Genomic DNA, 1,153,433 nt, shown 5'->3' with positions numbered 1-1,153,433 from the left:
GACAAAATACCAACTCCCCCAATCACGTAATGCCTGCCCCAACTAGGCATTTAAGGCCTTTTTACCACTCTATATTACAATCCAAAATATAATAATAAAATCTGTTAAAATCGTTGTCAATCCATTGACCACAACCCTGAGTCTTGCTGGATATAACATTGTGTATTCTATATTTTGTTCCTTTAGCTTACGTTTCATTGAGATGAATTGTTTCCTGGCTTACTGAACCTTAAGCGTAAAGACACAGCGAAAGTGTGGAGCCTTCCAATTTAAACTCACTCAATTGTCTAGCCTTCTTAAGAGCAGCTTCTATATCACGGTAGTTTAATAACTTAGCAATGATGGGATGCGTGGGGGAGCTCCGAAGAAGGAAGGGGACCCAGGGAGCTGTGTGTATATTACAATACAAACATAAAGAAAACATTCTTGGCACCCAGCAGGTCCTTGAGCAATTTCTCCAGGAACACCTCCATGACCCCTGTGGTGGTTCATTCTGGAAGACCAGTAATGTGCAGGTTGCTGCATCTAGACCTGGCCTCAAGGTTCTCAGTTTTATCCTGAATCACTGTTAAAGCTTTCTCAATCTGTTTCTGCCCATTGTATGCCTCCATTTGCGCATCCTCTACTTCAGAGTTGCGTTGCTCAGACATATCAAGATTTGCTGCATGTTTGTGGAGCCTTTCAAACATGCGGTCCATTCTATAGGATAGGAAGTCAATTTTACCATCTATTGTGCAAAGGCTTTTTTGCATAGTGCCAGGATATGCTTTAAATCTCTGCCTGTGACCTCAGATTCATCGCTAGATCCAGGAGCTGACGTCCCTGAAACATCTTCTCTATGTCTAGGTTTGCATAACTCAAAGTTCAGCTTAGATTGAGCTTTATCTGGTTTGCTCATGATGTAAATGTTCCCAGCGCCAAATGGATACTGCCTCCAATCAACAACACTCGAGGGCCCTATTCAGGGCAGGAAATAGGCGATAGCCGCTGATATAGGAGCAAGCCGCTGGAGCCCGCACCAAGCACAGCGCTCTCCGACATAGCCAGTGTATACTAACAGCAAAGCACTGCAGCAGTAGTAGCAGTCCTTCCTATGAGAGTACTTCACTCCATCAGGACAGTTATGGGAGTAACCAACAATATCGAGCAGTAAAATGCACTCTCCTCACAGGCACACAGCAACTCAGAGGAGTTTCACTGCACAGATGTTAACAGTTGCTCCACTGGTGAAAGGGGTAAAACTGTTATCGTGGGATTATCCCTCTTCCCCAATGTTAAGGTCTCCAAGCCAATTGACAGTCCCCCCGGCCCCCCAATGGCACTGAGGATATGGCCCAGACCCGATGTTCCTGGAACCGTTATAAACATGCAGCCTTCAACACGCAGAGCCACGGGCAGGGCCCGACACCAGCTGTCCCGGCGGAGCAAGGGGGCAGGGGCTCCAATATAATCAACAGGGCAGGGAGAAGTACAAACTCACTGCAAGCAATTGGCACAGCAGAAGAAAACCACCAAGTTCCCAGCAGTGTGCTTGGTAATCCGGTTGCGGCCCCAGACCGGCTGCTATCCCAGATCGTAGCAGTGTCCATACTGCAGAGTGCGCTAACTGGCCCATGTGGATGCGGTGTGCAGAGTGTCTAGGAAAGGCGGGGCACAGTCACCCAGCGCGCTGAGTAACATCAATCGGGGCACGGCTTGATGCAGCGCTCAATAGGTAGGCCCCAGCAGCGCCCCAAAGGAGCAGCGCCAATGATGTTGCGGCATCAGCAGGAAGGCCGCGATTCCCTATACGCCTCCCAGCTGCGCCAAGGGAGAATAGCTCAGCGGTAGTTATAGTTAGGACCTAATTTTCTTAGGAAAATCAGTTTTTCTTTTGCCAATATCTTTGGCGCTGTTTGACAAATCTTCACAAAATTTTCAATACTAATACCGGTCAGCTCCTGTCCTGAAATTTTCGGAGTGATTCGTCAAACAGAAGCCGAGAAAAATGAGTGGTCCCAAAACACATTTTCTCCATGTTAATTTCCATAGGAAAATTTAGACATAGCTGCAGTTCGAACTGCTGAACGGAATGATACCAAATTGGAAAAACGGCAGCTCTTAGTTCAGAAAGTGTGCTTTCTTTTTAATGGTGTAAATCTGTTTAGTAGTTCCTGAACTATTCATATTTAAAAATATTTATATATCTGGTGACTGCGGTTGATCTGCAAACCCTCCCGAAGAAGAACTTGATTCTGATTGGCTGGCAACACTCTGAACCAAAAAGTACTGTCAGCCATCTTGTGACTCAGTTGAACCGAATCACAAGAAAAAAAGTCATATAAACTAGCAAAGGGGGCCCTAACACTGCTCCTGCCCTGCCATTGCAATTGTTTGCTTGGCTTCATGGAAACAAGAACAGGAAACCTCTCGCTACCATGAAGTGAAGGAGATTTGCTTTTGGGCAAAGGAAGCTGCATGTCAGCAGCTCCCTTTGTCCAAAAGCAATGCGGGCAGGGACTGTGGGGGCATTGGGTCTCCTCGCAGTCCCCAACGTGAGAGCATTCCCCAGGGGATGGAGGTCCCCTGGGCTGATACCGAGTAATGGAAGTGGGGCGTTAGTTTTTCCACTTAATTTTGGGGGTGCAAACCCATTGCGGCTCCCAGCGCGGTCCCCCGTGTAATGTTGCATTGGTTTCGCACATCCATCTCAAACAAATATTTGAATAGTATATAATTTAGCAGTTAGTGTTGCATTTGTGAACTTGCTTTATAGAGTTAGTGAGATTGAAGTTAGTGATAAGATTAAAATTGATAGAGTTAGTAAAAATATGTAAGATTAAAAATGAAAAGTTAAACTTGAAAAGTGTGTTGTGTTGTAGTACACTGAATTTGTGCTGTTGCAGATTTGAAATGGGTTTGTGGATACATATGAAATTAAAAATAGAGTATGTATGTTTAAAACAAAATAGGATTCACTATTGTGTTATAGGGTGTCTCTAAAAAGAGTCCTTGTTTTCTTTCTGAGTTTGTTGTAGCTACATGTAAGTGCGGATGCACACCAGAAGGTTAATGAGAAAGACTCTGGTCCTTTCATCTGTGAAGTGTACTCCATCACTTCTGTAGATGTCTTACATATCAAAATGTAGATTGTTGTTAAAGATGGAGCCCATCCTAGGGTCTCTGAGGTAATCATAAACAGCTTTATTCACATTTTGTTTAGCTTTGTCAATCTGTGGACAGAATTGATTTGGCCACTTCCATTTCTGTCTTTGGCATATATTAGAGTATACAAAGACAGGTTTAGGCACAAACAACATCTGTTGTGCAAAGGTATCCTTCATGAGCATTTCCAGTCCTACTTCAGTCAATGTGCCTAGGTCATTGCCACCACAGTGCACAATCAGGAGGTCAGGGGGATGGAGGTGCAAAATGGTTTTAACCAAAGGCATCAATTTGTGCAACTTCAATCCTCTCTGTGCAATTAATTTAATATCCACATTTAACAAAGCTAGGTCTGTGTCAATACCTCTGTGTTCAGCACACCTTTTGCACCAGAAAACATAGCTGTGCCCAACAATCCATACTGTAACCATCATGAAGGGATGTCTGGATGTAATTAAACGATGTCTGTAGCTGAAGTAGTCAGTTGGTAGAATGAGAGATATCTAAGATATCTAAGATGGTTGAGAAGATGCTTTTTTTGAAAACACAGATAACTGATTGGCTGTTCATGAACATTGTACAATCATAAATAGGATGCTTGTTACTTTCCTAAAGAAGCATGTTTCTTATTGGTTATTAAAAACTTTTTCAAAGGTACAGTAGATAGGATAAGGTAATATTTTGAAAAGTCAACCACACCTGCTATTTGCATTTGTAAGCTACTGTAGTGTACTTAAAAATATGTTGAACTTGTGTTCTGTCAGTACAGTTGAATGTTGCAGAAACTGTTACTATGGAAAGTGAGATTAAGCAGAATGGGGGAAGGGTTGAAACTTAACTGGAGTTTTAAAATATGAAATTGTAATTTATATATAAGTGATATGTTATTAAAGTAAGGTTTCCCAAATCAGTACTATGTTTAGAAGTGGTGTGTTCTTAAAAAATAATGCTAGTATTATTAGTAAGAGGTTTTTGAACTCCTGTATTGATTTGCAGCTCCATCGTGATGCTAAACTGCGGCATTGCGGTTGAAATACATTTATACGCACAAGGGTTGAGGCAAAGAAAACTGCACCTAAGGATCTTTTCCTAGATTTTCTCTTTTCTTTTTACAATATTGTACCCTCGTATTCAGTGGTACATTCCATATAGCTATAACAATCAGATTGCAAAGTGTTACTCGTAAAGACATTACAAGATGTCCGACAGTTTGGTCGGGTTTCCGATCAGGTACACAGATCGTGATTTCTTACACAATCGAACCGGAATGATAGTTTCTTATTGATATTTCAGTGTATCACATCTTTATGTGTTTTTAAGATATTTCTATAGGTACAGCTAATGATATTTAGGTGAATTTTCAATTTAGAGACCATGCAATAAAAAATGTATATTTTTTTTCTCTTTCTCAACAGTCTCTTCAGGATACTAATCTGAATTGACAGGTATATTTTGTTTAAAATATTTTTAATATACAATATTTGTTTTTTCTCACATTAATACAATGAGATATGAATGACGATACTTCCTTTCTCCGAGCCAATCACATTCCATCATGTCACTGACCTTCAATATTTCAAGGCAACATTTTTATATATGAAGCATCACATTAATTGATGTCATTAGCTATTGGTTTTGATATCTTGGGACAACCTTTTGATACATAATGTCGTTCTGCATGCCATTTCGTTAATAAACATGGCACTCTTTTTTCAAAGGAGTAATTGATGCAACAAACCTTTTCGAAATGTTTTAGTCTTGGAATTGTGTTTGTACATGTGATATTACTTTTATATGTGCATCCATGGAGTATGTTTTCATATATATTTGCTTTGACAAAATTAACCACTGTTTTACTTTTGTATGAATTTGAGGTTATAATATATTTATTCTTAAAATGTATGAACAGTGATTCTTATCATCCGGAGAGAATCCGTTAACACCGGAAGACGATTTGTAGATTATGTTCACAATAAACAGAATACAATTTTCATCTGAATAGCAATTGATAGACTATAGTATTCTGGAGCAATACAAAGAAATGTTCCAATATACATGCCTAGATAAATGTATTAGTATGCAACTTTTATTGTTGTCCTGGGTTTATCTTTAATTTAAACTATTTTCATGCAATATGTGGAATAGTACCAATTGTTTAATACAATCCGTGCATATTTTCAGATCATCTCAATTGTGCTTGAATTAAGGAACCTTCATGTTGGCATTAATTTCAGAAAGACAGTTTTTATAAGGTATGGCAATATTCATGTTTTTGATCTGTACCATTTCCGTGAACTTTCTTTGATTGAACACATTTTTCGACATTTTCTATGGAATTCTCTTCTCTGATGCTCATTATGAATTTTGATTATAAAGTTTAGTGTAGAGACTTTATAAATTCTGAATGTTGGAACTTAAACATACATATGAATATCAAATTTGTTTTTAATGAAGCTGAATACAATCTATTCTTACCCTGAAATAACTCGGACTGATCCAACTTGTTTTAAACTTGTAAATATCAAAAAAAAATTATTTTTGTAAATAGTGTATGTTTGTACATATATGTGAATTTGTAATATTCTGTGTCTTTTATCTTTAGCCCTGAAGAAGTCTCATTCATGAGACGAAACGCGTTGGCTAAAAAAGAAAAATCTGCTCTAATATTGGATCGTTTTTTCCAACTGTTGAATACCACAATAAAGAATTGAAAGCTAACTACATTCAAGTTCGGACCTGTTCATTTGAAATGAATCCTAGTAATTGACTGAAGGACACTTAACAATATGGAAAATACTTTTTGATGGGTGCTGATTCCACATCTTGTGCTTTGTATTTTGGGCTTTGCGGTTGAGTCGCAACTCCAGTGAATTACAGGACCAGTTGGGACAGTTCAAAAAGACAGTTAGAAATGTTGAATATGGCTAACCAAATTTGAAATAATGTATGAAGGAATGTGATTTGTTACTTACATTTATTTGTGCAGAGAAAGAGAGGGAAAGTTTGCCATTACTGGTTTTACCTTGTTGAGAGTGGTGCATTACATTGATTATGTGCAAAAGAAAATCTTTATGAGTATCTGATATTTCATACTATACAATACTATTTGAAAGGTGAGTTACAACTTTTGAGGTGTATCATGTATTATGTAGTAGTGCATTACTGTTTGTAGTGATATTTTAATATTTGAAAAGCTTCATTTTACAACGTTAAAAATTATTCAAGGTCTGTGATGTTTGAAATATGATATTAATGTAGAGCAGTGTTTTGTAGTTTGATTAATTTTACTGAAATGATGTTTGAAATATATTGTGTATAGTAATAAGTGTACATTGGTAGATAGATTAGCGAGTATGCTAGTTTGTATTAGTGTGAGGAAATGTAAAATTGATGTACACTGCATAATTGTAGGTGTCGCCTTCAAATTGGAAGTGCAGTCAAGTTTTAATGTGTGCATGGACTTGTGACTGAGGTATGTCTCTACTTGCATATGTATTCTCATAAGTCTTATAAGTTTGAAGATGCAAGATGTATAATAGAGAGGTGCTGGTGCATTGTATGTGGCTAGGCTCAACACTGTGAGCAGTACTAGTGTGGAGAAATAACAGCACAAAAGTGAGGTTCAAAACATGTTGACATGAGGTATTGGTGATTAGACTACTTTGTATCAGTCTCTAGAGAGGAACAGTTGAACAAGCCACATACTATTTACTGTGTGCTTGAAATTGGAAGTGTTTTCAGTGAAGCTTTAAGGTCTGCAGAGTCTTAGGATTGAGAAAAGTCTCTACTTGGAGATATATTCTGATATGTGTTATGCATTCATTTGAAGATGCTTTACACATGCTGCTTTGTATTTGGCTTGGCTCAACACTCTGAGTGGACACAGAATGGTGACAGGGCAGCACAAAAGTGAGGAATTTATATATGATGCTGATAGCAAAAGGTAGAGGCACATGAATGCATGCTTTCAGGAATATGGTGAGACTTACAGGAGATACATGTGAAGTGCTGCTGCTTTGTATTTGGCTACGCTCAACAGTCTGAGTAGAGGCAGAATGGTGAAGCTGTAGTACAAAAATTAAGTTTAAATCATACTGGGAACAGGTTTAGTGATTAGGCTACTTTGTATGAATTTTGGGAAAGGTACACTTGAAATCCGCTGCATAAATGTAGGTGTCTGTTTGAAAAGTGAAGTGCAGTCTGTCAAGTTTTACGGTCTGCATGGTGTTTCGGCTGAGGTATGTCTGCACTTACAGATGTATTTTGATATGTGTTATCCATCTGAAGATGCTAGACATGTAAAACGCAGGTATACCTCTATTTATATTTTTCTTTTATATTTGATGCCACTAGCAAATCGTACAGACACGTGCGTGCATTCTTTCAGGAATATGGTGAGACTCACAACAGGGATATGTGAAGGGTTACTGTGTTATATTTGGCTAGGCCCAAAACCCTGAGAGGTAATGGAATGGGGAAGCTGCAGCACAAAGGTGAGGTTTAAGAGATGTTGGCAGAGGAATTAATGATTAGGCTTATTTGTATGATTCTGTAAAAAGGTACCCTTGAAATACACCCCATCATTTTCGGCGTCCGCTTGAAGTGGGAAGTGCAGTCTCTGTAGTTTTAAGGTCTGCATGGTCTTGTAACTGAAGTATGTCTCTACTTACTCATGTATTCTGGTATTTGTTATCCATTTGAAGATGATTTACATATAAAACACAAGTATACATTTATTTTGATGTTTCTATTGTATATGGTGTCAATAGCAAACGGTACAGACTTACAAAAGAGACATGTAAAGGGTTGCTGTTTTATATTTGGCTAGGCTCAACACTCTGAGTAGTAGGTGAATGGTGAAGAAGCTGCAAAAAAGTGAGGTTTAAGATATGTTGTCAGAAGGATTAGTGAATAGGCTACTTTGTATGAGTCTGTAAAAAGGTACACTTGAAGTATGCTGCATAAATCTAGGTGTCTGTTTGAAATGTGAAGTGTAGTCTTTCAAGATTTAAGGTATTCATGGTCTTGTGACTGAGGTATGTCTCTACTTGCACGTGTGTTGTGATACGTGTTATTCATCTGAAGATGCTAGACTTGTATCACACAGGTGTTCATCTATTTGTATGTTTATTTTATATATGATAGCCCTAGCAATGGGAACACACACATGCATGCATTCTTTCAGGAATATGGTGAGACTTACAACAGAGATATGTGAAGAGTTATTTGTTATATTTGGGTAGGCCCAACACTCTGAGTAGTAGTAGAATGGTGAAACTGAAGCACAAAAGTGAGGTTTAAGAAATTTTGGCAAAGGGATTAGTTATTAGGCATATTTGTATGAGACTGAACAAAGGTACTTGAAATTCACTACATAATTTTTTATGTCTGCTTGAAATGGTAAATGCAGTCCCTGAAGTTGTAAGGTCTCCATGGTCTTGTGACTGAAGTATGTCTCCACTTACACATACATTCTGATATATGTTATCAATCTGAGGATGCTAGATTTGTAAAACACAGGTGCACATCTATTTGTATGCTACTTTTTCACATGGTGTCAATAGCAAAAGGTACAGACACATGCATGCATTCTTTTAGAAATATGGAGAGACTTACAACAGAGACATTTGATTGGTTGCTGCTTTGTATTTGGCTAGGCTCAACACTCTGAGTAGTAGTGGAACGAAGAATCATCTGCATAAAAGTGAGGCTTAAGAAATGTTGGCAAGGGGATTAGAGATTGGGCTACTTTGTATGAGTCTTTGGAAAGGTACACTTGAAGTGTGCCACATAAATCTAGGTGTCTGTTTGAAATATGAAGTGCACTCTGTAAGGTTTTGAGGTCTTTATGGTCTTGTGACTGAGGTATGTCTCTACTTGCACATGTATTCAGATACGTGTTATGTGTCTGAAGATGCTAGATGTATTAAACACAGGTATACATCTACTTGTCTGATTCTTATATATATGATGCTGATAGCAAAAGGTGCAGACACATGCATGCATGCTTTCAGGAATATAGTGAGACTTACAGCAGAGACCTATGAAGGGTTATTGCTTTATATTTGACTAGGCCCAACACCCTAAATAGACTGAAAATGGTGAAGCTGTAGCACAGAAGTGAGGTTTAAGACATATTGGCAGAGGGATTAGTGATTATGCTACTTTGTATGAATCTGGGGAAAGGTGCACTTGAAGTACACCACATAAATGTAGGTGTCTGTTTTGAATGTGAAGTGCAGTTTGCAAAGTTTTAAGGTCTGCATGGTCTTGTGACTGAGGTATGTGTCTACTTACAGATGTATTCTGATACGTTTTATCCACCTGAAGATGCTAGATGTGTAAGACACAGGTATACATCTATTTATATGTTTCTTTTATATATGATAGCTCTAGCAAAAGGAACACACATTCTTTCAGGAATATGGTGGGACTTTTATCAGAGATATGTGAAGGTTTATTGTGTTATATTTGGGTAGGCCCAACACCCTGAGTAGTAGTAGAATGGTGAAGCTACAGCACAAAAGTGAGTGTTAAGAGATTAGGCAGAGGGATTAGTGATTAGGATTATTTGTATGATTCTGAAGAACGGTACACTTGAAAAACACCACATCGTTTTCGGTGTCTGCTTGAAATGGGAAGGGCAGCCTCTGAAGTTTTAAGGTTTCCATGGTCTTGTGATTGAAGTATGTCTCTACTTACAAATATTTTCTGAAATATGTTATCCATCTGCAGATTCTAGATGTGTAAAACACAGGTATACATCTATTTGTATTCTTCTTTTACATATGGTGTCACTATCAGAAGGTACGGACACATGGATGGATGTTTTTAGAAATATGGAGAGACTTACAACAGAGACATGTGATGGGTTGCAGCTTGGTATTTGGCTAGACTCAATGCTCTGAGCAGGAGTACAATGGTGAAGCTGCAGCACATAAGTGAGGTTTAAGACATGTTGGAAGAGGGATTAGTGATTAGGCTACTTTGTATGAGGCTGTGGAAAAACACAGGTATACAAATATTTGTATGTTTCTTTTATATATGTTTTCACCGGCAAAAGGTACAGACACACAAATACATGTTTTCAGGAATATGGTGAGACTAACAACAGAGACATGTTAATGGTTACTGTTTCATATTTGGGTAAGCTCAACACTCTAGGTGTCATTTTGAAATGGGAACACCAGTCTGTGAAGTTTAAATTACTTCATGGTGTTATGAATAATGTATGTGTCTACTTCTGCATCTATTGTCTGATGTATTATATATCTGAACCTGGTTGGTTTGGGAGGTATTAGAGCAATTCTTTAGTTTTGCTCTGTCATTCTGTTGCAGACATTGTGATGTATTCTAAATTAAAGAAGTGTGCAGTGTCTGTCCTAACTAGTAGAAATGAATACACACACTTTTTGTTTGCTAAAATCTAGAGAGTATGTGCTTTAAGATGTTATTGTTTAAACATGTGGTTCATATTATAGGTTTGATAATATGTAAAGTATAATATTTTAAATATGTATATATCATGAAGACATTTGCAATGCAATTGGAAGTATTTGTTCATTTGTAGATGTGAAAATTTGAATCTAATTATTTTATTAATATAAAATTATTTTTAGAAACTATTTAAACTTGTCTTTTTTGTCAGCTATTTACCATTATTAGTATGAAAGATTGGGTATGGCAAGAAAAGATTAAAACGGTACTATTTAAAGGTAAGAGAAAAGCAAAAATCAGATGAATTTCAACATTTTACATTGAAGACAAAGACTTCTGGTGAGAGAACTAAAGAGTTTGTGAAAAGACTTTTAAAAAATGTAAAGAATTTTCAAAATGTGTAAAAGAGAAATGAAAGTTCTACAACCAATCGAAAGGAAACAAAAAAAGGACGTATTAATAGAAAATCATGTTATGGGAAACCAATCCATGTTGAAAGAAGACTGAAAGAATATAAAGGGGGCCATTAGGATGGCGGGTGGACTTTGCCCACCCGACATCCTCACGGTACTTGGGACCGCCTGCCATAAGGGTGGAAATCCCATTGGGGCATTAGGATGCACCCGCCACAGTGGCGGGTGCATCCTGCATTTCTAACATTGCGGCGGTCGGTGCTCTCAGCACCGCCTGCCACAATGCTAAAAATGCATGTATGCATTTACATACACAAAGGGGCAGGCACCGCGCGGTGCCTGCCACTTTGTGTATGCAAATGCTGGGGGGTACCACAGGTACACCCCATGTGCACCCCCACCTCGCCTTCACCCCGGGGGCCCACAGGGAGCCCCCAAAGTGAAGACCGCCAGCCTTTCCATGGCTGCATCGCCGCCACAGAAAGGCATATGTGCAGCACATACTAATATGGCTGGGTGGTGTCTGATAGACACACCACCATATAAAACCATATAAAGGCTTGCGACCGGGGCAGAAAAGCGATGGACAGTCTTTCCGTCCGCCCCGGACCCCCCAGCCATGCTAATATGGCGGGGGTCATTCTGGTTAGGATGGCGGTGGATTGCCCCCGCCAGGCCAGTGTTGGCTACCGCCAGCCTGGCGGGGGCAATCCGCCCGCCTTCCTAATGGGCCCCAAAGACTTTAGGAAGAGATTTTATAAAAGTAGAGTACTGTAACATTTATTGAAAGATTGTAAAAAATATAAAATGAGATCAGCAGCTTATAAGAAAAAGCAACAGATAGAAAGTGTAGTAGAAACAGCTTTTGGATGAAAACTAAGATTATTTATATTGGTATTGAAGAGAATGAACACATTGAATAAAACTATGCAGTTTAGGAAGGGGAAAAGAAAAAGAGAAAGACTGGTGAATAGAAAATGGAAGCACACTTCTAGTACTGAACCTTTCTTTAATGAAGAAAGCTATTTTCAACAAAATACATTAGTTCATGCAGTTGATACTAGTGGTCGTTGCTATGAGATGAAAGACAGTTGTCCAATTCAAAAAGAAAAGATGGTTCCAAGGAAAGTGGAAGAAGTAATAGCTGAAGAAGTTCAAGGAAGGTGTATACAAGCTCCAATATATAAGTGGGATCGTAGTAGAATTAGTAGTATTCAACAGGAATCTATTGACATATTATGAGTTTGTTTAGGAGAATATGACAAAAAGAGTCTTAAACAGATGATTAAGATGTTACAAGGACTAGATCTATGTAAAGTAAGAAAATATACTAACTTGCAAGTCATTTTCTGGCTTGTCTTTCAAGAGAAGTAAGTCAAAGTACTATCATATAGGAATGTGAGCTGTACACCACTCAGAAATGCAGAAGTCAGTAAGGCGACTCTACCATGTAAAAAGTCCTCCATTATGTTTAAGTGAAATGAACACAGCTCTTTTTCATGGTTCAATATCAGATGTAAAGAATGTTTGTGATGATATACAGTTTTGTTTTTTTGGTTCACAAGAGGAGTGTAGAGAAAGTGAGAGCTTGATGTAGTGTACGTGTTGAAGAACCTGTGGAAGATATTAGTACTGACAAGTTTGCAGAAGAAATAACAAAGTTTATGATAGTTTCATCTGAAAAACCAAACTATGATTGTATTTGTTGTTGACGTTCTCACTATAGAAGTCAAACTAGAAAATCATCTCTATTTAAAAAGTGCAAAGGAAAGCGATGATAAGTGGGAGCAATTTGGTTCTTATTTGTTGGTGAAAGGTTGTTTTGAGTTGGCTACTGAACCACATATTTGTAAATATCGTACACCAAATTAGAAGAGAACAACATGTCAGCTAGTGTTGTACTTAACAACTTAGAGTTGGTAGGTATTCCTCCAGAACTGGCAGATATAAATACATATGAGAAAATTTGTATTCAATCGGTGCAGCCGTTTCAGGCTATAGTTTGTATGGAGCCTAAAACAGGGAAGCTGCCTCAAACAGATTTACAAAGAGGTCTGAAAGGAAGAGTTGTATACTTACCTTTAGACTTTAGGAAAATAGTGAAACTGTTGATATAGACAGGGAGTAAAGTGAGCCTTTAGTTATTCTAGTGAATGATGTACCAACAAAGAGGAAAATATATGGCAAGAGTTTGTAGATGTTAACAAACTTCAAAAGGCTACATTGTATCTGGTGCAGAATAATATTTGTTATAAGAATGTAAGCGTTGATGAACAGGAAATATGTTTAGAAGATAAAACAGAAATTTCAAGTGAACAAATAGAAAAAGTGGGCAAGTCTAGGAGTGAAGAGATTTATGAACATTACAGTATACATCCTCTACATTGAAAAGAAGTGATAGGAAACCATATTGAATTTTATCAAATGAAGAAAGCGAACGGAACTCCCATGAGAGTTGGGAAAAAAGTTTAGAATCACGTTATTTTCTACAGGCTGGATGGTATGATGAAAGAGCAGTACAGATTTCAGCTTCAAAATACCGCTCAAAAAGATTGTTCTCAGAAGATCTAAGAATTTTACAGTGTATTCCATATATATTTCATTTTCCACATGTTTCTGCAAAGGAATTGATGAACAAAGTTCAACAAAGAGATGAACAGTTAGAATCTCAGTTAAAAAAATGTGATGGTGTGTCAAAGTTGTACCAATGAGTGCTGATATCATCGTAAAAGTGAACTTAAATGTATGTTAAGGAACTTAGGCCCCCTACATTGTTTGTGACACTTAGCTGCACGGAATATGGTTGGGACGATTTACTTGTATTTCTACGAAAAGCAAATTCAAATGTAAAAAATATTGAATTGAAGACACCTGGAGAACTAAGGGGAATATGTACGACGAGGTGGCGGAGCATGTCGCTAGCCTCCTGGGCTTTACGGCATGCTCTGCCACTTTGGAAATGCAAGGCTGCACAATATATACAAGGATGTGGTACAGCCTTGCCTTTCCCCCTGCAATGGTGCTAAGTTTTACAACTTAGCTCCAATGCAGGCCCCCTTGCACAAGAGTGCAAGGGTGTCTGTGTGCAGGAGAGGAGTGGATATGTGTCGGAAGGTGTCCCTTCATGCACACAACCAATCCTAAAATGTCATTTTGTAACTTTCATATGTGCTGCTTCATGCAGCACACATGGCATTTTGCTTTTTCCATGTGTGCATTACATGGCAGCACACATGGAAAAGCAAAAACGAGGAGAAATAATGCATTTCACCTCGTTTTGTCACCTTTAGACCAGGGTTTTCCTAGTCCTAAATGTGGCGCTACCTACTATGTACGCCAGCCTTCTACATAGGAGGCAGTGTCAAATACAATAGGTGCGGTGGGGGATTGCCCACCAAAACACCCACTGCATGCCCCTATCACACTAAACATAGCGTAAAAAGGTGCCTTATGTACAAGGCAAAAAAAAACAAAGGAAATGATGGACATAGCATTGACAATACAAGCACTCCCCCCCAGTCAACCGATCTGGGTTTAATCCATCACCGTTCTTTAGCCCACTCCCCCAACCCAGTTCAGACATGGCCATATGCAAATCAGTCTGACCCTGTGCCTCATTTGAACAGTCCAGCCCGAACTGCCAAGCCATGCCTTCCCTGGACCGGAAACAAGCTACAGAGGACCAGTTTCTGGCATTTCAGCCGTCTTCAGCCCGGCTTGCTTGAATCCAGTTGCAAAGTGAGCAAGAGACTCATGTCTGAGCATACCCTGCCAACTTATGGGGAACAAAGAAAAACCAGAGGAAATGATGGATGGAGCGTTGACAATACAAGCACTCACCCCCAGTCAACTGATCTGGGTTTAATCCATCACCGTTCTTTAGCCCACTCTGCCACCCCAGTTCAGATGCGGCCATATGCAAATCAGTCTGACCCTGTGCCTCATGGGAACAGTGCAGCCCGAACTGCCAAGCCATGCCTTCCCTGGACCGGAAACAAGCTACAGAGGACCGGTTTCTGGCATTTCAGCTTTCTTCAGCCCGGCTTGCTTGAATTCAGTGGCAAAGTAAGCAAGGGACTCACGTCTGAGCATATCCTGCCTACTTATGGCGAACAAAGAAAAACCAAAGGAAATGATGGACGGAGCGTTGACAATACAAGCACTCACCCCCAGTCATTTGCTCTGGGCTTAATCCATCACCGTTCTTTAGCCCACTCTGCCACTCCAGTTTGGACATGGCCATATGCAAATCAGTCTGACCTTGTGACTCATGGGAACAGTCCAGCCCGAACTGCCAAGCCATGCCTTTCCTGGACCGGAAACAAGCTACCGAGGACCGTTTTCTGGCATTTCAGCTGTCTTCAGCACGGCTTGCTTGAATCCAATGGCAAAGTGAGCAAGGGACTCACGTCTGAGCATACCCTGCCAACTTATGGCGAACAAAGAAAAACCAACGAAGTGATGGACGGAGCGTTGACAATACAAGCACTCACCCCCAGTCAACTGATTTGGGTTTAATCCATCACCGTTCTTTAGCCCACTCTGCCACCCCAGTTCTGACATGGCAATATGCAAATCAGTCTGACCCTGTGCCTCATGGGAACAGTCCAGCCCGAACTGCCAAGCCATGCCCACCCTGGACCGGAAACAAGCTACCGAGGACCAGTTTCTGGCATTTTAGCCGTCTTCAGACCGGCTTGCTTGAATCCAGTGGCAAAGTGAGCAAGGGACTAACGTCTGAGCATACCCTGCCAACTTATGGCGAACAAAGAAAAACCAAAGGAAATGATGGACCGAGCCTTGACAATACAAGCACTCACCCCAGTGAACTGATCTGGATTTAATCCATCACCGTTCTTTAGACCACTCTGACAACCCAGTTAAGACATGGCCATATGCAAATCAGTCTGACCCTGTGCCTAATGGGAACAGTCCCGCCCGAACTGCCAAGCCATTCCTTCCCTGGACCAGAAACAAGCTACCGAGGACCGGTTTCTGGCATTTTAGCCGTCTTCAGCCCAGCTTGCTTGAATCCAGAGGCAAAGTGAGCAAGGGAGTCACGTCTGAGCATACCCTGCCAACTTATGGTGCACAAAGAAAAACTAAAGGAAATGATGGACGGAGCGTTGACAATACAAGCACTCAACCCCAGTCAACTGATCTGAGTTTAATCCATCACCGTTCTTTAGACCACTCTGACAACCCAGTTCAGACATGGCCATGTGCAAATCAGTCTGACCCTGTGCCTCATGGGAACAGTCCAGCTCGAACTACCAAGCCATGCCTTCCCTGGACCAGAAAAAAGCTACAGAGGACCGGTTTCTGGCATTTCAGACATCTTCAGCCCGGCTTGCTTGAATCCAGTGGCAAAGTGAGCAAGGGACTCCCATCTGAGCATACCGTGCCAACTTATGGCCAACAAAGAAAAACCATAGGAAATGATGGACGGAGCGTTGACAATACAAGCACTAACCCCTAGTCAACTGATATGGGTTTAATCCATCACCGGTCTTTAGCCCACTCTGCCACCCGAGTTCAGACATGGCCGTATGCAAATCAGTCTGACTCTGTGCGTCATGGTAACAGTCCAGCCCGAACTGCCAAGCCATGCCTTCCCTGGATTGGAAACCAGCTACCGAGGACCGGGTTCTGGCATTTCAGCCGTGTTCAGCCCGGCTTGCTTGAATTCAGTGGCAAAGTGAGCAAGGGACTCACGTCTGAGCATATCCTGCCTACTTATGGCGAACAAAGAAAAACCAAAGGAAATGATGGACGGAGCGTTGACAATACAAGCACTCACCCCCAGTCAACTGATCTGGGTTTAATCCATCACCGTTCTATAGCCCACTCTGCCACTCCAGTTCAGACATGGCCATATGCAAATCAGTCCGACCCTGTGCCTCTTGGGAACAGTCCAGCCCGAACTGCCAAGCCATGCCTTTCCTGGACCGGAAACAAGCTACTGAGGACCGGTTTCTGGCATTTCAGCCGTCTTCAGCTCGGCTTGCTTGAATCCAATGGCAAAGTGAGCAAGGGACTCACATCTGAGCATACCCTGCCAACTTATGACTAGGCATGAACCGGAAATCTCTTACGCCCACGGATTTTGCGGATTTTTGGGAAATCCGCAATCCGCGAATTTTGCGGATTTCCCGCAAAATCCGCAAAAAATAGTCCGCGGACGTAACGGGTTCAAAAGTTGAACCCCCACTCATGTAACTATTTTACAATGGCGCCAGCAAGCTGCCAGCGCCGTTGTAAAATAGTTACAAAGTTAGCTTGCACAGGAACCACTAGATAAAACAAAGCAGGTGATGCTTTATTTTATCTAAGTGCTTCCTGTGCAAGCCAACTTTGTAACTATTTTACAACGGCGCTGGCAGCTTGCTGGCGCCATTGTAAAATAGTTACATCATACATGCCAGCATTTCAGAAGGGCTTGTAGGGTTGAGTGTTGGCCATATGCCCTCTTTATTTAACAGACAAAGTAATGACATCCTGAATTTTTCATTGATTATACATATGAATAATAGTAGGCTGGGCACATTGTGTTCACACGGGTTTCTGCAAGTTCGCGAGGGTTTTGTACAATTTCGCAATTTGCGAAATTGTACAAAACCCTCGCGAACTTGCAGAAACCCGTGCGAACACAAAAAAAATCCGCAAAATCCGCAAGAAATCGCGAATTTTGCGGATTTTCGCAATCCTCAAATTCGCAAATTCGCGGATTGCCAATCCGCAAAATCCGCCCATGCCTACTTATGACGAACAAACCAAAACCAAAGGAAATGATGGACGGAGCGTTGACAATACAAACACTCACCCCCAGTCAACTGATCTGGGTTTAATCTATCACCGTTCTTTAGACCATTCTGCCACCCGAGTTCAGACATGGCCATATGCAAATCAGTCTGACTCTGTGCGTCATGGGAACAGTCCAGCCCGAACTGCCAAGCCATGCCTTCCCTGGACCGGAAACAAGCTACCGAGGACCGGTTTCTGGCATTTCAGCTGTCTTCAGCCCAGCTTGCTTGAATTCAGTGGCAAAGTAAGCAAGGGACTCACGTCTGAGCATAGAGCATATCCTGACTACTTATGGCGAACAAAGAAAAACCAAAGGAAATGATGGACGGAGCGTTGACAATACAAGCACTCACCCCCAGTCAACTGATCTGGGTTTAATCCATCACCGTTCTTTAGCCCACTCTGCCACTCCAGTTCAGACATGGCCATATGCAAATCAGTCTGACCTTGTGCCTCATGGGAACAGTCCAGCCCGAACTGCTAAGCCATGCCTTTCCTGGACCGGAAACAAGCTACCGAGGACCGTTTTCTAGCATTTAAGCCGTCTTCAGCCCGGCTTGCTTGAATCGAATGGCAAAGTGAGCAAGGGACTCACGTCTGAACATACCCTGCCAACTTATGGAAAACAAAGAAAAACCAAAGGAAGTGATGGAGGGAGCGTTGACAATACAAGCACTCACCCCCAGTCAACTGATTTGGGTTTAATCCATCACCGTTCTTTAGCCCACTCTGCCACCTGAGTTCTGACATAGCAATATGAAAATCAGTCTGACCCTGTGCCTCATGGGAACAGTCCAGCCCGAGCTGCCAAGCCATGCCCACCCTGGACCGGAAACAAGCTACCGAGGACCAGTTTCTGGCATTTCAGCCGTCTTCAGCCTGGCTTGCTTGAATCCAGTGGCAAAGTGAGCAAGGGACTAACGTCTGAGCATACCCTGCCAACTTATGGCAAACAAAGAAAAACCAAAGGAAATGATGGACGGAGCGTTGACAATACAAGCACTCACCCCCAGTCAACTGATCTGGATTTAATCCATCACTGTTCTTTAGACCACTCTGACAACCCAGTTCAGACATGGCCATATGCAAATCAGTCTGACCCTGTGCCTCATGGGAACAGTCCAGCCCGAACTGCCAAGCCATGCCTTCCCTGGACCAGAAACAAGCTACCGAGGACCGGTTTCTGGCATTTCAGCCGTCTTCAGCCCGGCTTGCTTAAATCCAGTGGCAAAGTGAGCAAGGGACTCACGTCTGAGCATACCCTGCCAACTTATGGCGAACAAAGAAAAACCAAAGGAAATGATGGACGGAGCGTTGACAATACAAGCACTCAACCCCAGTCAACTGATCTGGGTTTAATCCATCACCGTTCTTTAGACCACTCTGACAACCTAGTTCAGACATGGCCATGTGCAAATCAGTCTGACCCTGTGCCTCAGTCCAGCCCGAACTTCCAAGCCATGCCTTCCCTGGAACAGAAACAAGCTACAGAGGACCGGTTTCTGGCATTTCAGCCGTCTTCAGCCCGGCTTGCTTGAATCCAGTGGCAAAGTGAGAACGGGACTCACCTCTGAGCATACCCTGCCAACTTATGGTGAACAAAGAAAAACCAAAGGAAATGATGGACGGAGCATTGCCAATACAAGCACTCACCCCCAGTCAACTGATCTGGGTTTAATCCATCAGCATTTTTTAGCCCACTCTGCCACCCCAATTCAGACATGGCCATATGCAAATCAGTCTGACCCTGTGCCTCATGGGAACAGTCCAGCCCGAACTACCAAGCAATGCCTTCCCTAGACCATAAACAAGCTACAGAGGACCGGTTTCTGGCATTTCAGCCGTCTTCAGCCCGGCTTGCTTGAATCCAGTGGCAAAGTGAGCAAGGGACTCACGTCTGAGCATACCGTGCCAACTTATGGCGAACAATGAAAAACCATAGGAAATGATGGACGGAGCGTTGACAATACAAGCACTCACCCCCAGTCAACTGATCTGGGTTTAATTCATCACCGTTCTTTAGCCCTCTCTGCCACCCGAGTTCAGACATGGCCATATGCAAATCAGTCTGACCCTGTGCCTCATGGGAACAGTCCAGCCCGAACTGCCAAGCCATGCCTTCCCCGGACCGCAAACAAGCTACCGAGGACCGGTTTCTGGCATTTCAGCCGTCTTCAGCCCGGCTTGTTTGAATTCAGTGGCAAAGTGAGCAAGGGTCTCACGTCTGAGCATAGCCTGCCTACTTATGGCGAACAAAGAAAAACCAAAGGAAATGATGGACGGAGCATTGACAATACAAGCACTCACCCCCAGTCAACTGATCTGGGCTTAATCCATCACCGTTCTTTAGACCACTCTGCCACCCGAGTTCAGACATGGCCATATCCAAATCAGTCTGACTCTGTGCGTCATGGGAACAGTCCAGCCCGAACTGCCAAGCCATGCCTTCCCTGGACGGGAAACAAGCTACTGAGGACCGGTTTCTGGCATTTCAGCTGTCTTCAGCCCGGCTTGCTTGAATTCAGTGGCAAAGTAAGCAAGGGACTCACGTCTGAGTATATCCTGTCTACTTATGGCGAACAAAGAAAAACGAAAGGAAATGATGGACGGAGCGTTGACAATACAAGCACTCACCCCCAGTCAACTGATCTGGGTTTAATCCATCAACGTTCTTTAGCCCACTCTGCCACTCCAGTTCAGACATGGCCATATGCAAATCAGTCTGACCTTGTGCCTCATGGGAACGGTCCAGCCCAAACTGCCAAGCCATGCCTTTCCTGGACCGTAAACAAGCTACCACGGACCAGCTTCTGGCATTTCAGCCGTCTTCAGCCCGGCTTGCTTGAATCCAGTGGCAAAGTGAGCAAGGGACTAACGTCTGAGCATACCCTGCCATCTTATGGAGAACAAAGAAAAACCAAAGGAAATGATGGACGGAGCCTTGACAATACAAGCACTTACTCCCAGTCAACTGATCTGGATTTAATCCATCACCGTTCTTTAGACCACTCTGACAACCCAGTTCAGACATGGCTATATGCAAATCAGTCTGACCCTGTGCCTCATGGGAACAGTCCAGCCCGAACTTCCAAGCCATGCCTTTCCTGGACCAGAAACAAGCTACCGAGGACCAGTTTCTGGCATTTCAGCCATCTTCAGCCCGGCTTGCTTGAATCCAGTGGCAAAGTGACCAAGGGACTAACGTCTGAGCATACCCTGCCATCTTATGGCGAACAAAGAAAAACCAAAGGAAATGATGGACGGAGCCTTGACAATACACGCACTCACCCCCAGTCAACTGATCTGGATTTAATCCATCACCGTTCTTTAGACCACTCTGACAACCCAGTTCAGACATGGCCATATGCAAATCAGTCTGACCCTGTGCCTCATGGGAACAGTCCAGCCCGAACTTCCAAGCCATGCCTTCCCTGGACCAGAAACAAGCTACAGAGGACCGGTTTCTGGCATTTCAGCCGTCTTCAACCCGGCTTGCTTGAATCCAGTGGCAAAGTGAGCAAGGGTCTCACGTCTGAGCATACCCTGCCAACTTATGGCGAACAAAAAAAAACCAAAGGAAAGGATGGATGGAGCGTTGACAATACACGCACTCACCCCCAGTCAACTGATCTGGGTTTAATCCATCACCGTTCTTTAGCCCACTCTGCCACTCCAGTCCAGACATGGCCATAGGCAAATCAGTCTGACCTTGTGCCTCATGGGAACAGTCCAGCCCGAACTGCCAAGCCATGCCTTTCCTGGACTGGAAACAAGCTACTGAGGACCAGTTTCTGGCATTTCAGCCGTCTTCAGCCCGGCTTGCTTGAATCCAGTGGCAAAGTGAGTAGAGCACTAACGTCTGAGCATACCCTGCCATCTTATGGCCAACAAAGAAAAACCAAAGAAAATGACGGACGGAGCCTTGACAATACAAGCACTCACCCCCAGTCAACTGATCTGGATTTAATACATCACCATTCTTTAGACCACTCTGACAACCCAGTTCAGACATGGCCATATGCAAATCAGTCTGACCCTGTGCCTCATGGGAACAGTCCAGCCCGAACTTCCAAGCCATGCCTTCGCTGGACCAGAAACAAGCTACCGAGGACCAGTTTCTGGCATTTCAGCCGTCTTCAACCCGGCTTGCTTGAATCCAGTGGCAAAGTGAGCAAGGGTCTAACGTCTGAGCATACCCTGCCAACTTATGGCGAACAAAAGAAAAACCAAAGGAAATGATGGATGGAGCGTTGACAATACAAGCACTCAACCCCAGTCAACTGATCTAGGATTAATCCATCACCGTTCTTTAGACCACTCTGACAACCCAGTAATCATGAGCGGATTTTGCGGATTGGCAATCCGCGAATTTTGCGGATTTGCGGATTCGCAATCCGCAAAATCCGCGAATTCCCGCGAATTTGCGGATTTTTTTTTTTTTTGTGTTCGCCCGTGTTTCTGCCAGTTCGCGAGGGTTTTTACAATTTCGCAATTTGCGAACTTACCTGTCGGGTCGCAAGTTTTGCGAACTTGTTGTTTCTACGTGTCCAGCCTGTTTGGGACACTCTTCTTCATCACTGCCACTCTCTGTCACCACTGCCACTCTCTGACTACTCATGCCACCCTCTGGCCCACCCATGCCACCCTCTGTTTCATCACTACACCCTCTGGTTGTCCAGTGTACATTATTTTCGGCAAAGCAAAGCACACCTTCCCTGCCTCAAGTGACCTGAATTAATTTGGGGCTGATTAATGTGTCACAGAATATTTTTTTAGCTGGCACCTGCTTCCTTAGTGCGCCCTGATTAGTGATCTTTTGCACTTGCTAAGTGCTTTCATTGTTGCAAAATTAGTTACAACACCTGCCCTGCCCCAACTGACAATAATGAATTAGGGGCTGATTAATGGATTTTAACTTCCAGCCTGGCTCCTGCTTGTCTCCCTTAGCTGTAATTCAGGACCTTTGTGGCATATGTGTAACTATTCTGAGGTTCAGAGCAGGGTCACATAATAGTTTCAACTGGCAACTGAACTCTGGAGGGGCCCCTCAGGAAGCCCTACAGGAAATGGCTACTAATGATGTGCCTGAACTTTTGAACCTGGTAAGTAGTTACTTTCAGTTTTGCCAAGATCGTATTTCTGCAATTTCGCACTTATTCGCGGGGCGCGAACTCACGCTAACAGTGCGAGCAGCGCGAGCAAAATCCGCTGCTCGCGGATTTGCGGATTTTGCGGGAAATTCGCAAATCTCGCGGATTGCGGATTTCCCGAAAATCCGCAAAATCCGCGAGCGGAACGGATTTTCCGCCCACACCTACAACCCAGTTCAGACATGGCCATGTGCAAATCAGTCTGACCCTGTGCCTCATGGGAATAGTCCAGCCCGAACTGCCAAGCCATGCCTTCCCTGGACCAGAAACAAGCTACTGAGGACCGGTTTCTGGCATTTCAGCCGTCTTCAGCCCGGCTTGCTTGTATCCAGTGGCAAAGTGAGAACGGGACTCACGTCTGAGCATACCCTGCCAATTTATGGCGAACAAAGAAAAACCAAAGGAAATGATGGACGGAGCATTGACAATACAAGCATTCACCCCCAGTCAACTGATCTGGGTTTAATCCATCACCGTACTTTAGCCCACTCTGGCACCCGAGTTTAGACATGGCCATGTGCAAATCAGTCTGACCCTGTGCCTCATGGGAACAGTCCAGCCCGAACTGCCAAGCCATGCCCTCCCTGGACCGGAAATAAGCTACCGGGGACTAGTTTCTGGCATTTCAGCCGTCTTCAGCCCGGTTTACTTGAATCCAGTGGCGAAGTGAGCAAGGGACTCACGTCTGAGCATACCCTGCCAACTTATGGCGAACAAAGAAAAACCAAAGGAAATGATGGACGGAGCTTTGACAATACAAGCACTCACCCCCAGTCAACTGATCTGGGTTTAATCTATCACCGTTCTTTAGACCATTCTCCCACCCGAGTTCAGACATGGCCATATACAAATCAGTCTGACTCTGTGCGATATGGGAACAGTCCAGCCCGAACTGCCAAGCCATGCCTTCCCTGGACCGGAAACAAGCTACCGAGGACCGGTTTCTGGCATTTCAGCTGTCTTCAGCCCAGCTTGCTTGAATTCAGTGGCAAAGTAAGCAAGGGACTCACGTCTGAGCATATCCTGCCTACTTATGGCGAACAAAGAAAAACTAAAGGAAATGATGGACGGAGCGTTGACAATACAAGTTTTCCCCCTTCAGTCAACTGATCTGGGTTTAATCCATCACCGTTCTTTAGCCCACTCTGCCACTCCAGTTCAGACATGGTCATATGCAAATCAGTCTGACCTTGTGCCTCATGGGAACAGTCCAGCCCGAACTGCCAAGCCATGCCTTTCCTAGTCCACAAACAAGCTACCGAGGACCGTTTTCTGGCATTTAAGCCATCTTCAGCCCGGCTTGCTTGAATCCAATGGCAAAGTGAGCAAGGGACTCACGTCTGAACATACCCTGCCAACTTATGGCGAACAAAGAAAAACCAAAGGAAGTGATGGACGGAGCGTTGACAATACAAGCACTCACCCCCAGTCAACTGATTTGGGTTTAATCTATCACTGTTCTTTAGCCCACTCTGCCACCCCAGTTCTGACATGGCAAAATGAAAATCAGTCTGACCCTGTGCATCATGGGAACAGTCCAGCCCGAACTGCCAAGCCATGCCTTCCCTGGACCAGTAACAAGCTACCGAGGACCGGTTTCTGGCATTTCAGCCGTCTTCAGCCCGGCTTGCTTGAATCCAGTGGCAAAGTGAGCAAGGGACTCACGTCTGAGCATACCCTGCCAACTTATGGCGAACAAAGAAAAACCAAACGAAATGATGGACGGAGCCTTGACAATACACGCACTCACCCCCAGTCAACTGATCTGGATTTAATCCATCACTGTTCTTTAGACCACTCTGACAACCGAGTTCAGACATGGCCATATGCAAATCAGTCTGACCCTGTGCCTCATGGGAACAGTCCAGCCCGAACTGCCAAGCCATGCCTTCCCTGGACCAGTAACAAGCTACCGAGGACCGGTTTCTGGCATTTCAGCCGTCTTCAGCCCGGCTTGCTTGAATCCAGTGGCAAAGTGAGCAAGGGACTCACGTCTGAGCATACCCCGCCAACTTATGACGAACAAAGAAAAACCAAAGGAAATGATGGACGGAGGGTTGACAATACAAGCACTCAACCCCAGTCAACTGATCTGGGTTTAATCCATCACCGTTCTTTAGACCACTCTGACAACCTAGTTCAGACATGGCCATGTGCAAATCAGTCTGACCCGGTGCCTCATGGGAACAGTCCAGCCCGAACTTCCAAGTCATGCCTTCCCTGGAACAGAAACAAGCTACAGAGGACCGGTTTCTGTCATTTCAGCCGTCTTCAGCCCGGCTTGCTTGAATCCAGTGGCAAAGTGAGAACGGGACTCACGTCTGAGCATACCCTGCCAACTTATGGTGAACAAAGAAAAACCAAAGGAAATGATGGACGGAGCATTGCCAATACAAGCACTCACCCCCAGTCAACTGATCTGGGTTTAATCCATCACCATTCTTTAGCCCACTCTGCCACCCCAATTCAGACATGGCCATATGCAAATCAGTCTGACCCTGTGCCTCATGGGAACAGTCCAGCCCGAACTGCCAAGCAATGCCTTCCCTGGACCGGAAACAAGCTACAGAGGATCGGTTTCTGGCATTTCAGCCGTCTTCAGCCCGGCTTGCTTGAATCCAGTGGCAAAGTGAGCAAGGGACTCACGTCTGAGCATACTGTGCCAACTTATGGCGAACAAAGAAAAACCATAGGAAATGATGGACGGAGCGTTGACAATACAAGCACTCACCCCCAGTCAACTGATCTGGGTTTAATCCATCACCGTTCTTTAGCCCACTCTGCCACCCGAGTTCAGACATGGCCATATGCAAATCAGTCTGACTCTGTGCGTCATGGGAACAGTCCAGCCCGAACTACCAAGCCATGCCTTCCCTGGACGGGAAACAAGCTACTGAGGACCGGTTTCTGGCATTTCAGCTGTCTTCAGCCTGGCTTGCTTGAATTCAGTGGCAAAGTAAGCAAGGGACTCACGTCTGAGTATATCCTGCCTACTTATGGCGAACAAAGAAAAACGAAAGAAATGATGGACGGAGCGTTGACAATACAAGCACTCACCCCCAGTCAACTGATCTGGGTTTAATCCATCAACGTTCTTTAGCCCACTCTGCCACTCCAGTTCAGACATGGCAATATGCAAATCAGTCTGACCTTGTGCCTCATGGGAACAGTCCAGCCCGAACTGCCAAGCCATGCCTTCCCCGGACCGCAAACAAGCTACCGAGGACCGGTTTCTGGCATTTCAGCCGTCTTCAGCCCGGCTTGTTTGAATTCAGTGGCAAAGTGAGCAAGGGTCTCACGTCTGAGCATAGCCTGCCTACTTATGGCGAACAAAGAAAAACCAAAGGAAATGATGGACGGAGCATTGACAATACAAGCACTCACCCCCAGTCAACTGATCTGGGCTTAATCCATCACCGTTCTTTAGACCACTCTGCCACCCGAGTTCAGACATGGCCATATCCAAATCAGTCTGACTCTGTGCGTCATGGGAACAGTCCAGCCCGAACTGCCAAGCCATGCCTTCCCTGGACGGGAAACAAGCTACTGAGGACCGGTTTCTGGCATTTCAGCTGTCTTCAGCCCGGCTTGCTTGAATTCAGTGGCAAAGTAAGCAAGGGACTCACGTCTGAGTATATCCTGTCTACTTATGGCGAACAAAGAAAAACGAAAGGAAATGATGGACGGAGCGTTGACAATACAAGCACTCACCCCCAGTCAACTGATCTGGGTTTAATCCATCAACGTTCTTTAGCCCACTCTGCCACTCCAGTTCAGACATGGCCATATGCAAATCAGTCTGACCTTGTGCCTCATGGGAACGGTCCAGCCCAAACTGCCAAGCCATGCCTTTCCTGGACCGTAAACAAGCTACCACGGACCAGCTTCTGGCATTTCAGCCGTCTTCAGCCCGGCTTGCTTGAATCCAGTGGCAAAGTGAGCAAGGGACTAACGTCTGAGCATACCCTGCCATCTTATGGAGAACAAAGAAAAACCAAAGGAAATGATGGACGGAGCCTTGACAATACAAGCACTTACTCCCAGTCAACTGATCTGGATTTAATCCATCACCGTTCTTTAGACCACTCTGACAACCCAGTTCAGACATGGCTATATGCAAATCAGTCTGACCCTGTGCCTCATGGGAACAGTCCAGCCCGAACTTCCAAGCCATGCCTTTCCTGGACCAGAAACAAGCTACCGAGGACCAGTTTCTGGCATTTCAGCCATCATCAGCCCGGCTTGCTTGAATCCAGTGGCAAAGTGACCAAGGGACTAACGTCTGAGCATACCCTGCCATCTTATGGCGAACAAAGAAAAACCAAAGGAAATGATGGACGGAGCCTTGACAATACACGCACTCACCCCCAGTCAACTGATCTGGATTTAATCCATCACCGTTCTTTAGACCACTCTGACAACCCAGTTCAGACATGGCCATATGCAAATCAGTCTGACCCTGTGCCTCATGGGAACAGTCCAGCCCGAACTTCCAAGCCATGCCTTCCCTGGACCAGAAACAAGCTACAGAGGACCGGTTTCTGGCATTTCAGCCGTCTTCAACCCGGCTTGCTTGAATCCAGTGGCAAAGTGAGCAAGGGTCTCACGTCTGAGCATACCCTGCCAACTTATGGCGAACAAAAAAAAACCAAAGGAAAGGATGGATGGAGCGTTGACAATACACGCACTCACCCCCAGTCAACTGATCTGGGTTTAATCCATCACCGTTCTTTAGCCCACTCTGCCACTCCAGTCCAGACATGGCCATAGGCAAATCAGTCTGACCTTGTGCCTCATGGGAACAGTCCAGCCCGAACTGCCAAGCCATGCCTTTCCTGGACTGGAAACAAGCTACTGAGGACCAGTTTCTGGCATTTCAGCCGTCTTCAGCCCGGCTTGCTTGAATCCAGTGGCAAAGTGAGTAGAGCACTAACGTCTGAGCATACCCTGCCATCTTATGGCCAACAAGGAAAAACCAAAGAAAATGACGGACGGAGCCTTGACAATACAAGCACTCACCCCCAGTCAATTGATCTGGATTTAATCCATCACCATTCTTTAGACCACTCTGACAACCCAGTTCAGACATGGCCATATGCAAATCAGTCTGACCCTGTGCCTCATGGGAACAGTCCAGCCCGAACTTCCAAGCCATGCCTTCGCTGGACCAGAAACAAGCTACCGAGGACCGGTTTCTGGCATTTCAGCCGTCTTCATCCCGGCTTGCTTGAATCCAGTGGCAAAGTGAGCAAGGGTCTAACGTCTGAGCATACCCTGCCAACTTATGGCGAACAAAAGAAAAACCAAAGGAAATGATGGATGGAGCGTTGACAATACAAGCACTCAACCCCAGTCAACTGATCTAGGATTAATCCATCACCGTTCTTTAGACCACTCTGACAACCCAGTTCAGACATGGCCATGTGCAAATCAGTCTGACCCTGTGCCTCATGGGAATAGTCCAGCCCGAACTGCCAAGCCATGCCTTCCCTGGACCAGAAACAAGCTACTGAGGACCGGTTTCTGGCATTTCAGCCGTCTTCAGCCCGGCTTGCTTGTATCCAGTGGCAAAGTGAGAACGGGACTCACGTCTGAGCATACCCTGCCAATTTATGGCGAACAAAGAAAAACCAAAGGAAATGATGGACGGAGCATTGACAATACAAGCATTCACCCCCAGTCAACTGATCTGGGTTTAATCCATCACCGTACTTTAGCCCACTCTGGCACCCGAGTTTAGACATGGCCATATGCAAATCATGTGACCATGTGCCTCATGGGAACAGTCCAGCCCGAACTGCCAAGCCATGCCCTCCCTGGACCGGAAATAAGCTACCGGGGACTAGTTTCTGGCATTTCAGCCGTCTTCAGCCCGGTTTACTTGAATCCAGTGGCGAAGTGAGCAAGGGACTCACGTCTGAGCATACCCTGCCAACTTATGGCGAACAAAGAAAAACCAAAGGAAATGATGGACGGAGCTTTGACAATACAAGCACTCACCCCCAGTCAACTGATCTGGGTTTAATCTATCACCGTTCTTTAGACCATTCTGCCACCCGAGTTCAGACATGGCCATATACAAATCAGTCTGACTCTGTGCGATATGGGAACAGTCCAGCCCGAACTGCCAAGCCATGCCTTCCCTGGACCGGAAACAAGCTACCGAGGACCGGTTTCTGGCATTTCAGCTGTCTTCAGCCCAGCTTGCTTGAATTCAGTGGCAAAGTAAGCAAGGGACTCACGTCTGAGCATATCCTGCCTACTTATGGCGAACAAAGAAAAACTAAAGGAAATGATGGACGGAGCGTTGACAATACAAGTACTCACCCCCAGTCAACTGATCTGGGTTTAATCCATCACCGTTCTTTAGCCCACTCTGCCACTCCAGTTCAGACATGGTCATATGCAAATCAGTCTGACCTTGTGCCTCATGGGAACAGTCCAGCCCGAACTGCCAAGCCATGCCTTTCCTGGACCACAAACAAGCTACCGAGGACCGTTTTCTGGCATTTAAGCCATCTTCAGCCCGGCTTGCTTGAATCCAATGGCAAAGTGAGCAAGGGACTCACGTCTGAACATACCCTGCCAACTTATGGCGAACAAAGAAAAACCAAAGGAAGTGATGGACGGAGCGTTGACAATACAAGCACTCACCCCCAGTCAACTGATTTGGGTTTAATCTATCACTGTTCTTTAGCCCACTCTGCCACCCCAGTTCTGACATGGCAAAATGAAAATCAGTCTGACCCTGTGCATCATGGGAACAGTCCAGCCCGAACTGCCAAGCCATGCCTTCCCTGGACCAGTAACAAGCTACCGAGGACCGGTTTCTGGCATTTCAGCCGTCTTCAGCCCGGCTTGCTTGAATCCAGTGGCAAAGTGAGCAAGGGACTCACGTCTGAGCATACCCTGCCAACTTATGGCGAACAAAGAAAAACCAAACGAAATGATGGACGGAGCCTTGACAATACACGCACTCACCCCCAGTCAACTGATCTGGATTTAATCCATCACTGTTCTTTAGACCACTCTGACAACCGAGTTCAGACATGGCCATATGCAAATCAGTCTGACCCTGTGCCTCATGGGAACAGTCCAGCCCGAACTGCCAAGCCATGCCTTCCCTGGACCAGTAACAAGCTACCGAGGACCGGTTTCTGGCATTTCAGCCGTCTTCAGCCCGGCTTGCTTGAATCCAGTGGCAAAGTGAGCAAGGGACTCACGTCTGAGCATACCCCGCCAACTTATGACGAACAAAGAAAAACCAAAGGAAATGATGGACGGAGGGTTGACAATACAAGCACTCAACCCCAGTCAACTGATCTGGGTTTAATCCATCACCGTTCTTTAGACCACTCTGACAACCTAGTTCAGACATGGCCATGTGCAAATCAGTCTGACCCGGTGCCTCATGGGAACAGTCCAGCCCGAACTTCCAAGTCATGCCTTCCCTGGAACAGAAACAAGCTACAGAGGACCGGTTTCTGTCATTTCAGCCGTCTTCAGCCCGGCTTGCTTGAATCCAGTGGCAAAGTGAGAACGGGACTCACGTCTGAGCATACCCTGCCAACTTATGGTGAACAAAGAAAAACCAAAGGAAATGATGGACGGAGCATTGCCAATACAAGCACTCACCCCCAGTCAACTGATCTGGGTTTAATCCATCACCATTCTTTAGCCCACTCTGCCACCCCAATTCAGACATGGCCATATGCAAATCAGTCTGACCCTGTGCCTCATGGGAACAGTCCAGCCCGAACTGCCAAGCAATGCCTTCCCTGGACCGGAAACAAGCTACAGAGGATCGGTTTCTGGCATTTCAGCCGTCTTCAGCCCGGCTTGCTTGAATCCAGTGGCAAAGTGAGCAAGGGACTCACGTCTGAGCATACTGTGCCAACTTATGGCGAACAAAGAAAAACCATAGGAAATGATGGACGGAGCGTTGACAATACAAGCACTCACCCCCAGTCAACTGATCTGGGTTTAATCCATCACCGTTCTTTAGCCCACTCTGCCACCCGAGTTCAGACATGGCCATATGCAAATCAGTCTGACTCTGTGCGTCATGGGAACAGTCCAGCCCGAACTACCAAGCCATGCCTTCCCTGGACGGGAAACAAGCTACTGAGGACCGGTTTCTGGCATTTCAGCTGTCTTCAGCCTGGCTTGCTTGAATTCAGTGGCAAAGTAAGCAAGGGACTCACGTCTGAGTATATCCTGCCTACTTATGGCGAACAAAGAAAAACGAAAGAAATGATGGACGGAGCGTTGACAATACAAGCACTCACCCCCAGTCAACTGATCTGGGTTTAATCCATCAACGTTCTTTAGCCCACTCTGCCACTCCAGTTCAGACATGGCAATATGCAAATCAGTCTGACCTTGTGCCTCATGGGAACAGTCCAGCCCGAACTGCCAAGCCATGCCTTTCCTGGATCGTAAACAAGCTACCAAGGACCAGTTTCTGGCATTTCAGCCGTCTTCAGCCCGGCTTGCTTGAATCCAGTGGCAAAGTGAGCAAGGGACTAACGTCTGAGCATACCCTGCCATCTTATGGCGAACAAAGAAAAACCAAAGGAAATGATGGACGGAGCCTTGACAATACAAGCACTTACTCCCAGTCAACTGATCTGGATTTAATCCATCATCGTTCTTTAGACCACTCTGACAACCCAGTTAAGACATGGCCATATGCAAATCAGTCTGACCCTGTGCCTCATGGGAACAGTCCAGCCCGAACTTCCAAGCCATGCCTTCCCTGGACCAGAAACAAGCTACCGAGGACCGGTTTCTGGCATTTCAGCTGTCTTCAACCCAGCTTGCTTGAATCCAGTGGCAAAGTGAGCAAGGGTCTCACGTCTGAGCATACCCTGCCTACTTATGGCGAACAAAGAAAAACCAAAGGAAATGATGGACGGAGCGTTGACAATACAAGCACTCACCCCCAGTCAACTGATCTGGGTTTAATCCATCACCGTTCTATAGCCCACTCTGCCACTCCAGCTCAGACATGGCCATATGCAAATCAGTCTGACCCTGTGCCTCATGGGAACAGTCCAGCCTGAACTGCCAAGCCATGCCTTTCCTGGACCGGAAACAAGCTACCGAGGACCGGTTTCTGGCATATCAGCCGTCTTCAGCTCGGCTTGCTTGAATCCAATGGCAAAGTGAGCAAGGGCCTCACATCTGAGCATACCCTGCCAACTTATGACTAGGCATGAGCCGGAAATGTCTTACGCCTGCGGATTTTTGGGAAATCCGCAATCCGCGAATTTTGCGGATTTCCCGCAAAATCCGCAAAAAAAAGTCCGCGGACGTAACGGGTTCAAAAGTTGAACCCCCACTCATGTAACTATTTTACAATGGTGCCAGCAAGCTGCCAGCGCCGTTGTAAAATAGTTACAAAGTTAGCTTGCACAGGAAACACTAGATAAAACGAAGCAGGTGCTGCTTTATTTTATCTAAGTGCTTCCTGTGCAAGCCAACTTTGTACCTATTTTACAACGGCGCTGGCAGCTTGCTGGCGCCATTGTAAAATAGTTACATCATACATGCCAACATTTCAGAAGGGCTTGTAGGGTTGAGTGTTGGCCATATGCCCTCTTTATTTAACAGACAAAGTAATGACATCCTGAATTTTTCATTGATTATACATATGAATAATAGTAGGCTGGGCACATTGTGTTCGCACGGGTTTCTGCAAGTTCGCGAGGGTTTTGCACAATTTCGCAATTTGCGAAATTGTGCAAAACCCTCGCGAACTTGCAGAAACCCGTGCGAACACAAAAAAAAACCCCGCAAAATCCGCGAGAAATCGCGAATTTTGCGGATTTTCGCAATCCTCAAATTCGCAAATCTGCAAATTCGCGGATTGCCAATCCGCAAAATCCGCCCATGCCTACTTATGACGAACAAACCAAAACCAAAGGAAATGATGGACGGAGCGTTGACAATACAAACACTCACCCCCAGTCAACTGATCTGGGTTTCATCTATCACCGTTCTTTAGACCATTCTGCCACCCGAGTTCAGACATGGCCATATGCAAATCAGTCTGACTCTGTGCGTCATGGGAACAGTCCAGCCCGAACTGCCAAGCCATGCCTTCCCTGGACCGGAAACAAGCTACCGAGGACCGGTTTCTGGCATTTCAGCTGTCTTCAGCCCAGCTTGCTTGAATTCAGTGGCAAAGTAAGCAAGGGACTCACGTCTGAGCTTATCCTGACTACTTATGGCGAACAAAGAAAAACCAAAGGAAATGATGGACGGAGCGTTGACAATACAAGCACTCACCCCCAGTCAACTGATCTGGGTTTAATCCATCACCGTTCTTTAGCCCACTCTGCCACTCCAGTTCAGACATGGCCATATGCAAATCAGTCTGACCTTGTGCCTCATGGGAACAGTCCAGCCCAAACTGCCAAGCCATGCCTTTCCTGGACCGGAAACAAGCTACCGAGCACCGTTTTCTGGCATTTAAGCCGTCTTCAGCCCGGGTTGCTTGAATCCAATGGCAAAGTGAGCAAGGGACTCACGTCTGAACATACCCTGCCAACTTATGGCGAACAAAGAAAAACCAAAGGAAGTGATGGAGGGAGCGTTGACAATACAAGCACTCACCCCCAGTCAACTGATTTGGGTTTAATCCATCACCGTTCTTTAGCCCACTCTGCCACCCGAGTTCTGACATGGCAATATGAAAATCAGTCTGACCCTGTGCCTCATGGGAACAGTCCAGCCCGAGCTGCCAAGCCATGCCCACCCTGGACCGGAAACAAGATACCGAGGACCAGTTTCTGGCATTTCAGCCGTCTTCAGCCTGGCTTGCTTGAATCCTGTGGCAAAGTGAGCAATGGACTAACGTCTGAGCATACCCTGCCAACTTATGGCGAACAAAGAAAAACCAAACGAAATGATGGACGGAGGGTTGACAATACAAGCACTCACCCCCAGTCAACTGATCTGGATTTAATCCATCACTGTTCTTTAGACCACTCTGACAACCAAGTTCAGACATGGCCATATGCAAATCAGTCTGACCCTGTGCCTCATGGGAACAGTCCAGCCCGAACTGCCAAGCCATGCCTTCCCTGGACCAGTAACAAGCTACCGCGGACCGGTTTCTGGCATTTCAGCCGTCTTCAGCCCGGCTTGCTTGAATCCAGTGGCAAAGTGAGCAAGGGACTCACGTCTGAGCATACCCTGCCAACTTATGACGAACAAAGAAAAACCAAAGGAAATGATGGACGGAGGGTTGACAATACAAGCACTCAACCCCAGTCAACTGATCTGGGTTTAATCCATCACCGTTCTTTAGACCACTCTGACAACCTAGTTCAGACATGGCCATGTGCAAATCAGTCTGACCCTGTGCCTCATGGGAACAGTCCAGCCCGAACTTCCAAGCCATGCCTTCCCTGGAACAGAAACAAGCTACAGAGGACCGGTTTCTGGCATTTCAGCCGTCTTCAGCCCGGCTTGCTTGAATCCAGTGGCAAAGTGAGAACGGGACTCACGTCTGAGCATACCCTGCCAACTTATGGTGAACAAAGAAAAACCAAAGGAAATGATGGACGGAGCATTGCCAATACAAGCACTCACCCCCAGTCAACTGATCTGGGTTTAATCCATCACCATTCTTTAGCCCACTCTGCAACCCCAATTCAGACATGGCCATATGCAAATCAGTCTGACCCTGTGCCTCATTGGAACAGTCCAGCCCGAACTGCCAAGCAATGCCTTCCCTGGACCGGAAACAAGCTACAGAGGATTGGTTTCTGGCATTTCAGCCGTCTTCAGCCCGGCTTGCTTGAATCCAGTGGCAAAGTGAGCAAGGGACTCACGTCTGAGCATACCGTGCCAACTTATGGCGAACAAAGAAAAACCATAGGAAATGATGGACGGAGCGTTGACAATACAAGCACTCACCCCCAGTCAACTGATCTGGGTTTAATCCATCACTGTTCTTTAGCCCACTCTGCCACCCGAGTTCAGACATGGCCATATGCAAATCAGTCTGACTCTGTGCGTCATGGGAACAGTCCAGCCCGAACTACCAAGCCATGCCTTCCCTGGACGGGAAACAAGCTACTGAGGACCGGTTTCTGGCATTTCAGCTGTCTTCAGCCCGGCTTGCTTGAATTCAGTGGCAAAGTAAGCAAGGGACTCACGTCTGAGTATATCCTGCCTACTTATGGCGAACAAAGAAAAACGAAAGAAATGATGGACGGAGCGTTGACAATACAAGCACTCACCCCCAGTCAACTGATCTGGGTTTAATCCATCAACGTTCTTTAGCCCACTCTGCCACTCCAGTTCAGACATGGCAATATGCAAATCAGTCTGACCCTGTGCCTCATGGGAACAGTCCAGCCCGAACTGCCAAGCCATGCCTTTCCTGGACCGTAAACAAGCTACCAAGGACCAGTTTCTGGCATTTCAGCCGTCTTCAGCCCGGCTTGCTTGAATCCAGTGGCAAAGTGAGCAAGGGACTAACGTCTGAGCATACCCTGCCATCTTATGGCGAACAAAGAAAAACCAAAGGAAATGATGGACGGAGCCTTGACAATACAAGCACTTACTCCCAGTCAACTGATCTGGATTTAATCCATCACCATTCTTTAGACCACTCTGACAACCCAGTTAAGACATGGCCATATGCAAATCAGTCTGACCCTGTGCCTCATGGGAACAGTCCAGCCCGAACTGCCAAGCCATGCCTTTCCTGGACCGGAAACAAGCTACCGAGGACCGGTTTCTGGCATATCAGCCGTCTTCAGCTCGGCTTGCTTGAATCCAATGGCAAAGTGAGCAAGGGACTCACATCTGAGCATACCCTGCCAACTTATGACTAGGCATGAGCCGGAAATGTCTTACGCCAGCGGATTTTGCGGATTTTTGGGAAATCCGCAATCGGCGAATTTTGCGGATTTCCCGCAAAATCCGCAAAAAAAAGTCCGCGGACGTAACGGGTTCAAAAGTTGAACCCCCACTCATGTAACTATTTTACAATGGTGCCAGCAAGCTGCCAGCGCCGTTGTAAAATAGTTACAAAGTTAGCTTGCACAGGAAACACTAGATAAAACAAAGCAGGTGCTGCTTTATTTTATCTAAGTGCTTCCTGTGCAAGCCAACTTTGTAACTATTTTACAACGGCGCTGGCAGCTTGCTGGCGCCATTGTAAAATAGTTACATCATACATGCCAACATTTCAGAAGGGCTTGTAGGGTTGAGTGTTGGCCATATGCCCTCTTTATTTAACAGACAAAGTAATGACATCCTGAATTTTTCATTGATTATACATATGAATAATAGTAGGCTGGGCACATTGTGTTCGCACGGGTTTCTGCAAGTTCGCGAGGGTTTTGCACAATTTCGCAATTTGCGAAATTGTACAAAACCCTCGCGAACTTGCAGAAACCCGTGCGAACACAAAAACAAACCCCGCAAAATCCGCGAGAAATCGCAAATTTTGCGGATTTTTGCAATCCTCAAATTCGCAAATCTGAAAATTCGCGGATTGCCAATCCGCAAAATCCGCCCATGCCTACTTATGACGAACAAACCAAAACCAAAGGAAATGATGGACGGAGCGTTGACAATACAAACACTCACCCCCAGTCAACTGATCTGGGTTTCATCTATCACCGTTCTTTAGACCATTCTGCCACCCGAGTTCAGACATGGCCATATGCAAATCAGTCTGACTCTGTGCGTCATGGGAACAGTCCAGCCCGAACTGCCAAGCCATGCCTTCCCTGGACCGGAAACAAGCTACCGAGGACCGGTTTCTGGCATTTCAGCTGTCTTCAGCCCAGCTTGCTTGAATTCAGTGGCAAAGTAAGCAAGGGACTCACGTCTGAGCATATCCTGACTACTTATGGCGAACAAAGAAAAACCAAAGGAAATGATGGACGGAGCGTTGACAATACAAGCACTCACCCCCAGTCAACTGATCTGGGTTTAATCCATCACCGTTCTTTAGCCCACTCTGCCACTCCAGTTCAGACATGGCCATATGCAAATCAGTCTGACCTTGTGCCTCATGGGAACAGTCCAGCCCGAACTGCCAAGCCATGCCTTTCCTGGACCGGAAACAAGCTACCGAGCACCGTTTTTTGGCATTTAAGCCGTCTTCAGCCCGGCTTGCTTGAATCCAATGGCAAAGTGAGCAAGGGACTCACGTCTGAACATATCCTGACTACTTATGGCGAACAAAGAAAAACCAAAGGAAGTGATGGACGGAGCGTTGACAATACAAGCACTCACCCCCAGTCAACTGATTTGGGTTTAATCCATCACTGTTCTTTAGCCCACTCTGCCACCCCAGTTCTGACATGGCAATATGAAAATCAGTCTGACCCTGTGCATCATGGGAACAGTCCAGCCCGAACTGCCAAGCCATTCCCACCCTGGACCGGAAACAAGCTACCGAGGACCAGTTTCTGGCATTTCAGCTGTCTTCAGCCTGGCTTGCTTGAATCCAGTGGCAAAGTGAGCAATGGACTAACGTCTGAGCATACCCTGCCAACTTATGGCGAACAAAGAAAAACCAAACGAAATGATGGAGGGAGCCTTGACAATACAAGCACTCAACCCCAGTCAACTGATCTGGGTTTAATCCATCACCGTTCTTTAGACCACTCTGACAACCTAGTTCAGACATGGCCATGTGCAAATCAGTCTGACCCTGTGCCTCATGGGAACAGTCCAGCCCGAACTTCCAAGCCATGCCTTCCCTGGAACAGAAACAAGCTACAGAGGACCGGTTTCTGGCATTTCAGCCGTCTTCAGCCCGGCTTGCTTGAATCCAGTGGCAAAGTGAGAACGGGACTCACGTCTGAGCATACCCTGCCAACTTATGGTGAACAAAGAAAAACCAAAGGAAATGATGGACGGAGCATTGCCAATACAAGCACTCACCCCCAGTCAACTGATCTGGGTTTAATCCATCACCATTCTTTAGCCCACTCTGCCACCCCAATTCAGACATGGCCATATGCAAATCAGTCTGACCCTGTGCCTCATGGGAACAGTCCAGCCTGAACTGCCAAGCAATGCCTTCCCTGGACCGGAAACAAGCTACAGAGGATTGGTTTCCGGCATTTCAGCCGTCTTCAGCCCGGCTTGCTTGAATCCAGTGGCAAAGTGAGCAAGGGACTCACGTCTGAGCATACCGTGCCAACTTATGGCGAACAAAGAAAAACCATAGGAAATGATGGACGGAGCGTTGACAATACAAGCACTCACCCCCAGTCAACTGATCTGGGTTTAATCCATCACTGTTCTTTAGCCCACTCTGCCACCCGAGTTCAGACATGGCCATATGCAAATCAGTCTGACTCTGTGCGTCATGGGAACAGTCCAGCCCGAACTACCAAGCCATGCCTTCCCTGGACGGGAAACAAGCTACTGAGGACCGGTTTCTGGCATTTCAGCTGTCTTCAGACCGGCTTGCTTGAATTCAGTGGCAAAGTAAGCAAGGGACTCACGTCTGAGTATATCCTGCCTACTTATGGCGAACAAAGAAAAACGAAAGAAATGATGGACGGAGCGTTGATAATACAAGCACTCACCCCCAGTCAACTGATCTGGGTTTAATCCATCAACGTTCTTTAGCCCACTCTGCCACTCCAGTTCAGACATGGCAATATGCAAATCAGTCTGACCCTGTGCCTCATGGGAACAGTCCAGCCCGAACTGCCAAGCCATGCCTTTCCTGGACCGTAAACAAGCTACCAAGGACCAGTTTCTGGCATTTCAGCCGTCTTCAGCCCGGCTTGCTTGAATCCAGTGGCAAAGTGAGCAAGGGACTAACGTCTGAGCATACCCTGCCATCTTATGGCGAACAAAGAAAAACCAAAGGAAATGATGGACGGAGCCTTGACAATACAAGCACTTACTCCCAGTCAACTGATCTGGATTTAATCCATCACCGTTCTTTAGACCACTCTGACAACCCAGTTAAGACATGGCCATATGCAAATCAGTCTGACCCTGTGCCTCATGGGAACAGTCCAGCCCGAACTTCCAAGCCATGCCTTCCCTGGACCAGAAACAAGCTACCGAGGACCGGTTTCTGGCATTTCAGCTGTCTTCAACCCAGCTTGCTTGAATCCAGTGGCAAAGTGAGCAAGGGTCTCACGTCTGAGCATACCCTGCCTACTTATGGCGAACAAAGAAAAACCAAAGGAAATGATGGACGGAGCGTTGACAATACAAGCACTCACCCCCAGTCAACTGATCTGGGTTTAATCCATCACCGTTCTATAGCCCACTCTGCCACTCCAGCTCAGACATGGCCATATGCAAATCAGTCTGACCCTGTGCCTCATGGGAACAGTCCAGCCTGAACTGCCAAGCCATGCCTTTCCTGGACCGGAAACAAGCTACCGAGGACCGGTTTCTGGCATATCAGCCGTCTTCAGCTCGGCTTGCTTGAATCCAATGGCAAAGTGAGCAAGGGCCTCACATCTGAGCATACCCTGCCAACTTATGACTAGGCATGAGCCGGAAATGTCTTACGCCTGCGGATTTTTGGGAAATCCGCAATCCGCGAATTTTGCGGATTTCCCGCAAAATCCGCAAAAAAAAGTCCGCGGACGTAACGGGTTCAAAAGTTGAACCCCCACTCATGTAACTATTTTACAATGGTGCCAGCAAGCTGCCAGCGCCGTTGTAAAATAGTTACAAAGTTAGCTTGCACAGGAAACACTAGATAAAACGAAGCAGGTGCTGCTTTATTTTATCTAAGTGCTTCCTGTGCAAGCCAACTTTGTACCTATTTTACAACGGCGCTGGCAGCTTGCTGGCGCCATTGTAAAATAGTTACATCATACATGCCAACATTTCAGAAGGGCTTGTAGGGTTGAGTGTTGGCCATATGCCCTCTTTATTTAACAGACAAAGTAATGACATCCTGAATTTTTCATTGATTATACATATGAATAATAGTAGGCTGGGCACATTGTGTTCGCACGGGTTTCTGCAAGTTCGCGAGGGTTTTGCACAATTTCGCAATTTGCGAAATTGTGCAAAACCCTCGCGAACTTGCAGAAACCCGTGCGAACACAAAAAAAAACCCCGCAAAATCCGCGAGAAATCGCGAATTTTGCGGATTTTCGCAATCCTCAAATTCGCAAATCTGCAAATTCGCGGATTGCCAATCCGCAAAATCCGCCCATGCCTACTTATGACGAACAAACCAAAACCAAAGGAAATGATGGACGGAGCGTTGACAATACAAACACTCACCCCCAGTCAACTGATCTGGGTTTCATCTATCACCGTTCTTTAGACCATTCTGCCACCCGAGTTCAGACATGGCCATATGCAAATCAGTCTGACTCTGTGCGTCATGGGAACAGTCCAGCCCGAACTGCCAAGCCATGCCTTCCCTGGACCGGAAACAAGCTACCGAGGACCGGTTTCTGGCATTTCAGCTGTCTTCAGCCCAGCTTGCTTGAATTCAGTGGCAAAGTAAGCAAGGGACTCACGTCTGAGCTTATCCTGACTACTTATGGCGAACAAAGAAAAACCAAAGGAAATGATGGACGGAGCGTTGACAATACAAGCACTCACCCCCAGTCAACTGATCTGGGTTTAATCCATCACCGTTCTTTAGCCCACTCTGCCACTCCAGTTCAGACATGGCCATATGCAAATCAGTCTGACCTTGTGCCTCATGGGAACAGTCCAGCCCAAACTGCCAAGCCATGCCTTTCCTGGACCGGAAACAAGCTACCGAGCACCGTTTTCTGGCATTTAAGCCGTCTTCAGCCCGGGTTGCTTGAATCCAATGGCAAAGTGAGCAAGGGACTCACGTCTGAACATACCCTGCCAACTTATGGCGAACAAAGAAAAACCAAAGGAAGTGATGGAGGGAGCGTTGACAATACAAGCACTCACCCCCAGTCAACTGATTTGGGTTTAATCCATCACCGTTCTTTAGCCCACTCTGCCACCCGAGTTCTGACATGGCAATATGAAAATCAGTCTGACCCTGTGCCTCATGGGAACAGTCCAGCCCGAGCTGCCAAGCCATGCCCACCCTGGACCGGAAACAAGATACCGAGGACCAGTTTCTGGCATTTCAGCCGTCTTCAGCCTGGCTTGCTTGAATCCTGTGGCAAAGTGAGCAATGGACTAACGTCTGAGCATACCCTGCCAACTTATGGCGAACAAAGAAAAACCAAACGAAATGATGGACGGAGGGTTGACAATACAAGCACTCACCCCCAGTCAACTGATCTGGATTTAATCCATCACTGTTCTTTAGACCACTCTGACAACCAAGTTCAGACATGGCCATATGCAAATCAGTCTGACCCTGTGCCTCATGGGAACAGTCCAGCCCGAACTGCCAAGCCATGCCTTCCCTGGACCAGTAACAAGCTACCGCGGACCGGTTTCTGGCATTTCAGCCGTCTTCAGCCCGGCTTGCTTGAATCCAGTGGCAAAGTGAGCAAGGGACTCACGTCTGAGCATACCCTGCCAACTTATGACGAACAAAGAAAAACCAAAGGAAATGATGGACGGAGGGTTGACAATACAAGCACTCAACCCCAGTCAACTGATCTGGGTTTAATCCATCACCGTTCTTTAGACCACTCTGACAACCTAGTTCAGACATGGCCATGTGCAAATCAGTCTGACCCTGTGCCTCATGGGAACAGTCCAGCCCGAACTTCCAAGCCATGCCTTCCCTGGAACAGAAACAAGCTACAGAGGACCGGTTTCTGGCATTTCAGCCGTCTTCAGCCCGGCTTGCTTGAATCCAGTGGCAAAGTGAGAACGGGACTCACGTCTGAGCATACCCTGCCAACTTATGGTGAACAAAGAAAAACCAAAGGAAATGATGGACGGAGCATTGCCAATACAAGCACTCACCCCCAGTCAACTGATCTGGGTTTAATCCATCACCATTCTTTAGCCCACTCTGCCACCCCAATTCAGACATGGCCATATGCAAATCAGTCTGACCCTGTGCCTCATTGGAACAGTCCAGCCCGAACTGCCAAGCAATGCCTTCCCTGGACCGGAAACAAGCTACAGAGGATTGGTTTCTGGCATTTCAGCCGTCTTCAGCCCGGCTTGCTTGAATCCAGTGGCAAAGTGAGCAAGGGACTCACGTCTGAGCATACCGTGCCAACTTATGGCGAACAAAGAAAAACCATATGAAATGATGGACGGAGCGTTGACAATACAAGCACTCACCCCCAGTCAACTGATCTGGGTTTAATCCATCACTGTTCTTTAGCCCACTCTGCACCCGAGTTCAGACATGGCCATATGCAAATCAGTCTGACTCTGTGCGTCATGGGAACAGTCCAGCCCGAACTACCAAGCCATGCCTTCCCTGGACGGGAAACAAGCTACTGAGGACCGGTTTCTGGCATTTCAGCTGTCTTCAGCCCGGCTTGCTTGAATTCAGTGGCAAAGTAAGCAAGGGACTCACGTCTGAGTATATCCTGCCTACTTATGGCGAACAAAGAAAAACGAAAGCAATGATGGACGGAGCGTTGACAATACAAGCACTCACCCCCAGTCAACTGATCTGGGTTTAATCCATCAACGTTCTTTAGCCCACTCTGCCACTCCAGTTCAGACATGGCAATATGCAAATCAGTCTGACCCTGTGCCTCATGGGAACAGTCCAGCCCGAACTGCCAAGCCATGCCTTTCCTGGACCGTAAACAAGCTACCAAGGACCAGTTTCTGGCATTTCAGCCGTCTTCAGCCCGGCTTGCTTGAATCCAGTGGCAAAGTGAGCAAGGGACTAACGTCTGAGCATACCCTGCCATCTTATGGCGAACAAAGAAAAACCAAAGGAAATGATGGACGGAGCCTTGACAATACAAGCACTTACTCCCAGTCAACTGATCTGGATTTAATCCATCACCATTCTTTAGACCACTCTGACAACCCAGTTAAGACATGGCCATATGCAAATCAGTCTGACCCTGTGCCTCATGGGAACAGTCCAGCCCGAACTGCCAAGCCATGCCTTTCCTGGACCGGAAACAAGCTACCGAGGACCGGTTTCTGGCATATCAGCCGTCTTCAGCTCGGCTTGCTTGAATCCAATGGCAAAGTGAGCAAGGGACTCACATCTGAGCATACCCTGCCAACTTATGACTAGGCATGAGCCGGAAATGTCTTACGCCAGCGGATTTTGCGGATTTTTGGGAAATCCGCAATCCGCGAATTTTGCGGATTTCCCGCAAAATCCGCAAAAAAAAGTCCGCGGACGTAACGGGTTCAAAAGTTGAACCCCCACTCATGTAACTATTTTACAATGGTGCCAGCAAGCTGCCAGCGCCGTTGTAAAATAGTTACAAAGTTAGCTTGCACAGGAAACACTAGATAAAACAAAGCAGGTGCTGCTTTATTTTATCTAAGTGCTTCCTGTGCAAGCCAACTTTGTAACTATTTTACAACGGCGCTGGCAGCTTGCTGGCGCCATTGTAAAATAGTTACATCATACATGCCAACATTTCAGAAGGGCTTGTAGGGTTGAGTGTTGGCCATATGCCCTCTTTATTTAACAGACAAAGTAATGACATCCTGAATTTTTCATTGATTATACATATGAATAATAGTAGGCTGGGCACATTGTGTTCGCACGGGTTTCTGCAAGTTCGCGAGGGTTTTGCACAATTTCGCAATTTGCGAAATTGTACAAAACCCTCGCGAACTTGCAGAAACCCGTGCGAACACAAAAAAAACCCCGCAAAATCCGCGAGAAATCGCGAATTTTGCGGATTTTCGCAATCCTCAAATTCGCAAATCTGAAAATTCGCGGATTGCCAATCCGCAAAATCCGCCCATGCCTACTTATGACGAACAAACCAAAACCAAAGGAAATGATGGACGGAGCGTTGACAATACAAACACTCACCCCCAGTCAACTGATCTGGGTTTCATCTATCACCGTTCTTTAGACCATTCTGCCACCCGAGTTCAGACATGGCCATATGCAAATCAGTCTGACTCTGTGCGTCATGGGAACAGTCCAGCCCGAACTGCCAAGCCATGCCTTCCCTGGACCGGAAACAAGCTACCGAGGACCGGTTTCTGGCATTTCAGCTGTCTTCAGCCCAGCTTGCTTGAATTCAGTGGCAAAGTAAGCAAGGGACTCACGTCTGAGCATATCCTGACTACTTATGGCGAACAAAGAAAAACCAAAGGAAATGATGGACGGAGCGTTGACAATACAAGCACTCACCCCCAGTCAACTGATCTGGGTTTAATCCATCACCGTTCTTTAGCCCACTCTGCCACTCCAGTTCAGACATGGCCATATGCAAATCAGTCTGACCTTGTGCCTCATGGGAACAGTCCAGCCCGAACTGCCAAGCCATGCCTTTCCTGGACCGGAAACAAGCTACCGAGCACCGTTTTTTGGCATTTAAGCCGTCTTCAGCCCGGCTTGCTTGAATCCAATGGCAAAGTGAGCAAGGGACTCACGTCTGAACATATCCTGACTACTTATGGCGAACAAAGAAAAACCAAAGGAAGTGATGGACGGAGCGTTGACAATACAAGCACTCACCCCCAGTCAACTGATTTGGGTTTAATCCATCACTGTTCTTTAGCCCACTCTGCCACCCCAGTTCTGACATGGCAATATGAAAATCAGTCTGACCCTGTGCATCATGGGAACAGTCCAGCCCGAACTGCCAAGCCATTCCCACCCTGGACCGGAAACAAGCTACCGAGGACCAGTTTCTGGCATTTCAGCTGTCTTCAGCCTGGCTTGCTTGAATCCAGTGGCAAAGTGAGCAATGGACTAACGTCTGAGCATACCCTGCCAACTTATGGCGAACAAAGAAAAACCAAACGAAATGATGGAGGGAGCCTTGACAATACAAGCACTCAACCCCAGTCAACTGATCTGGGTTTAATCCATCACCGTTCTTTAGACCACTCTGACAACCTAGTTCAGACATGGCCATGTGCAAATCAGTCTGACCCTGTGCCTCATGGGAACAGTCCAGCCCGAACTTCCAAGCCATGCCTTCCCTGGAACAGAAACAAGCTACAGAGGACCGGTTTCTGGCATTTCAGCCGTCTTCAGCCCGGCTTGCTTGAATCCAGTGGCAAAGTGAGAACGGGACTCACGTCTGAGCATACCCTGCCAACTTATGGTGAACAAAGAAAAACCAAAGGAAATGATGGACGGAGCATTGCCAATACAAGCACTCACCCCCAGTCAACTGATCTGGGTTTAATCCATCACCATTCTTTAGCCCACTCTGCCACCCCAATTCAGACATGGCCATATGCAAATCAGTCTGACCCTGTGCCTCATGGGAACAGTCCAGCCTGAACTGCCAAGCAATGCCTTCCCTGGACCGGAAACAAGCTACAGAGGATTGGTTTCTGGCATTTCAGCCGTCTTCAGCCCGGCTTGCTTGAATCCAGTGGCAAAGTGAGCAAGGGACTCACGTCTGAGCATACCGTGCCAACTTATGGCGAACAAAGAAAAACCATAGGAAATGATGGACGGAGCGTTGACAATACAAGCACTCACCCCCAGTCAACTGATCTGGGTTTAATCCATCACTGTTCTTTAGCCCACTCTGCCACCCGAGTTCAGACATGGCCATATGCAAATCAGTCTGACTCTGTGCGTCATGGGAACAGTCCAGCCCGAACTATCAAGCCATGCCTTCCCTGGACGGGAAACAAGCTACTGAGGACCGGTTTCTGGCATTTCAGCTGTCTTCAGACCGGCTTGCTTGAATTCAGTGGCAAAGTAAGCAAGGGACTCACGTCTGAGTATATCCTGCCTACTTATGGCGAACAAAGAAAAACGAAAGAAATGATGGACGGAGCGTTGATAATACAAGCACTCACCCCCAGTCAACTGATCTGGGTTTAATCCATCAACGTTCTTTAGCCCACTCTGCCACTCCAGTTCAGACATGGCAATATGCAAATCAGTTTGACCCTGTGCCTCATGGGAACAGTCCAGCCCGAACTGCCAAGCCATGCCTTTCCTGGACCGTAAACAAGCTACCAAGGACCAGTTTCTGGCATTTCAGCCGTCTTCAGCCCGGCTTGCTTGAATCCAGTGGCAAAGTGAGCAAGGGACTAACGTCTGAGCATACCCTGCCATCTTATGGCGAACAAAGAAAAACCAAAGGAAATGATGGACGGAGCCTTGACAATACAAGCACTTACTCCCAGTCAACTGATCTGGATTTAATCCATCACCGTTCTTTAGACCACTCTGACAACCCAGTTAAGACATGGCCATATGCAAATCAGTCTGACCCTGTGCCTCATGGGAACAGTCCAGCCCGAACTTCCAAGCCATGCCTTCCCTGGACCAGAAACAAGCTACCGAGGACCGGTTTCTGGCATTTCAGCCGTCTTCAACCCGGCTTGCTTGAATCCAGTGGCAAAGTGAGCAAGGGTCTCACGTCTGAGCATACCCTGCCTACTTATGGCGAACAAAGAAAAACCAAAGGAAATGATGGACGGAGCGTTGACAATACAAGCACTCACCCCCAGTCAACTGATCTGGGTTTAATCCATCACCGTTCTATAGCCCACTCTGCCACTCCAGCTCAGACATGGCCATATGCAAATCAGTCTGACCCTGTGCCTCATGGGAACAGTCCAGCCCGAACTGCCAAGCCATGCCTTTCCTGGACCGGAAACAAGCTACCGAGGACCGGTTTCTGGCATATCAGCCGTCTTCAGCTCGGCTTGCTTGAATCCAATGGCAAAGTGAGCAAGGGACTCACATCTGAGCATACCCTGCCAACTTATGACTAGGCATGAGCCGGAAATGTCTTACGCCCGCGGATTTTGCGGATTTTTGGGAAATCCGCAATCCGCGAATTTTGCGGATTTCCCGCAAAATCCGCAAAAAAAAGTCCGCGGAGGTAACGGGTTCAAAAGTTGAACCCCCACTCATGTAACTATTTTACAATGGTGCCAGCAAGCTGCCAGCGCCGTTGTAAAATAGTTACAAAGTTAGCTTGCACAGGAAACACTAGATAAAACGAAGCAGATGCTGCTTTATTTTATCTAAGTGCTTCCTGTGCAAGCCAACTTTGTAACTATTTTACAACGGCGCTGGCAGCTTGCTGGCGCCATTGTAAAATAGTTACATCATACATGCCAACATTTCAGAAGGGCTTGTAGGGTTGAGTGTTGGCCATATGCCCTCTTTATTTAACAGACAAAGTAATGACATCCTGAATTTTTCATTGATTATACATATGAATAATAGTAGGCTGGGCACATTGTGTTCGCACGGGTTTCTGCAAGTTCGCGAGGGTTTTGCACAATTTCGCAATTTGCGAAATTGTACAAAACCCTCGCGAACTTGCAGAAACCCGTGCGAACACAAAAAAACCCCCTGCAAAATCCGCGAGAAATCGCGAATTTTGCGGATTTTCGCAATCCTCAAATTCGCAAATCTGCAAATTTGCGGATTGCCAATCCGCAAAATCCGCCCATGCCTACTTATGACGAACAAACCAAAACCAAAGGAAATGATGGACGGAGCGTTGACAATACAAACACTCACCCCCAGTCAACTGATCTGGGTTTCATCTATCACCGTTCTTTAGACCATTCTGCCACCCGAGTTCAGACATGGCCATATGCAAATCAGTCTGACTCTGTGCGTCATGGGAACAGTCCAGCCCGAACTGCCAAGCCATGCCTTCCCTGGACCGGAAACAAGCTACCGAGGACCGGTTTCTGGCATTTCAGCTGTCTTCAGCCCAGCTTGCTTGAATTCAGTGGCAAAGTAAGCAAGGGACTCACGTCTGAGCATATCCTGACTACTTATGGCGAACAAAGAAAAACCAAAGGAAATGATGGACGGAGCGTTGACAATACAAGCACTCACCCCCAGTCAACTGATCTGGGTTTAATCCATCACCGTTCTTTAGCCCACTCTGCCACTCCAGTTCAGACATGGCCATATGCAAATCAGTCTGACCTTGTGCCTCATGGGAACAGTCCAGCCCGAACTGCCAAGCCATGCCTTTCCTGGACCGGAAACAAGCTACCGAGCACCGTTTTCCGGCATTTAAGCCGTCTTCAGCCCGGCTTGCTTGAATCCAATGGCAAAGTGAGCAAGGGACTCACGTCTGAACATACCCTGCCAACTTATGGCGAACAAAGAAAAACCAAAGGAAGTGATGGAGGGAGCGTTGACAATACAAGCACTCACCCCCAGTCAACTGATTTGGGTTTAATCCATCACCGTTCTTTAGCCCACTCTGCCACCCGAGTTCTGACATGGCAATATGAAAATCAGTCTGACCCTGTGCCTCATGGGAACAGTCCAGCCCGAGCTGCCAAGCCATGCCCACCCTGGACCGGAAACAAGATACCGAGGACAAGTTTCTGGCATTTCAGCCGTCTTCAGCCTGGCTTGCTTGAATCCAGTGGCAAAGTGAGCAAGGGACTAACGTCTGAGCATACCCTGCCAACTTATGGCGAACAAAGAAAAACCAAAGGAAATGATGGACAGAGCCTTGACAATACAAGCACTCACCCCCAGTCAACTGATCTGGATTTAATCCATCACCGTTCTTTAGACCACTCTGACAACCTAGTTCAGACATGGCCATGTGCAAATCAGTCCGACCCTGTGCCTCATGGGAACAGTCCAGCCCGAACTTCCAAGCCATGCCTTCCCTGGAACAGAAACAAGCTACAGAGGACCGGTTTCTGGCATTTCAGCCGTCTTCAGCCCGGCTTGCTTGAATCCAGTGGCAAAGTGAGAACGGGACTCACGTCTGAGCATACCCTGCCAACTTATGGTGAACAAAGAAAAACCAAAGGAAATGATGGACGGAGCATTGCCAATACAAGCACTCACCCCCAGTCAACTGATCTGGGTTTAATCCATCACCATTCTTTAGCCCACTCTGCCACCCCAATTCAGACATGGCCATATGCAAATCAGTCTGACCCTGTGCCTCATGGGAACAGTCCAGCCCGAACTGCCAAGCAATGCCTCCCCTGGACCGGAAACAAGCTACAGAGGATTGGTTTCTGGCATTTCAGCCGTCTTCAGCCCGGCTTGCTTGAATCCAGTGGCAAAGTGAGCAAGGGACTCACGCCTGAGCATACCGTGCCAACTTATGGCGAACAAAGAAAAACCATAGGAAATGATGGACGGAGCGTTGACAATACAAGCACTCACCCCCAGTCAACTGTTCTGGGTTTAATCCATCACCGTTCTTTAGCCCACTCTGCCACCCGAGTTCAGACATGGCCATATGCAAATCAGTCTGACTCTGTGCGTCATGGGAACAGTCCAGCCCGAACTACCAAGCCATGCCTTCCCTGGACGGGAAACAAGCTACTGAGGACCGGTTTCTGGCATTTCAGCTGTCTTCAGCCCGGCTTGCTTGAATTCAGTGGCAAAGTAAGCAAGGGACTCACGTCTGAGTATATCCTGCCTACTTATGGCGAACAAAGAAAAACGAAAGAAATGATGGACGGAGCGTTGACAATACAAGCACTCACGCCCAGTCAACTGATCTGGGTTTAATCCATCAACGTTCTTTAGCCCACTCTGCCACTCCAGTTCAGACATGGCAATATGCAAATCAGTCTGACCCTGTGCCTCATGGGAACAGTACAGCCCGAACTGCCAAGCCATGCCTTTCCTGGACCGTAAACAAGCTACCAAGGACCAGTTTCTGGCATTTCAGCCGTCTTCAGCCCGGCTTGCTTGAATCCAGTGGCAAAGTGAGCAAGGGACTAACGTCTGAGCATACCCTGCCATCTTATGGCGAACAAAGAAAAACCAAAGGAAATGATGGACGGAGCCTTGACAATACAAGCACTTACTCCCAGTCAACTGATCTGGATTTAATCCATCACCGTTCTTTAGACCACTCTGACAACCCAGTTAAGACATGGCCATATGCAAATCAGTCTGACCCTGTGCCTCATGGGAACAGTCCAGCCCGAACTTCCAAGCCATGCCTTCCCTGGACCAGAAACAAGCTACCGAGGACCGGTTTCTGGCATTTCAGCCGTCTTCAACCCGGCTTGCTTGAATCCAGTGGCAAAGTGAGCAAGGGTCTCACGTCTGAGCATACCCTGCCTACTTATGGCGAACAAAGAAAAACCAAAGGAAATGATGGACGGAGCGTTGACAATACAAGCACTCACCCCCAGTCAACTGATCTGGGTTTAATCCATCACCGTTCTATAGCCTACTCTGCCACTCCAGCTCAGACATGGCCATATGCAAATCAGTCTGACCCTGTGCCACATGGGAACAGTCCAGCCCGAACTGCCAAGCCATGCCTTTCCTGGACCGGAAACAAGCTACCGAGCACCGTTTTCTGGCATTTAAGCCGTCTTCAGCCCGGCTTGCTTGAATCCAATGGCAAAGTGAGCAAGGGACTCACGTCTGAACATACCCTGCCAACTTATGGTGAACAAAGAAAAACCAAAGGAAGTGATGGAGGGAGCGTTGACAATACAAGCACTCACCCCCAGTCAACTGATTTGGGTTTAATCCATCACCGTTCTTTAGCCCACTCTGCCACCCGAGTTCTGACATGGCAATATGAAAATCAGTCTGACCCTGTGCCTCATGGGAACAGTCCAGCCCGAACTGCCAAGCAATGCCTCCCCTGGACCGGAAACAAGCTACAGAGGATTGGTTTCTGGCATTTCAGCCGTCTTCAGCCCGGCTTGCTTGAATCCAGTGGCAAAGTGAGCAAGGGACTCACGCCTGAGCATACCGTGCCAACTTATGGCGAACAAAGAAAAACCATAGGAAATGATGGACGGAGCGTTGACAATACAAGCACTCACCCCCAGTCAACTGTTCTGGGTTTAATCCATCACCGTTCTTTAGCCCACTCTGCCACCCGAGTTCAGACATGGCCATATGCAAATCAGTCTGACTCTGTGCGTCATGGGAACAGTCCAGCCCGAACTACCAAGCCATGCCTTCCCTGGACGGGAAACAAGCTACTGAGGACCGGTTTCTGGCATTTCAGCTGTCTTCAGCCCGGCTTGCTTGAATTCAGTGGCAAAGTAAGCAAGGGACTCACGTCTGAGTATATCCTGCCTACTTATGGCGAACAAAGAAAAACGAAAGAAATGATGGACGGAGCGTTGACAATACAAGCACTCACGCCCAGTCAACTGATCTGGGTTTAATCCATCAACGTTCTTTAGCCCACTCTGCCACTCCAGTTCAGACATGGCAATATGCAAATCAGTCTGACCCTGTGCCTCATGGGAACAGTACAGCCCGAACTGCCAAGCCATGCCTTTCCTGGACCGTAAACAAGCTACCAAGGACCAGTTTCTGGCATTTCAGCCGTCTTCAGCCCGGCTTGCTTGAATCCAGTGGCAAAGTGAGCAAGGGACTAACGTCTGAGCATACCCTGCCATCTTATGGCGAACAAAGAAAAACCAAAGGAAATGATGGACGGAGCCTTGACAATACAAGCACTTACTCCCAGTCAACTGATCTGGATTTAATCCATCACCGTTCTTTAGACCACTCTGACAACCCAGTTAAGACATGGCCATATGCAAATCAGTCTGACCCTGTGCCTCATGGGAACAGTCCAGCCCGAACTTCCAAGCCATGCCTTCCCTGGACCAGAAACAAGCTACCGAGGACCGGTTTCTGGCATTTCAGCCGTCTTCAACCCGGCTTGCTTGAATCCAGTGGCAAAGTGAGCAAGGGTCTCACGTCTGAGCATACCCTGCCTACTTATGGCGAACAAAGAAAAACCAAAGGAAATGATGGACGGAGCGTTGACAATACAAGCACTCACCCCCAGTCAACTGATCTGGGTTTAATCCATCACCGTTCTATAGCCTACTCTGCCACTCCAGCTCAGACATGGCCAATGCAAATCAGTCTGACCCTGTGCCACATGGGAACAGTCCAGCCCGAACTGCCAAGCCATGCCTTTCCTGGACCGGAAACAAGCTACCGAGGACCGGTTTCTGGCATATCAGCCGTCTTCAGCTCGGCTTGCTTGAATCCAATGGCAAAGTGAGCAAGGGACTCACATCTGAGCATACCCTGCCAACTTATGACTAGGCATGAGCCGGAAATGTCTTACGCCCGCGGATTTTGCAGATTTTTGGGAAATCCGCAATCCGCGAATTTTGCGGATTTCCCGCAAAATCCGCAAAAAAAAGTCTGCGGACGTAACGGGTTCAAAAGTTGAACCCCCACTCATGTAACTATTTTACAATGGTGCCAGCAAGCTGCCAGCGCCGTTGTAAAATAGTTACAAAGTTAGCTTGCACAGGAAACACTAGATAAAACGAAGCAGGTGCTGCTTTATTTTATCTAAGTGCTTCCTGTGCAAGCCAACTTTTTAACTATTTTACAACGGCGCTGGCAGCTTGCTGGCGCCATTGTAAAATAGTTACATCATACATGCCAACATTTCAGAAGGGCTTGTAGGGTTGAGTGTTGGCCATATGCCCTCTTTATTTAACAGACTAAGTAATGACATCCTGAATTTTTCATTGATTATACATATGAATAATAGTAGGCTGGGCACATTGTGTTCGCACGGGTTTCTGCAAGTTCGCGAGGGTTTTGCACAATTTCGCAATTTGCGAAATTGTACAAAACCCTCGCGAACTTGCAGAAACCCGTGCGAACACAAAAAAAAACCCTGCAAAATCCGCGAGAAATCGCGAATTTTGCGGATTTTCGCAATCCTCAAATTCGCAAATCTGCAAATTTGCGGATTGCCAATCCGCAAAATCCGCCCATGCCTACTTATGACGAACAAACCAAAACCAAAGGAAATGATGGACGGAGCGTTGACAATACAAACACTCACCCCCAGTCAACTGATCTGGGTTTCATCTATCACCGTTCTTTAGACCATTCTGCCACCCGAGTTCAGACATGGCCATATGCAAATCAGTCTGACTCTGTGCGTCATGGGAACAGTCCAGCCCGAACTGCCAAGCCATGCCTTCCCTGGAACGGAAACAAGCTACCGAGGACCGGTTTCTGGCATTTCAGCTGTCTTCAGCCCAGCTTTCTTGAATTCAGTGGCAAAGTAAGCAAGGGACTCACGTCTGAGCATATCCTGACTACTTATGGCGAACAAAGAAAAACCAAAGGAAATGATGGACGGAGCGTTGACAATACAAGCACTCACCCCCAGTCAACTGATCTGGGTTTAATCCATCACCGTTCTTTAGCCCACTCTGCCACTCCAGTTCAGACATGGCCATATGCAAATCAGTCTGACCTTGTGCCTCATGGGAACAGTCCAGCCCGAACTGCCAAGCCATGCCTTTCCTGGACCGGAAACAAGCTACCGAGCACCGTTTTCTGGCATTTAAGCCGTCTTCAGCCCGGCTTGCTTGAATCCAATGGCAAAGTGAGCAAGGGACTCACGTCTGAACATACCCTGCCAACTTATGGTGAACAAAGAAAAACCAAAGGAAGTGATGGAGGGAGCGTTGACAATACAAGCACTCACCCCCAGTCAACTGATTTGGGTTTAATCCATCACCGTTCTTTAGCCCACTCTGCCACCCGAGTTCTGACATGGCAATATGAAAATCAGTCTGACCCTGTGCCTCATGGGAACAGTCCAGCCCGAGCTGCCAAGCCATGCCCACCCTGGACCGGAAACAAGATACCGAGGACAAGTTTCTGGCATTTCAGCCGTCTTCAGCCTGGCTTGCTTGAATCCAGTGGCAAAGTGAGCAAGGGACTAACGTCTGAGCATACCCTGCCAACTTATGGCGAACAAAGAAAAACCAAAGGAAATGATGGACAGAGCCTTGACAATACAAGCACTCACCCCCAGTCAACTGATCTGGATTTAATCCATCACTGTTCTTTTAACCACTCTGACAACCCAGTTCAGACATGGCCATATGCAAATCAGTCTGACCCTGTGCCTCATGGGAACAGTCCAGCCCGAAATGCCAAGCCATGCCTTCCCTGGACCAGAAACAAGCTACCGAGGACCGGTTTCTGGCATTTCAGCCGTCTTCAGCCCGGCTTGCTTAAATCCAGTGGCAAAGTGAGCAAGGGACTCACGTCTGAGCATACCCGGCCAACTTATGGCAAACAAAGAAAAAACAAAGGAAATGATGGACGGAGCGTTGACAATACAAGCACTCAACCCCAGTCAACTGATCTGGGTTTAATCCATCACCGTTCTTTAGACCACTCTGACAACCTAGTTCAGACATGGCCATGTGCAAATCAGTCTGACCCTGTGCCTCATGGGAACAGTCCAGCCCGAACTTCCAAGCCATGCCTTCCCTGGAACAGAAACAAGCTACAGAGGACCAGTTTCTGGCATTTCAGCCGTCTTCAGCCCGGCTTGCTTGAATCCAGTGGCTAAGTGAAAACGGGACTCACGTCTGAGCATACCCTGCCAACTTATGGTGAACAAAGAAAAACCAAAGGAAATGATGGACGGACCATTGCCAATACAAGCACTCACCCCCAGTCCACTGATCTGGGTTTAATCCATCAGCATTCTTTAGCCCACTCTGCCACCCCAATTCAGACATGGCCATATGCAAATCAGTCTGACCCTGTGCCTCATGGGAACAGTCCAGCCCGAACTGCCAAGCAATGCCTTCCCTGGACCGGAAACAAGCTACAGAGGACCGGTTTCTGGCATTTCAGCCGTCTTCAGCCCGGCTTGCTTGAATCCATTGGCAAAGTGAGCAAGGGACTCACGTCTGAGCATACCGTGCCAACTTATGGCGAACAAAGAAAAACCATAGGAAATGATGGACGGAGCGTTGACAATACAAGCACTCACCCCCAGTCAACTGATCTGGGTTTAATCCATCACCGTTCTTTAGCCCACTCTGCCACCCGAGTTCAGACATGTCCATATGCAAATCAGTCTGACCCTGTGCCTCATGGGAACAGTCCAGCCCAAACTGCCAAGCCATGCCTTCCCCGGACCGCAAACAAGCTACAGAGGACCGGTTTCTGGCATTTCAGCCGTCTTCAGCCCGGCTTGTTTGAATTCAGTGGCAAAGTGAGAAAGGGTCTCACGTCTGAGCATAGCCTGCCTACTTATGGCGAAAAAAGAAAAACCAAAGGAAATGATGGACGGAGCATTGACAATACAAGCACTCACCCCCAGTCAACTGATCTGGGCTTAATCCATCACCGTTCTTTAGACCACTCTGCCACCCGAGTTCAGACATGGCCATATCCAAATCAGTCTGACCCTGTGCCTCATGGGAACAGTCCAGCCCGAAATGCCAAGCCATGCCTTCCCTGGACCAGAAACAAGCTACCGAGCACCGTTTTCCGGCATTTAAGCCGTCTTCAGCCCGGCTTGCTTGAATCCAATGGCAAAGTGAGCAAGGGACTCACGTCTGAACATACCCTGCCAACTTATGGCGAACAAAGAAAAACCAAAGGAAGTGATGGAGGGAGCGTTGACAATACAAGCACTCACCCCCAGTCAACTGATTTGGGTTTAATCCATCACCGTTCTTTAGCCCACTCTGCCACCCGAGTTCTGACATGGCAATATGAAAATCAGTCTGACCCTGTGCCTCATGGGAACAGTCCAGCCCGAGCTGCCAAGCCATGCCCACCCTGGACCGGAAACAAGATACCGAGGACAAGTTTCTGGCATTTCAGCCGTCTTCAGCCTGGCTTGCTTGAATCCAGTGGCAAAGTGAGCAAGGGACTAACGTCTGAGCATACCCTGCCAACTTATGGCGAACAAAGAAAAACCAAAGGAAATGATGGACAGAGCCTTGACAATACAAGCACTCACCCCCAGTCAACTGATCTGGATTTAATCCATCACCGTTCTTTAGACCACTCTGACAACCTAGTTCAGACATGGCCATGTGCAAATCAGTCCGACCCTGTGCCTCATGGGAACAGTCCAGCCCGAACTTCCAAGCCATGCCTTCCCTGGAACAGAAACAAGCTACAGAGGACCGGTTTCTGGCATTTCAGCCGTCTTCAGCCCGGCTTGCTTGAATCCAGTGGCAAAGTGAGAACGGGACTCACGTCTGAGCATACCCTGCCAACTTATGGTGAACAAAGAAAAACCAAAGGAAATGATGGACGGAGCATTGCCAATACAAGCACTCACCCCCAGTCAACTGATCTGGGTTTAATCCATCACCATTCTTTAGCCCACTCTGCCACCCCAATTCAGACATGGCCATATGCAAATCAGTCTGACCCTGTGCCTCATGGGAACAGTCCAGCCCGAACTGCCAAGCAATGCCTCCCCTGGACCGGAAACAAGCTTCAGAGGATTGGTTTCTGGCATTTCAGCCGTCTTCAGCCCGGCTTGCTTGAATCCAGTGGCAAAGTGAGCAAGGGACTCACGCCTGAGCATACCGTGCCAACTTATGGCGAACAAAGAAAAACCATAGGAAATGATGGACGGAGCGTTGACAATACAAGCACTCACCCCCAGTCAACTGTTCTGGGTTTAATCCATCACCGTTCTTTAGCCCACTCTGCCACCCGAGTTCAGACATGGCAATATGCAAATCAGTCTGACTCTGTGCGTCATGGGAACAGTCCAGCCCGAACTACCAAGCCATTCCTTCCCTGGACGGGAAACAAGCTACTGAGGACCGGTTTCTGGCATTTCAGCTGTCTTCAGCCCGGCTTGCTTGAATTCAGTGGCAAAGTAAGCAAGGGACTCACGTCTGAGTATATCCTGCCTACTTATGGCGAACAAAGAAAAACGAAAGAAATGATGGACGGAGCGTTGACAATACAAGCACTCACGCCCAGTCAACTGATCTGGGTTTAATCCATCAACGTTCTTTAGCCCACTCTGCCACTCCAGTTCAGACATGGCAATATGCAAATCAGTCTGACCCTGTGCCTCATGGGAACAGTCCAGCCCGAACTGCCAAGCCATGCCTTTCCTGGACCGTAAACAAGCTACCAAGGACCAGTTTCTGGCATTTCAGCCGTCTTCAGCCCGGCTTGCTTGAATCCAGTGGCAAAGTGAGCAAGGGACTAACGTCTGAGCATACCCTGCCATCTTATGGCGAACAAAGAAAAACCAAAGGAAATGATGGACGGAGCCTTGACAATACAAGCACTTACTCCCAGTCAACTGATCTGGATTTAATCCATCACCGTTCTTTAGACCACTCTGACAACCCAGTTAAGACATGGCCATATGCAAATCAGTCTGACCCTGTGCCTCATGGGAACAGTCCAGCCCGAACTTCCAAGCCATGCCTTCCCTGGACCAGAAACAAGCTACCGAGGACCGGTTTCTGGCATTTCAGCCGTCTTCAACCCGGCTTGCTTGAATCCAGTGGCAAAGTGAGCAAGGGTCTCACGTCTGAGCATACCCTGCCTACTTATGGCAAACAAAGAAAAACCAAAGGAAATGATGGACGGAGCGTTGACAATACAAGCACTCACCCCCAGTCAACTGATCTGGGTTTAATCCATCACCGTTCTATAGCCCACTCTGCCACTCCAGCTCAGACATGGCCATATGCAAATCAGTCTGACCCTGTGCCACATGGGAACAGTCCAGCCCGAACTGCCAAGCCATGCCTTTCCTGGACCGGAAACAAGCTACTGAGGACCGGTTTCTGGCATATCAGCCGTCTTCAGCTCGGCTTGCTTGAATCCAATGGCAAAGTGATCAAGGGACTCACATCTGAGCATACCCTGCCAACTTATGACTAGGCATGAGCCGGAAATGTCTTACGCCCGCGGATTTTGCAGATTTTTGGGAAATCCGCAATCCGCGAATTTTGCGGATTTCCCGCAAAATCCGCAAAAAAAAGTCTGCGGACGTAACGGGTTCAAAAGTTGAACCCCCACTCATGTAACTATTTTACAATGGTGCCAGCAAGCTGCCAGCGCCGTTGTAAAATAGTTACAAAGTTAGCTTGCACAGGAAACACTAGATAAAACGAAGCAGGTGCTGCTTTATTTTATCTAAGTGCTTCCTGTGCAAGCCAACTTTGTAACTATTTTACAACGGCGCTGGCAGCTTGCTGGCGCCATTGTAAAATAGTTACATCATACATGCCAACATTTCAGAAGGGCTTGTAGGGTTGAGTGTTGGCCATATGCCCTCTTTATTTAACAGACTAAGTAATGACATCCTGAATTTTTCATTGATTATACATATGAATAATAGTAGGCTGGGCACATTGTGTTCGCACGGGTTTCTGCAAGTTCGCGAGGGTTTTGCACAATTTCGCAATTTGCGAAATTGTACAAAACCCTCGCGAACTTGCAGAAACCCGTGCGAACACAAAAAAAAACCCTGCAAAATCCGCGAGAAATCGCGAATTTTGCGGATTTTCGCAATCCTCAAATTCGCAAATCTGCAAATTTGCGGATTGCCAATCCGCAAAATCCGCCCATGCCTACTTATGACGAACAAACCAAAACCAAAGGAAATGATGGACGGAGCGTTGACAATACAAACACTCACCCCCAGTCAACTGATCTGGGTTTCATCTATCACCGTTCTTTAGACCATTCTGCCACCCGAGTTCAGACATGGCCATATGCAAATCAGTCTGACTCTGTGCGTCATGGGAACAGTCCAGCCCGAACTGCCAAGCCATGCCTTCCCTGGAACGGAAACAAGCTACCGAGGACCGGTTTCTGGCATTTCAGCTGTCTTCAGCCCAGCTTTCTTGAATTCAGTGGCAAAGTAAGCAAGGGACTCACGTCTGAGCATATCCTGACTACTTATGGCGAACAAAGAAAAACCAAAGGAAATGATGGACGGAGCGTTGACAATACAAGCACTCACCCCCAGTCAACTGATCTGGGTTTAATCCATCACCGTTCTTTAGCCCACTCTGCCACTCCAGTTCAGACATGGCCATATGCAAATCAGTCTGACCTTGTGCCTCATGGGAACAGTCCAGCCCGAACTGCCAAGCCATGCCTTTCCTGGACCGGAAACAAGCTACCGAGCACCGTTTTCTGGCATTTAAGCCGTCTTCAGCCCGGCTTGCTTGAATCCAATGGCAAAGTGAGCAAGGGACTCACGTCTGAACATACCCTGCCAACTTATGGTGAACAAAGAAAAACCAAAGGAAGTGATGGAGGGAGCGTTGACAATACAAGCACTCACCCCCAGTCAACTGATTTGGGTTTAATCCATCACCGTTCTTTAGCCCACTCTGCCACCCGAGTTCTGACATGGCAATATGAAAATCAGTCTGACCCTGTGCCTCATGGGAACAGTCCAGCCCGAGCTGCCAAGCCATGCCCACCCTGGACCGGAAACAAGATACCGAGGACAAGTTTCTGGCATTTCAGCCGTCTTCAGCCTGGCTTGCTTGAATCCAGTGGCAAAGTGAGCAAGGGACTAACGTCTGAGCATACCCTGCCAACTTATGGCGAACAAAGAAAAACCAAAGGAAATGATGGACAGAGCCTTGACAATACAAGCACTCACCCCCAGTCAACTGATCTGGATTTAATCCATCACTGTTCTTTTAACCACTCTGACAACCCAGTTCAGACATGGCCATATGCAAATCAGTCTGACCCTGTGCCTCATGGGAACAGTCCAGCCCGAAATGCCAAGCCATGCCTTCCCTGGACCAGAAACAAGCTACCGAGGACCGGTTTCTGGCATTTCAGCCGTCTTCAGCCCGGCTTGCTTAAATCCAGTGGCAAAGTGAGCAAGGGACTCACGTCTGAGCATACCCGGCCAACTTATGGCGAACAAAGAAAAAACAAAGGAAATGATGGACGGAGCGTTGACAATACAAGCACTCAACCCCAGTCAACTGATCTGGGTTTAATCCATCACCGTTCTTTAGACCACTCTGACAACCTAGTTCAGACATGGCCATGTGCAAATCAGTCTGACCCTGTGCCTCATGGGAACAGTCCAGCCCGAACTTCCAAGCCATGCCTTTCCTGGAACAGAAACAAGCTACAGAGGACCAGTTTCTGGCATTTCAGCCGTCTTCAGCCCGGCTTGCTTGAATCCAGTGGCTAAGTGAAAACGGGACTCACGTCTGAGCATACCCTGCCAACTTATGGTGAACAAAGAAAAACCAAAGGAAATGATGGACGGACCATTGCCAATACAAGCACTCACCCCCAGTCCACTGATCTGGGTTTAATCCATCAGCATTCTTTAGCCCACTCTGCCACCCCAATTCAGACATGGCCATATGCAAATCAGTCTGACCCTGTGCCTCATGGGAACAGTCCAGCCCGAACTGCCAAGCAATGCCTTCCCTGGACCGGAAACAAGCTACAGAGGACCGGTTTCTGGCATTTCAGCCGTCTTCAGCCCGGCTTGCTTGAATCCATTGGCAAAGTGAGCAAGGGACTCACGTCTGAGCATACCGTGCCAACTTATGGCGAACAAAGAAAAACCATAGGAAATGATGGACGGAGCGTTGACAATACAAGCACTCACCCCCAGTCAACTGATCTGGGTTTAATCCATCACCGTTCTTTAGCCCACTCTGCCACCCGAGTTCAGACATGTCCATATGCAAATCAGTCTGACCCTGTGCCTCATGGGAACAGTCCAGCCCAAACTGCCAAGCCATGCCTTCCCCGGACCGCAAACAAGCTACAGAGGACCGGTTTCTGGCATTTCAGCCGTCTTCAGCCCGGCTTGTTTGAATTCAGTGGCAAAGTGAGAAAGGGTCTCACGTCTGAGCATAGCCTGCCTACTTATGGCGAAAAAAGAAAAACCAAAGGAAATGATGGACGGAGCATTGACAATACAAGCACTCACCCCCAGTCAACTGATCTGGGCTTAATCCATCACCGTTCTTTAGACCACTCTGCCACCCGAGTTCAGACATGGCCATATCCAAATCAGTCTGACCCTGTGCCTCATGGGAACAGTCCAGCCCGAAATGCCAAGCCATGCCTTCCCTGGACCAGAAACAAGCTACCGAGCACCGTTTTCCGGCATTTAAGCCGTCTTCAGCCCGGCTTGCTTGAATCCAATGGCAAAGTGAGCAAGGGACTCACGTCTGAACATACCCTGCCAACTTATGGCGAACAAAGAAAAACCAAAGGAAGTGATGGAGGGAGCGTTGACAATACAAGCACTCACCCCCAGTCAACTGATTTGGGTTTAATCCATCACCGTTCTTTAGCCCACTCTGCCACCCGAGTTCTGACATGGCAATATGAAAATCAGTCTGACCCTGTGCCTCATGGGAACAGTCCAGCCCGAGCTGCCAAGCCATGCCCACCCTGGACCGGAAACAAGATACCGAGGACAAGTTTCTGGCATTTCAGCCGTCTTCAGCCTGGCTTGCTTGAATCCAGTGGCAAAGTGAGCAAGGGACTAACGTCTGAGCATACCCTGCCAACTTATGGCGAACAAAGAAAAACCAAAGGAAATGATGGACAGAGCCTTGACAATACAAGCACTCACCCCCAGTCAACTGATCTGGATTTAATCCATCACCGTTCTTTAGACCACTCTGACAACCTAGTTCAGACATGGCCATGTGCAAATCAGTCCGACCCTGTGCCTCATGGGAACAGTCCAGCCCGAACTTCCAAGCCATGCCTTCCCTGGAACAGAAACAAGCTACAGAGGACCGGTTTCTGGCATTTCAGCCGTCTTCAGCCCGGCTTGCTTGAATCCAGTGGCAAAGTGAGAACGGGACTCACGTCTGAGCATACCCTGCCAACTTATGGTGAACAAAGAAAAACCAAAGGAAATGATGGACGGAGCATTGCCAATACAAGCACTCACCCCCAGTCAACTGATCTGGGTTTAATCCATCACCATTCTTTAGCCCACTCTGCCACCCCAATTCAGACATGGCCATATGCAAATCAGTCTGACCCTGTGCCTCATGGGAACAGTCCAGCCCGAACTGCCAAGCAATGCCTCCCCTGGACCGGAAACAAGCTACAGAGGATTGGTTTCTGGCATTTCAGCCGTCTTCAGCCCGGCTTGCTTGAATCCAGTGGCAAAGTGAGCAAGGGACTCACGCCTGAGCATACCGTGCCAACTTATGGCGAACAAAGAAAAACCATAGGAAATGATGGACGGAGCGTTGACAATACAAGCACTCACCCCCAGTCAACTGTTCTGGGTTTAATCCATCACCGTTCTTTAGCCCACTCTGCCACCCGAGTTCAGACATGGCAATATGCAAATCAGTCTGACTCTGTGCGTCATGGGAACAGTCCAGCCCGAACTACCAAGCCATTCCTTCCCTGGACGGGAAACAAGCTACTGAGGACCGGTTTCTGGCATTTCAGCTGTCTTCAGCCCGGCTTGCTTGAATTCAGTGGCAAAGTAAGCAAGGGACTCACGTCTGAGTATATCCTGCCTACTTATGGCGAACAAAGAAAAACGAAAGAAATGATGGACGGAGCGTTGACAATACAAGCACTCACGCCCAGTCAACTGATCTGGGTTTAATCCATCAACGTTCTTTAGCCCACTCTGCCACTCCAGTTCAGACATGGCAATATGCAAATCAGTCTGACCCTGTGCCTCATGGGAACAGTCCAGCCCGAACTGCCAAGCCATGCCTTTCCTGGACCGTAGACAAGCTACCAAGGACCAGTTTCTGGCATTTCAGCCGTCTTCAGCCCGGCTTGCTTGAATCCAGTGGCAAAGTGAGCAAGGGACTAACGTCTGAGCATACCCTGCCATCTTATGGCGAACAAAGAAAAACCAAAGGAAATGATGGACGGAGCCTTGACAATACAAGCACTTACTCCCAGTCAACTGATCTGGATTTAATCCATCACCGTTCTTTAGACCACTCTGACAACCCAGTTAAGACATGGCCATATGCAAATCAGTCTGACCCTGTGCCTCATGGGAACAGTCCAGCCCGAACTTCCAAGCCATGCCTTCCCTGGACCAGAAACAAGCTACCGAGGACCGGTTTCTGGCATTTCAGCCGTCTTCAACCCGGCTTGCTTGAATCCAGTGGCAAAGTGAGCAAGGGTCTCACGTCTGAGCATACCCTGCCTACTTATGGCGAACAAAGAAAAACCAAAGGAAATGATGGACGGAGCGTTGACAATACAAGCACTCACCCCCAGTCAACTGATCTGGGTTTAATCCATCACCGTTCTATAGCCCACTCTGCCACTCCAGCTCAGACATGGCCATATGCAAATCAGTCTGACCCTGTGCCACATGGGAACAGTCCAGCCCGAACTGCCAAGCCATGCCTTTCCTGGACCGGAAACAAGCTACTGAGGACCGGTTTCTGGCATATCAGCCGTCTTCAGCTCGGCTTGCTTGAATCCAATGGCAAAGTGATCAAGGGACTCACATCTGAGCATACCCTGCCAACTTATGACTAGGCATGAGCCGGAAATGTCTTACGCCCGCGGATTTTGCAGATTTTTGGGAAATCCGCAATCCGCGAATTTTGCGGATTTCCCGCAAAATCCGCAAAAAAAAGTCTGCGGACGTAACGGGTTCAAAAGTTGAACCCCCACTCATGTAACTATTGTACAATGGTGCCAGCAAGCTGCCAGCGCCGTTGTAAAATAGTTACAAAGTTAGCTTGCACAGGAAACACTAGATAAAACGAAGCAGGTGCTGCTTTATTTTATCTAAGTGCTTCCTGTGCAAGCCAACTTTGTAACTATTTTACAACGGCGCTGGCAGCTTGCTGGCGCCATTGTAAAATAGTTACATCATACATGCCAACATTTCAGAAGGGCTTGTAGGGTTGAGTGTTGGCCATATGCCCTCTTTATTTAACAGACTAAGTAATGACATCCTGAATTTTTCATTGATTATACATATGAATAATAGTAGGCTGGGCACATTGTGTTCGCACGGGTTTCTGCAAGTTCGCGAGGGTTTTGCACAATTTCGCAATTTGCGAAATTGTACAAAACCCTCGCGAACTTGCAGAAACCCGTGCGAACACAAAAAAAAACCCTGCAAAATCCGCGAGAAATCGCGAATTTTGCGGATTTTCGCAATCCTCAAATTCGCAAATCTGCAAATTTGCGGATTGCCAATCCGCAAAATCCGCCCATGCCTACTTATGACGAACAAACCAAAACCAAAGGAAATGATGGACGGAGCGTTGACAATACAAACACTCACCCCCAGTCAACTGATCTGGGTTTCATCTATCACCGTTCTTTAGACCATTCTGCCACCCGAGTTCAGACATGGCCATATGCAAATCAGTCTGACTCTGTGCGTCATGGGAACAGTCCAGCCCGAACTGCCAAGCCATGCCTTCCCTGGAACGGAAACAAGCTACCGAGGACCGGTTTCTGGCATTTCAGCTGTCTTCAGCCCAGCTTTCTTGAATTCAGTGGCAAAGTAAGCAAGGGACTCACGTCTGAGCATATCCTGACTACTTATGGCGAACAAAGAAAAACCAAAGGAAATGATGGACGGAGCGTTGACAATACAAGCACTCACCCCCAGTCAACTGATCTGGGTTTAATCCATCACCGTTCTTTAGCCCACTCTGCCACTCCAGTTCAGACATGGCCATATGCAAATCAGTCTGACCTTGTGCCTCATGGGAACAGTCCAGCCCGAACTGCCAAGCCATGCCTTTCCTGGACCGGAAACAAGCTACCGAGCACCGTTTTCTGGCATTTAAGCCGTCTTCAGCCCGGCTTGCTTGAATCCAATGGCAAAGTGAGCAAGGGACTCACGTCTGAACATACCCTGCCAACTTATGGTGAACAAAGAAAAACCAAAGGAAGTGATGGAGGGAGCGTTGACAATACAAGCACTCACCCCCAGTCAACTGATTTGGGTTTAATCCATCACCGTTCTTTAGCCCACTCTGCCACCCGAGTTCTGACATGGCAATATGAAAATCAGTCTGACCCTGTGCCTCATGGGAACAGTCCAGCCCGAGCTGCCAAGCCATGCCCACCCTGGACCGGAAACAAGATACCGAGGACAAGTTTCTGGCATTTCAGCCGTCTTCAGCCTGGCTTGCTTGAATCCAGTGGCAAAGTGAGCAAGGGACTAACGTCTGAGCATACCCTGCCAACTTATGGCGAACAAAGAAAAACCAAAGGAAATGATGGACAGAGCCTTGACAATACAAGCACTCACCCCCAGTCAACTGATCTGGATTTAATCCATCACTGTTCTTTTAACCACTCTGACAACCCAGTTCAGACATGGCCATATGCAAATCAGTCTGACCCTGTGTAGGAGAGTAGGGTCTGCTATCCTATGGTCACCCCAAATTTTTGCTTTTTGCTTCACTGGTTTCTGACTTAATGTGGCTGTGGGCCTGCTAATCAGACCCACAGCCTGCTGTTCTCTCTCTAAATTACTGCCAATGCACTCTAGGTGCATTACGAATTGGAACTGGTTCACCTTATGAGCCCCTGTATAAGTGCACCCTAGGTGCCCAGGGCATAGGTGTATCCAAGGCCTACCAGGGGCTGCAGCATGTATTATGCCACCCCTGGCCTGGCCTCCATATTTGACACAACTGGCTGATCACTCAGCTGGGGTAAGTCGGTGTAACCACCTCTTACTTAGGTACAGTATGTCTGTGCCTAACCCTAAACTGGACACATATGTTCCTATCAGCCACTCCTATGGAAGGCCTCATCAATCCTGGAGGCAGAGTGCTTGGAAATATGTGAGATGGTGCTCTGGCATGAGCTGAGCCTGTCTGCAGCTGTCGGGAACAACTCCCTAAGCTGTTCCGGGATATTGCCATACCATATACTCTTAAGTGCATTATAATCCTCGCGGTTAAATGCTATCTTTGGTTTGGCTTTATCAAAACATGTCGAGTAAGGTGTCATACGAATTGGAATACTATCCCCTCGCCAATTCTGGCGACGGGGACAGCATTCCACCCTTCTAGAGGGACACGACATGTATGTAGCCTTAACCCCGGTTAAAGTTAAACAGAGCCTCAGCTTCACAAAATGGACGCTGCCACCACAGACACAAGTCTGGCCTCCTGCTGCTGACCGAAACTCGGCAGATGGTGGCCTGGACAAAGGGTTTCCTGCCTTGGGAGGTGCGAGCACCACCCCAGACAGGATTTTGTGTATTGGGTAGGACAGGGCTGAATAGAATCAGACATGCCCGGGGCACACAAGGTGTCCCCGTGCATAGGCCAGCCCAAACCGGTTCTGGGGCCTTCCAGCCCCAGTCCTGGCGCGGAGCTGGACAAAGGAAAGGGGGTGTAACCGCCCCCCTTCCTGGTTCCTCCCAGAGGAGGGACCTAGTAGGTGATCCACCCCCTAGATTGGAATAAGAGGGGGAGCAGTGCCATTGCACAGCAGATCATCCCGAAATCAACTTAAAACTAAGAAGAAGACTGGACTTCGACATTCTGCTGCACAGAAGACTGAAGAAGAATCTCCCTTGTGGCCAAGGAGTGACCACCCTGTGAACACAGGCACCAACCAGCAACTCGACGTCTGCTTTGCCGCCGCCTCCCGCCGGAGCCCGAGCCCAGAGCCCGACAAGAACCAGATTCCCAGACCTCTCAGAGCCCGATCCACAGTCCCTGCAAAGAAGGGACCCGTGGAGGCACCGAGTGACGTGGGACCGGACCTCTTGGAAGACACTCGTAAAGCTGACTGCGCAGCTTCTGAGGCATCCTCGACGTTGTGCTTTGGGGACTGAGAACCCCCACCACCGAGCAGCCCTTGCACCGAAGATCAGCCCCCCAGCATCTCCACGATCTGCGTGGGGCCCTTTTGCACTGTGCCACTCGACGCGCCATCCCGGCCACTAGCCACGCGGCCAGCGGCCATCTTGGCGACGAACCCGAAGATTTAAACAGCAGGTCTGGTTGCTCCAGACCTACCCAAGCTCCTGTGAAAAGGAGCACCCGCTCTGACCTTGCTGGTCCGAGTGAACAGCATCTTTCAACTTCTGCGTGGCTTGCATTTGCCAAGGCCTGTTTGCTCCGATCAGGTCGCCGACACCGCCAACAGCGAGAAGCCTACGTGGGACAGCTCGTGACCGACTCCTGGACGTCCTCGACCCCGGGTATCCACGTGGCTGCAGAAAGAAGCTACCCGACAACGCCTGTTTGCACCCGACATCACCTGGTTCCACTCTGGTTCCACGGCAGTCACTGGCTAGTGACTTTGAACACTGTCCCCTCTGCTTTCAGGTCTTCACATCTACAGATCCACCCTTGGATCCACCGGAACTCTTCTCATCGAGCCGCCTGCAGCATCTCCTGCTCCAAGCACCATCGACCAGCGTGACGAAACCCGACACATCTTCGACCCTGTGCACCCGCTTCCTGTGGGTGAGGTAACTCAGCTCCGCCGGTGCTCCTGCACTGGTACACATCCCAAGGGCCTGTGTTTTAAGTTTCAGCTCCGTAGGTCACTCGGAAGGTTCCTAACTTTCTAACTTTGTGCTTTTTACGCACCATAGACTTTGTATTGAGAAGTGCGTGCACTTTGAACACTGCACCCGAGTCCCGTGGGCCTTTCCCGACTTAGTTAACTCCAGTCTCGAATAGCTCCAGCGATTCCCAAGGCCCTAGGCCTCTCCACTTTCCTCCTGGTATCCCTTATACCACTTATTTAGTATATGGTTTAGGTGGCCCCTAGGGCTCATCCATATTGTGCAACTTTTGTGTATTTTAAACTGTCTTGTGATTTAACGCTTGTGCTTCTGTGCTCATAAAGAGTTCAGGGGATTTTAATAGTTAATAAATCAATATATATTTTCAATATATATCTGTGTGGTGTCCCTTTCATTTGGTATTCAAGGGGGTTGTGTATGGTATAACAGCTGGCTTCACATGCCTTTCAGAGTTTAGCCTAAGACTGCTTTGTCCACGTTACCACTAGGATAACTGGTCTACAAGGTTGAATTACAACCATCATCATAAGGGTTGCTTGGCATGGTACAAAGTGATCACTAGAACTAGTGAGCATTATATACCAGGCCAACTTCTCACATTGGTGAGCAGCGGATTGGGATCTGAGCTTGCTGTTGTTTTACCATTACAATCTTTGAGATTATCATCTGAAAGATCACACAGGTACCTGCTAGGTACATATAAAACAAGACTAGTATACTTAAGTTCTACTGAACTTAGTTGTTGTAGAGCAAAGGGAGTAGCACACCCTAGCTACAACTACTAGATAGGTTTAGTAGGTAAACACCAGTGTAGGTAGATTGCAACACATCCACCCACACTAGAGCAATGTCTGGAGCAGAGGGGTCCAGTGGACTTACTCCTGTTGAGAGTGACCCTCCAAGGGCACCATCCAAATTTGCTATTTTTTCCTTTAAGGAATTAAGACAGCTTTGTGTCTTAGGGGGTCTGAAGACAGGGCCTTCCCCTACTACAGACCACCTAAGAGAGCTCTTAGACCAGTCTGAGACTCTAAAGCCCTCTAAGGCAAACCCCACAGGGGATGCTGAAGGAGGCCATCCTTCAGAGGATGACACTGTAGACACCCCTGCCCCTATCATCCTGGTAGATGAGGAAGCCTCCACCACTGGAGCTCCTCAGGTAGATGTAGAGGAAGAAGAGGAAGAGGAGGAGGTGGAAAGCAGTGAGTCAGATGATGACAGAGATAGTCAGGTGCTGGTCAGTAGACTGAACCAGGCTAACTTAAGTCAACTTGGGAATGAATCAGGTAACAACCCATTCAGACCCTCAGGTGGACTTAACCAGGAGCCTAGGAGGAGAAGGATTCACTCAGGTGACTCTGACAACTCCTATGCTTCTAGAGGTTCTCATGGTCACTCCAGAAGGAGGATGACTAGCCCTCAGAGAAGGGAACATGAGACCAAATTGAGAGAATCTCAAATTAGAGAGGCTGAATTGAGAGTCCAGAGACAAGAGTTAGAGATTGCCCTGGCCCAAGAGAAACTTGCTAGAGCAAGACAGCCTAGAGAGAGTGGGGTAATAGAACCCACTGGTGGCAGCAATATCCACAAGGATAAAGACAGGTCTTTTGATAATAGAAACCTGAGTAAGATTGTGCCCCCCTACAAAGCTGGGGATGACATCCATAAATGGATTACTGCAATGGAGAGAGCCTGCAGAGTACAGCAGATCCCTCAGGAGCAGTGGGCAGCAATCTTGTGGCTCTCCTTTGAAGGTAGAGGCCGAGACAGACTCCTCACAGTTAGTGATGGGGATTCTAGAAACTACCTGGTCCTGAAGAGTGCTCTGATTGATGGGTTAGGCTTAACCACTGAACAGTACAGGTTAATGTTCAGAGATACCCAGAAGACACAGACTCAGGACTGGTCTGAATTTGTTGAGTGTGCCACTAAGGCTCTGGAGGGATGGTTGCTGGGAAGCAAGGTTACAGACTATGAAGGATTGTATAATTTGCTGATGAGAGAACAAATTTTAAATAATTGTCAGAACCAGCAGTTGCATCAACATTTGGTTGACTCAGATTTGACCTCTCCCCAAGAATTGGGAAAGAGGGCAGATAAATGGGTAAGAACCAGAGTTAAGCAAAAGAACCAGAACCAGAACCAGGGTGGTGACCAGAAGAAAACAGACCAGAAGGGTGGGGAGCAGAAAGCTAAAGACCAGAAGTCTTCAACAGGGCCCCAAACTGAGACAGAGGGTGGGTCCCAAACTTCCAAGAAGAAGAAGAAAGAAGGTCAGAAGAAACCCTGGTGTAAAACTTGTAAGAACACCTCTCACTGGACAAGTGAGTGTAAAAAGGGTGGAGCCCCCAGCACTGCAGCCCCTAAGGCACCTGCACCCACTAGTACAGTTAGCAGTGCTGGTCCTCAAGCCAAGGGTTTAGTGGGAATCACTTTGGGAACTGAAGGAGATTCTGACCTAGTCAGAACTCTTACACAGGCTGTTCTGGTTTGTGAAGGGGACATAGATTTGACCCCTGACATAAGTCCCAGTAACCTGGGCAAATACAGACAGACACCTTTGATTAACAACAAAGTGGCTCAAGCTTACAGGGACACATGTGCCAGTGTCACTATGGTGACACCTAACTTTGTGGACCCTGGACAATACATGCCAGGCGATGATTACCTGGTGACCAATGCCAGCAATGTCACTACTACACATAGTGTGGCACTTGTTAACTTTTCCTGGGGAGGGGTAACTGGCCTAAAGAAAGTTGTGGTTAGTGCTGATCTCCCAGTAGAATGTTTGTTGGGCAATGACCTGGAGAACTCTCTATGGTCAGAAGTTGAGTACAGGACTCATGCAGAGATGTTAGGGATATCATCACATGTCCTTGCTGTGACCAGGTCACAGGCCAAAAAGTGCCTCTCTGAACCTCAGGTCTTGGATCCTGGAACAATGGACCAAGTACCTCCCAAGAAGAAGAACAGGAGGGTTAAGGCTGCGCCTTCCCAACTGCCTACAAGTGAGGATCAGGCTTCACAGGAAACTGATCTTGAGACCCCTGAAGGAACTGTCCCTGAAGAACTTGAACCTGATCAGGTTGAGTTTCTGGGGACAGGGGGACCTTCTAGGGCAGACTTGGGGCAGGCTCAGTTAACCTGTCCTTCTCTTGAACCCCTCAGACAGCAGGCTGCTGCTGAGGCTGCTGGGAATGCTCAAGGTGCCCATAAAGTATATTGGGACGATGGACTCCTTTATTCAGAGGCTAGAGACCCCAAGCCTGGTGCTACCAGGAGGTTGGTTATACCTCTGCAATTTAGGGGCTTCCTACTCACCTTGGCCCATGATATTCCTCTAGCAGGACACCTAGGCCAGAACAAGACTTGGGACAGGCTTGTCCCTCACTTTCACTGGCCTCACATGTCTGAAGACACCAAGGAGTTTTGTCGCTCCTGTGAAACCTGCCAAGCCAGTGGTAAAGCAGGTGGAACAACAAAGGCCCCCCTGATACCACTACCTGTGGTGGGGGTTCCCTTTGAGAGAGTGGGGATTGATATTGTTGGTCCAATGGATCCCCCTACAGCATCTGGGCACAGATTCATACTGGTGGTAGTGGATCATGCCACCAGGTACCCAGAGGCAATTCCCCTTAGGACCACAACAGCTCCTGTTGTGGCCAGGGCCCTACTTGGAGTTTTCTCCAGAGTGGGGTTTCCTAAGGAGGTAATATCAGATAGAGGTACCAACTTCATGTCTGGATATTTGACAGCTATGTGGAAGGAATGTGGTGTAAACTACAAGTTCACCACTCCTTATCACCCACAGTGCAATGGGCTTGTTGAGAGATTTAACAAGACCCTAAAGGGCATGATTAAAGGATTACCTGAAAAGCTCAGGCGAAGATGGGACATCCTTCTGCCCTGCCTTTTGTTCGCTTACAGAGAGGTCCCTCAAAAGGGGGTTGGCTTCAGCCCCTTTGAATTGTTGTTTGGGCACCCTGTAAGAGGACCCCTGTGTCTTGTGAAGGAAGGATGGGAGTTACCTCTCAAAAAGCCTAAACAGGACATAGTGGACTATGTACTTGGTCTCCGCTCCAGGATGGCAGAGTACATGGAAAAGGCATCTAAAAACCTTGAGGCTAGCCAAGAATTACAAAAAGCTTGGCATGACCAAAAGGCTGTCCTTGTTGAATTTCAGCCTGGACAGAAGGTATGGGTGTTGGAGCCAGTGGCCCCAGCAGCACTCCAAGACAAATGGTCTGGACCCCATACAATTCTGGAAAAGAAGGGAGAGGTTACCTACTTGGTGGACCTAGGAACTCCCAGGAGCCCCCACAGGGTGCTCCATGTGAACAGATTGAAGGCATATGTCAGCAGGGCAGACATGGGCTTGCTCATGGCTACAGATGAGGGACAGGAGGAAGAGAGTGACCCTCTCCCAGACCTGCTCACTCAGAACCCTGAGGATGGCTCAGTTGATGGTGTGGCCTTAGGTGGCAGCCTCACTGAACATCAGCAACATGACTGCAGACAAGTTCTACAGGCATACAGGCATATGTTCTCCTTGACACCCAGTCAGACTAACTGGTGTACACATGTGGTGGACACTGGTGACAGTCTTCCTGTAAAGAGCAAGATTTACAGGCAACCTGACCACGTCAGGGACTGTATAAAGACTGAGGTGCAAAAGATGCTGGAATTAGGTGTCATTGAGCCTTCAGAGAGCCCCTGGGCTAGCCCAGTGGTTCTGGTCCCCAAACCTCACACCAAAGATGGCAAGAGAGAGATGAGGTTCTGTGTGGATTACAGAGGACTCAATGCTGTCACCAGGACAGATGCACACCCCATTCCAAGGGCAGATGAGCTCATTGACAAGTTGGCTTCTGCCAAATATTTGAGCACATTTGACTTGACAGCTGGCTACTGGCAAATCAGGTTAGCTGAGGAGTCTAAAGCCAAAACAGCATTTTCTACCCCTAGTGGGCATTATCAGTTTGTGGTGATGCCCTTTGGTTTGAAAAATGCACCTGCCACCTTCCAAAGGTTGGTGAACCAAGTCCTCACTGGGTTGGATGACTTTTGTGCAGCTTATCTGGACGATATTGCTGTCTTTAGCTCCACCTGGGAGGATCACCTGATCCACCTGAAGGAAGTGCTTGAGGCTCTGCAGAAGGCAGGCCTCACTATCAAGGCAACAAAGTGCCAGATAGGGCAGAGCAAGGTTGTATACCTGGGCCACCTTGTAGGTGGAGGCCAAGTTCAACCACTGGAGAGTAAGATCCAGACCATCAAGGACTGGTCCCCTCCAACTACCCAGACTCAGGTCAGAGCTTTCTTGGGCCTGACTGGGTACTACAGGAAGTTTGTTAAGAACTATGGGTCCATTGTGACTCCTCTTAATGATCTGACATCCAAGAAGATGCCCAAAAAGGTTCAGTGGACAGAAATCTGTCAAAAGGCATTTGATGACCTGAAGAAGGCCATGTGCTCTGCACCTATCCTGAAGAGTCCTGACTACTCAAGAGAGTTCATTGTCCAAACAGATGCTTCTGAGTTGGGAGTGGGAGCAGTGCTTTCACAGCTTAATGTAGATGGCCAGGACCAGCCCATTGCTTTCATTAGCAGAAGGCTGACCCCCAGAGAGAAACGTTGGTCAGCTATAGAGAGGGAGGCCTTTGCTGTGGTGTGGGCCCTGAAGAAGTTGAGGCCATACTTATTTGGTACTCACTTCAAGATTCAGACCGACCATAAGCCCCTCCTATGGCTTAATCAGATGAAGGGTGAAAACCCCAAACTACTCAGGTGGTCCATTTCCCTACAGGGGATGGACTTTACAGTGGAGCACCGCCCAGGGACTGACCATGGCAACGCAGATGGTCTCTCCAGGTACTTCCACTTAGAACATGAAGACACAACTGGTCAAGGTTAGTCTAATGTCCCTGCGTTTGGGGGGGGGTTATGTAGGAGAGTAGGGTCTGCTATCCTATGGTCACCCCAAATTTTTGCTTTTTGCTTCACTGGTTTCTGACTTAATGTGGCTGTGGGCCTGCTAATCAGACCCACAGCCTGCTGTTCTCTCTCTAAATTACTGCCAATGCACTCTAGGTGCATTACGAATTGGAACTGGTTCACCTTATGAGCCCCTGTATAAGTGCACCCTAGGTGCCCAGGGCATAGGTGTATCCAAGGCCTACCAGGGGCTGCAGCATGTATTATGCCACCCCTGGCCTGGCCTCCATATTTGACACAACTGGCTGATCACTCAGCTGGGGTAAGTCGGTGTAACCACCTCTTACTTAGGTACAGTATGTCTGTGCCTAACCCTAAACTGGACACATATGTTCCTATCAGCCACTCCTATGGAAGGCCTCATCAATCCTGGAGGCAGAGTGCTTGGAAATATGTGAGATGGTGCTCTGGCATGAGCTGAGCCTGTCTGCAGCTGTCGGGAACAACTCCCTAAGCTGTTCCGGGATATTGCCATACCATATACTCTTAAGTGCATTATAATCCTCGCGGTTAAATGCTATCTTTGGTTTGGCTTTATCAAAACATGTCGAGTAAGGTGTCATACGAATTGGAATACTATCCCCTCGCCAATTCTGGCGACGGGGATAGCATTCCACCCTTCTAGAGGGACACGACATGTATGTAGCCTTAACCCCGGTTAAAGTTAAACAGAGCCTCAGCTTCACAAAATGGACGCTGCCACCACAGACACAAGTCTGGCCTCCTGCTGCTGACCGAAACTCGGCAGATGGTGGCCTGGACAAAGGGTTTCCTGCCTTGGGAGGTGCGAGCACCACCCCAGACAGGATTTTGTGTATTGGGTAGGACAGGGCTGAATAGAATCAGACATGCCCGGGGCACACAAGGTGTCCCCGTGCATAGGCCAGCCCAAACCGGTTCTGGGGCCTTCCAGCCCCAGTCCTGGCGCGGAGCTGGACAAAGGAAAGGGGGTGTAACCGCCCCCCTTCCTGGTTCCTCCCAGAGGAGGGACCTAGTAGGTGATCCACCCCCTAGATTGGAATAAGAGGGGGAGCAGTGCCATTGCACAGCAGATCATCCCGAAATCAACTTAAAACTAAGAAGAAGACTGGACTTCGACATTCTGCTGCACAGAAGACTGAAGAAGAATCTCCCTTGTGGCCAAGGAGTGACCACCCTGTGAACACAGGCACCAACCAGCAACTCGACGTCTGCTTTGCCGCCGCCTCCCGCCGGAGCCCGAGCCCAGAGCCCGACAAGAACCAGATTCCCAGACCTCTCAGAGCCCGATCCACAGTCCCTGCAAAGAAGGGACCCGTGGAGGCACCGAGTGACGTGGGACCGGACCTCTTGGAAGACACTCGTAAAGCTGACTGCGCAGCTTCTGAGGCATCCTCGACGTTGTGCTTTGGGGACTGAGAACCCCCACCACCGAGCAGCCCTTGCACCGAAGATCAGCCCCCCAGCATCTCCACGATCTGCGTGGGGCCCTTTTGCACTGTGCCACTCGACGCGCCATCCCGGCCACTAGCCACGCGGCCAGCGGCCATCTTGGCGACGAACCCGAAGATTTAAACAGCAGGTCTGGTTGCTCCAGACCTACCCAAGCTCCTGTGAAAAGGAGCACCCGCTCTGACCTTGCTGGTCCGAGTGAACAGCATCTTTCAACTTCTGCGTGGCTTGCATTTGCCAAGGCCTGTTTGCTCCGATCAGGTCGCCGACACCGCCAACAGCGAGAAGCCTACGTGGGACAGCTCGTGACCGACTCCTGGACGTCCTCGACCCCGGGTATCCACGTGGCTGCAGAAAGAAGCTACCCGACAACGCCTGTTTGCACCCGACATCACCTGGTTCCACTCTGGTTCCACGGCAGTCACTGGCTAGTGACTTTGAACACTGTCCCCTCTGCTTTCAGGTCTTCACATCTACAGATCCACCCTTGGATCCACCGGAACTCTTCTCATCGAGCCGCCTGCAGCATCTCCTGCTCCAAGCACCATCGACCAGCGTGACGAAACCCGACACATCTTCGACCCTGTGCACCCGCTTCCTGTGGGTGAGGTAACTCAGCTCCGCCGGTGCTCCTGCACTGGTACACATCCCAAGGGCCTGTGTTTTAAGTTTCAGCTCCGTAGGTCACTCGGAAGGTTCCTAACTTTCTAACTTTGTGCTTTTTACGCACCATAGACTTTGTATTGAGAAGTGCGTGCACTTTGAACACTGCACCCGAGTCCCGTGGGCCTTTCCCGACTTAGTTAACTCCAGTCTCGAATAGCTCCAGCGATTCCCAAGGCCCTAGGCCTCTCCACTTTCCTCCTGGTATCCCTTATACCACTTATTTAGTATATGGTTTAGGTGGCCCCTAGGGCTCATCCATATTGTGCAACTTTTGTGTATTTTAAACTGTCTTGTGATTTAACGCTTGTGCTTCTGTGCTCATAAAGAGTTCAGGGGATTTTAATAGTTAATAAATCAATATATATTTTCAATATATATCTGTGTGGTGTCCCTTTCATTTGGTATTCAAGGGGGTTGTGTATGGTATAACAGCTGGCTTCACATGCCTTTCAGAGTTTAGCCTAAGACTGCTTTGTCCACGTTACCACTAGGATAACTGGTCTACAAGGTTGAATTACAACCATCATCATAAGGGTTGCTTGGCATGGTACAAAGTGATCACTAGAACTAGTGAGCATTATATACCAGGCCAACTTCTCACACCCTGTGCCTCATGGGAACAGTCCAGCCCGAAATGCCAAGCCATGCCTTCCCTGGACCAGAAACAAGCTACCGAGGACCGGTTTCTGGCATTTCAGCCGTCTTCAGCCCGGCTTGCTTAAATCCAGTGGCAAAGTGAGCAAGGGACTCACGTCTGAGCATACCCGGCCAACTTATGGCGAACAAAGAAAAAACAAAGGAAATGATGGACGGAGCGTTGACAATACAAGCACTCAACCCCAGTCAACTGATCTGGGTTTAATCCATCACCGTTCTTTAGACCACTCTGACGACCTAGTTCAGACATGGCCATGTGCAAATCAGTCTGACCCTGTGCCTCATGGGAACAGTCCAGCCCGAACTTCCAAGCCATGCCTTCCCTGGAACAGAAACAAGCTACAGAGGACCAGTTTCTGGCATTTCAGCCGTCTTCAGCCCGGCTTGCTTGAATCCAGTGGCTAAGTGAAAACGGGACTCACGTCTGAGCATACCCTGCCAACTTATGGTGAACAAAGAAAAACCAAAGGAAATGATGGACGGAGCATTGCCAATACAAGCACTCACCCCCAGTCCACTGATCTGGGTTTAATCCATCAGCATTCTTTAGCCCACTCTGCCACCCCAATTCAGACATGGCCATATGCAAATCAGTCTGACCCTGTGCCTCATGGGAACAGTCCAGCCCGAACTGCCAAGCAATGCCTTCCCTGGACCGGAAACAAGCTACAGAGGACCGGTTTCTGGCATTTCAGCCGTCTTCAGCCCGGCTTGCTTGAATCCAGTGGCAAAGTGAGCAAGGGACTCACGTCTGAGCATACCGTGCCAACTTATGGCGAACAAAGAAAAACCATAGGAAATGATGGACGGAGCGTTGACAATACAAGCACTCACCCCCAGTCAACTGATCTGGGTTTAATCCATCACCGTTCTTTAGCCCACTCTGCCACCCGAGTTCAGACATGTCCATATGCAAATCAGTCTGACCCTGTGCCTCATGGGAACAGTCCAGCCCAAACTGCCAAGCCATGCCTTCCCCGGACCGCAAACAAGCTACAGAGGACCGGTTTCTGGCATTTCAGCCGTCTTCAGCCCGGCTTGTTTGAATTCAGTGGCAAAGTGAGAAAGGGTCTCACGTCTGAGCATAGCCTGCCTACTTATGGCGAAAAAAGAAAAACCAAAGGAAATGATGGACGGAGCATTGACAATACAAGCACTCACCCCCAGTCAACTGATCTGGGCTTAATCCATCACCGTTCTTTAGACCACTCTGCCACCCGAGTTCAGACATGGCCATATCCAAATCAGTCTGACTCTGTGCGTCATGGGAACAGTCCAGCCCGAACTACCAAGCCATGCCTTCCCTGGACGGGAAACAAGCTACTGAGGACCGGTTTCTGGCATTTCAGCTGTCTTCAGCCCGGGTTGCTTGAATTCAGTGGCAAAGTAAGCAAGGGACTCACGTCTGAGTATATCCTGCCTACTTATGGCAAACAAAGAAAAACGAAAGGAAATGATGGACGGAGCGTTGACAATACAAGCACTCATCCCCAGTCAACTGATCTGGGTTTAATCCATCAACGTTCTTTAGCCCACTCTGCCACTCCAGTTCAGACATGGCAATATGCAAATCAGTCTGACCTTGTGCCTCATGGGAACGGTCCAGCCCGAACTGCCAAGCCATGCCTTTCCTGGACCGTAAACAAGCTACCAAGGACCAGTTTCTGGCATTTCAGCCGTCTTCAGCCCGGCTTGCTTGAATCCAGTGGCAAAGTGAGAACGGGACTCACGTCTGAGCATACCCTGCCAACTTATGGTGAACAAAGAAAAACCAAAGGAAATGGTGGACGGAGCCTTGACAATACAAGCACTTACTCCCAGTCAACTGATCTGGATTTAATCCATCACGGTTCTTTAGACCACTCTGACAACCCAGTTCAGACATGGCCATATGCAAATCAGTCTGACCCTGTGCCTAATGGGAACAGTCCAGCCCGAAATTCCAAGCCATGCCTTCCCTGGACCAGAAACAAGCTACCGAGGACCGGTTTCTGGCATTTCAGCCGTCTTCAACCCGGCTTGCTTGAATCCAGTGGCAAAGTGAGCAAGGGTCTCACGTCTGAGCATACCCTGCCAACTTATGGCGAACAAAGAAAAACCAAAGGAAATGATGGATGGAGCACTGACAATACAAGCACTCAACCTCAGTCAACAGATCTTGGTTTAATCCATCACCGTTCTTTAGACCACTCTGACAACCCAGTTCAGACATGGCCATGTGCAAATCAGTCTGACCCTGTGCCTCATGGGAACAGTCCAGCCTGAACTTCCAAGCCATGCCTTCCCTGGACCAGAAACAAGCTACAGAGGACCGGTTTCTGGCATTTCAGCCGTCTTCAGCCCGGCTTGCTTGAATCCAGTGGCAAAGTGAGAACGGGACTCACGTCTGAGCATACCCTGCCAACTTATGGTGAACAAAGAAAAACCAAAGGAAATGGTGGACGGAGCATTGCCAATACAAGCACTCACCCCCAGTCAACTGATCTGGGTTTAATCCATCACCATTCTTTAGCCCACTCTGCTACCCCAATTCAGACATGGCCATATGCAAATCAGTCTGACCCTGTGCCTCATGGGAACCGTCCAGCCCGAACTGCCAAGCAATGCCTTCCCTGGACCGGAAACAAGCTACCGAGGACCGGTTTCTGGCATATCAGCCGTCTTCAGCTCGGCTTGCTTGAATCCAATGGCAAAGTGAGCAAGGGACTCACATCTGAGCATACCCTGCCAACTTATGACTAGGCATGAGCCGGAAATGTCTTACGCCCGCGGATTTTGCAGATTTTTGGGAAATCCGCAATCCGCGAATTTTGCGGATTTCCCGCAAAATCCGCAAAAAAAAGTCCGCGGACGTAACGGGTTCAAAAGTTGAACCCCCACTCATGTAACTATTTTACAATGGTGCCAGCAAGCTGCCAGCGCCGTTGTAAAATAGTTACAAAGTTAGCTTGCACAGGAAACACTAGATAAAACGAAGCAGGTGCTGCTTTATTTTATCTAAGTGCTTCCTGTGCAAGCCAACTTTGTAACTATTTTACAACGGCGCTGGCAGCTTGCTGGCGCCATTGTAAAATAGTTACATCATACATGCCAACATTTCAGAAGGGCTTGTAGGGTTGAGTGTTGGCCATATGCCCTCTTTATTTACCAGACTAAGTAATGACATCCTGAATTTTTCATTGATTATACATATGAATAATAGTAGGCTGGGCACATTGTGTTCGCACGGGTTTCTGCAAGTTCGCGAGGGTTTTGCACAATTTCGCAATTTGCGAAATTGTACAAAACCCTCGCGAACTTGCAGAAACCCGTGCGAACACAAAAAAAACCCCTGCAAAATCCGCGAGAAATCGCGAATTTTGCAGATTTTCGCAATCCTCAAATTCGCAAATCTGCAAATTTGCGGATTGCCAATCCGCAAAATCCGCCCATGCCTACTTATGACGAACAAACCAAAACCAAAGGAAATGATGGACGGAGCGTTGACAATACAAACACTCACCCCCAGTCAACGATCTGGGTTTCATCTATCACCGTTCTTTAGACCATTCTGCCACCCGAGTTCAGACATGGCCATATGCAAATCAGTCTGACTCTGTGCGTCATGGGAACAGTCCAGCCCGAACTGCCAAGCCATGCCTTCCCTGGAACGGAAACAAGCTACCGAGGACCGGTTTCTGGCATTTCAGCTGTCTTCAGCCCAGCTTTCTTGAATTCAGTGGCAAAGTAAGCAAGGGACTCACGTCTGAGCATATCCTGACTACTTATGGCGAACAAAGAAAAACCAAAGGAAATGATGGACGGAGCGTTGACAATACAAGCACTCACCCCCAGTCAACTGATCTGGGTTTAATCCATCACCGTTCTTTAGCCCACTCTGCCACTCCAGTTCAGACATGGCCATATGCAAATCAGTCTGACCTTGTGCCTCATGGGAACAGTCCAGCCCGAACTGCCAAGCCATGCCTTTCCTGGACCGGAAACAAGCTACCGAGCACCGTTTTCTGGCATTTAAGCCGTCTTCAGCCCGGCTTGCTTGAATCCAATGGCAAAGTGAGCAAGGGACTCACGTCTGAACATACCCTGCCAACTTATGGCGAACAAAGAAAAACCAAAGGAAGTGATGGAGGGAGCGTTGACAATACAAGCACTCACCCCCAGTCAACTGATTTGGGTTTAATCCATCACCGTTCTTTAGCCCACTCTGCCACCCGAGTTCTGACATGGCAATATGAAAATCAGTCTGACCCTGTGCCTCATGGGAACAGTCCAGCCCGAGCTGCCAAGCCATGCCCACCCTGGACCGGAAACAAGATACCGAGGACAAGTTTCTGGCATTTCAGCCGTCTTCAGCCTGGCTTGCTTGAATCCAGTGGCAAAGTGAGCAAGGGACTAACGTCTGAGCATACCCTGCCAACTTATGGCGAACAAAGAAAAACCAAAGGAAATGATGGACAGAGCCTTGACAATACAAGCACTCACCCCCAGTCAACTGATCTGGATTTAATCCATCACTGTTCTTTTAACCACTCTGACAACCCAGTTCAGACATGGCCATATGCAAATCAGTCTGACCCTGTGCCTCATGGGAACAGTCCAGCCCGAAATGCCAAGCCATGCCTTCCCTGGACCAGAAACAAGCTACCGAGGACCGGTTTCTGGCATTTCAGCCGTCTTCAGCCCGGCTTGCTTAAATCCAGTGGCAAAGTGAGCAAGGGACTCACGTCTGAGCATACCCGGCCAACTTATGGCGAACAAAGAAAAAACAAAGGAAATGATGGACGGAGCGTTGACAATACAAGCACTCAACCCCAGTCAACTGATCTGGGTTTAATCCATCACCGTTCTTTAGACCACTCTGACAACCTAGTTCAGACATGGCCATGTGCAAATCAGTCTGACCCTGTGCCTCATGGGAACAGTCCAGCCCGAACTTCCAAGCCATGCCTTCCCTGGAACAGAAACAAGCTACAGAGGACCAGTTTCTGGCATTTCAGCCGTCTTCAGCCCGGCTTGCTTGAATCCAGTGGCTAAGTGAAAACGGGACTCACGTCTGAGCATACCCTGCCAACTTATGGTGAACAAAGAAAAACCAAAGGAAATGATGGACGGAGCATTGCCAATACAAGCACTCACCCCCAGTCCACTGATCTGGGTTTAATCCATCAGCATTCTTTAGCCCACTCTGCCACCCCAATTCAGACATGGCCATATGCAAATCAGTCTGACCCTGTGCCTCATGGGAACAGTCCAGCCCGAACTGCCAAGCAATGCCTTCCCTGGACCGGAAACAAGCTACAGAGGACCGGTTTCTGGCATTTCAGCCGTCTTCAGCCCGGCTTGCTTGAATCCAGTGGCAAAGTGAGCAAGGGACTCACGTCTGCGCATACCGTGCCAACTTATGGCGAACAAAGAAAAACCATAGGAAATGATGGACGGAGCGTTGACAATACAAGCACTCACCCCCAGTCAACTGATCTGGGTTTAATCCATCACCGTTCTTTAGCCCACTCTGCCACCCGAGTTCAGACATGTCCATATGCAAATCAGTCTGACCCTGTGCCTCATGGGAACAGTCCAGCCCAAACTGCCAAGCCATGCCTTCCCCGGACCGCAAACAAGCTACAGAGGACCGGTTTCTGGCATTTCAGCCGTCTTCAGCCCGGCTTGTTTGAATTCAGTGGCAAAGTGAGAAAGGGTCTCACGTCTGAGCATAGCCTGCCTACTTATGGCGAAAAAAGAAAAACCAAAGGAAATGATGGACGGAGCATTGACAATACAAGCACTCACCCCCAGTCAACTGATCTGGGCTTAATCCATCACCGTTCTTTAGACCACTCTGCCACCCGAGTTCAGACATGGCCATATCCAAATCAGTCTGACTCTGTGCGTCATGGGAACAGTCCAGCCCGAACTACCAAGCCATGCCTTCCCTGGATGGGAAACAAGCTACTGAGGACCGGTTTCTGGCATTTCAGCTGTCTTCAGCCCGGGTTGCTTGAATTCAGTGGCAAAGTAAGCAAGGGACTCACGTCTGAGTATATCCTGCCTACTTATGGCAAACAAAGAAAAACGAAAGGAAATGATGGACGGAGCGTTGACAATACAAGCACTCATCCCCAGTCAACTGATCTGGGTTTAATCCATCAACGTTCTTTAGCCCACTCTGCCACTCCAGTTCAGACATGGCAATATGCAAATCAGTCTGACCTTGTGCCTCATGGGAACGGTCCAGCCCGAACTGCCAAGCCATGCCTTTCCTGGACCGTAAACAAGCTACCAAGGACCAGTTTCTGGCATTTCAGCCGTCTTCAGCCCGGCTTGCTTTAATCCAGTGGCAAAGTGAGCAAGGGACTAACGTCTGAGCATACCCTGCCATCTTATGGCGAACAAAGAAAAACCAAAGGAAATGATGGACGGAGCCTTGACAATACAAGCACTTACTCCCAGTCAACTGATCTGGATTTAATCCATCACGGTTCTTTAGACCACTCTGACAACCCAGTTCAGACATGGCCATATGCAAATCAGTCTGACCCTGTGCCTAATGGGAACAGTCCAGCCCGAAATTCCAAGCCATGCCTTCCCTGGACCAGAAACAAGCTACCGAGGACCGGTTTCTGGCATTTCAGCCGTCTTCAACCCGGCTTGCTTGAATCCAGTGGCAAAGTGAGCAAGGGTCTCACGTCTGAGCATACCCTGCCAACTTATGGCGAACAAAGAAAAACCAAAGGAAATGATGGATGGAGCACTGACAATACAAGCACTCAACCTCAGTCAACAGATCTTGGTTTAATCCATCACCGTTCTTTAGACCACTCTGACAACCCAGTTCAAACATGGCCATGTGCAAATCAGTCTGACCCTGTGCCTCATGGGAACAGTCCAGCCTGAACTTCCAAGCCATGCCTTCCCTGGACCAGAAACAAGCTACAGAGGACCGGTTTCTGGCATTTCAGCCGTCTTCAGCCCGGCTTGCTTGAATCCAGTGGCAAAGTGAGAACGGGACTCACGTCTGAGCATACCCTGCCAACTTATGGTGAACAAAGAAAAACCAAAGGAAATGGTGGACGGAGCATTGCCAATACAAGCACTCACCCCCAGTCAACTGATCTGGGTTTAATCCATCACCATTCTTTAGCCCACTCTGCTACCCCAATTCAGACATGGCCATATGCAAATCAGTCTGACCCTGTGCCTCATGGGAACCGTCCAGCCCGAACTGCCAAGCAATGCCTTCCCTGGACCGGAAACAAGCTACCGAGGACCGGTTTCTGGCATTTCAGCGTCTTCAGCCCGGCTTGCTTGAATCCAGTGGCAAAGTGAGCAAGGGACTCACGTCCGAGCATACCGTGCCAACTTATGGCGAACAAAGAAAAACCATAGGAAATGATGGATGGAGCGTTGACAATACAAGCATTCACCCCCAGTCAACTGATCTGGGTTTAATCCATCTCCGTTCTTTCGCCCACTCTGCCACCCGAGTTCAGACATGGCCATATGCAAATCAGTCTGACCCTGTGCCTCATGGGAACAGTCCAGCCCGAACTGCCAAGCCATGCCTTCCCCGGACCGCAAACAAGCTACTGAGGACCGGTTTCTGGCATTTCAGCCGTCTTCAGCCCGGCTTGCTTGAATTCAGTGGCAAAGTAAGCAAGGGACTCACGTCTGAGCATATCCTTCCTACTTATGGCGAACAAAGAAAAACAAAAGGAAATGATGGACGGAGCGTTGACAATACAAGCACTCACCCCCAGTCAACTGATCTGGGTTTAATCCATCACCGTTCTTTAGCCCACTCTGCCACTCCAGTTCAGACATGGCCATAGCCAAATCAGTCTGACCTTGTGCCTCATGGGAACAGTCCAGCCCGAACTGCCAAGCCATGCCTTTCCTGGACCGGAAACAAGCTACCGAGGACCAGTTTCTGGCATTTCAGCCGTCTTCAGCCCGGCTTGCTTGAATCCAGTGGCAAAGTGAGCAAGGGACTAACGTCTGAGCATACCCTGCCATCTTATGGCGAACAAAGAAAAACCAAAGGAAATGATGGACGGAGCCTTGACAATACAAGCACTCACCCCCAGTCAACTGATCTGGATTTAATCCATCACCGTTCTTTAGACCACTCTGACAACCCAGTTCAGACATGGCCATATAATAATAATATTAATAATCTTTTTTCGGTTTTTTAGCAGTGCAAAACCATAAAAGTTATCATAACATACAAAATACACGAAAAAACTGTTTTTTTTAAAAAAATGCAGTTATTATACGAAAGTCTCTTTTTAAAAAAAAAAAAAGCATACGAGCGAGTACTGTGCAAAAAATTGGTAAAGGGCAGAAATAACCTTCTGGTTTTTTCCTCTATTTTACAGGTTATTTCTATGCCCCATGATACACTTTAAAAAATTCAGTAAGTGGTAACAAGTGCATTCGGAGTCCAAAGTCTGAAGTGCTAGCATGGCTGGACGGCATTGTCTGTGGCCCCATCTTTTTAATAAAGGAATTAGCCAAATTTTTCGATGGGTGTGGAAGAACTTGCAGAATAAAATTGTGTGACTGGTGGACTGTTGGGACAGATCATCACATGGGCACGGGTCCATGTGTATGTTCCAATTGTTTTTTTCGGGAAATGTCACTAGTCTATGAAAAAAATTCCGTCTGAACCTTGTTAGGAGTATCTTGTCATATGTTGTTAGTTCCAAGGTCAAGTATAACTGGATTTTCGGGGACTGCTGTGTCATATTTGCGTGAATGACAGATTTTTTGGTTGCCAGCAAAGTCAATCTCAGGGACTCTAGGTGGCTCAGCGCGATTTGTTTCAGTTCTTTCTTGGATATTTCTTTCAGTTTTTCTGGAGTATGATAGTATTTTTGTAATCCTAAGTCGGAAAAGAACTGTCTGACATGGGAGAGCCGTACTATTTTCTGTACATGGTCCAGTTCCATGGTATTCAGTAAAATATTTTTAGTCAGGCTATTACTTTCCGACAGCCAGACGCGCCTCCAAAGTAAAAGTGGTTGAATCTTTATTAAATCTTCGATATATGGGATTCCCAGTTCCATGTGTGAGGCATAGGTGGAAGTGCCTCTTGGGGTTGACAAAAGGAATCTCATGAAGATATTTTCCTCTTTTTGGAGTGAACCAATAGCTGTATGTCCCCAAAATCCCTGCACCGTATAGTGCAATGGCTTGGCATTTTGCGGCAAAGATCTGTAACAGTTCTACTGGTGGTCTTTTTCCAAGTTTATTGGAGAAGTTCATCAGCGCCAAAATTGCTCGTTTGAAGAGGTGTCTCCTAGCCTCAAGCGCTGCTTTCCAGTTTAGGCTGTCATCGATCATGATGCCCAAGTATGGGTATTGCGAGGTCTTTTCAATTTTTTGGTTTTTCAAGAAGATAGACTTAGTGGCTTTTCGTTGTCCACCCGCTACCATGACAAAAGTTTTTTTAACGTTGATATGCAAGTCCAAAGCACCCATAAAGTCCGCGTATTTAGATAGGGATTTTTGGAGTTCGATAGGGGTACGTGCTAAAATAACTGCGTCATCCGCGTAGAGCAGGGCGGGGATCGGGCGATGTTTCACTCTGGGCAAGTCCTGCCCCCCTTCAACATGGTCTCTTCTAGGCCGTTGGTGTACAGAGAGAAGAGGAAGGGGGCCAGGACGCAGCCTTGCCTTACTCCCCGCTCTACCCACTTCCAACTTCCAAGCCATGCCTTCCCTGGACCAGAAACAAGCTACCGAGGACAGGTTTCTGGCATTTCAGTCGTCTTCTGCCCGGCTTGCTTGAATCCAGTGGCAAAGTGAGCAAGGAACTCACGTCTGAGCATACCCTGCCAATTTATGGCGAACTAAGAAAAACCAAAGGAAATGATGGACGGAGCGTTGACAATACAAGCACTCACCCCCAGTCAACTGATCTGGGTTCAATCCATCACCGTTCTTTAGCCCACTCTGCCACCCCAGTTCAGACATGGCCATATGCAAATCAGTCTGACTCTGTGCCTCATGGGAACAGTCCAACAGTCCAGCCCGAACTGAAAAGCCATGCCTTCCCTGGACCGGAAATAAGCTGGTGAGGACCGGTTTCTGGCATTTCAGCCGTCTTCAGCCTGGCTTGCTTAAATCCAGTGGCAAAGTGAGCAAGGGACTCACGTCTGAGCATACCCTGCCAACTTATGGCGAACAAAGAAAAACCATAGGAAATGATGGACGGAGTGTTGACAATACAAGCACTCACCCGCAGTCAACTGATCTGGGTTTAATCTATCACCGTTCTTTAGTCCACTCTGCAACCCCAGTTCAGACATGGCCATATGCAAATCAGTCTGACCCTGTGCCTCATGGGAACAGTCCAGCCCGAAGTGCCAAGCCATGCTTTCCCTGGACCGGAAACAAGCTACCGAGGACCGGTTTCTGGCATTTCAGCCGTCTTCAGCCCGGCTTGCTTGAATCCAGTGGCAAAGTGAGCAAGGGACTCACGTCTGAGCATACCCTGCCAACTTATGGCGAACAACGGAAAACCAAAGGAAATGATGGACGGAGCGTTGACAATACAAGCAGAGTGGGCTAAAGAACGGTGAGGTATTAAACCCATATCAGTTGACTGGGGGTGAGTGCTTGTATTTTCAACCCTCCGTCCATCATTTCCTTTGTTTTTTTTTTCTTCTATGTACAAGGCAGCGTTAAGCCACGTTAAGTGGCTTAAGACTGCCTTGTTCATGGGGCAAGGCCACTATCGCTTTACATTTTCAAAGTCATTAATATGGCAAATACTTTCGACGAAAAAGTCTAAGGGAACATTTTAAACAAAGGATTATTTTGGATTCCCATGTCCAATAATTTCAAAAGGAAGTGTAAAATAGTTTTATGTCAGCATTAAGGCATACAATAACTCCGACATCTCCAAAGAATACATGCAACTTAAAAAAATAGAACCGAAGATTCGAGGTACATTATTGACTACAATCCAGTGATTTTTTATAGCTTTAGCTTAAAAATACTTTCACACCGAGAAATTGCATCCTATGAATGTTCGGATCGGTTGAGCTCTGCCAGATTATATTCAAAGTCAAGAGGAATAATTTGAATAAGTTTAGGTCTCGCCTGCACACGAAATAGAGTATTGAAACAATTACAAGAAATCAAATACTTAGCACTGTATTAGCACCAGAAAGTACAGATATTGTTAAAACTAATTTAATGGATGCATACTATTGCCAAAAGGAGTCCATATCTGGAAAATGTATATCTCTATGAAACAGTTCAACATTATCCGCCATATTCATGAAAATCGGCATTTGCGATTCTGTAGTAGCGAAAAAAGCGAATCGCTATTCAGAAATCGCAAATCCGAATTCATGAAGAATTGCGATAAAAAAAAGCGATTCGCACACGATCGCAAATTCCGTTAGCGATGACCGATAATCGCAGAATAATCGCTATTTCCGGCTACCCGCGCCTGGACTGCGAGCTCGCAAATAGCGATATCGCTATTTGCGATATCGCTATTTGCGAGATCGCAAACTCGCGAGATCGGGAAAACGGGAAGTCGCATTTCGAGCCCAGTGATGACATCACAACCAGGAAGCTGCCGGTTCCCACCACCATTCTCCACAGTGAGGCTGAGAGAGAGGGAGCATTTTGGAGAGCTGCAGCTAATCAGGAAAAATACCACAGAACCACAACCCTGGTACAATGGCTGAGGAACCTGCACCTGGCACCAGCAGCTCGTCTGGGCGCAAAAGAAAATTGAAATTCTCAGAGCAGGAGCTTGAACACCTCATAGAGGGGGTGGTGGCAAATCATGCCAGACTGTTTGGGCCAGATTCTAGGAGGGTTCCTGAACAGGAGAAGCGCCGGATATGGCAGGGCATAGCGTCGACTGTGAACTCTGTGGGAGTGGCGGACAGGTCCCTCGATGAATTAAAAAAGCGCTGGTACGACCTCCGAGGCCGTGCCAAGGAGAAGGTGGCGGCGGGCCTTGGGGAGTCCTCGGGCACTGGAGGAGGAGGACCAACTGTACCACCCAATACTGCCATGGAGGACCAGGTGGAGGACACCCTGGAGAAGGAGGCCTGTGTTGGTTTTACAAGACTGGACTCATCCCGCACCACCCAAGACACCCAAGGTAAGTGGCATGCGACTGCGACCCTGCCCCCTATGGATGTCCATGACCAAATAGGCTCCTCCAATGTCCCATAGGCATGCCATAGTTGCACATCAAGGAATGTCCTGAAGCATTGTGGGAGATGTAGTCTGGCCACAATGTTGTAGTACCACAATGCAGCCAGACAGGTCCCAAAGCACACAAAGCCACTGCCATTCAGGGAATGTCACCCAGCATGCATGTGGCAACTGCACGTCTGCCAGATACATGCAACTAATGATCCACCACTTACCCCCACAGGTGGCGATAGCAGCGACAGCGAAAGGCTGGAAATCGATGAGGGGGTCCAGGAGGAGGTGCCACCACCAACCCAGGCACCAGCCCCTGCCGCTGCATCAACACCAGCAGCAAGAACCACCTGCAGTGTCCCCCCTGCGACTGGTGCAGCACCCACAGCCGCTGCCAGGCCAGCCACCATCGTGCCACCTGCTACCGCTGCTCCTCCTAGAGCCGCAGCCAGGGCAGTCACCACTGTGCCCCCTGCATCATCTACACCAGCCACACCAGCAGTCACACCCCCTGCATCTGGCGCACCTGCAACACCTGTGGTCATACCCCCAGCAGCTGTCGCCTCTACATCCGGGGCTGCGCCAGTTTCCACGCTGCTGCCAGCCACACACTCAGGCCAGCAGGGCAGGCGTGGCAGGTCACGCCAGCATTCCACACCAGCTAGCAGGCGGGCCAATGCTCAGGGACTGGCGCGGCTCAGCGTCGAGAGACGCATGCTTCGGATTCACCAGCGCCAGGCACAGCAGCAAGAAGCTATACAGCTGCAGCTGCACATGATAGGGCGCAATGTGGCCTCTGTTGCAGGCCACATGGAAGGCATGAGGGCAGACATGGCAGGTGTGGGAGAACGATTGGACAACATGACTGCAGCCATGGCAGGTGTGGGAGATGGAATGGCCCGCATGGCTGCAGCCATGGAGGCCAACACCGCTGCCATGTCGAGACAGCGCAGTGGAGCACGCCGGCGCCACCGCCAACTAATGACCCGGCTGCCCACTTACAGCAGGGCAAGTTACGTAGCAGCGAATGCTACTTCTCTGTTGGCGCGGCGCTCCCTGACCCAGCAGCACCAAATCATACAGTGCAGCGAGGACATGACTAGGGTGCTGGAGACCCTCACCACGGCCGTCATTGCTCTTCACCCTCCAGCTATTCCATCTGTTGTGGGGGGGTGATGATGCGAGTGAGGGGGCGTCCAGCGTCAGCTCTCAATCTGCCTCACAGGTCCCACCACACACCCGCAGCACCAGGCCCACCCCATTGCCTGAAGCCCCGGAGGAGGATGCCCCTCAGAGGCGCTATGGCGCAACGCGCACTAGGCGCTCCTGAGAACTGCAGTAAATCAATGGCACAGGCTGAGGTTAAGCCTGCCATGTAGTGATGCACAGCAGTATGGCGTAATACTGTTTGTTGTAGTTATTTGGACTGGAACCTTATTTTTATTTTTGTGAATTGAACAAATACATTTATTTTGCTACACACATTAGCGTTGTGTCATCATTACATTTAGCATGCATTGTTGATTTGTGGGGTGATGGAAGTGGTTGTACTAGAAACTGTTCACTGTGATGTGGTTGCGACGTCTGTGCCCTTCTGCTGGGTTCTCCCCATGTGCATGGCGCGCATGTGCAGGTGGCCGGTTGTCCCCCTCAGATTCACTGCCAGAGATGTCAACAGGTATCCGGCGCTTGGTTGCAATGTTATGTAGTATTGCGCAGACAGCCACAATGCGGCAGCACTTTTCTGGACTGTAATACATGGCCCCACCTGTCTTGTGCAGTATGCGGAACCTGCTCTTGAGCAGGCCAAATGTCCTTTCTATGCAATTCCTTGTCCGTATGTGTGCAATATTGTAGCGCCGTTGCTGGGGTGTAGCAGGGTTGAGGTATGGGGTCAGGAGGTATTCACGGAGGGCGTAGCCACTGTCACCTGAATGAGAGGAGCAGATGGTGATTGCCTGTGCTGCGCTGTTACATGTTTGCAATGTGACATTTCCAACAAAGTGTACTTACCAAGTAGGTGTCCTTCCCCAAACTCTCCCCTGACCAGTCGTGTGTGGAGTCCGCTGTGCCGGAAAATGAAGGAGTCATGGGTACTCCCTGGGTACTGTGCGACAATGTCAGTGATGTATGTCTTAGCATTGCAGACCATCTGGATGTTGAGGGAGTGGTAGGACTTTCTATTACAGAACATATACTCCATGCCAGCTGGTGGGCAGATGGCGACGTGGGTACAGTCTATACATCCAAGCACATGTGGAAAATGGGCTACATTGTAGAATTGTAGCTTGGTCATGTCCAATTCCTGTTGGCTGGCGGAGAATTTGATGTGACGGTGTAGCTGGGTGAGCATGGCGTCAACAAAAGTGTGGAGGCAGCGTGACATGGTGGGCTGGGATATCCCCCCAGCAGCCGCTACTATCCCCTGGAAACTCCCGGAGGCCAGGAGGTGCAGGCTACACAATACCTGCACATGTGTAGGCACAGCATTGGTACGGCTTGTTGGGTGCTGCATCAGGGGGTCAAGGTCCTGTATTAGCTGCATTATCATTTCCCCATTCAGCCTGTATTTAGCATATATCTGCTCTCTGGTTTGGCCCAGCAAGGTGACCCGCTGGCGGAATATCCTGTCCTGGATCCTGCGCCTCCTCCGTGCTAATCGCTCTAGCCTGCGACGCCTCACCACCATGTACATTCCTGGCATTGTGGGACACCTAATGCTGCTGCTGATGATGGTCCTTATGTGTAATTGGTCAGGCCAGTACCTGTTGGTGATAGGACAACGGTTTTTTGAATGTTTTTTTTGCATGGCTTTCATGGTTACCACCTGCTTTGAGTTGTCCTTATTTTGCGCGGTGCAAATAGCGATTTTGGGGTTTTTCGCTAATAGCGATTTTTCTTGAATACCGATTGCGATTATATTGCGATTTCGCAATTATTTTCGCAGAATCCGTGGTGTGTCGCTATTTCCGATTCGCTAATGCTCACCTGCCGGGATTCTGCGAATATATTAGCGAATTCGCAAATATGTGTTTGCGAATTCGCTATTTTGATGTTGAATGCCGATTACGGAAATTGCGCCTGCATTTGAATTTTCGCAGCGATTGCGGGCGCAATTTTACTTCATGAATCAGGCTGTATAGCTTTAAAAGAAACATGACAGAAAATATAAAGGAAGAATAATATGCAGTAATATGATTTGATTGATGTTTGGTAAAATATGTCAAAGGAAATCCTATGAACCACTGAAAACTCGGTTGCAAAAGTCCAGATAAGAGGGAATTTTTCTATTTAGCACGTCTGCAACTGTTCAAGCTTTGGCATAGTGAAGCGGAATTACTTGGAGATTTTAACTGCTATGCAGATTCTTTAAATGCTTGTAAAGATAGCATTCAATGCACAATCTTCCCAACTTACCAAAAATGTTAAATGATGAGATTGAACAAGAAACTACTATTGCAGCCGAAATAGCTAGAGACAGTTCTCAAGATAGTCAAAGTTCGGGTTCACTAAGTCAAGATCGACTAGGACAACCAATTATTGAAAATGAAGCAGCAATAGCTATGAATGAAGTAGAGTTGGAAAAGTTAGAAGAACAACTAAACATTGAATAAAAAGAAATCTACAAATGGCAGAACAGACACAACAAGGTTTCCAACATGAAAAAAATAATGCCAATGCTCATTTAAACCTATTCTAATGTACATCAATGGTCAAGCTGGAACAGGGAAAAGTTTCTTAATTAAAGTTTTGACTAGTTATCTATACAAAACTACAGAATCACATTTATCTTGTGTTGTAAAAGCTCCTACTGGATTAGCAGCACATAACATTAAAGGAATAACTTTACATTGATTTCTTATGCTACCAGTTGAACATATAAATACATTGAAATATCACAAGCTATCTAGAGAAGCTTGATATGAAGTCTTGAGTACTGAAGAAAATGGACCTCCTAATCATTGATGGGATGAGCATGATCTCAAACTTAATGCTTGCCTTTGTACACTTGAGTATGCAACAGATTTTTAAAACGGATTACGATGTTCTGTTTGGAGTAAACATAAACTTGTATTCGATGATCTACTACAGCTAACTCCTGTAAAAGGGCAACCTGTTTTTAAAACACTTGTCCATGAAAATACTTGATAATCTTTGGGAAGTATTGGAAATGTGAACATTTGGTCTCATTTTGAATATTAAGGAACTTATTAAGAATATGCGACAAGCAAGTGATAAACATTATGGATATATTCTTTAAGATATAAGAATTGGTGTCTTGTTGAAACATGGTAAACAAGCGTTAGAAAGTCGGCTACTTCGGAACTTGTTTACAACTGGAAACATAGTGGCTGAAATAATGTACAAAAAGCTTGGAGAAAAAAAGTCTATAGTTTGCCTAATGCCTACATTGCAGCAGTGTTCTACATTTAATCAAGAACCTTTAAAGCTGAAAAAACAACAAATAGTGGAAATTGAAGCTATTGATAAAATTGAACATCAAGGAGTGACTATTCTTCTCACAGAGAAACTACAGTCAAAATTGGATTCTTTGGAAAGTCAGTATTTAAAACTTCAGGCTTAGAAAAGACTTTACATGTATGTATAAACTGTCAGGGAATTTTATGGCATGATTTGAATGTAGAAGAAGGTTTGGTAAAGGAAGCAATGGGAAAAGTTGTTCATTTTGTAAATTGTCATAACAGAGATGTAGAATTTCTAAAGATAAAATGTGAACAAAGATGGTGTGGATGTTCGGCCACACATTTCCTTCCACCCCGGACACTTTTATTGTTTGTTAGAATTATATGGGTGTTTTGGGTACCTTTGGTGGAAGCGCCCCTGGTCCCTATGTTGGGGGCCTGAGGGTGTCTTCTGCCGTGACAGATGCTCCATGTTTCAGGCAGAATCGGGGGTGGGGGGACTGGGGTTTCATTTAGGTACTATGTTACTACTGTTTATTGTTCCTATCCACTCACAGAGGTCCAGTCCTGACCCCCCCAGCTTAGTCCTATACCATACAAGTCTTGGGGTTAGATGACAACTCAACAGAACTTTCCGTCTCCTGATGATTTGACCATAGTCTTGTGGCATGTCAGGGGCCTACTCAACAAGTGAAGAGGGGCTCCATTCTTTGCCAACCCAAACGCTATGGGGCCGACATTCTCTTTCTGCAATAGACGCAGCTGCTGGGCACTAAGGTCCCCTGTCTCTCCAGATTTGAATATCATACTGTATACCATGCAGTGTTCCCTATTGGATCCCGGGGGTCTGCCATTCTCATGCACCGCTGCATCCCATTTGTAGACTCAAATGACTGGCTAGACCCTGGTGGACGTTATGTCTTGCTCTCAGGGACACTGTTTGGAGAACGCATACCTCCAGGCGGTATATATGCCCCTCGCCGTTAGGCGCCACCTTGCCGAAAGGATAACCCACTTATGGGGAGAATTACCAGATGACCTGACACTCCTGGGTAGAGACTGGAATGGCGGAATTAGACAGGACACGCACATCAGGGCAAGCTCCCAGAGCAGGCAGAACTAAACTCCACCTGCTGGCCACCACATTGCAAAACAACAGTTGACGCGGACAGAATGCAGAGAAATACCATACATTCACTCCAGTACAGAGATCTGGGCCTAAATCCATTGTTTTTTTGCACTCCACACCACCCCAGTTCAGACATGGCCAATGCAAATCAGCCTTCACCCTGTGCCTCATGGGAACAGTCCAGCCTGAACTGCCAAGCCATGTCTTTCCTGGACCGGAATCAAGCATCCTAGGACCGGTTTCTGGCTATCAGCCGTCTTCAGCCAGGATAACTTGACTCCAGTGGTGTGGGGACCATGGGACTCACGTCTGAGCATACCCATCCCACTCAGGGTGACAAAAGCAAAACAACAGCTGATGGACAGAATGCAGAGCAATATCATACATTCACCCCAGTACAGAGATCTGGGCCTAAATCCATCGTTTTTTTGCACTCCACACCACATTGGGTTTGTAATACATATGGCAGAAGTTCCATCCCTCCAAGCAAGGTTACACATACCTGTCCGCAGTCCATAGATCTTTATCTTGCTTGGACTATATGTTCATCCTGCATAGATATGTACATCGGTTCTCCCGCCTATCACATCTCCCTTGAGGCCTTTCAGGCTTCTCCCCAGTTCAGTGCCTACTCGGGTACACTCTTACAAAACCCCCATTTAGTTGGAGGATGTCTCCCAAACATTTTCGAGACCCAGAGTACCGGGAGAATCTGTCCCAAGCGGTCTCGGAATATTATACTTTTAATGAAGTATCGACCCCTTCAAATACACCATATGGGAAGCCATGAAGCCTACCATATGCGGGCGAATATCAGTTTTTGTGCCATGGCTAAACGTAAATGAGTGGTGCAAGCATTGGAGCTACAGGACCACCAAAAGACCCTGAAGGTACAGTGTCTCACCGACTCAAACCCCACACTAAAATGCACCTTACTACAAGCACATCAGTCCATACACCATCATCTAATGGGTGAGGCCAAAGAAATTTGGTTAGCATCTCACCATAGAATGGGGAGATAATTCTAGTAAAATGCTCCACAGATTATGCCAAGCAGAGAAGTCCCCTACCAGCATACCGGTGCTTTGGGACGATAGTGGAGCTTTGTGCTTGTCTTCCGAGTCGGTGGCTCCAGTGTTTGCACGCTATTTCTCACTCCTATACAAGCACCAAGAACAGCTATCGGTGGGCACCATAGACACACTTTTGTGTGATATTCCCCCTTGTACACTATCAGACTCGGCACAAGACTCAATCAATGCTCCAATCACTGGCAGCCATGCACCCAGGCCGGGCCCCAAACGGTTTTCCTATGGAATTCTTTAGATGGCATATGACCAAACTGGGCCCCCACCTACTCGATGCCATACAGGAGTCCACCCACCAATTCCAACTCCCTCTGGAGTGGCGCCATGCAGAGATAGTCTTATTCTTAAAAGCGGGACGTCTCCAGACAATCCTGCATCACACAGACCCATCTGTCTCATAAATTTTGAGCATAAGCTTCTGGCAAAGGTCCTCACTGACCGCCTTCAATCCTGTAAACACAACCTGCTTCATCCAGACCAGTCAGGCTTTATGTCCCACCACTTAACACGACATACCATCAGATGAGTACATACCGCTATGGATAGAGTCCAGTGGCTCGAACGCCCTGCAGCCATGCAGACATCGACAAGGTGTTCGACTCCCTTAGCTGGACATACCTCTTTCGCCTTCTAAATGCCATCAACTGCAGCCCATGTTTCCTAACTTATGTGCACCTCCTCTATACAGGGCTTACCTCCTTGGTCTGGGTTGCTGGCCACCGATCTGCCCCATTTCAAATATGGCATGGTACACGACAGGGCTGCCCCTGTTGCCATTATTTTTTCATCCTTGCCATAAAACTTCTGGCAGTATGGGTGCTTGGTGACCCTGGGCTCAGGGGTTTTAATCGGGACTCATTCAGATCGGACCGCATTGCTTTGTACGCGGACGATGTCCTTTTCTTCATGAATGACTTGTGGTTTTCAGGGCCCCGTATTTTGAAGATCCTGCGTGTTTTTTGTCAAATCACCGAGCTCCACACAAACCCTACCAAGTCTGTACTATTCCTGGTGTACAGACACCAGGACCAAGAGAAATGGGCTGAGCAATTATTGCGTGTAACCACAGGATTTCAGTACCTAGGTATCTTTATGTGGCTGTGTGCACAGACCTAATGGGCTAGCAATATCAATACTCTTCTCAAAAGCCCTGAGGGTGAGACAACAGTCTGGTCCTCTCTTCCTCTCTCATTATACGGGCATTGGTGTCCTTGCCAAGAATACAGGCTCCATAACTTTTCATATGCCATTCAGAGGACTTGGTTTACACAGGTAAATGGAATATATAATACACTACTCTGGCATGACGGGACAGTGCGAGTGGCATTAAACATGTGCACGCAGTCAACTTAATGCGGCAGTATTGCAGTTACAGATATTTAAGCCTACTACGCGACCTCCCATCTGCAAGTGGTCAATGAATGGCGGTACAATTCACCATCGGACCCAGCGTTTTCCTTGGACCATATGGCAATGGGAAATGTTCCACTCCTCCAGCTTTTATATACTGCTTGTAACCAAAATTTCCTGCCCCTGCCAGCAGCACTGTAATCCGACTATGGCGGGCTATGGTCCGACAGATGGGATGGCGTGGCCGCCTGACTCAGACCCATGATAGGCTACTACCCCGTACAGAGATTGAACTCTATACAAATGGGAGGGTCATGTGAGCGCTTTGGACTACATATTTAATGGTGTGTTTAAAATTTGGGGGGATTTCGGTGGATCTGCGCAAAGTTGTTATTGTTATTAACTGTCTTTTTTCAGAAACCACGATCAGTGATTTGTAATGTTACAAATATTCATCAACATGTATCCATCGGGCCACAACCCAACATATACCATGTCAAATCAATAAAATATGTTGCTAAAAAAAAGTGATGGATTCAGAAAGTCAGATCTAAAGCTAAGTAATATTTTGATTGGAAGTAAGAGTGCTGCTTCAAATTTCCATCATAATCCTGCACTGTGTTTGTTTAAATGTGGTTTAAATGTGGTCAGCGGTTGGAAGAGTGTTATTGCATTTCCTGGAGAAATTCAAATGCAACCTGCAGATCACAGACTCATATTAAGGGGATCATTTACAACAACATAATGCAACAAAATAACACTGTGTCTTGCCATTAGAAAACTGCAAGGATGTGTTGTATTTAAGACAATATGATGCATCCCTGTTTTTTCCTCTGCACTGGTACTATTTAGTATGCCTTGTGCAATACAGACACCCTGGCGTCATGGCACAAGTGTGTCTGTGTTGAAAGACGGTTGTTTTTATTTAGGAAGGGAAACCTTCCTTCAAGAAACAAATCATTGCACCTGCCCTGGGGAAGCTAATGGTTTTGACACATTCCCAGATTTACGCTAGGTGGTAAATCTGGGAATGTGTTAAATACCTTAAGCGTTGAGTGAGAAAACTCACCACAACGCCGATGGCATGCCTTCCGATACATTGTGAAGCAATGTAGCGACTTATGCTGGGTTGCCTCACGCCATATCTATGAGGCCATGAAAAGCCACACAGGATGGCTTTCTGTGGCCCCATACATATTCGCCTGCACTGTGCACCTCTGGAGCATCACAAAGGTGACATTCCAGCAGCGGAAATGTGCCACAAGTCGCTTCTGAATAAGCGCCATAGAGATTTCTCAACTTGGCTTTCATTAACTTCTTGAAGGTTTTTTGTTACCTTTTCAGAAAGAAATCCCCCAAAAATTATATAACTATTTTTTGGGAAACTTTTACATGCAGTCAAAGAGAAAACCTAAATAACAATAATTTAGCTCACTTCTTTTTTCACATCTTATTTGGACTAACTAATAATTTTTCTCCCACTAGTATAGAGTGATTGGTTGGCGGAATCTGAGAGCAGAGTTGTGGCCACCATTTTGTCAATCAGGACATGGTTCCTGGGGTGAATAAAGTGTAAATAGAACATAAGGGGTCTTGACAGAGTCATCCTTACCCCATGGATTGGCAAGAAACTGTTCCAAATTTTTTGGGGGGCATGCACAAGGATATGCGGAGCAAACCCAGTGTTCATTGCAGCCCCTGTGTAAATCTGCGACAGATCTGCTGATTCAGATCCCAATCAAAATAAAATAGACCCACTCACACAAACACTTGCACACCCACTGAGAGACCCAGAACACCAATCACACACAACTACAGCCACACACAAACAGACTTGGAGAACTATAGAATCATTCACACACCCATGCAGAGACCCACACAGGCATTTATGGACCCACTTACACATCAAGGTACACCCCTGTGCAACCACTCACATACCTATACAGCCACTCAAATACCCACACACCCAGCCAGACATGCGCACACATGCACTCATGCACCCACTCACACATCCACACACCCACTCACAACCCTACTCACACACTCATACAGCCACTGACACACCCACTCAGAGACCCCAGAAACACACATCCATACAGCCACTCACACACTCACTCACAGACCCACAATGGCACTCACACACACACACCATACAGTCACTCCCACACCCACTCACAGACCCACACAGCCAAACATGCACTGACACACCCACTACACAGTTACACAGTCACCTAACCATTCAGACAGGTTAGAGGGACATTATACAGACCCCCAGGATATAGCGGCATGGATTCGCAAATTTAGCGGCACAAATGTGGAAATTTAGCGGCACAAATTTGGAAATGTAGCTGCATTTTTGTGGCACTTTATTGTACTCATAATCATTCATTCTCAGCTTTAAATCAATGGAAACTGTTTTAGCAGAGTATTCCGCTTTTTATTAGGCAACCTGGGTTATGGAACTAAGGAAGCAGCCCATAGGTGAAGACTGTTACCCCTTCGAAATGCAATCCTCCATTTGCTTTAGTATAGGTTCTGAGAAGCCCATAAAAGATGGGCTGGTAGAATCCCATGGGAAACGGTATTCCAGAACCTACCTTAGTGTAATTACATATTTGCCTAAGATGACACAATTTCAGCATGGAAGCCACAATTCTTTCCAGATTTTCTGGTTTCACTCTGTAGTGCAATGAGAGGCCCCCGGGCAGTGAGAGTCAGTGCCCCCTTTGTGGTGGGGCCAGAGGCGCTGTTGTGCGGTGAGAGGACCCCGGGCAGTGACAGTCAGTGCCTCCTTTGGTGTGGGACCAGGGGCCCTGGTACATGGTGAGAGGCCCACTGACCGACCTTGCATTACGAACTTTGTGATTCCGGCTTGCAGGGTTTACTGATTAGTTATTGGTTGCCTTCGAAGATCATTGCACCCCCACGGGCTCACACCCGTTTTTCTTCGTCCGCCCTTCATGACGGCGCAAGGTAGGTTTTGTGGCATGAATATTTCACCTCTATTGACTTCCATGAATTCTCTTGCCATAAACACTCAGTGCTTCCCTCCGTGGAAACTCAAAAAGTTGAGAGGTATAGAAAAGTTGATTGGTAACCAATGTCATGGACGGATCAGAAGGCTAGATGGTCTAATGAATTCTACTCCAGTAATTTGGGTTGATCTCAAGATTGTAGGTCTCAACCTTCCGAGGTCAATCAAATGTGTGCCACTAATAAACATAGGTACATGTTATAGTTAGCTACTCATTTTACACTCTGAAAAAAATAGAAATTCAGCAGTTATAGTTATATTTATCTCAAGTAAATATAATTAGTGCCCTAAGGTAAGCATAACTTGTGCTTTTGCCATGAATAACTAGTTTTCCTTAGGGCACGAGTTAAAGTTAATTAAGATAGTTAATTAAGATAACTATAACTGCTTAACATATAAATGTGCATATAGGAATCTAATTTATAAATATAACATTATGCATGTTTGCATATATTAGTTGTCCTCTCCTCTATCAAAGAAGTCACATTTAGCAATCACAGAATCACTAATTTGCTGAAAATGAAACGCTCATGTGAAGAGGAGTGAAAGGAGACAAGAATAAATGTACTCACAAATGGCCTACAGGCTTCGAAAGCAATACATAAAATGTGGTAACCCCTGTTCTCCAGAAAATGAGGGTGTCCATAAGGAGAACATGAAGCATATTTACAGATAGGTGAATTAAGTCAATAATCACTTAAAGGAACAATGCACTTTTCGGTAGGGTGCTGTATCGATTAGAGACCAAAAACAAATGTAAAATTAGTGGTCCCTGGTTCAAACCAAATGACTCAAAACTGCCAAACGAGCTTTGTTTTTCCAATCGTTCGCTTTACTGCAAAGGAAAGTTGTGGATGATGAATACTGTTTGTTACATTTGCCACTGGGGGTAACGATTTAGCCTTTGATTACGTTAAGTTTGATGCAAGATGTATTTCATAAATTTACTTGTCAGTAGATGGCTACCTGCCTAACTTCCTGCTATGTGTTAGTGACTCTACGCTGTCCTATACTTGGCATTTTCGAAGACATAATTTGTTTATAACTACAATGGATGTCACACGGAAAGGGCAGAATGTAGATTGAAAATGTTCAAGTATCACTTAAGAATATTCCATGGAGATAGGAAAAATGGATTCATTTTTAAATTCACAACTAGCTGGCCTATTTCTAAAATTCGCAGAATGCAGTGACATATTTTAGTCAAAAGTGAGGGCTTCAGAAAGGCAGAGCGATAACGAAGTCATATTTAGAGTGGAAGGAAGAGTGCGGCTTCAAATTTCCATTATAAACCTTCACAGTGTTTCTTTAAATATGATGAGTGGTTAGAAGTGTGTTAATGCATTTGCTTCAGAAATCTCAAAGCAACCTGAAGGTAACAGACTCATACTAAGAACGTTGCCAAGTTTGCTTTCATTATCTTCGGAATTTTGTTGAACTTTTTCACAAAGTTGGTGAAGATTTGGGAAACAACATACCCTCTGACAAATCCCATTAAATTCATGTTTTCAGAAAGACATCTCAAAAAGGGAAAAGCTGTACTGACCATCTGCATAAATATTTTTGTGGAAAATCTTACATGCAGGCAAAGAGAAAAGAGACAGGCTGCAATACCTGATGAATTTTCAAATATTGTCCAAAAATTAATAATCATAATTTTGCTTGCTTCTATTTCACATTACATTTTGGGTTACCTAATAATTTTCCCATCACCAGTATTGAGTTGTTTATCAGTGCTCTGGTAAACACCCTAAATACTGAATCCAGAATATCGAGGTATGAATATATCAAGAACAAACTATCGAATGCAAAATATCGAAAGGTAAGTATCCAATTTCTATTCCTAACTCAACATACAAGAACGTTGGTGAAATATACATCCTAAGGTACTTAGATGTATAGTTTGAGATAGTAAATCTATAATTCCCTATAAGCAATTCGATATTTTGTCCCTCAGTACTCTGTTCATGATATCCTTTTATGTCAATATTCTTTGAATCAATGTTGAGTAATTCAACTCAATGCTTCTATGAATTTAGGGGCATATTTACTAGGAAGTGGCAGAGCACAGCATAAGCCACCTTCGCTTACCGCCATGCTCCGTCAATTTCAAATCACAGAGCTGCACCGTATTTGCAAGGATGCAGTGCAGCCCTGCGTTTCCCCCGCACTAATTTTAGCTACCTAGCACCAACGCTGACATCCTTGCAAGATAGTGCAAGGATGCCTGCGTTGTAGGGGAAGATTGTTTTTTGTGCAGGAAGGTGTCCCTTCCTGCACATAAACAATCTGAAATGGCATTTTGAAACTTTCATGTGTGCTGCTTAATGCAGCACACATAGAAGTTGTAAAACATCCTTTTCTTTAATTGATTGTTTATGTGCAGGAATGGCAACCTTCCTGCACATAAACAATCAACGGCCCTTTGTTGTTTCTAAGTGTGCCGCAAAATGCAGCATACATAGAAACATTGAAAACAAGGAGAAATTAAACATTTCTCCTCAGTGTGTCTGTTTAAAACCAGGTTTTCACTGGTCTTAATTTTGGCGCAGCCCCATATGTGTGCTGCCCTGGTAAATATAGCAACACAATAACCATTGTTTAACTTTCTTCTCATGTATACAGTGGTTACAGACACCTTTTGTTAACATATGGACCATGTATAGTATCAGCCATATATAGTATTCAATTCTTCAGTTTTCATTTCGTTCATAAAACATCCATTATGAACCATGTATACAAAAGTAGTGTTGTTGCGACACAAAAGGTGTCTGAAACCACTGTATACATGAGAAGAAATCAAACAGTGGTTATTGTGTTGCCAGATATGATGCTGATTTATGAATATTGTTCTATGTTCATTTGAAAATGATTTGATTGTGATAATTGATTTATTCCATCACATAAAGAAGCTGTTGTTGATATAAATATAAACCTTGTGAGTTCTTTGAAATTGTGATCACTGTTGTGACATTGGAAGCAACTACTGAAATTTAAATGAGTCCTTAAGGAGCAAGTATATTATGGTATTGATGATACCCAGTTCCTTGGGGAATATTGGGTTGCCCGATTGATGTATTAAACTGGTAATGGAACGCTAACCACAGCACCCTTTGCCCACCAATTTTACCCTAAGTGTATTGTGAAATGGACCCATATTCATAAGGAGGTGCTAAGCCACGTTAAATGGCTTTATGCTGCCTTGTGAATAAGGCAAATCCCCTATCGCTACCACAAAGCCAGAAAAATTGATGTTGTGGTGGCGATAGGGGCTTCGAATATGCCCCTTAATTTCATACAAACAAGTGCAAGTTGCTAAACAGAATAGTTACAGTTAAGCTATTTTTATAAGTTATGAGTATGGAAGGCCAGCATCTATCTATCTATCTATCTATCTATCTATCTATCTATCTATCTATCTATCTATCTATCTATCTATCTATCTATCTATCTAGCTGTCTGTCTATCTGTCTGTCTATCTATTTATCATTTTGTTTACTGAAAAAATTGTGTTAAAGTGACATGATAATTACATGCTGAAATGGGTTCGGACTACATTTTGTTAAGCAGTATAAACAATAAACAATGACATTTGAAAGTAACATTTCATCAGAGATGTCATTGACCATGTCAGTCATGAGTGATGTAATATGTGAGGTCATAAGTAGTGCATTTCAGCGGGGTAAGTTATAGTTAGCTCAGTTAACTGTAGCTGCTGAATTTCTAAGACTTTGTACCAGTGAAATGTGAGCCCTACTAAAATGTCCATGTACCCTTAGGTTTTTTTCAGTAAATTTAACAAAAGGAATAAGACACACCCACATATAATATTAATTTATATATATAAATATGATTGATTTTTGCATAAGTTGGTGGTGCTGTCCTCTGTCAAAGAATTTGGATTTAGCATTTACAGATTCAATGAAATGCTGTTGGGGAGGGGAGCAAGGTGACAAGACTAAAACCGCGCTGTATCTAAGCCAGGGTGTCGGGGCTCTGCCCCCTTTACTTTAATCCCCCAGGGTCGGCCATTGTCAAAGTTAAAATGCACTATTTAAATCTGTTTTTTAAAAAGAAAAAGTGAACAATGTACAAACACAAATTTCTTGAGACTGATTCAGATAAGGGTGTTGCTGTTGTGATTAGTCTATGGCAGTGTGTTGTCACTGTCATGTGACACCGATGCATTCCCTTAATCTGCTGCCTAAGTGTGGGCCCAGAGTCTACAGTTTTTTCCAGGCTGAGGAGCTCACAGCCCTGAGGCTTGTGACATCATCAGCTCAGCAAAGACATAGACTAAAGGACTAATCTCCACCCCCTGTTGACGTAGGTGTAAAAATAGCCCCAGGCGTTTTAGACTAAAGCTCTGTATCACTGGAGCTTCACGTCAGTCAGGGAGTGGGGAGGTTGATCACCCCACCATTTGGAAGATGGGTTGGACAGTTTGGGCAAGCAAACTGGTATTTGTAATTATAACATGCTTTGTTAGTAACATGGGAGTGACCTACAATGATGTGTTTCAAAGCAAGAATGTGAGCCTAGGGCCAAACTTTTTGTATAAAAAGCCTGCCTGAGAAAGCTCAGGCAGGCTCCCTCTTTCAGCTGTAAAACTACGGTTGGACGACGAAGCCTCATAATTAATTATAATAAAGATGTCTTTTGATTTTACAGATTGGCTGTCAATTCCTTTGCTGCTTTATTATGCAAACTGCTGGATAGATCCCTGGTGGGGAGAGTGAGTCATTTTTTACTTTTCCTCAAATGGCGCATCCAACTGTGGGCCTTATCATGGAGTGGTTATCTGCAGGAGTATTTTGTCAAAGGATGGAAAAACTACTGGGGAAGACAAGACAGAATTCTACCAAAAAGAGGTACTCTGGGCACAGGGTTTTCTGGGGGATTATCTGTCTCTGCGGCCCAGTATGTTTTTTTTTTTTTTCTGACTTAAAACTCTCCTAAAGATGTCACTCCTGACTAAGGAACCCATTCTTTTTTTTTGCTGTAAGTATTTTTTTTTAACAGACTGTTAGTGCAGTGGGGAATTGACAGTTACAATTTGGATAAATATTTGTGTATATGCAAATTGCAATTTGTATAAGCAGTTAATGAAGAGACATTTTCTCCATCTGTTTTAGTTGAAGAATAAAAGTGGGTCGCTCCCAGTTCTTTGTGGTTCTGAGTCCTTAGTTATTTATTGGTCGCAGAAATGTGACGCGGTCCTTAGTATTTATTGATACTCTTGGTTGCTTTTGTAGATTATCACTGGTTGCTTTTGTTAAGATAATCTTTGGTTTGGGTACCGGTACATTTGGTTCATTTGGTAGGCCTTTGGTTGCTGTGGTTCAGATTATCGCAGGTTGCTTTAGTTGGATAATCTTCCTCAGTATTGGTTCCTTAGTATTATTTGAACACTGCAGTATTCAAAAACCGTGGGTCACGTACATTTGCGTGTATATCATTGGAGATAGCCCCATGAAGTTTGAAACCCGACTAGTGAGCGCAGATGCCTGGTCGCGGTATTTTGTTTTGTATTAGTACTGACTAGGTTGCAACAAAGGATTCCCGGTTGGAGGATTCGCGTCTGATACCTCCGGTTGGAACTCCAATTTATGAGCTCTCTCTAAAAGATCTGTGAGGCTGTCCCTTTTGCAGCCTTCTGGAAATCTGTTGAAGAATTTAAAAAAAAAAAACAAGAAAAATAGGAACAAAAACGTTTTTGTTGTAAATATGGTTTACAACTAGTATTGGCAGGTTATTTTTGAACACAGTCTGTAGGCTGTTCCTTGTTCCTGTCCTAAGTGTTGACCTATGGGTTAAAATGTGTGTTTAAATGTCTATGTTGTTTGTGGGTTTTGTTGTAAATTGCGACGGCGCTATGTACAAGAAATGGTTAGAGCGCGCTGTTTTGTGTGTCCTGAGTGTGTGACCCCCTTCTGTTTTGTGTCTGGAATGAGCTCAATGTATGTATGTGTATGGGTCACGTTCAATGGCACACAGACAAAATATCGAGTTTTAAATTTCGATATACAATTATATCGAAGTTTAAATATCGATGGGACAAAATATAGAAGGTAAGTAATATCGACAGTCTTAATATCGATATTAGTATGATATCAGTAATATCGAAGTTTTAAATATCGATGTCAATAATATCGAAATAAATAATTTCGATGTTACTAATATCAATTTTTAAATAAATTTAGTGTATATTATATTGTATTTATTATGTTTTATTATTTATTTTTAATGTAATTTAATTAAATATTGTCTTTTACTACTGTAGCGGGTTGTGGGTTTATAGGGGAATAGGGTGGGAAGTAATTTAATTATGTTAAATTAATTATTAATTAGTAGGAATTATTAATTAATTAATTGAGAATTAATTTTTTATTAATTTTAATTAATTGATTAATTGATAAATATGTTCTGTAGCGGGTTATGGGTTTATAGGGGAATAGGGTGGGAAGTAATGTAATAATAATTAATTAATTAATATATGTTTGTAAATATTTTACTTAATAATTAATTGGTAATTAATGTATATTAATTAGTTAATTAATTAATATAATTTTGTACATATTTTTAATTATTATTTAGTTGGTTGGAAATTAATTAATATTAATTAGTTAATTACATTAATTAGAGTAATTTTTTTATATATAATTTTTTGTTATTCCTAATTAATTAATTGGGAAAAATAATATTAATTATTAAATTAAAATAATTACAGCTAATGTGCTAATATATTTACTTTATTGTTATTGTTAATTAATAATTATTTGGTAATTAAATAATATTAATTATTTTTGGGTAAAGGAGTATTTTTAGGGTTCAGGGTCAGTTTTCAGTTCTTGGGTAAAGGGGTATTTTTAGGGTTCAGTGTCAGTTTTCAGTTTTTGGGTAAAGGGGTATTTTTAGCGTTCAGGGTCAGTTTTCAGTTTTTGGGTAAAGGGGTATTTTTAGGGTTCAGGGTCAGTTTTCAGTTCTTGGGTAAAGGGGTATTTTTAGGGTTCAGGGTCAGTTTTCAGTTTTTGGGTAAAGGGGTATTTTAGGGTTCAGGGTCAGTTTTCAGTTTTTGGGTAAAGGGGTATTTTTAGGGTTCAGGGTCAGTTTTCAGTTCTTGGGTAAAGGGGTATTTTTAGGGTTCAGGGTCAGTTTTCAGTTTTTGGGTAAAGGGGTATTTTTAGGGTTCAGGGTCAGTTTTCAGTTTTTGGGTAAAGGGGTATTTTTAGGGTTCAGGGTCAGTTTTCAGTTCTTGGGTAAAGGGGTATTTTTAGGGTTCAGGGTCAGTTTTGGGTTTTTGGGGTACAGTGATATTTTTAGGGTTCAGGGTCAGTTTTGGGTTTTTGGGGTACAGGCGTACAGGGTAAAAATGAAATAAATGTACATTAAATCAATTAAATGAAATTAAAAAAAATAAAATTACATTAAATTATTAAGTGTTTTATTTATTTTAAATGTATATGTATTAGTTTTAATTTTATTTTAATATTTTTATTTAATATTTGTAAAATTATATGTATTTTAAAATTATTTTTACATTATTATTAATACATTTAAAAAAAACGATATTTTTAATTTCGATATTTTTGTACTACGATATTATTTTTTCGATATTTTTGTACTTACCTTTATGAAGATATGACTCCGATATTTTTTATTTCAATATTTTTGTGCCGATATTTTTGTATTTCGATATTCTGTCTGTCGATATTATGTCAGACATTCCGTTCAATAGATGTAAATAAGGCTCCAAAGAAAAAAAAATGAAAAAAACGAAATTGCCTGTTCTTTAGACGCACGGTGTTAGATGTTCACAGCCAAGTCTTTTCAGCTGCAGTATATCTAACAAGAATGTCCATTCAGCCAGCACCTCTCTAGTTAAACACGGGTGGTGGAATTTTACAAACAGTCCTTTTTAAATAAATGTGGCGCAGTAATCTCACGCATTCCCAGTTAGGTAGCTGCGCCTAGGCTTGTGTGTTAATATGTATCTAAATAATAGGCAAGGGATGTAGTGAGCGTTTTACATGTAGAACAGTCACAAATAGCAATAATTAGGTTTCATTAGGAGAAAATAATTGTTAATTATGAAAAATAATTATTAAAAACAAGTGCTACAAAAATCGTTTTTTAATATTTGTGAAGCTTAACACTCATACTATGACCCCCTAGCATTAAAATGTTTGATTTAAGTTATGTTGTACCACGAAAATGACCAAACACTTCTGTGCTCAATTTCCCTTACCCTAGGCGCAAACAAGCTCATTTCTATAAGGTATAACTTAGTATTTTCAAATGTATGACTTATAAATTAGGTAGTAGATTTATTTCTTAGTATCTAGAATACCAAAGTCGATTTTCAGATAAATAGACTGTTTTAAATGGTTTCAGGGCCCCTTTTTAAAGTGTCTCTTTAGTAAATACATACATTTAGATCTTAATATATATGTTTGCAGGTTGTGCCTTCTTATGATCCAGCGAGCCAATGTGTGATAGAATTGCAAGAAAAAAGAGAGAAATTATTGTTTTAAATATAGTGAAATATTGCAGGTTATGTGGAAGTGGTTAAACCTACTGGCTTTCGTCAGCTTCAGTTACCACGAGCAAGGGACTGGCAGAACCTGTATAACGTGTTCCAGCAGTAGCGGCCGAGATGTTATCTTGTAAGGCTGTCTTGTTGACATTTGTGACCTTTTAATTAGGGCCTCGCCTGTGGAATGCAGCATGACATGGTTAAACATGCATCTGATGCTAACTTCAGCTGCCTCTTTGTATTTAAATCCCTGCCCCTGCCATGGTCCTGACCTGAGGTCACTTGAATAGCCTAACTTGCTCCGATAAATTTAATCCTGCTCATGTTCATAATTTAAAAGTGTCTTCTTAAAGCGTTACAAATATGACATTAGCTGGGATGGGATTTTCGTTTTTGGGAACTAAAATGAGCAGAAGATGCAGGGCACATGTACAGCAAATGATGATTGCATTTTAGCCAAAGAATAAATAATAGCTCCAGCATGTTCCTACAAAACGCTTGTTGTTCGGTAAATTATGTCATCAACACATTTGTCTCAAATTAGAAATACGGCAGGGCTGACACAGCATTGCATCCCGCTAATAATAATAAAAGGAACACTATTTAATTTGTAAAACTGCAGCCTCATTTGTCAGTACCCTGAAGGATTGTAGAGCCCACACGTGGTTTGCATAGCTCCCAGTTGCTTTCAAAATGCTGCACACAAGCGCTTTATATGAGATGTAGTTGATTGTATATGATTTAAATCTGTAACCTTCATTCATTGCAGGCTGGCTTGTTCTCATTTGCCGCATTCACATTTCATCTGCGTTAAAAGCGCACATCTGAGATAATAAAACAAATAGGAAAGGTATTCCTCATGCAAAATTGTAGCACCTGCACTTCATGTCTTACAAATTAAGCACTGTGTAAAATGAGGGAACATGATTTAAAAAGGGCAAATGCAAAAGTGATTTCTTTAAAAAAAAAAAAAATCAAACATTCTGCTAAATGATCTGTAGAACTGGTATATGTGTGTCTCCATGCTAGGAACTAATTTTTTTTAGTTAAGTTTATTTGACAAAAAGAAAAACGAAGTGTTACATTAAGTTTTAGATAGGCAATAAGTAGAAGCCCTTCCCCAAAATTCTGCAACTTAAAGGCCTTAGGCCTGAGTGAGAATGGGCGTTTTTGCAAGGTACATGGACAAAAAAGTTACAGGTAAATAATGAAAAGTTTTTGTATGTCACATTGTGTCATGTTTTGTAGTCTGATAAAAAGGGTTATAATTGATGTTGTATTATGAGAAATGTGTGTGTTGTGTATCTTTTCTGCTTCTTCCTACAGATAATTCATGGATTAATTCACAAGACACGTGAGTTGGCTGGTTAAGAGAAATTTTTTTTTGCGTAATTTCTTTAAGAAAAAAATGTGTGTGTTTATGTTTCATTTATACATTTGGTCCACTGAAACGCGTTATTTGACACAGCGACATTATATTTTACAGCAGAGTATCAATTACCTGATGCTCTTCTGTCAAAAGAAGGGTATAGGATTTTAGACTTGACAATTGAGATTGGGCTGCAGGTTTATAGTATACAGTACATGTGCCATGGTATTATGCATGACCGTTTATTCATATATGCTGTTTGTTTGTCTGGGCTGTTTTTCCTTGTGCTTGATATACAGCAAGTATATCTTATGGCTTGAGATGGCTTGATATGTGTATTTATTTTTTTAATTTTTTGTGTGTATGTTCTGTTCTATGGTGCTACTTTGAATTACAAGTTCCCCTGTGTTGTAAAGGAACACATATGAAGATATGTGTTATTTCACAATAAATTGGATGAATATTGTATTAAGATAAATTTCACAGATATGGACCTTATACTGTGAGCGAGTAAGGCAGCAGTTTTTCCAGTGCATGCCTAAATTTGTCTGTAATAATTTTTAAGAAAACTAAAATGATATACTGGATCAAAGTGTGCCATCCGTTGTTAGTCACTTAACTGCCCTTTTTCCTTAAGGACAGGCAGCTCTGCATTTATGTATCCTTGATTGGGCCTAAGGATGGAATTATAGATCCGTGACTAAAGGTGGCCTAATTTCGATATCGCATTTTTTTTGATCGCATTTTTTGATTCCTGAATAAGCCTATGGATTCATTTTTTTTTCCCTGAAGAGACAACTGAACATTAGTTAGAATTACCGTGTAGGGTATAGATTGTCAGCGATAGAGTTAAATTTCTGTAACATTGGTCTTTCATGTATCCCCGTGCTCTTGGCGCTGTGTCACATGCCTTAGACCACCCAAGCAAACTCTTGTCCTTCCTATAGATTTTTCTTTTTGCTCCTTACCTGACCAATGTTGCATCATGTTTAGTTATTGAAGATTTTAGTTGTGTTCTACTTCCATTTTCCCTTCTCCATCTTCCTTTCACCAGTCAGCCCATTTATTATTATGGGTGTATTGTTCATGTTCACACTTTTAGACTGCAGTGATGCATTAGGAACCCCCCTTATGCTACATACCATTCCCTTTTGTGTGACCAGACTGGTTCTCAAGAATTTTCTTTAGGCCTACTTCAAATGCCTTTTCAGACTGACTGTCAGGATAGTGATAGCCTGGTTAATTGACCCAATACAAGTTTTCCATCTCAATAGGAGATTTTCCATCTCAATAGGAGATATCTCAAGTTTACATTCTTTTTAGTACGACATATTTTTAATGTCTATTTTTAATTTTTCAGTTCTCTTCTGTTTCTGCTGTTTCAATTTTTTTATAAGATGTGTTCTAATCATGCAGATACCAGGACTCTCTAGTTCTTGTCCTCTTGTCTGCACAGTTGATCATTAGCCTTTGTATTACATAGCGCATTTGATGCACATTGTTTAAAGAAGGAACTTCTTCATGTCCTTGATAATGTGTATTATGTCATTGCTCTATTTGAGATGTTCTAGATAAGGAGTTTAGGAACACCTAGGCTTCATCATTAAGGAGAATATGTATTTACCCCATTAAATAATGTACCCCATTAGATAATGCCACTGTGTGAGGGCATCCATTTAGGTTCTCATGACGTATTGCCACTTCTTTGCAGATTACAGGCCACTTGCTGGCAGTCCTCTTGTCAAAAAAGCCAACCCATGAACTGTTTTTATATCTGACTTGAAGGAAACTAACAATTGTGTTACATTTCCTATATCACTAGGCTGCGGGATCTTCCAGAGTCAAAAAGGAAGAATGTTACCCTGCAGACCGGTGATCAAGAAAAAGCCTGGTCCCCATCAGTAAACATGGCAGACGACTACAGACTTCTTGGCCCTGCAATTCCTGACAGCAATCAGCAGCATGAACAGCAATCAGCAGCGTGAACAGCAATCAGCAGCGTGAACAGCAATCAGCAGCGTGGGCAGCGGTCATCAGCATGGACAGCGATCTCAGCAGTGCCTCCAGTGGTACCTCTTAAGCAAGTCATTTGTTTCATCAGAAGGCGTTGTAAAAGGAAAAGAAAAAAAGGAGCTGATTTTCTGTTTTGCCTCAGAAGTTCAGTGCAAAGATGCGAAGGATCCCTGCTTTTGATGGCAGGACTGTCATCCACTTTGTGCAATTTGTTCAAACGGTCATGTGCTTGAACCTCTGGCAGCGCGCGGTCCCGTGACCCCCTTGGCCTGAGTTTTTTGGCCTTTCTCCACACACACTGAGGTTCCGTGACGGTTCCGTGACGACTTGAACCCGTGTTTTCAAGTTTGTCGGAAATACATAGTATTGGTATCAGTGAACCGCAAATGATCCATTTTGTATATCCTAGTGTTTTCGCTACGCTACGAGCAAGAGCACTCCTTCCACTGACACATTTCTGATATACCCACGGCATCCATCTTAGATCATGGCCGCCATTTTGTGTTTCCTTGCCCTCACATATGCAATAGCCTCTGATCATTTCATTTACTCCACTTTGATTAAGGACACGTAGCCTTAGCCGGAGATTCACCTCTTACATGACACGTGCACCTTAAACCAGATCACGCTGTATCTGCATGACTCGACAAAGACTGCCTCCTCTGCCCGAGGCCAGTCCTGCCAAACTGGTCTTCGTGTCCATTGTACCTGATCATGATTAGGCGGCCGGAGCCGGTAGCCTTGCCCATTTACAACCCACAAACATCTCTTATCCCGCTTTTCTATCTTCTGCACCTGGCTCTGCTCCTTTCTTTCTGAATCTTTATTAGGGGGAGGTAACGAACTTTACGATGAGGCGGTCCGGTCCTGAATGCAATATTGACAGGGGATTGTGATGAACTAGTGGGAACCCCTCTTCGTAGATGTTTGGTATCAGATTTTATCGACGGTTCCTGTGTAACGTCAAATATTTATTGTTTAGAGACACAAAGGTTTGGGAATGTACCGACATGTGAAATATTTGCCTAGAGCACAATTTTTAGTATATAAGGAGCAACCCACTTTGTACAAATCGAACAGGCTCCTAGTTTCTGCCCGTGCGTAGATTCTGTGACTTCTGTGTCCCTGCAGTAATAAACCTTTGGTCTTTGACGCCACCATCGAGAAGCCCGTGTTTCTGTTCATTTGTGCACCAAGGCAGGTGGAACTCCGGGGTCTTTGGGTGTTGTACCCTGACACCTCTGGACGGAACCAAAAAGTCCAGAACTCCAATTGGCGCCCAACGTGGGGCGACGTCATTCGGTACCGGTCCAAAAGCCTGAAGAGTTCGAGAAGCTTCGTGTGAAGATTCCTGAGGGAGGCGCCCCACTTCATCGATCCCGGCATATCGCAAAAGTGGCCCTGAAGTTCTCTTCCACGAGGGTTTCCCGTTCAGGACGGCTGCAGTGGGCCGTTGCCTTGACCGTCGCCCTGTCTTGGACCCGAAGTGGTGCAGTCCTTAGTACGGCGAAACGTGACGGGTTTCTCCTTGGTGACGTCTTCAGTGCCTCAGTTAAGTATTTAGTAATAGCTAGCTGGTTACTTTTGTGAGGATTGTTAAAAATCCTTGATCGGTTCTTGGTTTAGTTTGGTTTTGTTAGATTATCATTGGTTGTTCTAATTACGATAATCTATTTGGTTTAGTTTTGGGTATCGATACATCAGTTCGTTTTGGTAGGCCTAAGTTCTTGGTTCGAGTGCACATATTTGTTCCGTGTTTTGTTTGTTTTGTGTTCCGGACTGAAAATGGTAAGTCGGAAAATGTTGTCTTGTTTTAGTTGCAACAGTGACTCGCGATTGGAGGACTCTTGTCTGGTTCCTCCGATTGGGACTCCCCTATATGATTTATATTGTAAGTATGGCGTGGGTCCTATAAATTATAATGAGATATGGGTCCGCTATTGTAAGAAGGATGGTGTCCTTAGTTGGCCACTGCATGGTAGTTTTGAGCAAGAGATTCTCGACAACTTAGAAGCGAAATTGTTTAGGAAGAAAGCCCGGCCGGCAATGTTTGACTCTTTTCGTTATTGGCGGAAAGAATCCAAACAGAGAGAAATGAAAAGGTTGAAGAAAGAGCAGAAAGAACAAGAAGAGTTAACTCTAGAGCAAGCGACTAAACAGTTGCAGGCTAACGAGTGTGAGAAGGTCATAGATGTAGCCATTAGAGAGCATAACCTAGCGATTGACAAGTGCTATCCTGCCTTGCCATCGAAAATGGCTAAGATATTGGAGGACTCCGAAAACGATCCTCTGCTGTCTTATCTGTTACGGTCACCTCCACCGTATGCACAAGGTGCTACGGCTCCACTCATCCCGAATGTTCAATTGCCGGTTGCTGGACAACCTGGTGCTCCTGCTCCTGTCCCTCAGAACCAAGTTCCTATACTTCCTGTGGTGAATGTAAATGTTCCTACAGCTCCTCCTCTTCCTACACTGCCAACTCTTATACCTACCTCTGTACCTACTGCTCCAGAAGCTATTTTCCTCAATACTCCTACTGTTTCGTCATCTATTCCTACCTCTACTGCATTCTCTATGTCTGCGAGTGTACTAACTCCACTTTCTGTTCGTCGAAGAATCACTGATTCCGTTACTAATATGCTGTCTCCTATATATAAAACCTTGATTAAGACTCCTACTCCTGACTCTGTTCAGAGACGGAGTCAGCTTCCTAGTACTGAGGAACGGGGAGTTTTAGACTCCACGGCTCTCAGATGGATTTCGAAGGGTAGAAGATATAGTACGAGAGATGTGTTAGACACATTTATGCAGTGGGGAGAGCCAACGCAACGATACGTCTTTGATGAGATGTGCTCGTTGTTACGTGAAGAGATAGAAGAAGACGATGTCGAATCAGATTTGGAAGATTTAATTAGGGTTCAAAAGGAGTTTGCTGCTGGAATGATAGTGGGTGAGAATATAAAGCAAGCGATGGAACTCATTTTAAGTTTTAGGAGTGATCCATCTCTTCGTTCTCCGAGAGATTTAGAGAAAGGTAAAATGAAGCTAAGTCGCCAATATCCTATGAGGGAGGTTCCTCCAATTTGGCGCGAAGCAGTACAACGTGATGATAATGCAGGAATTGCAGCTGCTCCAGCACAGTTCCAAAGAGTATGGATACATATTCCATGGAAGCGAGCAGAAGTGTTAGCAGTGAAACAGGCCTTGCCAGATCCACGTAAGAATCCAGCTGGATATTACAAGGAATTAACACAGACAGTTGAGGCTTGTATAATGAACTTAGCCGACATTGATATGTTATTTGGTAACGTAGTTCCGCAACCAGTGTGGGCTAAAATTCGTAGAGAGGATCATCAGGCTGCTTTAGGTGGTGATTGGGCAGCTATCACTGCAGCAGATGCTCAACAAATAGGTGGTGCGAAACCCGAACCTTTGATTGCTAATCTGCCAGGTAGAATAATTGATTTAATGAAGACTCTGATGCCAGCATTGCGTGTTAATTGGGACAAGTTGTCAGCATGTAGGCAAAAGAAAGACGAAAGTGTCTCGGACTTCTTCACGAGGTTCGAAGAGACTTTTGTAGATCATAGTGGTCAGGACATGAGTACAGAAGGAGGGCAAAGATTGTTTGTCGATAAATTTGTGCATAATTTGTTACCTGAATTATGCAATAAATTGAAAGACTCAGAAAGTGCGTGGGCTGTATCTACGACAGCGCAAATACTTGCGACTGCGCAGTACTACGAAAATAGAGATAAAGAGGAAAAGGAAAAATCAGAAAAGAAAACGAAAGATTTAAAAACTAAAGTTCTTTTGCAGCAGGCGTATCCGCCTCGTACGAATCAGACTAATACACAGCAAAACTCATACCAAAGGACAGATTATAGTACATCAAGGCCTCAATATCAATGGAATCAATGCGCGTACTGCAAGAAAGAGGGTCACTATAAAAATGAATGTCCGATCTTGGCGCAAAATAATGCAGCAGCAGCTCAGAGAGGTCGTGGTGGTTTTGTGCAGAATTCTAGAGGACGAGGACGAGGTGCTATGCCTCCACAAACGAATGATCGTCCATCCAATCACTTTGATCAACGAAATGGACAATCTGTTCAGCAAAATAGATCTCAGCAATATCTTGTTGAAGATTATTGTGAAGTAGAAGAGGGTTTTCAACAAAATGGGTACTAGGACAGCCATGGACAGAGAGAGGGAGTAGTATCAGTTCCAGTGGATCAGAGTGGGCCTTATGTCGCAGTAGCAACATCAGGTGTAGTCGAACCGTTTCTGTTGGATACTGGTGCCGCGAAAAGTTCTATCATGCATGCGAAACTCCCTGGCGCACCTTTGTCTGGCTCAACAAATGTTTCCGTAGGTTTTTCAGGCGCCCCTGTGTACAACCCGATATCTGGTCCTTTGTCTATTTCTGTTGGACCGTGCCAATTGAAAGCACCTCTGATTTTGACGACAGGTTGTAATGAAAATCTGCTTGGTTTAGATTTGTTAAAGCGACTATATGCGACATTGTACTGTTCTCCGGAAGGAGTACAGCTTACACTGGGAAAAAACATCACCTCTCCGATGTACTTGTCAATGGACGCACTCCCGCCGGAGCTCCGTTCACTCCCTGATTCTCTTTGGGCGACTGGTCCTAATGATGTAGGTCTCCTAGAAATTCCACCATATGTAGTGACTTTGAAAGCAAATGTGAAATTTCCAAGAATTCCCCAGTATAAAATCTCAAGTGAAGGTGAGCGTGCACTTTTATTGATTGTGCAAGATTTGATTAAGAAAGGTGTGGTTGAAAAAACGCGAGGAAATGTCTGTAACAGTCCTGTATTACCGATTCTGAAGCGAACTGACCCTACAAAACCTCCAGTTTATAGGTTTGTCATAAACCTTAGAGAAGTTAATAAGATTGTAATTCCGCAGTTTCCTGTAGTGCCAGACATTACTGCCTTGTTAACATTGATACCTGCTACAGCTACGTGGTTCTCAGTTATAGACCTTAAGAATGCCTTTTTCAGCATTCCGATAGCTGAAGAAAGTAGGGATATTTTCGGCTTCTGTTTAGGAGGTCGCAGTTTCAGATTTAAACGCGCTCCACAAGGCTATTGTGAAAGTCCATCCATTTATAGTCAAGCTTTAAAAAGTCAGCTAGATTCTTTTGTCCTTCCTCCAGGTTCTGCCCTAGTACAATACGTAGACGATCTTTTAGTGGCTGCCGATGACAAGGAAACTTGCAAAGCAGCTACGATTTCGTTATTGCATCATTTGTCTAATTTGAATCACAAGGTGTCACCTTCCAAAATGCAATATTGTTGCCAAGAAGTAACCTACCTAGGTCACCTCTTATCAAAGGAGGGAAGGAAGTTGACCCCAGAAAGAATAAAAGCAATTACGCAGATGAGTGTTCCACGCACACAGAGAGAAGTACGTGCCTTCCTAGGTATTACCTCTTACTGTAGGCAGTGGATCCCAAATTTTTCTCTTTTAGCAAAACCGTTGGTAGCTTTGACTGGGAAAAATGTTCCGAGTCCGGTGCCATGGTCTGATGAATGTCAAGAGAGTTTTATTGAGTTACGAAAAGCACTGTGTTCAGCTCCTGTATTGGGTACACCTGATTATAGCAAGCCATTCACGCTCTACGTTCACGAAAGAGAAGGTTGCGCGTTGAGTGTTCTGACACAGAAGTTTGGTGATAAACAACGCCCTTGTGCGTATTTCTCATCAACATTAGATCCGGTAGCTAGAGCATTGCCTAGTTGTTTGAGGGCTACAGCGGCAGCTGCAGCTTCCATTCGACAATCTGCTGGTTTGGTGATGAACAATATGCTAGTGGTCATGGTTCCTCATGCAGTGGATACACTCATGAACCGAACGAAGACTCAACACCTTACTAGTGCGAGATTATCTGGTTACGAGCTGACGTTATTAGCGAGTCATATTCAGATCAAAAGATGCAATGTATTGAATCCAGCAACATTGTTGCCGACTGATCAAGAGTCGAGTGATTCTGAGCCACATGACTGCTATTTCAAAACGGAGGAAGAGACAAAAGGTCGCATCGACTTGAGGGATACTCCCCTATCCGACCCGGATGGTACGCTATATGTGGACGGGTCATGTTTTAAATTGGAGAATGGTGATGTGACTGCTGCCTACGCGGTAACGACTTTGAAGACGATTGTGGAGACTGCAAGAGTGAGTCAGAATTCTGCCCAAGCTGCAGAATTAATAGCTCTTACGAGAGCGTGTGTTTTAGCTAAGGGAAAGAGAGTGAATGTGTTTACAGATAGTCAGTACGCATTTGGCGTGGCCCATAGTTTTGGCCGGTTGTGGAGAGAAAGGGGTTTCATTACGTCCCATGGGACTAAGATCCAACATGGTCAGCTAGTTAACGACTTGTTGGAATCTCTAACCTTACCGACTGAAGTTGCGATTGTGAAGTGCAGTGCTCATAAAGCAATCACGGATGATGTTGGTCGTGGGAATGCCTTTGCTGATGAAACCGCTAAACAAACAGCTAGAGACACGATGAGTAGAATGTATGTTGCTACGTCTGCAAGATGGATTGCTGAGTCTGGAATGTGTGAGGACACTATGGAAAGTGTGAAAGAGATTCAGAAAGAAGCGACTGAGGAAGAGAAACGTGTATGGAGAGAAAGTACGGGCAAGTTGGACTCGAATGGATGTTGGATTGATTTGACAGAACAGCAGCGTTGGATGTTGCCTGATGCGTATGTGCTTGCAGTAGTGACGATGGCGCATGGAGTGGCGCATATAAGTTCTAAAGGGATATGTAAGATGTTAGCTCCGGTCTGGAAGAATGAGGGAATCAGTAAGTGTGCAGAGAGAGTGGTGAAAAATTGTATGGTGTGCTTGATGCATAATCCTGGCAAGGGAACTCCAACTCCAGCTGGTCATTTTGCTCCTCCTTCCTGCCCCTTTGAAGTGATTCAGTTAGACTTCATTCACATGGAACGCTGCAACAATTTAAAGTACGTCCTGGTGGTAGTTTGTGCTTTTTCCAGGTGGATAGAAGCATACCCACTAAAGGACAACACTGCCCTATCAACTGCCAAAATTCTTCTCAAGGAATATTTCCCTAGGTTTGGAATGCCACGGATTGTATGGTCAGATAACGGAAGTGAGTTTATAGGGAAAGTTATGCAGAGTGTGTGTGCTGGTCTAGGAGTGAAACAAAAATTCCACAGTGCAAACCATCCCCAATCTGCTGGTTTAGTCGAGGGTTACAATGGCACTCTGAAGCTTAAAATAGCCAAAATACAAGCATCCACAGGTTTAGCCTAGCCAGACGCACTTCCTTTGGCTTTGTTATCAACGAGAGCAACAGTGCATTCTAGAATAGGGCTTTCTCCATATGAGATTGTGTTTGGCCGTCCGGCAAATATCTGGGGTGTGCCGAGGCCTAAACACTTTTGCTCCATTGAATATCCTATGTTGATAGACTACCTTTACGACTTGACTGCTAAATTGAGTCTTATTCATCAACAGGTCTTTGATGCTTTGCCAAAACCTCCGGAGAGTCCAGGGCATCAGCTGAAACCCGGCGACCACGTGGTGGTCAGAAATTTTGCGAGGACAAAGAATCTTCAGCCTCGCTACATCGGCCCCTTCCAGGTCCTGCTGGCGACGAGGACAGCTGTACGTGTTGCTGGTCGCAAGCACTGGATCCACGCTTCTCACGTAAAGCGTGTTCCACTGCCGCTGCCCTACGACGACTGGGTGAAGAAGGGAATTGGTGCCTCCGAATCTGAAATAACTCCGAAATTTGTCCCTTTCAGCGATGCCGGTTTGATTACTGACACTTTGAAACTTGACTCTCCTCCTGAAAGGACTCCTTTGAACACTGAACATTTGTCTCCAGCATCACAAGAAACTTTGCTATCTGCGAACTTAAACTCTACAACAGCTGCTAGTGATACACTATTTTCCGATCAGACAGTACCAGCGAAGAAAAGATACAACCTTAGAAGCCATAAAAAGGACTAATAAAGCAGGCAACTGCATACTGTGATTTTGATATATTTATATATATTTTGAACTTTTGCCTTCAGCCAGGAAGTTTGCTATTGTTTATTGTTTTTAAAATTGCCTTGCCGTCTGGGTAGCCGTAGGGTCGTGGCTGTGTGCCTAGTTTGAATTTGCAGGGGTCTGACACAAGGTCGATCTTTCTGTTGGTTCTGGGAACTCCCAGGGCTGATAGAGGCATTTTCATCTACGTACACATCATCAGTGGTCGCGAGCGGATTGTAGAAGATGGAGCTTCCTGCGCTGCAACGAGAAAATGTGATCTACGTTCGCAGAAACAGACTTAATAGAATTCTTCACAGCAAATGTTTCTTGATGCAATGTGCCATTACATTTTTGATTGTTTTAGCAACATTGGTGGGTGGAATTGTCTTTAGCATAAATTTGATTTTTGTGCCAGTTTCTACAGTACCTCCCCTTGATCCTGCTATTTCTACTGTTTCCTCTATACACTCTTTTCACTCGTTTCCAGAACATGAGCAAGCCAGACGCTCAGAATTCATTAACAACACTTTTGTACAGCTCTTGCACCAACACCAACTGGTAGTTAACACTACAGACTGCTGGGTATGTGGCTTGATACCTCACACTATGGATAAAGGTATTCCATATCTGGTTTTGCCTTACAGCTATAATGGATCATTTCAGGCTTTCCAAACCATCTTTGCTTATGCTCTTGAAACCTATCCTCCACGTCCACCACGTTCCACTAAATATAACTCTGCCAACAAAGCCTTAGTCCAGGGAATTATTGACATGGTCAAGGACGTCAATAATACTCCATCTTACCCTAGAGACGAATTACGAGTATATTTAAGTTGGAATACTTCAGAGTATCGCCTTAGTTTAGGAGAAAGCAAGCGTAAAAGCTCAACTCCAATCTGGGTCGTACCTCACCGAGGTCAGGTCTGTTTGCAAGGTAATGGGAGAAATCCGAGAGCTCAGCTAGGGAGGAGTGAGTGCGTAGAGACTTATGTGTTTCCGGCTAACTCTTCCCCTGCCTTCCTCACTGCTAGGGGTACCTACTTCATTTGTCGAGACAGAGCTTATACATGGTTGCCTGCCGACTTCTCAGGATCATGTTATATTGCTCGATTATTGCCTCCGACATACACTGCTTCACCTGATTACCACAGAACAAGAGTAGCGAGAGGTGTCTTCAGCAAGGAAGATACAGCTGGTCAGGAAGCTGGAGACTTCTTCAAAGGCTTCCTTCCGTTCTGGGGGCCTATGGCCAATAGTAGAAACATACGTCAGCTAACACGGGTAGTTGAATCTACTATTACCGAAACTGCTGGTGCCCTTAGCAATCTGACAGCTGAGCTTCAGGCGGATAGACTCATGACATTGCAGAACCGTATGGTTCTAGATGTTATACTTGCAGATCGAGGTGGGGTATGCAGAATGATCCAATCGAGCTGCTGTGTCTTTATTCCTAATAATGCTCCAACAGTTTACGAGGCGATCTCTAAGTTGCACAAGATTTCGGACTCAATACATGTAGACAAGGGAAACTGGTCCTTCATGGAGTGGTTTTGGACTCTGATCTCAGCGTGGGGATGGAAAGTTCTAATGGTCATTGGTGTCATCCTAGTATTCCTATTCTCATGTTGTCTGATTATCCAGTGTGGTCCTGCTCTGTGTAGTCTTTGTGCTACGACTTGTCTCAGAAAACCACCTGCGTTTGGAGAAAAGACACGAGAAAGGATGATGATACAACAGCATGTCACTGACCTGATGAGCATAGAACTAGATTCAGACATAGATTGAGTAATTGCCTATGTAAGGGCAAAAGGAGGGTCTGAGGTTCCGTGACGGTTCCGTGACGACTTGAACCCGTGTTTTCAAGTTTGTCGGAAATACATAGTATTGGTATCAGTGAACCGCAAATGATCCATTTTGTATATCCTAGTGTTTTCGCTACGCTACGAGCAAGAGCACTCCTTCCACTGACACATTTCTGATATACCCACGGCATCCATCTTAGATCATGGCCGCCATTTTGTGTTTCCTTGCCCTCACATATGCAATAGCCTCTGATCATTTCATTTACTCCACTTTGATTAAGGACACGTAGCCTTAGCCGGAGATTCACCTCTTACATGACACGTGCACCTTAAACCAGATCACGCTGTATCTGCATGACTCGACAAAGACTGCCTCCTCTGCCCGAGGCCAGTCCTGCCAAACTGGTCTTCGTGTCCATTGTACCTGATCATGATTAGGCGGCCGGAGCCGGTAGCCTTGCCCATTTACAACCCACAAACATCTCTTATCCCGCTTTTCTATCTTCTGCACCTGGCTCTGCTCCTTTCTTTCTGAATCTTTATTAGGGGGAGGTAACGAACTTTACGATGAGGCGGTCCGGTCCTGAATGCAATATTGACAGGGGATTGTGATGAACTAGTGGGAACCCCTCTTCGTAGATGTTTGGTATCAGATTTTATCGACGGTTCCTGTGTAACGTCAAATATTTATTGTTTAGAGACACAAAGGTTTGGGAATGTACCGACATGTGAAATATTTGCCTAGAGCACAATTTTTAGTATATAAGGAGCAACCCACTTTGTACAAATCGAACAGGCTCCTAGTTTCTGCCCGTGCGTAGATTCTGTGACTTCTGTGTCCCTGCAGTAATAAACCTTTGGTCTTTGACGCCACCATCGAGAAGCCCGTGTTTCTGTTCATTTGTGCACCAAGGCAGGTGGAACTCCGGGGTCTTTGGGTGTTGTACCCTGACACCTCTGGACGGAACCAAAAAGTCCAGAACTCCAACACCTCTTTTCCCTTTGCTTCAGCAGAAAGGCAGTGCACCTGAGAAACCAGTTCTGTTTGGAAAAGGCACTACATTCCGGTGCCCATGAGAAGAGCAGCTTGATCGTCCTCTGACACTAAATGATGAGTGTTGGAGTCTGGAAAGTGCTGCTGATCTTGAGAGGTTGTTTCTCAAGTGGTGCTTGTTTCTGCACGGGATGTTTTGTGCCCTTGATCAATGAAGAGCACATTTCCTGAGGTATCACAGAGAAGAGACACTGGTGCATTTGTTTTGAGACATTGAGACTTTGAATGAACTATGGGTGTTCCAGTAGGGCACTCCTACTGAGCATGAAAAGGCCTGGATCGAGAGGCCCAACGCGGAAGAAGATGATGGAAGCGGATTTGATGGACAATAGATGCCTTCCAAGAGGCTTATAACGGATTTTGGACACAGCTGCTAATATAGACTGAGTAATTGCCTATGTAAGGGCAAAAGGGGCGTCTGAGGTTCTTTGAAATCTGAACCTGTGTTTAAAATATCATTATTCTGCTATGATTTTGATATCTGAGAAACGAAAATGACAAGTTTTATATGTGTGTGTATTTTCATCACGATACAATGATGCATGCAGGAGTTATTGGCAAATTCATTCTGAGCCCAGAGGCTCCCATGTTGTGAACAGCAGCCATCTTAGGTGTTGCCCTTTACATAGGCATATACATGAGCCAATGATTCTGGTAGAGCAAGTATTAAAGGACACGTACCCCTTAGCTTGAGTTCTTCCTGACTCCTATTTGACCTGAACAGGCTGAATCTGCCTACGTGATGTTGGCCTCACCAAACCAGTCCATACCCTCTAGTCAATCTATATTAAAGATCTGAGCAACTTGTTGTGTACATTGGCCTGAGCAAGATTAGAAGGCCGAATACAGTAGCCATGCCTGTTTATGACCCACAAGCATCCCTTATCCTACATTTCTATCTTCCACACCTGGCTCTGTTTCTCTGCTTCTGGGCTTTTACAATGGGGAGGTGACCGTTTATATGATGGGGAGGAAACCAGTTCTATTGTGAGTTTCTCCGGCCTGCACAGGAAAATATGTGAAGTTTGACATATGTTCATGATGGAAGATGGGTTGGACAGTTTGGGCAAGCAAACTGGTATTTGTAATTATAACATGCTTTGTTAGTAACATGGGAGTGACCTACAATGATGTGTTTCAAAGCAAGAATGTGAGCCTAGGGCCGAACTATTTGTATAAAAAGCCTGCCTGAGAAAGCTCAGGCAGGCTCCCTCTTTCAGCTGTAAAACTACGGTTGGACGACGAAGCCTCATAATTAATTATAATAAAGATGTCTTTTGATTTTACAGATTGGCTTTCAATTCCTTTGCTGCTTTATTATGTAAACTGCTGGATAGATCCCTGGTGGGGAGAGTGAGTCATTTTTTACTTTTCCTCAGTACCAATGTTCTGGTAATTTGTAATAAGCCTTATTTCCACAAATAAAGTATATCCCAGGAAAAATTGGATCTTTACTACCTTTAAACCCCCATCCCGCTATTATACGATATGTACCTTCACATTGACTCGCTGCCACAAAGTAATTATCATACAAAATATTATCCCTGCGAATACAAAATTTCCCTAAGAATGGAGTGTCTATATTTATAGCACCATTCATATCTTGTCCATTCAATTTGTCATCCTCAGCTTGCCAAAACTTTGATTTAGTATGTTTCATCATTTCATTTCTTTTATACACGGCCCTCCTCTCTTCAACCATATTTAAAAATACTTTTTCTTCATTCCTCATCTTACAAGTCAAATTATGTCTGAAGGCATATTCGTGTGTCAATTCCTGCGTTATAAAGTAAAATACACCCATTACTTTACCTGGCTTTAACTTATTTAATGCATTATACGCCTACGCCCTGCTGCTGTGGAAAGTGGGAGAGCTTTCTGTTTGCCGTTTTGCTTCCTAAATCCTTGGAACCTCGCGGTACCCGCTTTGTGGGTCCCGCATCTCCCGACTGCCTGGGTGTTTAATTTGGCTTGTGACTGTGGACCAGAGACTGCGGGGGATTAGCAGGGCTGCGAGCGCCAGGTGAGAGACAGGGACTCCATTTCCCAGGAGTCCCTGCGTTGTTATCACCTGCACCTGGACGCTCTCCCTGTCTGACCGGCCCCCCGAGCACCGAGTGAAAGGTGCCTGCCTGCCTTTGCTGCGTTGGGAGACGCCTACGCCCTGCTGCCGTGGAAAGTGGGAGAGCTTTCTGTTTGCCGTTTTGCTTCCTAAATCCTTGGAACCTCGCGGTACCCGCTTCGCGGGTCCCGCATCGCCCGTCTGCCTGGGTGTTTAATTTGGCTTGTGACTGTGGACCAGAGACTGCGGGGGTTTAGCAGGGCTGCGAGCGCCAGGTGAGAGACAGGGACTCCATTTCCCAGGAGTCCTTGCGTTGTTATCACCTGCACCTGGACGCTCTCCCTGTCTGACCCGCCCCCCGAACACCTCTCTCCTATAACAGGAGTTGTTATCCCCGCTGCGTGGGAGCGTCCCGGGAGAAGCCCGGGACAAGGGCGGGACCGTCTGTGGCCGTCAGGGGCCGAGGGAGGCCGGGCTGGGCCCCCCCTCTGTCATTTTTGTATTTGTGACATACAGTTATTGCCTCTGTGAGCTGGTGTTCAAAACAATTGTAGGTATTGTCACCTGTAGATTCTAGTACTCTCTTTAAATATTTAGGTTATCAAATATGACATCACCCACCACCTCCACCATCGGCATCCAATCACAGGCCGAGGTGGGGCCAGCAATCTCGGGCCCTTTGGATAAATATTTTTCCCGGGTAGCCAACGATATCGACAAAGAGATTGCACTGGCGGAGAGACGCGCTGAGCGTAGGCAGTCAATTGAACTCCTTAAAATACTCCTGGAAAAAAGACAACCGCAGGTTTTCCCGGCATTGATCCCCCCTCGGTCTTCTTTAACTCTGCCAGTGGTAGTTGAAACTTCTTATGCCTCCCCCCCTACGATTGAGTTGCTTACCAACTCGCAAGTGGACTCTGACATACGCTCTCCCCTTGGAAGTACACCTCCCTTACCCACTGATCCATCAATAGTGCAGCCGAATTCGGCCCAACGGAGTGTGTTAAACCAAGTGGTTAGAGCAAAGTCATGTTCCAAAAGGAAGAGATGTCCCGCCCCAAAGAACTGCTACTTGTCTAAATTCCCCAAAAAAATAAGGAAAGTTGTAGCATGTTCTCGCTCTTCTCAGGAACCTATTGAGGTTTGTCCCAACGGGGAAAAAACATGTGAGGTGGGGGCAACTCCTGAGGTGGTTAGCTCTGGCGTGAATAGCACTGATGTACTATCTATGGGGTTGCCAGAGCTCCCTCCTGTAGTTCTCGCCCTGTCTCTAGAGGGGGGAAAAGTGCTAGTTAGTCCTAGCCCCAAGACCAATGATCTCCCAGAAATGGGAGTGGTTGAGTCTTTATACGTTACCCCTACCCTGCTACTCGAGATGGAGAAGCTAATGAGGTCTCTTTTGACTCCGCTCGAGGAACGAGTCAAAAAACTAGCAGATAGGTTAGACCACTTTGAGCAGGCAACCTTGGACAATTTTTTCACTACAAAATCATTAATAAAGTCCTACATAAAGATAGGGGAGTGTAGTAATCCTCACCAACTTAGTGGGCAGGAGAAAGGTGTGTCGACTGTTATACCCCCCCCCCCACCAGTGGCTGGCACCCCAAGTGGGCTCCAGGGTAAAGGGAAAAATAAAAAGACAATTTTGGAGCCAAAAAACAACCCAAGTAATAAGATCAACAAAGTAGCTAAGCCTCCTGTCTCAGTTGTTACGGGTACAAAAGATTGTTCTAGGACTGTTGCCCCCCCATCCAACGCCTCTCAAGTCCCATTGAACAACCCAACACCCTGTCATGGTACTGCAGCTAGCAGTAGCAGGAATATCTCTGGGAACAAAAATATTCCATCAAACAGCTCCCAACCACCACACGATACCTCTTCTTCCGGATCCGTGGTTCCTGCCAATAGTCTACCTAAACTACCCCCATCGAAGGCACCGCGCAGGATACCTTACATGAATCTTACCCCAGATTATTTTCCCTACGTGGCTGTCCTTATAAATGTGCCACCACTATTGGTTGGGCAAAGGGAATCCTTCCAAATGCTAAAAAACAAGGTAATGCATTGGTTGAGGGTAAATAGACCACTCCCCGGGGAAGTAGATGGTTTGATTGTTGGAGTAAGAAGGACGGAGTGGATGGGTTGTACTCCAAAGAAAGTGGGGGGTGATTGTTTAGTTGTCAATTTTCAAGGGTGGCAAGTTTAATAATGAAGCATGATGGGGGTACAACTTGTGGGGGAATTGGTGTTGTAGATCTTACTTTCTTTTACCCGAGACCAGCGGGTGTGGAATCTGTCATGACAACTTACCCAAGATCCTTAACCAACATCCCGTTTCTAGGGTCTGTCCCCTTTACTGTACCATTTCAATGGAATAGCTATTATGGTGGCATAAATACTAATTGTTTTGGAGCACTGAGGGAGCCAGGGTGGGGGTATTGACAGATGCTTGACAACTGTATGAATAACGCAAATGTTAAGACTAGCCGGAACCCACGTGGGAATTTTGTTAAACCTCTTAAGATCCAAAATGTGGAACCTAATGGAATATTTACTGGCTTGGGGTTTGTGACTTTGGAGAAATCTTGGGATGAATCTAACCAAAGTTCTGGGGGTGAGGATCCAATTATTTCAGGTATCCTAAGTAACCAGGGGGTCGAGCATAACTATACAGACATAATAAGGCATAGGGCGGAAGCTGATGTAACTCTGTTAAATCTGCCAACGAGGTCTCCTGTAGGACCAGTGCCCAGAGACGGCCCAAGTATAGGGAAGTTTTTCTCATGGAATATCGCCGGGCTGGCCGGCAAACTGATGTCCCAGGATTGGATAGACTTTGTTAATGGTTTTGAAGTCTGTCTATTCCAGGAGACATGGACATGTGACCCTATTTTTCTCCCTGGATATCTAAACTTCTCAATCCCGGCAAGTAAAGGTCCTAGGGGTCGACCAATGGGTGGCCTCACAGCTTGGGTGAAACAAAACCTACAAATAGAAGTAAAAGTGGTCGATCTGGGCTGTAGGGACATCCAAATGTTAAGATTGGCTTCGTAAAAGGGAGGGGTGATAGATATTTATAATATCTATGCTAGGGGTACCAACTCAGGAAGCTCCCCCACTTTAGAGGCCCTGTTCACCTCATTAGAATCACAGTCATTGGGGAATAAAATCATAGTAGCGGGTGACCTGAACAGGACCTTTGAGCCACTAGACAGTATAGATGATCCCTTGGGGCAGGAGGAGGACACACAATGGAGTGTCCCTATCCTAAACCTGACTCCTGTAAAACGATGGACTAAAGGTATCTTGTTAATGAATGCCATCTGCCTGGAACATGGGTTGAGAGCTCTCAATGGGAGAACGAAAGGCGACAGTGAAGGGGCTTGTACCTTTGACAATGGTCTTAGCCGTAGTAGGATAGACTATGTCATTTGCAGCCTTAGTCTATGGCAGTGGGTATGGGACATGAAAGTAGAGGGTAGATTGGAAAGTGATCACAACTCTGTGTGGACTACAATTGGTGTTCAATCATGCCAGATAGTCAGCAATTGAATGAAGATCAAATGCCCATAATGACAAACGATATGCGTAGACTTAATTGGCCAAGTGTCTTGGCGAATGCGGATTCAATGGACTTTATAAGTTCCGAGTTGGATGCTGCAATCGCTGCAATGGAGTCTGAAAATTCTGTTAACCCAGGGTCTAGGGAAATAACTGATATACATAATAAGCTCTTCTCCCACATAAGACCACATTTCATGAGAGCACGTAAGAAAAACATGAAACAATCACCTAAACCAGCTAGGTGGTTTAACCACCAGTGCAGGGAAGCCAGGTTAGCCCTAGGTGGCGCTATTAGGGATAGGGATAGGGAAGCTATTGGCAAGGCTAGGAAGCATTACAAGGCTAGTATATTACTAGCGAAAAAAACATGGGATGAAGAGTATTGGGCAGAGTTAAAGGAAGCATCAGGGGTCAAGGACTCCAGGTTGTTTTGGAGATTATTAAAGTGGGGCAGAGGTGGTACTCTGAACAAGCCCGATAACAACGTCGCTGAGGGTGCCTGGGTGGAATACTTTAAACCCCAATATGCAGAGTCGAAGGAGGTTGGGTTTGTGAAAACGATTCCAGTGGTCTTTGCAACTGGAAATCTGTTTTCTTTTAAAGAAACCGAGATTGCAATATGTGCTGCCCAAGGGAGAAGGGCCCCGGGTCTTGATGGGATACCCTCTGACGTTTTTAAAAATGATATGGGTCGGTGGGCCAAGTATGTTTCCCTCCTGGGAAATTCTATTGCAAAAGGAGCTGAAGTCCCAGAAGTATGGAAGGGGGCGATCATTATACCCATTTACAAAAAGGGGGATAGGTCCCTCCCGGCTAACTACAGGCCAATAAGCTTGATTGCCACCATTCAGAAAGTGGTGGGGAGAATGGTGGTAAATAAGCTAATGGAGTGGGTTGAAGAGAATAGTGCATTGTCTCCTTACCAGTCCGGTTTTAGGCGGGCCACAAGTACGGTTGACCAGGTGTTTCGGTTTGCCTTACTTCAATGGGGGACTGTGGTGCTTGGCGAGGGCAGCCTGTATGTCGCCTTTGTCGACTTGCGGGCTGCCTTCGACCTGGTCCCAAGGGGAAAGCTTTGGGTAGTCCTGAGCAAAATTGGTCTCCCAGCCGAGTTACTTACCCTAATTATGAGGCTGCACAAGGCTAATTTTGCAAGGGTTCAGTGGGGCACGAATGGTGAATCTTCCGCCGACTTTCCGGTCAAGCGTGGTGTTCGCCAGGGATGTGCAATGGCACCCCTGCTCTTTTCGTTATTTATTATCGGAATTGTGGCTCGGATGTTGGATGCCTGTGTTGATGCACCCTCGTTGGCGGGCATCAGGGTCCCGATCCTGATGTTCGCCGACGACACATTGATCTTGTCCAAAACACCGGGTGGCCTGCAGCGTGCCCTACGTATCTTTGACCACTCCTGCGGGGAACACGGCTTGGAAGTGAATGTGGGCAAGACCAAGCTGATGACTTTCTCGCCTAGGCGTAGAACTCGCCCAAAAATACTTTTGAATAATTGCGAGTTAGAGGTGGTTAGTGTATTTACTTACCTCGGGGTCCAGATCACTAACAATTTAAAGTGGTCCTATCATATAGAAAAGGTGGTCCTGAAACACCAACAGGTCGCAGGAGCATTAAGGGTTGAACACAAAAAATCACAATCTAAACCAATCAAAGCAGTCCTGGCAGTTTACGATGCCAAGGTCATTGGGTCTGCCCTGTACGGGGCGGAAATATGGGGCTTTGACAAGGTTCTTCCCTTGCAGATATCCGAGAATAGGTTTATTCGGGGCATAACGGGACTTCCCCAGAGTACCCCACTAATCCCGCTTGGCCTTGATCTGGGGAGAAGATCAGTCAGTGACCGAATAAGATTACGTCCAATCCTCTATTGGCGACGCCTCTGGACCACCCCAGAGATACGGCATTATGCCGATGGATTCCTTGCAATAATTAAAGCAGATGTTTTCCATAAAATAACATGGCTCAAACACCTCAGGGATGCTTTAGGAGAACTTGGCCTCTCCAAACTTTGGGACAATCCCTCGGGGGAAGTTTTTCCTAGCAAAAATACCATTAAAAGTTTATATTGGGATATGGTTGATGGCAGACTCTGGAGCAGAACGAGATCAGACACGATGGGGGGGGGGCTTCATGGAAATTAAACAGTGTCCATTATTAGAACTATACTGGGACAGTATCACCGTCCCAGGAGACAGGAAGTTAATGTTCCAGCTAAGAGCTGGTTCCCTCCCCCTGAGATCTTTGACAGGCAGGTAGAGGAGTACGACCAACTCGTGCTGCCCAGTGTGTGGTGCAGCCAAGGAAAGCATAGGCCACTTCTTATTCCTTTGTGAGGCATACGCAACCCCTCGAAAAGTATGGTTAGTTCCCGTTTGTAGGAACTTAGGGATATCTAGTGGTGTTGAGGCGGTTAGAATTATTTGTACTTCCACTGATTTGCCAATTGTTTTGGGAACAGCAAAATACCTGGGGTGGGCATGGTCCACTAGACGGAGGGCTATCTCCTCAAATATACATTGATTTTTGAGTAAATGTGTATTTTAATTGTTTCTATCTCCTTTTTGTCTAAGCTTGCACAACGGTTCTTATCATTGAATGTATAAGATGGTTAATTTTATGTATTGTGTTTTTTAAACGTATTTTTTAAATGTATGTTGTGCTTTTATGAGTATATTGCTCGAATAAAGCTTTGAAACCAACCATTATACATTTTCAGCTTTGCAAAAATATCATCAGAATTGGAATAATAGTACTCTAATTTCCCTGTGTTATAAAACAAACTTGCTATTACACTACACGTACGTTACACCATATGTAAGTGGAGGAACCCTCTGAAACTGATGCTGGTAATTTCACACACACATAGCAATCGCTAGCATCCATAGTTCTAACATATTCAAATAGCAATCTTGAAAAAGTATTTCTGGAGAAATCACTGATCGATTTATCCTGGTAAATTTCTGATCTATATACAGGTGGTTTATCAGTTTGAGTTCATTCTTAGTCACATTAAAATGTAGCTTTTCAAAATCATGTCTAAAAGGAATAATAACAGCTAAAATCAACCATACTAGAATTAGCCATACAATGCATATCATTGACATTTTACAACATTTTCTAAAAATTGAACACTTAGGGCCAGATGTAGGTAATCTCAATTTACCTATTCTTCAATATCGAATCATACCGATTCGGTATTTAAGAATAGGTAAATGGGATGTAGGTAATTGTTCGTTAAAACGCATCGAATCGGTAAGTTTCGGTAATTACCGAATCGGTATTTACCGATTCAGTAATTGCCATTCATTCCTATGGGCCTGGAGGCCCATAGGAATGAATGTCAATTACTGAATCGGTAAATACTGATTCGTTTAAAAGGGGGAAAACATTGAAGGGTGGCAGGGTGTCACTTTGACACCCTGTTGCACCCCTCAATTGTGTATGGGTGCACATGTGGCACACATACATGCCCTAAGGGCATGTATGTATGCCACATCGCACATCGCACTGTTGGAAAAGCAAAAAAAATGCTTTTTCAAAGGTTTTCATTATTTACCACCAACTTGTAGTTAGTGGTAAATAACTAATCCTTAACTGAGGAATGCACCAACTTGAGTGCTCCCTACATCCTGGATTCGGTAATTTACCGAATCGCTATGTTAAGAATTTGGTATTTTACTGAATCCTTAAAATACCGATTCGGTAAAATACCGAATCCTAAAAAAATGCCATCTACATCTAAAAAGCCCAATATCGGTCGGTAACGGCCAAAATTCGGTAATTTCGGCCGTTACCGGTATTGGGCGACCTACATCTGGCCCTTAGTAACTTGTTCATTAGTAGCCTTTTATTTTTTTTTAACACACCGATTTTTCAAACAATTTTGCTTTACTCTTGTTTTCTTTCTGCTAATATTTCAGTATGCTTTTACAATGCTTCTTCAGTATCAATTTTTTGAGTCTAACTTGTTTTTCCAGCCTTTGCAATCAGTATTTCTTTACTCTTTAGTCCCAGTTCTTTTACTCACTTTCTTTTTCCAGATCTATAACATTTAATTTCTCTTGGCTGCGTCTTACTTCTTCTATAGAAGGCAAAATTATATACGTCCACTCAGGTGATTTGTATTACTGATTTGGTCTTTTTACTCTCTTTGGCCTTTGAACTACATCGACTTTTCTTCCAAATGATTCTTTCTGACTTGTTATCTCATTCACTTGATCTTCTGGTTTTCTTGCTTTGTTAACCAGTTTGAACCTTAATCCATCATTTTCGTTTGGCCAATTGTCTCCTTTTCGAACTTTCTTTGTCTTTGGTTCTGTAGTATTGTGTTCCACTCTCCAAGCTCTTTTCCTAGAACTTCTCCTCAATTGTATTTCATCATCACTGTCATCAGTTTCACTTTCTGTATTTTCAGCGGTTTCATTTATGATGAGTTTTACTATAGCCGTATCTTTTTCAAAATCAAGTTTTTCTTTACTCAGCAGTATTACTCTGTTAGGATCATCTCCATAACTGGTACTTGGAATCTCATCCTAGTCGTGAGTTTATTCCGCTTTTCCGGTATCAGGACTTTGGTCTCTGCTTTCAGAGTTTTCTGATTGCTTTACAATACTTTCTTGATTATCAGTTTTATCTGTACTAAATCTCGACATTCAGGTCAATCTTCAGAATTTGGTACTTCAACAACTTTACCTTCTCCTTCGGACGCAGAACTAGCATCTGATACTTCCAGATGTTGACGTTCTTGTCGAGCTTCAGTATCTGAATTCTTCTCTGGTTCTCCTTCTGAATCAAAGTCAGTTGTGCTTTCACCTTCGTGTAGATCTTCAGGTTCAGGCACACGGATGGTGTGGCTTGCATGCACCCATCTTTTTAATTATTTGACTACAGTTGTGCTTACCAGAATACCTTGATTTGGCCTCTGCCAACGAGGTACCAAACAGTTTCTTCTACGGTGTACTTTAATCCTTACCCAGTCATCTGGAGCTAGATCATGAGCTGGTTGTGTTTCTCTCGTGTTTGATTCAGTTCCCACCTGATGGAACACAGAAGTTACCACGTCAGACAGATTTTTGCAGTAATCCAGTATGATGTTATCATTAATAGTTAACAGTTTTCAACTGGTACGAATGCCTGTCTCATGACCCTGCCCATCAAGTTCTCATGTGGACTCAATCCAGTCTTTCTGTCTGGTATGCTTTTTAGGTCATCAAAACAACGGGTAATGCGTCCGGCCATTTCAGTCCTGTTGCCAAACACATTTTCGCAATCCTGTTTTTGATTGTTCCATTCACTTGCTCAACTACCCCTGAAGCTTCTGGTCTGTGAGCACAATGTAATTTCTGACGAATGTCCAGTGCTTCACATATTATCTGAAGCAACTCATTCTTAAAATGGGGTCCACGATCTATTTCAATTGTTACTGGAAAACCGTATCGTGGAATAATCTCTTGTAAAAGCAATTTTGCAACAGTTACTCCATCATTTCTCCTGGAAGGGAAGGCCTTAACCCACTGAGAGAACAAACAGATTATCACTAGTACATATCTGAGTCTTATGCAAGGTGGCAACTCAATGAAATCCAATTGCATTCTTGTGAATGGACCTCCCTCCCGTCCGATGGTTCCCAAACTTACAACAGTTTTTCTGTTTGGATTAAACTGTTGGCAGATCAAACATCTCTAGCACAACCTCTCAGCAATCATTCTGAACTTAGGATTGTACCAGGTTTGTCTGAACAACCTAATCATGGCATCCTTCCCAATATGGGCTTGAGTATGTTACATTCGAGCCATATTACAGATCATTCTATCTGGCATCACTGGTCTTTCCTCTTTGTAAATGCAGATTTCATCTTCCTCTCTTTGTCTGCATCCTGCTTTTAACCAAGTGTTGTTCTCCTCTTCACTAGCTTCTTCCTGCATTTGCCTCACCTCCTGCCAAGTTTCAACTACTGTGGTTAGCATTAAAGGACATGAAACATGTTCTTTTTCCCTGTCATAATTTATGGATGCAACAATTCTAGCAAAGTATTTTGCAATGGAATCAACATACTCATTTCCACGAGTTATATAGTCATCTCCTCTTTTGTGTGCTGCACACTTAACCACAGCAGTCTTATCATGCAGCTGAATAGCATCAATCAACATTCTCACAAACTCTGCATTTCTGATGGGGGATCCTGCAAAAGTTAAGTAACCTCTTTGGGACCACAGTTGCCCATAATCATGAACAACCCAAAATCCATACTGACTATCAGTCACTTTGGTAACTCTGATTTCCTTTTACAATTCACATGCTTGAATCAAAGCAATCAATTCTGCTATTTGAGTAGAACGAATTCCTTTTAGACAAGATGCTTCCAAAACATCTGCAACTGTGCACACTGCATAGGCAGCACTCAAAATACCTTCTTCCGTTCTTAGGCATGAACCTTCAACCAACAACACATAGTCAGATTCAGGCAATGGTTAATCTCTTATGTCAGGTCTTGGTTTGGTGCAATATTCAAGAACATCCAAACACTTGTGATCAACTTAATTTCTCACTTCAGCTTCTAGAGTATCAGGTAGTAATGTGGAAGGATTTACATTTACATACTGGGAAATTATCACATTATCTGCTCCCAGAACGATTTTCTCGTATTTCGTCATTCTGTTATTGGTAAGGTACTGTGTCTTGGTTCTAGTGAGGAGAATTTCCACAGAGTGAGGCACATATACCCTCACAGGAAATCCCATCACTATTCCTTCACTGTGTTCTAAGCTTACACTTGTGGCTGCTACTGCTTTCAAACAACCTGGTAAGGCTTTTACAACCGGGTCTAAGACAGCTGAGAAGTATGCAATTGGCTTTCTCAGTTTTCCATGTCTTTGAATTAGTACTGACAATGCACATCCTTCTCGTTCACTGCAATACAGTTCAAACTCTTTTTCATAGTCAGGCATCCCTAATGCTGGAGCTTCACACAAACTTGTCCTTTACTGTTCAAACGCTTGCATCTCAGTTTTGTTCAACATAATAGGTTCTCTTATGCCTGCTTTTGTCAGTCTCTGTAAAGGCTTTGCAATCAGTGAAAATCCACTTATTCACTGTCTGCAGTAACCTACCATTCCCATTCTGACTTGCCTCTGTGTTTTTGGTGGTTGCATTACTTGTATCATTTTTATTCTTTCTACAGTGACCTGTCTAGTTCCCTTTGCAAACCTAGGTATTGCACTTATTTCTGACAAAACTGTAATTTTGATGGAGACACTTTATGTCCCTCCTCTGCCAAATGATTCAACAATGCAATAATATCTGTTATACATGCATCTTTTGTACTCGATGCCACTAGGAGATCGTCAATGTACTGAACCAATACAGACTCTCCAGGCATGCTCAAACTTTCTAGTGATTTCTTTAACAACTGATTAAAGATAGATGGACTCTCAGTATACCTCTGAGGAATTTGGCACCATGCCAAAATGCGATCTCCGAACCGGAACGCAAATATTGGCTGGCTTTCTGGGTGTAAAACATGCATTGCACCGATCAATAACGGTATATCATTCTGCCTCATGTGGAATCTGGTATAGAATCACTGCTGGGTTTGGCAGGACTGGGCAGCATGGGACAACAATTTTATTTACCTTTCTAAGATCCTGTACAATTCTAAATGTTCCGTTTGGCTTTTTCAATCCCATTATGGGTGAATTACAAAGGCTGCTTTCTATTTCTCTCAAGATACCTTGTTCAATCATTTTGTTAATTATTGGCGTTACTCCTGCAATTATTTCTGCTGTCATTTTGTATTGTGGGATGTTTGGGTAACTAACTCCTTCTTTTACAGAAACTTTTACAGGATCTACACCTTTCATCAAGCCAATATCTTCTCCTGTAAAATCCTACACTTGCTTTTTCACTGTTTCTTTTAATTCTGCTGGTATCTTTTCTTTATCAAATACTGTAAATAATTCACTTCTCTCAGCTTCTACCATCGACATGGTCATTTTATACAGGCTGTCTTCATCTGGAGTTTGAAGTTCTATACCATCAGGTGAACAGTATATGGCGCAGTTCATCTTACACAAAATGTCTCTGCCTAACAAGTTTACAGGACTGCTGTCACTCACCACAAATCGGTGCATGTCTTTAAAATTTCCAATTTCTACTTCCACTGGCTTTGTTAAGGAGGTTTTAATTTGTTTATTTGCTACACCTACAACTTGTATGTGAGCTCCTGAGAGAAGAAGATTTTGGACTTCTACTGACCTAACGGTAGAACGGGTAGCACCTGTGTCCAATAGGAAAGTTATTTCTACATCATTTACCTTTCCACTCACAAACGGACCAGGTTGATCTACCTCAAGAGTGGTTCCAAGCACACACTCTTCTTCCTCCCTCAGGCACCGTCAGAAACTATCGTCTGACTCACTCCCATTTTCCTCTTGCAACTAATACTATCACATTCACTCTGGGCGATCAGTTTACCTGTTTGCCTCCGCTGAATTCTGTTTCTGCACTGTATCTCTGTAGATTTACACTGTGTGGAAGTGGCTGTTATGGCACCTGACTTTGCTGAGTAACTACCTGTTGCTGTAGCGGGGGTTGCTGAATTATCTCACTCTGCATCTGTGAATTCAATTATGTATTTTCAGGATTAACTCTTATTGGATACTTACACTCTTTCCTCCAATGCCCTATCCTGCCACAATTATGACAAGGGAACTTTTTCTTGAGTTCTTCTATATTGCCTACCATTTTTGTCTTATTAAAATTTCCTTTTGATTTCCCTTGACTTGTATCAGCATTTTTATTCTAAAATTGTGCTATCTGTTGTTCTGCTACTTTTACTTGTGCCCACATAGCCTTTTCTTTTAGCTTCTTTTGTTTAGCCTCAATTTCTTCACAACAGTATTTGGCTTTCCTCAACACTTCATCTACGGTACTTGACTGCCATCCTATTAAACTATGTCTAATCATGTCTCCAAGTTCAGGTCTTAATCCATACACAAATCTATACACAAAATGACTCATGTCCTCTTCGCTCAGTTCTTCGTATCCACTGTATTGTTTAAACACTAGCAACAGTCTTTCATAAAATGCATGAACTGATTCTTTCAATTCCTGTGTAGTTCTCCCTATTTTAACCCAATCCATTTCTTTTGGTGGAATTTTATTCTTCAAAAACACTATTACTTGCTCAATTCAATTCAAAAGTCTTTATTTCGATTTTTTTCAATCATAAAAGACAGTTACAGCCTTGGGCATTCTCAAAAATGTTTTACAATTTAAAATTTAAAATTTAAAATTACCCTTCATTGACAGCTAGTAAAATCCACAGTTCATCACTTCAACTCATGATGAACAATTATTGGCCTACCGCCAAACATAAAACCCATAGATTACAATCAATAAATAAGTTATATTAAAAAGAAGAAAAAAAAACATGGATATTTAATTCATTTCATTCATAAAAAAATGTAAAATTCATCACTAGGTACATTACTCACTAAGTACATTTTACAGTTTCAAGTGTCATTAGGCAGAAATTACTGTAGGCTCATTTTACGGGCCCGAATTATCCACATCCAATGGAGGAATTTAGCTATGGCTATAACTACGGCTTGGGAGTTGTCAGTTCGTAAAATCCTGACTGCCTCACAACCCGTTTTGAGGCCTAACTGGACACAAATAGGTTTTAACCAAGATGTCCTAGGTACCTTATATTCTTAACAGGCAAAGAGAACATGCCCAATGACTTCCCGCTGATCAGGACAAAAGGGACAGGCCGAACCTTGTCCCCCGCGCCATTTTGCAGTGAGAGCATTTAGTGGTAATGTCCCCACCCTAATCTGATGATATTTCTTCCTGTCCCCTGGGATGGTAATCTAATCTCAATAAGCCTCAAAGGCCGGAGAATGCTTAAGTTCTAGGAAATCTGCCGTAAAAGATGGTTCAATACAGCGGCCAAATCTCTTTGCCTCAAGCATGTTCCAGTACAGGTCTCAAAATGTTTTTCTAGGTGGAAAGGGATTCCCTACTGGGTCATCCCACAATGGAGATAATCACATAGCCTTGTATATTGCTTTTACCTCCCTCATCCATAGTATTTTATGGGCCTTATCGGAGTCTCTCACCTCGAGGAAGGCCCGTGCGTACTGGGAGAGTTCTGGAGTAACCCATAATCTCCTCCAGTAGGCAACCGATCTATATCTGGCCATATCCTCAAGGCCATGAGACCCTAGGTCATAGTGGAGAGGGATCAATGGAGTGGAAGCCGGTAAACCTGTGATGTTGCGCAAAAGTTTATTTTGCGCACCCGTCAACCTTTTTAAGTTACTGAGCCCCCACAGTTCCGCACCATTGAGAACTGCTACTCCAACTTTAGCATCATAAATCTTTAAAAGCGGGGTGATTGGCCTAGTATGAGATAAATAAAATTCCTTAGTGAGTGCTCCTGTCAATTGTGCGTGCTTCGTGACCAGCTGGTTGGTGTGCTTTTTCCAGTCTAATTTGGATGATAAGGTTATGCCCAGATAATTAAACACTTGGGTCTGCTCCAGTTGAACCCCATCCATAACCATCTTCCCTCTGACAAATGTATTTTTATGTAGGACCATGAACTTTGTCTTAGATGTATTAATGACAAGAGCGTGGTCTTTGCAAAAAGCTTCAAAGACTCCAACGGCCTTTTGGAGGCCCTGCTGTGTCTTCAAAATTAATAGCGTGTCGTCGGAAAACATCATCAGGGGGATCAGCTTGCCATCCATCTTGGGGGCATCGGTTGGTTGCTGTTCAAAATAGCTGATCACCCTGTTGATGTATAGTGAGAAGAGTGTAGGGGCAAGTACACACCCTTGGCGAACCCCCTTGCGATAGGGAATTTATCAGTTATACTTCCCTGCTGGTTCCAGCGGACTCGGGCAAAGTTATCTTCATGCAGTCTGATTAGGAGTGACAGGATATCCAGTGGGATGCCCTGTTCTTGTAAGGCTGCCCACAGCTTAGTATGAGGCACCAAATCAAATGCTGATTTAGGATCAACGAAAACTGCAAAGAGCATAACCCCCCCCGTAACACTACACGCCAATATAATAAAACAAATCTAAAAACTTGGTCGAGGGTACTGGTATGGCTACGAAACCCTGCCTGTAGAGGTGACAAAATATTGTTTTCCTCTATCCAGCCCTGAATACGCTGCAGTAAGAGCCTTGCCACTACCTTTTGTATGCAAGCAATAAGGCTAATTGGCCTATAATTTCCTGGGTCCGAGCACTCCCCCTTTTTAAAAATTGGGATAATCTCGGCACCCTTCCAGGACTCTGGTATTGGTGAGCCCATCGCAATGCCATTAGCTAGCAGGTGGATGTAAGAGGCCCAAAGATCCTTGTCATGCATAAAAAGGTCTGCTGGAACGGAGTCCAGGCCTGGTGCCCTAGCTTTTGGGATATTGTTTAGAGTTTTGATGATATCAGCTTTGGAAAAGGAAAGATGATTTGAGCCCTCAATTACTTTTAGAAGAGCCTCACGCTCTTCTCCCTCCTCGTCCACAGCGGCAAACTGGGACGCATAGTGAGAGACCCAATGCATTTGGTGAAACATAATTAGTAGGTTCATCCCTTTTAATCCCCCTACCCCATTTGACCATATCCCAAAAGGAGCACATAGATCTTTCTTTGCTAGCACTCAGGAGCTCCCTCCAGTATTTATCGTCCTAGTCACCTTTTGCCTTAAGTTGTGTTTTTTTATACATGACTCGGGCAATCTTGATCTTAGCTATATCTTTGGTTTTTACTGCATCTGATAGGGCCATGTATGCAACCCTACAGGATTTGCCATACCATTGATCCTCCTTTCTCGCTGGCCTACTCTGTTTTTCAGTCACCTTTTTGACGAAGAAAGATCTTAACTGATTAAAAAAACTGTTGTGGATCCAACTAGCATTTGACACAATTGCCTCCACAGTGGAATTGTTCCTTAATTCTACTATAGCCTGGACAGTCAAATCCCTCATGGCAGCAACACCTTCTTCATTCATTACACAGTTAGCCCATCTAATTAGTCTATGGTTATTTGAGAGGGCTATCTCCACACAATCACCCAAGCCCTCGGGTTTAGGTAAATCAAATAACCTAAATGACAGGATTAATGGGTTATGATCACTCTCTACCCGTTCCTCTATCCAGATGTCATCAATACTGGACCAGTTCTCTTTATTTGTAAGGATGTAATCTATGCGGCTATGAGATATACCGTTGTTAAAGGTAGAGGCGCCCTGTTTGTCAGAACCCATTCTTCCTTTAGTGGCACGTAACCCGTGCTCCACACATAGGACTTTGAGTTGTAGTGCTGCCTCTGACCATTTTTTAATAGGTGGTATTGTCAGCTGAGGGATCTTCCAGATATACTCCTCTTCCACTCTAAGGTCCATATCGTAGCTGTCTAGGGGTTCAAAGCAACAATTAAAATCTCCTGCCACAATAATGTTACCTTTTGAGCGATATCGCTCAAGGAGAATATCTAACTGATCAACTACTTCAGTGGGTTTACCACCTGGGAGCCCCCTGGAATAAATATTAAAGACAAAGAGGTCCTTATAATCTGAGCATTTAAGTTTGATTAGCAAAATATCTGGGGTATTAGTGTCCATCTGAGTGACGGAATATCTACTGTCCTGCTTAACCCATGTCAGCAAGCCTCCCTTCGGTCTCCCCCGTAAGCTAGGAATGGCTGAAGTGTAAAAGTTTAAATATCCTTCCTTAAATTCCGGGGTTATCTGCCATGTTTCCTGGAGGTGGATTATATCCTTATTATCCAGAAAGGCTAGCCAGTCCAGGGATGTTACCTTACTTCTCAGCCCTGCCACATTCCATGACACCAAAGTGGATTGGGCAAGAGAATTAGTACTGTCAAATTTGGTGCGGGGGTCAGCGCTAACCCTGCCCTCTTTGGGTAGTATACCCCCGCATAGACTAGTATCTAATGCCTCCTGATTTAAGTCAATTTGGTTTTTTGCTGTGTTGTCAGCAATACAGTCAAGTAGTTGATTTGGGCCATTTATCCCTTCCAAATCCACTAAGATATTACATTTGCCCATTGTGTTGGTCTGGGGCGTGGGGATGTCACTTGTAAGGGCGGTGCTCTGAGCTATAGTGTCACCCATTCCACAGACCTCAGATGATCTAATACATGCCGTATTGCAATCCCTCGAAAGTCAGTCGCAGTCATTTAGGCCTGACAGGATCCCATACTTATTTCCTAGGCTAATCCCCCATTCATTAGCTGTAGCACCTGCACCCCACCTATTCATCATGGTGTCGTCCCACCTTGGCCCTGGAGTCTTAGTATACGTCACGTTTTGCCGCTCACCATAAAAAAAAATTTAAGGTGAGGGGAACAACAGTGCTACTCTTGCGTTGAGGGGGGAGTATATTTGACAAAATATTAGGGAACACAGCCGAATTGGAAAAGTTCACCACTACACAGTCTCCTTTGAACTTTTTCGGTCTGTTCCCTATCCAGGCTACCCTTCTAACCGTCTTAATCTCCCCTGCTAACTGCTGTTTCCCTCCGGGAGCCATCTGCATGTTACCTGACAGACAATGCAGCGCCTTACTAGAGAGAGATGTGGGGGATTCTAACTGCCCAGGTACCAGGGGTGGTACATTTGCCAGTACGAACACCAGAGGTGAAGCTTATACTATAAATTGGGGAGAGTCTGTCTCCTGACATGGTACAGGTGATGTTAACAAAGCATCCTCTCTTACTACTGGGAGATTATCTGCATTTGCTGGTACCTGACCGGGGGGGATAATTGCTGTCATACTCCTCCCTGCCTCTGCCACACTCACAACATTCTCCCCAGATATACCTGCTAGATTTGAAACCAGAGTTGCTATGTTACCAACCTCCCCCACAACCTTATTCTGAATCCCGCCCAATTTTTTCACCTCAGCAGGGAGCTTATCAATTTTGGCCACCATTGGTTTGATAATAGCTTTGATTTTACACTCAATCATATCAGCTATCCTAAGAAATAGCTCATCATCCATAATATGCTTTACACTATTCTCCCCAACATCCATACTCTTATCCTTAGTTTTCCGTGGCGGTGAGGCCCTTTTCCTCCTTAAACCTGACCGCAACCCGCCACGCTTGGGCTGGATCTTCCTACATGTTCTGACTGTCCTAGTTTCCTGCTCTACGGAGGAAAGATCATCTTCTATGACATGGACATGTGTCTCAGGATCAGAATCAGCATCACTTTCTGGGTCAGTTACAGGGTCAATTTCTGGATCAACCGCTAGGAGTGCGCTTTGATCATACTTGCCATTGGCATGAAGATCGGTCTCAGGGGCGTCACTACTAGCAGCCTGTAATGATGTGTCTACCAATAGAGATGATGGAGATGGACTCAGGGGAGGGAGAACTGGGGATTGACTTAATCCTAATGACTGTCGCCTTTCGTTATTGATTTTCGTTACCACCTGGACCAAGTAGTTATCCATCGTATTGGACGTGGTTGGAGCTATTTTTTTCGGCATGCTACACAATTGCAGGTTAACGCTCAAAATAATATTGGAAGTTTATAACCCAGAATAAGCGGTACTCAAACAAGAAAAAGGGAGGACACAACAATAATCCTCTGTAGGATTTAGTAAGGTAAGGCAATATAGTCTTACTACAAGAAGCTGCCTCGAACTTGGCAAGGGCAGAGTGTTCGGCCCAGTCCAGTCGCGGCCAGTCTCGGACTGTCTAAGACTGACCGCCCTTCGTCTGGGCGTCCCGCTCGCGTCCCGCGATGCGGGGAGAGCGCGCAATTTGAAGCGCCTCCGGTGTCAGGAGATGACGTGGGGCTCCGCTGTGCCCCCTGGGATTTGTGGTTTCTCCTGCTTCCTCCACTCGGCGGCCAGGTGAATCTTGCGGCGGCGGGAGGGCACTTGTTCAGGCAATATCCCCAGCGTCTCACAGGGAAAGCACACTGTCCCCTCACAGGCTCAGATAGCAGCTACTCAGCTACAGAAGACCTGATAGCTAATAGTTGGTTATTGATTCTAGATAGACCACCTGGCGGTACAAATAGAGTGAAAACTCCTGTGATAAGATGGTATTCTTAAATGTTTTGGACGTCTGGTTTGTGCAAACTTAATCCAGGGAATTTTCCTAGAATAATGGGAGGGCGGGTAGGGGCTGCCCTGATGCAGTGCACAAATCAATTAGGCCCCCACTAAATCAGCCAGCAGTTCTCGCCGTGCCTGCTCCACTGGGTTGTCCTCAGATCCTCGGGTCCTCGGCTCCTTGTCTCCCCCCCCTCCAAGGCTCTTCAGCAAGGGCAGAGCGAGGGGGGGTCAGGGGGGATCAGCAGGCACAACTCAGAGGCTCGCAGAACTTCGCTGCGGAGGGACGGCGGGGATTGGCAGAAGCCGAGAGCCAACATCGAACTGAGGCGAGGAAGGAGCCTCGCCTAGGCGCCTGAACAACAGTCTCTCCACTCCACTCCACTCACCTCTCCCCTCTCCCCCTTCAGTCCTTGTGTTTGCTCCTCACCGGGATAGCTCCGGGACAGCTCCGGTCGGCCGCAGACGCAGATGCTGCAAATGCTCCGGTCTCCGGTCTCCCAACTCTTCCAATGCCGCTGCGAGTTGCTGGAGCCACTGGAGCCCGCGTCAAGAACCCGCGTCTCCTTGCTCCTTGCTCTCTCGTTTGGCTGGTCTGGTTCGCTCGCTCGCTCGTCGTCCGGCAGCCTGCAAGTCACAGACTGGAATTCTTTAGTCTTTCTCCATGCAAATCGATGCAGAGAGGACTGTAAAACCTCGTCTGAGCAAAAACATGACAGATGAGGCACTGCAACTTGCTCATATTTATGCATTACCTCAGGTGATGTGGCACCTGTCACTTCATCACAAGGGTATTCCTCTCTTGTCCAACTTACAGTTATCTTACACTCGGTCCACAAATCTGCAGGTACAACTATGTCAAATAATCCATCTAAATCAACCCACAGTATTTTTTAAACTTTTACAAATCGATCTACCTGTCAGTACCATTCTACTGTTTTTTCTCCCAAACGGGAAAAATCATTTGTAAATGATAATATATCCTGTCTAGACCAGGGAACATGCACATATCCTTCTCCTGGTATTTCTCTCATAGGGAATTCGTTTATGACTGTCTCTTTCCCTCTCACAGGAAATGCCAATGGGGATTTATCAGTGGCTTCTTCTTTTTTCTTTGCCCATTTTATTCTCCATTTATTCACATCATCCCATTTCCTCAGTAACGCAATTAGTTCCTTTATTTAGGTGATTCTCCCTGCAGTATTCATGTTTTTGATGTCATTTTCTGTAAAATCTACTCTGTATGATTTCTGCAATGTTTTCTGTTTTGAAAAATCCACCGCTAATTCACTAGCTAATCCTTCTAGCTGGTCGTTTATAGATTTCGTTTTCCAGGTAATGCTTTTGCACATGAACATTATTTCATCATCCTAATATGCTTTCTGTCTGTCAGTTCCAATGGTTCCAATAATTAATTCCTCCATGTCTACTTTTAGTCTGGCGACATCTAATAATTTGGGTTCATTATCTTTTACTTTTAAGGTTTTAAGCCAATCAATTAACTCTTTTTCTGATGGACCAATTGGGGTTTGTGTCAAGTCTATTTTCTCTACACTTCTCTCCGGTGTCGCAGAGTCAGATTCTACTACGATTGGAATTTTATATGGTAAACTTTGATTGAAAGTAAAATCTGGCGGTATTAAGTCACTCATTCTCTTAATTTCTGATAAATCTGGCTAAATCTTTTCTTTTACTTTTTGCAAACTCTGATTTAAAGGTATAGTCAAAGTTGGTTCTTTTATTTTCTGATTTTCGAACACTGGAATTACAGGACCTATAGTTACAGGAACTGTCACAGCTTCTATGCTCTTAGTAAGTTATTGTATCTTTTCAGTCCATTCATTTGTGGAACGTATATACTCAGAAGTACTTTGTTGCTCTTCAATTTGTCTCTCCACTCGTGCTACACCCTTTTGAATGTTGTTACCTTGCAAAGGAGTCCCAGTAAGTCTGGTTCCTATCATTGTTGTATTTGAATCGTATCTCATTTCTACTCTTTCAAGTAAGTCCCTCAAATTTGAAAACTGTTTTGGGTTTTCATTAAACCTATCCTGTCTTGTTGGAGCATTAGGAAGTCCATAAAGAACCTGGCTGATAAGGTGGCGGTCTTCTATTTAATATTTCTTCCAGCACCACATCTTCCGAATCATTCTCTCCACAACTTTTCCTCCCTATTTCCACATTATTTCTTTTCTCAGTACATTTTCGTCCTACAATGCCATCTACCAATCTAACCAGATACATTCCATCACGTATATCAGCATTTCTCCATCGACGCATTCTACTCTCATGTGTCTCTCCCCATAATCCACGTAACCTACCCTTATATCCTCGTGGATTTTCCAACCTTTCTCTTTCCAACTCATGCATCTCATCTTCCCATTCAGCTAACGCTTCAAACTGTGTTGGTCTAGGTCTTGGTCTAGGTCTTGGTTCAAGTCTCATTTTTTTTCTCTTAAATTTCGCAAAACAGCCAGATTTAAAGATCCTACTTCTGGAAAGGCCACAGCACCATCATTCCTAGTATATTTAGCCCAATTCATTAACCATATACAGGTATGATATCCAAATTTTGTTGCCATGTAAGATGCAGGCGTTTTTACTGGAGGAAGCACTTTCCCTTCCCTCGTCACTGTTTCTTTATCTGGTTGAAATACATTTTTCAATCTTTTAAACCATGAAGGTTTCTCCCTGTGTTCACTGTAATAGTAATCCATGTTTCCTGTTTGTCTTCTTGTCTTTCAAAAGATCGCTCACTCTTCTGTTACTGCTGCGTAACACCAGCCTATCGCAGCACAGTTTACACTAGCGCACCAATTAGAACAAGATACGTCACTATAGTGCTTAACCAATTGCTTTGCTGCTTTTGCTGATGCACCAATCAGCCTTTACTCTGTCTTGGTCACGATGACCAATCAGGGCGCGACACTTTTGACGTCACCAGAGCTCCGGCTTCTGCAGCCCAGACTGACCCCTCCTTTACAAGATTTATGGAGAAGCTGTATTTACAAGATATACAACTGAATCGGTAAGTAACTTACACAAAACAACTCCATTCCACTTCCTCTACCTTACCCTTCTCTCAAGCTCGGGTTAAGCTCTATTACTCTCCTAGCAGTAAGTTTGAAATCAGGATACACAATGATCCCTGTACTTGAAGGCTAAGATTTTATAGACTGTCTTCGCTATGCATTTATCCTTTCACACGTAAAGGTCCCTAAACTTGTGATGTGCGATGACACCACTTGTGATATACGATGATACCACTGCAGTATACGACAATACTTCCTTTTGAAACAGACTATGCAATGTGCGACTTCACTTGCCACACTTCCCCTGCCTGCAGACAGAGGCACCAGCATCACACAATTCTCGAAAGCCTTTTCAGGACTACATATAACGTAATACAAACTCAACAGGTGTTAGTCATAATTCTATACATCAAACTCTATATATTTCACCTTATACATTATCCTAGCTAATTCTATAGCAACCAATGCTCTGCTACCAAGTTTATAACTGATGCAGCGCCTATCCGGAAATAATTTCTAAAATCCTCATCACCTTTCCCTGAAGTTGCAAATATTACATTTACTCGTCAGTGGGGCCCATAACACCGACTTCACTTACACACTTTCTCTCTACTTCATGGATTGGTGAGATTCAAAGGAGAGTGGCTGGATCAAAGCGGAGTGTCTAAATTAAACTATCCTATTTTCAAAATATACATCTGGAGTTTAAATTATTTTACCATGGCTCTTATATTTAATCGATTTATTCAGACACACCACCATTAATTTTGATGGATCATGCTAGTAAAAATTAGGCTAAGGATGAACAAGACCAGCTTAATTCTTCATTCATCTCATTTTTATTTAGCAAAGATTCTTAGTCATGAATCATTATTATTCACGCAATTTGAATTATTCTGAATTCAGGTTTATTAATTGTACATCTCAAACATTTAATTTTCATATTAAAAGCTCAGAAATGGACATTTAAATTCAAAGGACACTGTTATTTAAGGAAAAAACATAATAGTTCGCAAGCTCATCACTCTATTTCCCTAACTATCAACCTCATCTAAAGACTCTTGGGCATATTATCAAGGGGGTTTATCTCCGCTTTTTTTGCTTTAAAAGCCAAGAAAGCGGAGATAGAATTATCTCCCTATTACCTAGCTGTCGCTAACAACAGTTAGCGACAGCTAGTAGGAGATAGCGACCATCTTGGGCCCCACTTTGCATGTCAGTGATATTTATCACTAATGACATGCAAAGTGGGCGTGCCAAGATGTTAGTGACTGGAAACAGTCGCTAACATCTCTATCTCCTATTACCAACTTTTGGAGATATTCGCGCTAAGCGCGAATATCTCCAAAAGCTAACACCTGCCCTGAGCAGTTCTTAGCCATGTTATCCAATGGGAGGTGGATAACATGGCTAAGAGCATTAGCTCGGTAATGCATGAATATCGCTGACTTTTCAGCGATATTCATGCGTTGCGGCCGATTTTTATTGCATTTGCGATAAACTTTGGTAATACCAAGGTTTATTTGCGATAAAAATCGCTGCAGCTCAGCGGTAAATTTTTGTCTCTAACCAAGCAATAGCGATAATTATCACTATTGCTTGGTAATATGCCCCTCTGTTCCCATTCAGGCTAAGTTCAAAATTTCAAGAAAAACAGCAAAGCTCTTATACATCAGGATTCAATCAGCATTCCGTCAGCATGTCAAGATACATCAGGCAAGAAAGTTTTTTACGTCATCGGAACACCCTCTTTTATACCCTTTTTACCAGCTAAACTATCTAATTTTCTGAAACATTCAGGGTCTCAAATACATCTGATTGGTCCTTTCAAGGGGTGGATGAGCATAACCTCAGCTCAGCTTCTGCAACATCAGCAAAATTGAATATAGCTATTGTCTCTGTAAATGTTTAACTCACTCGTGTCCTCAAATTGCAATATTTAACTTTGGTTCCCATGATTTCACTACGGACTTCCATCTTGTTGGCGGTCATTCAGGGTTTCAGGGCATACTGTCCTTGACCCAACTCATTGAGCTAGAGACTTTGCAAACTTCGTCTGCAGTTTTCGTTCACAGCTCTGCACATGCGTGGTACTCCTCAAGCTCGATTTCATGCAAACGTCCATTTTTCTACAGGCCGCAAAGACCCATACGGGAACTATTATAGAAACAAACACAGATAGCTATTAATTATTGAATTAAAACCCATTCTGTTCACCTCCCCCTTTACTAAGGTATCTCTGTTAGTTGTTACCTAGCAATTAAAGCCACAATTATGCGTGATTTTCTTACCCATCTTCCAGTTTCTGCCACAAATAGACAAACAGAAAGCACATTCATGCCTCTTTTTGGATTATTTTAAAGCTGCTTATTAGTTTAGGACATGACAAAATCATTTTATTAGTTAATTATGGTTGCAACATAAGCAAAATTAATTTCCCACGTGTACTTGTGTAGGTGCAAATTTACTCTAGGTTGATTAGTATTTCAAACCACTCAAATTAGTTCATGTTACTGTTATGAGAGAGGGATTTCACGAGGGGTATACAAAATTTTGTTTCTACCCTCGCTCCATCAATGGCACCCGGCCTCCCGAAAAATGCTGTTCCCCTAAAGTGAACCCCAAAGCTGCATCGCCTTCATCCTTTCCCCTCCTGTGTGTGGTCCCGCACACCACTCTCAAACTTCACAAGCTGCCATTGGAATAAATATATTCGCATATGGCCTACAAGCTTCGAAACGAATACCAAAAATGAGTTAACCCTTTTTCGCCAGAAAAATATGGGGCCTCATTTATGAGGTTTTGCCGCAGGGCAGCACCGCAGACCTTCCTACAAAAGAAAAAGGCAGGAATATGCCATATCTATAAGATGTGGCGCATTACTTGCCTGTTCCCCTGCGCCGGCGCGCAATGGGCAGCCATTTGCAAGCACAGGCATCTTTGCACCATGGTGCAAGGGTGCCTGCGTTGCGGGGATGAATATTTTTGTACAGGAAGGGAAACATTTCTGTACAAAAAAACACGAAATACTTTTTCCTCTTTCTGCAGCACACATAGAAAAAGGAAAAACGAGGAGAAATAAAGATATTTCTCCTCGTTGTGCCTCCCTTACGCCTCCCCTGGGGAGGTGTACGCTTTTGGCGCTGCCTCAGATTTATGATTTCTCGTAAATCTGGGGCAATGTCAAAAGACCATGGATGTTGCTGGGAACGCCCCCCAGCAACACCCATTGCATGCCCCTTTAAAGCAGAACACTGCGTTAAAGGGACTGATATTTAACAGGCAGCATGAGGCCAAAAAAAGTGGCTTAGTGCTGCCTGATAAATATCACACAGTCTCCTGCGCCATGGAATGTCACAAAAAGTGACGTTTCAGGAGGCGCAAGGAGTCTCATAAATGAGTCCCTCTGTCGGGTCAACCCAACACAAAATCTTATACGTTAGGACAACCTGATACAAAATTCTGACTCTATCTCCCTCCTCTTGCAGAAACCTGAGACCCCCCCAGGTGACAGGCTGAACCATAGCTACGGTTATGTTGATTAAGTCAATGTTCACTTCAAGGTACACTGCAGTTTTTCTGAGTACTGTCGTTGATTCAAATCAAATGACTCAAAACTGACAAACCAGCTTTATTTTTCCAATTTGCCTTCTTTTTCCTTTCTATTTTTGGTCACTCTACTGCGGCTGAAAGTTGCGGAGAATGAATGTTGCTTATTACATTTCCGATTGTGGGTTACTTGTTGTCTCTTAAGCTTGATGCAAGATGTACTTCATAAAAATACTGTTCTGTATGTGGCTACCTGCCTAACTTCCTGTTGTGTGTCAGTCACTCTACTATATGCGATACTTGGCATTTTCGAAGACATAAGTGGTTTATAACTAAATGATGTCAGGTCACTTCTCTTCACATGGAAAGGGCAGAATGTAGAATGAAAATGTTCAAGAATCTTTTAAGAATTTACCATGAAGATAGGAACAGCGTTTCATTTTTAAATTAACAAGGAGCTGTGCTATTTGTAAATTTCTCGGAATGCACTTATATGTTTTAGTCAAAAGTGTGGGCTTCAGAAAGACAGAGCCATACCCAGGTAATATTTCGAGTGGAAGTAAGAGTGCTACTTTAAATATCCATTGGAATCCTGCACAGTGTTTCTTTAAACGTGATGAGCGGTTAGAAATGTGCTAATGCATTTGCTCCAGACATCCTATATCAACCTGCAGGTCCCAGACTCATACTAAGAAATGTGTTAAGTTGACTTTTATAAACTTCTCAAAGTTTTTTTTCGTTTTATTTTTTTACAAAGTTAGTGAAGATTTGAGAAACAACACACCTTCCGACAAATCACACTAAATTCATGTATTCAGAAAGAAATCTCAAAAGGGGAAATGCAGAAGTAACCCTCTGCATGACTATTTGAGTGGAAAATCTTACCTGCAGGCAAAGAGAAAAGAGACCGGCTCACTCAATTCCAGATGAATTTTTAATTATTGTCAAAAAATTAATAATAATAATTGCGCTCATTTCTATTTCACATTTCATTTGGGCTAACTAATATTTTTTCTATTACCAGTATTGAGTTGTCTACCAGTGCTCTGGTGTACACTCTAAATATCAAATCCAGAACATCGAGGCATGAAAATATCAAGGACAAAATATTGAATCCAAAATATCAAAAGGTAAATAAAGATTTTCCATTCCTAACTCAAAATATAAGCACCTTAGTGAAAAATACATCTTAAGGTAATTAGTTGTAGAGTTAGAAATAGTACTCTATACTTCTGTTGTAATATAAAAACCTCTAGTAGTCCAGGTGTAGTTTCGGTATGATGGTTTATCAAGTAGTCAAAATCAAGAGTCCCACCAGGAGCAGCCATTCTGCTGCTCAACCCATTCTCCAAATGACTCACAGAGACATCCAGCAATCCCCTGCATCACAAAGCACCAACAGGTATAACAACTTCCCTATCCTCAATTCAAGATTTTGTCCCACAATATTCTTTTGATGATGTTGGGGGCGTGGCTACCAGCCGACCAAGCTAGATGTGAGCTGCGTTAGCTCCGTCTAAATGCCCTAAAAATTGGCCAATTATCCTGTACACCCTGCTCCTAATCCCATCACATCTCACCCCTGAGCGGAGAAGAAGGTTTGAACGAGGAGGGGAGCCCCTCTTGATCTCCAGCGGCTAGGATTACAGAATACGGAGATCCTACGACGGGAGGCCCACCGCCAGGACAAGCGCGCCGCAGACCACGGCCCAAAGTGGCAGGACTGGTTGGGTACGGCTGACTTCCGGGTGGCGGAGGTGGACTTCCGGGAGCCGCGTTGAACCAGAGAACTGAAAACACGCGCAAGTGAGACGGAGGGCGCTGAGACCAACTACCGCCGCAGAGCCACCCACCGCCTCTAATAACCAATAACCGGGAATTCCACAGGTGTCCTGCCGATGGGTGGCCCGCAGCGCGAGCTGTGAGGAGTGAGAGGACGGCCGTCGGCTGCCGGCCGTGACCCACCCCGAAACTGGTACAAAAGGGGGTGGTGATGGACGGAGCATCTGAATCAATCAAACACTCAAATACAGTCAAAAGATCTTGGTTTAATCCATCACCATTCTTTAGCCCACTCTGCCACCCCAGTTCAGACATGGCTATATGCAAATCAGTCTGACCCTGTGCCTCATGGGAACAGGACAGCCCGAATTGCCAAGCCGGACCGGAAACAAGCTTCGAGAACCGGTTTCTGGCATTACAGCCGTCTTCAGCCCGGCTTGCTTGAATCCAGTGGCAAAGTGAGCAAGGGACTCACGTCTGAGCATACCCTGCAACACTTATGGTGGCCAAAAGCGGTACAAAAGGGGGTGGTGATAGACAGAGCATCTGAATCAATCAAACACTCACACCCCGTCAAAAGATCTGGGTTTAATCTATCACCGTTCTTTAGCCCACTCTGCCACCCCAGTTCAGACATGACTATATGCAAATCAGTCCTACCCTGTGCCTCATGGGAACAGTCCAGCCCGAACTGCCAAGCCATGTCTTCCCTGGACCGGAAACAAGCTCCCGAGGACCGGTTTCTAGCATTCCAGCCGTCTTCAGCCCGGCTTGCTTGAATCCAGTGGCAAAGTGAGCAAGGGACTCACGTCTGAGCATACCCTGCCACACTTATGGTGGCCAAAAGCGGTACAAAAGGGGGTAGTGATGGACGGAGCATCTGAATCAATCAAACACTCACACCCCGTCAAAAGATCTGGGTTTAATCTATCACCGCTCTTTAGCCAACTCTGCCACCCCAGTTCAGACATGACTATATGCAAATCAGTCTGACCCTGTGCCTCATGGGAACAGTCCAGCCCGAACTGCCAAGCCATGTCTTCCCTGGACCGGAAACAAGCTTCCGAGGACCAGTTTCTGGCATTCCAGCCGTCTTCAGCCCGGCTTGCTTGAATCCAGTGGCAAAGTGAGCAAGGGACTCACGTCTGAGCATACCCTGCCACACTTATGGTGGCCAAAAGCAGTACAAAAGGGGGTGGTGATGGACGGAGCATCTGATTCAATCAAACACTCACACCCAGTCAAAAGATCTGGGTTTAATCCATCACCGTTCTTTAGCCCACTCTGCCACCCCAGTTCAGACATGACTATCTGCAAATCAGTCTAACCCTGTGCCTCATGGGAACAGTCCAGCCCGATCTGCCAAGCCATGTCTTCCCTGGACCGTAAACAAGCTTCTGAGGACCGGTTTCTGGCGTTCCAGCCGTCTTCAGCCCGGCTTGCTTGAATCCAGTGGCAAAGTGAGCAAGGGACTCACGTCTGAGCATACCCTGCCACACTTATGGTGGCCAAAAGCGGTACAAAAGGGGGTGGTGATGGACGGAGCATCTGAATCAATCAAACACTCACACCCAGTCAAAAGATCTGGGTTTAATCCATCACCGTTCTTTAGCCCACTCTGCCACCCCAGTTCAGACATGGCTATATGCAAATCAGTATGATCCTGTGCCTCTTGGGAACAGTCTAGCCCGAACTGCAGAGCCATGTCTTCCCTGGACCTGAAACAAGCTTCCGAGGACCGGTTTCTGGCATTCCAGCCGTCTTCAGCCCGGCTTGCTTGAATCCAGTGGCAAAGTGAGCAAGGGACTCACGTCTGAGCATACCCTGCCACACTTATGGTGGCCAAAAGCGGTACAAAAGGGGGTAGTGATGGACGGAGCATCTGAATCAATCAAACACTCACACCCCGTCAAAAGATCTGGGTTTAATCTATCACCGCTCTTTAGCCAACTCTGCCACCCCAGTTCAGACATGACTATATGCAAATCAGTCTGACCCTGTGCCTCATGGGAACAGTCCAGCCCGAACTGCCAAGCCATGTCTTCCCTGGACCGGAAACAAGCTTCCGAGGACCAGTTTCTGGCATTCCAGCCGTCTTCAGCCCGGCTTGCTTGAATCCAGTGGCAAAGTGAGCAAGGGACTCACGTCTGAGCATACCCTGCCACACTTATGGTGGCCAAAAGCGGTACAAAAGGGGGTGGTGATGGACGGAGCATCTGAATCAATCAAACACTCACACCCAGTCAAAAGATCTGGGTTTAATCCATCACCGTTCTTTAGCCCACTCTGCCACCCCAGTTCAGACATGGCTATATGCAAATCAGTATGATCCTGTGCCTCTTGGGAACAGTCCAGCCCGAACTGCAGAGCCATGTCTTCCCTGGACCTGAAACAAGCTTCCGAGGACCGGTTTCTGGCATTCCAGCCGTCTTCAGCCCGGCTTGCTTGAATCCAGTGGCTAAGTGAGCAAGGGACTCACGTCTGAGCATACCCTGCCACACTTATGGCGGCCAAAATCAGTACAAAAGGGGGTGGTGATAAACGGAGCATCTGAATCAATCAAACACTCACACCCAGTCAAAAGATCTGTGTTTAATCCATCACCGTTCTTTAGCCCACTCTGCCACCCCAGTTCAGACATGGCTATATGCAAATCAGTCTGAACCTGTGGCTCATGGGAACAGTCCAGCCCGAACTGCCAAGCCATGTCTTCCATTGGACCGGAAACAAGCTTTCGAGGACCTGTTTCTGGCATTCCAGCCATCTTCAGCCCGGCTTGCTTGAATCCAGTGCCAAAGTGAGCAAGGGACTCACGTCTGAGCATACCCTGCCACACTTATGGCGGCCAAAAGCGGTACAAAAGGAGGTGGTGATGGAAGGAGCATCTGAATCAATCAAACACTCACACCCAGTCAAAAGATCTGGGTTTAATCCATCACCGTTCTTTAGCCCACTCTGCCACCCCAGTTCAGACATGGCTACATGCAAATCACTGTGACCCTGTGCCTCATGGGAACAGTTTAGCCCAAACTGCCAAGCCATGTCTTCCCAGGACCGGAAACAAGCTTCAGAGGACCGGTTTCTGGCATTCCAGCCGTCTTCAGCCCGGCTTGCTTGAATCCAGTGGCAAATTGAGCAAGGCGACTCACGTCTGAACATACCCTGCCACACTTATGGTGGCCAAAAGCGGTACAAAAGGGGGTGGTGATGGACGGAGCATATGAATCAATCAAACACTCACACCCAGTCAAAAGATCTGGGTTTAATCCATCACCGTTCTTTAGCCCACTCTGCCACCCCAGTTCAGACATGGCTATATGCAAATCAGTCTGACCCTGTGCTTCATGGGAACAGTCCAGCCCGAACTGCCAAGCCATGGTTTCCCTGGACCGGAAACAAGCTTCCGAGAAACGGTTTCTGGCATTCCAGCCGCCTTCAGCCCGGCTTGCTTGAATCCAGTGGCAAAGCGAGCAAGGGACTCACGTCTGAGCATACCCTGCCAACTTATGGCGGCTAAAAGCGGTACAAAAGGGGGTGGTGATGGACGGAGCATCTGAAACAATCAAACACTCACACCCAGTCAAAAGATCTGGGTTTAATCCATCACCGATCTTTAGCTTACTCTGCCACCCCAGTTCAGACATGGCTATATGCAAATAACTCTGACCCTGTGCCTCATGGGAACAGTCCAGCCCGAACTGCCAAGCCATGTCTTCCCTTGACCGGAAACAAGCTTCCGAGGACCGGTTTCTGGCATTCCAGCCGCCTTCATCCCGGCTTGCTTGAATCCAGTGGCAAAGTGAGCAAGGGACTCACGTCTGATCATACCCTGCCACACTCATAGCGGCCAAAAGCGGTACAAAAGGGGGTGGTGATGGACGGAGCATCTGAATCAATCAAACACTCACACCCAGTCAAAAAATCTGGGTTTAATCCATCACCGTTCTTTTGCCCACTCTGCCACCCCAGTTCAGACATGGCTATATGCAAATCAGTCTGACCCTGTGCCTCATGGGAACAGTCCAGCCCCAACTGCCAAGCCGCGGTTTCCCTGGACCGGAAACAAGCTTCCAAGGAACAGTTTCTGGCATTCCAGCCGCCTTCAGCCCGGCTTGCTTGAATCCAGTGGCAAAGTGAGCAAGGGACTCATGTCTGAGCATACCCAGCCACACTTATGGCGGCCAAAAGCAGTACAAAAGGGGGTGGTGATGGACGGAGCATCTGAATCAATCAAACACTCACGCCCAGTCTAAAGATCTGGGTTTAATCCATCACCGTTCTTTAGCCCACTCTGCAACCCCAGTTCAGACATGTCTATATGCAAATCAGTCTGACCCTGTGCCTCATGGGAACAGTCCAGCCCGAACTGCCAAGCCATGTCTTCCCTGGACCGGAAACAAGCTTCCGAGGAGACCAGTTTCTGGCATTCCTTCCGTCTTCAGCCCGGCTTGCTTGAATCCAGTGGCAAAGTGAGCAAGGGACTCACGTCTGAGCAAACCCTGCCACACTTATGGCGGCCATAAGCGGTACAAAAGGGGGTGGTGATGGACGGAGCATCTGAATCAATCAAACACCCACACCCAGTCAAAAGATCTGGGTTTAATCCATCACCGTTCTTTAGCCCACTCTGCCACCCCAGTTCAGACATGGCTATATGCAAATCAGTCTGACCCTGTGCCTCATGGGAACAGTCCAGACCGAACTGCCAAGCCATGTCATCCCTGGACCGGAAACAAGCTTCCGAGGAACGGTTTCTGGCAGTCCAGCCGCCTTCAGCCCGGCTTACTTGAGTCCAGTGGCAAAGAGAGCAAGGGACTCATGTCTGAGCATACCCTGCCACACTTATGGCGGCCAAAAGTGGTACAAAAGAAAAGGGGGTGGTGATGAACGGAGCATCTAAATCAATCAAACACTCACACCCAGTCAAAAGATCTGTGTTTAATCCATCACCGTTCTTTAGCCCACTCTGCCACCCCAGTTCAGACATGGCTATATGCAAATCAGTCTGACCCTGTGCCTCATGGGAACAGTCCAGACCGAACTGCCAAGCCATGTCATCCCTGGACCGGAAACAAGCTTCCGAGGAACGGTTTCTGGCAGTCCAGCCGCCTTCAGCCCGGCTTGCTTGAATCTAGTGGCAAAGTGAGCAAGGGACTCACGTTGAGCATACCCTGCCACACTTATGGCAGCCAAAAGCAGTACAAAAGGGGGTGGTGATGGACGGAGCATCGTAATCAATCAAACACTCACACCCAGTCAAAAGACCTGGGTTTAATCCATCACCGTTCTTTATCCCACTCTGCCACCCCAGTTCAGACATGGCTATATGCAAATCAGTCTGACCCTTTGCCTCATGGGAACAATCCAGCCCCAACTGTCAAGCCATGTCTTCCCTGGACCGGAAACAAGCTTCCGAGGACTGGTTTCTGGCATTCCAGCCATCTTCAGCCCGGCTTGCTTGAATCCAGTGGCAAAGTGAGCAAGGGACTCACGTCTGAGCATACCCTGCCACACTTATGGAGGCCAAAAGAGGTACAAAAGGGGGTGGTGATGGACGGAGCATCTGAATCAATCAAACACTCACACCCAGTCAAAAGATCTCGGTTTAATCCATCACTGTTCTTTAGCCCACTCTGCCACCCCAGTTCAGACATGCCTATATGCAAATCAGTCTGACCCTGTGCCTCATGGGAACAGTCCATCCCGAACTGTCAAGCCATGTCTTCCCTGGACCGGAAACAAGCTTCCGAGGACCGGTTTCTGGCATTCCAGCCGTCTTCAGCCCGGCTTGCTTGACTCCAGTGGCAAAGTGAGCAAGGGACTCACGTCTGAGCATACCCTGCCACACTTATGGTGGCCAAAAGCGGTACAAAATGGGGTGGTGATGGACGGAGCATCTGAATAAATCGAACACTCACACCCAGTCAAAAGATCTGGGTTTAATCCATCACCGTTCTTTAGCCCACTCTGCCACCCTAGTTCAGACATGGCTATATGCAAATCAGTCTGACCCTGTGCTACATGGGAACAGTCCAGCCCGAACTGCCAAGCCATGTCTTCCCTGGACCAGAAACAAGCTTCCGAGGACCGGTTTCTGGCATTCCAGCCGTCTTCAGCCCGGCTTGCTTGAATCCTGTGGCAAAGTGAGCAAGGGACTCACATCTGAGCAAACCCTGCCACACTTATAGCGGCCAAAAGCGGTACAAAAGGGGGTGGTGATCGACAGAGCATCTGAATCAATCAAACACTCACACCCAGTCAAAAGATCTGGGTTTAATCCATCACCGATCTTTAGCTCACTCTGCCACCCCAGTTCAGACATGGCTATATGCAAATCAGTCTGACCCTGTGCCTCATGGGAACAGTCCAGCCCAAACTGCCAAGCCATGTCATCCCTGGACTGGAAACAAGCTTCCGAGGACCGGTTTCTGGCATTCCAGCCGTCTTCAGCCCGGCTTGCTTGAATCCAGTGGCAAAGTGAGCAAGGGACTCCCGTCTGAGCATACCCTGCCACACTTATGGCGGCCAAAAGTGGTACAAAAGGGGGTGGTGATGGAGGGAGCATTTGAATCAATCAAACACTCACACCCAGTCAAAAGATCTGGGTTCAGTCCATCACCGTTCTTTAGCCCACTCTGCCATTCCAGTTCAGACATGGCTATATGCAAATCAGTCTGACCCTGTGCCTCATGGGAACAGTCCAGTCCGATCTGCCAAGCCATGTTTTCCCTGGGCCGGAAACAAGCTTCCGAGGACCGGTTTCTGGCATTCCAGCCATCTTCAGCCCGGCTTGCTTGAATCCAGTGGCAAAGTGAGCAAGGGACTCACGTCTGAGAATACCCTGCCACACGTATGGCGGCCAAAAGCGGTACAAAAGGGGGTGGTGATGGACGGAGCATCTGAATCAATCGAACACTCACACCCACTCAAAACATCTGGGTTTAATCCATCACCGTTCTTTAGCCCACTCAGCCACCCCAGTTCATACATGGCTATATGCAAATCAGTCTGACCCTGTGCCTCATGGGAACAGTCCAGTCCGATCTGCCAAGCCATGTTTTCCCTGGACCGTAAACAAGCTTCTGAGGACCGGTTTCTGGCGTTCCAGCCGTCTTCAGCCCGGCTTGCTTGAATCCAGTGGCAAAGTGAGCAAGGGACTCACGTCTGAGCATACCCTGCCACACTTATGGTGGCCAAAAGCGGTACAAAAGGGGGTGGTGATGGACGGAGCATCTGAATCAATCAAACACTCACACCCAGTCAAAAGATCTGGGTTTAATCCATCACCGTTCTTTAGCCCACTCTGCCACCCCAGTTCAGACATGGCTATATGCAAATCAGTATGATCCTGTGCCTCTTGGGAACAGTCCAGCCCGAACTGCAGAGCCATGTCTTCCCTGGACCTGAAACAAGCTTCCGAGGACCGGTTTCTGGCATTCCAGCCGTCTTCAGCCCGGCTTGCTTGAATCCAGTGGCTAAGTGAGCAAGGGACTCACGTCTGAGCATACCCTGCCACACTTATGGCGGCCAAAATCAGTACAAAAGGGGGTGGTGATAAACGGAGCATCTGAATCAATCAAACACTCACACCCAGTCAAAAGATCTGTGTTTAATCCATCACCGTTCTTTAGCCCACTCTGCCACCCCAGTTCAGACATGGCTATATGCAAATCAGTCTGAACCTGTGGCTCATGGGAACAGTCCAGCCCGAACTGCCAAGCCATGTCTTCCATTGGACCGGAAACAAGCTTCTGAGGACCTGTTTCTGGCATTCCAGCCATCTTCAGCCCGGCTTGCTTGAATCCAGTGCCAAAGTGAGCAAGGGACTCACGTCTGAGCATACCCTGCCACACTTATGGCGGCCAAAAGCGGTACAAAAGGAGGTGGTGATGGAAGGAGCATCTGAATCAATCAAACACTCACACCCAGTCAAAAGATCTGGGTTTAATCCATCACCGTTCTTTAGCCTACTCTGCCACCCCAGTTCAGACATGGCTATATGCAAATCACTGTGACCCTGTGCCTCATGGGAACAGTTTAGCCCAAACTGCCAAGCCATGTCTTCCCAGGACCGGAAACAAGCTTCAGAGGACCGGTTTCTGGCATTCCAGCCGTCTTCAGCCCGGCTTGCTTGAATCCAGTGGCAAATTGAGCAAGGCGACTCACGTCTGAACATACCCTGCCACACTTATGGCGGCCAAAAGCGGTACAAAAGGGGGTGGTGATGGACGGAGCATATGAATCAATCAAACACTCACACCCAGTCAAAAAATCTGGGTTTAATCCATCACCGTTCTTTTGCCCACTCTGCCACCCCAGTTCAGACATGGCTATATGCAAATCAGTCTGACCCTGTGCCTCATGGGAACAGTCCAGCCCCAACTGCCAAGCCGCGGTTTCCCTGGACCGGAAACAAGCTTCCAAGGAACAGTTTCTGGCATTCCAGCCGCCTTCAGCCCGGCTTGCTTGAATCCAGTGGCAAAGTGAGCAAGGGACTCATGTCTGAGCATACCCAGCCACACTTATGGCGGCCAAAAGCAGTACAAAAGGGGGTGGTGATGGACGGAGCATCTGAATCAATCAAACACTCACGCCCAGTCTAAAGATCTGGGTTTAATCCATCACCGTTCTTTAGCCCACTCTGCAACCCCAGTTCAGACATGTCTATATGCAAATCAGTCTGACCCTGTGCCTCATGGGAACAGTCCAGCCCGAACTGCCAAGCCACGTCTTCCCTGGACCGGAAACAAGCTTCCGAGGAGACCAGTTTCTGGCATTCCAGCCGTCTTCAGCCCGGCTTGCTTGAATCCAGTGGCAAAGTGAGCAAGGGACTCACGTCTGAGCAAACCCTGCCACACTTATGGCGGCCAAAAGCGGTACAAAAGGGGGTGGTGATGGACGGAGCATCTGAATCAATCAAACACCCACACCCAGTCAAAAGATCTGGGTTTAATCCATCACCGTTCTTTAGCCCACTCTGCCACCCAAGTTCAGACATGGCTATATGCAAATCAGTCTGACCCTGTGCCTCATGGGAACAGTCCAGACCGAACTGCCAAGCCATGTCATCCCTGGACCGGAAACAAGCTTCCGAGGAACGGTTTCTGGCAGTCCAGCCGCCTTCAGCCCGGCTTACTTGAGTCCAGTGGCAAAGAGAGCAAGGGACTCATGTCTGAGCATACCCTGCCACACTTATGGCGGCCAAAAGTGGTACAAAAGAAAAGGGGGTGGTGATGAACGGAGCATCTAAATCAATCAAACACTCACACCCAGTCAAAAGATCTCGGTTTAATCCATCACCGTTCTTTAGCCCACTCTGCCACCCCAGTTCAGACATGGCTGTATGCAAATCAGTCTGACCCTGTGCATCATGGGAACAGTCCAGCCCAAATTGCCAAGCCATGTCATCCCTGGACTGGAAACAAGCTTCCGAGGACCGGTTTCTGGCATTCCAGCCGTCTTCAGCCCGGCTTGCTTGAATCCAGTGGCAAAGTGAGCAAGGGACTCCCGTCTGAGCATACCCTGCCACACTTATGGAGGCCAAAAGTGGTACAAAAGGGGGTGGTGATGGACGGAGCATCTGAATCAATCAAACACTCACACCCAGTCAAAAGATCTCGGTTTAATCCATCACCGTTCTTTAGCCCACTCTGCCACCCCAGTTCAGACATGGCTGTATGCAAATCAGTCTGACCCTGTGCCTCATGGGAACAGTCCAGCCCAAATTGCCAAGCCATGTCATCCCTGGACTGGAAACAAGCTTCCGAGGACCGGTTTCTGGCATTCCAGCCGTCTTCAGCCCGGCTTGCTTGAATCCAGTGGCAAAGTGAGCAAGGGACTCCCGTCTGAGCATACCCTGCCACACTTATGGCGGCCAAAAGTGGTACAAAAGGGGGTGGTGATGGAGGGAGCATTTGAATCAATCAAACACTCACACCCAGTCAAAAGATCTGGGTTCAGTCCATCACAGATCTTTAGCCCACTCTGCCATCCCAGTTCAGACATGGCTATATGCAAATCAGTCTGACCCTGTGCCTCATGGGAACAGTCCAGTCCGATCTGCCAAGCCATGTTTTCCCTGGACCGGAAACAAGCTTCCGAGGACCGGTTTCTGGCATTCCAGCCATCTTCAGCCCGGCTTGCTTGAATCCAGTGGCAAAGTGAGCAAGGGACTCACGTCTGAGAATACCCTGCCACACGTATGGCGGCCAAAAGCGGTACAAAAGGGGGTGGTGATGGACGGAGCATCTGAATCAATCGAACACTCACACCCACTCAAAACATCTGGGTTTAATCCATCACCGTTCTTTAGCCCACTCAGCCACCCCAGTTCATACATAGCTATATGCAAATCAGTCTGACCCTGTGCCTCATGGGAACAGTCCAGCCCGAACTGCCAAGCCATGTCTTCCCTGGACCGGAAACAAGCTTCCGAGGACCGGTTTCTGGCATTCCAGCCGTCTTCAGCCTGGCTTGCTTGAATCCAGTGGCAAAGTGAGCAAGGGACTCACGTCTGAGCATACCCTGCCACACTTATGGTGGCCAAAAGCGGTACAAAAGGGGGTGGTGATGGACGGAGCATCTGAATCAATCAAACACTCACACCCAGTCAAAAGATCTGGGTTTAATCCCTCACCGTTCTTTAGCCCACTCTGCCACCCCAGTTCAGACATGCCTACATGCAAATCAGTCTGACCCTGTGCCTCCTGGGAACAGTCCAGCCTGAACTGCCAAGCCATGTCTTCCCTGGACCGGAAACAAGCTTCCGAGGACAGGTTTCTGGCATTCCAGCCGTCTTCAGCCCGGCTTGCTTGAATCCAGCGGCAAAGTGAGCAAGGGACTCACGTCTGAGCATACCCTGCCACGCTTATGGAGGCCAAAAGCGGTACAAAAGGGGGTGGTGATGGACGGAGCATCTGAATCAATCGAACACTCACACCCAGTCAAAGACCTGGGTTTATTCATCACCGTTCTTTAGCCCACTCTGCCACCCCCGTTCAGACATGGCTATATGCAAATCAGTCTGACCCTGTGCCTCATGGGAACAGTCCAGCCCGAACTGCAAAGCTATGTCTTCCCTGGACCGGAAACAAGATTCCGAGGACCGGTTTCTGGCATTCCAGCCGTCTTCAGCACGGCTTGCTTGAATCCAGTGGCAAAGTGAGCAAGGGACTCACGTCTGAGCAGTTCAAAACAGCTTTATTTCGATTCATAACAAATCATAAAAAGCACACAGACATAAATACATAATCAGGGGATACAGTTACATTGAATAGATATCACTATTAAAATTGAACTATTAAAATATTTACAGGTTTTAAAAGGTACAACAGTTTTTCAATGATTCCATAAGTTGTCGCCAATGCTATTCTGTTGACTGTTTCCGGCACGTTTTTTTAGGCGAAAAGCAGCTACCAAGAAATTTGCGACACTAAACATTATTAGTGGTGAGTCTAACTTTTTTAAATAAAGTAGAGCTGGTTTGGCTTGGACAAACCCCTCGTTTTTAAGCAACGGAACAATATATTTTTTCCTAGGCAAGGCGTAAATACTTCAAAAAAACATAAAATGTATAGTGTCCTGCAAAGAATAACTATCACATTTACAGACGGGTAAATCCTCAGGCTTAGCCCACACCTTAGAGTCATTTAACAGGAGATGAATCTGGTTAAGTCTTAGTTTGGTTAGTAACCAGCGGTGTAGCGGAATTGACACGATTGTTAAATAAGGTTCAATGGCCATTGTGGACTTAGAAATATAGTGCTCTCTCACAGTGGGTTTCACAAGCTCGCGGCTCTCCCGCTCTGTTTCTCTCAATTTAATAAAAGTCACTTTAAACCATTCCAGGTCATCTTTAACAATACATTCCGGTTTGCAGAATAAATCAGGGCGGCCCAGGGAGCTTAGGGTATTTTTAATGTATGCAAGCCACGGGATATTTTTCATATTGTCAACGCGCAAGCAGTCCCTCATGATTGTATGGTTCAGGGTTAAGTTAGAGTTCAGCCACGTTCTTAACCACATCAAAATTGGGGACTGTTTGATAATGTCACTTATATACCCCTGGCCTAGTTCCGTATGAACGGAGAAGGTAGCCGTGGATTGCGGCAAACCTAAAAGCATACGTAAAAATCTGTTTTCTTCTACCTGGATCGCTTCTGCGTTATTAGTGTAACCCCAAATGGAAGCCCCGTACCTTGCTACTGCAATAGATTTTGCTCTATAAAGTGCTAGCATTGCTTCCGTGGGTTTGCCGCCCAGTCGTTTCGCAAAACCGGCAATAGCAGCTGCAGATCTTTTCATGGCGTTAACTTTGACCGTTATTTGGGGTACCCAGGTGCCCTTGTCGTCGTAAACCACCCCCAAATAAGTAAAAGTTTTTACACTAGAAATTGGTGTATTGGCACAAAAAAAGGACTTCAAGTTCTTGTTCTGTCTTCCGCCCACTGACATAACGTGTGACTTGTCTGTGTTGATTTTTAAATCAAGGGAGGTCATAAAGGCGTCGAAGGCTGCCAATAATCTTTGTAGCCCAAGGGGAGTGCGTGCCACAAGCACGGCGTCATCCGCGTAAAGGAGGACCGGGGTGGACAGTCCTCCAAAACGCGGGACGTCTAATGTTGCCAGATCTAGTGTGGATTCAAGATGGTTTATATATAGTGTGAATAACATTGGGGCGAGGATGCACCCCTGTCGCACCCCTCTAGTGGACTTGAAACCAGCAGTGCAAGCTCCCTCCTGTGACATCCTGATAGAAGCTTCTAGGTCCCGGTGTGCCTCAGCCAGAAAATAAACCAAAGAATGGTCCATCCCCAGGTCCAGGAGGATTTCCCACAGCCTGGACCTGTTCACAAGGTCGAAGGATGTGGACAAATCCATGAACCCTAAGTAAATTGATCCTTTGGATGCCACTGTGTATTTACCTAGGATCAGGTGTAGGTTGAGGCACTGATCCTCAGTCCCTCTTCCCCTTCGAAACCCATATTGGGCGTTAGATAAAATATTGTTGTTGGCAGCCCACTCATCAATCCTTGCCAGTATCACTTTCCCCAGAATTTTAAAGGAAGAATCGATGAGTGAGATGGGGCGGTAACACCTCGGGTCTCCCCTTTGGCCTTTCTTGAAAATGGGTATGATGGTGGCATGTGACCAGGAGACAGGCAAACTGTGATTGGTGGCGGCGTTAAAAAACATTAGTCAAGATATTAGCCCAGAAGGAGGTGTTGGCCTTGTACATGTCAGCTGGGACGCCATCCGGGCCTGGCGCTTTTTTCCCTATGGTATTAATTATGGCCTTCTCTACTTCTTCCACGGTGAAGGAGAATACTGACTTGGGGAAGTTAGTTGTGAGAAGAGTGGGTGTTTCACATACGTGATCGCTCCCATAGATGATTTTAAAATGCGCTAACCAGTCCTCCTCACTAATATTGGCCTCCAAGTTGTCATTTGCCTCACCGGAAAAAAGAGGATTATTTATAATGGCTCAGAAGCTAGCACTGTCTCTTAAAGTTGCCTTTTCCATTAGAGTGGCCCAAGCATCCTTTTTAAGTGCGTCTTAGCGTACATGAATAGTGTTATTGTATTCTTTTCTTAATCTGGCAACTTCCCCCCTATCCCTTGGTGATTTTTTCAGTTCTTCCAGGAGGCAACTGTGTGCTTTTGAACAGGCTCTGTCAAACCAGCCCTTATGTGGTTGTGCGTTCTTTCTGGATTTGACAGTTAGTTCTTCAGAGACTAAAGCACACATGGTGGCAAAGGCGATAATCACTTCCTCCCCCTGTTTTGAATTGTCTTGACAGATTTCGATTTCTTTGCGGGCTTTACATGTTATATTATTAAAAAACTCTACAGGAACTACTTTAGACCACTTCACCCTTCTACCTTGGTCCGTGGACCGCACAGCCGGCGCTGTCATTTTATTTATTCCCTCCTTGAGTAAACCAACAGAGTTAGCAAGCTCAAGGATGACTGGGTTATGGTCACTAAACGCAGCCACAACTGCGTTATAAAAGAAAACCATACTTAATAAACCAGGGGAAACAAAAATATAATCTATTATGGATTCAGAGTTTCTGGCGCTGTATGTCATAACGCGATCGCTATTATCATTAAACCCAGGTTCATAAAGATCAACACTAGATAAAAGATTTTCTAAGGCATAACCTTTAGGGCTGTGTTCAAAATGTTGGTAGTGGGCTGAAGTGGGACAATCAGTATCTTCAATATGACAGGAAAGCCCACAGAGATGAGTATTAAAATCTCCCATGATTATAGTATGCGTAAAGGTAATTTGGCGTTCTTTGTAATTGATCAGAAAAAGCTGTAAAGAGCAGAGATGCTCAGTAGAATCTCCGTCTAATACGGAATTATAAAAATTGATGAAAATGAATTTGGAGCCATTAGCTAAACTAATTTCTAAACATAAAAAATTGGGGGAGCCGGTGGTTATTTGTTTGGCGGATCCCGCCAGATGAACAGTGATCAGGATCATAAGGCCCCCTTTGTCCCTGCCACTGAGTGATCTAGTAGCTGGGACAAAGTAGGATGTGTACCCAGGAACCCAGAAGTTACTATTACAGTCCAAGGTTTCTTGCAAGGCTATGATATCATATTGATTTAGAAGATTCAGCCATGCACTAACCTCCCTTTTTGATCGAAGGCCAGCTATATTCCAACCTATAATTTTAGGCCTTCTAATACGTTTTCCTAAAAGGGGATTGTCCGCTATGGGTAGTGTGGGCAAAGGATTGTTGTTAGCTGGGCGTCAATTATGCTCAGCCGCCCGAACCAGAGGCATGAATCTATTGTGCAAGGGTATGGGTCTGTTTGAGGACATTGGTGTGTGTGAGCCAAGATTGAGGTTAGTCGTCCTATTAATCATAGTCTAGCTATAATCAGCTTCCTGGCGAGTGTGGGCGGGTTGAATAGACAGGGTAGGTGTCCTATCGTAACCCTTGCCTTGGGCGTGACCCTTGTTCGAATTTAAATGGGATTTAATGGTAGGATAGAAAAAGCCCAAGGGTACAGCACGGGGCCCAGCATCTAATCCCTCTAGGGGCGAAGCGTCCCATAATAATCTGCGAGCCTCCCCGGGATTATTGAAATTTATTATCACACAATCACCCTCTGCTGATTTAGTTGTTCGCCCTATCCAGCCCACCCGCCGGGCAGAAAGAATTGCACCATAAATATCGTTAACTCCAAAACAAGTCGTGTTTGCCCAAGACTTGGCCCTGGCTAGCAGTTGAGACGATTGTTCATACTCTCCTGGCTTATGTGGTGGACCATTTACCAGAATGGCTACAAAAGGCGCAGCCTCGGGGGGTAAATTAATTATGGGTTGACGTACAGGTTTGGGCGAATTGGATGACTTCTGTTTTCCTGGAGTCACAGGTTTAGAAGACCTATTAATCCCTCCTGTTGGTCTGGGGGCATCTGCCAGGGTGGTTGCTGGGCCAGAGGACAAGATGCCTACCGCACTCTTAGCTACAGGGGATTCTTCCCTAGGTCTTTTGCAACCACTGGTTGGTTGAGTACATAAAGGTCCTGATACCACCGGTGTATTCCCTTTAAAGACAAAAGTAGCAGGTTCAGCAGTTTTTAGGCATACATTTAGGCGCTCACATTTCCTTAAGATACCATCAACACACTGGTGTAAAACGTCAATGATGTCTGAAGCTATTTTTGTTAGTGTGGACTCTATCTTTTCGGTAATTACTTTTTCCACCATGTCTCTAATAGCATTTTCCAGTGAGCCCACTGTGCCCTTTCCTCCCTTAGGTTTATTCATATTCTTTTTCTTGTACTGTCTTTTCGTTTGCTTTGGGCGTGTGACTCTGTTTACTCCGGCTGTACTAGGAAGTTTGGGGGTCACCCCATTGGACTCAGCAGTGGCAAGGGTGGGGGGTATCGCTGTCTCCTTTGGCGGGGCAATAACAATCCTTGGTTCAAGAGGGATAGTTGTAATACCAATTTGCAGTTGACTTATGCCCTCCTTGCTAGTCAGCGATGGTTCTAATCCCAGTTTGCGTTCAGTTCTGGCAATTTCAGTAGTCAATTTCCCCACCTCCGAAGTAAGAAAGGAGAGAATGCTGTTAGATTTCCTGGGTGCCTTGACCTTAGGTGTTCCACCAACAGTAGGGGAGGGTAACTTTCTCTTACCCATTTTGATCTTGTGTCCTGGGCGTAAGGGGTGTGGCCCGTCCCGTCCCTCGTCGTCCCCGGATGGCCACAGACAGCCCGCCCTCTGCCCGGGCTCCGCCCGGCGTCGCCCGCGCGCGTCCCGCAACGCGGAAGGTGCTCCTGGTGTTTATGCACCTCCGGGCGGAAGCTGCACAGGTCAGGAGGCGGCGTCCCGGTCCCAGTAGTGCTTGGACGCTGAGAAGTGTAGTCCTGGTGCAGCGCTCCTCCCCACTCGGCGGCCGTGGACACTCGGCGGCAGGGGAGGGCGACAACAATCCGGAGCCTCCTCTGTTGGCAGGTACGCTGTTTGAAAGTGCCCCCAAGCAGTGCCAATGACCCCCGCTCCACCGGAGGTGCTCCTGGTGTTTATGCACCTCCGGGCGGAAGCTGCACGGGTCAGGAGGCGGCGTCTCGGTCCCGGTAGTGCTGGGACGCTGGGAAGTGTAGTCCTGGTGCAGCGCTCCTCCCCACACGGCGGCCGTGGACACTCGGCGGCAGGGGAGGGAGACAACAATCCGGAGCCTCCTCTGTTGGCAGGTACGCTGTTTGAAAGTGCCCCCAAGCAGTGCCAATGACGTCTGAGCAATCCCTGCCACACTTATGGCGGCCAAAAGCGGTACAAAAGGGGGTGGTGATGGAACGAGCATCTGAATCAATCAAACACTCACACCCAGTCAAAAGATCTGGGTTTAATCCATCACCGTTCTTTAGCCCACTCTGCCATCCCAGTTCAGACAAGGCTATATGCAAATCAGTCTGACCCTGTACCTCATGGGAACAGTCCAGCCCGAACTGCCAAGCCATGTCTTCCCTGGGCCGGAAACAAGCTTCCGAGGACCGGTTTCTGGCATTCCAGCCGTCTTCAGCCCGGCTTGCTTGAATCCAGTGGCAAAGTGAGCAAGGGACTCACGTCTGAGCATACCCTGCCACACTTATGGTTGCCAAAAGCGGTACAAAAGGGGGTGGTGATGGAGGGAGCATTTGAATCAATCAAACACTCACACCCAGTCAAAAGATCTGGGTTTAGTCCATCACAGTTCTTTAGCCCACTCTGCCAACCCAGTTCAGACATGGCTATAGGCAAATCAGTCTGACCCTGTGCCTCATGGGAACAGTCCAGCCCGAACTTCCAAGCCATGTCTTCCCTGGACCGGAAACAAGCTTCCGAGGACCGGTTTCTGGCATTCCAGCTGTCTTCAGCCTGGCTTGCTTGAATCCAGTGGCAAAGTGAGCAAGGGACTCACGTCTGAGCATACCCTGCCACACATATGGCGGCCAAAACCGGTACAAAAGGGGGTGGTGATGGACAGAGCATCTGAATCAATCGAACACTCACACCCAGTCAAAAGATCCGGGTTTAATCCATCACCGTTCTTTAGCCCACTCTGCCACCCCAGTTCAGACATGGCTATATGCAAATCAGTCTGACCCTGTGCCTCATGGAAACAGTCTAGCCCGAACTGCCAAGCCATGTCTTCCCTGGACCGGAAACAAGCTTCCGAGGACCGGTTTCTGGCATTCCAGCCGTCTTCAGCCCGGCTTGCTTGAATCCAGTGGCAAAGTGAGCAAGGGACTCACGTCTGAGCATACCAAGCCACACTTATGGCAGCCAAAAGCATAACAAAAGTGGGTGGTGATGGACGGAGCATCTGAATCAATCAAACACTCACACCCAGTCAAAAGATCGGGGTTTAATCCATCACCGTTTTTTAGCCCACTCTGCCACCCCAGTTCAGACATGGCTATATGCAAATCAGTCTGACCCTGTGCCTCATGGGAACAGTCTAGCCCGAACTGCCAAGCCATGTCTTCCCTGGACCGGAAACAAGCTTCCGAGGACCAGTTCTGGCATTCCAGCCGTCTTCAGCCCGGCCTGCTTGAATCCGGTGGCAAAGTGAGCAAGGGACTCACGTCTGAGAATACCCTGCCACACTTATGGCGGCCACAAGCGGTACAAAAGGGGGTTTTGATGGACGGAGCATCTGAATCAATCAAACACTCACACCCAAAGAAAAGATCTGGGTTTAATCCATCACCGTTCTTTAGCCCACTCTGCAACCCCAGTTCAGACATGGCTATATGCAAATCAGTCTGACCCTGTGCCTCATGGAAACAGTCTAGCCCGAACTGCCAAGCTATGTCTTCCCTGGACCAGTAACAAGCTTCTGAGGACCGGTTTCTGGCATTCCAGCCGTCTTCAGCCCGGCTTGCTTGAATCCAGTGGCAAAGTAAGCAAGGGACTCACGTCTGAGCATACCCTGCGACACTTATGGCGGCCAAAAGCTGTACAAAAGGGGGTGGTGATGGACGGAGCATCTGAATCAATCAAACACTCACACCCAGTCAAAAGATCTGGGTTTAGTCCATCACCGTTCTTTAGCCTACTCTGCCACCCCAGTTCAGACATGGCTATATGCAAATCAGTCTGACCCTGTGCCTCATGGGAACAGTCCAGCCCGAACTGCCAAGCCATGTCTTCCCTGGACCGGAAACAAGCTTCCGAGGACCGGTTTCTGGCATTCCAGCCGTCTTAAGCCCAGCTTGCTTGAATCCAGTGGCAAAGTGAGCAAGGGACTCACGTCTGAGCATACCCTGTCACACTTATGGTTGCCAAAAGCGGTACAAAAGGGGGTGGTGATGGACGGAGCATTTGAATCAATCAAACACTCACACCCAGTCAAAAGATCTGGGTTTAGTCCATCACCGTTCTTTAGCCCACTCTTCCAACCCAGTTCAGACATGGCTATATCAAATCAGTCTGACCCTGTGCCTCATGGGAACAGTCCAACCGAACTGCCAAGCCATGTCTTCCCTGGACCGGAAACAAGCTTCCGAGGACCGGTTTCTGGCATTCCAGCCGTCTTCAGCCCGGCTTGCTTGAATCCAGTGGCAAAGTGAGCAAGGGACTCACGTCTGAGCATACCCTGCTACACTTATGGCGGCCAAAAGTGGTACAAAAGGGGGTGGTGATGGACGGAGCATCTGAATCAATCAAACACTGCTTGGCAGTTTGGGCTTGACTGTTCCCATGAGGCACAGGGTCAGACTGATTTGCATATAGCCATGTCTGAACTGGGGTGGCAGAGTGGGCTAAAGAACTGTGATGGATTAAACTCAGATCTTTTGACTGGGTGTGAGTGTTTGATTGATTCAGATGCTCCGTCCATCACCACCCCATTTTGTACCGCTTTTGGCCACCATAAGTGTGGCAGGGTATGCTCAGACGTGAGTCCCTTGCTCACTTTGCCACTGGATTCAAGCAAGCCGGGCTGAAGACGGCTGGAATGCCAGAAACTGGTCCTCGGAAGCTTGTTTCCGGTCTAGGGAAGACATGGCTTGGCAGTTCGGGCTAGACTGTTCCCATGAGGCACAGGGTCAGACTGATTTGCATATAGCCATGTCTGAACTGGGGTGGCAGAGTGGGCTAAAGAACGGTGATGGATTAAACCCAGATCTTTTGACTTGGTGTGAGTGTTTGATTGATTCAGATGCTCCGTCCATCACCACCCCCTTTTGTACCGCTTTTGGCCGCCATAAGTGTGGCAGGGTATGCTCAGACGTGTGTCCCTTGCTCACCCTTGCCACTGGATGCAAGCAAGCCAGGCTGAAGGCGGCTGGAATGCCAGAAACCGGTCCCCGGAAGCTTGTTTCCGGTCCATGGAAGACCTAGCTTGGCAGTTTGGGCTGGACTGTTCCCATGAGGCACAGGGTCAGACTGATTTGCATATAGCCATGTCTGAACTGGGGTGGCAGAGTGGGCTAAAGAACGGTGATGGATTAAACCAGAACTTTTGACTGGGTGTGAGTGTTTGATTGATTCAGATGCTCCGTCCATCATCACCCCCTTTTGTACCGCTTTTGGCCACCATAAGTGTGGCAGGGTATGCTCAGTCGTGAGTCCCTTGCTCACTTTGCCACTGGATTCAAGCAAGCCGGGCTGAAGACGGCTGGAATGCCAGAAACCGGTCCTCGGAAGCTTGTTTCTGGTCCAGGGAAGACATGGCTTGGCAGTTCGGGCTGGACTGTTCCCATGAGGCACAGGGTCAGACTGATTTGCATATAGCCATGTCTGAACTGGGGTGGCAGAGTGGGCTAAAGAACGGTAATGGATTAAACCCAGATCTTTTGACTGGGTGTGAGTGTTTGATTGATTCAGATGCTCCGTCCATCACCACCCCCTTTTGTACCACCCCGAACTGGGCACGACTGGGAGGAGTACTGACGCTGCCTGGTGACCCGCAGGCCGGTGGGGTGATGGACATCTGGATTGGGCCGAGGACTGGCATACCCTCTGACCGGTGACAGCCGGCTGCCATTTTGTAGACGCCGCAGCCGCTGGGAGATCCCCTGTGCACGGAGTAGCGCAGCGCTGGCTGTGGCTTGTCTCGAGGCGCAATCTGAGAACTACTGGCGGTCGTCCACCCTGATTGCCACTGGCCTGCCAGGGATCGCTGGAACTGACAACTCCGGGTGCTAAACAGGAGAGTGACCACGAGCCAGCGAGTGCCAAGAAATTTAATCCCCCCACGAGGCCGTTCATTACACTGTGGGAGACCACCCCCTCGGGTGACCAGAATAGTGGGGGCAGTAGTCCGGAACGGGGAGAAATTTTCCTGTGAGAAGTTACGCGTTGCATCATGGTCCGGAACAAGGGTGAGCGCCAAGAACCAGCGGTACATGCTACGCTGCGATCCACCAGCTCGAGGACCCCCTGGCGTCCTCCAACGATGAAGTGGTCCTGCCAACAGGTATGGACTCCCAGGAGGCTAAGCTGGACTTGATACTCACTGAAATCAGGGCATCAAGGGAGGCACTGGAATCTCGAATGGATACTATGTCCACGGGTTTATCTCTGCTGAAGGCTGACCACAGCAAGTTAGCGGAAAAGGTCACCGAACATAAGCTGGCCCTGGACGACTTAATTCCGCAGTACACGGACCACTCTATGAAACTGGAGGCACTGGAGCGACAACTGAAAGGGCTGCAAGACAGGGTGGACGACGCGGAAGGGCGCTCACGCCGCAATAATGTACGCCTCCTTGGCATACAGGAGCGCAGTGAAGGGACGAACCCAATGCAGTTTGTGCAGGACTGGCTCAAACTGGTCATGGCTCCTGAGGACCTCATACCAATGTTTAGTGTGGAACGCGCACATAGAGTTCCCCCACGACCGCCAAAACCAGGAGCCCCCCCCGCGCCCGCTAATAGCCCGCACATTGCATTACAAAGACAGAGACGCAATTCTGCGAACTGCAAGAGAAAAGGCTCAGCTACGTTATGAAAACAAGACAATTTCGATATACCCGGACTTCACCCCTGCTGTCCAAAAAGCTAGGTCCTCCTTTATAGGCGTGAAGCGCACTCTGCGCGAACACAACTTAAAATATGCCTTGTTCTTTCCGGCATGACTGAAAGTTATACATGCACATAAAACATATTTCTTTGATACACCGGAAGAGGCGTCGGAGTGGATAGAAGTGACACTTTCACCGGGACAGTCACAAGACCCTATGGAACATTCGGAGAGGGTGATGCGAGGAATGCGGGCACTGGAGAGAATGGAACTCATGCAACGATGGTGGACACAGGGACTCAGGAGAAGGTGCTGTTGACAACGGACGCGCTGGCGGCTCACGATGCCAGATCAGGGGTTGGGACGGCCAGCGGGACCAGCTCACACACACTGGCCTCCAACTCGGACACTAGCCTCCAACTGTTCCCGCACATCACGGCCCAGATGGCAAGCGAATTTTGAGGGACGGACTGCTTTGTCGATGGGGTGGTAATGTATTTGCACGCATACAAACTGCTGGAGGTGGGATTGTATAGCAGGTGGTACAGGCAGAGAAGGGGCACAATGTACAGAGGTCTTTGTTGACACCTTCTGAGTAGGACGGTAGAGGCACACCCCCCCTAAGCGGAGGCAAAATGTTTTTCAAGGTTTACCCCTGTTGGGTACAGAGGTTTGGTCCCGGACGGTTAGGAGGACGGGACCTCAACGTTGGGGAGTTCAACACTGAGTACACGCACATTGTTAACTGTACATCATTAGCTATCACACAGGACAGGGCAAGAGCATGTGACAAAAACGGATTCAATCATGGCAACGACTAACACCTACAAACTCTGCACGTGGAATGTGAGAGGACTGGGGTCGGTCCACAAGAGGCACAGGTTACTGGCTCAACGACATAGGCGCAAAGTAGACATAGCATGTATGCAGGAGACCCATTTAAATAACGCGGAGGCCTCTAAGATGAACAGGAAATGGAAGGGTCCGTTGTATGCAACTGCTTACTCAGCATTCTCCAGAGGGACGGCAGTATGGGTTAAAGGTACGGTCCCTTTCAAAGCATTGGAACATCGCATAGACATGGAGGGAAGGTACGTGTTCGTGAAAGGCTTGCTTGACCGTTCCCTGGTGATAATTGGCAGCCTTTATGCACCTAACACAGAACAATCCAAATTCTTTGATACTGTCAGCAGGGTATTATCAGACTGGTCAGAGCATGTATGGGTCCTGGGAGGAGACTGTAATGCAGTGCTGGACCTGGAGCTGGATAGGTCCCACCCCCCACTGAATGCGACAGAGTAAGAAGCAAGCGGAAGCACTGGTGCGATGGGCGACTGGCTGGGGGCTGGCGGATGTGTGGTGCGCCAAACATGCAACTCACAGAGAATACACATTTTACTCTCCACCGCATAACCTGCACACGCGCATTGACCGCTTTCTTTGCACAAGTACCTTGACAGGCTCCACTGATTTGATCATACACATGGGCAAAACGTTATCGGATCATAATCCTGTGGAACTGGTATTGAAATGGGGACGGCTTCCTACTCCTACTCCGACCTGGAGGCTTCCCCCACGTTACTGGAGGACTCAGAGTTCAGGGCAACAGTATTGGATGCTATCATGAACTACTTTGCGGAAAACACTGCCCCTGCTAGGTCACGCCAGATAGAATGGGACGCCTTTAAGGTGACCATACGTGGGGTTGCAATGAGTACAAATTTAGGCATTAAATCACTAGTATTAAGGAGGCTCAGGGAAGTAGAGGATACGCAGGCCATGCTGGAAAACAAAGCGGCCGGTGCGAAGGGAAGCCTCACACAACTCCAAGAAGCTCACATTCAGCATGCAGAGCTGCTGGAAGAACTGCGAGTAATAGACTACAAAGAATACACATACCGACAGCACACACAGGTGGATAGATCCGGTCCATTGCTAGCCCGGATAGTGCGCAATGCCCCGCCAACTGCACCAATGGTGGAGGTGAGAGATGGTTCGGGTGTAATAGTGCAAACGCAACTAGAAATTAACAGAGCGTTCAAGGATTACTATGCGGGATTGTATGGACCGCATGCGCCCCTGGCGATTGCAGCGTTAGATTCATTTTTGTCAGATGTAACTATCCCACGACTCACGGCGGTACAACAGAAAGCATTGGCACATAAAATAACTGTTGCCGAAATTAGACAGGCTATTAAGGCACTGCCGCGCAATAAGGCACCTGGAACGGACGGGCTGCCAGCGGAATTCAACCTCACATACATAGATATTTTGGCCCCACACTTACATAAACTATACAATTAGTCACAAGCAGCCCGCACTCTGCCACCCACGACCCTGCAAGCATTAATAGTTTCCCTTCCGAAACCCAGCAGGGACGCGCTACAGCCTGAGAATTATAGACCCTTATCACTCCTAAACATGGATTATAAGATCCTTAGCAAGATTCTGGCGACCTGCATTTCCCAATATGTCCCTACATTAATACACTCTGATCAATGTGGCTTTGTACCAGGCAGGAGCACGGCCCTGAATCTCCGTAGACTGAGCCAACTGCTGGGACTAGAGGGCATGGAACATAAACAGGAGGGCTGCATCTCTCTAGACCTAAGGCAGGCATTTGATTCCCTGAGATGGGATTATATGATAGCGATTCTAGACAAATTCGGCATCCCCCAGGATTATATCAACTGGGTGACTTTATTGTATCATAGGCCCACAGCGAGAGTCCGTACTAACCAATGTATATCGGAACAAATTGAAATCAAGAAGGGCACTAGGTAGGGTTGCCCGCTGTCACCACTGCTGTTTATCATCGCTTTAGAACCCTTGCTAATTAAAGTCCGTACCCTAGCGGATGCAATGGGGATAATGAGGAACACAGTGCCCCATATTATATCAGCTTATGCAGATGACATCATCTTATATCTCCGTAACCTGTCCACAGATCTGGCCCCTACACCCGAGATATTCCATACCTTCCGAAGCAGATCGGGGCTAGGGATTATTGCCTCGAAAACTTATGGATTTTACTTTGACGCCACACCGATTGTCACTCACATAGATTTTGAGCCCCACCAATTCCGAATAGCACCCACAACGTTCAAATATTTGGGGATACAGGTGTACCGAAGTGCCAGTGACCTCCTGGATGGTAATTTGGGCAAGACGATTGCCACACTCAAACCACAAGTACAGTTTTGGAACACCCTGCCCATATCAATAGCCGGGAAGGTGACGATTGCTAAGATGGTAATACTGCCTAGATTGCTGTATTTCTACACGAATCTGACCATTCTGGCCCGATGAGTCTCTTCAAGACTATAAACATGCTCCCATTCTCTTCACGTCAAATTTGTCAGGTGTAAGCGCTTACACCTGACGAATTTGACGTGAAGAGAATGGGAGCACTCTACCGATTTAAAAAACTTTTATTCCTTCTGTGAAAACCTTGATTTATGGAGACCTTTTTGAGTACTCTTAAAACCATAAGAAGTTGAAAATAATATGGAACTACATTGATATATCTATACCGGAATTCTTTTTATAGCCCTGAAGAAGTCATTGGGTGACTGTTCACGTGACGAAACACATGTTGGCATTGTTTTTTGGCTACGCTCGTTGTGTATTGTATGACTTATGAAATATGGAATGATGAACTTCTAACCATTGAAGAAAAAAAAAAAAAAAAAAAAGACTGCTAAAGAACTTGGGAAAGCAAAGATTTTGATTTGGCTTTTCTTCTTTTTTCTTTACAAAATATTGTCATCTGTGAAATTGTGCTCGGGGACAATACCTATATGGCCGGGATGCCTTTCACCCCCTCCCAACACAATCCCCAAGGATGGGAAGACGGATGCAGTTCTGAACTTTTGGAAGGCGGAAGGGAGTTACCCTCCCGGCCGTATTTATTAAAATATGAAACAAAATTAAAACATTAAAATAACAGTTTCATATCATGTACAATTTTTCATTTATACATTACGTTGCAGTCACGTTTATTGGCTAACCTTAACAAATCTCTAATACAAAGGTTCTCCTAGCCGAGTCTAAACATCCTGCAAATGCATACTTTCTAAATAAAAATTGTACATCCTAACATTACGGGCCAACGGCAAGGTCGTAACCGGTGTAAGATCCCTACCACCAGAACTCCCCCCTCACGTGTGAGGGGCGGGCGCACAGAGGACTGTACCTCTGTGCCAACTTCCAATTTCCCTTGTCTTAGCGGGGGCCCCTTATTTAACTCAACGCCATCTTAATGGTCGTCCGAGGACTCGTGTGAGGTGTCTAGAAGGTAGCGTGGACCCCCCTCCCACCCCACACTGTTCATCACATCCGCCGTCGCGGATATCCTGGCCCGGGAAATTCCTAGGAGGGGCATCAAGCCGCCTCCTCCCCTGGGAGGGGCCTATGACCGCCTTCCCTTCGGCGACCCCATACTTAGTGGGTGCCGCCTCCCCGTGTGAGGGGCCAATGGCCGCCTCCCCCGGGCGCTCCCATCCATAATGGGTTGCGCCCCTCCTCTAGGGATCTTGAAATTACTGCTCACCGATCATGACCTTACCGCCCGACCAAAATAAATACGACGTTTTTCAGAAGAGAGCGGAAAAGTGATTAAACTGAACATTGTATTATTCATCATGCAACACATTTTCCAATTAGACTGTGATACTCTGCTCAACTGCGTGAGAAAACATGTTTATGAAGCAAATCATTTTATTGCAATTCAAACATTAACATCTTTATTACGCACGAAAAAACCTGGAGAAAAAAGATATTATCCCAGTAAATCAACTTCATTGCACTACTAATCGCTGCCATAAGGGGCTGGTGGGTGGGTCAAAATTGCTCCTTGTTCCGCCGAGGGCTCACGTGCAACGAGAGGGTGCAGCTTCCAAGCACCGGAACAAGAGGACGCTCGTTTGGATTGTTGCTCCTTTTATTCCTCTTCAGGAGGGCGTGGACCCTCCTCTGGTACGCCTACGGGGCGTGGCCAACGGTGTAGGTGTCTAGGACAACCCCTCTTGGGCGGAAAGAGGCGCGCCCCGGCTACGCCACTTCGGGCATACCAGCCGAGACACGCCCCCCGCCCAAAATGGTTTCCCGGGGGGATCCGGGCCCCCTACCATACGTTCGGGGGGACCGAGTGGTCGCACCCTTTCCATATGGCCGGGATGCCTTTCACCCCCTCCCAACACAATCCCCAAGGCTGGGAAGACGGATGCAGTTCTGAACTTTTGGAAGGCGGGAGGGAGTTACCCTCCCGGCCGTATTTATTAAAATATGAAACAAAATTAAAACATTAAAATAACAGTTTCATATCATGTACAATTTTTCATTTATACATTACGTTGCAGTCACGTTTATTGGCTAACCTTAACAAATCTCTAATACAAAGGTTCTCCTAGCCGAGTCTAAACATCCTGCAAATGCATACTTTCTAAATAAAAATTGTACATCCTAACATTACGGGCCAACGGCAAGGTCGTAACCGGTGTCAGATCCCTACCACCAGAGCTCCCCCCTCACGTGTGAGGGGCGGGCGCACAGAGGACTGTACCTCTGTGCCAACTTCCAATTTCCCTTGTCTTAGCGGGGGCCCCTTATTTAACTCGACGCCATCTTAATGGTCGTCGGAGGACTCGTGTGAGGCGTCTAGAAGGTAGCGTGGACCCCCCTCCCACCCCACACTGTTCATCACATCCGCCGTCGCGGATATCCTGGCCCCGGGAAATTCCTAGGAGGGGCATCAAGCCGCCTCCTCCCCTGGGAGGGGCCTATGACCGCCTTCCCTTCGGCGACCCCATACTTAGTGGGTGCCGCCTCCCCGTGTGAGGGGCCAATGGCCGCCTCCCCCCGGGCGCTCCCATCCATAATGGGTGGCGCCCCTCCTCTAGGGATCTTGAAATTACTGCTCACCGATCATGACCTTACCGCCACAGGCCGGATAGTTGACCGGCTATCCGGACCCCCCACACTCCTACCAAAGGTCATGATTACACAAACCCCTTAACCATGCTATGAAGTCTCCTATGAGTAAGACATTCCCCTCCCGGGACAAATGAACCCCATCTTCGAGATACATTTTATCCCCCCGAATACAACCATGGGTAATACAGTGCAACTGTTCTGAACGAAACAATCTACCCAGCTTGTTATTGACTTTTTTTACTGAATGATTCAAAGCTGACACAGAGAGGGCCCCTCGCCACACCATCCTTAGAATCATGTGCGACCATGCTATCGTGCACCCCGGGACCCTCTTTGCCAGCCAACTAACAGTGGATAGAACTCGCTCGAGGAGTACTCGCCGACCGAGCGCCACCAAATCATTACCTCCCAGATGCACTATGATTATAGACGGCGGTGACCTTGTCCGCCCTAACAGTCCCTCGACAAAACATTGAAACTGGTCAATACAGAGCCCTCCCCTTCCGTGGAAGGTCACCCTGTACCCGTATTCCCCAGCTGCGTGAATCATGTCACCTGCTTTGAATACGTCCGCGGCTCGTCTCACGTATGAGTGGCCCACAACCCACACCACTCTTTCCTCAGCCGGTGGTCTTTGACCGCTGGTCACCAGGTGTCGGGTCAACTGCCCAGTCCACCCCGCCTCGCAGGCTCGCGAAACTGTAAACCAAACAAAAGACAAGAAGCGTGAGTGCATGACATTAGCTTCACAACATGTGCAACCGCACATACCTTTTATAACAGTTCGAGGACCATCGCCCCAACTTTTTTACCACTTCCACACTCTGACCCCTGGCTGTAGCTTCTGTAGCAGCCCCTATCCTGAAGGAATGGGTCCCAAAATCGCTCGGGTCCAAGCCCGCTGCCGCGATTGCCAAAGTTAACACCCGCTGAAACTGAAACCTTGTCAGTGGGGTGGCGTCAGTGTGTCTCAGCAAGCTTCCCCCCCATGCTACCGCCCTCTGCGCCAGATATTCCTCAACGCACTGCACCGGGCACATGGGGACCCTCGCATGCGCTGGACCACAATACTGTCCCCCATCGCACCCTGATCGGTCTTCGACATGGCGATTGTGATTACCATTGAATCACCTTTGATCTGGACGTGCTCCCGGCACAGGCCTCCCCAACATCCTTCTTATTTCTTGCCACCAGCTCGCTCACCCGCATAGCCCCATGGAATGCTAATGCGAAAGCGGCCCGGAATAGCACTGCTTCTGACTGGGAGGAACAGGTCGCGGGGAGCACCGACATCAACAGGGACAATCTATCTAGCCCAATCGGGCGCCTCTCGTCTATTCTACGACCTTCGAGGCGTTGCCACCCTCGCAGCGCTTTCTTAACCAAAAAGGACGATGTAGGGTCCCTGATGCCATACGCCTGCGCCATGAATGCAATGGCGGCCCGGTGCCTATTAGCCGTCGCTGCTGATCGGCCTTCCTTGTGGAGTGCTACTAGAAACTTCAGTACATACTCCTCCTGCCCCCACTTATCCCCTTTTGCAGGGCCCAAAAATGCACAATAGGAACGAAACGCTCCTTCGTATGCCTTCCATGTCCTTGGGGCTAAGCTGGCTCCCACGAGGTCCTGTAATCCGGGGCACCGAGTGACCAAAGCGCTTCGGGGAATGGTGCCGCCACTAGTTCCGCGGAAGGTAGATAACACCTGAAGGCCTGCATGTGGGAACGAGAGAGTGCATCAGCCGCCTGGTTCAGTACCCCCGGCACGTGCCGTGCCCTAAACTGCACGTTGAGTCTCATGCACAGTAGTACAATCTCTTTTAACAATCTCAAAATCCACTTGCAGCGTGCCGCCTGGTTATTTATGCACTCAACCACGGTCATGTTATCGGACCAAAATACCACTGATCGATCACGGAAATCATCCGGCCATGACTTCAAGGCCACCAAAATGGGGAACAATTCAAGAAACCCAATGTTACCTGTTAACCCACTGGTGTGCCACCACGTCGGCCATGTTTGCGCCGACCATCGATTACCAAAGATGGCGCCAAACCCCACGCTCCCTGCTGAGTCGGTCCACAAACCCAGGTCGTCCGAAGATGCTGGTGGTTTGCTCCATACCACTCGACCGTTGAAATCCGCCAGAAATGCCAACCATATGCGCATATCCTGGCGAACCTCTGCAGACAGTCTCGTGCGGTGGTGTCCCTCTTTGAGACCGACCATGGCTTGTGCAATAGAGTGGGAAAAGGGGCGGGCCATTGGTATCACTCTGAGGGCAAAATTAAGCTGGCCCACTGCTTGCTGTAACTGATGTAGAGTCACCTTTTCCTTGCTAATGCACAATTCCAGCGAGGCCCTAAATTTCATTACCTTGTCCCTGGGCAAACGGAAGCATCCCTCCACTGAATCGAGCTCAATTCCAAGAAACTCGAGTGAAGTAGATGGCCCCATCGTTTTCCCCGGTGCCAATGGCACGCCGAATTGATTCATGAGATTACAAAATTCCAGTAAAGCCTGTGCACATTCCGTGTCACCGGCTGGCCCCAAGAACAAAAAATCATCTAGGTAGTGCATCACCTGTGTATAGCCCGTAGCTCTGGTGAACGCCCACTGCAAGAAACAGCTGAATTTCTCAAAATAGGCACAAGAGATGGAGCAGCCCATAGGCATACATTTATCCATGTAATAGCGTCCTTGAAACACAAAACCTAGCAGACGCTGATCCCGCGGGTGTACCGGGAGCAACCGGAATGCTGATTCAATATCCGATTTAGCCATCAGCGCTCCGGGCCCCAGGCGATTCAACATGGCGACGGCCTCATCAAAGGATGCGTACCGCACAGAACAGACCCCTGGGTCAATCGCATCGTTTACCGAAAGACCCCTAGGAGCCGACAAGTTATGAATCAACCTAAACTCACCTGGGTCTTTCTTGGGGACTACTCCCAACGGTGAACAAATGAAATTAGGAACCGGTGGGTGCCTATAAGGGCCAGCGACCCTGCCCCGGGCCACTTCCTTCGCAATCTTAGTTTCTACCACCACCCGGTGCTGCAGAACAGACAGTTGATTTTTACACAGTGAGTCCCCCCGAAAATCCCCCGCCGGGATGTGGAAACCATGCGAGAAGCCTTCCCGTAACACCCCGGCGGAGACATGATCAGGGTATTCGTTTAGCCAGGGGATCATTGCCATGATATCTACGGGGGTAGGTAGTGGTACCCCTTGGCCGATATTAGACCTGTTTGGCACCTCCTCTACCCCCGGTATCCCCATTCTTGGCTCTGCACGAACTCTCAGGGTGCGAAGAGTGTCCGCATCCCGCACACTCATGCCTGAACTTACATGTCCCCTGTGGCCTCGTGCACCTGCCTCTGTTAAAATTCCAGCAAACTCCTTTCTTACCCCCATTCCCACCACTCCTGGGTTGGTGATCACTAGCGGGGTTTGCTCGAAAGGGCGCCGCCGATTGATGGCGGGAAGGCGCCGACCCATACTCGCCGAGCGAGGACGACTTCGTCGTGCCCGGCAAGAGCTGCTTCTGCCAAGAGACGGAGTCGAGACAGTCCCACGTCAGAGACGAATCGTGCTCCTTGGCCTTACGAAACTTACTATCGTAACCCCTCCATTGATCGCCCTCATATGTCTCATAGAAATCCATTATGCGTGTCTGATAACAGGCTAATTCACTCAAAACCTCTGGCTTACGTTCCCCCATAATAGCGGTAAACATCCCAAAGGCCTTGGCCCAATTAGAGATCGTCTCATCCACCCTGAAGCCCGCCATTTTTGCGCGCCACACACTCGGATGCAACAAATCCTTCTGAGCCTTAACATATTCAATTTCATGATGGTCAGTCAGGAGGGAAAACATATTCACGTATTTATCAGCCCAAATCATTTCCTTCATGGCCAGTGGAATATGCTGAACTACTTTTTCCCTCCTTGAGGGCAACGACCCCCCATTCGACATTGGCAATGGCTGCTTACCAGACTCCATAGCTGGTCCCGCTGATTTTTCACCGCCAGCCGCTCGATCTTCCGAGGGAACCTGTGAGGGGACAAGAGGGAGATTCGCCTTCGCGGCATCTCACGATTGCCGCAACTGCTTCATTAGCAACCTAGCCTCTTTGGCCGTGTCCCCAGGTACCGCTGTACCCTCGGTATTCTTTCCAAGCCATGCGGCCAACTGGGCGGCCAACTCCGGAGGCATTTCCTCCTCGCTGGTGGGTGTGAGTACAACCGGAATCGGTTGGCCCGGAACCGAGGACGGTACCGGGGCCTTGATCGGACTAACTGGGCTTGCCGGGGGTGACTCGGGAACTGGGGCATCCCCCCCTGCCGCCCTATTCCTGGTCCTTTTACCTCTCCCTGCGGGAACTACACCCGGCAATGCTGGTCCGATGACCTTCTTAGGTCTACCCGTATTGCTGCCATCTGCTTCTTCATGCTCGCCATCTCTTTCATCAGTATGCGGAGCATCTGTTCTGTCCCAGCCTTCTTTCCGGCCTTCTTGCCAGGCATCGTTGTCGAATACTTGACCCTTGCTGCTTAGTCGCTCAACGAGGTCCTGGATCTGTAGGTCCGAAATGACGAGAAGGCTCCTGGAAGAGAAACACAAAAATTACAAGTTCTCAAAATTGCTCCTTGTTCCGTCGAGGGCTCACGTGCAACAAGAGGGTGCAGCTTCCAAGCACCGGAACAAGAGGACGCTCCTTTGGATTGTTGCTCCTTTTATTCCTCTTCGGGAGGGCGTGGACCCTCCTCTGGTACGCCTATGGGGCGTGGCCAACGGTGTAGGTGTCTAGGACAACCCCTCTTGGGCGGAAAGAGGCGCGCCCCGGCTACGCCGCTTCGGGCATACCAGCCGAGACACGCCCCCCGCCCAAAATGGTTTCCCGGGGGGATCCGGGCCCCCTACCATACGTTCGGGGGGACCGAGTGGTCGCCCCTTTCCATTTGTATTGTATTTTTCTGCTACCTTGCTGACACCTGGTAAAAGGGAAATTGGCCAAAAGTTGTTCAGTTCCAGAGGTTCCAGATTGGGTTTTTTGATCAGTGCTTTAACAACGGCCCTTTTCCAACTTGGGGGTACAGTGCCCTGCGAGAGGTTAATCAAATTTGCCATGGATGCGAGAATAAAGGGGGCCACTAATTTTAAGATGTTCAAAGGGGCAGGGTCTAACGACGAGCCGCCTTTAATTGATTGAAAGATGGAGGAAAGGGAGTCTTTTGTTATAGGAACAAACATATCCAGATTGGGTTCGGGTTGCTGTGACGCTAAACTAGGCGAATCTCGTAGGTCAGGGATGCCAGTAGTGTTGTGCAGGGGGAGATGGTCCAAGATTTTTCCGATCTTTGAGTCAAAGAACTCGGCTAGCTCATTACAGCGGCTATCCGAGGGATCTACTGGGCAAGGGGGGTCAGGGGTTTTTAAAAGTTTTTTCGTAATTTGGAATGTTTCCCTCGACGAGTTGGCAGAAGATCTAATTTTTTCTTCAAAGAATGAGGCTTGTGCCGATTTCAAAGCCTTTTTATAATTGAAAATCATGAGTTTATAGTCCTGCTTCTTGTAGGGATCAAAGTCCATATTCCATGCCCTTCCAGACTTTTTACAAAGTTTTTTTAGGAGTCAGACTTCCTTAGTAAACCAGAGCGAGGTGGTTTTGCCATGTGGTTTACGGGTGGATGTTCTCGGGAGGACTATATCCAATGAGTTTTCAATCCACGTTGAAAACTTAATGTCCGCTGATAAGGGATCCGTCTCACCCGTTAGAGGTGAGAGCTCCAGGATGAGCTTTCATTCTTCCGGGTCCAGTTTAGACCATGGACATGCAAGCCTACTGGGGGATGGTGTGGGGCAATGGATGGCCGCAAATCGCCAACTAAATGGTATAAGAAAGTGGTCTGACCATGGAACTGGAATAGGTGTGGGTACTTTGATGTCAGGGATGTTAGAAAAAATGGTGTCCAAGAGATGCCCCAGAATATGAGTGGGCTGGAGGCTCCCCAGATAAAGCTGGTAAGTCTCTAGGTCCATTGACAGTTCGGAGGCTAGCTTGTCTCCGCCATTGTCAATGTGGATGTTTAAGTCACCAAGAATCATAAAGTTGGGGAGGGTGGTGACCAAGGCCAATGTTTTTTCCAGCAGTGAGCTGCAAAATTGTCCCATAGCACCTGGTGGGCGGTAGATAGGAATACTTGAATGGTAAAGTGGACATTTTCACAGTCAGATAAAAGACTGCCGTGGAGGCGGCAGGAAAGATGGTTTTTATAAATTATGGCAATTCCTCATCCCTTTCCTTTGATTGGCCCAGATGCTGGATGAGGAATCCCGGAGGTAGGGCATTGATGATGTCTGGGTCAGAGTCAGGTCTTAACCATGTCTCTGTTAAGAACAGGATCTCCAGCCGAAAATCCTCTAAGATTATGTGAATTTCCTGCACATGTTTCGACAGAGATCTGCAGTTTAGCAGAGCCATGTTCAAAACAGTATAGAGGGGTAGACTAGGTTTGTCGGTAACTAGCCTATAAGGGCAGTGGAGGCAATGAATGATGGGGCCATCCATTGTGATCGAATGTGCACAGAGGGGTGGGGAGAGCTGTCTCAATTGGAACAATGAGTCCCTGGAGTATACTAGGGGGACATGGGGGCCATCCCCCAGGGGGCTAGTCTCGGTCTGGTGCAGACAGGCGCAGACGGGCTTACCTCTGGCGCACCTCCGGCGCGCCATCGGCATGCCTGCTACGCTCGTCCGCTGTGCGGACGATGGGTGGTGTGCATTTTGTAGTGTGGGGTCCTAATCGCCCTCAACACTAGACCGGCGACCGGCGCTACACCTAAGATGGCGCCTATGCTGATGCGCTAGAATGCCTGGTCCCACGTCTCAAGTGGCCCAAATCGGCCACCTGAAGCTGCGTGCACCCTCTGAAAGAATGAGTGGAGGTGAGGGGAAGGTAAGGTGATTTTAAAAGAATGCACACAAAACACAACGTTTTACAGTTTCAAAAAGCGATCAAAAGCCACCATAAACAATAGCTTTGCCAATTTAAAATTCTATCCCTGACTCTCGGCTTTCCGCCTCAAGAGTCGCAGTTCTATCAAATTGGTCGTGCTCGGGCCGGCACTATATGTAGTGTGGCGTCCTAATCGCCCTCAACACTAGACCGGCTACCCTCGCTACACCTGAGATGGCGCCTATGCTGATGCGCTAGAATGCCTGGTCCCGTGTCTCAAGTGGCCCAAATCGGCCACCTGAAGCTGCGTGCACCCTCTGAAAGAACGAGTGCAAGTGAGGGGATTTGATGATTTAATCAGTGAAATGATAAATGATGTCATTTAGCATTTCGCCTGATATAATATCCTTTAAGGAAAATGGGCTGCATAAAAATAAAAAACTGCTTTATTTAAAAGCAGTCCCAAGTAAAGTTTTTGGGACCCCCTCTAAGAATGTATTTTTAGGTTAGGGAGAAGAGGGGAAAACCAGCAAATACAATAGAAACGAACTCCCTCGTGACCTTTAAACTATTTTTTCAGGGTACATCCTCTAGTTAAATGGACATAATCATAATGCAATAACACATTCTTTTTACTTTCTCATTTTTTTATTATTTAGATTATTTTTGTATCCGATTTTTTTTTTTTCATCACTCTAAAAAAGTTCACATGAAACATTCATAATTATATTTTGGCCATTTTATGGATACCTTAAAATCTTTTTCTTTCCTTTGAACTTGTAATTAAATTTCCTCTCTGCAAACGATGTCCAACCCTCTATAATTCCGGATTGTGTTCCATCAGATTACTGTCAAAATACGGAAAAGTAAGTAATTTCTCCTATTGAATCCCTATATTCCATCAGACTTTTCTGCTAAACAACTACCAACCGGCTCATATAGCCTATCCCTTAATTTATCACAATTCCCTGGCTTATAGTTAACAAAGCATGCACAGTTCTGTTGTTCCTACTTTAGAAGAGTTACATCCATATTATTTCTAACAAATCGGCATAATGCAAAGTATCCCTTCCCATGAAGTAAGCCACTATATGTGATCCAGACTTTGACGTACTTGCCTTTTCAATCCGCGTTCCTCTTCGTAAACATCCAACCTGTGGCAACACGCTTCCACAAATAATTTGGGTGTTTACGGGACACTCTTTATATATTGTGTTCTGCGCGCCAAATTATATTTAACTTAAAACACCTGCATTCAATTTAAAAGCAAGCCTCCGAACTCAGCTTGCGCATGTCAGCCATCATCACGTGGTCGTAGAGCAGAACCACTCCTATCAATTTTGACGCACAGCGTGACCGGGCTTTCTAAAGTGCATTTACTAGCATAATCAAAAAGAGATTGTTGACCCTAACGACGGACTGATCTTTCTATCGCCATATTGGAGAGGTGAAGGTTACACACTCACTCTTCAGTGTATATATACTGGTTTAGTCAAGATAGAGATTGTTAATACGAACGACAGACTAATCTATCTGCCGCCATATTGAAGAGGTGAAGATTACACACTAACTTTTCAATATGTATATAATATACTAAGTACTTAACACGCTTTCACAAAGCCCGATGTTTTATTCAGGGATTATTATTTTTTTATAAAGCTGCACTACTACTTACTATTCCCCAAAATGGGTATTTGTTTTAAATTAAAACCGCTTCATTATATATATTAAGACTGCCTGAATTTTAGTACGAGATGCCCATTAATACGTATCTTTTTATACTTTCTACATGAAGCTACAATTTCAGAAGGAACAAAAAGAAACCATAGCTACTTTCTTGGAATATCCACATTATTATCACGCTGCTATTTTGTTATTCATAGGTTCCTACCAGTGTAAATGGCTTGAACCTACTACCTAAAATTCAAACTAAATATTAGTACCAAAAATCTCTTGAAAGTACCCAATCTACATAACCTGGGGACTGGATGATTTCAAGTGTGACTCGTATATGGTGTATCTTTATTTTAACACATGATCTGTGGGTTGAATACAATACATTTCAACTCCCACTCAAAGTTTCTTAGCTCATATCCATGATTTCATGTCTAGTACTGCATTGAACTTTCTAAACTGTTCTTTTTTGGTAGCGAGGTAGACAGCCATCTACAACACTCAAAAATACCTTTGTTGCAGTCACTCATCTGCAGAAGTGATATTACCAAGGTTTTGTAATATTCCTCTAAAATTCTTCATTTAATCCATTTCTTACCGTATCCAGAGAAAAGATCCAAAAACACTCTCTTCTCTTATGGATAATATCCATGGGAGTCCCTATTTGGCCTTTCACTTTCTCTAGGGTACACCATTTCGCATCCTTTTCAGAGTGCTGTTTGGCTAAAAAATGGTGGACGATTGGGGCCTCCACTCTACCATTGCGTATTGCTGATTTTTGTTCGATGTAACGGACTCTAAACTCACGTGATGTTTCTCCAATATAGGACAGATTACATGGACAGGTTATACTGTAAATAATGTTCTGACTCCTACAATTGGTTAGATCTCTCAACTGGAAACTTTTTCTCGGTACTCAATTGAATCCGTGACACTGGCTGAGTCACAGGCGTGACAGGACCCACACCTATAATTACCAATCACCATCGGTAGTCCTGTTAAAGTTGTCTGCCGCATCCTATCTGACACATTAGGTCTAGTATGTACCAATATGTCACATAGATTTTGATTCCTATGAAAGGCCACCAGTGGTTGGTCTAAACTCATATCGTCATCCCCTGTGTTCAGAATTTTCCAATTTTTCTGAATAATGTTCTTCAACTTAAAATTATAGAGGGAGTGATTGACGACACAGACTACCTGATCTTTTTGGGTACGATGTGTTCCTCCCAATAGGGCATCCCGATTATAATATTTTGCCCTTTTATATGAATGGCGTACTAGCCTTCTAGGGTAGCCTCTAGCCAACAATCTGGATTTTAGAGTATCACCATGTCTGTGAAATTCCATCATACTTGTCCAATTTCTTCTAATACAGAGAAATTCACCAAAAGGAATTGAATCCTTCTGAATATTCGGATGATAACTTTGGTACTGAAGGATTGTGTTCTTTGCAGTAGACACAAACTAACCTCCAACACTGAATTAGATCCTGAAATCATAATGTTTAAGAACTCCACATATTGAGCACTACTTTTAGTAGTAAATGTCAAATTCTGATCGCTTGCGTTTAGCCACAGCACATATTCTTCAAGGGAGTCACTGTCTCCTCTCCAGATGAAGAAGATGTCATCAATGAAACGTCTCCATGTAATGACACTGTCAAAAAATGGAGCCGCCTCATTGAAGACATTTTTCCTCTGCCATTCTTCTATATAGAAATTTGCGACGCTGGGAGCACAGGAAGCCCCCATGCTGGTACCCTTAATCTGTTGGTGCAAGGGATCCGTTAAACTCGAAAAAGTTATTTAGAAGGACTATTTCCAGACATTCCATCACAAATTCATCTGGCCTTTCTCCTGGGGTCCTTTGAAGTAAGCATGGGCGAATTTTGCGAATTCGCGGTTCTTGAATTTGCATATTTGCGAATTCGCAATCCGCAAAATCTGCGAACTCTCGTGAATTTGCGGATTTTTTATTTTTTTGTGTTCGCAAGGGTTTCTGCAAGTTTACAAGGGTTTTGTACCAGTTCGCAATTGCGAACTTACTTGTCGGCTCGCAACGGCCGCAACTATGTTGTTTCTACGTCTGGTTCATCATCACAGGTTCACAGCACCCTCTGTTTCACCACTGCCACCCTCTGGTTCACCTATGCCACCCTCTGACACATCACTGCCACCCTCTGGTTCATCACTGTAGATTATGGGGGTGAAAAGCAAGCACACCTGCCCTGCTTCAACTGACATGAATTAATTTAGGGTTGATTAATGTGTCACTGAATTTAAACTTCCAGTCTGGCACCTGCTTCCTTATCTGTAATTTGCTTTCTGTTGCAGTGCAATTTTTTTTCACAGGACCTTTGTGGCCTACTTGTAGCTATTCTATGAGCCTGCTGTGAGGGTCAGAGCAGGGTCATAGAATAGTTGCAAGTAGGCAACTGACCTCTGGAGGGCCCCTCAGGAAGCACTACAGGGAATGGTTACTAATGATGAGTTTGAACTTTTGCACCTGCTGAGTGCTTTCAGTTTTTGCAAAACTCGTTTTTCTGCAATTTCGCGGGATTCGCGGGGCGCGAAATCGAATTCGGAAGCCGCAAATTTGTGCAAATATGCGATTTGTTTTTTTGCGGCGTGTTAGTTTGCAAGGTGTTGTGCGTTTTAGCGAACCGCTTGTAGCGCAACGGCGTGAAGTTACCCTCACGGTCGTTCACGGACGCGGCCATCTTGTTTGCATGACGTATTTCCGTTTCCGGGCACGATATGTAATCTCGCAAAGTGTGCGGCTCGCTAGTACAAGTGATGGCGAGGAAAATCTCACTCGAACTTAACCACGCGGTCGTGAACAGGCATGGCCATCTTGTTTCTCATTCATTGCTATGGTTCTGGGCATGCTTTCTGTATCCTCTCTGAATCTCTGCCATCCTTTGCTTGTTTGATGTTTTTTTTATTCTATTTTACTTATTATCTATCCCTCTATTTTTCTAGCTCTATATTTTTGTGTTTTCTGCTACTTTTGGTTAATTTTAAACTACTTTTTTAAACTCTTCTCTTTTCTTCTTCCCTATTCTATTTATTTTTTATTATTTACCTTCCTTTCTGCCCAGACCATGGTAAAGGGAGCCGGGAAGCATCCTGAGAAGGGAAAGAGTCCCGCACCCCGTGCCCGGCTCCCGTGAGGGCGTGTGAGGGGGGAGCAGGTCACAGCCCCTGAGATCTTCAGCGCGGAGGAGGTGGCAGCACTAGTTTTTTATGTTCAGTGCCGCCTCCCCAGGACCATCATGGCAGGCGGCAAGATCGCTAGCGGGTACGAGGTCCGGGAGCGCCAGAAGCGGTGGGAGAAGCGGTGCCGGGCCATGTACCAATGATCTCGGGTCCGGCACACCTAAAACTAGGCCACCCACCGTTGGACGGATCTCCCTGACCGGGAACGCGACTTGATCGACCTGCTCGGCCTTGTGATCCCCGGGCTTGGTGAGTAGTAGTAGCTATTTCTTCACTACTCTGTTTTCTCCTGCTCTGTGTGTTATTATATTGCAAATTTTAGTTTTTTACCAAGAGCAATAATGCTGCTGATTATATTGTAGGTAAATTATATTTCAAAATCTTCTGTGCATTTCAGGTGCATTGCTCTCCTTCTCAGTAGCGTTGCTACTATGCTTATTTTTTTTCGATTTTGTGTTCATTTCATTGGCCTGGGAAATTTTGTATTAGTGTAGTTTAAAGAACTGCGTAATGCTAGACACTAAGGGTCAGATTTTTCATTACCGGCGCATCCCTGAAAGGTAGCAGTGATGCGCCAGTAATTGTGCGCCATGCCACCACCACCCATGGTGCGCCGTATTTACAATGCGGCGCACCATGGGCCCAAAACGTCACCGAAGAGTTACGCATCTGTGCCGTAAAGGCGGCACATTGCTGGAGTTGCATCCCAATGATGGCGCAGCTCCAGCAATGCTCTGGGGTGCCCTATCTCCCCAATGTTGCTTCAAGCCGTACGTCTGCTTCAAGCAGGAGCAGGGTTTGAGTCACGCATCATTGTCCTAAAAGTGACTGATTGAAATCTTGTAGATTTCCCTCAGCCACTTTTAGGATGCGTTCCTGCGCAGGAACGCCCTCCCTTGCGCCGAAACGCCCCCTGATGGCGCAGGGCTTTACAACATGATGCATCTCCAGTCCCATATGCATCACGTTGTTAATATGCGCCGCACCATGGCGCCTCTTTTGTTCTGCCGCTGCGTCACAAAAGTCACGCAACAATGGAGCAAAAGAGCCGCAAGGGGCTTGTAAATCTGCCCCTACAGACTCAAGTCCAGTCCTTCCTTTGTACACCTGAAAATAAGAAGAAATAGTGGTGGTGGATTGATAGTTTGAGTATTTTAATGACTGGTTAATGTAGTAGGAAACTTTTTAGTGTTGTAGCTGATCTGCAATCACGATGGACTCTGTCTGTCACCTCGCGTGCTGCAGACTGCGGCCTGCCAGTCCTAGGCGAACCTTTTTAGTAGTTTGCTTAGTAAGTTACATAACTTTCCAAGTCGACGGTCCGCAAATCAAGCAATACTAATATCGTAGTAGACCACATGAGATAGACAACTATTCCACGGGATATATTGACCTATTTGCTATTTCGCCAAAATATTTTGTTATTGTTCTTTTGAAATGTTTGATTTGGTTGACAAATATCATCCATGTGTTCTGGTCTTTCTTTCTTTCATGTTGTACATCAGCTCCCCCCAGGGGCAAGAGGGCATTGGAGGAGACTGCTGCTGCTGCTGAACAAGGCCAGGATCGGGCAGGCGGGGGCTCCTTTGCTGGCCCCGGTAAGTTAATTTTAATATAGAGTACCTATTTTTTCCTAGCGTTCCTCATTCAATTTTTTCTAAATCGTCTTTGATCTTCTTGTAGACTGTATCTAAATTCCTATCCTCCCTCGACTATGACTCCCTGTGGTATTACTAGATTATTCTTATTAGTCTGTCTGTGTAGCTAACTAAGATTGCACATTTAGCAAAAGGTGTAAAACGAAACTCCCATTCTAGTCAGCAATAGCTCTATGCACTGAGTGCAGTCCTCTGGGATTGTCCATAATGTCTTTTCAAGTCTTGTAAATGTTTATGCTTTGACAATTACCAACAATAAAAAGGTGAATGACCACCAAGAAAGAATAAGATACTACTTTACTTTTGGTTTGGATAGGAGGACAATCCATACTACTACTGTTGCAGGGAAAAATCTGCACAAACAGAACTATGGACACTAAATAGTGCATTGTTTATCAATTAAAATAGGCACAGGTAAACTTTCCACATACCTCAGTGATATCAGACTTTGAAGAACCCCCAATCTCCTTACTGACTAGATAGTGTGGCAGAGTCATTTAGCTCCCGAATTCATCGATGATTGATCCCCAATGATGATTATCCAACGCAGGACAAGAGTACGGAGTCAGAGTCCTGAACTGACAGAGGCACGGACTCATGCTTGCAAATTGCAAAACCTTTTGCTCATTCACTCATGACCAAAAACCACTAGTCTATTTAAGTTTTAAAGCTTTATTAAAAGTAAAAATATTTATTAAAATCAAGCTTTTCATAAAACATAAACGGTTTATTAAAAATGGAAAAGTGCTTATAGTGATTTTTTATTTCACACATTTATTGTGGGCGAGCCGAGCCCTCACCTGGTTTGAACTTTCATTTTTCTTTTTGGTGCTGAATCATTGGTCCCTTCGTCCTAGTTATGATGATTTGTTCTTAGAAATGAAGCTTCTATCTGTTCTGAGAAAAATGGACCGTGTTCAAAAGCAAGCCTTCATCAGTTGTGCCAAAAAGTGCAGCAAGACAACACCCTTCCCTGGAAAAAGGGACATTTTTACTTTAGAGTAGACAGTCACAAATTATTAGATTGGTTTCTGTATTCACATTTCTTCATTCCTAGTCAAAATACTAGTGAGTGGTGTATGTCTATGACATCTAACATTCTTAAATGAACTTTGTAGGTGGAACATCTGGTGCTTGGCCCAGCGCGGAGGTGGAGGAGGAAAACTCTGGGGAGGAGACGGTGGAAGCGCCGGACCAAACTGCTGTGCGGGTTGCCACGGTAGTGGCGGGCAGTGGTAAGCTCTTATATTCCTTACTTATTGAGATTGCAGACTGCACAGTCTGTTGCTCCCCGTGAGAAAACGTAAGGTTTGTCCAGATGAGAGACATGAAGAAGAATGATTGACATTTAGGGGCCTATTATGATGGCGGACGGACCTGAATCCGTCCGCCACCATAGAGTAGGAGGGACCGTCCGCAGGGGCAGCGGCGGTCCCTCCGTGGTAATTAGGATGTGACCGCCACCCTGGCGGTCACATCCTGTATTTTTATCATTGCGGCGGGTGCTGCTTGAAGCAGCACCTGCCGCAATGATAAAAAATGTAAGTTGTGCATTTGCATGCACAAAGCGGCAGGCACCGCGCGGTGCCTGCCGCTTTGTGGAGGCAAATGCAGGGGGGTATCATAGGTACCACCCATGTGCACCCCCACCCCTCCTTTACCCCTGGGGGCCCGCAACGGGCCCCCAAACAAAAATCCATATGCCTTTGCACGGCGGAAATGCCGCCGTGTAAAGGCATGTTCCTCCAGTCATCCTAATATGGCTGGCAGTGTCTGATAGACACTGCCAGCCATGTTAGTGCTTTTCCGCCGCTGACGGGAGGCGACCGCAGCGGAAAAGCTGCGGACTGAAAAACGATCTCCCAGCCATCCTAATCTGGCGGGGGGTCTTTTTCAGTCCGCTGGGGATTTCCCACATCCTCCGGGCCGGCAGTGGATTCCGCTGGCCCGGAGGATGCGGGAAATACGCAATCTTAATCTGCCCCATAGTTTGAATGGATGGATGCCTGGATCATGGTACTATCTGTCTCTTAGATAGCATATGTGTATCTAGAGAGAGTAGACAGTCACTGGATGAACTAAGTGTTACTTTGAAGAGCATGTATCACCGCACCCGCACGTCCGTCCCAGTGTAGGAAAGGCAAGGAAAAGAAGTTGTAATTTTGTCCGAATACTACCATGAATAGTAGCAGTAGTTTGAATTGCAAGCACAGCATATATCTGGCTATTACGATGGCCACTCACTACCTCTGTTAATAAGTTTAGTAGAACTCGGTCATTCATTTCTAGTATTCATTGGCACTGTAGGGTGAAAGTTAAATTAATTAAGCAGTAGCCCTTGTAACAGAGTATTATTAGTGCCACCCGTAATAGAAAAGTAAGAGCATCACCACCTGCATGTACTGGACTGGTACAGTAACGCAAGTCTGTCTCACTCATCATGGCGGGGGTCAGTTTTTCTCGGGTGCAAGTTGACTGCGCTGGTATTATGCCGGCTTGCAGAAGTTAACGTACCAATTTTGCTAAACAAGAGAGAAGAAGAAGAATAAGACTAGTGTACTGTCATAGTCGACTCTAATGGAGTGAGTCCATAGTGCTCGTAGAATTGATTCCTTAAACTCCCACTAATGTTAGAGCAAGGGTGAAGAAGTGGGAGGTTAGATAGATACTGGCCACAATAGTTATGTACTGCATTTGCAAGTTGCTAGTTCTACTGTGACACAACTTTCTGCTGAATCATTTTGTGTTAATCTTAAAGAGCATTGGTTACAGACTATGTCTTTCTTTCTTCATATAGATGCTCCTTCCAAACCAACCCAGAAGCAGCTGGCTAGACGGGCCCGGCAATGAAGGCTGGAGGCCACTGTCGCTGAATATCGGCGGCTGGGGGCCCAGGAAGAGGGGGACATGCAGTCTACAACAACATCTACCGGTACAGCTGCATCCTCCACCGCGCTCCCTGGGTCACCCAGTCAGCGCAGCAGGTCTCCAGCGGTTCGGAGCCGGGGTACCGCAGCCACCCGCCACCGCCGAGCAGCAAAGAAATCAGCCGCCCCCCACAGCAGTTGCAAAAAACGGATGCACCGCCTTTCCCTGAGGGTTTCCTACCTCGAGCAGGAGCTGCTCAACACGAAAACCCTGCTCGAGACCCTCCGCAAGGAGCATTCCGACCTGGCCCGGAAAGTCAACAGCAGCAGCCAGCAGTAGGAGGAGACTTCTAGGAGGTGGGAATTGGGAGTTGGGTTTTTTGGACTTTTCACGGACATTCGTTGGGGTTAGGGAGTGGGGGTGGGTTGGGTCTTGTGGGAGATTATTTTTGTCAAAGATATAAATATACTTTAAACTTTATCTTAGCATACGTGTTTTTTTTACTGCTTTTGAGGCTGGTGGGTGGGGGTTTAACAGTAACTTTGTTTTCGTGAAACTTAAGTGGCATCTTGATTCAAGTTGTTTAATTAATTGCCCAAATGTTTTCAAAACTAAGTGCCTCTCACAGAGTAAGTGAATTCAATAGTCCTAGGACTTTACTAGTACTAGCGTCAGTCTCTCATCTCTCCTAATACTCTATTATACTTCCTCCCCCCAAATATTTATCTTATCTTTTATTTGTGTTTGGAAATAGGGCTAGGCACAGGGCTGGCTGGACGGCAAATGGCGGTTAGGTTGGCAATCCTGGGCTGATGAAATGTCATCATTGCGTTGGTACTAGTGGTGTTACACAGTGGCAGTTGCAGCATCTGAAAAAAAAGAAAATGAAACCTTGTTTGTCCTTACCGTAGCATTAGAACGGTATGATAGAGAATATAGCAGGTGACAGTACACTAGAACAGTGCCACAATGTAGCCTAACAAATGGTAAAGTATTGAAAGTATAACTAGTACTTGCGTTGAATTACTTTGACATTGGCTACTACTACAAGAAATAGTACCGAAGGTGAAGTACACAGCAGCGTAATAATTTGCCACGTCTAGGAGGAGGATGTTCTTGATGACCTATCAAGTTGATGGCGCACATGAAAATCTGCCTTCATTTGCCAATAGTGACTGAGTGTCAAGCTCAGTAAGAATAGAATATATCCTCGGATTCCTTCACCAGCCTGTTGCTATGACCTTATCCTCCCCAGCAAGTGTGTGTAATTATTGCTGTCATTTAGTCACACATCAATCAAAACCACACAGCCCGGGGGAAGAGGGTTAGGGTTTGGAAAATGGATGGGAATGGGGGATTTTGGGAAAGTTTTGCTGAGAGAAGAAAAAAAAGCACAGCATGGACAATCAATAATTGAAGATAAAGAAATCTTTGGGTACAAAGCTAACCATAAATCTTTTAAGTGACATAAAGGAAGTGCATGCACTACTGCATGCATAGTTACTGAAAAGTAAGTAGTTCTTTCGACAACCGTGAATGACAGAATGCGACAGTACAGGGCTGCAGCGTTTTCACTTGCTTATCTCTGCACTCAGAGAAACACTTCTTACATTAAATTAGGTTTAAAAAATAGCAGAAGTAAAACCTATAGAATGGCTGTAGGGATGAATTTAGAAGCAGAGATCCAAGAAATGCAGAGTCACACTCGTAGAAGTTCACAGCAATAACATTACTTAAAAGATAATTAGAAAAGAAGGGGTACTGCATCTGTATGTTGTTGTAGTTGTCCTGTTGAATTTGGTAAGTTGCATGCATCAAACCATTCCTCTTATTAGCGGGACTCCTCCATTCCAGCTGACGCTCTGTCCATCAATGTTGGTGACCAGAAGACACCCTGTCCACTGCCTGCCTGGCTGATGCTGAATTGCGGCTCGCTAATGTGAAGCCTGACTTCATCCTTTTTTCCCATTGCACAGACTGAAACCCGGCCTGTAATTATTGATGGAAAAACAGGAAGTGATATTAGAACACCACTGACAAATAAATATAAGGTATGTACGCTGTGTAGTGCAAAAAGTCACACTTTGAGTTTCCTAATAGACAGTACAATATTTTTGAAAGTGCGTACTCTGTCTGAGTCTCCTTTTGAAGGATAAATAAGTATGGGCAAATTAATTTAGCGGATCTTCCCCTCAAGCTAGGTGTACTGTAAACTGTGTTTTAGAACAAATTAGACCTTCCCAGCAGTGCTCCCACCCAGACCCTTACTAAAGACAGTCGCAAACATGTAGAAGACCGCCAATCAGATCTAAAAAAACGAGGCCTAGTAGAAAACTGGTGACAAAACGTACTTTGAAAGTAAAAGTAGGCCCAAATCCCCCCTTACCCACCGTGGATTGTATTCAAACCACTTGCAAGCAAGCAAAAGTGCTAACCCTAACGAGCCCTAAGTTAGGAATAGTGGCAAACGCTTTCTTTAACTATGCCAAATGCCCCCTTTCCCACCATGGATTTTCTTCAAATCACTTGCAACCAAAATTACACATTCCCATGAGTGCTCTAAGACCCCAGAACTCAGTTGCAAAAATCTAGAACACCCCGAAACACATGCAATCCTGCTGCTAGTGCTAACCCTAACGAACCCTAAGTTACAAAAAGTTCCAAAAGGCTTTTCCGCATGGATTTTCTCCAAACCAGTTTTATCCGGTATTAGACCTTCCCAGCAATGCCCCAAGACCCGCCAACCCGCCCGCAAAAAAGCACAACACCCCCAAACAGCCAAAAAGCAAAAATGGAAAATCTCATACTTACAATATTTTTCGGCCTTCTTTCAATTCTGTCCAAACGCGCTGTGCAGCTAGGCCATAACTCCTGTTTACCACCATGGATTTCCTGAAAAGCAAATGTAATCAAAATTAGACTGTGCCAGCAGTGCTCCCAGACCCCAAAACACACCCACAAACTCCCGGAACCCACCCCCAAAGAGCACCTCAAAGACAAGCAAGTCAGCAAAAACCCAAAAGCATTTCGCCTCCGATTTGGTCCAAACCATTTTTATCCGGTATTAGACCTTCCCAGCAATGGCCACAGAGCCATCAACCCTGGCAAAAACAAGTAGAAGACCCCCAAACAGCCAAAAAGCAAAAGTACAAAAATGGGGACTTAGTCATTTTCAGGGCAATTTCCAAAATCACTCCGCGTGTGCTCTGCAGCTAGGCCCTAACTCCCCTCTGCCACCATGGATTTGCTTCAAACCTCTTCCAATCAAAAGTATCCATACACAGCAGTGCTCCCAGACCCCGAAACCCACCCACAAACACCAGGAAGCCCCTCAAACAGGCCCCCGAAAACGCTAAATTGAGCGAAATGTCAGAAAAAGCAAAAACCTTTTCCTCATGGATTTGCTTCAAACCTCTTGCAATCAAAAGTGTCTATACCCAGCAGTGCTCCCAGACCCTGAAACCCAACCACAAACACCAGGAAGCACCCCGAGAATGCTAAATTGAGCGAAATGTCAGAAAAAGCAAAAAAAAATTCCTCATGGATTTGGTACAAACCAGTTTTATCCGGTATTAGACCTTCCCAGCAATGGCCACAGGGCCGTCAACCCAGGCGAAAACAAGTAGAAGACCCCCAAACAGCCAAAAAGCAAAAGTACAAAAATGGGGACACTCATTTTTAGGGCAATTTTCAAAATCACTCAGCGCACGCTCTGCAGCTAGGCCCTAACTCCCCTCTGCCACCATGGATTTGCTTCAAACCTCTTGCAACCAAATGTATCCATACCCAGCAGTGCTCCCAGACCCCGAACCCCACCCACAAACACCAGGAAGCCCCCCAAACAGGCCCCCGAAAACATGATAGTAAGCAAAAAGGCAAAAATGTTTTCAAGTCTGATTTTGTCCAAACCAGTTTTATCCGGTATTAGACCTTCCCAGCAATGCCCCAAGACCCGCCAACCCACCCACAAAAAAGCACAACACCCCCAAACAGGCAAAAAGCAAAAATGCTAAATCTCATACTTAAACAATATTTTTTGGCCTTCTGTCCAAACGCGCTGTGAAGCAAGGTCATGGCTCCACTTTTCCACCATGGATGTACTGGAAAACAAATGCAATCAACATTAGACTGTGCCAGCAGTGCCCCCAGACCCCGAAACCCACCCACAAACACCAGGAAGCCCCCCAAACAGGCCCCAGAAAACATGATAGTGAGCAAAAAGGCAAAAACGTTTTCAAGTCTGATTTTGTCCAAACCAGTTTTATCCGGTATTAGACCTTCCCAGCAATGCCCCAAGCCCCACCAACTCGCCCTCAAAGAAGTAGAAAACCCCCACAAGTGCAAAGTCTTTCTTCATTGGGCGTAATCCAGCCCTCTGCTTTGAGGAAAATAGGAGTCTGGAGGAGGAGGATAGAGAAGCATGTTCTTGTGAACTTGTGAACCTGAGGAATGCAGACTGCGGCACCTTCAAATCAATAAGCAAATAAGTGAAGACAGTTCTGCTGATGGGCTTGTTTTTGTGATTAGGTGATTGAAGTTTTAATTATATTAACTGTGCAAAACAAAGAAAGACAGACACACAAGAATAAAAGTGAATAAGGACGAAAAAGAAAGTTATTGATTCATTGGCTCATTTTCAGGGCTCGGTGTCAGGGAATAAGAGTTCGTCCTCATACTCTGTGAATTCAGGCGGGAGTAGGTCACCTAACAGAGAAGAAATTCCCTCATCTAAGTTGCTGTCCTCCTCGTCTTCTTATGGCGTGTATTCTCGTACTTTGTAATCTGGTGGTATGAGGTGCTGATTCATCTTGATCATTGTTAACCTCTCCACATTTTTGGCCGAGAGGCGGGTCCTTTTGCAAGTTACAATGCCACCAGCAGCACTGAAAACACGTTCAGAAGACACGCTTGCGAGTGGGCAAGACAAGTAGTTTATAGCCAGGTTGGAGATCTCTGGCCACAATTCTTTTTTCCCATGCCAATACGCCAATGGGTCAGCATTAACATAGACCTCTGTTGAGTCATTCAGATAGTCCTGCACCATCGACTCAAGGTTCTCCACGGTTCCTCTACTTTGCTTACTTTTTGCTGGGACATTTTGAGAAGCAAACCCAAGCTGAGTTAGCCAATACTCTTTTTCACCCAATGTTACTGTAGTGTCTGGTGCAGATGATCCGGTTGCCGGTGTCTTTAACGGCTGAGAGGTCACTTCTGCCACAGCCACAGGCGCAGAAGTGGATTCTTTTGACTGGGGATGGCCTGCTGATGCTGATGTACTGCCTTTTCCTTTAATTTTCTGCAGTTCTCTTTCAAACCTCATGGCTGACACAGCTAGCCAATGTTTGTACTTTAAAACTTGTGTGTCACCAAAAGCAAAGAATGGTCTGCCTGCCAGTGCCTTTTTGTAGCATGGATCCAGAATAGTAGCACAAATGTAATGCTGTTCTGAGTGGATCATTTGAAGACGTTCATCGCCAAGTAGGCGCTGTAATAATTTCTCCGCCAAAACAAAAGCTTCTTGCTTTTCTTCATCTTTTTCAAACATAGAAGACACCACCTTCAGTTGGTGCTCTAGCATGCGCAACAATGGGATAGCTTTTCCCAAATTACAGTCCTCCCTGCTGACTACACGCGCAAAGACCTCAAAAAGGACGAAGTATGTCTGTCAGGCTTTTAACTAGCTCCCATTGCACCGCATCTAGCCTCAGGTCCTTCAAAGCTGTACCCAGTGTTAAGAATTACTGATTGAGTACCGTAAACTGCTCATACAGACGCTCAAGCATGTAGAAGGTTGAGTTCCAACGTGTTGGCACCTTCTGGATGAGTGCTTTCACTGGCATTCGACGTTCATGTAGCAGGCCCCTCAGATGCTTCCGGGCCTTAAAAGAATGGCTCAAATGGTTGCACATTCATCGGCAGGTGGTCACTAACTCGCACACTGGACTTTCTTCACTCAATAATTTTTTAACAACCAGGTTTATACAGTGCGCCAAACACGGCACTCTGAAATATTTACCCAGCTCCATGGCCTTAACTACATTGGCGCCATTATCCGTGGAAGCATAACCAATCTTGCGTTTTTTTGGGGACAGCCATTGAAAGACCTTTGTGTTCAACTCCTTCAAAATGTTTTCTCCTGTATGACTTGTCTCTATGCCAAACATGGCTAGTGTTGCATGTTTCCGAGCAGCTTTATAAACTTTGTCCGTGTCAGCACCTGCGTTTAGCTTTGCTTTAACCCCTGAAAATGAGACCCAGTGTGCAGTGATGCACATGTAATTAGTGCCTGCGCCACTGGTCCACATGTCTGTTGTCAGATGTATAGTGTGAACAGCACTCTTCTGCAAATCTGCCCCAATCACCTCCAGCACATCTTCATGTAGTGCTGAAACCGCAACTCTGGCAAAATAGAACCGGCTTGGAACCTTCCATTTAGGGCTGAGTGTTGCCACTAATTCTAGAAAACCAACCCCTTCCACAAAAGAAAAAGGGAGAAGGTCCAGAGCTAGCATTTTAGCCAGCTTAATGTTATACAGACGCGTCAGTGAGTGGTTTTGATCAAATGGCGCTTCTGAAAACAACATTCTTCTAATGGTGGACTGGACCATTTTACAGGATGATGATGACTTCTTCGACCCAGTTACGCTCGGTGATGATGAACTTTTTCGCATTGGTGTCTCACTCTCTCCCACACTCTTAGTGTGGCTCACAGGGGGTGTGCTGCTGACAGCGGTACTGGGTGTAAGTGAAGTGTTTGACGCTTCTTCCTCCTCGTCATCATCAGATAAAACATCAACGTATACAGTTTGTTGACTTCCAATTCGGGCTTCCTTGATCTCCTTTAGGTGCGCAAACCATTGGACAGTGTGCTGTCTCTCAAGATGACCTCTCTGGCCTCTGGTACTATAGTTGGGACCAAACTTACCACGACTAACTGCAAGCGTACAAATGCCACAAATTGGCTATGTTGTCCCTTTTTGGACAAACACTAAAGAAGTCCCAAACTGCGGACCTGAAATGTCTGTGGGGGGCGGAGGAGGCAATACTGGTGGTGGTCATGCTGCTAATGCCAGATGAAGTGAAGGATGATTGTTGCCGAACTTTACTACGTTGTGCACTTGCACCACCACTAATTGAGGTCGAGGTGGATGGAGGACCCTTCTGGCAAGAAAGAAATATGGAAGCGGTAGGTGGTGGTGTACTAGTTAAATCCAATGATGGTGTTCTTCCCATTGCCTCCTCGTCGACAACATCACGCTCAGCAGCTTTTCGGGATATGGTCAAAATGTCTGTTTGCTGCATGCCCGCTGAGGCTGGAGTGGCGTGTATGATGATTGCGTCGTCGTCGTGAGAGTCTTCATCAGCAGGAGAAGTAGACACCACTTCTTCTTCAGCACCACACTCCATAAGTACGAGAGTATCGGGGACCTTCCTTTTACGCTTAGCTACCTTTGTCAGATCATGGTGTGCCTCACTCTCAGACAGCAGTGGTGGTTCCCAAGTTTGATCCGTATCATCAGAAGGAGGTGGGCTTGAAGAAGATGTAGACACCATCCTTGATCTTTTCCTTGCTAGGGATGTGGAAGAAAATGAATGATCAGGAGGAGTGGCTTCCTCAAATGATACCTCGGCTTGAATGTCGATTTCCTGATGTGCCCCTACTTCGGGAGGAACAACTATTGTGGGCACCACTCACTAGCCCTGGGCAAAAGGCCCCAACAGCAGCCAAAAAAATCGAAAACCACAGAAAAATCAGCACAATCCCATGCCATCCATGCCCTCAGTGATGTTTAAATTCAAGACACCCCACAGAAAGACTAGGCCCATGCACCACTCACTACCCCTGGGCATAATGGATGAAAGCTAGGCAAAATGGGTGCAGGCCTGAGAACACTGCCTGCATTCAAAATGGCCCCTTGTTCCCAGGTACATGGCCAGGGCCTGCCTGTATCAGCACTCAAAATGGCCCCCACCCACATGGCCAGTCCCCATCAACACCCCAAAAAATCAAAAAACACACAAAAATCACCACAATCCAATGCCATCCATGCCCTCCATGATGTTTACATTAAAGAGACCCCACAGAAAGACTAGGTCCATGCACCACTCACTAGCCCTGGGCAAAAGACCCCATCAGCAGCCACAAAAAAATCGAAAAACACAGAAAAAACAGCACAATACCATGCCATCCATGCCCTCAATGATGTTTAAATTCAAGACACCCCACAGAAAGACTAGGCCCATGCACCACTCACTAGCCCTGGGCAAAAGGCCCCAACAGCAGCCAAAAAAATTGAAAAACACAGAAAAATCAGCACAATCCCATGCCATCCATGCCCTCAATGATGTTTAAATTCAAGACACCCCACAGAAAGACTCAGTCCATGCACCACTCACTACCCCTGGGCAAAAGGCCCCAACAACAGCCCAAAAATTGAAAATTCCAAAATTGTACTTGCAGCAACTGTAATGCCCCAAACAAACTTACTTGTGAAATTTCTAATCCAAAAGTGATCCAAAGAAAGTCAAAAAGGCCTCAAATCCAAATATCCAGCAGCATCCACAAAAAGTAATCCTTCCAGGTCAAGATCCGAATGAAAGTGACCAGCACATGAAGAAAGCACTGGGAGGAGCCTGCTGGACAGGAACAGGAAGTTGGAGACTGTGGAGCGCTTCCTTCCTCCCACACCCCCCCAAAATGGACTCCTTGCAAAAGAAAAAGTGCAGGCAAATGTCAACCTGAGGAGTTATTCTGATAAAAATCATCATTTTCAGAAGGCTTATGCTGCTTGCTGGTGGATTTCTTGTGCAGATTTGCAAATTTTGTAATTTCGCGAGTCCAAGATTGTTGCTGCCAGCCGCATCTACGTGTTCGCAATTGCGAACTCCCGCGATACGTGATCACGGAGTACACGCGTTGACAAACTCTCGCTGTGCAAGGTGGCAAGCCGCGATGACGTAATTGCGGTCGCCAAACTCCCGCGGGATCCGCCAGCAAGATCCAAAATGGCGCAGCACTCGCAAAATATCGAGAAAAACAACTCGGCAAACGCTGAATGACAGTAAGTGAACGCCGCGCGGCGCAATATTGTATCACTAAGCAAAAAAATCCGCCGCGTGCGAATTTGCGGATTTTCAGCAAATTCGCGAGAGTTCGCGGATTGCGAATTTACCGAAAATCCACAAAATCCGCGAGCGGAATGGATTTTACACCCATGCTTACTTTGAAGGAGGTCTGCTACTGCCTGTACCACCTAACATTGAGGAATGTTGGTGTACAACGCCTCAATGTCAAGCGTCACCAGTATTTCGGCCTGGGGATTGAATTGCATTCCTTCCAATTTTACGATAATATCTCCAAGGTTGCGAATAAAGGAGGCATACTTTCGGGTAAGAGGACATAGATATGAATCAACAAATTTCGATAGTGGCTCGGTGCTCGAGCCTATAGTCGATATGAGGGGCGCATGGGTGGATTGGCCACATTTTCATGGGTCTTAGGGAGACCATACAATGCTGGAGTTATAGGGCAGGATTTATTAAGAAAATCATGTTCCTGCTGACAAATTCACCTCGTTCTAATGTTCTTGCTGTAATTTCCTCAATAGTTTTTTGAGCTTCGGTAAATCCCTTGGGTGAGTTTTTCTGTAATGATGAGTCACTGCCAGCATTTTATCTATTTTATCATCATATTCGAGTTTGTTCATAACAGCTATGCCACCTCCCTTATCGCAGGTTTTTAAATCAGATCTTTGTTGGATTTAATATTTTGTAGTGCTTTATTTTCAGAGGGCCATAAATTGTTCTGCACAGTGGAATGATGTGTTATTAAGCTTGCCACTTCCTTTAATACATTTTGTTCAATAATTTGGACTTCTGGGCCCACCATTTCTAAAGTGGGAGTAAACTTAGAGGGAGGTTTACACATAGAGCGATTCACAACATCCGTTCAAATAGGTCAATCCTAAAAAACTTTTTTAACCGTACTTTTCGGAAGAAAGAAAACAAGTCTTGGTGTAGCTTAAACAAGTTTGGACAAGTGCTAGGGACAAATGACAGACCCCTGCTAAGTGCTGCACGTTCTTCCAAATTTAGATATGATGATGACAGATTAAAGATTGATAAGATATCCAGTCTTTCTTGACCTGCCCTTTCACCAGTATCTATCGCCAGTATTGATGGTTTCTCGTTTTCAGATACGGCTGCTGATGTTGAGTGGCCATCTGTTGTAGCTCCCCTCTTTCTGGTCCCCATCTCTTGTTCCTCCCCCGAAATTGTCCCCTCGATAAAAACGGAGAGGATTGTCCTCGGAAGGATTGTTGTCCCTTTGGTCTACCTCGATAAGGGCAACCATCATATTGTTGATCATTAATTTCTTGGGCAACTTCATTGTCAGAATCTGACGAGAACGGTTCTGAAAAATTAAGGAACCTTCTCTGGTGTCTGTTGGTATTACCTTGTTGTCCCTGACTATAGCCTGATTCCTGATAATAGTTGGAATTTAGGTATGGGTAAGCCTTCTCTTGAGTGTACCAAATAATATCTTTTTTTAACTTATCTGTTTTTTTATTTGTCAGATATAACTCAAAATCTTTCATATCGGTGTTAATTCTGTCAAGCCTCTGCTTCTTCTAAGGCTGTTAAGGTGTTTAGTTTTTCCTCTAGTGATACAATTTCCTTGTTTATTGCTTCCATCATATCCCTAGCTGCTTCTATTGTCAGCATCATCCAGTCCCTGGAGCAGCGGTTCGCAATAAGCGATGAAAGCTCCAGGAACTTACGGACTTCCTCAAACAATGCCGGGACATTTCTTACTCGTAGATCGGATGGTATAACACACGATCTCAAATATTGAAGCATATATGGGCATGTGATTCCATACGCTTCCATTTTTTCCTCATATTGAGTAAGTTATTCCATTCCCTATTTTCACTTTGCTGTAAGGGGACTATACTATCACTCGTCAAGGCCCTGCCTACTAACGCGATAAAGTCCTCATCTGTGAACCCAAAGGTTTTAATACCTTCCATAGTAGTTGGTGCACAAAAAAATCTATTCACACAAATCAGAATGAGAATATTGACACTAACCAGTAAAAGGGGAATAAAGAAAACACCAAATGACTACAAATATAAATACAAATGTGTCCCAAATAATACAAACAAATTTCGGTCCAATACGATAGTCTTAAATTCACTAAGCCAACAAGATTGGATAAAGACAAAAATCCCACAGTTATGACAACTGCGAATACCAAGTAAAGTTTTTGGGACCCCCTCTAAGAATTTACTTTTAGGTCAGGGAGAAGAGGGGAAAACCAGCAAATGCAATAGAAAGAACTCCCTTGTGACCTTTAAACTATTTTGTCAGTGTACAACCTCTAGTTAAATGGGCATAATCATACATTATTTTTATTTCTTTAAATTCAAAATCCAAAATAACATGGGCATAAAGTGTAATATGGATCTTTTTATATACATCCCTTTCAGATAAAAGTCCAGGTCCCAGAGAACACTTATTGATTTATCTGGGGGGTCCTGATGAAGGTGGTCTCCATCGCTGTTATTTTCCACCGAAAAGCATTGGTCAAGTCCTTGTAAAATCCCATCAAAGTGGTTCTATACTGAACAACAGATAGAAAAATAATAGAACGTGTTATGAGTCCGAATAGATGAAGTTGTGAATGTGGATGAGTGTGAAAGAGTGTTGTGTTTGGGTTGTTCTCTACCTAGTGATAAGGTTATTTATATTGTTATAGGATTTATGAATGTTGTATTGTGATTTATGATTAAATTAAAGCAATTTGAAATGAAAAAAATATTTTTTAACTTGGAATAATGATGGAAAAAAAGAAATAATTGGATACAAAAATAATCTAAATAATAAAAAAATGAGAAAGTGAAAAGAGTGTGTTATTGCATTATGATTATGTCCATTTAACTAGAGGTTGTACCCTGAAAAAATAGTTTAAAGGTCATGAGGGAGTTACTTCTATTGTATTTAAAAGCAGTCCCAGACATGGCGGTTTGCTGAACCCAGCAGGCCACCATACCTGGGAGGGCCTGCCAATCCCAATGGGGTCGCAAATTGCGAGAGGCTCATTAATTTTCATCAGCCTCTCAATTTGCGAACCCATTGGGAATTGCCAACAGTGTAAAATACACTGCTGTACATGGGAAACAGTGCCTCACAAATTGCAAGTCGCAAAAAACTCGCAATTTGCGAGACGCTATTTCCACAGTTGCACATCTGGCCTATATTTCTTTGTGTGTGTGAGACAAGTTTTTGACCCAAAGTAGCACCCATTTATTTCTCTTTTGCTGATAGTATCAAGACACCGACTTTTGATGTCGTTGCTGCCCAAAGCCAATATGAGACGACATAAGGCTAGTTAAAATTTTATGCGGCTCACCTGAAATCTGTTCTGCAGTTTTAAATTTTATAAAATAAGTGTTTCACATCAAGAAGAGATATGCATTTTATGGGCTATTTTTCAATGTTTTAGACTTGGTTTAGTACATCTGAGAGGGCTCTTTTAAATATTTAATTTCATCTTAGAATTGTTATTTGGAAATCGGGTATAGTTTATGAGTTTGTACCAGATGAAACTTTTAATCTGTGTCTTTCTTTTTTATGTGTCCTATTATGGCCTTTGCCCGAATAAAGTTTAATCTTAAGATCTGGGTCAAGGGTTACATCTAAATACTAAATTTAGGTGTGTTAAAGGGAGTGAAAGGTAGTAGCCAAGTCAAGTCAAGTCAAGTCAAAGAATTTATATAGCGCACTACATACCCAGAGGGTCTCAAGGCGCTTAGGGAGGGGAGGAGGATTATTTGTCAAATATCCACGTTTTAAGTTGCTTTCTGAAAGCTAGGTGGTTCTGGGTAAGGCGCAGGTAAGTAGGGAGTGAGTTCCATGTTTTAGCAGCCAGGTATGAGAAGGATCTGCCTCCCATGGTGGTCTTGTTGATGCGAGGTACAGTGGCGAGGGCTTGGCTGGAAGAACGTAGTTGGCGGGATGGGGTGTAGAAGGACAGTCGTGAGTTGAGGCATTCTGGTCCGATGTCGTAGAGTGATTTGTGTGCGTGGGTTAGCAGTCGGAAAGTGATTCTCTTATTGACGGGTAGCCAGTGGAGGTCTTTTAGGTGACCAGAGATGTGTTCGTTGCGCAGGATGTTTAATATGATCCTGGCTGAGGCGTTTTGGATTCGTTGGAGTTTCTTCTGGAGTTTAGCGGTAGTACCTGCGTAGAGGGTGTTTCCGTAGTCCAGTCGGCTCGTTACCAGAGCATGGGTGACTGTTTTCCTGGTTTCGGTGGGGATCCAGCGAAATGTTTTTTTGAGCATGCGAAGAATGTTGAAGCAGGATGAGGATACGGCGCTGACTTGTCTGTTCATTGAGAGTGAAGAATCCAGGATGACGCCTAGGTTCCGTGCGTGGTCTGTCGGGATGGGTGCTTTTCCAAGGGCTTCCGGCCACCAAGAGTCGTCCCATGCAGAGGGGGATGTACCTAATATGAGGACTTCTGTTTTATCTGAGTTCAGTTTCAGGCGGCTGTGTTTCATCCATTCGGCAACTTCTTTCATTCCTTCGTGTAGGTTAGTTTTGGCGGTGCTGGGATCATTGGTGAGAGAAAGGATTAGTTGAGTGTCATCCGCGTAAGAGATGATGTTGAGGTTGTGTTGGCGGGCGATGGTCGTGAGGGGGCTCATGTATACGTTGAAGAGGGTGGGGCTGAGTGAGGATCCTTGTGGTACGCCACAGATGACTTCAGTGGCCTCGGACTTGAATGGTGGAAGGCGGACTCTCTGGGTTCTTCCAGTGAGGAACGAGGTGATCCATTCAAGTGCTTTTCCTTGTATTCCAATGTTATTGAGGCGTTGTAGAAGGGTGCTGTGGCAGACTGTGTCGAATGCTGCAGAGAGGTCGAGGAGGATGAGGGCGACTGTGTCTCCATTGTCCAGTAGAGTTCGAATGTCGTCTGTTGCTGCGATGAGGGCGGTCTCAGTGCTGTGTTTTGCTCGGAAGCCAGATTGTGAGGAGTCGAGGGATTTGTTGGCTTTGAGGAAAGCGGCGAGCTGGTTGTTGACAGCTTTCTCGATTACTTTGGCCGGGAATGGAAGGAGCGAGATGGGGCGGTAATTTTTGAGTTCGGTGGGGTCCGCTGTGGGTTTTTTCAGAAGGGCGGTGAGTTCAGCGTGTTTCCAGCTTTCCGGGAAGGTTGCGGAGTTGAAGGAGCAGTTGATGACGTCTCGGAGGTGCGGTGCTATGACGGAGTCTGCTTTGTTGAAGATGTGGTGAGGACATGGGTCTGTGGGGGATCCTGAGTGGATGGAGTTCATCAGGCGGATGGTGTCTTCAGTGGAGATTGGGTTCCAGTCGTTAAGGGTGTTCACGGGGGGAGAATGTTCAGGATATGGTTGGGTGGGTTGGTCTCCGGGTTGGTTGTCGAAGCTGTTGTGGAAGTCTGCAATCTTGTTGTGGAAGAATGCCAATGGTCTACCAACCTTTAGGAATACTATGCCTTCATATGACTACTTTCTTTGAGAAGTAGGTATAACCCTGACTGGCTAATTCGCTCCAAGACAAGATGGAGGAATTGTAAAAGTAAGGTCCTCATCACCTGCTCTACATGAGAGGTGGTGCTGGCTGACTGCGGACACATTTCCTAATCTTCCTAATTTTCCTACCTGTCCTCCTACCAAAAGTGTGGTCAGGATAGTAGGTTTGTCATTCTCACTAAATGAAGAGACATGGGTCACATTTCAAAGGTGTCATGTCCTTTGAAGCTTCGCACTTTGGACTTGAAATCCTGCTTAGAAACCCAGAACTGGCTTTGTCCTGTCCTCTTAGAACAAACACTCCCACCCCAGGAGGCCTGAAGCATGTTTCGTAGTGTCAGGCTGGAGGACACCAGTCTGTAACTTCACTACCAGTAGTTAGGTTTTGAGAGTCAATGGAGGGGCCAAGCATGCATGACCTGTGGAAAATGAAACAGGACTAAGGATGGCTCCCGGGAAAAGACAAGCACCACAGTCCACTCTCCACTCCTCCTCACTTTTCAAAACAAAGAGGTCCGCCGAATCCACCAAAGGATATAAATCATGATGATCGTAAATCTCAAGAGAATGTCAGCATGCTTCAAAGAGGTAGCAACTGATAAACTCCGCTATTCATAGCTGACTGAGTTTTTAACCAACTCCGAGCACCAAGCGGAGCATTAAGTTGGCAAAACTCTGAATTTCGCAGCAGAGTGGAGTTTACCACCCACCGATAGAAAAAATGTAATAGGAAAGAAAAAAGGGCAGGGTAGAAACCCCCTTACCCACTAGTCCTCTTGGGGGGGTTCCCTGTGGCCAAAACTTCATTTTTTTTAAACAGCAGGCATGGCATTGGTGCCACTGCTCCTCCCTATATCTTTTTTTAAGTGAAGTGCGGTCCCCCGCACTTCATTAAATACAGGCCTCCAGGTGGGAGGCATAGCTTGGAAGCCGAACATGGTGGATGCGAGAGCTCAGAGCTCCGCATCTGCCTGTAATTGTCCCTGATAATTTTGGAGTCCAGGACAAGCCGAAGTAGAAATAAGCAGACCCCAACAAAAGAGAAAAACAAGCGAACCCGGAAAGCGAAGGTCCGTGCGATCTCTGGGGTAGACGAGGACTTGGCGGCCTGGGTGTATCTTCGAGACTTGCGAGGGAAAGAGACGAGGAGATGTGAATACAGCTTGGTTCCGACATGCTGGAGAGCCTGGAGATCAGTGAGGAGCTGGGTACTGACCCACAGTGAGGCCACCCACCGCCTGCACTGTGACGGGGGCACTGAAGGGCTCAGAAAGACTCCAACCTTGCACTGAACCTGGAGGCCTGCTAGGAGGGGAGCAGCGTTGTGCACACCTGGTGGGCCTGGAGGTCAAGCGAATAGGAACGCCTAGCTAGATTGTGAGAACACCTGCGTGAAGGAGGGGCAACACCTGTGGAGAGCTGGGGAGCTGCTGGAGACCTCTTTGGGCTCCAGGGGCTGCTTTAGGGAGGAGAACAAGGACTGCCAGAAATAACGCACCAGGCCCCTGAATGGAGATGAGGGAAGTGCCTGCTGAACACTGGCTGACGAAATCCACGGCGGGGACGGACCTGATTGCAGTAAGTGCTGAAGGTCCCCGGGGTGGGTGTACCTCCTGCGTTGCCCTACGCGGCAAAGCAGTAGCTAGATAGGGTACTTATCAGGTGGAAATGCAAGAGATAGGAGAGGGCCTCTTTCCTGTGAAAGAAGGCACGTGACTTGAGAACTGGCAATAATCTGCATCCGAACAACCAACCCCCTTGGACGATGTGAGTAGCCTTCGCCAGCTGAAACAGGGAAGTGGTGATGCCCAGACCTCCGGTTGCAGCATAGAAAGATGGGCAAGCAGATTGGGTTGCACCTATCACCTTTCTTCCCTGAACGTATTTAACTGGGAAAGGGCAGGCATGCACAGACTGTGTTTGTGGAGATACAGCCCACCTTGCAAGGAAATACTCAAGAGTTGATTGCACCTGTGCCATTTAAATAACTGCAAAGGTGTCTCCTGCACACACAAGGAGCCAGGGGGCCCCGTAAGACATAACCAGGCACCTGTGGAAACTAGTTGAGAGTGCCATTCTTCCAACACACAATCATGGAGTTGCAGGGTCTATTGGTGGAAAGCCAAGTGTGAACAGGGGCAAGCCTAGAACAAAGTTGGTTGGTATTCTTTCGATGCAAGAAGATGACCTTGCTGTCCCCAACAACTGAACACATTGCCTCAACAGCCAATAGACCCACTGCAGCAGAAGCTAGCCAAAATACTCGAAGCCATAGCAGACACTAAAGCCATGCTGCACCAGGACATTAATGTGGTCTCAGTTGGTCTGGGGCTCCTATGGGCTGAACACCACAAATTATCCAAAAGGGTAAAAGCAGCTGAGTCATCCATAGCAAACCTAACTTCAGCTCAAGCAGCGCCGACACACCAGGTCGCAGGCCTCTTGCTTAGAATAGACACGCTTGAGGGAAGAGTGGAAGATGCGGAAGGCCACAATAAAAGGAATAATATACAAGTAATGGGACTGCCAGATAATGTGGAGGGGAGACATGATTGGCTACCTCGAGACGTGGCTCCAAACAGTGGTTTAGTCAGACTGGCTATCCTCTTACTATACGTTGGAGAGGGACCGCATTTGCTCCCGGGAAGGCCTCTGTCCCCGGGCTGCTCCCCATGCCCAGTGGTGGCTAGACTGTTGCACTACAAAGACGGAGATATGCTCCTGCAGAGAGCATGGTCGGACAGCCCGTTTACAGTGAACAACAGCAAGGTCTCCATATTCCCTGACTACACATTGGAGGTCAAAAGAAAGAGTGCATCTTTTCTGGAGGGGAAAAATGCTCTGCGCAACAAAGCTCCAATATTCGCTAATGTTCCCTGCCTGACTCCGCATTATGCTAAATGGCCAATGCCACTTCTGTGATGACCCCAAAGTGCCCTGGGATTGGATAGAGACACACGAAACTCATAAACCGATAGGTGGAGAAAGTCAACCCCAAAGGTGATGTGACAGACACAACAGGAAAAGGCCACGGAGAAGACCCCAATGGGAACAGCCCAAAAATGCCCAGCCCCTGGCATACTGTGAAGGAGCGAACCGCAGCACCCCGGGCAGTGGTCGAGATCTTGCAGAGTGCCGGATCACTCAATGGAATTAGGATCGGACTCGCCCAAGGGAACGGAGGGCTCAGAGTCTAAGGCATCGGGACTCAGCAGCATGGTGCTCACCACGGTTAATCCTGGGACTGCGGAAGACATCATTTGATGAATGATTTGAACTGTGCTAAGCCATATCTGAAAGTGATGGGGTACTGTGCTCCTTGAACTTTGTGGAAGCTGTTCGGGCTAAGTCAGTGTGCTTTGGGCTGATGCAACAGGGGGAATCACTAAATATATTCTACTAGATGTACCCCCTTGATGGGCGGATACCATGATTGTCCCTGTCCTACAATGGGGGTTAGAGACTTGGGTAAGGTTTGAGCAAATTCTCTTTAGAGGGGAGACCTTAATGCGGATACAATTAGTTGATGGTTGGAATGGCAGTTTTACAAATACAAATACTATGGGCCCCAGGGCATGGGGGTGAGGGTGTCCCTGGGGCTCGGGTCCCCAGCATTTGCACTCAGGTGCAGAAGGGTTCTATTGGAGACCATGTGTCATTAAACAATTTTGACCCGGGGGCAATAGTGTGGGAGTGTAAATACTAATTCAGAGTCTTATCTGTCTAGGATCGCCAATTGGGCATGGCTGCTGTCAGAGTCATTGAGTCCATTTTTTATTGAATCAAAAAAAGCCATCCATTTACATTCATGAATGTTCAAGATCGTGTTTATGTAACCACCTCTGGGACCCAAACTTACTTTCTCTATGACAATCCATTTCAAACAATCTGGGTCATGCTTCTTCCTTTTGTAATGTTCGACCAATGGGACGCCAGGTACCTCACAATGTATCCGACTATGATGTTGCATAATCAGTGTTTTGCCTTTATATTGCGTTTGCCCTATGTACAACAGGTCACATGGACATTGAATCACACATGTAACGTTCATTGTGTTGCAATTCGTATGTGATTTGAGGGAGACTTTGTGTAGTTGATGTACAAATTCTTTATTCTGTATAGTTGTGGCACAGGCTTTACATGATCCGCATCGGTGGTGTCCTATAATTGGTGGAGGATTCCACAGTGTGAGCACCGTGGTGGGTTTGGGTGGGTCGAGAAAAGAATGGACTACCTGGTCCCTGATGTTTTTGGCTCTTCAGTATGCATGAAGGGGGAGAGCATTTTGTTCTAGATTGTCTGATATAAGGGTCCAGTGTTTGTTGATGATCTCATTGATAGCCTTGCTTTGTGTGGAGAAGGTCATCACACAGATCATCCTGTCATTGATTGAGTCACTTCTGTCTTTAGGTTGCAATAAGTATTCACGTGGGCTGTACCATGCGTGCTTGCAGGCCCGTTTAATCAATCTTGAGGGATAGCCCCGTTCGAGCAGGTGATCCGTCAATTCTTGCGATTCAATCATGTAATCAGCTTTCATCGAGCAGTTCCTACGCAAGCGCAGAAACTGCCCAAACTGTAAATTGTCCCTCAATCCCCTTGGATGATGGCTGTCATGTTTCAGAAGGGAACTGCGCTCTGCCGGTTTTCTGTAGAGCCTGGTGTATAAGTGGTCATTGTCCGTAGAGATGGTGATATCCAAGAAATCAATACATTTGTCGTTGGATTGCAAATTGAACTGTATGTCTGAAGTTTGGTCAGTCAACCAGGTGTGGAAACGGGTCAGATCTAGTGAGCTTCCGGTCCAATTCATCAGGACATCATCAATATATCGGACCCATAGGTCCATATTTCAGCTGAATGGGTTTTGGTCACTGAATATATATCGCCTTTTGAAATTGTCCATAAATATAATTGCCAAATCAGGAGCAACAGGCGCACTCATTGCTACGTCTTTTGTTTGCAAGAAGAATTCATTCTGGAAAATCAAAAAGTTTCTCATCATTGCAATTCTCAGAAGATCAATAATTAAATCTGTTGGAACAGGCACTGGCGCCGTTCTTTGGTTGAGTACCCTCTCAGCTACCTCCAATGCTTCTATTTGCGGGATACTCGTGTATAAAGACACAATGTCGCATGTGACTAGTAGCTGTTTCTTGGGGTCAAACAGGCGCTCATCCACCATGTTGATTGTCTGCATGGTATTGCGTAGATACGCCTTGGTGTTTTCAGTGATGGGTTTCAAGAAGTGGTTAATATACTTACACAAGCGTTCCAACATTGAAACGCACCCAGATATGATTGGCCGACCTGGTGGGTTAGTTATACTCTTATGTATCTTGGGTAAAGTATATATTGTGGGAAGTCAGGAGTGGCTCTGGTTCAGGAAGCGAAATTTGTGCTCCCTAATGAAGCCTTGGTCCCGGCCTCTCTGCTTGATCTGGAGGATTTCGCCAGCCAGGTCCTTTGAGCGGTCCGCTGGTATTTTCTTATAACTCACCACATCAGTTAGTTGTCTATAGATCTCATTCTTATATTTGACCACATCCTGCACCACAATGGCTCCGCCCTTGTTGGCCGGTTTAATCACCAATTATTTGTTGTTCTTGAGTGTACTTAAAGAAGTCGTTTCGGCCTTGTTGATGTTGAACTTGGTATATTTGTGTTCATTTAGAATTTTGTCCACATCACGTGACACCACCTTCTCATAGGCTAATATCTTATTGGTAATGGCATATCTTGGTGGAAAAAATTTCGAGGGCACTCTCAAGCCTGTTTTTGAGGTTCTTTGTTGGGTGTTGGAGTTTCTAAAGTAGTTGCGCAGGCGAATTTTACGTCAGAAACTGTATAGTTCGGTTTTCAGGGCAAATTTGTTTGGTGGTGCAGTGGGGACATTAGAGAGGCCCCTAATCAGGATTCTGATCTCTTCATCACTCAACGGTTGAGTTGAAATATTTACTACTGGGTTGGTCACTGCTTGGTTGGTCACCACCGGTAAACTTTCCGTCTGGTCGATATTTCTTCATGGTTTTCTGTTCGGAACATGACTTATTTCTGGCCGCCGCCCCGTCCCCCATCCCAGTTGGTGTTGTTCGGCTGCTGGCCTCTTGGGGGCCCTCTGGACCAGTTGTTGCTGCTGCCCAGTGGAGGTCTCCATTGACCACGACCTAAAAAAGGCTGTTGTTGGGGGTATCCGAAATCCTGGTAATTATAGGCCGAGCTGGGCCCCGCTTGTTCAGTGTCACTCCCCGAGCTGTAAGAGGAATCTGAGAAAGTGGTGTTGTTTCGGCGCCCTCTGTAACCACCTCTGTTTCTGTTAGTGAACCGGTCCTGGTTATCTTGTTTATAATAATCTATGTGTAGATACAGGTAGACAGTCTTTTTGTCGAACAGGCGTACGTTGTGTGCTAGCATCTCTAATTTCTTAGTTTGGGTAGCTACTTAAAAGTCCTTCAATGTTGCGTCAAGGCTGGTGAGTGCGTCTTTGGCGTTAATGAGAGTGCTGTCCCCGGCGATTTCTGCTTTGAGTGCTGCGATCTCTTTAGTTGGAATCTGGATTTGCTCAGCTGCAGTTTCCACTCCCAGCACCATCCAGTGCCGGGAGCAGTTGTTGGCCACAAAGCTAAAACCTTCCTTGAATTTAGGAACGTCCACAAAGATCGCTGGTTCTATTGTAATCTGTAGGCCCACTGTTATAATATTCTCCTGTAAATATTTTGTTAACAGGTAGCCACGTAAAAGAGTGCTTATAAGTTTCTTTTCAAGGCGTTCCAGGCGAGAGATCTAATCGTTAAGCGTAAAGTCGATGTTAGGGGTAGTGGCTGAAAGAAAATTATGGAAGGGGTCGTGTAAGATTTGGTTGATATATTCCTCTGTCTAAGAAAGGAGTTCGTTCTCCACCATGGTTAGGGCTAGACTGAATCAGGCAAATTACCTCGCAGGTGTGCACCTGGCCAGAGTACGTTACAGTCAAAAGGGTAAACCCATTCAAAGTCACTGGGACCTGGTTGCAATGCAATACAGTAAAGGGGGATCCCAGTACTTATGAATTGGAAGAAAACAATATTTAAAAAGATTGTTCATACATAAATACAAAAAGATAAACAACTAAGTTGGTCGCACTGTTATTTAATCACATTGTGAGCGAAGATACATTATATCATAAATTTACGAAATTTTCATTTGGTGCCCCAAAAAAGAAAGGGTAGGAAAAATGAATGTGAGTGGAAAGTTGGTGCAAGGTTCATAAAAATCCACAATGTTGCTTTTTGGCTAAAAGTTTGTTAGATTAATCAATGCTAGCTTCAACATAGAGCTTGCATACAGAAGAGCGATCAATGTTCCAAAATACATTTCCGTCAAGCCATGCTACAAGCGCATCATATCAATCTCATCAGTGTAGGCGGTGCAAGCTGGTTAGGAGGTAGGTTGTCGAACGTTTCGACCCCAAAATTACGTTAGGTGTTGAGTAAACCTTAGAGCGGGGTCTTCACTGTATCGCATTGCACCCAGGTCACAGTGACTTTGAATGGGTTTACCCTTTTGACTGTAACGTACTCTGGCCAGGTGCACAGCTATGAGGTAATTCCTGTGATTAAATAACAGTGTGACTAACTTAGTTGTTTATCTTTTTGTATTTATGTATGAACAATCTTTTTAAATATTGTTTTCTTCCAATTTATATGTACTGGGACCCCCCTTTACTGTATCCCAAACCATGACCAGCTGACTTTCCCGCGAGGATTCTCAGCCCAAATAGCCGACCAGATGCCGATAGCCACAATAATAGGGGGAGACTTTAACTGTGTGACAGACGTAGCACTAGATCGTTCACACCATCCTCTCCCTGGAACATAGCCACATCACGCATAGGTAGGTTTTCAGGAGTGGAGCGAACACCGCGGCTTGGTCACCACCTGGAGAGTATATCATGCCATATATAAGGAATACTCCTTATTTTCCCCCCTTTATCAATCGCATACTACGCCGGACACATTCCACTGCAGACATTAATGAGACTGTCACACACACAGAGTGTTTGGGATACAACTGCTTGGATCATAGTCTGCTGCTACTGCTTCACTGACCTTTAGGAACTAGACTCCGATCCCTTTGTTGAGATTTAGGCTTGAGATGCTGGAGGACGGTGCCTTTCAAAAATTGCTAGACTCCTGCATTGAAAATTATTTTGCCTGAAATGCATGCTCTACCTCTATGGAATTGGTGGAATGGGAAGCTTTTAAAGTGGTGATTCGGGGGCACTGTTTGAGTCAGTCAGTTGGGGCGAAGAGAAACGTATGCTGGGAGCTGGACGAACTTGAAAAGCACCTAGGCAGACTTGACAATATCCAGGAAACAGACACTGGCTGTCCTTTTAGATGCCAGATCCCAATATCATGAAATGCTGAATGCTTATGAAGGTTTGACTACAAAGGCTACCTGGCAAGAGTGTACTATGAAGAAGGTAAAGCAGGTTGACTATTAGCACGTCTGATCAAACTGGAAACAGAAGGTTCCTGAACCACACATATTAGCAACACCAGTGGAACGATTATGCATGAGCCAGGAGAGGTTAATGTCCTCTTCCGGGAACAATACCAAAAGCTATATGCTGCCCCAGACCCAGCCCTTCAGGTAGAGAATTTGTGATGCCCTTACAGCTAACAACTTTAAACGGACAGTACCAGGAATTATTCAGAGGACGGGTGACACTCCCGGAGATTTGTCAAGCCACAGCCCTAATGACAACAGGGAGAACTCTGGGGCCAGATGGTCTCTCTGCTGAATTTTATTCTGCTTTTGCCTACAAACTGCCACCCCACTTAGATACACTATATGCCACATCGCTAAGACTGAGAAGACTCCCAGACTCCACACAAAGCACCAGAGTGATCCCGCTACCAAAGTCAGCAACCCCAGGAACCCGGGTAGAGGATTAAAGACCGTTATCCATGTTAAACATGGATTTCAAAATCTTAAGCAAGGTGCTGGCACTGGGACTGCTCCAGCATATGCCCACACCATTCCACACAGACCAGAATGTGTTTAGCCCTAGCAAAAATAACTCATACAACATGAGGAGACTCTATTCAGTATTATACCACCCAAGGCAAAATGAGTTGAGTAAGTCGCAATACTTTTAATGGACCTTGAAAAGGCATTATTTATTTGAATGCATGGAGAGAATGGATCTGGGAGAGGGCTGGATTAAATAATTTAAAATATTAAATGCACGCCCAACTGTGATAGACAAAATGGGTGGGACAGTCTCACCCCAACACAGGATTTTCAGCAGCACACAGCAGGGCTGCCCACTGTTGCCAGTACTATTTGCCCTAGCAATGGAGCTGCTTGCTGTACTGTTCCGCCCGGGGGGGCAGGGTTGGGGCTGACCCTAGATGGGTGGCTGCACAATATCGCCCAATACCCTGATGATCTTTTGATTTATCTAAATGAGGCGGGAGAAGGATCGGCTGTGGCTCTGAGTCTCTTGGACAGATTTGCTGCCTTGACGGGACTATGAGTTGATAAGGCATACACCTACCTCTTTCCAGTGCCAGTAACACTGATGAGACCCCGGACACTCCAAGAGGATCTTAATTGGGCCCAAGCCACATTTAAGTATCTAGGTCTGCATATCTATCACTCCCTGACTGATATGCGTGAGGGCAACCTCGATAGGGCACTCCTATCGCTCAAATCCTGTGCAACATTCTGGAGTTCACTAAAACTACTCTAAAGGCATGTGTATCATTGACCAAGATGGTTATGGTGCCTAGACTACTGTATTACTTTGTGAATCTCCAGTTAGTTTTTGCCCAGAGGCTGGTTTACCACCTGGACTCATTAGTATGAGGCTTGATTTAGGGTGAGGGCCATAGGAGAGTCTCACTAGCGATACTGCAGCACCTGAAATAGCAGATTGGGGGTACCCCACTTCGAAATCTATTACCTAGCCTTCCAGATTCAATGGTTGGCGCAGTGGATGGAGTGAGCTAACGTAGAGGGAGCATTCATTGGTGAGCTAGGTGGTCATCCCGCACTCCTGCTCACTAAGATTCTGGACCATAAGGTGGCAACCCCTTATAGATTGATACTACAGCCACGGCACTGCAGTGCTGGAGAAGAGTGTGTCCAGGATGCCGGAAGCCTCCAATTATACACCACGCCTACACTTAGTGGCCCTTCAGCACAGAACCCCATGCCAGATATTCAGCTGACAGAATGGTCAGAGATGGGCTTAAAGACAGTGGGGGACTGCTATCAACATAAGACACTGATTCCCTATGAAGAACTAGTGGAACAATGTGGTGTACCAGTGGGTCAGTTCTTGTGGTATAAAGACCTGGTCCACACATTCAGAGATTTATGGGGTGTAGCAGGGAAGAACACAACACACACACCCTGCTGCACACATTGCTCTCCCTGTAAGACACTAAGCATCGGGTAAAAGGCTTTTACATGGCTCTGGTAAAGACAATACTGGTATCACTACCCAAGACCAGAGATTTCTGGGAACTTGCCCTAAATAGGCAACTCACGGACCAGGACTGGGAAATAGTCCTGGCCTCCCCTAAGAATGTATCCCGTAACACTAGACTGAAATACATTAAATTCAATTACATAAATATGACCTATAACTCTCCACAAAGGCTCCAAATTATAAATGGAGGGGAGACGCGCGGGTGCCCGAGGTGTGAACAACAAGATGTAGACTTTATCCATATGGTTTGAAATTGCCCAATACTGACAACCTTCTGGGCAGAAGTATTGACCTTGACTGGGGTGACCCTGGGGAGAGAGCTGGAGACAACTGTAGAGGCGTGCATACTGGGCCTATTTTCCCGCCTACTGAAACAGAGAGTAAAAAATAAATTTGTAGACCTAGCCATGGCTTTGGGCAAGAGACAGGTGGCGATGTCGTGAAAAGCCAGAAAGGGACCACAGGTAGAGACCTGAAAACGTGACCTTGCAAGCTGGTCCGGAGCAGAGGGGAGGGCACTCTCAAGGGAAGAAGCGAGGGGAGTACGAACGCAGCCCATTGCGGAACAGTGGAGGGAACTAGTATAGTCCTGGGAAAGCATAATACTAGAGAATGATGATTCTGACGAAGAGGGAGTTAGAGGAACACTAGCCAGAACACCTAAAATTACATAATGAATGGGGAAAACAAATAATTGTAACAGTAAAGAAACCCTAGGCAGGTGGAAACATATAATAATTAGCGCATCAATGACTAAACCCTACATGGTGGAATTGGTAGACAAAAGATGATCCTCTCACCTAACACAGACACTGCACACCCACCTACACACCCCAATAAATTCCTCTTTTTTAATACATATACGTCACTCCAATGGTAGGCCCTAAACAGCTCACAGGGTAGGGTATATTGTATTTCATGTGTACATGTTCTGTTACAGAAAAACCCAAACATTTGTCATTCACTACTATAAGAGCTACCTCTCCCATTGATATCATTGGGTTAACTTACTGCATTTAATAAGTGATTGAGAACAGGTAGAAATTTCATATTTGGACTCAAACTAATTGCAATTTAAAAATCTCTTTAATGGTAAAGTCAGATTTTTAATTACTGTTTTTAAAAGGCTTCTTTTAGAATGTATTTATTTCCCTGTTCAAAAGCGTCTAAGGCCTTCTAGCAGTTTCCAGCTGCCTGAGGCTGTTAATGGCTCCCCCATTAAGAATGGGTATTGGGCCCAGACAGTGAACAATAGGGATTAGATGTACGTAGGATGGGCCATTCTACTGGGATTATTTGGTGAAGTTGTTTTCTGCCCACTTGCATGTCAAAGACTTGCCTCTAGTACACACAATAGAACCTGAAATTATTAGTTTGTCAACCTAGGCTGCTTGGGAAGAATATTCTCCTGAACCAGATGTGGGGGTAGCCAGGGATGTTCCCCCACTTTCAAAGGATGGTAAAATATGTATATATTGAACTTTCTAAGCCACACATCAGTACACTTCTGGACATGCCTACATTACAGAAGAGGGACTGCCTTGTTCCCTAGAGGACTGCCTCCTGCTTGAGGTCTGCCTTATTTCCCAGAGGACTGTATTGCTGCTTGAGTCCTTCCCTGTTCTCTGTGAAGGAAGGTTGGACCTGCTCCTTACATCCAAGGCTACCAGAGTGACTCCAAGTTGGCTGAGTATCTGCTCTGAGCAACAGGGACACAACAAGCTCCAGATGCCCCTTGCAAATTCCCGGACAACCTGCTGTCTCTAGACCTGTCTGAACCGACAAGTGGCTCTATTTGAGGCCTGCTGGCTTCTGCTAGATTGAGTATCTGATCCCCAAAGAGGTGCCTCCCCAGATCCTTGATTCTTGCTTAGCTTCATAGTACACTCCTTTACAAAAAAAGGGGAAATCCTGAAGTTCAATACTCTTCCGGCCGGACTTTGAGAAGGTAACTTTTTCAGCTAGAGTAACCTGGTCCCTGTATCTGGATCACACTCCAACATGGTCGGCCTGAACTTATGACTTTCCCCCATTCTAGCACAATCAGATGATTGTGAGTGGTGCTTTACACTTTTGGTCACTATACCTAACTACATTTTTAAATTGTATATCTCCATTTGAACTGATTGGACTTGTGTTGATCTGGTCTAATTTTATTTACTAAAATGTACTCTATATTTCTAAATTTTCCCGTTATTACTGTTTGAATGTTGCATATGCTGCATAAATACTTTACACAGTGCCTCTAAGTTAAGCCTGACTGCTTTTGTTCTAAGGTACCAGACTATTAAGCACATGTTAATTTAGTGACATTTGTGGTTCACTCTGACACAGACTGTGATTGTTGCTTGAGTAGAGTTTTTACCCCCCTCAATCAATAACCCAATTTCCTACACGTTTCACCCAAGCTATGGCAGAGCAGGCAACGCTGCCGAGTCCCACACCTCCTGTGGCAGACTTCAGCATAAGAAGGTGATGCCCCACCGCATTTGTAGTGAGGCAGAGATGGCAGTACTAGTATTTTATGTGGAGTGCACCCTCTTCCTCATGCTGGCAGCAGCTTTGCTGGGGCTAGCGCCTAGTGGTGTATCAGTTAAGGTGGGGAAGGATGTGGTGCTGCGTGTACTGCCATAGCGGGGTCTCCCACACCCAGCAGCACATGACACACTGTTGGGCCTCTGGGAGCAAGACATGCTGAATCAGCTGTGAGCTGAAGCAGCAGTTCTAGGCAAGTGATGTTTATTGAAAAATTATATATATAAAAGTCTATTTGATTCTTTAGAAATATTTTTTTATATAATATGAAAGTGCATATTATTCTCAAAATATATTGCATTTATAATATATTATGTATATCAGAAATACATTTGGATGTGCTATTTACAATATATATTTAATATGTAATTAAATGTGTATATGTGTAATTAATTGTGTTTTTGTATGCTATGTATGTTACACACATGCTTAATTTATTCACACATATTGTAATAAAAAATATTTTTACTTTTTGAATGCATATTTCAAAACTTTACTTCATGTAGATACTGATGTATGCATATATATATGTGAATATTATATAAGACATGTTCAAATAGATTACCTTTCATAACATACGTAAGAAAAAAATGACAGTTTTTAAAAGAGAAACTCTGCCATCATACTTTTACCAGGAGCTGGCATATGCACCTATCCCACTGCAAAGCAATAGTCCCAGTGTATCCATCTCCTTTCCCCTCTCTAGCTTTAGTTTTTATGGACCTGGGCTCCCTTGCCATATGTTGTTAAGTAAGTTGCTTACCTCTTCCAGACCAGAACCCCCTGTACCTTGTGTTGGAAACCAGAATATGAGTGATCATACACAACTCTCTCCCTTTTAATGGCTTGATCAGACTACGGAGTACCCATCCTCCCATCAGTGTCAGTAATGTTTGTATATTACTTAAGGTCGTTGCTCTACCTTCTGTAACTAGTGACCCCACTGTAGAGGTTTGTAAACATACATTAAAAACAACAATCCCTCCTTCCCTGAGAGAATCCTTTATTACCTAAGTGATAAAACAGTGTCGACTAACTTTATTAATTGGGCCAAATGTTAATGCAGGACTTTCCAAAGTTCCTTCCTCATGCTGGGGTTGGTGGTGGCCCAACAAGGCAAAGGATTTTCATGTTGCATCTCAGGCAGCTATACTAAAATAAATCTCAAAGTTAGTATAAATACAAGCCAGAGACTATCATGATAAAACAGGAATAAGCAACATGGTATAGAATTGTTTAATAAAGTAAGCATAATGAAATCCTCAAGTCTCAAGACTCAGGAAAATGTTTTCTTCAATAGAACATGTGGGGCATGGGTTTTTATCACAAATAACTTCACAAGCCTCTGCTCCTTCTCCATAATGGCAAACAATACTGCAGATCTTTGAGAAGGTGAAGAAGTTCAACTGGGCATTGTTAGCATATTGAATGACCTTTGAGGGCAATTAATATAGATAGGAGGTGGACTTGTTGAAGGAGATGATGGTGATAAGTAGAGTGCATGATCGGGTAGTTGAGAGTGTAGTGTAGTATGTTTTTGAGTGCCTATGGGATGGGTTATTTATTATTATTATGTTTCTTATATAGCGCCAGAATCGACCCCCGAAGGGGTATCTCCGCGCTTGCCTTGGGAACCCGTCCTGGCTTTTCCCTGTGAGATAGCCCCTACAGGGCATCCCCAAGGTGAAAGCCAGGCATCCCGCCGCGGGGGGGCCGTTGTGGAGATTAAGCAAGCTTAATGCCCAGAGTTGCAGAGTGTGAACCCATGATTAGGTCAGGCACCGAAGCGAGAATTATCGAGTCCATGGACATTTGAGCTCAAGACCCTGGTTGGGCTTGGAATGAGAGGTGAGGGGACGTTTCTTCAATATGTGTCTTTTCATTTATTGTCTATATAGGAGTGGCGGTGTGGCAAATGTGCACAGTTTGGTAACATCCTTTGTACCAGTTGGCTTTGCTTTAACCACATCCATGTCACCAATTGTGAGATCTGTTGATGGTGGAAAGTAACTAGGAGTGCAATCCACTCAGAACATGGATCTTCAGAAAAACTCCACCAACCACTGAATGGAGTTTTTTCTCACACATGGTTTGCCAATGTTAAGTTTGCTAAAGTAAGCAAGAATTTACATCCCCTAGTGTGATTCTCAGGTGCTAGAACGCCTCCTGGTGAGATTTCACAATGTGGGCAGTGGGACATTTCATATTGAGAAATCTGCTGCTCAAATACAAAAGCGTGGTGTTGTTCAAACAAGCTTTAGGTGTTAAAAATCAGCTCTGACAGTGCAACATGCACAATTCTGCTCGCTCAAGTATCTTCACAGAATGTTTGCAGTTTTTATGTAACTCAGCAGAATTCCACAGAGTAAAACCCAATAAATTCCACCCACCCCTAAAATTAACACACAAGAATAGAGCACAGAACCTGGAAGGTCGGGGTTAGGGGCTTCATGAATGGAATGGTAGGGAGTATTAAGGAAATGTGAGAGATAGATAAACACAACATTCATCGAGTCCATAAGTAGCAGCTAACATCAGGCTTTTCATAAAAGGAAGAAACAGTACAGTTACAAAATTCAAACAGTCATTTGTTAGCTGGAAAAAAGAAAACAGGGTTGACTAGCACAGTTATAAATAAATATATATGTAACCCAGTAGCAGTCACCAATGAGGTGGAAGAACATTCTTTTGGGAAAGCTGTATGAAGTTTTGGGTAAACAGAACCAAAGTTGGAAACAAACCAAAAAAAATGTTTTTCTTTGGAAATGTGCTACTAACTATAATTATCTAGTGGCAACATTGGTAGTGCAGGGAAGGGATTTGGGCACAAACAGGGGGTTGAGCAGACTAAGTATTGCTAATGGCCTGGGTTATACTACAAAATTATCCTGGGAGGTAATGCTCTCTGGAAACCAGTGTTTTCATACCCATGGGCTGTCTGGCATGGGTATCTCTTTAAGTAGTGCAGGGACTCCATTCATAGTATATGTGTGGAAGTAGCAACTTCCACCTTCAAAGATCTCAAATGTACCCACCTTTTCACTAAGGGACTATGTTCTACCCTCTGCTACTGAGAACTGCCTCCCCTCAAGGCCATACTGCCTAACCTTTTGGAGTTCCCATCAGTAGGTGGATCTTTCGTGCAGGCAGGGGCCCCTTCTGTTTGTGCCCTAACTGGGAACTGGGAGCTGTCAAAGCATCAGCAGGGATGGGAACCCTTTATACCCATACTATTTGGGAACCTTTTGGGACCTCTATGTGTTCCCTTGAACTACCCCCATACTGTGCCTGAGGATAGGAACCAACCTTCCTGGAGTAACTCCCAGGTACCTTCTTGTAGACCCTAGTGCTGATCCAGAGGTCTGTTCACTGGAACCCATGAGCTTGGAAACAATAAGGGTTTGGAACAACTATGTAAAGCAATTACTGAGCATGTGCTCTCTCAAAATTAGATTATACAGCTACTCACAACTAGTCACATTAGTGACTTTCATTCAACCTTCAGTGCCTTCTTGCAGCTGTCCATAAAATACACCCAGGACAGGATTGACAACTTCTGGCTATTCCTGAACTTCAACCTGTTCTTTTCTGGGGTTAGACCATGCTTCCTGAGAAGGGCTTCCTTCATAAGTTGGTACTACATCCTATCACCTTTCCTGAAGGAGAGAATCCATGTCTTCAGTGAGCAAATCCTTCAAGAGGCTGGCTCCTCAACCATCCTCAGGGACCCTATGCATCTCCAGAGCTCCTCATTGTCTTCAAATCAATTGTCTATTTCACCTCCAATAGAAAGCTAGGCTCCAGGTCTATGGGGATGTGGGTGGGTCAAGTACCCTCAACAGGCAAGGGCCCAATACATGTTGAGGAGACATCTAAATGTCCCATCACAAAACAACCTGGTTTTGCACCTGGGTTTTTGGCCCCGGGCTCGGTGGCCATCTAGAAAATTTACCAAACCCACATATTTCTAAAAACTAGACACCCAGGGGAGTCAGCTAGGTATGGCTGGCGTGGGTCCCCCAAAGTTTTCTTACCCAGAATCCCCTGCAAACCTCAAATTTACCTGAAAAAAAATCACTTTTTTCTCACATTTCTGTGTGGGCAAGTCCTGAAATCTACGTGGATCCACAAATGTCCTACTACCCAGCGTTCACCCCAGGTTTCCTTATAAAAAATTGTACCTCATTTGTGTGGGTGAGTCAAGTACCCACGACAGGCAAGGGCCCAAAACCTATTGTCGTGGACCAGGGTCAGCGGACTCGATAATTCTCGCCTCGGTGCCTCCTCTAACGAGGGGTCCCGCTCGGCAACTCTGGGCATTAGCTTGCCTAATCTCCACAACGGCCCCATCAACGCCGGGGATGCCTGGCTCCTACTTGGAGACTCCCAGTAGGGACCATCCCACAGGGAAAGCCAGGACGGGTTCCCCAGTGGTATTCCGCACCAGGATACTCCGGTAGTAGTTGTGCGCATTACAAAACAGCATATAACATAACATAACATAACATAACATATTGAGGAGACATCAAAATTACCTATCACAAAACAACCTATTTTTGCTAGAGGGGTCACCTGGGTTTTTGGCACCGGGCTCTGCGGCTACCTTGGAAAACTACCAAAAGCACACATTTCTTAAAACTAGACACCTGGGGGAGTCCAGCGAGGTATGGCTTGCACGGCCCCCCAACGTTTTCCTACCCAGAATGCACTGCAAACCTCAAATATTGATGAAGAAAACACATTTTCCACATGTTTGGGTTGAATCACTGTGCCGGCACAAATGTCCTATCCCACAGCGTTCCCCTTAGTCTCCCGAGTGAAAAATGCTACCTCACTTATGTGGGTGGGGTAAGGGCCTGTGACTGGGAAGAGCCCAAAACATAGGGAATAAGAATATAGTACCGAGAATGGTGGGAAATTTATGTCAGCCCGGTGATCCTACAACTTTAATACAGAAATGTGTGAAAAAATAGATTATTTCAACAAAATGTGAGGTTTGCATGGGATTCTGGGTAGGGAAACATTGGGGGACCCATGCAATCTATACCTTGGACTCCCCGGGTGTCTAGTTTTCAGAATGTGTGGGTTTGGTAGGTTTCCTTCGGTGGCCGCCAAGCCCAGGGCCTAAAACTCATGGGACCCCCCTTGCAAAACCGGGTTGTTTTGTGATAGGTAATTTTGAAGTTGCCTCAATAGGTTTGGCTACAAGGGATTTTGTTCATTTATAGATTTTATAGATAGTATCTCAAGTGCAATTGTCAAGGTTCAACCCTAATTAGTGGAAAACAGTTGAATAATCCAGAAGTGAATTAATAATTCTGTTTCACAGATTATTGTCTTAAAAACACAAGATGTAATACACGGGGCAAAATCTACTTCAACACAAACATATATTTAATATATGGTCAGTTTACAAATTAGGGAAAACAAAATGATCTGGATCAACCAAACATAGTTCATGAGGTGTACTGTTCCGAAATGTGGTATCAGGTATAGGTATACGGCGCCACTAGGCAGAATCACACAGTTAGTTTTTGAAATTTCTTTATTTCTTCAGGCGGTGCTGCAGGGTATGGAGAACAACCACATTCCACAGAACAAAGCATCAGCTTTCTTTGACAATCTAATTATCTCCCCAGCACATGTCAAATTCAACAAAATGTCTCTCAGTTGTCACATTAGCAAACAAATAACCATGTATCACACAGTAAAACAGATGTAAATGTCTTGTGTTCTTTGTTTCAAGATTTATTCATGTAGGCTTCAGAATCAGCTCTCAACAGCTAACATGTGTTTTGACACGTTTGGGGTGTTGTCCCGCAACTTCCTCAAGGCTGTATAGATATACAAAATACCTATGTGTTCATTGCATAATTCAAATAATATGACTGAACATCATATGTGTCAATCATGACACGCAAAAAATTACACAAAGTGGTCTGCCATTGAAAATTCACAAACGGAGAAAATAAACCAATGCAAAGAGGTGGGCTATAACCCAAAACATGATGGGGAGAGAAAAGATGGAAAACAGCATCTCAGTAACCCCCGTACAACCATATTGCCCGAGTGTTAGATGCGCAAAATGAGACTCAGTCAACATTATCATGGCAACTATTTTCCAGAAAACTCCAGTGCCCACTGCAGACAATGCACTATATGTAAAAACAACACCTCTCCAGGTGAATATAAAACTGAATCGTGAAAGGGGATAGACCCCATAAGTCAGAAATGCACAAACAATATCCTCTTTAAATACCTATTAACTTCAAGTAGTCATTCCTCTGTAAAAAGAGAAAATAAGGCAGAGCTAAGTAAGTCAAAATGTAACCTCCTCCTTATATAGAGTTTGAAGTATCAAACTCATACTACAGGTTGTCAGCACATGCTTGATTTGTGGTGATACTTCCGGACCACAAAGGGTTCCTGTATCTGAACGGCGTGTCCCACGTAATTTTGTGTTGATTTTTCTGTATCCCTCTATGATTCAGTGTAAGGGTATCTGTAAATGTTATATAGCACTGGGAAGCCCAAGGGCAGCAATGCGCTCTACAAATCCAACCAAGTAATAATAATATAGATCCCATTACTTGTTTGCCATTCAAACAGCAGAGAATCCTACTCTATAACGTTGGAATATGACCCCAAATGTCTGCCCCAAGGAGTTGTCAATAGCTTTAAAAACCTCAATCAAGAATTACAAACTCAGGCGTACCGCTCCAAATAACTCATGCTCTGTATTTAAATTTCTAAATGTTACCCTTGTAGGGAAATGGAATCCGGTCATTCTGTTAGCATATACATCATACTGAATATTCTTCAATTCTATTGCAGGACAGATGCTCCGATTATGCTATCTCATTTCTTTACTAGAAATGCTCAGCAGCCAATCAGAACACAGTAAAGAAAAACACAACTACATTACCCATGAATACTCTGGGTAACCATAGAGAGTAAACGCTATATAAGGTATCATAGAGGACAACACTTTCTCTTTCTTTGCTGCTCCACAGCCAGTTAAGTGCTCTTTCTTTCATTACATTTCTTATTGCCTTGTACTTGTTTCATGATTGGCTTTGTTGGATTTACCTGGTGTTCACGCCACTTTATGTGCTGGGCTGCCGTTTTTTCTTTGGCTTCGTCTTAGTGCTTTGGCGCGTTACGTTGTTGGCGGTTTTTCTGATCTTGCGGTTCTGCCGGTGCAGGGAGTGTGTGTCCACCTTCCCGGTTTTGGGCACGTTGTGCCTGATGCTTTTTTGGAACGTGGAGTGGGAGATAGGGGACGAGGGACTGCGCGCGAGGCTCGCACGTCCCTCTTCTTGCTGCGGGCGGCTGTCAGCGTGCGTGCGTGCGTGACAGTCTCTTTGTCATTTGACATCCGTGTTTACACACAGAGCTTCACATGCCGGAGCAGCGTTTGTTCCTCAGCTCATGCCCACGGCCTGCAGGCATATTGTCCCAATCCAAAGTCCATGTAAATAGATTATTTGGGCTGTATAATCGGCATAGGCTTTGCCTAGAGTGGCAGTGTGTTCAGCAAGCCCTCCCTCCACTTTTAATTTTGGATTTTGTGCTGTCAGGGTGTCCACTCACCCTGATTTTCCTTTGGGCTACATATATTTATGTGCTTCCTCAAGTGGGCAGACTTAAGACTTGCTGTTTCCATGATTGGAGACTAATATGAGCAAGAAGGCTATTATGATGAAGAGGAGCCTTCTGGCTCTATGGAACAGGACTTGATGAATCAGGTGTTGGTCCGCGACATTGCTCCTTTGAAGCGCCATCTTTCGGAGTATACGACGTAACAGGGTTGGTTGCCTCCATCTTCGGGGCACTCTTCTAAGTCTCGCAAAAATCCGCACCACTCGGATTTTGCTAAGTTGGCTAAATCTTTGTCTTCTGCGCAGACTTCTAGTAAGACTTCCAAATCTGTTCGCTCATCGCCTGTCTATCACACTGATGATGGTGATACCGCTTCTGATTCTTCTTCCTCTGGTCCTGTGATTCCTCCTCCTTCTAAGAAGGCTCGTAAGGAGCATTTTGTGGACGCACCATCTACTCCCAAATTGCTTACCTTTGACTCTCGGACATTATCCACCCCAATTCGACTTCTTGGCTTCTGTCTCCTAAGGTGGCTGATTATGTGCAAGCTCATATTCGCCAGCCATTCAAGAAGGATGTACGGGCCCGCCTTCAGTCGGAATGTCCGCATCTTGATCTCACAGACAAATTGGCTGATACTCCAGAAGTAGATCCGACCATGGTGACATATCTCAAGAAGTGATTCAGAAAAGGGGGTGGTGATGAACAGAGTGTCTGAATTAAGCAGACCACTCTTACCCAGTCCAAAGATCAGGGCTTGATCCATCACCGTTTTTTAGCTCACTGCACCATCCCAGCTCAGAACTTGGCTATATGCAAATTAGTCTGACCCTGGCCCAGTGCATCATGGGAACAGGGCAGGCCAAACTACCAAGCCAATTCTTATACTGGGAAGGAAACAAGCTACCGGGGACCGGTTTCTGGCATTTCAGCCGTCTTTGGCCCGGCTTGCTTGAATCCTGATGGTGCAATGAGCAAGGGACTCACATCTGAGTATACCCTTCCACGCTTATGGTGGACAAAAATGATTCAGAAAAGGAGATAAATAACGGTGATGGATCAAGCCCTGATCTTTGGACTGGGTAAGAGTGGTCTGCTCAATTCAGACACTCTGTTCATCACCACCCCCTTTTCTGAATCGATTTTGGCCACTATAGGTGTGGCAGGGTATACTCAGACATGAGTCCCTTTCTCACTGCTCCATCAGGATTCAAGCAAGCCGGGCCGAAGACGGCTGAAAGGCCAGAAACCGGTCCCCGGTAGCTTGTTTCCTTTCTGGTGAAGAATTGGCTTGGTAGTTTAGTCTGCCCTGTTCCCATGATGCACTGGGCCAGGGACAGACTGATTTGCATATAGCCAGGTTCTGAGCTGGGATGGGGCAGTGAGATAAATAACGGTGATGGATCAAGCCCTGATCTTTGGACTGGGTAAGAGTGGTCTGCTCAATTCAGACACTCTGTTCATCACCACCCCCTTTTCTGAATCGATATCTCAAGAAGTGTGCAAAAGATCCCAAGGAGTTTTTGGACAGAGCCTGGCATTCCTGTCAGGATAAGATGTTGGATCTTCTTGGACCACTGACAAAGATTTGGACTTGGGCTTTCGGGCCAAAGAATCTGGTGCTGTCATTGATCCTGACGAGTTGGTAGGTTGGTCCCAGAGGGCCGTCTGTCTTTTAGGAAATGGCAATTGTGCGATTTCCTGTGAGCGTTGTCTCTCAATTCTGCTCAAACTTGACCCGAAACTCACTGAATTGGCCTCGTCTGAGTCCGGATCTCTAGTTCAAAGTTCATTATTTGGGCATCCTTTCCTCAAAGATTTGACAAAGTTTGTGGCCACCTTCAGTGGGCTTGACAAAGCACAATCTTCCCTCCGTCGGGCATTCCGCCCGGTTTTTGGGAGGGCTGGACGACGGGGACATTAGTTCGGTTGGGGATCCAACCAGCAAAACCAGCGTGGTTATCAGTCCCAGAGAGGTGGTGGACAGGATTCCTCCTACAACTCCAACAAGTCCTCCTTCTATCCCTCCTGAAAGGGGAAAGGACAGTTCAAGAAAGGAAATTACTGTGGTAACCAAGGAGGTCGTCACGACTCCTCCAACTCAGGTAAATTTGGTTCTAGCCTCGAAGGTTGTCTTGGTGGGCAGGTTACGTTTTTTTCTCCACAATTGGCGATTGATCTCGAGCGATGCCTGGGTGTTGGAGACGGTACAGGGTTACAAAATAGAATTCTACGGTCGCCCTCACCAACCCCATCTGCCTATGCCCCTAGTTTTTTCCCAACAAGATCAGGAGATCATTTCCGCGGAAATCGAGTCTCTTTTGGCCAAAGGGGCCATAGTTCCCATAGCTCTCCATCCTCAAGGTTTCGTCAGCAATGTGTTTCTGGTTCAGAAAAAGGAGGCGGTGCACAATTGGTCCTCAATCTCAAAGAGTTCAACGGTGGAGTGCTGTACCATCATTTCAAGATGGAGGGCATCCATATTCTGAGGGATCTTCTTCAGGAAGGGGACTGGATGGACCGTCTCGACCTGAAGGATGCATATCTGTCAATTCCGATTCACGGCCCTCATCGGCGTTTCCTCCAATTCCAGTGGCTCTGGACTTGGTTCGAATACACTGTTCTCCCCTCCGGCCTCTCGTCAGCACCATGGTGCTTCACAAAACTTTTGCGGTCGGTGATGGAGTCCTTGCGAGCCCACGGGGTTCGCCTGATTGTGTATCTAGACGATATTATCATCATGGCGCAATGCCCTCTTCTCTTACAGACTCATTTGAATTGGTCAATAGATCTGTTACAATCACTAGGGTTTCCACTGAATCCTCAGAGGTCTGCGTTCATTCCCTCACAGTCGATGGACTTCCTCGGTTTTCGGATCGACTCGGTCTCCTGTCAACTCCTCTTGCCCGGTTAGAAAATCAGATCCATCAAGAGGGAATTGAGGTTGGTCTTGTTCAGACATTGTGTCTCATTGAGATCGGTGGCTCGAATTGTAGGTCTGCTGGCCTCTTCAATCCAAGCGATTTTCCCAGGTCCGTTGCATTATCGTGCTCTTCAGCCTCTCAAGATCAGACATCCCCAGAAGGGCCTACGTTATTCGGATCACATTCCTCTGTCAGAGGATGCGAGATGGGAAATATTATGATGGCTGGAGCATATGGACTCTTGGAACGGGCGTGCACTGTTCGGTAAATCTCCAGATGTGGTGATAGAGTCTGATGCCAGTCTGTGGGGTTGGGGAGCCCGGTGCGGCCCGGTTTTGACGGGGGTCCGTTGGTCCCAGGTGGATTTTTCCCTCTACATCAAATGCTTGGAGCTGCTGGCAGGCTATTTTGCGATTCGTTGTCTGGCCACGCAAGCGACGAATTGTTGCCTACTCCTCCGCATGGACAATGTCTTAGCGGTTCGGTATGTCAACAAGTTTGGGGGGACGAGGTCCAAACTTCTGGCAGAAATTGCGAAGGATTTTTGGCATTTTTGTCTGCGACGTCAGATCACTGTTATTGCAGAGTACCTTCCGGGTTGCAACAATCAGATAGACGATTGGAACTCTCGCCATCTGAGGGATTTCAGCGACTGGAGGCTTCATCCTCGTGCATTTTGGGTCCTGTCCAGGATTTTGGGGCGTCACATCGATCTGTTTGCCTCTCGCCTCAACACACAACTTCCCCGGTTTTACCGTTGGCGTCCGTATCCGGAGGCTCTGGCCATGGATGCGTTTCTCCAGGTCTGGCCTCCTCTCCTGTGTTATGGATTTCCCCCCTTTGTGCTGATTCCCAGGGTCTTGGCTCGCACAAAACACTTTCAGTCAGAGCTCATTCTGATCACTCCTCTTTGGAGGGCTTAGGCTAGTTTCCAGTTCTTCTGGAGATGAGTTGTTCGACGCCGCTCCTTCTTCCCCACAAGTGGAACCTGTTGCTGGACCCTCTACTCAATTCGCACCCACTAGTTCTATCGGGTCAGCTCCTTCTAGTGGCATGCGGACTTTGGGGGACGCACAGGCCTTTCTAGCGACGCTGCCAGATTTATCAGCGAGGCTTGGGCCCTCTACACACACAAACGTTATGCATCAGCTTGGAAACAGTGGTGTGGTTGGTGTTCATAACGGGAGGTGGATCCCGCTTCAGCGGATATCACTTTGATTATCAATTTTTTGGCCTCCGTTGCTTCTACAGGTCTGGCTTATAGGACTGTCAATAATTTTCATTCTGCCATTTCAGCAGGGCACGTTTCTATTGATGGAAAACCTGCTGGAGAACATCCTTTGGTTTCTAAATTGCTCAGAGGTCGGCTGGTAAAACTGCCCTGTCCTAAATATGTGGCTATGTGGGATGTGTCCATTGTTTTGCATTTTTTGGAATCCTGGCCTTCCAGCTCTTTGTTGACTCGCAAGCAACTATCAGCTAAGTTGACGATGTTGCTGTGTTTGGTTTCATGCAAACGGGTCTCCGATGTTCGGGCTTTAGATCTTGCTGGTCGCATCATTTCGCCTCAGGGTTTTACTTTTACTGTCTAGAGACGCACCAAATGTAATACGTCTTCTGTGACTTATCCTTCTTTTCCACATAATCCACAACTGTGTGTGCTTCAGTGCATTAAAGATTATGAGGTAAGTACTGCTCCTTTTCGCCAAGATTTACATGGTCAATTGTTGATTGCTTTGCAAAAGCCTTTCAAGCCTGTGACTCCTGCTACGTTACAGAGATGGGTGCGCTGGCTAATGCTGGAAGCCGGCAATGATGTTTCCCTGTTTGGTGCGCATTCTGCACGGGGGGCTATGGCTTCTAAAGCCTTTTCTATGGGTGTTGATATTGCTTCTGTTGTGGTGGCTAAGCTTTAAACAAGCATAATCGGAGCCTCCGTCCTGCCATAGAATTAAAAATTTGAAAACATTTGTGACAAGAATTTTCAATTCTATTAAGGACAGGAGGCGAAGATTATCCCACCCATGTTCTATGCCTGCATGTCTACTGTCTATTACTTTTGCTTTTTATGCAATTGTACTCTGCTATGTTTCATGATGCTCCTTGCAGTTTTTTACCCCCCCCCCCTTATCTTTGGTTTATATATTTTTGCTCCATTGTGAGTTTAGGGTATTACAGCTCTGATTTGCTTTTCAGGTTCTGACACTAAATTAAGTTCTTGCTGCGCGTTCTCTGCTGCCTGAGGACTGTGGTTCATCCCGGAGGATCTTCAGCTGCTGCACGCTTCGCTTCTGCCTTTCGGTGGTCTGCTGCTTCATGATGTTTTTTCGTGGATCCTTTCTTTCGTTTGGGACTACGACTTTTCTTCGATTTAACTGTTTTATTATAGACAAAGAAAGAGGAAGTGTTGTCCTCTATGAAACCCTATATAGCGTGTACTCTCTATGGTTACCCAGAGTATTCATGGGTAATGTAGTTGTGTTTTTCTTTACTGTGTTCTGATTGGCTGCTGAGCATTTCTAGTAAAGAAATGAGATAGCATAATCTTCGCCTCTTGTCCTTAATAGAATTGAAAATTCTTGTCATGAATGTTTGCATATTTTTAATTATACTTCATTGTGTTACATACATCTACAACAAACCCTCCGTCTGCCCTCTAGCTTTTTACCCGTCTTTACAATAAATGATGTTAACACAGTAATATGTAAATCATGGAGTTCTACTCTCTATGTATCGCTCAAGCCAGTGCAAAGGTCATTAAATAGACAAATCGAACAAACATGGTAACTTTCCTCGAGAAAACCACAAATTCAAAGATAAACTCTATATTCACACTCGTTTATATGCTTGTATGCTTTTATACCAAAAGGCGCTTTCTCTCTGTGTCCACATTTTATCACTAAAAAGACGCTGTCTCTTGTATTACTGCTCTTACCTCAATATTCATATCTTAGTGTGGATTAGCGTTCTCGTTGTGCCCGAGTGCAGCAACAAACGCCAAACGAATAGGAACGGCTCCCTATATCCAGGAATAACAGGATTCAGTTTCAAAAACGTGCGGGCCCGGGACACCTATTACCAAGGATGCGCATGGAAATAGGACTAACAACAACTCCTCCTGAAAATCGCCGCCTTATTGTAGTGGGTTCTTCTCATTCTTGGAAAGCCGGCAAAACTCAAGTTTATAATTAAATAAAGACCTAAGTAACCTATATTTGTAATGACACTCGCATTCATTTATTTTATCATGTCATATAACGAAATAAACATTGAAAAGTGTTTTACTTTGCTATATGAAATCAAAGAATGCTTAGTTCGATTATAGCAACAATATAAAATCATAAAAGCAATAGTTAAAAAGAATAAACTAATCCAATTCATACATATCCCATGCAAACTGTACATCTGTATCTAAAATATTAATGGACATTCCATATAAAAAGCACATATATCTATCCAGATTATGAATACGTAATTCCATTTCATCTCTTCAGGATGCTCTTTAGCAGACCAGTCATAATCATAATGCAATATTCACTGTCCTGTTGTTGTAAAAAAATATACGCCGGTCGGCATTGCCGCCATGCCCCCTGCCTCAGAAACCACTTAATCCACTATGCTCGTTCATTAGCATAATAATGACAAAATAAGACCACATGTATGGTAGATTGCTGAGAGGTGTTATCGCAGGGGCAAAGCGCCAGATTCTTAGACCAGTCATTTTTCTTCGGGAAAGATACCAGGTGATGAAATAGTTCAAACTTAAACCTGGTCAATATAAATCTGTCAAAACCCTTCAGGCAATTACACAAATAGGATTGCATCGTGTAACATACCATGATCATCTGGTGTTGTAAAACTGATTTTTTAATGGTTTTTCCCTGCTTCAAAGTGGTTCATGCATAAGTCTTTCATTGCTTTTCTGGATATGTCACAGACCGACTCCGGCTTATCATAATAGTCAGGTCTGCCCAAGTTGTTAAGTGTTCTTCCAGACATAATTTAACCATGGAAAATTTCTTGCCTGGTCCAGCGCCAAAGCATCCTTAATGATTTCTCTATTCAGCCCTAGGGTGGGTGTGGACCAGACTATGTGCCATAATAGGATTGGTTGCAATTTAATAAGATCTGCAATATGCTCGATGCCCAGTTCAGCGTGGCAATTAAAACTGGTGTACTCTGCGGGACCGCTAAAATATATCTTAGAAAATTATTTTCTACTACTTGAATTGCCGCAACATTACAAAGTCCCCAAATACCTGCCTCATACATTGCTACGCTCCTGCATTTTGCCATGTATATTTTAAGTAGGATCTCAGGTGGTCTTTGACCCAGTTTCTGTGAAAAGTGTAATAACGCCGCGGTCGATCTTTTAAATAGGTGTGTCCTGCTCCTGACCGCTGGACCCCAAGAGCCCGCTCCGTCCAAGACTACACCTAAGTAAGAAAAGGTTCTGGTATATTTCATTTTAACGTCTGCCACTGCTAAGTTTGTGTCCTTTTTTCGTCCTTTCCCACATAGCATTACAAAGGTCTTTTTTGCATTTAACTTTAGCCCCCTACTGGCCATAAACTCTGTGCAAGTGGTCAGTGCTTTCTGTATTCCAATCTTTGTTCTGGCCATTAAGACCGCATCATCCGCGCAGAGAAGGGAGACAACCTGCTTAGTGTTCTGTCTTGGTGAGTCTATAACTTTGGCCTCTCAATTCCTCCTCCAAAGCTTTGGTATATATGGAGAAGAGGAATGGGGCCAAGACACAACCTTGTCTGAATCCCTTCTCCACACGGAATGATTTGGTTCACTCTCCTTGGAGACCATATCTAACCTTAGCTGAGGCTCCCGCATATAATTGTTTTAAAAACTGTACAATAGCTGGCTCTACCCTTAGGTCCTCTAAAATGCTCCATAGTGTGTTGTACTCTACACAGTCAAAGGCGGCTGTAAGGTCTGCAAATATTGCAAACAGGTGCCCAGTCTTAGCTTGAGTATATTTTACTTGTAACAATATAAAATTGAGGACCTGTTCTACCGTGCCCATCCCTTCTCTGAACCCGTATTGCACCGGGCTTAAAATACTGTTGTCTGCCACCCAGGTTTCGAGTTTATTTAGCACAACTCTTCACGCAACTTTCATTAGTGAGTCCAGAAGCGAAATTGGCTTGTCGCTAGAAGGGCTCTCCCGGTCCCCTTTTTTATAGATGGGAATGATGACAGATTCAGACCAAAATTTTATGAACCCTTCTGAGTGACAGGCTCAAGTACTCGCGTCAGTAGTGGGGCCCAAAGGTCAGTAGCCATCTTAAATTGGTCTATTTGAATCCCATCGGGACCTGGAGCCTTGTTTCCCTTACTTTAATTAATTGCCAGTAATACCTCTTCAAGAGTAAACTTAATCGCAATGGGGAACTGTGCCAGCTCACTAGCCTCCTCCGTTCTGCACTCGGTCTTACATTCTGCCTCAGTTACGTCTCTTCTATAAACATTTGAAAAGAATTGAATCCAAGTGGTTTCATCTATTGCAACTTCTATCCTGGCACTATCTTTACTTGCAAAAAAAGGGTCATTCACCGCCTGCCAAAATGATTCAGAATCTCTACGCCGAGAAGCCTCATATAAATTCACCTATGCATGTTCTTTTAGTTCTCTTTTACGGGACATTCTTGCCATGCAATAAGCCTTTCTACAAACACTAATTTCCTCTCTAATCCTATTTGGCTTACTAAGTGCGTTTTTTAACAGGGTATGGGTTTTAGTACACTGACTGTCGAACCACCCAACCCCTTTTATGGATTGCTTATGTTTCGAGGTGGTCAAAACTTTTTGGATGATTTCTGTAATCCTCATAAAGGCATTCAGAGTATCAGCCATAGTGGTGTCCTCCTTTAAGCATTTTAAAATTGATATAATTGCCTTTGTGACTATGTTCCTGTTGGTCAGCATGGGGTCTTTTTTCCCTAATTTTACAGAATAACCATTTTGGCGGGTCAAGACTAGGTCTTGTACCCAGGCCAGGCACTCTACAGTGGAAGCAACATTCTTACCAGGTGCTAATAGAGTCAGGACGAGTGGCAAATGATCACTAAGTACAATCGGATGAATCTTGAACTTTTCCACAAGGTTGGCGTGTCTCATGGGCATGATAATAAAATCAACCACGGTACTGAAGCCCCGTCCTATATACGTAGATTAAAATTTAGGGATAAGAGAACACATCCCGTTTACAAACCCAAGATGGAGCAGTGCCATTAGATCATTTAAACCTTCCCCTCTATTCGTATGAGCAAAATGGTTATGCTGGCCAATATCATCCAAAATATTTCTCCCACTACCGCAAGCTTTTGCATTGCAAATATTGATGTTGAAATCCCCACCCCAAACCAGAATTACCTCTCTTCCCTTACAGTGGTTTGTTCTATTAAATCCTCCTTAAATTTATTTAACACATCAGCATACTTCTCTTTTTCAATGTTATTATAAAAATTGACAATTAGCAGCAATATGTGTTGTGTAAGATAAATGGAAACCATTTGGTAGTGGGAAGTATATTTCGTCATTTTTATATCTTGAACTACCAGCTTGTTTGATATATACACACATATACCCCCACTGTGTCTCCCATGAGTTGACCTTAACGCAGGGACTTGAAAGGTTTTATAACCATTCAGATGTTGCTCACCTAACAACTAGGTCTCTTTAAAGCATAGTACCTCATGTTTCCCAATGAAATCCCTCCACACCCCATCATTGACTTTTGACTCAAGGCCACAAACGTTCCATGATAAGATCTTCACAGTCCCTGGCGTGTCTACAGCGCTAATATCACAATTGTTTCCTGGAGTCTGCACCGTAATATATTCTTGGTGGGGGCTATTAATATGAGCTATATCTAGATCAATGGAATCACAGGGAGGCCTTAAACCATTTAAGTTTGTTTCGACCAGTGTGGTTATTGTTTTTACAGATGACATAGGGTCATTTTTCTTATAGGTTTCTTTAGAGGGAGTTACCTTCTGTATACAGGGAACGGCAACCCCACTCTAGTTGGGATCTCATTATATACTGTGCATTTGGCCCGGGTCTAACCTGATCTTGGTTGTTGCCATCATGCCAATCTACATCTTCTAGGTGTAGTAATCCTTCAAACCTATTTTGTACCGCTACATTATATATCTGCCTGTTTGTGTATTTTTGATTGTATAGGTTTTGGTCTTGTCTCCCAGACATTTGTGGGTGATAGAAAAAGCCTAATGGGAACATATTTATTACATCCTTGCTTAGCCCAATAGACCCCACACGATTTAGGATTTCTCGGACCAATAATGAGGATCCCAGGGTTAAGACTATACAGTCTCCATTTAAGGCATTTCTATCCTTGCCCACCCAGGAAACCCGTCTCACCAGCTTAAAAGCCTTGAACATTTCGCTTGTTAGACCACTCTTGGTGCCTAGATGGTAAATAGTTTTATTCCGCAAAATATCCCATGGTTCTTTACTCAGCTCATCAATTGGCGGGACATTTGCAAGAACAATAGTATAGGGGGCCGCGGCAGGTGGAAGATTTAAGGTAATAAGATCTGGTGTTGTCGTTCTATTAGTTGGTCCTACGCACCTCTGATCTGAATGTGGTCCATTAGTGAACAATGACCTGTTCTCTGATTTATCCCTACTCCCTAATTTCCTCAATCCTTCCTGGTTTAATTCATGATTCATAGGCCCTCTAGTCTTTGGTACTAGGCCCTCTCTAACAGGTTATAATACATTACTGCATTCCCTTTCTCCTCGATTCCAAGTTGGGGTCACCTTCTCTGTAATTCTTTCACCACAATCTGTTGCCGCCATCTTAGTAGTACCAGATGTTAGATTACTTAATTTATCTATAATGGTGGTTTGACTTGCCTCTATCTTACTTAGTCTGATCTCTATTGGACTAATAAGTACCTTTATAGTAGACATTAGATCAGAGAGAAGACTCTCAGTCTCGGTGGCAGTATTATCTCCTAACCTTTCTTTTTATTTTTGCAGGAGTTACTGTTTTTTGCCGGATTCGACCTCTTCCTTACTTTTGTAATCCCTTTAACTAATTTCCTAGACTCTGTTGTCTGTACAGGGGCGTTGTTTATTAACGGCGCTATCGGGTCATGCACTAGGAATGGGAGAGTTATGGGGGGAATTTTCTGTTTTTTAATGCAGGATCTCTTGGAGGGGGGGAGGGCCGATACATCTGGTTCATTCAATGAAATCTCATCCCCGCCTATAAGTATACATCCATTATTTGATTCCACATCTTGGAGAACCATACAAGTCCTGTGACAGTTCCCCTAACAGACAAGAGTCCCTACTACCCTCCACCGCAACTAATGCCTCTTTATCCTTAATTAGAGCATCTTCCCCACTAGATATTTGTTTTTCTATTGCTCCCACCGCCCCAGTCAGGTATCTCATTAGTGTCATATTATTTGATGTCTTTTTATTATTTGGCTTTCCCGCAGTCACTTTATCCAGTTTCCTCTTTTCCATCTACTTATGGTCTGATAAAAGAGTCCGTTTATGAAACAACGGTTATGGGAAAGATTTCAAAAGCTCATGTTCTCGCCAATAAACACTTACGATTTTTGTCCCGCAAAGCCATGAGACACGGAACAGCATGGCCTTCTTCGATCTGTGATGGGCAAGGACGGGCCCGCCCTTGGCTTCGCCTGTGCGCGTCCCGTGCTGCGCGGGTCCTTCAGGAGCTATAAGCGCCTCCTGGTGCTCGGTAGTCATGTGGACTTCCTGCGCCGCTGTGGGTTGCAGGGAGGTGTCAATCAATCAATCAATCATGACACTTGTATAGCGCACTACTCACCCGGAGGGTCTCAAGGCGCTTGGGGGGGTTGTCTCCTGAAGGCGAGATGGTCCTGGGTCAGCCGAAGGTGGATGGGGAGGGAGTTCCATGTCTTGGCCGCTAGGTAGGAGAAGGATCTGCCTCCGGCGGTTGCTCTTCGGATGCGTGGTACGGCGGCGAGGGCGAGGCTAGTGGAACGTTGATCCTCTTGTTGACGGGGAGCCAGTGCAGGTTCCTCAGGTGGCCGGAGATGTGGCTGCGTCGGGGGATGTCCAGGATGAGTCGGGCGGATGCGTTCTGGATGCGTTGGAGTCTTTTCTGTAGCTTGGCTGTGGTTCCTGCGTAGAGGGTGTTTCTGTAGTCCAATCGGCTGGTCACCGTCTTCCTGGTTTCGGTTGGGATCCATCGGAAGATCTTGCGAAACATTATAGGGTGTGAAAGCATGATGAGGAGACGGCGTTGACTTGTCTGGTCATCGAGAGGGAGGAGTCCAGGATGAAGCCCAGGTTGCGTGCGTGGTCAGTTGGCTTGGGAGCGGTGCCCAGGGCGTGGAGCCACCAGGAGTCGTCCCAGGCAGAGGGTGATGGTCCCAGGAGGAGGACTTCCGTCTTGTCTGAGTTCAGTTTCAGGCGGCTGTCCTTCATCCACTCGGCGACGTCTTTCATCCCTTCGTGTAGGCTGGTTCTGGCGGTGTCGGGGTCTCTGGTGAGGGAGAGGATCAGCTGGGTGTCGTCGGTGTAGGAGATGATGTTGAGGTTGTGTTGGCGTGCGATGGAGGCAAGAGGTCGCATGTAGACGTTGAAGAGGGTGGGGCTGAGTGATGAGCCTTGCGGAACGCCGCAGATGACTTCGGTGGCCTCGGATTGAAATGGGGGGAGGTGGACTCTCTGTGTTCTTCCGGCGAGGAACGAGACGATCCACTCCAGTGCCTTCTCTTGGATGCCGATGTTGCTGAGGCACTGGATTAGGGTGCGGTGGCAGACAGTGTCGAAAGCTGCGGAGAGGTCCAGGAGGATGAGTGCCGCTGTTTACCCGTTGTCGAGCAGGGCTCGGATGTCGTTGGTGGCTGCGATGAGGGCGGTCTTGGTGCTGTGGTTGGCTCTGAAACTGGACTGCGAGGGGTCGAGGGATCCGTTCATCTTGAGGAAGGCAGCAAGCTGTCTGTTGACGATCTTCTCGATGACTTTGGCAGGGAAAGGGAGGAGCGAGATGGGGCGGAAGTTCTTGAGGTCGGTGGGGTCCGCTGTAGGTTTCTTCAGTAGGGCACTGAGCTCGGCGTGCTTCCAGCTCTCCGGGAAGGTGGCGGTGATGAAGGAGGTGTTGATGACGTCTCGGAGATGGGGTGCGATGGTGGAGTCGGCCTTGTTGAAGACGTGGTGGGGGCAGGGGTCAGTAGGAGATCCGGAGTGGATGGTGTTCATTGTGCGGACTGTGTCTTCAGTGGTCACCGTGGTCCAGGTGCTGAGGGTGGCGGTGGGGGGTGTTGGTTCGACGGTTGGGTGCATGGATGGTGCGCCGAAACTGTTGTGGATGTCGGCAATCTTGCGGTGGAAGAACGAGGCGAGTGAGTCGCAGAGATCTTGTGAGGGAGTGATGTCGTTGATGCTGGTGCTTGGGTTGGAGAACTCCTTGACGATGGTGAAGAGTTCCTTGCTGTCGTGGGCGTTGTTGTCCAGTCGTTCCTTCAGTGATTTCTTCTTGGTGGTGCGGATGAGCTGGTGGTGCTTGCGGGTGGCGTGTTTCAGGGCGGTCATGTTGTCGGTGGTCTGGTCGAGGAGCCAAGCTTTCTCAAGGGTGCGGCAGGCCTTCTTGGAGTTCTTGAGTTCGTCGGTGAACCAGGAGGCCTTCTTGCTTCTGGGTCAGCTGGGAGGGTTCTTCAGTGGTGCGAGGTCGTCGCGCAGGCGGTTAGCCACTGGGTGAATTTGAGGGCTGCAGTGCTGGGGTCCGTTGCGCTGGCGGGTGAGTTCTGGCTGAGAGAGGCGGTGAGCTGGTCGGTGGTGATCCTGCTCCAGCTTCTGTGAGGAGCCTGTTGCGGGTGGTGGTGGGTTGTGGTTCTTCTGAAGCTAAAGTGGACGCAGCTGTGGTCGGTCCAGTGGAGTCCGGTGGAGTGGCTGAAGGTGATGTGCTTGCTGGATGAGAAGACGGGATCAAGCATGTGGCCGGCGTAGTGGGTGGGGGTGTTGACCAGTTGCTGGAGTCCGAGGTTGGCGAGGTTGTCCAGCAGGGCGGCGGTGTTGCGGTCCTTGTTGTTCTCCAGGTGGAAGTTGAGGTCCCCAAGGTAGATGAAGTCGGCGGAGGGGAGGGCATGCGGGCTGATGAAGTCCGTGATGTCTTTGCTGAATTGTGTGCGTGGTCCCGGGGGTCTGTAGATGGGGGTGCCTCTGAGGGTCATCTTTGGGTCGGTGTGAATCCGGAAGTGGATGTGCTCAGCGGCGGCGAAGGTGTCGTTGGAGTCGGTCGTGATGCGGATGGTGTTCTTGTGGACGATTGCGATGCCTCCTCCGGTCTGGTTGACACGGTCCCTCCTGATGATCTTGTACCCGTCCGGGATGGCGATGGCGATGTCGGGGGCTGAGGAGGCGTTCATACAGGTTTCCGTGAGGAAGGCGACGTCTGGTGATGTGGTGTCAACCAGGTTCCAGAGTTCCACGGCGTGTCTGTGGACGAAGCGGGTGTTGAGCAGGATGCACTTGAGGTTACTGCTGGAGCTAGGTTTGGCGGGTGCGGTGCAGGTTCGGAGGCCGGTGAACTTGCAGGTTCTGCAGGTGAAGGGTCCGTGGATGCTTCGGGCGGCCTGGCAGCAGGCGGGGTTCCGGCCGGTATTGAGTGCGTTGAGTGCAGCGTTGTCGTAGGTCTGTCGTGTAGTCTTGCATCGACGACGGGGGCCAGGGGTCCTGGCGCTGGGCGTGGTCCAGGCGTGGACGGGCGCAGACGGGCTTGCCTTTGGCGCACCTTCGGCGCACAATCGGCGCACCCGCTGTGCGTCAATGCTGCGCATACGTGGGGGCGACATAAGAAGGAGCCGGGAGGGAGGAGCAGCTGGGTGGCGGGAGCGGGGCGGCGAATGGGCAGGAGGGGGGCGGGGCTGCAGGGAGGCAGCGGCGGGAAAGGAGGGCGGAGGGCGGCTCAGCGGCGGCTGGGTCACCCTGAGAAGAAGAGAGGGAAATACGAAGATACAAACGAAGGCAGCAGCAGCCAGCAAAGGGCACAGCAGATGGGAAAACAGCAGATGGAGGCAGAAGTAAATGGTGTTACAAGAGCGGAACGCAGCAGCGGCCGCGAAAGCAGGAAGCAAACAGCAAGCCCCCACCAGGGGAGGGTTCCTCCACCAGGGCAGCAGCGGGTAGAGATTATCAGCTGGTAGCAGTCTCTGGCGCGTCCCGCGCTGTGCGGGTCCTTCAGGAGCTATAAGCGCCTCCTGGCACTCAGTAGTGACGCGGACTTCCTGCGCCGCTGAGGGCTGCAGGGAGGTGTAGTCTACTCCCCTCCAATGGCGTTATAGGACCGGAACGCAGCAGCGGCCGCGAAAGTAGGAAGCAAAACAGCAAGCCCCCACCAGGGAGGTTCCTCCACCAGGGCAGCAGCGGGTAGAGATTATCAGATGGTAACAGACTCCGGCGCGTCCCCTCGCTATATGTGAAAATCTTATATTTCTTAATCTTGATCTGCTACACCAGTGAGATAAAAGTGTCCTTACTAAATTGTAACTCCCTGAAAAAACAAGAGTTGCCTAAAAAAGTGTTTTCAAATCTCAGTCTCTACATCTTTTGAGGTTAGAGCAAATAGTACAATGAAAACCATAATGTCATCAGGTAAACAAAATAAAATTTACTCTCACCAAATGAAAAAGAAAAAGAGCTGCTACATTGCATAAACTTGATACATTTGTTTTTGCTACATATTATGTTATCTAATTATGTATTGAAACTTTGCCATGATTATCAGGCACAGTGACTCACTAGTAGCCACCAGTGAGCATTCGACAGACAACCAGAAAGATCCTGTATCACTTCTGCAATTTATCTACCCAAGAAGTAGTGAAGCTCTTGGTCGATGTTGAGGCCACACTCCGTACTGCGTAGTCTAAGTATCACAAATGCTTCTTTTCTGCGTAATGCTAGCTCTATGTTACCCACTCTTAGGTGTCTAGGTATAAGGTCTATTCCATAAAACTCAAAGCGTTTGTCTGTTGGGCAAGGCATATAGACATGTGTGCAGCCAACGGATATCTCATATCTCCCTGTTCGACTGCCCGTATATATTCCCCAATCCTCTCTCTCAGTGTCCTAATGGTGCTACCAATGTATCTCTTCTTAAATCTACATTCAATTGCATGGATAACAAACTTCGTCATGCAGTTGAAATTCGTCCTGATCTCGTATTTCTTGCCACTGGGTCCCTGAAACTCAGTCTTCTTGGCATAGGCCCATTTGCATGCTGTGCAGTGGCCACAGCCATAGAAACCCTTAGTAAATGTACTCATCCAGTTGTCTTGTAGGATAACTAGGACTAAGAATGTTCCTCAATGATAGTCCTCATCTATAGGTAATGTTTGGTTTGTCTGTGATGTGGACTTTCAGGGATTTGTCAGCCCGTAATAAGTGCCAGTGTTTGTTTATACTTCGCCTCAAAACACCCGACCAATTGTTGTAGCCTGTTATCATCCTTATCACATCTCCCTTTCCTGATTGAGTTTTCTTGTCCTTCAGTGTCTCCTCTCTTTTCAATCGATCTACTCTTTGCTCAGCTTTTTTCAGTGTCACCCCGTCATAACCCCTATTCCTGAACCTAGTAAGGACTCCTTTCTTGCAATCCTCAAAATCCGTGTCCAGACTACAATTACGTCTGACCCTAACAAGTTTCCCAAATGGGATCGAACGTATTTGATGTGGCCGGTGTGCACTGGATGCATGTAGAAGTGAGCTGCAAGAAGTCTGTTTTCAAAATAATCTACTATATATCTGATTGTCTTTTACATAAAATTCTCCATCCAGAAACGTAATCTTGGTCTTACTCTGTACAGATTTAAAGCAGATATTAAAATAATTAGTGTTTAGATGTTCTATTAACTCAGTCAGTTTGGTCTGTGTGCCTGTCCATATCATGAAGCAGTCATCTATATACCTCCCCAATACAATATGGAATCATTCCTTTTGGAGCCCTCCGGGCCCCAGATTCTCATCTCCCCGAGCCAGCCCATGAAGAGGTTGGCATACGAGGGAGAACATCTGGAGCCTATCGCCACTCCTTGTGTCTGTCTATACCACTTATCTTGGAACAAAACAATGTTATTGTCCAGTATTAATTCAAACATTTAAATTAACATCTCAGTATGGTTCCATTCGCTTGCAGATCCGCTCTTAAGCATCTTCCTGATTGCCATCAATCCTGCTTCCCTCCTGATGCTGGTATATAGTGCTGTCACGTCTAAGGTAACCATAAACATAATGTCATCTCAGTTAAAGTCTGAAAGTATGCCCAGGATATGTTTTTTGTCCCTTATATACAAAGGTAAGTTACTCACCATTGGTTTTAAAAATACGTCTATATACTCGCAAATTCTCTCTGTTGGTCCCCCAATTCCCGAAATTATAGGCCTACCAGGGTGAAAGGGTAATGCCTTATGTACCTTGGGTAATGTATAAATACACGGGTATCTCAGTTTATCAGTCTTTAGGTAAGTCAATTCATTGTCATCAATCAGCCCCAAACCATGACATTTCTTAAGGTGTAAATTAATTTGGTCAGTAAGTGCCCAAATAGGGTTGCAGTTTAGTGGTTTATAACACTCCAAGTTGTTCAATTGGGACATAATCTCATTGTTGTAATCTGTACTCCGCATAACCACCATGTCGCCACTCTTGACAGCCTCTCATATTGTAATATCCCTGTCATTGCATAGTTCTTTCAAAGCATCTCGTTATTTAAATGATAAATTATCCCTTTTGAGCTTAGAGACACCATTCCTGTCTTCATGTCTGTCCAAGTCAGCTAGTACATGTTTGTGAAACAAATCTATGTTGTTTCCAGATATGAGTGTCGGAGTCCATGTGGATTTATCCCTTAAATCACTGGAGATTGCTATAATCCGTTTTGATGTTAAGATCCCTCATGATCATTTCAGATGTGATCACCTCATCTTCACAGTCCGTTAGTGAAATTAACACTCTTGTATCTAAAACATCTTGTATTGAATTTTCATTAGACATCAGTACACCCAAATTCTTGTGCAAACTTTTATTCTCATGCTGAGTTAATTAAAAGTGTTTTTTTAAGTTTTAACCATCTTACAAACTTGAACAAATCAATCTTGACATCACACACATTTCCGATACGATTCGAGCAGAAATTCATGCCTTTGGTCAATACTGAGTAAGCATCATTAGACAGACATATATCAGTTAAGTTTACAATATTAACATAAGTTACTTCTTCGGATTCCAGGACATGGTCCTGAATCCTGGTCTTTCGTCAATTTGAGCCCCCTCTCTTTCCCCTCCCTGTTTTTCTAGCTGAACGGGACGTTTGTATTCCCGATTGCCCCTCTTGATCCTCCTCACTTCCAATGAAAAACTATTTTCATTATTGGTGGTATTACTCATTCCTTCGGATTCACTGGTATGGGCTGCTGTGTCCAGAGAAGTCGAGCTAGAGCTAATGGACTTGGTTCTGTGTTACCCTGCTGTTTCTCCTTTGGGACTAAGTGATCATATTTTCGGGCGAACGTGAATATCCTCCCACTAGAATAATCACGTTCATCCCTCCGCAATTTCCTTGCTTTCAGTATCTTCATTTCAGTAACATGGTGTTGTATAATGTAATTTAGTATAGCATAGTTCTTGGCTGAGACTTCAGGTAAGATCAGATGCACCCTTATTCAAAAGAAGATTATACAGCCCCTGACCCCGGGTTAGGCAATGACTCTACAGGTTGGAATACCTCGGATGCCTCTGAGGTGAGCTCAGATGACTCGACCCCGAAAAGAGGTCGGAATAATTACCATTACCAACGCCCCCGGAGAAGCAATAGATGGCAAAGACCATACTTCCATGGGAATGATGTGCCGCTTTTCCAACCATACATACCACAATATGCCGGATGGATGAACCCCTACAACCAAAGTATGCAACAAATACCACAGATGGGGAATCAATATATGGCCGGAGCTGAGAATCCACATCAACAACAGCCTTTTTTAGGAAGAGGCCAGAATCAACCACGTGGAAGAAGAAAAAACATCACTTGGCAAGACCAACAACGCAACATGTTAACAAGGAGCATGGCAACAGACAAACCGAGTACGAGCAAGAGCAATCGTTAATTGTAAATCTGACAGACGTGATTCTGTCCGAAGATCAGACCAGAGTCTTAAATAAAGGCTTGGGATTTGTCCCCACTCCTCCCCTTGACACCTTCAAATTGAAATGCAAACTTTTCGAATTTTGCAGACCTTTGAAATTAAAAGCCTTTTTCTCAGGAGCTGTGACACAGGTAAGAAGTCCACATTCAATCCACCAAATAGCTCTATCCCAATTGAAATACAAACCTTCAAACAGGCACTACTGAAGGGAATTGACACTCTGGATAAAAATAAAAGACAAACTTTCCAGAATCTAACTAGAAAGGAACACTTGGCATTAGAGGAACTACAGCAAAATGAAAAGATAATAATCAAACCAGCCGACAAGGGGGGAGGCATAGTGATCCTAGAAAAAGAAGGATACAACCAACAGTGCCTAACCCTCTTGTCCAACACAAAATTCTACAGATGGATACTGATTGACCCAACGCCAAGATTACAGAATACCATCGCAATCATGATATATGAAGCAGAAATGAACACTTGGATCTCTAAGAAAGAAGCAGAATATTTGACAACTGAAGAACCCAAAACACTGTTCTTTTATTCGCTTCCCAAGACTCATAAAAACAAATTCCCACCCCCCAGGACGCCCGATAGTTTTGGGGATTGGTTCGTTATTAGAACCCTTGTCCAAATTTGCAGATGAGTACTTTAAACCCTTGGTACAAAACCCCCCCACCTATTTGAAGGATACGCGCGATCTATTAATTCAAATATCTGGCAAAAGCTTTGATCCTGACACCATCCTACTTGTAGGCTTAGATGTAGAATCACTCTACACTAGCCTCCCACAACAGGAGAACCTCCAGATGTTGGAGGACCTACTATTCATGGAAGATTGGACACACAATACTCCCAGGCATTTCGTGCTGGAATGTTGCCGTCTAGCCCTGACAGAAAATTATTTTGAATATAACGGAGATCTATTTTTGCAATGCCATGGCACTTCCATGGGCAGTGCTTTTGCCCTTCGTGGCAGGCCTCTATGTCAGCCAATTTGAGAGTCATTTTGTACTAAATGATACCAACCATTTTGTTTCCAGTATTTTATACTGGAAACGTTATATAGACGATATCCTACTGATCTGGCACATAGACAAGGATCTTAGTCTATTTATTGAACGCAACGGGAGAGATAAGTGGTTAAAGTTCACTTTTACATCGAACCATACCCAACTTGATTTCCTTGACCTGCCAATTTTCATCGAGAATGGCAAAATGGAGACAAAAACATATACAAAACCAACGGCGAAAAACAGTCTCCTGTCTTATAAAAGTTACCATCCTAAGCCCCTACGGGACAATTTGCCCTGCAGCCAATTTTTAAGGCTTAAGAGAAAACGCAGTAAAACAACAGACTACGAGGTACAAGCACAAGAATTAAGCCAAAAACTGAGAGCTCGAGACTACACGCCAACTACCATTTCCAGATGTCAAAAAAGAGCAAAAAAACAACCGCCAGAATGCCTACTCCCATCGAATAGAAAAGAACCAATCCCTGACCTAGTAACGTGTGTCACCACCTATTGTCCTGCGACATATGACATACAAAAACTGATCAACAAAAATTGGCGTATCCTTGCTACTGGTAAATACAACTGGCCAAAACCCAGATTTGCTAACAAACGTACAAAAAATCTCAAAGACCTGTTAGTACATACCCGTCCAGTGCAAGTGAGAAAGAAATCCACACAAGTAGGAAATATGGACATGAGGCCCGTTACCGGTCATTACCCATGTGGTACCTGTTTAGTATGTAAACTCACAACCACCACCAAAACATTACAACTTACAGAGTCTCTCAACTGGACCCAAAGGCAACACACGAACAGTAACTCTACTCACGTAGTGTATATGATATGCTGCCCATGCGACAAAAAATATATAGGAATGACCTGCAGAAAAATTAAAACGAGAAGTGGAGAACACAAGAGTAACATCAGACTCAAGAAAAACACTACAAAACTATGTTCTCATTTTATTGAAGTCGTCATGACTGCGAAGACTTGAGGTGGACAGTATTAGAAACACTCTCGGACAAGCCCACAAATGCCTAGAAAACACTGTTCGAAAAGGAGCAAAGATGGGTGGACCGCTTACAGACCCACATAATGGGCTTAAATGATAATATTCTGTGGCATCAATTTTCAAAAGAACCTTGAGAAACCCTAAGAAACATTTTTACAGTTGCACCCGCTTATTATCACATAGACACTAGAGAAAGAGTCCAGATATTTCCTACAACCCTCTAGTTAAAACTGGTAGTCAAATCAAGATTGACCATAACTACATATGCACCATTTCCTAACCCAATGTTGAGCGTTTCAACAAAAAAACCCTATTGAATATAGATACTTGGGTGCAAAAAGTGGTACTTTACCATAGTGAAGATAAATAAAAAAGTGAAGGCTCCTATTTTATTTTTATTTTTATTTTTATTTCTATTTTTACTCTTTGCCCAAAATAAATTGCCATTATCATTTTCCCTATCAAATATCCGTGTCCGATAACACAACTAGATTCCTGTGTCGAAATAAAGTAAAGAGTCTGTGAACTAAATCCAGTCCGCTTTCTATTTTGCATGCCTTGAAATTAACAGCAGGAAATGAGCCCCCGGTATCCAGGGGCAGAGCAAGCACAAGACGCGGAAACCTTTCCACGTGTTGGTAAGAATGGCGTCTCCCTTCCAAGTGTAGCGGCTGCAACAAGCGGTAAGATCGATGCCCGATAATCCTTTCTTTCTCGCTTCCATCAGCTCGGGACCAGTGAGTCCCAGTATCCCCTGTTGAAGCAACAGATTTTCAGCAATAAGGTAAGAGTTTGAGTGCTATTATTATATCTTGTTGCCTACACGTTTTTTAAACCAGTAAATAAGCCAACTATAACGCGATATAGACACAACGCGATTTTAGCTTAAAGGCAAATATTTTGTGACAGTGTCGATTTGGACTACAACAGTACAATCAAACACATATTTTGGTTGAAATTAAAACATCCCGCAAGCACCCGCTTTAATCAGCCAGTGGTAATTTAAATATGCGGTAACTTTAACTGACCTTTTTATGTGTTTGAATACCTTTACGATTAGCACAGAGAGCACTTACGAAGGTTACCAGGACAGAAACGTACCCTAAAAGCGGATGTAATTTCATTTAGAGAGCGAGTAATCTGCAAACAACGCGATTTTAACTTAAAAGCAATGATTTTGTGATTGTGTCGATTTGGACTTCAATAGTACAATCACGTACACATTTTGGTTGAATTAAACATCCCGCGAGCACCCGCTTTAAACAGACTGGGGCACTTTACACATGTGGTAACTTCAACTGATCTTTTTATGTGTGTAAATACCATTACGATTAGAACATAGAGCCCTGGCAGAAACGTACCCTGAAAGCAGATGTATTTTCATATAGAGAGCAAAGAATCTGCAAACATGGCGACATAAAGAGCTACGCTGCGCATGATCTTTCCGAAGCAACGCAGCTATTCTCAGCATAAAACACAAGTAAAATTTTCATTTCACAATGGAACTAGCCTGAATAAGATACTGTCACGTTATCTGATACATGAATAACAGCAAGGCTACACTAACAAGAGATTACCCCCATATACCATAACGCAGAAACGTATTTTGTAAATATGACTTTACCCACAGAGTAACTCTAGCACAGATGTCCCCAAATAAGTACCACCTTTCTGAATATAACGAATATTTTTTGACAATAAATCTCCAACATGAGAATTAATACAGTGCTATAGCTGCACCCCTAATATGTATAATGTAACTTTCTCTGCTTCCTCTTCAGGAATCCTGAAAAAGCTGGAAACCAAGTGTAAAAAACAAACACGTTTTTTCTGAATTACTACACAAGTTGTGTAAGTAACCAATCTGTTGTATGTTATGTTTGTCCTGACGAATGCTCCGTAGACCCGGCTGGGCAGTTTGGAGCAGAAACATGTTGACTTTGTCCAATTTATGGTATAAAGAGATCCAATAACTTGACCTCAAGTTATACCGAGAACACTTTTAATAACATAACCTCACCTTTTCTATTAAAATTCATTGGTGGTGAAGTTTTTGTTTTTTTAGACTTTTTAGCTAAGTTGGAGTTTTGGGGTGCCCCCCTATTTTATCTCTGGACACTACTACCGAAACCAGGAATTGCCTCTGGATGAGGCTGGCATATAGCACGTCTTTGGACACCCAATGACAATGCCGTAACGCGAGTGTGGGGAGGATAAAAGATATACACCGCACTTCAGACACTGCGTTTATGAGGGTGATTCATCTTAACCTACGGTTAAGTAGTTACAAGTGTCCATTCTCCTCCATGATGATTGTTTGATTGAGACTGGGGAAATGAATGGACTACAAATCCTCCTCCCTACCTGCTGATTATCTACAAGTTAGACTAGACAAAAGCAGTTTGGGGGAAAAGTGACATAAATTCTCCAAAGGTGTGCTTCATAAGCATTTCCAGACCTACCCCAGTCAAAGTGCCTAGGTCATTGCCAGCACAGTGCACAATTATGAGAGCAGGGTGTTGGAGATGCAAAAATGATTTAACCAATGGAATGAATTGGTGCCCCTTTAACCTTCTTTGCCCAATCCATTTAATGTCTACATTTGGCCAACATATGTCTTTGTGAATGCCTTTGTTTTCTGCGTACCTTTGGCTCCAAAAAATATAGCTGTGTCCCACAATCCACACTCTAAACATCTTGAAGGGATGTGTGGATGTACTCAGATGGTCCCTGTAAATGAAATGGCAGTTTGAAAAGTAAGATTTTTCTAAAATGGTGGATAAGATGTAGTTTTGAGAAAAAAAAATGATTGGTTGTTTGAGAACATTCTACACTAAGAACTAGGGTGCATGTTTCTGTTTTTTAAAAACATGATTCTTATTGGTTAACAAAATCTGATTGAAAGGAACATTACATAGGATAAGCTGATATGTTGAAAAGTCAAGCATACCTGCTGTTTTGATTAGCAATTTTGTGTGGTGAACTTTTGACCTGTGTGCTCAGTTAAGTGTTCCATGAACTGTTTCTATGGTAACAGGCAGAAGGCAGATTGCAGGTAGGGTTGAAATGTATGTGACTTGGGAAGGGTTGAAATGTGTAACCAAAAGAAATGTGTGTTTGCTTTGAATTAATGTGGGAAGCAATGTGACTTGATGATTACATGTATATGTGTGCAAAATTGGAGGGAAACTTTGCCATTCTTTGGTTTTGCTGACAGGTGCACAGTACAGAGATTCTGTATAAGAAAATCGGGTGTGTGACTGACATACTTCTGCATCTAAAAACAATTTGAAAGGTGAGTTATTAATTTGTGAAGGGATGTATGTGGTGCATTTTGATTTTAATGAGACTAATAGTTTCTCCTGGTAAAGTACTTTTTTTCTATAATCTTATTGTGAGTGTGTCTGTATTTAGAAACCATTCTGAGATAAGCATTTGTGTATTTTTTGTGTTTGCACAGATATAACTGTTTAAAAATCTGTGCTGTTTTCATGATTTCGTAGAATTAGAAACCAGTCATTGTTTATGTAGTTGCAAAATGAGTCAAGTTTCTACACTAAATGCAGTAATCCTTCTAGACTATGAAATGTGTTTTGGAAAAATGCAAGGGATAGTGTTGTTTATCTAGAATCACACAGTGAGTCTGTGTGCATTTAGGGATCATTCTGAGAGAATCATTTTGGTATTTCTTGTGTTTGCAGACATATAACTGATTTAAAACCTATTCCGTTCTCATATTTTGGTAGGATTAGAAAACAATCATTGTTTATACATTTGCAAAATGAGTCAGGCTCCTACAATAATATGGAGTACCCCTTCCAGACAAATAATTGTGTTTTGGTATTATCCAAGGTATAGTGTTTGTTGTTTAGAATCACAATGTGAATCTGTGTGTATTTAGTAATTATTCAGAGAGAAGCATTTTCGTATTTGACTGTTGTTGCAATCCCATAGTGAGTCTTTCAGTACCATGTAGTAATCCATTCACTAAAGTAAAAGTCAACCAATTATAAATTCACCCAGTGTCTCTTCTTGTAGTACTGTAATGATTCAGTAAGTAAGTATGTACTCATACAGTGAGCAAGGTTTTAGGGCATGGAGTGCTTCAAAGTGCTATGTATTATTCATGTAGTAGTGTAACCTCCTTCACACTTGTGCTTCAGGCCTGCTATTCCTCAGTCACTATCCATACACTGCAGCAAAGACACTGTGACTACTGTTGCAATCCCATAGTGACTCTTTCAGTAGCATGTAGTAATCTTTTCAGTGAAGTGGAAGGGATACATTCATTTGTCTAGAATCAGACTGTGAGTCAGTGTCCATTTGGGAAAATTGAGAGAGAATTATTTGGTTGGTTGATGTGTTTGCAGACACATAAGTAAGTACATGTACTCTTGCAGTGAGCCAGGCTTTAGTGGTCGCAGTGCTTCAAAGTTCTATTGTTTGCGTGCATTTAGGAATCATTCTGAGAGAAGTACTCTATACTAATGTATAATAGAAAATGTTGTGGAATGGGTGCAGTCACGTATGTCTTATAGACTAGTAAATGTCTACAATGTCTATGTGGTGCTTGAAACTCCTATGCACTATGCATGTACTGGTAGTTTAGGGGTAACAATTACAATTCTAACTCCAAGAGGGTGCATCTGTAAGGTATGTGCTGGATGGTGTAGGAGTAACAATTACTATTCTAACTTCAGGAGGGTGCATCTCTAGGGTAAGTGCTGGATAGTGTGTTGGTGACAATTACTATTCTAACTCCATGAGGGTGCATCTTTAGGGTAAGTTCAGGTTAGTGTAGGGGTAACAATTATTATTCTAACTCCAGGGGGGTGCATTTGTAGGGTAAGTGCATGTTAGTGTAGGGGTAACAATTACTGTTCTAACCCCAGGGGGGTGCATCTGTAGGGTATATGCTGGATAGTGTGTCAGTAAAAAAATGATTCCAACCCCACGGTGGTGCATCTGTAGGGTATGTGCTGCATAGTGTATCAGTAAACATTACTATTTCAATTCCATGGATGGTGCATCTTTTGTGTAAGTGCTGGAGACTGTATAAGTAACAATTACTATTTGAAATCCAGGGGGTTGCATCTGTGGGGTATTTGCTGGATAGTGTATGAGTAACAATTACTATGAAAAAGAAAGGAGTTAAAGGAGAAGCAGACAAGCACTTTCACGGTCAACCTGGATGAACAGAAACTGACGCTGGACGATTTCCAACGTGTTTAGCTTTGAGAGCCTGGATAATCATTCAATAGGGTCTGGCAGATAAGTGCGTACTCATTCTGCAAGAAGCATTTTGGGGTCTTGCGAAAGCAAGTCATCCTCAATAATTTGCATTGCAGTACATTTGTTATGCAAATGTCACACATGTTCTTTTTAACTATGCAAGTGATGTAAGGAGCGGCAGACAGTGATGAAACATGAGTCACGTGATTGATCGCTAATGCAGCGATAATGTTAAAGCTGTGACTGATAATATCCCCCATAATTTTTATAAGATTGTTGATTATACTTCACCTCGTAAACTTTATTTAATCAAACACTCTTGTGTTTTATTCCCAAGCATTCATTTAAACTATCCTTTTTTTATTCTTATTATTTATTGTAAGCAACAATTGCCTCGTATGTTAAAAACAGAAACTTTCTGTACGTCTTTTTCATTAGTTGTGAAGCATTGTAAGAAGACGTATTACCGACCAATCACTTCCCTTTGCGTAGATTTTCAAAAACATTTGTTTGGTAGTTGTCTGGTTAGCTCTACTTTCCTGATCCTAATGTTGATTGGCTTGTTTTTTATATGTGACCTTACGATACCCTCACCGCGTACGTAGCCCATTTGTGACGCTCTTTATTTTACAATGCGTTTCAAAAACTAGGGGGCGTATTATCAAGAAACTGCGTTACAATTATCGCTGCTTCCTATAGAAGCCCATTATCATTCCTTATATTTACATTATATAAATATTGCCCCATCATTTTTATTTTTACTTTCAGATTAAGGAGAATAGAAGTGCTACGGCAAACACTTCCTTACTACTTCATCTTTTTTTATGTAATTTGCATTTCATTATTACATTTAATAATCATATTTAAAAAATAAAATCATTATTAACTAACATTCCAAGGCACAATTATATTATATTATTTTTTTCATAAAAAGTGCTTGTGAAGATAATCCTTTTGTTCTTTATGAGTTAAAATTGGTAAAAGTACTACTCAATATAAATCCTTTTAACCCATTTTCACTTTAGAAGATAAACAGGCACATGCATCAAAGGATTTTGCAATCGCAAACGGTGCGAATAGCAAAAATCGGCCGTTTGCAATGGCAAAATCTGCTTTTGGAATGCATGAAGGGTAAAGACCCTTGGAATTTGAGAATTCGCAAATATTTGCGAATTCTCAAATAGCGATTGCATTTAATGAATCGCATTTTGCGATTCCTTAAATGCAATGCATGAAACTTAAAAAAAATGCGAATTCGCAATAAGGGGGAGCAAATTACCATGAGGTTCAACCTCATGGAAATTTGCAAAAACTTTGAAAAATGCACTTTTGTGCATTTTTCATAGTTTCATGTTGTGCACACACATGGCCTAAGGGCATGTGTATGCACAACACATGTGCACAGATTGATTTCAGGGGTGCAACAGGGTGTCCTTTGGACACCTCTACACCCTTGAAATCGCATTCTCAATTTGTGATTCGCTAATTGCTAATCCCGAATTGAGAATGTCTTCCCATTCATTCCTAAGGGCCTCTAGGCCCATAGGAATGAATGGAGAGGTATTCCTTAATTGCGATTCGCAATTTGCGAGTCGCAATTAAGGAATTTTGAGAAATCGCAAATTTTTCAGCGATTTCTTCATGCATAGGATTTTGCGATTTCTTAATTGCGATTTCTTAAAAATCGCAATTAAGAAATCGCAAAAGCCAACAATGATGCATGTACCTGAAAGAGTATTCTCCTTTATTCTAAAGTATTTCCTTTTTGCGTCTATAGTGTATTTATAGTACATTTATAGTACATTTTTCAATCATTATAATATTGTCGCATTCTTAAAAAAATATTAATTATTATTCTTTCAAATCCTCTGTTGAAAGTCATTCAACTCCACTTGAGGAATCATAAAGTTGAATGTAAATTAAATTATACATTAACAATATGTTCCCTTTGTGAAAATGAAAGATAAGCTCAACATGATACCATTGCTCCAAATCATTATCTTGTACAAAGTAATTCCTCAATTCACGTATATTTCTAATAATGGTTTTTTCGTCAACCCATTAATATATTCCATTTAAACTTAAACATACTAAATTCCATAACCATTGAAATATTTTTTTAAAATATCAAACATATACACTTTAACATGATTTAACTCGCTTCGATATTCTTTCCTTACTCCGTCGTAATTCATCAAACTCCTCTGGAGGGGACATAATGTTTTATGTATTTTTAAATATGCATTAACAATATGTTCCCTCTGGAGAAATGAAAAATATTCTCAAGATGCTTCTGCAGCCCCAAACAACTTGCTCATAGTTTCTTTACCCGTATTGAATCTCTGAAATGAAACTAATCATCCCTCGGGTGTGGTTTATATACTTTTTGGTTACTTAGCACTCTATGGGATCAATTTATTGCTCCTCCCACTTTTAACTCATGTTTTTCAGTTGATAGGTGCTCTCATTTCCACTCTTTTAGTATGTGACATGTTTATGTAAACGTGCTTCTTGCCATACTTTTTAACTGTCGAATAATTTCCAAAATGCTTTATTTAAACTCTTTCCTTATAGTACTATAATCATTCAGTCAGTATGCATGTACTCATGAAGTGTTTCAAGCCTTAGGACATGGACTGTTTCAAACTCCTATGCACTATAGTACTATAATCATTCAGTCAGAATGCATATACTCGTGTAGTGTTCCAAGCCTTAGGACATGGACTGCTTCAAAATCCTATGCACTATGCATGTAGTAATCTAACCACCTTCACACTTGTATTTCAGGCCTACAATTCCCCAGTTAGTATCCATACACTCTAGTAAACATCCTGTGACTGCTCTTACAATCCCATAGTGACTCTTTCAGTAGCATGTAGTAATCCTTTCAGTAAAGTCCAAGGGATACTGTTATTTGTCTAGAATCACACTGTGAATCAGTCTCCATTTGGGAAAATTGAGAGAGAATGATATGGTTGGTTGATGTTTTTGCAGACACACAAGTACATGTACTCTTGCAGTGAGCCAGGCTTTAGGGCATGCAGTGCTTGAAACTTGTATGCACTATGCGTGTAGTAGTCTAACCACCTTCACACTTGTGTTTCAAGCCTACAATTCTGCAGTTAGTATCAATACACTGCAGTAAACACTCTGTGACTGCTCTTACAATCCCATAGTGACTCTTTCAGTAGTATGTAGTAATCCTTTGAGTGAAGTCCAAGGAATACTGTTATTTGTCTAGAATCACACTGTGAATCAGTCTCCATTTGGGAAAATTGAGAGAGAATGATATGGTTGGTTGGTGTGTTTGCAGACACATAAGTACATGTACTCTGGCAGTGAAACAGGCTTCAGGACACAAAGTGCTTGAAACTCCTAAACACTATGCTTGTAGTAGTCTAACCAACTTCACAGTTGTGTTTCAGGCCTACAATTCCCCATGCACTACCCATACACTCCAGCAAACACAGTGTGACTGCTGTTGCAATCCCATAGTCCCATAGTGACTCTTTCAGTACCATGTAGTAATCCATTCACTAAAGTAAAAGTCAAACTATTAAAAATGCATCCAGTGTCTCTTCTTATAGTACTGTAATCATTCAATCAGTAAGCATGTTCTCATGCAGTGAGCCAGGCTTTAGGACAGGGAGTGCTTCAAACTGCTATGCACTATGCATGTAGTGGTGTAACCACCTTCACACTTGTGCTTCAGAGTTACAAATCTCCAGTCACTATCCATGCACTCCAGTAAACACAGTGTGACTGCTGTTACAATCCCATAGTGACTCTTTCAGTACCATGTAATAATCCATTCACTAAATTAAAAGTCAACTAATTAAGAATTCACCCAGTGTCTCTCCTTATAATACTTTAATCATTCAGTCAGTAAGCATGTACTCATGCAGTGAGCCAAGCTTTAGGGCATGGAGTGCTTCAAACTGCTGTGCATTATGCATTTAGTGGTGTAACCACCTTCAGACTTGTGCTTCAGGCCTACAATTCTCTACTCACTATCTATAAACTCCAGCAACCACAGTGTGACTGCTGTTGCAATCCCATAGTGATTCTTTCAGTATCATGTAGTAATCAATTCACTAAAGTAAAAGTCAACCAATTAAGAATTCACCCAGTATGTCTCCTTATAGTACTGTAATCATTTAGTCAGTGAACATGTATTCATGCAGTGAGCCAGGTTTTAGGGTTATGGAGTGCTTCAAACTGCCATGCACTTTGTATTTAGTGGTCTAACCACCTTCACACTTGTGCTTCAGGCCAACAATTTCTTAGTCTGAATTTATACGAAATGTGTTTGTACAGTAATATAAGTATAATTTATAAAGTTATTAATATACACTTATTTTTGTATTATTTTTTACAGATACTGTTTATTATCATTTAAATAAAGTGATCATGCCGGAAAAAATAAGACGAAGAAAAGAACATAAAAAGGAGAGTTACTTGAAGAAAAGTCAACCACAAGTATTGGATGTCCAACAAAATGTGGCTAAAAAGACAAAATCGTCTGGTAAGACTACAATGCAATGTATTCAAAATATTTGTAGGGCCAGACACAATTTACAGAATACTAAAACTGCTGACTTTGCTTCAACTAGAAAAAATATTGAATATAATAGGAAAGGAAACAAAGCAAATGGACAGTCAAAGGAAACAATGAGTGGTAAAAGAAGGCAAAGTCAGTATAAAAAGATTCAAAAGAAAATATTTTAGAACCGAGTAGTACATAATTTACTGAAAGATACAAAGAAATATAAAAATAGAGCACTATTTTATAAAAAGCAGAAGCATATCAAATCCATCGTTGAAAAGGCTTTTGAAGCAAAACAAACTATTCATTCAAGTATTAAACAGAATTAGATCACTAGATAAACCAATCCATTTTATGAACGTCAAAGGTAAGAGGAAAAGAGTAATTAACAGAAGTAATTTTTGTGATTTTTTTAGGGGAATGGAAACACAGCTTAAGTTCTGAGCCTTTTTTTAATAAAGAGAATTATTTTCAGACCAATGATTTGTTGCATGCAGTTGACACCAGTGGTCGAGCTTATGAAGTTAGCAATGGTTGTCCAATTGACAAAGAGAAAATGGTTCCCAGAAATGCAGGAGAAGTGTTAGCTGATGAAGTTCTAGGCAGACACCCTAAAGCCCCAGTGTACACTTGGGATTGCAGTAGTATTTGTAGTGTACGACAAGAATCTATTGATAAATTAGGCAATTTCTTACGAACCTATAGTAAAAAAAGTGTTAAACAAAAGATTAAGGTGTTGTAAGGATTAGACCCTTGCAGAGTAAGAAAAAATATGGGTTTGTAAGGTCATTCTCTGGCGTGTCTTTGTAGGAAAGTATGTCAAAGTGTTTTTCACCATTTCAGAATGTTGGCAGTTTATCATAGTCAAATGCAGAAGTTAGTGAACACATTGTATTATGCAAAAAGTCCAGCACTAAAGTTAAATGTGTTGAAAAGTGCTCTTTTGCATGGGACAGTATCAGGTGTGAAGAAGGTTTGTGATGATATTGAGTTTTGTTACTTTGGTCCTGAACAATAGTTAAGAAACTCAGACATTAATAGAAGAAAATGTTGTAGAGAATGTTGAACATAGTTGTACAAATAATTTTGCAAGTGAAATTAGAAAGTTTAAGGTGATTTCAGGTGAAAAGCCACATTTTTCTTGTATTTGTTGTTGCCGAACTCACTATAAAAATCAGTCTAGGAGTGTTGATCTGTATTTAAAAAGTGAAAAAGAAAATAATGATATGTGGAAGGAATTTGCAACGTATTTGTTGGTAGAGAATTGTTTTGATTTGGGTTCTGATCACCGTAATTGTTAATATTGTTATAACAAATTAGATGAGAATAAAATGCCCGCTAGAGCTGTGCATAATAAATTAGAGTTATTTGCTATTCCTCCAGAACTGACAGATTGAAACACCTATGAGTCTATTCTCATTCAATTTGTGCACCCGTTTCATGCTATTGTTTGTATGGAGCCTAAAACAGGTAAATTGCATTCTTCTGATTTACAAAGAGGATTAAAAGGAAGAGTTATGTATTTACCGTTAGATTTAAAGAAAAATATTGAAACTATTGGTGTGGAGAGTGTAGAATGTGAACCACTAGTTATTCTTGTTAATGGTTTGCCTACTAAAAATAAGAAAATCTGGCAGGAGTTAGTGGATGTTAGGAAAGTACAGAAGGCAACTTTGTATTTGATAAAAAACAATACATACTATAAAAATGTTTATATGGGAGAAGAAGAAATACTTTTAGCAGAAGATACTGAAACATCAAGTGGACAAATTGAAAAAGTGGACATGTTAAGATGTGAAAAAAAATATGAACATTACAATGTGCATCCACTTCATTCTAAAGAAGTGATGGGGAGCACTATTGAGCTGTTCCAAATGAAAAAAGCAAAAGGAAGTCTCATGAGTGTATGGAAGAGAGCTTGGATGCTCGTTGTTTTTCGCAGTTGTTTCCAACTGGAAAAGGAGGATGATATGATGAACGTCCTGCGCAGATTCTTGCATCTGAATATCGAACAACAATATTATATGCAGAAGATCCAAGATTTCCACAATGTATCCGATATATATTTCATCTTTTATTTGAGAGTGACTTGTCTGGACTGTCAGATGCAGTCAATCACATTTTAAAAACTGGAATACATCTGCAAGATGTATCTGCAAAAGATTTCATGGATAAAGTGCACCAGAAAAATGATCATTTAGAATCTCAGCTCATTGATCTGATGGCATGACAGCGTGGGACTAATGAATATTGGTACCCTTGTCATGGAGAGCTGAAAAGTATGCTACGGAACTTAGGAACTCCTACATGGTTCCTTACCCTAAGCAGTGCTGAGTACGCTTGGGATGATTTACTTGAATTTCTTCGAAAGGCAAATGATAAAAAAAAATAAAAAATATTGAAAATAAGACACCTGGGGAATTGTGCTCTTTGGATCCTGTTAATGTATGCAGGTATTTCAATCATAGATTCGAAGCTATGATGTCTTTTATCTGCCATTAAAAAAATCCTCCTCTTGTTGAAGTTGTGGATTTCTTTTGAAGAAAGAAGTATCAAGCAAGAGTTGCTCCTCATATACATATGCAGTTATGGATTAAGGATGCCCCCACATTTGGAACAGATGCGGATGATACTATTTTGTCTTTTATTGAAGAATATGCCACATGTGCTGTACCTAAAAGCACAGAAGAAAACAACTTAAGAGAACAAGTCTTATGATTCAAAAGCCACTGATGTGGAAAATACTGTAAATGAAAGTACAAATCTAAGGATAAGTTTTATACCAAATGTCGTTTTGCATTTCCACGTCCTGTAATATCCAAAGGAAGAGTGAACAGTTTTATGTCATCTTTGCGACATACCATCATAAGAAAGTCTCTAAAAACACCTACAACTTGAGAAGAAATGAAGAGTCAAAATACATAAATGACTACAACCCATTTATTCTATCCATCTGGAATGCTAAAATGGATATTCAGTACGTTGCGGACAATTCCATTGCTGTTGCTCGATACGTACCGTCCTATATTACAAAATCAGAAAAGACGGAATTGAAAGAAATGTGGGAAGTGATTTCTCACTAGAAGACTCTGTAAGAAATTATACAGTTTCAGTTTGAAGATGTTATCGCATCGAGAAATTGAAGCATATGAATGGTCAGATTGGTTATCATCTGCAAGTCTATACTCTAGAAGAATCATTTGGATGAGTCTAGGTCTTGCAGCAATGCAAAATCGGGTACAGAAATCAGTTCAAGAAATTTAATATTTAGCAGAAAAAAATTCAAAAAGTACAGATATTTTGAAAACGAATAGGTTGGACACCTCCTACACAAACAGAAGTCATCATCTTAAGAACATGTGTCTCTATGAAGTGCTGCAAAACTGCACTTTTAAAAGGAATACTTCAGAGAACATCAATGATGGAAAATATGGAGTCGTTGGTTGTGAAGGATGTTTCGTGAAACAAACTAAACGAAATTTGATTAATCACAGGAAGTTGAGATGCGACACAGCTGATAAAAAGGAATTTTACTATTTAGCCCTTTTGCAACTGTTTAAACTATCGCGTTCAGAACTGGAACTACTTGGAGATTTCCAGAGCTATGAAGATTGCTTTAATGCTTGTAAAGATAGCATACAATGCAGCACTTTTGCAAATTATGTGAAAATGTTGTATGATGAAATTGATCAAGAAGCTACAATTGCAGCTGAGATTGCTAGAAACAGTTCTCAAGATAGTCAAAGTTCTGCTGCGCTGAGTCAAGATCTACTAGGAACCAATAGTTGAAAATGAAGCAGAATATATGTGAGTGGTCAAGCTGGAACAGGAAAAAGTTTCTTAATTAAAGTAATTACAAGTTATCTACAGAAAACAACTAAGTCGCAATTGTCTTGTGTTGTCACTACTCCAACTGGGTTGGCAGCATACAACATTAAAGGAATTACTTTACATTGCTTACCAATACTACCAGTAGAGCATGAAAACAAATTGGAATACCACAAGCTATCTGAAGAAGCTTGTTGTGAAGTTTCAAGAGTTCTGAAGTAAATGAAACTTCTCATTATTGATGAGGTAAGCATGTTCTCAACCGTAATGCTTGCTTTTATGTATTTCAGAATGCAGCAAGTTCCTAAAACAGAGTACGATGTCTTATTTGGAGGAAAACACGTCATAGTTTTTGGAAATTTACTGAAACTTACTCCTGCAAAAGGATAACAAGCATTTAAAACATTTGTGCATGAAGACACCGCAAAGTCTCTGGGTAGTGTTGGAAACGTGAACATTTGGTCATATTTTGAATACACAGAACTTATTACAAATATACGACAGGCAAATGATGTTCATTATTGAAGTATTCTTCAAGATATAAGAATTGCCTACTGACAGAACATGGCAAACAAGCTTGGCAGAGTCGATTACTTTCCAAGTTGTTTCCAAATGCAAATGTGGTTCCTGAGAAAATATACATGAAAATTGCAGTAAACAAATCTGTAATCTGCTTAATGTCAACACTGCGCGAGTGTTCTATATTCAACGAACAACTTTTGTAACTGAAAAATGATGAAATAATAAAAATGGAAGCTATCGATAAAATAGAGCATGACAGAATCACGATTATTTTGACAGAAAAATGTAAGTAAAAAATGGATTCTTTAGAAAAATCGATATCTAAAACTGATGGTTTAGAAAATAATCTACATGCATGTAGAAAGTGTCGAGTAATTTTAAGGCATAATTTGGACATAGAAAAAGGTTTAGTTAATGGAGCAATGGGCAAAGTTGTGGAATTTGTTAATTATCAGAATCAAGATGGTATTGAATTCTTAAAAATTTCATTTGATCAGATTGAAGAAGTTAAACAAATTGGTTGTTGTTCAGTTAATTTTTTGCTTGTTAAAGATTTATATGTCCGTGGAAAACAGTTTCCAGTTTCTCTGGCATATGCAGTGACTATTCATAAATGTCAAGGTTTAAGTATTGTCAGTGCTTTGGTAAACATTGGAAATACTGTGTTTAAAGAGCGTATGACATATGTTACTTTGTCGCGAGTCAGAACATTACCTGGTTTGTTTTTGATTGATTTTGATGACACAAAGGTTACTGCAGATTCAAATTGTGTGAAAGAGTATAATAGGTTAAGAACAATATATGCTCCCAATTTAGGTCAATATCCTGTATTTGAAAAGTGTTTAGTAGTTCAAAAAAGAAGGTATGGGAATATCTGTACTGAAGGTGTAGAGAAGGGAAGAAAACAAGATAATGTTGTCATTGTAAGCAATAAGAAAAAGTTTTGGAGAGATTGTTGATTAACAGTTTGAAAATAGTTCAGGTGTCAACTGCTATGCTAATGTAGTGGTCAATGTTCTTTTCTTTCTTTTTTTGTTTTCGGAACACTTTTTATTAACAGTGCTCATTTCATTTGACATGTCAATCCATTGGTTACATTGTATCAGACAAATAAGGAGTGTACAGTGCACAGGATAGTCACTTTCGATCATGAACAGAACATTCAGAGTAAAACCCATTATCCCAGGCCACCCCTCATTCCCCTGTATCTTCTCCAGGGCCCTCAAGAAATCAAAAGGGGGGAGTGAAGAGGTAGTGCTATGAGGCACCAAGGTGGGCACGTCCTCCTCTTAACAAAGTACTATTAATCAACAAGGTCCACCTCACGTAGGGTCAGTGTGTATCCTGTTGTTAATGGAATACCCAAAATGTGTTAAGATACCCCTCACACACCAAAAGGGCCCTTGGTGTCATGCTTCATCATCGGGGTCTTCCCGCCCGGCTGCCGGACGGGGCAGTGCTGCGACGAGCGACTACGCTGGAGCACCGTTTTTGGATGGCAGTGCTATGTGAGTGAAATGGAGTGAGTGTCAGTGGGGTCAGGGGCCAATAATTAACAACCTGTAACTGAGACGCCCAGTAGTATAATTGTACATATGGCAGGGCCAGCCCACCATCGTACACCCCCCTTGTTAATTTCCACAACGAGATCCGAGGGTTGCCCCATCCCATAGGAGCATCTGCACCACCTGAGATACTCATTTGAAGAAGCTCTGCGGGATTGGATACAGTGTATTCTGCAGGATATACAAGAGGTGAGGTAACGCCAACATTTTAAACATCGCGGCATGACCCACCAGGGCCAAGGGCAGCGTGCGCCAGTGACTTACATCGGTGAGAAGGCGCGACAACTGAGGTTCAAGGTTTCTAGCAAGGAACTTTGCTCTGTCTCTAGTGATAAAGACCCCCAGATATTTGAAGCCATCACTCACTAACTTCGCGTGGCACCTAGACGGTATCAGCTGGGGAGGGCCCGAGAGAGGAAAAATGACTGACTTTGCCCAATTTATGTGATAACCCGAATAGCCCCCAAAGTGCCTGCACCATTGACTGATAAGGCCTAGCCATATAGAGCACAATATTGTCAGCGTGCAGGCTGATGCGTTCCTCCCATTCATCGGTCAGTGCCAGGCCCCAGAACGACCTGTACCTCCTTACCCAATGAGCCAATGGCTCCAGTGCCAAGGCGAACAAGAGCCTGAGCTGGAAAGGTCTGGATACTGTTCCATTGACCCATACATGTGCCATCGGCTGTTCATACAGGAGGCGCACCCAGCTGCAGAAAATCGGTCCGAAGCCCAGTCACTGCAGGACCATAGAAAGGTATGGCCACTTGATGCTGTTGAACGCCATCGAGGTGTACAGGGCCATCAATGCAGTCTGTGTGTCCCTCACACCCTTTGTCATATACAGCATGCCATATAGGCGCCGCAGATTGTGTTGCGTGCTCCTGCGTGGCATGAAGCCAGATTGGTCTACGTGTACCAGGTCCGGCAGCAACGGGATAAACCTATCCACCAGGACCTTGGCTAATATCTTTGCCTCTACATTTAGGAGTGAAATCGGCCGATACGAGGAGCAACAATTGACCAGCTTGCTGTTTTTGTGGCTAATCACAATCGTGGCCTCTCTCTGTTCTGGTAGTAGCGTCCTCACCTGATGCACCTCCAGGTAAATACATAAAAGAGGGCCCTTAACAATGTTCGATTGTTTCTTTAAGATCTCGACCGGGAGTCCGTTAGGACCTTGTGCCTTTCCGTATTGCAGGGAGTTTAGCGCCGCCCCTATCTTCTCACCAGTTAGAGCTGTCTCCAGCGCATCCTTCTGGGAGTGTGACAGAGTGGGAAGCGCAAATTCCCTGAGGAATTCCTCACAGTCCTGCTCCGTCCTGGTACATAGCGGGGAGTATCCCTCTTTAAAGTGCGTCACAAATGTCTCCACAATGCCTGTACTGGTGGACACCAGGGATCCCGATTTGTCCCGCACTGCGTACGTTCCCTATCCCTGCGCTCCATTCAAGCCAGGAGCTTCAGGGCTTTGTCCCCCATATCATATATACGGTGCTGAGTTGCCAGGGCAAAGGCTCTCACCTCACCCTCTGCCAGGGCCTTAAGCTCTTTCTGCTTGAGGGCCAATGCATGATGACTATCTAACAAGGACTCCATGCCCACTCTATGTTCTAGTTCGGTGACCTCCTCCTCAAGCTTCCTAATCTTCAAGGAGTCCTCCTTCTTTTTTTCTCCTATTAGGGCCTGTGCTAGCCCCCTCAAAACGGTCTTGAACGCCTCCCAGAGTATAATATGTGACGTTACTGACCACTGGTTCTTCTCAAAATAGAACTGGGAGCCCTCTCTGAGCCTTTCCCCTATCGTATCATCCCTTAGGTGCCACGGGTAAATCCAAGGGAACACTGCCCTGTTAACGACTGGCCCCTTCAAGAGCGCACCTACAGGAGAATGGTCAGAGAGGCCCTTGACTAAGGTTTGGGGGTTCGAGAGGTCCCCCAATTGATCAGTACGTGTCAGCAGGTGATCCAATCTGGCTAAGGACCCATGCGTGTATTGTCTCGAGGAGGGGTGGTATACCCGCCACAAGTCACTCAACCAAAAGTCTCCTGAAACCCCTGTAGCCCCCCTCCCCCCAGTGACCCTGCCCCCCACCCAACCCATCGAGGTCCTCGGACAGAAATGCGTTCATGTCTCCACCCACCAAGAGTATCCCCAAGGGAAGATCTGCCAAGAAGGAGCCTAATCATTTGGAAGTTCTTGAGTGTAAACCCGGCGGACATAGCAGGAACAGAATACCACCATCCGTCCCTCCCACCCTCCGCCACTGCCACCATACAGCCCGAGTCATCCGTCCACATCCCGGTGATCACCACAGGAAGAGTCTTACGCAAGAGGATGCCCACATCCCTAGAGCCAGACATAAAGCCCGAGTGAGCAGCCATTTTGTACCCAAAGCGGTCCTACGCCTGGCATATGTTCCCCCGCAAATGCGTCTCCTGCCGGAGAACCACGTCAGGAGAATGTCGCTTCAAATGCTGCAGCACTAAAGTCCTTTTAATCTTGTTGCCCAAACCATTGACGTTCCACGTCCAGATCTTAACCTGTGATTGGGAGCCCATCTTCAACTTGTGTCCAACAATTACTACGACTGAAGCTTGCTACCCTGTGGTGAACCACCCACTCCCACCAAAGGACTGACCGAGAAATGAGCATACAAAACTCACAAAATGTAACCAAACCCCCTCTCCCCCGCCCACACTAACACAACAGTCCACCCCCCCAACTCCCCCCTCCCTGCCTCCCTGCCTGGTGAGCCTCCAACCACCCACCAATAAAACATGCAGAGTGCCTGTCGCCCCCATACCACAACAGAAACCATATTAGAGGAACGTGGGACCACTGACCTGAGGAAGCTGAATATGTAACATATCAGATTGCACCCCCTCATATACAATTCAGCCCCAAGTGTCCCTCCCCCGACATTGTGTCCCCAACACCCAGCACAACCCAAAGCCCAGACCCCGGTCCATGAGCCTCCTCAGTCAATGTCTCTCGCCAAGGGCACAAGTCAGAGCAGCCCTTGGTATTCTCACCTCACGGGATCCAGGCCGCCCTGGCACACATCGCTTCTGCCCCAGGTCACAGTTCAAGCAGGGCCAACTTTATAGCTTTGCAAATCCCTACCATATCACTCTGCCCGTTGCCTTTCATCATCTCTGGGTGCACTCACTGCATTTGGATTCGTCCCCCGTCTCCCTTGCTCCACTGGAGTTTCGTGCTGCTTCCCCCGCCGACTCACCGTGTGCCATCCTTCCATCCAATCGGCAGCGTGTCAAAGAAGTAATACTTGTCTCCATCCAACACCTTAAGCCTTGCCGGGAACAGCATCATGTACTTCACCCCCTTGTCTTGGAGCACCCTCGTTACCCCATCGAAGGAGTGCCTCTGACGCTGCACCTGTATCGTAAAATCTGGAAAAAAATGGATAATGGCATTGTCCCTGTGGAGGTCCCCACGGACCCGTGCCGCCTGCAGGATGGCGTCACTGTTTCCGATATAAAGGATGCGGGCAAGGATCATGCGTGGGGGGGCTCCTGGCTTGGGCTTACCGCCCAGGGCTCTGTGTGCCCGTTCCACAGAGAGGAAGTTCTGGCGTCTCAGCGAGCGGGCCACCAATGAGGCTCAGGCCCCAAGTCACCGGACACCACACCTGAGCCCAACTCTTTCCAACCCTTTCAAGAGGGCCCCAGATCCGGCATCAATTAAGGGCCCCCCCTTCTTATGGGTGTCCAAACAGTCTCAGTCCTCTATTTTACTCCCAGACTTGGTTTCCTCCCAGACAGATGACTTTCCATGCTCAGCTTTCCACATGGGACCCCTGCGCCATTGCCGCCACTCACCCCTGTACTGTCGCTAAAACAGGGCAGCACCCTCACTCTCACTTGGGCAGCAATATCAGGGCTCTGCACCGGAGTCAGTACGCCGGGCCCAGGTGCCAGGTCCACCACAGAAAAGTCGTGGCTCCTCACTCACAGGCTGCCGCTGCCCGCTTGCCTCAGCTGCGCCGGGAGATGTCAGATTACCCCTCGCTCACTGTCAAGTTCCTCCCCGAGCGGACTAGCGACTATGGTACCACTAAATCCTCAAGCTGGTGTCTGCTCCGCTGAACCCGATGCAGTCGTCCGTCACTCGATCCTGGGAAGCTGCCGCTCACAACCTTCTGGCAGCCGCCATTTTTGGTGCACTCGGCCAATTGCCGCATGTCCACCTACGTCGTTCCAGGGCACTCGTGGTCAACTCCAACCACCACAGGTGTCCACTACAACTGCTCCGGTGCACAGATTTTGATGGATTTAGAGGATTAGAATGAGGTCGCCAGCGCAGCTCCGGTACTACGCCGCCATCTTCCTCGGCTGCTGGCCACGCCGCCAATGTTGTTTTCTTTCTTGAAAGTTTGTAACAGCAAATTATGGAGAATCGGTAAAAAAGATGTTGTACCTTGTTACATTCTGTTTATGAAAAATTGAGAACTGATACAAGTAAAATACAAAGTGTTTCTGATGTTCGTAATGTTTTGGATGTATGTTCTGCTTCTACACAATTTACACAGAATATCAAACAGGATGCTCAGGAATTTCTAATGTATATGCTTACCGTATTGGAAAATGAAGGTGTAGAAATAGAAAATGTTTTTGGCCTTTTTTATAAATGGGAACAACATTGTGAAAATTGTATGTATACATGTAGCCCTAAAGATTTTTATATTTGACATTACCAGACTGTAAATCAGAATCTTTCAATAAATTAGTTAAAGGTACAAATCAAAACATGGAGTGTGGCAAATGCAAATCAGAAATGTTATCAACATAATTTTTACAAAGATATGGACAATACATAATTTTAATGATGCAGCGTTGTACAGCTGATGGAAGAAAATTGGACACTTTAATAAAACATTTTGTAGCTACTCAACTATCAATATCAGGAAGGACTTTTGTAGCAGTAGCAATAATTTTCCATGATGGTCCTTCCACAACATCTGGACATTACACTGCCTATCTAAAAAGTGACAAAGGCTGAACACTTTGTAATGATGCTGAGTTGGTTTTCAAACAACGTTTGTCTTACGAATTACCAAATTTCTACCTAATATTTTTAAAGCCAAAGTTTTCGGAAGATAATTCAGCCTCTGAGGAATTTAATATTATGATTATGATTTAATAGGATTACCATTGGATAATTTACATCAAAAGGAGTGTGAAAATACTATTTGGTCTCATGGAAAGGTATGTGTTTGAATTATGGACTTTTTCTTGCACTTTGTCTCGGTGTATAGTTTTAAGTGACAACATTTAAAGTGTTTATAAATTAAAGTTATAACATTTTCTTAGCAGTAAGGATTTAATATATGTGTGATTTGTATTACATGGTATATTTTTTCCAGGATGGATTCTTTTTTTTTTTAAACAATCTTATTGATTGTTTTTTTTTTCAGCCCGCTGTTATGTGATGAGTACGATTAAAATCACTGTTTCTAGTGAAACTCAATATAATCTCAAAACAGCAAAAAAGGCAAAGAAATGACTTTGTAAGATGTTTAAATTATGCTGTGTTGTAAGCAGTTTACAACAATTTACATTACAAAAAAGTGAATTAAATGTGTAGCGTTTTTTAGATGTATTATTGCTGAGGTAAGTTTAAGTAAATCTCAAAATGCACAATGGTGTGTATTTGCATCAGTTGAAAAAAGTGAAGATGGATGGAGTTGATTTGTGCCAGAAATTTTTATTGTGGACAGGTATCAAATAGGACACAGATTCAGAGCCCTTGTTTGCAGGACACATGGTAGGGTATACAATAGAGAGATATGGTGGAATTGTAGGGCTTGGTAATTTCAGAATTATAAGAAATAAAACTATTTAACTTAAAGCACATGACTGAGTATTTGTGCATATGTCACATTAGGCCCCATATGTTCCCTTCAGTAATATATAAATATGTCCTATAAGTTTCTTAAAACGTAAGTACTTACAAATGTATCTTTTTCTCTATTAGCAGGAGAGAAATGTACTCCTATAATAATAATTGGCCTAGCTATTTCATATTTACAAGGAGAGGAAAGGGAAATTAGCTACGGTGGTTGTCTACAGCATGGCAAACTAGGAAATGAAATGAGCCTGTTGCATTGCACACTATGCATACTGAGTCTTTCAAATTCGGGACGAATATCAGGTGGAGATGTTGAAGTTAAAGCTTTTGTCCCAGATGTACTGGCAATAGCCGGTGGTGCAAGAGCATTGTCTCTTAGTCTCCTCATTTCCTCTCTTGCAAAGTTTCCTGGATGTTTTGTCTGAAGATGTCTCCACATACTTGCTGTTCCAGAAGAGTTTTTGATTGTATGGTCTCCCCTGGACAGCACTCCATTGCAGATTTTGCAACTGACTTTTGTGGCATTAACTTTTTTCTGCCCTGGACGAAATGTGAAAAACTTCCACACAATTGAAGAATACCTCTCTGGAGGGGGAGGTTCAGGCAAAAATTATTTATTTCCACAGTGTTCTGAATCAGAAGATACTTCATTAGTTGCCATTTCTCCAAGTTTTCTGAGAAAAGGTGTCCAAAATTGAAAAAGAGCAGATCTTGCTAGAAGATGTCTTCTCCTCAGGAAGTTCTAACAAGAATGATTGAAATAGGTGGGGTCCTTCAATACTTTCAATAGGAAGTGTAATGAACCAATCAAATCTCTTTTATTTTGGTCACATGGTGTCCACGCACGGTACGTGCGCGCAGCTTACCACCGAGTGCGATTTTGCAAAACTGCATTTAAAAGAAATGTAACTTTATTGAAAGGTAAAGAATGTTATTTGTATAATTAGCCTAGATAATGTGTTGTGTTAATATTTATATTTTAGAATTATATATAGGTTTTTGAACATTTTAAAATTCTGCGGGGTCGCGCACCCACCACGTTTGATATACATATGGCATCCTGTGCAACCGCGTGACTGTCACATTGCGTAATACATACATCTCGCGTATGTGCCACAAGTCGCGTACCAGCCGCATGCCGTCAGCGTTTGGAAAGTCGTATTCGTCGCACACCGTACGTGGACTCTACACATCAATCATAAAATGGTGGATACATTCCGCGTAATGAACAAGAAGGGTGCGCTTTGGGTGCTCGACTTCCCCAAAAAATAAAAAAATATAAGTATATTTAAAAAAATATAAAATAATTTTAAAAAAATACTTTTTAAAAAAATATTTTTTTGAAATATGTGTAGTGTAATTTAAAAAAAAATCAAAACATAAGTAGATTAAAAACATGTAGTTAAAAAATATAAAAGAAATAGAACAAGAAATATATTCAAAAATTATCATTTAAAAACCCTTTGAAATTCCCTGAAAAAACCATAGGTTTCAGGCAGGTTATAGTAGGAATTATCATGTAAAAAACCTTTGAAATTCACTGAAAAAAACATAGGTTTCAGGCAGGTTATAGTTAGGAATTATCATTTTAAAAACCTTATAAATTCACTGAAAAAACCATAGGTTTCAGGGGTGTTATATTTAGCTGGACATTTCACTCATACCTCCATTATAGTTAGTTGTACTAACTGTAACTCTCGCACCCGTAATCCACTGGTGATGATGTCACATATTACATCATTCATGACATGGTCATTGACATCACCGATGAAATCATTGATGACATATCAAATGACATCACTGATGACATCAATGAGGACATCATCCACCTGACAATCAGATACACCTCATCATACACTAGAATAACCTTTCATTACTCACTGTAAAACACAAAATACCATTTTTTAATCAATTGACACAGCAATGCAAGTTTTTAAAAACCCTCTCAGTGATTCCTAGATCTACACACACATCTAATCACTTACCTATAGATTCACTCATACATGTTGTCAATGATGAATAGAACACTATCAAATATACCTATATTGACATTACGGACCAGCACTCATCCTATTCAATTATGTAGTCATCCTACTCACTTATGCAAACAATGGATCATACTTATATTTACTCAGCTACACACGTATACAAACACTACTTCATTTATTCATTTAGATAGTAACTCATATTTAGTGTGTTACAAAATCACTATTACAAGTATACACTTATCCATACAGTCACTCATACAATCACTGAGTCTTATGAATACTTATTTGTATGCAACAAATGTCACATACACTGCCTTTATTTTCTAGTTTGTTGGACATGTATCATTGAGAGAGATATTTGCTCATCACCACACTCATAAAGATATTTATTCATCCAAAGAACTGTTATAACATGTATTCTTAACCTCATATACCCACCGAATCAATATTCACACATCTTTGGGCAGTCACACACCCCCTACGGAACTACACACACATTCACTCTCTCATACAAATACTCAGTTAACTATTCAATAACTAATATAGACTTTTTTAGTGTAGTTCCTATATTCCCAATAGGCTCTGCGCATTGGAATAACATAAACGATAGTTCAGACATACGACTTAGGTCGACTAGGTCTATAATGAATATGTTAGACTTAATTGTGTGTGCCAGCTAGCTCATAGGTCACTAGAAACTTTCTTGAATACACAAGAAGGGATTAGCTTCTGACAACCATATAACATGACAACTTTGTTCCCCTGAATAAGGTATATATCTCCAGAGTCGCGGAAACAATAGATGGCTATTTCACTTAGTCAATCATGCACGCTTCATTTCACCGGAAGTGCAGAGAAATAGAGAGACGGGCGTTTTCAATAAAAAGGTTATTTATTGAGCAGTCTGCTTTCTCATGCAAGAGAAGTGAATTGCTACAATCGTAATACTTGCTATGAAGTAAAGTGTGTACAGTAAAAGGAGTATTATGAAATAATAATGTAAAAGGATTTATGTGGTTTCTAAGCCATAAAATACTTAAAATATATAAAATACATACAATGATAAATAATGACTAAAAGTACTCAACTTGTGCATCTAAAATACGCCTACCCCGGTGTACCTAACCTAAGTCTAGTACAAGGGAAGATGTAAGTGAGGTGTAGCTTGAGTTAACTAGTTTCTGCCAAGAATCTATCCAAGAATTCTCTATGGGTCTAATCAGCTCCGTACCTTGGTTATAGAATGAAGGAGGTCTTGTATCTCTCTCTCAGGACTCGATCTCCCAGTAACCTGCAAGGGTAGCAGGGAAACACTGGAGCTGGATTTCTCGGAAGGAGAAAAGGCAGCGTCTCTCTCAGTGCGTCAGCAGGGAGGGTCGGCTTCCTTCGGCACTCGCATACAGCAGGGCGTCGGGCAAGTAGTTGTGTCAAAACCACTGTGTGTTTGTTAGGGCAGATGTGGGAATATTTATACCTGGAAGGTGCCTTGTTTGACGTAAGGGTAGACATAATAACGTCACTAAGAACTCGAAGTTCTTTACACACTCCAGGAGTTCTGGGACAAATCAATACTGAAGCAGGGGGATTTCCCGGGCTGCTGAAGGCTGGTTGTCTTTAAGAACTCGTTGTACTCTAGGAGCTTAGTGGAAGTAGCCATGCCGTATTTGGACTGCATTGGCTGTGTCTAAATATGGTTATGATTCTTATGCCCATATAATTATATGATAAGTTATATCTATATAAGGCCATGAATCGGGAAAATTACACTAGAGCCCTAGATACATTACAACACCCACTCCACATAGAATGTCCATCTTTACTAAACACTAAACAGTTATAACATTTCTAAGCATGTGTTTACAATCCCACCCCAAAAATACATAAATGCATTTGAAATGGTTTGTACACGAAAAATGAGTATTGTACTGTATGTTTTCAAAGCAGTGTTATCATTCAAATAATGCATATAGTTTTACATGTGAAATGCTGGCTGAATGATTCAAGAAATTTACATTTATGAACTGGCTCTTAATACAAAAGAGAAGGTCGAGACCATTTCATCACAGATTTATATAATACTGTACATGTGCTAGAGGCTATTTTCAAAATATTGTCTCTAGGTATCAAAAAATAGAAATCTTGTTCTCTAAGAATAGTTCTACATTAAGCAGATTACTCTGTGCCAAAAAAGGGGAAAATATTTTGGTAGAGAAAAAAAATTTGTTGTTGTAGTAAAAAATAGTTCAAAATTTTAGGAAGTTCTGTTTATCAAAATTGAAGGCCGAAATCAAAGTGCAGGGAACGCTGTGTGCTCGTTTCTCAAGAGTTCTTCTCGTTGGTAGGAGAAAACATTAACTCAGATGGGCTGGCAAAGAATTCGTCTACCACAGTGGGTGAAAGTTGAGCCTTTTCCGAAAAAGTGGAAATAGTGCATATGTGAGATGCAGTACCGTCAGTGTTATCTGGATCAGCAATGTTCACAGAAGGTTGTACCTGTGTGCCGCTTTCATCTCGTACCTCACCGCCACCTAATTGTAATTGTGAGGTCTCAACGAATGCCGTCATCAGAATTGGTAGCCGCTGGGGACAACACGTTGCATGAGCCATTACCAAACCAAGCAAAGTATCGACATCCATTGGTACTGCTGATGGAAGTGAGGGACAGATGTCTAACATGCATTCTTCTCAGCAGAGCAGGCATCGTTGAACAGGTAAGATGCAATCTTGCTAGATTGGTCTGAATGATAAAAACCATGTGGTATTCAGATCTCTTAGACGAGCCAAGCCGAAAACCTGTGTTATCCTGTTTCGGTACCGCAGTGCCTGGATCGCTTGTTCCATGGTAACCTGGGTTTTGCTGGACTTGCCATATCGGAGCAGAAGGAACAAAAATAGAATTCCTGCTACGAGTCCCAAAATGAGAGGAAGGCCGCCGAACACAGAGTGCACGAAATTCGGAAACATGCTTAAGACTTCTTCAAAGGGTGCTAACAGTCCTGAAAAAAGTGTCTTAAATACATGTGCGATGCCACTGGTATCTGACATGTTTAAAATTTCAACTAACATTTCTACGAAATGTACGGGGCAATTTGTTGATAATAATGTATGCATCTCTGCCGAGGTCCTTGCAACTTGCAGATCATACGTTTCTTTAGACGAGGTCAAAGGCACAGTTTTTTGTAAAAGAATGGCTTTCATTCTGCTTAATGTATCAATTCGAATAGAAGAGATATTCAAAGAAGGCCAAATTGTTGCCTCCTTATCTAGCTTGCTGTTTGGATACAATACTTGCATACAACAAGTGACCCTGGATGTAAAACTGACGAGATAGGGCGTTCCTGGCAACATGCCACAACAGCTGTGGTCACTTAATATAACTTAGCTATCGTTGGAAATTTGCCTGAAAACAGGTTCTATGTGTGTTGCTGGAGATGTGCAAGTGGCAAGAAAGATCATTAGATGAACCCTCACAGGCTCCATGTAAATTAATTTCTTGACCCAGAAGTGTACCACTTAGTGATTTTTCACAATTTTTTCCACTAAGAAATACCTCTTTGTTACTCCCACTCCAATATCTATGTGTATAAGGTAAATTCCAGGTCGACTTGATGTACCCTTTACCCAACCTTTCATACAGGCCCGCTGGTATATGCTGTAGGCAGTATTGAAACTGGAATCTCGTTATTGGTATTGTTATGGTACCATGTATTATCCATTCAATGACAGGCCTCTCGGAAACTTTAATGGTAATCATTCCAATTTTTCAATTCTCAGCACCGTTTAGTCTGCTCCTTTTTGTGCCAAATTGATTTGTTTATCAGTAAGGTTAAAGATAGAAATAATGACGTTGTGTTGATTAGACGCCAAGGCATGTAGCCTGAATGCAGATTGTGTAACGTCCAGCCTAACTGTACAATAGAATGTATTTGGGACTGGCCATGTTGTAACATTAGCATATCCTGTTCTATTATATCAATAGCAGATGATACAATGCTGTTGAAAGAATAAATTCTGGAGGACAGAGTCGTTAACCCATTGTCCACTACAGACAGTGATTTTTCCAAATGAATACGATCAATTTCTCATATTTTTTCAGCAGTTTCAATTTGCGTTACTTTCCAAGCTTCGTTGTAAGCAGCATATATACAGGCGTATATGAAACATTTTTGACGCTGTTTGCGAGGTCCCAATAAGAAATCTCGCAAGTCTGCACCTTCTTTAAGTAAAGTCAAGTGTTGCTTAATTTTAGGTAGTGTGGATTCCTGTAGCCATTCGAGGCATAGTTTTCCTACACTGTATGTTGTTATTATCCCTGGATGTTGTCTCTGGGAATATCTTGGGTCTGGCCTGTTCTGTTTGAACCCCTGTGTTTTGTCCAGGAATCTATCTTGACAGTTATTAGTGTCTGTTGGCCAAATCAACACGTTTTTCCAATCAGGATTAGATCTGTTTTGGTGTAAAATATGGGACACGTCTAACCCCTCATCTGTAGTGCTATTTCTATCAGGCATAGGCTTTTGCATAGACGGGTTGTTTAAATCTTTTATCTTAGCTAGACCAAGACAGGTTGTTTGTTGAATGTAAGCATGGGCGGAAAATCCGTTCCGCTCGCGGATTTTGCGGATTTTCGGTAAATTCGCAATCCGCGAACGCTCGCGAATTTACCGAAAATCCGCAAATTCGCACGCAGCGGATTTTTTTTTCTTGGTGATCTAATTTTGCGGCGTGCGGCGTTCACTTACCGTCATTCAGCGTTTACTGAGTTGTTTTTCTCGATATTTTGCGAGTGCTGCGCCATTTTGGATCTTGCTGCGGGGTCCCGCGGGAGTTTGGCGACGCATCGCGAGAGTTCGCAATTGCGAACATGTAGGTGCGGCGGGGGAAACATCGGTTACAACGCGGATGTTTCAACGTGGTGCTGTTACGACGCGTCCGTAACAACGCAAGCCGTTACCACGACTTGCGCTGGAGGGCGCTAGAAGATTAAAAATAGTAAATTTACTATTCCAACACCTTCCCTAGTGTCCACGGGGACTGGTGTTAGAATAGTAAATTATACTATTTGATATCCGCGCCCCCAACGCAAGTCGTGGTAACGACTTGCGTTGTAAGGGACGCGTTGTAACAGAACGCGTTGTGACGGTACGCGTTGTACCGTCACCCATCCGTGCGGCGGGCAGCAACAATCTTGCACTCGCGAAATTACAAAATTTGCAATTCTGCACAAGAAATCCACTAGCAAGCAGCATAGACCTTCTTAAAATGATTTTTATCAGGATAACTCCTCAAGTTGACATTTGCCTGCACTTTTTTGGATTTGAGGTTCTTTTGACTTTCTTTGGATCTCTTTTGGATTAGAAATCAACTTTCACAAGAAAGTTTGTTTGGGGCATTAGAGTTGCTGTTCTGCAGAAAAACAAGTTTTGCAAAACTGAAAGCACTCAGCAGGTGCAAAAGTTCACTCATCATTAGTAACCATTCCCTGTACTACCTCCTGAGGGGCCCCTCAAGAGTTCAGTTGCCTATGTTTGTTTGGGGCATTACAGTTGCTGTTCTGCAGAAAAACGAATTTTGCAAAACTGAAAGCACTCAGCAGGTGCAAAAGTTCAAACTCATCATTAGTAATAGTAACCATTCCCTGTAGTGCTGCCTGACTGGGGCCCCTCCAGAGTTCAGTTGCTAGTTGCAACAATTGTATGACCCTGCTCTGACCCTCACAGCAGGCTCATAGAATAGCTACAAGTAGGCCACAAAGGTCCTGGAAAAAAATTGCACTGCAACAGAAAGCAAATTACAGATAAGGAAGCAGGTGCCAGACTGGAATTTTAAAACAGTGACACATTAATAAATCAACCCCAAACTAATTCATGTCAGTTGAAGCAGGGCAGATGTGCTTGCTTTTCCCCCCCCATAATCTACAGTGATGATGAACCAGAGGGTGGCATTGATGTACCAGAGGGTGGCATGGGTGAAACAGAGGGTGGCAGTGGTGAAACAGAGGGTGCTGGGAACCTGTGATGATGAACCAGACGTAGAAACAACATAGTCGCGACCGTTGCGAGCCGACAAGTAAGTTCGCAATTGCGAACTGGTACAAAACCCTCACGAACTGGCAGAAACCCTTGCAAACACAAAAAAAAATCCGCAAATTTGCGAGAATTCGCAGATTTTGCGGATTGTGAGTTCGCAAATACACAAATTCGCAAACGCCAGATTCGCAAAATTCTCCCATGCTTAGTTGAATGGTGTCATTCAGGAACATTATTTGTTCTGGGATCATGCAGGCTCTGATTAATGATTCTAATCCCTGTACTTGCCAATCTTTTGAACCCCCGATTGTTTTTGTTTCAATGTTATCTTTCTTGAATTCAAAACCAAATGTAGACAATTTTTCATAACATTTAGCAGAATAAATCAGTTTTGTATTAGTTAACATATTTTTCATTCCTGTCTTATTCACATTTTTTAAATAAAACGTTTCTGGATCTGTGACATTAAACCCTGAGAAGTATGCAAATTTCTCATAAAATGTTTTCGAGCTGCCTTTTGACAGTGTTGGACAATGTTCTCATTGATTAAAAGTTAAAACATTTCTAGGTTTTGCAGATTTATGCAAATAGTGGTGCCCAAAATGATTAAAGCAATACATTTTTACCTAATCAGATGAACCTTCTAAATAATCATGATTTGTACATTTTGCTGACATCTCTAAATCAGACATCATATTATAAATAGTCTCAAAGTCCCAATCATCAGACAAACTGCTCGGTGAGACAAAGTCACTTAATGAAACCTTGAACTGATATGGATACTTCAAGAGTTCAACCGGGCCATAGATGTCGTAATCAGTAGGGTCCCATGCTACACCACCAGGTATAAGAATGGCTGTGATGTTTACTGATGACAGGTCTCTTTTTTCAACATGTGATGACTTGTGTGGCTTTAGGACCAAGTTGATGTTCTCACTTGCTGTGTCCATTGTACTATATTTTCCATCAATCATTCTTACCAAGCTTAAAATTAAAACGAGCCAAAACAGGAGGAAAAGTACACCTAACACAATCCACAATTCAATTTATGGTGAAATCAGATATCTTTCTCCAAGCTGATGAAAGAGTTCTGTTATTTTTTCTTTGAGTGTCTTGTTTGCTGGCTTTTCTTCATGTTCACTAGGATCTTCAGAAAAGTCATCGAAATTGATGAAATAGCCAGAGGCAGTTCTGTCAATTGTTGGAATCGCATCAGGATTGTTATTAATTTTTGTAGTTGCTTCTTCCTTTTTCTTCAGTGGCTACATCATTGTAGACAGGTGTTTCTTAACGAACTGTTGCAATTTGGGTTTCAAAAGGCACAAGTTCCATGGCTTTGTTGCATAGTCCTTCTTTATTCACTGTGGGTTTATCAAATGTGATTAGTCTCTCAGTTTGAACCTCTTGAATTGTAGCAAGGTTTGGTCTTCAGCTACATCTTGGGAGTCCACTGGGCCTACTACTTTTTATTTGCCACAGTGTTGTGGTTTTACCAGGTCGATTGATACAACTCTGTTCTTCTTTTTACCAGCAAGGGGAGGTAGTACTACTGATCTTGTTCCGTTGATTGCTAAGACAGTTATTGCTTTTTCTGTAAGAAGGCCCAAATTCCTTCTTCACCGCGATCTTCTCTCTGACCAGATCCCCAATCTTTGGAATCCAAACAGGTCTTGCTGGGACAGGTGGTTTTTCCTCAGTGGCCGTTGGCTTTAGCTTTGTGTTACTCAGACTTCTTCTTGTTTCATTTAAGTCCTGTAAAACAGCCAAACCATCTTTGATATCAAAGGTTTTTTGTTCCACTACTGAAGTTTAACGATCGAGGTCTTCGATTATCATTCTAGTACCAAACAAAAGTTCATACTGAGTGATTCCACCCAGAGAATTTCTTGGCAGATTATTTAGACTACGTTGGACACTTATTAGATGTTTGACCCACCCATTACCCCGAACTTAATACGCTCGCTGTTATAGATTGCTTTATGTCACGGTTTTTTCTTCCCACTACCGCATTTCCCTCAGGATGGAAGGGACTAGAGTACGGCAAGGCCTCCTTGTAACCCCGAGAGCTAAACGCAGGACCCTGGTCAGAATGTAGAGTGCCGATTGCGTATGTGCCGATAAAGACTCACAAATCTTTTATACCAGTTCTGGCGTCAGCCGAGCGCTGGGTCCACATCCAAATGAATCTTGTCCTAGTAGTTGTGGGGCCGCATCCCTCCGTAGGTCAAATGCTATCTAACAGAGGTGTCTGGGCTGGACTGACTGTGCTATTGTCAGTCCCCTGGTCCGGTTCATGACTGCGATCTCTGTTGCAGTTTTCACTATCCATTACAAATTTATAAATTTGCACGCTCATTCCTGGCCACCAGTATTTCAGTTGTAATTCTATTAGGGAAGTTAAAATCCCTTGGTGCCTTAGACCCACTCCCATGTGTGCTTCTTGAATCAAGAAAAGTCTCTGCTTCCTGTTTGGAATTACTCTGTCCCCATCTCCAGGGATATGAGCAAAAGGAACGGAGTGTGCATCAATCATGTATGTATTTCCGAGTGGATAGTTTAGAGGTAACGCCGCATAATTGCCTTCCATTGAGGCTTTTACTGCTAGTAGCGTTTCACCGTCTATTTTGTTTTTGGAACACTTAATTGAAGCTATGGAAGCCGTGTGGACGGCTGCCTTTTCGGCTTCGTCAGCCAATGAATTCCCTGCAACGTGAATGCCATCACATTGATGACTCAGTGTATGAATCACGTGAGTCTTTTGTAGTTCTATCTGTAAAAGAACTACTTGTTCCCAAAGCACTTTATGCTTTATTGTGCCACCTTTCGCATCTTCGTAACCGTTTTGAACCCAGTTCTGCAAGTATTAATTGTAAGACTGAACACAGTAATACGAATCGCACACTATGAGTGTGGGGAATTTGCGATCAGCATTTTCAAGCGTCATCTTTACTGCCTGTAGTTCAGCTCGCTGAGCTATACAGTTTCTGAGTGATTGAGTTTTATTGATCATTGGTCTGAATTTTCCTATGCGCCAGCAACCTTTTACAATCGCACATGCTGCATTGTAAACTTGTTTTTCCACAATCCAATGTTGCGCAGATCCGTCTGTGTAAATTACGCAGAGGCAGAATTTCGGTCGGCAGAGGAAATTTGTGTTCATATTCTAGATATTCTAGTTTTTTCTAATTGAGATCAAAAGCGTGTTCAACGTCTGTTGCAGCAAGAGAATTAACCCATTGTATCCATCTTGGATGTAAAGCTTTAGCATTTGGAATGCTCGCTCTTGTCACTGCCTCTAAGGCAGGTACAGGTGTAACGACTGATATGCGTTTTCCCTGTGCGAGGGCTCTTTCTTTTACTATAGCAGTTTGAACCGCTGTCAGAATTTTCTCAGTTGAAGTGAATTTTATTTCAGATTGTGTCTACAAGTGTGATTTGTAAGCTATTGGTACCGTTTCACCTTCGTTATAGGTCAGGTATGTGAATCTGCATCTTCCTGGGATGACTCGGATTACAAGGTTGCGTACGTTTACGCATGTTTGTAGCTTTGTTTTAGCTAACATGTCTGTTTGTATTGAACGTAAAATTTCTGTGTGTGCTTGAGTCCAATTAGTTTGCTTGAAATCAGGTTTTATTAATTCGTAGAGAGGTTTAACCCTCTCTGCGTAATTCAGAAGGTAAGTTCTTCCAAAATTCAGGAAACCTGGAATTGATTGTAAGTTTTTCAGCGTCTTTGGTGCTTGGAGTAGCGCACATTTCTCTAAGAAATTGGCTGCCAGGCTTTTCACTTAACTTGATAACTCATATCTTAGAAATAGGAAAGTCAGGTGGGCAATCCATGATTTTATAAAGTTGAATTCGTACCCTTCAGATGTGAACCCAAGTATAATGGTGTTCACTCTTTTCAAGTGCCTGTCCAAATCGTCGTCTGTTAGATAGATGTCATCGACATAAGATAATGCCTCAACATCATACATTTTTAGTAACTCTGTTACGCTGGCTGAAAATAATCCTGGGCTATTCTTGAATCCCTGGGGGAGACAGCAAAATAGCCTCTGGGCCCCCATACTTGAGAAAACGGTCAAATTCCTGCTTTCTGGTGCAATGTTTTGACAGAAGAAACCATTTGAAATATTTAATGTTGTTTTATATTTTTTGCGTATGATGTTATTCATTAGTGCTGCACTGTGTGAATTTTGTACTGCAAATGTTTTGCAACAAGAGTTTAAATGTCTTTAGTCCAATACTAGACGATATGATTTGTCTGGTTTGGAGACAGAAAACAAAGGATTGTTCATTTGTGAGGTGCATGTTTCAATCACCCCCTGGTACTCAAGTTGATCTAAGATCTCCCTTGTTTTTTAGCTTCTTGCTTAACAGGATACTGCCTTTGCGTGGTAGGTTGATTTTTTAACTGGATTTTATGGTGAGGGGATTCCTCATCCCATCCTACATGATTTTTATATAATGCAGGGGCATTTTTGCATATGTGTATTTTTTATGAATTGGAATATGATTTGAGAAGGCAGGCATAATCATTTCTTCCCCATGTGGGCACTCCCTAACAAATTCTGGTGGCCAGTCTTTCTCAGCTAAAAGAATATCATAACCTTTAGATAGCTTCTCCCAAAAGAGAGTTCGTATTTTCCTAGTTATGTCCCCTTCTATACGCAATGTTATTTCATATAATTTATGAGGTACACTGACTCTGATGTCTGCAGTTTCCACTTGAATGTATTCATTCGTGTCCACTGTCTCCAGAAGATTCATCAGGATCTTGAGAGCCATGGTTACTTCTGCTGCACTGTCTAGCACTGTTTGGGCCCAGTCCCCATCCTTGAGTTGTGTCCTCAGGATCCTCGGCATGTTTTATCTTTATGCTTGCTACCTTCTTTTTTGGAAATTGAGATTTTTTACTTTGGTGAGCGAGTTCCTTGTCTTTGGACTTGACGCGCTCTTCTTTATGTTCTGACCGTCCTCTTCCTTCCGATTTCTGTGAGGAAGTCTGAAAAGATACAGAGGGACGTGTATCAATATCTTGATATCTGTCAGTTTTTTTCAAATTATCCCTATTTCTTAGGTTATATCTTTTCTCAGAGGGCTCCAGTTGTGGAGACCTACCCCCCCGGTCTGGAGATCTATCTCTCCGTTGGGGAGACCTTCCTCTGGAATGAAACTGTTTTTCTCTGGGAAGAGTCTATCTGGTAGTTTCCCATTTCTTTTTTGAAGTAATTAAATTATTTTTAATAAAAGTCTTTTCAGGATTTTCTGTTAGTTGTGGTTTTAGTGGTTTCCCACCCAAAATATCTCTACCTAATTCTTCATAGGATTTTTCAACTATTCTGGCAAGTTCAAAAGGTTGGTCCGCTATTTCTGTTTCTTTTAATTTTTGGCGGATCGCCGCAGATGCTGCTTCTCCTTTTATGTTGGCTAGTAATATAGCCGAGACTTGCTTAAAGTCTTTCAGTAATTTCATACCTAGATTTAAAGCAGGCTCTGGACCGTATTCATTTTGAATCTGTCTTAGTACGTCTGGTATAACCGCCATAGACGGAACACCATGTGTTTTTGTGTAGATTGAAGCAAAGACTGTTCCCCAAGTGTCACAGTCCTCCCCATGTGGTGCGATCCCCATTGGTAAACAGATTGTCAGAATTCTGTGTTTTTCATGAGGTGTACTATCAGGGAATTCTGTCTCTATTTGAGTAATCTTTTGAGCCAGCCAGAACAGAATTTGTTCCCGTTTTGCGGGTAATATACCAATGACTGATTGTATAGTCTGTGGTGTAAATTTATTTGTGTTCCCCTGGTGAGGGGTGTGTTGTGGAATTTTTATAGCTGATTGGACTTTAAAGGTCCGCATGACATATTGGACTAATTGTCTATGCATTTTAATTAATTGTTTTAGTTGAACTAATAGTTCTCTGTCTGACATTTCTTCAATGTCAGGATGTGGTATATAGCTGGCTAGAACCGGCCATGTGGCTCCTGGTCTACCTAGTGGACCGAGCTTGGTAATGTGAATATGATGTTTTAGGGTGCCATTAAACCAGAGCTGATGCTCCTGGTAAGTTAGTGGAATTTCAACGTCCTCGAAAGGAACGTATTGCGCTGGAGGTTCCTCTGCTTTGTAGTAGTGGAACTCACGTGTTACAGCATTTGCTGCAGGAAAATGTAGCCATGAATAGAATACCTCTGTCTGCCGATAATCATGTGACTCTACCACAAACATGACCGTACCACCTCTTGATGATACACCACTATTTATTAGTGTGTAAGTTACACTCTTTCTTACATTTACCGGGATGATTGCTGCATCCAGGATGTTTTGCTGAAGACTTGTGTCTTCTTCTAATAGTTGAGTTACTATTCTAGCTCTCTCCCTTTCTTCGTCACTCTCCATCATTTTGCTGACAGAAAGTTTGCAGAGCAAGTTTCAAGGAAACAAAGATTAGGTGCACAATATTTTGGAACACTGTATCCTTCAACGTTGAATAAACCAAAAAACTAATACATAGGATTCGCGTCCTACTTAGTTCTGGCGGATACTAACCTTTTACCCACTCCAGACATCTATTGGAGTTTTTACGGAAAAAGGGGTCTGTGTGAAAAGCACGACTAGTTACTGTAGTATCTAGCGTTAAAGTATCGCCTTACCAAACGTTGGGCACCATGTAGTGTAGTTCCTATATTCCTAATAGGCTCTACGCATTGAAATAACATAAACGATAGTTTAGACGTATGGCATCAGTGATGTCATCAGTGATGTCACTGACCATGTCATGAATGATGTAATATGTGACATGATCAGCAGTGGATTGCGCGTGCGTGATATATAGTTAGTGCAACTAACTATATATGCGAATTTCAATGGTTTTGTGTGAGTAAAATAAGGTTTTGTAAATGCTAATTCCTAACTATATATATAGTTATAGTTAGGATTTTTTTCAATGCAAAATCTCAAAATTCTATTTGGAATAACTTTGGTGCCGGTTGGGGGGGATTCGTAAAGCGGGGTCCGAGATAAAAGGGGGGTCCCAAAACGTGTTTTCCCCATGTTAATTTCCATAGGGCGGTCAAACTCACTTTTAGCCCGAACGGCTGAATGGATTTCCACCAAACTTGGCAAAATTGTAGGGACTGGTAGCCCGATGTGCCTTTGCTATGTCTCAAGATATGTGCTCCAGTGGTTTTTGAGTAATTTAGGTTCAAAAAAATATATATATCTATAGCAGCGCCCCGGTACGCGCACCGGAGCCCGTACCGGGCGCGCCACGCGACTTGCACACAGAAAGCTGATTGGCTTTCGGGTGTCTGTACACATTCGAAACAGTCCGGAGCGGCCGCCATCTTGTGTCTCGGTAGGATCGAGACACAAGAGGTGGCCAAAACAAAGGGGGAAATGACCATAAGGGGGCAGGGATAGACCCCCTAGGTTTGATGTGGGGGCTATAAAAGGGCCCCGCGGGGCAAAAACTTTTCGCGGGTGGAGCGCCCGGTACGCGCACCAGGGGGCGCACCAAGGAGTGTACCATAGAAAAAAAAGAATGACAGTTTAAAAAAATGTAGCTCTTTTTGGAGAATTGGAGGTAGTTCCAAAAAGAACTGGTTTTTTCTTCTTTTTCAGTTTTTAATTTTTTTTTAACTTTTTCTGAACGTTTTTAAATTTTTTTGGTATTTTTTTCAGAACAAAAACAAAACTAGGGAATGCAAAACTGCTCAACAGGAGCAAAAAAAAGGGGAAAAATTAGGGCCGAGGGGCGCAGCGGTGTTCCTCCCTCTTTCTAACAATCAGCTCAATGCTCTGCTCCCCATAACAGAGCAGTTGGTCACACTGCTTACAACGAATTGTAATATCAGCAAAAACAGGCTGAATATTTGGGATCATCACTGCTGGTCTTCCTCTCACCGATGATGTTGAAGCTCCGGTGGAAGTGGAGGGGCCATCGGGTGGTGGAATGCGAGCCAGGGCCCTGGTGCTCTCCCTTGCATAATTAATCGGATGCCTCCTCTCAACATGCCTGATTAAAGTAGCATTCCCGAAACAAAACTTCCGGGTGGGATCCCCACGTGATAGGACAGTGTCACAAATTTTACAGGTGACTTTGGCTGCATTGCATTTTTTCTCCCCCTCTGGAAAAGAGAAAAACTTCCATATGAAGTGGTCCTTCACTTTTCTCTGTGGGGGGGCATCAGGCAGGAATCCATCCGAAGAGTCTGAGGACTGGTCCTGGGAGGGGGTTCTGGGAACCAGACATGGTTGAATTAGATTTTTTTACAGGAACAGACAAGAGGTGTTGTCTCAGCAAAAGCAAACAGGTTGTGAGGGAAATGGGTGGGGTGTTTCCCTACTTGTGAAAAAAACTGTTATTAACCAATGAAAAGTGTTATTTTCAGGTCACATGACCCGACGCGCTTACGCTACGCGCTTACGCTACGCGCCCCGGGGCGCGCCCAGGAGCGCGTCACGTAAGCGCGTCGGACGCTTACGTTGCGCGATCGTATTCGCTCGAGTGCTTCCGGGTGCGCTTACGCCGTGCGTATCACGCGGACGCGGCTACGCGATATGTCATGATTATGTTTTCGTTCGCGATATTGGCGCTTACGGGACGCTCCCCGGTGCACGCCCCGGGGCGCTTTATAAAACTACGCTTTCCGGGGCGCTCACCGGGGCGCGCACCGGGAGCGCTCCAAGGCAAAATAAATAAATATATACCAAAACAAATTTTGGCAAAATTGTAGGGACTGGTAGCTTGATTTGCCTTTGCTATGTCTCAAGATATATGCTCAAGTGGTTTTCACGAAAATAAACTTTGAAAAAAATATATATTGGGCTACATTGGGCTATATATATGTTAGAGCCAAAATGTAGCCCAATGTAGCCCAAAGATGGCCACCAGAGACAAAAAAAAAAAATGTAGCCCAAATATCAGCCAAATGTAGCCCAAATATAGCCCAATGACAGAATGTCCCAGAGTGTTCTAAAGAACAACTAGAGCGCTAACAGTCTTACATATAAACTGAGACTTATAGTTAGGAATTAGCATTTAAAAAACCTTTGAAATTCACTGAAGAAAACATAGGTTTCACACCAGTTATAGTTAGGAATTAGCATTTAAAAAACCTATTAAATTCACTGAAAAAACCATAGGTTTCACACCAGTTATAGTTAACTGGAAATTTTACTGACATAAAACCATTGAAATTCCCACGTTAGAGTTAGTTGGACTTACTATAACTTGCGCGTGCAATGCACTGCTCATGACCTCACATATTACATCACTCATGACATGGTCAGTGACATCACTCATGACATCACTGATGACACCATCCAGTGAATGTGTGTCTTTCTGAAAAATAAATATTAGTGAGGTTTTCAAATCTAAACATGACCTACAAGGTAGATAGACTGAATAAGAATATAAACAGTAGACGTTGTTTAAGAAAAATCAGGCTTCAGGGACAAGATCTGGCATCAGAATCACAATAGTCAATCGAACCAAACAAGTAGCGAATTTAAGTATACAGAGATATACCATTTGCATAAGGATACTACAGTTTGTTGTGTAACAAAGAGAAAAGAGATACAGCTAAATTGTAATGTTAGGACCAATAGTTCTACAGAAAATGGTGAATATCTTCACAGATGTTCAACCCATTAGGTGTCCTACAGTTGAGTTTCAAAATATATTTGGTCTCTAATTGTCGCAACCTTTTCTCGCGATCACCACCTCGCTTGTTCAGGGGCATATTATCTATTACAAAATATTGTAACATATTAAGATTGCCACTGTGCTCATCATTGATGTGGCGTGCCACAGGATATGTGACATCTGAATTAACAGTGGCCCTCAAATGTTGCAGTATTCGTTGGTGGACTGGGAGCTTCGTGCTCCCTACATAGCGGAGACCACAACCACATTGTAGCACATAGACCGCATGGTCTGTGCGGCATGTATAGTGTCCCTTTAGTTTAGTTGGTGTGTTGGAGAAACCATCAGTGTATGTTTTGGTGTTGACACCAAACTTACATGCCCGGCATGTATTACATTTGAAGAAGCCCATACTGGCTGTGAGCCAGCTCTTATTGCTGTCTTGTTCTGGACTGGTCCTAACCAGGTCACTTCGCATAGATCTAGCTTTGCGGTAAGTGTAGTTTGGCCTAATGGGTAGAGTTTAGGCCAGGACAGTGTCAGTCAGAACAATTGGCCATTGTGCGTTGATAATGCCTTTTATCGCTTTCGCCTGTCTGCTAAACGTCAATATGAACCTACATGGTGGTGTCTTACTTATTGTGCTGTCAACATCATGGGTATTACCCACCGATTCTGATGTTAATGGGAGGCTTTTTTCCGTCTTTGTACATAGCAAATCATTTCTCTCTTTAGCATTGGCTTTAGCTAATGCAGAGTCCAACAGTTTGGCTGAATAGCCACGTTGTAACATTCTGCTTCTGGCTGCTTGTTGTGCTGTCTTCGTGGCTGCGGTGGTACTACATGCCCTACGAATTCTTAAGAATTCCCCATATGGTAACCCTGTGATGGTATGTTGTGGGTGAAAGCTGGATGCATGCAGCAGGGAATTACCTGCTGTGGGTTTGCGATACAATTGCGTACTAATATGATTGTTCCCAATGATTACCGCAATATCCAAAACATTCACCTGAAGTTGATCAATGTGTGCGGTAAACTGCAAATTTAAATCATTTTCATTGATGGTATTCACAAAAGTTTTTGCCTCAGATACACTCCCCCTCCTCCAAACAATAAATATATCATCGATATATCTCCAGATGTGCATTAGATGTTTATCGGACAACAACCTGTGCTGTCCCCTCAGTACATGCTCCTCCCACTAGCCCACGTGTAAACACGCGTAGCTGGGGGAGAAGCATGCACCCATGGCGACACCCTGTAATTGCTTGAACACTTTGCCATCAAATAAGAATAGGTTGTTATTTAAACATAGATTAATCATACAAAGTAACATTTTGTTATGATTGTGAAATGCTATTTTTCTATTCTGCAGAAAATGTTCGACTGCGTTCAGGCCGTCAGCATGTCTGATACTTGTGTATAAAGAACACACATCGAGAGTCATGAGGAGATAATCTTCTGCCCAAGTGATAGTGCTCAATTTACACAGGAAATCTTTGGAGTCTCTGAGATATGTAGGTATGGAGACAACGTGTTCCTGAAGATAATGGTCCACATACTTAGATGTGTTTTCAAAAACACTGTCTTTGGCAGAGATAATGGGACATCCGGGAACTGGTGTGGTTAGCTTGTGGACTTTAGGTATAAGGTAGAAGGTTGGTAGGGTGGGAAAATCCCTACTTTGGAAACACAGTTCATCCTTAGTTATCAAACCTTCTCGTTTCCAAGCCAACAGTTGTGTTTTGTACTCCTTGTTGACCTTATTGACTGTCATACCATTAGATTGCTCATAACACTCTGCATTGTCCAGATGTAGATAAGCCTCTACTTTGTATTCAGTTTTGTCCCAGAGTACCAAGTTTCCCCCCTTATCAGAGTTTTTTACTATCACTGAGTTGTTGGTTTTTATTTTCTCCATCAATTGAAAATATTGTTTGGCTTTTGGGTCTTTACATTCCTTTTCACCCCTTATTGTCCTGATATGTAGTTTCTTTAATTCATCCGTGACCCGATCATGGAAAATGTCTAAGGCGTCACGCGGCATAATCGGGACAAATGAAGATGGTGCTTTAAACGGACTGCCACCAGCTGCAGAAATTGTTATTCCTTCTTCATTGTCTATGTGTTGAGTACTGGTGGTTTGTGAATTGTTCGTTGCTTCTCTACCCAGGGAGAAAAGAGTTTTTAAAAGGGGAATTTGTTTGGCATTGAGTCTACTGGGGCCGGGAGCAGAGGCATCAGTGGGGTTGATTGATGTCGTTTGATTTTTGATTTTAAAAAATTTGGCTAATTTAAGTTTACGTATATATATTCAAATCAGCTTCTCCTTCCTCGCGGTCAAAGAAATCGAAGGACACAGCGGGGCATTAAAAGGCTGCTTTAATGGGTTCGAAGCATAACTAGTTTCGGCGTTGGCCTTCCTCAGATGCAATCGTCTCAAATGCATGCTTCTCCTTTTACAAAGTTTATATGGGCTCCTCCTCCCAATGGCTTAGGAGCCTCACCTGCATCGAATTGCTTCTGCCTGCCCCGATTTCGGGGACTACCAGTCCCACAGTGCAGCATACAGGCAATCTGATGCTCAAGGGAGCCGCTATGATGTTTCTGCAATGTAAACCTTTTAGCCCCTTCTTTCTTGCCACATGCCCCTCGGGATCCAAGCTACGGGACGCAAGTTTGCTGACAGCGTCTCACCTAGCAGTCTAGGTCCGCAGCTCTGCAGCGGCATCTTGGTTCTCGGTGAGTCGTGATGGCGGGTCACGGATAATTCCAATCCCTTGGTTAAATTCAGTTCATAGCCAGTGTCTCCGTGTCCACTTATCATGAAAGGGTCCTCCGTGCGCCCTGTACTGTACTCTGTTCTGTATATATATACAAAAAAGGGGTCCCCCAGGCGAGAACGCACTTGACAAACAGGTGAATCCGGTTGATTAAAAAGCATCCTTTATTTTCTTAATAACCGGACATTCTCATGCTTATTAAATTAATAAGCCCTACGCGTTTCAGCGCCCCTGCGCCTTGATCACAGGCTCTTTGCAGTGTCAGTAGGCGGAGACAAATCAGGAAATGAATCACTTCATTTAAAGAATCTCAGGTAAGATTACGCCCTCTTGTGGGACTCTTCATTTTACCACACTCTGGGACTCGTAGTTCACCTGCTTCTCAATTATTAACCTCCAGTGGTTTCTGCCTGAACAGACACACAATCCTGCATAATTGACGCTCTCCAGTGAGTTACAAAGCAGCTCCAAAAAATTAAAGCAGGAAACAGCACTCCGTAGAGAAGAAATTAAATTAGTGTTTCTTAAAGCAAGGGCAGACAAGCCTTTTTCACGACGCTGCTGTGTTCACAAGTCAAATATTAAATAAAGTTACACGCATCGCGATCATAGAAAGCGGCATACACTATGCAATAAGTCTTAGAGTAAAACAGTCAGCCATTTTAGAAGATGTTTACAATTCATGTCTCTAAAAGCAAAATTAAATAATTATATATGAAATGGTGGTACAGTAAAAGTCCTGTCATGAATAAACAAACAACATTGAAATACAGTTAAAGTAAATTCCGCCCCATTGGGCATAGGTCACAATATGTGAATCAGGGACAACTTGCCCTACATATTTGCCTTACAAAAGTGGAAAAAGGACTTGTCACCATGTGACGTCATCAGCAGTGGATTGCGGGCGCACAAGTTATAGTGAGCAGAACTAACTATAACTGAGGAATTTCAATTGTTTTGAACAAGTGAAATGTCCAGCTAACTATAACAGCCATGAAACCTATGGTTTTTTCAGTGAATTTCTAAGGTTTTTTAAATGCTAATTCCCAACTATAACATGTCTGAAACCAATGTTTTTTTTTCTGTGAATTTCAAAGGTTTTTTAAATGATCATTTTTAAATGTAATAATAGTTATATGTATTTTTTTGATACTGATTTTCTACAGTTTTTTAACTGTTTGTTTTACATATTTAATTTTTTTAATTGCATTATAAATTTTTAATATAAATGGAAATTAAAATGTTTTTTTAAATATTGAAACTGAACTATTGTTTTTTTTGTTTTATATTTTTATTTATATATATTTATATTATTTTCTTTATTCGTTTTTTTTCACCTTTCTCGATCACTATGCCTAACCGAGCCGCCATTTTAGAAATGTTGTGAAGAATCCGCGTACGGTGTGCGACGGGTACGTATTTTCTGAGATGTGCACGATCACTATTGCGACCGGTACGCAACTCCAGCTCCCACGCATTGGTGACACATGCGCATTACTCTACTTGATGCTCACACGCTTCCACGTGACATCATAAACTTGTTCGACGCAGTGGGTGCGCGACTCGTGCAAAAAAATGTTATGTCTAAAATGATATCTATATATGTCTTTAATATCGGGGCAAGACATTATCTAAGCTATTCATAATAATATTTATTTACTTGTAATAAACTTATATTCCTTTCAAATGCAAATTCGTGAAGACGCGTTGGGTGCGTGCTGCCTGTGCGCAGGGTGGGTGGACCCCATGAGACCTGGAAAAAATATATTTGATTGCCTCCTAACATTTTGTATTCTAACTATTGAAGGACCCCAACCATTTCCATCATTCTTCTTTGAGCTTCTTTGGAGAGTGATCTCTGAGCTTGGAAGAACCTATTCCCATGACTTTTTTTGGGTGTTTTTGAGAATAAAACCAACATCATTTTATTAGGACAACAGCCACTGGACCAGGAGGAAAATTCTTCAGAGGAAGAATTATTAGAGGAAGCTCCACGCCCACAAAGGCCAGTATCGGGGGTGTGCAAGTTGTTGATGTTTACGGAGGGGCAGAAGATTGTGAAAGCCACCACAGTAACCTGCAAGATCTGTGAGTGTGTCTTGTCCCGAGGTAGAACTGAGAAAAAATACTCTTGCTGTACTGCCTCAATGTATAGACACCTGAAGACTCTGCATCCAGTGAATCTGGCTCGGGGGGAATGCAGGAGAGCACCCAGAACCCTCCACCTGCAGTGCCTGGTACCTCTGGCAGTTCTATATCACCATCACCAAGGGACATACAATCTGAATTTGCTCTACTGAAGCAGCACTGCGTAAACTGCAAAAAACTAATATTCCATGGAGAGCAGTCTGTTGAAGCAGTTAGACATTTGTTTGCTTTTTTTGTTGGGAATGGCTGTTAAATCCTGAAGTTTCCTGTTTTTTTCGTTCTTTTTTAATTTTATTTTTTGAAAAAACACCATAAAAATAACAACATCGTTCATAATAATACAAAAAATACATAAAAGAAAAACTAAATTCTCTGGTTAAAGAAAGAACTATATTTGTATGTTAATGTGTGAACGTTTGTTTAAATGTATGTGTATTGCTTAATTGACTGAAAGAATGCATTAGTAGTGTATGGTGAATGTATAAGTGCAGGACTATAAGTGTGTTGGTTATTTAGGGGACAGCATGCTTAGTGGATAGGAGTTTGAAGAAGTCTGTGTGCAAAGGCCTGGCTCACTTCATGAGTACTTGGGTACTGACTGAATGATTAGAGTACTGCAAGGAGAGTGCCTGGGTGAATTTTTAAGTGTGTGGGGTTTGGCGCAGTGAATGAATTAGTACATGGTGCTGAATGAGTCACTAGAGGAGTGCAAGGAGAGTGACAGGGTGTTTGCTGGAAGTGTATGGATACTGACTGGGGAATTGAAGGTTTGAAAGACAAGTGTGTAGGTGGTTAGAGGACTGCATGCATGGTGGATAGACATTTGAAGCACTACATGCGCTAAAGCCTGGCTCAGTGCATGAGTACTTGTGTACTGGCTGAATGATTAGAGTACTGCAAGGAGAGTGCCTGTGTGAATTTATAAGTGTTTGGGTTTTGGCATAGTGAATGGATTAGTACATGGTGCTGAATGGGTCACTACAGGAGTGCAAGGGGAGTGACAGGGTGTTTGCTGGAAGTGTATAGTAAGCATGGGCGGAAAATCCGTTCCGCTCGCGGATTTTGCGGATTTTCGGGAAATCCGCAATCCGCGAGATTTGCGAATCTCCCGCAAAATCCGCAAATCCGCGAGCAGCGGATTTTGCTCGCACTGCTCGCACTGTTCGCGTGAGTTCGCGTGAGTTCGCAACCCGCGAATAAGTGCAAAATTGCAGAAATACGATCTTAGCAAAACTGAAAGTAACTACTTACCAGGTTCAAAAGTTCAGGCTCATCATTAGTAGCCATTTCCTGTAGTGCTTCCTGAGGGGCCCCTCCAGAGTTCAGTTGCCAGTTGAAACTATTATGTGACCCTGCTCTGAACCTCAGAATAGTTACACATATGCCACAAAGGTCCTGAATTACAGCTAAGGGAGACAAGCAGGAGCCAGGCTGGAAGTTAAAATCCATTATTCAGCCCCTAATTCATTATTGTCAGTTGGGGCAGGGCAGGTGTTGTAACTAATTTTGCAACAATGAAAGCACTTAGCAAGTGCAAAAGATCACTAATCAGGGCGCACTAAGGAAGCAGGTGCCAGCTAAAAAAATATTCTGTGACACATTAATCAGCCCCAAATTAATTCAGGTCACTTGAGGCAGGGAAGGTGTGCTTTGCTTTGCCGAAAATAATGTACACTGGACAACCAGAGGGTGTGGTGATGAAACAGAGGGTGGCATGGGTGGGCCAGAGGGTGGCATGAGTAGTCAGAGAGTGGCAGTGGTGACAGAGAGTGGCAGTGATGAAGAAGAGTGTCCCAAACAGGCTGGACACGTAGAAACAACAAGTTAGCGAAACTTGCGACCCGACAGGTAAGTTCGCAATTTGCGAAAGTGTACAAAACCCTCGCGAACTGGCAGAAACACGGGCGAACACAAAAAAAATAAAAATCCGCAAATTCGCGGGAATTCGCGGATTTTGCGGATTGCGAATCCGCAAATCCGCAAAATTCGCGAACGCGAGATCCGCAAAATTCGCTCATGCTTAGTGTATAGATACTGACTGGAGAATTGAAGGTGTGAAAGACAAGTGTGTAGGTGGTTACTGGATGAGTACTTGGGTACTGACTGAATGATTAGAGTACGGCAAGGAGAGTGCTTGGGTGAATTTATAAGTGGTTCAGTTTTGGTGCAGTGAACGAAATAGAACATGTTGATTGGGCCACTAGAGGAGTGCAAGGGGAGTAACAGGGTGTTTGCTGGAAATGTATGGATACTGACTGGGGAATTAAAGGTGTGAAAGACAAGTGTGTAGGTGGTTAGAGGACTGCATGCATAGTGGATAGGGTTTGAAGCAGTCCGTGTGCTAAGGCCTGGCTCACTGCATGAATACTTGGGTACTGACTGAATGATTAGACTACTGCAAGGAGAGTGCCTTGGTGAATTTATAAGTGTTTGGGTTTTGGCGCAGTGAATGAATTAGTACATGATGCTGAATTGGTCACTATAGGAGTGCAAGGGGAGTGACAGTGTGTTTGCTTTAAGTGTATGAATACTGACTGGGTAATTGAAGGTGTGAAAGACAAGTGTGTAGGTGGTTAGAGGACTGCATGCTTAGTGGATAGGCGTTTGAAGCAGTCCATGTGCTAAGGTCTGGCTCACTGCATGAGTACTTGGGTACTGACTGAATGATTGGAGTGATGCAAGGAGAGTACCTGGGGTAAGTGTTTGGGTTTCGGTGCAGTGATTGGATTAGTACATGGTGCTGAATGGGTCACTAGAGGAGTGCAAGGGGAGTGACATGGTGTTTGCTGGAAGTATAAGGATACTGACTAGGGAATTGAAGGTTTGAAAGACAAGTGTTTAGATGGTTAGAGGACTGCATGCATAGTGGATAGACGTTTGAAGCAGTACATGCGCTAAAGCCTGGCTCCGTGCATGAGTACTTGTGTACTGACTGAATGATTAGAGTACTGCAAGGAGAGTGCCTGGGTGAATTTATAAGTGTTTGGGTTTTGGCATAGTGAATGGATTAGTACATGGTGCTGAATGGGTCACTAAAGGGGTGCAAGGGGGTGACAGTGTGTTTGCTTTAAGTGTATGAATACTGACTGGGGAATTGAAGGTGTGAAAGACAAGTGTGTCGGTGGTTAGAGGACTGCATGCATAGTGGATAGGCATTTGAAGCAGTCCATGTGCTAAGGCCTGGCTCACTGCATGAGTACTAGGGTACTGACGGAATGATTAGAGTAATGCAAGGAGAGAGCCTGAGTGAATTTATAAGTGGTTGGGTTTTGGCGCAGTGATTGGATTAGTACATGGTGCTGAATGGGTCACTGGAGGAGTGCAAGGGGAGTGACAGGGTGTTTGCTGGAGTGTATGTAAATTGACTGGGGAATTGAAGGTGTAAAAGACAAGTGTGTAGGTGGTTAGAAGACTGCATGCTTTGTTGTACAGCATTTTAGGACCCTGGTGTAATTTTCCCGATTCATGCCCTTATATAGGTATAAACCACCTTGTCCTTACATAGGCATAGAAATCATAACCATATTTAGACATAGACCATGCAGTCCAAATACAGGCATGGATACTTCCAGTATTTCCGGAAAGGCACAATGATTTCTTGGAAAACTCTGCTTCAGCAGTCAGGGACTACCCCTTGCTTAAATAGTGATTTGTCCAAGAGCCCATGGAGTTTGGATAGAACTGTGATTCTTTGTTGAGGTTATTATGTCCAACTTTATGTCAAACCCGGCACCTTCAAGGTATAAATATGCCCACACTTGCCCTAGCAAACACATGGTTGCTTGGAGCCGTTCGACTATCTACTTGCCCGACACAGCTCGCTAAAGAAAGTGCTGAATCAAGCCGACCCTCCAGCTGACGCATTGAGAGAGACGCTGTCTTTTCTCCTGCCGATAAATCCAGCTCCAGTGTTTCTAAGCTCCTCTTGAGGGATGTTGGGAAATCGAGACCCGAGACAGAGATACCAGACCTCCTTCATTGTAAACCAAGGTACGAAGCTGATTAGACTTCTTGAGAAATCTTGGATAGAATCATGCAAAGAATACTAAACCTATGCTACACCACACTTACTTCTTCCCTCGTACTAGACTTAGGTTAGGTACATCGGGGTAGGCGTATTTTAGAAGCACCAGTTGAGTACTTTAAGTCATTGTTATATATGTATGTATCTTATGGCTTAGAAACCATACCATGCTTTTACAGTATTATTTTATAATACTCTTCTTGCTGTATGCAATATACTTTACAGCCAGTATTACAATTATGGCAGTTCATTTCTTCTGCATGAGAAAGAAGACTGTTCAATAAATACTTTTATTGAAAAGACCCGTCTCTCTATTTCTCTGCACCTCTGGTGAAACGAAGCATGCACGATTGACTGAGTGAAATATCTATCTATTGTTTCCACGACTCTGAAAATACGTTTTATCTTGGGGAAACAAAATTGTCATGTTTATGCAGTTGTCAGAAACGAATTCCTTCTTGTTTATTCGAGAAAGTTTCTAGTGACCTCTGAGCTAACTTGCACTCACAATTAAGTTTAATATATTCGATAGAGACCTAGTCGACCTAAGTTCTACGTCAATTCTATACTATATATTATTCCATTGCGCAGAGCCTATTGCGAATATAAGAACTACACTACATGGCAACCAATTTTTGGTAAGGCACTAATTCAATGCTAGATACTAGAGTAACTCAGTCTTGCTTTTCACAGATATATTAGAGCATTTCTGTTTATAGCCATGGCAATGATACGGCTTTGTATAACCATGAAGTGGCTAAGTCTGGAGGCTCCTACTTTCTGCAATTGGAGAGGAAGGATATTAGCTTGGCATAATCTGGAGTCTTCTGTGTATTCGTTAAGGGGAGAAGGAGGCGTTGGATGGCCTCTAAGATTTGGGCCCCTTTAAAACATTGGTCTAAGCTTTGAAAAATCTGTTTTTTTCTTTTTTTGATATCTAGCCCTTTTTCTTAACTAAGTTTCTTACTTTTATAATGGGCATTGATTTAATTTGTTGTATCTTCTCCACTGTTTTCTATTTCTTCTTTTTCTTTTTGTTCTTTAAGATAAATGTTATTGTTTCCTTATCAGGATTTATGTGTTTATGAATATCGTATCCATGACTCTGTATATTTTTGTGATGTTCATTTTTTGAAAAATAATAAAGAAAGAAAAAAAAAAGAAAACACCTGTCTCTCCATTTCTCTGCACCTCTGGTGAAACAAAGAATGCACGATTGACTGAGTGAAATATCTATCTATTGTTTCCACAACTCTGAAGATACGTTTTTATCTTGGGGAAACAAAGTTGTCATGTTTATGGGGTTGTCAGACACTAATCCCTTCTTGTTTATTCGAGAAAGTTTCTAGACATCTCTGAGCTAGCTGGAACTCACAATTTAGTTTAATATATTCGATAGAGACCTAGTTCACCTAAGTCCTTCGTCAATTCTATAGCATATATTATTCCAATGCGCAGAGCCGATTGGGAATATAAGAACTACACTACAGCATAGTGGATAGGCGTTTGAAGCAGTCCATGTGCTAAGGCCTGGCTCACTGCATGAGTACTTGGGTACTGACTGAATGATTAGAGTACTGCAAGGAGAGTGCCTTGGTAAATTCACAAGTGTTTGCCTTTTGGCACAGTGAATGGATTAGTACATGGTGCTGAATGGGTCACTACAGGAGTGCAAGGGGAGTGACAGGATCTTTGATGGAAGTGTATGGATACTGACTGGGGAAATGAAGGTATGAAAGACAAGTGTGTAATGTGGTTAGAAGACCGCATGCATAGTGGATAGGCGTTTGAAGAAGTCCTTGTGCTAAGGCCTGGCTCACTGCATGAGTACTTGGGTACTGACTGAATGATTAGAGTACTGCAAGGAGAGTGCCTGGGTGAATTTATAAGTGGTTTGGTTTTGGCACAGTGAATGGAATAGTACATGGTGCTGAATGGGTCACTAGAGGAGTGCAAAGGGAGTGACAAGGTGTTTGATGGAAGTGTATGGATACTGACTGGGGAAATGAAGGTATTAAAGAGAAGTGTGAAGGGGGTTAGAGGACTGCATGCATAGTGGATAGGCGTTTAAAGCAGTCCATGTGATAAGGCCTGGCTCACTGCATCAGTACTTGCGTACTGACTGAATGATTAGAGTACTGTAAAGAGAGTGCCTAGGTGAATTTATAATTGGTTGTGTTTTGGCGCAGTGAATGGCTGGTGCATGGTGCTGAATGGCTCACTAGAGGAGTGCAAGGGGAGTGACGGGGTGTTTTCTGGAGTGTATGGCTACTGACTAGGGAATTAAAGGTGTGAAAGACAAGTGTGTAGGTGGTTAGAGGACTGCATGCATTTTGGAAAGGTGCTTGAAGCAGTCCATGAGCTAAGGATTGCCTCAGTACATGAATACTTGGGTACAGCCGGAATGATTAGAGTACTGCAAGGAGAGTGCCTGAGTGAATTTTTAAGTGGTTGGGTTTTGGCGAAGTGAATGGATTAGTACATGATGCTGAGTGGGTCACTAACGGAGAGCAAGGGGAGTGACAGGATGTATTCTGCAGTGTATCGATACTGACATAGGAATTGAAGGTGTGAAAGACAAGTGTGTAGGTTGTTAGAGGACTACATGCATAGTGGATAGGGGTTTGAAGCAGTCCATGTGATAAGGCCTGGCTAACTGCATGAGTACTTGGATACTGACTGAATGATTAGAGTACTGCCAGGAGAGTGCCTGGGTGAATTTATAAGTGTTTGGTTTTGGCTCATTGAATGGATTAGTACATGGTGCTGAATGGGTCACTAGAGGAGTACAAGGGGGTGACAGGGTGATTGCTGTAGTATATGGATACTGACTGGGGAATTGAAGGTGTGAAAGACATGTGTGTAGGTGGTTAGAGGGCTGCATGCATAGTGGATAGGGGTTTGAAGCAGTCCATGTGCTAACACCTGACTCAGTGCATTAGTACTTGCCTGGGTGAATTTAAACGTTTTGGGTTTTTTGGTGTTTTGAATGGATTAGTATATAGTACTAAATGGGTCATTAGAGGAGTGCAAGGGGAGTGACAGGGTGTTTGCTTGAGATGTATGGATACTGACTGGGGAATTGAAGGTGTGAAAAACAAGAGTGTAGGTGGTTAGAGGACTGCATGCATAGTGGATAGGGGTTTGGAGCAGGTTATGTGCTAAGGCCTGGCTCACTGCATAAGTACTTTTGTACTGCAAGGAGAGTGCCTGGGTGAATTTATAAGAGTTTGGGTTTTGGGGCAGTGAATGGGTTACTACATGGTACTGAATGGGTCACTAGAGGAGTGCAAGGGGAGTGACAGGTTGTATGCTGAAGTGTATGGATACTGATGAGGGAACGGAAGGTGTAAAAGAAAAGTGTGTATGGGGATAGAGGGCTGCATGCATAGTTGATAGGGATTTGAAGCAGTCCATGTGCTAAGGCCTGGCTCGCTGCATGAGTACTTGGATACTGACTGAATGATTAGAGTACTGCAAGGAGAGTGACTGGGTGAATTTATAAGTGGTTGGGTTTTGGCACACTGAATTTATTAGTACATGGTGCTTAATGGGTCACTAGAGGAGTGCAAGGGGAGTGACAGGGTGTTTGATGGAAGTGTATGGATACTGACTGGGGAAATTAAGGTATGAAAGATAAGTGTGTAGGTGGTTAGAAGACTGCATGCATAGTGGATAGGGGGTTGAGACAGTCCATGTGCTAAGGCCTGGCTCACTGCATGAGTACTTGGGTACTGACTGAATGATTAGAGTCCTGCAAGGAGGGTGCCTGGGTGAATTTATAAGTAGTTGGTTTTTGGAGCAGTGAATGGATTAGTGCATGATGCTGTATGGGTCACTAAAGGAGTGCAAGGGGAGTGACAGGGTGTATGCTGGAGTGTATGGATATTGACTAGGGAATTGAAGGTTTAAAAGACAAGTTTCTAGGTGGTTAGAAGACTGCATTCATAGTGGATAGGTGTTTGAAGCAGTCCTTATGCTAAGGCATGGCTCACTGCATGAGTACTTGGGTACTGACTGAATGATCAGAGTACTGCAAAGAGAGTGCCTGGGTGAATGTATAAGTGGTTGCGTTTTGCCGCAGTGAATGGATTAGTGCATGGTGCTGAACGTGTCACTAGAGGAGTGCAAGGGGAGTGACAGGGTGTATGCTGGAATGTATGGATACTGACTGGGGAAATGAAGGTATTAAAGACAAGTGTGAAGGTGGTTAGAGTACTGCATGCATAGTGGATAGGCGTTTAAAGCAGTCCATATGATAAGGTCTGGCTCACTGCATGAGTACTTGTGTACTGACTGAATGATTAGAGTACTGTAAAGAAAGTGCCTGGGTAAATTTATAATTGGTTGTGTTTTGGCGCAGTGAATCGCTAGTGCATGGTGCTGAATGGCTCACTAGAGGAGCGCAAGGGGAGTGACATGGTGTATGCTGGAATGTATGGATACTGACTAGGGAATTGAAGGTGAGAAAGACAAGTGTGTAGGTGGTTAGAGGACAGCATGTATAGTGGATAGGGGTTGGAAGCAGTCCATGTGCTATGACCTGGCTCACTGCATGAGTACTTGGGTACTGACTGAATGAATAGAGTACTGCAAAGAGAGTGCCTGGGTGAATTTATAAGTGATTGGTTTTTGGCGCAGTGAATGGATTAGTACTTGGTGCTTAATGGGTAACTAGAGGAGTGCAAGGGGAGTGACAGGGTGTTTTCTGGAGTGTATGGCTACTGACTAGGGAATTAAAGGTGTGAAAGACAAGTGTGTAGGTTGTTAGATGACTGCATGCATTTTGGAAAGGTGCTTGATGCAGTCCATGAGCTAAGGATTGCCTCAGTACATGAATCCTTGGGTAATGCCGGAATGATTAGAGTACTGCAAGGAGAGTGCCTGAGTGAATTTTTAAGTGGTTGGGTTTTGGCGAAGTGAATGGATTAGTACATGGTGCTGAATGGGTCACTAGAGAAGTGCAAGGGGAGTGACAGGGTGTTTGCTGGAGTGTATGGATACTGACTGGGGAATTGAAGGTGTGAAAGACAAGTGTGTAGGTGGTTAGAGGACTGCATGCCTAGTGGATAGGCATTTGAAGGAGTCCATGCGCTAAGGCCTGGCGCGCTGCATGACTACCTGGATACTGACTGAATGATTAAAGTACTGCAAGGAGAGTGCCTAGGTGAATTTATAAGTGTTTGGGTTTTGGCACAGTAAATTGATTAGTATACGGGGCTGAATGGATCACTGTAGGAGTGCAAAGGGAGTGACAGGGTGTTTGCTGGAGTGAATGGATAGTGACTAGGGAATTGAAGGTGTGAAGGACAAGTGTGTAGCTGGTCTGAGGACTGCATGCATAGTGGCTAGGCATTTGAAGCAATCCATGTGCTAAGGCCTGGCTCAGTGCATGAGTACTTGGGTACTGACTGAATGATTAGAGTACTGCAAGGAGAGTGCCTGGGTGAATTTATAAGTGGTTGGGTTTTGGCGCAGTGAATAGATTAGTACATGGTACTGAATCGGTCACTAGAGGAGTGCAAGGGGAGTGACAGGGTGTATGTTGAAGTGCATGGATACTGATGAGGGAACTGAAGGTGTAAAAGACAAGTGGGTATAGGGATAGAGAACTGCATGCATAGTGGATAGGGGTTTGAAGCAGTCCATGTGCTAAGGCCTGGCTCGGTGCATGAGTACTTAGATACTGACTGAATGATTAGAGTACTGCAAGGAGAGTGTCTGGGTAAATTTATAAGTGATTCGGTTTTGGTTTTGGCGCAGTGAATGGATTAGTACATGGTGCTTAATAGGTCAATGGAGGAGTGCAAGGGGAGTGACAGGGTGTTTGCTAGAGTGTATGGGTATTGACTAGGGAATTGAAGGTGTGAAATACAAGTGTGCAGGTGATTATAGGACTGCATGCATAGTGGATAGGCATTTAAAGCAGTCCATGTGCTAAGGCCTTGCTCAGTGCATGAGTACTTGGGTTCCGACGGAATGATTAGAGTACTGTAAGGAGAGTGCCTGGTTGAATTTATAAGTGGTTGGGTTTTGGAACAGATAATGGATTAATACATGGTACTGAATGGGTTGTTAGAGGAGTGCAAGGGGAGTTACAGAGTGTATGCTAGAGTGTATGGATACTGACTAGGGAATTGAAGGTGTGAAAGACAAGTGTGTAGGTGGTTAAAGGACTGCATGCATAGTGGATAGGTGTTTGAAGCAGTCTATGTGCTAAGGCCCAGCTCACTGCATAAGTACTTGGGTACTGACTGAATGATTAGAGTACTGCAAGTATGGTGCCTGGGTGAATTTATAAGTGGTTGGGTTTTAGCGCAGTGAATGGATTATTACATGTTGCTGAATGGGTCACTGGAGGAGTGCCAGGGGAGTTACAGGGTGTTTGATGGAGTGTATGTATACTGCCTGGGGAATTGAAGGTGTGAAAGACAAGTTTGTAGGTTGTTAGAGGACTGCATGCATAGTGTATAGGTGTTTGAAGCAGTCCATGTGCTAAGGCCTGGCTCAGTGCATGAGTACTTGAGTACTGACTGAATGATTATAGTACTGAAAGGAGAGTTCGTAGGTGAATTTCTAAGTGTTTGTGTTTTGGCGCTGTGAATGGACTAGTACATGGTGTTGAATGGGTAGCTGGAGGAGAGCAAGGGGAGTGACATGGTGTTTGCTGGAGTCTATGTATACTGACTGTGGGTTGAAGGTATGAATGAAAAGTGTGTAGGTGGTTAGAGGACTGCATGCATAGTGGATAGGCGTATGAAGAAGGCCATGTGCTAAGGCCTGGCTCAGTGCATGAGTACTTGTGTACTGACTGAATGATTAGAGAGTGCCTGGATGAATATATGATTGGTTGGGTTTTGGTGCAGTTTTTACAATTTTTTCAGATGGGTACTGGTGTACCTGACTCTGACTAACCAGTCCTAGAGCAAGTGCGATGCTAAAAGACACTTAGAATACATTAAAAACACCTACATAGACTAGGGAACACTATGCGTTGGGGTACCCCTATGATTAGAATGACCTCCTCTGAAAGCCCCTAGTCCATAATAGGGCAGCGGGATTAAAACTACCTCTTAAAGCTCGCCACAGGGCACGTTTGCACACTGCTGAAGAGTGGAGGGGCTAAGCTGACATGTGCAAACACCCCCTGTGGCCGTTTTAATTTGGGGGAAAAGTCCCCTTGAATCCTGAGTGTCCCTTATGTCCAACTAGCCCACCAGGTATCTCCAGTTAGCGCCACAGAGCTGCGTTGCAGAGTGTATAAAAAGTGGCACGCCTGGACCACCTCAGTGCAGTGGTGCTTACTGGAAGCAACTGGTGGACTAGTTGGCCTCTAGCGGCCCTCAGGATTGAAGGCGAATTATTTCCCCATCTAATAACGTGCCACAGGGCATGTTTGCACACGTCACCTCAGGCCCCATCCCCTCCCTTCACCACTGTGTAAACACGCCCTGTTGCCATTTTAATCTGGGAGATTAGGTCCCCTTGATACCTGAGTGTCCCTAGGGTCCAAGTAGCCCACTAAGTGTCTCCAGCAAGCGCCACAGAGCTGCATTGCAGAGAAGTGTAAAAAAGGGCACGGCCTGGACCACCTCTGTGCAACAAGGTGCAGTGGCGCTAACTGGACGCACCTGGTGGACTAGTTGGCCCCCAGGGTCCTTCAGGATTGAAGAGAAATTATTTCCCCATCTTTCAACCTGCCAGAGGGCGTGTTTGCGCATGTCACCTTAGGCCCCATCCCCTCCCTTCACCACTGTGTAAACGTGCCCTGTGGCCATTTTAAGTTGGGAGATTAAGTTCCTTTGAACTAGCCCACTAGGTACCTCCAGTAAGCGCCGTTGCAGAGAGGTGTATAATTGCGGCACAGCCTGCACCACCTCTCTGCAACGCAGCGCAGTGTCACTTACTGGAAGCACCTGGTGGGCTAGTTGGCCCCCAGGGCCCCTCAGGATTGAAGGGGAATTTATTCCCCAACTTAAAACACGCCACAGGGCGTGTTTGCAGACGTCACCTCAAGCCCCAACCACTCCCTTCACCACTGTGTAAACGCGCCCTGTGTCCGTTCTAAGTTGGGACATTATGTCCCCTTGAATCCTAATGGTCCCTAGGGTCAAAAGAGCCCACTAGGTACCTTCAGTGCCACAGAGCTGCGTTGCAGAGTTCTTTGAAAAGGGACGTGGTTTCTGAACACCTGTCTGCAACGCAGCTCCCTGGAGCATACTGGAGATATCTGGTGGGCTAGTTGGCCCTCTGGGACCCTCAGTATTGAAGGGGAATTAATTCCCTAACTAACAACTCACCAGGGGGCGCGTTTGCACAATGGTGAAGGAAGGGGGTGGGGCCTGAGGTGACATGTGCGCAAACATGCCCTGTGGCTCATTTTTAAGTATGGGCTGAAAATCAGTTCCGTTCGCGGAATTTGCGGATTTTTGGCAAATTTGGGGTCGGCAAATCGCGCGCATTTGCGCAAAAATCCGCAATTCGCAAGCTGGCGGAATTTTTGGTTTGGTCACGCTTGAAAAATACAATCTCGCTTGCGCGGCGTTGACTTACTGTGATTCTGAGTTTGCCGAGTTGTTTTTCCTCCCGGTTTGCGCGTACTGCGCCATTTTGGATCTTGCTGCGTGATTGCGCAAGAGTTTTTCGACCACGAGTACGTCATCGCGGCCCGCCATCTTTCACAGTGAGAGTTTGACAACGCTAGTACGTCATAAGGGCCCGCGATCCCGCTTCGCGTGAGTAAACAATTGCGAACACGTAGATGTGGCGCGCAGCTGACTTCCTTTGGGAGATTTGAACAGCTCACTTTTCCGAACTTGCAAAAATTGCAATTCTGCACAAGAAATCCACCGCAGGCAGCATAAACCTTCTGAAAATTATGATTTTGATCAGAATAACTCCTCAGTTTGACATTTGGCTGCACGTTTTTGTGAAAGGAGTCCCTTTTGGGGGGGGGGGGTGGGAGGAAGGAAGTGCCCCAGAGTCCTTTTAAACCAACAAAGAAGAAATTGGCACAGAAGCTGAAATATAAAAGTTACATTTTTATTAAACTCAAATAAGTGAGACTACGTCGCACAGAAGCCTTAGCAATTAAATGAGGCAGTCTGAAGAGTACAGAAAGCTGGGGCTTTATATATGCTTAGTGTTACATAGTAAGCATAAATGCAAGGAGCAGTCCAAGCTCATGTAAGCATGCAAAATGACTAAGTTGGGCATACAAGATCTACTTGCTCAACAAAGTGAGAGGAGAGTTACTTCTCCATACAGCAGCAAAATAGCCTGACACTTATACTAGAGAAGCAGGTGCATTCTACTAGCTAGGCCCTTCTGGGCATGTGCAAAGTTGAAGATGCTGAATATAGTTTGTATCTAGGCAGATTTCAAAACCAGTTAACACTGAGGGAGGACAGAGCACAAGGCGAACATATGGCAAACAAAATGGCTGCCAGAAATACAAATTGGCTTACACAAAGCCGATAAGATAACTTCTAAATACAGGATGGCTTCAGCTAAATGCTAACCCATTGCTGTCAATTTATGACACAACGTCCTGTTCCTGTCCAGCAGGGTCCTCCCAGTGCTTTGTCCATGTCCTGGTCACTTTTCATTTGGATCTGGAGCAAGAAGGAATAATTTTTGTGGCTGCTGTTGGATATTTGTATTTGAGGACTTTTTGGACTTTGGATCACTTTTGGATTTGAGATTTTACAAGTAAGATAGTGTTGTTTGTTTGGGGCATTGCAGTTGCTGCAACTACAATTTTAAAACTTTTTCACAACTTTAAAAAAAATATATTGTGGGTAGCCACAGTATCCAGTAGGTGCAGGGTTAGTCATGGGTGCATGATACAAATGTTTCTGTGAGTTTTTTTTAACTTAAATCTAATTTTGGGGTACCTGTAAAGCCACACAAGGCAGAAGGCCTAGGGGTAGTGATTGGTGCATGGACCAAGTCTTTCTGTGGGGTGTCTTGATTTTAAACATCATTGAGGGCATGGATGGCATTGGATTGTGGTGATTTTTGTGTGTTTTTCGACTTTTTGGAGTGTTGTTTGGGCCTGGCCATGTGGGTGGGGGCCATTTGAGGCCTAGCCATATGGCTGAGGGTCAAGGGAGCATTTTGAAGCCAGGCAGTGTGCTCAGGCCTGCACCCAGTTTGCCTTGCTTTCATCCATTATGCCCAGGGGTACTTAGTGGTGCATGGACCAAGTCTTTTTGTGGGGTGTCTTGAATTTAAACATCATTGAGGGCATGGATGGCATTGGATTGTGGTGATTTTTGTGTTTTTCGACTTTTTGGGGTGTTGTTGGGGCCTGGCCATGTGGGTGTGGGGCCTTCTTGAGGCGTGGTCCAGGCAGGGTCTGGCCATGTGGCTGGGGGTCAAGGGGGTATTTTGAAGCCAGGCAGTGTGCTCAGGCCTGCACCCAGTTTGCCTTGCTTTCATCCATTATGCCCAGGGGTACTCAGTGGTGGATGGACAAGTGTTTCTGTGGGATTTCTTGAATTTAAACATCATTGAGGGCATGGATGGCATTGGATTGTGGTTATTTTTGTGTGTTTTTCGACTTTTTGGGGTGTTGTTGGGGCCTGGCCATGTGGGTGGGGGCTAATATGAGGCCTGGTCCAGGCGGGGTCTGGCCATGTGGCTGGGGGTCAAGGGGCCATTTTGAAGCCAGGCAGTGTGCTCAGGCCTGCACCCAGTTTGCCTTGCTTTCATCCATTATGCCCAGGGGTACTCAGTGGTGCATGGACCAAGTCTTTCTGTCGAGTGTCTTGAATTTAAACATCATTGAGGGCATGGATTGCATTGGATTGTGGTGATTTTTGTGTGTTATTCCTACTTTTTGGGGTGTTGTGGGGGCCTGGCCATGTGGGTGGGGCCATTTTGAGGCCTGGTCCAGGCAGGGCCTGGCCATGTGGCTGGAGGGCAAGGGGCCATGTTGAAGCCAGGCAGTGTGCTCAGGCATGCACCCAGTTTGCCTTGCTTTCATCCAGTATGCCCAGGGGTACTCAGTGGTGCATGGACCAAGTGTTTCTGTGGGGTGTCTTGAATTTAAACATCATTGAGGGCATGTATGGCATTGGATTGTGGTTATTTTGTGTGTTTTTTTACTTTTTGGGGTGTTGTTGGTGCTTGGCCATGTGGGTGGGAGCCAATTTGAGGCCTGGTCCAGGCAGGGTCTGGCCATGTGGCTGGGGGTCAAGGGGCCATTTTGAAGCCAGGCAGTGTTCTCAGGCCTGCACCCAGTTTACCTTGCTTTCATCCATTATGCCCAGGGGTACTCAGTAGTGCACGGACCAAGTGTTTCTGTGGGTAGTCTTGAATTTCAAACATCATTGAGGGCATGGATGGCATTGGATTGTGGTGAATTTTGTGTGTTATTTTTACCTTTTGGGGTGTTGTTGGGGCCTGGCCATGTGGGTGGGGCCATTTTGAGGCCTGGTCCAGGCAGGGCCATGGCCATGTGGCTGGGGGTCAAGGGGGCATTTTGAAGCCAGGCAGTGTGTTCAGGCCTGCACCCAGTTTGCCTTGCTTTCATCCATTATGCCCAGGGGTACTCAGTGGTGCATGGACCAAGTCTTTCTGTCGAGTGTCCTGAATTTAAACATCATTGAGGGCATGGATGGCATTGGATTGTGGTGATTTTTGTGTGTTTTTCGACTTTTTGGGGTGTTGTTGGGGCCTGGCCATGTGGGTGGGGGGCCATTTTGAGGCCTGGTCCAGGCAGGGCCTGGCCATGTGGCTGAGGGTCAAGGGGCCATTTTGAAGCCAGGCAGTGTGCTCAGGCCTGCACCCAGTTTGCCTTGCTTTCATCCATTTTGCCATGGGGTACTCAGTGGTGCATGGACCAAGTGTTTCTGTGGGGTGTCTTGAATTTAAACATCATTGAGGGCATGGATGGCATTGGATTGTGGTGATTTTTGTGTGTTATTCTTACTTTTTGGGGTGTTGTTGGGGCCTGGCTATGTGGGTGGCGCCATTTTGAGGCCTGGTCCAGGCAGGTCCTAGCCATGTGGCTGGGGGTCAAAGAGCCATGTTGAAGCCAGGCAGTGTGCTCAGGCCTGCACCCAGTTTGCCTTGCTTTCATCCAGTATGCCCAGGGGTACTCAGTGGTGCATGGACCAAGTCTTTCTGTCGAGTGTCCTGAATTTAAACATCATTGAGGGCATGGATGGCATTGGATTGTGGTGATTTTTGTGTTTTTCGACTTTTTGGGGTGTTGTTGGGGCCTGGCCATGTGGGTGTGGGGCCTTCTTGAGGCGTGGTCCAGGCAGGGTCTGGCCATGTGGCTGGGGGTCAAGGGGGTATTTTGAAGCCAGGCAGTGTGCTCAGGCCTGCACCCAGTTTGCCTTGCTTTCATCCATTATGCCCAGGGGTACTCAGTGGTGGATGGACAAGTGTTTCTGTGGGATTTCTTGAATTTAAACATCATTGAGGGCATGGATGGCATTGGATTGTGGTTATTTTTGTGTGTTTTTCGACTTTTTGGGGTGTTGTTGGGGCCTGGCCATGTGGGTGGGGGCTAATATGAGGCCTGGTCCAGGCGGGGTCTGGCCATGTGGCTGGGGGTCAAGGGGCCATTTTGAAGCCAGGCAGTGTGCTCAGGCCTGCACCCAGTTTGCCTTGCTTTCATCCATTATGCCCAGGGGTACTCAGTGGTGCATGGACCAAGTCTTTCTGTCGAGTGTCTTGAATTTAAACATCATTGAGGGCATGGATTGCATTGGATTGTGGTGATTTTTGTGTGTTATTCCTACTTTTTGGGGTGTTGTGGGGGCCTGGCCATGTGGGTGGGGCCATTTTGAGGCCTGGTCCAGGCAGGGCCTGGCCATGTGGCTGGAGGGCAAGGGGCCATGTTGAAGCCAGGCAGTGTGCTCAGGCATGCACCCAGTTTGCCTTGCTTTCATCCAGTATGCCCAGGGGTACTCAGTGGTGCATGGACCAAGTGTTTCTGTGGGGTGTCTTGAATTTAAACATCATTGAGGGCATGTATGGCATTGGATTGTGGTTATTTTGTGTGTTTTTTTTACTTTTTGGGGTGTTGTTGGTGCTTGGCCATGTGGGTGGGAGCCAATTTGAGGCCTGGTCCAGGCAGGGTCTGGCCATGTGGCTGGGGGTCAAGGGGCCATTTTGAAGCCAGGCAGTGTTCTCAGGCCTGCACCCAGTTTGCCTTGCTTTCATCCATTATGCCCAGGGGTACTCAGTAGTGCATGGACCAAGTGTTTCTGTGGGTAGTCTTGAATTTCAAACATCATTGAGGGCATGGATGGCATTGGATTGTGGTGAATTTTGTGTGTTATTTTTACCTTTTGGGGTGTTGTTGGGGCCTGGCCATGTGGGTGGGGCCATTTTGAGGCCTGGTCCAGGCAGGGCCATGGCCATGTGGCTGGGGGTCAAGGGGGCATTTTGAAGCCAGGCAGTGTGTTCAGGCCTGCACCCAGTTTGCCTTGCTTTCATCCATTATGCCCAGGGGTACTCAGTGGTGCATGGACCAAGTCTTTCTGTCGAGTGTCCTGAATTTAAACATCATTGAGGGCATGGATGGCATTGGATTGTGGTGATTTTTGTGTGTTTTTCGACTTTTTGGGGTGTTGTTGGGGCCTGGCCATGTGGGTGGGGGGCCATTTTGAGGCCTGGTCCAGGCAGGGCCTGGCCATGTGGCTGAGGGTCAAGGGGCCATTTTGAAGCCAGGCAGTGTGCTCAGGCCTGCACCCAGTTTGCCTTGCTTTCATCCATTTTGCCATGGGGTACTCAGTGGTGCATGGACCAAGTGTTTCTGTGGGGTGTCTTGAATTTAAACATCATTGAGGGCATGGATGGCATTGGATTGTGGTGATTTTTGTGTGTTATTCTTACTTTTTGGGGTGTTGTTGGGGCCTGGCTATGTGGGTGGCGCCATTTTGAGGCCTGGTCCAGGCAGGTCCTAGCCATGTGGCTGGGGGTCAAAGAGCCATGTTGAAGCCAGGCAGTGTGCTCAGGCCTGCACCCAGTTTGCCTTGCTTTCATCCAGTATGCCCAGGGGTACTCAGTGGTGCATGGACCAAGTCTTTCTGTCGAGTGTCCTGAATTTAAACATCATTGAGGGCATGGATGGCATTGGATTGTGGTGATTTTTGTGTTTTTCGACTTTTTGGGGTGTTGTTGGGGCCTGGCCATGTGGGTGTGGGGCCTTCTTGAGGCGTGGTCCAGGCAGGGTCTGGCCATGTGGCTGGGGGTCAAGGGGGTATTTTGAAGCCAGGCAGTGTGCTCAGGCCTGCACCCAGTTTGCCTTGCTTTCATCCATTATGCCCAGGGGTACTCAGTGGTGGATGGACAAGTGTTTCTGTGGGATTTCTTGAATTTAAACATCATTGAGGGCATGGATGGCATTGGATTGTGGTTATTTTTGTGTGTTTTTCGACTTTTTGGGGTGTTGTTGGGGCCTGGCCATGTGGGTGGGGGCTAATATGAGGCCTGGTCCAGGCGGGGTCTGGCCATGTGGCTGGGGGTCAAGGGGCCATTTTGAAGCCAGGCAGTGTGCTCAGGCCTGCACCCAGTTTGCCTTGCTTTCATCCATTATGCCCAGGGGTACTCAGTGGTGCATGGACCAAGTCTTTCTGTCGAGTGTCTTGAATTTAAACATCATTGAGGGCATGGATTGCATTGGATTGTGGTGATTTTTGTGTGTTATTCCTACTTTTTGGGGTGTTGTGGGGGCCTGGCCATGTGGGTGGGGCCATTTTGAGGCCTGGTCCAGGCAGGGCCTGGCCATGTGGCTGGAGGGCAAGGGGCCATGTTGAAGCCAGGCAGTGTGCTCAGGCATGCACCCAGTTTGCCTTGCTTTCATCCAGTATGCCCAGGGGTACTCAGTGGTGCATGGACCAAGTGTTTCTGTGGGGTGTCTTGAATTTAAACATCATTGAGGGCATGTATGGCATTGGATTGTGGTTATTTTGTGTGTTTTTTTTACTTTTTGGGGTGTTGTTGGTGCTTGGCCATGTGGGTGGGAGCCAATTTGAGGCCTGGTCCAGGCAGGGTCTGGCCATGTGGCTGGGGGTCAAGGGGCCATTTTGAAGCCAGGCAGTGTTCTCAGGCCTGCACCCAGTTTGCCTTGCTTTCATCCATTATGCCCAGGGGTACTCAGTAGTGCATGGACCAAGTGTTTCTGTGGGTAGTCTTGAATTTCAAACATCATTGAGGGCATGGATGGCATTGGATTGTGGTGAATTTTGTGTGTTATTTTTACCTTTTGGGGTGTTGTTGGGGCCTGGCCATGTGGGTGGGGCCATTTTGAGGCCTGGTCCAGGCAGGGCCATGGCCATGTGGCTGGGGGTCAAGGGGGCATTTTGAAGCCAGGCAGTGTGTTCAGGCCTGCACCCAGTTTGCCTTGCTTTCATCCATTATGCCCAGGGGTACTCAGTGGTGCATGGACCAAGTCTTTCTGTCGAGTGTCCTGAATTTAAACATCATTGAGGGCATGGATGGCATTGGATTGTGGTGATTTTTGTGTGTTTTTCGACTTTTTGGGGTGTTGTTGGGGCCTGGCCATGTGGGTGGGGGGCCATTTTGAGGCCTGGTCCAGGCAGGGCCTGGCCATGTGGCTGAGGGTCAAGGGGCCATTTTGAAGCCAGGCAGTGTGCTCAGGCCTGCACCCAGTTTGCCTTGCTTTCATCCATTTTGCCATGGGGTACTCAGTGGTGCATGGACCAAGTGTTTCTGTGGGGTGTCTTGAATTTAAACATCATTGAGGGCATGGATGGCATTGGATTGTGGTGATTTTTGTGTGTTATTCTTACTTTTTGGGGTGTTGTTGGGGCCTGGCTATGTGGGTGGCGCCATTTTGAGGCCTGGTCCAGGCAGGTCCTAGCCATGTGGCTGGGGGTCAAAGAGCCATGTTGAAGCCAGGCAGTGTGCTCAGGCCTGCACCCAGTTTGCCTTGCTTTCATCCAGTATGCCCAGGGGTACTCAGTGGTGCATGGACCAAGTGTTTCTGTGGGGTGTCTTGAATTTAAACATCATTGAGGGCATGTATGGCATTGGATTGTGGTTATTTTGTGTGTTTTTTTTACTTTTTGGGGTGTTGTTGGTGCTTGGCCATGTGGGTGGGAGCCAATTTGAGGCCTGGTCCAGGCAGGGTCTGGCCATGTGGCTGGGGGTCAAGGAGCCATTTTGAAGCCAGGCAGTGTGCTCAGGCCTGCACCCAGTTTGCCTTGCTTTCATCCATTATGCCCAGGGGTACTCAGTAGTGCATGGACCAAGTGTTTCTGTGGGTAGTCTTGAATTTAAACATCATTGAGGGCATGGATGGCATTGGATTGTGGTGAATTTTGTGTGTTATTTTTACCTTTTGGGGTGTTGTTGGGGCCTGGCCATGTGGGTGGGGCCATTTTGAGGCCTGGTCCAGGCAGGGCCATGGCCATGTGGCTGGGGGTCAAGGGGGCATTTTGAAGCCAGGCAGTGTGCTCAGGCCTGCACCCAGTTTGCCTTGCTTTCATCTATTATGCCCAGGGGTACTCAATGGTGCATGGACTAAGTATTTCTGTCGAGTGTCCTGAATTTAAACATCATTGAGGGCATGGATGGCATTGGATTGTGGTGATTTTTGTGTGTTTTTTGACTTTTTGGGGTGTTGTTGGGGCCTGGCCATGTGGGTGGGGGGCCATTTTGAGGCCTGGTCCAGGCAGGGCCTGGCCATGTGGCTGAGGGTCAAGGGGCCATTTTGAACCCAGGCAGTGTGCTCAGGCCTGCACCCAGTTTGCCTTGCTTTCATCCATTTTGCCCAGGGGTACTCAGTGGTGCATGGACCAAGTGTTTCTGTGGGGTGTCTTGAATTTAAACATCATTGAGGGCATGGATGGCATTGGATTGTGGTGATTTATGTGTGTTATTCTTACTTTTTGGGGTGTTGTTGGGGCCTGGCTATATGGGTGGTGCCATTTTGAGGCCTGGTCCAGGCAGGTCCTAGCCATGTGGCTGGGGGTCAAAGAGCCATGTTGAAGCCAGGCAGTGTGCTCAGGCCTGCACCCAGTTTGCCTTGCTTTCATCCAGTATGCCCACGGGTACTCAGTGGTGCATGGACCAAGTGTCTCTGTGGGGTGTCTTGAATTTAAACATCATTGAGGGCATGGATGGCATTGGATTGTGGTTATTTTTTTTTTTTTTTTTTACTTTTTGGGGTGTTGTTGGCGCTTGGCCATGTCGGTGGGGGCCAATTTGAGGCCTGGTCCAGGCAGGGTCTGACCATGTGGCTGGGGGTAAAGGGGTCATTATGAAGCCAGGCAGTGTGATCAGGCCTGCACCCAGTTTGCATTGCTTTCATCCATTATGCCCTGGGGTACTCAGTGGTGCATGGACCAAGTCTTTCTGTCAAGTGTCTTGAATTTAAACATCATTGAGGTCATGGATGGCATTGGATTGTGGTGATTTTCGTGTGTTTTTTTACTTTTTGGGGTGTTGTTGGGGCCTGGCCATATGTGTGGGGGGCCATTTGAGGCCTGGTCCAGGCAGGGCCTGGCCATGTGGCTGAGGGTCAAGGGGCCATTTTGAAGCCAGGCAGTGTGCTCAGGCCTGCACCCAGTTTGCCTTGCTTTCATCCATTTTGCCCAGGGGTACTCAGTGGTGCATGGACCAAGTGTTTCTGTGGGGTGTCTTGAATTTAAACATCATTGAGGGCATGAATGGCATTGGATTGTTGAGAATTTTGTGTGTTATTTTTACTTTTTGGGGTGTTGTTGGGACCTGGCCATGTGGGTGGGGCCATTTTGAGGCCTGGTCCAGGCAGGGCCTGGCCATGTGGCTGGGGGTCAAGGGGGCATTTTGAACCCAGACAGTGTGCTCAGGCCTGCACCCAGTTTACCTTGCTTTCATCCATTATGCCCAGGGGTACTCAGTGGTGCATGGACCAAGTCTTTTTGTGGGGTGTCTTGAATTTAAACATCATTGAGGGCATGGATGGGATTGAATTGTGGTGATTTTTGTGTGTTTTTTTACATTTTGGGGTGTTGTTGGGGCCTGGCCATGTGGGTGGGGGCCTTCTTGAGGCGTGGTCCAGGCAGGGTCTGGCCATGTGGCTAGGGGTCAAAGGGGCATTTTGAAACCAGGCAGTGTGCTCAGGCCTAGACCCAGTTTGCCTTGCTTTCATCCATTATGCCCAGGGGTACTCAGTGGTGGATGGACCAAGTGTTTCTGTGGGGTGTCTTGAATTTAAACATCATTGAGGGCATGGATGGCATTGGATTGCGGTGATTTTTGTGTGTTTTTCAACTTTTTGGGGTGTTGTTGGGGCCTGGCCATGTGGGTGGGGGGCCATTTTGAGGCCTGGTCCAGGCAGGGCCTCGCCATGTGGCTGGGGGTCAAGGGGCCATTTTGAAGCCAGGCAGTGTGCTCAGGCCTGCACCCAGTTTGCCTTGCTTTCATCCATTTTGCCCAGGGGTACTCAGTGGTGCATTGACCAAGTCTTTCTTTGGGGTGTCTTGAATTTAAACATCATTGAGGGCATGGATGGGATTGGATTGTGGTGATTTGTGTGTGTTTTTTGACTTTTTGGGGTGTTGTTGGGGCATGGCCATGTCGGTGGGGGCCTTCTTGAGGTGTGGTCCAGGCAGGGTCTGGCCATGTGGCTAGGGGTCAAAGGGGCATTTTGAAGCCAGGCAATGTGCTCAGGCCTGCACCCAGTTTGCCTTGCTTTCATCCAGTATGCCCAGGGGTACTCAGTGGTGGATGGACCAAGTGTTTCTGTGGGGTGTCTTGAATTTAAACATCATTGAGGGCATGGATGGCATTGGATTGTGGTTATTTTTGTGTGTTTTCGACTTTTTGGGGTATTGTTGGAACCTGGCCATGTGGGTGGGGGCCAATATGAGGCCTGGTCCAGGCGGGGCCTGGCCATGTGGCTGGGGGTCAAGGGGCCATTTTGAAGCCAGGCAGTGAGCTCAGGCCTGCACCCAGTTTGCCTTGCTTTCATCCATTATGCCCAGGGGTACTCAGTGGTGCATGGACCAAGTCTTTCTGTCGAGTGTCTTGAATTTAAACATCATTGAGGGCATGGATGGCATTGGATTGTGGTTATTTTGTGAGTTTTTTTACTTTTTGGGGTGTTGTTGGCGCTTGGCCATGTGGGTGGGGGCCAATTTGAGGCCTGGTCCAGGCAGGTTCTGGCCATGTGGCTGGGGGTCAAGGGGCCATTTTGAAGCCAGGCAGTGTGCTCAAGCCTGCACCCAGTTTGCCTTGCTTTCATCCATTATGCCCAGGGGTACTCAGTGGTGCATGGACCAAGTCTTTCTGTCAAGTGTCTTGAATTTAAACATCATTGAGGGCATGGATGGCATTGGAATGTGGTGATTTTCGTGTGTTTTTTGACTTTTTGGGGTGTTGTTGGGGCCTGGCCATGTGGGTGGGGGCCATTTTGAGGCCTGGTCCAGGCAAGGCCTGGCCATGTGGCTGGGGGTCAAGGGGCAATTTTGATGCCAGGCAGTGTGCTCAGGCCTGCACCCAGTTTGTCTTTCTTTTATCCATTATGCCCAGGGGTACTCAGTGGTGCATGGACCAAGTCTTTCTGTCAAGTGTCTTGAATTTAAACATCATTGGGGGCATGGATGGCATTGGATTGTGGTCATTTATGTGTGTTTTTTTCGACTTTTTGGGGTGTTGTTGGGGCCTGGCCATGTGTGTGGGGGGCCATTTTGAGGCCTGGTCCAGGCAGGGCCTGGCCATGGGGCTGGAGGTCAAGGGGCCATTTTGAAGCCTGGCAGTGTGCTCAGGCCTGCACCCAGTTTGCCTTGCTTTCATCCATTATGCCCAGGGGCACTCAGTGGTGCATGGACCAAGTCTTTCTGTCGAGTGTCTTGAATTTTAACATCATTGAGGGCATGGATGGCATTGGATTGTGGTCATTTTTGTGTGTTTTTCGACTTTTTGGGGTATTGTTGGGGACTGGCCATATGGGTGGGGGGCAATTTTGAGGCCTGGTCCAGGCAGGGCCTGGCCATGTGGCTGAGGGTCAAGGGGCCATTTTGAAGCCTGGCAGTGTGCTCAGGCCTGCACCCAGTTTGCCTTGCTTTCATCCATTTTGCCCAGGGGTACTCAGTGGTGCATGGACCAAGTGTTTCTGTGGGGTGTCTTGAATTTAAACATAATTGAGGGCATGGATGGCCTTGGATTGTGGTTATTTTTGTGTGTTTTTTTTACTTTTTGGGGTGTTGTTGGTGCTTGGCCATGTCGGTGGGGGCCCATTTGAGGCCTGGTCCAGGCAGGGTCTGGCTATGTGGCTGGGGGTCAAGGGGCCATGTTGAAGCCTGGCAGTGTGCTCAGGCCTGCACCCAGTTTGCCTTGCTTTCATCCAGTATGCCCAGGGATACTCAGTGGTGCATGGACCAAGTGTTTCTGTGGGGTGTCTTGAATTTGAACATCATTGAGGGCATGGATGGCATTGGAATGTGGTGATTTTTGTGTGTTTTTTTACTTTTTGGGGTGTTGTTGGGGCCTGGCCATGTGGGTGGGGGCCATTTTGAGGCCTGGTCCAGGCAAGGCCTGGCCATGTGGCTGGGGGTCAAGGGGCAATTTTGATGCCAGGCAGTGTGCTCAGGCCTGCACCCAGTTTGTCTTTCTTTCATACATTATGCCCAGGGGTGCTCAGTGGTGCATGGACCAAGTCTTTCTGTCAAGTGTCTTGAATTTAAACATCATTGGGGGCATGGATGGCATTGGATTGTGGTCATTTATGTGTGTTTTTCGACTTTTTGGGGTGTTGTTGGGGCCTGGCCATGTGTGTGGGGGGCCATGTTGAGGCCTGGTCCAGGCAGGGCCTGGCCATGTGGCTGAGGGTCAAGGGGCCATTTTGAAGCCAGGCAGTGTGCTCAGGCCGGCACCCAGTTTGCCTTGCTTTCATCCATTTTGCCCAGGGGTACTCAGTGGTGCATTTACCAAGTCTTTCTGTCAAATGTCTTGAATTTAAACATCATTGAGGGCATGGATGGCATTGGATTGTGGTGATTTTCGTGTGTTTTTTTACTTTTGGGGGTGTTGTTGGGGCCTGGCCATGTGGGTGGGGGCCATTTTGAGGCCTGGTCCAGGCAAGGCCTGGCCATGTGGCTGGGGGTCAAGGGGCCATTTTGATGCCAGGCAGTGTGCTCAGGCCTGCACCCAGTTTGCCTTTCTTTCATCCTTTATGCCCAGGGGTACTCAGTGGTGCATGGACAAAGTCTTTCTGTCGAGTGTCCTGAACTTAAACATCATTGGGGGCATGGATGGCATTGGATTATGGTGATTCTTGTGTGTTTTTCCAACTTTTTGGGGTGTTGTTGAGGCCTAGTCCAGGCAGGGCCTGGCCATGTGGCTGAGGGTCAGGGGGCCATTTTGAAGCCAGGCAGTGTGCTCAGGCCTGCACCCAGTTTGCCTTGCTTTCATCCATTTTGCCCAGGGATACTCAGTGGTGCATGGACCAAGTGTTTCTGTTGGGTGTCTTGAATTTAAACATCATTGAGGGCATGGATGGCATTGGATTGTGGAGAATTTTGTGTGTTATTTTTACTTTTTGGGGTGTTGTTGGGGCCTGGCCATGTGGGTGGGGCCATTTTGAGGCCTGGTCCAGGCAGGGCCTGGCCATGTGGCTGGGGTTAGTCATGGGTGCATGATACAAATGTTTCTGTGAGTTTTTTTAACTTAAATCTAATTTTGGGGTACCTGTAAAGCCACACAAGCCAGAAGGCCTAGGGGTAGTGATTGGTGCATGGACCAAGTCTTTCTGTGGGGTGTCTTGATTTTAAACATCATTGAGGGCATGGATGGCATTGGATTGTGGTGATTTTTGTGTGTTTTTCGACTTTTTGGAGTGTTGTTTGGGCCCGGCCATGTGGGTGGGGGCCATTTGAGGCCTAGCCATATGGCTGAGGGTCAAGGGAGCATTTTGAAGCCAGGCAGTGTGCTCAGGCCTGCACCCAGTTTGCCTTGCTTTCCTCCATTATGCCCAGGGGTACTCAGTGGTGCATGGACCAAGTCTTTTTGTGGGGTGTCTTGAATTTAAACATCATTGAGGGCATGGACGGCATTGGATTGTGGTGATTTTTGTGTTTTTCGACTTTTTGGGGTGTTGTTGGGGCCTGGCCATGTGGGTGTGGGGCCTTCTTGAGGCGTGGTCCAGGCAGGGTCTGGCCATGTGGCTGGGGGTCAAGGGGGTATTTTGAAGCCAGGCAGTGTGCTCAGGCCTGCACCCAGTTTGCCTTGCTTTCATCCATTATGCCCAGGGGTACTCAGTGGTGGATGGACAAGTGTTTCTGTGGGATTTCTTGAATTTAAACATCATTGAGGGCATGGATGGCATTGGATTGTGGTTATTTTTTGTGTGTTTTTCGACTTTTTGGGGTGTTGTTGGGGCCTGGCCATGTGGGTGGGGGCCAATATGAGGCCTGGTCCAGGCGGGGTCTGGCCATGTGGCTGGGGGTCAAGGGGCCATTTTGAAGCCAGGCAGTGTGCTCAGGCCTGCACCCAGTTTGCCTTGCTTTCATCCATTATGCCCAGGGGTACTCAGTGGTGCATGGACCAAGTCTTTCTGTCGAGTGTCTTGAATTTAAACATCATTGAGGCCATGGATTGCATTGGATTGTGGTGATTTTTGTGTGTTATTCCTACTTTTTGGGGTGTTGTGGGGGCCTGGCCATGTGGGTGGGGCCATTTTGAGGCCTGGTCCAGGCAGGGCCTGGCCATGTGGCTGGAGGGCAAGGGGCCATGTTGAAGCCAGGCAGTGTGCTCAGGCATGCACCCAGTTTGCCTTGCTTTCATCCAGTATGCCCAGGGGTACTCAGTGGTGCATGGACCAGGTGTTTCTGTGGGGTGTCTTGAATTTAAACATCATTGAGGGCATGTATGGCATTGGATTGTGGTTATTTTGTGTGTTTTTTTACTTTTTGGGGTGTTGTTGGTGCTTGGCCATGTGGGTGGGAGCCAATTTGAGGCCTGGTCCAGGCAGGGTCTGGCCATAGGGCTGGGGGTCAAGGGGCCATTTTGAAGCCAGGCAGTGTGTTCAGGCCTGCACCCAGTTTGCCTTGCTTTCATCCATTATGCCCAGGGGTACTCAGTGGTGCATGGACCAAGTCTTTCTGTCGAGTGTCCTGAATTTAAACATCATTGAGGGCATGGATGGCATTGGATTGTGGTGATTTTTGTGTGTTTTTCGACTTTTTGGGGTATTGTTGGGGCCTGGCCATGTGGGTGGGGGGCCATTTTGAGGCCTGGTCCAGGCAGGGCCTGGCCATGTGGCTGAGGGTCAAGGGGCCATTTTGAAGCCAGGCAGTGTGCTCAGGCCTGCACCCAGTTTGCCTTGCTTTCATCCATTTTGCCATGGGGTACTCAGTGGTACATGGACCAAGTGTTTCTGTGGGGTGTCTTGAATTTAAACATCATTGAGGGCATGGATTGCATTGGATTGTGGTGATTTTTGTGTGTCATTCTTACTTTTTGGGGTGTTGTTGGGACCTGGCTATGTGGGTGGCGCCATTTTGAGGCCTGGTCCAGGCAGGTCCTAGCCATGTGGCTGGGGGTCAAAGAGCCATGTTGAAGCCAGGCAGTGTGCTCAGGCCTGCACCCAGTTTGCCTTGCTTTCATCCAGTATGCCCAGGGGTACTCAGTGGTGCATGGACCAAGTGTTTCTGTGGGGTGTCTTGAATTTAAACATCATTGAGGGCATGTATGGCATTGGATTGTGGTTATTTTGTGTGTTTTTTTACTTTTTGGGGTGTTGTTGGGGCCTGGCCATGTGGGTGGGGGCCAATATGAGGCCTGGTCCAGGCGGGGTCTGGCCATGTGGCTGGGGGTCAAGGGGCCATTTTGAAGCCAGGCAGTGTGCTCAGGCCTGCACCCAGTTTGCCTTGCTTTCATCCATTATTCCCAGGGGTACTCAGTGGTGCATGGACCAAGTCTTTCTGTCGAGTGTCTTGAATTTAAACATCATTGAGGCCATGGATTGCATTGGATTGTGGTGATTTTTGTGTGTTATTCCTACTTTTTGGGGTGTTGTGGGGGCCTGGCCATGTGGGTGGGGCCATTTTGAGGCCTGGTCCAGGCAGGGCCTGGCCATGTGGCTGGAGGGCAAGGGGCCATGTTGAAGCCAGGCATTGTGCTCAGGCATGCACCCAGTTTGCCTTGCTTTCATCCAGTATGCCCAGGGGTACTCAGTGGTGCATGGACCAAGTGTTTCTGTGGGGTGTCTTGAATTTAAACATCATTGAGGGCATGTATGGCATTGGATTGTGGTTATTTTGTGTGTTTTTTTACTTTTTGGGGTGTTGTTGGTGCTTGGCCATGTGGGTGGGAGCCAATTTGAGGCCTGGTCCAAGCAGGGTCTGGCCATGTGGCTGGGGGTCAAGGAGCCATTTTGAAGCCAGGCAGTGTGCTCAGGCCTGCACCCAGTTTGCCTTGCTTTCATCCATTATGCCCAGGGGTACTCAGTAGTGCATGGACCAAGTGTTTCTGTGGGTAGTCTTGAATTTAAACATCATTGAGGGCATGGATGGCATTGGATTGTGGTGAATTTTGTGTGTTATTTTTACCTTTTGGGGTGTTGTTGGGGCCTGGCCATGTGGGTGGGGCCATTTGAGGCCTGGTCCAGGCAGGGCCATGGCCATGTGGCTGGGGGTCAAGGGGGCATTTTGAAGCCAGGCAGTGTGCTCAGGCCTGCACCCAGTTTGCCTTGCTTTCATCCATTATGCCCAGGGGTACTCAATGGTGCATGGACTAAGTCTTTCTGTCAAGTGTCCTGAATTTAAACATCATTGAGGGCATGGATGGCATTGGATTGTGGTGATTTTTGTGTGTTTTTTGACTTTTTGGGGTGTTGTTGGGGCCTGGCCATGTGGGTGGGGGCCATTTTGAGGCCTGGTCCAGGCAGGGCCTGGCCATGTGGCTGAGGGTCAAGGGGCCATTTTGAAGCCAGGCAGTGTGCTCAGGCCTGCACCCAGTTTGCCTTGCTTTCATTCATTTTGCCCAGGGGTACTCAGTGGTGCATGGACCAAGTGTTTCTGTGGGGTGTCTTGAATTTAAACATCATTGAGGGCATGGATGGCATTGGATTGTGGTGATTTATGTGTGTTATTCTTACTTTTTGGGGTGTTGTTGGGGCCTGGCTATGTGGGTGGTGCCATTTTGAGGCCTGGTCCAGGCAGGTCCTAGCCATGTGGCTGGGGGTCAAAGAGCCATGTTGAAGCCAGGCAGTGTGCTCAGGCCTGCACCCAGTTTTCCTTGCTTTCATCCTGTATGCCCACGGGTACTCAGTGGTGCATGGACCAAGTGTCTCTGTGGGGTGTCTTGAATTTAAACATCATTGAGGGCATGGATGGCATTGGATTGTGGTTATTTTTGTGTTTTTTTTTTACTTTTTGGGGTGTTGTTGGCGCTTGGCCATGTCGGTGGGGGCCAATTTGAGGCCTGGTCCAGGCAGGGTCTGACCATGTGGCTGGGGGTAAAGGGGTCATTATGAAGCCAGGCAGTGTGATCAGGCCTGCACCCAGTTTGCATTGCTTTCATCCATTATGCCCTGGGGTACTCAGTGGTGCATGGACCAAGTCTTTCTGTCAAGTGTCTTGAATTTAAACATCATTGAGGTCATGGATGGCATTGGATTGTGGTGATTTTCATGTGTTTTTTTTACTTTTTGGGGTGTTGTTGGGGCCTGGCCATATGTGTGGGGGGCCATTTGAGGCCTGGTCCAGGCAGGGCCTGGCCATGTGGCTGAGGGTCAAGGGGCCATTTTGAAGCCAGGCAGTGTGCTCAGGCCTGCACCCAGTTTGCCTTGCTTTCATCCATTTTGCCCAGGGGTACTCAGTGGTGCATGGACCAAGTGTTTCTGTGGGGTGTCTTGAATTTAAACATCATTGAGGGCATGAATGGCATTGGATTGTTGAGAATTTTCTGTGTTATTTTTACTTTTTGGGGTGTTGTTGGGACCTGGCCATGTGGGTGGGGCCATTTTGAGGCCTGGTCCAGGCAGGGCCTGGCCATGTGGCTGGGGGTCAAGGGGGCATTTTGAACCCAGACAGTGTGCTCAGGCCTGCACCCAGTTTGCCTTGCTTTCATCCATTATGCCCAGGGGTACTCAGTGGTGCATGGACCAAGTCTTTTTGTGGAGTGTCTTGAATTTAAACATCATTGAGGGCATGGATGGGATTGAATTGTGGTGATTTTTGTGTGTTTTTTTACATTTTGGGGTGTTGTTGGGGCCTGGCCATGTGGGTGGGGGCCTTCTTGAGGCGTGGTCCAGGCAGGGTCTGGCCATGTGGCTAGGGGTCAAAGGGGCATTATGAAACCAGGCAGTGTGCTCAGGCCTAGACCCAGTTTGCCTTGCTTTCATCCATTATGCCCAGGGGTACTCAGTGGTGGATGGACCAAGTGTTTCTGTGGGGTGTCTTGAATTTAAACATCATTGAGGGCATGGATGGCATTGGATTGCGGTGATTTTTGTGTGTTTTTCAACTTTTTGGGGTGTTGTTGGGGCCTGGCCATGTGGGTGGGGGGCCATTTTGAGGCCTGGTCCAGGCAGGGCCTGGCCATGTGGCTGGGGGTCAAGGGGCCATTTTGAAGCCAGGCAGTGTGCTCAGGCCTGCACCCAGTTTGCCTTGCTTTCATCCATTTTGCCCAGGGGTACTCAGTGGTGCATTGACCAAGTCTTTCTTTGGGGTGTCTTGAATTTAAACATCATTGAGGGCATGGATGGGATTGGATTGTGGTGATTTGTGTGTGTTTTTTGACTTTTTGGGGTGTTGTTGGGGCATGGCCATGTCGGTGGGGGCCTTCTTGAGGTGTGGTCCAGGCAGGGTCTGGCCATGTGGCTAGGGGTCAAAGGGGCATTTTGAAGCCAGGCAGTGTGCTCAGGCCTGCACCCAGTTTGCCTTGCTTTCATCCAGTATGCCCAGGGGTACTCAGTGGTGGATGGACCAAGTGTTTCTGTGGGGTGTCTTGAATTTAAACATCATTGAGGGCATGGATGGCATTGGATTGTGGTTATTTTTGTGTGTTTTCGACTTTTTGGGGTATTGTTGGAACCTGGCCATGTGGGTGGGGGCCAATATGAGGCCTGGTCCAGGCGGGGCCTGGCCATGTGGCTGGGGGTCAAGGGGCCATTTTGAAGCCAGGCAGTGTGCTCAGGCCTGCACCCAGTTTGCCTTGCTTTCATCCATTATGCCCAGGGGTACTCAGTGGTGCATGGACCAATTCTTTCTGTCGAGTGTCTTGAATTTAAACATCATTGAGGGCATGGATGGCATTGGATTGTGGTTATTTTGTGAGTTTTTTTACTTTTTGGGGTGTTGTTGGCGCTTGGCCATGTGGGTGGGGGCCAATTTGAGGCCTGGTCCAGGCAGGGTCCGGCCATGTGGCTGGGGGTCAAGGGGCCATTTTGAAGCCAGGCAGTGTGCTCAAGCCTGCACCCAGTTTGCCTTGCTTTCATCCATTATGCCCAGGGGGACTCAGTGGTGCATGGACCAAGTCTTTCTGTCAAGTGTCTTGAATTTAAACATCATTGAGGGCATGGATGGCATTGGATTGTGGTTATTTTGTGTGTTTTTTTACTTTTTGGGGTGTTGTTGGTGCTTGGCCATGTGGGTGGGAGCCAATTTGAGGCCTGGTCCAGGCAGGGTCTGGCCATGTGGCTGGGGGTCAAGGGGCCATTTTGAAGCCAGGCAGTGTGTTCAGGCCTGCACCCAGTTTGCCTTGCTTTCATCCATTATGCCCAGGGGTACTCAGTGGTGCATGGACCAAGTCTTTCTGTCGAGTGTCCTGAATTTAAACATCATTGAGGGCATGGATGGCATTGGATTGTGGTGATTTTTGTGTGTTTTTCGACTTTTTGGGGTATTGTTGGGGCCTGGCCATGTGGGTGGGGGGCCATTTTGAGGCCTGGTCCAGGCAAGGCCTGGCCATGTGGCTGGGGGTCAAGGGGCAATTTTGATGCCAGGCAGTGTGCTCAGGCCTGCACCCAGTTTGTCTTTCTTTTATCCATTATGCCCAGGGGTACTCAGTGGTGCATGGACCAAGTCTTTCTGTCAAGTGTCTTGAATTTAAACATCATTGGGGGCATTGATGGCATTGGATTGTGGTCATTTATGTGTGTTTTTTTCGACTTTTTGGGGTGTTGTTGGGGCCTGGCCATGTGTGTGGGGGGCCATTTTGAGGCCTGGTCCAGGCAGGGCCTGGCCATGTGGCTGAGGGTCAAGGGGCCATTTTGAAGCCAGGCAGTGTGCTCAGGCCGGCACCCAGTTTGCCTTGCTTTCATCCATTTTGCCCAGGGGTACTCAGTGGTGCATGGACCAAGTGTTTCTGTGGGGTGTCTTGAATTTAAACATCATTGGGGGTATGGATGGCATTGGATTGTGGTGAATTTTGTGTGTGATTTTTACCTTTTGGGGTGTTGTTGGGGCCTGGCCATGTGGGTGGGGCCATTTTGAGGCCTGGTCTAGGCAGGGCCTGGCCATGGGGCTGGGGGTCAAGGGGGCATTTTGAAGCCAGGCAGTGTGCTCAGGCCTGCACCCAGTTTGCCTTGCTTTCATCCATTATGCCCAGGGGCACTCAGTGGTGCATGGACCAAGTCTTTCTGTCGAGTGTCTTGAATTTTAACATCATTGAGGGCATGGATGGCATTGGATTGTGGTCATTTTTGTGTGTTTTTCGACTTTTTGGGGTGTTGTTGGGGACTGGCCATGTGGGTGGGGGGCAATTTTGAGGCCTGGTCCAGGCAGGGCCGGGCCATGTGGCTGAGGGTCAAGGGGCCATTTTGAAGCCTGGCAGTGTGCTCAGGCCTGCACCCAGTTTGCCTTGCTTTCATCCATTTTGCCCAGGGGTACTCAGTGGTGCATGGACCAAGTGTTTCTGTGGGGTGTCTTGAATTTAAACATAATTGAGGGCATGGATGGCCTTGGATTGTGGTTATTTTTGTGTGTTTTTTTACTTTTTGGGGTGTTGTTGGTGCTTGGCCATGTCGGTGGGGGCCCATTTGAGGCCTGGTCCAGGCAGGGTCTGGCTATGTGGCTGGGGGTCAAGGGGCCATGTTGAAGCCTGGCAGTGTGCTCAGGCCTGCACCCAGTTTGCCTTGCTTTCATCCATTATGCCCAGGGATACTCAGTGGTGCATGGACCAAGTGTTTCTGTGGGGTGTCTTGAATTTAAACATCATTGAGGGCATGGATGGCATTGGAATGTGGTGATTTTTGTGTGTTTTTTTACTTTTTGGGGTGTTGTTGGGGCCTGGCCATGTGGGTGGGGGCCATTTTGAGGCCTGGTCCAGGCAAGGCCTGGCCATGTGGCTGGGGGTCAAGGGGCAATTTTGATGCCAGGCAGTGTGCTCAGGCCTGCACCCAGTTTGTCTTTCTTTCATCCATTATGCCCAGGGGTACTCAGTGGTGCATGGACCAAGTCTTTCTGTCAAGTGTCTTGAATTTAAACATCATTGGGGGCATGGATGGCATTGGATTGTGGTCATTTATGTGTGTTTTTCGACTTTTTGGGGTGTTGTTGGGGCCTGGCCATGTGTGTGGGAGGCCATTTTGAGGCCTTGTCCAGGCAGGGCCTGGCCATGTGGCTGAGGGTCAAGGGGCCATTTTGAAGCCAGGCAGTGTGCTCAGGCCGGCACCCAGTTTGCCTTGCTTTCATCCATTTTGCCCAGGGGTACTCAGTGGTGCATGGACCAAGTCTTTCTGTCAAATGTCTTGAATTTAAACATCATTGAGGGCATGGATGGCATTGGATTGTGGTGATTTTCGTGTGTTTTTTTACTTTTGGGGGTGTTGTTGGGGCCTGGCCATGTGGGTGGGGGCCATTTTGAGGCCTGGTCCAGGCAAGGCCTGGCCATGTGGCTGGGGGTCAAGGGGCCATTTTGATGCCAGGCAGTGTGCTCAGGCCTGCACCCAGTTTGCCTTTCTTTCATCCTTTATGCCCAGGGGTACTCAGTGGTGCATGGACAAAGTCTTTCTGTCGAGTGTCCTGAACTTAAACATCATTGGGGGCATGGATGGCATTGGATTATGGTGATTTTTGTGTGTTTTTCCAACTTTTTGGGGTGTTGTTGAGGCCTAGTCCAGGCAGGGCCTGGCCATGTGGCTGAGGGTCAGGGGGCCATTTTGAAGCCAGGCAGTGTGCTCAGGCCTGCACCCAGTTTGCCTTGCTTTCATCCATTTTGCCCAGGGATACTCAGTGGTGCATGGACCAAGTGTTTCTGTTGGGTGTCTTGAATTTAAACATCATTGAGGGCATGGATGGCATTGGATTGTGGAGAATTTTGTGTGTTATTTTTACTTTTTGGGGTGTTGTTGGGGCCTGGCCATGTGGGTGGGGCCATTTTGAGGCCTGGTCCAGGCAGGGCCTGGCCATGTGGCTGGGGGTCAAGGGGCCATTTTGAAGCCAGGCAGTGTGCTGAGGCCTGCACCCAGTTTGCCTTGCTTTCATCCATTTTGCCCAGGGATACTCAGTGGTGCATGGACCAAGTGTTTCTGTTGGGTGTCTTGAATTTAAACATCATTGAGGGCATGGATGGCATTGGATTGTGGAGAATTTTGTGTGTTATTTTTACTTTTTGGGGTGTTGTTGGGGCCTGGCCATGTGGGTGAGGCCATTTTGAGGCCTGGTCCAGGCAGGGCCTGGCCATGTGGCTGGGGGTCACCGGGCCATTTTGAAGCCAGGCAGTGTGCTGAGGCCTGCACCCAGTTTGCCTTGCTTTCATCCATTTTGCCCAGGGATACTCAGTGGTGCATGGACCAAGTGTTTCTGTTGGGTGTCTTGAATTTAAACATCATTGAGGGCATGGATGGCATTGGATTGTGGAGAATTTTGTGTGTTATTTTTACTTTTTGGGGTGTTGTTGGGGCCTGGCCATGTGGGTGAGGCCATTTTGAGGCCTGGTCCAGGCAGGGCCTGGCCATGTGGCTGGGGGTCACCGGGCCATTTTGAAGCCAGGCAGTGTGCTGAGGCCTGCACCCAGTTTGCCTTGCTTTCATCCATTTTGCCCAGGGATACTCAGTGGTGCATGGACCAAGTGTTTCTGTTGGGTGTCTTGAATTTAAACATCATTGAGGGCATGGATGGCATTGGATTGTGGAGAATTTTGTGTGTTATTTTTACTTTTTGGGGTGTTGTTGGGGCCTGGCCATGTGGGTGAGGCCATTTTGAGGCCTGGTCCAGGCAGGGCCTGGCCATGTGGCTGGGGGTCACCGGGCCATTTTGAAGCCAGGCAGTGTGCTCAGGCCTGCGCCCAGTTTGCCTATCTTTCATCCATTATGCCCAGGGGTACTCAGTAGTGCATGGACCAAGTCTTTCTGTCGAATGTCTTGAATTTAAATATCATTGAGGGCATGGATGGCATTGGATTGTGGAGATTTTTGTGTGTTGTTGTACTTTTTGGGGTGTTTCTGTGGGGTTGCTTGAATTTAAACATCATTGAGGGCATGGATGGCAATGGATTGTGGTTATTTTTGTGTGTGGGGGTCAAGGGGCCATTTTGATGCCAGGCAGTGTGCTCAGGCTGCACCCAGTTTGACTTGCTTTCATCCATTATGCCCAGGGGTACTCAGTGGTGCATGAAACAACTCTTTCTGTGTGGTCTCTCTTCTATTAATGTAAGCATTCATTTATGATTAGAATTGCAATTTTTATTTTGGGTCTTTGGGTGTGTTGTCATGATGATAAATGCCTAGTTGCAAATATTAATTGAAGCACACTATATGCAACATTTATTTAACTGATGTTCCTCTGACTTCCTTTGCTTTTAGTTGCACAAGAGAGCCACATCAGTCATCGTTCATCATCATTGCCAGGAAGAAGTCCTGCAACGGTGTGTACAGCACAATGTCAAGTGACGTCATGTGTGGCCACAGACAACTCTGCAACTCGTGCAACTGCGGCCTGCTGTTCTGACATCTGAAGAAGATGGGCCCAAAGAAAGGTGGCCGTAGCTCCTCTACCAAGAAATTTGCCAATGCCAGTAAGAAGGAGCAGAAGAAGCAAGTGGCGCCACTTACCAAGGAGACTGGTGTGACCACAGACACCTTTTTTGGGAAAAAAAACCTATGCCTGCAGCAGCAGCGGTGTCCACCGGGGACCAAGCTGGGAGCAGCACCTCCCCTTCATTGGTCTCAGTGCCACCACGCCGAGTTAGGCCCAAGGCCATGAGTGCCGCAGAGGTAGCCACTTTAATTGCTCAATCACCATCGACCAGTGATGTTGGCGTTGACTCATCACAAGAAAGTAGCATTCTCATCAGAAGGACTGGCAGGGACCTCCATCCAGCTCGACCTCCATTACCTCAAGTAGTGGTGCTGTAAGTGCACAACAGAGTCAAATTCCACCACGCCCATCCCCTACTTCATCTGGCATTGAGAGAAGCACCTCCACCACCCCCAGAAATCTCAACTCCCCAGTCTAAGACTTCTTTAGTATTAGCCAAAGGGTGGATAACCTAGTCATTTGTTCGATTTGTAAACAAGTAGTTAGTCGCGGAAAGCTTGGTACCAACTATGGTACCGGAGGCCAGAGAGGTCATCTCTAAAAACATCACATTATCCAGTGGGAGGCGCACCTAAGTAATATCCGGAAAAAGCACAAACAACAAATCCAAATGTATCCATTGATATTGCATCTGACGATGACGAGGAGCTGATCATGCAGGGGGAAGGTGAAGAACCGGAAGACATTTTTTCTGGTACACACAGTACCCCTGGCAGCAGCACTGCAGTGGTAGCGCCCACGCCCTCCTCTACCCCAGCAACATCTAGAAGGCACAGTAAAAGTCTGTTAGAGACACCAGTGCGAAAAAGTACATCAATGAGCCTAACTGGATTCAAGAAGTCTGGATCATCATCACATATTAAAACGGTCCAGACCACCATTAAAAGCATGTTTTGGTCGGAGGCGCCATTTGAACGCAACCCCCCAACGGCATGTCTGTATAACGCAAAGCTGGCTAAAATGCTAGCGCTGGACCTTCTCCCTTTTTCTTTCGTGGAAGGGGTGGGTTTTCTAGAATTTGTGGCAACAGTCTGCCCTAAATGGAAGGTTCCTAGCCGGTCCTCTTTTGCCAGAGTTGCGGTTCCAGCACTACATGAAGATGTCCTGGAAGTGATCGGGTCAGCTTTGCAGAAGAGTGCTGTTTACACTATCCACCTGACAACAGACATGTGGACCAGTTGCCACGCCATGGATTACATGTGCATCACTGTACACTGGGTCTCTTTTTCATGGGTTAGAGAAAAGATGTCTGCAGGTGTTGACCCTGTCACAATTTTTCAAGCTAGTCGAAACATGCAACAGTAGCCATGTTTGCCATGGAGAAATCTCTTACTGCAGTAAACATTTTGGCAGAGTTTAACAGTAAGGTCTATTAAATGGCTGGTGCCAAGAAGTCACATGATTGGTTATGTTTCCACGGATAATGGCAGTAATATAGTTAAGGCCATGCATGATAGTGGCTAATTCAGAGTGCTGTGTTTGGCGCACAGCATTAACATTATTGTTCAAGATTTCTTGAAAAAAGAAAACACAGTCTGCAAGTTACTGACCACCTGCCGAAGGATCTGCACACATTTCAGCCATACTTTTAAGGCCCGGAAGCAGCTGAGGATCATTCAAAGTTGCCGTAGAGTGCCAGTCAAAGGACTCATCCAGGAGGTGGCAACACGTTGGAACTCAACCTTCTACATGCTTGAGCATCTGTTTGAGCAGTACTTGGTAATACATGAGTATGTCACTAGCATTAACATAGTGTCTGCTGATATTAAAGACATGAGGCTAGAGGCTGATGAATGGGACCTAGTTAAAAGACTGACAGACATGCTTCGTCCTTTTGAGGTCTTCACCCGTGAAGTCAGCAGGGAGGACTGTAGTTTGGGCAAAGCTATCCCATTGTTGTGCATGCTAGAGCAACAACTAAAGGCGGTGTCTTCAACGTTCCGAGCTGATGTTCACAAACAAGACGCATATCAGTTGGCGGAGAGCTTATTAGGCCGCCTACTTGTCAATGAAAGGCTTAAAAAAATACATTCAGAACAACATTACATTTGTGCCACTATTCTGGATCCACGGTACAAAAAGGCACTGACCAGTAAAGTATTAATTCCTTTTGATGAAGAAGATGTTTCAAAGTACAAACATTGGCTAGCTCTGTCAGCCACTCAGTTTGAAAAAGAGCGGCAGGAATTTGAAGGAAACACCACAAGTACTACTGAAGCAGCAGGCCATCCGGCGTCAAGGTCTACTTCTGTGGCCAAGGGCAGTCACTTTCCCTCACAGCTGTTACCGACAGCAGCAACAGTATCCTCATCATCACCTGCACCAGGGCCAGCCATAATATTGTTGGAAGCGGATTGGATAACTCAGCAAGGGTTTGCTCGCTCCAGTCTTGATGCAAAGGGAACACATGGTACGCAAAATGGAGCACCCCTGGAGGGCCTTGAGTAGATGGTGCAAGCCTATCTGGATGACCCAACAGAGGTCTACATTGATCGTGACCCATTGGTATATTGGTATGGGAAAAGGCCTCACTGGCCACTGTACTGCAGGCTGGCAAAAAATTATTTGGCTTGCCCACTCACAAGCTTGTCTCCGGAACGAGTTTTCAGTGCTGCTGGTGACTTTTTCACTTCAAAAAAGGACCCGCCTCTCACCCAAAAATGTGGAGAGGTTAACAATGATCAAAATGAATCAGCACTTCATACCACCAGATTACAATATACGTGAATCCATGCAGGAAGAAGAGGACACCGACTTAGGTGACGGAAGCTCTTCTCTGTTAGCTGACCTACTCCATGTTCAATTCACAGAGTTTAAGGACGAGCTCTACTTCCCTGACAACTAGGCTTGAAACACTTTCTTTTTGTTTTCTTCCGTCCTTAAACTTTAATTTCTGTGTGTTTTTCTTTGATTTGCAACTTTTAGCACAACAAAACTTTAATCACAACAAATCCATCAGCAGCACTGTCTTCGTCTTATTTTCCATATTGAAGGTGCCGCTGCCTGCATTCCTGAAGTTCACAAGTTCACAACTCAGTCATGCTCCTGTATCCTCCTCCTCCAGACTCCCCCTATCCATTTCCCTCAAGGCAGATGGCCGGATTATACAGAATCTAGAAACTGTTGCTTCAGTTAGTAAACAAGTCCCCTCAAAAGAAGTGGGACTGGAATGACTCACTTTGCTGACTGCACCTTCTGAAATTGACACGAGAGGCTGCCTTGTAGCCCTTCACTTAAGAATAAGATGCTGACAAGTGGAATAGGTAATGAATGATGAGATGGCATGCAGTAGACAACACTGGCTGTCTGGCTCTGATGAAAGCAATTGTTGTTTGTTTGTTTTGTATGAAGTGAATCCTAAATATGTGTTCTGTTATTATTATTTAATCTTTTACACACTAAATGTAACTCAAGTGTACTATTTTATCTTGTTTAATACAAATTGCACTTCTACTGCAGGGGCGAGCCAATACGTTGCATTTTTCAATATGGAAAATTTCCTCGTACTCACTGTGTGTGTAGACTGTGACTGCATGAACAACATTGAGTTTGCCAATATACCATGATGATGATGATGAGTCTTGATGATCAAAGTTACATAATATCTTAATTCTTTACACAGTCACTCACTGGGATGGATGGATCATCATCGTCGGTTTACGGAAGAACTATGGCCGTTTCATGAGTGGCAAACAGGTAAACAAGTCAACAACAACCACAGCGAACCTACATGTCTGTCTAGTCGTGGTATGGGAGTGGTCGAGCCAGTGTAGTGTTATACCAGAGAGTGAGAGTAGAGACCAGACAGCAGTTCATGTAAAATTGTGGCTAAGTGGTTTGCTAGATAAAATTAGATATGCTTTGTCTGTCTGTGTCAAAGAGGTATGCTACATCATCAGGTTGGTTCACTCAGTGGTGCCTGCCTTGACCGTCTGCATGGCCCTGGCATGCAGTGTGCTAATTACTATCTTTGAAAAGGAGACTCAGAGTACGCACTTTAGAAATGATGCTTGTATGTAATACTTTTGTATGGATCAACAGGAGTGGTAACCTGTCAACCTTGTTGGGATTGGGGTAGAGAACTATGTAAATAAAACAGTATCCCAACCGGTAAAATTTGAATACACTTAATAAGGATATGAGTACAACATTATCCAAGGAAGAACAAGGAGGCTCTATATGATTCTCTAGGGTGCGCAAGGCATCATTTTACTAAACATTTTCAATGTAGTGGACAAGTACAATTACAGTTGGTATCAGCACTGCAATTTGTAATTCAAGAATAACAACTCAAAGTTGTACAAGGTGCACGAGTGAAAAAGTGAATTGAACTACGGCGACACATGTGACAAAGTGATCAGAGTGGGCGGCGCAGGATGTTGGTGCAAAAAAATATATACAGTGAATAAAAACAGTGGTTTCCAAATGATTTCGAAGGGTTATTTTCCATTTGTCTTTTTGGGAGAACCACTGTGTGAGGAGCGCTTAGGGTCCTGCTAAAAAGTCGACGGTGTTTCGATCCATACGAGTTAGGATCATCTTCAGGACTACGAGGGTTGATGGCAATGCGTGTGTCACGACTGGCCGGCCTTTAGCGTTAAGCGGATCTGGTGGTGCTACTCCACTCTGTTGGGAGAGATGTGGGTACCTGATGGGACATCCGGTGTTGTAATCGTTAAGGATTCGATGGGGGCTCCGAGGGTTAAGGATCCCACTGAGTGCGGTACCAAAGTTGAGCAATTTCAGGGAGGGGAGAAAGCAGACTCCCAATGCCGCGTGGTCCGGGGAGAAGTGATCCGATCCAAGCGTGATCGGCAGGGGGAGGGGAATCAATCCCCTCACCCGATCCCAAGCACGAATGGATCTCTGTCCTGACGTTGCTAGCAACGTCAGGACAGCGATCCATTTGTGCCTGTTTGCCCTCGAGGAAAGATTGATTCACTACATAGTCAGAGAGTCAGAGAGCACACCAGTCTTCTTCTTTTTTTCTCTTGTTTTGCGAAAGAAATTACTTGTACGTGAACTTGTGGTAGCCGGCATAATGCCAGTTCACTCAGCTTGCATCCAAGAAAAACAGACACAAGCCATGATGACGCAGACTCGCATCACTCTAAGCAGTACATGCAGGTGGGGATAGGGAAGCTCTTACTTTTCTATAGGGGTGGCACTGGTCATTCTCTGTTACATCAAGGGCTACTGCTCAATGTAATTTATATTTTGCACTGCTCCCCCAGGCCTTGACTACTACAAAAGGAAAATGAAGATTATTCATTTCTGATCATGTATCTTGCCGATCACATGATCTTTGCTTACATGATGGATGACTTTAAGTGCTTTGTTTTGATAGATTGAGTGAACAACAGCGATAGTCCACCTATGATTGACACAGCTGAAAGAAAATTATTAACATAGGGAGTGAGTGTGGTTCCCATAATTGCCGGAGGACAGGATTTGACTTGATATAATGTCAACTATACAATACATACACAATATATGCTATTAAAGTAAACTACTGTACTGTTAGTCAAGGGAGTATTTCTGAAAAACACAACTTCTAGTATTTGGATTTCCTCTGCTTTGCTACTCTGGCAAGGACATGCTGTTCAAAGTAGCACTCTTCATCCACTGAGCGTCTGTTCTACATACACCTCTGCTATCTTTGATGAAGAAGATACCATCCAGGCTTCCAAAGTAAACGTAGATCATTCTTCTTAATGTCTCAATTGTACAGACTTTACTTTTTCTAAACAACCAACTAACACCCTTTTCATTTTATTTGGTAAACCATCATCTTGACTTGCATTTGAGTTTCACTAAAATGATATATTGCAATGCACACCACACATGCATTTTCTGATTCACCCACACAGGCAGTCATCTTTTCTTTCTGCTCCAACCTCCTTGTTTCAAGCATCCATGCATCTCATTCCTTCCTATCAGCCACCTCTGCATGCATTCAAAAACACTTATCATTCTTTACAGTCATAAATGTGACAAATCGCTCGTCCTACCTTACACCCTTCTTTCCCTTTTAGTTCATCACATCCCTCAAGTTCATCTGATCTGACTTGGCTTCACGATAAAAGTTTCACAGCTGAGTTGAAGTCAAATAGAGGGGGCCATTGCTTACTCAAAACTACCGCCGCTAATGCTATTACTAAGTCAAGGGTGACTGTTCTTTCCGTGATTGGCAAAAAAAATGTAGTTCTAAATTAGTAACTGTTCTTAACAGTACAGTGTACTTGTACTAGTGTACTGTCTACTGTACAGTACATCATACAACCCTTTGCGAGCCTACTCTAAAATGTCAATAAGTAAGGAGTATAATAACTTACCACTGTCCGCCGCTGTTGAGCCATCCCCCAAAGCAGCTTCTCCTGGTGGCACTTGTGGCGCTGCCGTATCAGCCCCTGGAGTAGCGGATGCCCTGCCGCTGCTGGCCCCGGCACTGGTGGTGGGACGTGCCGCATCCGATGTTGTGATGACGCCTAGAAAAAACAGGTCATATTTTTAGATGCCATACACCACCCCTGCGAATTTTGCGGATCTCGCGTTCGCGAATTTTGCGGATTTGCGGATTCGCAATCCGCAAAATCCGCGAAATCCCGCGAATTTGCGGATTTTTTTTTTTTTTGTGTTCGCAATTGTTTCTGCCAGTTCGCGAGGATTTGGTACTAGTTCGCAATTGCGAACTTACTTGTCGGCTCGCAACGGTCGCGACTATGTTATTTCTACGTCTGGTTCATCATCACAGCCTCCCAGCACCCTCTGTTTTACCACTGGCACCCTCTCTTTGACCCATGCCACCCTCTGTTACATCAATGCCACCCTCTGGTTCATCATCACTGTAGAAGATGGGGGGGAAAAGCAAGCCCACCTGCCCTGCTTGAACTGACATGAATTAATTTGGGGTTAGTTTATTAACAACACCTGCCCTGCCCCAACTGACAATAATGAATTAGGGGCTAATTAATGTGTCACTGAAAGAATTTAAAGTTCCAGCCTGGCACCTGCTTGTCTGCTCCTTTAGCTGTAAATCAGGACCTTTGTGGCATACAGTTAAGGTCAGAGCAGGGTCACACAATAGTTGCAAGCAGGCAACCGAATTCTGGAGGGCCCCCTCAGGAAGCACTACAAAGAATCGTTACAAATCATGAGGTTGACCTTTTGCACCTGCTCATTGCTTTTGCTTTTGCTGAAATCGTTTTTCGGTTTTTTTCGCGCTATTCGCGGGGCGCGGCGTCGTGCGAAACCGACCGCGGAAGCCGCCAATTCGTGCGAATGAGCATTTTATTTTTTTGCGGCTTGTTGTTTCGCGAGTTTTTTTGCAGTATTCGCGAGCCGCTTGCAGCGCAACACGCGAATTTACCCCAAGGTCGAGTACGGGCGCGGCCATTTTGTTTGCGTGACGTATTTCCGTTTCCGCCCGCTATGTATAATCTCGCGCAGTAAGCGCATTGCGAGTAGAGGTTCGCACGAGATCGCGCGGGAAATCTAGAGGTTCGCACGAGATCGCGAGGAAAATCTCGCGCGAACTTACTTTTGCGCTCGTGAACGGGCGCCGGCCATCTTGTTTTTCATTCATTTCCTGTGTCTGGGCATGGTGTTTAATCCTCTTGGTATCTTTGCCATCCTTTGCTTGTTTTCAGTTTTTTTTTTACGATTTTGCTTCTTATCTATCCCTCTCTTTTCCTAGCTGTATATTTTTGTCTTTTCTGCTATTTTTCTTTACTTTTAAACTACTTTTTTAAACTCTTTTCTTTTCTTCTTCCCTATCCTATTCTTTCTTAATTTTCTACTTCTTCCTACCTTACCTGCCCAGACCATGGTCAAGCCAGGCGCCGTGAAGCTGCCCAGGCACTTGAGGGTCGCAGCGGCGGCGGGGAGTAGTGCTGGACCCAGTGGCAGGACAGCATGCGGGAGATTGAGGGGGGAGCAGGTGACGCGACGGGAGATCTTCAGCCCGGAGGAAGTGGGCGCGCTGGTCTACTTCGTCCAGCGCCGCCTGCCCAGGACCATCGCGGGAGGCGGCAGGATCGCGGCCGGCGGCTACAACATGCGGGAGCGCCGGAAGCGGTGGGAGAAGGTGTGCTGGGCCATATCCCACCTCTACGGGGTCCAGCGCACCTACAGCCAGGTCACCCATCGCTGGACGGACCTCCTGGACCGCGAGCGCGACCTGCTGGACCAGCTCGGCTTGGAGATCCCCGGGCTTGGTGAGTAGTAGTAGCCATTTAATCACTCACTACTATGATGTTTTCTCCTGCTCTGTGTTGTTGTATTGCAAATATTTGTTTTTTACATGGAGCAAGCCAATAATGCCGCTGATGACGATTACATTGTAGTTAAATTATATTTCAAAATCTTCTGTGCATTTCAGGTGCTTTGCTCTCCTTCTCAGTGGCGTTGCTACTATGCTTATTTGTTTTCTATTTCGTGGTCTCATTGGCCTGAGTAACTATTATGTATGAGTGTACTTTACAGAACTGCGTAATGCTAGACACTAGGGGGCAGATTACATTTACAAGCCCCTTGCGCCACGTTTACGTTGCCTTGCGTGACGCAACAGCGGCGTAAACGTGCCGCATCCCTGCGAGTCATTTACAGCATGACGCATCTAGGGAGATGCGTCATGTTATAAAGCCATGGGCCTGCACCACAATGGGTGCGTTCCTAGTACGCAGGGTGGGCGGTCCAGCGGCTGTGCGCCTCGCAAAATTGCCTGCGTGAAATGTACAAGATTTAACGCAGGCACTTCTGCGACGCTGCTACGTCAATTCAATTCCTTATGTCTGCTCGAAGCAGGCGAAAGGACTGACACAGCATGTTAAGTATTGGGTGGCCCTGAGCATTACTGGAGTTGCATTGCGTTGGCGACGTGACTCCAGCGATGCGCCGCTCTTATGTGACGAGATGCCTCACGCAAGTGCCTACCCTTGCGCCAGGGCGCGCCGCATTGTAAATGAGGCACATCTGCCGTGTCGCAAGGGTAGTTTTGCGTGACGCATTTGATCTGGCGCATCTCTGGAGATGCGCCAGAACGCGTAAGTAAGTATGCCCCTAAGGGGCAGAATTGCAATTACCGTCGCATCCCTGCAAAGTAGCAGGGATGCGCCATTAATTGTGCGGCCCGCTACCACCACCAAACATGGTGCGCCGTATTTGCAATGCGGCGCACCATGGGCCCAAAACGTCACCGAAGCTTTACTGCTGGAGTTGCGTCGCAACGATGGCGCATCTCCATCAATGCTCTGGGGTACCCTATCTCCCCAATGCTGGGTCAAGCCGTACGTCTGCTTCAAGCAGGTGCAGGGTTTGTGTGACGCATCATTGTCCTAAAGGTGACTGATTGATATTTTGTAGATTTCCCTCAGCCACTATTAGGATGTGTTCCAGCGCAGGAATGCCCTCCCTTGCGCCGGAACGCCCCCTGATGGCGCAGGGCTTTATAACGGGATGCATCTCCCAAATGCGTCACGTTGTTATAATATTATACGCCGCACCATGGCGCCCTTTTCTGTTTAGCTGCTGCGTCACAAAAGTCACGCAAGAACGGCGCAAAAGAGCCGCAAGGGCTTAAATCTGCCCCTTCCTTTGTAACCCTGACAATAAGAAAAATAGTGGCGGTGGATTGATAGTTTGACTATTTAAATGACTGGTAATGTAGCACGCAACTGTTAGTGTTGTCACTGATCTGACTGAAATCACAATGGAGTTTGTCTGTCACTTTGCGTCTTGCCTGCGGACTGCTGCCTGCCAGTCCTAGGTGAACGTTTCAGTACTTTGTTTAGTGAGTTACGTGACTTTCGAAGTCACAGGTCCGCAAATAAATGAAAAGTAACCATAATCAATATAATTTCGCAGAAATATTTTGTTATTGTTCTTTTGAAATGTTTGATTTGGTTGACATTGACAAGCAACAATCATCCATGTTTTCTGTTCTTTCTTTCATGTTGTACGTCAGCTCCCCCCAGGGGCGAGAGGAGGACACAGGAGCAGCAGGCGGCGGATGCTGTTCATCAACAGGGCCAGGATCGGGCAGGCGAGGGCTCCTCTGCTGGCCCCAGTAAGTTTTCATTTTAGACTAGTACCTATTTTTCCTAGCGTTCCTCATTTGACTTTTTTCAAAATTGTCTTTGCTCTTCTTGTAGACTGTATCTAAATTCTTATCCTGCCTCTACTATGACTCCCTGTGGTATTACTAGATTATTCTTATTAGTCTGTCTGTGTAGCTAACTAAGATTGCACGGTTGGCGAAACTCCCATGATTCTAGTCAGCAATAGCTCTATCAACTTAGTGCAGTCCTCTGGGATTGTCCATAATGTCTTTTGAAGTGTTCTATCTGGACTCATGCTTGCAAAAATTGCAAAACCTTTCGCTCAGTCACTCTAGTCTGGACCAAAAAACACAGATTGTATTTAAGTTTAAAAGCTTTATTAAAAGTAAACACATTTATTAAAATGAAGTCATAATAAAACTAAACGTTTAACTGATAATGGAAAAGTGGTTAGTGCTGACGATTAATTGAAGACATTTCTTGTGGTCGAGCCGAGCTCTCACCTGGTTTCAACTTGATCTTGTTGTTAGAAGTCCATCTTCTGTCTGTGTGGAGAAAAATGGTGCGTGTTAAAAAAACAGCCTTCATCAGTTGTGCCAAAAAGTGCAGCAAGACAACCTTCCCTGGAAAAAGGGACATTTTTTTTAACTTTAACGTAGACAGTCACAAATTACATTGTTTTCACATGTCTTCATTCCTAGACCAAATACTAGTGACTAGTGAGTGCTTTATTCTAACATTCTTAAATGTACTTTGTAGGTGGAACATCTGGTGGCGGGGCCAGTGTGGAGGTGGTGGTGCTCGACACGGAGGCGGAGGGCGATTCTTCAGGGGAGGAGGCGGCGGCGGCAGCTGTGAGAGTTGAGACGGTGGTGGTGGCGGCCAGAGGTAAGCTCTTATATATTCCTTACTTATTGAGATTGAAGACTAGCTGGGAAGGCAAGAATATGAGATGCATGGCTGGGTGAATGATGAAGCAATGATGGGTGGAAGGACAACAGCCTGGGTGGGTGACACAGAAACTGTATGTGTCCATATACCTGGATCATGCTACTATCTGACTCTTAGATAGCATATGTGTATCTAGAGCAGGGGTACTCCTAGTACGGCCCGCGGGCCGGTGGTGGCCCGGCAAGCCTTCGTTGGCGGTGCGCAGACCTTGCAGACAATCACTGCTCCCCCGGCCCCCACAGAGCAGAGGCTTTTTTGTATTTCACCTGTTAGCGCCCCTGCATCTCCACTCTGACAATCACTGCTCCCCCGGCCCCCACAGAGCAGAGTGGAGATGCAAGGCCACAAAGAGGTGAAATAGAACAAAGCCTCTGCTCTGTGGGGCCGGGCAAGCAGTGATTGTCAGGGTGGAGAAGCAGGGGCGCTAAAACAAACAAAGCCTCAATAATATGTTAATGGTCTTTTAAAGACCTGTTAAGTACTTTGGTGTTGTTGTCTGTGTGTGCGCGTTGAGGAAGCGGTCTCAACCCGGGCTGAAGGCTGACACAGATAGACACACACACAGTGAGATGACAGAGGGGGAGGGAGAGGGAGGGCAGGAGGGAGAGAGAGATGGAGGGAGGGCAGGAGGGAGAGCAGGAGGGAGAGAGATGTATGTAAATGCTGGGTCTGGTGGCTCAGTGGATGAGGGCATCTGCTGCAGGGACCTGTGTGCAACCTCATGGTCACAAGTTATCGTTTTGCTTTAGCCCCGCCCCCTCTGACTCCGCCCCCACCAGTGCGGCCCTCGGCCCCAAACTACACTGTAAATGTAGCCCCTGAGAGAAAGTTTGTGAGTACCCATGATCTAGAGAGAGTAGACGGTCAGTGGATGAACTAAGTGTAACTTTGAAGAGCATGTAACACTGCACCCGCACGTCCGTTCCAGTGTAGGAAAGGCAAGGAAAAGAACTTTTAATTTTGTCCAAATACTACCATAAATAGTAGCAGTAGTTTGTATTGCAAGCACTGCATAGATCCGGTTATTATGGTGGCCACTCCCTACCTCTCTTAATAAGTTTAGTAGTACTCAGTCATTCATGTGTGGATGTATCACTGGTCACTCAATAAAAAGCAAAGCACCTAAAGTCATCCCATATATAAGCAAAAACATCCCATGTGAAGTGATAGATAATCAGATTATTTATCTTCTTCAATTTTCCATTTCTAGTACTCATTTCCACTGTAGGGTGAAAGTTAAATTAATTAAGCAGTAGCCCTTGAGTTGTAACAGAGTATTCTCAGTGCCACCCGTAATAGAAAAGTAAGAGATTCACCACCTGCATGTACTGGACGGGTACAGTAACGCAACGGCAACGCAAGTCTAGGTCACTCCTCATGGCGTGCGTCTCTTTTTCTCGGGTGCAAGTTTACCGCGCTGGCATTATGCCGGCTTGCAGAAAATAACGTACCAATTTTCCAAAACAAGAGATAAGAAGAAGAATAAGACTGGTGTACTTTCATAGTCGACTCCAATGGAAGTCCACAGTGCTCGTAGAATTTGTTCCTTAAACTCCCACTAATGTTAGAGCAAGGATGAAGAAGTGTGAGGTTAGATAGATACTGGCCTCAATAGTTATGTAATGCGCTTGCAAGTTGCTAGTTGTACTGCAGCACAAATTTCTGCTGAATGATTGAGTTAATCTTAAAGAGCATTGGTTACAGACTATGTCTTTCTTTCTTCATATAGGTTCTCCTTCCAAACGAACAAGGAGGAAGGAGCTGGCTAGAGCGGCCCGGCAACGGAGGATCGAGGCCACTGTTGCGGAATATCGGCGGCTGGTGGCCCTGGAGGACGTGGAAAGTGTGCAGTCGACAACTACAACAACGTCGTCTGCATCGGCCTCCGTGGCCCCACGGGCTGCCACCCAGCACAGTGGTCCACCCAGACTGAGCCGGGCTGCCAAAGGCAAACGCCACCGCCGAGCAGCAAGGCCAACAGCTGCCTCTCACAGGCATTGCACCTGCAAGGCAGTGAAGGCACGCCTGCGCCGCACTACCCTGATGGTGTCCCGCCTTCAGCAGGAGCTCGCCTTGCTCCGCGAGGAGCATGATGCCCTGGCCCAAAAAGTTAACAGCATCCACCCATAGTGTCCCTTGCCCCTTTTTTAGAGACTTTTGGGGGGTGGGAATTGGGAGTTGGGTTTTTGGGGACTTTTGAAGGACAATCGTTGGGGTTAGGGAGGGTCTTGCGGGAGATTATTTTGTTAGGGATATAAATATACTTTTTCAAACTTTATCTGAGCATACCTGTTTTTTACTGCTTGCCTGGTGGGTGGGGGTTTAACGTTGACTGTTTTCCTGAAAGTTTAGTTCCATTTTCTTCCTTTAAGTGTAAATGCCCAAATGTTTTCAACACTAAGTGCCTCTCACAGACTAAGTGAAGTGAATCCAAGAGTCCTAGGACTTTAGTAGTACTACCTTCAGTCTCTCGTCTCTCGTACTAATACTCCATTATACCCCCAAACCACCAAACGCTTATCTTACCTGTAATTTGTGTTTGAAAGTAGGGCTAGACCCAGGGCTGGCTCCACGGGAAACACCGAATAACGTTGGCAATCTTGGTCGGATAAAATTTCCTCATAGCGGTGGTACTAGTGGTGTGACACAGTGGCAGTTGCATGCCTATGAAAAAAAAGAAAATGAAATCTGGTTTGTCCTCCTGAGCAATTCAACGGTACAACTGAGAATATAGCAGGTGACAGAAGTACAGTAGAGCAGTGCCACATTGTAGCCTAACAAATGGTAAAGTATAACTACTAATTCGGTTGAAGTTCTTTCACATTAGCAATGGTTCTTTGTCAAGCAGAGTAAGAATATATCATCGACAACTGTGGAAAGAAAGAATGCGACAGTACAGGGCCTGTGTGGAATTATTGATAACGATATTCAACATAAGGTCTCTGTAGCCAGATACCCGAGAGCCTTGCTGGTCACTATAAATCCATTCACAACAACACTCAATGGGGTTGGTCTGGAAGGTGTCAGGTTTACTCCCCGTGATCCAGTCGATGCAAATATGGTTCCACCTCCAAATGTCACCAACACCCAGAAGTGTAAACACAGGGTGTTCGAGGCATTAGGCGGGGGAGAAAAATAACAAACTAAAATAAAAAATGTGGGATGGGTAAAGGTAGGGTCAGCAGGGAAAGGATACCTGTAACAGAAGACAAGACAGGCATCAGTGAAGTGCTGTCCTAACATACAAGGGTACTCTCATATAGTCTCACTAAATAGTCTGCAAGTCTCCCGCCTACTCATGGGAAATGTAGTTTCATAGTACGGTAGGCGCTTAGGGGCTGCGTAACCTGACAGAAGGTATAGTAGATAGAAAAGGAGAAATTGCTTTTTTTCTAGGTGTCCCCTCACTCACCAGGGTTGCCCCTTGGTGACATGCTTCATCATTGGGGCCATCCCAGTCCTCTACGGCCTGGGGCGTGCTGCGACTTGCGAATTACGTAGGAGCACTTACAAATGACTATGTGTGGTGCAGATGTGATAGTGGAGTGGACTAAGTGATGTGTTAAGGGATCAATGTAGAAGCCGAGAGAGAGCCAAGAAATGCAGTCACAGTCAGAGAAAAAGGCAAGGGATACTGTATCTATGTGGTTGTAGTGGTCCTGTTGGAAGTGGTAAGTAAGTTGCCCGCAGAAAAAAAATCCTCCTATTAGCGGCACTCCTCCATTGCAGCCAACGCTTCGTCCATCGATGTTGGTCACCAGAAGACACCCTGTCCACTGCCTGCCTGATGCTGAATTGTGGCTCGCTACTGTGAAGCCTGACTCCATCCTTTTTTCCCCATTGCAGAGACTGAAACCCGGCCTGTAATTATTCAACGAAAAACAGGAAGTGATATAATATTACAACACCACTGATAAATAAATATAAGGTATGTAGGCTGTGGAGTGCAAAAAGTCACAATTTGTTTTTCCTAGTAGACAGTACAATGTTTTTGAAAGTGCGTACTCTGAGTCACCTTTTGAAGGATAAATAAGTATGGGCAAATTAATGTAGCGGATCTTGCCCCTCAAGCTAGGTGTACTGTAAACTGTGTTTTAGAACAAAATTAGATCTTCCTAGCAGTGCTCCCACCCAGACCCTTACTAAAGCCAGTCGCAAAAATGTAGAAGACCCCCAATCAAATCTCAAAAAACGAGGCCTAGCAGAAAACTGGTGACAAAACTTACTTTGAAAGTAAAAGTAGGCCGAAGTACCCTAATTACCCATTACCCACCGTGGATTGCATTCAAACCACTTGCAAGCAACCAAGCAAAAGTAGCCATAGCCAGCATCGCTCCAAGACTCGAAATCCCCCCCACTCAAACACATGCAATAGAAATACTGCTAACCCTAACGAACCCTAAGTTAAAAATAGTGGCAAAGGCTTTCTTTAACTATGCCAAATCCCCCCTTTCCCACCATGGATTTTCTTCAAATGACTTGCAACCAAAATTACACATTCTCACGAGTGCTCTAAGACCCCAGAACTCAGTTTGAAAAATCTAGAACACCCCGAAACACATGCAATCCTGCTGCTAGGGCTAACCCCAACGAACCCTAAGTTACAAAAAGTGCCAAAACTAAAGGCTTTTCCGCGCGGATTTTGTCCCAACCACTTCTACCCGGTATTAGACCTTCCCAGGAATGCCCCAAGACCCGGCAACCCACCCGCCAAGAAGCGTAACACCCCCAAACAGGCCAAAAGCAAAATCTCATACTTGCAATATTTCTGGGCCTTCGGTCCAAACGCGCTGCGTAGCTAGGCCATAAGTCGGGGTTGGCACGACGGATTTCCTGAAAAGCAAATGCAATCAAGATTAGAGTGTCCCAGCAGTGCTCCCAGACCACGAAACTCACCCACAAACACCAGGAAGCCCCCCAAACAGGCCCCTGAAAACGCTACATAGAGCAAAATGTCAGAAATAGCCAAAAAAAAAATCGGCCTGGATTTTGTCCCAACCACTTCTATCCGGTATTAGACCTTCCCAGGAATGCCCCAAGACCCGTCAACCCACCCGCCAAGAAGCATAACACCCCCAAACAGGCCAAAAGCAAAATCTCATACTTGCAATATTTCTGGGCCTTCGGTCCAAACGCGCTGCGTAGCTAGGCCATAAGTCGGGGTTGGCACGACGGATTTCCTGAAAAGCAAATGCAATCAAGATTAGAGTGTCCCAGCAGTGCTCCCAGACCACGAAACTCACCCACAAACACCAGGAAGCCCCCCAAACAGGCCCCCGAAAACGCTACATAGAGCAAAATGTCAGAAATAGCCAAAAAAAAATCGGCCTGGATTTTGTCCCAACCACTTCTACCCGGTATTAGACCTTCCCAGGAAGGCCCCAAGACCCGGCAACCCACCCGCCAAGAAGCGTAACACCCCCAAACAGGCCAAAAACAAAATCTCATACTTGCAATATTTCTGGGCCTTCGGTCCAAACGCGCTGCGTAGCTAGGCCATAAGTCGGGGTTGGCACGACGGATTTCCTGAAAAGCAAATGCAATCAAGATTAGAGTGTCCCAGCAGTGCTCCCAGACCACGAAACTCACCCACAAACACCAGGAAGCCCCCCAAACAGGCCCCCGAAAACGCTACATAGAGCAAAATGTCAGAAATAGCCAAAAAAAAATCGGCCTGGATTTTGTCCCAACCACTTCTACCCGGTATTAGACCTTCCCAGGAATGCCCCAAGACCCGGCAACCCACCCGCCAAGAAGCGTAACACCCCCAAACAGGCCAAAAGCAAAATCTCATACTTGCAATATTTCTGGGCCTTCGGTCCAAACGCGCTGCGTAGCTAGGCCATAAGTCGGGGTTGGCACAACGGATTTCCTGAAAAGCAAATGCAATCAAGATTAGAGTGTCCCAGCAGTGCTCCCAGACCACGAAACTCACCCGCAAACAGACGGAACCCCCCCTAAGAGCACCTCAAAGGCAAGCAAGTCATCAAAAACACAAAAAAAATTCCGCCTGGGATTTGGTCCAAAACACTTTTATCCGGTATTAGAGCTTCCCAGCAATGGCCCCAGAGCCGTCAACCCAGGAGAAAACGAGTAGAAGACCCCCAAACAGCCAAAGAGCAAAAGTACAAAAATGGGGACTTAGTCAATTTTTCACAAATTTCCCAAATCACTCCGCGCGCGCTCTGCAGCTAGGCCCTAAGTCCCCTCTGCCACCATGGATTTGCTTCAAACCTCTTGCAAAGTAAAGTATATATAGCCAGCAGTGCTCCCAGACCACGAAACTCACCCACAAACACCAGGAAGCCCCCCAAACAGGCCCCCGAAAACGCTACATAGAGCAAAATGTCAGAAATAGCCAAAAAAAATCGGCCTGGATTTTGTCCCAACCACTTCTACCCGGTATTAGACCTTCCCAGGAATGCCCCAAGACCCGTCAACCCACCCGCCAAGAAGCATAACACCCCCAAACAGGCCAAAAGCAAAATCTCATACTTGCAATATTTCTGGGCCTTCGGTCCAAACGCGCTGCGTAGCTAGGCCATAAGTCGGGGTTGGCACGACGGATTTCCTGAAAAGCAAATGCAATCAAGATTAGAGTGTCCCAGCAGTGCTCCCAGACCACGAAACTCACCCACAAACACCAGGAAGCCCCCCAAACAGGCCCCCGAAAACGCTACATAGAGCAAAATGTCAGAAATAGCCAAAAAAAAAATCGGCCTGGATTTTGTCCCAACCACTTCTACCCGGTATTAGACCTTCCCAGGAATGCCCCAAGACCCGTCAACCCACCCGCCAAGAAGCATAACACCCCCAAACAGGCCAAAAGCAAAATCTCATACTTGCAATATTTCTGGGCCTTCGGTCCAAACGCGCTGCGTAGCTAGGCCATAAGTCGGGGTTGGCATGACGGATTTCCTGAAAAGCAAATGCAATCAAGATTAGAGTGTCCCAGCAGTGCTTCCAGACCACGAAACTCACCCACAAACACCAGGAAGCCCCCCAAACAGGCCCCCGAAAACGCTACATAGAGCAAAATGTCAGAAATAGCCAAAAAAAAATCGGCCTGGATTTTGTCCCAACCACTTCTACCCGGTATTAGACCTTCCCAGGAATGCCCCAAGACCCGTCAACCCACCCGCCAAGAAGCATAACACCCCCAAACAGGCCAAAAGCAAAATCTCATACTTGCAATATTTCTGGGCCTTCGGTCCAAACGCGCTGCGTAGCTAGGCCATAAGTCGGGGTTGGCACGACGGATTTCCTGAAAAGCAAATGCAATCAAGATTAGAGTGTCCCAGCAGTGCTCCCAGACCACGAAACTCACCCGCAAACAGACGGAACCCCCCCTAAGAGCACCTCAAAGGCAAGCAAGTCATCAAAAACACAAAAAAATTTCCGCCTCGGATTTGGTCCAAACCACTTTTAGTGCTTCCCAGCAATGGCCCCAGACCCGTCAACTCACCTGCAAAGAGGTAGAACAACACCCCCACAAGTGCTGAGTCTTTCTTCATTGGGCGTAAACCAGCCCTCTGCTTTGATGGAAATAGGAGTCTGGAGGAGGAGGATAGAGGAGCATGTTCTTCTGAACTTGTGAACCTGAGGAATGCAGACTGCGGCACCTTCAAATAAATTAGCAAACAAGTGAAGACAGTTCTGCTGATGGGCTTGTTTTTGTGATTATCTGATTAAAGTTTGAATTATATTAACTGTGCACAACAAAGAAAGACAGACACACAGGAATAAAAGTGAATAAGGATGAAAAAGAAAGTTATTGATTCGTTGTCTCATTTTCAGGGCTCGAAGTCGGTATCACGGTCCAGGAATAAGAATAAGGCTTCGTCATCATACTCTGCAAATTCAGGCAGGGTGAGCTCAGTGTCACCTGACAGAGTAGAAATTCCCTCATCTATGTTGCTGTCCACCTCCTCTTCATCCGGCACGCTCTCTCGTACTCTGAAATCTGGTGGTATGAGGTGCTGATTCATCTTGATCATTGTTAACCTCTCCACATTTTTGGGCGAGAGGCGGCTCCGTTTGGGAGTTACAATCCCACCAGCCGCACTGAAAACCCGTTCAGAAGACACGCTTGCGAGTGGGCAAGACAAGTAGTTTAAAGCCAGGTTGGTGAGCTGTGGCCACAATTCTTTTTTCCCATGCCAATACGCCAATGGGTCAGAATTAACATAGACCTCTGTTGAGTCGTTCAGATAGTCCTTCACCATCGACTCAAGGTCCTCATCCAAGGTTCCTCCACTTTGCTTAGCTCTTGCTGTGCCTCTGACCTTTTGAGAACCAAACCCACGCAGAGCTAGCCAATCCTCTTCAGCCTCCAATGTTTCTGTTGTCTTTCGTGCAGATGATCCGGTTGCCGGTGTCTTTAACGGCTGAGAGGTCACTTGTGCCACAGCCACAGGTGCAGAAGTGGATTGTTTTGACTGGGGATGGCCTGCTGATGTACTGCCATTTCCTTCAATTTCCAGCCGTTCTGTTTCAAACTTCTTGGCTGACAAGGCTAGCCAACGTTTGTACTTTAGAACATGTTCATCATCAAAAGGAAAGAATGCTTGGCCTGCCAGCGCCTTTTTGTAGCGTGGATCCAGAATAGTAGCACAAATGTAATGCTGTTCTGAGTGGATCTTTTTAAGACGTTCATCACCTTGTAGGAGCTCTAATAATTGCTCGGCCAGAAGCAAAGAGTCTTGGTTTTTATCTTTTCTAAACACAGAACACACCTCCTTCAGTTGGTCCTCCAGCATGTACAACAATGGGATAGCTTTTCCCAAATTAGAGTCCTCCTTGCTGACTGCACGCGTGAAGAACTCAAAAGGACGAAGCATGCGTGTCAGGCTTTCAACTATGTTCCATTGCGGCCCACCCATCCTCAGCTCCTCTGCACCCTCTTTAAAGAAATATTGATCGAGTTCCGTATACTGCTCATACAGACGCTCAAGCATGTAGAAGGTTGAGTTCCAACGTGTTACCACCTCCTGGATGAGTGCTTTCACTGGCATTTGATGTTGATATAGCAGGCTCCTCAGCTGCTTCCGGGCCTTAAAAGAATGGCTGAAATGCTTGCACATTTTTCGGCAGGTGTCCAATACACCGTACGCTGCACTGCCTTTATTACCCAAGAATTTTTGGACAACCAGGTTTATACAGTGCGCCAAACACGGCACTCTGAAATAGTAACCGTCCCTCATGGCCTTAACTATATTGGAGCCATTGTCCGTGGAAACATAACCAACCTTGCGTTTTAGTGGGGACAGCCAGTTAAGGACCTTTGTGTTAAAGACATCCAAAATGTTTTCTGCTGTGTGACGTTTCTCCAAACCAAACATGGATAGTGTTGCATGTTTCCGAGCACCTTTAAAAACAATGTTAGTGTCAACACCTGAGTTTAGCTTTGCTTTAGCCCCTGAAAAAGAGACCCAGTGTGCAGTGATGCACATGTAATCAGCGCCTGCGCCACTGGTCCACATGTCTGTTGTCAGATGTATAGTGTGAACAGCACTCTTCTGCAAAGCTGCCCCAATCACCTTCAGAACATCTTCATATAGTGCTGGAACCGCAACTCGTGCAAAATAGAACCGGCTAGGAACCTTCCATTTAGGGCAGAGCGCTGTCACTAATTCTAGAAAACCAACCCCTTCTACAAAAGAAAAAGGGAGAAGGTCCAGAGCTAGCATTTTAGCCAGCTTAGTGTTATACAGACGGGTCATTGGGTGGTTGCGTTCATATTGCGCTTCTGTAAACAACATCTTTTTAATGTTGCCCTGGACCAAGGATTTACGGGATGATGATGATCTCTTCGACCCAGTTACGCTCGCTGATGAACTTTTCCGCATTGATGTCTCACTCTCTCCCACACTCTTAGTGTGGCTCCCATGGGGTGTGCTGCTGACAGGGGAACTGGGTTTAAGTGAAGTGTTTGAATCGTCTTCTACCTCCTCGTCATCACCAGATGAAAAAACAACGTTTTCATTGCGTGCAATTGCGGCTTCCTTGATCGTGTGTAGGTGCGCAAACCATTGGACATCGTGCGTTCTCCTAAGATGACCTCTCTGGCCTCCGGTACCATAGTTGGAACCCAACTTACCACGACTAACTCGAAGCTTACAAATGCTACAAATGGCTATGTTTTCATTTTTTGGGCAAACACTAAAGAAGTCCCAAACTGGAGACTTGAAATATCTTCGGGGGGCAGAGGAGGCGGCGATACTGGTGGTGGTGGTCCTGTTGCTAATGCCAGATGAAGTGGAGGATGTGGATTGCCGAACTTCAGTACGTTTTGCACTTTCACCACCACGAATTGAGGTCGAGGACGAGGTGGGTACCTTCTTGCGAGGAAGAAATATGGAAGCGGTAGGTTTTGGTGTACTACTTAACTCCAAATCTAATGATTCCATTTCCATTGCCTCCTCGCCGACATCATCATCACGCTCAGCAGCTTCTCGGGATAGGGTCAAAATGTCTCTTTGCTGCATGCCCGGTGGGGCTGCAGTGACCTTTGTGATGACTGGCTCGTCGTCATCGTGAGAGGCTTCATCACCAGCAGTATCTGTCACTTCTTGTTGAGCCTCATCACACTCCATAGGTTTGAGTTTTTGGACGACCTTCCTTTTACGCTTAGGTACCGGTGTCAGATCATGGTGTGCCTCACTGTCAGACCGCAGTTGTGGTTCCCAAGACAGATCACTTGCATCAGAAGGAGGTGGGCTTGAAGAAGATGTAGACACCCCCCTTGATCTTTTCCTTGCTAGGGATGTGGAAGACAATGAATGATCATCAGGAGGAGTGGCTTCCAATGATACCTCGGCTTCATTGTCGATTTCCAAATGTGCCCCTACTTCGGGAGGAACAACTATTGTGGGCACTTGTGAACCTCCATGCACCTTTGCTTGCGCATCTCCTTTTGCTGCCTCTCCTTCCACATGTACTTGGGCGTGTACTTGCACATGGTGTTGTTGTTGCGGCTGTGGTTGTTCAACACTTGTCAGATGAGTTACAACAACCTGTGTTGATTCAGGGACATTGCTGCTACTTTCTTGCGATGAGCCAACATCACTGGTCAATGGTGATTGGAGTAGTACACTGACTGCCTCTGAAGCACTCAAGGGCTTTGACTTAAGTTGGCGTGGTGGTGGAGGCACTGAACCCAATGGAGCAGGGGTGCTGCTCCCAGCTTGGTCCCCAGCAGATCCTGCTGCTGCAGGCGTACTTTTTTTTTTGCTCCCAAAAAAAGTGGCGGGTGGCACACCAGCCTCCTTGGTAACTTGCTTCTTCTGCTCCTTACTAGCAACTTTCTTGCTAGAGGAGCTACGGAGAACTTTCTTTGGGGGCGGGGCCATCTTCTTCAGAGCAGGTCAGACAGCAGGCCGCAGTTGCACGAATTGTAGAGTTGTCTGAGGCCAGACGTGACGTCGCGTGACGTTATGCTGCACACACACACCGCTGCAGGACTTCTTCCAGGCACTGGTGGTTCTCTTGAGTCTTGTGCACCTAAAAAAAATGGAAGACAGAGGAACATCAGTTCAGTTATAGAGCACCAAAAAATCGAAAAACACTGCAAAATCAGCACAATCCCAATCCATCCATGCCCTCCATAATGTTTAAATTCAAGACAACCCACAGAAAGACTAGGCCCATGCAAGACTCACTACCCCTGGGCATAAATAAAGGTTGAAAAGTAGGCAAAATGGTTGGAGGCCTAACAACAAAGCCTGCATTTAAAATGGCCACTTGCCTGCCAGCACATGGCCAGTGCCTGTAGCTGCACTCAAAATGGCCACCAGCCACATGGCATGTCCCTCCCCATGAACACCCCCAAAAATCGAAAAACACTGCAAAATCAGCACAATCCCATTCCATCCATGGCCTCCATGATGTTTAAATTCAAGACAGCCCACAGAAAGACTAGGCCCATGCTAGACTCAAATACCCCTGGTGAAAAGGCCACAAGTACAGGCCCAAAAATCGAAAAACACTGCAAAATCAGCACAATCCCATTCAATCCATGGCCTCCATGATGTTTAAATTCAAGACAACCCACAGAAATACTAGGCCCATGCAAGACTCACTACCCCTGGGCATAAATAAAGGTTGAAAAGTAGGCAAAATGGTTGGAGGCCTAACAACAAAGCCTGCATTCAAAATGGCCACTTGCCTGCCAGCACATGGCCAGTGCCTGTAGCTGCACTCAAAATGGCCACCAGCCACATGGCATGTCCCTCCCCATGAACACCCCCAAAAATCGAAAAACACTGCAAAATCAGCACAATCCCATTCAATCCATGGCCTCCATGATGTTTAAATTCAAGACAACCCACAGAAATACTAGGCCCATGCAAGACTCACTACCCCTGGGCATAAATAAAGGTTGAAAAGTAGGCAAAATGGTTGGAGGCCTAACAACAAAGCCTGCATTCAAAATGGCCACTTGCCTCCCAGCACATGGCCAGTGCCTGTAGCTGCACTCAAAATGGCCACCAGCCACATGGCATGTCCCTCCCCATGAACACCCCCAAAAATCGAAAAACACTGCAAAATCAGCACAATCCCATTCCATCCATGGCCTCCATGATGTTTAAATTCAAGACAGCCCACAGAAAGACTAGGCCCATGCTAGACTCAAATACCCCTGGTGAAAAGGCCACAAGTACAGGCCCAAAAATCGAAAAACACTGCAAAATCAGCACAATCCCATTCCATCCATGGCCTCCATGATGTTTAAATTCAAGACAGCCCACAGAAAGACTAGGCCCATGCTAGACTCAAATACCCCTGGTGAAAAGGCCACAAGTACAGGCCCAAAAATCGAAAAACACTGCAAAATCAGCACAATCCCATTCAATCCATGGCCTCCATGATGTTTAAATTCAAGACAACCCACAGAAATACTAGGCCCATGCAAGACTCACTACCCCTGGGCATAAATAAAGGTTGAAAAGTAGGCAAAATGGTTGGAGGCCTAACAACAAAGCCTGCATTCAAAATGGCCACTTGCCTGCCAGCACATGGCCAGTGCCTGTAGCTGCACTCAAAATGGCCACCAGCCACATGGCATGTCCCTCCCCATGAACACCCCCAAAAATCGAAAAACACTGCAAAATCAGCACAATCCCATTCAATCCATGGCCTCCATGATGTTTAAATTCAAGACAACCCACAGAAAGACTAGGCCCATGCAAGACTCACTACCCCTGGGCATAAATAAAGGTTGAAAAGTAGGCAAAATGGTTGGAGGCCTAACAACAAAGCCTGCATTCAAAATGGCCACTTGCCTGCCAGCACATGGCCAGTGCCTGTAGCTGCACTCAAAATGGCCACCAGCCACATGGCATGTCCCTCCCCATGAACACCCCCAAAAATCGAAAAACACTGCAAAATCAGCACAATCCCATTCCATCCATGGCCTCCATGATGTTTAAATTCAAGACAGCCCACAGAAAGACTAGGCCCATGCTAGACTCAAATACCCCTGGTGAAAAGGCCACAAGTACAGGCCCAAAAAACGAAAATCACTGAAAAATCTGCACAATCCCATTCCATCCATGGCCTCCATGATGTTTAAATTCAAGACAACCCACAGAAATACTAGGCCCATGCAAGACTCACTACCCCTGGGCATAAATAAAGGTTGAAAAGTAGGCAAAATGGTTGGAGGCCTAACAACAAAGCCTGCATTCAAAATGGCCACTTGCCTGCCAGCACATGGCCAGTGCCTGTAGCTGCACTCAAAATGGCCACCAGCCACATGGCATGTCCCTCCCCATGAACACCCCCAAAAATCGAAAAACACTGCAAAATCAGCACAATCCCATTCCATCCATGGCCTCCATGATGTTTAAATTCAAGACAGCCCACAGAAAGACTAGGCCCATGCTAGACTCAAATACCCCTGGTGAAAAGGCCACAAGTACAGGCCCAAAAAACGAAAATCACTGAAAAATCTGCACAATCCCATTCCATCCATGCCCTCCATGATGTTTAAATTCAAGACAGCCCACAGAAAGACTAGGCCCATGCACCACTCACTACCCCTGGTCAAGGCCCCAACAACAGGTCAAAAATCGAAAAACACAAAATTTTACAAAAAAAAAAAATCGAAAAACACAGAAAAATCAGCACAATCCCAATTCATCTATGGCCTCCATGATGTTTAAGTTCAAGACAACCCACAGAAAGAATCAGTCCACCCACCACTGAGTACCCCTGGGCAAAAGGCCCCAAAACAGCCCAAAAATCGAAAATCCCAAAATTTTAGTTGCAGCAACTGTAATGCCCCAAACAAACTTACTTGTAAAATTTCTAATCCAACAGTGATCCAAAGAAAGTCAAAAAGGCCTCAAATCCAAAGATCCAGCAGCATCCACAAAAAGTAATCCTTCCAGGTCCACATCCAAATGAAAAGTGACCAGGAGATGGACAAAGCACTGGGAGGAGCCTGCTGAACAGGAACAGGAAGTTGAAGACTATGGGGCACTTCCTTCCTCCCACCCCCCTGCCCCCCTACCCAAAATGGACTCCTCGCTAAAAAAGTGCAGGCAAATGTCAAACTAAGGAGTTATTCACATAAAAATCATCATTTCTAGAAGGTTTATGCTGCTTGCTGGTGGATTTCTTGTGCAGAATTGCAAATTTATATTTTCGCTCGCTGCATCTCAAATCTCGCAATTGCGAAGTACCGCGAGACGTGATCTCAACGTACTCGCGTTGACAAACTATCGCTGGCAAGCCGCGATGACGTAATCGCGCTCGCCAATTCCCGCGGGATCACACAGCAAGATCCAAAATGGCGCAGCACTCGCAAACTATCGAAAAAAACAACTCGGCAAACGATGATAAACGCCGCGCGCCGCAAAAATTGTATCACCAACGCCGCGCGCCGCCAAAAAAATCCGCTGCGTGCGAATTTGCGGATTTTGCGGGAAATCCGCGAATCTCGCGGATTGCGGATTTCCCGAAAATCCGCAAAATCCGCGAGCGTAACGGATTTTCCGCCCATGCTTAATGAAAATGTTAATACATGAACAATTTTTAATTATTGGGACTGAAAAAAGTCACGGTTTTTGGGAGGGTGTTAACTTATATGCTTATGCAAAAACAACAGTTGATGGACAGAATGCAGAACAATGTCATACATTCACCCCAGTACAGAGATCTGGGCCTAAATCCATTGTTTTTTTGCACTCCACACCACCTCAGTTCAGACATGGCCATATGCAAATCAGCCGTGACCCTATGCCTCATGGGAATAGTCCAGTCCAAACTGCCAAGCCATGTCTTTCCTGGACCGGAATCAAGCATCCTAGGAGCGGTTTCTGGCTATCAGCCGTCTTCAGCCCGGATAGCTTAACTCCAGTGGTGTGGAGAGCATGGGACTCACGTCTGAGCATACCAATCCCACTCCGGGTGACAAATGTAAGAACAACAGTTGAAGGACAGAATGCAGAACTATGTCATACATTCACCCCAGTACAGAGATCTGGGCCTAAATCCATCGTTTTATTGCACTCCACCCCACCCCAGTTCAGACATGGCCATATACAAATCCGCTTTGACCCTGTGCCTCATGGGAACAGTCCAATCCGTACTGCCAAGACATGTCTTTCCTGGACCGGAATCAACCATCCTAGGACCGGCTTCTGGCTATCAGCCGTCTTCAGCCAGGATAGCTTGACTCCAGTGGTGTGGAGAGCATGGAACTCAAGTCTGACCAGACCCATCCCACTCGGGGTGACAAATGAAAAAACAACAGTTGATGGACAGAATGCAGAACAATGTCATACATTCACCCCAGTACAGAGATCTTGGCCTAAATCCATCGTTTTTTTGCACTCCACACCACCTCAGTTCAGACATGTTTTTTATGATTGTATAACTGACTTATTAAGTGTATCTTAGCCAATACATCTATTAGTGAGTAATGTTTAAATATGTAAATATATGTGGCAGTGTCTCACTTTGTCTATAAGTGGCTGCATGGGTTGGTGAGTAGCTACATGAGTGTCTATATGGGTTATTAGTTGGTTTTTTGAGTATCAGTATGAGTGTCTGTATGGTTCGGTGGGGGATATTACTTAGCGTATAGATGCATGAATGAGTGAGTTACTGTTTGTATGTGTTTTGAAGACAGCATGTGTGCAGTACTGTATGGGTGGATGAGTGTGTGTATGGGTGTGTTAGTGAGTGAATGACTGTCTCAATAGTGTCTTTATGAGTAACTACATATGTTTTAATCTACTATATGTGAGTATTGATGTATATAAGTGATTATATGTGAGAGTGAGAGATTGGACGAGTTCCTGTATAAATAAGTATGTGTTTCTATAAGTGATTGTTTAAGAGAGTAAGTATGTGTACGTTTCTGTAAAAGTAAGTTTAGTGGTGTGTGTATAGCTGTATATGCAAATAAATGGATGTTTGATAGTTTATTTGCATGTGTGAGTAACTCTATGGATGAGTGTGTGTGTAACATGATGTATAGGTGTATGAGTACATATGATGAGTCAGTACATGTATGAGTGGCTATATAGAACTGTTGGTGAATGAGTGGATGTGTATGTAGATTTTGAAATTACTGAATGCTTGTCTAACTGGCATTGGTATCTCCATTTTTTTGAAAATGTTAGTTTCTATTTTTCAATGTGTGTATTAAGGGTTATATTACGCTGAGAGGAGGTCTGCCACTCTTTCACAAGGATGATGTAAATAGGAAATGTCATTTGAGATGTCATCAGTGATGTCATGAGCGATGTCACTGACCATGTCATGAGTGATGTAATATGTGACATCATCAGCAGTGCATTGCGGGCGCGCAAGTTATAGTTAGCTGAACTAACTATAACGGGGGAATTTCAATGGTTTTGTATGAGTGAAATCTCCAGCTAACTATAACATGTGTGAAACCTATGTTTTTTTCAGTGAACTTGCAAGGTTTTTTAAATGCTAATTCCGAACTATAACGTGTGTGAAACCTATGGTTTTTCAGTGAATTTCAAAAGTTGTGTAAATGATAATTTTTAAATGTATTAATTGTTGAATTTTTTATACTAATTTACTACATTATTTTAAAGTATTTATTTAAGATTTTTTTTTTTTAATTACATTACAGATTTTTTGTATACATTGAAAAAAATGTTTTTACAAATATTGAAATTGTAATATTTTTTTATTTAATATTTTTTTTAATTTATATATATTTTATAAAGCAGGCAATGATATACTATGGAAGGAAATTCAAGTTACTGGTAAGTACAGTTAAATTTACTTTTCAGGAATAGTAGTGAGCTGAAAGATGCAGCACTGAGGTCTCTCCTGATAACAGGTGAGTAAATCAGAATTTGTAGTTCGACTGATTTTAAAGGAATTGTTTTAAGTTCCAAAACTCCACACTTAAACAAATTCCAAGTGAAACCAGTCAATGTTAACCTATTGAAGGAAATTCAAGTTACTGTAAGTATGGTTAGAATTACTTTTCAGGGTCAGTAGTGGGCTGAAGGATGCAGCACTGACGTCTCTCCTGATAACAGGTGAGTAAATCGGAATTCGTAGTTCGGCTGATTTTAGAGGAATTTTTTGAAGTTCCAAAACTCCACACTTATAAAAATTTCCAAATGAAACCAGTCAATGTTAGCCTATGGAAGGAAATTCAAGTTACTGTAAGTACGGTTAGAAAAACTTTTCAGGATCAGTAGTGGGCTGAAAGATGCAGCACTGAGGTCTCTCCTGACAATAGGTGAGTAAATCGGAATTAGTGGTTCGGCTGATTTTAAAGGAATTTTTTAAAGTTCCAAAACTCCACTTTTAGAAAAATTTCCAAGTGAAACCATTCAATGTTAGCCTATGGAAGGAAATTCAAGTTACTGTAAGTATGGTTAGAATTACTTTTCAGGATCAGTAGTGTGCTCAAAGATGCAGCGCTGACGTCTCTTGTGATAACCGGTGAGTAAATCGGAATTCCTAGTTCCGCTGATTTTAGAGGAATATTGTGCTTAATAGTGAAGGAAGGGGCGGGGCCTGTGGTGAAATGAGTACATGTCTTCAATCCTGAGGTCCCCTGTGGGCCACCTAGCCTACCAGGCACCTCCAGTAAGCGCCAGAGAGCTGCGTTGCAGAGAGGTGTTCAGAGGGCATGCCCCCTTTTTACAACACTCTGCAACGCAGCTCTGTGTCACTTACTGGAGGTACCTGTTGGACTATTTGGCCCCTAGGGGACCTCTGGATTGAAGAGGAATTAATTCCCCAACTTAAAACGCGCCACAGGGCATGTTTGCAAACATATCACTTCAAGCCCCGTCCCCTACCTTCACCACTGTGCAAACACATCACATAGCGCATTCTAAGTTGGGGGATTAAGTCCCCTTGCATACTTGGGGTCCCTGGTGGCCAATTAGCCCACCAGGAACCTCCAGTATGCGCCAGGGGGCTGCGTTGCAGAGAGGTGTAAAAAGGGGCGTTGCCTTGCTACACCTCTCTGCAACGCAGCTCCCTGGCGCATTTGTAGAGGGGGAACTAATTCCCCTTGCATACTAGGGGTCCCTGGGTGCCAACTAGCCCACCAGGAACCTCCAGTATGCACCAGGGGGCTGCATTGCCGAGAGGTGTAATGAGACCACACCCCTTTTTACACCTCTCTGCAAAGCAGCCTCCAGGCACGTTTGCAGAGGTGGAACTAATTCCCCTTGCATACGGGGGTCCCTGGGGACCAACTAGCCCTCCAGGACCCTCCAGTATGCGCCAAGGGGCTGAGTTGCAGAGAGGTGTAATGAGACCATGCCCCTTTTTACACCTCTCTGCATCGCACCCTCCTGGCGCATTTGCAGTCCCTGGGAGCCAAAAAGACCACCAGGAACCTCAAGTATGTGTCAGGGGGCTGCGCTGCAGAGAGGTGTAAAAAGGGGCATGACCTCATTACACCTCTCTGCAAGGCAGACCCCTCGCGTGTTTGCAGAGGAGGAACTAATTCCCCTTGTATACTGGGGGTCCCTGGGGGCCAACTAGCCCACCAGGAACCTCCAGTATGTGCCAGGGGGCTGCATTGCAGAGAGGTGTAATGAGGCCACGCCCCTTTTTAAACCTCTCTGCAAAGCAGCCCCCTGGCGCGTTTGCAGAGGGGGAACTAATTCCCCTTGCATACTGGGGGTCCCTGGGGGCCAACTAGCCACCAGGAATCAGTTGTGGGCTGAAAGATGCAGCACTGAGGTCTCTCCTGATAACAGGTGAGTAAATCGGAATTCCTAGTTCCGCTGATTTTAGCGGAATATTGTGCTTAATAGAGAAGGAAGGGGGCGGGGCCTGTGGTGAAATGTGTGCAAACCCGCCCTGTGGCGCGTTTTAGGTTGGGGAATTAATTCCTCTTCAATCCTGAGGTCCCCTGTGGGCCACCTAGCCTACCAGGTACCTCCAGTATGCGCCAGAGAGCTGCGTTGCAGAGAGGTGTTCAGAGGGCACGCCCCTTTTTACAACACTCTGCAACGCAGCTCTGTGTCACTTACTGGAGGTACCTGTTGGACTAGTTGGCCCCTAGGGGACCTCTGGATTGAAGAGGAATTCATTCCCCAACTTAAAACGCGCCACAGGGCATGTTTGCAAACATATCACTTCAAGCCCCGTCCCCTACCTTCACCACTGTGCAAACGCATCACAAACGCGTTCTAAGTTGGGATATTAAGTCCCCTTGCATACTGGGGGTCCCTGGTGGCCAATTAGCCCACCAGGAACCTCCAGTATGCGCCAGGGGGCTGCGTTGCAGAGAGGTGTAAAAAGGGGCGTTGCCTCGCTACACCTCTCTGCAACGCAGCCCCCTGGCACGTTTGCAGAGGGGGAACTAATTCCCCTTGCATACTGGGGGTCCCTGGGTGCCAACTAGCCCACCAGGAACCTCCAGTATGCACCAGGGGGCTGCATTGCCGAGAGGTGTAATGAGGCCACAACCCTTTTTACACCTCTCTGCAACGCAGCCCCCTTGCACATTTGCAGAGGGGGAACTAATTACCCTTGCATACTGGGGTCCCTGGGGACCAACTATCCCTCCAGGAACCTCCAGTATGCGCCAAGGGGCTGCGTTGCAGAGAGGTGTCATGAGACCATGCCCCTTTTTACACCTCTCTGCATCGCAGCCTCCTGACGCATTTGCAGAGGGAGAACTAAATCCCCTTGCATTCTGGTGGTCCCTGGGGACCAACTAGACCACCAGGAGCCTCCAGTATGTGTCAGGGGGCTGCGTTGCAGAGAGGTGTAAAAAGGGTTGTGACTTCATTACACCTTTCCGCAACGGAAGCCCCCTCGCGCGCTTGCAGATGAGGAATTAATTCCCCTTGCATACTGGGGGTCCCTGGGGGCCAACTATCCCACCAGGAACCTTCAGTATGCGCCAGGGGGCTGCATTGCAGAGAGGTGTAATGAGGCCACGCCCCCTTTTTACACCTCTCTGCAACGCAGCCCCCTGGCGCGTTTGCAGAGGGGGAACTAATTCCCCTTGCATACTGGGGGTCCCTGGGGGCCAACTAGCCCACCAGGAATCAGTTGTGGGCTGAAAGATGCAGCACTGAGGTCTCTCCTGATAACAGGTGAGTAAATCAGAATTCGTAGTTCTGCTATTTTAGAGGAATTTTTTAAAGATCCAAAACTCCACTCTTAGAAAAATTTCCAAGTGAAACCAGTCAATATTAGCCTATGGAAGGAAATTCAAGTTATTGCAAGTATGGTTAGAATTACTTTTCAGGAACAGTAGTGCGCTCAAAGATGCAGCACTGACGTCTCTCGTGATAACAGGTGAGTAAATAGGAATTCCTAGTTCTGCTGATTTTAAAGGATATTGTACTCAATAGTGAAGGAATGGGGCGGGGCCTGAGGTGACATGTGTGCAAACACGCCATGTGGCGCTTTGTAGGTTGGGGAATTAATACCTTTTCATTACTGAGGTCCCCTGTGAGCCAACTAGCCCACAGGTACCTCAAGTATGCGCCAGGGAGCTGTGTTTCAGAGAGGTGTTCAGAGGGCACGCCCCCTTTTTACAACACTCTGCAACGCAGCTCCGTGGTGCTTACTAGAGATACCTGTTGGACTAGTTGGCCCCTAGGGGACCTCTGGATTGAAGAGGAATTAATTCCCCAACTTAAAACGTGCCACATGAAATGTTTGCACACATATCACTTCAAGTCCCACCCCCTACCGTCACCACTGTGCAAATACACCCCGTAGCTCATTCTAAGTTGGGGGATTAAGTCCCCTTGCATACTGGGGTCCCTGTTTGGATCATTGCTTGCTACAGTGCAAGTGGAGATACCTGTTGAATGTGGTATTTTAAAACAAAAACAAGTTGTTGAATCAAATGTATTTCTGCTTTTAGCTTGGCCTAGCTTTGGAAGGTTCTCTGAGAAACATGACTTGGCATCAGCTAAATAGTGGCTCTGCATGTAAAGTCCTAGGTAAAGTATTTCTCAAAGTCTTTGAAGTACCTGTCCTGTTCTTGCTGCCCACAGAAGACTGGTACACCACGCATGCAGGTAAGTGTGGATTTTTTATTTATCATGAATCTCTGCTCTCCATGATCTTTCTTCCCCCTCACGCCCTCCCTTTTTGGTTCCTGTCCAACCTTTCCTGTCAAGTCTTTCTTTTGACTGCGGGGTCCTTGTGCCGCAGGTAACTGCTATTATAACATTACATCTACCTCCTACTAACACAAATTAGTCTATTTTAAAAAAGAAAATACATAATTACAGTTCCTCACTGAGACATGCAGGTCTTCAACGAGCATGTTGTGGCCTACTGGCCATGTCTTGGTCAGATCGCTCCCCTTCAGCCGAGGAGGAGGAAAACACAGACTCACTGCCCACCGATTGGGTGTCCTCGGTGACCGCGCTTTCTAACACAGCTGGTGGCCCTCTGGTTGTTGGTGTGCCCATGCAAAAGTTGGCAATGATCCTAGTTATCCTCTTGTCATCAGAGGAAACCGTGATCATGGTACCCTTTTGTTTTGTTGCTTACAGTGGATGTGCATGATATTGACTGTCAGTCTTTTTCTTGTGTTCTTGCCAGGGAAATAGCCAGTATCCTTTCTTGATGACTGATGGTTTGGCTCTCCAATACCTGTCCACATAATTCTTCATGTTTGCCTTCCTAGTTCTGCCCACCGCTACTAACTCTTCATGATCAGAATCTTAATGAACACAGCTAGCTGAGCTTTCCCAAACGGGTATTCTCATGAGCAAGGTGAGGCCCAGCATCAGGGTAGCTGGACACCTGTCTGTGGTACTGTCCGGCATAGTTCAATATGCTCATAGTATCTTATTCAGAGCCATCTGGACATCTTGCCTTGACAGTTCAGCTTGCTGTAAGGCATTTTTCAGAGTAGTCATTAACCTCTCCACCATCCTATTGGCCTGTGGCTGCATGGGAGTGATTTTCCGATATTGAATGTTGGGATGATTAGCAAATGCAGCACACTCATGTCCATTGAAAAGAAGACCATTGTCCATTTTAACTACTAATGGAATTCCCCATGCTGTGAAGACTTCGTCCAATACTGGTATGGTGATGGCTGCTTTGGTGTATGATACCAGGTGAGCAATTGGGAATCGGGAATACTCGTCCATTATGACAAGAATGTATTTGCCTAATTGTAGCGGACCAAAGATGTCTACTGCAACCTATTGCCAGATACCCCCCGGCAGTTCTGACATTTGCAGAGGTGAAAGTGGCTCTTCTCCACTAACTAATTGATTTGGGGACAGTCTTTCAGCAAGATCCTTTTCATAGCCATGATGACCCTGTTCCATTCATGCACCAGTTTAATGAAGACTTGACTCAACTGTCTCAGAATGACAATCGCCTTGTCCCTTAGTAGGTGTACACTCTAGCGAGAATTCAGGTCAGAGTAGAAGATGCTGAGACCCATGGGGAGCAACAGCCCACACACAGGGATCCACTCACCATCCAGCAGACGTGCAGGCAGGCGGCAGCTAGAAAGGCATGTGACCGGGCAGGCTTCCGAAGTCAGGTTGCAGGACTCCTCTGTACCTGAGAAGGTGCACACACCCAGGTGAGCTCCTGAGGTCGCGTCTATAGGAGAGGCGCAGTCAGGGTGAGCTCCCGCCATTGTCACAGGTATGGTGTGCACTTATGAAGAGTGCTGTGGCCACCCTCGTCACCAGTTGTCAAGTTCCTGTTGCCCACAGAAGACTTGTACACTACAGATGCAGGTAAGGGTGTATTTATTACTATTATTATAGCCGGGTCTGGTGGCTCAGTGGACTAATGCATCCACTACAGGGGCCTTTGTTGGACCTCATGGTCACAGGTTCAAATCCTGATGGGTCAACTCAGCCTTTCATCCATAAGAGGTCAGTAAAACGACTAACATTGAGTTGGGTAACAATAAACATCTGTTATTCACCGCCAAGATACCCATTGGTGAACGTGAGCTTTACAAATAAAAGTTATGTAATGTTATCATGTATCTCTGCTCTCCACAATCTTTCTTCCCCTTTCCCCTCTTAACTCTAACTCTCCCCCCCTTCCTTTCCAGATCCTCTGCTGCCTTCCCTTTGACTGCGGGGTCCTGGTGCCCGCAAGTTAGTACTATTACACAATGACAGTACCGTCAGCTTAAAACAGGGCCTCGTTCTTAGGCAATTGAAGAAGACAAATAAATTACAAATAAAAATACTGTAATTTAATAAGGACTTTACAACACCATGTGCTACAAACTTTGTATGGATAATGATAAACACATATAACAAGTGTGATTAACCATATTTCAATGTTATTTTCTATATAGAAGGCTGCTATTGTGCTGTCACTTTGCCCTGATAATCTATTTGAGTTGCAACTTTAAAATAGAAACAATTTCCTACAATTCACTCCCCCTGACATGAAGCAGCAACACAGAAGAAATTCACAAAACAGTATAAATAGGGGCAGTCCATAACCCATAGCTTGTATTTTTTGTTTCTTCAAGTTGGTATGTGTTACATCTCTGATATTTGTTGTGAATCTGGCTGTTTGGGCACTGCTTTATTTGTAATTTTCTCAAATGATGCTTACGATGATGTGCAACTTGTATAGAAACCCTCGTGTTATGTCAAATGCACTGTTTTGCTTGTCAAAATAATTGGTTTCTCTGTGAAAGGCTTTTTTAGGACAATGCCGTGTGTGTCTGAGGAAATTCTTTGTTTGGTTAAAGCTGAAACATTATAACACACGAGGGAGTATTTCAGCGACCATATATTTTGACGTGGTGACAATGAAATGCTTCTCCATTGAGACCTAGTCAATTACAAAGAGATTAAGAATGTGGCAGGATGATTAATGTTTATACTCTGAAGCTTAAGAGTTCAGGGCTGAGTGTTTCAGTGGTCATGCATTTGCCTTTAGTATATTTAAGAGAGTAATTATACAAGTTAGATGTTTTCAAAATACATTTATTAAAACACTGCCGCATTTAAATGTCATGCAGGAAAAGCTGCTGCCTGAGTTTTTATACGTATCAGGAATGAAAACTATAAAATTATATTTATTTCTTGAAAAAAAAGTTTTATACCCTGCGCTGCCAGGCCTCCCCCACTGCCCACCCGCCAAGTCTTTTTTAGGCTATTTGGGGATGTTCGCACTTTGGTCTCCGTGACGTTTTAGCCACATAAGGTATTCAATATAAAAGTAGCATCCTGTTTTTTCCAACATCTTGTCGATTCTAAGGGTACCCAGAGTTTGTGGATTCCCCTGGAGGGGACCAAGACATTTGCTAAAATACAGCTAAATTTAGTTTTTTGGGGGGGGGAAGAAGTGCTGCAGAAGAAAGCCTCATTTCTCCCACCCCCGCAAATGCAGTCAATGAAGGGTTAGTAGTACTAAAAGCCCCACCTTCCCAGATTTCAGAATCAGGCAGTCTTTTGTCATTCAACCACATTTTTCATCACAGTTTTGGCATTTTACTGGGACATAGCCCATTTTTCAGATTTTTCTTTCTTTCAACCTCCTTACGGTTAGTGGCAGAAATTAGTGTGAAACCAATGGTGGATCCCAGAAAGCCATACATTTTTGAAAAGTAGACAACATTCTGAATTCAGCAAGGGGTCACTGTGTAGCGCCTTCAAGGTTTCCTGTAGAAAGTAACAGTTGAAATAAAAAAGTATTGAAATTGAGTTGGAAAAAACAGACGTGTGCCTACATTAAAAAATATATATATATCGTTTTTTGAGTTTTACCATACAAACAATGAAACTGTGGATAAACAATACATACTGGATATCAGACATTATAAATTGGTGTAGGGCAAAAGGTACAGCGCTGAGTTCCCTGAAAGAGAGCATGAGATTAGGTTCAAGTTTCACACTTTTGTAATTGGCAAGGGTCACACATAAATCATCCAATCCCATCAACGATGGGTCAGGGACAACAGTTTTCTAGACTCTCTCCTTGATCTCCCCATTGTCAAATCCAATCTCTCCTCCTCGTCTACCAGTTCTAAGCGATAGTATTTTATCCATGGAGCCCAGCACTTTCGGAAGTTGCAGGGGCATCCCCTTGCTTTATATGTTATTTTTTCCACCCCATAAATCGATCTAGACACAACACCCCAGTATTGGGCTATATCCCTCTTGGCCACCACCAACCCCAAATTGGCCAATGTGAGTTTGTGACGTGGCAAGCCTACCTCTGTATGGATTCCCAATAGGAAATACCTGGCTCCCAACTCGAGTTGAGCTTCTAGTATATTGTTAAGTTCCCTCAATATCTTAATGCAATATGTTTTTTTGAGTGTGTGTATAAATGTGCTGTGTTCTGTGTGACATCTAAGACACTCTGGGGTGTCGGCTCTACCTATGGTGTTCAGTCTGGCTCTGTCAAAGTAAGTTTTGTGTAAGATTTTATATTAAATGAGTCGTAGTCCTTGTTTTATTGCCACTTCGCGTGGGTGCATAAGTGTGGCTTACCAGTCAATATCTTCCATTGGGCCAGTGATGAGTTCCCATTTAGCTCTAAGTGGACCTAGTTTGTCCAGCATATTATTAATTAATGTCCTGTATGTCAGCGAGATATCCTTGGTAGGAATCTCCTCCTGCAAATGTCTGCCTTCCAAGGCTGAATATTCCAGCAGTGTCGCAGCATCTAGCCCCTCTGCCTGCCAGGCATGTTGCAGTCTGAGACAGACATAGGTTTGGGTGTCATGGAGCTGGTACGCAGCTTGAAGTGTGCTGAGTGGCGCCAGAGTGCCTTTTTCTATGACCTCTCCGATTTTGGAGATCCTATTCAATTCCAACTGTCTAAAGCGGTTCACAGTCAAAATATCGAGTAGGAAATATCGACCTACCATAATATCGAGTCTGAAATATCGAAGGAGCATAATATCGAAGGCAAGAATATCGTAGGACAGAATATCGACCCAAGGTAAGTAATATCGAAATACTTAATATCGATGTAAGTAATATCGAAGTTAGTAATATCGATAGCATATATATCGATGTTACTAATTTCAATGACACTAATATCGATATTTGTATTATTTTATAGTTTTTTATTATGTATGTGTTATATGTTTAATTTAAGTATTTAAAATAATTACTATTATATGTGTATACATTTTATATAATAATAAATTAATTTATAAGAAAATTGTATGTTTTAGTACCGGAGCGGGTTGTGGGTTTATAGGGGAATAGGGTGGGAAGTAATTTAATTATGGTAAATTGATTATTAATCAGTAGGATTTATTAACAAATTATAATTAATTGGTAATTATTTGAAAATAATAGGAAAATAATTTTAATTAATTTATTAATTAATATATATGTTCTGTAGCGGGTTGTGGGTTTATAGGGGAATAGGGTGGGAAGTAATTTAATTATGGTAAGTTGATTAATAATTAGTAGGATTAATTAATTAATTATAATTAATTGCTAATTAATATTAATTAATTTGAAAAAAAATAATTTATTAATCGATATATAATTTCTGTAGCGGGATGTGGGTTTATAGGGGAATAGGGTGGGGAGTAATTTAATAATAAGTAATTAATAATATATGTTTTTAAATATTTTTATTTAATAATTAATTGGTAATTAATTAATATTAATTAGTTAATTAATTAATATAATTTTGTACATATTTATAATTAGTAATTAATTGGTAATTAAATAATATTAATTATTTAATTACATTAATTAGAGTAATTTATTTATATAATTTTTAGTTATTGTTAATTAATTAATTGGGAAAAAATGATATTCATTATTAAATTACATTATTTACAGCTAATGTGCTAATATATTTACTTTATTGTTATTGTTAATTAATAATTAATTGCTAATTAAATAATATTAATTATTTTTGGGTAAAGGAGTATTTTTAGGGTTCAGGGTCAGTTTAGGGTTTTTGGGTAAAGGGGTATTTTTAGTGTTCAGGGTCAGTTTTGGGTTTTTGGGTAAAGGGGTATTTTTAGGGTTCAGGGTCAGTTTTCAGTTCTTGGGTAAAGGGGTATTTTTAGGGTTCAGGGTCAGTTTTCAGTTTTTGGGTAAAGGGGTATTTTTAGGGTTCAGGGTCAGTTTTCAGTTTTTGGGTAAAGGGGTATTTTTAGGGTTTAGGGTCAGTTTTCAGTTTTTGGGTAAAGGGGTATTTTTAGGGTTCAGGGTCAGTTTTCAGTTTTTGGGTAAAGGGGTATTTTTAGTGTTCAGGGTCAGTTTTCAGTTTTTGGGTAAAGGGGTACTTTTAGGGTTCAGGGTCAGTTTTGGTTTTTCGGTAAAGGGGTATTTTTAGGGTTCAGGGTCAGTTTTCCCTACTGTTGCACCCACTGGAGTGGGAATAGTAATTTGTACCCTTACGCTATCCAACTTTTTATATAATTAATTGTAAAAAAATCCAATGTTTATTTTATTTTTTATATTACTTACATTTTATTTATGTTATTGTTTTATGTTTGTAAATGTATTAGTAAATTAGAATATATTTCATTAATTTATAAATTAGTAAAATAGTTATTCATACTTATTGTTCAGTACATATATATTATATATTTACTGTATATATTTAATTAATGTATTATTAATATATATGTATTATTTATTAATTTTAAACATTATTAGATACTTTTAAATAACTATATTTTATTTATTAGTGTTATATACTTAATTTTACATTTATATATTAAAAGAAAAAAAATCGATATTTTTAACATCGATATTTTTTATATCTATATTATTTTTTCGATATTTTTGTACTTACCATGTTGTAGATAGGATGTCGATATTTTTGCCCTCGATATTATGGACTCGATATTTTGTAGGTCGATATTTTTGAGGTCGAAATTCTGTCAGTGATTCGTCTAAAGCCTCTCAATTTTTTGATCTCAGTTAATCTTACTCCTTCCCACAAAGGAGTCTCTCTCGTAGGTTTCGTGTCCCATTTCATTTGCTTTTCAACACTTTTCCACTCTTCCAGCACCCTCCGGGTGGCCGTCAAGAGTCGACTACTGGCCTTGCCTCCATAGATACAGTGCAATTGTGTGCGGTCTTGAAATTGAAGTCTTTCCAGCACATATGTGGGATTGTCTCTTGCAACGTGATTCCATTCAATAATTACAATGAGATGTGTGCGCTCTATAGTAGGCTCCAATATCAGGTAAGGCCAAACCCCCATTCTATGGGTTCCACTGCAGCGTTTGAAACGCTCTTCTTGGATGGGTCCCATCCCATAAAAGTAGACGTTGTATTTTACAATAGGTATTTTGCAACACACAAAGTAACTGGGGGAGTGTGACTATCTTGTATATAGAGTCCCTCCCCATAATCATCAGAGGGAGATTCCTCCATCTCTCGACATCTTCCTGAAAATTTAAGAGGATTTGTTTGATGTTATGCACCTGACTGGTTGCTACCTCAGTGGTGATATAGCGCCCAAGGTAATTAAACCCCTCTGTTGACATTTGTAGGCAGCTCGTGTAGGTCTGGGGTTCTATGGCACCTCCCACCAGGTACAAGGTGGATTTGCTCCAGTTAATTTTATACCCCCCGTGACGGCCGTATTCTTCAAATATGTGTAGGATTGTGGGAAGTGTCTCGGCTGGGTCCGTGACGTATAATAAAATATCATCCCCATATAGAAATATGCTTTCCTCCTCTAGGAGTCGAGACTAATCTACGAAACCGCCCAGCCCCTGATGGGATCTAACAACACAAACCAAAGGTTCCAGTATGAAGGAAAATGGTAATGAAGATAAGGGACATCCTTATCTAGTGCCCCTTTGAACAGGCCAGCTTGCCGAGAGGGTCTCATTGACACAGACTTTAGCTTCAGGAGTGGTAAACAGAAGTGTCAACCATTCCCGAAATACTGGACCAAATCCAAATATTCCCAAGGTACATCCCAGGAAAGGCCAATGTATGGCATCAAATGCCTTTTCCGCGTCAAGTGAGAGGAGCAAGTGGGGGCTATCCCTATTCTGAACCGTGTCCATCCAATTAGACAGCTGTCATGAGTTAAAACGGGTGGCTTGCTTCAGCATAAAGCCTGACTGGTCTCTATGTATCAGGGGGGTAACCGCCAAGGGTCACATCGCAAGAATAGTGGCCAATATCTTTGTTTCGTTATTGAGCAGTGATATGGGTCGATAGGACCCTCACTCCTCCGGAGGTGTCCCTGATTTATGAATTACTACTACTGTTACAGTTCACAGATATCAGATATTTTGGGAGAATCCCTTGCTCTTTTAATGCTCTGAACATGTTTAACAGATATGGGGCCAGCAGGCTGCTGATTTCCCCTGAATTTCCCTGGTAGAACGTCTGGGCCCAGTGTTTTCCCTGACATTTGCCGGCCAATGGCCTCCGTCACTTCCTCAAGGGTTAAGTCTGCATCTATCCTGTCCCTCTCCGCCAGGGAAAGTGAGGGAAGTTCAATGGCTTATAGATATTGGGTTATTTACGTCTCACTCACATATGTTTTAACTTCAAAAACCTCTACGTAATTTCGAGCAAAAGCTCATGCTATATCTTTGGGTATGGTATGCGTGTGGCCTTGTTCTTGTATGGATGTCACCCATCGTTACTCCATTTCCCTTTTGCTCAACCATGCGAGTAGCTTGCCCGCCCTGTCCCCTGTCTCTTATAGCCGGTGTTAGAAGGCTAGCTGGAAAACGTTCATCTCTTAGGTTACTAGTGCCTGATATTCCTTTTTCGTTATTTCTATTTTTCGAAGGGTATGGCTACTTAGTGTGGAGGTTCCACTGCTTTCCAAACTTACCAGCTTACATTCTAAGGCCTCTATCTCTTGAGCTTCTTGCCTATTTTTGTGGGCAATTATATTTTGCACACTATCTCTAATTACTGTCTTTGCCTCCCATAAGGTAACCTCTGACTGCACTGAGCCTTCATTTTCCTTAAAATATAGCTCTGAGTCTACCTGGAGTTCTTTGGCAACCACCTTATCTTGCAAGGCCCTTGAACTCAGTCTCCAGTTCATTCCCTAGTTTCTACATCTTCCTCCCACCGTTAATAAAATCAGCGAATGGTATGAAATACCCCTAGCCAGATATTCCACCTTATCTATGTTTTCGATCTCTCCCGCTGAAGCGAAGAGGTAATACAATCTAGAGAACACCCTGTGAGCCCCTGAGACATAGGAATAGGCCTGTGTATTTGGATGATGGTGTCGCCAAAGGTCAGTCAACCCAAGGACAGTCTGAAATGTTGCCAGTGGCGAGGGTCCATGTGACCCGGGGTGTGACTTAGTTCGGTCTACAGAGAGTTGAATCACATTATTAAAGTCCAACCTATAATATGTCTGGCGGGTTCCAAGAGTAGTAGGAGCTCAGTCAATTTATCTAATGTCCGTTGGTGCAGTTATGGTGGAGCATAAGCACTGATGAGTAAAAGTTTCTTACGATTCCAAATTCCCTGTACAGCTACATACGTCCTGCCGGGGTCTACCCATTGATTAGTAACACGAAAGGGGGGTGGTTTCTTTATGAGAATCACCACTACTCTAGAGCCCTTAGTAAAGCCCGCCTGTGCCAGGGTAGTGTAGTGTCCTACTCATAGAAAGGAGCAGTGTGAGCCCATCAGATGTGTCTCCTGCAAGAAGACTATATGAGGTTTGAGTCTCTTAAGATAGTAAGATACTAATCCTCGTTTAACTTTCTTCCCTAACCCATTGACATTCCATGTCATTACTGTGTATCTACCCTCACCCATCGCAAAGAAGCTAGTGAATAATCACATGTTGACCCTCTCCAGGAGCACAGTCAGCACCTGCCATGCCCATCCAAATCTTGGTATCCATTTGAACAAAATGAAAAAAAAACATTCCCCCCTGCTATAAACCTGTCCCACAGCTGTTGACAGGTCCCAACTTGTCCCCCACACTACACTCTTCTAGTACCCACACCACCCCCCAATTTGCCCACGTAACAACTCTGGCATGGGTAATCCACTAAGAGGTCTGTAATTCTCCCTCCCACTACAATTCAATTAACTACACAACTATGCAACTTATCGGGCCAAAAGTCTACGATGTCTACCAGGCCCTGGGACTGTCTTACTGTCTTTTGGTGGCTGTCCAGCTCCTGCATCTCAGTCCTCATTGCCGTTACTGGGTTGCTGTTGGATACTTGCTTCTATCAGGGTTGGAACCGGATCTTCCAACCGCTGGACACTCTCGAGAAGTTGACATTCACTATCAGCATCTGCTAACTCTTCTATCTTTGACATTTCCATGGTGACGTATTCACTTGATCTTCAAAGTGTCTGTGCAGCATGTCCTTGGGCTGTGTCGTCTTCTGAGTCCGATAATTGCGGCCTGTCCTCTGTATGCCTCAAAGAGCTCATTGGTGTTCCTGTGGTGGCTCGCCGCATCTTCAACACCTGCTTCAGGCGCTTCTCTTTAGGTCTTTCCTGGCTTGAACCCAACCTCTTATCTGCATGTAGGTTTTTAGCTTGAGACGCTCTACACCCTAAAAAGGGCTGTTCCTCAATCCACGACCATGCCTCGTCCAGGGTCTGAAAAAACTGTGTTGTACCTTGGAAAATGACTTTAAGCTTGGTTGGGAATAATAACATGTATTGGATCCCGAGTGCTTTAAGTTTTGCCTCGATTGGAACAAAAGTTTGTCTCTGTTTTTGTACATCACGTGTGCAGTCCGGGAATACCATTACTTGTGTATTTTCATACTGGATCTCTCCATTTTTTTGCAGCTCAAGAAGTATTAGATCCCTACCTTGAAAATTCAAGAAACCGGCTATCAAGGGTCGAAGGGGGGCCCCTGGCGGTGGGCTGACATTTGGCATCCAATGCGTCCTCTCCATAGCAAAACATGTCGAGAACTGTGTGTCCGGTAGGGCATCTTTTCGAAATGTCAGGAGACACTGGCTCAGGTCCGCCCGTTCCACGGCTTCCGGAAAACCAATAAATCAAAGGCTATTCCTGCAGGCCCTGTTTTTCGGCGCTTTCAACCCTCCAGGCCACTTCTTTCATTGAGGATAAGAGTCCCATCACATCTTTCCGCATAGAGTGAGAGGCATCTTCCAGTTCCGAGATGCGGTGTTCAGCTTCGGTGACTCTCTCAGACACTTTTTGTAGATCAGGGCGCAGCAATGTGACCTCCAAACGTATCTCAGCCATCCTCCCTTCCATACTCTCCCTAGATGCGTGAATCACCTGCAATATGGCTGCATTGTCTGGAAGTGACGTTGCACCTCCCTCCCACCATTACTTGTGTATTTTCATAATGGATCTCTCAATTTTTCCGCAGCTCAAGAAGTATTTGATCCCTACCTTGAAAACTGAAGAAAGCAGATATCAAGGGTCGAGGAGGAGGGGCCCTGGCGGTGGGCTGACATTTGGCATATGATGCGCCCTCTCTATCGCAAAACATGTTGAATACTGCGTGTCCGGAAGGGCATCTTTTAAAATGTCAGGAGAAACTTGGCTCAGGTCCTCCCGTTCTAGGGCTTCCGGAAAACCAATAAATCGAAGGCTATTCCTCCAGGTCCTGTTTTCGGCGCTGTCAAACCTCCAGGCCACTTCTTTCATTGAGGATAAGTGTCCCGTCACATCTTTCCGCATAGAGTGAGAGGTATCTTCCAGTTCGGAGATACGTTGTTCAGCTTCGGTAACTCTCTCAGACACTTTTCATAGTTCAGGGCGCAGCAATGGGACCTCCGAACGTATCTCAGCCATTTTCCCTTACATGCTCTCCCTAGACGTGTGAATCACCTGCAATATGGCTGCATTGTCTAAAAGTGACGTTGCACCTCCCTCCACCCCTGTCAAGGTGGGGAGTACTTTAGCAAATCGATCCAGCTTCCCCTGTCTCGATGATTTTGGCTCCTTCTCCCTCGCCATTGTGGGCGATCCGGCAATAGTTTTTGGACTGGCACTTTCCCCTACGTTCACTATGGGAAGCTGCTGCTTATCAGTCAATGGACTGCCAATCCTCCAGATGAGCAATTAATATTCAAACCACAATGGAGGGGGTCACTCACTGACATTCTATTGGTGTCGTTCTGCCCTTCTTCCAGGGCAAGCTTGGAACCTGGTCCGGAGGAGGACTTCAGTTGAGGCTGGTACCAACAAGTAGATAACTACTCTGGCCCTCGTAGGCTGAGCCGGTGTGTCCCTCACGGCCCCTGCACCACCTTCTGTGGCCTCTTCAGAGATCAGACCCTGGGTTTTATTTCTAACTTCAAAACCCCGCATTCACGGTGTCGTCTAGGCCCTCGGGCCTGTGGTGCTGCTATTTCTCTCCACTGAGCCCGTATCTCAAAGAGTGTGCTGAGGTCTGCACTGCCAATGACTCCCTCGCTGCTTGCCTCAGTGCTCCACACCGTGTGTAGAGAAATCCGTGAAGGGAGCAGAGGAAAAGTCTGGTTCTAGGCCCACTGGACCATTGTTGGTGACACTGTTACCTCAGAGATAGCCCGTTTTCCCAGACCAGCAGCCTCTGTCCATCTCTGTTGCTGCTTGTGGGAGGATCCTTCAGAACCACTCAGCATCGGTCAGGCTGTCATCCACTGTCTCTACTGCGGCCGGTATTGCGTGCTGCAGAGTCCAAGTTGAGGGTGTTGACTCTCAGTTCTCGAGTTCCCCACCGGGCTACAGCTGCCAGTCCCTGCCACCACCAGTGGTGCTCCCGGGACGTATGGATCTACCCTTTCATGGGTAGGCCTCGCCCGGTCAGCCCGCTCCACCTCCGCATTGCAAGCTTGCCATCTCTACAAGGTGGACGTTCGCCACTTCACTTCGTGGCTCCAGGGGGAGGTGCAGTCCGCTCCCAGGACCATGTCAGCTTCCCAAATGTTGTGTATACTGCACTCACCATCCGCTTCTTAGGCCGGGCCGTCTTCCGCAGCCTAGATTATTTGCAGATTCAGTGTATGTCAGCAGTAGCTCTGGCAGGGCGCCATCTTGAAATGCGTTGTATGGATTCTGTTTCAAGAAGGGTTCCGTTCATGCCAGATATCCACAGCTATATGTTTGTGCTGCATGTCTCAGCCTCAGAACACCATCTGGTCACCACTATCGTGTTTTCCCAGTATCGAGGGATTTAAAGCAGGATTCGTTCCGGAGCTGACAGAGAAGGCAGATACCCAGCCATGCTGTTGGCCACGCCCCTCCATGTTCCTAAATTTTAACCTGTAAGTTCTTCTAACTATGGAAGTTTTTAAAAACAATATACCGTTACATCTGCAGGGCCCTTCTAGTTGTGGGAATATATAAGGCTTGTAGGTTTACCAAGAACCAGAGGTGCCCAGAGCCAATAACTGAGCTGTACTGTACAAATGTTTTTCATTGTGTACCAGGCATATAGCAACTCATTTGGTAAAATATCAAGAGAGAAGAATAGGTATAAAGGACCTGTGCTTTTCTTGAAATGGGAATAAGATATGAAGTTTGGAAGTAGTAGTTATTTGCACGTCTCTGAATCTGTGGATACCAATAATAACAAGTGAATTAGAGGGCATTTTTCAAAATTACTTCTCATTTTACACAGTCCTACATTTGAAAGGCAAAAATGTAGAGAAAGACAGTTAGTAATAACACTTGTTTTTACTATTCTGTATTCCTTATGTATCCCAATAAAAGTGGTACATCACTTGCGTGGGTAGGCCTAGTGCCGTGACAGGAAACGCCCCAAAGTTCAACCTGGGCACATTACATTTTTCCTCTGAAAACTGACCCTTTTTTTTGCAATGTGCCTAGCTATAGCTTTTGGGCCCGAGCTCAACCAGCACCTAGGGAAAACTAGAAAACCTGTAAATGTTTCAAAACTAGACACCCAGGTGAATCCAGTATGGGGTGACTGGAGTGGCTCTCATCAGGTTATGTAACCCAGAATACCTTACAAACCTCAACATGTGTCTAAAAAAACACATTTTCCTCACATTTCTGTGATGGAATGTTCTAGAATCTGTGGGGAGCCCCAAACTTCCTTGCACCCAGCATTTCCCCTTGTCTCCCGATAAGAATGGTACCCCACTTGTGTAGGTAGGCCTGCTTCCCACGACAGGAAATGGCCCAAAACGCAATGTTGACACATCAAATTTTTCCTCTGAAAACAATCTTTTTTTACAATGTGCCTAGCTGTAGATTTTGGGCCATAGCTCAGCCCGCACCTAGGGAACCTAGCAATCCTGTTGATTTTTGAAATCTAGACATCCAGGAAAGTCAAAGATGGGGTGAATTGTGCAGCTCCCACCGGGTTCTGTGACCTACAATCCACTGGAAACTTCAAAATGTCTAAAGTGTCTAAATAACACATTTCCCTCAGATTTCTGTGATGGAAATCTCTTGGGAGCCACAAACGTCCACCCACCCAGTATTCCCCTAAGTCTCCTGGTAAAAAGGGCCCCTCACTTGTGTTGGTAGGCCTAGTGCCAGTGACAGGAAATGGCCTAAAATGCAATGTGGACACATCACATTTTTCCACTGACATCTGACCCTTGTTTTGCAATGTGCCTAGCTATGGATTTTGGGCCCTGGTACAGCCAACATCTAGCAAACCTGTAATTTAAAAAAAAACTATGCACCTTGGAGAATCCAGACTTTGCTGACTTGAATGGCTCGCTCCTCGTTTGTTTACCCAGAATCCCTTGTAATCTAAGAATTTGAAGGAAAAAAATGTCCTCACATTTCTGTGATGGAAAGCTCTGGAATTTGTGGGGAGCCACAAACATCTATCCACCTAGCATTCCCTGAAGACTTATGTTAAAAATGATACCTCACTTGTGTGGGTAGGCCCAGTGCCACAACAGGAAATGGCCCAAAACACACTGTGGAGATATCAAAATGATCTATCACAAAACAACCTAGTTTTGCAAGGGAGAAACCTGCATTTTTGGTTCCATGGCTCAGCGTCCATCTAGGAAAACCTACCAAACCCAGACATTTCTGAAAACTAAACACCTTGGAGATTCCAATGAGGTATGGCTTGTGTGGATTCACCAGTGTTTTCTTATGCAGAATCCCTTGCAAACCTCAAATTTAGCTAAGAAAAATCACATTTCCATACGTGTCTGTGTGGGAAAGTTTTGGGATCATTGGGCTGGCACAAATTTCCTACTACCCAGTGTTTCTCCAGGTCTCCCAATAAAAATATCATCTCACTTGTGTGGGTGGGCCAAGTGCCTGTGACAGGAAAGGACCCAAAACGTATTGTGGAGGTATCAGAATTATCCATCACAAAACAACCTTGTTTTGCAAGGGAGTCACCTGTGCTTGTGGTCCCGGTCTCTGTGACCATCTAGGAAAACCTACCAAACCCAGACAGTTCTGTAAACTAGACACACAGGGGACTACAGGGATGTGTGGCTTGCATGGATACCCCAACCGTTTATTACCCAGAATCCCCTAAAAAACTCATATTTAGGTAAAGAAATCACATTTTCCTCACATTTCTTTCTGGGATCACTGCATTGGCACTAATTTCCTACCAACAAGCATTCTCCTTGGTCTCTTGACAAAAATGATATCTCACTTGTGTGAGTGGGACATTGAGGGATAGTTGCATCCAAGAGAACTCTCTGTGACCAAGTCTGATGCCCTTATCTTGGTTGAAAGGTTGAAAAAGAATTAAACACTTGTTATATATGCAATTGTCTTTCATGTTAAGTCATTCAGTACCCTATGAACATGTCATAATTGCCACATCATGCTTGGAAGAGAATTGCTATTGATTTCTTTGGTCCACTTGATAATGGACATCGTCTTTTAGTCATTGTTGATGAATACTCCTGTTTCCCATTGGTGGAAGATCTTTACTCCACTACACATGAAAAGATCATTCAAAAACTAGATGGCATATTTGCGACATGGGGTGTCCCTGCAGTATTACAGTCTGACAACTGCCCTCCTTTCAATAGTCTAGAACATAAAGAATTTCTAAATCATCTCAATATAAAGCATAAAAAAATAACTCCTTTTTGGCCACAAACAAATGACCTCATAGATTGGTTCATGAGTACTCTAAAGAAAACTGTTCAGGATGCTAAATTGGAGAAGCTCAACCTCAAAGTTGTTTTAAACACTACTCTTCAAGCTTACAGTTCGACCCCTCACTCAACAACAGGGTAAATCCCTGCAACTCTCAAGTTTGGAAGAGTCATGATGACCAAGCTGCCCCAATGGACCAACCTCAGATTTAAGAATGAGGAGGACAATCACACTACAGATGTTGGTCGCAAACAGAAGATGAAAATTTGTGTTGACCAACAATGTCATGCAAAGAACATCACTTTTACAAGAGGAGATCGAGTGCTTGATAAACAATACAAAAGAAGGAAATCTGATGCTCCTTTTCAGGTTGACCGCGTTATTGTTACCAATGCCAAAGGCCACATGGGAAGTCCCTTGCAAGAGATCCCTCTCATTTTCAACATGTGGCCCATCACTCACCAAATATCAATGTCAATGTACAGACTGAGTCCAGACAAACTGTTGATGACTCTGTATCTGCTGATAATTCCACTTCACCTGTGCAGATCACTGACACTACAACTGCCAGTTCCCAGTTTCCAGTGATCGATCAGGAAATGTGATTGAGGAGGCACAACACTTAATTGAAGAATTGTAATTGCTTGTGTAGCTATGTATTCATTCATGTATTTATTTGTATATTTATTTATCTATTTTTTAATGTTGGGACTTTTTATTTAACAAAGTGGGAGATACAGTGTCTTGTAATAAAAGAACGCTGGCACTTTTTTAGTTCCTAAAACACTACCATGGATTGGGGGTCTAAAGGGAATGTTTATAGACATATAGGTGTATATTCCCTCATTAATACTCCGAAAAACCACTAAATACACCTACAGTCTCTTACTTGTGTGTACAATGTTTGAGGAATAGCCCTAGTTTATCTCTCAACTTTCAAAATGTGTTATAACACAGGCGAAGACATCCCTTAAGGATAAGACCCCTCACTCACTCGAAGGTGACATGCTTCATCATATGGGTCCTCCTTACCAGTGGGGAAGACCTAGTCACCACTGAGAGCTACTACTTCAGGGTTTAAGGAAGGAGCTCAGAGATGTTTTAAGTTTCTAGGGAGTAGGATGGTAATCCCATATGTGTGCTGATGGGTTGTAGTGAGGTTTTATGCAGCGCTGTGTGAAGGAAGGGTGTGAATTAAAACTGCCTAGATAGAATCACCAATTGACTTTATTAATGTGTTCTACCTGACAGGATTAAAATGTGACAGCACAGTGGTATAGATATAAACCACTGTTAATAATATTAAAAATATAATAAACATTAATAAGGTAATACTCAATTGTGACATAGTGACAAAGCACAATGTACAGTTTAACATGTGATTAAATTACAAATGGTTTGATGTGCCCTATCCTTTATTCTCTCTCCTCTTCTTCTTTCCTAAAAACCGCCTCTGCATCTTATGTTTTTTCCACAGATACCCAGAGTATGGCCTGACACAAGCAAAAGAATTGAGCAGGAATACAGGTGGTGTATTAAAATTTATTTCTAATATTATTTCCACACTTATTGCAGCAGCATTGTAAAATATCTGGTCCTGAAGAAAGCCGCTGATACATAAATTGATCAACAGGCTGAAACATGTCGACCTTTTATTAACAGTGGTTTATATCTATATTTCCTCTATGGTAATGGCAGGATACCATCACCACACTTCAAAAACATGACCGAATGGTAAACTGTCTTACTCTTTCTGGTTCTGCATGGACACAAGGCAGTAGTGTCCACTCTTTTCCATTCCTTTTCAACCTCAATATTGAACCTTATGCCATTTGCATCGGACAAAGCAAACATAATGAAATAATTAGGGGGCATATTATCAAGGGCTGGCGATAATATTATCGCTGCTTTCGCATCCGTTTTCGGACGTAAAGCGGCGATAATATTATCGCTTTAGTAACAAGAACATGCTAGCACGTGTTTCCTTGTCTTAGTGCCCATTGCCAGCACACCTCACATCCCATTGTTAATGAGATGCAAAGGAGGCGTGCCTGACAAAACTCCATGAGAAAATATCGCTAAACCAGCTTCATGATATTATCAGCGAGGGGTAGCGATATTTGAAATCGCGTTAAATTAAGCTTTAACACTGGAATTTAAGGTCTGTTAAATTCCAGACTAAGGCATACCTAACATGGGGGGCGGATTGTGAGGCTAAGACCACAGGCCCTACCATCAAGTATATCGCCGTTTCCATGGAACATCGCTGGAAAACCAGCGTTGTTCCATGGAAAACGGCGCTATCCCCGCTATTGCTGGAATTTGTATCGCCTCGGTGACACGCGTTGTTAATTACGCGCTAACCTGGCGATAAATTCTAGCGATAGGCGCCGAGAAATAAAAAAGCGCTAATCGTGCTTTGCGATATGTGTTGCCGTCTATTGATAATATGCCATGTGGTAAGATCCTAATGTCCTTATACATATCTCTTTTTGTTGTTCACATGCTCTTAACATTGACTAACCCTTGTCAATCGCTCCCAGTACTAATAGCACAGTTGCATCTTTTCAAAATGACTGCTAGGATAAAAATTAACCTACATATCTCTGGTGTCCTTAATAGAACTGTTCATAGAGAGGAGGAACTTAAAAAACAAAACTCACTCTACTAAGGGATTTATCCATGTATTAAATATCTAGGAGTCTATTTTAGGCTCTCTGTGACTGATTGTAGGAAAGTCATCCCACATTTTTCTGACTGATGCTGGTGGTTACTGACTCTGAAAGTGCCCTAGGCTCTGATAACCAGGCCCAGGGCCAGTGCTAGTACATGGTAATTGGTATGATTGTAATGGGCCAAGTTAACCTACCTGTAAGTCTTGCCTGTAGTATATTGTAGGGCATCTAGGTTTTGAAACCCCAATGGACTTAATCCTCTTAAGTGTACACTGCAGTGGTACCTGGTGTCATTCTAAAGCCAGGCCTGCTTTACAGGCTAGGTGTCCAAGTTTAATTTTGGAATTACAAGTACTTCCAAAGACTTAAACTAACTTTATTATACATTTATGTCACCCCTAAAGTCTTTCCAAGGTGTCCCATGGGTAGGGTGCATTCTATAAAAAGCAGAGACGAAATGAAATATGTTTTTATGGTTTGGTAAGGAAAAACAGCCAAATTAGTTTTCCCTATTGCAGTTCTGCTAGCCTCATAGGCGAAAATGGGAAGCCTTTATTAAACTTATTAAGGCCTAACTTTTGATTGGAGCTAGCTAGCCAATCATGCAACGTATCAGAATAATGGTTTCAATAAATCCAACAGCATGCCAAAGTTAGATTAATTATAACTGTTACAAGTAAGTAGTTTTGGAACGTACGATTCGGAGGTTACCCAAAGCAGCCCGTAGCAGCCTCTTTTACTTGGTCAGCCTTTTTTAGCCTGTGCCAAGCTGCCACCTTAGTAGGTGTGAAGAGGCCTGAGGATGCAACATTACAGACATTTGATGAGAAGAGATTTTCTTAATAGAGAAGTTAAGCGGAGGAAGGGACTGGGAAGATAAGCTGAATTTCAAAGGCTGAAGAACAGCCTTCATTGGACCCAGTTCAGCCCCGTCTTTCTTGATCCCCAGCCAAATAGGAGGCCTTTTAATTCGATTAGGAAAGGGGCTTAAATGTGAATGTAGTCAGATTGTAGCCACACCTCTGGGCTGGGTTACACAGACACACATGTCAAGGAGAGAGTTTCTTCATTTTGATTTTTAGGAGAACAGTACATTCTGGGTCAAAAATATGCCACACTTCCCAGGAAGTGGTTATAGAAGAGGAAGGAAGCTTTTCCCTATTGATTGGGGTGTTCCCCCATCCTGCCAGTTCAGAATGGAGCATGAATATGGGAGAATAGTAGGCACCCCTCAGATCAATGCTTGGAACATCAGAAGAAGAAGTGCTGGACCCACAGAAGGCTTGCACTCAGTAGGACTGCATCTGCTGCACTAACAAGGCTCCCAAAGAAAGGACTGTGCCTTTCTCAAAAGAGAAGGAGTGGACTCCCTGATCAGGTACAATAGAGCTGAAATAAGTCGTCTGCTGAGCCAAGAGAAGATTACCCCAGCTTACCAGTTGCAACATATTGTTTCCTGGACTGTGCAGGTGCACTGTGGGAAATTGAGTCCTAGTCACCAAGAGGCAGTTCAGGGTTTCCGAACCCTTGACTGGTGCTACTGGACCATTATCTTCCCCAAAGGAACTCAGAATCAATAAGATCTCAAAGTTTAGAAACTTTCTGCAAAGTTTTGCAGAAAAGCTACAGGAGGAGACCAGCTTAACGTCAAGAGTCAAGCTGTCATGGGGGGAGACATGGATTGGCCGACAAGTATGGCGGTCTCGTGAGCCTGTAGCTCCGAGCTGGCCCTAAAATATCCTGACTCCAGTGCAGCAGATGGGGTAAGAAAGCTGAACTAGAGACAGCCCGAGCACCAGTGGAACCCTGGAGACAATTTCGGGGTTTTCAATTGTTGGGAGAAACCCGTGCACCAAACGCCGTGGGGTGGTGATCCGTCCTGTAACTCCTCTAAAATGGTGGCATAGCCCTTGCGACCCAGTTGAGATCTAAGGTGCCCACGATTGCTACATTAGCCACTGTATTGCGGTATCGTGGAGTGCGTCTAACCAAGCGGTGGTTGCCTGTGAAGAAGGAGTTGGGGAAGCATTGCTGGAGTGGGTGTCGGCTGAAGAACGGTGCGGCCCTGCCATCAAGAGGATGGAGCAAAGCTGAGGCACCGCACGAGGGTGCAGCAGGCTGCCCTGGTTACTGGAGGAACCCTGGTGAAGCCTGTGGGGTCCTACGCTGCCTCAGAGACAGGTATGGCATTATTGAGTACCTGGGGGTCTGTCCAGGATATCGGTAGGATGATGTAGTAGCCCATAAAGCTGACTTGAGGGCCAAGGGAACTTGAGACTGGGGTGCAACAAGAAGAAATTTAGCGAGAGACTCCCACTGAGCAGTGGGACCAGCTGATCTACTTGGCGGTAAGGAGTGGGGGGCTAAACACCGAGACCCGCCCAGGAAAAGATCAGGCACAGAGTAAAGGGGCACACCTGACAGGCATAAGCAGCAACTCATGCAGGGTTGAAGCTTGTGGGGGGCCCATTCTGTAGCTGCTCCATGCCCATGGAAGAGAGCAAGACCTCAGAGAAGTGGCACGGGGCCTCGAGGGAGATATGATTGAGGCCTGTGGAGGGCCTAGTGAAGTGTTTTTGCAAGGTGAAGGTCCCCTATAAGTGGGGAGTACTTCTGAGGTCTCTGGAAAACTACCCACAGGTTGAGATCCCCAGCCATGGTGAGCAGCGGTGGGCCCTGTGTGGAGGGGGATTCTGTGGCCTGAGGGCACGAAACCCAAAGTCACACTAGCTGACAAAGATCATGTGAAGGGAAGTACAAGCATAGGCTCCTACTTGGGAACCCTAAAAGTCTAGACTCATGACTGTGGCTACTTGTGACTGGGGGCATACATACATGGATCTACTGGTGCTGGCGGTGAACTCCTGGGCCACACCCGCATACTGATGGATGTTACATGTAAAACCTGAGCGAAAACCCATAGGAGAACAGTGCCTGTGCAGAAAAGGTACCAGCTGTGGCACTCCATAGCACTGAGAAGTGAAGTAGCGCAATAACTCAATAGCGCCCTTCTATAGCTTGGTGGAGACCAGGACCTTCTTATTGAAATGGGCAAACCAAGGGCTGAGCAAACAGTGCCACCCAGGAACTTGAAGATTCTTCGAAAGGAAGAATGCAGGAAGATCCGGACGGCCCAATGCAGCAGCAATTAACAATAATCCTAGAGGTTATTGCAGATACTAAGGCCACCTTACACCAGTGTTGTATAGCATTTTTTAGACCCTAGTGTAATTTTCCCGATTCATGCCCTTATATAGGTATAAATCACCATATCCTTATATAGGCATAGAAATCATAACCATATTTAGACATAGCTCATGCAGCTCAAATACGGAACGGCTACTTCCACTAGTTCCAAAAATCCACAACATTTCTTGGAAAACTCAGCTTCAGCAGCTATATTCTTCCCCTTGCTTAAATACTGACTTGTCTAAGAACTCATGGAGTTTTCAAAGAACTGAGACTCTTTGATGACGTTATTATGTCTACCTTTACGTCAAACTCAGCACCTTCAAGGTATAAATGTGCCCACACTTGCCATAGTAAACACACAGTGGTTTGGAGAAGTTCGACTATCTACTTGCCCGACTCATCCTGCTACAGCAAGTGCAGAAGAAAGCCGACCCTCCAGCAGACGCACTGAGAGAGACGCTGTCTTTTCTCTTGCCGAGAAATCCAGCTCCAGTGTTTCCAAGCTACCCTTGCGGGTTGTTGGGAAATTGAGTCCTGAGACTGACCTCTTTCATTCTAAAAACAAGGTACGGAGCTGATTAGACCCATAGGGAAATCTTGGATAGATTCTTGGCAAAGAATACTAAATATATGCTACACCTCACTTACTTCTTCCCTCGTACTAGGCTTAGGCTAGGTACATCGGGGTAGGCGTATTTTAGACGCACCAGATGAGTACTTTTTAGCCTTTGTTATTTATGTATGTTTTTATCTATGGTCTAGGAACCATACAATGCTTTTACAGTATTATTTTATCCTACTCATTTTACTGAACGCATTATACTTTGCAACCTGTATTACGATTGTAGCAGTTCATTTCTTCTGCTTGAGAAAGAAGACTGTTCAATAAATACCTTTTATTGAAAATGCCCGTCTATCTACTTCTCTGCAAAACTCTGGTGAAACGAAGCATGCACGAATGACTGAATAAAATTTCTATCTATTGTTTCCACGACTTTGAAGATCAGTTTTATGTTGGGGAAACAAAGTTGTCATGTTTATGCAGATGACAGAAACTAAATCCCTTCTTGTGAACTCGAGAAAGTTTCTAGTGACCTCTGAGCTAGCTGGCACTCACAATTAAGTCTAATATATTTGATAGCGACCTAGTAGACATAAGTCCTACGTCACATCTATAGGATATATTATTCCAATGAGCAGAGTCTATTGGGAATATAGGAACTACACTACACCAGGATGTTAACACAGTGTCAGTAGGCTTGGGGCTACTCAGGGGAGAACACAAGAAATTGGCTTAGAGTTAAAATAATTTAATCCAGAATAACAGATCTCGAACTAGGCCCCTCCACTTCAGAGACAGCAATGTTTTCCTACATAAAGTCTGGACAGAGGGACCCTACACTATAGATAACAGTAGAATATCCATCTTCCCTTACTACACACTGGAAATTCAGAAAAGGCGAGCCTCCTTTCTGGAGGTCAGAAAAGCATTGAGAAATTAAGGCCTCCAGTACTCTTTGATCTTTCCTGCCCAGCTTCACATACTTCTTGATGTGAAGCGCACTTCTGTGAAGACCCGAAGACCGAATGGGAATGGATAGAAACATACAAAACTGGTGCCCCCAACCTGAACATGCACCCATGATGGTACCAGAGAGGTGGGAACCCAGGTAGAGATCCAGGAGAATCTCCAGATGGGGTGCCCCAAAGAGACCGATGTCCTCCCAAACTGAAAAGGAAAGAGCAGAGTCACTGCAGGTGGTAGCGGCCATTATGCTGGACAGGAAGTCCTCTTCAGAGGCTGGAACTCGTTTATCGAGGGAGACAGTAAGGACAGTAAGGATAGAATCAGACTCCTCTCACGGCAACAGTGTAACATTGCTGGTGGTGAACCCGAAGACAGCAGACAAGATCATTTGATACTGAGGTGGATCTGTGGGTTTATGGGCTTGAAGGCCTCCAGTGTCTGCCTGGGGCATGAAAAGTTCGCAGAATACCTGGGCCGGTGCGACATGGGTAATTTGCACACCTTGGTCTAAACTTGTGTCCTTGCCACCCCCAGTGAGTCCCCTACCTGATTAGAGTTGGGCCTTAACTAGTGCTTGATGTTCACCATGCAGTTTTGGTGACTGGCGGTTGTTGGACTACCCTGGGGTCGGGAGTTGTTCAGCAAAAGGGTTATTACGTTGGCTTTTGGTTTTTTAATGTTTGCAGAATGGAGTGGTTAAACATGCCTCAGGAACTGGAAATGAGGGATGGCCCACCAGAAGATCTCTGAGTGACACATGGCTACCATGTCACTCGCACATAATACAATAAGGTTTTAAACTGGAATATCCGAGGGATGGGATCCATGGCTAAGCGTCACAACATTTACTCCTACTGAAAGTGAAGGGATTTAAAAATAGCCCTTCTCCAGGAGACGGTTAGGAATTAGACCTGTTTCCCATGTCGTCTTGTTTTTATGTCTATGCACACATTGGGTCACATGTCTGGTGCCTATGCTACAAAGGGACTGCTGGTGAAGGTCCCGGTGCTTATTGTCTTTAGTTTGAGCCTCACCTGTAAATTTCCTAGAGAATTGCTGTTGGAGTTTCCTAGTCCCCTCGGTGTTTGCTGAAAACGCTGCTGTTTGGAATATTTTCTTTCCTTTCTGGATCGCTGCTGTAGTTGGATTGGACTGCCTTTTTCATCATCCATTATGTCGAGGGTGAGCTTCCCTTGCTGTGTGCCGGGACATTGTTGAGGCATTCTCATAGCAGGATATGGGTCTTATGTTTCATAAATAAGACTCTTGTTTTCGTGGAGTCGTTTGTTCCGTTTGCCTGAAAGTTTTGAACACGAAAAATTGCAGTGCAAGAATCGCGTTTTGGACCCTACTTCCTGGTTTTGTGTAACCCCTCGACTTCGTTTTGCGAAGTTTGGGTCAAAACGCGAGTGAATAGAGTTCATCGCGTTTGTTTGTTCTTTTTACTTTAGTGGCCACTAAATAGTAGGTTTATCGATTTTTCTTTATATTTGGCCTTGTATCGGTTGGGGTTTTTCTCTGTTACTTGGAGTTTTTTCCCCTGGAGTGCACAAAGCTCCGAGAACCAACGAAGAGAGGTATCCTGGATTTTGAAGTCCTCTGTGAAAGTCCTGTTCCCTTACAAGAATTGAACATTTACTTATTTGGTAAGAGCTTCATTGGCACACTGATTATTTTTGGCACATTATGACTGGGCTTGTGTGTGCATACACATATAAACGTTATTGTATGTAGTTAAGAGGATTGTATGTCTTCCTATGCAGGTGCTGTCAGCGCTCTATTGTAAATTGGATAGGGTAGGAGGAAGTTACCTGAGGAGATTTTGTTTGCTCTATTTACCCTTGTGTTTTCCATATACCTTTTTCCCACCCTCTCCCGGGGCCCCAGTAAATTGTTCACTGTGTTTCTCTTTCAGTGAACTTTGCAGGGGTATTGGAAGGAGGAATGGGGTAATCCATGCTCCCGCAGGGTTGGGCATAGTCTGATTGTGTGCTGCTTGACAGAGAATCACTTTACCCAAGATGAAGCTAGTAGGCTTAGTAAGAGGTGGAGAGGGCAGATCTTCGCAACAACTTTTTCTGCTTTCTCAAGGGGAGTGTTAATATGGATTAGACCAGGAGACCCCTTTGACCTTACGCATACACTGATAGACAAGGAGGGTCGATATGTTTTACTGATGGGTAGACTAGCAGGTCTGAAGCTTACATTGGGTAACATGTATGTGCCTAATCAGGATCAGGTCACCTACCTGACCTCCCTTTTAGCCAAGATAGCTCCATATGTAGGTGGGCAGATATTACTAGGAGGTGACTTTAATTGTGTCACAGATACCACAACAGACCGGTCCCACCCATCACTCCTTGGGGCACAATACATCGCACATTTGCTGGGTTTCGGGACAGGAACTGACACTGGGGGGGCCTAGATGATATCTGGAGATGGCAGCATAGGGGGCAGGGAATTCTCTTTCTTTTCACTGATCCACCAAGTACACACCAGACTTGACACCTTTCTCTGTACGTCGACTCTTAGTGGCTCCATTAGAAATACAAAATATTTGGGTCGTACCCTGTCTGATCATAGCCCCTTATTGTTAACTTACCAACCCTGAGGGGAGACAACCCCTGATCCCTTCCTGGAGACTTAACCCACTGGCACTGGAAAGTGCCCCTATTGATAATCCTTGATAACATTCATTGAGACCTTCTTCTCCACTAATGCGCAACAAAGTCCTTGGCCCTATTGGAATGGGAGGCCTTCAAGGTGGTAGTTCGAGGTCACTGTATGGAGCAGTCGATTGCGGCACAGAGAGAACCACGTAAGGAAATCCTAGATTTGGAGGGGAAGCTGCGCCAGTTAGACAATGCACAGGGTAGGGAGCCCAGATCCCTGTCTGGGCTACAGGAGGCACAAGCGAATTTACACATTGCGATAAATTGCCTCCGATGCGCCAACTACAAAGGCTATTTCGACAGGATGCAGAAAGAAGAGTGTAGGGCCGGACGACTCTTGGCATAGCTAATCAAACCAGAAATAAGTTGGTCACCCATCACCCAGCTACGGCAAGAAATGGGCCATCTGCTTTGCAGCTCATATGAAATGAATGCTGCCTTCCAAGAATACCATGAGAGGCTCTATGCTGCTTTGACAGCGGCCAGCCCATCCCTCATTAAGGACTTCCTAGACCACCTGCCGCTGCAGACTGTGGACGCAAGATGAACTAGGAGGACCAGTGACATTATATGAGATCCGTGCTGCCATCCCGGCTATGGCACTGGGTAAAACTCCGGGCCTCAACGGCTTTCCGCCAGAAATCTATAAATGATTTGCCACTAGCCTGGTACCACAACTGGAGATCTTTATGTGGAGTCAATGAAGCGAGGCAAACTTCCTGCTTCCACTCGTGATGCGCTTGTAATTCAGCTGCCTAAGACCAAAGAGATAGGTGCAAGAGGGCTGGATTTCAGCCCTCTCTGTATGCTCACCCTAGACTTTAAAATCCTTTAAAATCCTTAGTAAGGTTCTGGCGAGTAGCTTACTTCCTCATATGAGAACCCCTATTCATTCTGACCAAAACAGATTTATTCCACCTGACTGTACCTCCTACAACCTTTGCAGGCTCTACCATGAGGGAGCACCACTTAACAAGCCAGCAGCAGTACTGTCCGTCATCCTGGAAATGGAGTTCAAAAGGATTGGTTGGGAGTATCTCTTCAAGGTCATGTTGAAAATGGGCCTAGGAAGTGACTGAGTGAAGTGGGTACAGCTTCTCTATGCAGCACCCACTGCAAGGGTTAGAACAGGCACAACTATCTCCAACCAATATAGGATCTTCAGGGGCACGCAAAAATGATCTCCTCTCTCATCCCTTTTGTTCGCTTTAGTGATTGAACCACTTGCAGAATGGACTAGGCTGGAAGGCGAAGGGTTGGGTCTTAGGGTAGACGTTCAGGTACATACTATTTAATTACATGCAGATTACCTGCTGATTTATCTAGAAGAGGTGGTGATGGGCACCAAATCGGCAAGCAGATTCTGGAGTGCTTTGAGCAGATATCAGACCTCCGAATTAACGAGACCAAGATGTACCGATTCCCAATTGCAGAACAGCTACCCAGGCCTGAAGCCCTACAATCTGACATCCAATAGGCTCCCCACTCCTTTAAATACCTGGGCATTCACATCTTTCTTTCCCTAGAAGATTTGAGGGAGAAAGACCTAGGAAGAGCCATGCAGTCTCTTAGATAACTGTGTGCAATTCTGGTGCATGTTACAACTCCCTATTATGGCTAGGATCTTGTTGTCCAAAATGGTAATGCTACCTAGGCTTTTGTATTACTTTCCTAATGTCCCGGTTTTGATGGCTCCAGGTTGGTTCTGCATGCCCAATTAATTGCTGCGAGATCTGGTGTGGGATGACAGGTGTTCGAGGGTCTCTTTGAAGACTTTACAGAAGCAGTTGGTGGAGGAAGGCCTGGGAGTACCGAATTTTGAGTACTACCTGCTGGCCACCCAATTACAATGGTTAGCACAGAGGTTGGAGGGGGTGAACATGGAGGGCACTTGTTTGACGGAGCCCGATAGCCCTTCCAGACTATTGCTGCTACACTGTTAGTTCCGACTACCGCTACCTCGTACCACTCAGATCTACAATGTACCGCATTACATGCTCGGAAAAGATCCCTAGTTAAATTTAAGAAACCCCGAGATATACTCCTATGTTGCCCCCTGTGGGTTTGCCACATGGAACCCCTATGTCACTGCTCACTATGAACCAATTGGCCCCATGGATTGAGGCAGGGTTGGAGAATGTAGGAGACGGTTATTTGGAAAAAGCCCTGATCCCCTTCGAGGAACTGGTGGACAGCTGCAGGCTCCCACCTGGACAGTTTCTCCATTATGAAGCATTAGTCCGCACCCTCAGGCAATTTTGGGGTGGGGGGAGGAGGAGCCGGAGACGCACCCAATCCGGCATGCAGTGATAACCCTAGGCACAGCTGGGCACCAGGTGAAATGGTCTAATGCCACCCTACTTGCAGCGACCCTAGATCCCTTGGATGCACTACGAGGGAGATGTGAAAGAACAGTGGTAGGAGAATTCACAGACACTGAATGGGGTAAGATCTTGCAGTCCCCCAAGAAGATCTCTCATACCACACGCCTGAAATATACACAGTTCAATGTCATACATATGACCTATATGACACCTCTTTTTTTTTTTTTTTTTATTGAGATGGATCAGAATATAAACAACATATTTACAGATATCAGCTGGATAAGAAAATGGTAAAATCAGACATTGCTAATAAAATATACATATACTTCTACATCTTCCAGATCTTAGCAATCAACCAAAACTTGTCGCAAGACTAGCCTCATAGGAAAAAGTTACATTCCAAGACGGTAAAGGAGAATCAATCCGATCCTGATCGGCCCAAGGACTGTTCAGATTATTCATCTAATTTTTCTCCAATTACTAAGAGGAGCCCATATCTTTTTACCATATTCTTTCCTCCTTTTACCTTTAAAGCTATATAGGCATTCCTCAATATTATGAGTCCCCAGCAATCTCGTAAGCCACATCTGAAAAGTGGGAGCTATCGGATCTTTCGAGGCCGCCGCAATTAAGATTCTAAAAACAGCCACAGACAGAAAGATAAAAGCTTCGGCTTCTTGTTCGATTATAAGGTTTTCATCCCTGCCAATCAAAACAGTAGTAGGGGATAGAGGAATTTGACGCTCTAGCAGCCCCGATAAAAACTTTTCCATTTCTGTTAAAACTGGCGTAAGATTCTGACAAGAATAAAACATATGCAATAAATCCGCCGGGCCTTGATTACACCTTGGACACCTATCAGTATCTCTTTTACCCCATTGAAACAGCTTAGCGGGAGTATAGTAAAGGTTAAACACCATCTTGTAATGCTGCGCTTTTAAATTAGTTGCTCTTAGTACTTTTCTAGTCAATGCAAGAGCATAATCTACATCTATATCTGGGTCCCCAATTCTTTGCGCCCAGGCAGTTTCTATTTGTCCAATGTCATCTCCCAAGCCCTGTAGAAGATAGCTATACCCTATTTTAATCTTCTTGCCCCCATTCATTATGTATTTCATAATCGGGTTTAGCTCCTGAATAAAAACCCTAGGTCTAAGTGACTTCACTGTTTGTTCTAATTGTTTATATAAAAGCCAGTGGTTCGTAGGGATACCATATTTTTGTTGCAAAATATCAAACCCTAATAATTCATCCTTACACATGACATCCCCCAGACATCTAATGCCCAACCTCTTCCATGTGCCGCTATTTCTGTTCTGACCTAGATGAGAGAATGGGCTTGAGCTCCAAAGATCTACTGTACCATTGATCTTAGGGATCTTGAGAAATTTCAATATCGCCTTCCATGTACCCCACGCGCTTAACATCACTTTGCTTTTGCTCCTTTTAAAATACAAGACATTGATTTCTCGTGTTAAGATCCCCATAGTCCTTTCTCCAATTAATAATTCATATATTGTGGGGATTCTGTGGGATCCAAGCGGCATCTCTAGAACATCATAATTCAATAAATAATTCATATGCAGCATTAAACAGACCCAGTGATATAACCTTAAATTAGGTGCAGATAACCCTCCTCCCTCCAGTGGTGCAGAAAGTCGAGCTAATGATCTCCGGATTTTTCCATATTGCCATAGAAATTGTGAAAACACTGCTTCCATTTTTTTCATCAAGCCCTCTTCAACAAGTAGCGGTATGGCACGGAATAAATACAGTAATTTTGGAAACATTGACATTTTCAATACATTCACCCTTCCGATCAAAGACAGATGTAGTACATCGATTCTTCTCAATTCTTTGTCTATTAAGGTAAGTAAGGGCACGTAATTTTCCTGTACGATTTTACCTACATTTGCATTGATTTTCACTCCAAGATAGACCGCGGAATCCACATACCTTTGGTCCCTTTTATGGATGTTCTTTGTACAAATTATTATTGTTTTTTCCGTGTTGAGCTTATAACCAGAATACAAACCGAACTCCTGAGCCAGCTGGCTTAATTCCAGTATTGCCGTTTGTGGATTAGTGGTAACAATTGCCAAATCATCCGCATACGCCAATAACTTGGTAGTATGTCCGTAAGTTATAACAGGGGCTATTTTATCAGAAGCAAGAATTTTCCTAATTAACGGGTCTATATAGAGTGAAAAGAGTATAGGGGAACAGGGGCATCCTTGACGGGTGCCTCTTCTAATCACCACCTCCTCCGACTGTAGACCCATTGAGGTGATTCTGGCTACAGGATCCATATACATAGCTTTAATTGCTTTCCTGCATTTCTCTCCAAAGCCCCTTCTGGCCAGTACATCCCACATAAAATCCCAGACCACACGGTCAAAAGCCTTTTCGGCATCTAAAAGGATCATGGCCATATCTCCACCCGCAGCAGCCATTGCATCAAATAACGAGATTGCCCGCGCTGTGTGTTCCGTAGTACCTCTCCCTGGGACAAACCCATGCTGCCAGGGTGAAACAAGTTGACCAATAATCCTTCCTAGCCTTTTCGCCCATACTTTGGAATAAAGTTTGGCATCCGCATTTATCAGGGAAATCGGCCGATATGAGCCGGGATTCTCCTCCGGTTTTCCCTTCTTATGGAATATTACGATATTAGTCTGTTTCCATGTATCCGGGACCTTACCAGAACAGATTATTCCATTAAATAGATCTTCGAGCAAAGGAAGAATTTCCTCTCCTAAAACCCTATACACCTCTATTGGTATGCCATCTGGGCCTGCCGCTTTACCCGCTGCCAGTTCATTCAGTGCAATATTTATCTCCTCTGCTGTTATATCCAAATCCAATTGCTCCTTGTCCTCCTCCTCCACCCTTGGGCATGGGGGTCCCTGATCTTGCAAGGGTGGTACCACCCCTTGCTCCTGATCATATAGTTTCTGATAACATTTCTGAAATACATCCATTATTGCTTTTGGGTCTGTATATTCTACACCGTTATACTTGATCTTACCAATTTTATTACGATTTGTTTCTTGCCTAATGCGCAGCGCTAATGCTCTTCCAGCTTGTTCGCCTGTCTCATACCTCCTCGCTCTATGTGTTTGATATTCACAGATCTCCTTCTGCGTGATTATTTTTAAGATCTCGCCCTTAATCCGAGCCATGTTTCTAACAGTTTCCCTACTATCCTTGCCTGAGACTATTTCCTCTATATGACATCTCTCAACCTCTGCTAAGTCTGATATGAGTTTTTCCGCTTTACTTTTATCCTCTTTCCTTAATTTGGCTGCACAGCTAATCGTCTCACCCCTTAATGCAGCCTTAAAGGATTCCCAAACTCCATTTCTGGAAGCACTATATCTATTAAACTCAAAAAATTCCTTCGCCCACTTTTTAATATGATTTACGAACCTTTCATCATTTAATAGTTTCCTTTCAAAGGTCCATCTTGTTGTTTTCCTCTGCATATTAGGAACCTTATACGTCAATATCAAAGGGTTGTGGTCAGAGACTATTCTTGGTAATTTGACTATTTTAACCTTGCCAATTTCCCCCATTGTCACAAAAAAATAATCCAATTTAGAATATTTCTGTGCCGGGTGGGAAAAATATGTATACCCTAGATCCTCAGGCACTTTTTCTCCCCATACCTCCATCAAGCCATGAGACTGAATTAAGGAGCCAAGAGCTCTATTTACTTTACGTTTATGACCTGTATATCTACTTCCCTGTTGCCAGTCCGCTGAAATATTCATATCCCCACACACTATCATCGGGGTGGTCCAATTAGCCAACTCTTCTTCCAGTTTATCATAAACCATTGGGTCGTCTTCATTTGGGCCATATATCACACACAATGTAAATCCCAAGTTCAATTCCACTAGGACCCACCTACCAGACCCATCCGTTTTACTACGTTTCACTCCACCCAGATTACTTTTTGCTAAAATAGCCACACCTCTAATCATAGATGATTGCGATGAACATCCAATCATGGTATACCCATGCATCTCCAGCAACTTCCTTTTAGCCCAGGGTATATGGGTTTCCTGAATGCACAATATGTCTATATTATTTGATTTGACCAAGTGACTCAATCTTTGCCGTTTCTTCCAGTCGTTTAGACCACCTACATTAATAGTACAAATCCTAATGTCTGACATTATTGACACGTTTCCATTTCGTACATTGTCTGTTATCCATGACTCTAATACCAGCCCAAGTCATATTCATTTCCATCTCATAATTTTTCTTTTTTTTTTAATCCACCCTTTTCCCCCCTCAACCCCCTCCCCCTCCCCCTGCACCCTCTCCCTCCCCTTGCCCAGCTCACAGCCGGAGCTCCCCCTCACCCACCCCCCTTTTTCAGAGGCGCTCAGACCAATGGTCTGTGCACGTGATGGTTCGCAGCCCTGATTAAGGAAATTTAATCCTGTATCCCATCTTTAGTTCCTATGACCCCCCACCATATACAATACACTCCAACCCACACTCTGTGTTCCTGCTTTGTACTTTACCTAAACTTAACAGGGCTTCCCTTTTGTCTAGATACTGCCGATATGATAATCCCAATTATTATTACCAGACACTAATATCAATCATTGCTTAACATTTCTTGGCATTTTCTAAACCCCCTGCGACATCAAGAATTCTTTGGCCTTAACCTCAGAGGAAAAATATAATGTTCTTCCGTCTTTGATTATTTTCAGCTGGGCAGGTTTTATCAGGTATGCCTGCATACCCTTATCCTGAAACGGTTTAATCATCTGCCGTAATCTCCAGCGTCTCTGCACCGTGATATGACAAAAGTCAGGGCGAACAAAGAAAGAGTAACCATCAACAGTCTTTTTTTTGTCAGGTCTCGCCCTCTCAGAAATTGCTTGCCTCAAATTAAAGTTGCCCAGAAAAATTAAAATTGCTCTGGGCTTGTCTCCCTCTTTCGCATTCTTGTGGATTTTGGCAGGGATGCGGTGTGCCCTCTGAACCTCCCTAGAGAAATCCTAATCTTTCAAATCGGTAAAGGCATGTTCAAATAATTTGACAACAAATGCTTTCATGTCTGTATCCTCTGACCCTTCAGGTATTCCCAGAATGCGTAGATTATTCTGACGCGATCTGTTCTCCAACGCCTCCAATTTCCACTGTATATCAGTTAGCTGCTCTGTCTGCAGATCTACCTTGCTAGACGCCGCCGCCGACTCGGCTTCTGTTGAAACAACTCGCTCTTCCAAGTTAGCAAACCCGCTCTCCCAGGTTCACGCACACCTTAGTCAGCTTCCTTACCACCCCTTGCATTTTTCTAACTGCCGCCTGAGACTTACGGCTCTCCTGTCGAGCTTCTTCCCTGTGTGCAATTATCTCCTGGTGTATGACCTCCAGCAGGGACATTTGGGCCGATTCCCCTCCAGGGCTATCTGGGATTGGTTTGGTCATCGGTTGTTCTCTTTTCTGACAGTGTATTTTCGCTCCCACCGTGGCTTTCACTGCGGTTATCGGGGGGCTAAATTCGTCCTGTTCCAAATCCCTGACCTATATGACACCTCACCGCCTTAACACCACTTTTCGGGGAGACATAAGGAACTGTCCGGATGTGCGCAACTTGATGCAGATTTTATACATATGATGTGGGAATTCTAGAGGCTACTCCCCTTTTGGGAAGCAATTAGCTCCACATTTAAAGAGGTTTTGGGAAGGGAACTGGCTTTTGAGGCTCGGATGTGTCTACTTGGGCTCTTTCCCCGCTCACACAGAGATAGGGTTGGGAATAGGCTGATTGATCTGGCCTTGGGTCTAGCTAAGCGCAGAATAGCGCTAGAGTGGAATTCCCCACAGGGTCCCAGGGTTGACAGTTGGAACCGGGATGCGAATAATGGGGCAGGGCAGAGCACTGAGTTGGGAGGAGTTCAGAGGGGTGCAGAAACGCCCCATAGCAGAACAATGGCAGGAAATGCTGACGACATGGGAACAACAGAAGCAAACCAGTGATGAAGAAGAGGGAAGGGAACGGGAAGACCCAAGTGATGACCCATAATCGTTCGGTACTACCACTGTGGAGAGGGGGCTTCCTTCTCAAAACATGTTTCGGTTTCTAAATGTATGTACAATGCTAGAAGGAGAGTGTAGGATCAACGGCGATTACTGCAAAGGGGGGCCTCCCCTGGTTGTCCATTCTGCCTCTGTCAGCCTATTCAGCTCTGACACCCTAGATGTGACCAGTTGGATCCTAACACATACCACTCTTCTGCACAGGTTTAAGTTTTTTATTAATAATAATAATAATAATAAAGGGGTTTATAAAGCGCCTGGTGACGCCATCCCGGCGTGTCCCCGCGCTGTGGAGAGAGCAGCAGGAGAAAGTGAAAGACCTATAGGGTATAGAGGTGGGTTTTTAGGAGTTTCCTAAATATTGTCTCTGTCTCTGCTAGTCTGATGTTCAGAGGGAGAGAGTTCCAATTTTTGGCCGCCAGCGCGCGAAAGGAGCGCCCTCCCATTCTGGCTTTGTTTATCCGGGGGGCTATAAGAAGACCAGTTCCCATGGAGCGAAGTGCTCTATTGGGCACGTAGGGGATGGCAAGATCCTTCAGGTATTCAGGGGCTTTCTGAGAGGTTATCCTGTAGCATATTAGGAGCGCTTTGAACAGGATCCTCTTTTTTATAGGGAGCCAATGAAGAGCAGCCAAGGTGGACTTGGAGGCTGCTCTTTTGGGTAGCCTAAGGACTAGCCGCGCTGCCGTGTTCTGGAGAACCTGCAGCTTTCTGATGTTCTTCTCTGTTGTCCCTAAGAGTAGCACATTACCGTAATCGATACGGGAGGTGACTAGAGCTTGGGTCATAGTGCGTCTGGCCTCTAAAGGAAGAAGGTCCAGGGTGCGGTTTAAGGTCTTCAGCACCCCAAAGCATTTCCCTACTACTTTATGGACGTGGCTGTCAAAGGAAAGCTTGGGATCAACCCAGACACCCAAGTTCTTTGCTTCCTTGCAGGGAGTAGGTAGAGGACCTAAACAAGGAGGCCACCAGTCCTGAGTCCAACTAGCCGTGTTTCCCCCTATCACAAGAACCTCTGTTTTAGAGCCATTGAGCTTCAGGCAGTGTTGGTTCATCCAGCCTGCAAGCTCCTGCATGCAGGTTTTAAAGTTTGCGGCTGCTAAGGTGGGTGCCTGGGATAGGGAGATGAGGAGTTGGGTATCGTCGGCGTAAGATACTAATTTTATGCCGTACGATTGGACCACATCCGCCAGCGGGGCCATATAAAGGTTAAACAGGGTGGGGCTCAGGGCAGAGCCCTGAGGCACCCCCTGTTCTAGGGCAATGCTGTCTGAGAGGAGATTTCCTCTCTGAACCTGGAAGCTGCGATCTATGAGGAAAGCTTTAAGCCATCCCAGTGCAGCCTTGGTGACCCCAGCCTGGTTTAGACACTGTAGCAAGATGGAGTGAGCTACAGTGTCAAACGCAGCACTGAGGTCCAACATAATGAGTGCCATCGTATGACCCTCGTCAGCTCCTGCCCGAAGAGTTTCCGTCGCTCTCAGGAGGGCTGTCTCAGTGGAGTAGTTAGTCCGGAAACCAGACTGGGAGCTATGCAGGGATTTATTGGCTTCTAGGTGAGCCATGAGTTGTTTATTGGCAATTTTTTCGGTCACTTTCGCAAGGTATGGCAGGAGAGAGATAGGTCTTAAGTTTTCCAAGATATCCTGACTTACATTGGGTTTCTTTTTGATTGGCAGTACAATTGCCTTTTTCCAATCTAGCGGTAGGCATGCTAAAGAAAAGGATAGTTGGATAACGTGTCTAAAGTAAGGTTCTAGTACTTGTAAACTTTCTCTAAGTACTTTCGGGGGGGCCGGGGCATGAGGGGAACCCGATTTGACGCTCTTACAGATGTTTATAAGCATTTCAGGAGGGGGAACCGAGAAGCATTGTAGGCAAGACTCAGTAGGACTAACATCTACACTTTCCATAAAATCATGGCCAGAAGTCAGGTTGTCAGAAAAACTGGCATATATGTTGGTGATTTTCCCCGAGAAGTAATGTGCAATTTTATTGCAGGTTTCCACCGAGTTGTTGCATGACACATTATCATTTGTGAGCACTGAAATTTCTTTGAAAATTTTAAAAAGCTCTTTATAAGTTTTTTTTCTTTTGTAAAAAAATACATTCATTTATATAGGATGTAAACATAATACCCTAATGGGAGGATGATAGCTGCCCATATAGAAAATGTGATCGAAGTATATATAATTGTATTCCAAGTATTAGCTAGATCCATTAAAATAAATATTGTAGAGAGGCACAATGATATGTCTACTATCTAATACTTACAGTAAACCCGAGAGGATATAGCTAAAAGTGACACGCAGTTATACCAGATGATGCTGTACAAAAATGTCTGTTGTTTATGTTTCGAACTGATGTATGAAAAATGCCAATAAAAATAGGTTTAAAAAAAAAGTCAAGCTGTCATTGGTGAATCGCAAATCGCACTGATCATGCTAATTTGTCCAGCTGAAATCTCTGGAGCTACTTATGTTCAAGGAAATAGGCTTCCAGAGCCTCACAGAGGCATTGTGTTGCAGCAGGTTGCCATCATCAAATCAAATTCCGGATCCGTGGAACCTGACTACTCATCGCCAAGAGAAAACCTCCATAAAAATGACTAAGGGCCTGATTACAAATTTGGTGGTGTGGGAGCAATTTGGCACTCCATCACCCCCTCCCACCCACCAAACTTGACAGCCAGTTGCCCGCCAGATTTCAAGTTTCTTCATAGTCTGCCAGATGGTCCTTTGGCATTCCCATGGCGGTGGCTTTCAAAAAAGCACCCCAATGGGAATGTCAAAGCCATTCCTGCATGGCAATGACTGTGAAATTTATGCCATGGAGAAAATGGGGTGTGTGCACAAGGCCTGTATGCATCACATGGTCCTGAGGCACCAGGGAGTCCTAAAGTTTCCTCACCGCCACCCTTTCCAAAGCAGCCTTACAGTAGTGGTTAGGGTTGCACTGAGGGAACTTGTGATATGATTGGCGGTGTAGCAGCGGCACCAGCAAGCAAATTATGACCTCAAGAGCGCCAAGCCAGGGATTGTGGATCCCTACAGCTGTGGTGGTCCTCTAATGGTCTGACCACCATACTCATAATACGTAATTAAGATCACTGTTGCGGGGGTCCCCCTCCACCACCACACCTCCATCATGAGTTTGTCAGTTCTATGGACCGCCAAACTTGTGTTAACGCCCTATGTCCGAAGGAAAACTTTTAATCGGGACCTAGCCCTCTGCTTATCTGACCCACACTGCACCGTGGTCAGTCTAAAACTTTGAATTTGCCCCAGTCCAGTGTGACCAGTTAGCTGCGAGTGGTGCTTTAGTGCTTTTTTGCACAAGAGTAGACACTTTTTCATTTAATCTTCAAAAACTCATATTTCTGGTTAGATTTTTGCTGCTTTGGTGTTGTTTTAAAGATAAAACAATATTCTCTATTTATATAAATTGGTTTGGGATTTTTGTTGAGTGGTGTCTTCTACTTATATACTGTTTAGTTGGTATTAAATGCTTTACGCATACCTGTATTCTTAGTTAAGCCTGACTGCTCATTCGCTAAGCTACCAAGGGTTGAGCAAGGGTTCATTTAATTTACTGAGACTTGACTGGACGTAAAAGTGATGATGGTATTAAGACTAGCTAAGTGTGAATACCTCCACCTACAATTCACCCACTTTCCTACACTGATTTTGTTAATCTGAACTATCCTCGAATCCTTGCTGCCAATAGGAAGGAACTAAGAACGTGGTCAATGTCTTAACTCTCTTTTTCTGGCCTGAATACATGGCATGAAAAAGAATGCACTTTAGTGGGTCCTATATATTTTTCAAGTGCTCTAAGTGCAATTGGACCGGAGAGTCTTTTGGACGTTAAAAAGCTGTACTTAATTTTTATCTAGCATGAACTGAGGCCATGCCTAGCTTACAAATTGATATGTGCACAACGAAATGGGGAGGACTGGGTCTCCCTGACTTTACCTTATACTATAAAGATGAGAATTTGAGGGTGTTGGTGGACTGGTCTCTGTGGAAGACTGTCAAGATATGGTTGGGCATGAAGCATGTGCTAATTCAAGGAGACTTGTGGGATCTTGCTGCAATTGCTAGGAAGGATCATTCAAATGGCTGATGTTTACTTTAGCACACCAGTAGGAACAAACCTGAGAATATGGGGTATTACTGTCAGACATGTAGGGCTGACAATGTTTGAGTCCCCTGTCACCCTGGTTCACTTTATTATGTTTACTTCCTAGCACACATACAGGACCATTTGGAACAAAGGGGTATGAATCATGAGCTATGATAGGTTTAGAGGGAGGCTCATTAGCACTTTTGAGGTCAGTAATGTGAATTTGGCATGACAGAGGAGGTTGAGGATTTAGTATGCATACATTATACAATGGGTAATATATCCTGTTATGGAACAGGGATCAGTTAGGGATCTCACCCCCTTCGAAAAGTTTATGAAAACGACTGCAGGATCGAAAGTAATAATTTCCTCTATTTAAAAGCTAATACAGGAAACCACTGCTGCAAGGCAATAATGCCACAGGAAGCTTTAGGGTCTTAAATAGGATCAGAACAAAATGCCTTACCTTGACAGCATGTTGGGTGGGTTTTAGGGAAGTGCTAACATAGTCCATAGGGAAGCTCATTATAATAAAATGTATGATTGGTGAAGGTGCCCTGCTAAGTTGTTCCACAAATACGCTTGGTTTTCCACACTGAGGAGAGTGTGCCCTTGTGGGAGAAATAAATCAAATTTGGTTGTTACTGCCAAAACATCAAACTTAGGGGCCTATTAGTATGCGTCCGTCCACCACCCCAGAGTAGGAGGGACCCTCCGCAGGGGCAGCGGTGGTCCCTCCGTGCAGATTAGGATGTGACCGCCACCCTGGCGGTCACATCCTGTATATTTAACATTGTATGTTTTCCTTTGCATGCACGAAGCATCAGGTACCGCGTGGTGCCTGCCGCTTCGTGCACGCAAAGGCAGGTACACCCCATGTGCACCCCTCACCCCCCCTTCACCCCTGGAGGCCCACAACGGGCCCCAAAAGAAAAGTCTGTATGCCTTTCCACGGCGGAAATGCCGCCGTGGAAAGGCATAGGACCGCCGCCATCCTAATATGGCTGGAGGTGTCTGATAGACACCACCATCCATGTTAGAGCTTTTCAGCCGCGGGCAGAAGGCGACTGCGGCGGAAAAGCGGCAGATGGAAAAAAAATCCCCCAGCCATCCTAATCTGGCGGGGGGTCTTTTTTCTGTCCGCAGCGGTTAATCCGCATCCTCCGGGCCAGCGGTGGCTTCCGTCGACCCGGAGGATGCGGATTAACCGCAATCCTAATGAGCCCCTTTATTGGGAAGAAATCACTGTGGCAATGAGAGTAGTACCCTGTTGGACCCGGCCCTTTAGGCAGGTTCACCCCGAGACTTTTTGCTTTTTCCTAGCCTGTTTATGGAACCTGGTGGTGGTGATTTTAGGCCTCTGCGCACTTTTTCACTGTGGTACAGTGTAAAGTGCTTGAGCTCTCTGTGTATGTGTGGTGAGTGACCTGCCTTCCCATAGGAATGAATGGGGAATATGTATGCCCATGGTAGTTCCTGCTGTGTGGGGAGTGCAGGGGCGAGTTTGGTATGAGAGAACTCGTGAGAGTGAATGCTGCTTAATGGTATATGCGGCATGATTGTGTCAAGTCTAGAAGTGCCACTTTTAGAAGTTGGCATATTTGTGTAATTTGTGTCTGGCGTGTGATTCGCTGGTGAGCCTGGGTCAGGAGTGCCTGGGCCTGCTTGTGGATTGACTGTCTGGTTTGAGGGTGACAGGGGCTGGAGAGCCCAGGAGGTTGTCTGAGTTAGCCCATGGATGAAAGGCAGCATCTGCTGACAGGGAAGTGGGAGGAGATGGCACCTGATAGTTAAGGGCTGTGCCTGCCAAACCACAATGCTGGCTCCACCCCCCACTGGGCGACTGTCACCTCTGTCCCTGATACTGACAGGACTTCCCTATAACCATTTCTAGCTGGTTCTCACACTGCCTACACAAAGACTTCAAATACATTTCTGTGTTGTTCTTGTTTCTAACTTGAATCTACCAGGGGCGGGTGCTACCAAGCCCCTGGATGCCTGGAGGACTGCTGGGGGACCCCTCTGCCTGCCTGGGCTGATGGGGGGACGTTGCTTTGCCCTGGGATCCTGTGGACCTTCTCCCTATCCCCTGGAGGACTTTTCTGGTCAATAGCGCTTAGGAGCGCTTTATTTGTCTTTCCTAGCGCTTGGGAGCATTCTGCCTATTTTCTAGTGCTTTGGAGCGCTTTATTGCCCCCAAGCGCTGGAGAGCGCTTTATTTGTACTTACACCGCTAGGAGCGCTGTACTTTGCTCCAAGCTCTTTAATAGCGCTTTTATCGTTATATTTTTTTTATCGAGGGTGCCACCCCTCGGATCGTGATTCCCCGCCTGCCTGCCTAAGCGGGGCCGCTGCGCTGCCCGCAGCGACCCGGAAGTGGTTGGCCGGCCGGCCAATCCTAGCGCGACCGGCCGGAAATCCCGCCCCCGCCCGGGGACGCGTGGAGTTGCTGCGCCGCGTGTGAGGAGATGAAGGAGCATGGCGGCCGGGTCGTCGGGGCTCCCGTGTGCTGGAGGGAGCCCCAGAGGAGTTGAGGAATAGCGGAGGGGGCGCGGGGCACATTGCCGGTGCCCGCCCCCACCGCACATCGAAGACCGGAAGTCCCGCCCCGCTGCTCCGGTGCAGAGAGGAGAAGAATCCCACGCTGACTAGAGGAGCCCCCGCCGAGAACAGCCCTGTGAGTGAAAGGGCTGGGGGCTCCGTGATGTTGCTGGCGGTGCCGGTGGAGGCACAAGGTCAAGAGCGGTCCCGTGTGGCAGCGGGCCGCTCCAACGTGGAGATAGTGGTGCGGGAAGGGCGGCCCCGGTTGGCAGCGGGTCGCCCTAACGTTGCTTAGAGCCCCGAGAGGCTCCTTAGGGGCGCAGGTCGGTGCCTGTGTAGGCACAGCGCCCGGGGGCATTTTCATGTACTTTAAGAGCCTGAGTTGCTCAAGAGGGGCCCATGCTTGTTATGTGAGGAGCCACTGCGCTCCATGGCCCCTGATGACTGTCAGAGCCCCGTGGCTCCCGCTTCTGGCGCAATTTGTTTAACGGGGCATTTCTTTTGTCCACGAGTCCCCAGAGGGGGGACTCCAACGATTGGGGGCATATGTTGTCCCAGAGCCTATGTGGCTCCAACGTGCGCAAAGGTCAGAGCCTGTGTAGGCTCCAACAGTGGGTGCAGTTTTGCTTCCTGAGGGCTAGTGAGAGCCCTGCCGCAGTTTTGTCTCCAGCTGCCCAGCAATTAGTGGACAGCTGCACCGTTTAGGCGCAATTGGAGAGGGAGTCCCTGTGTGGGAAAGAGGTGGCACAGTGGTGCCAGGCCTGCTACAGCAGCGCAGCACTTAGTGCCAGCTGCAACGTTTAGGCCCTTGTGAGTGTTCTCAGGTGCCCAGCAAGTAGTGGGCACCTGCTATGTTTAGGTTTTGCGCCAGTGATGCACCCCTGGGCTGGCGCTGGCATGGCAGCGCACCCTGACATTTGGACACAGGGCGTCTGAGCCCCAACAAGGCCAGTTGGCCTAGGGACTGCCACAGGTGGTGGCTTATGTAAGTTTTGCGCAATTGTATGGTTATTGCACCTCTGAATGTGTTTTCTTGCATCATGTGTTATTCCTGCACCTCTGAATGTTTTTAGGCATCATGTGATTTTTGCGCTATTGTATTGTTCTGGCACCTCTGAATGTTTTTAGGCATCATGTGTCTTCCTTTTCCCTGCGCTGCACCTCTGAATGTTTTAGGCATCATGTGTCTTCTTTCGCTGCACCTCTGAATGTATTTTATTGCATCATGTGCTTTGTTCTGAACACCGCTGAATGTGTAGGTTTATGCATCATGTGTTTCCCTTGTCTTACACCTCTGAATGTTTTTAGGCATCATGTGTTTTTCCTTTATTACTCCTCTGAATGTGTTTCATACATCATGGGTAATGTGTTCTTGTTTATACCCCTAGGTGCTGTGTGATACTTAGGTGGTTGTTCTTTTTAGTACAGGTGGTCCTAGTGAGGTCCTGGTTCCTGTTACCAGTGGTTACTGGTTGTGTGCCATAGTTGCTAATTTGTGCTACTATGATTTTTATTCTTTATTATTCTTTATTCTAAAAGTGCTTTTTCTGATTCTGACAGTGGCCCATGTGGCCCTGTCCTGTAAATAATCCCTTGTGAATATTGCCCGTGCCAGTTGGCACAATGTACATGTGTGATACTATCTGATGTGTTTTTACAATACAAAAGTTATTATATAATTACCTTGTGTGGAGTCCCTTTTGTGGTGTGCCTATTATGTTGTTGCTGTTGTGTGCTGGCGCAAATGCTTTACACATTGCCTCCGAGTTTAGCCTTACTGCTCGTGCCAAGCTACCAGGGGGTGAGCAGGGGTTATCTTGGCGTGTGACTCCCTTGCCCTGACTGGAATGGTGGTTTCTGCCTGGCTTTGGCGTCAGCCTTAGCCTACCAGAAATAGCCAGTTCTAACATACCCAATACCAAATGACGGAAGAACGATTCCTTTAAGAGCGCTGTCCCCAATTCTGAAATATCATATGAAAGGTGATTGGATGCTGTTGTTGAATTATGTGTCTACAGCCAAAGTGGTATTCGCGTTTCATTGTAAATGTAAATACACACTGTCCATGTCACAATGGCACTTGTGGCTGTGCAATAGAGAGACAGAGGTGGAAGTTAGCAGATTGGTTTAGTTTAGTTGACAACATTTTGGGCACACTCCTGGAGTACCTTTGAATCGGCCTGCCAAATGTAACCTGTCCACCAAGATTAAGGGCCCTGATTTTATTTTCCTATTAGGGCAAGGCAGTATTCTCTCTGGGCGCAAGTGGAGGTAGACCATGCAGTTAATTAGCCTTATTACTGGGTATGAGAAAGAAGCACAATCCTAAAATTCAGTTAATGACAGATTTTGAATGGGTTTTGCTTATGGTTTTGGAAGAGGAGATGGTGGATTGGAGCTACACTTATATCATGTATCTGTGGTTACATAATGATTGACCACATGTCCTATGTCACATAAGAACAGTTTTATTTGCTGAGTAGCATTGCAATCATGGTCGAACAATGTATGCTCCAAAAATAAATATCAATGATTTGTGACAAAACTATACAAGAAGTAATGGTAGTAAATGCAGGGGAACGAGTATGTGTTTTTCATGACTGTACTCCTGAGTGTATTGACTTATCTCATAATGAGCTCCTTCTCTTCTCACAAAACCTGAGACTCTGTTCCTGTAGATAGAGAGGAATGAATGATTATGGGGCAACGTTATCTAGTAAGAGGATTTGTCAAGGAGAAATACTAATCACCTCTATTTACATCTGACCATCGCTATAAAATACATAGCAAAGCAGGGCTTTGTGCCCCAAACCGAAGTGGATGTCAGAATCTAACGATTGTCAACTATCTACTGAAGGGGTTTCACAAAAAGATTTTTTTTCCAAACCTTAGAAACCTCTAAAACTGACATGATCTTATGTTGGCACTGGAGGCAGAAAGGCAATGCAATCATTTGTATCATGCTGCATTTTCAATCACATTTCTTCCAACACCAGAAAAGGCTGAACAATGCTGGGTTTCAATTTGATTATGATATGACTTGTAGCCACAGTTTATCACTTGGTAAATATTTGTAATTGTGAATACAAGTAGGTACTGCATTCTACCACTAGAGGCATTTAATCCATTTGTCTCTGATGAAAAATGTCACTTAGCATGGTATCTTGCCATTGTAATATAGGGGCAAAATGTAGAGCTGTAGAACTTAGATTGTGAATTGAGAATGTGTTGGTGTGGTGGAATGATACAGGTCAGTTACATACAGGCGGCTGTTGTGGATTGGTCTTTTCCCATATACGGATGTACTTCAACAAACATTCTGATCTGTGCTCTGCTTGGATATCCAACTTCTTTACACTTAGGCCCTAATTAAAAGTGTAGGGCTAAATTCCGATCCCTGGGCAAACACGTGTTTACACCATTTGTATGCACAGGGATCACATTGTGAGTTGTGTGATAAATACCAGGCTCTGACAGTTTTTCGCTCATAGATTCTGGCAAGTAAAACCTGACAAAATTAATTGAGACAAAAGGCATACGAAAGAAGGCAAAACATGTAAAACGTGGTGTGTTAAAAACTGACCCCTCATGTGAGGCCTCATTTGCAGGTTAGCAATTTGGAATAGGATGTATGTACCATTCGTTGTAAATACCTCACCTGGGGTAATGGTATTTGCCATGTGTGGTAAATAGCTCAACCTATTGCGTCTAACTTGTAATGAGGGTCTTAGACTCAACTTTATTTGTATATTAAGGACACAAGTGCCATACTACAGCAGGTCGCATCTTTCTTCCTAGGCGTTATCTCGTCACTTGCAAACAATGTTACTAATGGAATCACAATGAGCTCTTTCAGGAGTGTTTTTACTAGTGATTTGCAGTTTGTGCTGCAGATAGGGATCAAAAATAGATTTGAAACTGTGCACAGGTGGGCAAGAATTATTATTAAAACATACCATGACATTCACGACCACTCTTGGCTCACACAACATGCTTGCAATGTCCTCCATAGTAAGATTTCTAATGACCTCTTAGAATGTCTAGGCTTATTGTTTAGTTTATCAGGACTGAGGATGATTGAGGTACAGTTTGAAAGTTGTGTTCGTACTGTCTAAATTCGATGAATAAGATATTGTATTAAGCACTTTACACTTTGTAGTCGCTGTGACTATTGATAAATTCAGCAGCGTCTGTCATAGCTTAAACACAAACTATACCTCTGCCCCATCCAATGAATAAGGGGATGGTGCAAACGTTCTCCTTATTTATGGCTTTTAGTATTGCTGTGGGTTGTTTGATTATAAGAAGCAAGGGGACCCAAAGGCATATAATGGACCATGGGTGTAATTATTTCAAAGGAACAAGGGTCCCTTACTGTAAAACACCACAAACCATAACACATTGCAATATAATGAAATGTATGTCAAGCGTCCACATTTTTTTTCTTCAAACTTATAGAGCTTAAATGAAGTGGGGAGACGCAACAGAAAGAAAGAACCTCAAGGCTCAGACATTTTTAAGTGACTATAGTAAAGGAAATAAATCATGTCACAATTCAACTAAAGTGCCAATGCACACATAACTTATTTACATAACAATTGAAGAAGTCATGGTACTTTTTGCTGACGACATTTTGATCCCTTCATTAAATGTGGAGACCATCATCAGTAGAAAGAATTAAGGGGCATATTATCAAGAACGCTGTTAAAATTATCGCCGCTTTAGCGGCACAAAACTGCCGCTAAAGTGGCGATAATGGGCTTGATAATATGCCCTTGCGAATTGACATAGAAGGCCATGTCCTGGTGTGAACTTGGGATTCTATGGGAATTCACAAGGGCATATTACCAAGCCCATTATCGCCACTTTAGCGGCAGGTTCCTGATGCTAAAGCGGCGATAATTATAACGCCGTTCTTGATAATATGCCCCTATGTCTGAGAAGAAAATGCCTGTAATAGAGATGGAGAGAGAGGAGGGAAAAAGAGGATAAGCAGGGTTGATGAACCAAGAAAACGAGGGGAACTAAAATAATGATTTATATAAACCAAGAGAAATCCCGATCAGTCACACCATGCAGGTAACTGACAAGTGTCAACCAAATATGCAAGATGCTATGGAATGCAATTACAATGGCTGTGAAATAAAACCTGCTGGTGAAAATGACATGATCCCTGATTGAGGAGTTAGGGGCATATTATCAAGAACGTCGATAAAATTATTGCCGCTTTAGCAGCAGGAAACCACAGCTAAAGCGGCGATAATGGACTTGATAATATGCTTGATAATATGCTCTTGTGAATTCCCATAGCAGCCCAGGTTAACACCAGAACCTGGGCTGCTATGGGAATTCACAAGAGCATCTTATCAAGCCCATTATCGCTGCTTTAGCGCCAGTTTCCTGCCGCCAAAGCAGCGATAATTTTATCGTCGTTCTTGATAATATGCCCCCTGATTCGAAACAAACTAATACAGGTAATGGAAAAAGATTAACTCAGGAAAAATAACCCATATGGGTAGTCCAATTGGAAGAAATGTCAAAAGCTCTATGTGTCATGTCACGTCACAGTGAAATGTAAAAATTATAATAGTAAAACATTATAATTTCCTGCCCAAATGAGGGAATGCAGTATGGAGCAACAAGGGAATCGCACATGGAGAAATGGTGATTAGCAAGCTGACTTGAATGTGAAGATACTCAGGCTAATGGTGAGCGAAGAAAGTATATTGCTGATCTAAAAAGTACACCGAATAAGAAATGTAGGGGAATATTACCAAGGAATAGCGATATTTATCGCTAAATGCGCTTAGCGCATTTCTTATTATCGCTGCCTATCGCTGGATATGTTAGCGGAAAAAACATGCTATTAGCAAAGTTTTTCTCCACTGTGCTAAAATATCCAGCGATAGCGGTGAAATGCGTGAATATCGCTGAGAATACAGCGATATTCACTCATTAGCGTTTAAATGCTCTTAGCCTTGTTATCCACCTCCCATTGGATAACATGGCTAAGAACTGGTCTGGGCAGGTGTTAGCATTTGGAGATATTTGCGCTTAGAGCGAATATTTCCATCGCTACGCCTGCCTTGCTAATAGGCGATAGCGACGTTAGCGACTGATTTCAGTGGCTAACTGGTTGGGTACACCCAATTTGCATGTCATTAGAAATAAACATCGCTGACATGCAAAGTGGGCCCCAAACTGCTCGCTATCGCCTAAAAGCTGTCGCTAACATCAGTTAGCGACGGCTTCCTAATAGGGCGATAGAATTATCGCCACTTAGCGGCCGAAAACGGCCGCTAAAGCGGTGATAATTGCCTATCGCCCTGCTTGATAATATGCCACGTAAAGTGCATCATGGGCCCAGGTAAGCACTCTGGTACGGGGCTAACAGACCAGAATGGAGGCTCGACTTAACGTGTGGCGTGATAAGATTGGCCGTAGTCACCGAAAATGTAGCGAGGCATAGGCATCTCAGTTAAGGAAAGTGGCGCAAATAAGTGTGACGTATAGAGCAGCATGTGAAAGTAAGGAAAGGTACAATATGCCTAGAATTACAGGAAACCAAGGTGTCCAAATTGAAAGAGGTCTTATAAGGTGGAAAATGGATAGCGGATATAAATGGAAAGGTAACAGGGTTTGAAATACATGATCCAAAGGCAAATACCAGACATAACGAAAATTGATCTCTTACCTAACTCAGATTGTGAAATGTTATCCTTCATGCGTGAAATAACCAACAACTACTCCTTTAATGGCTTGCTCATCTATCGCCCTCCAGGCACTAGACATGATTTTTTTTAGTCATTTCATTTGCTAGTGGAGGGAGGAGCTTGCAAGAATGACTACACAGTACTAGGAGATTTTAATTTCCACCTAGATTGTTCCGAGGATAAAGATACAGAAGCTTTTCTGGAGTTCATGAATTCCTTCAATCTTCCACAAAAAATACATCAGTCTACTCACAATGGTGGGCATACACTGTATGCAACCTTTTCAAACAATCATTTCATTTCTGTCCAAGATATTCTCCCACTTACATGGTCTGACCACAAAGCAGTGTTGTTTGAATTGTCAAGTCCCCTCCTACTCAAAGCAGGGATTTAGACTCCAACCACCTATCATTCTATCTGTGGTCAGAAACTAACTTTGACACTTAAGAACAACACCTTGCTCAGGCCTCCTTTCTCCAGCTGTGTTGGACTTGTCCCTTTTGGCAGGTTCACCCCTGAACTGTTTGTCTTAAGCTCTGACATGATGGTCGTGGTTTCAGGCCTCTGGGCACTTTAGCACTGTAGCCCAGGGTAAAGTGCGTGCGCTCACTGTGTACGTGTGGTGAGCTGGGCCTGCCCTCCCATAGGAATGCATGGGGGATATGTGTCCATGGTAATTCCTGGTATGAGAGGAGTGCAGGGTCGAGTTTAGTATGCATGAACTCGTGAGGATAAATGCTGCGCAATGGTGTGCACGGATTTAGGGTGACTAGTGAAGAAATGCCACTTTTAGAAGTTGACATTTCTGTGTGCTATGTGTTTGCCTGCCTGATCTGAATTGCATGTCTGGTTTGTGATTGACAGGAGCTGAGAGGTGTGGGTGGCTCCAGGAGGGGCAGGGAGTGCCAGCGCTGAGCTGAATGGGACACCTGGAGGAAGGGTGGTGGAAGGGGTAATCCCTAACTCTGTATAGGATGGTGCTTCCCTAGTGAATGCTGGCTCCACCCGCTGTGATGTGTCTGATGGCAGGCCCCCACCTGACAAAGGGGAAGAGGAGCTTGGCAAAAAAGTGCTCCAAATCCCCCTTAAACCAGTTCTGACTGGTTTCCCCAAGCCCTGTGCTGTGACACAAAGGGAAATGCTATTACAAATATAGGGGCTGTGACCCTATGAAAATGCCCTGTACCTGATCCAAAATCTTCGGGGCGTGCTGCAGCTGGGGCCCAGGAGTACCTGCCAGGAGGGCTGCCTCCCAGGGCCCAGCAAGGCCCCTTGATTCCTAAGGACTTTGCTGCATCCAGCTCCTAGTGAGTACTACATTTTTATTCCCCAAGGAGGAGAGCGTGGGCTGCGCAGCGCTGTGCTGCCACCAGTAGCGGTCGGCAGTAGGTGTTTCTATAGGGCGGTGACGTGGGCAGGAGGAGGGGCAGGGTGGGGGGAAATAATGTATGGATTACGGAGTTTTACAGGTAAGTAAACATTTAAATACATAAAACGAATTTCGTTGCGCACACTGCATCACCAAATGTGATGCAGTGCGCGCAACGCAATTCGTTTTATGTATTTAAATGTTTACTTACCTGTAAAACTCCGTTATCCATACATTATTTCCCCCCACCCTGCCCCTCCTCCTGCCCACGTCACCGCCCTATAGAAACACCTACTGCCGACCGCTACTGGCTGCCACCCTTTTCGAGGGAATCCCGGTTTGAGGGATTCCCTCGGTGATGCCATGGGAGCGGGTGCCCACCCTGCGTTGTGGCTATTGTGGCCACATTTGGCCCAGAGCGGTGGGTGCCCACCTCGCCTATTTTTATATTTAAACTAGGCGGGTGCCCACCCGGTAAACAGTCAAAATATCGAATTTTTAATTTCGACTTACACTTATATCGAGTTGCTAATATCGATGGGACAGAATATCGATGTCCAGAATATCGATGGCCAGAATATCGACCCTAAGGTAAGTAATATCGAAATTACTTATATCGATAGCATATATATCGATGTAAGTAATTTCGATTTACTAATATGTGTTAGAAATTTTAGTTAAGTATTTAAATTAATTGTTATAATATGTGTTTAATATGTTTTTATGAATAAAAAATATATAAAAGTAAATAATATGTTTTACTACCAGAGCGGGTTGTGGGTTTTTAGGGGAATAGGCTGGGAAGTAATTTATTTGTAATTAAATAATTATTTTTTAATGATTAATTTATTTTGCAATTAAATATTAATTGGCAATGAATTATTTTAATTAATTAATTGATAATTTATGTATATTTTTAAGTAAATTATATGTTTTACTACTGGAGCGGGTTGTGGGTTTATAGGGGAATAGGGTGGGAAGTAATTTATTTGTAATTAAATAATTATTTTTTAATGATTAATTTATTTTGCAATTAAATATTAATTGGCAATGAATTATTTTAATTGATTAATAGAATAATTAATTGATAATTTATGTATATTTTTAACTAAATTATATGTTTTACTACTGGAGCGGGTTGTGGGTTTATAGGGGAATAGGGTGGGAAGTAATTTAATTGTAATATTAATTAATTTTGGGTAAAGGAGTATTTTTAGGGTTCAGGGTCAGTTTTGGGTTTTTGGGTAAAGGGGTATTTTTAGGGTTCTGGGTCAGTTTTGGTTTTTGGGGTAAAGGGGTATTTTTAGGATTCAGGGTCAGTTTTCAGTTTTTGGGTAAAGGGGTATTTTTAGGGTTCTGGGTCAGTTTTGGTTTTTGGGGTAAAGGGGTATTTTTAGGGTTCAGGGTCAGTTTTCAGTTTTTGGGTAAAGGGGTATTTTTAGGGTTCAGGGTCAGTTTTCAGTTTTTGGGTAAAGGGGTATTTTTTGGGTTCAGGGTCAGTTTTCAGTTTTTGGGTAAAGGGGTATTTTTAGGGTTCAGGGTCAGTTTTTAGTTTTTGGGTAAAGGGGTATTTTTAGGGTTCAGGGTCAGTTTTCAGTTTTTGGGTAAAGGGGTATTTTTTGGGTTCAGGGTCAGTTTTCAGTTTTTGGGTAAAGGGGTATTTTTAGGGTTCAGGGTCAGTTTTCAGTTTTTGGGTAAAGGGGTATTTTTTGGGTTCAGGGTCAGTTTTCAGTTCTTGGGTAAAGGGGTATTTTTTGGGTTCAGGGTCAGTTTTCAGTTTTTGGGTAAAGGGGGATTTTTAGGGTTCAGGGTCAGTTTTAGGTTTTTGGGTAAAGGGGTATTTTTAGGGTTCAGGGTCAGTTTTCCCTACTGTTGCACCCACTGGAGTGGGAATAGTAATTATTGTTAAGTAAGTATATATTATATATGATTTTTAAATTGTATTTTTTTAATTAAATATGTATTATTATTTTTTTTTACCATTATTACATATATTTAAATATGTTTAAGTAATTAATAAGTATTATTTACAGTATTTTTTATGTTATTTTAAATCCCCAAAAATCGATATATTTGACAACGATATTTTTAACATCGATATTATTTTTTCGATATTTTGGTACTCACCATGTTGTACATAGGGCGTCGATATTTTTGCTATCGATATAGTTACGCCGATATTTGTGTAGGTCGAAATTCTGTCTGTCGAAATTCTGTCATAGATCCGCCCACCCAGCTTATGAGTGGAGTTAACCTTGTGGGTGCCCACCTCGAACTATTACTGCAGAGAAATTACCGCCATGGTCCGATCGTGTGAAGAGGAAGCCAGGTGTCCCCTTGAGTGTGGGCGGGGCGCAAGGCGGAAGTGCAGGCAGAAGCGAAGAAAAGCTTGGCGGTATATAGAGAGGAGGACTGGAGCCTACCCCGCCTCCACAAGTTCTGTGGGGCAAAGTCCTGGGTCCCAGGAGGGGGCCCGGGTGAATGGAGCCAAAGCCATATATTACTGAAAGAAGGCTAGCAGGTACAAGACTACCCAGTTCAATCTGTGCAAGAGAAAACCAAGGCACTAAAAACCAGAGAGATTATATCAGTTCTGTCCAATCCTCCACTCTGTTCAAGCCAGTGTTTAAGCTGCTGGTGCAAAGTATTCACTTGAGCTACTCCTTGTTTAGTATTGAAGTAATGTTGGGGTTTCTGAGTGGAGGGTTAACAACCGTGATCACTTTCCAGCATAGATCATTCACTGTATGTCCTTTTAGTTCAGGGTGGTCAACCAGTGGTGTGTTAGTGATTTTGCATTGAATACTGTGTTTGTGTTGACAAATCTGAATGCGTACCTTCTGAAAAGTTTGCCCAATATAAATGTAACTGCAAGGACAAGTGATGCCATGGATAACATTCATGGTGTTACAATTACAAAATTGACTCAACAAAATCTTAACACTGTCATGTACAAAATCCTTGAGCTCAACAGTGAATGGGCAGGCACTGCATTTGACACATGTGAAATGTCCAACACGGGGGTCCATATCCTAAATGTCTGATAAGGTTTCGGTTGGTATGATAGGTGGGAGGCGTGCCTTAACAAAATGATCCTTAATATTCCTACTTTTAGGAAAGGCACATAGGGGTCGTTTAAGTTGAAGTCCACCTGCATCACAAAATGGGCAGTGTTTGAGTACACATTTCTTCATCTGATTAGCAAAAGGAGAGTAAGTCATCACACAAAACATGCAGTCATTGTCTTCCTTAGTTTTGGGGGTCACTGGTGCTTTGCTGGGTCAGTACCAGGACCCTTTCATGGACTTTCTCACTAGTTTACATGGATAGCACTTTGGCTTGTAACTTACTTGATAGGGTCCGGCTCCTGAGACAAAGCCTTGTTTAAGGAAGCAATTTCTGCAAAGACTGAACAACTGCGGAAATGGCAAGGAATCCCTCAAGGATCTCATGTGATGACTAGCGTAAGTGAGGAAGGTATTCCTCCCTGTGGGTTTGAGGAACAGAAATGTAATAATCTGGCCCTTGTATGTTTTAATTAACAAATCCAGAAAAGCAATTTCTGATTTACTGGGTGTGAGTAAAAAAGTCTGAGCACTGCAGTGAGCGTTGTGTCAGTTAATACAGTTTTTGAGAGAGTTCTCACAGCCATGCTGAATCATAAAAATGTTGTCTATGTAGCATTTCCAATTGCTAATATTCTGATGTAATGGATTTTTGTGGGACAAAATCATATTGGTTTCAAGAACATCCATCAAGAGTATAGCAACATTTGGGGAAAAAACTACTTCCATTGATGTCCCTGTTGAAAACAGTTTCTGTCAAAATGGAAGAAGTCATGAGACAGGATAACTTCCAATAGTGTTAACATAAAAGTAAAAGATGCAAGAACTACTTGAGGGCGTATCCTAGATTCCAGTTTCTTTTTCAATATTCCTAAAGCCGCCTTTCTAGGTACTAATAATATATCGGGACTCAACATCCAATGTGCAGAGGATGTTGGTATTGGGATCAAAGGGGAGGTGTTTTATCTGGTTAATCATGTCCATGGTATCTCACACATACTAATGTGTTTGTGATTCAAAATCCTTAATAAAGCAGTCCAAGTATTGAAATAACTGGATAGCCAGGTAGGAAATTGGTGTCTTTATGATACTTTGGTAGTATGTAAATCACTGGTGTACTGGGGGGTGTTTTACTCATGAATAAGAGCTCATTTTAAGTCAGAAAGTCTTTTTGATTTCCATTTTTCTGTAATATCAAGAATGAGTCTCTGGATGTCTTTGGTGGGATCAGTGCTAAGTCTGAGATAATTATCTGTGTTTGTCAGTTGTTTGAAGAGTTCATCCTTGTATGAATCTAGATTTTGGATTACCACACCTCCACCTGTGTCAGCTGGCTTTATGATTTAGTAATGGTCCGGTTTGAGACGAGTAAGTCTAGTTTTCTCTGTGGCAGGAAAGTTGTATGGGATGAAACTGTGTTTTTTCAATTTTCAAGGAAGAGGGCATGAAGGTGAATCTTTCTGAAGAAATACAATACTTGTTCAAAGTTCATGAAAGTTAGGGGTTGTGGTGGGGACAAAAGAAAGTCACTGGCTGAGTAATGAAATTTCCTCTGTTGAAAGGGGGTCTTCCCTGGCCTCTTCTTAAAAAAATTATATTCGGAGTGTTATAGAGGGAGCTGATTTCCTCCCCTGGGTCTGAGTTGCCTAAAGATTCAGCCAAGATATCTGAGTAGTAACTAGTGTGTTCTGCTTGTATGTAGGCCCCACATATGTCCAAAATTAGATCTTGTGTAGAATCTATTGTTGTAGAAGTCATCAGTGAGGTAAGTATATGTTCTTTCAACTCTATAGTTTTTCATGTCTCTCTTTACTTAAGTCATTTTCTTGTCTGGTTCAATTTTGTCAAGCAGATCTTTGTGTCAGTGATCACATTTTATTCCTTAATTTGTTTTTCCAAGTCACTAATTTCCTCAGCAGGTCTTTTGGTGTGTTCAACAGCTGTATGAAAGCCGAGCAACATCCAGTACCTGGAGCACCTAGTTCCTATAAAAATAATGCCACGTAGATATTTTTTACCATCAGTGAAGACACCCCAAAATTCCTAACCCGTAGGACAACTGGGATGGTGTCTACTTTCAGATACTCTGTTAACATTTGTATCATCAACTGTAATCTGACATATTTCTTTTTACATTTCTCAAGTTGCTTGGGTAAACTGGAACTAACTGGCTGAGCAGAATCAGTTGTTTCAGAAAAAAGTTATGCCCTTCTAGTATTTTTCTGATATAGTCAACTAAATACAAGGGTGTCTGTTCTGATATGGAAGGAGTAGCTATGCGTTGGGGAGAGGGTGTTGGGAAAGACGAGTGGAGGGGGGAAAAGGCGAGAAGGAGAAGAACCTAGTAGAACTAATAGAGATATATACTTAGGCCTTCAAATCCAGTGAATGCGCTAAAGGGTTTTAGAAGAAACAAGGGGACCGAAAGGCATATAAGGGACCATGGGTGAATGTATTTCAAAGGAACAAGGGTACCTTATTGGAAGATAGCACAAACCATGACACATAGAAAAATAGTGAAATCTATGTCAAGCGTCCAAATGGAATTTCAAATGCATTTATTCTAACTAATAGCACAGACATGAAGTGGGGAGCAGCAACAGAGAGAAACAACTTCAAGGTTCAGGCATTTTTATGGGACTGTAGTAATGGTAAGAACATCATGTCACATATCACATAAAGTACCAATGCTCTCATAACTTATTTACATACCAAATGAAGAAGTCATGGTATTATTTGTCGATGACTTTTTGATCCTTTCATAAAATGTGGGGACCATCATCAAGAAATAAAGAATCATGCCTGAGATCAACATGCTTGTAAAAGAGATGGAGAGAGAGGAGGAAAACAGAGAAGAGGAAGGGTTGAGGAACCAAGAAATGGAGGGATAATAAAAGGACAACAACAAAGAGAAAAATTACTTGTAGATGAATGTGGAAAAGTTAAGTGTCATGAACACATTTTCAGCCAATAAATAAATACATATATATAGTGCATCAGGGATATTTAACAATGCATGATGTCAATAATTGAAACGCGGTACAAAAGGGGCTGGTGATGGACGGAGCATCTGAATCAATCAAACACTCACACCCAGTCAAAATATCTGGGTTTAATCCATCACCATTCTTTATCCCACTCTGCCAGAAACCGGTCCTCGGAAGGTTGTTTCCGGTCCAGAGAAGACATGGCCTGGCAGTTCGGGCTGAACTGTTCCCATGAGGCACTGGGTCAGACTGATTTGCATATAGCCATGCCTGAACTGGGGTGGCAGAGTGGGCTAAAGAACGGTGATGGATTAAACCAAGATCTTTTGACTGGGTGTGAGTGTTTGATTGATTCAGATGCTCCGTCCATCACCACCCCCTTTTGTAATGCTTTTGGCCACCATAAGTGTGGCAGGGTATGCTCAGACGTGAGTCCCTTGCTCACTTTGCCACTGGATTCAAGCAAACCGGGCTGAAGATGGCTGTAATGCCAGAAACCAGTCCTCGAAGCTTGTGTCCGGTCCAGAGAACACATGGCTTGGCAGTTCGGGCTGGACTGTTCCCATGAGGCACAGGGTCAGACTGATTTGCATATAGCCATGTCTGAACTGGGGTGGCAGAGTGGGCTAAAGAACGGTGATAGATTAAACCCAGATCTTTTGACTGGGTGTGAGTGCTTGATTGATTCAGATGCTCCGTCCATCACCACCCCCTTTTGCACCGCTTTTGGCTGCCATAAGTGTGGCAGGGTATGCTCAGACGTGAGTCCCTTGCTCACTTTGCCACTGGATTCAAGCAAGCTGGGCTGAAGACGGCTGGAATGCCAGAAACCGGTCATCGGAAGCTTGTTTCCGGTCGAGAGAAGACATGGCTTGGCAGTTCTGGCTGGACTGTTCCCATGAGGCACAGGGTCAGACTGATTTGCATATAGCCTTGTCTGAACTGGGGTGGCAAAGTGGGCTAAAGAACGGTGATGGATTAAACCCAGATCTTTTGACTGGGTGTGGGTGTTTGATTGATTCAGATGCTCCGTCCATCACCACCCCCTTTTGTACAGCTTTTGGCCGCCATAAGTGTGGCAGGGTATGCTCAGACGTGAGTCCCTTGCTCACTTTGCCACTGGATTCAAGCAAGCCGGGCTGAAGACGGCTGGAATGCCAGAAACCGGTCCTCGGAAGCTTGTTTCTGGTCCAGAGAAGACATGGCTTGGCAGTTCGGGCTGGACTGTTCCCATGAGGCACAGGGTCAGACTGATTTGCATATAGCCATGTCTGAACTGGGGTGGCAGAGTGGGCTAAAGAACGGTGATGGATTAAACCCAGATCCTTTGACTGGGTGTGAGTGTTTGATTGATTCAGATGCTCCGTCCATCACCACCCCCTTTTGTACTGCATCAATAATTGAAAGGCATATATTTCATAATACTGAAATAAGGCCACCAGGTAACAAATGACTCAGTTTGATCTGTGCAAGAGAAATCCAAGGGCACTAGAAACTAGAGAGATTATATCAGTGCAGAATAATCGTCCACTTTGTTCAAGCCAGTCCGTGAGCTGCTGGTGTGGAGTATCCACTCACGTTCCTCCATGTTTAGTTTTAAAGTAATTTTGGCGTCTCTGGATAGGGGCTTCAACCCAGTGATCACTTGCCAGTGTAGATCATTCTCTATATGTCCTTTTAGTTCAAAGTGGTCCACCTTTTGTGCAATAGTGATTATGCATTACATGTGGCTTCTGTGTTGGAAAATCTGAATGAGTACCTTCTGTGTAATTTGCCCAATTTAAATCTGAATGCAGGGGCAAGTGATGACATGACTCAACACTATCTTAGCATTGTTGTGTACAACATCCTTGCTCTCAGCAGTAAATGGGCTGACACTACAATTGCCACATTTATAATGTCCCACACAGGGGTTCTTACCCCAAATGTCTGGTACGGTTTGCTAGGAGGGGAGGCTTGCCTTAACAAAATTATCCTTAAAACTCCTACTTTTATGAAAGTCAAATAGGGGTCATTCAAGTTTAGGTTTGCCTGCATTCAAAGCTGGCTGGTTTTTGAGAATGTATTTCTTCAACTGATTAAAAACAGGAGAGTAAGTCATCACACAAGCCATGTGGTCATTGTCTGACTGAGTTTTGGGTGTCAAGAGTTATTCCCTTGGGCAGTACTACTCTCTTTTCATGGACTGCCCCACAAGTGTACGTGGGTAGCCTCTGGCTTGTAATTTACTTGATATGGTCTTGGCTTCTGGGAAAAACTTGTTTAAGGAAGCAGTTTCTGCAAAGACAGAGAAACTGTGAAAATAATAAGGAATCCCTCAATGCTCTTAGGTGATGACTAGTGTAAGCAAGTAGGGTATTCTTCTTTGTGGGTTTGTGGAACAGAGATGTAAAAACTGGCCCTTGCATGTTTTAATGACCAAACCCAGAACGGCAATTTCTGAACTACTGTGTTTAAGCAAAACATTCAGACCATTGCAGTGAGGGTTGAGCCAGTTAACAAAGTTTTGAGGGTGTTCTCACTGCCATGTCAAATCATAAATATGTAATCTATGTAGCATTTCCAATTGCCAATATTATGCTGAAATGGAGTACTGAAGGACAAAATGAAATTGGTTTCAAGAAAATCCATGAAAATGGAGCAAAGCTGTAGCATTTGTATTTTCTTAGAATTAGGTTGAAATGCACAAGTATGTTCCTGTCATTTTGACGTCACTTTGCAATAGGTTGTTTTGTGATTACTTTATATCTTCTTTGTAGTGGGTACTCTGGGCCTAAGCCTTCAGCACTAGGGCTTGTGGGAAGTGTAGCACCCTTATGATGTGTGATCTCATCCCAATAGATCAGAGCATTATTAAAGTTGTCATACACATTTGTTGTTAACTATGGTCAAACGTGTTGTTAATCACTTCTTTGGTATAGTTTGCAGTACCATAGTCAACATGATAGTGCATTCATTATACTGTTTTATGAGCTGTGTGGATTTGTACACTGGTTTATTAACAATGTACTAAGTATATAATCAAGACTTTAAATATTGTGTCCATGGTATGCAGTTTTGTGTTGGGCATTAGTTCTCCTGTCATGCCATAGATGTGTATTTCTCTTTTCGACAATGTGTAGAAAATCAACTGGTTTGAACTTACGAGGGGATTTGCACCCTAGTCCATTTCGAATGTGTTAGGTTTACAACCAGGATTCCAATGGTACACATAGTCCAGTTTGGCAATAATGTCCACATTATGACATGAATGTAGGATTCTCATTTGTGTGCACTACAAACACCTCCATGTCTACAGAAGAATCCACTTCACATCATCGTTGAGTTCTATCTTATCAGTAGATAAATGGTATATCCACTTTTGCAGTAGTAGTTTACCTGTTAACGTAGTGTTATCTCTTATTTTACAAGTTTTCTTTATTACTCTCCAGTTGATGTGATTTTTCTACCGTCGGTTTCTCAAAAGTGCGACACTTGCCAAATGATTAGTTTCATGCATCTACTACTGACCTTATGCTCTAATGTTCTAGTTCTATTTGTTTTGCATTGTCTCTCACCCCTACATTTATTGATTTACAGGCCCTTACAAACCAACATAAAGACACACGAATTCGCCCATCTATTGTCAATCACTTTCCCAATTGGTTTTGCCATTAGCTGTATAACATTAGACAATATGACTTATTGGAAATTAGGCACACACTAACAGCATGCTTTTTAGTAGACCGCATCTATAAAATATTTGCACGAATTAACCAACCTTGAAAGCTCTGTGAAGTAATTACTGTACATACCATTTGATTAAATGGCCGCTTTGTCTTAAGATAAAACATAAAAGAGTCTGAGTGGGAAGGGAGCGTCATGAATCTGACTGACTTTATAATTTACCTTCAAAAGACAATAATGGCAGCATGTCACTGTGAGACTTTGAGACAAGCTACTTCGTGTGCTACAGGTGGGCAGGTTAACTTCCTTCTTTTGTATCATTAAAAGTTATCTTTAAGAACGTATTGCAGCGACAAGTGGGCTCCTATGACTGAAAAACAAAGTAACTCTTTTCATAACTATTGAGTCATATTGACTAAGAGGGAATGGTTACCTATCATCTGCGGCAGGTGTATTTTGCTTTAGAAGCAACTAGCTCAGTAGGTTTAATTTCTGTAATTTCATATATGTTCCCATCACAATGATATGACCACAGGTGTGGGGCCTTTTTGATTGTTTATTTAATATATCTTGATAGGACATGCCGTCTTAACTTGCCTGAAGAAGCCAAACTTGTTTTTACCGTCGCTGAGTGTGAGGGTCAAGACTATGAACCACGCTGTTGCAGACACTGTTCCGATTTAAAAGCCGTCTGAGTTTTCTCACTGTGGTTTCCACACGTAAAAAGTCTTTACATAAGAGATAATATACAGTAAATCTGAAAAAGAATATGCTGTTCGTATGCCTGTGTTTTAAGGTTCATACTAATAATAGTATTTTGAATATTGTTCGTTTTTGTTGCACCTGAGGTTGTTATGGAGTGCAGGGGAAACTTTTCAATTATGAAAGCAAAACGATTATAAAATAAAAAATATTGGTTTAGGACAGGCATTTTTTAATCATATTTACAAACAATAATGGATATAGTGTAAAAAAATACTTGAAATGAGAAAGTGCTGAAGTGGGTCGCGCAAGATAATATACATTTCATTACATAACAAATTTGGGGGCATATTAACAAGGAGCAGGGAAAATTAACGCTAAGGGCGCTTAGGGTTAATTTTGTTAACGCCCGCTATCGCTGGATAATATCGCCTGGTTATTGCGTTATTAACAACACTAACCGCCTAGGCGATAAAAAATCCAGTGATAGCGGCATTTTGGGAGGTTATCACTGGTAATGCAGTGATAAAACTACAAGGATAGGGATATCCTTGTTGATAGCCCATGGTGGACTTAGCCATGTAATCCACCTCCCATTGGATTACATGGCTAAGTCTGAAAATTAGCAGACGTAAAAAAGCAGTGTTAACCGTGGTAAGCACTGCTTTTTTTGTCTCTAACAGGGTTAGCGTGAAGCTTGATAATTGACTGACATTTCTCCTATTATTTTGCTGTGGAACGCCCACTTTGCATCTCATTAGAGATGCAAAGGGAAGTGTAGTAAAAAAGGGTGCTAACGTGCGAATTTGCATGTTAGCACCCTGTTGTTGATAGGGCAATATTTTTATCTCCGCTTCTTTGACATTTAAAGCCAAAAAGGTGGAGATAAAGCCCTTGTTAATATGCCCCCATAGTCATCTAGTGAAATGAGAGTGTGTGGAGTTTCTATGTTATCCATCATCTGGCATTATGGCCTCATTTTAATTTGGCTGCAAATCCTGGACTTGGGAGTATAAAGTTTTAGTCTGTCGTAAATATTTAATTTACTATCATAATTTCTATGCAGGTAAGTACTTAATCAATAATAACTCAATCGGAAAGAAGGAGGCAGAGTCCGTGGTGTTAGAGTTCTTAGGGGTTTTATTCCTTAAAAAGGAATGGTCATGACTTGGCTATCATGTTCCCGCAACCACACAGGGTTCAGGAAGGGATAGAAGAGTGCGCACCACATTTTATTGACAGTACATAGCTTATATACTTAATTCATTGTCATGAAAAACGTATGGTAGGTGTAACAGCTGAGAGAAGACAAGATAACAGCATCCACGTGTTAGCAATACGTAATCAGAAGGCGTGAACTAGGCGTGAATTAGAGGTGTGTGCTAGAAACGTCACCAGGTAGGTGTCACAGAAGGGGTGGCACTAACAGAAATGTTGCAATGTCAGCAGAAATCGGAAGCTTGGATGCGCGCGCAGCTGCATGACGTGTGATTGACGTGAAACTGGAGGGTGCAGGAAACTTGACATTTACACTGACGGAAAAAGACAGAAGTCTGGCATGTCAGATCAACTTGTACTTCTATCATATCTGATATCTGATGTTTGGGAACCATACTATCTGGAGGGAAAGGTCTCTAGGGCAGAAGCTATTCTATACTGACTGTGAGTGCGTGTATAAGCGCCTGAGTGTCTGCATGAGAAGCGTGGGGGCATGGGCCTTCCATGGGAGCATGGTAACAGAGGCTATGAATTACTTGCACGGAGACAGGTTGGCCCTTTGCTCTGCAGATGAGGGAGATGTTTACTGAAGCTAGTAGGCAGGAATGTATTTTCGAGGAGCGGAACAGATAACTCGAAGGTTATAGTCAGTCTTGGCAGGCTGAGCTGAGCACGGTGGGCCGCGCTGGAAGTAAGTCAGAGTTCACGGGTACAGAGGCAGCCTGGGCTGAGGTTTTTAGAGTAAGAAGCCAGAAAAATGGCTCGATGGCAGAAATTCAGGGCCTACTTTGCCAGAGCTGAAAAACGTGTAAGGTACACTACAAAAAGACGTTGGCATAGCATACTTAGGAACGGACTATTCAACCCATTCAGGGTGGGTCTGAAAGAGGACATGTTGACGTTGGACGCAAATGTATTTGCGTCTTCGTAGCTGGCACAGGAGGGAAGTTACATGCACTTTAAGCTGGTACATGGAGTCGGTGGGGTACACGCTAGGGAACACAATCTTGACCATTAAATTTATATTTCCTCATTCCCTCCTTGTTCCCTACGGACCCTTCATGATATATCGATCCTCATGAATCGATCAGTTTGTTCTTGTAACATCATTTGTTCTTCTTTCTTTCTTTCACGTTTTGAAAGGAAACTGGAATGTTCAATGCATGATGTGGCACACAGTCCACAAATCGCTGGCCCACACTGTAGGCACAGGCAGCAACTGAATACTAGGACTAGGCCAATGCCTAGGAAGGATAGGATCTTCCATCCCCAAGCGGTTAACGTTGTCCAGAACCAACCGGACCAAGTCCAGGTGCCTGGATTCTGATGTATCAGATTTGCAATTTTATGAAGACGTGTAATAGCTTGATATACAGATGGTGCGTTTTGTGGAATGAAAATACAGCAACTTGACCCGATGACCTTACAGGCTCCACCTCTATCTGCCAAGATGACGTCAATAACAAGACGATTCTGAAGAACAACAACCCGCATGGCGGACTGCTCTTCTGTTAAGTTACCTAAGGCGGAGGCAGTTTCATTCACTACTGCTTCAAGGGTTCTAGTTAATCTGCGGATTAGTTTACTATTTTGGACGGGACCTAAAAAGAAAAAGAATCCTTTATTAAAATCGGTGTATTGTTCCCATGCTGTTTCTGTATAGTCGACAAGTGAGATATCTCTTCTGAGTCTATTCTTTGCTAGATTTGTATTTCTGTGATAATCAGGAGGAGCTAGAAAAACAGGTGGCAGAAGGAATGCAATGTAACAGGTACCATCCCAATCGGGAGGTAAGCGTATGTATGCGGTATGACCACAAACAAAATAGGAATGACGGGTAGCTCTAAAAGAAGACTTGCCTTGATCACTGAATTCGACCACAATAGTACATTTACTATGGCCTAAGTGTACTGAACCTTTCTTGCTGACACATAATTCACCAGTGACTGGTAGTACTGACATAGCGGGCAGAACTGGAGCAGGTTCGGATTCAACAGTAAGGATCATAAGGTTAATTGTGTAATTACCTAATCCATAAACTTCGTTTTCTAGATCAGTTCCTATTCTAATGGGGAGTCCCTTCTTGTCAGGATAACAGGCATTAAGCAGAACTAAGTTCAAGTTTCCCCAAACCCAGCTCCCTTTGAAAACAGCAATATCAGGATCTACGGAATTTATTATTCTAAACCAGGCACCACAGGAACCATTGTGAGTGAACGGATACGGAAAGAGGGGCAGAGCTCCCTTGTATTTCTGGTAGGGAGGGAGTCGGCCACATATCCAGCAGTTTGTAGCATTGTTAGTCTGATGGGAATGATGTAACATACTAATGAATGTGTTGTTGGGCAGCGCAAGTCTGTAAGAAAGTTCATGTGGAGGTAGTTTACTAAAAGAATGTTCAGCATTAACATTATAAGCAGATTGTTCACGCTTGAAAATAGGGTAATAGATGGGGAGCAGTATACTTGCAATAATTATCAGAACACTTAGAAAAAACATAATTAATAATGTCACCATACAGTGACTACGTAGTGATTTACAATATGTACGTTTCTTTAATTCTCTCTCTCTATCTCGATCTAGGGGATACATGTCAGAAACTATTTAACCGATTCACCTAGGGGAGGACTTAAACAATTAAACTGTCTGACTTGCTAGATCGGAGCTTAAGTCTGTATTCCTCTTGGGGAGTTTTCTCTCGTTCGGAAGTTTTAAAGTCACTAGTTTTGATACAGTCTTTGGTGGGGGTGGACGAGCCTGGATCTGGTTTCAGTTCATTGTATTTTTTGATATGGCTCGTGTGGACCCACCCCTTTCTGCCTTCCAGTTTCACTGCGGTCCTCGTTGTAAGAAGGACGGTCTTTGGCTCCTTCCAGCGGGGCTCCAGCGGACTCTTCCTGTCGAAGTTCCGTACTAAAACTGTGTCCCCAGGACGGACATCATGTGGCTTTACATCAGTGTTGTCGGGGAAAGCTGCGGCAACCTGTGAACGACATGATTGGAGTGCAGACATCAAGGAGGCAAGGTAATCTGTCAACATATTACAATCAACATCAGTGATCTTCTTCGGAATGGGCGTCCCCCACATATTCGGTGGTCTACCAAAGACCACTTCGTACGGGGATAGTCCTGATCTCGAGTGGGCAACCATCCTCATGTAGAATAGTGCCACGGGCAGGGCGACTATCCAGTCGACCCCTTTCTCTTTACATATTTTGGCAAGACGTGTCTTTAATGTCTGGTTATGCCTTTCTACAAGGCCTGCGGCTTCGGGATGTCGGACACAATGGAATCTCCACTGGTATCCTAGCAATAGGGAAACCTGCTTCATTAATTCAGATGAGAATGGCTGACCGTTATCTGAGTACACGACACGAGGCAAGCCGTACCGTGGGAAGAATTCACGAACCAGCTGCCTGGCAGTGGTCGGAGCAGTATAATCTGGGACTGGGTATGCTTCGGTCCAACGGGACAGTGCACAAACAATTACGAGGACATATTTGAATCCTCGACAACGGTCCATCTGGATATAATCCATCTGGAGGACTTCAAAAGGGTGATCGGGAGGATGAAATCCACCTTGCTCTACAGGGACGCTTTTACCTGGATTGAACTGACAACAGATCATGCAAGTACGCACTTTCTGTTTTGCTGCTGCTCGTAAGTGTTTATTGCTCCAAAGATTTTGTAAACTGTCTAGCATTGCTTTTTCTCCTAGGTGTGCTGGACTATGTGCTGTATTAACCATGACTTGAACCATAGAATCAGGGAGAAACCATGTAGATTTTCCCTTCGTCATCCAACCTTGTTCTGTTTGAATCCCTCCTAGTTCAGTCCATTTCTTTATTTCATCTGGAGTAGCATGTGCCTGAATATCGATTACATCTAGTGTGGGATCCCTGACTGTCATACAATTTGTCGGTCCTATTGTCTTTGTCATGTCAGTTGTCTGAGTGTGAGTTAATGCTGTATGTTTTGCTGTCTGGTCTGCCAGGTCGTTACCCTGGGAAACAGAATCTGTAACTTTAGTATGTGCTTTACACTTCATGACGGATATGCCTGAAGGCAGATGTATTGCTTCTAACAGTGCTTGAATGAGGGGACCATGTTGGATCTTGGCACCATGAGAGGTCAGAAAACCTCGTTCTTGCCATAACATGCCGAAGTCGTGTACAACTCCGAACGCATAACGGGAATCAGTATATATGTTGACATTTCTGTTTTTGGCTAGAATACAGGCTCGGGTCAGAGCAATAAGCTCTGCTGCTTGAGCGGACAGCGTGTCAATACGATGTGTTTCTTTTACTTCGGTTTCAGTGGTCACTGCATAGGCGGCCACTAATTCTCCTGTACTTGTTCTCATACATGAACCATCCACATAAAGTGTCAGGTCTGGATTTGTCAGTGGAACATCTGTTAAGTCTCGTCGGGGCTTTGTAACTGCATTAGTGATTTCTATACAATCATGCGGGGCTGGATCTGTCATAATTGTAGGTAACAGTGTTGCGGGGTTCAGAATGCTGCAACGTCTGATTTCTATGTGTGGCTGGAATAGCGTCAATTCATAACCTGTCAGTCGTGCTATAGTCAAGTGTTGAGTCTGGGTTCTGTTTAAAAGAACCTCTACAGAATGGGGAACTTGTACTGTTAACTGATGCCCTAGGACAATTGAATCACTCTGTCTGATTGCTAATGCTGTTGCTGCTACAGACTTTAAGCACGCAGGGAGTGCCTGGGCTACTGAATCCAATGTACTTGAAAAATAAGCGCAAGGCTTATATGAACCTGCTTGATCTTGGGTGAGGACAGACAATGCTGTACCATCACGTTCTGTAACAAAAAGTGTAAACGGCTTGCTGTAACATGGTGTTGCTAAAACTGGTGCTTGACATAATGCTTTCTTTAGTTCCTCAAAGGCTTGTGTATGTTCCTGAGTCCAAGGAAGGGCAGTCGAAGTCGCTGCCTCCTGTGTCGTTAACTGGATGAGTGGTTTAGCTAGAAACGCATATTGAGGAATCCATTGTCTGCAGTACGAGGTGAGGCCTATGAAGGCCCGCACTTCCTTTTGTGTCTGGGGTCGTGGCATATTTACAATTAACTGAATGCGATCGGGAGTGAGCTGTCTCCCCACTTTGGACAGCAAGTGACCCAAGTACACAACTTGCTGACCACAGAATTGCAGCTTCGAAGGAGACACCTTGTGTCCCTTGTCTGCCAGGAAATGTAAGACTGTCAGTGATGCTTGTTCACATTCGGGCTCACTTCGTGCGGTGATCAGCAGATCATCGACGTATTGCAGTAAAGCAGTGTTAACTGGCATTTGAATACAATCTAGTTGTCTTTTTAGTGCTTGACTATAGATGCTGGGGCTTTCTGTGAATCCTTGAGGTGCGCGGGAAAATTTGAAACTTCGTCCATTTAAACTGAATCCGAAGAGATATTGGCTCTCTGGATCAATCGGTACACTAAAGAAGGCGTTCTTGAGATCAATTACAGTAAAGAACGTTGCTTCAGAATCAATAGCAGTCAATAGAGAAGAGATATCGGGGACCACAGGGTACTGTGGTACAATACATTTATTCAGCTCTCGAAGATCAATCACCAGCCGATATACTGGCGGTGCATTGGGATCAGTACGTTTAAGAATTGGAATGATGGGTGAATTACAGATATTGGAGTCGGTCTCTACGACCACTCCTTGGGCAATGAGCTCTTCAATGATTTTCAGTAAAGCCACTACAGCATCGGGTGGTAACTTGTATTGTCTGATTCGTGGTAGAACTACTCCTATCTTGAGTGTAACACGGTATGGTGTGATATGCATACAACCTACATCAGTTGGGCCTGTTGCCCACAAGTGATCTGGTACATTTTTCAATCTGACATCGAATTCTCGCAAAACATAATGACCCTTGAAATCCCGCAGAAAGAGTCTAACTCCCTCCGGGGAACAGCATATTATAGCTCCTAGAGCTTTCAATGTTTTAATTCCTAACAGATTTTCTGGACATGATTTCGTAAGTAACAAGTCTGTAACACGTGATAATGGACCCACAGCCAGGGGGACTGGTTCTGATACTTCATTTATAATGGGCTGTCCTGAAAAACCAAGGGAAACATTCTGTGAGCCTGAGAGGGGTGCCCCTGGGACTTCGTCATGACTGATTGTGGTGCGGCTTGCCCCTGTGTCAATTAAAAACTTTCTATCTTTTCCCAATACTTGACTGTGTACATAAGGACCTTCTTGATCTACAGGAATTTCAATAAGAGGCAAGCCAAATTCCCTCTCTAGGCTGTTTCATGTGTATCACTGGTAATCGGGGTAAGCAGATTGGGCATACTGGTACATTTGTTGGGAAACTTGCTGAGTCGCGGCAAGAGGCTGTGGCTGAGATACCGCTACTGTCTGTGCTGTATGGGATGAAGCATGCATAGGCTGTGTGTTCTGTGAGGTCTGTACATTCTGTGGAGTCTGTTGCTGGACCTGATCTTGTCTTGGTGGATGCGGTCTCTCTTTAGTTTTACCTGTTGCTATATTGTGTTTCAGAACTGGGCATTCATGTACGTAGTGACCTGGCTGCTTGCAATAATTGCACGTCCCTTTAACAGGACCTGCGGAATGATTTGTCTGATTCGTACCCTTCCTATTTCCGTCGGTATGTACCGACTGGGCTACTAACATTTTCATTTTTGTGTCTTTCATACGTTTCTGTTCCTGATCTTGTTCTTCTCTAATTCTATTCTGATGGTATTGTAACATTTGTAACATCTGTGATGGCGTATTTGCCTGCCATGTACTCTCGACCTTGTATACACGGTTTTTAACTGCTAACAGGGAATTCTCGACTAGCTTTGATACAAAAAGATGCGGGTACGATTCGCTACTTGGTTTAAGACCACTATTAATAATAAAACATTTCTCGAATCTTGAATAAAAGTCACTAGTATCTTCGTCGGGTTTCTGTTTACATGCTGAGATTGCATCCCAGTCTTCTTTTCTAGTCGCTAGTAATCTTGGCAGAACCTGTACTATCAAACCTGGTAATGCTTTAGTTTTGTCCCCGAGGCCTAACCCTGGGACACGCTTGCTTTCTTCGTCTTCTATTTCTGCCCATACAATCTTTTTGTCTCCCACCTCCCATTCCTTTTCCTTGAGTTTCTCGTATATGCCCGTAGGCAGCAGTACCTTTAACATTTTCATGATATCTTCATATGTGTAATCCCCCATCAGTAACATGTCTTTAAGCTCTCTGTGGAAACCTGCAGGGTCTTTATCATGGCTCGGTACTAGTTTCTTCATTTCTAACAGTTCTAACTTAGTCAGTGGCGTGTGTACATACACGCGTTTCAAGAGATGATCCTCACCCATAACTGGGTGTACTTCTCGTAAGGGGTTCTGACTTTCAATGCCACTCAGGCATTCCATACGATACATTTTTCTTTCTGGGGGTGGAGCGGGAACATATTCAGAGCTTACAAAAGTGTCATATCTATGTCGTTGTTCTAGAATTATTTGTATTAACTTGGTACTTAGACCTCTCCATCTATCCATGAGTAGTGCTTCTAGAGTTTCGTGTAAGGGACCTGGATCGGAATGTTTATTTCTGTATTTCGTGAGGAGGTGCTGCATCATGTATACACCTGCTAATTTCTGCTCGTCTGGGGAGAGGTTCAGGAATGTCTGTGCTACGGTGTCATCATTATACATATCCGGATTTTCAGCCCATAATATGGCTGACCGGGCTAATTCCTGTTCATCCATTGAATTTAATATGTGGTACCCCACTCGGTCTCGGAGTCTTTTATCAGTCTCCTGGAACTGGTGTTCAGAAGAATTCGGGTTGGTTAAGGCAGAGAGAAAAACTTTCTTGCTTTCCGGACGGGTACCTTTCCTAAGGTAAGTTCCCTTACCTACATACGCTATAGTATCTGTAGTCTTTTCTGATTCTTCAAGTTCTTCCTCCTCCTCGGAGGAGGCCCTTTCTTTCTCTTTTTCGTGCATTTCTATCACTGCTTTTCTTATTTTCTTGTACATACTGGCTATGCAAGCCCCCTTATCATGTTTTCCTTCAGATATATTTTGACCCCACTTGTTTAGTGCATCTAACTCGCTCTGATCTGTCCCAGGCCTATCTCTTTCTCTTATTAGGCAATTTATGAAAAAACGTAGTATCTGTGCTTGAATGTCAACTTTCTGATGCTCCATGGCATCCTTAACACTGTCAGGGTCTTTACCAGTCTGAATGAACTGATATATTCTATCTAGGCGCTCCTTCATCCCTGCAAATAACAGCAGGAAATCAGTAGCAGATCTTAACCGTAATGAGGCCATCATCATTCTGTCGTTTTTGCCGGGTACTGGATCATATCTGCAAACTGAAAGTTTTTCTTTGAGTATGTCAAGACGGGGAGACTTGAACGTGAGAGGACTCTGCATATCCCTCAGGTTTACTCTGTGTGTCAATGGTGGGGTGTGAAGACCCCCAGTCGCACCTCCTGAAGCGGAAGCTTGGGCATTATCTCTCTGAGGAGTCTGTATCTGAACTTGAATTTGTCCTTTGGTAGCGTCAGGTAGACGTGGTTTCGGTAGATCTATTTTAACTGCGGGAAGTGGTGGAGGTGGAGGAATCTGTTGTGGTACTGGCGGAATATGATCTTGGGGCGTGTTACCACCCCCATCCCTGTCGTTAGGCAGGGCGCGGACAGGCAGATTGGTGTAAGCGGGTGCTACATCCTCTAGATAGGAATTCAGGAATATGTCTTTAGTGGTCCTGTGATTTACTTTAGTTGGTACCAATGGTGACGGCAGATTTTTCGGTATTTCTGAAATGGCCTCAGGCGAACCCTCGGCCGCGAGATACATACCGTTTACGAGGTTATTTCGTGCACGGTCTACTTGCTCTGTTTTTACTCGGATCCCTTCAGTAACTAATTCGTTTTCTTGGGCTTTATCTGATTCTCTAAGTCTGTCTTCTCTACGTAGTGCTTTTTCAGCACGCTTATGTGATTCCTTACGCCAAAACTCTATGGCGTCCTTCTGAGATTGTCTGGCTTTCTTTTTCCATAGTGCTTCCTCTACCTTCATGATGCACTCAGCATCCCATGTTCCAGTAACTGGCCATCTGTGTCTCTCGTCTAGATGTTTTGTATAATCGGCCCATAAATCTAGATACAATATGGCATCTAAGCCATGCTTGTGGTACATGAAGTTTCCTGGAGTGTCCCTAGGGGGAATAGGAATTTCTTCCTCCAGTATCCCTTTCCTAGTTCCTATCTGCTTTAACTTGTTGAAAAACGGCATCTTGTTTCGACTTAGTACTGAAAACTCGATCTTACCTACTTAATACTGAATACAGCTATTTATACAAGAACGCACAATAATGCACATTAAAAACAGTCACACTCATACCACGACATTAATCACATGAGAAAACATTTAAAACATATATCACTACCCCTTTATACTGATGTACTGCCAAACAGCACAGATACACTGTCTAAAAACAGTGCAGAAACTTGAAATAACGGATGTACTGCTAAACAGCACAGATACACTGTCTAAAAACAGTGCAGACCGGACTTGTGTACCCAAACCCGTCTTGATACGACCCAGCAATGGTACTCACCGGGAAGCACGGAAATCGGAAGGCCTCGGAAAACTCGACTGGACTGGACTCGGCTCAACTTCGGAAAACTTCGGAAAACTTCGGAAAACTTCGGAAAACTGGTGGGCCTCTTGACACCTCGGACCTTGCTTCCTTCGGCTAGGCTCTGGTCGGGATCCTCCGCACTCCTCACCGCCTCGTCTGGGTACTGATCGCAGTCTTCGTCACCTCCGTGGGCCAGAGGGAGATGCAGGAAATCCTGCCGGTACGCGTAGTTTCCGTCTAGCTGATGGCAGGGTACAGAGCTTGCAATGCACCAACCGGCGCGTGAGGTGGGGGAGGGGTCCCTGTTCGGGCGCCAAAATGTCGTAAATATTTAATTTACTATCATAATTTCTATGCAGGTAAGTACTTAATCAATAATAACTCAATCGGAAAGAAGGAGGCAGAGTCCGTGGTGTTAGAGTTCTTAGGGGTTTTATTCCTTAAAAAGGAATGGTCATGACTTGGCTATCATGTTCCCGCAACCACACAGGGTTCAGGAAGGGATAGAAGAGTGCGCACCACATTTTATTGACAGTACATAGCTTATATACTTAATTCATTGTCATGAAAAACGTATGGTAGGCGTAACAGCTGAGAGAAGACAAGATAACAGCATCCACGTGTTAGCAATACGTAATCAGAAGGCGTGAACTAGGCGTGAATTAGAGGTGTGTGCTAGAAACGTCACCAGGTAGGTGTCACAGAAGGGGTGGCACTAACAGAAATGTTGCAATGTCAGCAGAAATCGGAAGCTTGGATGCGCGCGCAGCTGCATGACGTGTGATTGACGTGAAACTGGAGGGTGCAGGAAACTTGACATTTACACTGACGGAAAAAGACAGAAGTCTGGCATGTCAGATCAACTTGTACTTCTATCATATCTGATATCTGATGTTTGGGAACCATACTATCTGGAGGGAAAGGTCTCTAGGGCAGAAGCTATTCTATACTGACTGTGAGTGCGTGTATAAGCGCCTGAGTGTCTGCATGAGAAGCGTGGGGGCATGGGCCTTCCATGGGAGCATGGTAACAGAGGCTATGAATTACTTGCACGGAGACAGGTTGGCCCTTTGCTCTGCAGATGAGGGAGATGTTTACTGAAGCTAGTAGGCAGGAATGTATTTTCGAGGAGCGGAACAGATAACTCGAAGGTTATAGTCAGTCTTGGCAGGCAGCAGGCTGAGCTGAGCACGGTGGGCCGCGCTGGAAGTAAGTCAGAGTTCACGGGTACAGAGGCAGCCTGGGCTGAGGTTTTTAGAGTAAGAAGCCAGAAAAATGGCTCGATGGCAGAAATTCAGGGCCTACTTTGCCAGAGCTGAAAAACGTGTAAGGTACACTACAAAAAGACGTTGGCATAGCATACTTAGGAACGGACTATTCAACCCATTCAGGGTGGGTCTGAAAGAGGACATGTTGACGTTGGACGCAAATGTATTTGCGTCTTCGTAGCTGGCACAGGAGGGAAGTTACATGCACTTTAAGCTGGTACATGGAGTCGGTGGGGTACACGCTAGGGAACACAATCTTGACCATTAAATTTATATTTCCTCAAGTCTTGAACCTGGTGTTTTTAAATTGCTTTGGGTAATAGTACCATGAGTATTCCCCCATGCAATTTAATCAGGAAATAGTTGGACACATTTAAAAGAGGGGGCGATCATATTTAGGGAAACAAATACAATAACTTAGATCATCAGAGCTTGGCATGGCCCTACTTTTTAACTTTAATAGAATCAGTTTCCCTCCTTTTTATTGAAAAAATGCATCTCAAGACGGCAGAAATAGCCAAGGTCTACAGATGAGGCTCGACCGTTCCTAGCAGTTGGGGGATGGGAGGGGAAGGCAGAGAAGAAAAGGGACTAACTTTTTCTTCTTGGCCAGAGAAGGCAAGGACAATTTCCACTTTTCTAGCTCTGCCACTGGCAGCTAACACCCTCTCTCTCTTTCTTTCTTCCTCATCCTCTTATTCCTTCCTGGAAATCCAGCGATAATCACACTGCTACCAGCAAAACCTTGCTGATAGGGCAGGATCTTAGCCATGTAATCCACCTCCATCAGATTACATGGCTAGAGGCCAGATGTAGGTGGGAGATTTTGGCCAGTTACCGGCCGGTAACGGCCGAATTCGGCCGTTACCGACCGGTAAATGGCCATGGAGATGTAGGGGTATAAAAAACATGCATTTTCTGTAATTTTACCGAATCGGTAATTTTACCGATTCGGTAAAATTACAGAATCGGTAAAATTACAGATTCTGTATATTTATTTTTTCACAACCAATTTTATTGAGCAAATGATCATCAAGAATGTGGCATCTCCACACACCAAGAACACCACAACAATATCAATATAGCAATCACATAGGCAGCAAATGACAGGGTAGATTCAGAAGAGGCTCAATATAGAAATTCCCCAACACCTTACCCAAACCCACAACGCTACCCCCCCCTCGCTCTGAAAACCTCCCCCCACCCCCCCTACCGCACGTGTGAATAAAGCAACAGGGAAAAAGAAATATGTGGGTGTAATGCCATCAGGGCGTTGCCGCTTCAGGCCAAAATTGTCACTGTAATCAAATGTCCTCCTCCTGCTCCGCCGGGGGGTCCAGGGACAGACCACGATAGTCGGCCCAACGCTTCCAAATTTTGTAGTGTTTGCGCGGGCAACCCCTCGCTTCAAAGATCGGTCTCTCCAGACCCATGAAGTAATCCAGCCCAGCCCTCCACGCAGACAGGGGGGGGAGCCCTCACCGACTTCCATGCTCGGGCCAGGTCTTGTTTAGCCACGACTAGCCCCAAGAGCAACAAGTGGCGCTTATAAACATTGCCTCCAATCCCTTCCATGATATGCAAGAGGCCCAGCCGGTGAGTACGGGGAAGATCCCAGCCCAGGACCTCAGCCAGACAACTCCACACACCTCTCCAGAACCCAGTCAACCGGCCACACGACCACACCGTATGCACCAGAGAGGCAGGCACCACCCCACAGCGCAGGCTTTCCGAAGATGCAATCAGCCCAGCCTTCCACAACCGTTCACGTGTATAATAAGCACGATGCAAATATTTGAACTGAATTAGCCGGAGCCGGATTGCAATGGCGGTTCCACGTGGGGATTCCAGCGCCTCCCTCCAATCGTCCTCGTCAAGGGGGCCCACGTCCATTTCCCACGCCTCCCGAAGGGAGTGTAGGGTGGAGGAGCAATGTATAACAAGCGTCTGGTAAATCCTAGAGACCTTCCTGTCCCCCAGGTCCCCCATAAACACCTTGGCCTCTACTGGGCTAAATTCCGGCAGGGAGTCGAGACCGGCGATGCTCGGGGTGAGGGCATGCCGCAGCTGGAGGTAGCGGAAGAACTGGGACTGAGGCATTTGGAACTCTGTACGGAGCTCCTCGAAGGATTTGAGGGTGGTGCCTGACATGACTTGGCCCAGTTGCGTAATCCCAATGGCCTCCCAGCCCTCAAACCCGGTCAGGGCCGCCAGCTCCGGGAGCAGACCATTATGCCAGAGCGGCGTCTCAGCCGTCAACTTGCCCCACCAACCCATGCGACGTAGGGACTGTCGCCACACCGCAAAGACCACTCCGGTGACCGATGGCAATGCACGGCGAAGGCGAGCGGAGTAAAGAATGGTGTGAAGCGTGCGGTCGCCCATGAGCAACCGTTCCAGGGCATAAGCCGGATCTCCCCTATCCCCGTACCACCATTCATTAAGGACAAGCAATTGGGAAGCCTGATAGTAAGAGAGGAGGTCCGAGGTGGCCAGGCCACCACAGTATGTGGACAGAAAGCACGTCTTCAACGCCACCCTAGCCGCACCGCCATTCCACAGGAAGCGGCCCAACACTGAGTTAACCTGACGGAACCATTCCAGGCCGATGGGGTATGGGAAGTTCTGGATTTGGTACAAGAGCCGTGGAAGCGCCACCATCTTGAAGATGGCCGATCTCCCGAAGATGGTGAGCGGCATTCTAGACCATGTCTTGACATCGGCCTGAACCCGTTCCCACACCGGTAAGACTCCACGCGCCCAGGCCACGGCCCGCGACTCTGAGAGGAAGACGCCCAGATATTTTAGGCCATCCGACGCCACTCGCAACTCAGCAGCCCAGGGGTCAGCAACCACTCCGCCACCCAGCACCCACAGGGTCAATTTATTCAGGTTAAGATGAAGACCCGAGACCCCGCCAAACTCCCGCATGATCTCCAGAACCCGGGGACCCGATCGCCGTAGATCCGTAAGGAAGAGGACGACGTCATCCGCATACAGTGCAATCCTATCCACCAGATCCTCATTCCAAACGAAACCGCGCAACCGGGCGTCCGCACGTATCCGCGACGCCAGAGGCTCCATGGCGAGGGCAAACAGGTATGGGGATAGCGGGCAACCCTGCCGAGGTAGCACCGGCCACACGGACCGAGGCCGTTACGTTGGTGTAAAGGAGACGAACGTACGACAAGAAGACTGGCCCCAGGTTGAGGCAGGCCAACAGAGTGAACAGATATGCCCAGCTCACCGAATCAAAGGCCCGGTCCATGTCCGCCAGGAGGAGTGCCGCCTGTTCATCTCTAGCACCCATGGCATCCACCGCTGCCTGCGCCCGTCGAATATTATGCCGAGTGGCCCTGCGAGGCATGAAGCCGGCCTGATCGGGGTGGACTAGGTCTGCAATGTGGGGCAGGAGGCGGTTTGCCAAGGCCTTAGCCAGAACCTTGGCCTCGATGTTAAGAAGGGAAATCGGCCTGTATGAGTCATGCCTGTCAGGCGCTCTGCCCGGCTTCAAAAATACCACGATTTCAGCATGACGCCAATCTGGTGGCAGCTCTCCCCGATCCTGTGCCGCCTCCAGGGCGCAGCGATAGTGGGGCCCCAGCTGGACGTGAAACTTTTTGTAGAATTCACTCGGGTAGCCACTCGGGCCGGGCGCCTTACCCGTATTCAGTTGACCAAGGGCCTCCCCGAGTTCCTCGGCCGTAAGCGGGGCGTCCAGTGCGGTTCTGGTCTCATCAGGGACGGCCTGCGGTAGCAGATCGTCAAGATACGTGGATATCTCAACCGTCTCCAAGTGATCCCGGGGAGCGTATTGCGCCTCGTAATAACGGGCAAAGCTAGCCGCCAGCAATTCTGGGTCGGTCATGACCGAGCCGTCATCCGCAGTAAGGCCCGGCAACACCAGAGGCTGCAAGGTCGCCTGGCACAACCTATGCAGCATAGTACAGGACTTGTCGCCCCACTGATACACCCTGCTGCGCGTGGCGAGCCACGCCTGTCGGGCTTCCTCATAGAGGACAGAGGCGTACGCCTGCTGGGCCTGCAAGAGCTGCCTCACAATGCCTTCGTCGCTCCCAAGTCGACCTCGCTGCTCCAGCTCCTCCACGCGAGCCGCGGCGGTCACAATGGCCTCCCAATGTTTCCGCCGAGCAGCCACGCACCAAGCTATATCAATGCCCCGAAGCGTGGGTTTCAGCGCCTCCCACACCACCATTGCATCCACATCCCCAACCAAGTTCTCGCGCCAGAAATGATCAATCGCCTCACGCAGGTGATGCACATACTCGGGCCGCTGCAACTGCCAAGATGACATCCGCCACCGAAACGGCTGTCTCGTGGAGGGGAGGGTCATGGTAGCTAGAACGGGGGAATGATCAGACAGACCTCTGGGGAGTATAATAGAATCCCTAACCCGACTCAGACAGGCACCCGGCACAAACAGATAATCTAGTCTCGAGAAGGACCCATGCACCGCTGACACATATGTGAATTCACGCACAGCAGGATGAAAGTGCCGCCATACATCAACCCAGCCCAGGCCACTCACAGTAGCACACAATTTGGTGGGAACAGCAGTAGGGGGGGGATCCGACACCACAGGCACCCGCCTCAGGCGATCTAGGCCCACATCCATAACCTCGTTCCAATCACCCCCCACTATGGTTAGGACCTCCGGAATTTCATCCCATAGCGCGAATAGCCGCTCAGACAGGGCCCACTGCAGAGGGGGGGGGGGCATACACGCTACCAAAGACCACCTGTTCGGTACCTAGCCGGCCTTTGATGAAGATATACCGGCCCTGAGGATCAATCCACTGCTTTTCATGCACATAAGCCACCCTGCGGTGTACTAGGATAGCCACCCCCCGCGAGCCCCTCGTGAAACCCGCATGGTACACCTGTTGAAACCCGAACCTCTGAAGGCTAAGGGCCTTAGAGCCCAGCATGTGAGTCTCCTGAAGCAGCAGCACATCCACCATCTCCCTTTTCCCCCAACGCAGCACAGCCCCACGCTTAATTTTGTCCAGAATACCCCTCACATTCCACGTCACCACACGCAGGGTCTTTTGAGGAGGTACAGTCGTAGTATCAGCCATGATCAATACAGTGTCCAGTATGCAGCCCTCCGCCCCACCCTGGCGCACCCCACAAAGCAACAAAATCAAAAGCCAAAGACACGTGCGGTCCCACCCTCCCAACCCAAACACCCAGTACCCCAACGCCCACCAGGCCACCCCCGGCCCGAGCCACCCCAAACCCCAACAACAAGACAACCCCCCCTTGCACCCCACACCCCCAACCCCAATACCTCAGAAAACAGTGAAGTATCTGTCGCGGCATGGAGAGACCCGGGTCCAGAACAGAGAACCCAGGGCCCACCATACAAATGGATCCCAACACCCCCATCAACACACACTCACCACCCCCCCAACAACACCCACTACTCGTGAGGGTCTAAGGCCCATAGAAGCCGCCACCCGAGCCCCGCAGTGGCTCAACCCAGAGCCTCAGAGTGTCTTAGAAGCATTCAGATAAGCTCAGACAGAGTCACACGGAACAGTCTCACCAGTCGGTCCATTTCGTGCAACACCAACGTCCAGGCACCGCCAGGGTTCAACTGCCAGCATCAGAGTGTTCAGAGTCAAGTGTGCCGTTCGTCTGCGTCGCACTGGCGGATGCTGACCGCTTCTTAGATCTGGACCTTCGATGTCGTCCTTTCCGGTTGGTGCGGTCCGTCCGCTCCGGCGATGATCTCTGGGACCCACCAGGATCCAGCCCCGGCTGGGCATGCGGCCGGAGTCGCACCGCCTCATCGGTCCAACGAAAAACCTCCTCGGGTGTATCGAAGAAGTGCGTCCGGGACTGGTGTACCACCCGCAGGCGGGCCGGGTACAGGAGAGAGTATTGAAGCTTCAGGCCTCGCAACTTAGCCTTGGCGGCCACAAAGGATTGTCGCTGCTGCTGAACCATTTTCGTGTAGTCCGGGAAGATCATTATGGCATGATTCTCATATGTAAGCGAGCCCTTGTTCCTCGCCTCCCGCAGTATGGCGTCGCGGTCATGATAGTTCAGCAGCCGAGCAATGACCGGCCGAGGACGCTCCCCCTCAGGCGGCCGTTGAGTCAGGGCCCTGTGCGCCCGTTCAATCACAAAGCACGCCGACAGTGTCCCCTCAGGGACCCAGCTCTCCAGCCAGTGAGTTAGGAAACGCTCCATGCCATCTTTCTCACACCGCTCCGGAAAGCCAATGAAGCGGAGGTTATTTCTCCGTGCGCGCCCTTCGGCATCCTCCACGCGGGCCGCAAGCGTCTTCTGGACACACTCCACCTCCGCCATTCTTTTCTTCAGGGCGCCAATGTCCGTTTCGGTCACCGAGACTCGAGATTCAGTCTCAGTGATCCGCGCCACTGCGTTCCGGAGGTCCTGGCGAAGCAATGTAACATCCGCTCCCACTGCCCCAATTTTGGCGTCCAGCATGTCCCGGGATTGGGTAATGGCCGCCAGGATTGCAGCGTTGTCCGGCCCCGATCCGCCACCGCCGCCAGATGCCCCGGCGCCGCCACTGGGCCCGGCGAACTTGTCCATAGGGCCCTGCTTAGGCGGGCCCCCTCCACCACCCCTAGTCATGGCCGCTCACGGACACAGCGGATCTGCACGCTGGACGGGGCAGGTAGGTTCAGCAGGCCCGGGGCAGCGAGTCCACCACAATAAGCGCAGGATGCCTCTGGCCGTCGGGTCTAGTGCCCGTGTACGAAGTGCGGCAGGTCAATGCGAGTCCAGTGGCAAGACACACGGGGCCCCGACCTCACCGGGCCAGACAGGCCCCCACAATGCCACGTCTCCCACAGGCACCCCCAGGATCCAGAGGAGGCAGGGCACCTCCGCAGTGCTCAGGCCACCGACAATGCAAAGTTCAGCCAAAGTCTGCGCCGCCGACGCCGCACACAGCAGTGCGCCCACAGCCGCCTCCCGGCTGCCCGAAACTCGAGGTCCCCGGCCCACGGCCAGCTGCCAGGCCGCAGATCGCCGTCGGCGCCACAGGGTCCCAGAGGGGATGGAGCCGCCAAATCCCGGCACCGGAAAGAACAGGGCCCACTCACGGACCAGCGGCGCTCGCCAGACACCAACCACGGGCTCAGGGTCCGAGCGCTGCGGGGACGTCCGGGGTCCGCACCACAGAAGGCTCCCTCAGCCGCGCTCCAACAGCCGCCACTCGGCGTCACCAAAATCGAGGTCCCCGGCTCCCGGCCAGCTACCAGGCCACACTCCGCCGTCGGCGCCTCAGGGTCCCGGTGATGACAGAATCGCGGGATCCCGACACCGGAGAGAACAGGACACGCTCCGGAATCGGTAACACTAGTCAGGGATCTTCTGCGGGCTCGGGGGCCAGGATAAGTGCCAAAGGTAAATCCGGGCCGGCGGGAGCTCTACCAAGCTACGACCGCCATCATCGCCCGCCAAGCCACGCCCCCAGATTCTGTATATTTTACCGAATCAGTAAATATACCGGTCGGTAAAATTACCGAAAATGCATGTTTGCTATGTAGGTGCCAATTTTAACATTGACACAGGGCTTTGAAAATCGGTATTTTACCATGCAATGCAATTGCATGGTAAAATACCGATTCAGGTGTACATGCACATCTGTGCATGTACACCTGTGCCATGTGGCACACATACATGCCCTTAGGGCATGTATGTGTGCCACATGCCCTTAGGGCATGTATGTGTGCCACATGGCACACAAGCCTAAAACAGGGGTGCCAGAGGGTGTCAAAGTGACACCCCCTGCACCCTTGCAAAATTCGGTATTTACCGATTCGGTAAGTACCGAATCAGTATTTGATATTGAATCCTATGGGCTTCAAGGCCCATAGGATTCAATAGCAAATACCGATTCGGTATTTACCGAATCAGTAAATACCGATTTATACAGATTCGGTAAAATTTACCGAATTGGTACCTACATTAGAAATACCTACTCTTAATTACCAAATTGGTAAAATTCGGTAATTAAGAGTCGGTATTTCTGATTTTGCTACATCTGGCCCTAAGTCAGGTTACAACCAGGTGTTAGGAAAGTAGCGTTAACTGTGGTTAGCGCTACTTTTCTTAACGCTCTGCTTGTTAGCGTGCAGCTTGATAATTGGAGAAAATGTCGGTTAGCAACATTTCTCCAGTTGTTTTTTCACGGAACGCCCACTTTGCATCTCATTAGAGATGCAAAGATGGGCGTTGTTGAAATGGGCGCTAAATCAGCAAAACACGCGATAGCGTGTCTTTGCTGAGAAGGCGATGACATTATCGCCGCTTTTCGGCGGAAAACTGCAGCAAATGTGGCGATAATTTAATATTGCCACCTTGGTAATATCCCCCTACATAACTCATGACATGGTCAGTGACATTAATTCAATATATGGCCTTTTGCCTGGACCACCAACTATACCCATAATTTGGTCCTGCCAAAGGGACCCTTCTACAATACAGAATTGACCCATAACCATCCAAATTATTTTCAAACACATGATGATCCTAAATTGTTAGTATATGCTTATTCTTTATTCATTTATGTCCTCAGTAAGCACAGTAGCTTGTGATAATGGAGAGAGTTCTTGATTATTCTCAGGCATGATACTTATCGACATACCACTGTCAATTATGAATGGTATCGAACACCCATTTAGTTTCAGAGTTGTCTTCGGACAATGTTTGAATGTATTTGGTACTTCTTCATGTTGATTTTACTTCACCACTTTATATTTTTTCTTTTGACTAATCCCACATGTATATGTCTCTCTGAGGTAAACATAGACATCACACAATTATCATTGTCACTTTCACTGGAAACTGAGACTGAGGAACTGTTTGTCAATGATTTAGATGATGATCAACTTCATTTGGTGTCACAGACCCGCTCCTGTGAATCATATTGCCACTGTACTGTGTTTTTTAAAATTTAGCTTAAACTTAATTGTTTTTGCCTTTGGCTCTCGTTTGTTCTGTTGCTTTCCCCGGTCGACTGCAGCAATCTTGTCCTGTTTGTGTGGAGGAAGGCACTCTAGGTTCACTTCCTGGTTGAGCACATTGAGCGGTCATTGTGGCAGGGTGGCCCTCTAGTGCTCCATCAGTTACGTACCATGTAAATCACACTATGACGCTAACCCGCAGCGGGCGCCAAAGGCAAGCCCGTCTGCGCCCGTCCGCGCCCGGCTGCGACCAGGGGCCATAGATTATGGCAAAAACCTAACTTACTCTATTAGGGACCTAAAAACATTAAGAACCCCCATACTTCTCTGTCCTCTTTGACTCTTAACACACATCGCCGTATTTCCATCAATGGCATCTCCAGGCCTTTATCAGATCATCTTTCTGTGGAACTTAGCTATGATACTCCTGTTATCACTAATCTCACCACTAATTCTCAACTAGATTTTAGTTGTGATATCTCAACACACGCTCTTTGGTAAAACACCAACTTGACATCTTCCTGCTGCTTGCCATTGAAAAACCTGATATATACTAATCACGGAAACCTGGTTAACCCAGGACTCACTGCCTGACATTCTAGCAGCATTCCCCTCAGATTACTACATCTTATCAGCCAATCGCCCTTTGGGCAAACTGGGTGGTGGGTGACAGCTATCATCCACAAAAACTACAAGTTTGTGGCTTTACCCCCTTTGTTCTACCGGAGGTTCTACCGGAGGTTGAGAACTTAGTCATCAAACTCGACACGGACACTGTCTCGCAGGCACTCGTGTTGATATACCGTTCCCCTCAAGCTATGGCCACATTTCCGACATCTCTGGGAGAGCAGATGGCCTCCCTAGTGGTGAATTTTGCCAAAGTTCTACTAATTGGGGACCTGAATTATTGGTTTAACAATGTCACAGGGGGCCCCCAGGCGGCTGAACTCTCGGAGCTCCTTATGAACCTGAACTTGGTCCAGCACATAGACTCCCCCACTCAAGAAAAAGGTCAAATACTTGACCAAGTATGGTCACACAACCTATCACTTTCGACTCCATCCATCAGGCCCTGTATATGGTCTGACCACCATCTAATCCAGTTCACAACCACCATTAATGGGTATATTAAATCTCTGCCCCGGGCTGGAGGGTTAACTAGAAAATGGAAATCTGTAAACACAGCAGCCTTCGTCGACACTCTGAAATCCACCTTACCCACGCTCTGTTCGGATGTCGACATTATGGAAGGAAAAATTATGGAGTGGTTATCAGTGGCTATCAACACTCATGCTCCCCCCGCTAAATTCTCCCGCACAGGCTGTATGGATGCCCACAATGATTTACCTCTGACCTAAAAAAATTAAAACTTGAATTACCTCAGAAAGAAAGGAAATGGAGAGCAAAATATACCTTGTAGGAGAAGGAGGAATTCTCCACAGCCCGTAGGGAATATAAGAAAACTATCTTAAATAGCAAAGCTGCTTATTTCTCTACGAACATATTAAACTCCCCAAATAAATCAAAGGATATTTTTAAAATAGTGAATGATCTATGCAACAGCGAGAGAACGGCACCCACCCAGACCCCTACACAGGAGCTCTGTAACTTACTAAATACGTTTTTTATAGACAAAATCTCTGCTATAAAGAAGAGCATCCCTAATCCGCTCAGTCAGGAACCACTAGACGATATATGGAATAATCACCATACTCTCGAAGCCCTTCCTCCCATTGACCCGAAAACTTTTTTGGTGCTTTTGTCTCGGGTCAATACTGGGTCGCCTAATGACAGTTGCCCACCACATATTTTGAAAGAGGTCTGCTCGGCTCTACCTCAGAGCATTCTCCCCTTCCTCAATGAATCTCTCTCACAGGGCAAGGTCCCCTGCACTTTTAAAAATACAACGGTCAAAAACTCGGGGCAGACCCCATGGACCCATCCAACTACCGGCCCATCCATCTCCCTTCTCCCTTTTATGGCCAAAATACTTGAAACTCACATGGCTAGATGTCTTTCGAATTTTATCGAACACTCGGACTATCTAGAACCGAACCAAGCCGGTTTTTGCCCATCACACTCGACAGAAGCAGTGATCCCCGCAGTCCAGGATACCCGGAGAGTCAATGCGGACAAGGGCAACCTTCAGGCCTTGATGCTCCTCGATCTGTCGGCCGCGTTCGACGAGGTCGACCATAACATACCATTGAACCGTGTCGAACAGGCCGGCATCAGGGGACCCGCTCTCAGATGGATAGCCTCCTTCATTACCAAGCGGACGCAATCAGTAAGACTTGGATCATTTACAGCCCTGAGACTATCTTCCCTCTGTGGGGTCCCTCAGGGATCGTCATTGTCACCAGTCTTGTTCAATCTTTATCTTAGACCCTTGATACACTTTCTAAACAACCGCAAGATTACCGTTTTTAATTACGCCGATGACCTGCAGCTGATAATACCTCTGAATTCCCCGGACTCAACCGTAGAGTCCCGGGCAACAATGTCCCACATACGGAGGTGGATAGACCTGAACCATCTAAAACTCAACCCGGGCAAGACAGAGCTTGTACTGCCTGGGAAGAGTGAGCTCAGCTGGGGCCCACATTTTTGGCCGACCGATATGGGCTCTCCACCTACTGCTTCCCCTTTGGTAAAGAGCTTAGGGGTCATCATCAGCGCCGACCTTTCACTTAAAGGACAGTTGGGAGCTGTGGTTTCCTCTAGCTTTTTCCAACTGCAGAAGATTAGGAAAATTGGTACTCTCAAGTTTGGATTTCGCGAACGCCCTTTACCTTGGACTGCCAGTGGGCCTGCTAAAACAACTTCAGATGGTCCAAAGTCAGGCGGCAAGACTAATCTGGAAACAACCCAAATGGCAGTCAGCTAGACCAGGTATGTTTAAACTACACTGGTTACCGATGGCCCAGAGGATTGCCTTTAAGACGGGTTGCACTGTTTTTAAGGCATTGCACAGCAATGGCCATAAATTTGTAAGACACATGATCAACTACTACAAACCCCAGCGCAACCTACGCTCTGCCCGGTACACAGTCAAAATATCGAGTATGAAATATCGATTTACCAAAATATCGTGTCAGAAATTTCGAAGGTGCAGAATATCGATGACAAGAATATCGTTGGACAGAATATCGACCCTAAGTTAAGTAATATCGAAATGCTTAATATCGATGTAAGTAATATCGAAGTTAGTAATATCGATAGCATATATATCGATGTTACTAATTTCGATTACACTAATATCGATATTTGTATTATTTATTTTGTTTTTTATTATGTATGTGTTATATGTTTTACTTAAGTAATTAAAATAATTAATATTATATGTGTATTAAATTTATATATTAATAAATGTATTTATAAGCAAATTATATGTTTTAGTACTGGAGCGGGTTGTGGGTTTATAGGGGAATAGGGTGGGAAGTAATTTAATTATGTTAAATTGATTATTAATTAGTAGGATTTATTAATAAATTGTAATTAATTGGTAATTATTTTTAATTAATTGAAAAATAATTTTAATTAATTGAATAATTGATAAATATGTTCTGTAGCGGGTTATGGGTTTATAGGGAAATAGGGCGGGAAGTAATATAAATAGGTTACATTAATTAATAATTAGTAGTTAATATTAATTAATTATAAATAGTTGGTAATTAAATTTAATTAATTGGTAAATCATTTAAATTAATTGATTAATTGATAAATATGTTCTATAGCGGGTTGTGGGTTTATAGGGGAAAAGGGTGGGTAGTTATTTAAGTATGTTAAATTAAAAAACAATTAGTAGTTATTATTAAATAATTATAAATAATTGTTAACTAAATTTAATTAACTGTTATTTCATTAAAATTAATTGATTAATTGATATATATGTTCGGTAGCGGGTTGTGGGTTTATAGGGGAATAGGGTGGGAAGTTATTTATTGATGTATAATTAATGATTAATTAGTAGGAATTATACATTAATTTTAAATAATTGGTAAATAATTTTAATTAAATGGTAATTAATTTTAATTGATTGGTAAATAATTTTAATTAATTCATAAATAGATAAAAGTGTTCTGTTGTGGGTAGTGGGTTTATAGGGGAATATGGTGGGAAGTAATTTAAATGTAGTTAAGTAATAATGTTTTTAAAATGATTGTTTTGTAAATAATATAATTGTTAATTTTTAATTGGTAATTAAATATTATAAAATGGTATTTTTTAATATTTATTTTTGGTTAAATATATTTAGCTAATCATGTTTTTTATAATTATGTTTAGGTATTGTATGTGGTTTAAATTTGTTTAATAGCTTATATAATTTTTTAAATAAAAAGCTTTTTTTATAAGTATGTTATTTTAACCCCTACGCTATCCAACATTTTCCCTACTGTTGCACTATCTGGAGTTGGAATAGTAATTGTTACCCCTACGCTATCCAACACTTTCCCTACTGTTGTACTCTCTGGAGTGGGAATATTAATTTTTACCCCTACGCTATCCAACACTTTCCCTACTGTTGCACTCTCTGGAGTGGGATTAGTAATTGTTACCTCTATGCTATCCAACGCTTTCCCTACTGTTGCACTCTCTGGAGTGGGAATATTAATTTTTACCCCTACGCTATCCAACGCTTTCCCTACTGTTGCTCTCTCTGGAGTGGGAATAGTAATTTTTACTCCTACGCTATCTAACGCTTTCCCTACTGTTGCACTCTCTGGAGTGGGAATAGTAATTTGTACTCCTACGCTATCCAACGCTTTCCCTACTGATGCACTCTCTGGAGTGGGAATAGTAATTTTTACTCCTACGCTATCCAACGCTTTCCCTACTGTTGCACTCTCTGGAGTGGGAATAGTAATTTTTACCCCTACGCTATCCAACGCTTTCCCTACTGTTGCACTCTCTGGAGTGGGAATAGTAATTTTTACTCCTACGCTATCCAACGCTTTCCCCACTGTTGCAATCTGTGGAGTGGGAATAGTAATTTATACTCCTACGCTATCCAATGCTTTCCCTACTGTTGCACTCTCTGGAGTGGGAATAGTAATTTTTACCCCTACGCTATCCAAAGCTTTCCCTACTGTTGCACTCTCTGGAGTGGGAATAGTAATTTTTACCTCTACACTATCCAATGCTTTCCCTACTGTTGCACTCTCTGGAGTGGGAATAGTAATTATTACTCCTACGCTATCCAACGCTTTCCCTACTGATGCACTCTCTGGAGTGGGAATAGTAATTTTTTCTCCTATGCTATCCAACGCTTTCCCTACTGTTGTACTCTCTGGAGTGGGAATAGTAATTTTTACCCCTATGCTATCCAACGCTTTCCCTATAGTAGCACTCTCTGGAGTGGGAATAGTAATTTTTACTCCTACGCTATCCAACGCTTTCCCTACTGATGCACTCTCTGGAGTGGGAATAGTAATTTTTACTCCTACGCTATCCAACGCTTTCCCTACTGTTGCACTCTCTGGAGTGGGAATAGTAATTTATACTCCTACGCTATCCAATGCTTTCCCTACTGTTGCACTCTCTGGAGTGGGAATAGTAATTTTTACCCCTACGCTATCCAATGCTTTCGCTACTGTTGCACTCTCTGGAGTGGGGATATTAATTTTTACCCCTACGCTATCCAACGTTTTCCCTCTTATTGCATTCTCTGGAGTGGGAATAGTAATTTTTACTCCTACGCTATCCAACGCTTTCCCTACTGTTGCACTCTCTGGAGTGGGAATAGTAATTTTTACCCCTACGCTATCCAACGCTTTCCCTACTGTTGCACTCTCTGGAGTGGGAATAGTAATTTTTACTCCTACGCTATCCAACGCTGTCCCTACTGTTGCACTCTGTGGAGTGGGAATAGTAATTTATACTCCTACGCTATCCAACGCTTTCCCTACTGTTGCACTCTCTGGGGTGGGAATAGTAATTTTTACCCCTACGCTATCCATAGCTTTCCCTACTGTTGCACTCTCTGTAGTGGGAATAGTAATTTTTACCCCTACGCTATCCAACATTTTATATAATTAATTGTAAAAATATTAAAAGTATATTTAATTTTTTATGTTTTTTACATTTTATTTATGTTATTGTTTTATGTTTGTAAATGTATTTGTAAATTAGAATATATTTTAATAATTTATAAGTTAGTAAAATAATTATTACAACATATTTTTCAGAACATATATATTATATGTTTACAGTATATATTTAATGTATTATTATTATATATGTATTATTTATTAATTTTAAACATTATTAGATACTTTTAACTATGTATATTATATTTATTAGTGTTATTTACTTTATTTTACATTTATATTTTAAAAGAAAAAAAAACGATATTTTTAACATCAATATTTTTAACATCTATATTATTTTTGCGATATTTTTGTACTTACCATGTTGTAGATAGGATGTCGATATTCTTGTCCTCGATATTTTAGACTCAATATTACTGTAGGTCGATAATTTGGAGGTCGATATTTTGTCAGTGATCCGCTCTGCCCACCTTCGCTTGGTTGCTATCCCGGTGTTCAAACGAAAAAGGCAAGAAGGAAGCTGCTTCTCCTATCTAGCAGCTACTTTCTGGGACTCACTCCCCTTGTCGCTCAGGAACTGTGACAATCTCTTAGTCTTTAGGAAGTCCCTGAAGAAGTGGTTGTTCGAGCAAGCATACGCTTAGGGATTAGTTATGTCTCTCCACAACAGCTCCTTGAAACCTACGGGTGTACGTGTGCTCTATAAATGGTTATTAACATAACATAACATAACATAACAATTTGCCTCAGTTGATGGGAGCTTCGCCTTGTGGGAGCCTGTCAAGCATCTCCAAAGTTGCTTTGGTCGGCCATTTTGCCTTCACTCTGTGATGCACTTATTTTTTTTTCTTTGACCTTCAAGTCTTCACCAAGTGGTTTGCTTAACCACAGCTGAGGCAGGGTTGTTCAATGGCGGAACATTTACCTTCACGTGGAAATTATAATGTACATCTGTAACATGTTCTCTCTTTTTGTGGTGACATCGCTTTGTGTCCATCATCCTTGCACCTTGGCTTACTTTTCATGATCATGACTGAAGCACTTTGGGTGCCTTCGGGATCCATGTCAGTTGCTTGACGATCAGCAAGCTCTTCAGCAGACTTGCGGACTTATTTTAAACTCAGTTTCCTTCAGCATTGTTCGTCTAATGGAATATGAGAGTCATTCGTTGAAGGCAGGTAGCTTCCTCATCAGTAAATTCATTGAATTTACAGTGCTTCACCAGAAGTCAAACTCATCAGTGGTTTCAATTGGTCTCTGGCTCTCTTGACTAAATATGTAGCATTCATAATCCACATTTGGCACTGGATTAAATGTGACATCCAAGGCTGTTTTGATTTGATTGTAGTCATTTCACTTTCTTGTGGTATCTTTTTCATGGCGTCTGTGACTCCTTCACCAGCATACTCTTTTTTTCAACTTTTTATCTATCACATCTATGAAGTCTTTGTCCATGCTATCCATCTATTGCCAGTATTGTTTGTTTTGGCAGTATCAACTGCAGTTAGCAGTTTGAGAATGTAGCAGCTGTATATACATTGGTGGACAGTAGGGCTCTTTCAGGTGCTTCTTGTGGAATTTGATTAGCCACAGCTTTTCTAGCGCCTTGTGATGTGTTGACTGCGGCGTCACCTTGACAACTTTTGACAAATTTTGAGCCCTAACCTCCATTAGAGTTCTTTTGTCTGGTGGCTGTCTGGGGAGTAGATTTGGGCTCCTGTGCTGTAGCTTGGGTGGTGGGCCTCTTCATATGGGGACAACTCCTTACCCACAACCCCTAACCCTCTTTCTGGGGCCACTATGCAGCATGTTATTGCACGATGAGTTGTGAATGGTTTCATTAAGTATATCAAACTTGGATTCCACTAGTCCATGAAAACAGATAACGTTATGATTGTGGGTCCGCTTGTGTAGAAATGTTTCTTCATAAACACCTGGTTAATCTTTGCTTTGTACTACATTGATTTCAATTTGATTTGTACTGAAGCATTGCTGTGCCATGCTTTTATAATCTTGTTGCATCCACCTTTAGCATACATATTCCGTATAGCATATGGCATTAATTTGCATAATGGCACAGTTCCTTTTATTTGTGACCATTTCATTTTTTTTCCTGGCCACCGACATGTAGACTTTCTTTATCTTAAAGCATTTACATATGCTGGCATTGTGCTGAAAATCCACCTGTGCAAGTGTCCATTCTACACTCCGACTGCAGCACATGTGATCCGCAAAAGCAGTTTGCTGGACTATGGCAAACTCACTGAAAGAGCATTTTTAGTGTCCATCTTTGTATCCTCTATCTCGTCATCATTTGTAGTATCCTGCCAGCCTAGGCACTTGCCAATAAGTATGCCACAGACAGAGAGTCATTTTACACGTCTTTATTCTGCTGTGTGAAAGTTGGAATTCAACATTCTAAGCGTGCCTTCAACTCATCCCTCCAACATTTACGTCACAGTCCTACGGTGTACATTAGGAACCAAAAGAGTTCCAGTATTCTCTTATTACAAAACACTACACCTCAGCCACTCGCTCTATTTTGGGTCGATGTTTTGACGTAAATTTTTCTTTTTTCAGACCACCAGGAAAAACCTGCTTTACAAGTATGTTTTTGAAAAACAAAGGTTTGCTGTCCAGTTGCAAGACATTGGAGGCCACTGCACACAACTGTAATTCCTCCAAAGGCACAACGCTCTCTGTATTAAACGTGGTGATCTCTAGATATAACAGGATAGCATAACACCAGCCTAATTCTAAGTAAGTGCCTAAATCTCAAACTCAACTATTCTGCATTGGATATATTTAGTAGCACATTAGGAGAGATCTTACCTCCTTGCCCTAGCCTTGTTCAAAACCGCAACAAGATAATTCACCTAGGTCAGTGTCCCCTTTGCATTTCTTGCCCTCCTTTTTGGAGCCATAGCTCAATGATAGCATGTTCACTCAACCAATAGACCCAACAGTAGAAACCATATAGATATGTCCATGGTGACCCGGACCTGTGAGTTCAAAATAGTCTTCATATTTACCCCCAGAGGACCGACCGCAAAGCAACTTATTTGCCCAGGTTCATGTTAGCTGTACCTGCCCCTTTTTTCTATTGCTGTTATCCCTCCTATTATGGGTTATTGTCTTTCCCCATCTTGTCAGAGATTCTTTGTCTGGAATCTCTTCCACTTATGATTCTGTCAGTCTCTGTTTTGACAATATTCCTTTTCAAATTAGATCTCCACGAGTTTTGCTCCCTCAGCCTTGGCTCTGAAGTTATCAAGGTATTCAGATCTGATGTCAAAAAGGTATGTTCATCTGTGTTTTGCCTTTTCCTGGAGCAGCTTGTTTGAGAAGGTTCCCCACCGAAGTTTCTACTGTAGTGCTTCAAGGGAAAGGTCCAGGAAAAAGGACCTCTAAAGGCCCTGGAAGGACTTGACTATTCTAGATATTGCGACTCCCAGAACTTTTACCTCGCATCCTTGTTGCTATGAAACTTTGCAAGGATATCTTTAACAAGCTCACTGCTACAGCCCATGCACTAGTGGACCTTTGGTCGTACCTCCTGATGGGCCTTACCAAGCAGAGCGGAGAAGAGGCCAACCACTAATGCCTGTATGTTTGAACCTTCTGCTCCTTTCTTCAGGCCCGCACCCTGATATTCTCTTGTGTGTTTCTCCAGGTTTTAGCACGTCAGGATAGGGTAGTCACAATCTTAAATCTGGCAACTTCCAGGTGCTTCATGTGGCTCTGCCACAGGAACAAGCAAACAACAGAATGGAAGTAGCTGTTCTTAAATGTGCTTGCGTGTTTTTATGTGCGATTTTTTAGCATAGAATATGTCCTTGCTTTCTAAAATGGATGTGAAGAGACATGTTGAACTAAAATACAGTCGTAAATGCCAGTTTAGCATTTAATGCAACTGAACATAATTTTGCATAATTGTTCTGAAATTTCACATAAAGGATGCAAATGCAAACTACTCACACCAGAAGTAAATATATCAGTGCATAATATCTACTTTTAAGCTCAATAAAGTTTCAAATTTTGCTTGATTTTAGCAATATCTTGATATATTTTTTCCCAAAGCTGTAATCATATAGTGCTCAAGGTGGCTTCCAAATCCTCCTTTTGAGGGCCATCCTCTCCTCTGTCTTGGCATGGCTCTTTAAAGATGAATTCCCTACCTCAGGAGTGCTGTGCATATATTATGTTTGCGATGGATGGTAATATTGACTAAATCCTGCTAGAAGCCTCTTCGGTGGCATGGATTTCCCAACTACCACTTCTCATCAATATGCATAGATTGCTGCATTTTCTTCTTTTTTGGGGCACTTTCCATCTTCAAGGTCCAACTAGTAGTATTGGTGACCTCCAGCTTTAGGCTCTGTTTAGTGAGCCTACCCGACCACTTTGGACGGTTTGTCATCTCCTTGGGCCATTTCCACCACCTGACTAAACATAGCTCTCTGTCTCTCAGAAGCGTGCATTGTTATCTAGGGGTCTCCACCTGCCTCAATAAGGTGCCCCTCTTCAGGACTGGACTTTCTATCTGCAACTTTATAGCATGAGATCAGCTGTCTCCAGATCAAGCACTTGCAGTAGGCACCAGCCACTACTTCAACCAGTGTCAGGCCAAACTTTGCTGGTCCACCTTAGCTTCATCTAAGCTTTGTGCCACTGGAGTGGGCATCTTCCCCTTCCTTCTTTACAGGTTACAGAAAATGCTCTTTATAGTGTTGGGGCTTCATGGAGGATTTGTTTGCTGTCCGACCCTCCTTCATCCTTATACAGCGGACTATATGCAGGGGAATGAACCACTGTACAGGTCAGGACAATGGACTGAGGTGGAGGCCCTCTGGTGTGCAACTGTTCAACTAAGTTTTATAGTTCATTCATGCATGTTCTGTTTTCATCAACTGTGAAGCAAGCACGGTATAATTTTACTTTAGATTGATATTCAGAGAAACAATTTACTTAATGTGTCTGCAGTAGGCAGAGTAAAATTTCATACAAGCCAGCTTAATCTCATGTAATTTCCACATTCTGGAGCATATTTATGAATGTGGTTACATAGCACTTCTACCACGCAATGTGGTGCATGAACAAAGCAAGGATAGGGTGTCCGCAATTGTCCTGAGGCAGGAGCCGGGACCTGTGCGCTTGCATTGTATTTTCTGTGTTTTTAAAATGTGCACTTGTGATCTCTGCTAAATAGTTAAATCGAATTGCGCAGCACTGACCTGCCTTTTTAGAACCGGCCACCCAGTTTCCATTTCTTCTGCCCCATCGCAGCCGAGTAGGTGCTGCCTGGGGTGCGGACCTGCAGCGCCCACCATCTTGGGTGAGGAGCAGGCAAGCGGACTAGTGCTCGGACCCTCCCGCCCTCGCAGCCATAAAAACCTCACTCTTCAAGGTAGCCCTGATTGATAGGGTGTCCGCGATTGTCCTGAGGCAGAAGCCGGGACCTGTGCGCTTGCATTGTATTTTCTGTGTTTTTAAAATTTGCACTTGTGTCTCTCACTTATCTCGTTTTTAAAACTATGTGATCTCTACTACATAGTTAAATCGAATTGCGCAGCACTGACCTGCCTTTTTAGAACCGGCCACCCGGTTTCCATTTCTTCTGCCCCATCGCAGCCGAGTAGGTGCTGCCTGGGGTTCGGACCTGCAGCGCCCACCATCTTGGGTGAGCAGCAGGCGAGCGGACTAGTGCTCGGACCTCCCGCCCTCGCAGCCATAAGCCTACAGGGAGCGCAGCGGGCACGCCGATGGCGCGCCGAAAGGCGCGCAAAAGGCAAGCCCGTCTGTGCCTGTCCGCGCCAGACCGGGCCCTGTAGCCACTGGCGTCGTGCGATCCCTCTCCTATCCTGCAAATATCCTTAGAGAGCTACAATTTACGCACTCACCGCTCTCCCCTGGCGTAGTCGAACATATCATGTCCGCTGGAATCTCACGCAGCGGGATTAGCCCCCTGTCAGCTGCAAGCGGGCAGTGCTCCCCGCGAGGAGCGAGACACTCATCCGTGTGATATATCTTAATACTCGCTCCTTGGTAAAACACCAAGCAGACATATTCATTCTCCTTACCACTGAAAAACCCGATATATTATTACTTACGGAGACCTGGCTTACTGCAGATTCCCACCCTGACATCTTGGCGGCCCTCCCCCAGAATACTACATCCTCAACACTAATCGTTCTTCTGGCCGCTCTGGGGGCGGAGTGGCAGCCATTATACAAAAGCAATTCAAATGTATTGCCACGGCCTCCCTCGCTCTCCCGGAAGTAGAGAACCTGGTCATCAGCTTAGAAACTGAGGCCGGCGCTCTCACGCTCATAATCTTATATCGACCCCCTCTACCCATGCCCTCTTTCCCGATTTCCCTGAGTGAACTGTTGGCAAACCTTATGATACATCACGCCAGAGTCGCTCTCTTCGTCGACTTCAAATACTGGTACAACGACACCAAAGCTGGCTCTCATGCCACAGAACTATTCAAAGCCCTAACCAGCCTCAATCTGGTCCAAAAAAGCCCACCCATATCAAGGGCCATATGCTCGACCACATCTGGACCCATGACTTAGCGCTATTCCGCCCAGTGATCTCCCCCTGGATCTGGTCGGATCATCACTTGATCGACGCTACCATCACAGTCAGTGGCAGGGTCAAGGCCTCCCCCCTGGCAGGTGGGCTATCACGCAAATGGAGTTCATACGACTCCCAAGGCTTCCTTGCTTTCCTGGCCAACACTCGTCCCCCTATTGACACTGACGCTACCGTCGGGTCAATGGAAGCGGACATCACCAATTGTTTAATGACGGCCAGTGACCAGTTCGCCCCTCTTTCAAAATTTCCATGCACCAGACACAATAACTCACACAGATGGTTCTCCAGTGCTTTGAAAGCACAGAAACTTAAGGTGCGCCAGTTAGAGCAGATTTGGAGACGTAATTACTGCGATCCCAAAAGAACGATCTTCGTCGCAGCCCTTAAAGACTACAAAGGCGCGATTTCTTTGGCTAAATCCACACACGTTTCTGACAGAATCCTCTCCGCCCACAATAATTCCAAAGAAATCTTCAAAGTCATGAATGAGCTTACCACAGATGACAGAACCTACCCACTCAGGCCCCAACACAAGAGTCCTGTAACTCCCTGAACTTCTTCTTCATCGATAAAATAGCTGATATCAAGAACTCCATTCCTTCCCTCACCTCTGTAAGTCCACCGGACGCCCCTCTTATCAACCAACGGTCCCTAACGCACTTCCCCGCCCTTAACTCAAATTCTCTGGCCAAGCTTGCAGCCTGTATTAAGTCAGGCTCCTCTAATGATTGCTGCCCTCCCTCTGTTCTCCGGGACGTTTGTATCACTCTACCTGATTGCATACTACCCTTACTGAATGCTTCCCTCAGTACTGGTACGGTCCCCAGCTCCTTTAAGGAGGCTGTCCTAGTACCCCTGTGGAAGAAACCTGGAGCCGATCCTGCTAATTTCTCCAATTATCGCACCATCTCCCTTCTGCCCTATCTGTCCAAACTTCTCGAGGCCCACGTCACCAACTGCCTCTCTCATTTCATTGAAAGCTCCTGTTATCTTGAACCCAACCAAGCTAGTTTCAGGCCGGCCCACTCCACCGAGGCCGTTATCTTGGTAGTATTGGATGCCCTGAGGGGGAACGCAGACAAGGGACACCTTAGGCACTTGTACTACTGGATTTGTCGGCTGCTTTTGACACGGTGGATCATAACATCCCCCTGCACCGTGTCGAGCAGGCCGGCATCCAGGGTCCTGCCTTCGTGTGGATTGAATCCTTCCTCTCAGGCAGAGTACAAGCAGTCTGTCTCGGCCCCTTTAGGGCAACCAAGGTATCCTCGACCTTTGGAGTCCCCCAGGGCTCCTCCGTCTCTCCCCTGCTATTCAATCTATATCTCCGGCCTTTGATCCACTCACTAAAGAGGTGGGATATTATAGTGTTCAACTATGCCGACGACCTACAGATCATCTTCTCCCTCAACTCCCCCGATGCTGCTAACAGCTTTCAAGCTGTCATGCTCCACATACAGCAGTGGATGAATCATAATCACCTTATGTTAAACCCTGGAAAAACGGAGCTCATCCTACCTGGAAGTAGCCCTGCACACTGGGGCCCCCAGTTCTGGCCTAAGGAGCTGGGCCCTCCCCCCGCCCCAGCTAGTTCAGTGAAGAGCCTTGGGGTGGTCATCAATGCAGAGCTCTCCCTTAAGGCTCAAGTGGGGGCTGTGATCTCTTCCAGCATGTTCCAACTGCGCAAAGTTCGCAAAATTGCCCACCTATTCTCGCATGCAGCACTGGTACAGGTCGTGATCTCCTTGGTGCTATCCCGCTTCGACTTTTCGAACTCTTTGTACTATGGACTTCCACAATCACTGCTTCGTCGTCTCCAAATTGAACAAAATCAGGCTGCCAGACTCATTCTTAAAACCCCAAAGTGGCAATCTGCTAAACCTCTTTTGCGTAAACTACACTGGCTACCGATCGAACAAAGGGCAGCCTTTAAGATCGGCTGTCTGACGTTCAAAGCTCTCTATTGTACCTGCCCCGTTTTCCTTAAAACCTTGATTGTGGAGCACCGCCCAGTGCGCAATTTCCGGTCGGCCTACCTTCATCTGCTGGTCCCCCCGATTATAAAACTCAAAAAGTTTGGCGGCCGACGGTTTTCCCATCTAGTACCCAAACTGTGGAACCCCCTCCCCCTGTCAGTCAAACCAGCTGCTCCCCATTGAACTTCAGGAAGCTCCTAAAAACCAGAATCTTCACTCTGACCAGCTAGCCTGCTCTCTTGCAATCCCTGCAACCTCAGCACCAGGAAACTTATGGTGTCAGTGCGCTCTACAAATTTCACCTAACATAACATAACATAACAAGCCCAAAATGTGATTTAACTAAGTATGGGCGTAAAATCCGTTCCACTCACGGAATTTGCAGATTTTTTGCAAATTCGCAGTCCGCAAATCGCGCATATTTGCCCAAAAATTCGCAATTCGCAAGCTGGCGGATTTTTTTGCTTGGTCGCGCATCAAAAATACAATATCGCGCGTGCAGAGTTGACTTAATGTGATTCTGAGTTCCCCGAGTTGTGTTTCCTCCCAGTGTGCTTGTGCTGCGCCATTTTGGATGTTGCTCCGTGATTGCGCAAGAGTTTTTCGACCGCGAGTACGTCATTGCGACCCGCCATCTTGCACAACGAGATTTTGACAATGCGAGTACGTCATAAGGGCCCGCAATCACGTATCGCGGGAGTAAACAATTGCGAACACGTAGATGCGGCGCACAGCTGACTTCCGGCAGGAGATTTGAACAACTCTCTTTCCCGAACTTGCAAAAAAACCTTCAGAAAATGAGGATTTTTATAAGAATAACTCCTCAGATTGACATTTGGCTGCACTTTTTTGTGCAAGGAGTCCATTTTTTGGGGAGGGGGTGGGAGGAAGGAAGTGCCCCAGAGTCTCCAACTTCCTGTTCCTGTCCAGCAGGCTCCTCCCAGTGCTTTGTCCATGTCCTGGTCACTTTCCATTTGGATCTGGAGCTGGAAGGATTACTTTTTGTGGCTGCTGCTGGATATTTGTATTTGAGGACTTTTTGGACTTTGGAGTTTGGATCACTTTTGAATTTGAGATTTTACAAGCAAGTTGGTGTTGTTTGTTTAGGGCATTGCAGTTGCTGCAACTACAATTTTAAAACTTATTCCCAACTTAAAAAATATATATACTGTGGGTAGCCACAGTATCCAGTGGGGCCAGGGTTAGTCATGAGTGCATGATACAACTGTTTATGTGAGTTTGGTTGAACTTAAATCTCATTTATGTCATGGAATTTTAGCTCACTGTTATATGTGGATTTTTTTTAATTTTTGGGTTCCTGTAAAGCCACACTAGCCAGTAGGCCCAGGGGTAGTGAGTGGTGCATGGACCAAGTCTTTCTGTGAGGTGTCTTGAATTTCAACATCATTGAGGGCATGGATGGCATTGTATTGGGTTGATTTTTGTGTGTTTTTCTTTTTTTGGGGGTGTTGTTGGGGCCTGGCCATGTGGGTGGGGGCCATTTTGAGGCCTGGTCCAGGCAGGGCCTGGCCATGTGGTGGGGGTCAAGGCTCAAGGGGACATTTTGAAGCCAGGCAGTGTGCTCAAGCCTGCACCCAGTTTGCCTTGCTTTCATCCATTATGCCCAGGGGTACTCAGTGGTGCATGGATGAAGGGTTTCTGTGGGGTGTCTTGAATTTAAACATAATTGAGGGCATGGATGGCATTGGATTGGGGTGATTTTTGTGTGTTTTTCAACTTTTTGGGGTGTTGTTGGGGCCTGGCCATGTGGGTGGGGGCCATTTTGAGGCCTGGTCCAGGCAGGACCTGGCCATGTGGTGGGGGGTCAAGGCTCAAGGGGAAATTTTGAAGCCAGGCAGTGTGCTCAGGCCTGCACCCAGTTTGCCTTGCTTTCATCCATTATGCCCAGGGGTACTCAGAGGTGCATGGACCAAGTCTTTCTGTGGGGTGTCTTGAATTTCAACATCATTGATGGCATGGATGGCATTGGATTGGAGTGATTTGTGTGTGTTTTTCAACTTTTTGGGGTGTTGCTGGGTCCTGGCCATGTGGGTGGGGGCCAATTTGAGGCCTGGTCCAGGCAGTGCCTGGCCATGTGGTGGGGGTCAAGGCTCAATGGGCCATTTTGAAGCCAGGCAGTGTGCTCAGGCCTGCACCCAGTTTGCCTTGCTTTCATCGATTATGCCCAGGGGTACTCAGTGGTGCATGGACCAAGTCTTTCTGTGAGGTGTCTTGAATTTAAACATCATCGAGGGCATGGATGGCATTGGATTGGGTGATTTTTGTGTGTTTTTTTTCTTTTTGGGGTGTTGTTGGGGCCTGGCCAAGTGGGTGGGGGACATTTTGAGGCCTGGTCCAGGCAGGGCCTGGCCATGTGATGGGGTCAAGGCTCAAGGGGACATTTTGAAGCCAGGCAGTGTGCTCAGGCCTGCACCCAGTTTGCCTTGCTTTCATCCATTATGCCCAGGGGTACTCAGTGGTGCATGAACCAAGTCTTTATGTGGGGTGTCTTGAAGTTCAACATCATTGAGGGCATGGATTGCATTGGATTGGGGTGATTTTTTTGTTTTTTTTCACTATTTGGGGTGTTGTTGGTGCCTGGCCATGTGGGTGGGGGCCATTTTGAGGCCTGGTCCAGGCTGGGCCTGGCCATGTGGTGGGGGTCAAGGCTCAAGGGGCCATTTTGAAGCCAGGCAGTGTGCTCAGGCCTGCACCCAGTTTTCCTTGCTTTCATCCATTATGCCCAGGGTATTCAGTGGTGCATGGACCAAGTCTTTCTGTGGGGTGTCTTGAATTTCAACATCATTGAGGGCATGGATGGCATTGGATTGGGGTGATTTTTGTGGTTTTTTAACGACTTTTTGAGGTGTTGTTGGGGCCTGGCCATGTGGGTGGAGGCCATTTTAAGGCCTGGTCCAGGCAGGGCCTGGCCATGTGGTGGGGGTCAAGGCTCAAGGGGACATTTTGAAGCCAGGCAGTGTGCTCAGGCCTGCACCCAGTTTGCCTTGCTTTCATCCATTAAGCCCTGGGGTACTCAGTGGTGCATGGATCAAGTCTTTCAGTGGGGTGTCTTGAATTTCAACATCATTGAGGGCATGGATGGCATTGGATTGGGGTGATTTTTGTGGTTTTTTAACGACTTTTTGGGGTGTTGTTGGGGCCTGGCCATGTGGGTGGGGGCCCTTTTGAGGCCTGGTCCAGGCAGGGCCTGGCCATGTGATGGGGTCAAGGCTCGACCGGACATTTTGAAGCCAGGCATTGTGCTCAGGCCTGCACCCAGTTTGCCTTGCTTTCATCCATTATGCCCAGGGGTAGTGAGTGGTGCATGGACCAAGTCTTTCTGTGAGGTGCAAAAAGGCAGAAAACATGGTTGTTTGTTCGATTTGTAAAACTGTAGTTAGTCTGGGTAAGCTTGGTACCAACTATGGTACCGGAGGCCAGAGAGGTCATCTCCAAAAACACCACACTATCATTTGGGAGCCGCACATAAGGAAGATACGGGAAGCCAAAAGTACAACAAATCCAAATGTATTCATTCATATTGCATCTGATGATGCGAGGGGCTGATAGTGCAGGGGGGAAGTGAAGAAGCGACAGACATTTTTTCTGGGACACCCAGTACCCCTGGCAGCAGCACTGCAGTGGTAGCACCCACACCCTCTACCCCAGAAACATGTATGAGCCACACTAAGAGTGTGGGAGAGACACCAATGCGAAAGGTACATCAATGAGCCTAACGGGGTTGAAGTAGTCATCATCATCATCATCATCACGTAAAATGGTCCAGGAAACCATTAAAAGCATGTTTTGGTCGGAGGCGCCATTTGAACGCAACCACCCAACGGAACGTCTGTATAACGCAAAGATGGCTAAAATGCTAGCTCTGGACCTTCTCCCTTTTTCTTTTGTGGAAGGGGTGGGTTTTCTAGAATTCGTGGCAAAAGTCTGCCCTAAATGGAAGGTTCCTAGCCGGTCCTATTTTGCCAGTGTTGTGGTTCCAGCACTACATGAAGATGTGCTGGAAGTGATTGGGTCAGCTTTGCAGAAGAGTGCTGTTCACACTATCCACCTGACAACAGACATGTGGACCAGTTGTCAAGCGTGGATTACATGTGCATCACTGCACACTGGGTCTCTTTTGCAGGGGTTAGAAAAAAGATTTCTACAGGTGTTGACCCTGCCACAATTTTGCAAGCGAGTCGGAAACATGCAACTGTAGCCATGTTTGCCATGAAGAAATCTGATACTGCATTAAGCATTTTGGATGAGTTTAAGAGTAAGATCTCTAAATGGCTGGTGCCAAGAAGTCGCATGATTGGTTATATTTCCACGGATAATGGCAGTAATATAGTTAAGGCCATGCATGATGGTGGCTACTTCAGAGTGCCGTGTTTGGTGCACTTCATTAACATTATTGTTCAAGATTTCTTGAAAAGAGAAAACACAGTCAGCAAGTTACTGACCACCTGCCAAAGAATCTGCACACATTTCAGCCATTCTTTTAAGGCCCGGAAGGAGATGAGGATCCTTCAACGTAGCCGTGGAGCGCCAGTCAAAGGACTCATCCAGGAGGTGGCAACATGTTGGAACTCAACCTTCCAAATGCTTGAACGTCTGTTTGAGGAGTACTTGGTAATCAATGAGTATGTCAATAGCATTAACATACGGTCTGCTGCTATGAAAAACATGAGGCTAGAGCCGGAGGAATGGGACCTAGTTAAAAGCCTGACAGACATGCTTCGTCCTTTTGAGGTCTTCACCCGTGAAGTCAGCAGGGAGGATTGTAGTTTGACAAAGCTATCCCATTGTTGTTCATGCTAGAGCAACAACTGAAGGCGGTGTCTTCAACTTTCCGAGCTGATGTTCACAAACAAAACGCGAATCGGTTGGTGGAGAGCTTATTAAGCCGCCTACTTATCAATGAAATGCTTAAAAAAATACATTCAGAACAACATTACATTTGTGCCACTATTCTGGATCCACGGTACAAAAAGGCACTGACCAGCAAAGTATTCATTCCTTTTGATGAAGAAGATGTTTCAAAGAACAAACATTGGATAGCTGTGTCAGCCACTCGGTTCGAAAAAGAGCGGCAGGAAATTGAAGGAAACACCACAAGTACTACTGAAGCAGCAGGCCATCCGGCGTCAAGGTCCACTGCTGTGGCGAAAGGCAGTCACTTTCCCTCACTGCCGTTACCGACAGCAGCAACAGTATCCTCGTCATCATCACCTGCACCAGGCCCGCCATAATATTGTTGGAGCGGTACAAAAGGGGGAGGTGATGGACGGAGCATCTGAACCAATCAAACACTCACACCCAGTCGACAGATCTGGGTTTAATCCATCACCGTTCTTTAGCCCACTCTGCCACCCCAGTTCAGACATGGCCATATGCAAATCAGTCTGACCCTGTGCCTCATGGGAACAGTCCAGCCCGAACTGCCAAGCCATGCCTTCCCTGGACCGGAAACAAGCTTCCGAGGACCGGTTTCTGGCATTTCAGCCATCTTTAGCCCGGCTTGCTTGAATCCAGTAGCAAAGTGAGCAAGGGACTCACGCCTGAGCATACCCTGCCAACTTATGGCGAACAAAGTGGTACAAAAGGGGGAGGTGATGGACGGAGCATCTGAACCAATCAAACACTCACACCCAGTCAACAGATCTGGGTTTAAACCATCACCGTTCTTTAGCCCTCTCTGCCACCCCAGTTCGGACATGGCCATATGCAAATCAGTCTGACCCTGTGCCTCATGGGAGCAGTCCAGCCCGAACTGCCAAGCCATGCCTTCCCTGGACCGGAAACAAGCTTCTGAGGACCGGTTTCTGGCATTTCAGCCATCTTCAGCCCGGCTTGCTTGAATCCAGTGGCAAAGTGAGCAAGGGACTCACGTGTGAGCATACCCTGCCATTTTATGGCGAACAAAGCGGTACAAAAGGGGGAGGTGATGGACGGAGCATCTGAACCAATCAAACACTCACACCCAGTCAACAGATCTGAGTTTAATCCATCACCGTTCTTTAGCCCACTCTGCCACCCCAGTTCAGACATGGCCATATGCAAATCAGTCTGACCCTGTGACTCATGGGAACAGTCCAGCTCGAACTGCCAAGCCATGCCTTCCCTGGACCGGAAACAAGAGGCCCAGATCTCTGTATTGGGGTGAATGTATGACATTGTTCTGCATTCTTTCCATCAACTGTTGTTTTTGCATTTGTGGCCCCGAGTGGGATTGGTATGCTCAGACCTGAGTCCCATGCTCTCCACACCACTGGAGTCAAGCTATCCTGGCTGAAGACGGCTGATAGCCAGAAACCAGTCTTAGGATGCTTGATTCCGGTCCAGGAAAGACATGGCTTGGCAGTTCGGGCTGGACTGTTCCCATGAGGCACAGGGTCAAGGCTGATTTGCATATGGCCGTTTCTGAACTGGGGTGGTGTGGAGAGCAAAAAAACGATGGATTTAAGCCCAGATCTCTGTACTGGGGTGAATGTATGACATTGTTCTGCATTCTGTCCATCAACTGTTGTTTTTGCATTTGTCACCACAAGTGGGATGGGTATGCTCAGACGTGATTCCCATGCTCTCCACACCACTGGAGTCAAGCTATCCTGGCTGAACACGGCTGATAGCCAGAAACCGGTCCTAGGATGCTTGATTCGGTCCAGGAAAGACATGACTTAGCAGTTCGGGCTGGACTGTTCCCATGAGGCACAGGGTCAAGGCTGATTTGCATATGGCCATGTCTGAACTGGGGTGGTGTGGAGTGTGAAAAAACGATGGATTTAGGCCCAGATCTCTGTACTGGGGTGAATGTATTACATTGTTCTGCATTCTGTCCATCAACTGTTGTTTTTGCATAATATTGTCGGAAGCGGATTGGATAACTCAGCAAGGGTTTGCTCGCTCCAGTGTTGATGCAAAGGCAACATATGGTACGCAAAGTGGAGCACCACCCAGGGAGGCCCTTCAGTGGAGGGTGCAGGCCTATCTGGATGACCCAACAGAGGTCTACATTGATCGTGACCCATTTGTGTATTGGTATGGGAACAGGCCTCACTGGCCACTGCTCAGCTGGCTGGCTATAAATTATTTGTCTTGCCCACTCGCAAGCGTGTTTTTGGAACGGGTTTTCAGTGCTGCTGGTGCCATTGTCACTTCAAAAAGGTCCCGCCTCTCGCCCAAAAATGTGGAGAGGTTAACAATAATCAAGATGAATCAGCACTTCATACCACCCGATTACAAAATACGTGAATCCACGAAGGAAGAAGAGGACACTGATTTAGGTGACGGAAGCTCTTCTCTGTTAGCTGACCTACTCCATGTTCAATTCACAGAGTTTGAGGACGAACTCTACTTCCCTGACAACTAGGCTTGAAAAACGTACTTTTTTTTCTTCCGTCCTTTTTGATTTTTATTTCTGTGTGTCTTTCTTTGATTTGCAACTTTTATCACAACAAAACTTTAATCACAACAAATCCATCAGCAGCACTTCGTCTTATTTTTATTTTCCATATTGAAGGTGCCGCTGTCTCTATTCCTGAAGTTCACAACTCAGCGCTGCTCCTCTATCCTCCTCCTCCAGACTCCCCCTATCCATTTCACTCAAGGCAAATGGCAGGATTACGCAGAATCTAGAAACTGTTGCTTCAGTCCGTACACGAGTTCCCTCAAAAGAAGTGGGACTGGAATGACTCACTATGCTGACTGCACCTTCTGAAATTGACACGAGAGGCTGCCCTGTGGCCCTTCACTTAAGAATAAGATGATGATAAGTGGAACAGGTAATGAATGATGAGATGGCATGCAGTGGTGGACAACACTGGCTGTCTGGCTCTGATGAAAGCAATTGTTTTTTTGTTGTGCATTAATTGAATCCTATCTATGTGTTCTGTTATTCTTATTTATTCTTTTACACACTAAATGTAACTCAAGTGTACTCTGTTACCTTGTTTATTACAAATTGTACTTCTACTGCAGGGGCCAGCCACTACGTTGCATTTTTCAATACGGAAAATGTCCCTGGACTCAGTGTGTAGACAACATTGAGTTTGCCAATAACATACCTCGATAATGAGGAGTCTTGATGATTAAAGTTACATATTATCTTTATTCTTTACACAGTCACTCACTGGGATGGATGGATCATCATCATTGTTGGTTTACGGAAGAAATATGGCCGTTTCGTGAGTGGCAAACAACAGGTAAACAAGTCAACAACAACCACAGCAGACCTACATGTCTGTCTAGTCATGGTATGGGAGTGGTCGAGCCAGTGTAGTGTATGCCAGAGACCAGAAAGCAGTTGATGTAAAATTGTGGCTATGTGGCTTGCTGCATAAAATTAGATATGCTTTGTCTGTCTGTGTCAAAGACGTATGCTACATCAACAGGTTGGTTCACTCAGTGGTGCCTTGACTGTCTACATGGCCCTGGCCTGCTGTGTGCAATTACTATCCTTGAAAAGGAGACTCAGAGTACGCACTTTAGAAATGATACCTGTATGTAATACTGTCGCCTCTGAAACTGTTATTTTTGCACTACACAACGTACCTTATATTTCTCAGTGCTGTTTTAATACCCCTTCCTATTTTTGCATCAACAATTGCCGGCCGGCTTTTAGCCTGTGCCATGGGAACAACATCAATCCGCAATTCCGCATCCACCAGGCAGGCAGTGGACAGTGTGTCTGGTCACCAAGATTGATCGACGGAGCATCAGATGGAATCAATGGAGGAGTACCGCAAATAAGAGGAATGGCTGGATGCCTGCAACTTCCCAAATTGAACTGGACAACAACAACATACAGTTACAGTATCCTCTTCACTTCTCCTTATCTTTTAACCGCATTGCTGCGGCGGTTATTTTTCCGCTACGCTGCTTTTTTCTAAAAGCCGCGTTAGATGACGAGCTTAGCTCGTCATCCGCACACGACCACCGTGGCTGATGACGAGCTGAGCTCGTCATCAGCATCGAAGGGGTTAAATAACTTATTGTTGTGAACTTTCATGAGTGCGACTCTCTGCTTCAAAATTATCCCTACAGCTATTTCATAACTTTCTTTGCTATTTTCAAAACTAATGTAATGTACTACTAAGTCATTCTCTCTCTGAGTTTAGTACTACTTAGTAAGTTGTAGTTAGTGCTACTTTTCAGTAACCAAACCATCCATTTAGCAAACAACCTAATGCATGCACTTGCTTTATGTCCCTTAAAAGATCTATGGATATCTTCGTATCCAAAGATTTGTTTTTCTTCATTTGTTGTTTGACCATGCTGTTTTTTTTCCTCTCTCCACAAAACTTTCCCAAAAAACCCATTCCTATCCAATTTTCAAACCCTAACCCTCTTCCCCTGGGCTGTGTGGTTTTCATTGAGGTGTGACTAAATGACAGCAATAATTCCACACACTTGCTGGGGAGGATAAGGTGCAAGCAACATCCTTAAATCAATTTCAAGGCAGCTAGATGAATCCTAGGATATTGTAATTCTGCTTAAAAAAACACCAATGAGTACTATTTTCAAATCAATTCTGAATTTCATGCCCATCATCGATTGGATCCATCGTCAACATCATCCTCCTACATCTCAAGACTTGTTACGCTGCTATGTCACTGTTCTTGTTGTAGCCATAATCATCCAGGCACATTTTTTTTCCCCATACTTATCTTCAGCATTGCTTAGGCTACAACTATACTGTTCCTTCTAATACTCCTCTCAGGCCACTCAAGGTCTAATTTTTTTCCTTTGTTTTTCATATGCTCCTACTGCTAGTGTGGTACCACTCCTACTACCACCACAACAATGGAATTTCGGTCCTGGACGGATTTCATGGGCCACCGTAATCGCTATTTGCCATTCAGCCAGCGCTGTGACTAGCTCTAATCTCAAACACAAATCACAGGTATGATAAGCATTTTGGGGAGGTAGAATAATGGGCTAGGACTCGGAAGGAGAGGAGAGACTGACAGTAGTACTAGTAAAGTACTAGTAGGCCAATTTAATTCACTATCTCTATTAGTGGCACTTTTCTACATTTTTGGACGTTTTAGATAATTCATGCAGGTTAGTTTGAGGAAACCAAACGTGAAGTAACCCCCGCCCACCACCCCACAAAGTAATATGAACGTGTACACTATGTTGAAGTATGTAAAATAAATAATTATATATTTACCCTAACAAAAATAAAATAGTCCAAAGACCCAAACCACCCCCCTCCCTAACCACAACAAATGTCCATTTCAATGTCCCGCAAAAAGTCCCTCAGAATCCCCAACTCCAAATTCCCACAACAGTCTTTAAAAAAGGGGCAAGGGACACAGTCACTTCCGGCGGTGTCCTGTGGACAGGTGGTCCCGCAGCTCTCTGCGGAGGTCCTGGAGCTGGTGCTTCTGCTTCTCCACCGTGCGCTCCAGGTAGTCCACACGCGTAGCCGGCGCTGGCGTGCCATCCAGGCTCTGAGTGGGGCGGCTGCTGTTTTTTTTGCAGCTGAGCGGCGGGAGGCTGTCAGACCGCGGCGCTGTACTGGAGGCTGCTGACTGGTGGACCCAGGGGCACTGGAGGAAGATGCAGCTGTTGCTGCCTCCTCCTCCTGTTCCCGAGCCCACAGCCGGCGATATTATGCACAAATGGCCTCCAGCTTCCGGGCCCTTGCCCGGACAGCCACCTCCTTTCTGGTGAGCTTTTGTGGAGCATCTATATGAAGAAAGAAAGAAAATACTGTAACCAATAATCTTTAACAATAACACAAAATAATTCAACAGATAGTTGTCTCACAGTAACACTAGCAACTTGCAAGCACAGTATAACATTTTGGCATGTATCTTTCCGCCATCTTTGTAGGCCTGGAACATTAGTGGGAGTTTGAGGAATTCTACTAGCAGCACTAGGACTCACTACATAGTCAGAGATTCAGAGAGTACACAAGTCTTCTTTTTTTCTCTAGTTTTGCAAAAGAAATTACTTGTACATGAACTTGTGGTAGCCGGCATAATGCCAGCTCAGTCAGCTTGCACCCAAGAAAAACAGACACAAGCCATGATGACACAGACTCGCATTACTTTAAGCAGTACATGCAGGCGGGGATAGGGAAGCTCTTACTTTTCTATAGGGGTGGCACTGGCCATACTCGGTTACATCAAGTGCTACTGCTCAATGTAATTTATATTTCGCACTGCCCCCCCGGGCCTTCAGTACTACAAAAGGAATATGAAGATTATTCATTTCTGACCATTTATCCAGCCGATCACATGATCTTTGCTTATATGATGAATGACTTTAGGTGCTTTGTTTTGATAGATTGAGTGAACAACAGTGATAGTCCACCCATGATTGACACAGCTGAAAGAAAATTATTAACATAGGGAGTGAGTGTGGTACCCATAATTGCCGGAGGAAGGGACTTGACTTGATATAATGTAAACTACACAATACATACACAATATATGCTGTGCTTGCAAAGTAAACTACTGTACTGTTAGTCAAGGGAGAATTTCTGAACAATCACAACTTCTAGTATTTGGATTTCCTCTGCTTTGCTACTCTGGCACGGACATGCTGTCCAAACAAAGTAACACTCTTCATTCACTGAGCGTCTGCTCTACATACACCTCTGCTATCTATGAGGAAGAAGATACCATCCATGCTTCCAAAGTAAACATCTATCATTCTTCTTAATGTCTCAACTGTATACCAACTTTACTTTTTCGCAACAACCAACTAACACCCTTTTCATTTTATTTGGTAAACCACCGTCTTGACTTGCATTTCAGTTTCACCCAAATTATATATTGCAATGCACACCACACATGCATTTTCTGATTCACCCACACAGGCAGTCATCTTCTTTTTCTCCTCTAACCATCCTTGCTTCAAGCAGCCATGCATCTGCTTTCTTCCTATCAGCCACATGCATTCAAAAACACGTATCATTCTTTACGGTCATAAATGTTACGACTCGCTCGTCCTTCCTTACGCCCTTCTTTTTCCTTTTTAGTTCATCACATCCCTCAAGTTCATCTGATCTGACTTGGCTTCATGATAAAAGTTTCACTGCTGAGTTGAAGTCAAATAGAGGGGGCTATTGCTTACTCGAGAACTACCGCCGCTAATGCTATGGCTAAGTCAAGGGTGACTGTCTTCTCTGTGATTGGCAAAAATGTAGTTCTAAATTAGTAACTGTTCATAACAGTACAGTGTACTTCTACTAGTGTACTGTCTACTGTACAGTACATCATACACCCCTTTGCAAGCCTACTCTAAAATGTCAATAAGTAAGGATTATAATAACTTTCCACCATCCACCGCTGCTGAGCCATCCCCAGCAGCAGCTCCTCCTGGTGGCACTAGTGGCGCCGCTGCATCTGCCCCTGGAGTGGAACCTCTGCGCTGCTGGCCCCGGCACTGGTGGTGGGAAGTGCCACATCCGATGTTGTGATGACGCCTAGAAAGAACACGTCATATTTTTAGATGCCATACACCACCCCTATTTCATCTTGTAATGGAGAGAAAATGTTAAACAATTTTTTATTATTGGGACTGAAAAAAAGTCACGGTTTTGGGGAGGGTGTTAACTTATATGCTTAGCCATAACATGCAACACTTTTTGGCACAACTGATGAATGCTTACTTTTTAACGTGCAACATTTTTCTAATTACAGACAGAACCACCTACTCCTCATCACCACCAGGAGGACTTGAAGTTCCAACAAGGTGAGGGCTCCCGAGTCCCACACAGTTACTATTAATTATTAGATGTGTTGAAGTATATACTAGGAAAGGGTGTTTAAACTTTAACATCATCAATCACCACTGCTCACTGGGAATACTGCGCTATTAAAAATAAAGACATTGTTTTTAATTTCTTATTTGAAAATAAAACTTTAAAAATAAAAAAACACTGTGTGGTTTTTGTTCACGAGTGAGTGAGCGGAAGGGTGTGCAGTTGCACTACTGCACTTTGCAAGCATGCTTACGTGACTCTGATAGGTCGGGACTCGGTAGTCTTCTTCTGTTCCTCGGAGTCGTATAATCATTGGTCATACACACTAGATAGTCGGTCAAGGGATTTGGGTGTTCAACTTCTGTTCTGACTGAGGTATGTGGAAAGTCGAACTGCACCTATCATCAACAATGTCCTATTTGTCTTGTCCAATGTCCATACTTCTGTATGTGCAGAATAGTCCCTGAAACACTAGCGGTATGATATGTACTACTATTACATCAAAAAGCCAACTACTAGCTTATTCTTGGTGGACATTGACATTTTGTTGTTGGAAATTGTCAAAGCGCTAACATTAAGAAGACTGGAAGAGACAGCAAGGACACCCCATAGGACTGCACTCAGTGCCTCTACAGCTATTGCTGGATCAGAGGTTTGTTTAACACCGTTTGCTGACTGGGCAAGCTTAGCTACCTACACAGACCGACTCATAATAATAGTAAATAGTAGTAGCACAGAGAGTGATGGTAGAGGCAGGATAAGAATGTAGAAACAGTCTACAAGAAGATCAAAGACTATTTTGTAAAAAATAGAATTAGGAAACAGTTTGGAATGCATAGAAGCTGTAAAAGTTAGGGTAGTATCATTATTAATATTAACAACAGAACAACTTACTGGGGCCAGCAGAAGAGCCTGCAGAGGACCGATCCTGCCCACCTTGTTGCGCCGGAGTCTCAGGTGTGGTCTTCTTGCCCCTGGGAGGTGCTGATGATCAAAAAATAAACACAAACATGGATGATTGTTTTTTTGAAATATTTGATTTCTTTGACCACAATCTAAAATTATCTCGGGGAAACAAATTTCCAACAATTGCACTACATGTATTGATTGACCTATCTGATCTGGTAAACTAGGATAAATAGTGCAGTATTGCGGGATTCGTAGACCGTCTACTTGGAAAGTTATGTAAATCACTAACTAAACCAACAACAAAATGGTTCTACTACGACTGCCAGCACTCAGCAGCACGCGACGTGACAGACACAGTCCGTCATCATGATTGCAGACCACTAAAAAATGTCCTACTACTAAATAACAAGTCATAATATACTCAACCTATCAATCCACCACTATCTCTTCTTAGTGGCAGCAGGAGTACAAAGGGAGGACTAGACTTGAGTCTCTAGTCTAGCATTACGCAGTTCTGCTCAAATGAGCACAAAGTTGCAAACATGTAAGCATAGTAGCAACACCACTGAGCAGGCGAGCACCTCCAATCAAATAAGCTATTTAAACATTAATTTACCTGCAATGTAATCGAATCTGCAGCATTCTGGCTCTTCGGGAAAAACATATATTAGCAATATAGCACAGAGCAGAAGAAAACAAAGTATTTATTAAATAGCTACTCACCAAGGCCAGGGATCTCCACGCCTAGCAGGTGGAGCAGGTCCTGCTCGCATTCAAGGAGGTCAGCCCACCGGTGCGTCGCCTGATGGTAGGTGCGCCGGATCCCCGACTCCCTAAGCATGGCCCGGCACACCTTATCCCACAGCTGGCGATGCTCACGGAGGCCATACCCTGCACCGGTCCTGCCCCCTGCTGCCAAGGTCTTCGGGAGGTGGCGCTAAACATAAAAGATAAGTGCAGTCACCTCCACCGCGCTGCTGAAAATCTCCCGGCCCACTACATCCTCCCCCCTTAATCGCACGGAAGGAAGCCGGGTACGGGGTGCGCAACCCTTCCCCTTGGTGTTCTTCCCAGCTCCCTTTGCCATGGTCCTGGACAGGATAGTTAAATAAAAAATAGGAAAGAATAGGGAAAAAGTAAATAAAATAAAAGAGGTGAATTTCTTTATTGCGTGATTAATAAAAATCTTTGCAGTTCAGCTAAAAATACATCATTAAGAACCTTTGCACAACGCATAAAAAAGTAGCATATCATTTCCTTACAATAAACTTCATTGTGTAGATCTTTCAAAAATTGCATTGTTGATGTTTATATAGCTGTTTAAGTATATGCAAAGAGTTATTGAACATTTTAAAACCCTAGTTGATTAAAAAAAAATGTAAAACCTATTTTTCCTCAATACAGACGTCGAGTTATGCTTTTTATGCTTTCAGTACTGTGAGAGTTCATTGACGGATTTGAGAAGAGGAAGAATTTTGCAAATAAGGGTTATAAGTCCAGCGTATGATTTTTTTCAGTTTGGGTGCTGGCTGAGGTGGTTTTGGGCTATATTTATGGATTTCATAAAACGTACCAATCTGCAGGCTAATTGAATGTCTCCCCCCACAAAGCCTGCCAACAATGCCTATCGGCGAGTTCGCAGGCGTCTTTTGTTCCAAAGCTGAGTTAGTTGTAGCCTTTGTTCATTCTCCAGAGCTTTACAACTGCATAGTAAATGCAAGACGTCCTCTTTTGGGTCCCCACAAAGTCTGCAGTTTGTGGTGGATTCCGAACGTGTCCATGGGGGAGATGTTCTTTTGCTGGAATTACTCCCATCCTCAGCTGTAAGAAGGATTCCTGTGCTGCCCGTGAGAATCCAATGCCTAGGTATGCCTGCTGTAGAGACCTGGTGTAGCTCTGGATCACGTACGATAAAAGAGGTAAAAAAAAGTAGTTTTTAAACTAATGAAAGGTTGAAAAAAACTCAAAATATAGATGTAGAAAAATAGACGGATAGATAATGAGTAAAAAAGATCAAAAAAAAGTTCAAAGAAACAAAGGATTGCAAAGATTAGGGGAGGATTGAAAAAGCATGCCAAGAACCATAGCAATGAATGAAAAACAAGATGGCCGCACCCATTGAGGACCGCGTGGGTAAGTTTGCATGATATTTCCCGCCGAGCACGCAAAAACGCAAGTGACCACGTAATCGCGCCCCGCGCACAACGCGAGAATGCAACTAGCGCCCAGAAACTGAAATACGCAATGCAAACAAGATGGCCGCGCCCATGTACGACCGCATGGGTAACTGAGCGGTTGGCGCGCTGAAAGAGGCCCGCGAACACGCAAAGCGCCCCGCGAACATGAAAAAAAAAACCCACAAATTTGCGGATTATGCGGACCGCGAATTCGCTTTCACATGAATTCGCGTAGCGCGAATTCGCAAATTTCACCCATACTTAGACTTAACAAGCCACGCAAAGCCACCTTGCGTGGCCTTGAGTGGCCACATAAATCTGGACTAACATAACACAGTGGAAATCACTGTGTTGCATTACTCTGAACCAGTCTAGGCATTCAATGGGTATTGTGTGGGTGTTTCCATACATCATTCAAAGATTTTGATGCATGTCCCGATTTACCGAAAGAGGTACTGGGATTGCGCCAAAATGCTGCTACTTATCTGGTGAGGCATATCGAAGAGGAATATCTTTATTTCTCCTTGTTACTTCCTCTTTCTGCCACACACATAGAAAGAGGAAATGCCTCTGGGGATTGATTTTGTGCAAAAAGGTGCCCTTTCCTGCACAGAAACAATCCTCCATACAACGTCGGCACCCTTGCAACATGGTAAAAGGGTGTCTGCGTTGGCACTAGGATGGCAAAATGGTAGCAGCATAGGGACATTGGCAGAAATTTGACATATTCTTTTAAATATGGTGCATTCCTGCCCTTTCCCTGTCACGCAGCTCAGCAACGTTACTTGCTGGCTGACTTGACATTGTCATAAATATGGCTGTTAGTGTTATTGCCTAATTGAGACTTGGTTTGGATATTGTAGCAAGCATGAGAGGCTGTCATTCGCATTAGGTACACATTTGCAACATTTGGTTAGTGCGAAATGTGCCCACGCACAAAAAATAGGATGCCAGCATGCACTTTGCACTGAAAAATAGATGAAAAATCTCGAAGCTGGCAGTTTGCCGTAACAAATCTTCATTTTGCTTTCCTTTTCAGGGCATTTCACGAAATTGTTGCCAAGAAAATTACTAGAATTTTGCACAGGCCTACTCTCAAGTCCTATTTCCAAATTGAGAAACATTTTATAATTGCCACGTATAGAAGTACTCCTGCTGTTAACCTTGAAATAGTGAAATATTTAAACCTGGCATCTCCACTGCACAGTGCAAGATGATCACAGAGCTATTTTACTGAGAATAAAACTCGTGATGTAAATATTGCACTACATCAATGTAGCAGGCACCCCCTATCTCTCCTTTACTCTCTGATGTCATACAGGGATTAAAAGTACTAAGTGAGAGCTATGCAAACATCTCGGTAGCGGGTTGTCATTGTATGGTTAAGGTCTGTATAACATGGCATGATTATGGTGATGTGAATGTCTCAGAAATCGGATATTGACACAAGATGCAGGTTACTATAGAGGTGTATCTTCAGAGCACCCTGCATATTGAACTACAAGAACCTCACTGCATGTTGTAGGTCAGTAAATTGGTGCATTATTAGAGACCTATGAATGTGTCTGTATTCAGAAGTGCACAATACATGTCTATTGGTGGATTGCAAAACCCTCTGTTTGTGTCAGTAACTGGAATATCAGTGTAAGGAAAAAGAAAAAGTACATCATCAAAAAAAATTCAGTAATATCAAGTCAAATATTTGATCTCATTAATGGCATTTAGGTGCACAGTGCTGATCAATATAGATGTTTATTTGGAAAGTTTTATATGGTTCGAACATGAACTGTAAGGGTATCAGACTGCTGTACAGAAAAGCAGAATACGATTGGGGGTTAAAGACGTCAAAACTAAACATATAATAGGTTAACAAGTACAAAAATAGCAGACCAACCATGTGGTACATGTAATTAACAAAAACGGCATCGGTGAATGGGAGACCCATGTTGTCAACAAGAAATAAAAGTTAGTTACGGTTGCTTTTGGTTATTCATGAGTAACAATTTGACTTGTTTTTTGAAGGAGGAGGTCGAAGGGTTAGATTTGATTTCAGGAGGAAGAGCGTTCCATTTTCTCGGGGCACGACCAGAGAAGGAGTGGTTGTAAGTTCTTCTCTTTTTGAATTTCGGAGCTTTCAGCAGGAGAGTTTTAGAACTTCCTATATACCAATTCAATCCAGAAATCTAAGTTTTTTTGCCAGGTGATTGGGGGTGTTACAATGAAGATCTTTGTGCATCAAGCAGGCTGTCTTAAACTGAATCTTAGCTTCGAAAGATAGCCAACTGAGCTGAGTTGGCCTGGTGTGATGTGATCATGTTTTCTTGATCGCATAATTGAGTATGGAAGCAGAGTTCAGAATGGCCCTTAAAGGGAACAGTCTAGCTGTGGGTAATCCTGTCAGGATCACAATTCCATATTCCAAGCGGGAGATAACTAGGGATTGGACTGCTAGTTGTAAGTCCTCAGGAGGCAGGAATAGCTTAATTTTCCTAAGTGTTTTGAGATGGTGGTTGGCTCCACTTGTTGTTTCACTCATGTGGCCTTGCATATTCAGGTATTTGTCCAGAGTTATGCCCAAAGATCTTGTGGAATCAACAACATGAGGGCACAGTTGAGAGCTGTAAGTTGTTTGAGCCAGTCTTTTATAGGTGCAGAATGGTTGTGAGGGGCAATCAAGACAAAGTCCATTTTGAGTGTATTTAGCATAAGGTGATTGGAAGCTAGCCATTGTTGAATTTTCAGAAGAGCACAGTTCAGAGTTTTGGTGTCACCTGGTGAGGCAATTTTCATATAGAGTTGAGTGTCATCAGCGTACATGTGGTGTTGTATGTCTGAACGGTTCAGATTTTCAGAGAGGGGCTCCATGAACAAGTTGAAAGTGTGGGACTGAGTGTGGAACCTTGAGACACTCTAATTGATATTGGTGTACTGTTAGCGAGGGAAGGGTTTACTTTGATTCTTTGTGTACCATTATGTAGGAATGAGGCAAACCAATTTAAGATGGGGCCCGATATTCCCCACCTCTTCTCAAGAAGATCAATCACGTTTTCATGTTTGATCTTGTCAAATGCCTAGGACAGATGAAGAAGAATAGGTAGGCAGGGTTCGTTCTGGTCAAGTGGATCATCATCAATGTGAGCTAGAGCTGTTACAGTACTATGACCCACTCTGAAGCCCAATTGGAATTGGTCAAGGAGCTAAAACCTTTTGATGTGATTGCATAGTTGCATGTGTATTCATTTCTAAAGAAGTTTGGCTAAAGTGATGATTTTGGAAATTGGACAGAAGATGTCGGGATCAGATAAGCTTGCATTTGGCTTTTATGGAATGGGGTAACTTGTCCTATCTTGAGGCAATCAGGAATCAAAGTGGGAGAATGGCAAATCTAAGCTCTTTGAAGAATATGGCGAGCTGAGGATCAAATAAATGATTAGAGTGTTTAATGAAGTTAGAGTTTAATCTATAGAGCAAGAAGTATCGGTACCTGCTGAGGTTAGCCATGATGCTGGAATGGGCTGGGTCTGATAATGTAGATTTTGTGGTGCGAGCTGCAGTTCTAGTTCAATCTCTCTTGTCTTTTCAAAAAAGTTTGCAGAGAAAAACTCATCACTATTGAGTGAGGTCTTGGGACAGATTGTTGGTTGAGTGGTTAGCTTCATGTTTGATGATTTTAAGCTGTGACCTAAAGTGTTTGGCTTTCATACTACGAATGTGTTTGTTGGTGGAACTTCTTGTCATCCTCAACTGTTTGAGGTTTGTTACAGAAGGAAAGTCCCTCCATGACTTCTACATGAGCCTTTCTTTCTGCCATTCCTCATTGAGGGAGCAGTTGAACCACGGTTTGGACTGTTTGAACTGCATACTTTTGAGTTGCTTCAGAGGAATAGTGTTGAATATATTTGTTATGGTTTGGATGTAGTGATCCGTGAAGCCATGTAGGTTGGTCATGTTAGGGGGTGGAGGAAGTATATTATTATTAATGGAGGTTAGATCATTCATGTTAATGTCCCTTAGATTTCAAGACCACTGTTTGATCTCACGAGGTTGACCTTGTGTAAACCATACCTTATCCCAGACGCGAGAAGAGATTGGGTAGTGATCCGACCAGTCACAAGGCGACATGCTTTCAAGCTGTATCATGTTATCTTTTGCTATGATTAAATCAAGGGTGGAGCCCTTGTTGTGGGCAGGTAAATTGTATTGCAGGTACATTGCAGGCACATTGCCGGCCTGGGTGAAGTCTAGGTCTGTGAGGAAAGCCTTGAAGGTGCACAGTGAGGAATCAGTTGTGTTGTTCCAGTGTGGGTTGAAATCCTGAAGGAAGATATGGTTGTGGTTTTGTCTGAGTTTGATATGGTCTAGATAATGTGTTCAATGAATAGAAGATTGTCACCTGGGAGAGGGTAGATCATGTAACTATCTTGTCATTGTTCCAGATTTTATTGCCAAGGGGTTCATAGGAGGACATTGGCACTGTTTGTAAATGTCTCAGGGTGAGACTGATGCGATGGATTCATAAACAAATTTAACAGGTCTATCCAGTATGATGATGTCACATTTGGGAAAAACTCAGATGTCAAAAATTGGAGATGAGGCGTGCCCCTTTTTGCATTGTTACGCCCCACGTTTTGCCTAATGTTGATGTACTTTGACTGAGTGTGCCCTGGGTTCCAGCCAACAAATTACCCAGGGCCTATGTTCTTTCCCTAAACTGTACCCAATTGGCAACTCTCTGGCCACATGTAAGTCCCTTGCAAATGGTAACATAGGTTCCAAGGGCACTGTGACCAGGAAAGACCACTAAGGACTGCAGCACTTATGGTGCCACCCCTACAGGCCCTGTACCTTTCACACACACACTGCCATTGCAGGCTGCATGTCTTGTGCAGAACAAAGTGAAGAGTCGACATGGCAAACTTCCCCTTGTACCATGCCTACAATCCACTGCCCTGACATAGGGAAGGCCCCCCTTCCAGCTGGGTGCACTATACCAGTGGTGAGGGTACAGGTGCTTGAACCTGTACCCCTACAGTTTCAAAGCCAATTCTTGGACATTGTAAGTGCAGTACTGACGTAAAGAGTATATGGTATGGGAATTTGTCATTATGAGCTCCCCTGCACCATAATGGCTTTACTGAAAACTGGGAAGTTTGGTATGAAACTTCTCAGCACATTAAACCCTCACTGATGCCTGTGTGGGATTTACTGAAAAATGCACATAGAGGGCATCTTAAAGATGCCCCCTAAAATGTGACCTAACTATAGTGTCCTGTTCTCCTGCAGCCACCCCCCAGACATATTTCTGGACCCTGGGGTCGAGAGTCTGTTGCTCTCGGGGTCCTAAAACAAAGCACATCCTAGGATGAGGTGCCAAGCCTCCTCCCAAGGATGGGCTGGGTCCACAAAGGGGAAGCTTAAAGGCCTGCCACCTTTGTGAACTACCCCAGCCATTCGTTGCACCCAGCAACCGTCCCCTACCGGTTCTGACCCCCCACTTTAGGCGGGAGAATTGTTGGGAAAACCACGTTAGAAAGAGAGGTGTGCCCACTTTTTCCAACCCCACCGCTCATGTGGGGAAGGCAGTGTGAAGCACAACTCTCATTCCCGCCATCTTGAAGATGAGAGACCCAGCCAACCAAAGTGAGGCTTATTCCCCCCTCCCACTGGAAGGTGGCCTGATAGGGGGTGTAACCCCCCCAAGGAAGGGATCCACTGGTCCTGAATTGTACCTACCTGTAACACCCCTAAATAAAAAATCCAGGGCAAACCCTGAACCATAACTCCTCAGACCAGAGCCTAAAAGAGGAAGCAAGTAGAAGAAGGACTGAACAGCTGTGCAGAGAGAAGAAGAGGACACCAACAGACTTTGTCCCGGTCCTACCGGCCTGTCCAGCCCTCAGACTCCTCTAATAGAATCTCAGTGTGCCCAGCAGAGAGCTGTCCTTGAAAACCCCAAAAAGCTTGCCCTGCCATTGTGAATACTAAGGACTTTGTCTCCCATAAGTACTGGATTTTCTCAAAGATAACTGACTCTGACTCTGGCTAACTCAGTGAGTCTCCACCACTCCGCTCCCAGCGCCCTGAACCTGATTGACCCAATACCCTAAGGTGGTCCCATCCAGTGGTCCTAGTCAAGATCTCAGTGACCCCTGAACCTCCATAGGTTCCTAAATCAAACCTGCAGCCAAGACAAGGAAGGTCTCTTCAACCACCCTAACCGACTCCATAACCAAAGCAGTCCGGAGAGAGCTACCGAGACCGTCCGACCGAGTCCGTCACCAAACGCTTGCCATCACCTGATGATGACTCCCAAAGACTCCCATTTGCCTCAAAAGCAGCTGACAGACTCCAAGGGAGCCACAACCAAATCTGCAGCATCAGCCAAATCTGCATCCTACACCCGACCGCCCCTGTGACGCTGGTGGTGTAGTTCATGTGTTTGCCAGTGGGCCTTCAGTGCTCACTTCAACTCCAGGAGACTTTTGTACCTCAATCTGGTGGCCTGCTCATTGCAGTTCCCCAGCCCATGACGGTGTTTAGCTTATTGGCTGACGTTTGGTCCCTGCACTTTGAACTCGGCCACCTCTGAGCCACTCATGGTGTGACTTGAGTGCCCATCTGACCGAATCCTACCCATGGACTCGTAAACCCAGTTCAATCTTCCCAGGGCTAAACGTGGCTTGTGAGTTATACTGTAAACCTGTACTGAGTTTGCAAAATGCATTAGCTTCTTTTTCATTCCAGCAGGAAATTCACCAGCCTAGTATCTGGAGATACCTGGCTGCATAAGAAAAGTAATTGCAACGTAGTTCTGACTGTCGTCAAATACAAAGTAATTCTTTTGCAACTGATTCACTGCATGCAAACTGTATTTATACTGCATATGCTTGCCTATAATTTTTATACTTACCTGTACCAGGCCTGACTCGTTCTAGAAAATAAATATAACTCAACAATATTTTTATAACAACCAACCAGAGTTCAGTCCATGAGTGTGTGAAATAATTTTTTGCCTGAGTTGTACAGAAAATGATTGGGCCTTACTGCTCATCCACTCTACCGCAAATAGAGAATAAAATATTATCTCATTTTACCTCTGCCTACCTTTGGGGACTCTCTGCACTCTATACCTTACTTTGGTATAGTATACTCCAAGCTAGCTTCCAACAAGGTGTCATTAGGCCAGGTATCAGTTAAGACCATGAAGATCAGCTGTGAGCTTAACCGCTGACCTGCAGTTAAGGAGCATCAATTTCGATGTGAGATTTGGTTACTACTGCTTCTATGTGAGAAGTGGGCACAGGAACTAAGTTATCCTTGTTCATAATTCTGAGATTGGCACTAGATTCTCCAAACAGTTTGGAAGGCATAACTTGGATACTGAGTGGTGAGGGTGGCAAGTCACTGCAAGAGCTTCTGTAAGATAGAAGTAGGGATTGGATGTCATCATCAGACAGATGGTTAGTAGACCTAGATGTGCATGATGAGAACTAATTAGAAATCTCAAGTATAGGATATCAGTGAATTTGCAAGTTAGGGTAGGTGTAGATCATAGGAGCCCTAGAAATATCTCTGGAATTAAATATAATTCCCAGTGCATGTCATTATATGCACTCCTAAAAAACAATACATTTATATTGGAGGCTTGATTGGGGATAGGAAGCTCAAGGTTAAACCCATGCTTTCATTCTCTAATGTCTGAGGCTTACCCACCTAATCACCATACCCTTCTGTAAGTTCACCCATCCAGGGTCATGACAAAGAGAGTTAGCCCGCACCACACACAGTTTGACAAAATTTGCTCCCTAGCATATGGCAATACCATGGCACAGAGAGACCACAATTCAACAATCTGTTAACCATGGGGCACATTATGATGGCAGGCGGAGGCACAAGCGCGGTGCTGGTGGAAAATGAACTTTTCCGCACTCCAGCAGCGGCCTTCGCACGCCATATTACAGAGCGATGTGAACCGCCACAATTTTGCACCCGCCACCGCAGCGGAGGAAGCCAATATAGACACACCATCATGTGGAATGACGTCCCATCTGCTGTACAAATCACGATGCCTGAAACAGCCCATCAGACCTCAGTGGAGAATCCACCAACCCGGAGACGGCGGAAGCACGACAGCGGAACGCGAAACCAGACTCCCGGCCCCCACCACCCAGTTCGGACGCAATGGATCCAGCTCTTCAAGCCTTTCCACTGGTGTACCTCATCCACTACCAGCAAATAATGCACCGTCGCAAGTATGCAAATACACTACTCCACACACAACACACAGTTCCTGTGCTGATTACGGTTCCTGTCCACATCAGACACTCTGGTGGGGACAGGAACATTTTCCCAAGAGTACCCACATATGTCCAACCTGTCAGAATCACCCCTCCACATCCGGGTCACCCATCAACTGCGAAATCACTGAAATCTCCTGGTCACATCACCGCAGCAGTGAAAAAACGGGAAAACCTGCAAACAATGTAGTAGGCAGAGCTGGCGCCAGGCATGGGCAGTCCACAAAGATTTGTAGGGCTCCACCTCCACCCTGCACACACTATGCTTCCCACACCCATTTGGGAACATGCTGTTTGCCCCTCCTGTGCCCCCTGCACACCTAATTTGTCACGTGTAACCAGACCTTGCACCTCACACAGCACAAGGACAAGGGAGCCTGACTTGGAAGGTGGGGTGAAGAGAAACACCCTGTGTAGAAGCTCAGTGGCTGGACAACACTCCTCCTCACACCTACCTTCCCCTCATGTGAAACACACTGAGTATAATTATAAAATGAAGTCCCACACTGCATATGAACATCCACTGAACTGTTCACACTGCCTGTAAAGTCACTCACAAACGCCCCACACTGACACTCAGCCACATACTCATACCATAGGTCAGCAGCAATGGATGATAATAAATGGGCCGGCCAAAAGTGAAGATGGTCCGTGCTGGAAAGCTATGGAGTAAGCCACATAGTATGTGTACATCAAATGTAAGACAAGGAATATATCGCACCACCCTTAGCCATAAAATCAGACATGGGTGGCACAGTGAATTAATTTAAATCAAAGTGACCTTCATGCAATAACTTACTTGACACGTGTATGTCATCAGCACAACACACATGGCTCATGGTCACACTCCCTGACTGTCAAACACAAGTAGGACCTTCACACATGCCCCTCCTCCAACCACCCCACACCTGCAACACTTAATACAAGTGTGAAACATACAGAATTGTGCAAAGGTGCCCTATGAGTTCACTGACAACCAATCACACTCCCTGGGGTGCATCCACAAACATCACACTCACTGATGCCTGAACCAATGCAGATACAAAAACAATAGCCAAACACAAAGCTCACAAACAACATACACAGAAGTCCAACAAGCCCACACATGGGTAACCAAACAGTGGAATGCAATGTGACCCTAGGCAGAACAGGAGTACACCGCATTGTCACTCAGGGTCAAAGCACAGACACCATACCTCAACACAAAGTGCATCATCAAAAATGAACCATGAACACTAACTGGGATCAATGGGACAATACGCTAACACAGACAGAGATACCACACCACTCATAAAGTGGACAAGGTGCCACATTGTACCACAAGCATGAACATACACAATCCTGACAACTAACAGGTCACAAATAGGAGGACACAACACCAATGTGTACTCAAAGCAAGCCCAGCAACAAGAATCCACCTTGTTGCATGTGACAGACAAACAAGTAATGCACACCACACCTGCAACACACATCTGAATGCATCACACAGCAACTACTACTCACAAACAACATTGTGCAATTAGAACATCACACACACATAGCATCTGTCAGTCGAAAGTGCCAACGCAGGCCAAACACTGGATACATCCACAACAAAAACACAACAGATGTACATACCATTCCATCTCATTGCAAACTCAGCTGCTTATCAGGGGGATGCACAACAAGCAAGTACAAGGCAACATACACTGACACCACTGCATGCACATGAAGCATTGTGTGCACACCAACCAAATCAGTAGCACACACATCTGAGGGCCTCACCATGTACTCACACAACACAAATCAGCACAGCACACAAAGAACATCACACTCAGGAAGGGTAGCAGTACCTCAGCAAACACACATACAGCTTAGCCATCACCCAAAGAAGCACAAATCAGGAACACCCAGGTGCAAACATCATGCCCAGAGGACTGTGCTGCCCAAATATTTGTACTGCACATGAGCAACCATGACAGCAAACCAGTACAAGAAAATAACACATAACTAATTGGGGAACTGTCCTGAGTATACATTGTTCCTGTAAACAAATCAGCCTCACAAAGCATAGTGTCACACTATGAAGTAGTGGGGAGGCCACCGTGGCTCATGACGAGCTCAGCCCCCAGCACAGCGGGGGAATTAGCCCCATAGGCAAGGGGTTAAAGTGGCATACAGAGCATTTTTCACATGCAACCATACCCATACAGAAAAACTTTTATTTAGAAAGGACACTGACAAAGCAGACAAAAGGAGTAACTGTCTTTATTGCATATCACCAAGATAGGCATCAAAAGTAGACAACAGCAAGGCCAGTGACCAGTCCATCATTTAAAGAGGGACATGTGTGCGTGAGAACCTGTACAGGGAATGGGCATCCAAAGGTACAAACAGCAAAGCCAGTGGCCAGTCCATAGTGCAAAAGAGGTACATGTGTGCGTGAGAACCTGCAGAGGGAATGGGCATCCAAAGTTACAAACAGCAAGGCCAGCTGCCAGTCCATAGTGCAAAGGAGGGATATGTGTGCGTGAGAACCTGCACAGGGAATGAGCATCCAAAGTTACAAACAGCAAGTCCAGTGGCCCGTCCATAGTGCAAAGGAGGCACATGTGTGCGTGAGAACCTGCACAGGGAATGGGCATCCAAAGTTACAAGCAGCAAGGCCAGTGGCCAGTCCATAGTTCAAAGGAGGGACAAGTGTGCGTGAGAACCTGCACAGAGAATGGGCATCCAAAGTAACAAACAACAAGGCCAGTGGCCAGTCCATAGTGCAAAGGAGGGACATGTGTGCCTGAGAACCTGCACAGGGAATGGGCATCCAAAGTTACAAACAGCAAGGCCAGTAGCCAGTCCATAGTTCAAAGGAGGGACATGTGTGCATGAGAACCTACACAGGGAATGGGTGACACCGCACACTGCCATGGAAAGCAACATAGCTAGGGGGATAACAATTTGCAGTTCAGCCACCGCTGTGGGAGGGATAGGGTTGAGGGGGGACTTTTCCTCAGACTTGGCTGTCAGTCGAACTAGGAGGTAGCTGATTGTCGGGGCCAGTTGGAGGACTGGACCTGGGAGAGAGAGGACCATCTGAGGTAGAGGCATCAGTGGCTTTGGTAGCCGGAGGGCTGCTTGGACTGGGTGGGATTGTGGCACGTGGAGGCAGAAACATGCTGCTGTGAAGCACAGTGTGTGAGAGTGAATGTGGAGGGCTGCCTCTCCACTTCATGAGGATTCGATAGCCAGGAACCGTCTTGGTAGGAGTGGGAAGTGGGGTGTGCACAGCAGGCACACTCTCCACCAAAGGTGCATCAGGTGCAGGTGGTGGCCCTCCCTCTGGGGATCTGCTGGATCTGGTGGTACGCTTGGCCTGGCCTCGCCTATTCCACTCTAACCCCTGTTGATCATGTGAACCCCCCACAGTTCCCTCCTGTCCCAGCTTCACAGGGGTGTGGGTGGGAGTTGAGGTTGTGGGTGAATCTGCCTGAGAGGGCTGTTTCTGCTGACTCTTTTCAGGCACCAGCTTCACAGCAGGCACAGCAACCTTTTGTCTGCCTTTCAAAGCCGCTTTTGGCATGGGAGTGTCCCTGGATGGGGCTGATTTTGTCTGAGGCCTGCTTCGTGGGTTGATGCTCCTGAGTGTCACCTGAAGGGCTTTTGACTTTCGCTCCTATGTGACTTTTTTTGTTTCGGAGATGGTGTCTACACTCCGGGCCGTGATGTTCTCACAGCCAAATAGCTTGCCCGTGCCTCCATGTAACCTGACATACAGATTCCTGTAAGCATACCTAGGTACCTGTAGGTGAAAAAGATGTACATCTCAACATGTTGTCACAGTCACATAAGGAGTCACTTTAAGGGGTCAACACAGATACAGACTCCAAAATGTCCTTTTGCAATGGCCATATGCTCCTTCTATCCACCATGTTGTGCTTTGAAGCCAAACTACAGTTGCACATTGGTGTCAGATGTGTAGTTCACACAATTTCGAGTTCAGGCACTGCACACATTGACGACAGCACACTAAGATGAGGCACACTGGCGTTCACTACCCAGTGATGTCTGTGACTCCCCTAATGCAGCAGATGCCATAAGGCCACATCTCAGCATGCAATGTAAAGGGCCATTACATTACACACATGAGAAAGTACATGTAGCGTAAATGCATCACAGCTGCGCTCAACACAGAGGCCACTTAGAAGCCATAGCTCCTCACTGGCTCAGGGTTGAGATTCATGCAGTCACTCACACCCAAATTCACACTTCACAGAATACTCACCCCCAACTTGCTGCTGATGGGCCCTCAAATGTCCATCCAGCTCTGGCTGTGTCACTGCCAAGATGCGGGCCATTAGTGGTGTCATGCTCCTGCTCGCCAACCTGCCAGTCCGAGGGAGCAGCCCCAGCGTCATTTCTGCCACGTTTTTGCTCAGCCGGCAGGTGTCATCCCACCTCTTGTGACAGTGTGTGTGCCATCGGTTGGAGACACCTTGAGCCGGCATCTTGCATGCAATGGCCCTCTATAAGGCCTTACGCTGGTGGACTTTAAGCAGCAGGCATGGGAGACAAGAGGAGGAAATATCATTAACACTGGGTAATGTGCCACTATGTCTCAGTACAGGAGCATGCAAAAACTTAGCACAGCTATTCAGATGTATTTAGCAGAGGCCATGCAGCATGACAAATAGTACATTAGCATAAAACAATCATACCTAAATGCATGCAGGTATGAGGATGGACTCAAGTTTAACTTAAGACAAAATCCTAACTTAATACAAAATCCGAATTTAGGACAAAGTCCTAACTTAAGACAAAAACCTAACTTAGGGCAAAATCCTAACTTAAGACAAAACCCGAACTTAGGGCTCGATTAGGATGGTGGTGAATCCGCAAATTAGGAAGCATGTGTAAACATGCTTTTCCGCTGCGGTTTTTCTGCCGTGGAAAAGCATGTGGACCTTTGCTTCTGCGGGGCCCTTGTGGGCCCCCAGGGTGAAGGGGGGTGGGGGTGCACATTGGGGGTACCTATGGTACCCCCCTGCATTTGCATGCAGAAAGCGGCAGGCACCGCGAAGTGCCTGCCGCTTTGTGCATGCAAATGCAATGCATACATTTTCAACATTGCGGCGGGTGCTGCTTGAAGCAGCACCCACGGTAATGTTAAGGATACAGGATGTGACCGCCAGGATGGCGGTCACATCCTTATTGGCATGGAGGGACCACCGCTGCCATTGCGGATGGTCCCTCCACCTCGGGGGTGGCGCACGGACGCAGGTCCGTCCGCCATCCTAATGACCCCCTTAGTACAAAATCCTAACTTAAGACAAAATCCTAATTTAAGACGACTAAATACCTTCTGTGAATACAAAAAGTAGTACGTTTAGGATTTTGTCGTAAGTTAAATCTGTGAATGGACCCCATGATCTTACTTTCTCACACCCTTCTCACAAGGTCTGTCTGGTGCAATCCACTGGCCTAATATAGCTCATTGAGGAATAGGGTGGCGGACAACACATATGTCTCACTCTGTCCATTCAGTGATGGATTCTTGGCAATTTGGCAGTAACTGTGCTGGCCAGGGGGGCTCACACTGAGGTTAAACGTGGGCCATCAGAGCATGTACAAAATGAGAGGGCAAACAGTGCCTACACATGCGAATCAGAACACATAATGAAAAGAATGGAAGGGGATGTATCAGAAGTACAACAATCTGCAGTGTCATATGGAAATTTCCACCAAGAGTGTCACCCTCAGGCATTTCACTCTTGTGCATACTGCTCCCTGATCCATGGTGGCAATACAAAGTAAAAGACACTTCATTCAGTACCCTGTGGACGAAAAGTCTTTGTAAGGTCACAAATGAGCATGTAAAAACTTCATGGACTCAAACATCCATTAGCACAGGCAATGTCTGTTCTGACTTCCACTTTCCAACTAGAAGTGTCACATCCTGAAATGCAGCCCAGGAACTGTGTAAAATAGGCAACAAACCCCATTTTTCTGCAGTCAGAATGCTAGGCAGTGTATCACACAAACCCACTCTCTCAGGCACATACTACAGCAGATCAACTTCATGTGTGCACTCCCTGCACTCTCCTACTTTCATTACCATGACATCAGGAGCACCATATAGCCTCCCATACTGTGAGAGCACCTAGTCCACCAGGACCTCCAGCTCCTCTGTGGTGAAGGGACCGGCCCTGATGTTCTCAGTCCTCGCCATCACTGGGTCCATGAGACAGGAACAGCAGAAGGTGGTGGTGACGAGTGTCAGTCAGCAGAGTCTGGAAGCAGTAGAAATGTGTGGCTCTCTCCCATACATTTTATAGCCCCCTGGGGTTGTTTCAGTGGTACTCAGCAGCTGCACTTGGTGTTCCAGGTCAGCTCTTTTGAAATGTGACCAATGACTTGCCCCGCGGTAGCGGAGCACACCTACCGCAATTCTCAAAAATGCATTTGTTTTCCCGATAGCAGTTCCCATTGGCTATAAGGGTATGGGCATTGACGGTGACACACCGCATGGGCCAGGCGGTCGCTACCGCAATCGTGCATCTTTCAATTGCATTCGAAGGCCAGCCCGCGGTAGTGGAGCATGCCTACCGCGATTTTCAAAAATGCATTTGTCTACCGCGATAGAAGTTCCCATTGGCTGTAAGGCTATGGGCATTGACAGTGACACACTGCAGGGGCCAGGCATCGCTACCACAATTGTGTGTCTTTCAATTGAATGCAACGACCGTCTCGCAGTAGCAGAGCACACCAACGTGTATATCAGTTCCATGTGTATATCAGCTCCATGATTGCAATTCACATTGGTTGAATGGGCATGCGCATTGGTGGTGACACACCGCATGCCAAGGCGGTCGCTACTGCGATTTTGACACTTGACATTGGCTCCTATGGCCATGATTGTGGTGGTGTAGTACCCCAACCGCCATTTTCCAATGTGTATATCACTACTGCGATTGCGGTTCACATTGGTTGAATGGGCATGGGCATTGGGGGTGACACACCGCGGGGCCCAGGCGGTCGCTACCACAATTTTTCCGCTTGACATTGGTGCATATGGCCGTGGTTATGGTGGCGGTGCATGCTTACGTACCTATGGACAGATCATGCTGTAGGAATGGCAATGGGTAGTTCTCAACATTGAACAGTAAACACTTACTATGAATCATGCCACTAGATACTTGCATTGGTATGTACTCCCTCACATGTCTTATGATATTGTTTTACATGTACACAGATCTGTGGTGTGATTGACTCTCAAATATGTACACATGTCTATGTGTGAGATGGCTAAGCAACCCACAGTGATGAAGGTCTGACTACATAATGTGCCTATTTGACTGTGTACATTGCTTTGCTCAGGTACATACTTAAACTTTATGCACACACTGTGCTAATTGTGTTGTTAATGTGTGCCCTGTCCGACATACGCAAGAAGGTTTGGCAGGTACCGCAGCTACGTAGAAGCCAGCAGTGTTGTCTGTTTCACACATGTGCTGTGTCAACTACTCTCAGGGCTGTTACACAAGAGGTTGAAATGTACCTTTTGGCATTCACATAATTTGAATCTGTTTTGGGGGTACTTACTGTGTGAATACTGGACAAGTGTATGACTAGTTTAGATCAAGGTGTCCCTACATGCAACTAGTGATGTAAGCTGAAGTTTCATGCCAGTCATTGTTGGTGCTGTGTCAGTCAAAATGTAAGATTTTGGACATATCTCATAGTGATATTGAATTGACTTGTGTCCCCTTTCATCTCACCTAGGAAGCGACCAAATTTGCATTGGCCATTCACATTGCTTGCGGACATGGAGGATGTAGACAGCACACGTAAATTCTGTTTGGATCGACCTAGCTTTCAACAACACCTATGTGGTCAGTTGGATCCCCATCTGAGACTTCGCAGAACCTATCCGACTGCTTTAACATCAATGTGTAAGGTGATGGCGGCCCTGCATTTCTTTGCAACTGGCTCATTCCAGTACACTGTTTCCAGCGCAGGTGGGATGTCTCAACCAATGGTCATCATGGTGCTACGTGATGTCCTGTCCGCTATGATGACCTACAAGGACAGCTACACCCATTTCCCCAGGAGGCATGAACTGTGATTTTTATGACCATGGCCACATCCCTAATGTTGACATTGACTGCACACATGTTGGCCTGGTTCCACCACAGGCACTTGAGTACATCTACAGGAACAGGAAGCATTTCCATTCCATCAATGTGCAAGTGGTATGCCAGGCGGGTATGATAATCTCCTGTGTCTGTGCCAAACATCAAGGATCAGCCAATGACTCTTACATCCTGCGTAACAGCATGATACCACAGCTGATGGCAAATCTGCATCCAGAGCGTGCATGGATTGTCGGTGAGTACGCAGAGTCAAGTAGCGTTCTGTATGTGTGACATGCTGTCCTCTGCCACAGTTATGGTACAAAATTGTTCTGTGTATCTCACACTTAGGTTGACTCTGCATATTCCAACCCGCCTTGGTTGCTGAGCCCACTGAGGAATCCCTGGACCGCGGTGAAGCCAGCTACAATGATGCCCATGGGAGGACACGTTGTGTGGTAGAGCGTACTTTTGGTCTCATTAAGTTTCAATTTCGGTGCCTGGACCGGACAGGAGGTGCACTGATGTACTCTCCCCAAAAGGTATGTCAGATTGTAGTTGCATGCTGCATGCTCCACAACCTGGCCTTGCGCAAAGAGATCCCCCTGATCCTGGACGATGATGAGCAGCCGAGGCCCCGCCTGCAAACCCACATATGTCGAGTGACGAGGATAGTGGAGAGGAGGAAGGTGTCATCCGGCGTCAACAGCTCATCAATGACTACTTCCCTTGAATGTGAGTGACATTGTACAATTATGTCATTGTCTGCTGTTTCAGTTGTTGTTGAAAAGGCCTAGGGGAGCTTTGTGACTGCTGCCTATTGTTGGCTCTGTGCTGAGGGCTAATGTTTGTTGAACAGGGTAGTTATGCACTGCTACATGATATCTATGTCGGTATTGTTGCTCATTGTAATATGTGCAGGTTTGAGTACCTTGATAACAAGTGTGGTGTAATGGCTGTGATGCCATGACCCGACAAATGAAGGTTGTTCTCTTGTGTTTTCCTAGGTCCCTTCAGCCTCTCAATGCCTCAAAACAATCAGTGCTCCTGGTACATTGTAATCAGATTCAACATTGTACATCCTGTGATAAACCTGGAGCTGACACGAAAACATAGGTGTGTAAAGAGTGTTTATTTACAATAAATATATGTGACAGGGAAGTGATTCTTTACACAAAGGTGTAAAGTGAATCAATGAGTTGTCAGTAATGTTAGATGAGACAATAGAGGAGTCACCACATTGATGTGGTGACACAGTCCAACAGATACCTTCCTTCAACATGGCAGTGTGGGTAAGGATGGTCAACAAAGTCAATGGCAAGGTGAAAAGAGGTGCCATCATGGATGGCACTTTGACTGGCGTTTGGCTGGTGCTTTGCCACATGATCCTCCCGTGCTTTTCCTCGGACGACCCTTTGAGCGTTTGGCAGGGGGGTTTCTGCTGCGGGCTCAGTGGTATCTGAGGACTCATCCTGTTCCAGTTCATCCCTCTTTATGGCCGCTAGTGAGGCGGTGGGACTGACAACCTGCGGGCCACTGGAAGGAGGTTGAGATGTTCTTTGGGCTGCAGGCCTGTCCCGCAGAACACCCACTAGCTGACCCAAGAGATCCACGATTTGGCTCATATGCGTGTCCATGGTTCTCAGCAGCAGGCGGACCTCACAAACTTCTTCCAGAACCTGGCCCATTTGTCCCTGGGTGTCTTCATAGGCCCCAAGGACTCTTGCAATGTTGGCCAGGGCTTCAGCCCCAGTGCCCTGTTGGATATGTCACTCAGTTGCTCTCCCACCTGCCCTGCTGTCCCGGACCTGTGGCATCACCACTCGACGCACCCGCTGACACTCCCTGCCCTCCTCAGATTTGGGGGTGGTGTGGGTATCCTCTGAGGCAGGGACAGTGTTGCAGGCAGCACTGTTGGTTGTGGTGGTGGAGGCCGCACACGTTGTTACAGCAGGGGTGAGCGCAGTTGTTGTTGATGAGGTGGCGGTGGTGGAGACAGTGGCGGCCTGGGACATGGTGCGCCCTGGCACACCTGATGGCCCAGCTTCTGGGTCAGTATCCAAGGAATCTAGGGAGGGTGCATTCGAGAGTCCATGTGTCATCTGCAGCAGTCAATTCTTGGTCACATGTAGAACAGAGAAGAAATGTTAATTGAAGTGCAACCCTCAAGCTTGGTGTTACATGATTGGATGGTACATGTTATACACACAGTTTACATTCAGATCACTTTGTATAGCTGAACGGTACTGAGCATCATGACATGCTGTGGCGGTACATACATTTCTTGTCCATGGTGTGACATGTAAATTGATACCATGTTCCATGTTTAGCATGTGTGATTACAAGGACATGTCATCATCTAACGACTAGCAGCACAAAACAACTTTATGTGAAGCATCTTTGTTGTTTACTCTGCATGGAAGATATTACATCTGAGCATGAACTAGCCATTGTAATCTCATGCATACCTTTGTAATATCATGTGCTTTGCTTTCATTTTACAACTGACCATGCATGCTTTGTTTTCATATGGGCCTTGATGCTCTGCCCCCTTGGCAGTTATAGATAGCCTTCACTGCTGTGAATGCTTGTGCCCTGAATTTCTTAAACATGAGATTTGGTGAGTCACACTTTGGTTTCTTTGACAATCACATAAGCTTAGCTCTCTACACACTGGAAGTGTCTGTTGGATCTATGCCAAGTTTGGTGGGATGTGAGGGCTGGTGTTGCCCTACGGCTCCATGCTTTTTGAGAGAAATGGCAGGGTGAATGCACTGTCTACCTACCTGTGCTGTGGCACAGTTGCGGGAATTGCTGACACATGTTTCTGGGTATCGGGGAGTGCTCCAACCTGCTGAGCTGTGGGACAAGGGGGCCTGGTGGGTGTAGTAGTGCTGGTTTCCCACCCACTAATACCTCTCCCTGTGAAGATGGCTACCTATCTGTAAGTTTGATGAGTGAGATTCAATGGCTGCGACATAATTGTGGGTGTGTGGAGTGCTCCATCTTGCTCATCTGTGGGACAAGGGGGCCTGGTGGGAGTTGTGGTGCTGGCTTCACAGCCCCCAAACACACCTCTCTGTGAGGATGGCTACCTACCAGTTAATTTGATGAATGAGATTCAATGGCTCCACATGGTTGTGGGTGTATGGAGTGTTCCATCTTGCTCAGCTGTGGGACAAGAGGCATGGTGGGAGTTGTAGTGCTGGCATCACAGCCCTCAAACACCCATCCCTGTGAAGATGGCTACCTACCTGTTAGTTTGATGAGTGAGATTCAATGGCTGCCACATGGTTGTCGGTGTGTGGAGTGCTCTATTCTGCTTAGCTGTGGGAAAAGGGGGCCTGGTAGGAGTTGCAGTGCTGGCTTACCACCCACAAATGCCCCTCGCCGTGAAGATGGCTACCTACCTGTAAGTTTTATGAGTGAGATTCAATGGCTGCCACATGGTTGTGGATATGTAGAATACTTCATCTTGCTCAGCTATGGGATAGGGGGTGTGGTGGGAGTTGTAGTGCTGACTGCCTGTACATATGCCCCCATGGTAATGAGGTCTAGCTACCTTTGAGGTGAATCAGAGGGAGTGAATGTTGGATCTGTGAGACATGTGTTGGGGAGGGTGTGGTGCACATGAATGCATTTGGACCTAGGCGGTGTAGCTTTGTAGTTGTGCAAGACAGTACATTGCAGTGTGATGGTAGACATTTGTTGGTATTTACCAGCGTCCACTCCCCCAGGTATTCCTGTGAGACTCTCTGGATGCAGTATGCCAAGCACCTTCTCCTCTCATGCTGGGAATATTCTTAGTGGAATAGGAGGGCCACCGCCAGTCCTCTGAGCCAGCTGACGGTTCTTGTTGTTCTTCTCTTTCACTTACTCTTGAGGTCATGCCACTGCTAAACGATCTCCTTCTTGGTGTGCGGGGCAGTCTCTACTGCATTGACTTTGCTGACTATCCTTCCCCACATTCGTATTCTGGTGGCTAATGGTGTCTGTTGGACCAGGCTTCCAAACAAATGCAGTTCTTCTCTGATTACGTTATGTTCCAAAATCAAACAGAACCTGTTTGAGAATAAGGACTCACTTTTCACATGCCCTAATGTTGCTTTGTAACTTTCTGAATATTTTTACAAGATGATTTCAAAGGAAAGAAAATGTGAGCTAAAAAACGGTGATGGATCAAGCCCTGATCTTTGGACTAGGTAAGAGTGGTCTGCTTAATTCAGACACTCTGTTCATCACCACCCCCTTTCTGAATCATTTTGTCCACCGTAAGCGTGGAAGGGTATACTCAGATGTGAGTCCCTTGCTCATTGCACCATCAGGATTCAAGCAAGCCGGGCCGAAGACGGCTGAAATGCCAGAAACCGGTCCCCGGAAGCTTGTTTCCTTCCCAGTATAAGAATTGGCTTGGTAGTCTGGTCTGCCCTGTTCCCATGATGCACTGGGCCAGGGACAGACTAATTTGCATGTAGCCAGGTTCTGAGCTGGGATGGTGCAGATTCAAATACTACCAATTAAGCAGCTGGATTAAAGGAGTAAAAGAAAACCTACAAGGGGAAGACATCATTTAACAAAAATTTCTAAACACAGAGCCATTTAAAAAAGAAATATTATACTGGTTCTGGGCATTGATAAGACCTGGTGAGGAAGATTACAAAGCCCCCCCATGATATCTGGGGGAAAACAATGCCAGACCTTGACATTACAAATTACTGGAAAACCTCGAATAATATCACTGGCCGGGTAGTAAAATCTGCTTCACAGAAAAAAACACCTATTTACGATACACAGAGCGTACCGGACCCCTAAACAGCTGTCAAAGTTAAAACACAACACAGTAAAAAAGTACCCCAAATGTGGGGCAGACAGAGCAGACGACCTGCAGATGTTCCGAGAGTGTGTGATGCTGGAGGAATACTGGGACGAGATTGGTAAGACACTTTCCGCTTTATTAGAGCAACGCATCGAGGTAAGCATTGAATTAATTATCTTCGGGGTTTGTTATAAGGCACACGCTACCACATTGTCTAAGGGCCAAGAAAGTATTCTTTTCTTACTAATTCTATTAACCAGGAGGGAAATTTGTATCAACTGGATAAATCAAACACCACCACGATACCCCGACTGGTTTAACTCAGTATTAAGGGTATATAAGCTGGATAAACAGGGGAGGTACAGTAAGAAAAATAGGTTCTGGAGTATTTGGGAAAGGTACAATATGTCAACATCTAGGGGGTCCAATGATTAAGGCAATGGTAACAACGATTTCAAGCCGGGTCTTGAACCGAGTAGTCAACATGACTAGCTCCTCGTGTACCTAGATATGGACAAAAAGGGGCCCCAGAGGGCAAGGTAAACCGCACCTCCCAAAAGACAAAAGTGGCCACAGTGGACTAGGTTCAATCTAAATAACGGGGCCTCTGACTCCTCCATAATTTAAAAATTTTTGCTTGATGAGGACAAAAAAAATAAAAAAAATAAAAATAGTGTTGTTTAAAATTTTGTTTTATTTAAATGCCTAAAAAATTATATAAAATGAAGTAAATACTACATATAATTAAAAAGAAATATTAGAAAATGTTCAAATGTATAAATATTAAATATAATGTTAATACAAATTTAACATACATATATATATATATATATATATATATTACCTACTGGCTATCGCCAGTAGGTATATATAGTTAGGATTAATTCCCTATGGGATTTCTGAAAATTCTATGTCTAATAACTTTGGCGTTTGTGGACGGAATCGGCTGAAATTTTCAGGAAAATGGCACATTTTGTTTCTGAGCAGCCCCTGAAAATTTGGTGGGGTTTCGTTAAGGGGGGGCCGAGAAAAAAGGGGGGTCCCAAAACGCGTTTTTCCCATGTTAATTTCCATAGGGCGGTTGGCCTCACTTTTAGCTCGAACGGCTGAATGGATTTGCACGAAACTTGGCAAAATTGTAGGGACTGGTAGCCCGATGTGCCTTTGCTAGGTCTCAATATATGTGCTTCAGTGGATTTTGAGAAATTAACGTTTAAATCAAGATATATATCTGTAACAGCGCTCCGGGCAGCGATCCGGTCCGCTTACTTTTCGCGTTTCGGAACTTTGCGCGCAGAAAGCTGATTGGCTCTCCGGTGTCTGTCAACATTCTAAACAGTCCGGAGCGGCCGCCATCTTGTCTCTCGGTAGGATCGAGAGAGAAGAAGAGGTGAAAAACGAAAGGGGAATTTATTGAAAGGGGGCAAGGTATCCCCCTCTTGACCCCCTAGGAATGTTGTTGGGGTTATTAAAGGGTCCCGTGGGGAAAAGGAAAAAAAAATGATTTTTCACGGTAGAAGTGCTTCACGGGCCGCCAACTGGGCCGCAAACTGGTAGCGAAACGGGAATTCGCCATTTTGTGCTTCGTTAATTAAATTACTAGGTATAAGGGGGTGCGGGAGACGTATCCTAATCCCCTATGTTTCCTGAGGGTGGCTGAGGAGGCTGATATATGTTGATACATCTCTTCCAGCGGCTGTGCGTGAGCTTTTTTTTATTTTGCTGCGTGACAGTCCGGAGCGGCCGCCATCTTGTCTCTCGGTAGGATCGAGAGAGAAGAAGAGGTGAAAAACTAAGGGGGAATTTAATGAAAGGGGGCAAGGTATCCCCCTCTTGACCCCCTAGGAATGTTGTTGGGGTTATTAAAGGGTCCCGTGGGGAAAAGAAAAAAAAAATGATTTTTCACGGTAGAAGCGCTTCACGGGCCGCGAACTGGGCCGCAAACTGGTAGCGAAACGGGAATTCGCCATTTTGTGCTTCGTTAATTAAATTACTAGGTATAAGGGGGTGCGGGAGACGTATCCTAATCCCCTATGTTTCCTGAGGGTGGCTGAGGAGGCTCATATATGTTGATACATCTCTTCCAGCGGCTGCGCCATCTTGCCTTTTTTCCAATGCCACAATTTTGTCGTGCACGGCAGCCATTTTAGATGCCAGGCTGGTCCCAGGCTATCACCTACCCCTGCGGATGTAGTTTATGGCCCCAGCTGTAGAGAATTCAGACATGCCAACCCTCCTGATTCAGGCGTGTGACTACTGATTTCAGTGCTAGTCTCCCGCCTCCCGATTTCTGCAAGCAAAAACCCGGGGGCATATTACGAACTAGCGATAATTTTTGTCTCTAACTTGTTTAGAGACAAAAATTATCGCCGCACATCGGCGATTTTTATCGCAGATAAACCTTGCTATTATCGCAGAAAAGTCAGCGATATTCATGTATTATCGAGCAAATGCTCTTAGCCATGTTATCCACCTCCCATTGGATAACATGGCTAAGAACTGCTCAGGGCAGGTGTTAGATTTTGGAGATATTCGCGCTTAGCGCGAATATCTCCAAAAGTTGGTAATAGAAGATAGCGATGTTAGGGACTGTTTCCAGTCGCTAACATCTTGGTACGCCACTTTGCATGTCATTAGTGATAAGTATCACTGACATGCAAAGCGGGGCCCAAGATGGTCGCTATCTCCTTTTAGCTGTCACTAACTGGTGTTAGCGACAGTTTGGTAATAGGTAGATAATTTTATCTCCGCTTTCATGGCTTTTAAAGCCAAAAAAGCGGAGATAAACCCCCTTGATAATATGCCCCACGATTCCTTGGGGGTTTCAGCTGACAGGGCTTGGTATTGTGTTACATGGTAATTTTTCCAGGAAACGTCAGAGGGTCGATGCAGGGGTTCTAGAAGAGGTGATAAACCATTTAAGCCTCATGAACAAGCGCATGGTCTTTTAAAGATTTGTGAAGTACTCGGGGCGGCGGTGTGTGTGTGCCCTCTTTTAGGAGCGGGCGGGGGGGCACTGCCAGCAACTTGTCAGGTCAGGTAGTGTTCAACACGTGCATCACCCTTTCTCTGCCTGCTATTGCGCTCCATGCTTCGGAAAGGTAAGAAAAAGAACGTGCATTTGAGTTTGAAATGTCCGATCCTGCAGCAGCACACTTCCAAAGCCCACACATGACAATAACCCGATTCAAGGCCCCATTCACCCGTTTTTAAAAAAATAGATAACACTCCAACAAAGTAAGATTATAAAACTTTATTAACTATTAACTATAACGAACGGAACAAAAACTAAAAACATTTAAACATTTTTCAACACAAAAAGCAACAATGGTTAGAAGCTGTCTTTTGTGCGAATAGTCCCAAGGCAGCACAACGTGCAGAGTTCTGGACGGCACCCAGGTGATGTCGCCTGGGTGCCGCACTGGTTTTGGGATCCTACAATGCAGCACAGAAAAACAGCGTGGGGCGTCCCGGGTGGTGCGGGGGGAGGCCTCGTCAGTAGCGGTCTGTTGTGCGAATAGTCCCAAGGCAGCAGAACGCGTTGAGATGTTGATGGGACTGTGTCCAGTGTCACATGGCTGACACAACATGTACGACAGGCACCCAGGTGATGTCCAGTAAACTGCCGCACTGGTTTTGGTATCCTACAATGCTGCTCCGAAAATTGGCGTGCCGCGGCCCGGGGGTGGGGGAGGCGGCGTGAACGGGCCTCCCCAGGTGGCGGCCATCTAGCTGAGTTGCGCCCGCTCTTGCGGCTACAGCGTCTCGCTCACCATGTTGTTGAGTTGCTCCCACTCTTGCAGTGCAGCGATAGGCGGCTGCCACATGGCTCTTAAAATGGCGGACGGCTCCTCGGTTTTGGGCCTGGTCCACTGAAATGGCCCTGGGACACCTTGGAACTCGGACGCTTGCCTGCTAGGGCTTGGGCTCCATTCTCGAAAAGCGTCCCCTCAGCCGTGAAGATTCTACAAAAGTCTTGGGGGCCCCCGACTCCCGCAGGCTTCCGGTTGTGAGCGGCTGCCATGATTGCTCGCGGAATGACCACGACGGAGCCACGAGATGGTGGTGCTCTCATGCTGACGCCAGCTTCAGTCTGAATGATCCAGAAACAAGGTGGGGCTTTCATCGTTTGGGAAAAAAAAATGTTCTGAACCAATGAAAAGTGTTTTTTTTAGGTCATATGACCAAGCCTTCCATCTTTAGGAAACCAAAAGTAAAATGAACCAATGAAAAGTTTTATAAACAAGTCACATGACCTGTTATGCGGCATAGGGCTACAAAAAGCGTAGAAAATCCATTGGCACGTGAGGCGGCGTCAGTAGCGGACCGATGTGCGAATAGGCCGAAGGCAGCACAACGCGCCGAGATTCGGATGGCACCGAGGTGGTGTCCAGCAAATTGCCGCACTGGTGTGGCCATCCTACAATGCTGCGCCGAAAGACGGCGTGTCCAGCTGAGTTGCGGTCACTGTTGCGGTACAGTGACTCGAACGCGCCGAGATTCGGATGGCACCGAGGTGGTGTCCAGCAAATTGCCGCACTGGTGTGGCCATCCTACAATGCTGCGCCGAAAGACGGCGTGTCCAGCTGAGTTGCGGTCACTGTTGCGGTACAGTGACTCGAACGCGCCGAGATCCGGATGGCACCGAGGTGGTGTCCAGCAAATTGCCGCACTGGTGTGGCCATCCTACAATGCTGCGCCGAAAGATGGCGTGTCCAGCTGAGTTGCGGTCACTCTTGCGGTACAGTGACTCGAACGCGCCGAGATCTGGATGGCCCCGATGTTGTGTCCAGCAAGTTGCCGCACTGGTGTGGCCATCCTACAATGCTGCGCCGAAAGTCGGCGTGGGGTGCCCCGTTGGCTTATGAGGTGATGTCAGTAGTGGACTGATGTGTGAATAGGTCGGAACCAGCACAAGGCGCCAAGATCCGAATGGCAAGTCCTGGATGTTGAGTGCCTCAGTTGAGAGTTCTGAGCAGTGCTTGTAAGACTGTCTGAAGCTTATTTGCACCTGCTGCAGCTTCACTATTGCCCTGGTGTGGCCAAAGGTGGCACATGACATAGGCGGCCGGCTCCCGAGGTCCGGCGGAACTTTTTTCCTTTTCCTTTCTGCTTCTTTTCCTACAATCCGTTTCATCTGAAGACACGACCAGGTCCCTGAATGTGTGCAGCGGGACGCTATTGATTGAATGAAAATGGCGGCTTGACACAAAGCTGACTCAAGCGTTACTGTTGATGCTATACAGACAAAAATTGGTTTTCAGTTTGTACATTCTTCAGGTTTTTTTTTTCCATCCAAGTCTGATTGAGAGTTTGTAGAAAAATGGCTTCAGATTTTCCACATACTACTCTTCAACATTCTTCCTAAATGTAACAATGTGAAACTCACTAGGAGAATGGCTGTTTCTGTTTCCTTTCAAAATGCTGCCAACAATATTTTCTGAATGGAAGACACCATCTTGTAGCATAAAGGGACGAAAGGGGTTCTGGTCTGGCCGATGGTTGGTGGAGACATTTTGACTATATCTTGGACCTGCCCGGCCTCGCCCAAAATGGCGCCGGTATAAATGGGACTCGTAACTCCTTGCCCGCAAATGTATATCTAGAAAATGTTATTGTAAGTGGCCGTGTCGTATTTTAATTACAAAATGTACGTCCACCGATTCCGCAACTGTTAGACACCTTTGTTCTTGCAACCTAATGGCCCGCTCGTTACGTTCTTCTACAGTGTAAATGTCTCCTCATCATATACGATTTCAGTTTGCTCCGTGGCCGGCCCACGTGGTTATAGGCCCATATTTGTATACTGACATTTTCACAATAAAGGTTTTTAAAACAAAACACGGTAGTAGTATTTACATTGGTAAAGTTTTTACTTTTAGTCACTGTTTTCGAATCAGTAAAGGCAAGTGAAATAAAGCAGTCCAATTACATGACGGATAAAAGGTATAATATGTAGGAACGCAGTAAAGATAAATGCTTAATAGCAGTTGTGTTTTTCATGTCTGCAATATAAAGTGATCGATAAGAATCTGATAATCAGGCGTATCGGCGACTAAGATAGCAGGCCGAATCTCTTTTACTCAACGGCTCCGTCATGGAAGGAAGAAACGCCCTTTTTCTCGAAAAAGGAATATATTTTACTTACAAGACAGTTGTAAATTTTCCGGGAAAGTACATTAGCCTGGAATATTATAACATATGTTTGAAAAAAAAATATTGTTCGAAAACAATAAAAAGCGTAATTTTTAGGTCATATGACCAAGCTTTTCATCATTAAATTAACAAAAGTAAAATGAATCAATGAAAAGTTTTTATTAACAAGTCACATGTCCTGTTATGCTTACGTTACGCGCTGCGCGCCGCGCCTCGGATCACTTCCGGGTGCGGTAACGCGGCGTGTCATATAACGCATTACGCGACAACGTAGGTCAAGAATATAGTCAAAATGTCTCCACCAACCAGCGTTCGGAACACAACTCCTTTCAGCAGTCCAAAAAGTTCTGTTAAATGACAACAGAGGGGACAGGCAACAAGAACCATCAGTCAAAGAGGGGAGGGCAAGTTCTTCTCTTCCGGGTCATGTTGGGGCGCTACCGGAACTGATCGAATTGGTAGTCTACAGTGTTTCTGGATGTTTCAGACTAAAGCTGGCGTCAGCATGAGACCACTACCATCTCGTAGCTCCGTCGTGGCCATTCCACGAGCAATCATGGCAGCCGCTCCCCACCAGAAGCCTGCGGGAGTCGGAGGCCCCCAAGACTTTTGTAGAATCTTCACGGCTGAGGGGACGCTTTTCGAGAATGGGACCCAAGCCCTATCAGGGAAGCGTCCGAGTTCAAAGGTGTCCCAGGGCCATTTTAGTGGACCAGGCCCAAAACCGAAGAGCCGGCCGCCATTTTGAGAGTCCTGTGGCAGCCGCCTATCGCTGCACCGCAAGAGTGGGCGCAATTCAGCTGGATGGTGGGCAAGACGGTGTAGCCGCAAGAGTGGGCGCAACTCAGCTAGATGGGACAAGGTTCAGAATTGAAGAGTCATCAAAAGGCAAAAAGTTCCGCCGGATCCCGGGAGCCGGCCGCCTATGTCGGGGGCGATCTCAGGCTACACCAGTGTTATAAGACTTGGGGAGGGTGTCAGAGCCAAGCGTCTTCTCCGAGTCCATGGCCATCACACCGCCCCTCAGGGGCCTCCGTCAAGCTGTTTAGGAAGGTAACATATCACATTGTTTTCTAAGGCAGTCAGGTCCACAAACGACACTCACTTAGTTTGAGAATAGTGAAGCTGCAGTAGGTGGAAATAAGCTTCAGACAGTGTTACAAGCGCTGCTCAGAACTCTTAACTATGGCACCCAACATCCAGAACTTATGCTATTTGAGAATGGCAGTGACATCGAAGCATCTCAGGGACCAAAACCATTAACGTACTTTCACGTATGAAAATCTTACTTGGGGAGGGGGCAGGAGCGAAGCGCCCCCTCCCAGTCAGCGCCACCACACCGTATGTTGAAAATTTGAAGCCATCGTTCTACAAAGTCAACCAAACTTGGATTAAAAATCTAGAAAAATGTACAAACTGAAAACCAGTTTTGGTCTGCATAGCATCAGTAGCAACGCTTGAGTCAGCTTTGTGTCAAGCCGCAAATTTGATTCAACAAAGCACAGACATTGAAAAAGGCTCAAATTCAGAACTCTAAACTATGGCACCCAACATCCAGGAGCTTGCCATCCGGATCTTGGAGCCTTGTGCTGCTTTCGATCTATTCACACATCGGTCCACTACTGACATCATCTTATAAACCAACGTTATGTAAATAGTTTTTTAATAAAATGTTTTACCCTGTTTCTTTGCTGGTGTGTTGTCTATATTTTTAATATTTGCATAGGGTTTGTCGTTATTTTGTGCGGGATGGGTGATGGAGCCGAGCTGTCTTGCAGCCCTCATGGTGTGGAGCTCAGTTCATCTCACTATTTTCGTATTTCTCATGAAGGGTTGTTCCTAATATTTTTATTTTAGCGAGGTCAAAAAGAGATCCAATTAATGGCCTACTGATTTTGCTCGATTACTTTTATTTTTTTTACACGATTTTTCACTATCTGCAAAGACTAAACAGAGTATTGCGACTTTGTGCTTGTTTGTAAATAGAGAATGATCCAAAGAGAACCAATTCTAAAACAGTAAATGCTTGGACAACAATCAATCAAATGGAGAGACAAGCAGCCACGACGGATTACAACGGGGGTAAAGGCCTGCGTTAACTACCCTTCAGTATCTGCAAAGAGAGAGTACTACTAAGACAAAAGAGGGGAGGGGGGGGGGTGCAGCGTTCAAAGCACATCAGCGTGCATAAATACGAAAATGTTTTTATTTATCACGTACTTGACATTTTTAAGCTTTTCATATTTGCTATTAAAAAACCAATGAAATTCACAGAAAAAACCATAGGTTATAGTGGATATATAGTTAGGAATTTGCATTTACAAAACCTTGAAAATTCAATGAAAAAACCATTGGTTGTAGGCCATATATAGTTAGGGATTTGCATTTACAAAACATTATTTTACTCGCATAAAACCATTGAAATTCCATATATAGTTATAAGCGCTAACTATATATCGCGCACCCGCAATCCACTGCTGATGATGTCACATATTACATCATTCATGACATGGTTAGTGACATCACTGATGACATCACTGATGACATCTCAAATGACATCACTGATGACATCACTGAAAACATCTCATTTGACATGACTGATAACATCACTGATGATATCATTCATGTGATAATACGATGAATCTCTTCAGACTCTAATATAACCTTAGATACAATCAGTGTAAACAGACACTCACAGACTGTCACTCATCCATGGAGTTACTCACACACCTAGTCAGTCATGCAAAGAATCAATCACACCTCCATTTCCTCAAATATACAGTTATACAAACTTTACTTATTCAAACATATACTAACACATATTTACTCTCTTATACAATCCCTGATACAAGTTCACAATGATCCATACAGCCACTCACACATTCACTGGCTCTTATGCACAGTTATTTATATATGTCAACTCTCACATGTACTGTGTTTTACATATGTACTTACTTTGACATGTAGCACTGAGATATCCATTCACTCACCAATACACTCATGCACACAGTCAACCGCCCATACAGCTGTTTCCACATGCACTTTTGAAACCATACATCTAGTGAATCAACTGCTCACACATCTATGCACAGAGTCATACACCTCCCAGCCACCCACACACACACTCAGTCTCCCATACAAATACTTGGGCAACCAATCAATAACCCATATAGTTACTCATATAGCTACTTATCAACACATGCAACAGTTTACAGAACAACAGACATAATGATGCACAAATTAAGACAGTTTAGTCACTAACCCATGCACTCAGTGAGACACATTTAATCACTCACTCATACAGTCAGTCATGCACCTACTAAATCCTTCATCCAGACACTTATACATCCACTCATTCTTCAATATGTAAGACATATTTTAACTTTACAGAAACATACAGTCACTGGATGTTGTCATCAGTGATGTCATCAGTGATGTCACTGACCATGTCATGAATGATGTAATATGTGACATCATCAGCAGTGGATTGCGGGTGCGCGATATATAGTTAGTGCAACTAACTATATATGGAATTTCAATGGTTTTGTGTGAGTAAAATAAGGTTTTGTAAATGCGAATTCCTAACTATATATGGTCTATAACCTATGGTTTTTTCAGTGAATATATATATATATATATATATATATATATATATATATATATATATATATATATATATATATATATATATATATATATATATACACACCGGTAAAATTAAAATAAAATATATATACATTAAATATTTTTAATATTTTACAATTACATTTCGCACTACATTAACAGCAACATTAAAAAAAGTGGATGATAAAATTACTATTCCCACTCCAGAAAGTGCAACAGTAGGGACAGTGTTGGATAGCGTAGAGGAATCATTTACTATTCCCACTCCAGCAAAGAACACAGTAGGGAAAGTGTTGGAAAGCATATAAGAATAATTTACAAAATTCCCACTTCAGGCAGTGCAACATTAAAGAAAGTGTTGGATAGCGCAGGTGTACAAACTACTATTACCACTCCATGGAGTGCAACACTAGGAAAAGTGTTGGATAGTGTAGGGGTAAAAATAACTATTCCCACTCCAGGGAGTGCAACAGTAGGGAAAGTGTAGGATAGCCGAGTGGATACAATTACTATTCCCACTCCAGCGAGTGCAACAGTAGGGAAGGTGTTGGATAGTGTAGGGAAATAATGTACTATTCCCACTCCACAGAGTGCAACAGTAAGGAAAGTGTTGGATAGCATAGGTGTAATAATTTTCATCCCCACTCCAAAGAGTGCAACAGTAGCAAAACTGTTGTATAGCGGATGGATAACAATTACTATTCCCACTCCAGCAACTGTAACAGTAGGGAAAGCGCTGGATAGAGGAGGGGTAACAATTACTATTCCCACTCCAGCAAGTGCAACAGTAGGGAAAATGTTGGATAGCGGGGGGGATAATTAAATATTCCCACTCAAACAAAATATTTAAAATGAATTAACACAATATTAAGTAATAATAAAATATTTAGTCCCACCATATTCCCATATAAATGACACTACCAATATTGTAAACTATAACACTTTTAATATAATTAATTGATAGTTAATTAATAAAAATTAACAAGCTTTTTAAAAACAATAAAAAATAAATGAAGTCACACTATTAACACTACAAAACAATGTAAAATAAATATTATAATAAACAGCTTTTAAAATATAAAAATTTGATTACTTCACAGCCTACTCCCTTATCAACCCACAACACACTCCTAAAAATATAACACAATTAAGATATTTACCAATTAATTAATAATAATTAACAACCAAATAAGAAATAATTACTATCAAATTAATTTAAAAAGTAACAATATGAAAAAAGAAGTGCATATATATTGATTAATACAAAATATTAAGACATTAATTCTAATTAAATTACTTCCCACCCTATTGCCCTATAAACCCACAATCCGCTCCTAAGAAAATAAATATATATTTACTAATTCATTATTAATAATAAACTTCCAATTAATAACAAACTAATAAATAATTATTTACCACGGTTAACAATATAAAATATTAAATACATACATATTAATTAATCAGAGATTTTTATTAATTAATGAAAAAATAAAAAAATGTCCCATCCTATTCACCTAGAAACCCACAAACCGCTCCTAATAAACCAAACACAATTAACATATTCATAAATTAATTATTAATATTTGACAACCAAGTAATAACTAATTATTAATTAATTAATTACCACGATTCACAATATAAAATATTAAATACATAAATATTAATTAATCAAAAGTATTTACTAATTAATTATGATGAAATTACTTCCCACCCTATTCCCCTATAAACTCACAACCTGCTCCTAAAAGAAATAACACTATTAAATTAACTAATTAATTAATCAATTATTAAAATGTAATAACCAAATTATATTGAATCAATACAAATTTAATTTTAAATGATAATCAATACAAATTATTGATTACTTTTTTTAAAATAAATTACTTCCCACCCTATTCCCCTATAAACCCACAGCCCACTACAGAACTAAAATACGCAAAATGTATACAAAAAATTAGATCACATACTTTTAACATACATACTATAATACAGAACACTAATATAAATATCAATATGATTAACAACTATATTTTAACAAACAATATTACTGACTTCGAAATTTAAAAAAATTATATTTCTTACCTTCATGTTGATATTCTGGTCACTGATATTCTTGATGTCGATATTCTATACCTCTGATATTTCCAACTCTATATTTTGGTAGGTCAAAAATAAAAACTCGATATTATGTCTTTTATGCCCAGCAGACACTAAGGGGCCTATTAGGATGGTGGGTGGACTTTTGTCTGCCCACAACCCTAGCGGTGCTGGGACCAGATTAGGATGTGACCACCACCCTGGCGGTCGCATTCTGCAACCTTGACATTGTGGCAGGTGCTGCTGTAAGCAGCACCCGCCGGATTGCCAAAATAGCTTGTTGTGCACAATATCACAATATCCACAATATCCCTTTAGTAGCCTCCCTTCAAAAACTTCTTTTATATTGGTTCTAGGTTTAGTTGAAAAACAAAATTCACGATGCAAGTGCACAGGCACACTCAATGGTAGTCTCACTGCGGACAGTACAGGTCACAACTTGAACTATAATGTCCCTGAAGCATACATATTTCGACAATGTATTCAATACATGTTTCATCTTTTATTTTAAACGAGATTACAGATGATGCAGTCCAGTAGGCAACATGCTGAGCACCATACATACCACTAACTCAGTGCATCATAAATAATCGCCACGTGGCCTTATTAAGGCAATATTCAGTAACCAAAAGACATTCTTACCAGTGCGGCCTGCCTGAACCACGCATCATCGCAGGTTCCACACAAACCGACACTACCTTATTGCACCACAACTCATGAACCCTTTACGATAGAATCTTTAGTGTATTATTTCACATATAGTGCGCCTACCTTTGTACAGCAAAAGTCATAAACCGTTTATGATTGAATATCTGTGTTTGATATCATGATTATTATTCTACTTGTTAACAACATCAACATGATTAAATGGAGTCGAGTGTGGTGTTCGCTAGGGGTAGGGACAACCTAGGCCACAGAGTGGGGCCTCACTATACTTATGCACAATGAGACACACGGACACTGACTACTGCGTAGGGCCGAAGACCCCGAGGCGGTCTCGCGCCCGTTTATTTATACCTGGGGCGTGACCCGCCCTCAGGCTGTGTGCGTGCGTGCGTGCGTGTGTGGACGGGCCGGCTGGCTCCGTCAGTACATCCCTCCAAACTCACAGTTCTTTAGTCCCGGCTACTTCAATGTCCCAGCGACACGGAGACCCCATGCATAGTCCTTGAGTCTCTGACTGGGGGTTGGATTGGGTCGAAGATTATACCTCCTGCTTCGCGGCTCCGCGACGGACCCGTCGCCCTCCGGTTCTGCTGTGCCGCTTGCTGAACTTGCCGGGATGATACTAGGCTCTGAGGTAGGTCTGTTCACCGATGTTTCCCGGACCGGCTGGTCCACCAGCGTCCCAGAGGGCGTCATGTCTTCATCGCCTCCATCCATGTCCTAGGACCCCTGTTCGCTCGAGGTCTCTTCCCTGGAGATTCGCTTAAACCACAACACATTTCTCGTCACAGCTCTCATGCCGCGGGTGGCCGACACCATGGTGCCGTGGATGTTCACGACCTCCCATACCTCGGGTTCGAACGTCGTCTGATATTTCCAGTTATGTTGCCGAATCTTTAGCACCACGCGGTCGCCGACCACGAGGGGTCTGACTTAGGCCCTTCGTGCTCTGCTGGCTCTTTCATTGGTGTTTCTCCTGCGGTTCTGAGTCGCCTCGTGGTCTAACTCTGGTGCTTTCCATGAGGGGCTCGTCGGTATGCAGTCTCGTAGTGTTCTCCGAAACATGACGTGCGCTGGCGTACACTTGGTGGTGCAGTGTGGGGTTTGCCGGTACGTGCTTAGGAAGTGGGCCAGGCACTCTTCAGGCACTTCCCCTTGTTCCACGCCAATCCGTAGGGCTCGGTTCATGGTTCTCTTGAACCTCTCGACCTCGCCGTTTGCCTGTGGCCACTGGGGCGTGATCTTCCTGTGGTTGATCCCTCGCCTGCTTAGGTATGTCTTGAAGTCGTTGCCTTGAAAAGGCGGCCCATTGTCTGACTTTATCTCATCAGGGAAACCTAGCATGGCAAAGGTCCGGTCTAACGCTGGCTTCACATGGCTGAACGCAGTGGAGGGTACTACCTCTACTACTGGGAGCCTGGAACATGAGTCAATCAGTACCAGGGCTTGTCGTCCATCTGGAAAGGAGCCGAAAGCATGCTTATCTTCGACCACGGGATATCCTCTGTGATGACCGGGTGCGGTGCTGGTTCTTGGCTGGTGATGACGCACGAGTGACAGTTCTGGATTTCTTTTTCCACCGCATTGTCGAGTCCCGGGAACCATGAGCCTTCGTCTTTGCTACTCCTTGATGCCCTTGGTGAGCGGTCGAGGGGACCTTGCTTTTGAGGGTGATAGTGGCGGTCGAGGGGACAACTGCTCATACTGTACGTTGTCCATCACGTTCACGGATGCGCCAGTATCAATTAATGCTTGCACCGGGGATCCTGCGATTTGGACTTCGCGCATTGGCGGGGTCGTCTTCTCGAACCTTCCCGTCCCACGAACGAGACAAAGAAAACCTCGTCGTCGTCGTCGTCTACTCTGCATGCCGACTGTGCGGCGGCGCCACAGGGGCCGGGGTCTTCGAGCGAGATTTGACGCACTCCTTGGGCGACGTTCCTCCCACTTGGGCCAGCCCGTCGACAGCCACTGCTGCGGCACACCTTTGCGAAGTGGTTCAATTTTCCACAGTTGGAACAGGTCTTCCCTCTCGCGAAGCATCTTCCATTCGATGGGTGGTCCATTCCGCAATTCCCACAGGCAGATCGCGAGGATGTCGGCTGTGAGTTTTTCTGTGTGGCTGGAAACGGCCTCCTGCGGAGGATGTCGACGTGTTCCTCTTTCACCGACACGTGTTTGGCTGGCGCGGCAGCCCTGTCAAGTGCAGCTTGCATTGCTTCCGCCCGGGCATTAGAGAGTTTGTGCGACCTGGCCAATACAAGGATCTCGTCCAGACTTATCCGGGGCTGTCGCAGGATGAGGCGCCTCAGCTGAACCGACCTGCAGCCTTGTATGAGTTGTGCTCTGATTTCCAGTGTCCGGTCCGGCAACTCACAGGAGGTTGCCAACTTGCGAAGCCTCGCATAGTATACGTCGATCGATTCGCCTTCCGCTTGACGGGCCTGGCGTAGTTTGAACCATTCATAATCTGGGTTGGCGCTCGGGTCGAAATGGCGATTGAGTGCCGCGACCGCAGCTGTATAGTCATTTTCATCTCCTCTGTCCGGCAGGGTCTCGAATAGCTCGTACAGTTCGTCACCTCCGTAGCACATGAGCAGCGAGCGCTTTACCTTTGCGTCCGTTTCACGTACCCCCACAAAGTAATGCTCCAATCTTCCAAGCCATAGGCACCACCGCGCAGCTGCCGTGGGCATGTCTGCCAGTTCGCTGAATGGCGGGAGCGGTGCCGCCATGGCGTGTCCGGGCAGGACGGGCGGGGCGTTGGCGACGGGGGCCGGAGCCTGCGCGTTCAGTGGTACCACTGGTTGTTGGGCCGGAGCCTACAGGGCCGGGTCTGGAGCGGCATTATCGTCGGCCGCCTGCACATTCATCCTCGGCACATGGTGGCGCGCGAGCTACGTGCTGACGCAAGCTTGAAACGACGGCGTCTGCCCGTCCGCCGCTGTTGTGGTGTGGATGGGCTCTTGCTGTCGCCTTGGGGTGCTGGGCGTGCTTGAGCCGCGTGCTCGCCGACCACTGGGGCTATGGTGCCTTGGGGATGCGTGGTCCAAGCTCTGGAGCAGCACCACCCTCTTCCCCAAGCCGGAAACGGGCCTCCGCGAGATGCGTGAGGAATGGCAAGGCGGGAAGCACACGCCCGTGAGATGCGTGAGGAACGGCAGGGCGGGCTGTGCACGTCCGTGAGATGCGTGCGCGGAGGCGGGCGCGCGTCGGGCCGATAGATCCCCCCGGCTGACGCTCGGTGAGCTGCTGCGTGACTCCACTCCCTCAGGCTCTGAGCCGCAGTGCTTTCCCGTCGGGATGGGGGCGCGTGACAGGGCCCCTTGCAGGACTCGCTGCGAACTGCAGCAGACAGTGAAAGCGGTTCCCCGAGGAGGGGGGGGCTCACCTGAGCGCCGAGGCAGGCGCAATGACCCTGCAGATGGTCCGATGGGGCCGGACAGGCCCAGGCGGCAAGACTACCCTTGTGGGTTGATGAACGGGCCACAGCCGCGGGCTCGAGAGCAGGCAGAGCGAGCGCGGCGCCCAGGACACTGGGGGACATGACAGGCGCGTCCGCAGGGGCGAGGCGTGGGCAAAGTACCCGCCTCGTCGCCAGTGTGGTGTTCGCTAGGGGTAGGGACAACCTAGACCACAGAGTGGGGCCTCACTACACTTATGCACAATGAGACACACGGACACTGACTACTGCGTAGGGCCGAAAACCCCGAGGCGGTCTCGCGCCCGTTTATTTATACCTGGGGCGTGACCCGCCCTCAGGCTGTGTGCGTGCGTGTGTGGACGGGCCTGGTGGCTCCGTCAGTACATCGAGCACACGTGCCCCAACCCACTTCAACTATCTAGCTGTGTCTGAGTATTTATTATGTTTGTAAAATGCTGCTCCTGCACCCTACCACATTATATTGTACTATAAACAGTGTATGCAACCATCTTACCCCTGCCAGTAACAAAAACTTCGATTATACAACTTTCTCTCGCACATTCTACAAATACAAACACACAAACTGGATCATTACAATACTGCAAAGAAAGTGTATAGTAAATGTATAAGCGTGTTATTTATATAGCGCAAACTCGACCCAAAACTATAACAGCAATTTACAGGAGCACCGTATTTACAGTACATTTTCAGGCACGGGTAGATTATGTCATTTCTCTACAATAACAGGATGTGGACGCGATTCAAACACTGATTTCCAGCACCTAGTTCAACAGTATACCTGAAGGGCTACATATGTATATATATTAACTGCCCTTCATGTGCCAAAAACTGCAACCTAACGCTTTTACAGTCCTGTATTACCACAACTACAACACTCTTCTGAATGTACAACAAACATTCATATTCGCAGAAATGTGTCATGCCCACCATCTTTTATGTTTGGCACTATGGATGACAATAGGATCAGTGATACCCCGTACCTTCCATGTTGCCATGTTGTGGGACTTTACAGACATAATGCCACATTTGCGTTTAAGACCCGGGTGACGGCAGCACTACAACACAGACACCCGAATCAGTTGATTTCTCATATAGCTCACAACAGAACCACGCCGATAGCTCCAGAGTCATCATTCACAGCCTCGCGCCGCACTGGCATACGTCAGTCCAGTCCACTCCGCTTACGCAACCAGGAAAACACAACAACGATACATGGCCAAGATTTCCATTGTAGTGATTTCTTACTTCCAGGTCTAGTTGTCGGAACGGCACACACACAAGGTATACACCCATACCACACCCATCCAGCACATGCGTCACTACACATGTGACCCTACCAATAAAAAAGACGGACGCATGTGCTCTACACCATTTTAGATTCAGAAAAGGGGGTGGTGATGGACAGAGTATCTGAGTTAAACAGAACACTCATACCCAGTCAACAGATCAGGGCTTGATCCATCACCGTTTTTTAGCTCACTGCACCATCCCAGCTCAGAACCTGGCTATATGCAAATTAGTCTGTCCCTGGCCCAGTGCATCATGGGAACAGGGCAGACCAAACTACCAAGTCAATTCTTATACTGGGAAGGAAACAAGCTTCCGGGGACCGGTTTCTGGCATTACAGCCGTCTTCGGCCCGGCTTGCTTGAATACTGATGGTGCAATGAGCAAGGGACTCACATCTGAGTATACCCTTCCACGCTTATGGTGGACAAAACGATTCAGAAAAGGGGGTGGTGATGGACAGAGTATCTGAGTTAAACAGAACACTCATACCCAGTCAACAGATCAGGGCTTGATCCATCACCGTTTTTTAGCTCACTGCACCATCCCAGCTCAGAACCTGGCTATATGCAAATTAGTCTGTCCCTGGCCCAGTGCATCATGGGAACAGGGCAGACCAAACTACCAAGCCAATTCTTATACTGGGAAGGAAAAAATCTTCCGTGGACCGGTTTCTGGCATTACAGCCGTCTTCGGCCCGGCTTGCTTGAATCCTGGTGGTGCAATGAGCAAGGGACTCACATCTGAGTATACCCTTCCACGATTATGGTGGACAAAACGATTCAGAAAAGGGGGTGGTGATGGACAGAGTATCTGAGTTAAACAGATAACTCATACCCAGTCAACAGATCAGGGCTTGATCCATCACCGTTTTTTAGCTCACTGCACCATCCCAGCTCAGAACCTGGCTATATTCAAATTAGTCTGTCCCTGGCCCAGTGCATCATGGGAACTGGGCAGACCAAACTACCAAGCCAATTCTTATACTGGGAAGGAAACAAGCTTCTGGGGATCGGTTTCTGGCATTACAGCCGTCTTCGGCCCGGCTTGCTTGAATCCTGATGGTGCAATGAGCAAGGGACTCACATCTGAGTATACCCTTCCACGCTTATGGTGGACAAAACAATTCAGAAAAGGGGGTGGTGATGGACAGAGTATCTGAGTTAAACAGAACACTCATACCCAGTCAACAGATCAGGGCTTGATCCATCACCGTTTTTTAGCTGACTGCACCATCCCAGCTCAGAACCTGGCTATATGCAAATTAGTCTGTCCCTGGCACAGTGCATCATGGGAACAGGGCAGACAAAACTACCAAGCCAATTCTTATACTGGGAAGGAAACAAGCTTCCGGGTACCGGTTTCTGGCATTACAGCCGTCTTCGGCCCGGCTTGCTTGAATCCTGATGGTGCAATGAGCAAGGGATTCACATCTGAGTATACCCTTCCACGCTTATGGTGGACAAAACGATTCAGAAAAGGGGGTGGTGATGGACAGAATATGTGAGTTAAACAGAACACTCATACCCAGTCAACAGATCAGGGCTTGATCCATCACCGTTTTTTAGCTCACTGCACCATCCCAGCTCAGAACGTGGCTATATGCAAATTAGTCTGTCCCTGGCCCAGTGCATCATGGGAACAGGGCAGACCAAACTACCAAGCCAATTCTTATACTGGGAAGTAAACAAGCTTCCGGGGACCGGTTTCTGGCATTACAGCCGTCTTCGGCCCGGCTTGCTTGAATCCTGATGGTGCAATGAGCAAGGGACTAACATCTGAGTATACCCTTCCACGCTTATGGTGGACAAAACGATTCAGAAAAGGGGGTGGTGATGGACAGAGTATCTGAGTTAAACAGAACACTCATACCCAGTCAACAGATCAGGGCTTGATCCATCACCGTTTTTTAGCTCACTGCACCATCCCAGCTCAGAACCTGGCTATATGCAAATTAGTCTGTCCCTGGCCCAGTGCATCATGGGAACAGGGCAGACCAAACTACCAAGCCAATTCTTATACTGGGAAGGACACAAGCTTCCGGGGACCGGTTTCTGGCATTACAGCCGTCTTCGGCCCGGCTTGCTTGAATCCTGATGGTGCAATGAGCAAGGGATTCACAGCTGAGTATACCCTTCCACGCTTATGGTGGACAAAACGATTCAGAAAAGGGGGTGGTGATGGACAGAGTATCTGAGTTAAACAGAACACTCATACCCAGTCAACAGATCAGGGCTTGATCCATCACCGTTTTTTAGCTCACTGCACCATCCCAGCTCAGAACCTGGCTATATGCAAATTAGTCTGTCCCTGGCCCAGTGCATCATGGGAACAGGGCAGACCAAACTACCAAGCCAATTCTTATACTGGGAAGTAAACAAGCTTCCGGGGACCGGTTTCTGGCATTACAGCTGTCTTCGGCCCGGCTTGCTTGAATCCTGATGGTGCAATGAGCAAGGGACTCACATCTGAGTATACCCTTCCACGCTTATGGTGGACAAAACGATTCAGAAAAGGGGGTGGTGATGGACAGAGTATCTGAGTTAAACAGAACACTCATACCCAGTCAACAGATCAGGGCTTGACCCATCACCAATTTTTAGCTCACTGCACCATCCCAGCTCAGAACCTGGCTATATACAAATTATTCTGTCCCTGGCCCAGTGCATCATGGGAACAGGGCAGACAAAACTACAGAGCCAATTCTTATACTGGGAAGGAAACAAGCTTCCGGGGACCGGTTTCTGGCATTACAGCCGTCTTCGGCCCGGCTTGCTTGAATCCTGATGGTGCAATGAGCAAGGGACTCACATCTGAGTATACCCTTCCACGCTTATGGTGGACAAAACGATTCAGAAAAGGGGGTGGTGATGGACAGAGTATCTGAGTTAAACAGAACATTCATACCCAGTCAACAGATCAGGGCTTGATCCATCACCGTTTTTTAGCTCACTGCACCATCCCAGCTCAGAACCTGGCTATATGCAAATTAGTCTGTCCCTGGCCCAGTGCATCATGGGAACAGGGCAGACCAAACTACCAAGCCAATTCTTATACTAGGAAGGAAACAAGCTTCCGGGGACCGGTTTCTGGCATTACAGCCGTCTTCGGCCCGGCTTGATTGAATCCTGATGGTGCAATGAGCAAGGGACTCACATCTGAGTATACCCTTCCACGCTTATGGTGGACAAAACGATTCAGAAAAGGGGGTGGTGATGGACAGAGTGTCTGAGTTAAACAGAACACTCATACCCAGTCAACAGATCAGGGCTTGATCCATCACCGTTTTTTAGCTCACTGCACCATCCCAGCTCAGAACCTGGCTATATGCAAATTAGTCTGTCCCTGGCCCAGTGCATCATGGGAACAGGGCAGACCAAACTACCAAGACAATTCTTATACTGGGAAGGAAACAAGCGTCCGGGGACCGGTTTCTGGCATTACAGCCGTCTTCGGCCCGGCTTGCTTGAATCCTGATGGTGCAATGAGCAAGGGACTCACATCTGAGTATACCCTTCCACGCTTATGGTGGACAAAACAATTCAGAAAAGTTGGTGGTGATGGACAGAGTATCTGAGTTAAACAGAACACTCATACCCAGTCAACAGATCAGGGCTTGATCCATCACCGTTTTTTAGCTCACTGCACCATCCCAGCTCAGAACCTGGCTATATGCAAATTAGTCTGTCCCTGGCCCAGTGCATCATGGGAACAGGGCAGACCAAACTACCAAGCCAATTCTTATACTGGGAAGGAAACAAGCTTCCGGGGACCGGTTTCTGGCATTACAGCCGTCTTCGGCCCGGCTTGCTTTAATCCTGATGGTGCAATGAGCAAGAGACTCACATCTGAGTATACCCTTCCACGCTTATGGTGGACAAAACGATTCAGAAAAGGGGGTGGTGATGGACAGAGTATCTGAGTTAAACAGAACACTCATACCCAGTCAACAGATCAGGGCTTGATCCATCACCGTTTTTTAGCTCACTGCACCATCCCAGCTCAGAACCTGGCTATATGCAAATTAGTCTGTCCCTGGCCCAGTGCATCATGGGAACAGGGCAGACCAAACTACCAAGCCAATTCTTATACTGGGAAGTAAACAAGCTTCCGGGGACCGGTTTCTGGCATTACAGCTGTCTTCGGCCCGGCTTGCTTGAATCCTGATGGTGCAATGAGCAAGGGACTCACATCTGAGTATACCCTTCCACGCTTATGGTGGACAAAACGATTCAGAAAAGGGGGTGGTGATGGACAGAGTATCTGAGTTAAACAGAACACTCATACCCAGTCAACAGATCAGGGCTTGACCCATCACCAATTTTTAGCTCACTGCACCATCCCAGCTCAGAACCTGGCTATATACAAATTATTCTGTCCCTGGCCCAGTGCATCATGGGAACAGGGCAGACAAAACTACAGAGCCAATTCTTATACTGGGAAGGAAACAAGCTTCCGGGGACCGGTTTCTGGCATTACAGCCGTCTTCGGCCCGGCTTGATTGAATCCTGATGGTGCAATGAGCAAGGGACTCACATCTGAGTATACCCTTCCACGCTTATGGTGGACAAAACGATTCAGAAAAGGGGGTGGTGATGGACAGAGTGTCTGAGTTAAACAGAACACTCATACCCAGTCAACAGATCAGGGCTTGATCCATCACCGTTTTTTAGCTCACTGCACCATCCCAGCTCAGAACCTGGCTATATGCAAATTAGTCTGTCCCTGGCCCAGTGCATCATGGGAACAGGGCAGACCAAACTACCAAGACAATTCTTATACTGGGAAGGAAACAAGCGTCCGGGGACCGGTTTCTGGCATTACAGCCGTCTTCGGCCCGGCTTGCTTGAATCCTGATGGTGCAATGAGCAAGGGACTCACATCTGAGTATACCCTTCCACGCTTATGGTGGACAAAACAATTCAGAAAAGTTGGTGGTGATGGACAGAGTATCTGAGTTAAACAGAACACTCATACCCAGTCAACAGATCAGGGCTTGATCCATCACCGTTTTTTAGCTCACTGCACCATCCCAGCTCAGAACCTGGCTATATGCAAATTAGTCTGTCCCTGGCCCAGTGCATCATGGGAACAGGGCAGACCAAACTACCAAGCCAATTCTTATACTGGGAAGGAAACAAGCTTCCGGGGACCGGTTTCTGGCATTACAGCCGTCTTCGGCCCGGCTTGCTTTAATCCTGATGGTGCAATGAGCAAGGGACTCACATCTGAGTATACCCTTCCACGCTTATGGTGGACAAAACGATTCAGAAAAGAGGGTGGTGATGGACAGAGTATCTGAGTTAAACAGAACACTCATACCCAGTCAACAGATCAGGGCTTGACCCATCACCAATTTTTAGCTCACTGCACCATCCCAGCTCAGAACCTAGCTATATATAAATTATTCTGTCCCTGGCCCAGTGCATCATGGGAACAGGGCAGACAAAACTACAGAGCCAATTCTTATACTGGGAAGGAAGCAAGCTTCCGGGGACCGGTTTCTGGCATTACAGCCGTCTTCGGCCCGGCTTGCTTGAATCCTGATGGTGCAATGAGCAAGGGACTCACATCTGAGTATACCCTTCCACGCTTATGGTGGACAAAACGATTCAGAAAAGGGGGTGGTGATGGACAGAGTATCTGAGTTAAACAGAACACTCATACCCAGTCAACAGATCAGGGCTTGATCCATCACCGTTTTTTAGCTCACTGCACCATCCCAGCTCAGAACCTGGCTATATGCAAATTAGTCTGTCCCTGGCCCAGTGCATCATGGGAACAGGGCAGACCAAACTACCAAGCCAATTCTTATACTGGGAAGTAAACAAGCTTCCGGGGACCGGTTTCTGGCATTACAGCTGTCTTCGGCCCGGCTTGCTTGAATCCTGATGGTGCAATGAGCAAGGGACTCACATCTGAGTATACCCTTCCACGCTTATGGTGGACAAAACGATTCAGAAAAGGGGGTGGTGATGGACAGAGTATCTGAGTTAAACAGAACACTCATACCCAGTCAACAGATCAGGGCTTGACCCATCACCAATTTTTAGCTCACTGCACCATCCCAGCTCAGAACCTGGCTATATACAAATTATTCTGTCCCTGGCCCAGTGCATCATGGGAACAGGGCAGACAAAACTACAGAGCCAATTCTTATACTGGGAAGGAAACAAGCTTCCGGGGACCGGTTTCTGGCATTACAGCCATCTTCGGCCTGGCTTGCTTGAATCCTGATGGTGCAATGAGCAAGGGACTCACATCTGAGTATACCCTTCCACGCTTATGGTGGACAAAACGATTCAGAAAAGGGGGTGGTGATGGACAGAGTATCTGAGTTAAACAGAACATTCATACCCAGCCAACAGATCAGGGCTTGATCCATCACCGTTTTTTAGCTCACTGCACCATCCCAGCTCAGAACCTGGCTATATGCAAATTAGTCTGTCCCTGGCCCAGTGCATCATGGGAACAGGGCAGACCAAACTACCAAGCCAATTCTTATACTGGGAAGGAAACAAGCTTCCGGGGACCGGTTTCTGGCATTACAGCCGTCTTCGGCCCGGCTTGATTGAATCCTGATGGTGCAATGAGCAAGGGACTCACATCTGAGTATACCCTTCCACGCTTATGGTGGACAAAACGATTCAGAAAAGGGGGTGGTGATGGACAGAGTGTCTGAGTTAAACAGAACACTCATACCCAGTCAACAGATCAGGGCTTGATCCATCACCGTTTTTTAGCTCACTGCACCATCCCAGCTCAGAACCTGGCTATATGCAAATTAGTCTGTCCCTGGCCCAGTGCATCATGGGAACAGGGCAGACCAAACTACCAAGACAATTCTTATACTGGGAAGGAAACAAGCGTCCGGGGACCGGTTTCTGGCATTACAGCCGTCTTCGGCCCGGCTTGCTTGAATCCTGATGGTGCAATGAGCAAGGGACTCACATCTGAGTATACCCTTCCACGCTTATGGTGGACAAAACGATTCAGAAAAGGGGGTGGTGATGGACAGAGTATCTGAGTTAAACAGAACACTCATACCCAGTCAACAGATCAGGGCTTGATCCATCACCGTTTTTTAGCTCACTGCACCATCCCAGCTCAGAACCTGGCTATATGCAAATTAGTCTGTCCCTGGCCCAGTGCATCATGGGAACAGGGCAGACCAAACTACCAAGCCAATTCTTATACTGGGAAGGAAACAAGCTTCCGGGGACTGGTTTCTGGCATTACAGCCGTCTTCGGCCCGGCTTGCTTTAATCCTGATGGTGCAATGAGCAAGGGACTCACATCTGAGTATACCCTTCCACGCTTATGGTGGACAAAACGATTCAGAAAAGAGGGTGGTGATGGACAGAGTATCTGAGTTAAACAGAACACTCATACCCAGTCAACAGATCAGGGCTTGACCCATCACCAATTTTTAGCTCACTGCACCATCCCAGCTCAGAACCTGGCTATATACAAATTATTCTGTCCCTGGCCCAGTGCATCATGGGAACAGGGCAGACAAAACTACAGAGCCAATTCTTATACTGGGAAGGAAGCAAGCTTCCGGGGACCGGTTTCTGGCATTACAGCCGTCTTCGGCCCGGCTTGCTTGAATCCTGATGGTGCACTGAGCAAGGGACTCACATCTGAGTATACCCTTCCACGCTTATGGTGGACAAAACGATTCATAAAAGGGGGTGGTGATGGACAGAGTGTCTGAGTTAAACAGAACACTCATACCCAGTCAACAGATCAGGGCTTGATCCATCACCGTTTTTTAGCTCACTGCACCATCCCAGCTCAGAACCTGGCTATATGCAAATTAGTCTGTCCATGGCCCAGTGCATCATGGGAACAGGGCAGACCAAACTACCAAGACAATTCTTATACTGGGAAGGAAACAAGCGTCCGGGGACCGGTTTCTGGCATTACAGCCGTCTTCGGCCCGGCTTGCTTGAATCCTGATGGTGCAATGAGCAAGGGACTCACATCTGAGTATACCCTTCCACGCTTATGGTGGACAAAACGATTCAGAAAAGGGGGTGGTGATGGACAGAGTATCTGAGTTAAACAGAACACTCATACCCAGTCAACAGATCAGGGCTTGATCCATCACCGTTTTTTAGCTCACTGCACCATCCCAGCTCAGAACCTGGCTATATGCAAATTAGTCTGTCCCTGGCCCAGTGCATCATGGGAACAGGGCAGACCAAACTACCAAGCCAATTCTTATACTGGGAAGGAAACAAGCTTCCGGGGACCGGTTTCTGGCATTACAGCCGTCTTCGGCCCGGCTTGCTTGAATCCTGATGGTGCAATGAGCAAGGGACTCACATCTGAGTATACCCTTCCACGCTTATGGTGGACAAAACGATTCAGAAAAGGGGGTGGTGATGGACAGAGTATCTGAGTTAAACAGAACACTCATACCCAGTCAACAGATCAGGGCTTGATCCATCACCGTTTTTTAGCTCACTGCACCATCCCAGCTCAGAACATGGCTATATGCAAATTAGTCTGTCCCTGGCCCAGTGCATCATGGGAACAGGGCAGACCAAACTACCAAGCCAATTCTTATACTGGGAAGAAAACAAGCTTCTGGGGACCTGTTTCTGGCATTACAGCCGTCACCATCAGGATTCAAGCAAGCCGGGCCGACGACGGCTGAAATGCCAGAAACCGGTCCCCGGAAGCTTGTCTCCTTTCTGGTGAAGAATTGGCTTGGTAGTTTGGTCTGCCCTGTTCCCATGATGCACTGGGCCAGGGACGGACTAATTTGCATATAGCCTGGTTCTGAGCTGGGATGGTGCAGTGAGCTAAATAACGGTGATGGATCAAGCCCTGATCTTTGGACTGGGTAAGAGTGGTCTGCTTAATTCAGACACTCTGTTCATCACCTCCCCCTTTTTTGGATCGTTTTTGGCCACTATAGGTGTGGCAGGGTATACTCAGACATGAGTCCCTTGCTCACTGCACCATCAGGATTCAAGCAAGCCGGGACGACGACGGCTGAAATGCCAGAAACCGGTCCCCGGAAGCTTGTCTCCTTTCTGGTAAAGAAATGGCTTGGTAGTTTGGTCTGCGCTGTTCCCATGATGCACCGGGCCAGGGACAGACTAATTTGCATATAGCCAGGTTCTGAGCTGGGATGGTGCAGTGAGCTAAATAACGGTGATGGATCAAGCCCTGATCTTTGGACTGGGTAAGAGTGGTGTGCTTAATTCAGACACTCTGTTCACCACCTCCCCCTTTTTTGAATCGTTTTTGGCCACTATAGGTGTGGCAGGGTATACTCAGACATGAGTCCCTTGCTCACTGCACCATCAGGATTCAAGCAAGCCGGGCCGACGACGGCTGAAATGCCAGAAACCGGTCCCCGGAAGCTTGTCTCCTTTCTGGTGAAGAATTGGCTTGGTAGTTTGGTCTGCCCTGTTCCAATGATGCACTGGGCCGGGGACAGACTAATTTGCTTATAGCCAGGTTCTGAGCTGGGATGGTGCAGTGAGCTAAATAACGGTGATGGATCAAGCCCTGATCTTTGGACTGGGTAAGAGTGGTCTGCTTAATTCACACACTCTGTTCATCACTTCCCCCTTTTTTTAATCGTTTTTGGCCACTATAGGTGTGGCAGGGTATACTCAGACATGAGTCCCTTGCTCACTGCACCATCAGGATTCAAGCAAGCAGGGCCGACGACGGCTGAAATGCCAGAAACCGGTCCCCGGCAGCTTGTCTCCTTTCTGGTGAAGAATTGGCTTGATAGTTTGGTCTGCCTGTTCCCATGATGCACTGGGCCAGGGACAGACTAATTTGCATATAGCCAGGTTCTGAGCTGGGATGGTGCAGTGAGCTAAATAACGGTGATGGATCAAGCCCTGATCTTTGGACTGGGTAAGAGTGGTCTGCTTAATTCAGACACTCTGTTCATCACCTCCCCCTTTTTTGAATAGTTTTTGGCCACTATAGGTGTGGCAGGGTATACTTAGACATGAGTCCCTTGCTCACTGCACCATCAGGATTCAAGCAAGCCGGGCCGACGACGGCTGAAATGCCAGAAACCGGTCCCCGGCAGCTTGTCTCCTTTCTGGTGAAGAATTGGCTTGATAGTTTGGTCTGCCTGTTCCCATGATGCACTGGGCCAGGGACAGACTAATTTGCATATAGCCAGGTTCTGAGCTGGGATGGTGCAGTGAGCTAAATAACGGTGATGGATCAAGCCCTGATCTTTGGACTGGGTAAGAGTGGTCTGCTTAATTCAGATACTCTGTTCATCACCTCCCCCTTTTTTGAATCGTTTTTGGCCACTATATGTGTGGCAGGGTATACTCAGACATGAGTCCCTTGCTCACTGCACCATCAGGATTCAAGCAAGCCGGGCCGACGATGGCTGAAATGCCAGAAACCGGTCCCCGGAAGCTTGTCTCCTTTCTGGTGAAGAATTGGCTTGGTATTTTGGTCTGCCCTGTTCCCATGATGCACTGGGCCAGAGACAGACTAATTTGCATATAGCCAGGTTCTGAGCTGGGATGGTGCAGTGAGCTAAATAACCGTGATGGATCAAGCCCTGATCTTTGGACTGGGTAAGAGTGGTCTGCTTAATTCAGACACTCTGTTCATCACCTCCCCCTTTTTTGAATCGTTTTTGGCCACTATAGGTGTGGCAGGGTATACTCAGACATGAGTCCCTTGCTCACTGCACCATCAGGATTCAAGCAAGCCGGGCCGACGACGGCTGAAATGCCAGAAACCGGTCCCCGGAAGCTTGTCTCCTTTCTGGTGAAGAATTGGCTTGGTAGTTTGGTCTGCCCTGTTCCAATGATGCACTGGGCCGGGGACAGACTAATTTGCATATAGCCAGGTTCTGAGCTGGGATGGTGCAGTGAGCTAAATAACGGTGATGGATCAAGCCCTGATCTTTGGACTGGGTAAGAGTGGTCTGCTTAATTCACACACTCTGTTCATCACCTCCCCCTTTTTTGAATCGTTTTTGGCCACTATAGGTGTGGCAGGGTATACTCAGACATGAGTCCCTTGCTCACTGCACCATCAGGATTCAAGCAAGCCGGGCCGACGACGGCTGAAATGCCAGAAACCAGTCCCCGGAAGCTTGTCTCCTTTCTGGTGAAGAATTGGCTTGGTAGTTTGGTCTGCCCTGTTCCCATGATGCACTGGGCCAGGGACAGACTAATTTGCATATAGCGAGGTTCTGAGCTGGGATGGTGCAGTGAGCTAAATAACGGTGATGGATCAAGCCCTGATTTTTAGACAGGGTAAGAGTGGTCTGCTTAATTCACACACTCTGTTCATCACCTCCCCCTTTTTTGAATCGTTTTTGGCCACTATATGTGTGGCAGGGTATACTCAGACATGAGTCCCTTGCTCACTGCACCATCAGGATTCAAGCAAGCCGGGCCGACGACGGCTGAAATGCCAGAAACCGGTCCCCGGAAGGTTGTCTCCTTTCTGGTGAAGAATTGGCTTGGTAGTTTGGTCTGCCCTGTTCCCATGATGCACTGGGCCAGGGACAGACTAATTTGCATATAGCTAGGTTCTGAGCTGGGATGGTGCAGTGAGCTAAATAACGGTGTTGGATCAAGCCCTGATCTTTGGACTGGGTGAGAGTGGTCTGCTTAATTCAGACACTCTGTTCATCACCTCTCCCTTTTTTGAATCTACACCATTTTAGAGTTGCTCCCATCGCAAGTGCTGTGATGGCTCGTCCTAGTGGTTCGAACTCCTCATGTAGGCCTGAACTTCCGAACAGGGGGCCCCACTACCACGTGTGTGGCCTCTTTGGTCACTGAGTTAGTGGTACCGCAAGGATTGAGTGGGTGAGGAGCCTGCAATGAAGATAGGTGCACAAGTATGTCCTTTGCCATAGTGATATCAAGACTCAGCACCAAATATGAGACTTCATGGGGGCTGAGCGGGACTGCATGAGGTCGAAAGTACCTTGTCCACGAAAATGTAAGCAGTGAGGCCTGGGTGCGCAGCGGACAGAGTAGATGGGGTGCAGCAGACTGGATACAAAAAAGGCGACACAGCGATATAGGCGTATGAAGTCCTATATACCGTATCTTATTGCATTTGTTTCTTTTTTCCTATAGCAGATACGTTTTTATAGTCGGTCAAAAGTCCGTCACTTTTGATGATTAAAATCACGTGTATTACTGCGCACCACTTGTTTTCACAACCGGATGGAAAACATTACTTCTCTACTAATTCTTCATAAATTGAAACCAATTAAACACGATAGACCTGTTCAAATAGTTGTATTTTTAATATGGGAGGGAAGGTGTGTGAAAGGGTGATGTTATTCTACTCCACATTAAGATAGTGACCATTACCAATCATAACATCTTTCTTTTACTATCTTTTAGATATATAGCTTTAGGGTGTACTATGTCCCGGCGCGTGGTGGAAGACACGCGGTGACAGAAAGGTGAGCTGCAAATATTCTTTGCAGTCACTCTCTCAATTCCTCTCTCCTTTGATAAACAAAGGACGCACAATGTTATCTTCCTTTTTATCTAACAGGTTGTGTTGCACAAATTGTCTTCCCCCTCCCCAACACCTCCAAAGCTCAACATTTGAGGATTCTGCGATGATGCGTGGCCATCGTAACAACGCCTGAGAAGGTTGCTTCGACAGGTGGTGGACCCTCTTTGAATCCCACCAATGGCACAAGGTGAGCAAGAAGCTTGTTTCCAAAGCAACGGGAAGTCACCTGTGGGCAGTGAGAGGGGGTGGTGTGCAGCAGCTTGATTTTGTAGAAATGTACAATTACCTCCGGGCAATGAGAATGGATAGGTTGGAACAGTCTGGATTTGCAAGAAAAGGCACTCACCTCGGGACTCTGGGAGTCAATGGGGTGCAACAGACTAGGTATGCAGTAATAAGAACTCACCGCTATGCAGAGGGAGTGGAGGGGGTATAGTACTCTGAGAGAAAAAGAGAGCACAGACACCACCTTGCAGTGGAAGTTGATGTAATACAGTATCCTGAGTGTCCAAAGGCATAAAGCAGAAGTATACTTGTGCAGTTGTATGCACTCTGCTGTTCCTAACTCTATGCTATCTTTCAGATCACTGAACTTGAGGGAGCACTATGAACCGGCACGTGCTTGGACACACAACATAGGCAAAAAGGTGAGCTATGAAGATTTTCTCCAGTATTAACACTACCTCTCCTGCTCCATCTATTACTTGCTCTCTCTCACACTTTCAATGTTGTTTTTTCTCTCTTCCTCTCTCTCCCTCTCTCTCACATTGTTTCTCTTTCTCTTTTCAAGTTATGGATGCTGCTGATAAATAAATCAAGGCTGAATTTATTACAGTCTGCAGTGTAGAAACAAAGCAGAACTCAAGTTGTGAGCTCTGTTGAACACATTGTTTACAAAAGGTAAGCAGAGCCGCCTAGATACACAATACCTCCAATTAAATACATTGCAAATAAACAATATTATCCTACATAATGACGTGATCTCTCACCTAATTCTGTCTCATCTCTGAATCATTCTAAAGACCTGCTGGACCATACTGTACATCTGACGCAGTTGGCACTTCCCTACAGACACCTTTTCAATGCGGGCCTATGAGAAGAGGAGACATCAGTGATGTCATCAGTGATGTCACTGACCATGTCATGAATGATGTAATATGTGACATCATCAGCGGTGGATTGCGGGTGCGCGAAATATAGTTAGTACAACTAACTATAAAGGAGCAATTTCAATGGTTTTTTAAATGCTAATTCCTAACTATATCAGGCCTGAAACCTATGGTTTTTTCATTGAATTTCAAAGGTTTTGTAAATGCTAATTCCTAACTATATCAGGCCTGAAACCTTTGGTTTTTTCAGTGAAGGTTTTGTAAATGACAATTTTTAAATGTATTAATTGTTATATTTTTTTTCATACTGATTTACTACATTATCAATATAAATATTTTTTATTTATTTTATTTTTTAAGTTATATTTCATATTCTTAATGTAAAATAATAAAACTAAATTCAAAAATATTTTTTTTATTAATTTTTTTTTTTAATATGGGCTGAAAGATGCAGCACTGAGGTCTGTCCTGATAACAGGTGAGTAAATCGGAATTTTTAGTTCGGCTGATTTTTGAGGAATTTTTGAAAGTTCCAAAACACCACACTTAGAAGAATTTCCAAGTGAAACCAGTCAATGTTAGCCTATGGAAGGAAATTCAAGTTGCTGTAACTATGATTAGAAATACTTTTCAGGATCAGTAGTGGGCTGAAAGATGCAGCACTGACGTTTCTTGTGATAACAGATGAGTAGATCGAAATTCATAGTTCGGCTGATTTTATGAGAATATTTTGCTCAATAGTGAAGGAAGGGGTGAAGCCTGAGGTAACATGTGTGCAAACACGCCCTGTGGTGTGTTTTAGATTGGGGAATTAATTCCTCTTCAATCCTGAGGTCTCCTGGGAGCCAACCAGCCCACCAGGTACCTCCAGTATGCGCCAGGCAGCTGTGTTGCAGAGTGGTGTTCAGAGGGCACGCCCCCTTTTTACAACACTCTGCAACGCAGCTCCGTGGCGCTTCCTGGAGATACAGTTTTAAATAGTTGCCCCCTAGGGGACCTCTGGATTGAAGAAGAATTAATTCCCCAACTTAAAATGCACCACAGGGCATGTTTGCACTCACATCACCTCAAGCCCCGCCCCCTACCTTCACCACTGTGTAAACGCGCCCTGTAGCATGTTCTAAGTTGGGGGATTAAGTCCCCTTGCATACTGTGGGTCCCTGGGGGCCAAGTAGCCCACCAGGAACCTCCAGTATGCACCAAGGGGCTGCGTTGCAGAGAGGTGTAAAAAGGGGCGTGGCCTCATTACACCTCTCTGCAACGCAGCCCCCTGGCGCATTTGCAGAGGAGGAACTAATTCCCCTTGCATACTGGAGGTCCCTGCGGCCCAACTAGCCCACCAGGAACCTCCAGTATGCGCCAGGGGGCTGCCTTGCAAAGAGGTGTGATGGGGCCATGCCCCTTTTTACAACTCTCTGCAATGCAGCCACCTGGCGCAGTTGCAGAGGGCGAACTAATTCCCCTTGAATACTCGGGGTCCCTGGGGGCCAACTAGCCCACCAGGAAGCTCCAGTATGCGCCAGGGGTCTGCATTACAGAGAGGTGTAATGAGGCCACGCCCCTTTTTACACCTCTCAGCAACACAGCCCCCTGGCACGTTTGCAGAGGGGGACTTAATTCCCCTTGCATACTGGAGGTCCCTGGGGGCCAACTAGCCCACCAGGAACCCCCAGTATGCGCTCGGGAAGGTACAGAGTACAGTACAGAGTTCGGTACTTCGTACCCGCGATGTAAAAAAAAAAATATATATATATTTGGGGCCTTGGGGGTCCTTGTGGGATGCGCTGAGCAGGCCTAGGGGGTCAAGGTGTTTCTACCCTGCCTCCTTTTCGTGTTTTGCATGTTTGTTTCCCTGCTTTCTTGTGCCTCGGTTCTACCGATGCACAAGATGGCTGCCAACACTTTTTGGTTTGGAGTGTTGACAGACAGTTGACAGCCAATGACCATGCAGCTCGAGCTCCGGAAGCTACAGAGTACAGTACAGAGTACGGTACTTCGTCTCTAGATATCACTATTATTTTACTTTTGATTTTATCAGGAACTTCTGAACGGATTTACATCATTTAAAAAAAGCACAATCTGCGAACTGAACTCTACCTTTATGCCAAATTTGGTGTAATTTCGTTCAGCCATTCCGGCTGTAGCTCTGGCTAAATGTCCTATGGAAAATTGCATGGGGAAAACACGTTTTGGGACCCTCCTTTTTTCTCGGCCCCCACTTGACCGAATCACCCCCAATCTTTCAAGGAATGTGAGGAGCGGAGCAGGCCATTTTCTTGGAGAATTTCGTGAAGATTCGTCCACCAGCGCCTACTAGGCAACTAGGTCCTAACTATATCTACCTACTGGCGTCCGCCAGTAGGTATATATATATATATATATATATATATATATATATATATATATATATATATATATATATATATATATATATATTTTTTTTTTTTTAATGCAAAGGCTCAGCTTTTAGAAAAGCACTCCACAACGTTTAAGGTTGCACCTCATTTATTGGCATATCGAAGGTGGCTTCCAATCCGTCTTTTTAACTTGCTTGCCAACGCGTTTCTGAGCTGTCTGCTCCTTCGTCCTGGCCTCCGGCAGTTCGGAATAATTAACTGTTCACAGTCCTTGTTGCAGCTGTCTTTAGTAGTATCAGCTGTAGGCGTCACAGTAGCTTGGAATATTGGGACATGTAGTTCAGTGATTAAAACACCCACAGTGGGTTCCGTTTTGCCGAGATATTTTACAAGGTCACAGTGGTTGAATCCGGCACCATTGTGACATTTAAAGCACTTCAGTGTGCTCCGGTTTGTGATTCCGCCTTCACAATTCTCACCAAACGCTGCGCCGTGTGTTAGACCCCTGGAAAGTCCTGGTCTGATGGCCCCTTTCTCCAGAGGCTCCCTCCTTCATTGTACCTGGGTGGTGCTTTTCCCACGACGAAGCTGTCGTGTTGAAATGTTTTTAATGCAAAGGCTCAGCTTTTAGAAAAGCACTCCACAACGTTTAAGGTTGCACCTCATTTATTGGCATATCGAAGGTGGCTTCCAATCCGTCTTTTTAACTTGCTTGCCAACGCGTTTCTGAGCTGTCTGCTCCTTCATCCTGGGCTCCGGCAGTTCGGAATAATTAACTGTTCACAGTCCTTGTTGCAGCTGTCTTTAGTAGTATCAGCTGTAGGCGTCACAGTAGCTTGGAATATTGGGACATGTAGTTCAGTGATTAAAACACCCACAGTGGGTTCCGTTTGGCCGAGATATTTTACAAGGTCACAGTGGTTGAATCCGGCACCATTGTGACATTTAAAGCACTTCAGTGTGCTCAGGTTTGTGATTCCGCCTTCACAATTCTCACCAAACGCTGCGCCGTGTGTTAGACCCCTGGAAAGTCCTGGTCTGACGGCCCCTTTCTCCAGAGGCTCCCTCCTTCATTGTACCTGGGTGGTGCTTTTCCCACCACGAAGCTGTTGTGTTGAAATGTTTTTAATGCAAAGGCTCAGCTTTTAGAAAAGCACTCCACAACGTTTAAGGTTGCACCTCATTTATTGGCATATCGAAGGTGGCTTCCAATCCGTCTTTTTAACTTGCTTGCCAACTCGTTTCTGAGCTGTCTGCTCCTTCGTCCTTGGCTCCGGCAGTTCGGGATAATTAACTGTTCACAGTCCTTGTTGCAGCTGTCTTTAGTAGTATCAGCTGTAGGTGTCACAGTAGCTTGGAATATTGGGACATGTAGTTCAGTGATTAAAACACCCACAGTGGGTTCCGTTTTGCCGAGATATTTTACAAGGTCACAGTGGTTGAATCCGGCACCATTGTGACATTTAAAGCACTTCAGTGTGCTCCGGTTTGTGATTCCGCCTTCACAATTCTCACCAAACGCTGCGCCGTGTGTTAGACCATTGGAAAGTCCTGGTCTGACGGCCCCTTTCTCCAGAGGCTCCCTCCTTCATTGTACCTGGGTGGTGCTTTTCCCATGACGAAGCTGTCGTGTTGAAATGTTTTTAATGCAAAGGCTCAGCTTTTAGAAAAGCACTCCACAACGTTTAAGGTTGCACCTCATTTATTGGCATATCGAAGGTGGCTTCCAATCCGTCTTTTTAACTTGCTTGCCAACGCGTTTCTGAGCTGTCTGCTCCTTCGTCCTGGGCTCTGGCAGTTCGGAATAATTAACTGTTCACAGTCCTTGTTGCAGCTGTCTTTAGTAGTATCAGCTGTAGGCGTCACAGTAGCTTGGAATATTGGGACATGTAGTTCAGTGATTAAAACACCCACAGTGGGTTCCGTTTTGCCGAGATATTTTACAAGGTCACAGTGGTTGAATCCGGCACCATTGTGACATTTAAAGCACTTCAGTGTGCTCCGGTTTGTGATTCCGCCTTCACAATTCTCACCAAACGCTGCGCCATGTGTTAGACCCCTGGAAAGTCCTGGTCTGACGGCCCCTTTCTCCAGAGGCTCCCTCCTTCATTGTACCTGGGTGGTGCTTTTCCCACGACGAAGCTGTCGTGTTGAAATGTTTTTAATGCAAAGGCTCAGCTTTTAGAAAAGCACTCCACAACGTTTAAGGTTGCACCTCATTTATTGGCATATCGAAGGTGGCTTCCAATCCGTCTTTTTAACTTGCTTGCCAACGCGTTTCAGAGCTGTCTGCTCCTTCGTCCTGGGCTCCGGCAGTTCGGAATAATTAACTGTTCACAGTCCTTGTTGCAGCTGTCTTTAGTAGTATCAGCTGTAGGCGTCACAGTAGCTTGGAATATTGGGACATGTAGTATATATATATATACAGAACAGAGTACAGTACAGAGTAAGGTACTCCGTACCCCGCGATTTAAAAAAATAAATACATTGGGGGGTCCTTGTGGGACCCCCTGAGCAGGCCTAGGCGGTCAGGTTGTTTCTACCCTGCCCCCTTTTCGTGTTTTGCATTTTTGTTTCACTGCTTTCTTGTGCCTCGGTTCTACCGAGGCACAAGAAAGCAGGCACACGATGGCTGCCAACACTTCCTGGTTCGGAGTGTTGACAGACAGTTAACAGCCAATGACCATGCAGCTCGTGCTCAGGAAGGTACAGAGTACAGTACAGAGTACAGTACAGAGTACGGTACTTTGTCTCTAGATATTACTATGATTTTTTTTTTATTTTCTCAGGAACTACTGAATGGATTTACACCATTTAACAAAAAGCACAATCTGGGAACCAAACTCTACCTTTCTGCCACTGTTGGTATCGCAAATATGCCTGGATTTGATATATATACATGAATTAAGTCTACACTTAAAGTGCATGACATGATTGGAATTTACAACTTCTTCCATTATTGCTCCTGATACTTAGCTCAACATACAAGTTTACTACCTTGTGTGAAACATTTATTTCATGAAATATGATTTGTTCGGACTAGATTACACACTCAACATACATACATGCCACACTTAGCTTATATCTACCCTTTCTACTCATATTGACTTCACTTGTGAATCACATGATTGTTGTGTTGATTTTTTAACTAGTGCTGAAAATTCAGTTTCAGTGTGAGATGACATAATACTTCTCACAGGTGAGTTTTGCATGAATCCATTACAGGACTAGTGAGGGAATGGCACAATGAGACATAATTAGCTGCATGTTAAGGTCCATTATTCCCACTATCTGTACATAACCCAAGATTCATTCACAAACACGTACATTCAACTACTTAGTTAGAATTAAATATATTTGTGGCCTCTTTGCCAATGAGTAGAGCATTCCCATATGTGCCATTCTGAAACCACTCATTGATGATACTATGACAGAAGATGAAAGCATCATATGCAAACCCTGAGAATTTTGCCACACATTTATGAACATACCTTGATGGTCCAATATGACCTGGGCACAGATGGAATATGTGTGCTTGCATTTTCTGTACAGGTGGGATATTGCAGCAAGGGGCACCAATTGCACATGTGACCAGTCAATTACACTAAGGACGTGAAGAAATCAAGAAATGGAAAAAAATCCTTGCTTGGTAGCTAGTTGTTGTTGAGGAGTTTTGGGTAAGGGAAGGTACTGGGTGTGAGTTTCATTATGTCCAAATCAGACGGTAGGAGAGTGGAAAATGCCCTTGTGAAATTGCTGCCAATCTGGCTTGTAACAAACCTGATGCCAGCATGTGGAGCACAGCCAAATGTTTGACATGTGGTGGGATGTTAGTGGGCCTTGCAATTGATGGCAGTAGGTCTAATTTTAGCCAGCAATTCCATGATGGACTCCTGCTTGCTTTTTTTTAGAACTTTTTGACCTCATCCTCTCTGAAGTCAATGAGGGATATGCACAGTAAGAAAAACATGCTCCCTCCTCCTTCGCTGCCTACATGCTGGAGGTGTTGATGGTCTCCTGGCTCCTCCGAGCTGCAGCATGACAACCTCCATGGCATAGTTGAGCTTGCCAAAGTGTTTTTGATGTATGTTTTTAATTATGCCACGGCTACTGCATCATTTCCTATGCTTGGTTTGCAGATGTGCAGCAACTGCAACACATTTAAGGCTTTGCGTCACTCTTACCAGAGGTGCGTTATGTGTTAGAAAACCCATAAATACCACTGCATCATAGTTGCATCTGAATTTACGAGGGTATGCCCACATTGCACAAAATAAAACGTGAGTGGCACAGCTGGTTTAAGTGCCGCTTTTGCACCATGCAACCTTTGAAAAACAACACATTTTTGGAAGTGTTTCATTTTAGAAATATGACCTAAGGCATGCGCTGCTGTTGTGCCACAATACATGGTGCAATGCTGGCATAAGCCTCTCGTAAATATGTCCCAGGGAAATATTCTCTGAAGCATAATTTATTGTTTTCACTCTGTTCAGTGTTTTCCTTCTCATATTTTACCCAGGGCAAATTATCACAAGCATTTCACATGTGAAGAACACTTGAGGAATTAACACCCTTCCTTTGATTCAAGGGATCCTTGTGTTAAGACTTTTTTGACCAGAGAAAAAAGCTCCAGAAACCATCATGCAAAGCAGGAAGGTGAAACATGTAACACTGTAGTATCAGTGCAGAAGTTATGTGAACCTAGGTTGGAGAACTGCAAACGTTCTTACACTGACAGTCATGAGTGTGGTGAAATTCCAATTATTTCACTAAGTCAGAAACAAACACAGGCACATATGTTAAATGCTAATATATAAACAACTGCACAGTTTTCTGCCTCAGTGTAAGTAACTTGAATGTTACCTTTGATCTTTTCTCTCTGTTTAGCCCTCCACTGTTTCCCTTTTATTTTTGCTCTGTGCAAAAGCTGATAAATGCATGCTCACCAATTACTGTCACATTAATTATGCTTCATTATTAAGATCTTAATAATTTCTACTTTCTATGACTTGTTTACACTATTTTGTGAGGAAAATTATTAAGCCTCCATTGAGTTTCTTGGTAAACTTTGTCTCAGTTTCTATATTTAGCTCAATGTGTTCATGCATCAAAGTTTCTGTAAAAATAAGAGATTCAACATTTCTTTGCAGTATGTAGTCTTTCATTCACATTTTCAGCTTATCAACACTGACTAAGCTTACTAACCCTTGCACATCACCATATCTTCCATCAAGCTAACTCCTATCACTACACAACAGCTCATCTGTTTCAAATAAATCAGTTTCTTGATTCAATCTTGACATTTGGTGATGGCAGGTGGTGTTTTGTCCTGATGTATATATATACAGTAGTTTATTTTTTATTTATTTTTATTTTTGAATATTTATATAGAGCTGACTGGACCCGAGGGTATCAGAGCGCTTCACAACATATACAATAATGTGCAGACAGGCGATACAGGTAGTTAGTAGAACATTGAGCCCACAGCTAATAGGTACGCCTTTATGTGTGAAATCAGTGATTTCTACATTGTTCTTTGCACAATAAGGATTCAACCAGCATTAAAATGAAATATTGCTCATTTACTGATTCTGTTGTGCGCCCGGGTTAGGCCCATGTAGCAAAGCTGCCCATTTCTTATATTGTCCTCTTTTGCACAATAGTATTACTGCTGTGACCTTTTGCACATATTTGTATGTGTGATAATGTTGGATTCGTTTTCTGAAACTACTTCTGTTTACAGATCTTTCTTCTCATAAATTTATCATGATGCCTCAAACACCAAGTACAACCCCTTTAAGCACGAATGTACAAATGCTGTTCTATCTTTAACCACGTGGGCTATCTACATATCAATAACCTTGCTCATCTATACGTAATTCTCATGGATGCTTTTTATTTTAAATAAACAGAATCTCATAGGGTTAGCTGAAGAGGCACTCCAGCTGACACTGAGGGCCCCTGCATGCTTGGACATCACCAAGCAGTGGTCTGACATCTCCTGAGAGGTGTCCATTTCGTGACCAAGACAGGATCCTACATTCTCTCCCGCCAGGTAATGGGGTTGGATCGTCACTTGGGGAGATTCTTGGCTTCACACTTACACACACTCTAGGTACACTCAGTGTAGGGTTTGCATATTAAAAGTACACCGGATTACTATCTTGTATTATATGCCTGCATATATACACTGTTTTAGCACCATGGTAGAACTGTATCTGCTACATACTCTTTTTGTGCTTGTAATCATATGCATCTGTCCACTGATTATCGAAGCACATGTATTCTATAAAAGATTAACTTTGGTTCAATAAATATATTAAAAAGGTCCCACTGTGTATTCTCTGTATATTTCTCTGAGAACAAAAGAGCACAAGTGACTGAGCGAGAGGTTCTGATCTGTTACCACAATACTTGAGGGGTCATGGCTGTCGTATTCAGAGGTTGACAGAAAATATTCGCTCCCTGGTAAGGGTAGGTGGACATATAGTGGCACTGTGAGCTAGCTGGTCTGTTGGCCAACATATTATTTGAGGTGCTTGGAATCAGTCCCAAAGTTTATGTTGTCCAACAAATGTGAAGATCCTGTGAATTAGTAGAAACTATACAACATGGCGTTGGTTGGATTCTTATTTAATGGTCTAGCTGAGTAGTTCAGTTTTGCTTTCTCAAAGACCCCTACTCACCTCCAAACTGGATACGTTCAAGGTGGTAGGGAAATCAGCCTCAGCTGAGTAGGTACACCCCAGGTATTGGCTGTAGGTTACTCAAGCATGTTGGATAAAACGTTCTGTATTGTGTAAAACCTATCTCCATACATTTATATACTAAAAGTCCTTCTGTCTTCATGCAATGCCCATAAATAGAGAAGTTGTTGAAGAGGAAGTAGGAGCTCTGAACATTACACAACACTGCAGACATGCTGTTACAGTAAAGTTATTACCATATGGACTCCTGGCAATGGGTGTAGACGTTACCTTCGTGGTTGAGGCACACCAAGCATTCAGAACAGATGTATTCTATTTCAGGGTTAAATTCCAAGCTGCAAATGCCAATACACAATTATTTCACACTTACATTGAAGATGAAACATCGGATGAATATATTCCATATGTGGACATAGAAATTCCTCTATCTTACCATGAGCATTTAAATTGGTTTAAAGTCGCCCTCTCCAAAATGTGAGACTCGTCCGCTTAGTAAAAAAGGAGCAACATGGCCAGTCTTAGCTGCTAGTACACCTTGTCATAACTTTTTTAATTTAGATGCAGCAGAATTAAGCCCATGATACGAAGATCTAGTAAAGATTTATAGAAATCGTACACATTTCATAATGCGAACATTCACAATTAACCTTGCGTAGACTGCTCAAGCAGCACAACCACAATTGGCTACAACTGGTATCAGGCCACAAATACTGAATGCTGTTATGGGAAAAATTCCCACCAGTCGTTAGAAAATTTCGTTCTGCATAGCACAAATCAATAGCCACCTGGAAGAAGGTTTTCCCCATACGGACCCACAGGAAAAATACCGACTATTGACTATTTGCTTGCCATTGGGGATGGCTCTCCCAGTGGAAGATTGTGGTACTTAGGGTAGAGTCTTCTGTGTAGTTTATACCAGAACTCAGGTGACCCCTTCTTTTGCTGTCTTGTCGGAAGTACTTTAACAGGTAGAGAAGAATGGAGCAGCAACTGCCCTGAATTTGGAAATGAAACTGATAGGCAGCTTTAGGAATACATCAATTCCTTGAAGGAGTTCACTCCTGTACAGCAGGAGTTGAAATTGCCAAACATGATTGAAGTAACCTATGCTACACCAAGTAGAGTTAATTTGGGAGCCAGGCCTGGGAAACCACAAGTTAAGAGTAATACTGAAAAGGATAACTCTAAGCAAGGACCCAATTCTTCAAAGAAAAGTGGGATAACAAACAAAAAATTAAAACAAAACACAATCACGAAGTGGGTCTCCTTAATAGGAGCCCACTGAAAAGAAATATAATTTTACAAACCATAATAACATTTGAAAGCCTGACAGGTATCAGGATACTGATTGTATGTTCCTCTCATTCCTTTCAGGAATCATCCGATGCACATACGGAGAGAGGTGGGGGGTCAGAGCCCAGATTGAAAGACCAAGTGAAACTGAAGAAGGAATCACGGTGCTCATCAGACTACATCATTAAAAAAGAAGACACACAAAAGACTACTAAACCTCAATTAAAAAAAAAGAAGGTAGCTGGGATTAAAATAAGACATGCCGAGGCTATTGAGGACTCTGCTTCTGAATGCGAAGTGGGCAGTGACGAAGTCACACTAGCTTGCTGGAACCTGATGGATTATATGGCTGCAGTAATGCTGAGTGAGCATATCAATGGGAAACTCCTGATACCAGGGTAAATGTTCCTCATAGCTTAGAAAGAAGTCATTGGAAGTTTGGATGCAAATTTACAATACTCCTCCCCCTATCCTCCAGAGGAAAATTTGATAGTTGAAAGGAAAAAACATGACTTAAAGCAGTACTTAACAACAAAGGGGATTAGGCTCGGGTCACAGTTGGGTCAAACACCTATATGGGGTCCAGAGGGCGCTCAATAACATGCCAAGAAAATCCCTGGGTGGTCGTACTCCATATGAAATCCTGTTTGGAGTGAGAATGTGGGTCCCAGTCCGCGATAATGTTGGTGCAGTGTCGGCAGAAACACCATTTAACATCAATGAATGTTTGGCTGTTTTACAGGAACTAAATGAATTCTGAGGCACACAAAGCAGCATCCAAGTAAAACACGTCCCCACTGTGGAAGTGAAGGCTGTTCTGGCAAGATCTGGATGGGGCCCTAAAATTGGGGATCTGGGCATGGAAAAAATTGTGGACAAGAAAGAATTTAGCCAATCCTGGCTGTGGAAGGTACCAGAACTGCGCTTCTTCTGCCTCTTAATGGCCGGTGAGACAAAAGGTTTGATCTGATCAAACCACACTATGTGGCTGATTCTCAACAGTAGACCACATGGGCTCCTGGGCAACCGCCATAATCCTCGTGCTACCATCCAGGAAGTTCAGATGGAAGCTTTGATAACTAAAGAAGATTCCCTTCTGCTAAGAGAAACTGTAAACACCAATAGGCATTTATTCTTCTTGTTGAAACAACTACAACTGTACAGTCAACTAATACAGTAACACAAATTTCAATTAGAAAAATTGCCGACATCTACATGAATATGCCATAGAGTGAGTCTTCACCCAGCTCTTCAAAACCCGCTGCACTGCTAGAAATAGACCAAAAAGCCTGGCAACTGCATGGAGGACTCCTCATTGGATTCAATGAAACCTGAGATAACAATACTACCACCTCTTCCTTTCAAACTACAAATGCGTGCTATCTATCTTTGGCAGAAAAAGGTATACTTTGTTAATCCTTGATTACACCTCTGGATTGCAATTGGATTACTATACCTGGTCCTCTGGATTGGTTTGGTAACTGTTGTTTTTCTGCTTCTGAACAGACGTTATCTCCCAGAATGCTCTGCAATACAACTTGTCAACTTGGGATTGAAACCACATGCATCATTGCACTGTGAGCAAAGGGACAACAGATCCGGAAGATATAGTGTGGGACAGGGTATGATGTGCCTGGTACTTCTGAACTTTCACAAATACCAAATTTGTTTACATTTCCCTAAATTACATCATCATCCCTAGTTCTTTCTCTGGTGATTGGGGCATCGAAACAGTGCACAATTTGCTTGCAGATTTAGAACAATTGGCTGCATTATCAACAACATGGTCACCATTTTTAACACAAAGCTTGTATCCCACATGCTGTTTATATTACACCCAATGGAAACACTACCCAATACCACTAAAAGGTGGTTTAAAAACATTGGCACAAAAGTTTGCTTATTTTTCTGGTTTTGACACATCAGACCCAGCTTCTTATTATTATAGGCTTGCACATACACCTGCTAAGAAAAATACGCTAACAAACACCAAGTGGTATACTTTTGGATAGACACTAAATCTGTCTGTGGGGCAAAAGACTGGATAGGTTCAGGGAACTGAGGCCTTGTTTAGTCCATGCCTCATATCACATAAAATAATTTTCCTGAATAAAACAGTGCAACAAACCTCCTGTCTTGGAATAGCGAAGGTGAGGATTTAAACATAGCTCGTATTCCCACATTTTCAAGCTATGAAAACTGGCAGCATTTTGCCCAACATAATGAGGATACAGTAGATGCCATTATACACAATGGTTGTCACAATTCATAAGACCCCAGTTGGAAGGGATGTTTGGTTTGGCCTGTGGACAACAATGGTTGTCAGTCTAGATTCTTGTGCAATGCCGAAGAGTTTAAAATTAATAGGCCTGACCAGCAATATGTACAATCAGAACACTAGGGTGGTGATATCAAATAGTGTGTGGAAGTTGTTCCTTGATTGGCTAAAACCTTCAATACTTTCTCAGGTGAAACAACACTTGTCCCTTCTTTCTGATGCTATGGATTTCAGGAATTTTTTGTTAGGACCCTGGAACACAGTAAAACACGATCCGTGTATCCAATATACAACAAGATGTGGAAAGTTTCTCAACAGGAAGCTGTTAAGAGACTGCACAAAATTGATAGCGTTAACGTAGAAAATGCTTTGGCTGTGGTTGTCAATGGTATGAGGACATTATCATCCAGGATATATCTACTGCACAACATAGTATCGCAGGAGCCCGGGCCAAACTACTGAAATGGCTGCAACGCATACAGAATGCCTCCACATGCCTGATCCTCAACGTCCCTCTTCACAGCCACATCACACCCCACCTGAGAGACCTGCACTGGCTCCCGGTCAACAAGAGGATCACCTTCAAGCTTCTCACCCACACACGCAAAGCACTCCACAACACCGAACCAACATACCTCAACAGACGACTCACCTTCTACACCCAAACCGCCAACTCTGCTCCGCCGATCTCGCCCTCACCCCCATCCACCGCATCTGATGAGTGACCACCGGTGGCAGATCCTTCTTCTACCTTGATGCCAAGTCCTGGAACATCCTCCCCGTCCTCCTACAGCAGACCGAAGACCTACTAACCTTCAGGAGATTACTCAAGACCTGGCTCTTTGAGCAGTAGCTACATCCCCCCAGCACCTTGAGACCCTTATGGGTGAGTAGCGCGCTCTACAAATGCCTGATTGATTGATTGATACTGCAATTGACATAATACAACAAGATATATCTATAGCATGGACAATCACAACTACGGTCCATTGTATTATTAAGCTGGACACTTCGAACATTATGTTCTAGCCACAAGTCGTGGCGTTATTTCAATAGTACAAGTCTGTTTTGCATACAAGCTGACTGAATGACAGATATTAATCACATGAAGAGATGCAAAGTATACCATGTTGCACATAGAAAGGTTAGACAAATTACCTTTTACTGTGGCTGAGAAACTATCCATAGACAGGATAATCCATGGCTACATTACCCTACTGGTCACAACTTTACTGTTCCAATATTGTCTGCAATATTACCAAGTAGACAAATATGAAGCACTAGGTAAAGGTTATGTGCATGAATACTGGGAATTACCATTCAGTTTTAGATGCAGGCATGGGGACACAGACGTTTTCCTTAGTGGTTCCGAATGTGAGGATGCTTTTAGCGAGTCCTTAGCATGCAAGGACAATTCACTTCATGGAACATGCAAAGCTTCAGCTGTGAACTGATCCTGTTATCTGAAGGATTCTCTGGCTGCCGTGTTTCATCCGGTTTGCAAGCTGCTCTGTAATGGGAACTTTTTGCCCGCACAGATAGGAAGGCAATTCTATGGTCTTCAATAATCGTTGACACTTTGTAAGAAACAAGATTCCTTTGGGTTTCTTTTGAGCACACAAATATACACTGCTATCATACCCACATGGCCTAACCAACAACTGTTAAAATAGAAACCCAAAAAATAATAGAAAATGTTTTTATTTGCAGGATCCTTGTGGGATTCGAAATATATAAATGTTTCCATTATACACTTTGATTCTAGGAGCAAACTGAAAGCCATGCTTTTCAAAAGGATGTGGCCTTAACATCAGCCAGAGAGACTTTTGATCTCCCAGTGGCAAGGTCCTTGTCCAAAATACAGACGCTACTTCATACTTACCTCCCACTGCATTTAGAGAGCTGCTACACCGTATCTTTAATATAGCTGATACCAAGGTAATAGCGCACTTTTTAAAATGTATTTTCTTTGGACTTGGTTAGCACTTTTCAGAATATTTTCGGTGTTATACCATCTTTCATACACTGCATTTTGGGAAGCACCTTTTGAGGTTTCCCGCTTGTCCTGCTATTTGTGGAGGGAATTCTGATATACATTTTTCTGCTCTGCAATGGGTTTCCCAGTTCATCCCGATATGGCGACAGCACTATCTGTGCTGAGATGCCGTGAGCACTTGAAACACTGCTTCAGCACTCCTCGGATTCGAGAACGAAATGAGCACTGGTTCTGGTCCAACTAGAGGCCATCAAGAGGAAAGGGATGCTGGTAGCAACCACACTTAAACAGCTAAAGGCTGTTAAACTTGAATGGCCCTACCTTATTGCCACTGCTTCGCGTGGCGCAAGTTAAAATAGAGTCATCTTTGACTTATGGCAGTGAGGCTTTAAGAGGCAAAGACGCGGAATTGCTGGATAAAACCATTGTAAGGGCCTATTGTCTTCTTTTTAACCTGCCAACTTACACCTCACAAGCCCAGATCCGATTAGAATTTGGATTGACCAGCCAACCGCTCGCAAGAAGAGGGTCTTACATAACGTGTTGGCACAAAATGAAGAACGTACCGGAAACTACACTGAATCACCAGCTCTGGCAAGATTTAACCAACTCCTCCTCTAAAACGCTGGCAAAATCATATTTAGAGGAGTCTTTGACTGCGACAAGTCTGAAAGATTTATGGGAAACTCCACTACCACATGTGCAATTTAAGTGGGTAGAAAACAAGAGCATAAAAAGACAATCGCATGTGGAAGATAAAGCTACCTTTTCCCGCAGGCGACATGCCTGGATGACTCTGTGTACATACAAACTGACGGGCCTGCAGGCATATTTTGGTCTTGGGTACGCAGGAAAATGAAAGAAGCCTTTTTAAAGCACAGGTTAGGAATTCTACCATCTATACCTCATCTACAACCGTGGCTGAGAAGGGCTTGCGGAACAAAATGTAGGCTGTGCGGTGCAGAGAATGAAGACTTTGAACACGTGCTATGCACATGCCCGATGCTGAAAGAGGAAAGGGTCGCCCTGTTAAAAACTGCTTTTAACGAACATAATATCCGCACACGCAGACAGGCAGTCCTGGCCTGCTTCGATCCGGGCCTTCCAGCATTAAATGGGAAGTTAGTGAAATTTTTGAAACTACTTGAGCGGAAAGTAACAAGTTCATGAACTTTGCCCTGACAAGATCGATTGAACTATGCCCAAGACAAGACGAAATGACCAACGCTCACTTCCCACATCATATCGTTTTTAGCATTATTATCATTAATAACTAATGTCTTTCTGGTTTTACAAATAACTTTTTGCTCTTATAATCTTTTATCTGATGATATGTGTTTTAATGTACTTTTGTAATGGTTTTTATTAACCTGAGACAATAAAAATTTCCACAGGTTCTTTTCTTTCAGGCCTGTTTATCTTCACTGCGTTCAATCTGTATTCCGCTGCCTGCTTTGCAGCCATGAATGTGTATTGGATTCATGACTCAGGTCACAATTGGTTGCTCTACTGGACATTGTAGTATGCATGAACACCTTAAAGGCCTGTTAGTATTGTTGTCCCCAGTGTATTCCAATGCTGATGAAAGCATTCTTCGAACCAACCTGGGATGCTTTGGCTCCTAGTGAAATAGAAACCGGCTCTGCATTACCATTTACAGGATGCAGTCCCTCCCTTAGTGGCTGCTGTGGGAACTGGATGGAATCACATTTGCTTCATAAACCTGCTATGAGGTGCCTCTCTGGGAACATCGTCTGCAGTTGCCAGTGACAGAAATGTTACGACTATTACTCAGAACACATACCCAATTGGCTTCTTCCATGGGGCGGGAACAATTTGGCCTATTGTTTAAACACAATGACTGAGAAAAGGATTTTTTTTCCTTTTTCAGGCACCCTGTTTTTCCGCGTGCTTGGGAGTTCAAAGACTATATAAAAGTTTTAAGGTCTTTTGAATATTTTAAAGGGGAGCTTGCTTTTTAAAATATTTTAAATAAAGTGGTTTAGACCTTTTTATTTTTTGTTACCGCCAGCTGGCATGTAAGATAGATTTTATATATTGACTCTTAGTATGAGGAGTGGGTGTTATGCAACCCGATTAGGCCCATGTAGCGAAGCTGCTCATTTCTCACATTGTCCTCTTTTGCACAATAACATTACTGCTGTGACCTTTTGCACATATTTGCATTTGTGACAATGTTGGATTAGAGTAGGAGGCTGGATCTGTATATACAAAACCAAAGTATGGTATAGTGTGCACAGAGTCCAGTGGATCCCAAAAGGTAGTCAGGGGTAAAAGAAAGCTCCTGGATTGGAGATCAGCACTTTAGTGTCCAATGGCCAACACAAGAACTACACCACCAAGTGAAACAGGGGCAGCCGGGTGAAAGATGTGGTCTTGGCTGAGGCTGCAGGTTCGGTCGAAAATCCCTCGGTCAGTGGCTGATGAGGCAAATGGGGTCTTTGGGAGTCTTCGTTTGGAGACCGCAAGCATTCAGAGATGGAGTCTGTCGGACGGTCACATTGATCTCTCTGAAACACTACGGTTACGGAGTCAGTCAGGATGTCACCTTCGGTAGCGGTTGAGGGGTCCTTCCAATTTTTGGCTGCAAGTTTCATTTAGGAGCCTGAAGAGGTTCAGGGGTCACTGGGATCCAGACAGGGATTGCTGGGGGTCCTCCTTAGGGTGTTGGGTCACTCAAGCTTGGGCTCAGGCCCAGGGCACTGGGAGTGGAGTGGTGGAGACTCACTGAATCGGCCGAAGTCAAAGTCGGTTGGCTTTAAGCAAGTCAAGTGGTCACTGACTTCAGAGTCTATTTGGCTACAAAGGCAGGGCAGGTTCTCTGGGTTTTCAAGGATTGCTACCTGCAGGACACTCTGAGGTTCTATTGAAGGAGTCTGAGGCTGGGACAGGCCGGTAGGACTGGTGCCAAGTTAGTTGGTGTCCTCCCTTCCTTCGCTCTGCACAGCTGTTTGGTCATTCTTTTTGCTTCTTCTTTTTGGCTCTGATCTGAGGAGGCAAGGTTCAAGGTGGCCCCTAAATACTACATTTCGGGGCATTACAGGTAGGTCTAGGCCAGAGACAATGTGCCCCTCCCTTGAGGTGAGTACAAGCCTTTTATGCCACACTTCAGTGGGAGGGGAGCATGAGCCTCACTCTGGTTGGTTGGGTCCCCCCATCTTTAAGAGAGTAGTACTTCACCTTGCCTCCTACAACTGAGGGGGATGTGGTTGGCAAAGGTGGCCACATCCCTCTTCCTATCTTATTTTTCCCGACGATTCTCCTGTCGAAAGTGGGGGTCTGAACCGGTATAGGTCAGTTGCTGGGAGCAGCAAATGCCTGGGGAAGCTCACAAAGGTCACAGGCCTTTGAAGCTTACCCTTCGTGGACCCAGCCCATCCTGGGAGAGGAGGCGTGGTACCTCATCCAGCATGTGCTATGTTTCAGGACCCCGAGAGCAGTAGGCTCTTGACCCAGAGGTCCTGAAACCTGTATAGTGGTGGCAGCTGGCAAGCAGCCACTCATCCCAGACACTCGTGTTATGTCATTTTTCAGCGGGCAACTATAAGATGCCCTCTGTGTGCATTTTACCTTAAATCCCACAGTGGCATCAGTGTGGGTTTAATGGGCTGAGAAGTTTTCAGCAAAGCTATTTTGGTGCTATGCAGTTCATAAAGACAAACTCCCATACCATATAGTCTTTATGGCACTTACAATGTCTAAGAACTGACTTAGATACTGTAGTGGTTCAGGGCTCATGCACCTGTACCCTCACCACTGGTATAGTGCAACCACCTAGAGGGGTGGCTTACCTATGCCAAGGCAGTAGATTGTAGGCATAGCAGCCAGTGATGTGTTCTATGTTGACTCTTCACTTTGTTCTGCACCAAAACATGCAGCCTGCAAAGGAAGTGTGTGTGTAAAGGTACAGGGCCTCTAAGGGTGTCACAATACGTGCTGCAGACCCTAGAGACCTTCCCTGCTCACAGGGCTTACGTGCCTAGGGTACGTTTTACAAGAGGCTTACTTGTGGTCAGAGAGTTGCTAATTGGATTTTGCAACAGTAAATTTTGAGGGAAAGAACATAGGCCCTGTGTACCTGGTTGGCAGAACATCAATAATAGGCAAAATGTTGGTGCAACTATGCAAAAAGGGGCACTTTTCTACAATTAGTTTCTCTGAAACTACTTTGGCTTACACAACTGTGCTTCACATATCATTATCACGATGCCTCAAACACCAAGTACAAGGCCTTAATGCTCAAATGTCATTCTATCTTCATCCACGGAGCGACAGGGCTAACTATGTACTCATAACATTGCTACTCTATAGTACATCGCAAGGATGCTTTTTATTATAAATAAACAGCATCTAAGAGGATTAGGAGAGGAGGCCCTTCAGATGACACCAAGGGTCCCTGCATGCTGAGACTTCACCATGCATCGGTCTGACATCTCTGGAAGGGATGTTCAGTTGGTGACCAAGATGGGGTCCTACATTCTCTCGCGCCAGGTAATGTGATTGGATTGTCCTTTGGGGGGATTCTTGGCTTCACACCTACAAACACTCTAGGTACACACAGAGTAGATTTCACATAGTTGGAGTATGCCTGATTACTATCTTGTATTATTTGCCTGTATATATGTATATATACTGTTTTAGCATCGTGGGAGAACTGTATCTACTATTTACTTTTTTTGTGCTTGTAATCACTTTCATTTGCTTCTGTCTATTGATTTTCACAGCACATGTATTCTATACAAGAATACAATTGGTTCTATAAATATATTGAAAACGTTTCAAAACGTACCACAGTGTATTCTATGTATATTTCTCTGAGAGAGCATGAGTGATTGAGAGAGAGGTTCTGATCTGTTATCATGAACCCTGAGGAATCAGGGTTGTCATATTCAGTGGTTGCCAGAAAACATGCACTCCCTGGTAGGGTTGAGGGGGCTTATGTTGGCACTGTGAGCTAGCTGTTCTCTAGGTCAACATATCCTGCGTGGTGCTTGGAAATAGTCTTAACACCTCACCCAAAGGTTATGCTGTCCAGCAAGCGTGCAGATCCTATGAATTAGTGTCAACTACCAGACATGCAAGATTTCTATCACAGTGAATCAAACCCTGTAATCACAGAAAAGGTACTCAGGTTCTAAGCAGGATTGTGTAAAATGCACTTAACAATACCATCTTCATAATTTGGTATTGTAAAATACACAAATGGTTCCTAAAGTAAATTCAAATGGGACACAAGATTGCTGTGGTCTAATACGTTCTAGGTTCTCATAAGCAAGTCTCAATCACTATGTATTGGCAATGAATTCACTGTCAACTGTTTGAGATGCAAAACAATTCACAAATATTTTGCATCATTTAATATTTAGTGAGAGATGGGATGATGTACATGTGCTGTAAAGGCTGCATTGTTTTGTTAAAATGAATGCATACATACATACAATTGATGCAAATCAATAAGGACAACCAATAAGGAGAAGTATACTTAACGAATACAACATGATTTTAATGAGATTAGTGGAAAAATGCCAGATATATTGTCAATGATGGGTTACAACAGGTATAATGCTGTAAATCATAGCATTCCTACTAATCAAGGTAAGGTAAGAGAAGGCCAAACGTCCCTGGTTACCTTTGCTGTTCTAGACATGGATGGTGCTGGCAGGCCCACTCCAAACAAACCCTGTGGACAGCAGCTGTGGGCGATGGCAGACGTGCATGACTTTGTGAGTTTCTCAGATTGTCCCTCACTCGTCCATATAATATTCCAGCCATCTGGCGCTATCTCACAATACACTCTCATGTACCAGCTGCTTCTCTGTAATGTTAATGAACCCGATGACCAAGTAGCCTCCTGCTTTCCTTAATTTATTCCTAGGCTCATTCACATCAGTTCTGGTTGACATGACCTAGGCAGTACGCCACCCCCTATCTGCAGACCTTGCAAAGCATTGTAATGGCAAATTGCTTTGTGAATTAGCTAAATATATTTATCCGTCAAAGTTACTGTAAAAGGAAGACTTTCAACATTTCTCTGCAGTATATGGTGTTTCCGCGAATCTTTATTATCAAGCTTAATTAACCCTTTCAAACCGCAATGTCTTCCACACACTAAGTCCTATCACTACACAGCATGTAACTGAACAAAAGATGTATTAAAAACAGGAAGATTCCTGTTGAAATTAATATTCTGTATGATAGAAAAGAAAACGTGTTCACGGTGTAACATAGTATTAAATGTAGGTTTATCAAGGTGAGGGAGGTGGTAACTGAGATGCTCCAAATATTATTACCTCACTGGAATATCAACTATATAAACTGAAATATCATTTTTAACCCAGAGGCTGAACATTGTATTCACAAGTAAACTTATAAAAAAACGCTTCTCAAACTCATTATAGTAACAATAGGAGATTCATCATGTCAAAATACCAAATAAAAAGGATGTTGTAAGGAAATTTAATTTGGGAGGACCCAGGGCCATCAGACATTACTGGGCCCCAATTGTGTCAATGGGAGTATTTCACCTCTGGTGTCCTGGAACCTTGCAAACCTTGGGATCAATGATTGCATCTTTTTGCAACTTTTTTGACTTGACTTTCAAGTATTGAGACAGAGATGTCCAAGACTGAACAAGAGATGAGGGGGCATATTTACATGTTCTGACGCATCTCTGAAAATCAGCAGGGATGCGCCAGAACAGATGCCTCATTCAATCTTCTCCTTCCGCCATCACAGATGCGCCTCATTTACAATGCGGCGCACCGTGGTGCAAGGAAGGGAAGATGCGTGACGCATCTTGTGGCGTATGGGCGGCGCATTGCTGGAGTCGCGTCGCAAGCGCGACGCAACTCCTGCAATGCACAGGGGCCACCCATACTCAACGTGGTGCGTCACTCCTTACGCCTGCTTCAGGCAGGCATAAGGATTTGATGCAGCAGCGTCGTAAAACTGACTCAGTGAAATTTTGTAGATTTCACTGCGTCAGTTTTACGGGGCTTCCCTGTGAGGGAATGCCCACCCTGCGACAGAACGCCCACATGAAACCTGACGCAGGTTTCATGTGGCGCAGGGCTTTACAACGTGACGCATCTGCCTAGATGCGTCACGTTGTAAATAAGTCGCAATGTGGTGCATTGTTTACGCCTCCGCTGTGTCACAAAAGTGACGTAACAGTGGCGTAAAAGTGTCGCAAGGGGCTTGTAAATCTGCCCCGTGGTGTGTAAAGCAACATTGAAAATAACATAATAATATTATCCAGTCAGTGTTTTTTTATTTAAAAGGAAAAGTACTTTAATACGCAGACAACTAATTACTTCTTACATTATTATAACTATACACAAGTTCACAGCTCAAAATTATAAATTGTATTCTCTTCTAAAGGGGCCTCACAGAATAACCAGGGTGCTAATCAGACAGCCCAAATAAGTGTTATGGGCGAAAACAACTGTCCTTAATCTAGTTTCCTAAAATATCAATGGCCCTATATTTGAATATTTTTTCAAGGAACAAGGGAAACCCAATATGCGATTGGTCAGGGATCTTGGGTACGTATATGATTACGAAAGACAGTGGTCTCTAGACATCTTCTGGATATACTTGATAGTAAATATAGACTAGATAAGTACTATATTCTTTGTCCAGTCCGACAGAATTTTAATAATAAATAAATATATATAGAGAAAAACATTGATAAACAATTCAAGTGGGACACCACCTGGGTCCTACTACCACATTAAGACAAACAAAAAAATAAAGGGAAAACGGTTCAGGCAACAGAAAAAGTCTGTGAACATAAAACTGTAGTAGACTTAGATAGTGGAAGACACCATTGCCGGTAAAACTATACAGTATATTAACATGCATATGGTTTACAAATCGTCAATGGCATTTCGATCCCTATGTCAGAATAGAGGGATCATCTTCAGGACATTAGAAATTGCATGCCTGTATACTTTCTGCACAAAACAGTACAAACTTCTTGTCTTAGTACAATCAGTAGCAAGTTTACTACATATGGCGCAAACCATACAATGGGAAGAAAGAGGGAAATGGGGGAGGGAAAAAGAACCAATAGGTTATCTAGGAGCTAGTGAACCCTGTAACCATATAGAAATTAGCGTTTGTGACATGTGAAGCAAAATTAGAAATAGTGAATCTAATGGCCGTGGAGAGAGGCAAGCAAGACTTAAAAGAATAGAGGAGCACTATAAGGCAACAAGATGAATGAAAAGTTGAGAGTTTGGTCCTGTGGGTAAATATCTAGTTTTAAAAGAAGGTTCTAGTTGAGGCGGGGAAAAGTTCCTTACCGGTTGGGTGACTTGTAAGAACACAGGACAGGTAGGTTGAGTGATGTGGTAACTGGAGTAATAACTTTGAGGGGCTGAGTCCCACAATAAGAATCTACAAGAAACATGACATTTTGCCATAAACTATCTAATATTTGTATTTTATTCTGAAAACAATTTATGTATAAGCAACATTGACTCATTTTTCAATTTGGATTTACAGTTTTAATACAATTTATTGTACACATTTCTCAACATTATTTGATACATTTTACCAAGGAAGAATGATGCAGTTCTTCCCGGCTTCCAATAAAATCATATCTATTCAGTGCTCATTATGTCACAGTGCTACCTATGTGCAGATGCAAGGGTTAGTGAGCCAAACATCTTCTCCACTCAGTCTCCACACATGCATGTGTGTGTATGTTTCATGTATAACCTTCACAGAGTCACATACCCTGGTGTCAACAAGCAGCTGGCATTAGTTTAAAAGTTGGGTAGAGTTCAAAACCATTTTCTACAGAGTATAACTGAAGGTGAGACGTCATCACAGGGTCCCTCAGCAGAGGTCCGTAAACCAGAGGCCCAAAATCAAAGAAAAAAATAGAGGGGCTTTGCCTTCACTTCTTTCTAGGTCCCTTCCCAGGGGAAATCATGCAAATCGTCATACGCAAATAGGAAAAAAAGTGTTTCCAATTACCTCCCTCACTGAAAGTTATGGCAATTTTCAGTAAGTTAATATCATATCAACACATGGACAAAACACTTTCTACAGGTATCAAATATGTGTAAGTAAGACAAATGTGCGCATTATAAAAATTGTCTTTGTATAGTAAGCAATCTGGAAAAACATTGCAAATATTGAGATTTTTGCATGAATAAATATAACTCATTATGACAAATGACCTACATGGGATTCTACATCTTATTTGTGGCAATGAAATAGTGGATTCAGTAAAGATAGATTAGAGACGGACAATGAAGATGGGACATTCATGACTCTAGTAATCACAAAAGAGACAAAATCAACATTTGATGACAAACTAATCATCTTCAATTACATAACTAAGCCCTTAGGTGCATCCATCATATCCTCATTCGCATCGTCTGTAGTTATTACAAAGTGTCATTCACTTTAGAATGAGCAATCAAAGAGTAGAATAATCAGGGAATCACTAAAACCTGGTGCAAACCCATACTTTTCACAAACTAATATTTTTTCCTTTCAAGATGAAAGAAAGGTTAAAAGATGATGTGAGTTATTATGAAAAGATATTCCTGAATTACCATTTATATTTTCCAGAAAAGGAATATGACATGTTGAATCACAGCAATATATTCCAATTTTTAAATGATTTTCAAGCATAAATGATCTCAGATTTCGAAAGAATATGGCTAGAAAATTTCTTTTGGCTGATTTGGGTGCCCTCAAGAATATTCTAGGGTGGAATGTTCATCTGAATAAGTAATTGACAGTTTAAAATGTGGAAGTGATTAAACAATTTGAAATTAAAAAATGAAAGATTTACTGCTACAAGAAAGCTCATCACTTGTAAGGTGCATTTAGGAATTCTCAGTGAGTATGAGAGTAGCTTGGCGATTAATAACCAAGGGCCTTGTTATGATGGTGGTGGGACCGTCACCGTCAGGCTGTCGGTGGTGGCCTCACTGCCATCGGACCATGGAGGTCCAACCGCCGTAATACAATGGTGAGCGGATGGTGGTGGATGGAGAGACCATCTGACACTAATCTGAAAGGCTAAAGGAGCCTGTCAGACTGTCAGATGGACAGTAATCCCCACAATGGTGGCAGTACCTACTCAGGTACTGCCGTAGGGATTACAATGTCAGTTTCAGCCAGCCATTTCAAAGCAGTCAACCCGCTATGAAAAGGCAGTTGGAAAGTGACTTGGGGGCCCATGGTGGCCCACCTCCTGCTCCCTGGACCCCGCATGGGGCCCTGGGGGCACCTATAGTGCCCCTCTAAATATCCCTGCACCATGTGGCAGGCACTGCATGGTGCCTGCACATAGTGCAAGGATGTTTGAAATGTGTTTTTGTATTGCGGCATGTGCTGCAGCCTGCAGCTCTTGCAACAATACAACATATACACATTGCGACTGCCTTGAAGGTGGTCACCTCATGTTACTGGTAGAAGGACCGCCAAGAGCTAGTTGGGCGGTCTCATTCCTGGCAGGATAGTGGTCGGCCGAAAGTACGACCGCCATCATAATGAGGCCCTAAGACTTTGAAATTTGCGACATCTATTTTTTTCAAACTGTATAGACCAAGACTCCGTTTTTATGTTCATTAAGTTATCGACAGTCCTGAGTATATCACAAGTTCCAATAATATTGTGAAATATTTCAGGGATCAGATTACTTTCAATAAGCAAGTACCTAATACGCTTGATGTAGCATGACAAATATTTTTTTTTACATTAATCGTAAAATCACAAATAATTTGTACTTTCTGGTCGCAAGACGCAAGATAAATTAACTGATAAGGAAAAAGAGAGACAATCATATTGTGCCCTTTTGGTTTCCATTTGAAACCCTAATAAACTGGGACTGAACAAAGTGGGATAATTGCATGAATACAGCCATTGTCAATGTGTTGTTCTGCCTAATGCTTGTCATTTAGTATGATCCTCATTATTTTTAATACCCAAAATAAACATATTGATACAGTAAATGTAACATTCAAGACAGTTAATTTTGGTATTTTTAGAATGTCTCATATTTCATATAAAAATGAGAAGTGATTGCAATCCAAATCAACATTGAAAATGAATAATAAACACAGAGGGTAGATGAAATATAGTATAATCAGTATAAATGGCATGCGAACTTATAAATACTTTAAAATAGAAAGGAAGCACAAAATAACTATTTGGCTCCATTTATATATCGTTGTCTTGTTTGAGTATGATATTATCAATCTTTTTTAATATTACAGCTTTTCATTACTGCAAGAAGTGGTTTGTTCTTGTGAGAGATTCACAAACACAGAAATCCACAGAAATGCTGTTGTGCATAACTGAACACTTACAAGGGCACGGTAAATATATCAAAATCACAATGGGTCTGAATAAAAAATGGCCTTAGCACACAAGTGGAGGCCACGCAGACTTGGGGAAGTCTCAACACTCGTGGCGAAATGTCTGCAATGACAATTCTCATGTCGGAGATTCCGCCACAAATGGGAGACTCCCTGAGGACTGAGGGGCGCTCCACCATAAGTATGGGCGCCCTTTATGACTCAGGCCCTTTGTGTAAAGTATATGCAGTGCAGGTATTAGTAATAAGTGGGTGGTGAGTGTCTCTTCATGTGTGGCCATTACTGTTTCTATCAAGTTTTGTCTGTCAGGGCCTTATGTTTTCTATCCATCACTCTCAAAGAACCTGCAAAGGTGTGAGATTTTATCTGTACCCATATCATTCATCAGTAATTGCATGCAAAGGTTCACAATTTATCCCAGTCAAAACATTTATCTTCGACTTTGAATCTTTTCTGGACATGAAAACTCATCCGTGGGGCAAAAGAGACGTTAAACCCTTAGGGCCTCATTTATGAGGCTGTGCGTCAGTTTTACGCTGCTGGTGCGTAACTTTTTGTCACCCACCAGTGGCATAAAAAATGCGCCTTGTTGCGCCATATTTACAAAGTGACGCATCTAGGTAGATGCGTCACTTTGTAAACCCCTACGCCACATTATACCTGCGCCAGGTATAATGTATGCAAGGGGGCGTTTTGACGCAAGAAAGGGTCATGGAAGTGACGCAGTGAAATCTTTAAGATTTTACAGTGCCGTTTCTTGGCCGCTAATGCATCAAAATCTTACGCCTGCTTCATGGCAGGCGTAAGACTGACACAGGCACTAACAACATGGGACTTGCCCATGTGAAAGTACACATTGCTGGAGTTGCGTCACTTTTGTGACACACTCCAGCAATGCGTCACTTTTGCGCCTACAGATACGTCAGAAATACTGACGTATCTGTAACTCCTTGTGACATGATGCGTCATATTATAAATATAACGTATCAATCATGACGCAAGGAGTGCGCACTGAGAAGTGACGTATCGCTGCTTTCACGCAGCGATGCGTCATTTCTCATAAATGAGGCCCTAAGTTTCTAAGTGGTTAAAGTCAAGGAGAATCTTCAGGTCATTGTCCCGTGTGGGAAATACGTCAGAGTTGAAGAAAAACCAAAATAATTGATGTTTACGTAGCCCAAACTTTGTTCTGAAGATTCCCAAAGGAGCAAATAGTGTTTTGGGACATCACATCCACTAACAAAAGTGTTTGGTTTTAATGTATCAATGATTTAAGCAAAACTACAATGTTACTTCAGTTCTTTCTCGTGCTTCATATGCTTACTTTTCACAGCAACGTTTTGTAGTAGCACAACATTGATGTATCTGTGTAAGTTTTACTTTCCTCAACCTCCTTATTACATTTTCAATTATGCTCATTACATACATATATTCATTCCTACACTGAGACAAACTCATAACTCGTAATAATAATAGACTGATTTGTAATGCCTCTGCTCATTGTATCTTTAGGGTGCTAAGTATATTTGATGTGATTAATTGTCAATTTTTTAACCCATTCCCATATTTTTCTTTTTGTTCTTATCGAGTTTCCTTTTCTTTTGTCTGTCTCATTCTCAAATGCATTTGAGACAATGAACGTGTAAGCAACATTAAAATTAAATGTTGCTCAATTTATTTATTAAAGGACTCTTGACAGTTTATGTGTATTATCAAGTTTTAACAGGTACCATCAGTAGACATGTGTTATGAGTTGCCAAACTACAAAGGACAGAAAATATTCAGCGAAATGTAATTTTAAAATGAAAAAGCACTTTAAATTATTTTAAAATTAGAATATAATGTATAATTTATGTGTAATTTTCTAAAGTTAAACATATCTTATATACATTTTTTTAAAGTTTAAATACATTAATTTATTTTAATTTTGTTTCCTATAGGGTTTTATTTGAAGTCTCTACCGTCAATATTGTCTAAAGGGGGTTTGCAGTACATGTGGTTGGCTATTTCTAGTGTTGGACGTACTCTGGGTCTGAGCTGGAGTACATTCACAGCTGCTTTGGGCTCTTTATGGCTATAGTAACTATAGAAGTTACGTTTTTGTTTTTAATCATCAGAGAATTACTTTTTTTGTAGGTAAGTGCATGTCCCATTCGAAACCCCAACCTAACCCTCTCTTTACCCATTCTTACTCCTCATATTTATTCTAAACATTTTCCATTTGTCAACCACACCCCGTCCCTCCCACATTTAGTTCAAAAATGTATACCTACTTGTGCAGAGATTTCTAAAGTTAGAGTGGAGATATCCTCATAAAAATGATAGGAGATGTGGGGGCAGCGACATCCGCAACAAGGTTTGTGAGTAACATTTGGTGGTGCATGAGTAAACAATTGTGGCACTTCTAATTGTACTACAAAATGCACTTTAAGAAGAGTTCCTAGGGACTACTAGAGAATTAGAGGTTCACCAAGGGCAACCTTACTCCATAATTGAGATTCGTGTTTACTTTCTGGAGTCTCTTTAGTGATGTCAGCCATTAGATTCTCTTCTTGGGAATTCCTATTCGACATTGTTAGGAATGGTTGGAAATCAGTACACTTAAAAAATGCAGGCAAATAGTTCTCATACGATTTTCATGAGTTCATTCTTAGAAAACAGAGGCTTGAACAACTGCAATAGACCAATATAGTGCATATTGTTTTCTTTTTTGAGTGTTATGTACTTTTTTATGTTTTGCTAAATGTCAAGTATATTATTTTACAGAAGGGTGAGCTTATTCCTCATTGCTTATTCAGCAACACATTGCTTTTTGGCATATCATTGAGTGACTTGATACAGATCTCTCTGGGGATGTTTCTTTACGTGATGCAGTGGCAACAAGTGAGCAATATAATTCTGTGTCACAGCAAAGTCAGGATACCACTGGGATTGGTAGCCATAGTGCTAATGCACTCTGTGGTTTTCTGAGTGAAGACATGAATTTGTCAAAATAATGAGGAAACATAACATATTCAACGAGACAGACATAGCTGGATTGTATATGAGCTACTTGTTATATTCGCCCTTTGCTCTGTGTCACGATTCATGTCGCGCGCTGCACTCGCGCTGCTCCACTTTGTGACATGTCCTGTGTTCTATCTAACGGTTGGCAGTTGCCCGTTTCATCTTGTACACGATGGTTGGGTTTTCTGCTTCGCATCTTAAATAAATTACCCTGAACTTCACGACGCTGGTGTGCCGTTTCTAACTTTGTTTACAACATTTTTGGCGACTGCTGAGGGCGGAGCGTAACGTGTGAAAAAACATCTGCCAGAAAAGACGAAGCGAGGAAAAGAAAACCCGACCGGAGGATTTGACTTTGAAGAATAAGCGGTTGAAAGTAAGCCTCGATGGAAGGTATGTCTTAAAATCACTCACCGTGAAGGGAAGTGTACCCAAGGCTTTACTCTCCCAAGCGCGACGGAGCGTTAACTGTTGCTCCTTGGCCCGTCGACGCAGACAACAGCGCCCCTTGCTGCAAGTGGTCTTAAAAGGGAAATCATTCGTGAAGGAAAGGCTATACCAGTGAGCCCCACTGCTCAGAGGGCGGAGTGTCTTAAAAGGGAAACGCACAGCCAAAGGGAAAGCGTTTTTTTTTATAAAATACCACCGCTATTCTTTCTACAGTGACACACTCACTTCCATGCAAGTTCGCTTTTGTGTGTCACGCTGAGTTTAATGCGTTTGCAATTAAAGACCACCGTCGTTGGTCAAGAGCAAATTCACAGTGACACACTCACTTTTAAATCGATCTCTACAGTGTGCCACTCAAACTTCAGTGACACACACACTTTAAGTTAAGACATTGCGAACATTGCTGTCTGTTTAAAAATTTGCCTGTTTAAGTTATTCTTATCGTAGATTGTGTACCACTGCAGAGTATTCACTATGAATGTGAGCAATGCTATTCAAGCGCCCGTTCCTTTCCTGAGTGCCCCTGGTGAACCCTCAATGGAGTGGGATGACTGGTGTGAGGCGTTTGAGAATTACATAATTGATTTAGATGGTACAAAGTTCTCTGCCATCAGGAAGAAAGCTTTACTGCTAGGTGCTCTAGGCAAAGAGGGTCAAAGGGTATTTAAATACTTACCAAGTCCGCCTCTTGACATTGATGATGTTTACAAAGATGCTCTGTTTAGACTTTATACTAGGTTTGCTAAACAAGAAAATGTTGTAATGCGCAGGCACAAATTTTACACTGCCCCTCAGAGAGAAAGTGAAACTATTGATGAATTTGTTTCTAGGCTGAGGGAACTCTCTGTGAAGTGTCAATTTGGGAATATACAAGATGAGATGATTCGGGACCAATTAATTGTACAATGTTTTAGCAAGAAAACACAGGAAAAGTTGTGGGCAGCTAAAAACCCCACCCTTTCTGAGGCAATTACCATTGCTAAAGTCGCTGAAGAAAGCGATAGGTGTATGAAGGAGCTTAAAAGAATACAACTGGGACACACTAGTTGTCAGGAAGTTGCAAGCCTACAGGCAGATGCTTCAGAAAGCATAGCTTTAATACAAGGGAGGCAAACAAATAAGGGGGGGAAACCCACAACCTCATTTAATAAAAGTGTGACAAGCAAGTTTAAACCAGCCACACGGTCTTGTAATAGGTGTGGAAGCCCGTTTCATTTAGCTGACTCAAAGAATTGTACAGCTTTGTCCAGGGATTGTTTAAAATGTGGGAAGAAAGGGCATTATGCACGAATGTGTAAAACAATTGGCTCGAAAAAGGTTGCTATGGTTGAGGCTGAAGTTACTGATGATGAAGCAGAGGTTATGATGATTACGTCTGCTGGCAACCTGGAGTCAATGGAGAATGTTGTCTTATCTCGGCCTAAAGCGGATTTTGAATTGAATGGTGTAATTGTTAATTTAATGGTGGATACAGGATCGCTTTACACAATCATCCCTAAGATATTGTACAATTCATCTTGCTCTGGTTCAATTTTAGTGAAGTCTGATATCACATTAAGGGGTTACCAGGGTGTGAGCATTGGTGTCCTTGGATACTTTGAGGCAAGTATCAAGTTTAAAGGGAGGGTCACTCAGGGGAAGGTTTACGTGTCCCCACATGGCCCTGCAATTTTGGGGTGGTTACACCAATATGAACTTAACATAAGGGTGAACCCAAGAGCTGATCCACCTGTAATGTGTATTGACGTTGAAAGTGCATGTAATACAGTCCATGATAACTTAGAAACTATTCTTAAAAAGCATGAGTGTATCTTCAATGAGAAGTTGGGGGAGGCCATTGGCTATCAGCACATCATCAAAACCAGAAGAGATGTAGCACCTGTGAAACACACTGCAAGGAAAATACCCCTTTCTGCAAGAGATGAGGTCAGGAAAATCATCAAGCAGTTATTAGAGGATAATATAATTGAGCCTGTGGAGGCCACACAGTGGTTGAGTCCAGTGGTGATCACACAGAAACCGGACAAATCTTTGCGCTTCTGTGTGGACCTGCGGAGCCTTAACAAAGCGGTGATAATGGATAGCTTCCCACTTCCGAACATAAATGAGATTGTCCTGAGTTTGGGTGGAGGAAAGGTATTTTCAAAGTTAGACCTTCGCAGCGCATACCATCAGGTAAAGCTCCATCCGGACTCAAAGCAATTTACGTTGTTCATCACACCGGAGGGTACTTACCAATTTAAAAGACTCCCTTTTGGCCTCTGTTCTGCAGCCAGTGCTTTCCAAAGGATCATTACGGATGTATTAAAAGACATTGAAAGGGTAGTATTTTTCCAGGACGACATCCTGATTCATGGTTTGGATGTGGGTGACCATGATGTTATTCTGGACAAGGTTCTTTCTGCTCTTTCAAGGGCTGGTCTAACATTACGCAGGGAAAAGTGTGTGTTTGCTGTTAAAGAAGTGGACTATTTAGGGTACCACGTATCTGGCCTTGGCATACAACCCAAGAAAGACCTTGTAAGCGCAATATGTAATGTGTCTGAACCTGATGACAAAGACAAATTAAGGTCTTTTATGGGCATGGTTGAGTACTATGCAAAATTTGTAAAGAACTTTGCAGAAAAAGTCGAACCTTTACGTATTATCATGCGGAAAGGGAAAGGTTTCACTTGGGGTGCAGATCAGAGGAATGCCTTTCTATTGATCAAACAGAATATATTAGATGCTAACATTCTGTCAAGTTTTGTACAGTCTCATCACACCTCCCTAACTGTTGATGCTAGTTCCTTTGGGATTGGTGCGGTCTTAACACAGAAAGGGGGTGGCAAAGAAAACACCATTGCGTTTGCGTCACGTTCTCTGACTGAGACCGAAAGGAACTACTCAGTCATAGAGCGTGAAGCTCTTGCAGCTGCGTGGGCAACTCGCTATTTCAGGGTGTATTTATGGGGAATCACCTTCACACTCAGGACTGACCATAAGCCCCTATTGAAGGTTTTGGCCCCTGGCGGGATTAGGAACTGCTCTGGGAGGTTAGCGAGACTTGCTGTTTGTGTACAAGAATTTACTTGTAGGGTAGAATATTTGCCCGGTTGGTGCAACAGTGTGGCGGACTGTCTTTCTAGATTACCTGACACCAAAGAACCGCCTAAGGAGTTAGTGACTGAAAATGTGGTCGCGTTTTTAGATGACTTGGGAAGTGATTTACCCGGCTCCATATCTAGCAGGGAATGGATTGTGGAAATGGGGAAAGATCCTGTTATGGCTGGCTTAATCAAGATGTGCAAAGAAGGGGTGTCAAGGCAGAGCACTGTCTCACCTGCTCTTAGGCCTTATGTTCAGTTACAGGACGAGATTTCTTTACAGGGTGAGCACATCCTTGTGCGGGGAGAGAAGTATGTACCTCCAGCATCCCTTAGACCCCGCATCATTGCGCTGGCGCATGAGGGCCATCTTGGCCAAACCCTTACTGGCAAACGTGTCAAAGCTGATTTTTGGTGGCCAGGTGTAGATGCACAGGTGAAGGGTTGGGTTGAGCAGTGCCAGCCGTGCAGGGAGTCTGAAAAGAGGTTACAGGTTTGTGCTAGTAAAGATGGCATGGGGAAGATTATTGCAGACGATGGTGTATGGCAGAAGGTCTGCATTGATTTCATAGGTCCTTTTCATGATCTGGCTGATGCTGAGAAATTCGCCTTTGTTTTGGTTGACTCAACTTCTAGGTGGGTTGAGGTTGCCTTCATGAAAAGCATCACTGCAGAATCCACTATCAAGGTCCTTGATGAGATATTTCGACGTGAGGGCATTCCCTTAATGGTGTTAACGGATAATGGTACGCAGCTTACCTCTGCCACTATGGATTAATATTTTGCTTTCCTTGGTTTGAAGCACTTGCGTGCATCGCTCTACAACCCACAAGGGAATGGACTTTGTGAGCGAATAAACAGGCTTGTTAAGGGTACTATGCAGCTCGCTTTAGCGTCAGGTCGCCCTGTGCAGAAGGAGATCAAAGAAATGCTGTGGGCATACCGCACTACTGTTCATAGCAACATGTCTGTAACACCTTTTGAGCTCATGAGGGGGAGGGTGCCAGGCACTAAACTCATTCCTACTTGGCTACATGAGAAAAAAAAGGGTGTGGGAGGCGACTTCATGGGGAAAGCTGTCTCTTCCAAAATAGCTGAAGGGGACCTGGTAAAGGTAAAACCTGGGGGCAATCAAAGGATGTTCAACAAATTTAGGGGACCCTACCAGGTAAGGTCCGTAGTTGGCAACTATGTTAAGCTACAAAATGGTCAGACGTGGAATCTCCGCAGGGTAGCACTTTACCAAAGAAAGCTTAAGTCTGTTCCGTCAGCTCAAATTTCTAAGGATGTGATTAATGATAGAGTTTGCAGACCTCTTCGCTGCAAGGTGGCTCCTGCCTATTTGAAGGACTATGTGTAACTTTGTCTGTTTAAGGGAGAATGTGGGGTTGAATGGCTTGTTTTATTGTGTTCTGCATTTCCCAAGACCAAGTGATGTGTTCAATGATGCTTTGTTTTTTCTTGTGTTTCACTTTTTCTTTGTAAAGGGTTACTATGAGCTTTTGACTTACTTATGCTGTTGTATCCTTTTCTTTCTCCGTTTAAGGAAAGGAGATGTGTTATATTCGCCCTTTGCTCTGTGTCACGATTCATGTCGCGCGCTGCACTCGCGCTGCTCCACTTTGTGACATGTCCTGTGTTCTATCTAACGGTTGGCAGTTGCCCGTTTCATCTTGTACACGATGGTTGGGTTTTCTGCTTCGCATCTTAAATAAATTACCCTGAACTTCACGACGCTGGTGTGCCGCTTCTAACTTTGTTTACAACACTACTCCATGTCGTTTGTACAAATGTTGAAATAAAAACATATTTTGAATATACTTTTACATTTTCCCTTGAACCTGCTTTCCGTTCTACAAGTAATCACGTGGACCAAAGCAGCCCTGGTACTGACCAGTGTGATTTTTTTGCAGTTGGGACAACTTTCTCTAGGGTGGAATGAGTGGAAGATCCCGGAGAAAGAAAACGTCGTGTCAGCCTGGAAGAAATTATGCAAACCAGTTGTGATTAAACTTTGGCTGTAGACCTAACTGGAAGTGGTGGCAAGCCTTTTCAGTAATTAAGCGTGTGATGGTGTCGAATAAGCTCTCACAAATTACGCAAAGGCATTTTCAGCACCATGAAATATGCTAGGAAATGTTTCCTTAAAGTTTGGATTTAAAAATGTTTCGTTTATTGAGTACTAGACAAAAGGTGCCGATCATACCATACAACTATGCATCCCTGTTGGCTCCATTTTCCTATCTCTCCTGCTCCAAGTATTTGAAATGAATGTTTGCGCTACGGTGAGACTACAAAAAATCTGTAGTCCTTTTTTTGGAACCATGCCTATCCAGAGCTTCCATCATTGCCCCACTAAATATTAAAGACCTCCGAGGAAGTTTTAAAGTCCGAAGATATATCTTTTGACTGTGAAAACTCTTCCCTGTATTTGCTCCGTCATTAGCACGTGGATGGATTAATGACATTATTGTTTGGTGAGGTCTCAACCACCCCAACCAATTGATTTTTCACACACACAGATAGCCTTCAGCTAAAAACTCCTCTGTTCATGTGGGTCTGGGCACCTGCTCTGCTTCTGTCTCGGCCCCCGTGTCTGTACACTGAACAATATCCATGGTGCAGAACATCCTCAGGAACATAAGCACAAATCCAGGCAGGGTTTTAAAGGCACCATCGATATTTCAGTTACAGCCATAACAACACCTTACACAAAAACAATGCTACTGCATTGCTAAATCAACCCTGAGAGCCCACAATCCCAAAGTCTTTTTTTGTTAAAGTTTGACAATGTAGAGGCTATCTACCTTTTCCATACTCTCCTGACACCCGATGCTCCCTAAAAAAAGGAGTTCCCTGTGAAGCAATCTATCAAAATCTTGTCTGCTAAATAGGTTTGAGTAGGTGGCAACATTATAAGTGAGGAATTCGAGTCAGAAATCTGGGTTTTTTATATTTGTAATACATGTGCCTCCTGGTTAACAATATTATAATAAATGGGTCAACCCACTAGTACTGGGACCTGGGTAATCAATGGTATATGAGAAGGGGTCCCAGACGGAACAACATAAGACAAACAAATCAGCAAAATTAACCTCATAAGCATAAACTTCAAAGAATGTTATTTAATATACATCCTTCCTTGTAAATTCATTACCATATCCTTTTCGCAATAATACAATTCAAAACATTTCATGATAAGCCCAGAAAAAGGGGGGTGGGGGGGGGGGGGAAGGTGAAGAAAGGAAAATTGTGCAGCATAGGTTTAAATTAGTCATAAAGGAATAGCATAATATGTGGTCTCATCAATATTTGAACAATTAGTGCCACACTGGATATATATACATTATCATATATCAACTCATAGGTTGAGAAAATCTTATCCTGTAATAAACAGGCACAGTCCACAAGTGATCAGTTTGCCCACAGGTAAGAAAGGATAACAGTATGTCGACGTTTCGACCCCAGTTTCGCAGGCAACGGTATTGCCCTACAGCGGGGTCTTCCTCAGGACGGGTGGTGGTGGGGTGTGGGAGTACAAAAAGGGGCACCTACAAAAGGAAAAACTAAATTAGGATTGATATATTCTTACAAGAATAACTGAAGGCTAATTAAAGCCAAGCCTAGTTACCTACACGAAGCACGGTGAATCTAGCGGCTCCGTCTGAAACTGATGTTGGGCCAAGGGCTCCTATTGCCAAGAGAGCGTTATCCTAAAAATAAATTAGGCATTTATAAGACAGTGGACCTTACTCGGCTATAATCCACGCGATTTCATACTTAATATCAGCACACGTGTATGCTTTAGTGAAAACATCATACACTACCCAGCCGGGTTAAAAACATAAGTTACCAAATCAAACAACGGAGAACCAACCAAAACAGCCAACCACAGGGCTAGCCCCTACAATTCATGTCATTCCTTACTCCACAGAAGTGCGTGAGACACTAGTCAAAGGCTCACCTATTCACGCGGCAGTGATCCTAGGTGCTGTTTATGCATGGGAACGCTTCTATTCATGACAGAAAACTCACATCTGCAATTAACAAAAAGATGCGATTCAGAACCTATTTGACATGTCGTCATTGCATTCTACCCCACTACTTCATCTGTTTACTCACCATATATGAGGGTGAAACAAAAGGAGCCAAAACAATTTGCTGGCAGTGACTTCTTGCTTCCAAATCGCTAATCGGGAAAACTGCCTTTAAATAAGACCTCCTAGGTTCGTTTATATATCTAGGAATTGAAATAAACAGGAGGCGTGTGTTACCAAACACATTAGCGACCTCCGCATCGCTGAAATGGGAAACGATTCCGGTATAACTAAAGCTTACCCGAAAATCGAACAAAGCGGGAAAGCTCCTCGCTGTCCATCCATGTACCATTTAATTTAATGACTTGCCGCGCGCCATGGAGCGGGTTGAGCGGTGTCTTTTAAACAATCCCCTTCAAAGTTCACTCGGGTTTCTAAGAAACAAAATAAACGGGAGGCGCGTGTTAGCATGTGCACTCGCGACCTCCGCATAGTCAGAGAGGAACATGTCTATTAATGGTCTCGAGCTTACCCATTCAAGGATGCGTGCAGAATCCTCCGCATAACAGCACACCGTTTACTCTAGTGACCTGACGCGAGGCCAGGGGCGGGATATATCGACCGGGCAGCAGCTAAATGTCACTGCTTGCATGTAGCCAATGGGCGCACAGTGAAAATAGTAAACAGACTCGGCCCCTGGTGAAATTAAGCGCTGGAACAACCTAGTCCCTCATTACACTGAGTTAGAGATTTATATCTTAGCGCAAAAGAAGAACATCCTTGATGGCGCACAGACGTCTTATTCATCAATTGATTTGTTCAATGCCAGAAAAATTTAGTGGGGCATTCGTCATGGCCAGCCAAACCGAAAGGGGGGCGGGGGGGGTTCATATGCAAAAGCCTCAATTACGTTACATTTCAAGATCATAAAAGAATGCAAAAATTGCAGAGATGTAGTAGTTAAACATATGTACATAAATGAAAAATTACACATATTATCTCAATCGAATTAAATAAGCCCTCACATCATAGTTGGTATTACAACCTTGACCATTGTGTCACATTAGACAAAATAAATCATGACGGCATTACATGGAATCTAGACATTATAAACATGCCAGTTGTGCAAAATTGTTCTCCTGTTCATTAAGACCATGCACTATAGTGTCCAACAAGTGCATCCATTTGCTTTCTCTTACAGTGAGGATAGAATATATACTCCCTCCCCTGGTTAACAATGGCAGTCACCTGCACTACTTAGTTGGGTAAATAGTTTATGTGACCACATCTACTTGTCGTGGTCTAAACTGCAATCATCAATCAGATTTGGACTGATGTTTGGTGCTGCCCGCAACATTTTAATCAAATTCCAGAGGACACGCTCTGTGCTAAAGGTAAAAAAAGACTGCCATCCATAAAAATGAATGAACGCCACCCTTCCAAGATCACAGGAAGACACACACCAGACTTATTTTGAAGGGCACTTTCATGTCTGCAGAGATTTGTGGAACACCTGGATCTTTGGATGTAGGTGGAAAAGAACTGTGAAACTCAGGCCACTACCACTTGGGGTTTAGGTCGAGCCTAGCGTTGCAGCGCGCATGCTCTGCGAGGCATGCAGTAGTTGAGTATGCAGTAAAAGCTGCGCCTTCTCTCAGCCCATATTTTTGATTGGCTGGTGTCATTGTCCAAGGTAAATGCTGGCTTCTGATTAATAATGAAGTTTGTTAGTCCCTCCTTGTTACGGCCCTGTCATCATTTGGTACCTGAACAAAATAGGGTGGGGAAGGGGCCTACAGGGAATTTAAAGACCTAGCGATGACATGTTCCCTAATAGACTCAAAATACAAATAATGTCACCGGGTCTAAAGAAAAAATGTGGTACTGTCGTCGATGTATTAGAGAAATTACATCTATGTGTTTGTCAAGTTAGGTGGGCACCTCGTGATCTATAGCAGGGTTCCCATCAGTCACCACTCGGAACCGCCCTTCATCATTTGGGATTCCTGTATAGCCATTCGCCAGGAGCCGGCATAGTGGAGGAGATGTTAAACCTCTGTTGTTACCGATGCCGTCCTTGATGGACTGAGTCTCACAGGCTATTTTAAAGCTGGAAACAAAGGTGAGAGTGACTGATTGTGCAGTGCATATGGTGAGAATAAAAGTGAAGAGTGAAACTAAAATTGGGTGAGGGGGCAAACAAATTACTTTATTCCGTGTTTTGCCTACTCCACCAATGTTAAAAAGCAGTGGGGTAAATTAAACAAATATTCACCCAGAAATATTGGTCAACAGGTTTCTGCAATTAGAGGACCACCGAGTCCATTGCATTCATCAGGACCTATCTTAACTTAAGCTACTGCAATAGTGAGGGATAGTAAAAAGTGACTACAAAAATAAATCTGCGACCTTAATGGAGATCACCTGGATCCTTTAGGTGTCGTCTGATTCCGCAGTTTGTTGTATGTCACTACTGGAAAGACAAACATAACAGACAATAGTGACCACATAAGTTTACATGCAGTTGAGATGAGTACACATATAACTACATAGCCTAATCCTTTTTCAAGGGTATACGATTAGGTTTTACATTTTATCTGACACATAAAGACTTCTAATGATCTTTCATGGCAGGTTGCTTTATCTTACCATTATAGACAAAGTAGTAGGCTGCGCCTCGCCTGGCAACGGCTCAGGACTCGAGGGAAGCACCGCTCTGAAGGGGGAAAGGAAGCAAAGAACAGGGGATGTCACTGCTCCTTTGAATAGTCCAATACTAGTGTCAAGGCAACTACAAGGCTTTGTCAAGTATTTGCAGAGAAAAAACGGCCGACCGTTATATCCATCAGCCATGTGCAATACTATCCAGTTGGTTCTGTTCGTTATTTACTGAGTGCTGTGCATAGCGTGTCTTTGCATCTCGCGCTGCTAGTTTACTGTGGGCGAGACAGCTCACGAAATGAGAGTCGCTCGGTAAAGCATAGTGAAAGCGCCAAGACCTAAGAAAACTACGCGGATTAAGCACCCAAAGAATAAATAATAAAGTATCCTTGGGCATGTGTAGCGCTCACCTGTCCGTCGGTACCTCGCCGCCTTCCTCTGAGCCGATGGGGAGGTGGCGAGGTACCGCGGGCGCATTGGTTAAGAGCGCCTCAGTGATTGGACATGCGGCGGTCACATGGTGTTAACAGACCAATCGGCGTACAGCTATTCTTTCAGTATCAGATAGGCAGCTATCTGCACCGCGATTCGCTGGCGCCCGGTCACGTGGTCCGGCCCTAGAACGAGTGTTTCAATTGGCTACAAACCCCGCTTCTATGGGAACGGGGGAAACATAAACATGAAATGTTTTCAATCAGTTGTCAGGACGAAAAAAAGGTTTAACTATGGCCGATAGTCACTGTTAAGAGTGTAATAGGGCCAAGGAGACAGAGGGGCAATTACCTTAGTAAGGTTTAATTCTGATTTTGATGTTCCATGTGGACAAATAATCTCGGATCTTGCCCTGTGATAGTACTGGATGGAGTCACTTTTCTGTAGTTGGTGTCTCAGTGGTGACCTTCCATATGGGGTATGCACTATCGAGATTTACATGAAAAACCTGGCTTGACCATTTGTTCAGGTGGATTAATAATAGTATGTGTTTTTTTCATCATGAGTCTCTTGCCAATGTGTAGATGCAGAGATTAAATGCACCAATGGTCCTATTGATTAAAGAGAGGACCAGGGGATCTCATCGTTGAGACCACTTCTATTCGTGCCCAGCCTAAACACCCATTTTTGTTCTCTCCGTACGAGAAAAGTGGTGCGATCTGTTACATGCGGTGGTATGTATGGCTGTTCAAGAACGGTCCACACGAATGCAGTGGGATCATGGTTTCTCTCTAGAAAGTGATTGGTCAGTTTGGTAGCTTGCCTTTTCCGTCGGATAGTGCTTTTATGTTCGGAGATTCGAATTTTCACTTTTCGGGTAGTCATTCCGACATATTTTAGCCCGCATGGGCATGTGATCAGATAAATTAAATTGTCACTGTTGCAATTTGTGAATTTTTCTTGTCTCCAAGGTTTATTGGTGCCAATGTCTACCTCCGTAGATTTTGTAGTTTGTGGACAGGCTTGGCATGTGCCACACGGATGGTGGCCTCTTACTGGTGGCAAATTCCAGATCGTTCCTAGAGCCCTAGGTGTATTGCCCCGTGGTCTAGTATGGACAATACGATCTTTTAAATTCGGACCTCTTTTGAAGGAGAATAGTGGTTTCTCAATGAGGTCCTTCCCAGAATTGAGAATAGACCAGTGATTCCGGATTATCTTCTGGAGGTCATTTGAGAGGGTCCCAAACGTGGTGACACACGTGAGTCTGTTCAGTGTGGTTTTCTCTGCAGGTGGCTCTAGCAGGGCCAATCTATTGTTGTTGCTAGCACGCTTCATGGACCTTTTGACCAATTTAGGAGGGTATTTGCGGTTTATTAGTTGTTGTTGTAAGGCTTTGGCATGTGTTGTATAGCCTTCTTTGGTAGAACAGTTCCTTTGAACTCTTAAGAATTGGCCATATGGCAGATTCTCTTTAAGTGATTTTGGATGGTGACTGTCAAAACAGAGTAAAGAGTTTTTGGCCATTGGTTTTTTGTAGAGCTCAGACTGTAAGCCTGCCGGGGTGGAGAACATTTTTAGGTCTAAAAATGCGATGGCTGTCTTGCTTGTTTCTACTGTGAAGCGTAGAAAGTTGTTTCTGCTATTGAGCCAATGGTAAAAGGTCATAAGATCCTCTTGTGTCCCTCTCCAGATCACCAGTATGTCATCAATATACCGCTTCCATATAATTATGGAAGCGATATACGGATTGGTGTCTTTCAGGATGAACTCCTGTTCAAAATGATGAACATAAAGGTTCGCCAGGCTGGGGGCGAAAACGCTCCCCATGCTGGTGCCAGACGTTTGGAGATACACTGTTTCTTCGAATCTAAAGAAGTTTCTCTTCATGGCTATAGTAGCACAGTCCATGATGAAACTGGTAGGTGTTATGCTGTTTAGATCTCTTTGCCCCAGGAGAGAAGAGATGACTTCTAATGTCTCATCCTGGGGTATGGACGTATACAGCGACTCCACGTCAAATGAGACAAGATGGTCAGTGTCTACATTGAATTCAATCTCTGGAAGAAGGCGCAGCACATCAGTTGTGTCTCTGAGATAGGTGGGCATCTCTAGGACCATAGGACGCAGAAAATGGTCCACAAAGGTGGACAATGGCTCTAGGACAGACCCAATGCCTGATATTATTGGCCGTCCGGGCGGGGGTCTTTGCTCCTTATGCACCTTGGGAAGGCAATAGAAATAGGGCATCACCGGATGTTCCGTGCATAAAAAGGATGCTTCATTTCGAGTTATCCAGCCTTCAGCCAGTGCTTCCTCCACCATTATTTTAATCTGCCCTTGTATCTCTTGAGTTGGGTCTTGTTCAAGGGGGCAATAGGCGTCTCTGTTGTGCAGTTGTCGCAAACACTCTGTGCGGTAGTCGCTGGTATTCATGACGACTATTGCACCGCCTTTATCGGCTGGTTTGATGGTTAGCTCATCATTGGCAGTCAAAGTTTTGAGGGCTTGTTGTTCAAGCTTTGAAAAATTATTGTAGGTCTCCTTGTTGGTTGAGAACAGCCTCTCAATATCTTTCTCAACGGCTTGTTCAAATGCCAGCACTTGCACAGGGACCATCTGGGGTCCTGGATTGAATTTCGATTTGTTCTTTAGACCTGTATTAGTTTCTTCTTGTATTGAGTCACCTTGGTTGTTTTTGGAGAAGAGGAAGTGTAACCGGATCTTCCGGAAGAATTTCGCCATCTCGATATTTGTTTCAAAGTGGTCATTCTTCATTGTAGGTACAAAACCTAACCCTCTGTTTAGGACTTGTTCTTCAATCGGGGTAATAGAGTGGGCACTCAGATTGATGATGAGCCCGCTTCCGTGTTCGATTGTGCCGTCGTCTTGGTCTTCGCTGTTGCACTCCTCAAGTTCCTTGTTGCTGGTGGTGGACTGAAGTGGACCTGTGGCTGTGCACCTCTTCTTCGTCCTCGAGATCTCCCTCGGCCAAACCCTAAAAAAGGCGGTTGGCCTACAAATCCATTTCCAAATTGTTGAGGAGGGAATGGTCCCATTTGTTGGGGATAGGGACCCATTTGAGGAAACATTGGACTCCCGAATTGCCAGGGAGCTGGTTGCCACCATGTTTGATTCTGGTGTTGGTTACCTCGCCAGTTCCTCTGTGATCGATTACCTCGGGTCTTTTGTTGGAAATTACCTTGGTTAGATGAGTCTGAATCGGTGGAATTACCATCTGAGGAGCTGGACCCATAAGAGGATCCTGTTTTTCTTCCTCTATTGTTTGTGTCAGGAGGTACATAGGAGCTACTTGTATAGGGATATACTTTCTCGAAGCTGAATCTCTCAAGATCTTTTTTAAATTTTTCCATTTTTGTAAATAGAGTAAACTCTTTAAATTCCTGGTTGTTCTTATTGGACTCATCTTGGCCCTGTTTGAAGAGTTTAGATGTTAAAGTGGTTTTAATCTGGGATTCAAGAACCTGTATCTCTATGAGAATGGTGTCTGCTATTCGCTGTGATGTTTGAATAATCAACACCAACCAGTCTCTCGTACACCTCCATGCTATCAAGGACCAGTTTTTTAGGAATTCTTTATCGGTGAGAAATAGCCTCGGAGTGTTAGTGACTATCAAACCTGATGGTGCGCAGTTCTTCCTTAGATACTGAGCCATGACTACCCCATGTAAAGTCGTACGAGTTTGAGATTTTTTCAGTGCAAGGATTTTACCCCAATCGTCTGTATTGTTGCTGGTGGCTGCGGGTACAGAATCCAATAGGTTTGGATGTTTATCTAGAGCATCCTGTACATCCTCCTCGCCAAAAGCCAGTCCATGATTCTCCGCCATTTCGTAAGAGTGGCAGGAGATTCGTGTGTGATTTTTATAGGTAAGGAAAGTGTCAGCCAAAGTCACTGAACTGTATTGGACTACCCCTGTTGCGAGCGAATCAATCTCTCCTATCGGGGGATTGAAAGAAACAAAGAGTTTTCTTTAGACCCGGTGACATTATTTGTATCATTTGGTACCTACCATGAGGACTGTATCTTTTACTTGTGGCGTTACACGTCTCCCTAATTAGTCGGTTAGCACTATTTTTTTTCAGTCGGCTCTGGCAATGGCAGGCGGGTGTTTAATTTTGCATCACGTTTTCACTTTAACAATAGCTGCCAGCCGACCCCGCGAGTCCCGTGTGGAGCGTCAGCAACTGTTAAAGTAAAGGCGCGATGCAAAAATAAACAACCAGCTGCCTTTGCACAATGGCGACAGCTTGGTTCTACAAGTAGTCATTCAACCTTAATCTAAACACAGTGTGTAGTTTACGAGAGAAGGAAACGAGGAAAGGAGATGTGGTTGTGGTTCTTTGAAATCGTTGGTCCCTTTTCAGTGTAAAAGAAACCTTTTCTGAGTTTCTTACACAAATATTCTGCAGCAGTGGTTTAACCCCCTATACCAACTTACTGGGGTTGAACGGGCACACACATAACCGCCCCTTCCGACCCTCCCCCCTCTCCTTTGTTCTCATTCATGGTTGCATGACATTGCAAACGCCCCCTCCATCCCTTTATATAACTTGCTGGGATTGCGACTTTCAAATTTCACACAAATACATGCACTAACAGCCTGATTCATGAAGGCGAAATGGGCTCGCAGAGGGCCAGATCCTGAGAATCTGGCCCTTTGCGAGCTCTATTTTTGCATTTGGGATTCATCATCCCAAATGCAAAAATCGGTAATAGCGATTTCGCTATTTTGCGATGGATTACATTTAAGTAATCTCAATTTGAGATTCCTTAAATGCAATTCATCATCCATTTTCAAATTGCGAATTCGCAATTTCGGCCCGCTATTTACTGCGAGGTCAAACCTCGTGGTAAATAGCGAAAACTTAGAAAAATGCTTTTAAAAGCATTTTTTTAAGTTGCATGTTACACACACACATGTCCTTTGAACATGTGTGTGTGCAACACCTGTTCGTATTTACTGTTAAGGGGTGCTACAGGGTGTCCTTTGGACACCCCTGGCACCCTTTAAATCGCAATCTTATTTGCGATTAGCAAATTGCTAATCGCAAATAAGGAATACTCCCCATTCATTCCTATGGGCCTTTTGGCCCATAGGAATGAATGGGGAGTTATTCCTTATTTGCGATTAGCAATTTACTAATCGCAAATAAGGAATATGTAGGAATCGCTTTTGTTTTTGCGATTCCTACATGAATGCCGTTTTGCGAGTCTGAAATAGCGATTCCTTATGATTCGCTATTTCAAACTTGCAAAACAGCACTATGATGAATCAGGCTGTATGTGCACTAACACCCCCCCAAATTAACTTGTTCGCTTTGTGAGTTACCAATAATATACACCGATCGTGCACTAACCCATTGATCTATTGTGTAAGGATGTAACCAGAAATGGTTAGCATAAACACATCGCTGCAGGAACCCCCCAACACATTTGATTTTATTGTGATCTCCGCCCGCCATTCAACTATTTTCCTCGCAAGACCACAACTCCCTGCGTTCCTTTGGTACTTCTTCCTGGCACATGAAGGTGTGAACGGGGTGTTCCTAAACATGGCCAGTAGAAACGTTGATGGCGTAGCCCATGCGATGAGCATGTGCTGTATCTATGCAGCTTCAAGTCAATCAAGCTGAGCTCCCAAATCCGTGAATCAAGCCGGGCCAGGGACTGGGTAATATAGGCGTCATTTCAATGCGGGAAGGACACTCAGGGTTAATGCACCTGCATTAGTGTATGTACCTGCAAGTTTATGGGTGCGGTTCAGATATAGCTCAGCGGGTTAGTGTGCCTGCTTAGTCATCCTGTGTGAAGGTCACAGTGAAGGATGGATGAATGATGGGGCTGTTGTGTGCACGGCTTCTGGAAGGCCAGGGCTTGTTGTGCTGCAGAGCCATTCTTAAAAGAATTTAGTGCTTGGCGAGCTGACATGTTATAAAGTGAATGATACAGGGCCAAGAGACATTGCCCTTCGTGGCGGACTCTGCATCCCCATGTGATGGCACATGCCATAGAGAAGCATTGTGTTAATGGCTTAAGATCACCACGTCTGCCTGTAGATGCAATATTGTAATCTACTTGTGTGACACCAGTTGCCTCACCTGGTGGGGTTCACTAACTGGCCACTGGTATAGCTGCTGCACCATTGTCTGCTGCTTTCCACAATGGAGACCATGTAGCAAACGGCCCCATGTGGCCAAGATGCTGACTGGTCTGTAACGACAAACTGACTATGCCGCTAGATTTTACTTTTGTATAGTGCTTGCACTCAGGCACAGTGTACGTGAACCCAAGCACATCCAACGCCTGGGCAGAGATCAGTGCACCTACAGGCAACTGCTATCACAAACCAGCGGCGCTCATGTGCACAGAGCAGCAGTGATACATACCGGTTTGCAGGGCTTTAACTGGGATGAAAAAACTGGGGGATCTCTCAAAGGGGCATGGCCAATGTAATAAAGGACGTGGCTTAAAAACACATAAGCTAAAAATCTGTGCTTAACAGTGTGCCACCCAACATGTACTTTACTGTTTCTGCCATTGCATCCAGATATTTGATCAATGGCTTTATCAATGGTTGTTAGTTGCATAAGATAAATAAGTAGCAACTATGGCTTGTATATAATATTGAAACAAGCATTTGCAATGCAATAGGTCTCGCTTTTACGTGAGTTTAAGCTAGTGGCATTGTAAATGACAATGTACTTTATTTATGTTTTAATACAAAAACTAAAATAAAAGGTATTGTTATTTGCAATGTCAATTGCTCAAACTTGTGTAAATGTGAGACCTATTGTATTGCAAATGCGTGTTTTTTTGTATTTTTATATAATTTGAACTTAACCCATGGGCATTAACTACTTTGCATGAGCTCCAAATTGCATTATACAATTTCTACACAGGGGGAGATTAACTTATTGGTCAAGAATCATGGGATATGAGTTGAGGGCATGACTCAAACCTGAATCCCCAGTTCCAAAGTTTACAGCTCTGGCCATTCCAACCTACTATGTTGCATTTTTCCATTCATTTTTCCATTCCATAGCAGGGTTCTTAACTTGTGGACTGGGGACCCCTAGCTTTTTGTGCAACCTACTCAGGGGTTCTGCGAGTGCTTAGAAAATTAAATATTATTAACAGAGTATAGAAATAAAAAAAACTAAATTTAAACTTATAAAACTTTCTGTAAATGTGGAGGAATCAGAAAATGGAGGCTACATATGTAATTGGTATCCTCAGATTGATTTGTGCAACACAGTGCATCAAACAGAATATAGTATGAATGACGAGTTGCCTTAATCGAATTTAGAAAAACTCATACCTTTCCATTAAAATTTAAATTGCGATTTTTCCTTTATATTTGTTTGCAAAATGTATTTATTTATTTATTTATTTATTTATTTATTTACTTATTTATTTATTTATTTATGATATTTATTAAGCGCAAACAAATGCCCATGGGCGTCTCGGCGCTAAGACTTCCTGCGGGATTCTCCATTACTGGTTCATATGAGGGTTACTGATTAAACAGCCACGGTTTTAACCTTTTGCGGAATACCAAAAGAGAGTGACTGGTCCTGATTGACGGTGGCAAGGTATTCCACAGTCTGGGTGCCATGACCATGAACCGGCAGTCTCCCCAGGAGACTGTCTTGGTGCGTGGCACCACTAGTTTATTCAAGGTTGAGGATCGAAGTTGTCTAGGGGGACAGTAGGGTATCAACTGGTCTTTGAAGAACTGAGGTCCTTGCTTGTGCAACGCTTTATATACGATGTATAATGTCTTAAATTTGATCCGGTTTCTAATCGTAAGCCAGTGATAATTCCTAATTGTTTCAGCGATAGATTTATGTTTGGGGGTTCTGGAGAGCAGTCTTGCTGCTGCATTTTGTATAGTCTGCATTTTGTTAACCACACGGATCTGAGCATTGGCAAATAAGCCATTACAATAGTCTAGTGAGGATAACACCAGGGAACTTATCAGGGTTTTTCCAGCACTATCTGGTAGGAAGGGGATGATTTTCCTTAACAGCTTGCGAAAAGCCGTTGCCGCTATTTGGTTGGCATGGGCAAAGAAGTTGAGGTTTTCATCAAAAACAACTCCCAGGTTCCTAACCCTGGGAACCGGTTTGGGCAAAGCTCTGAAAGATGAGGGACACCAAGCGGGCGACCAACCTGGTACAAGTTGTCCAAAAATGATGACCTCCGTCTTCTCGAAGTTGAGCTTAAGACAATTGGAGGCCATCCAGTCTCCAATTGCTAGAATACCACCTTGGAAACGTTCCGCCACCCTTTCTCCATCATTATTGATGGCCAGCACTAACTGAGTGTCATCTGCATATGAGGTAAGGCTCATCCCGTGCGCTTTGATGACTTTAGCTAGGTCCGACACATAGATATTAATAAGTGTCGGACTCAGGGATGAGCCTTGAGGAACCCCACAAGGCAGAGACAGATTAGCTGACTGAAACGGTTCCAAGGTTTCTGTGTTCTTTCTGACATATTATAAAACATTTAATAATTTGGGTATTGTTTTGTGGTTAAATCATTGAATTTCCTTAGCCCAGCATCCCTGGCTTACATTATTGACTTGGTGGGGTTCCTTGGATTCTTGAAATAATTTTGGGCCTGAATATGATTTTGGCGGTGTGGGAGCGGGCCGCCACGCTGCAGGCCTGCTCCAATGCTTCCAAAATCCACCACCTGCCACCGCCAGCTAACAGGTTTTCTCTTTTAAAAAGACACCACAATGTTAGTACCAAATCCCGTTTCTGCAAGGCATGGTCTCTGCAGTACATGTCATGCAGGAAAGAGGATCCATGCTCACAGAGGGGTAGAAAATGTTCCATGGGCTGAGGCACCATAGGGCTCCCTTAGTTCAGCCTCTGTCAGCCTTTTAATGGCAGGCTCACTGTGAGGAAACTCGTGATATGCTTGGCAGTGCCGCAACCACACCGCTAGCATTTTTGCTGCCTTACGCCGCTGCAACACCGCTGGGGAATGGTATTTACTCGGGAGTTGCATTTGGCATGTGGTGGTTCAACCGCCAAACTCAAAATAGGGTGGTCAGATCAGGCCACTACGTGTTTGGCGTTCCTTTGGACTGCCAAACGCATAATCACCCCCTAATTGAGGGTCCACAGAACTCAAAACTTTAAGAACCACTGTTCTACATTATTTTACACCAGCCAAGAAGAAAAAGGGCAATTTAGCACCATTTTCTCCACTTCACCCAAATTTCTTGAATGAAAACAGCATTTTCCTCAAACGTCTTCTCATCTTTTATATTATTAAAGGCCCAGCATAATTAGTTTTACTCAATTTCTTGTTGATGGCCGATGCAAATTTTAATTGAATATAATGAATCATATTTTCCAAACCCAAATTATTTCAAGTTAAACATATCCTTCATGTTTTCGCATACAATTACAGAGAAATGAATCATTCACTGGTGACGCTGCTTTCATTTATTTTATGTAATTATTTTGCTGTCTTTGTGCTGAAAATATAACGGTGACCGGTACTCGCAATGATTATGAGAACAGATGCCACACATTACCTGATTACCACAAACCTCCGATTAGCATGTTAATTAAAAAAAAAATCAAAAAACGCTTGCCGACATGCGGGAGTTGTTTAACATTAATTAATTTGGCATCTGTGCTTTAGAGAAACGGCAAGGGAAAAACAAAAAAACAACTTGTTGAATGGGGTCTTGCAGGAAACATTGGCCTTGTCATGCATATGCAAATGCCCATGCAGGGCATTGTCCTGGAGCAAGATATGCCTGTTGGTATTTCATCACCACTGTAGCTTGCTCCATTACATACAGCATACTTGAATGTGATTTTGAGTTGACGTTGCTGCTCCTATGTTTACAGATATGTAGCTGTATGTGCTTTAAACTTCCTCGGGCATCATTGATAAATAATTTTTCTTAACTTGCTTTTGGAGTGCTTCTAGTTTACACCTGATTTCCTGGAGCAATGCAGAAATACTAGAGTAAGACAGGCCAACGCGAAGCCACATTTGTTTATGTGCATCAGGCCGTATATTACATTGAAGAGAGAATTGATTTGCAGCATATCAACCTAGCTCAATATTGACAGAGTAACAGTGTACATTGTAGAGTTCATAGCAGAGTTTATAGCAATTGAAAGCAAACGTTTAAATCATTTTTAGATTATTGCATTGTTAGTCATTTACAATGTACTCCATGCTTGGTTAAGGTAATAATAGCAAAATGAGGTACATTTCACAAGGAATGTGTGATAAACTTCTCCTTGATTTCATATCTTAGGGCCTGATTACAATAGTGGCAGTCAGACCTTCTGTCCAGCCGCCACAATCTGATACTGGCGGTCGGACCCTAGGCTGACGGACACAAGACCGCCGGCTCCGCCAGGATCATTGATACAGACTGGATGGCAGTCAGAGCAGCATTCCAGAATGGCGATGGTGCTGAGGCAGGCACCATCATCCGGATTACAATATCCCTTTGCAATAGGCTTTTCTTGGTGGGAATCCCGCCATGAAAAGGTTGTCAGAAAGGGATATGGAGGGCTCAAACAGGGCTTCCTGCATTCAAAGGCCACTTAACATAGTCCTGGGGCACATGTAGTGCCCCACTCAGCTCTGTGCACCGTGTTCAATGCACGACAAGGTGCATGCTGCACGGTGTCGGCATGCGTTGCGGGCCTTTTAACATATCTGCAGCATGCCACAATATATGTTTCCGACTGCCAGCATGGCGGTCGCATCATGATGTCATGTTATGCTAAAAGGACTTATTAAACACATGTATAACCAGAGACGTCTTGGCGCTGAACCTGAACGTAAGCCGTGAGGATTGAAAAAGAGGATATTAATGTAAGAATATCCATGTTTTTAAGACTTTTCTAATTCAGGCAGGTGTGTTGGCAGCTCTAATGTCCATGGGGAGCGTATTCCATAGTTTTGCCATTCCAAGGCCTATGCTTCGGCCTCCCCAGCTCGAGATTCGAAACCTAGGATCCATCATAAGCTTGGCATTAGTTGACCGTAGCTGTCTGGCAGGATGGTACCAGGAGTAGATGCATTTCGGGAATACCTGCCCTGTGTTGTTTAAAGCCTTATAGGCTAGACAAAGTGCCTTCAACTTTATACGTTGTACCACTGGAAGCCAATGGAGCTTCCAGATGTCATTATATACTGACTCATACTTTGACAGGTTGAGTAAAGCCTGGCAGCTGCATTCTGCCCCATCTGAAGTTTTTTTCAGATGTTGCTTCTGCATGTTTAGATAGAGACCATTACAATAGTCTATTTTTGATAATACCAGTGAGGTTATGACCGTCCTCCTGGAATCGAAGGGAATGTAGGAAAGAACCTTTTTCAGTTTCCTAATCAGATAGAAGGCGGCCGACACTGTTGCATTGGTGTGCTGAGAGAAAGTACGATTATTGTCTATCAGGACCCCTAGATTTTCAGTATTTTCTACAGGTTTAGGCAACTCTCCGATCTCAGAAGGCCACCAGAGTCCGTCCCATCTCGGTTGGAGATTACCGAAAATCACCACTTCGGTTTTGTCCGAGTTCAGTTTGAGACAATGCTTGCCCATCCAGCTGCTAATTTCCCTCATGCAGTTTTGAAATTGCATAGCTGGGGAGGTTTGATCTTTATATGTGGCGATTACAATCTGTGTGTCGTCGGCATGCGATGTTAGGTAGAAACCAAGCTGTTGGATTAGAGGGGCCTGTTCCGATACGTAGATGTTGAAGAAGGATGGGCTCAGCGACGAGCCCTGTGGGACCCCACAGGGGAGCACCTAAGGGGTAGATTTAAACTGGTCCGAGGTCACTGTCTGTCTTCTGTTCTGCAGAAAAGATGCTAACAAAGACAGATGAAAAGGCAGGCGGACCGCCTACATCCTTGCCGGTTGTCTCCTGTTCGCTGCTATAGCGGCCGGTGGTCCGACCAACCGGCATCATAAGGATGCCCTTATTAATGCCAAAGTTGGCTGTTGATTCCTACAAGTTTTGTTTAAATGCACACTTTACCTAGCAATCCAGACCAACAGTTTATGGAAACAGGGCACAGAACCTCACTTTACATACATATGTCATAATAGTCTCGTTTCTGAAGCTATGTTCGCTTATTTTTGTTGTGTATCTAATTTAAATGCATTTATTTATAAACATTTTCTATCAGAAAAGTGATGCTACATTACTCAGGTGTCTCAACAACCTCGAATGCAGATTGACTTTTTTCCAACTTTTAAAAAAAATGTAAGGACAATATGTGCCAATGTACAACTTTTGACACTGATATCTGTAGGCACAGAAGTTCAAAACTGAGATACATCTCAACATCTTCCTGTTGTGATACTTCTGGAACAAATCTATGTCCCTGACACACTAGGAGTGCCTCTTGACTAGAAACTTGGACTTTTGGGGATTTTTTCCTGCCATCCCATGCATGGTAGTAACCAACATGGACAAAACAGCATCCAGAAGCCCTTCATTCTGGCACATTTCGGATGGAGAGTCATTTGAATGGGACCTAACAATCTGGAATAGCGATAAGGGCCTATCAGTGGGATTCACAGCAGCACACCACACTCAAGGTGTTTGCCAGAGAGAGGAATGTGGGGAAGATACTCAAGAGAGACTAATTACTAGGCAAGAGAAGAACACTGGGCTACTGTCAAACGTTCAAACATACATTCTAAGAATGTCATAAAATAAAACAAAGGCCCTGATTTTGAGCTGAGTACTATTTCTACTCTGTCAAGGTGGCAGAGTAAAATAATCCATCGTCTCGATGTAGTAGTCAACCTCTCCATTTAGAAATGTGTGCAAGCACTGTGGACATATCTAGTTATTGGCAGGAACAACCATAATGGGGGTCAAAGTGTTAAAAGTTTGACAGGCGGGACTGTAAAATTCCCAGACATTTGTCAAACTTTTAACTTGTTTTGCTTTGGTTTTTCAAAAACAACCTCCCAAAATGATTGACCCACAAACTATGGCAGGTAAATATTTTCACTGCCCCTTACACCCAAGTTTTACCCAGCGGTGACAGTGAAAACTGGCCATTCGACCACCCACTCTAAATTGAGTGGGTGGTTGAATCACCAAAACTCTGACAGTCCATACTCTGTTGGGTTGTTGGAGAGCTGTCTAGGTGACAGAGCCAGAGTATGTTCCACCATCAAGATAATGAAGATAAGCTCAGCTGTACGGACCAAGGGTTTAGCAGTAAGGATACTCCATCAGAGTTCCGACAGACTTCCCTCTCTGCCAAACTCTAAATCATTCCCAAAGCCTCTCAAAGAAATCACTCACACCCAGTCTAATGCTGATATAGTACACCCACCCTTCCCCTAAGGAATGATCTAGGCAGGAAAGCCCTGATGGATCATGCTAGGCTACGGCCAATTCTATATTTGAGTAGAATATGGTGTACGCTGGAACTGGCAGCATATACTGAGTGCTTACAGGATATTATCAATTTGAATTGTTTCCATAAAATCAGTTGGCTGCAAGATCTGAGAAGTCTGATTAATGAAATGGGCTTATCACACCTGTGGGATTCCCCTTCTACGTCAATGTTCCCATCAAAAAATAGCCTCAAGGAAACCTATTGGGAATTATTGCATATGAAGAGATTAGGTGCCATAACCCCACCTCACTCTCTGGGCTTTTAATACAGATAAAACCATGCCTGAGCCTCGAGCCCTATTGGGATACTATTAAAAAGCCTTTGGACTGAAAACTTTATTTCCAATTCAAATCAGGATCTTTGCCCCCGAAGTGCTTTACATCCAAATGGTCTTCCACAGGGAACAATTAATGCCACATATGTGCCAAATATGAAGAATCATATTTGCATGTGCTCTTTGCCTGCCCTGCTTACGCCGGCCCACGTAAGTCTGGCTGGCGCAGTTTTGTAAGAACATGGGTATAAGATCACACAGCATAGCCCAGCAAATCGTTTGATAAGATTCATCACTCAGGTACACAATCCCGGTGGCAACATTTTTGACGTGGAAGTGGCATATTCATTCCAAGCAAATTATGGCTGGAAAATTAAAATGGTACAATCTTAAAACATCACATAGTTGCAAGCGGGCATAATGTGATTTGTGGGGCCTAACACGATTGCAAAGGTTTATGACACTTCCTGTATTTTATGCTTTTAATCTTGTCATGTAAGGTATCATATATTGATAGCTCTGATTGCTTCTTTGCCATTTTTGCACAGTTTTTAACTTTTTATCTGTAATGCTTTTATGACTTGCATAGTCGAATAACGTTTCTTTGGTTAATAGTAAGCCTGAGATTTTGTTTTTCTTAGAGGTAGATCACCCAGGCCTGACAAGTACTCTCTTACTCTCTTCTGCAATGACAGTTTCTTGTTCAGTACACAGCCTTGTGGCCCAGCAAGCACCTACATTTTTCAAACCTTGGGGGTACAACCACAAACTCTGAGTAAAGACATTGACAGTGCTAGTCTCCCTCCCTATTTCAAGTATAATAACTTAGGGGCAATAACATTGGATATGAAGTTTCAGCGAAGCCCTCAGTGGGAGACCCAGGAACTATAGGAGTTATTGCAGTTACAGGACCCTCAGGAGTCATAGTAGTTCTATATGATATGCCACATGTGAGGGTGTTCATTTGGCGTCTGAATCAGAGTTAGGGTGTTCAGGCTCAGAATCAGATACCTGAGTTCATTGAAGAGTTATTTGAGGTGAGTTCATGGATAGTTTAGATACAGCAAGTACAAACAAGTTTTGTGGTGAGACTGATGATGAGGGCGAAGATCATTTGGAGTGCGATCAAATGTTTCATCAATTCCCTCATCAGCACATGTAAATCAAAATATAGTAGCTTCCCTAGTTATGTAAAAGTAGAAATAACAGAAAGACCCCCAAGCAATCAAATTTGACCTCTATTTATGAATTACACTGCAACCCCTAAGAGGAATATAAGAATAACTATGAGTTAAAAATCGGTGGCTGCTTGGCAGAGGTATGCATCCTTTCCAGGCAGGAACCACAATCCTAGTCAGGGTAAGTCATATGCACACCAAAATGTACCTGTGCTCACCCTCTGGTGGCTTGGCACAGAGCAGTGAGGCTTAACTAATGAGGCAATGTGTAAAGTATTTGTGCAATCCTTCAAACAGTAAAACAGTAAAAACATGACAAAAAGGCTCCCCACCAGTTTAGAAAAATAAATAATACGTGTTTTAATAAAAACAAGATCAAAACCACAAAATCCAATGTGTAGAAGTCAGGATGTGAATTTTTGAAGAATAAATGTAAAATAGCTCTAACAAGCGATAAGTGGACATTGGGATATCTCATGGGACTGGACCACAAAAAAGTCAAAAGTTCAGGCCAATCACGATGGAGCACAGGCCAGATACAAGACCTACTTCGGGCCTGCTGAGCAAAAGTACCTTGATCCAGGTCGCAAACAACAAAATACATTGGAGTTCCGCATGCAGTTGGTACAAAATTATACAAAATTTGAAAAGGACAAAAAGAATTTCTCCTTGGAGACCACCTATCCTTATCTAAAAACAGACTTTTACTCTCGTCCAGATTCTAAAAAATTTCTTCTGGAATATCAGGCCAGGTCACAACACAAATTAATTTTCTTTTCGGATTCATCATCCTCATAAGCCAGTGATTCAGATACTGGTAAAGGTAGACCGAATACTAACCGACAAGGAAGGAATCCACAGCAACAGTCTGTTCCTTTTTTAGGCAGAGGCCAGCAATGACCAAGAGGAAGAAATAGATACACAAATCAACCATGGGAAATGACAACAAGATGGCAGTACGACCAAACTTAGTAGTGTCTCCCATTTTTTCTGTCTAAGGCAGAAGTGAGCATTTTAGAAAAAGGACTTTTTTTGTGCCAATGAAAACCACAGATTTTGTAAAAATGAAATCAGAAGTGATAGAATTGTGTCGTAAAATTTGGTCAAAAGCTTTTTTCTGGAAATACTTTGCCACCTCAGGGTTGAAGAACAAATCAACATTTTGCCCTCCATTGAACAAAATCCCTAAAGAGATTGTGATATTTGAGCATACAGTGATATCGGCAATCAATGACAGGGAATAGAAGAAAAGAAATTGTTAAGTGTAACATCTCCAAAACACAAAGAGAGGTGTTTATAACCCTCAAAAATGATCCTTCAATAACAAATCAGCTGATAAAGGTGGTGCCATAGTTGTTTGGGGCACTGCCAAGTATCAAAAAAATAGTTTTGAGAAGTTTTGAGGCAAATACGTGATCCTGACTGCTATAAGAAAATTCAAAATGATCCAACTCAAGAAATGAATTATTGTCCATTTTGAAGCAATGGTGAGATCAAAGGTTTATACGTCCAAAAGAATTGGATTATTTGATAAAGAAATATCCAAGGATCCCACTGATATACATGTTGCCAAAGGTGCATAAAAACAAAATAGAACCACCAGGCCGTCCAATAGTATCTGGACGCAAATCGGTTTAAGAACCATAATCAAAATACTTGGATTTTTTTTTTAAACCTTTCATGGGAGAGACCCCTAATATTTAAGAGACACCATGGTCTTTATAACGAGAATTGAAATGAGTCAGTTCTCGACAGAAAATCAGATATTGGCCACTTTGGAGGTAGATTCATTATACACTCAAATACCACAAGAAGATGGATTAGCAGCCATTGAAACATTTTTGGAAACAAGACCTAAACCAGAATGGGTTCCGGCACAATTCATTATGAGTTTGGGAAGCTTTGCCCTTAAACGAAACTACTTTAAATTTGGCGAGGACTTTCATTTTCAAGTGAAGGAGACTGCTATGTGTTGTCCATTTGCGCCAGAGCTGGCAATACTACACAAGGCAAAATTTGAAGAAAAAGTTTATCTACAATAATAATCTGTTTCAAGAGTATATCTCACACTTGGTCAGATATATATTCTTTATATTCTTTATATGGACAGGTCAAGTAGACACACCAGCAATTTCATGGCTAGTTAAATGAAAGGTTGGCAGATATTAAACTCAGAGTATGTCACAACCCCTGGAAAAATACGTTTTTGGATGTTGAAGTCTATGCTTCAGATGTACGTTTAATGACTACACTTCACACAAAATTGAAAGACAGCAATAAAGTGTTGCACTGTATCAGTTATGATCCTCGTAGTCTTTGAGATAAATTACCATTCAGGAAAATTTTAAAGATAAGAAAAAATTGCTCACATAAAATGGACTATATTTTTCATGCAACAAATCTGGTGGACAAATTAAAAGATCGAGATTCTCCCAAAAAAATACTGACACTTTCTATGAAGAGGGCATGGTGGACACCACAAAAGGATTTTCTACATACAAGAGAGAAACAGAAGGCTGACTGCCTTGTATATGTCACCACATTTTGCTCAAAGACCAATCAATTGAAGAAGATGATCAATCACAATTGGCATTTGCTAGAAAATATTGACAAATCTTTCAAAAAATGATTGTTTGTGCTCAAAAAAGAGAAAAGCATCGGAAATCAAGCAGTTCAGGCATCACTTCCAAAAACATCTGTTAAAAATACATTACACAAACCGCTCAATTTACCACAGGTCATGGGACATCATAGGTGTGGCACATTTACCTGCTGCAACCAAACCATTGAAGGATCTTTGTTCTCACATAAAAACATCAATTGGAAATATTCATCTTTTTCTAACAACAAGACAAAAATGGGGTTTATAGAATACTGTGTCCATGCCCTTAACTGTATATTGGGAAAACAAACCAGGAAGTACAGCAACGTATCACCCAACATAAATCCAGAATTCGGAAAAAACTACTTTGTGCCCCATTAGTGAGCCATTGGGTCGATCGGAGACAGTGTGATTTATGCTGGACTGTGATATCAGTTATAGAACTAGACACCCGAGAAGGAGATCAGGAAAGATGACTGATCTATAGAGAGGCACTAATAAAAGGGTAATTCAACTTCGCTGTTGATGGCTTAAATGAAATGATAGAGCTGCAAAATCTATAGATTCACAAGATCTCTGCAGGCCACTCGTAGTAGTTATACAAAGAACTGAGCCTGTACTGAACTCTGACAACGGAGCATTTAACAGCAAGATCCTCAAAGAGGTGTAAGACATAGTTCTGGCTTTAGGAGAACAGTTCATTTACTTGAACTACATTTTCCAGAATTCCACGTGCTATTCACATCTAGGAACATACGTGGAGACAGTGGCAAAATGGATTTTTGCGCCTCCAAAGGATTTTCAATTGATTGTTTTTGCGAGATCATTACTGATTTTTAAAACATACAAACTCATTTTCAATCCATTCATCGTAACGTTTGTCTTGCACGCACGGACCCGGAAGTAAACACAGAGAACAAGGGGCTTCATATTGGCATCGGATACGCCGCAGTAAATTGCCAGCACAGACAGTCCATCTCTTCACAGCCGATGTAATAGGGTAATCCCAGTGTTATCCTATGGGAGAGATAGGCCTTCAGTAGTGAAAAACAAAATTGTAATGTTTTCACTACCAAGACATGTAAAACTTAAAAGCACATGTCCTGCGTTTTAAATAAATTGCACCCAGCCCTATGGATTATACAGGGCCTAACTTAGGGGTGACATGTGTATTACAAGGAAAATATTGGGCCTGACAAGAGGGTTTACTTGCCAGGTCTACAAGGCAGTGTAAAACTAAACACACAGACTCTTTAGTGACAGGTCCGAGACATGTTTAAGGGGCTACTTATGTGGATGGCACAAACAGTGCTGCAGGCCCACTAGTAACAGTTAATTTGCAGACCCTTAGAACATGTAGTGCACTTTATCATGGACTTATAAGTAAATTAAATGTGCCAATTGAGGACGAACAAATGCTACAATGTTTAGGGGAGAGAGCACAAACACGTTAGGACTGGTTAGCAGTGGCAACGTATGCAGAGTCCTAAAGCTAGCAAAAACAAAGTCAAAAAAATGTAAGGAGGCAGGCAAATTGCTGGGGAAAGACAACCCTAAAGTTGTCAGGTCTAGCACTATACTGCTTAACAAACGTATTATCCCAGATGGCCATTTGTAAAGTTTCCAAACAAATAGGTTCATTGATTGAATGACTCATGGAAATGCCTTTGAGTATACATCCCAGTCAATTAGGCAGTAGTGCACAGAACACATAAAGGAATCAGATGATTTAGCATTGAAATTGGAGGATGTGATGAACCACCTGCAAAGTACTGACATAAGAGACCTGTGTATTCCACATGGGGCTGAAGATGATGATCCTAGAGGATAAATAGCCCAGTTATTCTGAAAAGCTTATCCCAATTTAGCTGACATGTACAAGACGCAGGAGACACATCACCTTCCTTTTAAAACATTTAAATTCAAAGACACACAAGGGCACATGCAAGATTAACCTATTCTGATACACCCAGGCAATTGGAAAAAAGGGGCAGCCTTAGAAGTTGATTTATTATAGGGAAACATATTTTGTTAGTGAGGGAGGCTGGGGCAATGGTCTATCCTCGATAGTAACCAATGCCAGGTTGTAAGGGTGACTTCCCTTAAACTGTTTGGGAGGGAAATGATTTGCTTTTACTGAAGATGAGATAGTAATAGGGCAGTGGATACAGGAAGAAGTTGAGTAAGAGCATTAAGGTTATGATCTGGGTGGGGAAGGGCAAACCTAAAAAAAAGAAAGATGACTTGTTTGAATATCAAATGAGTTTTTTAAATGATTACTATATTACCCTGAAATAATGCAGGTAGATGAAATACAAGAAAAGGGTGTCTGGATGCTATTAGAGCATCAATGGCTAGAACTGGGGTGCACATTTCAATTATGCATGTGGAGTTGGAATTTATTTGGGCAAAAAGCATGTGTCTCTCTGAAATTCATTTAACCTAAATGGAAAAATCTAGTCTTGATACATAGGAATCAATATTTTGGTGACTACAACCCAGAAAGTTCTTTTTGGAGCGGTAGTCATATTTGGCATAGGCAAAGTCTAGCAATGCTTTGATGTGAAAATAGGTAGCAAGGTAGAGTGGAATAGAGTTAGCTTTGCAAGGCAAGTAGATTCCTAAATGTATGTTCAGTTTATGGACTTAATGTAGACGAGCCCACTTTTTTTATTCACTTGGCTTAATATAAGGTTCAGGTATCCTGTACGGAGATATCAATTTGCCAATAGAACAGATTATTAATACATCAAGATGGGTTGTGGAGGCATGAATGTATAGCTTGCAGCCTGTTGTCTTCCATATTATAAAAGCATATGGTGTAGTGAATGGTTAGCACTTCTGCTGAGCCTTTACACCTGTCTTTACTTACTATTCTGCAACCCACAATCAGGAATGATGTGATAATGATTGCTCAAGTTCATTCACCATACCTTTCTATGCACTTATCTGTAGATTGTTTCTTATCACAATCCTCTGGTACTTGATATGTCTGGAGAATTAGTAGTTCAGGAGATTCCCCCACAAATTAACCTTGTTGATGGATCATAAAAATTATGATGACATTTGTAAACATTTTACATGATTTTAGAGGAATTTGAGGGCACAGCTTGAATTGGTATAGCTTAGGATGCCCTTAAAGAGGTAACTGGGGGCAATCTCAAGCTTTATCATTCAAAGAGAACTCAAAGTTCAACTTGGAGACAGAACCACTTCAATATTCACTTTTGACTTTGGGTTAACAACAATAATTTCTAATTCAGAGCAACGCTACTTCCTGGCAAGAAGATCTACATTTAAGACGTCTATTACGTTGGTGAGGTGAGTCCTGATTCTGTACCCTCTAAAGCATTCCCTAATGTTCCTCTTCTTTTCTTCTTACCCATGAATAATTAATTGGGTATGGCCCCTTTTAGCACAAAGCCATGTATTGCCATGTTTCCAAAGAATAGTAAAGACCTGAGGTATTGTGGTCCTTATTGCTTTATATCCTTGATTAGATGTGTTTCCAACATTTGTGATCATAAGGGCCATTCTGTCAGCAAGAAGTTTAAAATAGATATGGTGGATCCAATGCAGCATGGATTTATTCCACCCAGTGACACCACTGCTCACGCTAACATGGCAACTGTGGTGTTTGAGTTTGTCGAAGAATTAGGGCTTGTTTTCAGCAAGATCATGTTAGATACACAAAAGGTTTTAGACAAGGTAATCAGGTCTTATCCCAGCTTACACTGGAGAAAATGGGCCCCAGCTGTCGGATCTGAAGAGGAATTCAAATTCTTTAAGAAGAACTAGTTGACAACATCATGAGCATGAGCAGAGTGTCTGATTGCTTGGATATAAATAGGGGGTCTCAGCAAGGCTGCCCACTTTCTCTTCAACTGTTAGCATTATATTTAGAACTTATGAATTCAAGGGATGCATGCAGACTTTCTAAGAGTACCTGCACAAGCCTTTAACACATCATGACCAAAATTGACTCTATAATGTCAGACCAAGGTAGTACTTACATCTTGGTTTCAAATCCGGTATAATCAATTTCGACCAGTTCCTGGATATAGGAGATGATTTGGGTTGTGTTGTTAAACCTTAACCTTAAGCGATACTGCAAAATGATCGGACCACAGTAGAAGAAGAGGGTGATCAATAACCAGATCCACAAAGTTGGATTATTAGTTATTGGTCTAATATATTTCTTAGCTCTAAAATTAAACCACAAATAAAAACATTAAAAGAGAGATTGGAGTTTAAAATGATGCCCCAGAGGGTATCTGAAGAAAAATAAAGAGACCATTAAGGCCAGAGATATTTGGGACAGGGCTCCATGCACAATTAAAGGAAATACACAAATCTGGCCATCAGCAGAAAAACCCACCTGTACTCTCTTGCACCATGTGACTCAATTCATACTCCTTCTATACTGTTTCAAGAACACTGAAATCAAGTGAGCAGCTTGTTTTACAAACTGCCAGTTAAGTGATTGCAATTTAGTTCTACCAACCAAGCAAATGGTTACTTTAAGGTTGACCAAACATGTTGGTAAGGTCATTGCAAACTTATTTTGGTGTCACAGCATGGGGTGCCTATGAGAACAGCTGGTATTAATTTTAGAGGATGCTGCTGGACCAGCAACAGCGCAGATCAATAGAGGCGAAAGAGGAGAAAATGTATTTGCTATTCGTGGGCACAGTTGCAGCTAATCTTGGCATCAGCTGCATGTTGTGATTACGCTTGTTGCCTCCCTCACAAAAAACAAGGGAGGATATGTACAATGAAGGGGCAGAGAGTGTTGTTAGCCTTCTGGGATTAACGACACGCTCCACCACTTCGAAAACGCAAGGCTGCACCACATTTACAAGAATGTGGTGCAGCCTTACGTTTCCCCCTGCGATGGTGCTAAGTTTAACAACTTAGCGCCAACGCAGACACCCTTGCACCAGAGTGCAAGGGTGTCTGTGTGCAGGGGAGGATTGGTTATCTGTAGGAAGTTGTTCATCCTTCACATAAACAATCCTAAAATGTCATTTTGTAACTTTCATGTGTGCTGCTTCATGCAGCACACATGAAAGTTACAAAATGGCATTTTTTTAAAGGTTTGTTTACATACAGGAAGGGACACCTTCCTGTACATAAACAAACCATGGCATTTTGCTTTCTCCTTGTGTGCGTCACAAGGCAGAGCACATGGAAAAAGCAAAAACGAGGAGAAAAAATGCATTTCTCCTCGTTTCACCAAGTTAAGACCAGGTTTATCCTGGTTCTAATCTTGACACTGCCTCATATGTACGCCACCCTTGTACATAGGGGCAGCGCCAAATACAATGGGTGTTGCGGTGGAACGCCCACCGCAACACCCACTGCACATCCCTTTCACCCTAACCATATCGTGAACGGGTGCCTTATTTACAAGGCAGCGTTACCCCACATTTAAGTGGCTTAAAGCTGCCTTGTACATAAGGCAAGGCCTTTATCGCCACGGGAACGTCACAAAATGTGACGTTCCCGTGGCGATAGGGGCTTGTACAAGTGCCCCAACGTTTTATTCTTTTGCCCACGTTGCTAAAGGATTCAGCTCCAAAATGGCTTGACTCTTTTCTTCCTTACCCCTATTTACTTGGTCTCTTTTTTATTTTCCGACGCTCCTGTATTCAGGCAGAGGACACTACGCTCTCTCAGTTTAATTCAGTTAATCTTTTCCTGGAATCTCTGATGTCCTTTTAAGTTACCGTTTTATGTGCATTGCTCGGCAAAGGTTAAATGATGTCCTTTCTATATATCACCGCTGGCTTTGTTTCTAGCCTTTTTAAATATATATATATTTAAATGTTCTTTTTTTTTTTAGCTGTGTCATTGCAACTAACATAACTAACTATTTTGCGTAATTCGTTATTCATAAATATTGTTTAATCTGCTGACAAGCTCAATTTAAAAAAATGATGGTTGTTATTGTTAGCAATTGATATATGCAAACACCTTGCACCTCATACGCATCGGGTGCAGGTTGAATACAAGCTTGTCTGAGATACGGTGATGAATGCACTTTAGTGGCAATCGCAACATCCATTTAAGACAACTTCTTGGCAAAATCAGTGTTTCCAGTTTAACAAAGTTGGTGCAGGTTTTGAAATTTGCTGGTTTCAGCCGCATTTAAATAATGTAAAAAATGCATATTGCACGTTACCCTGGAGTTTCTAGCAACAACGCCTGCAATTTTCTCCCAGGGATGATCCTTTTTCTGTTCTCCAAAGTGTTACGCTACATTGTATCTTCAGAAAGCAAATTTGCTTGCAGCTCCGCTTCCCTGCTATTTAGCTTTTTTTTTTAGGTATTATTAGATCATGATTTATTTTTCGTCTATTTTTTGTGTAAGATGTTTGAGTAGTTACTCATTGTTTTTATTTTCATCTGATGCAATTTCTTAACAGTTAAATATTGCAGCATTTAAATGCTAGAAACATCGAATGAGGGTTTTTTTAAGGTCTGTGGCAAATTCAGATTTTGCACTTTTTATGAACTTCCTTGAATTACTTTAATGTTTTCTGTTATGTTTTGTTGCGTAAATTAGGCCTGTGCGGAGCTCGCATAGTTTCAAACAGTGGAATTCTGCACAGTTACTGAAAAACTCACAACATAACAAGCGGGCGGAGTAGTCACCTAATGCTATTGGGTGTTCCAATACCCATCACAAAAAGACAAAGCCATCTGGACCAACAATAGAGTAAGTTCTTAACCCCAAAAACATTGACAAAGAGAGAACCCACACAGCTCCCCAAAAAGCAGAAGCCAGGCCAGCGGCAGCCTTCCCTGCCATAAAAGTTACCCATCAGAGGGTACTACTCACAAGGCCTTGGCGGAAAACTTCGCTCCGTTTGCGGAGTTTGCGGAGTTTTCTGCACTGCCGCTCTGGTAGAATTTCTACCCAAGCGGCAGAAATACCAGCACAAACTGCAGTTCACACTGCACTCCGCCACTCTGGAACTCCGCAGAGTTTTTTGTAACTTTGCAGGGTTCCATGTAGCAAAACTCCGCAAAATATGCCCAGGCCTACTACTCACTTGTATTTGCAGAGGACGCTGATCACCTGCCTAAAAAAGAAGCCCACAAATGACAGATCTCTGCCTGAGAAGCCTGCCAGGCTCCAGTGACACAGAGCAGATAGCACCTGCATGCTTCCACCCCTGCACGCTATTCCGCTGCAGCCCCTGCTCACTAACCAACATGCAGGCAGCCTGACACCACCACAGAGCACTCTCACGGTCAGCAAAAAAGAGTTTCACCCATTGGCGAGATCACTGCAGTGGGCAGGGTGGTCTAAGTGCCTGGTGCAGTCATAGGAGAAGCACGCAAGCCTGGGGACAGCTGCATTGTAGCTCATCTCAGCACCAGATGGTGCTCGCCAGTCGCCACCACAGGGGCAGGGGGCCAGAATGCATGTCCCACCCACAGCACAACCTCATCTAACCTCAGTGTGGGCACAGTGCTGGCTGGCCACAACAGGGGGTTAGCACCTGGACCAACATCTTTTGCTTCCTCACAGTCAATTATTTGTGCAATGCTCACTAAAAGCTCCTACCAAAACAGCTCTTGTGAAGAGAGAACCTCGCTATTGATATTCGCCATAGAACTTCAGCTGGTGAGGAACACCAAAATGCACGAGTCAGGAGAGTTGACAAGCAAAACCTAACAGTGGACAAGTAGGCAAATTTAAAGAAAAAACTGACCCCCGGGTTTGGTTTGGCCAGATCATCATTCCGTTCATGAGCCTAACCAATGCAATTCTAAAAGAAAACACATGTAGAGTACTCTGTACTATTGCAAAGGTCCACAGAGCTATTTCTTTTTTGCAGCACAAACTCGTACCTATCCTCTCACAATAAGCAAGGATTACCCAACCTTCTGGAAAAACTTTAGACAGGTTTCAAGGTGACAAGCTACAAATGGCAGGATCCTAGAAGTCCGCTGTTTGAAGTACTACATCCTAGCAGCAATCACAACGTTTTCAAAGTACCTATATCACCTGGCCGGGTGCTGAGTCATCACCATTGAGGGCAGCAGGAGGCAAGCACCCATATCACCTGGCCTGGTGCTGAGTCATCACCATTGAGGGCAGCAGGAGGCAATCACCCGAGCCCCAGACGGGTGCAGTCACCAGCATGAAGCAGCCATGCACGCGGCAAGCACTCGAATCTCAGCCACAGCATGATCGCAGCTTATCACAGTGTGAGCACGATGTTGGCTGGCCTCAACGGCAGGATAATCACATGGCCCCTGGCTCTGTCCTGAGTGACCACCACAGAGGGAAGCAAGGGGTCAAGCACCCGAGTCACGGACCTATGCTTGGACCAGCACAAAGCAGACCCGCACAGCGCAAGAAACCGACCGCCGCCTGGCACTACACTCAGCATCATCGTCAAGCGACTAAGGGTGGTGACCTTCGAATAGTTGAAGGAACTGTAATGGGATTGCTTCATAGCTGCTTAACACTAGGCCATCAACTGTAGTGCTATTTAGAGTGTACAGCGAACCCAAACCTATGGATGCCAGAATGTACAGGTCAGAAACCAGAAAACAAAACAGGGTTGGCGTCTGTAAACTCTGCTACACACTGGTTGGCATCATTTTTGCCGAACTCTGTGCTTCGAATGGAGCGCGGAGTGGCAAAACTCTGAGAACTCAGCTGGCAGCGCGGAATTTACCACCCAGTCCTAGTTATGCTATGTGTTGTGACTGTATGTTATCTTATGTTAACAGAAACGTTATAGTGCTGTATGGTCATTAGCAGTGCCACGCTGCACTTTCAAGATCATCTAGAGTTACACGTTGTACTGTTTTCTAAAAAGTTCAATAAACAAAACATAAACCTTCCACAGTTACTCAGGCAACTATTGTTTAACATCTCTTAAAGTAAAGCTTTAAAACCATTACTGCTGAAGCATCATTTAATGTTAATTCGAGGACGATGTACAAATATACCAAAGAATACATTGGTATAAATATTTTTCAATAATCATAAGGAACTGTAGTTGAGAATTGTTTAAATCTAGTTTGATGTTATTTCCTTTATTAGAAAACATATATGTTAAATGTAATGCCAGCATCATCAAGTTATATTTTAAAGGTGCCCTGCAGCATTACACTGCTCCTCCTGCCCAGCTGTGGTCCAGGACAGACAAATTACATTTCATACTGCACATTCCTTTGGACTCTACATATAGGAACAGGGGACTTACCTTACACAGAACTGAAGCTCTGTGGATTTTTAAATTAAGAACTGGAGAAAAGGGTCTTAACATGGATGTGAAACTACAGCACTTTCTGGGTGAATGAACATGATATAAGACCTGTTGCATTAATAGCTATGAAGTGATGTAACATGATGATCATTTCAATTATTGAGGAATTGTGTCATTTATTTTTACTACCTGAATGTTCATTCATTACCAGTCTACATTGTGGCTTAGAATATGCATTTTACTGGTGAATTGGTTATAATGGACAAGATAATACAATACCAATAGATTTGCATAGATACCCATCTTATAATAACGCAAGGATGTCCCGAGTTGCAATTAAATGTTAATAATTTATTTTGCGTGAAGTGAGATGTATTTGAAACATAGTGCCACACTTGGGAGTCCTCTTGATAAGAGTAGGCTCCCATTACTCCTACCTTTGCATTTTACACAGAGATTGTATCTCCACCAGAAATTCCATATGCACATTTCTCGTTTATGCTTATCAGGGCATATTTAGGAGCCCCTTGTGCCACTGGAGCATCACTGTTTGTGACGCTCAGGCAGTACAAAGTACAAAATCATATGTATGAGGCTGCACAAAGCCACTTAGCATAGCTTTGAATGGCCTCATAGATATGGAGTGAGGCAAGGCAGAGCAAATTGCTACATTGTCCTACTCTGCACCAGGGAGGCGTTCCATGGACGGTGGTATTCCCACGCAAGGGCTGTGGATTTTGACACTGCCATAGATTTATACGATCATGAAAACCTGGGTAAGCACCAAAACTTCCACTTCCACAGGGGAGGGGCAATGAGTAGAAATAACTTTATTTCACCTCGTTTTTTCCTCTTTCCATGTGTGCTGCATTCAGAAAAAAGGTCCCAGGATCCTGTCAAAAACATAGGCTCTCTTGCACCATGATGCAGGGAAGCTTGTACTGGTGCTAGGCTGCCGCAATGGCACCAGTGCATGGGGAAAGGGCAGGAATGCACCATATTGGATAAATATGGTGCATTCCTGCCCTTTCACTTTGACGTAGGGCAGTGCGGCAAGGTTACTTGCTGTGGTGCCCTATGCCAAAACCCTATAAATGAGGCCCATAAAGTTGGCACAGGTGTGGCAGACAGACTGATTGCAATAATAATGTTGACCTGTATTTTTTTTTAATTATGTTTGGCAACTGTGTTGCTTCATACTGTAAACTATGTAGCTACAATAGAAAGTAACTTTTCACCTATGGGAATGATTCTAGCACCACAATTTTGTGGCACAGTACGAATTTGCTGAGACGCATTAGGTTCAACATGGGAACTTGAGTATGTTTTGTTTTCATTCTTGATGCTCTCCTTGAGCTTTTTAGTCGCATCTGTTGATGAGACTAAAAAGGCTGGAGGGAAGACATGGCTTGGCAGTTCGGGCTGGACTGTTCCCATGATGCACAGGGTCAAGACTGATTTGCATAAGGCCATGTCTGAACTGGGGTAGCTTTGCGAGCAAAATAATGATGGATTAAACTAAGATCTGTGACTGGGGTGAATGTTTTGCCATTGTGCAACATTCCGTCCATCATCTTGTGTGTTTTGCTGTTCACCCTATGTGGGAAAGGTATGCCCAGGCGTGGGTCCCGTGCTCACTAGGCCATTGGAGTCAAGCTATCCTGGCTGATGACGGCTGATAACCAGAAACCAGTCCTAGGATGCTTGATTCCGGTCCAGGGAAGACATGGCTTGGCAGTTCGGGCTGGACTGTTCCCATGAGGAACAGGGTCAAGACTGATTTGCATATGGCCATGTCTGAACTGGGGTGGCTTGGTGAGCAAAATAACGATGGATTGAACCATCGTTGCCACACTGTTTATTTGTATTACCAGTGTGACTTGCCGTAGTTATCGCAATAGTTTCGGGGACATATTTTTCACGAGATATGGTAATGGTTTGCAACTACTTGATCTGAGTATGATCTCTTATCCACCTTGTTACCAGTAATGAATTTGGGAAACCACAAATTGTGTTTTTAACAAGTTTTAATTAGCTTTGTGATTTCAGATAATAGATATATCTTGGCTCAATCTCTAACTGCCTCCTCAATGACCATTGTTAGGCAACAACACAATACGGATTAAATAAGTTTTACGTTTAAGGCGCATTATTGTTTACATGTAAGATACTGCCTTATGCTTTACATAGCACACATGGCAGATTTGGATAACTCTGACACTATCTGGAATTTACCGGTAGTGTGTAGGGACACTGCACAGTGAATTTAGGTTTTTATAGTTTTTTTATATGAAATGGACAGCAGTCATTGGCGAGGCAACCTGCAAGCTGGATCCGAGTCAGAGATGGACAACGTTGGGTGGCTAAAGAGTGTGGCCCCACTGATTATACAAAGCGTGATGTATGGAATACTTAAATTAATCCTTTCTACTGTTAAGTATTTGAGGCTGCATTGCAGTCCATCATTTTTATGAACACCTTGTCACCTCAATTTAGACACAGCCATATGCAACTCAGTCTTGACCACGCTACAATGGGATGAGTCCAGTCCGAACTGCGAGGCCATGTCCTCCTCTAACCTAAACACAACAACTCAAGTCTGGCTTTGCCCTTATTGCGGATCATCAGTTAGTTGTAGCTTGGTACAATTGGCACAGTGTGCATGGGACCCAAGTCTGGGCATACCATTCCTTCTCAGGCAGTCAGATTGCAGTATCAAAAAAGTGATGGTTGGAATGCTTGAGTTAATCTGTGCCATTGGTAATTACTTGGGTCGTATTCCAGTCTTTCATTATTTTGCACGCCACACCACCTTAGCTTGGACCCTGCCATATAAAAATCAGTCTTGACCCTCCTGCAATCGAAGCAATCCTGCCCAAACTGTCAGACCAGGCCCTTCCCAAACTAAAACACAAGCAACCCAAGGCTTTTTTTGCCCTTGTTTGGGTTCATTAGTCGGGTAAATCTTGGTTCCAGTGCCACAATGTGCACAGGACCCATGCCTTGGCATACTCGTTGCACTCAGGGAGTCACACTGAAGTACATAAAAAGTGATGAATTGATTTCTTGAATTAATCTCAGCCACTGAGAACTGTGCGGTCATCGACAGAAGTAGGAAAGCTAAAGGCGATGTCTGGTATCAGTGCCTTGCAAGGTCTCAAAATTGATCAGCTTAGGCTCTGCATCACTCTCAGTGAGGATCTCTATATTTGAACATAGAACATTTTCTGCAACTCAGATTTCCTTCAGCGGAACAGATGAGCAAGTTGGATCTGACTGGCAATTGATATTGACAGCTTCGTCTCAACAGTAGTTCAAGTCTCCTGCCGGTTCATCAGAGGAAACATTGGCAAAAATGTTCTAAGTAATAGCTTTTGCAGCCTGGGCTAGAATTAGATGCTATAACAGTTGCCAAGGGTTCCTTAATCTCAGCAATAGCACATGGGGGTCAAGGCTCACTCCAAATGAAGGCAACGGAAGGATCCAGGGCTAGTCCAGTGAAAACTGGTCAACTGGGATCTTCAGGAAAGTGGGCTTCTTGCAAATTTTGGGTCCCTGTAGTTTAACAGGAGGTCAGTCAACTGACCCTTGGAGGGAGTCCAGTTCTTAGCTCTGGGTCCAGCCCTTGGGGTTCTCCTCAGACGTAACAAAAGTATGTCCCGTTCTTCTTCTTCTTCTCTCTTCTACATGTCCAAAGGTGTACTGAAAAGGGTACAGTGGATTCTACTTGTATGCCCAGTTACAGCTTGTGAGTGAAGGAAACTACTGGCCACTCCATAACCAAAGGGGTTAAAGTTGCCAGGGGTGGCCCTACCCACCTTTGCAAAACACACAAGATGATGGACGGAATGTTGCACAATGGCAAAACATTCACTCCCAGTCACAGATCTGGGTTTAATCCATCGTTATTTTTCTCACCAAGCCACCAGAGTTCAGACATGGCCATGTGCAAATCAGTCTTGACCCTGTGCCTCATGGGAACAGTCCAGCCCGAACTGCCAAGCAATGTCTTCCCTGGACCGGACTCAAGCATCCTAGGACCGGTTTCTGGCTATCAGCCGTCATCAGCCAGGATAGCTTGACTCCAGTAGGCTAGTGAGCACGGGACCCACGTCTGGGCATACCCTTTCCACATAGGGTGAACAGCAAAACACACAAGATGATGGACGGAATGTTGCACAATGGCAAAACATTAACCCCCAGTCACAGATCTGGGTTTAATCCATCGTTATTTTGCTCACCAAGCCACCCTAGTTCAGACATGGCCATGTGCAAATCAGTTTTGACCCTGTGCCTCATGGGAACAGTCCAGCTCGAACTGCCAAGTCATGTCTTCCCTGGACCGGAATCAAGCGTCCTAGGACCCCTTTCTGGCTATCAGCGGTCATCAGCCAGAATAGCTTGACTCCAGTGGCCTAGTGAGCACGGGACCCACGTCTGGGCATACCCTTCCCACATATGGTGAACAGAAAAACACACAAGATGATGGACAGAATGTTGCACAATGGCAAAACATTCACCCCTAGTCACAGATCTGGGTTTAATCCATTGTAATTTTCCTCACCAAGCCACCCCAGTTCAGTCATGGCCATATGCAATTCAGTCTTGACCCTGTGCCTCATGGGAACAGTCCAGCCCGAACTGCCAAGCCATGCCTTCCCTGGACCGGAATCAAGCATCCTGGCATTCCAGTGGCCTTTGGCCAGTGGCCATTGCAGCATGTTCTGTGTGTTCTACTGTAAACTATCCCACAGTGTCTTGCCCTACCTAAAACAAAATAATCTAACCATTTCCTTCTTTGCTCAGAACTCATGTGCCCGCCCTAGAGGTTTGGCCAGAGAAGTGAGCAAACCCTCCCCTGTGGTCATTCAAAACCAGTTCTCAGGCCAATCCTCTCCCACTGACAATTGTGCATGCCTGGTTAGCAGGAGAAAAAAGGGGACAGACTGAAGCATGAACCACATCTGCCAGTGACAATGTAGGCATCCTTTGAAGATAATTAGGCTCCTTTGCACAGCCCAGATGACCACTCTGTCGGTGGAAGGTTAACCCTTCTTCCTTTGTTTCAGCTCTGGGATCCATTTCATACATTACAAAGGAGCCATTCACCTCCTCAAGGACAGTAAACCTTGACAGAAAGGCACGTTTGGCTCAGCCAGTTAAATGACAACTTTCTAAATGTGTCATTTTTAAACTAGTAATATAAAATCTGACTTGCCCATTAAGTTGGATTCTAAATTTCCAAATAAAATGAGTCCTGGAATCAATGTTCTTACTAATATCAAAAGGAAGTGTGGCATAAGGTGGTATAATGTCCCACAGTGCTTCCCTATGGGAAAGCCACCCTTGGCCCCGTGAAAAATGGGTTTGGAGGTTTTTCACTTGCAAGACTTGTGAGACATAAAATATACACATCCTACTTTTTACATACCATGCACCTTGCCCTAAGGGCATGTAGGGCCTGCCTTGGAATTAACTTATAAGTATCAAAAAAGAAGTTATAGCCATGGCAAAAGGTTTATTTTTCCAGGTGCAATAGGCGGTTTTAAAACAGCATTCCCAGTCTGCAGGGGCTGGCCTGGAGACAAATGTGGTCTTTTCATTTTAGTGGTGGAACATGGTGTGCTGCATTCCACAAGTGATAATGAACTTAGTGACCATGAGTACATTTTCATACCACATATTAGGGACTTATTGGTATGTTGAATATGTCAATCAGGACCATAGCCAATTTAGACATGAATAAAGGGTCAAAGCAACTGCACTGGGGCGTGGTTAGCATAGTACAAAAAAAATCAGCATACATTCAATAAAATGGTGGTGACCAGACAAAAAGAGGCATTTCTTACACATATTCACAGAGAGTGGCTTTAGGTCACCCTCTTCATTAATTGGATTTTTTTAGGTATCTTCCATATTTTGCAACAGCCTAAAGGAGTACTGTCTGTTATTTTCCTTAAAGCGATGCTAAAAAAAAGAAGTACATCTCCAATATTGCCTGTATAATAAAACGCCAATGTAGATAGCATTTGAAGTGTGTGTTATTAAAATTCCGTTCTCAAAATATTTCAAATAAAGGGCCGAAATGAGAACTACAGCTGCACTACTCATGCCTTTTCACACACATCATTTCAACATTTCACTTGTGGGGATAAACAACAATAATAAAAAGGAAGGAAATAGAACCACTTTGTTATTTGACCAATTGCATCAAGTAAACCCAGACATGACTGCTTTCCAGACATTGTTTATTATGGTCTACTCATTGAAAAGAAATTAAGTTTTAGGTGATCATGAAGGTGAGAAGTTTAACATGCAGAATAATGGCAATAGAAGTCTCAAGAGAAGTCGGTTGGTTGGTTGCATGCATCTTGAATAAAGGTCGAATTAATGACCAGCCACGGCCCGTGGAGGGAGTTTCCGTGGGTCGGAGAGGCGGGGGAGGGGCAGGGTGGGGGGTGCTAAAAAACTGGAGTATGGATAATTGAAGGTAAGTAAACAATTTCATTAATAAAACAATTTTCGTAGCGTGCCCTGCATCGCAAAATGCGATGCAGGGTGCGCCCCTCCCCCGCACCGCCTTTCCGCCCCATCAAAACTCCCTCCACGGGCCGTGGCTGTGAATGACACCTTTCCAAGACAAAAAAATATTCCCGCAATTTGGTTATTATGTTGATGTCATACATATTTCTTCAGATTGCAATGCACAATCATTTCAATTTGCAGATTCATATTTCAGCAGCATGCGTGTTTAGCAGGTGTTGCGTTATACTAGACTGTGGACAAAAACAAGCTGAAAGGTACATTAGATAGATCGCCACCAATTGCTTAGCTATTAAGCTGATATTTGAACCAGGATTTTAAATACCTCTCTATTCAGTTTCACTCCATATCTTCTCAACTACTTCATTATTGCCACAAGGGGCAACCACATAAATAGAAAACACTGTATACAACTTCCTTTCTCTCATGAAAATTAGTACAGTAAATAGCAGGGCCCCTTGATGTATGTTGAGACCTAAACCTCTACTACATTTGTTAAAAAGCAAATAACACTTTATAAAACACTGTCAAGCACAATAAACACTAAAGTTTGTTTTTTGTTTCTTCTCTATTGGAAAAGAATGAAGCTAAGTGATTCTTGATTGTGCAAAAAGACTTGTGAGCATGCAGATATTTTACAAAGGGTTGTGGGCATGCTGATTTCCACTCCTGCCTGCACTTATCCCTCTCAGTACTATCACTCACTCTCTGTTTGATCAAGGTTATCCACACTTTATTTTCTATCAGAAAAGTTATCCTACAGAAAATATTATCAGTATATTTTCATCTTAGTTGCTGTGACCAGGTCAGCCTCCCCTCAACCATGGATTCTCATAGTTTATCTGTGCACATGAATTGATTCTTTCATGTCCATGTGTAAAGTGTCTAAGAGTACATGTCAATGCAAGTAACATGAAGCACTACCTGAATTTGTGAACGCAACATCTGTTGGATTATCATGCCTGGCCAAGAAGCTCCTGAATGTTCTTTTACTCAATCTGGCCCATGCAAGGTACACAGCCCATTCTTTCTTGAAAAAGCTTTGGCTGTACTTTCAATATAGTTATTTTCCTTGCAAGAGTGAATCTTCTGCAGCATCTGGAAAAGAATTGGGATTCGTGTGCATTTGTTTGAGAACTGACAACCAAATGGCCCAGTAGTATGTGAATCTCTGTGGGCGTCAATAAAACATTTTCAGGGTCCTTAGCCAGAAAGCTGTTTCCCTGGGTAGAGTCTAGACTGTTTTCTCCAACAGCAGTCTACCAACCAGGGAAGGATAATGGGACTGCATACTGGTAGAATAGCCTTAGCGGGTCCTGCTTGCCTCAGACAGCAAAAATCATCTTCCCAGTTACTGTTCTCATGGCGCATCTCCAAGGACTTCGGGTGTGGCTCTCTTGACTCTAATGTGGTCTTGTGAGATTGTATATGAGTTTCTTCCATTTCCATTAATTGTCCAGAGTACTGAGGAAGATATAGGACAAGCATGTACAAAATGTTACAAGTGGTACATTGTTCCTGATATCCTCTGCAGGTATATTTCGCTGCACATCCTTAATTGATTTTCCCATCAACCCATCTGATTTACAAACTCTGACTCACATGCTACAAGCTCTCTGCAGGAAAGTGTCCCTTTTTGCAAGGTTACACACCCACATTTTGCCTGACATCTAATGTAACCTGACTTTATGTCCCCTGGGTCCCTTCCAATCAGGTTCTCTGGGCCTGTGCTCCTTCCCAAAACGGTACATTTGTACGCATAATTGGCACATCTCTGGCCACAGGCAATCTCTTTGTAAATGGTAACAAGGGCACCAAGGGCATAGCACCCAGGGAAGGCATCTAAGGGATGCAGAACCTTTTGTGCCACCCTTAGAGGCCCGCACCTTAACACCCACAAACTGCCATTTCAGGCTGCGTGTTCTGGTGCAGGGAAAAGTGATGATTTGAAATGATGCCTAGAATGCACTGCTTGAGGCCTAGTTAAATCACCCCTCAAGGATGGTGCACTAGCCCCCAGGTGAGTGTACAGTGGCATGAGCTCTGTACCCCTACAGTGTCTAAATCCATTGTTAGACATTGTAAATGTATTAAAGCCATACATAGTATTTTGTCTGGGAGTTGGTCTATATGAACTCCACAGGTCCATATGGCTTTACTCAAACCTGGGAAGTTTGGTAGCTAATCTCTAAGCACATTAAACCCACACTGATGCTGGTGTGGGATTTAATGTAAAAAGCACTGAGGGCATCGTAGAGATGCCCCCTAAAACCAACCAGCCATGATGTTGTTCCTCAATGGCTACCTGCCATTTGCCACCACCAGACAGGTTTCTGGAGCTCTGGGTAGAGAGCACCCCTCTCTGTGTCCAGAAACAAAAGCCATCCTAGGCCAAGGTGGCATGCATTCTCCCCCAGGTTGGGCTGGGTTAACGAAGGGGAAGCAGCTGACTACCAACAGTTCTGCCCCTAGGAATCAGCAGGAAAACCAAGCAAGGAAGAGAGGTATGCCCATCTTTGCCAACCCCACGCCTCAGGTTTGAGAGGTGAGGTGAAGCACACATCTCAGTCCACTCCATCTTGAAGATGAGGGGACTCAGCCAATTAGGGAGAGGCTCTTGCCCCCTCCCACTAGAGGGTGGCATAATAGGCGGTGTGCCCAACCCAAGGAAGGAATCCATTGGTCCCAACTTACACACCCCTCCTAATGCCCCTAAATCTAGTATTTAGGAGCCACCATGAACCTTGCCTCCTGATATTCAGGGAAGAAAGAAGAAGGACTGAAGAGCCATGCTGACTCAGGAAGAAGAGGACACCAACTGCTTTGGCCCCAGCCCTACAAGCCTGTCCCATCTACAACCTGCCTACAGAGAAAACCCTGGCGAGTCCAGCATCATGCAAACCCAAGAGCCCAGAGGACCTACCTGCACTCATCTAACCGACTTTGTCTCCTGTGAACACAGGATGTGCTCACGCCAGTACTCACCCACAAAATCCGTATTCAGGAGTCTCCATGATTCTGCACAACTATGCACCGACAGCCACGGCTAGAGTTCGAAATGCCCAAAAACACGATGAGGTCTCCCCAGCAATCCTGAGCTTGGATCCCCAACCTCCCTCAAGCTCAGGACTACGTCTGCAGCCTCAACCTGAAAGGGCCCTCTGACACAGACCAAAGCTGGTAAAGAAACCCAATGCAAAAAGACACCCCTGCACCTGATGCCCCATGACCTTGGGTGGCCCAATTGATGGTGTCCAAGCATCCCCCTAAGACCCAACGTACCTCTTCAGCCAGCGGTCGCCTTCAGGAAGTCTCCCTGCCAGAGCCTGCAGCAACGTTTCTGAATCAAATTTCTCCATTGGAAACCACTGGGGCCTGACTTCTTCTTGGCACTCTGCCGCCCATGTGTCCCTGGTGGTGCAGCTCCTGTGCTGATCATTGACCCCTGCAGCGCTGACCTTAACCCCAGGAGCTTTACTCCCACACCTAAGTGACCTGCTTATAAGCAGTCCCTAACCAAAGGCCCTCTTAACCCCATTGGCTGACATTGGGCCCCTAATGAACTCTGCACCTGGTCGCCCCAGTACAGCTGGTGGTGCAACTTGAGTGCCTTCCTAGACCTTGGGGCACCTTGGTCCTAACCCCCAAAACTCCCACTCGTAAGTCCAGTTCTTACCTATACCTGTAAAACCAATAACCATTTTATTCCCATAGGAACCTATGTTATGAGTTTTTGTCTCTAAAATGTTCTGTGTGGAACTGCTGTTTTGTATGGAGGAAAAAGTAGCTATAGCTTAAACCAAGAAAAGTCTTACTTACCTTGTATTGTGAGATACCTAGGTGTGGTATCTAGTCACACCACCCCAGGAAGTCAATGTAATCCGAAAGTTTTCTAAAAGTATTCTAAAAGTAATTCTGTGTAATTGAAACTGCTTTTTGAAACCATACCATCTTGTAACAATTGCAAAGTACATATTACCTACCTGTACCAAGTCCTCTTTAGTTCTAGAAATAAAATATAAGTATACATTTTGTATACTTACCCAATTGGTATGGATTCTGTCTCTGAGTGTGTGTAATCAGACCATGAGTAAATGAATACAAATTTTGCTTAACACACTCTCTGGATAAGCATAACTGCTTTCCCACACTACCACAAAGAGAGCCTCTGCTGTACCTCTGGGGACTCCTTGGACTCTGCTATACCTCTGGGGGCTCCTTGGACTCGGTGCGTACTATATCTTACTTTGGTATAGTGTATACAGTGCCAGCTTCCTACCCACTTTGGCTTCCATTGAAGGTCTAGAGCTTCAGAAGAGGAACATAAAGGAGCAGGTAGCCATGATATCTTAAAATCCTTCGCTATAGCATATGCCCAAGAAATACAGAAGTGAGAGTTTATTTGACACACTAAGGTAAAGACCTTCTCATATTTGGGTGTCCCTTTTGAGGCCACACTTGACTGGGGACATCTACTAATTTTGAGAGTGTAGCAGTTCCTTAGATCTCTAGAGGCTGTATACAGAGTTGCCTCAAAGTTGGGCCATGCACGAATAAATAGACATTACAAATCTATAAGAGGAGATGGGTCGTTGTTGGTATGTATGGAGTGGGAGCTTGAGACACGCATATCTGGCCCCTTTGCAGAGGGTCGTGGACCAATTTTTTTGTCGTGTCTTATGAGTATCTCAATATTGCCCATATTATGAATTAGGATTGTGTTATTTGGAGGACCTGGTTAAAATACACCCCTTGCGTCTATGGATTTTGATATGGGTGGAACTGAAGACGAGATTTTTCGAGCGCTTTAGTTCGTGACTGTGTATCACGTGACAACATGAACGCAATACCTTGGGTCTCAAACATTGAACGAATGTTCGAGATAATGGGGAAACTTAAAGTACTTAAGAAGCCTGAGTGTATTAACGCTTCATCTAAAGATGTCAGGAAATTACTTTGTAATTATCTTGAGAACATTAGAAAAAAGAAGGTACTTGTCAATCCTACACTAATGAACCACTCTATTTTATTGTCATTTATAGGAGTTGAGTCATACTTACTTTTTAGACAGAGCTCCAGGTAGCGACTTTATTTGACTCGTTTTAGATTAAATATTCTGCTAATTCGGACATTGGTCTACACAAATCCCATTTTGCCCTTGCACTAACTTGTAAGCATACACCAGTTTACATTTCACCTTATTTTGTAAACTCTGCTTCGTACGGAGAAACAGTTTTTATTCCCGTTATTTCGTACATTGAACATTAATCACTATAGATAGGCCATGATCGCCCTGTAACAGCTAGCCAAAGAATCCATTTTCTTTGAGCTCATTCATTTTGTCCGTAGCGGCTTGAAAATCAGAAGATTGCTCTGTTATGAATAATGTAATGTGGAGGATGGTAGCATGGTAGCATTTTTAAAACGTTTTTATTCTTTTCACTATTATGTAAATTAATGTTTTTAATGTATGCATTTTAAATGTGTTGCATACTTGCTTGGATACGTTCTTCAAGAATAACGTTTTCTTTGCTATGACTGTGATACATGAAAGATTGATGATAGGCATTGAAAAAACTTTTAATCATGGTGTACTTCTATATCTCTTCCACTTATGAGCCTGTAAAGTAAGTATATTTTCTTTCAGCTTCATTTTGGGTTTGGCAGTATCCAATTCCGGCTGCGCTTATTGCTTTTAGGGGTTCGTATGTCCTTCCAGTTGTTGCTTTAATATTTGAGCTCCTCGACAGTTTTTTCTGAATCGTTAAGTGGTCTCTTTAATCAAAAAGGAAAACAGGTCCGCACCCCTGTTCCTTCATAAGGCCCTATTTGACACTTCAGAGCTTAAAAACTTCTCCATTTGAACCACTGCTAACAGTTGATTTTAAATTCCTTTCGTCCGAATTATTTTTTTTTGGGGGGGTGGCTATTCATTCAGGAAGGCGAGATTGAGAGTTTGTAAGTTTGTTTGAAGAGTTCTTTTGTTAGCCTTTTCCGAAATTTTTTTGGGGCATATCATCAAGGGCCATATCGCCGCTTTCCTAGTTTTAAAAGCCAGAAAAGCGGCGATATTCACAGCGCACTATTAGCAAGCTCGCGCTAAGCCTTGTTAGCGCTAGTTTCAATGAGTCTGCTCCCGGTTTCTTACCAACCTGCATGTCTTTGCTGAAGACATGCAAAGTAGGCGTTCCGGAGCAAAACTACAAGGAAATAGTCGCTGACAAGGCTTCGCTTGATTAACAAGCCTGCAGCAGACCTGCTTGGCTACAAAATTATTCGCGCTAAGCCCCCTTATCGCAGGATCTTAACACCTGCTTAAAAGTTGACTAAGCCATCTACTTAATGGGAGGTGGATTGTAGGGTTAAGGACACTGGGGCGTATCAGCAAGGATCTCCTTATATCCTACATTTTAACTCTTGTTTTCAGGCGATACCGGTGCTTTTCGCCACTATTACTGGATTTCATATCACCTCAGAGATAAGCCTTGATAATTATTAACCCTCGGCGAAGCACTACGCTACGCTTGCGTAGTTTGCGAAGTTTGCGCAACTCCGCACTACGCGAGCTGCTCGTAGCACAGTGCGAACAAGCGTAGTGCAGCGTAGCGTAGTGCCGCGGTCATTTTTTGCTTGTTCGCGGTCCTCAACGTCATGCTCGCGACCGTGAGCAAGCAAAATGACTTCCTAGCGAGATTCTCAACGCGGGGAGGTCAGGTTTCTCATTGCGAGTGGTTGCGCATGCTCGCAACCGCTTGCGATGAGAAACTACCAGTTCGCGTTGAGAAAGCTGCCGCTCGAGTAAAAATCTACTCGAGCAGCAGAAAACTACAGCTCGCACTGTGCAAGATGCCGTTTTCAATGATTGCACAGTGCCGGATGCTTGTCCGCACTGTGCAATCATTGAAAACATATCTTGCACAGTGCGAACATGCTACTACGCAGCTCGCGTAGTACTGCATGAAGTTCGCGTAGTGCGAAGTGCACTTCGCGTAGCTTCGCGTAGCGCTACTTCGCGAACTACGCCCACCGTTATTAATTATGCGCTATCTCGGCATTGAAATCCAGCGATAGCCGGCAATATGTGAAATAGCGCTAAGCGCGCTTTCCGATGTTTATCGCAATTTGTTGTTAAAATGCCCCTTCGTGTTCCTATCTCCAGTTTTATTCTTTAAAATCCAGTTTTTTCAATGATCTCAATATTTAGTACTTCAGTGTTTTATCCCTCACCATGCTCTTATGCAAGGAGTATTTAAATCCTTTGGATATACTTCGAACATTGTCTATTTATTTGAACCGGATGTCTTATTCTCGCAAAGCTATATTTTGTTCTCTACTTTCACTCAGAACATGGTAAGTGCCCAGCTGTGTCCATTCTTAGCCACTGCACATCATTCGCTGCCTCTCAGCTTATAGTTTCATGGACGTTACCCTTGCTTGTTTCAGCGCAGGGTCGTTTGATCAGAGATGTTTCAGCATCCGGATGGCTTTGAAAGAAACTTGCAATGAGATCTCAGCTGCATTATCTCAAAACTTTTTTTCTGCTTTATGTTTAAATGAACCTGAATAAATTACTTTTTAACAGAAAGTAAAGAGATGGTTTCAAATTTTGCACGAATAACAGTTTTATCTCTATAGAACATCTTGTGTTCTAAGTCAGCCAAAAAATTATCACCTCTCCGATGTCCTCATACTGACTTATGGTATGCGTCAACATTTTAAAGACAATGGGGCATATGTGCAAGCCCCTATCCCCACCACTGTGTCACTTTTATTGATGTTGTGGTGGCGATGGGGGCTACGCCTTATTTACAAGGCAGAGTTAAGCCACTTAACGTTACCTTGCAAATAAGGCCCCCTTTCGCGCTATGGTTAGCGTGAAAGGGGTGGGCAGTGGGTGTTGCGGTGGGCATTCCACCGCAACACCCATTCTATTTGACGCTGCCCCTATGTACAAGGGTGGCATCCATTGGAGGTAGCGCCAAAATTAAGACCAGGAAAAACTTGGTCTTAATTTGGTGAAACGAGGAGAAAATCATTATTCCTCCTCGTGCAGCACACATGAAAAAAGCTAAATGCCATGGATTGTTTATGTGTAGGAATTCCTTTACATAAACAATCCTTTAACAAAATGCCATGTTGTGTCTTTCATGTGTGCTGTATGAAGCAGCACACAAGACAGTGACAGAATGGTATTTTAGGATTGTTGATGTGCAGGAAGGGACACCTTCCTATACAGAAACAATCCTCCCCGGCACACAGACACCCTTGCACTATGGTGCAAGGGTGCCAGCGTTGGTGCTAAGTTGCTTAACTTAGCGCCATCGCAGGAAGAAACACAAGGCTGCAGCACATTCTTGTAAATATGGTGCAGCCTTGCATTTAAGAAGTGGCAGACAGAGAGGCGTTAAGCCATGACGGCAAACGCCTCACTCTGCCACTTCCTTGTACATATCCCCCTATATTTGCCTATGTATTTATTTATTTAGCACTCCTTTACCCATGGAAATTAGTGCACTTTGCAAAAAACATGAAATACTTGCAATGTTACCAATGAGAGCATCGGTCGGAGACAGAAACTTCAAATATAACGAGAGGAATTGGTAGAGTGGGTCCTAGAGGCATTGGGACGAATGATCTGACCAAAGCTAATTCAAATCAATAGAGAATATGCTTGTTTCTAATATTTTTCTCTGAAATTTAAGATTTTTGATGCATTCTCAAAGTGATAGGTAAAGAGATTCAAAGAGTGCTTGCAGCACAAGTGAAGGACTAATTCAAGGACATTGACCTCCCAGCATCTTTAGGAGTTTGGAGAGGTAAGATGGGTTCACAAGATGCATGTCTTTGTACATGAGACAGCCAATTTAAAATGTAATTGCGGCCTCAACTAGGAGGCAGATAAGGTCTTTCAGAACAGTTGATCTGTGATCAAGTTTCCTTTGATTGATATAAGGCAGTGTTGGACCTAGCCCTTTTGGCAGGATTATCCCCAAACATTTTGTCTTCTCCCTCCTATTTATCTGACCTTCTTTATGTTGGCTTAAGGACTCTGGGAACTTTACTATTACTAATCAGTGCTAAACAGCATTTGTTCTGTCAACTAAAACATGGCATGATTGATTTACATATGTTGGCATATTTAATTTAGTTATAAGTCCCTTATAAAGTGGTATACCATGTACCCAGGGCCTGTAAATTAAATGCTACTTGTGGGCCTGCAGTGGTGCTTGTGTCACCCACAGAAGAAGTCTTTCAAACCTATCTCAGGTCTGCCACTGCAGGACCTGCATGCACAGTTTACTGCCACATTGACTTGGCATTTCAATCTACTTGCCAAGCGTTATACTCCCCTTTTATTACATATAGGTCACCCCTGAGGTAGGCCTGAGGTAGCCCTTTGGGCAAGGTGCAGTGTAGGTAAAAGGTAGGCCATATGCCTTTATTGTGTGGTATGTCCTGGTAGAGACAAACAGCCTGTTTTTTTTCTCACTACTGTGCGACCTACTCCTCTGATAGGCTAGCATTGGAAATTCCCTTATATATGTTTAAGTGGTAGTTCCTGATCTGAAAGGAGTAGTGTTGCCATGTTTGGTATGTTTAGAATTGTATTTATCAATCTTGCTTACTGATGTAGTTGGATTTTACATTACTTTTTAAGAAATTACACTTTTAGAAAAAGGACATTTCTCTGGGCATATAACTCTTTGTGCTTTGCTGCCTGTCTCCAATCCACATCTGGGCTTTGTTGATAGCTATACTTTGTGCATACTTTCTAGACAACCATCACACAGGAAGTGTTGGATGTGACTGGGTTACATCTGCATACTGATAGTCTTCTTGGGCTGGGAGAAAGGGAGGGGGCACACATTCATTCGTATAGGCTGTGTCCTGCCCTCGCACAAAGGGCCGATTTACCCCTATTTATGCATGGAGCAGGGCTGGGTGGAAAGGGACTCTTATGCACTTTTAAAGGCTTTGTTAAGTCACTCCCTACATCAAAGGCATCTCGGAGAATAAGTACAGGGGTTTTGAACCCATGTTGGAGAACACTTTTTGAAATGGGACCAATCATTTGTCAGAAGGACTGCTGTTCTGCTCAAATGACTAACCTGTACTGCGCTTCTGCTGTTGTCCTGCTACCTGCTACTTGTTTGGTGGCCTATAGAACTCACTGGATTGCTTTTTTGTGTGCTTCCCTGCTGGCAGTTGATCCCTGAATATAGAGGAGAGATAGGCATTGGAAGGACTCAGTGCTCCCTACCCTGAGTGTGGCATTTTGGTGACTTCGGAGTTTTTTTTCTATTATTTTATTGTTCCACAGTTGCAGTAAAAGAGAGAACACCAAATCCATAAATAAAAATACATCAAACATCATTTCTCCATATGATCATGGAGGACCCCCCAAATGAGCATACCCATTTTACGCTTTCTTGCTCCCTTTACAGAATAGAGACTCCATTACAGATTAAACAAATTATACAATTTGGCTCGCCAAAATTCAAATGCTGGAGGCTCCGGTTGCAGCCAGTCTGATGCTGTACATAACTGTGCCGCAGTCATTGCAACAAATAAAAAATACCTGTTTATATAGTGGAGTCCCCTTTGCAAAAACTTGACCAATCCCCAATAACATAAGAGCCGGAGAAATCCTGATCGTAATCTGTAACATTCTTGATAAAAAAAAGTCAATACCATGCAAGAAGTGAGCCAGTTTAACACAATTATAAAATATATGAAGGCTATATGCCTTTTCACTAGGCCTGGGCGGTAAATCCGTTCCGCTCGTGGAATTTTCATAATTTGGATAATTTCGCGTTCCGCAGAGATTGTGAAATTGCCTAAAATTCTGCGTTCCGCGACTTCCCGTATTTTTTTGCTTGTTCGCGTTCTCAAAATGCGTGTTCTCGAGATATTTCCCCCCGAGCATGCAAACAGCGATTGCGAACAGTAAAAAAGCATCACGAACAAGTAATTCCGCATGTTCCCGGAATTTCTGCGTGTTCGCAGAGATGTTTTACCCTTTCGCGGAGATTTGCATAACGCGATTACGCAAATTCGGCCCACCCCTACTTATCACTCCCACGTCGAAAACATTTGCCATCATATCAGCCTCCCCCTTTAACATACACTCAGGGGTATAATACAGACTAAATACTGTTTTAAAAAACTGTGCTTTTAAGTTAGCTGAAAGAAAAGCTTCACCAGACATAATAATGGCATTTTACATTAAAAGGTCTTGTTCCCCCAGCATTACCTGCCAATATATATTATGTTTCTCAATATCATCTGGTCTAGTTGATAATAATATTTTATATAATCCCCAAATTTTCTCTTGCCGTCGAACCGCCTCTACCAAATCATTAGGTTTGAGGGCGAGATGCTTTCGTCTAAGAAAATCACAAATTTAAAGATAGTTAAAGAATTGGGAGTTAGGTAGATCATATTTACTCACAAGATGTTCATAGAGTGGAATCAATCCCCAAGCCTCATAAAAATCTCCAATTTTCACAATGCCCCTATGCTGCCAGTCCCTAGCGACCCTATCCCAAAATATAGAAGGGAGCAATTTATTAGCGTTCATAGGAGTATAATAGGTTAATCCCTCCAGGATATAATGTTTTACGTAACCTCCTCCACACTTTAAATGCAGCTTCCAAAACTCTAAACCGGGTCCTTTTGTAGTAGCTACCTTCAAGCTCTTTGAATAGACTTCTATTAGCCTCCATCCCTAAAATTAGCTGAAATGTAGACGGTGCTTCCGCTATATTGCCAATTTGCTCCCCAGTCAATATTATACGCATTCTCTGCAAAAAACAAACATAATATTATCAAATAAAATCTGGTATGGCTCGGCCCCCTCTTTCAATTGGAAGTGTCATCCATCTCATAGCCCGTCGTGGTTTACAAGGAGCCCAGAGAAATTTAGAGCATAAAGACTGCAGCTGTTGCAAATGACTTAGGGGTATCTCCAAGGGCAGCATGGCCGAAGAACAAACTGCCTTGGCGTTCTGACTGACGAAATCCGCGGAATCAGCCCAGGTGAAATCACTCACAGCCTCCCTCGTGACGCCTCTGGGCCGAACAGCCGCGCCAGCGCCCGCCCACCAAGTGCGCCTGCACCTGGTGATTCCCATCGCTAACGCCGAGAACACTTCCAGCATCGGCCGTCTCCTCAGCAGCACAAATGAAAAGAACAGCCTTCAGCGAAAAGCAGCACAAACGAAAAGCATAACCTTCAGCGAAGAAACTCTTGCGGAAAATCCTTGTCAGCCAGTAAGTGATTGAGGGCTGAGTTTCTTATCTGTCAAGGCGCATTTCTCTCCGCATTTCTCTCAGCTGCATGTAACGATCCTTGCTCCTCCGCTTGCTTCTTTGTTAGGTTCGGCAGGAGCGGTAAGCTTAAGCGTCCACTCGTGCGGACGCCATCTTTCCTCGACTTCAGAGTCGTTTTCATGGTGCCACACGCAGATTTACTCATGGGTCCTGCCTAACATACCAAGTATATATAACTAATGCCAAATGTCCTAAGCATTTTATGAGACATGTACTTTTTGACCCTAATCAAACTGCTGCATTTCATGCCATAAGGTTGTAATGTATGCCACGTTCATTCTTGCCTAGTCAGGACAACGAGTACTATCCCAGGATTTACATATTATGCACAATGTTTCTGATTCATGTCATGTTGGTCTATATGTTTTCCACAATATATATATATATATATATATATATATATATATATATATATATATATATATATATATATATATATATATATATATATATATATATATATAACCCTGTGTGGAGTCCCTTTTGTATTGTATTAATTGTGTTACTGTATGATTGTGTTGCGCAAATGCTTAACACATTATCTCTAGGGTTAACACATTATCTCTGGGGATAAGCCTGACTGCTTTATGCCTATGTCAAGCTATCAGGGAGTGAATACAGGTTACCTTTGGTGAGTAATTTACTTGCTCTGACTAGAGTGGTGGGTTCTGTCTGGCTTAGGTGCCTACCCTAGCCAACCGGAAACCCCATTTCTAACAGGCAGACAGTGGGATGAAAGACAGCTTTGATTTAAATCAGCAAATATTGAAGTAGGCTGGCCTGAATAAAAGTGCCATCATCGAGGCAGGATCTAAGTATAGGGTGCTAGTAAAGTTGATCTTGGGCCAGAAATGTTTCTGCAGGTAAATAAAGAAATTAACAGACTTGCCAATTTTGCCAATTCAGACGACTGAGTAAAGCGAATAAAGCAGGATCACATTTTTTCTGAATTTGGGCTGGTGGGGGGGTTTCAAAGGCATGATTTGAGTATGACGATGCTGCTACTGAATATTAACTAAGTAAAGTACAGCTGTGTTTTGTTAGTGTATTGCAGTATAATGACACCAGAATCTTTCAGAGCAAACTTAAAGGTTCATAGTAGAGGTTAAGCAACATAGAGGCAAGGATGGAGTGTCAGGGGACACCTAGTTCCATTAATGCTCTGCTTGAGATCTAATACCCAATTTTATTATTTTCCAAATCCAGAATGAAGGAGCAGAACCATTTTAGGACACAAACACAAAAGCTCATTCCTGTTTCTAGTATTAATATGCTTATAAAGGTTGACCAAAGTACTGCCAAGAACGTATCAAGCATATGTATCCTGCTACCTTACAAGAAAGTAAAACAAGACTGACACTAAATTGCATGCATGTCGAATACCTTGGCAAAAATGTAAATGACTACAGATGTGACCTGTGGTGGCTTCCATGTTAACACCAGGTAGATTAAATACTGTTCACAATCATGTATTCATGCACTGCAAAGAGTTGGAAGGTGTAATGTTGTCCTGTTGTAAGGAAAAAATATATAGAAAGAAAGAAACAAATTAATAACATTTACATAATGTTGAACTGCTCTAAAGTGATGGTGATTCATTCACTGCCTGCTCTAATTGTCTGGTGAACCAGTGAAATTTGACTTTGGCATAATTAACTACCCTTATAATGTAAAAACTTGACATTTTAAGACCAGATCAAATGCTAAATTCATATAAGATGCAATTTCTCCTAATTTCTGATTATGCTTTAATGCCTGGCTATACCACAAGGTATAACGGCCATCTTTCTTTTTAAAGATTACGATACTTTATTGGAGAGAATTTTGAAACAATACAAGAAGATGTGCATTGTCTAAGCATAGTGAGTACATCAGATCTAGAACAATAAAACAACAAACATAAACAAAATATTATATATTAGTGAGCAGAGCCATTGAAAGCCGCAATGCCTAGCATCAAAATAGTCAAACCATTTGAAGGAATTCTAGCAATTTTTTGTTTCTTAACAGTAAAGAAGAAAGGAAGAAAGAAGAAGTTGAGGGAAAGAAGAAATAGTAGAGAGGAAAAGGAGAGCTCAATCACAAGACATACTATAACATAGCATTACAACCATTTCTTACCATCTAAAAATCCAAATATCATGATAATTACGTAATGGAGAAACATTGGCAGTGCTAACAGGTCTGGAAGAGGTAACGGTTCTAGATAATTAAGATGTAAGAGGTAGCCATATCAAATCTTTTTTAATCAGAAGTGAAAGTGTGGTGGCAAAAGCTCTAACTAACCTGTGGTAGTGACATAATAAATTTCACTGAGCAATGAAAGTGAATTTTGAAGTATCCTTCCAATTTGATGTAATAACTTGTAAAGCCAAAGCTATCAGTATATTAATACATTTACCTATTGACCTTTGAGATAGCCAAAGGGGGGAAGAAGCACCCGAAACAAAGATGTACAATATTAAATGTAATATCTGTAAATAGAATAGTAATATTTGTAGCCCAAATGAAAGACCAAAATCTTTTGACTCGAGGGTACTCGAAGAGCATGTGAAGAAAATCCCTATTCTCTTCAGCACTAGACCAGCAATTAGTGCGTGTAATAAGAGGAGTCCTATAAAGTTGTGTGGGAATATAACACAATCTATTGTAGAAGAAAAATAATGTTTGAGTAGTATTAGCAGAATGGGAAGTGGTGTGTATCTTGGCCACAATTGCGTCCCGGGTGCATTGGGGAAAATCTTGATGGAAGTCGAGATCCCATTGTAGTTCAGTTTTGGATTGAAGTTAGTCATCCTGAGGGAGACGAAAAAGTTTGTATAAATAGGACACCTTAACATGTGTGCAGAAATCAAAGGAAGGAGAAATAGGAGAGAGATGAAATGATGTGTGAAAAAACCTGCAAATAAAGCTGAAGAAAAATAGGCCAAAGGAGCTGATAGTGGGCCGCATAATAGGATGAGACACCATATTTAGATTGAATGTCTTTGAATTCTAGCACAGAATTCTGGGAAATAATATGGTCAATAACTATTATTCCTTTGTTGATCTATTTGTTACAAAAAAGAGTGTGACTATTTAATTTGATCGGTTTGTTATACCATAACGGAGTTTGTATACATTTCTTTAATGGGGAATTGAACTGGAGCAATAGGGGAGTGACAATAGAATAAGAATGCAAAAGTAGAGTTGTAAAAAAAGCTCTAGGGGCTTGAGAAATATGAACCAACTCCTCAAATGAGACTAGGGAAGTTTGGGCTTGTTCTAGGAGACCCCAGACTGTAAGTTTATCCAAAGAATGAGAAGAAAGAGAGTTCCAAACTTGCTTAAGAGAGAATGCTGAATGCTAATGTCTAAGATTGGGACAATTAACCCCTCCATTAGTCTTAGGCTGTTGGAGTCTTAATAAAGAGATAATGGGTTTGCGTTTTTTTCCACAAAAAAATATATAACTAAATGATTAATGGACTTCAAAAAACTAAGAGGGTGCTTGACCGGAAGCATGGGCAAGTAAAAATTGATGTTTGGTAACATCATCATTTTAATAGCAGCTAGTCACCCAACCAGGATAGATAAAGAGGAGACCAATTAGGGGACAGATTGGTAATTTTTCATTAAGCTTATGTAAATTGAATTGGATGGTTCATTTTATAGTATTATAATAAATAATGCCTAAATGTTTGATATGCTTAGAAGTGCAGGCAAAACCTGTATTATGCAACATAGCAGGAAGGCAGTACTTATTTAATGGCAATACCTCTGATTTCTCTATATTGAGATTACATCCTGAGATTGAAGAATATCTATCTACTAGAGAAAAGAAGGCTGTTAACATGGTTTGTGGGATGGACACATAAAGAAAAATGTCATCTGCATGAGCAGTTAATTTCACTTTAATATGTTTGTATTTAAATACAGAAAAATCAAACTACCTACGGAATATTTCTAGAAAAGGCACTAAGGCTAAAATGAAAAGAAGGGGAGATAAAGAGCATCCTTGTCTGGTTTCTCGAAAAAGGGGAAAATAAGAGGACTGTCTGGCACTAACAAAAATAGAAGTGGAAGGTTGAGGGTTTAAAAGATTAATATGACTAATAATACGAGAGCAATACCCTTAATATTTCAAGGTGCTAAACATATAATCCGAGTTGACCCGATCAACAGCTTTTTTGGCCTTTTTGAGTCTAAAGTTATAGCAGCATATGGTATATTAGATTTGAAAACGATATGGATTATATTGAGATTGGAATTGTCAGAAAGAAAACGACCTTTCACAAATCCTGATTGATGAATGTCAATCAAGTCTGGAACAACCTGTAAATATCTTGCAGTCTATGTTAATAAGATAAATAGGCCTATAATTCCCACACTGTGATAGATATTTACATTTTTTAGGAAGGAGGCAAAGCATAGCTTGAGAAAACGTTCCTTGTGTGCATTGTTGTGTGGTAAAGTGGGAAATTAAAAGCAAGGAAAGTTTTGGAAGCAAAAGATGTGAGAAATGTGCATAATATTGTATAGAAAACCCTTTGGGACCTTAAGCCGTATCTTTAGGACATTGAAGTAGGGCATGTTTAAGTTCCTTCTCTGTTATCTTAGTATCTAAAGTAGAAAGGTCAGGTGTATGATCCGATGATTTGGGGATAGAACGCCATGGGTTTCGCGGCACTTGTCATGTGGTCGGGCCGTGCGGTTGGCATGGGTGAGAGAGCCTTACCACAAGCAGCCCTGTAGTCACGCACTAGTAACAACACGGCATGCGCAGGGACCCAAGTTGCCTTACAGCCTGATGGGAGACTACATGTCCCAGACATCCACCTGCCCGAGGGAAGGGACCGCAACGCTGTCTCCGTTGGAGGAGCACCTTTTAGTGCCTGGAGGAGTGCTGTGGCCCGGGAATCAAGCTGCTCTATAGCCCGGAGAGAGACTTCATCTTCCAGATATCCACCAGCCCAAGGGAAGGGGCTGCAATGCTGTTTGAAGTGCAGGAGCACCTTTTAGTATTGGGAGGAGTCCCACAGAGTGGACCCAAGCTGCCTTACAGCCCCACGGAGGTAGACTACATCTCCTAGACATCCACCAGCCTGAGGGTAGGGGCCACAGTGCTGTTTCGGGTGCAGAAGTGCATTTTAGTGTTGGGAAGATTCCTGCAGCGAGGGACCCATGCTGCTTTACAGCCCCCGGAGGGGGCCTACATCTCCCAGACATCCACCGGCATGAGGTAAGGGGCTGCAACACTATTTCTGGCACAAGAGCACCTTTTAGTGATGGGAGGAGTCCTGCAGAGCGGGACGCATGTGGGCCATGCCTGGGCAGGGCAAGGCCACCCCCATTGGCTGTGGATCCCGAATGTACGTTTTTTCTCCTGGCACCATATTTGATCAAAAGGTTCTCTTTTTTGTTATTACCAGAGTTTGACAAGCAGTCCCTCTTTCTTCTTTCCCTTCCTTCATTGCTACTAACTGTTGCTGATTGGAACTAGTGAAACTGGTTGGGTGGTAGTGTATCCTTAGAAGGGGCAAATACTCTTCTGATCATTTTGGGCAAGTTTAAATTGAGGATAATCTCCAAGTATAACCCACATGTTTTTGTTCTAGCTGTACTGGTGGAGCACTTGGGGAGCTTGTTAAGCTATGGGTGAAAGGAAAGTCAAAGACAAAGCCCAGAGTACAGCCCCTCCCCTCAAAAAAGGGCACATGTGTTATTTGCTCCAATGCAATGGATAGGATTGAGTTTCAAATTAACGAATGTTAAAAAATTGCACATACGGCGATCATTCTGCCTTCCTCTCAACCTGCAGACTCTAATCATTCTGATTCCTCTCCTGCTGCCTTGTTGGATTTCTCACCTGGCCCTCTCCTTGCCAAAAAGGCTGCCAAGCAAGCAAATGTCTCAGATGTTCAAAAAACCTCAAAAGGATAGTGAGAAAGGGTCTGGATGTAGGACCACTGAACTTGAACCTGAATTCCCCTTGGCCTGAAGTGAGCACTAGGACATCTCTGAAGAAGTGCTTGTAGTCCAAGTTGAATACCACAATAGATATGAGGCCCTCACAGAGGAGCTAAATGGAGTGGAGGGGGGAGCCAATATTGGCATAAGCAAGAAGAGTAATGAATAATCTTTACTATTGCAGTGTCTAAAGGTTACCATTGAGTAATTTAAGGATGAGGTTGCTTCTCTGGTTTAGCTCCTGCCAGCTCCGATAGGCCCCACTGTGCTTTTTCCCACTGTGCTCTCCCCCAGTGTTTTAACTACAATCTCTCTGAACCTTCCCCAGAGGTCGCTTTTGTTATAATGGCCATAACAAGAAGCGGGTAGATAATCAAGTAATATTCCAGATCCTGGGGAAGGGAAGAGAGCTTAAAAGAGGAGAGGCCACAGTAGATGAGGGGCATCCCCTTATGCTAAGCCCTGGGCAATGAGCTGAAATGGGGGCAGTGAAGGATGGCATGTACACCCAAAATTATACCCAGAAAGAAAAAGCAGTAATATATCTAGCAGGGGTACCTAAACTTCCCAGGGGTTGATGTGAGGATCCTGACTCACTTAAGAACAAGGTCACCTTCTGGCTCACGGAAACTTGACACTGTTACTCCATCATAGGAGAAGATATTAAGAATGCCAAAAGACTACCAGGGATGTCAAAAGATGTTGTCAAAGTTAGTTTCTTCCATAGAGCCTCAGTAGACAGTCTGATGGCAATTGACTCTCGCACCATCCCACTTTCTAACACCACTATTGCCATTAAATGTAGACTTCCTCTGTGTGTAGGCTATGGGCCAAATGGGATTGTCCCAAAGTGTGGGGTCTTAGCAAATCTGGGCATAGTGAGTAGACAGGAATGACTACTGGAAGGAGAAATGTTGTCCCAGGCTGAAAAACGGTCTGAATTCCAGTTCAACTGTGGCAAATCCCCAGTTAAGGTATCCCTCTTTGCCTGGGTTGCCCATTAATACTGATTTCAATCAGATGTCATCCAATGCAGGTTTAATGGGGAGAGTGATGTTAATCACACCAAAACCGAGGAAAGGGGTGAAACTACTGAGTATAGGTCTGTTTATACCAATATCGATGTATCCCATTGACTCCTAATAGTCCTGCTTTGGAATGTTGCTGGTATTTCAAAATTGCTAGTTGACTTCAGATTGGGGAAATTTTGTGGATTCCCATGATGTCATCCTATTCCAGGAAACAGAGAGTATTCATACTCCCCACATATGTGGGTACTCATTCTATGGCATTAACACAACAAGGAACATGATGGGGATACCTTCAGGTGGCCTAGCAATATGGGTGATAATCAAACTCAGTCAAAAGTCATGTTGGTTCCTGTTGGCTGTCAGTGTATTTTATAAAGTGGCCTAAAATGAGTGTTTTTAATGCCACAGACTCCGAGGAAACAAATACTATCTGTATTTTGGAGTATGCCCTGTCTGAATGTACAGGATATGACCCCCTATTGGTAGCTGGGGATTTCAACTGTACGTTTGAACCTTTCACACTTGCCCTCATAGATTTAACAGAGGAGTGGGACCGCCCTTGGCAAATCCTACAGTAAGATCTCCCACCGGTTAGGTGGTCCAAGACAGGAGGCCAGGTGTTGGAGCTTGTGAAGAACTTGATGTGATTCACTCCCACTAATCCTTGAGGTATGGGGTCACCTATGCAAGCCTAAGAGACCTTCTGTAGTTATAAAATAGAGGGTGAAATATAGGTATATATTTAATCTGTTTCCATTTAGCATACCATGCTTTCTCCATTTGTATTTTATGGAATACCAACTATGCTGACAATCCTTTTTCTTATCATATGTCTGCTTGTATTAGCTAAAATACTGCACTTGAGATCACGGCGTTAACAGAAACTTGCACGTGTCTCCCTTTACTCCCTGTTCTGGACTGGTATGAGAGTATAACAAAAGAGTGTTCTTGTTTCCCACCTTACCTGAGGTAACCTAAGTCGCATGTTCTGAGTTGTCTAATCATTGGTTACTTTGCTATAGGACAAGGAGCTAATGAGACACTGATTGCTAGTCTGGTAGGGGGTTTTGGGTACTGAGGCGAGTTTTTGGCACACCCTAATTCACTGAGGTCCTGAGTCTCTGTGCACAGTTCTGTGTTTGAGCAGAATCCCTGCAACATTGCGCCCATACATTGGTGGTCTTATTTCATAACACTTGAGTAGTATTTATATCGGTCCTTAACACCTTCACTGTTGTTTCCGGTTAGCAGTGGTGACGGATAAACCTACAAAAAGTTACATAGGTCTTTTCAAGCTTGAATCTTTCAAAACGGTTTACTTTTTGAATTACTACGCAGTTGTGCTACATTGGTTGCATTGTACCTCTTCTTCACTGTGTTGCTATGGCTGATGTTGACATCCCGCATCATAGTCGCATTGCGGTCCACAATCATTTGCAGGCTTATAACGTTGGCTTGGAGGGCATGGCAGTTATTTTGGTGGGGAGTGCTGCCGTAGCTTACCCGTTTGAGATTTTCTACTCATGGGTGACATTTCCCGCGGCGGATGCGGCTACTCAGGTGTTTCAAACTTATACTTACACAGCCGTGCCCTTGGAATATGTTCCTTATAGGACACAGGAAATTCCGATTTCTGCATGGCAGCACCGTGTTTGGTTTAATGGCGCCCTTCCCCACAGTTTCACGGTGATTAGATTAGGTCATTTGTCCATTCCAGGTGCCTCTTGGCCTGTTTTGGCTGCATTTACCCGCATCCTCGTGGGGGGCAGTCCCCGTTTCTGAATTAAGGCCCCTATATACCTCTGCAATCGGGGTTATCAGGGCCCTAGTTCAATATATTACCTGCAATTTCCAGGGCGGGCCCCTGGTGTTGCGGCGCTTCCAGCTGGACCAAGCAGAATTAAGCTTTGTCCTGTGATGGTTAATGTAATTATGGGCAAGCGTCCTCAAGATACGGATGATATTCCTTTTTGGCTTGCCGAGAAATTTGACCAGCTGGAGGCAGTTTTTCCTAATTCAAGTCCTGTAGAAAAACACAGGATTCTTGCAATTAGTTTGCCAAAGGACTTGGTACCGGAAGCCAGTGACTGCGATTCATGGGGTAACATTTTTGCGGCAGTGTCCAGGAGGTGCTTCTGCACTCTGTCAATGGCTGTCCTTCCGACGGTCATTAAGCGTGTTCAAGATGAACACCGGCCTGAGGCTGCGGTTGAATTGGGAATGAGACTCGTTGGCACATTTGAAGTAGTTTCCGATCATGTCCTTTCTAATATAAAGGGGGATGTGGTAAACTTTCAAGTGGTTAATGCCTTGCGCAAGGTCCCCGATGCCGATAAACCCCATCAGTTACTGAGAATTATTATGGCGGTTTATAAGACCATAGGCCATAATATTTTGGGTGCCAAGCCCTTTTCTCCCAAAGAGAAAAAACAACCTCAGGGTTCGAAGTCTGAGAAAGATGATGAATCCAAAGGAAAATTGGAACAAAAATAAGAGACAGGGAAAACAACAACAGAAACAGGAGACTTGAACCGCGTCACCAGTGCCTGCGTCTACTGAACATGCTTATGATTTGCGCGACCGTGTTACGATTAAGTCACCTGATCGTTTTTAGGTTCCTGATCCACATTCTCCTCGTTTTTTACAGGACATATCGGCCTCATCGTCCGGTGGTGGAGGCAGCGGCAGAGGTCGGGGTGGCCAGCAGAGTAGCGACCAGCCCCGCCCGAAAGACAGAAAAGGCAAGCAGGACTATTCTTCACAGAAAAGACCCCAGTTTCAGAAAAAGAAAGTTGCCGCTTTAACAGCGAGATATGCCACAGATAGTGAGAACGTAGCTTCGAAATCCGACATGGGTGCTGATGTTGTTGGACAGCGCGGCAGAGATTACCATTGTCCGCCAGGGCCCTGCGTCCACTACTGAAGGTGACAGCGACTGACCAATTCATTGTTGGTGAGACTGCTGATACTAGAGTAGCTCCCCCTGATAGGCTTTTTGAAATTGACCTTTTTATTGAAGGTGACATACAATGTACCATAAAAGGGGTATTTTGGGAACATTTTACAACTACCTATGACATTTTGTTAGCCGAGACAAACTGGCCCCCACCTTTTGTTCTCGCAGCTCTGAGATGGGAGGAGGTAATCCACCTTAGTTTCGCGCACACAGTGTCTAAGGAGCATGAGCTGAATTTTGCAGAAGAGTGGGCAAAGGTCCTTGCGCCTGCTTTGTACTATACTCACTGTAGTTGGGATAAATTCTCCCCCCAACATGAGATTACCTTACCATCTATGCCACAGCCTCAACCTCAATATCCCATGTGACGTGAAGCAAAAGCTTCGGTCACAGAAATCCTTGAACAATTGGAATATCAAGGAGTGATTGAAACTTATGTCTGTCTCCGTTGAATAACCCTCTTTTTACTGTGACCAAGGCTAATGGTTCTCACTGTTTGGTGTTGGATTACCGGCATTTAAACTCGCATTGCCGTACCTGTGCAGTACAGAATACCCACGGCTCTGCTTAGTGGATGGTCTTGTGCGTAAAAGGTTTAAAACATCCAATGGTTTTTTTGCCCACAACCTTTCGGATTTAAGTAGTCAATGGACTGCTTTCACCAGTGGTGGCATGCAGAAAATGTAAACGTTTGGCAATGGGCTATATGGATAGTCCAGGTGTGTTTGCTGCCCGTATAGTTTCTTTTTTAGAGAGAATAGACCCAGATGCGTGTTGGTATGTGGATGACATTTATCTCACAGACGACGAGATATGGACGCATCTGTGCTGCGTTGACCGCATAATTTGTAAATTTGCAGACTTCGGTTACAAATTTAACTTTGCAAAGTCACACATTGCAGAGTACACAGTGTTGTTCCTGGGTTATGAGCTCAACAATTAAGGACGAGGATTGGCTCCTCACTTCTTGGAGAAATGCACACAAATGTGCGCTCCTACAACACTGAAAAAATTACAATCCTTGCTGGGATTTTTTTTAATTTCGGGCGTACATACATTCCCGAATATGCCCAGCGTATCAAGCCATTATATGCTTTGATACAACTGACTTTTACCAAATCGTGCTGGCTGCCTGAACATTCGGCCATTTTGCAATCCTTGCAGGCTGATCTGCTGGAATCTAAATTCTTACTGACTTGTGATAACCACACCAACCTGGTGATAAGAATCATCCCTGGGGCGGTGGGTTTCACATACCTTACTTTTAACGAAGGTGGCACAGTACCTATCGCTTACAAGACACACTTCGGCTGAAATTCGGTTTTCCACTATGGAAAAAGTTTTGACAGCAGTGCAAATGGCGATTCTGAAGGAACGTGCACTGTCGCAGGAAAAACACATGTTGGTTGTTACCCCATATCCTGCTTTGCAGGCAGTGACGAAAGCCAGTGTACCTAATTCTAAAGCTTTGCACCCAATGGGCATCATCATTAACGTGTCCGGATGTCACATTCAAGTCAAGTCAAAAGATCTTTATTCGGAATAAAAACATCCATAAAAGTACATGCAATTGAAATTTCAAAACAGTACAGTACAATAATGTGACAGCTGGCATAAGACATAAACCAGTCAATCAAATCCACAATAACACGCAGAAAGTCCCTCTTTGTTAAAAACAGCATTATATACAATAAAAGTTTTTTAAAAACAAATGAAAAATAGATGAAAAATAGCAGCAACGTTAATAAGTCCACTTCAATAATGTGCAAAAATGCAAAATGTGCAGAAAGAGTTATAAAGTGCATAAAAAAGTGCAATGTGCGGATGTTATACATCAATATGTAAAGTGGCTCGTGATCGAACAGCAGCTTTAAGAAAACAGCTCACTCTGAATATTACTTCATCTGAGCCCAGTAGTAAAAAGGTCCTCAGTGCTATTCTAAAATTGGTCAACTTACATTTCCGGCAATAGGGCATTAAATAATGAGCGGAAAACAATTTATAAAAATCGCAGAAAAACAAAAAGTGCATAAGACTCTGTTTCATATTTGGATTACATGACAATACAAAGTTTCCATATGTTTGTTGTAACCCAGGGGGAAGTTTAATAGATTTACTATGCTCCCATCTCGAAAGCGAAACAGTAGGCTCCTGTTCCATCTGCCAAGGTGTAAACGTAAGTACTTTTGTGGAGGGCCTGGGTGATTAATTCGGGGTTCAGAATGACCCATATATTTTGTAACGGTACACTTTGACAGGTTCTTCCTTTCCCGCTCCTCACTATACAAATGGTATAATGCCCTTTGAATAATAGTCTTATGTGAACGGTTTATTAAACTGGGTGAAATAAACAAATAACCATGTCCTACGCTATCAAGACATTCTTTTACAGCTTTTAACCACGGTATACAGTGTGCCCTATCACATTTTAAACAGTCCAAGATTATATCACAGGTCAAAGTGGCAGCCGGGTTAATCCATATCTTTAGCCAGAAGAGTATTGGTCTGGATCTAACAAAATCTTCTATATATGAAATGTTTAGTTCACTATGGCATATATAGTGTGGGGAACAAATAACCCCCCCCAGCACCTTCCGACAGAGCCTGTTTTCTTCGGTCTGGATATGGATACAGTTTGTATAACCCCAAACCTCAGCGCCATAGGTACCAGTTGGGATGCATTGGGTTTGGTAGATCTTTACTAGCGGTGTAATCACATCAGCATGGTTGGGTTGTCGTAGAGAAGTGACACAATTTATCGCTTTACCCAACTTGTTCCTTGCATAAGAAACGTGTGGTTGCCATGAACCAGTATTAGAAAATAGCAACCCCAGATAGGGAAAAGTGCAAGTGCTTTTCAGAACATTAGTCCCTGATTTAATCTCAACAATTTTATATTTTTTGGGGCCACAGCTCATAATAAGAGATTTTTTTAAATTTGTGGTCAAGCCTAGGTCTGCCATGAAACGGACAAAGCCTGAAATTAAAGTGCGAAGTGCCTTTGGTGTGCGGCCCATTAGGACCGCATCATCAGCGTAAAGGAGGGTAGGTATAGGGACCCCATTCACGTAAGGTACATCTTTTGTTAAAGTACTCAGCGAGCAGCTCAAATCATTAATATAAAGAATAAAAAGCAGGGGGGCCAGCACACACCCCTGTCTGACCCCCCTGCCAATACTGATGTCATCGGAAACTTCGCCAGATTGGTTAATGCGCACACGCGCTCTTAGGTCACTATGTAAAAAAGCTAAAAAGTGAACCAAATAATCATCCAAACCATAATTAAGGAGGGTGGACCATAAACGAGAGCGGTTAACAAAATCAAATGCAGAACTTAAGTCCATAAAACCAGAGTATAGGGGGGATTTTTTAGCGATGTTATATTTTGCCATAATCAAACTCAAGTTAAAACATTGTTCCACCGTGCCCACATTGCTGTGAAAACCAAGCTGGCTAGGGTGTAAAATCTTACTCTCATCTGCCCAGGTTCTTATCCTTTTAAAGATGACCCTGCCCAGAACTTTCAAAGTATTATCGATTAACGATATAGGGCGGTAGCACCCGGGATCCAGCCTGTCGCCTTTTTTAAAAATAGGTACAATAGTACTACATGACCATGTTTCGGGGATACATTCATTTGTTAGGTTATTGAAGACGTTACATAGCAGTGGGGCCCAAAAGTTAAGTTCACACTTTAATTGATCAATTGAGAGCCCATCGGGACCAGGTGCTTTGTTGCCTGCACTTTCAGTGATGGCATCCTCGACCTCAGACACAGAGATGTTAAGGGGGCTTAAAGGGAGGGAGGTTACTGCGGGGTTGTCAGATGCAGCGTAAATTTTAGCAAAGTGATCAACCCACGCAGATCCGGTGATATTACAATTAATTGCTGTTAAATTCGAACCTATGGATCTTAGGTTCTTTACCTCCCTCCAAAACCCAGTAGTATCTTTTAATTCGGCCGTGCGTGCAAGGGATTCCCAGTGGGTCTTAACCAATTCATTAGTTCTAGTACGTAGGGTAGATTTATACTCTGCTCTGAGTAGCCTTATTTGAGGAATATCCCTGGGTTCAGATTTAAGTGCAGCCCTTAGCTTCCTGTTTGCTCTAGAGCAAGAGGCATCGAACCATCTAGGTATTTCCTCAGATTTCCTGGAGGCCGGTCCAGAAATCTCACTTTTTATTGCGGAGCAGAGTTCACTAAATGATTTAATTACATTACCCCCACGGTCATCAAAGGTAAGACAATTGTCAATCAAAGCTGGGTGTTTTTTAATAACCTTTGCCAGGACTCCCCTGTTATCTACGCCCCTCCAAATTACCCTCAGATTATCCGTTGAAACTTCCAAGTTTCTTGCACCTATTTCATTTTGTGAACACTTACCCCCAGGAAGTAGTAGGTGGATTACAAGAGGATAGTGGTCACTATGTACTTTGCACACTACCTCAGCTTTAATTAAAACATTTGCAATGGAAGGTGAAACAAATACATAATCAATCGTAGTAGCGCTCCCATAGCCAATAAAAGTGGGAAACGGGGCAGCGCTTATTTCGGTGCCAGCATGCTCCATGCAATTTACGAGTTCTCTAGTTGCAAGGAGATTCGACAGTTCTGTACCTCTTCTACAGGGGAGGGGTTTAAAGTGTATATGTGCATTGAAATCCCCTCCTAAACAGATGCCGTCAAATTTCCCGTATTTCTGTCCATCCATAATTTCATCAATAAAATCAAACAAAAGGATAAAATTACGATTAGGTTGGGACAAAAAGTCGTTATTGTAGAAATTAATCAAACATAGCCTTGTCCTCTTAGTGTATGTCAATGCCATAAAACTTGGGCAGTTAGTTTGAAGTGTATCCACTTTGGCTTCTGCAGATATTTTGACCCAAATTGAAAGGCCCCAGCTCGGACGGCCTAGAGGGGGGGCCAAAACAGTCCTGTTATGGCAGCTGTACCCCTCAAATAACAGGTCATCCGTGCACCAAGTTTCTTGAAACATTAACACATCATGACAGTTAACCCAGTCCTTCCAAGATTTGATTTCCATCTTTGCCTTCAGGCCGGCAATGTTCCAACTAAGGATTAACAAATTTTTATCGGGCCTCAGGCAAAGGTCCGGATCAGTTCCTTGGGTGAGTACTGTTGTTTTATTCACCTGTTGTTCACATGGTGTTTCAAACATAAAGGTGTAGGGTAATGACGGGGGTGCCTCAGATAATATTTCCACTGTATGGTCAAAGCCCGGGGACACAGAGACTGGTTCCTCAGCAGTGGATGACAGTCAGTCCAGAGTGCCCAGGTCGCGAAGTATTGAGAACCTATTTTGCAGTGGAAATACAGGTGGTGGCTGCATCATTCTGTGTGGGGGTCGATAGAAGTAACTTAGCAGTAAAGGGGTCACCACAGTGGATGGGCCGTGTTGGACAAAAATTTTGTTTAACAGAAATTTCACAGTGCCAGGGTTCCTGAAATTTTCTATAATACAGTCCCCATTAATGTTTTTAAAAAGAGGACCGACCCAGGTTACTCTGCGTGTAGATATAATTTCTTTAGAAATGTCGTAGCCGACCCCCTTATGCTTAGTTAACCAGTCGATACATTTATTGTGCAATTGAACCCACGATTCTCCTTGGCCTTCCCTAAGAGGTGGAATACCTGCCAGAACCAAGACATAGGGACATGCCTCAGGTGGAAGATGTAAAGCAGGGCCTTGATGTTTGAGAGGCCTATTGTCCTCATGTGGGGTCTTGTTCTGGCTGGAGTTTGAGGAAACCTTCTGCTTGGTCGTGCCTATGGCAGAATTACATTTATGATTGTTCTTAGGGGCAACAGTGGAGGGCAAGGAAGACAGAGGGGTGGATGATGTGCTTGAAGAAACAGGGGGATTGCCTTTCCTTGTACTTACGTCCGCCACAGATGTTATAGTCGTAGACGGACTGGTGGCAACCTGTGATTCCTTAACCCCATTTGTTGTGGGCAAATTACAGTTTTTTGTATGGTCACCACTAGTGAGGGCACGGGTGGTAGATTCCAGGTCTTTTAGCAGACGTTCACCTCTTATCTTATCCAGGCACACCGTGCCTTTTCTCTTAGCATTGTCATTTTTGATGAAATTTTCCAGTCTGTCAAGTCTCTTAAAAATATTATTAAATTGTCTGATCATTTGACCTTCGAGTTGTTTAAAAATTGTATCCGCGATGGTCTCAATAAGATTCCCCTTTGATTTAGAGTAGGAGCTATTTTCCTTGGGGGATTCTGTCTGAGTGGAAACAGTAGTAACATTTAAACCATCATTTATAACAATGGCATCACCCAGATGAGGTTGGTCCGGCAAGGATCTGTATGTTGTTTTTGTTTCTTCCCCCTGGTCCACATACTTTGTGGTGTTGGTTGATTAGTACTCCTGGGGGACTGCTTCCTTTTATTATGTGTAGATTTTACTGGGCCCCTTTTTCGCTTGGCTCCTGTATTCTCGGTGATCTCAATACACTCAGTGGTTGGCAATGATGAGACAGGGTCCGGAGCAGCGACTGGGACTGTATTAATGGTAGTGTTTCTATCTTCAAGGACAATGGGCAAACTAACAGCAGACTGTGGCTTTACCACAATAACTTCAGGGAATATATGCGTGTTTCCATTTGAGCTACCTGTTGTACATAGTTGGTTAGTGGTGAGTGAGCCCATGGAGAGCCTCCTCTCAGTTTCGGCAATCTCATTAAAGGTAGTATCTATTAGTGTCTCAAAAGACGTTATAAGAGATGCAGAGGTTTCAGCGTCCTGGGTGACTAGATCTGTGGTGTTGCTTGTAGCATTACGTTTGCCCATTTTAACAGCGGAAAAGCTCACCTTTAAAGAAGGACGTTAGCTGGGTGGCCCGCCCGACCACTGATGACCTCTGAGGGCCTCAGAGGGCCCGCCCTTTGCCAGGGCTTCGCCCCGGGCGCTCCCGCGCGCTCCTGCGACGCCGGGGATGGCAGTGCTTTTGTTGCGCCTCCGGGCGCTCCGATGACGGCGTCAGGGTGCGCCGCCGCGGGTGGTGCTGGGAATGCGAGTCCTCCGCTCGGCGGCCGCTAGAGTGGAAGAGCGGCGGCGGGAGGACTCGCAGTGCTGTGCACAGGGCGCTTCTGGCAGGGCTGTAGCATTTTTGACGCCTCCTTACAGTCGCAAGTTTGTTCATCCTGCCCCGTTGATCATGCGCCATTTGGAGGATTTCCATTGTATCATTTACACAGATGGTTCATCCAAAGTCGTGCATGGGTTTAAACACGCATACGTCTCACCTTGCGCCATTGTGGTTGGTACCATGGCGAATGGTGAATTCAAGTCCGATGTCGTACATTCACAGACATTAGGGGACTGTATCGCCCAAGTGGCAGAGCTCTGTGCTCTGATGCTTGCATTAGAGTACGCAGATCCTGGTTTGACTACTCTTATTGTGAGTGACTCTTACTACTGTGTCCAGTCTTGCAATGAGAATCTGTTCTTTTGGACTCAGAATAACTTTCGTGATTCCAAAGGTAGCACAATAGAACATAAAATGATCTGGTTTTGAGTGGCTTAACTTAAAGAGCAACTGCCACTCGTATATGTAATTCATACCCTTGGTCATCAATGTGAGGGAGTTCACGCTGTTGGCAATAGTTTGGCCAATGAGGCCGCAAAGACAGGAGTGTCAACATATTTGGTTGCAGCAGTTACACGTTCCAAAAGTAAGATTGATGATGACATCTTGGCAGCAATTGCCGCTACTGAGAAGTGAAGTAAATATCCTACTGGATTTCCTTCAAAGTATTCTTATCATTTAAGTCCTGATAAAGCTTCTTATGTGAAAATCCCGGACGTTGGTGACAGATTGGTTCCCAACGTGGACCGCAGGTCAACGCTGATTACAGCGGGCCACGAGGGTGTTGCGTCTGCGCATGCAGGCGTTTCGGCTACTGTATCTCAGTGACAACAACAATTCTTGTGGTGGGGACTGTACAAACAGACTTGTGATTATGACCTTCAATGTGACATTTGTCAGCAGATAAAACCTTCGACTGCTACGCATCCGCCCCAGACACAGTTGTATATTTCTAATAGACCACTTGGTTGTGTTTATTTAGATCACTGTGGTCCTTTTTCCTCTGATACTGCGTATAAGTACATCTTAGTTGCAGTTGATTCTTGCATGCGCTTTGTATGGGTTTGGCCACACCGGAGTGCTGATTCACATACTGTCAGAAGAGATTTGCGTGTCTTTGTAGGAAGTTTTGAGTGTGGCACCTTCCATTCGGACCAGGGTCCAGCGTTCGCCTCTAAGGCGTACAAGGATGCCATGTGTTCATTGGGGGTCCAAGTCAAATTTTCATCTCCATACAGACCCGAGGGTAATAGTGATGTGGAATGAATGAACCGAGACTTAAAGCAGTCATTGACAGCCCGGGTTATAGGTACAGGCCAGAACTGGCTAGCCCATCTCAATAGCGTACAGCATGCACTTAATAATCTCACTAGAAGGTCTCTGGGTGGGCGGACCACATACGAGATGCTCTTTGGTATCAAAATGTTCGTCCCAGACCTTGAAGGTCTAGACCAGGCGGCGGCTGCCCCCTTTCACGTAGATGAACATTGTAATGTTTTACAGAATCGACAAGAGACAAGAGGCAGTCTTGCAAAGGAACACATGCCCTCCACATCTGATGCTGCATTGCAGATTCCGGTAGTTGTCTGGTTACCCAGAGTTGGAGAACTGGTTAGAGAGAAGATCGAGAACACGAAAGAATTTGGTCCCTCATATCGAGCTCCAGTTCCTGTACTTGGCGTGCAGGGCACAAGAACAGTCATTTTACCTCTTCCTCCAGGTCGAAAGGAAAAAAGGGACATCTCCATTGACAATGTCAAATTACACAGAGTGGCCGATTCTTCTTAGTATGACACCTGCGGTCTCTTGTCCATCTATACTGAGAAATTCTGTTTTGGCTCCTGCTCCTAACAACAGGCCTGACGTTGCCATCGAGATGCCTGCTGTTTCAAGTCCTTTATTGAATACCCCACCTGCTGATCATCTTGATGATACTGAGTATATTCACCCCACAGACTTATCGATGCTTGATTTAAAAACCTGTTTGGCAAATGAGTCCAGATTTTCATTTGACACTTACTACACCACATCGAAGTCTCCTTCAAATATCTCTGTTTTTGCAACATGGTTTAAAAAACATTTTTTATTCCTCCCTGGACTTATGTTTGGTTGGTGCTTTTTTCAATTTTTGTGTTTATGTCAATTGGATTTGTGGTGTATTTTTTCCGTCTTGCAAACGGAAACTACGTTGAAGAGAGAACATCTAATCGACTAATTAATGGAACATTGGCACCCCATTCCTCATCACACAGAATGAAGAGGAACCAGACTTTTTTAAACATTACTGCTTGGCCCGTCTTAGATGGGATTGTATGGGATGGTGTTAAATTTCAAATCCATGGTCCCACAGAGGTTATAAATGTAACAAATGTCCTAAGAGTTTCTATGGGGGATGTGATTAAATAAAATATACTCTCTGATGATTGGGATGTTCAAGCCGTAGAGGCTTTGTTTTCAGATTTGAAATATTATGCTGCTTTTGATGCTGAAGATTTATATTTAGATACGGCACATTATGGTGATTTGTTCTGTTACCCACACTATGGCAATCACTACCTGCGTAAGGCAAACACCAGGAGGAATATGATTATATGCAATGGGAACATTGCCCCACTCCTGTTGAAGGCAGCTCCAGTTCTCTTTTAAAGAGATTCACCTCTTTTACTGATTTTAACCAGTCAACTTCCAATGCATTTTATTTTAAGATGACCAAAAAGTCCACTTCCAAAGTTAGACTTACCCACACAAAATTGTTATATTCCAAGTTCTTTCTTGACCATTTGGCTATTGGGGGCTATGAACTGTGGAAAGACACTATTGATCTTAAGTCTGTTTGGGGTTCTAAAAGTTGGCAGTTGCAAGGCACTGAGGTTTTGCATCGTGCATGTCTCATGCCGAACCATATGTTATTTTTGAATTCGACTATTTCACAAACGACCTGCTTTGGATTGGCTACTACTAAAATACTAAATGCTCCTTATTTTCCAGAACTGGAAGAGTAACCCAGTTGGGATAATAATACCAGTTTTTCTATCTGGGAATTACAGACCTTATTGCTGAATTCCACTTTTAACATATCCAGTTTGGATCCTAAGGGTTGGTTGTTGTGGCACAAAAGTGCAGATTTCTGCCAACATCGTTTTCTGGGTTTAGCCCCTGGCTACACACAGGTTAGGGTGGATCCCCGTTTTGAGAGTGACCATTCTGTGACTACCTATTCGGTAGGCAAGCTGTGTCAGAATTGGCTCAAACACTCCACTTTAGCGTCAGTTAAGCTTCATTTGTCTAAATTGACTGACGATGTTGATCTAAAGGACTTTGTCAAGGGCCCTTCTTCTGGCAGATCCAAAATGTGTATATATAATCTATTTACAACAAAGTTTGGAAACTGTCTCAGATTAAGGATGCTTACCGGTTACGAGCTATAGATCAAACTAATTTAGAAAAAGTGCTCGCAGTTGTAGATAACATCATTAACACGCTTTCTTCCAGCATTTAAACATTAGATAACATTGTTTCGTCTGTTGTTTATATTGTGCAAGAAGATGTCTCTCTTTTGTACCATGGTGAAAATCAATTGCGTTCCATTATGCAATTCGCATGGACTTTACAAACGTTAAAGGCTGGGAAGGTGCCTTGGAAATACATGAACACGTCCTCATTATTTCCCCCTTTTAATTTGACTGACAAACAGCAGTTCATGTCTATGAAAGATGAAACTTTTTCGATGTTACATATTGAGAAGTTAGAACCTTTGCCGTTTTCGGTGGCGGAAACAAATTCTGCTGTGTGGCTCATCCATGGGTTAATAACGGTACCTTTCCCTTTGTTCAAATTCCAAGCTGGCATGAAGTACTACGCAATTGGCAGGTATGAACCTCTGGGCACCGCTTATCTCCATGAAGCTTGGTCACTACCATTTACCTATAGGGGCCTGAGGGAGGGAAAAGAGGTTCATTTGAATGGTGAGGATTGCACAACAACACCAGATCACTCGTTAATGTGTAGGAATATCCAATTGCATGGCTCGTGCAACCAGAATGCACCTAATTTAGTCTGTGTTTTAAAAGGTACACCAATGCCTGCTATCACACCCACATTCACATTACTAGCAAACGGTAGTTATTTACTTTTAAATGATGAAGATTGTTGTGGGATGTTAGCTGGAATTCCTTACATCGTTACGGTTTCCCAACATGTAGTTTGTTGTAAAAACATAATGTTTCCTCCTCCACATGGGAAGCTGGATGTTTCCACCTGGCCGTCGATTCCGACCTTGAAAGCAGAGTTCAACAAGATGAGTCGAATAAGAGCTCTTTTGTCCCAGAAAGAAGTTGTCCTTACATCTGCTCGTGAAACATTTGTCCTTCATGTGGCAAACACCCGCACAGAGGTGCATGCTTTATTAAATACGGATTTGCCCTTGCATTTCAGAGAGTTAATTCACACTATCTTTAATGCTTCCTCGACCACGGAGCTGGCCCACTTTTTTAAAATTGTTAGTAGTGACCTTGTGACTTCTTACCAAACTATGGGGTCGATTATGATGGCGGTGAATCCGCATCCTCCGGGCCGGTGGAAGCCACCGCCGGCCCGGAGTATGCGGATTCAACGCTGCGGTTCTTAAAAACACCCACCGCCAGATTATGATGGCGGTGGGATCAACTGCGGATGGCAGGTCGGTCCGCCGCTGATCCGCGGGTTGTGGACCACAATATGGTGGTGGTGTCTGCAAGACAGCGCCAGCCATATTATGATGGGTGCGGAGACATGCTTTTCCGAGGTGGATATTCTGCCGTGGAAAAGCATGTGGACCTTTGCTTCTGGGGGCCCCTTGCGGGCCCCCAGGATGTTGGGGGGTGCACATGGGGGGTACCTATGGTACCCCCCTGAATGTGCATGCACATGCAAAGCATGCATTTTCAACTTTGCAGCGGGTGCTGCTTTAAGCAGCACCCGCCGCAATGTTAAATATACAGGATGTGAGCACCAGGGTGGCGGTCACATCCTAATTCCTATGGAGGGAACGCTGCTGCCCCTGCGGACGGTCCCTCCACCTCGGGGTGGTGGACCGACGCAGGTCTGTCCGCCATCCTTATCGACACCTTAATTTGGTGTGTTCCCAGAATTTTTTCATTCGATCTTTTCCAGCCTTTTTGGTGGATTTCCCTTGATGCTCACTCTGGTCACCGGAGTGCTTCTATTAATTTGTTTATTTAAAAATAGATGCACGTCCTGTTTTACAAGACAATATGCCCCGTCTGTTGCTGCTCCCCAACCGAATGCTTGATTACTATGGAGCGCTGCCTCTGGCTACATTGAGTGCAGTTTATGGATTATCGTTTCGATTTTCCTTTTTTACATGTGTCCAGCCTGTCTTTCATTGCCTGAGCTGCGATTTTGAATGGGCTCTGGATTTGTGTCTCTGCAATATGGTGTCTCCCAACGCAGATTATGATCAACTGATGAGCCCCTTAGTTGATCATGAATTGCTTTGTTGTGGCGGCGGGATTATGGAATTTGCAGCGATGCATGGAGTCCTGGGACGTTGGAATGTTTTTGCAGCGGTGCATGACTTCTTGGCACGCAGGTTTATTGAAGAAAACCCGAGATGTCCTCTGATGGTATTAGAGGCTCCGTTTATTGAGGAACATGTATGTTCATTCCCATTACTGAATTGGATGGCTGAAATGCTTTCGGATGACAACAATGACTTCCTGTTAGAGGCTGTTGCAACATACTGTGCATATACACTGTTGGAGTGAGATGCATTTCCTCTTCCTTTCATGACCGACGTCACATGTTGAACATCTGATTTTTTTTGTTGTTGCTATTTTATATATAATAATAATAATCCACATTTGTAAAGTGCGAACAATCACCCGTAAGGGTCTCTAGGCGCTGGGGCCCGTCGGGAAGATTAAGCAAGCTATTGCACATGGTGCTGGGCTAATCTGCTGCCGGCCCGGGGATCGAACCGTAATCCCCAGATTCCGGAGTCAGTCACCGTGGCAGCGGTGCCACACCTCTTCTATATTTTAATTTTTTTTAAGGCCCATTCGCTTTACTGAGCCCTAAATACTGATTTGGAGTACTTTTAAAGTTCGGAGTTTGCTCCCATTTTACCATTGTGGCAATTTGAACTTGATTCTAACTCTCAAACTTGAACTCTGCATTCTGAATTTGCCCCCTTCTTATCCGCGCTCAGATCAATGGAGGGTGTAGTGGGGCTGAGCCTTGCGTTCACACAGTGTTAAGTTAGCATGAGCTTATTAGAAGTTTAAACGCCATTTTACCTTTCTGCTGTCTTTTGCACAAGGCACGCACTTTATTAATTCTTTAGAGGTATGCTGAGTGTTTTGCTTCACATGAGAAATAACTTGTTTTTCTACATCACTAGACTTGCTTTGTAAGCTTAGTCTGAACAGTGAGGGCAGAGGCCTTCAAGGTTATTTCAACACTATGGCTGTTGTTCGAACTGATCCGCGCACATTCTAGACATAACAGATATGCAGCTGCAGCCACCTCAGATACTGGCGCCTTTAAATATGCACCGTGTAGGCATGATTGAACACACTTGGAGAACATTCGTATGCTGAGAGCTTGTGGAGAACTTGATGTGATTCACTCCCACTAATACTTCAGGTATGGGGTTGCCTATGGAAGCCCAAGAGACCTTCTGTAGTTATAAAATAACCTACTAGCAAGGGAGGGTAAAATATAGGTATCCATTTAACCTGTTTCCATTTAGCATTATAACATGCTTTCTCCTTTTGTATTTTATGGATATGTCTGCTTTTATTAGCTAAAATCCTGCACTTGAGATCAAGCGTTAAAATACATATTTTAAACTTGCACGTGTCTACCTTTACTCCCGGTTCTGGACTGGTATGAGAGTATAACAAAAGAATGTTCATGTTTCCCACCTTACCTGAGGTAACCTAAGTCACATGTTCTGGTTTGTCAAATCATTGTTTACTTTGCTATAGGACGAGGAGCTAATGAAACACTGATTGCTAGTCTGGTAGATGATTTTGGATACTCAGGTGAGTTTTTGGCACACCCTAATTCACTGAGGTCCTGAGTCTCTGTGCACAGTTCTATGTCTGAGCAGAATCCCTGCAACAAACTCACCCATCGTCTGCGCCTAAATTCAATATCATTGTCTTTAAGATGCAACTCCTGTAAGAAGGCGATCTGACATTTCAATTAGGACAGATGCATGAGTACTCTCTGTCTTTTAACAGGGTTTCAGATACCTTTTACATTCCAGGAAACAACACGTACATTAACCATACAAAATAAAAACAATAAATGGTAACCTTATGAAACAAAAATAAGTTTGATTTAATATCAAAAGAAAAAAACGAGAAAATAGGCCATTGGAATGAATTATAAATAGGTGGACTAGTAAAAACACTGTGTGGTGAATAAAAGGTGAATAAAGCAGCATCTGATTGATGGAAGGGAGAGGGACAGCAGAAAAAGAGAGAGAAAAAGGGGAGAAAGGACACAAAATAGTAAGGAGAAGAAAAAACTTCCCAATGCGAAGAAAAATGAAAAGATGATGGAAAGTCAAAGGACTTTAGTCATAATCATCTTGCTAAAGGAGAAACAGAATGTTAATAACGTGGAGCAGGGAAAGAGACAGAAATGACGAGCCCAGGAGGGAGCCAAGTGAGAGAATATGTACAAAACAAATAGAGTTGAGGCAGCCACTAAATAGGAAACATGTAACAAAGAAGAGCTACGTCCAAATAGACAGAAAAACGCATCAAATAGACTTACCATACAGGAAAAATGTTATACAAAAATTACAGAAAGCAGAGACTGAGAATAGATGGACATCAACTGACACTACAACAACTCCAATGGTCCCAGAAAAACGAGAACCTGAAAAGAAATGTCAAACACAATAAGAAGCATAAGAATATGACAAAGCAAATTACATTTTACTAAGTTCCATGTGTTCTCCCGTATGCTCTTGTATGAACAACTGGAGTTCCTTTGGATCTTCGAAGGTGGTCACCGTGTTTTTATAGGTTACCTTAAAAAAGCAAGGGTGAATGAGCCCATACTGAGCATTCATGGATCTTTATTCCGGTCTTGAGTTCAGAAATTATTTGTGCCACGTGGAAACATCCTGGCTAAAAAGCCCTTTATGACCAGCCAGAGCATCTACTTGCATTGCTTGGCTGCACTGAGGACCTCCATAAGGTCAGAATACTGGGGAAACAGAACAATAATCCCTCTAGGTCTAATAAATGATGCTGAAGAAGAAGGACCAATCCGATGGGCCCTCTGGATATTCAATTCAACCGAAGAGTTCAAACCAACAATTTTTTTAATGTGAAACTTTAGAAATGTAATTATATCCTGGCCTTCCAACCCTCTGGAATAACATAAATGCGCAAATTATTCTGACAATTACAATTTTCCAAATCTCCAGCCAGTCTTTTGAGCTGTGTAACTTCCTTAGTTAAGTATGAGACTTTCGCAGTGACATCCTCTCCATCACTAACCCTCTGTTCCACCTCAGTGAGTCTTGAATCAAGAACAGACCACTTTTCCTCAATCCTCTGTATGGATGCATTGTCTCCACTATGAAGGGTCTCATATTTCTTAATTACTCCATAATGTCTCCCAAGTTCAAGGGTAGTGGGGATTTTGTAGATGAGGAAGTGACTTTTTTAACTCTTTTATTAACACCACCTCCTGACGCGCAGCAACATTAGAGACAGAGGAAGCCAAGCACTTAGAGGAGTGTGCAGCATCTATTTTAAATCACAACTTGATAATGACAATTCACCTTGAGAGAGTAGCAGCATATACAATGCAAGAGGTACACCCAGGCATCTGTCAGAAATTAGAGCAGAATGGGGTGGATGACAAAGTACCCCTCAACAGAGAACAGTGTGGGCCATTGAAGAAATATATATTTATTTAGAGGAGAATAACTCCCAAGAGCCTCTAATCAGAATAGTAAGCAAACTGCCTAAAATGGTGGAAACATCTCCTGGCAAAGCGGAAACGACAGGCAAAAAGCCTAAAAGAGAAGATTAAGACAAAATTCAGGTCTAAAAAGCTTACCTTGTCACTTCTGCGTCGTCCGACATCCCCTCCAATAATTCGACATGCTTGTTGCAGCGGCTCAGAGCAGCGCTCTCAGAGTGAAAGTGGCAGCACAAGTCTCTTAGCGTTGTATGTTGCATATCTGAGCCACCAGAGACCAGCTTTAACAGGGACCCACTGCAAAGTGGAGCCCCAGCTAGATGGAAACCCTAGTAGATGCTGGTTGGGGTATCCTGCAAAACACTTTCCACCCCTTTGGATAAGGTGAGCTTGATACCTGTAGGATAGAAAGGGGAGCAGAAAGGAGAGACCTCAAGTCAGAATCAGATTTCAAGTTACACACTCTGCACCGGGCCCTCGGAGTTTTGGAAAGAGCAGCAGGGGTAAGTCAAAACCCAAGCTTATTATCGGCCACTCTGGATATATCCCCTGGTAGAGTTCCCCCTAAAGTAACAAAAGTAGGAACAGTTGTGAGGCATCAAGGGAAGAGCCCAGGGGTAGGGGCAGGGGAAAAAAAGATCTCCCCCTTACAAGCTAAAATTACTCCTTCCTTAAAAGCCATCTGGAACTAGTTAAGCCTTCTAAGCCTTCTAAGTCTGCATGTAATCTAGGAGTGGAGGGGCAAGGGGGCCAGGAAATACAAGAAGCCGCACAAGAAGGAGTAGATGGTATGGGGTTCCAAGTAACAATGCAGAATAGGTTTAGCATCCTTCAAGAGCAGGAGTCTGCTGAGAGTGAGGAGATGGAGCCGACATGTGGATGCAGAGGCACCACAGTACAAGTAAAAGATTTGTTAGCATCATTAGGTTTGTTGGCACCAGTCAGCCTCTCAGGGGCACCTCAGCAGCTCCCGGAAGATGCCGATGAGACACTGGTGGCTATTCTTATGGGACTTAAGAGAGCTTATAGGGTGGTTCGAGATATCCGAGGCAAATCAAGTGGATAAACAAGCTTCATGTACGGTCCTCCTACAAAAGTTGGATGATGTTGCTATCCGAACAGGAAAACTCAAGGTGGAAGTAAGCACTATACAGAAAGATATTTCTAATAACAAAAAAGGAGTTGAGGCCTTGGCTAAAGAGAATGCAAGCCTCAGGAAAGATTTGGAAAGATTAGAAAATCACTTCTGGAGAAATAACTTGAGGATCCTAAACATTCTGGAGGTGGAAGAGAGCTCAAATCTAAAGGCATTTGTGGTCAAGTTATTACCGGAGACGGCCCTGAAGCATAGATCAGATATTGACTTGGACCGAGCGATACAGAGGGTCCACAGAGATCCAAGTAGGAGGAATCCACAGCATCAGAAGCCAACGAAAATTCTGATTCATTTTCTTTCCTATTCGGTCAAGGAAGCTATCCTGCTGGCTGCTTTGAAAAATGGTCCTTCTGCTATTAGATCAGATTTATGCCATGCAACTGATCAGAAGCAATGGAAACTGGGTAAAAGAATGGGGAACTTAATAGTTTGGGGGCCAAGCCTCAATAAAAATTTCCAGCTATGCTACGAGTCGTGCGGAACAATCAAATGCGTAATATCCGAACCAAAGAGAAGGCAGATAGCTTGATTGAATCCATAAGGAAAGAGGGATGCCCTTGAGAAGATGAGTCTGTCAATATAAAAAGCTAAGAGTAAGAGAGTCAAATATCAAATGCTATATTCTTGCAAATACTTAAAAAAAAATGAAAAAATAATAATAACCAAAAATGTGGAAACAATAAGTAAATAAATAAATACAAAAATCAAAAGAGAGGGAATTCACATAGCATATTCACATACACATAAGTATCACTGAGGGGGGGAGGTTTCAGCAAAACTATAGATAGGGCTCTTCCCTTTGGCGGTGCAATAGGATCTATGCCTGATAGTTTGGCAAAGGTTTGGGGGGGAGGGTGCACAGGGTGTGGTGCAGTGGGGGAAAATAAAAAAAAGGTCCTCATTAGACATTTCAGATATTTTACACTTTATACTCTGGTTGTCCTGTAAATTAAAAATCCTAAGATCCTCAAGTCCAAGAGATTGGGAAACATGAAAATAAATATCGGAGAAAGATAGTAAAGTTAGAATTGTAACGTGGAATGTGAATGGTATCAGGTCAAAAAACAGGCAAAAGCTGGTAATGAGGTATTTAGAATAATCTAATGCCCAAGTATGTATCATACAAGAAACCCTTTTAACGTTAAGTTAGAGTAGGGGATTATATTCCAAACAGAGATGGATTGGGAGCCATATGGCATCAGATCAATCAGAATACTTGAAAGGTGTTGCTCTAATTGTTAGGAAGGGGGCAGGAGTAGAAATGACCACTTCCAATACTGATAATTCAGGTTGGGTGGGTTACGGCTACTTTGAAATGCCTGGGTACTGAATTTGTGTGCGCTGACTTTCATGGCCCAAATACGGATGACCCCCAATATATAGTGGACATGCAATTAAGATTAGCAGAGAAAACATCACCTATAATAATAGGAGGTGATTTTAATACTCGTTTGGACCCAATATTGGATAGATTCACAAGTAGGAGGGGGTCCAGGATCAAGCACCAAAAACAAGGCAGGCCCTTAAACATATGTTAAAGGAACTGGGGATGGTCGACTCTTGGAGGCATTTAATGAAAGGTAAAAGAGCCTATACCTTTCATAGCAAAAAGTACCACCACTTTTAACGTCTGGATTATATATTGGTAGATAGAGTGTGGGGTGGGAAAATAAAAGAGGTGCAAATATGCCCAGGACACATTTCGGATTATAATATGGTCAGTATCACATTTGGGGAGATCAGTGTTAGGAACAATGTTAGATGGACATTGAAGAGAGCCATTTTATCTGATTTAGACGTAGTTACCCTGCTGAAAGAAAAATCTGTAGAATGTTTCCGAATTCTAGCTCACTCATCATCAATTCGAGGTACTTGGGACACCTTTAATGCCTTTATGCAGGGGGTTTTGCCAAGTCAGGTCTCATATAAAAATGTTACGAGCTGAATTAAAAAAGTTTGAGGAGGATATAGGGTCATTGAAAGAAAGGATGCAACAGGACACACAGAATAGTGAGGAGATGGCAAAAAAATTGGATAAAGTCAGACTGAATTATAGAATGAGATTGGAAACAAAGAGCAGAGAAAGGTGGGAGGTGAGTTGTATGCAACATTTTGTGTATGTTGAAAAGGCCGGAGCATTATTAGCCTGGAAGGTGAGGACCGATAGGGAGAGAAATCACATAGGAGAGTTGGTTACTAATCCAGAGGGTGAAGTTACAAATAAAGAGGAGGAAATTCAGGATAACATAGTAAAACTCTTCTCAGATTTGTATGCAGAGTCAGGAAGGCTGGATGCAGGGGCCTTAAAGGGATTGTTAAATAACATCGACCTCCCCGTTTTAACAGCAGAAGGGAGAAATAGGGTCAGTGCTCCAATTACGGAAGAAGAAATAAGAGAACAACTAAAACACATGAAGAATGGTAAGGTGGCAGGCCCGGATTCAGTTCTGGTTGAGGTTTATGAATTGATAACAGAGGAGATTATATCAGAACTGATGGCTCTTTTTAATGCTGTATATGGGGGGCGTGAGCGGATCCCAGATTCGTGGAATGAGGCCATAATAATGCTAATTCTAAAACCGACCAAGGATCCGTTAGTGGATGATTCATATTAACCAATCTCTTTATTAAATGTGGATCTTAAAATTTATACAGGCATACTGGCTAGCTAAGGTGGCCCCTCAGTTGATACATACTGATTCAGAAAGAGCCAAATACAAGAACTCACACTTACATTGATCGGGACAATAGACATTGAGGTTGCGAGATCGATCCCTTTGGCGGTGATCACAATTGACGCCACCAAGGCTTTCGATCGTGTTAGTTGGGTATGGCTTTGGGCGGTTTTAGACAAAATTGGTGTTAGTATCAATTTTATTCAGGGATTGCAAAAACTATGCGAGCAGCCCACGGCAAACATTTTGATAAATTGCGCATTTACACATTTTCCAAATAGGGAGGGGGAAGAGACAGGGGTGTCCCTTGTCCCCCCTTCATTTTGATATATTCATGGAACCATTTGTGTACAAGTTAAGAACGGGTGAGCAGATAATCTCCATTCACCAGCTTCCAACTCATAGTAAAAAAGCACTAAATGCAGATTATTTGGTAGTCTATACCTCTGATCCAACACAAACAGTAACGAGGATAGAACAATTGACAGCTGAGTTTGGTGCACTTTCTGGATATCTGGTTAACATCTCAAAAACTAAAGTAATGTGCTGGAATATGGTTGGGTGGGGCGGTAGAGTCTGCTCAGAGATTAAATATCTGGGGATAACAATTGTAGATAAAATTGATGAGATTCCTTTTCGTACTTTGAAGCGAGTGATGAAGGAGGTAGACAGGAAACTAGTTAGGTGGGAAAAATTACCCCTGTCAATATATGGAAGGGTTAACTTAATAAAAATGTCTGTCCTTCCAAAATGAACTTACCTTTTTACTTGCATTTCACTTAGTTTCCCTAAAGATGAAATTATTAAAATACAAGGCAAGATATCTAGTTTTACCTGGGCATCTCAGGGGATAAGGCCCTCCTGGAGAAGTTGTTTAAAGAAGGGGGGATTGGCACTACCTGACCTTAGACTGTATTGTATGGCCTTTCAATTGAAGAGCTTTCGTATGTTGGCGGGGGAGCCTGAAAATACCACATGAGGTCTAATACTCAATGAAATAACCAGAGAAGTGCTAGGAGCCTATTTAGACAAATTTGGAGTCCCAACATTTTAAAAAAAAGTAAGGTTAAAGGTACTGAAAGCAGCTTTAAGCCTCCAGCTGGCGGTGAGACGGACCTTAAGGATCGGCCGCTTCACTATGTTTGCCCTAATAAGGGACTCCCTGGGGATGCCAGAAAGTTCGAAGGATGTCTTGAGCCTGCCTTTAAAGCAGGCAGGGATAACAAAGTGGGGAGATCTAATGAACAACAGGTGGGATGGTCCCATGGAAAGTCCTGAACATTAAGACATGCAACTGGCTATCTAGGTTCAAATATTTGCAGCTTACCTCATGGGCTCTGACTGCAGAGGAGGAAGTTGGATGCAACTGGGAATTCGAGACCTTGCTCCAGGAGTCCAGGAGTGTACAATCTTTGTGGAGAGACTCAGTAAAATTACTTTATGCTATAGGTAAATCAGCAAATTTTAAACAACATCATTTTTTGTTATTCATAGTTTGTACTGGACAACACAAAGACTATCTAAATTTGTGATGCACACTGAGCCAAGATGTAAAAAATGTAACTACCCAAAGGCTAATGATGTACACGTTTTCTTTACATGTCCAGAACTAAAAGAATTCTGGAGGTTCGTGGAAAATACCATAAGGGACATCTTAGGTGAAAAAATAACTTTAGTGCTCCTTGGGGTGGATTATGACTCTCAACAGCCTTTAAACTAACCCTGGGCATAGTGGGTGTAGTGGGGCTACGCGAAGCTTCATGAAGTGGGCATGAATCTACGCCAACCATTGCGCTTCATGTAGCCCCAATACGCGCCGCCCGCCTCCCTCCCGCCCTCCTCCCGCCCTCTTCTACACCCCTAATTTGGATTTTAAATAGGTTAAAAAGTAAATAAAAGCACTTACCTTTTATGCGGCGTCCCGGGGCTCCATCTTCTTCTTTGCTCCGACTTCTTCCAAACCAAATGCACATGCGCGGGCGCCCGCGCATGCGTATTTAGTTTGGAAGAAGGAAGCTTCCTTGCCTTAATCTACCCCAGGGAGGTGTTCCATGGGTGGAGCATGGGAGCTCCCACACATCTACGCATGGATTTTGGCACATTCCCAGATTTGCCATGAGTGGTAGACCTGGGAATGCATCAAAATGCCATGCCTTCCCAGGGGCGATGTAGCGAGGAGAAACATCTTTGGCTATGCTCCTTGTTTCCTCTTTCTACTTGTGCTGCATTCTGCAGCACACATAGAAAGAGGAAAAAGCCTCAAAGGATTATTGTTGTGCAGTAAGGTGCCCCTTCCTGATCCAAGCAATCCTTTCTGCAACACAGGCATTTTTGCACCATGATCCATGGGTACCTGCATAGGCACTAGGCAGCACATAGTGCACAAGCGCAAGAAGAGGACAGGAATGCGACTTATAATGTTATACTACAAGCGTTGTGTGTTGACGGTCCTGAGGCGGAAAGCCGGGACTTGTGTTTCTGCCTGCATGAGTGAGAATCGCCGTTTTTTAAAATATCGCTATATTGCACTGAAGTTTGTTTCTGACAACTAGTGTATTTTTAATATTCCTGAATGCTAGGAACCACTTGCCATTCTCGAACACATTTACTTACCTGATTAGACTGTTTATCCCCATTGCAGCTGAGTAGACGCTGCCAGGGGTGTGACTGGCTTTTTCTCGCCCGCCATCTTGGTGGTGAAAATTGCGAGCGGTCCAGTGCTCGGCCCCTCCCTCACCCACAACTACAAAATCCCTCACTCCAACCCGCACTGCTGACTACGATCGTTGTGTGTTGACGGTCCTGAGGCGGAAAGCCGGGACTTGTGTTTCTGCCTGCATGAAAGTGAGAATCGCCGTTTTTTAAAATATCGCTATATTGCACTGAAGTTTGTTTCTGACAACTAGTGTATTTTTAATATTCCTGAATGCTAGGAACCACTTGCCATTCTCGAACATATTTACTTACCTGATCAGACTGTTTATCCCCATCGCAGCTGAGTAGACACTGCCAGCAGTGTGACTGGCTTTGGCGCCCGCCATCTTGGTGGTGAAAATTGCGAGCGGTCCAGTGCTTGGCCCCTCCCTCGTCCACAACTACAAAATGACACCTGGTCCGAGGTCGAGGTAGAAGCTCTCCTTCAGGCCCCAGTAGGCTGAAGCTCTGCCTCGCTGGTGCTGGATGATGCAGACGGGGTTGCAGCCAAGCTAGCCTTTCCTCTTCGAACTGGCCAAGTGCTGTTCAAGCTAGCCTCTGGGCCAACAAGTTCCTTGCTATCACCTTGCAAAGCTGCGCGTGGAGAGGCCTATGGCAGTCCCAGGCTTCAGACCTGTGGGGGGATGGGGCACAAGTATAGGGGGGGGCCCTCTCATGTAAGAGGTGCACAGGTTGCACGCTGTTCTTCCCCCGGTAGGAATACACTCCCACTCACGAGGCACTCAGGGAGCAGTTCTGTACCTGCTATGCTCGGCCTTCGATGATTGGGATATGATGGGTGTGCCAGGTGACCACCACTCCGTTGAGCACTGCTGCTGTTGCACAGTCGGGCCAGGCTGTGGTCCAGCCTGGGCATCTAGGGCAGCTTTTGTCTGCAGCTGAAGAATATGTGGGATGCTCGTCCTGCAGTGTGAGTAGGCGCCACTCCACAGTCAGCAATCAGTTTGGCAGCGGAGGCCGGGAGGAAGGGAGTGGCATGCCAGGCCCCTAGAGCCACCGCTGTGATGTCCAGCAGGCGTCAGGCAGAATCATACGTGGATGCAAGTGGCCAACCGGCCTCCCTCACCGTGTGTCTAGCTAATGGGCACGGCAGTCACTCAGCAGTCCGCAGCATCAGTGGGCGTGAGATCTTGCGCCAAGCTGAGCGGCCTGATGACCAAAGATATCACCTGGGTATTGTGGATGGGGATCCGGTTCATGAGCTTGATGGATTCTATGCATAGGCCTGGTGGCAAAATGGCAGGTGCACATCAAGCCCTTCCCTTGTAGGAACAGCGATCATAGCTTGTGATAGATTATAGCCCATCGTGTGAGCTCTTCGGTCCTGCACTGTGGGTCCCAAAGCACCAAATACCGCCTGTGGCATCAAAGAGGCTCTGTCACGGCAGGCGGGCAAACAAAATGGCGAGTGCTCCACGTACCTCGCACTGGGCTGCTACCATGCCTTTGCGGTGTGCAGGCAGCTGTGTCCTTGGTAGTCCACAGCCGCGTCTTCGGGCAGCATTAGATTATGGTGTGAGCTCTGAGGCACTTTAGTGCTGTACTGCCACAGAGCTCACGTCGGCCCCACCAGGAGCGCAGCTGAGTCCGCCGCCTTCTCTTCCTCAGCTCCGGCTCTCCTCGGCCAAACACCACTTCTGGAGCACCAACGCGGTTGGTCAAGACCTCTTCAGCTGCAGCGGAGGGTGCACAAGTAGTTTATAGCCCATGTTCAGCTATATGGAGACCGGGTATGGAGAAATAACAACGATAAGGAACGGCGGAGAAGGAGGAATGGAGTTTAACATCCTACCGAATCGCCATCTTGGCCAAGCCCCCTAAAGGCATATTTTAAAGTTCTTTTTGACTAGTTGTCTAAAACTGAGTTCAGGGGCATAGGTCGATTTTTTATACCTATTGGGGCAAGGTTAGTTTAAAACATGCTTTGTTTGAGGAGTAATGAATTCAGTTGCATGAACTCTAACAATATATAAGCTCTAATGAGCTTCTATAAGACTGTTGACCATTATCTAAGAGCTGGAAGACTATAGAGGTCAACCACTAAGTACTGGTCCGGGATCTGTCTTTTGGGAGTGCAAAGGGTCAAATTGTATCACATATGACCAGAGTTAGGCCTGGCTTTATACATAATGCCAGGAAGACCTAGAATGGAACATGTTTTTCATGATGGAATCCCATTCTAACATCCTCTGGTACCATTAGAGGACAACCTATTAAACGGTCGGTAAGAATGAGTATTCACATTTCTGTAGGGCTGCGCCTGTGAGAAGACAAAGAACCAGGGAGAGGGGAGATTGATGTCTGCAATTTTTAATAAAGGCATCTGGTATAGCTTATGGCCCGGTGAGGATGAATGTGTGGCAAAAGTGTGTTTGCTAGTCGGGGTAAAGCTGTATGAAGTGGGCCAAGGGAAATTACCAATCACTGGCTGATGATCTGGCAAAAGTCACCATTCACCTCCATCTCACTAGATATAGCATTTGTGAAACTCAAAGAACTAACTATTAGAATAAGGGAAAATCCTGTAAGACATGCTTGTGAAGTAGCCTGAAGTGTCTCTTACTTTCCACTTGAACTCCTGGGATCAAATTACCCTCCAAGTGTAACATACCTGGCCTGCTGTACTACCTAAAATGCAGAAGATCTCTTGCAAGTGTGAGGGAACCAGCTGGCCAGTTGTGAGTGGACTGCATTAAATCCTGTGTAAGCTCTGACTGGAGAGAGCCATGAACCCTAGGAGGCTTCCCTGAAAGCTTTGCGAGATACCAGGGTTTAAAAATTCTTGCATCTACAAGAATTGAGACCTTATCATTTTTTAACCTCTGAAGGTCCAGGACAAGGCACCAAAGGTCAATTGGAAAGACACAACCTCACCAGCTATAGATTGCTAATTTGCCCACTTTGAGCATTGCCCAGCCATGGTAAAAAAAAAACATGGTACCACTGAAGAGGTAAGCCAAACAAGGGACACTGGTCCTAATGCAAGGTGCAAAAGTCACCCATGCAACAGGGTGCAAAAAGTCACCCATTTAAAAACAGGGAATAAAAAGGGAGAAGGAACAGAAATCCTAGGTAACAGCCCCCACCAGTGAAAGGAAAACCAAATTGTTGCTCTCTGTTGCCCTCACACACCCCGGAAGGTGTCATGCTTCATCATCGGGCAGTTGCTCCTCGTAGGGCCGGCGCTGCAATTCCCTACGGGTCCCCCGTAGGGTCTCTTTATCGGAAATATTTTTATAGGACTGCTGGTTGGTGCATGTGGGTGTGTGGGGGGGTGTAGGGGGATAGGTTTATTGTGTATAATTGAGGGTAGCAATGTGACGTGCAAGTGTGATATAAAAAAAGGGGTCACCAAGCAGCGAAGATAAACTGGTGTGCCCAGAGCAGACTCAACTGCTGATTAAAATCTAGCCCCAATGGCATACTATACCTGGGTGTAGAAAGACATAGGTCAACATGATTCGCACCTGTATTGCCATAAAGATCGTTGGCGCTTCTTCAGGACCAGAGCTATAGTGTATAAAGTGCACATGAAAGACAAGTAAAAATACCCTCACATAGATCAGGGCAGCGCAGTAACCTGTATGCCCAGCTTCTGGCTTCAACTGCATAGTGGAACCGCTCCTGACCAGTACCTAGGAAAGAAAGACAATACAGGTTAGTTCACATGTATCAACATCAGGAACACCTTGATGCCACATAGTGTGCCACCATTGTGTGCACATCCAATACTTAAAACGTAAAGAACAACAGACACATGAGAGACAAATACTCACAGCTGCGTACCAAAAAGTTCCCTTGCCCAACAAAACATAGTTATGTGCAAGTGTTTAGGCCCCTTGAGGTTAAAAGGAGAGTCGCTCTTTTTGTTTCAAGATGCGGGGTCAACCAGGGACATGCTTGCGTCTCTGCTTGATCAATGATCAGGACTAAAAAACGCTAATAAACTTAATACACAAATGGTTCCAGCACTGGTGGGTGCCCTTAAGGTATAGTCTCATAATGCGTGCTTACCTCGTCATGTCGAGGAAACCAACGCTGGCACAAGCATTGTACACCGCCAATATGCCGGGCTGTAAAAATAACAAAAGTCAGCAGGAATTTAGAAGTAGGGACCGGGATAAGTTAAGAGAAGCTTCAATACGAGCGTGTTGCCCGTTTCCATTTAACGAAAGCTACTCACGAATTCCCCGCATGCTGATGCCTCTGCACCTACCCCTACAATGCATCTGCCGAGAGAGTAAGATGGAAGGTCCCGGCTACTAGTTAAAGAGGGGTTATTGGGGTCAGGTGTGCTGGGCGTTTCCCCTTTCCGGAGTTCCCGTCTGAACAAGAATCTAAGCGTACGTGCTCAGGAGATCAAACTTGCTGCTTATGGGCAATGGTAGAGATGGTACTCCCCAACACATGCGCGTTAGAGGTGCTTATAGTCCAAGGGGCACATGCATCATTGTAGGAATTTGCATTTCCTAAATTGCGAAAATTAAGGAATCGCAATTTAGGAATTGCAAAATCCTATGCATCAAGAAATCCTAAAGTTTTTTTAGGATTTCTTAATTTTTGGAATTTGCGATTCCTTAATTGCGAATTGCAATTAAGGAATGGCATTACATTGATTCCTATGGGCCTAGAGGTCCATAAGAATCAGTGCCGTTTTGCATTTCTATTTTTGGGAATTCACAATTTGTTGATGCATTGCAAGGGTGCAGAGGGGGGTCCAAAGGACCCCCCTGCACCCCTGAAATGTATTTTAAAGTGCATGTTTCACAAACATATGTCCTAAGGACATGTGTGTCTGTAACATGACACTTTCCAAAATGCATTTTTGTGCTTTTTTAAAGAATTTCGCAAATTAACACGAGGGTCAACCTCGTGTTAATTTGCACTTCCTATTTCAAAATTCGCATTTTTTAAAAAATTGATGCATTGCATTTAAGGAATGGCACAAATGCGATTCCTTAAATGCATTCGCATTTTTAGGAAATACAGTTCCTCCTCCACCGATTGTGGAGGCTTTGACCGAGGACACTCCATCAGAGGACAGCGGGTGCCCCGTCTTACCTGAGGGAAAGAAAACTACAGCTGCTAAACAGGTACTGAGGCCACCTATTCTCTTAGCTGGGACACAAACTAAAGGCCCTAAGGGCTCTACCCCTAAGACAGTTAAAACGGGGCCTAAACTAGCCGCTAAAACGGGGGGTGCAGCGGGAGAGATTGCTTCACAACCTTTAAAAAAAGCCCCTATAAATCCCAATGCAATACGGGGGGGGAGAAACAGCAATGTTTTCAAATAATCAAGATGCTGATATTAATGCTGATGCTGATGCTGGTTTGGAAAGACCCTCTATTGATCCCTCGAGTGCGCAGCTACTGATACTGGGGCACAGCAATGGTGACAATAATGCTGATGTTGTACAGTCGCTGCCCAATGGGGTAACCCTCCTATCATAGTCCATGAACTACAGCCTGATTCTATAAATGCCACCCGGCCAGCACTTTGCGATCTGACCCCAAACAATCTAGAAGGGATACCAGAAGTCCACTCAGAGGATATCGAATGTGGGACACAAAACAAACTTGTAGCGCATACAATGGCTACAGTGGATATCGAGCTGGACTCGTACGAGGATTACGAGGCTGAGACAGAGACTGAAGATGACTTTACTGCCAATCCCCCTGTGGGGGGGTGCATCTCTAAGATTAAAGCTAAGGGCAAACAAAAGGAAAGGAGAAGTAGCAAGGCTGGCGCTATCTCTAAACGGTTAAAGCCAAACAATAATTTAGCTCTAAGGAAGAACATGCCAAACAAAAGTCCACTCAGAAAATGGATTGAAGCAAAGGGCCTGGTCAAAACCATGACGCTAAGGTTATCAGGAGCGAGTCCCACAGATTTTATACCATTACTGATCTCCCGGATAAGAGCATTCTGTCGTACCCTGATAATACACCCCTTGAGGACCGGACAGAAGAAGCACAGTCTCAAGAGCAGGAGAACGTGCCTGCTCCGTCTGATATTTCGGAGCTAACACCAGCTTATACAAACAACGTTTTGCACCCTAACATTCAACTATCCGCCCACGCAATAGTCAGCCCTCCTTCTTTGGTGGGGTTACCCTCCGGCTCTGCTCCAGCCTCTTCCTCATCTGTTATGGAAAAAAACAGGGGCAACCCACCAGATGAGGGATCATCGAATCAAGACTCAAAAAGGGAAGGATCCAACACCTCCTCTCTGGATGAAATACTAATGATTTTGAGTAAGCAGTTGAGTAACCAACGCGCAGAAGCACAGGAGTGCTATCTCCAACTTAGGGAGGACAACAACAAGATGCAGTCCTCTCTATGCGATCTTACTACTAAAATCGGGGGGATCTCACAAGAAACCACGGAATTACAGCAACGGGTGGTACAAGAGGAGGAGTCAACTACTAAAATGGCAGGAGCAGTGGAAAAGCATGATGATCAGCTGAATGCATTACAGCTAAAGGTTGAGGACTTGGAAAACAGGCAGAGGCGATCTAATCTAAGACTTTTTGGTATTCCGGAGAAATCAGAGGGCTCAGACCCCAGGGCGTACATTGTAGGGGTGCTCCAGAAGGCTTTTCCTGACTTGGCAGATTGGGACTGGGACTCACAAATTCAGCGGGCTCACCGCCTGCCTTTGTTTCAAAGAAATAGAGAAAATCAGTTCCCACAAACCTTTCTAATTTACTTTGGCAACTTTCATCTACGTCAGGCGGTCTGGCAGAGAGCCCGTCCTAACTCTCCAATAGCTATAGGGGAGTTTTCTTTTTTTGTACAATCAGATCTTAGCAGGGACACCATGGATAGGAGGTGGCAGCTCCGTAAATTGATGGATCCCATTAAGGCCTGTGGAGGGCAGGTGTTCCTCCAAGAACCACCCGCCTTAAGGTTATGAGAAACGAGCGGACACATACTTTTAATGACGTTAAGGAAGCAGAGGCTTATCTCTCTAGTATCAGTTCTAGTCAGAATCAGAGTCCGACCTAAAATAACTACAATTAGCCCCAAGGGTGGTGAATACTTTATTAAAAGGGAGGATGGGGAGCACAAACACATAAAGAAGGGGGAGGAAAAGGGAAAGAAAAGGGGAAAGCAAGAAAAAGAAAGGAAAATAATTTTTATTTTCTCTTTTCTCTTTTTTTTAGGAACTGAAATTAGTTTAGAGGGCCTAATAGAGGATCTCCCCTTAGTGTGCGACAAATCCTTATGGAGTTCCATTTTTCTTGAATTTTTGTTCAGTATGCACAATGATGTTTGATAAAGGGGGGGGCAGGAGCCTCTCAGGGTGATCCACCACACAAGCTGCCTCACCAACGGCAGCCTTAGCTGGAGGGTGGTTCTTCCCCGGCCGGGGTGAGAGCCAGGGGGGGGTGAGGGGGGTGGGACCCCTTCTCCGCAGGTTGGGGGCAAGGGGAGTTGGGGGGGGGGGAACCATATAAAATTTGTTTGCTGGCTGACAGGGGAAAATGCGATGAAGAATACGATAAAGACATCAAATCATTGTTTATCGAATGGTTTATTTGTTGTGTTAGGTGTTTGAGGGACCAAGACTTATTATTTGACTATTTGAAGAGGGGTTTAATTTCTCTATTATCATTTAAATGCATGTAATAACATGTCTAGCTTGGAACGTAGCGGGGCTTAACAGTAAAAACAAAAGATCTTTGGTGTCAGAAGAGCTAAAACTACATAATCCCCATTTTTGTTTATTGTCAGAAACCCACATCATATGGAAGGATAGGAAAATATTAAGTCAAATGGGGTATGACATTTTGGTCTGCTCTACCTTTGGGAGTCCCAAAAGAGGGGTAGCTATCCTCAAGGATAGGCGATTTAGGGCTGAAGTAATGCAAACTGCCCACGATAAGGACGGTAGATGGGCTATCGCGCAAATCAATTATGAAAACAATAAATATGTTCTGTGCGTGGTTTATGGTTCAAACTTAGATGAACCAATGTATTTCGACCAATTAAATATGAAACTTTTGGACTGGGAGGGGGAAACTATTATAATGGGGGATTTTAATTGCATCATGGACTATAAAATCGACACAACTAAGCCGTATGCTCATCATAGGATGCATAAGACCAGGACATCTATATTGGACCTATGTCGGACTAATATTAAAGACGCTTGGAGACATCTGTACCCAAATACACCAGGGTATACATATTACTCAGCGCCCCACAAGGTGTGTACCAGATTAGACATGGCATTAGTTAGCGATAACTTACTGCACACTGGCTCCATGATTTTATGCCCCCGAATAACTTCTGACCATAATGCACTAATACTGATATTTGCTACACCAAGCATCAGGACACCCCCTAGACCATTCTCCTTTCCTAGACACTTAATTTCAGACCTAACTTATATGACGCAACTCAAAGCCCATCTCAATGAATTTATAAATATTAATAAGAACTCAACTGGTTGTTGTATGGTATGGGATGGCTGCAAGGCTAGTATTAGGGGGTTTACGCAGGCTTATGTGATCAGGCAAAACGCAGAACGAAGACAGCATAAGATCATGCTATTAGCAAGCATAACTAAACAAGAAGAACTACTGGCCACAGCTCTTCAGCTCAATCTTGAAACAATTATAGAAATCAATCTAAAACTTAGTGCGCTTAAAAATGACATAAAATTTAATTTCATTCAAAAAAGTAGCGCAAAGATTCATAAATTCAAAATCGCACAATATGAGGGGGGGGATAAAATCGGCAAAATCCTAGCCTATAAAGTTGCCGAAGATAGAGCAGACACCCTAATCTCTAATATTCGGGGGCGTTGGAACAAACTTTACAACCAGCCACAAGATATACTCGAGCAATTTGCTGATTACTATAGAAATCTATATACCCAAGATAACCCTGTAATCATGATTTAATTCGGGAATATGTTGAAGAATACTCAGTGAGCACAGAGAACCTATCAGGCTTGGGCTCATTGTCTGACGATATAACACTGACAGAATTACACCAGGCCATCAATTCCCTACCTTTCGGAAAAGCGGCAGGAGAGGATACGATACCTTTGGAACTCTATAAAGCTTGTAGAATGGAATTATAACAGCTACTTCTGGAAGTTATGCAATCAATTGGGCTAAACAGAACAGCTCCCAAATCTTGGAACAGGACAAAAATATTTTTTTTTTAAAGAAAGATAAGCCCAAGGAGGAGAGAGGGTCATATCGACCTATCTCCCTGATAAATACTGATGCGAAAATATTCGCCAAAATTATGGCACTCAGACTAGCCCTAGTCATGCCCCAAATTGTTAACCCACAACAACACGGGTTCATCTCCGGGAGAGATACAACGACACATGTAAACATGGCCATTACGGCGTTTGATGTTGCGGAGACTGAGTCGACCCCACTCGGCATGATCTTATTAGATGCTGAAAAAGCTTTTGACCGAGTGGGGTGGGACTATCTCTGGAGCGTGCTGTCTAAAATGGGTTTTGGGGGGAACTTCCTGAAGGGTATACAGGCACTCTATGACAAGTCTACCGCGTGTATTAGCTACGGGGGCCTGACCTCATCAGAATTTCCAATTATGCGTGGGACCCTTCAAGGCTGTCCCCTTTCACCTCTTTTATTTGCCCTTTCGTTAGAACCTTTTTTGCTTGCTCTTCACTCCCAAATCCTGATTGTGCGCTGAAAATGACAGCTTATGCGGACGACATTGCCGTTTATACTCCGACATCGCCGAAGCTCTGAAAGGAATTTCTATAGAGGCTGGGAAATTCGGGAAGGTGTCCGGCTATAAGCTTAATCCACAGAAGACACAAGTTGTAGCTAACTACTCCCCTACTGTGGCTGTCCCCGAGATCTGTAAAGATGCGACCTACTTAGGGGTCAAATTAACGGCCAAACTACAAGATATTAACAATATAAACTATAACGAGCTGATCAAACAAACTATTCTACTATTAAAAAAGTGGAACAGATTGCCCCTGAATTTGATTAGTTGAATCAATCTCATAAAGATGAAGGTTTTGCCAAAGTTTGTTTATTTATTCCGATCCATCCCACTGGTACTAAATAATAAGTTCTTTCAACATCTAGATGGTGTACTGAGTAGCTTTATATGGAGTTATAAAAAGGCCAGAAGGTCATTAAAAATGTTGAAAAATAATACAAATAAGGGAGGGCTGAACTTTCCAGATTTTAAAATGTATTTTTGGTCTGCGTTCTTTACACGTTTACGTTCCTTACTGCACGGAGACAGAGCTCTTTTTTTTCACTTTTTTATGTTGAAACAAGACTCACATCTGTTTTTGCTTAGAATTAATGACCCGAACTATTACAAGAGGGTGAGATTTAAGACCGCTAGAGACATTGTTAGGATCTGGGGCAATGTACTGACATTCTGCAAAACAACTTTTTTTCACCCGAAGCTGCCGCTTTGGGGTAACCCAGGCCTCCCGGTTATCTTCATGGATACTATTACTTATAATTGGGCGGTGCTTGGGATTAAGGTTTTGGCGGATCTGTACGGCACGCAGGGGCTTTTGGAATTTAATACGCTCAAACAGATATATGACCTACCGGAAGCCACAAGATACAAACATCTACAGATGCACGATTACCTGATTAACAAAAAAAAGATTCAAAATATCACTGAATGCGATGTATGGACTTGTCTATATTATAAATCAGTTATATGCGAGGCATATAAAACACTTAGTACCTTTAAAGTGAATGATGGCGACAAACTGGCTGCGAAGTGGGGCATTCAACTAGGCTTAAATATTACTCCAAATCAAATTGAGCACTCTCTGGCTAACATTAACAATCTTGTACGGTCATCTAGCCTTAGGCTACAACAATTTAGAACGACCTGCAGGCTCTACTACACCCCGGAAAAATCTCTAGATGGTCCCCTAATGCCTCTTATAGCCATCGTACTAAATGCCCTAAATGTCTAGCCGATGCAGCCAATCTAGTACACATGCTGTTCTCATGCCCCAAACTCAAGACCTTTTGGGGGGACATACAGAATGTTCTTAGACTAAAGAACATTTTGCTACCTACCATCACGGCTGTCTCTACTAGACATTCACCCCTTGTCATCTCCACAATCTGCCTTAGTCACTATACTTATGTCCTGTGCCAAAATAACCTTGGCCAGGGCCTGGACCGGTACGGAACCACCAACGGTTTGGAACTGGTGGGCACTAGTAACAGAGATACATGCCATGGAGCTAGCCTTAGCAAATTTTAGGGGAACACGCTCACTAATCAAATTTAACAGAAACTGGGGCACCTTTTTAGAGTAAAATTCTACTCAATGTTGCACAATTGTTAATTTTCTCCTTTCTCTTTTTTGTAAAGAAAATTATGTCTATAGTTTGATTATGAATTAGGAATTTTCTTACTGTCTCCATATATCAATTCATTTGCTATATAACATATTTACTTTGATGTCTTTTTGTACATTTATGAAACTATCTATGTCTTTTTCTTTCTTTCTTTTTTTTATGTCAGCTGGCTAACAATAAAAATATATTTTTTTTAAAATGCATTTTTGTGCTTTTTTAAAGAATTTCGCAAATTAACACGAGGGTCAACCTCGTGTTAATTTGCACTTCCTATTTCAAAATTCGCATTTTTAAAAAAATGGATGCATTGCATTTAAGGAGTCGCACAAATGCGATTCCTTAAATGCATTCGCATTTTTAGGAAATGCAAAAAAAAGCGAATTTTGAAATTTTTTTCATGCATCCCAAAAACGTATTTACGAAGTGCAAAAGGCAGAATTTACCGATTCGCACCGTTTGCACTTCCTAAATAGGTTGATGCATGTGCCCCGTAGTGTGTTAATGCCAAATTCCACAAATGCTCTGCAAGTCCCTCATGATACTCAGTGCCTCCAAATAAACAGATCATACTCAACTGACCTCGTGCTGTTAAACCATAATTATGATAGGTCTGGAATACTCATAAGAGTACGGTGTACTGTTTATCAATCTAGTTGAAACAGATGGGTCACACTTAATATTGCCTACACATGAGAATATTTAAAATTACGTATTGTTCATGCTGTTACAGTGGTAGGGTACAAAAGGGCTGGGGCAACGTGTCATACAAGACACCATACATACATCACTACTGTATCTTTACAGAATGTTAAGTAGATGTCGTATCAGTACTTAAGCTGTAGTGGAGTTGAAGCAATCTCCACTCACAAAAGAATATAGTCCCATGTGTCTGTCATGAGGTAGAAGAAGGGGAAATAGTACGGTCCCACAGCTGGTCCGCTGTGCTTAAACTGCTTAGACAAAAGAGAGGGGGGGACCAAGGAGCCTTTTTAAAGTCCAGTGTCCAAGCTCCTTAATTATAAATGTATACAAAAAAAGGGACACTGTTCCTAATGCAAGGTGCAAAAGTCACCCATGCAACAGGGTGCAAAAAGTCACCCATTTAAAAACAAAGAATAAAAAGGGAGAAGGAACAGAAATCCTAGGTAACAGCCCCTACCAGTGAAAGGAAAACCAAATTGTTGTCCTCTGTTGCCCTCACACACCCCGGAAGGTGTCATGTTTCATCATCAGGCAGTTGCTCCTCGTAGGGCCGGCGCTGCAATTCCCTACGGGTCCCCTGAAGGGTCTCTTTATCAGAGATCTTTTTATAGGACTGCCGGTTGGTGCATTTGGGTGTGGGGGGGGGTGTGGGGGATAAGTTTATCATGTATAATTGAGGGTAGTAAAGTGACGTGCAAGTGTGATATAAAAAAAGGGGTCACCATGCAGCGAAGATAAACTGGTGTGCCCAGAGCAGACTCAACTGCTGATTAAAATCCAGCCCCAATGGCATACTATGCCCGGATGAAGAAATACATTGGTCAACATGTTTCGCGCCTGTATTGCCATAAGGATCGTTGGCGCTTCTTCAGGACCAGAGCTATAGTTTATAAAGTGCATGTGAAAGGCAAGTAAAAATACCCTCACATAGATCCGGGCGGCGCAGTAACCTGTATGCCCAGCTTCTGGCTACAACTGCATAGTGGAACCGCTCCTGATCAGTACCTAGGAAAGAAAGACAATACAGGGTAGGTCACATGTATCAACATCAGGAACACCTTGATGCTACATAGTGTGCCACCATTGTGTGCACATCCAAATACTTAAAACGTAAAGAACAACAGACACATAAGACACAAATACGCACAGCTGCGTACCAAAAAGTACTCTTGCCCAACAAAACATAGTTATGTGCAAGTGTTTAGGCCCCTTAAGGTTAAAAGGAGAGTCGCTCTTTTTGTTTCAAGATGCTGGGTCAACCAGGGATCTGCTTGATCAATGATCAGGACTAAAAAACGCTAATAAACTTAATACACAAATAGTTCCAGCACTGGTGGGTGCCCTTAAGGTATAGCCTCATAATGTGTGCTTACCTCTTCATGTCGAGGAAACCAACGCTGGCACAAGCATTGTACACCGCCAATATGCCAGGCTGTAAAAATAACAAAAGTCAGCAGGACTTTAGCTGTAGGGACCGGGATAAGTTAAGAGAAGCTTCAATACGGGCGTGTTGCCCGTTTCCGTTTAACGAAAGCTACTCACGTATTCCCCGCGTGCTGATGCCTCTGCACCTACCTCTACAATGCGTCTGATACCATTGAAGAGGTATCTGGCACAGTGGAGCCCCCCATTGGCTACAAACGTCTGTAGGCCCAGAGAGCCCCACCTGACAGATGGAGCTTTAATAATATGGTGGATCGCCCTTCTCCAGGAGTAGAGGCCAAGGTCTCCACTGACCTTGTACAATGATCTTGTAGGCTTACCTGAAACACAGAGTGTATTTAAAATCATTAAACCACTGTGTTTTGAGCCATGTTGAGCACACAGCTTTTTACACATTGCTCTGTGAGCTGTGAGGAAAAATGTGTTTTGCGACTAGTAATAGTAATCTTTCTAATATAAACCTGATGTTAGGCTCACCTAATTTCTAAGCAATAGGGAACTGTAACCAGAAAGGCAACTTAAGTTTTGTAAAATGCCAATATTTGCCCAATATCACAAAATTTGAATTCAGAGATCTGAACTCTGGAGCATGGGATCCAGTGGGGATTTCTGTACTAAGCCACAGGGGCGTTACCATGCAATTAGTTAGTGCTAGGATTCCTTAAACTTGCTCCGAGTCTGGAAAAGCACCAGAGAAGTGACAGGAATTCCAATGCTCATCATGTATGGGAGCCTCATGCAGGGCGTACCTCTTTTCAGTCCTTCGTTTTCATAATAAATGTGCCCCAGCAGTTGCATAGCCTTCAGCTCACAAAATTCTTTCTCACAAGGGCAATGCAGGCTGAAGCACTGAAGAACGATGTAAGGCCTTTCATGTCAAGAGTCACAGAAAATCCTCAGTTTTAGAGCAGTCCATCGAGAATGTGTATGTTTAAATGAACACAGGCTGCCCTCAGCAGTGGGTGGATATTGCCAAGGCTGTTGGGCGGTGACCATTTGATTTTGGATGGAAAACAGAAATTTCCTTTGCACAACCCCACACCAATCCCGATATAACTGGATGTAATCACTCGTGAACTAGCATTCATTGTCTGTCACAATTTCTTGGGCTATACCTTTTCTACAGAACTCTTCACCCAGGAACTCAACCACACTTTCAGATGTAACCTCCCTTACCATTGTAATTTCCTGCCACATGGAAAAACAATCCACATGAACTATGTCAAAATCTTCCTGTCTTGGCAGATCTTCAAATGGCCCAATGATGTCCACACTGATTTTCTTCCAATGATTATCCAAAAAATTCAACAGGATGAGAGCCTGCAATGATCACCCTAGCAGATTTGTCACATGGAGCACATTTGGGACATGCCCTTACTTAGTGTTCCACCATGGTGTCCACTCCAGTTCACTAGAAATATTCCCTAACATACCACCTAGTACATGAACTAAGGAGGAATGAATTTGTCTCACCTAACTATGTTATGTTATGTTATGTTAAAAGGACTTTTAAAGCGCACTTACACCAAGCGGTTTAATGGCGCTGTGGACAGGGAACTGCGGACAAGAAGGACAACAGGAGGCTAGTCGTAAGCTTTTTAGAAGAGGAAGGTTTTGAGAAGGGTTTTGAACTGGGTGTAGCAGGGCGCGGATCTAAGGTAGTTAGGAAGGGAGTTCCAGCAGCAGGGGGCTAGGGAAGAAAAGCTAAGGCCGCCGTGTTTTTTCCGTTTGAAAGTGGGAGTGGTGAGGAGATGAAGGTGGAAGGACCGGAGTTCTCTAGATGGGGTGTAGCGTTGAATTCTAGAGGAAATAAAAGCGGGGCCAAGGCTGGCGAGGGCCTTGAAGATGGTACAGCCCAGATTAAAAGCACAGCGTTTTGCCACAGGGAGCCAATGAAGGCTCGTCATTAAGTGAGTGACATGGTGATGTTTAGGTTGGCGAAAGATGAGCCTAGCTGCTTGGTTTTGAACAAGTTGTAGGTGATGAAGCTGGTAAGCTGGGATGCCAGCATAAAGAGCATTTGCGAAATCGAGGCAGGACGTGACTAATGCTAGTATGACCAGAGTAAGGGCCTCGACGGTTAGAAACCTAGAGATTTTGCCGATTCTACGGAGGTGGAAGAAACAGGAGGAAACAACGGCATTGATTTGTGGGTTCATGATACCATTTTCAATGGCTAACCTTTATCGTACCTTAAAAACCAATCCCTTAGGGACTCTTCGCTCATCAGGCCAATCATTAATATTGAACTCCATTACCCGATTTAATTTCTCATCAGCATGCATACTTTCACACCATGTGTCTCTCTGATCACAGGATTTTCCCTTCTAATGAGATTGATATCATTCAAAGTGAATGCTACCTCACATCCATCTGTATTGCAGTTAAACAAATCCTCCCATTGAACAGGAAGTCAGGACATGTACTGAAAAGCCTGTAATCTGGAAGCTAATCTGGCCAGTCTTGCGGTCATCGTGCACCCAGCTCCTGGGGACATCATGTGCAGGAATGGTTTATGATCCATCTTTATACAAAGCAAGAATACAGCTAAAGAGTGCATGCCTGTCCTACAAAGCCCTACATAACAAAACAGTCAGTTATCTAGCGTAAAAGCTAGAACTATCCGGAGGTGACAGACCTTCTAGAAGTGCTAACTCTTTCCTCCTGAAACCACAGATCTTTCACAAAAAGAGAACATGTCACTGAGCTTTCTCAGGCTCTGCCCCGAAGATTTTGAACTTTCTCCCACCAGAAGTACGCAGAATCTCCGCCATGGTTGCTTTCAAATTGGAAGCTAAAATATTACTTATGAACAAGTTCTTACCTTAAATGGGTTGGGATCCACTGCTCTAATGGATTGGATTTACACCTTTAAGGCCAGCGTTGGTGCTATTTGTCTTTAACTTATCAGCAGCTCCCTTCCTAGTTTGATATGTAACAGTTCTGTCTTATTCTCTGTTGACCCCCATTTTTTTGTAACTGTTCTGTTTGTTATTCTAATATGATACAGGTACTGCATTAGTTTTTTACCTTTCTTTCCCTCCAATTGTAAAGCGCTCTGATATCCTGCGGGATCATGTTTGCGCTATATAAAACTTTATAAATAAAATAAATAAATAAAATTCCATAAAGGCTTCTGCAACATGTACTTTATTTAGGAAGCTGGAACTCTTGCTTTACAATTAAGGGCTTTATTACGGAGTTAGGGGGACGTTGCGGAAAGAAACCGGCCGACCTTAAGTCAAGGATTCCAACTGCGCTATCACAATGCGACCAACATCCATTTCACAATGGAAGCTTGTGCAGTGGTGCAAAAGGTCCGCAGCACAAGCTTTCATTGAAAAATAGATGTTTTGAAACATCCCTACTCCATGTAGCTGACACCTAATGGTGCCTGTCACACAGTGCAGGTATGTGTAGGGGGGCACCATGGCTGCACCAAGGCCCAAATGCAGAGGGCGAGGAGGGAAGGGGGCCCTGCTAGGGGCCCCCAATGTCACTTTCTGACAGCCTTTCCATGTTGGAAAGGTCCGACATGGAATGGCTGTTGGAATCCGACATCATAATTCAGACAGCGGAGCCGCAGTCATTAAGGGATTATGCAGACTTTCCTCTGACTGACGGGCTCCTTGAGCCCTTTGGAACCTTTTTAGAATCCCCGGCAGGTTTAAACTCTGACCACCTTCATCCTAATACGGCAGTCAGACTTTACACCTACCATGTTGGGTGGAAAGCCTCCAAACACTTGTTGGAGGCTGTCTGTCTAACATCGTAATCAGGCCCTAGGTTTCATGCAGAAATTCATCACTAGCCTTTTTACTAATGAACATTGCAGAACGTTTTGGAATATTTATATTTGCGGGAGAAGGGGCAGCATAATACCCTTTCATATTCTACATTTGGTAATGTGTATTTTAAAACTAATACTGCACTGAAGGAATTTGAGTAAATAGTGCCACCTTCAGGAATGGTTTAACTCTAGTAAAATGTATTTAAAATGTTAATAAAACATCTGTGCCTATACTTATGATTGTCAAACAATGACATGAAGCATTGCCCAGTGTTTCTGTGCAATGTACGGCATGGACTCATTTGTGGGACCTTGAGGAAGAATGTAAATGTGATTTGGGACTCAGTATGTGTGTTTACTGTCTTGCTTGCAGTACATTTTGGAAGGAAACAGCCTTTACACGAAATTCACTGCAACGAATGCCATTAGAATGCATGCCATCACAACACAAGTACCATCACATCTCAAAGCCATTACAACGCATGACTTTACAACACATATGCCTTTACCACATATGCCTTTACAACAAATTTCGTTGTAAAGGCATGAATAGTGAAGGCATATGTGTTTTACATGTAAGTATAGGGTTCAGGGTGGGTTTGGGTGTAGAGGTGTAGGGGTAATTTTAGGGTTCATGGTGGGTATAGGGTTTTGGGTGCCAAGGGTCATTTTAGGGTTCAGGGTGGGTTTGGAGTACCATGTGTAATTTTAGTTTTCAGGGTCGATTTGGGTTTTGGGGTACTAAGGGTTAGGGTTCAGGGTGGATAGGGGTTTTGGGGTGCTAAGGGTAATTTTCCTGTTCACATGGGTTTGGGTTTTGGGGTGCCAAGGGTAATTTTAGGGTTGAGGGTGGTTATGGGTTTTGGGGTGTATGGGTAATTTTAGGGTTTAGGGTGGATTTGGGTTTTGGGGTTCAAGGGTAATTTTACATTTTAGGGTGGGTATGGGTTTTTGGGTGGCATGTGTAATTTTAGGGTTCAGTGTTGGGTATGGGGTGCTATGGGTATTTTTAGGGTTCAGGGTGGGTTTGAGTTTTGGGGTGCCAAGGGAAATTTTAGGTTACAGGGTGGGTATGGGTTTTCTTGTTTAGGGGTAATTATAGGGTTCATGCTGGGTTTGGGCTTTCGGGTGCCCAGGGTAATTTTAGCGTTCAGTGTGGGTCTGGGTTTTGGGGTGCCAAGGGTAATTTTACGTTTTATGGTGGGTATGGGTTTTGGAGTGCCATGTGAAATGTTAGGGTGCAGGGAAGGTTTGAGTTTAGGGTGCTAAGGGTTAGGGTTCAAGGTGGGTATGGCGTTTGGTGTGCTAAGGGTTAGGGTTCAGAGTGAGTATGGGTGTTGGGGTGCTAAGGGTAATTTTAGGGTTCATGTGTGTTTGGGTTTTGGTGTGTCAAATGTAATTTAGGGTTCAGAGTGGTTATGGGATTTGGGGTGTAGGGGTAATTTTAGGGTTCAGCATGGGCTTTGGTGTGCCCAGGTTCATTTTAGGGTTCATGGTGGGTTTGTGTCTTGTTGTGCCAAGGGAAATTGTAGGGTTCACAGTGGGTTTTGGGGTTCCCAGGGAAATTTTAGGATTCAGGGTGGGTATGGGTTTTGGGGGTGCTAAGGGTAATTTTAGGGTTCGGGGTAGGTATAGGTTTTGGGGTATAGGGGTAATTTTAGGGTTCAGTGTGGGTTTGGGTTTTGGGGTGCTGAGTGTAATTTTAGGGATCAGGGTGGGTTTGGGCTATGGGGTGCCAAGGGTAATTTTAGTGATCGGGGTGAGTTTTAGGGTACCTAGTTCAAATTTAGGGCTCAGGGTGGGTATGGATTTTGGGGTGCTACGGGTGAGTTTAGGAGTCAAGGACAGGTGGGTATAGGTTTTGGGATTTTAAGGGTAAAATTACAGTTCAGGGTGGTTAGGGATTTTCGGGTGGGGAGGGTAATTTTAGGGGTTAGGGGGTATGGGTATTGGGGTGGTAAGGGTTATTTATTTATGGATTTGAGGGGGTATGATTATTGGGGAAGTAAGGGTAATTTTGGGGTTTTAGCTGGTATTAAAAACAGACACATGCATATGTATATATATGTGATCAAGGATATTTCGTTATCCGAAATGCATCTGACGAGGCTTAAATAAAACAAGACCTGCTATACCACGCACATTGGTGTCCGTATCCCTTTCTCTGAAGCATTTGACTGCCGGGAGTGCAAGAGACATTTAGGGAATACTGCTTGGATATATATATATATATATATATATATATATATATATATATATATATATATATATATATATATATATATATATATATATATATATATATATATATATTCACTGAAAAAACCATTGGTTATAGACCATATATAGTTAGGAATTAGCATTTACAAAACCTTATTTTACTCACACAAAACCATTGAAATTCGCATATATAGTTAGTTGCACTAACTATATATCGCGCATCCACTGCTGATGATGTCACATATTACATCATTCATGACATGGTCAGTGACATCACTGATGACATCACTGATGACATCTCAAATGACATCACTGATGACATCACTGATGACAACATCCAGTGACTGTATGTTTCTGTAAAGTTAAAATATGTCTTACATATTGAAGAATGAGTGGATGTATAAGTGTCTGGATGAAGGATTTAGTAGGTGCATGACTGACTGTATGAGTGAGTGATTAAATGTGTCTCACTGAGTGCATGGATTAGTGACTAAACTGTCTTAATTTGTGCATCATTATGTCTGTTGTTCTGTAAACTGCTGCTTGTGTTGATCAGTAGCTATATAAGTAACTATTTGGGTTATTGATTGGTTGCCCAAGTATTTGTATGGGAGACTGAGTGTGTGTGTGGGTGGCTGGGAGGTGTGTGACTCTGTGCATAGATGTGTGAGCAGTTGATTCACTAGATGTATGGGTTCAAAAGTGCATGTGGAAACAGCTGTATGGGCGGTTGACTGTGTGCATGAGTGTATTGGTGAGTGAATGGATTACTCAGTGCTACATGTCAAAGTAAGTACATATGTAAAACACAGTACATGTGAGAGTTGACATATATAAATAACTGTGTATAAGAGCCAGTGAATGTGTGAGTGGCTGTATGGATCATTGTGAACATGTATCAGGGATTGTATAAGAGAGTAAATATGTGTTAGTATATGTTTGAATAAGTAAGGTGTGTATAACTGTATAGTTGAGGAAGTGGAGGTGTGATTGATTCTTTGCATGACTGACTAGGTGTGTGAGTAACTCCATGGATAAGTGACAGTCTGTGGGTATCTGTTTACACTGATTGTATCTAAGGTTATATTAGAGTCTGAAGAGGTTCATTGTATTATCACATAAATGATATCATCAGTGATGTGATCAGTAATGTCAAATGAGATGTCATCAGTGATGTCATCAGTGATGTAATTTGAGATGTCATCAGTGATGTCATTTGAGATGTCATCAGTGATGTCATCAGTGATGTCACTGACCATGTCATGAATGATGTAATATGTGACATCATCAGCAGTGGATTGCGGGTGCGCGATATATAGTTAGTGCAACTAACTATATATGCGAATTTCAATGGTTTTGTGTGAGTAAAATAAGGTTTTGTAAATGCTAATTCCTAACTATATATGGTCTATAACCCATGGTTTTTTCAGTGAATTTTCAAGGTTTTGTAAATGCTAATTCCTAACTATATATGGTCTATAACCTATGGTTTTTTCAGTGAATTTCAATGGTTTTTTAATAGCAAATATCAAAAGCTTTAAAATGTCAAGTACGTGGTAGGTAAAAACATTTTTGTGTTTTAAAGATGGCTCTGGGCAACCGTGGAACTCGGACGCTTGACTGCTAGGGCATGGGCCCCATTCCCAAAAGAGCCCCCTCAGCCTTGAAGATTCTACAACAGTCACCGGGACCCCAGACTCCCGTAGACTTCCGGTGGGGAGCGACTGCCATGATTGCTCGCGGAATGGCCACAACGTAGCCACGAGATGGTGGTGCTCTCATGCTGACGCCAGCGTCAGTCTGAAACATCCAGAAACACTGTAGACTACCAATTCGATCACTTCCGGTGGAGCCCCAACGTGACCCGGTAGAGAAGAACTTGCCCTCCCCTCTTTGACTGATGGTTCTTGTTGCCTGTCCCTTCTGTTGTCATTTAACAGAACTTTTTGGACTACTGAAAGGGGTTGTGTTCCGACCGCTGGTTGGTGGAGACATTTTGACTATATTCTGGACCTGCGTTGTCGCGTAATGCGTCATATGACGTGCCGCGTTAGCGCACCCGGGAGTGCTCCGGTCCGCGAGGCGCAGCTTCCCGGAAGCGATCCAGAGCGCGGCGCGCAGCGCGCAACATAAGCATAACAGGTCATGTGACTTGTTAATAAAACTTTTCATTGGTTCATTTTACTTTTGTTTTTCTAATGATGGAAGGCTTGGTCATATGACCTAAAAATACCACTTTTCATTGCTTTCGAACATTTTTTTTTCCCAAATGATGAAAGCCCCCCTTTTTTTTTTTCTCACTCTGACTTGTTAAGCAAAGGACCCAGATGCATTTACAGTTTATCACTAACAATGTTCCAGGCTAATGTATTTTCCCGGGAAATTTACAACTGTCCTGCAAGTAAAATATTCCTATTTCGAGAAAAAGGGCGTTTCTTCGTCCCATGAGGGAGCCGTTGAACAAAAGAGGCTCGGCCTGCTGTCTTAGTCACTGATAGGCATGAATATCGGATTCTTATCGATCACTTTATGTTGCAGGAGTGGAAAACACAACAGCCCTTGACCATTTATCTTTACTGCGTTCCTGCGTATTATACCTTTTAACCGTCATGTAATCGGGCTGCTTTATTTCACTTGCCTTTTACTGATTCGAAAACAGTGGCTATTATTCAAAACTTTACCAATCTAGGTACTACTACCATGTTTTGTTTTAAAAACCTTTATTGTGAAAATGTCAGTATACAAATACGGGCCTATAACCACGTGGGCCGGCCACGGAGCAAACTGGAATCGTATATGATGAGGGGACATTTACACTGTAGAAGAACGTAACAGGCGGGCCATTAGGTTGCAAGAACTAAGGTGTCTAACAGTTGCGTAATCGGTGGACGTACATTTTATAATTAAAGTACGACAGGGCCAGTTACAATAAAATTATCTATCTATCTAGATATACATTAGCGGGCAAGTACCATGGGTGACGTTAATTCGAACTTTCAATAGTACAGTAATCAATAACACATCAGAACTTAATATCAATAGGGATGTCCAAATGTTCAATCAGTACTCGTCCCTGCCCGCCATGTGCTTCAAAACTGCATACGTATCTCGTGATATCAAGGTTGGGCAACCAGTACACAACAAGGAGTTACGAGTCCCATTCATACCGGCGCCATTTTGGGCGAGGCCGGGCAGGTCCAGGATATAGTCAAAATGTCTCCACCAACCAGCGGTCGGACCAGAACCTCTTTCGGCAGTCCAAAAAGGTTCCGTTAAATGACAACAGAAGAGATAGGCAACTAGAACAATCAGTCAAAAGAGGGGACGCTTTCGGGAATGGGGCCCATGCCCTAGCAGGCAAGCGTCTGAGTTCCAAGGTGTCCCAGGGCTATTTTAGTGGACCAGGCCCAAATCCAAAGAGCCGGCCGCCATTTTGAGAGTCCTGTTGCAGCCGCCTATCGCTGCACCGCAAGAGTGGGCGCAATTCAGCTGGATGGTGGGCGAGACGCTGTAGCCGCAAGAGCGGGCGCAACTCAGCTGGATGGCGGGGGAGGCACTGTGCCGCAAGAGCGGGCGGAACTCAGCTGGACGGCGAGTGAAATGCTAAGAGGCGCCCCACTGCAGATGAGGTGCCTCCACCTGGGGAGGCGGGAGAGGCCCGTTTGCGCCGCCCCCCCCCGGGCACCCCACGCCGTCTTTCGGTGCAGCAATGTAGGATGGCCACACCAGTGAAACTTGCTGGACACCACCTCGGTGCCATCCGGATCTCGGCGCGTTGTGCTGCCTTCGGCCTACTGTAGCAGTAAGTGCGGGCGCAACTCAGCTGGACGGCGAGTGAAACGGTAAGGGGCGCCGCACTGCAGATGAGGTGCCTCCACCTGGGGAGGCGGGAGAGGCCAGTTCGCGCCGCCTCCCCCCCCCCGGGCACCCCACGCCGTCTTTCGGCGCAGCATTGTAGGATGGCCACACCAGTGCGGCAACTTGCTGGACACCACCTCGGTGCCATCCGGATCTCGGCACGTTGTGCTGCCTTCGGCCTATTCGCACATCGGTCCCCTACTGACGCCGCCTCACAGGCCAACGGATTTTGTAGGCTTTTTATAGCCCAAAGCCGCATAACAGGTCATGTGACTTGTTTATAAAACTTTTCATTGGTTCATTTTACTTTTGGTTTCCTAATGATGGAAGGCTTGATCATATGACCTAAAAATAACACTTTTCATTGGATTGAAACATTTTTTTTCCCAAATGATGAAAGCCCCACCTTTTTTTTTCTCACTCGGCAATCCAAAAAGGTTCCGTTAGATGACAACAGAGGGGACAGGCAACAAGAACCACCAGTCAAAAGAGGAGAGGGCAAGTTCTTCCCTACCGGGTCACGTTGGGGCTCCACCGGAAGTCATTGAATTGGTAGTCTACAGTGTTTCTGGATGTTTCAGACTGAAGCTGGCGTCAGCATGAGAGCACCACCATCTCGTAGCTCCGTCGTGACCATTCCGCAAGCAATCATGGCAGCGGCTCCCCACCGGAAGCCTGCGGGAGTCGGGGCCCCCGATGACTTTTGTAGAATCTTCAAGGCTGAGGGGACGCTTTCGAGAATGGGGCCCAAGCCCTAGCAGGCAAAAGTCCGAGTTCAAATGTGTCCCAGGGCCATTTTAGTGGACCAGGCCCAAATCCGAAGAGCCGGCCGCCATTTTAAGAGTCCTGTGGCAGCCGCCTATCGCTGCACCGCAAGAGTGGGCGCAACTCAGCTGAATGGCGGATGAGGCACAGTGCCGCAAAAGTGGGCGCTAAACAGCTGAATGGCGACTGAAACGCTAAAGGGCGCCCCACTGCAGCAGAGGAGCCTCCACCTGGGGAGGCGGGGGAGGCCCGTTCGTTCCGCCTCCCCCCCCCCCCGGGGCGCCCCACGCCGTTTTTCGGCACAGCATTGTAGGATGTCCAGACCAGTGCGGCAACTTACTGGACACCACCTGGGTGCCGTCCGGATCCCGGCGCATTGTGCTGCCTTCGGCCTATTCGCAAAATGGACCGCTACTGACGCCACCCCACAGGCCGACGGATTTTGCCGACTAAAAGACAAACCAAAGCAGCCCATTGTTGCTTTGAGATGGATGTTGCAGCAGGCTGCCATGTAAATAGTTGTTTAAATTTTTTTTTTTAATGTGTTTACTTTGTTGGAGCGTTGTATATATTTATAAGTTATTAAAGTGTTATAATCCTACTACTTTGTTGGAGTGCTATATATTTTTAATGTGACACATAATTGTGAAGACTTTGATGTACAAAAAGGCATCCCTGGAATCATCCGCTTCAGACTCGGTCCCACACACCCTTACAGTGAGAATCCCCTCCCCAATCACAATACAGGATCGTTATCAGATAGTAGGAACGCGTGTGGTGTGACGGATCTCATGGGGTGGGGGCCTTGATCTACTGTAACTCCTTTGAAGAGGGGTGATTCTTTACAGTTGGGGCCATAAACTACATCCGCAGGGCTAGGTGATAGCCTGGGACCGGCCTGGACAATCAGACACAGAGGAAGAGGAGTGTCAGAGGGTGCGGTAGTGAATAGGGTGAAAGGGAGGTGTCGGGCGGGCACAGGGTGTGATTCTCAGGGAAGAGCAGCGCAGATGGGGGGAGGTTTATGGCCCATGCACGAGAGAGAGAGCGGGGTTGACCAGTGCGTGGGGGAGATGCTTGCGAGGGTGGGGAGCCATGCTGAGGATCAGCGGCGTGCAGAGAGTGGGTCTGGTCAAGGCATCTAAAATGGCTGCCGTGCACGACAAAAGTGTGGCATTGGAAAAAAGGCAAGATGGTGCAGACAATGTTTATCAATACGGATTAATTTATAACAATTATTTTTAACAATATATTTACTCGCAATGACAAAATGGCGGTCAACACTTCCTGATTTCCTTCGAATCGAACGTTAACAGACGTCACGCAGCCCAAAAAAAAAACGCTCACGCGCAGCCGCTGGAAGACATGTATCAACATATATGAGCATCCTCAGCCACCCTCAGAAAACATAGGGGGTCAGGATACATCTCCCGTACCCCCTTATACCCATTTCTCACATTGTTTTTCCTCCATCTTGTAATTTAATTAAAACGAAACACAAAATGGCGAATTCCCGTTTCGCGACCCGGTTCGCGAACCGGGAAGCGCTTCTACCGCGAAAAATCAATTTTTTTTTATTTGCCCCACGGGACCCTTTAATAACCCCAACATCATTCCTAGGGGGTCAAGAGGGGTCTACCTTGCCCCCTTTCATTAAATTCCCCCTTCGTTTTTCTCCTCCTCTTGTCTCTCGATCCTACCGAGAGACAAGATGGCGGCCGTTCCGGACTGTTTAGAATGTTGACAGACACCGGAGAGCCAATCAGCTTCGCTTCGCAAAGTTCCGTAACGCGAAAAGTACGCGAACCGGAGTGCTACCCGGGACGCTGCCTTTGCTATGTCTCAATATATGTGCTCCAGTGGATTTTGAGAAATTAACGTTTTAAAAAACAGATATATCTGTGACAGCGCTCCGGTTAGCGCCCCGGTTCGCGTACCTGACGGGTAACGGAACTTCGCGAAGCGAAGCTGATTGGCTCTCCGGTGTCTGTCAACATTCTAAACAGTCCGGACCGGCCGCCATCTTGTCTCTTGGTAGGATCGAGAGACAAGAGGAGGAGAAAAACGAAGGGGGAATTTAATGAAAGGGGGCAAGGTAGGCCCCTCTTGACCCCCTAGGAATGATGTTGGGGTTATTAAAGGGTCCCGTGGGGCAAAAAAAAAAATTTCGATTTTTCGCGGTAGAAGCGCTTCCCGGTACGCGAACCGGGTCGCTCACCGGTAGCGTAACGGGAGTTCGCCATTTTGTGTTTTGTTTGAATTAAATCACAAGATGGAGGAAAAACAATGTGGGAAATGGGTATAAGGGGGCACGGGAGACGTATCCTGACCCCCTAGGTTTTCTGAGGGTGGCTGAGGAGGCTCATATATGTTGGAATTAATAAAAAAAAATAGATTTTTTCACGCGGTTAGCTGCCGGTACGCGAACCGGGTAGCGAACCGGGAAGCGAACATAAGTGAAAATTAGTGAAAAAAGGTACATTCGAAATTTGGAAAGACTAATTATAGTTAAGGTAGCTCTGAAAAGACCTTTTGTGTTCTGTGTAAGTTCTAGGTACTTATAAGTAGGTACCAATACACAGTCTCAAATTTTGTATGAAAACTCTGTTGCCCTCATCTGAGAAGTGCACACCATCTCCTCTGTAGATATCTTAGATGTAGTAACGCAAGTTATTGTTGTAGATGGCGCCCATTCCATGGTCTCCCATATAAGCTGAAACAGACTTATTTACATGCTTCCTCGCTTTCTCAATTTGTGGACAAAATTGATTGGACCACCTCCATTTCTGTCTTTGGCATATATTGGAATATACCAAGGCAGTTTGAGGGAAAAGTGCCATCAATTGCTCAAAGGTGTCCTTTAAGAGCATTTCCAGACCTACCCCAGTCAAAGTGCCCAAATCATTTCCTCCACAGTGCACTATTATGAGGTCAGGGTTTGGCAAATGCAAAAAGGTTTTCACCAATGGTATCAATTGGTGACATCTCAATCCTCTTTGCCCAATCCATTTGATATCCACATTTTGAAAATTGAGGTTGTGTAAATTTCTGTTATCAGCATACCTGTGAGCCCAGTGGATATAGCTATGTCCAAGAATCCAGACAGAAAACATGGCGAGAGGAGGTTCTGCTGCAGTCAGATGAAGTGTGGGAATGAAATGGCAGTTGAAACAGTAGGAGTTTGTAAAGAAAAAAAACTGTGGAGTTTCAGTGCTAATGGTTCATTAGCAATGATTGGTGGATTTCCATTGCTGAAAACAGAAAGTTAGGGTGCATGGATGTGTTCTTTGAAAGATGTAATTTGAATGGTTAATAAAAAATGATTTTATGAAAGATTGCAGTGGATTAGCAGGTGTACTGAGAGTTCAGAGTTCATTTGAAACATTGTTGCGTGAACTTGTAAACATGAGAGGTCTGGCAGGAGGTAGTTGCTATGGAAAAAGGGCAGAAAGGGCAGAGGGGGGAAGGGTGTTGATTTGAAAAAAGTGAGGGAAGAGTTTTGATTGGCTGACATGAGAGATATGTGTGATGAATATCAGCATTTATGTGCTTTTGTTGGTTGCAGCCTCTGGAGGGCATACCTTTTGTTCTGCTAAAGAAAAATTGGTGTGTTTCTGAGACTGTTTTGAAATTCAAAAAGCATTTGCTGAGGTGAGATATTGTTTCTTTATTTTAGATAGAGACTAGTATGCTTTTTGGAGAAAATAAGAAAGCCAGTTGTGTATTTAAAATGATCTTTTGAGTCAAGTGTTTGCATTATGTTTTCCAAGAAGATTTTGCATTCTTTTACAAATTGTATTTGCAGATAATGTTAAGTATTAGTACTGACAAGGTGTGGTTGTACATAGGAGCTGTGCTGTGTTTTCTAATTATGATCAGAAAATCGTTTTTAAGGAAAAGGAATGCTTTTTAAATTTATAAGAATGTATTTACTTTCGAGGTGACTCTTGCAATGCGTGTTTTTTATGGAATAGATGCATGATGCATCTGTGCTGTTTATGCCCCATGGTGCTCCACAGTGTCAATGTAAAAAGCGATGCATAAGTGGTGCAAGGGCCTTCTAAATACGCCTCCATGTGTGCTTGGCAATTTTAAGTCACTTGCTCCTGGTGCAAGGCTCTTGTCAATAAAGTTTTCCCCTTTGGGTCAACTTAAAAGCAAACCACAGTTTTACACTAGACATGAAAAGAATTCACCCACATTCACAAGACAGGAGCAGTTAATAAAAAACATGCAATAGTCATACAGAAAAAATGTACATTTTATTTCAGTAAATTAAAATCCAGATTTAAATAAACACATTATAATACATCATAAATTCATTACACAAAAAATGGAACAATATAAAAGGAAAATAATTCCAATTAAAAAGGGAGAAAAGGAACACCAGTTTCAATAGTTCAATAAGATATGCTCCAGGGAGGTAAATCAAATTTCACAGTCACATGAGCTCCTTATTTGTATAACTTAATGTTTCTCCACACAAAGTGCATTGACGCGTTTCGGTTATGGCACACAGATATTCAAGGCCAAAAACCTTCCTCAGGATTAAAATAATGATATCCCACTTTAAAATAATATCTTGACAAATATCAAGCAGCGTTCCTTACAGTTAACTGCTTACAATAGTCGGCCACCTTCAGAGTGTACCTTTAAATTAGTTGTCTTGTGCGTAATATATGTACTGCACAAACTTCAAAAGACGTCATCAATCACGTCTACAATACGGCCGGCCGACTCGGTATATCTCCGTTTCTAGTCAGACCGCCCGCAGCCTGCTAGTATTACAAGGCTCTTGTAAATACGCCCCCATGTGTGCTTGGCAATTTTAAGTCACTTCCCCCTGGTGCAAAGGCCTCTGAGACTGTTTTTAAAATCAAAAAGCATTTGGTAAGGTGAGATATGGTTCTTTTATTTTAGAAAGAGACTAGTATGCTTTTTGGAGAAAATAAGGAAGGCAGTTGTGCATTTAAAATGATGTTTTGTGTGAAGTGTTTGCATTATGTTTTAGAAAAAGCTATTGCATTCTTTTACAAATTGTAATTGTAGATAATGTGAAGTATTAGTACTGACAAGGTGTGCTTCTACATAGGAGCTGTGCTGTGTTTTCAAATTATGATCAGAAAATCGTTTTTAAGGAAAAGGAATACTTTTTAAATTTATAAGAATTTATTTACTTGCGATGTGAGTCCTGCATTGCGTCGCTTTTGTTGAATAGATGCATGATGCATCTGTACTGTTTTTGTCCCATGGTGCTCCACATTGTAAATGTTAAAAACGATGCATAAGTGGTGTATAGGCCTTGTAAATACTCTCCTATGTGTGTGCATGGCCATTTTAAGTCACTTACCCCTGGTGCAAGGGTCTTCAAAATATGCCCTCATGTGTGCTTGGCATTTTTAAATCATTTATTCCTGGTGCAAGTTCCTTGAAAATACGCCGTCATGTGTGCTTGCATATTTCAAATCACTTCTCCGTGGTGCAAGGGCCTTGTAAATACGCCCCCATGTGTGCTTGGCCATTTCAAGTCACTTCCCCCTCATTTAAAGGCCTTGTAAATACGTCCCCATGTGTGCTTGGCCATTTTAAGTGACTTCCTCCTGGTGCAAGGGCCTTGTAAATACGCCCCCATGTGTGCTTGGCCATTTTAAGTCACTTCTCCCTGGTGCAAGGGCCTTGTAAATACGCCCCCATGTGTGCTTGGCAATTTCATATGACTTCCCCCTGGTGCAAGGGCCTTGTAAATACGCCCCCATGTGTGCTTGTCTATTTCAAGTCAATAACAATAACATGAACAATGTGTGTTCTGGACCAATCTCTAAATAGAAATAGAGTCTCGAAATTAGTTGAGATTAACATATAACAGAGCACAGGTCATATGTTGAAGCATTCCATTCCATTGCTATTTTCTACCATCAAGTATGTTGCAAAATCCTTCCATTCAATTGTTTGCTTACTGTTATTGATTTACTGTTTGGTAATAGTATTTAATAACATTTTTTTAATAAATTTTCCACAGATTCAACTCAAAATATTCTTGAAAATTGAAACATGCCCTCAAGGCAAAGACAAAAAAAAAGAAGCTTAACGACTTACACCGCACCTTAAAAAAAATGGAGTAAATGGACCTTTGCAGCAGTCCTCTAGAATTAAAAGTAGTGAAGTCACCCAAAAAATTCCGGGTAAGACAACAAAATCTTTTTTAAGAAACATTTTCCGACGAAAAAGTATCACTAGAGAACATGTTTTAGTTCAGAAGAAGAGAGCCAATTTAAACGGGAAGGAAAGGTCCCTCAAAAATGTACCTGCTAGAGCAGGAGATAACTCTGTGCATAGTAGTAGAAGGAAAAATCTGTTTAGAGACATTCGTAGACGAATGTTCCGCAACAGGATAATTGGCAATTTGTTAAAAAATTTTAAGAAAGGTCAACAGAAAGTGGCTTTTTATAAGATAAAGGAAAATGTAGAGAAAATATTGATCAGGCTTTCGAAATTAAGCGAAAGTTATTTATTTTGGTAATCAATAGAATTTGGAAACTAAACAAGGTAATTTATGATTTCAAATCAAATAGTAGATGGAAGAGAGTAGTTAATAGAAGTAATTTTTGTGAAGTTTTCTCAGGAGAATGGATGCATAGTTCAAGTTGTGAGGCATTTTTCAATGAGGAGAGTTACTTCCATGACAATGATTTGGTGCATGCAGTTGACACCAGTGGTCGAGCATAGGAGGTAAAAGATGGTTGTCCGGTTGAAAAAGAAAAACTTGTGTCTGCAGATGCAGAAGAGGTGTTAGGTGATGAGGTTTTAGGGAGACGTCCTAAGGGACCAGTGTACACCTGGAAGTGTAGTTCTATTTGCAGTGTGCGACAGGATTCCATCAATTTGCTTTGTGATTTTGTTCGTACATTTAATAAGAAAAGTTTAAAACAGAAAATGAAGTTGCTGCAAGAATTAGATCCTTGCAGAGTGAGAGAAGTGACAGGTTTGCGTGGTCATTCACTGGCTTGTCTTTCCAGGAGAGTATGCCAGAGTGTTTTTCATCATTTCAGGATGCTTGCAGTGCATCATAATAAAGTGAGGAAATTAGTTAGAATGTTGTATTATGCTAAGAGTCCGGCAATTATGCTTAAACAATTAAGCACTGCTCTTTTGCATGGTTCTGAAGTAGATGTGAAGAATATTTGTGAACAAATTGAGTTCTGTTACTTTGCTGGTGAAGAGAACAATGTTGAAATTGATCCAGTAGAAGTAGGTAATGTGGAAGAGAGTGTACTGATTTCTAATGTAGATAAGTTTCACAAGGAAATTTTCAACTTTCAGGTGAAATCAAGTGAGAGGCCTAATTTCACTTGTGTGTGTTGTCGACGGACTTATTATGAGAATCAGACTAAGTTAGTGGATTTATATGCAAAAAGTGAAATGGAAAACAATAGTGAATGGAAGGATTTTGCCACATACTTGATGGTAGAAAATCGTTTTGATTTGGGATCGGACCAACGTATGTGTACTTATTGTTTAAAGAAATTAAACCAAAACCGGATGCCTGCTAGAGCGGTTTATAATAATCTGGAATTGGTTGACATTCCTTCTGAATTGAAGGATTTAAATACTTATGAATCTATTTTGATTCAAAATGTTCATCCCTTTCAGGCTATTGTACGAATGGAGCCAAAGACAGGGAAATTGCCTCCATCAGATTTACAGAGAGGATTAAAGGGAAGAGTTGTTTATTTGCCTTTAGATTTGAAGAAAAACATTAATACAATTGGAGTAGAGAAAGTGGAAGAGGAACCTCTAGTTATCCTAGTTAATGGGGTTCCGACAAAGAGTAAGAAAATCTGGCAAGATTTAGTGGATGTTAGGAAAGTCAAAAAGGCAACATTGTATTTGATAAAAAATAATGAGTACTACAAGAATGTATGTACTGCAGAAGAGGAAGTAAGTGAAGAAGAGGACAGCAAATTGTGTGCTGGGCAAATTGAGAAAATAGAAGCTTCTAAAAATGAAGAAATATATTAACATTATAGTGTTCATCCTTTGCATTCCAAGGAAGTCATGGGGAATGCTATTGAGTTGTTTCAAATGAAACAAGCCAAAGGGAGTCCCATTAGTGTTTGGGAGGAAAGATTGGAAGCTCGGTGTTTCCCACAGTTATTTGCGTACAAAACAGGTTCAGGGTGGATGCACAGCTATTTACCAGAAGTTTTGTCCAGGTTAGGTTCTCCGTGGGTGGCGTTAATACCTCTAAAAACGCCTATGAATGACCATAAGATATGTGATGCCAGTGGGTCACTGGGACCATCCCCTTGGGAACACTATTCACTCCTCTTCACAGAAGGGGATTCCACTCAGTTAATTCACTTTATGGTTTTATTTGTTTATTTAGCAGTATTCATTTTTTTCATATATCTTGGTAGCAGTATATTTATTGTCATATACTTTTCTTCATAGAGGCATCGTTATGGAATATACAATCCAATGCATTTCGGGCTACACATTAAGCCCTTCATCAGGGAATAACACTGAAAAAATAAGGTGAATATATATAACTGGATACTGCATTAGACAATCTGACATACATGATAAATGCGGTTACAAAATCAGATCTGCATGTTGCTAGTTTGAAAAATTTCAACAGAATGGTAAATGTTACCGAGGGAAATGAAAAACGAGTGGTAACTTACATGCCTGCCTTTGTCTCAGTTGCGTGTAAATATCGAGTGAAACTCTAAAGGAAAAGTGCACAAAGTAGTTTTAGAATACGTTCTAGCGTCTTATCATATCTGTTAGTCACGTCTGACTTGTGTGGTTAGAACTAACCTGAAGTTCAAAAAGCGGGAAACGCCACGAACGGGATACCTGCAGTGTTTTCTCGTTACAATTGCAACATTGTAACCGTTCGGTTTGTGAAGGATAGTTGCGATCACGTGACGTGTCGCAACTGTGGAAAGACTGTCGACCGGCCGGTCTTGATCAGTGCTAGCAGGCTGATGTATGCTGAATACTCAGCATGTGCTGATCATGTGTTTGCAAAATATAAGCCTCTTTAAGGAAAAGGTTGAAGTTAAAGAATGCGAAATGAAAAATTAAAAAATGGGAAATTGAAAGGAAAAGTGAATCCGAGGCAGTCTCGAACCGTGGTACCATGTGACTGTGATCGACTGGGGCTGTTATTAGCTCACCTAACTAATAACAGCCCCTTAAAGAGGCTTATATTTTGCAAACACATGATCAGCACATGCTGAGTATTCAGCATACATCAGCCTGCTAGCACTGATCAAGACCGGCCGGTCGACAGTCTTTCCACAGTTGCGACATGTCACGTGATCGCAACTATCCTTCACAAACCGAACGGTTACAATGTTGCAATTGTAACAAGAAAACACTGCAGGTATCCCGTTCGTGGCGTTTCCCGCTTTTTGAACTTCAGGTTAGTTCTAACCACACAAGTCAGACGTGACTAACAGATATGATAAGACGCTAGAACGTATTCTAAAACTACTTTGTGCACTTTTCCTTTAGAGTTTCACTCGATATTTACACGCAACTGAGACAAAGGCAGGCATGTAAGTTACCACTCGTTTTTCATTTCCCTCGGTAACATTTACCATTCTGTTGAAATTTTTCAAACTAGCAACATGCAGATCTGATTTTGTAACCGCATTTATCATGTATGTCAGATTGTCTAATGCAGTATCCAGTTATATATATTCACCTTATTTTTTCAGTGTTATTCCCTGATGAAGGGCTTAATGTGTAGCCCGAAATGCATTGGATTGTATATTCCATAACGATGCCTCTATGAAGAAAAGTATATGACAATAAATATACTGCTACCAAGATATATGAAAAAAATGAATACTGCTAAATAAACAAATAAAACCATAAAGTGAATTAACTGAGTGGAATCCCCTTCTGTGAAGAGGAGTGAATAGTGTTCCCAAGGGGATGGTCCCAGTGACCCACTGGCATCACATATCTTATGGTCCCACAGTTATTTCCCACAGGTCGAGGAGGACGATATGATGAGCGACCTGATCAAATTCCTGCTTCTGAATACCGGACTTTACGATTGTATGCAGAAGATCCTAGGTTTCGTCAATGTATTCCCTATTTGTTTCATCTACTGTTTGAAAGCGATCTGTCTGGACTGTCATATGCAGTGAACCACATCTTGAAAAGTGGTGTACAGATGCAAAACATCTCAGCAAGTGACTTTATGGATAAAGTCAATGTGCAAGATAGTATTTTGGATTCTCACCTGATTAATCTCATGGCGTGTCAGCGTGGTACTAATGAGTACTGGTACCGTCGTCATGGTGATTTAAAATGTATGCTGAGAAACTTAGGAACTCCCACATGGTTCCTCACTCTCAGCTGTGCCGAGTATGGCTGGGAAGACTTACTTGAATTTCTAGGAGAGGCAAATGGAAACATCGAAAATATCGAATTCAAGACACCCGGAGAACTGTGCTCTTTGGATCCAGTGAATGTATGCAGGTACTTCAATCATAGATTTGAAGCTATGATGTCTTTCATCACGAACAAGAAAAATCCACCTCTTGGAGAGGTGTTGGATTTCTTCTGGAGAAAGGAGTATCAAGCACGAGGTGCTCCTCATATACATATGCTACTATGGATCAAAGATGCACCCAAATTTGGAACAGATCCGGATTTCTTAGTGATGAGTTTCATAGAACAGTATGCTACATGTGCTGTTCCAAAGACAAACGAAGATAAAAGTCTAAGAGAACAAGTTTTACGGTTTCAAACCCATCGTTGTGGAAAGTACTGTCGTCGTAAATTCAGAAACAAGGACAAGTACTATACCAAATGTCGTTTTGCATTTCCACGATCGGTGATATCTAAAGGAAGAGTGAACAATTTGATGTCTTCACTGCGACATAATGTGACGAGGAAATCACCCAAAAACACATACAATTTGAAAAGAAACGAAGAGTCCAAGTACATTAACGACTACAACCCAGTGATTTTGTCCATGTGGAATGCTAACATGGATATACAGTTTGTGACTGACAACTGTATGGCTGTGGCTCGGTATGTGACATCTTACATCACAAAAAAAGAAAAGACAGAACTCAAGGATATGTGGGAGGATATTTCCCATGAAATGAGCCTCAGTAAGAAGTTGTACAGTTTCAGTCTGAAGATGTTGTTGCATCGAGAAATCGGAGCTTACGAATGTTCTGACCGGTTATCTTCAGCAAGTCTCTATGCCAAATCTAGGAGTATCATTTGGGCGAGTCTTGGTCTTGCTGCAACGCGGAATCGAGTTCTGAAACCTGTATGGGAAATTGAGTATTTGGCGGAGAAGGAGCCAAGCAGTACAGATATTTTGAAGACCAACATGTTGGATACATATTATCCAAATAGAAGCAGTCACCTGGAGAATATTTGTCTGTATGATGTTCTACAAAATTACATTTTCAAGAGGAACATCAAAGAAGATATTGATAAAGGAGTGTATGCTGTAATTGGAAGTGAGGGATGTCTGGTCAAGCAAAGAAAATGTCAATTGGTAAATCATCGAAAATTGAATTGCGAATCTCCAGAAAGAAAAGAGTTTTTCTATTTAGCTCTTTTGCAACTTTTCAAGCCTTGGCGTGCAGAAGAGGAACTGCTTGGAGATTTCCTCTGTTACGAAGACTCTTTCAATGCAGCTAAGGAGTCCATAGAATGTCCTGTTTTTCCAAAATATCTAGAAATGTTGAATTCAGAAATCAAGCAGGAAGCAACAATTGCAGCTGAGATTGCTAGAGACAGTTCTCAGGACAGTCAGAGTTCTGTTTCATTGAGTCAGGATCCACTAGGAGAACCAGTTATCGAAAATGAAGCTGCCACTGCCATGATTGAAGTGGAAAGAGCCATGGCATATGCTCAGGAGGATGCTGTTAACTTAGAAGATTTGGAAAGACAACTCAACGTTGAGCAGAGGAAAATATATGACGAAGTTACCAAACAAATTGAGCATGGATTAAGTCATGAGAAGAAAGAGTGCTCATGTACGTCGTTGAAGCCTGTCAGACTGTATGTGAGTGGAGAAGCAGGAACTGGAAAAAGTTTCCTCATTAAAACAATTTCATGTTATCTACAGAAAAGGACTGAGTCATCGCTGTCTTGTGTTGTGACCGCTCCAACTGGTCTGGCAGCACATAATATTAAAGGTATTACTTTGCATCGGCTACTGATGCTGCCAGTGGAGCATGATAACAAATTACAATACCACAAGTTATCTGGAGAGGCTTGTTGTGAAGTATCTAGAGTCCTGAAGAAGATGAAACTTCTTATCATTGACGAGGAAAGCATGGTTTCCAATGTCATGCTTGCCTTTGTGCATTTGAAATACAGGAGTTCTTAAAACAGAGTATGATGTGTTATTTGGTGGCAAACACATCATTGTTTTTGGTGATGTTCTCCAGCTGACACCAGTGAAAGGACAACCAGTGTTTAAACTGCTTCCGCATGAAGATACCAGGAAGTGCCTAGGGAGCATTGGCAACGTTAACATATGGTTAAACTTCAATTATGCTGAGCTGCGTGAAAATATGCGTCAGGCGGAGGATGAAGATTACAAGAATATTCTACAAGATGTTAGAATTGGGAAAGTGACCGAGCGTTGGAAAGAAGCTTTACATGCACGATTACTGTCAAATTTGTATCCAGAAGAAGACGTTCTGCCAGAGGATATTTTTCAGAAAATTACTGAGAAGAAATGTGGAATATGTTTGATGCCAACTCTTGCAGAATGTTCCATCTTCAACAACAAAATGTTGAATTTAGAAAACCAAGAGATTGTGAAACTGGAAGCTATTGACAGAATAGAGCACATGGGAGCAACAATTATTTTGTCTGAGAATTTGAAATCTAAATTGGATTCATTAGAGAAGACTATATCTAAAACTGCTGGTTTTGAAAAGACCCTGAATGTGTGCTTAAATTGCTGTATCATTTTGAGAAGGAATTTACATGTTGAAAGAGGTCTGGTAAATGGATCAATGGGGGTTGTATGACGTTACCACGCATACTATTACCACGCATACCATTACAACGCGGTATTTACAACGCATACCGTTACAACGCATAGCGCTTTGAGGTGCTGGATAGTGGTAAGTATAATTTTATATTCCAACTCCAGTCCCCGTGGACACTAGGGAAGGTGTTGGATATAAAATTAAACTTATTCCCTATCCTAGAGCGCCCCCCAGCGCAATGCGTTGTAATGGTATGCGTAGTAATGCCTGCATTGTAAGTGTAGTGCATGGTAAAAAATGCGTGGTAAACGTTGTATACCATCAATGGGTAATGTTGTTGATTTTGAGAAATACAGAAATAGAGATGGAATTGAATTTTTAAAAATTAAATTTGATGGCATTGAGGAAGTACAGCTAATTGGTCGTTGCACAGCTAGGTTTTTGCTTGTAAAAGACTTATATGTTCGCCGTAAGCAGTTTCCTGTTTGCTTGGCATATGCGGTGACAATCCATAAATCACAAGGTTTAAGTGTAGACACTGCTTTAGTGAATATTGGCAGTTCTGTTTTCAAAGAGGGTATGGCTTATGTAGCATTGTCACGAGTCAGAACTTTATCAGGAATGTACTTGATTGACTGTGATGTCACAAACCTTTGTGCGGATATAGATTGTGTTAAGGAATACAATAGGTTAAGAAGAGAGTATGCACCACATTTGCCTCAATATCCTTTGTTTGAGAAACGTGTGGTAGGCCGGAAACGAAGAAATATCAGTAATAGTAGGGAGGTTGTAGCAAAAAGAGCAAAAGTCGATGAACCGAAAATTTTAAGCAGAAAGAAAATGAATTCTGTTGAAGATGTTGTTGGTTTTCAATTTGAAAATAGTTCTGGTGTCAACTGCTATGCTAATGTAGTGGTTAATGTTGTCTTTTCACTAGAGACTTTAAAAGAACAGATTGTGATGAATTCGGAACAAAGTTTATGCTGTTTGTTTAATTCTGTGTTAGAGAAATGTAGCGCTGATAGAAAAAGAGTAGAAAGTGTGTCTGAAATTCGTAATCTGTTAGACAAATGTTCAGGTCAAACGCAATTCTCTCAAAATATTCAGCAGGATTGTCAGGAGTTTTTAATGTGTATGCTTGATGTATTGCAAGATGAAGGTGTAGATGTAGATTATCTGTTTGGCCTTTCTTATCAATGGCAGCATGACTGCGAGAACTGTAGGCTATCAAGTACTACTAGTGTAGACTAAGAAAGATTTATATATTTAACTTTGCCTGACAGTAAATCTGTATCCTTCAATAAGCTAGTAAAAGCAGCCGATCAAAACATGGAGTGTAGCCAATGTAAGTCTGCAATGCTGTCCATGTTAATTATAAGAAGTTATGGCCAGTATGTCATTTTAATGTTCCTACGATGTAGGTCTGATGGAACTAAATTGACAACTTTAATTAATAATTTTGTGGCTTCGCAGTTGTCAATATCAGGAAGGACTTTTGTAACTGGAGCAATTATATATCATGACGGTCCGTCAACAACTTCAGGAAATTACACAGCTTATTTAAAATCTGGAAACGGCTGGTCATTCTGCAATGATTCTGTTTTAACTTTCAAAAAAAGATTGCCTTTCCACCTTCAAAATTCTTACCTGGTGTTTTTACAACCAACATTTTAGGGATGGAATCTTGGGATTTGTTCTGAGGAATTTCAAGAGGTTATAATGGCTCCTACTCTATATGGCCTTGTGGATAATTGTAGTACAGAGCGAAAACTGTTTGTGTTAATAAGCTAATTCAAGCAGTAGATCAAAACAAGGAGTAGAGGAAATGTAAGTCTGCAATGCTGTTCACATTATTTATAGAAACCTATGGGTGAAATGTCATTTTACAATTTCAACTACATAAACTGGATGAAAATAAGTTGTCAAGTCTACTTAAAAATGTTTTGGCTACATAGTCATCGATTTCAGGAAGAACATTTGTAACTGCAGCTATTATATGTTATGATGGTCCTTTGACAACATCAGGATATTACACAGCTTATTTGAAATGTAAAAAAGGCTGGTCTTTCGTCAATGATTACCATTTTAGTATGAAGCAATGTTGCCTTTTGACTTGTTTTCAGAAGTGAGAATTTAGGGTAGGTAACTGGATTATAATGATTGTAGGTGTTGCTGTAATTTAGTGTGCTGTTTTAAATTGCTTTGTATGTCTCATTTTTCTTTAAACGATGGAGCTTATCTTTCAGAAAGTGTCGGGCAGAAAATAGTAACAGCACAACAGATTATAAGCTGTTCATAGGACTTCCTTTGACGTCATAGAAAGTAAGTTACTTTTGAGGAGTTCTGATTTCAGATTGATTATATTTTATGGGTTTTTTAAACACAATCATTTTGATTGTGTTTTTTTTCCCCCGCTGTTATATGATGAATACCTTCAACTCACTGTTTTCAGTGAAATTTGATATATTCTGAGAACAGCAAAAATAAACCATTAAATATGTTTAATTAATTTTGTACTTTGAATTTTGATTTTTAATATGTATTCATCTTGTCTCATGCTCACTCATCTTTTACTACCTTCTATTAATTTAAACATTTTTGTTCTTTCTTACACAGATTAAAAGTATAAAAATAACAAGTGACTAAATTAACGACAATTATAAGGTAAGTGTTTAGTACTGTTTACGTTACATCTCTACAACATTTAACTTTTATTAGTTCCACTGCTTCATTTCTTTAACCCTCAGTTTTTTGCCTTTGCTACTTCCCTTCTTTCTTTTTCTATTACTTACTTATACTACTCTTACCACTCCTTTTCTCAGTTCCTCTTTCAACAGTATCTGTGTGTTACTCCCTCTATTTGTCTTTCTTTTAACATTACTCTCTGTTTACTTACTCTTCTTTTTTTAAAAAAAAGTTTTTTTAGTTCGCTTCCGGTTCGCGTACCGGCGGGCGAACCGGGAAGCGAATCAAAAGAAATAGAGGTTGCCAGAATGCTAAACATTCTAGCAATTTCTTATAAAGGGGAGGTAGTTCTGAAAAGAACTTTTTTTTAATTATTTTTGTTGTTTTATATTTTTTTTATTATTTTTCTGAACATTTTTATAGTTTTTTTGTATTTTTTGAACGGTTTTATATATTTTTTGGTTTTTTTCAGGGGGAAGAACGAAAAACAGGCCTTAGAAACGGCTCAACAGGAGCAAAAAAAAAAAAAACACTTTCTGGAGCATTTTGAGCACTTGTGATTTTCATATGCTCTGTTCATCTGTTCATTAATGGTACGCTCATCTCGCCGTAACAAAGCAAACCCCCACAATAAATGCTTACCAGCTTGATATGTTGAAAATTAGTTTGAATAGTGGGGACCGATCCCTCGCCTCTGGTCCCGAAAGACTTTCATGGGTTGAGGTGGTGGCCACAAGAGTTGGTGGATTTTCACGTAGGTTACGCACCTCCGCCACACTATAATTTATTGGATGCCACCTTTGCATGTGGCGATGCATAGTATAGTTACCAAAGCTATACTTTTTATCCGTGCCTCGAGACAGAGGTTCTTTACATATCAGGCATGTAACATAACGTGCATTCACCTTTTTTTGGCCTGCAGGAAATGAAAAAAACTGCCAAATAAAATTGTCCTTGCGGTGTGATTTCCGGGGCTCTTCAGGCAAAAATTCTATTTGATGTACATCTTGTTCTTCTTCTTCCTCCTCATCTTCAGGGTTGGGAATAAACTGGGGAGGTGGTCCATCCTTCCTAGGAGGTTGTGGTGGTGGTGGGGGTCCACCAGCTGCAGCTACAATTGAAGCCATCTTCCAATAATGAAAATAGTTCTTCCTCTCACAAAGTTGAAAGTCAGAGTGAGAAAAATAGGAGGGGGCTTTCATCATTTGGGAAAAAAAAATGTTCTAAACCAATGAAAAGTGTTATTTTTAGGTCACATGACCTAGCTTTACATCATTCAGAAACCAAAAGTGAAATCAACCAATAAAAAGTGTTATTTTCAAGTCACATGACCTGTTACGCTTACCTTACGCGTCCCGCTACGCGCCCCGGATCGCTTCCGGGTAGCTGCACTTCGCGCCTCGGTTTGCGTTCCAGAACGCTTCCCGGTGCGCTAACGCGGCGCGTCATAAGACGCATTACGCTGTAACGCGATACGTCGCGCTTACGCGACGCGTCACGATGTTGTTTTCTAACGCGGTGGTTGCGCTAATGGAACGTTTACCAGTTCGCGGACCGGGTCGCGGAACCAAATTAAGCTAACAAATAAATAAAAAAATAATATTACAAAAATATAAAATATATTTTTGAATTAGAATAAGAATACATTTTACAGCTTTTGATATTTGCTATTAAAAAACCATTGAAATTCATTGAAAAAACCATAGGTTATAGACCATATATAGTTAGGAATTAGCATTTACAAAACCTTAAAAATTCACTGAAAAAACCATAGGTTATAGACCATATATAGTTAGGGATTAGCAGTTACAAAACCTTATTTTACTCGCACAAAACCATTGAAATTCGCATATATAGTTAGTTGCACTAACTATATATCGCGCACCCGCAATCCACTGCTGATGATGTCACATATTACATCATTCATGACATGGTCAGTGACATCACTGATGGCATCACTGATGACATCTCAAATGACATCACTGATGACATCTCAAATGACATCACTGATGACATCACTGAGGACATCTCATTTGACATTACTGATCATATCACTGATAATATCATTCATGTGATAATACGATGCACCTCTTCAGACTCTAATATAACCTTAGATACAATCAGTGTAAACAGACACTCACAGATTGTCACTCATCCATGGAGTTACTCATACATCTAGTCAGTCATGCAAAGAATCAATCACACCTCCATTTCCTCAACTATACAGTTATACACACCTTACTAATTCAAACATATTCTAACACAAATTTACTCTCTTATACAATCACTGATACAAGTTCACAATGATCCATACAGCCACTCACACATTCACTGGCTCTTATGCACAGTTATTTATATATGTCAACTCTCACATGTACTGTGTTTTACATATGTACTCACTTTGACATGTAGCACTGAGATATCAATTCACTCACCAATACACTCATACACACAGTCAACTGCCCATGCAGCTGTTTCCACATGCACTTTTGAACCCATACATCTAGTGAATCAACGGCCCACACCTCTATGCACAGAGTCATACACCTCCCAGCCACCCACACACACACTCAGTCTCCCATACAAATACTTGGGCAACCAATCAAAAACCCATATAGTTACTCATATAGCTAGTGATCAACACATGCAGCAGTTAACAGAACAACAGACATAATGATGAACAAATTAAGACAGTTTAGTCACTAACCCATGCACTCAGTGAGACACATTTAATCACTCACTCATACAGTAAGTCAGGCACCTACTAAATCCTTCATCCAGACACTTATACATCCACTCATTCTTCAATATGTAAGACATATTTTAACTTTACAGAAACATACACTCACTGGATATTGTCATCAGTGATGTCATCAGTGATGTCATTTGAGATGTCATCAGTGATGTCATCAGTGATGTCACTGACCATGTCATGAATGATGTATTATGTGACATCATCAGCAGTGGATTGCGGGTGCGCGATATATAGTCAGTGCAACTAACTATATATGCGAATTTCAATGGTTTTGTGCGAGTAAAATAAGGTTTTGTAAATGCTAATCCCTAACTATATATGGTCTATAACCTATGGTTTTTTCAGTGAATTTATATATATATATATATTCACTGAAAAAACCATAGGTTTCACACCAGTTATAGTTAGCTGGAAATTTTACTGACATAAAACCAATGAAATTCCCACGTTATAGTTAGTTGGACTCACTATAACTTGCGCGTGTAATGCACTGCTGATGACATCACATATTACATCACTCATGACAAGGTCAGTGACATCACTCATGACATCACTGATGACACCATCCAGTGAATAAGTGTCTTTCTGAAAAATAAATATGTTTTAAATATGTATATGTAAAGGTCCATGGAAGAATAAATGTTTAAATAAGTGTCTTAATGGATGTTTAAAAAATAAAATGATTGGTTAACTGGCTTATTAGGTGTATCATAGTGAATACATATATTAGCGAGTATTGTTTCAATATTTAAATGTTTGTATCAGTGTTTCACTTTGTTTATAAGTGGGTGCATGGGTTGGTGAGTAGCTACATGTGTGTTTCTATGGGTTATTAGATGTTTTTTTTAGTATCAGTATAAATGTCTGTATGATTTGGTGGGGGTGTTACTTAGCACACAGCTGCATCAATGACTGACTCACTGTTTGTATGTGTTTTGAAGACAGCATATGTGCCGGACTGTATGGGTGAATGAGTGTGTATATGTATATGTTAGTAAGTGAATGACTGCCTTACTAGTGTCTTTATCAGTAACTTCATATGTTTTAATCTAGTATATGTGAGTATTGGTGTATATAAGTGAGTATATGTGAGAGTCAGAGATTGAAAGAGTTCTTGTTTAAATAAGTATGTGTTTCTATAAGTGATTGTTTAAGAGAGTAAGTATGTGTAAGTTTCCTTAGAAGTAAGGTGGTAGTGTGTGGATAGCTGTATATGCAAAAAAATGGATGTTCAATAGTTTATTTGCATGTGTGAGTATGTGTGTGAGTAACTTTTGGAAGACTGTCGGTGTGTTAACGGATGTAAAGGTGTCTCACTACATATGATGAGTGAGTATATGTATGAATGACTATATAGAACTGTTGGTGAATGAGTAGATGTGTATATAAATGGTGGAATTACTGAATTCGTTGTTGTAACTGGTATAGGTATCTCCACTTTTTTGTAAATGTTAGTTACTATTTTTGAATATGTGTTTCAAGGATTAATTTACAGTAAAAGGAGGTCAGTCACTCTGTCACAAGGATGGTATCATCAGTGATGTCATGAGTGATGTCACTGACCGTGTCATGAGTGATGTAATATGTGATGTCATCAGCAGTGCATTACACGCGCAAGTTATAGTGAGTCCAACTAACTATAATGTGGGAATTTCATTGGTTTTATGTCAGTAAATTTTCCAGCTAACTATAACTGGTGTGAAACCTATGGTTTTTTCAGTGAATTTAATAGGTTTTTTAAATGCTAATTCCTAACTATAACTGGTATGAAACCTATGGTTTTTTCAGTGACTTTCATAGGTTTTTTAAATGCTAATTCCTAACTATAACTGGTGTGAAACCTATGGTTTTTTCAGTGAATTTTATAGGTTTTTTAACTGCTAATTCTTAACTTTTTATAGGGTCTCATACCTATGTGTTTTTTAGTGAATTTCTAAGGTTATTTTTTCGCAAATATCTATAGCTTAAAAAGGTATGTTTTTCTAAAAATGAATCCTATGTTGTATAGTAATATAATATTTTGTTTTTTAAAAGTATATTCTTTTTTTTTTATATTTCACTCTGGAGCGCTCCCGGTGCGCATACCGGTGAGCGCCCCGGTGCGCGTACCGGGGAGCCTTCCGTCAGCGCACCAACAAAAAAAAAATAATGAAGGAGTGAGAATGAGGAATGGGGATAAAGAGAGTGGTGTAAAGAGAAAGAGAGCTAGAGGGAGGAACACAGAGGAACTGTGTAATAGATAGTAAAACAGAGAAAAGGTATAGGAGGAAGTAACTGAGAAAAGGAAAATGAATAAGGGAGCAAAAGAAGAGAAGAAAGAGGAAGAAGACTAAAGCAGATGTTCTGGGAGAATGTGAATGGGTGATGAGAGTAAAAGGAAGGAGAGTAAAGGATGAGGAATGAAAGGTAGTGACGGAACCAGAGAAAAGGAACAGTGGTGACGGAGGGAAAGAAAATAGCAGTGAGTGTAAGTAAAAAGGAGTGAAAGAGGGTGGATAAAAGTGAATAAGGGTAAGACATGGGGAGTGACAGAGAGAAAGAACAGAGAGAGTAAAGGAAGGAGTGTCAGAAAGGGACTAAGTGAAGCAGAAAAAAAAGAGAGGGAGTGTGGGTGAGCAGGGGCACTGAAAGAAGTTGAATGTGGTAGGAAAGTAAGAAAAAGAGAAGTAAATATGGAGGATAAGAATAAGTGAGGGAAGCAGAGTAAGAAAACAGAGGTGAGGTATGGTGAGAGAAAAGTAGTGAGGTTAAAACAAAGGGTGATGATAAACTACATTTTGTAGTCACACGTACCATATAATTAATGAAAACTTACTTGCATCTTTAAATCTGTGAAAGACAAAAGAAAAAACAAGTTATAATTAGTAAAATATATTTTTTAAAATAGAAGAAACAGGTCAAGAGGTAAAAAATCAAAAAAAGTGTACTAAGAAATAAAGCAATAGTGAAGGATACAAAAACAGAAATAAAGTAATGTAGAAAGAGAAAAAAGAGAGAAAAAGAAATAGAAAGAGAACAAATTATTGAAGATAAGTAAGATACTACAAGAATGCGAGATACCAAAATGAAATCAGGAAAGAGAAGAAAGTAAAAGGAAAATGAATTAAAAGTAGAGGAGTCTAAATGAGGAACTATTAATAAGAAAGTGGAATGGAAGGTGACTGAGAGCGAGTGAAGGGGAGTCACAGAGTGAAGGGATGTAAGGAATGAGGTAATATAGAACGATAGAGGAAAAAGGAGTGAGAGAGTAAGTACACAGAAAGACAAAGGGAAGGACTGAGTGAACTGCAGTACAATGAGTGAGAAAGGAAAAAGAGTAAAGGAGCAAAAGAAGGAAAGAGAGGGGAAGAGAACTAAAGCAGTGGTACTGAGAGAATGTGACAAAGATGAAAAGTGGTGGAAGGGAGAGAGGAAATGCAGACAGTTGAAATTAGATTGAGGAGTTGTGAATGAAGTGGAGTAAAGGAACAGCGATAAAACAAAGTGAAAAAAGGCAGTGTAAGTGAGTAAAGAGAGCTAAATAAGGGTGGAAAAAGGGAAATGAGTGTGAGACAATGGGAATACAATATAAATTATACAATGCAAACTATAGAATGATTTATACAATATGTTACATTGTTTATTTTTGCTGGTCTCAGAATATATTTAATTCCACTTAAATTAGTGAGTTCAAACTCTTCATCATATAACAGCGGGAAAAAAAACACAATCTAAAAGATTGTGTTTAAAAAAAACATAAAAACTTACAACTCATATATGTACACTGATCTTTGATTCACTTACTTTTCCTTGAGGCCAAATAGAAGATAGTGAAGGTCCTTTTGGTGGAAAAAAAGTCTGCTGTTCTCTATAACTTCCATTTCATCGACCTCCTATGAAAAAAGATCTAAGAACATCATACCTTACACTTTCCTTACGGCCAAATCGTGTCAGATATATGAGTATTTTTTACTATGAGATCCACTTAGAGTACCTATATGAGATAAATAATTTTAAACATTAGACTAACTAACTAACTAACTTTTATTAACTATTCCCGTCTTCAAAGGCCAATTACCTTTACTAAAACTTTGGTTTTAAAAACACTAGGTAAGAATTTTTAAAGTCATAAGGCAAACGTTGTTTATAAGTCAAATAAGAATCATTGCAGTAACTCCAACCTTTTTGACATTTTAAATAGCATGTATAATGTCCTGATGTTGTCAAAGAACCGTCATGAAAAATAATAGCTACAGTTGTAAAGGTTCTTCCTGAAATTGATAACTGAGAAGCCACAACAATTTTGATACAAGTTGTCAATTTAGTTCCATCAGGTCTACATCGTTGGAAAACTAAAATGATATACTGACCATAACTTTGTATAAATAATGTGGATAGCATTGGACACTTACATTGGGTACACACCATATTATGATCTGCTGCTTTAATTAGATTTTTAAATGACACTGATTTACAGTCTGGTAAAGTCAAATATATAAATCTTTCAGTGTCTATTCTAGTAGTACTTGATGAACTACAGTTGTGGCAGTCATGCTGCCATTGATAAGAAAGGCTAAAAAGATTATCTACATCTACAACTTCATCTTCCAAAATACCAAACATATACATTAAAAATTCCTGACAATCCTGCTGAATGTTCTGTGAAAATTTATCTTGACCAGAACATATATCTAAAATATTTCGAATTTCTGTTACACTTTCTATTTTTGTTCTATCACTGCTACATTTCTCAAACACATAATTCAACAAACCACACAATCTTTGATCCCGATTTTCAACAATCTGTTCTTGTAAACTTTGAAGAAAAAAAACACATTAACCACTACATTAGCATAGCAGTTGACACCAGAACTGTTTTCAAACTGAAATCCAACAACATTTTCATCAGAATCCTTTTTTCTTTCTGTTTTGAATTACAGTTTCATCTACTTTTTGTCTTTTTGCTACTACCTCACTGCTATTATCCTCATTTCTTCTTTTTCGGCCTACCACACGTTTTTCAAACAGAGGATATTGAGGCAAATGTGGAGCATACTCTCTTCTTAACCTATTGTCTTCTTTAACACAATCTAGATCTGCACAAATCTTTGTCTCATCACACTCAAACAAGTACAATCCGGATAAAGTGCTGCCTCGTGATAATGCCACTTATGCCATACCCTCTTTAAACACAGATCTTCCAATGTTCACCAAAGCACTATCTACACTTAAACCTTGAGATTTATGAATTGTCACCGCATATGCCAAACAAATAGGAAACTGTTTTCGGCGAACATATAAGTCTTTTACAAGCAAAAATCTAGCAGAACAACGAATGATTTGTTGCACTTGCTCAAAGCCATCAAATCTTATTTTTAAAAATTCAATTCCATCTCTATTTCTATGATTCACAAAATCAACAACATAACCCATTGCTCCATTTACCAGAACTCTTTCAACATTTAAATTCCTTCTCAAAATGATACAACAATTTAAACACACATTCAGAGTCTTTTCAAAACCAGCTGTTTCAGAAATACTTTTCTGTAATGAATTCAATTTTGTTTTCAAATTGTCTGACAAAACAATTGTTGCACCCATATGCTCCATTTTATCTATTGCTTCCAGTTTCACAATCTCTTCATTTTCTAACTTTAACATTTTGTTGTTGAAGATGGAACATTCTTGCAGAGTTGGCATCAAACATATCCCAGATTTCTTCTCAGTCATTTTAAAAAAAATATTCTCTGGAAGAATGTTTTCATTTGGATACAAATTTGAAATTAATCGAGCATGTAAATATTCTTTCCCAAGCTCACTTACTTTTCCGATTCTTACATCTTGTAGAATATTTTTATAATCTTCATCCTTTGCCTGTCGCATATTTGAAGCAGTTCAGCATATTTAAAATGTAACCATATATTAACGTTTCCAATGCTTCCAAGGGACTTCCTGGTATCTTCATGCGTAACCATTTTAAACACTGGTTGTCCTTTTACTGGAGTCAACTGCAGTAGATCTCCAAAAACAATAATGTGTTTTCCTCCATATAACACATCATGCTCTGTTCTAAGAATGTCTTGCATTCTCAAATGCACAAAAGCAAGGATTAGATTTGAGACCATGCTTACTTCATCAATGATAAGAAGTTTCATTTTCCTCAAGACTCTGGAAACTTCAGAACACGCATCACCAGATAGCTTGTTGTAATGCAATTTATTATCATGCTCAACTGGCAGCATCAGTAAACGTTGTAGAGTAATCCCTTTAATGTTATGTGCTGCCAGTCCAGTTGGAGCGGTTACAACACAAGACAGCGGTGATTCAGTCCTTTTCTGCAAATAAGTTGCAATGGCTTTAATCAGAAAACTTTTTCCTGTTCCCGCTTCTCCACTTACGTACAGTCGAACAGGCTTAAATGATGTACATGAGCACACTTTTTTCTCATGTCTGAATCCATGTTCAATCTGTTCTGTAACTTCGTCATATATCTTTTTCTGCTCAACGTTTAGTTGCTTTACCAAATCTTCTCAGTTAACTCCATCCTCTTGATCTTGTTCCATAGCTCTTTCCACCTCATCCATGTCAGTTGCAGCTTCATTTTGGATCATTGGTCCTCCTGGTGGATCCTGACTCAATGAAGTAGAACTCTGACTGTCTTGAGAACTATCTCTAGCAATCTCTTCAGCAATTGTGGTTTCTTGCTCTATTTCTTCGTTCAACATTTGCAGATAATTTTGAAAAACAGGACATTCTATGGTATCCTTAGTTGCATTAAAAGAGTCTTCATAACAGAGAAAATCTCCAAGTAGTTCCTCTTCTGTACACCATGGCTTAAAGAGTTGCAAAAGAGCTAAATAGTAAAATTCTCTTTTGTCTGGAGCTTCGCAACTCAATTTTCGATGATTAATCAAATGGCCTTTTCTCTGCTTCACTACAGGACCTTCATACCCAATGACAGTATATTTTCCATTATTGATATCTTCTGTGATGTTCCTCTTATAACTGTAGTTTTGCAGAACTTCATACAAACAAGTGTTCTCAAGGTGAGTACTTCTATTTGGATAGTATGTATCCAACATATTTGTCTTCAAAATATCTGTACTGTTTGGTTCTTTCTCCGCCAAATATTCAATTTCTTGTACAGATTTCAAAACTCGGTTTCGTGTTGCAGCAAGACCTAGACTCACCCAAATGATTTTTCTTGATTTGGCATAGAGACTTGCTGATGATAACCGATCAGAACATTCATATGCTCCAATTTCTCGATGCGACAACATCTTTAGACTGAAACTGTTTAATTTCTTGCTTAGGCTCTTTTCATGTGAAATGTCCTCCCACATTTCCTTCAGTTCTGTTTTTTCTTTTTTTGTGATGTAAGATGTCACATATCGAGCCACAGCAATAGAGTTGTCAGCAACGAAATGAATATCCATGTTAGCATTCCACATGGACAAAATCACTGGGTTGCATTCGTTGATGTACTTGGACTCTTCGTTTCTTTTTAAATTATATGTATTTTTGGGTGATTTCCTCGTCACAGTATGTCGTAGAGATGACATCAAATTATTTACTCTTCCCTTAGAAATCACTGGTCGTGGAAACGCAAAAGGACATTTTGTGTAGTACTTTTCCTTGTTTTAGAATTTTAGACGACAGTACTTTCCACAACGATGAGATTGAAAACGTAAAACTTGTTGCCTTAAACTGTTTTCTTCAGTAGGTTTTGGAACAGCACAGGTTGAATACTCTTCAATGAAACTCATCACTGTTTCATCCGAATCTGATCCAAATTTGGGTGCATCTTTAATCCATAACAACATATGTATATGAGGAGCACCTCTCGCTTGATATTCCTTCCTCCAAAAGAAATCCAAAACCTCTCCAAGGGGAGGATTTATTTTGTTGGTAATAAAAGAAAAGTACTTAACCAGAGTGTCCCGAAAGCTTAATGCCCTTTTGAATGAAAAGAGTGGTAACGGGATATTGGCCTCAGTTGAATTTAAAATCCCCCAATGTTTACGGACCAGTTTCTGTACGTTCATACCAGACCGAGGAGACATAACACTGATGACACCACAACCTTATGGGGTCTCCCACCGGTTTCCGGTCATTTCCCGTGTGGGTCATGCAGTGTTTGTCCACAGACGGCTAAAACCACCGCAGTCGATATAGGGACAGGCAGGACGTGGGTCCTTAAAAAGCACATGAACTGTAACACCGACAACGTCATCTATATGATCACCTGTCCCTGTTCCTTAAGATACGTCGGGTACACCACTCGTAAAATCAAGTTGAGAATTGGGGAACACAAAAGTACAATCAGGTGTCGCAAACAGGCCACTAAATTAACCAACCATTTCTTAGATCACAGACACACGGCTGACGAAATGAAGTGGGTTATCCTAGAACAGCCATATATTCCCCCTCACATTAGTGATGTGTCTAAATTTCTATTCAAGAAGGAACAAAAGTGGGTGTTTCTTTTGAAAAGCCATATTCAGGGCCTGAATGACGACATACAGTGGATATCACTGTAAACATCTAGATCCGGTATGTCGTAGTGCACTACTGTAACATAATTTTCTTTTGGGATTCAAAACAGCACTGTAGGAGTCGATCCAATATCTCTTATAACAATCTACACACACCGCTCCAGACATGGCGCCCTTAGTGTAGAGCTGCATGGTCTATCATTTCACTACGCATGCGTGAAGTTAATACACATATAGATCGTATGGCACACGCATGCGCAGGTGTTATGACATTTCCTTTGGCGCAAGCGCACATCAGCGATAGCGTTCCTTTTTTGATCTTGCGCAATAGTCCATCGGTAATACCTGTTACAGCAGTAGTCAATTATTCCATCACTACGGGTATAAAAGGACTTGCGCGTTCACTAGCCAGTTACCTCCACTCCCTCTCGGATGTTGGTGTAGAGGTACCGACGGACAGGTAGGGCACTTTATTCAATCCTTGCTGCCCTCCCCTCTTTCTCGTGTTCATTACATTGCCAAATTCTGCTCTCTTAGCTAAAAACTTCCCCTGCATGGTCTTAGCCACTAGCTCAATTGAGGTCGAGTCTCTTTCTCATACAACTGGTCTTGTGAGGGGATTTTTTGGAAATATGTAACTACATGCATATAAACAACTCTGATATTTTTCTGAGGATGTTTATTACATTTCCACCCTAACAGAGCGGGGCCTCCTTCTTCCCGAGTGGGTGCCGGGTGAGGTGAGGCAGACTCCCACACAACGCTGGGTGAGTCCTTATTTGTCTAAATTGTCAGTGATTTTAGATGCACTGAAACCGGTAAATCCAAGCATTTACTGTGGTAGCGGGGAGACAATTTCTCCACCGTACTGTGTGTGTGCTTAGTGTTTGTTTCTTGTATCCTTGATACCGTTAGACACTAACTTTCTTCTGTTGTACACTTTTCTCTCTTTTTTCACTTTAGGAGACAAAACAAGACTTGGAGTACCACCAGTATACATCTGGGCTCAGAGGAGCTGGTAGGATTTATCCAATATATAGTGTACATAGTCACATTTATTTTTTGCAGTCGCATTTTTCACTTGGTCCTGACGAAAGCTTGGATCAGAGAGTCCATCTAGCTGAAACATGTCGACCTTCACCAACTCTGCCTTCATATAGTTAATATTTAAAACTATTTTTGGCATTTTAATTTTGACCTTAGTACCATACCTATTAAACTTATTTTTGGTCCTAGGAGTCAATTTTATCCTCACTTTTTTCACATATTAATTTTTCACTTGCACTGCACCCCATTAGCATCACCAGTGAAGCACTGTGGTCTGAGTTTACATCACATAATCCATCTCTGCACAATCAATAGGTGCATTGGTTGAGATCTGGATTGATGATACATCTCCCAAGTGACGATCCTCCACCAGACGGGTGGGCTGATGGGAATTTTCTCCTGCCCAGTGCTATCACTCCAGTGCTACTAATGGATTCCGGGTTCTAGACTCAACACGGCACACCTACAGTCATCTAGACCAGGCTATTTCTTCTTTTTTGCTAGTTGTAGTTAGGGCACAAATAGCCCTGGTTGTTAAACATGCCCTATTGACCCTCCCTACATTTTGTTTACAGATTGAGAACAGTGTCAGACACACACACCAATGTTTCTTTAGCAGAGCAAAAGGTGTGCACTCAATACACTGAAACCAAGACTGGCATGGAAAATCTCTAATTCTACACACATATGCCTTATTTCAACCAATCAAAAGTCTTCCCTCACTATTTTCAAACCAGCAGATTGACAGATACTCCTGAGGCGGAAAGCCGGGAGCACGATTCTTGTGTAAATTGATTTTAAAACTTGAGTGTCACTTTATTCTTGTATTTTAATCACTCACCCTCTGATCCTTTAAACTGCTGCTTGCAGACCTCATTTGTCCAGACGACCCGTGCAGCGGATCTAGCATTGCCACGGTTGTTGGTATCGGGACACTCTTGGCGCTATTTCCGGCGCTTGCCGCGACCACGCCCCTTTTCGAGGTCACGCCCCCTTTCTAGCCCTTAAAAGGCTATGAATACAAACGCCTAGGCAGATTGACAGATACTCCTGAGGCGGAAAGCCGGGAGCACGATTCTTGTGTAAATTGATTTTAAAATTTGAGTGTCACTTTATTCTTGTATTTTAATCACTCACCCTCTGCTCCTTTAGACTGCTGCTTGCAGACCTCATTCGTCCAGACCACCCGTGCAGCGGATCTAGCGTTGCCACGGTTGTTGGTACCGGGACACTCTTGGCGCCATTTCCGGCGCTTGCCACGACCACGCCCCTTTTCGAGGCCACGCCCCCTTTCTAGCCCTTAAAAGGCGCTGAATACAAACGCCTAGGCAGATTGACAGCTACTCCTGAGGCGGAAAGCCGGAAGCACGATTCTTGTGTAAATTGATTTTAAAATTTGAGTGTCACTTTATTCTTGTATTTTAATCACTCACCCTCTGCTCCTTTAAACTGCTGCTTGCAGACCTCATTCGTCCAGACCACCCGTGCAGCGGATCTAGCGTTGCCACGGTTGTTGGTACCAGGACACTCTTGGCGCCATTTCCGGCGCTTGCCGCGACCATGCCCCTTTTCGAGGCCACGCCCCCTTTCTAGCCCTTAAAAGGCGCTGAATACAAACGCCTAGGCAGATTGACAGATACTCCTGAGGCGGAAAGCCGGGAGCACGATTCTTGTGTAAATTGATTTTAAAATTTGAGTGTCACTTTATTCTTGTATTTTAATCACATACCCTCTGCTCCTTTAAACTGCTGCTTGCAGACCTCAATTGTCCAGACCACCCGTGCAGCGGATCTAGCGTTGCCACGGTTGTTGGTACCGGGACACTCTTGGCGCTATTTCCGGCGCTTGCCGTGACCACGCCCCTTTTTGAGGCCACACTCCCCCCACCCCCTCTTACAGACCCATAAATCATGTGTAGATTTCGGACGCGCAGCGGGCGCGCCGATTGCGTGCCAAAGGCGCGCCTAAGGCAAGCCTGTCTGCGCCCGTCCGCGGCCGACCGGGGCTAGGGGCATGTCACTCTGCTCAAATAATCGCTTACTCTTCCTCACAACTCCGCAGTCTTCATGGCCCCTGACCTCTCCCTGCCTCCACTCGCTCTCTCATATCTTCACATGACCTATCCCCCTTCCCTTCATCTCCCAACCCTCTCGCTCCTCCCACTCCTTCTCACTCTCCCAGAGAAGACGCCAGCCCAGTCTCACTTAGGACTCTCTCGGCCTATTATCTTAACACCCGGTCAGCAGTGGCCCACTCACACGAACTGTCGGTACTGCTAGACCTCTACGCACCTGATCTCCTCTTCCTAACAGAGACTTGGTTCAGTGACGACTCTCTCCCTACCCTACTGGCCACTCTTCCCACTCCATTCTATGCTCTTCAAGCAGACCGTTCCAATGGTAGGAATGGGGGCGGCGTAGCGGTTATTGCCCGGACAGACCTCCCCTTCCAATGTCTACCTCTGCCAGATATTGCTACAACAGAGTACCTCGCCATCCGCACTACTTCAACCACTCCCCCTCTTACTTGTGTCCTCACTTACTGTCCCCCTCAATCACCCTTATCCTTTCTTCCTGACTTTCAGGACGTACTATCCACACTGACGGTCAATAACTCCTCCATCTTATTACTGGGAGATTTTAACTTTTGGCCTTCAGATCCAGCGGAATGCCCGTCCTCTAGGGAATTCTCAGACACACTCCAATCCCTCAATTTCGTATCACATGTTCATTCTCCTACTCACGTCAAAGGACACATCTTAGATCAGATTTGGTCCTTGAACTGCCCGATAGACTCTCTGTCCATCTTGCCATGCACCTGGTCCGACCATCACTTGATTTCGTTTACCCTTCCCATCAATCCCACTATCAGGCCCCTGCTTCCAAAGAATGTTTGGGTCTGCTCATGGAGCCGAGTGGATCCGGAGAATCTATCTGCATTACTAGCCTCCTCCTACCCTACCCTACAAGGCCTTTCCACTCTTTCTCAGGTCGTTGCCATTGAACATTGGCTCTCCTCTAGCTGTGATTCCATCGCCCCGCTGAAGCGGGTGACTTCTAAACGGGAGAAAGATGCCAACTTATGGTTTAACGAGGATCTTAAAACCACCAAACTTGCAGTATGCCGTGCCGAGCGTGCCTGGAGAAGGAACTATTCTCCCTCACTTAGAGCTGAGTTTACCACTCTCCTTGCTCAATAGAAGAAGGCCATCCTGGTTGCAAAAACGGCCTATTTTTCCGCAAAGATTCTTGCAGCTGAGAATCAACCGAGGGAAATCTTCTCGATTGTCCGCAATTTAGCATTCTCCGACAGGACATCTCTCAAGCCCTCCCCGTCCCAGGACCTTTGCCACTCTTTGAATAATTTCTTTATCAAGAAGATTGCTATTATTAAAGCCAACATCCCCTCACCCCCCCCCACTTTTGTTGACCCTCAGTGTCCCCCACCTAATGGACAACTTGATGCCTTTCCTCCCCTGACTAAAGATTCCTTGACCTCAATAATTCCTCTTGTTAAATCCGGATCCCCATTGGACACTTGCCCTGCGCACATCCTCCGCCACATCTATACAACCTGTCCAGACCCCCCCTTCACTTCCTTAACAGTTCCCTTTCCCAGGGGGTTGTAGCCAATCCACTGAAAACCGCTGTTATTGTCCCCATCTTAAAAAAACCTGGCGCAGATCCTTCGATCCCCGCCAACTACCGCCCTATCTCCCTCCTACCATTTCTGGCTAAGGTGCTCGAACGCCATGTCACCAGGTCCCTGAGCACCTTTGTGGAGGAGGATGGGATTCTGGCTCCCGGCCAGGCCGGTTTCCGCCCCGCACACTCTACGGAGTCCGTAGTTCTCTCGGTCCTTGACTACCTCAGGGAGGGAATGGATACCAACCAGGCCCAGGCCTTGGTTCTCCTCGATCTCTCAGCCGCCTTTGACACGGTTGATCATACCATCTTACTCTCCTGTGTCAAGGCGGCGGGGATCGGAGGTACCGCTCTGGTATGGTTATCCTCCTTCCTGAGGGACCGCACCCAGGCTGTTCCCCTGGGTGACTTCTCTGCGGACTTCCGGAAAGTTCAGTGCGGGGTTCCCCAAGGTTCCTCCCTCTCACCCCTCTTGTTTAACCTTTATATTGCCCCCCTTATTTTTTCACTACAGCAAATGGACGTCAGCGTATACAATTATGCTGATGACCTTCAACTTGTTTTCAACCTGTCTTCTTCCCCTGCTTCCATCTCAAACTTCCAGTCTATTATGATTTTTATCCAGGACTGGATGAACTACAACCACCTGAAACTTAACCCGGATAAGACCGAGCTGGTGTTGACAGGTGGTTGCTCCAGTCCCTGGTCTTCACTTTTTTGGCCTCCTTCCCTAGGTTCTCCCCCGGTCCCCTCTACCTCAGTTAAAACTTTAGGTATCAAACTCAATTCTCAGCTCACTCTTCACTCCCAGGTCAGTTCTGTGGTGTCCTCCTCCTTCCTGTCACTACGCACCATCCGCAAGGTATCCCGCTTTTTTACCTTCGATGCCTTGAAACTGATCATTTTGGCGATGGTCATTTCCCGCCTGGATTATGGCAACGCCCTATATGCGGGTATTCCTGCATAAAGTCTACGGCGGTTGCAGCTGATCCAGAACCAGGCGGCACGGTTGGTGTTCAATCTCCCGAAATCCCACCATGTAACTCCCCTTCTCAGATCCCTACACTGGCTTCCTGTCCGGTAACGCGTCAAGTTTAAACTTGCTTCTATCACCTTTCAAGCACGACTGGGCGCGGCTCCGGCCTTTATAACATCTGAGATTGTTCCCTATGTTCCAACCAGGGAACTGCGCTCCTCCTCGCAATCCCTGTTGTCAGCCCCCCGCTTTCGGAGAAAGAAATGGGGAGGATCAAAGTTTGCAACCCTTGCCCCACTCCTGTGGAATTCCCTTCCTTTTGAGCTCAGATCTATAACTCTGTACCCTCAATTTCGGAAGAAACTTAAAGCCCACTTATTTGCCATATGTTTTAACTAGACCACTTGGTGTTCTCTCCTTCCTATTCTGTTTTCCCTACTCCTACTCTGGAGATCTGTCTGTTGCAGCGCCATGAAACCGCCGGTGAAAGTGCGCTATACAAATATTTTTAACTCAAACTCAAACTCAAACACCCTTCCCCCTCTCAGACCTTTCTATCTGTTACCATAGCAACTCCCTCCTACCTGAACTCTCAGGTTCAAAAGTTTATTCTACAATGTTACAAATTAAGTCAGCAAGGATGTTTGACCTCTCAATACACCAGCTTATCCAGGGCATTATTGCTTTTAGTGACTTTTTCTTAACGATTCAAATTGCTTCTTTCACACAACACAACCATGCACCCTAACTTTCAGTTTTCTACTATCTGAATCCACCAATCATTGCTTGTGATTCAACAGCAGGGAAACTCCACATTTTGTTTTGTAAACTCCTACTGTTCCAACTGCCATTTCATTCCCACACTTCATCTGACTGCACCAGAACCTTCTCACATCATGTATTCTGTATGTATTATTGGACATAGCTACATCCACTGGGCTCAAAGGTATGCAATAAGCAGAAATTATCACAACCTTGATTTATCAAATGTGGAAATCAAGTGGATTAGGCATAGAGGATTGAGATGTCACCAATTGATACCATTGGTGAAAACCTTTTTCCATCTGCCAAACCCTGACCTCTTAATAGTGCACTGTGGTGGAAATGATTTGGGCACTATGACTGGGGTTGGTCTGGAAATGCTTTTAAAGGACACCTTTGATCAATTGATGACACTTTTTCCACAAACTGCCTTGGTATATTCCATTATATGCCAAAGACAGAATTGGAACTGGTCCAACCAATTTTGTCCACAATTTGAGAAAGCACGGAAACATGTGAATAAATCTGTTTCTGCTTACATGAGAGACTATGGAATGGGTTCAATATACAACAACAACTTGCGTTACAACATGCAAGACATCTACAGGGGAGATGGTGTGCACTTCTCAGATGAGGGGAATAGAATATTCCTCCTGAATTTAAGACTGTGCATTGGAACCTACTTGTAGGTACTTAAATCAGCCACAGAACCCAAAAGCTCTTGTCAGGGCTACCCTACCTCTGATCACTCATAATGATTTTCTTTTTTTAACTTTTTTCACTATTTTTCACCAAAGTACGCTCCCCGGTACGCTTCCCGGTGCGCGTACCGGGCGCTCCCCCGGCGAAATTTAAAAAAGTGTTTTTATTTTTTTGTCCTATATGAGCCTCCTTAGCGCCCCTCAGAAAACCTAGAGGGTCAGGAAGTGTCTACCGTGCCCCCTTCTACCCATTCCCAACGTTGTTTGTCCTCCATCTTCTGTCTCGATTGTACCGAAACACAAAATGGAGGACTCCCGTAACGCTGCCGGTGCACGTACCGGGGCGCGCACTGGTAAGCGCTCCCAAAAAAAAGGTGGGAAAGTAATTTACAGAAAAACCACTGGAGACACTTACACCAAATATAGAATACGCCCTACTACATAGCAGTCCCTACCATTTACCCAAATTTGGTGGCATTCCATCGAGCCATTTGGGCTGTAGCCCTGTCTAAATATCCTGAGGTAAATTACATGACAAAAACACATATGAAACTGTTTGAATTTTGAACCAATTAAAATGTTACTTACATTTTGTACTCTTATGTGCAGACATTTGATTGGTTAAGAACATGAATATATATGAAAAATGAGAGGGAAACACAGCCATTTTGACCAACACTACCTAAGGTACATTTGGAAAAAAGTTTGACAGAAAACTTCAACTAATTTGAGAAAGGTAAGTTGTTAATTTAAAAGGAGAACTATGTTATGCACTTTAAGTTAATTTGGGAAAACGTTTTCAGATAGTTATATACTGTCCCTCTGTAAGACTTAGATATTGAGATAGGCTTGACTATTATAATTATGGATTGAGTTAGGCTTCTTTGGTATAATTATGAATTTACTTAGGCTTCATCACAGGCACTTTTTAATAGTTCTACTTCCTGCCTGAAACCATACACTGCCCAAAAATTACTTCACTGTTAAAAACTCAGAAGTACCTGTCTGAACTTAAACCCAACAATGCCCTATCTCTACTGATATATTTATTTTGTATGCAATTTACAGCAAGAAAATGGAAGGACAACAAAATGAAATTAATATTTCATTTGAAATTAATATGGAAAACAATCCAAAGGAAGACAAAGATGAAATTGACTTTATGGATAACTCTCTGGACCAAAACTTAATTAATTGTGTAGAAGAAATTGAATCATGAATGAAAAGGAGGACATACCCGATGAATTAATGTTGCAAATTCTTTTAGATTTTGAAAAATCACAACAATACATTTTTATTTTAAAATTAAAAATTGTTTGAGACATTGTTCTTTTTTATAAGTAAATTATGAAATAGTACCAAAATAGATATAATATAAAGTGAGACTTAAAATATACTATACTACTTTTTTGTGTTACATAGTAAGTTTGCTCATAGTTACTTCCTTTCTCCCACTATATTATCTCCAATGTGTATTTAACATCTCTTTATCATCTCCTGCCTCCATGTTGTTTCTGCTTTCCTGACAGACTATGGTATGAATTTCATATACCACAATAACTTCTGTAACAACATGCAAGATATCTACAAAGGAGACGGTGTATATTAAATTTTAGACTCTACATTGATACCTACATGTTGGTACTTAAATAAAAACAAACAAAAAAAAAAACAACAAAAAGAACAATTAATAAACAAACAATTTTTAAAAGTCTGTCATTCTTTTTTCCCCATAGTACGCTTCCCAGTCCGCTCCCCGGTGCGCGTACCGGGCGCTTCCCCCGCAAAAATCGAAAAAAAAACAAAACTTTTTTTTTTGCCCCACGGTGCCCTTTTAAAGCCCCCACATCAGACCTAGGGGGTCAGGGAGGGTCTACTCTGCCCCCTTATGGTCAATTTCATCTTTGTTTTGGCCACCTCTTGTGTCTCGATCCTACCGAGACACAAGATGGCGGTCGCTCCGGACTGTTTAGAATGTTTACAGACACCCGAGAGCCAATCAGCTTTCCGTGCACAAGTCGCGTGGCGCGCCCGGTGCGCTCCCCGGTGTGCGTACTGGGGCGCGCTTACAGATATATATATATTTTTTTAACCTAAATTACTCAAAATCCACTGGAGCACATATCTTGAGACATAGCAAAGGCACATCGGGCTACCAGTCCCTACAATTTTGCCAAGTTTGGTGGAAATCCATTCAGCCATTCGGGCTAAAAGTGAGGTCGACCGCCCTATGGAAATGAACATGGGGAAAACGCGTTTTGGGACCCCCCTTTTATCTCGGCCCCCGCTTGACGAATCCCCCCCAAACTTTCAAGGAAGGACCGGGGCACCGCGAGGCCATTTTGAGGAAATTTGCAGGCAGATTCGTAAACCGGCGTCAAAGTTATTCCAAATAGAATTTTGAGATTTAACATTGAAAAAAAATCCTAACTATAACTACCTACTGGCGACCGCCAGTAGGTAATATATATATCTGTCCAAAAGCCCCCCCCCACCAAGGAAGGAAGCGGCCGCACTCGCGTGGTCAGTTAAGAAAATTTGAATTTATTATCGCACAAACAGGACGCGTTTCGGCGAACTTGCCCTTTTCCCCCTGTATCAACCTGATTACAGAGGCTGCCACCATTTAAAGCATATATATATATATATATATCTATATATATATATATATATATATATATATATATATATATATATATATATATATATATTTATATATATATATATCTATATATATATATATATATATATATATATATATATATATATATATATATATATATCAGAATCCACAATCCTGCAGCACGGGGACTCGAACGAACACCAGTACTAAAGCAGGTACAGACCACAGCAAAGTGGGGCAGTGGGGCGATATTTGTAACCCAGGACTATATATGATGGCTGTTCGTGTGCATAAACACTAACTAGCAATATGTTGCCAGGGAATCAATAGTCCGAGCAGGACGGCATCAAGAAACTTTCACATGGTTGCAACAAGGACTTTTTGAACATTTAATATGCCTTGAGTCTACTGTTGCCTTGTAAATACGGTTGCCATTGGTAATGTGACTTCTACTGTGTATGTTTTCCTTTCCTGGATAGTAACATGACACTAATGTTTACAGGAAACGTTTATTTAAACATTATAACAGACATTGCATTAACTGAATGGTTTATTTACGTCTATTGATCACGTGGTAAAACCTAAAACATAGCATGTAACTTTAAAAGAAGGAGGGTACTGGTAAGCTCCACCCGTGAGCAAGAGATCGGCTGATCTCGAAATGCGTTGGGTGTTTTTTCTTGCTGAATAAAATCTGAAAGCCCCGTTCACTGCATTGGGGCTCCGCCTCTGGTTTTTTTCATCAAAGAAGGATTGTAAACCAGGAGTGTGTTTATATTGAGGGGCTGGCGAACCCCGTCGGGAGCCCGCCGTTCTAAGAGGCAGAAGAACGCCACCTCAGCGTGTGTTTAATATATATATATATATATATATATATATATATATATATATATATATATATATATATATATATATATATATATACATATATATATATATATATATATATATATTCACTGAAAAAACCATAGGTTATAGACCATATATAGTTAGGAATTCGCATTTACAAAACCTTATTTTACTCACACAAAACCATTGAAATTCCATATATAGTTAGTTGCACTAACTATATATCGCGCACCCGCAATCCACTGCTGATGATGTCACATATTACATCATTCATGACATGGTCAGTGACACCACTGATGACATCACTGATGACATCTCAAATGACATCACTGATGACATCTCAAATGACATCACTGATGACATCACTGATGACATCTCATTTGACATTACTGATCACATCACTGATGATATCATTCATGTGATAATACGATGAACCTCTTCAGACTCTAATATAACCTTAGATACAATCAGTGTAAACAGACACTCACAGACTGTCACTCATCCATGGAGTTACTCACACACCTAGTCAGTCATGCAAAGAATAAATCACACCTCCATTTCCTCAACTATACAGTTATACAAACTTTACTTATTCAAACATATACTAACACATATTTACTCTCTTATACAATCCCTGATACAAGTTCACAATGATCCATACAGCCACTCACACATTCACTGGCTCTTATGCACAGTTATTTATATATGTCAACTCTCACATGTACTGTGTTTTACATATGTACTTACTTTGACATGTAGCACTGAGATATCCATTCACTCACCAATACACTCATGCACACAGTCAACCGCCCATACAGCTGTTTCCACATGCACTTTTGAAACCATACATCTAGTGAATCAACTGCTCACACATCTATGCACAGAGTCATACACCTCCCAGCCACCCACACACACACTCAGTCTCCCATACAAATACTTGGGCAACCAATCAAAAACCCATATAGTTACTCATATAGCTACTTATCAACACATGCAACAGTTTACAGAACAACAGACATAATGATGCACAAATTAAGACAGTTTAGTCACTAACCCATGCACTCAGTGAGACACATTTAATCACTCACTCATACAGTCAGTCATGCACCTACTAAATCCTTCATCCAGACACTTATACATCCACTCATTCTTCAATATGTATATTTTAACTTTACAGAAACATACAGTCACTGGATGTTGTCATCAGTGATGTCATCAGTGATGTCATTTGAGATGTCATCAGTGATGTCATCAGTGATGTCACTGACCATGTCATGAATGATGTAATATGTGACATCATCAGCAGTGGATTGCGGGTGCGCGATATATAGTTAGTGCAACTAACTATATATGGAATTTCAATGGTTTTGTGTGAGTAAAATAAGGTTTTGTAAATGCGAATTCCTAACTATATATGGTCTATAACCTATGTTTTTTTCAGTGAATTTTCAAGGTTTTGTAAATGCTAATTCCTAACTATATATGGTCTATAACCTATGGTTTTTTCAGTGAATTTTCAAGGTTTTGTAAATGCTAATTCCTAACTATATATGGTCTATAACCTATGGTTTTTTCAGTGAATATATATATATATACATACATATATAAACATATATCATCTGTATATCTATATAAATACAAACATAAATGCATGCATACATATACTTATATGCATACAGATGCATGTTATTTACATGAAAGTTGAAAAAACACTAATAAAAGCAAAGCTAAAAAGCCACCTCATTACAAACAGAATGGCTTTAACTTAAACGAGGGCGAGATCTATTGCATTTTCAATGCTTGTTTACTTTGGTTCCATCAAGAAGGCATTCAGATGTGTCACACATTTGCCATAAATTCTGAATGTTAGCACTCTAGTTGCACATTAGATCACTGTAGTAAAGCTACTGCTCACCAGGGACGTCTGCTGCTGGTATTCAAAGTGCATGTTTCAGTCTGCATGTCAGAATTTTTTTAATGAAATAGAAGAGGATTTGAGAAGTCACTCAAAATGATCCCTAATTTTTCTTTCTGAAGCACTAATCATACTTTCTATGGCAAAATTAACCCCCTCATGTTGTTCCTTTTTAAATTGAGTGTTTTCAGACTTACCACTTCATTCCAATCAAGATGGCTTCTGGTGTGCCATACTTTTGTCATAAGTAAGACTGTTAGCGCTCTAGTTGTTCTTTAGAACACCCTGGGACATTCTGTCATTGGGCTATACTTGGGGTACATCTGGGTGATATTTGGGCTACATTTAGGCTCTTTTGTCTCTGGTGGCCATCTTGGAAGACTGTATGTCAGAATTTTTTAATGAAATTGAAGAGGGTTTGAGAAGTCACTCAAAATGTGCCCTAATTTTTCTTTCTGCAGCACTAATCATAATCCATATGGCAAAATATACCCCCTCATTTTGTTCCTTTTTAAATTAAATGTTTTAAGAGTCACCACTTTATTCCAATCAAGATGGCTTCAGGTGTGCCATACCTTTGTAATAAGTAGGACTGTTAGCGCTCTAGTTGTTCTTTAGAACACTCTGGGACATTCTGTCATTGGGCTATACTTGGGCTACATCTGGGTGATATTTGGGCTACATTTGGGCTCTTTTGTCTCTGGTGGCCATTTTGGGAGACTGCATGTCAGAATTTTTTAATGAAATAGAAGAGGATTTGAAAAGTCACTCAAAATGTGCCCTAATTTTTTTTTCTGCAGCACTAATAATACCTTCTATTGCATAATATACCCCCTCATTTTGTTCCTTTTTAAATTAAATGTTTTAAGAGTTACCACTTTATTCCCATCACGATGGCTCCAGGTGTGCTATACCTTTGTAATACGTAGGACTGTTAGCGCTCTAGTTGTTCTTTAGAACACTTTAGGAGGCTGCAGTAGAGCACAAAGGAATCAACTGACAGTCTCTGTCCTTGTTGGATGTACATGTTTTACTGAGAATGTCAGACTTCATTTTCACATGACTGAGAAAGATAATGTGAATTTACAGAAAATATGCTTTCAGTTTAGCTTATAGATCCCCTTCCAAACCACTGTGGGAAAATCATGAGATATTAGTTTTCTTTCAAACAATATTCATGATATCACAGCAGAAGGTTTTTTCACATGGTAAAATCACCTTAGAACCCACCACAATTCCTAAAACGAGTATGGTACCATCAACAAATGATTTATAATGTAACTAAAGTCCTAAAACCCTCTATTAACTACAATGCTTTTTAATGAGGTGCTATCATGTATATTGGTCCCAAGATGGCTGCCAACACTTCTTGGATGAAGTGCTGACAGCCAATCAGATCAGATGTGTGGTTAGGCTCCGCCCAGATATATATATTTTTTTGAACCTAAATTACTCAAAATCCACTGAAGCACATATATTGAGACCTAGCAAAGGCACATCGGGCTAACAGTCCCTACAATTTTGCCAAGTTTCGTGCAAATCCATTCAGCCGTTCGAGCTAAAAGTGAGGCCAACCGCCCTATGGAAATTAACATGGGAAAAATGCGTTTTGGGACCCCCCTTTTTTCTCGGCCCCCCCTTTTTCCTGAAAATTTCAGCCAATTCCGTCCACAAACGCCAAAGTTATTAGACATAGAATTTTCAAAAATCCCATAGAGAAAAAATCCTAACTATATATACCTACTGGCGACCGCCAGTAGGTAATATATATATATATCGGAATCCACAATCCTGCAGCACGGGGACTCGAACGAACACCAGCACAAAAGCAGGTACAGACCACGGCGAAGTGTGAGAAAAGTGTGCTTTATTCCAAAATGGGCAGCAGCATGACGCGTTTCGTCCGGCAAAACCGGACTTGATCACCATTTAAAACATATATATATATATATATATATATATATATATATATATATATATATATATATATATATATATATTCAAGCTCGTTATTCCCTCCAACTTCCAAGAGAAAATTACCACACTCAAGGTGGGGGGCTCACACAAGACTTTATTCGGCAAACCAAGAAACAATTGTTTTGGCGTGGATCCTTCTTCTGTGTCATTGATTCAATCACACGAAAATGGGCAATGAAATAGAAAAGGGGAACAAAGTGCCTCTTGTGAATTTGGACGCCATTTTAAAGAGTCAAAAAGTCTAGATCTTTACTTGATTAAAAAGACATACTGTAGACAACATTGCTGTGATTTAAGAATGTAAACCTTCCTCAAACGCTTGGATGCGTGAAAAACATTAAATGTGTATTTTCTTTCTATAACAGTTACGAATCTCAACCACAAACAAATCGAACTACATCTAGCCGTGTATCGGCAAATGTCATGAGTGATGTCACTGACCATGTCATGAGTGATGTAATATGTGACGTCATCAGCAGTGCATTGCGGGCGCGCGAGTTATAGTTAGCTGAACTAACTATAACGGAGGAATTTTAATGGTTTTGTATGAGAGAAATGTCCAGCTAACTATAACGTGGATGAAACCTATGGTTTTTTCAGTGAATTTCTAATGTTTTTTAAATGCTAATTCCTAACTATAACGTGGCTGAAACCTATGGTTTCTTCAGTGAATTTCTAAGGTTTTTTAAAAACTAATTCCTAACTATGACGTTCCTGAAACCTATGGTATTTTCAGTGAATTTTAAAGGTTTTGTAAATAATAATTAATAAATGTATTAATTATTATGTCTTTCTTTTTACACTAATTTCTTATATTTTCAATATTAATATTTATATTTATTTTATTTTTTAGATTATATTTCATATTCTTATTATAAAATACTAACAAAACTAAATTCCAAAGTAATTTTTGGATTCATTATTGCTTGACTTCGGTTGCAAGTATAACACAGATCCAGCAATGCTCTTGGGACTCCATGCTCACAATGCTGTATCAATCCTTACACCTGTTTCAAGCATGTGCAATGTTTTGACGCAGCATAAGCTGAAAAGTGACTGAATGAAATGTTATACATTTCACTCAGTCACTTTTAGGAGGCGTTGCTGCACCCCCTTCTGCACAGGAAAGCCTCTTCTGGTGCAGGACTTTACAATGTAATACACCCTCCAGATGCGTAACATTGTTAATAGCACACACCATGGCACATCTTTTGCACCACCGCTGTCTCACAAAAGTGACGCAACAACTGTGTAAAAGAGGCACAAGGGGATTATAAATCCGCCCCTAACACATCTAAATTTACCCAGGCAGTTTCACCAGCAGCGAAAATTGAAGCATAGACTTCTAACATATTTATGTACATATATTACATTCAAGTGCTTCGGACATACTACAGTATACTATAGGTAAACACCTTATAGATGTATGCTGTAGCACTTCCTTATACTTCTGCACTTTCAACGCGTAACATCAAAGCATATTCGTACCGTGTGCGTGGGTACACGCTGAGTATGATACACATTACAAACTATGGTGCGATCACCCTCTCAGTGACAAATCAGACCTCAGGGCGTGCTAAGGACAATGATTAGAAGTGCTGACTCATTGTAGATCCGATTCTGGGCCTGCCTATGCGTACATTATAAGACTGCCCCATCTCTCTCTGTTAATGATTGTTAGTGCACACACTTATACTTGCACATGAGCGCTGCATGCCCGCCCACACTACCTACATGCCACCACCTAGCATGCTTCCTATCACTAACCCTGCAAACTAATACAATAGCCAATGAGATGTCCCCCAGGACCGTCAATCTTGCAGACCACGAAAACGCTACCAATCACGTCCCTCGGCTTGATTTGGTCAGCCCCCGCGGTTCCCATATAATGTGGGCACTGACGCGAGCACGCTCTCTTTTGCCTCCTGTGCTGCGGTGACAAAGTGTCGGCATCAATTTTACTATGAACTGATTGCTTGAGCGGAGGAGGACTCCTGACACTCGACGTGGCGTCCCTGCTGCTGCCGCCGCCCAGCCACAATACCATAGGTGCGGAGGCGGCGCTGCCCGCATGCAAAACACCCCAGACTCAGCGAAACTGCAGCCTTTGAAGACAGGACAAAAGACGATAGAAGCAAAGGTAAGAGAAGACGTCACAACATCAGCCTCCACTGTAAATTGTATATCCATAATACTATTTTTTTCTCCTTCATATGGCTTTCCTACCCATTGTTGGTTTTAAATTGTATGCACATAGTTTAAAAGTTTCTTTCTGCATCACAACTTGCTCAACACCTCTATTTTTTTTATAAATTGTTCGTCCATCAATTTATGTGTACTACTTCTATAGTACACCACGTGCTCAGGCCTCTATTATTAATTGTGCGTACATGATGGTATTTTTTTTTTCTGTGTCAGGAGATTTTCTGCGTCAGGAGGCCATCCAAAGCCTCTTTTTTTATAAGTTCAGCATACGTTTATTTCTTTCTCGTATTTCTCTACTACGTCACGTGATCAGGCCTCCATTCTTATTTGTGCGTGCATGATGGTATTTTTTTTTCTGCGTCACAACGATCTCCCGGGTCTGTATTGTTATTGATCGTCCTTTGTTGATCCTAATATTTCCTTCTGTGTCACGGAGCACTCCCACTCCTCTTTTTTTTATAAACTAAGCGTGCATGAATTTCTGTGTCGTATTTTTGAAGAGTCTAACGTGCTTTGGAATCTGTTCTTTTTATTGTATGTACATGATGGTATTCTTGTCTACATCACGTGACCCTTCTACCCCTCAACGGTTTCAAAGTGTGATTACATAATTAAAATATTTCTTTATAAGTCACGAGGTCCTATACACCTCTAATTTTTATAAATTGTGAGTGCATACATTTCTGTGTCGTATTTCTGTATTACGCCATGTGCTCATGCCTCCATTATTAATTGAGCGTGCATGATGGTATTTTTTTCTGCGTCACGAGGCCCTCCCGGGCCTGTATTCTTATTGATCTTCCTTTGTTGATCCTAATATTTCCTTCTGTGTCACGGAGCACTCCCACTCCTCTTTTTTTTAAAACTAAGCATGCATGAATTTCTGTGTCGTATTTTTGAAGAGTCTCACATGCTTTGGAATCTGTTCTTTTTATTGTATGTACATGATGGTATTCTTTTCTACATCAAGTGACCCTCCTACCCCTCAACGGTTTCAAAGTGTGATTACATAATTGAAATATTTCTTTCTAAGTCACAAGGTCCTATACACCTCTAATTTTTATAAATTGTGAGTGCATACATTTCTGTGTCGTATTTCTGTACTACGCTACGTGCTCAGGCCTCCATTATTAATTGTGCGTGCATGATGGTATTTTTTTTTCTGCATTCTTATTGATCTTCCTTTGTTGATCCTAATATTTCCTTCTGTGTCACGGAGCACTCCCACTCCTCTTTTTTTTATAAACTAAGCATGCATGAATTTCTGTGTCGTATTTTTGAAGAGCCTCACGTGCTTTGGAATCTGTTCTTTTTATTGTATGTACATGATGGTATTCTTTTCTACATCACGTGACCCTCCGGACCCCTCAACCATTTCAAAGTGTGATTACATATTTGAAATATTTCTTCATAAGTCACAAGGTCCTATACACCTCTAATTTTTATAAATTGTGAGTGCATACATTTCTGTGTCGTATTTCTGTACTACGCCACGTGCTCAGGCCTCTATTATTAATTCTGCGTGCATGATGGTATTTTGTTTTCTGCGTCACAAGGCCCTCCCGAGCCTGTATTCTTATTGATCTTCCTTTGTTGGTCCTAATATTTTCTTCTGTGTCAAGGAGCACTCCCAGTCCTGTTTTTTTGATAAACTGAGCGTGAATGAATTTCTGTGTCATATTTTTGAAGAGTCTCACGTGCTTTGGAATCTGTTCTTTTTATTGTATGTACATAATGGTATTCTTTTCTACATCACGTGACCCTCCTACCCCTCAATGGTTTCAAAGTGTGCTTACATAATTGAAATGTTTCTTTACAAGTCACAAGGTCCTTTACACCTCTAATTTTTATGAATTGTGCGTCCATACATTTCTTTGTCGTATTTCTAGAGTACGCCATGTGCTCAGGCCTCCATTATTAGTTGTGCGTGCATGATGGTATTTTTTTTCTGCGTCATGAGGCCCTCCCGAGCCTGTATTCTTATTAATCTTCCTTTGTTGATCCTAATATTTCCTTCTGTGTCACGGAGCACTCCCAGCCCTCTTTTTTTAACAAACTGATCGTGCATGAATTTCTGTGTCGTATTTTTGAATACTGTCACTTGCTTTGGTGTGTGTTCTTTTTATTGTACATTCCTGATGATATTCTTTTCTCCATCACGTGGCCCTCCTACCCCTCAACGATTTTAAATTGTATATACATAGTATAAATGTTTCTTTCTGCGTCACGAGGTCCTCCAGACCTCTAATTGTAAAAATTCTCCGTGCATAAATTTCAGTTTTGTATTTTTTAACTATCACATGCTTTAGCCTGTATTGATACAAATTGTGCGTTCATAATAGTATTCTTTCTTTTTTAATCCGTCACATGGCCTTCCCAGCTCTGTTTTGCTATATTTTTGTGGAATATATACTTTCTAGTTCATCTTATTTGCTACCTCCTAATTCTCCCATTAGTTTTAATATTTATTACTGCGTCACGTGACACTCCCAAACCTGTATTCTTTAAAATGATGCCTACATACTTGTAATAGTTACTGCTACCTCATATGGCCCTCTCAGACCTCTATTTAAATTAATGTTTAAGAGTAGAATTGAGTAACGTTTAGAAGACTATGACAAATGTAAGATATTTTAAAAAGTTTTTCAAAGAAACTATGTTCCTTTTAAAAATATATTTATTGATATTCACTTTTTCTAATACTTATAACTCTAAACGAATGTAATTCGGTTGTAATGTAAACATAATATTGATTGCATTTTAACTCTACAGGTACCTTTTCAGAAAATGGACATTCTTCTCACTCCAACATATTCTGCCTGTCATTGGATAATTCTGGTAAGTTTTTCAACATTTATTAGTCCGTTTTCAAAGTTATTCTTGGAAAATATAACTAGTTGGAATAGTTTAAACTATCTAAATTTATTTTATCAAATAATTTAAAGGGAAATATTTTTAAATAATTTTGTAATGTATCTAATGGAGACATCTGTACCGTAAAATGTAAACTCTCCACACTAAAAGTCATATTCCTACAATATTTTCTATACACTTCCAACCCTTTAAGAAATATAATGGGTCATGATTTACGGAGTAACAGAATTCAGACCTATCAAGAGTTTTCATTACATTTTAGGTACATTTTCCCTACAAAACAATGTACCTTATCTCTTTATTATTTAATTTATTGCACAAATATAAAATTGCCAATATCATTTCTCTTTATGAAATTAAAAAAAGCAAACTATTAAACATAACCACCGTATCTCTCTAAAGGCTTTCCCTACAACAATTGAATCATCACGACTATGACCAATGGCAGTAACTCATCTTAATAGTTTACTTCTTTAAAATACTCATAAATAGCAAAGAAGATTTTCAAGGATAACATTTATGAACGTCTACCAAACAAATCTATAGTGCCCGTCGGAACCAAATTGCTATTTGCACATCATTTTGTCTCACACCTACTATGGTCCTAACACAGTTGCTATCAAACCTACGATTGTTTTTCAACCCAAATACCAATAATTATTGATGTTTTGAATAGTTGCCACAGTCCCATTGCGTTGATTTCAAAACACTTGCAACATGTACAATAATTTGCTAATTAACTTTCTAATGCTTAGCATTTCTTTTATGATGCCCTTATATACATCTTTTTTACATTTACACTCTGTTGAAAAGTCTTGTGCTGTCTACAACCTAAAAGTTTCAGCAATTTCTACAAAAAACTTTATGGTAAGAATCTTTTCTGAGTTGCCTTCACTATATTCGAAAGCTGCCTATGCACCGGTAGGAATGTGGAACTCCTATAGTCCAGGGGTCTCCAACCAGTAGCTCGGGAGCTACTGGAAGCTTACCAGCACCCTCAAAGTAGCTCTCAAAGGTGAAGCAAACCAAGCCAATCTGGGAGAATCTCTTTATATTGTAAAAGGCGACACTACTCATTCCACTACCCTTAAGAGTAACAGACAGCCAAACCAATACCAGGGCCATTTGATAACACTCAAACACACACTTTGGTGGCCTATCAATCAATCAGGGATATATAGAGCGCACTACTCACCTGTGGGGATCTCAAGGCGCTGGGGGAGTGTGTATCGGGGGATTTGGGCACCTCAGGTCATTCGAAAAGCCAGATCTTGAGACTCATCCTGAATGCTTTCAGTGTTGTGCTTCATCTCATGCTGAGGGGTAGTTTGTTCCAGGTCTTTGCCATGATGTAGGAGAAGGGTATGCCTCCTGAACTGGTTCTGTGGATGCAGGGGATCTCGGCCAAGACCTGGTCGGTGGAGCGCAGGTTTCTTTTGGGGGTGTAGAAGGACATTAATTTGTTGAGGTATTGGGGTCCGGTGTTGTGGAGACCTATATAGGTGTTTGTGTGAGCAGCTTCAAAATCACTCTGTTTTTCAACGGGGAGGCAATGGAGGTCTCTTATATGCTGGGTAATGTGCTCTTGTCATGGGATACTGAGCATGAGTCTAGCTGCGGCCTTCTGGACAGTCAAAAGTTTGTAGAGTAGAGATTTGTTGATTCTGGCATAGAGGGTGTTCCCATAGTCCAGCCTGCTGATAATGGATGCATAGGGGACGCTCTTCCTGGATTCGGGGGGTGGGTCCATTTGAAAGTCTTGCTGAGTAAGTAGAGGGTGTTGAAGCATGTGGAAGATGCAGTATTGGCCTATGGGTCTGCAACATAAACCATCTTTATCCACTTTAAAACTACCTAAAAATAGATTGGCCATATTATCCACCCGGCTCCATCAGTAGCACGGTATGTGACATCAAAGAATAGTAACAGTAACCAGGGATGACCCACCAAAGGGTGTGACTTGAAGAACTAAAGTGAAAATATGTTAGTTGGAAGCATGATCAACCAAAGAGCCGAAGAGAACAGAGTAGGCATCCAGAGCAGGGAAAATTAAAAACATCACATTCATTTTTGTGTGGGTGCGTGACATTGTGTCCTTCCTAAATAAACAGTGTGCATTCCTTAAAACTACTCCTAGCGTCAAGGACTACCAAATATGTTACGGACAAAAGTTTGGTGGATTTGCTATTTCGATTCGCGCATCCACCTTGGTTTTCAACAGTCACAAAAACAGATTACAATACTCACACAATTCAATATGGAGTGCTACTTGGCGTTGGATGCACATCCACCTCGGGCATCAACCTTCGACCACCTTCCCAAAGAAATTTGGAATGGAAGTCCTTACACTGTAAGCAAATACACACGTGCACCTCCAAAAAAGTCTCTTTAATCCTTTTGCTTATTTAGCAATATATCTGGAATTCGTATCCTTGGTTAACCAAATCAATTTCATCACACCAGACGTAGTACCGGATTCAAGTCTTTATTTTTCCAAACTTTAATCGTCCACAGCCGACGCGCGTTTCGCCCCCTATGGGCTTTTTCAAGGCTTTATATATTGTCGAAAAGACTTTCAATTCCGATAAGTACTTGTAAATTTTGAGGATACAATTCGTATATGTTCAAGCAATCTTGATGCCGCCGGGTTGCAGGGACGGCGTACACGGTGAACCGATACACGTGTGCAGATTGTGGAACTTAACATGGCTCCACAACTATAACACCTACTAAGGAAAATACTGACAATTGGAAGAATAAATACTATCCTGCATCAGCATTCATGAGTATTTTTAAGATTGCTTGAACATATACGAATTGTATCCTCAAAATTTACAAGTACTTATCGGAATTAAAGGTCTTTTTTTTGGAGGTGCACGGGTGTATTTGCTTACAGACTACCAAATATGTATGCTGGTCTCCATCATAAGAGTATTATCTCTGATGCAATTGTGCCCATTCATGTATAATTGTGCCATAGCTATAATATTTTCATCCTTGACTATTTTGGGCACATAAGTAGAGTAATTACATACTTGCTGCCATCACTGACATATTAAGAGCATGACTGATCTGCGTTTAGCCATTCCTGACAGAGTGCCAGCATCTTCTGCCATAATAATGGCCATAACTAATATAAATTGGGCATCCATCTGTGGCACAGTAGTAGCCCTGGTTTAATGGTGGGCATTATTAGCATACCAGAGGCATTCTTATTGTGAAGAAGCATGGCCTATGATTCCAATACCTGGGTATTTGAAGCATACTTTGTCCATGAGAGGTATTTTTACATGGCGGTACTCAATGAAAAGTAAAAGCTCATGTTTAAGGACTGTGTATTCTCTAACAATGAAAACTGATTTGATTTTTGAAAGATTAAATTTTGCTTTTATTTTTTAAAGGTTTTTCTTCTGGAAAATTGAGTTTGATTGCTCAAAGCAGAAAGGGACTTTAATAGAAAACTATGTGTATTTTTAAAAACTAATATGCAAATGAAGACATAATATTGCAATTCTAAAACACATTTAAAGTTGTTAGCTGAATGATAATGCAATTTGAGTTAGAGAGACTTACTGCTGTGGTACTACCCTTTCTGGCACAGCGCATATGAAGATTTGAATTTTACTTCATTACAAGCATTTAATATTGATAAACGTTTTCCTAGCATTCTGCTGATAACTTCACCTGAAATTTTTGGGGGGTTACTGCTGATAACTGTGCTTAGGGTGGTCATAGTGTAATGTTAATACATATCATCGGCATTTTACAGTGATAAAATATGCTAGTAGCTCAGCAGGACTTTCCTTCATCAGGATTAGCTCTTACTACAGAAAAGGTTGGAGACCCCTGCTATAGCCCGACGCACAGGACATATTGGTTGGGATCAACGACAGACAACAAGTTGTCATGTGTATTATATCCTTGAAACATGTAGGCCCAGCTCCCAGCAGCACAAACCCTTTCCCTACCACTTAGCAGTACCACATAATAGGTCAGGGAAGGGCACTGTCTGCAATGAAGGTAATATGTTTGCCCATATGTTAATACTTTTCAAACCTGTATTTATGCTTAAATAATTCAATGCCTTTATTATTCAGCCGGACACTCTAAGTAAATGTTGTAAGCTCTCACTGCACTACTATCAGTGCCTGCAGTATACAAAAGCATACAGCTCTGAAACACGTCTCACCCACTTATACTTATCAGGAACTCTTCCACCTCTCAATGATTACCATGATATATTTATTGGGGCCAGGGCTATAAAAAAATCACATTTACTTTATCTTTGGAACAGGTAGTCCCATCCCCTGCAGCACAAATCCTTCAACTGCCAATTTTCAATAATACGTTCCGGAGCAGGAATGGGAACTGTCTGCTGCCGAGGTAATATTATTATTAGAGTGAGTGCTCAAAATAAATGTTGTAAGCTGAGACTACACTACTGACAGCTTTTCTAGTAAAAAAAAGTGTACACACATTTGCAAATACTACTACTATGAGGCTATATTTCCTGCTCCCAGAATGCTCTGCAATTTGATGGAAGTAATTGCAGAAGCTTAACAGCAAGATTGATGATTCTTTCCTTTCAAACTAAAATGTTCATAAAAAAGAGAAAGCAGGAAAAAAAACATTTTGCTAAACCACTATAAAATCTCACTTACCATTTTTTTTGCAGAATGTTTTAGTAACTTGTTCATCCATACAATTTCTCAAAAATGTCATTATGGGAAATCTCTGTAACTAGTTTCAAAAACAGTATGGAAACAAAATAAACAAACATTGGGAAAGGCAGTAAATCTAAAATTGATGGTCAGCTTTTTAGTTTTGTCATTGGGTGACTTCTTTTGCCATTGTGTTTCTAAAACGTTATTGCAGTGGAAGCTGCTGTGCCCTCACCATTATAACAAACTTTGGCAAAACTAAAAAAAAAAAAATTGGTTTTAAAAAGCACACACTTCCACAGTAGTTACTGGGACTGAAACAAACTACTTTGTGTGCCGATATCCAGGTTATGATATCATTTTGTTGACTCTATACATACCTTTTCCATTGGAACTATGAAATAGTGGTGCAAAAATATAATTCATTCTATTGTCAGATATCAATCAATCAATCAGGCGAATTTGTATAGTGCGCTACTCACCCGTTAGGGTCTCAAGGTGCTGGATATCTACCTCGTGTGACAGTAAATTTACCACTACATTTTAGACTACCATCCAACAATATTGTGTAGATGAGTGGTGTTGCTTCTTGACCTTCAAAGAGGAACATTTAACGGTATATTTAAACAGGTACAGAAAATGATTGCTGAATATCAAAAAGAAAATTAAGTGTCAATGTTACAGGAACTCTGCTCCAACTCTAAAAACATTAGTATCTCAAGCTTTTACATTCATTCCTGAATGCTACGTTTTCTCTGAGATGATGCCCATGCAAAACAATGGTAAGTTTTCTTTAGCTCCATGCACACATGTAGTGTAACCTATCAAACACTTTAAAATGCTATCCTCCCACAAGTTCTAAAGGCGGATGTAGAATTCAACCGTTCTTCAAAAAATAGAATTCGACGTCACTAAGTACAAAGTGTTTCTGTATTCTGAAAGCTCTAATGTGTCCCTTAAACATTCCAGCAAAGTCCACACACATACTAACTGAAACACACCAACCATTAGAAACCTGTTAAATTTACCAAACAACTCTTTCAAGGTGTGATCAATCCTAAAAATCCTCCTTTGGCACAGCAAATATACTGCAACACTTAAACAACTTGCACCCCAACAACTTAGCTTCACTGTAACACAGAGATTGCAGAACAAGTAACTTCCTGCTGCATCAAGCACATCAACTACTGCAACACCATCTTCAGCAAACAGTCCATACTTACATATTGATCTTCAATTTGGTAAACTCAAATTTCTATGCATTTATTGCGAATAACTTTTGTGTTACGCAAACAAATCTATCAACCTCATCAAAAACAACAAACAGAAGCGTCACTGTCCTTAACATTAGTTATTAGACATTTAACAAACTTTTTTGTTATAAAAACTACCCTGTCCAAAGGCAATGGAAAATTTGCACAGTTGCTGCCTTTCTTGGCTGGAGTTATGAATTATTCTAAAATTAATTCAAATTCAAAATGCAGACCATTTATTCAGCCTTCATGCTAACTACAAACTGTAAATACCAGTGAGTAATTTGCACAGTTGTCAGGCATGGCAGGCTCGATGTTTCCATCTGGCCTTCTATTCCGACCTTGAAAGCAGAGTTCAACAAGGTGAGTCAAATAAGAGCTCTTTTGTCCCAGAAGGAAGTACCCTTACATCTGCGCTTGAGACATTCGTCCTTCACGTTGCAAATACTCGTACTGAGGTAAATGCCTTATTAAACACAAACCTGCCCCTGCATTTTGGTGCTTTGGTTCACACAATCTTAAATGCCTCGCCGACTACTGGCCTGGCGCATTTTTTTAAAGTAGTATGTTCTGGCCTTGTGACTTCATTTCAGACTATATTTGGGTGAGCCCTGCATTTTTTCCTTCAAATTTTTTGAGTGTCTTTGGCGGTTTCCCTTTGCTCCTAGCTTTAGGCACGGGCACCCTGCTGTTAGTTTGTCTGTTACAAAATGGATGCACAGTCTGTGCCCCATGACGATCTGTCCCGGCTGCTCCACCTTCGTAACCGGATGCTGGAATACAATGGCTCGCTTCCTCTGGCGACTCTGAGTGTAGCGAATGGTTTAGCTTTCCGGTTCTCATTCTTCACTTGCATACAGCCTGTTACTGGATTGTGGATTTGAATGGGCCCTGGATTTGTGTCTCTGCAACACGGTGTCTCCTGACCTGGATTTTAATCCACTAATGAGTCCCTTTGTTGCTCATGAAATAGATTGTTCTAGAACCTGGATTATGGCCTGCGCAGCGGCACATGGGATTGTAGGCAATTGGAACATTTAGACTGCGGCCAATGACTTTCTGGCGTGTAGTTATCTTGAGGTAAGCCAGAGTTGTCATCTGATGGTACAAGAAGCTCCGGGAATCGAGGAACATGTGTGTTTGTTCCCTTTACTTAAATAGATGGCTGAAATGTTCATGGATGATAACAACAACTTCCTATTGGAGACAGTTATAACAGATGGTGCTTATACGCTGTGGGACTGAAGTATGGAATTTATTTACTGCTTCATAGACACGTACTGAACTTGTGAATATTTTTTCTTTGAATGTCGTGATTTTTCCTTACATGTTTGAGGTCTTTTTTCACACCATAGCGACCGTGATTGTTTCACTGACTTGGTTACTTTAATTCGTATTTTTACTTCCAATTCTCAAGTTTGGCAATATTCCTGAACTTGGTTCTGTCTCATTCGAACTTGAACTCTGCGTTCTATGAAGTTTTCCCCAGTTGTTGTGCATTCCCCGAACAAGGGAGGGTGTAGTATGGTTTAGGGCCTCTTTTTGCGTGCATGTTATATTAGCATGGCTTGTTAGAAGTTCAAGCCCCATTTTGCCTTTTGTTTCTCTTTTGCACACGACACTGCTTAGCTGTTTTTGCAAGTCAGCTTTCACGAAGGTCTATACATGAGAAAAGGTTTGTTTTTCAACTTTTCCAGACATAAATCGTGCCCCCAGTCTGTACAGTGAGTGCTGAGCTGTCAAGGTTATCATAACACGTGCACCTGTTTATCGGCATGTCCGTGTAACACATTCTAGAAACAACATTTTTGCAGCTGCGAGCCAAGCAAGATTCTGGCGCCTTTATCATAGCACACTTGCCAAAAATTTCACACACTTGGAAGATTCCAGGGATGCAGAGAGCTTTGCTGATCCAGATGTAATTTACGCTTATTGAGCGGAAAGGTAATGGTGTCCCCCAAAACAAGCTCAAGAGACTGTATCACCTGTTTGCACTATCATTATAATATGATTCCTCCTTTTGTATTTTATGGAGTTGTAACCATGCTGACCATATTATTTTTAATCATATGTCTGCTTATGTTGACTAAAATACTGCGCATGAGATCACGTCGTTAAAATAAATATTTTAACCTTACCATGTCTCTTTTTTACTCCTGTTGTTGACTGTTATGGGAGTATAACAAAAGAATGTTCTCACTTCCCACCATTCCTGAGATGTTCCTAAGTCGCGTGTTCTAGATTGTCTAATTATTGGTTACTTTGCTATAGGACGAAGATCTAATGTGACACTGTTTGCTAGCTGGTTGGGGTTTCTAGGTACTGAGGTGAGTTTCTGGTACACCACAATTCACTAATGTCCTAGGTCCTTGTGCACATTTCTGTGTATGAGCAGAAATCCGTTCAACAGAACAAGAAGTTCCAAAACGTTTAGGGCTTGAAATGTTCAGGCTGTCACCTGCTGATTGCTGCAAATAAAGAAACGCTACTGGAACAGTGGTCACTCTGCTGCTTTCATGAGTGTGCTTCCAAATGGGGGAAAACTTTTTCGAGTGAGATGCAACCGGCCAGTCCAGGTCGGGAAATCCGCACTGCCGTCATCATGCATGGGCTGCTGGGTGGGGACTCAACTTCAACGCATGGAGCAGAAGAAAAGAAGTTAGCAACTAAATACACTCAGAGGTCCCTGCCTGTAGCTCACTGGAGAGCTGTTAAATAGATGTTTAAAGAGATGTGAATGCGGCGGAACCCACTAAAGGGTGCAATCGAAGGCAAAGGGCCTACATGTCCTAGAATGCTAGTTTGCAAATTACGCCCACTGGAGGGCTTTCCACTACAGGAGGATAAAATCAGTTGATTCTTACCTTTGCCTTTAATCTGCCTCATAACATTGAACGTGCCCGTGAACAAGGAACAAGATGTTCCGAAACGCGTAGGGCTTGAAATGTTCAGGCTGTTACCTGCTGATTGCTGCAAATAAAGAAACGCTACTGGAACAGAGTGTTGACTCGGCTGCTTTTTTGAGTGTGCTTTCAAATGGGGCAATCCTTTTTGTGTGAGGTAAAACCGGGCGGTCCCGTTCGGGAAAGCCGCATCACCATCACCATGCATGGGCTGCTGCGTGGGAACTCAACTTTAACGTAACAAGCAGAAGGAAAGTAGTTAGCAACTACATTCAATGGGAGGTCACTGCCTGTAGCTCACGGGAGATCTGTTAGTTAGATGTTTAAAGCGATATGAATGCGGCGGAACCCACTGAAGGGTGCAATTGAAAGGCAAAGTGACTACATGTCTCGGAATGCTGCATTGCAACTTACACCCACTGGAGGGCTGTTCACTAGAGGAGGATAAAATCAGTTGACTCTTACCTTTGATTTTAATCTGACTCATGACATTGAACATGCCCGTGAACGAGAAAAAAGAAGTTCTAAAATGTGTGGGGCTTGAAATGTTCAGGCTGTTACCTGCTGATTGCTGTGAATAAAGAAACGCAACTGGAACAGAGTGGTGACTCGGCTGCTTTCAGGAGTGTGCTTTTAAATGGTGGCAATCCTTTTTGTGTGAGATAAAACCGGCCAGTCCCGGTCGGGAAAGCCGCACGGCCATCGTCATGCATGGGCTGCTGCGTGTTGACTCAACTTCAACGTAACGAGCAGAAGGAAAGCAGTTAGCAACTAAATACTATCGGATGTCACTGCCTGTAGCTCACTGGGAAGCTGTTAAATAGATGTTTAAAGAGAAGTGAATGCGGCAGAACCCACTGAAGGGTGCAATTGAAAGGCAAAAAGACCACATGTCCCAAAATACTGGATTGCAAATTACGTCCACTGGAGGGCTGTCCACTAGAGGTGGATAAAATTAGTTGACTCTTACCTTTGCTTTTAATCTGCCTCATAACATTGAACATGCCTGTGAACAAGGTGAAGAGCCAGGGTTTAACCCAGATGCGTCAGGGGCACGCCTACGATCTTCGAGTTCACCTGTCTTGGTATACAGAGACACAGAATACTTCTGGATGGCATTCTCTCAAACATAATACAAAATCATCACAAAAAACACATCAAATACTACTTCAAATGTTTAAATCTTACCTTCACTTTGTAGTTTCTCTGCACATTTTCCCAATACGCCGGAAAATGTATCAAACATTTTACTTTGAAAGCATCCAGTATGAATTCCTTAAAGATCTTACGTAGTTTCTCAGCACATTTTCCCAATACGCCAGATAATGTATCAAACTTTTTGCTTTGAAAGCATCCAGTATGAATTCCTTAAAGAGCTTACATAGTTTCCCTACAATACACCATATAAGGTATCAAACATTTCGCTTTGAAAGCATCCAGAAAGAATCTTTAAAGATCTTACATAGTTTCTCTGCACATTTTCCCAATGCACCAGATAATGTATCAAAAATTGCGCTTTGAAAGCATCCAGTATGAATTTCTTAAAAATCTATACACCTTCCCATTGAAGCCGAATGGTGTAAGTATGAGTTGGGTAATTCATAAGGCAATCTCGGTTTCATTTCCAAGTGTGTAGTATTACAGTGACTCCAACCATTAATACACTTTAAATAAACTGTATACTGTCCACTTGTAGTAGTACTTCCAGCATGGAAAACAATAGCAACTGTTGCCAAAGTTCTTCCAGAAATAGATACTTGATTAGCAACAACATTTTCAATTTTGGTTTCCACTTTTCTTCCATGTGGTCAACAGCATTGCAGCACTATAGTCAAATATTTTCCATATCTTTGTAGGCATAATGTAGATAGCATTCTTGATGTACAGCGAGAACACACATCTCATGATCAGCTTCTTTTACTAATTTGGAAAATGGTACAGATTTGCAGTCAGGTATTCTTAAATATAAAAATCGTTCTCTGTCAAATATCGTCCTTGAAGTTAATAAACACTCATCACATTTATGCTCCCATTTGTAAATGAGTCCGAATAAACTCTCAATCTGAATTGCTTAATCTTCTAGTACTCCAAGCATAACCATTAGAAATTCTTGTGCATCTTGCTGTATGTTAGAACTGAATGTTAAAGATCCAGTACATGTATCTAACAGTTGGTGAATACCAGAAGCAGAAAGGATCTAACTTCTATTAGTTCTCAATTCTTGAAATGAAGTGTAAAGTGCAAAACATAACATTTTTTCCTGACTTTCCATAAATTTACCACAAACATCTTCAAGGTAAAATATAACATTTAGAATAACATTACCATAGCAGTTGATACAAGAAGCATTTTCTAATTGGTATACAACAACATCATCATTTGTTTGTATGTTCTGCTTCTTTACATCTTTCTTTTCTGTTGATTTCTTTTTTCTTTTGAACCAGAGTCAACTCTTCAACATGTTTGCGTTTTGAACACACAACACATTTCTCATTAATAGGATATTCACCTAAATGAGGAGCATAAAGCCTTCTCAAATGATTTTATTTTCTTACAAAATTAACATCAGCACCAACCTTGTTCTCATCGAAATCAATTAAATACAAACCAGACAACGTTCTAACTCAAGATAATGCAACATATTATATTCCCTCTTTAAACACAGTTCTTCCAACATTTACCAAAGCATTATCTACACTTAAACCTTGCGATTTGTGAATAGTTATTGCATATGCTAAACAGAAGGGAAACTGTTTTCCACAAGCATACAAGTCTTTTACAAGCAAAAACTGTTTGGCAGAATGTTGAATCTGTCTTACCTCTGCAATCTGATCAAATTTAAATTTCAAAAATTTAATTTAATTTCTATTTTGATATTTCACAAAATCAACAACTTTCCCGATTGCTCCATTCACTAAACCTTCTTCTACATTAAGATTACGCTTCAAAATTACCCGACAGTGTAAATATACATCTAATTTTTTTTCTAAGCCAGCAGTTTTTGATTCAGATTTTTGTAAAGAATCCAATTTAGTCTGTAGTTTTTCTGTAAGAAGAATTGCTATTCCTTGAGGCTCGATTTTATCAATAGCTTCAATGTGAACAATTTCTTGATTTTCCAATTTCATAAGCTCTCTTTTAAATGTATAACACTCTTCCACTGTCGGCTTTAAGCAAATTATGGACTTTTTTTCTTTCATTATCTTGTAAATTACTTCTGCTGGTGAGTTTTCATTTCTAAACAAGTTCTTCAGTAGACAACTTTGAAAAGCTTTTTTACCATGTTTGCTTAGAACACCAAGACAATACTGTTTCATCAGAATCATTTCTCAAATTTAGGTGCATTCTTGATCCATAGCAGCATACGTATATGAGGTGTACCTCTTGCTTGATACTCCTTTCTCCAAAAGAAATCGGTAACTTCTCCAAGAGGTGAATTATTTTTCTTACAGATAAAAGACATCATAGCTTGAAACGTATGATTAAAATATCTGCACACATTTACAGGATCCAATGAACACAGTTCACCAGGAGTCTTTATTTCAAAAATTTTTAGATTGGAATTCGCTTCTCTTAGAAACTCAAGCAAATCTTCCCATGCATACTCTGCACAGCTAAGTGTGACAAACCATGTTGGTGCACCTAAGTTTCGTAACATACGCTTGAGTTCTGTATGATGACAATACCAATACTCATTTGTTCCACGTTGACATGCCATCAAAATAATTAATTGTGTTTCTACAGTTTCATATCTTTCTTGAACTTTCTCCACAAATTCTTTCGCAGAAAGAAGTGATTGATGAACTCCAGTTTTAAGTACATGATTCACTGCATGCGAGGGAGAAGACAGATCACTTTCAAACAAAAGTTGAAATATGTATGGAATGCACTGTCAAAATCTAGGATCTTCAGAATATAATCTTTTTGACCAATATTCTGAAGCTGGAATCCTCACAAGTTGGTAATCCTATCGTCCACCTTCTCCAGTAGGAAACAACTGTGGAAAACAATGAGCTTCCGAGCTTTTCTCCCATACACTCATTGGAGTTCCCTGTGCTTTTTTCATTTGAAATCACTCAAAGCTACTTCCTAGCACTTCTTTTGAATGCAAAGGACATATTGTGTAATATTCATAAGTCTCTTCAGTCCTTGACTTGTCCACTTTCTCTATTTGACCACTTGAAATTTCAGATTCATCTTATAAACATGTTACTTGTTCACCCACATTTCCATGTTTGTAATAAATATTGTTCTCTATAAGATATAAGGTAGCCTTCTCAACTTTTTTAACATCCACAAATCCTTGCCATATTTTTTGACTCTTTGTTGGTACACCACTTCCTAAAATACCTAGTGCCTCATTTTCCTCTTTCTCTCCAGCAATAGTTTCAATGTTTTTCTTAGAATTCAAAGGTAAGTACACCACTCTTCCTTTCAGCCCTCTTTGCAAGTCTGTTGGTGGCAGTTTACCTGTTTTAGGCACCATCCGAAAAAAAAATTGAAAAAGATGAACAGATTGAATTAGAACCGACTCATGTATATTCAATTTGGCCAGCTCCTCCGGAATAGCTACTAATTCCAAGTTATTATGTACTGCTGTAGCGGGCATTTTGTTCTCTTCTAATATGTTGTTACAATATTTACATATACGTCGATCACTACCTAACTCAAATCGACCTTCAACAAACAAGTAAGTTGCAAATTCTTCGCCGCTTACCATTGTTCTCCTTTTCACTTTTCAAATACAAATCAACATTCCTACTTTTACTTTTATATTGAGTACGTCAACAACAAACACAAACATAGGTGCTCATTAGGATGGCGGACGGACCTGCGTTCGTCCGCCACCCCAGAGGAGGAGGGACCATCCGCAGGGGCAGCGGCGGTCCCTTTAGTGCAATTAGGATGTGACCGCCAGGGTGGGTGTCACATCCTAATTGCACTGGAGGGACCTCAATATTTAACATTGCGGCGGGTGCTACTGGAAGCAGCACCCGCCGCAAGGTTAAATATGCATGCATCGCATTTGCATGCACAAAGCGGCAGGCACCGCGCGGTGCCTGCCGCTTCGTGCTCGTAAATGCAGAGGGGTACCATAGGTACCCCCCATGTGCACCCCCCACCCGCCCTCACCCTGGGGGCCCGCAACGGGCCCCCATAGAAATCACTGTATGCCTTTCCACGGCGGAGAAGCTGCTGCGGAAAGGCATCTGTTTACTCCCATTCTAATATGGCTGGCGGTGTCACCGCGTCCATATTAGAGCTTTTCCGCCGCGGTCATACGTCGCTTGCGGCGTAAAAGCGGGAGACGGTTTTCCTGACCCCCGAGCCATCATAATCTGGCGGGGGGTCTTTGAAGCCTCGGTAGCGGTTTTCCCACATCCTCCGGGCCGGTGGACACTTCCGCGGCCCGGAGGATGCGGGAAAACTGCAATCCTAATGACCCCCATAGTTTGGTATTTCATAGCACACTGCATTAAACGTTTCAATTTCTTCTTCAAACTGATCAGTGCTAATGGCTTTCTCATCTCCTCCTACATCTGTAATTGTCAAACTTTCACTTTCTATGAACTGCTCTACTGAACCAAAATATCACAATTCAATATCATCACACTTTTTTTGAACATCTGATAAAGAACCATATAAGAGACTTGTATTCATGTCACTTAAACTTAATGCAGGACTTTTGACATAGTAAAAAGGTTCTGGTGTTAGCCTGGGCTGCTATGGGAATTCACAAGGGCCTATTATCAAACCCATTATTGCTGATTTAGCTGCAGTTTCCTGCCGATAAAGCGGCGATATGCGTATCGCCTGTTCTTGATAATATGCCCCTTACTTCTCATATCCCCTCTTTAATATGAACATAAAAGCTTTCCAATTACTTTTATATTTCTATACTGTGCTTCACATGGACATATAGAACTGACGGTTCTCATCACCCCAAATTAGCTCTCTGGTATACTTTCTCAAATGTAAGAAGTACAGGCATTCAGTATCTGTCAGTCACAGCCACTTTAAAACAGTGTACCTATATACAATTCGACAAAATGTAATGTTTCTAAATTAACGTCTTACATTTAAAAGCTCCTTAACATTCCTTTCGCTAGATGTACCTTTGTTTAAAACACCACCAGAGAAGGGTGTTGAAGTATGCTCCACAAAGAGCAATTCAAAGCTTTGTTATTCTTTATAAAAAATCTGTCTGTCAATGCTTTTCGCAAGACTTTTTGATGCCTTAAGAGGGTGGGTGGGTGAGTATAATACGTCATATTTAGGATTGGGGTGGATGATGCACAGAAATAAGAACGAATAGTTGAATAACGGGCAAGTGGATGCATGGCCAGATACATCAATGCATAGATACATAGACGGATGTATCAATATATGGATGGATGGAAGGATAAATGAATGCAGGGACCAGTACTTACGATAGACGGGTGGGCTGATAGATGCTTAGGATTGGTTCTGGGACAGATGTGTCTTGCATAAATAGGCATATGGCTGCATGCACGGCACAGTGCTTACCATAGGCGAGTGAGCTGATAGATGCTTAAGATAAGTGGAGGAACAGATGTATGTATGTCTATAAGTAGCAATGTATGCATCAATTAAAACATGGTTGGATGGCGCAGTGCTTAGGATGGATGGATACTGCGTTTTAATTGGGCCGGGTCTGAGGACCGATACTTACTTTCAGAGAGCCTTCAAACAACTCTCTATGTGGCTCTATTTTTGGCCCTCTCAAAGACAGTCAATTTTCTTTATTACACTGCAGTGAGAGCATGCATATCAATGTATGCATGCCTATTTTGCTCACAACTGAGAACTGTATGCATCACGCTAGGTTACCCACATTGTTGAAAGAAGGGAAATCCTTTAAAGAATGTTTTTTCCAAGCGTAGGATAATTGGAGGGGATTTTCTAAAGCACACAATGATACTTATCTTGATTTAGAACCTGGCCCAACTTGCATAGCCCACACCACTGTAAGGGCTCCCCCCCCTTTTAGAGAACCCCCACTTTTTTCTCCCACTTAGAACCCTAACTACACCATAGTAACAAAGCAACAGTGTAAGCTTCCATTCAAATCTACAAAAAGTTTCATAATTCTCCATCAATGCTATCAGCCTTCTACCACAGTACAAGAGCATCTATCAGCACAAAGAATTCTTAGCCACAGAAATGTTGTGTAATTTGTGTACCTGTCTGCTGGAACACTCATCACCAGAAGGTATTAAAACATTGGAAATTGCCAGAAAAACATATACCATACCATAACGCAATTCATAAATGGGCACACTGCCACTGCACAGACCAGCCTTCCTTAACCATACAAAATCAAAGAGCCACACTAAACCTAGTAGACACACTATAGCAATACAGGCATTTAATTTAAACAACTGTCTGCTGGAACGCTAATGAGCAAAGCGTATTAAAACATGCAAATTTGCGGGTAAAACATATACCATGCCATAGGACACTTTATAAGTGCTCCCAGTGGTATTATGTCACCTTCAGTAGCTCGACATCTGCGTGTCACTAAATTCTGTGTTTCAATCAGCAACATAACCACCTCCCCCACACCCACACCCACCCCACCCTTCCTTAACCATACGAAATCAAAGAGAAACCCCCACCATTTCTACTAGCGCCACTATACCCATACATAGGCTTAATTTTAACAGGTGTGTGCCAGAACACGTATCAACAAAACGTATTCAAACATGCAAATTGGCAGGAAAAACATAAACCATCCCATAGCAGGATTAATAAATGGGCCCAGTGAAAGTACATTACCTTTACTAACTACACATGCCCATGTTACAAATGTCCGTCTTATATTCAGCAACATACGCACCTCCCCCACCCCCACCCAGGCCCATGCTTAACCTTACGAAATGAAACAACGAGCCCCAGCACTCCTGTTACCGCCACTATAGCCATAAGTAGACTTAATGTCAACAGGTGTCTGCCAGAACGCTCATCAACAAAAGCTTTTAAAACTTGAAATTTTGCAAATCAAACATACACCATACCATAAGGTGGTTTATAAATAGTCGCAGTACCACTACACCACCTCAACACCTGCCCTTGCTTAACTTTACGCAATAAAAGAAAGAGCCCAAGCAAACGTAGAAGCACCACTATAGCCATACAGAAGCTTAATTTCAACAGATGTCTCCGGAAACGCTCATTAGCAAAACGTACTAAAACATGCACAGTTGCGAGTAAAACATATACCATGCCATAGGGTGCTTTATAAGTGCTCCCAGTTGTACTACATCACCTTTAGTAGCTCCAAATTTAAACATTTCTATATTCTGTGTTTCAATAAGCAACATAACTACTTCCCCCACAGCCACCCCGCCCTTGGTTAACCGTACAAAATCAAACAGAAACCCTCACCATTCCTAGTAGCGCCACTATACCCATACACAGGGTTAATTTTAACAGGTATCTGCCAGGAAAACTTATCAGAAAAACTATTCAAACATGCAAATTGTCAGGTAAAACATAAACCATCCCATAGCACGGTTTATAAATGGGCCCAGTGAAACTACATTACCTTTACTAACTACACATGCCCACGTTACAAATGTCCGTCTTATAATCAGCAACATACGCATCTCCCCTACCCACACCCATGCCCTTGCTTAACCTTACGAAATCAAACAACGAGCCCCAGCACTCCCGTTATCTCCACTTTAGCCATACATAGACTTAATGTCAACAGGTTTCTGCCGGAAAGCTCATCAGCAAAAGCTATTAAAACCTGCAATTTTGCAACTCAAACAGACACCATACCATAAGACGGTTTACAAATAGTCACAGTACCACTACATCACCTCAACAACCGCTCTTAATTACCTTTACCCAATAAAAGAAAGAGTCTTATCAAACGTAAAAGCACCACTATAGCCATACAGAGGCTAAATTTGAACAGATGTCTCCCAAAACGCTCATTAGCAAAACATAAAGCATGCAAATTTGTGACTAAAACATATCCCATGCCTTACAGCGCTTTATAAGTGCTCCCAGTGGTACTACATCACCTTTAGTAGCTCAACATCTGCACGTTACTATATTCTGTGTTTCAATCAGCAACATACCCACCTCCCCCACACCCACCCGCCCTTGGTTAACCGTACAAAATCAAACAGAAACCCCCACCATTCCCAGTAGCGCAACTAGACCCAAATATGATGTTAATTCTAACAAGTGTCTGCCGGAACACTTATCAGCAAAAAGTATTTGAACATCCAAATTGGAGGGTAAAATAAAAACCATCCTATAGCATGGTTTATAAATGGGCCCAGTCAAACTACACCACCTTTACTAGCTAGAAATCTATATGTTATAAAAGTCTACGAATTTGAATCGTCGTACGGATTTGTTTCCCGAATCGGAATCGACCCCCATATATTTTAGTATATCTACCTTTTCATTAATCACTAGTAAGAAACTGAAAAAAGTATTAACTATACCCAAATGCAAACCAGAAACCATGTCCATATTATATCTCATTTATTTCAACAAAAGAAGAGAGGTCTGGTCAGTCATCAGACTGCCATGGATCTGGAGCAAATGATAGAAGGGTAACAATCACTCTATTTGAGTAGGAAAGCCCTCACACACCGACCTAGTCAGTGTCATGCTTCATCATCGGGCCCCACCGAAGAGACCGAGTGCCTCTTTGGTGTGCTACGACGCCAGAAAGACTGCGGAGCTGGTCGTGTGGGGAGGGCGTGTTGTGAGTGAAAAAATAATTAAAAGTGCCTAAGAGGGTATCAAAAAAACTTTTTAATGAGTGATCCCTAAGACACAGGTAAGTGGTATATGTGTCTGAATTTACGTGCCAAGGTTGTTAGGATTTGGTTAAATTCAGCTAGATACCACAGAGTAAAATTAAATCAGTCAACATGTTTCTGCCATACTAGTGGTATAGATTCACCAAGGCATTCTTCAGGACTAGACCCCGGCGGTATGGACACTCTAATAGTCCACCCTGACCTGGGGACGTGAAAGTGAAAAAGAAAAGGTGAAAAAAGTGCTTAAAAATAGAAGAGCGTGGTGCTCATTCCAAGAAAAAAGCCCCAAATTAAGGGGTGTCTCAGCACCTGTGGAGAGAGAATAAACAAACAAACACATATAGACATACATACATTTAGTATATGCTATTGCCAATTATCATAGTGCTCCATAGATGGTGGCAAACAATGGTGTGCCACCATCTATGGAGCACTATGATAATTGGCAATAGCATATACTAAATGTATGTATGTCTATATGTGTTTGTTTGTTTAATCTCTCTCCACAGGTGCTGAGACACCCCTTAATTTGGGGCTTTTTTCTTGGAATGAGCACCACGCTCTTCTATTTTTAAGCACTTTTTTCACCTTTTCTTTTTCACTTTCACGTCCCCAGGTCAGGGTGGACTATTAGAGTGTCCATACCGCCGGGGTCTAGTCCTGAAGAATGCCTTGGTGAATCTATACCACTAGTACGGCAGAAACATGTTGACTGATTTAATTTTACTCTGTGGTATCTAGCTGAATTTAACCAAATCCTAACAACCTTGGCACGTAAATTCAGACACATATACCACTTACCTGTGTCTTAGGGATCACTCATTAAAAAGTTTTTTTGATACCCTCTTAGGCACTTTTAATTATTTTTTCACTCACAACACGCCCTCCCCACACGACCAGCTCCGCAGTCTTTCTGGCGTCATAGCACACCAAAGAGGCACTCGGTCTCTTCGGTGGGGCCCGATGATGAAGCATGACACTGACTAGGTCGGTGTGTGAGGGCTTTCCTACTCAAATAGAGTGATTGTTACCCTTCTATCATTTGCTCCAGATCCATGGCAGTCTGATGACTGACCAGACCTCTCTTCTTTTGTTGAAATACATTTAACCGGGGACTGAGAGAGTGTCCTCGACTCTCCCTATCTCTCCCTTTGTTGAAATATACATATTATATCTCAACCTTGGATCACATGATTCAAACTGTGCGTACATAAAAGGAATGTATAACTTTTCCTATCTCCATCTCCTCTCCATGTAATCTCCAAACACTGTAGACGGCCCACAGTACAGCAACCTACCTTGACTTACATTCAAATCTACCTCTCCGTGACAAAAATGAGACCACACCTGCCCACATAAATTTTCAGGGTTAAGTTTTATCGCTTTTAACTTAATAACACATACATCTCCTACCATCACCCCTCACCCCACTATTTCCACAAAAAGAATAATTTGCAAATGTGCAACATTTTGTTTATCTCCCCGAATACATTACAAACCCAAATTAACACTGTACCTCATTTTTAAAACCATACACTCCTATAAAGATGACAAACTACACTTCTTCTTTGTAAAAAATTCCTTAACATATATAAAGTGCTTATTTAACAACAGCTCAAATGTTATGCATATTTTATAACCAATATTAAACACCACACTTTACTAACATTATATTACTTTGAAATAATAAATACTTTCAAAATTACAAACATCACCTCAAATACTTAATCACTCCTGCAGAACACATAACACACCTTGTTTATTTCTAACTCACCTTTGTAGTTGTTATCCAGATTTCAAATGTCACACATGCATATAATTCTTTCTTTGTCACTAAGTACATGTAAAGAACCGATTTCATCAAGAATGGAACCAGGAATGGCTCAATTTCTCTCTCGCTCCACACATAAATATATGAAAAGAACAGATCAGAATACTTCATTCCTTCAATGACATTCCAAAACGTATCTCCATTTGTTAATTTAGAATTTTCCATACGAAAAGCTACTTAATATTCCACGCCACATACAGGTCACAAGTTCAACCTATTTTATCACCACAATTTCTGGAACATTTTATGACACCTGCAGGTTAAAAGTTCATCATTTTTTTTGTAACCTAACGATATACTTTTGCAACACTTTATCGAACATTTAACGGCACATGCAGGTTAAAAGTTCACAATAGGGGTCAGTAGTTCATCAGCTTTATCCCCAACTCCAGCAGCACCTCAGCTTAAGCCCCCAGCGCCATCAGACCCGTAGGAGTCAGTGCTTTCCACTTTCCAAATACCAAATTTATTTCATACACACAAATTTACATTTGCACTCCTTATATAACTTCCCCTAAGCACCATACACAAGTTACAATGTTCAAAACAAAAGTTCCTCCGAGTAGCTATAACTACACGCTGACAGTACTTGGACAGATTTGGCACAGCGGCCAGAGCACATGACTTCACAGCATATGACACACAGTTTGGGCTCACGCTTTCCTCCCCGAGTCAGGCAGCAGCTCAGCTTAGGAGCATGACACTCTACACACTACCTCACATATTTTCCTTACCCCAGGACTTTCAGACCAGTACGGGTCAGTAGTTTGGCCTAGTAGTTATAAACACATGCTGACACTACTTCCACAGCTGTAGTGCAGCAGCCACGGAACATGACTTCACAGCATAAAACACACAATTTGAGCTCACCCTTTAATCTCAGAGTCCCGCACTAGCTCACCTTAGCAGTATCAGACTTTAGGCAATACCTCATTTAGTTTTCATAGCATAGCACTTTCAGACCAGTAGGTATGAGTAGGTCACTTCGTACCCCCTGTATAGCACACCCTAAACACCCCACAGAAGTTAAGTGCTCCTACACTCCTCTTTTCTACTTTTTTCACCTTTTTTTCCCCTTACTCGCTTCAACAGAATCACAAAATGGCAGCCAACACTTCCTAGTTCCATGAGACTCTAGACAATACATCACATATTTTCCGTACCCAGGACTTTCACACCAGTAAGGGTCAGTAGTTCACCCTAGTTGGTATAAACACATGCTGACACTTCTTCCACAAATATAGCGCAGCGGCCACGGCATATGACTTCACAGCATAAGACACACAGTTTGGGCTCATGCTTCAATCCCCGGGTCCCACACCACCTCACTTTACCAGCAACAGACTCTAGGCAATACCTCACTTAATTATCGTAACCCACCACTTTCACACCGGTTGGGGTGAATACTTCGCTTCGCACCCCTTCTATAGCACACCCTAAACACCCCACAGAGGTGACAGTGCTCCTACCCTCCTATTTCCCACTTTTTATGCCCTTTTTCCCCTTACTCGCTTCAACGAAATCACAAAATGGCAGCCAATACTTCCCAGTTGCAACCGCTCGCACCGCTCGCAGCCAATAAACAGCAAGCTTGTGCTTGTAACACCTCAGCCAATTAGATAGCAGAATTCTCAAATATCGATATCTGTAAATTTGGATATTTCTCAAAAACTACTGAATGGATTTACACCAAATAAACAAAAGCATGCTTTCTAGACCAAGACCCTTCTCCTTGCCAAATTTGGGCTAATTACGTTCACCCGTTCAAACTGTAGCCTTGTCTAAAGTTTCCTTTTTTTTTTATTTTTATTTATTTGAGCAAGGACAACATACATATATCAATAATAGACCAATAGAAAAACTAAGTCATTTAAATATACCACAAAGATTATAAAATTGAAGAATAATAATCGAGGAATTTGTAAATACAACAATAAAAAAAAGAAGATAAATAGATATGGAACTAATATGTGTTTATGGAAAAAGAATTAAAAAAATCAATTCATATGTTTGTATAAATAAGAAGAGATAAATATGACAATATAATTCAAATCATTATAGTTTCTAAGAGTTCATTTTACTATTATACCATCTAGTAATTGGAGCCCAGATCTGAGTCCCGAGTGCTCTAGAATTCCTTCCTCTAGTTTTATAGATGGCTATTTCATATTTATAAATTCCCAAAAACCGGGATAACCACATTTGGAAAGTGGTGGCTTCTGAATCTTTCCAGCGGGCAGCCAGTATTATTTGGAGCACTGCCATACCCAGAAAAACTGACGCTAGTTCTTCCCTGCTATACCCCAAAAGATTCATCATGGCCCATAACATGTATCGTTAATGAAGTTCTTAATTCATGTCCAAAAATTTCAGTCCAGAATTCTGAGATCATTGTTTTGATTAAGTCTAACTTTGGGCATTCGGCAAACATATGAATAAGATTAGCCGGAGATTGACCACATCTTGGACAGTTGTCGTTAGGACGGAGACCCCATGAGAATAATTTGGAGGGTGTAAAATAAAGATCATAAACTTTACTGTAGTGTTGGGCTTTTAGATTGGAGGCTAAAAATAATTTAAATGACAGACTCAATGAGGTGTCGATGTCTATATTCGGGTTGGCTAATTTAGTAGCCCAGAGTGTCTCAACTCGTTCCATGTCATCACTAAGATTATTCATTAGTATTTCATAGATGGTCCCTATCCTAGTGGTTCGCCTCTCTATAATTTCGAAGAAGGGAATATTATCTAATTCGATCTGGGGCATATTAAATCGAATGGACGAGTGGATTTGAATATATTTTAAGAAATCGGTTGGGGGTATCTGAAAATTTTGTTGCAGGTTCTTGAATGTTGGTGTAGGTCCCTGTCCAATGAAATTACCCAAAGTAATGATGCCTGACTGTTCCCATCTTCTAGAGATATTGTCGTTGAGATACGATGGTAAGATCGAGCTGTGCCAAAGAGGGGTGTATTTAGTGTACTTTGGTATGGCTACGTTTTTTGACACCTGTTTCCAGACCTTCCATGCGTCAACTATTACCTTGAATTTGGTTTTTTAAAATATGAAGGCTCTACCTGTCTTAGTAATAGCCCTCTAGCGGTAGCTCCCAGTGTTAGCTCATAAATTGAAGGTAAGTACTGATATGTTGTGGAAGTAGCTATAGGTTTAGTGTTAAATAGGGGAGCCATTTGCTGAATAAGAGTTGCCCATAGATACAATGTCAGATTTGGAATGGCTAACCCTCCCCTGTGTTGAGGTAGTGATAGGAGTGGTCATGCTCTCCTAATTTTGCCAAAATTCCAAATAAACTTTGACATACTGGCATCAAGTGCCTTGATGATATTGTCCTCAACAATCAGGGGAATTGCTCGAAATAGGTATAGAATTTTAGGGAAGATATTCATTTTAAGATAATTCCCTTTACCTATTATTGACAACCAGAGGTTGTTAACTCTGGTGAGATCTGATTTATTTTCTTAATCAAGGGATCGTAATTAATCTGCGTAATTTCTTTAATTGTACGAGATAAGACCACACCTAGATATGTAGCCTGGCTAGTTCTATAAGGACTCTCAAATATAGTGTTTTCAGTGCATAGGACCATAGTTTTATCTTTATTCAGGGAATATCCAGAGTAGGAACCGAACGTCTGGGTAATTTGCTCTATTTCTTGCATGGCCTCGGTGGGTTTGGAGGTTAATACCGCCAAGTCGTCGGCATAGGCTAAAACTCTTGTGCTAAATGTTATTGTAGTTATAGGTTCTATTACTGGAGATATGAGTAATTTTAATTTTAAGGGGTTGATATATAGAGCAAATAGGATTGGGGAGCACGGACAATCCTGCCTCGTGCCCCTTTGGATGTTAATAAACTCTGATTCGAAACCATCTATGGAAAGTTTGGCTCTAGGCTCTACATAGAGAGCCTTAATAGCTTTAATATAGGCCTTTCCAAAGTTGTTTAAAGTTTCCAATGGAAATTAATATGGAAAAAACATATTTTGGGAACCCCTTTTTTTCTCAGCCCCCCTTGAGGAATCACCACCAAACTTTTACCATAGGAGTTGATATCAACAAAAAATTAGTTTTGAAAATTTAGCGAAGATTCGTCAATCGGCGCCAAAGTCATTGGGAATAGAATGTTGTGATTTTCCTATGGTAGATAGGTCCTAACTATAACTACCTTCTGGCGACCACCAGTAGGTAATATATATATATATATATGTATATATATATATATATATATATATATATATATATATATATATATATATATATATATATATATATATATATATATATATATATATATATATATATATATATATATATATATTACCTACTGGCAGTCGCCAGTAGGTATATATAGTTAGGATTTTTTCTCTATGGGATTTTTGAAAATTCTATGTCTAATAACTTTGGCGTTTGTGGACGGAATTGGCTGAAACTTTCAGGGAAATGGAACATTTTGTTTCTGAGCAGCCCCTGACAATTTGGGGGGGTTTCATCAAGGGGGGGCCGAGAAAAAAGGGGGGTCCCAAAACGCGTTTTTCCCATGTTAATTTCCATAGGGCAGTTGGCCTCACTTTTAGCTCGAACGGCTGAATGGATTTGCATGAAACTTGGCAAAATTGTAGGGACTGTTAGCCCGATGGGTCTCAATATATGTGCTCCAGTGGATTTTGAGTAATTTAGGTTCAAAAAAAGATATATATCTGGGCGGAGCCTAACCACACATCTGATCTGATTGGCTGTCAGCACTTCATCCAAGAAGTGTTGGCAGCCATCTTGGGACCAATATACATGATAGCACCTCATTAAAAAGCATTGTAGGTAATAGAGGGTTTTAGAACTTTAGTTATATTATAAATCATTTGTTGATGGTACCATACTCGTTTTAGGAATTGTGGTGGGTTCTAAGGTGATTTTACCATGTGAAAAAACCTTCTGCTGTGATATCATGAATATTGTTTGAAAGAAAACTAATATCTCATGATTTTCCCACAGTGGTTTGGAAGGGGATCTATAAGCTAAACTGAAAGCATATTTTCTGTAAATTCACATTATCTTTCTCAGTCATGTGAAAATGAAGTCTGACATTCTCAGTAAAACATGTACATCCAACAAGGACAGAGACTGTCAGTTGATTCCTTTGTGTTCTACTGCAGCCTCCTAGAGTGTTCTAAAGAACAACTAGAGCGCTAACAGTCCTACTTATTACAAAGGTATGGCACACCTGAAGCCATCTTGATTGGAATAAAGTGGTAACTCTTAAAACATTTAATTTAAAAAGAAACAACATGAGGGGGTATATTTTGCCATAGAAAGTATGATTAGTGCTGCAGAATGAAAAATTAGGGCACATTTTGAGTGACTTCTCAAATCCTTTTCTATTTCATTAAAACATTCTGACATGCAGTCTCCCAAAATGGCCACCAGAGACAAAAGAGCCCAAATGTAGCCCAAATATCACCCAGATGTAGCCCAAGTATAGCCCAATGACAGAATGTCCCAGAGTGTTCTAAAGAACAACTAGAGCGCTAACAGTCCTACTTATTACAAAGGTATGGCACACCTGAAGCCATCTTGATTGGAATAAAGTGGTAACTCTTAAAACATTTAATTTAAAAAGGAACAACATGAGGGGGTATATTATGCAATAGAAGGTATTATTAGTGCTGCAGAAAGAAAAATTAGGGCACATTTTGAGTGACTTTTCAAATCCTCTTCTATTTCATTAAAAAATTCTGACATGCAGTCTCCCAAAATGGCCACCAGAGACAAAAGAGCCCAAATGTAGCCCAAATATCACCCAGATGTAGCCCAAGTATAGCCCAATGACAGAATGTCCCAGAGTGTTCTAAAGAACAACTAGAGCGCTAACAGTCCTACTTATTACAAAGGTATGGCACACCTGAAGCCATCTTGATTGGAATAAAGTGGTAACTCTTAAAACATTTAATTTAAAAAGAAACAACATGAGGGGGTATATTTTGCCATAGAAAGTATGATTAGTGCTGCAGAATGAAAAATTAGGGCACATTTTGAGTGACTTCTCAAATCCTTTTCTATTTCATTAAAACATTCTGACATGCAGTCTCCCAAAATGGCCACCAGAGACAAAAGAGCCCAAATGTAGCCCAAATATCACCCAGATGTAGCCCAAGTATAGCCCAATGACAGAATGTCCCAGGGTGTTCTAAAGAACAACTAGAGCGCTAACAGTCCTACTTATTACAAAGGTATACCACACCTGGAGCCATCGTGATGGGAATAAAGTGGTAACTCTTAAAACATTTAATTTAAAAAGGAACAACATGAGGGGGTATATTATGCAATAGACGGTATTATTAGTGCTGCAGAAAGAAAAATTAGGGCACATTTTGAGTGACTTTTCAAATCCTCTTCTATTTCATTAAAAAATTCTGACATGCAGTCTCCCAAAATGGCCACCAGAGACAAAAGAGCCCAAATGTAGCCCAAATATCACCCAGATGTAGCCCAAGTATAGCCCAATGACAGAATGTCCCAGAGTGTTCTAAAGAACAACTAGAGCGCTAACAGTCCTACTTATTACAAAGGTATGGCACACCTGAAGCCATCTTGATTGGAATAAAGTGGTAACTCTTAAAACATTTAATTTAAAAAGGAACAACATGAGGGGGTATATTATGCAATAGAAGGTATTATTAGTGCTGCAGAAAGAAAAATTAGGGCACATTTTGAGTGACTTTTCAAATCCTCTTCTATTTCATTAAAAAATTCTGACATGCAGTCTCCCAAAATGGCCACCAGAGACAAAAGAGCCCAAATGTAGCCCAAATATCACCCAGATGTAGCCCAAGTATAGCCCAATGACAGAATGTCCCAGAGTGTTCTAAAGAACAACTAGAGCGCTAACAGTCCTACTTATTACAAAGGTATGGCACACCTGAAGCCATCTTGATTGGAATAAAGTGGTAACTCTTAAAACATTTAATTTAAAAAGAAACAACATGAGGGGGTATATTTTGCCATAGAAAGTATGATTAGTGCTGCAGAATGAAAAATTAGGGCACATTTTGAGTGACTTCTCAAATCCTTTTCTATTTCATTAAAACATTCTGACATGCAGTCTCCCAAAATGGCCACCAGAGACAAAAGAGCCCAAATGTAGCCCAAATATCACCCAGATGTAGCCCAAGTATAGCCCAATGACAGAATGTCCCAGGGTGTTCTAAAGAACAACTAGAGCGCTAACAGTCCTACTTATTACAAAGGTATACCACACCTGGAGCCATCGTGATGGGAATAAAGTGGTAACTCTTAAAACATTTAATTTAAAAAGGAACAACATGAGGGGGTATATTATGCAATAGACGGTATTATTAGTGCTGCAGAAAGAAAAATTAGGGCACATTTTGAGTGACTTTTCAAATCCTCTTCTATTTCATTAAAAAATTCTGACATGCAGTCTCCCAAAATGGCCACCAGAGACAAAAGAGCCCAAATGTAGCCCAAATATCACCCAGATGTAGCCCAAGTATAGCCCAATGACAGAATGTCCCAGAGTGTTCTAAAGAACAACTAGAGCGCTAACAGTCCTACTTATTACAAAGGTATGGCACACCTGAAGCCATCTTGATTGGAATAAAGTGGTAACTCTTAAAACATTTAATTTAAAAAGGAACAAAATGAGGGGGTATATTTTGCCATATTAATTATGATTAGTGCTGCAGAAAGAAAAATTAGGGCACATTTTGAGTGACTTCTCAAACCCTCTTCAGTTTCATTAAAAAATTCTGACATACAGTCTCCCAAGATGGCCACCAGAGACAAAAGAGCCTAAATGTAGCCCAAATATCACCCAGATGTACCCCAAGTATAGCCCAATGACAGAATGTCCCAGAGTGTTCTAAAGAACAACTAGAGCGCTAACAGTCTTACTTATGACAAAAGTATGGCACACCAGAAGCCATCTTGATTGGAATGAAGTGGTAAGTCTGAAAACACTCAATTTAAAAAGGAACAACATGAGGGGGTTAATTTTGCCATAGAAAGTATGATTAGTGCTTCAGAAAGAAAAATTAGGGATCATTTTGAGTGACTTCTCAAATCCTCCTCTATTTCATTAAAAAAATTCTGACATGCAGACTGAAACATGCACTTTGAATACCAGCAGCAGACGTCCCTGGTGAGCAGTAGCTTTACTACAGTGATCTAATGTGCAACTAGAGTGCTAACATTCAGAATTTATGGCAAATGTGTGACACATCTGAATGCCTTCTTGATGGAACCAAAGTAAACAAGCATTGAAAATGCAATAGATCTCGCCCTCGTTTAAGTTAAAGCCATTCTGTTTGTAATGAGGTGGCTTTTTAGCTTTGCTTTTATTAGTGTTTTTTCAACTTTCATGTAAATAACATGCATCTGTATGCATATAAGTATATGTATGCATGCATTTATGTTTGTATTTATATAGATATACAGATGATATATGTTTATATATGTATGCATATATATATATTCACTGAAAAAACCATAGGTTATAGACCATATATAGTTAGGAATTAGCATTTACAAAACCTTGAAAATTCACTGAAAAAACCATAGGTTATAGACCATATATAGTTAGGAATTAGCATTTACAAAACCTTGAAAATTCACTGAAAAAACCATAGGTTATAGACCATATATAGTTAGGAATTCGCACTTACAAAACCTTATTTTACTCGCACAAAACCATTGAAATTCCATATATAGTTAGTTGCACTAACTATATATCGCGCACCCGCAATCCACTGCTGATGATGTCACATATTACATCATTCATGACATGGTCAGTGACATCACTGATGACATCACTGATGACATCTCAAATGACATCACTGATGACATCTCAAATGACATCACTGATGACATCACTGATGACATCTCATTTGACATTACTGATCACATCACTGATGATATCATTCATGTGATAATACGATGAACCTCTTCAGACTCTAATATAACCTTCGATACAATCAGTGTAAACAGACACTCACAGACTGTCACTCATCCATGGAGTTACTCACACACCTAGTCAGTCATGCAAAGAATCAATCACACCTCCATTTCCTCAACTATACAGTTATACAAACTTTACTTATTCAAACATATACTAACACATATTTACTCTCTTATACAATCCCTGATACAAGTTCACAATGATCCATACAGCCACTCACACATTCACTGGCTCTTATGCACAGTTATTTATATATGTCAACTCTCACATGTACTGTGTTTTACATATGTACTTACTTTGACATGTAGCCCTGAGATATCCATTCACTCACCAATACACTCATGCACACAGTCAACCGCCCATACAGCTGTTTCCACATGCACTTTTGAAACCATACATCTAGTGAATCAACTGCTCACACATCTATGCACAGAGTCATACACCTCCCAGCCACCCACACACACACTCAGTCTCCCATACAAATACTTGGGCAACCAATCAATAACCTATATAGTTACTCATATAGCTACTTATCAACACATGCAACAGTTTACAGAACAACAGACATAATGATGCACAAATTAAGACAGTTTAGTCACTAACCAATGCACTCAGTGAGACACATTTAATCACTAACTCATAGTCAGTCATGCACCTACTAAATCCTTCATCCAGACACTTATACATCCACTCATTCTTCAATATGTAAGACATATTTTAACTTTACAGAAACATACAGTCACTGGATGTTGTCATCAGTGATGTCATCAGTGATGTCATTTGAGATGTCATCAGTGATGTCATCAGTGATGTCACTGACCATGTCATGAATGATGTAATATGTGACATCATCAGCAATGGATTGCGGGTGCGCGATATATAGTTAGTGCAACTAACTATATATGGAATTTCAATGGTTTTGTGCGAGTAAAATAAGGTTTTGTAAGTGCGAATTCCTAACTATATATGGTCTATAACCTATGGTTTTTTCAGTGAATATATATATATATATATATATATGTCAAAAAAGAGTTGCCCATACGGAAAAAACCACACCGGTAGGTATATTTTCTTTGGAAGTGTTACCCATGTGGGTTTCCGTTTTGCTCAGGGTAATTGTTCGAATGTTGTCCCCAGTGGGTAGGCAGACAAACGATCCACAAGCAGTCTGCCCATACCATCGCCCTCATAGAAAACCAGCCGGTCCATTAGCTGACACATGTATTGTTGTCATCAGGATCTGCACACATGCAGCAGCCAATTTCCACGGCCAGGCGAGCCGTAATCCATAAGTCAAAAAAGAGTTGCCCATACGGAAAAAAACACACTGGAAGGTATATTTTCTTCATTTAATGAGGGTGCAGACCGCCTATGTTCTGCTTGCAGCCAAGTATAAGTAATGTTGCCTTACGCGTTTCGAGCAAACCACGCCCTTGTTCACAGGCTTTACAATGTCAAACAAAACGAATGCACAAATACTCCGTTTTAAGTGAATGACAGTCCCGCCCACAATTGGGCCTCAAAGCCTTCTGGTATTTGGAGTCTTTGGAAGTGTTACCCATGTGGGTATCCGTTTTGCTCAGGGTAATTGTTCGAATGTTGTCCCCAGTGGGTAGGCAGACAAACGATCCACAAGCAGTCTGCCCATACCATCGCCCTCATAGAAAACCAGCCGGTCCATTAGCTGACACGTGTATCGTTGTCATCAGGATCTGCACACATGCAGCGCGCAATTTCCACGGCCAGGCGAGCCGTAATCCATAAGTCAAAAAAGACTTGCCCATACGGAAAAAACCACACCGGTAGGTATATTTTCTTCATTTAATGAGGGTGCAGACCGCCTATGTTTTGCTCGCAGCCAAGTAAAAGTAATTTTACCTTACGCGTTTTGGGCAAACCACGCCCTTGTTCACAGGCATTACAATGTCAAACAAAACGAATGCACAAATACTCCGTTTTAAGTGAATGGCAGTCCCGCCGACAATTGGGCCTCGAAGCCTTCTGGTATTTGGAGTCTTTGGAAGTGTTACCCATGTGGGTTCCCGTTTTGCTCAGGGTAATCGTTCGAATGTTGTCCCCAGTGGGTAGGCAGACAAACGATCCACAAGCAGTCTGCCCATACCATCTCCCTCATAGAAAACCAGCCGGTCCATTAGCTGACACGTGTATCGTTGTCATCAGGATCTGCACACATGCAGCGGGCAATTTCTACGGCCAGGCGAGCCGTAATCCATAAGTCAAAAAAGAGTTGCTCATATGGAAAAAACCGCACCGGTAGGTAGATTTTCTTCATTTAATGAGGGTGCAGACCGCCTACGTTTTGCTCGCAGCCAAGTAAAAGTAATTTTACCTTACGCGTTTTGGGCAAACCACGCCCTTGTTCACAGGCATTACAATGTCAAACAAAACGAATGCACAAATACTCCGTTTTAAGTGAATGGCAGTCCCGCCCACAATTGGGCATCGAAGCCTTCTGGTATTTGGAGTCTTTGGAAGTGTTACCCATGTGGGTTTCCGTTTTGCTCAGGGTAATTGTTTGAATCTTGTCCCCAGTGGGTAGGCAGACAAACGATCCACAAGCAGTCTGCCCATACCATTGCCCTCATAGAAAACCAGCCGGTCCATTCGCTGACACGTGTATCGTTGTCATCAGGATCTGAATACATGCAGCGGACAATTTCCACGGCCAGGCGAGCCGTAATCAATAAGTCAAAAAAGAGTTGCCCATACGGAAAAAACCACACCGGTAGGTATATTTTCTTCATTTAATGAGGGTGCAGACCGCCTATGTTCTGCTCGCAGCCAAGTAAAAGTAATGTTGCCTTACGCATTTTGGGCAAACCACGCCCTTGTTCACAGGCATTACAATGTCAAACAAAACGAACGCACAAATACTCCGTTTTAAGTGAATGGCAGTCCCGCCAACAATTGGGCCTCAAAGCCTTCTGGTATTTGGAGTCTTTGGAAGTGTTACCCATGTGGGTTCCCGTTTTGCTCAGGGTAATCGTTCGAATGTTGTCCCCAGTGGGTAGGCAGACAAACGATCCACAAGCAGTCTGCCCATACCATCGCCCTCATAGAAAACCAGCCGGTCCATTAACTGACACGTGTATCGTTGTCATCAGGATCTGCACACATGCAGCGGGCAATTTCCACGGCCCGGCGAGCCGTAATCCATAAGTCAAAAAAGAGTTGCCCATATGGAAAAAACCACACCGGTAGGTATATTTTCTTCATTTAATGAGGGTGCAGACCGCCTATGTTTTGCTCGCAGCCAAGTAAAAGTAATTTTACCTTACGCGTTTTGGGCAAACCACGCTCTTGTTCACAGGCATTACAATGTCAAACAAAACGAATGCACAAATACTCTGTTTTAAGTGAATGGCAGTCCCGCCCACAATTGGGCCTCGAAGCCTTCTGGTATTTGGAGTCTTTGGAAGTGTTACCCATGTGGGTTCCCGTTTTGCTCAGGGTGATCGTTCGAATGTTGTCCCCAGTGGGTAGGCAGACAAACGATCCACAAGCAGTCTGCCCATACCATCGCCCTCATAGAAAACCAGCCGGTCCATTAGCTGACACGTGTATCGTTGTCATCAGGATCTGCACACATGCAGCAGGCAATTTCCACGGCCAGGCGAGCCGTAATCCATAAATCAAAAAAGAGTTGCTCATATGGAAAAAACCACACCGGTAGGTAGATTTTCTTCATTTAATGAGGGTGCAGACCGCCTATGTTTTGCTCGCAGCCAAGTAAAAGTAATTTTACCTTACCCGTTTTGGGCAAACCACGCCCTTGTTCACAGGCATTACAATGTCAAACAAAACGAATGCACAAATACTCCGTTTTAAGTGAATGGCAGTCCCGCCCACAATTGGGCATCAAAGCCTTCTGGTATTTGGAGTCTTTGGAAGTGTTACCCATGTGGGTTTCCGTTTTGCTCAGGGTAATTGTTTGAATCTTGTCCCCAGTGGGTAGGCAGACAAATGATCCACAAGCAGTCTGCCCATACCATTGCCCTCATAGAAAACCAGCCGGTCCATTGGCTGACACGTGTATCGTTGTCATCAGGATCTGAATACATGCAGCGGACAATTTCCACGGCCAGGCGAGCCGTAATCAATAAGTCAAAAAAGAGTTGCCCATACGGACAAAAACACACCGGTAGGTATATTTTTTTCATTTAATGAGGGTGCAGTCCGCCTATGTTCTGCTCGCAGCCAAGTAAAAGTAATGTTGCCTTAGGCATTTTGGGCAAACCACGCCCTTGTTCACAGGCATTACAATGTCAAACAAAACGAATGCACAAATACTCCATTTTCAAGTGAATGGCAGTCCCGCCAACAATTGGGCCTCAAAGCCTTCTGGTATTTGGAGTCTTTGGAAGTGTTACCCATGTGGGTTCCCGTTTTGCTCAGGGTAATCGTTCGAATGTTGTCCCCAGTGGGTAGGCAGACAAACGATCCACAAGCAGTCTGCCCATACCATCGCCCTCATAGAAAACCAGCCTGTCCATTAGCTGACACGTGTATCGTTGTCATCAGGATCTGCACACATGCAGCGGGCAATTTCCACGGCCAGGCGAGCCGTAATCCATAAGTCAAAAAAGAGTTGCCATATGGAAAAAACCACACCGGTAGGTATATTTTCTTCATTTAATGAGGGTGCAGACCGCCTATGTTTTGCTCGCAGCCAAGTAAAAGTAATTTTACCTTACGCGTTTTGGGCAAACCACGCCCTTGTTCACAGGCATTACAATGTCAAACAAAACGAATGCACAAATACTCCGTTTTAAGTGAATGGCAGTCCCGCCGACAATTGGGCCTCGAAGCCTTCTGGTATTTGGAGTCTTTGGAAGTGTTACCCATGTGGGTTCCCGTTTTGCTCAGGGTAATCGTTCGAATGTTGTCCCCAGTGGGTAGGCAGACAAACGATCCACAAGCAGTCTGCCCATACCATCGCCCTCATAGAAAACCAGCCGGTCCATTAGCTGACACGTGTATCGTTGTCATCAGGATCTGCACACATGCAGCGGGCAATTTCTACGGCCAGGCGAGCCGTAATCCATAAGTCAAAAAAGAGTTGCTCATATGGAAAAAACCGCACCGGTAGGTAGATTTTCTTCATTTAATGAGGGTGCAGACCGCCTACGTTTTGCTCGCAGCCAAGTAAAAGTAATGTTGCCTTACGCATTTTGGGCAAACCACGCCCTTGTTCACAGGCATTACAATGTCAAACAAAACGAACGCACAAATACTCCGTTTTAAGTGAATGGCAGTCCCGCCAACAATTGGGCCTCAAAGCCTTCTGGTATTTGGAGTCTTTGGAAGTGTTACCCATGTGGGTTCCCGTTTTGCTCAGGGTAATCGTTCGAATGTTGTCCCCAGTGGGTAGGCAGACAAACGATCCACAAGCAGTCTGCCCATACCATCGCCCTCATAGAAAACCAGCCGGTCCATTAGCTGACACGTGTATCGTTGTCATCAGGATCTGCACACATGCAGCAGGCAATTTCCACGGCCAGGCGAGCCGTAATCCATAAATCAAAAAAGAGTTGCCCATATGGAAAAAACCACACCGGTAGGTAGATTTTCTTCATTTAATGAGGGTGCAGACCGCCTATGTTTTGCTCGCAGCCAAGTAAAAGTAATTTTACCTTACCCGTTTTGGGCAAACCACGCCCTTGTTCACAGGCATTACAATGTCAAACAAAACGAATGCACAAATACTCCGTTTTAAGTGAATGGCAGTCCCGCCCACAATTGGGCATCAAAGCCTTCTGGTATTTGGAGTCTTTGGAAGTGTTACCCATGTGGGTTTCCGTTTTGCTCAGGGTAATTGTTTGAATCTTGTCCCCAGTGGGTAGGCAGACAAATGATCCACAAGCAGTCTGCCCATACCATTGCCCTCATAGAAAACCAGCCGGTCCATTGGCTGACACGTGTATCGTTGTCATCAGGATCTGAATACATGCAGCGGACAATTTCCACGGCCAGGCGAGCCGTAATCAATAAGTCAAAAAAGAGTTGCCCATACGGACAAAAACACACCGGTAGGTATATTTTTTCATTTAATGAGGGTGCAGTCCGCCTATATTCTGCTCGCAGCCAAGTAAAAGTAATGTTGCCTTAGGCATTTTGGGCAAACCACGCCCTTGTTCACAGGCATTACAATGTCAAACAAAATGAATGCACAAATACTCCATTTTAAGTGAATGGCAGTCCCGCCCACAATTGGGCCTCGAAGCCTTCTGGTATTTGGAGTCTTTGGAAGTGTTACCCATGTGGGTTTCCGTTTTGCTCAGGGTAATTGTTCGAATGTTGTCCCCAGCGGGTAGGCAGACAAACGATCCACAAGCAGTCTGCCCATACCATGGGCCCTCATGGAAAACCAGCCGGTCCATTAGTTGACACGTGTATCGTTGTCATCAGGATCTGCACACATGCAGCGGGCAATTTCCACGGCCAGGCGAGCCGTAATCCATAAGTCAAAAAAGAGTTGCCCATACGGAAAAAACCGCACCGGTAGGTATATTTTCTCCATTTAGGGAGGGTGCAGACTGCCAGTGTTCTGCTCTCAAAAGTAGTCGCTAACGTCGCTATCGCCTATTAGCAAGGCAGGCATAGCGATGGAAATATTCCCGCTATCGCCAAAAACTAACACCTGCTCAGACCAGTTCTTAGCCATGTTATCCAATAGGAGGTGGATAACATGGCTAAGAGCATTTCGTCGCTAATGCGTGAATATCGCTGTTTTCTCAGCAATATTCACGCATTTCGCCATTATCGCTGGATATTTTAGCACAATGGAGAAAAACGTTGCTAATAGCATGTTTTCTCCGCTAACATATCCAGTGATAGGCAACGATAAAAAAATCGCCGGTAAGCCTGTTTAGCGATAAATTTCGCTTCTTATTGGTAATATGCCCCAAAGTTTGTTAAAGTTTCCTCTAATTGGGGGGCGTGGCTTGCAGCCAACGATGGCGGCCGCAGCTTAGGGAGGCTCCTGGGCAGCGGCGGCTTTCCGCGAACATCCGTAACAGAATCCTGATATTTACTGGCGGAAAGGGGCGGACCGGACCCAGTGTCCATGCGGCGAGCATCGCTGATATTTCTGGGAACGGCGGCGGCCCGATCGGGCAGGATCCCGCGGTCAAGAGGCGGAGGAGGAGCGGGGCCTAACTGCAGCAGTGAAACCGCGGACTGACGGAGCGACTGAATCCGGCCGGAAGTGGCCCAAAGGCGGGGGTGAGTGGCAGGAAGCGCCGGCTCTGCGAGCGCATCACCCCGAAACCTCCGTGAGGCTCCCCTCCCATCAACCCGAGCACTCGGGCGTACATCAACGCAACCCGGCGGCACCCCCCGGTCCCACACGCATCCACCAGCGGCGAGACAGAAGTTGCGCATAATCGGCCTAGTGTCGCCATTACCCGGCCACGCAGACGGAGTACGCCAGGCCCCAGCAGCGGCCGTCAAAGCCACACAGCGACCGGCAGCATCACTCGGCGACCACTGCGGTCGTCGGGCAATAGGCACTGCGGACCTCCCAGCGGGAGCACCGGGGGCCATACGCACGCTGAGCCACAAGAGGGGCAGGAGCCTGGGCAGCGCATATACCGGGGAGGCACCGAGGAGAGGCATACCGCGACAACCCCAGCCGGTGTGGGTCGCAACTTACAGCGCACCGCCAAACTCCCCTTTGGACTTCTTGCTGGGGGACGGCCTGGCACTTGGCCTATACGCAATCTATAGGAGAGCGCTGGACCACTACATACCGGTGAGGAAACACCATCCCCCACTGCGGTGACCATATAATTAGACACAGCCCGCCGCCGGAACGCAAAGAGGCGGCCCTGCGCAACCCACACAAGATCACTCTCTCCAGCTGGCAGTTCATTTCTCGGCAGCACCATGTCCCACAGGGGCCCCAGAAGCAACACGACCCAGGCCAAGTTGGACAAATTTGCATATGAGAGGCACTCGCCTCCCCAAGACCAACGCAAGGCCGCCGGAAAAACGGCAGAAACCGAGGGGGCGAGAAAGGCCACGCTTGATGATGTCCTGGCAGCTCTGGCCCAAGTACAAACGACGGTGGGTGCCACGGCGACAGAAGTCACCCTGATTAGAGCGGATCTCCAAAAGATGAACGAGAGGGTCAAGCAGGTTGAGGTGGTCACTAAATCGCTGGTTGAGGATGTATCCGAATTGCAAACAGCAGTAGAACGTCTGCAAACCGATAACAAACTGCTTAGGGACAAACTGGATGACCAGGAAGGGCGCTCCCGATGCAATAATGTCCGAATTTTAGGTGTACCGGAGTCAGAAGACACGGGGGCATTAGACCTATACGTGGAGGACCTGGTCAAAACGCGGCTCAAGCCCAAGGGACTCTCGAACTTCTTCTCCGTCGAAAGGGCGCACCGCGTTCCGGGAGGAAAACCCAAGTCGGGGGCCACACCGCGACCAATACTGGCTAGATTATTTAATTTCCGGGATCGGGATGCCATTCTGCAGGCCGCAAGGGTGGCGCCGGCCATCCAAATCCAGAACTCCAAGATTGCTTTCTTCCCGGACTATACGGCGGAGGTGTCTAGGAGACGGAGAACGTTCCTGGAGGTAAAAAAGACCTTGAGAGACAAAGAACTGCCGTATTCGATGATCTTCCCGGCCAAGCTGCGGGTGGTAGCGGACAAAAAAGTGTGGATCTTCGACTCCCCTGGTGCAGCCCGGGACTGGCTGGAGGGTTGGCACACCGTTGGAAGACAGCGCAAAACACACAGACCGGATCGAGACCGTGGGGAGGGCAGCAGAAATGGTACACTAACATCAGGTCGAATGAAGGGGGCGGAACACTCGCCTTCACATGGATTTGAAGGGGGCGGCGAGGAAGAATGACCCCGACCACGGACTATGCGCACTAAGCAGTCGCCGACCGCCGAACTGACTCATCACTTTCGATGCTGCACGTAGACGCTGGCATGGCTGCCCCGAAAGCCTTCAGGGAGGCCGCCTGCCTGGGGAGACACTCTCCCCCCTACACGCAAGTACTCTGGTTTTGGGATGGGTAAAGCACTCTGCTCAGTTGGGGTGGCGGGCAGTTGAAGGTCCGTTAAGCAGGGGGGCAGGGAGGGGGGTTTGTTTTGAACTGTTTCTGTTGGGAATGTACACAAAGGGTCGAGGGCATTGTTTCAGTACTTACAGGAATCAGAACACATTGTTGGGTACGGACAGCGACTTTATGCCCCCATGATGCATCTAAACACTTTGCTGCGCGACGACGCAGCCGATGGAACGGCCACATCTTTGGGGCATTACATCATGTACCTAATACCCCCAGATGGCTAACAATCCCGTACCTGCGGAGGGGGTGACTCCCTCTGATACACAATGCCCACCTTTGACCCTGGTTTCCTGGAATGTGAGGGGCTTGAGGGACAAGGTTAAGCGGGGATTGGTATTGACTGCTATTAAGCGCCTGCGACCTGCTGTGGCCCTGTTGCAAGAGACACACCTGGTGGGGGGAGCTACAAAGGCCTTGGATAGACGAGGCTACAAAATGTGGGCCCACTCTGCTTTCACGTCCGGCTCCAGGGGGTCCGGCATTCTAGTACAGAAGAACTCACGTTTCATGCCCCTATCAATTAAAACTGATGATCAGGGCTGCTTTGCGGCCGTGCAGGGACAATGGGAAGGGAAACTCTTTAATTTGGTATCAGTGTATATTCCACCGGCTTTGCACTCGGTCCACCTCCCAAGACTAGGGGACTTCCTTTTAACTCTCCCCGAGGGTGAAACCATTCTAGGGGGGGATTTCAACGCGGTCTTAGACCCACAACTAGATAAACACCCCTCACCCAACCAGACAGGGGGGGAAACATACTTTCGACGATTTACCACGGCCATGGGCATGACAGACATCTGGAGACACTTACACCCAAGAACGAAACAATACACATTTCACTCCGCGGTGCATGGCAGCCTGTCCCGCATCGATTATTTCCTGTCGCTGGGGGAGGCCCTTTGTAATGTGGAGACCCTGGTGATTCACCCTCGTGGTATTTCTGACCACTCACCGCTCACACTGACGCTTTCCCTACAGACGAGAGCACGTAAGCGCATTTACCCCATGCACGCATCATATTTTAAAATTCCACAGGTTCGCAAAGAACTCAAACGCGCCACGAAGCACTACTTTCTTGAAAATACCCGTTCGGTGCGCTCCCTGGCAACGCTCTGGGAGGCCTATAAAACGGTTCTGCGGGGCCAAGCCATTAACTCCATAACCGGTCATAAGAAACGACAATCTCAAGAACTAGCCGACCTAGAGATTACGTTGAGGGAACGAACCACGGCACATGAGTCTCACCCTTCCCCTGCTGCCATGCACGCACTCACTCTCCAGCAACAGCTGTACAGTGATCACCTACGGTTGGTAGTCAAGGGGCACATAACCGACACCCAGAACAGGATTTATGAAGTGGGGGATAAAGCAGGGAAAATGCTGGCATGGCTCGATAAACGAGAGGGCAACTCCAGGGGGGTCCAATGTCTAAAAGATGAACAGGGAGAGACGCACACTGATCCGAGGCAGATAACAGAACTGCTTGCGACCCATTTTGAACAAGTGTACACCCCGGCTCGCGAAATTACACCTGAGTGTGCCAAGGCACTCTTGGCACCGATCGAAGTTCGAACCCTTTCACCGGAGGCGTCGTGCGAGCTGGAGGCGGACATCACAGCCGATGAAATCCAGCTGGCCATTAAGGCACTTAACCCGGGCAAGGCATTGGGACCGAACGGGATACCCATGGAATGGTATCAAGTGATGCCGGACACCCTCAGCAAGTATCTGTTAGAGATGTTCGAGGACTGTTTGGAGAGGAGTTCCCTTCCACCGGACCAGCGTACGGCTGCTATAATACCGATCCCCAAGCCGGGTAAACCCCCTGAGGATTGCTCCTCCTATCGACCCATTTCCTTATTGAACGCGGAAGTGAAAATCTTGGCCAAGCTGCTGGCACAGAGAATCCTGCCCCATCTGTCCTCGATTATACACCCGGATCAGTCCGGGTTTATGCCGCACAGGAACACAGCGCTGAATTTGCGACGGCTGCATGGTATACTGGCCAGAGCCGACACCATCACCACGCCGGCAGTAATCCTGGCACTTGACGCCAAAATGGCATTTGACCTGGTGGAGTGGGAGTACCTCTTCAAAACGCTGACACGTATGGGGTTCGGGCCTCGTTTTTTAGCGTGGGTCAAACTGCTGTACACAGCCCCAGTGGCTCATGTGGTGGCGAACGGCCACATTTCCCGCACCTTCCAGCTGGGGCGGGGCACGCGACAGGGATGCCCTCTATCGCCCCTGTTGTTTGCCATCTCATTGGAACCCCTGGCGACTCTCATACGAGCCTCCCCCCTCCTCAAGGGAATACCAGGGACCGGGGGTTAGGAAGACCGTCTGTCCCTATACGCAGATGACATGCTGCTGTATCTAACAGACCCCGAGGTGGGAATACCGGCCTTGTTACGCATTTGTGACGCGTACGGTAGGATCTCCGGCTACACGCTAAATTGGTCCAAATCAGAGATTTACGTTTTACGGGGTCCGGCTCCAGAGCTCGACGATAATTGCCCGCTGCGACTGGCGGGGTCATCTTTTAAATATCTAGGCATACACGTCACTAGGGACCCGACTGAATTCATAGACAAGAACCTGAAGCCGCCCTTGGATAGACTCAAGCGGGATGTGGAGTTCTGGTCCGGCCTGCCGTTAACACTCCTCGGCAGGGCAGCACTGTACAAGATGATGGCGTTACCACGCTTCTTGTACGTCCTTGACAATTCACCCTATCCTGTGCCACCCAAATTCTTCCAGAAAGTAGCGGCTCTGGTCTCCAACCTACTTTGGGGCAACCTCCCGGCGCGAGTGGCACAATCCAAGTTACACAGAGACTGGTATAGCGGGGGCATCGCGCTACCTGATTTAAAACTGTACTATTGGGCTGCACAACTGAAACCCATTAATCAATGGATACACGCACCACACGATGAGCCGGCATTTCATTCGGACAGGGAGCAGATGGGGGCTGATAGTCTGCTGGGTCCACTATATGACCGCCGCAAAATGCGCACTCTGATAGGCCCCACCAAGATAACGGTGCAGACATGGCACGCAGCTACGGCAGCATTGGGCTGGAAGGGGAGAATCACTAGGATGACTCCGCTGTGGGACTCTTGCATACTGGGCAACCTGAGGAACACCAAGGGGTTCGCACAATGGGACACAATAGGCATTTCCGTAGTGGGTGAGGAATGAAGTGATCCCCTTCGCCCGATTAAGGGAACTCTATGAGCTCAACGACAGGGAACTATACAGATACATTCAAGTCCGTCACGCACTGCTTGCAGCCATTCCAGCAGACACACAACTCCCAGATTCTTCACCTTTGGAGGATCGCCTACTCACCGATTACATGCTAGAACGGGCGACTTCCCTCACTTACCGTAAGCTACTCAATAACAGCCCTGAACCTACATCACACCTGAAAGAGAAATGGGAAGGGGAGATTAACGATATGGATGAACATGAATGGAACGAGGCACTTGGGTCCCCTAAAGAGGTAGGCATTTCGGCACGCATGCGGCTGGTGCAATTTAAGATCCTGCACAGGGTTTACTATACAAGGAAAATGCTGCACAGCATACACAGGGCGCCCCATCCCTACTGTCTGCGGGGATGTGGGGAGGAAGGCACATTCTTCCATACCATATGGGACTGCCCCAAGATCCAGGAGTACTGGAAACAAGTGCTCCGCACACTTTCACAGGCACTAGATCACTCCATATTACCTAACCCGAGGAGGTGCTTGCTAAATATATGGGGACCTACTGACTTGAACCGATACGAGCAACTCTGGGTCACAGCGGGGCTAATGGTAGCAAAACGTGACATAGCACAGCGCTGGGGGGCGGCAGAACTGCCAACCAAGTCCCAGTGGTGCCTAAACATGGATCGAGTAATGTTAACCGAGCGAGCAGTGTACATCAACCGAGCCTGTCCCGGGAAATGGAATAAGATATGGCTGAAGTGGAATGAATACAGGGGGGACATCTGTGAACCCCTGCGAGAAGATGATCAGGACGAATCTGATGAGGAGGGCGAGGAGGGCTGAACTTGGGCGGGATGGGGCAGCGGGGTGGCGGCCAGGGCTGCTGCAGTAGGCTTCCTCTTAGAGCTTAGGCAGAGGGGCCAAAGGGGGTAGGAGCGGGTGGGGTGGGTAAAGGCATAGGCGCACTGTGGTGGGCTGTCAAGTTCCCATATTCCCAAGAGACACTGGAGACTCGAAATGCACTGATTACTGTTTGACCGCACTGTCATTCCTAACTGTTACTGTTACGAGTTTGTTGTTATTTAACAGTTAAAAAAAAACAAGAAAAAACTTCATCAAAACCTCAATACATGCATTGAATAATTGCTCAACAGGCACTTTTAAACTTTTCAGCACGCTCCGTCGCGACTTTATTGTTACTGCAGTATTGATATCCTTCTTGCTGGAAATTAATGTGTACAACGATCATCTGATAGCGGCCGGCCCACAGGGTTGTAGGCATTCCGCTGTGTAATATGCAAAGTGCAATAAAGGTTTTGGAAAAAAAAAAAAAAAAAAGTTTCCTCTAATTAAATTTGCAGAGTAACCTTAATAGCTGAGGTGAGGGGAGGGAAGCTATGTTAACTTTACAAACATGGTTACATAATAATAACAACTAGTTTACATTACAAATGGCTTATATCACGAGAATAGAACAACATGATCTTATTAAAGGTCCATATGTAATTGGGGTGATATCAACTTAACACAGCTAAAAGCTTCAGATAGGATGTCCACTAACTAAAACAAAACACATTTTCATTAATGTAATATTTTTGAAACATTTTTATCGATTCTTTTCAATTGACTGCTTTATGGCGTAAACAGCATTCATTGAAATATAAATATACTTTCATCTCTGCAAGACATTAGACATTTAGCATGATTAGTTAATTTCTAATGTATTCAGAATTATGTAGCAAATGCAATTAATGCATAGCTTTATACTCAGTATCAAAATATGTTAATACTGAAAGTCAAATTGAGCTGTCCTGCTAAGAATTAAAATATAACCATATGGGCTATGGCCAGAACCATTAATTGCAATATGGCGTAAACAGCATTCCTTGAAAATTAAAATATACTTTCACCTCAGCTAGACATTAGACATTAATCATGATTAGATATTTTCTAATGTATTAAGAATTATGTAGCAAATGTAATTCATGCATAGCTTTATACTCCGTATCAAACCATGTTAATGCTGAAGTCAAATTGAACTGTCCCGCTAAGAATTAAAACAGAACCATATGATCTATGGCCAGAACCCAGCGGTGGCTCCTCCGCAAAGGAAGAGAAGCGTCGACCCACTGTTTTTCAGCAGCACAATAAAGGGAAAATAAAATTATAATATGTTGTTATTATCATTTTATTTTTCCGTGATTAAGGCATTTTTTGGGTGGGGTGATGCTTGGCTGTCGTCACAGCCAGCACTGAAAGGTGTGGTGGGGGCACTTAATTGCAAATGACGGTTTCGCTGGATGTCTTGGGCCAGCTAAATAGTAATGCACAATGAGAATATTCCCCACCTGGCTGTATTGCACAGTCTGGGTGGAGAACTTGCACAGGCTCCCACTCCCTGTCTGAGCGCCAAGCCAGGCTGCTCAGACCAATCACAATGCTGCTGTCATGCTAGTGACAGCAGTGTCATGATTGGCTAGGGGAGTCTAAGAGCCTGTGTGCTTCTGTGCTCCCTGAAAGAGAAAAGTATGGCGGAGAGTCACCGGCCGGAGGTAAGTCATATTTTCTTTTCTTTTTTTTTGTCACCCCCCCTGGCCCACCACTACTACCCTGGAGCAGCTTCCACTCCCTGAACCTTTATTTCTGCAGCTACCAGCAGAGCTTACTGATAGCATTATATAATGTATACTATGTACCTGAGAGATTGCTAACTGTGAAGTGGTCTAGAATACATTTAAAACCTATGTGGTAGGAATAATTGCATAAAAGGATAGAACATGCATAATGAAAAACGCACTATATTAGTTACATGAAGCAATGTAAATAAAGAAGTACATATAGCTAGCCAATCCCCATTAGCCTTATTACTTATTAAACTACTATCTGAAGTACAAAATATTTTTTAACTGATAGCAAAAAAGCAAGAGCAATATAGAGAAATAAAAGTTCTTGAAGTAAAGTATGCAATGATCAATAAGTTAAAGAGAGCAATTGCTATGCAAACCTTTAGTAAAGAAACTCAAAACAGAAATCTGAAAATACAAAAACCATCTATTGAGAAGGTAACTGTAAATCAAAGCAAATTCTACAAAGGTGTCATATATTTTAAAATGTTTGCATAGTGATTTAATTTCTCCCTGTAGTGACCAAATTAACATCTCAATAAGTGAATCCGAAATTCAGCAACTCAGCACAATAAATCACAATATGATAATAGAGGAAATATTTCTAGAAAAGTTCCAAAATGCTTTGTAACATCCTGCAAATCATAAGTAACTACATCCTGGTGGGTCTACACATAAAGTCTACAAAGATACTCTACTATTCATTCTCTTTTTAAGTTCAACTGTATGAGTATATTCAACAACGAGGTAGGACCCATGAAATATACACATTTCTAATACATGCTGTTTCTGAAATCAAGCAAAAATGAAGGAATATGTAGCTCTCACTGGACAATCTCATTGTAAACCTTCCATTTTAATACATATGTCACCCCTAGTGTAGACCACAAACAGTGGATAGGGCAGGGACCACAGTGTTTGGAAGCTAGACATGTACTTTTAGGTTTTACATGTCCATGCAGTGAACAACTCCTAAATGAATTCTTCACCACTGCAAGGCCTACTTCTCCAATAGGATAATGTTGGGTTGCCATATTACATTTACCAAGTGCTAACTTTTGACTGGGAACAGGTAAACATTTCTAGGGCTGGATGGAAAAGTCTGCACCGCAAGCGGAGTTCACAAAGTTTTGCCACAGAGTTTGTCAAAACTCCGCCAACCACCAGTGGAGTGGAGGTTTACCAGCATGCACAACTCACCCCTATTTGAAATGACTAAATCAACTGGGTGGCCCGAGGCCTAAACAGACCCAGACATGAGGAACAAAATTATTGCTTTCTTAGGTGTACCGTCACAATGTTGCATGACCTCGGATCACACAGTCGCAGCTCGGGCGTTCATAACCACGCCGGGCTAGTGTACATTCCAACACCTAAGGGCTAGTGATTCAGTTTGAAGATTTTTCGAATGGAGAAATGCTTTGAGTGATTACACTTACTTCTCATCACAGTGACCGCAGCAGAGGAAATGTGTCCTAACTCAGACATCAGACTGTTTGGAGTTTGTATTCCTGTTAAAGTGAAAAATGCTAGTTTCTTCACCTTCCAATGAGGCCATGTAGCTCACGCCACTGGACACATTCATGAGTAAAAGTTGATTATGTGATTTGCAGTGAGAGGTGAATTCACTCCACAAAGTATTGCTTTGGGAGGATTTCAGGCACAGCTCTGGAGGTGGCTAGTTTTGAGTCTTGTGTATGCCCCTAAGCATGTAACATTATCTGGCTGTGCCCTGTAATGCTCAGTATTTTGAGACTGCCAGTGTTGGCATCAGTATCTGGGCTGAGAGTAGACACAGTCTCTTTGACTTTCTGAACTGGATTCAGGCACCAAGCGCCTATTGCATCAAAACTAGCAAGTGGCCTGGCAGGTGCATGGTACGCTTCATTAATGTTATGTTATGTTATGTTATGTTATGTTATAGTGCTTTTATATAGCGCACGGCTACTCAAAAAGAGTGTCCCGGCGCTTTCCACCTGCAACTCAGAGTAAAAATAACACAACAGAGCAAGAACAGAATAAAAAGCAAAAGAAGAAAACAGTAAAAAAGCCTAAAGATTACAAAAAGCCAGGTCTTCAGGTTCTTCCTGAACTGGAGCAAATTGGCAGTGCTGCGGAGCAAAAGCGGAAGCGAGTTCCACAGCTGGGGAGCTTTACAGCTGAAAGAGCGCCCCCCCGCACGGGCCTTCCTCACCCGCGGAACCACCGCTGTAAAAAGGGATTCCGACCGCAAGGAGCGGGCTGGACGATAGAAGGCCAGTCTACGCCGCAGATATCCGGCTACCGATCCAAACAAATTCCTGCCCTTGTTATGTTTGTGTGGGTTGGCACAGCCTGGCATTCCTCTTTCTAATGCTAGTCACATCATAACAGGTTTCTTCAGTGAATTTTCTTTGTCTTTCATAGATAAGGCATGCAAAACTGTTCCCAAGCATCTAGATACACTGGCAGATGCACACACAAAAGTGCAAACTGGCATACACAAACACACTGAAACATACAGATGGACAAACACTGATTCAAGCATGAAGGCAATGCATGTACACATGCAACAACACACTATCACACACAGCAGCACACCAATATAAATCAAGATTTAATGACAGGCACTTATATTTACACAACCGACACACAACACATCCACATGTGCAGTAACATGGGCACTGACAAACATGTACACTTACAAAGACAGACAATTACAAACAGCAGGAGTCACACAAAATCATAGTCAGATACATAGGGCCTCATTTCTGAGACTCCTTGCACCCTCCGGAATGTCATTTTTTGTGACATTCTGTGACGCATAAGCCTGCATGATATTTATCAGGCAGCACAAAGCCACTTTTATTGGCTTAATGCTGCCTGATAAATACCAGTCCCTTTACCGCAGTGTTCTGTGTTAAAGGGGCATGCAATGGGTGTTGCTGGGGGCGTTCCCAGCAACATCCATGGCTTTGTGATACTGCCCAAGCTTTACGGGAAATCGTAAATATGAGGCAGCGCCAAAAGCTTACGCCTCCCCAGGGGTGGCGTATGGGAGGTACAACAAGGAGAAATATATTTATTTCTCCTAGTTTTTCATGTTCTATATGTGTTGCATTCTGCAGCACACATAGAAAGAGGAAAAATACTCTTGTGATTATTTTTGTACAGAAAATTTTCCCTTCCTGCGGAAAAATAATCATCCCCATGGTGCAAAGGTGCCTGTGTTGGCGCACGGCAGCCCGTTGTGCACGGGGCAGGGGAAAAGGACAGGAATGCACTGTATCTTATAGATACAGCGCATTACTGCCCTTTTTTTTGCTTTAGGGAAGCGCAGCAGGAAGGCCTGCTGCGCTGCCCTACGGCAAAACCTCATAAATGAGGCCCATAATCGCTTTCCACTACCTTGGGCATAGAGCATCGAATCAACTCAGAAACTGCTGCCTATGGGCTACAAAAACACATTGTGCCTTCAGAAATGTTTGATGGTCGGTCCGAGATTGTGACTTTCGTCTGGTCTCACATGACTACATGCTTGTGGAGCTATGCTTGCATGAATTCTTTAAAATTGTGTATCTGGGGTTAAAGAATGTATTACATTGTACTCTATTTTTCTAGATTGGTGTGGATTTTTTCTTGTGTTGTGTTTTCACTTTATTACTCTTTGAATGGCAGCATAAATACTTTACACATTGCCTCTAAATTTAGATTAACTGTTTTTGTGTTAAACTACCACGGGTTTAAGCACAGGTTATTTTGGGGTTTGTTTGTGTTACACCCATAGATTGTCATTGCTGCTTGAGTATGGTCTGACCCCTCTCAAACAGTAACCCAATTTCCAACAGTCAATTTGAACATCTAGGGGCAGATTTATAAGTACTGGCGCATCCCTACATATTTCCAGAGATGTGCCAGTAAAGATGTGACACGTAGAAATGCCATTGTGCCACCACAGATGCATTGCATTTACAAAGCAGCGCACCGTGACGCAAGGATAGTCGGATACTTGTTGCATCTTTTCTTGTAAGGGCAGCCATTGATGGAGTTGTGTCGCAATCATGACGCAACTCCAGCAATGCTCAGGGGTGCCCTATACTTGCTGTGCTGCGTCACTCCTTACGCCTTGAGCAGGTGTAAGATTTTGACGCAGGGTGGATGTAAAAGTGACTCAGTGAAATCTGTAGAATTCACTGCATCACTGTTACGGGGCTTCCTTGCAATGGAACGCCCACCCTGCATACTTTATACCTGACCCAGGTATAATGTAGCGCAGGACTTCACAACATGCGCATCTCACTAGATGCGTCGTGATGCAAATATGTTGCATAGTGGCGCATTGTTTACGATGTCGCTGTGTCACAGAAGTGATGCAACGGTGTCGTAAAGATGTCACAAGGGGCTTGTAAATCTGCCCCCTTATTGCCAAGCATACATTTTTGCAAGGGTTGTATGTCGGAACAACAAGTTCCTTTACAATGCCTACCTGAAGAATGCGGTCTCTACTACGACCGCATCTTAGCCATGAATTTCCATGGTAAAGGCATGTATGCTAAACAGCTATCTGTGGCTGAGTTTACCACCCCCCTCTTTCTCCCCCTGGGCCCTAAATACACCCCCAACCTACGTAAAACTACCCTGAAATCCCAACCCATTAAAAACTAATATGTACCCCTCCCACTCCCTAAAAACTAACCTGAACACCCCCACTAGCTAACCACTACCCCTTAAAACTACCCAAAATCCCCACCACCTAAAAACGAATCTGTACCACTCCCACTTCCTAAAAACTAACAAGGACCCTCCCACCCCCTAAAAACGACCCCTCAAAACTACCCCAAATCCCCCCACCCCCTACAAACTACCCAGAACCCCCACCCCTAAACACCAACTCAAACCCCTCTCATTCCCTAGCAACTAACTCGAACCCCCACTCCTAAAATCTTACTTGAATCCTCCACTCCCCAAAAACTAACCTGAACCCCACCCACCCCTTAAAGATGAACATAAACCCCCTACAAACCCCTCCCAACCCAATAAACTAACACAAACTCCCCCGTCCCTCCCCAAACCCCTCTTACCTGTTCCTGTTCGCTGCTCCTCTAACTCCGCCCTACACAATCACTAGACCGACTTAGCATCAACAAAGTACATGCATGGTTAAGGCTAAGTCATTGTTCGCGCAAGTCGTTGTTCAGCTTGTGTGACTCTGGAACTCGTTCTTCTGGAGTCATTGTTGAGGATGTTTCCCGTTTGTAATAGTAAATAAATTTGTCTTAGCACAGTATGACATGCATCAAGGAAAGGATCAAAAATTACCATTCATTCTTTGACACTTTGACAGTTATACAGAGATTCTTTTAAGAGTACTTTGGCAAGGCCCGCAATTTTAATTTAAATGGCTGAGAGCTGACTCTTGCATTATATTCCTACTGTTTATCAATCTACTCGTAATCACTAAATCTTACTGTTTTTATAGGATAGATTTATCCAAACATTAGGACAGATAATATTATCTATAATTGAAATGAGGTAGACATTTAACAAGTTAAAACACGTATTCAAAGTAGAAAGAGATTTTGTTGGAATCTAGATAGAAAATAACATAAAAGATCTATCGATCAATCAGTCAATCAGGATTTATAGAGCGCGGCTAATCACCCAAAAGGGTATCCAGGGGCTTCCAGATCACAGAGTCTCAATCAAACAGCCAGGTCTTGTCTTGAGGGCTCTCCAGAATACAATGCTTTGCTGTGTTGTGGGAGAATGAAAATCCTCCTTTTCTTAGGAAGATGTGGGGAGTATGAGCAAGAGATAGGGAGACAAAGCGTAGTCTTCTTGACGGTTAGTAAAAGTTCAAGCAGTGGCTAATGTAGTCAGATCCTTGTTTGTGTTGATTCTTGTGAGCATGGGTTAGCAGCTTGAATTGGCATCTCATCTGTACGGGGAGCCAGTGGAGTTGCATGAGGAGGGGTGTGATGTGGGATCAGACTATGTAATTAAACTATGAAATGAATGAACTATGTTATTTAAGAATATAACCCATATAGGAAATGAGACACTGACAAATATATGATGGGTTAGCTTTAATAAGTATATAACAATGACAATCGTGCCAAAAACACTGCTCATAGTGTAATGGTGATCCCTGTGTCTTAAATATACGTTTCTGAAGTAAAATGTATTATGATCTTGAATAATAAAATAGCAAGAGACTCCAACAACAAGGTGTCTGGAATAAAACATCAAGGTGGTAGGGATCTGTTCATATTTTAGGGATATTATCAAGCATCTGGTATAAAGCTGATAGAAACATTATCAAACAACTATAATTGAAGAATATCAATTAGTTAAAAATGGAAGAAACGAAGCTGAGACATTTATTATTATGATATACCAATTGCTAGTTCTTTAAAAAAGATTCAGCTTATGGTGCCCTGTTAGCAATTACAATCTGATTGCAGGATGTAATACAGCCAGAATTACCATTATACGTAAGATTATTTGCTTATTTTGTTCCATTCGTTTAGAGTGCTCAATTACTTTTTTCATGTTATATTGTCAGCAGAATGGTGCATTGATTCAAATCTTCACTGGTGGCATCTACTGTGATCTGAAGGGCACAGGTTTAAATTCCAATAAGACCAACATACATTCCATCTAGCTGAGGTGAATAAAAATACAGTGATATTAAATTCAGTAAAATTGGCATCAGTTATTTGCATTGCTTAGAAGGAAAATATTTTCTGAATTAAGGGACATATAGTACAAAGCTATCAGTACTATTGTTAGATGTTACATGTTTTCCCATTACTTTTTCACGAATGAATATGTTACTTTGCATGTTTGTGTACTGGTTCCATCTATTTAATTTTAAATCACTTTCTGGGTGGTTGCTTGTGGATGGCTTGGTTTGATAACTGTGTTTTGAGCATGGTGTAGGTTCCCACCTTAATGGGGCCATTGTGAGGGAAATAGGGAAATCAGATCAGGGCTGGGTTGAATGACACAGTTCTTTGGTTGATTCCATTGCTCAACCAGTTTAATGGACATGCCTTGTTCTGATTATCTCAACAAGAAACCTCCAATTGTGTTGATAACACTGCACATTTACTGCTTTGACCCATGTTTATGCTGTGACATTTTTCCATTAGAAATTTTGATGGAATTTCTGGTCTATGTCATAGCCGATTACTTGTTAAGTGCAGTGTGAATAATATTGATTTGCTTAATGGTACCAAGATAATCTACATATCTGATATTAATGGTCAGAAAAAGATCCAAAAAATGTAGTTTTAATAGATTCTCAATCTGTAAAATCATTAGCATACAATAATACTTTAACCAGTTAGTTGTGGTTGCAACACTTTGGGACTGAATATATCAGTGTTACTGTATGCCCCTAAGAATATGTATCTCATTGGGGTGCCGATGGCACCTCCCACGGGTCTATGAGAAACAAGCGCTGTCAAACAAGTGCATAAAAGTACCTTTAGTAAACTGTAATGTAAAAGATTTTTATAGTTAAGATATTTTCACAATAATAATACCTTCTTCCTCCCATATGTCTACACTTTCTAATTTTGTAAATCTTATAATCTAATGGTCATTTAGTAAGCACAGCATACATGTCAAGAGGTTTCTTAGGGCACTGCTAATAACCTTAAAAAAAATAGAACAGAGAGAGACATTTTCAGTTGTAGAACCAATATATTTATTTCATATATAGAGCACAGCTGCTACCTAACAGGTATCCTGGTACTAATATATTATTGGGGGGAGGGGAAAATGAAAGGTTCTGGACAGTGTGACAGGACTTAAATAGTATGCTACATTATTAAATTGATGTAGGGAAAATAAATATTTTTAAACCCTTTCTAAGGTGCATTAAGTCATAAGAGAATTTCAAAGTGGAGGTAATTCTATAATTGAGCTGCTTCAATCATGATAGCCCATCCCACTTGTAATTTTTTCTAAATTTGGCCTCAAAGGCCAAGTTAGTGGAAGAGGAGTGTAAACTCCTACCATGCATGTACTATTTAATTCTCTTTTGCAGGGGGCTCAGACCAAATCCATGTATAGATTTAAAAACAATACAGGGAGGTTTAAAAAGTATTCTTTGTCTTAACTGCAGCCAATGCAAAGCCTTTGGAGCCATAGATACCGAGGACCTTCTAGGTCTATTCAGGGCCAATTTAGCCAAAGCTGCTGAAAGTCTGAGAAACCGAATGAGCAGATATTCCAGAGCGCCCAGTAGCAAGATTTTACCATAATCGAGCCCGCTCCAGTCATACTCAATGTTCTCCAACCTCCCCCGCCAAAGTTAGAGTTGTCCTGCACACCTACTGACAACTCTAAACATTGGTTGGACCCACTGTCACTGCAGTTCCTAGCAATGTATACAAAGTTTGACAAGGAATACCATCAAAATGACTGCACCATATGTCAAGCTTTTAACATGTTTTTGTTGCTCCACAAACAAAATCCCAAAGCTGGAGTTTTCTCCTTTCATGTGGAAGTCTTTTAAACATTTGACTGTCCCTTACAGGCAAGGGAGAGTAAATATTGGCTATTCAACCACCCACTCTAAATAGGGCAGGCAGTTGACAGGCCAAATCTCCAATTTTACTAATTCCTTTGGGTTATTGGAGGAGTATTTCAGTGACAAAGATGGAATAGTCTCTGTTTCTGATATAATTGAATGCTTCTCATCTGTAAATATGTTGCAAGTGAATATTCTCTCGGCCAAAGTATAAATCAGCCGTCAAGGTTTCAAAATCATTCTGAATTTAAGTAAATTAATTTTGTTTTCCAGAGTGAGGGGCAGCTTATTCCACAGTCCCAAGGCAGCGAGAATTTGCAGCTGCCCTGGGGCAGGACATTCACTGTAATTGTGTGCAGTTTCCCTGTTTTCACGCGGCACACCTATTGAAAGGTGTGCCGTTGCATAAACAGGAAAAATGGGCCCTATATGTAAAAGTGCTCCAGATGGGAAATTGATGACCCTTGAGATTAAAGCCTCAGCCTTGGCTTTGGCCCTGTGGCGAAATGCCAAGCTTAACTCTATGGATGCCAAATGAAGGAAAGAACTCCATGCACTTCAGCTAATTGTCATAATGGAATCCTCGGCTAGACGAAAAAGTCGAATCCAGTTTTAATGATTGTAGAAAGGGCAAATAAAATCAAGGTCAGACACATCCACCATCTAGGATTTTCCTCAACTCATCAATCGCCAAGACTGCCACTATTTTTGTATTAAAAGAAGGTTCTCCAATACAAGTAGACCTAAAAAATTCAACTTATTATGCCTGCCGGAATAGCTACCTCTGGTGCCAGCATTTCCAGGAGGGGGAAGTAACTGTGGTTACAAGTTTTTAGGGAATAACCTGAAATCTAATCTCTTAAATGTTTTCCCCAGGTATTTCAATAGAGATTGTAGAATCTGGCAATGCATTACATCTCTAGAAAAAACAGAAAAGGACTGCATATTCAAGCAAAAAATGATGATTCCGATGAGATGGTGCCTTCTGTTAGTTATGATTTGATTTTAAATTTATAAAGTGCAGCAGTTACCTGAAGGCGTCAAGGCACTGTAGGTCACCATCCAAGAAGAGAGTCCACTAGTGTTCTGAAATCGGAAGCTAGCTACAAGCAAAATAGCCGAATCTTAAGGGCCTTCCTGAAGGGCAGGAGCTGGGAGATGAACTTTATCTTTATTGGAAAAGTGTGTCAGAGTTTACAAGCAGCAGCAGAGAATGCTCTGTCGTCCATCTCTTTCCTATGGTTTTCGGTACATCAGGCTGTAGTTTAGATGCTGAGAGGAAAGATCTGCCAGGGGAGTACTAGCCAAACATGGTTTTTAGTCTTGAAGGATAAGGAAGATAGAGAGCCTTGTGTACCATGCAAAGAGATTTGAACCTGATGCGCTTGTTAATTTTGAGCAAATGTAGGGTTTCTAATCCCTTGGCAGTCAAGTGCCCTCTAGGAATGTCCAGAATCAGTCTTGCCAGTGCATTCTGTATCACCTGGAGTTTATGCTGCGTACTCTTGTTCGAGTCCAGATACAGTGAGTTGCTATAATCGAGTCTGGACATTACCAGGGCAAGAGCAAGCTGCTTGTGTGCAGGCTGCTGAATGAGGGGAAACATTATTTTCAGCATCATCATAATCCAGGTGCAGGTTATAATTGTACGATTAGATTTAGCATCAAAGTTAAGTGGTAGGTTCAATGTCCATCAATACTCCTAGGCTCTTGGCATTCTTTCCTGGAGTAGGACAGATTCCTAAGGAATGATGCCAACATTTGAGCTTGAAGCACCTGGGCATAAGAGAGAGTGTAGGATCAGCATAATAGGAGCAGAGCGGAAGCCTGTGTGGATATCCATGATCTTGGAGTGAAAGAAAGTTGCTAGCTTGTGAAAACCTGAGAGCTCTCTGGTTCCGCTATGGGTTGTGAGGCCGAGAGCAGTTGTACTAACTTAAAAAGTTCTTTATAGGAAATAGCATTTTCAATTTTCCGGGTCAGTACTTAGAATTTTCTTCAAATAATGCACGTTTATATTCTTTGATAGTTATTTTATATGACATCCTTTATTGTTCATCTTGGGTCTTCCTCCACACCTGCTCCTGGTGACTGCATGTTTGTTTAAGCATCCTAAGCCTGTTATTATACCAGAGAGCAGATGGGGATTATTTTGGCCTGATTTACCACAGACCACTCAAACCTAGGGGTCAAATGAGCAACCTAGAGCTGTAGCTGGAATTTCACTGCTCTTGTGTTGATCTGGAGGCATTGAAAGGAAACAAAAATAGGTCGGATGTTGGCGAGATCTTCAGGGCTTAGGACAAGTATTTAAAACAAAGATTATTCAATCACAGTTTGTAATTCTGTGGGACAAATCTGCAAAGATAAAGAAGCATTCATAATTTTTTGAAACATCAAACTAACGTCTTTTCTATCTTTCAACAGTGTTTGGCAAGGGCAAGCAGCCCAGTGAGAGCTAATTGTTTTACGTTTGTTGATCACCACCTCTGTCAATTGGGGGAAACTGGTCGGGGTGTGAATATAGTCACTGAAAATATCCTCACTGATTAGTTGGGCTATAGCTTATCAAAGGAGGTAGATAACTTTGCAATATAACTCAAGAAAAGCAACACGTCTTCCTCCTTAGAAATACAAGGAAAAATAAACTTATTGTAAAGTAGTAACACAGAAAAATAAAGGAGCAAATGTTACTAAGACACATGAGTGAGCTAATTCAGAAGCACTTTAAAATTTTACGTAGTCCTTGAAATATTATGGTACCTGGCAAACTCTCTTTGGTTTGGCATCTTTTGGCAAAACTAAGTTTTGTCTCATCCAAGCTACCAGTGTGAGTACATTTACCTTTATCTTGTTTTCCTCTTTCCAAGATACGGTCATTGGAAACAAAGTCAGTGTTGTTTTATGAAACCACCCTATTCAAATTCCAAATTCAGCCATCTTCTATTTCGAATGCATTTGTAAACAATGTAATGACCTTTATAGGTTTAGTGAATATAGAACCAGGTTGGTCTCCAACTGGTCCTTTAGTTTTTATCCAGTCTTCAACTTTGACATGCAACTTTCTTATAATCAAATTCCCTTCTTCTCTCCAAAATTTTCATGTGTTACCTCTTTCACCAATCATTCTTAGCAGAGACATTTACCTATTTACCTAACCTGTATTCCAATCAGCCACCCTGGAACTAGTCTTGAATTGGGTATTCTTCCTCTGAATAACACAAAACGAGACTTCCCTGTAGTTACATGCGGGTGAGACAATAAGATACCAAATATTTCTGTAAGACTCTCCCAATCTAAACCGCTGTTCTCCATGAGCTGATAACCCTCTTTGACATTCCTGTTAAACCTTTCTTGCATGCCATTAGATTCAGGTCGATATGTTTCAGATTTCCTATGCTTTATTCCAAATTGCAGAAGAAATTCTTCAAACTCATTTGAGCAAAACATGAACCCCATTGTCAGTTAATATTCTCTTAGCAATTCCTACTCTTTTAAATACATTCTTTTGATAATGAATAAAAGCTCTTGTTGTTATTTACCACAACAGAAATAACCTTACGTCACCTGGAGAACAAACGAATATATCATGTTACAATGCATGCTAATATATCGCGTGATTTCACAACGCGGTTGCTATAATGACCACGTTGTAATTCGAGATACTTTTAAATCACTGGACTTAGGAATATTATTATTTACTATTCCTACTCCAGTTTGCGCAACAGCAGGGAAGGTTTTGGATTTCATATCCAATACCTTAGCGCCCCCTACAGCAAGTTGATCTAATGACTTGAGATGTAAAGGTATTGTGTACTAACAAATTTGTAACAACCACGCTGTAAAAGTACTGCAATGGTATGACAGTGTTTTAAACACTGTTTCCTGAACAGACCCACCACAATAAACAAATAAGGAGTTGCCCTTTCCCTTTTTAATGAGCCAACCATATCTGAAGGAATTTCCGGCCGGGACCTATTAGGAAAATCTTTACAAACCACCGTAACTTATGAATTTTGTCACTTGCTTTGCACTCACAACTTTCTTTCTTTGCACTTTAAATAAAAATACATATATTTTTTTCAAACTATTGAAATTCACCTGCAGCTTTAAATGCAGTTCCGTGCATCATAATATACTTAATGGCAACCTATAATTGTTGACAGTGTAAATTCCAGGTTCTCCGCAAAAGTGTTCCACTAATATTTCTTTTTTCCTCCTTAAATTGAAAACAAACTCATGTTTTTAATAGTGGTATCATCCATATAAATCTGTTTATGCCTTCCCAACTTCCAAAAATGTCCATCAGACTTGTCGTAGGGAGAACTTATTATATTTTTTCATCAACAGGTTGGGTTTGTTTTTCAGTTTTCCCAAACTGCTAAGATTGCACCCAATGTTGCGTGCCAAATGTGGAGCCCAATCTTCCTTCTATGTCGATTTGACTCACATGAGAAACATGCCCTCACTTCTTTCTGACAAATCTTGACTCAAGCTGAGAGCTGGAAAAACACTATTTTCGTGAATAGCTCTTCGAGTGCACCACCCCTGACGTGCTGCTGAGCACATTATGGTAGGCACAGTTGTCAAAGTGGGTGGGATTAGAGGGCCCCTATTTTTTCAATTTAATAGAATCCATTCCCCTACTTTCTTATTTTAAAAATGCGTCCCAGGATGGCAGAAAAAGCTACAGCCTATAGTTAAGGCTGGGTCGTCCGTGGCTGTTCGCTAACGGCAAAGGTGGGCAGAGAAGGAAAAGGACCCTCTTTCTTCCTTGTTGCCCAGAGAAAATAAGGACACTTCTCCTGCTTTGCCACTGTCAGCTGCCCTCCCCTCTTTCTTCCTCTTCCTCTTCCTTCCTCTCTTTCTGTCTCAGTCTTGCTCCTCCTAACTTGCTGAATGAAAATCGTGACATCAAGAAACGCTGTTACCCACCCTTTCTTCACCTTTGCTTCAATCGTTCCCCTGTGAAATGCATACAAAAAAGAAAAAAGCACTTTTTCTGGAAATTTCGTTTTTTTCCGACCATTTTTCTATTCCAGAATGCAGCCTTGGGACAGAGAGAAAAAAGATTAAAAATACGAAAAATAGCTAAATAACTAAATAATATAAGACAGAATGGTCGCAAAGTAGCCAGATTGGTTTATTCATACCCAAATACATCAGAACTACTTGCTTTATCGTCTTTCTTTGAAAAACATTGTTTCCCTGGGTGGGGAATTATAACATTCCTAGAGGTACTACAATATCTGGTTGATGCGTAGAGTGGAAAACTTTTAATGTGATTCTAATCAGCTGTTTTTCATATTTTTGATTCTAAAATGTGTGCCGCAGCTCTGTGTTCAGGGATGTGGTCTTTGTAAACCATACTGCTTACCTTTTGTAAGGATATGAGCAATGGACCTTGAAACAGGTCCCTTCCCGACCCTGTTGTCATGTCCTTAACTTGTCAGGCAAAAACACTCATTGATTTCTGAATAATAAGCGTGAAAGCATTAAGGTAACCTTGCATTCCCTATGAGTGTTTGCTTTTTGCAGGACATTATAACTTTTTTCAGGCAGCATATTACTCTTGTCTAGTACATAATTTGAATTGAGTTGCATCCAGGTGTTTATAGTGAGGCACAATGGGTTGTAGCTGAAGGCATTGCGAGTTTCTCTCAGTGGGGCAATATGGTGTTCAGTGGGGGAGAGGATGCAGCACTATGGCCAGAGATGCTGAATTTGGAACTGGGAACCAGGTTCAGCCTTCATGACCAGCCCACCAGAACACTTCCCATGCTAGAACTTAGAAGGGCCAACTAGACCTTAGAAGCCCTGGTCTTGTAGTACCAGCGGGGGATGTATGAGGTTACAACGCATACTTTTACCACGCATGCCTTTACAATGCGGTATTTACAATGAATACCTTTACAACGCATAGTGCTTTGGGGTGCTGGATAGTGAATAGTTTAATTTACTATTCGAACTCCAGTCCCCGTGGACACTAGGGAAGGTGTTGGATAGTAAATTAAACTTATTCCCTATCCTAGAGCGCCCCCCAGCGCAATGCGTTGTAATGGTTGTCGTTGTAAATACCGCGTTGTAAAGGTACTGCGTTGTGAAAGTTGCGTCGTAAAGGATGTTTCCCCCTGCGGGTGGACCCTAGCCGTGACACGTGTGGGTTAACCTTGAAGGTCTCTCCAACACAATCAAAACTAAAGTTCTCCTGTAGTCTTAGATGCAGACCTATGAAACAGCACAACAACAATAGAAGGGGGCTCCCCGTAGGGTTTCTTAATGATATAGGCAGGCCAGGGGGGGAAGAACAACTGTATAGAGAAAAATAGAAGGTACCCTGCCAAATATTTATAGAGGTCCTAGCTAGAGGATCCTAATGCGATAAAGTGAGGGGGTGGTTAGCCCAGAGGCTGGAGCTGCACAGGACAAAACTAAGTCAATCCAAACAGACTTAACAACATGTTTTGAAAAAATATATATTTTTTATTTTTCTCTTCTTAAATATATTCAAAAAACATACATGTATAGATTAAATAGTCAGTGATATTTAGCAAAACACATAGCAAAGATTCTTTTCAAGATTAAGATCTGCCCACACTTCAAACAAACTACCACACTCATTCACACAGGGATTTCCTAGCTACAGTAGAAACATTCAACTTTCATTCATCCATTCTTATAGTCCTGGCGTAGACAACAATAGATCTTCAATAAGTTGCCTAAAACGGGGGGTTCATCCAGGAAGATGGTATTAATACGGGTCCTGATGTATTTAGAACAGATTGCCGTATTCCTGGGAAAACGTGCCGACGCGCGTTTCGGTGGGAAGCCAATAGGGCCACACCTTCGTCAGGGCCAAGGTAGTATGCTGGGCAGGGGTAAGGAGTAAAAATCTGTTTGTTTTATTGGGGACGCCTACGATGTAAGGGCCACCTTCCCCAGTTTAGGAGGGAGTAAATTCCAGTTATTACCAAGGTTTAAGGAATCAACTCGTGGTCCCTCCTGTGGGGTTAGCAAGTCAGTTTACTCAACCAAATGGGTCCTATGGGTCGGACAGACAGAGATATCGAATCGTCGGTAATTTTTCGTCACATTTTCTTCCGTTTTGTTGCTCTGTCAATTATTTTGTCGTTTCTTCAATAAAGACTGCTGGTCATCAGGTGGGGGGTTGGTTGGTGGGTAATCCTGCACTTTCTAACACTTTGCTTTCGACGCCACGAGTAGATTCTAACAATGAAGTCAAATATTTCTGTAACTTAAAATAGACCAAGCCGGGCTTTTAGATAGGGATTCCACCGACATTGTTCGGAACCATGACGGAATACCGCTCCCGCGGGTCCCGTCTTGGAGTCGGTCGTTTGCGTTCGATGGGGTTCCGCCGGCTGCCTCGGTCGGCCAACTGCGTGATACAGGACACTCCAGTGCTGTATCACGCAGTTGGCCGACCGAGGCAGCCGGCGGAACCCCATCGAACGCAAACGACCGACTCCAAGACGGGACCCGCGGGAGCGGTATTCCGTCATGGTTCCGAACAATGTCGGTGGAATCCCTATCTAAAAGCCCGGCTTGGTCTATTTTAAGTTACAGAAATATTTGACTTCATTGTTAGAATCTACTCGTGGCGTCGAAAGCAAAGTGTTAGAAAGTGCAGGATTACCCACCAACCAACCCCCCACCTGATGACCAGCAGTCTTTATTGAAGAAACAACAAAATAATTGACAGAGCAACAAAACGGAAGAAAATGTGACGAAAAATTACCGACGATTCGATATCTCTGTCTGTCCGACCCATAGGACCCATTTGGTTGAGTAAACTGACTTGCTAACCCCACAGGAGGGACCACGAGTTGATTCCTCAAACCTTGGTAATAACTGGAATTTACTCCCTCCTAAACTGGGGAAGGTGGCCCTTACATCGTAGGCGTCCCCAATAAAACAAACAGATTTTTACTCCTTACCCCTGCCCAGCATACTACCTTGGCCCTGACGAAGGTGTGGCCCTATTGGCTTCCCACCGAAACGCGCGTCGGCACGTTTTCCCAGGAATACGGCAATCTTTCTAAATACATCAGGACCCGTATTAATACCATCTTCCTGGATGAACCCCCCGTTTTAGGCAACTTATTGAAGATCTATTGTTGTCTACGCCAGGACTATAAGAATGGATGAATGAAAGTTGAATGTTTCTACTGTAGCTAGGAAATCCCTGTGTGAATGAGTGTGGTAGTTTGTTTGAAGTGTGGGCAGATCTTAATCTTGAAAAGAATCTTTGCTATGTGTTTTGCTAAATATCACTGACTATTTAATCTATACATGTATGTTTTTTGAATATATTTAAGAAGAGAAAAATAAAAAATATATATTTTTTCAAAACATGTTGTTAAGTCTGTTTGGATTGACTTAGTTTTGTCCTGTGCAGCTCCAGCCTCTGGGCTAACCACCCCCTCACTTTATCGCATTAGGATCCTCTAGCTAGGACCTCTATAAATATTTGGCAGGGTACCTTCTATTTTTCTCTATACAGCTATGAAACAGCACACCCTAGAGTGACAGTGATTCTGTCACTGAGGTCACAGGACCCTTGAGGCCAGTCTGCCTCAGCCATTGGTGCTTCTATTGGCCTTGTTTCAGCAGTAGTAGTGCAACTCACCTGGGATCGGCGATGCAGGATTTGCACTCACACCAAACCTAGTTCATAATCTTCGCAGTCTCGCTGCTTCATGTACAAGCACTATGTGCTGCCTGCTTTGCGTCCACTGAAATTATGCAGCAATGGAGGACAAAATGATGTTGCAGTGTTGACTAAATTATGCTGCAAAAAAAGGGTGCAGCGTAATGGGGCACATTTTCAGATACCTTATTATTTTTACATTTTTACACATACTAACAGTCTCTGCAACTATTTTGCCTCACTAGTACCAATATATTGTGCAAATGCAGCAGTGAGAAAGATGACCAGTCAGCCTTTACAAAGGGATCTCCACTTTGCAGCAATACAAGGGAAATGTTTTAGTAAATGTTGACCTGTTTGAGCTTCAAACCATTTTTTAGGTAAAATCATCAGACTATGCAGCATATGATGTATTATGTGGCCAATATGGCAGAGACAAAATTATGTGAAAAACATTTGCAAACTAGGATATTTTGCCATTCGTGTTTGAACTGCTCTTGTCAAAAGAGGAGGCGAAGTTCTGATGACAGAAACTGCATGGCTAAGAGACAAATGGCTTGTGATTTCACTTTTAAGCATATTTGGGCCGTTCTATGATTGGAAATATATCCCACTTTGTGAATGTATTTCAATGTCAATAACTCATATTAAATCATAAATAAACATGTCAATCTAGTAACTGAATCATATAACGTAATAAGCTGTAACTGGTCGTTGAAATACCAAATAAATACCACAAATTGGGATGTTTTGCTCTTTCTGGCTACACCTCTGACTCTGCCCACTGACCCAATCCTCAAGTTATTCCTGCCCTCTGATTCTCCACTCACAGTTCCCCTACTTTTTTTCCGCTCACTTCGACCACTGGGTCTCAGGAAAGAGAGCTGAAATAAATGATACTGCCAAAATACATAACTAAAACAACAACTAAACACATAGCCAAAGAAATGTTACTGTTACCTAATTTAAAGGCCACCATTGCTCCAACCTTAGAAAGAAGGATGGATGAGGAATGAATGAACTGACATTGCAAAGATTTAAACGTGTTACCTAGAGAGCACAAAAGATGTCAGCAGCAAGTGTTAACTCACTAACCCATATTCTGGAAGTTTTGTATCCTGCTTATTTGTGTATTATTATTTCTAATTAATTTGTTTTGCATTTTCCTGTTTTTTTTATTTTGATATAATATTTCTTTTTCTCAGGAAAAAAGCTGTAAACAGTGGGAACACCAAACATCCACTATCAGTCATTTGCATATATATTGTTACGTTGAACACAACTCTTTATAATGCAGTGTGCAATATATAAAAGGAACATTGGTTTTAGTACTATTTGCAGCTTTTCTGCTTCTACATCTTGCATCATTTCAAAGCTATAATGCATTTTTTTGTTTTACCTATTTTAGTTTAATGTTATATTCTTTTAAAGTGAAACAACACAGAAAAAGCCCTCTCTCTAATTACAACAAATATAATTCCTATTTGTTTCACATTTACCATTTTGGATTCGGAGGCAGTAGTGGTTGATGAATCTTGATATTGCCTATTCATATTTGTACCTGTGAAGACTGGAAATACTTCTGGCATTCAAAAAAGTCCACTGATAAGACCTGCGACAGCCTGGCAGCTCACAGCCTACAGGCATCTGATAATATGATACCAGTAGGCAAAGCAAACTAAGACTGTGGCCTGACTCTCATTCCACCCCAAAAAACACTGCCTAGGATCTAGATGCTACAGATATACAAATTAGAGTAACAAACAATACTTTCCCATTCTCAGTTCACATGCTGGAAGCTCAATAATATGTTTCAAAGGGGGATCTCACAAATGTATTACAAATAGAGCTGTAATTTCCATAGTTATACAAACAATATAAACATATGTCTCCATATCTCACAGTAACTCCCAAGCTCACAGCTGGGTGATTTTAATCCTTGGACTCCATAAATAATTTCAGACATCCCCTGTCCCTTAAGCAAGGCTTGCCTATGGACTTGATTGTTCAGTATTGAAAGATGGCCTCTGTGAAGTCCCTGAGTAAAACCCTCAAGGAATGCTGGTCTCTTTAGTAAATGTTTCAATATAGGAAAAGAACATGATCAATGTGGTCATCAACTCAAAGCATTTCATAGCTACCACTATTTCTCAAGATACTCGGATTCAAATGATCAAAGACACAACCCTTTATCCACATCTGTAGCACATTCTCAAAGGGCTTCTTTTTTCCTTTTTTGGATATAAAAGAAGGTTCAACTCTCACCACAAATGCCTTAACAGAAGCATTACTTTAAATCCAGAAAATTACTTTAGGTCTGATGTAGATAAAATACACTAGTAGCAGAATATTGGTTCAAATATCAGGCCAGTATTTTTGCGACCAGTGTCAAATTCTGCCAACCGACTTATGTGCTTATAGATCAGTAATCGAAATTCCGATTTTGAGTGGGACACAATCTGACCTAACACATGAATATTAATAACGGAAGTTGAAATCTATGATTTACACCAATTGGATGCTAACACAGGGATCATGTATGACCTGCGGGGGTCAGCAGACCACCTTGGCAGTCATTGTATTTAAATAAAGTTATTGCTGCCTGTTTATGTTAAAGGAACTTTAAACTTTATACTTTTTTAGAAACGTTTATTTGAAAGTTGGCAGTGGACTACTGCCTACTACCCAAAAAAAGTGGCCACTTCCCCTAAGCAATCTGCTTGCTTCTCCAACTTGGGAGTCAGCACATTTTCAATGTTTTGCGACCAGATTTGCAAACATTGATACATCTCCTGAAGATCTGTAATTGAAAAGGTGCCTAAAACAAGCCCCTTCCAAGTAGCGATTACTTATGCTGTCACAACCCAATTTTTAGGGTGGCTAATAATTTCCTGAATCCTAAAATGGGGTTTGTCCTTATTAAAAATGTGTTTATGATCACAAACACTCAGAAGCACCTCACGGTTTTCGACCAAACAAAATGTTTACATCAGGCCCTCTGTTCCTGGCTTTCTTTCAAATTATGTGATTCATTTAAAATTCTTCTTAATGCTCTTCTATGGGCTTCCAAGCAACTAAAGGTCCCTAGAAGTACTGTAAGGCTTCTTTCTCCATGTAATGCTCCCCTTGACTCTTTTTCATATTGGGTTCTGCAGTCTGCATTCCCATTGGCAAATATGTTGTGGGGAAGCATTCTAAATGTACTAGAACCTCATTGAGTCTCTTGTCCCTACATTGCCATCCCATTAGTCAATCCAATTTTAGCAACCCCTGCTGGCAATCTTTTGTCCCCGTTTGGTGTGTTTCATGGGTTGCTTACTGCAGCTCAGTCAAAAGAACTAAAAGAAGCTTACAATTATTCAAATCCATCATAGAAATGATTCTGATTGCTATTAAAAACAAAAACTGGAGGGCGTGGCTTGGCGCCCAGAGAATATGGCGACATCCCGGTGAAGCTCTCCGACATGACCGGGGATTCCACGTTTTCAGGCTGTTTTTCCAACGCGCAGGAGACAGCTTCGGACTTATGAAGCTCCCGGCCTCACAATGATATCTTCAGCATCTCCAAACTTGTGAATGCGGGTGAAATAATCGCAGCAGTAAGTTCGGTCGCGGCTCCGCTTTTGCCGCGACCGCCATTTTGTTTTATACGCGCGATGCGCGTTTCTTCACAAGAATGACTTATATGCTGCCTTTTGCCTACATACTCTATTTTCCTGAACCTTGAAAGTGCTCTGGACTGTACATTTGTATTTTTCATACTGGAGATGGTCTTTTTTGATGGAATTTTACTCTAACCCTGCTCTTTTGAGGCATATAGAATATTCTCTATGAGGCAGCCATTTTGTACCCCACTGAATGCTTTGTTGATTCTCCTCACATTGCTGCTTTCTCCATCTGAATGCTACAATTTTTGCTTGTTACTGCCGTAGTTCTTCAGGATTAAAAATGTATGTCTTCTGGGCAGGAACCTCTTGAGCCATTGATGCACGTTGTCTGCTGCTTCACATCTTCACTCATTTTTTCTCCATATGCACCATGACCATTTTGCTCATAATGCTTTATCCTCGCAGTAAGCAGTTCTAATTCTACTTGACTTCTCACGTTGTCAGAGGCTTCAATATATCTCCATACTCGCATTGCCGCACATTTGTGCCCCTGCAACTATACAAAGAGACCCCCTTCCTTTAGCTGCTGGTTTAACTTTATATTTCATGGCCACTTAATCTCTTTGCTACTTTTTGCTTCACTGAGTTGTTCTGTTTGTCCTTAATTGGAGAGACTTTTTGCAAGTACATCTTATGGGCAGACTCAAATCAGCATATTCTCCCTCTTCTGCACTAAAGCATATATTTATTAAAAACTTGAAAATATTATTTTCCAGATTCGAAGATTCTCAGACATCTTCCCTTCAGAGCTTGCAGTCAACAATGGATTCCTCTTCCATAGCTCCAGGAAAGCCTAACACAAAGCCGCTAAGAAAGGACCCTCATTCCCCACCTAAATCAATCTCGACTGTTTCCCTGGAGAATTTTGTTGGAGGAGATCAGGGCTTTACATCCCTTTATGGAAGAAACCAAATACAAAATTACAGGTTTTGACAGACAATTGGTCTCAATTGGAGACAATGGTCTCATTAATGGAACAAAACGTCTCATCCTTAAAAGAAACATGTGCCACTGTCTCTCATCTCAACTCACAGATTTATTCACTTCGAAAACAAGTGGAGGAGCTCGAGAACCGCAACAGACGGAACAATCTACGCATTAAAGGCCTGGGGGAGGGTATTGAGGGATCTGAGCCTCTCACTTTTTTCAAGTCGTTCCTTCCCAAATTATTGAACATGCCAGATGGTACGACTCTCAATATCCAAAGTGCACATCGATTAGGCTGAGTTCCTTCTCAACCTTCAACTTCACAGAGACCTAGAGGAGTCATCCTGTATTTTCTTGAATACACGGACTTACTGAAGGTATTGTCGGCAGTCAAGGCTTCTCCACGAATCACTTGGTCAAGCTCGTCTTTTTTCTTTGCGCAGGACTACTCCAAGGCCACTCCAAACCGACGCAAGGCTTTTTTGGATATGAGAGCTGATCTACGGTCAATTGGGGCCCATTACGGCCTCCTTCACCCGTGCCTCTTCAAAGTTACGCACAACAACAGAACAACGACATACGAGGATCCTTTACGTCTCCGGAGTTTTATAAACTCTTGTACATCTTCTAATATGGACTCTTCAGGTCATCCCTCCTCAGACCATACTTGAGACCGTCATGTTTTTTCAACGGATCTCTTTAGCCTTTGTTTTTTACCTTAATGGTTGTTAATCCGTGTTTTGAAGTTCCTGGTCTTTCAAATAATTGTTTTATTAATTGACCTTATTCAGTCAAGATTAGTAAAACTGTTACTTAGCTTGTTCTCTCTATGATCTGCCCTGTTATTCACATGAAGTGGTCCCTGCCCCGTGCTGTCTAAAACACCCACCGGAAAGGACATGTTTAATTTCCGGTTTGCTATTTTACAGCAATCCTCTCCCAGTATTAGTATAATAATGTTCCACTTAGCGTGTGTAACACTCCCCCATTTATCCTGCCCCTGGAAGTCTTTTAACCTGTTGCCCATTGTATTAATGATTTTTCTAAGCCCGTGGTCCAGAAGAAGAAGAAGCCTGACACTCCATTATGTTCTATGCATGCCGTTAATCATTATTATTCAGGCAACGAGGCTTCGGCATATATTCTGAATAACAATGGCAATTTTACAGAATCAAAGGTCCATGTACGGCAGGCAAAATTCAATACAATCTAATGTCACAATGTTCTGTATACTCATCTTCTTTCCTACTTTATAACAAACTTTCCAGTATTATGAACAACAATCTGCTCTCCTTATCCAGTAGATTGTTGTTCATAATACTGGAAAGTTTGTTATAAAGTTGGCCCGCCGTACATTGACCTTTGATTCTGTAAAATTGCCATTGGTATTCAGAATATATGCGGAAGCAAGGATTTCTGCAACCACCCCTTTTTACAATGGGAGCCTAGGTTGTCGGTTGGAACACAGGCTCCCATTAAAGTCAATGGAAGACTTTCTGAAAGGTGTTTGGAACCATCGTATTTGGTTGGTCGACTCGCCAAATACAAGTAGGTCGGAACCGATTCTGACAAGGAGTTAGTCGGAATGCTTTCCGACTACCATCATAATGAGGCCCTAAATATCAATGAAATAAATATTATTAAATAAAAATACTCATTAATTTATTATAATTTAATTACTTCCCGCCCTATTCCCATATAAACCCACATCCCGCTTTGGAACTAAAAAACACAAAATGTAATTAAATAAAAATTAATAACTACTAAATATTTAACACATGGAATTTTATTTAGGTTGTTAAGTTTCCCCACTGTGAACGATTGGTCTAGGTTAATTATTAAGTGTCCATGTGACGACTTGTCTGAATAATTTGATATTCATATTTTACTTTTTTGTAAGTTTTATACAATTCCCAGGAAAAGGTGAATACTGTCCATTTTAAAGTATATGAATTTTAGACATTGCCTACCTGCCTTTTTAGCTATTTTGAGACTGGATAACATTTTTACTGTCGCATCTCTTTCTGCTTTTCTTAAAAATGTTTTTATTTCACGGAAATCAATAACTAATTAAGACGTAACAAGCTAACTGTATGATATCTTTCTTTCTTTTTAGTTTTCACAAAGTTGGATACCTTGACTTTAATTATTCTGTATTGTATATTTACTTGTTGTTTATTCGATGATGTGATTTTATTGTACTTTTATGGTTATTGTATAATATAACCGAATAAAGATATGTGACTGACTGACTAACACATATATTAAAAAACATACCCAATACTTATACAAAAAAATTACATCACATACATTTAAAATATATTCTAAAATACGTAGCACTAATTAAAAAACAATATTTTAAAAACTACATTTTTGCAAATTATATTAATGACTTCCATATTTTAAAAATCGATATTACTTACCTTAAAATCAATATTCTTGTCAGCGATATTCTTGCTCACGATATTTCAGTGTCATGATATTACCAACTCGATAATTGCGTCAGTCGATATTACTGACTTGATATTTTATCTGAATACCCTCTATTGTATATAAAACCTAGAGCAAAATTATATAAACCAATAATTACTTCGCCAACAAGGCAATGCTCAATCATCGCGATGAGTGTAATAAGAGAAAGGTTTCTATGTTGCCCATTTCATCAAAAAAACATTATTGCGCATATTATGCAGATCCTGACATGGCACTCATTATCCTGTCAATGCAAGAATCACACGACATGCATTAGAATATCAGGGCATGTAATGAAGAAAACACCTGAATAATCAATACTGTGCTTCATAATTACATAAATACCTAAGGTGTATACCTAGGTCATAGGCTGCAGATCAGGCTATGGAAGAAGCACAGAAATCACCAGCTCTAATCATAAACACAAAGGCCACAGCGCATCTGCACTCCTTTCATGTGTGGTATGGTAAATATCCCCAACACGCAGAACACAGGAACACCTGAGCCGCCATGGTAATTATTACGGCAACTTCTGTTAGTTCTCCGCTTGTGGCAAGATTAAGGAGCGGGGGTGCCTCTGTTGAGTACTCAGTCTGTATTGCCAACAATCCTAGAAACAAGTGGCTTCAAGATAGGTGCGCAAGCAGAGTACACACATACTGCAGGATCCCATGGGGGAGGAGCGTCGCTTACCGTCACACAAGAAACCTCTGAAGAAAGCTGGCTGCCCTCTAACACACGGTGCTGCCGCAGTAATGCAGTACCCTACTGGTTCAGCACCATGGAGACCTCTTGGGGCCAGGGCAGCAATGCTGGTCTCCTGGGTAGGTGCCTTCCACAGTTAGAAGTCGCCAAAGGGTTCCCAGCGATCCCAGGGGACCCTGTGGGTCTCCTCTGTACCACAGAGCAAAGGGGAAGGCAAACGACTAATTCATGGCAATTTACTCAGCCAGCAACCACATGGAGCTGAAAGTATTGTCTCTCCTCCTTCTGGTTTTGCAGCAACCGCATGTCTTGGAGGGCCACTACCTGGAAGAGAGTAGAGTCTACGCTGACCTGAGGTCTTCACGTTGCTTCACCAATGCCAGTAAAAATGGCTACCTGTGTGGGGTGAGTTGGGTCTCAAGTGCTTGTCTTTTAGGGTTGAAGAATGAAGCACTTCACACGTGCTGGATTTGAACTTTTAAAGATCAGTAAAGAGCGCTTCACTGCTCTGTTTTGCAAAGAGGAGCACTCGACACATGGTAGGGTAGATAACAGCACTACCCACTTTTGAGGCCTCGGAGATACCACAGCACTCAGCATGCGCTGACTGTAGCAGGTCGAAACACAATCTGAAAGAGTCAAAGGAACCCTCTTAAATCCCCAGAAAACCCCTCACAAGAACAGTGGGGAGGGGGGGCAAGCCCACCAGCCCCTGGAACGAAGTGGAGTCACCAAAGCAGGCCGTTGGTAGTCCTTCTCTCATCCCAGCAGGCAGCAAGTCAGCACTACAAAGCAATTAAGCCCAATTTTTGTTCCTCCCGGCAGTCCGCTTGAAAGGTGCAGTATGTACAAACAGCAGCTTCTGGTTACCCTGCACTTATACTCAAAATGTCTTTGATCTGGGGGATCTTCGAAAGAACCTTTAGAAGTTCCCAACACCCCCTTTCAAATCAGCCTTGGCTCCAGACGTACATCAGGGGAAATCAGCCCTTTGTGTGAGGTCAGCACTCAGCCTATACAAATGTAAGTGCTCTCGCCCAGGAAGACCATTCAGTATTCAGATTAATACAGATGCAACCCTGTCACACCCAACCCTCCCTGTGTGATGGCTTTATGGATAATATGCACAACGTGTAGCTGTCAACTAGGCCCAGGCATGGATTGAAGACAAGCTACACAGCACAGTTAGAAACACCCACTTTCTAAAATTGGCATTTGCACTATATTAATGCAATTCCACCTACACCAATAAACAGGATTTATCACCACTCTTCCAAACATGAAAACGCTATTCCTTTCAGATCAGTAATTACCCCTAAAGTACCCATAACGGAACTTCCAATGCTAGCCTATGAGAGGTGTAGACCTCACAATAGTGAGAAACCAAATAGGCTGTTGCTCACTACCAAGCCAAGCCATTACAAACAATTAAGGCATTTGTCCTTCCTTTTACCTGCACAGCACACTGCCCATAGGGCTACCTAGAGCCTGCATTAGGAGTGACCTATATGTAGAAAAAGTAGAATTTCAGGCTTGATAAGTAACTTTAGTTTGCCAAGTCAATGTGGAAGTCAACTGCACATGCAGTGGCAGGTTTGAGACAGGTTGTAAAGGCTACTTTGTTTGTGGTACAAGCAGCACTGCAGGCCCGCCAGTGGCATTTCATTTACAGGCCCAGGGTTTATGGGATACCACTTTACAATGGACTTATAAGTAAATTAAATATGCCAAACAGGTGTCAACCAATCATAACACATTTGAAGGAGAGAGCACACGTACTTTAGTACTGATTAGCAGTGGTAAAGTACCCAGTGTCCTTAAGCCAACAAAAAGGGTGTCAGAAAAATGCATGAAAAAAGCGAAAAATGTGTGGATAACCCTGCAGAAAGACATATGTCCAACTGTCCTGCTTGAAGTAATCACATAGTTCTAAGAAAAAGGATTAATGGATTCTTCGCTTTGTTAAAAAAGTGATATTTGAAACTTCACTGGCCAACATGTATTTTGTGACTCTAAACATTTTTTCAAAATGTTCCTTCATCAGGGATATTTGAGTTATCGACAATTTAGTTACTATTATATCATAAATGAAATTGCAGCAAACCATATAAAACTCCACAGATAAAAAATGTAAGACCCTATGTATTAAAGTAAAATCGTAACAAGTAAACTTGAGAAATGCACACCACCAACAAGTGCATTTATGACCACAGTGCCAAACACCAGCTTATTGGCACTCAAATTCATGATTTAGACACAACCACAGCATGAAAACCGCCCTTATAGCAGCAATGAATGACATCTGTAATATCCTCAACAGAGGGGAGCCGCATCCTTCATCCTTCTCAACCTATCAGCAGCCTTTGACACAGTCGTCCATCCAATCCTAATCCAATGACTCCACAAAGCAGGCAACCATGGAATCACCCTTGAACGGATACTTCCTCATCATAAGAATCTAAACTGTCAACATGCCCTCCTTTTCCCATGAAGCACAACATCTTAGTTGCGGAGTCCTGCAGGGCTCCTTGCACAGCCCAATGCTCTTTAACATCTCATGACCCCGCTGTGCAACATTATTCAAGCCGGGTTTGGTGGCTTAGTAGACTAATGTGTCCACTGAAGGGCCCGTGTTTGACCACATGGTCATAGGTGCAAATCCCAGCAGGTACACTCAGCCTTGTATCCTTTTGAGGTCATTAAATGAGCACCAGTATAAGTTGGGTAACAATAATCATCTGTTCTTCAGCACCAAGATACACTTGGGTGAACGTCCACTTCACAAATACACGTTATGTTGTGAGCTTCCAATATAACCATCCTAACCAACACTCAGCTGATACTGTCCCTTTTCACAAAACACCCTACACCAGGAACAGCTTCACCACGTGCATTACAGAAGTGGTCACCTGGATGAAATCCAATTGCCTCAAGAACTCAGAGAAGATCAAGCTAGTAGTCTTCAGTGAGAATACCTCACCATGAGACTCCACTAAGTTGGATGTAAAGCAAAAAGGTATTCAGTTCCTCCTAAAAGTTACAGGTGAGTGTATGTGAGGAACACTGATGTGTTCATCAAGGGCAGGAGAAAAGTATTCTACTTTAGGAAAAAGACCCTCACACATTCAATAAGCTAGGTGTCTTGCTTCATCATTGGGTCTGCTCCTCGTCGGGTCGGCACTGCCATACCTGATTGGCATCCATGATGGGGCCTTTTAGCTGAGATCTTTTTTCCTGGCCCTATGGGTGCAGTACGTGTGAGGGCCCTAGTGAGTGTAGATGTGAGATAGTGAGGCTAAAACAGGAATTGGGTGTCCACTCAGAACAACTTTAATGAATGTGGCACCTATCCTAATTAAAATAAAACAAGGCGTGCTCCCTGTTCGAATGTTACAGGGTATTGTGCTATTAAGATCTGGCCAACATGTTTCTTGCCCTTAGTCAAGTAGACAGAATTCATCAGGACTGATGTGAGATCTATCCACACTTTTGGTGGTGGTTCAAAGTAGTGCAAAATAAGTGACCACCATTACAGCATCCTAAAAAGTGATACCTGTAGATCTAGAACATCACCCCTTAAGGGTCATCAATATGCCTAAACGCGTATTGAAGGGAGTTGAACACTGAAAAGCGCAGTGTAGTGTGCATGTCCTTCGTGCAGCGAAAGACCTACCCTTCACTCCGTCGATACTAAGTGGCCCACAGGCCTTTAACCCATTCATGTTTGAAAGAAGAAGTAAGGATATTTGCTTACAACCCCCTTTGAGCTAAAAATGTAGAATACAAGTATAGAAAATGCAAGTAATATGGTGTCCTTAAACTTTTTAGGTAAAGATAAAATAAACAGACCATCTGCAAACATAGTTAATTAAAATGTACCTATGGGCAGCAAAATAACTCCTCCTGACCCAATGGGGTCCTACTGGGCTAATTGGCTACTGGGCTCCAAAATGACATGTCCTATACAACGGTAGCCAGCTTAAGGGTAATGTATGTTGTCCAGAGAGTCGTGCCATACACCATTGTTAAAGTGAACTATAGAATAAAGCAATCCAACTCTATTGTCTTCAATGTGAGAGAGCACAAAAATAGTCCCCAAGTTACTTTTATATTTATGAATAGCGGATGACACCTTAAGATCATTTTACATATAAAATGCAATTATCATTATTGAGGGTTAATTTTTGAATCCTGTGATTCTGAGCCTGTTGCATGGATGTATTAAACTGGGATATATATTGGTTCGGTGCTCTGCAACTTGTGGACAAACTTTGGAGTGAGCGTATGAGGGTACGCGTTGCGGCACCCACCCAGCAATGGCACTTGTGTTGGTAGACTGGGAAAGAGCAGCAGATTGTCTGCTGAAAAGATGATTGGAGGGAAGCCAAATCACCGTCTTCTTACCGCAGTGGGAAGAATGCAGCCTGACAGCTGATGGAGTGAGGGAATTATCATATGCAGGTTACGCAGTCACTGAACTATATCCCCAGATTCGGGCAGTGTTTTGCTCATTAGCTGCATTATTTGGCAAACATCCTGCATCATACAGAGATTTTAATATATCACTAGTCAAAGGGTACAAAGCACCTCAGGTGGAGTGAGTACTACCTTGAACCCACAGTTCTCTATGACCACGAGTATCCTCCAATAGGAGTTGATGTGTGAACTTTTAAAATCCCTGCCCGCGTTTCTCTGTCACACAAAGCTGGCATTGAGGAAGGCAAGTAAGCCGAAACGCGTCTGCCAGGTGTTACAGCAGTGGCGAACTTTCAACTAAGCATGCTGTGCCCAGATGGTGAAAATAAAGCTTTTCGTAATCGTACCTGAGCATGTGTCAGCCCGTTTTTCGTGTAAGCAGGATTGGTAGAATATAAATATACCTGTGAGCAAGGACACAAGGTGTCCGAAACGCGTCAGTCTTGAGAATTGTAGTAATTTAAGACCTGCCTCATATTCCTGGGTTCGTGTCTCTGTTCGACGAATGGAAGTGCAGAGAACTGAAGTTGTGTTTATACACATATATATGTTATGTTATGTTATGTTATGTTATAATGCACTTATAACGCGCACAGATGCTCAAGAGTGTCCCGGTGCGGCAGTGACCATAGCAGTGTGGGGCAGGAAATTAAATGGGCAGATTAAAGAAAAAGGTTTTTAGTTGCTTTTTGAAAAGCCTGGGGTCCTGAATATTTCGCAGTTCCATGGGAAGGGAATTCCATGCTGCTGCTGCTTGGGGAATGGGAATGCCACCCCCAGACTCATCCTGCAAATACGGGGGACCACCACCCGTCGTTGAGTGGCTGAGCGCAGGGATTTGCTGGGGACATTGAAGGAAAAACGCTTCCTGAGGTACGTCGGCCCTAAACCATGCAGGGCTCTATGTGCCAGAGTGAGAACTTTAAATTGCACTCTATGGACCACCGGGAGCGAATGCATATCCCGCAGATGTTGTCTGACACTAGATCTTCCTGTGGAATTAAACAGGATTCTGGCCACAGCATTCTGGATAGTTTGTAGTTTTTTTAGCAGGTAGTCAGGAATGCCAATGTACAAAGCATTGGCATAGTCAATGAGGGATAATATAAGGGCATGTGCCATCATTTCCCTGGCTGACCTAGGTAGCATGGGGAAGAACTTTCTAAGTGATTTAAGAGTAACAAAGCAGATCCCTGTGAGTTTTTTTAATCTGTGCGACAAACCTGAGATCCTCACCAAACCAAACCCCCAGGCTCTCTGCTGGATTTCCCACAGAATTGGGCCATGGGAAGTCTGGAGGCCACAGGGTTTCTCTAAAGGAAAGAGGGAAGGAACCCTTCAGGAGGACCTCCGACTTGTCCTCGTTGCACTTCGGTTGGGCACATGCTAGCCACTTGAAAATAGACGAAAGACATTTCAGGGCCGTTTCTGATGACAGGTCATTGTCTTTCCAAGTAAAGAGAATCTCGCTATCTTTGGCATACGCTATGATCTTAGCTCCCAGCTACTCCACAAGAAAAATCAGGGGTGTTATATAGATATTAAAGAGCAAAGGGCTCAAAGTAGAGCCCTGTGGTGCTCCTGTTAACATTTTCCTAGGGGCAGACAAAAAAGGTGGCATCCAAACTCAATACAATCTAATGTCACAATGTTCTGTATACTCATTTTCTTTCCTACTTTATAACAAATTTTCCAGTATTATGAACAACAATCTGCTCTTCTTATCCAGTAGATTGTTGTACATAATACTGGAAAGTTTGTTATAAAGTTGTCCCGCCGTACATTGACCTTTGATTCTGTAAAATTGCCATTGGTATTCAGAATATATGCGGAAGCAAGGATTTCTGCAACCACCCCTTTTTACAATGGGAGCCTAGGTTGTCGGTCAGAACACAGGCTCCCATTGAAGTAAATGGAAGACTTTCTGAAAGGTGTTTGGAACCATCATAATTGGTCAGTCGACTCGCCAAATACAAGTCGGTTGGAACCGATTCTGACAAGGAGTTGGTCGGAATGCTTTCTGACGACCATCATAATGAGGCCCTAAATATCAATGAAATAAATATTATTAAATAAAAATACTCATTAATTTATTATAATTTAATTACTTCCCACCCTATTTCCATATAAACCCACACCCCGCTATGGAACTAAAAAACACAAAATGTAATTAAATAAAAATGAATAACTACAAAATATGTAACACATGGGATTTTATTTAGGTTGTTAAGTTTCCCCACTGTGAACGATTGGTCTAGGCTAATTATTAAGTGTCTATGTGACGACTTGTCTGAGCAATCTGATATTCACATTTTACTTTTTTGTAAGTTTTATACAATTCCCAGGAAAAGGTGGATGCTGCCCATTTTAAAGTATATGAATTTTAGACATTGCCGACCTGCCTTTTTAGCTATTTTGAGACTGGATAACATTTTTACTGTCGCATCTCTTTCTGCTTTTCTTAAAAATGTTTTTATTTCACGGAAATCAATAACTAATTAAGTCGTAACAAGCTAACTGTATGATATCTTTCTTTCTTTTTAGTTTTTACAAAGTTGGATACCTTGACTTTTATTATTCTGTATTGTATATTTACTGGTTGTTTAATCGATGATGTGATTTTATTGTACTTTGATGGTTATTGTGTAATATAACCGAATAAAGATATGTGACTGACTGACTAACACATACAATAAAAAACATACCCAATACTTATACAACAAAATTACATCACATACATTTAAAATATATTCTAAAACACGTAGCACTAATTAAAAAACAATATTTTTAAAACTACATTTTTTAAAATAATTTTAATGACTTCCATATTTTAAAAATCGATATTACTTACCTTAAAATCAATATTCTTGTCAGCGATATTCTTGCTCACGATATTTCAGTGTCATGATATTACCAACTCGATAATTGTGTCAGTCGATATTACTGACTTGATATTTTATCTGAATACCCTCTATTGTATATAAAACCTAGAGAAAAATTATATAAACCAATAATTACTTCGCCAACAAGGCAATGCTCAATCATCGCGATGAGTTTAATAAGAGAAAGGTTTCTATGTTGCCCATTTCATCAAAAAACATTATTGTGCATATTATGCAGATCCTGACATGGCACTCATTATCCTGTCAATGCAAGAATCACACGACATGCATTAGAATATCAGGGCATGTAATGAAGAAAACACCTGAATAATCAATACTGTGCTCCATAATTACATAAATAACTGAAGTGTATACCTAGGTCATAGGCTGCAGATCAGGCTATGGAAGAAGCACAGAAATCACCAGCTCTAATCATAAACATGAAGGCCACAGCGCATCTGCACTCCTTTCATGTGTGGTATGGTAAATATCCCCAACACGTAGAACACAGGAACACCTGCGCCCCTATGGTATTTATTACGGCAACTTCTGTTAGTTCTCTGCTTGTGGCAAGATTAAGGAGCGGGGGTGCCTCTGTTGAGTACTCAGTCTGTATTGCCAACAATCCTAGAAACAAGTGGCTTCAAGATAGGTGCGCAAGCAGAGTACACACATACTGCAGGATCCCATGGGGGAGGAGCGTCGCTTACCGTCACACAAGAAACCTCTGAAGAAAGCTGGCTGCCCTCTAACACACGGTGCTGCCGCAGTAATGCAGTACCCTACTGGTTCAGCACCATGGAGACCTCTTGGGGCCAGGGCAGCAATGCTGGTCTCCTGGGTAGGTGCCTTCCACAGTTAGAAGTCGCCAAAGGGTTCCCAGCGATCCCAGGGGACCCTGTGGGTCTCCTCTGTACCACAGAGCAAAGGGGAAGGCAAACGACTAATTCATGGCAATTTACTCAGCCAGCAACCACATGGAGCTGAAAGTATTGTCTCTCCTCCTTCTGGTTTTGCAGCAACCGCATGTCTTGGAGGGCCACTACCTGGAAGAGAGTAGAGTCTACGCTGACCTGAGGTCTTCACGTTGCTTCACCAATGCCAGTAAAAATGGCTACCTGTGTGGGGTGAGTTGGGTCTCAAGTGCTTGTCTTTTAGGGTTGAAGAATGAAGCACTTCACACGTGCTGGATTTGAACTTTTAAAGATCAGTAAAGAGCGCTTCACTGCTCTGTTTTGCAAAGAGGAGCACTCGACACATGGTAGGGTAGATAACAGCACTACCCACTTTTGAGGCCTCGGAGATACCACAGCACTCAGCATGCGCTGACTGTAGCAGGTCGAAACACAATCTGAAAGAGTCAAAGGAACCCTCTTAAATCCCCAGAAAACCCCTCACAAGAACAGTGGGGAGGGGGGGCAAGCCCACCAGCCCCTGGAACGAAGTGGAGTCACCAAAGCAGGCCGTTGGTAGTCCTTCTCTCATCCCAGCAGGCAGCAAGTCAGCACTACAAAGCAATTACGCCCAATTTTTGTTCCTCCCGGCAGTCCTCTTGAAAGGTGCAGTATGTACAAACAGCAGCTTCTGGTTACCCTGCACTTATACTCAAAATGTCTTTGATCTGGGGGATCTTCGAAAGAACCTTTAGAAGTTCCCAACACCCCCTTTCAAATCAGCCTTGGCTCCAGACGTACATCAGGGGAAATCAGCCCTTTGTGTGAGGTCAGCACTCAGCCTATACAAATGTAAGTGCTCTCGCCCAGGAAGACCATTCAGTATTCAGATTAATACAGATGCAACCCTGTCACACCCAACCCTCCCTGTGTGATGGCTTTATGGATAATATGCACAACGTGTAGCTGTCAACTAGGCCCAGGCATGGATTGAAGACAAGCTACACAGCACAGTTAGAAACACCCACTTTCTAAAATTGGCATTTGCACTATATTAATGCAATTCCACCTACACCAATAAGCAGGATTTATCACCACTCTTCCAAACATGAAAACGCTATTCCTTTCAGATCAGTAATTACCCCTAAAGTACCCATAACGGAACTTCCAATGCTAGCCTATGAGAGGTGTAGACCTCACAATAGTGAGAAACCAAATAGGCTGTTGCTCACTACCAAGCCAAGCCATTACAAACAATTAAGGCATTTGTCCTTCCTTTTACCTGCACAGCACACTGCCCATAGGGCTACCTAGAGCCTGCATTAGGAGTGACCTATATGTAGAAAAAGTAGAATTTCAGGCTTGATAAGTAACTTTAGTTTGCCAAGTCAATGTGGAAGTCAACTGCACATGCAGTGGCAGGTTTGAGACAGGTTGTAAAGGCTACTTTGTTTGTGGTACAAGCAGCACTGCAGGCCCGCCAGTGGCATTTCATTTACAGGCCCAGGGTTTATGGGATACCACTTTACAATGGACTTATAAGTAAATTAAATATGCCAAACAGGTGTCAACCAATCATAACACATTTGAAGGAGAGAGCACACGTACTTTAGTACTGATTAGCAGTGGTAAAGTACCCAGTGTCCTTAAGCCAACAAAAAGGGTGTCAGAAAAATGCATGAAAAAAGCGAAAAATGTGTGGATAACCCTGCAGAAAGACATATGTCCAACTGTCCTGCTTGAAGTAATCACATAGTTCTAAGAAAAAGGATTAATGGATTCTTCGCTTTGTTAAAAAAGTGATATTTGAAACTTCACTGGCCAACATGTATTTTGTGACTCTAAACATTTTTTCAAAATGTTCCTTCATCAGGGATATTTGAGTTATCGACAATTTAGTTACTATTATATCATAAATGAAATTGCAGCAAACCATATAAAACTCCACAGATAAAAAATGTAAGACCCTATGTATTAAAGTAAAATCGTAACAAGTAAACTTGAGAAATGCACACCACCAACAAGTGCATTTATGACCACAGTGCCAAACACCAGCTTATTGGCACTCAAATTCATGATTTAGACACAACCACAGCATGAAAACCGCCCTTATAGCAGCAATGAATGACATCTGTAATATCCTCAACAGAGGGGAGCCGCATCCTTCATCCTTCTCAACCTATCAGCAGCCTTTGACACAGTCGTCCATCCAATCCTAATCCAATGACTCCACAAAGCAGACAACCATGGAATCACCCTTGAACGGATACTTCCTCATCATAAGAATCTAAACTGTCAACATGCCCTCCTTTTCCCATGAAGCACAACATCTTAGTTGCGGAGTCCTGCAGGGCTCCTTGCACAGCCCAATGCTCTTTAACATCTCATGACCCCGCTGTGCAACATTATTCAAGCCGGGTTTGGTGGCTTAGTAGACTAATGTGTCCACTGAAGGGCCCGTGTTTGACCACATGGTCATAGGTGCAAATCCCAGCAGGTACACTCAGCCTTGTATCCTTTTGAGGTCATTAAATGAGCACCAGTATAAGTTGGGTAACAATAATCATCTGTTCTTCAGCACCAAGATACACTTGGGTGAACGTCCACTTCACAAATACACGTTATGTTGTGAGCTTCCAATATAACCATCCTAACCAACACTCAGCTGATACTGTCCCTTTTCACAAAACACCCTACACCAGGAACAGCTTCACCACGTGCATTACAGAAGTGGTCACCTGGATGAAATCCAATTGCCTCAAGAACTCAGAGAAGATCAAGCTAGTAGTCTTCAGTGAGAATACCTCACCATGAGACTCCACTAAGTTGGATGTAAAGCAAAAAGGTATTCAGTTCCTCCTAAAAGTTACAGGTGAGTGTATGTGAGGAACACTGATGTGTTCATCAAGGGCAGGAGAAAAGTATTCTACTTTAGGAAAAAGACCCTCACACATTCAATAAGCTAGGTGTCTTGCTTCATCATTGGGTCTGCTCCTCGTCGGGTCGGCACTGCCATACCTGATTGGCATCCATGATGGGGCCTTTTAGCTGAGATCTTTTTTCCTGGCCCTATGGGTGCAGTACGTGTGAGGGCCCTAGTGAGTGTAGATGTGAGATAGTGAGGCTAAAACAGGAATTGGGTGTCCACTCAGAACAACTTTAATGAATGTGGCACCTATCCTAATTAAAATAAAACAAGGCGTGCTCCCTGTTCGAATGTTACAGGGTATTGTGCTATTAAGATCTGGCCAACATGTTTCTTGCCCTTAGTCAAGTAGACAGAATTCATCAGGACTGATGTGAGATCTATCCACACTTTTGGTGGTGGTTCAAAGTAGTGCAAAATAAGTGACCACCATTACAGCATCCTAAAAAGTGATACCTGTAGATCTAGAACATCACCCCTTAAGGGTCATCAATATGCCTAAACGCGTATTGAAGGGAGTTGAACACTGAAAAGCGCAGTGTAGTGTGCATGTCCTTCGTGCAGCGAAAGACCTACCCTTCACTCCGTCGATACTAAGTGGCCCACAGGCCTTTAACCCATTCATGTTTGAAAGAAGAAGTAAGGATATTTGCTTACAACCCCCTTTGAGCTAAAAATGTAGAATACAAGTATAGAAAATGCAAGTAATATGGTGTCCTTAAACTTTTTAGGTAAAGATAAAATAAACAGACCATCTGCAAACATAGTTAATTAAAATGTACCTATGGGCAGCAAAATAACTCCTCCTGACCCAAATTGGCTACTGGGCTCCAAAATGACATGTCCTATACAACGGTAGCCAGCTTAAGGGTAATGTATGTTGTCCAGAGAGTCGTGCCATACACCATTGTTAAAGTGAACTATAGAATAAAGCAATCCAACTCTATTGTCTTCAATGTGAGAGAGCACAAAAATAGTCCCCAAGTTACTTTTATATTTATGAATAGCGGATGACACCTTAAGATCATTTTACATATAAAATGCAATTATCATTATTGAGGGTTAATTTTTGAATCCTGTGATTCTGAGCCTGTTGCATGGATGTATTAAACTGGGATATATATTGGTTCGGTGCTCTGCAACTTGTGGACAAACTTTGGAGTGAGCGTATGAGGGTACGCGTTGCGGCACCCACCCAGCAATGGCACTTGTGTTGGTAGACTGGGAAAGAGCAGCAGATTGTCTGCTGAAAAGATGATTGGAGGGAAGCCAAATCACCGTCTTCTTACCGCAGTGGGAAGAATGCAGCCTGACAGCTGATGGAGTGAGGGAATTATCATATGCAGGTTACGCAGTCACTGAACTATATCCCCAGATTCGGGCAGTGTTTTGCTCATTAGCTGCATTATTTGGCAAACATCCTGCATCATACAGAGATTTTAATATATCACTAGTCAAAGGGTACAAAGCACCTCAGGTGGAGTGAGTACTACCTTGAACCCACAGTTCTCTATGACCACGAGTATCCTCCAATAGGAGTTGATGTGTGAACTTTTAAAATCCCTGCCCGCGTTTCTCTGTCACACAAAGCTGGCATTGAGGAAGGCAAGTAAGCCGAAACGCGTCTGCCAGGTGTTACAGCAGTGGCGAACTTTCAACTAAGCATGCTGTGCCCAGATGGTGAAAATAAAGCTTTTCGTAATCGTACCTGAGCATGTGTCAGCCCGTTTTTCGTGTAAGCAGGATTGGTAGAATATAAATATACCTGTGAGCAAGGACACAAGGTGTCCGAAACGCGTCAGTCTTGAGAATTGTAGTAATTTAAGACCTGCCTCATATTCCTGGGTTCGTGTCTCTGTTCGACGAATGGAAGTGCAGAGAACTGAAGTTGTGTTTATACACATATATATGTTATGTTATGTTATGTTATGTTATAATGCACTTATAACGCGCACAGATGCTCAAGAGTGTCCCGGTGCGGCAGTGACCATAGCAGTGTGGGGCAGGAAATTAAATGGGCAGATTAAAGAAAAAGGTTTTTAGTTGCTTTTTGAAAAGCCTGGGGTCCTGAATATTTCGCAGTTCCATGGGAAGGGAATTCCATGCTGCTGCTGCTTGGGGAATGGGAATGCCCCCCCCAGACTCATCCTGCAAATACGGGGGACCACCACCCGTCGTTGAGTGGCTGAGCGCAGGGATTTGCTGGGGACATTGAAGGAAAAACGCTTCCTGAGGTACGTCGGCCCTAAACCATGCAGGGCTCTATGTGCCAGAGTGAGAACTTTAAATTGCACTCTATGGACCACCGGGAGCGAATGCATATCCCGCAGATGTTGTCTGACACTAGATCTTCCTGTGGAATTAAACAGGATTCTGGCCACAGCATTCTGGATAGTTTGTAGTTTTTTTAGCAGGTAGCCAGGAATGCCAATGTACAAAGCATTGGCATAGTCAATGAGGGATAATATAAGGGCATGTGCCATCATTTCCCTGGCTGACCTAGGTAGCATGGGGAAGAACTTTCTAAGTGATTTAAGAGTAACAAAGCAGATCCCTGTGAGTTTTTTTAATCTGTGCGACAAACCTGAGATCCTCACCAAACCAAACCCCCAGGCTCTCTGCTGGATTTCCCACAGAATTGGGCCATGGGAAGTCTGGAGGCCACAGGGTTTCTCTAAAGGAAAGAGGGAAGGAACCCTTCAGGAGGACCTCCGACTTGTCCTCGTTGCACTTCGGTTGGGCACATGCTAGCCACTTGAAAATAGACGAAAGACATTTCAGGGCCATTTCTGATGACAGGTCATTGTCTTTCCAAGTAAAGAGAATCTCGCTATCTTTGGCATACGCTATGATCTTAGCTCCCAGCTACTCCACAAGAAAAATCAGGGGTGTTATATAGATATTAAAGAGCAAAGGGCTCAAAGTAGAGCCCTGTGGTGCTCCTGTTAACATTTTCCTAGGGGCAGACAAAAAAGGTGGCATCCAAACTTGCTGAGTACGATCCTCTAAAAAGGATTTCAGCAAATCCCAAGCGAGACCGGTAACGCCAATGTCGGAAAGCCAAGCAAGTAGTTGTTGATGAGGCACCGTATTGAAGTTGGCAGAAAGATCCATCAAAATCAGGCCTGCCCTGCCGCACGCGTCCAGGCACTCCCCAATTGCCTCTGCCATCTCCGCCAGGGCCGTCTCTGTGCTGTATGTGCAGAGCACCAGATGACTCAACATAGGCATCCAGCTGCCTGAAGACAGCTGGACGCCTATGTTGATATGTATATATACATATATATAAATGATTACTACACTTGAAAGAATAGAAGAAAATCTTTCTTAGCCCCATTAAGGAGCAGCATCATGCTACCCTCGGAAGTATCCAGATAGTGTGTTCTATTGTCTGGAAAGTCAATACAGTACCAGTAATTTAGGTGGTCAGTGCGTACCCATATGAAAAAAAACATGAGGATACCTATCCGACTCACATCATTACCCAACCCACAATTTTTCAGACGCTACTGTGTCAATGTCAAATAATTTTTTGATTTCAGTAGCACATGCATGAAGCTCTTGATCCTGATTGAAACCCCACTACTATCTTAGAAATGCTTCTTGTACATCAAACTGCTGCAGCATAGCCAAGGGATTGTAGTAAATATTAGGCCTGGAAAGGGATGCTTGATATTTTCCGTGGCCCACTCTTTTGCATACCAGAAGACATAAAATATGCTATTCATACCAAGTATTATATAGGAAAGTGTCAAGTTTAGATTGTTGTTTCGCCTAAAAAGGACACCAAGCTCATAACTCATATTCACTTTTTAACCAGCCAATTTAAGATGGTGAATATTTCCCAATAGATGAAGACGGTCTTAGATTCATTCACCCAAGCCAATTTAAACAGCCAGGCTGGCTGGAACACAGAAGATGGGAAATAATTAGGGGTGCTCTCTAGTTACAGTGGAGAAAGAAGTGACAATTCCCTCAATTCCCTCAAATACACACTCATCCTCGGGATAAAAACGGAAAAATCATGGAAAATGGGATCCTCGGGGGGCGAACGCGAAGTGTTTCCCCCCCCGGGGATTTTCGCCCGGATGGTCCAGACCAATCAACGTGATTGGTCAAGGGCAAGGAGCAGAGCGCGAGACAGGCAGGGCGATAATTAAGAAGGCGCGAGCGCATTGTTGCGCAGTTTGACAGGAGTCAGAGAGGGTCTTTTGCGAGGGATACCCGAAGCTTTTCCCGAGGAGCAGGGAAAATGGTGTCGCACGAGGGGCTTAGAGAGGCGCTTCGAGTGATAGCGGAAACTGGCAAAAATGACCTCTTGGTGGCAGGAACTGTGGATGCAGTCACCCCCCCCCCATCAGGCCGCCGAGAAGGAATTGGGCGAAAGGAGTACTGCGAGCAGTGGTCGCATGCAGGGTGCAGCCGGCGGAGAGCAGAGGGCCTCGGAGGGCGCGTGCAGCGAGAGGAAGGAAGGCGCCGACGGTGAGAGGCAAACAGCTGACTGCGTTGGGGAGCCGGAGTGCGCGTTCGCTTTCCTCAGGTTATCTGAGGGGGCCTGGCTGGTCCACGAGGCTGCCGGGTGAGTTTCAGGGCTGTCTCTGGGAGGGGCGGGTTGCCTGCGACAGTGGCCTGTACAGGAGTGCAGCCAAACTGTTTTGCAGGCACAGATAGGCCGGTATTTATTATTTATTTTATTTATCCGAACTTTACCGAAGGTGTCAGAGCGCTTTACATAAGGACCAGTTGAAAAACATAAGGATTTAGGTTTACATGTGTTACATAAAGGATACAAACATAAAAACATTGCAAATGTACAAGATGTAAAGTCACACAAGGAGATACAAATGGATATACTCCAAGAGCCACACAGGAATGGCAGACAGCACAAAGGTCCACTGCATATACTAGTGACTAGAGCCATCTCCATATACATAGGGGAGGGATACAAATGGATATACTCTAAGAGTCACATAGAAATGGTAGAGAGCACAACAGTCTACTGCATATACTAGAGTTATCTCTATATACATAGGGAAGGGATATGACTGGATGGCCCAGGCCAGTGGCATTTTTCAGTCTTCCCCAGTTTACGAGCACGGTGCACCCTCCGGAGGCTGTTAAGCAGGTGGAGGTTAGAATGGAGGCTGGCACGGAGGTGCCGCAGGCGTTACCATTAGTTGATTATTCCAGTGAAAGTGGACAAATGGTGGATTGAGCACGCCCGGGTGCAGGACAAACATCGTGGCAACAGCAACAAGGGGGGCATGGATAGCAGAGAGGGGGTAGTGGGGAGTTGGGAAGGGAGTGCCCTGCACAGACTTACTGATCCCAGGAAGAAGAAGAAGAAGGTTGGTTTTGCAGGAGCAGATAGCGGAGCAGCGGACAATAACAGGGCGGCTGCTGCGCACAGTGGCTAAAATGTGGAATTTTCAGCGGATTCCTCTCAGGCGGACAGGTTTTTAGAGCGAAGGCCTGTTTTTAAATTTGGAGAGCATATGATGGGGGGGTGGGGGGGATGGCGAGCGTATAGGAGGAAGCCAACAGGTTATTTACCCTCAGAGTGCGTGGAACAGAGACAATGAAGTTGAAGTGAATGTGGGGAAGGGGAAAGTGCGGAAGGTGCTTGGGGATCTGGGGAGGTGGTCACACGTAAGGAAGCGGGAAGGGGGTGGGGGAGAGGGTCAACGAAATCTGCTAAATCTTTTCAGGTCGATCTGCATGAAGCGGCACCCCCGGATCAGCAAGAGAATCACGAGCGGATATCTCAAGCGGATCTCCGGAGGAGAGCAGAGCAATTACAAAGGGTAAGCTGCAGTGGTGGGGGGCTTGGGGTGTGGGGAAGAATACGGTGGGGGGTGCACACCTGGGGGACCAGGAACGAGAGGTGCAGCGGCCACTCAACGAAGCTACAGGTTCACATGGCATGAATTCATAAGTTAATGGCATATCTTTCCAGCACATACACAATGATCCGATGTTTACCCCTTTTCTTTTAGGCTTCATATTGGAGTTAGTTAATAAAGGGTTTTTACATACGTCGATAGCAGGGAACTTAGCGGGGTCCCCTTTTATGGGCAACTTTTGGGGTTTTTGACCAGTCAACAGTGTCATAGCAAAAAAAAAAATAATAAAAAATATATATATATATATATATCTATATTACCTACTGGCGGTCGCCAGTAGGTAGTTATAGTTAGGATAATTTTCAATGTTAAATCTCAACATTCTATTTTGAATAACTTTGGCGCCGGTTGACGAATCTGCCTGAAATTTTCAGGAAAATGGTCTCATGGCGGTCCGGTCCTTCCCTGAAAGTTTGGGGGGGATTCGTCAAGCGGGGGCCGAGATAAAAGGGGGGTCCCAAAACGCGTTTTCCCCATGTTAATTTCCATAGGGCGGTCGATTTCACTTTTAGCTCGAACGGCTGAATGGATTTCCACCAAACTTGGCAAAATTGTAGGGACTGGTAGCCCGATGTGCCTTTGCTATGTCTCAAGATATGTGCTCCAGTGGATTTTGAGTAATTTAGGTTCAAAAAAATATATATATCTATAGCCGCGCTCCGGTGCGCGCACCGGAGAGCGCTCGAGGCGCGACACGCGACTTGCGCGCAGGAAGCTGATTGGATCTCAGTTGTCTGTAAACATTCTAAACAGTCTGGAGCGGCCGCCATCTTGTGTCTCGGTAAAATCGAGACACAAGAGGTGGCTAAAAGAAAGGGGGAAATGACAATAAGGGGGAAGAGTACACCCCCTCTGACCCCCTAGTTTTGATGTGGGGGCCATTAAAGGGCCCCGCGGGGCCTCAAAAAAAAATTATTTTTTTTCGATTTCCGCGGGGGGCGCACCCGGTACGCGTACCGGGGAGCTTACCGAGGAGCGTACTAAGGAGAAAAAAAATGACAGATTTTTTTCACAAAAAAATGCATTTTTTTATAAATTAGAGGTAGTTCTGAAAAGAACTTTTTTTTTTCTTTTTGTTGTTTTATATTTTTTTGTGTTTTTTGAACTTTTTGAACTTTTTTTGGCTTTTTAAAACAATTTTATAATTTTTTTGGATTTTTGTCAAGGGAAAAACAAAAAACAGGAATTCAAAAACGGCTCAACAGGAGCAAAAAAATGTGAAAATTTAGGGACTGTCAGGGCAGCGGTGTTGCTGTTTCTTTAGGGCAATAAGTTCAACACTCTGCTCCCCATAGCAGAGCAGTTCGTTACACTCCGTGCACAGAAATTTGATGCCTGCAAACTCTGGCTGTATGTTAGGGACCATTCTTCTACGGGATGGTCCCGAAGGTGTTGCTCCACCAGTGGAGGTGCTGCCGCCATCTGTGGGTAATTTCCGTGCCAGGTCTCTGACACTCTCCCTCGCAAAGTTGTTTGGGTGTCTTCTTTTGACATGCCTGATTAAATTGGCATTACCAAAACTATATTTTTTCAGAGGATTGCCTCTGGATAAAGTACTACCACATATTTTGCAGGTTACTTTTGGAGCGTTGACTTTTTTTTCACCTTCAGGGATGTTATAAAATTTCCAGATGAAATGGATTTTTTTCTTCTCCGTAGGAGGGTCCTCATCTACAAATGCATCTGAATCACTGCTGGATGACTCTCTTGCAGCCATTGCTGTAGATCAGGAAAGTAGGAGATGAAGATAGTACACAGAACAGCTCTTGCTCTCTCCAAGTACAAAGCAATAGTGAAGGAAATGGGTGGGGATTTCATTCTTTGTAAAAAAAACTGTTAGCAACCAATGAAAAGTGTTATTTTAGGGTCACATGACCCGACGCGCTTACGCTGCGCGCTTCGGAGCACTTCCGGTGCGTTTACGCGGCGCGAGCGGAGGCGCTTCCGGGGCGCAAACGTGGCGCGATCGTAGGCGCTTCCGGGTGCGTTTACGCGGCGCGATTTGAGGCGCTTCCGGGGCGCACATATGACGCGACCGTAGGCGCTTCTGCGTGCGTTTACGAGGCGCGAGCGTAGGCGCTTCCGAGGGCACTTACGTTGCGCGCCGAAGTGATGTCATCAAACTTTTACAGAAATGCATAATCATTTTCCTTATTAAAAAAAACTGATTTTATTTGTATAGTACGAAAAGTTTTGCATTATTATTAACTTTTCATTCATATTTTTTTTCACGAACGACAATAGCGCTCCGGGTGCGCTTTCTGCTAAGCTCACCGGAAAGCTTACGGGAGCGCTTAGCTGAAAGCTTCTCGGAGCGCGCACCAAGAGCGCAAAAAAAAAAAATATATAAAAAAAAGAATACTTACAAAAAAACAGCAAATTGTAAAAAAAAAAAGGATACAAACTCGATATAGAAAGGAATTAGCATTTAAAAAACCTATGAAATTCACTGAAAAAACCATAGGTTTCACACCAGTTATAGTTAGGAATTAGCATTTAAAAAACCTATTAAATTCACTGAAAAAACCATAGGTTTGACCCCAGTTATAGTTAGCTGGAAATTTTACTGATATAAAACCATTGAAATTCACACGTTATAGTTAGTCGGACTCACTATAACTTGCGCGTGCAATGCACTGCTGATGACATCACATATTACATCACTCATGACATGGTCAGTGACATCACTCATGACATCACTGATGACACCATCCAGTGAATATGTGCCTTTCTGAAAAAGTAAATATTAGTGAGTAATGTTTAAATATTTAAATATATATATTAGTGTTTTACTTTGTGTATAAGTGGCTACATGTGTTGGTAAGTAGCTACATGCGTATGTATATGGGTTATTAGATGTTTCTCTTAGTATCAGTATGAGTGTCTATATGGTTTGGTGGGGGTATTACTTAGCACATAGATGCATGAGTGACTGACTCTCTGTTTCTATGTGTTTTGAAGACAGCATATGTACAGGACTGTATGGGTGGATGAGTGTCTATATGTGTTTGTTAGTGAGTGAATGACTGTCTCACTAGTGTCTTTATCAGTAACTACATATGTTTTAATCTAGTATATATGAATATTGATGTATATAAGTGAGTATATGTGAGAGTAAGAGATTGTAAGAGTTCCTGTTTAAATAAGTATGTGTTTCTATAAGTGATTGTTTAAGAGAATAAATATGTGTAATTTTAAATAGAAGTAAGGTGGAAGTGTGTGTATAACTCTATATTCAAATAAATGGATGTCCAATAGTTTATTTGCACGTGTGAATATGTGTGTGAGTAACTTTTGGATGAATGTCGGTGTGTAACAGGATGTATAGGTGTATCACTTCATATGATGAGTGAGTATATGTATGAGTGACTATATAAAACTATTGGTGAATGAGTGGATGTGTATATAGATAGTGGAATTACTGAATTGCTTGTTGTAACTGATATAGGTATCTCCATTTTTTTAAAAATTTCAGTTTCTATTTTTGAATATGTGTCTCAAGGGTTACATTATAGTGAAAGGAGGTCTGTCACTATGTCACAAGGATGGTGTCATGAGTGATGTCACTGACCATGTCATGAGTGATGTAATATGTGATGTCATCAGCAGTGCATTGCACGCGCAAGTTATAGTGAGTCCGACTAACTATAACGTGTGAATTTCAATGGTTTTATATCAGTAAAATTTCCAGCTAACTATAACTGGGGTCAAACCTATGGTTTTTTCAGTGAATATATATATGCTTAAAGGTTTGCAGAGAGGAGGTTCCAAACAGATTAATGTAAGAGCTCCCATATCGTCTGAGTTGTTGCAGCACGTGCTGCTTCAATTACCGGGCTCTTGTTATGACTCCCACGTAGTCAGATTGTTCAGATTATGCAGGATATGGTTATTTTTTGGAGCATTCTGGGTTTCTGAATTGTTAGGTTTAAGGGGGGGGCCTGTTTTAGAGAGATCTGACGTTTTTCTGGGAAGGGCAGGTTTTTTAAATCTGGTTGAAGAAGTGAAAAACAGATTAGCTAGGGCGGGTTACGCGGATACATTTGCATACTAGCCACACAGAAGGGTGCTGTCATGTGGGTGAGTGGAGGGTTTTTAAGCCTGCACAAGTTTTTTGTGGATGGACTGATTTTTGTGCACAAGTCAAGGGACAAGATTTCTAGCCATCAGCTGCTGTAAGCACTACGAAGAGCTCTGTTACTCCTAGGTAGGGACCCATCCGAATTTGCTACTCACTCATTCAGGATTTGTGCAGCTTCGAAAGCGGCGAGATTGATTTTGGGTTGGGGAGCATTTAAAAAGATAGGCAGATGGCGTTCAGCGTGCTGTACGAGATATGTCCGAAAAAAAAAAAAAAAAAAAACGTGGTTTAATTAAAGGTTCATGTGTTAACACTCATTTTCTTTCATTTAGGTGACGTAAGGGGCTTGAGTACGAGTAAACAAAGAATATGGATTATAGGCCTTTCATTTATCAAGTAGGCCGCGATTTTTGCTGCACACCAGATTTGCGAGCGAAATCTGGGCATCCCCAGCGCTGGACACGAACTTTACTGGTGCGGTAAAGTTGGAATGAGGTTGGAACATTTATTCCCTTTGCTTGGAAAAAATCAGATATGACGGAGGCGACCTACATCTGTTTGCTCCTACATTTGGGAGAAAATGACTTAGTAGCATTGTCTGGTTTAGCATTAATAAAGAAGATGCAGCTGGATCTAGCGGTGCTAAACAACAACTGGCCGGGGTACTAGAATTGTATAGTCTGAATTTGCGTTCAGAAAACACTGTAGGAATGTGAGAAACCAAGCGGCAATGGAGAAAGCCAGGAAAACACTGAATAGGGACATGAAATTTTTTTTGGGTGGCCATGGGTATTCAGACCATTTTGCCTGACAACATCACGGGTAGAGAAGGCCATTTACTTAGGGATGATGGCGTGCATCTGACTCAATTGGGAATGGCTTATTATATTCTTGAAATATGAGACATGTTATCTAAGGAGTTGAAGGTGGATTTATGGGTCTCTGCGAGAGGGGTGGGGCAGAATAAAAAACAAAAAAACAAAAAAAAAAAACAGGATAAGTGCAAGTTGGGGTGGGGTCAGGAAAAATCCTTGGTTTTTCCTGAGTGGCGGAATAGGGGGGGTCAATGTCTAGAGCGGACTTGACCGTCCTTCATGAGAGAGGGTGGGGGGAGGATCAGGATGGGGGAAAAAGGAAGGAAAAACAAGGAAATGGAAATATGTTCAAATATGGGGTGAATTCAGAAAATGACGCTTATGTTTTGGTTTTGGAAAATAACAGTTACAAGGAATAAAGATTAAAAGAAATGTATGGTTTTGGCTTAAAGTGCAAAATTGTATGGTTTCGATATTATATATATAAAATATAGAGTTAATAAGTTGATATTAGAAAATTGCCTGATCTTATGAATAAAGTGGCCTTTTATGCTACAGGTGATGTTGTCTGTTTCAGTTGGGGTCTGGGCTGTTCTGGGCGAGGAAGAGATGGGAAGAAATAGAGAAAGCTGTTCCCTACCGGAGCCCAACAAGGACTCAGAAAGGACACAGCTTTTCAAAGCTAATGAAAAAATATAAAAACGAATTATAGCTTAAAGATTGTGCTCTAACAACACGCAAGCAAATGTGTTCCTCGTGCTAAGCGATTAAATAAATATTAGTGGTCATGCATCTTTCTTTAAAGAGGTTGGTTGCCTGCACAGGTAGGTAAATTAAAAAAAAATAATTGGCAGAACTCAAGAGAGCAGAAAATTAACTGGCACAAGAGGATTTCTTACAACGCCTCTTTCGCTTGGTATGGGAACACCCAAAAGAATTAAGATTAGAAAGAGAACACACATTGAATTAGCTTTTTTCACGTTCATTAATATTTTAAGACATTACTTCATGAGATGGCACTATATTTGGCAGTAAATCGTGTCCTTTTCAAGGTGCAAGGATGTAAACAACGTCAGTATGTTGATGCGGTGGTTTTTGTTTCAAGGGCTTCTGCACAACTTCCCTGCTAATTAAAACATGGAAACAAATGGGCACAGTGCAAGGTTAATCAATTCACCGGAGTAAATCTGAGATGTTGCTATCAAAGTTTGTCTTAGTTATGCTTCCTGTGAAATCATTTTAATTGAAATACTGTCCTTTTGAAATTTTGGAAGTTTTATAAGCTGATACACTTTTGCATAAATCAAAGAAAAATAATTGTAACCAATAATTAATATGTTCTCCGACCCTGGGAAACATTTACATATGGAAACTTTGTTTCAGAATATTATTACTATTAAAAATTCAGAATTTGATCATTCTCATACACTTCAGAGTATATGCCTGATCACTGTTAATTGTACAGAACATTTGTTCCCATGGGCCTCAAATCACGTTTAAACTAATGAATAGTTTTGCAAATACAGTTATTGTAGGTTCAGAAAATTCCTCATCTAGACACGCTTGACTTGCAAACGGAGTCCATTGTTCCATTTCTTCTGATCCAGGGACAATTAAAACTCAATTTAGAACTTTAAGGCAAAGGAATATTGGTTTGGATGTTTTAGTGAAAAAACTATTTACTTTCGATAAGTGTCACTTTGGATGGTAGGAGAGGATGTAAATGGTGCACCTTTGACTGCTGCATGTGCAGGAAAACTTCTGAGATTAAATTGCAGTAACAATGTTGTGGTTGAAACATACACTGAAGAAACTCTGCGCCTAATTCTAAAAGTTAAAGTTAGAGCAGGAGTCTCTGTTTATAGCAAAAGTCTAACTTTACTGGTTTCGGTACTCACAAAAGGACTAGGGAGAATTATTTCTTTACAAGCTCTGAGTTTCCGCACTTGGGGAGGAGTTTCCGCACTCAAACAAAGTTTCCTCACTCGCAGTGAAATGATACGCACTCTGGGCAGAATACTCTTGGGTGACGCAAGAGTAATTTCATCCACCTGCAGACAAGTACCATGTGCAACCCCTGAAATACAAACCACATGAAAGCAACACTTCACCTGCCTGCTCTGCTCCTTGCTTGCCATCACTATTCTACATCTGGGGAAGAAGAAGCAGGTTACTGAGGAGAAGACCCAGTTGCTTGTAACGTTTGTAGTCAGGAACATCAAAAGACTACATGGCCTTCCTCCATGCATCAGCAGTGCACCACAGAAGGCAGTCTATAGCATCAGTTGGCTACTTCTGTCAGTGTAGTTGGGGAAGGTGTCCTGTTCATCACAGACACCAAAAAAAAGTGGCCGGGTGAGAGGAGGTAGGTAAAGGAGAAGTTCACCAGGATAGAGGTTGCTAGAGCTCTCCCTGGTGGACAAATTGGACCCTGTCTCCTTTTCACCAGATTTAAGGAAGACCTCCACTCTACCATGCACCCTCTCCTGCTGCAGGTGTTGCCTGTGAATAATGACCTTAATGTGGGACCCGGTATATGTGATGATTCAAACAATGACCTACTTTGATAACTTTGTTCAATAAACAGCAAATTTAACTATGGAACTCACTTTGAATTTGTGAAATGTTTATGGTGATGTAGACTTGCATACGTCTCTTTTTGTCTGTCACACTACAAGTCCCGGAATCCTATGTGATGGAAATGTTAAATTCCAATTTCTTATTCACAAACTGTGGCCTATCACTGATTTCATTATACACTGGTATATGGCACATGAAAATGTGCATGAATTAGTACACATCCCTATTGCCCTGTAAATTGATTTGATTAAATATGTGAGAACTTGTACATAATCATCATTTGTTAGGTGTTGTCTGTTGACTACTTCTTTTAAATTCCACATACATTCAGAGTAGATCCATCCACTGGAGTAGAGGTCCCTGCACTTGCAGGGAGGCAAAGTCATGGGGCAGATCAACCTATATCACCAGTATACATTGGTGTGTAAATATGGCAGGAATAGGGTCCATTTACTACAATGTGATCAGCCAACTCAGAGATATGTTGCATAGAATCCATCAATATCCACTCATATAATTTTAGGCCCTGTGACGCTGGTCAGGAAAACACCTAATACAGTTATATCTGCTCCACACACAGGTGTGACATATGGTCAGACACTGCAGACTGTGTGGATGGTAGACACTGTTAGGTACATTTACAAATTATGCTATTAAAGGTGCATGGTCTTTAATATAGGATGATATGTTAGCAGTATGTGGTGTGTGTCTAATATCCCTGTTGTCACTTATCTCCGTATGCTAAGATATGGCTCATAAGAGTATACAACTTCATAACTTGTTGGCTAATGAAAGAATGACTATACATTTAAATTTAAATAATACAGTTACGTACCAAATTGCTTATATTGCCTCGCCTAAAGATAAGTAGCCCCAATTGTGTTGAAAGTGAATCCCTAGTATATAAACATTTAATATGATCCACATCATCCTTTTTATTCATATATGGAAATGTATGGTACATTAAAGCTGCTGTCGGGAGTTCCTCAGTTATCCAAAGTGCTTCATCTAGGTATTTGGGAGAAATTCTTGACACAGCAATCAGATTCAGTATCATCCATCCGTCAGGTAAGTGTGCCTTACAGTGTTGTAAACTATAAATTCCCAAATAGATTGAAATAACAAAATCATTGTTAAAGGACATTACCAGCTATTGCCACTGTATATGAAGGATTTCTGATGTTGGTGTGTGATATTTTCGCAACATAATCAGTGATCTCCGTAATAATTTTGCATGTTAACTCATACATCATGCTGAACATCAATTAAGATGTCTTTTCCTTCTGAAGCTGATGGATCGAGGACTCTGGGCCAGATGAATCAAACGTTTTTACCGATGTTCTGCCTTTGGGAAAATGTGTTCATGCATATGGCCCTATGTCTTCTACCACACAATCAAGGATCCAGGATCAGTATCAGAAATCATGGGGAATCTTAATACAGCTGTGGCCGGAGCTGGTGAGTATGAATTTGCATTGCACATCTGCATTGAACACCTCAATGTTACAGTGTGAGCTGTCACATGTAGGTGTATACACACCAAGGGTTCCATTAGGATGTAGGGCGGATCTCCATTGCCCACATGGAGGTGGCAATCTGCCCTACATCCTTTCCCTCCTGCCACCCATTCCCCCCGCCACATTTGTATGGCGGGGTTACCACGGCTGACGGGAAGACCGTCCGCCGCTTTTCCGCCCGGTCGACAATAAATGTATACCCAAACTCCACTGTAGGCGTGCACAGGCGATTCAAGAATCCCAAATCGTGTCTAAACAAACAGCTCGCCTTTTATTGTATGTTGACTCAGTTCTCAATTTTTGTCTATATGCTCCTCAATATTTACTAACTCTCACCCTCACCATTGATGCAATGTAAGGCCCCTGACATTTACACATTGTTACTTAATCTTACAAGGGGATATACTGAGTCGTCTGGATGGATACTCCACACCTAAAAGAGGATTCCCGTTTATCCTGTAAAGCACAATTGCAGCAGTCGTGCACTTACTAACAACTGTCACCTGTTGGGCAGCATAGTTAAACAACATACATGCTAAATGTGGTGTTCATATGCAAACAAGTCCTTGGATATTACATTTTCTAAGTCGTGATTCCAATATTTGCCATATTTCTTGACAACATAAGACACTCTACATAACAAGGGCTACATTTTGCATGATACAACTGCTTTGTTTGTTCTGTTCACTGGCAAATACATGTGCTTCTCATTGACTCTATATATATTTGAAATGGCTTATGTGCAACTGTAGAGATTATGTGTGTATTTTTTACACTATAGATATGTTTGTATAATTGTGAAAGAGAAAGGTATCACAATGTCAGTCTTTACTTTGTTTTACAAAAATATATTAGTCAGCATGCAAAAAAATGAATCAAAAAGCATTCATGAAACAGCACACAGCATTCAAACCCCTCATTTACCAACCATAGACATGGCCCAATCATTCATTTGCCATAGTATACAACTGTTATAAGACCATTAGCTCACTAGTCATGATAATGTAGATGCATTCTTTCATATATCTGAAATTGTAAGGTAATTTAGTCTGTTGTCTTTAGAACACTACAAGTCCCAGAATGCCCTCAGGAACAGCATTCAATTTTCTCCCAAAAAAGCTTAGACCTTATACGTCCTGCAGACGTTACTCTGATAAAGTGAAGGGTGACATAAGACACACACAAAAGCCATGCATAATACATGATACAACACACAAAACCTCACATACGAACCATAGACTTTGTCCAAGCCATTCATTCACCATAGCACACAATAGCTATGAGGCCCCTAGTTCACTAGTCATAATAATGTAAATGCATTCTTTCACAAAAATGCAAATGTAAGGGTGATTTAGCATTGTGTTTAGACCACTACAAGTTCCAGAATGCCTTCTGAAAACAGCATTGCATTTGCTCCAAGTGATGCATTGACCTTATAAGAACCGTGCATTCACAACAACAAAGGTGTACCACAAATTGTAAAATGCATTATATATTATACAATGAATCGCGAACAATGGTATTTCTTGAGTTTCAGATCTTTTATTTTCAAGAGTATAAATGGAGCACCATACAGCCGACGCGTTTAGTCCCACACAGGGGACTTCTTCAGGGCTTAGATTGAATATAATAGCTTCAGGAATAAAGACTGCAAAGTGATAAGTGAGTCTCGTTGCACCTCATAGTCGCACAAAGAAACGAAGAAAATTTCTGTTTCTCTAATCCATATCTGGTCCAACTGATCCCGTAAATGAAATCAGTAGAAGTACAAAGCCACTAGTCATCAAAGTAGATACTGCCAACCAAAAGTAGGGAGAGGTTACAATGAACAAGATGGTCTATCTCTAGTACACAAAATCCAAAGTGACTCCAAGTATATGTAGAGTCTGTGCAGGACAGATGAAAATGATTGATGGCAGGTCGGTCTTGATAGGACCGTCCTGCGAAATTCTCCATAGGGATCCCCCATAACGACCGTGACTACTGGAGGATGCATCGCAGGGTCCAGGAAGGCCTAATGAAAGAGAGTGGCCAATTATGAAGGGCAGAGCCACAGTGGACAGGGCAGAGACAATTGCAGTTGCAACAAGGCTTTTTTATTTCAGATGGCTGCAGCATATCAGGGACGGTAAGCCAGTAAGCCATGTCCGCGGTCTCTAGTAGCAGGGGAATCTAAACAATGAGTTGGCGGAGAATTTGGGGCCTATTATGATGGCGGGCAGACTTTCTCCGGCCCACCACCCTAGTGATGCTGGAACCAACCGCAAGCTGTGCGCTAGTCCCACACCGGCAATTAGAATGCCACTGCTACCCTGGCGGTGGCATCCTCCTTTCCCAGCATTATGGCAGGCGATCCTCATAGCTCCGCCCGCCACAATGCTGGGAATGCCCATTGTGCATTGGCCTGCACAAGGTGACAGGCAATGTGCGGTGCCTTCCACTTTGTCTGTGCCAATGCAGGGGGGTACCATAGGTACCCCCCATGTGCCCCCTCACACCCCCAACATGCTGGGGGCCTGCAACGGGCCCCCATTTGCTAAATCGGCATGCCTTTCAAGGCTTTTCCCCGCATGCATTGTAATATGGATAGCGGCCACCATATTCAAATCTTTTCCGCCCGGCTGACTCATCGACCGGTCAGAAAAGCGGCGGACGGTCTTTCATCTACCGCAATACCCCCGCCAACATAATCAGGTGGGGATAAATTGCATGCGATGAAGTATAATGGCAGGCGGAATGCCACTGCCATACTGGCGGTAGCGATCTGCCCGCCATTATAATAGACCCCTTAGTATCAAGTTGGTGAAGGATTGAAAAAAGGTGGGTGGGGTGCAGGGCGTGATTACCTATTGCTAGCCGCTGTTACAGCATGCGTTGCCTGTCGGAATCGTGGAAAAAAGTGTACGAGTTGCTGGTAAGATGGCAGGTTAAATGGTCAGGGGGCTTATTGGATAATGAGGTCATGTGACAGAGTCAAGAAAATAAAGGACAGAGAAGGTTGCGTAAAGGAGTCTGCCATTTTGTAGTGGTGAATGAGAGAAGGAAATAATACAGCATAAGTGTTAAGGAGGTGATAATTACACCTAGATTTTTGCGAAACATTTCATAAAGGAGTCAAGAAGAGGTGTGAGATAAATAGAGGAAAAGTAATTAGACACCAGGTGGTTTACATAGCAATTACTAATATCAGAGAGGCTTGGAAAAGCAGCACAGTAAAGCAGATTCAATTAAAGTAGTCCAGTCCTCCATCCGATTGAGGCTGGTGTGTGTAATACCAGTTCGTAAAATCCACTTGACATTGTTGAGGAGCTGTGAAAGATCTGCGCCTCTTGAAGGTGGCTTGATCATGCTGATGATGGCCTAACGTATGTCGTCCTTAGTATGGCCTGATGCCAGGAAATGTTCCACAAGGGGGGCATTTGGTGTCCTGCAACGTAATCGGCTGCGATGTTGGCAAATTCTTATTTGTGCTTTTTGTGTGGTGTTGCCGAGATAGATTTTATGGCAGGGACATAGAATTGCATATATAACATTGCAAGTCTTGCAGCTCGTAAATTCTTTCAATCCAATTTTGATTTTACCAAAGACAAATTCCTTGGATTCAATAGTAAATTTGCATGCAATACAGTTCCCACACTTGACATGCCCAGTTAGTGGGGCCAAGCCCCAATTGTCATTGATTGTTCCTGTGCGTGTTGTAGTGGGCAAGGCTGCTCTGACCAAATGATCCTTTATGTTTATGTTCTTTTTAAATGCAAACAATGGGCGTTCCAGGTTCAATATGCCTGAATTGACGACCCCCCAATGCTTCAGATCAAAATCACTTTGCATACAGTATGTGAAACAGGGAAAAGGTGGTAACACATACTATGTGGTTCTGTGAGTGTTTTGTTTTGGGCCCTAGGAGACAGTCCTTTGGGCAGTACTAGGCTCTTTTAAGGGAGTTGCAAACTAATCTACCAGGGTAACCTCTACCTGTTAGTTTGTTACTTAGGACTTTTGCTTCATGAAAGTAATTCTCTTTCAGAGTACATTTCCTTCTAATACGTAGGAACTGTGAGTAGAGTAATGAGTCTTTGAGGGCATGTGAGGGGTTGCTGTCGCATCTCAGGAGCGTGTTACGCTTGGTGGGTTTCCTGAACAGGCTTGTGATTAGTATGCCTTCCTTATGTTGGATGTTGAGGTCAAGAAATGGGAACTTGGTCTTGCTGTGTGACAGCATGAAATTGAGCACCTCACAGTTATTGTTTAGCCAATGAAAGAGTTGTTTGATAGTAGTCTCTGAGTCTTGCCAGATCATAAAAATATCCTCAATGTATCTTTTCCACACTGATATAGCAGTGCGGAAAGGATTAATTGGAGATAGAATGCATTTGGTCTCAAGGGGGGTCCACATGGAGTATGTCCAAGTTAGGGGTAAAATCAGCCCCCATTGATGTCCCTTTAGTTTGCTGGTAATATTGGCCGTCGATTTGGAAGAAATTCCTCATGAGGCAAATTTCCAATAGTTGTAATATAAAAATTGTGGCTACCGCTAGGGGGCATGGGCGTGTGTGGAGGATTTGTTCAATGACCAGTAAGGAATCAAATTGGGGGATGTTAGTATAAATCGTCTTTACATCCTGAGTGCATAGAGTGTCAGAGGCAGGGTCAAATTAGTAATTTTCAACAAGATTGATCCTGGCCATGCTATCACGGATGTAGCAATCAGTTACAGGAACAAATTCCTTAATGAAGAAATCTACTTATTGGCCGAGTGGATCTGAAATAGAACCACAGCCCGAAACTATGGGGGGGCCGGGTGGGTTTTCTTCGTTTTGTGTATTTTGGGTAAAGTATAGATTACAGACGTACAGGGTGACATGGTGATGAGAAACTGATGTTCAAGTTGACTCAAAAATCCTTGTTCTAAGCCTTATTTGGTCACTTGAAGGGTCAGGTTTCGGAGTTCTCTGGTGGGGTTAGTTGGCAAGTTGCAGTAGTGGTCAGTGTTAGCAAATTTCCTATGTATTTCAGTTTTGTATACGTCTATTTCTTAAAGAACTATTTCCCCCCACCCTCTTTGTCAGCTGGTTTGATGACAGGAGTTTCATTAGATTTCAGTGTGGTCAATGCTGCTTTCTCCTCCAATGAGATATTATATGGAACAAAGTGGCATAAATCTTCGAGCTGTGTGACGTCATGGAGGGCCATTTGTTCAAATGTAAGTATCTCAGCAGGATCCATGCTTGAGAAAGGTGAGAAAGTGGAAGGCGTAGTAATGGAGTGTTAGGAGTATGGCTAGTCTTGGGGTTGAGCAAAAAATAGCTATGCAGTCTTATTTTGCGAAAGAATCTCAATAATTTGGTTTGCAAATCCAAAAAGTTGGGATGGGTTGTGGGAACAAATGAACGACCTTTACTTAATAGTTATTGTTCAGGGTCTGACAATTGGTGGTTAGAAAGGTAAAAATGGGTATCAATGAACTATCACTCATAGTCGCTGTTTCCGTTGGTGTTGGTTACCGCTGGTAGTATTTGTAACGTGTCTGACGTTCCCCTGGTGGATTTACCAGCACTGCTGCTGTTTGACCCAGCCCTTCTTTGAGAGTTTGGGTTGGCCTTGTCCTAAAAAAGGAGTGTTAGGGATTCTGTTAGACGTACTCGGACCTTCTCCTTGGTCAGAGTTGTCTGATGAGTCAGCAAAGGTATCGGAGAAGCCTACAAAGTTATTTTGTCTATTGAAGCGACCCCTAGGTCTGGCGTTTTAGGGATTGTTATAGGATCTCTTAGTATAGAAATCGTTGTTCGAGTGGGAGTATGCCCTTTCTTGTGTGTAAGATTTTATATCTTTCTTGGCTTTTGTGGAGTTTTTGTTTTGTGCTAAGCAATGAAACTCATCTACAGTTTTGTGTACCTGCTTTACTAGTTTTTGGCAATGACTTGCAGGTTTACCGTCTTTGATATGTTTCTCTAGGTCATTGATTTCATCACTTAGATTTTTAAGTTCTTCAGTGGCCGTATCAATATCGAGCACCATCCAATGTTTGGAGCATGTTATGACAATATAACTGAAATTGCTAATATATTTGGTGATATCGGTGGATACCCCAGAGATGTTGCTAACTTGTGAGCCTGTGGGGATAATTTTAGCTTTCAGATATTCATTCTTGTTCTTTTGTCACCACTATGATGTTCCCAGGAGGTTCTTTTTAAAGCCCCTTTTAAAAAAGATGAATTTTACTCAGGTTCGCCCAGCACTCTGCTTCCTGCAAATGCTAAAACCAGAAAGCACTTTATTTGTCGTTGGTTTCTTAAAATCAGCACTGAGACTGAGAAAAGGCTTCCTGAATTAATGGTTCTCTATATTGTTGTGGTAATTTTGGTCATTGTTTTAACTAAAAAATGTATTATAGCATTTGTATATACAGTGTGGGTGCCAGTTTTAATACTTGTATGTACCAATACCCGAATTAATCTATACTACTATTATAAAGAGAGAACTGTGTTCTTTGAGCCAGGTAAAATCGAAAAGTACACCACCAATCCAAACACCCAATAAATCTTTGAAAACGTCAGGGCAAGCAGAAGGACATAGGCTATATAAAAACAAAATATATATGTTAGAAGGGAAACGTAATTTTTAAGGGAAAGTAGTCCCTTAGAAGTGGCGCCAGCTAACGGCGTGCATGCTGATGCGTGCTGACATCACGGGGGAGCGCGGAAGCTGGAAGCAACACCCTGCGAGGAGCAGACAGGAGAAAGGAAGCAACACCCTCCAAGGTCCAGAGCGTGTAGAGGAGCGTCGACATGCCCAGGGGAGCGCAGAGTAAGAGCGAACAGCAGAGTTGGCAGAAGCGGCCAGGACCAAGAAAACGTGCGCGGAGAAACAGCGGAAGCGACACCCTCCAAGGTCCGGAGCGAGTAGAGGAGCGTCGACATGCCCAGGGGAGCGCAGAGTAAGAGCGGACAGGAGAGTCGGCAGAAGTGGCCAGGACCAAGAAAACGAGCGCGGAGAACCAGCGGACACGAGTGTGGCCAGGAGCAACAAAACGGGAGCAAGGAAACACTGTAAGTACGCTCTGCTGCTCCCGGCCCCTCTGCTGCGCCTCTCCTGCTGCGATGCTGCCCCCGACCCCCTTCTGCCACGGGCAACGCCGGGGCGGGCTGCTAGTTATTTATATTTGTCTACGGTTAATGTACATGTTTTACAAATTTCCCCATTTCATTGTTTGTAAAGTTGCTTTTATGGTTTTTTACTCTTAAAACCGAATAAAGTGTTTTGAATTTGAATTTGAATATTCAGTCATCAAGCGTATCATGAGCTGTAGTCTGTTTCTGAGCATAAAACAATGCAAAGCTTCCCTGGTCCATGCATGATTGGCTACTCCAAGCCAGCTTTTTTCAACTCTGAGCTTTTAGTTCTGTTTTACTATTGCAAAACAAGACTTCAAGTCCCAGAACTCAATATAAAACCTTGGGCTGGAGTAGCACATCAGGCTAAGACCTGCAGAAACATGGCAACTATGTGCTTAGGCAATCCAGGTCATTACACAGGTACACTTGAAAAATGGTGTGTGTATGACAGACATATGGCCACATTGCCACATGATTTGCCGCACATGCAAATACAAGAGGCTTGAACCACTAAGGGCCTCTGTACTTGTGGAGGAGGCCCCACAGGCCAAGTGAGGAGGCCAAGGCTGATTCACAAATAGCTGAGTTCACACTGAGGTGAAATGGTGGACAAAAGAACAATGTGTAGGATTCTTACCCCAAGCAATTGCCAGTGGTTACAATTTTTGGAGGTGTTCCACCCATAACCTTTTGTGTGTTTGCTGAAAAAAGGCCTAGACCACATAAGGTAATGAAAAAGAGTTAAGAAAAATAGGAACCAATGGGGCCAATGTTTAGATTCCTGTGGTGGGACTACAAGCAACTATAATTCCCTATAGAGACTAAAATTATGCACATCTTAGACAAATCTAAGTAGAGTTACTACTCAACAATACAGAAAATAGAATTCCAGAGGGCTGAAGTTGTACCATGAGACTGTTTTATATTATAAAGCTTATAAAAATGCCAAGGAAAAAGCAACATGGTTTGAACATTGATCTATTTTAGAGCACTGTTTTCCATTACCAGCCCTGATATTAGTGATCCGTAAGCATTTCTATAAGAAGAGACACTTTGAAGAATCTTATTCTGGGTCGAGTTGCACTCTCCCTCTTCATAAGAAAGGCAGACCGACTGCGAGGAGAGAGGAAAATCATTTGAATTTAAATATTCAGAAGATAGCAGCTGAGGTGGTCATGGCTCTCCAGCTGACTAAGGTTCCATTTTCTTTGCATTGGTCTGCCTTTACAGAATCAGTCTCTGTTTTCTTTGCCTGGTGCAAACAGAAGGAGGTGATAGATGGAGTGCTGACATTTTTTAGGACACTCACCCCCAGTCACAGTTCTGGGTTGAATCTATCATCATTCTTTATTTCACTTCGCCACCTCAGTTCAGACCCATCTATATGCAAACAGTCTTAACTATGTGCCTCATGGTAACAGTCCAGCCAGAACTGCCAAGCCAGGTCTACCTTGAACCAGAAACAAGCATCCTGGGACCGGTTTCTGGGTAACACCCTTCCTCAGCCAGGCTAGCTTGAATCCAGTGGCAAAGGGAGCAAGGGACCCACGTCTGAGCATACCCTACCATCTTAGGGCAAGAAAAGCAAACACAAGGAGATGATGGATGGAGCGCTAAATATTTTAAACACTGACCCCCAGTCACAGATCTGGGTTGAATCTATCATGCAGATCAGTCTTGACCCCATGCATCAGGCTAGCTTGAATCCAGAGGCAAAGTGAGCAAGCGACCCACGTCTTGGCATAGCCAGCCAATTTAGGGTGAACAAAGCAAACCGAAGGAGATGATGGATGTAGCACTGAAACATTCCAAAGTACTCACCCCCATTCACAGATCTGGGGTGAATCCAACATAATTCTTTAGCACACATTCGGCACCTCAGTTTAGACCCAGTTCCATGCACATCAGTCTTGACCTCACGCATCATGGAAACAGTCCAGCCTGAACTGCCAAGCCACATGTTCCCTGAACCTGAAACAAGCATCCTGGGACCGATTTCTGGGTAACACACTTTCTCAGCCAGGCTAGCTTGAATCCAGTAGCAAACTGAGCACTGGACCCATGTCTGGACAAACCCTGCCAACTTAGGGCGAGCTAAGCAAACAAAAGGAGATCATGGACAGAGCGCTAAATCTTTTCGGACACTCACCCCCAGTCACAGATCTGGGATGAATCCATCATAATTTTTTAGCTCACTTCACCACCTCAGTTCCGACCCAGCTATATGCAAATCAGTCTTTACCATGTGCCACATAGGAACAGTCCAGCCCGAACTGCCAAGCCAGGTCTTCCCTGAACCTGAAGCAAGTATCCTGGGACCGATTTCTGTGTAACACCCTTCCTCAGCCAGACTAGCTTGAAGCCAGTGGCAAAGTGAGCAAAGGACCCATGTCTGGGCATACCCTAATAAATTAGGGCGAGAAAAGCAAACACAAGGAGATGATGGATGGAGTGCTAAATATTTTCAGACACTCATCTCCAGTCACAAATCTGGGGTGAATCCATTATAATTCTTTAGCACACTTCAGCACCTCAATTCAGACCCAGCTAGATGCAGATCAGTCTTGACCCCATGTGTCATGGAAACAGTCCAGCCTGAACTGCCAAGCCAGGTGTTCCCTAAACCTGAAACATGCATCCTGGGCCGATTTCTGGGTAACACCATTCCTCAGCCAGGTTAGCTTGAATCCAGTGGCAAAGTGATCAAGGGACCCATGTCTGGGCATACCCTTCCAACTTAGGGCGAGCAAAGAAAACAAAAGGAGATGAGGGACGGAGCGTTAAATCTTTTCAGGCACTCACCCCCAGTTACATATCTGGGTTGAATCCATCATCATTCTTTAGCTCACTTCGCCACCTCAATTTAGACCCAGCTATATGCAAATCAGTCTTGACCCTGTGCCTCATGGGAACAGTCCAGCCGGAACTGCCAAGCCAGGTCTTCCATGAACCAGAAACAAGAATCCTGAGACCGGTTTCTGGGTAACACCCTTCATCAGACAGGCTAGTTTGAAACCAGTTGCAAAGTGACCAAGGGACTCACGTCTGGGCATACCCTGTCAGCTTAGGGCGAATAAATCAAACACAAGGAGATGATGGTTGTAGTGCAGAAACTTTTCAAACACTCACCCCCAGTAACAGTTGTGGGTTGAATCCATCATCATACTTTAGCTCACTTCGCCACCTCAGTTTAGACACAGCTATATGCAAATCAGCCTTGACCCTGTGCCACATGGGAACAGTCCAGCACCAACTGCCAAGCCAGGTCTTTCCTGAACTGGAAACAAGCATCCTGGGACCAGTTTCTAGGTAACACCCTTCATCACCCAAGCTAGCTTGCATCCAATAGCAAAGTGAGCAAGGGACCCACGTCTAGGCATGCCCTGCCAACTTAGAGTGAACACAAGAGTATGATTGACGGTGCAATGAAACTTTAGGACACTCACCCCCAGTCACAGATCAGGCTTGAATCCTTTAATCATTCTTTAGCTCACTTCACCACCTCAGTTCAGACACAGCCATATGGAAATCAGTCTTGACCCTGTGCCTCATGGGCACTATACAGCCCGAACTGCCAAGCCAGGTATTTCCTGAACTGGAAACAAGCATCCGAAGACCTGTTTCTGGGTAACACCCTTCATCAGCCAGGCTAGCTTGAATCCAGTGGTGAAGTGAGCAAGGGACCCACGTATGTGCATAGCTTGCCAACGTAGTGTGTACAAAGCAAACACAAGGAAATGATCGAAGCAGCACTGAAAATTTTCAAAATACTTACCCCCAGTCAAAGATCTGGGTTGAGACCATCATCATTCTTTAGCTCACGTCGCCACCTCAGTTCAGACCCAGCTATATGCAAATCAGTCTTGACCCTGTACCTCATGGGAACTATGCAGCCCGAACTGCCAAGCCAGGTCTTCCCTGAACAGGAAACAAGCATCCTGGGACCGGTCTCTGGGTAACACCCTTTAACAGACAGGCTAGCTTGAGTCCAGTCGCAAAGTGATCAAGGGACCCACGTCTGGTCATACCCTGCCAACTTAGGGTAAACAAAGAAAACACAAGGAGATGATAGACGTATCGCTGAAACTATTCAGACACGCACACCCAGTGACAGATCTGGGTTGAATCCATAATCATCCTTTAACTCACTTCATCACCTCTGTTCAGACCGAGCTATATGCAAATAAGTCTTGACCCTCTGTGTCATGGGAACAATCCAGCCTGAACTGCCAAGCCAAGTTTTCCCTGAACCGGAAGCAAGCATCCTGAGACCAGTTTCTGGGTAACACCCTTCATCAGACAGGCTAGTTTGAATCCAGAGGCAAAGTGATCAAGGGGCTCACATCTGGGCATACCCTGTCAACTTAGGGCGAACAAAGCAAACACAAGGAGATGATGGACATATCACTGAAACTTTTCAGACACTCACCCCCAGTCACAGATCTCGGTTGAATCTATCATGATTCTTTAGCTTACCTCGCCACCTCATTTCAGACCCAGCTATATGCAAATTAGTCTTAACCCTCTGCCTCATGGGAACAGTCCAGCCTGAACTGCCAAGTCAAATCTTCCCTGAACCAGAAGCAAGCATCCTGAGAACCCATTGTTGTATGGCGTTTTAGGATCCGAGCAAAATTTCCTGATTCATTCCCTTATATAGGTACAATTCACATTGCCCTAATATAGGCATAGAAATCATTCCCTTATTTAGACATAGCCCATGCAGTCTAAATACAGGTATGGCTACTTCCACCGATACCAAAACATCTCAAAGATTTCTTTGAAAATCGGCATAAGCAGTCAGGGTTCTCTCCGTGCTTGAATATTGATCTGTCCAAGAACTCATGGACTTTACAAAGATCTACTATTTCTTTGGGGTTCTTTTCTTATGTTAGTATGCCCGACTTTACGTCAAACTAGGCACCTTCAAGGTATAAATATGCCTTCTCTTGCTCTAGCAAGACACAGTGGTTCGGAGCAGTTCAACTATCTACGTGCCTGACGCAGCTCGCTACAGCAAGTGCCGAAGGAAGCCGACCCTCCAGCTGACACACTGATAAAGAAGCTGTCCTTTCTCTTGCTGAGAATCCAGCTCCAGTGTTTCCAAGCTCCCCTTGTGTGGTGTTGGGAAATCGAGTCCAGAGACAGAGATACCAGATCTCCTTCATTCTAAACCAAGGTATGGAGCTGATTAGAACCCAAGAGAAATCTTAGATAGATTCTTTGCAAAGAAAACCAAACCTATGCTACACAATACTTACTCCCTCCTGCGTACTAGAATTAGGTTAGGTAAATTGGGGTAGGCGTATTTTAGAAGCACTGGTTGAGTATTTTAGTCTGTGTATTTATATATGTATTATTATATGGCTTAGAAACCATACAATGCTTTTACAGTATTATTTTATAATACTATTCTCGCTGTACACATTATACTTTGCAGCCTGCATTACGATTGTAGCAGTTCACTTTACTTGCATGAGAAAGAAGGCTGTTCAATAAAACCTTTTTATTGACCTTTTTATTGAAAACGCCTGTCTCTCTAGTTCTCTGCACCTCTGTTGAAACGAAGCATGCACGATTAACTGAGTGAAATATTTAACAATTGTTTCTGCGACTATTGAGGTACAATTCTTATTCTTGGGAAACAAAGTTGTCGTGTTTATTCGGTTGTCAGAAACTAATCCCTTCTTGTGAATTCGGGAAAGTTTCTAGTGACCTCTGAGTTAGCTGTCACACTCACTATTAAGTTTGATACATTCGATAGAGACCAAGTCGACCTTAGGCCTACGTCTAAACTATAGAATATATTATTCCAATTTGCAGAGCCTATTGGGAATATAGGAACTACACTACATGGCGCCCAACGTTTGGTAAGGCACTAATTTAAAGGTAGATACTAGAGTAACTCAGTCATGCTTTTCACAGAGACCCCGTTTTTCTCATAAAATACTCCAATAGACGTCTGGAGTGGGTAAAAGGATAAAATATCCGCCATAACTGAGTTGGACGAAAATCCTATGTATTAGTTTTGGTTTGTTCAACGTTGAAGGATACAGTGTCCCAAAATATTGTGCACCTTATCTTTGCTTCCTTGAAACTCGCTCTGCAACTTTCATTAAACAATGTCGAATAACAGCGACTAAAACGCGACCGGTGGAGTTGCAGCAACTGCAACCCAACAGGGCTTAGATGTTACAGGTTACAAACAAGACGACCCGGATGCTATAATAATCCCAGAAAACTTAAGGAAAACCATCACTATAAAACTTATAACAAATGGCCTATCATCATAAGGTGGTAGGGTAATTTTTGTCATAGAGGCACGTGAATATCGACATACAGAGGTATTCTATTCATGGATTGTCTTCCCTGAAGCAAATCCAGTAACACATGGGTTTCACTTCTACAAAGTGGAGGAACATCCAACGGAATACGTTCCTTTCGAGGACATTGAAATTCCACTACCTTACCAAGAGCATGCACTCTGGTTAAAAGGCGCCCTACAACATCAAAATCACATTACCAGGCTCGGTCCACTTGGTAGACCAGGAGCAACATGACCGGTACTAGCCAGCTATACACCACATTCTGACATTGAAAAAAGGTCAGGTAAGAGCTTTTAGTTCAACTAAAACAACTAATAAAAATACATAGACAATTGGTTCAATATGTCATACGGACTCTAAAAGTCCAACCTCCTATAAGGATTCCACAACACACCCCTTACCAGGGGAATACAAATAAAATTACAACACAGAGTACACAATCAGTCATTGGTAAACTGCCTGCAAAACGGGAACAAATTCCATTCCGGATATCTCAAAAAATTACTCAAATCGAGGCAGTATTTCCTGATACTACGCCTCAAAAGAAACACAGGATTTTAACAATCTGTTTACCAATGGGGATCGCACCACACCTGGAGGACTGCCATACTAGGGGTACAGTCTTTGCTGCAATCTACACAAAATCACATGGTGTTCCGTCTATGGCGGTAATACCAGATGTCCTGAAACAGATTCAAAATGAATACGGGGCAGAGCCTGTCTTAAATCTAGGTTTAAAACTACTGAAAGATTTCAAACAGGTCTCAACTATAATATTAGCTAATATTAAAGGTGCAGCAGAAGCTGTGGAGACCTGCCAAAAACTAAGAGAATTTGGGCCATATGTATGAACACTTTTTCCCATAGACACAGAATGGGTAAAACCCTTTGATACATATGGCCCTTTGATGTAACTGAGCAACCATATGAACTGGCCAGAATAATTGAAAAATCCTATGAAGAACTAGGAAGAGATAGTTTGGGTGGGTAACCAGTTAAGCTCCAACTAACTGAAAGTCCTGAAAAGGTCTTTATTAAAAACACTCTCACTGTCCCTAGAAAGAAGTGGGAGAATACTAAACAAACTTCTTAAGAGAAGCGTTCTCAATCCCGAGGTAGGTCTCCTCAAAAGGAGCACTCTGAAAAGAGGAATAACCTCAGGAACAGGAATAATTGGAAAAAACCTGATAGATATCAACATACCGATACACTTCTCTCTCGTTCCTTTCGGACTTCCTCACAGAAACATGAGAGTAGAGGACGGTCAGAACACAAGGAAGAATGGGTGAAGTCCAGAGACGATCAACACGTACCAAAAAATAAGAAAAAACAATTCACCAAAAAGAAGGTAGAAGGTCTAAAAATCAGACATGCCGAGGATCTTGAGGACACAACTCAAGAACGGGGAGTGGGCCCAGACAATGCTGGACAGCGCAGCAGAAGTAACCATAGCCCGCAAGATCTTGAAGGATCATCTGGAGACAGTGGACTTGAATGAGTACATCCAAGTTGAAACTGCTGATACCAGGGTTAGTGTACCCCATAAGTTACATGAAGTAACACTCCGGATGGAGGGGAATATAACTAGAAAAATAAGAGCACTCTTTTGGGAGAAGCTCTCTAAGGTTTATGAGATTCTTCTAGCTGAGAAAGATTGGCCACCAAAATTGTCAGGGAGTGCTCACATGGCGAAGACATCATTATGCCAGCCCTCTCCAATCACATTCCAATTCATTTAAAATACACCTATGCCTCTACAAGCCCTTCTGTAGCACTTTATTGTGAATATCCTTCTTTTTACCATGGAGGGTGGCGGGGGGGGGGACTACGTGATCTCCTTTCTCCTCTAGGGTCTTCTTGTAGTTTAGTTCATGGGGCGACAGGCACACTGCTGGTTGGGGGGGCTAATTAGTCTGCTGCAGGGGTGCAGGGTGGGGGGAGGTGTGTGGGTTGGTTTTGTTTGCTTTCTTTGTTTCTTCTTTCCTTTCTCAAGGCAATGCAACGTCTGCTCTAATTCTTTTAATGTATCGATGAGGCCTACTGGGGTCGACGGAGGCCCGGGATTTGACGATGGGGGGTAGGAAATTAAAAGTTCTGTGTTGGAATGTTAATGGCTTGGGTGACCGCATCAAGAGAGGGGTGGTTTTGCAATTGTTTAGGAGAAGTATGCCTGATGTTATTTTGTTACAGGAGACACACTTGGTGGGAAATACGTGTCGTGCACTCAACAGGAAGGGTTTCAAGATGGTGGCGCATTCAGGGTTCTCTTCGGGGTCCCGGGGGGCAGGGATTATGGTGCGCACGTCTCTCCCATTTGAAATTGACTCCAGTGTTGTGGATGAGAGGGGGCGGTATGCTGCCGTCACGGGGAGATGGGAGGGGCGGTCCCTGACTCTGGTTTCAGTTTATGTTCCCCCGGGGTTACAAAACAACACCTTCCAGGACCTTGGAGGCGCCATTTTAAGCCTGCCCGAGGGGTTGCTTATTGTGGGTGGTGACTTCAACTCAGTCTGCTCGGGGACCTTGGACAGACATCCGCCTAGAGATCTCCGTAGTTCACAATCCTGGTTGCCCGATTTCCTCAACACTATGGGACTGATTGATTGCTGGAGACTTATGCATCCCACCCAGAGTCAATACTCGTTTCATTCTGGGGCGCACGGTAGCCTCTCTAGAATAGATTATGTCCTGGCCTTGGTGGCCCATGCGCCGGCGATTTCCGAGGCCCGCATGCTCGCAAGGGGCATCTCGGACCACTCCCCGATGTGGGTGTCCTTTGACTTCGACATTGTGGTTACCGAGCGGCCTGTAGTAGTCAACCCGAGGTATTTTCGAAACCTGAAGACGCGCGGACTCCTGGCCAGAGCTATTGAGCTCTATTTTACTGAGAATACTGGGTCGGTCGCATCAGCCGCCACTTTATGGGAGGCGTTTAATACGGTTCTGCGAGGTGAGGCCCTCACCCTCATAGCGGACGTCCGCAGACACAGAGATGCCGACATGGTGCGCATCGAAGCTGAGATTATGGAGCTGGACTCCCAATTGGAATCGGGCCCGACGCCTGAGTTGCTCCATGCCCTCTCTCTTAAGCAATCAGAATATTGCGATCTTGCCTCCGATGCTGCCATCATCATGGGTAGAGAACAACAGGGTAGAATCTATAACGTCGGAGACAAGGCGGGCAAGCTCCTTGCTTGGCTTGACAGGAAGGAGAGAGCTGGCAGCGTAGTTCCGGAGGTGCTGGGGGACGATGGCCTGCTTGTCACTTATCCGAGGGCAATAGTTGAGTCGTTCTCGGACTACTTTCAGGGCATTTACACTTCGGTCTCGGACCGGTCTGAGGCTGACTCCTGTGCTCTTTTGGCGGACATAGATCTCCCATGCCTGCCTGAGGCAGACCGTGCTGACCTAGACAGGGACATTACTGCGGACAAGATAGCCCTTGCCATTCGTTCCCTCAGGTCTGGTAAGGCACCCGGCCCCAATGGCATTCCAGTGGAACTGTAAAAAATCAAGCCAGATGTCGTTTCTCCGCCCCTACGGAACATGTTCCTGGAGGCGCGAGAGACGGGCATGCTTCCCCACGACCAGAGGCTGGCCACCATTGTGGTTATCCATAAGGAAGGGAAACCAAGAGATTTGTGCTGATCGTATCGTCCCATCTCTCTATTGAATGCAGAGCCTAAGATTCTTGCCAAACTGCTGGCCAACCGCTTGATTGGCGCTATCGGCGACTTAGAGCACCCGGACCAGTCGGGCTTTATTCCACACCGCAACACTGCCCTTAACCTTCAGAGACCCCACGGAGCCCTGGCTAGGGCCCACACCCTCGAGGAGCCAGCTGTTCTGGCGTCGTTGGATGCCACGATGGCGTTTGACTCCCTTGAATGGAACTACCTGTGGGCAGTGTTGGCGAAGCTCGGCTTCGGTCCGGAATTCGTAGGGTGGGTTAAACTTCTGTATGCCAGCCCGCTGGCTAATGTGACGGTCAATGGTCGAGTTTCCGCGTCCTTTGCTCTTCAGAGGGGCACCAGGCAGGGCTGTCCTCTGTCGCCCCTTTTGCTCGCACTTGCACTTGAACCATTGGCAGCCTGGATACGTGACCACCCTGACATACGTGGCATTCGCTGGTCCCCTGAATTCGAGGACCGAGTGTCATTATATGCAGATGACATCCTTCTGTATCTCACCTCCCCTTGCAAGTCTCTCATCGTGGCGTGTAACGTGCTTCGACTCTTTGGTCAGTACTCTGGCCTGGTTATTAATTGGTCGAAGTCGCACTTATACGTTCTGAGAGGGGGGACACCTCGTCTTCCGAGGGACTGTGGCATACAGTTGGCGATACAGGGATTCAAATACCTGGGGATCTATATCTCCACTGACCCCAAAGCACGCTATGAGAACAATTTGTTTCCCCCTCTTCTTCGTCTCCAACGTGATGTGGAGGGGTGGCGTAAACTCCCTCTCTCTCTGCTCGGGCGCGCGGCGTTATTTAAGATGATGTCCTTGCCCAGATTCTAGTATGCCCTGCAAAATACTCAAGACCCGGTCCCGGCCAGATACTTTGGCGAAATCGAGAGCTTGCAACGTGCCCTGCTCTGGGCCGGCTGGCCACGCATTGCTATCACGAAGCTCACGCTCCCGTGGTATGATGGGGGAATAGCATTACCCGACGTGCGGAGATACTATTGGGCCTTCCAGTTGGTGGCCATTAATCATGGCCTATACGTACCGGTGGATAGTCCAGGGTACGCCATGGATCGGTGGCTCCTGGATGGCGGGAAATATCATAGGGCGCTGTATACGAGATCTCTTGATCGCCGGATGTCTGGGCCAACGAAAACCGCTGTGCACATCTGGAGAACGATCACAAAGGCACAGGGGTGGAAAGACAAACTTACAATGGCAACTCCACTTTATGACTCTGAGATTCTGGGTAAACTGTGGCACACTAAGGGGTTTGATAAGTGGGACATGATCGGGATCTCTAGGGTGGAGGACATGACGTTGCGAGGGGAGGTGAAATCTTTTGCCCAACTACAGACAGAGTTCTAGCTGGGTGGAACGGAATATTTTCGGTACGCTCAGCTGCGACATGCACTCCTGTCCGCCATGCCGGAGGGTGCGGCAACTCCCGAAAGTTCTCCCTTGGAGGACCGGGTACTGGACGGCCACATGCCGGACAGCGCTATCTCTCTGACATATAAAAAACTGATAAATGTCCACACGGATCTTCTTCTGGGGGTGAGAGAGCAATGGGTACGGGACGGAATAGAGATCGACGACGAGGACTGGCAATGTGCTGTGTCATCCCCTAAGGAGGTCGCTATCCCCGCCCATCTTCGATTGGTGCAACTAAAGATCCTACACAGAGTCTACGTCACTGGCCCCAGATTAATACATATGGGACATTCGGTTGGCAGCCTCTGTCGGCGTAGCTGTGGTGCTCTCGCCACCTTTATGCACATTATTTGGGAATGCAGCGTGATAGCTTCCTATTGGAGGCGGGTGCACATGATCATGAGTGAGGTGACCGGGGTAGAAGTACACGCGGAGGCCCGGAGATGCCTCTTAAATATCTGGGGCCCAACAGATCACAACACTGCTCAAACCCAGTGGGTAACCCTTGGGAATATGGTCGCAAAGCGGGACATTGCACAGATGTGGGGAGTAACAACAGCCCCGAAAGTGGTACAGTGGAAGGCCAATATGGATTGGTGTATGTTCCGAGAAAAGACTGTGTATGTGGCCAGGGGTAAACCCAAAAAATGGCAGAAGTTGTGGGGGGCTTGGAACGAGTATAGAGGTGACATCTGCATACCACCGGAATCCGCTCCATTGGAAGAACACTTGACCCCATAGCCTATAACTCCAACTGACGGTTCTATATATCTATTATCCTGTGCTTCCTTCCCCCATCGGTTCTTTGTATCTATATTGTTTTGAATCTAATTGTTGTCATTGTGCCTAGCTGACTCCTCGATTAGGCCTCACTGCATAATGGGTTAATTGCCTTCTTTCTTAGCGCTAGTTTTGGCGCCTCTTTCTGTACTTGTTCCTTCTTCTTATAAAATATAAAACATGAAAAATTATAACCTTCACTCGTTCTGGTACATAGCTTCTTGCACTCTGATTTGCTGCTTCTTGAATTGCTGCCTAGCCTCCGGGATGTAAGGCTGAATAGCTGTGTGCACTATTTGAAAATAAAGGTTTTTAAAAATTTAAAAAAATAAAAAATACACCTATGCCAGAAAATGGGCTGTAGCCCAGACTCCAGCATTATATAAAAATCATGTAGGATAGAATGAGGATTCCCCTCACTATAAAATACAGTTAAAAACTCAACCAACTGCACAAAGGCAATACCCTGTTAAGCAAGAAGCTAAAAAAGAGGTCAGGGAGATATTAGGTCAACTTGAATACCAAGGTGTAATTTAAACATACACCTCGTCAATGAACAATCCTTTGTTCATGTCTCCAAACCAGACAATACATATCGTCTAATTTTGGACTACAGACATCTAAACTCTTGTTGCAAAACCTGTGCAGTACAAAATGCACACAGTGCAGCACTAATGAATAACATTGTGCGTAAAAAATATAAAACTACATAAGATATTTCTTACGGTTTCTTCTGTCAAAACATTGCACCTGAAAGCAGGTACTTGACTGCTTTCTCAATTATGGGGACACAGTGTCAATTCTGTTGTCTCCCCCAGGGATTCAAGAATAGTCCATGGTGAATTTCAGCTAGAGTAATAGAGTTACTACAAATGTATGATTAAGAGGCATTATCTTATGTCAATGACATCTATCTAACAGACGATGACTTGGACAGGCACATGAACAGAGTGAATACCATTATACTTGGATTCACCTCTGAATGGTATAAATTCAACTTAAAGAAATCAAAAATTGCCCACCTCAACGTCCTTTTTCCAGGATACGAGTTATCAAGTTAAGGCAAAAGCAGGGCAGCCAACTTTTTATAAAAATGTGCGCTGCCCCAACCTCCGAAAACGCTGAACAACTTACAGTTGATTGTAGGTTTTCTAAACTTCGGAAGAACTTACATTCTAAATTACGCAGAGAGGGTTAAACTTCTCTAAGAATTAATCAAACCTGATTTCAAAACAACTAATTGGACTCAAAAAAACATAGAAGTTATCCGTTCAGTGCAAACAGACATGTTAGCAACAACACATTTACAGACACGCTTAAACGTTCGCAACCTAGTAATCCGAATCATCCCAGGAAGATGCAGATTCTTGTACTTAACCGTTAATGAAGGTGAAAAAGTACCAATTGCTTATAAATCATACTTGTACACACAAGCTGAAATGCAATTCACTTCTACAGAAAAAATCCTGACAGCGGTTCAAACTTCAGTAGCAAAAGAGAGAACCCTCGCACAGGGAAAACGCATAACTGTTGTTACTCCTGTACCTGCCTTGGAGGCAGTGACAAAAGCAAGCATTCCGAGTGCAAAGGCTTTACATCCAAGATGGATACAATGGGTTAACTCTCTTGCTGCAACAGACGTTGAATACGTTTTTGACCCATATTTGAAAACACAAGAATTTCTACAATACGAACAAGAATGTCCTCTGCCCACTGAGATTCTGCATCTAGAACAGTACGATTGTATAATTTATACAGACGGATCAGCACAACCAGCAATTGGGGGTAAACAATCTTATAGTGCTGTGTGCGCGATCGTTAGCGGTCGCTGGCGTGATGGTAAATTTCGACCAAAGGTCACAAAAAGGCAATCTCTCTGGGATTGTACAGCTCAGTGAGCTGAACTACAAGCATTCAAGATGGCACTTGAAAATACTGATCGCGAATTCCCCAGACTTATAGTGTGCGGTTCATATTACTGCGTTCAATCTTACAATGAATATTTGCAGAACTGGATTCAAAACGGTTTCAAAGATGCAAAAAGCGGCACAGTCAAGCATAAGTTGCTTTGGGAACAAGTTGTTCAATTACAAAAATAACTACAAAAGACTCACGCGATCCATACACTGAGTCATCAATGTGATGACGTTCACGTTGCAGGGAATTTATTGGCTGATGAAGCCGCGAAGGCAGCTGTGCAAAAGGCTTCCGTAGCTGCAATCACTCGTTCAAAAATGAAAATAGACTGCGAAATAATGCTAGCTGTCATTGCCACAAGCAAAGGCAGCAGTGCACCATTACCTCAAAATTATCCACTCGAATATTCATACATAATTGATGCCAACTCTGTTCCTTTTGCTCGAATCCCTGGAGTGGGGGATAGAGTAATTCCAAACAGGAGATTTAGAGTAGCTTTGATACACAAAGCACATTTGGGAGAGGGTCTGATACATTAAGGGATCTCTAATTATATACTTGAATATATACTTGAATTAATAGAGACGTACTGGTGGCCAGGATGAATGGTCACATTCACACATTTGCAATTGATTGCCATGACTGCAACAGAGATCGCAGCAGAGAACACCGTCAGATACCTGATTACATTGTAGCCAGCCCAGTACAGACACCATTGTTAGACAGCATTAGATTATCCACCCGCAGAAGTCACTATGGACGACTGTGGTCCCACAACTCTTAGGACAGATTCATTTGAATGTGGCCTCAGCGCTCAGCTGACGCCCAAACTGTTATAAAAGATTTGCGAGTCTTTATCAGCACATACACAGTAGACACCCTACATTCTGACCAGGGTCCTGCGTTTAGCTCAAAGACTTACAAGGAGGCCATGGCCAATCTGGGCGTTGCGTTGCGGTATTCTAGTCCATTCTATCCTGAGGGAATTTCGGTTGTGGAGAGAAAAAAACGGGACATAAAGCAATCTATAACAGCTAGGGTATTAGGCTCGGGTGACCGGTGGGTCAAACATCTAATAAGTGTCCAACGTAGTCTAAACAATCTGCAAAGAAGTTCTCTAGGGGGAATCACTCCATATGAATTCCTTTTTTGGACTAGAATGATTGTCCAGGACCTTGATCGTCACACTTCAGTGGTAGAACAAAAACCTTTTGATATCAAAGACCGTTTGGCTGTTTTGCAGGACCTAAATCAAACAAGGAGAAGTGAAAGCAAAACATTGCAGAAGCCAACGACCACTGAAGGGGAACCACCTTTCCCAGCAAGGCCTGCCTGGATTCCAAAAATTAGGGATCTAGTCAGAGAAAAGATCGCAGACAAGAAGGACTTTGGACCTTCTTACAGACAACCAGTACCTGTGCTAGCAATCCACAGATGAAGAACAGTCTTACTGCCGCCCCTTGCTTGAAGAAAGGAGAACAGGTTTGTATCTATCGACCTGGTAAAACCACATCATGTGGCCAATTATAAGTAGTAGGCAAAGTGGACTCCAAAGATGTAGTAGACGACCAAATCTGGCTACTATCCAAGAGGATCAAACCGAGAGACATGACCTTTGAGGAATCTGCAGTGTGAAAAGAAGGACTAAGCAATAAAGCCATGGAACTTGTACCTCTTGAAACCCAAATAACAGTTCATCAAGAAACACGTGTCTACAATGATATAGCATCTGACTATACTAATATGAGAAGGGATCCAGTAGCTCCAGCGATTTTAATGTAATCCCTATAAATGACAGAACTGCCCCAGGCAATTTCATTAACTTTGATACGTTTTCTGAGAATCCCAGTGAACCTGAAACAATGGCAACAAAAATAACTTTCAAAGAACAGGCAACAGAACTTTTTCATCAACTGGAAAAGACTTCTCTAGTTTCACCATGGATTGAAATATGGATTGTTTTGGATGTATCTTTTTCTCCTACTTTGGCTAATTCTTGTATTAAGTCCGGGAATGCTGATAAATGGAAGATATAGTAAAAAGGACACAGCAAGTAAGAACATTAACTTACTCCTCATGCCACACAAATCATCTCAACATGAACAAAGAGACTTGTCAACAGTGAACAACACAGCAGTTCCTATACCTGGTGGTATAGCTTGAGAATGAACTGATTATGACATCTTTGGTCCTGCAGAGCTGTTGAAGATTCTACACCAATTCAAGGTTTCCTTGAGTGACTTTGTTTCATCTAGTACCTTTTCTGGTGATTGGGACTTTGAGACTGTTAATAATATGATGTCAGACTTAGAGATGTCTGCAAAATTGACAAAGCATGAATACTTAGAAGGTTCATCGGATTACGAACAAATGTACTGTCATAATCACTATGGTCATCATTTCTTGCATAAATTTGCAAACCCTAGAAATGTACTGAAATGTAACCAATGGGAACATTGTCCTACGCCACCAAAGGGTAGCTCAAAAACATTTTATGTAACATTTCCATACTTCTCAGGTTTAAATGTCTCAAATCCAGAAACATTTTATTTTAAAAATGTTAATAAGACAGGAATGAAAAGTATGTTGACTAATACTAAGTACGTTTATTCTGCGGCCTTTTCTGCTGAGCTGTCCACATTAGGTTTAGACTTTTGGAGAGACAACATTGAGACAAAAACTGTCTGGGGCACAAAAGATTGGTAGGTGCAGGGATTAGAAGCTTTATTTTGAGCCTGCATTATAACAGAACAAATATTGTTTTTGAATGACACTGTACAACAAACATCCTGTCTTGGCCTAGGTAGCATAAAAGATTCAAACAACCTGTTCATACCTACACCTCATAGTAAAAACACTACAGAGGGGGAGGGAGACGTAAAAACAATTTTACTTAAAAACAGCACAATTCATGATTTGAAATAAATGGTTAATCTGGCCCACAGACACAAACAACTGTCAAGATAGATTATTGAATAAAACACAAGGGTTTACAATCATTAGGCCAGATCCAAGATATGTCCAGAGACAACATCCAGGGATAGTAACGACAATCAATGTAGGAAAACTGTGCCTTGAATGGCTACAAAAGTCCACACTAACAGAGGTAAAACAACACTTATCTTTACTTAAAGATGGCGTTGATTTAAGGGACTTCTGAAAAGGACTTAAAAAAATGCATCATAAATGTTTTATATACGCTGGTATGTATGCCATTTATAATGAAGCTTGGAAAGTGACACAATCAGAGACAGCAGAACGAATTTGAGAAATTGGCCGTATTAATTTAGAGAAATCTCTCTCTGTAGTTGACAATGGGTTAACGACTCCATCATCCAGAATGTATTCTTTGGACAGCATAATATCCTATGCCATAGACATAATGGAACAGGACTTGCTCATGTTACAGCATAGACAGTCACAGTTGCGTTCTATAATGCTTTTAGGCTGGAAGTTGCAAATTCTTCGTTTTGGCTATGTGCCATGGTGTCTAATCAACACCACGTCATTGTTTTCTGTATTTAACCTTACAGATAAACAAATCAGTTTGGCACAAAGAGTAGCAGACTATACAGTGCTGAGCATTGATAAACTGGAAAGATTACCATTAACTGTTTCGGAAAAACATGCAACAGAATGGCTAATGGACAGGACAATTACTCTGCCTGTCACAATTTTCCATTTTCAGTATTGTTTGAAACATATACTAGCTGGTGTATATGAAAGGTAGGGTAAATAATAGATCAAGTCAACCTGGGATTTACCATATACACACGGATGTTGGAGTGGGGAAAATAAGTATTTCTTAGTGGCACAAACTGCAAAAGCGCACTAAAAGGGACTCTCTTATGTCAGGGTATTAACGTACACGTGTCTGTCGTCTGCGATGGTTCTTCGACCAACTTATCCTGCCACCTTAAAGGTTCTCCAGCTGCAGTTATAGATACAATTTTTAGGCAGCTTTCTAATGGAAGCTATATTATGTTGAATGATCACAGCTGCTGTGGCATGTTGCCAGGAATACCCTATCTCGTAAGCGTGTCAGCCAGGGTCACTTGCTATATGCAAGTATTGTTTCCTAAAACCAAGACAGACGGGGAGTCGCCATTATGGCCTTCGCTGAACATCGCTTCTATACAAATTGATACTTTAAGCAGAATGAAAGCCATTCTTTTACAAAAAACTGTGCCACTGACCTCGTCCAAAGAGACATATGAACTGCAAGTTGCAAGGTCTTCTGCAGAGATACATGCCGTTTTATCGACAAACTGCCCTATACATTTTGCAGAAATGTTAGGTCTTACCTTAAACATGTCTGATACCAGTGGTATTGTACATGTATTTAAGACAGTTTTTTCGGGACTGTTAGCATCGTTTGAAGCAGTCCTCTGCATATTTCCAAACTTCGTGCACTCTGTGTTCGGTGGCCTGCCTCTCATTTTGGGACTCGTAGCAGGAATACTATTCTTGTTCCTTCTGCTCCAATATGGCAAGTCAAGTCACCAGCGACACCCAGATTACCCTAGAGAACACTCTCCTGATAATGAAGTGTCGTGAGCGCGTGATATAGGTTCTAGGCTTGGCTCGTTTAAGATATCTGAATACCATGTGGTTTCTATCATTCCGACCAATCTGGCAAGATTGCATCTTACCTGTTCTATGATGCCTGCTATGTGGAGAAGAATGCATGTTAGACAGCTGTCTGACAGTCCTGCCAACGGATGTTGATACTTTTCTTGGACAAGTAACGGCTCATGCACTGTTTTATCCCCAGCGGCTACCAATCCTGATGATGGCATTCGTTGAGATCTCACAGATGCAACATGCTGACGGTGAGATACGTGGAGCGACAGGCACATAGGTACCATCTCCTTCGAACATTGCTAATGCAGCTGACGCTGATGGCAATAGTTCTCACTTTTGTGCAATCAATCTGCTTGACGAGGTAGTCCAACTTTCACCTATTGTAGTGGACAAATTCTTTACCGGCTTAGAAGTTTTTATCTTTTCTCCTAACAATGAGACTGACTTTTGTATTTTGCACACAGTGTTCTGTGGGACTCTGTATTCGGCCTTTACTTTTCAAAACAAGCTTCTAACTCTATTTTTCAACGATTTGACTTTTTTCCAAAATTGATTTTTTTTGGCCCAAAGAATCTGCTTAAAGTAGAACTATTCCTGGAGAAGAAGAATTCTTTGAATACTTCCAAGAGACAATATTTGACCTTGTCCACAGCAAAACAAAGAATACATTTTATGTCATGGAATGGTCTCGACCTTTTTATTCTCCTGTATTTAAGAGCCATTTCATAAATGTATTTTAGTGATTCATTTGGATAGCATTTCCAATGTCATACTATATGCTTTGAATGAAAACATTGCTTTTAATATGTGTACACCACAAATGACATTTTTCTTGTAGAACCTTTTGAAATGCATTTTTTTGTATTTGGGTGGGGGTTTTAACACATCATGCTTTAGAAATGTTGTATGTGCTTAGAACTTTGTAATGTCGTAGATAATAAAGTGGAGTGGCTGTTGTATGGCATTTTAGAATCTGAGCGAAATTTCCAGATTCATGCGCGTATATAGGTACAATTCACATTGCCCTAACCTAGGCATAAAAATCATACCCTTCTTTAGACATAACCCATGCAGTCCAAATACAGCAGTGGCTACTTCCACCCATACCAAAACATCACAACGATTTCTTGCAAAATCTGCTTATGCAGTCAGGGATCTCCCCTTGCATGAATATTGATTTGTCCAAGAACTCATGAACTTTACAAAGTTACTATTGCTTTGGGGTCCTTTTCTGAAATTTTTATGCCTGACTTTACGTCAAACTAGACACCTTCAAGGTATAAATATGCCTTCACTTGCTCTAGCAAGACACAGTGGTTCGGAGCAGTTCGACACAATAGCTACAGCAAGTGCCGAAGGAAGCCTACCCTCCAGCTGATGCACTGATCGAGAAGCTGTCCTTTCTCTCGCTGATAATCCAGCTCCATTGTTTCAAAGTTCCCCTTGCGGGGTGTTGTGAAATCAAGTCCCGAGACAGAGATACCAGACCTCCTTCATTCTAAATCAAGGTATGGAGCTGATTAGAACCAAAGAGAAATCTTGGATAGAATCTTGGCAAAGAAAACCAAACCTTTGCTACACAATACTTACTCCCTCCCGCCGCGTACTAGACTTAGGTTAGGTAAATTGGGATATGCATATTTTAGAAGCACTAGTTGAGTATTTTATCCTGTGTATTTATGTATGTATTTTTATATGGCTTAAAAACCATACAATGCTTTCACAGTATTATTTTATAATACCATTCTCGCTGTACATATTATACTTTGCAGCCTGCATTACGATTGTAGCAGTTCACTTTACTTGCATAAGAAAGAAGACTGTTCAATAAAACCTTTTTATTGAAAACGCCCGTCTCGCTAGTTCTCTGCACCTCTGTTGAAACGAAGCATGCACAATTGAGTGAGTGAAATATGTATCTATTGTTTCCGCGAATCTAGAGATACAATTCTTATTCTTGGGAAACAAAGTTGTCATGTTTATGCGGTTGTCAGAAACAAATCCCTTCTTGTAAATTCAGGAAAGTTTCTAGTGACCTCTGAGTTAGCTGGCACACTCACTATTAAGTTTAATACATTCAATTGAGACCTCAGTCCTATGTCTGAACTATAGGATATATTATTACAATGCACAGAGCCTATTGGGAATATAGGAACTACACTACATTATCCTTCAGCCAGGCTAGCTTGAATCCAGTGGCAAAGTGAGCAAGGGACCCACGTCTTGGCGTAGCCTGCCAACTTAGGGCGTACAAAGCAAACACAAGGAGATGATCAAGCCAGCAATTAAACTTTTCAAGATACTCACCCCTGTCAGAGATCTCAGTTGAAACCATCATCATTCTTCAGCTCACTGTGCCACCTCAGTTCAGACCCAGCTATATGCGAATCAGTCTTGACCCTGTGCCTCATGGTAACAGTCCAGCCCAAACTGCCAAGCCAGGTCTTCCCTGGATCGGAAACAAACATCCTGGGACCAGTTTCTGGGTAACACCCTTCAACAGCCAGGCACGCTTGAATCCAGTGGCAAAGTGAGCAAGGGACCCACTTCTGGGTATAGCCTGCCAACTTCGGGCGACCAAAGCAAACACAATGAGATGATGGACGCAGCACTGAAACTTTTCAAAATACTCACCACAGTCACAGATCTGGGTTGAATCCATCATCATTCTTTAGCTCACTTCGCCACCTCAGTTCAGATCCAGGTATCTGCAAATCAGTCTTGACCCGGTGCCACATGGGAACAGTCCAGCCAGGACTTCCCTGAACCGTAAACAAGCATCCTGTACCCGGTTTCAATGTAACACCCTCCCTCAGCCAGGCTAGCTTGAGTCCAGTGAGAAAGTGAACAAGGGACCCTTGTCTCGGCATACCCTGCCAACTTAGGTCGAACAGAGCAAACACAAGGAGATGATGGACGGAGGGCTAAATCTTTTCAGACACTGACCCCCAGTCACATATCTGGGTTGAATCCAGCATCATTCTTAAGCTCACTTCACCACTTCAGTTCAGACACAGCTATATGCAAATCAGTCTAGACCCAGGGCCTCATGGGTACAGTCCAGCCTGAACTGCCAAGCCAGGTCTTCCATGAAAAGGAAACAAGCATCCTGGGACCGGTTTCTGGGTAACACTCTTCAATAGCTAGGCTAGCTTGAATCCAGTGGCATAGCTCGCAAGGGACTCACGTCTGGGCTTTCCCTGCCAACTTAGGACGAACAAAGCAGACACAAGGAGATGATGGAAGGAGCACTGAAACTTTTTCAGACACATATCTGGGTTGAATCCATCATCATTCTTTATCTCACTTCACCACCCCAGTTCAGACACAGCTATATGCAAATCAGTTGTGACCCTGTGCCTTATGGGAACAGTCCTGCCTTAACTGCCAAGCCAGGTCATCCTTGAACCAGAAACAAGCAACCTGGTACCGGTCTCTGTGTAACACCCTTTATCAGACAGGCAAGCTTGAGTCCAGTGACAAATTGAACAAGGGAGCCATGTCTGGGCATACCCTGCCAACTTCAAGTGAACAAGGCAAACACAAGGAGAAGATGGACAGAGCCCTGAACCTCTTTAGACACCCCCCCCCAATTACAGTCACAGATCTGGGTTGAATACATCATCATTCTTTAGCTCACTTCCCACCTCAGTTCAGACCCAGCTATATGCAAACTAAACTTGACCCTGTGCATCCTGGGAACTGTCCAGCCTGAACTGCCAAGCCAAGCCTTCCCTGAACCGGAAACAAGCATCCTGGGCCCGGTTCTGGGTAACACCCTTCATCAGCCAGGCTAGCTTGAATCCAGTGGCAAAGTGAGCAAGGGACCCACATCTGGGCATAGCCTGCCAACTTAGGCAGAACAAAGCAAATACAAGGAGATGATGGACGCAGCACTGAAACTGTTCAAAATACCCACCCCAGTCACAGATCTGGGTTGACTCCATCATCATTTTTTGGCTCACTTAGCCACCTCAGTTAAGACCCAGCTATATGTAAATCAGTCTTGTCCTGAGCCACATGGGAACTTTCATGCCTGAACTGCCAATCCAGGTCTTCCCTGAACTGGAAACAAGCATCCTGGTACCAGTTTCTGGGTAACATCCTGCATCAGCCAGGCTAGCTTGAATCCAGTGGCAAAGTGAGCAAGAAACGCACGTCTGAGCATACCCTGCCAACTTAGAGTGAAGAAAGCAAACACAAGGAGATGATGGACAGAGCACTGAAACTTTTCAGACACACACCCCCAGTCACAGATCTTGGTTGAATTCATCATCATACTTTAGCTCACTTCGCCACCTCAGTTCAGACCCAGCTATATGCTAATCAGCCTTGACCCTGTGCCTCATTGAAACCGTCCCTCCTTAACTGCCAAGCCAGGTCTTCCCTGATCAGGAAACAAGCATCCTTGGACTGTTTTCTTGTTAACACCCTTCATCAGCCAGGCAAGCTTGAATCCAGTGGCAAAGTGAGCAAGGGACCCACGCCTCGGCATACCCTGCTAACTTAGGGTGAACAAAGTTTCTGTGCCTGGTGCTCTGGGTTCGTTTTCAGGCCATGTGCTGTCGTTTCAAGGCTTGCTTTATTTTAGGTTGGCTCTTCATCAGCATGTGCATAATGACATCATCTGTGAAAAAAAGATTTCTCATTGGATTCATTGGCCTGCTCTTTCCCACCGAGGACACTGAAAAGTATGAAGTACAGGGAACATGGCCAAGTGGCTTGCAGAAGAAGGAGGATATGTAAATGGTGGCAGTAGAAAGTTTGCTGAATAAAAGTAAACCTGATACAGATTTGGTATTTCAAAGTTATATAATACCAGTTTTAAACTTTGGTGAGGAAAGACAGGCTGACCAATCATTCCCCACTCAGAAACTCTTATGCATCTAAACATTCAATCACCCTGTAGGTGTAGCAGTGCTGGCAAGCAAGAAAGGCAAAAAAACTACATTGGCACAGAGAGGATCACCGTCAGTGTTACTGTTAATAATCATGCGTCAATGGTGAAAGTGCAGTGAAACAGTTGTTGGTCTCTGCCTCTCCTGCGGCATCTTCAATGGAGAAGCTGATTCACAGAATGGCAAGTCCTCCAGAAGATTGCAGCCTAGAAGCAGATGTTGATAAGAGACTGCAAAGCTTTCAGCGGGTTTTAAGGACTAATGAGCTGGATGAAAGCGTGCTTGTTCCTTCAGAGGTTGGCAAAAAGATGTATCCTACTTTTCCAATATGAGTAATGATCAGAAACCTGAAGAGCCCACAAATATCGCTGTTGCCTTAGTCAGACTTGAGGAAGGCCTTAATAAACACCACAAGAATGTCTGATTAGACCAAGCTGAGATCACGAGCGTGCAAGATAATTCAAGAAACGTAGTCCCAGAAAGGGAAGAGGTAAGTGTCAGTCCAATTTTCACACCCTCTGATATCCAGCTGGAAATCCTCACCAAAGAATGATCATGTTTTAAAAGCCAATCAATGAGGTAATGATGATAAATAATCAATTTGACTGGCAAATCAACTGTGATACATGCTGGTCCTTTAAGTATAATGCATTTCTGGCAAAGCAAATGAGCATCTGAAGTTTTAGCTCCAATATAATCTTAATAATCAGCTTTTACAAATGAATATTTTCCCTTAGAGTTTTTAATCCCTTAAAATCTCTGTTTCAAACTTGTTGAGTCCAAATCAAATCAATTCATTAAATACTACTCTGGAAAACAGTGACCTTTTCAAATACAAGCATGAAAGAAAGCATTTGAAAGGATGGATTTCATTGGAACTTGAGAAGCCAAGGGCACTGATCCAGTAGGGGAGAGGTAATGTTTCACTAAATCAGGCTGTATGTTCGAATTACTATTCAATCCTTTCAGAAGAAGTTCCAAATATGTATGAGAATTATGGTTATGCTCTCTCAACGAATGATACGTAGGCTAAAAAATCATTTGCCTTACTCACAGAATTCCTATTTTTTTTACTTCTATAATGTTGATTTTGAAAGACTCCTGGGCCCTACTCCCTCTGAGACTCATCAAGGAAAATAGTTTCAAGGATAAATTTAGATTCAGCAAACATAGTAAAGGAATCATAATGTTGTGTATAGTTAAGTTACAGAAAGAAAGCATCCAGGTTTTGTTAACAAACCTAGGCAGATTTTCCAAAATGTCCAAAATTCCATCCAAGTTCAAACTGAGACTTGGGAAGCGATCTGAAACACAAAATATAATTTAGAAAAACCTGATCAGTGATCATAAATCTAGCAATATGTATTCAGATTAGAAAAGACAGTTTGAAAAAGGTTTCTAACGAAAAACCTTGAGTAGCAACTGCCTAACAAGGTTAGAATATTTGAGCCATCAACAAGAATTTCAAAACAACAAGATTCTAGTTCAACTCATTCAGCAATCCTAGATCTAAGCTTTGTGGAAAGGAAAACTATGTATTCAAAGCGACGCAGATGAGGCTCAACGCTGTTAAAAAATATTAAATGACAATGTGTTAGAAGATTTAAAATTAAGCATTCAAACTACATCCGGGTTTATCCTTGTGATTAGCTGTATCTTGTGAGCCATAGCCTGCTGAACAACTTCAAGTCATCTTCTTTCTGGATGCCAACCAAAGCATCCCCAAAAATGATTTGCTTTGAACCCCTCCAAGCCTAGTGTTGGGTGGGTTCTAATTGAGGGTTGGGGGATGAAGGAAGGGTTTGGTAGGTGGGTGGTGGACTGCTTCTCAATGACTTGTAAGAGAAGGTCCTGAAGCAACCAAAAGTATGCTGGAGAAATGGTATGAAAACTATTTGCTGTGATTTCAATGTGGCTTTTGCTTTTGCTGTGGATTATTATTATTAAATTAAATGTTAGTCTTAAATATTAGACACTCCCAGCAAAAACTGTTGACAAATAAAATAATATAATGCAGTGCTAAATAATAGTATTATGTTTAGAGCACATGGGTATAACACAGGCCCCTATAGCCCATTAGCACATGGTAGTCCCGAACCCTTCAGGGGGCACCCCACCCTTCGCAGGGAGCCACTCATTCCCGGGCCTATGAACATCTGTGACATAAGAGAGACTCGTGGTCAGGTCGCCACATTCTGCAGGGGTGCCGACCACCTCTCATTATGCCACTGAGTGTGAATTGATATTTCCGGCTCATGAATATAATCCAGATGTCAATTTTTTACAGAAAAGTAATTTGATAAATGGTCAGGCTAAATCATGGACCACCGATTGGATATCACATAATTCTTTTAGGTACATCAGAAACTTACAGAGGGCTAGCTATTATTTTTAAACTGCATTTTGCTTGTACAATATTTTGATCTCATTCCAATAAAGCAGGTCGCTGGTTTCTGTTTACATTCCACATACGTCAATAGACTTGTTAACTTTTATGGTGCCAATATGGAAGTGCACTCATCTTTACAAAAATTGCATGCTCATTGATGCAGTGTTCTGCCCATCTGAATATTGAAATAGATTTTACATACTGTAAAGGAGATCAATCTGAATTTCTCAAAAAAATATATTTTATAAACCAAATCACCAAATCTCAAAATAATCACATTTTAAAGGTAGGCTGTGCTTCAATAGATCCTGGACAAGATGATAAACTCAAAAGACGTTTAATTCGGCAGCTCAGATTTTTTTTGTTGATTTCTCAGCATAGTTTTTGGGAAAATAGCTTTGAAATAGTTTTTTCACCATTCCACTGCCAGATTGAAGTAGAATTAAGTAGACTTCGACCTCTCATTGACAGATGGTCCTTTGGGAAAATAGTACAACAAAATCAGGAGTGGGTACTGTCTACATTTAGTGTTATTAAGGAGGTTCTCTATTACATATTGGAACAACAGGACTCTATATCTGGTATGTATTCTTTTTTTTTTCTTTTTTTATTAAAGTACCTGGTGCAATCCATCATCATTACAATACATAAATAGCACAGTATACACAAATTAAATATCATGATAAAAATCAGTACAAAAAAGATGTAAACATTAGTCAGGGGTTTGCTGCAAAGAGGCTTAAAAAACTATATACACAGCGTTGTCACACAGGAATCAGAGTCAGAGAGCAGATAAATAGAAAAAGGAGCATAACAAGTTAGCATAAGCCAACTTATAAACAGGAATCCCTCCAGCCCTTGAGCGGGGCCCAAATGTTCTGCCCTTACTCTCTCATTCTCCCGCTTCTCTGGGAATAAAGGGAGGATTCAATGGTGTGGATCCCCAAGAGTCGAGAGAGCCACATCTGAAAGGATGGGGCCGTAGTGTCCTTCCATCCTGCAGCCAACAGGATCTGGAGGACCGCCACACAAATAAAAACAAAAAGCTTCCTCTTCCCTATTCAAACTCAAGTTGCCATTGATTCCTAAAATCATTAGGGTAGGGGATAGGTTGATGTTAACACCTTGCAGCCCTTCTCAAAATTCTTCAATCTGAGCAAGAATCTCGCACAGCTTATTACAGTGGTAAAACATATGCACCAAATTAGCAGGTTCTTCATGGCACCTTGGGCATTTATCATCTTCCCTCTCACCCCACCCAAATAACTTGGATAGTGTAAAGTATAGCTTAAATAACAACTTATAATGGTGAGCTCTCAGATTCATAGAGCGAAATGGTTTCCCAGCCAATTGTAGTGCCTTATCTACGTCTGCATCTGAGTCCCCTAATTTCAAGATCCAAGAGGCCTCAACCTTATCTAGATCATCTTGCATTGTTGAAAATAATACTTTATAATCATATTAGTTTTACTACCCCCTCCCAACAGATACTCAAGCATATTAATGTTACCTCCTGGGTTAATACATGGCCTTATAATGATACCATTTGATACACTTGAAAGAACTTAAAACCTTGATTAGCTGGGATTTTAAATTTCCGATGAACATCATCAAAATTCGTCAGGTTGTTTCTTTCTAATTCTTTGACATTCCCACAATCTCCGCAGCCTATCGTTGCTAAGGTGTGGGAAAATACTTGAATTCCAAAAGGGAGTATAGTAATTAAGTTTCGGGATTGCCAGGGATTTCTGAATAGCTTTCCAAACCCTCCAGACTATATCCAGTACTTTATATTGCTTTTTATTATAATAGCGTCTGTCAGTCTTACGCAGTAACAATCCCACGGCTTCCTTACCTCAAAGCAATTCAAAGATGGATGGGGGATTAACATTCCCAAACGGATTGGAGGCACAATCTAATAGTATTGCCATCTGGCTAAAAAGACAAGCCAGAAGATAAAATCTAATATTAGGGGCCGCCAGCCCCCTCCTATCCTGCGGCAGAGAAAGATATTTCAAAGAACGTCTAGTTTTCCCATACTGCCAGATAAAGTTCACAAAAACTGCCTCAATAGAGTTTAACAAGTCCTCCCCCACCGTAAGCAGGATAGAATGAAAGAGGTACAGTATTTTGGGGAGCATGGTCATCTTGAGGACATTGACGCTCCCTAATATAGACAGATGTATACAGTCTATTCTTTTTAACTCTGCTGCCATTAACTTAACAAGTGGGAGAAAATTCTCTCTGATAATTGTATTCATTACCAGACTAATACTAGTATTATGCTTAGAGCACATGGGCATAACACAGGCCCCTATAGCCCATTAGCACATGGTAGTCCCAAACCCTTCAGGGGGCACCCCACCCTTCGCAGGGAGCCACTCATTCCCGGGCCTATGAACATCTGTGACATAAGAGAGACACGTGGTCAGGTCGCCACATTCTGCAGGGGTGCCCGACCACCTCTCGTTATGCCACTGAGTGTGAATTGATATTTCCGGCTCATGAATATAATCCAGATGTCAATTTTTTACAGAAAAGTAATTTGATAAATGGTCAGGCTAAATCATGGACCACCGATTGGATATCACATAATTCTTTAGGTACATCAGAAACGTACGGAGGGCTAGCTATTATTTTTAAACTGCATTTTGCTTGTACAATATTTTGATCTCATTCCAATAAAGCAGGTCGCTGGTTTCTGTTTACATTCCACATAAGTCAATAGACTTGTTAACTTTTATGGTCCCAATATGGAAGTGCACTCATCTTTACAAAAATTGCATGCTCATTGATGCAGTGTTCTGCCCATCTGAATATTGAAATAGATTTTACATACTGTAAAGGAGATCAATCTGAATTTCTCAAAAAAGTATATTTTATAAACTAAATCACCAAACCTCAAAATAATCACATTTTAAAGGTAGGCTGTGCTTCAATAGATCCTGGACAAGATGATAAACTCAAAAGACGTTTAATTCGGCAGCTCATATTTTTTGTTTTTGATTTCTCAGCATAGTTTTTGGGAAAATAGCTTTGAAATAGTTTTTTCACCATTCCACTGCCGGATTGAAGTAGAATTAAGTAGACTTCGACCTCTCATTGACAGATGGTCCTTTGGGAAAATAGTACAACTAAATCAGGAGTGGGTACTGTCTACAATTAGTGTAATTAAGGAGGTTCTCTATTACATATTGGAACAACAGGACTCTATATCTGGTATGTATTCATTTTTTTCTTTTTTTTATTAAAGTACCTGGTGCAATCCATCATCATTACAATACATAAATAGCACAGTATACACAAATTAAATATCATGATAAAAATCAGTACAAAAAAGATGTACACATTAGTCATGGGTTCGTTTTAAGAGGCTTAAAAAACTATATACACAGCGTTGTCACACAGGAATCAGAGTCAGAGAGCAGATAAATAGAAAAAGGAGCATAACAAGTTAGCATAAGCCAACTTATAAACAGGAGTCCCTCCAGCCCTTGAGCGGGGGCCCAAATGTTCTGCCCTTACTCTCTCATTCTCCCGCTTCTCTGGGAATAAAGGGAGGATTCAATGGTGTGGATCCCCAAGAGTCGAGAGAGCCACATCTGAAAGGATGGGGCCGTAGTGTCCTTCCATCCTGCAGCCAACAGGATCCGGAGGACCGCCACACAAATAAAAACAAAAAGCTTCCTCTTCCCTATTCAAACTCAAGTTGCCATTGATTCCTAAAATCATTAGGGTAGGGGATAGGTTGATCTTAACACCTTGCAGCCCTTCTCAAAATTTTTCAATCTGAGCAAGAATCTCGCACAGCTTATTACAGTGGTAAAACATATGCACCAAATTAGCAGGTTCTTCATGGCACCTTGGGCATTTATCATCTTCCCTCTCACCCCACCCAAATAACTTGAATAGTGTAAAGTATAGCTTAAATAACAACTTATAATGTTGAGCTCTCAGATTCATAGAGCGAAATGGTTTCCCAGCCAATTGTAGCGCCTTATCTACGTCCGCATCTGAATCCCCTAATTTCAAGATCCAAGAGGCCTCAACCTTATCTAGATCATCTTGCATTGTTGAAATTAATACTTCATAATCATATTAGTTTTACTACCCCCTCCCAACAGATACTCAAGCATATTAATGTTACCTCCTGGGTTAATACATGGCCTTATACTTGATACCATTTGATACACTTGAAAGAACTTAAAACCTTGATTAGCTGGGATTTTAAATTTCCGATGAACATCATCAAAGTTCGTCAGTTTGTTTCTTTCTAATTCTTTGACATTCCCACAATCTCCGCAGCCTATCGTTGCTAAGGTGTGGGAAAATACTTGAATTCCAAAAGGGAGTATAGTAATTAAGTTTTGGGATTGCCACGGATTTCTGAATAGCTTTCCAAACCCTCCAGACGATATCCAGTACTTTATATTGCTTTTTATTATAATAGCGTCTGTCAGTCTTACGCAGTAACAATCCCACGGCTTCCCTACCTCAAAGCAATTCAAAGATGGATGGGGGATTAACATTCCCAAACGGATTGGAGGCACAATCTAATAGTATTGCCATCTGGCTAAAAAGACAAGCCAGAAGATAAAATCTAATATTAGGGGCCGCCAGCCCCCTCCTATCCTGCGGCAGAGAAAGATATTTCAAAGAACGTCTAGTTTTCCCATACTGCCAGATAAAGTTCACAAAAACTGCCTCAATAGAGTTCCACCATAATCCGGATAGAATGAAAGAGGTACAGTATTTTGGGGAGCATGGTCATCTTGAGGACATTGACGCTCCCTAATATAGACAGATGTATACAGTCTATTCTTTTTAACTCTGCTGCCATTAACTTAACACGTGGGAGAAAATTCTCTCTGATAATTGTATTCATTACCAGACTAATACTAACCATCAGATAAACTGCTGAGTCCAAGTATCTACCATCCCGCTTTATAATATTATTTGAGCAAATTATCTGGGTCTTGCTTTCATTAAGAAGATACCCTGAACACCCACCAAGCTCCTTAGTTATCCCTATAAGAGCAGTCATAGCCGTCTCTGGATCTATTGTTGTTTAAGCCAGATCATCAGCATAAGCCAGCAGCTTGGTTTTGAACCTATTACAAACCACTGGCTTAATACCCTCACAGCTTAATATCCCTCGTACCAGTGGGTCGATGTACAGGGCAAATAAGATTGGCGAACTGGGGCACCCCTGTCGGCTCCCCCGAGAAATAAATATTTCAACAGAACTACCTCCCATTAATTGAATTCTGGCTACAGGATCCACATACATAGCTTTCTTAGCACTGTTATATTAGGGCCAGAGCCCCTCCATTCCAATATCCCCCATAAATATTTCCACGTAACACGGTCAAAGGCCTTTTTTCAGCGTCCAGAATGATGATGGCAATCCGTCCCCCCGCAACAGCCTGCACATCAAAAAGAGTGATGGCCCGCCTAATATGAGATAGTCTTTGGGCCTTTTCTACTGTTAGTACCATCAAGTCCCGACTGCACTTTGTTTCGATGTAGCTGTATCCCTTTTTGTAAATCGGGTCTTCAGTGAAAATTACAGGAACGTTTTTGATCTGAAGGCCTCCCGGTATGGTACCAGCTCTTACATGTTGCAGTAGAAAATGGCTGTGTAAGTCAGTACGTATTTGTTTTTTCTTTAGTCTGACTAATTTGTCTGTTTCGTTCTGGTTTTGGGCGGGGACACTTAGGGTGGCAGAAGCAAAAAGTGGTGGGGCGGCTAATAGTTTTTTTATGTGATCTTCGCTATATGAGAAAGTTTCATTGTCTGACATAGCAAGACTTACAACTAAATGACACCAATGTGAAGACAAAACAAGACAAGACACACTTTCCAACAAACCCCGACGCAGGACCTGAAACCTGCACACTACTATCTTCCTTTCACGCCAAATACCAACTCAAGTCACCTGCTCGGGCAACCACACAGGCAATCGCCTGCAATCCAAGTGGAAAACAACACTGGGTGTGTGCTCCCCACAGTAAGGCCAAGCCTCTGTCTAACTAGAAAACTGTACAATTGCCAATACTGTAAACCTCAGTATATCATCTCTATTTCATCACCATTGGATTTAAGCTCAAAATGTGAACAAGACTTACAGTTCAGTCTGAATAAATCACTTTTTATTAGTACATTTTTGTTCATTTGTTAGTTATAATTCACCATTTTCACATTTAAAGGCTGCATCAATCAACATACAAAGAACAATTGTGTGGTAAAAACTACTACACTGTCATAAATTCATACTCAGCTATCATCCTCTGTTGATCAACACTCCACTGTCCATTCTCACACTCTCACACATACCTAACTCACACACTTTATATACAATTTAATATATAATGGTTCATCTAATTATCACCATAGACAACAATATTTCTGTTATGAAAACATTTTTTCAATGATGGTATAAGTGTTGGAGATCTTATGGTGCAGAAATAGCGGTCTACGCGTTTTGAATTCCTATTTAGTGGGGAGTTCTCATCAGGACCTCACAGCTGTGGAGAAGAAAAGAGTTATCTTGTGCATACATACCATTAGCATGTTATGACACTTAGTTCTTGATTTTTTCTTGATTTCATGGTTTTGAGGTTGTTTGTTAAATACACACACACATTTTTCTTCAAACGGAAAGGTGGTAACAATGATGATAAATGGACTTGCTGACAAGTACCAGCTAGCAGTACCCTTGGTGTTACGACCGTGAGGTGCCTTCTTTCCTTCCACACCTTTTTTGTGCACATTTGGGTGGTTTGTCTATGATGGTACACATATTTTTAGAATTTGGATACACCACGGCGTAGGGAATTATTTAAGTCCCCGAGGGAGTCATAAAATTTATGATGACCCCTCTGTCGCTGGATGTATAGTTTTGGGTGTTTTATCTTATGATCAGGCCTATTGTTGGTCAGGGAACAGATGCCTTGCTTCTGCTCTGGCTGCAACACCTTCTGTATGCATCTCCTCTTTTTGGCCCTTATTTCTTGATTACTGTTGACGATTCCAGAGGATTAGCCAAGTTGGTGTTGGGGGTGCCATTTTGGTCCTGTTGCTTATGACCCTCTCCTTCAATCTATGACTCTGTAGCTGGAGAGAAGGTTCCCTCTGGTTGACTCTTGTCTCAGTTCCCCAGTAGGTGTCCGAATGAGATTCTCCTGCTTGAGAGACTTGCAAAACTTTGGTCTCACAAGACATATTTCATAAGTCATCCAAAGATCCCAGTGTCCCATATTGTTCTGGCTGTGGTAGTGGTTGTGGGGGGGGGGGAATCAACAGCAGCTCACATCTCATTCTCTTTCTCCAAAGAATTGTAGTTTTATTCAGTTTTATAGTTCCTGTTTAGTTTACAGCCCATTTGGCAGTTATTATAGGATTTTGTGAGCACAGGAGCATGGGTTGGTAAACTGCTTCCTTCTTAAAGGTTTTGCTGTTCCCAGGCCTATGGTTCAGCCACTTGTGCCACCTTGGAATCCATTTTGAGGCATTTGATTTTGTGAAACTAACATTCTTGACCCTAAACGTTGTGTTATAGACTGCTGTTACTGTGACTTTTCATTTTGCCAAGTTATGGGCTCTTTTGTGCAGACCACCTTTAATGAGGTTCTTTGATAGTGGAGTAATTCTTTCACCCGATCAAGAATTTCTGCCAATTGTTGCTACTTAGGGTGTACAAGATAATATCACCTGTTTTCCCCTGCTCCTTTGTCTTGCTACTGAGCACCACATGGTATAATTTTTACTCATGTGCATGCCAAAACAGTAAGTTAGCAAGCGCAAGCAAGATTTGGTGTTCCCTAGCGGGAAGGCTCCTGCTTAAATAGAAAATCTACTCGAGTGGCAGCAAAATCAACTTGCGTAGCGGTGCCCACAGGCATGCTTGGTGGTGCTGTTTGTGCTGATTTTTCAGTACCTAAAGTGCTCCTGGCACTAAATCACAGCTCGAGCAGTGCAAAATGCCTAATTATGCAAGATGACAGAACTCCATGGAATCTTCCTGAGTTTTTTTGTAACTCCACATAATTCCACTGAGTCAAATTCTGTGATTTTCACCCACCCCTACTTTGGACAACAAAATAAAAGACCAAAACATATCAGCGCTGAAACATCCAGTGATTATATGAATGTGTTCAAGACAAAAAGGAACTGAGCATTCTCCTATCAGATAACAGCCTTCAGATTTTAGGCCCTATGGATGTTAGTGGTGTACAAAGTTATGAGAGGAGACAAGAGTCTCATCCCTAAAGATTGCAGCTAGAGGATCTACCTGCACCACAACACCAGAAGCAGACAGATGCATTGTGACTTTTCTCTGAATACCCTCAGACTGAGTACCCATGGGGGAGGGGAATAAGCAAGGGCAGTGGTGGAGAGCATACAATGGATAGTGGAATAAAATGATCAGAAACCCTGCCAAGATACAACAAAATTAACAAACAAATAAACTGTTCCTATCCATTGGTTTGTAGTAGATCTTGGTACTTATTTGTTCGAAGCACTTATTATGGACTGCAGAAATGTCAGTAAATAATTTGAGAGTCAAGATAAGAGACCAAGAAGAATGGTCTTCAGAAAAACAATGGGACCCGTAAAACGAATTTTAGGCATAGACCTAGTAGGGCATCAAAGCTGAAACATGTTGTTGACTACTCTTGAATGATGTTATGGTTAATTAGCACTTCTAGTACATCACGGTTCTTTTAATTTTACCCCTGAATCTTTCGCCCATATTATATATATTCTTGAAGATACAGGAAGTAATTTTAGACACTATCAGATGTATCCCACAAATATTTTCCCTCAAGTGGAGGCGGTACTCTCCTAGGGAAGTGAGTACCTGGGTGCGAAACCCAATGATGATGCCACCCAACGATAATACCACAGTGGTGAATAATATATGCCACTAATGGATACATTTTGTTGAGGGTGTCCGGAAAAGTTTGATAACGCCCGGGTCCTCTGAGATCAGCAGAATTCACTCCCATTTGATTGAGAACATTATGAGACATGAAAGAAGAGTGATATTCAACACGTACACTTCTTTCCTCCCCTGTTGATTTATACTATTGCTAGTAGACAGGGCTTTGCATACCAAAATATGGGTGGTTGCAATACAACACCCATGTACAACCTATGTAATCCACCCTTGACGCAAAGCGTCTTTGAATTCGTTTCAAAGCACTGCTTTGCATTCATTTCATGCAACGTTCTGGCACAGAACAAGTTTTGAACTGGAAAGTAAATTCCAAATAAGCATTTTCCACTGGTTCCCATAACATTTGTGATTTAAACTTCTGAAATTTTTTAGGAAATCTGTCTTTAGGTGCTTTACCTAGCAAGAGAAGCAAACACACCCACTAAAGAGTACAGGACCCACAAAGAAACTGATAACAATACTCCATCATCAGTGAAAAGATTTGTTGGAACTGGGCTTCCTTTTTTTATGAAGGCAATGAGCCTGATTTTCAACAGGTGTGGTTCCATATCATTGATAAACAAACTAGAAAGATGAAGAGCCAAAACATAAGTTAGGCTAAATGGCTGACTCATATTAAAACATGTAGGGGCCCATTCACAAACTACATTTTGTAGTATGTTTTATAGTACTAAAATAGTATTACAGACATTCTGTAAAATATTGTTCACACCTATATTTCTCTATATGGAGGTCTCCTTCCCAACTCCACACATGTCAGTGTATGTTTTAATGGTGAACATAGGAGGGACCGGGGAGTGGCTGGACAATAGGGAATACTTACTACTAAAAGGGTGGTGTTCAAAAATGAGTAAGAAGGGGTTTATCCATCTGCATAGGAAGTGACATCTCTGGTTTTCTTCCAAAGCGTTCCTTAAAAGAAGAAGTCCAGGTAAAGGACTTAATTTCCCATCATCCATCTGCACATGAAGTGACATCTCTGGTTTATGGCCAAAACTATCTTTAATAGAAGAAGCCAAGCAAGAGTACTTCATTCCAAATCACTCATCTGCAAAGTAAGTGATAGCACTGGATTCCCCGTCATCCATCTGCACAGGAAGTGACATCATGAGGTATTCTGCACTTGTCCCCCCTCCTAGGACCTATTCATTAGTGGCTGCAGTGCAGACACACAGCAAATGCGTACAACGGGTGTGCCACTTGGGCACCAAAGGTATGACAAAGGCAAGCACGTCTGTGCCTATCCATGCCTGGACTGCAACCAGCTCAGGAACTCTGGTTCTCTGCCTACCCACCAATAGTGTGATGCACTCTGTGCTCTCAAAGCCGTCCTCTGTTCATCACAGTGCTGCCACATCACAGCACACAACATGGCAGAAGTGTTCACATGTATCTTCTGAAAATTCTCATGTACTCTTTCACACCCTAAACCCACCACTCCTGCAGCAACAGCCCCCGATCCCACTCGCTCATACAACCCAGCCACCCATTCGTGATCACACAGACAGACAAAACACCACCTATACAACACAAACCACTCATATGCAATGGCCTCAACACACACTGGCTTATCAAACATGCCACATTCCATATGCCACACAACCAAGATCTGGACCTGCTCCTCATCTTTGAAACATGGCTAAACCTAACTTCTGCACAAGACATTGCTACACAAACCTCTGCAAGATTGCCAGACAATACCATCAGCACAAGCCCAGAGATGGAGTTGCCATCACATTCAAATATGCAATCAGCTCTACCACCTACATGGACACCCCTCAGCTACATGGAACAGCTCATGTTGAAGATACACATCATAGGCAACTTCTCACTGTTAGAAATGGGATTCCTGATTGGCTGAGGAACCACCACTCTAGTCTGCGTAAGCTAGATATACACTAAAAGATAACTTGTGCTCACTCTCTTGCAGCTTGGCACAGAGCAGTTAAGCTTATCTAATGAAGCAATGTGTAAAATATTTTTAAAACACACACACAGTAACACAATGTACGCACCACAAACATACTCCACATGTTTCAAATAATAGAGAATATTTTTCTGAGCAAAATAAGACCAAAACAATAAAAGCTAATAATTAGAAGTCGCGATATGAATTTTTAAAGATTAAAAACAAAAACAGTGCTTAGAAGGTATACTTGAGGTTGCAAATCAAAAGTTTAGACCAACCAGCAATGGTAGACAGACCAGCTACAGGACATATGCAGGGTCCACTGATAAAGTACTTTGGATGTAGGAAAGCATTGATGCTGAGTGCTTGATATGTCGATCTTTTCCACTCAGTCGGGTTGCTGCATCATTGTCAAGCTTCGCTGAGGTGAAGGCAATGCATTATCGTCAAGTCACACAGAGCATTGTCATCAAGTTGTGCACATTTTTATTAGTATTATTAATTAACACTTTTTGAGCACATAGCTACCCTAAGACATCCCAGTGCTAGCGGCAGACAGAACCATGCACGGAGAAGTAGCTACCAGTTGATGTTCTGGAATAGCCAGTTTTTGAGACACTTCCGAAAAGTGAGGTGGGATGTCTCTGAGTGCAGATGTAGGGGTAGGGTGTTTCACAGCTTAGCTGTATTGTTGGAAGTGGAACGACCCCCGCTTCGCATCCTTTGGATTTTAGGGATGGCGGCTAGATTTAGGTTTTCAGAGTGGAGGAGTTTCCTCAGACGGTATGCAGTGATAAGGGACTAGTTGATGCAAGGGCCTTTACCCATGAGGGTCTTGTGGGCAGCACATATGGCTTTAAATGTAATCCTCTCCTCTATGGGCAACCAGTATAGGGTCTTTAAACAGGGCATGGCTGACTGTGTTCTGGTCGAACCCGACAGTAGTCGGACAGCACATTTCTGTGCCACCTGAAGCTTTCTTAATGTGGATTTAGGTGCTCCTAGGTACAGTGAGTTGCCATAGTCCAGGCGCAAGAGGACTAAGGCCTGGACCATAAGTCTCCTTGATTGTAGAACTGCTGTTGTGAACAGCCTCTGTGTCATCATCGAATGGATATGCATGGTTCACGATCAGCTCAGTGGTGACGATGCATTTGTTTTATATCAAAAGAGCTACAGAACCCACTTCTGAGGCACAGAACATGGAGAGGGCAACTCAGGCAAGGGTACAACTCACAGAAGGCAGAGTAAGTAAGCACCAGTAGAATTGCAGGACGTCTTTTGTGTCCCTGAGACTTCATAAAACAGGAGACAAGCCAGCAAACTCTTAGAGATCAATTGGAGGGAAGGTAGAGTCTACCTCTCCTTCAGCAGAGTCAGGGAGCAGCAGTTGTTAGGGCAAAAAGCAGAAAAGCTGTCCTTCGATAAAAAGCAGTCCAGTTGTGTGCTTTAAGCAGCATGGCAGTCCTTCTGACAGAGGTTCAGTTGAAGATCCAGAAGTGTCTAATTTTAGAGGGTCAGAGACCCAGTATTTATACCCAAAAGTGACTTTGATATAGCGAGTGACTTCAAAACACCTATCTGAAGTGCACAAGGATCCCTTATAACCCTGTCCTGACCTTCAGTCTATCTGTAGGGGGTAAATCAATGCTTTATGTGTGGACAGGACACTACCTATTCAAGTGCAAGTGTCAGCCCCTCTTCTTCCTCCCTGCCCAGGACCATCCATTAGAATGCAGATGAGCCTCACCGTACTGTGTTTGTGGCTGTCTAGAGGGAATGCACAAAGCATAGCTGTCACCTGCTTCAGATGTGTATTGGAGACAGGCTGTAAGGCACAGAGATCAATAAGTGCACAGAAATGTCCACTTTCTAAAAGTTGGAAAGGTCAAAGTGCCAACAGGAGATTTATTTAGAGGATATAGTTTTGCGTAGCTTTATCTTATATATAGAGTGACATTTAATGACACTAATGGGAATAACACAAATGAACTTCAACAAATTAAGATAGTAAAATATTTACAGCAGGGTATATAAAAAAAACTTAGACAGAAACAATAGCAAATAATTAAAACATACATTAACATTAAAGAACATGTAGATTAAACGTATAAAACATTTCCCTGATCGTCAGTGTATATTAGCCCATCTTCGTTAAATAATGTAGTGAGTCTATCCTCAACATAGGATACAGAGCTCAAGATAAGTAAATTAACAATGACTTAAGAAGAATGATGGGGTAAGCGTTGATGTTTCAGTTTAGAGGACAAATGTTGATTTTGTGGGATTTTTTTACCCCTTTGTTAAAGGATTGGATAGAATCTCATACGTTCAAGGCAGATTTCTTCAAACACCAAATGTTGGCAATTGTAATAATTCAATTGGCCACTTTTGATGAAAATAGAATCAATTCCTCATTTAGAGGTGCTGTTGCGTCTGTCTCATGAACTCGAAGTAGAATCCACAGTTTTCTTCTACAGTTTCTAAAAGTGTATTTCCAAATCAGTAATGTAAACTCCAAATTCACCAGTAAACAGAATTTATGATTGCCATTCCAAAGATAAGAAACATGAAAAAGTGACTCCTCTCTGATCAAGAATTACAGCTTAAAAGTGTATTAGGGAATTCCCAACACTGGCTTATGAATGGGGTAGGCCTTGCTGTAGTGAAAATTGAAATAGGCTGTTTGCCACTACCAGGAAATGCAAAACATAAAAGTGCATGCCCTACTTTTACCTACCCTTCGAGGCACTTTAGGGATTATTTTAGTGTAATAAAGGGGAGTTGAAGGCCTGGCAAGTAGTTTCAAATGCCAAGTCGAAATTGCAGTAAACTGCACATATAAGCACAACAGTGGCCGTTCTGAGACAGGCTTGAAAGGCTACTTCTGTGGGCGGCACAAGCACTGCTGTTGCCCACTAGTAGTAGTTGAAGCACAGGCCCTGGTTATATGGTATACCACTTTATACGGGACTTACTAGTACAACTCGAATGTCCATCAGGTATACAAAAATGCATCAAGACTCACAGTAGGGAGTGCGCTCCCCTGGATCGGTACAATAAACAGATAAGGTCCATCTCTCAATATTCCAATCCTGCGTACCATAAAGGCACAGAATGTTAGGGCAATCAAGTGAAGGAAAGGGTAGTGAGAAAGTAACAGCTTGAATGAGACAAGCAAGAAAATGGGAATGATTATTGTACAAATGATCATAATTTATCTGAGATAATTTAGTTCACAGCAACATATGTCAATTACCTATCCCCATGCAGTCAAGCTCCTAAGTATTACAGAGGAACATCTGTGCAGCATATGTCTCAAATGTTCACCCTCACTGGACTAATAGATGTAGGCAAGGACTAACTGAAATGACAAAGAGTATATGTTTATAAGCTCTATATTTTCTCCTGAAAATTAAAAAAAGACTCCTGCCCGAAATACCAGGACCTTCATACATACCAAAAACAAAATTGTAGTGACTGCCAAATGAAAATCTCTCATCAACAAATAGGGTCAGCGGATTTCTCAATCATAAATCCAACTTGGTTAATAAAAGTGACCAGTTCTTAGGATAGTTACACTGAAGCTGACCACATGACTAAAGAAAACATGTTAATCTAAAAAAAATGGTATTCCTTATATTTGCATTGTCAAAAATTGAATATCCAACCTTCACAGAAACTGGAATTTTACAGCGAATAATCCAACCTGCCACACACCCCCCCAAAATTCTGGTATATGAGAGAGTCATAAACACTGAGCAAAATCTTTTACCAATTACAAAAGAATAACAATCCCTTAACAAGCAATGCTTCATAAGTATATTTGCAATGTCACAGAAACCCGTTGACGGTTTGGGCTTCCTTAATTGAAAAACGAAACCAAAAACATAAGCACTTTTCATGCTGAAGGGCGCACACTGAAGCACTGTGCATCTCAGAGAATGACAGCTGTTGATTCCCTACCTGGGAAAACTAAACGGTGCCCGTAGTCAGGAACCAGCTTCTATCCGTGGTCTTACACAGAGTAGCGGGCTATTCGGTTGTTTGTCTCCAGTGTGCATATGTGAACACGAGCTATAGTTATATGTTATTTTGAGAGGATTGAATCCAAGCAATTTTCGTTACATATGAAACCTTACTCCATAAATCCCCTCTTTGATGGCATTCTATGCCATCACTAATTACTGGAACCAGATGCTAACTGTAGCAGTCACCCAATTCAATTTCTTCTATTACTTTATAGTCTCCTCTTTCTCTTTTCTTTCGGATATTTTTCATTCTTTGGTAAATATCCTTCTTTAATTCTTCAAGTTGAATCTCATCATATTTTCTCTTCTTTCCTTTTTCATTCACTGCATACCACTTTCTGTTTCTGCAACATTGCACCCAATCATTATCATTAACACTAATAGGACTATTCCCATTATTGGCGTCAGTTTTCGTCCTTCAATGCTTCTTCCGACATTAGAAAACTAAATACCTACATTGGAGAGACCATCAATCAGCCTCTTCCATGCACTATCAATCTTCAGTGGTTTCAATTAATCTTCCAAGTTCGTAATGTTTCTGACATATCTCCCAATTTCAATACTTTTGTCAGGTATGTAGGTGCAACAATGTTGCGCCTTCAACATTTTACAGACTCCACCCTCTTTTGCCAATAATAGTCAAGAGCAAGTCGATTTTGTAAAACCATAGATCTTACCACAACTAGTTTGGTATTGATCAATAAAAATTCTCAAGCAGTGTAAGTCGATAAGCGATATACCACTGTAAATAATTTACAAATTCTTTGTGTATTCAGAATTACTCCCACTGAAGGTATGAATGCTCTCAATATATTTCCTACAATTTCCGAAAAACTAGCTCATTTCTGTACTGTTAGTCCATTATTTTCTTCATTGCTTCCAGTGATTCTTTTTACATGATATACCTTTGAGAATACTATTCCGAAACAGCAACTTCCATACCAATGATCAGGCACCTTAAAATAAGCTTTGTTCCGTCAAATATAATAGACTCCGGGAAATACTGGCTCAGTTCCCCCTTTTAGTCCCCAACCCCCAATTATTAGAAAGTTGTGTTCACATTCACTGGAACCAATGAATACATTGTTATACTCGGTTTTTAACATATGGAGGCAGATTTTCCCTTTCTTTTCAAGGACCAGGGACATAAGTCTTACCAGATGCAATAAAAACCTCCCTTTCAGCCCATTTGGGTATTTGACGTTTCCTTTCAGTAGCCCTTCTATGGAAATCCTGTCTCCTTTTCTCTACTAAATTCAAAAATATCTTTTCTTCTTCATGTAACTTGCATGTACAATTATCTTTATGTGCTTTAGCTGTATGTATAGTTTTCATTGTTAGAAAATATTCACCCATAAACTGTGAACCTCTACTGCTAAGAACAGGGTTCATGTTTTTACGCAGGGGTATTTCAGAAAAAACCCATATCTAGGTTAGAATAATAATATTGTAATTTTCCAGTTCTATAAAATAAAGTAGCTAAAATACTACATAAAATACAATATGTCAGCGGAAAATAATGATATGTTGCTCCTTCTCCCGCTGATCCTGACCAGTGCTAGGTTGTTCTTGTTAAGCTACTTCAGAATCTATTACTTGTGATTCCTCAGCTGTACATCCATCTGCCATTTCAATCACTTAAGCTTTTTGTGATTCAATTTCATTAGCTCCTGGTATCTGCTTTGTGTGGCTGGCATGTATCCAATTAGGCAATCCTGCACATTTCACAGCTGTTCTCGTAATCAAAATAACCTGATGTGGCTTTCCCACCTTGGTGCTAGGCAAGATAGTAGAGTGTGCTCTTTCACTACTACAAAATCACCAGGATTCAGGTCATGTGCATGGTTCAGCTGCCTGGCAACAGCGTCTTCCCCAACCTGTGGAGAGATAGAACACACTTGGTCAGTCAACTCTTTGCAATATTCTAGTACCAAATCATCAGATATATTCAACAGATTGTGTCCTGGTATACATGCTTGCCTGATTGCCCTTCCCATGAGTATCTCATGGGGACTCAAGCCTGTATTCTTGTCTTGAATGCTTCTGTGTCCCATCAGGACAAGAGGTAAAGCATCAGGCCACTCCAATGGGGTGGATGCACACACCTTTCCCAGTCTTGACTTGATTGTGCCATTCAATTGTTCTACCATTCCAGAAAGTTCTGGGTGGTATGCACTGTGCAGCTTTTGCTCAATTTTAAATGCTTCACAAACTAATCAAATTATTTCATTAAAATGAGACCCTCGGTCTGATTCAATCGTTACTGGAAAACTGAATCTAGGAATGCGCTCATCAAAAGGAGTTTGGCCACTGTCAAGCTGACATTTCTCCTGGTGTGGTATGTCTTAACCCACTTTGAAAATGAACAAACAATGACAAGTACATATTTCAATCCTGACAAGCAGGTAATTGAATGAAATCAATCTGAAGCCTAATGAATGGACCTTCATCTTTCCCAATTTTTTCAGGGCAAACTATAGTTTTTCTGCCTGGGTTCATTTGTTGACAAATTAAGCATCTCAGGCAAAGAATCTCTGCTATATTCCTAAACCCTGCATTGAACCAATCTTGTCTGAAAAGTCAAATCATTGCATCTCTGCCTATGTGTGTGTCTCGGTGATACATTCTAGCCATGGGTGCAAGCATACAGTCTGGTAACACAGGTCTTCCATCTAAATAAATGATTACACCATCATCATTTCTTCTTTGACAACCTATTTTCTCCCATTCCTCTTTTTCTTTTGGTTCTGCTTCATTTTGTAAATCTCTTACTTCCTCCCATGTTCTTACACCCCCAAGTAGCATAAGTTGGCAGCTGATTCCACATGCATCTATTTTCTTGTTTACAGCCATTTTGTATTTAGCACAACGTTGGGCAACTTGGTCGGTATAACTATTACCAGCTGTCACTTTATCATTTCCTGATTGGTGAGCAGCACACTTGACCACAGAAACTTATTTAGGCTTCAATTAATTCTTTTACAAAATGTCCATTTTTAATAGGGGTTCCTGAAGAAGTCGAGAAATCCCTTTGCATCCAAAGCTGGCCAAAGTCGTGCACAAAACTGTAACCATACTGAATATCAGTGTAGATGGTTACTTTCCATTTTTTCCCAATTTTGCAGGCTTTCATTAAAGCCACCAATTTGGCTACTGGTGCAGACTTTACTTCTGGTATATAGGATGCTTCGACTATTCCGGCCAATGTGCATACAGCATGCGCAGCACTCAGTCCTCCTTCCTCATGACGCATGCATGAGCCATCTACCAACAGCTCATGTTCTGCATCCTTTAAAGGTTCTTCCTGTATATCGGGGTGTGGTTTGGTACTCATCTCAGTAAGATCAAGGCAATCATGTTCAACCTCATCTTTTACTTCCTCGAAAGGTGAATCAGGCAACAGAGTTGCAGGGTTTAAGACAGTACATCTGACTATCATTACATTTTCTGTACCTGTAATAACTCGCTCATACTTAGTCAGAAAACTAGGAGTGAGATATTGGGTACGGGTTCTTGTCAGCAAAAATCACGACTGCATGTGGGACATATACTTTTACAGGGTGTCCTATTATCATGGATTCACTTTGTTCCAGACTCATACATATCGCAGCTACAGCTTTAGCCACCCTGGCAATGCAGATGCCGCTAGGTCCAAAGTGAAATATGCCACAGGACGTCGCATCAGGCCATGTGTCTGTGATAGGACTGAGAGAACACAATTGTCTCCTGCATCACAGAATAATGAGAAATTCTTTAGAATAATCTGGCATACCTTATGCAGGTGCTTCCCACAGGCAGTTGTGTAATTTTACAAAAGTTGACATGCTTTCATCATCCCATTCTATTAAATCAGTTGCTCTTTTCTTTGTTAATTGAATCAACGGTTTGGCTAACACTGCAAATCCCACAATCCACTGTCTGCAATATCCTACAACTCCAAGAAACATCCTGATTTCCTTCCGAGTCTGAGGTAATTTCATATTTTTGATTACTTTTATTCTTTCTGATGTCATTCTTCTGACCCCTTTTTCTATTTGGTATCCCAAATATTTGACGGATATGGTGCAAAATTGCAGTTTCGCAGGTGATACTTTATGCCCACCTTCAGCCAAGTGATTCAATAATGCAATAGAATCAATGACACAATCCTTTTGAGTTTTAGACGCGACTAATAACTCATCAATGTACTGCAGCAAGACTGACTGTCTGGGCAACACCAAAGATTCAAGACATTTTTTCAAAATCTGATTAAAGATCGATGGACTATCTGTGTACCCTTGTGGAACACGATTCCAAACGTAAACATGCTCGTCAAATTTGAACGAAAATAAAAACGGACTGTCTGGATGCAAAGGAATGGAGAAAAAGGCATGGCACATATCAATTACAGTGAACCATCCTGCACTCCAAGGTATCTGATATAAGATCAGTGCAGGATTCGGTACTATTGGACAACATGGTACAACAATTTTATTTATTTTTCGTAGATCTTGGACCACCCTATATTTTCTGTTTGGTTTCTTAATGCCAATTAGAGGTGAATTACAAGGACTGCTCATTAATTCTTTTAATATACCTTGCTCAACCAAATGTCAATTTCTGCTGCAACACCTGCTTTTGTTCCGGGGCTCATTTTGTATTGTTGAGTATTTGGGTAGACTGCACCTTCTTTTACGGTTGATTTTACTTGGTCTACATTTGCCAATAATATTACTTCTTTTCCGGTAGAAACCCATAGATCAGGATTTACGGTATTTTGGATCTCTTCTGGTAATTCATCTAGGATCATCTTTTTAACTGCGTCATTTACTGCAGTTCCTTGTCTGGCTAACATGATTTTATATACTCCATCTTTGTCAGGAGTTTGAATAGCAACACAATCCGGTGTGCAGAATATTGTGCAAAATGACACAACAAATCCCTTCCTAGCAAGTTTACAGGACTCAAGTCGCAGACTACGAACTTATGCATTTCTTTAAAACTGCCAATACATACCTCCATTGGTTCGCTAATTGGGGGTCCTAATCTGTTTATTGGAAAGACCCACTACTTGGATAGCGTCTCTTGAGAGGGGTAGGTTGGAATATCTGCTGTTCTCACAGTAGAACGGGTTGCACCAGTGTCTAGTAAGAAGGTGACGTCATTTCCTTCAACCTTACCTAAATGTAAGGGCCTGACTGATCTACCGGTAAGGATGCGCCAAGCATGCATTCATCTTCCCCCCCTCTCAGGCACCATCATAAATTGTCCTCATTAAAAAAATGTGTCCTGTAAAAGAAACTGTGGGTTTACCAAGTTTTTCTTACCACTTCCCTCCCGGTATCCGGTGTCCACACTGTACTTGGCTTTACTCCCAAAATCTGGCATTGAGGCAGGTGGCAATTGTTCTGTATTACCTGTTGCGGCTGTCTCTTTGACATCTCATTCTGCGTCTGCGGATTTAAATTTTGAGTTTGTACATTATTATTCCGTATAAGTTTACACTCGTTTTTCCAATGCCCCAATTTTCTGCACCCGTGGCAGGAAAACTGTTTTTTAGTCTCTTCTTTGCTCATTCTCCCTCTTGGTTTACCCCCACCTCCTTCATCTTGTCCTTCTCCTTTTCCTTGATCATTTGCCTGATTACTTGTTGGAGCTCTTGTTGTTCTGCTAATTTTACTTGAGCCCACATTACTTTTTCTTCCAATTTCTTTCATCTATTATCAATTTCATCCAAACGGTACTTTGCATACTTAAGGATCTCATCAATAGGTTTTGCCTGCCAACATAACTTATGCTGTTTAATTATTTGGGATATATCTGACCTCAACCCAGACACAAAATGATATATAAAATGTGTCATATCTTTATTATCAATGTTTCCCAAACCCCTGTAATGTATGAATAACTGTAAAAGGCATTCATAATATGCATGTACAGATTCATCTTTCTCTTGGGTTGTTCTATCTATTTGAATCCAATCGTTTTCTTTTTGGGGGACCTTTCCCTTGAAATAAGTTATTACTTAGTGATATTTTTTCAATACATCATCTGATGGGGCTCCTGTTTTTGCATCTCTTGGGTATTCATCATTAGGCCAATCTCCTGAAATTTTACATTCTGTACATAAGTCAGCAGGACCAACTACCATCCAAATCCTTTAACAGTACTTTTGAAACCTTCACAAACCTTCCAACTTACCTGAACCCTTCTACTGGTTTTTCTCTAAGTTTTGGGAAATCATTTGTAAATGATCAAATATCCTGCCGAGACCATGGGACATGTACATAACCTCCTTCTGGTCCTTTTCTCATTGGCACAACCTTTCAAGTGTTTCTGTTTCTTTTATTACATTTTCCGATGTTGTTCGATTTTGCTTCTTCCTTTTTCTTCGTCCATCTGGCTTTTCATCTATCTAAGTCTCCCTATTTTTGTAACAATGTCAATAATTCTTTTATTTGTAATATTCTTCCTGACACATTCATGTTTTCTAAATCCTTATCAGAAAATTCAGCTCTATATGGTTTTTGCAATACTTTAGATTTCCCATCATCAATTCCTATTTCTCATGCCAAATTCATGAATTTTTCATGAAATATTTTTGTATTTTGAGTGATACTTCTGCATATGAATAGCAATTCCTCTTCACTGAAAGAATTTAAACTCTCTAGCCCTACATTTCCAGCTATCATTTCTTCCAATTCTACCCTTAACTTACAGATATCTAGTACCTTTGGCTGTGATTTTGGATTTTCTATGTTTCGTGTCCATGTCTCTATTTCTTCAGGGGTTACTACAGTGGCATTCCTTGTTCCGGTGGATGGTTCAATCTGTACTTATCTTGAGCACCCGGGAGTTCTTTTTCTGAATGAATCATTTATTGGATCTCTTATTGGCTCTATTATAGGTATTTCTAATAATTAAATCACTGACTCACACTCACTTGCCTGGTCATCAATTATTATTTTTTCTTTCCTGGTTTGCGTGATTGGAGTAGTCAGAACATGAAATTTTGGACCGATTTGCTTTTACCCATATGAGAGAACTAATGGACCTATCGTTACAAGGATGGTTAATGCTTCGGCCTTGTATTCAATTGAGTTATTTTCTAAATTAACTCACTTCTGTTTTTATTTATTGCTTCTCTTGCTTTTCCTTGAAGTACCCTTTCTAATGTATTCTCATGTAAAACCTGAGGAACCAAGGGAGTTTTCCGAAATGGGGCACAAGCGGTAACTCGATTTGTTTAATTTTGGTAAGTTGGAGGATTTTTCATAAAAAGTTCTTCAAGATAATCATTCTCAAAATCTCCACTACCAGTCATTAAGTGCTTTGTCTTTTCTGTACATTTATTTCCTGTTGTTTCTTCTGTGGTCAGTAAAGGATATAACCCTTCTACTACCATGCCCTGTCTCCATTGCTTCATCTGGTTTTCTCAAGATTCTTGGGGAATTTAGGATAAAATGTACTTAAATTCCTGTCACACCGTGACCTGTCTCATTTAAAAGCCTCAGTTTCCCATTCTTCTAAAGCTTCATACTGAGTTAATCTAAGCCTTGGTTCTAATTCATTCATGCGAGTTCGTAAATTGCGCCATATTCTACCATTGAAGGTTCATACTCTGGAAACGCTAATATTCCATCATCTTTTGGTATATTCTATCCAATTTTCTAACTATACACACGTGTGGTAGCCTCTTTCTATCATCATATATGATGCAGGGGTATTCGGAGGAGGAATAATAATCCTTTCTCTAGTTTTAATGGGTTTATCCTTTTTAAAATATTTCTTGATTTTCTGCATGAATTATATCTTCCATTTCTCTCTGTACATGGTTCTTGGTCTTCATTTAATGTACTGCTCGTGGGCAAAACCTATAAATCTTCTATCTGGTCGGGACCCTATTATTGTTGAATCAGGGTTCCACATATGGGGCCAGATGTAGGTAAATCCGATTTACCGACTTTTAAATACCGAGTCATACCGATTCGGTATTTAAAAGTCGGTAAATTGGAAGGAGGCAGATGTAGGTAAAAAACTTACCGAATCTGTGAGAGTCGGTATTTACCGATTTTGTAAATACCGAATCTGTATTTCCCATTGATTCGTATGGGCCTTGAAGCCCATAGGAGTCAATGTGAAATACAGATTCGGTATTTACAGAATCGGTAAATACCGAATCCTGCAAGGGTGCAAGGGGTGTCACTTTGACACCCTCTAGCACCCCTATTCTGGACTTGTGTGCAATGTGGCACACAGACATGCCCTAAGGAAATGTCTGTGTGTCACATTGCACAGGTGGCAATGCACAGATGCTCATGCACACCTGAATTCAGTATTTTACCACCCAATAGGATTGGGTGGTAAAATACCGGTTTTTAAGGGCCTGTGGCACTCTTAGGAGTGCCACCTACATGTGGTTTTTCCAAATCGGTAAATATACCGATTCGGTATTTTACCGATTCTGTAAATTTACCGATTTGGTAACTTTACAGAATCGGTAAAATATAGGCCCCTACATCTGGAAACCCTAATACCGGTCGGTAACGGCCGAATTCGGCCGTTACCGACCGGTATTAGGGCTCCTACATCTGGCCCATGATCTCTACTGTCTATGAATACTGCAAATCCTATTTTGGCCAATAATCAATTATTTATTTCATTTTTAAATGCTTATTCAATACCAACTCGTCTCTTATTCTACTGACCAATCAATATTTGTTTTACAGAACACTTTTAACTGATGCTTGCCCAGCTTTTATGTGATTTGCGTATTTTGCTCTCTGCATTCACCCCTCCTTTACAATTTTACCTTGGCTACATGCCTGCTGTTTCTACCAATCCCAGCACAGCTCTCAGTGACGTTAGTGCAGCACCTGCAACTGAGCCCTCCTTTGCAAGGTAATTCGAAAACTCAATTTCTTTTCATTTTACTTAGACATTTCATTAATTAACAACATAAAAACATTCGCTACTTTGCCTGATTGACTAAATAAAAAAAATGAAAATGTATTTTACTGCGAGTTAAACCCTTCCGATTACCCTTCACACACTATGAGTAAAAACTCTTCCCCTTACTCTACGCTCAAGCATCAAAGAACCTGTTACTCCTTCAGTATTACACTTTCTAGGTGATATGTAAATGTAAATGTAAATGTATTTGAGCTTATATAGCGCACAGCTACCCGCAGTGGGTATTTGTAATATTCTTCCTGACACATTCATGTTTTCTAAATCCTTATCAGAAAATTCAGCTCTATATGGTTTTTGCAATACTTTAGATTTCCCATCATCAATTCCTATTTCTCATGCCAAATTCATAAATTTTTCATGAAATATTTTTGTATTTTGAGTGATACTTCTGCATATGAATAGCAATTCCTCTTCACTGAAAGAATTTAAACTCTCTAGCCCTACATTTCCAGCTATCATTTCTTCCAATTCTACCCTTAACTTAAAGATATATAGTACCTTTGGCTGTGATTTTGGATTTTCTATGTTTCATGTCCATGTGTCTATTTCTTCAGGGGTTACTACAGTGGCATTCCTTGTTCCGGTGGATGGTTCAATCTGTACTTATCTTGAGCACCTGGGAGTTCTTTTTCTGAATGAATCATTTATTGGTTCTCTTATTGGCTCTATTATAGGTATATCTGAATGAATGAAAATATTTATAGAGCGCACGATGGCCAAACGGCTTCCTGGCGCTGAGAGCTCTAGGGAACAGAACAAACAGGGCCGATGAGGTTTAGCGGGGGTAGGCCTGGGCAAACAGGAATGTTTTGAGCGCTTTACGGAAGTGTGAAAAGATAGGGATAGAACGCATAGAGAGAGGAAGGGAATTCCAAAACCGGGGTGCAAGAACAGAGAATCTAGTTTCACCAGTGCAAGTTTTGCGGAAACGGGGAACAGTGAGGAGGGCAGAGGAGGATGATCGGAGAGTGCGGACAGGGGTGTGGGAGGAAATCAGAGAGTTGATGAACACCGGTGCTGAGCGATCAAGAGCTCGATAGACAAGGCACCCTAGTTTGAACAAGGATCTCTGCAGGATGGGTAACCAGTGAAGGGATTTGAGGACAGGAGTGATGTGATGAGTTTTGGGCAAGTGAAAGATGAGACGGGCAGCCTGATTTTGGATTGCTTGAAGGCGGCGAGTTTCGTAGGCAGGGATACCCACGAACAAGCTATTTCCATAATCAAGGAGGGAAGTGATGAGGGCAGAAATGATGATTTTAAGAGAGTCAAGGGAAAAGAGACGGGAAATTTTTCGGATCAACCGAAGGGAAAGGAAGCAGGAAGACACTACAGCACTGACCTGGCCATGCATGGACAGGTCCTGGCTGACCTTAATGCCCAATGTTTTAACGGAGGGAACCGGGGTGGGAGGGGGGCCAAGAATAGGGGGCCAAAAAGCGGAGGACCAAGGGCTGGATGAGCCGCCGGTCAGGACAAGCCCACTCTTATCTGGATTGAGCTTGAGGTGATTGGCGCTCATCCACCCAGAAATAAAAACCATGGTGGAGCGAAAAAAAGATAGGGAGTGAGAAGAAGAAGAAAGATCAAAGACGAGCTGGAGGTCGTCTGCGTAGTTATACACAGAGACCCCCAGCTCAAGGAGAGAAGAAATAAGTGGGTGAATGTAAAGGTTGAAAAGAAGAGGAGAGAGGGAGGAACCTTGGGGGACCCCACAGGGCACCGGGAGGGGAAGAGCAGAAAAGCCGGGGAGGTGGACAGCTTGTGAGCGTTCTGTTTGAAAGGACGTGATCCAGGAGAGGGCAGGGCCTCGAATGCCCGCTGCGCTGACACGGTCCAAAAGAATGTTGTGGTCGACCGTGTCAAACGCAGCGGACAGGTCGAGGAGAACCAAAGCTTGGGGAGAGTTGGTATCAGCCCTGGCTTTCAGCTCGTCGAGAACGGCGAGCACCACAGATTCGGTCGAATGACCCGAGCGGAAACCTGCTTGGTGAGAAGCAAGAAGATGGTTCTGCTCGACATAAGTAGAAAGACAGGAAGTGACGTAGGATTCCAGAATTTTGGCAAGATAGGGAAGGAGAGAGATGGGCCTGAAGTTAGAAGGGAGGGAGGAATCAAGACCAGGTTTTTTAAGAATGGGGGAAACAATATCTAATAATTAAATCACTGACTCACACTCACTTGCCTGGTCATCAATTATTATTTTTTCTTTCCTGGTTTGCGTGATTGGAGTAGTCAGAACATGAAAGTTTGGACCGATTTGCTTTTCCCCATATGAGAGAACTAATGGACCTATCGTTACAAGGATGGTTAATGCTTCGGCCTTGTATTCAATTGAGTTATTTTCTAAATTAACTCACTTCTGTTTTTATTTATTGCTTCTCTTGCTTTTCCTTGAAGTACCCTTTCTAATGTATTCTCATGTAAAACCTGAGGAACCAAGGGAGTTTTTCGAAATGGGGCACAAGCGGTAACTCGATTTGTTTAATTTTGGTAAGTTGGAGGATTTTTCATAAAAAGTTCTTCGAGATAATCATTCTCAGAATCTCCACTACCAGTCAATAAGTGCTTGGTCTTTTCTGTACATTTATTTCCTGTTGTTTCTTCTGTGGTCAGTAAAGGATATAACCCTTCTACTACCATGCCCTGTCTCCATTGCTTCATCTGGTTTTCTCAAGTTTCTTGGGGAATTTAGGATAAAATGTACTTAAATTCCTGTCACACCGTGACCTGTCTCATTCAAAAGCCTCAGTTTCCCATTCTTCTGAAGCTTCATACTGAGTTAATCTAGGCCTTGGTTCTAATTCATTCATGCGAGTTCGTAAATTGTGCCATATTCTACCATTGAAGGTTCATACTCTGGAAACGCTAATATGCCATCATCTTTTGGTATATTCTAACCAATGTTCTAACTATACACACGTGTGGTAGCCTCTTTTTATCATCATATATGATGCAGGGGTATTCGGAGGAGGAATAATAATCCCTTCCCTAGTTTTAATGGGTTTATCCTTTTTAAAATAATTCTTGATTTTCTGCATGAATTATATCTTCCATTTCTCTCTGTACATGGTTCTTGGTTTTCATTTAATGTACTGCTCGTGGGCAAAACCTATAAATCTTCTATCTGGTCGGGACCCTATTATTGTTGAATCAGGGTTCCACATATGGGGCCAGATGTAGGTAAATCCGATTTACCGACTTTTAAATACCGAGTCATACCGATTCGGTATCTAAAAGTCGGTAAATTGGAAGGAGACAGATGTAGGTAAAAAATTACCGGATCTGTGAGAGTCGGTATTTACCGATTCTGTAAATACCAAATCTGTATTTCCCATTGATTCCTATGGGCCTTGAAGCCCATAGGAATCAATGTGAAATACAGATTCGGTATTTACAGTATCGGTAAATACCGAATCCTGCAAGGGTGCAAGGGGTGTCACTTTGACACCCTCTAGCACCCCTATTCTGGACTTGTGTGCAATGTGGCACACAGACATGCCCTAAGGGCATGTCTGTGTGTCACATTGCACAGGTGTGCATGCACAGATGTGCATGCACACCTGAATTCGGTATTTTACCACCCAATAGGATTGGGTGGTAAAATACCGATTTTTAAGGGCCTGTGGCACTCTTAGGAGTGCCACCTACATGTGGTTTTTCCGAATCGGTAAATATACCGATTCGGTATTTTACCGATTCTGTAAATTTACCGATTCGGTAACTTTACAGAATCGGTAAAATATAGGCCCCCTACATCTGGAAACCCTAATACCGGTCGGTAACGGCCGAATTCTGCCGTTACCGACCGGTATTAGGGCTCCTACATCTGGCCCATGATCTCTACTGTCTATGAATACTGCAAATCCTATTTTGGCCAATATTCAATTATTTATTTCATTTTTAAATGCTTATTCAATACCAACGCGTCTCTTATTCTACTGACCAATCAACATTTGTTTTACAGAACACTTTTAACTGATGCTTGCCCAGCTTTTATGTGATTTGCCTATTTTGCTCTCTGCATTCACCCCTCCATTACAATTTTACCTCGGCTACATGCCTGCTGTTTCTACCAATCCCAGCACAGCTCTCAGTGACGTTAGTGCATCACCCGCAACTGAGCCCTCCTTTGCAAGGTAATTCGAAAACTCAATTTCTTTTGATTTTACTTAGACATTTCATTAATTAACAACATAAAAACATTCGCTACTGTGCCTGATTGACTAAATAAAAAAAATGAAAATGTATTTTACTGCGAGTTAATCCCTTCCGATTACCCTTCACACACTATGAGTAAAAACTCTTCCCCTTACTCTACGCTCAAGCATCAAAGAACCTGTTACTCCTTCAGTATTACCCTTTCTAGGTGATATAAGACCAAAGTTTCACCAGCGAACTCTTTTTCTATCAGTCACCCTCACGTTTTTATGAAAATAAACCCTAATTAGTGCTTCAAGTTTGACCTAACTTTTCACACTTTCTTCATCAAGGCAAGTAACCTCACTACAGTGTGGCTTCCATTTACCACCCGCTACTCAATATCCCCGGGGATTTCTGGACAATGAATGACAATACAAACGGGTTAGGTTAGTTACATAAAACCAATATTATATACAAATTACTACCATCTACCTATCTTAACTAAAACCTAACCATAGCTCTGCTACCAAGAAAATACTGATGGTGCGAGATTATTATTTCAGGATATCTCTAAACACACATACTCACCTGGGCCCATAAACATACACCCTTTAAACTGGTAATGTAATTTCCTACCAATCAGGAGTTTTAAAATGTATACCTGAACACCACAACTTACCAAGTCCTTGCCACTTTACTCATGTAAACACTTAGGTAAATGGATCTGGCAGCTAGAATAATAGGTGGCATAATAATTCACTTTTTTTATCATAAAATAACCATAGACTATGGACAGTTTTAAACACTTTATCAATGCAATATTTTGAAAGTCATGTACCAATACAGAGCAAATAAGGACTTTTCAAGTAGAAAAATAATGATCAACGATTAAATTATTAAAGACTTTGAGCAATTACTTCTAGACATTGGTACTTTGGAAGGTGTGAGAAAGGGAAAACGGTACTAGGACATACCGCACAGATTTATATTTACCTAGAATGGTGCGAGAACCAACCCCGGACAATGGGCTGGGAAAAAAAAGGTTCCTGACTAGACAGGAGCCAACAGGTCAGGAGAGGTGCAGGACAGGACAGGACAGGACAGGTTACCTCAGCTAAGTGCAACGCCAATGTCACACCCCTCTCTGGTGCTACTCTCGAACCCCTCTGGATAGAACAATTCTTCTCCTACTGAAATGTCCCCATTCTTCTGTCAGAGAGCTCGACCAGCACTCTGCTCTCTATTCTCCTTCAGCAAACGTTGGGTCAGTGACAAGTCTGTGACAAGTCGGACAATCTAACTGACTAAGCCTACCTTAGTTATACGAATTTCCAGAGTATTTACCACCCCCCAATGTTGCAAAATCGTGTATTCCCTTCATTTGATTGGTTAGGAAGATGGGGAGAGGTCATCACAGCATACCATTATGAAGTAATTTTACTTTACTTCATTGAGCTAGGTTCCCACCAATAAATGTACTTTCCCATGCTTTTTTTCCACCCAACATTATTTTATTTCATTTCATATACAATGTATAACTTTTCATGCAGTTTCTTCCTCTCTCCGGGTCAAGAGGTGTGTTTCTCATGCACATTGCGGGTAAGATGTGACTTGGCAGACATTCAATGCCAGGACTGCACCGCAAATCCAAGATGGAGAGCATAGACACGCTTCAGGCCCAAATACGAGCTATCAAGAAAGTCAAACAGAAACATGTTAAAATATGGAAATAAATGAATGCTCTGTATACCCCTTATTTCTACTCTGCCCCCATTACTTTTTTTCTATTGCATTAGCAGTTACGCAAAACACACAAGGTTTAGCTCAAGCAAAAGCACATAAATTAGCGAGTGAAAATTTAAAGCGGCCATCTTAGGCGCTGCAAATAATTCCCACCAAAAGCTAAGGATGCCATACTAAGTATATGCAGTAGACACATGCGCAGAAAAGTTCCCGCATTATTGGCAGCCATTTTTAGACACTCAAGTTACTTGTTAGTAAAATCACATAGATAAGCTTCCCTTAGATACAGAAATGTTGTGTTGTGCAATTATAAGTACTTACAAATTGTGTTGGTTAATAAGTTATATGTATTTTTGGGGAGGATTGAATCCAAGCAAGTTTTGTTGCGTATGAACCTTGCTCCATCACTATCTACGCTAGGAACCTCTGAAAAATAATCGACAGCAAACTGGACATGACTGCACAAGTCAACACAGTCACTGCATCCAGCTTCTACACCCTGAAAATGCAAAGGAAGATCTTCAAATGGCTCCAAGCAGCATTAGATAAACTGTCACTCATACCCATCGTAGACCAGCAAGCTGGACTACGGGAACTTACTCTACACTTGGATCACCAAGCATCACACTAGAAAATTACAAATGATATAAATAATACAGACCCAGACTACTCCCCTTGCTCTTACTTGCACTCAATTTGAAGAACTTGCTCTCTATTTAATGGAGAAAGTCGAAAAGATACACTCTGCTAAGTAAAATCATCCAAAGTATTCAATTAGAGACCAAGACTATTCTTAATGCTATTCTGGACCTTGTGTTGACAGAGCTCCACAACAAGATGACATCTTCCCGCAAACTGGAAACTTGGACCCTCTTTGAACCTAGGTCCTTTAACCACCTCTGGCAAACATAAATCTGGTTCCCCTCGTGATTTACTCCCTACTCATGTGCTTAAACAGCTAGATACTTCTAAACTTTTGATTATTATGGAACTTTTAAATGCCTCTTTACAGGAGGGTGTGGTTCCGCTGAAATATAAACATGCTATCATGCTTACTCTTCTTTAGAAAGCCAAAACAGACCTTGCTATGCCGTCTAATTTTCGTACCATCGCGTTGCTTTCAATTTTTTCAAAAATTCTCGAAAAGCATGTTAATGGTCAGCTTACCTCCTTTACTGTATCTCAGAACTTTCTTCACACTTTGCAATCCGGGTTTAGAGCTGGTTTCCCCATTGAATCCACTCTCCTAGGAATCACTGAAATGTTAAGGCAATGGTTAGATGGGGTGAAACAACAGCACTTATCTTGCAAGATCTTAGGGCCGCTTTTGATACGGTGTCCCATTCTGTCTTGTTGAGAGCTTTCCAGTCTTTGGGCCTTGCGGGTGCTGCCTTGCAGTGGCTTTGTTCTTTCCTAACAGACTAAGATTTCCAGGTTGTCTCTCCATCGGCTAGCTCCAACTCCTACCCGTCCCCTTATGGAATTCCACTGGGCTCTGTGTTGAGCCTACTACTATATAATGGGTATGTCCGGTCTTTAGCAGATATTGCTGAAGAGACTGGTCTATCCCTTTGCAAGAACAAGTTAAGCGATATTTCTGCTCTGCTCTGCAGATGAGGTGTATTGTCCCTAAAGTCAAACTCTCTAGCATGCGTGGTCGGTCCTTTTCTTATTTAGGACCTACCCTGTGGAACTTTCTACCTGTCTCCCTACATGAGGAAACCGTGTACTGTGTATTCCTCTAGGCTATTTTCTTTTCTTTTGATTATTCCCTTATCTTCCTACCGGACAGTGCTGTGAAACCCTTTGGGGTAGCTGTGCACCCTACAAATTAAATGTAATAATAATAATAATAAATTACCCAGCAGACAGGCTTATCCTCAATCTCCCACACAGTAATGCCATCACACAACACCTTAAGGAACTCCACTGGCTCCCAATACACAATGGGCTCATTTCAATCTCCTCACACACACATTCAGTACACTACACAACATAGGCCCCACCTACCTGAACAGTTGCATCCTCTTCCATCAATCACCTGGGTACCTTCATTCCTTACTCCAACTTGCACACATCTCACACGTACACAGATCCAGATCAGAAAGACGGGCATTCTATTAAATCACAATGATGGAACTACCTCCCACTCAATATCAGAACCTCCACCTCTCTTTTTGAATTCCACAAGAACTTGAAGTCCTGTCTTTTCAATTAACCAACCTACCATATGCAGGACTAGGCCCACAAACCTTCTTGGTGCTAGTATGCCCTCACGGGGGCTGTGCTTTTTACAAATGCACATAACATGAGTAAGCCCGCTTACTGAGCCAAAACGGTAGTTAATTACCCCAGCTCAGAGCGGAAGTAAGTCCAGCACAAAACATGGTTAACAACTGGTACTGCAACACCCTCCCATAGAAATCAGAGGAGGTAGCTACTTAAAATAAAACTCACATGAACTAATGTTAGCTTATTTAAATTACATGAAATATAAACACATATAATTTAATGTTAGCAAATGTGTAAAAATAATACATATTGAATTTAGTTTCTTAACAACCTTTTTTGCATAATAAATGAATATATGATTACATTTGACTTTTTCATTGATACTATACACCACTTTTAATAATTAAAGTTACATAATAAAATATTGTCGTACTGTAGATGGGAGTTTTTTTAACTTAAACCTGAGAAAAACTATTTTAATTTAATTCAATATACTTACATTCTTTTAGTTCATACCGCAAAATGAAGAGTGCTGTAGCATTTATTCCGTTTGATCTCTATTTAGAATGAATATACATGATTCATTTACATTAATATTTAACATACACATGTTTCTACTAATATTTTTCAAGTTTAATAAACTCTTAAACTTTTCCCTAACAAACAAACAGTGACCATGTTACCGAACGTGAAGTCGGTGAAAGCCTATGTGTTTAAAACAAGTTGGGTACAGCAATATGTGTGTTGCAGTTAGACAACTGACAATGTCTGATGAAGAAGTTACCACACATATTGTTTCAGTGCTTCCTAAGGTTGTAGTCAATCCTTTGATGTGATTTGGAATGGCAGTGCCTCCAGTCCAAGGTGTATCCTATCAAATCTGACCTATATTTTTGTTTCTTCCGATGGTTCTCTTTCTCAGTCCTGCTTCTTCTCTCTCTACTCCTTGTCCACCCTCCAAGTCAGTCCATGTTTTTTTTTCAAGCACACAATAAATGTGAATTGGCAGGGTTTGGAATTCCACAATTATGCAAGTTGTTCTATGGAAAGCACTCACACAAAGATGAAATAGTCTTACCTACAACAAAACAATTCAAAATTACTCTTTGCCAATCATGTAGCCTCTTGTCAAAAGTAAACGATTTTGTAATTGTAAGTTTATGGCAGAATTAATCTTTTTTATTCCTACCAGAAATTCCCAAATGGAATCCAGGAGGCGAAAATGCATCTTCTAGTGTGGATTTCTCTGCCACTAGCTTGGAGGGATCTTCAGTCATACAGCCCACTCAAGGAGCAGGTATGGGAACTTTCAAGGCATGGTTTGCCTCTGACATTTCGAAACTTCCACAAACATGCACAATTTGAGCAATTTCAAACTTCTATTTTATAGTTTCGCCTTTTTCCCTTTTCAGCCCTTGAATTGGTCAGATTTGTTTGAGACCATGGCTGGAACACATAATTCCTGGGGTGTAGTATTGTATTTGTATAGCTTATCAATGGGAAAAATATATTTCCAGCAAAGAAATAAAGAAAATTATGCATGTTCACACAAGTCTCCTTTTCTCTTTTGTAGAGCTCTTCACAATGGAATAGTAGCCTTTGGAAAAAGTACATAAAAGGTGATGGGGAATGCTTGAAAATGAGCTAAACCTCTGCCAATAGCTCTGTGTATATGTCCTATTTCCATATCTAATGTTAACTCAGATAAACAGTTGTAATGAAAGCAAAGGCACATGCAATTTAGAGTCCCCTCTGTATCTTCGAGTGCTATGCCTGGAATCAATACTTCAAAAAAGCAATGTCACAGCAATCATTCCAGGCAACTGTATATCTGAACATATATCATTCTTTCAACATGGATCTTTAAATCAAGATTAAAAGTTTGTGATATATACTCTTGGGGACCGATTCACAAAGTTAAACGTACATTTTTGTCCATGTTTGCTTTTTTTGGTATTTACAAACTGCTAATTTCATTTTACTTATAGTAAGTATACAAAAAAGACAGACCTATTTACCTTTGTGAATCAAGCCCTTTATTATTACACAGTAAGTACTGCAACTTAGGACAACCTTTGATATTAACATGGAGCCCACCTTCCTGCTTCAAATTAGCAGTTTTTTCAAAATTGTGATGAAAGTATGTGCAAGTGAAATTAACGCCCAAGTTACACAAACATCATACATTTACGCTTATTGGTTTACTTCAATGATTGCAATACGTTTATGTATTTTTTCATTCTCAAAATTTTCCAGGAGTACTCCTAGGAACCTAATACAGTTAAAAGCTTTTAAAGAGTACTCACATACATGCACACATAAGCATGTGAATATTTATTCGTTCACAAATAATAATTTATGTGGATTTGCATTTTAAAGTGTTTCTTTCGCAATCAGGAAGATATGTTCCCAGTGGAGAAATACACAGTCCACACATTTTGGGAATTTCCCTGCTCATTCCTTTCATGAATGCACACTTACTGTCCAGGTTCAGTTTGGGAATGTCTCTTGAATAAGTAATTAAATAGCCACCCATAAGTAATAAATAACCACCCATTCACTTATCTGTGCTTGATCACCTGCCTTAACACCTTAAGTGCTGCGCCTATTCCAACGGCCGACGGCACCACTACCTCGGGAGTGCTGCCGTCGGCCGTTGGACGTTCCAACTGCACCTGCGCAATGGAACGTTCAGCACTGGAGCTGGATGTTCCATAGCTGCTAAGGTGTTAAATACATATCTGCCCTGGTAAGCCCACTTTCTGCCACAGTGAGACTCTTTGCTCTATCATTAGATTAAATCATGAAGGTTTGTTTTTCATGTGAAAAAACACATTTTAAAGTGTAAATTATCGATTTTCTGTTTACAAACTTTGAATTGACCTTATAAAACAGCATATATATGTACATATAAAGTTGATATTTATTTGTCCAAAAGACCTATAGAAATGTACTGTCATAACCAAATGCTGTTAAACATGATTAGATGATGGTTATATAACAATGTTTTGACCTTTGATTGCACCATTTTCCGACAACTTTAGCTATGTAGCTATGCTTGCCTTCATGTAGGCTGATGGGAGGAGCATGTTCTTCAGGTAGAACACACGAATGCTTGATTAAATCATGTGGTTAAATGGTGGCCTTACATTGACGATGTGTTTGCTAATTGGCAAGGAACACAGGCAAAAGCTGAAGACTTTGTTAGCAATATCAACATCAATATTATGAACCTACTATTCACAGCACACATTGATAAGATAACCGCCCACTTTCTAGACATTAAAGTGTTTATTGATCAAGGCAAAATAGAAACGAGTCCATATAGAAAACCAACTGCAGGCAACACATTACTACACGCCAACAGTTTTCATCCGCAACACACCGATATCAACATCCCAAACTGCGAATGTCTTCGCATACGTAGCGCCTGTAGCTATTTAGAAATTCTTGAGCACCATCAGAATGAAGCCAAAAACAGATTCATTGAAAGGGGATACAACCCCAGAAAATTAGAAGTGGCTATAATAAAAGTTAACAGTAAAGATAGACCAGGACTCCTTCATATCAACAGAGTAAGAGAAATGGAAAACAATGAAATGGAGATTGCTAAACTTGAAACAATTAAAAAGTCACAATGTAGACTTATCACGACCTTTAGTAAGCAGGCAAAGGACATCAAAACCATAGTAAACAAACAATGGCCCATTATCCTTAGGGACGCATCTCTAAAACAAATACTCCCAGTCAAACCCACGTTTACATTTCGCAAAGCCTACTCCATGCGCAATTACTTGGTGAAAACCATCCCTAAAACTAACAATAAAATCATCTGGTTCTCACCTAAAAGGGGCTTCTTTTAATGTAGCTTGTGCCACACATGTAAATTCAGTACTAATACTGCCTCTTACAGACAAGCTTTGAGATCAAGGGCCATTTTACCTGGAGAATAGAATTTGCAGTTTATGTGCTGCAATGTAAATGTGGGTTGCGTTATGTAAGGAGCACAAAATTACAGGTTTATGTTAGAATACTACAGCACTTGAGTGCTATAGTTAATTCAGACCCAACCTACCCAGTAGCTAGGCATTTCAAACTGGAACATGAAAATATTCTCAACTGTCTACAATATTTTGTGATAGATGCAGTTCCAGTGAGCAAAAGAAGGGGCAATCGTGAAAAGAAAGTACGACAACTAGAATCAAGATACATTGTTGAGCTCGATACAAAGTTCCCCCAGGGTCCTAATATACGTGAAGACCTGCACAATTACCTATGGTGCTCACTTATATACACTAATCTGTAATCAAATCAGCATTTCATTATGTCTATATTCATACACAGGTCAAGTAATACATTCTTCTAGGTCAACACCTGTGAGCCTAATCCGACTAAATCCTGAAACCACAACTAATGTTTACATCACACCATCTTGGTATGACTTTTTAAAGGGGTTCCCTCATAACTATGAATTGTGCAGAATTTCTATCTAATGATTTTTTCTTTTTCCCCCTCTTAAACCACCATTTTATACTCATGTTTACATTTAAAGTAGCTTAGAACTGGGTTTCCAGCCCATAGCAATGCACATCTACAAACAGCACACATAGTTTTTGTACTTCAGCACTTATTTTCACAATTAGCACCATACGTTGGGGTAATAATAGCATAATTATAGCATAAAACCTGTGCCATTAGTGACCCATATATGCAGCTATGTTATGTTATTTTGCACAAACAGTATTTGCACAGAGTATTTATTGATATGTGATTTTAACATTTGAAAACTAAGTCCTGTTTATAATGTTTCTATAATCGCCTTTTAGATATGATGGCTTTTATTAGAAAATGCATGCATGCATTTAAATTGTTCATGTTTTAAATCTATTTGTATATTTGCTAATTATGATTTTACATTCACCAATGTGGTATGTATATATCTATTTAAGAATTGAACATGAACTCGAGTTACAAAATAAGGATCTGTTTTCTGACCAGCTTTTGTAACCACAGCAGTTAGTATGTCTTTTATCTCCATTGTGGTGATGCAATGTGTCATGTGATGGGTGTGTTATCATATATTTCCGGTAACTGCGTAGTGTAACCATGTGATCAAGGCCACAGGAGTGGCCGAAATGCATCATTATGGATTTGCATTGAACCTGATATAAACCTTATCACTGGGCACCAGCTACTGAAGATATCTGTATCGCTGTTTGTGTATGAATGCTCGACGTTGAGTGGTAACTGGAGATACATATACATATATATATATATATCAAATCCACACAGGAGCCTCATTAAGTGAAAGCCACAGGAATTTCAATCGGCTCACTTTTTATTCCATCAACAGCTTGCTAGCAGGTTGCCTCACACAGAAAGCACTTCACAGAGTTCGAGCGCCAAACGCGTTTCGGGAATGTGCAATCCCTTCATCAGTGGCGAAAGTTATCTTAAGAAATGTCAGCATAGTTTTTGCGCACTTTATCTAGTTCATACCTGCCTCCATGGGCGTGCCCAGTGCTCTTGCCTTATGGTTCATGTAGTCCCAAATTAAATCCCAAGTGGGTGTGGACATTTCTTAAATGTTAACATACATTAAATCCCCAGTGGGTTGAAGCAAAGTCCGAGCGGGCACATGCCTTGCTTTCCAGATGCCGATTTGAGCGTCAAGCAGGTCGCTCCCTGCAAAGCCCCAGCTTGCATTCCTTCCCAAGTTCCAAAACCCGATGGTCTCAGAACGGACCTGCTTCAGCAGTGGGCTTTCTCTCCCGACCGAGCAGCCGGTATAAATCAAATTCACACAGGAGCCTCATTAAGTGAAAGCCACAGGTTTTTCAATGGGCTCACTTTTTATTACATCGACAGCTTGCTAGCAGGTTGCCTCACACAGAAAGCACTTCACAGAGTTCAAGCGCCAAACGCGTTTCGGGAATGTGCAATCCCTTCATCAGTGGCGAAAGTTATCTTAAGAAATGTCAGCATAGTTTTTGCGCACTTTATCTAGTTCATACCTGCCTCCATGGGCGTGTCCAGTGCTCTTGCCTTATGGTTCATGTAGTCCCAAATTGAATCCCAAGTGGGTGCAGACATTTCTTAAATGTTAACATACATTAAATCCCCAGTGGGTTGAAGCAAAGTCCGAGCGGGACATGCCTTGCTTTCCAGATGCCGATTTGAGTGTCAAGCAGGTCGCTCCCTGCAAAGCCCCAGCTTGCATTCCTTCCCGAGTTCCAAAACCCGATGGTCTCAGAACGGACCTGCTTCAGCAGTGGGCTTTCTCTCCCGACCGAGCAGCCGGTATAAATCAAATCCACACAGGAGCCTCATTAAGTGAAAGCCACAGGAATTTCAATCGGCTCACTTTTTATTCCATCAACAAATTGCTAGCAGGTTGCCTCACACAGAAAGCACTTCACAGAGTTCAAGCGCCAAAAGCGTTTCGGGAATGTGCAATCCCTTCATCAGTGGCGAAATATATCTTAAGAAATGTCAGCATAGTTTTTGCGCACTTTATCTAGTTCATACCTGCCTCCATGGGCGTGTCCAGTGCTCTTGCCTTATGGTTCATGTAGTCCCAAATTAAATCCCAAGTGGGTACAGACATTTCTTAAATGTTAACATACATTAAATCCCCAGTGGGTTGAAGCAAAGTCCGAGCGGGCACATGCCTTGCTTTCCAGATGCCGATTTGAGCGTCAAGCAGGTCGCTCCCTGCAAAGCCCCAGCTTGCATTCCTTCCCGAGTTCCAAAACCCGATGGTCTCAGAACGGACCTGCTTCAGCAGTGGGCTTTCTCTCCCGATCGAGCAGCCGGTATAAATCAAATCCACACAGGAGCCTCATTAAGTGAAAGCCACAGGAATTTCAATCGGCTCACTTTTTATTCCATCGACAGTTTGCTAGCAGGTTGCCTCACACAGAAAGCACTTCACAGAGTTCGAGCGCCAAACGCGTTTCGGGAATGTGCAATCCTTTCATCAGTGGCGAAAGTTATCTTAAGAAATGTCAGCATAGTTTTTGCGCACTTTATCTAGTTCATACCTGCCTCCATGGGCGTGTCCAGTGCTCTTGCCTTATGGTTCATGTAGTCCCAAATTAAATCCGAAGTGGGTGCGGACATTTCTTAAATGTTAACATACATTAAATCCCCAGTGGGTTGAAGCAAAGTCCGAGCTGGCACATGCCTTGCTTTCCAGATGCCGATTTGAGCGTCTAGCAGGTCGACACAGCTGGGGATTTAATGTATGTTAACATTTAAGAAATGTCCGCACCCACCCATGCCCCATTGAAATCTGAGGGTCCCTAGGGGTCAACTAGCCCACCTAGTACCTCTAGTAAGCGCCACGGTGCTGCCTTGCAGAGTGTTGTAAAAAGGGGTGTGGCCTCTGAACACCTCTCTGCAACGCAGCCCCCTGGTGCATACTAGAGGTACCTGGTGGGCTAATTGTCACCCAGGGGACCTCAGGATTCAAGGGCACCTAATCCTGCAACTTAAAACGCATCACAGGGCGTGTTTGCAGACATGTCACCTCAGGCTCCACCGCCTTCCTTCACCATTGTACAAATATTCCTCTAAAATCAGCCCAACTGTGAATTTCGATTTAGTCACCTGTTATCAGGAGAGAACTCAGTGTGGCATCTTTTAGCCAAGCGCTGACCTTGAAAAGTAATTCTAAGCATACTTACAGTAACTTGTATTTCCTTCCATAGGAATCCATTCTGTGGCTTTCAGCAGAAAAGTTTCTAAGTGTTGATTTTTGAAATGTACAAATATTCCTCTAAAAACAGCCGAACTACAAATTCCGATTTACTCACCTGTTATCAGGAGTGACCTCAGTGCTGCTTCTTTTATCCAAGCACTGACCCTGAAAAGTAATTCTAACCATACTTACCAGTAACTTGTATTTCCTTCCATAGGAATCCATTGTCTGGTTTTCATCAGAAAAGTTTCTAAGTGTCTATCTTTACAAATTAAAAATATTATTTAAAAATGCATGTATGACTTAAACGCATTGTTTCAACTGTTTACAGGAGAGACACCAGCTCTGGATCCAGGATCCACCACTGAGTAAGAAAAAATAACAATAACACTACTTACCTACTAAGCGAATTTCCTTCCATAGGGTAACATTCAGTGGGTTCACTTGGAAATTCTTCTAAGTGTGGAGTTTTGGAACTTTAAAATATTCACCTAAAATCAGTCCAACAATGAATTCCGATTTACTCACCTGTCATCAGGAGAGACCTCAGTGCGGCATCTTTGAGCCCAGTACTGATCCTGAAAAGTAATTCTAACAAAACTTACCAGTAACTTGAATTTCTTTCCATAAGCTAACATTGACTGGTTTCACTTGGAAGTTCTTCTCAGTGTGGAGTTTTGGAATTTAAAATATTCACCTAAAATCAGCCGAACAACGAATTCCGAGTTACTCTCCTGTTATCAGGAGAGACCTCAGTGCTGCATCTTTGAGCCCAATACTGATTGTGAAAAGTAATTCTAACCATGCTTACCAGTAACTTGAATTTCCTTCTATTGGAATCTATTGTCTGGTTTTCACCAGAAAAGTTTCTAAGTGTCTCTTTTCACAAAATAAAAATATTCTTTAAAAATCGCCTATTTGACTTAAATGCATTCTTTCAACTGTTTACAGGAGATGCACCTGTGCTGGATCCAGGAGCCACAACTGAGTAGGAAAAAGTAACGTTAACAATACTTACCTGCTAAGTGAATTTCCTCACATGGGATAGCATTGGTGATTCTATGTGAAAAAGTTTTAAGTGTCAACTTTTAAAATACAATAATAATCCTTAAAAATCACTACTGTAACCAAAATGCTTTTACTCAACTGTTTACAGGAGATGTCTCAGGACTGAATCTAGGATCCAGTCCTGTGGTTAGAAAAGTAATCCAAAAAGTAACTAATTGCATTTAACTAGAAATTCATATTGACCTCAATGTTGCATTGTGTCTGAAATTGTGTTGCGCATTACAACAACTGTAACCACTGTACTTAGAAGACTATTGCCTATTTGCAAAGTATTTAAACTAAAGTAATTCATTCTGAGAAAGTATATTTTGTAATTTAATGTATAATCTAATTATAACGTATATCAAAAAAATTACCTATCTAAAAATAAATTGTAGAAAAAATTTAGAAATCAGTATAAAAAAATAAAAATAACAATTTTTACATTTAAAAATTATCAATTACAAAACCTTTGAAATTCACCGAAAAAAACCATAGGTTTCAGACATTTTATAGTTAGGAATTAGCATTTAAAAAACCTTTGAAATTCACTAAAAAAAATAAGTTTTAGGGGTGTTATAGTTAGCTGGACACTTCACTCGTATTACATAATTCATGACATGGTCAGTAAAATCACTGATGACATCTTAATGACATCACTGATGACATCATCCATGTGATAAACTGATACACCTCATCATACAGTAGCATAACCTTTCAACACTCATTATAAAATATCAAGTAACATATTTGATACCATTGACACACCAGTACAAGTTTCTAAAACCCACTCAGTGATTCCACCATCTACACACACATCTAAACACTTACCTATAGATTCACTCATACATGTTAACAAAGATCAATAGAACACAATTAAATATACTTATACAGCTACATCAACATTACACACTAGCACATATCCTATTAACTTATGCAGACATCCTACTCACTTATGCAAACAATTGATCATACTTATATTTACTAAGCTACACACTTACACAAACACCACTTTATTTATTCACATAGATAGTAACTCATAAAATCACTATTACAAGTATACAGTTATCCATACATCACTCATACATCACTCTTATATATACTTATTTATATGCAACCATTGTCACATACACTGCATTTAATATTTTTTGTTTGTTGGAGATATATCATTGAGAAATATATTTACTCATCACCACACCCATAAAGAGATTCACTCACCCAAACAACTGTTTCCACATACAGTCTTAACCTCATATACCTACTAAATCAACTATTTACACATCTTTCTTTCGACAGTCACACACGTCCCACTGACCAACACACACATTCATTCAATATCCCATACAAATACTCACTTAACTAATTTATAACTAATGTAGACTTTCACATAGCTACTAACCAATTATGTAGTAGTTTTCACAACAAGAGATAGAGTGATACAGGTATTCACACAGTTTAATCACTATCCCATATATTTAGTGAGACACTTTAAATTCGTCACTTAGACAGTCAATCACATTGCTACCAAATCCTCCATTCAGACACTTATACATCCACTCAGTCTTCAAAGCAGATTGCTATATATATATATATATATTACCTACTGGCGGTCACCAGTAGGTAGTTATAGTTAGGATTATTTTCAATAGAAAATCTCAACATTCTATTGTGAATAACTTTGGCGCCGGTTGAGGAATCTGCCTGATAATTTCCACAGATTTGCCTCGCGGCGCTCCGGTCCTTCGCTGAAAGATTGGGGGGGATTCGTCAAGCGGGGGCCGAGATAAAAGGGGGTCCCAAAACGTGTTTTCCCCATGTTAATTTCCATAGGGCGGTCGACCTCACTTTTAGCCCGAACGGCTGAATGGATTTCCACCAAACTTGGCTAAATTGTAGGGGCTGGTAGCCCGATGTTCCTTTGCTATGTCTCAAGATATGTGCTCCAGTGCATTTTGAGTAATTTAGGTTCAAAAAAATATATATATCTGTAAGCGCGCTCTGGTACGCGCACCGGGGCGCTAACCAGAGCGCTACGCAAGTTCGCGCGCGGAAAGCTGATTGGCTCTCGGGTGTCTGTCAACATTCCAAACAGTCCGGAGCGGCCGCCTTCTTGTGTCTCGGTAGGATCGAGACACAAGAGGTGGCAAAAACAAAGGGGGAAATTACCATAAGGGGGCAGAGTAGACCCCCCTTGACCCCCTAGGTGTGATGTGGGGGCTATAAAAGGGCCCCGCAGGGCAAAAGAAAATGTTTTTTTTTTTACTTGCGCGGGGGGAGCGCCTGGTATGCGCACCGCGGAGCGTACCGGGGAGCGTACCATGGGGAAAAAAGAATGATAGAGTTTTTTTTTTAAACTCAAGCGCCTTGAGACCCTCTGGGTGAGTAGTGTGCTATACAAATTCTAAACTTGAACTTGAACTTGAGGTAGTTCTAAAAAGAACTGTTTTTTTTCTTCTTTTTGTTGTTTTATATTTTTGTTATTTTTATGAGGAGAAACAAAAAACAGGGTATTGAAAACGGCTCAACTGGAGCAAAAAAAAATCAGGAAAAAATTAAGGATTTTTGGGGCATTTGTGGTTGTCACCAGCACAGTTGATGAGCGTTATGCTTTGCTCACCATAGGTGATGGTCTTACCACAAAAAATACAGGAGATCTTGTATTGCGCAAACTTTGATTGAATGTTTGGGACCATCTCCCTTGTTTCTGGTCCCGATTGAGTGGGTTGCTTTCTTTTGGAGGTGCTGGGTGAAGATTGGGGAGGGTTGCTGGCCAGTTCTCTCACCTCTGCCGCAGCATAGTTGTTGGGATGCTTGCGCTGCATGTGCCGAATCATGGTGTTATTACCAAATGAATATTATTTATTAGGGTTCCCCCTTGAAAGTTCAATGCCACAGATTTACAAAGTCACCTTTGGCGCACTCACTTTCTTCTTGCCCTCTGGGATGGAAAAAAACTCCCATACAATGTGCTGCTTTGGCCTGTATGGGGTATTGTCTTCTGGCATGCCACCTCCTCCCCTCCTCCTCCTCTCCTTCTTGACCACCAATGTTATGTTGTGGTGGTGGTGGTGGTGGTGGTGCAAATGCTCCAGCTGCTGCTGCTACTGTAGCCATTTTAAAGTACAAAATATTACTCAAAGATCTACAAACAGGTCTTCCTCAGTCAAAGGACAAAGTCAGAATAAGGAAAAAAGGTGGGGGCTTTCATCATTTGGAAAAAAAACCGTCTTGAACCAATGAAAAGTGTTATATTCAGGTCACATGACCCGGGCTTTCATCATTTGGAAACCTAAACTGTTCTGCACCAATAAAAAGTGTTATTTTCAGGTCACATGACCCGACGCGCTTACGCGTCGCGTAAGCGCATCGGATGCTTACGTTGCGCGATCGTATTCGCTTGAGTGCTTCCGGGTGCGCTTACGCCATGCGTATCACGCGCAGGTGGCTGCGCGATACGTCACGATGTTGTTTCGTTCGCGGCAATAGCGCTAACAGGACGCTCACTGGTGCGCGACTTGGGGCGCGCCGGAAAACTGCGCTTTCTGGTGCGCACACCGGGGCGCACACCGGGAGCGCACCAGGGCAAAAATAAAAATAAAAAATAGTATTATATAAATATACAATATAGGATTCATTATAAAAAATATTACATTTCATAGGTTTGAGGCCCTATATATAGTTAGGAATTAGCATTTAAAAACCTATGAAATTCAGTGAAAAAACCATAGGTTTCACACCAGTTATAGTTAGGAATTAGCATTTAAAAAACCTATTAAATTCACTGAAAAAAACATAGGTTTCACACCAGTTATTGTTAGCTGGAAATTTTACTGACATAAAACCATAGAAATTCCAACGTTATAGTTAGTTGGACTCACTATAACAAGCGCGCCTGCAATGCACTGCTGATGACGTCACATATTACATCACTCATGACATCGTCAGTGACATCACTCATGACATCACTTATGACACCATCCTTGTGACAGAGTGACAGACCTCCTTTTAGTGTAATGTAACCCTTGAAACACATATTCAAAAATAGAATCTAACATTTTCAAAAAAATTGAGATACCCATACCAGTTACAACAACCAATTCAGTAATTCTACCATCTATATACACATCCACTCATTCACCAACAGTTCTATATAGTCACTCATACATATACTCACTCATCATATGTAGTGATACATCTATACATCCTGTTATACACCGACAGTCATCCAAAAGTTACTCACACACATACTCGCACATGCAAATAAATTATTGCACATCCATTTATTTGCATATACAACTATACACACACTACCTCCTTACTTCAAAGGAAACTTACACATACTTACTCTCTTAAACAATCACTTATAGAAACACATACTTATTTAAACAGGAACTCTTACAATCTCTTACTCTCACATATACTCACTAATATACATCAAAACTCACATACACTAGATTAAAATATATGTCGTTACTAAAAAAGACAATAGTGAGACAATCATTCACTCACTAACACACACATATACACACTCATCCACCCATACAGTCCTGCACATATGCTGTCTTAAAAATACATACAAACAGTGAGTCAGTTACCAACCCATGCAGCCACTTATACACAAAGTGAAACACTGATACATATATTTCAATATTTAAAAGTTACTCGCTAATATATGTATTCAATAAGATACACTTAATAAGGCAGTTAACCAATCATTTTTTTAAAAAAAACATCCATTTACACACTTATTCAACCATTTATTCTTCCATTAACCTTTACAAATACATATATAAAACATATTGATTTTTCAGAAAGACACACATTCACTGGCTGGTGTCATCAGTGATGTCATGAGTGATGTCACTGACGATGTCATGAGTGATGTAAAATGTGACGTCATCAGCAGTGCATTGCAGGTGCCCTTGTTATAGTGAGTCCAACTAACTATAACGTTGGAATTTCTATGGTTTTATGTCAATAAAATTTCCAGCTAACTATAACTGGTGTGAAACCTATGGTTTTTTTCAGTGAATATATATACATATATATATATATATATATATATAATACTTGTTGAAATATCAAAGCAAGCCACATTCACTGGATGATGTCATCCTTGATGTCATCGGTGATGTCATTTGAGATGTCATCAGTGATGTCACTGACCATGCCATGAATGATGTAATATGTGACATCATGAGCAGTGGACTCCCACCCCCATTGATCAGAGTGCATTGCAGTCCACAACATACAGGGTCATAGTTCAGGCACTATTCCAGACTAGAAACAGACCCTGGAAGCTTATACAAAATTGAGAGCTGTGCTGGAGATCTGAACCCGACAGAGAAGCGAGATTTGTCTCAAGCATCCCCCGCAGGGCCAAACTCCAATGGGGGTGTTGCTACCGTCAGGTGGCCCATTGCCACTCTTGTTTTCAAACCAAGAAGAATTGTTAACAATGAGTCTCTCATACCATTCAGCAACCCCTTATTCCATGCGTGAGTACTACAATAGTGTGCATTGCTTTTGCTATCACTTATCTGCACTTCAGGTCCTTCAGAGTCAAAGGGCCATCACTCCTGACTGCTCCCTTGCTCTCTAATGTCCGTTATGGGGTCCTGCAGCACCTCAATGGATTCTGGGACAGTGTCTGTGTTAGATGCGCTCAAAGTGCCATCTTGTAGAACTCTGCATCCGCCAGTCATTGCAGTTGAGATCTCAAACGATCTTCTAATGTACCTGACACAGTATGACTCCCAGATGACTCGGTGGAGGAGGCCAGAAGTCGTCCCCCATGTCCCTGGTATCCAACCATTCAGTGGCGTCCCCGGCTGAGTAAAAGATGAGTGTGTATCATTCTTATTCAGCTCTCAGTTTCGCGGTAAACATGAGACTGTATTTCAAGTTCAACTTGCTCAATCTTCGTTTGACCAGAATGTAGGATTTTCTTTGGTCTTGGACTCACTGAGTATAGTCCGGAAATATTGAGATCGAGTGTCCCTGAAGAAGAAACTAGCCATGGTTAAGTGAGAGCTGCAGTAAGAAGTCTCTATCCCTTTAGTTAAACAGTTTTGCAATAATGGCCCTCAGTGGTGCTCCCCGCCTATGAGGCGGAACAAGCGCTCTGTGCACGTGCTCGATGTTAAAGTATTTGGGGAGCTTCTTGGGAGCAATCACCCTGCCACTCCTGCAGGAATGACTCGGTGGACAGGCCCTCTGCTTTCTCTGGAAATCCGACAAAGCGTTAATTATTTTTCCTCGATTGTACCTCTGAGTTCTCCTCCCTCTCATCCAATGTGATTACCTGTCCTTCAGTTCGACGACAGTGGTGCTGAGGGAATTGATATCGGACTGCAGGGCACTCACATCTTTCTCAGTGGTGGCCACTCTATCTGATACTTTCCGCAAATCGGCCCGTAATAAGTTAACATCTATGGCCACTGAGTCTATATGGTTGACCATGTTGTCCCTGGTAATTTGAATGGCTCGGAGCACATCCTCCAGTGTGGGAGAATATCTCCATTTCTGCCTGGGAGCGCCTGCTTGTCCCCAGTGTCATTGTCCCATTGTTCCAGTCCTTGCGGCAGTGATTGGGCATAGTTAGATATCTTATTCGTCTGTGGCATGGGGGCTTTGTCCTTCGTGATTGTGGATGCCAATTGGTCTGTGCCCACCCTCTGGATGCATGTCCTGTGCTTCCCTAGAGTGGGGGAGCCGGGTCCCCTAACATGCTCCAATATGGGCCATCAACCGGCCAATGAGCCATGTTCACTCTCCACCGTGCGTTTTAACCCCTGGGAATAAACATGTCACCTCTGTGATTCTTGCTGCCACTTCCAGAGACCCACTCATGAGTGCACTTGACTCCCGCATCATGCCCCGAATAGGCCAAACATATTGGTGTCCAGGCATGCTCTCTGTCCCCTAAGGAATCTCACGATTCTCTTCCTAGTGACCAGAGAGATTCTTCCTGGGGCAGAGGCTCACTCCGCAGCACTCCGAGGCAACAAACTCCTTGATCCGAACAGGGGACAATGGATCAGGTAAGGTGGCTCTTTATGTATAAGTGTCCTGGTATACGGAACAACACCCCTCTGGTGTTGCAGCCAGCGCACCCCAGACTTTGATTACAGATCCCCAGGGCATTCAGCTCTAGTCTCAGCAGTCTCACACCCAAGTACACAAGGACCGCTACCTCCTCAGTATGGCGGTGGACCCTCTGGCAGAAGCATTGCAAAAAAAGCTAGTGCTGCGACGGTCTGTAAAGGCTTTGGATGCTGCCCAGCCTCTGTCACCTTGGGCCCCGCTGCAACTGCCTGTCTGCTTGATGTCACTCAGGAGCCCCAGGGGAAGAAGCCACTGGTGCCAAAGTGCTCAGCAGTCAGGGGGCCCCAGGTCCACACCACACAGCACCTCCGAGCCAGTCGGGCCCGCAAGGCACCCAGTCCTACCTGGGCTTCCTCCGGTGTGTCTTCGGCACGTAGGTTAGGGCCTGGTCTTAGCTCCCGGCAAATCCCTGCACCCTCTCACATCCCTCCAATATAGCTCTAACCACTGGCCAACACTCCTCAGCAGGGTCATGAAGGACACCCCCTCATCTGTACCACCACAGTCTGCAAGGATTACCTTCCAGTTCTGGATGCCCATTCGATCCTTGGGTCTTCCAGAACGCGGTTACTCTGATGCTGCAGGCCTAAGATGGGCCCCCTATCCTCCAGAGGCCTCTGCTTCGCTTCTGTGGCAATGCAAACCAGCCTCCACTTCACCCTGTGTCCTGGAACAACTCTGAGACGGGTCGGTACAGTTTCAGGTCACCGAACTAACATTTGCAGAGTGTAGGATGATTCAGGATGATGTTAATTTTGGGCCAACACAAGGAGATAACAGGAAGAGCATCTATGCTTCAATGCTACCAAGCCACGCCACTATGGTTATTTTTTTGATCGTGTCTCTACCAGATACCAGTTAAGCTAAAAAAAATTCAGTGTAGTTAGACCACTGCAGCTGGAAAGATTTCTAAATTTTTGTTGATGATCGTCTGCAAAAATTCCATCTGAGATGTGATCTGCCTTGTGGGTAGGCTCATCAACTTGCTGAACAAGTCAAAAACTGCTGCAACCATCAATCAACTTTATTGTGTCAGGGCTAGTTGCTGCCTCCACATGAAAGTTAAAATCGCCAAGAACTGTCAGGTTCTGTAATTTCATAAAGTAATCTAACAATAGTTGAAATTTGGAAGGGAAAGCATGTCTGGGTCTGGGGAAATGGTAGACTAATATCCCATTAAATGTGGTTTGGTTGGCAAACATACAATTAAACATAATGCTTCCCCACCCAAAAGAGGGGCTGAAGTAGGGGTGGGCGGAATTTGCGTAGTCACGTTACGCAAAGTTCAGTGAAACTGTTAAAAATCTCTGTGAACTGCTCAGAATTTTGTGAGCATGCGGAATTGCTTGTTCCGCCCCTTCACGATGCGTTTTGCCTGTTCGGGGATGCTGTTTGCGCACTCGTGAGGAAATTTCTTGCGAACTTGCCCATGCGGTCACCAATTTGGCGTGGCCATCTTGTTTCAGTTATCCCACCCGCTCGCAATGCGTGTTTCCTGTTCGTGACCGTGGATGTCGCGTCTGAATGACGTGTTTGTGATTGCAAACTCTCACAGGATTGCGTGGCTAGCTACCAAAATCTCGTGGCGCACGCAAATGGATAGGGAAACTCCTCAGCGAAAGCAGGGCTCCAGGTAAGATGCTACAGTGCGTGCGAACATGCCTTTTGAAAGCACAAACAAGGATCGCAGAATTTTAGGCAATTCCGTGTTCTTCGCGGAGCGCGGAATTGCCAAAATTTCGCAAATATCGTGAGCAGAGCAGAATTTACTGCCCAGGGCGAGGCTGAGTGAAATTAGCTTTGAACTGCTTTCTGATACAGGATCGCTAGACTGACCTCTGTTTGCCATCTCAGTCGAGTCTATAGATAGAAAACCATCAGGCAGCACTATATTTAGGTCTGGGTATGAGAAGTGATCCAACCAGGTTTCAGTGTGGAATGTCAAGTCGGGTTTAAAGTTATCTATGAACTGAGCAAACTCTAGGATGCATTAATCTAATGACCTAGTGTTAAGAAGCATGCAGCTAAGCAGGTTTTGTCTCCCCCTGTCCCTAGAACCCACAGAACTAAATAATTTGTAGGGCTGCGTGTGCAAGAATGACCCACTACATATGCTGGGAGATGGGACAGCGAAGTTGCAGTCAGTGTTTCTAAAATCTTTATCAGTCTTCCTTGGCTTGAAATTAGCACAGAGTGACTTTAGCTGAGGTGGCCGGTGCTAGCAAGTCCATAATCGAGTAGCAGTGGTAATTCGATTTGCCAGGGTTCCTTGTGCTTGGTGATGCCTGGTTGCAGACAGGCACAAACGGGCTTGTCTTTTGGGCGACTTTGGCACACCAGCGGTGCGGATATGCTGCACAGCCCTGTAAGTAGCCTATCATCAGGGGTCATGGGCAACTACGAGGAAGAGCCTTGATTGGCAGATCGAAACAAGGTGAGGCAAATTAAAAGCAGAATTGAGGTCAGACTACCGCTATCCTGTCTAACAGCCTCCCCTGTTGGCAGTATGCCAGGGGCCATTCGATGTGTGCACGTGTGGAATTTATTTATTTTATTTATTTTATTTAAAGAGTTTTATATAGCGCAAACAAGATCTTCACAGATATCAGAGCGCTTTACATAGACGGGTACATGAGGGAGCAAAGTCAAACAGGCAAATCAAGCTTTACATAGAAGGGTGCAAGGGGGAGCATATTCAAACGAGTAACTCAATAAATCACAGTATAATAGTACTACTAAGTGACAAAACCACTCATGTGGATGATAAAACAACTCATACAAATAAGTCAAGGGTCAAACATGTAATACAGAACGGTGCAAGGTGTTAATAGGATTCGAAATAGTAGCTCAAGTGTATTTAGCCATGAGGATAGCTTTTACTTCTTTTTTAAAGAGTGTAGTGGAGGAGATAAGCCTGGTTTCGGGAGGGAGTGAGTTCCAGATCCTAGGCGCCATTCCTGAGAAGGAGCGCTTGTATGTTTTTTCCTTCCGGAATCTTCGAGGTTTCAGCAGGAGATTGTTTGTGCCTCTCGTGTTTCTAATTCCCCCAGAGATTGTCAACTTCTGAGCGAGGTAGCCGGGTGAGTTTAGGTGTACCGCCTTGTGTGTCATGCAGGCGATTTTCAGCTGTATTCTGCCTTCAAAAGGCAGCCAATTCAGGGATTTCAGGTCAGGGGTAATGTGGGAGTACTTTTTTGACCCAGTGATGAGTCTCGCTGCAGCATTTAGAGAAGCTTTTAGTGGTGCGGTTGTAGTTAGGGGGAGTCCGCAGAGGGCGGTGCTGCCGTATTCAATTCGTGGGATGACTAGTGCTTGTACTGCAGTTTGGAAGTCTTTGGCTGGGAGGTAGGGTTTGAGTTTCCTCAGAGTATTGATTTGGAAGTTCGCTCCCTTTGTTGCCTTGCTGATATGTTGCTGCATGCTGAGATTAGTGTCGAGTGTTATGCCTAAAGATTTTGCTGAGTCCACGATGGTGGGTTGGACATTGAGTGCGGTTAGGAGTTTAAGCCAATGTTGAGTGGTTGATATCTTAGCTGGAGGTGAGATCAGAAGGAACTCTGTTTTCAGGGCATTGAGTTTGAGGTGATTATCGGCAAGCCAGGATTGGGTGCAACTGATCGTTGAGTTCAGGAGCAGGATGTCATTGGGTGATTGTAACTTGAGGTAAAGTTGGGTGTCATCAGCGTACATGTGAAAGCGTACATTGGATGCTTGTAGCAAGGTGGTGAGAGGTTCCATGACTAGGTTGAACAAAGTTGGGGATAGAGAAGATCCTTGGGGGACGCCTAGCGTTACAGGTATTGGCGAGGACATCAGGTTGTTGCTCTTGAATTTTTGCGACCTGTTGTGAAGAAAGGAAGTGAACCACTTGAGGACAGTTCCAGATAGGCCCATTCTTGTGTTTAGTAGTTCTAGTAGATTCTCATGTTTGACGGTGTCGAATGCTGAGGAGAGATCAAGAAGGATGAGGAGGCAGGTGTCGTTTTGGTCTAGCATTTGAAGTGCGTCGTCAATTATGTGAGTCATAGCAGTTTCTGTGCTGTGTCCTGCTCGGAAGCCTGACTGGTGAGGGTTGAGGAGATCGAATTGCTCAATGTGTTTAGACAATTGTAGTTGTGCGCATTTTTCCAGCAGTTTGGCGAGAGTGGGGATATTGGTGATGGGACGGTAATTGTTGAGATCCGAGGGGTCGGCTGTAGGTTTCTTTAGTAGAGGTGTGACCTGGCCAACTTTGAGGGAGTCAGGTATGCTGCCTTGTTGGAGAGAGCTGTTGATAATTTTAGTCCAGAGAGGGAGAAGAAAAGGGGTAAAGTCTTTTACTGCGGAGGCAGGGAGGGGGTCCGTGAGGTGATTGGATGGTTTCAGGGTGCTGAGCAGTTTGCCAATTTCTTCTTCCGAGTATATGCTGAAGGTTGACCATGTAGCATTGTTTTTTGGTTCAGTGGGTGCTAGGCATTGGGGTTTGGAGTAGAGGCTTGCGTCAATGAGGAGATCGCTTTTTATTTTGTCGGTTTTTTGGATAAAGAAAGCAGCGAAGTCTTCACAGGAGGGTGCCTCACGCCCAGTGTTTAGTGGTTGCGGTTGCTCCTTTGATTGTGACTTGATTAGCTCGAACAGTTTTCTCGGGCGGTTTTTTGCTTGGTCGAGTTGGAGGCTGAAGAAGTCCGATTTTGAGCGTTTTATTTTCCTGAAGTAGGCGTTTCTCTTTTTCTTCAGATCTTTTAGGTGCATTGCGGAGGGGGCTGATCTCCAGGTCCGTTCTGCCATTCGCATGTCTCGTCTATCTTCGTTGAGACTCCCGTCGTACCATGGTTTGGAGATTTTAGTAGAGACTCTTTTTAGCTGCATAGGTGCGACCTCATTAATTATAGAGGTCATAGCGTTGATATAGTGGTCAGTCAGAGTTTGGACGTCCGTGGCGCCTGTAGGTGGGAGTAGGAGAGTGCAACTGTTAGGGGGCAAAGAGCCTGGTTTGAGTTTTTTCAAGTCTCTTTTCCAGACTTTGGGCTTGGAGAGTTGAGCCGGGATGACTTTGACTTTTTCATTGATAAAGAATGTGATAATATAATGATCTGACCAGTCACAGGGTTGGATGGATTCGAGTTGGATAGATTCCTCTTTGGAGATGATCAGGTCGAGGGTAGAGCCTTTCTCGTGGGTTGGGCTGTTGCATATTTGGGTGAGGTTAAGGGCAGCGAGGAAATTTTTAAGACCATTTACCACCGCGTCGTTGCGGTCATTCCAGTGGAGGTTGAAGTCACCAAGGTATATTTGCCACACCGCAGCAAAATTCCGGCTGCGCCCAAGGGGTTAGAGTGTGCATATAATAGTGGCATTAACTAAGTTAATGTGATCAAGTTCTCTGTGATGAATGTCGCCTGGTAGTGAGTGGGATCTCGCTTCTGATGCCTTCGATGCTAGTGCGGTAGCATGCTGCTACACTTACCACCGCTATTGCACTTTGAGAAACCATGCAGCCTATGCTTCATCTAATCAGGTAAGGAAGTTGTTGTTGAACTGCATTCATTCTTTATACAATGGAAATTTACAAGCACACCCCCTTCAAAGCCTTAGGGGTTAATATAGTTGCAGACTGCAGAGACTAGGAGGAGGCAGTCATCGAGCAAGAGAGAGGACTGCATGACTATTTTGTTGTTACACTATCAGCAGATTTTAAAAACTGGCTGAGGCAGTGGCAGCAGTGCAAAGTAATGCAGTTAACAAGGACCCCCTACAGATACTTTAGATTCCTAGGGCATGGCAATAATACATGTAAGGATAAATCCCTAGGCAGTCAAAAAGGACATAGAACCATCAATGACATATCCAGAACATACATGATAAAGTAAACTTAGTGTAAACAACATTGATATTTTTTAAATTCCATATTTTTATTATTGTCATATTAAAACATTTCTAAACATATATTAGACACAAAATTAGTGTAAAACATGATAAACACAATGTGAAAAGAGCAACAATAAAGCAATACCTAAATAACAAACTACTTTGAATTCACAGATAGATATAATGAAATAACTGATAATTTGATAACACAATAACAATGACAAAAAATGACATGACAGTGGATTTGAGATGGGTCTTCTATGCGCGTTTTGGCGCAATCTGCACTTTCATCAGGAAAGCCACAAGCAATTTCCTACAAAGTACATTAAGACAATATAAGATATATATAAAATATATCAAACACTGAGTTTCAAGCTACACAAGGTTAAATGATCAACTACATGCCTTCACCATACATGTGAATTAAAAAAAACATGTATGGTGCTAGGTATTTCATATGTGGTAAGGTTAAAGCAAAAAGATTGACCAATTATGATGAAGTACATTATGTATATACCATCACTGTGAATTGAGTTGGAACAGTGAAAAGAAGAGAAGAAATGAAGATGAATTCATTAACTGTGACTATATACATCAGAGAATGAATAAAGATCCCTCAAAGCTACAGGAGATAAAGTATGTGCCAAAGATAGAATACATTTAACTGATTACTATTGAAGAGAAGCAAGTTTGAAATGCTTACTGTGGATTGATTACGATTTAGACTTCATAACAACTAATGTCATAAAAGTTTACAGAGTCAGATACAGAACGTATTCCAATCTATGGATAGAGGTAAGGGAAAATAGAAGAGAAGATTAGTTATATACTCAATAGAATGCTATCATTGTTCTTGAAAAATGGGGATAAAAAGTTACCCTATTTAAGGTATATGGATATGAAAGACAAAGAAACAAGGCACTAGGGTTCGCTTAACTAACTATAACTGTGGAATTTCTATCGTTTTGTAAGGTTGTAATGTCCAACTAATTATAACGCCCCTGAAACCTATGTTTTTTCTAGTGAATATATATATATATATAGTAGTTAGCATTTAAAAAACCTTAGAAATTCACTGAAAAAACCATAGGTTTCTGCCACGTTATAGTTAGGAATTAACAATTAAAAAACTTTAGAAATTCACTAAAAAAAAACCATAGGTTTCACACATGTTATAGTTAGCTGGACATTTCATTCATACAAAACCATTGAAATTCCCCCGTTATAGTTAGTTCAGCTAACTGTAACTTTAACGTGGCTGAAACCTTTGTTTTTTTTTACTGAATTTCAAATGTTTTGTAAATGATAATTTTTAAATTTATTAATTGTTATATTTTTTATACTGATTTACTACATTGTTTTAAACTATTTATATTTAGATATTTTATTTGTTAAATTACATGATATACTATGTAAATTGAAAAAATAAAATTAAAAAAATTGAATATTTGTTTTTTATTCTTTTATATATTTTTTACTTTATGTATATTTTATATAGCAGGCAATTATATCCTATGGAAGGAAATTCAAGTTACTGTAAGTACGGTTAGAATTACTTTTCAGGATCAGTAGTGGGCTGAAAGATGGAGCACTGAGGTCTCTCCTGATAACAGGTGAGCAAATCGGAATTCGTAGTTCGGCTGATTTTAGAGGAATTTTTTAAAGTTCCAAAACTCCACACTAAGAAGAATTTCCAAGTGAAACCAGTCAATGTTAGCCATGGAAGGAAATTCAAGTTACTATAAGTATGGTTAGAATTACTTTTCAGGATCAGTAGTGAACTGAAAGATGCAGCACTGAGGTCTCTTCTGATAACTGGTGAGTAAATCAGAATTCGTAGTTTGGCTGATTTTAGAGGAATTTTTTAAAGTACCAAAACCCCACACTTACAAGAATTTCCAAGTGAAACCCGACAATGGATTCCTAAGGAAGGAAATTCAAGTTACTGTAAGTACGGTTAGAATTACTGTTCAGGATCAATAGTGGGCTGAAAGATGCAGCGCTGAGGTCTCTCCTGATAACAGGTGAGTAAATTGGAATTCGTATTTCGCCTGATTTTAGAGGGATTTTTTAAAGGTCCTAAACGCTACACTTAGAAGAATTTCCAAGTGAAACCAGTCAATGTTAGCCTATGGTAGGAAATACAAGTTACTGGTAAATACGCTTAGATTTACTTTTCAGGGTCCGTACTGCACTCAAAGATGCAGCACTGACATCTCTCGTGATAACAGGTGAGTAAATCGGAATTCGTAGTTCGGCTGATTTTAGAGGAATATTTTGCTCAATAGTGAAGGAAGGTGGCAGGGCCTGAGGTAACATGTGTTCAAACACGCCCTGTTTTAGGTTGGTGAATTAATTCCTCTTCAATCCTGAGGTCCCCTTTCAACCAACTAGCCCACCAGGTACCTCCAATATGTGCCAGGGATCTGTGTTGCAGAGAGGTGTTCAGAGGGCATGCCCCCTTTTTACAACACTCTGCAACGCAGCTCTGTGGTGCTTACTGGAGATACCTGTTGGACTAATTGCCCCCTAGGGGACCTCTGGATTGAAGAGGAACTAATTCCCCAACTTAAAAGGCGCCACAGGGCATGTTTGCACTCACATCACCTCAAGCCCTGCCCCCTACATTAACCACTGTGCAAACGCGCCCCATAGCGTGTTCTGAGTAGAGGGATTAAGTCCCCTTGCATACTGGGGGTCCCTGGGGGCCAACTAGCCCACCAGGAACCTCCAGTATGTGCCAGGGAGCTGCGTTGCAGAGAGGTATAAAAAGGGGCGTGGCCTCATTACAGCTCGCTGCAACGCAGCCCCCTGGCGCGTTTGCAGAGGGGGAACTAATTCCCCTTGCATACTGGAGGTCCCTGTGGGCCAACTAGCCCACCAAGAACATTCAGTATGTGCCAGGGGGCTGCTTTGCAGAGAGGTGTACTGAGGCCACGCCCCTTTTTACACCCCAAGCCCCACAAGGTCCCTACCAGCTCCCGGCATCCTGAGGGAGCCGGCATTGCCTTTCTGCATGGGTATCAGCTAACATGCTGCTCCCCATGCAGAAAAGCAATCCGCTTTGATTTTTGAAAGAGAGAGCAGGTTTCGTGCTCTCTCTTTCAAAACCAAAGCAGTTTGCTATGGTAGGGCGGTAGCCGCGAGGCTCCTGCCCTACCATAGCAAACAGCAGTGTCCTGGGGGTAGGCACCCAGGACACTGCAGGAGCTTGCCCCGGGGGGTGGCGGTCCCCAGGGCCATAAAGGGCTCCAGGAGGGGAGACGCGTGGCTACCCATCCAACAGGTAAAAGCCCCGGGGGTGGTGGTCCCCGGGGCTGAGGGGTCCATCACGGACCCCCATATTTTAAATATTAGTGCTCCGGGGAGGTGGCGGTCCCCGGGGCGTGTGGGGGGGCTTGAGCCCTCCACACAGGTTTTTTTTATTTAAAAAAAGAGAAGCCCCAGGGGGTGGCGATCCCCGGGGCTGCTGGGGGCCGTGAGCCCTCCGCAAACTCCATATTAAAGCCCCAGGGGTTGGCGGTCCCCGGGGCTTGGGGGCCTTCGAGGCCCCCATTATTCATATGCAAGCCCCGGGGAGTGGCGGACCACGGGGCTGCAGAGGGGCTGTGTGCCTCCCCACTATTATACTTTGCTCTGGGGGTGGCGGTCCCTGGGGAGGTGTGGGGGGGATTTGGGCCCCCCACACTTTTTTTATATAAAGCCCCCGGGATTTGGTCCGCCCGGGGGCTAATTAGAAAAAAAATCTGCCCGTTTTATTTTCCATGGGGTACGCGTACACCCGCAAATTTGGTGTAATTCCGTTCAGCAGTTCAGGCTGTAACCTTACTTAAAGGTCCCTATGGAAAATTCCATGGGGAAAACACGTTTTGGGACCCCCCTTTTATCTCGGCCCCCACTTGACAAATCACCCCCAAACTTTCAGAGATGGAGCGGAGCGGAGCAGGCCATTTTCTTGGACAATTTTGCGGAGATTCCTTGACCGGCGCCAAAGTTATCCCAAATAGAATGTTGCAGATTTCCTTGGGAAACTAGGTCCTAACTGTAACTACCTACTGGGGCCCGCCAGTAGGTAATATATATATATATATAACATAATATATAATATAATGGTCCCCAAAGTGATGAGAAATGTTTTGTCCGCTTTCTATGTTCATGAATTGTGGGCTTCCTAGCAAAAAAACGTGAAATTTGAATGTATAAAATGGCGTGAGCCTTCATTTATGTTGAGACAGTGGAATAAGGCACGTATGCCGAAACGCGTCCTGTTTGTGTGCAAATAAATTTCTAAATTTCTGAAACTTACCTTGCGAGTGCGCCCACTTCCTTCGTTCCTGGGGGAAATTTGGAGCTGATATATATATATATATATATATATATTCACTGAAAAAACCATAGGTTTCAGTCCTTATATAGTTAGGAATTAGCATTTAAAAAACCATTGAAATTGCTCCTATATAGTTAGTTGTACTAACTATATTTCGCGCACCCACTATCCACTGCTGATGATGTCACATATTACATCATTCATGACATGGTCAGTGACATCACTGATGACATCTCAAATGACATCAATGATGACATCACTGATGACATCATCCAGTGAATGTGGTTTGCTTCGTTATTTAAATATGCATTATATATATAGCAATTTGCATTGAAGTATGAGTGGATATATATAAATAAATATTTGGATGGAGGACTTTAACAATGTATAGTGTCTCACTAAATATAGTGGATAGTGACTAAACTGTGTGAATATCTGTATCACTTTGTCAGTTGTTGTGTAAACTGGTTCTCCAGTTGGTTACTAGGTATGTGAAAGTATATATTAGTATTGATTAGTAAATTAAGTATTTATATGGGAGAGTGAATGTGTGTGTGGGTCAGTGGAGGGTGTGTGACTGCCCAAAGATATGTGAATAGTTAATTCAGTAGATATATGAAGTTAAAAATACATGTTCTAACAGTTGTTTGGGTGAGGGAATATCTTTATGGGTGTGGTGACGAGCAAATATATTTCTCAATGGTACATGTCCAACAAACTAGAAAAATAAAAGGCAGTGTATGTGTCAGTTGTTTTATATAAATAAGTATACATAAGACTCAATGATTGTGTGACTGACTGTATGGATAACTGTATACTTGTAATAATGATTTTATAATATTCTAAATATGACTTACTATCTAAATGAATAGATGAAGTGGTGTTTGTATAAGTGTGTAGCTAAGTAAGTATGTAAGTTAGATCCATTGTTTGCATAAGTGAGTAGGATAACTTCATATGTGAATAGGTTGTGTGCTGGTGTGTAATGTCGATATAGGTGTATAAGTATTTTTGATAGTGTTCTATTGTTCATTGACAGTATGTATGAGTGAATCCACAGGTAAGTGATTAGATGTGTGTATACCTCTAGGAATCAATGAGTGGGTTTTTAGATACTTGTATTGCTGTGTCAATGGATTCAAATATGATACTCTGTATTTTACAAAGAGTGAAGAAAGATTTTACTAGTGTATGAAAAGGTGTATGTGATTGTATTGTGGATGATGTCATCAGTGATGTCATCATTGATGTCATTTGAGATGTCATCAGTGATGTCACTGACCATGTCATGAATGATGTAATATGTGACATCATCAGCAGTGGATTGCGGGTGCACAAAATATAATTAGTACAACTAACTATATAGGAGCAATTTCAATGGTTTTTTAAATGCTAATTCCTAACTATATAAGGCCTGAAACCTATGGGTTTTTCAGTGAATTTCAAAGGTTTTTTATATGCTAATTCCTAACTATATAAGGCCTGAAACCTATGTTTTTTTCAATGAATTTGCAAGGTTTTTCAATGCTAATTCCTAACTATATAAGGCCTGAAACCTATGTTTTTTCAGTGAATTCGCAAGGTTTTTTAAATGCTAATTCTATTAGCATATAACGTTTAAATATGTTAATATCCTTGTGGGACCACCTGAGCAGCCCTAGGGTGTCAGGTTCTTTCTACCCTGCCCCCTTTTTGCATTCTACACGTTTGTTTTTCTGCTTCTTTTGTGCCTCGGTCTACCTAGCACAAGATGAATGCTGGTTAGAAGTATTGACAGCCAATGAGCATGCTGCTTTCCTGTGAAAAAAAGGAGATAGGTCCTTGAGGGGGTTGAGAGAGGGCTGGACAGTATATAAATCTAGCATACAAAAACTTGCCCCCTTCTCAAAAAACTTTCGTGTGAAGACCAAATAAACAATCTCATTAAATCTGGTCCGGTATATTTATTTATACCTTTTAGTCTTTTTCTTTATGCAAACCAATTTTTATAAAAATGGCAGAAAGAGAATACACAATACGAAAAATTATTGACAATCTTATTCAAAAATACTTGACACAAAATGCTTTACAAAAATATTAAAACGGAAAAACATCAACATTACATCCAACAAACAATCCACATTACAGTATGACAAATCTGTAATATATTAAATCATTTCATCATCAAAATTATTTTCATGGAAAGAGCCAAATCATTACAAGAGCGAAAAAAGCATATATCAGTTTTATTCTAGAACACACTAGATGTTGTAATTAGCTCTTGCTGGGTTTGCCGACACCTTTCAAGTTCGGACCATTAATGTCCAAACCATCATCAGGGCTCTGCTATTTATCTGGTAGGATGTAGAAAAACAGAGTTTTAATACAACCAGTTTGCCTCTTTCCTGTAATACCACAGTTTGGATAAAAAAAAATAAAAGTACCTGTATCTTCCTACGTGGTTGACCTTATTTGGCTTCTATTAGCGGACCCAAATCCTGTCTTCAGGTCTCAACTGGGAACACTTTTGCACAAAAAACAATCTAGGGATTGAGTGAAAGATTTTACATATTTACTAATCGTGGTCCTAGAGTTTTACAAAAAGCCTCTTAGTAATTTTAAACAGCCCATACATTAATTTAAGCGGCCTTGCGATGCAAAGAGGGGGGGCGGAGGGATATCTTTCTCTTGTCTTTGAACCTATATAAACAACACATAACCTGCTTATGGTACCCCAATGCGTTTAAACGGAAATTAATGTACTGATATAGATCGTGTACTTTTCATACCTGGAATGCAGGACACCACAGACTTCACTAGATTGAAAATAGAAACTTTAGAGTTTTGTCGGAAATTGAGACTTAAAGCCTTCTTTTTCAACCAACCAAGTTCCCAAGATATGGAAACAACGGGATTGAGAAACAAATCCAAGTTTGTTCCATATCAAAACATCCCGAAACAAATACAAGCGTTTGAGCAAATTATGCTCTCTTCTATTAACAAAATGGAAAGAACTAAGAAGTACGTGCCTCCAAACATCACTAAGGGTGAACTACATGCAATACAAAGCCTTAAAGAAGACCCCCCCCTTGTCATAAAACAGGCAGACAAGGGGGGTGCGGTCGTGATGTAATTTGAGATGTCATCAGTGATGTCATCAGTGATGTCACTGACCATGTCATGAGTGATGTAATATGTGACGTCATCAGCAGTGCATTTCACGCGCAAGTTATAGTGAGTCCAACTAACTATAACGTGAAATTTCAATGGTTCTATGCGAGTAAAATTTCCACCTAACTATAACTGGTGTGAAACCTATGGTTTTTTCAGTGAATATATATATATATATATATATATCCCACTAGCAACAATCCTCCATAACCCCCGCTCCAGGTGAAATGAAGAAGGCGGACCACGAGGAACAAGGCAGAAAGTTATTTTATTTTACTTCCTCGCTCTGCTGCGACGCGTTTCGAGCACAGCCGTGCTCTTGCTCACACAAAGATTTGGCAGCATAATGTTACTTTTAAATTTACACAGACTGCCCACCCCTAGTGCACATAATCACGTGATTCACATTTGCATAGACATGAAAAACATACTCATGTAACGTGCGCTCTGCCTCATGTTGATTAGTGCATTTAACCTTACAATTACAAGATTGCTTAATAAATATGCATATGTGTAAATATGTGAACATCAACTCTCTTGATCGGCATGAATGCCTTAGTGTAGCCACACCCCTCCAATATTTGTTGTGCAAAATTTTGCAATAAATAAATAAATAAATAACATCAATATCCATGTCAATAAATACACAACAAATACTTAAAATTCATAAATATAATTTCAATGACTAAAACTATAAATATATAAATCTCATATATATACATGGTGCTAAGCAGCTTTAGCCTTGTATTTTTTTCGGTTTACAATGGGAGTATATATGTGCACTGTGTACAATTTATTTGGATATTTGATGCTCTAATATTAACAAAATTTGAAGTTTGATTTTCTAAATCAAGAGAGTTTATATTTCTGCATAAATGCATATTTCCTTCGATATTTACACTGATTCAGCTTAATGGAGGCCTACACAAAGTGCTAAATTTTTTTTTAAAGTGCTCAGAGTGCCACCCAATAAAAAATCTGTTGCCGATAAAAGTAATACAACACATACATTTTCTGTTAAAATAACTTGCGGTTTCTAGAGGAATATAATACAATAGAATTTCATATGCAGCAATTTGATAATTTAATCCTTGTTAATACCATCTGGAGATTTATCCAATACCTTTACACAGTTATGACCATTAGATATTCATGCATTCATACCACAATCCGTGGATACTTCTGTCTATAAATAGTGATGTAAATCTTCAGTGTTGTTGAACCCATTATATATATATTGGCAATATTAGATGTTGATGCATGAGAGTCACAATGTGACAAAATGCACAATTTGCAGCAAGTGATTATGTGTCAAGGTTGTGCAATATGAGAAATTCAGTGTTGCTATTTTACCTGCATTATGACTTGTATTTTTTAAATTGTACATATTGTTTATTTTTAAAATGATATTGTATCAGGTCTTTTTACTATGTTTACTAAACTTTGACCCAATAAAACGGTAGCACTTGCACTTTAAAAGCACACTCATTGCTATGACACGCTGTCATGTGATCAAGGCTCGAGTGAGCCTAAACGTTATGGCGACAGCAATAAAGTAATTCCTGCATCCAAGACTTTGGTCCGTGCCTGGTTCCTGTTCGTGGCTGAGTGTGAGACGACAGCGCGAGGGAGACAGAGGTTTTGGCATATATTTAGCTGTTTAATTTCGCGCGGCTATACACGGTAAGCATGGGCGAATTTTGCGAATCTCGCGTTCGCGAATTTTGCGGATTTGCGAACTCGCAATCCGCAAAATCCGTGAATTCTCGCGAATTTGCGGATTTTTTTTTGTGTTCGCGCGGGTTTCTGCCAGTTCGCGAGGGTTTTGTACAATTTCGCAAAACGCGAACTTACCTGTCGGGTCGCAAGTTTCGCGAACTTGTTGTTTCTACGTGTCCAGCCTGTTTGGGACACTCTTCTTCATCACTGCCACTCTCTGTCACCAGTGCCACTCTCTGACTACTCATGCCACCCTCTGGCCCACCCATGCCACCCTCTGTTTCATCACAGCACCCTCTGGTTGTCCAGTCAGTGTACATTATTGTGGCAAAGCAAGCACACCTTCCCTGCCTCAAGTGACCTGAATTAATTTGGGGCTGATTAATGTGTCACAGAATATTTTTTTAGCTGGCACCTGCTTCCTTAGTGCTTCCTGATTAGTGATCTTTTGCACTTGCTAAGTGCTTTCATTGTTGCAAAATTAGTTACAACACCTGCCCTGCCCCAACTGACAATAATGAATTAGGGGCTGATTAATGGATTTGAACTTCCAGCCTGGCTCCTGCTTGTCTCCCTTAGCTGTAATTCAGGACCTTTGTGGCATATGTGTAACTATTCTGAGGTTCAGAGCAGGGTCACATAATAGTTGCAACTGGCAACTGAACTCTGGAGGGGCCCCTCAGGAAGCACTACAGGAAATGGCTACTAATGATGAGCCTGAACTTTTGAACCTGGTAAGTAGTTTCAGTTTTGCTAAGATCGTATTTCTGCAATTTTGCGCTTATTCGCGGGGCGCGAAGTTGTACTGGGAAGCCGCGAACTCACGCGAACAGTGCGAGCAAGCCATAAAATCCGCTGCTCGCGGATTTGCGGATTTTGCGGGAGATTCGCGAATCTCGCGGATTGCGAATTTACCGAAAATCCGCAAAATCCGCGAGCGAAACGGATTTTCCGCCCATGCTTAATACACGGGAACCTCCCCGAATTTACTTCGAGAAATTTCAAGGTCAACGCTGATTGTGAAATCATACCCAGGCTTGCTTGGGTATTTTGAACTTCCAGGAGGAGGACGAGCGTTTGACCCCCCTGTCACTGGAGGAGTACACCGGAAGTGGAAGAACGCCCGTGAAGACCGTGTCAGAGAAGGACGTGGGGAACCGGAGATAAGTTTCGGACTCCTGAAGAGACTGTACCAGGAATTTCAGGGGAGGAGAAACTAACGGATGCGCGGGCGCAACATTGTTTGTTTCATTTCTGAAAACTAGTTGAAGCTGCCTGCATATATTCATAATTGCATAAAACATTGTCTGCCGACAGCGTGAAGGAAAGGGAGGCTCGGGCGAGCACAATGTTCTCTGACAATCTCCCTATATCAGCTACCAACCGGGACAGATTGGATATTGCCAGTGGCCCCAAAAATGATACTATACACGAAAAAATTAAAATCCTTGAGAAAAAAATCCAGACAGGAACAAAGCAAATGGTGGGAATCTAAGTCCCTCCAGCGGTATATTGACATAAATAGAATACCACAGGGGTTACGTATTCTCACCGCACCAAGTTATGAGAACAAGAATCCGGATCTCATAAAGGAATGGGCGGATAGTAACTTGGAGGCGTCCAGGTGTTTGGTCTTGATCCTTATCAAATACGCTAATGTTGACCGCTCCAAGCTTCTCGATGAAATTGCAGTGATACAGGAGGAGTTGGAGTCTATGGGTCCTGAAGAGGAAAAAGCAAAACAAATAAAAGAAATTAATCTAAGACTTAAAAAAGAGGAGGAAAAAATAATTGACCGCAAAATCTACAAGTTCCAGAGGGACAGAACTGATTACGAATTGGGTCAAATATTTACCATTTCAAAGAAATATGAGAGTATGCGCACAGCAGCAGGGGGTGCACAACCTGGTACACGCAGCAGATGGAACCACAAGAATACACACAAAGATCCAATGAACTCGACTGTATCAGACTTCAGTTCCAGGGCAGGAAGTGAGTCAGAGTCTGAGCAACGTGGTGCAGCATCCGCAGCGCCTATGAAAAAACCGTCAACAGGTGAAGAAATAGGTTTTTTATGCCAAAACCGCCTACAGTCCCTGCGACTCGAAAAAATTACAACAAAAACACAAAAACTACATCAGGAGGAAGAGGCAGAGGGCAAGGAAACGGGGGACAACCCAAAAAGAGAGGCAGGGGCCAGTAGTTCAAGAAGCAATGACGGCAAAGAATTCACTATTAACAATTAATAATATTACACCCATGCTCCTAACAATCAAGGAAAAGGATATTCTCAAATTGGGAGTTTCCTATGCCCCCAAGACGAATCTTAATTATGCCGCAACAAGGTCTGATATATACAAAGCCACCAGAAAACTTAAATTGAAAAAATGTCATCTGTTGAGAACTGACAACGTACAGCCAGATATCAGTGAACCTAATCAAGGCAATTCAATGACAACGTTTTCACAAGATATGCTTGGGCTTCGGGAAACTGAAGGGGCGGAATCGGCCGCAACAGTCGACAATACTAATACCATGGGTGTTAATCAGGAAGCAACCAATACCTCTAATGTGTCACCCTTAACACCGTTTAAACCACCCTCTACTTTTTGCCCGTTCATGCCACTGACATCATTGACGTATTTCATGGGAACCTAATCAGTGAACTAAAGGATCTTCACAGCAAGACATGCCAGGGTCATTACAAGTATGACCAGTCAACTGTAGACTATGAATCGTTTGTGTCCAAGCTCCGAAAAGACAAAAATATTATTGTGCACCCCAGTGACAAAGGAGGCAACGTTGTGTTACAAACCAGGGATAATTATGAAAGGGAGGCTTGTGCTCAATTGAACAATCGTGACCACTATGAAAGGATGAATGCTGGCATGATTAAGACTATTCAGAGTGAATATCATCTACTCTTGTCTAAATGGAGGTCCAGGAAACTGATATCGTAATCAGAATACAAGTATTTGAAGTATTTGAAAACTGATTATCCTGTAACCCCGTCAATATACTTCCTACCAAATGTCCACAAGGACCAAACCAATCCCCCAGGCAGACCCATCATTACTACCAGAGGAGGTCTCCTTGAAAGTACATCTGTGTATATTGACTATTTTTTACAATGTCATGTCACATCTCTTGAATCATATATACAGGATACAGGGGATTTCTTGTTCAAATTGAAAAATATCCAGTGGCAGGATGGTGACTGGATGATGGCATTATATGTCACGGCCCTGTATACTAGCATCCGTCATCTTGATGGTATAGCGGCAGTCAAGTACTATCTTGAGCGAAGGGATGCAAGGTTTGACCAGCACAACAACACGTTGATTCAAATGCTCACATTTTTTTAGGAACACAACGTATTCATGTTCAACAATTTGTTATATAGGCAACTACAGGGCGTTGCAATGGGGGCCAGTTTTTCTCCAAGTTTCGCGTGTTTGAACATGGGAGCTTGGAAAGAACTGGTCCCCAGGGCTTGCTTTCACTATGAAATGACGAACATAGTAATAGCATGGTACCGCTTTATAGATGACCTTTTCGTGGTATGGAGGGGTAGTCAAGAGGAGGCCATGAATTTTGTAGATTGACTCAATGAAAATCAGTATAACACCAATTTCACGGTCACTATGAGTCAAAAACAAGTACCCTTTCTTGACACCGAGGTGTATTCCAGCGGGAATAAATTGGAGACCAGATTATATTGAAAAAGTACTGCTGGCAACACAACCTTACACGCAGGTAGCACACACCCGGCTCATCTAATAATGAGTATTCCATTTGGCGAAATAATACGCCTCAGGAGACTGTGCAGCAATCATAGTGATCTGCAACAGGCACAGGCACAGGCAGCTAGTACAGAGAGGTTCCTAGAAAAAGGGTACCAACGCAAGATCATTGACAAGGCAAGGCAAAAATCCCTGATGATTAGTCGCCCTGCATTACTATCCAAATATGATGCCTCGGCTGAGACATCTGAACAAAAGTTGTTGGACAATGCATGTAACACTGATGCAGTAAATCCCTTTTGGGTCATCATTGGTTATTGTAACCAACATAAAGATATTCGTAAAATGGTCAACAAGAACTGGCCCATTATACTCAAAGACCTCATAATTGGCCATCTACTACCCAAGAAGGCATCCATAACTTACAGTAGAGCCCTGAGTATGAAGGATTGGTTGGTAGATACTGGCCCTGAGGTGCTGAAAAAAACAACTTGGCTACGAAGCAATAGAGGTTTTTACAAATGTAAAACCTGTAAAGCCTGCACACACGGCATCAGCAGAAGGTCTTACGAGGATGGTTTTACCAATCAAGAACACCAGATTAGCAAAATCCTAACATGAAAAACCGAATTTGCGTTTTACATTCTTGAATGCCCCTGTGCATTAAGCTATGTGGGGAGCACTAAGCTCCCCGTTCATAAACGTATATTACAGCACCTTAGAGCCATTACCTCCCAAGATAATACCTACCCAGTTGCACGACATTTTAAGCAGCATCATCAAAGCAATAACAAGGGACTCAAATATTATGTTGTGGATACAGTTTTGGCGAGTAGACGTGGGGGAATTAGAGAGTCAAAATTGTGCAAACTGGAAACAAAGTACATCCTACAGTTAAACACCAAGCAGCCTGGGGGGTTAAACCTCACGGAGGACTTATACACGTGTTTACACTAGGTTTTGTAGGACAGTAATAAGTTGTTTTCAGCAATTGTAAGGTGCTAGAGTCAATTAAGTTCTTTTAAATAGTGTTTTATGAGATTGTTTACTATTTATTGTTTTAACATGACTCCAGTTTTAACTATATCTTTTTGCACCATGTGTTAATTTATTGACTCATGATTAATTATTTATTGTGCTGTTTGCACTAATTTCCCCTAAGTCCCGAACCACTTGAGTTGTGATTAGTGAATCAAAATGATCCCTTGAAAACTGTATATTGTAGTATTCTCTACCTCCTGCTCTTAGATTGTTTTTCTAGCAATATTCTCCTCTGCGATTGATAGAGATTGTCTCTCAAGCCTAAGGGAACATATCTGGCAGCTCAAGTCTACTGGAATAGACAGGCTGGGCTGAGTCTGTCTGAATATATTCCATTTGAATTTGATGTTTTAAGTTTCATATTTCCTTGCACATTGCACTTTGCACCTCTACATGAAATTAGCACGTTAGGCATGAGTTGATTATGAAAACGTTGTTTAGTTTAGCATATGATTGCACTTTTACTCAGGGGATTTAACCCATTATTTTCTTGGCGACAATAGATGTTGACGCATGAAAGTCACAATGTGACAAAATGCTCAATTTGCAGCAAGTGATTATGTGTCACGGTTGTGCAATATGAGTAATTCAGTGTTGGTATTTTACCTGCATTATGACTTGTATTTTTAAAATTTTACATATCGTTTATTTTTAAAATGATATTGTATCAGGTCTTTTTACTATATTTACTAAACTTTGACCCAATGAAACGGTAGCACTTGCACTTTAAAAGCACACTCATTGCTATGACACGCTGTCATGTGATCAAGGCTCGAGTGAGCCTAAACGTTATGGCGACAGCAATAAAGTAATTCCTGCATCCAAGACTGGTCCGTGCCTGGTTCCTGTTCGTGGCTGAGTGTGAGATGGCAGCGCGAGGGAGACAGAGGTTTTGGCATACATTTAGCTGTTTGATTTCGCGCGGCTATACACGGGACCCTCTCCGAATTAACTTCAAGAAATTTCAAGGTCAACGCTGATTGTGAAATCATACCCAGGCTTGCTTGGGCATTTTGAACTTCCGGGAGGAGGACGAGCGTTTGACCCCCCTGTCACTGAAGGAGTACACCGGAAGTGGAAGAACCCCCGTGAAGACCGCGTCAGAGAAGGACGTGGGGAACCGGGGATAAGTTTCGGAATCCTGAAGAGACTGTACCAGGTATTTCAGGGGAGTATAGTTTAATAGATGCGCGGGCTCAACATTGTTTGTTTCATTTCTGCAAACTAGTTGAAGCTGCCTGCATATATTCATAATTGCGTAGAACAATGTCTGCCGACAGCGTGAAGGAAAGGGAGGCTCGGCGAGCACAATGTTCACTGACAATCTCCCTATATCAGCTAAAATCCGGGACAGATTGGATATTGCCAATGGCCCCAAATATGATACTTTACACGAAAAAATAAAAATCCTTGAGAAAAAAATCCAGACAGGAACAAAGCAAATGGTGGAAATCTAAGTCCCTCCAGCGGTATATTGACGTAAATAGAATACCACAGGGGTTACGTATTCTCACCGCACCAAGTTATGAGAACCAGAATCCGGATCTCATGAAGGAATGGGCGGACAGTAACTTGGAGGCGTCCAGGTGTTTGGTCTTGATTCTTATCAAATACGCTGATGTTGACCGCTCCAATCTTCTCGATGAAATTGTAGTGATACAGGAGGAGTTGGAGTCTATGGGTCCTGAAGAGGAAAAAGCAAAACAAATAAAAGAAATTAATCTAAGACTTAAAAAAGAGGAGGAAAAAATAATTGACCGCAAAACTTACAAGTTCAAGAGGGACAGAACTGATTACGAATTGGGTCAAATATTTACCTTTTCAAAGAAATATGACAGTATGCGCACGGCAGCAGGGGGTGCACACCCTGGTACACGCAGCAGATGGAGCCACAAGAATACACACAAAGATCCAATGGACTCGACTTTATCAGACTTCAGTTCCGGGGCAGGAAGTGAGTCAGAGTCTGAGCAACGTGGTGCGGCATCCGCAGCGCCTATGAAAAAACCGTCACCAGGTGAAGAAATAGGTTTTTTATGCCAAGACCGCCTACAGTCCCTGCGACTCGAAAAAATAACAATGAAAACACAAAAACTACATCAGGAGGAAGAGGCAGAGGGCAAGGAAATGGGGACAACCCAAAAAGAGAGGCAGGGGCCAGCGGTCCAAGAAGCAATGACGGCAAAGAATTCACTATGAACAATTAATATTATTACACCCATGCTCCTAACAATCAAGGAAAAGGATATTCTCAAATTGGGAGTTTCCTATGCCCCCAAGACGAATCTTACTTATGCCACAACAAGGTCTGATATATACAAAGCCACCAGAAAACTTAAATTGAAAAAATGTCATCTGTTGAGAACTGACAACGTACAGCCAGATATCAGTGAACATAATCAAGGCAATTCATTGACAACTTTTTCGCAAGATATGCTTGGGCTTTGGGAAACTGAAGGGGCGGAATCAACCGCAACAGTCGAAAATACTAGTACCATGGGTGTTAATCAGGAAGCAACCAATACCTCTAATGTGTCACCCTTAACACCGGTTAAACCACCCTCTACTTTTTGCCCGTTCATGCCACATGACGCCATTGACGTATTTCATGGTAACCTAATCAGTGAACTAAAGGATCTTCACAGCAAGACATGCAAGGGTCATTACAAGTATGACCAGTCAACTGTAGACTATGAATCGTTTGTGTCCAAGCTCAGAAAGGACAAAAATATTATTGTGCGCCCCAGTGACAAAGGAGGCAACATTGTGTTACAAACCAGGGCTAATTATGAAAGGGAGGCTTATGCTCAATTGAACAATCGTGACCACTATGAAAGGATGAATGCTGGCATGATTAAGACTATGCAGAGTGAATGTCATCTACTCTTGTCTAAATGGAGGTCCAGGAAACTGATATCGGAATCAGAATACAAGTATTTGAAAACTGATTATCCTGTAACCCCGTCAATATACTTCATACCAAAGGTCCACAAGGACCAAACCAAACCCCCAGGCAGACCCATCATTACTGCCAGAGGGGGTCTCCTTGAAAGGACATCTGTGTATATTGACTATTTTTTACAGTGTCATCTCAAATCTCTTGAATCATATATTCAGGATACAGGAGATTTCTTGTTCAAATTGAAAAATATCCAGTGGCAGGATGGTGACTGGATGATGGCATTATATGTCACGGCCCTGAATACTAGCATCTGTCATCTTGATGGTATAGCAGCAGTCAAGTACTACTTTGAGCGAAGGGATGCAAGGTTTGACCAGCACAACAACATGTTGATTGAAATGCTCACATTTTGTTTGGAACACAATGTATTCATGTTCAACAATTTGTTATATAGGCAACTACTGGGCGTTGCAATGGGGGCCAGTTTTTCTCCAAGTTTCGCGTGTTTGCACATGGGAGCTTGGAAAGAACTGGTCCCCAGGGCTTGCTTTCACTATGAAATGACGAACAAAGAAATAGCATGGTACCGCTTTATGGATGACCTTTTCGTGGTATGGAGGGGTAGTCAAGAGGAGGCCATGAATTTTGAAGATTGACTCAATGAAAATCAGTATAACATCAATTTCACGGTCTCTATGAGTCAAAAACAAGTACCCTTTCTTGACACCGAGGTGTATGCCAGCGGGAATAAATTGGAGACCAGATTATATCGAAAAAGTACTGCTGGCAACATAACCTTACATGCAAGTAGCACACACCCGGCTCATCTAATAATGAGTATTACATTCGGCAAAATGATACGCCTCAGGAGACTGTGCAGCAATGATAGTGATCTGCAACAGGCACAGGCAGCTAGTACAGAGAGTTTCCTAGAAAGAGGGTACCAACGCAAGATCATTGACAAGGCAAGGCAAAAATCCCTGATGATTAGTCGCCCTGCATTACTTTCCAAATATGATGCCTTGGCTGAGACATCTGAACAAATGTTGTTGGACAATGCAGGCAACACTGATGCAGAAGATCCGTTTCGGGTCATCATTGGTTATTGTAACCAACATAAGGATATTCGTAAAATGATCATCAATAATTGGCCCAATATACTCAAAGACCAGGTGATTGGCCATCTACTACCCAAGAAGGCAGCCATAACTTACAGTAGAGCCCCAAATATGAAGGATAGGTTGGTTGATACTGGCCCTGAGGTGTTGGAAAAAACAACTTGGCTACAAAGCAATAGAGGTTTTTTCAAATGTAAAACCTGTAAAACCTGCACACACGGCTTCAGCAGAAGGTTTTACGAGGATGGTTTAAGCAATCAAGAACACCAGATTAGCAAAATCCTAACATGCAAAACCGAATTTGCGGTTTACATTCTTGAATGCCCGAGTGCTTTACGCTATGTGGGGAGCACTAAGCTCCCCGTTCATAAACGTATATTACAGCACCTTAGAGCCATTACCTCCCAAGATAATACCTACCCAGTTGCACGACATTTTAAGCAGCATCATCAAAGCAATAACAAGGGACTCAAATATTATGTTGTGGATACAGTTTTGGCTAGTAGACGTGGGGGAAATAGAGAGTCAAAATTGCGCAAACTGGAAACAAAGTACATCCTACAGGTATACACCAAGCAGCCTGGGGAGTTAAACCTCACGGAGGACTTATACACGTGTTTACACTAGGTTTTGTAGGACAGTAATAAGATGTTTGCAGCAATTGTAAGGTGCTAGAGTCAATTAAGTTCTTTTAAATTGTGTTTTATGAGATTGTTTACTATTTATTGTTTTAACATGACTCCAGTTTTAACTATATCTTTTTGCACCATGTGTTAATTTATTGACTCATGATTAATTATTGCGCTGTTTGCACTATTTTCCCCTAAGTCCCCAACCACTTGAGTTGTGATTAGTGGATCAAAATGTTGCCTTGAAAACTGTATATTGTAGTATTTTCTACCTCCTGCTCTTCAATTGTTTTTCTAGCAATATTCTCCCCTGCGATTGATAGAGATTGTCTCTCAAGCCATACTAAGGGAACATATCTGGCAGCTCAAGTCTACTGGAATAGACAGTCTGGGCTGAGTCTGTCTGAATATATGCCATTTGAATTTGATGTTTTAAGTTTCATATTTCCTTGCACAATGCACTTTGCACCTCTACATGAATTTAGCACGTTAGGTATGAGTTGATTATGAAAATGTTGTTTAGTTTAGCATATGATTGCACTTTACCTCAGGGGATTTAACCCATTATTTTCTTGGCGACAATAGATGTTGACGCATGAAAGTCACAATGTGACAAAATGCACAATTTGCAGCAAGTGAAGTGTCAAGGTTGTGCAATATGAGTAATTCAGTGTTGGTATTTTACCTGCATTATGACTTGTATTTTTTAAATTGTACATATAGTTTATTTTAAAATGATATTGTATCAGGTCTGTTTACTATGTTTACTAAACTGTGACCCAATGCTCTCTCAATGTTGCAAGCTTTATTACAAATGTCACGAAAAGATGTTAATATTTCACTTCTGTTCCTGGATTTTCGTCACAATAAAATACACTGAACATAATCTTCACAAAAGTTATTTACAAAAGTTTAAGCTATTGCCATTATAAATTAAAATCACTTTTATTTAAGTATTAATTATTTAAAAAAAATAAAAGCCATTGCAATTTGTAATATCAATACATCTAAGTCACGTAAATACAAAACATGTTGCATTACAAATGCTATAGGTGTCACATTTGCGAAAGTTATAACTATTGGCATTGTAAATGACAAAGCTATTAATTTAGCTATTTTCGAAACCAACACATAAATAAAAAAAATGTCATTTTCAAGACCAATAGCTCAAACTTTCCTAATGCGAGACCTATTGCATTGCAAATGCTTGTTTTTATATCTCTCAGTGCTTCCTGTTGAGGTTTAATTTTCGTGACAGGCGCCTCATTGCCTACTTGTAAGTATTCTCTCACACTTCTTCAAGGGTCAGAGCAGGGTCAGAGAATAGTTGCAAGTAGGCAACGAGGCGCCAGGAAGCACTTACAGGCTTACAGCAGCAGGTGCCCAAGTTGAAGGTAATTTCTTTGTAACCCTTCTTTCAAAAGGTTACAAAAAATTAGCTTCATCTTTTGCACCTGCTGCTGTAACCCTGTAAGTGCTTGGCTGAAAATTAGTCCCCGCTGATTCGCGGATTTTACCGCGATTTCGCGAGATTCGCAGATCACGAAATCGCAGAAAATCCGCAAATTCCGCGAGCGGAACGAAATTTCAGCCCATGCTCAAAAAAGACTACTGTTGTGAAAACTGAAAGGTAATTTATCCTCAACAGACACAAAATCACCAAATTGAGCTCTACATTTGCACGTGCGATTTTTCTCACAATGTCATTTCCATTTGTAACCCTTTTGTAAAAGGTTACAAAAAATTAGCTTCAACTTTTGCACCTGCTGCTGTAACCCTGTAAGTGCTTGGCTGAAAATTCGTCCTCGCTGATTAGCGGATTTTACCGCGACTTCGCGAGATTCGCGGATCACAAAATCGCGGAAAATCCGCCAATTCCGCGAGCGGAACGAAATTTCAGCCCATGCTTATAAAAGACTACTGTTGTGAAAATTGAAAGGTAATTAATCCTCAACAGACACAAAATCACCAAATTGAGCTATTTTTCTCACAATGTCACTTCCATTAAATTAAAAATTCATCTGAAATCATAAAATGCAATTTTTTATTCATCTTATATACATGTTTATGACCACAACAAACCATTATGATCATGGAGTGAACAAATTCAGAACCAAAATAATTACCCGCATAATGCGTTAGGGACCAATATAATATTGCAAAATTTCAATTCATCTTCATAATAATCCCTCTTTTATGGTATGTCCCTGAGCCCCTCCTCACTATTACTGATGGTACCATTGTCCGGGGTAGAAAGAACTCAATAATGCAACAGTGATAAATACCTCATTCTTAAATTCATCTCTATTGTTGCCACTAATCTCAAGTGCTCACTAAAGTACTTAAAATTGAAAGTGCTAGCTAAATAAAGTGCATAGTGCAAAAAAATGCTAGTAGAGGGAAGTTCTAATGCAGCCTAAATATTATCATGCAAATTATAGTTTTCTCTGACTGATCACAGGTATTTCAAGTGAGGATGTCTTCCTTATGAAAAGTGAAGATGATATTGACTACATGAGCAATTCATAAGATCAATACTGTTTTCATAAATGATTAAGAAAAACAATAATAAAAGAATTGTTGCTAGTAATACTCTTTCCGTAATTGAAGAATTCATAGAGACTTGTGAAATCCTCACTAGCATGAAGCCCATTCAGTACTTTTGAGTCCAACTCCAAAATGAAGCTAGTCTCCAACTAGAATACCATCTTTTTTTTTATTACCTCCTTGCCTCAATATTGGGACTGTGCCTATAACAAAATACTTTAAACAGTCTAAATTGTTCTCATGCACTTGTTTAAAGTGGTGTGCCACCGGGTATGTAGGATCCGAGTTCAAGATTGCCCTTAAATGTTGCAAATTTCTCACATGTATCTGCAGCCTAGTGCTGCCCACATATTGAAGCCCGCAGGTGCATACTACAATGTGTACCACAAAATATGTCCTACAATTGTAAAAACCTTTCAAATCAATAGGTTTTGAACGGAATGCCAACATATAGTTCGAAGTATTAATACCAAAGTGGTATGCCCTGCAGATACTGCATTTAAAAAAACTTTTTTAGAGGATAGACAATTGTTTTTCTTTGATTATTTCTGGACTACATTTGACAAGTGCCTTTCTCATTGATGGAGCGAGCCGAAATGGTAAGTTTGGTTTGATTGGAAGAGATTGACCCAAAGTTGAATCAGTAAGTGGTATCGGCCACTGGGTATTGATGAAAGATCTGATCAATCTTTCTTGCCTACTATATGTATTGACCTGATGTTAATAATCTCATCCTGATTAGTAGGGCAAGAATATATTGCTGAGTCTAAAGCATTGGATGTTAGAAACAAAATAGAAGGCCTGGATTTTTTATTTGCCTTTAACATTGCCCGATTGATCACATTTACTGTATAACCTCTCTCACTGAATTGTTTTTTCGCTTCCTGATGATATAGATTCAAATTCCCTTCTGAGCTACATATTTTATGTAATCTCAGCATTTCTCCATATGAGATGCTGTTAATTAAATGTTTGGGGTGAACGCTGGATGTGTTGGATTAAGTGTTAAATCCCTTTGGATCCTGCCACTTTTGGAAATCAGGAAAACTCAACGATGATGGTCTCTGCCTCTGACAATCCATTAGGCCGCATTCTGCATAAGTCCTCCTCAATAGGAACAGAATAAGTCAAAACAGAAACACAAGGTGATGTCTGGAATGCTTGCAAAGTGTTTACCACTTGCAAACATTCCAGCCCAGCCTGGGGCTGCATTACAGCCCATTATTTCTGCCCATTATAGGCCTGATTATGAGTAAATCAGTGTATTTTGATCTATGTGCAAAACCTTGTATATGCACGGGTCAGAATTCTCAGTTGGGAGTTACTTATCACATCCAATAATTATCGGATGAGTAAACCTAAACCTTCATTAAATTTCAGTAGGTCAAACCTGGGGAAATATGAATGGTATGTACTGTACCATGCAGAATTTTGTATGTTAAACACAAGAATCTGCATTCTATTCCCCCAAAACTCTTTACTATTTATTGAACATGATAAATAACATACACTGGGGTATTGTTATCTACAGAGTGCAATAAATAGCACCTTGTTTCAATACAAACTCGTAACAAGGCCCAAAGTCACTTCCGACAGAGACTACCGTTAAGCAAATCAGGATTTTGCCTGCTCCCATGAGAACACTCCATCCCAAACTTTTGGAATTAGACTTGATTTGAAATCTATTTGTTCACCCTACTGCAGATATTAACCTGGAGTTCTTTTCCCTTGATTCTTCTGACCTGGAAGGTGACACCAATGTTTCTGTTTAGGATACCTTAGGCCAAAATGTGAAAGGGGAAAAAGGGAGGGAGATCAAAAGAGGCAATGATAAATTGTTTTACTTACCACATGCACAATTTTTAAAGCTGAAAGATTTTGATTCTTATTTACCTGTAAAGATACTCTTTTTATCAGGCTTCACTCTTTTGAATAGCCCAAATAAAATTATATATTACCTACTGGCGGTCGCCAGTAGGTATATATAGTTAGGATTTTTTCTCTATGGAACTTTTGAAAATTCTATGTCTAATAACTTTGGCGTTTGTGGACCGAATCGGCTGAAATTTTCAGGAAAATGGCACATTTTGTTTCTGAGCAGCCCCTGAAAATTTGGAGGGGTTCCGTCAAGGGGGGGCCGAGAAAAAAGGGGGGTCCCAAAACGCGTTTTTCCCATTCATTTTTCCATAGGGCCTTTGGCCTCACTTTTAGCTCGAACGGCTGAATGGATTTACACGAAACTTGGCAAAATTATATGGACTGTTAGCCCGATGTGCCTTTGCTGGGTCTCAATATATGTGCTCTAGTGGATTTTGAGAAATTAACGTTTAAAAAAACAGATATATCTGTGACAGCGTCCCAGATAGCGCACCAGATCGCGTACTTTTCGCGTAACGGAGCTTTGCGTAGCAAAGCTGATTGGCTCTCCGGTGTCTGTCAACATTCTAAACAGTCCGGTGCGGCCACCATCTTGTCTCTCGGTAGGATCGAGAGACAAGAGGAGGAGAAAAACGAAGGGGGAATTTAATGAAAGGGGGCAAGGTAGATCCTTCTTGACCCCCTAGGAATGATGTTGGGGTTATTAAAGGGTCCCGTGGGGCAAATAATAAAAATTTGATTTTTCGCGGTAGAAGCGCTTCTCGGTTCGCGAACCGGGTCGCAAACTGGTAGCAAAACGTGAATTCGCCATTTTGTGTTTCGATTTAATTAAATTACTAGGTATAAGGGGGTACGGGAGACGTATTCTGACCCCTTATGTTTTCTGAGGGTGGCTGAGGAGGCTCATATATGTTGATACATGTCTTCCAGCGGCTGTGCGTGAGCGTTTTTTTTTTTTTGCTGCGTGACGTCTGTTAACGTTCGATTCGATGGAAATCAGGAACTGTTGACCGCCATTTTGTCACTGCGAGTAAATATTTTGTTAAAAATAATTGTTATAAATTAATCCTTATTGATAAACATTGTCTGCACCATCTTGCCTTTTTTGCAATGCCACACTTTTGTTGAGCACGGCAGCCATTTTAGATGCCTTGACCAGACCCACTCTCTGCATGCCGCCGATCCTCAGCATGGCTCCCCACCCTCGCAAGCATCTCCCCCACGCACTGGTCACCCCCGGTCTCTCTCTCATGCATGGGCCAGAAACCTCCTCCCATCTGCGCTGTTCGTGAGCGTTTTTTTTTTTTGCTGCGTGACGTCTGTTAACGTTCGATTCGATGGAAATCAGGAACTGTTGACCGCCATTTTGTCACTGCGAGTAAATATTTTGTTAAAAATAATTGTTATAAATTAATCCTTATTGATAAACATTGTCTGCGAAATCTTGCCTTTTTTGCAATGCCACAATTTTGTCGTGCACGGCAGCCATTTTAGATGCCTTGACCAGACCCACTCTCTGCACGCCGCCGATCCTCAGCATGGCTCCCCATCCTCGCAAGCATCTCCCCCACGCACTGGTCACCCCCGCTCTCTCTCTCATGCATGGGCCAGAAACCTCCTCCCATCTGCGCTGTTCTTCTCTGAGAATCACACCCTGTGCCCGCCCGACACCTCCCTTTCACCCTATTCACTACCGCACCCTCTGACACTCCTCTTCCTCTGTGTCCGATTGTCCAGGCCGGTCCCAGGCTATCACTTAGCCCTGCAGATGTAGTTTATGGCCCCAGCTGTAGAGAATCACCCCTCTTCAAATGAGTTACAGTAGATCAAGGCCCCCACCCGATGAGATCCGTCACACCACACGCGTTCCTACTATCTGATAACCATCCTGTATTGTGCTTGGGGAGGGGATTCTCACTGTGAGGGTGTGTGGGTCCGAGCCTGAAGCGGAAGATTCCAGGGATGCCTCTTTGTACATCAAAGTTTTTACAATTATGTGTCACATTAAAAATATATAGCACTCCAACAAAGTAGTAGGATTATAACATTTTAATAACTTATAAATATATACAACGCTCCAACAAAGTAAACACGTTAAAAAAAACTTTTTAAACAACTATTTACATGACATTGCTTTAACCAGGATCGACAAAGAAATGACACAGTGATGTAAAAGTTTCTGAAAGAAATGCCAAGAACGTCCCATGTGAAAGTGAATTTTATCTGGCAATTTTTTTCTTTTCCTTCTCATGAAAAGAAAGTTAATGCCAGGTTCGTTACCTGCCTCATCTGCAAAAAAAAAACTCTCGAAAGGGACCGAAAAAAATATAGCTATGGTAATCATACCATGCATCGGCACATGGAGAGGTGGCACTCTCTTAATTATTCTAAAGCACAACTTCGAGATTTGGTGGATAATCCCCGACCGGCAAAAACATCCACCAATGACTTAGCAATAAGTGAGTCAGAGGCAAGGGAAACGGTCCCAAATCTGTAAAAGAACTTTAGGCAGATGAGATTGACTTGTGTAGCATGTGGAAAATTAATTTCATGCGGAGAGATGAGTATTACTTTAATAAATAGATCATATGAAAATCATCAATGTCCAAAACGTCCTAGAAAGTAATTTTTGTCATTTTTGAGGAAGAGAGATAACCTACAGTGGTACGGGGTCGTTTTCGTTCGTACTAGGGGGGCCATGTGACATTCGTTCGGGGTGGCTTAGGGGCATTTAAAACAACTTCCCTGATACAGGTAGCATATAAAGTAGAGGCTAAATACCAGGATCTTTATCAATTGCTTTATGCTGTAGAAAAATGAAAAACACACAACAAACCTGGACCATTCATATTTTCAATGTTTCTGCGTACTATACTTTCTAACCCTTAACTAATTGAGCTGCTTCATTTCTCCTGCTTTTTAAAAAAAAAAAAAAAATTCAGAAACAGTGGCCATTTCTTCGAAACTTACCAATCTACGCGTTACAACTACGTTTGCTTTTTCAAAAACCTTTAATAAAAATGTTGGTGCCCAAATACGGGCTTACAACCCCGTGGGCCGGCCACGGAGCAGGCTGGAACTGAAAATGGGGGGGGGGGGTATTTATTTGTGGAAAACATAACAGAGAGTCAGTGGTCGTTGATTTCATAGTAAAAAGTGTGACAAGTGCAACAAAATCATATCGATAATTCATTGTGAGCAAGTACCAAAAGTGTCGACAATTTGAACCTTCAATATTAAATACAGTAATCAATGATGCATTAGAAGTTAATATCAATTCATTGTTCGAACGTGTAAGCAGTACCCGTCCCATGTCAATTTATTGTTCGAACGTATAATCAATACCCATCCTGGATCAATTCATTGTCCGAACATATAATCAGTCTTATCCCATATCAATTCATGTGCTAAAAACTGCATACATATCTCATGATATCAAGGCTGAGCAATCGGGGCACAACAATGAGTTGAGAGTTTCATTTGTACCGGCGCCATTTTGGGTGAGGTCAGGAAGGTCCAAGTATAGTCAAAATGTCTCCACCAACTCGTGGTTGGACCGGGACCTCTTTCGGCAGTCCAAAAGTTTTCGTTGAAGGGTAGCAGAGGGGACTGGTGAAATGAACCATCCGTGAAAGTGGGGTGGGAGGAAACAATCTCTCCTACCGGGTCATACTGGTGTCCCACCGGAACTGATCAAGTTGGTAGTCTTGCAGGATTTTGGTGATTTCAAGACTGAGGCCGGCGCCGGCATGAGCGCGCCGACGTCCCGCGGCTACGTCGTGGTCGTTCCGTGGGTGATCATGGCAGTCATTCCCCATCGGGGGTCGGGGGCCCCGTGGCTCTTATAGAATCTTCAAAGTTGAGGAGAACGTTTCTGGACGCAGGAAACTAGAAGCGTCGTTGCACCGCAACAGTGGACGAGACCCCCGCTGGGTGAGGGGAGCATCATTGCCTCGCAATAGTGGATGAGACCTTTTGTCGGGTGAGTGCAGCGCCGCTGCATCGCAAGAGTGGAGGAACCCTTTTGTTGGGTGAGTGGAGCGTTGGGGGTGCAGCTGAGGGGCCCCCACCTGTGGGGGTGGGAGAGGCTCGTTCGCACCGCCTCTCCCTCCCAGCGCACCCCACGCCGACACCTGGCGTTGATATCCGTGATGTCCGGACCAGGCGATAAGAGGGGGGGGTCGGAGGCAGAGGCAAGACATCCCCCCGTGGCCTGCAGGGCGTCGCTTCAGGCCCGAACGGGGAGCTCATATCAAGCCCACGTGGGAAGCGGGTCAGCGAGCCAGTCTAGAAGAACACCCTCCGGCCTTGTTGACTGAAACTTTATGGACTCACGCCAGGAATTCAAGGCAGCGAGCACGTCGCCAAGTGTAGGAAAACCTTTACAGTATTCAGCAAACGTGCCGACACCTGGCGTTGATATCTGTGATGTCCAGACCAGGCGATAAGAGGGGGGGGGTCGGAGGCAGAGGCAAGACATCCCCCCCCCGTGGCCGGCAAGGCGGCAGAAGAAGGGAATCGGGAGACCAGTACATTTTAAGCCATCCACCCCACGGCTGATGGCGGTTACCCGGGCCCTGCCCTGCACGTGTCGAGGCCTCATCTTCCGGATGGGCGTAACCGTGGTCCTGTTGCACTTCGGGAGTTTCCGGAATGGGGGTAGGTATCTGCTGATTTGTATCTATTTCATGTTACCGTTAATGGGCGTGGCGGGCGGTGGGACAGACATGCTTGGAGCAGTGGGGGGGTGGCGGAGCCTAGCTACCTCGTGGCTGCCGTAACGTCAAGCTTGGCTTTTTTCACCACTTCCGTGTTTCTTAAGGTATTGGTGAATTATACTTCTCTGGAAATTTAAAACTCACAAATGTTTTATTTGTGTAATCGTTTCAGGTCAAACGGATTGTGGGACAATGTTCAGAATGGAAGAGTCACCAAAAGGCAAAAAGTAAATGGCGAAAAGGTATGTAGGCGCCTAAATCCAGGGTCACATGTAGGTAAATTTACATTTACAGAATCGGAGAAATTGTTTTTGATGGTAAAATGATGTGACTCCTGCAATGCGTCGCTTTTGTGGAACAGATATATGATGTAATTGTGTTGTTAATGTTACGGTGTACATGTAAAAAATGATGCATAAGTGTTGCACGGGCATTGTAGATACTCTCCTATGTGTGCTTAGCAATTTCAAGTCACTTCCCCCGGGTTCAAGAGCCTTGTAAATACGTCCCCATGTGTGTCTGGTCATTTGAAGTCATTTTCCATGTAGTGTAAGGCCCTTGTAAATACGCCCCCATGTGTAAAATTAATTAATTTGCCCTTAAATGTTGCGTTTTCTGTAATTTTATCGAATCGGTAATTTTACCGATTCAGCAATTTTACCGAAAATGCAAGATTGAAATGTGGGTAGCCAATTTTCCATTGGCACATAGCTTTCAGAATCGGTATTTTACCATGGAATACAAATCCATGGTAAAATACCGATTCCTGTGTACATGCGCATCTGTGCATGTACACATATGCCATGTGACAGACAGACGTGTCCTTAGGGCATGTCTGTGTGCCACATTGCACACATGCCCGTTTTGGGGGTGCTAGATGGTGTCAAAGTGATACCCCCTGCACCCTTGACAAATTCGGTATTTACCGATTCGGTAAATACTGAATCGGTAGTTGAATTGAATCCTATGGGCTTCAAGGCCCATAGGATTCAATAGCAAATACCGATTCGGTATTTACCGAATCGGTAAATACCGAATTTTTAAGGAATCGGTAATAAATCAGAAGTTGGTACTTACATCCCATTTACCGATTTTGAAATACCGAATCGGTAAAATTAGGTAATATTCGGTATTTCAAAATCGGTAAATGTAATTTACCTACATCTGGCCCTAGGTGTATTATTGTTTTACATAAAATGTTTTAAAACTTTGTTTGAAATCAAATGCATGCACACTTAGGGCCAGATGTAGGTGGTCGTTTCAGGCCATTTACCGACCGGTTACGGCCGTTTTCGGCCGTTTCCGATCGTTAAATGGCAAATCGGTATGTAGGGGCTTAAATCCAAGGCCACGTGTAGGTAAATCTACATTTACAGAATCGGAAAAATTATTTGTTCGGTAAAATACCGAATCGGTAATTTTACCGATTCTGTTAATTTGTTATGTAGGGGGGAGTCTTCTGAGTCCCATAGGCCTTAACGAATCGGTATTTTAGCATGAAATCAAACTTCATGGTAAAATACCGATTCCGGTGTGCATGCACATGTGTGCTCGCACACCTATGTCATGTGAAAGGCAGACCTGCCCTCAGGGCTGGTTTGCTTGCCACATGGCACCTGTGCCTGTTTTGAGGGTGTCAGAGGGTGTCAAAGTGATACCCCCTGCACCCTTGTGCATACTTTTTTTTTTTTTATAGCATTGTCGAATCTAGTTCTTACTGTTATTGATTTACTGTTTGGTAATAGTGGTTAATAACATTTTTTTTTATATTTCACCACAGATTCAACTGCAGATTATTTGGGAATTAGACAATGCCGTCTAAGGATAGAATTCGAAAGGCTACAAAACGTCAAAAACAGCTTGACCCCGGGAGCCGGCCGCCTATGTCGGGTGCGATCTCAGGCTACACCAGGGCTATAAGACTTGGGGAGGGGGTCGGAGCCAAGCGTCTTCTCCGAGTCCGTGCCATCACACCGCCCCTCGGGGGCCTCCGTCAAGCGGTTTAGGGAGGTACCGTATCACATTGTTTTCAAATGCAGTCAGGTCCACAAACGGCCTCCACTTACTTTGAGAATAGTGAAGCTGCAGCAGGTGCAAATAAGGTTTAGACAGTGTTACAAGCGCTGCTCAGAACTCTGAAGTATGGCACCCAACATCCAGGACTTATGCCATTTGTGCAAGGCAGTGACATCGAAGCAACTCAGGGACCAAAACCATGAACGAACACTCATGTATGAAAATCTTACTATTGATGCTTGACTGAGGCCAAGGAGATCAGAGTGCATGAGTCTCATGCTCGATCGATTGAGCTAGCCGGATCGGGCAACTAAAAGTATAAAATAGTTATGTAAATAGTTATTTAATAAAATGTTTTACCCTGTTACTTTGCTGGTGTGTTGTATATATTTATAATATTTGCATAGGGTTTGTCGTTATTTTGGGTGGGGTGGGTGGCGGAGCCGAGCTGTCTTGCAGCCATCATCGTGTGGAGCTCAGTTCATCTCACTAGTTTCGTATTTCCCATGAGGGGTTGTTCTTAATGTTTCTATTTTAGCTAGGTCAAAAAGAGATCCCATTAGTGGCCTACTGATTTTGCTCGATTCCTTTTGTGTTTTAAAACGATTTTTCACTATCTGCAAAGACTAAACAGAGTATTGCGACTCTGTGCTTGTTTGTAAATAGAGAATGAACCAAAGAGAACCAATTCTAAAACAGTAAATGCTTGGATAACAATCAATCAAATGGAGAGAGAAGCAGACACGACGGATTAGAACGGGGGCAAAGGCCTGCGTTAACTACCCTTCACTATCTGCAAAGAGAGAGTACTGCTAAGAGAAAAGCGAGGGGGGGGGGCAGCGTTCAAAGTACATCAGCGTGCATAAATACGAAAATGTTTTTACCTATCACGTACTTCACATTTGACAGCTTTTGATATTTGCTATTAAAAAACCATTGAAATTCACTGAAAAAACCATAGGTTTTAGGCCATATATAGTTAGGGATTAGCATTTACAAAACCTTAATTTACTCGCACAAAACCATAGAAATTCGCATATATAGTTAGATGCAATAACTATATATCGCGCACCCGCAATCCACTGCTGATGATGTCACATATTACATCATTCATGACATGGTCAGTGACATCACTGATGACATCACTGATGACAACATCCAGTGACTGTATGTTTCTGTAAAGTTAAAATATGTCTTACATATTGAAGAATGAGTGGATGTATAAGTGTCTGGATGAAGGATTTAGTAGGTGCATGACTGACTGTGTGAGAGAGTGATTAAATGTGTCTCACTGAGTGCATGGGTTAGTGACTAAACTGTCTTAATTTGTGCATCATTATATCTGTTGTTCTATGAAGTGCTGCATGTGTTAATCAGTAGCTATATGAGTAACTATATGGGTTATTGATTGGTTGCCTAAGTATTTCTATGGGAGAGTGAGTGTGTGTGTGGGGGTGGCTGGGAGGTGTGTGACTCTGTGTATACATGTGTGAACAGTTGATTCACTAGATCTATGGGTTCAAAACTGCATGTTAAAACATCTGTATGGGTGGTTGACTGTGTACGAGTGTATTGGTGAGTGAATGGATATCTCAGTGCTACATGCCAAAGTAAGTAAATATGTAGAACACAGTACATGTGAGAGTTCACGTATATAAATTACTGTGTATAAGAGCCAGTGAATGTGTGAGTGGCTGAATGGATCATTGAAAACTTGTATCAGGAATTGTATAAGAGAGTAAATATGTGTTAGTATATGTTTGAATAAGTAAGGTGTGTATAACTGTATAGTTGATGAAATGGAGGTGTGATTGATTCAGTGCATGACTGACTAGGTGTGTGAGTAACTCCATGGATGAGTGACAGTCTGTGAGTGTTTGTTTACTCTAAGTGTATCTAAGGTTATATTAGAGTCTGAAGAGGTTGATCGTATTATCACATGATTGATGTCATCAGTGATGTTGTCAGTGATGTCATTTGAGTTGTCATCAGTGATGTCATTTGAGTTGTCATCAGTGATGTCATCAGTGATGTCACTGACCATGTCATGAATGATGTAATATGTGACATCATCAGCAGTGGATTGCGGGTGCGCGATATATAGTTATTGCATCTAACTATATATGCGAATTTCTATGGTTTTGTGCGAGTAAATTAAGGTTTTGTAAATGCTAATCCCTAACTATATATGGCCTAAAACCTATGGTTTTTTCAGTGAATATATATATATATATATATTTTTTACTGTGGCTGCCACATAACAGGGCAAGGATAATGTCACGAAGGATGGATTATAAACTTCAGAAGGCTTGGCGCTAAAGCCAACTGTCAATGTCATTAATACTATTGAAAGAAAAGCAAACACACTGCTTCCTCTTTCACCCCTAATCCTTCAGTAACAGCCAAAGAAATCTACATTTAAAGATGACGTCCCTTAAACACCATCTGGATAGATACAACGCACTGAGACAATCAGTTATTTCTGTGCGCCAAATATTACTGCTATCTGGAGTCCTGGTACTTCCAGGGAGGGAACTTAATAGGAATACAGGTTTTGGGGGGAGTAGCATGTGGGAATCGGTCTTTCCATACTGATTCCTGTATATTTTTTTTTACATATGTTTAATATAGAGATTTCATGAATATTGGCTTTAGCATCCAAAATCTATACATTGGGCACCTTGAATTGTAATCCCAAATGGGGCGGTAACTCTTCTTACTGGCCCCATCGGGATTATGGTGTTACCCGTAATGGGGGAAAAGTGCTGTAAACTGGGTCATAATTCCATTCTAAAATATTATACAAAGCAAACCCTTCTACTGTTACTCTCTATGGAAGTGACGGTCATGTATCCTTAAGCGACCACTAACCAACATGCTAATCCTCTTCTGATGGCTTTGTGAGATCTCTCATGAGGATACTGTCATTCGGAATAACCAAGAAGATGACATAACTTATGGCGGGTGGGCTGTCCATGATGATTCAGTGCAATCTCGGCCTCCGCCTCAATCTCAGTCTCAGAGTATGGGTAAAAGAAGCGCTTAAGACACGGTACCAACATTTTGACTCTATGTCTCTTACACAGCCTCCCCAAAATATACCAGTTTCCTTGGTGTGATGACAAAAATGCTATTTTTTAATTTGCATACAGTCCACTTAAAGTGTATTTGTCAATCTCAAGAAATGTCTTCTTCTTCTAAGAAATCCTAACAACAATCTTCAATAAAGTGAATTTTGAACTCCTCAGTAAGGATTGTTTGGTATATTTCTTATGGTTTTCGCGGAGGGTGTTGACAAGGAACTCTTCTGATTACTAGTTGTTTCAATTGATTTCCAGGTGCAGACAGGAGTAAACAGTCCGCCATCTGTTCTAATGCAGACACATGCACAAAATTATAAATCAGTAATCAGGAAATTGCTATTTCATCACCTAGTTATTCAAAGAGTTATGTCAACACTGATAACAGTCAGGCACCTTTTGTCAGTTCTTTGCTCACCTCTCTATATCATAATGCCCCTTTAAGCAGCACGCTCTCCCACTTTAAATTCTCGCCAGTAACCGTTTCTCTCAAACTTGAGGGAAAGACTTCTTCAAATAGGTTCGTCCATGAACATTTCTGAACCCAATTAAGTCAGTCAGAAAGTTCAATGGCCTTTGTGAAATATTTAAAACCAGGCTCATGCGTCATGAATACATTTGAATCTCATTTGATTGTAACTTAGAAGTGTCAGATCTTTGGACATTTACGCCGGAAGGGGTTTCGCATGAACCTAGTTAGCAAGGTCAGTTATTGTAAAATTGCATTACTAACATAGACGTTAATGCTGCAACTTCTCTACACAAAATTTGTGACTACATTATTTTTCAACTTTTCAGCTTGCAATTAATTTTTTGAGCCACTGGAGCATCTGGCAGTGTCGTTTTGGAGGTCAGATATCAGGATTGCGTGAAGTGCTCCTTTTGTTGCCCTGACATTTACATTGTGGGCCACATTTATGAGAAATGACACATCGCTGCGTGAAAGCAGCGATGCGTCATTTCTTAGTGCACACTCCTTGCGACATACCTGATGCGTCATATTTAATGTATGACGCATCATGTCGCAAGGAGTTACGTATACGTCAGTATTTCTGACGTATCTGTAAGCGCAAAAGTGACGCATTGCTGGAGTGTGTCACAAAAGTGACGCAACTCCAGCAATGCATCTTTTCACATGGGGCAAGCCCCATGTGAAAGGGCCTGTGTCAGTCTAAAACCTGCTGTGAGGTAGGCACAAGATTTTGATGCAACAGCGTCCTAGAAGTGACGCTGTGAAATATCATATATTTCACTGTGTCACTTCTATGAGGCTTTTTGCGGGGGAACGCCCTCCCTGCATACATTATACCTGACGCAGGTATAATGTAGTGCAGGGGTTTACAAAGAGACCCATCTGATTAGATGTGTCATTTTGTAAATAGTGGACAATCGGAGGCATACAATTAGGTTAGGATGCCACAAGCTTTAATTTACGTCAATAATATTCATTCGACTACTGTACTGAACATAGGCTACATCTGTCCTATGGCCTGGTTCACAAAGCCATAGAAAACAACTTCAGAAACCTACTCCTGTTGAGATACACCTATGTTTAAAGAAAATTTCAGACATTAGGAATTTCTAAAGAATTCTTGGAGTACCCCAGGTAAATTAGGCCAGTCATCGGTTCACATGTATATGCACAACCTTTTGAGCACATAGAAACATAAATATGTCAATGCCTCCACAGGAAAATCATCCCCACATAGCAACCTGGACAGGAGTTTGTTTCAATATTTGGGGTGTTTCCTTCCTCTCCCACCCTGAAAAAACACTAAACTCAGGCACTCGACAAGATTGCGCCCCCAAGTGCTTTCAAGGATAAAAAATGAGATGCAAATGTTTAGTAAATAACTAAAAGTTTGAAATTTCGTGAGTGTTCACCTGCTTTTCCTCATTTGCGAAAGTAAAATTCTGCCTTTAATAATTTGAGGCCCGATTCTCAGACATTAGTGCACACCTTCCTTTACCTTGCAGACCTAAAAAAACTCTTGTTAGGAGGGTAAAATACACAGAACCCATACATTCATTCATATTAAAAAAGGCAAGGAAAAGGAGAGAGGGCCAAGTGCTTCTCTTTTTTTTCAGGCCTAGTGATCAGTAAAGTGCCAAGTCTGTACCTCATACTTTCAGCATCATCAAAAACTACAGACATCAGCCCTGATGCATCAAGACTAGCTATTAATTATCACAACTAGGTTAAGGTTTGACAATCAAATAATTCAATGTGTGCAGGCAGAATCCAGGCTGATTTTTAACTTTACAAATGGGCATGTAAATACAGAACATTCTACCAATATGTTTCCATTTGGGCATTTACATATTCAGATTAGGAAGAAGTGAATGGGCATTCATAGAAGGGAGAACATGTATAAATTGGTGAAAACCCACAATCTCAAAAAAGTACGGGCGGTATTCACATACCTCTTTTCAGTCGTCTCCCGACCAGAAAATACTCAGCAATTGACATCTGTCAAGGGTTTGAGAAAGAGGAATAAGCAGGGAAGAATTACAAATGTAATTATGATGTTGGATAGGAGTTCTTCTTGTGGCCAAATATACTTTCAAGGTCGAAAAACTCAAAAGGGCAAAGAAACATTTAGCTCAAATGTCCATATGCAGGCTTTTCCACCTGGCTGAAATGCTATATTTGTGCCTATGAATACTCATTAGAAACTATGATGTTGTTTCCTTTAAGTACTTCAGGGACTATTTGTGTCTGCTTTAGTATTCAGAAATATTATTCAAATGTGGTAGGGACACTATAGTAGCTTCTTCCTTATTTCCCTGACTTTTCTTCCTTAATCATATTTTAATCAAGCACAAAGTGTTAAAAGTCAGTATCCGAACAGAATACGAAAATGGGTTATTAGTTGGCGTGAATGTGAGTCCAGCAGAAGGAATAAGACCACCAACGTTCCCGGGCAAAGCTCAGTATCAATAATTGAAATGTAGGCTCAAGCCTTCGGTACTAAGGGACGGAGCACATATGCTTTTCTTAAAGTATTTAGTAGCAAAAAAGCTGTTTAAAAGTCAATATAAAACACAGTAAAGTGCTAGCTTAGAAAAATTGAGAAATATGTAAGGAGTACAATGACATCAAAACAATACAAATCCAATTAAGGCAACCAGAGATAAGAATTTTTAAAGATTTACCGCAAAAAGTGCCAAGAAAAAGTAAAGTGTCAATCGACAGTCACTGTTCGTGGTTGGCCAGGACATAGGTGTTATTTAAAGCTGACAGCAATGTGCATGAGCAAATTACATCATGTTGATTTCTTGAAGTCAAAGATTTGCCTTCTAATTTAGGGGCCTATTATGATGTTGGTTGGAGTTTCCTCCTACCAACAACGTGGCTGAAACGGGACCAATCGACCTCTGATGGGCAGTGCCAACAGACTAATATTCATGCCACCACATATGGTGTGTCGCATTCCCACATTTCCCTTAAACCAGCCGTAGTACATGTTCCCATAGGTAAATATGAGGTTGTGTAAATCACGGCACCCCGTGGCAGGCACCTCAACATGCCTGCCACAAGGTGAAGGAATTAACAAGGGGGCACCCACCCCTTGGCTCCCAGCCAGAGGCCGCAAGGGAAAGGGTGCCCTGCTAAGGCCCCCAAATATGCTTTCCGACAGGGTTTCAATGTCAGAAAGGCCAGCACGTAACCCTGCTGGAAACCGCAAATCGTAAGGATTACAGGATGGGTTAATGAGCCCATCAGAGGCAAGCCAGAATTACAGGCTTGTTTAAATTCCAACTGGCTGTATCGTAATCAGCTGGTCAGAAGTGAAACCGACAATGTTGAACGCAAAGCCTCCAACTTAAGGCACACGGCTTTATGTCCGACATCATAGTCAGCTCCTTAGTCTCTTCAATGGAAGTCAGAAATATCCATGGAGACAAGGTTTCAGACTAAATAGCACAAAATCTTCTTGAAGCAGTATAGCTGCTGTCAAGCTCCTCCTGAATCCATTTGTTTTGGCAGGAAAAGCTTCAAACAAGGGAAATTATATCTTCAGGGCTGATGAAGTCCTTGCATTGGGGGGGATACATTTTGGTCATTTACCTGATCTATACTTCTGTCTTTGGGATTAGTCCTTTTTAAGGAGCTCAGAATCCTACAGCAGAGCAAGCCTGAAGCTGTGTCTTACACAGTCCTCAGGGACAGCACGTAGGGACCAGGACTCACTCCAGCAGATGCACCCATTTCCACTTGTTTCATGTCAGTTGAACATTTAAGGTAAAAGTCTCTGCCTTTGGTTCCACGTCCTAGTCCTTGGTGAAAATTCGAGCGGCTCCTGCTCTTCAGGTCTAAACTCAAATCTCAAATATCATGTCTAATCCTCTTTTGTTCTACAGAAAGTCCAGAGAATGCTCTTGTGTGATGAACTGTGGGTGAGGTACCAGCTTAGAAGTTTTATTAGCAAGTGGGTGTGGGTGACTCCTGGACTTTCCCTAACCAATGAAAACAAAGTTCTCAGGGCAACCTTTTCTTCCTTTAGCACATCCTGTTTTCCTTAAGCAAACTGGCACAGTGCACTATCCTGAGGCAAATCCAACATGGCAGAATTGTTTGCTCCTTACGGGAACTAGTGGACGAGCCAGGGGTGTGGTTAGGAAATTAGCATTCTTCTCCTCTTCACCTCCACCAACCTCGTTTTGAGTCAAGCCCCCCTCCCCCACTGAGGTCATGGGAAGCTGTCTACAGAGGACCTATGTATCAAAAGGGTTGTCTTCCCTAGGTCTTCCTTTTCACTTAACCATAAATGGACAGGCCTCATCCTGGTTCCTTCCCATTTAATGAAGTTACTGGACCCTCCCAAGCTACTCTTCCTGATTTGAGATCTGTCTCATAATTCACACCCAGCTTTTCATGAGAAAGGTCCTAAACCACTGTTCATCCTCTAGGAGCTAACTTCTAGCAAGCTAATGCTAATCATCCCACTGGAGGCTCAGGTAGGGCTGGGCATAGTTTGTGAAGTAGCTCTATGCGAAGATACGCAAAGTGCCCTTCGCACTACACGAGCTACGCGTAGAACGAACTATGTGGTACCCTGTTCGCACTGTGCAAGATGCCGTTTTCAATGCAGTGCGGACAAGCATCCGGCATTGTGCAATCATTGAGAACGGGATCTTGAACAGTGCGAGCTGTAGTTTTCTGCCTCTCGAGTAGATTTTTTACTCGAGCGGCAACTTTCTCAACGCGGACTGGTAGTTTCTCATCGCGAGTGGTCTTTCGCATACGAGATCACTTGCGAAGGGAAACCTGACCTCCCCGCATTGAGACTCTCGCCGGGAGGTTTCTTTTCCACGCTCGCGATCAGCAACTTGATGTTGCTGATCATGAACGAGGAAAAAGTCTCGCCGGGATGTCATTTTGCTTGCTCGCGGTCGCCAACTTGATGTTGAGGACCGCAAGCAAGCAAAAAATGACCGTGTGTTTGCACTGTGCTACGTGTGGTTCGAGTAGTGCTAAGTAGCACAAACTTCGCAAACAACCCGAGCGTAGCTTAGTGCTTTGCCCAGGGTTAGTAAGTTGTATAACTTTTTAAAGTTCTCAAAATATTTATTAGAAATCCGTCTTCAACATTGAATTGGATTTGTAATGCAGCAGAGTTATGTTTTAGGAGTTAGGATTAGGAGTGTTTGCTGAGATTTAGAGTGTGGAGACTCCCACACGACTGCGGGACCTCTGCCACAAGTGCTGAGGCCCTTTTTGAATCCGGCGCTAAGTTCTTGCATATACCACTTTTAAATATTAGGCACTGCACCTTGTGAACAGGGTCTTCTTAGGGTATGGCTTATTTAATAAAGTAATGTTCTTTCTGTCAAACAAGGGCTATTTAGACAGGTTTGTCTGTAGTTTCAAAAGCTGCAGGATTCAGGCTAAACAGATATGCCTGAAGCAGAGTTTTCATTTTCACTCCATTGCTGAGGCTCACAGATAACTTTTTTCCATGCCATTAGTATAGTTTACTGCACTATTCTATGGCTTTTCTGTAAAATAAAAAAAATGTTAATTGGGAATTACCACAGTTTACTATGGTTTGGGCATCACAACACATACACTGGAGCCTGGCCAGAAGTGCCCCAGTATGCGAAGCTCCAACACTTTCCCACAGAATTGGTATTTGGATCAATCCATAATTTAACGATAGGCCTTTGAAGATTACAATAGCCTGATGCTTCAACTGTGTTTCCTACCGATTGGATATATATAGGCATTTATTACTCAGGCTATCGATTTAGCAAGCGAAAAGTTTGCTATTGCAAAACATCTAGAGAAAATGTTTGATGCATGCAAATAGTTTAGCTGAGAACATCCTTTTGATAGCTCTTGTGAAAAGAGTTTGACAGAGACTATAACATAACAAATGGAATGGTCACTGTGGATGCACATTTTTTTTAAACAAATTGTTCACATTTTGAATAATTCTAAAGAAAACATAGTTAAAAAACTGGCATCCAGAAAGGGACTTGTGCACACAATTTGGTCGTATTGTAATCTTTTTTTTACGAATGATTTCCAATGCTCCTTCCTTTGGTTTATTTAAATACATTGTAGATACAGAGATACTGAAATGAATAATTGCTGTTACTGCCATCCTTTCTGTGTATGCAAAGAATAATATTTTTGACTCAGGGAATTCAAACTAGAAAATGCTATCTATAATTTATGTGGCTTGCTTGGTATGGTCTCTTGGTGGATGACTAGAACAGTTCTTTTCCTTAAGATTACCATCCATGTTTTTAAACTCAGAAGCGTTTGTGTGATGACTTGAATTAGTTAAAGAGCATAACACTGAGAAAGGAATGCAGGATGTTAATATTGTGTTTTACGACCGTTCGTTACCTAAAAAGCAAGCATCAAAATGTGATTCGAATCACTACTTTTTTTGTGTTGAAATTGTTTATTAGCATTTATTAAATATAAGAGAATAAAAGCAATACAATACAGAAATGTGCAATATGATCAGATAAATTGCATTGGAAGTAATGCATAAAGTTAAATATATATGAATTCATAAGGGTGAAGACTGTATCTTATTTAAATACAAGTAATACAATAATAGAATGAAAGGAGGATAAACTAATTCAGTTGTGAATAAAACAATAAGCTATTTGATTGAAAAACCCTGATGACTTATGGTGAGATAAAACGTAATTTTAAAGCAAAAAAGATCAAGAACTTGATTATAAGATGAAACATTAAATTGCAAACGAATAAGTGAGAGAAAGACAGGAAATGTGGGTAGAAAGAAAGTGAAGAATAATAAAGGAGAGGTATCAATGCAGTAAAATATAAAAGAATAGAACGTGTAGTATAACAATAAAAAAATTGAGGATTATTCATTAATTACTGATTACTCTGACATTGCTTCTTCATCCTGTACCTACATCTTAAGGTATGCCCACCACTTCAAGGAACCAGTTGAAAAAGTGAAAACACCCTTTAGCTCCTGCCTTGCTCCCTCAGTAGATTCCCCATAACACAAGAATATCATGAAGGATGGTCCCACCCTGCTCGCATTTTGTTATGATGAATGAAAACTGGGATTGAGGCTAAGATATTTAGGGCCTGATTATGATGTTGGTCAGAGTTGCCTCCGACTGACATAGCTGAGGATGGGGTGCAGAAAGGCAGACATGAAACTGCTGTCTGAAAGTTCCATAATAATCTCGATGGAACAAAAGGGGGTGGTGATGGACGGAGCATCTGAATCAATCAAACACTCACACCCAGTCATAAGATCTGGGTTTAATCCATCATCGTTCTTTATCCCACTCTGCCACCCCAGTTCAGACATGGCTATATGCAAATAAGTCTGACCCTGTGCCTCATGGGAACAGTCCAGCCCGAACTGCCAAGCCATGTCTTCCCTGGACCGGAAACAAGCTTCCGAGGACCGGTTTCTGGCATTCCAGCCGTCTACAGCCCGGCTTGCTTGAATACAGAGGCAAAGTGAGCAAGGGACTCACATCTGAGCATACCCTGCCACACTTATGGTGGCCAAAAGCAGTACAAAAGGGGGTGGTGATGGACGGAGCATCTGAATCAATCAAACACTCACACCCAGTCAAAAGATCTGGGTTTAATCCATCACCGTTCTTTAGCCCACTCTGCCACCCAAGTTCAGACATGGCTATATGCAAATAAGTCTGACCCTGTGCCTCATGGGAACAGTCCAGCCCGAACTGCCAAGCCATGTCTTCCCTGGACCGGAAACAAGCTTCCGAGGACCGCTTTCTGGCATTCCAGCCGTCTTCAGCCCGGCTTGCTTGAATCCAGTGGCAAAGTGAGCAAGGGACTCACGTCTGAGCATACCCTGCCACACTTATGGCGGCCAAAAGCGGTACAAAAGGGGGTGGTGATGGACGGAGCATCTGAATCAATCAAACACTCACACCCAGTCAAAAGATCTGGGATTAATCCATCACCGTTCTTTAGCCCACTCTGCCACCCCAGTTCAGACATGGCTACATGCAAATCAGTCTGACCCTGTGCCTCATGGGAACAGTCCAGCCCGAACTGCCAAGCCATGTCTTCCCTGGACCGGAAACAAGCTTCTGAGGACCGGTTTCTGGCATTCCAGCCGTCTACAGCCCGGCTTGCTTGAATCCAGAGGCAAAGTGAGCAAGGGACTCACGTCTGAGCATACCCTGCCACACTTATGGTGGCCAAAAGCAGTACAAAAGGGGGTTGTGATGGACGGAGCATCTGAATCAATCAAACACTCACACCCAGTCAAAAGATCTGGGTTTAATCCATCACCGTTCTTTAGCCCACTCTGCCACCCCAGTTCAGACATGGCTATATGCAAATAAGTCTGACCCTGTGCCTCATGGGAACAGTCCAGCCCAAACTGCCAAGCCATGTCTTCCCTGGACCGGAAACAAGCTTCCAAGGACCGCTTTCTGGCTTTCCAGCCGTCTTCAGCCCGGCTTGCTTGAATCCAGTGGCAAAGTGAGCAAGGGACTCACGTCTGAGCATACCCTGCCACACTTATGGCAGCCAAAAGCGGTCAAAAGGGGTGGTGATGGACGGAGCATCTGAATCAATCAAACACTCACACCCAGTCAAAAGATCTGGGTTTAATCCATCACCGTTCTTTAGCCCACTCTGCCACCCCAGTTCAGGCATGGCTATATGCAAATCAGTCTGACCCTGTGCCTCATGGGAACAGTCCAGCCTGAACTGCCAAGCCATGTCTTCCCTGGACCGGAAACAAGCTTCCTAGGACCGGTTTCTGGCATTCCAGCCGTCTTCAGCCCAGCTTGCTTGAATCCAGTGGCAAAGTGAGCAAGGAACTCACGTCTGAGCATACCCTGCCACACTTATGGCAGCCAAAAGAGGTTCAAAAGGGAGTGGTGATGGACGGAGCATCTGAATCAATCAAACACTCACACCCAGTCAAAAGATGCATGAAAATTTCAATTGTCTAAACCATATATTTCCTTTTTACTCCATCATCCTCAAGGCTAAACGTAGGGCCTGATTATGACTACAGTGATGCGATGGACCATCATAGCCATGGTGGCGGTAAGGGTACTGCCGCACCAGCGGTCAAACCGCCTGCAGGAACGGACTTTGGTGCTCCAATTGTGGTGCCTTTCTAATAGGCACCACTGTGGGTCCGACCACCAGACCAGGAGAAAACCTTTAATCTGGCAGGAGATGGCCATTGAGGATGGCGGTGTGAGAGCGGGGTGTGGGCATGGCGGCCCCCTCCCACACTGCCAAACTCATAATAAGGTCCTTAATATCTGTCTTTATCTGGAGCATAAACACATACTCATCATTTTGACCATCTTCCTGCATCCGGTCCACGCAAAACATAACTGCATGGTTCATATTACACAAATAGTACTTTCTTTATCCTCTCTTCAAGTATTTGAATAAAATAACAGTTGAAAATAATTTCTTGTCATACAGGAAATCTGAGAAGGATGTTGTTATATCTAAAAGGTATCTGAGCATTGACTGGTTACAGAACCATTGGGTCCCAATATGTTTATGTATTCAATATTAGTTTCAAATATTGGAGTTACTCCTTATGGGTGACAAAGCACTTTACAAAAAAACACTTTACCAATTATGGATTACTAGATAGAGGACATATATAATCTGGTAGGTACTAAGCAGAGCATTCTTATGGAGATTATTATTATTATTACTAGCTTGTAAAGTGCCTGGTTACTCCAACGGAATGTCCCCACGCTAGAACATAAGTGAAAACCCCGCCACAATCCTGAACTAACCCCAACGTGCGCATCGGACTAACCAAAAATATAAGCAGAATAGTTACTTCCGTCTACCAGACGGGAGTTGAAAAAAGCCACGTGTTTAGGTGTTTTCGGAACAGAGACTCCAACTCGCAGATCCTCAGATCCAGAAGGATGACATTCCATGCCTTAGCAGTCAGAGAGCCCAAAAATCTCCCTCCGGCTCGAACCTTCCGCACCCTGGGCACAATCACCTTGCAAGAAGCACAGCCCCTTCTGACTTAGGATCCTATGACCAAAGCATAAGGCTTTGAAAGTGACTCTGGCTGAATTGGGAGCCAATGAAGTTTCTTTAAAGCTTTCCCCACCGAGACCCGCTGATGGATGTTCAAGATCAGCCGGGCTGCAGAATTTTGGACCTTCTGCAAGAGGTTCGAATTTCTAGCCGTCACCCCTAAATACAGAATATTGCAATAATCAAGGCGAGATGTAACAAGAGCCTATACAATAGTTTCTTTAGCATCAAGGATGCCAAAACAGGTTCTGGCTACAGCGGTAATTTGCTCAGAGAAGGACAGATTTTCATCAAACCATGCTCCCAGATTCTTCACCTTAGCTGTCAGTGTTGGGGTGGGTCCAAGTTCCACCAATGCTGTGACCAGAGAGAGGGCTGTTTGCCAATAACCATCACCTCTGTCTTCCCTGCATTTAGCTGAATACAGCTGTATCTCATCCAGTCCGCAAGCTCCCCCATGCAAAACTTAAAATCAGATGCTGTTCCAGATTGATTTTGTTCCAGAGTTAAAACCAGCTGAGTGTCATCAGCATATGACACCAGCTATATCCCATGCCTCAACAATATCCGCCAGAGGGCGCATACAGATATTGAACAAGGTGGGGCTGTGAGCCGAACCCTGTGGCACCCCCTGCGACAGAGGACAGACTCTGGATTTAAATGGGTGTTGCAGAACCTGGAAGGATCTGTTCTGAAAAAAGTGTTTTATCCATTCCCAGGTGCCGCCACCGACAGCGGCCTCCAGCAGCCTCTCAGGCAGGAGGCTATGGCACGCCGTGTCAAACGCAGCACTCAGGTCCAGAAGAATCATAGCAGTAGTTCTTCCCTCATCGCCAGCAATTCTCAGCACTTCAGCTGGCAGGAGAAGGGCCAACTCAGTGCTATGAAGTGGCCTCAAGCCAGACTGGGTATCATGGAGAACCTGTCTCTCTTCCAGAAACATAGACACTTGTCTGTTAAGATGTTTCTCTGTAATCTTTGCTACATAGGGGAGCAAGGAGATCAGTCTCAAGTGTTCAGGGAGTGCGGGTTCCAAGGATGGTTTCTTCAGCAAAGGGACCAACATAGCGTGTTTCCAATTAATGGGGACCTGCCCGGTCCTAAAGGGCATATTCAATAAAGAAGTAAGTACCGGGGCAATAACATCCTTCCCTAGGTGCAACCATTCAGGGGGAACCGGGTCCAGCGGTGATTCTGATTTCACAACCTCCATCAGTCTTAGAATCTCACTTTCCATAGGTTGTTGAAAAACAAACTTATCCTTGGTCCCCATAATTTCTACAATGGGAGCGGGGACAAAATTCCTTCTACTTTCCGGGAAGATGGCATATATTTTATCTATCTTGCCCATAAAATAATCAACAACCTTATTGCAATGATCCATAGAAGTGGGGATTACAGCAGTCACCCGTTCGAAAGAGGACAATCGTTATACAATCTGAAAGATGTTTTTGGTGGAATTTTTAGCCAACTTAATTTGTTCTGTATAAAATTCGCACTTTCCTAATCTCATGGTGGTAAAGCCCTAAGATACTTCTGCCTATCTTCATCCAGATAGCTCTTTCTCCACTGGTGTTGCAGGCACTTACAGCCGGATTTCAGTTATGCCAGTTTAGCAGAAGCAGTCAGACACGCTCTTTAAGGTATCAGTGCTAGGGTATCAGCGCCAAAATCAGTAATATTTCAGGCCAGTGCCTCCTCAAAGGAATCCTGAGTTAACGTGGCCTATTTCCGAACCATCATGGGCTCCAAGCACCTTCCCTGCTTGCAGAGGGCCTGAACACGGGTCAAGATCCTGAAAGAAAGTATATAGTGGTCAGACCATGCTACAGGGACAAGTAATGCAGCAACTACCTGCGTACAATTTGTAAAGATATTGTCTAACGTATGGCCCCTATTATGTGTGGGAGTATGTATCAATTGGTTGAAATCCATTGCCTGGAGTTCCAGGGTCAGCTCCATGGATTCTTTACTTTCCTTATCTTCTAAGTGAAGATTAAAACAATACAATTAGGGTAGCAAATAGCATAAGAAGATAGAATTTCAAAAAGCTCATCAATAAAGGCTTGACCCGGGCCAGGGGGTCTATATATAAGAAGCCCTACAATTGAATTAGTGGTAGTGATAGTCAGGTTAAAAAAGGCTGCTTCACAGCTAGACATTGAAAGTTTATACATTTTAAGCTAAAGTTCTTTCCTGAAAATCAAGGCAAACCCCTGCACACCCCCAACCTGTCCTGCCATACCTATCCACTCCAAAGTTCGCGTAGCTTTCAGGTAGGGCGTCCAAGATATCCCTTTCTTCCCCACCCAATGTCAGCTGAAAGCCACAGTTCTTACAATACATTCACCCGCTATTGGCTACCAAAGAGTGTGAAAAAACAGTATCCTCAAAATGTCTAAGGACCAGCAATTGCTCAGAAGAGTACTCATTCCTAGATTTGACAAAAGGTCCAGAGGTTCTGTCCCTTGGTGCCGTACAGGTGTGGACGGGCACAGAGGGGCTTGCCTTAGGCGCACCTTCGGCATGCCAGCGGCGCGTCTGCTGCACGCCTGCCTGAGCATGCACTGAAAAGGTGTATAAGCTGGGAGCACTAGACCGCTCCTGCAGCTCAACACTCAGTGTGGGTATTGAAAATGGTGCCAAGGGTACGTCGCAGCAGCGCCCTCTGCTCAATCGGCACAAGCCGCGCGAAACGGGGCGAGAGTACCCTCGCTGATCAGTATGCCGGTAACGGTAAGCAGCCCCCTTATCTTCCCCCACTGTCCCAACAACTGTGCAATAAGTGACTACAAAATTAAAAGTGACTATGAAGTGAATGCAAGATTAAAAGTAGCAGTTTAAAAACAAAGGAATGCTAGAACCAATCACACAGCAATAATAGCCAGGTCACAGCCCTAGCAAGGGCAGCGCAAGGAATGAAATGAAATGAAATGAATGAAACTTATATAGCGCACGACTTACCCTGGGGCATCTCCGCGCTTGCTTAGGGAACCCGTCCTGGTATTCCCCTGTGAGATAACCCTGACAGGGTATCCACAAAGTGAAAGCCAGGCATCCCACCGCGAGGGGCCGTTGTGGAGATTAAGCAAGCTATTGCCCAGAGTCGCAGAGTGTGAACCCGTGAGCCGAGAAGGCACCGGAGCGAGAATTATCGAGTCCGTGGAATTTTTGAGCCCAAGACCCGCCGAGGCGGGGAATTGAACCCTGGTCCCGGGCCGAACTCAAGCTCCAGGTCTGCCGCCTCTAACCCCTGAGCCACACTTCTCCACGAGAGACTCACCGATCTCCACTGCGCGCCCGCATGAGCATGCACTTAAATCCTGAATGCGCTGGGAGCACTAGACTGCTCCTGCAGTGCAACACTCCGTGCCGAAAGTGAGGTTATTGAAAATGGTGGAGAGGGTACATTGCAGCGCACACTGCTCAATCGGCACAAGCTGAAGCGGAACGGGGCAAGAGTACCCTCGGTGATCAGGATGCCTGTAATGTTAAGCAGCCCCCTTATCTTCCCCCACTGTCCCAACAGCTGTGCAACAAGTGATTACAAACTAAAAGTGGCTACAAAGTAAATGCAAGATTAAAAGTAGTAGTTTAAAAACAAATGAATGCTAAAACCAATCGCACAGCAATATTAGCCAGGTCACAGCACCAGCAAGGGCAGTGCAAGGACTCACTGATTATAGTTTGACATAAAAATGTAAATTGCATGCTCTACTATAAGGTGCCACAAATAATATAGATGGACAAGCAGACAATTTGGTACTACCTCATAATATAGATATATGTGCAAGGAATAGGGTGCTTATATAACAAATTCAACAACAGGTAATGATAGTAGGTCAGTAAGCCAATAAAAATATAAAGAAAACCCGCTTTCAGAATCAAATGTAATGTACCCCCCAGTTGTGAGATGGCACAAAAGGAGCATATTTGTAAATTATTTTATAAAAGGGTCTATAGACGATAATGTCCTCATTTTCCAAGCACAGTATTTGAGACTTTCATGACACTCTCAGAGGTTTGTTTTAGTACCTGACTTTTTGAAGGCAATGATTTCCAGAAGGAGGGAAGCAGCAATTATTATCACAAGCAGAACAATATTCATACTAGCTAAAAAAATATGTGTTATACAATATATTTACTTCAGAGTAAAAATAAAAATTATATATATATATATATATATATATATGAACCACGTGACTCCTCTGGATCTCTCTGTGTTTCCAGCGCCTGCTCAGCACACCAGCAAACAGAAGGGAGACGGACCACGAAACATCAGCATATCGTTTTTATTTCGGTACACAGAAAGCAGCTACGCGTTTCTGGCAAGGTATGCCCTTGTTCACGCTGCAACATGTACTTAAGACTTAATGCTTTTTAAATGCAATTTTAGAAAGTGAACACCCCTTCACAGTGACGTAGTGAGTCATGTGACTTAATGAACAGTAAAAACATACAACCACAGTTTATGTATATGCATCTCACAGTAACAGACAGATAAGATAAATAACTGGTTAAATCCATAATCATAAATGTACATTTCAGGCAGTCAATATATTAGGCCAATTTACATCAAGTAATATTGATATATGACAAAACCTCATTTCTTGTATGAATACTGACAAACTACTAAAGCTGGGAAACTCCCACATCAAAATGTACAAAAAGATTGTCTGATAGCATAACCATGGCAGTTTTGATAAAGTGCTAAGTGAAGGTTGAAATAAAGTGCAAAAGTTGTAAAAAGTGCGAGGAAGAGAAAGCTGTACGAGATAATGTGCAATACCATTCATTAACAAAAGGACGAAAAATATCAAAACACATATCAGTCTCACAGATCCCTGGGTACAACTGATTACCACAAAATTCTATGTGCATGATTCGTCCCTTAATAATAATAAATAGTATAAATAGTTAAAACATTATGAAATCCAATAAATACACCTAGATTTGTGATAAACTATTGATGATATATATACACAAGATTAAATAGCATATATATACACCTATGATGACAAATGTAAAACCCAAAAAATATATATATGGCAATTTCATGTCTATACTCATGATATTCTTCATCTTATCAAAGTAGAAAACAATATAGAAAAATAGAAAAATAGAAATGTATATGGATATAAACATATAAAAATATATATATATGAAATATCTACATACACGTTTATACAAAAAGGAAAAGTTTCATCAAGTTATGTACAAAAAGCAGCAAGGAATGTTGTCAGACCCGACCTCAACCTCGAAATAGGGAACCTAACTAAGAGGGAGGAACAGATAATGGATACGGGTCTGGGGAAATGTACAGGCAATATAAACGGAAGAACAATGTAACATATCACAAAAAGTGATGCATCTCATCTATATTGTTCAACCCGTTGGGCCAACGCATGTCTAGCTCTAGTATCATCCTTGTCTCCAGCTGTCTTAGAAGTGATTCCCTGTCTCCTCCTCTTTTCAGGGGTGGTATAGCTCCGATCACAAAATACTTTAAACAAGATAAATCTTTGTTATGTGCTCTTTTGAAATGCCGGGCCTCCGGATAGGCAGGGTCACTGTGCAAAATTGCGCGCATATGTTGTAGAATCCTGACGGCACCTGCAGCTTGGTACTGCCAACATATCGTAATCCGCAGGTACACGTCAGGACGTACATGGCAAAATCTGTTTTACAATTAAAATTGACTGTAATCTTTTTTGGCTCTGTATCAAAAGGAGTTAAATATTGCGAGGTGTTAATGCCAAATCTACATGCGCGGCAGCTGGAGCATTTGAAAAAACCTCTTGAAGGTTTTAACCAAGGGGTTTTAGACTTCAATTTAGGGGCCGTTTTGTCCAAAGCGGACCCCATACTTCTCGTCCGTCTGAAGGTGATGATGGGATTGGCTGGCAACCTGGTATTCAATATGTGGTCACTTAATACTATAGGCCAATTCTTTTTAAAAATTGCCTTTAATTTTCTATCCTCACTGCTGAAAGCCGTTATCATCCTTGGGCCATCTTGTTGAGTATCTGGAATATTGCTAATTTCTGTCTGTGTCTGAAGGGAAGGAAATAGACTTTCTCTAGATCTAAGTTCTGATTTTTCAACTGCTTTCCTGAGAATCTTATCGGAATAACCCCTGACTTTTAATCGTGCTAACAACTCATCTAAACATTGTTTATAGTCAGAAGGGGAACTGCAGATTCTTTTGAGTCTTAATATCTCTCCATAGGGTATTCCCACGATCGTATGTTTGGGATGCATACTGGCAGCATGTAAAGTCATGTTGCCAGCAGTGGGCTGATGTTAACGGAAAACTTTAGATTCATGGAGTTATCATTCATATCCTCTATAAACAACAAAGCCTCATTTTTGGACCCTTTCCACACCATGAATATATCATCTATATACCTCAGATAACAAACAACATGTTCTCTCATGGTAGTGGAGTGTAATGCGGTGAGGACCTGCTCCTCCCACCAGCCTACGTGTAAACACGCATAGCTGGGGGAGAAACAGGCCCCCATCGCCACCCCTCTCAGTTGTCTGTAGATGTCTTTGCCAAATGTGAAGAAGTTATTATGTAAGCACCAATGAATTAGTCCCAATATGACCTTATTTTGCTCATAGAAAGCCATGGGTTTCTTGTCCAAGAAATATTTGATTGCATTCAAACCTTGTGCATGGTTCTATTTCTTGAGAAGTAGACATATCGACTATTGGGAACACAATGTGATGCTGAGAAATATGATGTTGTTTTGCTTACAGAAGAATATCTTCCTCTTTGTAAAAACTGTATATCGCCAACGCTCAGGGACCGCGATGGGAACGTGTTTTGCCCCCAGCCTAGCGAATCTTTTCCTAGGCTGGTGAGAGGAACAGATTGTGTGGTCCCAGGAATCGGAGATGTACACTGACCACATTCTTATGTGGGTCAGGTACATCGACGATCTTTTCATAATATGGAATGGTCCCGAGAACCTGGCCAAACAGTTCATAGGCCATCTGGAAACAAATGACCTCAATTTACGATTCACATATAATATGAGTACACAATACTGTGAATTTCTCGACATAGCTGTTGAGATAAAAGAGGAACGTATTACAACTCGCCTGTTCCGGAAAGCCACAGAAGGCAACGCGGTGCTGCATGCGGCGAGCCATCACCCCATACCTCTGAAGAATAGTATCCCGTATGGGGGACTTCTGAGGGCTCGCCGCAATTGCAGCACTGATGCAGATTTTGAAAAAGAACAAAAGGCCATGACTCTGTGGTTTAGGCAGCGGGGATACAGTGATGAGACCCTCAATAGTGCTCAGGATAAGGTAAAGGGTATGAAACAGGAAGAAGTCCTAATCAAAATCTCGGACTCAGCAAAAAGAAGATCTGAGACCAATATAACAAGTCAACCACGCCCACCCCGCATGATTACTAATTTTAGTAGGGGTGCTTGGGCACTAAATAAAATCTTGAGAGCACACTGGAATCTACTTACCTCAGACCCTATCATAGGTACATGTATAGGACAGGGACCACAAGTCACTTACCGCAGAGCTAAATCATTCAGGGACCAACTGGTCCAGAGTTACCCCGAAAAGAGATCCTGAGTAAACTGGCCCCTAATACCTTTGGGATTCACTACCTGCGGTGGCTGCAAAACGGATCGCAATGGTAAATCCTGTAAGGAATTCATAATCAGCACAGGCCAAAGAAAACAGATCAGGCAACAAATTAACTGCAACACCGAGTTCACTGTCTATGGTTTGGAGTGCCCTTGTGGCCTCCGGTACGTAGGCAGTACCAAACACCCACTAAAAGTGAGGATTCTACAGCACTTACGTGCCATCACTAATAGGGACCATAATTACCTGGTGGCCCGCCACTATGAAGAGACACACAAAAGCAACAACAGCAGTCTAAGATTCTATGGTATTGATAAAATCCCCAAAAACATACGAGGCGGAGACTATGAAACACAGTTAAGAATCAAGGAATCCAGATACATAATAGACCTGGATTGTAAGACCCCAAAGGGACTTAATTGTGGGGAGGAGTTATCCTCACATATCGGTGTATGAAGCTGTCATGGACAGAACAAGGCTCTCTCGTGTATGATGAGTTCTGTAACAAACATTTAAACCACTAGCACCTTTTAAAACTATGGCTTATCAACACATTCCAGTCTGATTGCGCCTATGATCCGCTTTATAACCCACAATTGTGGAGTTACCTCACATACTACAGCATATATAATTTGTGATCGATAAGCCGTACACTTATCACCTGATCGGAAAGACAATTTAATTTCCTATTTTTATTATTAGTCACTATATTACACACTCACGCTATTTGATCACCATTTCCTCACTATCCCACTAAAAGCACTTGAACGTTTGACATACCACCTTATATTTATACTTCCCTGTTTCCTTGACAAATATACACACTACAGACTATTAAGGGAGCTCCCGAAAACACACCTTACAAATAATACTTAATTGTCCGATTCTCATATACGGAGCCACACAGCTCTACATCTGAGACCAGTATCGAACCACGCATGTAGATGGCAAAAAACTACAATTCCCAGCTACATAGCGATCGGTAACCATACCGAAACAGTCACATGATGTACGCAATCCGTATACTTAGAAACCCCACGGATGTTTGATTGTTAAATCTGTAAATATGTACATATGTAGATTCATTGATTTACAAGACTGTTTCTATATTAATTCATATCGGATAGTATGCTTTCTATCTTTACGAATATATGTTTGAAAGAATATGATAGTATGTTTTCTATCTTTATGATTTTGTTATGGAAACAAAATGGTGGTAACTTGATAAAGGCTAACGCCGAAACGCGTCGTCCTTGTTCCATAAGTGCACAATAAAGGTTTTGTGCTGGATTTTCCTGGTGTGTCGTTTTCTGTGTCCAACTATCCAAGGTGGATGAGAAGCAGGTTCTAATCTAGTGTGGCGGCTGCTGCTACCAACGACACCAGCGTTGTCAGGTCGAGGATTGTTTCTGCAGCAATTTGGAGATATATATTGTTGGGAACGTACTCTTGTTCACTCGAGCTGTCACAAGCGTTCAGGCGTGTCTGGCTGCTCGTGACAAGCTTGTGTTGCTGTTACAGTATGTTATTGTTTGAACATCTAGAATGTGATTGGTTGTGCCTGCATCTGTTGTTGGGCATTACAAGCTTTGACTTGAAGGCGTGAGCATCTAATAAACTCCGTCTCTAACTGCAACCTTCTTTGTGTTATTTTTGACTTCCCTACACTGGCGACGAGCGGGAGCTACTTTACCTGCGTTTAAAGACTTCAAAAGGGAATTGGATTTTTTTTTAATTTATTTTTCCTTTTACCCTGGATTTACATCGAAATTGTCCAGCGCTATCAGGATTTACACGAACAGCGTTGGATTACTGCTGTTTAAAGGTAAGCGGAAAACCATCGACTCGTTTGGTGGACCATTGTTCGTTTAAGGAACTTTAAAGTCATTATTCCTTACTTGTTTACCGTAGCGGCATCCTTGGAATCGTCTGTTGCAGGAGTTCGCGCATAGAATTCTGAATTGCGCAGATCTACGCTACGTCCTTGTCATCGCGCAATTTTAGATCAACGTGACGTCTTGGGTCATCGCGCAATGAGTGTCATCACGCAACGTTGCTAGGCGACCATTTTGCCGGTTTCTCATCGCGCAACACAGGAACTATTACGGATTGTACTCTACTGATCGTTTCTTTTATTGAAATACTGTGGAGATCTTACAACGCTCAGTTATCGGACAACTGTGGAATTCAAACCAAAGATATTTATAATTATTTTTTTTTCTCCCATTTTCTGTTTATTAGAAGGTTCTAGTCACAAACTGATTCATGTTATGCACTCTAAATATCTGTGACTTTAAAGTGTATTTTAAGTACATATATATTTTAGTAATAGATATATGTGTATATCAACTTACTCATAGCTTGTAAACAATTAAGTTAACATGTCTGGTATTGTACCTCCTCCCACATTTTTGTCAGCACCTGGTGAACCACCCATGGCTTGGGAGATTTGGGAACCTGTCTTCTTAGCTTATGTTGATGTATTGGAAGAAGGGGAGTGTGAACCAGAAAGGAAGCTATCGCTGTTAAAACATTGTTTAGGTGGTATAGCTTTGAAGGAATTTAAAACATTACCTGTTCTAGTGAATCCAGGGAATATTGATGTATACGAATATGCTTCACAACAGTTATGCTTAAGATATGGAAAAAAAAAAGAACATTGTCATGGAGAGGTTTATATTCTACTCTCGGAAACAACGTGCTGATGAACCTGTAGAGGATTTTGTATCAGCTTTAAGATCCTTGGCTGTAACATGTGATTTCGAACACATTTCTTATGAGCAAGTATTAAGGGACCAGATTTTGATGAGAACTAATAACAAAAAAGTGCAAGAACGTCTTTGGACAACCTCTGATATGTCTCTCAATAATGCTATAGATATTGCGAAGTCTATAGAACACTCAGAGAAGTTTGTCAAGGAGATCAGGGGTAATGATAAAAGTGATGTTTTTAGTGTATCTAAAGATATGGATAAGTTTAAGAAAAGTTTTTCGCAGAGAAATGAGTTTTCTTCTAGAAACGATAACAAATATAGGAATCAGAAATATGAGAGGAGAACTTCTAAACTATTGTGCTTTAGGTGTGGAAGTGATGGACATTTAGCAGATTATAAGAATTGTCCTGCCTTAGGCAAGACTTGTTCAAAGTGCTACAAGAAGGGTCATTTTACAAAATTTTGTAAATCAGCACCAGGGAAGATGAATTGTGTACATGAATGCTGTGAAGAGTTTCAATTAGATAATGAGGAAACGTTTCAAGTTAACACGGTTATCAATGTATGTGAAGATGGAGATTGCACAAAATTTCCATCTTGTATTATAACCATTGATAAAGTGAGTTTGGAGATTTTTGTAGACTCGTGTGCATGGTACACCATAATTTCTCTAAATGTTTTTAAGGATAAATTTCCGAATAAGAGCTTACTCGATTCTGATGTTTCCCCTGGTGGTTATACTGGTCACAAAATTGACCTAATTGGTTACTTTATAGCAAACATACAATTTTCTGACCGACACATATCAGGAAAAGTTTATGTGTCAAGATCTGGTTTGTCACTTTTAAGTTGGCCACACCAATATCAATTGGGGATGAAAATTGACCCCAGGGCTGATCCTCCTGTGTATGTTGTGCAACCATTGAGTGTATCTAGTGTTACTGGGGACAGTTCACTACTTGTTGAGAATTTACGCCAATCCTTTCCCACCGTATTCAGCGGTACCTTGGGTCGGTATAAAGGTTTTGAACATGTCATCAAATTAAGTGAGAATGCCATTCCTGTAAGACATAGAGTAAGGAATGTTCCCTTATCTTATAGAGTTAAACTTAAGGATATGCTAAAAGATTTATGTGAGAAAAACATTATTGAACCTGTTGAGTCGTCACCTTGGGTTTCTCCGATTGTTATTTCGGTTAAGTCCAATGGCGAGCTTAGGCTATGCATTGACCTCCGCAGTGTCAATAGCGCTATTTGGGTTGATTCGCACCCTTTACCAAATCTCCATGAGATGGTGTCGACATTGGCTGGTGCACAGGTTTTCTCCTGTGTTGACCTAGCCAGTGCTTACCACCAAGTCGTACTTGCTGAGGAGTCCAAAAATATAACTGCCTTTATCACACCTGAAGGTTTATACAGGTTTTGTCGTATGCCCTTTGGACTGGCGAGTGCAGCTTCCGTGTTCCAGAGGCTAATGAGGGATACTTTGGAGGGTTTGAGTGGTGCCATAGCATTCCAGGATGACATTTTGGTGCATGGGAAGGATGACTATGAGCATGACAATAATCTAAGGTGTGTGATTGCTGCGTTAGCGCAGAAGGGCCTCACACTTCGTCTTGACAAATGCAAATTTAGGCAAAAGGAGGTGGAATATCTAGGGCATACTATTAGTGGAATGGGAATCAAGCCAAAGAAGAATCATGTTAAGAGCATCATGGATGCTCCTGTGCCTACGTCAAAAGAGCAACTCGTGGCTTTTTTAGGTCTCATCGAGTTTTATGCTAAGTTTATCCCAAACTTTTCAGTAAAAGTTGACCCGTTCAGGTGTCTTTTGAAGAAAAACGCAAAGTTTGTTTGGACTGATGAAATGACACAAGCTTTCCAATCCTTAAAAGTGTTTATTGTGAATGCTCCTTGCCTAAAACCTTTTGTTGTTGGCGTGAAATGCATCATCATGGTGGATGCTAGTTCTTCCGGTTTAGGTGGAGTACTTCTGCAGAAAGATTGCGAGAAAGAATGGGTTGTGGCCTATGCGTCTAGGGCTTTGTGAGATGCTGAAAAGAATTATTCCGTTATAGAAAGGGAGTTACTGGCATGTGTTTGGGGTGCTGAACATTTCAGACCTTTTTTGTGGGGTACCAAATTTTTGATAAAGACTGATCATAAGCCCTTGGTGTATCTCATGGCTCCAGGTGGAGGAAGAACTATGTCGGCACGCCTCGCAAGATTAGCTTCTAGGTTGCAATCTTTTCAGTATACCATTGAATATGTTCAAGGGAAGGCGAATGTTCATGCAGATTGCATGTCCAGATTGGTTTCTGAATCTAATGTTTCTGAAGCTGTGTATGAAGAGGAGTGTGAAGTCGCTTTCACTTTTAAAGATGTCAATTCTGTGTGTGGTGAACGATTTTCTTTGCAAGAGGATGTTTGGATGGAAGAGATGAGTAAAGATTTGGAGTTGTGCAGTGTTAAGAAGTATCTTGTACAGGGTTGGCCTGAACAGAGGAAGTTGTCCGGAAACATGATGGGTTTTTTTAAGGTTCAAGAGGAACTTGCTGTGGAAAATGGTTTGATCCTTCGTGGCGATAAGATTGTCCCACCCTTTCAAATCAGGAATTCCCTCCTCGAAATTGCGCATGAGGGACATTTGGGGATATCCTTTACCAGAAGACGTTTAAAGGAGTCTTTCTGGTGGCCATGTATTGACTCTTGTGTAGATCATTTTGTACGACAGTGTACCCATTGCTCTAACAGTGATAAAACAGCTGTCGCTCTACGTCCTGAGCCATGCCCCATTGATTTACCTTTAGGTCCCTGGCGGAAACTGGGGTTAGACATCATTGGGCCTTTCAGTTGTTTACCCAAGCAGGAGGCTTTTGGTATTGTACTCATAGATTATTTCTCTAAATGGCCTGAGGTCAAGATGGTTAGGGAAGTTACTTCGGGTCAAGTGATAGAATTTTTAGATGAGACCTTTTGCAGAGAAGGGATTCCTCAGGAAATTGTGACTGACAACGGTCCGCAGTTTGTGAGTAAGGAGATGGAACTTTTTTTTGTTAAATGCGGTATTGTCCATAGAAAGATTGCAGTTTTCCATCCTGAAGCGAACGGTCAGGTTGAACGCTTCAACCCTGTGGTCAAAGAGGCCATACAACTTTCTATTAAGGGTAATTTGAATTGGAGGAATGCTTTGCAATCCATGTTGTTGGCTTATAGAACTTCTCCCAATTCTGTGACTTTGGTCACTCCTTTTGAGCTTCTAAGAGGGCGGAAGCCCAGCACCAAGTTAGTTCCTTGGTGGCTAAAAAAGAATTTAGCTGGTTTTGAAAATTGTTCAAAGGTTGATTTTGAAGCTGTTCTACACAGGGTTCAGTCATATAAGGAAAGGATGAAACGCGATATGGTCAAAAGGATTGGTTCTACGTCTAGTCGCTCTATCAAGGTGGGTGATTCTGTTCGCATCAAAAAGAAAGAGGGTGTGAGTAAGGGTTTTCCTGTTTGGTCAAATCCTAGGAAGGTTATTGAAGTTTTTAGAAATGCGGTCAGGGTTGATGGAGGTTCTGTATGGAATTTGAGCAGGGTTTCTTTGTTTAATGGGCCTTGTCAATCGGTGGATGATTCGGACAGCAATGTTTTTTATGATGTTGGAAGACTGGGTGATAATGGCGAATGCCCTCAAGCTGTGTGTGATTTTGACAACACTAGAGCTACACGCTCTCATCGCTTACCTGTTAGGTTTAATGATTTTGTGATGAATTGATCTTTGTTTTTGTGTTTTTTTTTTTTTTTTCTGTTTTCTTTTAAGGGGGAAGGTGTGTTGGGAACGTACTCTTGTTCACTCGAGCTGTCACGAGCGTTCAGGCGTGTCTGGCTGCTCGTGACAAGCTCGTGTTGCTGTTACAGTATGTTATTGTTTGAACATCTAGAATGTGATCGGTTGTGCCTGCATCTGTTGTTGGGCATTACAAGCTTTGACTTGAAGGCGTGAGCATCTAATAAACTCCGTCTCTAACTGCAACCTTCTTGGTGTTATTTTTGACTTCCCTACATATATATATATATATATATATATATATATATATATATATATATATATATATATATATATATATATATATATATATATATATATATATATATATATATAGTTAGCTGGACATTTCACTCATATAAAACCAATGAAATTCCCCCGTTATAGTTACTTCAGCTAACTATAACTCACGTGCCCGCAATGCACTGCTCGTGCCATTCACGAGGAGGAACAGCGTGAGGGTTTCTTCAAGCGAAGGAAAGCGGTTGCTTCATCCTGCATATCCCGAGCAACCCACTAAGGGATCACGAATATCTGGAGGAGAAAGTGGCAGTGAGTACCTACTATAGGCTCTATGAACTACAAGTACTATACTGCATAGCGCCAGGGGCGGGACTAAAGAACTTTAAAATGAAAGCCCTCACTGCCTCTCCCCATTGGCCATTTTCCTGGATGAAGGGCATGGTGACGCCCGAAACGCGTCGGAACTGTAATGGCATACAATTGCTTGAGCAGAACAAGATGTTGTAACATTGCTGAGGAAACTGAAATAATAAACGCGTTGTGTGAGGGCCTCCAAGCGTTTGGTGCATCTTTTTTTGGATACATTGTGGCCCGCACCAGGGTCGCGGAGAGTCCCCGCCGCGGACGAGCGGCTCCTGTGGCATTACTGTTGAATGGCACGAGGAGGAACAGCGTGAGGGTTTCTTCAATCGAAGGAAAGCGGTTGCTTCATCCTGTATATCCCGAGCAACCCACTAAGGGATTACGAATATCTGGAGGAGAAAGTGGCAGTGAGTACCTACTATAGGCTCTATGAACTACAAGTACTATACTGCATAGCGCCAGGGGCGGGACTAAAGAACTTTAAAATGAAAGCCCTCACTGCCTCTCCCCATTGGCCATTTTCCTGGATGAAGGGCACGGTGACGCCCGAAACGCGTCGGAACTGTAATGGCATACAATTTCTCGAGCAGAACAAGATGTTGTAACGCTGCTGAGGAAACTGAAATAATAAACGCGTTGTGTGAGGGCCTCCAAGCGTTTGGTGCATCTTTTTTTGGATATATATATATATATATATATATATATATATATATATATATATATATATATATATATATATATATATATATATATATCCCGAAAGGAATCAAGTTGCCTTGCAAGGAAACGCCAACTCAGATGTGAATTTCACCTTTATTTAATGTGGGCAGCAAACACGACACGTTCTCTCTGCCAACAGTAAAGCCAAACATGTTTCGGGCTGACGCCCTTGATCACTGGCAGCATTCCAAAGTTCAGGCAGCTGTGTCGACTTTGTAAGTAAAACCCCGCCCACATGGGACTTGTTATTTGCCAATGCATTCTGGGGTAAGTAGTCATCCAAAAACCAAGTGGTTGCTGTACAGTCCTTTGTATGCCAAAAATCAATCCCAAAGTGGGTCCTGTGGCAGAGTAGCGCAGCGTTGTCCACCACTAACTGTCCCACAGCAACAGGCATTCACAGCACATTAAATGAAGGTGAAATTCACATCTGAGTTGGCGTTTCCTTGCAAGGCAACTTGATTCCTTTCGGGATATGAATTGCGGCGATGCCTCGCCGCGGAGACGCCCCGCCACGAGCTTTGTGGTGCCTGTAGTGCCGTGAAGAATGGCGCTGCGTGGAGCTGTGAATGCCTGTTGCTGTGGGACAGTTAGTGGTGGACAACGCTGCGCTACTCTGCCACAGGACCCACTTTGGGATTGATTTTTGGCATACAAAGGACTGTACAGCAACCACTTGGTTTTTGGATGACTACTTACCCCAGAATACATTGGCAAATAACAAGTCCCATGTGGGCGGGGTTTTACTTACAAAGTCGACACAGCTGCCTGAACTTTGGAATGCTGCCAGTGATCAAGGGCGTCGGCCCGAAACATGTTTGGCTTTACTGTTGGCAGAGAGAACGTGTCGTGTTTGCTGCCCACATTAAATGAAGGTGAAATTCACATCTGAGTTGGCGTTTCCTTGCAAGGCAACTTGATTCCTTTCGGGATATATATATATATATATATATATATATATATATATATATATATATATATATATATATATATATATATATATATATATATATATATATATATATATATTCACTGAGAAATCCATAGGTTATAGACCATATATAGTTAGGAATTAGCATTTACTAAACCTTATTTTACTCACACAAAACCATTGAAATTTCATATATAGTTAGTTGCACTAACTATATATCGCGCACCCGCAATCCACTGCTGATCATGTCACATATTACATCATTCATGACATGATCAGTGACATCACTGATGACATCACTGATGACATCACTGATGACATCTCAAATGACATCACTGATGACATCACTGATGACATCTCATTTGACATTACTGATCACATCACTGATGACATCATTCATGTGATAATACGGTGAACCTCTTCAGACTCTAATATAATCTCAGATACACTCAGAGTAAATAGACACTCACAGACTGTCACTCATCCATGGAGTTACTCACACACCTAGTCAGTCATGCAAAGAATCAATCACACTTCAATTTCCTCAACTATACAGTTATACACACCTTACTTATTCAAACATATACTAACACATATTAACTCTCTTATACAATCCCTGATACAAGTTCACAATGATCCATACAGCCACTCACAAATTCACTGGCTCTTATGCACAGTTATTTATATATGTCAACTCTCACATGTACTGTGTTTTACATATGTACTTACTTTGACATGTAGCACTGAGATATCCATTCACTCACCAATACACTCATGCACACAGTCAACCGCCCATACAGCTGTTTCCACGTGCACTTTTGAACCCATACATCTAGTGAATCAACTGCTCACACATCTATGCACAGAGTGATACACCTCCCAGCCACCCACACACACACTCAGTCTCCCATACAAATACTTGGGCAACCAATCAATAACCCATATGCTTAATCATAAAGCTACTGATCAACACATGTAGCAGTTTACAGAACAACAGATATAATGATGCGCAAATTAAGACAGTTTAGTCACTAACCCATGCACTCAGTGAGACACATTTAATCACTCACTCATACAGTCAGTCATGCACCTACTAAATCCTTCATCCAGACACTTATACATCCACTCATTCTTCAATATGTAAGACATATTTTGACTTTTCAGAAACATACAGTCACTGGATGATGTCATCAGTGATGTCATCAGTGATGTCATTTGAGATGTCATCAGTGATGTCATCAGTGATGTCACTGATCATGTCATGAATGATGTAATATGTGACATGATCAGCAGCGGATTGCGGGTGCGCGATATATAGTTAGTGCAATTAACTATATATGAAATTTCAATGGTTTTGTGTGAGTAAAATAAGGTTTTGTAAATGCTAATTCCTAACTATATATGGTCTATAACCCATGGTTTTTTCAGTGAATTTTCAAGGTTTTGTAAATGCTAATCCCTAACTATATGGTCTATAACCTATGGGTTTTTCAGTGAATTTCAATGGTTTTTTTATAGCAAATATCAAAAGCTTTAAAATGTCTAGTACGTGGTAGGTAAAAACATTTTCGTGTTTATGCACGCTGATGTGCTTTGAACGCTACCCCCCCCCCCTCCTCTTTTCTTTTAGGAGTATTCTCTCTTTGCAGATAGTGAAGGGTAGGTAACGCAGGCCTTTGCCCCCGTTGTAATCTGTCGTGCCTGCTTCCCTCTCCATTTGATTGATTGTTATCGTAGCATTTAATGTTTTGGGATTGGTTCTCCTTAGTTCATTCTCTATTTACAAACAAGCATAGAGTCGCAATACTCTGTTTAGTCTTTGCAGATTGTGAAAAATCGTAAAAAAAAAAAAAAGGAATCAAGCAAAATCAGTAGGCCACTAATGGGATCTCTTTTTGACCTCGCTAAAATAGAAACATTATGAACAACCCCTCATGAGAAATACGAAACTAGTGAGAGGAACTGAGCTCGACACCATGATGGCTGCAAGACAGCTCGGCTCCGCCGCCCACCCCACCCAAAATAACGACAAACCCTATGCAAATATTATAAATATATACAACACACCAGAAAAGTAACAGGGTAAAACGTTTTATTAAATAACTATTTACATGGCAGCCTGCTGCAACATAGATCCAAACAAGCCTTTGTATTTGGGGCTCAAAATCAACAAGTAACAGAGTAAAACGTTTTATTAAATATCTATTTACATGGCAGCCTGCTGCAACATCGATCCAAACAAGCCTTTGTGTTTGTGGCTCAAAATCAACCATCAATAGTAAGATTTTCATAGGTGAGTGTAGGTTCATGGTTTTCCATCCACAGACTAAAAGCCTGGAGTGGGAGTGAAAGAACAATAACTAGGTAAGAAGGAAGGCAGAGGTTGTGGTAAGGACTCTGGATATGGTATGTTGCTTGGTCCCTGAGATGCTTCGATGTCACTGCCTTGCACAAATGGCATAAGTCCTGGATGTTGGGTGCCATAGTTGAGGATTCCGAGCAGCGGTTGTAACACTGTCTGAAGCTTATTTGCAACTGCTGCAGCTTCACTATTCTCAAAGTAAGTGGGGGCTGTTTGTGGACCTGACTGCATTGGAAAACAATGTGATGCGGTGCCTCCCTAAACCGCTTGACGGAGGCCCTGGAGATAATTGCGCCAGCTCCACACCTTGTTCCACAATCCGTTTGACCTGAAGACACGTCCTGCGGTGCCCTGGTCCGACCATCACATATACCTGCGCCAGGAGACGGCGTGGGGTGCACTAGAAGGGAGAGGCGGCGTGAACGAGCCTCCCCCACCTCCCCAGGTGGAGGTTTCTCAGCTACACCCCAGCGCTTCACTCGACCAGCTGACTTGCGCCCGCTCTTGCGACACAGTGCCTCGCTCGGCCAGCTGAATTGTGCCTGCTCTTGCTATTACAACGTCTCACCCGCCATCCAACGGAATTGCACCCAATCTTGCGGTACAGCGACAGGCGGCTGCTACGGAGCTCACGAAATGGCGGTCGGCTCCACAGACTTGGGCCTGGCCTGCAAAGATGGCTCTGGGCAACCGTGGAATTCGGACGCTTGACTGCTAGGGCATGGGCCCCATTCCCAAAAGAGTCCCCTCAGCCTTGAAGATTCTACAACAGTCACCGGGACCCCCGACTCCCGTAGACTTCCGGTGGGGAGCGACTGCCATGATTGCTCGCGGAATGGCCACGACGTAGCCACGAGATGGTGGTGCTCTCATGCTGACGCCAGCTTCAGTCTGAAACATCCATAAACACTGTAGACTACCAATTCGATCAGTTCCGGTGGAGCCCCCACGTGACCCGGTAGAGAAGAACTTGCCCTCCCCTCTTTGACTGATGGTTCTTGTTGCCTGTCCCTTCTGTTGTCATTTAACAGAACTTTTTGGACTGCTGAAAGGGGTTGTGTTCCGACCGCTGGTTGGTGGAGACATTTTGACTATATGCTGGACCTGCGTTGTCGCGTAATGCCTCATATGACGCGCCGCGTTAGCGCACCCGGAAGTGCTCCGGTGCGCGAGGCGCTGCTTCCCCGAAGCGATCCAGGGCGCGGTGCGCAGCACGTAACGTAAGCATAACAGGTCATGTGACTTGTTAATAAAACTTTTCATTGGTTCATTTTGCTTTTCTTTTTCTAATGATGGAAGGCTTGGTCATATGACCTATAAATAACACTTTTTATTGCTTTCGAACATTTTTTTTCCCAAATGATGAAAGCCCCACCTTTTTTTTTCTCACTCTGACTTGTAAAGCAAAGGACCCAGATGCATATACAGTTTATCACTAACAATGTTCCAGGCTAATGTATTTTCCCGGCAAATTTACAACTGTCCTGCAAGTAAAATATTCCTATTTCGAGAAAAAGGGCGTTTCTTCGTCCCATGAGGGAGCCGTTGAACAAAAGAGGCTCGACCTGCTGTCTTAGTCGCTGATAGGCATGAATATCGGATTCTTATCTATCACTTTATGTTGCAGGAGTGGAAAACACAACAGCCCTTGACCATTTATCTTTACTGCGTTCCTGCGCATTATACCTTTTAACCGTCATGTAATCGGGCTGCTTTATTTCACTTGCCTTTTACTGATTCGAAAACAGTGGCTATTATTCAAAACTTTACCAATCTAGGTACTACTACCATGTTTTGTTTTAAAAACCTTTATTGTTAAAATGTCAGTATTCAAATACGGGCCTATAACCACGTGGGCCGGCCACGGAGCAAACTGTAATCGTATATGATGAGGGGACATTTACACTGTAGAAGAACGTAACGGGCGGGCCATTAGGTTGCAAGAACTAAGGTGTCTAACAGTTGCGGAATCGGTGGACGTACATTTTATAATTAAAGTACGACAGGGCCAGTTACAATAAAATTATCTAGATATACATTTGCGGGCAAGTACCATGGGTGACGGTAATTTGAACTTTCAATAGTACAGTAATCAATAACACATCAGAACTTAATATCAATAGGGATGTCCAAATGTTCAATCAGTACTCGTCCCCGCCTGCCATGTGCTTGAAAACTGCATACGTATCTCGTGATATCAAGGTTGGACAACCAGTACACAACAAGGAGTTACGAGTCCCATTTATACCGGCGCCATTTTGGGGCGAGGCCGGGCAGGTCCAGGATATAGTCAAAATGTCTCCACCAACCAGCGGTCGGACCAGAACCCCTTTCGGCAGTCCAAAAAGGTTCCGTTAAATGACAACAGAAGAAATAGGCAACAAGAACATTCAGTCAAAAGAGGGGACGCTTTCAGGAATGGGGCCCATGCCCTAGCAGGCAAGCGTCCGAGTTGCAAGGTGTCCCAGGGCCATTTTAGTGGACCAGGCCCAAATCCAAAGAGCCGGCCACCATTTTGAGAGTCCTGTTGCAGCCGCCTATCGCTGCACCGCAAGAGTGGGCGCAATTCAGCTGGATGGTGGGCGAGACGCTGTAGCCGCAAGAGCGGGCACAACTCAGCTGGATGGCGGGTGAGGCATAGTGCCGCAAGTGCGGGCGGAACTCGGCTGGACGGCGAGTGAAACGCTAAGAGGCGCCCCACTGCAGATGAGGTGCCTCCACCTGGGGAGGCGGGAGAGGCCCGTTTGCGCCGCCTCCACCCCCCCACCCCCTCCGGTCACCCCACGCCGTCTTTCGGCGCAGCATTGTAGGATGGCCACACCAGTGCGGCAACTTGCTGGACACCACCTCGGTGCCATCCGGATCTCGGCGCGTTGTGCTGCCTTCGGCCTACTGTAGCAGCAAGTGCGGCCGCAACTCTGCTGGATGGCGAGGGAAACGCTAAGGGGCGCCCCACTGCAGATGAGGTGCCTCCACCTGGGGAGGCGGGAGAGGCCCGTTTGCGCCACCTCCCCCCCCCCCGGGCACCCCACGCCGTCTTTCGGCGCAGCATTGTAGGATGGCCACACCAGTGCGGCAACTTGCTGGACACCACCTCGGTGCCATCCGGATCTCGGCGCGTTGTGCTGCCTTCGGCCTACTGTAGCAGCAAGTGCGGGTGCAACTCAGCTGGACGTCGAGTGAAACGGTAAGGTTCGCCCCACTGCAGATGAGGTGCCTCCACCTGGGGAGGCGGGAGAGGCCCGTTTGCGCCGCCTCCCCCCCCCGGGCACCCCACGCCGTCTTTGGGCGCAGCATTGTAGGATGGCCACACCAGTGCGGCAACTTGCTGGACACCACCTCGGTGCCATCCGAATCTCGGCGCGTTGTGGTGCCTTTGGCCTATTCGCACATCGGTCCGCTACTGACGCCGCCTCACAGGCCAACGGATTTTGTAGGCTTTTTATAGCCCAAAGCCGCATAACAGGTCATGTGACTTGTTTATAAAAATTTTCATTGGTTCATTTTACTTTTGGTTTCCTAATGATGGAAGGCTTGAACATATGACCTAAAAATAACACTTTTCATTGGATTGAAACATTTTTTTTTCCCAAATGATGAAAGCCCCACCTTTTTTTTTCTCACTCAGCAGTCCAAAAAGGTTCCGTTAGATGACAACAGAGGGGACAGGCAACAAGAACCATCAGTCAAAAGAGGGGAGGGCAAGTTCTTCCCCACCGGGTCACGTTGGGGCTCCACCGGAAGTCATCGAATTGGTAGTCTACAGTGTTTCTGGATGTTTCAGACTGAAGCTGGCGTCAGCATGAGAGCACCAACATCTTGTAGCTCTGTCGTGGCCATTCCGCAAGCAATCATGGCAGCCGCTCCCCACCGGAAGCCTGCGGGAGTCAGGGGCCCCGATGACTTTTGTAGAATCTTCAAGGCTGAGGGGACGCTTTTGGGAATGGGGCCCAAGCCCTAGCAGGCAAATGTCCGAGTTCAAATGTGTCCCAGTGGACCAGGCCCAAATCCGAAGAGCCGGCCGCCATTTTAGGAGTCCTGTGGCAGCCGCCTATCGCTGCACCGCAAGAGTGGGCGCAATTCAACTGGATGGTGGATGAGGCACAGTGCCGCAAAAGCGGGCAGTAAACAGCTGAATGGCGACTGAAACGCTAAAGGGGCGCCCCACTGCAGCAGAGGAGCCTCCACCTAAGGAGGCGGGGGAGGCCTGTTCGCGCCGCCTCGCCCCCCCCGGGGCGCCCCACGCCGTTTTTTGGCGCAGCATTGTAGGATGGCCAGACCAGTGCGGCAACTTTCTGGACACCTCCTGGGTGCCGTCCGAATCTCAGCGCGTTGTGCTGCCTTCGGCCTATTCGCACAATGGACCGCTACAGACGCCACCTCACAGGCCGACGGATTTTGCCGACTAAAAGACAGACCAAAGCAGCCCATTGTTGCTTTGAGATGGGAAACAGTCACTACAACGAAGCCGTTTCCACGCTGTTCTTAACCACGCATGCTTTACAACGCATGCGTGGTTACCACGTAAAGCCTTTACCACGCATTTCCTTACTACGAAATACGTAGTACAGGAATGTGTGGTAAAGGTAGAATAAAAAAAAGGGGGGCTAGGGGGGTTTGTGGGGGGGACCCCCCCAACAAAAAGATTGAGTTTAAAAAAAGAAATCACACTTACCATAAAGAGAATGATTTGTGCCTTTCGTCCTTCATGCAAAAAGCCAGCCTCCCTAACGACGTAATAACGTACGTGCGTCCACGTACTTCCAAAACAAAAAAAATAGAAAAGAGACCAATTTACATTGAAGGAGAAGTCCGTCTATGACAAACAGTGAGTATTTTTTTTAATGATATTAACTTTAAATGATTTTCGGGAATATATAAGGAATGGGGGAAGGGATCGAAAAAAAGCATTTACAATGAAAATGCCATTAACAAGCATAGTTATACAACGAAAAACGAAGTATAACTATGCGTGGTAAAGGCATTTTCGTTGTAAAGCATATTCGTGGCAGTGGCATTCTCGTTGTAACGCATGCGTGGAAAAGGCATGCGTTGCAACGGAATGCGTAGTAAAATCATACAACCCTTTGAGATGGATGTTGCAGCAGGCTGCCATGTAAATAGTTGTTTACATTTTTTTTTTTTAACATGTTTACTTTGTTGGAGCGTTGTATATATTTATAAGTTATTAAAGTGTTATAATCCTACTACTTTGTTGGAGTGCTATATATTTTTAATGTGACACATAATTGTGAAGACTTTGATGTACAAAAAGGCATCCCTGGAATCTTCCGCTTCAGGCTCGGTCCCACACACCCTTACAGTGAGAATCCCCTCCCCAATCACAATACAGGATAGTAATCAGATAGTAGGAACGCGTGTGGTGTGACGCATCTCATGGGGTGAGGGCCTTGATCTTCTGTAACTCCTTTGAAGAGGGATGATTCTTTACAGTTGGGGCCATAAACTACATCCGCAGGGCTAGGTGATAGCCTGGGACCGGCCTGGACAATCAGACACAGAGGAAGAGGAGTGTCAGAGGGTGCGGTAGTGAATAGGGTGAAAGGGAGGTGTCGGGCGGGCACAGGGTGTGATTCTCAGGGAAGAGCAGCGCAGATGGGGGGAGGTTTATGGCCCATGCATGAGAGAGAGAGCGGGGGTGACCAGTGCATGGGGGAGATGCTTGCGAGGGTAGGGAGCCATGCTGAGGATCGGCGGCATGCAGAGAGTGGGTCTGGTCAAGGCATCTAAAATGGCTGCCGTGCACGACAAAAGTGTGGCATTGGAAAAAAGGCAAGATGGCGCAGACAATGTTTATCAATCCGGATTAATTTATAACAATTATTTTTAACAATATATTTACTCGCAGTGACAAAATGGCGGTCAACACTTCCTGATTTCCTTCGAATCAAACGTTAACAGACGTCACGCAGCAAAAAAAAAAAACGCTCACGCGCAGCCGTTGGAAGACATGTATCAACATATATGAGCATCCTCAGCCACCCTCAAAAAACATAGGGGGTCAGGATACGTCTCCCGTACCCCCTTATACCCATTTCTCACATTGTTTTTCCTCCATCTTGTAATTTAATTAAAACGAATAACAAAATGGCGAATTCCCGTTTAGCGACCCGGTTCGCGAACCGGGAAGCGCTTCTACCGCGGAAAATCAAATTTTTTTTATTTGCCCCACGGGACCCTTTAATAACCCCAACATCATTCCTAGGGGGTCAAGAGGGGTCTACCTTGCCCCCTTTCATTAAATTCCCCCTTCATTTTTCTCCTCCTCTTGTCTCTCGATCCTACCGAGAGACAAGATGGCAGCCGTTCCGGACTGTTTAGAATGTTGACAGACACACGAGAGCCAATCAGCTTCGCTTCGCAAAGTTCCGTTACGCGAAAAGTTCGCGAACCGGAGCGCTACCCGGGACACTGTCACAGATATATCTGTTTTTTAAAACGTTAATTTCTCAAAATCCACTGGAGCACATATATTGAGACCTAGCAAAGGCACATCGAGCTAACAGTCCCTACAATTTTGCCAAGTTTCGTGCAAATCCATTCAGCCGTTCAAGCTAAAAGTGAGGCCAAACGCCCTATGGAAAAATGAATGGGAAAAACACGTTTTGGGACCCCCCTTTTTTCTTGGCCCCCCCTTGACGAAACCCCCCAAATTTTCAGGGGCTGCTCAGAAACGAAATGTGCCATTTTCCTGAAAATTTCAGCCGATTCCGTCCACAAACGCCAAAGTTATTAGACATAGAATTTTCAAAGTCCCATAGAGAAAAAATCCTAACTATATATACCTACTGGCGGTCGCCAGTAGGTAGTTATAGTTAGGACCTAGTTTCCATAGGAAATGCTCAACATTCTATTTGGAATAACTTTGGCCCTGGTTGAAGAATCTTAGCGAATTTCTCAAAGAAGATGGCTCAGTCCGCTGCGCTCCTTCCCTAAAAGTTTGGGGGGGATTGGTCAAGTGGGGGCTGAGATAAAAGGGGGGTCCCAAAACGTGTTATCTCCATGTTATTTTCCATAGGACCTTTAGACTCGGCTACAGGTCGAACGGGTGAATGGATTTATAAGAAATTTGGCAAAACTGTACAGTCTGGCTCGCAGATTACGCTTTTTTTGGAATGGTGTAAATCCGTTTAGTAGTTGTTGAGAAAATTAAAGTTAAAGTCAATTATATATCTATAGGCGCGCATGCGTGCGCGCACCCAAGTGGCTGCGCATGAGCGGAATTTTTTTTTGCTGCGTGACGTCTGTTAACGTTCGATTCGAAGGAAATCAGGAAGTGTTGACCGCCATTTTGTCACTGCGAGTAAAGATATTGTCATTTCAAAGCGTTGGAACATGGAAAGGGGAGAAGGTAGAGATTGTTTTGCTGCGTAGGTTTTCTCAGGGTGTGCAGTAAGGTCCTTAAAAGCGAAAATATATATATTTTTTTCTCGAAAAAGTTGCGGGGTGCGCGCACTCGGGCGCGCACACCTATTTACAAAAGTGTGAAAATGGAGATAAATCAGAAGTTTGAGTGCTTTGATATAAGGTGGCTCTGAAAAGAGCCCTTGTGTTAATTGAGTTGTTTCTGCATTTATAAGTAAGTACCGATGCAGAGTTTGATATAATATTGTTGGCAGCATTTTGAAAGGAAAGACAGGGGCCCATTTTCTGGTTAACAGGTGACCAGGCCAACTTTTCACGCCAGGCCCATTCCTGCAAAGTCGACCGCCATTTTTAGGAGATCTGCAACCACCGGCAGTCACTGGGTTGCAGGAGCAGATGGACTCAAGCCTGTCGGGCGAAGCATCGTTGCACCGCCACAGTGGACGAGACCCTGCTGGGTGAGTGGAGTGTTGCTGTACCGCAACAGTGGGCGAGTCCTTTGCTGGGCTCGTGGAGTGTCCCTATATCGCCACAGAGTACGAACCCTTTGCCGGGTGCATGGATCGTTGGGGGTGCAGCTGAGGGGCCTCCATCTGGGGAGGCTCGTCCGCGCCGCCTCTCCCTCCCAGTGGACCCCACGGCGTCTTGCTGACATTTGTTATGGCCGGACCAGGCGATGAAGAGAGGGGGAGGTCGGATATATATGAGTTATACTATTAGGTATGTCACATCCCCCTTGTGGCCTGCAAGGCACCGAAAAAAGAAGAGAATGGGAAGACAACTACATCTCGGGTCGGGCCCATGCCTTCTCTGGCCGATGGCGGCCGGCCGCTCTTTGCCACGGCCCCAGGAACGGATCCCTTGGTTCATCCTGGGGACAGGCCTTGGCGTGTGGTGTCTCCTCCGGACTATTCACGTAATGGTTCTCCACCCCAGGCCGTTGCGGACGGCTTTTGTAGACTTTCTGACGCTCAAAAACCCTACTAGAAAGCAGCCCAAAAGTAGCCCAACATTGCTACTTTGGGGAAGGAGGGGCTGCGCACGAGCGAAATTTTTTTTTGCTGCGTGACGTCTGTTAACGTTCGATTCGAAGGAAATCAGGAAGTGTTGACCGCCATTTTGTCACTGCGAGTAAATGGTGCTCCACATTGTAAATGCGGCACACCATGGGTGGCAGAGCAGCGGTGCACATTAACTGGTGCATCTCTGGGGATGCGCCAGTTAACATAAATCTGCTCCTTTACATTTAAGTATGAGCAGGGGACACAGAGTTGGTGAAGCTTATACAAGGTTAAAAAGAGATGAGTCCTGTTCACTGAAAACTTGGACATAGGACTCACCTCCTCAGCATCGCTGGACATGGCTAAATAATAGCTGCAAAATGTAACTGTTGTTAAACAATTTTACTATTATAGTGTCTGAGATTTGTCTCTTACTCTGCAACATCTCATTGTTGTTCTCTTTCTTTAAAGATAAGGACATTAACCATGAGTGATAATGAGCAATCCGTTGGTCTCGATCTTATTGTTGAACATGTCATTGAAACGTCAGTGGAAGTGGAAACCTTAGATGATTTAAATCCTGAGGATGATGAAGAACATGATGAGGATGCCGATTTGTCAGAATTGTATGACATAGGGTGGGAAGCTGACGTGCTTCAGCATATGGAACTATAAACATTTATTTTTCAAATTTACTGGAAATAAAAAGTGAAAATGTAAACCGTTTCATTTCAAATTAAACATAACTTGAAAAACAGGTTATGTGTAGTGTCTTTAATAAAATAGTCAAATATGCTCATAAAAATATTTCTAAACCAATGAAAAGCCTTAACAAGTCACATGACCTGTTATGCTTACGTTACGCGCACCGCGCCGCGCCCCGGATTGTTGGTCATTCAAACTGAGGCTGGCGTCAGCATGAGAGCGCCAACGTCTCGTGGCTACGCCATTCAGAAAATATTGTTGGCTGCATTTTGAAAGGAAAGATCTGCAACCACCGGCAGTCACTGGGTTGCAGGAGCTGATGGACTCAAGCCTGTCGGGCGAAGCATCGTTGCACCGGCACAGTGGACGAGTCCTTTGCCAGGTGCATGGAGCGTTGCTGCACCGCAAGAGTGGACGAGTCCTTTGACGGGTGCGTGGAGCGTTGGGGGTGCAGGTGAGGGGCCTGCACGTGGGGAGGCGGGAGAGGCTCATCCGCGCCGCCTGTCCCTCCCAGTGCACCCCACGGCGTCTTGCTGACATTTGTTATGGCCGGACCAGGCGATGAAGAGAGGGGGGGGGGTCGGAGGCATATGCAAGACATCCCCCCCTCGTGGCCTGCAAGGCGCCGAAAGAGGAAGAGAATGGGAAGAGAACTACATCTCGGGTCGGACCCATGCCTTCTCTGGCCGATGGCGACCGGCTGCTCTTTGCCACGGTCCCAGGAACGGATTCCTTGGTTCATCCTGGGGACAGGCCTTGGCGCATGGTGTCGCCTCCGGACTATTCGCGTAATGGTTCTCCATAGTTGTTTTAATATATTTTTGTTCAAGAATAAAAACGTTTTAATCTGTTATTTTGCTGTCGTGTGGTATATTTCTAATATTTGTGGCTCTGATGTCGTTTCCCCTCCCAAATGGAACATGTGATTGTAATCTACAGCCGGACATTCCGACAGGACATGAGAGCAAAAGGGGGGGGGTCAGATCTGAAGTTGGGCAGGCGATAAGATCACGTTTTGCTATGTAGGGCTATCTATGTTCGTGATGGGGCCTAAAAGGGGGCAAGATGGCGTCGAGCTCGGTTTCTCTCACTAGTTTCACTAGTTTCATATTTCTCATGAGGGGTTGTTCCTAATGTTTCTATTTTAGCAAGGTCAAAAAGAGATCCTATCAGTGGCCTATTGATTTTGTTCGATTCCTTTTGTTTTCTCTAACGAGTTTTAAGTTAAAGTTTGCTAGTACGATACAGCGGCTAGTCCGCATTTTATATATATGTCTTTTTTATTAGGGGTGTTTTCCGGTGGAGTCGGACGATCTACCTCTAATAAACGGTAAGTGTTCCTCTGAAGGAATGCGTCTTGAAAGTGGCTGACTGTAATGTATGATATTTCACTCAGTGACTTTCAGGCCCATGCTGTTTCAAAACTGTGCATGTGTTTGAAGCAGGCGTAGGTATTGACGCAGCATAGAAACTACTAGGAACCAATTGGAAGTGTTGTTTTCAAGTCACATGACTTCACATGCGCGTCTCAGGACGTGTACGCGGTGATAGTATCTGGTTGGAAGTAGCGGTCCAATTTCAAAACGTGAAAAGGAGTAAATCGAAACATATCCGGATTTAATATATCTTCTGAGTAGTATAAGTTCTATGGTGGGTGTATGAAGAAATTTAATAAGTTGCAATCGCGAACTTTTCCCGAAATATATATATAGGCGGTTGCGCGCACACGGTCGCGCACGATCGAAAGCCGATAAACGCCCTTTATAATATGCTCCTGGAGCTGTTTTTGGAAAGTTCAAATTGCAAAGTTTTCACGAAATATATAGGCAGGTGCGCGCACTCGGTCGCGCACGAAAGCCTGGAAATGCAATATCCATTTTATTGACAACTGTTGCCGAGAGTGCGCACACCGGGTCGCGCACGAAAGTTTAGTAAGGCTATTTTTATTTACAGAAAATTTTAATGTGTTTAAAAAAAGGCAAGGTACAGACTTTCGAATTCTGTATCGCTTTACAAGGAGTCTCTATGCAACTTGAACAGTGAAGAAAACGGCTTGTTTTCGAAAAAAATATTGCCAGAACTTTATTGCCAAAAGTATAGGTTGCATACACGACATTTTTCTGAATTAGCATTTTAAAAACCAATGAAATTCACAGAAAAAACCATAGGTTTTACACATGTTATAGTTAGGAAGTAGCATTTAAAAAACCTATGAAATTCACTGAAAAAACCATAGGTTTGACACATGTTATAGTTAGCTGGAAATTTTACTGACATAAAACCAATGAAATTCCACGTTATAGTTAGTTGGACTCACTATAACTTGCGCGTGCAATGCACTGCTGATGACGTCACATATTACATCACTCATGACATGGTCAGTGACATCACTCATGACATCACTGATGACACCATCCAGTGAATATGTGTCTTTCTGAAAAATAAATATTAGTGAGTTATGTTTAAATATTTAAATATATATATTAGTGTTTCACTTTGTGTATAAGTGGCTACATGTGTTGGTAAATAGCTACATGCGTATGTATATGGGTTATTAGATATTTTTATTAGTATCAGTATGAGTGTCTATATGGTTTGGTGGGGGTATTACTTAGCACATAGATGCATGAGTGACTGACTCTCTGTTTGTATGTGTTTTGAAGACAGCATATGTACAGGACTGTATGGGTGGATGAGTGTCTATATGTGTTTGTTAGTGAGTGAATGACTGTCTCACTAGTGTCTTTATCAGTAACTACATATGTTTTAATCTAGTATATATGAATATTGATGTATATAAGTGAGTATATGTGAGAGTAAGAGATTGTAAGAGTTCCTGTTTAAATAAGTATGTGTTTCTATAAGTGATTGTTTAAGAGAATAAATATGTGTAATTTTCAATAGAAGTAAGGTGGAAGTGTGTGTATAACTCTATATTCAAATAAATGGATGTTCAATAGTTTATTTGCACGTGTGAATATGTGTGTGAGTAACTTTTGGATGACTGTCGGTGTGTAACAGGATGTATAGGTGTATCACTTCATATGATGAGTGAGTATATGTATGAGTGACTATATAGAACTGTTGGTGAATGAGTGGATGTGTATATAGATAGTGGAATTACTGAATTGCTTGTTGTAACTGATATAGGTATCTCCATTTTTTTTTAAATTTCAGTTTCTATTTTTGAATATGTGTCTCAAGGGTTACATTACAGTGAAAGGAGGTCTGTCACTATGTCACAAGGATGGTGTCATCAGTGATGTCACTGACCATGTCATGAGTGATGTAATATGTGACGTCATCAGCAGTGCATTGCACGCGCAAGTTATAGTGAGTCCAACTAACTATAACGTGGAATTTCATTGGTTTTATGTCAGTAAAATTTCCAGCTAACTATAACATGTGTCAAACCTATGGTTTTTTCAGTGAATTTCATAGGTTTTTTAAATGCTGCTTCCTAACTATAACGTGTGTAAAACCTATGGTTTTTTCTGTGAATATATATATATATATATATATGTATCTATATTTATATATAAATATACGTATATATATTTTTTAAGATAAAAATATGTTCTAATATTTTTTTATAAAAATGCAAACCACACAGTAAAGATAAAATTAAATGTTTATTTTCAGTTCATAAAAAGTCTGATAATGTGCAACTTTGTTCCATATAAAAAAATATATATTCTCCTAAATATTGAAAAGTTCGTATTTTAAAGTATGTTTAATATATGAAAATATGATCTAATGGAAAATCAAAACAACAAAAAATGTTTTTGTTTTTCACCCATTTACGTCTAATTAATGATGTCAAATGATTGTAATTAATTTAATATAGCAATAAAAGACTTCAAACCTGTTGGTCAAAAGATAAACTAAAGTAAGTCTTGACTTAAAAATAAAAATCCAAAATCTATGTAATAAACGGAAATTGAAATGTACAATCAAATTAAACTTAATATGAACCAACACTGGAAAAAACACATCAATCCTGAGTTTAACTTAATATTCAGACTCAAATGTAAAAAACTTGGTGAAACGTACATACATCTGGGGAAGAGGAGCAAATGTACTTGCTATTATAACTACCGCCCAACAATGTTTTGGGAAGTTCCACTAAATCTACTATTCAAATATCAGTCACACAAATAGTGAGGAAAGTCTATAAATTGAGGAGACTTTACTATTCTAACTCAGTCCTACAGTATTAGGAGAAGTTGTTGCATTTTTAAAGACATATTTACTGTTCTTACTCCAGTTTCACAAATATAAGGGAATGTAGATTAATTAATTGGGTTGTAATTTACTATTCTACCTCCTGCCCAGAACATATTGGTGATAGTACTTATTAGATTACCTATTCGAAATCAAGTCCCACAAACACTGGAAAAAGTGCATCAAATAATAAGATTTTAATATACTACACTAACTCTAGTGCCACAAAAGTTGTTGTAAAATACATAATGACATGGAAAGGTTTATATTTTTTAACTCCAGTGCCTCTAACATTGGAGAAAGTGGATACATTAATCAGTCAGACACACTATTCTAGCTTCAGCTCATCAAACTTCTGGGAAAGTGCATACGTTCTAGGGGCAGATCTACTATGCTAACTTCATTCCATAAACAAAATTGAAAGTGATCAAAATATGTTGATCAGATTTAGTTATATAAATCCAGGATGACAAACAAATCAGAGTGCAGAGACAGAATATTGAATAAAAAATATCGAATTGCACAAATATCGAGGAAAAAAATATCCTGGGTCAGGTATATCGACAGACAAATTCTCGTGGTCAAGAATATCGATTTTAGGTAAGTAATATCGATTTGAAAAATATCGAAGCATTTAATATTGTTTGCAAAAATATAGTTGGAAAAAGATCTATTTTTTATTAAAGTAATGTATTTTAGTTTATATTTGATATGTGAGTGATGTTTGTTTTTTTGTATAAGAATTGTTTGCATTTTTATTATATGTGTTATCATTTTAGTAGTTAATAATTTTTGTATTTGAATTGTGCGTCTTTAGTTCCGTTGCCGGGTTGTGGCTTTATAAGAGAATAGGGTGGGAAGTAATTTATTTACATTAAATGTATTGATTATTTTTGGAAGTTATTAGAAAAATGTAATTTGAAATGTGTGTTTTTAGTTCCGTTGCAGATTGTGGGTTTATAGGGGAATAGGTTGGGAAGTAATTTAATTATATTCATTTATGAATAATTTGTATTTATTAATATTTGTTTGATTGAGATGTTATATGTGTAAATTAATTAATTAATAATTATTTAAAAGTAGTTGTTAATTATTTTAAAATAATGAATTAGTAATTAATGATTGTAATTGTGTAAATAATGTTAGGTGTGTGCTGTTGTGTATATTTGTGTTAGTGGTGGGAAGGGTGGGAGGTAAGTTATTGATGAATTAATAATTAGTTGTTAATACATTTAAATTAATTAATTAGTAATTAATTATGGTAATTGTGTAATTCATTTTAGGTGAATGTTATGGTGTTTACAGGTGTAAATGGTGGTAAGGGTGGGAGGAAATATATGTTTTACTTATGAATTATTAATTAGTTGTTCATTAATACAAATTAATTCATTAGTGATTAATTATAGTAATTGTGTCATTATTTTAGGTGTATATTGTGGTGTTTATAGGTGTAAATGGTGGGAAGTCATATTTTTTATTGATGAATTATTAATTAGTTGTTAATTAATTTAAATTAATTAATTAGTAATTCATTATGGTAATTGTAAAATTAATTATATGTATGTGTTGTGGTGTTTATAGGTGTAAATGGTGGGAAGGGTGGGAAGTCATTTATTTTTTATTGATGAATTATTAATTAGTTGTTAATTAATTTAAATTCATTCATTAGTAATTAAGTATGGTAATTTTGTAATTAATTCTAGGTGTGTGTTGTCGATATTATAGTGTATAGACTGTTTACCTAATTAATGTTTATAATCTCTTATTCATTATATTTTTTAATGCATTATTAATTGCAGTAATTATGGAAATCAATTGAAATTAAAATGTTTAAGTCTTCTTTTATTGGTGTGGAGTTAAAGGGTAGGAAATACAATAAAGACATTTATGTTTTAACTAATGTGTTTTTTTTAATATTTGTTTCTTTTAAATAAATATTGTTTTTAAATGTATTTATTGATTTCTTTTATATAATATTTGTACAGTTTTGTTATATGCATTTAACATTATAATATGTGTTCTTTTCATATGTTTAATATTGTTTCTCTGCTATCCAACACTTTCCCTACTGTTGCACTCACTGGGTTGGGAATAGTAATTTTTATCCCCCCGCTATTCATCATTTTCCCTACTTTTGCACTCATTGGAGCGGGACTAGTCATTTTTAGCCCTCTGCCATCCAGAACTTTCCCTACTTTTGCAGTCATTGGAGTGGGAATAATAATTTTTACCTCTCCACTATCCAGCACTTTCCCTACTGTTACAATTACTGGAGTGGGAATAACAATGTTTACCTCTCAGCTACCCAGCACTTTCCCTACTGTTCTCATTGGCGTGGGAATAGTAGGTTTTACCCCTCCAAAATTCAGCGTTTTCCCTACTGTTGCACTCACTGGAGTGGGATTAGTATTTGTACCCTTTCGCTATCCAGCATTTTCCCTACTGTTGCACTCTTTGGAGTGGGAATAGTAATTTTTGCCCCTCTGCTATCCAATACTTTCCCTACTGCTGCACTCACTGGAGGGGTAAAAGTAATTTTTACCCCTTCAATATCCAACAAATTCCCTACTATTGCACTCAATGGAGTAGGAACAGTAAATGTAATTCTTCCGCTATCCAATAGTTATCCAACTTTTGCACTTACTGGAGTGGGAACAATAAACTTTACGAATCTGCTATCCATCACTTCTCCTACTGTTGCACTCACTGGAGTTGGAATAGTAATTATTTTGCTATGCAACATTTTTACTACTGTTGTATTTATTCTAAAGCAAAATGTGCATTTTAACTATTTTTTTAAATAGTTTATTGTTTTAATTAATTATTGATTATTTTTATTTTAAATATTGATATATGTATATATTTTATTTTGATACAATTTAAAAGTTTTATAATTACATAAAGATAAAAGTTAATACATTATTTGAAAGTGAATATATGTATAAATTATAATGTTTGCACGTTTACATTTTTTTTATTAAGTTTACTTTTTACCACAACCGCCCGACTACACCAGACTCCACCTCCCCTGCGAACACCACCAGCGCCATCCGCCTGACCTCCTGCTCCAACGTCAATGACGACGAGACACGCAAGGTCATGAACTCCATTCACCCAGGATCTCCATCAGACCCGTGCCCACACCACGTATTCAACAAAGCAGACGCAGCCATCGCACCCCAACTATGGAAGGTCATCAACATCTCCTTTGAAACAGCGACATTCCTGGAAATGTGGAAGCACGCCAAAATCAACGCCCTCCTCAAGAAGCCAAAGGCGGACCCCAAGAACCTCAAGAACTTCAGGCCCATCTAGAAAACCGTCAACAGGCAATTGGCCCGCCACCTGGAAGACAATAACATCTTGGACCCGGCCCAGTCTGGATTCAGACAAAACCACAGCACCGAGCCAGTCCTAATAGCCGCCATGGACAACATCAGGTGCCAACTAGATAATGGTGAAACATCAGCCCTCATCCTCCTGGACTGTTGGCCACCTTCGACACGGTCTGCCATCGCACTCTAAAGACACACCTCTTAGAAGCTGGAATCCAAGAGAAGGCCCTTGACTGGACCACGTCCTTCCTCTCCGACAGAACCCAGAGCATCCACCTCCCACCCTTCCGATCTGAAGCCACCAACATCATCTGCGGCATCCCCCAGGACTCATTCCTCAGCCTGACGCTGTTCAACATCTACATGGCCCCCTCGCACAAGTGGCCCGCGAGCACGACCTCAAAATCACCTCCTACGCTGATGACACCCAGCTCATCCTCTCCCTCACCAAGGACCCAAACACCGCCAAAACCAACCTCCATGAGGGAATAAAGGCCGTCGCTGACTGGATGAGGAGCAACCGTCTGAAGCTGAACTCGGACAAGGCAGAGGTACTCATCCTCGGACCCACCCTCTCAGCCTGGGACAACTCCTGGTGGCCGACCACACTGGGAACAGCACCAACACCCACCAACCATGCACGCAACCTAGAATTCATCTTCGACTCCTCCCTCTCCATGGCTAAGCAGGTCAACACCATCTCCCTATCCTGCTACAACACCCTCCGCATGCTCCACAGGATCTACAAGTGGATCCCGACCGAAACAAGAAGAAGGGTGACACAGGCCCTCGTCAGCAGCAGACTGGACTACAGCAACACACTCTACGCAGGAATCCCAGCCAAACACCTACGACGACTACAACGCATCCAAAACACCTCCGCCCGACTGATCGTAAATGTCCCCTGCCGCAGCCACATCACCCCCCACCTGAGAGACCTACACTGGCTCCCCATTGACAAAAGGACCACCTTCAAGTTCCTCATACACGCACACAAAGCTCTCCCCAACGCCAGACCGGCCTACCTTAACAGCAGACTCAGCTTTTACACCCCCATCCGCCAGCTCCGATCTGCCAGCCTCACCATCGCCAATGTCCCCCGCATCCAACGAACGACCTCTTGCTGCAGATCCTTCTCCTACCTCGCCACCAAGAACTGGAACACCCTGCCTACCCACATACAGCAGACCCAAGACCTACTCGCCTTCAGAAGACTCCTCAAGACCTGGCTCTTCCAGCAGTAGCAACACCCCCTCCCCTCTGTGCCTTGAGACCGTCACAGGTAAGTAGTGCACTCTACAAGTACTCTGATTGATTTTTATATTTAGTTAAAACGTATATTAATTGTGTTAAAGATAATGTTAATATTTTATATATTTAATATATATTGTTTCATTTATTTTTTTTAAGAATTTTTTTTACATCTATATTTTTAACTTCAATATTTTTGTACTTACCTGTTTAACTATAGGGAGTTGATATTTTTGCATTCTATATTTTTTCGATATTTTTTTTACATCAACGTTTTTAGCATCGATATTCTGTCAGTGAACTGTAAATAAATTAAAATTTAAAACTACCAACCCAAAACACTACTATAACTGATAAAACAGTAACACAACCCTTAGATTAATAATATATTTTATAAATGATTTTAAGACAAAGAATGGGAACTCCATTTTAATAGGCCTCTCTTTTTATGTGTGGGATCTCTGTCAAAATTATGGAGTGTCCGCTGTCATAAAATTAAACTCGTAGTTTGTGAATACCCAAAAAATAGTAAACTTACACAAATGGGTAAGTTCACCTTTGTGACTCAGGCCCAGGTTTTACAAGTTTTAAATATTGATACCAATACTCAAGGTATAATGAGAACTAAAGGTTGTACGCCCATGCATCCTAATTCTATCTCTAATCATGCAATATGAAAATTTTTAGCCGAACATCAGTGCAGCTTTCCAGAGCTTTCATTAACATAGAAATATTATCTGCTACATTTTCTTGTCAATTAAAGCAATACTAGTTTGATTTTAGGCAGAATGAGATTGATCCCTGTGACAAGGAGATGTTATTAGGTCCACCCAGAAGGGTGTAATTGACGGCGCTTTGAATAGCATTCAATCATAATCAATCATAGGCATTTATAGAGCGCTCTACTTACCCGGAGGGTCTCAAGGCGCTAGTGAGGGGGGGGGTGCTGCTGCTACCCGAACAGCCAGGTCTTGAGCTTCTTCCTGAAGGCGAGGTGGTCTTGGGTCAGGCGCAGGTTGGTCGGGAGGGAGTTCCAGGTCTTGGCGGCCAGGTAGGAGAAGGACCTTCCTCCTGTTGTCGTTCTTCGGATGCGGGGGACGGCGGCGAGGGCGTGACTGGCTGATCGGAGGTGTCGTTTGGGAGCGTAGAAGTTGATGCGGTTGTTGAGGTAGCTCGGGCCTTGGTCGTGAAGAGCTTTGTGTGCTTGGGTAAGGAGACGGAAGGTGATTCTCTTGTTGACCGGGAGCCAGTGCAGGTCTTTTAGGTGTCCGGAGATGTGGCTGTGTCGTGGGATGTCGAGGATGAGTCTGGCTGAGGCGTTCTGGATCCGTTGGAATCTCTTCTGGAGCTTGGCGGTGGTTCCGGCGTAGAGGGCGTTGCCGTAGTCCAGACGGCTGGTGACGAGTGCCTGGGTGACAGTCTTCCTGGTCTCGGTGGGGATCCACCGGAAGATCTTCCGTAGCATGCGCAGGGTGTTGAAGCATGACGAGGAGACGGCGTTGATTTGCTTGGTCATGGAGAGGGAGGAGCCCAGGATGAAGCCCAGGTTGCGTGCGTGGTCTGTCGGTTTGGGTGCGGTGCCCAGGGCGGGGGGCCACCAGGAGTCGTCCCAGGCGGAGGGCGAGGATCCCAGGATGAGGACTTCCGTCTTGTCCGAGTTAAGCTTCAGGCGACTGGTCGACATCCACTCGGCTACCTCTTTCATTCCTTCGTGAAGGTTGGCTCTGGCGGCGGCGGGGTTGTTGGTCAGGGAGAGGATCAGCTGGGTATCGTCGGCGTAGGAGATGATGTTGAGGTTGTATTGGCGTGCGTTGGCCGCGAGGGGCTCATGTAGACGTTGAAGAGGGTTGGGCTCAGCAAGGATCCTTGAGGGACGCCGCAGATGACTTCGGTGGCCTCTGACTTGTACGGTGGTAGACGGACTCTCTGTGTTCTTCCGTTGAGGAAGGAGATGATCCATTCCAGCGCCTTCTCCTGGATTCCGACGTTGCTGAGGCGCTGCACTAGGGTGCGGTGGCAGATGGTGTCGAAGGCCGCGGAGAGGTCTAGTAGGATGAGGGCCGCTGTTTCTCCGTTGTCCATCAGGGTTCGGATGTCATCGGTGGCAGCGATGCGGGCGGTCTCGGTGCTGTGGTTGGCTCGGAAGCCAGACTGTGAGGGGTCGAGGGATCCGTTCGTCTCGAGGAAGGCGGCCAGCTGCTTGTTGACGGTCTTCTCGATGACTTTGGCTGGGAACTGGAGTAGCGACATGGGGCGGTAATTCTTGAGTTCGGTGGGGTCCGCTCTTGGTTTCTTGAGTAGAGCGCTGAGTTCGGCATGCTTCCAGCTCTCAGGGAAGGTGGCGGTGGTGAAACATTGATGAAATTCTCCTAAGAAAATATATGGAAATTTCACATTTAATTTTCCAGCCCTGGTTTTGTGCAGGGCAGGATGGTCCAATCAAAAACTTAGGGACCGATTCCGATCTCGCTCATAAGTGCACCAAACACGATCCGGCTGGGAAAAAAAACGAGCCGTACGCGTGTTTTCCACCCGACTCGTACAGCTGTACGAGCGAGCAAGTACGATGCAAGCTACACAAAATTCACCGACTGGATCGTTGCCGGGCCCGAACCGCTCTGTACATCTTGTCCGTAAACAAACCTTGCCGTGCAATTGATGCAATTTACGACCGAGCCAGTACCATGCACGCATCGGACAGCCAGTACGAGCTGAAGTTTCCAGCTCGCAAAAAGTCCGGGACGTTGCCTTTGGGGGTCCTCATCAGACCTCCTGTCACCCGCAGCCCTCCGACTCAAACCAAACACAGGCGTGTATGGTGCGGATGGCACCAACGTGTACCGACTGTAGGGGGTGCCTTTGTGCGAGCCGTACCCATTCAGTCAATGGGAACCCATGTGCGCGTCGTAGGACCGGCTGCCATTGACTTCTATGGGAGTCCAACCGAATCGAGTCGGCAGCCTGCGGCCGCATCGTACTCACTCAGTAGGACTGCTGGAGTCCGGCTCAGTCAGAAAAAACTCCGGATCCTGCTCGGTCGGAGAGCTTTCTGACCCAGATTGGATTTGGGCCCTTAAAGATCAGAGGAACATGTGTATATGCTGCTTGCACTACCACACCCAATCATATTCACTTGACTGATTTAATGTCACAGAACTAAATTAGTAAAAGGGTATAACATCTCAAACAACTGATATGGAAATTACCCGCAGTAAATGATGTCCTGTTACCCTTTTTAGCATTGTAAAACCACCTAAGCACAAGCAACAATAATTGAAATAACCAGGTCTTGAGTTATTTGAGACTATAAAAAAGTAAAAGCTATGCCATTTTCCTCCCTTTGAGTGGTGAGCTTCAAGACTATGGACGATAATATGGAAATTATCTCTTACACTTATAGAAGAGTTTGAATATTCAAGGAGTTTACATTTGAGGACTCTTACTAAGCATAACTGTGCAGACTGACAGGGCTCTAATGAATGCTTTTTTAGCAGATAAGGACTTTGGAGAAGAAACCTACTGAATAAGAAAGCAACTATAGGCCAAATCCTGTGTCATACAAGGTGTCAAGTAAATGTTTGTTTCTGCTAAAAAGTCATGGCCATGCACCGACATTTGCAAACCATTTTATTACAATGTAGTGCCACTTGCCAGTGTGTCCGGAGCAATGTGTTAATATCAGAGGAAAGCATGAAGGGTCAATAAGACACTGAATACCTTTAGCATCCTGTTTACCAATATGTAGAAGACCTTCTTCTTCCTTAAAATGTGCTTGAATTTTTGAATATCACTGAGCTTAAATGCCTTATAACTAAAGAAATATTTATCCCACTTAAATACAATACCCAAAAAGATTAATCTCTGCACAATAATGTATAACTTTGCCACATTTCCTGTAAATCTATTCAACTGTTTTAGCCCTGCTTCAAATACAGTAGTCTAAGGAAAATGCGCTGGTGGAGAAATGCATTTAGGAACCTCCTTTCACCTTTGTACCCTCCTAATGATCCAACACACCAATGTACATCATCTCAAAATGTAAAAAATGCTGGAAAGTTTTGTGGTGATTCAGGTAGAAAATGATTAAGGATGGAATATTCAAGAAATCCCTATCTTTGGGAACAAAACTATAACTACAGAATCACAATCAGATTTAATTTTAAAGTTGTTAGAACTGGGTGTCTCTAGTTGGCAGAGGTAGGTACCCCTGTCCAAATAGGGACCCTTGCTTCTAGTCAGGGTAAGGAGGAAACACTCTTTAGATAACCTCTGCTCACCCCTTGGTAGCTTGGCAAAAGCAGTCAGGCTTATCCAAAAACAATGTGTAAAGTATTTGTACCAACACTCACAGTAACACAGTGAAAACACCACAAACTGACTACACAACAGTTTAGAAAAATAAAGGTATACAATCTAAACTACACAAGACCAAAATGACAAAAATCCAACATACACAGTTCAAGAATACGGTTGCAAAAGAGTTCTTAAGGTTGCGATAAAATAATCCACAGTTGCGTGAAAAATTCACAGTTGCGTCACGTTTTGCTAACAGTACCTTTTAAAAGCTACAAAGTTCCAAAGCAGAAGCTGCTGCGGTGTAAAATAAGCGATGGGTTGCTCATGAGACCCTGGGGAGGCGATGCGACAACCCCGCTGCAGCAGCGGGCCGGTGGTGCGACGAATCTGCTCTGTATGGGGAGGAAGGCGATGACTTGTATGGATTCCGGTGCCTAGGTTATGTAGGAAATTTACTCTCTCAAAAGCACGATGCGATTATCTTTGGAGTTGCGACGATCTCCGGGGTGACAATGCGCGGACCAGTGGTGATCTCCATCTTGCAGCTCCTCGATGCGATGGCTTCTGCGACGACACTCGCAGCGAAGAGATGTGGTCGGCAAGCAAGCGATGCGGCGATCTCACCCAGCGACGACAGGCTCTGCGACAACACTCGCAGCGATGGTAATCTTTCTGCACCGGTCTGGTGCGTCCCGCAAATGAAGGATGCAACGACTCTGGCAGTGGCAACAGGCGCTGTGACGAACTCGACCTTCGTAGTGGCTGGAATTTCCTCGCACTGTCGGGGATGTGCTCCGCAAGCGAGTGATGCGACAAAACTTGCAGAAAGTCTTTAAAATCTTGGTTTCCAGCTTCCCAACACAGGTACAACTTCCAGAGGCACCACAACTGGTCCAAGCACTCTAGGAAGGACAGGACACTCCCGCGCCGCACGGCCACCAGCTGTGCCGGTGCCCTCTCCCCTTGCTGCTGTTCCCAGCCTCGCTCTCCTCGCAGGTTCACCCTCCTTGGCGGCCTGCCCTGCTGCATAGCTCCGCTCACACTCTGTGAGCGCTTCCCCCCCCCTGGGCTGGCTCCGCCGTCCATGGTAGGACTCGGCTCCCCGTTTCACTGTGTTTTTCTGCTGACGTGTTTTTCCTTTTTTCCCTCATTACTGTACCTCCCACTTGGCTGTCCCCCCCGTGCCCTCCTGCATTTTGTCTCCTTGCTTTGTATCCCACCTGGTTGTCCCCCTGTGCCCTCCCCGCCCTGCTCCCCGCTTCCCGCCGCCGTTCAGGCGGCCACGCCCTCTTCCTTTCTGTGCCCTCCCCGCTCCCGCCTCCCAGCTGCCCTCCCGCGCTCCGCCCCCCCCACTCTCCACATATAGCAGAGTGGCAAACGCAAAGCGTGCACGCGCAGTGGGCGTGCCCTATGCGCGCCGAAGGTGCGCCAAAGGTAAGCCCGTCTGCGCCTGTCCGCGCCTGGACCGCGCCCAGTGCCAGGACCCCTGGACCCCGCAGACACCAGCCCACCCGCCGGACCTACTACGCCGCCACCCTCAACGCACTCAACACCGGCCGAATCCCGGGATGCTACCGAGCCACCCCGAGACGAACCCACGGACCCTTCAGCTGCCACGCCTGCAAGTTCACCTGCATCCGGACCTGCCCCGCGCCAGCACCCACCAAGCCGAACACCAGCAGCAACCACCTGAAGTGCATCCTCCTCAACACCCGCTCCGTCCACAGACACGCCGTCGAACTCTGGAACCTCCTCGACACCACAGCTCCTGACGTCGCCTTCCTCACGGAAACCTGGATGAAGGACTCCTCAGCGCCCGACATCGCCATCGCCATCCCAGAGGGCTACAAGATCACCCGAAGAGACCGCGACAACCAGACCGGAGGAGGCATCGCCATCATCTACATGGACGCCATCCACATCAAGACCAACACCGACGACACCCTGAAAACTGCCGAACACCTGCACTTCCAGAACCACACGGACCCCAAAACCACCCTCAGAGGCACCCTGATCTACCGACCCCCGGGACCACGCACACAATTCAGCAAGGACATCGCCGACTTCATCAGCCCGCATGCCCTCCCCGCCGCTGACTACATCCTCCTGGGGGACATCAACTTCCACCTGGAGAACAACAACGACCGGAACACCATCACCCTGCTCGACAACCTCGCCAACCTCGGTCTCAAGCAGCTGGTGTCCACCCCCACTCACCTCGCCGGATATACACTCGACGCCGTCTTCTCATCCAGCAAAGACATCGCCTTCAGACACGCCACCGGACTCCACTGGACGGACCACAGCTGCGTACACTTCACCTTCAAAAGAACGACGATCCACCACCACCAGCAACAGGTTGCTCGAAGAAACTGGAACAAGATCACAGCCAACCAGCTCGCCGCTTCCCTGAGCCAGCACCCTCCCGCCAGCTCAGCGAACCCCAGCCATGCCGCCGACAACCTCTCGAAGTGGATCAGCAACTGCGCGGACGAACTCACCCCACTGAGGACCCCGCCCAGCAGACCCGGCAGCAAGAAGGCCCCATGGTTCACTGACGAACTCAAGAGCTCCAAGAAGAACTGCCGAGCCCTCAAGAAAGCCTGGAGAAGGGAACCAACACCGGACAACATGACCACCCTCAAGCTTGCCACCCGGAAGCACCACCAACTGATCCGCGCCACCAAGAAAACTGCATTCAAGGACCGGCTGGACAACAACGCACACAACTGCAAGGAACTCTTCAACATCGTGAAAGAGCTCTCCAACCCCAACGCCGGAAACAACAACATCACCCCATCGCAAGACCTCTGCAACTCCCTCGCCTCCTACTTCCACAACAAGATCGCGGACATACACAACAGCTTCAGCACTCAACCGACGCACGCCACGTCCGAACCACCGCCCCCCACCACCACCCTCCGCGCCTGGACTCCGATCAGCACTGAAGACACCGTCCGCATGATGAACTCCATCCACTCCGGATCTCCAACCGACCCCTGCCCTCACCACGTCTTCAACAAAGCCGACGCTGTCATCGCACCCCACCTGCGGGACATCATCAACACCTCCTTCGACACCGCCACCTTCCCGGAGAGCTGGAAGCACGCCGAACTCAGCGCCCTACTCAAGAAACCTACAGCGGACCCCACCGAACTCAAGAATTACCGCCCCATCTCGCTCCTCCCGTTTCCAGCCAAAGTCATCGAGAAGACCGTCAACACACAGCTGGCCGCCTTCCTCGAGACGAATGGATCCCTCGACCGCTCACAGTCTGGCTTCCGAGCCAACAACAGTACCGAGACCGCCCTCATCGCCGCCACCGATGACATCCGAGCCCTGATGGACAACGGGGGAACAGCGGCACTCATCCTCCTAGACCTCTCCGCGGCATTTGACACTGTCTGCCACCGCACCCTAGTGCAGCGCCTCAGCAACGTCGGAATCCAGGAGAAGGCACTGGAATGGATCATCTCCTTCCTCGACGGAAGAGCACAGAGAGTCCGTCTACCGCCGTACAAGTCAGAGGCCACCGAAGTCATCTGCGGCGTCCCTCAAGGATCCTCGCTGAGCCCCACCCTCTTTAACGTCTACATGAGCCCCCTCGCGGCCATGGCACGCCAACACAACCTCAACATCATCTCCTACGCTGACGACACCCAGCTGATCCTCTCCCTGACCAACGACCCCGCCGCCGCCAGAGCCAACCTTCACGAAGGGATGAAAAACGTAGCCGAGTGGATGATGACCAGCCGCCTGAAACTGAACTCAGACAAGACGGAAGTCCTCATCCTGGGCTCCTCGCCCTCCGCCTGGGACGACTCCTGGTGGCCCCCCGCCCTGGGCACCGCACCCAAACCGACAGACCATGCACGCAACCTGGACTTCATCCTGGACTCCTCCCTCTCCATGACCAGACAAGTCAACGCCGTTTCCTCGTCGTGCTTCAACATCCTGCGCATGCTACGGAAGATCTTCCGGTGGATCCCCCGCGAGACCAGGAAGACGGTCACCCAGGCCCTCGTCACCAGCCGACTGGACTATGGCAACGCCCTCTACGCCGGAACCACCGCCAAGCTCCAGAAGAGACTCCAGCGGATCCAGAACACCTCAGCCAGACTCATCCTTGACATCCCACGACACAGCCACATCTCCGGACATCTGAGAAACCTGCATTGGCTCCCCGTCAACAAAAGAATCACCTTCCGGATCCTCACCCACGCACACAAAGCCCTACACGATCAAGGCCCGAGCTACCTCAACAACCGCATCAACTTCTACGCTCCCAAGCGCCATCTCCGATCAGCCAGTCACGCCCTCGCCGCCGTCCCCCGCATCCGAAGAACGACAACAGGAGGAAGGTCCTTCTTCTACCTGGCCGCCAGGACCTGGAACTCCCTCCCTCCCGACCTGCGCCTGACCCAAGACCACTTCTCCTTCAGGAAGAAGCTCAAGACCTGGCTGTTCGAGCAGTAGCAGCACCCCCCCCCCCCCCCCCAACCGCCTTGAGACCCTCCGGGTAAGTAGTGCGCTCTACAAATGTCCTGATTGATTGATTGATTGATTGAACTCTCTCAGCAGATTTCAGGGAAGCAGGGGGTGAAGTCCTTTTGTTCCTGGGACTTCAAAAACAGGGAGCCAGCTCTTCTCAGGCCCTTGGAGATTCCTTCAAACAAGGGGGCACTGCACAAAGCAACGTCCTTCCCCTCTCCTTGGCAGCAAAGCAACAGCAGGTCAGTCCAGCAGAGCAACAGCAGGACAGTCTTCCTTCTTCCGTTTCAGCTTTCTCCTTGGCAGAGGTTCACTCTTGATTCCAGGATGATCTCATTTTCTGTTGTCAGGGATCCTTTACTTATACCCCTAAAAGTCTTTGTTCACTTTGTGCAAGTGGGCCCTAAGCCTGGTCTGAACCAGTTCTGGGTGTTCCTTGAGCACTTTGTTTTCCTGGCTTCTCCCTTCCTTTCAAAGTGAGGGGCAGGGTCGTCAGCCACCCAGCAGCAGGTGGAGCCAGCATTGTGGAAGGCAGGCACATCCCTATTCAGGCCCAGGTGCTATCTCCTCCCACCACTCAAGTTGCAAATGCAGTCATTCAGCCCAGGGCTGACCCAGCCAGCCTCCTGGGGTTTCCCCAGCCTCTGTCACTCTCAAACCAGACAGTCAATTCACAAACAAGCCAAGGCACACAGAAAGGTCAGACAAGAGAACAGCAACTTTCTAAAAGTGCTGTTCTCAAACACAGGAGTTAAAAATCACCTTACCTAAAAGATGTGTTATTACGTTCTGAGTTCAGGGATACCAGACTTTTATGTCCTACCTTGCTCCTATGGGAAGATATGCTGGTAGCCACTGTAGCCAGCCTTCCCCATGATAGCCCATGGACAAGGTAGCCTTACAATAGTGAAAAATGAAAATGGCTGCCATTCACTACCAGAGCATGTCACATGCACTAGTACATGCTCTACCTTTTACATACAATGTACCCTGCCCAGGGGGGTACCCTGGGCATTCCATAGGGGTGAGCAATGTGCATAGATACGGAAGGGTTAGGCCTGGTCAGTAGGGACACTGACCAGGAGGACATGGCAGTTCACAGACTGCACACAGGCACTGCGGTGGCAGGCCTGAGACACCATGTGGGTGGCACAATCAGTGCTGCAGGCCCACTAGTAGCATTTGTCATCACCAGCCCTGGCACACCCAGTGCACTTTACTAGGGACTTCTTGGTGATACTAATATGCCAATCATGTATATCCAATCACAATAACAATTTATACAGGGAGCACTTACACTCTGACACTGATCAGCAGTGGCAGAGTGTCCAAAGCATCTAAACCAGCAAAAACGAAACCCAGCATAGCATCAAAACTACAGGAGGTAGAGGCAAAAAGATAGGGTGAAACCACGCCAAAGATGCCAGGTCTAACACATGTGATTTTTTTACTATTTATCTGTTGTATTTGTTATGCATTTGTTTATCGATTTACATTCTCATGTGGTCATGAATGTGCTTTTAGTTGTTCATGTAGTAATTTTGAAACTTTGCATATGCTGTCTAATTTATTTTTTGCAAAAACACAGTTGATGGACAGAATGTAGAACAATGTCATACATTCAACCCAGTACAAGGATCTGGGCCTAAATCCATCGTTTTTTTGCACTCCACACCACCCTTGGCTATATGCAAATCAGCTCTGACCCTGTGCCTCATGGGAACAGTCCAGTCCGAACTACCAAGCCATCAGCGTTCATTCAGCCTGGATAGCTTGACTCCAGTGGTGTGGAGAGCCTGGGACTCACGTCTGAGTATACCCAGTCCACTCGGGGTGAAAATTGCAAAAAACACAGTTGATGGACAGAATGTAGAACAATGTCATACATTCAACCCAGTACAAGGATCTGGGCCTAAATCCATAGTTTTTTTGCACTCCACACCACCCTGGGTTAGACACTGGCTATATGCAAATCAGCTCTGACCCTGTGCCTCATGGGAACAGTCCAGTCCGAACTACCAAGCCATGTCTTTCCCAGACCGGAATCAAGTATCCAAGGACCGGTTTCTGGCTATCAGCCTTCATTCAGCCTGGATAGCTTGACTCCAGTGGTGTGGAGAGCCTTGGACTCACGTCTGAGTATACCAAGCCCACTCGGGGTGAAAATTGCAAAAAAACACAGTTGATGGACAGAATGTAGAACAATGTCATACATTCAACCCAGTACAAGGATCTGGGCCTAAATCAATTTTTGCACTCCACACCACCCTGGGTTAGACACTGGCTATATGCAAATCAGAAGGAGTACCCGCTGAGAGAGAGGAAAACAGCAATTAGCTATTTCCTACCGTGTATTTCTAGGTTAGCACTATGTGCCCCAACCCGTTTACCGGACATTGCTTGTCCTTTGAGAAGACCCCTCACTCGCCAACCTAGTTGGTGACATGCTTCATCATTGGGGTCCCACCCCATAGGCCGAGTGCCTATAGGGTGTGCTGCGACACCTGACTACAGTGGAGCCGGATATTGTTTTTTTATATGTGCTTACAATTACTGTGAGAGGGTATATTAAAAAGGGCCAGTACTACTCCGTTCAAGACTTTATTCTTGAGCGTCTGAACCCCAATAAAACCAATGTGGGACCTATGCCTAGTTAGGAAGGCTTTGGTGTCTCGAGAAGTGTAATATATTAAAAATAATTAAAAATAGCAAAGTGTGTATGTGCAAAATTATAAAGTAAACTAGATCTACATGTTTCAACCATTACAAAAATTCTCTGGTTTTCGTCAGGACCGGGAAAGTTACACGGGGTGGTACGCACACGCTAAGGTGCGCCCAGCCCACGTGCAATTAGAAGACCACAAAGAAGGGTCTAAATGTAAAAGGGTGTGTTCAATCCTGGATTCAGGAAAAAACATGTAAGAGAGAGGAAAACGGGTTTGGGATTACGTACTAGGGAAGACACAACAAGGGTGTACACATAATATATAAAGTGCTTAATGTGGTCACCCCCATCGGGTGGCTACCTATATTAATTTTCATATAGGTAGTGACAGTTCAAAATGAACTTTAGTGTTAATTATCAGATCGCGCTTAAGTGGGTACCATCAAGAGAGACAGAATCTGTGCGGTACTCGACTTATTGAAGTTGGTGGTCGGAATAAAGAGTGATCGTTTGCCGTGGCAGAAGTGGCGGGTTGCTGGTGAGTATGACAGACACAAATCATATCGGTATGGGAAACGTGAGCGTCCGATTAACATTTGACTAGCAAACTGGTGTTTCATATGCTAGTTTCATTACTAGGTGACATGAGAAAAACAAAGTGTCCATTAAAGCGATGCTTACACTCAGAGAGGTAAATGTCGCTTCGTGGGCTCCTGATATTCAATTCGGCAATTGTCCGTCACCTATATAGTTCAGAAATAAGCGTAAGTACACAGCAACATTCAATCGAATGGGTACTTACATTGGTTTTGTCCCGTTTTAAAATGAGTCCTGACACATTCTTGTTACTGTTCTGTAATTTGTTCTGACTATTCTTCCACGATAACTGGCATGAGCACACGTTTTGTGTTAAACATTCATGAAAACGCCTGGTTTTCCATGACAACCAGACAACTACACGTCACTTCACCACTAGACACGTGATCGGTATTACACACCATAAGGGCTTCATCTCAGTGCTGACAGGTTACGCTTTCCAGAGCAAGTGAATCGAAAGCATGGTTACCAAAGTAACCAGCCTAACACGAGTCACATCGATGCAGCCATTCAATTAGAACAAAAATAGACACACCCTCTGTGCGCGCTCTGACTGGCCACTGAGGCGGTGACACACCATGCCACGCCCAGACCAGGAAGTGCCGAGCAGGTTACTTTACCGGCATCATCAAGGCACCGATCATTCACCGGGGCTTCGAGCGCAGTAACCAAGTAGGTTTACCGCCAGATGACCGCATACTGAAAGTAAGTACATATCCACCGCTAATGGGCACAGCGCGGTGCGACTGCATTGCATCTGAGTTTCACGAATTGGATGACAACGCGAACACTTTGTTTTATCCCCGTGTACTTACGCTTATTTCTGAACTATATAGGTGACGGACAATTGCCGTCTTGGTATATCCGGAGCCCACTAAGCGACATTTACCGCTCTGAGTGTAAGCATCGCTTTAATGGACACTTTGTTTTTCTCATGTCACCTAGTAATGAAACTAGCATACGAAACACCAGTTTGCTAGTCAAATGTTAATCGGATGCTCACGTTTCCCATACCGATATGATTTGTGTCTGTCATACTCACCAGCAACCCGCCACTTCTGCCACGGCAAACAATCACTCTTTATTCCGACCACCAACTTCAATAAGTCGAGTACCTCACAGATTCTGTCTCTCATTATGGTACCCACTTAAGCGCAATCTGATAATTAACACTAAAGTTCATTTTGAACTGTCACTACCTATATGATAATTAATATAGGTAGCCACCCGATGGGGGTGACCACATTAAGCACTTTATATGTTATGTGTACACCCTTGTTGTGTCTTCCCTAGTACGTAATCCCAACCCCATTTTCCTCTCTCTTACAGGTTTTTTCCTGAATCCAGGATTGAACACACCCTTTTACATTTAGACCCTTCTTTCTGGTCTTCTAATTGCACGTGGGCTGGGCGCACCTTAGCGTGTGCGTACCACCCCGTGTAACTTTCACGGTCCTGATGAAAACCAGAGAATTTTTGAAATGGTTGAAACATGTAGACCTAGTTTACTTTATAATTTTGCAGATAGCACACTTTGCTATTTTTAATTATTTTTAATATATTACACTTCTCGAGACACCAAAGCCTTCCTAACTAGGTATAGGTGCCACATTGGTTTTATTGGGTTTCAGACACTCAAGAATAAAGTCTTGAATGGAGTAGTACTGGCCCTTTTTAATATACCCTCTCACAGTAATTGTAAGCACATATGAATAAACAATATCCCGCTCCACTGTAGTCAGGTGTCGCAGCACACCCTATAGGCACTCGGCCTATGGGGTGGGACCCCAATGATGAAGCATGTCACCAACTAGGTTGGTGAGTGAGGAGTCTTCTCAAAGGACAAGCACTGTCCGGTAAACGGGTTGGGGCACATAGTGCTAACCTAGAAATACACGGTAGGAAATAGCTAATTGCTGTTTTCCTCTCTCTCAGGGGGTACTCCTTCTTTGTTGTTACTATTAATCCCGGGGACCAGGAGTTCCCACCTCACATATTTCATGTCATTTCCCTTACTCTTCCTCCTGTTATATATATATGCAAATCAGCTCTGACCCTGTGCCTCATGGGAACAGTCCAGTCCGAACTACCAAGCCATGTCTTTCCCAGACAGGAATCAAGCATCCAAGGACCGGTTTCTGGCTATCAGCCTTCATTCAGCCTGGATAGCTTGACTCCAGTGGTGTTATTTTTTGGCCATTATAGTAATTTGTGATGCTCACTGCTAGGTTACTTTTCCACTTTGTTGCACATGAGTACATATGGAACATGGCTTTTGTATGTTTGTTGGGCACAGTTTTATTTTGTGAGTGAGTGAGCACGCGGAGAAAAAAAATACGTAGATTAAGATGAATTCTGTTCACTGTGTATGTGTTTATAGGTTTCCATTAACATGTGATCATAAATGGGTCTTTCAGTTGTTCATGTAGTAAATCCGAAACTTTGCATATGCAGTTTCAGCCTAGTTTATTTTTGGGGCTTTCTTGCTACTTTTAGTAGGATTATGTGCAGTGTTGCCAGATTGGGCTATTTCCAGGGCAAATGGGTGATATTTTTCCCATCTGTGCAGGGAAAAAACCCATATGGCAGGTAATTTATTTTTGGGCTGGACTCGGCCCTGTGTGCAGAATTTTTTTAAAGGGTGGAGGCACTCCTTTTAAGGACTCTGACAGCAGGCAAGGTGCAGGTATGATTCAGCTGCCTGGTTTCTTTTCCTCAAGCAAGTCTCAGGCCCTCCTTAACCTGCCCCAAATCAGCTCCCACCTTCACCTACGAGGCAGCAGTCTAAAGCCCATAAATAGTTACTTTAAGGTGCGATGGAAAGTGCCTTATTCTAACTACTTGTGTAATTATTGACAGCGCCCCACAGTGGTTTGTCTGCAGGCCTGCAATATATTAGAGCACGAGAAAGCGCTGGCAATGACGGCTATTTTTAAACAGCGAAAAAATTGTTGCTCTTTGGCTGAAGCTCCGAGTTGTGTCTTTGACGCCTGCCTCCTCCCCCAGCTTGAAGTAGGCGATAACCTCTGCTAGTCTGTCAGTTCATTCATACCAGATCGCTGAGCAATGGGACTCCCTGTGCCATACGATGTTCACGCAAGCTATGTGTTATTATTTCCAATTTTGTCAAATGGAATACAAGGACAGTGTCCACGTCTCCTGCTCTGCTACTGTCAGCTGCTCCCCTCTCTTTCTTCCTATTCTTCTTATTCCCTCTTTTTCTGTCTCTGTCTCACTCCTCACTTGCTGAAAACAGTGACTTGAAGAACACCTCTTATGCCCGCTTTCCTTCATTCATTCCCTTGTGAAATTTATCCAATATAGGAGTGACACTTTTCCTGGAAATGTCGCTTTTTTTCTGGCATTATTATATTCCAAAATGCAGCCTCGGGACAGAGAAAACAAAAGGTTTAATATACAATAAATTGATAAATAACGAAATAAAGCAAGACAGAGTGGTCGCAAAGAGACCAGATTGGTTTTATTCACACCCAAACATATTAGCGCCATTGTAATGAGTTTGAAAGTGAAGCACTACTTTTATTTTCTTGCTTTTCTTTTAACAGCATTGATTTCCCCTTGTGGACAAGTGCACCATTCCTGGAGGTGCTACACAGTACCTGGTTGATGCTGGTGTGAAATTGTGTAATGTGGTCCTTATCAACTGTTTTCCTTTAGTTTATAAAATGTGTATTGCGGCTCTGTGTACAAGGACATGTTCTTTTTAAACCATACTGCTTATTTTTTGTAAGGATATTAGCAAAGGACATTGAAACGGGGGTCCCTTCTGGGCACTGTATCATGTCCTTACCTTTTCAGGGTGAAACACTAATTGATTTCTGAATACTGAGTGCACAAGCATTAAGGTAACCACGGTGTTTCTGCTTACATGCTTTGAGGGTATGGTAGCGAATGGATGGGAGCTGTTGATTTTACTTAATGGACTTTTTAGTTTACGTTTTTGCTATTATTACTAAGGTTGTGGTGTTGGGTGCAGAGTGAGGGGTTTCAGTTCCTAGATGGTTGGAATACAAACTTGAAATCTGTCTAATCTATGTGTCATTAATGGCACTATCTATTGGCTGGGATGTCAACTTCCTTAGTTGAATACTACTTGGAATGAAATGATGCTTGTTACTTTAAACATCTTTGATCTCTGCTGTCCCAAGCATAGCAATTAGATGGAATGGGCATGTGTGCCTAAGCAGGTTTAGTAGGTAGAAATGCACGAATGTCTTTTCACCAGAAAATGAGGAATTATCCTAATTGTTTTCAAAGTGCACATGCCCAGCGCTAAATATTTGCATAACAGGGAGGATATCACCAAGACCTATTCTTGCATTAATTTGTGCAGTGTTCTTTGCCACTCAGCTAAGGTCATGTTATTTCAGTAACTTTACATGCATCGAAAAGACACTGTGCATAAAGAGGTAAAATGTACTGTGAATAGAATGCACAAGTAATTCAATGCCTTATTAATGTATTCTTGGCCCCTAGTATGATATATTCATATCAGCTTTGTGCATCCTCTCAGAAAGGAAAATGTTTGCTGAAGGCTATTCATGTGTCAATTGAGAGTTGGCGCTTTTGGCTGCTTTTTGGGGTGACACTGGTCTGCACTGGGCTGAATTTGGGCTAGTAGCTGGAAGGTGTTGGGCTTGGGACGGCCCTCAAAATATGGCAACACTGATTCTGCTACATATGAAGACCAAGGTGAATGATAGACAATCATTTGTATTGTTATAAAAATATAGATTATAATTGTTTACCTAGTGGTTCATTATCATGTCCTCCAAATAGTAGTCTGTGTGGCCTACTGCTAGGTAACTTTTCCAACTTGTTGCACAGAAGTAAATAAGGGAGATGGCTTTTGTTTGGCTTGCTGGGCACAGTTTTATTTTGAGAGTCAGAGAGCATACAACGAAAAAATATGTAGATTAAGATGAAATCTATTCTCTGGGTATTTATTTATAGGTTTTCATTAGCATCTGCCAATAAAAGGACCTTTTAGTTGTTCATGTAGTTAAGCTGAAATTTTACATATGCAGTCTAGTTTATTTTGTGGGCTTTCTTGCTACTGTTAGTAGCATTGTGCTACAAGATATCACAAAGTATAGGTACTGCGGTGGGGGAACATGGTGGCCGGAAGCTGAAGGTCGTGATGGAGCTCCTCCTCTCCTGTGTGCGGCATTTGAGCTATCGCTAGCGGCTGGCGGCGGCTGGTTTTTCCGCTTCTCTATTCCTCTCGAAATGCCAATATGATCTGCGGGCGTAATAAAAAAAGACTAACCAGCGTTGGCGTATCCGTCCTGTTTGCTCCTCGGGAGTCCCCCATTGTCTCCTGTTTGTTTGTGGGTCGGCGCAAACCCGATGGTCTGCTGCGAAGAGGGCAGAGTGGTGTCGGAGCCTTCCTGGTTCCGAGAGTTGGGTGCGGCCAGAGAGTGGCAGAAGAACCCGAAGAGATTACCCGGGCGACCAGGTTCCGGCATTGGAGGACTTGAGGTGCATTTCTCTGGTGGAGCGGTAGGATTGTTTTTTTGCAAGCAAGTGCCGTGGGAGTCTCCGGGCAGTGTGGTGAGTCCTAGTTCTTCAATGAGCGAAGATTTGCAGTAGCAGAATTCTTCCGATGTTGGGATCAAGGTGAGGCGGTTCCACGGGGGTCTGATGTTGTTCTAGGTGGTCACCTTCATTTGAGGTCCCTAGGGCCACAGGACCTGGCGGTATTTACTGTAAGCAGAGTCCCGATAAAGTTTGTAGAGCCCTTAAATCTTTCTTTTGACACTGCCCGGCGCTTTTTAAGTAAAACTTGAGAGTCCTGTATGGAGAGGTGAGGGCATAGTGCCACCAGTATTCATCCCAGTAGCCACCCCAGTATTATGGGATGTCCCACGATAGTACCTTTGTCTGAGGTGGGGGTAAGCTGCTATACCTTACGCAATAGGACCGCCAGCATCCTACCAGCCCCGCTAAAATCATCTGTTTCACCTCCTATTATTGAAATCAAGGCTGCCTCCAGACAAGGGAAGGAGAGCCAAATTGGTGAAAATACACCCCCAGGTAAAGGAAAAGTCAGGAAAAAAGCGAAAGGGGGCCCTTCTGCTGGGCCTAAAATTATGCCATCAGAGAAGTCCTACTATAGGGTTCTCTCCTCAACTACCTCTGCCCGGGAGAAGGATAAATATGACAGTATGGCCACCGCTACCGCTATCGCTACTGCTATGGCCCTCAATTCCTCTACTGTCCCTCCCATCGCTCCTACAGATAGCGCCTCTCAGCCTTCTCTTTTGGTTTGTACCCCCCACAATAAAGCCCCAGGAGGTGGGGGCGCAACAAAAAATAATCAGCAAATTACTGTTCAGCCATCTGTGGAGCTATCAAATAGTTTTTCAGTGTTTGATAACCAAGGTATAGAACAGGGAGACTGGGGAGATGCCTACATAAGTACTCCGGAAGAAGAGTCACCCTCGCCCTCTGCTCCTGTGCTCATGGTAACTGCTCCACAGCTTTTGACAAACTTTTTCTGATATCCTGCTGGGTCTGAAGGAGGACATTGGTAGGAGATTTACAATTTCAGAGGCGAATCAGGTCGCTATTCAGGCATCTTATGAGGTACTGGCCCAGAAAGATAAGGAGGTCTCACAAAGGACGGATGCTCTTGAGGCAGAGATTCCCAAGATGAAGAACACTTTAGGTTCTTCCTCAGCAGCAATGGACAAGCTGGTTCAGCAGAATCGGGAGATGAAGGATGACATTGAGCGTCTCGAAAACCATTACAGGAAAAACAATCTAAAAATTCTGAATGTTCCCGAAGATCTTGAAAGTCTTTTGTAGTTTCGCTCTCAAAAGCGACAATCCTAAGGACTCTCCTGAGGTGTATCTGGATCTAATGGGAGTCATCCAAAAGGTACATCGTGACCCATACAGGAGAAATCCCGGGAAAGAGCGCCCCAGAAAAATCCTGGTGAACTTTCTTACCTATGCCATCAAGGAGAGAATTCTGTCTTTGGCTTTTAAAGCAGGGCCTATAAAGTGCAGTTCCTTTTCCAGACCCTTTTCTTTCTCTATTCGTTCAGATGCCTCCCATACTACCGCTATGAAACAGTGGGAGCTGGGCAAGAGATTGGCAACTCTGAATTCCTTAGGGTCCCGGGCCCAGTTAAAATTTCCAGCATCGCTCCGGGTAATGTGGGATAACCACATGTACAACTTACGCCATCCAGAGGAAGTTGATAACTTAATTGATAAGATCAGTAAAGGAAGCAGAGGTGGAAGTTAGGCTGGGGTATAATCAATAGGGATTTATCTGACGTGTGGCTACTATGGAGCATGCGCACATTATAAAATAAAAAAGGGAGGGATAATATAAATTTGCATATAATAAGAATACACAATCGCTGGGGAAGAGTATTGCTTGTTTCAAATTGTTGCCGCCGTTCGGATAGGCTCTTACTATTTGTAATTATTCACATATCATTCATTTGCACAAGGGGGGGCCCATCCAAGAGCATATGCTCAGAGAAGAAGGGAGGGTTCCCCGGGAGGAGAGGGATGTTCAGGGTCACGGGGGTGGTTGGGGTGGGAAGGGGGCACGGGTGGGTCTGCAGTGGGAAAAAATCTAAAAATGAGTCCTCATTTTCTTTTTTTTCTCTTTGTTTTCTGTCGAATAAGTGGGCTATGGGGCACCTAGCTAAAGGGAGTGAAGTATATGATCCTTAATCAATGACGACTGTTAGGATTAGGTTTATCTCATGGAATGTTAATGGGCTTCGTTGCCCACGAAGACAAAAGCTGATAATGAAATACATAGACCAACCTTCAGCCCAAGTCTTCCTCCTTCAAGAGACTCACTTAAGCTCAATCAAGAGTAAGGTTGTTTTTGGAAAATACTGATGGGTTGGATAGTTCTGTTGCTCTGATCAGACAGTTTCTAATAAGGGGTTCACAGTCCTAATTAAAACTGGATCACACAGGTAGGTGGATTATGGTAGAGGCAGACTTTGGGGGGTGAGCTAGCCATTGTATCATATTATGGCCCCAATATCGATCATCCTGCCTGTTTGCTCAGAGTACAGACTCAGTTGGTGGAGGTCACCTCCCGGTGGTCGTAGCGGGTGATTTTAATGTCCTTCTCGATCCCCATCAAGACAGGTCAAACCAGCGTCAGCATAATGCTGCTCCTCGTTCCCGTGGCTAGGATTAATATGATTCATGAGCTTGGCTTAGTTGATGTCTGGAAGGCCAAGATGGGGGCAGTCCCGGGTTTTACATACTTTAGTAAAAAACATGGGCATGCTTCAAGAATAGAATATATTCTTATGGATAGAACAGGCTTAGAGACTTAGAAGGATATTACTATACTCCCAAGCATCTCATCTGACCATGCCCCTATTTAGTTTTCACTCTTGATGGGTAGACTAAATTCTAACTCAGCGCCCAGATGGACCCTGAAAAGGGCAATGTTATGTAAGCAGGAAATAGATACTGCTGTTAGAACTTCCATTGTCAACTGATTTTCTGAAAATATGGGTTCAACGTCACCTGATTATGTCTGGGACTCATTTAAGGCCCACACTTGTGATTCTTTGCATAGCATGATCTGTGCCAAGAATAGGGAGGAGGCCTTGAAATTTAAAAAATTGGAAGATAAGATGACCTTCCAAGAAAAAGCAAGATTGAGTGGCCAAATGGATAATCTACCAGAAATTCTCGATGATCTGGAAGGTTTACGATTGGAGTATAGGGGTCTGTTAGATCAAAAAGTCAAGGCACAATGGGTTGTCCATGGTATGGAAAATTACGAATACGGGGAAAAACCTGGAGCCATCTTAGCCCGGAAAATTAAAGCAGACCCCGTAAGGAACAATATTAACAATCTAATTATAGACGACTCAGGGGCTACCTCTTGCGATCAGGAAGATATGCAGAGCAGTCTGCTTACTTTGTTCTCTAGACTCTATGAGGAGGTGGCTACTCCAAGCACTAATAACATTCAAAAATGGCTGGAAAGTAAGGCCTTACCAAGCCTGACAGACGAGGGTTGAGACATGTTGAATAGCCCCTTTACGGAGGATGAAATCAGGCTTTATATAAAGAATAATAAAGTGGCAGGGACCGATGCCCTTCCAGGTGAAGTATACAAAGTCTTTCAGGAGGTTTTAGTTCCAAGGATATGTGAACTTTTTAATTACATATACAGTGGAAGCAGGCCATTATAGTACTTATTCTAAAGCCAGAGAAAGATCCCCTTAAAGCTGACTCCTATAGGCCTATCTCCCTGCTTAATGTGGATTATAAGATCTTTACCAGCATTTTGGCAGGGAGATTCGCTAAGATGGCCCCACAATTGATTAATGCTGACCAAAAAGGCTTTATCCCGGGTAGATATATCCAAGAGCAAACTCTGCAATTAATAGGCAGTATTGACCTAGCGTTGGCACGGTCGGAGCCCCTGGCAGCGGTTGCATATGACGCAGCCAAGGGTTTTGACCACGTCAACTAGGGTTTTTTATGGGAAGTTTTAAGAACAATGGGCTTTGGTTCAACATTTATACAAATACTCATTCGGTGTTATGAGGGCGCTTCTGCTGTTATTCTCTTAAAAGGTCTCCTGACACCGAGCTTTAGTATAAAAAGGGTAACACGACAGGGGTGCCCCATCTCTCCCCTTTTGTTCGATATATATTGAACTCCTCCCGCAGGCATTGAGGATGGATGTTATGATCACCCCCTTTAAAGTCTCGGAATACAGCTGTAAATTAGACCTATATGCTGATGATTTGCTGGTTTATACCAGTAACCCTAGGGTGGAGGCTGCTTTGATCGAATTTGGTCTGTACTCTGGCTACATGATTAACAACACCAAGACCGAGTTAATGTGTTGGGGGTGGACGATTGGCCAGGTACTCATAGAAGCGAGTTTAAGTATCTGGGGATAAGTATAGTACAGGACCTAAATATTATCACCCAGATAAATCTGAAGAAGGTGGCCAAGGAGATCGACCATCAGTTTTCTAGATGGCAAAACCTTCCTCTCACAGTCAGTCATAAGCTTTTATTCGATATGCAAGATATCTTATAAGCACATTTACAATACAATCCATACAATGTACAAAAACATCACTTTAAGAAGTCAGTATAAGAACTCATTTAAAAAGGATAAAAGGACATGAGGTGTCCGATAATAATTTAGCTAAAAATAGGATTAAACCGCTACTGACAATCTCTTACAACGAATAAGCCAAAACTGTTTTAAAAATTTTGCTGTTCCACATACAATGGGGGGGGATGTGTCCGTAGTTAGGATGCGCAAGGCTACTAAGTGGCTACGTGTACCCATGTTTCGGCAAAGGGGTTTCAACCAAAAACTCCTAGGCCTTGCATAGTCCGGGCATTCAAATAGAACATGCGCGATAGACTCTACCCTACTCGGGCAACAAGCACAGTTGGAGGACGTGCGGGCCGCTGATTTCCATTTTGATGTCACAGCACCAAGCGGGAGGGATCCAACTCTAAATTTAAAATAAAGGGCTCGATCAAAGGGGAGGGTAATCAGGTCCAGGTAGGGTTCAAAAGCCACAATATCTTTGACTAATAAAAAGGCAACAGTAGACTTGCAGTGGTTTGAGTTAGTAATCAGTTTCTCCGCAGTCCATTTCCAGAAAAGGGCCTTAACAACTTCTTTCGGAGGCGCTGAACGTGTTGACCAACAGTCCCCAAGTCTGATCTTCTCCAGGAGCTTTTTAGTTTCTCTTAACCATCTTATTTTAGCCCAACCCCCCGAACTCATTATTTCTCCCAGGCCATCAGCGTAGGATTTTAGTTCTTCGCCCCTCCAGATTCGTGTCCATAGAAGGAGAGGGCGAAGCTGGGCTTGATCTTTAATGTTTTTACAGCCTGTATCCAACAACACTGGTACAGATGGAGTGCTCAGTGGGATAGAAATAAGGGATTTTAGTAGCTTGCTCTCTGCTGTCGCCAAGGTGTCCAGTCGGAAGTGGCCCCACAGTTCTGCCCCATACAAGGCTGATGTCACTACCTTGGCCTTGTAAATATCGATTACCGGGGTAAGTGATCTCCTAGGTGAGGCCCGGAACTCCCTCATGAGAGCTCCTCCTACTCTCCTGTGGTTAAGGATCATTTTGTCGATATGATTTGCCCAGGACATCCTGTCCGTTATCCGAATGCCGAGGTAATCGAATTCGGACACTTTCTCTAAGGCAACAGAGTTAAGGGTAGGTGGGCGGCCCAGTTTTCTTGGTGGATTTAGGACTAGATATTTTGTTTTGTCCACGTTGATTATTATTATTAAACAACAAAAGGAGAGGTAGGGAGAATGAGGACACTCTCTTAGTCCCCGGTCAATTATGCAAAAACAAGAAAAGAGAGGTCAGATCAGGCTGATCTGACCTCTCTTTTCTTGTTTTTGCACGTTGATTATTAACCCTTTTGCGGCACAAAACTCCTGGAAATGCGTTAGCAATTTCTGGAGGCCTTGGGGGGTCTTCGAGATCAAAAGCGTGTCGTCCGCAAAAAGCAGGGTGGGGATCCGGACTCCTCCGAGACAGGGTGCGTCAGCTGGTTCTTGTTGGAGATGTTCTATCACCCCATTCACATAAAGTGAAAATAGGGTGGGCGCCAAGACGCAGCCCTGTCTTACACCCCTGGACACTGGTATCTTCTCGGTGAGTTCTCCGTTTTTACCCCAACGGACCTGTGCAAAGGTATGGGCATGGAGGCTAATGAGGAGGGACAAGATGTAAGGGGGTAATCCCAACTCATAAAGCACCCTCCAAAGCTCTTCCCGGGGAACTAGGTCAAAGGCAGTCTTCAGGTCTATAAAGGCCAAGTAAAGACTACCCTTGCCCAGTTCCACCACCTTCCACCCCAGTAATGCCAACCTAAACACCTGCTCTATAGTCCCCATTCCAGCCCGAAAGCCTGCCTGAAAGTCCGATAGGATTTTATTCTCCTCCACCCAATGGAGGATCCTTCCGAGGATAGCTTTACCAGCTATCTTTTGGGTGGAGTCTATCAGACTTATGGGCGGTAGTTCCCCGGGGTTTCCCTGCATCCTTTTTTATATATCGGGACCACCACCGCTCCTTTCCAGGATTCTGGCACTGCCCCCCCCATCATGATGTCGTTTAGGAGAGCAGCAATGACCCTTCCCCACTCCACTGGGTATGCCCTCATGAGGTCCCCCGGGAAGCCATCTGGGCCCGCTGCCTTACGAGGCGCTACCCACCCTATAACCTTTTCAATCTCTAGGGGAGTGAAGAGGTCATAGACGTGAGGTTTGATTACTAATGTAAGGTTCAACACAACATTCAGTGCCCCATCTGGAGGGAGGTATAAGGCCCCAAAATGATTTACCCATTTTTGAGGAGGGATGTTGCAGGGTCTCATAGCTGCATCGGGTTTATTCCGTGCTGCTATGAGATTCCAGAAGGCCCTTGAATCCTTACTTTTACTGGCTTGGAGCAGGTCTTCCCAGAATTTGTCCTCCCACTCCCTCCTAGCTGTTTTGAGGGATTCCTTATAGGCCTTCCTTGCTTCCTGTATCACACTTCGGGGTTTGTGCTTTACTGCCTCAACTAGGCTTGCCTTGAGTACCCTACATGTTTGGGTACACCAACCATCGTCTAGTTTTTTTAAATCTTTGTTACCCGACTTGCTAGGGTGTGAGGTAAACACATTAGTCAAGGCTTCCACTAAGGAGACAAAAAGCCTACTCACTCTACCAACCCCTTCTAGGGAGGACCCGAGGGTTGTCACCGCATGATTTAAGAGGGTTAAAATTTCCCCTATCTTTACCTCAGAGAGGGCCAGTTTTGCCCATTTTATTCGTCTACCACATGGGGATACTTCAGACTCATCCGGGGGTGCAGCTACCCGGTTAATATTGGCCTTCCTTGCGGGACACCACCACTGGTCCATGCTTAAAGAGACTGAGTTGTGGTCGCTTTCGGTCGTAGGGACCACCTGCATGTCCCTTACATATGGCCATAGGTGTATATCTATTAGCAAATAATCTATCCTAGAGGTGTGTCCTGGCCTGTTGTACGTGTGGGCACCCCCCCTATCCGATGTTGTCCTCCCATTTGCTGCCCTTAAGTTAAATTCAAGGCTCAGGGAATATAACTGGAGCACCACTTCTGTCCACCTCCTAATTGGTGGGATTTCCAGAACGGGGATCCCCAGCCTGGTATCCTCCTCGTCTTGGTCGAGGGCAACGTTCATGTCGCCCGCAACCAATGTGCGCGTCTTATATGGGGTATTCTTTAGCAAGGTCTCGAGGAGAGATATTACAAGAGACTTTCTCCCACCCTTGGTCCCCCGGGCATAGACATTATAAATATCTAGGACCAGTCTTCCCCTTTGATCTATTAGGGTGATATTTTGTATGTCCGGGCAGCCTGTGGGAAACTCCTCTACTCTACAGTCTAGAGAGGCTGCGACCCAAATGAGAAGGCCACCCGGAGGTCGCCCTCTCCCTGTTTCCGACACTTGTGCGGGGGAGGAATAGGAAGAAAATCCCACCCTATGAACCGGCACCAGGCTCCATGTCTCTTGGAAAATACACAGGGAGTGCTCGTCAACCCAGGCAGTAAAGTCTGGTAGAGCCAGTTTTCTTGCAATCCCTGCGACATTCCAGCTGAAAACCTTAAATACTAGGTCCGTCACAGCTGGAGTGTTGCTGGGCGCAAGAATGTCCCTGTCTGTGGTCCTCCTCAAGGGTGTCTGAGGGGAGCAGGGGTCTTGGGGAGTGGCTTTAGGGGCTGCTATCCCACTTGCAAGATTAGTTTGGGTGGGTGATACTCCAATTGGGTCTACTCTACTCCCAATTTCCAGTCAGTAGGGCCCTGGTGCCCACAAATGATTCACCCTTTTGCCCCCCACAGGCCCTACCCAGTGTGTCTCCCAGTTTTGACAGAAATCAGGGGAACTTAAGCTTCCTCCAGTTAGGCTAACAATTTGCCTGGGGTAGAAATAAGAAAGATCTACCACTTTAACCCCTGGAGCCCCCATGCTTTTAATAAGAGTACAGATCGAGGGCACTACTCTAGGGTCTTGAAAGTTTATGATTATGCAATCCCCCTCTTGAGTTTTTTTCCCCTGCCCTACCCACCCTACTCTACGGACACCTAGGATGATACCATCCACACCCAACGGAATTGGCTTGTTTGCCTTCAGCCAATGGATACACTTATTCTTGAGTGATTGATGGTTTTCCGTCTGGCCTTCCTTTAGAGGGGGGACGTTAACCATAACAGCAACAAAAGGTTGACAGTCTGGCGGGAGGTTTACTGGAGGGATCCGGCGTACTGGATTACTAGGGACCCATAAAGTGGTAGCTGGGGCTGTAGGTCGGGGTATAGAACTAGGGGCTTTCCCTGTCACTAATCCATGCGATTTGTTGCATGTGCCTGGTGTTTGGGTGACTATGGTTTTGCCACTAGCTGTCTGTGGCTGCTTTTGGGGGGGAGGCTTGGGCTTATTTATAGCAGGCTCTAAATGTGTTGGTGGCCCCTTGTGTTTTGGCCCTGCTTTGGGACAGGGAGGAGATTTGGGAGCTGGGGTTATTGCACTATTAGAGCCAACCTTTTTTAGACAGATTGGGGGCTTAGGGTCTCTCTGGGGCGGTGGTTCGTTCCCCTTTGCGACCGTGTCCTGTTTTTCACTCACTCTGGATATTTGTTTAAATGTAGTTTTGAGTGAGTAAAACCCGTCAAGGGTTGATTGCTCTAATTTATCTATCCTCACCCCTAGACCCTTAACCTGAATTAGTAGAGGCCTCAAGAGACTATCTAATTTCTCAAAGATGTTTTCAATTGTTACAGAGTCAGTGGGCTCAGGAGCCTTGGCGATGTTAACATCTGAGTGTGGCCCCCTGGAAGAGATCGCAACATCCCCTTCTTTGTCGACTTCATTCTCTATAGACCGCCCCCTTATGTTTCTCGTACCATGTCCAGAGTGCTTTCTTACTCTTTCATAAAGAGCGGCCTGTTTCACTAGCCTACCCTTTTTGCGATTTCTTGTCTTTTTATTTGAGAGCCTATTCTCCTGCCTGGTTTCGGGAGTTTGGATGTTTGGGGACTCCCTATCTATCTCCCCATCTGGTATATCTATAGTGGGAGTGGGCAGTTTTGGAGGCAGAGGATCACTGATGGCTTCGTTAAGGAGATTAGGTGATACTGGCGAAGGCAGTTTACTAGGACCACCATCTTCCACAGTGGCAATAGGGAGAAGTGCGGCCAAGTTTTCCAACCTATCTATATTGTGCCCTATTGCAGCCAACTCAGGGGGGTCTATAGAGTCGCCAGACACACCAGGTGGGGGAGCAGAGTAAACCCGCTCACTGGTTGGTGTAGGCGACTGGGCAGCAAACCCCAATGATGAGCGTCTTGAAGGGAGGTATACCTCAGATAGACGCCTCTCAGACATGGCAATCTCCTTTTCAATCACCGCCGCCACCCTGGTGATGAAGCGGTCCATGGTTCCTATAACAGGGCTTCCGGCAATGGGCCCCCTTTCACCATCACTCCTAAGGAGTTTTCCAGATCGTGTAGACATGATTGCAGGGAACAGCACAGGATCTCAAACAGGCCGTATGTGCTCACTGCAGCTGGGAAGGAAAGGGACGTGGCCCAGCCCAGCCTTGACAGCCCCTGACGGCCACAGACAGCCCGCCCTCTGCCCGGGCTCAGCCCGGCGTCGCCCGCGCGCGTCCCGCGACGTGGAGGGGTTGACCCGCCTTTTGTAGCGCCTCCGGGCGCACAGGCAGCGTGAACCCGGAAGTGCACGCAAAGCCCGCTGGGAGCTGTAGTCTCCAGCCGCCGTGGGATGGTAATGGCGGCGAGACCTACAGCGTTCCTGGACCCAGGGGCAGAGGCTGGGTGTGTCGAGATGTCCTCCAGGTAGGGTTTGGCAGAAAAGACTCCCACTCCGCCGAGGGGTTGACCCGCCTTTGTAGCGCCTCCGGGCGCGCAGGCAGCGTGAACCGGAAGTGCACGCAAAGCCCGCTGGGAGCTGTAGTCTCCAGCCGCCGTGGGATGGTAATGGCGGCGAGACCTACAGCGTTCCTGGACCCAGGGGCAGAGGCTGTGTGTGTCGAGATGTCCTCCAGGTAGGGTTTGGCAGAAAAGACTCCCACTCCGCCAAGGGGTTGACCCGCCTTCGTAGCGCCTCCGGGCGCGCAGGCAGCGTGAACCGGAAGTGCACGCAAAGACCGCCGGGAGCTGTAGTCTCCAGCCGCCATGGGATGGTAATGGCGGCGGGACCTACAGCGTTCCTGGACCCAGGGGCAGAGGCTGCGTGTGTCGAGATGTCCTCCAGGTAGGGTTTGGCAGAAAAGACTCCCCTTCCTCTCACAATATACGGTCATGTTAATCTAGTCAAGATGGTCATCTGCCCCAAACTGACTTATTTATTCAGCACCATACCTTTAGTCTTTCCAGATAAGCTTCTGGGGAAAATCCAGGGTAAAATAGACAGCTTTATATGGGCCAATAAAAATTCCAGGTTGTCCTGGAAAAAGTTAAAACAAAAACGTTTAAAGGGAGGCCTAGCGCTGCCGGATGTGCTCTGGTATTCATTCTCTTTCGAGCTAAAAAATGTAAGCTGTCTGCTCTCTTGTCCCGACGATTCCAACTGGGGTCGGATCTTGACTACAATGGTTAACCTTGAAGGAGGGGATATTGGGTTTTTGCATAAGTTTGGTGCGCCAAAGTTTTTTAAAAAGGTCCGACTGAATGCTTTTAAACTAGCGCTTCACATTTGGTATAAAGTCAAAGGGAGATGGGGTATAATATACTATTCTGATTTTGCCCCAATTTGGGACTCCCCTGGATCGCACGAGTGCCTCAGAGATGGTTTAGCATCCCCCATCAAGAGTGCAGGGATTAAGATATGGTCTGACCTCATAACATCTGAGGGGGTTCTCCCCCAAGAAGTTTTGAGATTAAAGACAAGGGATTTTCAGATTTAAATACTTTCAACTTTGTTTCTGGTTTTCAGCAGAGAAGGAGAATATAGGTGGAAATTGGGAGATTGAGAATGCCCTCCAAATCCCAAACCCCAGGAAAAAGAGACGTAGGATTTTGGTATAGAAGCCAGTTAGATGTAGAGGATACACAGTTTCCCCCATCTCATCATGTATGGAGTTCCTCCACTTTGGAAGAGGCTTCAGCTAGTCTTTATGCTTTATCCCTCCAGATTTTATGTAAGTTTGTCAGGCCAGCTTCTCTATAAAAAAACACTTTTATGTTATTACTAGGCTGTATTATACGCCCAAAAAAATAGCAACATTTGTTTTTTGTCCTCTCCCTAAGTGCCCTAGATGCGGCCTGGTTGAGGCCGATGACATTCACACTTTTTTTGTGTTATTTTGTGTGATTTTTGGGCTAGCCTGGGGAGGGCTCTGGAAGGTATTTTTAAAGTTAAGCTGTGCCTTAATGCAGCTCTAGTTCTGTTTGGATTGGATATGGATCTCATGAGGTTATTATCTGTGTCTGCAAATTTTTACGCACATTTATCAAACAGGTGCAAAAGTTATTAATGGAAAGAAATACCTAACTCTGGTGACCCTAACTATAATAGTGAGGGTGAGTATTTTTAAATTCATTTAAAAAAAAAATGTATTTATGAATAAAATAATATATTTAAATCTGATGAGTTAATGTACTGTAAAACTTTATTTTATTATTGCCAGGTTAATAATGAATATTTTCCATTGATTTACATGTATATTAAACACTAAATAAAATTACAAATATGTGAAAACAAAAAAAAGTATACATTTTCCTTTTACAATCTCCACCTGAGTAGTGGCAATCTCCACCAATGTTGGACAGTTGCTAGTTGCAACTTTATACTATTTAATTCTGTAGTAGGAGACTCCAGCTCTCATTTGAAGGGGTTGAGACATTTAAGTCTCACCTTGGTTTAACTCACTCAGAATGGTGACTAGCAAAACAGTGGGGAGTTGCACCTAGGAGTAGACATAAATATGCATGAGTAAATTTACACCTGCATGTTTACATTTCTGCATCAGACCCACAGAGTTAAACTGCTTACTTCTCTCACAGAGCTTATGACTTCTTTTACGGCCATATTGAGACCATGCCCAGTGCTTCCTAAGCTGGTCTCACGAGGAGCAGATTTCGTGTGGGTTAGCAAAGGTTTTTGAATCACCATCCTTAAATGCTGCAGTTGCACTGGCATTTTTCTACAACTGTGGGAGGCCACCATTTTGTTGGTTTGTCGCTCGCTTCAGATCTGCAACTGCTCAGGAAAATGTCATTGATGCTTGGGTGAGCCTGCTTTCTTCTTCCTCACCACTTTCTTTGGGACTTTGACCTTTTTCCGAAATCCTCCTTTTCAAACTATTGTCATTGTGTGCGTATGGATCTAACTGTCATGTGGACTTCCTAACCGAATGCCAAACATTGCGCTCTGACAGCACAAATTCAAAATGAGACCCAGATTGTTGAGAAATGAACGGACTTTCTATGGTACTATTGGCGAACACCTCTCAAGTATAACCTGTTTTATTGCCTCCGCAACTGCCACCTCAGTGGCCAATGAACAGCAACCAGCCTTCCTGGAGCCTGGCTAACGGGCATCATTGTAGTGTGTGGGTGGATTAGTGTTATTCTACTCTGGTGGAATCTTTTGCACTGTTTGGAGAGTGGGCAGAGTGTTGCTATAACATTTCTTGCATCATCAGGTGAGCTGAGGCATGCTGAGACCACTGAAGAGGTTTTAGAATGAAGCCCTGGAAACCTACATATAGGTTGTGGTGGGGAATGCGACTTTACTGCCCAAAAAAATGGCATCGGATCGTTGGATTTGATCTTCTTATTAAGCTTTCGACTTATTTTATGGCTGCCTTGTGATCATGACCAGCGCTCCCTAAAATGGTCTCTCAAAATGTATCTGTGTGCTAACAGTTGCCCCTGAAATCTCATTCTTCTTGTGCATCAGCTGCATTGACTCTTCTCTTTACACATGTGGGACCTCCACTTTATTGGCATGCCGTTCATGTCAGTACTCCATTCCTCTGGAAATGTCATTAAGTCTGCTATGCATACCGAATCGCTTTTCTCCTTCACTGAACGTGTAATCTGTATGGCACGATACCGAACTCTCTCATATCAGTGGCTTAATACATGGGAAGTCTGTCCTCTACTAAAAAGCCTAGTCATCGACCGGTACATGCCTTCAGGATGGCCAGCGACTCTCTCAATCTTGCCAAAGCATCCTCCTCTGGTACCAAACCTAAGAGAGCCAAAACTGATCCTCCATCTCCAATCCAGTCATCTGCTAACCCAGTCCTGGATATGATCTTAGAGGAACTACGTGCCCTCAAACCATTTATGAACACTACCAATGAGAAATTACAACAGATTGAAGACCGTTGGGTCACCATGGAAAGTAAAATGCTCAAAGTGGAACAACGCTGGGGTCACCTTCAGGAAATGGCTATTAAAATACCCACGCTGGAACAAGAAATTCAAAAACTCAAACCTCATACTGAAGACCTTGAAAATTGCAGAAATAATCTTCACCAATACGGCCTAGCAGAGAATATTTAAGGCATTGATCTTCAATCCTTCCTGAAGAAATTTCTGCCTGATCTACTCAACCTACAGTGTTCTGCTTCTCATATCATTCAGCAGGCACATCGCTTAGGTCATCCTCAACCTCAGTCTACCAGACTCTGAGCTATTGTAATGCTCTTTTTAGATTTCACTGATCTGATGCGTGTCATGAAAATTGCCAGAGAAAAGCACCATCATGTTTGGTCTGGTCATAACATTTACATTTCTCAAGATATATTCAACACAACTAATGCTAGAAGCAACAAGTTACTTGCTCTCTCGGCCCTCAATTAAGATATCTGAATATCCGCTATGCATACTTCATCCTTGTCGTTGCAAAATTGCTCATGATGGTGCCTCTCACTCGTTTGAAGATCTGACTAAACATAAACTGTTTTGCAAAATATTACCAAGACACCTATGGACACAAATACGCAATGTCCATAACAATGTCAAGTTGCTTCTATAGCACGGCTTACCTTTTCTTGTTGCATTCTTTATTTTTTGTTCCTCACTATGGGGTATATGGCCTAATTTTATCTAATCTATTCTAATCATCTTTTCTCCGTTGTTGTTCTTGTTTCTGGGTGCTGACATGCCTGGTTACCATTTCTCTTCCCTTTTACCTCAGATCTGGTATTTTACCCTTGAACTGTCCCTTTATTTCTTCTTACATTGCATTATTCCTTCTCCCTTGATCCTTCTCCTCAGTCTCCTCCTCCCTTTTTACCTTTCTTTTCTTGTTCTTGCAAGTGAATGAGTGCTTATTTGCCCTTGCTACTTAAATTGCTGGTAGCTCCTTCATGTTATATAATAGTTGACAAATGTTGTTCTTTTCTTCCCATTGTTGTATCTGCAGTTCGTCATCTCTGTTCCTGCACCCTTGTCTATGTTCATCATCATGTGTATTGGTGTCTCTTGGAACATCAGTGGTCTGGGTCACCCTGTGAAACGTCAAAAGGGGTGGTTTTGCCATTTTATGTCGCAAATCCTTAAAAATTCAATTTATATCAACTGAATGTTATTTTAGCAGACAATGGGAATTACTTTTGGCCACTATTCATAATAAACAGATCACTTTTTTGAATAATTACGGTCCGGTTAAATCTGACCCAGCTTTTTGCCTCAAAATCAAACTAAAATTATCTTCCATTAATATTCCTAACATTATTGTTGCTGGCGATTTTAATGATTGGCTTGACCCTTTTTCTGATAGGAAATCAAAATGTAAATTAAAACCTGATAAATTGCATTTAGCATTTCAAGCGGCTATTACCTTTTGTTCACTCTATGATGTATGGAAGACTAGTAACCCTGATAAATATGAATTTACTTTTTATCCAAATGTACACCACATCATGTCTCGTTTTGATTATGTTTTTGTTTCAAAATCTTTACTCCGCTCTATTCAATCCTCTGAAATTGGCTCCATTTTTATTTCTGACCATGCTACTGTTATGTCCTCTATTGATTTGTCTCTTGCTAATCCTAAGCACACTCAATGGCAATTCAATAACTCTTGTACTCTCTGACCAAAACTTTATATTAGAAGATAATGCCTTCATAAAGGAATTGTTTTGATTTAACTCCATGGCTGCTAAGGGTTTTCCCCTCCTGTGCTGATTTTGGAGGATTCCCATTGTTCATGACGAGCTCAGCTCGTCATGAGTGCAGCTCCGCTGTGCCTCATGACGAGCTGAGCTCGTCATGAGCATGGAAGGAGGTAATAAACTTAGTGATACTTCCATTCATAACAATTGGGATGCTTGTAATGCATATTTTAGAGCCTTTACCATTGCTTATACTGCCAGAAGGTAGAAGCTGTTGAACTCCCAGTATCTTTCTACCCTGAATCACATTAAAACTCTTGAACACACTTACCATACCTCTAAATCTCCCTCCCACCTTTGTGGCTTTATTAAAGCTAAATCTACATTTAAATAGCTAGCTAACCTTGATGCATGCAATATCCTCCTCAAAATAAAATCCAAATTTCATGGGGTCAGAATAACGCTGGTAAAATGTTGGCTAATTACTTGAAAGTCAAATCAGAAAAGAAAATTATTAGACCCATTTGATGTGACCTCACTAATAAATTATTCAACTTTGATTTAGACATCGCCAATGCTTTTCAAAAGTACTATAATTATTTATAGACAGAGGATATCCACCTCTCTTATCAACATATCCAATCGATCTCCCTTCCCCTCCATTTATTATGAATGCTATGGCTCTTCTTGAAAAGAACTTAACAATTCAGGACATTTCGGATGCCATCAAATCTCTGAAGAGATTTGATGGCCCTGATGGCTTTTCCATCAAACTCTTCCCTCTTGTTCATCTACCTTTGCACCACATTTCACTGAGCTTTTGTTATGTTATGTTGTGTTGGGATTTGTAGCGCGCACAACTACTCTTGAGTATCCTGGCGCGAAGCAGTAGTAAACAAATGGCGAGAAAAAATGAGTTAGTAGGCCTGTTTAAAAAGGTGAGTTTTAAGAAGTTTTTTAAAACATCTTAGATCCTGAGTGTGCCGCAGCGCTATCGGTAGGGCATTCCAAAGGATGGCAGTTTTTACAGAAAGGGACTGACCACCCATCCTAGCTCGTCGGAAATTGGGAATTACCATCTGTCGCCGGGCAGCCGACCTTAGAGATCGTCGTGGGATGTAAAAAAACACTCTCTTCTTAATGTAGGCGGGACCAGAGTCGTGTAAGGCTCTATGTGCTAAAGCAAGGGCCTTATAGTGTACCCTCTGGACAACTGGCAACCAGTGGAGTGAGGATATTTGGCATTTTAGGCTGGTACGCTTAGAGATACCAAGGAGGAGTCTCGCCTCCGCATTCTGAATAAGTTGTAGCTTATTGACCAGGTATGCCGGGATGCCAAGAAAGAGCGAATTGGCATAGTCCAGGCGTGACAAGATGAGTGTCTTTTCACCTCCTTTTTACTCAATTCTAAACCTGTAGGTTCCATTTTAGATGCACTCATTGTTATTATTCCAAAACCTTGGTAAAGATCATAATATATGTCAAAATTATCGACCCATCTTATCAAATAATCACTATTGCGAAATCATGCAGAAATGCTTACCTCTAGATTAGTCATTGTTATACCCCATCTAATTAAATCTGATTAATCCAGTTATATTAAGGTTAGGCAGGATGTTCTCTAATATTCTCACATTAGGGAGGAGGTATCCTGATCCTCTTGCTGCATTATCTTTAGATGCTGAAAAAGCATTTGACCATATAAATTGGCAATTTATGTTCAAAACTGTACATTGGTTCGACCGCAAAAACAGAAGACATGGGATGTAGGCTACGGAGTACCACGCCTCCGTGTAGCCTCAGGTGATCTCCGCCCGCCCTCAGCAATGGTGATGGCGTTCGGCAGACTGGCGTTTCCCCTCCACGCTCCGTAACTGCTTCCTGCATCAGGCCACAAAGAGGTCATCGATCTCTATTGGGCAACTCTCCTTTTCAGCCGTCAGAAGAGTGGTTTTTTTTGCAGTGGCTTTTGGCGGGTTTAATGACACGACTAGCGGGTTTCGTTCAGTGTCCAGCGTCGGCCTCTTCCTCCTTCTCTTGAGACATTTTTCTGCGTTGAGGGAATCCTGTTTGGCTCCTGCTTTAGACGACAGGAAATGCAGGAGACGCCATCAGTATTGGATCCCACAGTGGCCGGCGGAAGAGGTGAGCAAGATGAAGAAGAGAGAGGCAATGTTTATTGAAAACAAGCACTTTATTTAGGCTTTTTCGTTGAACTGCTCCGGATTGATGGAGATACAGACTGTTGCATTCTAGGAAATTGAGTCCTTTCTGGACTCCATTCGAAATAATTTGAAAACCTCTTGTGGAATTATTGGACATTAAGAATAATACAAAAAAGGGGGGGAAAATTGATAGGGGAGTCGGAAAGGTTCTTTCTAGGAAAGAAATAAGTGAAAAGGAAAAAGGGCAAACTGTTGAATGCTCGCATTAAAGCGAAATCCCACTGACTCCAGGTCAAAGAGGCAAAGAAAGCGGCTTGGATGGCCGGCAAGGAAACTTCATTGAATCTTCCTGAAGTTTACTCCACATTTGAGAGTTCAGATGAACAGAACTCACCCCGTTGGATCATCAAATCAGACTAGCGTTTTAGTATATGTAATGACGGTCGATATGAATTCAATTACAGCCAGTCCAGCGACGTCCCTGCAGGATAATGTTAGATCTGATGGTCCTGAAAAAGTAGAAACAATTAAGTAGTCAAAGCAATTTTCCCTTTTTTTGTAAAAGACAATTCCACAGCCTTTCTCTAGTCCTGCTTTAAATCTACAACCTGTTGTTGAAGTCTCTGGGATTAGTCAAACTTTAGCTGCTTCACCACAAGCAAAGCTTGACATAGCCAGCCATGGAATTCCTCAAGCCAATACACAAACTGATGTGTGTTCAAACACTGCACCTCTGCTGGGGATGATATCCCATTAAGATGAGGAAACACCGCTACCGACTGTTCAAAAGCAGGTATATACAGCAATCACTGAGCCAGTACAAGTTTCCAACCAGACGGGGGGTATTTCTAGTGCCCCCGGTACTCCATTGATACCGCTGGCTAAATCCCAGGTACAATTTCAATCTGCTTTACAGAAGTTAGCTCCGTCAGAGGACACGCTGTCTCTGAGTGCACATATGGATAATCATATGGACAATCATCTACCCTGTATTGTGGATCCCCACTTCCCCGCCCCCAGTCTGGACACTGAGTCAGTGAGCAACGTTCAGATGACTGTTAAAGACATGCTAAATCTAATTCTAGAGGAGGTTCGGGAGTTGAAAAGAACTCAGAGAACTGAACTTTCCTCTATACATCTGCAATTTGAGAAAATTGAGGATGTAATTTCAAGTTTCCCACTTAAACTCCAGGAAGCTGAGGCTCAGATATCAACTCTAGAATATCAGATGACGGTGGTAAAGGGAGAAGTTAAGGCGGCAAGCAAAAGCAAGCAGGCACTTGAAAATAAACTGGATGAGTTGGAAAATTATACTCGGAGATACAACCTTCGAATAGTTGGAGTCCCGGAAGGGTTAGAAGGCTCTAATACTGTGCAATGGGCCACCTCATTCATAAAACAAAAAGTCATTCCAGAGTTTGAAGGTGACCTTACTATCAATCGGGCAGGTACCTTTTCCTAACACTAAGTTGTCAAGCACAATATTATTACATTTTACAGACTATCATATAAAAGAAGCAATACTGTCCAAAGCTATACAACAAAGACAGTTTGCAGTTAATGAAACAACAAACTGTTGAATCTTCACGGATATGACGGCAGTGGCGGCACGTAGGAGGAAGGAATTTGTGAAAATTCTCCATCTGTTTAAAGTCAATAAAGCACAGGCTACCAGCGCTCAGCATTCTAAACTGAAAGTCCTGCTTAAAGGCAAAGTCTATATTTTTTCTGATTTAGATGAAGCCCAGGAATTATTAAAGGTAATATCACAGGGTCATAAGGGTTTAATAAAGGGAAGCAAAGCTAAGACCTCAGTTTTACCGATAGGGTGTGTTCAGTATAAGGAGTGAGCTTTATTTCTTGACCCTTGTAATAGATATTTGATCTGTGTGTCGTAAGTCAGCAGGTTCAGATTCGGGATTCACTATTTTTCCACCAGATAATCAATTAACTAATGGAGGATATGTAAATGTCTTCTCATTGCTGGAGTGGTAGAGGCGGGATCACAAGGGTGTAATAACATGACACCCAGGTTGTTAGGGGGAAGAGAAATGTGGTTGGCGAGGTGGAGGGAGGAAGAACCATATTCTGGGGGAAGGGGCATGGGGGCAGGTTTAGGAGCACTATAGAGGGTGGTGAGGGTCACAGTAGGTGGGTTGGGAGTAAAAGTAAGGAAAAAATGAAGTCCTTTATTTTGTTTGTTTGGTTATTTATCAATCTAGGTTTTCTCTATTTCTTTATGAGGGCGGAACGGCTGAAAACTTTGTTAGGACTGCTTTGATGACTAGCAAAGAACAACTGAAAGTGGTATCATTTAATGTTAATGGCCTCAATAATCAGAAGAAAATGTGGGCCATAGAAATGTGGATCAAAACAGAAAATCCTGCGGTAATTCTCTTACAAGAGACTCATATTTCAACTATAAAACTATCTGATTTCTCTATGTTTAGGTCCTGAGCATCATACCGAGGTTTTTCCTCATCCTCTGTGTCCCATAGAGGAACAGCTATTTTTTTAAACAAAAACATTCAAGCAGAGGTTATAAAATTTTTTAAGCGATCAGTCAAAGAGTTGGTGTTGGGTAACATGTACAGTTAAATATAGACAGAGACCAATAACTTTTGTTAGTTTCTATGCGCCGGTCGAAGACAATTTTAAGATATATGAAGAGCTCTTTCAATCTCTATTGACTGTTATAAGTGATGTGATAATTGCAGGTGATTTTAATATTCTTATTAACCCCAAAATAGATTCCTCCACTCAGACAAGAAGACAGCTAAAGCCTAACAGCCAGATGCCTCAAGCTAAAAACCGGTCGCAAAGGGGCAGATTCTCAGAATCTGCCCCTTTGCGACCGGTATTTTTGCATTTGGGATGCATCATCCCAAATGCAACAATCGCAAATTAAGAACTCGCTAATTTGCGATTGTTTGCATTTAAGGAATCTCAAATTGAGATTCCTTAAATGCAATGCATGAACCTTTCAAAAATAGCGAATTCGCTAATAGGGCATGCAAATTACCACGAAGTACAACTTCATGGTAATTTGCAAAAACTTTGAAAAAAACACTAAAGTGTATTTTTCAAGGTTTCATGTTACGCACACACATGCCCAAAGGGCATGTGTGTGCGCAACATATGTTCACAGATCATTTTCAGGGGTGCAACAGGGTGTCCTTTGGACACCCCTGCACCCTTGAAATCGCAAACTAAATTTGCGAATCGCTAATTGCGATTCGCAAATTGAGATTGTCTTCCCATTCATTCCTATCGGCCTCTAGGCCCATAGGAATGAATGGGGAGGTATTCCTTAATTGCGTCTCGCAATTTGCGAGTCGCAATTAACCACATCAGCGCTGATGACGAGCTCAGCTAGTCATGAGGCTTAACTGTCGTATGCTGATGACAAGCGGAGCTCGTCATGAACTCAGGTATTTTCAATTCTTCAGCATAGAGCGGGAAAATGCGCCGCAGCGATGTGGTTAAGGTATTCTAAGAAATCGCTATTTTTTATGCGATTTCTTCATGCATAGCATTTTTCTATTCCTTATTAGCGAATCCTTATTTTTCGCTAATAAGGAATCGCAAAATGGATGCTTGATGCATCTGGCTGTAAGTCCTTAGAAATTCTGCAAAATTACAGAGTTACCCTTCATTTGCACTATTCATGGTGTATGTATTTTCCAGCTAAAGCAGAATTTACGTGCTGGTCAGGCAGATTTAGGTCCTCATCACGTATAGATTATTTTCTAGTCTGTAAAAATCTTTGTTTTAGTCAGCAGAGATTTCTTTATAATGGATTTTCTGATCATGCTAGGTTAGCTCTAGATATTCAGTTAGAAAACTCTGTAAAAACAGACAACATTTGAGTGATGAAGTCTGGGTTAAATCTATGAAGATTGAGATTAAAGAATTCCTTAACATTAATAGTGAGTCTGCTCCGTTAAACATAGTTTGGGACTCACTTAATGCCTTTTTTTCGTGGAATAAGATTAGAGCTGAGAAGAGAAATTTAGAGCAAAAGGTGCAAGCACTTAGCTCTATAATGCTATATAATCCATCTATAGCCAATCAGCATCAGCTTGATCAGGCCAAACGTGATCTTAGTGCTAATTATTATGCTCAGAGCAAAGCTTTTTCGGCAACAACAGCAAAAGATATGTGAAAAAAGCAATTTCACGGGTAGATTTTTGGCCTGGCAGGCTCGGGAACATGCTGCCGCGAACCAAATTAAAGCGTTAAAATGTCCTCTCACTGATTCAGTGACAGATGACCCGATTAAAGTAGGAGATATAATGCTTAAGCACTATGAATCTATCTATGGCCAGCACCAGAGAGTAGATACCCTTTTGTTAGAAACTTTCTCACATAATAATGAACTACCTACACTTTCAGAAACAGAACAACAATCTATGGCTAGTTTATTTTCTATGGAGGAGTTAGAGAGAGTTATTAAAGATCTTCCTAATGGTAAGGTCTGTGGCCCGGATGGGTTTCCATTGGAATTTTTTAAAGTCTTTTTTTGTGCATTTTCGGATTTTTTTCTTACATTAATAAATTCCTTGCTGGAGGGAGGAACAATACCGGAATCCTTCAGACAGGATAATGTAGTGAGTTTCTTGAAGAAGGGGAAGTATAGCAAAGATCCAAATTCTTATCGTCTGATAAAATATGTTAAATTCAGATTACAAAATAGTAACTAAAGTACTATCATTACGTTTTAATCAATGTACGGCGAAATTGATCCATCCAGATCAGAAAGGTTTTATCGCGGATAGACTATTAGCTACTAATACTCATTATCTAATTGAAGCTTTGGATTATTTTGAAACATGGGGATACCTGCTTTCGTTTTTAGGTCTCGGGCTTGGCAACGCACAAGCGCTGTCTCTCCTAGACTTCAACTAATTAGTATCAGGGGTGAAATTCCCGGGTACTTACTCTTGCCGTTTGCCATTTGTTAACACTGGAATTGTTCTTCTTAGCAGGCTTATGGTTGGCTGTGCATTTGAGAAGTCACTTCTGTTTTATCCGGAAGGACACCGCCTAACAACACTTTTCATCCGCTTTAATGTTTTATTTGTGCCTGATGGGAACTTTTTTGTAGGATTGTTGCAGCCCGGCATGCTCACTTGCATGCATAATTAGCATTGAGCTCCTCACGAGCGCCGTGCTGTTAATTATACATAATCAGCACGGCGCTCGTAATAATGCAAGTTTATACACACTCCGTTGTTTTTATCTTCATTTAATGATATATTTTTTTGTATGCGCCCACCGTTTAATGTAATTTAAGGCACACACTCCAAATGTTTGAAGTGCCTGCTCCTTTAATTGCTTGCGTGAAGCAGCTGCTGCACTTTCACCCCGCCCTCTTCCCGCTTTCAATGCTGTATTTGTCCAGGCCTCGGAAGCAGCAGCTCCCCATGAACACATAGAGTGAGTGATAACATCGCAGAGAGCATCTGGGAGGGAAATAGTCAATGCATGTCTGTCATGCCCCCACCGTCATCACCCCTAGCGCCTCCCACCCTCGGTGTCATCCACCGCCACCCGTCCCTCCTCCTTGTTTTTCATTGAGGCTTGACCTTCTCCCCCTGCATCCCCCACGATTTCTGTTTTCTTTGGACGTAGCTAATACTGACGGATTTGGGGCCGAGACTGCCATGCCAATCAAAGAATGCATGACAAAAGGAAGACCAGCTGGATAACGCCCTGCCTGGCCCTCCACCTGGGCCAAGCTCCCAGCCTGAGGAAGGGCACACTCACCCCGAGAGCACGGGTGGACCCGCATTTCCATAGCATCCTCAAACATCCCAAAGCTACCACCATCACTATGTCTACCCGTTCCCTTTTCCTACGAAAACGGTTCTCCCATCTGCCATGCCACCTCCACACCGAGCAGGATTCCCCTTCCCCATCGCTACACGCCACTCTGGGGTCAGTGGCACCCCTATTCCTCACCACACTTCTCGGTCTGAATGAATCTCCCATCGCCATGTCTCTCGCAACAGCCGACAGCGAGCCAGATCCCCCACTGCCCTTCTCTCATCCCCACGCAGCCCACAGGTAGCAGAGTGACTCTTTCTCTCCATGTAAGTGGATTCCTAATGCTCACTTATGTACATAAACCCCAGAGGATGTGGCGTAAGAACCAGAGCTAGTGACTTTGCACCTGGAGAAGCGGTTCGAGTCGCGGCATTGGTTCAACATCTTGTGATTCTTGTGGTAAATCACTAATCTCCCTGTCTTCCAAAAAAGTGAATGTGTTTGTTTATGCAATTTAACTGTTGCTCATATAAAATCCTGCAATACATTCGGTCAAATTCGTGCTATATAAAAGTGCAAGAAAAAAACTTTAGGTTGCAGCTGACAAATGCCCTTGTGCAAGTAATTGTTTCTGCGCTAAGTTACGTCCTGCAAGTGACTTATGTTTCAGAGAAGAAATACTTATGATTCGTTTTCAAAACCTTTTTCCAGTTCTGACTAATGTAGTAACACACCCAGGAGCTGCTTCAGTCCCTCCTTTTTGCGTTTTTCAAACAGTCTTTGTGCCACAGCCAAGCTGCCTTTGCAAGTTACACCAGAATGGTACACACAGTGTGCGGCTTTGAGGAACGCGTTTATGTATCCGTGTCTGTGTGTAAAGAATAACAAGCATTTGCAATGCAATAGGTCTCGCATTTACATGAGTAACGCCTTTAATTTATGTTTAAAAAACTAAAACATAAATAAAAGGCATTGTCATTTACAATGCGAGTAGCTCAAACTCTTGTTAATGAGAGACCTATTGCATTACAAATGCTTGTTTTATTAGATGCTTAAATGGCTTTCGACCTTGTGGTGTGGGAGACATTGTTTATTTTTTTAGGTCACTTTGGCGTGTCTGTTACAAATATATTCTTGATTCGTAATTTGTATATCAATGCCAAAGCTAATGTAATCATCAACACCTCAGTGGCTGGGTCAGTCTTAGTTAAACGAGGCACAAGAAGACAAGGATGTCCTTTATCGTCAGTCCATTTTGCTTTTTTCATTGAGCCTTTGGCAATAGCACTAAGGAACTGTGCTGAAATACCGCCTCCAATTCCATCGATGGCAAAACTGAAATTATATGCGGATGACATCATGCTTAATATAAAACCTGAATTGAGAGTCCAAGCTAAAGTATTTCAGATTTTTGAGGACTCTAAAGCCTTAGAGGGATATCGTATTAATAAAAAGAAAAACGAAATACTACAATGTGGGGGCGCAGCTCTGGAATTACTTTCTGATATTCTTTCTTGTACCAATACTAGACCCAAGAGATATCTGGGAGGTTTTTTTTCTGCATCCGTTAGTGATTTTTATCATGTGAATTTGTATCCCCTTCTTCAAAAGGTTCAGGCATTGTTTTCACACTGGAATTCTCTGCCAATATATATTTTAGGCCGTGTGGCTTTAATCAAAATGTCTGTTCTTCCCCTGTTTAATTTTTTGTTTTCAACCATTTCATGTTCTTAGCCAGACTCTTTTTTTACTCGAGTTTAATCCATGTTTACAGCCTTTATTTGGGCAAAGAAATCGCCTTGTATTGCACTTAGCACCTTATATGAAGATCTGGATCAGGGAGGTCTTGCCCTTTCAAGTGTCAGGGATTATTACAACGCATATTTTGCACAGTATTTATCCAGATTTAAATTTCAACTACAAGCAAAAAAACTATTTATAAATACTTTTATTAATCTAATGTGCAAAGAAAATCAGATACATGCTCCTCTGCAGATGTTTAAATCTCCCAAATTAGTTTGCTGAGTCCCTACAGTGGTTTTAAAAAAAATGTCAGGCCCTGTTTAAAAGATATTTTATCCCCGTGATTAATTCAACAACCTTATTATCCAGCATTCTGCCACTGGCTGGTGTTACACAATGTTTTGATCTTGCTGGTAACTGAGCTGCGGCAGGAATTTTGAAAGTCTCAGATTTTCTGAGAAATGGGAGATGGTGGAACTGTCTCAATTGAATACTAGGAACTTCATTCTACTAGGGTCATTTAACATTTTGTACAAATGTCTTGCTCAACTGGATATTACTCCGTTGGACCAACAAAGTCAATTAGTCAATGGATTATCAGTTGAAGTACCCAATAGAAAACCGGGGGTATAGAAGCCTCATCTTGCTCAAAGCAGGAAGGTTGATCTCAGTCAGAAGGCGACCAAAAAATGGCTGGATCAGGAAAATCAGGCCATGCCTTTAAATGTTTGGTCAGGGGTCAATAAATTTAATTTTAGCACACTACGAGGGGCAAATTGGTGGAGAATGCTATTTTTAGTGAGTGGCTACTTTACCGAACACCTTTTTCTATCTCCAAAATATATCCTAATCATTTTCCAAATTGTTTTCGATGTATTCATCACTCTCCAGCTAACTTGTCACATGTCATGTTTCATTGTGCCAAGATCTCCAAATTTTGGGAAGAGATTTTCTGCTATCTTGAGAGCGAATGTGGTATCAAGATGGTAGTGAACGAGAAATTAATTTTGTTCGGTTATGATCCTGATCTTTCTTTTCCTGACCAGATGGCTAAATTGTTATATATTGCTATGGCAGTGGTTAGATCGCTTTTGTTACAACAATGGCGTAAGGAGCAGATTCCATCTATCTGTGCATACATGACATGAAAAGGGATAAAAGCAGTGAGCGGACCTTCGTTTTACGAGTTGGAGGTATTAGAAAATGTAATAAGATCTGGGGTGCATTTTATAATTAAAATCAAGAGGAATCATTGTTATTACTTGATGTAGTAGTTTTAAAGCTCTACAGCACATTATATGCTTATATTGATTTTAATTAATTCCGTGCTTTTGGATTGCTTGGTGTATGGTACATTTCTAATTTATCAGGCGTATGTAAATGTTTACTATGCTAAGAGAGTTTTAAAAGTGTTGATTGGCTGTATGTTATTTATAATTTTGTATCGCTATTAGGGATTTAATAAAAAAAATTAAAAAACACTATACTTTGGTTCAGTTTTAGCCCTAAATTCATTTAATTTATTAAATTATTGTATTCAAAACCATGACTTGTGTCTCTGTCAATGGATTCTCATCCCCCTATTTTAACTTACATAGAGGAACGAGACAAGGTTGTCCCCGTTCTCCTCTTTTATTCCCTCTTTGTCTCGAACCCTTCCTTGAACGCATTCGACGTAATTCCTTGATAACTGTTTTTTAAAATACAACTTGCGTTACCAAAATATCTCCTTATGCGGATGCTATTCTGTTCTACCTCTTGAATCCTTTAACTTCCCTATCTCTCTTTTTACAGGAGATGGATTTATATTCCAAATTATCTGGTTATAAACTGATTTTCTCCAAAACTGAAATTTTACCTTTACATCCCCTATGTTATCAATGTTATGTTCCCCAACACTAGTTTTATGTGGTGTCCATCTAAGAATAAATATCTAGGTGTCTGGTTTTCATCTACTTTCTCTCATACTCTTACCCACAAATTTAGTGCACTAAAACTTAAGATTCAAAACTTGGTCTTCTCTCCACTTATCCTGGTGGGGCAAATCGGATACCGTCTAAATGATGACTACACCTCTTATTCTGTATTTGCTCTCTATTTTACCATTAAAAGTTTCCAATTACTATTTTAATCAAACTACCTCTCTCTGTACTAAATTTCTTTGGAATGATAAACCCGCTTATATTGCTTTAACCAAATTAATGAAACCAAAAAATGAGGGAGATGTGCGTTTTCCTAATTTTAAACTGTATCATTCTGCTTTTTTAATCAGACCAATATATATGCTCTAGATAGACAATATCAAGAATCCCCTATACCCAGCTGGATTACTTTTGAACGTTCACTATTAAATGTATTTTCCTTTTATTATATTAGTTATATGTCCAATTGTACTTTTGTTTCTAAACACCCTATCTTAAAATATTATCAACACTTATTACATTTACTGTTCACTTCTGGCTCTCACTTTTATCTAGCTTTCCTTGCCTCCTCTATCTGGTACAATAAATTCATTAGGTTTTGACACAAATCATTCTACTTCGAAACTGGAAAAGGACATCCTATCAGTCCATCAGCTTATATCTCAAAATCATGTCATACCCTTCAAAACGTTGCAGAATTGATATGATCTACCCTCCTATTGTCTTTCCCAATATTCTCTGATGTCACAGGCGCAACAAAGAATTTTATTGGTCAAAGCTTTCCCTGCTGATTCCCATCCATTTTCACCTTATACCCCGTTTATAACATTTCTTCAAATTCTAAACCGAAAGCTACTTTCATATATAAACTCTTGTCTGCCCCTATCTCTGATAGACTAACATACTTAACTGAAACAGCATGGGAACAAGACTTCTCGATATCCCTCTCAACTTAACGATGGGATAAATCATGGCATAAAATGTTTACTACCTTCAAGGCTGCCAATGTTACTCAATCCCTATTTTCTCTACACAACAACGCTCTTCGTAAACCCGTTTTTGTTCATAAAATCAGTCCCTCCACTTCTTCTCTTTGTTGGTTATGTCTTTCCTCTAATGGCACATTACTCCACCTATTATACTACTGCCCCAATGTTTCTAATTTTTGGAATTCCGTATGGTCTAAGTGCTTGCAGATATTTAACTGCAATATCCCTCTATGCATTCAAAATATTTTTTTTGGAACCCTATCTGTTGATTTCCATGTTACTTCATCAAAGTTGAGGGTATTTGACCTTCTATTGCTCTTGCTTTTAAGGTTAATCTTACTTGTTGGAAAGATAACTCTAAAATATATATGCTAACATGGTGGATTTTTATTTGTGATGACCATAGAATATCTACTGTTTCCTCTTCATCATTATCCCAGAAAATCAAGTCTGATCTACTCTGGTTACCTTTTACTACATGTACTACTTTTCTATCTTCCCATCATCTTTCCCCTTATTGCTACTTGCTTTTTCCCTCCCTTTCTTTTCTTTGCTTCTGTTCCTTTCCTTTCCCCTCTTTCTTTCTTCATTTTCTATATAAAAAATACAAAATATGAATATTTACAATATGAATAATTATTAAGATTGGTTCTACATTTCCGTCTTCATTTACCTAATAGCATACAATTGTATTCTACAGCTTTTATCTTGTAGCAATATCATATATTTATTACAATATATCTCTGACATGTTTTTTACTATGATGTTGTTGGATTCAATATGATAAAATATTGATATCTTTCTTCCTTATACTACCTGTAATCTCTGTATTCTCTTTTCATACCCAATACAAATTATTTCAAAACAATAAAGATATTTTTGAGAAAAACATTTAGAGCATACACTTCTTAAGAGTCAAGTGGTCTGATTCAGGTCAGATCAAGCAATTGTTTATAGTAATTTAGTGAGCAATAAACAATAAGGTGAAGAAATACCCTTAATTGGGGTTGATATTTTGACATAACAGAGAACAAACTGATGAACTAAGAAGTTTAATAAAACACTGGTACAAACAAGAACAAAATGAAATAGCCTGAGAATATTTTTCTTTACATTTGACCAACAAACCCCAGTACTGTGCATGCACTATTTCAGGAATATATGATGCCAGATGCTATTTATATCAGCGAAGTCTGAGGTCATGTTCAATGCAGCCATTTGGAAATATTTAAAAGTTTACTTTTAAGGACTATGCTTAGCCTACCTTGGAGTGTTTCTACACGTTGAGGTAGGAGACTAGAGCTGTTCTGGGAAGGCATATTTATTAAGATTGAAATGTCACTCACATTCTGTTATTCTAGAACTGCAAAGGAATTTATGCACAACAAAAATCTACAGATTCTAATACACAGGTCAAACGCAGTACTGACAAACCAACTGTACCTATCTCCACAACCATACACAAGATATCGGATTGTCACACATTTATTGTAGGTAATTAGACAAATAATTTTGGTGCTAATTTAGGAGAAATGGTTAACAATTCTAAGCCCTGAGATAAACAAAATGATAAATTGAATAGAAATAGTATGAGCAAGAACAACTTTCAACCTCAGCTCAGCTTGAATGATTAACCCTCCTATGCTTGTCAGTCTCAAAGGAAAACACTTACACTGTATCATGCAGTTCTGAAAGGTCAATGAAATGGAAAGCATAGCTCAGTTTCTTTGCATCTGTACTTTATATGTTCGCCTCTGCAATAGATATTTAAAAATAATTTTAAGCGAGTTTGAATGAGCAACAGGTAGGAGGAATGAGCCCTGGCATGCATAACAGTGTGCACAGAAGATTTATCGGATTTTTGAGCTAAACACTACGCCATAGACACTTAGGTCTTCATTTGTGAAAAGTGATGCATCACTGCGAGAAAACAGCGATGTGCCACCTTTCGTTATGCCCTCCTTGCGATACCAAGGATGCTACATGTTTACATTATGATGCATTAATCCAGCAGTTCACCAACAACAGATACTCCACTACCATATACTCACCTGCGCCCATGAAAGTCACAATGGTTAAACCGCTGGGGGGTTTTCAAGTTTTATATATTTTCACAAACTGTTTAGGATTAGTTTATTTAATACCTCTGTTCAATTTTTGAATAACCCTTCGTAGATCAACAAGTTATTTCCTCTGGTTAATGGAACATTAGTTGAATCTAGTTGATGGCCAAAATTAATTATCTGTTCTATACTTAAAGTAAATCACCACAACTCAATACGTTTTTTAATCTTTATTTAAATTTTTAGATGCATGTAAAGAATCTCAATACAGTGCAGGCACCATCATTTATAGGAGAGAACATTCAATTAATATCACAATGTATTTATCTCTGACTCACGCAATAATTGATGCCAGAAAGAGAGAAGACAGAGAGAAAAGAACATTAGCAAATAACGGAAAATTATATTTACCCAGGATGGTGTGGAAGACCAGCCCCCTGGCCAAAGAACTGGTGCGGGTCCCCTGAGATAGATTCAGGAGACAAAGACTTCAGGACAGGAATCAATACAGGATAGATACTGTCTCTAAGATACTTACAGTTGTGCCGCACCCCTCTCTGACAATCTCTTCCTCCTTGAGATTTCTCTGCAATCTTCAAAATCTAACCCAATTAAGTTAGGATTGAAATTTCAGCTTCAGGTTCTGCAATCAGCTCTTCATCAGCAACTCCAGCATCTCACAGCATCAGCTTCTCTCCCCAGCAATCTCAGATCTCCACTCTGACTAACTAACTAAAGCTATCCTAATTATATCTTTCGTTCTGTATGTTCCAACCATCAATGTTTCAATATCGGTAAAATACGAAATTTGATTGGTCCGGCAAAGGGGGGTCTTCCTCACACCATGCTTACATGTCCCAAATTTTCAGTTAAACCATTGTTCATAAACCCAACCCCTTACTTTTTATTTATAAATATTATTCCCATATACTACTTGTATCAATATTGAATCATTAAAACATTATGATGAATAGCACTTTACACAGTTGAACTCTGCATCATCCTGTTCCCATGGAGAAGCACATGATCTTGGCTCTGTTTCAACTGATGTGTCATGGCCTTCATGGCTTCACTCAGTGGGCATGCGTAAACTTTGTATCATTCAGCTCATTTAGTTATGCTAGAAAGGCCCAAATGTGCACTAATGATAAAAGTCAAAAGACAGATGTTAATTTCTCAAAATAAGTGTTTGCACTGTATACCACCCACTTCTACTCAACCCCATTGTATTTATTAGACTTATCCATGCATTAGCAATAATAAAATAGCTTGCTTTAATTTCAGAGAAGCAGGTGCCAGTCTTCAAGACGCCATGTTAATAGCTTCAGCTCATGCGCCAGAATTTCCCTCCAAGCCTTATCTTGTTATTCTACATAGATATAGTTGATGCATGCGCAAAAGAGGTTTCCCGTTTAAATCGGTATTAGTCCTTCTTCAATAATACATCCATACGCAACCTTAACTAACCCAACAATGTTTGTGTAATTGCGTATTAGTTTCCACAAAACTTTATTAATAACTTGTTAGTGAGTTAAATGAGCTGATTGCTTACGAGCAAGTCGTTTCTCCCAGACCTTGCTCCATCAGCATCATGTTGCAAAGAGTTACAGATACGTCAATATTTCTGACGTATCTGTAGGCACAAAAATGATGCATTGCTGGCGTGTGACACAAAAGTGACGCAACTCCAGCAATGGGTCATTACACATGAGCAAGTCCCATGTTAAATATGCCTGCGTCAGTCTTACACCTGTCATGAGGCAGGCGTAAGATATTGATGCATTTGTGTCCTAGAAGTGGTGCAGTGAAATCTCATAGATTTCACTGCGTCATTTCTACGACCCTTTCTTGCGTCGGAACGCCCCCTCTGCATACATTATACCTGGAGTAGGTATAATGTGGTGCAGGGGTTTACAAACTGACGCATCTACTTAGATGCGTCACTTTGTAAATATGACGCAACAGGGAACATTTTTTACACCTCTGGTGCGTCACAAAAAGTGACGTGGCGGCGTAAAAGTGATGTAAGTCCTCATAAATAAGGCCCATAGATGCCAGTGACTGCGCCATGTTATTTTCTTGTCCTTACACGTGAACCTGTCCTCTTAAAACCATTTATAGGCAAATAAGTGAATTATATTTGTTCAAGCATATAAGGAGCGGGTAGCTTTAAGAGTTTGTGTTTTGTATTACATTTTTCTGTGGATACCTTAAAATAAAAGGGAATTTCATTGAGAGATGAATGGTCAGAAATGAGATATACTGTGTCAGCTATTGCAAGTCCATGGTTGTTTTTGATGTGATAGTACTATATTTCTGCAGATAGGAATGCAGAGAACACATATAAGTGGAAATGCATTAGTGTCGGAAAGATAAAACATTCCTTAGATAGAAAAATATGTCTGAGGTTCTTTGAAACTTCACTGCATATAATGTGGTGTAGCTACTTTCTTTTCCCCAAGAGAAAGTGATGAAAAGTTGAGAAAAAAGGAGATTTGTGAATTACTAGGTGTTATTTTGTGTTTCCTCAATTACAATGCCATTCACACGAAAACGCCTCCAATTTCAATTTTAAGTTTACATGCAAAGTTTAAGGTGGGTGGATGAGGCCAAGATGAACATACCTCGTGACGGATCAAAAGCATTTGAAAATTATATTTCCTTAACAAATTGTGGAGTTCTTCAACTTCATGTATATTACATACCCCTTGATTTCTTTTCATCAGAAATTAGTTGAATTATGTTTTTAACACCTTTTAAGCCCCCATGCCACAAACCTAGTTACAATCGGGAAGAGCCACATCACTAGTTTCTGCAGCTGAGCTCTAAATCAGAATCCATTTGTAATCCCTGGACTACATCTGGGTAAGAAAATAAACCCGTCCTTCTGGGCGCCCTTTGATGCAGATTAAATATGGATTCATGACAAAACTGAACCCTTAACCTTACCAAAATCTTCCAAAGGTTCTTTGTAATTACATTTAAGTGAATACACTATTTTGACTGTGTCCTGTAGTCGGTGGTTGACTTTCTTCTGTGATCTGGCAAGAAAGAGCCCTGCCATATCCCATCCTTTCTGGGAGGGGTTCTCCCAGAGAGGACTATGGCTACGGATAGCATAAGCACAATTTTGGAAAAATTTGCAATTTCTGCGGGTTCAAGAATGGCTGTGCACCTGGGCTTTCCTGGGTACATTTTCTCGGCATGGGTGCAGTGTTTGGGTACTTATTTTTGCTGGCCTCATGGGCAAGTACCACACAGTGGTCCTTTGGTCAAAGGTGAATGGTATTGTGCTGTTGGCTTCTGTTTGCATTTCAGCTGTGTGTTCCTGGGTGACTGAGAGCACGATGGGGAACCACTCTCGGTAGACAAATCATGTCCTTGAGTCAACATCCTCCTCACCGAGTTCTTCCTCTTCTTCTCCTTCATCACCTGCCTCCAAACATCACAAGGAAAGTGAGGTTTCTAGGCTCAAGTGCTTGTTCAGGGAGACCTTGCTGAAGTTGGGGGTGCCTGGAAAGCAAAAGGGTTCGGTGTCTGTCCCTTCTTTCCCCTCTTCAGGGTCAGGGGAGGAAGCCAGTGTCCCAAGGATATGTGGCCTGATCTGATTAGGTATGTGAATGTGAACAAGAGGTTTCCAGATGGGAAGTTATCTGAAATGTCCTCTGGGGCCCTCCTTTGTCAATTTCAGAGCTTGGCACATCTTGATGTTCCTGTGCACCCTTATATTATTGAGGTCTTGAAATGTAAATGGAAGAACCCGGACAAGATTATGTTGCCACACTTGATGGCCAAATTGTACCCATTACAAGTTATGCAGAAGGAGTAGCCTGATGCCACACCTATGTACTGCTTTGCTGCCAATTTGGTCAGGAGGACATCATTGATGGAGGATGCGGTAATCAAAGATGGTGTGGAAACAAAGGGTGATGCCTCCCTTCAGAAAGTGTATTCTGGTTCTCATTTCAGGATTGGATCTAGATACCTATTTTGCACAGTCACTGTGGATCTCAAAGTACTGTACAGATCCATGGATGATGCCTCTGATTGATCTGGCTTGCTAGAACATATAGAGTTCCAGATGGAATATCTTTCAGATGTATCTTTCGGTGAGGCACGGTCTTTTGCACAGTCTAGGGGGCTGTGGCTGCCCGCAAAAAGTTCTGAAGGAGTGGCGGACAGATTCTGCCCAGAAAGTGTCAGTTCCTTGATTACCCTATCAGGAAGTTCTGTTGTTTAGGGTGTAGTTGGAAAACAAGCTGTACAAAATATTCAAGGAATAGAAGTATTCCTCCTCTCTGAAGGTTGCAGCAGGGGAAAAGCTGTCTTTTATCTCCCCTTTTCACCAATATTCCCAGAGGCAGTTTCGAAGGGCTTAGATCAGGTTCTTTACAGGAAGGGGTTGGGATAGGAATGCCAAGTGCCCCTCTTCAAAGTCCTGCTCCTGAATATATGATGGAGCAGGAGTTTGTTTTAGGTGGTCGCCTTCGGCACTTCCTTGGGGCATGAGAGGAATCTACTTCAGATGCCTAGGTGTTGGATATTGTCAGGCACAGGTAACGGATCAAATTTGAAGAGGCCCCTTCATCATCAGTGGCTCGTCTGATGCCTTGACCCTCCAGGAAGGAGAAGCAGGGGCCCTTTGCCTAGGGGATCTGTTATATGCCAAACAAAACTGAGTGCTACTGGTCAAACAATGTAAAGAATATGGCTCAAGGACATATATCATAGCAACTAGGCCTGTGTTAGTCTGGAAATGAATCCCATCAGCCCATCAAGTGGCGGAACCTCATCATCTGGGATTTTTTTGTAACTAGCATATGATAGGCATCTCCCCTGATGTATTTAAGAGATGACCTAGCAAGAATCACCAGTGATGGGACGAGCCATGAGTTGTGACTTCTGTGGTGCTGAAAAATTAATTTGCAGTGTGAAATAAATGTGAAGGAAAAACAAAAGTGTAGTTTAAAATTGACTCTTACGATACCAAAATTAAATTTTATTGGGGAAATATTGTAATGTCAAATCTAAAAACAGTATGTATGTAGTTTGTCAAAATACCTACTCTAAGTTGACTAAGGAGGTCGACATGTTTCAGCCATTAACGGTCAATCCATAGACCATTGGCTTTCTTCAGGACCACTGGTTACACAAATCATGATAATTATAAATATAATAAAGTAGTTTGATACATCCTACCATAGATCTCCGATGTGAAGGATGAATTCTCCAAAAGTGGATTCTTTCCTGAAAAACATATATACACAGACAAAGCAACCTTTGAAAGGCACATATATTAGCTGTATGCTTTAATGATTATCTGGGTACATGATCCCCGTCGGGAGTCTTTAAAGTCATTAATTATTATCAAAAATGTCATAAACTCACCCAATTTGCTTTACTTGTGGACTTGTATAGCGCAGCAAATCATCCCTGAAGGGATCTCACGGCGCTTCGAGGAGGAGGTCCTACTGGGCAAATATAACTAATAGAGCCATGTCTTTAGAAGTTTTTTTAAACATAGTGATCTTGTTACAGGCTCTGATGTTCTGTGGTAGTTTATTCCAGTGGCTGGCTGCCAGATGGGAAAAGGCTCTACCACCCATCCTTACCTTATGTATTCTGAGGGAACACATGAGGTTCGCAATACCAGATCTTAGTTGTCGCCCAAGCTGGCACCAACTGATTTTGCTTTTGAAATACGCTTTGCCACAATCTTGTCATGAACCGACAGCTACACAAAGCATCTTAAAGATGGCATGCTTCTTGACCGGGAGCCAGTGTAATTGATTCAATAAGGGGGCAGAGGGTGTACGTTCCGGCTTATTAAGGGCAAGACGAGCTGCCATTTTCTGCACCACCTGGAGCCTTGATAGAAGATCCTCCCTCGCCCCCACCAGCAGCGAATTCTCATAATCCAGCCGACTCACCAGGAGTGACTGGATAAGGATTTTTCTCGCTGACAAGGGGACCCAGGGGAAAACCTTCCTGAGCATCTTCATGGTGCTAAAACAGGTCCCAGCCACAGTCTTGACCTGCTCCTCCATAGACAGTTTATCGTCTATCTTTACCCCTACGTTCTTGGCCCAGCTCCTGGGGGGGGACTTCGCCCAACTCAGAGGGCCACCATTCAGGAGACCAGATGGCTTTGGCCTTCCCAAACAGTAGAATCTCTGTCTTTGAGGTATTAAGTTGTAGAAAAATTTCCCTCATCCAACAGGCTATGCTAGACATGCAGCTCTTAAATTTTAGTTGAGTTGCCATAATGTCCTCCTCAATGGGGACGATGAGTTGCGTATCGTCCGCGTAAGAGATGGTTGCAAAACCATAGCCTCTTATGATGCCAGCCAGAGGGGTCATGTATACGTTGAACAGGGTAGGACTCAAAACAGACCCTTGCGGGACTCCCCTGACCAACTCAGTGGTTTGCGATATGAATGTGTCTAGCTGAATGCTCTGAGTGCGACCCAACAGGAAGCTTTCTATCCAAGTAAGGGCCCTGCCCTTCACGCCTATCCCCCCTAATCTGTCCAGCAGCTGCTTGTGTGAGATGGTATCAAAAGCTGCTGACAGATCAAGGAGGACTAGGATCACTGGAGTCCCTCTATCCAGAGTCATTCTAATAATGTCCGTCACCTCCAACAGTGCGGTCTCCGTGCTATGTGAGGCACAGAAGCCGGACTGCGAGGGATCCAGGAGGTTGTTCTGTTCCAGATAGAAGGATAGGGTTTCCAAGATCTTTGAGCAACAGGGAAGGAGCAAGATAGGTCTATAGTTCTGCAGCTCATTCAGGTCGGCAGATGGTTTATTTAGCAGTGGCTTTACACGTGCCATTTTCCACTTATTCGGAAAAATGGCCGTCACCAGAGAGATATTATATATTGTGGAGAGCGCACCTGCTAGCACCGGGCTAAGTGTCGCCATGACAGCTGGCGGCACTGGGTCCAACGGGGAGCCCGATTTTACCCGGCTCAGTAGAGAGCCAACTAGCTCCTTTGTTACAGACGAAAAAGAGTTGATCCCAAAAGAGGGCTCTTCATTCGGCCATAGAGCATTAGATAGTTGTCCCTCAACTAGTTCCGCTTCCTCCATGCTGATATTTTGATAGATCAGATCGATCTTTTGAGTAAAATAGCTAGCCAGCTCATCACAGTGTGCCTGGGTGGCGGGGGTAACGCATTCTCAGCTTTAGGGTTCGCAAACTACTTCAGGATCTTATATAGTTCCCTGGAGGAGTCTTTTGCTTCTGCGATGCGAATACCCAAGTGTAGCCTTCTTGCTACTTTGCAGCTATTGAGGTAAAGTTTGTGGGCCTTGCGGTACTGTGATTCATCTATGTTATCCTTAGACTTCCTCCATCTCCTCTCTAAAGCTCTACAAATAGTTTTCTCCTTCCTAAGGGTTTCCGTATACCAGGGGGCAGGAGCTGCCCTCTCCTGTACAGTTGCTTTTTTGAGAGGGGCTATAACATCCAGGGCTTTTTGAATTGCTGCCTCCAGTTTTGCACAGGCCAGGTTAGGGTCCTCTAATAAGTCAAGAGCAGGATCTAAAAAAACATGACGAAAAGTGACCGACGTTACTCTAGAACATGGTCTGCGCAGAGTCTCATGGCCCTGTGCACACTTGGATGTTGGAACTTGCTTCACCCAAAATTGTAGAGCTAGATGATCGGTCTAGCCAAGTACTTGAGGGGGATCAACTGCTAGCTGAGATATATTAGAAAAGAGGGCATCTAAAGTATGGCCTGCTCTGTGCGTGTGGCTGGTCCTATTTAATGTCAGATTAAGAGATTCCAGGGCTGCTATCAGACTAGCCGTGTCTGGATTGGTGAGTAGTTCTAAATGATGGTTAAAGTCTCCCATTAGTAGGAACCTATTTGCTTTCAGGACGTGAGGAGCCAATCTGTCTAAAAGAGTGGTACAGAATTCCTTCTTACTGCCTCCCGTGGGATGGTATACTAGAGCCTCTGTCCAAATAATAGCCTGATCACACTGTACTCTAAATATCAGAAGCTCCAGATAGGGGGAGGACACTCTATCCAGTGCCCTCAGGTAGTAGGGGAACAGGTGGTGATTACTAAGCCACCTCCACGTTTACCCGGTCTGTCCAGCCTAATAACTGAGTAGTCCTCTGAGAAGGCAACTGCTAAGACCGGGGTAGTGTCTTTGCTAAGCCAGTATTCAGTAAAAAGACAAATGTCAGGTTTCAGTTCCTCTAATAGGTCCAATGTTTCCATAGAATGTTTGGAGATATATCTAACATTCAGATAAACTCCTTGCATGTAATTTCTCTGTATGTGTGGCCCTAAATCCCTGGGTTCCTCATAGTTCTCATCTTGCAGCCTTAGAGGTGGCGGTACAGACAAAAGGGGATTAGGGGAAAGGGAAGAGTGTTCTGCCACTAATGCACTCATCATAGCTAATGGCCCAGTTGGATCTAGTTGCTTGGTCCTCACCATTGCTCCTATTGCATGCTGGCATAAATCCCAATTCTAGTAGTGTGTCGCGCGTGTATGTAATTCTTACCCCAACATATTCCTGCTGCATAACTGGCAGCATCCCGGGCGGCTGGCGGAATCCAGGCGCGGACGGGCGCAGATGGGCTTGCCTTTGGCGTGCCCGCTGCGCGCGTCTACTGCGTGTGTCCGCTGCGTGCGTCCGCTTTTGTTGCAGGAATTTATGGCGTGGGCGTGTGGTCAACTAGAGCGCTAACCTCCAACCAGTGCCACTGTAAAAAGACTGGAAGTCGGCTCTCTCCACACAAACAGGCGCCTAATGCGATTGCGATGGACCGGAGAGCTTCTAAAATGCCTCGTAAATTAAAAGCACAATTCCCAACAGTTTACAATCCCCCCCAGAAAATACGCTATTCACACAGTTTTTAAAAACGATCTTTCATCAGACAGGGGTTCGTGATATTGCCCCGTACCTCTCTTCGTGCGCGCCCACTCTTGTTGCAGGAATTTATGGCGTGGGCGTGTGGTCAACTAGAGCGCTATCCTCTAACCAGTGCCACTGAAAAAAGACTGAAAGCCGGCTCTCTCCACACAAACAGTCGCCTAATGCAATTGCGGTGGACGGGAGAGCTTCTAAAATGCCTCGTAAATTAAAGACACAATTCCCAACAGTTTACAATCCCACCCCAGAAAATACGCTATTCACACAGTTTTTAAAAATGATCTTTCGTCAGACAGGGTTTCGTGATATTGCCCCGTACCTCTCTTCGTCCCAATTGTTCTTGGGAGTAAACCTCACCTCTCCTGGCGACAGCTCAGGTGATGAGGCCCACTCTGTAGGTAAAGCACAGTGATAGGGGACCATTAGAGTATCCCTCTCTCACTTAATCACAATCTCAGAAACTGAGACTGGAATGTAAACATTTTTTGACTCACAACTAAAACCTTATTACTATAGGAAACACATCAAAAAGGCAGAACTTCGCAGTGTCTCTTCACGACTCAAGTGTATATATATGAGTCTGCTTGTGCATATGGCTGTGTGCACTTAAAATCTCTCTCTATATATATATATATACAAATATACATATATATATACATAGGGAGTACTCTATGTTGTAGTCAGAGTAATAGAGTAACATTTATCCCAATGAATATTGTTTTTAGGCAGATAGCAGGCCTCAAGAGAACCAATACATTGTATAAGTGCTGTCTCCCACTATCTACTTGAGCTCTCCCAGCCTGCTACAGCCTGAACTCAATGGCAACTTGCAGTAATAATAACTATCATGGCTCAAGCACTACACATTACCTCTACCCCTAAATTCTCTGTCAAGACCAAAGTAACAAAAATCTGTGCAGCCTTTCTCTTTCGAAAACAGTCCTCTAAAGCCCACCAGACCCGTACCTGTCCATCGGTACCTCCGGCTTGCTTCTGAGCCGAGGGGGAGATACCGAGAAGGGCAGGCCGGCTCTTTAAATACGATTGTCAATTATGAGATGCAGACCACACAGGGGCCCGCAACCGGGTCCAATTAAGTGCTGGCAGTATTCGCGCATGTGCTGTTGTAAGACGCAGACCACACAGGGGCCTGCAAGTGTGTCAAATTATATGCTGGCAGTAAAAGCGCAGGCGCTATTGCAATATTCGTGCATGCACTAAGTCAGATTTATTCACGGACCTGAAAGGGACCCGCCTTGGCTTCATTTGCGTGAGAGCTGAATCAGAGATATTCCGCGCAAGCCTCTGTCATAGTGGACCTCAAGGGGAACCACAGGATACGTTCAAGCTTTTACACGGACATTTCGTCAACACGCAGCATCTACAGGCCACGAAAGCGCATGCGTGGACGATTGCCGTTTATATATTTTTATCCTTTATTTCAAATGCAACGCAAAAAACGCAAAAAAAGGGGGGTTTTACGTGTCATCATAAAGAGTGGTGCGTGTAACGCTCAGGGCTCAGAGAAAGTAACATGCTTATTAAATGTATCTAGTGTCTCTACACGACAACATGCGAACTAACGTTCTTGATAGCAAATGTATGGAGGTGGGCTCTATATTTAGTCATCATTGTGTTGATTTCTGACACATATGAAGTACAACAAACTTATGTTTTTTAAAATGCCCAGGATCAAACCTAGGGTTATTATGGATATCGGGGCTTCATGTCCTCTGACAAAGTAACCCATACATCTACATTAAGCATGGTTCTTTCAGTCTCAGTGATAGTAATATTAATATTCATATTTTTAACCTCATACCAGGAACTGTAAAGTACAGATATTCAGTGGTCGTGGAATATGTGAAGAGAGGATGTCTATGGGTGATGACCATGTTTATTAACTACCTCTTCTTACCAACATGGAGCAATATGTTCCTAAGCAGGGTCTTGGTAATCCTATGTGCATATGAACAATGTTAATATGCCAACATCCATATTGTGTGAAGATGTCATCTTTACTACTGAGAGTGGTGAGATGTTACCCCAGCAGACTATTTTCACATGACTTTAAACTCGAATCAGAGTATACAGAAGGGGCAACGCACTCCTAAAGCCCTTTCTCCCTTTGCCCTATGTTGTGCCCTTATGCTCTGAGCTCATAGATATGCGGTCTAAAGCATGACCCACGGGATCTCGTCATTCAGGCCCTCTGTGTCACATTTCAACTTGTATATCCATTTCTGTTCTTTGAGAAAGAGACAGTGTGTCACGTCACTGATATGTTGTGGAATAAAAAGGTTGTTCCAGAACCACCCACTGCATTTCCTCAGCTTTATGTCTCATGTTCAGGAAGTGACTGGTTAGACGTGTTGCTTGCTTGTTGCACCTTATAGTGCTTTTACGTTCATTGATCCTTGTCTTAACCTTACGAGTTTTCATTCCAACATATTTCAAGGCGCATGGGCAGTTGACCATGTAGATGACTCGTTCGCTGTTGCAGTTGGTATGTTTCTTTAAGATCCATGGTTTGTCACTTCAAAGCTGTTTTTCCAAATACCAGACCTGTGGAGAAACACATGATCCTAACCATGAGTTTTCCTTAAGGACTTGTTCCTGAGGAAGCTGATTGTAACACTTGGGGTAGAGTGTTTGCAGAGGTATAATCAATGTGTTTTGGCACCCCCTCAATGACCATTCTCCCTTCCATGATTAAACGTGTTCAAGATGAACATGGGGCCAAGCCGGCCCTGGAGTTGGGAATGAGACAGGTGGGAGTGTTTGATATTATTTGCAATATTATCCTTGCTAATGTAAAGGTAGCTTGCAAGTGATTGTTGCTGACGCAGACAAACAGCCCAAATTGCCAAAGATTATCGCTAAAGCTTATGAAAACGTAGGGCGCAATAGTCTGGGAATTAAGCCTTTTTCTCAAATTCAACAAAAAGCTCCAACTGAAAAGGATGGTCGCCGTTCTTTTCTAAAAAGAACTGGAAAAACCCAAAACAGGGGCAGCAACATCAGGCGCAGGGTTTGCGTGCTGATTCACAGACGCCCGATTCTTCAGAGTGAACTTATGACTTGCAGAATCACTTAAAAATTAAGTCTCCTGATAGACTGCAAGTCCCTGATCAGCGCTCTCCTTGTTAATTACAGGACTCATCGGACTCTCGAATCGGTGGAGGGGAGAGTTAGGATCAGCGTAAAGGTGCGACCACTCGACAGGGAAGGGATAAACTAATACAGTTTGATGTGAAAGCCAAACAAGAGGGACTGCCTCGTTTTGGACCCCTGTATCAAAAGAAGAAAGTTTCTTCTTTAACTGCAAAATAGGCCTCCGACGGTGAGGATGCAACTCCTAGACTGGAAATGGGCAGTGACTCTGCTCGACAGTACAGCTGAGGTTATCATAGTGAGGGAGGTACTGCATCCCTGTATGGAGGCGAGAGCAACTGATACATTTATTACAGTAGAAACAGCAGATAATTGAGTTGTTCCCCCAGATTGACTCTATGAAATAGTCCTCCAAATTGAGGGTGATATACAGCCTACAATTACGGCAGTTTTCTGGGAAAATCTCACTTCTTCATATGACACTTTATTGGAGGGGGCAGATTGGCCTCCAACACTTGTTTTGGCCGCTTAGTAACAGTTACGTAACAGTTTCTTAGAGTGTTACTTGTTCTACCAATATGCTTTTTCCGCCCCGCAGGGGTCTGTAGTTAGTTCCATTTGGCCTTCCATTCCAAATTTGAAAACAGATTTCAATAAATTAAGCAGACTCAAAGCACTATTGTTTCAACAAGAAGTGGCACTCACTTTGGCTCAAGAGACCTTTGAATTGCTGGGGGCTAGTACATTCAGACACTGCTGAACACAAATGTCTTCATTTTGGAGAACTGATACAAAGAATATTTAATGCGTCTGATACTGAAGGCTTTGCTCATTTTTTAAACACGTGGGATCCAGCCTTGTGACTTCTTTTCAGACAATATTTGGAGTAATACCAGCCTATATACATTCTATTTTTTCCAGCTACTTCGGAGGGTTTCCCTTTTATTTAACAACATTTTTATTGAGTTTTTTCAAACATGTAAAAATAACATTATGTATCTCTACAATCTTTGTAAAGTTTGCCATTCAGACATATTATTCAATAATTTTTATATCTTCGTTCTTATAGATCACCAATTGAAGTCGCATGTTACATCGATTGGTAGTTAGGATAACCACACATAACCATATCAATATGCTTGAGGTAGTACACCTGATGTATTGGTACATTGTCATTTTTCTCCAGCAAAACCCAGCCTGGTTATCCCACCCATAATTCTACCCTCCCTACTAAAAGTTAACTATAAACTTAGCCACTTGTTCCTGATCATCTCGACCGGGGCAGGATCCCTGGGGGAATCGATCGTAGTGATGGTGAGCAAAAGAACTCCGGGAGGTAAGAGAGGGGGAAATCCCTCCATATCCAGGCCACAACCCACTCAAAAAACAGGTGTTATTTATCTAATCTATCAATGGATCTAGGAGCACCGCTGCGTCAACATCTGTTTCAGATTTAAACTGCTCTATCACCTGAGACCACTCAAGAGAAATCGGTTGCTTTCTTAGTCTTCTATATTCTTCGCGTTGAAGCGCTTCCCCTTCTGCCACTGCCCATCTAATGACCTCATCCTTCCATTTGCCCTCCCATGGTACCATGCAAGATCTGCAGCGCTGAGTTATTAATCGTTCGGCAAGCATCAGAGCCAAACCTGTGAATCAAAGTAGTAATTGCGCCTTCTTCTGGAGTGGGAGAAGACCTAACAATCGCACCTCCATAGTGTCCCAAGGGGAGCATTCCATAAGTTGGGATAAACCTTGAGCACTCTCTGACCAAAACCTCCCCAGTGTAGAGCACGACCAATGAGTGAAATCAGCGGGTTGGTGGGAACATCTTGGGCATAGTGCAGAGGCCGTGGGATACATCTTCTGAATTTCCTGCAGTGTGAGATAGGCCCTATGTAATATTAATATGTGTATCTTCTTCAGTGGAAGTTACGGGACACCCGTCGGGGATGTTCTAGGGCAATAGTCCATTCCCTATTCACTAATTCTCTCGTCAGGACCACTTCCCATTTCTTTCGGAGAGGTAATTGTGATATATGTAAGTGCCCTTGCAGTCCTCGGTACAGCCATTTAACAAGATGCCGCCCATGTCCCACTATGTGAATAGACCGCAACAATTAAAATGCTGGGGTTCTTTCTGAACTACTAACCAGTACTTCCGAATATATTGTGTGACCAATGCATGTGTAAGGAACAGAGTGTCCGGCACCGCATTGGTGAGCCCAAATTCGCCAGGGGGCATTCATTTACCATCTATAAAGAGGTCCCCTACCGTAGTCGCCCTGCCAGTGTCCAGCCCGAACCTAAATAGTAGACATAATGCCACGTGGGGTTGGCAAACCACAAAGGGGAATGTTGGGAGCATATGGATTCAGTACTTTTGCATATTTTAGAGCTTGCATCCAATAGTATAATGCAATATACAATAGAGAAGTTGGGTCATGTATTTTGTCGGCCCCGGGGCACAGCAATGCATGTAGCACCCCACTCTGCAATCGCGCAGGGGTATAGCCTATTTCAAACAAGTTATTACCTGCCAACCAGTATGCCAACCACTGCAGCTGCCCAACAATACAGTATGCTTTAAAATCAGGTGCATTTCTGGCTGCTACCCTTCATCTGAGACCATTTAAAAAAACGACAAATCAAAAGACCTATGTATATTCCTTCAACAAAACAAATCTACAAGCATACAATAAATATGCAAAAATAGTGCACTAAACATCAAAATCTACGCAAGGTAAACATTAAAATCTACACAAGGTAAACATTAGTGAGCAATCAACAAGGTTGTGCGCATAAACGTTAGGGAACGCGCTGTAAAATCTTAAACGTGCGTGAAACGAAAACTGTTCTAGGGCGTGTGGTGATGTTACGCTATGCCGAAAAGACTTGGTTAAAATGAAAATGCTTAGGGAGCCTAAGGCGCTAAACGTGACTGTAGTTGAAGCATGGCTAGATGAATGCGAGCAAGTTAAAAAGAAGTTCGTAATTTACCTAAGCGCTGAATGTGGCTAGTAAAACAAGCTAATTACTGGCAGCCTTAATGAAAGTTAGTGAGAGGTGCTCCGCAACTTACGTTCGGGAAAAGAATGGCGAGTCTTTTCGCGCTGGTTCAAACGTTCAGCTGTGGGTTGGGAAACTAATGCGGAAGTGTGGTTTAAACCCAGTGAATCGGTCGCGTGCTCGGAAAGCATGAAACTAGAGATAGGACTGACCAACTGTTTCAAAAGAATAACTATTATACAATAACAACAAATGAAAGAAAATTACAAATGAAAAAGTGACAAATGAACAAATGTGTTCTCATGTCTAGGAATAATCAAAAGGTTCTTAATATAACAACAAGGAAAACTGTCCAGAACTTGTCACCCCGTGATGGGGGTTCTTCAAAAGATTGTTTATAGATAACATGAAAATTCAATGAGTTTGTTTAACCCATATGGTTTCATGGACTGAAGTTTGTAAATCCAATGATTTTCTCTTTGGAGTAAGTACTTGTTGTTGTCTCGTCCCTCCACTTTATCAATGACTTCCAAAATTGTGTATTTCAGTTGTGAAACAGAATGTTTCATTTCGTTGAAATGACTTGCTACTGTTGATTTTTGGCTCATGGTGCGTATGTTGGACTTATGTTCATTTAAACGTAGTTTGATTTTTCGCTCAGTTTTTCCAACGTAAGTCTTTCCACATGGACATTTTAAAAGATAAACACAGTTGTTGGTGTCGCAGGTGGCTGTGACGTGTAAGGAAATTTCATGTCCTTTCATTGGATGTGATATTTTGTTGCGAATGATTATGTTATGGCAATTGTTACAATTGTTGCACGGTCTGGTACCGCGTGATTGTGGAACAGTCGTTTTGGTTTGTTTGAGAATTTCTCAGAGGTTTTTTTCCCTGGTGTAGGCAAACAGTGGTTGTGATTTGAACATATCTTTAAAATCCGTTTCCAGCTGGAGTAACGGCTAGTGTTTTAAGACAATGTTCCTGAATGTTGTGCTGACATTGGAAAATTTCGAAACTACAACCATGTGGTCGCTCTTAGGTTTTTGTCTTGGTTTTTTCAAAATTGCTTCACGATCCAATGGTTTGATTAGATTTTTGGCAGATTCCAAAATCTGGTCAGGGTATCCTCTTGAGCGGAATCTCTCGGTCATTTCATTGATGCGTGTCTCGGCTACTATGGGATCTGATATTATGCGTTTAACTCTGAGTAGTTGAGATCTGGGTAGATGTTTTTTTAATGATGCTTGATGAAAACCTGTATAATGTAGGGTATTGTTCCGATCTGTGGGTTTACAAAAGATGTCAGTGGTGATTTGGTTGTTCTTAAGTGTGATCTTGACATCTATAAAGGTGATGGATTCTGATTCAATGTTCCATGTGAATTTGATTCGATCATTGATATTGTTCAAAGTGTTCAGGGCTTTTTCTAAGCTTTCTTTTGTGTCCTTCAAAAGGACGAACAAGTCATCAATGTAGCGTACATAAATTTTAAGATTATTGCTCCAATCTGGGTTAGACCATATGTTGGTGTTCTCGAATTCTCCAATGTAAATGTTCGCGTAGACTGGAGCTGCACAATTGCCCATGCTGGTGCCTACTATTTGCAAATACCAGTTATCTTGGTGTTTGAAATAACTGTGGTATAAGGTTCATCCAAGTCTAAATTCAAGACTGATTGTTCCATGGCCTCAATCCCACCTGAATGTGGGATGGATGTGTACAAAGCACTGACATCAGCAGTGCATAACCATAGTGTTTCATTGGAATGGATTTCCAGATCCTGTAATTTACATAGAAAATCTGTAGTGTCTCCGATGTAACTTGCCAATGATTGAACTGTAGGTTGTAATATGCGATCCAAATACTGTCCTACAGGTTCGTGAATGCTGCCACGAGTGGATAAATTGGATGAATCGGTGGATTGTTCAAGTCTTTATGTATTTTTGGCATGGCATATATTGATGGACTTCTTGGATGGGATAACAACAGAAAGTTTTTTTGTTCTTTGATCGATTATTCCTTGTGAATACGCTTTGTCTATGATGTTTTTCAACACTGTGATGAACTGTTGTGTGGGATTTCCTGGTAACTTCATGTAGATACTTTCATCCGAAACATGCTCATTTAGTTTTTGGTGGTACATAGAAGAGTTCATGACGACTATCGCGCCCCCTTTATCTGCTTTAGTGCAGGTTATTTTTTCGTTATGGGCGATAGATTTTAATCGGTCTTGGTCCTTTTGGGTCATGTTCTTATATGTTGTTTTTTTGTAATTGATGGTAGTCATGTCTTTTTTGATGAGTTGTTCGAATAAGTCGATGGTTTTATGGCTTACAGGGGCCTGAAATGAGCTCGGTACTTTTAAGCCCATGAGTGGGTCAGCTTTTTCTTCGCCTTGTGGGCTCATGATATTGCTGAAAAAATGCCTGAGTCTGAATTTTCTGGTCAATTTAAACGTGTCGATTTCCAATTCTAATAGATTGGATTTGGTGGCGGGCAGAAAAGAAGTGCCTTTTTGTAGAAGCTTAATTTATTGATTAGAGAATGTGTAATCGGAAATATTAATTACCAGTTGGTTATCTCATCTATTGCTTTTTCTTTTCCTTTTCCTTTGGTAGAGTCACGCTTCTGGTCTGAGGAGTGCTTTTTTGTTTTGCCCCTCCTGGGTCGTCTTGTTCTGCAACCTGTTCTAAAAAAGGAGTTATAGTAGTATCTGTTGATGTGCTTGATGTCTGTTCTTGTGATCGTCCAGTTTGTCGAGATCCTGGTTGGCGATTCCCTTGTTGTCCAAATTTGCGTTGATGTTCTGTATCACTCTCCGAAGAGGACGTATCCATGTTTTGAGTGTATGGGCGGGATCTTCTCCTCTGGGCGTACACATCCGCCCAGGTGTATACTTCGTCCAGTTTGTAGTCAAGCGTGTCCTGCCTGAATTTTCTAATTTTTCTGTTGTTAATTTCATTGTGGTGTTTTTATAGTTGTTTCTTGATGTCTGCAATGAATGAATCCCATTCCTTCGGTGGTTTCAGCTATTTCCTTTTCTAATTCAATTATTATCTTGGAAAACTCTTCCACTATTAGAAGGGTCAAATCAAGGCTACATTTATTTAGAATGGCGTACCACTTGTCTTGGAAAGGTTTAGAGTTCTTGCATAGTGAGGGTTTCAGTGCAATTCGTAGGCCCCTAGGGATGCGTAGAGTCTTGTGATATTTCACTAATGTCGCAGCATGAAGTGTTTGGTTTATTTTCCTCTTCGATAAGTACAATAATTGTTTTGCGTTCTGTTCTTTACTCCTTGTTGTAGAAGGTTGAGATATGTCGTCCTGTATTAAGGCATAAATTCTGCTGGCTTCTTCGGTGCCGAATGCAAAAGTATCTGCTCTAGCTTCGGTAGAGCGGGCTATGTCCTCATAGTTCATTTTGAAATACTATATTGGTTGGTCGACAAGTGCACAGCTATAGGTCAACTGTTTGGAAACAAAAGTTCAATCTATAGAATAGGTGCTCCCAGGTGTCGTCCTCTGCCCAGTGGATGAGTAGTAATTCAGAAAATATAGTGCTATCAATTAGAAACTGATTGCATCCCTTAGGGCACACTTGTGTTGGGGGGTCTTTGCCTCCAAAAGTTTTTAAAGAAACAGTCTTGACAAGTTTGTTTGTATCTCAAAGAATAAAGTTTTTAATCCAATATGGTCATTGTAATATGTTTCTCCACGTACTCCATTTGGAATATTATATCCTTAATTATTTCCTCCTGCCTCCCTGGTAGTGGGGGGCAGTGTGCCCTCTGCGAGGAAGGTGACATACATTTGTAACAGGTTTGGGGCCAATACGTCCACTTAAGTGGAATAAAATTCAAAAGGCAGACCATTGAGCCTTGGGTCTTATTTCTTGCCAACACTTTTATTGCAACATGGATATCTGCTGCAGTAATTGGGGCTGCTAATAACTTAGCAGATGAGTCCGTTACAGTGGGAATACAGCACTGACTCTGCCTTCTGGGTTAACTTTTGTCTTTCCGGTTTAAAAGAGGCAGCCCGTGGTCACACACAAACACACACGCGAAAGCGGAAGGAACGACCAGCAGGCTCCCGACTACGTAACTTAGGGATTTCCCCTCACAAGTAAGTGCGCCTACTGTTTCTATGGACAGGCTTCCTTTTGTAATACTTCCTCTGTGTCCGTATGACTTTACCCTTGCCTAAAAACCGGACCACTTTGTCTTCCGCACGTGGGCAATACACCGATATTTAACAAACTTGCTAGCGTAACACTCTGCCACATACCACATACCGGAACCTACATGCCAGACTACTAAAACTATTCCCGACTACTAATCTGTTTTTTCAATTAGTCTTAAAAAACAGTGTCCCCCTCTTTGAAGCGCTACAATTTCTGAGTGTAAATACAAAGATGACATAAGCTACCGAATTCTACTCCCTTTGACTAAACTACAAACATCGTTGTGCACTGCTTCTCAATTAAACATGTCTCAAAGATGTCAAATACGCCATAATGTAGATAATGGTTTTTATTATCAGTCTCGTAGAGAGAAGGCAATTAAATCGTTTAGTAATAGCTCACATTTCATAAAGTGAATCTATGTTTGTTAGGGAAAAACGCTTAAATGCAATCTTATGAATATAGTGGATAAAACTCTCTCTAAATGTAAATGTTGTATTAACAGATCTTTACTTTGAAAAACCGGACTTTGTTTGGAAAGTAGTACAAATTATGATGAAGAACTGAAAAGAACAAACTGTAATGTAAATAGGTATGCAGTACTAACTGTAAAGCTTCTTCTCCTGCTTCACATCCCTCTGGCATGTCAGTTTGATCACTTGGAACTATACTGGTTTGCTCTATTTGATTTAATTTGATTTTTGAACCCTTTCTGGTTAATAGCCAAACTAACTACACTCATGTTTCATATACAAATTTCCAAAAACTCTTACGTATTCAAATCACATAGGTGAATGTTCTTCTCTTGCTTGGTATTCACCTTTTCTTATGTTCTAAACTTGTCACCGCGGCTCTTCTCTACACTGATCACTAATTAGAAAACTTCACTTTAGAATGAAATTGGTGCCTTTTTGTCTCACTCCAATCACTTTCCTTTTTCATTCTTAACACTTCACTCACTGGTATTGGGGTCATAGGTCAGTCTTTAAGCCATTTTTTTACATATGAACCTCTGATCTTTTACAGCCTTGAAAAAGCCCTGGCGCGAATCGCCAGAGGGGGCGAAACACGTGTCGGCTGTTCATGTTTTTACCTAAATAATAAAGAGCATTTTTCTATACAAAATGGACTTTTGACTCAAATTATATGAGCAAGGATTCAGCCTAATGATATAAAGATCTGTTGCTAACACACTCACTATCCCCCTAAAAACAATTTACAAAAAGACCCTGCTACCCCATCCCCACCCCACCAAACCCAACCCCTGAGTCCACCATCAGAAAGTGCCGCAACAATCAAAACAATACCAACAAACCCCAATACTGGGTCCAACGATTGAACTTTGCCCGACCAAACTGCAAAATAAGGGTTAACATGATACACTTGGAACTCTTGCTTTCACTTGTGGGGTAAGCTGCATGCTCAATACACAAGGTTCCTAATATGCAATAAAAGTACATGCCCAAGACAGGCCAGACCAACATACCACTATTATAAGACCCCCTTCATGTGTGTACATGAGAAAAACCTAAGCATTTGGCAATATAGGCTGGTTGGGAATAATAATAATAATAATAATACTGGAGATTATAAAGCGTGATAGCTACCCCAAATAGGGGTGTCCCACCGCTCCAGCAGCAGGTAATTGCGTCCAGAGAGGGTAACGGTATTAACAACCCATATTAATCTGCCCTAAAGAGAAACGTCTTCAAGGCCTTTCTAAAACAGGTTTCTGAATTAGCCTGCCGCAGGGGACCTGGTAGAGCATTCCACAGTACAGCCAATCTGACCGTGAATGCTCTGCCGCCCAGGTGTGTTTTCCCAAAGTGTGGGGTGCGCAGCAAATTATGAGAATCAGATCGCAGCACACAATTTTGCTTATAGAGACACAGTCTTTCCTTCAGATAACTAGGGCACTTTCCGTTAAGGGCCCGGTAGGCCAACGTCATGGCCTTGAATTTAATTATTTTCTCCACTGGAAGCCAGTGGAGCTTCTGTAGATGCGGAGAGACATGGTGTTAAAATGGTATGCAACAAACCAGTTTTGCAGCTGCATTCTATATCATCTGAAGGTAGCAAATGGCGTATTTGTGAAGGCCAAGATATAGGCCATTTGTGTAGTCTAGCCTAGATGTAACTGTGGCATGTACTACTGATTTGTGGCAGTCTTCTGGTAAAAAGTGTAGAACTTTCCAGACATTTTTTTGTTTACTAAAACAAGTTGCAGAGACCTGCTGTATTTGGGCTGAAAAAGAGAGGTCAGACTCCCTTTTAACCCCTACATTTTGGATACATGTGACAGGGGATGGTGGTGGACTCATTTCTGATGACCACCATAAATCTGAATCTGGCACTGGGCCCTTACCGAAGAACAAAACTTCTGTCTTCCCAGCATTGAGCTTTAATTTATTTGAGTTCATCCATAGTGCTATGTTACACAAGCAGCCATTGAAGCTCTTGAAAGCCTCTACCGTCCGCTCCTTAAAAGAAAAAACCAACTGGGTGTCTTCAGCCTAGGAAATCGCTTTCATTCCCCAGTTGACAATCAAAGAAAACAGTGGAGCTAGGTAGAGGTTAAAGAGTAAAGGGCTCAAAGCTGAGCCATGGGGGACACCACACCAGAGCTGTTTTGGTTTATATTCAATGGTTTAAGGGCAACTCTCTGAGTATGCACACTCAGATAGGAAGTCAGCCAGGTTAGCACTTTCCCACCAAAGCCCACACCTTGTAGTCTCTGGACCAGTATGGTGTGGTCGACAGTGTCGAATGCAGCAGACAGATCAAGGAGCACCAACAATGCTAATGCTCCTGAATCCAACAAACACCTTACCGACTCTGCTACATCAAGGAGAGCTGTTTCCGTACTGAATCCTGTCCGGAAACCAGATTGTGTGACATGCAAAGTGCGATTCTGCTTAATAAAAGTAGTCAGTTGGGGCTGGACAAGCTTCACAAGCATTTTTCCTGGGGTGAGGAGCAGAAAGAGGGGTCTGAGGTTGCTAAGTTCTCCTGGGTCACCATTTGGTTTCTTTCTCAAAGGGAGAAGTGTTGCATGTTTCCATTTATCAGGAAAGATGCTTGTGTCCAGAGAGGTGTTCCATATGTGAGGTAGCCGGCACCTCAGGGAAATAGATAACATTTTCCACAGTTTGGGAGGGCATGGATCATCTGGGGCACCTGAACGGCATTTTTGGATTTCAGCTAGAGCTTCCTGAGGCAAGATCGGTGTAAAGTTGGTAAGCGAAAGTGCCTCCACCACACCAGTGGATATATCCACTTTCCCAGTTGCCTCAGAGGTCAAAAAGGAGTCGTAGACCTTCAAAATGTTATTATCAAAATGACTAGCAATTTTTTCCCATAAGGCTATGGATGGTGTCACTTCAGTCTCTATCGCCTTGGGTTTGAAAAAGATTTGGACTACTTTAAAAACGTCTCTACTGGAATGGTCTGCGTTATGGATGCGTGAAACAATATAGTCCCGCCTGGCTGCTTTTATAGCCTTATGAAAATCTTTTAATGCTTTTTTGTAAGTTACCTTAGCTGTATCACAGTAGCACAGCCTCCACTGGCGTTCCAGTTTATTGCTCCTGCGTTTTGTTTCATTGAGGGCATTAGAAAACCAGGGAGCAGAGGGGGGACAGTCTAGTGGATTTCACTTTTCTGACCAGCGCGACTGACTACACAGCAGTAGCAATCCATTGATGTATAGAAGCTGCATCTGCATTGGGGTCAGAGGATAGGTGAGGGTAATTGTCCTGCAGAATAGGGCTTAATGCTACTTTGGTCAAGTTATTCCAATTTCTCTTTTGAATAAATTGAGTGCCCTTAACTTGCTCCAGTTTGGGCAGAGTAATCGAAAAAGGGACCAGGTAATTATTTGACCAGACCAGAGGGGATGGCATCTCTCTATAAATGGCAGTGAAATTGGAGAAAACTAAGTTCAAGGTGTGCCCCGCTATATGCGTCAGGGAGGACACCAGTTGTATGAGGTTGGCACCTGCTAAGGACGAGACTGGTTGTGCTGCTTGGGCATAGTTCGGGTCCTTCACATGCAGATTAAAATCTCCCTGGGCCATAAAATTGGTATACTCTACCGATTTTTGAGCAATAAAATTGCACAGTCTGCTAATCAGTGTCAGGCCCGCTAAACTCTTGAGTAGGGTGGAACCCACTAGGGCAGAATCCAGGGCCTCCCATACTCCTGCACGCGGTTCTCAGTTCACTGCAATCAGCTTGCTCTTAATAAAGTCCGGGGCTCCACCCACCTCCACAGCAACTTTTATCCGAATGCCGGTAATACGGTCTTTCAGCAGAGTAGGCACTCAATCAGAAGGAGGAGCAGTGCCGGTGGTGAGAATCCAGACACCTCTTCCCAATGCTGTGCAATTATACTCCCAGTCAGGCTGCCGAGTGTGCACAGGTGTCTACAGACCGGAGGGGCGAATGCCCACCAGACAAGTTAGAGTCGGATCGGGGCTGTGCATCTCTGAACATCTCTCACAGAACCCAGGCCCTTAGGGTCCACTGTGGTGTTAGCACCTCCACAGACCATCCGGGGGGTGGGGGTTCAGGTAACATCCGCCAGGGGAAGAGAGGAAGAACCTCCAGCCCAGACAGCCTGCCCCGCAGATATACTCACTGGCCTCGGAGTATCTCTTCAACTCCAGTGTAGCCTTTAGTCCTTAGCCCACTCCGAGAGCGGGGAGACATCTTACCTCTTCACCCAGTGTGCGACCACAGGACAAGCAATATCAGGACTCTCCAGGCTCAGGTGTCAGGCGCGCTCTTCCAGGTCTAAAGTTTGGGCCTGGCGTACAACAGTCCTCCGCCCTCGGGTCCAGACCTGCCGGTCTAACCCCAGGAATGTGCACTGTATCAGGCTGCCACTCACTATCTCCAGGCCCGCTCCACCATCAACACACACATCAGTCTGTATCCGCGTGGGAGACCGTCACAGCACTCGAGCGCATCACCGGGGATGTATACCTCATTCCTCCATGCCCAGCGGGTCGCCAGTCACATTACCATGAAGGGGCATGAGATAATTGTTTAGATTATTGCGCGCTGCATCACCAAATGCGATGCAGCGCGTGCAATGAAATTTGTTTTATTTATTTGCATACTTACCTCCGTTTGGCTATAATTCTGGAGTCTACTACCCCCCACCCTGGCCCTCCCCTGCCCTGCGTCACTGCCCAGCAGCACTCCCTCCAGGAGCAGCTACTGCCTAGGAACCAAGGACATCAAACAGGAGCCAGGAGGACACCATTACATCATGGAAAGTTACCCAAAAAGAGATGTCTAACTGGATGAGGCGGTCTGGTGATGCGTTTGGGAGGGTGATTTTCGACTTTTGTATAAGGGTTAGGGACAGAGTCCAGGGTCTCCTGCTGTCTGACCTGGAGAGAAGGGAGCATCTTAGAACGAACTCCATAGCTAAGCTACCCACCCCATTTAACCTGAGTGCACTTCTTAGGAAAAGTTCACATGTTCGTTTCTGCTGTCAAAGAATAGCGGGGCATATTCTCAAGACCTGCGTAAAAAATGATCGCCGGTTTAGCGGCATAAAACTGCAGCTAAAGCGACGAAAATAAGCTGGATAATATGCCCTTTAGAATTCCAATAGAAGTCTATGTTCTGGTGTGAACATGGGCTTTTATTGGAATGCTCCAAGGCATATTATCAAGCCCATTATCGCCGCTTTAGCGGAGGTTTCCTGACACTAAACCAGCGATACTTTTAACGCCGTTCTTGATAATATGCCCCAGCATTGTTTGAAGATTGCCTGACAGATGTTATATTTGTCATGTACTTATACATCTTTTTTGCTTTTGTCGACCCTGTCAAGGGGGCATATCATCAAGGGCCGCAATAAAATTATCGCCGCTTTAGCGTCCGTTTCTGGGCAAAAAGCGGTGATAATTTTATTGCACCATCAGCAAGGACACGCTAGGGTGTGTTCCCATGCCTCAGCCCCCTTTACCTTGAGGCCCAGCTTTGCATCTCTAATGATATGCAAAGTGGGCGTTCCTCAGCAAAATAATGATGGAAATGTCGCTAACAGACATTTCTCCTATCAACAATCTGCACGCTAACCTGCACAGCGATAAGAAAAGTAGCGCTAACCACGCTTATTGCTACTGTCCTTACGCCTGCTTTCCTTCTGACTTTGCCAAGATAGCCTATGTGGGGTAGATTGTGTGGATGAATCTACCCTGCCCTATCATCAACATATCACCTATCGATATGCGATTAACGCTAGATTTCCAGCGATAATCTCAATTTTTGCAACTATCGCTGAATTATTTTTTGCATTGGAGATAAGCATTGCTGATAGCACGCTATCTTTACGATATAATCCAGCGATAGCCGGCGATAATTATCCTTGCGCTAAGCGTACTTAGCAATAATTATCACCGGCCTTTGCTGATATGCCCCAAAATGTGCAGGGCTGCATTAAATGCTTACTTGCTATGCCTAAGCATTATTTTGTCTGCACAAAAAGCTCTGTGTAGTACGTGCTAAAAATACGTTTCTCGTTGCTTAGCGTATTTACAATAATGAAACTTCCAAAAGTATAAGCTCTTTATAACAGAAGATATGTGGATCCGCGATCCCTGAAACTGTTGTCAGAGGAAAGTTTGAAGTCCTGACATCTCTACTGCCCTTCCCCCTAACTATTATATAGTCAGGAAAGACCGAGAGCTGGGTAGAGGAGGAGGAGTGACAATGGTGGTAGACAAACGATACACCTGCTCTGTACTTGAAATTGATAACATTCCGGGGGTTGATGCACTCGGCCATTTGTTAGACCAAGTTTTTTCTTCTCTGTCTATCCAATCGTATCCACCACTTCCAGTGACGTGGTCAGACCACTTCCTATTAAATTTTGATATCGCGGGTCCCTCTAAAGTTTCCTGTACTGAAAATGGCACTCAATCTATGGCTTTTCCACCCTTCCATCGTGTCACCACTGAGATGCTGGAGCAGTCTTTAGCACACTATCCGTGCCCACGAACTGGCAACTTCGAGCAGGACCTTACTAGCTTTCAGTCAAGGCTCGCTCAACGTTTTGATGAAATGGCACCTATGTCTGCCAGATCCTCAACATCTCAATGTATCTCAGCCCCCTGGTTTACCACCGAACTTCATGAGATCAGGAAAAATTGCAGGAAAGCCGAACGATTATGGCGTAAAAAGTATGATGCCCTATTAAAAATAAGGTTTAAAAATCTCACTAAGGCCTACCACAAAGAAATCACACTAGCGAACAAAGCTTTCTTTGGTAAAAGAATTGACTCAGCCTGTAAAATCAGTAAGGAAATATTTAATATCGTTAGGAAATTCACTTCCCCCCTTGCTTCAAACCCTAAATTTTCTCCCTCTGAACTCTGGGTCAATCAGCTGGCTAGCTTTTTCTACAATAAAATTCTTAACATCCAGGCATCCTTTCCTCCTGCTGCCCCCGCCATTGATCCTGGCCCCTCTTCATTGATTATGAACATTTCACAGGACACCCATACTCTATCAGATTTTCCTCCTCTGTCGTTGGAGGCCTCGCTGGATTTGTTGCAAAAACTGAAATCTGGCTCTCCCTCTGACCCTTGCCCCGCCAAAATCCTTTAAAAAATGGCCCCTGTTCTCAATTCTCTGATTAATCCTCTCCTCAATGCCTCCTTTACTTCGGGCGAGGTTCCAAAGGCCTGGAAAAAGGTTCATGTCATCCCTCTTATAAAAAAAATCTAATTTGAACCCTTTAGAGCACTCTAACTATAGGCCAATATCTCTGCTTCCTGCCCTTGCCAAACTTGCCGAAAAACATGTACATTCCACCTTGTCAAAATTCTTAGAAGCCGATGACATTCTTCATCAGACGCAGTGAGGCTTCCGCTCCAACCTCAGTACAGAAACAGAACTACTGGAGGTAACTGAGACCATAAAGGAAGTGACTGATCACGGAGGGAAGGCAATGCTGGTATTACTAGATCTCTCAGCGGCCTTTGACAACGTCCCTCACAACCGGCTCCTCTTTAGACTTCATGAGATCGGAATTAGAGGGACGGTGTTCAATTGGCGTAAGTCCTTTCTCTCCGAACGCCAACAAATGATCTGGTCACCACCTTTTTCAGCAACAGTTCCATCTCTTGATGTGGGAGTGCCACAGGGATCAGTTCTTAGTCCCACTTTATTTAACGTCTATCTCTCCCCCTTGGCTGAACTAGTGGAGACCTTTGGCGCGCGTATCGTGTCCTATGCGGACGATACGCAGCTGCTTTTTACCTGCGATAAGAACTCTGATTTCGCAGGTGACTCTATTAAAAGCTGCTTAGAGGCGGTCTTTTCCTGGTTTCAGTTGAATCAGCTTAAATGTAATTCAGACAAGTCTGAAATTATATTTTTTGGCTGCTCTCCTGACACTCAATGGAAATCTTGGTGGCCGGCAGATATGCACCCTCCTTCTTCCCCCACTGCGTTTGCTAAGAATCTGGGTGTAAAACTTGACAATGGTCTTACCTTCAAACCCCAGATCCTTGCCCTAGTCGGCCAATGCTTTGGCTTGCTACGTACACTCAGGAAATTCCTACCTCTATTGTCTCAGGCTCATAGGAGAATCCTTGTACAAGCAATGATTGGATCCAGGCTTGACTACGCCAATGTGCTCTATTTGGGTCTCCCAGAGTACCTCCTATCACGCTTACAGACTGTCCAAAAGTTTGCTGCAAGGGCCATTTTCGGCCTAAGCCGCAGATCTGACACCTCGTCCCTCCTTGAGGCACTTCACTGGCTCCCGGTAAGGAAACGTATCATCTTCAAGACTCTGACCTTGACCTTTAAGTCCTTATACGGTACCGGTGCAGTCTACCTCAGGAAACACGTTCAGTTTTACTATCCTACCAGATCATTACGTTCTGCCACACAAGCTCTTGCTGTTGTTCCATCTGTAAAGCACTTGTGCATCGGAGGTTGATCCTACAGAGAATGTGCCCCTCAGCTCTGGGATAAGCTCCCCCTTTCTCTGAGAAAAGCTGATAATCTCCTGTCCTTCAGGAAAGGCCTTAAGACCTGGCTTTTCAGCCTCTAGTGCGCTTGTTTTCTGCTTTGCGTCTCTTTACAGATCTGTACAGCGCCGGGACACTCTGCCCGAGTAGCCGCGCGCTATATAAATCACCTATTAACATAACATAACATAACATATTGTTGATTGCAGTAACACTGCCCTTGGGGACATAAGAGCCACCACCATTGCAACCGTGACCAAACGGTATAAGAGGAATACTGGCATTAATATGTAAGTGAATATGTAAAGTTTATCTAAAGCTCACGAATGTCGAGGCATCTTGGTGCTAGCGTTCTACATCCAAGCTGACAAAGAACCCGAAAATGTTAAGGTGACCAATGAGGTAATTACTGTAAACTTAAAATAAACAATAACAAAAAGAAGTCAACGTCAAACACCAATCAAAAAGTGGTCAAAAAGGTAAGCAACTCAAATAGCGAATTGAGACGTGCAAGTAGTGTGCAGGAGCCAAACAGGATACATGAAGCACACCACAGCTCTGGTACCCTTACTGTGGACCCTGACTGTGGATAGGAGGACTAGATGTGAAGTAGAAGAGCATTGTTTCACAACCGTTGCAACCACAGGCCACTAAGATTCAGAGGCACAACGGGTTTTCCTAACAAACCGGAACCCCCTCCCCCACCCACACACACCCACGTCAAATGAAGAAAATACATTGTAACAAGCGGACGGTAAACATTGGACAATCAATATAGGACAGCACATTTCCAAAGACAGTTCAAAATGAAAGAAAATGAACATCAATCAATCAATCAATCATGGACACTTATAGAGCGCACTACTTACCCGGAGGGTCTCAAGGCGCTTGGGGGGGGGGGGGGGTGCTGCTACTGCTCGAACAGCCAGGTATTGAGCTTCTTCCTGAAGGAGAGGTGGTCTTGGGTCAGGCGCAGGTCGGTCGGGAGGGAGTTCCAGGTCTTGGCGGCCAGGTAGGAGAAGGACCTTCCTCCTGTTGTAGTTCTTCGGATGCGGGGGACGGCAGCGAGGGCGTGACTGGCTGATCGGAGATGGCGTTTGGGAGCGTAGAAGTTGATGCGGTTGTTGAGGTAGCTTGGGCCTTGATCGTGTAGGGCTTGTGTGCGTGGGTGAGGAGACGGAAGGTGATTCTTTTGTTGACGGGGAGCCAATGCAGGTCTCTCAGGTGTCCGGAGATGTGGCTGTGTCGTGGGATGTCGAGGATAAGTCTGACTGAGGCGTTCTGGATCCGCTGGAGTCTCTTCTGGAGCTTGGCGGTGGTTCCGGCGTAGAGGGCGTTGCCGTAGTCCAGTCGGCTGGTGACGAGGGCCTGGGTGACCGTCTTCCTGGTCTCTGAGGGGATCCACCGGAAGAGCTTCCGTAACATGCGCAGGATGTTGAAGCACGACGAGGAGACGGCGTTGACTTGTCTGGTCATGGAGAGGGAGGAGTCCAGGATGACGCCCAGGTTCCGTGCGTGGTCCGTCGGTTTGGGTGCGGTGCCCAGGGCTGGGGGCCACCAGGAGTCGTCCCAGGCGGAGGGCGAGGAGCCCAGGATGAGGACCTCCGTCTTGTCTGAGTTCAGTTTCAGGCGGCTGGTCGTCATCCACTCGGCTACGTGTTTCATCCCTTCGTGAAGGTCGGCTCTGGCGGCGGCGGGGTCGTTGGTCAGGGAGAGGATCAGCTGGGTGTCGTCGGCGTAGGAGATGATGTTGAGGTTGTGCTGGCGTGCGATGGCCGCGAGGGGGCTCATGTATACGTTGAAAAGGGTGGGGCTCAGCGAGGATCCTTGAGGGACGCCGCAGATGACTTCGGTGGCCTCTGACTTGTACGGTGGTAGTCGGACTCTCTGTGTTCTTCCGTCGAGGAAGGAGATGATCCACTCCAGTGCTCTCTCCTGGATTCCGACGTTGCTGAGGCGCTGCACTAGGGTGCGGTGGCAGACAGTGTCGAAGGCCGCGCAGAGGTCTAGGAGGATGAGGGCCGCTGTTTCTCCGTTGTCCATCAGGGCTCGGATGTCATCGGTGGCCGCGATGAGGGCGGTCTCGGTGCTGTGGTTGGCTCGGAAGCCAGACTGTGAGGGGTCGAGGGATCCGTTCGTCTCGAGGAAGGTGGCCAGCTGCTTGTTGACGGTCTTCTTGATGACTTTGGCTGGAAACGGGAGGAGTGAGATGGGGCGGTAGTTCTTGAGTTCGGTGGGGTCCGCTGTAGGTTTCTTGAGTAGGGCGCTGAGTTCGGCATGCTTCCAGCTCTCCGGGAAGGTGGCGGTGGCGAAGGAGGTGTTGATGATGTCCCGCAGGTGGGGTGCGATGACAGCGTCGGCCACATTGCTTATGGAACCAACCCAGTGAAAATGAGAACTCCAAGGAATGGAAAAAAATAGAGCACAGGCAGGCAAACAAACAACTGCGCACCAGCAATGTCCTTAGAGGTCATAAGGCCTCTTCGTGTGTTTGGAGAATAAGGTACCAAGAATTTTCTCTAGCTGGTGTCATTGCGATATTAACCCTGTAGGAGAAGGAGAAGGGCTTCTTAATTTGGTGTTCTGATTATCATACTAGTATTATTAATGCTAGTTATGTTTCTATTTCTTTAGTTATTTATTTACATATTTATGTATTTATTAATTTGGCATCAGTGCCTTTATATTTCGAACAAAAATGTGGTACTTAACGACAGAAGCAATACCGAACATGAACTGTAGTTATGGAAAAGAACCATATCATGGAAGTGATTTTGACTGAAACATTTTTACTTACATATTAGTTTGTGAGAAATGATCAGCAAAAAGAAGCAACAAATAGACATGTTACAATGAATAACCCAAGGACTGAATTCTAACATTTTGTATATGATGTGGTATTTATGTATTTTTCCTCAACAATTTCCTGAGAAGGAACTTTAGTCTGATTTTAAATGTCTTACACTTTGGCCTTTTTTTTGTAATGAAAAGAGTCTGGTCCTGAGACAGAGGGGCAGCTGGACCAATCTATAATGAACTAGAAAAAATTGCTAGCCCCCACTCTGATTTCTTGTCTCAAAATTTAAGAACAAACAAACAAAGAAATTATATTCTGTTTTTAGGGGTTATTTTATTTGAACCCTTTTGATATTCATCAATTCTTTTATGTATTTTCATGAGTGAGAAAAACACTTATACAAAACGCTTATACATATATACAAAACTACTGCACATCATACATATATACAAATATAAACAATTTATACACAATCTTCTTTTCAAATGTAGCGGTTTTGTGTCCACAAATAATTAATCTTTGTGAAATGCCTATCCACTTCAATAACCACAGAGTTAAATAGCAACTAAAACGGCAACAAAATTTCTTTAAGAAGGATCAAAACCAACTTTGAAAATAAAGTCAAAGTGATTAACAATAAATTCTTGTTATCTTTCTTTTAGTGCCTGCCGACGCGTTTCGAATCTGGAGTTAAGTTTCAGATTCTCATCAGGGCTTTTTCATTGTGGATAATCTGATCAAAAAATGTGAAAGAAGAACATTCAGTAACTAAATTTATCTAGAAATTTAAAACACCTTCAAGAGCTGGATGTCACAAAGCAAATTACCTTCAAAAATGGGCGACGCGGTCCTGCGGGTCCAATTATTCTAACGAAGCTAATGCAATCCTGAGTCTTTTAGTACAATGACTGACCTAGTATGTAAAGTAAGGAATATTTACTATTTGGGCAAGGAACAACACAGCCTGCCTGGTACTTGAACGGAAAGGCTATAAATTCATACCTATTGTGGTGTAATCAGAGTCTGAAGGGTTGAGTTGTTTATGTTTCACACTCCAAACCGGTACGGAGACACTAAGTCGGGCTCCAAAACAATCTGAAAAGCACAATCGGTAATAGTGCTAAGTGCCCGATATTTCTGAAACTATAGGAACGATCTTGTCAGTCTAGGAAAGAGACGTACCTGTGTTTGTTTTCATTTATGGCGGAGATCGCAAAAGGCGTTTGTGCTTCTCCGTGTCTCGCAAACCCACAGGTTTAATTCGACCGCGGGGAAAAGTGATTCGGGCTCCCCTGGGGCGTTAGTAACAGCGTGTCAAAGTCGCGCTGGATGCCTACATGGAAATGTCATTATTTAGTTGAAACAGGGCACAAAGAACGCGGTGGTGTTAAACAACATCACGCTCACTCACCTATCTCTTCTTGTGACGGACCAGAGATGCGAACCTTCTAACATCGAGGCAGCCATGTTTGGCTCCTCCACTATATTCAACCGCCATTAGGCATTGTGGATTCTGTAGTTTGCAGGTGAATTTTCACAACTAGGGACTCTCAAAGTCTGGAAACTTCAGACAGGGAATTCAAGCCTGTTTGCGTTTTATTACATTTTAAAATCAGGTAAGCCTCCTTCCTTAATAACACTTGTTCTGTGTTAATGCCTGGTTATACTGATTCATGCTGAATAAGACGGTTCACTGGAACTCGTTATCTGCATGTTTGTTCTCGATAAAATGTTGGACCAGAGGTGCAGTTAGGACTTTATTTTTGAGGCAGGATCTATGTTGTGTCATACGAGTGTTGACCTGTTGATTAGTCTTGCCTATATAGACTTTGGGGCAAGGGCAGACAATCGCGTAAACGACATTTTTAGTCCTACAGTTGGAGAAGCAGCCATGTGACCAAGTGACATTGGCGTGTTGAAAGGTTTTACCCACGATAGTCAAGTCGCACGCCATGCAGTTTCCACATCCGTGGTGTCCTTCAATGGGCTTTAGTCCCCATTGTGTTAACAAATCACTTTTAGGTTTTGCTCTCCTTATGTCTGCGCGGACAATCTGCTGTCCACTGTTTGGATTTTTCTTATATGCAAAAATGAGGCGGGGAAATGGCACTTCGAGTTCTTCAAGAAGATGCCAGTGTTTGAGGACCATTTGACTTATTTTATGTGTTTCTGCACAGAATGTAGTGACACATACCAAGTTTTCAAGATCACGTTTTACTTTGGTTTCAAAGAGGCACTCTCCATGGAGGTAGCTGAAGCAAGTACAGATGACAAGCAGAACACCACAAGCCCCACGGTGGACCAGCCTGGGACCATCACTGGGGAGACGGTGGCTGGGGTTGGGGGACAGGACACTGCACAATATGACCCGAGCCAACAGCAACAGGGTGAGTAACGACCAGGAACTGGGGGGACGGGGGGAGATGAGCACAATGGCACTCATGCACAATTAAGTATAACGCATCTGCGAACAAATCATGCACAGGAGTCACAACTCCGAACAAGAGCCAAATGTACCCAAGTTTGCAACATCTCAGCACTGTATAAGCACAGAAGTGAAAGGCACACCGCCTGAAAGGGATGAGGGCCAGCCAAATCAGAGCTGAAGGGGCAACTCACCCACAATGCAGCACAAACACATAGGAATCAGAGCACCTCAACATTGACAAAATTGTGGTACAAACTGCAACATTATCACAACAGAACAGAGGACACAACTGCTGCTGCTTGGGTGTAGAAAATGGCCATTCGCATTTGGCATAGCAGGATACTGTGAGATGACAATGTACAAGTACAACCTCACATCCATGATGGTGTATGAATGTAAACTGTCCCACATCAATTAGGTACATTGTCATGCAGTCTTTTTTTAAACTTGTCCAATGCGTTAACATACATGTGAATACAATGTCAATCTGCATCTCCCTTTCACATTGCAGAGGGAGAATCAACACCTCCTGCAGAGCAGATCCTACAACACAGCACTGATGATGAAGAGGACCTCCCCAACATCGACACTGACACCCTCGAACAGCTCATGGACAGCTCCAGCACCGCACCTCCAGGAGTAGGGCAGCCCAGCTGCATTAAGTAGACCCCTCCTCCTGCACAGACTAGGGGTGGGCAGAGTTTACATAATCGTGTTATGTAAATCTCTGCGAAATGGTAAAAAATCTCCGCGAACACACAGAAATTCAGCGAACACGCGGAATTGCTTGTTCAAAATGCTTATTTACTGTTCGCAATCGCTGTTTGTGTGCTCGGGGGGAAATATCTTGCGAACACACATTTGAGAACGCAAACAAAAAAAATGTTGCGAAGTCGCGGATTACACAATTTTGGGCAATTTTGCGTTCTTCGTGGAATGCGAAATTACCCAAATTCCGCGAACGGAACGGGATTTACCACCCAGGCCTAGCACAGACCACCGAGCAGGGAGCACTCACCACCACAACTGACTCTCTAGACCCCCACGACCAATACATGGCATTCCAAAACCATGTTAGGGTGCCAGGAGAAGATGGCTGATCAGCTGCAGGTGGGGTTCAACCTTATGACAGCCAAACTAGATGCCATACGTGGGTGTCTAAGTCCCATCCGGGACTACTTACAGTCCCTATCAGACACCCACTGCCCGCTTATGCTCTCCAACAATCCATGGCTGACATCGCTGGAGTCATGACTCTGAGCCAAGAACAACTGTCTATTCAGAGTGGCTCCAGCAATGTCAGCCGGAATTTGGAACACATAAGGAGAATGATGGAGAGCTTGGAGTGGATGCAGGCAGAAAGAAGGTTTGCCATGGCTGCACACCAGCGAGATGTAGCTGTGATCTTCCATGCCCTGAAGATCCTCTCTTCATGGCATTGCCACCACAAGGCTTGGCGCGGGATGAATGCTGCTTCTACCACTCCATCAACATCTCCGCCCCCGAAGGGTCAGTGCCACACAGTGCATTAGACATTCCACCACCGGCCCCTGATGTGTCACTGCCTCACAGTGATGCAGACAAACACCACCACCCACATGTGAGGCACCTGATACATCAGAGGACAAAGATGATTATTAATCTGGCTTTGTGATAATAATGAAGAGGTAGCATTCATCTCCTCCATATGGGCGGTTTCAGCTTGGTTTTGCCCTCTGCATCATGCCCTGGAATAACACCTTCCACTGTCCCCAGATACACTCAGCGACACTCACCTTGGACCTCTACATTGACAGCCATATTTTGTCTGGTTACCATGTCACAGCAATCACACTGTGGACTGAAGTATTCAACGTCCGATGAACTTTTCAGTCCCTAAAGGACTCTGGCTGGCCCTCCAAGGGGCAACAATGTTAAGCGGGCTTTGCCTGGCCCTGTACTGGTGTAGCTTCAACACTCCATTGAATGTGAATAAAAAATTCTAATTCACACAGATGTGTCATGGCTATGATCAATCAAGTATGTAAGTATGGATGAATGTAGGGCCAGTGATTCAACAAAAAGGTACTTCCTTGGTAATGCTATCGATGCGCATGTATGGCCGTGACCCAGATAGGCAGTGAGACACACACACAGTGTCCTTCAAATCAACAATCATCACAGTTGAAAACAAGTGAAGATGCATTGACTTTATTAGCATATGCATGTCAGTACGGGCAAGATAAGTGCCACAACATGCAGACCAATGCAGCAGTATGTCAGAATGAGGAATGTTGCCAAGTGCCTCTGTCCACTCCGGGGGAATGTCTCACCTTTCACAGCTGTGTGTTAACCCCCGTTGTTCTCCGCTCATGTATTCCGAGTCCAGGTGAATGCAGCCATGTCCTGTTGTTGTGGGATATGTGACCAGATCTCCAAGATGCAAAAAGGTGTTGGGACATGTGCAATGGGTTCCAATCAGTTGTGGCGGCAGGTATGTAGTTACTAGTCCATGAAAGCGATTGCAGCTTTATAGGCTATCATTTCCAACATGAGGTCATTGTCAACTTCATCAAAAAGGACGGCGAGAAGGTCCATTAGCAGGTCCGGACAGATGTGCTGCATCCACCCCCTTTCGCCAATTAGTACTACAGCTCGATAGGGGAGCGGTTCAATGTGGTCACTGCACCCAAGGATTTGTGCAATCTCCCAGGTACAGCTGCCAGCATGTATGCCAAGTAACAAGGCATGCCATAAACGGGTATCACAGTGACACTCCTAGTAGTGTGCCAACAGGGGACACAGACACATGTCAAAATCCAGTTCAACTACCGTCCTGTTGGATAGGCAGACATCCATGGACCACTTGAATATGCACGATCGACAATGCAACACAGGCTGAATGCAGGTGACGTTGGCAAGGCGTAAACTTAGCCGGTAACTGATCTGCAGCACTGCCAATGGCAGAGCCCCCAGTAAATGCAGCATACTTTCACTTTACAGTTCCACGTTACAGGGGTTGTTCATGTGTCTGTGATGTTCTGCCATTGCGTCAGTGGCTTCAGTTGAAGCATCACTGTTCATGACCTGCGCCAGTTCTGTGGATGAAATGCCACAGCTTGGATCAATGAGTTGTTTTAGTGTGCAATGGTTGCATGCCTCGGATGATGTTGAAGTAAGTGTGAAGGCAATTCCATGCAAGATAACTTCGAGCGCAGACTTCTGTCTGTGGGGTGTGTATACGTTGGTCTTTCGTCAGGCTGTGCGTAGTGTGGGAGTCATCATCAGCTGCTATAGTACCTGTCAGGGGATGCCGGGCTCATACAATTCCGAGGATGGAGTTGCGGATGTGCTCCCGCCTGATAGTTTAGACAAAGTAGCTTTCATCTCTAATAATAGTTTGTTATCTGCTTGCATTCAGATAATGTGATGTGGCTTGCTGGGGGTGGGGTTGGATGTGTGCGACTTTGGGATTCATATTTGACATGCCTTGCATGTGGCAAATGTGCGGCATCACTGTGTGTTACATTGCCTCACAGCTGATACTCCCGCCTGAGCCTATTTACTTGTATGCGCTGTGTGGTTGCATCACTTGCACTCCTACGGCACACCATTGTCATGCCTGTCTGTGCATGTTCACAAGCCATGCAATGACATAGTGATGTTGGCCGTTGAAGGTGGGTGGCCATGTAAGTGTAGGCCTATGGTAAGGATAGGGTGGACATAGATGTAGAGTTCATGCCTGGCTGAACTCGCGCTGTGAGTAGGGCTAGGCATTGGGCTCATGCTGCGGCAATACAGATACACACAACACTTAGCATGTATGAGCCAAGACACCAAGGAGTCTTGTGCTTCTTCATTTTTCCGTTTGTGCGAGCCCGCACTCCGGGTGAATGGTATATTGCAACATTGTCGATTGCGGGCTGGGTGGCGCTGACACTACAACGGAGACACATGCAATAGTTATTTGCTTGTGCAGGCCAGAACTGACCCATGCCCAGAGCCCCAGGCAAATTCTTCACACCCCTATTCTCGGACTGGCGTACGCCGGCCCAGCCCACTCTGCTTAGGCTTACAGGGGGGGACGACAGTACTACATGTCCAAGGTCTTAGCCACTGCCTGAGGTGACATGGTTGCATCTGCTGTCCACAGCACAATGTAATGTGGTAGAGCCTGGGTACATCATGCATACATATTGAACACACGGATACACTTAGATAGATAGTGGAACTGGCTACAGGCACATGCGCCTGACCCCTTTTTATTACCAGAGTCACAAGTCTTGGTGCTGGCAACACCTAGAACAGTGATAATCAGATTACACACACAGATTCAATCATAAAGGGTCCATGACTTGTGGTGCACTGAGTTAGGGGCACCAGATCTGAAATCAAACGCAAAATATTCAATCATAAAGGGTCTATGACTTGTGGTGCGCTGAGGTGGGGGTACCAGATCTGAAATCACACAGAAATGATTCAATCACAAAGGGTCCATCACTTGAGCTGCACTGAGGTAGGGGCACCAGACCTGAAATCACACACAAAAGATTCAACCATAAAGGGTCCATGAGTTGTGGTGCACTGAGTTAGTGGCACCTGAAGAGCTCAGCGTGTGCTCAGCCAGCGATGAAGGTGTGTCCTTGCTGGTCAGGATTGGATTTGATTTGTCTGAGCCCTGCTGACCGCAACGTAGGCAAGTGGCAGCAGTCAGCAAGGGCTCACAGCCACATGGCATTGACTTTAGTGGCACCTGAAGAGCTCAGAGGGTGCGCAGCCGGCGATGATGCGTTGCCTGGACGGGGCCGCACTGGATGCAATGTCTGTTGCCTACTGGACTGTTGCCCAGCTGCTCCGCCCACCCGCGCACTTCGCCTTAAATGGCGACCGTGCGAACGCGCAGCGGTCACGCGCAGCGGGTGCGCCGATTGTGCGCCGAAGGCGCGCCAAAGGTAAGCCCGTCTGCGCCCGTCCGCGACCGGATCGCGACCAGCGCCAGGACCCCTGGCCCACGAAGACCCCGACCTACCCGCCTGACGTACTCCGCCGCCTCCCTCATCGCACTCAACACCGGCCGACTCCCAGAATGCCACCAAGCCACACCACGACGCACCCACGGACCTTTCAGCTGCCACGCCTGCAAGTTCACCTGCATCCGGACCTGCCTCGCACCAGCACCCGCCAAGACGAACACCAGCAGCACCCACCTCAAATGCATCCTGCTCAACACCCGCTCCGTCCACAGACACGCCATCGAACTCTGGAACCTTCTAGACGCCACAGCCCCTGACGTTGCCTTCCTCACGGAGACCTGGATGAACGCCTCTTCAGCTCCCGACATCGCCATCGCTATCCCAGAGGGCTACAAGATCGTCCGGATGGACCGAAACGCCAACCAGATGGGAGGAGGCATCGCCATCATCCACAGGAACACCATCCATCTCACGACCAGCACCGACAACACCCTGACCAGCGCCGAACACCTGCATTTCCAGATCCACACCAACCCGAACACCACCCTCAGAGGCACACTGATCTACCGACCCCCTGGACCACGCACACAATTCAGCGAGGACATCGCCGACTTCGTCAGCCCGCATGCCCTCCCCTCCGCTGACTACATCCTCCTGGGAGACCTCAACTTCCATCTGGAGAACAACAACGACCGCAACACCAGCACCCTGCTCGACAACCTCGCCAACCTTGGACTCAAGCAACTGGTGTCCACCCCCACCCACCTCGCCGGACACACACTCGACGCAGTCTTCTCTTCCAGCACAGACATCGACTGCAGCCACGCCACAGAGCTTCAATGGACAGACCACAGCTGCGTCCACTTCACCTTCAAGAGAACGACGACCCACCAACACCAGCAACAGGCCGCCCGCAGAAGCTGGAACAAGATCACAGCAGACCAGCTCGCCACCTCCCTGAGCCAGCACCCTCCTGCCAGCTCAGCGAACCCCAGCCAGGCCGCCGACAACCTCACGAAGTGGATCAGCAACTGCGCGGACGAACTCGCCCCACTGAGGACCCCGCCTAGCAGACCCGGCAGCAAGAAGGCCCCATGGTTCACCGACGAACTCAAGAGCTCCAAGAAGAACTGCCGAGCCCTCGAGAAAGTCTGGAGATGGGAACCGACACCGGACAACAGGACCTCCTTCAAACTTGCCACCCGGAAACACCACCAGCTGATCCGCGCCGCCAAGAAAACAGCATTCAAGGACCGGTTGGACAACAACGCACACAACTGCAAGGAACTCTTCAACATCGTGAAAGAGCTTTCCAACCCCAGCGCAGGAAACAAAGACATCACCCCATCGCAAGACCTCTGCAACTCCCTCGCTTCATACTTCCACAACAAGATCGCGGACATACACAACAGCTTCAACAACCAACCAACGCACACCATGACCGAACAACCACCCCCCACCACCACCCTACACGCCTGGACCCCGATCAGCACCGAAGATACCATCCGCACGATGAACTCCATCCACTCCGGATCACCGACCGACCCCTGCCCTCACCACGTCTTCAACAAGGCCGACGCTGTCATCGCACCCCACCTACGAGACATCATCAACACATCCTTCGACACCACCATCTTCCCTGAGAGCTGGAAACACGCCGAACTCAGCACTCTACTCAAGAAACCAACAGCGGACCCCACCGACCTCAAGAATTACCGCCCCATCTCGCTCCTCCCGTTTCCAGCCAAAGTCATCGAGAAGACCGTCAACAAGCAGAAGGCCGCCTTCCTCGAGACGAACGGATCCCTCGACCCCTCACAGTCCGGCTTCCGAGCCAATCACAGCACCGAGACCGCCCTCATCGCCGCCACCGATGACATCCGAGCCCTGATGGACAATGGAGAAACAGCGGCCCTCATCCTCCTAGACCTCTCCGCGGCATTCGACACGGTCTGCCACCGCACCCTAGTACGGCGCCTCAGCAACATCGGAATCCAGGACAAGGCGCCAGAGAGTCCGCCTACCACCGTACAAGTCAGAGGCCTCCGAAGTCATCTGCGGCGTCCCTCAAGGATCATCTCTGAGCCCCACCCTCTTCAACGTCTACATGAGCCCCCTCGCGGCCATCGTACGCAAACACAACCTCAGCATAATCTCCTACGCCGACGACACCCAGCTGATCCTCTCCCTGACCAACGACCCCGTCGCCGCCAGAGCCAACCTGCACGAAGGGATGAAAGAGGTAGCCGAGTGGATGACGACCAGCCGCCTGAAACTGAACTCGGACAAGACGGAGGTCCTCATCCTGGGCTCCTCACCCTCCGCCTGGGACGACTCCTGGTGGCCTCCCGCCCTGGGCACCGCACCCAAACCAACAGACCATGCACACAACCTGGGCTTCATCCTGGACTCCTCCCTCTCCATGACCAGGCAAGTCAACAACGTCTCCTCGGCGTGCTTCAACATCCTACGCATGCTACGGAAGATCTTCTGGTGGATCCCCACCGAGACCAGGAAGACCGTCACCCAGGCCCTCGTCACCAGCCGACTGGACTACGGCAACGCCCTCTACGCCGGTACCACCGCCAAGCTCCAGAAGAGACTCCAGCGGATCCAGAACGCCTCAGCCAGACTCATCCTCGACATCCCACGAACCAGCCACATCTCCGGACATCTGAGAGACCTTCACTGGCTCCCCGTCAACAAAAGAATCACCTTCCGCCTCCTCACCCACGCACACAAAGCCCTACATGACCAAGGCCCGAGCTACCTCAACAGCCGAGTCAACTTCTACGCTCCCAAACGCCACCTCCGATCAGCCAACCACGCCCTCGCCGCCGTCCCCCGCATCCGCAGAGCGACTACAGGAGGAAGGTCCTTCTCCTACCTGGCCGCCAAGACCTGGAACTCCCTCCCTCCCGACCTGCGCCTGACCCAAGACCACCTCTCCTTCAGGAAGAAGCTGAAGACCTGGCTGTTCGAGCGGTAGCGGCACCCCCCCCAAGCGCCTTGAGACCCTACGGGTATGTAGCGCCCTTTACAAGTGTCACTGATTGATTGATTGACTGCGCCATAAATATATCAAGACACAATTTGAAATGGGGGACCTGCTGACCGCAATGTAGGCCGAAGGCAGTAGTCAGCACACACATTACTCTGCGGTGCTGTGCCTTTGGGTGCGATGGGGCCTGTGTCACAGAAGCCAGTGATCGGATGAGGAGGCTTGCTGTCACAGCTGGTGACTCATGGCAGGGAGAGCGGCGATGCCCTGGCAGATGCATTGGCCATTCCGAAAGTGAACTACGCCCAGAGCCCCGGGTAATTTATTAACACTCCTACGCTGGACTTCTTACGCCAGGGGACAAAGCTACATGACCAAGGTCTTCCCCACTGCCTGAGGTAACATAGCTGTGTCCACTGTCCACAACACTACAAACATACTGAAGTCTTTCCAGCACATCACTGCCACACTTGGCATTGTGTACACTTTTATTTATGGCTGACTTGCCTCCTTCACACATACTTGGTTCCCATCTCTCCCCACATTCTGAAATTGTGTGGCTGGGGACCATACTGTTTTTGGAAGAGGTCAGCTGTCTTGTTCTGCGCTGCCTCTGTGGTAGTCCGGGGGGATTCGGGGGGTGCCTGGGGGTGGTGGCGGTGGGTGTTGTGGCCGTCATGTGTCTCCGAGCTGTATGATCAGTAGCTCCATGACATGTGTTGGTCTTCAGATGTGGCTCTGGGCTAGACTCCCTTTCATACTGCAGGTTGTCGTCCTGCTTAACACCAGTAAAAGGCATGTGTTAAATCTCTGCTGCTAACGCGCCTTATCGCCTGTTTTTAGATCACATCGCAGATCTGGCTGGTCATTGAGAATTTCCCGAAGTGGTGTGTTCATGTGTTTTTGCACGGGAACGCCTACTCTGCGTATCATTAGCGTCAGTTGCTTCTCTCATCCGTGGCGATGTTTTTTGAAGCAGCTATCGCTGGAAAACTGCAGATGTCTGCAGTTTGCACCAGCTTGGGAATAGGGTGATAAATCTATTGCCACTTTTGCTTGGCTAAAGTGCCAATAAATCGGGGATAGGTCCTTGAGAATGTGCCCCTAAGTATTTTAAATGGTGAGTCTCCAGTGTACACTATGGCATTGGCGATTATTCTGGCACTAATTAATGTATTTAAGGCTCTTAGAAGGATAAAAAGTAGTTTTTCCAAGAGCTATTGTAAAGTATGATGTCATCTAGGTATGCGAGGAGTAATCTTGGTGTTCACCTAAGAGTCTATACCTGAGTGTTTGAAAAGTAGTTGGAGTGTTTTGTAATCCAAAAAGCAGAACTTGAATTGAAAAGACCTGCAGAAGTGGAAAAGGCTGTTTTTGCTAGTCTAGTGGTATCTTTGGCACTTGCTTACAACCCTTGGTGAGATCCAGGGAGCTAGATTGCTTTACCTAATCATTCCCCAGTTCATCATTTTAAGGCATTAGCTAGGCATTAAATCGGAAACATTGTTAACCCTGTAGAAAAATCATACTGAATGATTTTGTTTATGAACCACAGAATGACATAGGAGGACCTATTTCTAAAGGATGGCTGAAAGATACTAATTTCAAGCATGATTGTGATTTCTTGTTCAATTGATTCCTGTGAGTCTCTGCTATGTGTAGGGTATCATCTCACCACATACGTCCTCCTTGGTTTTGATGTGATGTTCAATTATGGTTGTAGTTCCGAGACACAAGGAAAATGTTTGTCATTATTGTAATGACCTAGATATGTGTTTTTTTGTCCTCTCTTTTCCTTGCCGATTGATGCAAATGTATTGCCACGAGCCCTGTGGACTTACACATCGACTTTGCACCTAGCTGGAATGTGTGATATCTCAACACAAACCGCTTCCTGATATTCTTCCTATTTCTTAAGATTTGTGTGATAAATCTGAACGTTCAGCTTTCTATCTGATTGTAGTACACACTAGGAGGCATATTATCAAGGGGGTTTATCTCCGCTTTTTTGGCTTTAAAAGCCAAGAAAGCGTAGATAAAATTATCTCCCTATTACCTAGCTGTCGCTAACACCAGTTAGCGACAGCTAGTAGGAGATAGCAACCATCTTGGGCCCCACTTTGCATGTCAGTGATATTTTTCACTAATGACATGCAAAGTGGGTGTGCCAAGATGGTAGCGACTGGAAAGAGTCGCTAACATCGCTATCTCCTATTACCAACTTTTGGAGATATTCGCGCTAAGCGCGAATATCTCCAAAAGCTAACACCTGCCCTGAGCAGTTCTTAGCCATGTTATCCAATGGGAGGTGGATAACATGGCTAAGAGCATTAGCTCGATAATGCATGAATATCGCTGACTTTTCAGCGATATTCATGCATTGCGGCCGATTTTTATCCAAGGTTTATCTGCGATAAAAAATCGCCGCAGCTCAGCTGTAAATTTTTCTCTCTAACCAAGCAATAGCGATAATTATCGCTATTGCTTGGTAATATGCCCCTAGGTTACTGGACCAACTGCTTCTGCTACATAGAAGGACAATGCCGTTGTACTCAGGATTTATGTTCATACGCTGGTAATAAAACTAATACTTTATCTCTGGGTTGAAGGGTATAAAGTCTTTTATTGGTTTAGGTGTTTTTCCTTCTGTTGTTTAGCATCCCGAAGATGTTTGATGGCTACTTTGCAGACAACGTGTGGACCGTCCCTCAGGCTGATAATACAGTCCATTAGATAGCTAGTTGCTTATTCTCTTCGTAACTGTAAACAATAAATAACGTCTTAATGTGCTGAATCCATAAAGCCTTACACACCTATTCTATTAAATCCCTTGATACATCATGATTTCTAGGATAAGCCAACTTTGGAAAAGAATGGAACTAATTGGTGACAGAGATGTATGATTGTTGTACCTTGTATGGGAAAGACCTTCGGATATTGAATGGCATAATGTATGACCTCCAAGATGGTCAGAGGGTCCCTTATGGATGGTTCTCTAGGACCTCTCAGTTCCATGCGTATCTTCAGGAAAAATATGTTTATTTTGGACATAGGTTGTATAGGAACTCTTGCTGACCCACGATGACCACCCAGAAAATGTCTGATGGCAAGTTCTAAATAATGCTTTGATTTTTCCATGGTCCTAATATTGTGACTACTTGTGTCTAAATTAGAAACAATTATGTCAATCAATCTCTTGTTGAAAATATGGACCTGCAAGAATGAAAGTGACTTCAATCTCTTCTCTGGCTCATAACAAAATGTGCTGTATCATCTTATTTTTTCTGCATATGGCTTGGTTCGCAAATATACAGGCTAAAGATAGTTGTCTGATAGAGCAGCTAATGGATGATGGTTTTCCTTCTTGACTCTGTGTACTTGTTAATATATTTACTTGTTCCTCTCTCTAGGGAGGCAGATATCACTGTTACAAAATGTTGGCTGTTTCCATGAGGACGGGTATTTCTCTTTCTTCTAATTCCTGCATATACCTAGGGATATCAGTCCCTGGGAACACAGACTCTGGAAATGGGTTGTACCCTAATCCTTAAAGGATTGTCTGTCCGTTCATTTGCAACATAACCTTAGTTGTAGGGTGTGATTGGTGTCCCCATGAATACAAGTGTTGATGCTGTTGTGCCTACAGGATCCTAGGAATATAATTCTGCACTCGTCCTGGTTTGTCTCCATAGTTTACATCAGCCAGGCTCATCTTCATGGACACTGCTTTTCTATTTATTTTAGGCACATGAGGGCAAATTGTCCCCATTCACCACATTTATAGCATACCAAACCGATCAAACAAATGCCTCTTGCCACTGAGCGCATAGGAGAGGAATCAGCCATCTAAGTTTCACTCTGCATCTTGAATCTTCTGAAGTTCTGCTTTGGATTCCTGGGAAAACTGGGAAATTTCTGAGCCCTGGAATGACCATGGTTCTCTACCCACCCGAAGCTTGATGATATGTTGTAGCATGCATCAGAGGGCGAAGAGCTCTGTATAATGTTCCAGTACCAACTTGTCCGGTGGCTGAGGTATTGGTTGTCAGCACCTGTAGTACAATTGCCTACTTGTCTCAGAGATTCAGAGGTACCAAGCTGTAATCTGCTGATTGATATATGAGCTGCATATTTTCCACCAAGAATGGAGCTTTGTAATGACCCCTGTTCTCTCGAGGCCATGCCGCACTGGGTAATCCTCTCATGCTATAGTTTCAGATAAGGCTAGGCATACCTTTTTGAACAACAGAGGATATTAAATTTGGGTGCACTCTTGAGTCAGTGATGATATCAGTGAGTTCGATTAGGGCCTTCTGATGTTTTACATAGCAAGAATTTTGTCTTGACACTCCATCTGAAAGGCTTCTTGTAGATCTTGATGATCCATTTGTGCTTCTTGTAATAGTGCCATGAAACTTGCTTAAGCTGCTGCTGTCTGTCCACCGACTTCTAGATAAGGTTTTTCATGGTGGGATGTCTAAAAGATCCCACTTCTGACACAACTTGGAGATCTTCAATGTAGGCTTCAGATAGGTGTGTGTCTAGCTATGCAACTTATTCGTTTTGTTTCAAAATTTGGCTGACATTACTTAATATTGAGAAAATATCCACAATGAGGAGAATAGTCTCTAGGTCTATGTCTATGTCTAGTGTAGGGATTTGTAGAGCGCACTGTTACTCAACAGAGTGTCCTGGCGCTAGGCTGAAAGATCGCAGTATGGGAAAATAACTTAAGGGTGTAGGTTCAATGCTTCTTAACTGCAGAGGCATTTTGTTCCAATGGAAGGGCCCCAGGAAGGAGAGAGACTTATCTCATACCTTGGACCTCTTAAAACGTGGAACGATGGCCAACAACAGATTAGCAGATCGAAGATTTCTGCGAGGAGAGTACAAGGAAATTAAACGCTAGGTCCTTCCACGTAAATGGATTTTTATGTGACATGCAGAGTTAAAGCAAATTAGTATTTTCCTAACAGGGAGCCAATGCAGGCTCCTCAGAAGGTGTGACACACACGAGTTTCGAGGGAGCTCAAAAATTGTGCGGGCAGCAGCACTCTGAACCAGTTGGAGCCTGTCCAACAGAAAAACAGTCATGCTGAGGTTGAGTCTGCTCTTATAATCAAGCCATGATATAATCAGAGCCTAGATCACCTGTTGTCTGGCAGCTTTGGACAAAAGGAACAGAAATTTTCACATAAGGTGCAGTAAAGCAAAACAGGCGCCAACTACCGTATTGACCTGAGCGCGATCCAATTTAAAACCCAGGTTCTTCACCACCAGGATATTTGCTGCGGAGGCAGCAGCGTCCACTGGCCAAAAACATGTAAGGGAATTTCTGCTGCTCTACCAAAGAAGAGCAATTCTGTCTTACCAGCATTACATTTCAGCTGGTTAGCAGCCAGCCAACTGACACAGCTGTATGGCAGGAATTGATCAATGTCCCCGGGCAAGGCTTGTTAGCCTTCCATGTAAACAACAGAGGAGTATTGTCGCATAGGACACAATTCTGGCCCCATGTGCTTGAGCAATCTAGGCTAGAGGAGTGAGATAGATATTGAACAGGGTCGGGCCCATGGCTGAACCCTGTGGGACCCCCATCTTCAGCCATTTTCAGGCCAGGACACGGATGCCAATCGTGTAAAACCTGGTCAGGAGCATCGATGTGACACTGTATCGACGGCGACCGACTGATCTAACAGAATCAGCAATGTCTTCTCGCCTGCTTCCTGACTCAGCCAAATGTAATCCACCACTTCTAACATAGCTGTTTTCATGCTGTGATTGGGGCAGATGCCCAACTGGCTGGGGTGGAGTAAGGCATTTTTTTCCAGAAAGGACGATATCTGCTGGCTCACATGTTTTTCCAGCACTTCAGAAAAAACTGGGAGATTGGCCTTTCATTGGCCAGCTCTCAGGGGTTAGCCTGGGCCTTTTTAAGGAATGGAATAACTTTAGCCAGCTTCCATTTACTTGGGACCATCACATCTCAGAGGGAGGCATTTAATAACTGATTTATGTGATAGTTAATTGCCTCTGCTCCCGATACCAAAATAGAGGTGGGCTGGATCCCATGGAGAGTCACATTTAAGACCTTTTAACAGCCTTACAGAGTCTTCCAAAGAGATGGGGTCAAAAGTAGTGGGTCCAATGACATTAGTTATTTGTTGAGTAATGGCCCCTACTAAGATCAGCCCTGACATGTCGGAATCAATCGCAAGTGGAGGGAGGCTAGTCTGGATGGACACAATCTTTCCTTCCAAGAAAGAGGCCAGAGGCTCACATCATTCCTTAGAGGAAGGGTCATTGTTAGAGCCAGCCTCCAGCATGGACAAAGACCTCACAATTTAAAAAATCTCTCGGGAGTGATGGCCTGCCTTCAAGGTTCTGGCTTCAAAAAAATCTTTTTTGGGGGGATTCTAATTTCGTTATAATTTTCTAGTTCTGCTTCATAACCCACTTTGGCTGAATGGCAGTAATTAGTCCTCCATAGCTTTTCCTTGTGTTTACATGCTAGTTTCAATGTTTTTAAGGATGGAGTAAACCGTGGACTGGGCACTTTGGACCGAGATTGCTTAATGCTGCTTTCCGCAGTCAAAGTGACAGGCTGACTCAATCCACTGATCAACCAGACCTACATAACTATTGATATCACAAGGTCAGAGATGGGCTAGTGGCCTCAAGTTTAATGATCAAAGAGTCTGATTTAAGTTTACCAAGAGCCCTAGCTCTACAGATGGAATTAAACTCTTTAACAGGAATATTACTAGTTTTTGGCCACCGGAATCTAAGGAGGAAATGATCGGACCAAACTAAGGGCACAGGAGGGTCAACAATAAGGAGTTTTGAGGAGTATATTTGGTCAAGCATTTGTCTGGCCAAATGAGTCGGGCATTAATATAAGTTAGGAGGCCTATGGATGCTCAGCTATCCATCAGCATCTGACTATTGGTTAGCTGATTGCAGTCCATGTGCAGATTAAAGTCCCCCAACAAAACACAGTGTCCATACCTCAGGACCAAAGGAGATACTATTTCACAAAGAGCCAACACAAATACAGCCACTGAGCCCAGGGGTTTGTATATTAGGCCCCCTGATAACAATTATTATTATTATTATTATTATTATTATTATATTTAAGTTTATAAAGCGCACAGCTATCCGGAGGTTTCCCGGCGCTAAACCAAATTAAGGAGGAAAGAGGCTGAGATATAGAGAGGTCGACTATTGGTTAAATAACCAGGTTTTTATCTCTTTGCTGATCTTAAGGTAAAAAGATTCAGTGCGCAGGGCCTGGGGAAGAGAGTTCCAGAGGGAGGGGGCCAGGTAGAAAAACGAGCGGCCACCAATTCTTGCTCTTTTTACTCTGGGGACCTGAAACCTATTCTGGTTGGAAGAACGAAGGGTACGGGCAGGACAATAGTGATGAAACAAAGTACTGAGATAAGGTGGGGCCCGGCCTGCATTGATTCTGTGCATAAGGCAAAGTGCCTTGAATTTTGTACGACTTTCAATGCGGAGCCAATGCAAGTTACGGAGGGAGTTAGAGGTGGGGGATTTATTGAGAAGATTACAGAGCAGCCGAACCGCCATATTCTGCACTGTCTGAAGTTTACGGGTTACCTCTTTACTTGCCCCCAGGAGAAGAATATTACCGTAGTCCAGTCTAGAGGTAATTAACTCATGGACTACGGTTTTCTGTGTCTCTAGGGGAAGCATCCAGATGATCTTTCGGAGCCATTTGATGATAGTAATGCAAGTGGAGGAGGTTTTGACCACGTGGTATCTCATGGAGAGCTGGTCATCGAAGATGATGCCAAGGTTACCAGCTGTTTTAGAGGGAACAGGGGGAGTGCCCATTTGGTTGGGCCAATGTTGGGGCCCCATAGAGTAGTGTTCTGTCCAAACAGGAGGAGCTCAGTTTTCCCCCAGATCAACTTAAGTTTATTTGCATGCATCCACGTGGCAATGTTATTAAGCCCTACGCAGAGGGAGGAGGGGGTGGAGTGAGATCCCGTCGAGAGGGAATAGAGGATCTGCGTGTCATCGGCATATGAATTGTTTTGAAGAGAATGATAGGGGAACATCCCAAATGTCTGCCATCTCTAGGTTCACCTGGGACAGCTGGGTTGTGGTGTAACACTCATTGAATATATAATATCTATCCTTAATTTCTATCTTCCCGTAGAATTTTATACTCACCGGAATGACTGTCCAGATATCTGGGCCCGATAACTCTGTTAACCATGTCTCGGTAACGACAGAGCGTCCAAGTCTTCCTCCCTGAGCATGTCATAGATATCAATAGTATGCTTGGGTAGAGAGTGTGCCTTTTTAAGTGCTGCTTTGAGAAACGGACCATCTCCTGAACAATCACGGGGGTTCTGTTTATTTGATTAAGCAGAAAGTTACATGAGGTGCATTGCATTTGTGTGCAGTAAGGCCCAAGGTGTCCATTCTCAGGGGAGTACAACTTGAACATTTAAAGCGCAACGTTTTTGAGAGGCGCAGGCCTGGTGGGACATACTCAAATTAAAATTTTGAGCATACTGGCTTGCGCTGGTCGCTTCCGAGATGCTGACGGGTGCAGAAGGCTTGCCTTTGGTGCGCCTAAGGCACGTACGCTCAGCGGCCCAGATTAAGTGCATTGGCTTAATTAGGGATTAGAAATTCTAGAGTGTGCACTGCCAAGATAGCCTCTAAAGTAAATACCTTGGCCCTTATTTATGAGGCCTTGCGTCAGTTTTGCGCCGCCGGTCCTTCACTTTTTGTGACTCACCAGCGGGGTAAAATATGCGCCTTGTTGCGCCATATTTAAAAAGTGAGCGCTGCGGGGAAAGTTGCCATCGGGAGGCCGGACGCCCAGGGAGGTGGAACGCTCTGGGGAGGACCTGCTGTGAGACCCTGGTGCCGTGAGGGGAACGGCTGGAAAGCACGAAAATTGGCCAGCAACCCGACCGCCGCGAGGGCAAGGGACTACATCCCCCAGGTGCCCCGGCGGTCGGGTGACGTCAGCGGAGCGCCCGGAGGCGCGGGAGAAAAACAGGAGAACCTCCCGCACCGCGAGTCGCACGCGGGAGCGGCCGGGCTAAGGCCGGGACAAGGCGGGACCATCTAAGGCCATCACAGGCCAGAGGAGGCCGGGACGGGCCACCCCCCCTGGCCGTGCATTTATAATAGGTAAGACTTCCTGTGCTAAGTCCTTCAAATCCCTTCAGGTGCCTGCTGCTACTGATAACATGTCCTGTAAGGGGGCCAGGAAACTGTATACTGGGTCTAGTGACCGGGCCAAGGGGTCAATGGTACAATACCTAATAAATACTGCACCGTCCACTGTCCAACAACCAGTAAGAATAGCAAAAGATCAATTGTTAACCGACCGTCCCAATAATGACATTATTCCCCCTCAGTCTATTGTCGCCTCTCCAAACTTATCCTTCTTAGAGGAACTTAACAGCTTATGCCACACCAAATATGCGGCCGTTAAGTCGACATCAGAGCACACTAACGCCTCCTTTTGTCCTACAGCCAGTACAAGCCCCCACATCAGTTCTTTATCCTCACCCTATGGAAACCGTTTGGATACTCCTCCTGGCCCACCAGAATCAAGTAACATGAACCCAAGTATGTTTTTCCAGGACCTCTCTGGTGAAAGGAATCAAGCTGCGGACAAACATATAGGCACTCATGCTAAGGAGATATTGCCTGCTCCCCCAATCACACCAACACTCTTGACCCAGATACAGACTATGATCAATGCCGCATTACACCCGCTAATGGAAAAAATGCAGGACCTCGGGGTCAGGATCACGGCAATTGAGGAAAAGATCAAGATAAACTCGCTCCCCCAAAATAACGTGGCACACCCCAATCTATCTCCACGTAATACTGTTAACCCTTCAACAACTTCAAAAAATAGAGTATCCCAACTCCAACGGACAACCCCAGGTACGCCAACTCAAACTAGCGGGAAAGCCCCCATCAAAATAAAAACAATACCCAGCTGTTCCTTTACAACGGGGCTGAATAACGCTACAATGCCACCTAAAGGGCCACTCCCCACGATACGGAACATGCAAAGGAAAACTAATCACATCCATCTATCTACCACCGGAGGCTGCTCCGTTCGTGGGTGTCCTGTCTGGGGTGCCGGAACTCCCAAAGGGTAAATCTGAAAGCGAACAGGAGCTGAGAAATAAGACACTATTTTGGCTAACAAAAAATAGACCCCTACCCCCATACATTGATGGTAGAATAAAATGTGTTAGAAGGGTGGGATGGTTAGGCCCGCTCCGAAAAGAGAGATCCGGTGATCTGGTGCTAATAAAGTTTCTTAATAACAATGTTGTTCCTTACCTCCAATCTTGGAAACCACAGATAGGAGACGGTCCTATACACACCTGGGGTTTATTCGATTTTTATCCTAGAGAAGCACTACACCCTCATACAAGATCATCGCCAAGATTAACTTTTGGTTGGGCCAATACACCTCCGGGGTGAAGGGCTTTTAATATACAGACCCTCTCTGGACATTCCATTGATTCGCTACCTGACATGATTGGAAATGAACTGAAATAATCTGATTTGTAATTGTGTATATATTTTGCAATGTGCTTTTATGATTTTATATTTAAATCGAATAAAGCTAAAGCTACTACTAAAGTGCTGCTTTGAGAAACGGACCATCTCCTGAACAATCACGGGGGTTCTATTTATTTGATTAAGCAGAAAGTTACATGAGGTGCATTGCATTTGTGTGCAGTAAGGCCCAAGGTGTCCATTCTCAGGGGAGTACAACTTGAACATTTAAAGCGCAAAGTTTTTGAGAGGCGCAGGCCTGGTGGGACATAATCAAATTAAAATTTTGAGCATACTGGCTTGCGCTGGTCGCTTCCGAGATGCTGACGGGTGCAGAAGGCTTGCCTTTGGTGCGCCTAAGGCACGTACGCTCAGCGGCCCAGATTAAGTGCATTGGCTTAATTAGGGATTAGAAATTCTAGAGTGTGCACTGCCAAGATAGTCTCTAAAGTAAATACCTTGGCCCTTATTTATGAGGCCTTGCATCAGTTTTGCGCCGCCGGTCCTTCACTTTTTGTGACGCACCAGCGGGGTAAAATATGCGCCTTGTTGCGCCATATTTAAAAAGTGACGCATCTAGGTAGATGTGTCACTTTTTAAACCCCTGCGCCACATTATACCTGCGTCAGGTATAATGTATGCAGAGGGGACGTTCCCATGCAAAAAGCCTCGTAATAGTGACGCAGTGAAATCTATGAGATTTTGCTGCGTCACTTTTAGGATGCTGTTGCGTCAAAATCTTGCGCCTGCCTCACAGCAGGCGTAAGACTGACGCAAGCCCTTTCACATGGGGCTTTCCCCATGTGAAAGGACGCATTGCTGGAGTTGCGTCGCTTTTATGACACACTTCAGCAATGCGTCACTTTTGCGCTTACAGATACGTCAGAAAAACTGACGTATCTGTAACTCCTTGCGACATGATGCGTCATACATTAAATATGACGCATCAGGAATGTCATAAGGAGTGCGCAGTGAAAAGTGACGCATCGCTGTTTTCACGCAGCGATGCGTCACTTTTCATAAATGAGGCCCCTTGTCTTCCAATTCTTGAGAAATAAGGTTGGAGCAGGCTTTTTCCAAATAAGCTTTGTGGAATCGACCTGTGGTAAAAAGAGACGGGGTTTCTCAGTTTGGTGTTCTAGTCTCCTATGCCTTCCCTTTCTTGCCCACTCATTCAGTCACTCCTCACTTATTCAGTCACTCACAAGCTTAGCTACACAACAAGGGCCGGATTTATTAAAGGATTGTGTTTCCCTTCCATCACACAAGGGCAACGCAAGCTTGAAGTGAGATTTACTATGTCACACAGAGCCACCTAGCATGGCTCTGCATGGCATAGTACATTTGGAGAAATGAAGCGCAAGTTGCTGTCTTGCATACTCTGCCCTGGGGAGCCCTTCCATAGGTGTTCCCACGCATCCACCCATGGATTTTGATGCATTTCCAGATTTAGTACCAAGGTAGTGCACCTGGGAATGCATCAAAAAAGGTACTCTCCCTTAGGAGATATGCAACAACCACAGGTACACAGGGAATGTAAGGTAGAGTGTTCACCCAGGGCTGCAGTACTGTTTGCAACACCCTGCATGTGACAGAAACAAAATGAACCACAGCCTGCCAATGCAGACTGAGTGGACAGCAGTTGCACTTCTAGTTTGACTTTATTATTACACCAAAAGGCAAAGCCAGTACTTCCCTTAAGGATATATGAAAGTCTCCTGTAAGGAAAGCCTATGCTTGGGAGCTAGATCTTATTAAGTAGGACTTATGATTTTCAATATGTCTTAGCAACAACACTGCCAAATTGCCATTTTCCTGTGAAAAGGTTAGTAGCCTTATTGGCTGACACAGGGTTACCAGTTGGTATCCCAGTCTGGTTAACTTTTGAATGGCACTACCTAACAATGTCGAGTAAGGTATCAAATTAATTGTGGCCTTAAATTTGACCTGATACCCAGGCCAGTTGTAAAGTCACTAATAAAGTTAAACAACTTTTAGAGAGTTGCCCCTCTGCAATCCAACTAGTCCAGTGACCTCACAAAGGCCCTGACAAGGAGAGATGTATTACTGCCTGGGGAGACATGACTCCAAGGCCTAAGAAACAAAGGCAGTTACAACAGAGCAAGGTGTTATGTCCTCTCCCAGGAAGGGCACTCTGCGTGTTAGCCCAAAAGGTCTAAAGGACCTGGCAAGCTGATCTGTTGGGGCTACGCAACTGACCTACCTGACCTGTCTTTCCACCAGTGCTGTTGGTCTCCCTCGCTGCCGCTGTTAGAACTACTGCGGCCCCCATGGAGGGAGACTACAGCCCCCAGGTCTCCCAGCAGTGCTGACGATGCCCACTTCCGCCCAAATCCGTGCCCGGAGGCGCTCAAAGCAGAGTTGTTCCTTTGGTGGAGCGGGGGCCTGGCAAGCTGATCTTTTGGAGCTACGCAACTGACCTACCTGACCTGTCTTTCCACCAGTGCGGTTGTTCTGCCTCGCTGCTGCTTTTAGAACTACCGCAGCCGCAGAGGAGGGAGACTACAGCCCCCAGGTCTCTCAGCAGTGCTGACAACGCCCACTTCTGCCCACTTCCGCGCCCGGAGGCGCTTAAAGCAGAGTTGTTCCTTTCGTGTTGCGGGACGCACGTGGGTGGCGCCGGGAGAAGCCCGGGACAAGGGCGGGACCGTCCAAGGCCGTCAGAGGCCGTCAGAGGCCGGGCAGGGCTCCCTCTTTGTCATCTGCCCTGAGGAAAGGTACTGTATCACATTACTTACCTTTAATAATGGTAAGGAAAAAAACTAATGGATCCAAACCAAATGGAGGGGCAGGGGCTACTTTAGACTCTTATTTAGTGAAAGTATCCAGTAAGCTAACCGAGGAGATTGAAAGAACTAAAAGGCATCATTCCATGGACCCAGGTTATACCACAACTGTCATTGTACATGATATCCCAGAAGTCTCGGTCTCCCAGACATTAATCCTAACTCCATGGGTACCACGGGATTTTATAGATCTGGAACCAAGTGCCTCTCCCTTCTATAAGTTGTTATGATCAACCCCAAAATGCTTTTTCACTTGGCCTTACTAATGTTGACTCATCTTGTGATACTCCGTTGCCTGCTCCGATTACGAAGCTTTGTACTAGAGCTGGTGGTCTGGCTCCCCCAAATAAAGTCAAGCAGCAGAAGGTGGTAAGGCACCCAAAATCAAAGCCCAAATTGATCAAAGAACCTGTCCCCAATAACCAATCATCTATGGAGGACATATCTAATTCTCTTTGGGTAACATTTAGAGAAACTAAAATCAATCTTGGCTCCCATCATGAGCAGACTTATCACTACTGAGGAAAGGGTTACAGTCCTTGAGAAAACTAGTGGCTCGGTTTCCTCAAATGATCATCCCATAATCATTGCCCCAGTATCCCAGGAGAATCCCGGACGGATAGTTATACCAGTGGGCCAGGTTTCGCAGGTGTCTCCACTAAAGGGTGTAACTCATCCTCCCCTTGATTTAGATAGTTTACCCATCCAGGATACAGCTTCAAAAAGCTTCAAAAAGCTTTAACCCAAATTCTTATAACATGCATGCGAATCTAGAAAAAGGCAACCCTCCTTCCATTTTTCCTGTTCCCTCCTCAAAACCACAAAAACTCCAGCAAGAGAAAGAGTCCTTCCAGTTCGTACCGGAGGCCACTCCACTGGTTCTTGTCCTGACTAATGCCCCCCATCTGGGAGCAGGCCAAGTGGAATCATCAGCTACCTTAATTGATAAAGCACTACACTGGTTGATTAATAACATGAAGATATCTGAAAGGGGTGGTCAGCAACTAGCCAGGGAAATCATTATGGCTAGGAGGGTGCCATGGGTGGGACAACATGAGAAACGATTTGGGGGAGATTGTATAGCTGTACATTTTTCTAGCCCAGAAGTGTTATTTAATGTGTTGGCAAACTTACTCCCTCCTCAACAAAGGGGCTCTGTAATAATACCACTAGCTCATGATTTCTTCTATGGTAGGACACGTTCACTAGGGAGAACTATGAGTCTTAGGCCAAATCGTTCGTTCGCATACTTGCCATGTGGGAGGGAGACTCCATCCTTGTTTGATGGCCTTGGTGTGAAGAATCGCTTTGGAGCACTGACTGACATGGAAGAATGCGACTGACTACAGGCTGTCATTAGTAACCCATTGGGAAACATTTCATCTAATATACGAGCTTGCGAGTTCCCAGTTCAAAGTAATGTGGCTACTCACCAAGATACTGCTCTATTAGACCCCCTTTTTAGCAGCCTACATGTCAATGATAGGGCCACCCAGGAATCTAACATTTCTTTATTGGCACATCCCAGTCCCATTATAGAACATGGAGTCCTCACTAAGAACTTATTTCCGGTTACTATTCCAATCTCTCAACTTACTACAGCCCAGCCGACACAAGAGAGCGAGGTTGACACTTCAGTAAGCATAGAGAGGCCTTTAAATGTTAGGGCAGCTTTTAAAACTACTGAAAATATGTCCTTGCTCTCATGGGATATTGCAGGCCTTGGCCATAAACTATTGTCTCCAGATTGGTGTAGATTTATTGATCAGTATGATATATGCCTTTTTCAGGAGTCTTGGTCAGTGGTCCCAGTCTTTCGTGTGGGATTTCTTAATTTTTATATCCCTGCAATAAAAAAAAAACAAAGGCCGTCCTGCATGAGGTTTGGTGGTTTGGGTTCGTCAAAGTTTACGTTGTAAAGTTCAGCGTATTTGGACCCCAGTTAACGATAACTTGATGGTTAAGCTTGGATGGAGCCATGATCGCTGGGTGGCCATTTTTAACGTTTATGCTAGGGGGAAAATTGGTGGGCATAGCTCTGAGATGCTCTACCAGACCAAATTGTTCCTATCGTGGCTAGTGATTTTAGCACCACTTTTGAACCACTCAGCATAGAAGATCAAGAGCTATCTGTAGATCAGGATTCCAGATGGGGTATCCCCAAACTAGAGGTATCAGTTGTAAAACTATGGTCAGCAGCTGCAATTCAATTAAAAGCTATGTGTCTAGAAAGAGGTCTTGGAGCTGCAAATGGGCGAACCCCTTCCGACCAGTTTAGAGCGAATACTTTTGATAACGGACGTAACAGTAGTCGTACAGACTACTTGCTGGTTGACATAAGACTATGGCATAGTCTAGTGGACATGGATGTTAAGCCCCGACTGGAAAGTGACCATAACCCTCTTTGTTCTACATTTCTAATCCAAAAGGGGGATAGAGGTGAGCCACCGAGGGGGGGTGTATCAACACTTGACATCGTTGCTTCTAACAATATGTGCCATGTCAAATAGAACAAATTTATTGAAAACCCAACCTAATTGGCTGCTTTTAAAGAAGAGGTTGTGAGCCAACTGGCTAATTTAAACACAGAAACCAACGGTTTGAATTTTCCTCAAACTATGTTAGAGACCCATACTCGACTCTTCTCTAGTCTAAAAATCTACTTTTCAAAAGAGTTAAAAACGGGTAACCAGGGTGGAATAACAAATGTGGCTAGGTTGTAGAATGAGGATTTCAGACTAGCCCGAGTGTAGAATTAAGATCTAAGAACCCTGCTAGAGTAAGAGAGGCAAGTGACTCCTATAGGCATGCTCAGTGGGTGGCAAAAAGGGTATGGGACCAAGATAGATGGAGGGATTTGAAACGTGCATGTGAAGCCAAAGATTCCAAACAATTTTGGAATATCATTAAATGGGATAGGGGAGGACGGGCAGAGCCCCCTCAAAACAATGTTGCTCAGTCCCAGTGGCTAGAATTTTTCAAGCCCCAGTACGTCTGCAGCCCTACAGAGGAAGACCACTCTCTACCTCCTTATATTTTTTATCAAGGCCAGGTGTTCTCCATTGAAGATGTTAGTTTAGCACTAGACTGTGTGACAAGTGGCAGAGCCCCAGGCATGGATGGTATCCCTGCAGATGTTTTTCTAAGTGATAGATCAACCTGGTGCCAGTACTTTGTACTATTTGCCAATTCAGTGGCTAAGGGAGCACCCATTCCACCATCGAGGAAGGGAGCAAAAATAATTCCTGTCTTTAAAAAGAGAGGCAAATCCCTCCCCAGTAACTATAGGCCTATTAGCCTAATTGATTCTGCACAGAAGGTAATAGTTCAAAACAAAGTCCAGTTGTGGGTAGAGGAATTTAATATATCATCCCCATTTCAGGCTGGCTTCCGCCCTTGCACAAGCTCTATTGATCAAATCTTTCGTCTAATCACAATTTACTGGAGGAATGTGGTTTGGACTAAAGGGACACTTTATGCGGTATTTGTAGACTTGAAATCGGCTTTCGATTTGGTCCCTCATTGTAAACTCTGGAGAGTTCTCGGGGAAATGGGGATGGCATCTGAGCTACTTACACTGCTTGTCCGCTTACATGAGAACAATTTTGCTAGGATTAGATGGGGGGCACAGGGTGAGGTTACCGATTGATTTCCTGTCGAACGAGGTGTTCGACAGGGATGTGTTCTGGCCCCCACTCTGTTTTCTTTATATATCAATGGAATAGTGGATCATCTCAGTAGATCCCCTACTGATGCCCCTGTACTTGCTGGGGTTTGCATACCTGTCCTTATGTTTGCGGACGATACACTGATCATCTCCAGGACCCCGAGTGGTCTACAGAAGGCCGTCAACGCATTTGGGGAATTTTGTCGTTCTCGTGGGATGAGGTCAACACCGCAAAAACAAAGTTTATGTCATTTAATCAGCATAAACCCTTCAAAGGTAGAATCCACTTGAATAATACCCCGCTAGAGCAGGTGGAAGCTTTCACCTATCTAGGTATTATGGTTCAGAATAATATGGGTTGGAAAAGCCACATGGATATGACTATTCTAAAATACCATCAGCTTGTAGGTATATTATCCTCTAAATATAAGTCCTCCTTCACTAAATTAATTACTCCAGCTTTGGAAATATACAATATCAAAGTGATAAGCTCTGCCCTGTATGGAGCAGAGTTATGGGGATTTCATAATCTGAGGCACCTCTTAAAAGCTGAAAATAAATTTCTACGTGGTTTAATTGGTGTACCCCAAAGTACTCCCATGGCTCTGCTTTTACTAGACCTAGGAAGGAAAAATGTGGTGGATATGGCTCGGCTACGTCCACTATTGTATTGGAGGCGAATCTCGACCACCCCCGAACTTACACATTATGCCCAGGGCTTGAAGTATGTGATTCTTGTAGATCGATTTCATAAAATACATTGGCTTAAAGAACTAAGGTTTCTTTTGGTAAAGGTGGATTTAAAATCGTTATGGGATGAACCAGGTACTGCAGTCTTCCCCACAAAAAAACAATTGAAGGAAAAATACTGGGAAATGGTCCTGATGTCATCCTACCTGTCTGGTATGAATACTAATCTGACAGGCCGTTTTTTAAATCATAAATTCTGGCCGTCTTGTGAAGCATACTGGGATAAAATTGAGAGACCGTTTGATCGAAAATTGTTCTTTCAATTTAGGATAGGAAGCTTTTACTTATAAATGGGTATCCTTTTCAGATGAAAAATGTCATAACTGTCCAGCCATGGTGGAGACTACATCCCATCTATTTTTTGTATGTCCCCTATATGCAGCACCACAAAGTAAATGGCTGAGACCTATCTGCTCCTCCCTGGGCACTCAGAGGTGTACAGAAGCTTAAAGGATTTTAGGATCTGATTGTTCTCCCCATATAGCTATTGTTTTAGCTAAATTTTTAAGCTGGGCATGGACCATCCGCACACACACTTTATTGCCAATTACTGCTAGCTAGCCATAAGATCTTATTTTTATTAAAGAACGGTTTTTATTCATGAAGTAATCTTAAACATATCCTAAATGAATTTTAGTAGTTTCTTTTATCCAACAGTAACTAAATGGAATTTAAGACTTTTTTAATTATGTGTACTGTATATGTACTATTTATTGTGTACTGTGATAGTTCTTAGTATTGTATGTGCTTTTATGACTTACTGTCGAATAAAGCTTTTTGAATTTGTTAGCCCAAAAGGTCAGTTTCAACAGTGAAGCCTCCTTTGAAGGGCTGTTTGTGACAACATCCATGTGCAGGATGCCTTTTTTTTCCTGCAGTCAAGTAGGAGACAGAGCCAAGGAAGGAAAACCTTTGCCCAAACCGTTTTTCCCATGGGTGTGTAGCCACTGGTAGTCCCACCTCTAGGGTGGGTTACCCTGCTCCTGACAAGCAAAAAGGATTGTGCCTTTTTTAAATGGGCAGGAATGGGGCACTCTGGAATAGCTAGATGTCACACATCACAGGAAACTCATCACTAGGTATGAGGGGACCCATTAGCCCATTGACTAGTGACCTTGTGGTCCTTTGTCTCCCCTGGCACACTGCGCCTCAATTCACTCTGGAGAAGAGAGGACGGAAGGACTGCCCTTCTGCCCTTCACCCACACTTAGAAAGGCTGCACCATTGAGAGCACTGCACCTGGTGCACGTTTGGGCTAGTGAGACGGGTACAGTGCCTGCAGCTCCTGACATGGGGAAAAGTTGATTCCCCACCTTCACCCACAGCAGTGACTCCGAGGATAAGTCAGCTGATCTACTAAAACCAGCTCCATGGATACAAGAGCTGAAAGAGCCCAACTGACATGCTGGTAGCCACTGAACACTTTTTACTGCTACCTGTCGTTGGGTACGACAAGAGACAAATCTGAGATAGACAAAACTTTTACCCATGTCTGCCAGACCCTGGAGTGCTATCAGAGTCTGGGTTTGTCACACCCAAGGGAAACCAGCCCCACCAAAGAGTTTGCATCCAACCACAGTACAGCAAGAACAGTAGTGCAGCATTGGCTGTTCGACTACTGCAACGTAGAGGACTTCGAGGGACCCCGATCTCTGTGGCAAAAGTCCACCCACCTTACCTGTGGAGCAAGGAACTACCACAGAGACACTCCTGTTGATGGCACCACAACCAGAGCATCCTTTAAGCTCCAACAGCCTGTATCCTCAATATCAGGATCACTTCACTGAAGTCTATGGTGGGTGTCCTATAAAGTTTGGACCTTGCATCAAAAATGGTCTGGTAGCCAAGTAGCTGTCCAAAGTATCCTTTATGGCTCCCTAGACCTGTTCCTTTTTGGATTTGGTCACTCAAACTGGAGCGGAGCACCCACACTAACTCTTTAATACTTTTGAAATGTTTATGAACATTTTGTTGATCAATGCTTGTTTGAAGTTGCATTTAAAGTGATAAAAGCTTCTAAAATCTCTTGACCCTCCCTCCATTAATGATCCAGGTCTCTAAATATTCACAAAAATATGCTCTAACTTTATTAATTTCTGTTGTCTCTATTTATTGGTGTGTTTATTTTCCGTAATCTGTTGTTTGATGCTGTTTAATGCTTCACACTAAATTTTCCTTTGCCAAGCCTTACTGTTTGCAGCTATATATACCCAGGATTGAGCTAAGCTTATGTAAATGCTGCTGACTGGACCCAAGATGGTATCTGTGAGTGTACCCCACAATATGGCCTCAAAGACATATATAGTACACCCAGATCCCCACACCTTTGCACCATGGTGCAAGGGGGCATGCATTTTGTGCTATGCTGCAACTGTGTGTGTCCAAGGCAGGGAGAAAGCATGAATGTGCGATATCATAGTGGATGTGGGCCTACCTGCCCTCTCCTTGTCACGCAACACAGCACAGTAAGGGGCATATTTACAACAGAATAGAGAAGCGTGGCATTAAGCAAATCTTGCTAACTCTACGCTTCTCCATTCTGAAAACTCAGGGATGAGTTGTATTCACAAGAATGCGGTGCACCCTTGTGTTTACCCTTGTGTTTACCCTAGCACTTGGGCTAAGTTCAGCTGCCTTGCGCCAATGCAGGCTGGTGTCTGTATTAGGAGGGGACCTTCTTGCACATAAACAATCTTTAAATTATATTTTGTAACTTCTATGTGTGCTACTTAATGTAGCACACATAGAAGTTCCAAAACAGAATTTTCTTTAAATGATTGTTTATGTGTAGTAAATGGGACCTTCCTGCAGATAAACAATTATAGTCAATTTGCTGTTTCTATGTGTGCTGCACAAGGCAGCACCCATGGAAACAGCAAAATCGAGGAGAAATAAATCATTTCTCCTCGTTTCCCCTGTTTAAGTCCAGGTTTTCCCTGGTCTTAATTTTTGCACAGCTGCTTATTTTTTCCACCGTTGTAAATAGGGGGCAGCATCCAAATCAATAACTACAGTGTGAAAGGGTGATTTATTTATAAGGCAGCGTTAAGCCACGCTGTGTGGCTTAAGGCTGCGTTGTAAATGAGGTGACGCCCTTAGCGCCATCACACATTGTGGTGGCGATAGGGGTTTGTAAATATGCTCCTATGTTGACTTGCTGAGTTGTGCTTCATGACTTATTAATATTTCTGCCCCAAGACTCTAATTTATCAACCCACTAATTAAAAAACACATCCTTCGACAGGTGCAGGGATCCAATATGTCTATTTCGTATAATAATATTACCTTATGATACATAACTTAATACTACACTTATTACCGTTTTTCACACATGTATTAGTTGGTGTTACTTTTAGCACATGTAGAGGTGGTAAATTGATCAATCTCTGCACTTAACTGACTCTATCAGAACTCCCACTGTTACCCTTTTGGAGACACCAAAGGCCAGTAGGGACGACTTACTAGCTGAGCAATCATGCTAACCCATATCATCGCTCATTTGTTTGATTGGGCCTTTGTTTGCATGTGTGTGTGTAGGAGAGAGAGGTTTATTTAAATATACATGCTGATCACTGGCTTGCAGCGATTCATGTATGTACTGTTATAGTATGAGCACGTATACATCAACATGCTTTCTTATCTTTCTTATACACATACTCACTCACCCACTCGGACATCCCCCGTCCCACTTAACCTCCTACCCATCTTCCCTCTCACTCATAAATCTACTCATGTACCCACTAATTAAGTTATCATACCCAACTGCTTACTGACCCAGAATTTTTTTTAGGTTCTATGGGCTATATGTACGAAACATTTTTGCTGTCGCAAGCAGACCGATTTGCAAAATCGGCCCATTTGCGATGGCAAAAAGGCTTTACTAAATGTCCAAACATCCAACCTGCGATTCTCCAGAATTGCAGTTTGGGTGTAGAAATTTCTATTTGGAAGGGGCGTGTTTATGGCATTCCTTCCAAATAGCAAGTTCCACTGTTATGTATTACGGTTTTGCGACTGAAATGTGGTCTCAAAACCTTGCTATTTACCACCAGCTCACAGTTGGTGGCAACGCATTTGCAAATTGGAAGGGATCCCTATCGGACCTCGTCTCCTTTGTGAATTTTAGGAAAGCATTTTTTAAGTGCCTGCTGGTAACAAATAATAAAAAAACTTTTTGTTGCAGATTTACAACCCCCTTGCGCCTCTTTTGCACCTCCGTTGCATCATTTTTGGGCTATACAACGTGAGGCATCTGGGAGATGCGTCACGCTGTAAAGCCCTGCGCCTTAAGGAGGCGTTCTGGTGCCACGGGGGGGGGGCGTTCTCCTCCTAAAAGTGGCTGAGTGAAATCTACAAGATTTCACTCAGTCACTTTTAGGCCAATGCTACGTCAAAACCCTGTGCCTGCTTGAAGCAGGCGTATGGCTTGACGCAGCATTAGTAGAATGGGCCCCCCAGAGCATTGCTGGAGCTGCGTCGCACATGCAACACAACTCCAGCAATGCGATACCTTTACGGCACAGATGCGCGACGCATCTGTGCCGTCTTTGCCCCATGGGTGGCGGAGACATGGCGCACAATTACTGGTGTATCCCTGCTAATTTGCAGGGATGCACCAGTAATTGTAAATATGCCCCTTTGTGTTTTATTGTTGAACCTCGTCCCGTTTTCCTTGCATTTCAACAAAAAAAACAATTAAAGGCAGTCCCAGACATGCTGGTCTGCTGACCTTCGCAATTATGAAACAAAACTTTTTCTAGTTAAAGGTAGCAAATCCCAAATATTGATTCGGATAAAATCACTATTTAGAAATCGCTTTTCATATTCTTTGTACATCCGGCCCTATATGTTCATGGAGCACCTTGGTAATTTGCAACATCCTTATAATGTACAGCATGGGGTACTTGGTCCCACTTATATCTACAACAGTACTCTGTTTTAATCGCAGTTCATTTTGACCTTAAATGATTGTTTTTACTAGTTCAACTTGGTAAATTTTAAAAACGATGTTTCATTGAATAATACAATACCTCTGTTTCACCACGAAATACCATCATCTAAAAGAGTAATACTTGCTGGTTTATTGCTCTCAGAAAACTGTTCTGTACAGTCCTAGATACCCTCAAATTATGACTCCACTGCAACATCTGTATAATGCCACACAGCATCTTGGGGGTATGAAGTCTTGTTTTAACTTGACAGCATGTACTCTGCCTATGTATAGTTGAGTTATTATCTTCACATACCATTAATTCGCTAGTCCTCACGTCGACGTTAATGACAATCGTGGAGAATCACGACGCGCGCACTTAGGACCCGGCCTCTCCGGAACCCGCCCGCTCCTTGTCTCTGGTGGTTGGTCGGGCGGACGGCCCAATCGGCGTCCGGCCGACCCATCTCAGCCCTGGCGATATCGCGGGACCCGAGGGTCAGGGGGTGGAGACTCTGGGCCTATTTAGGGTCAACTCCCTGTGACTGGGGTCTCTGTTCCCGCTATCACTCCTAGATACCTGACTGCTCACGCCGGCTCCTGGCCATTCTCGAGATCCAGGCCGGCTTTTCGAAATTCTAGAAGCAGAAGGACAGAGCATCGTTCGTGTGGCCAGGTAAGGGGTCGAGTGCCTTGGGGGCCTCGCGGGCAGCCGTGAGTCACGGTGGGTGCAGGGTAGGGATTGGAGTGTCGCTGCCTTACGGGGCTTACGGATGTGTGTGGGGTTCTTCGTGGTGCGGGCTCCTGCCGGGCGGCGTGAACGGTGCTTAGGGGTGTGGGAACAGGGAACTCAGGGTGCGTTAGGTGCTATAGCGAGGTAGTGCGAAGCACGCGATAGTTAGCATGGCGCCAAAAAAGGGTGGACAAAAGCGAAAGGACTCTGAACCTGAATTAGCGCAGATTATGAAATTGCTGATATAAAAGTTGAGCAAGGAGACCCCCGATAGCGGGGACGAGAGTGATTCGAAGAATAGGCCTAGCCCTGCCGGGGGGAAACAGGACGAGGGATCAGTAGGTCCCGTCCCTACTCCTCCTTTAGATGCAGAATGGGTCTTTCCTTCGGATCCTGAGCCGGGTGTGGTCACACCAGCAGACCCAGTGGGGTCAGTTTTGTCTGATATTAGGGAGGCGCTTAGGGCGTTGGCGCCGGGAGGCACCGTACCATTAGTCACGGTCCCTCCGGCACCACTCCCACCGCAGCCGGTGGCCGCAGTGGCAGCCGCTGGCGATCCGGTGGATAGCTTGCTGGCGTCAGTTTCCACCCTAGTGGGCCAATTAACAGCCCCGGAAAGGGTATTAGAGAGAGGGAGCGCTGGGGCGGCAGCACCGTGGGTGCCCCCGCAGGTCACAGAACAGGGTGCATTGCAGGATATTCAGAGGCAGTTGGCGCTTTTAGTCGAGTCGCGCAAAGCGTTGCCCAGCATAGCGATTGGAGCACAGCCCCCCTCGACAGCGATAGCGGTGCCACCTACAGGAGGTAAGCCTGGTGACACTACGCTAAGGAGCAGCGAGGTGGGAACTAGTCAGGGGAACGTGTTGTCCCAGTCAGGGATGTTAGCTACGCATGTTAGTACGGAAATGCGAGAGAAGATTTGGAGAGGTGCCTACGTAGATATATTCTCCCTTATCAGGCCGAAGAGGCGAGAGGAGGATTACAAGCACAGGGATGGGAAGGATCATTCCTTCCGAGATCGGAGACCTAGGATAGAGGAGACTATAACTAATTGGTTGTTCGGCTTTCACGTCTATGTTACGGTGTTGTTGGAAAAAAGCCCTGAGTTGGCGATTCCGCTAGTGTTTTATACTACTAAGATTGTAAAGGCGCACGCCACTCATGGCGGTTCTGCCTGGCTGACATACGATAGGGAGTTTCGCTGGCCGAAAGAAGAATAACCCTCCATTTGTTGGGATCAGGTTGAGGTCAATGCTTGGTTAGAGAGCATAAGCAATAGGGAACACCCGGCTAGGCAGCCCTTTCGGACTTCCCAGGGAGGGCCGGGCAAGAAGAAAGGTACATGCTGGGCATTCAATGGTAAAGGGTGCACGTGGCCCCCTGGGCAGTGCAAGTTCAGGCATGCATGCGCCTACTGCAGTCACCAGTCCCATCCTGAGCCAAAGTGCAATAAGAAATCCAAAGAACGGGTATGGCAATGCCCCTAAGGATATCAAGCCTCCCCAAGTCTAATCTGCCTACTCTTGTTGACATTGAGAAACTGATCTTTTGGTTGGGCAGGTATACGGATAGGGCAGCTGCCAGTATGTTGTTTGAAGGTTTTTCCAGCGGTTTTCGTATACCAGCATCGCATGTCCCTCCTATTACTCAGTGTAGGAACCAAGTTTCAGCGAGAACCCATCCCTCAGTAGTGGCCACAAAGGTTGAGAAAGAGCGGGCCTTAGGCCGAGTAGCAGGCCCGTTCCCGGCTCCTCCCTGGGAGAACTGTGTCTGCTCCCCTTTAGGAGTGGTGCCCAAGAAAGAGCCATGAGAATGATCCATAACTTATCCGCACCGAAAGGTGCATCGGTAAACGATGCCATCGACCCGGCGGTGTGCTCAGTGACGCACTCGCCCTTTGATGCCGCGGTTCAGAAAGTGAGGGAGCTAGGCCGAGGTGCTTACTGGCAAAAACCGACATTGAGTCAGCATTCCGCTTGTTGCCGGTACACCCTGAGGATTATCATTTGTTAGGCTTTCAGGTCCAACAGCAATTCTATTACAACAGATGTATGCCTATGGGTTGTGCGGTCTTCTGCAAGTACTTTGAGACCTTTAGCTCCATGCTGCAATGGGTGTTTTCGCAAAAGTCAGGATGTACGGATGTGGTGCATTACTTAGATGATTTCATGGGAATGGGTCCCGCATCGTCGGATGCCTGCGCGTTGGCCCTAAGCCAGCTGGTGGCGATGTTAAAGGAATTTGGGGTGCCGCTGGCACCGAGCAAAACAGTCGGCCCTGACACGTGCATGTCCTTCCTGGGCATTGAAATTGACACAGTAGCGGGGGAATGTAGATTGCCAATGGATAAAGTAAAGGCCTTTTCCCAAGCCATTGAGGTAGCATTGGCATGTCCAAAGGTGACGTTGCACCAGTTACAAGTGCTTGTGGGGCAGCTAAACTTTGCTCTGCGGATCATTCCCATGGGACGCCCTTTCTCGAGGTCTATAGCCAGAGCGATGGTGGGTCTTACCCAGAAGCATCACCGGGTGAGGTTAAAAGCAGGGGTGAAGGAGGACCTCAAGGTATGGCGGGATTTCCTGGCAGATTTCAACGGGCGGGCGGTGTGGCCCGCGCCGCCGGTGTCCAGTAAAGAACTAGGATTATACACCGATTCAGCTGGTAGTGTTGGTTTTGGGGCAATCTTGGGCCCTGCCTGGTGTGGGGCGGTCTGGCCAGCGGAGTGGCACGTAGCAGACCTGACTAAGAATGTAGCCTTTTTAAAGCTCTTTCCCATCTGGGTGGCAGTTACGGTGTGGGCAGAGCGCTTCAGGGACAGGGTCGTGACCTTCTGTTTGGATAACATGACAGTGGTCCAGGTTATCAATCGGCAAGGGGCGACTTGCCCACACGTGCTGAAGTTGCTGAAGTTGTTGGTGTTGGCATGCTTGAAATTGAATTTGACTTTTAAGGCTGCACATATACCTGGTGTTGATAACCATGCTGCTGAAGCTTTGTCTCGTTCCAAGTTGCAGGACTTCCGGAGGTTCCACCCGCAGGCGGAAGAGCGCATGACGACATTCCCTACGTCACTGTGGAAAATTGGAGCCCCGCTTTAGCGGGGCTGGTAGGTGCCGCTCTGAGTGATCGCACCAAACGCGCTTATCAGTCGCAGTTTATTGTTTACAAATCATTTGTTGAACAGTTGGGTGCGGGGAGAGTCTTCTCAACTGAAACGATGTACGCCTTTTTTACAAGTCCTGCGGGATCAGGGAAAAACAGTGTCCTATGCTAAGGCTTCCTTGGCGGCGATAGGCTTCTTTGCTAAACTGGTGGGGAAGCGGGTTCCTGGGGCTTCATTCTTGATCAGGAAGGCCTTAGTGGGATGGGCCCGATTAGACAGGACACGGCGGGACTGTCGTAGGCCTGGATCTCCCGACCTTGATTGATATTTTGGGGGTACTGCCTGTTATTTGCCAGTCACCATTCGAGGGAATCATGCTGGGGCGGCCTTCTGCCTGGCCTTTTACGGGGCCTTCCGCCTGGGTGAGATTGTGGGGGCCTCCAGAGTAGACCACGGGGGGGGCCTGCAGCTCAAGGATATCTCCATTTCCCCGGGGGGCCTAGTAGTGCGGTTGAGATGATCCAAAACAGACCAAACAGGAAAGGAGGTCAACATCCAGTTGAGGCCTGCCCCAGGGATAGCTGCCTGCCCCGTATCCCGTATGCAGGCGTACCTGGCCCGACGCCCAGCAGGGGGGGGTTCGGCTCTTTTCGTCCACGAAAACGGGGATTGCCTGTCACAATACCAGTTTAAGGCAGTCTTTAAGTTGGCCCTGGGGAACTTGGGACTGGGAGCAGCGGGCTATTCTTCTCATTCCTTTAGGATTGGCGCCGCAACTTTAGCGGCAGGGGCGAGTCTGCCCCCCATCATGGTGAAAGGTGTAGGTCGCTGGACCTCTGATTGCTACAAACGATATGTGAGGCCTAAATTATTGTAATGCATTTGTGTGCAGTGTCTAACGGTTCCATCTCTCTCCTTTTTGATTAGTATGCCCGCTTCTGTGGTATGGGTAATCGGGCACTCTTTCGTGCGTCGCGCGGCGGTGCGCTTGCAGCGAAGAGAGGTGGTGAAACCGGCCGCATTGGGCGAGACCGAATTCGTATGGCATGGCGTTGGAGGGATGCGGATCCGACACTTGAGGCGGATCCTCGAAGAGCTCAGGGCACGAGAGCACAAATCGCCGGATTGGAATATTTTGCATTTGGAAGGCAACAACATGGTCGACAGGGGGCGCTTGGCTGTCAAGGAAGCCCTACTAGCGGAGTTTGCCTGGCTGGGACATGTGTTCCCATCAACGAAGCTAGTCTGGTCTGGCATGATATCGCGCAGGGCATGGGGACCATGAGTGCGTCCTAGATCTTTGAACGTCTCGGTGAGGCGGTTGAACGGCGAACTAGCAAGGTTGTGCTCAGTGAAGGGCCGCTTGCGCTACCTCCAGCACCGGATGATTTCCGGAGAAGCAATGTATCACCAGGATGGGGTGCATTTGTCGGACTATGGAACGGATAAGTTTACCCAAGAACTCTTGTCATTTATTCTGAACGCAGGTGGGGAGGGTGTCAGACCTGTGGGCCTTGGCCACCCTTGTGGCGGAGAAGAGACCTGCGATCAGTAAATAGTAGCTAAACAAGATGGATGGGAGCCCGCTTGCCGGGCTCCATAGGCCAGCTCTGAGGGGGGATATGGCAAGCTCTCCACTGGGAGGAAGTGACCACCGGCTGGGGAGGCTAGGGCGACAGATTTCGAGGCCTCCCGGGTGACCCTGGGCAGCCTGGTGGTTGAGAGGGGGGCCCCGGTAATGGCGGACAAGGATAGAAGGGCGGAACCCACCACTCTAAGGGGCAGGTGCACGGCACTTGGCGTAGGATACCCAGTTGCGAGATGCGAACCAGATGGTGTTTCTCCCTTAGGGTTGGGAAGGTGATGGAGCTGATATGCTCATGGAGCTGATATGCTCATAAATGTAGTTATGTTATAACTTGTGATTTTGATATGCATGTTATTGCTTGTCATGTTTATACAATGTGTGAATAAACATGGCCTTTTTAACCCCACCTGAATCTCTGGTGATTTCAAATGTGGGGATCTTGCATGTCTAGGGTAGTTGGGCGGCGGGGGCATATCTGGAGGGCACGGGTCCTATGACAAGCGTGGAGAATCACGACGCGTGCACTTAGGACCCGGCCTCTCCGGACCCCGCCCGCTCCTGGTCTCTGGTGGTTGGTCGGGCGGACGGCCCAATAGGCGTCCGGCCGACCCATCTCAGCCCTGGCGATATCGCGGGACCCGAGGGTCAGGGGGTGGAGACTCTGGGCCTATTTAGGGTCAACTCCCTGTGACTGGGGTCTCTGTTCCCGCTATCACTCCTGGATACCTGACTGCTCACGCCGGCTCCTGGCCATTCTCGAGATCCAGGCCGGCTTTTTGAAATTCCCACCCACCCGTCCCTTAGATTAATGGTTTGAGGGGCGTTCTGCGGAGAAGAGACCTGCGATCAGTAAATAGTGGCTAAACAAGATGGATGGGAGCTAGCTTGCCAGGCTCCATAGGCCAGCTCTGAGGGGGGATATGGCAAGCTCTCCACTAGGAGGAAGTGACCACCGGCTGGGGAGGCTAGGGTGACAGATTTTGAGGCCTCCCGGGCGACCTTGGGCAGCCTGGTGGTCGAGAGGTGGGCCCCGGTAATGGCGGACAAGGATAGAAGGGCGGGACCCACCACTCTAAGGGGCAGATTCACGGCTCCTAGCGTAGGATACCCAGTTGCGAGATGCGAACCAGATGGTGTTCCTCCCTTAGGGTTGGGAAGGTGATGGAGCTGATATGCTCATGGAGCTGATATGCTCATAAATGTAGTTATGTTATAACTTGTGATTTTGATATGCATGTTATTGCTTGTCATGTTTATACAATGTGTAAATAAACATGGCCTTTTTAACCCCACCTGAATCTCTGGTGATTTCAAATGTGGGGATCTTGCATGTCTAGGGTAGTTGGGCGGCGGGGGCATATCTGGAGGGTACGGGTCCTATGAGTTTACATCAAAAGAAAATGACATTTCTAAGGCTAGGTAGAAAATATACTACTGATACTTCCTGCAGAGTTCACATTTTTGGGATTACGTGGTAGGATTCAAAGATAAAGTTAAAAAGCAATGCATATGAAAAAGGCAATTAAATACATCAGTGAGGAAGACAGAAGTGTATTTATAAGATAGGAGTTTTCAAAGTTTTTTTGAGTTTCTAAACTAAATGAAAGGTTAATTAAGCTAAATCAAAATCATTGACAATCAATTTTATTTCTGAAAATATTACGTTCTTTGTGGGGGGGGGGAGTGGCAGTCATGTGTGGTTTTGATCCAAATGTGTAAGTCTGGATTACCCATGCAAATAGATAAATGCAAAAGCTAAAAATGTTTGAAGTGAAATGATGATGGGTGAAAGATTAAAGTTGTTTGGAGCTTAGGGTGAGGTAGAGAAGTGAGGGGTGCACCCTACCCATGTCGGACTGGCCAGTAAGCCAATCAGGCAGTGCCTGATGGGCTGGAGAGAAAGGCCAGTGTGTGGGCAATTTTTTGGCTGTTTTTAGGCCAGTTCTATGGTATGGTGTGCCTGTTTGTACGGTTGATTTCCATGATATTATCACAAACATTGCCTGCAGCAAATACAAATGTATTCAGGGTTGCAAATGTTAGCCACCCTTTTAGCTATTTGATTCACTAATGGGGGGCACTTTTATGTTGGTGCCCAAGCCTATTTTATGTCTCAGTCCGACCCTGTACTCTACTCCCTTTTTGGATTACCTACTGTTTGAAAACTATACAATACTAAAAATACTTATAGCCGGTATACAGGTGGAGCATTTCATCTGTTGCAGGTAGAGTTTCCAAAGTTAAGGGCCAACTTTGGAGGTGTATTTAAAAGGGAAAACGTTTCACATTTCAAAAAATTGCTCATTAGAGCTTTGCTTTAGAAAACATGAAAATTCATTACAAATCAATTAAACATACCAACTTTGATTTTCAATTTTAGATATTGCAAGTTTCGTTTTTCTCAACAAAGCAAAACATGCATTTTCAAATGGATTTATTTAGACACTTTAATTCAAATGTACTGTTTTTTGCGCATTTGCATTCAAATTTGTCCACCTGGATCTGATTTAACACAGTCTCGGATGTATTAGGATTTATGTTAAATTTACAACCAAATGTATTTCTTTTTGTGGGGCTTTGTATAAATAAATCAAATTATGCAAATAAAAAGCACAGCTGAAAGTTCCCTTCTTATACAAGACACCTTGTGCAACAAATTAACAAATTACGTAGAATACTTTATCATTGTCCTACTCCCCAGTGCACACAATTTTTGGAGTAAGGAATTGTAAATAAGGTGATCTAAGCAAAATGCCTGTTCTTTGATTTAAGTTCATTGGTGCTGATGGAGCGAGTTTCAGAAATAATTTTATTCTGGCTCGCAAAATTAATTCTCTATAACATGAATTAATATAATAATGAATTGTTGCATGATTTGTTGTACTAATCAATCTAGATTAAAAGTTTTACTTTATATCACACGCTGGATTAATATTAATGTGCTCATGTTGCATTTGCGAGTCTGTTTGTAACATATAACTGATATTGTTTTGTTCGTCTTATTGTCTTTTTCAACATTAATGCGGCTGATTATCTGGTGCTATGTGCTTTTATTATGTGTGCTTATGTGTTTGTCTATGTTGTACCTGTTTATCCATGTTATGTTCGTCTATCTTTTTACTCTTTCAGATATATGAAGTATCTAGCTGGACTTTATGAAAAATGGTAGATATTAAATGTGCTGCTTTATTTGTGTGCTTCTGCTAGGTGACATATATTAATGGGTTAAATATTAGCAATGGAGGGTGGGTAACAGAAGGGCTTATTTTGTTTGAATTAATCACTTTTTTGTGTTTGTTTAAATACTAGCTCGAGAGAAAGGCTTGAGGCCTAGTTTTGGTGGAAGTTGGTTGGCCTGACTGAAAGGAGCTGAGCACAGCTGTATTGAAGCTTTTTAATAAAATATGTCTTTGGAAATGTACTGAAGCTGATACAAAAGACTTTGTGTAAAACGTGCTCCGAAAGTAAATACGTCAAGGCCAAGGAAGCGAGTAGAGGCAGTTTGGCTAAAGTCCTGGAGGAAACTGTGAACATTTAGTTTAATGTTGCAATCTCTCGGAAGCCGGTGTCGCTTCATGTCAATGGACAATGACCTAATAATGTCATGAAATTCTGATGCGGTGGCCTCTCGATGGTCTGATGGACAGCAACCAATTGGGTTGCTGGTTTTATTAAAAATATCATTTTTAGTTAGATTAGTGGGTCAGAAAAAGTATAAGAACCTAGCCTTTTGAGGGGAGCGGGGCTGACTGTTCCTGAGGGCGAAGTGCTGTCCGATTTTCCCTTGGACACCTAAGGATTCTGAATGCATATTAAATGTTTTTCTTTTCAGGTCAGAAAGCTTAACATCGAGAATTAGGGTTGATGTTGATTTTAATTCATTAATTTTGTGCAATTTTGAAGTGCCAGACCTTTTGTGCCAATAAACTAATGGATAAAACTGATTTAATAAAAACGTTTGAAATTAATAAATGAGCTAATAAAGATTTTGAAATTGAAACTGTGAAACTTTAAAAAAATAAAAGACCTAAAACGTCAAGCTGGTCTTGAATATTTTAGTCGTTACCATTAGCTGATTCATTGGCCATAGTGGTCTAATTAAATGATTTCTTGATTATCTATGAATAAAATGTTATACTGCAGTTGTATATAATGTACATATTTCGTTTTGATAGTGTGATTAATTAGGCCACATAATTCAGTTTGTTCACTTTTCTGTCTCTGTTTAATGGGCCTTAGTCTTGATTAGTATGGTGAGTATCAGGTAGAGATTGGTGCTTATAGAGAGACAGAATTTCTATAGTGACGCTGGATCAAATCTCTGGTAGCAGAGTTCGGTTGCTATGGTAACATACATGTTACATGTTAATTACATAGGATACATGTCTAAAATATGGTATTAGGTTTGTTCTCTTGTTGTATGTAGTCGAAAGGATTTTTCCAGCAATGTGAAAAATTCCTGGTTGTTTGCCAGCAAAGAGTAGTGTGACTAGAAGAGTTACACAGTGCATTTGTTCTGTTTCAAAATTGTGGTATAGAATATATCGCAAGGTGTTGTGGACTTACAGCACAAGTTTAGGGACCTTAGATGTGACTGGTTGAATGTAATAGTGAGGATTGTCTATGAAATCGTAGCATTAAGCATAGGGACCTGGTGAGCCTGTTTTAAAACTTTTTGTGAAAAGAGTAATAGGATTTATCCAAGCTTGAGTGAAGGGTAAGATAGCGTTGTCTATTCTTATTAACGTTTGATGTTTTCTGTGGTTGGTTCAAGTCCTGCCAAGATTTCGTGTGTGTATGATTAGGGTTTCCATTTGAATGCGTGAATGATCGTATAGAAATAGTGTCGTCTCTTTTATGCGAAGTAGAATTCTGAATGTTTATAAAACTATCACTTTTATTTAGCGAAACAGACAAGTGGTTTGTTTATTTGTGTTTACTAATTGAAATTTATTGGAAAACCATTGTTTAAAATGGCGCTGTGAAAGGTTTTTGTGAAGGAGGGGTGAGTTTATGGAGTAACACACAGAGAAGCTGCAGCGGCAGTGTACGTCATTTTGGTTTGCGCTGTGATTGGCTAACATACGTCACAGCAAGCGCACTGATTGGTTCACGTGACAGTGACGAGCTGATACCAGATTGGTCAGTTCTGAATACTGTATTTCTATTGGTTGAGCAAGGTGGTGATGTAGCTTAACCTGATTGGCTTGTTGGTGTCTTTCGAGCACGGATTGGCTGAAGTAGCGGAACACCGAGAAAACATTTTGAACGTTTCGGAATAAGCGATTTTGATTTAAAATATGAGTTATTGGTACAGTGGAGAGAAAAAGAAGCCTTCATGGTTTCAGAAAATGAAAAAAAATTTTTAACCTGACAAGAGAATTGAAAAACGTGGTGGTAAATTACTTCATAAGTGTAAAACACCCGCATCCTATATGGAAGGCGAATATGGTTATCATACTGTAATTTGGTTTGAAAATTGGATGCATTATACACAAAAGGATGGCGTATTAGCATGGCCGGAAGATGGGTCATTTAATATGAAAGTTTTGAGGAACTTGAGAGAAAAAATGATGGATCTTGTGCCGAAGCCTAGACCTACACAATTTTAGGCATTAGTTGAATGGGAAGTTGAGATGATGGAACTTGAACGTGAAAGCCAATGCTTAACACCTAGAAATTCAAAGCAGATTCTAAATAGAGAAACACATGAGGACAAAGTGAGATGCTGGAGAAAAGCAAACATGTATGATGGTCTGTATCCAGTGAGAATAATGGTCACTGATGATCCAGAACAAAAGAGAGCTCAGAAGAGACTTGATGAGGAATTAGAAGATGCAGTTTTAGAAGACATTTATGCTACTAAACGCAAACCGCCACCTTATCAGATATATTCTCAATCTACCCCGAGAGTTTCTACAGGAACTTCTCCAAGTGCACCTCCTAGAGAAGTTGAGGAAGGTTCACCCAGATTTTTAAAATTACCTGAAAGAGTAGGGTCAATAAATAATTGTAGTACACCCAGAGAAAATAGAATTCCTGAACAGGGAAATAATTTTACGAGAAGTCAGGAAAGAATACTTGCTGATATGCCAGAAATTTCCAGTTATATTAAAGTGAAGGAAGACTTAATTCAACAATTAACGAAAAGCATGGAAGCAGTGACAGTACCAGTAACAATTGGTCCTGTTGTACCAGTTTTTGATCAGGGAGAGAATAGACATTCTGCTTTGACGGTTCCATTGAATGCAGAAATTCAAAGTGGCTGAAAGATTTTATTCGGAACTTTCAGAAATTCATAGAGAAAAATCTATGATGCCAAATTTAACTTTAAATGGGAGTCTGTCAGGTTCCCAGACACCATCTGTTGCAGAATCAGATCCAGGTCCGTCAGAGAGAAGCCTAAACAGGATAGATTTAACACAAATTGCATTGTCTCCAGAAGCTCCTGAATATAAAAAGCTTGATGTTGCAAAATTAAAGGCTGATTTAGAAGAATTAATTATTGGCACAATTGGTACTGACAGTTTGAAATTGTATCAGGATGATGAACTTCTTTTCATCTGTAAGAGTATCCAGTGGAAACGAAAAACAGGTATGAGCAACCTGAAGAAATGGCTGCTGAATTAGAAATTGATTAGAGTAAACAGAAACATTTACAGAAACATTATAGAGTGGATTTTTCTGAGAAGGATATTGATAATCTCAATATTGCCGGAAGGATGACCCATATAAAAGAATTAATAAGTTTTCTCAGAAAACTAGGTGAGATAGGTAAATGGAGAATAAAATGGTCAAAGAATAAAGAACAGGACAAAAGAGTCAGAAGTGAAGTAGTCTCAGAGTTTCCAATGAGGGAAATAGTAGGAGGAGGGTATGTCCATGTTCATTGGTAAAGACAGGATATTCTGTTGTTTACCAATGATTTCCCTCGTCTGAGAGAGAAGCCAGTTAATTGGTATCAACAGGTAGACAGATTTATTAAAGTGTCAAAAGTTCTGTGGATTGATCTGAATGGATTATTTGACATTGTTGTCCCATCAGATCTTTGGACAGAATGCAAAATTTCTGTGGATTGGCCAAAAGAAGAACCTGCCCGAGATACAATTACAGGTGCCCCATCAAAAGATGTTATGGACATTTATAATAAAGTAATTTATTGGCTGAAAGGAAAAATTCCCCCGAAAGAAGTGGACTGGGTTAAGATTGACAGAACAAATCAAGAGCCAAAAGAATCAGTACATTCATTTTATGAAAGGTTACTGTTAGTCTTTAAACAGTACAGTGGCTATGAAAAATTAAGTGAAAAAGACATGAGCCACTTTATTTACAGATTTGTTTACGGCCTGAGACCTGAAATTGGTGAGATGATTAAAAATGGAATTGTGTGCTGGCAATCACTTTCAGTCGATGACATCCTGAGAAAGGCAAAATATTGCAGTGATGAGATAGACGCCAAGCAGAAGAACCTTAAGGAAAAGGCAATGTGGGCACAAGTGAAAGTAGCTGAGCAACAGCAGATGGCTTTTGAGAATAAAAATGTGCAGCAGAATCAAGGCAAATTTAAGAATAATTTTAATAATAAACCTAAATTTAATGTAAATGTTGAAGAGCTAAAACAGAAGCTCCCATGTTTTAATTGCGGCGAAATTGGACACTGGAATCGCAAGTGTAAAAACCCGCCCAGAAATTTTAAAAATAATTCATTGAATCCACAGGTGCAGTGTGAGTTAAATCAGCAACAACAGCAACAGCTACAGCAACAGTTAAACGAGTTAAGTCAGCAGCGACAGCTACAGCGACAGGTAGCGAATCAGCAGAGCCAGATTCAGCAGAGCCAGATTCAGCAGAGCCAAATTCAGCAGAGCCAGATTCCACAAGCACCATTTCCAAACAGTGCAAATGCTCAGAGGTTTACACCTGAAACAGGTTTCTGTGGAGGTATTCAGGTAAATAATGTGCCAAGAGTGAATATGTCAAATGCTTCCCAACAGTTTTGGCTGAAAAATAAGGAAGAGAGTGATTCATCGGAAGATTACTCATGACGGTGCCTGAGAGAGGCAGAAGAGTGTGTGCTTGGATCCACTCTTGAGGTAGATCAGTCTGGTCCATTTGTTAATGGTAAAGTGAATGATGTTGATATCACTTTTCTTGTGGACACAGGTGCTACCCGTTCTACTGTTAGATCAACAGAAATAGAAAATCTTCCTCTCTCTGGTGAGTCCATCCAAGTTGTAGGTGTAGCTAATCAGCAAATTAAACCAAATCTGACAGAGCCTGTTAAGGTTGAGATTGGAAATTACAAAGATAAACACAGGTTTCTGGTTTGTGACAGCAGTCCTGTGAATCTGTTGGGTTGTGATATATTGTGCAAAATGAATTGCAAGATATATTGCTCACCAGATGGCATTGAGTTGCAAACATCAGAAGAAGATGGGCTTTATAAATTTACAATGTTGATGGTCGAAGAGGAAAGAAAATTATTATTTCCTGTCTTTGATAAAAATGATTTGCCAGAAGAGCTCAAAAAGCAAGTAAAACCAGAAATTTGGGACCTAACTGGAAATGATATGGGTCTTATGAAAAATGTGGATCCAGTAAAAATTACTGTAAAGCAAGGAATAGATTTCCCGAATGTTCCTCAATACAAAATGAAAGCTGAGACAATTGAAGGTGTCATTCCAGTGATTGAAAAATTCATAAGCCAAGGAGTGTTAAAAGAGATTGAGAGCAGCCCATGTAATTCACCGATTATGGGTATCAAAAAGCCAAATGGTACTTACAGAATTGTTCAGGATTTAAGAAAGAATAATCAAATTGTTGTTCCATGTTGCCCAATTGTTCCAAACCCTGCACTAATTGTTTATCAGATTCCGCATGATGCAGAATGGTATACGGTCATTGACCTATGTAATGCCTTCTTTACAGTTCCATTGCATCCAGAGAGCCAACAAATTTTTGCATTCCGGTTCCAGAACCGTATTTTAGCATGGTGTCGTATCCCACAGGGGTATACTGAGAGTCCATCTATCTTTAATCAGTTATTAAAGAAATCCCTAGAAGATCTGATTTTGCCTGGAAATTCAACATTAGTGCAATATATTGATGATTTGCTCGTGGCAGCAAAGACACAAGAAAATTGTGTAACTGACACCATTACTCTTTTAAATCGATTGGCAGATGAGGGACATAAAGTGTCACCTGCAAAATTGCAGTTTTGTAAACAAGAAGTAAAGTATCTTGGTCACAGAATTGCAAAAGGAATCAGGCAAGTGACAATTGAAAGAATTAAAATGATTCGAGCAATACAGCCTCCGACAACACAAAGACAGGTCAGAATGTTTCTGGGAATGGTTGGATACTGTCGACAATGGATTCATGGATTTTCAGTAATTGCGAAACCACTGTAAAGACTAACAAAAGCAGACATAAAAGTTCCAATCAGATTGTCAAAAATGTAACTAGAAGCTTTTGAATAATTAAAAAGAAGCTTATGTGAAGCTCCGGCTTTTGGTATGCCAGACTAAGAAAAAGAGTTTGAGCTGTACTGCAGCGAAAGGGAAGGATGTGCATTATCAGTCCTGATCCAGAGACACGGAAAACTGAGAAAGCCAATTGCTTATTTCTCAGCTGTTTTGGATCCTGTTGCAAAAGCTTTGCCAGGTTGCTTAAAAGCAGTGGCTGCAACAAGTGTAAGTCTTGAACAGAGTGAGGGTATCATTATGGGATTTCCTGTAAAAGTGTATGTACCTCATTCAGTTGAAATTCTTCTTACCAGAAGCAAAACTCAGCATTTAACCAGTAGCAGACTGACAAAATATGAGAAAACAATTCTGGGATCAGATAATGTTTCTATTGCAAGATGTGTGAATTTAAATCCTTCCACATTATTGCCAGATGGAGTCGTTACTGAGGTAAATAATGAAAATGACATTGATCACGAATGTCTGGATGTTGTAGATTACTGCACCAAACCTCGACAGGACATAAAAGATGTTCCTTTACCTGAATCTGACTTGGTATATTTTGTTGATGGTTCCTGTTTAAGAACTGATGAAGGAATTCTGAGAGCAGCATATTCAGTATGTACAGTTTCAGATGTTGTAGAGGGTTCACCTCTTGATGGAATTCGTTCTGCTCAGATTGCAGAGCTAATTGGTTTAATTCGAGCTTGTGAAAAAGCAGCTGGTAAAAAAGTAACCATAGTGACTGATAGTCAGTATGGATATGGCGTAGTTCATCATTATGGACAGCTCTGGTCTAAAAGAGGGTATTTGACCTCTGCGGGTACGCCAATCAGAAATGCAAAATTGATCAAAAGATTGATCGATGGCATTCAGTTACCAGAACAAATTGCTGTTGTAAAGTGTGCAGCTCATAAAAAAGGTGAGGATTACATCGCTAAAGGTAACGCATATGCGGATGAGATTGCAAGGTACTGCGCAAAGAACAATTATTCAATCAATCGGGAAAAAGACAAAAGTCGCATGTTGAATTCTCTCATGCTAATTTCTGTAGTTGAAACATGGCAGGGAGTAAAAGAATTACAAGATGAGGCAGATGAAGAAGAGAAAAACACATGGTTAAAAGCAGACTGCAGACAAAGAGAAGAAGAAGGAGTTTGGATCTACAGAGATGGCAGACCAGTAATGCCGAACTGTATGATAGCTGACATGGCACGGATGTACCATGGTCCAGGGCATTTAGGGAGAGATTCAATGATCAGACTATTCAGAGAAACATGGTTCAGTCCAACATTCAGAATCATAGCAGAGTCACTTTGCCAAAGATGTTTGACCTGTCAACAAATGAATCAGAATAGGAAAACTGTTGTAAGTTTAGGAACCATAGGATGGGAGGGTGGTCCGTTTACCAGATTACAGATGGATTTCATTGACTTGTTGAAGCACAATAAGCTCAAATATGTGCTTGTGTTTGTTTGTCTGTTTTCAAGATGGGTGGAAGCTTTCCCAACTCGTCATAATGACTCAGTCACTGTGGCAAAATTGCTTTTGAGGGAGATCATACCTAGGTACGGATTTCCAGTAACTATTGAACGTGATTGCGGAAAGCATTTTGAAAACAGATTGCTGAAACTGACTTGTGAAGCTTTAAACATTGAGCAGAAACTGCATTATGCATACAGGCCAGAGGCATCAGGTGTTATTGAGCAGATAAATGGAACTATCAAAAACAGGATCTCAAAAATGTGACTAGCCACAGGAGTGAAGTGGACAGATGCTCTTCCACTTGTTCTAATGTCTTTGAGAAGTACTCCAGAGAAAATGACAGGCCTTAGTCCCCATGATATCTTAATGGGTAGAGTAATGAGGCAAGCATTTTATTCCAGTTGGCAAGCTATTGAGTATTAATGATAGTGCAATCATTGAATACTGTCAGAACCTTTCTGATGTAGTTAATTCTGTATTTCATCAGGTGGGAACAGATGTAATTACTAAGGAGAAAGAACAAGCTCATGATCTGTTGCCTGGAAATTGGGTGAGGACCAAAGTTCATAGAAGAAGAAATTGTTTAGTACCAAGGTGGCAAAAAGCAAGTCATTCTTGTCACGACAAATGCAGTTAAATGTAGAGGTTTGAAATGGTGGGTGCATGCGAGCCATACTATTCGTGTACCACCTCCTGAAAATTCTGATGAAGAAAGTGAGACAACAACTGATTCAGATTCAGAAGGAGACCCTGAGGATCCAGAGTCTGATGATCAGCAAGAAAATCAACATCTGGAGAATCTAGATGCGAATCAGAACTTGGATGAAGAAGATCTGGCAATCGAAACTGGAGATCAAGATGTTGATGAAGACCTGTTAGAAAAAGAATCTCAAAAAGAAAAAGGAGATTCAGAGGCAGAAGACTCTGAGCAAGACAGAAATCTAATCGAGGAGAGTATTGAAAGGCAAAGAAGTAGCTCTGTGAATAGGAGCCAGAAACCAGAAACTGGGAAGCTAAAGGTGATCCCTGAGGAAGAAGAGGAAGAATTACCAAGTACCAGCTGTAAGGATGATGTTCCTAATAGAGTGAAGCTGCCGAGTAAAGAAGTTCCTAGATACAGATTTGAAGTCTCAGATACAGATACGGATAGGAGTGATGAAGAATCTGAAATAAGAAAATTCAGAAAAAGATCTTGGAAGAGAGAGTCTAATGAAACTGTGCGAAAGAAAAAGGTCTTGAGAAAAGGAGATATTTGGCTAGAAGATAATTTGAAATTTAAATTAGTTAAGAAATCAAAAGAACAGATCAACGAAGTGTCTAGTTAGGGAGGAGACTCAGATAAGAAAAACAAAAATAATAAGAAAATTGAAGTGATCACTCGTAAGACAAAAAGAGTGATAAGGCCGAATCAAAAGTATAAGTCCCCAGAGTGGACTTATATTATAATCCCGCTAGTTGTTGAGGTAGGGAGCAGTAGTCAAGAGGATTTGGAAGAAGCTAGTGACAATGATTAATGATGTTTAATTTTTAGAAAGGTTTAGTTCCTGGCATAAGGCTGAAGAAAACTTGTTAGGTGACATAAGGTTGAAGAAAACTTGTTAGCTGGAAAACACATATTCATGTGATGCAAGGTCGAAGAAAAACTGTTTTAGGGTGCTTTAAAAAAAATGTAAAAGGGGGGAATATTTAGTTTAGTTTTAGTTTTGTTATAATTTACATTATTTTAAAAATTGTGTTTTTCATTTTTGTTATTCTTTTTAAAAATGCCTAGTTTAGATACTTCAAGGTGTTCAATCCTGAGAAGATGTTGCAAAATGTCTTCAATTTGTGTGGTTCTATTAATTTTGGTTTGGTTAATATTAGCTGTAGTGTACCCTTTTGGTATTGACAAACAGAAACTTAAGACTAATATAACAAGTAAGGTTGAGACTAAACATGAGAAACATGCTGGCAAGTCTAGCAGAGTTATTGAGCATAATCCAGAGATCCATCAAGATAGATCTGTTGGAGATTTTTCTAGCAATTCACTTTTTAGGCTTTTATCTGAATATGTTAAGGTAATGAATGTAAAAGATTGCTATGTTTGTGTGAAGCTGCCTGCTTCTGTTTCAGTGGGGGTTACCTATAATATGTTACCTCTCACTTATGGCATCACTTGCAGTGTAATTGCTAGCCTGTTTTATCAAACTGGACGTCTGGAGTATTATTATTCAGACTTTGATGAGGTTTTTGCAAACCTCAAAGTTGTAAATAGCTTAACCAAAGTTAAGCCTGCGAAGCAGATGAGAGAATTCTTTTAAGTAACTAATGAACTTAACTATGAATATGCTTATAGAAACAATCTAACATGCAAAATGAGGGCTTAGGAAAAGACTTTCCTGAATATGGTTGAAGAGAGAAGGGCTATTTATAAAAGAAATGAAGTCCTTAACCCCTTCCACGCTGATGACGAGCTGGGCTCGTCATGGCGTAGCCTCCTCGCACGCTGATGACGAGCCCAGCTCGTCACGTAAAGTGCGTTTTTAAAAATCTCAGCGTGCGAGCGGAATTCCGCTAGCGCGCATGAGGTTAAGCATGCCAAGTCAAAGTTTTGGCAAATGGAGGACGCTAAGCTTAATGGTGTTAACACAAATGCAGCTATTCATATAGATGAACCAGTTAGTGGTAAATTTTGCATTAGAAGAGATAATGCTCTTTATGATAACTTTTTTGTTGGTGCAAGTCAATGTGAGGATACTTATCGTATCATAGGGGGTTGGGGATTTAAAGGTGGAAGAGATCCAATTTTTCCTGGAATTTATTTTATCTGTGGTAACAAAGCATACTTTAGCCTCCCAGACCATTGGTATGGGATGTGCTAGCTTGGACTCGTTTTTCCAAAGATTTTTCATGTTGACAGAAATGAGAAGGGTACCTTCGAATTTGGTGAACACCTGAACAGGTTCAAAAGGGAAAGTTTTACAGAAGTTTTGGGAGACATTTTTTGTGCAGTCATTCCCATGGTTGGAAAAACAATGAATTCAATAAATATTAGAAAAGTTTCTACAATTGTAGACAGATTGTCAACAGATACTGCAAGTGGTTTCCAATTAGTAAACACAGAACTTGTTGCTACCAGGAGCATGGTTATGCAGAATCGTCTTGCATTAGACATTCTGCTCGCAAAAGAGGGAGGAGTCTGTGAGGTTTTACATGTCCAGCATTGTTGTTCTTATATTCCTGACAAGAGTCGGAATATAGAGTCGCTTATTAAAAATATAACAGAATTTCAAGAAGAAATTGAACCCCTGGAAGAAGAAAATTTCACTGAACGATTAGGCAAAAGAATCGAGGCAATTAAAGAATGGTTTTCAGAAATTGGTGGCTCAATCATTGGCAAAGTGCTCTGTCCAGTAATTGTCATTATTATAGTGATATTGCTGTTAAAAATAAGTTGCATGATTCACAAGAGAAATAAGCATCAGAAGGAAAAAAGGAGGATTTTTAAACTCAGAAAGGAACAGGAGAAGGAGAAGGAATATGAGTTAGAAGAGATGCGAAGGGCTCAGTTTGAAAGAATCGAGCAAACAGCAGAAACAGGGGTTTAGGGAGACTAATACTGAAAGAACTCAAAATGTGACGTCTCTAAATTGGGTTTAAAATTTTCTACATTTTGGGTGTTGTTTGGTGATTTTGAAATCACCAGATGAGGGAATTGATGGAGCGAGTTTCAGAAATAATTTTATTGTGGCTCGCGAAATTAATTCTCTGTAACATGAATTAATATATTAATGAATTGTTGCATGATTTGTTGTACTAATCAATCTAGATTAAAAGTTTTACTTTATATCACACGCGGGAATAATATTAATGTGCTCATGTTGCATTTGCAAGTCTGTTTTGTAACATATAACTAATATTGTTTTGTTCGTCTTATTGTCTTTGTCAACATTAATGCGGCTGATTATCTGGTGGCATGTGCTTTTATTATGTGTGCTTATGTGTTTGTCTATGTTGTGCCTGTTTATTCATGTTATGTTCGTCAATCTTTTTACTCTTTCAGATATATGAAGTATCCAGCTGGACTTTATGAAGGATGGTAGATATTATATGTGCTGCTTTATTTGTGTGCTTCTGCTAGGTGACATATATTAATGGGTTAAATATTGGCAATGGAGGGTGGGTAACAGAAGGGTTTATTTTGCTTGAATTAATCACTTTTTTGTGTTTGATTAAATACTAGCTCGAGAGAAAGGCTTGAGGCCTAGTTCTGGTGGAAGTTGGTTGGCCTGACTGAAAGGAGCTGAGCACAGCTGTATTGAAGCTTTTTAATAAAATATTTCTTTGGAAATGTACTGAAGCTCAAACAAAAGTCTTTGTGTAAAACGTGCTCCGAAAGTAAATACGTCAAGGCCAAGGAAGCGAGTAGAGGCAGTTTGGCTAAAGTCCTGGAGGAAACTGTGAACATTTAGTTTAATGTTGCAATCTCTCGGAAGCCAGTGTCGCTTCATGTCAATGGACAATGACCTAATGATGTCATGAAATTCTGATGCGGTGGCCTCTCGATGGTCTGATGGACAGCAACCAATTGGGTTCCTGGTTTTATTAAAAATATCATTTTTAGTTAGATTAGTGGGTCAGAAAAAGTATAAGAACCTAGCCTTTTGAGGGGAGCGGGGCTGAATGTTCCTGAGGGCGAAGTGCTGTCCGATTTTCCCTTGGACACGTAAGGATTCTGAATGAATATTAAATGTTTTTCTTTTCAGGTCAGAAAGCCTAACATAGAGAATTAGAGTTGATGTTTATTTTAATTTATTAATTTTGTGCAATTTTGAAGTGCCAGACCTTTTGTGCCAATAAACTAATGGATAAAACTGATTTAATAAAAATGTTTGAAATTAATAAATGAGCTAATAAAGATTTTGAAATTGAAACTTTGAAACTTTAAAAAAATAAAAGACTTAAAACGTCAAGCTGGTCTTGATTATTTTAGTCGTTACCATTAGCTGATTCATTGGCCATAGTGGTCAAATTAAATGATTTCTTCATTATCTATGAATAAAATGTTATACTGCAGTTGTATATAATGTACATATTTAGTTTTGATAGTGTGATTAATTAGGCCACATGATTCAGTTTGTTCACTTTTCTGTCTCTGTTTAATGGTCCTTAGTTTTGATTAGTATGGTGAGTATCAGGTAGAGATTGGTGTTTATAGAGAGACAGAATTTCTATAGTGACGCTGGATCAGTGCATATTTTAAAAATGTAAAATGCAAGTTCTGGGCCATAACTAGATTCAAAATATAAATAATCAAACTATAAGCCAAAAGTCATAAAATAATGAAGACCACCCTAATGAAATATACTTCAAGCACCCACTGCACAACAAGAAAAGGGAGCTAAATGTTCTGGTACAAGACAAGATGCAATGCCTAAACAACAAGAATAATGCGATAAAGGAAATAGTTAAATCAACACTGTGAATTACAATGATATTTCAAATTGCATTATATTACTTTTAACACGTGTTGGAAGTCTGTTGTAAAGTCAAAGATAATGCAGAACACTCTAAACACACGAAAGCTTAACTATTTGCCGAGATTTCAAAAAAGGTTTCCGTATATAAGTGTGATATAAATATACAATATGTTCTAACCATATATCCATGGATAGGTATCTCATGAGGTGATATTAGCTCTCAAATGGTATCTGAGCAGGTGGCAAATGTGAGCAGATTGGCCAGTGTGGGCAAAGGGAAAGGTAAGTAGGTAGATACGGTGGAAAAGAGAAGGGGAGGATGTGACCTCACAGACAGGAGCATGACATGCTCACCCCAATGCTTTAGAAGGGGGTCAGGCAGGGGCTGTGGACCATGACTAGAATGAACCTGCATCCCATCCCAAAGAGATTTTGTAGGTTGGATTGTGCAGTCAGTAAAATTGGGTCTGGAGTTCCCACATCCAGAAAATGTGCAAGAACCCCAGGGCGCTAATAATTGAGCAGAGCAGTGGCCCACTTTGGATATATAGGCCCAACTACTAATCATGGCCATATATTTTTAGGGAAAAACATGTCATTTCTAACAAAAAGTCACTTTTACAAATCAGTAGAATATAACACCACCCCCCAGGAAGGTTGGAGACTAGTACAATCCAACATTTTCTGCAAACAGCTACTCCTTTGACCAAATTATCTTATACAAGTGTCAGAGGTCCCTCACCCCTTTGAAACATTGTCACTCCAGTATAGTATGATCTGTGCAGTATATGTCATTGTTGTAATTTGAATCCTGCAAGGATTGCAATATCCCAAGGGGAACTCAAACCCTCCTACCACTCTCCCTCTTCCATTTCACCAAGGTCTGATACGCAGTCTATTTTGAAGTGGGTTAGCTGGTCCTGTGTGTTAATTATGATTTTCCAACAGGTCATTTATATGGCCTTTTTAAGTATTGGTTCCAAGAGCAATCTATCTTTTGGTGGTGAGGCTTCTAGTATTGTCCCCCTATCTATCTGGGCTAAAAATGCATTGAGAGCTGCAGGTATTTGAAGGCCTCTGTGGGTGCCATGTCATACTCTGTTTGTAGTGACTCACTAGGGTTGGAAGCATTGACCCTTAAGTCATCTTCCAGTGTTTATATACCTATTTCTCCCAAGATGTAAAGCTCTTGAGTGTATCTGACAGAAGGCGTCAAGGGGAAGTGTATGCTACTAAATAGTAAGTTAAGTCGTATACTGCTTCCAAGAATTATTATGCTCACACAGAGTATAAAGTAGCGAGGGGCAAGAAGAACGAGCAAAAGGAATTGGAACAAAAGGAGGGTGCACTACAGGTGTTTGGAGGGGAACCTTCTCTCACCCGAGGGCGATATGCTTCATCATTGGGTTCCTCCGCAAGCTAGGACCGTGAGGTACCCAGTGTGGGCTACAACTTTCCCGCAGGAAAGGAGCTGGAGTGCTTTTTCTGGCACGTCTATCTGTTAGTACCTCTAGTGTAAGGGTGAGGGGCAGAGTGCAACATAAAAAAGTCTTAAACCTATCTCAATGAGGACAAAACAACTTTATTCCTATGTCCTAATGGATGGAGGTTAAAAGCATAATGAGACAGGGTTATGGATATTCACCCTGTATATGGTCAATATGTTTCTGCCCTGTGTGACTTAGATGTTCCAGGCATTCTTCAGACCCATAGTGTATTGTCACTCTGCTATATAAACGTGTAAAAATTATAATATCAAAAATATCAAAAATATACTCAGGCCTATATCTTGACCAAAAGTGCATAATGGCAAAGCTTTAATGAGTGGGTCAGATGGCTCTACAAAGGAATAGTAAAGAGACACATATCAAACATATGCATCAATATAAATTTGAAGGGGCGTGGCTTGGGCGCCGATGGCGATGGTCGCCTGAGAGCTCGGCTCCGGGACTAAGCCCGAAATTATCCTGAACATCGGAGGCTGAGGGGCGCCCCAGACCCCGCATTCGGTTGAGCGAGGCGACGACACCCTGCCGGGGGCCTTGGTGGAGTTTGGACGGGGGTGGCTTCGAAGAAATGCCGAAGTTTGCGGAGTTGCGGAGTGCGACCCAACATGGCGCCCGGACCCCTTTGTCCCCTTGATCGAAACTACGGAGTTGAAGAGGTCTCGCGGGTGTCGACTGGCACCCGGCTTCACCATCCTCAGTTGTTTTAGACATTGGACATTGGCAGGCTCGGACCTTCTACAACGGGTTCATACTCGATTAGACGACCGGGCGGGTGCCCACGCACTAGAGGGCACCGGGCGCGGGTGCCCTCTGTTCCAGGCGGTGGTCTGCACCGCGACTCCGCGACTAGATACGATTTCCTGGCCAGCCCAACTACATGGGTGGCGCGACACTCTGGCGCCACAGATCAACCGAGGGAGTTGGTGGCCCTCGCCCCGGAGCTATAGTGGGTGAACGGGCCTGCCCGACTCGGCGACGGTTGTCTCCGCCCCCTTATCGGTGCCCTCGGACGCCGTGGCGGTGGTGTGAGCCGAAGCGGCGGAGTCTTCACAGGCTCTGGAGACGGAGATCGCCCATACCCGACTTGAGAACGAACTCCCGGGAAGGTCGTGCTGGACACCTGTACACGGAGACGCCTACTCCGGGACCCTCACGGAGAGCCCCTGGCAGCATGGGGAAACCTAAAGGAGCCAAGGGATCCAGCCAGACCGCCTCAGACTCTGAAGCCCAGGACAAGGAAGAGCATGGAGACCCTAAAAGACCTGGTGGCGCACCACTCCAGCAACAATTCGACCGTGTACTGGAAGCGATAGAGGCAACTCGGTCGGCCCTCCAACAGGACATTGCCCAGGTGGCGACGGGCCTGGGCCTCCTTAGGGCAGACCATGGTAAACTCTCGGACCGGGTCAAGGAGGTGGAGGGCACGGTGAAGACTTTAGAACCGGCGCAGAGAACCCTGGCTGCGACGATAAAGGATGCCATGTCCCGAATTGAGACCCTCGAACGGAGGGCGGAGGATGCGGAAGGCCGCAACAGGAGGAATAACATTCGGGTGGTGGGCCTGCCGGAAAAAATCGAGGATGGCGATATGGTGCGATACTTGGAGACCTGGCTCCGAGACACGGTGGTCCCAGAGGGCCTGTCCTCATTTTACACTCTAGAACGGGCCCACAGAGTCCCAGCACGGCCCCCACAGCAGGGACGAGCCCCAAGGCCGGTGGTGGCACGGTTGCTACATTTCCGGGACAGAGATCTGATCCTAAATGCCGCCAGGCACAATGGCCCGTTCCAGGTTGCAAACAGTCAGGTGAATATCTTCCCTGACTACACCTACGAGACGCAGCGCAAGCGGTTCTCCTTCCTGGCGGTTAAGCGTGAACTCAGGAGTGAGGGCATCCAATATTCACTCCTATTTCCCGCAAGGCTCCGCGTCATTGTCGACGACAAAACCCAGTTCTTCGACACCCCAGAGGAGGTCTGTGACTGGCTCGAACTGTACCGGACAGGGAAAGATGGTTATAGCGCCTCGACCCATCAGGCAGAGGAGCCGGAACAAAGGAGGCGATCTAAGAGGGTCAGGAACCGCCGCGGCCGCACGGGAGGGCCCTCGACTGCGGAGACATCATCGGAGCGGAGGGGAGTGTTGGAAGTTCTGTCAGAACTGTCGGGAGCAAGAGGCGAAGTCATCGAGGAGGAGGAAGAAAACCCGGGTGCTCAGGGGGCACCATCGGACTCGGAAGATTCAGTGGCAGACAGTACCCATACACCGGTGATCACACCGAAATCGGTGGAGGACCTTTTGGACGGACAAGGGTAACGGGATATGCTGCCTTGTTTTGGGTGGGGGCCCGGCAGGGGGGAGGCGGTTGCCGTTCTTTATTGCTGACAACGAAGGAGGGAGGGTTGGGGGGCTTCTGCTCTTGCCCCGGAAGGGTTTGACACCGGAGGGGGCTTACTATAGTCCTGGTAGCCTGGGCGACGAGGGCCCACTGCCTCCGCTCAGCCCGCTCCTGGCCCATAAGGCCTTCCTACGGTGGCGACCGTAGGACTAGTGGGGATTTTGGGGTTGATCTCCGTAGAGGTTTGGATGGGATCTAGATGGTGCAGTTTGGGTCCTGTTCTGGGGTGGTGGGGGGGGGGTTTTGTTGGTTTTTGGGTGGTTTGGTTCTGGTTGGGGAAAATGGCCGCCGTCAGCGCTGGGAGGATTGATGCTTTTTCTTTGTGGGGACCCGAACGGGGAGACTGTGCAAGAACACTTTGGGACAATGGCTGATGTTGCTAACTTGAAATGTATTACTTGGAACGTGAGGGGGCTTCACACTATGTCCAGGCGTCACAAGGTCCATGCTTATTTAGTGCGTAGGGGAGTGCAAATGGCGCTGCTGCAGGAAACGCATCTGAACAAGGCGGAAGGGGCGGCGCTTCAGCGTAGGTGGCGAGGGCAGGTCTTTTCCACGGCGTACTCTGCTTATGCCAGGGGGGCGCTAATATGGATTAGGGCAGGAGTCCCCTTCCAGGTCACGAGGACAGTGTTGGACCCAGAGGGGCGTTTCGTGGCCATCTCAGGCACGCTAGGGGGGAGGGACCTGAGCGTTTGCTGTGTGTATGCTCCTAATGTGGACCAGACTGCCTTCCTTTCCAGGTTATCGGGCTCGCTGGCCCACTTTTTCGCCGGGCCCCTCCTCCTGGGGGGAGACTTTAACTCCGTAGTGGATGTAGACATAGACCGCTCGCATCCCCCGCTCCCCGATTCCCCGGTCCGGCGGACGGCTAAGGGTCGTCAAGATTGGCAGACCCGCTGGGGTTTGACGGACATTTGGAGGTCGCATCACCCCGCGTCTGGAGATTATTCATACTTTTCGAGCCTTCATGAGCTGCATGTCAGACTAGATGGCTTTCTTGGTTCGTCCGAATTAGTTTCGGCAGCGGTCCGATCGGAGTACTTATCGCGGACCATCTCGGACCATAACCCCCTCCTACTGGACATTCGCTGGTTCCCTGGGACGCCGGCAGTACCCACCTGGAAGATGCGCCCCGAGATCCTCGAGGACAGTGTCTTCAAGGCGGACCTAGGGGAGAGAATCACGGATTATTTTGCGTCCAACGGCGGCTCTGCGAGTACTAGGGCGTTCGAATGGGACGCTTTCAAGGTGGTGGTGAGGGGCTACTGTATCTCTAAGAAGGTGGGCATGCGGCGTGTTATCCTGGCTGACTTAGACACAGCGGACCGAGCACTCCGCGAGCTCGAAATTAGCCGCCCCGGACACCCAGAATTGCAAACACAAACGGTAGAGGCGAGGGAGAAGGTAGCGGTGGAGGTCGAACGGCTCCGCTGTTTCGATTATAAGGCCTATACGGTCCGGTCTATTGCGGAGGGCGACAGGTCGAGCGCGTTACTGGCGTGGTTGGCCAACCCTACGCGCCAGTCCCAAACGACGACAAAAATGCGTGGGGCGGATGGGACCGAGGTGTGCACCCAACCGGAGATTCTTAGTTGCTTCCGGCATTACTACGAAAGTTTATACCGCAGTCGCTCCGCACGTGACCCAGACCGGCTTGATAACTATCTTAGCCCACTGGAACTCCGCACAGTAGGACAGGAAGTGGCGGAAACCCTGGGTTCTGACATCGACTTGGGGGAGATCCGCGGGGCCATCAAACGGATGGCGAGGAACAAGACCCCGGGCCTAGATGGCCTTCCGGTGGAGTTCTATGCAGCTTACGCTGACCTCTTGGCCCCTCGATTGCTGGTGGTCTACAGGGAGGCGAAGAGGTTGGGTCGTCTCCCTGGCTCGATGTGTGAGGCGTTGGTGGTTCCTCTCCTCAAACCAGGCCGAGACTCGTCTGACCCGGGGTCCTACCGTCCCCTTTCAATGCTGACGGTGGACTACAAAATACTGAGCAGCATCTTGGCCTCGAGGCTGCTGGGACATATGAGTTCCCTAGTGCATGAAGACCAAGCCGGTTTCATCCCGCGGCGGAATACGACTATGAACATCCGAAGGTTGTTCCGCTTGCTTGGGGAACCATTCGTGGATGCCCCGTCCCCGGTAGTCTTGTCGGTGGACCTGGAGAAGGCTTTTGATAGCCTGGAGTGGGACTACCTATGCACGGTATTACGGAAATTCGGCCTCGGGGAGGGATTTGTCAAATGGACAGCAGTCCTCTACGCTTCCGCTTCGGCCAGGGTTAGATCGGGCCCTTTGATTTCATCGCGATATCCGGTGGAGCGTGGCACGCGGCAGGGGTGCTCCTTATCCCCGCTTCTTTTTGCACTAGCGGTAGAGCCACTAGCGATGCATCTTCGCTCGGGAGCCCACTATACGGGCTTATGGACAGCGGCGGGCCCGCATTACGTCTCGCTCTATGCGGACGACCTGTTGCTCTTCCTGGAGGATCCGGTCGACGCGTTGCGGGGAGCGGAATTAGCGCTAACGGAGTTCGGAGCGGTCTCAGGCCTCCAAGTGAATTGGTCTAAGACCTGCCTCTTCCCGATGCGTAGGGGTACCCCCACTCCTGCGCTAAGTAAGGAGATCAGATGGGAGCCCGACTGCTTTAAATACCTTGGGGTATTTGTGTACCGCGACCAACCCGACTTCCTAGATGGAAACATTGCCCGTTGCATGCGAGCACTCCGAGGTAGCATGGACTTTTGGGCCACGCTGCCGCTCTCCGTGGCGGGACGCATCGCCCTGCTCAAAATGGTGGCGCTCCCCCGACTATTGTATTACTTTCGGACTTTGCCGATCTGGGTCCCACCGGCCACGTTTCGTCGCTTGCGTTCTATGGTGGTCGGGTTCCTTTGGGGAACGGGCCGGCGGCGGGTGGCCCTCAATACCCTGATGAGGCCGAGGGACGAGGGGGGGCTCGCTGTGCCGGACTTCGAGAAGTATTACCTAGCGGCGCAGCTCCAGACCTACACCCAGGAGATAGCCAGGGAGTTCAGAGGCCCGGAGGACGGTAGAGGGACGGGTATGGCCAGGCACGTCCTCTCCTTTATCGCGCTGCGACAGCGCTTAGTCCTACGGGACCTGTCGATGGAGGAGCGGACTATCCGACTCTGTTGGAATCGGGCTCATAACAGAGGTCGCCTACGGACGCCATATGCGCCTGAAATACCATTGGGGATGCTGACGGCCCTCCCCCACGGAGGAGATTGGTCACGACTGGCGGACTGGGAGGATTCCGGTTTACAGCTCGTCGGGGACCTGTACGAGGACGGAGCGCTCCTGTCCTTTCAGGATCTCATTGACCGCTTTGGGATCCCCCGGGGCGACTTTCTGCTGCACTCGGCCATTGTGCGAGCGATCCAGGCGCACTGGCAAAACGGGCTAGAGGAACCTCAATTGTCTCAGGTGTGCCAGTACGTAATGATGTCGGCGGGCACGGTGAAGGCGGTCACTTGCCTCTACGGCAGGTTGATTGCCGAGGGGTTGGTTCCTCTCGCCACACTGAAGTCCCGCTGGGAAGAGGACATTGGTAGGGAGATCCCGGAGACGACCTGGTCCCAGCTGGTGAGGCGTGCCTGGAAGGGTACACGTGGCGCCCGTTTCCAACTGGTCCACTATTATGTTCTCCATAGAGCGTACCTGACCCCGGTAAAGATCAGGCGTTATTTTGCCACGGCTTCGGCGGAATGCCCTAGGTGCCCGGCTCAGGAGGCGGACCTCCTACACATGCTATGGGCCTGTCCAGGACTGACGTCCTACTGGCAGGAGGTGGCGACGACTTTGGAAGAGGTGACGGGGAGGCACTTATCGTTCGATGTGGCGGTAGGGCTCTTGCACTGGTTCCCCCATACCCCCCGGAATAAAATCACCAGTAAATTTATCGACCTGGGGCTCCTACTTGCTAAGCGAGAGGTGACCAGGAACTGGAAGGCACGAGCTGGTCCTACAGGCAGCAGATGGCACAGTGAGCTTTTGAAATGGGCGGCGGGTGAGAGCGCGCTGCGATATCAGTTGGCTTGGAGGCAGGGCAATGAGAAGGCGCAGGAGGCCGCGTTAGAATGGGAAACGCTGGTGCAGGCCCTCAGAGATTATTGTACCCCCAGCGACTCCGGAAGTGAAGAAGCAACTCGACCCGAGTCCCGTTAAACATTAGCATTGACAGCACTATTACCTTCCCCGTGGGTCAAGCAGTGGATTCTATGTTGATGAGCTCCCTGGCGCTGATGGTGGGGGGGGGGGGAGGGGGGGGTTTCACAGTAATTGGGAATTTTGAGGGGGGGGTTTCTTTTTGAGGTTTTGGGTTTGTTTAGAAAAGCAGATGACGGACAGTGTGGTATCCGGACCAGCTCCAGCATCCTACTGACCCCAGCTGCATTTGCCGCCCAACCCCAGGGATATGGGCTGATTGGCTGTATAGCAACGTTATGGAAGGGGGTCGGTGGGCTATACCTTGTATAAGTTGTTTATAATACGATACTGGTCGCTACTGTATTGTTTTACTGATTCCTGCAATAAAAATATATTTAAAAAAAAAAAAAAAAAAATCAATATAAATTTGAAAACACCAGTGTGCACCATCACCTCAATCAAATGTTTATACTTCTTCCGAAGAATTATATATAGGGACCTTACCCTAAAGCAATCTATAAGGTTCAATTCTATCATCTAAAGAATCTCTTCATACGTAGAACTCTCGATTGAGGTGCAACGACATAAGTGAATGTCAAAGAAAACACAACAGAAAACACACACATTTCTTTAAGCTAAAAGCACAATACTATGCTGGATGAGTATATACACCTTGTCTCCAATGAGCAGTGAATGAAATAAAAGTAATGAACAGAGTCAAGGGAACGCTCAATGCATTACTCTGGCCAAGCGTCAATTATTCCCTAATAAAGCTCCGACTGGGTTCTAAATGTATCTCTCATGAGGCCATGGTGCTCATAGGTCAGTCAATACCACCTGTAGTATTGTGTACAAGCAAAATCCATGCCTTTTAGGACATTATCTTAAGTGAGTAAATGCAACTGTAGGAAATACCTGTAAAGAATAAGTTGCACCATATTTAAGAAGACCGCGGACCCGAGGTACAACTGTCGGGTATCGAAAGGCAGCCGATCATGGTAACCAATGAGCAAAGACTATACCAATGGTAGCAACCCAGACAGCAGACCTAAAAAAAGGCAAACCAACCCCTTTATATAAGCTCACCTTACATGTGGAGATCTGTGATCTAAAGAGACTCTGGTGGGAGTAATTGAGCCGCCAGTCGGGTGCCTATTATAAGTGTCATTCTCTCGCATGCGCAAACAAGCTAAGGCTACTTGGGAAATGGAGTCAAAAGTGCGCATTACTCTGATCGTCTCAACAGTGAAATGATAAATGAGCCTAAAGGACATTGTGCACAGTGGGTAGGTATAACTACGGAGTAAGACTTGCCCCATATTCAAATAGCCCTAAGACCCAATGTGCGACTGTCGGGTGTCTATATTTTCATGCAAGCCGGTTGTGGTGAGTCCCACCACTTCTGCCAAGGCATCACTATCCTCCAATGGGATCTCATTTGTAGGTTTTTTGGCCTCTTGAGATATTTCATGACTGTCTGCCATGTGTCTACCATTACTTTTATTTGGGTCAGGAGTTTGTTTTCTGGTGGCATACCTTCTGTAGAGGACTTCCAGGTATTCTACACACTACCATAGCATATACCATTTACCATTAGTGATGGCTCTTCCTGGAGAGTGGAGTGCATTCAATACATGGATGACAATGAGTTTTGAGGACCAATAGTACCCCGGCTCAAGAAATTGGTCAGGGCTACCCGTGCTGTCTCCCCGTTCCATAATGGAAGTCTAATCTCTTGTTCTTCCTGCCTGAACAATTCTGGATGTATTCTCTAGGGCATGTATTCTAGCATGTATAGCAGTTTAGGGTGGATGATCATTCCGTACAGTGCCACCCAACCAAGCAGTGATACAGGAAGGGTTCTCCAATGTTGTACATCATTTGAAATTGTTCAAAAATAGTGTATAAGTTTGTAGACAGAAATGATTCAGGGCTGTTTGTGCTATAGATACAAAGGTATCTAAATCCCCCCTTAAGACTGTAATTTCATCAGTCTAGATTAACCACAGTCTCCATTTTGTTAGCGGATATAAAATAGATTTCCCTTGGTCATTTCTACAGCCCAAATAGTTGCCAAATAGCTGCAATATGTGCAAATGTCTATGGATAATTGTATCCTTTTTTGCAGTTTAGGAAAGGGTATCAAAAGAGTACAGGGAAATATGACCATCCACGCCTGCCTCCTACTGCAGGCCCCACACCAGTGGGTCTTCCCAGATTGAGAATGTAAGGTGCTCCAGCACCAGGAGGAATATCATAGGGGAGAGTGGACATCCCTGGCTGGATCCTCTCTGGAATTGGATGGGATCCTACCATGCACCATTAACTGTAAATCTAAACAATGGCTGCTGGTATAATAATCTGACTCATTTTATTTACTTTGGGCTGAGACCTACCTTACTGAGGACCCACATATAAATAGTCCCACTCCAGAGTGTTAAAGGCTTTGGCGGTATCTAAAACTTCATCCCTGGAGACTCTGACACCTTTTTAGTATTTTTGATGTACCCAAACAATGTCTAATAGCCAGTCTAGTCCTTCTGTTGGGCAGGTATACGGACTGGTCTAGGTAGGCCAAGTCTGTTATCACTCTTCTGAGTCTTGTACCAAGCGTTTATATAGGATCTTAGTTTCTGCATTTAATAGTGGGAGGTTGGACTTCTCTCAATATGATAATTATGGTTTATATACAATGATAATGGAGGAGGCTCCCACTTCTGTTAGACCTATTAAACCTCTTGCGCATGTGGTGGGCAAGCTCATTAGCAAACCTCTTGCACAGGTCCACTGGTCGGCCATTCAGCCCTGGCACTCTACCTGACAGGGGGGTCGCTTATAGCTTTAATTATCTCCTCCTCACTAATTTCTTGCTTTTAGCTCCTGAGATCTCTCAGTCATGAGCACATGCATTTTTATATATACAAAGAACACTGAGGGTTAGTGTTTGACTTGCTTTACAGTTAAGCTACAATCAGCACAGCTCCACCAATCACCCTTTCTGAGTTCAAGTGCAGTTTCTGAAGCCTATTTAGGCAAAGACCATCCGCAACCTCAGTTTTCACCACTCACTTCTTCATAGCGCTTTTCATTTTAGCATCTTGCACTTCAACTTGCGTGATGTGGTCATGTCGCTCTGGTGGGCAGAGCGGTCCCTCATCTAGGCACTGTGCCTGCTGCTATCACCTCTCTCTCCACTGTCTCACCAGCTCTCAGCTCAGAGCCCACAATTATTCAATCGCTCCCACAGTCCTAGAGTCCAGCTCTCTCCTCACCCACAGGGAGTGGAAAAGGGACACACGCAGGAAGCAATCAAGGTCTGGTGCCATAGCATCTCATCATCCTTGTAGGGTCACTTTTTATTTTGTATATTCAGAGTTTATACAGCACCTGGTTACACTAGCCAGTATGTCCCCGCACTAGTCAGTGGCCAAGACAACCCCCCAGTACAGCTCACAAAACTAAATTCCTTTCACTTTTAAGTCTACTGACTGCTTAAAAATATTTAGTGCGTGGCTTTAGTTAATTCTGCAAGGCCACACCCCCCGGGTCTCAAACCCGCAACGAGAGGCACCACTCCAGTCTCACATCAATGGAAGGGCAGGAACTCAAGCTGGTGAAAAAACAACAATTGATGGATACATTTCAGAACAATGTCATACATTCCCCCCAGTACAGAGATCTGGGCCTAAATCCATTGTTTTTTTGTTCACCATGCCGTTCCAGTTCGAATCCAGCCATATGCAAATCAGTTTTGGCCCTGTGCCCTGTTTGCCCTAAGTTGGCGGGGTATGCCCAGATGTGGGTGACTTGCTCACTTTGCCACTGGATTCAAGCTATCCTGGCTGATGAGGGGTGTTACCTCAAAACCGGTCCAAGCATGCTTGTTTCCAGTTCAGGAAAGACCAGGCTTGGCAGTTCCGTCTAGGCTTTTCCCATGAGGCACAGGGTCAAGACTGATTTGCATATGGCTGGGTTTGAACTGAGGTGACACAGTGAGCTAAAGAACATGATGGATTCAACCCAGATCTGTGACTGGGGGTGAGTGTCTGAAATGTTTTAGCACTCAGTCCATCATCTCCTTGTGTTTGCTTTGTTTGCCCTAAGATGGCTGGGTATACCCAGACGTGGGTCCCTTGCTGACTTTGCCACTGGATTCAAGCTAGCCTGGCTGATGAGGGGTGTTAACCCGAAACCGGTTCCAGGTTGCTTGTTTCTGGTTCGGGGAAGACCTGGCTTGGCAGTTTGGTCTGGACTGTTTCTGTGAGTCACAGGGTCAAGACTGATTTGCATATGGCTGTGTTTGAGCTGAGGTGGCAAAGTGAGCTAAAGAACAATGATGGATTCAACCCAGATCTGTGACTGGGGGTGAGTGTCTGAAAAGTTTCAGCACTCTGTCCATCACCTCCTCGTGTTTGCTAGGAACTCAAGCTGGGCCAGCAAAAAGAGCATGGGATTGGGAATATCCTGTTAATACTGCCAAAGATACTAGTTCTTTGGACCCCAAGAGCACTGCAAAAGAATATATCACAAACAATATTCACCCATCAACAAAATTCTTCTTCTTAATTGATAACTTTAATTCTCTTTGGATGTTAAACAATAAGGGAGGTCATCCCAAAATACATTGGGCGTTTTTTTTTTTTTTTATTGATTGTAATGACAAGAATCTTTTATGCATTGCAATGAGCAACATGAGAAATTCAGCAATTAGGATGTTATCAATAGGAACGTTGTGGACTATAGAAATGGTCTTTGTATTAGAGTAAAGTGCATAACATTTGGTTTATGGTTTAAAATTCAAAGAGGATTACAGTTCTCAATGAAGAAGAAGAATTTTGTTGATGTGTGATTACTGTTTGTGATATATTCTTTTGCAGTGCTCTCGGGGTCCAAAGGACCAGTATCTTCTGCAGTATTAAAAGTTATGTATTTCAAGGTTAGACAATATACACACCAGTAGATGCGCGCACATATCTTAAATTAACTAGAAAAAACAAGAAAATAACAGAGTGCATGATAATCCATCTACATTATTTTTGGGAATATCCTACCACCCCTCATCAAGGCTAGCCCCTCCCTTTTCCAGACCTCACAGCTCTTCTTGGTAATTTAGCCCACAGCTTCTGGCAGATTCAGAGGCCGCATCTTGGTACCTGAATGACTATTCCTAAGCAGGAATGGATGGGGGAAGCTGACATAGCTGAATTGGTAGTGCCTCCCTTTCCCACACAGAGGGCTGATTACGCCCTACTGATGGTCTGGAGTCAGGCTGGGAAGAAAGGGTTTCCGTGCACTTCACAGACCTTTCTTTGAGGTCATGTCCACTTCAAAGCCACAAATAGGCATAAGTATTGGGGCTCTGACCACACCAAATGAGGCCCTTATGGATCTACAACTGAAATCTTTCAGAAGAACTGTTGTCCTGCATCAAGGACTGGCACTCTGCTTGACTGCTGACCTGGAAGGCTCGCTTTTCTGCTGTGCTGCCCTTCTGCCTGCTGCTCTCTAACCCTGATGAGAGAGAGCTGGACTCTGTCTTGTAACTGAAGTAATGTCCAAGGACATGTTGGCTTGCCTCCTTTTACTTGAGACTCAGGGCTATCAAAGTCTCTATCACTGCTCCTGGTTCACTGGAAGTGAACCCAGATACTTGCACCTGAGAAATTGACACTTCTCCCATTTTCCTGTAGTAGAATTGGCACATAGGACCTGTTGCAGGAGTAGAATCAGAGCATCCCACTCAGATTTGCCACATCACATCCAGAACCAAAGCTTGAGAACCAACGTATCTCCACCACTATTTGGATAAAATTGACACATCACCCTCCAGCTGCCAAACTCTTGATTTGGTACCCTCTCAGGATCAGTTCATTTCTCAGAGTGGGTTCACCTCTTAACACCCTCAATTCCAACTGCTATGATAGCATGGACGATTGAGGTGTTCAAGTGAGGGAAAGGAAGAAAGGGAACTGCGGGGAAGGAGATCTGAAAAAAAGAGAAGTAGACATAAATCAACCTTTTAAGGTAAACCCTTCTTTCGAGTGAAATGAAATATGTGGCTACTCATCACTACCTGTAAAGAAAATGACAACTGGACTTGTTTGGTTTAAGAAGAATGATTACATTTCATCATGCCCTTCTTTAAACTTTCTACTGACTCAGTATGTATGTTCCAAAAAATGTGCTGAATATAGAACAAAAAGATAACCACTCAAGCATTTAAATCCCTTAAACCTTGATCGTTTTCTAACATGACAATTGCCTACCAATAAATCCTGTAAGTCCAAATTCATAGGGGAGGGGAGAACCAAACAAACGGATCTCAAAGTACTCCTGTTAAAATACAGCCAAAGAATACATTCCATGAGCAGGGAATCCATAATGCATATTCCTTTTTAGGTCGAGCCTGAGACAGCGCAAGCGCTGTCTGGTCATCTGTTGTAGGTAGAATATGGAGGAGAAGCCCCGCCCATTTTTTCATTGGCTTAAGTTTTTGTCCTTCGTAAGTGCTAGCACTTGATTCCTTAATAGATTTGTTAGTCCCTCCTAAGTACTGCCATATCGCCATTTGCATCCTTCCAATGCTAATGGCCCCTTTGCTTGTTGTTACACAGTACGTGATTTTTTTTACTTTTTCCCCCCACTTCGACCAGTGGTTCAGCATGGCGGCATCTTTCAAATGAATGATAACATGGGTGCATACAAACAATGGTGGGTGGGGCTTTTCTTTTCTTCACAGCAGGCGCTCCCTTTTACAAAGCAAAACAAACTCTGTTGACCACTCAGCCTGGATTAAATAACTCTCAAGAACTGGCAGTGCAAGGGAGAACGATTATTGAATTGGACTCGACAAGCACTGACCAAATTGCTAGTATTTTCTGAGTACCTAACTGCTCCCCTATTTGTTATTTTACTAATAGTTTGGGTCATACTAATAGTCCCACCCCTGCCCCGATTAGCCCCAATGATCTTAATAACCATGTTGATCAGATTGCTGCCCCCGAGTTACACTCAACCTTTACTAACCAATCCTGTTTGAGTGTTGGTCCGGGAGAGAACTCTCTGACCCAAACCAATAATGTCCCTGAACCCAAATCTTCTAAAAATATACGAGCTGTCTGCTCCCCCCCTAGGAAGAAAAGGAAAAAGGGTGGCGTGAAAAGAAAAGGAATTGGCCAACAAACTCTTCCTTCCACCCCGTTCACCCAGCTAACTGACCTTACGGTACTTCCTGTGATTGAGGTTCCCTCTGGGACTCCCCATTTACCAACGCCCTCTGTGGATATCTCTACTGGGTTTAACAAGGAGTGTTACGATATTTTTGAGAAACTCCTGAAATCATACATGTTACCTCTTTTGGAGCGAGTAAGGTTACTAGGCGAAAAAATGGATCGCCTCTTGGCTCCAGGGGTCACATCTCAACCCACGAGCTCGGTTAGTCAGTCTGTCCCTCCATCTAAGCCTAGCGTCACTGTTGCTCTTCCTAATACTCACCCCGGAAATAATAGTAACACCAAAGCCAACAGCAAATCAAAGGCTCAGGATTTGTCACTTAAACCCCAAAGTGCTTCCAATACTGTTAAAGAGAAGCCGCGATTGCCATGTAATAAGTCAACGACTGAGGGAAACAAGCCAACTCCCATTCAAGGGGTAGTTAAGTCTGTCAATTCCACTTATAGACCAATCCTCAACCGCAGGAATATTGTAGAACTTCCACCCGAGTCTGCTAACTTTGTTATCATTCTGACGGGTGTGCCTCCAATCTCTAATGGAAACAGGGAAAGTAACGCTAATCTAAAGAATAAGGTCATCTTTTGGCTGAAAACTAATAGACCCCTCCCTGCTCATCTTAATGGGGATATTATATCAGTTCGTAGATGCAAGTGGGTGGGTCCCCGCCCAAAGGACATTGAGGGCGATACTGTGATCATTAATTTCAGGGATCACAGAGTAGTTTCCCATCTTACCGACTGGTATGTGGGAAATTACGAGGGGGGAATTTCCACGTGGAATTTAAGTTACTTTTAACCGGAGTCTCTGGTTAAACCACAAGGTCACCAATGTCCGAAAAGTAATCTTCATCCTCTTAAATTGACCAATTTTACCCCTAGTTTCCATGGGCCACCAATAAATCCTTTTTTTTTAATTTTTTTTATTGTTTATAACCAGGAAAAAACAGGAGCAACTTTACAGAAAGAAAAAATGAAACAAAACATGACAAGAATGAATAGAATGTTGATTATACAGCAGGTGCTGCAAATTGAATCATTAATCAAACACAAGAGGAAACAATATATTAAACAAAATCAACATAAGTACAGCAATGAATAATTAAGACAAGTGAAATATGAACATTGATTTTTGGCTCAGCCAATGCCGCTAGGAATAATGCCGGCTTTCCATCTAGTTATTGGACGCCAAAGTGCCTCCCCGCGGGCCCTGGATTTGACTCCTCTTGTTTCAAAAATAGCTGTTTCATATCTATAAACTGCTAGGAAACGCGCTAGCCACATCTGAAAACTAGGAGGATCTCTTTCTTTCCAGCAGGTTGATAGGATAAGTCTTAGTACTGCCGTACCTATGGAAATTAATCTTTCTTCAGATTTAGTTAAATTTAGAGAATAATCATGTCCTAGTAAGAATACAGTTTCTGATTCTGGTATTTTATGATTGAATACCTCTTCCCTAAAGGCTGATATCATATTTTTGATTACCATCAAATCAGGACAATTATAAAACATATGGGTTAACGTAGCAGGTCCTTGATTACATCTAGGACATAAATCATTCTCACGTTTCCCCCTTAGAAACAATTTTGCAGGAGTAAAATACAGGTCAAATATAGTTTTATACAGTTGCGCTTTAAGATTACTTGCCATAAGTAACTTCTGGCTCATCTCTAACACTCTGTCAATGTCAACATTAGGATTGTTTAATTTTGTGGTCCATTTATTTTCAATTTTGTCAAGATCATCATGTTTTTGAGTCAAAAGAATGTTATAGAGGGTTCCAATCCTGGTGTTTATTCTGGGAATTGCATCCAAAATTTCGACTTTGGAAAGACAGATTAAGGACTCTTTGGCCTTTAATTTAGCAAATATCTGTGCGTAACTTTAAAAGTCTCCATTAGTTAACTCATATTTAACTTTTAAATCAAAAAAGGTGGAGTCATAATTATTTACTAAAAAGTCACCGATTGTTCTTATTCCGAACTTTTCCCATTTCTTTAAGACAGCATTAAGTTCCTTGCCTTCAATGGCATTTGACCGCCAAAGAGGCGTATGTCGATTAATCTTACAAATATGCATATATTTAGTCACTTTCTTCCAAATCCTCCATGCGCTATTTATAACTTCTCCCTTGAAAGCCTTATAATTTCTTGCCTCAGTTTTCCGTAGAAGTAAGCCCTTAGCCTCCTGACCTATAAGAAGTTCATAGATTGAGGGAATATTTTCGACTCCTTCTGGGCTCTCTATACTATAGCCATTAATCGTAGGTGTGAGTTGTTTTAAAAATGCTGCCCAATAATACAAAATTATATTGGGAATTGCCAGACCACCTCTATCGAAGGGCAATGATAGTAGCGCCAGAGATCTCCGAATCTTACCATTTTGCCACATGAATTTAGAAATAAGTGAATTAATCAACTCTAGCGTTTCCTGATCGATAGCTAAGGGAATTGCCCGAAAGAGATACAGGCATCTAGGCAACGTATTCATTTTTACATAATTGGCTCTACCTATGATAGAGAGATGAAGGCTCTTAACTCTTTCAAAATCATTCTTGATCTTAGCCAGTAATGGATCGAAATTAGCTTTTGATAGTAATTTAGTATCTGCGCACATAACAACTCCCAGATATGTAGCCTTTCCGGCTCTTCGTTGATCCGTGCAGATGCTGTTATCTGTACACAAAATAATCGTTTTTCCTTTGTTAAGAGAGTAGCCCGAGCAACGTCCAAATTCAGTAGTCACTTTTTCTATTTCAGGTATAGCCTCAGTCGGGTCTGTTGTAATAACCGTGATGTCATCGGCGTAGGCCAATACTTTAGTTTCGAATTGACAGCTAATGACCGGTTTAATAATATTGTTTTCTAATAATTTCAAGATAAGGGGGTTAATATATAAAGCAAAAAGCAGGGGTGAACAAGGGCATCCCTGCCTAGTACCCCTTGCAATATTAATATTTTCAGATAAAAGTCCTGCCGTTAGAATTTTTGCTTTGGGCTGAAGATACATTGACTTAATAGATTTAATAAATTTAGGGCTGGAATTATTACGTTTCAACGCTTCCCACAGGAAGTCCCATGAGACGCGGTCAAAGGCTTTCTCAGCATCAAGTAGGATCATTGACATTTGGCCCCCCGTGGCAACCATGGCGTCGAATAGGGTGATTGCTCGACGAGTGTGTTCTGTAGTTCCTTTACCAGGAATGAAGCCATGTTGCCACGGGGAGACAAGCTGTTCAACGACCCCACTGAGTCTGAGCGCCAAAACCTTTGCATACAATTTGGAGTCCGAATTGATCAGGGATATGGGACGATATGAGGTTAATTGTTCGGGGGGTTTTCCCTTTTTCGGAAAAACGATTATTTTAGCCTCATCCCAAGATGTTGGTGGAACACCATTACATTGAATACCAAGGGGGGATGTAGCGGGACCTGGATCCAAGATGGCGGATTGACACCGCCAGGAGTGGGAGCGCTGAGCCGGGTCCAGGTCCAGGTTTGAAGCAATAACCGCGCTATGAGCGCTATGATCCGACACAGCATACAGCGCTGACCGTGAACCGCTGTTATACAATTTAAAACTACAGCATGGAGCACGGAGCAACCTTACCTCGATCATATGAGTAATACCGCGACAGTGGGTGATGTGGAAGTTACGGCAGGTCCGGAGCCGTTTTCAAAACTTATTTTTCTTCGCCGATGCCAGAAGAAATGCTAAAAGAAATGAAACACAGCAACAGCAGCGAGTAACTGCAAGGTCTTGGCGGGGCTGGGTAAGCCTGTTAGCGTGGATTAAGCTGGGATCGACATCAGCTTCAGCAGCGATCCGCTGGCCAGGTCTGCGTTCCTCCATAGCACCGGCAGCAGCCCAGCCGGAGAGAGCGAGCGTCAGCAGGATGGCGCCGAAACCTCCCACACGGACAACGCGCAATACTACAGCAAGCGGGAGAGCAGGAGCCTCAGCAGTTTCCTTGTCGGTGACTGCTATCAACGAGATACTAGCAAGTAAGAAAATCATCGTGGATACGGCTCAGAGCTCGGCTCAGAGCACTGAGCAGGAGATACAGAATGGAGTAAATGGAGGAACAGGAACAGGCACAGCAGCGGCAGCAGCAGCAGAGAACATTGCTGAAAAGGCGCAAAAAAGTAATCAAGGTAATGCAGCTGATAAGGGTCAAATGGGAGGCAATGCTGCAAATGTGGAGGAAAGAGAGCAGAATAACTTAAAAGACCCTATGAAGCATTCTCAAAATGCCGCTATTACAGTTACCACAGCTCCTGCAGCTCAGGTTAATATTGGGGTACGGGCCTTAGACACTGATCTAGTGGGAAACGGAGCTTTAGTGGTGGTGGCAACGGAGAACATTGCTGATTTAAATCCCACCGTTAGCACTACCACTACCACTATTAACAATACTAGCAGCACTTCTGCCCACCACATCGAACCTGAAGCACCTCAGTCTCCAAGACTGAATTCACCCTGCACTGACACCTATGTTAAAACCCCCACAATTGCTACTAGTGTTATCAGTCTCTCCCTCTCTGAAACGGAAGGAATTGAAAATGATGTTAACGTAGACATAAGTGAAACAGACGAAGAATATGTGGATGTCAATGAACAGGGGAGTAACACGCCCTTATGTTTGATTAAAGACAAAAACAAAACAGTACCTAAAAAGTCCAAGGGGAAAAGTAAGAATAAGATGGCTAAAATGGCGGGCAAATCGAAGACAAATGCCTTGAAGGCTATCGCTGAAAACAGCCCTATCAGACAATGGGTGCAGGCTAAGGGTGGTGTGAAAACCATGGCTCTACGTCTATCTGGTAATAGCCCCAATGATGTAATCACTGTATCCACCGACAAAACAAAAGTGGATGCTCCACTCAGCCCTACCCAATCTATTCTTACTGAGAAATCAAAGGTTAGTGGAGCTAGCACTGGAGCTAGTATCATGGATCAGTTACAACCTCACTCTTCTGCATCCACCCTGATATTTACCGGAGATAATACTGCTTCAGCTTCTGGGCTAATTGACTGCAGCAATACTAGCAATAGTGACAGCATAATTGGTGACATGTGTGATATGCCCAAGGCTACTACTCCTGAGGTTTTAAGGACCCCACTAAGTGAATCTATTCAAGTAATGCACATGGGTGACAAAACTTCATCCTCATCAACTGGGGCAACTGAATGGATACCGCAGGGTGAAGTGACTGCTTCTTTTCAGACAATTTTACACCTCTTAAACGAACAGAAACAAGAGGCTAAAACTCATTACCAGCAAATGAGAGAGGACAACAACAGAACTCAAATTTCTTTACAAGAGATGGCATGTAAATTGGGAGCAGTGTCACAGGACATAGAAGAATTGCAGCAGAGAGTGGCTGCTACGGAAGAGAGATCGCAAAGCTCTGAGGCAGAATTGAATAGGCATGATTCACAAATAACCCAGATGCAGGCCAAACTGGAGGATTTGGAAAATAGGAATAGAAGGCAGAATCTTCGTGTCTTTGGTGTTGCGGAAGGAGCAGAGGGGGCAGATCTGAGGGCATACATTACCCATTTGTTTCAAAAGGCTTTTCCTGATCTCTCAGACTGGGACTGGGACTCACAGATCCAGCGTGCGCATCGTCTACCCTTATTCCAGAGAGATAAGAGCGGGAAATTTCCAAGACCTATTCTGATTTACATTGGCAACTTTCTGCTTCGACAGGCCATCTCTTTGAAAGCACGTCCTAATACCCCAGTCACTATTGAGTCAGTCACCTTCTTTGTGAGATCGGATTTAAGTAAACTGTCATTAGAGAAAAGATGGAAGCTAAAACAGTTTATAGATCCGATCAAAGAACTCGGATTTCAAGCTTATCTGCAAGAGCCTGCAAAGCTAAAAGTGATAAAAAATGGTCGTTCATATTTTTTTTTGGATGTAGATGAGGTTGAAAAGGCAATTACCTCCTGGAAAGCTGGGAAATGATTGATTGATTGAATTCAAGATTAATGTGAAGTAAATATTGGCGTAATAGAGGTGATATTTTTTTTTTTTTTTCTCTTCCTAGCTTCTCATCACTTACAAAAATGTTTTGCAGGACATTAATTGAATGCTTATATGACATTGAAGAAACTAAAATAGAGGCAATGAGAATATGTGTAGGACTGTGTTGTACGGACTAACTATAAATACCTGGACCCGATTAGCGTTTTTTCCACCCACCTACTGCCAAGTGAACGGCAGTCAACAGGAAGGGGGGATCCACAGGTAAACACGGGGTGGGGGGAGGTAATATCAGAGTGTGGGGTGGGTTAAGGGAAGTTATGGTTTGGGGTAAAAATTGCATCAAAGGACACAAAAATGACAAAGAAAAAATTAAGATGATTTACAAGACACTGATTGTGATTATTTTTTTTGGTTACATAGGTTACATAGGGAAGGAAATATATAATTTAGAATGCATTTAATAAAGTGCTTAACCTGGAATGTTTCAGGATTAAACAATAAAATTAAGCGCCGTCTTGTCTATGAGGAACTTAGGATGTATAGTCCGCAAATAGTAGTTCTAACTGAAACACATATTGCCTATAAAGACAAAAAATTGATTAAACAATTAGGATTTGATCCAATAGTTTGCACGGAATTCAATGCTTCTATTAGGGGAGTAGCGATCTTAAAACATAAAGGGCTGAAATGTGAAATAATTAAGACTTTAACCGATAAAGCTGGCAGATGGGCGATAGCGCAGATAAAGTTAGGAAATGTCAAACTTACAATATGTGGAGTCTATGCTTCTAATCAAGATGAGCCTATAATCTTTGACCAAATTAATATGGAATTACTGGGATGGAGGGGAGAGATAATTTTGCTAGGAGATTTTAACTGTATAATGAATTATAAACTGGATATCACAAGAAAAAATGCTTTTCAAAGGATGAGGAAAACTAGAGCTGCAATTATGGATCTGGCAGCAATTCATCTTTTAAAAGATGTATGGAGATCGTTAAATCCTGATATAGCTGGATATACTTTTTATTCTGCTGCTCATAAGGTGTGCTCACGCATTGATATGATATGGACCTCAGGCTTGATTCTTGATAAATGCAAATGTTCAATGGATATATATCCAAGGGTGACGTCTGATCATAACCCGATCTCTATAACATTTACACTTACAACTGAGGAAAAAACTACTCGCTCCTTCTCTTTTCCACGTTACTTATTTTCTGACACCATGTTTATAAATCAGCTTAGGGAGCATATAAAGGAATTCATTGACATCAATAGACAATCAAGTTTACCATGGATAGTCTGGGATTCATGTAAAGCTAGCGTACGGGGATTTACCCAACAATACATTTGGCGACAAAATAAAGAACTTCGAACTATTAATCAGCAAAGGTTAAATGAAATCAGGGATATTGAACTCCAGATATCTGATGCTATTTGTAACAACGCTTTAAACTTAGAAGACCTAAACTTCAAATTAATTGAGCTTAAAGCAGCAATTAAAAACCTTTTGAGGGATAAAAGCATTAATAAACTTAGAAAATATCATATGGAACAGTATGAAAATGGAGATAAAAGTGGGAAATTATTGGCTTACAAAGTTGCGGAAGATCGCTCCATTAATATGGTTAAAGAAATTAAAGGGGACAGCAATCAATTATTTTGTGATCCAAAATCGATTTTACAACAGTTTGCTTCTTTCTACCAAACTCTATATACACCGGAAGATGTTATCTTAGATGACTGTATTAATAATTATATTGATATTAATAAAGTCAATAACTTAGATTCAGACCAATCGGCTCAATTAGAGGCCAAGATCACGCCTTTAGAAGTGAGGGGTGCAATTAAATCTCTTGCAATGGGTAAAGCGGTTGGGGAAGATCTTATTCCCTTGGAACTGTATAAATTTTGCACTGAAGAATTACTACCACTATTTTTTGATGTGATCAGTGCTATTGGTAAAGGGCAACAAGCACCTAGATCATGGAATCTAACTCAAATTATCTTCTTTTTGAAAAAAGGTAAAGCACCACAAGAGAGGGGATCTTACAGGCCTATCTCTCTTATCAACAGCGATGCCAAAATCTTTGCTAAAATATTGGCTACTAGATTAGCTCCATATTTGTCTCAACTTGTTTCTCCCCAACAACATGGATTCATCCCTAAACGTGACACCACAGCACATATTAACATGGCTATATCAGCTTTTGATGCGGCACGGATCAAACACACCCCACTCGGTATGATTTTATTAGACGCTGAAAAAGCATTTGACCGGGTGGGGTGGGGTTTTCTGTGGGCCGCATTACAGGCATTTGGTATTAAAGGAAAACATCTACGATGGATTCAATCTTTATATGATAATCCTATGGGTAAGATTTCATATATGGGAAAATGCTCTTCTTTGTTTTCCATTAAAAGAGGGACAAGGCAAGGGTGCCCTTTATCACCATTACTTTTTGCTCTTGCAATAGAGCCCTTTTTAATTGCATTGCAACATCAAACATTAATCTGCCCTTTTTCTAATGGATTAGAGAAATTAGATATCACTGTATATGCTGACGATATCGCAGTTTTTACCCCAGATGTCGCTAAGAGTATGAAAGGTATTTTAATAGAAGCTGGCATTTATGGCTCAGTTTCTGGCTACAAACTTAATACCACCAAAACCCAAGTTGTCATGAATTACCAATCTACTACCCCTGTCCTTGGAATTAGCAATATAGCCACCTACTTAGGTGTTAAAATTTGCGCAGATATTGATTCCATCATAGGATTAAATTATGAACCTTTATTAAAAGAAACTGCCATGCAACTTAAGAAATGGCATAAACTCCCTATCAATATCATTGGTCGAATAAATTTAATAAAAATGAAAATCCTGCCTAAATTCTTGTATTTGTTTCGAACAATCCCTCTGCGGGTCAATAATTCCTTTTTCATCAGATTAGAAGGTATCATTGGCAGCTTTGTATGGGGGTATAAAAAGGCCCGGCGTGCTGTATCACTGCTTAAACTTCCCTTTAGTCAAGGAGGATTGCTATTTCCGGACTTCAAATTTTACTATTGGTCAGCATTTATGACTCGGATCTGCAGTTTGGCTGTTCTGGATAAATGTCTATATTTTCACAAGTTTCTACTAGGACTAGATGTCAATATGTTTGTGTATAGGATGAATGACCCCAATTATTTTAAAAGGGTTAAATTTAAGACCATAAGGGATACTGTGAGTATATGGCGATCTATTATGGCTAAATGCAATACTTCTCTTTTTCATAGTTAAACACCCTTATGGGGCAATCCCGGCTTTCCTACTATTTTTCATGACGCAGCCTGTCAAATGTTTTTAAACTCTGGTATTAGACTTCTGGGGGATCTATATGACCATCTTGGTTTTATGGCTTTTGATAAAATGAAACTTTGCTACAACCTACCAGAAATAGCTAGGTTTAAATACTATCAGATTAGAGATTACTTGGTGAAAAAAATAGAATTTACTACAGTCTCAGAATCTGAGATATGGGATTGCATTTATAGGGATGCTGATAAATCTATCATAAGTCTGGGTTATAAGCTCTTTTCTGATCTCAAGACCGGTGATGCTACCATTTTAACAGAGAAATGGAATAGGAAACTGGCCATGAGTATTCCTACAGATTTAATTGTTACATCATTTAAAAGCCTAAATACAACAGTTCAATCTTCCAGCTTAAAATTGCAGATGTTTAAAACAATCTGTCAATTATATTATACGCCTGAAAGGATACTTAAATGGGCAACGAATAACATTTATTCAGATAAAACGAAATGCCCTAAATGTGATTTGAGTGGTGCGGACATTGTTCACATGTTTTTTACTTGCCCTCACCTCAAGGAATACTGGGAAGGAATAACTAAGGTTATTACTGAGAGGCTGGAGCAACCTTTCTCATTCTCAAATATTGATGTTTGCGTAGGCATCAGTGGGGGGGAAAGGTTTAAAGATCTGTTGAATGTCCTAATCACTTGTGGAAGGTTAATTGTTGCTAGAGCTTGGATTCAAAAGAACCCACCAACAGTTTTAGAATGGTGGAGTTTAGTAAAGGAGATTCATAGTATGGAAGCCGCTATTGCAGATTCAAGAGGAGTGCAGGCCAGACGGAAAATTGACAGAATATGGGGCCTATTCATGTCTTAGTAGTTGTGTCTCAAAATACAAGTTTATCGATTCTTAATTTTTTGCTCTGCACTGTTTAAATAATGCTATTTATATATTTATCTAAATGCAATTATGGAATATTGTCATATTTTTATTTCTGTTTCTGTGTTCTTTCGTGAAAAAATGAATTGTTTATTGCCTATGTGATCCTTTGATGCAAATAAAAAACTTTATAAAAAAAAAAAAAAAAAAAAAATGAATACCAAGGAATAAATCATGTAGAATAGGACACAGTTGTTGACTAAGAATCTTATATAAATCAATTGGAATTTTGTCAGGGCCTGCTGCCTTGCCGGAAGATAATAAGGATAAAGCAACCCCCACCTCTGCTAATGAAATTTCTTTTTCGAGATCTTCCTTGGTGAAATCATCTAGCAACTTCGTAGCCTCCGTATTAGTAAGAAAATTATCCAAATAGTCTATTATGTCCTTTTCGGTAGCCGGAGTATCTTCTGTATATAGATTCTGATAATATCTTTGAAATTGGAAATTAATATCTGTCGCATGGGTGAAGGTCTGTCCATTTTCTACTATTGAAGAAATATTATTCCTTGTATTTCTCTGACGTGTAGAGAGAGCCAAGTGTCTACCCACTTTTTCCCCACTTTCATAAATTAACTTCCTGTGTGTTTGATATGTTTGGGCAGCTTTCTGGCTGAGGCTAGTGTTTAGATCGGATTTTAATATTGCTACCTGGGTCATCAAATTCCCGGCTTCTTGCTTTTGCATTATTTTAACAATGTGTTCCTCCTCAGCTTTAGTTAAGGCAGCAATTTTCAAATCATAGTTCACTTTCAAGATTTTTCGGGCTTTATTTTGATAGCTAATAGTCTCACCCCTTAATGCAGCTTTATAGGAATCCCAAACAGTGTTTCTTGGTGCGCTATAACGATTCATATTAAAAAATTCATCAGTCCAGGTTTTAATGTAATTGATATATTCATTATTAACTAGTAATTTCCTATCAAAGGTCCAAGAATACTTTTGGGTGGGATTATTATCATAAGTGGTTAGTAATACTAATGAGTTATGATCCGAAATTATCTTAGGTGGTTTGGTTATGTTAGAATGAGTTGCTAATTCTCTAGAAGTGAAGATATAGTCTATCCGAACATGCTTTTGGTGTGGATGGGAAAAGTATGTATAGCCAAGATCATTTGGTTTATTTAAAAGCCATATATCGATCAATCCCATACTATACATTAAGCTCTTGACTGCACGATATACTCTTGGTTTCCGGCCCATATATTTCTGTTCAGGCGTTTGAGTCGTAAATGCAGGAAGAAGCGAAATATTGAAATCACCACAGAAAATTAACGTGCCTTGCCATGTAGCTAGTTCTGTTTCTAAGAAATCAAATACTGCAGGATCGTCATGATTAGATCCATAAACGGAACAAATAGTAATTCCATTGGCGAGTTTAACAATTGCCCACCTTCCATGTGTATCCGATAAAAAACGTATTCCATGGCCAAAACATGATTTTGCAAAAACTGCTACTCCCCTTATATTTGAGGATTGGGATGTTGTTATCAACAGGCTATACCCCTTAAAACTTAATAGGGCTCTTTTGTTCCAAGGAATATGTGTCTCCTGAATGCACAGAATATCTACGGGATTTAGTTTAATTAATTCACCCAGTCTAATACGTTTATCTCTGGATAGGAGCCCCCCTACATTCCAGGATTGCACACTAAGTTTACCCATTATTGATATAAAAAAATTGCATGATATTCTTATACTTAATCATATTATGTTCTTTGTCCTGCTGTATCACCTCTCTATTTAAATCAAAAATTAACAATGCTCCTGACACTGATCCTGGTTCATTTTTTATTTTTTTACCCCCTTTCCCCACTTCCCCCTTTGCCCTTCCCCTTTCCACGTCCCCTGCAATCCCTCCCAAGAACTCTCCCCTGGTCCCTCCCCTGGTCCCTCCCAGCTGACCCCTCTCCCCTTTTCGTAGGCATTCAGACACCACTTAGAGTCTGTGTGATGGAAGTGCTGCACTTCTGCTGAGCTACCGCTTCCTGAATTAGAAATGAAAAAGAAAAGATAATTCCCTAGTGTAAGAATAAAAAAAAAAAGAAGAAGCTAAATATAAGCCATTATGTACCATGACCTTACTCAAAAGGGCCCGGTATCTTGTCAGACCTTAATGAAGCTTCTCAATCCAATCAGCTAGCTATTATAGAATTAACAACGGTTAAATTACAAAGGATATATCATTCATAAGTACATGCTATTCTTACTTAAACAATTAGGATTACTTTCCAAAGTTGACTACAGATTGTCTAGGGTCCATCTATGATATTTCATCAAGATAGGCTTTTGCCTTAATTTCTGATTGAAAAAACCTTGTCGTGCTACCATGAATGATTTTAAGTCTAGCAGGATTGTTCAAATAAGCCAAGGCTCCCTTTTCTTGGAATGGTTTAATCAGTAGGTGCAACCGCCAGCGTCTTTCAACAGTTGCGTGACAAAAGTCAGGCCTTGAGAAAAATGAGACATCATTGAAAGACAGTTTGTGATCCGGTCTCGCTTTCTCAGCCACCACTTGCCGTAGCAAAAAGTTCCCAAAATATACTAATATGGCTCGTGGGTACAACCCTGGCTTGGGTGGTGGATTGAATGGAACTCGATGGGTCCTCTGTATTTCTAATTCCCAGTTCCAGTTTTGTACTACGGGCATAGAAACACTAAAAAGTTTAACAATGAAGGCTTGCATATTCTCCCCCTCCATTTTCTCTGGCACTCCTAGGATGCGCAGATTGTTGCGACGCTGCCTATTTTCGAAGTCCTCCAGCTTCCATTTTATATCCATTAGCTCTGCCTCCTGTAACTTTATTTTCTCTGAGTTCTCAGCGGAATCTTTTTCTGCTGTCATAACCCTTGTTTCGATTTCAGTAACTCTCTCACCAATATTATTGCATGTTTTAGAGAGCTTCTTGACGACCCCCTGCATTTTACGAAGGGCTGCCTGAGATCTTTTACTGTCTAACGCGGTCTCTTCCCTATGAGCAGCTATTGCTTGTAGAATAGTCTCAACCGCAGTATGAGGTATCTCGGAGAAAGCAGAGCTGGCACCATGATTACTATCAGAACATTCTTTTGCTAGATTATTTTGCATAATTCTAGTGCCTATTTTAGATTTAGTTTTAACTGTATTAACGTTCCGTCTTTCATCCCCATAGCTATCTTCTGAAGAGTAGGGGCGAGATTCCAGTTCATCATCTTCCTCCTCCTCTTCCGTAGAGACAAAGCTCTCTGACCATTCCCCTACCACATCAGCTCCGACCTCCCCAGTTTCATCAGAAAAGGAGTAGAACTCACTAGGATCCTTCTCAACCTCCAGAATCTGAACAGCATTTTGTAGCAAAGTTGAATTGGTTGTCGGGTCATTAATATCATGTAATACATTTACATTTACTGCAGTTTGCACAGGGTGTAGAGTTCCAGATATTGACTCTTCGGAGGTAACTAACAGCCGAGTCGGTGTTGTAAGTAATGTCTGGTTTATGGCTGTCTCCCCAGAACAGCTAGCCAGCTCACTCTGTACTCCTAAAATGTTTCCTCCTGGCCCGGTAAAGGACATGGCACGCCCCTCCTCAATCTGCTTTCTGTTGGATTCTAACCCCTCTGCCATTTCGCTGGTTTGTATGGGTTCAGAAGTCTTAGCTGTTTCAATAATTGATTCAGTTTCCAGGACGGTCAAAATATTTAATACATTCCCAACAGGTTGAAGAATAGGGGGAGCGCTTAGTGGTTCAGTTACTTTGTTATTAACACCCAAAGAATCATTTGTCTGAGGAACAGGTAGGTCAGGGGGGGCCACCTCATGACTGCTGTACTGGTTATCGGTTAATTATAGAGGTAATGGTGATTCAGTCTCGGCCTGAGGATTAGTCTGAACAGTATGTTTTTTTAAAAGTAAATCAAGTACTGACTTCCCCCCAGTAGTTCTTATCTTTCTCCGTGATGCGATGGCTTCCTGTCTCGGGGTGATAGATATAGACACTGTGGGTTGCTGCCTCCTCGACTTTGATCTCGCTGTTCTGGCAAGGGCGCAATCGGACTCTTCCCCATCCTACGAACCTTCTTGCTGTTGCCTTTCAATTTCCTTGCGCAGTGCTCTGGCTGCTTTTGCCACTCGCGCTCTAGTAGCAGCTGCTGAGGCACTTTTCGGGGGCATCCTTGTTGTTTTCCTAGCTCTCTACGTCTCTTTCTTCAGCTACTGTTGCTCACCGCAGAGATCACCGTAGAAGCTGCTCGTAAAGAACAGGAGCACGAACACAGAGTCCCTCTGAGACGGCGGCGGCTGCACTGCCTGACACGCCCTCCCCAGCTGAACAGTCACAGGCTGAGCTCGGAACAAAGCTCGGAATCCGTTTAACTGGGCGCGCGAGGAAGCCGCGACCTTCCGTGGAAGCCCAAGTAAGTTTGTAAATGTCTCAGGGGTTCTCCTGTTCTTGTTAAAATATGCTACCCCTTGTAGCATATCGTTTGGCACAAAGCGGCAAGGGAAACAGAGCGGGAATGTCAATTAAAGCGATAGCTCTCTTGGGGCTTGATACACTGTTTCCCTCAGAGTTTTGCCTCGTAAAACAGCAATCAATCAGAGGCTCCTTCTAATTGATTTCCAAAGAGTCTGTCGATCAGAGGCTCATTTCAAATTATCTTTCAAAGAACCTGAGCAATTGCAAATCTCATTTCAGCAGAGAGACGATCTTCGGCGGGTTAGTCATCCACCATTTTTTGGTGAAGCCGAGCTCAGCGAAAGTGCTGCTAACCGGTCTAACGCTTAGACCGCCATCTTGCCCAACTTAGGGACCCCGGGCCACCAATAAATCCTGAGGCCATCTATCAATCTTATTCACAATCTGCCTACAATAGCTCTATTTTTACACTGACCTGGGTTAACGCCAACTCCCAGTTCTCGGGCTATCCTGCAACACATGTTCACCCAAACTTATGTCAACATCAAAGCTACTTTCCCAATCCTAATAACCCTGGTAAACACATCCAGCCCAATGAGTACTGGAATATCCCGTTGAGGAATCTGTATGAGCCCTTATCAGGGTTGAACCTCAATAATTGACCAACTTCCCCAACTAGGGCAGGAGTGGGTAGTTTGGACTGTACAGGGGTTGTTGATACTCTATTGAATATTTCCTGTAATGCTTCAGACCCATTGGGTCAACCTGCTCAAAATGTTAAAGACGGTTTTGTCCCATTGTGTGGGCCCCGGGAAACTGTCTCGGTGCCCGAACCAGTGTTACCTGCTGATCCAACTACTCAGACTGTTTTTCTAGCTTCAGGTATTCTGGGTGAGCTTACTGGTTCTTGTTTTGCAGCTGGTATGGCGGACAGTGTCTCTAATCCAGGAGTTGTCCCTTCGCAAGTAGATGCTGCCCTACCAAATCATGATGAGCTTATACCTGACCAAGGTATTTCCAGTGCTCTATCAGGCAGAAATGGTATCATCTTGGGAAGCTGGAACATTGCTGGTCTTGAGCCAAGGATGTCTATCCCGGATTGGGTTAATTTTATACGTAGAGGTGACGTATGGTCCTTTCAAGAAACCTGGGCTCTTCAACCATTGTTTCTCACTGGCTACCTGTCTTTTAGTAAATTGGCCGTTAGGGGACACAGAGGTCGTGCCAAGGGGGGTTTGACAGTGTGGGTTCGGCAACACGTGGGTGTGACAGTAGAAGAAGTTTTTATCCATAGCCCTGACATACTGCTGGTTAGTATTAAATCTACCAGCGGGCTGGATATTTTGCTGATTAATATATATGCCAGGGGCATTCAGGGCGGCAGGGTTTCCCCATCCCTTATCCGCCTTGATGACTTTTTAAGCGAATGGTAAGGGAAGACCACTCGGTCCCCCCGAACGTATGGATGGGTGCCCCGCTCCCCCCGGGAAACCGTTTTGGGCGGGGGCGTGGTTCGGGTGGTATGCCCAAAGCGGCGTAGCCGGAGCACGCCCTTCCCGCCCAGAAGGGGTTGTCCTAGACACCCGCCCGGAAGACCGCGCCCAGATGGGCGTACCCGAGGAGGGCCCCCGCCCTCCCGCAGACAGATAAATAGAGCGGGAATCCAAGGAAGCGTCCTCTTGTTCCAGTGCTCTGAAGGCTGCACCACTCGTTGCTCGTGAGCCCTCGACGGAACAAGCAGCAATTTTGAGAACTTGTAATCTTTGTTGTTTCTCTTTCAGTATCAGGCGTGTGTAGGATCTAGGACCTCGTCGATCAAGTCGAACGGAGTGAACAAAGTCATGTCCAGCAAAAAAGCAGGAAAGAGCTCCGAGTTGGAGAAGATACTACGCACTTTGTCGAACCGAATGGCGGTGATGGACCGAAAACTGGGTAAAGTGGATTCGATCGGTCGGAGCTTAGCACAGGTTAAAAAGCAGATAGCAGCCTAGAACAACCTCTCGGGCGGCCTAAAAAGGTGATAGGACCGGCCTTGCCGGGAGTCGCCCCAGAGGGTAGGGGGAAATAAAGTAAGAAGAGGGCGGGTTCCGGGGAGGGCCCAGTCCCGGAGGTACCCCCAGCAGGCCCAGTCACACCGGTGGACAGCCCGGTACCAAGTCCGGATGTGGGTTTACCAATCCCCGTTGTAATAACTCCGGTTGAGGATGATCAGATGCCCCCAGAACTGGCCCTTCAGTTCGCTGCAGTGTTACCCTGGCTTAAGAAGAAATCAGGGGGGGAAGTGGCTGCGGGGGATCTGGCCGAGGAAGCCAGATTAATAATCGAGCAGTTACGGCAGTCAAGAGAAGCCGGGACGGCGAATGTTCCTTCTATTCCCCCACAGGTGGCACCGGGAGTGACGGCCGTTGGCCAAGAAAAGACAGCAGACACGGCGGTTGAACCCGGTAAGAACCCGTTGACAATGGTAGGGGAGAGTTCAGTGCCTTCGAGGCGCGAAAGGTTGGCCCAGCACATCCCGGCGGCCATGAAGGAAATGATATGGGGGGACAAATATGTTAATATGTTTTCACTGTTGACCGACCATCGTGAGATAGAGTACGCAAAGACCCAGAAAGATCTATGGCACCCCAGCGTATGGCGGGCCAAGATGGCGGAATTTAGGGTCGACGAGACCATAGCGAACTGGGTGAAGGCCTTCTCTATATTTACGGCAGTAATGGGGGAACGTAAACCTTAAGTGTTGCCCGAGCTATCATGTTACCAGAACAGGATCATGGATTTTTATACAATGTACGGGGGGAATGAATGGAAAGGTTATGATGTTCACTTTCGAAAATCTAAAGAGTTTGATGTAACTTTAACGTGGGATTGCCTCGACACGGTGTCATGGCACAAACAGCTCTTGCCTGGATCGGCGGGTACGTCCTCGCCGGGCGGGAGCAGGTCTGGGACAGTTCAACAATGGCCGGCGCAGCCCTTTCGAGCATGCGCCGGTGGGGAATCACAGCCTAAGACCGGCGGGAATGGGGGCAAGCGGGGAATGTTGAGGTTTCAACAGAGGTAACTGTAACAGGCCCCAGGGAACATGTAGGTTCCGGCATGCTTGTGCGGGCTGTGGGAACTCCTCACACCCGGAAAGTAGCTGTAGGTCCAAGAGCGGTAGTTCGGGAGGAAAGGGGAGGGGAAACATCACTTACAACGCAACTTTTACAACGACATACCATTACAACGCAACTTTTACATCGCAAAAACTTTTACAACGCATGTATTTACAACGCATGTTTTTACAACGCAGGTACCTTTACAACGCATACCATTACAACGTAAGTATTGGTAAGTATATAATTATATTTTAAATGTTATATGTTTGGGGTAAAGGGGTATTTTTAGGGTTCAGGGTCAGTTTTGGGTTTTTGGGTAAAGGGGTATTTTTGGGGTTCAGGGTCAGTTTTTAGTTTTTGGGTAAAGGGGTATTTTTGGGGTTCAGGGTCAGTTTTTAGTTTTTGTGTAAAGGGGTATTTTTAGGGTTCAGGGTCAGTTTTTAGTTTTTGGGTAAAGGGGTATTTTTGGGGTTCAGGGTCAGTTTTTAGTTTTTGGGTAAAGGGGTATTTTTGGGGTTCAGGGTCAGTTTTTAGTTTTTGGGTAAAGGGGTATTTTTGGGGTTCAGGGTCAGTTTTTAGTTTTTGGGTAAAGGGGTATTTTTGGGGTTCAGGGTCAGTTTTTAGTTTTTGGGTAAAGGGGTATTTTTGGGGTTCAGGGTCAGTTTTTAGTTTTTGGGTAAAGGGGTATTTTTGGGGTTCAGGGTCAGTTTTTAGTTTTTGGGTAAAGGGGTATTTTTAGGGTTCAGGGTCAGTTTTTAGTTTTTGGGTAAAGGGGTATTTTTGGGGTTCAGGGTCAGTTTTTAGTTTTTGGGTAAAGGGGTATTTTTGGGGTTCAGGGTCAGTTTTTAGTTTTTGGGTAAAGGGGTATTTATGGGGTTCAGGGTCAGTTTTTAGTTTTTGGGTAAAGGGGTATTTTTGGGGTTCAGGGTCAGTTTTTAGTTTTTGGGTAAAGGGGTATTTTTGGGGTTCAGGGTCAGTTTTTAGTTTTTGGGTAAAGGGTAAAGGGGTATTTTTGGGGTTCAGGGTCAGTTTTTAGTTTTTGGGTAAAGGGGTATTTTTGGGGTTCAGGGTCAGTTTTTAGTTTTTGGGTAAAGGGGTATTTTTGGGGTTCAGGGTCAGTTTTGGGTTTTTGGGTAAAGGGGTATTTTTGGGGTTGAGGGTCAGTTTGGGGTTTTTGGGGTACAGGGGTACAGGGTAAAAATAAATTAAAATTAAATTTAAATTAAATTACATTAAATTATATTTTTTTCAATTAATTTACGATTATAAAATTAATATATATTTACCTATACTTACGTTGTAATGGTATGCGTTGTAAAGGTACCTGCGTTGTAAAAACATTTGTTGTAAATACATGCGTTGTAAAAGTTTTTGCGTTGTAAAAAATGCAATGTAAAAGCATGCGTTGTAATAACATGCGTTGTATCAACATAGATCCAAAGGGGAGATCCAAGCAGGATTGATGTGATACTTGGGAAGCAATCATCTTCACCCATCGACATCATGGCTTTGACTCCCTGGCTGAACAAATACCCTGATCATGTATCCGCCGGGATTTTGAGGAATGGTTTCCTATATGGCTTCAACATCCCGGCGGGGAATTTTCGGGGGAGCCCCTGTTGTAAGAATCAGCTATCTGTTCAACACAACCCGGCAGTGGCAGCCAAGAAAATTACCAACGAGGTCAGCTTGGGACGGGTAGCAGGACCTTTTCCATGCCCGCCAGTGGCGGATTTCGTGTGTTCACCTCTAGGAGTGGTTCCGAAGAAAGACCCAGGGGAGTATAGACTCATTCACAATCTGTCGGCCCCGAGGGGGGCCTCGGTGAATGAAGCCATTGACCCGGAAGTCTGTTCAGTTCGATACGCATCGTTCGACAATGCCGTTGACCAACTGAATCACCTGGGCCCCGGTGCTCTGATGGCGAAATCAGACATCGAATCAGCATTCATGTTGCTCCCCGTACACCCGCGGGACCAGCGCTTGCTAGGATTTACATTCCAAGGGAAGTATTACATGGATAAATGCATGCCCATGGGCTGCTCAATTTCTTGTGCTTATTTTGAAATGTTCAGCTGTTTTTTAGAATGGGCGTTCACCGAGGCCACTGGGCATAGACAGGTGATGCACTATTTAGACGACATCCTGTTCTTAGGGCCGGCAGGCACTACGAAATGTGCACAGGCACTGCAGGACTTCTGCATTCTCATGCAGGAATTTGGGGTCCCATTGGCACCAGGTAAGACAGTGGGGCCATCTACTTCACTGGAGTTTCTGGGAATTGAGCTCGATTCTGTGGAGGGATGCTTCCGTCTGCCAATGGAGAAGGTGGCCAAGTTCAGGGCTTCCTTAATACAATGCCTGGGCAAAGAAAAAGTGACCCTGCACCAGTTACAACAAACAGTGGGCCAGCTTAACTTTGCCTTGAGAGTAATACCGATGGCTCGCCCTTTCTCACGTTCCATTGCACAGGCTATGGCCGGCCTCAAGGAGGGACACCACCGCACGAGTCGGCAGAGGTTCGCCAGGATATGCGCATTTGGTTGGCATTCCTGGCGGACTTCAACGGTCGAGTCGCGTGGAACAAACCCCCAGCATCGTCGGACGAATTGGGTTTATGGACCGACTCAGCTGGGAGCGTGGGATTTGGCTCAATCTTTGGTAACCGATGGTCGGCGCAATTATGGCCGACGTGGTGGCACTCCAAAGGCCTAACAGGTAACATTGGGTTCTTGGAGCTATTTCCCATTTGGGTGGCTCTATTGGCATGGCCAGAGGATTTTAGGGACCGCTCAGTAGTGTTTTGGGCTGACAATATGACAGTGGTCGAGTGCATTAATCAGCAGGCAGCACGCTGCAAGTGGATCTTGAGACTGTTGAAGGAAATTGTATTACGTTGCATGAGATTGAATGTACAGTTCAGGGCAAAACATGTGCCGGGTGTACTGAATAATGCAGCTGATGCACTCTCTCGTTCACACATGCAGGCTTTCAGGGGCTATCTACCTACAGCGGATCTAGTGGCGGTACCGTTCCCCGAAGCACTATGGCTGATCGGTGCCCCGGATTACAGGACCTCGTGGCAGCCAGCTTAGCGCCCAGGACGAGGAAAGCCTATGAGGGAGCGTTTTGTTCTTACTGCGCCTTTTTAGGGCCGGCAGGGAGACATAGTTGGGGGCAGGAGGAATCCTTCCTGGGGTTCTTAGTGGCGCTTCATAGAGAAGGCCGATCAGCCGCAACTGCCAACAGACATAGGGCGGCCATATCATTCATGGCACAGCTCCACGGCATACGGGACCCGACGGGTTCCTTTTTAGTCAGGAAGGCGCTCCGCGGTTGGCAACGCCTGGAGGGTCGCAGACAAGATACAAGGCACCCGATTGGTTTAGAGAGATTGTCTCTGCTACTAGCAAAACTGGATGAGACATGCTCCTCCCCTTCCGAGGTAGTTCTGTTCCGAGCGGCTTTCGCATTGGCATTCCATGGGGCCATGCGGGTAAGTGAACTCGTGGCGAGGAACAAGAAGGATATGGAGGGAGGCCTATGCAGGGATCACGTTCAAATACGGGGTGATTCTATGCTAATCTCGATAGCCAGGTCCAAGACAGACCAGGAAGCTATAGGGAGTAGTGTTGTTGTGCAGCGCGCTCGAGGGAGCCCCAGTTGTCCGATAAGGTATTTAGAGGACTACCTGACACAGAGGCCGGCAACATGGGGAGGGAGCCTGCTTAGACACAAGGATGGTACCCCGTTGACGAAATTTCAATTTCAGAGGGTGCTGGCACTTACGATTGCTGCGGCGGGCTTGAACCCGTGCGATTTTGGGACCCACTCTTTCAGTATAGGGGCCGCTACTGAGGCTACGGCTCGGGGTCTGGGTGCGGAAGAAGTAAAACAGTTAGGCCGTTGGTCCTCAAACTGTTTCAAGGGGTATGTGCGACTGCACATGTTGTAAAAGACTGATGAAATGCACTCACGCTTGTTGTCTTTTGTTTGAATTACAGTTTCGCAAGCCTGTGACGTGGGGCGGAATTTGGGATCAACCCATCACCAGAGGACCAGCGGTCGAGGATCACCGACTGGAGAGCAAGTGGTATGGGTCGTGGGCCTCTCATACGTGAGGCGCGCTGGGGACGTATTCATGGCAGGTGACGCGACTCACGCATCTGGGGAATACGGGTTCAGAGTAACCTTCCATGGGAAGGGAGGCCTCTGTTTTGACCAATTTCAATCGTTTGTGGAGGGTCTCTTAGGGTGGCAAAGGTCACCGCCATCTGTAATCATAGTGCACTTGGGGGGCAATGACTTGGTAAGACTAATGAGACGAGTGTTAGTGGAACACATATTGTCAGCAGTCAGCTGGTTGGCTAGGAGGCTCCCGGGGTGCACAATTGCCTGATCCCACATGATCCCCAGGAGAGTTTGTCGGGGGGGTTTCTCTGTGACGGCGTTGAACCACTCGGTAAAGAGGGTTAACAATAAAATTGGGAAATTGTTTCGCTCCGCGCATTTGCAAAGAATTCCCCATGGGTGTATTCGGGGTGATCACTTTTACTTGAATGATGAGGTTCACCTGTCCAGGGCGGGGAATGATTTACTCATAGGAGACTTCATAGCATGGCTAGTGGTATTGAGGAGGCATGACCTTTAGGAGATGTGGGGGGGCCGGATAGTCGGTCAACTATCCGGCCTGTGGTGGTAATGTCATGATCGGTGAGCAGTAATTTCAAGGTCCCTAGGGGGGGCGCGACCCAGTATGGAAGGGAGCGCCCGGGGGGAGGCGGCCATTGGCCCCTCCCACGGGGAGGCGGCACCCACAACGGATGGGTCGCCTAGGGGGAGACGGCCATAGGCCCCTCCCAGGGGGGAGACGGCAATATGCCCCTCCTACGAATTTCCCGGGGGCCGGATATCCGCTCCGGCGGAAGAGAGTGTGGGGAAGGGGGGGAGTCCACGCTGTCCTTCTTACAGATACCTCACACGGGAACTCGGACGACCTTTAAAATGGCGTCGAGTGAAAGGGGGCCCACACGACAAGGGAAGTTACAGTTGGCAACAAGGGTAAAGTCCTCTGCGCATGCGCCACTCACACCGTGAGGGCGGGAGTTTGGTAGTAGGGATCTGACACCGGTTAAGACCTTGCCGTTGGCCCTTAATGCTAGGATGTACAATTTTATTTTAGAATGTATGCATTTTCAGGATGCTAGACTCGGCTAGGAAACCTTTGTATTAGAGATCTGTTAAGGTTAGCTAAGGAACATGTCTTCATCAAAATGTAATGAAAGTAAAATTGTACATAATGTATGAAAAGTTTTAATTTAAAGTTTTAAATTTTGTTTCATAATTTAATAAATACGGCCGGGGGGGGTAACTCCCCCCGCCTTCCAAAAGCTCAAACTTGTGTCTGTCTCCTCCCATGGGGAATTGGTGTTGGGAGGGGGTGGCGGGCATCCCGGCCATATGGAAAGGGAAGACCACTCGGTCCCCCCGAACGTATGGATGGGTGCCCCGATCCCCCCGGGAAACCGTTTTGGGCGGGGGGTGTGGTTCGGCTGGTATGCCCAAAGTGGCGTAGCCGGAGCACGCCCTTCCCGCCCAGAAGGGGTTGTCCTAGACACCCGCCCGGAAGACCGCGCCCAGATGGGCGTACCCGAGGAGGGCCCCCGCCCTCCCGCAGACAGATAAATAGAGCGGGAATCCAAGGAAGCGTCCTCTTGTTCCAGTGCTCTGAAGGCTGCACCACTCGTTGCTCGTGAGCCCTCCACGGAACAAGCAGCAATTTTGACCCACCCACCAGCCCCTTCTTGCAATGTTTGTTTGAATAAAGTAATTGTTGGTGATATCCGAATTTATTAAAGAGATGCAGTCACATTGATGTATGCCTTGGATTGAATAAATGTGTATAGGCCTTTTTTCCTTTGTAGAAAAAGTGAAGGAGTGTATCACATAATAAAATTGTCTTGTGCTTTAGGACTTTTTTCCCTTTGTAGAAATGAAAAGTGGAGGAATCGTCAAGCGGTTGCAGATTAGGCGTATTTTCTTTCCTTAGTAGGTAAAACAACTGTCGTATTTATTTTGGTCGGGCGGTAAGGTCATGATCGGTGAGCAGTAATTTCAAGGTCCCTAGGGGGGGCGCCACCCAGTATGGATGGGAGCGCCCGGGGGAGGCGGCCATTGGCCCCTCCCACGGGGAGGCGGCACCCACGACGGATGGGTCGCCTAGGGGGAGACGGCCATAGGCCCCTCCCAGGGGGGAGACGGCTATATGCCCCTCCTACGAATTTCCCGGGGGCCGGATATCCGCTCCGGCGGAAGAGAGTGTGCGGAAGGGGGGGAGTCCGGGGGGAGTCCACGCTGTCCTTCTTACAGATACCTCACACGGGAACTCGGACGACCTTTAAAATGGCGTCAAGTGAAAGGGGGCCCCCACGACAAGGGAAGTTACAGTTGGCAACGAGGGTAAAGTCCTCTGCGCATGCGCCACTCACACCGTGAGGGCGGGAGTTTGGTAGTAGGGATCTGACACTGGTTAAGACCTTGCCGTTGGCCCTTAATGCTAGGATGTACAATTTTATTTTAGAATGTATGCATTTTCAGGATGCTAGACTCGGCTAGGAAACCTTTGAATTAGAGATCTGTTAAGGTTAGCCAAGGAACATGTCTTCATCAAAATGTAATGAAAGTAAAATTGTACATAATGTATGAAACGTTTTAATTTAAAGTTTTAAATTTTGTTTCATATTTTAATAAATACGGCCAGGGGGTAACTCCCCCCCGCCTTCCAAAAGCTCAAACTTGTGTCTGTCTCCTTCCATGGGGAATTGGTGTTGGGAGGGGGTGGCGGGCATCCCGGCCATAGCTTCGGCAGCTAGGCAAAAGGTTGTGATGGGTGATTTAAATTCTTGTTTTGAACCACTGAGTTCGGATGAGGGTTCCCTAACTGAGACTGAAGACCTGGCTTGGGGGATCCCTCAGCTTGATTAAGCTCTGATTAAAAAATGGACCCAGGCGGTTATTTTTATCAAAGGTATGTGTTTGGACCAGGGCCTGCGTGCCCTTAATGGTAGAACACGCTCTGATAGGCTTGGCAAAGACACCTTTAGTAATGGTAGATATAGCAGCAGAATTGATTATGTACTACTGGATGTTAAATTGTGGCCCGTGGTGGTGGATATGGAGGTAACATCATGCCCAGAAAGCGATCACGACCCCCTGGTGGTGGAACTAAGGGATTCAAGCTTTACAGGCCCAGACAACTGTGTGCCTAACATAGTACAGGATGAAGTAATACTCACTAATGATACGAGGAGAGTACGCTGGCCAAACATCTGTGTCGATCCTGTAGCTTGTAAAACTATCAGATCTTTGGTTTCCGATTCCCTCGCTGTTATTACCAAATGTGAGTCTCAGGAGGCGATTAATTCAATTATCACCGATACTCACACCTCCTTGTTTAGGTCTCTAAAGAAACTTTTTATTAAATCCCTCTCTAAAAGGGGTGGTAGGGGAAACAAGAAAAGGCTAAACTGGTTCGACGATGAGTGCCATCGGACTCATACAGAATTGTTTAAGGCCCTTAAACTTAAAGATCTGTGTTTAATAAGGGCTTGTAGGAAGGCATTTAATGATGCCAAACATAGAGCTAGGGTGAACTGGGATGAAGACAGGTGGATAACTCTAGCAGAAGCATGTAGCTCCAAGAACTTTCAGCAGTTCTGGCACTTACTTAAATGGGGCCTGTCCCAGGATGACTGGCCAAGCCCCTCATTGGTAGGTCAACAACAATGGGTTAGCGACTTTGAGAATCAATTTAAGGGTCCAGTTAGTACACAGGAGAACGTCTGCTGGCCACTATTGGTTGATCCCCTAGTGTTTACATGTACTGAAGTAAAATCTGTCCTGCAATCTATTCCAAGGGGGAAGGCACTTGGTCCAGATTGCATTCCAGCTGATTTATTTCATCAAGACCAAGACCTTTGGGTTCCATATCTGGTTCGGTTGGTTAATGCCTTGGCCACTGGTGCCAGAGTCCCTGAATCCTGGGCCGGGGCTGAAATCTTGCCTATATATTAGAAAGGTGATCGGTCGGTTCACTCTAACTACTGGCCGATCAGCCTTATAGACGCGGTACAAAAAATCACAGCCCGTCTTGTCCTTGCCAGGATTCACGAATGGATAGATGAATATAATATCTTAACACCACTTCAGGCTGGATTCAGGTCTCATGTGAGTACCTTAGATCAGGCCTTTCGTTTTATGCTTCTTTTCTGGAAGACGGTTTTTTGAGGTAAGGGCAATCTATATGCAGCCTTCGTAGATCTTAGGTCTGCTTTTGACCTTGTGCCGAGGGCTGGGTTATGGAAGTGCTTATTAGATATGGGCATGCCAGCCCCTCTTGTGAGCGTGCTTATTAATCTACACAGGAACACCTTTGCCCAAGTACGCTGGGGCAAACCAGGGGAGTTGACAGACAGGTTTGCTGTGGCCAAAGGTGTTAGGCAAGGCTGTGTTTTAGCCCCTACCCTTTTTTCTTTATATATTAACAGGGTTGTTAATTATTTTGCTAATCACGCCACAGACGCCCGTCATTAGCAGGAATGAAAATTCCTCTGCTCATGTTCGCTGACGATACTCTTCTGATCTCTAAAACCAGACAGGGTCTCCAGCAGGCCCTGTCTAGTTTTGAGTTATTTTGTCACGAACATGAGCTTGAGGTAAATGTTTCTAAGACTAAGTTTATGGTCCTAAGATGCCACAACCAGATCAGTGCAAGGGTCACTATGGGGGGTATGCCCCT

This window comes from Lissotriton vulgaris, chromosome 4_1, assembly GCF_964263255.1.
Source record: "Lissotriton vulgaris chromosome 4_1, aLisVul1.2, whole genome shotgun sequence".
In the NCBI taxonomy this organism is placed as follows: Eukaryota; Metazoa; Chordata; class Amphibia; order Caudata; family Salamandridae; genus Lissotriton; species Lissotriton vulgaris.
This window is presented reverse-complemented; position numbering follows the sequence as displayed.